Source organism: Bos taurus, chromosome 4 (assembly GCF_002263795.3).
Source record: "Bos taurus isolate L1 Dominette 01449 registration number 42190680 breed Hereford chromosome 4, ARS-UCD2.0, whole genome shotgun sequence".
NCBI classification, from domain to species: domain Eukaryota; kingdom Metazoa; phylum Chordata; class Mammalia; order Artiodactyla; family Bovidae; genus Bos; species Bos taurus.
In genome coordinates this window covers 55,669,687-56,751,921 of record NC_037331.1, presented here as the reverse complement: position 1 = coordinate 56,751,921, position 1,082,235 = coordinate 55,669,687, and the positions used below count along the sequence as shown (strand labels likewise).

Here is a 1,082,235-nt window from a genome sequence, read left to right as displayed (position 1 = left end):
GACCAATTCCCAGGAAAGAAAGGATGACCAAATACCCCCAAATAAGCATCTTTTGGCATAAATATTCAGTGAGTTGTTAAGGACGATAGAGGAGATTAATATCAGGAACCTAAAAAAAAAAAGTCTTAGCAATCACCATTTAGTTCATTCTTTTATCCCCGTTACCCTTGACTTATAAATTAATAATTAGTAGGGGAAACTAGGGTTTTTGAATAGAAAGACCAACATAAGCAATTTTAGAGTCTCAACAGTTTACTCTTCCACCAAACTTAGAAAACAATTTATAAGAAGAGGCTGAATTCAATTCGACAACTTAATTCTTTCAAACTAACTTGTCACTTAATTAAACTTTGTGTGCATCAACCCACTCCAGTGTTCTTGCCTGGAGAATCCCAGGGATGGCGGAGCCTGGTGGGCTGCCATCTACGGGGTCGCACAGAGTTGGACACGACTGAAGCAACTTAGCAGCAGCAGCAGCAGCAGTGCTAAGTCACTTTAGTCATGTCAGACTTTGCGACCCTATGGACTGTAGCCCACCAGGCTCCTCTGTTCCTGGGCAAGAATATTGGAGTGGGTTGCCATGCCCTCTTCCAGGGGGTCTTCCCAACCCAGGGATCTAACCAGTATCTCTTAGGTCTCCTGCATTGGCAGCAGCTTCTTTATCACTAGTACCACCTGGGAAGCCCCGCTTAAACTTTATTGTTTCTTTAAACTGTGTAAGCATAGCCTAAACTCTACTATGGGAATAAAGAAATGAATTACTGTTTAAACACAAGTTTAATTGAAAATTGTGTTTAAAGTATTCTAATACTTTCCATCATGTAATATAAAATAAAACTGTGTGGTCTATTTATTTTTAGTGACCTATTTGATTTCTGTGAGGGAGATAATTTTTGAAATTGAGCAAAATTAAAAAGAAAGGGAAATAATGATTTGAATTATCAGCCCCAAATAAGATTTATTATTTGTATTTTCCTTATACATAACTAAGATTACATTAAAAATTCAAAATATGAAACAAAGATTATTGAGCATGAATAATTAAAATTAATTAGAGTCTTAAACTGAGAACTCCTAGACTTCCGAGGATGTGGAGACTATTAGAAGTCTGTAAAGATTTCTCCTCTTCTTCCATTAGGAATGGCAGAAACAGATCATAAGAGTTAATGTTTAAATGCTTAAGAATGTGGGTTTCAATATTTTTGGAAACACCAAGCAATCCTTTCTAAATGAATGACAAGTCATTGTGTACTTGCAATACAGACTGGCTTTTTTGTGGTAATAAGCCACGTAATATCTGTCTGAGAGATAAGCTATGAGAGAATTGTGAAAGAAACAGGAAATATAATAGTAATCAAGTGTAGATTCTTGAGACAGCAATTGTATAAACTTCAGTGTTGAGAACTGATACATTTTACTCTTCACTTCATGGTTGGGAAGTGTCTGTAATTCAGCTTCCAAATAAGAGAGACAAAGAGGTGTACTACACTCCTATGAAATTGTATTATGTTGGAACTGAAAGTGATCTTCGTGTATTAGTTAGCCAATGCTGAATAACAAGCCATCTTAAAACTCACTGGCTCAAAACAACAAACATATATGTTTGTTAATCTCTGTGGATTAGCTGGGGGTTGATGATCTAGTGTGGGCTCAACTGAGCTAATTCCATTCCATGTGTTTCTCATTCTCCTTGGATCACAGACAAAATAATAATAGTGTTTTTTAAAAAGTGCCACTTGAAGTCTTACTGTGCGCCAGATTTTGTGCTAGAAACACTTAAAAGTGTTACCTCTTTTACTCTTCATAAAAACATTGTGAAGGAAGTTGGATTTTCCCCACTCTTTTTTGGTTCTACAGTTCTTCCAGACTACTTTGTAGCAATTTTAGGGCCTAAAGCATTGCCCTCCACTGAAACCCAAAGATCTATGAGGAGCTTCAAGCCCTGACTAGACTCCCAGTAGACTCATCAAAGCTTAACCTAGCCTTGACCCTGGAGTCTCCATCAGTGAAAACTCCCAGAATGCTCTAGCTGCCTCTCAACCTGTCTCTGTTAAAGAAACTTAGTAAGTTGACTTTCAGCCCTAGTAGCAAATTGCCTTCTATTCTACCAGAATATCCACCTCAACAGAGTGGACACAGACTTGGTGAAGGCATACTATGTAGGAGGGAAAGTGTGAGAAGGTTGTTAACTGCTCAGGGAGAAAAAAATAACCCACTATGAAGTAGATACTTTTTTTTTTTTAATTTTACAGATAAGGGAACTAAAAAGAAGCTTTTTTAAGGTCATGAAATTAATGTATGATGGACTAGGAATACACAAATAGGTCTGCCTGACATCAAACTTCTTGTTCTTAACCACTCTGCTTTCTTATGCCTCATGAAATACATTGCTCCATTTTCAAATAGCCCTAACAACTAAAAAGTTGCTCTTTTATATTCAGTGAAATTATTTTCCCTGTAACTTTAAGTTATAGATCTTAATTTGGCCCTCGAACACAGACTCATGCTGTTTTTCAGGCACTTTTACTGTATCATCTAATTTAAATAATACAGTAGAAGTGCCTGAAAAACAGCATGTGTTCAATAAAAATTAATTTAAATCATCCCCACAGTAGACATAACAGTCATTGGTAAAATACTCATTGAGGCAGGGCCAGCACTAATTGTAGTCTCACACAGTTTGCATTTGTTCAGTTTATTCAGAAAGCTATAAGAAAATAATAACCTCCAGATATTTATATATTTAACTCAGATAAACAGACAAACTGTTTCTACAACTTTTCCTTAATTACTAGCAGAGTGACCTTGTCCAAAAGAGAAATGACTCCTAGATTTGATAAGCAACAGACAATTAGAATGCTTTGGCAGAGTGGAGAGGGAAGAAGGTGAAATGACATTAAATAATGCTTCTTAAAATTAATAAATGTTTATCTGATTAATAGGTAAATATGCAATATTGACTTTCTTTATAAATGTTGACTTTATTAGTGGAAAAAATGGAATTTGTTCAAAGGTAAAACATAGCTTACGTTAAAAATTTACTTAAAGCCATAAGGGGACTAAATACATAATCAGGATTGAAAATAAAGAGGTTCTTCAAGGATGATTTTCAAAAATGGTAAAATACAAATACAAAGTGAACATATGTTTAAGATTTTATTGAACTCATTAATTAATAAGGGCGATCTTGGGTGGCCTTAGCTTGCAAAGGGCTTGAAGTGGGATTTCGGTTTCCAGCCAGAGATTGAAGTCAGGCCACAGCAGCTAGAGTGCTGAATCCTAGCTACTAGACTAGTGACCAGAGACGAGGCTTTGGCACATCAGCTTTATAGTAACAAATTCCCACAGAGATGGAAAGTAGTGAAATAAGTGTTTATTATGAGGGAAAAGAGTATAAGTGGATAGACACACAAGCAGGCCCAGAGAGAGCCATGCCCTCCTGGTAATTTGAATTACTTATATGGGCATTTCTTCCAGGTTTCCTTTGGTTAGTCATCTCGTTTTTGCTGGTTCTCAGTCTGCATTTGGTTTATCTCTGGGACCTCCTGTATTTGCATGGACATCTCTTAGCTAAGATGGATTCTAGTGAAGAGGCCTATGGGTAGGTTGCCATCACTCCCTTTTGACCTCCAACAACCCTCTCTGGGAATCTATAGTTGGAAAGACCTCCGTGACTTCCAGAATGAGTAATATGTGGTCTCTGTCTTTTATCTGGGCGGGGCTCAGCTCCACTCTAGTTCCTGCTATTATCTTCATCTTGGAGTATCTATCCACAGGGAACAAATTCCAGCTGCTCAGTCTAGGGCCCATCTATCTCCTTCCTCAAAGGAACCAGTAAGCTATTGCAGCCAGTTCAAAAAAGAATCAAAACAGACATATGGAAGGCAATCAGGAATCCTGAAGTAAATTTGCTAATAGATGCAAAAAATAGAGATTCTATGGGCACTAAATTATAATGCTGGAATCATCTTTTCTATAGAGAGGAAATCAGTTATGTCTCTATTACAAATTATGAACAAGAATAATCAGTCAGTTTTCTATAATATCTTGACTTATAAAATAGCTAAATCAAAGACAGTTCAAAGCACAGGCCCCAAGAAGATCAGGTAACCTAAAGGGAGAGCCAGGCGATGTCAAACATTCCATTGAAAGGACACCAAGTAATCATGTCCATTTCAAAATCTTTAACAATTTTTCCTAATGGACATGTTTCCTAACAGGACATGAAGGAGAAAAACTGGGAAAATCTTGGGTTAAATGAAAATTTGCATGCATGCATGCTTGGTCGTTTAGTCGTATCTGTTTGCAATCCCATGGATTGTAGCCTACATAGCTCCTCTGTCCATGGATTTTCCAGGCAAGAATACTGGAGTGGGTTGCCATTTCCTACTCCAGGGGATCTTCCCAATTCATGTCTCCTGCATTGGCAGGCAGATTCTTTACCACTGCACCAACCAGGAACCCCCAAATGAAAATTTACAATGCTTGAAATATTTTATATTTTTTAAAAAGACATATGAAAATTTATAAGAAATGGAATAATCCAGAAAAATCATAAAATTACTTTTTAGATTTTTCTTTGTCACGTTCTTCAGATAAACCTGGTTACTCACTAAGGTCAGATGGGAACTGGAAAAAAGAAAAAGATAAGAAAATTAATAAATTCTATTCATGTACCTTCTCATTCATCTCCCACAAATTATATTTTAAAATAATAATTTATAACATTTTATATGTCTAGATGATCACTGACAAGCTGAAGCATTCCCTGATCTTGTCATGTTAAAAGATGATTGGTTGGAATTCAAAAATGGACAAAGAAAGTATTAAAATGGCCAATAGGCCCATAAAAAGATGTTTAACACCCCTAGTTATTAGGGAAATACAATTCAAACCCTCAGTGATATACTGTTTCATACCCATTAGAATGGCTGTTATCAAAAAGCAGAAAATAACAGGTGTTGGTGTTGATGAGGTTGTTGTTCATTTGCTCAGTCGTGTCCAACTCTTTGCAACCCCATGTACTGCAGCACACAAGGCTTCCCTGGCCTTCACTATCTCCCGGAGTTTACTCACACTCATGTCCATTGAGTCAATGATGCCATCCAACCATCTCATCCTCTGTTGCCCACTTCTGCCCTAAATCTTTCCCAGCATCAGGTTCTTTTATAATGAGTCAGTTCTTCATATCAGGTGGCCAAATTATTTGAGCTTCAGCATCAGTCCTTCCATTAAATATTCAGGGTTGATTTCCTTGAAGATTGACTGGTTGGATCTCCTTGCTGTCCAAGGCACTTTCAAGAGTCTTTCAAGGGACTTTCAAGAGTCTTCTCTATCACCACAGTTTGAAAGCATCAGTTCTTCAGTGTTCAGCCTTCTTTATGATCAAACTGTCAGATCTATACATGAGTATGGAGGCTAACAAATTTGACCCTGTATAGTAAGCCACCATAGAAAACAATATAGTGATTCCTCAAAATTAAACATATGATCCAGCCATTCCACTTCCAGGAGTATACCCAAAAGACTGGAAAGTGGGAGCTGAAACAAATACTTGCATACCAATGTTCACAGGAACTGTCAACTAAAAGAAAAAAGCACAATGCAAGAGTTGTGGGTTTCAGGTTTATTCAAGACCTTACTGAGGACTATAGCCTGGGAAACAATCTCTCAGCACTGAGGTAATGATCTTAAGATTATATATATATATATATATATATATATATATAGGCTTCCCAAGTGGCGCTAGTGGTAAAGAGCCTCCCTGCCAATGCAAGAGACATAAGAAATGCAAGTTTGATTCCTAAATTGGGAAGATCCCCTGGAGAAAGGAATGGCAAACCACTCCAGTATTCTTGCCTGGAGAATCCCATGGACAGAGGACATTTGTGGGCTACAGACCCTATCATAGGGTCGCAAAGAGTTGGACACGACTAAAGAGACTTGGTATGCATGCATATATGTATTACATAGATATATGTATATATCACTTTGGTTATAGAATGCTTGCAGTCAAGCATAAATCTCAGTGAAAGCTTACTGCTTGTCACGAGGATCAGGTATTTCAGTTAATGATTTTAGTGCTGTTCTGTGTATGCGAAGAGTTAAGAATCCGGGTTCGTTAAAATTTTTTCCAGAGATATCTGTAACTATCTAAGGGGTCTATTTTTCCAAAGCATGGAGTGCCTTACCTGTTTTCCATCCTGAATTTCTTTTAGGGTTTACTTTCAGTCAACTAATACAGTGGCTAATGACTTGAAACTCCTATCCTCATAGAACTGGATAGTGAGCTATATTATTTGTTTTACACTGCATTATTTACAATCGTCAAAAAGTAGAAATAATCCAAGTGCCCATCAACAGAAGAATTAATTACAAAATGTGGTTTATAGGGGAGGGAAATTTTCCTTTTACCTTTGTAGTCTCTGTGGCTGGGCCTATGAATTAAACTGACAGAACAGCTCAACAGAAGAAAAACATACAAATGTTATCTAATATTTTTCCATGTACACAGGAAATATTCAAAAGGAAAATGAAGACATTAGGTTCCAAAACTTGCATACCTTTTTAAACAAAGAATGAGAAATTGTGCAGGTGTGACAAGACATAGGGCTTTGGGTCAGGGGCAAAAAATTATGGGACAGCAACTTGAAATATATGAGGGAAACTAATGGAAGTTCTTTTAATAGGTTTGTTTTATTTTAGCAGAATTTGTACAGATCCATTTCAGTATAGGCTCCCAGTCTTGTGATAAAAGCATTCTTCTCTTCCTAGTATAGAGATGGCACCCCTCTAATGGGAAATTTTATGATCTGATTTTAAGTAGAAAAAGGAAGATCAGAGATCTCTTCCTGGGACTTCCCTGGTGGTCCAGTGGTTAAGACTCCACACTTTCACTGCAGGAGACACAGGTTTGATCCCGGATCAGGGAACTAAGATCCTGCACGACCAGTGACACAGCCAAAAAAAAAAAAAAAAGCAAAACAAAAGAGAGGGTCCTTCCTGCTTCTACTGCTTTTCTCAAGTGCTTTCAGCTCAAAATAATTAATGTGCCACAACGGCATATATTGTGGTGGCATGTTCTGTACCCTTTCAGTATGTAGATATTACAGAGGAGGAACACTTTTCCTTCTACCCTTTTAGGGTTTTTAGCAATCTAATGAGCAAACTGACATAAGACAGAGTCACAGGAGAAAACCAGTTTAATTTTGTACATACAGGAGTACTTAAAAATATAAGACCCCAAAAGGTAGTCGGGCAATAGAGGCTTATAAGCCATCCAGAGCTAAGGAATAGGATAGAGTCCTGGGTCTTCAAAGGGGAGGAAAGTGATTCCCAGGACAGTAAGAAGGGTGGATGTTTGGTGATTAGATGTTTGCCCTGCCATACAGATAGGTCATCCAAATACAAAGTTATCTTTGGTGATAGTGCTCTCTCTGAGCCAGACCCCCTATCTAATTTCTTACAGATATTTAATAGGAAGGTTAAAAAAATTGCTTCCTAGGTTTTGGGGGCTTTAATTATCTTCAGCTCAAAATAATCTACATGCCAAAGTGATACATTTTAGGAAGGCTCATCTTGAACCCTTTCAGTACAATGAAATATCATTCAGCCTTAAAAAGCAATAAAATTCTGATACATCATGTAATGTGGATGAACCTTTGAAACATTATGCTAAGTAGAATAAGTGAAGTACTGTAAGATTCCACTTACATGAAGTATCTAGAATTGGCAAATGTCTAAAAAGAGAAAGAATAGAGTTTTCCAGAAACTCAGGAGTGTGGAGAATGGGGTTATTGCCTAATAATGATGTGGTCCAGGACTCACTACTCCAAAATATGGCAACTTGCCATATTGAATATGAATATTCCTTTCAAGCTGAAGGAATCTGAGGATGACATGTGCAAGAAGGACTTTCTGACCTTCCCCTGAAGCAAGTTTTAAGACCCCTATGTGAGAGGTACCATTCCTCTCTCCTTAGAGATAAGGAGAAAAGTCTCCTTATCTCCAAGGAGGACGGCACTGGGAAGAATCTGAACTAACTGGCCTTGCTAGATTCCCTCAGTTTACCATACTTGGCTCACCTTTGTCCTCTCACATCTTCCCACAGCTTTTCCCTCTTCCTTATATCTGGTATGAGAACACTCAGGATTAACCATTTCTTTGGGTCTTCATTTCCTTATGAAGGCTCCCAAGTCACATAAAACTTGCATAAAATCAATTTGTATGTTCTTCTCCTATTAATCTGTCTTTGTCAGTTTAATTTTCAGACCCATCCAGGGACCCTAAGAGGGTAGAGGCACAGAGTTTCTGTTGGGGATGATAAAAAGGTTCTAGAGAGAAACAATGATGGTAGTTGCACAATGATATGAATGTACTTAATGCCCCTGCATTGTACATGTTTAAAAGGTTAGAATGGTAAATTTTCAACATATATATTAGTGCACACACACCAAAGAAGATCACTAGTTGGAAGTCAAGTAGGCTTCAAAGCTCTTTCAGAGCTACAGACATTCCAAATTGTCTTCCTTTTTTTCTTCTCATTAAGTTAAATAATTGTTAAGCATTTGTTGAGGACTTTTGTACCAAACACTGTGCTATGCACAGCAGAAAATTCAAAATAAGACATCTTTCTTTCCATGAAATCCATCATTTAGTTTTCTTAAATTGAGATTAAGGGAAAGCTGTTCAATTTTTTATACAGTTTTGTGTTCTTTGTTGGGAAAGGCTTGTTAATAGGTGTGTTGAGGGGGAAAAAATTTCTTATACAAATAAATAATAAAACAAAGTTAAATGGATTTATTTTAAACAAGGGACTTCTTTAATATGCTAATGTGCATTTTGAATCTCCTAGACGGGGACTTAGCAAATGGCCTTCCTAAACTTATTTGATCAGGAATTCTTTGTTCTCTTGAAGTCCAATTAATTAACATCTCCCTTATACTGTGCCTGCAGAAGCTGAGCTACAGATGTACCAGCTATGTAGGGGCTTCTCTTTATGTGGGGCTTAATATGTGATGCAAGCTGTAATTATGATACAAATGTGCAGTTTATTTTATCCCTAAGTGTTCTAGCATATGTACATGATGATTTTTAACATTTTTTAAAAATTAAAAACATAGATTAAATGTTAAATAGAGACAATAAAAGTAATTTTCTAAAGTAATTTCTTATTTCAACGGAGAGTTCTCTATCTCCTTTAGATGACTTTTAGAATTCTTTTTAAACAGTTATTTCCATTTTGGAGAGAAAGACTTGCTAATGGAGATTTTGCAGAAAATGTGATGCTGGCTTTGTGGTCTGTAATTTTTAAACATTTTTACTTTTAGAAAAATAAAGCACCAATTCTCTTTTTTTTTTCTTGATAAAAGTATTTCTACTAAGGTGTATTCCAATCAACAGCTATAGGACCTGTGATATTATATATGCCTTTGGATAATTGCACTATATTTTGCAGCTCATTAAATCCATCATTTAAAATACATCTCCTTTTCCCATTACTAGACTTGGACTTCAAGTCATAACCTGCAACAATATACTCTCTCATTTTCTACATATTCTCTAGTTTTGTACCATTTCTTCACAATTAATCATGGTGGACCAATTTAAGTGCAATTAGTATCTGATTAAAGTCAAAGATACAGCAAATCTGAGCCCAGTTCATGATTTTAATGTTGGTGCCAATTATATTTTCATTAGTAGTATCACTTTCATGTTTATAAAATATTGAGTGAATGCACTAGGATATTCAAATAATTGCATGGGCATTGCAAAGGGATCGAGATGATGAAGCTGTCGAGATCAAATGTTTGACTGTCAGGTAGAAGGCCCTTGTGATGGCGTGAAATATTTATCACTGAAGGATGAAAGTCTACACTCAGCATGGGAAAGAGGAGTTAGCTGTGTAAATGCACAGTAGATGGAAGTGCAAGTTATCTGCAAGTCACACATTTTAAAGCTAGCGGCTTCCTGAAATAGAGCATGACAATCCTATGTGGGTTCAAGGATTAAAATCCTACTGGATGACTACAGAGGCCTTCATGGAGGAGGACACATTTGGGCTGGATTCTGAGGGATCAACAGGAGTCCCCCAAATTATTCCAGATGAAAGAAAGAGGCTGAGATATGGGAAAATACACAGGTGACGCTAGTGGTAGAGAACCCAATGCAGGAGACCTAAGAGACACAGGTTCAATTCCTGGGTCAGGAAGATCCCCTGTAGGAGGGCATGGCAACCCACTCCTGTATTCTTGTCTGGAGAATCCTGTGACAGAAGAGCATAGCTACAGAGGGCTACAGTCCATAGAGTCGCAGAGTCAGACAAGACTGCAGCAACTTATCACACAAGCACGCACTCACTAAGAAAGTCATCTGGTGATGCCAAGCCTAGAGCGAATGAGAGATATGGAAGTAAATGAGACTAGAAAACAATAGATTAAGGCCAGATCATTAATGCTGACAATTTTAGACTTTATTCTCTAAGTAATTGGGAGCTGAGGAGCGTTTCTGAGCAAAGGGCATGATCTGTGTTGCAGAACAATTACTCTGGTGGACCCACAGGGAACAGATGAGACTTGAATGAGGCAGGGGGGCTGGGAGGCTAATGAAGATGTTATAACTGTCTACCGAAAAATGAGGAAGACTTGATTGAATGGAAAGGAAGCAATGAATAGGAGAGAGATTTCAAAAAGAAAATTAACTGAGCTTGGTGAGCAAATCAATTAAAAATGAATTTGTATGCAAAAAACAGAATTTCTGCTGTATACGGGCTTAACACATAGGCACTTATTTTACTCAAGAAAATGCAGGTGGCTGCAGGTGTTTGTGCAGAAGCTTGCCAATATCTGGGAAATTCTCAGTTCCCTTGGTTTCTGCCTCATGTTGCTGAATGACCCTCTGTTTCACAGCCAACTTTAGGTGTCATGGGCCAGAGGCTTTCTCACTTCTCAGCCTCAAACTGCAGTGAAAGCTGGGGAAGTTGAGGACTGGAGGGTCTTGGTTACCTAGGAGTGACCATGGTCCAAGCCAGGAGCTGATCACAATGTCTTTTTGGAAAAAGAAAAAATTAGCATGGAACAAATAGGCATTGGATATTAGGTGGACGATTAACAGAATTTGCCACAGTGACTAATTGGATATGGGGGTTTTGAGGATTGAATTGTGTTCCCCTAAAATTTCTTTTCACCAGAACCTGAGAATATGGCTTTATTTAGAAATAGATCCTTTGCAAATATAAATAAGGTAAGGATTGTGATGAGAACTTACTAGATTAGGATGAGCCCTGTGTACAATGAGAGTGTCATTGTAAATGTCAGAGATAAAGCCAGACACTAGTTAAAGTGATAAGGACAGGCTTTAATCAGTAACAAACCATCACAATACGGAAGAGGCTCCTTTATAAACGAATTCAACTTCAACTTGTGCAGAATAAAAGAGTTGGGAAAGAGAAAGGAGAAAGGGGGGGCATTGAGCAGCAGCCAGGAAGTGGAAGTTTATGAAAAATGGGAAGCAGGGGGAGGGAGGTTTGGTCCATGTGAAATCCATCTGCGTTTGTTGTTGTTCAGTCACTCAGTTGTGTCTGACTCTCTGTGACCCCATGGACTGCAGCATGCCAGGCTTCCCTGTCCTTCAACATCTTCTGGAGCTTTCTGAAACTCATACCCATTGAGTGAATGATACCATCAACCATCTCAGCCTCTGTCACCCCCTTCTCCTGCCTTCAGTCTTTGCCAGCATTAGTGTCTTTCCTAATGAGTCAGCTCTTCAAATAAGGTGGCCAAAGTATTGGAGCTTCAGCTTCAGCATCAGTCCTTCCAATGAATATTCAGGATTGACTGGTTTGATAGCCTTGCAGTCCAAGGGACTCTCAAGAGTCTTTTCCAATACCACAGTTCAAAAGCATCAATTCTTCGGTGCTCAGCTTTCTTTATAGTTCAACTCTCACATCCATACATGAGTACTGGAAAAACCATAGCTTTGACTAGATGGACCTTTGTTGGTAAAGTGATGTCTCTGCTTTTTAATGTGCTGTCTAGATTGTTCATAGCTTTTCTTCCAAGGAGCAAGTGTCTTTTAACTTCATGGCTGCAGTCACCATCTGCAGTGATTTTGAAGCCCAGAAAAATAAAATGTCTGACTGTTTCCATTGTTTCCCCATCATTTGCCATGAAGTTTCAGGACCAGATGCCATGATCTTCATTTTGTGAATCTTGAGTTTTAAGCCAGCTTTTTCACTCTCCTCTAACTTTCATCAAAAAGCTCTTTACTTCCTCTTCGCTTTCTGTCATAAGGATGGTGTCATCTGCATATCTGAAGCTATTGGTATGTCTCCCTGCAATCTTGATTCCAGTTTGTGATTCACCCAGCGTGGCATTTCATATTATACATACTCTGCATAAAAGTTAAATCAGCAGGGTGACAGTATACAGCCTTGACCTATTTCTTTGCCAATTTTGAACCAGTCCATTGTTCCATGCCAAGTTCTAACTGTTGCTTCTTGACCTGCATACAGATTTCTCAGGAGGCAGGTCAGGTGTTCTGGTATTCCCATCTCTTTCAGAATTTTCCAGTTTGCTGTGATCCATACAGTCAAAGGCTTTAGCGTAGTCAATGAAGCAGAAGTAGTTGTTTTTTCTGGAACTCTCTTGCCTTTTCTTTGATCCAACAGACATTGGCAATTTGACCTCTGGTTTCTCTGCCTCTTCTAAATCCAGCTTGAACATCAGGAAGTTCTCAGTTCACGTACTGTTTAACCCTAGCTTAGAGAATTTTGAGCATCACTTTGCTAGCATGTGAGACGAGTGCAATTGTGCACTAGTTTGAATATTCTTTGGCATTGTCTTTCTTTGGAATTAGAATGAAAACTGACCTCTTCCAGTCCTGTGGCCTCTGCTGAGTTTTCCAAATTTGCTAACATACTGAATGTAGCACTTTCACAACATCATCTTTTAGGATTTGAAATAGCTCAGCTGGAATTCTATCACCTTGACTAGCTTTGTTTGCAGTGATGCTTCTTAAGGCCAACTTAACTTCACCTTCCAGGATATCTGGCTCTAGATGAGTCATCACACCATTGTGATTATCTGGGTCATTAAGATCTTTTTTGTATAGTTCTGTGTATTCTTGCTACCTCTTCTTAATATCTTCTGCTTCTGTTAGGTCCATACCATTTTTGTCCTTTATTGTGTCCATCTTTGCATGAAATGTTCACTTGGAATCTCTATTTTTCTTGAAGAGATCTCTAGTCTTTCCCATTCTATTCTTTTCCTCTATCTTTCTCTGGATTTTTAACTGTCACTTATCAGAGTTAGGCTCCTACCCTCACACAGAGATGGGAAGATAAGACTATCATTAGGTGCTGGCTGAAACAAACAGGATGTCACCTAGAGCCAGATATCCTGGAATGTGAAGTCAAGTGGGCCTTAGAAAGCATCACTATGAACAAAGCTAGTGGAGGTGATAGAATTCCAGTTGAGCTATTTCAAATCCTGAAAGATGATGCTGTGAAAGTGCTGCGCTCAATATGCCAGCACATTTGGAAAACTCAGCAGTGGCCACAGGACTGGAAAAGGGCAGTTTTCACTCCAATCCCAGAGAAAGGCAATGCCAAAGAATACTCAAACTACCGCACAATTTCACTCATCTCACATGCTAGTAAAGTAATGCTCAAAATTCTCCAAGCAAGGCTTCAGCAATATGTGAACTGTGAACTTCCTGATGTTCAAGCTGGTTTTAGAAAAGGCAGAGGAACCAGAGATCAAATTGCCAACACCCGCTGGATCATTGAAAAAGCAAGAGAGTTCCAAAAAACATCTATTTCTGCTTTATTGACTATGTCAAAGCCTTTGACTGTGTAGATTACAATAAACTGTGGAAAATTCTGAAAGAGATGGACATACCAGACCATCTGACCTGCTCCTTGAGAAACCTGTATGCAGGTCAGAGAGCAACGGTTAGAACTGGACATGGAACAACAGACTGGTTCCAAATAGGAAAAGGAGGACATCAAGGCTGTATATTGTCACCCTGCTTATTTAACTTATATGCAGAGTACATCATGAAAAACACTGGGCTAGAAGAAGCACAAGCTGGAATCAAGATTGCCGGGAGAAATATCAATAACCTCAGATATGCAGATGACACCACCCTTATGGCAGAAAGTGAAGAGGAACTAAAAAGCCTCTTGCTGAAAGTGAAAGAGGAGAGTGAAAAAGTTGGCTTAAAGCTCAAAATTGAGAAAACGAAGATCATGGCATCCAGTCCCATCACTTCATGGGAAATAGATGGGGAAACAGGGAAAACAGTGGAAACAGTGTCAGACTTTATTTTTCTGGGCTCTAAAATCACTCCAGATGGTGATTGCAGCCCTAAAATTAAAAGACGCTTGCATAAGATATATATTTAATATCCTAGATAGCATATTAAAAGCAAGAGACATTACTTTGTCAACAAAGGTCCGTCTAGTCAAGGCTATAGTTTTTCCAGTAGTCATGTATGATTGTGAGAGTTGGACTATAAAGAAGGCTGCGTACAGAACTGATGCTTTTGAACTGTGGTGTTGGAGAAGACTTGAGAGTCCCTTGGACTGCAAGGAGATCCAACTAGTCCATCCTAAAGGAAATCAGTCCTGGGTGTTCATTGGAAGGGCTGATGTTGAAGCTGAAGCTCCAATACTTTGGCTACCTGATGTGAAGAGCTGACTCATTAGAAAAGACCCTGATGCTGGGAAAGATTGACGGCAGGAGAAGGGGACGACAGAGGATGAGATGGTTGGATGGCATCACCGACTCAATGGACAAGAGTTTGGGTAAACTCCGGGAGTTGGTGATGGACAAGGAGGCCTGGTAGGCTGCAGTTCAATGGGGTCGCAGAGAGTAGGACCTGACTGAGCGACTGAACTGAACTGAACTGAACTGAAGCAAACAGAAAGTTCTTTGGACAGCCTTGAGTTTAGGAGGGTGGACTAGTCATCCTAGGAATTCGACCTTGAACTGTTAGAAACCACACTAGTGTTTCTTCAAGTCTTTGTGTGTAGATGGAAAAGTGAAAGTGAAAGTCGCTCAGTCCTGTGCAAGTCTTTGTGTCCCCAAAGACTACACAGTCCATGGAATTCTCCAGGCCAGAATACTGGGATTGGTTAGCTTTTCCCTTCTCCAGGGGAATCTTCCCAATCTAGGGATCAAACCCAGGTCTTCCACATTGCAAATGGTTTCTTTACCAGCTGAGCCACAAGGGAAACCCAAGAACACTGGAGTGGGTAGCCTATCCCTTCTCCAGCTGATCTTCCCAACCCAGGAATTGAACCAGGGCATCCTATATTTCAAGTGGATTCTTTACCAACTGAGCTATCAGGGAAGTCCAGATGAGAAGGGAGGATGTACAAAATCATTTGCTGAGTTGGCAGTTTTAATAGGCCAAGGCTAAGGCCTCGTCAAGTAGAGGGCTTAGAGGAGCCTGAGCAGAGTTTGGTAAAAGGAGAGAATGGTTGTCATAAATAGAAAGTGGAAAAGGCCATGTGAAGACGAAGGCAGAGATTGGAGTTATGCTCCCCAAAATCAAAGAACACCAGGGGCCGTCAGAAGAGACAAGAGGCAAAATAAAATCCTTCCCTAGAACATTTGGAAGGAGCATGGCTCTGCCATTTTGATTTTTAGTTTCTGGCCTCTTAAACTCTGAGAAATCAGTTTCTGCTTTCTAACGACCTAGTTTGTGGCAAATTTTCCCAGCAGCTCTAGGAAACTAATATACACTTGAAGAAGAGGGAGACACTTTGAACCCTAGGAGTCTGGGAAGACATTACTACCGTGGGTTGACATGTTGCCTACAAGACATCTGGGAAATATTAATAAGGAGATGAGAATATGGCAGGGTTTGGGATTATGGATTTAGGCTTGAAGCATGAATAATAATGAGACTTCTGGGGAAAGAAAAGTAAATTTCATCAAACAATAGTGTACAACTTAGACCATAATTGTAGTGCTTAATTGCCCACTTCAACACAGTTGTTTCCCTCCCATTTCCAAATTCTATTTCTGTGTGGTGGGGTGGAGAGAAAGCTAGCATCGTTGAGGGTTAATGAAATCTGGCTTATAAGAACCAACAAATTTCCACAAGTTTGGAAGCAGTCATTAGCAAAGCTTTAATTTCCCATTTGCCTTAGTAGCAAATTTAGCGGCCCTTTCTAAACTTCACCATGGATTGCTATCTCTATTAGTTGTTTTTTTTTTTAATAAGAAAACACCACCACAGTGTTGTTGCATCTGCAGAGTTCATAATGTAATTCGTTTATATTTCTAGTATTGTATTTATCCCAATGCATTGTAATTATCGTTCTGTCTCCCCCTCTAAATTATGTGAGTTTCTTGAGAGCAATGATCCATATTTGTATCTCAATTACCTAATACAGAATTCAGCACTTAAGAATTTGTGTAATACTTGTTGCATCTATTGCAGTAACAATAGAAGCTAAGGGCCAGGCTCTGCAGCTCGATCACCTAGGATAAATTTTGGCTCTTACATATTATCTTTGTGACCTTGGGCAGATTACTAAACCTCTCTGTGCCTCAGTTTCCTCATTGTAATCTGGAATAACAATAAAACCCTCTGCATTAAAATTGTTGTGATGATTAGTAGGTATTCAGTACATGATCAATATCCACAAATATGGTATTAGATTATTATGTAGAATAAAGCCTTCTGACATTCCATACTGCAATCCAAAGTAGGCCTTCCTTATTTTATTATTTTTTTATATCTTCCTATTTCCTTCATGACAATATTATAATCTTTAGTTTAACTTACTTCTCTGCTAACAAATCGCATGAAGACAAGAACCTTGTCTGTTTAGTTTTCTACCCAATCCATGCTTAATACCTCATCTACATACAGAAGAAACTAGTAACAGTTTGTTAAAGAAATAAAATTGATGAATGTTCCATTTCATTCAATGATCTTTGAATGATCATTGATGACTCATCTATAATGTTTAGTTGAAATCGTTCTCACACAGCTAACATTTGTCGACTGAAAAAAAATTCACAGTCTTAAAGTTGAGAGGTATATTTTATTCCACGGACAAAACTGAGGACTTAAGCCTAGGACACAGTGTCTCAGAAACTCTAAGGGACTGTTCTGAAGGGGCAGAAACTAGGACATACAGAAGGTTTTGCAACAAAGACCAGGTAGTTGAAACATCAAAAGAAGGAAAGAAAGAAAGTGAAGTTGCTCAGTCATGCCCGACTCTTTGTGACTCCATGAACCAGGTTTCTCCATTCATGGGATTTTCCAGGTAAGAATACTGGATTGGGTTGTCATTTCTTTCTCCAGGGGATCTTCCCCATCCAGGGATCGAATCCAGGTCTCCTGCATTGCAGGAAACATCAAAAGATTACTGTTAATTAAAGAATACCAGATATCTTAAGTTAAGGAATTGAGTCCTTTTCTGTGTTTGGGAAGATGCAAAAGTCTGGCCTTAGTGAAAGCAACCCTTTGAAATGTGCCTCAGCTATCTGGGGTCAGAATCCTGTTCTCAAGTTGAAGACAGACTTCATCCTGAGTCTCTTGAGGGTATATCATCAGAGGTGGCTGCAGTGGATGACTGATAGATAGAGGTACAAGTCCAGTCTCCATCCCAAGTTCCCTCGGGGTGCACCATCAGGGTGACTGTAATGTGATGGCTTGATGGTGGCAACACCCTTTGTTTACTGATAGTTCACACACTGAAATTCCTTCTAACTTGAAATTCAAAGAAAAGTAATGTGACAACAATAGGCCTTCAGCCAGATCTGAGAAAGAAGGACTTCCTATTATTTCTAGGACCAACTATCTGAAAATAGGATAATATATCATTATAGGTATATGCTCTTTTTATTTCCTATTTCTGCCCTTCAGGGCAGTTTTGACATTGGAATAACTAACAATAATATCATGTTCTTAGGGAAAGAATGATCACTTTCTTGTGAGAAGATTCAAGACAGATTCAGGGGAGCAAAAATTGCCACCCCAAAATGTTTTGTTGGCATGCAGATTATTTACAGCTGAAAACAATGCCCAGGAGACTCAGGAAGAAACTTTGGCTTTCTCCTGGATGCCTAGAAGAATATAGACAGAAGACTTGTTCCCGGAAGGGAGCTGTCACCATAGAAAACTATAATGTGAACTAAGTGTGCAGACTATAGTCCTCAGTAAGATCCCGAATAAAACTTAACTCACAACTCTTACCTTGTACGTTTTCCTATTAGTTGACACTACGCAGGGTACCTGCCAAATATTGCAACTTAGCATATTAGTTATTTTTATCTGTTGAAATTTGAAAAAAAAGCCATGTAAAGGAAAGACTTTTTTACTTCCCCTGAAGCAGGTCATAAAACATTCAATGAGAAGCGCCCTCCCTATACCTGGAGGAAAGGAATATCCTAATCTCTAAAGATAGAGGGCCACAGGGAAGAATCCAAGTGCACAGTCCCTATCCCACCCCGCTGGTCCCTCTGACTATACAGCTCATTCATACTCTTTATCCCATTGTGTCTTTCCAGAACTTTCCACTCTTCATCAAATCTAGCATAAAAACACTCAGGTTTAACCATTCTTTGAGTTTCCTTATGAAGCCTCTTGTGTCACATAAAACTTACATTTAATAGATTGCCATATTTTTCTCCTGCTAATCTTCCTTTTGTTATAGGGATCCCAACAGAGAACTTAGAAAGGTAAAGGAAAAAGATATTCTTCCTCCCCTCCACTGGAATAAAGTTTATGCGAATTTCCTGTTTTTTTAATATGATTCATATAGAGGGGAATTCAATGATGAAGAGTCAGCTTTTTTAAAAATTGATCCCTCTGTTGGGATGCTAAAAGGATTTAGGAAATAAAAACTAAAAGAATCTTTACAATATTAAAAGTTTTCAAATCAAAATGCAAGCTAGTCTTATTTACCGTAAAGCCTGTCTCATTGCTTTGTTCTGCCATCCTTCTATACATTTGCCCGGAGAGGACAGCAAACAAAGGAGGAATATGTAAACATGTTAATCATTTCTAACTTGCCATCTATGACAATTCATGGTACTGAAATCAGAAAGGATGGGATCACTTTTCCATTTCTTTAAGGTCACCAAGGACAGACAAGCTCAGGACATACTGTATTTGTCAGAAGCAAAAGAGATGACTAGGGAGATGGCAATGACAAATCTGTTCTAGGCTTAGCTCATTTTACTGAAGAATGTGTGTCCCCTTCTGACATTTATCAAAAGAAATTCAATTTTATAAAAAGAAGGATGTCAAATAATAGTACATAGCTAACACTCATTCTGCGGCTGTCAGAAGGCCAGATGGGGGCAAAAAGGAAAAGGGTAGATGGAAGAAAAAGTCATGCTGGCAAGAAACAGAAAGCCAACAGGGTGAAAGGTCAGTTCTAATATGCTTACAGGCTTGAATACATTTCTAATTATGTCACATAGTTTTGAGATCCATATTAGTGCCTACTTCACACTTTGGAACACTGTTTTTCATTTTCTACAAATACAAGGAATGACACAAAGTAAAGGTTTTGTGTCTGTGTGTGTGTTTTTGTTTTTTGTTGTTCTTTTTTTCTGTTTTTTTTTTCTTCTACATCAGGGAAGAAAGCTAATGAAACCTGGTAAAATCCCACAGCACCAGGTACAATGAAATGTACCCCATGGGCAAGCAATCTATATTTCTTACAGTGATGATGATGATTTTTCTTTGGCAGGAAAGGATATTATGGGTCAAAGAATAAAACCAAAAGTTGAGACAGAGGTAGAAAAAAAGAAGTCAGATTAAGATCAAAGCAGGGGATTCTATTAGGAGACTAATGATGAAGCTGACAAAATACTGTAACAAGTGAGTGTTTTTACCATACTGCATAAAAATATTGGATTAAGCTACAAATTAAATCTCTTTCTCAGTGAGGGGTTTCTGCAGGACAGAAGCAATTAGGCTGCTGTCTACTGAAGACAGGAAACTTGATTAACAGATCCAAAAAGACAGCGTAGGGAAGATGGGTTTAACACCAGGAGGTGAAACACCAACTGTTATGCAAATTGACTTTTCTCAAAATGTTGGATAATTTCAATCAAGGACTGAAATACACTTTTTTTTTTTTTAAACATCACTGTTCTCTGGCCTTAAACTCCGCAATGCAATTTCTTATTAAATAACTGCTACTGATGCATGTGTCACAGTCAAATTCCTGAGGTGGGTACTGAGACACTGCAGAACATTTCACCATAAAACTGATTTTTGCTTGTTTTCCAAATTTTCAAACATCCAAGGTGTTCTAGCTAAGGATGGCTGAGCAAGCAGCTTGTGGGACACTGGCTGTGAAGTGTTTGTGTCTAACCTTTTTGAGTCCCGTACTCTCTGTAAGGTACCTATTTGGTGCAGTCCAAGCCAACTTGTTCTTGTTTAGAATAAGGACTCTAAGGAGTGGCTACCATTTGTTAATGACAAAATACTTGTGTGTATTTTTCCCACTGATAAGACATTGTGCTAAAGCCAGAGACTGCTACTGCTACTACTAAGTCGCTTCAGTCGTGTCAAACTCTGTGCGACCCCATAGACGGCAGCCCACCAGGCTCTGCCGTCCCTGGGATTCTCCAGGCAAGAACACTGGAGTGGGTTGCCATTGCCTTCTCCATTGTGTGAAAGTGAAAAGTGAAAGTGAAGTTGCTCAGTCACGTCTGACTTGTAGCGTCCGACTTGTAGCGACCCCATGGACTGCAGCCTACCAGGCTCCTCCATCCATGGGATTTTCTAGGCAAGAGTACTGGAGTGGCTTGCCATTGCCTTCTCCGAAAGTCAGAGACAGGACACCAGAAATCCAGGAAACATTGTAACTATTTATTCTTCATTAACTCAAATTTGTACTTACTGTCCTGGAGATTTTCAAATTCAAAGTCCTAAAAGTATGCAGAATATTTAAAAATGTATCTGTAATCGAGTATCTTTCCTTGAACAAAAATAAGTCAGGTTCCGCAGCACATAAACCAGATCTTTCTATTTCTTCTTGGAAGATGATGAGAAGAATTAAAATCATGTAGATGATCTACTGGAATTAATATAGTCATCTTCATACATATTATTACCAGCGAAATTTTCAAGGTTTAAATTTTTTCATGAGACTGGCCACACACATTTGCATAAATCCTTTGATCCAGGGAATATGATCAAATCAACTAAATAAGTTAACATACAAACTTTTAACTCTTCACATCAAGGGTTGTCGAACTTTTTCTCTGAAGTACTAGATAGTAAATGTGTTCGCCTTTGCATTCCAGACAGCCTCTCACAAGAACTCAGCTTTGTTCTGTAGGGACACAAAAGCAGCCAGAGGACTCTGCAGAAGTAAACGGGCTTGGCTGTGTTCCAATACAGTGTTATTTACAATAACAGGCAACGAACTTTGGCCTGCAAGCCACAGTTTGCTGACTCATGCTTTATATCATTTTATCCCCTTCATTTCTTTTCATTTATCCTCTATCATGATGTCACAGCCTCGTACTGAGAATGCAGCAAAGCTGTGGCTACAGACCAAACATTGTAAACAAAGATTGCAGGGGAAGAGGAATGTGAAAATTTGTTTAAAAAATATGTACTAAATTAGTAATAGAATATACACTGAAAAACTTCAGAGTTAACAGTCCTTTCCCCACCTTGCTGCTTGAGAGATCTTTCTAAAATGCAAATTTGATCTTGGAACTCTCTAGCTGAAAATGTTTTACCTGCAGCAGACAGCCGGCTCTTTAGCTTGTCACAAACGTCTCATCCCATGGCTGACCCTGTTTTCCTCCCAACTTCATCTCTTGCTATGTCTTCTTCTCACATTCTGTGCTCCAGCTACACAGAGGGAATCATAATTTCCATAGTGCTATGTGCATTCTGGCCTTCCAACACATGCACTATTATTCACTGTGCTTGAAACCTATTAACAACACTGACCTCACTAACTCCTTGAGGACTGAACTCGGGTGTCTCAGGTGACTTTTACTCCCAGCCTGTGCTATCAGGAGGTGACTATTTTCTTGTCTATTGACCCTGATAAATATTAAATTCTTGAAAGTTGAAACTGCATTTTTTAAAAGCATGATGCCTAGCAATGGAGAACAATCCATAAGTAATTATTCAATCAATCAATCAGTCAATTAAATGAGCTTTGTGGGTCCCTCCACTTCATCCTATAAATATAATTGTTCCTAACAATGAGCAATCTCTTTTCTTTAGCATACCATCTATAAATGATACACAAACAACTAATACAGAAATGAAAAAAAATTAGTTCAAGCAGTAATTTATATCCTATAAGCAGGGGGAAGTGTTAATAAAGTCCATTTGCATGCTTGCTTCTGCAGCACATATGCTAAAATCTGAATGATACAGAGATTAGCATGGTCCCTGTGAAAGGATTACCTACATGGGAAAAGAATCTGAAAAAGAACATATATATGTATGAAGTATGAAGTGTTAGCTGTTCAGTCGTGTCCAACTCTTTGCAGCTTCGTGGACTGTAGCCTGCCAGGCTTCTCTATCCATGAAATTCTCCAGGCAAGACTACTGGTGTGGGTAGCCATTCCCTTGTCCAGGGGATCTTCCTGACCCAGGGATCAAACCTGGGTCTCCTGCATTGCAAGCAGATTCTTTACCATCTGAGCCGGCAGAGAAGCCCCAGATATATGTAAATGTACAACTAAATCACTTTGTTGTACACCTGAAACTAATACAACATTGTAAATCAACTATACCTCAATATAAAATAAGTTTTTAAAAACCGCTTTGCATTTACCACATAAGTAGGAATCTTTTCTCAACTGCTAATCATACAAGAGCCAGGTTTTATATGAAGAGCAATTAAACATTTATAGGATCTATAGGAGACATGAACAGATGCTATTTAAAGACATCCAGAAGAAAAGACTACAGAAAAAATAAATTTGTGTTTCAGTGGGAAACTATACATTAGACTTTAGCCTTTCATAATCTTTGCACTATTTTACAACTTTTATAATTGATGCACATGCACATTCTGTCTGGTCTGGAAGAGTTTCAGTTGACTTCCCTCCATTCCTTTTTGTGCTGTGCTGTGCTAAGTTGCTTCAGTTAAGTTCAGATCAGTCGCTCAATCGTGTCCGACTCTTTGCAACCCCATGAATCACAGCACGCCAGGCCTCCCTGTCCATCACCAACTCCTGGTGTTCATTCAAACTCATGTCCATCGAGTCGGTGATGCCATCCAGCCATCTCATCCTCGGTCGTCCCCTTCTCCTCCTGCCCCCAATCCCTCCCAGCATCAGGGTCTTTTCCAATGAGTTGACTCTTTGCATGAGGTGGCCAAAGTACTAGAGTTTCAGCTTTAGCATCATTCCTTCCAAAGAACACCCAGGGCTGATCTCCTTTAGAATGGACTGGTTGGATCTCCTTGCAGTCCAAGGGACTCTCAAGAGTCTTCTCCAACACCACAGTTCAAAAGCATCAATTCTTTGGCTAAGTTGCTTCAGTTGTGTCAAATTCTTTATGACCCCTAAGGTTGGTAACCCGCCATGCTGCTCTGTCCATGGGATTCTCTAGGCAAGAATACTGGAGTGGGTTGCCATGCCCTCCTCTCATTCCTTTTTACTTCATAGAAATTAGTGCCTTTTGACTTTTCCTTTAAGCCAGTTACACCAACTACCTGATTCCCTCACTGAATGACTAAAATAAAATCTTCAACACATGCTCACTTTAAAATCCTTATGAGAGTCATGATTTTATCTTTTCCAAAAAAATTATCTTTTAACAGTTTTGGAGGTTCCACTGAGATGCTCAGTGGATTCAGGCATCAGAGCCAGGAAAACTTCATAAGGAGAGAAGTGCACTCCGTGGGCAACTTAGGCCCAGGTTAGTCTTCTCTTGGCTTCCAAAGGTAAACCCAAAATGGCAATAAAACTTTGCTTCCTCTGTGCTTTTCTAATTTTAAGTTGCCTCTCTACCAGTTTTACATTTTGTGTTTGGATTTTGCGGGGGTCAATACGTTCTTTCCCAGTAGTTGTTAGAAATTTGACTTCATGACCTGATCATTGATGATCTCTGTAAATGAAGTAATAGTTAATAGAGAACCCAGCTGACCAAGAGAAAGCAGAGAATCTGGCATGTGAGTCTTCTCTGTTTGTCTGTTTTGATACCTAATCAATTAAGAATTTTGTGTCCATTCGTGAAATTTTTATTTCTGTGTTTACTCTTGACCCATGACTAAAATTTCAGAATAGATGCTATAAGCTTTCTCCCTTTCTCTTTGTATATCTGTATGTCAGTATAATTTAGAAAGGCTTTTACCTCTTATGTGAGGAGCCTGATGGGCTATGGTCCATAGGGTTGCAAAGAGTCAGACACCACTGAAGTGATTTAGCATGCAAAATTCTCAGAAAATAGGGAAATTGAAGTTCTCTTACTTTCAGTGTGGCAGATTTAAAAAGTATTCAGCTCAGAAATGTTTTAAGAGTTCACTTTCAAATAATTTAGTTAATGAGACAAGTTTAATATTACTGGTTTTATTTTTTGAAAGTTATGTCATCTATGATTTGTCATTATTAAGTAAAATACATAAGTATAGATGTTTACTTTACTTGAATATGTACTACCTAATCTTAAATAGATTCACTAATTGAATAAACTTATATTACTTCTACTTAATGTTTAAGATTATGAAAAACATAAATTTGTGTTTACCCAGATTAAATTATTATTCCAATAAATTTATGTCAATAATAATTATGTTTTGTCATATGTCAGCTCAAAGATAATTTCTAAGAACTGTAGATAACTTAAAACCTTGAAACGACAGTAACTTGAGTTAATTAATGGACATTCATTAGATAATTACTATAGCAGTATCTTAAGACAGTAAGATAAAATACTGAAATACTAATTATTAATCATAATTTCAAGTTAATATCCATTTCCTTCTTATTTTTATGAATCTGTCTCTTGAGTCGGTAATGAATGTACTCATTTTTGCCCCTTGAGAAGCAAATATAAATGATGTGTGTGGTTCTAGAAAGCTGCATTAGGTATGTTCATGGCCTCTGCAAATGTAGTACAGAATGCTGGTGTGTGACAGACAATTATTCATTCCCCAATTTTTTTCTGTGAAATAGAAGTTAGCTGCTTTGGGTAAAAGTAATAACTGTTATATGGTTTACACTATACTTAGGAGTCATAGCTTCAGAGAAATGCAGCTATGTATATACTATCATTTGGAGAGAAAAAGAGTAATTCTTTCCCAAAGGAGCTGGACCTATGTGTTCTCCAACCCTCTCTGGGGTTCTCAAGCTTCTTGAGAACCCCAGATAATTAAAACTGTCTTTGAGATTTTCCAGAGGGCTCTTTTAAAGTCACAAAGATTTGTTCCTTCACCTTATAAAAAGAGACGTGCAAGAAAAAAAATTAGGTTTATTTGATATGCTATTGTTGATGAGTTATGTAAAAAGAGCCTTCAAATCAGAAAAGATGGTTAGCCTAATCTAGGTTAAATTTGTATGAGTGTAAGCTTCAGAAATTGAAATATAAATGTGGCATTTCTGGAGATTTGCTTATTCCCTCACTGTCAATGACATGTTTCCATTTATCAGAGTCCTGGTGTGACTCTGCTTACTATCAGACAACAACAATGTAGAGTTATCATATAACTTATATAAGTTATATATATCATTATATAACTCTACAACAATGTAGGGTTATAATTTTAGCTAGTATTTTTTATATACCAGTTTTATTGAGATATAATTCACATTCTGGACAATTCAACCATTTAAAGTGTATAATTCAGTGGTTCTTTGTATATTATACAACCATCACCACAGTCCATTTTAAAATAATTTTATCACCTTTAAATATTGTGTTGTAGTTGTTCAGTCACTAAGTCGTGTCCAACTCTTTGCGACCTCATAGACCACAGCACACCAGGCTTCCCTGTCCTGCACTATCTCCTGGAGTTTGCTCATACTCATGTCCATTGAATTGGTGCTGTTATCTAACCATCTGATCCTCTGCCACCCCTTGCTTTCGCCCTCAATCTTTCCCATCATCAGGGTCTTTTCCAATAAGTCAGTTCTTTGCATCAGGTAATCAAAGTATTGGAGCTTCAGCTTCAGCATCAGTCTTTCCAATGAATATCCAGGGTTGATTTCCTTTAGGATTGACTGGTTTCATCCCCTTGCTGTCCAATTAGGTCTCAACAGTCTTCTCCAGCACCATAATTTGAAAGCCCATTAATAATAATTCCCCATTTGCCTGCAACTCACCAACCCAGATTTGCCTATTCTGGACATTTCATATAAATAGAATCTTATAATATGTGATCTTTTGTAATTGATTTCTTCCTCTTAGTATCCATATTGTAAAATGTACCAACATTTCATTCCTTGTTATTGTCTGTTGTTACACTGTATGAATATAACACACTTTACTTATCCATTCATCAGTTTGTGGGCACTTGGTGTGGTTTTTTCATTTTTTGAATGCTGCTATAAATAGTTATAGGCTTCCCTGGTGGCTCAGATGGTAAAGTGTCTGCCTACAATGTGGGAGCCCCAGGTTTGATCCCTGGGTTGGGAAGATACTCTGGAGTAGGAAATGGCAACCCACTCCAATACTCTTGCCTGGAAAATCCCATGGGCGGAGGAGCCTGGTAGGCTGCAGTCCATGGGGTCACAGAGAGTTGGACAGGACTGAGCGACTTCACTTTCACTTTTCACTTTCATGCATTGGAGAAGGAAATGGCAACCCACTCCAGTGTTCTTGCCTGGAGAATCCCAGGGACGGGGAAGCCTGGTGGGCTGCCATCTATGGGGTCACACAGAGTCGGACACGACTGAAGCGACTTAACAGCAACAGCAACAGCATAGATAAATATTATAGATCCAAGTTTATATGTTGACATATGTTTTCACTTCTCTTGAATATATACCTTAAAGTAGAATTGCTAGGTTATATGGTAACTCTGTGTTTAACTGTCTTTATGATAACTGTATGTTTACCTGACAGACTGTTTTCCAGAATGGTGGCTGTACCATTTTACATTACATACAGCTGTGTATGAGGATTCCAATTTCTCTACATCTTTGTCGATATTTTCTGTCTTTTTGATTTTAGCCATCCTGCTGCTACTGCTAGTTGCTTCAGTCGTGTCCGACTTTGTGCGACCCTATGGACTACAGCCTGTCAGGCTCCTCTGTCCATGGGATTCTGTCAGCAGGAGTACTAGAGTGGGTTGCCATGGTCTCCTCCAGGGGATCTTCCTGACCCAGGGATTGAACCTGGGTGTCCTGCATTGCAGGCAGATTCTTTACCGCTGAGCCACCAAGGAAGTATCACTCTGTGATTTTGATTTACGTTTCCCTGATGGGTAATGATGTTGTGCATCTTTTCATCTGTTTATTGGCCGTTCTTATATCTTTTTTTTTCTTTTTTGGCTGTTCTGGGTCTTTGTTGCTGTACGTGGGCTTTCTCTGGTTGCAGTGAGTGGTGCTGCTCTCTAGTTGCAGTGCTTTGGCTTCTCATTGCAGTGGCTTCTTTTGTTTTGGAGCACACGCTCTAGAGGAGAAGGCAATGGCACCCCACTCCAGTGCTCTTGCCTGGAAAGTCCCATGGACAGAGGAGCCTGGTAGGCTGCAGTCCATGGGGTCACTAAGAGTCAGACACGACTGAGCAACTTCACTTTCACGCATTGGAGAAGGAAATGGCAACCTACTCCAGTGTTCTTGCCTGGAGAATCCCAGGGACGGGGGAGCCTAGTGGGCTGCCATCTATGGGGTCGCACAGAGTCGGACACGACTGAAGCGACTTAGGAGCAGCAGCATGCGCTCTAGACATGCAGGCTCAGTAATTGCTGCACACAGGCTCAGTGCTTTTGGTGTACAGGCTTAGTTGCTCCACAGCAGGTAAAATCTTCCTGGATCAGGGATCGAACTCACCATATCCCATGCATTAGCAAGCAGACTTGTAACCACTGACCACTAGGGAAGTCCTTGAGAAATCTTTTTACAAATCCTTTACCCATTTAAAAATTTGAGATACTTACCTTTTTATTATTTAATTGTAAGATTTCTTTGTGTAGTCTAGATACAAGTTCTTTATCAGATATACATTTTGCTAACACTTTCTCCCATTCTGTGGGTTGTCTTTTCATTTTCTTAATGATGTCCTTTGAAGCACAATTGTGATGAGGTCCAACTCACCTAATGTTTTTTGTCACTTGTATTTTTGATGTTTTATCTAGGAAGCCTTTGCCTAACCCAAGGTTGCAAAGGTTTACCTCCTATATTTTGTTCCAAGAGTTTTATTGTTTTAGCTCTTATATTTAGGTCTATGTTCTATTTTGAATTAATTTTGTGTATAATATAAGCAAAGCAGCCAACGTTATTGTTTGTGTGTGGTTATTCAGTTGTTATATTTGAGAATGATGATAATTTAGTCAAGCATGACATGTACTTTCAAGCAAGTAACATTTTAGGCTTTACAAGCAAATGCTTATAAACCCTCCTGGGTACACAGGATTCCCAGCCTTCCAGGTAAGTGTGGTAATTTACCTCCTGGTAGGCTCAAGAATCTTAGAATATTTGGGAGAACTGGAAAAGAGAGGAATTTTCCCACATTTCTAGGTAATGCAGGTGAAATCTAGGAGTGAGCTCTTACTTTAGTCTCCTAATCTCAGAATATCACCTGTCAAGAAGCTTTTAAAAGTCCATTCTGAGATTACTTATGAAAACTTACATTAAAGCAGATTTCAAAAGGCCTGCAGGGTGAGAAAGTAGTCTTATTGCCTCTGTGTAAACTACCAGGGCAAATCTACTAAGACCAATCTTATTTTGTAATCAAGAATAATCTGTTGAGATTATTTTTGATCAAAAGGGAAAATGCTGTAGAAAAAAATTGTGTTTCAATGTAAAACTATACATTATATGCATATACCTTAGCTTTCTGTATTAACACATGCTAGCCTTTCATAGTCTTTGAGCTATTTTACAACTTTTAAAAAATTGATAGACAATTATGTTCTGTCTTGTTTGATAGAGTTTCAGTTGACTTTCTTCTTCGCTCAGAAAAAAAAAAAAAAACACTTTTTCCTCCATTTGCTATTCCATTCCTTTACTCTACATAGATTGGTGCCTTTTGACTTTTCTTGGAACTGGTATAACATTTGCCAGGATTCCTCATCAGATGAGTAAAGTAAAAATCTTTAACACATGTTCATTTGTATATCTTCATGAGAGTCATGATTTTTACTTTTTTAAAAAAATTATCTTCTAATAATATATTTCAGAATGGGATGGAGATAAAATCAAGTAAGAGAGAAAAGGACAATCAAAATGTAGGTTTTGAATGTGTCTTATTTGAACAGTGTATAGATAGTATGCAAAGCCTCAAGGAGGTTGATGTTTACCAAAGTGATAAAGCCAGAAAATGAGGGTGACATAAAGATAAAGGATAAACAATAATTAGGGCTTCTCTGGTAGCCCAGCTGGTAAAGAATCCACGTGCAAAGCAGGAAACCCTGTTTTGATTCTTGGCTTGGGAAGATGCCCTGGAGAAGGGATAGGTTACCCACTCACATTTTCTTGGGCTTCCCTGGTGGCTCAGATGGTAAAGAATCTGCCTGTAATGCAGGATACCTGGGTTAGATCCCTGGGTTGGGAAGATCCCTGGAGGAGGGCATGGCAACCCACTCTAGTATTCTTGCCTGGATAATCCCCATGGACAGAGGAGCCTGGCGGGCTACAGTCCATGGGGTCACCAAGAGTCGGACACAAGTGACTAAGCGCAGCGTAGCACAAACAATAAGTAAAGAAAAGGTTTTTTTTTTTTTTTTTCACCAGGTTGAGACCTCTGGTAAAGATGTTACAATGACCAAAACCACATGAATGAATGTTCAATCCCATAGTAGTCTCAAACTTCTAAATAAAAAAACCAAGAACTACCTTTTCTTATCTAAGAGAATGGCCAAAATTTAAAAGTGATACTGTCCAGAGCAGTAAGGGGTGGCAGGAATAGGTTTGTTGTTGTTTAGTCATTCAGTCATATCCGACTCTTTTGTGACCCCATGGACTGTAGCCCACCAGGCTCCTCCATCCATGGAATTCTCCAGACAAGAATACTAGAGTGGTTTGCCATTCTCTTCTCCAGGGGAATCTTCCCAGCCCAGGGATCAAACCCGGGTCTCCTGCACTGGCAGGTAGATTCTTTATCATTGAGCCACCTGGGAAGCCTAGCAGGAATAGGTACACTTCTGCTTTGTAAGTAAGTTATAAACTCTTTACGTGGCTGTTTAGTAATATTTGTTAAAAACTTCCCTGGAAAATGCCATGGACAGAGGAGCCTGGCAGGCTACAGTCCATGGGGTTGCAAAGAGCTAGACATGACTTAAGAGACTGAACATGCACACACATACCTTTTAACCCGGCAACTCTACTTTTAGATATTTAATCAGTTAAAGACTGGCAAAAGTATATGATAATATATATTCAGGACATTTATTTCTAGTAATGTTATAGTAGAAAATTTCTGGAACAGTCTCCATTTCCATCAATAAGGGGTTACTTCAGAACAGAGTACATATAATAATGTAGTTTGTAAAAATTATATGGCAGAAAGTAAAGAGGAACTAAAAAGCCTCTTGATGAAAGTGAAAGTGGAGAGTGAAAAAGTTGGCTTAAACCTCAACATTCAGAAAACGAAGATCATGGCATCTGGTCCCATCACTTCATGGGAAGTAGATTGGGAAACAGTGGAAACAGTGTCAGACTTTATTTTTCTGGGCTCCAAAATCACTGCAGATGGTGACTGCAGCCATGAAATTAAAAGACGCTTACTCCTTGGAAGGAAAGTTATGACCAACCTAGATAGCATATTCAAAAGCAGAGACATTACTTTGCCAACAAAGGTTCGTCTAGTCAAGGCTATGGTTTTTCCAGGGGTCATGTATGGATGTGATAGTTGGACTGTGAAGAAGGCTGAGCGCCGAAGAATTGATGCTTTTGAACTGTGGTGCTGGAGAAGACTCTTGAGAGTCCCTTGGACTGCAAGGAGATCCAACCAGTCCATTCTGAAGGAGATCAGCCCTGGGAGTTCTTTGGAAGGAATGATGCTAAAGCTGAAACTCCAGTACTTTGGCCACCTCATGCAAAGAGTTGACTCATTGGAAAAGACCCTGATGCTGGGAGGAATTGGGGGCAGGAGGAGAAGGGGACGACAGAGGATGGATGGCATCACCGACTCAATGGACGTGAGTCTGAGTGAACTCCGGGAATTGGTGATGGACAGGGAGGCCTGGCATGCTGCGATTCATGGGGTCGCAAAGAGTCGAAAACAACTGAGCGACTGATCTGATCTGATATATATCTTAGAGAGCTGAAACTAGGGAAGTCCACTACATATTTTCTGTTTATATGTTTGTATTACTTTTGTAACATCCAAAAATAATGTAGTGAAAATTTAACTGTAGGAGAATCCAAGCTTTTAAACTTGAGGCAGTTTCTTTTCCGCTATTATGCAATGGACCACATCATACAAATTAGCTCATCTTTTCAATGTTTCATTGGAAGCTTATCAGCAGGAATGGGGAGGGTTGTACAACAGCTTTCTGAAATTGACCTACACAGAATGAAGAGAGGTCATTACTCTCAGAGGATTTTTCTGTGCATGTGCACAATACTCAGACTAGGATTTAATAAAGATCCATACACCCTGCCCAAACCAGTCATACCATTTACTTTAACCAACTCCTTGTCTTTGGGCAAATAACCATGAGAAGTTTACCTAAATGATTTTGAACAACTTATGGACTATGGAATGTATGTATGTGTATGTGTATATATATGTGTGTATGTGCTGTGCTCAGTCACTCAGTCATGTCCAACTCTCTGCACTCCATGAACTGCAGCCCACCAGGCTCCTCTGTCCATGGAATTCTCTAGGCAAGAATACTGGAGTGGGTTGTCATTTCCTGCTCCACATATGTGTGTGTGTGTATGTGTGTGTGTGTGTGTATATATATATATATATATATATATATATACACGCATATTTTTAAAATTAAAAATGACTAGTTGTCTTTTGACTGTAGTACCCAGTGAAGAACTAAGTTGCTGGAAGATGAATTAATGCCAAAAAATCTGAATATGCATTATGTAAATAATCACTTCCAAGTGAATATAATACAGATAGAATCAATATATCTTAAAAAGTTATTGGTGGAGTTAATTGATTGATTTCAAACTGCATATACTCCCAGTTTCAAAACAGGCTAATTTGAAGCTGACCCTTCAGTAGATACATAACATAATATCACTTTAAGAATTTAGATCGTAAGTTACACTAAAGTGCTATAGGAAATAGATTTGGTCAGGCAACCAAACCAATGTCACGGTTCAGTAACCATAAATACCATGGCAAATCATAGTAATTAACATTTACCACAGCCTCAGAGCATTGAAATGACTTCTGTCAGTTATACATCTGAGCAACCCAGTGACGTAGGTTATGATTATCCTGGTTTAACAGGAGGTAACTAGGGGCACAGGATGAGAAAATGACTGATTCCAGATAACCAGTATGCAGATCAATCTTCTGGACGACAGCTCCATCTGTATTGATTTTGCAAAGCCATATTTTGGAGCCTTCTACTTATTGAAAAGAATTTTAGCGAAATAAATCAAACACAGACATGTATAAGTCCCTCAACAAGGCTGTATATGTAAAAGAAATAACATAATAGACTTAACCAGGTTCCATTCCAAATTTATTTGTTTGTTCAATATGTATAGTTTCCAACTGTTTTCTATTTACACTTAAGCTACAACAAGAGACAATAGGAATATTGGGAAATAAAAAGCATGCGACCAGACTGTTTAAACTTCTTGGCAATGGTGGTGTGTAACTTTGTCATCTGTGGTTAATTCTCACATTGCTCAGGACTGGGCTCTGAACATAGTAACCAGTGGATGCTACTGACAGATCAAGATTGCAGTAGGTCACAAAGGGATATTGGAGACTATTTCCCAGGAGGTGCTCAACAAACATTTATCTGTTGGTGTAGAGGCCACAGAAGCTACGCCAATAATAGGTGGCACTTTCAGGACAATAATTCTTAAGAAAAAAAAAATGTTTCGTTTTTTTCCCCTTTATGGTTGGTTATCTAAATAGTTAAATATAGCCTCTTCTGCTATGGTACTTGTCCACCACCCTCCCCCTTAGAGAAACTGATTTCTGAATAATTTCTCTTGTACATGCATTTTAAAGGTGTGTAATTAACTGGTAACAGGTTGTTAGGTAGCTGATGAGGTGTGAACCAGTCACTAATTTGTTTTCTTTATTTACAACTTTCCTTGCACTTGAAGATGACAGCGTGGTGTTTTTCATTCCCTGCTTACTTCACCGGATTAAAAAGTGATTTGTGAAGCCATTTTTAATTCCTCAAATTCCATTAAAAAGGAATATCCAGGGGAGTCTTAATCAAGACATAATAGGCACTAAAATGTGATCACACAACAGCACTTCTAATGTGGCCCTATCAGCTAAAATGTTAAGGGATTGCCTCCAGTTAACTGAATTCAGCCCTAACATCGACCTACAACTTCTGGAATAACCCTTATGCATTTGGCACTGGCTCTGTTGCAAATGTTTGCAGCTAACACACTTTATTGTTTTAGAATTTATCACATGATCCACAGGGACAATTTGTTACAAAAGTGTTATTATTGTAGTATCACTAAAATAGTTTGCTTTTCCCTTCAAATTGCCTTGACTTCTATTCAATATTAGATTTTTAAAAATCAGTTTGGGAAGAAATTAAAATAGAAACATAATGGAATGAGAATTGCTAAAAATACAAGGCTGAAATATTGAAAATGCAGCTAAAACAGAAATAGCTAAGTGTAGAGTCAGTAGGTAACCAAAAGGGGTAATTTGGGACCAGGGAGAATATTATTAGATAACTTTGAAAATAAATGAGAATAAAAACTCTGTCCTGGCCTTTAAAAAAATGAAGTTATAGAATATGTGAAAACATATGTCCAAAATACCCGTAAGCCTTGGATAGACAGTTAACCAACATGCAACAAAGCATAGATGTTAGTTAAATGGTAACATTCCCTTTTTTACTTGTCAAAGCTACATCAATATTTCCATCTAGAACACTGTAACTTTCAGGATCTATTTCTAGATGCTGATATGTCCTGGGGGCATCAACTCCAGAAGCTGCTATGGTGATCACTTTTGTATGATATCAACAGCCAATGTTTTTTGAGTACTTGATTCATAGCAGGCATTTGTGGTTTTTTATCTTTTTTTAAAAAAAATTATAAAACATTTTATTTGACCAAATATATTCAAAATATCATTGGTTTAACTTATGCTAATATAAAATTATTAATAAGGTATTTTACATTTTTTCCAACTACACTCATATTGTTAACTGGCCTCATTTCAAGTGGACAGCAGCACAGTATTAAAGAGTGTCTTTGTGGCTCCCAGCAGGAGATGGTCCCCTGCCCAGCTACCTAAAACAAGCCGGCTGCTCTCCTACCACATTACTTATTAATATTTTGTTCTCTTTACAGCCCTCACTAATACCTCAAATTATCTTATTTCCTTGTGTATTCTTTGTCCCTTAAGACAAGGACTCACGTTGAATGGTGCCCTGAACAGCATAGGCTCTCATAAGTGCTCAATGTACACTGTCCCATCTCCTCCAGAAAGGGACAACAGAGGATGAGATAGTTAGATGGCATCACAGACTCAGTGGACATGAGTTTGAACAAGCTCTGGGAGTTGGTGATGGACAGGGAAGCCTGGATTGCTGCAGTCCATGGGGTTGCAAGGACTTGGACACAACTGAGGGACTGAACTGAACGGAACTGTACACCGTCCCTGACTGAATCCATGTTCGGTCAGGCCCCTGGATCCCCTTAGCCCCCTGGAGCTGCTCCTTGGCACACGTGGCCCACCCCCCTCCCTTTTTTCTCCAGGTCCATTGCTAGAGTATGGATCATGGAGCTCTGTGTAGTGGAGCTCTGCCAGAAGACCTACCATGACTTCCTGTAGGCTCTGCATTAAGTTCTTTATGGTATTAATTCATTGAATCTCCCCAGTGACCCCAAGTACCTTAGGATGCTTATTTTATAGATGCAGGAACTAGGGCACAGTTTTACAGTTAAAAGTAACTTGCCTAAGGTTACAGAGTGTTGGGGAAATTTAATTAAAATGAAATCTGCCAACCAAGAAAATCTTCCCATAGAGGTTAGAGGAGAAAGAAAACAGTTTTATTATAGAATAAGCATCAAACCAGAATGTGATGCACATCACAGACAATCTGCTAAAAAAGACAGAGCAAGTCTTATCTTTTTTACCCCTTTTCTGTAGTCAAACAGATACAACCATGACATACATGTTCTCAAGATAAATAATAGCTAGTCCTCAAGTAAGAGGCCTAGATAGCTTCTTTTGTGACACATAATTCATCTTAGATGTATCTAGGGATACTTAGATGTACATTGGGATGACCATTCATATTAACTAATTGATTTTATTCAAAGGAAACACAAACCTCTTGTATTTTTATGACAGGAGAGTTTTGCAACTTGGAGCAAGGTGCCTAAATAAGGCATGCTTGCACCTTTCACAGAAATAAGGAGATAGTGGTGCTATCTCTCTCTTTTTTTAAATTTCATATTATTTTTCATTTATTGCCAAAACTTTGCACATGATGTTATCTTATATATTTATTTTCTTAAATTTTTATCGGAGTATAGTTACCTTATAATATTATATTAGTTTCTGCTGTGCAGCAAAGTGAATCAGCTATACATATACATATATCCCCTCTTTTTTGGACTTCCTTCCCATTTAGGTCACCACAGAGCACTGGGTAGAGTTCCCTGTGCTATCCAGGAGGAGCTCATTAGTTATATATCTTATACATAGTATAAATATATGTGTGAGCCCCAATTTCCTAATCCATCCCACTCCATCCCCACCTCTTGGTGTGCTATCACTTAATATTTACATTTCACATGGATGACTCCTGATCTTTCAGAAAGGATTACTAGGCTGCAAAGCTGACAAAAAGCATCAGTTCAGTTCAGTCGCTCAGTTCAGTCGCTCAGTCGTGTCCGACTCTTTGCAACCCCATGAATCGTAGCATGCCAGGCCTCCCTGTCCATCACCAACACCCAGAGTTCACTCAGACTCACGTCCATCGAGTCAGTGATGCCATCCAGCCATCTCATCCTCTGTCGTCCCCTTCTCCTCCTGATCCCAATCCCTCCAGCATCAGGGTCTTTTCCAATGAGTCAACTCTTTGCATGAGGTGGCCAAAGTATTTTTCAAAAATATTTTTATATATTTCAAATAGAGGAGAAAGTACTTGTGATTAAAAGTTTTCTAAAGTGAATACCTTAAAAAGAAGAGATGAGAGAAATTTATTATTTTTAAGTGGAAGAATTAAGTCTCTTATTTTTAATTTTTATTTGTCCTTATAATAGCTAGTATGTAGTAGAATTAGAGGTCAAGCCCAGTTAGTGTGGCATTAAAGCCCTTTTTTAAAATCATGCATTATGCTGCCTCTATAAACTTCCTACTTGAGAGGAAATACACTGAGATAACTTATACATTCCTTCAATGGCTTTTTATTGAGCATCTACTATGTATTAGGCATTTTGCTAGGACTTAAGAGATCAGCCCTGGGATTTCTTTGGAAGGAATGATGCTAAAGCTGAAACTCCAGTACTTTGGCCACCTCATGCAAAGAGTTGACTCATTGGAAAAGACTCTGATGCTGGGAGGGATTGGGGGCAGGAGGAGAAGGGGATGACAGAGGATGAGATGGCTGGATGGCATCACTGACTCGATGGACGTGAGTCTGAGTGAACACCGGGAGTTGGTGATGGACAGCGAGGCCTGGCGTGCTGTGATTCATGGGGTCGCAAAGAGTCGGACATGACTGAGCTACTGAACTGAACTGAACTGAAGAATGTAATTATGGATAAAACAGGTGAGAGTTTTGTCCTCATGAAACTTAGGTGGAGAGACCTGTATTAAACAAATAGTTTTCCAAATCAAACAAAATTATGGAAATTGAGAAGGATGAAAACTATGAGGTGTTTTGAAAGCATATGACAGAGAGAATTTGAACTAGCCTAGGTGGTCTGGAAGGCTGTTTAAGTTCAAAATGGAAAGTTTGATGAAGGAAGGAAGACAATAAAGAGTTGATTTTAAGTTTGGAGTATTAAATAGTTTGGGAAGAATAAGATGAACAAGTAAGTATACCCTAATCATTGAACACTTATTCTGCCAGAGTGAAATAACTCTTGATATAAAATATCATGTCCTTGTCTTTGATTGATTACACTGTTTTACAGCTTATAGAGAAAGCAGTTAAATTGTAGAAAATGAAAAAGGATAACAACACAAATGTTTCTTGTCCATAATATTGCAAGTGATTTTTTTTCATTAAAATCCAAATAAATTTTGTCTGGTAGAGTTACAGTTGATTTCTACCCAAAATATTACATTTTACTGCCCTGTAATATATGGTGTTTCCCAGGTGGTAAAGAATCCACCTGCCAATGGAAAAGAGGGAGGAATTACAGATTCAGTCCCTGGGTTGGGAAGATCCCCTGGAAAAAGGAATGGCAACCCACTCCAGTATTCCTGCCTAGGAATTCCCATGGACAGAGGAGGCTGGTGGGCTATAGAGTCCATGGAGTTGCAAAAGAGTTACACACAACTGAGTGACTGAGCACAACCACACAGAGAATATTAACCAATTTATATTTGTTGACAAGTTCATTTCAGAATTTCTGGTAGCCTCTATGTGTCTGTACTTTAAAAAAATGTTTGAGCTGGTTTTAACATCTTACTAGTTCCTTTCCCAATCAATGAGTTAAAATATTTGACATGTATTCATTGTGTATTTAGACTTATAATTCTACCTTTTTGAAAATTATAATTTAGCAAGTGTTGGTGTAAAGTTTGATATCATAAATTCAGGCAAGGGCTCTTCCTGGTTTGACAATGAAAAAAATAACCTATGGAAACCACCTAACTCAGATGGAATCTGAACCCAACCAAAACCCAGACTGGGGCTCACTAAAAAACCCACTGTTTTTTAGTTAAAAATCACACACTTGGTCTCAGGACTTAATGAAGTTCAGGTTATGTCTCACTACAGAAGGAATTCAGCTAGAGGCAAAATGATAGGAAGGGGATTTATTTAGAGACATACGTATTCCATAGACAGAATGTCATCTGTGTCAAAAGACAAGAGTGGCCCTGGGAGAGGCACACTCTACAGACAGAGTGGGCCATCTCAGAAGGCAAGAGCCCCCAGTATACGGGGTGGTTAGTTTCTTATGGACTGGATAATTTCATAGGCTAATAAGTGGGACTTCCCTGGTAGCTCAGCTGGTAAAGAATCCACCTGCAATGCAGGAGACCCCAGTTCAACTCCTGGGTTGGGAAGATCCCCTGGAGAAGGGATAGGCTATCCACTCCAATATTCTTAGGCTTCCCTGGTAGCTCTAATGGTAAAGAATCCTCCTGCAATGTGGGAGAACTAGATTCGATCCCTGAGTTTGGAAGATGCCCTGGAGGAGGGCATGGCAACCCACTTCCAGCGTTCTTGCCTGGAGAATCCCCATGAACAGAAGAGCCTGGCAGGCTACAGTCCATAGGGTCACAAAGAGTCAGACATGAGACACTGAGCAACTAAGCAGGACACAGCAATGAGTGAGAATATTATTCCAACTATTTTGGAGGAGGGCTGGAGATTTCCAGGAATTGGGCCACTGACCACATTTTGCACTTTTATGTTCAGCCTTAGAACTGTCAAGTTGCTAGTGGGTATGTCATTTAGCATGCTAATATATTACAATGAGCATATAATGAGGCTCAAGGCTTATTGGGAGTCGAATCTTCCACCATCTTGTGCCTAATTGATTCTAACCAGTTATGTCATATCCTCAACATCTATGTCCTTCTTGAAAAGGTTGTGCCCTGCCTCCTCTCCTGTTTCACTGTGACCATATTTTCATTATACGCGTCTGTGTAGATGTCACATGAATGTACATCAATCCTTTAACCCTCCCCCTCAAAATGCTACTCCAGGAGCTTGTTCTTTAACCCTAAAGAAATTCTAAATTTAGCATGACTCAAGGCGGTGGTGGGGAGGGGGGGCAAACAAATAAACCAGAAAGAAAAAAATAAGCCATACAAAAAATAAGGAGCAGACATGGTACATATCAATGTATCAGCTGGAACTCTCCAAGTTGTACCTCTGCTTTCTCTAGGAAAAGACATTTTTCTTAACTTTTAATTTTATACAGGAGCTTAGTCAATTAACAATTTTGTGATAGTTTCAGGTGAACAGCAAAGGGACTCAGACATACATATATCTGTATCCGTTCTCCCCTGAACTACTTTCCCATCCAGACCACCACACTGAGCAGAGTTCCCTGTGCTATACAGTAGGTCCTGGTTGGTTATCCATTTTAAATCTAGCAGTGTGTACATGTCCATCCCAATCTCCCTAATATTGCTTCCCCTCATCCTTCCCTCCAGCAACCATAAATTCATTTTGTAAGTGTGTAAAGTTTGTTTCTGTTCTGTAAATAAGCTCATTTGTATCATTTTTTTTAAGATTCTCCATGTATGGGATGTCATATGATATTTCCTCTTCTCTGTCTGACTGACTTTATTCACTGTGTCAATCTCTAGGTCCATCCAGTTCAGTTTCAATTCAGTGCTCAGTCGTGTCCAACTCTTTGTGACCCCATGAACCACAGCACGCCAGGCCTCCCTGTCCATCACCAACTCCCAGAGTCCACCCAAATCCATGTCCATTGAGTTGGTGATGCCATCCAGCCATCTCATCCTCTGCCGTCCCTTCCTCCTCCTGCTCTCAATCTTTCCGAGCATCAGGGTCTCTCCATCCATGTTGCTTCAAATAGCATTATTTCATTCTTTTTAATGGCTGAATAATATCCCATTGCATATATATACCATATCTTTATCTATGCCTCTGTTGATAGACATTTAGGTTGCCTTCATGGGAAAAGACACGCTTGGCTCTATCATCTGGAGAATATTGTTGTATGGGTTGTGGCAGGAGTTTTGCTTATTTTTGTTCTCTGTTGTTAGGGAAGCCTAGTCTATTGGATGGGTCTATATTCGATGGCTAACTCCACACCTCCAGGTTGATGTGAAGGTGTAGGCATTTGTCTCTTACTAAATGGAAAGTGTACCTCAAAACATTGGCCTGCCCATGCTATCCTAATTCTTAGCATTGAAATCAATCCTATTTTTAAAAGGTAATCTTGTTTTAAGTTAAATGGATTCCACGTTGGACATACTGTAGTATAAATTCATTACTAACAAGCCCCAGTAACTTTCTTGAGGTCACGAGGCTCTTTTTCTACCTCCACACAAGTCCTCCACCAAGGCAATCATCATGATTATTGTTCCCTTTGCCAATTTTCAATGGGGACCAGCAGTGGAAGCCAAAGATACCCCTCTCTTATCACACCCATGAAGATACATCTTTTGGGGGGGGGTGTGTTTTGGATGTGATTTTTAAAAGCTGTTGTCCCCCCAATCTGATATGTTTTGCCAGCAAATGAATCCCACTCTTAAGAATTTCTAATCTATAAGAATAAAACCCAAGAGAGTGGATGTATGGAACTGAGAGGGTGGGAACAGTGTGAAGAGAGGGGAGGGGGTTTAAAGATGGAGTGTTGCTCAGAGAGGGTAAGCCTGGACAGGACATCCAGGAGGCTCGGTGGTTCCTGGAACCCGGGAGATGGAGAGCATGTGGAGAGAGAAGGCCTGCCGAGCATCCACAACCTAGTGAACCCACTTTACGCTTTCAGCCTGAGCTGGCCGGGTTCATCCACGATTAGGAGAAGCATTTCTGTGGACTTACATGGGGAAGAAATCCGTGTCTTCCTGCATCTGCAAGTTTTCCTGAAAAGAAGAGTCTGTAGCCTTCTCAGACTCAGACTTCAGACTCTGAAACTTCTCAGCCTTCACAGACTGCCAGTGGGGTCAGTGGCTCAAAATAGTCTCAGCCATTTTTCTCATTAATGTGTTCTTTCAATACAATTTTCTTTTCTTATCGCCTCCTCTCTAAAAACTTTTCCAATTTACTCTTCTGAGAGAACTTTGTATCTTTGTGGCTATTCGATACTGTCCTTACATGCACTTCTTATGAAATCTGTCTTGGTTTGCAGGGACTTGGAAAGAATGGGATACCTGGAGAAAATTTGCCGTAAACTAAGATACAGCTCAGGACAAGAGCCCTACTTCAGTTTAGAATATGGTGCTGGACTTGTTTACAGTATCAATGATACATTTAAAATCTGCAAAACACTTTACCAACACACCCACCAGCTTTTGTCCAAATGCCAAAGAAGAAAATAACAAAATGCCTTTCACAGAAAGGCATTATAAACACGATGGTGTTCAGCCCTGTTGCCATTTATTTCAGGCTGCTCAATGCTAAACCCTATTCATCTTCTTCTAGGAAGGGGCATTAGTAAATTGCATCAAGATGATTCCAGACTATCAGTCAGACTGGTCAGCCTGAACTCTCAGAGCAGTTAGACAAGTGCTCATCTGTAATGTTATGGTGGCTTCTTATTATTTATTATGTCAGCCACAGGGGGAAAAGTGCTCAGAGATTTGCATTCACAGCAGTATGTGATCACATCTCCTCCTGTATGAAGAATTTCAAGAGGAAGATGATCACCTTGAAGTGCTTGATTGTAAGAAAAAGGTGTGTGTCTGTCATTAGTTGCTCATAATTGTTTTGGGTTAATTTTCTGCTGCAGGTGTTTTTAAGCATTCTGCTTCACATTATTCCAGATGTGTAGTTTCAGATTTTAGTGGAAACAACACAATTCAAAGCACATTCAAAGTATTTTAGTGACTAGAGAGCAATTTTAAATTCTGTTTACCTATGCTTTTTAGAAATGCTAGAAAAAAAGTAATTATTCTCTGACAGACTGTTTCACACTCTGTCAAGAATACTCAAGAAGAAAGGACAGTTTCTTCTCATTTGTTTCTAAAAAATCAAACAACGACTGTTCACTTATTTTGTTGTCTAGTCTATATATACATATTTATATACATAGTATTATGTGTGTGTGTGTGTGCATGCGTGTGCATGCTTAGTCACTTTAATTGTCTTCAGTGGATTCTTTGCGACCCTATGGACCATAGCTTGCCAGGTTCCTCTGTTCATGGAATTCTCCAGGCAAGAATACTGGAGTTCCCATGCCCTCCTCCAAGGGATCTTCCTGACCCAAGGATTGAACAGCATCTCCTGTGTCTCCTGCATTACAGGCAGATTCTTTACCCACTGAGCCACCTGGGAAGCCCATAACCATGTGTATATATGGCTAACAATGTGAATGCTTTTAGATATCTACCATTTCAAATGTTTAATTAACCATGTACATCATCAGATATAAATCTTACTTGTGAATATAACAAATGTCCATTATTTAGGTTCTTTAGTCTGTTGATATCTTTGCTTTATTGACTGGTTGCTACAATTTGAAGAACATTTAAGGATGTAAGGTACCTGTGGATGGGAGGCAATTAAGTTTCTCCTCTCGAGTATTGCATGAACTGTTTCAGGCTACAAGAATCCCATTTGCTAGATTACCTTTTCTAATAGACTTCCCAGTACCCTAGAACCAAGGTTAGTTACATTTCAAGGAGTGAATGAGAACACTGAAGAGTATTGTTAGAAGTCTAAAAATCAATCAAGAAAGCACTCACCTATGAGTTGACAGGTTCAAAAGACATTTGAGTTCAGCCCGAGCTTGCTGGTAAGAAGCCAGTAAATTGCTCTCTTTCAAGAAGGTTATGATTTTTTTTTTCCCCAGGATAATTTGATATGGTGTAGTAAATTACTCTCTATTTTAAAAAGTAGAACCCTTCAACTAAAGTTCCTTTGAGTAACATTCTAAAAGTGAAGTTAATGGCCTTCCAGACACTCTCTATCTACCTTCAAAGGAGGGCCTGCCGTATGGACTCTGCTCAGAGTTGATGAGACTCGGAGGAAATTTCTAGTAAACTGCTACATTATTCCCTTAAACTGTCAGAAAGTGAAGTCGCTCAGTTGTGTCATTTGCGACCGCATGGACTGTAGGCTGCCAGGCTCCTCTATCCATGGGATTTTCCAGTCAAGAATACTGGAGTGGGCTGCCATTTCCTTCTCCAGGGGATCTTCCCAACCCAGGGATCGAACCTGGGTCTCCCACATTGTAGGCAGACGCTTTTACTGTCTGAGCCACCAGGTAAGTCCTTAAACTGCCAAGGGAATCTTAAATTCAAATTCATGAAAAACCAGAGCCTACAGAGGGCATCCTACAAAAACTAGCAGAGGCCAGAGAAAGTGGTTTCTCTGAAACCACTCAGAGAAACCTCAGAGGTTTCTTACCAGAGCCAGTGCCCCCAAATATCTATATGTAATGTGTAACCATGAAAGGAAATAAAAGTTCACATTGTCCCTCCCTTTCCAAACCAAAACCCATTGGTCATTGATCTTCCTGTCCTTGGAATAGCTATTCCTTTCTTCCTGTCTTATTTTACATTCTAGGTCCCTGGCTTTGCTTTCTGCCTCCCTGGGCCATGCAAGTTGTCAGTTCTTTCTACTGGCTGCCCTTTGAGAGCAATGCTAGATCTTGCAAAAAAATTATATATTTTGCACCCTTTTGGGAGATACCTCCTGAATCCAAGAGATTGTTTAATATTACCAGAAATAATCATTGCTTGACCCAGCAGAGACCTGACAAGATATTTGGAGAGATTTAATAACTCTATAACCATGACTTAAGCCAAATTGAAAACATATTCAGAGGCTGATAGAAAAAGTTTTTTGGCCATCTCCTCTTAGCTGAATGAAACAAGAGGGAAACATTCCAATATAGGTTGATGAATGTGTCAGTCTTTTAGCACCAAGGCAATAACCCAGTTCTTTGCAGAACTGAGGTCAACTGTCCTTATTGGTGGAAAAGGCAATGGCACCCCACTCCAGTACTCTCGCCCGGAAAATCCCATGGATGGAGGAGCCTGGTAGGCTGCAGTCCATGGGGTTGCTGGGAGTCAGACATGACTGAACGACTTCACTTTCACTTTTCACTTTCACACATTGGAGAAGGAAATGGCAACCCACTCCAGTGTTCTTTCCTGGAGAATCCCAGGGATGGGGGAGCCTGGTGGGCTGCCGTCTCTGGGGTCGCACAGAGTCAGACATGACTGAAGCAACTTAGCAGCAGCAGCAGCAGTCCTTACTGGGGTAAAGAATCTGTCTGCCAGTGTAGGAGTTGCAAGAGATGCAGCTTCAATCCCTGGATTGGGAAGATTCCCTGGAGGAGGGCATGACAGCCCACTCCAGTATTCTTGCCTGGAGAATTTCATGGACAGAGGAGGAGCTAGATGGGCTACAGTCCATAGGGTCACAAAAAGTCAGACACCACTGAAGTGACTTAGCATGCATGCACAAAGAAATCAAGATACATCCCAGGCAGAGCTGCTTGTTGAAGGTGGCCTTGGGGAAGAGATCTCTAAGCGTTGTGGGGAAAATAAAGGCTGGCTACCCTGGAAAAGGGCTGGCTTGTGCCCCTTTTTTCTCTACAGCTATGACATTTGTGAAATGCCTTGAAGGATCAACTGGGTTATACATGGCAGACTTTTCTACATGTCCCCAGGACTCCAAAATATGTCACCAAAGATGGAATTAAGTGGAACTAGCTGATCAGGATTTACAGCTCCCTACAAATCTGGCTGGCTCTTTTTGTGCTGTCAGCTGTGTTTTGCTAAGTCAGTTTTCTGGCAGATAAGAAGCATGAGAATCTGACTACTATGTTTGCCAACAGATTTACTGTCTTACTTTTGACCACAGGACTTACAAACATCCTTCAGGCCAGAGAAATGGCAAACACAGCATGAATCATAATGCACAGCATCAATGCAGACCCTCCCCATAGTCTTGTGTATCCCACTTTACATAATAGCATGTTTTAAAAAGTCTGAAGACAGCGACACTCTTATAAATCAAATCATACTCTGCTATTGACTTTCTGTTTTATAAGATATACATTCCTACACAGGATAAATCTTGACTTCAAAAACATTGTGAAAAATTCATATTTTTAGCTGAAAAATAAAATTTTATAATGAGAGAATAGCATTAGATAGTTAAATATGATTTAAATATAATTGCTATACCTAATGAAAAAGTGGTTATTGTCAGTGAAGAATAGAACACTGCTGCTGCTGCTGCTAAGTCTCTTCAATCGTGTCCGACTCTGTGTGACCCCATAGATGGCAGCCCACCAGGCTCCCCCATCCCTGGGATTCTCCAGGCAAGAACACTGGAGTGGGTTGCCCTTTCCTTCTCCAATGCATGAAAGTGAAAAGTGAAAGCAAAGACACCCAGTTGTATCTGACTCTCAGCGACCCCGTGGACTGTAGCCTACCAGCTCCTCTGTCCATGGGATTTTCCAGGCAAGAGTACTGGAGTGAATAGAACACTAAGCATTTTTAAAAGTTCTCAAAGAACAATTTTTCAAAGTGTACACTTGTCTGTTTTTAAAAATAGGTTAGTTTCCTTCCAGTAACCTTTAAACTACAAGTAATAATGGCCAACAATAAAAATCTCAAACCAAACAAAATGACAGATAGCTCCCAACCCCCAGTAGCATTTGCTGTGTGCAAAGCACCATATTAAGAGATCTACATGGATTATCTAATTTTATCCTCACAGCAACTGACTGTTATTATTACTACTGGTGAAGATGTCTTAGACGTACAGAGGTACGAATATGAAGTATTAATTAGTTGCTCTGCAGTTGTTCTCAGAGTATATTGCTCAGACTGCCTGTGCCAGAATCATTTGCAGTGAAGTGAAGTTGCTCAGTCGTGTCCGACTCTTTGCAACCCCATGGACTGTAGCCTACCAGGCTTCTCTGTCCATGGGATTTTACAGGCAAGAGTACCAGAGTGGGTTACTATTTCCTTCTCCAGGGGATCTTCCCGACCCAGAATCATTTGAAACCCTTGATAAAATTTTATTTTTTTAGACTCCCAACATACAGAGATTTGACTTCAGAGGTTTGAGGTGGGAATATGGAATTTGCTTTTTAAGAAGCACTTCAGGTGATTCTGGTGCACAATAAAGTTTGAATCACTTGAGAATATTCATTGTTTTTAATTGGGATATAATTGCTTTACAATGTTGTATAACTCTCTTGATTTACAGTGAAGGTGAATCAGCCATATGCATACATATATTCCCTCCCTCTTGGACTGCCCTCCCACCCTGCCCCCATCTCACCTCTCTAGATCATCACAGACCACAGAGCTGAGCTTTCTGTGCTTTACAGCAAGTTCCAACTAGCTATCTATTTTACACATGGTAGTGTATTTTTATGGGTCTTCTCTGGTAGCTCAGCTGGTAAAGAATCTGCCTGCAATGCAGGAGACGCCGGTTCAATTCTGGGTTGGGAAGATCCCCTGGAGAAGGCATAGGCTACCCACTCCAGTATTCTTGCCTGAAGAATCCCCACGGACAGAAGAACCTGGCGGGCTACAGTCCATGAGGTCACAAAAGCACAACACAGCACAGTGTATATATGTTAATTCCAGTCTCATAGTTTGCTCTCATCTACCCTCCTGCCCTGCCACCCTGTCCACAGATCAGATCAGATCAGTCACTCAGTCGTGTCCGACTCTTTGCGACCCCATGAATCGCAGCACACCAGGCCTCACCAATTCCCGGAGTTCACTGAGACTCACATCCATCGGGTCAGTGATGCCATCCAGCCATCTCATCCTCTGTCGTCCCCTTCTCCTCCTGCCCCCAATCCCTCCCAGCATCAGGGTCTTTTCCAGTGAATCAACTCTTCGCATGAGGCGGCCAACCCTGTCCACAGATGAACCTATTTCCAAGACAGGAATAGAGAATATTCATTTTCAATGTAATTTTCATACCTACTTTTAATACAGGGACATATAAAAAAGGAAAAACGACACATAACACTACTTTTGTTATAAAAATTAAAATGTGCATTAAAAATTCCAGCAAAATAGAAAATTAGAGGTAATATCTCCCTCTTTGCCACACTCTTCATCACCAACACCCCTCCAAAACACATTGATCCTCCAAATAGCCATATCAAGTTTCTTGTTAATCTCCAGAAAAATGTTGCCATATATATGTGTATCCTTTATATTATGCCCAGAAACTGAATCATACTATGTTTACTGTTCTCCATCTTTTTAATATATAACTCAAACTCTCTATAGAGCATATCAAGTTCTACTTCATTCTTTTAAACTGCTGCACAGTATTTCATTAACTATATGCATTAAGGTTTAATACATTTTATACATTTTTTCTATCTATTTTATTATTGTAAACAACATTGCCTGAATATTATAGATGATACATGTTTATATAATGTTGACTGTGTTGTCTCTTTCAAACTGTAAATCTGGTATTAAAATTACCCAGGTAGAGACTTCTATGTTTTCAAAGCTTTAGATTCCTCTTTTAATCTCATTTCTGCTAGAGTGAAAATAAACATTTTTAGAAAGGATTGTTGTTGTTCAGTCACTGAATCCGACTCTTTGCGACCCCATGGACTGCAGCACGCCAGGTTTCCCTTACCTTCGCTATCATCAGAGGTTGCGCAAAATTTATGATACCATCCAACCATCTCTTCCTCTGTTGCCCCCTTCTCCTGCCCTCTGTCTTTACCAGAATCAGAGTCTTTTGCAATGAATCAGCTCTTCATACCAGGTGACCTAAGTATTGGAACTTCACTTTCAGCAACTGTGCTTCCTATAAATATTCAGGGTTGATTTCCTTTAGGATTGACTGGTTTGATCTCCTTGCTGTCCAAGGGGCTCTCTAGACTCTTCAGCACCATAATTTGAAAGCATCAGTTCTTCAGTGCTCAGCCTCCTTTATGGTCCAACTCTCACATCTGTACATGACTGCTGGAAAAACCATTGCTTTGACTATATGGACCTTTGTCAGCCAAGTGATATCTCTGCTTTTTAATATGCTATCTAGGTTTGTCATAGCTTTCATGGCTACCGTCACCATCTGCAGTGATTTTGGAGCCCAAGAAAATAAAATCTGCCACTGTTTCCATTTTTCCCCATCTATTTGCCATGAAGTGATGGAACTAGATGCCGTGATCTTAGTTTTTTGAATGTTGAGTTTTAAGCCAGCTTGTTCACTCTCCTCTTTCACCTTCTTCAAGAGGCTCTTTAGTTCCTCTTTGTTTTCTGCCATAAAGGTGGTGTCATCTGCCTATCTTAAGTTGTTTATATTTCTGCCAGCAATCTTGGTTCCAGCTTGTGATTCATATAGCCTGGCATTTCACGTGATGTACTCTGCATATAAGTTAAATAAGCTGCTTGACAATATGCAAGCAAAGATGGTTCATGTTAAAGAAGTTAGTGTTTTATTTGAGTGATTTATTTAAAGTTAATTACACTTAATTGTAGAAACGCATAATCCAACACAGTCACAAATGTATTTATGTAGAAACTCATAACAGGGCCACAAATGCAAAAGAAAGAATCAAGTAAATTGGAATATGGCAAAATGGAAGAAAACAGAGCTAACTCTTATTAAAACTATAAGACTACAGGATTAAAAAAGCCCCAGAAAGGAAAACTTAAGTCAGTAACAACGTTATGAAGAGTAAGACTATTTAAGCAGTGTTAATGGTTTCAAACCTACATAATAACTAGTGAAAGTTATATGTATTCATTTGTTCATTCATTCATTTATTCAATAAACATTTGTTGTTAAGCACTGTGCAGAGTTTGAGGCTATTCAGTGGGAAAGATATAGGTCCTACCCTCAAAGAGTTTAACATCTATGGAAATACAGATACAAAAAAAATCAATTGCTTTTTTTAAAAAATGAAAAAACAGTGTTCCTTAGAAAGTCAATGATGTTTTCAGAGGAGGGATTTCCACATGGTATACAGGAAGAAACATGTATAGTCATTAAGGATTATAACAGCAGGGCAGTTAAAAATCAAAGCATACTTCTGAATAACCAACAAATCACAGAAGAAATCAAAAAAGAAATCAAAACATGCATAGAAATGACTGAAAATGAAAACACAACAACCCAAAACCTATGGGGTTCAGTAAAACCAGTGCTAAAGGGAAGGTTCATAGCAATACAAGCCTACCTCAAGAAACAGGAGAGAAATCAAATAAATAACCTAACTCTACACCTAAAGCAACTAAAAAAAGAAGAAATGAAGCACCCCAGGGTTAGTAGAAGGAAAGAAATCATAAAAATTAGGGCAGAAATAAATGTTCTGTTCAGTTCAGTCGCTCAGTCATGTCTGACTCTTTGCAACCCCATGAACTGGAGCACCCTAGGCCTCCCTGTCCATCACCAACTCCCAGAGTCCACCCAAACCCATGTCCATCAAATTGGTGATGCCATCCAACCATTTCATCCTCTGTCATCCCCTTCGCCTCCTGCCCTTAATCTTTCCCAGCATCAGGGTCTTTTCAAATGAGTCAGCTCTTCGCATCAGGTGGCCAAAGTATTGGAGTTTCAGCTTCAACATCAGTCCTTCCAATGAACACTCAGGACTGATCTCCTTTCAGTTCAGTTCAGTTCATTTCAGCCCCTCAGTTGTGTCTGACTCTTTGTGACCCCATGAATCGCAGCACGCCAGGCCTCCCTGTCCATCACCAACTCCTGGAGTTCACTCAAACTCATGTCCATCGAGTCGGTGATGCCATCCAGCCATCTCATCCTCTGTTGTCCCCTTCTCCTCCTGCCCCCAATCCCTCCCAGCATCAGAGTCTTTTCCAATGAGTCAACTCTTCGCATGAGGTGGCCAAAGTATTGGAGTTTCAGCTTTAGCATCATTCCTTCCAAAGAACACATGAAATAAATGAAATAGAAACAAAGCAGACCGTAGCTAAAATCAACAAAGCTAAAAGCTGGTTCTTTGAGAAGATAAATAAAATAGACAAACCATCAGCCAGACTCATCAAGAAAAAAAGGGAAAAGAATCAAATCAACAAAATTAGAAATGAAAATGGAGAAATCACAACAGACAACATAGAAATACAAAAGATCATAAGAGACTACTATTGCAACTATATGCCAATAAAATGGACAACTTGGAAGAAATGGACAAATTCTTAAAAAAGTATAACTTTCTAAAACCAAACCAGGAAGAAATAGAAAATATTAACAGACCCATCAAAAGCACAGAAATAGAAACTGTAATCAAAAATCTCCCAACAAACAAAAGCCCAGGGCCAGATGGCTTCACAGCTGAATTCTACCAAAAATTTAGAGAAGAGCTAACACCTATCTTACACTCTTCCAGAAAATTGCAGAGGAAGGTAAACTTCCAAACACATTCTATGAGGCTACCATCACCCTAATACCAAAACTAGGCAAAATGCCACACAAAAAAGAAAGAAAGAAAACTACAGGTCAATATCACTGATGAACATAGATGCAAAAATCCTCAACAAAATTCTAGCAAACAGAATCCAACAACATATTTAAAAGATCATACATCATGACCAAGTGGGCTTTATCACAGGGATGTAAGTATTCTTCAACATTTGCAAATCAATCAATGTGATACACCACATTAACAAATGAAAGATAAACACCATATGATTATCTCAATAGATGCAGAGAAAGCCTTTGACAAAATTCAACATCCATTTATCATAAAAAACCCTCCAGAAAGCAGGCATAGAAGGAACATATCTCAACATAATAAAGCCATATATGATAAACCCACAGCAAACATTATCCTCAATAGTGAAAAATTGAAAGCATTTCCCCTAAAGGAACAAGACAAGGGAAACCCTTGGAAAGCCCACTCTCATCACTACTATTCAACATAGTCTTGGAAGTTTTAGCTACAGCAGTCAGAGAAGATAAAGAAATAAAAGGAATCCAGATTGGAAAAGAAGTAAAACTCTCACTGTTTGCAGATGACATGGTCCTCTACATAGAAAACCCTAAAGATACCATCAGAAAATTACTAGAGCTAATCAATGAGTAGCCAAATAGGAAAAGGAGTACATCAAGGCTGTATATTGTCACCCTGCTTATTTAACTTAAATGCAGAGTACATCATGATAAATCTGGGCTGGAAGAAGCACAAGCTGGAATCAAGATTTCCAGGAGAAATATCAATAACCTCAGATATGCAGATGACACCACCCTTATGGCAGAAAGTGAAGAGGAACTAAAAAGCCTCTTGATGAAAGTGAAAGTGGAGAGTGAAAAAGTTGGCTTAAAGCTCAACATTCAGAAAATGAAGATCATGAAATCTGGTCCCATCACTTCATGGCAAATAGATGGGGAAACAGTGGAAACAGTGTCAGACTTTATTTTTTGGGCTCCAAAATCACTGCAGATGGTGATTGCAGCCATGAAATTAAAAGATGCTTACTCCTTGGAAGGAAAGTTATGACCAACCTAGATAACATATTCAAAAGCAGAGACATTACTTTGCCAACAAAGGTTTGTCTAGTCAAGGCTATGGTTTTTCCTGTGGTCATGTATGGATGTGAGAGTTGGACTGTGAAGAAGGCTGAGTGCTGAAGAATTGATGCTTTTGAACTGTGGTGTTGGAGAAGACTCTTGAGAGTCCCTTGGACTGCAAGGAGATCCAACCAGTCCATTCTGAAGGAGATCAGCCCTGGGAATTCTTTGGAAGGAATGATGTTAAAGCTGAAACTCTAGTACTTTGGCCACCTTATGCGAAGAGTTGACTCATTGGAAAAGACTCTGATGCTGGGAGGGATTGGGGGCAGGAGAAGAAGGGGACGACAGAGGATGAGATGGCTGGATGGCCTCACCGACTTGATGGGCCTGAGTCTGAGTGAACTCTGGGAGTTGGTGATGGACAGGGAGGCCTGGCATGCTGCAATTCATGGGGTCGCAAAGAGTCGGACATGACTGAGCGAATGAACTGAACTGAACTGAATCAATGAATATAGTAAAGTTGCAGGATATAAAATTAATATACAGAATTCCCTTGCATTCTTATACACTAACAATGAGAAAACAGAAAGAGAAACCAAGGAAACAATCCCATTCACCATTGCAATGAAAAGAATAAAATACTTAGGAATAAATCTACCTAAAGAAACAAAAGACCTATGTATAGAAACTATAAAACACTGATGATAGAAATCAAAGATGACACAAATAGATGGAGAAATATACCACGTTCTCGGATCGGAAGAATCAATATAGTGAAAATGAGTATACTACCAAAAGCAATCTATAGATTCAATGCAATCCCTATCAAGCTACCAACGGTATTTTTCAGAGAACTAGAACAAATAATTTCACAATTTGGAAATACCAAAAACCTCAAATAGCCAAAGCAATCTTGAGAAAGAAGAATGGAACTGGAGGAATCAACCTGCCTGACTTCAGACTATACTACAAAGCTACAGTCATCAAGACAGTATGGTACTGGCACAAGGAGAGAAATACAGATCAATGGATCAAAATAGGAAACACAGAGGTAAATCCACGCACCTATGGACACCTTATCTTTGACAAAAAGGCAAAAATATACAATGGAGAAAAGACGATCTCTTTCACAAGTGGTACTGGAATAATTGATCAACCACCTGTAAAAGAATGAAACTAGAACACTTTCTAACACCATACACAAAAAACTCAAAATGGATTAAAGATCTAAATGTAAGACCAGAAACTATAAAACTCCCAGAGGAAAATATCGGCAAAACACTCACTGACATAAATCACAGCAAGATCCTCTATGACCCACCTCCCAGAGTAATGGAAATAAAAGCAAAAATAAACAAATTGAACTTAAAAGCTTTTGCACAGCAAAGGATACTATAAGCAAGGGGGGAAGACAGCGTTCAGAATGGGAGAAAATAATAACAAATGAAGCAGCTGACAAAGAATTAATCTCAAAAATAAACAAGCAACTCCTGCAGCTCAATTCCAGAAAAATAAACGATGCAATCAAAAAATGGGCCAAAGAACTAAACAGACATTTCTGCAAAGAAGACATGCAGATGGCTAACAAACACATGAAAAGATGCTTAACATCACTCATTATCGGAGAAATGCAAATCAAAACCACAGTGAGGTACCATCTCACACCGGTCAGAATGGCTGCTATCAAAAAGTCTACAAACAATAAATGCTGGAGAGGGTTCGGAGAAAAAGGAGCTCTCTTACACTTTTGGTGGGAATGCAAACTAGTATAGCCACTATGGAGAACAGTGTGGAGATTCCTTAAAAAACTGGAAATAGAACTGCCATACAACCCAGCAATCCAACTGCTGAGCATACACACTGAGGAAACCAGAATTGAAAGAGACATATGTACCCCAATGTTCATCATAGCACTGTTTACAATAGCTAGGACACAGAAGCAACCTAGATGTCCATTGGCTGACAAATGGATAAGAAGGCTGTGGTACATATACACAGTGGAATATGACTCAGCTATTTAAAAGAGCACATTTGAATGTGCTCTTTTATACAGAGCGAAGTAAGTCAGAAAGAAAAACACAAATACAGTATAGTAATGCATATATATGTAATTTAGAAAGATGGTAATGATGACCCTATATGCAAGACAGTGAATGAGACACAGATATAAAGAACAGACTTTTGAACTCTGTTGGGAGAAGACAAGGGTGGGATGATTTAGATAATAACATCAAAACATGTATTTTACCATATATGAAATAAATCACCAACTCAAATTTGATGCATGAAACAGGGCACTCAAAGCTGGTGCACTGGGACAACACAGAAGGATGGAATAGGGATGGAGGTGGGAGGGGAATTTGGGATAGGGGACACATGTACACCCGTGGCTGATTCATGTCAATGTATGGCAAAAACCATCACAATTTAGTAAAGTAATTAGCCTCCAATTAAAATAAATAAATTAATTTTAAAAATAAATAAAAAGAAATTAAATTTTAGAAAATTCTATTAATCCTTTTAAAGCCAAACTGAAATGCCACCAGCATTACAAAGGCTTCTCCAATACAGCAGCCAAAATAAACCCTCCTCTAACATTCATGGACAGGGCAGTGTAGTTGGAGGTATGGTGGAGTGTGTTGATCTATATCTGTGTCTTGGTCACCGACACTGACTTCACATATAGGTTTAAACATCTGACCACTTCTTTGTGTTTTTATGTAGCCATACCAGAACTTTTACATATTGATATACTTTTTCCTCACTTACTTTCCTTTTATTTATACTTTTTATTACCATTGGGCCATTGTGTTAAAAGTTTAAGAATTTCGTGTGTATAAATAGGTTATATTATCCATAAGTTTTCAGTGTATGCAGGGGATATTACACATTCTTTTTTATTAGGTTGGTGAAAATGTAATTGATGTTTCAGACTGTGGATTTTAAATCATTATCCAGTGAACCAGTGAAGTTGCTCAGTTGTGTCTGACTCTTTGCGATCCCATGGATTATAGCCTACCAAGGCTCCCCAAATCCATGGAATTTTCCAGGCAAGAGTACTGGAGTGGGTCACCATTTCTTTACCAGGGGATCTTCCCGACCCAGGAATCAAACCCAGGTCTCCTGCATTGCAGGCAGACGCTTTACCATCTGAGCCACTAAGCTCAAACACATCTGTATTAATCAAAACAAGAACCATTACAATCAACACATTTTTGCCAATGAGAAATAAATTTATTTATTCTTGTAGTATAAAAATCTGTGCTTTTGGATGTGATGAACTCTTGGAAAGCATTTTCTGCCTCCTGCTGGTTGTGGAAGCATTATTCCTGCAAAAAGTTGTTGAGATGCTTGAAGAAGTGGTAGTGGATTGGCTAGCGGTCAGGTGAATATGGAGGATGAGGCAAAATTTTGTAGTCCAATTCCTTCCATTTTTGAAGCGTTGGTTGTGTGATGTGTGGTCAGGCATTGTTGTGGAGAAGACTTGGGCCCTTTCTGTTGACCAATGCCAGCTGCAGATGTAGTTTTCAATGATTTGCTGAGCATATTTCTCAAATATAATGGTCTCATTGAGATTCAGAAAGCAGTAGTGGATCACACTGGCAGCAGACCACCAAACAGTGACCGTGACCATTGTTGGGTGCAAGTTTGGCTTTGGGCAGTGCTTTGAAGTGTCTTCTCAGTCCAACTGCTGAGCTGGTCATCACTTTTTGTCACAAGTAACAATCTGATTGAGAAATGATTTGTGCAGAAAAAGAGAAATGACACTTCAAATGCATGACTTTTTTTGGTTTTCAGTCAGCTCATGAGGTACCCACTTATCAGGCTTTTTTATCTTTCCAATTTGCTTCACATCATAGAGGACAAGAGAATGATAGACATTGAGTTCTTTGGCAACTTCTTGTGTAACAGGATAAGCTTTGATGATCCTCTCAGTTGGTCGATGTCAACTTTTGATGGCCAACTACTAGGGTCCTCACCTTCAAAGTTTTCGTTTCCTTTGCAGAACTTCTTGAACCACCTCTGCCCTGTATATTTGTTATCAGTTCCTGGATGAAATGTATTGTTGATGCTGTGAGTTGTCTCTACTGCTTTATGACCCATTTTGAACTCAAGAAAATCATTTGAATTTGCTTTTTGTCTAATATCATTTCCATAGTCTAAAATAAATATAAAATAAACAGCAAATAACAAGTCATTAGCATTAAATGATGTATAATATAAGCACATTTATTAAGAATTGTGTTTATCAAATGACAAATTTCAACAATGTAAAACTGCAACTACTTTTGCACCAACTAGGAGGACAAGGGGATAACAGAGGATGAGATGGCTGGATGGCATCACCGACTGGATGGACGTGACTTTGAGTGAACTCCGGGAGATGGTGATGGACAGGGAGGCCTGGTGTGCTGCGATTCATGGGGTCACAAAGAGTCGGGCACGACTGAGCAAGTGAACTGAACATTGTAAAAAGAGTGTGTTGGGTCCTGATAAAGCTGAGAACATCTGAAAGAGATTCTGAAAAGATCTGTTCTGCTTTCATTAACTTCTAGTTCAAAGAATGATACTACCAGATACCATTTGCCCAAGCCAGAAATTGTGGCAATATCATTAAATTCCTCCTTCTCCCTGTCTGTCAATCTGATCAATTGTTAAGACTTACTGGTTCCACCGATGAAGAGTCCTGTCATCTCCATACCTAATGTCACAATTGCTGTAGCTCATCAGGGTCTCCTTATCTGTGAACGAGATTATTTAAATTCCACCCAATTTCCTGAAGATCTGATTATGCAACATTCTCATTGAAAATCCTTGCCTGTTCCCTATTGCACATAATATAAGTACTCAGCTCTTGAGGGTGACAAGTAAGACCTTTCATGATCTAATAGCACCTTCCTACCTAGTGTCATCTATCTAGTCTCATCTCCTATCACTCCTACAGTTCTCTCCTTGAACTTTCTACTTCAGCAGTATGAACTACATTTTGATTTTTTTCCCTTTGTAAGTATTTTATTTTATTTTTAAAAATTTTATTTTAATTGAAGAATAATTACTTTACAATATTGTGGTGGTTTTTGCCATACATTCACATGAATCAGCCATGGGTATACATGCGTTCCCCATCCCGACCCTCCCTCCCACCTCCCTCCCCATCCATTCCCTCAGGGTCATCCCAGTGCACCAACCCTGGGCACCCTGTCTCATGCATCAAACCTGGACTGGTGATCTATTTCACATATGATAATATACATGTTTCAATGCCATTTGCTCAAATCATCCCACCCTCGCCTTTTCCCACATAGTCCAAAAGTCTGTTTTTTATATCTGTGTCTCTTTTGCTGTCTTGCATATAGAGTCATCATTACCATCTTTCTAAATTCCATATATATGCGCTGCCTCTTGAGAAACCTATATGCAGGTCAGGAAGCAACAGTTAGAACTGGACGTGGAACAACAGACTGGTTCCAAATAGGAAAAGGAGTATGTCAAGGCTGTAGATTGTCACCCTACTTATTTAACTTATATGCAGAATACATCATGAGAAATGCTGGGCTGGAAGAGGCACAATCTGGAATCAAGATTGCCGGGAGAAATATCAATAACCTCAGATATGCAGATGACACCACCCTTATGGCAGAAAGTGAAGAGGAACTAAAAAGCCTCTTGATGAAAGTGAAAGTGGAGAGTGAAAAAGTTGGCTTAAAGCTCAACATTCAGAAAATGAAGATCATGGCATCCGGTCCCATCACTTCATAGGAAATAGATGGGGAAACAGTGGAAACTGTGTCAGACTTCATTTTTTTGGGTTCCAAAATCACTGCAGATGGTGATTGCAGCCATGAAATTAAAAGATGCTTACTCCTTGGAAGGAAAGTTATGACCAACCTAGATAGCATATTAAAAAGCAGAGACATTACTTTTCCAACAAAGATTCGTCTAGTCAAGGCTATGGTTTTTCTAGTAGTCATATATGGATGTGAGAGTTGGACTGTGAAGAAAGCTGAGCGCCGAAGAATTGATGCTTTTGAACTGTGGTGTTGGAGAAGACTCTTGAGAGGAAGGAGATCCAACCAGTCCATTCTAAAGGGTATCAGTCTTGGGTGTTCTTTGGAAGGAATTATGCTAAAGCTGAAACTCCAATACTTTGGCCACCTCATGTGAAGAGTTGACTCATTGGAAAAAACTCTGATGCTGGGAGGGATTTCAGGGAGGAAGAAAAGGGGACGACAGAGGATGAGAAGCTGGATGGCATCACCAACTCGATGGATGTGAGTTTGAGTGAACTCTGGGAGTCAGTGATGGACAGGGAGGCCTGGTGTGCTGCGATTCATAGGGTGGCAAAGAATCGGACACGACTGAGCGACTGAACTGACTGACTGATGTGTTAATATACTGTATTGGTGTTTTTCTTTCTGACTTACTTTGCTCTGTATAATAGGCTCCAGTTTCATCCACCTCATTAGAACTGATTCAAATGCATTCTTTTTAATAGCTGAGTAATATTCCATTGTGTATATGTACCACGGCTTTCTATCCATTTGTCAGCCAATGGGGTATTAAAGTCTCCCACTATTATTGTGTTACTGTTAATTTATCCTTTCATACTTGTTAGCATTTGCCTTACATATTGAAGTGCTCCTATGTTGGGTGCATATGTATTTATAATTGTTAAATCTTCTTCATGGATTGATCCTTCGATCATTATGTAGCATCCTTATTTATCTCTTTTCATGGCCTTTATGTTCATCTATTTTATCTGATATGAGTATTGCTACTCCTGCTTTCTTTTGGTCTCCATTTGCGTGAAATATCTTTTTTAAGCCCTTCACTTTCAGTCTGTATGTGTCCCTTGGTTTGAGGTGGGTGTCTTTTAGACAGCATATTTAGGGGTCTTGTTTTTGTATCCATTCAGCCAGTCTGTCTTTTGGTTGGGGCATTCAACCCATTTACATTTAAGGTAATTACTAATAAGTATGATCCCATTGCCATTTACTTTGTTGTTTGGGTTCAAGTTTATAAACCTTTTCTTTGTTTCCTGTCTAGAGAAGATCCTTTGGCATTTGTTGAAGAGCTGGTCTGGTGGTGCTGGATTCTCTCAGCCTTTGGTTGTCTATAAAGCTTTTGATTTCTCCCTCATATTTGAATGAGATCCTTGCTGGGTATAGTAATCTGGGTTGTAGGTTTTTCTCTTTCATAACTTTAAGTATGTCCTGCCATTCCCTTCTGGCCTGAAGAGTTTCTATTGAAAGATCAACTATTATCCTTATGGGGATCCCCTTGTGTGTTATTTGCTGCTTTTCCCTTACTGCTTTTAATATTTGCTCTTTGTGTTTGATCTTCATTAGTTAGTTTGATTAATATGTGTCTAGGGGTGTTTCACCTTGGGTTTATCCTGTTTGGGACTCTCTGGGTATTTTGGACTTGGGTGGCTATTTCCTTCCCCATTTTAGGGAAGTTTTCAACTATTATTTCCTCAAGTATTTTCTCATGCCCTTTCTTTTTGTCTTTTTCTTCTGGGACTCCTATGATTCAAATGTTGGGGCATTTAACATTGTCCCAGATGTATCTGAGGTTGTCCTTATTTCTTTTAATTCTTTTTTCTTTTTTCCTGTCTGCTTCATTTATTTCCACCATTCTATCTTCCACCTCACTTATCCTGTCTTCTGCCTCAGTTATTCTACTGTTGGTTCCCTCAGCTTTTCTACTGTTGGTACAATAACTAAAGTTATTGCATTATTCATTATTGATTGACTCGTCTTTATTTCTTCTCGATCCTTGTTAAACATTTCTTGCATCTTCTCAATCTTTGTCTCTGGTCTATTTATCTGTAACTCCATTTTGTTTTTAAGATTTTGGAACATCTTTACTATCATTATTTTGAATTATTTTTCAGGTAGACTCCCTATCTCTTCCTCTTTGGTTTGGTTTGGTGGGCATTTATCATGTTTCATTACCTGCTGAATATTTCTCTGCCTTTTCATTTTGTTTAGATTGCTGTGTTTGGGGTGCCCTTTCCGTAGACTGGAAGTTTGTGGTTTCTCTTTATTGTGGAGCCTGCTCCCTGTGGGTGGGGTTGGACTAGTGACTTGTCAAGGTTTCCTGGTTAGGGGTGCTTGCATCTGTGTTCTGGTGGGTGGAGCTGGGTCTCTTCTGTCTGAAGTGCAATGAGTTGTCCAGTAGTGGGTTTGGGGTGTTTATGGGTTTGGCATGTCTTTGGGTAGCCTATCTTTTAATGCTCAGGGCCGTGTTCCTGCTTTGCTGGAGAATTATCATGGTATGTCTTGCTCTGGAACTTGTTGACTCTTGGGTGGAGCTTGGGTTCAGTATAGGTATGGAGGCTTTTGGATGAGCTCTTCTCTATCAATGTTCCCTGAAATCAGGAGTTCTCTGATGTTCTCAGGTTTTGAAGTTAAGTCTCCTGCCTCTGGCTTTCAGTCTTATTGTCACAGTAGCCTCAAGATTTCTCCATCCATACAGCACAGGTGATAAAACATCTAGGTTAATGGTGAAACAACTCTCCACAGTGAGGGACACTCAGAGAGGTTCACAGAGTTACATGGAGAAGAGATGAGGGAGGAGGGGGATAGAGATGACCAGAAAAGAAGAGGGTGAGTCAAAAGAGGAGAGAGCAGTCTAGCCAGTAATCAGTTCCCTAAGTGTTCTCCACAGCCTGGAACACCCAGACAGATTCACAGAGTTATGTAGAGAAGAGAAGGGGGAGGAAGGAGATAGAGGTGACCTGGGGAAGAAAGTGAAAATTGAAAGTGAAGTCACTCAGTCATGTCCAACTCTTTGTGATTCCATGGACTGTAGCCTACCAGGCTTCTCTGTCCATGGGATTTTCCAGGCAAGAGTACTGGAGTGGGTTGCCATTTCATTCTCCAGGGTATCTTCCTAACTCAGGTATTGAACCTAGGTCTCCTGCATTGCAGGCAGACACTTTACCCTCTAAGCCACCAGGGAATCCCTGGGGGAGAAGAGGGAGAGTCAAAATGAGAGCAAGCAATCAAGCCAGTAGTCTCACCCCTAAGTGAAAATGGGTACTGAAGATTAGATTCTTAAAGGTACAAAATTGATAACAAATACAAAAAGCAAAGATCAAAAATCTAGAATAGAGGTTAGACTCTCAAAAATACAACATTAAAATACAAAACAAAATCAATCACAAAAATTATAAAATATATATATATGAAATTTGATTTAAAAATAGGGTCTTTCTTTTTCAAGGTAATGCTGCTGCTGCTGCTGCTAAGTCATTTCAGTCATGTCCGACTCTGTGCAACCCCATAGATGGCAGCCCACCAGGCTCACCCATCCCTGGGATTCTCCAGGCAAGAACACTGGAGTGGGTTGCCATTGCTTTCTCCATTTCAAGATAATACTAGGTTATAAAATGAAAATTAAAGGAGTAATAAAGAACTAAATTTTTAAAAAATTAAAAAGTAACAATAGTAAAAATGTATCTAGGAATTTCTCTGGAGCTGTTGTGGGCAGTGTGGGGTCAATTCAATTTCAGAGATTTCCTTGTTCCAGCTTGTATTTGTTCTCAAGGTCTATAGGTCCCCTCTAATGCTTAATCAATGTAAACTACAGGGTCTTAATCTGTTGCACCTGTCACTTCCAGAGCGATTCCCTCTTTGTTTATTTTGGCTTCCTCTGTTTGCATGTCTCTTCAGTGTCTAATTTCTGCCCTGACACAAGGGGGCGAAGGTGGTCACTTATTTAGGATCACTTGTTCAGTTGTGTTGTGTTGTGTGGAGGGAGGGACACTGCAAACAAATATCGCTGCCATGTGGGGAATGCTCCTGGTATATGGCCCACACTGGGTTTGCCCCAGCTCGCTGGTGTGTGCTTTCCAGGTCAACACTGCTCAGGCTCCAGGGTGCTCTGCAGGAGCACCATCCAGAGTGGGCCCTGCATTTCATGCACTTCCCAGGTCTAAGCCACTCAGGTTCAGGTTCTCAGGTACTCCACAAGGGCACAGACTTGGTTGGGCGTGCATTTTTTGCCCTTCCCAGGTCTGAGCAGTTCAGGTGACCAGGTGCTTGGCGAGTGCACTGTCCCAGTGAACTGTGTGTCTTAATCACCTCCCTGGTCCCGGCTGCTGGGTTTCCTGGGTGCGCTGTGACAGCCCCGTCTCAAGTGTGCCATGTGTCTCCTCTGGGAAGCTGACCTCAGGCTGCTACCTCCTGGCAGATGTCAACTGTCCAGGATCCCAGGAAGATGTGGTTAGCAACTGGGAGCCTGCTCACAGTTTGGTGGAGAATGCTGGTCTAGGGTTGAGATTGCAACAACCGCTTGCCTTCAGCTTCTGGCTGTCGCTCGCCTGCCTCTCTGCCTCCGGCGCAGGGGAGGGGCCAGTATGTAGCCGGTTCGCTCTCCTTTGGTATTCACGCAATCCTTTGTTCTGTGAGCGGGCCAGGCTGCGCATTAGATCCTTTCACGGAAAGTTCTCTCTCTCTTTTTTTCCCCTCTCTGGCGATCCCACAGTTTGGGTTGCTATCTCACGTTAGCTCCCTCAGATTGTCCTCAGGGCATTCAGACCCGGTCCTTACCCTAAGCACCAACGTTGCAGCCACGCCTCCCTGTCCAGCCTCCACTGGCTGGTGTCAGAAGCAAGCATCTGGGCTGCTCCTCTGCTGGCAGTTGCGATTAGGTGCGTATTCTGTGGTTTGTTTGTTTGGTTTTTTCTCCCAGTCATGTTGCCCCCTGAGATTCCAAACTCCCCACAAACCCACCTGTGAGAGTGTTTCCTACTGTTTGGAAACTTTTCCTCCTTCACGACTCTCTCCCCAGGGTGGATTTTCATCCCTAACTTTTTTGTCTCTCTTTTTGTCTTTTATATTTTGTACTACCTCCTTCTGAAGAGAATGGGCTGCCTTTCTGGGGGCTGGTGTCCTTTGCGAGCATTCAGAAGTTGTTTTGTGGAAGTTGCTCAGCATTCAAATGATTTTTTTGATGAATTTGTGGGGGAGAAAGTGGTCTCCCAACCTGTCTCTCTGCCATCATGGGACTGCCCTCTGAATAAAATTTTGAAATAAATAAGTAGAAGAAGAAGAAAAGAGCATTCCCAATACAGAGAAGAGTACAAAGAAGGCATGAAAGAGGAGAATACAGGATGATCTTTGGCTTTGAAGGCTGAGTGACAACAAATTGATGTTTTCAAATTGTAGTCCTAGAGAAGACTCTTGAGAGTTCCTTGGACAGCAAAGTGATCAAACCAGTCAATCCTAAAGGAAATCAACTCTGAATATTCGTTGGAAGGACTGATCCTGAAGCTGAAGTTCCAATACTTTGGCCACCTGATGTGAAGAGATGAATCACTGGAAAAGACTGTGATGCTGGGGAAAATGGAAGGCAAAAGGAGAAGGGGGCAGCAAGAGATGAGATGGTTGGATGGCATCACTGACTCAATGGACATGAATTTGAGCAAACTCCAGGAGATAGTGAAGGACAGGGAAGCCTGGCAAGCTGCAGTCCATGGGGTCACAAAGAGCTGGACACAACTGAGCAACTGAACAAAAACAACAATGACAGAAACTACATGGAATTGGTTTATGAAGCTGGAGAGTATGTTCTGGTCAGTTCAAAGCATTTAGACTTTAATAATCTCGGTCAAACTTTATCTTGCTTTGGTAAGTTATTTGCATTAGTCAGCAGCTTGAATAATTTTATTTTCCCATAAATATTGAATAGATCATCTTTAAGCTAGCCCTGCCCAAATGATCTCAAATTCCAAAGTGCTGAAGTACAAATTAATGAGATTTTATTGTCCAAATTGATGAAGTTACATTAAAGAGAGTTGGAAGGTAATGAGTGAATATAAAAATAGATTTCTTGTCTTTTCATATAATGTCAGGCTTGAAAGGATCAAATGAGGTATTTTGTACTTTTTCTTCTGGATAGTAATTCTGAGAAGTGGACATTTATGACCTCTGCTGCAATGATGTCAAGAAAAGAAGAGAAAACAAAACAAACAACAACAAAAAAAAACAGGTAGGGGATAAGTAAAAGCTTGAGAGAAGAGAATAAATTCTGTTAAATTACTTCCTAAGAGGGCCCATGTTAACATTCTATCATTTAAATCATAGTTTCCTTTTTAAAATATAAAGATGTACTACATAATAATACCTAACAGTTCTAAGACATTTGTTAATTATCCTTACTAGAAGACAATAAAATATAAATTCCATTCAGGCAATATTCTTCTCAGAATAATTAACGTCTCTCTTTTTTTATTATTTTATGTTATTTTTTGCCTGAAATGTCCCATTAGGCTTTCAAAGCCTTACCCACCTTGTCTTCAGACATTCATTTGGCTAAGGAGTCAGCCGACAGAAAACAGGAATAGAACCCTCAGCCTAGTTCCACACATTTTAAGTCTCATAAATAATTGAGATAAATGGATGGGTGCTAGGCTGCAATTGATTTCATCCTATCCCATTATAATGTAATTTAGGTTTGTTTAGGCTTTTTTTTTTTTTTTCCTTTTTTGTAATCCTTCAGGAGCCAAGATTTTGGTGATTGAACTGCTATATATGATAGTACCTATTCTAAGGCAAAGGCTTTGAGGTGTTTCATGTCATTTCTTCTCATATCTCTGAGAAAAGAATGTAAAGAAATCCAGTGCTAGCCCCAGCAATGACAAAGTTAAAGACAATGAGAATGTTGTTGCTGTTCAGTCACTAAATCATGTCCGACTCTTTGCAACCCCAAACTCCTCTGTCCATGGGATTTCCCAGGTAAGAATACTGGAGTGTGTTGCCATTTCCTTCTCCAGGAGATCTTCCTGATGCAGAGATCAAACCCGAGTCTCCTGCTTTGGCAGGTATTCTTTACCACTGAGCCACCAGGGAAGCCCTGAAACTTGTTCTCCTTGGTCCCAGAGTGACTTTTAACTACAAGACACTCAGAGCTGAGGGCCCCAATCTCAGTTAAATCAGCTCCTCAGGTGGAGATCAATACATGAAGGGAGTCAAACCTGAAACATTGTAGCATCATGTACTTCAGCCCAGGAACATCAGGTAGGTTCCAATTTTAGATGGCAACTCTGATTGGTGGTAGGTATATAGAGCAGGGGCCTGCAAACTATGTCCAACAAACCACTGGACTACAGCCCATAGGCCAGATCCAGCCAGCCAGTCATTGATTGTAAATGTTTTGTTGAAACACAGCCACGTTCATTCATTCCTTATTGTCTGTGACTATTTTCACCCTACAGGGACAGAGCTGAGTAGTTGCAACAAAAACTGTATGGTAAGAAAAGCCTGAAATATTTACTGTCTAGTTTGTTACAGAAACTGTTTGGTGATTCCTGGTCTCGAGTATTATGTTGGGAAGACTGCTGTCTGGAATATTATGCTGGGAAGGCCTCAACTAGTCCTAGAAGGAAAGAATGCTAAGATTGATTTTTTCTGTCTGCTATGTTCATGGGGGAGGAGTGCCACATATTTTACCAACCCTGCCCATGCCCTGCCCAGAAGGCAGAATATCATGATGGGAAGCATGAGATGGAAAAGAATAGTGCTGTGCTAAGTCACTTCAGTCATGTCCAACTCTTTGCAACCCTATGGACTATAGCCCACCAGGCTCCTCTGTCCATGGGATTCTCCAGGCTAGAATACTGGAGTGGGATGCTATGCCCTCCTCCAGGGGATGTCCCAATCCAGGGATCAAACCTGCCTCTCTTATGTCTCCTGCATTGGCAGGCAGGTTCTTTACCACTAGTGCCACCCAGGAAACCCATGGAGAAGAGTTGCTTCGGCATCAAATTCAGAGCCTAATGATCTCCACCTGAAATAGGAGGATATTGAATAATAAGTCAGAAGACTTGGTAACAAGGAAGCAGGAAGTGGTGTCAGGAAAAAGAGATGACTCCTCATGGGGATGATAGAAAACTTAGAAAATCAAGCCTATTGTTCAAAATATAAGTGCACTGAGTTTAGTTTTCTATACTATGGATTGAATTATACTCATTGGTGATATAGAAAATTTGGAGGAAACCTCTCTGAGTTTATTTAGGGGAAGGAAACAAAGCAGAGTGATAAGAATTCACCTTGCTTGAAAAAGCATGACCTGCCTCCTTCCTGTGTGCCATCTTTCACAAGCACAACACACTCACACCCTTAGTCCTCCTCATCTCACAAAGCTAGCTGATTTTATTCAAATAAGGACACTTTGCCCTGAGATTCTGCAGTCAGAAGTGGAATATAAAGACAACCATTCTCTAGTGGCCAGTACTTATTTGTTTGAAATGACCTTAAACACAAAAAGCCTCTTGATGAAGGTGAAAGAGGAGAGTGAAGAAGCTGGCTTAAAACTCAACATTCAAAAAACTAAGATCATGGCATCCAGTCCCATAACTTCATGGCAAATAGATGGGGAAACAGTGGAAACAGTGGCAGACTTTATTTTCCTGGGCTCCAAAATCACTGTGGATGGTGACTGCAGCCATGAAATTAAAAGATGCTTCCTCCTTGGAAGAAAAGCCTTGACAAACCTAGACAATGTATTAAAAAGCAGAGACATCACTTGGCTGACAAAGGTCCATATAGTCAAAGCTATGGTTTTTCCAGCAGTCATGTACAGATGTGAGAGTTGGACAGGACCATAAAGAAGCCTGAATGCCAAAGAACTGATGCTTTTGAACCACAGTGCCACAATCCATGGGGTCGCAAAGAGTTGGACATGAGTTATTGACTAAACAATAACAATCAACAATAGGACTTGTGAATGGACAAAAGGAATCTTTTCACTACTCCTGGGTCCGAAGGGCTTATTTCTATACTGCATAGAGTCAGAATAGAAATCTGACAGTCTAAAAGTGTCTGAAAATTTTTAAAACATTGTGCTAGGGATGCTTGCAGTTGACATGCAAAAACTTCCGGTAAGATACAAACAATCCATTGATTGGCAAATTAATAAATAAGAGGTGTTGGATAGTAACCTACATATCTTTAGGAAGCAACCAGGAAAGTAAGTTTAATTTCTTTCTTTGACACATTGACAAAGGAAGAGTAATAGATATCATATATCTTGACTTCAGTGAGGCTTTTGCTACCATATCACATGACATTTCTTTTCAACAAGCTGGTAATACATAGCTTGGCTCACAGTGCTGTCAAGTGGCTGAAGAGTTGCAATCAAAGAGGAGCTATCAGTGACTTCTTGTCATCCTGAGGACATTTATCAAGTAGTGTCCATCCATAAGGGTTGGTTGAGGGCCAGAGTCATCCACAGGGTGATGGAAGGGAACATAAGTTCAATAAATTTGCTGATAACACCAATCTGGAGCAGGCTTTTACACCTGGCAAGAGAGGAACAGTTTTCAATGACCTTGATTAAGTCAGGCTGGTAGAATGGAACAATCTCAAAGCCAGGATGCCAGGCCAAGACACAGTGGGCAGATTTTCTATGCAGGAGGGTTTATGGCATGTTGCAGTAAATGGCAGCACTGTTTTGTTTCCAAAATTTTCTGAGGCACTATAATTAATTAACAACTCTCCATGATGCCAAGTGGTTTAGAGCTACTTTTATTGTACTAGTTTTCTGATGTGCAAAATGGAAACTCAAAGACATGTCTCACCATATTCTTTATTTTTAATGTATATACTTTTAATTGAAGGATAATTGCTTTACAATATTGTGTTGGTTTCTGCCATACATACATCAACATGAATCTCACCATATTCTTTTAAAATTTAATTAACTCCTGGAAAATGCCTGACAGATTTGTTGTTGTTGTTTAGTCACTAAGTTATGTCAGAGTCTTTGTGACTCCATGGACTATAGCCCAGCAGGCTCCTCTGTCCATGGGATTTCCCAGGCAAGAATACTGGAGTGGTCGCCATTTCCTTCTCCAGGGAATCTTCCCAACCCAGGGATAGAAGCCACATCTCCTGCATTGTCAGGTGGATTATTTGCCACTGAGCCACCAGGGAGATATTGGATGCAAGATGTTAGTTTCCCTCTTCCTCCTTGTTTTCCTATCCTTGTTAGAGTGTAACCAGCAGTGGGAAGGGAAAGCCTAGAATTGATACAGAGAAGTTAAAAAGGATCTTCCTAGAAACATAAATACTGGTACTGAACCTTAAAATGCCCTCTGGTGTCCCCTTAACACTATCTTAACTATCAAGTAGAATACTTTTTCAAAGATTATTCAAAATTATATGCGTAGTTGTAAGAATTTTAAGACATTTACCTTCAGCAGTTATAGGAATCAGAGAATTATTGCTTCTTTTGCTTCATGGATCTTACAAAAACCTAGTATCGTGCATATGGTGGATACTCAATAGGTACTTGTTTTATATTCCTTGTAAGTTGTCAGAGAAATGATTTTTTAAAAATCAGTGAGTGAGTGAGTGAAGTCGCTCAGTCTTGTCCAACTCTTTGCGACCCCATGGACTGCAGCCCACAAGGCTACTCCATCCATGGGATTCTCCAGGCAAGAATACTGGAGTGAGTTGCCATTTCCTTCTCCATTCTGCTTCGTCACTTCAGTCATGCCCGACTCTGTGCGACCCCATAGACGGCAGCCCACCAGGCTCCTCCGTCCATGGGATTCTCCAGGCAAGAGTACTGGAGTGGGGTGCCAGTGCCTTCTCTGTCCTTCTCCATGGTACCCCATAAATATTGGCTTTCATCAGCCTCAGTAGCTGTGAAGTGGGGATCATTAGGTATCTACTTTCTAGGGCTGCAAAGAGGACTCACAAGAAATAACACTTTTAATGAGATGATGTGGTTACCATCAATGAAAACCAGTGCTTAATAGTAATTCCAAAGCAGGTGTTCCTAATACCTTTGGGGATTAGACTTTTCTTTGAGAATGGAGGACTGGTAACAAGAGCCAGTGCAGTACCTAGAACACAGTTTTACTCATAAATTACTTTTATCCATTTAAAAATTTATTTTATTCAAGTATAGTTGATTTACAGTGCTGTGTTAACTTCTATTGCACAACAAAGTGATACAGTTATACATATATATATATATATATATATACACACTCTTTTTTTGTATTATTTTCCATTATGGCTCGTCACAGGATGTTGAATGTAGTTACCTGTGTTGTATAGTGGAACTTGTTGTTTATACATTCTCTATATAGTAGTTTTCATCTGCTAACCCCAAACTCCCGCTCCATCCCTCCCCGCAGCTCTCCTCCGCCTCAACAACTGCATCTATCCTCTACGTGAGTCCGTTTCTAAATAACTTCATTTGTGTTGTATTTCAGATTTCACATATAAGTGGTATTATATGGTGCTTGTCTTTCTCTTTTTGACTTACTTCACTTAGTATGATAATCTCGAGGTTCATCCATGTTGCTGGAAATGGCATTATTTCATTGTTTTTTATGGCTGAGCAGTATTCCATTGTATGTATGTGCCACATGTCTATCCATTCATCTGTCAACAAACATTTAGGTTGTTTCCATGCCTTGGCTATCATGAATCATGCTGCTGTATTTCAATCTTTATTGCTATAAAAAGATAGCCTGCTTGAATTTCATAAAGACAGATCAGTGGCACACCACTTAGATTTCCAGGGCAGAATGAACTCGTCTTTGATCAATATCTGTATTAAATGACAGTCGTGCTTGAAGGCTCAGCCCTTACTAGAGCAAAATTGTTAGCCATCATGAAGGGACTGCTAACAGGACCACTCATAAGTTCTTACCTAGGCTGAGATAGAAATTCAAGATTGTATTCCCATTAATAATGACTCTGAACAGACCCTGGTGCCTATAGCAGTGGAAGGGCAGCAGGCTAGGCAATGAGAAAGCTGGGAGATGTTCTTGGCCAACTTTTTTCCAAAATAAACTCAAAGATGTTCTGTTATAAACACCTTCTTCTTGTGGAGGATAAGATAGTCTGCTGCTTCCAATTCCTTAAATTAAACTGAAGAAAATAGAGAACCACTGTCAAAAAAGAAGGTTTCTGGCATTTAACATCTCTTCCCCCGTCTTCACTCTCTGCCTATTGCTTTTACATTATTGAAATAAACTGGCCAGTCAAAAGAGAGTCTCCCCACTCTCCAAACCTCAAAACTGAAGAGTCACCTAAGTTTTTATCTATACTCTTCTCCTCTAAGTCATTCTTGAATAGACTCTGATTAGGCTTTTCTTTTCTCTACTATACTCAAGCTCCTGTTAGCAAGACTCTGATAAACCTCCACATTGGTAAATCCAGTCACCAAGTCTCAGTCCTCATTACACTTGACCTGTCTGTTGATCATGTTCCTTTATTTGGAACACTTCCTTCACTTGTCCTCCAAGACCTCACTTTCTATGGCTTTTTCTTCTACATCACTGGCTGCTCCTTCTTAGTCTCTTTACCTTGACACAGCTCCTCTTCTGACCTTTAAATGCTGGAGTGTCCCAAGACTTTGATCTCAGACTTCTCCTTGTTTCTATGTTTACCCTCTGGGGTATTTAATCCAATCTCATGAACTTGATAAACCACCTCAGTTCAGTTCAGTTCAGTTGCTCAGTCGTGTCTGACTCTTTGCGACCCCATGAATCACAGCACTCCAGGCCTCCCTGTCCATCACCAACTCCCGGAGTTCACTCAGACTCACGTCCATCGAGTCAGTGATGCCATCCAGCCATCTCATCCTCTGTCGTCCCCTTCTCCTCCTGTCCCCAATCCCTCCCAGCATCAGAGTCTTTTCCAATGAGTCAACTCTTCGTATGAGGTGGCCAAAGTACTGGAGTTTCAGCTTTAGCATCATTCCTTCCAAAGAAATCCCAGAGCTGATCTCCTTCAGAATGGACTGGTTGGATCTCCTTGCAGTCCAAGGGACTCTCAAGAGTCCACTAACAATTCCTGAATACATATCTTGGGCAGAGATCTCACCCCTGAATTCCACACTAATATATCTAGCTGCTTTCTTGACCTTTCTGCTTAATTGTCTGATTGACACTTCAAGTGCAACATGTCCAAAACCAGTTCCTTAATTCACTCCCCTGTGTACACCCTCCATTTTTCCATTCCCAGATTTTTTCATCTGAATAAAGTCAACTCCATTCTTCTACTTGTTCAAGACAAGAAACATGGGGTCATCCTTGACTCCCCTCTTTCTTTTTCTGTTCTTCCAGCTCCACTTTTGAAAGATATCTAACTCTACTGTTCCATTACCATCATTTCCTGGTAGGATTACTGCTCTTCCACCATTTCTCTCCCTAACCTTTGCATGTACTCTATATACACACACACTCTAGTCTCTAGAGGAGCCTAAGGGAGCCTGCTAAAGCTTAAGTTCGATTATGCAAAGCTTCTGCTCACAACCTTCCCTTTGTTTTCCATTTCCTTCCAAACAAAATCTTTAGTCTTCTTTATGACCTCCAAGGCCCTACATGGTCAGGTCCTGGGAACTCCTGGCTTCATCTCCTACCACGCTCCCCTGTTCACTCCTCTTCAGACCCACTGCCTTCCTTGTGTTTCCCTAATTCCCTGGACACATTTCTGCCCCACAGCCCTTTCCTTTGGTGCTTTCTGTGCTGGGATCTTCTCCCCCTCATGACTCTCTTTCACTTCATTTAGATTTCTGCTAAAACATCACTTACTCCAAACACTTGATATAAAATCCCTCAGACTCACCTTATTTCCTCACTCTCCATCCTAAAGCAGGATGACCATTTTAGCTTAATTCTTTGCATTTATCATCACCTGACTAATATAAATTTGTTTCCTTCTATCTCCTTCCACTAGGATATGAACTCTATGAAAGCAAGGATTTGGGCCTCTTTATCCTTTACTTTGTGGCTTCCTGGGTGGCTCAGTGGTAAAGAATCTGTCTGCCATTGCAGGAGATATGGGTTTGATCCTTGGATTGGAAAGATCCCCTGGAGAAGGAAATGGCAACCTACTGTAGTACTCGTGGCTGGAAAATCCCATGGACAGAGTAGCCCAGAGGCTACAATCCATGGAATCGTAAAGAGTTGGACACTACTTAGTGACTAGATAGTAACAACAACATCCTCCATTTTATCCTCAACATTTAGAACAGCGCTTTGCATGAAATAGGTATTGTCACATAGGTACTGCCTAGGACAGTTACTCATAGCTACAACCTGTGCTGCAGGAGATTGAACTGAAACTAGGACTAGTTGGGATACTTTTAAAAAATAATTCTATAACACTCAAATTTGTCTCTAGAATAATTCTGCAAAATAAGTGTGAATTCTTGGCCAAGACTTTTATTGTGGGTGTTACTTCTATTAAGACATAAAAAATGGCTTTGGTAGTATATTCATTGCTGCTGCTGCTGCTAAGTTGCTTCAGTTGTGTCTGACTCTGTGCGACCCCATAGATGGCAGCCCACCAGGCTCCCCTGTCCCTGGGATTCTCCAGGCAAGAACACTGGAGTGGGTTGCCATTTCCTTCTCCAATGCATGAAAGTGAAAAGTGAAAGTGAAGTCTCTCAGTCTTGTCCGACTCTTAGCGACCCCATGGACTACAGCCTACCAGGCTCCTCCATCTGTGGGATTTTCCAGGCAAGAGTACTGGAGTGGGGTGCCATTGCCTTCTCCGGTGTATGTGTAGACAGAGAGATTTATTTTAAGGAATTGGCTCATATGATTGTGGAAACTTGGCAAAGTAGGCTGGAAACTGAGGGAAGAGTTGTAGTTTGTGTTTCAAGGCAGTCTGCTGGCACAATTTTTTCTTTCTCAGGAGAGATCAGGCTTTGTTTTATTAAGGCTCGATTGTTTTTTTGAGGCATTCCCACATTACAGAGGGCAATGCGCTTTACTCAAAGTCCACCAGCTTTATTGTTAATCCCACACCCAGACACACACACACAAAACTTTCACAGAAATATTTGACCAAAATCTAGGCCCAGCAAGTTGACATCACAGGTCTATAAAATTAGACCTCAGAGGTAAGTTATTCCATATATATATATTGGCTTTGTCTCTTCAATTATCTATAAGCTCCCTGGACACATTGATTTTCAGGAGAGCAGGTGATTTATAGATGGATACAGCTCTCTTAACAGATTGACACCAGTTACTCCAATTTCATATTTCTATTTGTTCACTTGGATCTCTGATAAACTGTAATTCAGCGATCAGCTGAGGTCATCCTGCCCTTTCAAATTTAAATAAAATTGGTCTTAGTCTCTTTGTTCTGCCCCATGGGAAGGCTAATGCTTTCCCTGGTATTTTCACGAAGGTCTTAGAGCTCACATCTCTATGGATGCATCTGCTCTGAGTTCTCACTTCTGCTAACCTATCAGTGTCACTTTTGTCTGGCCCCCATCCTTGCCTCTTTTCCACTTTTCTCTGCTAAGTGCTGACCCAGATGTGGATGATAGCCCCATTTCCTTCTTGAGAAAAGCACATAGATGGGGAACTAGTCTATATCAAAGATTTGGGGAAAGGGTGGTTAAACCCCAACAAGGCAAGCAACTTTAAATCTACACAGCTCTAGCATTCAGCATAGCTTTTTCCTCTTTTATCTCCTACCCCCATCTTTGCTTCCTTCCATTCTCTGCTTTCCCTCACCACCAAATTTCTATTATTTCTTATTCAGAGTAGTTTAGTCTTCTAGATCACACCCTCAGAGGGCCTTATCTTCCCTCTGAGAGTGCTCTTTCAGTGTGTAGTCTTAAGTCAACAACAGCAACATTGCCTAAATGGTCTGGTGCCAGCTGTTAAATGAGTTTTTCCATCTATATTTGAAAAGGTGACATGGAAAGTTCCAAATCCAAATCTACTTCTGTCTCTGAACTTGGATCTTCATGCACCAAAATACTAAAGACTTCCTGCAGTTTTTTTGCAATTTTATCCTTCCCCTGATTCTGCAATAAGCATTACCTTTTAAAAATTGAATGTGCTTTGCAGAATTCTACCTTTATATGCTTATAAGCAGATCATGGTGTAGACTCTTTGTCAGCTGAGAAGTAGTTAATGTATCTGAGCTGATTTATAGACAGACTTTTATTACATTCATTACCTATTCAACTGTAATAGTTCTCTGCTTACATTATTTAAATCATTCTATATCCAGAATACTAGAAAGCAGAGTCTCAGTATTGAATTAGAAAATTTCAGAAACATCAAATTATAAAGTAAAGATGCTTGAATTTAAACATGCCTCAGTAAGTAAGTGGTCACTGTTTGGGTACCTCCAGCAGTATCACTAGCAATTGTTTATCAGTAAATCCCAAGACCTTAGTCTAATAGTTGCTCAAAATAGCTCTTTTTCATTGGAGTAAAAAGTGCGTTGTGCAAAGTTAAAAATGGTGGAACATCTGGATCCAGGTGGAACTTTCAGTTCCTCAGAGAATCCATTCCCTTTATTTTGCCCCCCCCCCCAAAAAAATGCATTTAAGTGTTTGTGGCAACAACAACAACACAAAAGCATTTAAGTGTCTGAGCACCAAACACTGTGTTAAGATATATATGAATTAAATAATTCACTTGTCATCACCACCCCACAAGGTAACTATTTTTATCTATATTTCAGATATGAATATGAGGTTTGAGAAAGTTTAGTGACTTGTCCAAGATCATGAGATGCTGTCACCCTCAGGTGTATCAGAGAAGCATGGTACACCTAAACAAGGTAATGGGGGCTAGTTTAATGAGGATCTGCTTGTTGAGGTGTGGGCAGGGGCAGGCAGAATCAGCGATGGGAAAGATGACCACCCCAAGGCCTCCAAGGCCAAGAGCAGGGAGCACTCCCTGCAACCAGGAGAGACCCGCAGCCACAGGAGAGGGGGTACCCAATAGACGCTGTCATCTTAGGGAGAGGAAAGCAGATACTGCCACATTGAGGCCCAAAAGAGCGAACACTGACAGAATATACTCTGAACTCTTCAAGCCCTCTGATCTGCTAGTCACCAGCAGACAGTGCCTCCTTTTGTCCAAACTCAACCCTAAGGTAGAGGGCAAAGGCACCCGTGAGCTACAGTCCATAAAGGTGAAACTTTTTTAAGAGTAGAAATGTAATGAATGTAAACCCCTCTTCCTCTTGGATTGTGCGTCGTGACTTTCCCAATACATGATCTAAAAATCCCCAGGTTGTACTGTTGAGACAGGTCTACAGCTTTGTCACCAAGGCAACAAGGCTTTCATCAGGCTGTGTGTGATTTGGAGTGTAAATCTCTAACAGTAACAGCTGATGAGAGTAGACAGCAGTCATCCTGTAAGCTCTCGATTACCTGTGTTTTGGTAAAACAGGAGCACTAGGAGACTGTGTTATGTTCTTTAAACTGAATGCTGCGTCCCCACTTCATGCTTTGAAATCTTAACCTCCAGTGTGATGATAATCAGAGGTGGGGCCTTTGGGAGGTAAGTAGCTATGAGGGTGAAGTCCTCACAAATGGGGTTAACCTTATGAAAAGACAGGAAACAGCGTGCTTCTTCTATGAGAAATTTGCAGTCTGAAACCCAGGAGAGGGCTCTCACTAGAATTTGTCCAAGCTGGCACAGTTATCTCAGACTTTTAGCCTTCAGATAACTGTGAAATCCTAGCTTGGCATGCTTCTGTATAGAGGCCTGTGGTCAGCAGCATAAATGCCCCCTAAAGATGCCCACATCTTACTCCCAAACCTGTGAATGTTTCTCACATGGCAATAGGGACTCAGCAGGTATGATTAACGTTAAGGACCTGGAGGTGTGGAGATTAGTCCAAGTTATCCATGTGAGGCCAATGTATTCGACCAAGTCTTTAAAAGCAGAGAACCATGCTCAGCTGTGGGAAACCAGAGAAATAGCAGTAGGAGGGTGTCTTGAATCACTCTTGCTGGTTTGAAAAATGGAGGAAGGAGGCCGGGAGCTGAGGAACGTGCAAAGACACTGGAAAAGGTAAGATAAGAAATTCTATTCCCGAGCCTCCTCTTGCCAGCACCTTGATTTTAGCCCAGTGACAATTATATCAGATTTATGGTCTACAGAACTGTAAGATAGTTAAGTTTGTACTGTTTTAGGTGGTTATGGTTGGTTGTTAGGCCAGAAATAGAAAAGCAATACAAGGCCCTTCATCTTTTTGTTTTGGGTTAGGAAATAAGCCTCTCGGTACATACATTTCTGGATGTGTGATGACTGACGCCAAGGTGTTCAAAAGCTCCACATGTTAATCTTTAAGCATCGATTGGAAATATTCAAATTCTAGGGTAGAAGCTGTTTTCAATTGCATACCAGCATCACTTGAGAGTAGGCTGATGATTCACACTGTTGTTGTTTTTTTACTATCTTCCTCATCATTAGAAAACGTTTCATTTTGTGTGTAAGACAATCAGGGAGGGTAGTCTTTGAGAAATGGTCCCAGAACTAATAGCCTAACTCCTGGCCACAGGTAAATAGAAGAACCAAACTCCAAAAAAACACCAACTGAACCTCAAGGTCGTTGATATACAGCACGTCATTTGAGCACCAAAGTCATTGCTGGGTTGCACACACTCATGTCTATGGGTGTTCAATCTGTGTTCACCATAGAGGTAATCATCTGATGAATGTGTGTGCTTAGTCGCTCAGTCGTGTCTGACTCTTGGCGGCTCCATGGACTGTAGCCCACCAGGCTCCTTTGTCCATGGAATTCTCTGGGCAAGAATACTGGAGTGGGTTGCCATTTCCTTCTTCAAGGAATCTTCCTGACTGAGGGATTGAACCCGGATCTCCTGCATTGCAGGTGGATTCTTTACCCCTGAACTACCAGGGAAGCCAATAAAACGCTGCTGCTGCTAAGTCACTTCAGTTGTGTCCGACTCTGTGCGACCCCATGGATGGCAGCCCACCAGGCTCCCCCATCCCTGGGATTCTCAAGCAAGAACACTGGAGTGGGTTGCCATTTCCTTCACCAATGCGTGAAAGTGAAGTCGCTCAGTCATGTCTGACTCTTAGCGACCCCATGGACTGCAGCCTACCAGGCTCCTCCATCCACGGGATTCTCCAGGCAAAAGTACTGGAGTGGGTTGCCATTGCCTACTCCGAATAAAACACTAGTGCTCCTCAGATACCAGAATATTCTAATTGCTTTATGGAGCTACATAGGAAGTGTAAAGTGAGTTGTTTAAGCCTAAGACTCCAGTGTCTGAGAGGTAAAACAGGTAAGAGGTTTGGGAAGGCCTGAATTACCAGGTTTGAACCTCAGTTTTTCTTGTTTTGATGTATACATGAAGGTAACCCTCAGACCTTCCAGTGTACTGAAGGTAGGAACCAAGAGAAGCTCATTCTGGTGTTGCAGCAACTACAGGATCTCCAAAGCACAGTTCACACCACAGAACGAAGCTCATTTCCAGATTCTTCCCTCCTATTTGCAGGTGACACCACCTGAAAGGATGAGAGTCTGCTTTGATATTAGGCTCCCTTTGTTGTTTTTGCTTCAGACCTGATTTCTGAGTTTGAAGTTCAAGGGTTTTAGATGAAAAGAATTTTCAAGTTCATTAAGGGGTGGAGGGAGGGTCACTACACAGGAGCACCTGTTTCCAATCTAACAGTGACTGTATGCTGAGGGGCTGATTAGACAAAGGCCAGGGAAAGAAAACCAAAAAGTTGGCTGTAGAGGGATGGGGGATCCAAGTTTCACTGTGGTTGACAACTGTTTGTTTTAGGTTTGTAATCAGTTTCCCAAGGGAGAAAGGAGAAGTGTTTTACTCTTCCCCCAAGATTGTTGTAGACCCATCAGGGCCAAAAGGAGGATCCTGCAGAGAGACAGAGCAAGGACACACAATGTCACTCTCTTTACCTTTGTATCTGGCTGTTCTGTATCCTTTATCATATCCTTTAATATAAACCCATAAATGTAAGCAAGGGTTTCCCTGAGTTCTGCGAATCATTATAGCAAATTATTGAATCTGAGAATGAAGTTGTGAGGATCACCGATTTGTAGGTGAGTTGAATAGTATGTAGGCTCCCAGGTGGTGCAGTGGTAAGGAATCCACCTGGAATTCAGGAATTCCCAGATCCTATCCCTGGGTTGGGAAGATCCCCTGGAGAAGGAAATGGCAATCACTCCAGTATTCTTGCCTGGAGATCTCATAGACAGAGGAGCCTGGCAGGCTACAGTACATGGGGTTGCAAAAGAATTGGACATGATTTAGTGACAACAATCTAAATGGAATCACACAAAGTAAACCTGTTAAGATGGGCTTTTTCCATTAGCATAGTGATCTTGATGTCCATCTAGGTTTTTGCATGTATCGGAGTTCATGCCTAATTACTGAGTAGCATTCCATTGTATGGATCTAACATTTTGTTTGACTGTTACCTGTTGAAATTGTATTCTGAGTTATTACCGTTTTGGGGCTATTAAAAATAATGTTGTGAACACTGATGTACAGGCTTTTGCATGAAATAAGTTTTTGTTAATCTGGGATAAATGCCAAGAGTGTTGTTGCTGTGAAATTTACTCCTTGATTCAATTCAATGTCTAAATCACAAAAACACAGAATTAAAAAAAAAACAACCACTTCAGTTTCTGCAAAAAGATATGATTATTTAATTTGTTTTTACAAACAAGTTTTTCTCCAGGTTTATTGTATATTTCACAAGTGAAATGAGGTTTTTAAAGGGTACAGTGTGAGGAATTGATGTATCTGATAAATGTATACACTGTGAAAGAATTCCACCATCAGGTCAATTAATACATCCCTCAATACACATATTTACTTTGTTGAAAATATTTAAGTTCTACTCTCTTCGTGAAGTTCAATTAAATAATACAGTGTTAGTGACTATAGTCACCATGTGATACATTACACCCTCAGACCTTATTTATTTTATGGCTATATAACTGAAAATTTGTACCCGTTTGCAAACCTCTGCCTATTTCTCCCATCCACCAGCCCCTGGCAAGCACTTTTATGCTGTAGACTTGAGTTTGACTTTCTTTTGTGACACCATTTGGCATTCTTTGCCTGGTCTATTTCACTTTGTGTAATACCCACCAGCTTTGTCTATGATGTCACAGATGAGAGGATTTCTTTTTATAACTGAATAATATTCAGCTATTATATATGTAAATATGTGTATATTCACATATACGTATGTACATGTACATACGTATATGTGTGCCACATTTTCTTGATTCATTTATCAGTTGCCATGCACTAAGGTTGTTTCCATACCTTGTCTATTGTGAATAATGCTGCTGTGAACATGGACGTGCAGATAGCTTTTTGAGATGATTTCACTTCCTTGGGATATATACCCAGAAATGGAATTGCTGGGATCATACAGTAGTTCTAGATAGAATTTCTTTAGGAAACTCCATACTGTTTTCCATAATGACTGTACTAGTTTACATTCCTACCAAGAGTGTACAAGGGCTTCCTTTTCTCTACAGCCTGGCTTTATCATTTTTTGATAATTGACAGCCTAACAGTTATAAGGGGATGTCACCTTGGCTTTATTCTGCATTTCCTTGATAATTAGCAATGTAGAGCACTTTTTCATGTACCTATTGGCTACCTGTATATTTTCTTTAGAAAAATGTCCATTCAGATCCTTTGTCCATTTTTAAATTGAATTACTTGACTTTTTACTATTGAACTGTATTCCTTACACATTTTGGATGTTAACTCCTTATCAGATATGTGGTTTGAATTTTTTATTGACGTATAACTCCTGAGACTCCCTTGGACTGCAAGGAGATCCAACCAGTCCATTCTAAAGGAGATCAGTCCTGGGTGTTCTTTGGAAGGAATGATGCTAAAGCTGAAACTCTAGTACTTTGGCCACCTCATGTGAAGAGTTGACTCATTGGAAAAGACTCTGATGCTGGGAGGGATTGGGGGCAGGAGGAGAAGGGGACGACAGAGGATGAAATGGCTGGATGGCATCACTGACTCGATGGACGTGGGTCTGGGTGAACTCCGGGAGTTGGTGATGGACAGGGAGGCCTGGCGTGCTGTGATTCATGGGGTCGCAAAGAGTCGGACACGACTGAGCGACTGATCTGATCTGATAATTGCTTTACAATATTGTGTTTGTTTCTGCTGTACAATGAAATGAATCAGCTATATGTATACAAACATCCCCTCCCTCTTGGGTTTCCATCCTACCCCATCCCCCATACTACTCATTGGGGTCACCACAGAGCATTGAGTAGAGTTTCCTGTGCCATACAGCATATTCCCACTGGTGTCTGTTTTAATTATTCTATGCCAATCCCAATATCCCCATTCATCCCCCTTCTCCCCCAACCTGTGTCCACATATCTGTTCTCTGTCTGCATCTCTGTTCCTGCCCTGCAAATAAATTTATCTGTACCATTTTTTAGATTCCACATATATGTGCTAATATACAATATTTGTTTTTCTCTTTCTGACTTACTCCACACTGTATCACAGTCTCTAGGTCCATCCACTGTTTACAAAAGACCCAATTTCATTCCTTTTAATGGCTGAGTAATATTCCATTGTGTATACGTACCACATCTTTATACATTCATCTGTCAATGGACATGTAGATTGCTTCCATGTCCTGGCTATTGTAAATACTGCTGCAGTGAACATCGGGGTGCATGTGTCTTTTTGAATTAGGATTTTCTTTGGCTACATACCCAGTATAAGAATTGCTGTGTCATGTGTTAGTTCTATTTTTAGTTTTTTTAGGGAACCTCCATACCATTCTCCATAGAGTCTGTCAGTTTACATTCCTACCAACAGTGCAAGAGGGTCCCCTTTTCTCCATACATTCTCCAGTATTTATTGTTTGTAGATTTTTTGATGGCGGCCATTCTGACCATGCAAGGTGATACCTCTTTGTAGTTATTTTTTTCTTTGTAATTTTTAAAAAATTATTTTAATTGGAGGCTAATTACTTTACAATATTGTAGTGGTTTTTGCCAAACATCAACATGAATCAGCCATGGGTGCACATGTGTTCCCCATCCAGAACCCCCATCCCATCCCCCAGGGTCATCCCAGTGCACCAGCCCTGAGCACTCTGTCTCATGCATCAAACCTGGACCGGCGATCTGCTTCACATATGATAATACACCCATTTCAACGCTACCTTCTCAGATCATCCCACCCTTGCCTTCTTCCACAGAGTCCAAGACTGTTCTTTACATCTGTGTGTCTTTTGCTGTCTCACATATAGGGTCATCGTTACCATCTTTCTAAATTCCATATTGCATTTCTCTAACGATTAATGATGTTGAGCATCTTTTTATGTGTTTGTTGACCATCTATATATGTCTTTTTTGGAGAAATGTATATTTAGGTCTTCTGCCCATTTTTCATTGGGTTGTTTGTTTTTTTGGATATTCGGTTGCATGAGCCGTTTGTATTTTGGAGATTAATCTTTATTATTTGCTTTGTTTGCAAATATTTTCTCCCATTCTGAGGGTTGTCTTCTCGTCTTATGGTTTCTTTTGCTATGCAAAAGCTTTTAAGTATAATTAGGTCCATTTGTTTTATTTCTGTTTTTATTTTCTTTAGAAGGTGGGTCAAAAAAGATTTTGATTCAATTTATGTCAAAAAGTGTTCTTACTGTGTTTTCCTTTAAGAGTTTTATAGTGTCTGGTCTTACATTCAGGTCTTTAATCCATTTTGAATTTATTTTTGTGTATGGTGTTAGGGAGCTTTCTAATTTCTTTCTTTTACCTTAGCTGTCCAATAACCCTTAATGAAGAGGCTTTCTCCATTGTACATTCTCACCTTCTCTGTTATAGATTAGTTGGTCATATGTGCATAGGTTTATCTCTGGGTTTGCTATTGGAAATATTTTCTTCCATTTCTTGGTCATCTGTTCATTTTGTTGATGGTTTCCTTTGCTGGGCAGAAACTTTTAAATCTGATGTAGTCCTACTTTGGTGATTTTGCTTTTGTAAACTTCGCCTTTTTTAAACTTTTTTTTACTTTTGGCTGTGCTGGGTCTTTTTTGTGGTGTGAGGGCTTCTCGTTGCAGTGTTGTTGAGGAGCACAGGCTCCAGACATGGGCATCTGTTGTGGCACACAAGCTTCAGTTGTTGTAGCACGCTGGCTCAGCAGTTGCAGCTCACGGGCTCTAGGATGTGAGCTCAGTAGTTGTGGCACATGGGCTCCATTGCTCCGCAGCACATGGAATATTCTGGGACTAGGGATTGAATCTGTGCACCCTGCATTGGCAGGTGGATTCTTATCCACTGTGCCACTAAGGAAGCCCTGACCATCTATATCTGTGGTTATTTCTGGCCTCTCTATCCTATTCCATCAGTCTGTGTGTCAGTTTTTATGCCAGTACTATGCTGTTTTGATCACTGTGTGTGTGTTAGTCACTCAGTTGTGTCTGACTCTTTGCAACTCTGTGGACTGTTACCCACCAGGTTCCTCTGTCCATAGGATTCTCCAGGCAAGAGTACTGGAGAACTGTGCAGCTATTCCCTTCTCCAAGGGATCTTCCCGACCCCAGGATGGAACCCAGGTCTCCCACATTACATGCAAATTCTTTACCATCTGAGCCACCATCACTGTAGCTTTGAAAAGTAGAAATCAAGGTGTGATACCTTTAGCTTTGTTCCTCATTCTCAGTATTCCTCCAGCTATTTTGATTCTTTTGTGATTCCATACAAGTTTTAGAATTGTTTTGTTTATTTCTATGAAAAATACTGATGGAATTTTGATAGGAATTGCATTGAATCTGTAGGTGGCTTTGAGTATATGGACATTTTAGCACTATTAATTATTCCACTCCACCAGCACAGAACATCTTTTCATTTACTTTTGTCTTCTTCAATTTCTTTCATCATTTATAATTTTCATAGCACAGATATTTTACCTCTTTGGTTAAATTTATTCATAGGTATTGTTTTTGATGCTACTGTAAATGGAATTGTTTTCTTCTCTTTCTGTTCGGTGGTGGTATATAGAAATGCAAGTGATGTTAAATTGATTTGGTGTTCAGCAATTTTATTAAATTTATTAGTTCTGACAGGTGTTTTTGGCATTGTCTTTTGAGTTTTCTGATTAAATCTCATGTAATCTGCAAATAGAGACAATTTTACTTTTTCTTTTCCCATTTGAGTGCCTTTTATTTCCTTATCTTGCCTAATTGCTCTGGCTGAGACTCCCAGTACTATACTGAATAAAAGTGATGAGAGTGGTTACCTCGATCTTGTTACTTGTCTTGAAAGTTTTCAGCATTTTATCATTAAGTATAATGTTAGCCATGGATTTATATATGGTCTTTACTATGTTGTAGTAAGTTCCTCTATACCTAGTTTATTGAGAGTTTTTATCATCAATGAATGTTAAATTTTGTCAAATGCTTTTTCTGCATCTATTGAGAGGATTATATGACTTTTATCCTTTGTTATGTTGATATGATATATCACATTTATTGATTTTCAGATGCTGAGTTATCCTTGCATTCTCTGGAATAAATCATGGTGTATGATTCTTTTAATGTATTGTTGAATTCAGTTCACCAGTATTTGTTGAGGATTTTTGCATGGTCAAATATAACCAGAGCTTCCACTTGAAAACAAAGTTAGGAATAGGTGTGCATGATCCATCTAGGGTAGGTATGTTTAAATTTAAAGTATTAATTATTTTTTAAAAATTAGGCCTGACACTTTTTACATTTGTCCTAGGGTCAAGTTAGCAATGATATTTGTTTTAAAATCATGCACCACAGTAAAAAAAAAAAAAAAAAAAAAAGATGGTAAGATACTTTTTAGCTTTCCCTTTCACAATTTTTGCTATATATGTGAAACTAGCTCTTTAAAACAACTCAGAGTTTAAACGTAATTTATAAATCTCTAAATCACTACTATAAACTGGATAACATTATTGCTTGTCCTGAGCAAAATATTTTACTCAGTGTCCTGAGTAAAATATAAATGCAAATAAAGACTGTTGTTAAATTCCAGCTGGTTACCATTACTTCCCAATTTTTTGTTGTTGTTGGAGATATTATCAGTACCAGAAAGATTTTAAAGATTTAATAACACCAAACTGAGACTTGGTGAAAATTAAAAGAATTTTGAATATTAAGAAAACTGAAAAAGAATAGAAAAAATATTTCCTTATAATTGTTCAACATATACATAATGCAGTTGCTGTGGCACCACCTAAAACCACCAGAAGTATCAAACAGCTGTGACGCAACTAATATTGCACATCTTCCTCCACTAAGATTCATGTAGAAAATCTGATTTATGAGAAGATTTAGCTATGGAATAGGAGTAAAAAAATTCTTTATTTCACTAAAAGCTAGCCTAGATAACATCTTTGGGATCATCCCAGTTGATCTGTTTTGCTGTATTTCTGCAAACATTTGTATTGTGTATCCCTTGATCCGTTGACTTATATCTTACCACAGCATATGCCTTCTACTCTTCAAAGCTAAGTTCATCCTCCTCTGCAAAACTTCTTTGGCTCAATAAGATATCTAGGCACCCAAGCCTGGAGCATCATCCTGGGGGTGGCAAGCAAAACCTGAGGTGTGCACTAGGTGATGCTCCCAGGATTACACATCAGCAGGAACACACCTTGACCTCAAAGGTGAGAAGAGATCCAAACCCAGGCAGTCCTTCCCTACCACTGACCAATGTGTCAAGCCAACAACCAGGTACTTGCAACATGAGAAAGATGGAAATCACAAGGCATCATGACAAGTGCAAAAACTTTCAAAGGTTTGAACAGCAGACTTTTGTGAGAATTGATCACATTGTTGTTACCCTGCAGGGAAAGCTTGGCAGATTCACCTTATTCCTGATGAGCCCTGCAGTTGCTCCCCAAGGTACATTAACCGGGGCTGCAGGTAGCAATCTCTTGAGGACTTTTAAATGCCCACAGCCAGCCTCATTCCTAAGTACTGTGTTTTAACTGGTGTGTAGTAGTTGCAGATGTATTTACAAAGAGCTCCCCAAGTGGCTGTGAAGTGCAGTCAGGGTTGAGAGCCAAGAAGACCTCCTCCTTAGCAGACAGTGTCCACCCATGGAACTTGAGCAGCAGTCAAGGACCCTGGACTGGATGAAGGATGGGAGGGTGAAGGAGGCACCTCCAGGGTTAGATGCCAAGACTGTGCTGGTGGTTGCAGCAGGCCAGCTGTGCTGTCTACCGGGAAATAGGCAGCCTAGATTTCTGGGCCAGAGGTTATCACTGTAATAACTGGTAAAATAACATTAGAAAGAAAATGGCTTTTAAAAATTCCCATAAAAATTTTACCTTAGGTTAATAAATTAAAGATCTATTTGTTTACCTTGAAGCATCTTGATCTCTGCAGTTCACATCTCATGACTGGAGAAGAGTCATCAGTTTACCTAGTTAGTACCATCTTTTCTTCATTTTTTCAATGTGCCTAGTTTTTTTGTGATTTTGTTTATTTTCTTTCTTTGTTTTTAAATATATTTTAGCTGAAGTACAGTTGATTTACAATATGTGTTAGTATTAGGTGTACAGCAAAGAGATTCAGATATATATATCCTTTTTCTGACTTTTTTCTACATATAGGTAATTACCTACAGGTAGATTCTTGTTTAATTGCCTGTTGCTTTAAGCTAAGGTTATATGTGGACTTTTGAAGGTGGGATGAGATCCATGTTATCTAGAAGCAGACACTTCTCCAGCTATACTCTGTGTAATTTCTCATTTTCAAATGGCTGGTTACATAAAGTGCTACTCAAACAGTATTTATGAATGAAATAGGGTAGGTAGAACATTGAATTTCAGCTGATTTCAAACATTTATTTAATAAAAAAGTATCATTTATTAAGATTCATAGATTAAAAATAAGTAAAATGACTTGATAGAGTCACCCCATCTTCCTTTGTTAGTGCCAGCAGAGGCATCATAGTGTCATTTGAAATTCTGGCAGGATCTGCACATCCTCTCCTCCCACAGGTTAGAGCTCCATGTGCTGATTCTGAGTGACAGGAACAAATGTCATTCCAATCACCCTCTCTGCAGGAGGAGGACTCCTGGGTGTGATGCTGGTCTTCTCCCTTGCTGGGGTATTGCAAAGCTTAATTAATGTTTGCAAAACACTTGGAGGACCTTCTATAGAAATCACTATGTAACTGCAAAAAATTACTGTGAGGGAAAATGCTAGTAAAATTTACTGGGAGAGGAAGGGAGTTTAATTGGTAAATCTTATGCTTTACTTTGAAAATTATGTCAGACAGAAGCAAATCGATGTTATAAGCACCCAGGAATAAAGGGAGTTATCAAGAATAGTGGTCTATAAATTCAAGGTATTAAGTGTCATGGCTCAGTTTAATTTTGTTTAAATTCATAATATTAGTACAAACCTAACCACCTCCATTAAAAGCATTTGTTACAGAGATTAAGATCTGCTGTTTATTTGTTATCTGTCTCCTAAAAGAGCCCTTGTGAATGAAGATCTTTAGTTTTCTGTGAAGCTGAACCAGGAAACACACCCCAACCACCAAGATCATAATTGGATTTACTTTGAGGTCTTCCCTTCTCCACATATCTTTTGAATGCCTGTCAGTGCTGCCTATTTGTGTTTGATTACTTCTTGGGAAACTTCAGCAACATCATAAGCATTTTATTAGTTTTTTTTTTTTTTGGAAACAGAACATCTGAGCTGAACTTGTTTAGTAACACAATTTCATAACCATATAACTCATAGTGGTTTCTCTACCTCCTGCCCCACCCCCCCCGGCCCCTCCCCCCTCAGTCCATCTTATGCTATGAGGTTAATCTTATCTATTGATTCTCATTTCAGGGCTTATGGATTAAGTAGAATAATTATTTGAGCTAATTCATAGAAGCCAAGGTTTGCAAACCCTTGTTACTGTGTGGCTCAGGGCTTGAATGGCCAGATGCTAAGCAGCCAAATTCAGAACTGTGCTTTCTCATGGGTCCAAAGCCAAGTCAGCTTACACCCCAACCTGCAGGAGCTGGAGTCTAGATCCCAAAGGCCATCCCTTGTCCAGGCTGTGAGACAATACCCCAACTGTTAGGAGAGCAGATGGGCTGCTGCAGCAATGCAGGATTTACCAACATCTTTCTTTACCCAGGAAGAGGTGCTGATCCAAGACATTGCTAGAATGGATTGGAAGCTGTGACCAGGAATGAAATGGAGGGGATTGAAAAGATAAGGTTCTCCAAGAGAACAGGCAAAAATATGGTAATGATTTAGTTAGGTCTCAGGTATGAACAAGTCTCAAGGTAAGATGTAGGAACTAGAGACCCCTGGTCGTCAAACTAAGGCATGATGCTTGGACTGGGATCCAGAGAACACAGGGATGACGTCAAAGATGAAAGTGTTGCCAAACTGAACTTCATTCTCCTTGCCTGCCTCATTGTCAAGCTGATTTATGGACACTAGGTTATAGTGGAGGAAACTACAGTGTTTGCTGCAGGTACCAAGCAAGGAGAATAGCAGCTCATATTCAAAAGACCCAAGCTCTTTGATGGCCTTCAAGGAAGAGTTTTTAAAGGTAACCTTAGGGCTGAGGGATACATGGTTGGTGGTGAAGCAACAGAGTGGTATTCCAGGAATCTTGATAATCAACTTTCTGGTTCCAAGCAGTCTGGGGTTTATGTTTGTGGTCAGCATGTAGCCACCATCCTCCACCTGGGCCGCTGTCTTAGTTTCTCAGAACAACTCAAAGATATGAGTCAGATTGTTAGGTATGTTCCTTGAGGAAAGCTACGATTGTCTTCTTGCTGATCTAGTATAATTACTTCTCTTGAGAAAAAGGTTAATCATAAACTCTGTAGGGAGTTCAGTTTTAGAGGGGACTCAGGCTTCCCCTGTGGCTTAGCTGATAAAGAATCCATCTGCAATGTGGGAGACCTGGGTTCAATCCCTGGGTTGGGAAGATCCCCTGGAGAAGGGAAATGTCACCCACTCCAGTATTCTGGCCTGGAGAATTCCATGGACTGTATAATTCATGGGGTTGCAAAGAGTCAGACACAACTGAGCGACTTTCACTTTCTTTTCAGTTTCAAAAGCAAGGAACAGGGGCCAGAGGCAAGTTTTTCTGAGAGGGCAAGTGGTGGCAGCTGACTTGTGTATACCATTGTTCTACAGCACTCATCTGATCAGGTCTCACTTCTGCTTACAAACCTTGAGTACCCCTGTTCCCGGTGAATTTGGGCTCTTGATGTCTCATCACAGCAACAGTTCAGTGAGAGATAAAGTTATAGATAAGAAGTGGATTTAAAGAGAAACACACACCACAGCGCATACTGTGGGGCCATCTTACAAGGTGAGAGAGAGGCCCAAAATATGGTATGGTTAATTTTTATGGGCTGAGTAATTTTACAGGCTAATTAGTGGGTGAATTATTCCAATTATTTTGGGGAAGGGGTGGAGATTTCCAGGAATTGGGCCACCATCCATTTTATGGTCTTTGGTTGGCCTTGGAACTGTCATGGTGCTTGTGGGTGTGTCATTTAGAGTGCTAATGTATTACAGTCCACCGGAAGTCAAATCTTCCACTATCTTGAATCTAATTGGTTCCAAGCAGTTTTTGTTATGTCCTATGGATATATCATTCTTTTAAAGGTTGAATCCTGCACACTTCCCTCTTGATTATCCTCTTTATCTAATCCTTTTAAGGATTAGATAGGATCTATCTTTATCCTTTTATCTAATAATTATCCCTATTATCTTGATTATCTTCACCTTGATTATCCTCTGTGGTACAACCAGGACTTCAAATCTGACAATCCTGAACTTTATCATGGCTTCCCAGGTGGTGCAATGGTAAAAAAAAATCTGCCTGCCAATGCAGGAGATGTGATTCAATCCCTAGGTCAGGAAGATTCCCTGGAGAAGGAAATGGCAACCAATTCCAGTGGTCTTGGGCTTCCCTCATAGCTCAGTTGATAAAGAATCCACCTGCAATGCAGGAGATCCTGGTTTGATTCCTGGGTCAGGAAGATCCCCTGGAGAAGGAAAGGCTACCCACTCCAGTATTCTGGCCTGGAGAATTCCATGGGCTGTATAGTCCATGGGGTCGCAAAGAGTCAGGCACGCCTGAGCAACTTTCACTTTCACCAGTGGTCTTGCCTGGACAATTCCATAGACAGAAGAGCCTGATGGGCTACAGTCCATGGGGTCACAAAGGGTTGGACATGACTGAGTGCATACATGCACACACACACACACACCACATATGCTACAAGATGCAGCAGTGGTAGAGAAACCACCCTTCTATTCTTGTGATCCCTCTGTGCTCTGAGGAAAGACTCACTGAGGGACCAGCCTGACCTTGCCTGTTCCCAGATAAGACCCACCGTTCCTCAGTGACTTGCCTGTTTTATAAAACCTTCAGTTTTCTCCCTTTCTGAGACTGTCCTCATTAATGAATGCTCTCTCTATTGCAGTTGCCTGAATAAATCACTTCCTTAAGTGCTGGATGCATTTTCTTTCACAAGCCCAAACTCCTTAGAAATTCCCAGAAGGCCCTTCATAGTCCAAGTCCAGATTCCCCTTTTGCTACTCTTCCAACAAGCCTAACCTCCAGCCCCATAGTCTACTTGCATCTGACTATTAGCACCATGTTCTCCTGGGTCTCTCTGCATAAGCTACACCATCTGTGCAGAACTCCTTGCCCACCTCATCTTCTAGCTAGTCCCATAGCATTGCTTAGGACTGAAATGAGCTCTTCCCTTCTTTGGGAAATCTTCCTCGACCCCCTCCACAACTCAGCATTTTGTTTACCTACATCAGAGTACTTACCACACTATTTTGGGCATACTGTGTTACAAGTCCTCCATTTACTTACCTTAAAATGGATAAAACACTATTAGACTCAGATATGTAGTGGCTGATGAGAAACAACTCTGTAAATGTTTGCTGGAAAAAAATCTGCCTGATTAATGATCACAGGTGTAAAGTGGACTGCCTATGACAGTAACCACCTCTGTGCTGTTTATGTGAGAATGAGCATTGCTGCTGCTCTGATTTGATTGATGACTTCTCACCCAGATGAGAAACCCTAATTAAATGTCAAAAGGGACTAACTTGCAAAGCATGAATTGTCTTTTAATTAAAGGGAGGAAACAATTGAATTAAATGACCTGATAATTATTTAAAGTGACCATGCTGAATCTTGAGACTCATCCTCAACCCTGGATTAGAGTTGGGGGGCAGGCATTATAATGTCAAAAGCAGGGTCACATGAAGGAAACCTTGGACTACCTGAATGAGAAGGTCCTTCCCTACATTCTTGTCTCTTTTACCTTCTTTCTCCTTCATATTTTAGTTTACTCCTTGCCAAATTATAGTCATTACCACAGAGGATGTACTTTAAAAATTTCTTCCATTCTTATGTCCCATTAATATTTTTTGCAGCTCGTGTCTTTTCTTAATGCACACAAAAGGCAAATTTGAGGTGACTACCTTAAACTAACCAATATTACTTGTCGTGAGCCAAAAGTCACCCCTAAAATATATAACATATCATAGGTTTCTAGCCTGCCAAGAAATCTGCTCCACCCTGATAGAGCAGAAAAATTCAAATAGGGCCCCTCCCTAGGGTCCTGACTACCTCTAGAGATTTCTCCCCTTGATTATCTTCTTTGGATGTGGTGAAAGGTTGTGTTTTGAAATTACCATTCAGGTCCTATCTAAAGCCAGGTAGCTAACAAGTCTGGGGAAGCAGTAAAGAATCTGCCTACCCATGCAGGAGACTCGGGTTTGATCTCTGGGTTGGGAAGATCCCCTAGAGAAGGAAATGTCAACCCACTCCAATATTCTTGCCTGGGAAATCCTATGGAGAGAGGAACCTGTTGGCCCACAGTCCAAGGAGTCCCAAAAAGTCAGAAATGACTTAGCAACTAAAACAACTAACAAGTCTCCATTTTAAGGCAAGGCAAGAAAAATTTAAACATAAAATTTTTCTGTTTTGACCTCTGCCCTCACCCCCAGTATGCATTGTGCATCTGCATTATATGCTAACGAGACAGACCTTCTCAGTAGTAGAAATATCTGCTTAACCATGAACATCAGTTTTTTCTCCTTCTGGGGCCAATACCTTAGGAGATAACATTCCTTTTTTAATTATGTAAGGGGTTAATGATGACCCACCACTCGCACTGCATGTGCAGACATCTTTGAACTTTATGTGCAATGCTAATATATCATTCCCCTTCAGTTCAGTTGCTCTGTCGTGTCTGACTCTTTGTGACCCCATGACCTGCAGCACACCAGGCCTTCCTGTCCATCACTGACTCCCGGAGTCCACCCAAATCTATGTCCATTGTGTCGGTAATGCCAACCAACAATCTCATCCTCTGTCGTCCTCTTCTCCTGCCCTCAATCTTTCCCAGCATCAAGATCTTTACAAATGAGTCAGCTCTTCGCATCAGGTGGCCAAAGTATTGGAGTTTCAGCTTCAGCGTCACTCCCTCCAATGAACACCTAGGACTGATCTCCTTTAGGAGGGACTGGTTGGATCTCCTTGCAGTCCAAGGGACTCTCTTTTTTTTTTTTTAATTTAATTTTATTTTTTAACTTTACAATATTGTATTGGTTTTGCCATATATCAAAATGAATCCTCCATGGGTATACATGTGTTCCCTATCCTGAACCCTCCTCCCTCCCCATACCATCCCTCTGGGTCGTCCCAGTGCACCAGCCCCAAGCATCCAGTATCGTGCATCGAACCTGGACTGGCGACTCGTTTCATATATGATATTATACATATTTCAATGCCATTCTCCCAAATCATCCCACCCTCTCCCTCTCCCACAGTGTCCAAAGACTGTTCTATACATCAGTGTCTCTTTCGCTGTCTCGTATACACAGTTCGGAGAAGGCAATGGCACCCCACTCCAGTACTTTTGCCTAGAAAATCCCATGGATGGAGGAGCCTGGTAGGCTGCAGTCCATGGGGTTGCTAGACTCGGACACGACTGAGCGACTTCACTTTCACTTTTCTCTTTCATGCATTGGAGAAGGAAATGGCAACCCACTCCGGTATTCTTGCCTGGAGAATCCCAGGGATGGGAGGCCTGATGGGCTGCCGTCTGTGGGGTCGCACCGAGTCGGACACGACTGAAGCTACACAGCAGCAGCAGCAGCAGCATACACGGTTATTGTTACCATCTTTCTAAATTCCATATATATGCGTTAGTATACTGTATTGGTGTTTTTCTTTCTGGCTTACTTCACTCTGTATAATAGGCTCCAGTTTCATCCACCTCATTAGAACTGATTCAAATGTATTCTTTTTAATGGCTGAATAATACTCCATTGTGTATATGTGCCACAGCTTTCTTATCCATTCATCTGCTGATGGACATCTAGGTTGCTTCCATGTCCTGGCTATTATAAACAGTGCTGCGATGAACACTGGGGTACACGTGTCTCTTTCTATTCTGGTTTCCTCAGTGTGTATGCCCAAGAGTGGGATTGCTGAGTCATAAGGCAGTTCTATTTCCAGTTTTTTAAGGAATCTCCACACTGTTCTCCATAGTGCTTGAACTAGTTTGCATTCCCACCAACAGTGTAAGAGGGTTCCCTTTTCTCCACACCCTCTCCAGCATTTATTGCTTGTAGACTTTTGGATCGCAGCCATTCTGACTGGCGTGAAATGGTACCTCATAGTGGTTTTGATTTGCATTTCTCTGATAATGAGTGATGTTGAGCATCTTTTCATGTGTTTGTTAGCCATCTGTATGTCTTCTTTGGAGAAATGTCTGTTTAGTTCTTTGGCCCATTTTTGATTGGGTCATTTATTTTTCTGGAATTGAGCTGTAGGAGTTGCTTGTATAGTTTTGAGATTAGTTGTTTGTCAGTTGCTTCATTTGCTATTATTTTCTCCCATTCTGAAGGCTGTCTTTTCACCTTGCTGATAGCTTCCTTTGATGTGCAGAAGCTTTTAAGGTTAATTAGGTCCCATTTGTTTATTTTTGCTTTTATTTCCAATATTCTGGGAGGTGGGTCATAGAGGATCCTGCTGTGATGTATGTCGGAGAGTGTTTTGCCTATGTTCTCCTCTAGGAGTTTTATAGTTTCTGGTCTTACGTTTAGATCTTTAATCCATTTTGAGTTTATTTTTGTGTATGGTGTTAGAAAGTGCTCTAGTTTCATTCTTTAACAAGTGGTTGACCAGTTTTCCCAGCACCACTTGTTAAAGAGATTGTCTTTAATCCATTGTATATTCTTGCCTCCTTTGTCAAAGATAAGGAGTCCATATGTGCCTGAATTTATCTCTGGGCTTTCTATATTGTTCCATTGATCTATATTTCTGTCTTCGTGCTGGTACCATACTGTCTTGATGACTGTGGCTTTGTAGTAGAGCATGAAGTCAGGCAGGTTGATTCCTCCAGTTCCATTCTTCTTTCTCAAGATAGCTTTGACTATTCAAGGTTTTTTGTATTTCCATACAAATTGTGAAATTATTTGTTCTAGCTCTGTGAAGAATACCGTTGGTAGCTTGATAGGGATTGCATTGAATCTATAAATTGCTTTGGGTAGTATAATCATTTTCACTATATTGATTCTTCCAATCCATGAACATGGTATATTTCTCCATCAGTGTTCTATATATATGTAGGTTTTTATATATATAGGTTTATATATATATAGTTTTCTATATATGCTATGCTATGCTAAGTCACTTCAGTCGTGTCTGACTCTGTGTGACCCCATAGACGGCAGCCCACCAGGCTCTGCCATCCCTGAGATTCTCCAGGCAAGAATACCGGAGTGGGTTGCCGTTTCCTTCTCCAATGCATGAGAATGAAAAGTGAAAGTGAAGTCGCTCAGTCGTGTCCCACTCTTAGCGACCCCATGGACTTCAGCCTACCAGGCTCCTCCATCCATGGGATTTTCCAGGCAAGAGTACTGGAGTGGGATGCCATTGCCTTCTCCATTTCTATATATAGGAATATATCTACCTAAAGAAACTAAAGACCTTTCTATATAGGTCTTTATAGAAAGACCTATATAGAAAGGTCTTTAGTTTCTTTAGGTAGATATATTCCTAAGTATTTTATTCTTTTCGTTGCAATGGTGAATGGAATTGTTTCCTTAATTTCTCTTTCAGTTTTCTCATTATTAGTGTATAGGAATGCAAGGGATTTCTGTGTGTTTATTTTATACCCTGCAACTTTACTATAATCATTGATAAGTTCTAGTAATTTTCTGGTGGAGTCTTTAGGGTTTTCTATGTAGAGGATCATGTCATCTGCAAACAGTGAGAGTTTTACTTCTTCTTTTCCAATTTGGATTCCTTTTATTTCTTTTTCTGCTCTGATTGCTGTGGCCAAAACTTCCAAAACTATGTTGAATACTAATGGTGAAAGTGGACACCCTTGTCTTATTCCTGACTTTAGAGGAAATGCTTTCAATTTTTCACCATTGAGGATAATGTTTGCTGTGGGTTTGTCATATATAGCTTTTATTATGTTGAGGTATGTTCCTTATATTCCTGCTTTCTGGAGAGTTTTTATCATAAATGGATGTTGAATTTTGTCAAAGGCTTTCTCTGCATCCATTGAGATAATCATATGGTTTTTATTTTTCAATTTGTTAATGTGGTGTATTACATTGATTTGAGGATACTGAAGAATCCTTGCATCCCTGGGATAAAGCCCACTTGGTCATAGTGTATGATCTTTTTAATGTGTTGTTGGATTCTGATTGCTAGAATTTTGTTAAGGATTTTTGCATCTATGTTCATCAGTGATATTGGCCTGTAGTTTTCTTTTTTTGTGGGATCTTTGTCAGGTTTTGGTATTAGGGTGATGGTGGCCTCATAGAATGAGTTTGGAAGTTTGCCTTCCTCTGCAATTTTCTGGAAGAGTTTGAGTAGGATAGGCATTAGCTCTTCTCTAAATTTTTGGTAGAATTCAGCTGTGAAACCGTCTGCACCTGGGCTTTTGTTTGCTGGAAGATTTTTGATTACAGTTTCAATTTCTGTGCTTGTGATGGGTCTGTTAAGATTTTCTATTTCTCCCTGGTCGAGTTTTGGAAAGTTGTACTTTTCTAAGAATTTGTCCATTTCTTCCACGTTGTCCATTTTATTGGCATATAATTGCTGATAGTAGTCTCTTACGATCCTTTGTATTTCTGTGTTGTCTGTTGTGATCTCTCCATTTTCATTTCTAATTTTATTGATTTGACTTTTCTCCCTTTGTTTCTTGATGAGTCTGGCTGATGGTGTGTCAATTTTATTTATCCTTTCAAAGAACCAGCTTTTGGCTTTGTTGATTTTTGCTATGGTCTCTTTTGTTTCTTTTGCATTTATTTCTGTCCTAATTTTTAAGATTTCTTTCCTTCTACTAACCCTGGGGTTCTTCATTTCTTCCTTTTCTAGTTGCTTTAGGTGTAGAGTTAGGTTATTTATTTGACTTTTTTCTTGTTTCTTGAGGTATGCCTGTATTGCTATGAACTTTCCCCTTAGGACTGCTTTTGCAGTGTCCCACAGGTTTTGGGTTGTTGTGTTTTCATTTTCATTCGTTTCTATGCAAATTTTGATTTCTTTTTTGATTTCTTCTGTGATTTGTTGGTTATTCAGCAGCATGTTGTTCAGCCTGCATATGTTGGAATTTTTAATAGTTTTTCTCCTGTAATTGAGATCTAATCTTACTGCATTGTGGTCAGAAAAGATGCTTGGAATGATTTCTATTTTTTTGAATTTACCATTTATGGCCCAGGATGTGATCTATCCTGGAGAAGGTTCCATGTGCGCTTGAGATAAAGGTGAAATTCATTGTTTTGGGATGAAATGTCCTATAGATATCAATTAGGTCTAACTGGTCTATTGTATCATTTAAAGTTTGTGTTTCCTTGTTAATTTTCTGTTTAGTTGATCTTTCCATAGGTGTGAGTGGGGTATTAAAGTCTCCCACTATTATTGTGTTATTGTTAATTTCTCCTTTCATACTTGTTAGCATTTGTCTTACATACTGCGGTGCTCCCGTGTTGGGTGCATATATATTTATAATTGTTATATCTTCTTCTTGGATTGATCCTTTGATCATTATGTAGTGACCATCTTTGTCTCTTTTCACAGCCTTTGTTTTAAAGTCTATTTTATCTGATGAGTATTGCTACTCCTGCTTTCTTTTGGTCCCTATTTGCATGGAAAATCTTTTTCCAGCCCTTCACTTTCAGTCTGTATGTGTCCCCTGTTTTGAGGTGGGTCTCTTGTGGACAACATATGTAGGGGTCTTGTTTTTGTATCCATTCAGCCAGTCTTTGTCTTTTGGTTGGGGCATTCAACCCATTTACGTTTAAGGTAATTATTGATAAGTTTGATCCTGTTGCCATTTACTTTATTGTTTTGGGTTTGAATTTATACACCGTTTTTGTGTTTCCTGTCTAGAGAATATCCTTTAGTATTTGTTGGAGAGCTGGTTTGGTGGTGCTGAATTCTCTGAGCTTTTGCTTGTCTGTAAAGCAAAATGAATATGAAGGATTTCTCCTTCATATTTGAAAGAGATCCTTGCTGGGTACAATAATCTGGGCTGTAGGTTATTTTCTTTCATCACTTTAAGTATGTCTTGCCATTCCCTCCTGGCTTGAAGAGTTTCTATTGAAAGATCAGCTGTTATCCTTATGGGAATTCCCTTGTGTGTTATTTGTTGTTTTCCCCTTGCTGCTTTTAATATTTGTTCTTTGTGTTTGATCTTTGTTAATTTGATTAATATGTGTCTTGGGGTGTTTCGCCTTGGGTTTATCCTGTTTGGGACTCTCTGGGTTTCTTGGACTTGAGTGATTATTTCCTTCCCCATTTTAGGGAAGTTTTCAACTATTATCTCCTCAAGTATTTTTTCATGGTCTTTCTTTTTGTCTTCATCTTCTGGGACCCCTATGATTCGAATGTTGTAGCGTTTAATATTGTCCTGGAGGTCTCTGAGATTGTCCTCATTTCTTTTAATTCGTTTTTCTTTTTTCCTCTCTGATTCATTTATTTCTACCATTCTATCTTCTAATTCACTAATCCTATCTTTTGCCTCTGTTATTCTACTATTTATTGCCTCCAGAGTGTTTTTGATCTCATTTATTGCATTATTCATTATATATTGATTCTTTTTTATTTCTTCTAGGTCCTTGTTAAACCTTTCTTGTATCTACTCAATCCTTGTCTCCAGGCTATTTATCTGTGATTCCATTTTGATTTCAAGATTTTGGATCAATTTCACTATCATTATTTGGAATTCTTTATCAGGTAGATTCCCTATCTCTTCCTCTTTTGTTTGTTTTGGTGGGCATTTATCCTGTTCCTTTACATGCTGGGTATTCCTCTGTCTCTTCATCTTGTTTATATTGCTGAGTTTGGGGTGTCCTTTCTGTATCCTGGCAGTTTGTGGAGTTCTCTTTATTGTGGCATTTCCTCACTGTGTGTGGGTTTGTACAGGTGGCTTGTCAAGGTTTCTTGGTTAGGGAAGCTTGTGTCGGTGTTCCGGTGGGTGGAGCTGTATTTCTTCTCTCTGGAGTGCAATGAAGTGTCCAGTAAGGAGTTATGAGATGTCTGTGGTTTTGGGGTGACTTTGGGCAGCCTGTATCTTGGAGCTCAGGGCTGTGTTCCTGTGTTGCTGGAGAATTTGCTTGGTATGTCTTTCCCTGGAACTTGTTGGCCCTTGTGTGGTGCTTGGTTTTAGTGTAGGTATGAAGGTGTTTGATGAGCTCCTGTCAATTAATGTTCCCTGGAGTCAGGAGTTCCCTGGAGTCAGGGTTTGGACTTAAGCCTCCTGCTTCCAGTTATCGGTCTTATTTTTTTTTACAGTAGTTATTTTTACAGTAGTTTCAAAACTTCTCCTTCTATTGATAGAAGCACCATTGATAAAACATCTAGGTTAAAGATGAAAACTTTCTCCACCGTGAGGGTCACCCAGAGAGGTTCACAGTGTTACATGGAGAAGAGAAAAGGGAGGAGGGAGTTAGAGGTGACCCAAATGAGATGAGGTGGAATCAATAGAGGAGAGAGTGAGCTAGCCAGTAATCACTTCCTTATGTGCACTCCACAACTGGACTGCTCAGAGATGTTCATGGAGTTATACAGAGAAGAGAAGGAGGAGGAAGGAGACAGAGGTGACCAGGAGGATAAAAGGGAGGAATGAAAAGGAGGGAGACAGATCCAGCCAGTAATCAGTTCCCTACGTGTTCTCCACCGTCTGGAACACACAGATATTCACAGAGTTGGGTAGAGTAGAGAGGGGTTAGGGAGGAGACACAGGCGACCTGGTGGAGAAAAAGGACAGTCCAAAGCGGGAGATAGCAGTCAAGCCAGTAATCTCACTCCCTAGTAAAAAATGTGTACTGAAGATTGGGTTCTTAAAGGTACAAAATTGGTAACAAATACATAAAGGCAAAAATTAAAAATCTAGAGTAGAGTTTGGAATTTCAAAAATACAATGTTAAAGAAGAAGGAAAAGAAAGAAAAAGAAAAAAAAGTCACAAAAATTATAAAGAAAATATAGGTACAAAATTGATAAATACCAAAAAGCATAAATTAAAAATCTAGAGTAGAGTTTGGAATTTCAGATATACAATGTTATATAAAAGAAGAAGAGAAAAAAAAAAGAGAAAGAAAGAGAGAAAGAAAAAGTCACAAAAATTATTTTAAAAAATATAGGTACAAAATTGATAACAAATACCAAAAAGCTAAAATTAAAAATCTAGAGTAGAGTTTGGAATTTCAAAAATACAATGTTAAAGAAAAGAAGGAAAAAAAAAAACAAGGTCACAAAAATTATAAAAAATATATATATGAAGTTTGTGTTTTAAAAAAAAATAGGATTTTTTTTTTGCAAAGTAATAGGTTATAAAAGTGAAAATTAAAGGAGTAATAGAGGACTTAAAATTTTTTTAAAAATTAAAAAAAAAAAGAATGATCATAAAAATAGTAAAAATATATCTAGGACTTTCTCTGGTTTTGTTGTGGGTATTGTGGGGTCAGTTCATTTTCGGCTAGTTCCTTGGTCCGACTTATATTTCTCAAGATCTATAGACCCCTTCCTATGTAGTTGGTACTAACCACAGGGTTTTAATCTATTGCCTGTAGCTTCCAAGGCTGTTCCCTCTGTTATAGCTTCTTCTGTTTGCTGGTCTCTTCAGTGTCTGATTTCCACCCTGACACAAAGGGGACGGTGGTGAACACTTTTTTTTTTTTTTTTTTAGGCTTATTTGTTCAGTCGCGCTGTGGGAAGGGAGGGATGCTGCAAACAAATAACACTGGCGTGTGCTCGCAATGCCTCAGCCACACTGGGTCTGCCCCAACTCACGGTGCGTGTAGCCTCCCTGCCCACACTGCTCAGGTTCTAGGTTGCTCCACCAGGAACCATCCGTGGCCGGCCCTGGACTTCTTGCAGCTCCCAGGTCTAAGCCACTCAGGTTCAGGCACTCGGGTACTCCTCAGAGGTGCAGACTCGGTTGGGCCTGCATTTTGCGAGCATGGTTGCTGCGACTTATCACCTCCCCATGGCTCAGTTATCTAGGTGTACAACTGGTGCATCTTCTCAGGAGGATGTTGACCGTCCAGACCCCCAAGAAGTTTTAGTTAGCAAAGAAGCCTGCTTACCATTTTGTAGATAATGTCTCTCTGGGGCTGCGATTGCCCCCTTCCAGCTCTGGCTGCCTGTCACCAGAGGGGGATGGTCTGCAGCTGGCTATCTCTGTTCAGTCCTTTGTTCCATGCGCGGGCCTGGTGGTGTCTTCGGTTAGGGCTGGCTTTTCGCGTGGTAGATATCCCAGAGTCTGGTTTGCTAGCCCAAATTATTTCACTCAGATAGCGCTCGGGGTATTCAGGCCAGATTCTTACTCTAAGCGATGCAGCCCGTGCCGCGCCGCGCCTCCCTGCCCAGACCCCGCTTGCTTGTGGCATATGCAGGTGTGTGCACTGCTTCTCCACTGGGGGAGTTACCGTAGGGCTCGTAATCTGCAGGTTTTAATTGTTTGTTTATTTTTCCTCCCTGTTATGTTGCCCTCTGTGCTTCCAAGGCTCGTCACAGATTCGGCAGTGAGAAGGTTTCCTGGTGTTTGGAAACTTCTCTCTTTTTAAGACTCCCTTCCCGGGATGGAGCTCTGTCCCTCCCTCTTTTGTCTCTTTTTTTGTCTTTTATATTTTTTCCTACCTCCTTTGGAAGACATGGGTTGCTTTTCTGGGTGCCTGATGTCCTCTGCCGGCATTCAGAAGTTGTGGAATTTACTCGGTGTTTAAATGTTCTTTTGATGAATTTGTGGGGGAGAAAGTGTTCTCCCTGTCCTATTCCTCCGCCATCTTGGCTCCTCCCCCCAAGGGACTCTCAAGAGTCTTCTCCAACACCACAGTTCAAAAGCATCAATTCTTCAGCACTCAGCTTTCTTTATCGTCCAACTCTTACATCTATACATGACCACTGGAAAAACCATAGCCTTGACTAGACGGACCTTTGTTGGCAAAATAATGTCTCAGCTTTTGAATATGCTATCTAGGTTGGTCATAACTTTCCTTCCAAGGAGTAAGCGTCTTTTAATTTCATGGCTGCAGTCACCATCCACAGTGATTTTGAAGCCCAGAAAAATAAAGTCAGCCACTGTTTCCCCATCTATTGCCCATGAAGTGATGGGACCAGATCCCATGATCTTAGTTTTCTGAATGTTGAGCTTTAATCTTGATTCCAGCTTGTGTTTCTTCCAGCCCAGCGTTTCTCATGATGTACTCTGCATATAAGTTAAATAAATAGGGTGACAATATACAGCCTTGATGAACTCCTTTTCCTATTTGGAACCAGTCTGTTGTTCCATGTACAGTTCTAACTGTTGCTTCCTGACCTGCATATAGGTTTCTCAAGAGGCAGGTCGGGTGGTCTGGTATTCCCATCTCTTTCAGAATTTTCCACAGTTTATTGTGATCCACACAGTCAAAGTCTTTGGCATAGTCAAAAAAGCAGAAATAGATGTTTTCTGGGGAACTCTCTTGCTTTTTTGATGACCCAGCGAGATGGCAGTTCTGATTTAGAACAGACTGGTCAGATGACTTAGGGCGGGCGTGGCATGGGGGGGAGGAGACTGAGTCTCACCTAATGGAAGTTCTTAGCTTAAATACTTGATTATGACTTACTTGTGTTACTAACTTCATTACCTGTATTCTTTCTATTTTACTAGATTCTTTCTTTCTTTTAGATTTTTGTCTGTGCTGGGTCTTCATTGCTGCGTATGCTTTTCTCTAGTTCCATCGAGTGGGGGCTACTGTCTAGTTGCAGTGCACGAGCTTCTCCTTGAAGTGGCTTCTCCCATTGCAGAACACAGGCTCTAGAGCATGCAAGCTCCAGTAGTTGTGGCACTTATCGCTCCCGAGCTCCAGAGCGCAGGCTCAATAGTTGTGGAGATGGGCTTAGCTGCTCTGCAGCATGTGGAATCCTCCCAGATCAGGGATCAAACCGGTATCTCCCTGCATTGGCAGGCATATTCTTTACCACTGAGCCACCAGGGAAGCCCTAGATCATTTCTTGAATTACTAAACATGTGACTGAAACTCAGATCAAATTAATGACTAGGTGACTTGAAACAATTGACCAACTATGTAGTTCTATAAGAGCAATGATTGTAATAGTGCAACTCTAGATATGGGAAGAAGCAGCTAAAGGGAACCACTTCTTGGACCATAAAGACTAGTAAGACAAGTGGTCAAAAGGCTTTTGGCTACTCTTAACAGAGTCTAGTACAGTAATAGCTAATTGAGGGGCCCATCAGTGAAATCCTTGTCTGATGTGGGAATGAGCATTCCCAGCACTGTGGGACAAATTAGTCATGAAATGCCTCCCAAATTTTGGTTGGATAAAAAGGGAAGGGGTTTTGGCATAACGTTGCCCACAATTCAGTTCTACAAGAACCAAGCCATTAGCCACTTAGTCACTGTAGTCATTGACCTACATCACATCCTGCAAGGAATTCAGGGCAAAGATCAGGATGAAGCACTCTGTGCTCTAGGAAAATTGGAAGAATGGGGCTTCAGATAGATGTTTTCAGAAGCTACTTTTTATGAATTTGAATTCTTGTATCTTGCTGCTGCTGCTGCTAAGTCGCTTCAGTCGTGTCCGACTCTGTGCGACCCCATAGACGGCAGCCCACCAGGCTCCACCTTCCCTGGGATTCTCCAGGCAAGAACACTGGAGTGGGTTGCCATTTCCTTCTCCAATGCACGAAAGCGAAAAGTGAAAGTGAAGTCACTCAATCGTGTCCGACCCTCAGCGACCGCATGGACTGCAGCCCACCAGGCTCCTCTGTCCATGGCATTTTCCAGGCAAGAGTACTGGAGTGGGGTGCCTGCCCTCTTGTATCTTAGAAACCACTAAACCGTTAGGGTATCTATTTCTAACAGCTTGCAGCAACCTTCTACTGAAACGTGTGCTTCATTGACTGTCCTCCTTTGCCAAAATCACATATATACTGACTTCCCCTTTTGCCTTTTCAGTTCAGTTCTCAGAACTCTGAGAGACTGTCTCCCAGGTTATAACCCTTAGTTTTGCTTGAATAAAAACGCCCATTTTTTTCTTTATATCAACTATTAATTTTTATTGACACCATTGGTCATGCACCACTGCTGATACATGTACCACACTTTGGAATACATCTCTGGAGTTTTTAGCATCAAAACAGATGAAAACCTTGTTGCTACCTGTGTCAAGTAGGAATTCCTGATTGTTTTTCATTTTTGTGCCTGGAACAATTTTGATTAATATCTTCACTATTTTACTATTTTATTTAACACTTTTAACTACTTCATCTGTGTTGCTCTGGCCCCTCCTCGTGTGCGCATGCTCAGTAACTTCAGCCCTTTCTGATTCTGTGTGATCCCATGGACTCCTCTGTCCATAAGATACTCCAGGCAAGAATACTGGAGCAGGTTGCCATGCCCTCCTCCAGGGGATCTTCCCAACCCAGAGATCAAACTCACATCTCCTGCGTCTCCTGTACTGGCAGGTGCATTTGTTACCACTAGCACCACCTAGGAAGTGGGCCCTTCTTCATGTAAGTCATGCTGTTAGAGTTTGGAGCTGACATTTGTTGTTGTTTAGTCGCTAAGTCGTGTTGATGAGCAAGCACCTATTTTAAGGTAATTTACGTGGTTTATCTCTATTAATCTTCATAACAAACTTGAGAAATAAGCCTCATCCCTGTTCTAGAGATGCTGTGAAAATTCTGCTGTCCATTATAGAGCTAAGGATTTAACTGGCCCATTGGTTCACCCCTACTGATGCTGCCTCTGAGAATGAGTTGGAATTTTTTCAGTAGTCACCTCATGGCTGAGGATCACAGTACCACTGCCTTGAGGTTTGCTTGCTATATTCCAAGTGATAAAGTCAAATCAGTATGTCCCTAACTCATTTTCACTTTGGGATCACTATGACCATTTCATTCAGAGATGGCAGATAGGTTTCATCTGAATGTCAATGTCAAAACGCAAGCAGAAGCTCTGCACTGGGACACAGTTTCAAGGTTTCTCAGGAAAAGATAATTAATTAGAAATATCTCCCATGGGTTCTGGAGCAGGGCGTGGCAGCACGAGTACCATGCATTTGTGATGCTTGCTGTAATCTTTTCTGGAAATACTTCTGGGCTCGGTTGTTCCCAGTTAGCATTTGCATGCTTTCTATTTCCACAGTTTATTTAGAATATAAAGTTGCTTTTTGGTTTCATATTATTTCTTGGGCCACACAAGTTTTAAAATTTAAATTCAGTTTTGTGAAAGTGCTGGCAAAACTTATTTTCTCTTCTTTACATAACCCAGTATTATCTACCTACCTAAGGTGATATAACATAAACTAATACAAGTACCTAAGAGGGAGCAGCAATATGCCACTCCAAAGTGTGCCACTTTTGACATATGGACTGCTTTGAGCTAAAGGCAATTCAGTTCAGTCGCTCAGTCGTGTCTGACTCTTTGTGACCCCATGAATCGCAGCACGCCAGGCCTCCCTGTCCATCACCAACTCCTGGAGTTCACTCAGACTCACATCCATCGAGTCAGTGATGCCATCCAGCCATCTCACCCTCTGTCATCCCCTTCTCCTCCTGCCCCCAATCCCTCCCAGCATCAGAGTCTTTTCCAATGAGTCAACTCTTCACATGAGGTGGCCAAAGTACTGGAGTTTCAGCTTTAGCATCATTCCTTCCAAAGAAACCCCAAGACTGATCTCCTTCAGAATGGACTGGTTGGATCTCCTTGCAGTCCAAGGGACTCTCAAGAGTCTTCTCCAACACCACACCCAGCAAACTCAAGAAAAGTCTCTCTCAACTCCCTAAAAGAATTTGTATAGAGGGCCTGGACCAGGACAAGCTAGTACCAAAGGTAACTTTTTATGTCAGAAGGACCCCTCTGCAGACTTCCCTGGTTGTCCAGTGGTTAAGATTCTGAGCTTCCACTGCATGGTCTGGTCCCTGGTCAGGGAACTAAGATCCCGAATACAACAGAAAAATAAAGATTTATTTATTTATTTATTTTTAAACAGAAAGCCTCACCTGTGTGTCATGTCATACAGCTGTTTCCCTCACATCTGCTCTGGACATCTGCCTGTGATTTGTCTTCCTTTCCTTTGAAGTCCCAGGCTCCTCTCCCATCCTTTAGCTCAGATGAACATGAGCATCAGTTGCCTGGCCTACTTTGAATCTGATGTTTTGATAGGACTCCAGGATGTTCAAATTTTATTTTTCTTCTGTGAATCCATCTTATGTCGGTTTAATAATTAAGCCAGCCAAAGAATATAAAGGGTGTTGGAAGGAAGAAATTTTCCTCTGCCCTGTAAGGTTCTTCTTGCTGATATGAATTAAATAGATGTGAGACAAATTAACAGGAAAAAAACAAACTGAAGCTTAATAACATGTTTACATGGGAGAGACTCAAGATAACTGAGTAATTCAGCAAAACCGCTAAAGCTCTCACTTTGAATATCACCCTTAGCTACAGACAAAGGGCTTCCCAAGCAGTGGAGTGTTAAAGAACCCGCCTGCCAATGCAGGAGACACAAGAGATGTGGGTTTGATCCCTGAGTCAGGAAGATCCCTTGGAGTAGGAAATGGCAACCCACTCGGGTATTCTTGCCTAGAAAATTTCACAGAGAAATCTTACAGGCTACAGTCCATGGTGCCTCAAAGAGTCAGACACAGCTGAGCAACTAAGCACACACAGCTCTGGACAAGGGATGTTGAACACGGGTAGTCAGTCAGGGAAGTTACCAGGAAAAGCTCAGTTAATAAGGGTAAATTTGTTATGCAGTTTTAAGTCCTGGCCTTCTCCATCTTTAAGCTCCTAATGAGACACCCTTACAAATGGAGATTTCTCATTTAAGTGTAATTGTTTCTTATAAAACAGTAACTCCTATGTCTGCTTATTTCTTAGAAAATAACCAGCTTAAAATATGCCAAAGAAATATTTTGGAATGGCAAATTTTGCTCCCCTATGAATGGAAAAAGGGAAGGTTTTCCTGCTTTACATGCATCATGGAAACAGCCACTAGAATTGTCTGCCTCCATGAGATTTTATAATCTGCTAAAAATAAATTTCACAAAGTATATATTAGGCTTTGTCAATTTTTGTAATTGTGATTCCTAAATCCAAAATTGTTTACCTCTCTATTAAACAAGTCTGAAACCTATATGCATGTCAGGAAGCAACAGTTAGAACTGGACATGGGACTACAGACTGGTTCCAAATAGGAAAAGGAGTACGTCAAGGCTGTATATTGTCACCCTGCTTATTTAGCTTATATGCAGAATACATCATGAGAAATGCTGGGCTGGAAGAAGCACAAGCTGGAATCAAGATTGCCGGGAGAAATAGCAATACCCTCAGATATGCAGATGACACCACTCTTATGGCAGAAAGTGAAGAGGAACTAAAAAGCCTCTGGATGAAAGTGAAAGAGGAGAGTGAAAAAGTTGGCTTAAAGCTCAACATTCAGAAAACAAAGATCATGGCATCTGGTCCCATCACTTCATGGGAAATAGATGGGGAAAGAGTGAAAACAGTGTCAGACTTCATTTTTTTGGGCTCCAAAATCACTGCGGATGGTGATTGCAGCCATGAAATTAAAAGACGCTTACTCCTTGGAAGGAAAGTTATGACTAACCTAGATAGCATATTCAAAAGCAGAGACATTACCTTGCCAACAAAGGTCTGTCTAGTCAAGGCTATGATTTTTCCAGTGGTCATGTATGGATGTGAGAGTTGGACTGTGAAGAAGACTGAGTGCCGAAGACTTGATGCTTTTGAACTGTGGTGTTGGAGAAGACTCTTGAGAGTCCCTTGGAGTACAAGGAGATCCAACCAGTCCATTCTAAAGGAGATCAGTCCTGGGTGTTCTTTGGAAGGAATGATACTAAAGCTGAAACTCCAGTACTGTGGCCACCTCATGCGAAACGTTGACTCATTGGAAAAGACTCTGATGCTGGGAGGGATTGGGGGCAGGAGGAGAAGGGGACGACAGAGGATGAGATGGCTGGATGGCATCACTGACTTGATGGGCCTGAGTCTGAGTGAACTCCGGGACTTGGTGATGGACAGGCCTGGCATGCTGCAATTCGTGGGGTCACAAAGAGTCGGACACGACTGAGCAACTGAACTGAAAATAAAATGGATTACATAATTCATTTCTGATTTCATAGATCAAATTTTTTCCATTTGAAGAGCAGTTTAAATGTTCAAAAACAACTTTGGTTGTTTAATAAGAGTTTTACCATTTAAATTGTTAACTTGGATTCAATAAAAGTGATTTTGAAAATTTATGGTTTTTAAGGTACCAAACTATCATTTTTCTTTCTTTATATACTTAAGGAGACCTCAGATAACTAACTGGCAAATAGATTTCCAATGAGTATCTGACAAGGTCATATTTTCTAATATTCAGACAAAATTCTTTTCCCTGATAAAATTGTTGATATAAACAAGGATTATGTATGGCAGAAAGGGAGTGAAAACATATTATTATGGCTAAATTTAAAGCTGTTAGCTTGTGTTCTAGAGTGGGGAAGACATAGGTGATTTTTCCTTATAAAAACTCTTACTCATAATTTAAGAGAATGAAGTTCTAAGAAGTATTTCATCTTTGAGTTATTCATAATTAGAATATTCTAAGCTTAGAATTTGCATACTGATTCTTAGTAAAAAGAAAAAAAAAAAAAAAGGTCCTGAAAACTAAAATTACCTGCTCTGAATTAGAGTATTTTCTGGGACAGTTTTGCCTGTCTGTTCCCCCAACCAAAGGCAGATGAAATAAGAGCAAGCAGAGTCATATGGCAGTCTCAAGAGAAAATTCATTTTAATTGCATTGATCTTACTTCATAAGGTTAAATACAATTGTTCCCCAAGTTATATATCATTTTTATTGAGGTTAATGTTGAGTCAAGATCTAATTTCAGCAGCTCCTTAAAGTTATTTGAACTGTTTCCTCCAGCTACATGATGATACTTATTGTTCATTTGAAATTCCAATTGACGACATCTTATTCCATTCATGTGTAGTTGGATACGCTTTTGTGTTTCAAAATAAGAGTATGTGCTAGTCAAGCAAAGAAACTGAAGAGGACTTCAATTTCTGAACTATGGTCAAATTGATAACATAAAATAAGTTTGTGGTGGTTTAGAAAGCTTTTACAATCTGGCCTCAGGTTGTTTGACACTCCTCCCATTAAGAGGGGAAGTCTATACCCCTCTCATGGAATTTGGGTAGGTTTTGAAGATTTCAACAACAGAGTTCAGCAGAAGTAACACTGAATGCTCGATGAAAACTACAAAACTTGTTTGCTGGCAAACTGGTTGTGGTGGTGGTTCATTCCCTCAATCATGTCCAACTCTACTATCCCATGGATTACAGTACACCAGGCTTCCCTGTCTTTCACTGTCTCCCAGAATTTACTCAGATCCGTGTCCATTGAGTTGACGATGCCATCCAACCATCTCATCTGTCACCCCCTTTTACTGCCCTCAGTCTTCCCCAGCATCAGGGTCTTTTCCAGTGAGCCAGGTCTTCACATCAGGTGGTCAAAGTATTGGAGTTTCAGGTTCAGTATCAGTCTTTCCAAGGTATATTCAGTGCTGATTTCCTTGAGGATTGACTGGTTTGATCTCCTTGCTGTCCAAGGGACTCTCAACAGTCTTCGCCAGCATCACAATTCAAAAACATTAATTCATTGACGCTTAGCCTTCTTTATGGTCCAACTCTCACATCTGTACATGACTACTGGAAAAACCATAGCTTTGACTATACAGACCTTTGTCAGCCAAGTGATGTCTCTGTTTTTTAATATGCTGTCTAGGTTTGTCATAGCTTTTCTTCCAAGGAGGAAGTGTCTTTTAATTTCATGGCTACAGTCACCATCCACAGTGATTTTCGAGCCCAAGAAAATAAAGTGTCACTATTTTCATTTTCCCATCTATTTGCTATGAAGTGATGGGACTGGATGCCATGATCTTAGTTTTTTAAATGTTGAATTTTAAGCCAGCTTTTTCACTCTCATCTTCATCAAGAGGCTCTTTAGCTCCTCTTAGGTTTCTGCCATTAGGGTGGTATCTGCATATCTGAGGTTATTGATATTTCTCCCAGCAGCAGTGTTGATTCCAGCTTGATCTTCATCCAGCCCAGCATTTCACATGATGTACTCTGTATATAAGTTAAATAAGTAGGGTGACAGTATACAGCCTTGGCATACTCCTTTCCTAATTTTGAACCAGTCTGTCATTCCATGTCCAGTTCTAATGTTGCTTCTTGACCTGCATACAGGTTTCTCAGCATGCAGGTAAGGTGGTCTGGCATTTCCATCTCTTTCAGAATTTTTCCACAGAGATTCCTTAAAAAACTGGAAATAGAACGGCCATACGACCCAGCAATCCCACCACTGGGCATACACATCGAGGAAACCAGAATTGAAAGAGACATGTGTACCCCAATATTCATCACAGCACTGTTTATAATAGCCAGGACATGGATGCAACCTAGATGTCCATCAGCAGACGAATGGATAAAAAAGCTGTGCTACATATACACAATGGAGTATTACTCAGCCATTAAAAAGAATACATTTGAATCAGTTCTAATGAGGTGGATAAAACTGGAGCCTATTATACAGAGTGAAGTAAGCCAGAAAGAAAAACACCAGTACAGTATACTAACGCATATATATAGAATTTAGAAAGATGATAACGATAACCCTGTATGCGAGACAGCAAAAGAGACACAGATGTATAGAACAGTCTTTTGGACTCTGTGGGAGAGAGTGAGAGTGGGATGATTTGGGAGTATGGCATTGAAATGTGTATAATATCATATGTGAAACGAATCGCCAGTCCAGGTTCGATGCATGATACTGGATGCTCGGGGCTGGTGCACTGGGATGACCCAGAGGGATGGTATGGGGAGGGAGGAGGGAGGGGAGTTCAGGATGGGGAACACGTGTACACCTGTGGCAGATTCATGTTGATGTATGGCAAAACCAATACAATATTGTAAAGTAATTAGCCTCCAATTAAATAAATTTATATATATATAAAAAAAAGAATTTTCCACAGCTTGCTGTGATCCACACAGTCAAAGGCTTTAGAGTAGTCAATGAAGCAGATGTTTTTTCTGGAACTCTCGATTTTTCTGTGATCCACTGGATGTTGGCAATTTGGTCTCTGCTTGCTCTGCCTTTTCTAAACTCAGATTGTACATCTGGAAGTTCTCAGTTCACACACTGCTGAAGCCTAGCTTGAAGGATTTTGAACATTATCTTGCGAGCACGTGAAAGAAGCACAATTGTCTGGTAGTTTGAACATTCTTTGGCACTGCCTTTTTTGGGGATTGGCATGGAAACTGACTTTTTCCAGTCCTGTGGCAACTGCTGGATTTTCCAAATTTGCCAACATATTGAGTGCAGCCTTTTAACAGCATCATCTTTTAGAATTTTAAATAGCTCACCTAGAATTCCATCACCTCCACTAGCTTTGTTTATATTAATGCTTCCTAAGGCTCACTTGACTTTACACTCCAGGATGTCTGGCTCTAGGTGAGTGATTACACCATCCTGGTTATCCTGTTCATTAAGAACTTTTTAATGCAATTCTCTCCATTCTCAACACCTCTTCTTAGTCTCTTCTGCCTCTGTTATGTCCTTTATTGTGCCCATCCTTACATGAAATATTCCCTTGATATCTCTAGTTTTCTTGAAGAGATCTTTAGTCTTTCCCATTCTCTTATTTTCCTCTACTTCTTTGAATTGTTCATTGGGACTCTGAATTCTGTTGGGTATATTTTCCCTTTCTCCCCTGCTTTTTGCTTCTCTTCTTTCCTCAGCTATTTGTAAAGCCTCTTCAGACAAACACTTTTCCTTCTTGCATTTCTTTCTCTTCGAGATGGTTTTGGTTGCTGTTTCCCATACAATGTTACAAACCTCTGTCCATAGTTCTTCAGGCACTCTGTCTACCAGATCTAGTCCCTTGAATCTATTCGTCACCTCCAACGTATAATCATAAGGGATTTGATTTAGATCATACCTGAATGGCCTAGTGGTTTTCCCTACTTTCTTCAATTTTAGTCTAAATTTTGTAATAAGTTCATGATCTGAGCCACAGTCAACTCCCGGTCTTGTTTTTGCTGTCTGTATAGAGCTTCTTGATCTTTGGCTGCAAAGAATATAATCAATCTAATTTTGGTATTAACCATTTGGAGATGTCTATGTGTAGAGTCACCTCTTGTGTTATTGGAAAAGGGTGTTTGATGTGACCAACGTATCCTCTTGACAAAACTATTAGCCTTTGTCCTGCTCCATTCTGTACTCCAAAGCCAAACTTGCCTATTATTCCAGGTATCTCTTGACTTCCTACTTCTATATTCCAATCCCCTATGATAAAAGGATGTCTTTTTTTGGTGTCTGTTTTAGGAGATCTTGCAGGTCTTAGAACTGTTCAACTTCAGCTTCTTTGGCATTAGTGGTTGGAGCATAGACTTGGATTACTGTGATGTTGAATGGTTTGCCTTGGAAAGGAAGAGAGATCATTCTGTCATTTCTGAGATTGTACCCAAGTACTGCATTTCGGACTCTTGCTGTTTATGAGGGCTACTCCATTTCTTCTAAGGGATTCTTGCCCACAGTAGTAAATATAATTATCATTGAATTAAATTCCCCCATTCCCATCCATGACTATTTAAGTTCACTGATTCCTAAGATGTTGATGTTCCCCTTGCCATCTCCTGCTTGACTATGTCCAATTTACCTTGATTCATGGAGCTAACTTTCAAGTTCCTATGCAATATTAATTACTCTTTATAGCATTGGATGTTACTTTCGCCATCAGACATATCCACAGCTTAGCGTCATTTCTGCTTTGGTCCAGTTGCTTCATTATTTCTGGAGCTATTAGTCATTGCCCTCTGGTCTTCCCCAGTAGCATATTGGACACCTTCCAACCTGGGGGGCTCATCTTCTGGTGTCATATCTTTTTATCTTTTCATATTGTTCATGGGGTTCTCTCGGCAAGAATACTATAGTGGTTTTCCCATTCCCTCCTCCAGTAGACCATGTTTTGTTAGAACTCTCCACTATGACCTGTCCATCTTGGGTGGTCCTGCACGGCATGACTCATAGCTTCGTTGAGTTATGCAAGCCCCGGTGCCACAAGGTTGTGATCCATTAAGTGGCTTATTTATTAGTTCCCCTCTTTTTGATCAAGAGTATCACAGTAATTCTAGACTTGTCATACCTTGATATGTTTGCTATATAGGGGGCAGTTAGTATGTCTGTTTAGTTCACAGGTTTTTAAATCAGGAGAAGTCATATCCTAGGAACTACACCCCGGGAGTCTCATCTACATCCAGACCTGATTTTGATAGCTAGACCTCAAACCTAAACTTGTAAAATCATGGGACTTTTGGGAGTTCTTGATAGAGAGTGAGTATGTTTTGTATGTCATAAGAATGAAAGTATATTTACATATGTAAATATTTACATATTTATGGCCACTGGGTCAATTGTAGAGGTTGAAAAGCTTGGACACAAATTCTTTGACACTATTCTCTTTAAATGGTGAGGTGCTGTAGACTCCCCCAATCCATGAGCACCATTATCTTTCCATTTCTCGTGTCTTCTTCAGTTTCTTTCATTAATGTCTTAACATTTTTGGCGTATAGATCTTTCACCTAGTTGGTTAAATTTATCCCTAAGTATTTTGCTATTTTTGATGCAGTTGTAAGGGGAGTTGCTTTATTTTTTTTTCCTTTGGATAATTTATTGTTAATTAAAGAAATATAACTTATTTTTGTATACTGATTTTTTAAAAACAATGTGTGTTTTTGGCTATGTGGGCTTAGTTGCTGTGAGGCATGTGGGATCTTCTAGACCAGGGATTAAACCCATGTCCTCTGCATTGGCAGGTGGATTCTTAACCATTGAACCACCAGGGAATCCCTGTATATTGATTTTGAAATCTTCAAGTTTACTGAACTTGATTATTAGTTCTAACAGTTTTTTTGGTGGAAGTTTTAGGATTTTCTATAAAAGATTATTTCATATGCAAATAGAGAAATTTTACTTCTTCCTGATTACTTGCATGCCTTTTCTTTCTGTTTTTTGGTGGCAGGGGTTGATTGTTCTGGCTGGAACTTCCAGCACTATTCTGAAAGCTTTTAAGATTTTGCTATTGAGCATAGTGTTTTAACCATAGAGCATCTGGTATAATGTAGGCTTCTCACATATAGCCTTTGTTATGTTGAAGTGGGCTTCCTGGTGGCTCAGAAATAAAGAATCTGCCTACAATGCAGGAGACCTGGATTCAGTTCCTGGGTTGGGAAGATCCCTGGAGAAGGGAATAACTACCCACTCCTGTTGAAACATGTTCTTTGTAGACCCAATTTGAGAGTTTTTATCATGAATGGATGTTTAATTTTGTTAAATGCTATTGAGGTGATTGTGATTTTTATTTTTCTGTTAAGTGATATACCACGCTGATTGATTTGCACATGTTGAACCATCCTTGTATCCCACGGGTGAATCGCAGTTGATCACAGTATATGATTATTTTAATGTGCTGTTGATTTTGGTTTACTAGTATTCTGACAAGAACTTTTTTGGTCTATATTGATCAGAAATATTGGCCTATAGTTTTCTTTTCTTGCAGTGTTCTTATCTGGCTTTAGTTATCAGGGTAATGCCAGCCGCATAAAATGAGTTTGGGAGTGTTCCCTCCTCTTGCATTTTTTTTTCTTTTTCTTCTGGTGTGATTTGGAAGAAATTGGATTTAATTCTTCTAAAATTGTTGTATATAATTCACCAATGAAAAAATTTGTCCTGGGTGTCCTTTTATGACTAGTTTATTTCATTTAGCATGATATCCTCAGTTTGATTCAAATCATAGCATATGACAATATTTCCTTTTTTTATGTAATTACATATAATTTCCATTTTATGTAAAAACCACATGATTCCACTTATATGAGGTATCTAAAACAGTTGAAATTGGAGAAACAGAAAATAGAATTGTGATTGCAAGGGGCTGAGGGAAGGAGGATATGGGAAGTTGCTGTTCAGTGAGTTTAGATTTTCAGTCACATAAGATGAAAATTTGGCCTTGGAGTATGGAATGAAGCAGGGCAAAGGCTAATAGGGTTTTGCCAAGAAAATGCACTGGTCATAGCAAACACCCTCTTCCAACAACACAAGAGAAGACTCTACACATGGACATCACCAGATGGTCAACACCAAAATCAGATTGATTATATTCTTTGCAGCCAAAGATGGAGAAGCTCTATACAGTCAGCAAAAACAAGACAAGGAGCTGACTGTGGCTCAGATCATGAACTCCTTATTGCCAAATTCAGACTTAAATTGAAGAAAGTGGGGAAAACCACTAGACCATTCAGGTATGACCTAAATCAAATCCTTTATGATTATACAGTGGAAGTGAGAAATAGATTTAAGGGACTAGATCTGATAGACAGAGTTCCTGATGAACTATGGAATGAGGTTCATGACATTGTACAGAAGACAGGGATCAAGACCATCCCCATGGAAAAGAAATGCAAAAAAGCAAAATGACTGTCTGAGGAGGCTTACAAATAGCTGTGAAAAGAAGAGAAGTGAAAAGGAAAGATATAAGCATCTGAATGTAGAGTTCCAAAGAATAGCAAAGAGAGATAAGAAAGCCTTCCTCAGCGATCAATACAAAGAAATAGAGGAAAACAACAGAATGGGAAACACTAGAGATCTCCTCAAGAAAATTAGAGATACCAAGGGAACATTTCATGCAAAGATGGGCTCATTATTTATTATTATATTATTGGACAGAAACGGTATGGACCTAACAGAAGCAGAAGATATTAAGAAGAGGTGGCAAGAATACACAGAAAAACTGTACAAAAAAGAGCTTCATGACCCAGATAATCACGATGGTGTGATCACTCACCTAGAGCCAGACATCCTGGAATGTGAAGTCAAGTGGGCCTTAGAAAGCATCACTACGAACAAAGCTAGTGGAGGTGATGGAATTCCAGTGGAGCTATTTCAATTTCTAAAAGATGATGTTGTGAAAGTGCTGCACTCAATATGCCAGCAAATTTGGAAAACTCAGCAGTGGCCAAAGGACTGGAAAATGTCAATTTTCACTCCAACCCCAAAGAAAGGCAATGCCAAAGAATGCTCAAACTACCACACAATTGCACTCATCTCACATGCTAGTAAAGTAATGCTTCAAATTCTCCAAGCCAAGCTTCAGCAATATGTGAACCGTGAACTTCCAGATGTTCAAGCTGGTTTTAGAAAAGGCAGAGGAACCAGAGATCAAATTGCCAACATCTGCTGGATCATGGAAAAAGCAAGAGAGTTCCAGAAAAACATCTATTTCTGCTTTATTGACTATGCTAGAGCTTTTGACTGTGTGGATCACAATAAACTGTGGAAAATTCTGAAAGAGATGGGAATACCAGACCACGTGGTCTGCCTCTTGAGAAACCTATACGCAGGTCAGGAAGCAACAGTTAGAACTGGACATGGAACAACAGACTGGTTCCAAATAGGAAAAGGAGTACGTCAAGGCTGTATATTGTCACCCTGCTTATTTAACTTCTATGCAGAGTACATCATGCGAAATGCTGGGCTGGAAGAAGCACAAGCTGGAATCAAGATTGCCAGGAAAAATGTCAATAACTTCAGATATGTAGATGACACCACCCTTATGGCTGGAAGTGAAGAGGAACTAAAGAGCCTCTTGATGAAAGGGAAAGTGGAGAGTGCAAAAGTTGGCTTAAAGCTCAGCATTCAGAAAACAAAGATCATGGCATCTGGTCCCATCACTTCATGGGAAATAGATGGGGAAAGAGTGAAAACAGTGTCAGACTTCATTTTTTTGGGCTCCAAAATCACTGCAGATGGTGATCGCAGCCATGAAATTAAAAGACACTTACTCCTTGGAAGAAAAGTTATGACCAACCTAGATAGCATATTGAAAAGCAGAGATATTACCTTGCCAACAAAGGTCCGTCTAGTCAAGGCTATGGTTTTTCCTGTGGTCATGTATGGATGTGAGAGTTGGACTGTGAAGAAAGCTGAGTGCCAAAGAATTGATGCTTTTGAACTGTGGTGTTGGAGAAGACTCTTGAGAGTCCCTTGAACTGCAAGGAGATCCAACCAATCCATCCTAAAGGAGATCAGTCCTGGGTGTTCATTGGAAGGACTGATGTTGAAGCTGAAACTCCAATACTTTGGCCACCTGATGCGAAAAGTTGACTCATTGGAAAAGACCTTGATGATGGGAAGGATTGGGGGCAGGAGGAGAAGGGGATGACAGAGGATGAGAGGGCTGGATGGCATCACCGACTCGATGGACATGAGTTTGAGTGAACTCCGGGAGTTGGTGATGGACAGGGAGGCCTGGCGTGCTGCGATTCATGGGGTCACAAAGAGTTGGACACGACTGAACAACTAAAGTGAATGAACTGAAGATGATAAAGTTCTACAGGTCTGTTGTGCAACATTGAGCTTATAGTTAATATTCTGTACTCATAACATTTTTAAGAGTAGATCTCATGTATTTTTACCACAATAAAAATAAACACATTATTAAATCATATCAGTACATGAAAAAATCGTTAAGACACTCTAAGATGTATATATGTCTGGAGTCCAGTTTTTTGTAGATAATGGTCTCTCTTAAAACGTGCCCAACTGTATATGTATAACCCTCACAGAGCTTACAGGAACCTCACTTTGGTTCTGAGCACACTGTGGAGGAGATAACTGCTAGAGCTTATCTCAGAGTATTAAGGGGTCCTGGATCCATCGCCCACAGAATGTTTGGAGGAATGTATAATCTGGCACCAACCAGACTAAGATGTATTTAAACACATGAAGAGTTGTCTTTGGGCACAGAGACACTTGTTTCCTAAAGAATCAGTGGGCTAAGATTCAGCAAGAAAGCCTTCAGTTCAGTTGCTCAGTCGTGTCCCACTCTTTGCAACCCCATGAATCGCAGCACACCAGGCCTCCCTGTCCATCACCAACTCCCGGAGTTCACTCAGACTCATGTCCGTCGAGTCGGTGATGCCATCCAGCCATCTTATCCTCTGTCGTCCCCTTTTCCTCCTGCCCCCAATCCCTCCCAGCATCAGGGTCTTTTCCAATGAGTCAACTCTTCACATGAGGTGGCCAAAGTACTGGAGTTTCATCTTTAGCATCATTCCATCCAGAGAAGTGCCCCAAAACTTCTCAATAAGAGAATACAATGTTTCATGAGGGGGTGAGATGAGCCAAGTAGCAGCTGTGTGGCCATCTGCTAGGAAAATCATAGGAAAGTCCCTTCCTGGTCTGAAACTCATTGGCTCAGTGACAACACTTATCAATTACATTAACAAATTATTCTGTGTTAAGCACTGAAGTTTCAACAAGGACTCCCTCTATTCATTCTCTACTATGTCATGAATATTAGCTGTGACTCAGAACTTTGGAAAGAATGTCGAAACCTTCTTTAGAGACCTCTGTGCACATTGACACGGTGCTCTGACACTCTGGCTTTCTGGCCTCTGCAGTTGGGGCCATGTAACCTCTTGCTTAGAGAACTGGGCTCTTGTGTCTGTGAATCAAAAAAATAAAAATCATTGCAAACCAGCATAGGAACCATGTAGAATTTCTCTTAAATTATAGCAGAGCTGTCTCACAAAATCCAAGGCAGGGAGTGTAGTCAAGTCTGAGGGAATCCAGACTGGGACAGCCATCAGCAACCATTCTCTTTCTCTCCACGGCTTTGTATGTCTCGCTGTATATCTCAATCTCTGTGGCCACATGATCCTTTTATACCTGTAATCAGCCCACCAGCTTCATGCTTCTGTCTGCAGATGAGTTATCTTGGCCTTTCCACATACAGTGCTGCCTCAAAGGTCTATATGCAGGCTTAAAGCCATGCCCAGATTTCTAAACTTCTGACAAAGGGCTTTTTTTTTTTAAATTTTATTTTATTTTTAAACTTTACATAATTGTATTAGTTTTGCCAAACATCAAAATGAATCTGCCATAGGCATACATGTGTTCCCCATCCTGAACTCTCCTCCCTCCTCCCTCCCCATACCATCCCTCTGGGTCGTCCCAGTGCACCAGCCCCAAGCATCCAGTATTGTGCATCGAACCTGGACTGGCATCTTGTTTCATACATGATATTTTACATGTTTCAATGCCATTCTCCCAAATCTTCCCACCCTCTCCCTCTCCCACAGAGTCCATAAGACTGATCTATACATCAGTGTCTCTTTTGCTGTCTCGTACACAGGGTTATTGTTACCATCTTTCTAAATTCCATATATATGCGTTAGTATACTGTATTGGTGTTTTTCTTTCTGGCTTACTTCACTCTGTATAATAGGCTCCAGTTTCATCCACCTCATTAGAACTGATTCAAATGTATTCTTTTTAATGGCTGAGTAATACTCCATTGTGTATATGTACCACTGCTTTCTTATCCATTCATCTGCTGATGGACATCTAGGTTGCTTCCATGTCCTGGCTATTATAAACAGTGCTACAATGAACATTGGGGTACACGTGTTTCTTTCCCTTCTGGTTTCCTCAGTGTGTATGCCCAAGAGTGGGATTGCTGAGTCATAAGGCAGTTCTATTTCCAGTTTTTTAAGGCATCTCCACACTGTTCTCCATAGTGCCTGAACTAGTTTGCATTCCCACCAACAGTGTAAGAGGGTTCCCCTTTCTCCACACCCTCTCCAGCATTTATTATTTGTAGACTTTTGTATCGCAGCCATTCTGACTGGCGTGAAATGGTACCTCATTGTGGTTTTGATTTGCATTTCTCTGATAATGAGTGATGTTGAGCATCTTTTCATGTGTGTGTTAGCCATCTGTATGTCTTTTTTGGAGAAATGTCTGTTTAGTTCTTTGGCCCATTTTTTGATTGGGTCATTTATTTTTCTGGAATTGAGCTGTAGGAGTTCCTTGTATATTTTTGAGATTAGTTTTTTGTCAGTTGCTTCCTTTGCTATTATTTTCTCCCATTCTGAAGGCTGTCTTTTCACCTTGCTAATAGTTTCCTTTGATGTGCAGAAACTTTTAAGGTTAATTAGGTCCCATTTGTTTATTTTTGCTTTTATTTCCAATATTCTGGGAGGTGGGTCATAGAGGATCCTGCTGTGATGTATGTCAGAGAGTGTTTTGCCTATGTTCTCCTCCAGGAGTTTTATAGTTTCTGGTCTTATGTTTAGATCTTTAATCCATTTTGATTTAATCCATTATTTTTGTGTATGGTGTTAGAAAGTGTTCTAGTTTCATTCTTTTACAAGTGGTTGACCAGATTTCCCAGCACCACTTGTTGAAGAGATTGTCTTTAATCCATTGTATATTGTTGCTTCCTTGACAAAGGGTTTTGATTGGCTGAGCTTGGTCAGGTGTCCATACCTGCTCTGGATGCTCATCAGTGTGTGGTATATATGTGGACTGGGGTTTGTCTCTATAGATAGAAGTTATATCTCAGAGAATACAGCAGTTAATGAACAGAGCAGATACCTAAATGATAGGTTTTATCACAGTACTTGATACATAGTAACTGCTAAATAAATGTTAAATTTAGATTAACTATATAGGATATAATTACAATTTTATAGACAACAAAAAAGTTGATCTGAGATAGGGATTCTGTATGGAGTGAACTAGGCTCATATATTAACTACGTAACTGGAAATTTATGGAATTCAAATTTGTGTCTCAGTCATAGAGAAGACTTATGGTTGCCAAGGTGGGGAGGGTTGGATTAGGAGCTTGGAGTTAGCAGATACAAACTAGTATATACATGTGTGTGTTGGTGTGTATGTGCTAAGTCACTTCAGTCATGTCCAGCTCTTTGCAGCCCTATGGACTATAGCCCGCTCTCTGTCCATGGGATTCTCTAGGTAATAATACTGGAGTGGGTTACCATACCCTTCTCCAGGGGATTTTCCAGATCTAAGGATTGAACCCACATCACCTGTGGCTCCTGCATTGCAGGCAGATTCTTTATCACTGAGTCACTGGGGGAAGTATATACATAGGTTGGATAAACAAGTTCCTACTGTATAGCATAGAAAACCATATTCAATATCCTGTGATAAACTATAATGGAAAAGAATATGAAAAAGAATGTGTATATATATATAATTGAATCACTTTGCTGTACAGCAGAAGTTAGCACAACATTGTAATCAACTACACTTCAATGGAAAAAAACTGTCTAGCAAAGCTCCAATTTATAATATCACAGGCTTCCAAGGTCACTATTAACAAGTCAAGTTTGTGATTTTTAAACTCAGTAATGTCAGAGATCTATTTTAATTTTCTCCTAAATATCCCACTTATAGAAAAGAAAAAGTCAACAGTTCAATATGCAGTTCCTAATATACAACATTAATTTTTGGTTAAATATGATAGAGCTAAGCTACTTCCTTGAATGTTTCAAGTTTGTTCCCACATAATGACCAAAAAAATATAGTTTAAAAGCAAGAAGAATAATTGTTGAGTATATTATATTTTTGAAGTCATTTTTGGAAAGTATTAGATAAACTTCAATATTTTACTTAAAGTCATCCATCACTTCTTAGTGAAATTTTCATTGGGAATATCAAACTATCCCAATGGGGTTAAAACAGGCCCAGAGGCTGAGAAATTTGCTTTACAAGAAAATATAATCTACAGAGCTCGAAGGTCTGAGTTGATGTGATTTTCTTTTTATATGACAAAGCCAATTATAGGCGTATCTACTTCCTGCTTGCTGAGAGATAATTTAAGCTAACATTATTTCATATAATATTATTTGGGAACTAAATACTTTACTTCTTAGGTAAGTAGAACTGTATTTGACTTCAAAGGAAGTTTTGCCCATCTTAGAAACTGGATCATGTTTCTAGGCATATTACCCTTATATGATCTCCTGTTTCTTTCTTCTTTTTAGTTCCTGATGTCTGAAAATTCTGGTGGATGGTGTATTAATGGATTAATGGATAGGTGCAACTCCCACGTTAGTTTGTATTAATGTCTCTCCACTTTGTCACAACTGCCTAGTTTTTAAGAAAAAATTTGTTGGTGTACTCCTGAAAAAATGGACATTGTAATAGACATAATTAAAAAAAATACCAATATGTATTTAAAATATTAGGGTATGTGTTATATAAGCAACTATAAAGTCCACAGCATTGGCAGAATGAACAGGGAAAAAATGCATATGTTCTGGTTTTGCTCTATTGCACTAATAAATTACTTTTGAAATGCATGTAAGAGGGTAGACAAGCCATACCAAAGGGTTGAATTTCACCAGAACTGATGAAATGCATTCCTTTGGCTCTTGGAATTCCTTTCAAATGAAAATTCTTAATCAGTCTTCCTTGCTTCTCTGAAGAGAGACCAGATATCAAGCTTTCTCTCTTAGCAAGTAAGGCTAATTTTACTCAATAGGTTTAATGCAAATTGATATTTTAGGTGAAGTTATCTAAAATAAAGGTCAAGACAATGCCCCAAACTGAATTTGGTTTCAAAGGGCAAATAGAAATTCCAGACTCATTTGTTTTCATCAATATTTTGCTGTACCCACAATGCATATCAAAATCAAATTCAGTCCCAACAGAGAAGTTTGACCATAGCGCTCTGATTTATAATGGTACCTGACTGTAGAATCAAAATATATCTATTTGACAAGCATTTTCCATCCCATTCCCATCCCCCTCCCTGCTGTCAGGCATCACTTCACTCCTGTTGGGGGGACGTAATGCCAAGCTCTGTTATTTGAGTTGTTTTCTTAATTAATTGAGATTATGTGATCATAACAAAGATTTGGCAGCAGTGGCTAGAACAGACTTATTAATGAGGATCCATTATGACCAGGTGGACTTTTTGACAGCTGATTTTTACCTGACAATGTGTATAAAGCCTTTAATTAGATAAATATAGCTAACAAGCTGACCTCACCATCTGCTGTCATTTCTCTTCCTGGGTAGAGCATTTCATCCATTGCCTATGAAATGTTAACCCTTTTCAGTGGAGGCCCTTTCAAGCAGCCCTGCACAGACCTTACAATTTATCTCTCTGTATAGTCTGTGGTTCCATACCTCTCAACCTGTTTATGGCCGCCTAACCAGAAAACAATTTTCCAAAATCAGTTGGTGGAAATCTAAACAATTCCCTTCTAGCCCAAAACCAAGGGAGTAAATGAAGCCCCTTTCTCTTCTATCCAGTCAATAAATCCTGCACATCAAAGAATTCTGAGGCTTGAAGGGCTTTCTTTGTTGTGGTGGCTGATGACAGGGTATATTAACGGCAGTGAGACAAGTAAACAGGCAGAGTAGTGGTCCTGTCGTACCCAATTTGAATCCTTTTCAGGACTGAGCTGTTCCTTTCCCCAGCCCTAGGAGTTGGGGAGAGTTGACTCACAGATGTGTCCTCTCCCTTTCCCCAGCAACTGCACTTGGTCAAAGGGAAACGCCTCGCTCTGTTACATAACCTCTGCTCCAGAGTTCCCAGTGGGATTAGGTCAGGGTCTTTGGCAGGAGCATCTTCGTTCAACTTCTCCCTCTGTCTCATCTTGCTTTCCTTACTCCTTATTACTGTGTTCCTGAGTTCCTCAATAAAATCCTGTACCAAAATCTCTTTCTCAGAGGTTGTTTCCTGGACACTCAAGTTATAGCACACAGTTAGGTCACGAGACCTTGCTTGCAGACAAATGCTGGACTTGGACCATTCTGATTTTGTTTGCCATAAGACTTTCTGCACATTTCTTTGTCTCTTTCCTGTGGGTAGGAGGGATTGTGTCTTTATTGTATGCTTTATGGACACAGAGTGGTGATGGCTGCATGTTATCTGGATTCACATATACTCTCAATGCATCACTCATCCCAGGTACAAGTTAAGGATTTCAAGGGCACAAATCGACTTTGGAATGCCTCCTGTCTACAGCTTGCCCATTTCTATGGAGCATCCCTTTATTTCCTCCCTCAAATGATCATCCACTCGAACTCCTAGCAGCTCTCCTAAGCTATAGTTTTGCTCCAATATAGTGTGTGTACTTTGTGTATTTAAGGGTTCAGTTTTGGGGTGAAACTAAACCTAAGATGCTTCTAAGATATTCAAGAAGAGATTTCAAGTAAGCTATTTGATCAAGCAGTTGTGAAATTGGAGAAGGAATGATGTTAGCCTAACGGCACTGCATGAAACCATGGGGATGGGGAGAAGATTTTCTAGGGGGAGAGGAAGGAGAGAGAAGAGAACTTATGATAAGCTTGAAAACTCATTCTAGAGGGCCTGGCAGAGGGTGAAAGGAATGAAAAGGAGACTGAGAAAAAGGAGCTTCACAGAGAAAACTAGGAGGGTGTGGTATTCTGGGAGCCAGAGTACTTCAAGAGGGCTGGTGTGGTCAACTGAGGGTCTTTTAAGCAACAACTTTATTGAGAAATAATTCACATACCATGAAGTTTACACTTTTAAAGTATACAGCTCAGTGACTTAAGCATCTATTGTTTGTTGTTTTAGTCACTAAGTTCTGTCCGACTCATTTGCAACCCCATGGACCCCACCAGACTCCTCTGTCCATGGGATTTCCCAGGTAAGGATCCTGGAATGGGTTGCCATTTCCTTTTCTAGGGGATCTTTCCAACCTGAGGATCAAACTCGTGTCTCCTACAGGCAGGCAGATTCTTTGCCACTGAGCCTCCTGGGAAACCCTAACCATCTATTACCACTAATTCCAGAATATTTTGGTCCCCTTAAAACCTGAATGGGCCTAATCTGGATATTCTATGTCAGTGGAATCATAAAATATGTTGCCATTTGTGATTAGCTTCATGCACATATGTTTTCAAGATTCATCAAGTTGTGTAGCATTATCAATACCTTATTCTTGTTTATTGCCAAATAATATTTTATCATATAAATATACCACATTTTGTTTGTTTGTTATTCGTCAGTTGATGAACATTTGAGTTGTTTGACTTTTTGGCTATTATGAATAATGCTGCTAGGATCATTAATATAGAAGTTTTTGTGTGCATATATGTCTTCAGACCTCTTGCATATATTTGGAAGTGGAATTGCTAAGTCATACAGTAGCTCTAGTTTAACTCTTTGAGGAATGGCTAGATTGTTTTCCAAAATGGTTTCACTATTTTATATTTATAGTATTTTACTCTCTCCAGCAGAAATGAATGAGGGCCCAAATTTCTCCACATCCTCATCAGCATTTGTTATTGTCCATCATTTTGATTATGGCTTTTCTAGTCTATGTGAAGGTTTGATTTGCATTTCTCTGAGGATTATGTATGTTGGGTATCTTTTCATGTGCTAATTGGTCATTTGTCAGTTTTCTTTGGAGAAATCCTGTGCTAGGTATTTTTTTAAGTCTTTATTGAATTTGTTACAATACTGCTTCTTTTTATGTTTTGTGTTTTTTTTTGGCCAAGAGGCATGTGGGATCTTACCTCCCTGATCAGGGATAGAACCCACACTCCTCGTTTAGTTCAGTTCAGTCACTCAGTCATGTCCGACTCTTTGCAGCACGCCAAGCTTGCCTGTCCATCACCAACTCCCGGAGCTTACTCAAACTCATGTCCATTGAGTCAGGGATACCATCCAACCATCTCACCCTCTGTCGTCTCCTTCTCCTCCCACCTTCAATCTTTACCAGCATCAGGGTCTTTTCCAATGAGTCAGTTCTTCACATGAGATGGCCAGAGTATTACAGTTTCAGCTTCAGCATCAGTCCTTCCAATGAATATTCAGGGCTAATTTCCTTTAGGATGGATGGGTTGGATCTCCTTGCTGTCCAAGGGACTCTCAAGAGTCTTCTCCAACACCACAGTTCAAAAGCATCAATTCTTCGGCACTCAGCTTTCTTTATAGTCCAATTCTCACATCCGTACATGACTACTGAGAAAACCATAGCTTTGACTAGATGGACCTATGTCAGCAAAGTAATGTCTCTGCTTTTTAATATGCTGTCTAGGTTGGTCATAGCTTTCCTTGCAAAGAGTAAGCATCTTTTAATTTCATGGCTGCAGTCACCATTTGCAGTGATTTTGGAGCCCAAGAAAATAAAGTCTGCCACTGTTTCCCCATCTATTTCCCATGAAGTGATGGGACCGGATGCCATGATCTTAGTTTTCTGAATGTTGAGTTTTAAGCCAACTTTTTCACTCTCCTCTTTCACTTTCATCAAGAGGCTCTTTAGTTCTTCTTTGCTTTCTGCCATAAGGGTGGTGTCATCTGCATTTCTGAGGTTATTGATATTTCTCCCAGCAATCTTGATTCCAGCTTGTGCTTCTTCCAGTCCAGCATTTCTCATGATGTACTCTGCATATTAGTTAAATAAGCAGGGTGACAATATACAGCCTTGACATACTCCTTTCCCGATTTGGAACCACTCCTTGTACTGAAAGGCAAAGTCTTAACCAGTGCACCATCAGGGACATCCCCCTTGCTAGATTTTTAATTGGAGTATCTGTCTCTTATAATTGAGTTGTAAGAATTCTTTATATATTCTGGATACAAGTCCCTTACCAAACATATGATTTGCAAATATTTTCTCTCATTCTGTGGGCTGTCTTTTCACTTTCTTAGTGATGCCCTTTGAAGCATAAAGTTTTTAATTTTGATAAAGTCCAAGTTTATTTTTAATTTAGATGCTCCTGCTTTAAGTGTCATGGTCAACTGTATTTTGCCTGCTGGGAGAGATCAGGTAAAGTGAAGACAAAGAAATATCCACAGGTTTGGCAACAAAGAAGTGATTTGTGACCTTGGAGGGTTTGTAAAAGGTTGTGGTTGGGCTCCTGAACTAAATTGTGAAGGACTATGGAGAACTCATAAGCCAACTCATTGTCTTGAAGTCCATGGGGTATAAGAGAAAACAGTCTCCGCTTGAGAGAGCTGCAACTTAGAAGGGAGATGATCTCAGAGGTGTCATTTTTCAGTTAAGACAGGGAGTTAAAGGAATGTTCAGGAAAGAGATTTAAAACATTGTTTATCAGTGCTGGGAAGTTAGAGAACACAGGGACGGGTTGGGGCCTGGGATGTGATTAGTAGATTGGGCCACTTGAGAGGAAGCCTGAACTGAATTCTAAATTGATCCTTTGTCTTTACATCACTAGAGCAAGACTCAAAATCCTGAGGTGATCTATCCAGGCCTCTTTCTGCTGGGGAGCATAAAGAAATAAGGTCTACCACTGTTGGCTTATATGATGGAAAATCGAGCACTGCCTCCTACCAATACTACCCACAGTGGAGGCATCCTCCAGTTGGGAATGGAGATTGGTTTCTAGTTTGTTATTTCTCTCCAAACAGAAAATACACTACATAAACTTGTTAAATTTTTTGTGTCTACTTTAAAAGAATGTTTTAGATAACATCTTCTTGACTAAGTGACAAAAATTCAATATCAAGTCAAATTCACATAGAAATATCTGCTTTGCCATCACTTTTAACTATATGTTTGGTCTAGATGGTTTGAGGTATGAATTAAATCAGCCTAGATTTTGAGGGGAGAATGTAATCTTCAAAAGTATTTTTAAGGCATCATATATTCCTGGAGTTAAAGTATTTTCAGCCCATGCACACACACTTAAAGAGACTCATTGAAAATAATCTTTCCTGTATATGTAAAAATATGCTAAGCATCTGCTTTGATTTATCCCATTCTACCTATGGCTGCTTGCTGCAGTATAAAAATCCAACAAGAAGCCCTTGGCAAACACAATTTAATTTTACTGACACACTTTTATCGATTCTCTAATTTAAATTCTACATGTGTTAGTTAGGGTTTAGTCTAAGCTGCTTAAATTCTGTGGATTAAGTTTGATTTTTTTTCCCCTTTCTCCCCACATAATAATCCAAATGTTCACGGATGGGTAAATGGCTCTACTCCATGGCTAGTAATCTTTGCTCTCAGTGTGTGGTTTCCATCTCCAGGCCCAAGGCCCCTGCTGTAGTTCATCCCATTTCCAACTGGCAGTAAGGAGGAAAGGCTGTGGACCAGGGCAAACAGCTTGTATTTATTTATTTTATTTATTTATTTTAATTGGAGGCTAATTACTTTACAATATTGTAGTGGGTTTTGCCATACATTGACATGAATCAGCCTTGGGTGAATATTTGTCCTCCATCCTGAAGCCCCCTCCCACCTCCCTCCCCATCCCATCCCTCAGGGTCGTCCCAGTGCACCATCCCTGAGCGCCCTGTCTCATGCATCAAACCTGGACTGATGATCTATTTCACATAGGGTAATATACATGTTTCAACAGCTTGTCTTTACATTAGAGTTGCCTCAGAATTTGCATACATCATTTATGATCATATCCCATTGGCCTGAATTTAGTCACATGGCCACTCCTGGTTGAAAAGAAGGCTGGAAAAAGTCTTTGCCATGAGTTCAGCTAAGACAAACAAGTTCTAGCCCTCAAGGAAGAAGGAAAAAATGGATACTAGTTCAGCAATGTCCACCAAATCAGGAGACAGCTAAAGTGTGAGAGTTTACCAGTTTTTTTCACAGCTCAATCTGTTGCAATAAAGCGCAGAGAGGAATGTCTTGTTGAACAAGAAACCTCTTCCTGTCTGTTCTTTAGAGGGAAAAAGCAATTAAACTTTGGAGTCAAGAGCATGGAAACTATCTTGGTTAAAAACTCAAGCTTTGTTGTGTATTGGTTTTGAGACTTTGAGTAAATAATTTCGCTCTTCTGTGCTTTATTTTCTCATACGGATAATGGTGATGAAACACGCTTGGCACAGTGTCCAGGTTGTAGAAAGCATTCAATTTATATTAGTTTGTATTTTAGCAGCCACTAGGGGTAATTAATTGCTTTTAAGCTAACATTTTTTGTTATTAAAACATCCTGAAATTGTTTGTATTAATATGCACATTTATGAACATGTATTAGGCTCCTAATAATTGGTAAATGAATGGATAATAAGTCGCTAAGGCCAGGAAACAGGTCAAAGTAATGACGGGGCTTTCTTTTCAGAGTCTGTCTTCTGAACAGACTCAGGGAGTGTGGTCTGGTTGTAATTGATAAGGAAAATAGGAGTCTTTAATTCTTTCCAGCCACTGCTTTGTCTGATTAACACCATGATTTATGACTGTAGTTCCATGGGGGGAAAAATGATCTCAGCATTTAAGCTCGTAATTCCAAATGTGACACAGATGACCTGGACACCACTCATAGCAGAAAATAGGAAAGTGGCTTAATGTAAAGTCCAGTCTTTGAGGCCTTTTGTGGCTATCTTTGCTACTCAGGATCCACTCAAGCCTGATGGGCCCCACAACCTGTTTTGTTTTTTTAAAAAAAGCAGTTTATTTTATTTTATTCATTTTATTTAATTTTGACTGTGCTGGGTCTTCATTGCTACACTCGGGCTTTCTCCAGTTGTGGCAAGCAGGGCTACTCTTTAGTTGCAGCACACGAGCTTCTCATTTTGGAGGCTTCTCTTGTTGCATAGCACAGGCCCTAAAGCATGGACTCAGTAGTTGTGATGCACAGGCTTAACTACCTTGAGGCATGTGGAATATTCCCGAATCAGGGATCAAACCCATGTCTCCTTCATTGGCAGGTGGACTCTTAACCACTGAACCACCAGGGAAGTCCCCACCACCTGGTTTTAATGCATATGTGTGGTTGACCAGATGTTGTTGGAATCAATATATCTGATGGTGTTCCCAAGGCACTAAAATGATGTCTCTTTTTTTCATTTGTTTTAAAATAAGGAAACAAACATTTTCATCTTTTTGTTGCTATTTCTAGTAGAATATCAGCATTTGGGGGAGTCATATTTGAAGTGATGACTAGTCAGTAAAAAAGTGCTGGAGCATGAAGAATAGCTCAAGAAAAGATGGTACAGGGAACATCCAAATTGCCACCTAGAAGCTAAAAATACAGTGAAGGGCTCATTTAGGACAAGTTCATGAAGAACAATATCTCTGAGGTTGCATCTCCATGGGTTTGATTCAATAAATGTTCATTTAATTCACTGTCAGTTCATTGGAGATAGAAATGTTGGAAAACTTGGCTCCTTTCTACTGAAGAAGAATTTTTGAGTAATATCAAACAGGGATCTTGGAGTCCAAAGCTTCTTGTGATGAATCAATCGAGGTGTTATAATGAAACCTCCCAAATGTAGGTTAAAGTCTGGAGAAGGCTACTTTACAGTGTGGGTCAGTGAGTGAACCAGGAGACTCCACCTCATCCCCTCTTCACCCCCTTGCTTGAGCTTGCCTGCTAAGTTTCTTTAGTCATGTCCAACTCTTTGTGACCCTATGGATTGTAGCCCACCAGGCTTCTCTGCCCATTGGATTCTCTGAGCAAGAGTACTGGAGTGGGTTGCCATTTCCTCCTCTAGGGGATCTTTCTGAATCAGGAATGGAACCCACATGTCTTATCCTGCACTGGCAGGCGGATTCTTTACCATGAGCCATCTGGGAGGCCCCCCTCACCCCCACCCTGCAGAAATTGAGTCTATAGAACAGGAGGAATAATTCAGTGCTTTGACTAATGGAAAATAAAACATCTCTAAAGACATGAGCTGGAATAGTAAATGGCAACTCACTCCAGTATTCTTGCCTGGAGAATTCCATGGAGAGAGGAGCCTACAGTCAATGAGTTGCAAAGAGTCAGACATGACTGAGTGACTAACACTTCACAACACAAAGACATAAGCAATAGTATATTGGGGGTAGAAATTTATATTAACCTACAAATAATAGAACAGTTAAAATATTCCAAAGAAGAATGCATCAATGACCATCAGACCAATCTACATAAACATTAGGATTATATTCTGTGCTGTATTTTTACTTTCACTTTCCTTTAACATCAACCACTCACTTCCACTGTACCCTATGGACTGCTGATCCCCCAGAACTTCTCTGAAATAATCCCCAATACCCTACTCTTGACCCAACACTTCTTCCAGCTCTCACTCCTTCCAACATCTCTTCTTTAGCTTTATCCAAACTTCTAGTCACATTCCTCCAAGTCTGTTAGACCCTCACAAGTTTCACTCCTTTCCCTGTCTGACCCACCCTAGTTGATCCATTGCTTTTTGTGTATCTTTGGTCTTTCATGCCCCACTTTACCCCATAGTTCAACTATGATGAACTAATATGAAGGCAACTTTCATCTGCCCTCCTGGGAGTTAGGCCTTGAGCACTAAGTACTCCTGGAGAAACTTATAAAATTACACCAATTTATGCCATCACAAAATCATGATTTCTAATCTCAGTGGGCCCTCCACTACCTGATAAATCTTACATGTGTTAAGTAACACACATATAAGTGTTTAGTGATGTCCTTTCTCTCAGCAAATAATTCTCCTTCTGCTACATGGATAAAACAGGACCACTAGTAGTGAGTTCTATAAATTCTTACTACATCTCTTTAAAAAAACAAAACTGTTCAAGTCATCATCAAGAGTCTGAAATGAAGAGACATCCCCCTCTTTATCTACCCTCTGAATCCCTTCCTATCTTCAAAAACATCTTCACCTACCCTATGTGTGTATGTGTCAGGGGCTCAGTCAAGTCCATCTCTTTGTGACCCCATAGACTGTGGCCCGCCAGGCTCCTCTGTCCATGGAATTCTCCAGGCAAGAATATTGGAGTGGATTGCCTTTCCCTTCTCCAGGGCATCTTCCTAACCCAGGGATTGAACCTGGGTCTCCCACATTGCAGGCAGATTCTTTACTGTCTGAGCCACTTGGGAAGCCTATCTTATAGGTCAGCTTCCCTACAGGTTACCTACCCTATAGGCCAACTATTTCTCTCCCAGATGCATCCTATTATTTCTGTTACAGACAGACTTTTGTCCTTCCTGTTTCTCCACTTTTCTGGCTTTAGTCAGATTGCCCTTACTGAAAACCCCAATAGGAACCCCTAGCTGGTCTTTCTGCCTCCTCCATTCTTTGCTTCTCCCAGTCTGTTCTCCTCAACCCTGTAAACTGGCACAACAATTTTTCTAAAACATAGGTCTGAACATGCTTTTGTCCTGCTTAAAATCTGTTAGAGGCTCCTTTAAACCTCTAGAAAAAAGTCCAAGATGCCTGGCATGGCAAACCATGCTTTTTGTGACTTTGTCCTTGCCCACCTCTTTAGCTCCATTTCTCTACGCTCAGTTTCCAGATGCTCCTACAATCAGAGCCCACTCACCATCCCCTGAACACTCTTGCTTGCTCCCAGGTCTCTGCTTGTGTAAGTTTCTCTCCCTGGAATGTCTTTTCCCTGCCATGTCAGCCTTGGTGGTTTTTCAAGTCTTTGAATAAGGGAGAGCCCAACTCTGTGTTCTCTTCTGTTCCACTTTACCCTAGAACCCCTCACTCTAAGATAAATGCCCGAACACTACCATAACAGCCTCCTCATGATTCTTTTATGATCCTTATCATCCCTTATTTTTTATTCATCATTTTAGCTAGTTGTGTTTTATAGAAGTAAATTAACCATAGATAAATTGAAAATACATATAAGAAAAAAGAAAAACCCAAACCTAAAATTCTTCTACCAAGATTTAGTCAATATTAACTTTTGGGCATATACCTAGACTACATTTCTAAGTGTTTTATATATAAATAATTATTTGATAATGGGTTTATATAGAGTATTATACTTAAATTTTTTTCTATGATAAAGTTTTTGAGTTAGCAGTGCTGCAAATATATTACCATGTCAAAAATATGCATACATAATTTTAATAGCTGCAGAGAATTAGTGTATACATATTTTATTAAAGCTATTCCGTACTGTTAGCCATTTAGAATATCTCCGATTCTTTATTATGATCAGTGTTATTCATTGAATATCTCAGTATTTTTTCTTATGATCAGTGTTGTTTATGATGATAGTTTTTTATTATGATCAGTATGATTATACTGATAAATATATATTATAAATATTATTATAAATATAGTATAATTATATACTATAAATATTTGTGTATATTTATGATAAGGGCATTTTCTTAAACTTTTAGAAGTTCAATTTCTGGATCAAGGAGAATTTTAGAGTGTGTTGGTAGTTATTTGTCCAATAGCAGGATCACCCTGTGTTTAAGTATTGGTATATTTCTCTTCCTTCCCATCAGGGTAGAGACTCCTACAAGCTAGAAACAGTTTTGTTATTTTCTTTGTCCCCAGGACCACACTTGGATGTATCACTGCCTCACATCGAACATGTCAGATTCATGTCATCAGGCTGATTACCTTTGTCTAGGAATAAGGAAACACAACACAGATCAGGATCATCAGCCCCAGACAAGCTTAATTCCAGTGTTTTCATGAAAATAAATCAAACCCAACAGCAGGAGAAACAGGGTATTTGAACCTATGCTTTTTGTTTATTCTTAATTTTGTATTTTATATTGGAGTATAGCTGATTAACAATGCTGTGACCTTACAGGTGCACAGCAAAGTGATTCAGCCATACACATCCATGTATCCATTCTCCTCCAAATGCCTCTCCCATTCAGGCTGCCACATAACATTGAGCAGAGTTCCAGGTGCTACACAGTAGGTCCTTGTTGGTTATCCATTTTAAATATAGCAGTGTGTACACATTGATCTCAAACTCCCTAACTATCTCTTCCCCTCAACCCTCCCCGATGGTAACCGTAAGTTCTGAAGCTATGTTTTGAATGGGATGTGTATCATGTAAAGTCTGCATTTATGGGCTGTGTCACTCATTTGGTGATTAATCACTCGTTTATGCTCTTCATGGCACTTGTGATTTTTTTTTTTTTACTAGTTAATATAAATACCTCCATTTTTTTCTTAGTAAATTCCTAGAAAATGGGTATGATTATATTTTCTTGTATGTCTAGAAGTTTGTGCTCTTAGTAGGCCCTCAGTAAATATTTTTAATCACCCCAATAAATCTAATCTTGATCATGAAACTGCTAGGGGGAAGGGAGGGACATGGGCCCCATTCTGCTAATGTTTTCCATCCCTCATAAAGGACCAAGTGAGATAATTAACTGTTGCGTATTAAGTGGCTTCAGTCATGTCCGACTCTGCGACCCTATGGACCAAAGCCCACCAGACTCCTCTGTCTATGGGATTGTCCAGGCAAGAATACTGGAGCAGGTTGCCAAGCTCTCCTCTAGGGCATCTTCCTGACCCCGGGATCAACTAAATCTCTTACATCTCCTGCATTGGCAGGCGAGTTCTTTACCACCTGGGAAGACCTAACTGCCTTCCACACTCATTAAATATAGCTGGAGGTGCTCTCTACTCCAGAGAAGGCACTGGCAACCCACTCCAGTACTCTTGCCTGGAAACTCTCATGGATGGAGGAGCCTGGTAGGCTGCAGTCCATGAGGGTTGGACACGACTGAGCGACTTCACTTTCACTTTTCACTTTCATGCATTGGAGAAGGAAATGGCAACCCACTCCAGTGTTCTTGCCTGGAAAATCCCAGGGATGGGTGAGCCTGGTGGGCTGCCATCTATGGGGTTGAACAGAGTCAGACACGACTGACGTGACTTAGCAGCTCCCTACTCAGTGTCATTCATGGGTGGTAATGAGTGGATGATCTTGCCTGAGATAGCTGGTTGGCATTGCTAAGAGTCATATAGGAGGTCAAGGACCATTTCAACGTTCAAATAAATGCATACTTTCTGTTGCCACCCAGCCTCCACCCTTCAGCCCATTAGTTTTTTTAGCACTATGTTCTTAATATTTTATGCATCTGACTTGAACAAATTTTCCGAATAACAGTCTTCCACCAGTTTAAGGAATATAAGAATGTTCTTTCAAAGGCAGTAACAGGAATATGGGAGAAAAACTAAATCAGTCTCTGGCAGCCATTACCCACTCACCAGGTTACTGCCGCTGCTGCTAAGTCGCTTCAGTCGTGTCTGACTCTGTGCGACCCCATAGACGGCAGCGCACCAGGCTCTGCTGTCCCTGGGATTCTCCAGGCAAGAACACTGGAGTGGGTTGCCATTTCCTTCTCCAGTGCGTCAAAGTGAAGTCACTCAGTCGTGACCCCATGGACTTCAGCCCACCAGGCTCCTCCATCCATGGGATTTTCCAGGCAAGAGTACTGGAGTGGGTTGCCATTGCCTTCTCCATTCACCAGGTTACTCAACTACTTTTGACTGGGATTCTGTAGCAGTCAAGCACTCAGGGTTCAAAATGAACCCCAGGCTTAGCCTAGAAAGGCTTTGAAATCACAGCTAAACATGATGAAATAGAGAGGAAGGAGTAAACCAGTTTGAAACTTACTACATGACATAAAATTACTATTAAGAAACTACATCTCCTCAAATATGTGAGGCTAAAGTGATAACTAATCAGCTCATTTCTGTACATTTTGACTCTATTTTTTAATTTTTAAAATTGAAGTATAGTTGATTTACAATGTTGTGTTTATCTCTGCTATATGGTAAAGTGATTCTGTTATATATACATTCTTTAAATATTCTTTTCCATTTTGATTTATCTTCAGATATTGAATATAGTTTTCTATGCTATACAGTAGTACCTTGTTTATCCATTCTATAATAAAAGCCTACATCTGCTAACCCCGTCATCTCACTCCATTCCCTCCCTCCCTCCTTGGCAACTTTCAGCCTGTTCTCTGTGTCTGTGATTCTGTTTCTGTTTCATAGATAGGTTCATTTGTGTCCTATTTTATATTCCACATAAAAGTGATTATCATATGGTATTTATCTTTCTCTTTCTGACTGCTCTTAGAATGATAATCTCTAGTTCATCCTTTAGACTCTTGGATTAGGAGAATTAAAGGTAGTTTCTGCATCTGTCCCATCTTTTTTTCATCAAGAGTAATGGAATCTCCAGGCCCTGGGCCCCTACCTACACCCAAGTGATGCTCCATTCAGAGAGCTGGGCTTCTGAGAGAGTCAGTTCCGAGGCAGGTTGTTAAGAAGTCTGGGGTCCTTTAGGAGGAGAAAGGGGTCTGGAATTCTCAAGGAGGAGAAAGGGGTCTGGAATTGTCAAGGAGGAGGAAAAGACAAACATCTTTTTTTCCCTCTACTTTGCTTAGTCTTAGTCACATAAAACATTTCTCTCTTTAAGCCTGGATATGATGTTTACACAACAAGCAACTCATTTTAAATTCTGTACTAAGGATTATATAACAACAATGTATCCTACTTGAGGACAGTTTCTCCTTCCTGAAAACCTTCTGGCTAATCCTGTTATTTTAAAATGCAAATTATGGGAGTGGGTCTAGTGAGATCCTTGAGACAGTCTTTTAATTTACTGTAATAACTAATTGAAAAAGTACATAACTCCCTTGCTAACACTAGCAAGGGGGGCATTCTCTGTCCCCCTTCTGATGTCTATGTCAGAAGCTTTCTATGTCCCTTTTTATACTTTAATAAAACTCCGCTATACAAAATCTCTTGAGTGATCAACCCTGGTCTTTGGCCCCCAGGTTAAATCATCATCTTCGGAGATCACGAATCCTACACTGTTCATCATAAACTATCACTTCCACCTCCACTCCTCTTATCCTGCTCCCCAGCCTTTGAGGTTTCATGAAGCAGTACAATGGGAAAATGGGGAACAGGAACAAGGGTATTAACTTTTAGTTGTGCAAGTAAAGATATTGGGGGAAAACCCCTCATCTACCACCACTAACAGTTCAAAAACAGAACACTGGAACACCCTAGATAAAGGTCACACAAAGGAAGGTTTTCCCCAAGTTACAACAATTGGACATTTAAGCCAAAATACTGACATCATGGGGCTTCCCAGGTGGTGCAGTGGCAAAGAAGGCACCTGCCAATGCCGGAAATGCAGGAGACACCAGTTCGGTCCCTGGGTCTGGAAGATCCCCTGGAGGAAGACATGGCAGCCCACTCCAGTATTCTCACCTGGAGAATTCCATGGACAGAGGAGCCTGGTGGGCTGCAGCCCATGGGGTTGCAAAGAGTCGACTGAGCACATATGTTATCGATATAATATTGTTCTTATTTTTTTCATTTTACAAAAACTGTGAAAGCTTTATCATGGAAAAACAATAGAATTTGAGAAACTCCATTAGCCCACACCTGCATGCCTGCCACTTTTCCCAGCCATAATCCTCAATATGCTCTCTTTCCGTTTCCAGTCTGCAGTTCTCTCCTGCTCCCCTCCCCAGGTACTGTGCCTCCTCTGCTTACACTTAGCCATTTTCTTAATCCCATGGAGCACTGATTCCATTGTGGGCCAGTACCCCTTCCCTTGCCTCTTAGCTCTGTTTCTCCCCAGTTCTCTCCTTTAAATTACGTTCCAGATGCCCTGATTACACTCCGTTTCCAGGGGTCCCCAGCATTACTGAGTAGGAGGAATCAGTCTACCCCACTCAATTCCAGGAGACTGAAGAACTTGACCAGATCCAGGCCTGGGGCTGCTCCTGCTTCTCCTGGTCCTGGTGGATTTTCCCACTTCTAGATAATACTCTAAGTTAGTTGTTCCTTGGCCTTCTTTTCTAATTCCTTTGAAACTTTATGACTGAACAAAAAACACACATTTTTTTGTTCAGTCACTCAATTGTGTCTGAAAATTTGTGACCCCATGGACGGCAGCTTGCCAGGCTTCCCTGTCCTTCACCACCTCCTGGAGTTTGCTCAGACTCATGTCCATTGAGTCGATGATCCCATCCAACCATCTCATCCTTTGCCATCCCCTTCTGCTGCCTTCAATCTTTCTCAACATCAGGGTCTTTTCCAATGAGTCAGCTCTTCGCCTCAGGTGGCCAAAGTATTGGAGCTTCAGCATCCAGGGTATGAATATTCAGGGTTGATTTCCTTGAGGATTGCCTGGTTTGATCTCCTGTCTGTTTAAGGGACTCTTAGAGAGTCTTCTCCAGCACCATAGTTGGAAAGCATCAATTCTTCAGCACTCAGCTTTTTTAATTGTCTAGCTCTCACATCTGTACATGACTACTGGGAAAACCATAACTTTGACTAGATGGACCTATGAGGCAAAGTAATGCCTCTGCTTTTTAATATGCTGTGTAGGTTTGTCATAGCTTTTCTTCCAAGGAGCAAGTGTCTTTTAACTTCATGGCTGCAGTCACCGTCCACCGTGATTTTGGAGCCTAAGAAAATAAAGTCTGTCACTGTTTCCATTGTTTCCCCATCTATTTGCCATGAAGAGATGGGACCAGATGCCATGATATTCATTTTTGAATGCTGAGTTTTAAGCCAGCTTTTTCACTCTCCTCTTTTACCTTCATCAAGGACTCTTTAATTCCTCTTCAGTTTCTGCCATAAGGGTGGTGTTATCTGCCTATCTTGTAAAACCATGTGTTCATAAATTTAAAAAATTTAAATACATGTTGTCACCCATAATTTCACTTCTTAAAACAACTATTACTATTATCACTTTGGTATATTTTTTAAAGTATGCAACTTTAAAAACACTGGTATAATCATAGTTTGCATATACATTATATTTTTCTTTTATATTGGAGTATAGTTAATGTTGTGTTAGTCTTACATGTACAGTAGAGTGATTCAGTTATACATATACATGTATCTATTCTTTATCAAATTCTCTTCCCATTTAGGTTATGAGAGTATTGAGCAGAGTTCCCTGTGCTATACAGTAGATCCTTATTGGTTTTCTATTTTAAATATAGCAGTGTGTACATGTCAATCCCAAACTCTCAATCTATCCCTTCCCCACAACTAATCCCTGCTGGTAACCTTAAATTCATTCACTAAGCCTGAGTCTGTTTCTATTTTGTAAATAAGTTCATTTGTATCATTTTTTTTTTAAGATTCTGCTTTTAAGTAATACCATATGGTATTTGTCTTCCTCTGTCTGACTTTTTTTTTTTAGTATGATAATCCCTAGGTCCATTCATATTTCTGTAAATAGCATTATTTCCTTCTTTTAAATTACATATTCCACTGTATATGTGTACTGCATGTTCTTTATCCATTCTTCTGTCCGTTGACATTTAGGTTGTTTCCATGTCTGGGCTATTTTAAACAGTAGTGCTGCTATGAACACTGGAGTTATGCGTCATTATGAATTAGAGTTTGCTCTGGATATATGCCCAGGACTAGGACTGCTGGGTCATCTGGCAGTCTATTTTTAGTTTCCTAAGGCATCTCCATACTGTTCTCCATAGTGACTGTACCAATTTACATTCCCAGAAACAGTGTAGAAGAGTTCCCTCTTCTCCATAAAAGAATTCTCTTTTTTCCAGATTTTATTATTTGTAGACTTTTTGATGATATCCACTCTGACTGATATGAGGTGGTATCTCATTGTAGTTTTGATTTGCATCTCTGTAATAATTAGAGAGATTGAGCATCTTTTCATATAATTGTTGGCCATCTGTATGACTTCTCTGGAGAAATGTCTATGTAGGTCCCATAGGTCTTCTGCCCATTTTTTTTTTTGATTGGGTTGTTTGGGGTTATTTTTTGATATTGAGCTACATGAGCAATTTGTAAATTTTGTCAATCACATTGATTGCAAATATTTTCTCACATTCTGAGGGTTGTCTTTTCATTTTGTTTATGGTTTCCTTTGTTGTGCAAAAGCTGTTGATTTTAATTAGGTTCCGTTTGTTTATTTTTATTTCTATTTCCATTACTCTAGGAGATGGATGGGAAAAGATAGGCTGTGATTTATGTCAGAGTGTTCTGCTTATATTGTTCTCTAGAATTTCATAGTATTCAGTAGTACATTTAGGTCTTTAATCTATTTTGAGTTTATTTTTGCATATGGTGTTAAAGTATGTTCTACTTTCTTCTTTTATATATAGTTGTCCAGTTATTTCAGCACCATTTACTAAAGAGACTGTCTTTTCTCTATTATGTAGTCTTGCCTCCTTAGCTGTAGTTTAATGGGCCATAGGTGAATGGGTTTATTTCTAGGCTTTCTATCCTTTCCCAATTGATCTATATTTCTGTTTTTGTGCCAGTACCATACTGTTTTGATGATTGTAGCTTTACTGTATAGTGTGAAGTCATGGAACCTGATTCCTCCAGTTCTATTTTCTTTGTTAAGATTACTTTGATTATTTAAGGTCTTTTGTGTCTTCATACAGATTTTAAGAATTTTTTGTTGTTGTTCTCTGAAAAATGCCATTGATAATTTGATAGGAATTGCACTGAATCTGTAGATTGCATTGGGTAGTACAGTCATTTTGACAATACTGATTCTTCAGCCCAAGAACATAGTATATCTTTCTGTTTGTGTCATCTCCAATTTCTTTCATCAGCATCTCATAGTTTTTGGAGTATAGGTCTTTTGCTTCATTAGGTAAGTTTATTCCTAAGTACTTTCCTCTTTTTGATGCAATGGTAAATGGGGTTGTTTTTTTAATTTATCTTTCTGATCTTTCATTGGTAGTATATAGAAATCCAACAGACTTCTGGGTATTTATTTTGTATCCTGCAACTTTACCAAAGTCATTAATGAGGTCTAGTAGTTTTCTGGTAGCATCTTAGGATTTTCTGTGTATGTGTGCGTGCCAAGTCATTTCAGTCTAGTTCAACTCTTTGCGACCCTATGAACTATAGCCCACCAGGCTCCTCAGTCTATGGGATTCTCCAGGCAAAGATACTGGAGTGGATTGCCATGCCCTTCTTCAGGAGATCTTCCTGACGCAGGGATCAAACCCACATCTGTTACATCTCCTTCACTGCCAAGTGGGTTCATTACCACTAGCACCACCTGGGAAGCTCCTTTCTATGTATCAGTTCAGTTCAGTCGCTCATTCATGTCTGACTCTTTGCAACCCCATGAATCACAGCACCCCATACCTCCCTTCTGGCACCAACTCCCGGAGTTCACTCAAACTCACGTCCATTGAGTCAGTGATGTCATCCAGCCATCTCATCCTCTGTCATCCCCTTCTCCTCCTGCCCCCAATCCCTCCCAGCATCAGAGTCTTTTCCAATGAGTCAACTCTTCACATGAGGTGGCCAAAGTATTGGAGTTTCAGCTTTAGCATCATTCCTTCCAAAAAACACCCAGGATTGATCTTCTTTAGAATGGACTGGTTGGATCTCCTTGCAGCCCAAGGGACTCTCAAGAGTCTTCTCCAACACCACAGTTCAAAAGCATCAATTCTTCAGCACTCAGCTTTCTTCACAGTCCAAGTCTCACATCTATATATGACTACTGGAAAAACCATAGCCTTGACTAGATGGACCTTTGTTGGCAAAGTAATGTCTCTGCTTTTGAATAGGCTATCTAGGTTGGTCATAACTTTCCTTCCAGGGAGTAAGTGTCTTTTAATTTAATGGCTGCAATCAGCATCTGCAGTTATTTTGGAGCACAAAAAAATAAAGTCTGACACTGTTTCCTGTAATTTACAAACAGTGACAATTTTATTTCTTATTTTCCAATTTGGATTTCTTGTATTTTTATTCTCTGATTGTCATGGCTAGGACTTCCAAAACTATGCTGAATAAAAGTGGCAAGAGTGGAATCTGTGTCTTGTTCCTGATCTTAGAGAAAATGCTTTCAGCTTTTCCACCATTGAGTATGATATTAACTGTGGGTTTGTCATATATGTCCTTTATTATGTTGAAGTGTGTTCCCTTTATGCTCACTTCCTGGAGAGTTTTTATCATAAATGGGTGTGGAACTTTGTCAGACAGTTTTTCTGTGTTTATTGAGATGATCATATGGTTTTTATTCTTGAATTTGTTAATATGGTGTGTCACACTGATTGATTTGCAGATATTAAAAAAATATTTGCCTCCCTGGGATAAACCCCACTTGATCATGAAGTATGATCCTTTTCATGTATTGCTGGGTTCAGTTTCCTAGAATTTTGTTGATGATTTTTACATCTGTGTTCTTTAGTGATATTGGCCTATAGTTTTATTTATTTCTTTATTTTTTGTGTGATATCTTTGTTTTTGGTGTCAAGAATGATGGTGACCTCATAGAATGAGTCTGGGAATATTCCTTCCTCAGGAGTTTTCTGGAATAGTTTCAGAAGGATATACATTAGCTCTTCTCTAAATGTTTGATAGAATTCACCTGGGAAGCCATTTGAATCTGAACTTTTGTTTATTGTGAATTTTAAAATCAGTTTCATTTTCAGTGCTTCTGATTGGTTTGTTCATATTTTCTAAGTCTTCCTGGTTCAGTTTTGGGAGATTGTGCCTTTCTAAGAATTAGTCCATTCCTTCTAGTTTGTCTATTTTATTGGCATATACTTACTTGTAGTAGTCTCTTATGATCCTTTGTATTCTGTAGTGTCCTCTGTAACTTTTTTCTCATTTCTAATTTTATTGACTTGAGTCCTCTCCCTCTTTTTCTTGATGAGTCTGGCTAAAGGCTTATCAATTTTGATAATCTTTTAAAGAATCTTCCTGCAATGTGGGAGAACTGGGTTTGATTCCTAGGTTAGGAACATTCCCTGGAGAAGGGAATGGCTACCCACTACACTATTCCTACCTGGAGAATTCTATGGACAGAGGAGCCTAGTGAGCTATAGTCCATGGGGTAACAGTTGGATGTGGTTAATACTTTTTCAAAGAACAAGCTTTTAGTTTCATTGATCTTTTCTATTGTTTTCTTCATTTCTATTTATTTCTGTTCTGATCCTTATGATTTCTTTCCTTCTGCTAACTTGGGTTTTACTTTCTTTCTCTAGTTGCTTTAGGTATAAGGTTAGGTTGTTTGAGATTTTTCTTTCTGAAATAAGATTGTATTGCTATAAACTTCTCTCAGAACTGTTTTTGCTGCATGCCATAGGATTTGGATCTTAGTGCTTTCATTTGTTTGTAGATATTTTTTACTTATTCTTTGATTTCTTCAGTGATTGGTTTCTCACTAGCATATTGTTTAGCCTCCATGTGTTTGTGTTTTGTTTTTTTTTCCAGTTTTTTTTTGTGCTGATATTTGGTTTCTAATATCTCTTAAGTGTTGTGGTTGGAAAAGATGCTTGATATGATTTCAATTTTCTCTAATTTACTGAGGCTCACTTTGTGGCCCAGCAAAGACCCTGGAGAATGTTACATGTGCACTTGAGAAGATAGTGTATTCTGCTGCTTTTGGATAGAATGCCCTATAAATAGCAGTTAAGTTCATCTGGTCTAATGTGTCATTTAAGGCTTGTGTTTCCTTATTGATTTTCTGTCTGGATGATCTCTCTACTGATGAAAATAGGGTGTTAACATTTCTCCACTTTTATTGTGTGACTGTTGATTTCTCCCTTTATGGCTATTAGTATTTGCCTTATATTGAAGTGGTTCTACGTTGGATGCATATACATTTAAAATTGTTCTATCTTCTTTTTAAAAACTTATTTTTATTTGGATGCACCAGGTCTTAGTTGCAGTATGCAGGGTCTTCGATCTTCATTGAGGCATGCAGGGTTTTTTAGTTGCAACACTGGACTTTCAGTTGCAGCATGTGGGATCTAGTTTCCCAACCAGGGATGGAACCAAGTCCCCCTGCACTGAGTGCAGAGTCTTAGCCACTGGACCACCAGGGAAGTCCCATTATATGATTACATCTTCTTGGATTGATCTCTTGATCATTATGTAGTGTTCTTTATCTCATCTTTATTTTAAAATCTATTTTATCTGCTATGAGTATTGCTATTCCAGCTTTCTTTTGATTTCCATTTACACAGAATACATTTTCCCATCCCCTCACTTTCAGTTGATATGTGCCCCTAGATCTGAAGTTGGTTTTGTGTAGATAGCACATGTCTGGGTCTTGCTTTTGTGTCCATTCAGCCAGTCTATATCTTTTAATTGGAGCATTTAATCTGTTTACATTTAAAGTAGTTATAGATATGTATTTTTATTGCCATTTTTGTAATGGTTTTGAAGTGTTTTTTCTTCCCTTCCTCCTTTGATCTATTTTCTCATGATTTGATGACTACTTTTAGTGTTGTCTTTGGATTCCTTTTTCTTTTTTGTGTGTATATCTATCGTAGACTTTTGGTTTGCCACAAGGTTTTAATATAGCAGTCTAGATATAAACAAGGCTGTTTTTGCTTGCTGGTCTTTTAATTTCAAATGCATTTCCAATATCCTGCATTTATGCTCTTCTCATCTCAAAAATTGCTGGCTTTGATATAGTATTTGTGTGCAGATGATTTCCTACTTTTACTGTATGTTTGCCTTTACTGGTAAGCTTTTCCATTCATAATTTTCTTATTTTTAGTTGTGGCTTTCTCTTTACAGAAGCTCCTTGAGCATTGGTTGTAAAGCTGGTCTGGTGGTGCTGAATTCTCTTAGCCTTTACTTATCTGTAAATCTTTTGCTTTCTCCTTTGAATCTGAATGGGAGCCTTGCTGGGTAGAATATTCTTGGTTGTAGTTTTTCCCCTTTCATCACTTTGACTATTTCATTGCCACTCCCTTCTGGCCTGTAGAATTTCTGCTGAGAAATCAGCTGATAATCTTACGGGAGTTTCCTTGAATGTCATTTCTTGCTTTTCCCTTATTGCTTATGACATTTAATCTTTAATTTTTCTTAATTTCATTGTGTCTTGTGATTTTTCTCCTTGGGTTTATACTGCCTGGGACTCTGTGCTGTTTTGGACTTGGATGACTGTTTCCTTTCCCATGTTAGGAAAGTTTTCAGTTATTCTCTCTTCAAATATCTTCTCAAGTCCTTCCTCTTTCTATTCTTCTTATGAGACCCCTATAATGTGAATGTTGGTGTACATTTAATGTTGTCCCAAGGTCTCTTAGACTGTCCTCATTTCTTTTCATTCTTTTTTCTCTATTCTTCCCCACAGAAATGATGCCACTATTCTGTCTTCAGTTCACTCATCCATTTTCCTGCCTCAGTTATTCTGGTATTGATTCTGTATAGTGTACTTTCCATTTCAGTTATTGTATTGTTCATCTCAGTAACTTCTTTAGTTTTTCTAGGTCATTGTTATACATTTCTTGTATCTTCTCAATCTGTGCCTCCATTCTTTTTCTGAGATCTTGGATCATCATTATTCTAAATTCCTTTTGAGATAGATCACCTATCTCAACCTAGCTGTTCTTCTCGAGTTTTATCTAGTCCCTTCATCTGGGATATACTCCACTAACATCTCATTTTATCAGACTTTCTGTGACTATGGTTACTGTTCTGCAGGCTGCACAATTATAGTTCTTTGTGCTTCCACTGTCTGCCCCTTAGTGGATGAGGCTGTCTAAGAGGCTTGTGCAAGTTTCCTGGTGGGAGGGACTGGTACCTGCCTATTCATGAGTGGAGCTGGGTCTTGTTCCACTGGTGGGCAGGATTGCATCAGGAGGTGCATTTATCAGGCAGTTGTTTACTGAAGCCTGTCTGCTGATGTGGGGGCTGTGTTCCCACCCTATTGGTTGTTTGTCCTGAGGCATCCCAGCACTGGAACCTACAGGCTGTTTTTGTTGTCCAGTCGCTCAGTCATGTCTGACTCTTTGTGACCCCATAGAATGTAGCATGCCAGGTTTCCCTGTCCTTTACCATCTCTTGGAGCTTGCTCATGTCCATTGAGTTGGTGATGCCATCCAGCCATCTCATCCTTTGTCATCCCCTTCTCCTTCTGTACTTTGGCCACCTGATACTCCAATATTTTGGCCACCTGATATGAAGAACTGACTTCTTGGAAAAGACCCTGATATTGGGAAAGATTGAAGGCAGAAGGAGAAGGGGATGACAGAGGATGAGATGGTTGGATGGCATCACCAACTCAATGGACATGAGTTTGAGCAAACTCCAGCAGTCAGTGATGGACAGGGAATCCTGGCATGCTGCAGTCTATGGGTCACAAAGAGTTGGGCATAACTGAGTAACTGAACTGAACTCTCCTCCTGTCTTCGTCTTCCCCAGCATCAGGGTCTTTTTTAATGATTCAGCTCTTTGCATCAGGTGGACCAAGTATTGGAGCTACAGCATCAGTCCTTCCAATGGATATTCAGGGTTGATTTCATTTAGGATTGATTGGTTGATCCTCTTGCAGTCCAAGGGACTCTCAGGAATCTTCTCCAATACCACAGTTCAAAAGCATCAGTTCTTTGGCACTCAGCCTTCTTTATGGTCCAACTCTCAGATCCATACATGACTACTGGAAAAACCATAGCTTTGACTATATGAACCTTGTCAGTAAAGTACTGTCTCTGCTTTTTAATATGCTGTCTAGGTCAGTAATGATTTTTCTTCTAAGGAGTAAACATCTTTTAATTTTGTAGCTGCAGTCACCATCTGCAGTGATTATGGAGCCCAAGAATATAAAGTCTGTCACTGTTTCCATTGTTTCCCCATCTATTTGCCATGAAGTGATGGGACCGGATGCCATGATCTTAGTTTTTTGAATGTTGAATTTTAAGCCAGGTTTTCCCTCTCCTCTTTCACCTTCATCAGGAGGCTCTTTAGTTCCTCTTCACTTTCTGCCATAGCATGGAATTATCTGCATATCTGAGGTTATTGATATTTCTCCCAGCAATCTTGATTCCAGCTTGTGCTTCATCCAGCCTAGCATTTCACATGATGTACTCTGCATACAAGTTAAATAAGCCGGGTGACAATATACAGCCTTGACGCACTCCTTTTCCAATTTGGAACCAGTCTGTTGTTTCATGTCTGATTCTAACTGTTGCTTCTTGATCTGTATACAGGTTTCACAGGAGGCAGGTAAGGTGGTCTGGTGTTCCCATCTCTTGAAGAATTTTCCACAGTTTGTTGTAATCGATACAGTACAAGTCTTTAGCGGAGTCAATGAAGCAGAAATAGATGTATTTTTGGAATTCCCTTGTTTTTTCTATGATCCAACAGATGTTGGCAATTTGATCTCAGATTCTTCTGCCTTTTCTAATTCCATGTTGATCATCTTGAAGTTCTTGGATCATGTACTATTGAAGCCTAGCATGGAGAATTTGAGCATTATTTTGCTAGCATGTGAAATGAGTGCAATTGTGCAGTAGTTTGAACATTCTTTGGCAGTGCCTTTCTTTGGGATTGGAATGAAAATTGAACTTTTGCAGTCCTGTGACCACTGCTGAGTTTTCCAAATTTGCTGGCATATTGGGTGCAGCACTTTGTGATTTGGGATTTGATTTAGGTCATTCCTGAATGGCCTTTTTTTCCCTACTTTCTTCAATTTAAGTCTGAATTTGGCAATAAGAAGTTCATGATCTGAGCCACAGTCAGCTCCAGGTCTTGTTTTTGCTGACTGTATAGAGTTTCTTTATCTTTGGTGCCAAAAATAAAATCAGTCTGATTTCATTATTGATCATCTGGTGATGTCCACGTGTAGGGTCATCTCTTGTGTTGTTGGAAGAGGGTGTTTGCTATTTCCAGTACATTCTCTTGGCAAAACTCTGTTAGCCTTTGCCGTGGTTAATTTTTGTACACCACAGTTAAACTTGCCTGCTACTCCAGGTATCTCTTGGCTTCCTACTTTTGCATCTAGTCCCCTATGATGAAAAAGACATCTTTTTTTGGTGTTCTAGAAGGTCTTGTAGATCTTCATAGAACTGTTAAACTTCAGCTTCTTCAGCATTACTGGTTGGGGCATAGACTTGGATTACTGTGATGTTGAATGGTTTGCCTTGGAAATGAACAGAGATGATTCTGTTGTTTTTGAGATTGCATCCAGGTACTGCATTTTGGACTCTGGTTGACTATGAGGGCCACTCCATTTCTTCTAAGGGATTCTTGCCCACAGTAGTAGAAATAATGGTCATCTGAGTTAAATTCCCCCATTCCTGTCCATGTCCATTTTAGTTCTCTGATTCCTAAGATGTTGATGTTCACTCTTGCCATCTCCTGCTTGACCATGTCCAATTTACCTTGATTCATGGACCTAACATTTCAGGTTCCTATGCAATACTGTTCTTTATAGCATCAGACTTTACTTTCACCACCAGACACATCCACAGCTGGGCGTTGTTTCAGCTTTGGCTCAGCCTCTTCATTCCTTCTGGAGTTATTTCTACACTCTCCTCCAGTAGCATATTGGGCACCTACCAACCTGGGGAGTTCATCTTTCAGTGTCATATCTTTTTGCCTTTTCATACTGTTCATGAGGTTCTCAAGGCAAGAATACTGAAGTGGTTTGACATTCTCTTCTCCAGTGGACCACATTTTGTCAAAACTCTCCACCATGACCCATCCATCTTGGGCGTCCCCATATGGCATGGCTCATAGTTTCATTGAGCTAGACAAGGCTGTGATCCATGTGATCAGTTGATTAGTTTTCTGTGATTGCTGTTTTCATTCTGTCTGCCCTCTGATGGATGAGAATAAGAAGCTTGTAGAAGCTTCTTGATGGGAGGGACTGATTTTGGGGAAAATTGGATCTTGCTCTGGTGAGTGAGGGCATGCTCAGTAAATCTTTAATCCAATTTTCTGCTGATGGGTTGGGCTGTGTTTCCTCCCTATAGTTTGGCCTGAGGCCAAACAATGGTAGGGGTAATGGCTACAGTGGCCACCACCTTCAAATGCTTATGCCAACATGTCAAGGCTCCGAGGACTGTTGTAGTCAGTGCCCCTGACCCTGAAGCAGGCCACTGTCAACTCACGCCTTCACCAGAGAGTCCAGGACTCTCACAGGCAAGTCTGGCTCAGTCTCTTTTGGGGTCACTGCTCCTTTCCCCTGGGATCTGGTGTGCACAAGGTTTTGTTGCGCCCTTCAAGAGTCTGTTTCCCTAGTCCTGTGGAAGTTCTGTAATCAAATCCCACTGGCTTTCCAAGTCAAATTCCCTAGGGGTTCTCAGTCCCTTTGCCTGATCCCCAGGTTGGGAAGTCTGCTGTGGGCCCTAGAAATTTTGCAGCAGCAGGGACATATCTTGGTGAGACAGGCTGTTGGGTGGGGCCATGTTTGGTGAGAAAACAGCAGCCTCCAGGAGTGCTCAGGCCACCTTCAAATGGACTTGCCAGAACTTGCCAGTACTTGCCAGAACTGCCACTGCCTGTGTACTTGTCCATTTATTGAGCCACCACTGCCCCTTCCTCTGTAGAAGACCTCGCAGTATTAGCAGATATGTCTGCCCCAATCTCTTGTGCAGTCACTTGCTTTTTTCCTTGGGTCCTGGTCTGTACAAGATTCTGTGTGTGTCCTCCAAGAGTGGAGTTTCTGTTTCACCTAGTCCTGTGGAATTCCTGCAATCAAACCTCACTGGTCTTCAAAATTAGGTTCTCTGGGGACTCCTCATCTAGTTGCCTGGGAAGCCTGATGTGGGAGGCAGAACTTTCACTCCTCTGGTAGAACTTCTGCGGTATAACTGTTTTCCAGTTGATAGTTGCCGCCTAGAATGTATGGAACTTTATCTTACTGTGATTGTGCCCCTCCTGCCTTCTCTTGTGGCTTCTTTGGCTTTGGATGTAAGGTATCTTTTTTTTTTTTCTGAAGGTTCCAGCATGTTTGTTGTTGTTGTTGGTTGTTGGTTATTTAGCAGTTTGTTGTGATTTTGGTGTTTGTATTAGAAGAAATCACTCACGTTCTTTCACTTTGCCATCTTGTCTTCTCTGCTATAACACCAGTGTGCATACACTTTAAATCTTTTTTTCCTGCACTTTAAACACTATTAGTTTTTACCTCCTTGTTGTGCTTGTGTGCTTATTTGCTCAGTTATGTCCAACTCTTTGTGACCTCGTGGTGTGTAGCCCACAACACTCCTCTGTCCGTGGAATTTTCTAGACAAGAATACTTAAGCGGATTGCCATTTCTTACTCCAGGGGATCTTCCCAACTCAGGGATTGAACTCAGGTCTTCTGCATTGCAGGCAGATTCTTTATCTTCTGAGCCACCTAGGAAGCCTTTCTTCCTTGTTACCTGACCTCAAATACATGTTTTAAAATAGCATATACCATTCTTTTGATTAGATGTTATATTTTATGTAACCATCTCCTTTAATGTCCTAGAAACTGACATTTCTAGGACTTTAATTTTTTGCCTGTTGCTTCTCCATATAACCATATTGCATTTTGAATTATTATTTTCTCATACATTTCCAGTAATGAATTATGGTTCAAAGGACATGATCATTTTTTAGATTTTGGATCTATTCTGCCAAATTGCATTTCAAAAAGGTTATGCTTAGGACTTGGCGGAGAATGCTGCTACTGCTAAGTCGCTTCAGTTGTGTCTGACTCTGTGCGACCCCATAGATGGCAGCCCACGAGGCTCCCCCATCCCTGGGAATCTCCAGGCAAGAACACTGGAGTGGGTTAACATTTCCTTCTCCAACGCATGAAAGTGAAAAGTGAAAGTGAAGTCGCTCAGTTGTGTCCGACTCTTAGCAACCCCATGGACTGCAGCCCACCAGGCTCCTCCGTCCATGGGATTTTCCAGGCAAGAGTACTGGAGTGGGAAGCCATTGCCTTCTCCACTATTGTGCGGGAGAATGGATACATGTATATGTATGGCTGAGTCTCTTCTCTGTTCACCTGAAAGTATAACAACATTCTTAATCAGCTATACCCCAATACAAAATAAAAAGTTTAAATAAAATTACCAAAAAAAAGTTATCCTAATTTAGTGCCACTAGCTGTATCATTGAGGACAACTTGTCACCATAGTCTTCCCAGAACTGGGTGCTATTATTTTATACATATAGCTAATTTCATAAGCAACAAATGTTACTTCATTGTTTCCATTTGTTTTTCTTTGATTAGTAGTTCAGTTAATTATTTTACCATATGTTTATGGTTCATCTTTTGTAAATTATCTATTTATTTGCCTGTTGGCATATTTTCTCCTCTCCTTTCTAACACCTCTTAACAGTCTTAATACTTTTAAAAATCAATTTAGATGAATTCTTTACAAGGATATTAATACTGTCATATTTGGAGAAAAATTTTTTTAGTCTGTTTACTCTTACATCTTGGCTATATTTTTCTTTGACTTATATAAGTTTTGAAATTTAATGCCAACTTATAAATTCTTAAGCTCAGACAGTTGCCTGACCAAGGAGAAAAAAAAAGGGGGGGAAAGTTATCTGAAGTTGGTAAACATTTACTTATATTTGTTCTTATCTTCAGACCTAGTCATCAAGATCAGTTGCTTTAAGTAGATCAAAGGTCAGATTCCCCTCACTTCCTCATCCATAAAGAAAGATTCAGAGGGAGATGAAGTGGGATCAACTCAAGGGTAGAAAACTTAATCCCAATGAAGGGATTTCTTCCTTTTCTGGTTTTGGTACAGATTTGGATAAGTTGTGGGTGGTGAAGCAAGAGGTTGAGGTATAGTGAGGGAATGAACAATGGCTGTACCAGGAGACCCTCTGCCAAATTTCATTTCAGGCTTGAAGTTCTAATGCTCACCATTTTTTACCTTAAAAAAAAATTATTTGTTAATAACCTAATTTTTTCCCTCTTGAAAGGAAATAACATGGGACTGTTGACTGTTGTTCCCAAGTCAGTCACACTAAGACCTGAGTATTTTTTCGGGATGAGAAAATTCATGTTATTGACGTGAAAGGAACTTGTGAACTGTTGATGTGTGCAGTGTTCTTTTCAGACATGCCTAAAAATTTTATCTATTGGCTGCTTCATGCTGCTACTAAAAAACAAGGAGGAGTCAGCCCCTTAAAAATAATTGCAAATGACTTAGTGGACAGGCTTAAGTCATGATTGGAACTAAAATGTTTGTATTACTGCCAATCACTTCTCCCAGAGGAGTTTTATATGGGTCCAAACTCCTCCCCTTTACTCCCTATAACCTGTCGCACCCATGCTTTTGAAGTAGAAATCTTCTGGCAAGCTCTATATGTGTTTCTCAAAGAGTTCCAAATCCAGGTCTGCTTTGAATTTGGAAGGAAAAAAAAAACAAGAGAAGTGAAGCCAGTGTGGTGAACATTGTAGAAACCATTTTAAAAAAAATCTCTTAAAATATGCATATAGTTGTTTAAACCACTGTGAAAAACAGGAATGTCCTGCAGCCATTATTTCACTCCACAGAGGGCATTATTTTCAAGTTATTTCTTAATTTTTGCTTTTATATCTAGATTTAAAAAACATCTTAAATTGCTACTTTTTGATTGCCTTTAAATTTTAGGCATTTCTGATTGACATCCCTATATGAGAGAATTTGTTATTCTCCACATACATGTCATGGCCGATTAGTTCAGTTGGTTATAGCGTGGTACTAATAACGCCAAGGTTGCGGGTTTGATCCCCCTGCAGGTCAGGGGAACTTTTCCTCCTTACCACTAAAGGTGGTTACACATTTAGGTTTCCCTGATAGCTCAGCTGGTAAAGAATCCGCCTGCAATGCAGGAAGAATCCACCTGCAATGTGGGAGACCTAGGTTTGATCCCTGGGTTGGGAAGATCCCCTGGAGAAGGGAAAGGCTACCCACTCCAGTATTCTGGCCTGGAGAATTCCATGGACTGTATACTCCATGGGGTTGCAAAGAGTCGGAGACAACTGAACAACTTTCTCTCACTTTCACTACATACACACGTCTTCCTTACCCTCATCTTTCCAATATAATTTGGGGTTACATATTTTACATTTCCAAGGCTATGTAAATATGCAGAGGTGACTCCTTGGTATACTATAATTACATTTACTTATTTAAACATTTTTCTGTCCTCTCTGGAGTTTTTTCCTTTCCCTTTGACTTGCATAGATTTCTAGGTACTTCTCTCAACCACCCCTCAACTGTCTTACAAAAGTTTCATCTCCTGTCAGTAAGTTCAAACACATCCAGCATTTCATCAGCCTCATCTTCTTGGGACATTTCACTCAGCTGATGGTGACATTTATTATGGCTGTTCAGTATCCTCACTTCTAGGTTTTTGGCTTCTTCACTGGTTGTGAATGATGCAGGGGGGCGGGGCGGTAAACTGGATAAGTGAGATGGTACTTGTGTTCAGAATGTTGGGGATTTTCTAGTATTCCATACTAACAGAGGATCTAAAGTGCCTTCTCTGGGATGAAGTATTTTCAGTAGGTGATACACTTAAGTGTTAGTGCCTGTTACTCTAATTTTGTCTTCTCTCTCCTTTTCTTTATAGATATCAACTTCCTTATACACAATTCTGTAAAATACTTAATTAGTGGAGTAATATTTTCTCAAATTTTAGGTAAAGCAGCAATATTTTCTTCCCACATAGCAAAAAATAATGGCATCACTATCCAACCTTGGAAAAATATTGCTGGTGGCATTAAAATTGTTACAATACTTTTGAGAAATAATTTGCCAATATGCAAGATAACAACAAAAATCATCCTTCCCTTGCCTTTGCAATTTTAGTCTTGGATTCCATGTTAAGGAATTAATCTAAAACATGGGAAAAGCTGTATGTGCCAATGGTATTATTTGCATTGGTGAAAAACTGGAAATAATATCATGTCCAGTAATAGCGGAATGGCTAAGTAAATGGTGGGAATATATACTTTGCTTTTTATGTACACGTAAAATATGAAAATACTTACTGTATGGTAACATTAAACAACAACAAACTGAGTAGTCTGTCCAGCACCCTGTGACTATGACTCTGTTAAACATACATGTTGAAAACTGAAACCATCTATTCCATACAGTTTACACGAACATGACCTCCATATTCCAACATTTGCTTGTATAACTTTACTCTTCCAGGAGTCTTTTTGCCGGGTAAATAACTTTATTTTTACAATGTAATTTGTCAATAGACTCATCAAGTTGTCAATAGAAATTATCAACTAACAGTTATGTCCTAAGACTGCTGTTTCTTACCAATCCTCAATAATTATATCGTGATCTGTACCTAGTCTTAAGCCCTGCTCCTTCAAAGATCTACCTTAAACAAAACTCCAGAATTTCAGTAAAATCTGATCTTGCCCTTGCCCTTCTGAGATACTGCCAAAGCTCTGTTGAAGTGACGTTCTCTGTTATTTCAGTGGGCAGTGAACTCAGCCCTGTATTGTCGATAAATCAGGTTGTGATACTTATGTTGGGATACATAATTATATAATTATGTTGGGGAACCAGAACTTAATGTAGGGAAAGTGCAATATGTGCATAGAGAAAAGACAAAAGGAATATGTAAAAATAATAGTTATACTAGGGGACTGTCAAATTTTCAAGTTTTTTAAAATGGTATTATGTAATGAGGACAAGGTTTATTTCAGTTAATAACTAAGAAGACATTCTGGTAGAGCTATCTTTTAATGTGTAAAGATCAAATAAGGGCAAAGCTGTGTAGCTTGTTATTTTCTTTGTTGTATTTTGTAGAACAATCAATATCAATCCAGAGAGAAGACTACTAGAGAAAGAAGCTATTCTTATTGTAATTAAGCTTGTAGAATCGAAACACTTGTGGATTCAGTGGTGATGAAAATGTTCCCCAAATGCTCTAAAATCACTTAATGTTGAGAAATAATCAGGAAGACATTGACAATGACCTTTAAGTGAGTTTTGGTATTGAATGGAACAGAGGCTTTAGCCAGTGGTTTGCTTAGCACTGAGTGACATAAATGTTGTAAATCTAACACAGCATAGATGCAGCTCACAAAATTAAAAGCCAGGCTTTATTAGCAAATTTGGTAGTCCATGGACTTTGCAGTGTTAAATGTATTTCCTGTCATTTCACGAACATCAGGGAGAAAGCAGGCATGCAGATAGTCTGTGCAGCTGGCAAAAGCAGCACTCAACTATTCCTTTTGTACATTTGGCAGTTATTTACACAGCTTCTGTTCAAGTAAGGATATGCTTATGACTGGAATAAAGACAGAAATACCAAGATTAATCAGGTACTTTTATTTAATATTTACCGTTCAGCAGCAACCAACATGAACATCTGGGCTAACAGAATCTCTTGAAATGTTCTGCTCTATAGCTGCTTCAGAAATACACGCACATGATCGACTGCTCATTGCCCCAATTTTTTTTTTTTGTAAAAATGGATTCAAGAGCAAATAACACTGATTTACACTGTGCCCAAGCACTAGTCAAGAAATCTATTAAATTACAGAAGAAAAGGAAATCAGAGCTTTGTTATCTTAAGCATGTCACCTTATTTAAATGGAAGGAAGGCTTTACTTCTTTAAAGCAACAGAAATATGTATCTTCCTATATATATAGATATATATATATACTTAAGGATGTGATTACAAACACAAAGTGTTATCATCAAAAGCAAAAGCTAGTTCAAGACATTTTCAACTGAAAAACTTGAAAGATACAAAGCTAAAATTCATGTTCCTTTTCTCTATTAAGAATACTGTCACTAAACATAAATATTTTAACATATATTAATTTTTCTGACATTCAAAACTGTAGTCAATATGGCAGAATTATTGTTAAAAGCACATATGTACAAATATTCTTTTTCCATACATAAAGTATTTGGCATAATTATAACAATCATACTGCATCCACAACAGTTTGCTTTTATTTTTAATTTTTACATGTAATGGTATCTCTTATTAAAATTAACCAGTTATGTACAAAAATACTTGAACATTTATTATAGAAAACCTCTATAACCAGTCTCAACAGCATATACCTGCTGAATGGTTTCGAAGGGAATATAAAAAAGTGGTCACTGCCTTCTGGGTAAGCTATCAACAAAAACAAACACAGTTAAACTAAAATGAGCTTCCCAACAAAAGAGGGAAAATATTCAACAGTATGATTTAAAATACAGTTCATATCTATTGTCAGTTGAGTGTTATAAACAGTCAGTAAAGAAAACAAGATACAAAATACATTACTACATACAAGGTGCTTTTCTCTTTTCACACTCCTATGACTGTGGCATTAGCATCCCTATCTAGATCTAAGATGCTATGTCATAATGTTCAAGCTAGAGCAGTCTACAGCCATCCTCCTTCAACAAAAGGATAACAGGATTAGTTCAGAAGACAAGCCCCACTGGTAACAATGGAGTTGTGAGGAATTTCTTATTTTGTGCAGGACTGAAAGTTAATGCCCTTGCCTTTTCAAAGTCCTTTTGCCATTTAATCATGCTAATATATTTTCTCTACTTTTTTTCTTCATTTACTCTATCGATTTAATACTGTCCTGTATTGATTCCTGAATTCTTGTTAATGGGACACATTAATTTGTGCCTACTTAATACACGAACATTTCTTCTTCAATGACAAATTGGGTAGTGGAAATTATCTAAGGAAGCACAAGATTCAAGTAAACATTTCTCCTGGGGTCTTTTGCTTCATCAACCTGATTGGAACTCTGGAAGTAAATTGCACCTTGAAAAGAAATACAGTAGATATCATGGTGTCAGGGTACTAAACGGTGGTTTACCAACCAACTGGTAGAGTAGCTTCTAAAGAATGTAGACAGCAGTCAAGGTCAAAAGCAACCTTAAAGACGTATGTTTCAAGAACAAAACCGCTTCCAGTCCCAATCCTTGCAACTCCTTTAGTGTGTATCTCACTAGCCTGCTTTAACTTTTAATTATGGTGATGTGCATTCATTTGTCTGTTGATAGAAAGAGTCAGAAATCTCACCTTATTTACAGAAGTCTTCTAAAGTAAGGACCACTGCCTCAGGATGTGCACTGACTTAATAAGCTTTCATGAAGTATCAAGTATTCAGTAAAAAGTATACAACATTATCACGCTTCGTATTGTTCGACAATATTTTACTAGTTGAGATTAAACTATGTAAAAAAAAAAGTGAACATAAAAAGATACAAAAGAAGGCTTTATCACTATTTATCACTTTCAAACGAGAAACGGTGTAATGAAATTCAGCCATACTTGGGACATCTGGCGTTGGGGATCAGTAACTTTTAATATTGTGCAACATTCTATTAAGCGAGTTTAAATTCCATTCATCTAAAGACAAATCTGAGTTAAGTTATTAAAGTGCCTACACTAAAGATGTCTTTTCACCATACCTCTTAATGTCTTGTAAACGGCAAAGAATGCGTGGCAGGGAAATAGAAAAGGGACTTATAACTGGGAGACTTTCCGGGGCAGGGGCCTGGGCCGCGGGCCGGGGTCCGTCCTCCTGGTCCCGTTCTCCAGGTGGCCCGACCGCGCCGCCAGGGGCTTGGGGGGCAAGGCGGGCGGCTCGGCGGTGACGGGGATGGAGAGGCTGTGAGGTAGCGGCACGGGGCGCCGCAGAGTCCGCTCGTACACGCTGTACGGCGGCGGCGTCTTGCTCTCCTTGCGCACCGGCTCCTCCGACCCGCCGCCGTAGCCCGGCCCCGACCCCAGCGGCGCCGCAGACGGTTCATTCACCTGATTTTCGAAGCCTGAGGTCTCTGACGTGCTACACCGGCTGAGGGACGAAATCCCACTGCTGTAGCTGCCCGACAGCACGGGGGAGTTGGAGATGAGTCCTGGGGAGTGGTACTCCACGGGAGAGGGGGTGAAGGACTGCACGGAGCCCTGTGCGGAGGGGAAACGGCAGAGTGTCAGCGAAAGGGTGATGAGCTCTGCTGTGTCCCCCATCAAAACCCAGAGTCTGAAGCCTCTCTCCTACACCCTTGGGGAAGGCATGGCAGGCCCTGCCCTGGAGACTTCTGAGCTCCTGCCAGACTCAAAAGCTTAAGCCGCGGGTTGGCAGCCCTCAGGCTATGTAGCCTGAGAGACCAGACGTTTCATCTGCAGTGTTTTTAAAAGCCTCAGTTGTTAATTTTGTAAAATAGGACAGTTTCCCACCAAATGTGCATTTCTTTAAGCACTGGAAGTTCTAGCAACAGGGGTCACTTTCTCTTTCGGTAGAGAATCTCTTGTTGCTGAGCGGGAGCTGGCCCTTTAGATGGGGCCTGAATCCGCCCGTTACCCACCGTTACCACCACATCACACAGAGGCCTCATTTGTTAACTGTCTCTTCTCACTGGCAGCAAAATCTGCACTTCCCTTTGGGCTTCCCTGGTGGCTCAGAGGGTAAAGAATCTGCCTGCAATGCAGGAGACCTGGGTTCCATCTCCGGGTGGGCAAGATCCCCTGGAGAAGGAAGTGGCAACCCACTCCAGTACTCTTGCCTGGGAAATCCCATGGACAGAGGAGCCTGGCAGGCTACAGTCCATGGAATGACAAAAGAATCAGACGCGGCTGAGTGACACACGCACATTCTCTCTCCCCACTCTTTCTCCCTCTCCCCTAACAGCGTTCTGTGAACAGAGGATTCTACTGGGAGATACTGCATCCTATGTACTCCTTGAGTCCATTCAGAGCCTATTAGCTCATTAAAGTCTGGCAATAACGGAACCTCAATGACTTTGTTCAGCCCAGTGTTTGCTAAACTTATTTTACCACAGACCTTTTTTTTTTTTTCCCCTCCTCATTTATCACATAATGGCCTATAAAACCAAGAAATGTTATCCTAACTTTACCTCGGTCTCTCTTTTTAAACACGAGAATTCTGGTAGACACAAATCCTTTCATTTATCAGGAGCCTCAGATCAAGAATGGCCAATTAAAAGATCCAAATTCACTGGTGTTTTTTGTTAAAAGTTAGACCTCAAGTGCAAAATAGGGCAGGTAAACTGAGTCTTCTCCACGGGTTAATTCCCTCATTTAATTGCTGAAAAACACTCTTAAAAGAGTTTTCTGCATTCTAAGCACAGCAAGAGAAGGGGACAATGGAGGATGAGATGGTTGGATGGCATCACTGACTTGATGGACATGAGTTTGAGCAAGCTTTGGGAGTTGTAGATGGACAAGGAAGCCTGGTGTGCTGTAGTCCATGGGGTTGCAGAGTCAGACCCAACTGAGTGAACGGAACTGAAGCACAGCAAAGCCAGTAACTTGGTAGCACTACGCCCTCTAATGTCACCTGTAGTTACAACACAATGTTTCATCTTTTCAAAGCCTGATTTGTGGACACTGCTACGAGGCTACCTACGGCCAGCAAGAACACAGGCAGGTCTGTGGAAAAAAGAGTATACACCACTTTGCTAACTATTTGGTGGCTACTTGAATGTTTTCAACTCTTTGATTCTATTATTAAAAAAGAATAATTCCTAATTTTATCTGATTACTAATTTGCAAATCAAGTTTAAAAATGCATATGTGAATCCCATAGCAACATGTGGGGTTCTTTGCTAGTAAGGGGAAATGTAACGATGCGGAAACACCATGTTGCTTTCTTTCCATCACATTAAGATAACAGTCTATGGCTCCCAGGGTGAATACAGTCCCTTGCACTTTACGATTAACAGCTGCATGGCAGTATGACAACCAAACCAGCAGATAATTTGCACCCACTAGCAAATTGTGACATCAGAAATGTCAGCAATGCAAATCACGCTTAAAAATTTTTTTTTTTTTTTTGCAATTTTCTCCACTGCAAGGGGGGCGGGGGAGGGGAGGTTTCCTTCCAGAGTCTCAATTTCTACCAGCAACAATCCTGAGTACCACAGATGCACAGGATCACAATCTGCACCTATGTGTTTGCAGAAGCTGATTTCTCTCTTTCTTTTACATTAGTTAGAAATGTCTCATCAACAAAAAGGAAACACAGCATGCAAATCCTAAGTCATTCAGGTACAAATCATTCTTTCCACAGTCGCAGTCACTTCATCTTTAAGCCTCTGGTGTAGCAGCTCTGAACACCTACCTCTGAATGCACCAACAATCCTTGCAGCCAGTCTGATTCAATTTGGATAGAGACTAAATATTATTCTTTACCTTCATGAGGAATTTTGTATGTTTAAGAGATGTTAACTAGCCTATGTCTTCATATTAAATGTCTGACCTTGGTATGGGGAGGGAGGAGGGCTCAGGATGGGGAACACATGTATACCTGTGGTGGATTCATTTTGATATTTGGCAAAACTAATACAATTATGTAAAGTTTAAAAATTAAATAAAAATTAAAAAAAATGAAATAAAAATAAATGTCTGACCTTTAAAGCTTTCCAGTTTGTTTCCCAGAGATTTTAAAATTCATTTTACTGTCTTGTTTCTCATGATCAAGTATGTATCTCTAATGTAAATGAAAGCCTTGCTAAAATATCTTAAAAGATAAAAAGTTTGGTTTGGCCTTTTCAAAATGAGTGAGACTGATGAAAAAGGCACTTGAGAATATTTAATAGATCTTGATTATTTTACAACTTAAGTGTTTGTTTTTGATGTGCCTTAAACTAAAAGATAAGGCTGAAAATGTCCTAGAAGATACCTAGGGACCATTTCTTTCTCATTCAGTGTATATTCTCACTCTAGTTTGTACATTCTCATTGCCACCATTTGGAGAAAAAGGCTGCTAATCTGAAATGAAACGGCAGACTCCCCAAAGGGAAAGTCTAATGTTGTTTTCTTGCCCATCTTCCTCTCCCCCTTCTATGTTCTCTGCCTGGTCTTTGTAGATGAAAGCACCTCATTGATGTAACGGGAAAAAGTAGCAAGGAGCCAATTTCTAGCTCCCATCTAAACAAGAGCCTGTACCTTCAGTGGAGATCGCCCAGCAGGCGAGGGGGATACTGACGCCGTGTGTCTTGCTGGTGAAGCTGTGAAGAGACAGAGCATTTCAGTTCAGAAAACCAGATAACTGACTACCTGAAAAAGCCCTCTGTGTGTACAAACCCATACAGATGATCCAGTGCACAAGGATCGAGGCAAGGGGGAGGGGCGTGGGTGGAGAGTCGAAATGGTGCCCACCCAAAATGGATTCCCCACAAAGGATGGCAGCTCCAAGACATGGGTAATCAGGGAAAAGTCACCAGAGCACACATGATGGTTTAACCAGGTGACTGGTCCAGCGTCCTTTCCACTTCCTCAAAGCCCAGATGCTTCTCTGCCCCTTGGTCTATTTCAAAAGGTGCTTTTACACATGAGGTGCCAGGGAGCAGGCTTTGGGCTGAGCAAGAATGGAAAGACCCAGGTCACCCAGGCAGCTCAGAATAGGTCCCTGGGAATGTACTGACATCAGTCTCCCCTTTCACCACCCCACCCCCCGCAATATTCCTGAAATTGACAGAAAACCCTTGGCCACATCCATATAAAGGGTAAGAAGTTTTCCATTTTTCTCCCAAATGTCTGTACTTGGGACTTCCTTTATCTCTAGGAGGTGATACCCTATGGACGCCATCATTAAGGTAAGAAGAACCCTCTCTTTGTTTCTCCCACCAGATTTTCAAGCCCTACATCTGGGACAAGGCCAGTGTGATGACTGCTCTGTGTGTGCACTTGTGGACCAAATCAAGCTCTCCAAAGCATAACCACATATACTACAGCCAACCGTGACACTGTCAACGCATGAGCGTAAGCCAGATTTCCCAGGTCTGCCTACAGAGTTTTCAGTGGGCTCAGGGGTTGCAGCAGCAACCCCTGTGATGAGCTGCCATCCTCCCAGCTGTCACAGTGGGGTTTGCAGCTCATAAGAAAACTACAGAAAGGCCAAAGGGAAGAGAGACAGTTACAGATCCCGCCAGCAGTGACCACACAGGATGACACGAGGGCAGACCATGACAGCAATCAGTGCAGAAGGGAAGGCAGCACTGCCAGGGTAACTGGGGAGCGCTACGGCCACCTGCGTGCTCTGGGCCTAAGGGACTAGGCCGAGTGGCCGGGCCTGCCCTCGGGGTTGTGCAGATCCATCGTGCGTGCTAGGGCACGCTGTCAGCACATGCCATGTTCCATTGCCAGTTAGTGCTCCTACCCCATCAGTTGTGGGGGTCAAGTATAGCATAAGAGCATGGACGTCTAGAGAAGCACAGCTTGATTGGGAAATGGTATCTTTATTGTCTGGGACCCTCTTCCTCTCAACTTAGGCATCCCCTGACTCCATCACTGTGGACTACCCAGCAGCCCCTGTATCCACTGCATGTTTAGAGTGATATTTCTCCAGAAAAGACCCAAAACAGTTCTATCCCTGTCCTTGCCTACAAGGTAGAATTAGCCTAGGAACCTAAATACCATGAATATTATTGTCCCTTAGAAAACACTTTTCAAGCTTCCAACTTTATGGACACAACCAGGTTTAAACTGGAGGTCGCTTCAATGTACAAACATCATGAATAAAACACCAAGCACTGGGTGGTGAGTTTTAAACTTCCATGGTCACACTGACCTAGCAATGCATATTATCAAGTAAGGCTACAGTTTTCTCTTGTTCTGTTTGAAGATCTCACATGTCTTTCCAAATCTACTGGCAACTTCTAGCTTTGGAAAGTATAAAACAAACTGGGTAGCACAGTTTATTTTAAAAAGAGAGTCATTTTTCTTTCTTCGGTTAAAAAAAAAAAAGCTAGAAAGATGTTAAAATGCAGCAAACGAAACATGGATGATCCATCCAGAAAAATCCATGAAAAACACAGCGTCATAGTCTCTCATGCCTTTAGGCTAGTTGTATTTGTAAAGCTTCAAAACGACTCTAAATATAGGCGAAGTGTTGAAAAAGCTCTCCCCATCAACAGGATACAGTTAGTAAAGTGCAACAGCCTCTCTTAAAAACTGCCCTCATATGCAGGTCATCTAGCAACGGCTTGTTCAAGAGGAAAGGGGGCCCATTACTGTTATAAACTCAGAAAGGAAGTTTCTTGAGAATAATTTTCAGTGGTTCTCAAAATTTAGAAAGGTTTGGTAAAACACAGATTCTAGAGCTTTGGCCCAGATAATTCTGATTCAGCCAGTCTGCTGCTTAAACCACCTCCCTAGGAGATGCAGAGCCTTGAATGAAGCCTTTGAGAAAGACGACCCTGGAATACAGTCTTGTCTAAGCAGTAGGTGCAAGGTACTGGTTGGTTGTTCTCCACAAGCCTATCCAAATCACAGTTAGTCAATCCTATTCAGGGACAACCTGAAGCTGGGGCATCAGTCCTGCAGAAAGTGGCTGGAGTTAGCAGAGGTTGATAAGAATGAGGTGATTCAAGGGAAGGATAGAGAAAATGCTAGTGGTTCAGCAAGGTTAGGGTGCCCCGCCCCAATTCTGAGGATGATACCTAGGAGAAGAATGTTCTACAGTTTAGGAATGGTGCACTCGTCGACTTAGTGTAACAAGAGTTGAGGAAAAAGAGGGGACACCGCAGATGAATTCTGTAGCTACTACTAAGGTTTTTACCTTGGACACACCAAATGCCTACCTTTCTGAGGAATTCAGGTCGGAGTAGTCAATAAAAGTTATTTTTATAAAAATTACTGTTAAATGCTTCAAATACCCACCAGTCTGTGTGGGTCGTGGAGGGACGGGGGGAGAGATAAGCTTCCCACCATCTGCCATGTTCTTGGCTTCCTTCCCACTGTCCAGGCTCCAGCTGCTAGGGGTGGGGTTCACAGCTGGAAGGGAATAACACAGCTAAAATCACATGGTCTACATCACCCTGCAAGCACTCAATCTTAGAAGTCAGAATTATCCAGAATGAAAACATAAGCTGGATTACAAATAAGAAGGAAACTTCCTAAATGTGAACCCTTTATTTAATTGCCCATCTCACAATTATAGTTGACATTTCATTGGGTGATAGCGTGTCTCTCTTTTTCCCTCAAGCAGTCAGAACTACACATCTTGACAAAAGAGTGTAGAAACTTGAGATTTACAAATGTGTTTAGATGCTGGATAACAGATGGAAGATGTAGTCACTTGACTATTTTAAAACGATTTTTAGTGGAATTTTCTGGGCAAATAGCACCCTAAAAGGGGGAAGGCAGTGGATGCTAATATCTCCAATGCCTGGCAGAATTACTGGCAAGGAATAGCCACACCACACCATCCTGTTGGCCCTTGTTGCTCAAGTCAAAGGGCTACAGTGGAGAACGTCCTAAAAAAATAATTTGGAATGCTGACAGTATCATTCCTTTTTTGTAATCTACCTGCTCCACACTTCAGTAAGATGCTGAAATATGGAACAACCCCCTCAGGAACAAGGGCAAGACATACAAGGTTATAAATAGCTGCTCTGAGGGGAGGTTTACAAAATCAAGCCTTAAGAGCGCCAGTCTCTTGCTCACTGAGCAGACACTGCCACCTGGTGGACATAGCCAGAATTTCAACATTTTATGATTATATTACCACTTTAATTGGATGGAACCACCACTCGTAAAAAACATTTCTTCTCGTCCTTTAAAAGGTGCTTTGTGGGTTTTCTTTGGTAGAAGAGGTGAGAAAATGATCACAATTCTAAGTTATCCAGACAAAGATCAATATTTTACTTGTAGCTGTAAAGCAAAATGTGTGTTTTAAAGTAATTTAGGCTACAGTCTTGCTGATTCCTATCTCCCGAGGAAAGTTTTAATGTATTGGTGTACTCAAATGACAGTGCAGTCGAGATCTTAATGGGGACAATTAAAATGCACTTTACAGGGATATGTCATTAGTGACTGTTAATTTGCTGGCTTGGGGACTGCTCTGATTTTTGAGGCTGACTCCGGAAGGTGAACGAGTGCCTTGCTGTTAGCCCTCATCCCCCTAGCTGAGGAAGTCACATTTAATCCACTCTTCTTCCTCGGCTGTGCTGCACAGACCCATGCTAATTGGCTATTAACTGCGATGCATATGTTGGTTTCTCATTTTTCATGTGACCTTGAGGCAGGGCACACTCCATTATGCACTGGATTGCAAATTTTCAATAGCATCTGAGTCACCCACAAGCAACAGGTGAGCTGACTGAGTGAGCTTGGTAAGGCAGACACAAAGTGGGACCGAGGATCCATCTGGGAAGGTGCTTACTTTCCTTGTGTTGAACAAGTAGCCTAATTGGCCACTTTGTTTCAGGTAGCACAGGGATTGCCTCCCTGACTCACTGAATGACACCAAAAGTCATTAAACAGGAGTCCCTACCTTGCTCAGATTCTGCTGTTAAATCCTACAAGAAAACAGTTTGTGAAGAATGTATTAGAAATAACTATCTTCCATCTATCCCCTAAAGACAAGATCAGTCCTGATCATTAAAGGTCTGCACATCTGCCTTCCACAGGGACACACGGGCGGCTGGAGGAAATGAAGCCAGAACACACTGTTAAACTTTCCACGACTGCCGAAGATGCTGGCTTCATACCCACCTTTCTCAGGAGCAGAAAGATTGGGGTCACTGCGTGGCAAGGCTCCATCTCCAATGTGATTAAACAGGAGCCTCTGGAAAGGCACAAGAATCTATTTTTATGGTGCAAGATACTGACAGGTGAGATCTAGAAAACGAGATGATTATTTTATAACTGAATGGTGTATGCTAGTGCTCAGTTGTGTCCGACTCTCTGCGACCCTCTGGACCCATCAGGCTCTTCTGTTCATGGAATTTTCCAGGCAAGAATGCTGGCGTGTGTTACCATTCCCTACTCCAGGGAGTCTTCCCAACCCAGGGATCTAACCCACAGCTCTTGTGTCTCCTGCATTGGCAGGTGGGTTCTTTACTTCTAGTGACACCTGGGAAGCCCTTACTGAACCTTTTGTTTTTAAAAAATGTTTCATATGCCAAAATAAGCCATATATAACATTACTGGCTTAACATTGTTGATGATTGGCTTATCATTACTGAATTATTGTTCAATAATGACTCAATTATATTTAAGGGAAAAAAAGGAGAAGACCCTTAGGTTTTAAACAGTGTTTCTAAATGGTGTTTTATGGTGTTTTAAAAGTCTATGCTGCTAAGTCATTTTAGTCGTGTCCGACTCTGTGCGACCCCATAGATGGCAGACCACCAGGCTCCCCCGTCCCTGGGATTCTCCAGGCAAGAACACTGCAGTGGGTTGCCATTTCCTTCTCCAATGCATGAAAGTGAAAAGTGAAAGGGAAGTCACTCAGTCTTGTCCAACTCTTAGCGACCCCATGGTCTGCAGCCTACCTGGCTCCTCCATCCATGGGATTTTCCAGGCAAGAGTACTGGAGTGGGATGCCATTGCCTTCTCCATTAAAAGCCTATACAGGATTTCAAATATTGGGTTGGCCAAAAAGTTCGTTTGGGTTTTTCCATACCATCCTCAAATGAACTTTTTGGCCAACCCAATATAACTGGCAAATAAATTTTTGTAACAAAATATGGAAAAAATAAACAGTAAGTAGCAGTTAAGCTACAGTGCTCTTTATAAATACAAATGCTAGACTGGCAATATAAAATGTAAGTAAGAAAGAAGAAATATTAGCTCAAAAAATCTCTAGTCAATGAACTTTACATTTTAAATCCTAGATTAGGTTAAAACATATGAAATGGTTAGTATGTTGCAATTTTTAACCCACAAAAATGCCAGTTTTACATAGTTCTACCTAATATATTAAACAAAAGGCACCAAGTCCTCAAAAGTAGATACACCAGAGGAATGTGCATTATGGAAATTTTGGCAACACACACTTCTTCAAATTTTACCAAAAGCAGAAAACTTGAAAGGCTAATCAGGAGGTCTTTCAGAGTCCCCCACGCTGGTGACCTGCTCTCCAGGAGCAGAGGAAACAAACTGAAAGTCGTGACAAGGGGAGATTAAACCAGTCAGGTGGTTCAGGAAAATGCACTCGGGTACAGTTTCTGCAACATGTCAGTGCTGTGTGGATGGGGTATCCTGGAACTTTTGGGAAGATCACACAATCAGCAGAGAGAAACCAATCCAGACAAATCCCCCTCATTCTCATCCATTGTCAGATGCAACTGCAGCCTTCTGCCAGGATGGTGTGGAAAAACAGAAAATGAGCTGGAGGATAAATAACGATTATTCTCTGCTCCTGAGTTATCCACAAATAATCGATAAAATGCAGGGCTCCGTAGGAATCTTTACCTTTGAAACCCCGCCTCAAAGTGCTTAAAGGGCCGAGAGGGTCAAAACGTTGGCCCTGTAGTCACTGAGGCTGAGAGAGATCACTGCAGAGCAGGTCTGAGTGGGGTGGAGAGGGCTGCGGGGAGGCCCCAGGGTTTAGCCACTCCCTCCTCAGTGCATTTAAGAATAGCAGAGGCAAAAAGACACCGTCTTCACTCTTGGATACCTCGGTAAGCAATCCGTGGCAGCCATGCTTCTCCTCAAGGATCTTTGGCTAATGTAAGAAGTTCCTTCAAATTTCTGCTACAGACACATGCAAGCAGACCCAGGTGGTGCCAGTGGTAAAGAACCTGCCTGCCAATGCAGGAGGCATAAGAGATATGGGTTCAAACCCTGGGTTGGGAAGATCCCCTGGAGGAGGGCATGGTAACCCACTCCAGTATTCTTGCCTAGAGAATCCCACAGACAGAGGAGCCTGGTGGGCTCCTGTCCATGGAATCACAAAGAATCAGACATGACTGAAGCGACCTAACATGAAGTACAAGGAGTTCCTCCAAATTTCTGCTACAGACACATGCAAACAGACACCCCGCCCCTAACTCATTCACCCATGACCTCTCTTAATGTTCAAGTGGCAGCAACAAAATAGATCAAAGTGGGAAAAATCATTTCCCAATTCTCTCTCAGCTTTACTGCTCAGGCAACCACCAGGTATCCACATCAGATTCGACAGTTCACACAGAAATTCCTAACAACAGGCCTGGGGCCGAGGTGGACTTCACCCAGCTGGACTTGTCAACACGGCCCATCTGGTGGTCTCTGGCAGCTACCATGACTTTCTGCAGCCCTATAAGTAACACGCAGACTTTTCCTTGTTTCCTAGAATTTCCATCCCACAAACACTACCTGAGAAGGTTCCACAGGTGTCGGATAGATGGCACTGCATGGCCGCTCTCTTGGGGACAGGCAAGAGTTTTCTCTGGAATGTTTGTGTTTGTCGGACAACAAAGGAGAAGCTGGGAAGAGATGGAAAGAGAGGCTTGTCAGGGTGGTGGTGAGCTGGGACCATTTGAAGGAGAAAGCCTGAGCCTGCGGGAGGCTGGAAGGTCCTCTGGGCACCCTCAGTCACCCCACACCTTGGCACTGACCTCTGGCACTCGAGGGAGCAGAACTTGTCACATTAGGTGAGGCGGAGTGAGTAGAACTCAAGCTTGAGGTAGATGGACTTGGCTGGAAAACACAAGAGCTGTTATCAGACAGGGCTTAAAGGCTGCAGACTAAACTGACACATTTGAAACAAAATCACTTTTTTTTTTCCCCAAAGTAGCAAAAAAAAAAAAAGCCCATTAAGAATTATGGAAAAGTCTCACTAACTCAGACCAATAAGGATGCCTGTCTGAATTAATTTTAAAAACTGAGATTTTTTGACACCTGCCAAAGGAATGCCTTTGTGTTCAATTCAGCTCCATACAGCCTACGACTAAAGACCAGTCAGCAGCGGCTCCCTGACTACAGCACGAGCAGAAAGGCTCCCAGCCTCCAGCAGGTAAACAGGTGAGTGCCTCTAAACAGCAGAGAACACGCCTGTGCCTTTTCTCCAACGTCATATGTTCAAAGCGTGAATTTGGCAATATGTATTATGCCCCCTTTCCAAAGACAGAGGTGAGGAAAATTTCAGCTGAGTCTTACCTAGTGATTATCAATGTCCTATTAGCTGTATCTAAACACAAATTTTTGTTGCAAGAGTTACACTGACACTTAAATCCCTAAAAACCTCTATTTTTCTTTAGTAAACAGGTATATGTTGGAAATTTCCCATGATAAAAAACTAAGTAGAGAAATCTTAGAATGGGCCCCTAAACCATATCTTCTTAAGGAAAAGAACAAAACACTTAGCAACGCTAAGAGGCAGCTGGTCGGTGGTGACAAGCTCCAGGACACCCGACTGAAGACCTGACTCAGAGGCAGAGCTCCAAGTTCCCCTTGTAGGGCCTGGCCGGGCTTGCCCACCGCTGGCTCAGGTCTTCCTAGAGTGGCCGGGGCAGCTTTGAGAGAATCAGCTTTGCAGACTCCAGGGACCAATAAAGCAATACAGGTGTGTAAAGGTTTGTCCTTAGGTCAAATTCTCGCTCGTAGGTCTGTTCCTAAGCACAGCAGAGTGAATGGAAACACTCATGATTGAGACAGAAAGGGAATAAACAGGACCAGACAAAAAGAAAACAGCTGATCAAGTACCTGCATGTTAAAGACTTCATCAGAGCTTTCTGATTGCCCTGTAATATTGCTTACTTCAGCAGACGCTTGTGAGGACAGTGAGGAGGAAGAGTATCGGTTGACAGCTGGGTAGCTTAATGGGCTGTTTTCAGGGAGAAAAAGAAATGGTCGTTAACTCAGTCTCTACATTGCACTTTATCACATGCTGGCATGGTATAAAAACCAAAGGGAAAAAAAATATATACATCCCATTTTGTCGCCTCCCATTTGCCTCAATGTGATCAAATGTCTGAGTTTATTTCTCATGCTGTTGCTGTTTCACCAGTGGCAGATGTCTGCGGCTGCCTCTAGGGTTACTTATTTCATTAAGAAACCGCGTATTTGACAAATTGTGCCATAAAGAACGAGAGAATCGTTCCGGATCATCTTGTGGGAATGCCAAATTGTCAGATAATTCAGAATATGACTTACCTGCGTCGAGGAATTACCCTGGTACCATCTGGGCTCATGGAAGCAGGTGCTGAGTTTCTACACACACGAGGGCTTCCATTAGGAAAATGGACTGGACTGGCTTGTATACAAGCAGAGAATTCCTAAACAGGTAGTAAAGAAAATATTTCAGAATTGTAATGGTAAGGGCAGAATCACTCAAGAGGTGCTGTGCTATACTAGTGCATTCTGATGGTCATAAAACCTTTATACAGGCGCTTAGGAATGTAAGTCATTAAGCCTTCCCTCATTTACTTTTTTGTTTTCACGAAAGTTAAGTGTGGCAAACCGAAGTTAATGCAATTTTAATATTTGAGGGCTCTCTGGTAAAATTTTGGTGCAGTTTGGCAGACACACCAAAAGATGTCACTATTGCATACTTCATGGTCCCTCTAACAAAAAGCAGATGGTAGAAGTCAGACTGCCCCCTGGTGGACCCTTTGTGTACACACCTGGATCCCCAAGCTGGACTTCATCACAAAGAACTGGTCGACCAGCTTCTTGTGAAGGGGTCTCATATCCTGAGGCACAAACTTCTCGTGCACAGCCAAGCCAAATTCCAAAATCTGTGCCTTGAGAGTAACAGAAGGAAAAAAATCCGCATCAGTGAGTACCACCTTAAGTGCCTGCTGGGGATTGAAGCATGGTGCCCTGCATTTTGCATACATTACTGTTAACCTCCCCATCTGACAAGATAGGAGCAATCCTTAGTTTACTGCGGAGGACACTGAGGATCAGAAAATTCTGCATGCGCAGATGTAGCAAATGGACTTGTGGACACAGTTGGGGCAGGAAAGGATGGGATGAGTTGAGAGGGTAGCATTGACATACATTATAATGCCCTGTGTAAACAGCTAGCTAGTGGGGAGTGCTCTATAACACAGGGAGCTCAGCTCAGTGCTCTGTAATGACCTAGATGGCTGGGAGGGAGAATCAAGAGGGAGGGGACATATGTGCACATATGGCAGATTCACGCTGCTGTAACTAACACAACACTGTAAAGCAATTATACATAATTTTAAAAAAGAAAAAAAAAATTTTCATGTACTAAAGGACAAATGGGAATCTGAATTTAAGTCTGATTCCAAAGACTTAACTGTCCTACTACCCCAAGTTTCTTTCCCATGTATTTTCAATCCATAACAACAACCATATTAAACAGTTAAGTGCCCCTTTGGCCCCTTCCTGCACTTCTCAGGAGGGGACAAGGGATGGGGGCTCCCTGTTAGGAGGGTCAGGTGGCTCTCCCCCTGGTGATAAAGAACCCGCCTGCCAATGCAGGAGATGTAAGAAACACAGGTTCAATCCCTGGGTCGGGACGATCCCCCGGAGGAGGGCACGGCAAATCCACTCCAGTATTCTTGCCTGGAGAATCCTATGGACAGAGGAGCCAGTCGGACATGACTGAAGTGACTTAGCACGCACCACGTGGCACTCCCCAAGGGACCTCTTTTCTGGATGGCACTCTCGGCCATGTTCCCCTTCTCTCTCCCATGGGTTCCTCTGTCCCTACCCCTCCCTCCCTCAGATTTTCAGAACCTGTCAGGGAGGAAGGAACAAATGAGAGGGTATTCTGTAACAGTTGCTATGCTGCTTGTTTTTGTTAAAAATATTATTCTTGTTCACTTATTATAATGCAAAAAAGAACAGTTCCTATTTTCAAAAAAGGTTTCCTGCTCTGAGAACCTAAACTGAGATGAATGTAAACATTCACATTTCCTTTGTACAGCTAGGTCAAAAGTGCTTAATTCCTTTGATGGGAGTAGCAGACATCTTTTACATTTAAAAAAATGCCCCATGCTATAGTGGTCAAAAGGACACATTTCAGAGGCTGAGAGGAAAAACAAATCACACATCACTACTAGATGGTCTTTTATCTTTACAGCCCATGATGGTTCAAGTTTGAAAGCTTCAGGGCAGACATGAGTGGCCCGGTGGGGGTGAGAGTATCCAGTACCTTCCTAAGGGTCAGAATTGTGGCAACTTTGCCTGTAATATTTGCATAAAGATAAAAACACCTTGAAATAAATGTCAAGTGAAGTATGTCTGAGGCACAAAGGGCAAGCCCGGTCTCTGTGGGGAGGGAGGAGGGATGGATTTGAGTCTAAGGGCAGGGCCCTTGGTTCTCTGCCTCTTGGACACTGGCTGCGAAGGGCCCGGCCTTTTGTCCAGGTAACGCTGCAGGTTGGATTCTCCTGGAGGTAGGCTTCGGCATGGATGTTGGGATGTTTGTTGGGGAGTATCCCTGGGATCACTGCCTGTAGGAGGGAGGGGCAGAGCGGGACTTGACCAAAAAGGAAACTGAACCTGCATGGCATCCTGAAAGCCTCTGCATCTTGAATGATCTGTCACAGTTGCACTGTGTGTGCAACTGGCCAGGCTGGGCCTCTCCTTCCCGGTTACTGGATGCAGGTCATCCAGGAAGGTAGGGATATTAGGCTAGGTGACACTCTGCAGCAGAGGCAATGCTGGAGGATCTGAGAGGCCAAGGTGTCTTCCAGCAGGTGGGGCTACAGGTCCTTTCTGGAAGGAGCCCTGGGGCTGTGTACCTCCGAGTCTACTAGACAGATCTCTGAACCACTTCCCAGAGGACCATCCCTCTCCAGCCCTCCCAGCTTCCTACAGTCCTGCAAAGACATGTAACTCGCCCAAGGTCACAAGGCTATAACGTGCACGGCTTGATAGGATCTAATGCTTCCTAGGCCACAGCTCTTTCCACAGGGTCCCATGATGCAGACAAAACAAAGATTCCTCGATCTTTTTCTTGAGAGACTTCTTCAGTCAGTTCAGTCACTCAGTTGTGTCTGACTCTTTGTGACCCCATGAACTGCAGGACGCCAGGCCTCCCTGTCCATCACCAACTCCTGGAGCCTACTCAAACTCATGTCCATTGAGTTGGTGATGCCATCCAATCATCTCATCCTTTGTCGTCCCCTTCTCCTCCTGCCTTTAATCTTTCCCAGCATCAGGGTCTTTTCAAATGAGTCAGCTCTTCGCACTAGGTGGACAAAGTTTTAGAGTTTCAGCTTCAACATCAGTCCTTCCAATGAACACTCAGGACTGATCTCCTTTAGGATGGACGGGTTGGATCTCCTTGCAGTCCAAGGGACTCTCAAGAGTCTTCTCCAACACCGCAGTTCAAAAGCATCAATTCTTCGGTGCTCAGCTTTCTTTATAATCCAACTCTCACATCCATACACGACTACTGGAAAACCATAGCTTTGACTAGATGGACCTATGTCAGCAAAGTAATGTCTCTGCTTTTTAATATGCTGTCTAGGTTGGTCATAGCTTTTCTTCCAAGGAGTAAACGTCTTTTCATTTCATGGCTGGAGTCACCATCTGCAGTGATTTTGGAGCCCAAGAAAATAAAGTCTGCCACTATTTCCATTGTTTCCCCATCTATTTGCCATGAAGTGATGGGACCAGATGCCATGATCTTAGTTTTCTGAATGTTGAGCTTTAAGCTGACTTTTTCACTCTCCTCTTTCACTTTCATCAAGAGGCTCTTTAATTCTTCTTCACTTTCTGCCATAAGTGTGGTGTCATCTGCATATCTGAGGTTATTGATATTTCTCCCAGCAATCTTGATTCCAGCTTGTGCTTCATCCAGCCCAGCGTTTCTCATGATGTACTCTGCATATAAGTTAAATAAGCAGGGTGACAATATACAACCTTGACTTACCACTTTTCCTATTTGGAACCAGTCTGTTCCATGTCCAGTTCTAACTGCTGCTTCTTCACCTGCATACAGATTTCTCAAGAGGCAGATCAGGTGGTGTGATATTCTGATCTGTTTAAAAATTTTTCCACAGTTTGTTGTGATCCACATAGTCAAAGGCTTTGGCATGGTCAATAAAGCAGAAGTAGATGTTTTTCTGGATCAGATCACTCAGTCGTGTCCGACTCTTTGCGACCCCATGAATTGCAGCACGCCAGGCCTCCCTGTCCATCACCAACTCCCGGAGTTCACTCAGACTCACGTCCATCGAGTCAGTGATGCCATCCAGCCATCTCATCCTCTGTCATCCCCTTCTCCTCCTGCCCCCAATCCCTCCAAGTATCAGAGTCTTTTCCAATGAGTCAACTCTTCCCATGAGGTGGCCAAAGTACTGGAGTTTCAGCTTTAGCATCATTCCTTCCAAAGCAATCCCAGGGCTGATCTCCTTCAGAATGGACTGGTTGGATCTCCTTGCAGTCCCAGGGACTTTCAAGAGTCTTCTCCAACACCACAGTTCAAAAGCATCAATTCTTCGGCTTTTTCTGGAACTCTTTTGCTTCTTCGATAATCCAACGGATGTTGGCAATTTGATCTCTGGTTCCTCTGCCTTTTCTAAATCCAGCTTGAACATCTGGAAGTTCACATTCATGTATTGTTGAAGCCTGGCTTGGAGAATTTTGAGCATTACTTTACTAACGTGTGAGATGAGTGCAATTGTGCGGTAGTTTGAGCATTCTTTGGCATTGCCTTTCTTAGGGATTGGAATGAAAACTGATCTTTTCCAGTCCTGTGGCCACTGCTGAGTTTTCCAAATTTGCTGGAACATTGAGAGGCTTTCTAACCCTTTTGATTTTAACTCGAGGGAAAGAGTTCAGTCAGACTGAATACAGCAGGTAAGAATCCTGGGGTGAGACAAACCACTCACAAGAGAATTAAAAATCAACAAAGGCTAAAGGCTTTCCATAATCCTAAGTACTTGATGACCTAAGATGCTCACTTCATTTCAAGCATCTACATCAACCCTAGGGCCACAGTGAGAATTTAACTTTTCCTCTATTTCCCTGCAGGTCAGCTTCAAGTAATCCCTCTTTTCCAGAAGCTGTCCAACTGACTCTTCCACCCACGGTCCTGGTCCACGGCCACTTCTCTCCCTTCAGTATCAATTTTGTGGACTAAGCCTACAGAGCATAAAATATGGACTAAAACCAGATACAGCCTCATCATTTCCTAGTCCATGCTTTGTTTCCTAGAACATGCTTTATTAATTTGGCATTATCAAATGGAAAGAGATGCTTCTGTCACATTTTATCATATGTATTCCATTTTTCATAGATATAAAATGTTTCCTATTCATTTCCTATTGAACCCAGCCTCTCCACCATAATATCTCCCATAATGTATCTCATGTTTGAAAATGGTTTTTAAACCATTTTCAGGCCAGGAGCTATCAACAGGGGAAGAGAAAGCAACAGATTATTCACCCTAGTTCTTCGTATTTGATGGAACCAAAGAAATAAAAGCCAACTGTGCTTCTGTAGAATTGAAGATGATGAGATTGTATCTAGTTCTGTCTACGTCATATGATCTACAGGCTTTGTCCACACAGCGTGATACTGTTTTAAAGCAAAGGGTATTATTGATTGCCCACTTCCTTAGTCTAACATTTAAGTATGAATCTCATTCATTCATTTACTGAATCATTCATGTTAAGTTGGCCTGAACTTATATGATCCCAAAATCTTGAGTGAAAAGTTGGCATCAAGTCTTTGGGGACAGAGCATTCAAAGAATGTTCCAAGGGGTGACATGTTTGCTCTAAGGGGCTGCCATAGTCTACTAATTTTTTTGTCCCTCCCCACCCCAACCCCGTATCTAGGTGGGAATAAAAAGTAGAAATTAGCAAGTCAGGATATATCACAACTGAATCTGTAACCGGTGACTGCTAGATCACTGACATATGGGGCTGGCCACAAAAGGTTTTTTGACACAGCTTATGGAACAATACGGACAAACATTTTGGCCAACCCAGAGAAAACCATGTAGATGGGACCCTGGGCAGGCAAGCACATGTGTGCATGGAAGAGGGAGAAGACTTCTGCCCCCCCTTACCTGCTCAAGCATCAGCTCTCTTAACCGTGCAATTTTCTCTCCATCTTCAGGGTGACTTAAGATATATTCTTTGACAAAGAATGCCTGGTAAGAAGAAGGAAAGTTTACTTCAAGAGGGTTACAAAGGAAGTAGAAGACACACTTATTGTTTCTAAGGCTTCTTTAAAGAAATGACTCCATTATACACCACTTTTGGGGGTTGGATGGAATGATTCAAAGTATGGCAGCTGGTCAGAGGGAATATAAGGAGTTGATTGTTAACAGGAAATCAGAGATTGCATGAACTTTGTATCTTTGGTAAAACAGATAGCAAATCTAAATCCATAAGCTTTTATGACATCATGTTGTTGTTCAGTCGCTCAGTCGTGTCCGACTCTCTGTGACTCCATGGAATGCAGCACACCAGGCCTCCCTGTCCTTCACTGTCTCCCAGACTTTGCCCAAGTTGTGCTAAAGAATGTTCAAACTACCGGACAATTGAGCTCACTTCCCATGCTAGTAAGGTTATGTTAAAAATCCTTCAAGCTAAGTTTCAGCAGTACTTGAATCAAGAACCTCCAGATTTACAAGCTGGGTTTAGGAAAGGAAGAGAAACCAGAGATCAGATTGTCAACATTTGTTGGATCATAGAGAAAGCAAGGGAATTCCAGAAAAACATCTGCTTATGACATGCTATCCTAAAATAAATTGCCTAAAGACTCAGAATGATCAAATAAGATTAGATTCTTTTATGTCCAAGAATCACTCTTTACTCAGGGAAATGGGTTTAGGTAGCCATTTATTAAACAATTGTGATATCTTCACTACTTTTATTCAAGAAAACACACACACACACACTTTTAACCTCAAAATATCACATTCTGGGAAACACAGTCAGTGTGCATCCCCAGTGATTATACATTTGCTCTATTAAGCAAAGAAATCTGGTTGTATTGATTGTAGCCCTATGTCAGCAGGCTGATGTATGTGCATATTTTGATAAAAGACTTCCGAAAACTTAAGAAATCACAAATGTAAACTTTCACACAACAATACCAAATTCTTACCTCTTGATACCTGGAAACTCCACCATTAACCGCAGCATCTATAACTCCATTCAGGCACATGGTTAGGGGATTAATATTCTGCATCTGTCTTGTCTGACACTGACTAATCAGAGTCTTCAGCTGCTGATTCTTATTCTCCAGCACTTCAATGGCATTTTCCAGAGGACTCATTTCTACCTGAGAACAAATGAGCATAAATATATATTGGCTTTTGTGACACTGAAGAAGAAAGACAAAGTAGATTATCCACATTCTGAATTATCTGTGCTCCCCTCAACATCTCTACCAGGGGCCATCAGTATAGAACAGACAAGGATATAGAAGACAAATTAGCTGTTTGTAAGCCCTGGGAAGAGAAGGTGATTATATTCACTGTCTGAAATGTGGTTCAAATAATCAGCAATCACCGATTATACATTAGCACTAAAACAGTTAATTTAATCCTTGAAACAAAATTCAAGCCTATGTATTTTACAATTTATTTTTTCTTTTCTTTTGAAGGTTAAATATTCAAGGACCCTTCATATTCTTAGCATCTTTCTAGATACTTAATGCAAAGTACCATAGGAGATAACAAATGCATTTACAGATCCTCTGATGTCAAGGAGATTTCAGCCCAGTTGGGAAGATGGGACATATGCCCATATGGACCCCACATGCATACATAACAGCACCATAAGGTGGCACAGGATGGCACACAGTTGTGAGTTATAGAAAATAAGATAATCAGATATGCTGCAGGATCTATTTGTTCCAGGAGAGCCAACTAGAGTCATAGTGACCTTTCCATTCTGAGTTTTAATGGGAGACTCATTGTGAAAATGCTGCTGCTGCTCTTCAAAGGTACAGCACTGTGACTGGCACTGACATTGACATGCTCTTTGAAGAGAAGGTCTGCCAAGCTCTCGTCTGTATAATAAGCTGAGCTTAAGGATTATTAAGGAAGGGAAATTATTATCGGTTAAGGAAATAGTTTCTAAAGGTCACCTGAATTATCTTAAACCAACACTCAAAAGTACTAGAATGATTTGACTCTGTCAAAATTCAGAATGTACATTTATCAAAAGACATTATGTAAGAGGACAGATAAGCCAGAAAGTAGGAGAAGATATTTGTAACATGTAAAAATCATCAGTCTATGTCCAGAATATATAAAGAACTCTTATAAGCCATTTAGAGAAAGGCAAAGAGCCCACTTAAATATGGACAAAAAACATAGCCATTTTATGAAGGAAGAAACCCAAATGACCAGTAGACATAAGAAAAGTGTCAAACTGCATTTTTGATCTAAGAAGTGAAAACTAATACCACACTGATATACTACTAAGCACTCAGCAGAATGGCAAAATAAGTATGACAGTAGCAAATGAAGTGAGAATGTGAGGAACTGAATCTCTTAACTCCTGCTGTTGAATGTTCAAATCGGTTCCATCACTTTGGGATTATTTATTAAAGATGAAGATATCTATATATTTTGTGAGCCAGTAATTCTGCTCCTAGGCCTATATCTGAGGAGAAGTGGAGTAGAAGATCTGTATACATGTGTACTAGGAAACATGTACAAAATATTCATACTCATCTCCAAAACCTGTACATCCATCAAAAAAAGAATGCATAAACGTATAGAGGTATACAATGGAATAGTACACAACAGTGAAAACAAGTCACATGTTATAACGTGGACTAATCTTGTAAATACTGACAGATGCAGTTATGCTAGAATATATACAGAATTACATTATTCCACAGGTGTACCTCTTTTTATTGTACTTTGCTGTACTGTGCTTCACAGATGCTGTGTTTTCCATAAATTGAAACCCTCCATTGAGTCAGTCTATTGGGATCATTTTTTTCAACAGCATTTGCTCACTTCATGCTCTGTGCACACTTTAATTCTCACAATATTTTACACTTTTTCATTACTGTATTTGTCATGGTGATCTGTGATCAGTGGTCTTTGATGTTACTATTATAACTGATGTGGCATTTTTTTAGGAATAAAGTTCACATACACTTTTTTAAGACAACACTATTACGTACTTAATACACTATAGTATAATGTGAACATCACTTTTACATACACTGGGACATCAACTAATCCGTGTGACTTGCTTTATTGTGGTAGTCTGAAGCTGAACTTGCACCATCTCCAGGATATGCCTTGTAAAGTTTAAAACCATGTAAACTAAACTGACTTGTTTAAAGAGACATATATAGGTAATAAACAAAGCAAGAGAATGGCCACCATAAAAGCTATGACACGGGAGGGAGCGGCACACGAGGCCAGCAGGGTGCTACTGCCAATATGCCGTTTCTGAGCGGCGGTAAACAGGGTTTTATTTTCCAATTATTTATGACATTAAACTTTTGTTTTGAGATTACAAAAGTTAACTCACAAAGAAGTCTGAGAGTTCTGATGAACTGAAAGTTAAAAAGGCAACAAAACCTCTTGGAAACAGAAAGTAGAACAGTGGTTGCCAGATGCTGGGGGATGGGGGAAAAGGGAAATTGCTGCTCAATGGATATTGGACAACAATGTGCATACAGCTAATACCACTGTACTATACATTTAAAACCGGTTATGATGGTGACTTGTGTGTATTTTTGATCACAGTTTTTAAAAAATTCATGCTTACCCTGTAAATGTTAGTAATATGAAGACATTTTACAAGTAAGCAAAATAAAATACAGTAAATACAGACAAATAATAACCTAGGGAAATACTTCCAACATATATTTCAGACGAATTATCAATATATCTCAAATACTGATGAAAACTATACAAAGAATATAATCAGTGCATTCACCAAAAAGTGAGTTAATATATGAAAACATACCATCTTCACTAGCACTCAACAAATGCCAAAAAAAGCCAACCCTACTGTGACCACTTTTGGCCTAATATCTGGAAATTTTAAAATAATATACAGCACTCTGTGTTGAGAATTCTGGGAAAATGGTTATTCCCAAGAACAGTTATCTCCTCCAGACAGGGCATAAATTGATACATGCCACTGCTGATCCATGAGTCACTATTACTGATTATATGATGGTGAAATTATTCTAAGGAGACGGTTAAAGAAGTGCATAAAGAATACTGTGTAGAAATGTTTATCAATAAATTATTTTCCATTGGTCCCAGATTGTGATCTTTAATTACTATCCACCACTGTAAAGAATCAGGAGTCATAGGAGAAATGGTCGCTTTCAGGTCTGGGGCAAGATTGCACAAGTGAGTCTGCACTACCCAGAGAGCAAGGAAGGCTTGTTAAAGCAGCTGGGCTGGCCGGCTGTCAATTCACTCTCCTTACTGGAGGGATGTCCTTGGGGAACAGGAAAGAAAGCAGGTGACTGAGGTCTTGTCTTCTTGTCAATTAAAGCTTCAATATAGACTAACTGCTAAGAGAAAGAGATGGTATCTATGGAATGCCCTTAGCAGAAGTCCCCAGTTACAAGATTGCTTACAGTAAATAAACCCAGAGTCCCTCAGGCATGCTTCACTAGAGAATGTCCCAGAGCAGTTTGACAACTCTCTGTAGTATAAATTGGAATGTTTCACAATTTAAATTTTATGATTCAAATGTGCCTTCTGTATGAGGAACTCTGTGAACTTCCCTTAGAGACTCTGTCTCCAGATCTGAATTATTAGTGATACGGGAAGGAAGGACATGGAGGACAAAACTTGAGGTCTCAGATATCTCTCTGCTTCACCCCAGCCTCTTGACTGCCTAAAAGTTGTCAGTAAAGTTTGACGCTGATTCCTATGCTTGATTTGACAACTGGCCTGTGTATTAGCTCAGTGACAAAGACAACTTGGATACTGTCAAAAGGACTGAGGAGCCAACCTGAAAATGCTTTCAATGGGCAAAATGGAACCATGTGAAAAGTAATGAGTAATAATTGCTGTGGATTCAAACAAAACAAATATGTTTAAATCCATGATGCTAAACAAAACTATCAAAATAAAACCCTCTTTGGTCACATTTATAGGGTGTTGTAAGTACTCTTGCCTGGAGAATCCCATGGACGGAGGAGCCTGGTGGGCTGCAGTCCATGGGGTCGCTAAGAGTCGGACACAACTGAGCGACTTCACTTTCACTTTTCACTTTCCTGCATTGGAGAAGGAAATGGCCTCCAACTCCAGTGTTCTAGCCTAGAGAATCCCAGGGATGGGGGAGCCTGGTGGGCTGCTGTCTATGGGTTTGCACAGAGTCGGACACGACTGAAGTGACTTAGTAGTAGTAGTAGTAGTGGGTGCTAAGTCGCTTCAGTCATGTCCAACTCTCTATGACCCTAAGGACTGTAGCCCACCAGGCTCCTCTGTCCACGGGATTCTCCAAGCAAGAATACTGGAGCGGGTTGCCATGCCCTCCTCCAGGGGATCTTCCTGATCCAGGGATTGAATCCACATCTCTTATGTCCTCTGCATTGACAAGCAGGTTCTTAACCACTGGTGCCACCTGGGAAGCCCTTATAGGGTGTTAGGAAACCAAATTATTATTTTGAAAATTGGTAAATCAAAGGAAAGAAAAAAGTATTAGACTTCCTTTCCCATACCTTAGGGTAATCAGATTGTCGATGAAGGGATGTTTCTCTTTATAAAAGTATTCTAATCAATAAATGAAGAAAGTGATAAAATATCACCCTTTTGTAACCTCTACTAGATTCCTGGACAGGGGCAATGATCAGTGCTGCTTGCCAACCACAGCATATAACACCTGAGAAGTAGTCTTGCAAAAAATAAAAGACAAAAAGACATTTTATCAAGCTTTTAGATCTAGCTGTCAATTTACCAAAAAATATAGGAACAAAGAAACATATTAAGTGATCTCACTGATTCATAGTCTGCAAAATCCAGACTCAAGGAAACACTTCAGGATAAACAACCTGATTTCTTCAACAAAAAAGCTGCAAGGAAAAAAATAATTTGGGGGAACCTATAGATCAAATGAGATCTAGGAGGTATTTCAACCAATGTGAATATGTGGCCCTTATCTGGGTCCAGGTTCAAAAAATAGATGACAAAAACAAACAAAAACCTATAAAATGAATTAGAGAATTGTGAATAAATTGGATATTTTATGGTCAAGGAATTACTGTTAAAATTTTTAGATGGAAAACGTAAAGACAATAATGGTACTGTATTTATGTTTCTGATAAATACACAGACTGAAATATTCTTATATAGTGTCTAGGACTGATTTCCAAACAATCCAGTGTAAAAGGGAATGGAGGGAGGTGTAGACACAAAATCGGCCTTTTTGATAACTGTTGAAGTAAAATAATGGGTAACTAGGTTTATTATATCTTGTCTCTATTTTTACATGACATAACTTTAGTTTTAAAAAGGAGACTGGCTGCTGTGTACAGGAGTGGCTGCAGCAGGGGGAGGCCAGAAAGGCAGAAGCAGGTAACCTCTTAGGAAACTACTCAGAAATCAGGCACTGGATGTATGGCAAAAACCACCACAATGTCCAAGAGTAATTAGCCTCCAATTAAAATAAATTAAAAAAAGAAATCAGGCACTGGATGTATGGCAAAGACCACCACAATGTCCAAGAGTAATTAGCCTCCAATTAAAATAAATTAAAAAAAGAAATCAGGCACTGGATGTATGGCAAAGACCACCACAATGTCCAAGAGTAATTAGCCTCCAATTAAAATAAATTAAAAAAAGAAATCAGGCACTGGATGTATGGCAAAGACCACCACAATGTCCAAGAGTAATTAGCCTCCAATTAAAATAAATTAAAAAAAGAAATCAGGCACTGGATGTATGGCAAAGACCACCACAATGTCCAAGAGTAATTACCCTCCAATTAAAATAAATTAAAAACAGATTTTTTTTTTTTTTTGCCAGTCCAGGTTCAATGCACGATGCTGGATGCTTGGGACTGGTGCACTGGGACGACCCAGAGGGATGGTATGGGGAGGGAGGAGGGAGGAGGGTTCAGGATGGATTTTCTTTTAAAAATTTAAAATAAATAAAAATTGAAAAAAAAATAAATAAATAAAAAATAAATTAAAAAAAGAAATCAGGCACTGGATGTATGGCAAAGACCACCACAATGTCCAAGAGTAATTAGCCCCCAATTAAAATAAATTAAAAAAAGAAATCAGGCACTGGATGTATGGCAAAAACCACCACAATGTCCAAAAGTAATTAGCCTCCAATTAAATAAATTTAAAAAAGAAATCAGGCACCACTGGATGTATGGCAAAACCACCACAATGTCCAAAAGTAATTAGCCTCCAATTAAAATAAATAAATTTAAAAAAGAAATCAGGAACTGGATGTATAGCAAAACCACCGCAATGTCCAAAAGTAATTAGCCTCCAATTAAAACAAATAAATTTAAAAAAGAAATCAGGCACTGGATATACGGCAAAAACCACCACAATGTCCTAAAGTAATTAGCCTCCAATTAAAATAAATAAATTAAAAAGAGAAATCAGGCACTGGATGTATGGGAAAACCCACCATAATATCCTAAAGTAATTAGCCTCCAATTAAAATAAATAAATTAAAAAAAGAAATCAGGCACTGGCTGTATGGCAAAACCACCACAATGTCCTAAAGTAATTAGCCTCCAATTAAAATAAATAAAAAGAGAAATCAGGCACTGGATGTATGGGAAAACCCACCATAATATCCTAAAGTAATTAGCCTCCAATTAAAATAAATTAAATTTTAAAAAGAAATCAGGCAGTAGATGGCGCTATCAGAAGGGAGATGAGCAGGGCTCAGATGCTGGGTAATTTGGAAAGTACCCAGAGCCACACAACTTTCTGATGGATCTGATGTGAAGTATGATAACATTCTCTCTCAGTGGGTAAAGAATTCACCTGCAGTGCAGGAGACACAGGTGGGTTTGATCCCTGGTGGAGGAAAATGACAACCCATTCCAGTATTCTTGAAAAATCCCAAGGACAGAGGAGCCTGGAGGGCCACAGTCCCTGAGGTCACAGTCAGATACAGCTGAGCGACTATGCACACACATGATAATATTGGGGCTTCCCAGGTGGCACTAGAGGTAAAGAACCCTCCTGTCAATGCAGGAGTCATAGGAGATGCAAGTTTGATCCCTGGGTGGGGAAGATCCCCTGGAGGAGAGCATGGCAACCTATTTCAGTATTCATGCCTGGAGAATCCCATGGACAGAAGAGCCTGGCAGGCTATAGTACATAGGATCACAAAGAGTCAGATACGACTGAAGCGACTTAGCGTAGCACACAGCACATAAGAATACTGTCATTATCTTTAAGGCTTAGAAATACCATTATTTGTACACTCTATTTTATAGCTTTTTCACCATGTTTAAAATGTTTTAAATAAGCTTATTTTTAATCAAAAATATTTTCTTTTAAAAACAATTATTGAGGAAACAGTAGTTCAAAGAGGCTTATCATCTTTGAAAGAATGGGATAATATGTTCAATAATGTTCTGGGGTTATGATTTACAGAATAAAGGCCCATTATCTCAACTGAAATCTTTGCTGCCAGATGTTTCAGAACTCAGAATTTTTCTGACTTCAGAAAGGTAACATAGCACATATAGTATATTACACCATCCTCAGGCAGGGTCTAAAGATGTTTCCTTTAATCAAATGTGTTAATATTTCTGTAGTAAAGTATATGAGTAGTCATACTAAGTGAGATAAAGATCATAAATGGTCTTAGATTGGGTTAGGTATATTAACTGAATTTTGGAGCCAAACTTATAAACACATCTTTTGGTATTCAGAATCTTTTAGAGTTTGGTAAGGTCCAAAAGGAATTTTAACTCACTGTGGCACATATGTCTTGAGTGCCCCCATCATCAGGACCTTCTCACTGGCAATTAAAGCAGGAAATCAACAACACTAATAGAAGGTGGGGATATGCCAGGCAGCGGGAATAAGAGAAAGACACGAGGTTGTCAGAAGTGGGCTGTGTTCAGGAACAAAACAGCCCAGTTGGATTTGTTCTGTTTGACAGAGTCTAAGATTGCATATTCTAATAAAGTAGGCAGCTGCTGTTTGAAAGGCTGTGTTTAGTAACTCTCCCTTAATCACTATCAGCATGCTGCTTTTTATTAGCAGGCTGTGTGAGTGTGTGTATAATATTTCTAAGGTTAGGAACACTGGTAAGACTTCACAGAATTTACCTCTCTGGGTAGTAAGTAGCTGGCAAGGCTCTCTGAATCATTAATACAGCAAGGATGACTAAGAACATTCCTGTGGTTTGGGCCCATGCCATTCAGCAGGAAGCAAAACATTAAGACTTTCTGAGCAATGAACTCAGCAGCCTCTTCCACAGGAGGCCACAGGGTCCATCACGGAAGCGACCAACTCTGTGGACCTCTGATTCAGACTTGACAAGAACATACCCACACTGGTGTAATCTGCTGAATGGAGTGCAGTTTGTTAAGAGAGCTGTATGAATTTTTTAGCCTTGCAAAATGAAAATGCCATTAAACCCCTAGCGTGATTGAACAGAATAAACTGAGGGTCATTTCAATGCTTAGAGACTGCAGGTAGGACAAGCCATTCTTGGAAGACAATTTGGGTGGGATCTGCTCTTACGGATTCACTGACAGCTTGGGCTTGTTACCTAAAAAAGGAAGGGGCTACATTACATCTTCACAATTGGCACATTTTTCCATCAGGACTGTGGCAAAGGGCTGGCCCCTGACATAATGGATATGCCAGGGGTGGGAGGGGGGATTCTTGGGGGCATAGGTCTGTGGCTGACAGCAAGGGGCTGGGGCCTTGATAACTGTTGGGGAGGGGTTCTCACTCCAGACATGGCTGCCTTCCACAAATGCTCTCTCCCTTCCCACAGCAGGGGGAATGTTTTACAATCGAAGGCTCTTCGGTTCTGCAAGGAGATCCAACCAGTCCCTCCTAAAGGAAATCAGTCCTGAATATTCATTGGAAGGACTGATGTTAAAGCTGAAATTCCAGTAGTTTGGCCACCTGATGGGAAGAAGTGACTCATTAGAAAAGACCCTGATGCTCAGAAAGATTGAAGGTGGGAGAAGAAGGGGACACAGAGGATGAGATGTTTGGACGCATCACCGACTCAACGGATGTGAGTTTGAGTAAATTCTGGGAATTGGTGATGGACAGGGAGGCCTGGCATGCTGCAGTCCACGGGGTCACAAGGAGTCAGACACGACTGAGCGACTGAGCTGAACTGAACTGCTCTTTGGTTGCTGTGATTTCCACATTCTCAATGACACCCACTGATCGCTCCACTGGTGCTCAGGGAGAACAGCACAGTGGCATCCTTCTGCTGTGAACTGTTACAGCATGGACCTACTGTGTTTCAGATACTGTGCTTGGCTTGACACTGGCCTCACACTGCTTATAAGGCAAGAAGAAAAAAATATACCTAGCTTTGGAGTCAGAAAAATCTGGGTTTGAGTTTATCCTTTTTTAGTATCTTGCTACGGGATCTGTGGCAAAGGCTTTTAACCTCTTGTCAAAACTTGTGAAAAGAAGGGTAAGAATATGTACCTTGGACATGGAGAAATGAAAACCACAGCACACTGTTGGTGGGAATGTAAATTGGTTCAGTCACCTTAGAAAATAGGATGGAAGTGCCTCAAAAAACTAAAAACAGAATTACCATGTAATCCAGCAATCCTATTCCTGGCTATATGGTGAAAAAAAAAGAAAATACTAATTCAAAAAGATACACGCACCTCAATGTTCGTAGCAGCATTCTGTACAATAGCCAAGATATGCAAACAACCCAAGTGCCCATCCACAGATAAATGGATAGAGAAGATAGAGGTGAGGTATATAATTGCGTATATATACGCACACATACACACAATGGAATATTACTCAGCCATAGAAAAGAATTAAGTCGTATTATTTGCAACAATGTAGATGAACCTAGAGGGTATTATACTTAGTGAAATAAGTCAAAGAAAGATAAACACTCTTTGTTATCACTTACATGTGAAATCTAAAAATAAAGAAATGCAAATAACAAAACAAAAATGAATACATACCTTGTAGCTTTGACATGGTGATCAAATAAGATAATGTAGATAACTTTCTTCCACTGAAGATAAACAGTGAAGGTCTCATAGCTAGATTGGTTAGGGGAGCTGGAATTCCAGTTTCTCTAACTCAAGGGCCTGAGGCGTTGACAGGCTGCATTCAGAGCTATTTTGGAGGGATCACTCGGGCTGGCTGGGCTAGGCCAATGGGTCCCTTTCCAGCTTTCATCATAGCAGTCAACATCACAAACTTCACTAAATTACTAGGAATGTTTCCAGGGACTTGGAGTCCAAAGCAGAAGCAGTGAATACATGGCCTGACTCCAGGTGAACAACTGTGCTGAGCAAGTATCAATACTTGAGAGTAAGCTCTGATCCTTACCACTTCACGCTTCTCCACTTCAAACCAGCGGGAGATTCCAGGTAAACTCTGCACCAAGTATAGTGATGTTCTTTCCACCCAGAGACTCTATGAAATACAAAACAAATTAATTTGTTACCAAGTTCCCAAGTTACCTTCTTTCCAGTTACTAAGCAATGACTAATGTTTGCCATTCAATTTTACCAAGTTTTCAGTCTTTGTCAGCTTTTCTTTAGTATTCATTCCAGTGCTTCAGCAATCTCCTTGCACTCAGGAAGCTATCTCAGTAAGACATGCTGAAGCTTACGTTAATTTCATTGTATATAATCTGAAACTTTTTTCTGTGCAGAATACATGATATACTTCAGACAATAATCTTAAAAATGTAAAAACAAGTCATCACATTCTTTCCTTTTTCTCTAAATTTCTAATTTAAAGTTTCTCCACTCCTCAAGGGGGTCTAGCCATTTTTCCTTGGAATGGAATATAGTATCAAGCTAATCATCATGAGGTTAGACAGAATCCTCAAGAAGGAAAGGGCTTTAGGAATCTCATAGCCTAATCTTTCTGTATTAAAGATGAAAGACATTAGCCCTCCAAAAGGCATGTGTACTGTGCTTAGTCTTGTCTGACTCCTTGTGACCCTATGGGCTGTAGCCCATCAGGCACCTCTGTCCACGGGGATTCTCCAGGCAAGAATACTGAAGTGGGTAGCCTATTTTCCAGGGGATTTTCCTGACCCACAAATCGAACCAGGGTCTCCTGCATTACAGGCAGATTCTTTACCAGCTGAGCTACCAGGGAAGCCCAAGGGGCATGTGACCTGCTCAAAGCTACATTCTCATCACCTGTACTGCCAGCCCCAGGACCCCTGCACTAGAATGTCTGACTCCCCCATGGCTACAGTTACTGTGCCATGTGCACTGCTGTGATCCAGGAGGATCTGTACTTGGAGCTGGGCCTCCCTCTGGCCAGGATGAGCACCTCCATGACATGTGAAATCACAGGTGCCTTTGGTAAGAGCTGCTGTTGACAATGGGTCTCTCTTTCGTCAACAGGCTTCTGCATTTCTGCCTCATGTTTCCTGGTTAAACAAAGCGTATTCCTACGTGTAGTAAACCTGACAAAGTTCCTGAAACTCTGCCATTCAACAACAACAACAAATCGAAGGATTTCTCTGTGCCAGCCAAGATCTAATGAGATGAATATGGCAGCAGCCCTGTGACAGGACGCCAGAGCACTCTGCTGGTGACGAGGGGTGAAGCAGATCAAGAAGGGCTGAGGGGGCTTCCCTGGCGTCTCAGTGGAAAAGAATCTGCCTGCCAATGCAGGAGACATAGGTTCGATCCCTGATCCGGGAAGATGCCACATGCTGAGGAGCAACTTATCACGTGTGCGACAACGATTCAGCCTGTGTTCCAGAGCTGGGGAACCCCAACTACTGAGCCCACATGCTCTAGACTGTGTTCTGCAACAAGAGAAGCCACCGCAATGAGAAGCCTGAGCACCGCAACTAGAGAGTAGCCCAGCTTGCTGCAATTAGAGGAAAGCCTGAGTGGCAATGAAGACCCAGCACAGGTTTTAAAAAGAAGAAAGGCTCAGGGAGAAGAGAGAGGAACAGTCCAGGTGCTGGGGGAAAACAGGAGGAAGCAGGCACACAAGGCATCCTGTGGGAGGAGGATTGTGCTTCACTGAGGAGGTGACACGTGAGCGGAATTTTGAAGAGTGAGTAGGAGTTTGCCAGGCGGAGAGCGGGGGAGGCGGTGCAGGCAGCAGGAAGCAGAGATGCAAGCGGCTTGTGAAAGGGCATGGCAGGAGATGAAGGGAGGGCTCCGTGCTGCCAGAGCTGATAGAGTGGGTGAGTGGGCTGCAGCAGAGATGAGGCTTCTGGAAGGGCAGTTTGGAGACAGATGCTGAGGGTTGTGAGCACAGGAAAAAGGAGCCAGATTTATTATTTTTTTTAAGGAGGGTTGCTACACCATTGATAAATATTTAAAGTGATGGCCAAAAGGAAATGTGGTGCTGCAGAAAAAGCAATGGAGAAGGCATCAGAAAATGTGCATTCTAGTGCAGGGTCTGGGGCATTGAGAATGCCATTCTGAGCAAGTCACCTGCCTGATTCTGGGCGACCTTGGACTTTCTATCTACTGGAAACTTGCAATGAAAACTATATTATACACTAATGATCTTTAATCAGTTTTGGAAGGCAGAAAGAAAAATCATCCAGAGGGATTAGAAAATGGTCATGGACCTTTTCAGTAACATCATAGCGTTATTTTCCAGTGGTTTCCTGGCCTTGATGTTTAACCCATCAATGTCCTTGACCAAAGGACTGTGCTTTGCTTGGTCTCATCATAACACTGCAAAACTACCCAGCTTTCCCTCTGATCACTTGGCTGTGAGCGATTCCGGAGTTACTGTGAGGAGCATCAGGGACTGAAACTTAGGCAGGAGTGACAAGTGAGTTCACATCAATCACAGCTGATAGCATTAGAAGAACATTTCCCAGCTTCCCTGATAGCTCACTTGGTAAAGAATCCACCTGCAATGCAGGAGACCCCGGTTCGATTCCGGGGTCAGGAAGATCCCCTGGAGAAGGGATAGGCTACCCACTCCAGTATTTTGGGGTTTTCCTGGTGGCTCAGCTGGTAAAGAATCCACCTGCAATGTGGGAGACCTGGGTTCAATCCCTGGGTTGGGAAGATCCCCTGGAGAAGGGAAAGACTACCCACTCTAGTATTCTGGCCTGGAGAATTCCATGGACTGTATACTCCGTGGGGTCACAAAGAGTCAGACATGCTGAGAGACTTTCACTTCACTGTGATGAAAGAAGCTAAGCCCAGTCACCCAGGATCCTACATTCATTTTACATTTTTTTGCTTGGAGGGAGATACTGGGGGTTTGTATGGTCTCACTTTGTCACTGTTATCAAGGAAAGGGCAGATTATAATTTATCTGTGGAACAATTTCACCCCTTTCCCCCAGTAAGGCTGTGAGAAACCTTGCTCTTTCTGGCTGAGAGAGAACTAGCAAGGCTTATCAGAACTGAGGATGGAAAACTCAACCCATGCAAAGAATCTATGGTTGGTCCTCTCAGATGTCTGAGTTACACATCATTCTATCGAGAAAAAGCAGCAGAAGATAGCACGGTCTCTCTCACTGGGCCAGGAGCCTCCCCAGTGGTTCTATCTCAGAATCACCTGTTCCTTCAGTATCCTTTACTCATGCCAGTCTCCCGTATCTGAGAATAAATACCTGAGGTTCCCACAGTTGGTTCAACATGAATGAATGGAGGACTGAGCTGAACCCTGAGATCTCAAAAACTGGACAGAGGACCACTGCCATTAGAGTCATCATAAACTTCAGGGCCTCCTCTGTGACCCAATGAGTCAGAATTCCCAGGCCAAGAAATCTGCTTGGTTAGAAAACAACTCATGTCACCCTGATAAGTGGTAGAGTTTAAGAATAATTAGACCACCTTTTGGTTTTATCACCTGTGTCTTGAGTAAATACTTAACAAGCATCTTGATATAAAAAGCTATTTGAGGAAACCATGTATCATAAGAATTGCTCAGTACCTTGAATTCATTCTCTTTATCTTTTGTGCCTTTGTGAAACGGTCTGTCGTAGCGGAATTTCCAGATGTGATTCACTTTATAAAAACTTTTGATGTTGTCTGGAACACCTTCTCTCTGAAGGACCTCCTGGCTTTCTGGGATGGGAGTCACGGCGTATATCTGCAAATCTAGAATTCAAGAGTCAAGGAGGGAACCTGATTTGGCAGACTCCCTGGGGCATGTGGCTTGACCTGAGCTATGGCAGAAAGAAAGGGATGGTGAACAAGCGAGTGTTTCTACTGGGGTAAAGTCAAAACTGCCAAGAAGGTACCAAGAACTCAGTTCATAGCAAATCACTTCTCAAACTACAAGCCTTAAAATAGCTTCACATAGGTCATTTTGACAAAGTACCAGTTTGAAATTTCTATTTCCTATGAATTCATTTATCATAGATTTTTTTGGGGAGTGGGGGTAGGTTTGAATGGCTTGGATCCTAGGTACTAAGGATTGTATTAATTTTAACCCTTGTTTATGAGGCTTTTATCTTTTATCTTTAGTGCATGTATGGTCCTTTTAAAATGTGTTTGTAAAATAATGTATAAATACCTATACAATCAAAGACAGCAACTGGTACTGATAGTAACTCATATGTTCCTTGTCTCTAGCCTTCGCACATTTGAGGTATCCACTCTCCCAAACCTTGTATTGCATAAGCAGAGTGTTTAGTTATAGTTGGTATTTTTGAAAACTACATTAAAGAGGTATTATATTTACTTATAAATTTACCATCTTTTCTTCTCATTCAAAGAAAGATAGCAAAATCTTTTCCCTTAAGTAATTGCTTGCTTCTGGTACATTTAAGTTTCTACTTTGGAATAGTATCCGTAATTTTCAGGCGGGGATTTCTGATCTTCTTTAAGATTGTCAATTTCAGGAAGAAAGAACAATTCATAAAGGAGTCCTGGAGTGAAGTTTCTTTGTCTCTAATGCCTGTGTAATTTCAGTTGAGTTGTTTATATTTGCACAATGGGAGTGTCGATTACACGACAATTGTTAAATGCTATCCGGAATGCCATGGTTAAGAGTCCCTGAAAGATATAGGGCTACCTCTTCCTCTTCCCTTTCATCCAGAATAAAAATATCAAGGGAAAAGTGGGTAAGTGATATATGCCAGTAAACATAATGCTATCATTTCCTTGAACTGAAGTAGTTTCTACAGGGTGTGTGTGTGCGTGTGCGCACATGGGCATACTCAGTTGCATCTGACTCTTTGAGACCCCATGGACTGTAACCCAATAGGCTCCTCGGTCCATGGAATTCCCTGGGCAAGAATACTTGAGTGGGTTGTCATTTCTTTCTCCAGGGGATCTTCCCGATTCAGGGATTGAACCCACATCTCATGCAGTGGCAGGTGGATTCTTTACCATTGAGCCACCTGGGAAGCCCATTTCTACAGGGGATGCCAGAGGAAAATTATTCTAGGGGAAATCCTTAAAAAGGAGCTTTTAAAGCAGGGTTGAGATATAGAAAAGCTGCAACTAAAAGGAAAAAAATAATTCTCTTAACAGAATCCTTAAGGGGTTTCTTTTCAACTGACATTATGAGAATATCTAGCATAATTCTGTTTGGAAGGAGCGAAGCTAAAATTAAGATGATGAGAAAGAAGGAGAATGAGAACAGGGCTACTGACAAGGGGCCAGTGCCTGAAGCACCTGCACAGAAACACTCTGCAGCCAAAGGCCAGCAGGACCTAGTCAGAATCTGGTCTTTCTAGGTGTGGATACACTGAGCTTCTGCCTGGAAGATGGTCTCGTCGGGTTGGTTGGCATGCTGCATGGCGATGGCGTGGGGGAACTCGTTCAGCATTCTCTGCTGGAAGGCCTCCAGTCTTTCGTAGTCATGCCCTCGACACACAAACTCTTTATTCTGGAGGTAAAATCAGAAAAAGAAACATTAGGACTGTGTAATTGAGTGCAATCACTACAGAGAGAAGCCAAAATATGCAACACTGGCAGTAACTAAGCATAGGCCCAACATCAATAGAATATAACCAAAAAAACCCACACTGGAACAGTCTAGAGAATTTGTACGAATATTAAGAATACAGGGCAAAGGTCAGAAGCATCATTCTCTATTGCTTCTAGTAAGTTACACAGCATGCCTCACTCTTCCAGGTTCACCTGCATGAGGTGCAAAGGAGTGTCTGATTCTCAGAGCACCAAAGTACAAAACAAAGCAACCGTGTTCCCTCCAAATGTTAGTGAACACATGTTACAGAGTATTTTAAAAACTGTATAACGAAGTTAAGTGGGCAAATTCTCAATTTGGAAGAAAGCAAAGTAAGCACAATCCCTAAAAATACATTTTATGCATCCTTTCTATAAAGGTCACAGAGATCGGTCTTAACCCTTTCACACCTAGATCCTTCCATGGAGAGGAAGGCCAAGCCGCCTGCATGCCAGCTCTCAGCAGGGCTGCTGCTGCAAGCATCCCTGCCACCCCTGACTCTGCTCAGCGTCCTGTAGCCAGGACCTCTGTTAACTGACTAAAGCCAACATTGGGGACTTTTAAGGCCTTGCTAAATGTTGGACAAATTTTTGTCTGTTTCTGGTTTGTTTTTACAATACATGTAAATATTCTGTTAGTTAGGACTCTCTCATTCAGGTAAAAACGGTGAAGGTTATCCTTGATGGAGGCCACAGAGCTGGCAGAATGGGGACCTTCTCAACAAGTACCTTCACGATCTGGTTATCGATATGGAACAACTGTTCCTGACAGTTTAAAGTGAAAGTATTAGTCACTCAGTCATGTCCTACTCTATGTGACCCCATGGACTGTAGCCCGCCAGCCTCCTGTATTCTCACCTGGAATTCTTTAGGTGAGACTACAGAAATGGGTAGCCATTCCCTTCCCAGGGGGTATTCCTGGCCCAGGGATCGAACCCAAATCCAGTGCAGGTGGATTCTTGACTGTCATGAGCCACCAGGGAAGTTTAATGATAGTCTAATGATAATGAAATTATAATTGTTAAGCACAGCCAGCACATACCTTATTTAACCCAAAGACACTTGAGAGGGTGTCCCCCACCACCATTTTGTAGCTGGGAACTGAGGATCAAGGTCATTACATACATTGTCCACATGTATGAGATTTAAGCTCAGGTCTGAGTCCAAGGCCTTAGCTCCCACTGTTCTGAACATGGCCTGGTACGTAGAAAAACTCCTAAGAGCTACAGAGACCAAGAAAGATTGCGGGATAAGATGCCCTGAGGATCTTTAAGGAGTAAAGTGCTTCGTGGTCTGGGGAGTTAAGGCCCAATGATCTCAGCAGTTCTCAGCTCTGGGAGGTTTCTGTGATTGCACCAAATGCAGTGAGGAAGCACTCTGGGCCAGAGTGAGGAAGTTAGAAACCACTCTGGGAAAGGGGCTCAGGGTTGCAGCTGAGAAAAAGCAGCTGCAGGCAGAGGAACCAAGCAGCAGAACTGAGCTCTGAGAACCTGCCACAATGCCTCACAAGTCACTCAATAAACCAATAAACCCCTGAGAAACACAAGCTAAGACAGACTCCTTAGGAATCAGGATTGCCCTCCCCACAAACAATCCTATATTTAAAATTTCTTGATTGAAGTCATACCTTCTGATGCTTTGTTATTTATTTTGCTCAAAATATATTCAACAAGGACCTACTGTATAGCAAAGGGAACTCTACTCACTATTCTGTAATAACCTATATGGGAAGAAAATCTAAAAAAGAATAGATACATGTATCAGTTCAGTTCAGTTGCTCAGTCATGTCCGACTCTTTGCGACCCCATGGACTGCAGCACGCCAGGCCTCCCTGTCCATCACCAACTCCCGGAGTTTACTCAAACTCATGTCCATTGAGTCAGTGATGCCATCCAACATCTCATCCTCTGTCGTCTCCTTCTCCTCCCGCCTTCAATCTTACCCATTTCAGGGTCTTTTCAAAACAGTCAGCTCTTTACATCAGGTGGCCAAAGTATTAGAGTTTTAGCTTCAACATCAGTCCTTCCAATGAACACCCAGGACTGATCTCCTTTAGGATGGACTGGTTGGATCTCCTTGCAGTCCAAGAGACTCTCAAGAGTCTTCTCCAACACCACAGTTCAAAAGCATCAATTCTTTGGTGCTTAGCTTTCTTTATAGTCCAACTCGGAGAAAGACTGGCCAAAGAGGCCTTGTGATTGCCAGCCTCATCCATACATGACTACTGGAAAACCATAGCTTTGACTAGACAGATTGTTGGCAAAGTAAAGTCTCTGCTTTTTAATATGCTGTCTAGGTTAGCCATAGCTTTTCTTCCAAGGAGCAAGCATCTTTTAATTTCATGGCTGCAATCACCATCTGCAGTGATTTTGGAGCTCCCCAAAATAAAGTCTGTCACTGTTTCCATTGTTTCCCCATCTATTTGCCATGAAGTGATGGGACCAGATGCCATGATCTTTGTTTTCTGAATGCTGAGTTTTAAGTCAACTTTTTGATTCCCTTGTTTTACTTTCATCAAGAGGTTCTTTAGTTCTTTACTTTCTGCCATAAGGGTGGTGTCATCTGCATATCTGAGGTTATTGATATTTCTCCCAGCAATCTTGATTCCTAGTTGTGCTTCCTCCAGCCCAGCGTTTCTCATGATGTACTCTGCATAGAAGTTAAATAAGCAGGGTGACAATATACAGCCTTGATGTACGCCTTTTCCTATTTGGAACCAGTCTGTTTTTCCATGTCTAGTTCTAACTGTTGCTTCCTGACCTGCATGCAGATTTCTCAAGAGGCAGGTCAGGTTGTCTGGTATTCCTATCTCTTTCAGAATTTTCCACAGTTTGTTGTGATCCACACAGTCAAAGGCTTTGGCATAGTCAATAAAGCAGAAGTAGATGTTTTTCTGCCATTTATGGGGTCACACAGAGTCGGACATGACTGAAGTGACTTAGCAGCAGATGTTTTTCTGGAACTCTTGTGCTTTTTTGATGATCCAGCAGATGTTGGCAATTTGATCTCTGCTTCCTCTGCCTTTTCTAAATCCAGCTTGAACATCTGGATGTTCATGGTTCACATACTGTTGAAGCCTGGCTTGGAGAATTTTGAACATTACTTTACTAGCATGTGAAATGAGTGCAATTGTGTGGTAGTTTGAGCATTCTTTGGCATTGCCTTTCTTTGGGATTGGAATGAAAACTGACCTTTTCCAGTCCTGTGGCCACCACTGAGTTTTCCAAATTTGCTGGCATATTGAGTGCAACACTTTCACAGCATCATCTTTCAGGATTTGAAACAGCTCAACTGGAATTCCATCACCTCCACTAGTTTTGTTTGTAGTGATGCTTCTTAATGCCCACTTGACTTTGCATTCCAGGATGTCTGGCTATAGGTGAGTGATCACATCATTGTGATTATCTGGCTTGTGTAGATCTTTTTTGCATAGTTCTTCTGTGTATTCTTGCCACCTCTTCTTAATATCTTCTGTTTCAGTTAGGCCCATACCATTTCTTTCCTTTATTTAGCCCATCTTTGCATGAAATATTCCCTTGGTATCTCTAATTTTCTTGAAGAGATCTCTGCTGCTGCTGCTGCTAAGTCACTTCAGTCGTGTCTGACTCTGTGCGACCCCATAGACGGGCAGCCCACTAGGCTCTGCCGTCCCTGGGATTCTCCAGGCAAGAACACTGGAGTGGGTTGCCATTTCCTTCTCTAATGCATGAAAGTAAAAAGTAAAAGTGAAGTCACTCAGTCGTGTCCGACTCTTAGCGACCCCATGGACTACAGCCTACCAGGCTCCTCTGTCCATGGGATTTTCCAGGCAAGAGTACTGGAGTGGTGTAAAGAGATCTCTAGTCTTTCACATTCCATTGTTTTCCTCTATTTCTTTGCACTGATCACTGAGGAAGGCTTTCTTCTCTCTCCTTGCTATTCTTTGAAACTCTGCATTCAAATGGGTATATCTTTCCTTTTCTCCTTTGCCTTTCACTTCTCTTCTTTTCTCAGCTATTTGTAAGGCCTCCTCAGACAACCATCTTGCCTTTTTGCATTTCTTTTTCTTGGGGATGGTCTTGATCACTGCCTCCTGTACAATGTCACGAACCTCTGTCCATAGTTCTTCAAGCACTCTGTCTATCAGATCTAATCCCTTGAATCTATTTCTCACTTCCATTGTATAACCATAAGGGATTTGATTTAGGTCATACCTGAATGGTCTAGTGGTTTTTCCTTACTTTCTTCAATTTAAGTCTGAATTTGGCAATAAGGAGTTCATGATCTGAGCCACAGATACATGTATACATGTAACTGAGTTGCTTTGTTGTATACCTGAAACTAACACAACATTGTAAATCAACTATACTCAATATAAAATTAAAAAATTTAAATATAAATTTCCTTGATAAAATAATACATATCTTCTTGCATATTACTGAAGTCCCCAAATAAGTATCTGAAAACTGAAACAGTTCTAAAGCAATGCTCATATGTCACAACAGTTTGTAAAATTAGGGGAATGCCTCTAAGTGTAAGGTCATTCAAAGGTAGTAAGAAATAATTTTGGAATAAACACAAATTTGGGGACTAATATTTGAGTTATGGAGAAATAAAAAGGAGATAAGCTTTCTTTCCATCAATTATTTTTTAAAACCATAGTTTTGAGATATAGTTCACAAGCCATAAAATTTACCCTTTTATAGTATGCAATTCAGTTGTTTTTGGTATATTCACAGAGTTGTGCAACTATCAGCATTATATAATTTCAGATTATTTTCATTACTGCAAAAAGAAATTTGTACCCATTAGCAGTCACTCCCCAGCTCCCCCTCCCCTTGGCACCTGGCTAATCTACTTTCGGTTTCCATGGATTTACCTATTCTGGACATTTCATATAAATGGAATTACATAACATGTGGCTGTTTGTAACTGGCTTCTTTCACTTAACATAATATTATCAAGCTTCACTCATTTTGTAGCCTTATCAGTACTTCATTCCCTTCTTATTGCTGAATATTCTATTGTATAGCTATGCCATGTTTTGTGTATCCATTCATCAGTAGATGGGCATTTGGACTTTTAGGCAATTGTGCATAATGCTGCTGTGCATACTCATGTACATGTCTTTGTGTAGCTCTGGATGCTGGGAAAGATTGAGGTCAAGAGGAGAAGGGGGCAACAGACAATGAGATGGTTGTATGACATCACTGACTCAACAGACATGGGTTTGAACAAACTTCAGGAGTTGGTGAAGGACAGGGAAGCATAGCATGCTGCAGTCCATGGGGTCACAAACAGTTGGACAGGACTTAGTGACTGAACAACAATTTGTTAATAGTTAATTTTTAAAATTGTCTTTCTTTAAAAAGGAAATATATACCTATGGGATAAAAAATTCCCAAATAGTATAAGCATAGAATAAAAAGTAAATATCTTTCCCATTCTTGACCTCAATCATCCTCCTCAGACAAATCACTATTCAAAGATATTTTATGCATTTAAACACTGTCGATAAAGAACTCATTTTCCATAAGGGTAAAAAAAGCTACCTCAATAACACAAACATATCAATTTATTTGAGCTTTATGCTTGGGGCTGGTGAACTGGGACGACCCAGAGGGATGGTATGGGGAGGGAGGAGGGAGGAGGTTAATTTTAAAATTATAAAAAAAAATAAAAAATAAAAAAAAATAAAAAATAAAATAAAAATTCTCTGGAAATTGATCACACAGTGAAAGGAAATTTTTAAAGTTGATATTTGTTTTTAAATCAAAGAACAGACTAGATAGAACCTGATCTCTTAAAAAGTCTAGTCCTGTGATTCCAAAGGGTGCAGTGCCATTTAGAAACCAATAGAGGGTGACGCTTCTCTTTCATTTAGAAGGAAATGCCATTTATTTCTAGAAAAGCTGTTTTCAAAAGATGATATATTTATTGGTCTATTCCAATTGATAGATTAACAAAATTCATTTTATTAGCTGATACATCTCCTAATTTGCCAAATTTCCTTTAAAAATATGGCTCCTAAACTACTTCTGACTTTTAAAAATCTTTACACTTTTAATTACCACTAATCACACATACGTGATAGAGTTCTAGGGTACTTTATAATACACTTGTTAGCTGAATTCAGAATTTGATCAGGGCTACAATACAACTTTTATGGGCTGCTTTCTCTATTAAAAATATTAAAAATCATACTGTATGACTCATTTGGTATAAAGACAAATAATATCAATAATAACCTAATGTACAATATACACAATTAAATAACAATCTAGTGTAGAGTATACACTATGGGATTCCCTGATGGCTCAACAGATAAAGAATCTGTCTGCAATGCAGGAGATGCAGGTTCAATCCCTGGGTTGAGAAGATCTCCTGGAGGAGGATATGGCAACCTACTCCAGTATTCTTGTCTGAAAAATTCCATGGACAGAGGAGACTGGCAGGCTACAGTCCATGGGGTCGCAAACAATCGGGCATGACAGTGTGCACTCACACCCATAATATACACTATAATATGTATTTTAACATTTTAAAATATGTTAACATATGTTAAAATATGTTTAACATATGTTAAAATATGTATTTTAACCTGAAAGTTCACTGTTTTCTTCTGATTTTTAAAAGCAAACAGTTTTATGAACCATCTAAGAATATTATGGTCCCTAAGCACTGTATCTACTGTGCATAATGGATCAGGTAGCCCACTCCATAAAACAGAATCATTGCATTATTTTGAGCCAAGAGAGGAAGGGGTGGTCTGCAGCATGAGAATCATGTCTGGGCCCTATTGTGGGGTCTCCAGCTCTCTGCGCTGCTCACAGCTCCAGAATGTCCCTCCTTCCCCTCAGAACTTGGACCCAGACCCTGCACTCTGCAGGAGGTGGCTGATGACAGCCCAGGACCAGTGTGTCCACTTTCAAGACACAGTCTTTCAAATTCAGCAAGTGTTCTGAATTTGCCACTAGTTTTGATTTGGAATCAAGCTTTCCTCTGTCTGCAGGCAGGTCCATCTGCAGAGCCGACAATGTATGTGGATCCTCCTTAACCCAGCAAAGAGATTTTATACCTAGGTCTGTAGTACCCAAATTCATGGTTATTTCAATCAGTTAGATGACTGATTTGTTATTTGAGCATTTGTTTTATGCGATACTAAGTGAATCTTTGACATACATACATACACACACACATACACACACATATATCTTCATTCTGAAAGGCAGATACATTAACGATTATTAAAGAAGCAATGAAGTCAAATGTTTCTCCTCTCTGTCCTCCTTCAAGTACCCCCTTCCTGTATCTATTCATAGGTAGCAACAGCTGCTACTGCTGCTAAATCACTTCAGTCCTATCTGACTCTCTGTGACCCCATAGATGGCAGCCCACCAGGCTCCCCCGTCCCTGGGATTCTCCAGGCAAGAACACTGGAGTGGGTTGCCATTTCCTTCTCCAATGCATGAAAGTGAAAAGTCAAAGTGAAGTCGCTCAGTCGTGTCCAACCCTCAGCAATCCCATGGACTGCAGCCTTCTAGGCTCCTCTGTCCATGGGATTTTCCAGGCAAGAGTACTGGAGTGGGGTGCCATTGCCTTCTCCGACCAACAGCTAAAGGAAGATATTTAAGATTGAAAGTTTGTAATGAATTCACTCAATGTTACAAATTATTCCTGTCACTCCTCTTTAGTTGCTGGAAAAGGTGCATTCTTGTCCTTAGCAATGCTTTTGAAAGTGAAAGTGAAGTCGCTCAGTGTGTCCAACTCTTTGCGACCCCATGGACTGTAGCCTCCCAGGCCCCTCTGTCCATGGGATTTTCCAGGCAATAGTCCTGGAACGGACTGCCATTTCCTTCTCCAGGGGTCTTCCCAACCCAGGGATCGAACCCAGGTCTCCCGCATTGTAGGCAGACGCTTTACCGTCTGAGCCAGCATACTGGCGGAGCTTTTAGGCGAGTATAAATGAGATGTTACAAACTGAAATGTTATGTAAGTTATTTCAGCACATAAGAGACTTGGCCAAATGAGAACAATGGTAAGAATGGAGTCAAATATTTTATTATCTGGTAGGTACCTTTCTCGAAAATTTCCCTTTGTAGAAATAGTTTCTACTAGCAATAAGTTGAATGTCTTTGCTGGGTGGCATTTGTCTTTTCAAAGTCAGGTAGGACAAACAATGGTCCTCTGGAGCCTGGAGGCAGAGTTTCCACAAGATGTGAAACTGTCGTGTTTTCTGCGGTCTGCAACTCCCAGGCCCTATAGCGCCCGCCATTTTTCTCTGAGACTCACTCTATGGAAATTGCAGGCTGAACAGAAGTAATGCTACCAATTATACAAGGGAAACAACTGTAATTGTCAAAGATTGCTCCTCAAATATAATAAGCTTTGAAATGTAGGAAGAAAAAATTCAACTGATTGTTTGAAAACTTGGGAAATTATTCAAAACAAGGCATTCTATATGAGTATGATGTTTGCAAACTAAAGTTAAAAGAGAATCTCATGATGTTATTACCTGCCTTAAAAGGAAAATATGTCATTCGTATCTTAGTTTGCTTGATTGGGGTATCTATATTGGAAGCATGAAAGCAAATCAAGTAGTATATTACTTACTCTTAAGAAAAATGGAAACTTTTTCCCATAAAATCCAACTCGGAAGAACTCTGGTTCAAGACGTTGCTGGTCCATAATTTTGTCATACAAAGAGGCCTCCATCATCTAGCAAAGAACAGGGGGCATTTTAATCATGTTATCTCATCTTTTAGCTCCACCACTTTATAGAAGAGGATATTTCTTCTATAAAAAAAGAGAACGTCGCTTTAGTTCCTTTTGCAGAAAAGACATTTGACTCCTTTTCTATGCTTTAAGGCAGAGATCAGCAAACTTACTCTGTAAATGGCCAGACAATAAATATTTCAGACCTTACAAGTCACCTAATCCCTGTCATAACTACTCAATTCTTTGAGGTCCATAGGCTTCAGTTTCCTGACCTCTGCTTTAAAGGATCGAGTATATTACTACATGTTCTCACCAGAGGAAATGATTTCTATGCACATAGTCTATCAAAATATTTTCTTCACAATAAAAATTAACATGAACTCTTAGAGGCAAAATCTTTCTGGAGAATTCTTGTACTCACCTGAGCATTCAGTTCTCCTAGGTCATGGTAATTCAGGACATCTGGAAGATGTAACCTTGTACAGGTTGAACGGGGATAAACCAACAAACCAAACGGGGCCCATAGTGCAAGTGTTGTGGGGGCTGAAGGCTGTTAAGTGTGTCTTTGATGAGGTTGGAAGCATGAAGTACATAAAGATTATGGTTTCCCATTCATGGTATTATCATCCCCAGGGTTTCCAGAGAAAGACTAATATTGCAATTGAAAATATCTCCCCTTTCTCCACCCCCAGTAACAGCACCCAAAAGAGCACTTGGCATGAAGTGCAAAGCTTTGAGTTTATAAAAATCTTAGTGACTATGGCACCCAAGGGCCCTCACAGGTAAACACTGTAACCTCGCTTCTGTTCCAGGGACAGGATGCAAAGAGTAGCACAGGGACATTTTTATATGAAACTGCAGTGCCTGCCAAAGCCAGCGTGATGGGTTGAAGTTAAAACAAGGCTTTTCCTCCTTGGTTTTCCTGTTAGGAGAAATATCGATGAACTCCTGACATGAAATAGTACACCCAAAGTACAGGGCTGGCTCCTGCTAGAGGAAGAAGTTATTTGTGGTATAAGGGATACTGGGTTGTTAAAGGTTTATGAGTATTATCTCTTATATTACTACCTTGGAATGAAAAGGCAATATCATAATTTTTAAAAATATATATGTATGTGCATGTGTATATATAATCTGATGATCCTGTTTTAGAAGCCCTGAAGAGCTTAAATGTAACAAGATGATACAAAATGTTTGACCTAACAAGAATAAGGACATGGAGTACCAGAGGGACTTGCTTGAACCTTCAAGAAGAAAAGGTATTGAATTGGCGAAAGTTCATTTGGGTTTTTGTATGATGCTTCACAAAAACCCAAGCGAACTTTTTGGCTACCTCAATATAAAAGATTTGGTTTAGGGACACAGAATATTAAACTCCTTGAGCTCTTGGGTACTAAGACCTTGGTTTCAGTTTTAGCAAATAAAAACATTTCTGAAGCTAAAAATATTTGATACCTTCAGAAGTTAGCCCCTAAATCTTTCAAAATGCGTCAGCTAGCCATTTCTCCTATTTTACTGCACAGATTATGGGACTAAGAATGGAATATTACTGAGATTTGTGTGTGAGTGACAAGCTCTTCCAACAAAAAGTATTAATCCTGGGTTAAATGCTATATTTCAGATGTAGTGTTTAGAACAGATCAACAGCTTACGTTTTGCATATTAATCAAAAGCATCACACAGGTCAACATGCTATTTCTCTGGATAAATAGAGGAGTATGCTTCAGAGGAAAGGTATCTTTCAAAAGCTTTCTACAAGACATATCAAGACGATCACAAAGTTGACTTCCTAGCACCATGTGGGGAAGTTAATCTAAAAAAGGATTCCATAACCTGATTAGGATGCATGCAGGTACCTTACCCTCATCTTGCTCAGGTTTCTGTAATCATAGTAACTCTCGTACTGCTCTGCAATCTTCCGGCACAAGATGATGCCATTCTCCCAACACTGTGGACAAATGAATAACATAAATGTTAAGAATCTCATGGCATTTACTAATTTCCACCCAGAGGTCAAGAGGGGACCATTCTCAGATAATCAAGCCTTACTTCTTAACCTTTAAAACCTACCCTTAATAGTACCACTGCAATTTTAAGCATGAAAATAGCATGTAATTAACAAGTTCATTATTTAAAATATTTAGAGAGTTGAAAGTGATAACCTACAAATCATTAACATATGGTGCAAAAACAACATTTCCTGGTATCATCTCAAAACTATTATCCTGAAGATGTGGTATACACACACACACATATACATTAGAATATTAGTCAACCATCAAAAAGAATGAAATAATGCCATTTGTAGCAACATGGGTGAACCTAAAGACTATCACGCTAAGTGAAGTAAGTCAAGGAAAGACAAACACCATATGATATCACTTTATATGTAATCTAAAATACAACCCATATCAACACATCTATGAGACAAAAACATACTCACAGACATGGAAAACATGTGGTTGCCAAGCAGGGGTGGGGAAGGAATGGATGGATGGATTGGGAGTTTGGGATTAACAGATGCAAACTAGTACATATAGGATGAATAAACCACAAGGTCCTATTGTGTGACACAGGGAACTATATCTGATATCCTGTGACAAACTGAAATGGACAAGAACATGAAAAAGAACATATATATGTATAGATGAGTCACTTCGCTGCACAGAAGAAATTAACACAACATTGTAAATCACTACACTTCAATAAAATGAAAAAAAAATAAAGTAATAATTTATAGTTAAAAAATAGACAAAACGATCATGCTGAAATAACTGCAATTCCACAATGGCCAAGGAGATGGATGAGCAGCCCCTCGGGGCTGGGATATGCGGAACTGCCACTGACCCCTAAGGTCCAATTATCCACAGCTGGCTCAGTGGATTCCTTGTTGGCCCAAGCATACTTGTAAACTCCAAGGGTCTAAGCCAGCTGGTTACTCTCAGCAGAAATGTAAAACTTCTTTGATCTAGCTCAGGTGTCTGCAAATTTTCCCACCAAACAGTAAATGCTTTAGGTGTTGTGGGCCATACAACCTTTGTCACCACTGCCATTAAACTATGAAAACATCCGCAGACACGCATGAGCTTGGCTGTGTTACAATAAAACTTTATTGACAACTGAAATATGAATTTCATATAATTTTCACAGGCCAAATACCATTCTTCTTTTTAGTTCTTTTCAGCATTTAAAAATGTAAAAGTGAGTCTTAGTTTGTGGGCTGAACTGAAACAGGCAGTGAACTGTTTGACCCATGGGCCATAGTCTCCGAGTCCTCATAAAGCACAGACTCCTGGGAATGGGCCAAGAGAGGTTCTGTAACAGCTTATCTTACAGGTGGAAAGTTTACTGCAGGAGGACACAGAGGCATTTCTTTGCTATTAACGTAATGAACGGTATGTCAGTGTAGTTAGATAAATAATAGAAGAGGATAGGAAAGAAGCAATTCCTTTGCATCAAATTTTTAGGAGTACCCAATTATGTTTTATAAAAGAATGACAGCCACTGGGTGTATTTTCATTTCCTGTTTAACCTTGGAACTTTGAAAGATATATTTAAATCTAAGACATGTATCACCAAAGCATCCAAGTGTTCAAATCAACTGGGGTCAGATTCACGTTTTTTTTCAAGAGCATTGCAAACCCCTGAAGAGGGAGCAGGTGGCAGGGAGGTGACATGCTGAATTGCTTTATTAGCTCAGGGAGGTTTTCAACACCCCATGGCAACTCTGAGTATATGACGGGATGTCATAAAATTCTGTAAATAAATTTAGTTTCATTTATTTCACCTTAGAAAAAGTGGACTGGGACAGATTACTATGTGCCAATTTGGGGAGGTAGGGGAGGTGTGATAGAGGTTTTTCAGTTAATAAAATGCCTGGATGTTGAAACCTCTAGATGAGGGTCTCTCAAGATGGGGTTCAAGTTCATACACACTGGAATTTTCTGGAGTCCTTATTAAAATTGCAGAACCCCCTGGTGCAAGCCAGACCTACTTAATCAGAATTTGCAGGAGTGGGGCCTGGGAATCTTAATTTCAGTCAACTCTCAGGAGTTAATGCACACTGAAAATCTGAGGGCCCCTGCTTGAAGAGGTGGCCATCAATGAACTAGAAATAAAGGAGATGTGACAGTCACCTTGGGAAAGGACACAGGTGACTGGGGCCACTTACCTTGCCTCTGTCAAAGTTCTGGATGATGGCGAGGTGCAGGTGCTCCTTGCGCTGCCATTCCGTTTGCATGGGGTAGGTCAGGAACTCCCGGAGGGGCCGGTCAGACCATTCTAGCAGCTCATCATATAACAACAGCGTATAGGCAGCCTCTGAAAGATAAGCGGGAAGGTAATGATCGAGACAGGACCCCAATGCAGCTGGTTCAGGACAAGCTGGATTAAGTACTTTTTTTCTGAATTTCACGATACTGAAGAACACATGTCCAGGACACATGCAACGGAAGGTGAATGAATGAGAAGCGCCCCGGGAGATGGAATTACTGGAGACTTCTGTTTGATCTTTTGTTTCTCTTTCTCTTTCTCTCCTTCCCATCTATTTCTCCCACTACTTTTCATAGGTACTGGCATAATAAAAATGTTTAAGGATAGCTCTGTAGCTGGTTCAAAATGTAGGGGAGACATGCTTTTGTTTGCTACATAGGTTCACTGGTAAATCCTTTGGCAGGGGACTATGGGTAGTTTCCATAGGGCATGCTTTGTTGTTGTTCAGTCACTCAGTCTTCTTCAACCCTTTGTGACCACATGGACTGCAGCACGCCAGGCTTCCCTGTCCTTCACCGTCTCCTGGAGTTTGCTCACACTCATGTTCATTGAGTCGGTGATGCCATCCAACCATCTCATTCTGTGTCACCCCCTTCTCCTGCCATCAATTTTTCCCAGCATCAGATTATTTTCCAGTGAGTCAGCTCTTCACATCAGGTGGCCAAAGTTCTGAAGCTTCAGCATCAGTCCTTCCAATGAATATTCAGGATTGATTTCCTTTAGGATTGACTGGTTTGATCTCCTTGCTGTCCAAGGGACTCTCAACAGTCTTCTCCAACTCCACACTTTAAATACATCAGCTCTTCAATGCTCAGCCTTCTTCATGGTCCAACTCTTACTTCCATACATGACTACTGGAAAAACCATAGCTTTGACTATATGGATCTTTGTTGGCAAAAAAGGGCATGCTTAAGAGACAAAAAATGATAGCTCATTTCTCTTGGCTAATAAAAGGCTGAAAAATGTGAAAGTGATACAGCAAGTCCCCTATATAGAAATGAGTTCTGTTCTGCGAGTGTGTTCTTAAGTGTAATTTGTTCATAAGTCCACAAAGTTAGCCTAGGTACCCAACAAACACAATCAGCTTTATAGTGCTGTACTGTTATAGGTTTATAATACTTTTCACACAAATAACACATTAAAAAAACACAAAAAATAAAGAAAACCCTTTAAAGTGCAGTACCTTGAAAGTACAGTAGTATGGTACAACAGCTGGCACACAGGGGGCTGGCATTGAGTGAACAGGCAAGAAGAGTTACTCATTGAAGAAGGTATAGGAGGTGGGAGATGGCAGAGCTGAAGGATCATCAGCAATAGGAGACAGAGGGCAAGTTGCCATTTCACTCACGCTGACATTGATGGAACACACGTTCAGATCTTTGAAAGTTCAGAACTTGAAAGTTCGTATGTAGGGGACTTATTGTTTATGTGTGGGGGGGTATCAGGGTACAGACAGAATATGGAAGGGGAAAAGCTAGAGAAGAGTTCAGAGAAGAAAAACTTTTAAAATCTATTAATAGCCAACAGAGAAAGGACCAGAAAGGGTAAAAGTATTGGGTAAGAGGAGTGTGCATGTGTGTGTGTGTGTGTGTGTGTGTGAGAGAACAAACTGTGTGGGCTGTGTACTCTGTCACCCCCTCTGGCTGGCCCCACAAATCTTCAGTAATGGTTACTAAAGTTATGACATGTTTGGTGTAGGGGTGATTTCCTGGAGAAACATGTAAAGGGATGACATTCTATACATGTGTATAGAAATGGTGACCCACAGGCTTAAGCATGGTTGACAGGTAATGTATTTAGTAGGATACTTGCCATTCTGCAGGTCTCTTCTTTTCCTGAACCATAAATACGGCCAAATACATCAAGAATGGGAACCAGAATTCACTGTCCCTGATGAAAGACTATAATTTTTTTCACCTGACACTCTAACAGCCAACTTACTTACTAAACTGAATAAAATGATAAAACCCTTATGTTAGGTATCCATTTACCTACCATCCCCACACATGTCTGAAAAGACACAGTAGTAACTTTCAATACAGTATCCATAAATGGTAATTCTTTTTCTTCACTTATTTGCTTTAAGGATAACTACACATAAGGCTCCTATGTGTACTGGAGCCTATGTGTACTGGAACTCACATGTTCCAGTACTGTGATCTGGCCATCTCAATGTATAAAATATAGTTGTGATGAGAAAGGCCTGGGTCACCATCACTATTCTCTTGTCTCTTAGGTTCTGGCTGTGTTTTCCTCTTTAATTACCTTTGGTGAGCTCAACCCAGTAACTTCAATGATTGCAGCAAAACTTTTCATCACCCACCAGCAGTCTCTTATTCCCCAGCATTCAGTGTGCAAGCTGTTATTAACATAAGTTTTCTTTAATGCAAGTGATCACATCACTCCCAGGATTAAAACTAGTTAATGATTCTCACTAACTATTAACAACAGAATGAATTTGGACTTCCTAAAGTGACACAGAAGCCTGCCCATGATCTGGTCCCTCCACTCACATTTTCCCAATGTCCCCACTTATGACGGGTAAGGAGACTGCTACTGTGAGCCTGCTACTGTCTCCCTAAAAAGCCTCCAGCCCCTCGACCCCATCATCACTTTTGCTGAATGAAACATGATGCATCCTGATCCAGAGGCGGCTGCCTGTCAGGGACACAGGCGCCTTCCACTGCATGGACACGGGACAGGCCCTTTCCTGGGGTGAGATGGACAGAGTGAATGTCTGCTGGAGGGTGTCGATTAATCGGTGGATGTAGAAGCAGCCAAATCTGTCACGACGTGGGTTGCCATGGAAGACTGCTTTGCAGGGGACAAGACAGACGATGATGATAACAAGATCATCAGAGCTGTACTGTATTTGAACAGCGTCCTCATTTTCCCTGAGGCCTCCTGAGATCACTTCCTAATCTTTAATTACCCACATACCCTTCTAATGCCAAGCATCTAAGAAAACCCCAAGGGCATCTTTGTTTTTCTGCCCACTCTTGCTCCTGTCACCTGAACAAACTAAGATTCCTCTCCCTTATCACACCAACCGACACCTGGGGTCCTTCACAGCCTGTTCCTTCAAGCCTTTAGCTGCTGAATAATTCCTATTTTCTTTTAATGACACAGCTCCAGAATGATCATCTTTGCCTCTCAGATTTCTCTTGTATCTCCCTGAGCTTTCAAAAAATATCCTTGAGACTAACCATGACACAGTGTAAAGGTGGAATAGTGAGTGGGGAGGCCAGAGGGAACCCCTTCCCACATCCCAGCTGCCCACAGGGAGGGACCGAAAAGGCGATGAAGGTGAAATTTACACAGAGAGAAAGTAGAGTGGTGGTGCCAGAGATGAGGGGAGGGGAAAATGGGAAGTTACTGTTTAATGTGTACAGGGTTTCAGATTGGGTGGATGAGAAGGTTCTGGAGATAGATGGTGGTGATGGTGGCCCAACAACATGGATGCACTTAATGGCCACTGAAGTGCACACTGAAAAATGGGTAAGATGGCAAATTTTATGTTATGTACATTTTGCGACAATAAATAAAAAGAAAAAAGTGGGGACTAATGAAGTGTTTCTAATCTGTAAACTGCTGTTCAAGTAACGTTTGCTCTGGGAAGGTCCAAGGGATGGCGGGAAGGTCGGGTGTGGGTGAGCTGCCCCTGAGAAGGGCGGGAAAAGAAGTAACCACTGGCGGGCTTTTTTGTTCAGTTCTTCTGTGTATTCTTGCCACCTTAATCTCTTCTGCTTCTGTTAGGTCCTTGCTGTTTCTGTCATTTACTGTATACATCTTTGCATGAAATGTTCCCTTGGTATCTCCAATATTCTTCAGGAAATCTCTAGTCTTTCCCATTTTATTGTTTTCCTCTATTTCTTTGCATTGTTCACTTAAGAAGGTTTTCTTATCTCTCCTTGCTATTCCCTGGATCTCTGCATGGCAGAAAGCAAAGAGAAACTAAAGAGCCTGTTGATGAAGGTGAAAGAGAGGGAAAAGGCTGGCTTAAAACTCAACATTCAAAAAACTAAGATCAAAGTATCCGGTCCCGTCACTTCATGGTACAGAGATGGGGAAAAAGTGAAAACAGTGGCAGATTTTATGTTCTTGGGCTCCAAAATCACTGCAGATGGAGACTGTAGCCATGAAATTAAAACATGCTTGCTCCTTGGATGAAAAGCTATGACATCCAAGACATCCAAAACCTAGACAGTGTGTTAAAAAGCAGAGACATCACTTTGCTGACAAGGGCCCGTTTAGTCAAAGCTATGGTTTTTCCAGTAGTCATGTATGGATGTGACAGTTGGACCATACAGAAGGCTGAGTATCAAAGAACCGATGCTTTCAAACTGTGGTGCTGGAGAAGACTCTTGAGAGTCCCTTGGACAGCAAGGAGATCAAACCAGTCAATCCTAAAGGAAATCAGCCCTGAATATTCACTGGAAGGACTGATGCTGAAACTGAAGCTTCAATACTTTGGCCATCAGATGTGAAGAGGTGACTCACTGGGAAAGAACCTGGTGCTGGGAAAGATTGATGGCAAGAGGAGAAGGGGGTGGACAGACGATGAGATAGTTGGATGGCATCATCAACTCAATGGACATGAATTTTGAGCAAACTCCAGGAGACAATGAAACATAGGGAAGCCTGGCGTGCTTCAGTCCATGGGGTCACAAAGAGTCAGACATGACTTAGTGAATGAACAACAACTGGCAGGCCAGCAGAGCAAGCTGACAGATGACCGAAGGGTGATGTGGGGAGGCGTGAAAACAAGTTACACCTGGAACAGAATTTGATTCCGGAAGATAAAGATGTATATCAGGGGTAAACGGTGTGTGTGAAGGAAACTGCAGAAAATTTTCATTAAAGGAAACGTATGCCTCTGAGGTGTCAGCAACAGACTACTGAGGTTTCTGGAACACATCAGCATATCGAAGATGTTTTATTACAATATGTTGCATGTTTATTCCTATGTATCTTTAGAAGACTGTATTGCATACTGAAAAGAGAAAGATGACTCACATCCAAAATTATGAACAATGTTTTTAAAAGTGTTTACAATTTTGAACAAAAGGCCATCATCACATAATTAAATATATGGGCCATCTCATTCCATCATTTTGAGAATTGTACGGGGAAGGTATCAATATGCAGAAAGAAGTAACACAGGATAAATATGGAGATGAATCGTGCAATGGAGGGCATTGTCACAGAGGGCTGGAAAGGATTAAGCCACAAGAAACAAATCCTGTAAAGACAGAAGTTTTTCCATCAATTCCACTTTCTCCAAGGACCCACAAAAATGAGGACAGAGGAGAAATGAGTAAAATGTTATATGGGAGAAGAACTTATTTCTTATGACTTTGGGGAACATAAAAACTTCAAGCTTAGTAAACAAATTCAAGAAAACAAGATTTACACATTTTCAAAATATAAGGTGACAGATTTGGAGTTTCAGAAAACCAAAATATATCTGTTACATGTCTGCAAGAGCTTGTCCTCACTTCCCTCTCTCATTTCTTCTTCTTCTTTTTTTTTAATGGGCTTCAAAATAAAGCACGTCTACTAGATTGTTTTCACAGATTAAAAAAACCAGGTTCACCATTTTTCTAATATTAGCTACAAACTACTTTCAAATGACTACTTAAACTTCTAGACAACAAAGTCAGCTAAAAAAATCTTAGTTTATTTAATCAAAACTATCAGGACATCTGTGTGAAGAGATACCGGGGCTTCCTTGGTGATTAAGGAATTAACAATATTAAAGGAGAAAAATCTGCTCTTGGGGTGTTAAAATCTGAATGCATTCTTAGTAATGCATTTATTTAAATCTCACTAGGCACTAATCTAAGAACTGAGAAGACTAAGAAGAAAATATCATCTCTGTCCTCAAGGAATTTACCTTCAACTAAAGATCTCTCAACCTACCTACCTCCCTACTTATCAACACACACACACACACACACACACACACACACATTTGTTATATAACTATGAATAAAATGATATGATAAGTACTTGAATGGAAATCTGAAAAAACTGCAATGGGAAAAGAGTAGAAAACATTAATTCAGCCCAAAGCTGGGGGTGTGAGTTGGTGAGGGAGAGAGAAGGAAGATAAAGACTTCATGGAAAAGATGATATAGGAGCTGGCTCTGAAGGATAAGAAGAAGGAACACAGTATTAGAGGTAAACAAGAATACATTAGGCTGAATGGACAGGTGTTGTTTCAATTATGATGGGCCTTGAATAAAGACTTTGAGCTTTACTTTGCAGAAGACATGAATTGACAAAGTTACATCTAGAGAAGGGGGTGACAAAGTTTTCTCAAAGGATCAGACAGTCAATAATTTAGGCTTATAGGACATACAGTCTTTGTTGCAACTACTCAACTATGCCATTTGAGTGCTATAGCAACCATATACAATATGTAATTAAGTGGGTGTGGCTGGAGTTTTAATAAAACATTCTTTAAAAAATCAAATGACAGGGCTGCAGGTTGAAGTTTACTGATCCCTGCTCTAGTGAATAACGGGATAGTTAAGAAGCAGTCCAAGAGAGAGATAATGAAGGCCTGATTGAGGCAGTGAAACTGGAAACAATAAGAGAAAATATGGCTTTCATTTTTAGGAAGCAGAACCAACAGCACCTCATGAATGAGAGGTATCAAAGATATCATAAAGGTCTCCAGTCTGAGTCAAGAACTGGGAACTTTTAACTTTTAAGCGGTGCTCTTAGCTGATATAGTGGAACCGTAGCTAGAGGCATGCTTAAATCCTGGGAACATGAGCATCACTTCAGAAAGTGTTCCTTTACTCTTTCAAAGCTGGGGGAGGAACCAAGATTCAGGAGTTCCTTGGAAGAACAGTGTGCCAAAAGACTAAGATTTGTAATTTCTAAATCCAATTAAAGGGTTCTCATTCTGGTTAAGATGTAGTATGCACATTTTAGTGTATTTTTCTCACTGATTCACCTAAAAACCCAAGACAGAATATATAAAGCAACTATTGGAGAATTCTGAAAAGTAAATGAGAAGGCAGACAGAACAGGAGAATCAGTACTTAAAGGAGGATGACAGAGTGGTGAGCTCCTTGTTTTTACTTTTTTGCCTTTTGTATCTCCAGGCTTAGCCTTCCCTGTTTCATGTAACTTCGAATGGAAAACAGACAGAAAAAGCTCCTTTAGTCAGAGAACTGGGAGAAGGACCCTCTGTGGGAGTCCTTTCTATTCTTCTGGTCCACTCTGAGTCCCAGGAACAAAGCTGCAAACCCACACTGTGGCATCAGGGGCACTCACAGTGGCAGCAGTAGTGGCTTCCACTTTTCTATTTCCTTTCACTGCTTTCCCTCTACCAGGGAGGCTGATTATACATAGTAGATCATAGTGTGGAGGATCAAGTCTTGGCTCTGAGTACTCGGGCTCTGATTAAGCAAGAGTATCAGGAAAACGAGCCCTTGGGAGATGGTAAGACTGAGAAAGATCAGAGAGAACAAGGAGATGGAGAAAGGAATTTTTAAATTATGTGTATGTCTTCCTGGGCTCACCCTTAAGCTGTACATGTATAGAGTGAATCAGAATCAACATAACAAAGATTCTGATAAATGAACTACAGTATAGATAACTGTCCATGTCCCAGGCTCTCCCCAGGTGGCACACAAGCAGGAAAGACCACAAAAATGCAGCAAAGGCTTTGAAAACTAAACTGACCTTCAAAAGGTAACTCAGGACTTTAGGTCTGAACTTAGCTGGATTGATTTTTTGAGTATTTTAAGAAAACCCAGAATCTCACAATATTCAAAATGTCTGGGATACAATCCAAAATTACTTGACATTCAGAGAACCAGGAACACTAAATAAATCTCAAAGGGAAAAAGCAATTAACAGATGCCAACTCTAAGATGATTCAGTTTTTGAAATTATAGGCAAATACTATGAAACAGCTATTATAACCGTGTTACTTGAAGTAAAAGTGAACACTCGTGAAATGAGGAGAAAATACAAATTTTTGCAAAACTACTGAAGCTTTTAAAAATAGCTAAATAAACTTAGACAAATAATAAAAAATTAAAAAAATTAAAACTTCACTGGAAGGCCTCAGTAGTTGAATGGAAATAATAAAGAGCCAATGGACTTGAAAATGGATAAATGGAAATTATCCAATCTGAAAAACAGAAAGAATAAAAAAATTGAAACAAAAACCCCCAAAACAGCACCCCAGGAAATTATAGAACAATACCAAATGGTCTAACATCCATAAAACTGGAGTCCCAAAACAGAGAATCAGTGCAGAAAATATATTTGAATAAATAATGCCTGAAAGTTTCCCAAATTTGGTGAAAGAAATGTTGAGAGATCCAAGAGGCTCAGCAAACCCAACCAGGATAGATTAAAAAAAAAAAAAAAAAAAAAAACCATGCCGATATATATACCATAATTGAAGTGCTGAAAACCAAAGACAAAGTCTTAAAGGCAACCAGAGAAAATTACACATTACATACAGGGAACAATTTAAATGACTACAGCTCTCACCAAAAACAATGGAGGCCAGAAGAAAATAAAAGTTTTAAAGTACTGATGCGAAGACACTGTCCAACTGTACCCAGCAAACATTTCCTTCAGGGATGAAGGTAAAATAAAGATGAAGGACAACTAAGAGTTCTTCACTACTAGATCTGTTCTAAAAGAAATACTGTAACAAGTTCTGGAGGTTGAATGAAAATGTTAACAGAGGAAAACTGAGAATTTCATGAGTGAACAAAGAGCAACAGGAATGGTAAATATCTGAGTAAATATAATAGATAATTTTTATCCTCTTAAATTCTTCAAAATAGGTATGACTTAAAAATTATGACATTACCTGATGGAATTTTTCAATGTACATACATATATGCTTATGACTATTACAATGTACAGTGGGGAGGTTGTAAAGTTCCTATATTTAACTTGAAGTGGTGAAATACTAACTCTAAATAGACTGTGAAAATCTAGGTGTGTATTTTATAAACCATTCAAAAACCAATCCCAAAACCAACCCCTAAAAAACTATGCAGAGATATAGTAAAGAAAAAACAACATATATATTCCAGTTCTAAATTCCAATTTTAAAAGGAGAAATGGTTGAGTCTTCGGCTCTAGTTTAAAAAACAGAGGAATTATTATGTTTAATATAACAGTGACCAGCCCACTTCCCCCAACCCAAGTCAAAAGACACAATTACCTGTGAAATTCTGTGCTTTGACGTGCAGATCATAGAGTTTGTGGATGTAGCGTATATACATCTCTTCCTTGTTCAGTTCAGTCTTATAGAAGTTCTAAAAGACAAAAAAGAGTACAACTATGGATAACTTCTCAACGGTTAGGCTGGCAGGTATGTACCCTTTACTCGGCTTGAAGTTTCATGTCTTGAACCAAGAAAATAGACAAATTTTTCTATATAAATGTCTCACAAAATTAAGTAAGGGACACAGTCATATATATATACATTTTTTTTTGACATTTCTTTCCTTTTATTTTGGCTGTGCCACATGGCATGTGGAATCTTAGTCCCCTGACTAAGGATAGAACCCACACTCCCTGCATTGTTAGGGCAGTCTCAACCTTTGGACTGCCAGTCAAGGGCAAAACACAGTGATATATCTTTAATTCAACACTGTCTGTATTAAAAATTACCCATCAACAACTAGATAGGCTGGTAACTCCTGGGGGTATGTTATTACCCCTGATTCACATTTCTTTTGTTACTGTCTATCGTTTTTTGGTTAAGTTTAACTGCCAATGAACTAGTCTAAAAATTCAACTAAAATATTGAAAAGATGTAAGATATTAACCTATTTATTACATTTGATCACTGATAGTCAAAGGATAGTTTCTTTCATCTTAAAATTATTTTATGGTGAATTAAAGGTTTCCAGTTTACGACTACAACATAAAGGGATTTGTAAGAGGTTTTATTTCAAATTATTGTTACAAGGGTATGCTTACTGAAAATATTTGGTTTATGAAAACAAAGTATCTGGATCTTATTTAAACTTCTCTAAAATGTTTGAACATTCATCATCAAAAACTCAACTTTGACTTAACTGAACACATTATGTTGTCATTTTAAATGTTTATTTACAGGCCTCCACATCTATTTCTTTGTCATATTAGAAAGTATGTTAGTCCTCACTGAACTTAGTAAACATAGGAGTAAAAGTGTAAGAAGTTGGAATCCAGCAAAAGCGTGATGCTGTGAGGCTCTGTATAAGGCTCTTTCAGCGAGCAGATCACTGCAGATACTATGAAATCTCTGCTTACAGCCATCTGAACTACTATCATTACTATTGCTATTATTTTGACAGATGCTACTTGGTGTGTAGAATGAAAAATGAATAGTGATGGGGAGACAAATCTGTTGACTTGAAGGAGTAACAGGGAAAGGCCAGGAATTTTAAACATTTTTAAAGTTGATTAGCTAGAGAGGGCTTCGGTTACGGACCAAACTAGCCAGTGTGGCTGCTTAACTGTACTTGGGCATGAAGCCTGAGGGTCTCCTGTCAATGCACTTTGTGGCCACTACCTAATAGTATCCATTCTTCAATATGAGGACTCATCTAACTTCAAGAAGCTGACATGTAGTTGAACGCATTATAAAAAAATATTTCCTCCAATTTATACCATTATCCTTCCCCTTTCCTCTTGTGTCCTATATACCTTGGGTGGCACTAATCTTGAGTGGCTTCCCAGGTGGCACTAACGGTAAAGAACCCACCTGCCAATGCAGGAGACATAATAGACCTGGGTTCAGTTCTTGGGTTGGAAAGATCTCCAAGAAGAGGGCACAGCACCCTACTCCAGTATTCTTGCCTGGAGAATCCCATGGACAGAGGAGTTGGTAGGCTACAGTGTCCTATAGATCTTAGCATTCTTTAAAAAGCTAGTAAACAATGCTCTTCACATCTCTCTTATTATAATCAAAATAATTTTAATCAGCAAGAATTATTGTACCATAAACATAAATCTAACCACTCAATAGCAGACCTTTACATTATTAAGCAATGTTTTTTTTCCAATAGCTTTCTGGTAAGAAGCAAATTTCTTTGGGAACAAAATAAGTGATCATTCTGTAAATGAATAATAGGTCTTTAAAAAAAAAAAAGAAAGAAAGAAAAAATCTCTCAGTGAGCAGATGAGTCGCTTTCATGTATGTCTGGCAAAACTAGTGACAGAGAGAACAAAACAATAATTAATTTCCTAGTTTTAGTCATGTCAAAGATTACACATTTTACCAGTCTAATACTACCGTTTAACTCAGAGCTTGTAGAGAAAGTCAGAGTTCCTCTGAAGACATTCTGGAATTGATCTTTCCAAAGAGTTAAGAAAAATCTCCAGGAGGAAGTGAGTGATTAAAGAGAAGCATATTGCAGCTAGAAAACATCAAAAAACTTTCCATATGGAGTATAAGCTAAAAAGATTAGCTTCAGAGTTATATATTCGGTCCTTTAATAATAAGTATTCCTGTGCTAGTTGAAATGAAAGCAGTGTTCAAAGTGTTAGCATTTCCTATAAGGACTATTCTTGGTCAGGGCAAAACTAACAAGCTAGATTCTTTGTCTCATGTGAACACTGATGGGGGCCACTGATTTTATTGTCTCTGGCTTACTCCTACTGGGAAACTAGAGTAAACACATTTAGGTCAGAGTATTCAGTCTTTCATCTGAGGAAATGATATCTTCTGTTTATACCAGTTGAGGAAATGGACCCAGAGTCTACATTTAAGAGTGTACCTCTCAAGGTCACAGAGGGCGCTGTGAAAGCAGATGGAGACAATGGAAGATGAGTCCTTCAGGAAAAGGTAAAGGCTTTCCTTTAAGGTTATTTATGAGATTTCAGGCTTGGAGCTGGGGGAGAGCCAGGATTAAGGAGACAGACTGAGAAAACCTGAAGACGATAGAGCACTTGGCTTTTTTCCTCAAATATTGACGTACAAGCAGAGACATGGAAGATCAGGCTGAGGACCTTGACCATGGCCAAAGGCTGGCAAACAGTGGGGAAAGCACAGAAAGGAAATTTAGAAGTGGGAATGACTGTGCTCAAGGTTAGACATTAAGTGCTAAGGGGAGAGGTAATGGGCTGACCCCATGAGCTTAGCCTGACAGCCTGCAGGTTACTATTGGGTCTGATGATAAAAATTATAATTTTTTATAATTTTAAAAATTATAAGAGAAACTGCATAACAAGAGGTGGCCTGACAAAAGATGCTCAGGTCTCACTATTTTTAGCAACTGGTATCAGAGGTGGAATGTAACAATTAAATGCAAAAATGAGGAGGAAGTGGTAGGTATGGTTAAAAAAAAGGATAAAGTCATATACTCAGAGATGAACAGTATAGCGAGAAAAGAAATTAAGGAAAAAGATAGTCCTAAGAAAGTAAAAATTCTGAGCTCTGAAGAGGGACTGTGAGGGGGAATAAACAAAACAAACAAACCAAATCTGTTATCAATGAGCTAAGACAAGACAGAATCAGGTTGGGGAAAAAACAAAATTTTAAGGTGCAGGCAAATAGAGAACAAAAAGGCATGGATATAAGAGACTTGTGGATCAGAGTAAGAATTAGAATTGATTGTGCAAATACTTAGGATAGATGATGAGGTGTTATCTATTCTGCAAAATAAGAAAAAGGAACCATGATATACACAAATTTAGAACCAGAAGCAGTCACAGAGTATTCTTGTATTTTAAATGTGATCAATGTAAATTATTAAAAGCATCAATTTATCCTACACCAAAATTTGAAAAAGGAATGTAAATGTATAGTCCTTCTTTTGCTCTGTAGTGAGAATACCATTCTATTTGATAATTAGTTATGAGAACTTTCAGGGTAAACTTTGTGTTCCCAGAACTGTTCTGCTATAGCCTATTATCCTTACGATATTGATTTTTGTTTTCCAAAATTTCTTGTTTGGATGAGAAACTATATGGTTATCCCAGTTATAGTCCAAATCTTAACCACAGATGGCTTTAATTTGCAAAGAAGCTACAGAGTGAAAATATGTGCGTTAAACAGGAAACTGTCATTTGTTCAGAAAGGAACATTAATATTTATTAAAATCTAGAATAAATATAAGCAGGGTAGAAAGGAACTGTTTACACAGAATTGAAAAGACCTTTTTCCAGGGACATCATCTTTTTTTTCCTAGGAGAGCAACAAAGGACTTCAGGGCAGAAAAACAATACAACAGGGAGAAGCTGGCATCACCATGGGATCTTACAGTGGGTACTTTCTGCAACACTCGGGAGCTGAGAATTCTCTAGCATTTAATTCAAACTAAAGCAAAGAACACTTCTAAACTCTTCTAAGAAACACTCAGATACAGACACACTGCAGCAGAAAAACAAACAAAACATAGTATTTCTGAGAAAAAGCAAACATTAGAATGCAAGGAGGAAAAGGGAAATCATTGACTAACCAGGAGGCTCACGGTGCACCCAATCTTTTTGCCATCTACCTCGCCCATTTTCATGCAGTCCCTAAAAACAAGAAGAAAGAGTCAGAACTCAGAACTTCCTTCCTAAGGGCAAACACAGTTTGTTCTTTTAGGGGAAAAAAAGAAACTGTCAGAGACTAGAGGCTATTTGCAAGTTGCTTTGGATCAACGAGGCCAGAGCCCCAACAGGCTTGGGTTGAGGGGGCTGGTCAGACCCTCCCTGAGCACCAACGTGGCTGTAGATTTCACTTCCAGGTGGGCTGTGCCCTCTCTCAATAGAGAGGGGGTAAGGAAGAGGAGTTATGGTGTAAAAGTAAACAGTAAAAGTAACAGTAAAAGGTGTATCATAACACACCTTTTACTGGGCTGAAAAGGAGCCGGTAAGCCTGGCCATCAGCAGTAACAATGAGGCTTTTTTTCTTAAAATACCATGCATTTAAGTGGGATGACCTGCTTCAACAGCTTAGATCACTTCAAAATTAAAAAATCATGTCTCTGAAAGGTAACGGTGCGAGTTTCATTCCCTCTCTCCTTCTATAAGAAAGCAGCATGGTTATACAATTCTGTTACACTACCGTCACACTAAGATGAATAGGTCTGTTGGTTCTAATGGGTGAGTTTCAAAAACAGGAACAAAAGATTTCTTTAATAACAGGACTCTCTCAATTTATTAAAACTTTAAAAGAACTGCTGAAGAACCCAGAACAAAACATTAAAAAACAAACAAACAAAAAAAAAAAACAAGGAAGAAACTGAGCTAGCTAGTTAAAAGTCCGCTATTTTACTGCACAAGGTTCCATGGTCTGATTATCAGTTCTTTGAGTGATTAACTCAAGTGCAACTGTATTCTGACTCTTCAACTTCCTAACTGGAGCACTGTGTATCTGAGAAACAGGGGCTTACCTGTAATCTAACAACCTCTCCATCAGCCGAGTTACAGTGGCGATTAAGGAAACGCCACTTTCTCTCCATGTTTCCCGCTCAATTTTCTTTAGTAGACTGGAAAAGAAAGAATCCAGGGCATTTTCAACATTTATTTTTATCAGTCACCATGACAACCGTTTTACTTTCATCAGTACCTTAAATGCCTTAGCAACCACCGCAACATCTCACAAGTAGCACAATGCAAACAATGTCTTACCTAGGATAGGGACCAAAGAGTGGAATTCTAATCCAGGAAGCATTGACAAAGCAAATTGATTTTCAGATTATCCAAGTCATCAAATACGAACACATGCATATAAATCATACTTTCAAAATATGCAAGCACCTCACAGCTCAAAGACATTGTTTCTTAGCTTCTCTCTTCCACTAATATTAGAGGCTTGTGCCTCCCCACAACAAACAACACTGAGAAAAGCAAAAACAGGAGTGCCTCAAAGTTTACTTTTAAGTAAGATCTTGCTTTAGTCACACAAAAATGTTTTCCTACCTCTCAGTGGAATGCATCTTCATCCAAGCAATTTTACTGCAATGCAACTGCTACAGGAAAATCCTTGTACAGACGGTATGACGTTTTGCGTTTTTTTCCTTTCACTTAACATTTGCCCACTCAATACATATTGTACTATCTGTGCACTCACTCAACAGTTTCATTCATTTTGTCATTAATCACCAAGGATTTTCTATGTGGTTGTTACAGCAGATGGATGACAAGTACTGAACCGCATCTCTCCTCCTACATTTTCCCCCTAATCTTAAGCACCTTGGAGCAGAGGCACTGCTATGTAAACACAAAACAATAACAATCATAATCATTAGGATCTCTTTTTACTTTCACTCCCACCTCTAGGCAAATTAACCATCTACTTGACAAAAGCCGTTTAAGATTGAACTTTCCCCAAAAGAAAAAAAGAAAGAACATAGGCATAACAACATGAGGATACTCTGTCCTCCTAAATTTAATGATGATTATTTCTAAAATCTTGTTTCCCTCTTATCCTAGTTTCACGAATAACAGAGAGAGAAGACATTTTTTTTCACAAGTACCATCTCAGACTAGCCTGTACTGTGCTTAGTAGGAAAAGAAGCTATTTTGTCAAAGTTTTCTTTTTTTTTTTTTTTGGTCTTTGGCTATGTTCTCTCTCAATTGTCCTTCCTGCTCCCCCCACCTTCTTTTTGCCATTGCCATTCCAGTGCCCAGTCTTCTGTCTTGGCTTGTCATCTGGTGCCTAGGCATCCCTGATCATTTGTTTTTCTGGCTTATTCTGAACTGCTTCCTAAACTAAGGAGGGGGAGGAAGGGAGAGGGAACACATGAAGGGATGGAGCCTGTCCTGACTAATCCCCCAGGGAAAAGTCCCCTAGTTTGTTCTAAATGTGTTTTCTTTAAAAAAAAAAAAAAAAACCTCTGAAAAGCACCTGTTTCAAGCTTAAATGCCAAATTGGTATTGAACCAAGTACGCAAATGAAACTCTGCCTGCCAAAGCAAGGCAGGATGATGGAGAAATCTTCCCAAGTGACAGCCCACACCTCATATACTTTAGAGGCTGAAAAACACAGAACTCAAGTTAAGTAATAATTCTAAAAATAAATGGGAGACTTCTTTTATAGGCATGAGCTTCACTAACTTGCACAGCCTCTGGATGCAGTCAGAAATCAGAGCTACAGAATCCTCTTGTGAAAAGAAGCACAGCTCTGCAGAGCCTGCTGCCTTGACTAACCTGAGACTCAAATTATCAGGGCCAAGCCTAGAACCCAATTCATCTGCTTTCTTGCCCAGGATTATTCCTTCTGTGGGGAAGCTGGCCTTCCAAGCTTACTTGATACACCTGGACAAGGAGAGGCTATCAGATAAGAAGAGTCTTTCTAGATAACTTGGGTGACACTGGTCTATAATTTGGTCTATAACCATGCCAGTGTGTCCATGCTGAGTACACAGGGAACTCATCTAGTAACAGTGAAAGTTTCCTACTTTTTTTTTTTTTAAGGCAATAAGATGATGAATGGTTGCTACATAAACTAATGCACTAACTTTACATACATGTCACAAGAGCATAAATGATGCATCATTTCTTTATAACTTTTTTAAACCATTAAAAAAAACTGACATAGTTAACTTACAATGTTGTTAGTTTCAAGGGTACAGAAAAACGATTCAGATACATATATATATATACATATATATCTCCCTTTTTTTCTTTTCTATTATAGATTATTACAAGATATTGAATATAGCTCTCTGTGCTATACAATAGGTCCTTGCTGTTTATATATAGAAGTTCGTCTATGTTAATCCCAAACTCCTAATTTATCTCCCCACTACTCACTTCCTGGCTCCAAGGTGACTTTTTATTGCTAATGATAGGCAATTGGACTCCATGACAATGAGGAGCAACATAAATAACATCCTGCAGGACTATATACTTGCTCGTTAGGCTTTTCCCCTCTGACAGAATGAAGGGTGCAGAATTTGACCCTCAGTCTACCTTTCTCTCTGTCTTAATAGGATTGTGTGGAGGCCAACGCTTTATATACATAGGTAGCTCAGATGGTAAAGCATCTGCCTGCAATGTAGGAGACCTGGGTTTGATCTCTGGGTCAGGAAGATTCCCTGGAGAAGAGAATGGCAACCTACTCCAGTATTCTTGCATGGAGAATGCCAAGGACAGAGGAGCCTGGCGGGCTACAGTCTACAGGGTCGCAAAGAGTCGGACACGACTGAGCAACTTTCACTTCACTTCTTCACTTCAAATATATGTGTGTGTGTGTGTGTGTGTGTGTACAAAGCTCTATGAAATGATTTGGAGCCTTACTGAATTATTAGAGCAACATACAATAAAGCACAGTGGAGGACTGAGGTGGAGGTTACATCTTCCGGAAATCCCCTTTATAACCCCCGAGGCTGTCAGTACTCTGACTGTGTGCTCCAGCAGCACAGTCGCTGATGCACCCTCAGCCTCAGAAGACCACCAAGCACAGGGAGAGGCTCAATAAATGAAGCTGAATGAGTCAATGAAGTGGATGCAGGGAAGCAGAACTTCATTCTGATGCCTTATTCTGCGTATCTCATGGGAAGCGATGATCCACAATTTCAGCATTATCAAAACCAATAAACCCTGACCCTCATTTATTTCAAAAAGATGTAGTATGGGAAAATGAGGATAACATGAGGGTCAGGGAAAGATGAGTTCTTAGGAAGGACTGTACTATATAAATTTATAGTTTCATTCTAGGAGGCTATTTTGGCAAGCATATACTGCATTTTCAGGAAGCGGTGAGCTACTTTCAGCTTCTGAACAAATTTTAAGAAGTTTTAGACATGAATTACAGAGAAAAAATGAAAATCTGTACCACAATGGCATGTGTTCCCAATTCATAATGTGTGCAATGACACAGTGTGATTACCCTAATTCTTTGTGATTTCTATTGCCAAAAAAGCATTTGATTGTTTCCTGAAATATAGTTGGATTTTCCCTTTCTTTTCTGAGCCCAGGTAGTAATGACATTTAATTATCACTTTAGATTTTATTTATTCTCAATATGCTGATCATAAAAGTATTAAAGAGAAACATTTATAGTAAGATTTCTAGTGATATGCTAAACAATCAAGAAAAGAATAAAAATCTCCAGTGAATGAATCAGGGACCTTAAAATAGTCCTAATTATAGAGGCTTAATATTTTAATTATTGGTTTGATTTTAATGTCAAGGTACATCTTCTATTTCAAGGCCATATTTACACACAAGCAGTCCAAATTGCATGCTATCAGGCCTTTATTAAAGTAGATAAGAGGCACTACAGAGCTATGTGAGTGCTTATTAATCTTGTGGATTTATTATAAATAATTAATCACAAATCTCAAGAGATTCATTTCACCGAGTGCTTTCTCATTTTAGTTCTTTGTTCAAACCAAAGACTAGTAACGGAATTGAGAGTGGTTTTCAAAAGTAATTTATTATACTGGATGAGGTTTTAATCAGAATTCTTGCTAAACTCCAGCTGTCATGAAAGACAGATGCTTTGTACACTAGAATGAACGAGGGCTTGATGAATAATTATTAAAAGTTCCAGTTTAATTACAGTATCAGAAGAAAATGCCATTGTTCAGGATTCAGTACAAAGAATGTATTTTATCAGGTACTACCACCACAAGAGATCTGTATACCCCTTCTTGGTTTTTCCCTTCAATATAATTTTCTTAAAAGCATCAAGAATGATTTTAAATCAGCCACGTTTAAATCTATCAACCATTAATAATACTTTTCAACCCTATATATTAATATATCTACTGCTCTAAATTTATGATCATAAACGAATTACAGAGTTTTCTATCTGGCTATCAGTGCAAAAGCAGTAGTATTTAGTTTTAGATTTACTTGGTTGTAAATACAAGGAAAAGCATATTTTGTAATAGAAAAATATATTGCTAAATTGTTTCTGCACTTCTGAAAGACCTGCAAACATTTCCCAAGCACAATGAGCTGGTTCTTCCTTCAAAAAAAAACACTTCATAAGTAAAAAGGTTAGACAATGACTAAGAGCCTTAGAAAGCTGTAGAGAAGACAAGTGCTAGAATTAAAATCCTAAAGCACTGGAACCTTCTTAAGTGTTGTCTGTGGCCATTTTACACAGTGAATGACTACTCAGTACAGGCACTTCATCCTGGCACAGTGATCACAGTCTTACCTTAGTAAGGAAACCTCAAGTCTCCTTATAACACTCCATTACTTCTTTATCCTCCTTACAAATCCTAATCACAGAATCTACTAGAAATTATTTGCTTCTGTGATATTCTAGTAAGAAACATTTAGGAAGCAATTAATAATGCTGAATGAGCAATAAGTATTGCTGAATTAAATCAAGCGCTGAACAACAGATGCAAACTAGGTTAATTTTCCTACCAGCGAATCAGCCAAGGACATCTTGGAAAGCATTGCACACAAACACAACAATCACACCTCTATTCTGTTTTCCTCTCCCACTATCTACCCAATTGAAAATAATTATCTTGCAGCCCCAATTTTAAAATAATTAGTCATGAAAAGAGTGAGATTTGTTATGTAACACTTGTAACCTGTCCTAATCAGAGATTAACACAAGGAGATATGTCTAATCATCAACATAATAAGATCCATTCACCAGAGTTAAGCAATGATCCTTTATTTCACACTCCACAAAGACAAAGCACTCTGGGGAGACCCAAGCTGTCTTTGCAGCTCTCAGCTGCTTAGCACTGACACCCAAATTCCCCAAAAAGAATCAACTGGAGATACACATGTTACTCACATACTGTTGAAGAGCTCACGGTAGGTTTCATCGCCTTTGCCTTCGGACATCAGGCTGTCCAGTTTGTCAATGAGCTTGGCTTCCACCTGAAACAGACCCAAATGTTACTCCCTTTCTTTCCTTCTCACAAGAAGGATTTTCTAGGCACATGGAAACATATTTATTTCTGCAAGGGAAAAAGCCACAGTAAATTTTGTGAATTTATCAGCTGTGGTTAACCGAAGACACCCCTTTGGAATTCTAGAGGGCCAATTTAGATGCAGGAACATGGCTTCAAACTCCCGGTGGGGTAGTGTGTGCTGCCGCGAAAGACTTCTATTTGTTGATTCAAACACAAATGCCTGCAGCCCAGCTTAAATGTTTGAATTCTTTTTTTAGGAGCTGTAAAAACTGGCAAGTCTTTTTTGTTTTTTGCAAATCATGATATATATATACACACACACACACAGACACACACACACACATACACATACATACATATAAGAACATCAGCAAACTACTATATCCACAAACATTCAGTTAAATCTTTGATGTGTTTTGTATCTATTTTCTTTCTCAAAACAGTTTGAGGTTGCACTAAATCTTTGCTGAAGTTGAGAATTTGTCCTAACCATGTACAGATGGTATTCTAAGTCAGCAATCAGCAGCATGAGACAGAAAGGACATATTTCCTGAAAACTGTAGTCAAAACATTTATATTTTTAAGAACATATATCCTTTAGGACTTCAGTATCAGGAAGGCAGAAATAAATATCCCATCATCTTTTGGAGACAGCAGAGGGGACAGAAAAGGAAGAATTTCTGCAAGGCCAGAGAGTTAACAACTAGCGGTATGGAGGGATATCTGACTTTGTCAAAGGACTGAGCACAATTATTTCCTTTGAATCAAATTTCAATAAATGGGTAAAGAGATAAGGTAAGAGAAGTGGGTTTTCCCCAATATAATTTTTAAATAGGCTTTCATTCACGTATTGACACTCCTGAAAATAAATGAAGGTCTTGATACAGATGAAATGCCATGCTTGTTCTGTGTAAGCATCCAGCTTGTTCGTACAGTTGACAATCATTTCTAAGACTCGAGAAGGGCTCATAGGGAGAAGCAAGAAGCTTGCTTAATGCAGCAGAATGCACACAGGTGAGTGCCATGACTGTGTGAACAGTTGGCCTGCTGTCTCCAATAGGAGTGACTTGCGCTGGCAAAGGCAGTTGATTTCTGCTATGAGATCTGGTTTTGGAATAAGAACAAGTGTCTTTCCAAAACTGGAGCCTGTGTCAAAGAGATCCTATGTCAAAGAGAAATGATAGGCTTATGCTCATATTCTTGGAATTTCCTTTACAACAATTTTGACTGCTTTTCCCTTTAAATTAATTCTCAGCACTTCAAGCAAAGAGCAATAAAACATACTGTGCATCAAATGTTCAAAGCTAAGCCATTCACCAAATACAATGTGCAGACCATTGAGAGGTCAGCGGTTTTAGGAATCATTAACCTTCTGATTCCTCTGTGTTGTGTCCAGCTGGGAGCAAATAAAGTTTCTGCTAGCTCTTAAACACAGACCTAGAAAATCACAGGATTTTTTTTTTTTTTTTTAGCTGAAAGGGAATGAAATGTTTTTTCCAGGGCTTCTCAGAGATTTAGGGAGACACAGTCCCAGAAGGGTGTCCGAGGCTATGTATTCAGCTTGGAAGTAGGCAGCCTAGGTTGAAATCTGGTTCAGAGCTCATTCCTCAACTCGGAGCATCTCTGAGCCACCACACTCACCTCTGAGGGAACTGAGACTCTTCTGACTGCTCTGAGAGCACATCCACCTACCTGTTTAAAATTGCCGCTCCGCCTCTGCTCCCAGTCCATCATATCGTGGAAAATAGGAATCATGACATTGCGGAGATCTGGCTGGGGTATCAAGGTTACTTCCAGGAAGGGGCCAATCAGGGCAGGAATGAAATGAAGCTTGTGCTCTCCTAAAATGAATGAAATATTTACCTTTCTGTAGATTTAGTTTTGGAGAAGGAAATGGCAACCCATTCCAGTGTTCTTGCCTGGAGAATCCCAGGGATGGGGGAGCCTGGTGGGCTGCCATCTATGGGGTCACACAGAGTCGGACACGACTGAAGTGACTTAGCAGCAGCAGCAGACTTAGTTTTAAAAAGATTTCAGAAAATCATTATTATACGACTTATTTAAAACTTCTGTCACAAGAACACGATCGATTATAGTTGTCTCAAGCAAGAAAATATTTCTCTAAGCAGCTATACAAACAGATTTCCATGTGTTAGTATTTCTGCATCATTTTTAATTGAAAAAAAAAAACCTAGGGATTTACCTTTTCACAGTTTACAAAAAGCTGTAAGATACAATTAAATATTATATAAATCATCAGGAATTGGTTGTTTATACTACTGCACATTTACACATTAAAATTCTTATGCAATTATTAAAAATGAGGTTGAAGAAAAACACAGATGAAGTTTTTCAATATAATTAACTGTAAAAGCAAAGTACCACACAGTACACATTTAAAAAGAATATATATATGATAGTCTACAAGGTTATATCCCCTAATAGTAAGCACATTGGTTATCTCTGGGTGATAATATTACTGGTGACTTTTATATATGAAAAAGGTAGTTCCTATCTGCATTATGTAATTTGTCTTCCTTCTTTACATAATAAACATAACAGCCTAAGTAAAACATAAACACTGGCCCAAACAACAACAAACAGAACAATTTTCTGAAAAGACTACAGTGTAATAATAGTGAATTCAAAATGGTATTTAGCAAGTCCTGAAAAGTATACTGTGGACTCTGTGGGAGAGGGAGAGGGTGGGATGATTTGGGACAATGGCATTGAGACATGTATAATATCATATATGAAACGAGTCGCCAGTCCAGGTTCGATGCACGGTACTGGATGCTTGGGGCTGGTGCACTGGGATGACCCAGAAGGATGCTACGGGGAGGGAGGAGGGAGGAGGGTTCAGGATGGGGAACATATGTATACCTGTGGCAGATTCATGTTTATATATGGCAAAACCAATACAATATTGTAAAGTTAAAAAAAAAAAAAAGTATACTGTGGATAATTCAGAGCAAAGGAAAGTGGAGGGTGGGGTGGACACAGATGATTTTGTCTAGCAGATATGTGTTGAGTTCAGTCTATTACCCTAGTCATCCATGTTAAATCTCAGAGAGTTTCTATTTTTATAATAAACTGCACAGTATGGAAAATGTACAATGTACATTTCATGTATGCACATTACATGCACAGCCTTTTGCATCATGGATGAAAGTATACGATACTGGGAGGCTGAGCAGAAGAGAGCTGGCTTCATGAAAAAGGATCATTTCCCTCTTATTAACTTTTCCCTCTTTGATCTTTTTTTTTGTAAGTGTTGAATACACACAAAGTCTTGCTGTTCAGACTTACTTGCCAATTTTGGAGTTAAATATCTTCACATTAATTATCATTTTCTCTATTTTGTTTCTGTAGCAGAAGGCATGAAGGTGAACACAGACTTGGACAGACATAAATCCAGGATGCAAACATACAATTTAAACTTGTATTGACTTTAGAGGGATTTTTAAAGGAAGGAGAACATGAAGAGAATTTGGAAAGAAAAGAAGAATGATGGATGGGCAAACCCAAGTAGGTGTTGTGAAGTCACTGTTTTTTGTGACTGCAAATGCCGTGGGGTATTTCTGACGTCTTCAGAAAGTGGCTCTCATCCTTTTTACTCAACATGGGATGATAACAGGACACAACTGTCAGGCCCCTCTGTATCTGAAAGTCCCTGTACATCAGTGATGCCACATGGTCCTTTCCTCTTTTTCTCATGTTTCACTGAAAGTAACTTCGCAGTTTCTTATCATCTCTAAATTACTCATATATCAAGGCATCCATGACATGTGAGGAGGAAGCGTGGCTTGTAATTCTTTTTGCTTTCCTAACTTTATTCTTGACCTGGGTAATATTTTATCTTTTCCAAGGGACTAAGTTTTCCTCTTCAGAGCAAGAACACTTCCCCCTTATTCATCAAAAGAAATGTCCTTATTAATCTGCGCTTGCATATTTTCCTCCAAAAGAATGAATACTTCCAAGACTAACAAACTCAGTGTGGCAGAATATCCAAAAACATCAATTCATGGTGTTCTCCCCGCATTTTCCCCATCCTCCCAACATACACATTTAGAGCAGGTAACTAGCAGCCAGCATTTGCAATTCCTTTCTGTAGTTATTTTTGTCAGGGCAGAATGCAGAGCAACCTGAACTCAATCACTCATCCTGTCATTTGCAAAAGTCTAAACCCACTCACTGCTTCTTCAAGATGTTCTGGCAAGCGAGGGGAAGAAAGAGAAAAGAGGAAAGGAGATTTCTGCAGAGATGAATGCTGGCAAGTCTGGAGATCAGCCAGCCTTACTCTTATCTCTGCCCCTGCCCCAGGAGATGGCTGCAGGGCTTCAGAGTCTAGCCACAGGTGCTCTGCTTCTGCAGAGCCACGGACTGAAGGGACTCTGTACACAGGACAAGGGCCACCCTGGCATGTGACTAATAACCAAGAGGACCTTTCTGCTTCCTTGACACTGTGTAAGACACCAATCCTTTGCACAGTTTTGGGGTGTGCATGGGGTGAGGGGGTGAGTGAAGCAGCAAATACAGAATAAAATGAAAACTCCTGCCAGCCAGATAGTCCTCCCACAGCTGCTATGGTGGAATGATATTCAGAACTGCTCCATTACAGAATTTTTATTTTTACTCTTCCCTGAGCCTGCCATCCTTTGGCCTCCTAGCAAAGAACATCATTAGCATGCACTTAGTTTGTTTACCACTATTTCTTTGAGCATCCATGAATCTTTTTAAAAACTCTCTTCCATTTATAGACATTTTGCGACATGATTTTCTCTTTTAAAATTTTCTCACTATGAAAAATATCAAATGTACAGGAATTATAAAGAACAGTAAGATAAATCCCCACATCCCCATCACCTAGCTTCAATAATTATCAATATTTTTATGCTAATTTTGTTTCACTTATCAACCCAACTATTTTTTCACTGGGAAATTTTAAACCAAGTCAGAGACATCATAACATTCTACTTGTATAAACATCAGTTAGCATCTTTCACAGGCAGGTCATTTTATAAATACAGGACCACAATACCTTTATTACATCTTTAAAAAAGGCAGACAGTAATTCTTCAAATTAATGTAAAACCAGTCTATATTAAAAATTTCCAGATTGTCTTAAAACATGTAATTTATAGTTGGCTTCTTTCAATCACAATCCAAACATATAGTATTTTCTAGCCTGATTTTCTATGACAGTAGAGAAACCATGTTGTTGTTTAGTTGCTAAGTTGTGTCCATCTCTTTTGTGACCCTATGAACTGTAGCCTGCTAGGCTCCTTTGTCCATGGGATTTCTCAGCAAGAATACTGGAGTCATTTCCTAGGACTTCCTGATAGCTCAGTTGGTAGAGAATCTGCCTGCAATGCAGGAGACACTGGTTCAATTTCTGGTTTGGGAAGATCCGCTGGAGAAGGGATAGGCTACCCACTCCAGTATTCTTGGTCTTCCCTTGTGGCTCAGCTGGTAAAGATTCTGTTTGCAATGCGGGAGACCTGCGTTCGATCCCTGGAAGTGAAAGGCTACTCATTCCAGTATTCTGGCCTGGAATTCCATGGACTATAGTCCATGGAGTCACAGAGTGGACATGACTGAGTGACTTTCATGTTCACTTTCTCCAGGGGGTTCTTCCTGACCCAGGGACTGACCCTGTGTCGTCTGCATTGGCAGGCAGGTTCTTTACCACTGAGCAACCAGGGAAGCCATACCCACATTTAAATTATTGTGCAGACTGTATGAGGCTAGCCTTCTTTACTGAGAACACACTTCGGAAACAAAGAATCTGTGCAACCGTACAAGTTTTCCACCACAGAAAATTTTACTCTTACCCAATCCGCCATGCAAAATCTTGAGCTATGTATAGCAGCAGGAAAATAAACTTCACTTAGATTATTTCTTTTTAAATCACAGATTTAGTATACTTTTCCCATCTCTAATTGTCAGCCACATGGTCTTGTTTTGAAGTATTTAGGGCACCTGCTAGTTGGGCTGCTGGAGTTGTATATTTATGCACACATAGCAGCCTGTTAGGGAAGTATTGATTTTTCTACAGCAGTTACAAGACGCTGTGTTTGCAAATGTGGAAGAGGAGCCCACTTTATATTTAGTAAGGATGTTAGTTCAACTAAAAATAGAAAGAAAAAACTTAACCTTGCAGCATGATGAATGGCAAAGGTGGGACACAGCAGCAGAGAATAACCTCTTTCTTTGTAGACTACTCTTGCAAGTATAGGTACAAATAAATAAATTTGAGGGGATTTGATGCTTTTCTCACTTTCACTTTTTATGGAGGTAACACTGGCTTATAAATTTTATAAATTTCATGTGTACAACACTATATTTTGACTTCTGTATACACTACAGCATGCTCATTACCAAAAATTTAGTTTCCATCCATCATCGAACGGTTGACCACTTTACTTATTTCACCCTCTTCTAGCTCCCTTCAGAGGCCAGATGGAAGAAGCAAGACCTACAGCCCCACACCCTCCAGAATGAAAACCACAATCACAGAAAGCTAACCAAAATGATCATATGGATCACAGCTTTGTGTAACTTAATGAAGCTATGAGCCATGCAGGTCCACCCAAGACAGACATGTCATGGTGGAGAGTTCTGACAAAACGTGGTCCACTGGAGAAGGGAATGGCAAATCACTCAAGTATTCTTGTTTCAAGAATCCCATGAACAGTATGAAAAGGCAAAATGATATGATACTAGAAGATGAGCCCACCAGGTCAGTAGATGTCCAATATGCTAGTGGAGAAGAGTGGAGAAATAGCTTCAGAAAGAATGAAAAGCCTGGCCCAAAGTGGAAATGATGCTCAGCTGTGGATGTGTCTGGTGGTGAAAGTAAAGTCCAATGCTGTAAAGAACAGTATTGGATAGGAACCTGAAATGTTAGGCCCATGAATCAAGGTAAACTGGACGTGAGATGGCATTCAAGCAGGAGATGGCATTTTAGGAATCAGTAAACTAAAATGGATGGGAATGAGTGAATTTAATTCAGATGACCATAATATCTTCTAGTGGGCAAGAATCCCTTAGAAAAGGAGTAGCCCTCATAGTCAACATAAGAGTAGAAAATTCAGTACTTGGGAGCAATCACAAAAAAGACAGAATAATCTTAGTTCATTTCCAAGGCAAATATCACAGCAACCCAAGTCTATGCCCCAACTACCAATGCCGAAGAAGCTGAAGCCGTAGTTCTTTTTCTTAGTTCTATGAAGAACTAAGATCTTCTATAACACAAAAAAGAGATGTTCTTTTAATCACAGGGGACTCAAATGCAAAAGTAGGAAGTAAAGAGATGTCTGGAGTAACAGGCAAGTTTCACCTTGGAGCACAAAATGAAGCAGGGTAAAGGTTAACAGAGGTTGCCAAGATAACACACTGGTCATAGCAAATACCCTTTTTCAACAACACAAGAGATGACTCTACACGTGGACATCACGAGATGGTCAATATGGAAATGAGATTGATTACATTCTTTGCAGCTGAAGATGGAGAAGCTCTCTACAGTCAAAAACAAGACCTGAAGCTGACTGTGGCTCAGGTCATGAGCTCCTTATTGCCAAATTCAGGCTTAAATTGAAGTAGGGAAACCGACGAGGCCATTCAGGTATGACCTAAATCAAATCCCTTATGATTTTACAGTGCAGTTGAAAACCAGATTCAAGAGATTAGATCTAGTAGACAAAGTGCCTGAAGAACTATAGAAAGAGGTTAGTAACACTGTATAGGAGGCAGTGACCCAAAAGCATCCCAAAGGAAAAGAATTGCAAGAAGGCAAAATAGTTGTTTGAAGAGATCTTCTAAATAGCTGAGAAAAGAAGAGAAGTGAAAGGCAAAGGAGAAAGGGAAAGATATACACAACTGAATGCAGAGTTCCAGAGAATAGCAAGGAGAGATAAGAAAGCCTTCCTAAGTGAACAATGCAAGAAGTAGAGGAAAACAATAGAATGGAAAAGATTAGAGAATTGTTCAAGAAAATAGGAGATATCAAGGGAACATTTCATGCAAGGATAGGCACAATAAAGGACAGAAATGGCAAGGATCTAACAGAAGCAGAAGAAATTAAGAAGTGGCAAGAATACACAGAAGAACTGTACATAAAGGTCTTAATGATCTGGATAACCATGATGTTGTGGTCAGTCACCTTGAGCCAGACATCCTGGAGTTGTGAAGTCAAGTGGACCTTAGGAAGCATTACTAAGAAATGAGCTAGTGGAGGTGATGAAATTCCAGCTGAGCTATTTCAAAATCCCCAAAGATGATGATGCTGTGAAAGTGCTATAGTCAATATATCAGCAAATTTGGAAAACTCAGCAGTGGCCACAGGACTGGAAAAAGTCAGTTTTCATTCCAATCCCAAAGGGCAATGCCAAAGAATATTCAAACTACTATACAATTGCACTCCTTTCACATGCTAGTAAGGTAATGTTCAAAATCCTGCTAGACTTCAGCAGTACATGAACCAAGAACTTCCAGATGTACAAGCTGGATTTAGAAAAGGCAAAGGAACTAGAGATCAAATTGCCAGCACCCACTGGATCATAAACATTGCAGAAAATTCTAGGAAAATATCTACTTCTGCTTCATTGACTATGGTAAAGCCTTTGACTATGTAGATTACAACAAACTGTGGAAAATTCTTAAAGAGATGGGAATACCAGACCACCTTACTTGCCTCCTGAGAAATCTGTATGCAGGTCAAGAAGCAACAGTTTAGAATCGAACATGGAACAATGAATTGGTTCAAAACTGGGAAAGGAGTACATCAAGGCTATATATTGTTACTGTGCTTATTTAACTTACAGACATGAAAGTTGCCAGGCCAGGTAAAGCATGAGCTGGAATCAAGATTGCCAAGAAAAATATCAACAACCTCACATATGCAGATGATAGCACTTAAATGGCAGAAAGTGAAGAGGAACTAAAGAGCCTCTTGATGAGGTTGAAAGAGGAGAGTGAAATGCTGGCTTGCAACTCAACATTCAAAAAACTAAGATCATGGCATCCAGGCCCATTGCTTCATGGCAAATATTAATAAAAGGGGGAAAAGTGGAAGCGGTAACAGACTTTATTTTTTTGGGCTCCAGAATCACTGCAGATGGTGACTGAAGCCATGAAATTAAAAGATGCTCTGTGGAAGAAAAGCAATGATAAAACTAGACAGCATATTAAAAAGCAGAGATATCACTTTGCCGACAAAGGTCCATATAGTCAAAGCTATAATTTTTCCAATTGTTATGTACGGATGTGAGAGTTGGACCATAAAGAAGGCTGAGAGTCGAAGAATTTGATGCTTTCAAACTGTGATGCTGGAGAAGACTCTTGAGGGTCCCTTGGACAGCAAGGGGATTAAACCATTCAGTCCTAAAGGAAATCAACCCTGAATATTTATTGGAATATTCACTGAAGCTGAAGCTCCAATACTCTGGCCACCTGATGCAAAGAGCTGACTCATTGAAAAAGACCATGATGCTGGGAAAGATTGATGGAAGGAAGAGAAGGTGGTGACAGAGGATGAGATGGCTGGATGGCATCACTGACTCAATGGACATGGGTTTGAGCAAACTCCAGGAGAATGTGAAAGATAAGGCAGCCTGGTGTGCTGCAGTCCATGGGGTCTCAAAGAGTTGTACATGACTTAGGGACGGAACAACAATAGCAACTTCCCTTCCCATCTGGTAGCCACTAATCCATTCTCTACATGCTTATTTTGTTTCACTTTGTTTGTTCATTTATTTACTTTTAATATTCTTCATGAGTGAAATCATATGGTAAGTGTCATTGCCTGATTTATTTCACTTAGCATAATACCCTCTCAGTTTCAGTTTCAGTGAAAGTCACTCAGTTGTGACCGACTCTTTGTTGACACCATGGACTATACAGTCCATGCAATTTTCCATGCTAGAACACTGGAGTGGATAGCCATTCCCTTCTTGAGGGGTTCTTTCCAAAGCAGAGATTGAACCCAGGTCTCCTGCATTGCAGGCATATTCTTTACCATCTGAGCCATCAGGGACACCCATAATACCCTCTGGGTTGTCAAAAATGACAATATTTCACCTTTCCTATGACAGAGTAGTATTCTGTTGTATGTATATCCAATCTCTTGACCCATTCATCTGTTAATGGAGAGTTAGGTTGTTTCCATATCTTGGCTACAATAAAAAATGCTGCAATGAATATAGGGGTGCATATATCTGTACAAATTAATTTTCTGGTACTCTTTGGATATCCAGAAGTGGAATAGCTTGGTCACATGGTAGATCTAATCTTAATTTTTGGAGGACTCTCCATACTTTTTTCCATAGTGGCTGCAACAGTTTACCAAATTTATCAATTTATCAATGTAAATTGGTGCAGCCACTACAGAAAATTACCACCAACAGTATATGATGGTTCCACTTCTTTCACATCCTGTTCAGTACTATTACTTCTTATCTTTTTGATAACAGCCATTCTAATGGGCATGAGATGATATCTCATTGTGGTTTTGATTGACATTTCCCTAATAATTAGTGATGTTAAACATCTTTCCATGTGCCTGCTGGCCATCTGCACGTCTCCTTTGAAAATATGTCTGTTCAGATTCTCTGCTCATTTTTTAATCATTTGTTGTGGTTGAGTTGTATGAGTGCTAAGTTGCTCAGTCGTTTCCAACTCTTTGTGACCCCATGGATTGTAGCCCACCAGGCTCCTCTGTCCCTGGAATTCTCCAGGAAGAATACTAACTACAGTGGGGTAGCCATCCCCTTTCCCAAGGGATCTTCCCGACCCAGGGATCAAACCTGTGTCTCCTGCATTGGCAGAGCAGATTCTTAACCACTGTGCCACCTGGGATGCCCCATATATTTGGATAATAACCTCTTATGGCACCCTACTCCAGTATGCTCGCCTGGAAAATCCCATGGATGGAGGGGCCTGGTGGGCTGCAATCCATGGGGTCACTAGGAATCAGACACGACTGAGCGACTTCACTTTTTCACTTTCATACATTGGAGAAGGAAATGGCAACCCACTCCAGTGTTCTTGCCTGGAGAATCCCAGGGACGGGGGAGCCTGGTGGGCTGCTGTCTCTGGGGTCGCACAGAGTCGGACACAACTGAAGCGACTTAGCAGCAGCAGCAGCATTGGATATATGATTTGCAAATATCTTCTCCTATTCAGTATGCAGTTTGTTGTTTTGTTGATTGTTTCCTTTGCTGTGCAGACATTTCTAAGTTCTATTTAATCCCATTTGTTTATATTTGCTTTTGTTTCCCTTGCCTAAGTAGACATACTCAGGACGATATTGCTAAGACTGATATAAAAGACTGTACTGACTATGTTTTCTTTTTAGAGTTTTATAGTTTCAGATCTTACATTCAAGTCTTTAATCCATTTTAAATTTTTGTGTATGGTATAAAATGAAAACCTTTAATTATCTGAATAAATTCTCCTTTAGCAAGAAAAACACTCAATATTACACATTTTTAGGCACTCCAAATTCTAATGTATATTGATATTCTTAAGTAACATGCTGACTTAAGCCCTATGAGGGGTGTTAAAATAATACCCTGAATACTTAATTTTTCTTAACATTTTTGTAAAAATATACGTTGGAAAAGAGGTTTTCACATTTCTAAACAGTCTCCAATTCCAGTGGTTGTATGGCAGCAATGACCTGTAAAATTCACCTCATGTTTTGGAAGGCTGACCACAACTCCAGGGAAATAATGCAGAAACTAAGGAATGAAGTGAGAGTGTACACACACCTCATACTTGAACTACGTCATGCTGGGAATTTGCACTTGATTATAACAGAGCGCTAGAGCCAGACTTCAGGGTTGGAAAAACAAAGAAAGGCTAGAGTGCTGTCTACAGCAGCGCTTTTCAATCTTTAGCCAAGTGCCTAAGAATCTCCTGCAGAACTTGGAAAAACTCAAGACTGTTGTGCCTCCTCTCAGGGGTTCTCAGAGACTCTGTTTCAGTGGTCTTGAGAGGAGCCAAAGGATCTGCATTTCTTACAAGCTTCCAGGTGATGCTGTTTACTGAGTGCCCTTGTGGTTGTTTAGTTGCTAAGTTGTGACTCTTTGCAATCCCATGCACTGCAGCCTACCAGGCTCCACTGCCCATGAGATTCTCCAGACAAGAATACTGGAGTGGACTGCCATTTCCTTCCCCTGGGTATCTTCCCAACCCAGGGATCGAACCCACATATCCTGTTTGGCAGTGGGGATTCTTTATCACTGAGCCACCTGGGATCACTGTTCTAAAGAGCACTGACATCAGAATGCATGGGGATCAGCATGCTTTAGAGATTTTTTTTACATTGTTCAGGTTTCTGAGGAGAACAAAACCCAGAGAGGTAGACATACTTTTGTTAAAGACAAAATAGAGGAGAAAAGTTTAGGAAGCAAACAATGACATCTTTAATGCAACAAAAGGTGCCAGTTTTATTTAGTAGGTCATGGGCCTAAGGACACAGGTATGCTGGCTTAGAGAAAGCTTTGTGTGGAAATACCACACATGGCTGTGCTAAGATTTATCTAGAAGATGTTAGCCTGCCATTCTCTCACATTCTGTTAACTCAAGCGAACCTGTACAGGTCTTATCATTTGAGCTCTGGCAAGAGCTTAAGCCACAAACGCACTTCAGTGTAGCCTTCTTTGGAAAACTCTTTGCTAAATTAATGCCAAAAGCAATAGGGACATTCCAAGGGTCTTGATCTGTTTTTGAAAAGCAAAGACACAAAGAATCAATGGAACATGAAGACTGAGAGGAGGTGTTCTTCATATAAGACAATTTGAGGTTATTTTTCAGTTGAATCCAAACATATTTCATGGGCTTCTCTGGCTGGTTTTAGATAGTTTGAGGTTGCTTTCAAGTGGTAACTTGCTTTTTTTTTCCCCCTGAAATTATCAGTTAGCATCAAACACTGGGCTCAATTATATATAACAAGGTTTCTTCAAATTGCCCCGTATGTATTCTACATTTGAGGGGCATCTTGGTCAAAAATCACTTCTGTAACATGAATTGAAGTAAAATGATAAGGGTTCTATTTCCAGTTACAGAAAACAAATTTTGCCATTTTCAAGTTGTGTTTGGATAAGTCCAAGAGAAAATACACTTTCAGGTCATTATATATTCAATTCAAATAGGTCCATCACTTTAATAAATCACAAGGAAGAATTATAATAGTAAATGAATGCTATGAACTTAGGGCTTCCTGGATGGCTCAGCGGTAAAGAATGCCTGCAATGCAGGAGATGTGGGTTCAATCCCTGGGTGGGGAAGATCCCCTGGAGTAGGAAATGGCAATCCACTCCAGTATTCCTGCCTGAAAAATCTCAGGGACAGAGGGGCCTGGTGGGCTACAGTCCAAAGGGTGGAAAAGAATGGGACACAACTGAGCAACTAAACAGAGCAGAGCTATAAGCATGCATATTAACATGTCAAATTAAGTAAGTTATGACTTTCTACAAAGAAACCCAATGCCAATGAGATTTTAAAACAATGTTTCTTCTAAATATTATTCTTTTTTATGCAACCAGATCTGTGTCATCAATTTGCTGGATAATATGCTCTATCTGCTGTGGCAGATTAACAAAACTGGATCTAATCGTTTCTTAGCAACTACAGATGCTTTAAAATCCTTTGGCTATAGTTTTTATGATAGGTCATTGGTTTCAAGATTTTAAGAGTACAGATGCTCAAGTCAATGTTTCATGAAGCTTATTTTAAATTCGTTATGATTCACAGCCTCAATTCAGGGTTCTAGAAATTCTGAGTTGCTATAATTCCAAATTCTGAAAGGTTAGCTCATTGCAGGTCGTACTGGAATAATGCTAGATTATAAAATTTGTCATTCAATGAAACACACAAAAGAAAGGTGATTTTTCAGATAGATAACAATTTAAAGAATCAGTTGTAGCCTTATTCAATGCCAAAGTGTCACTTAGTCTCTCTAGACTTCTTCATTGATTCAGACATTTGGTTTCAAATGCTGTCAGTGGTAAACTGTCCATCTTCATTTGTTTCCTTACAAGAACAGTGATGAGCTATAAAACAGGAGGGGGCTTCTGTTTTCATCACTTACCTAGGTTTTGCCACATGCTGAAAATTTCACAACCCATTGTTACCCGCATGTCACCATATCTGAAATGGAATAAAAATCAAACCTGATACAAAGGCTCCAGAAAAAAGAAGTTATCTGTGTCTTTTTAGGACACAATCTGTCATTCTGAATTAAAAGACAACATGTTCTTAATTGAAAATGTTTAATGTACACATCTTTTACTGAGGTATAACTGACATAATATCATATTGCCTTTAGGTATACAACATAACAATTTGAATATTTGTATATATTGCAAAATTGTCACCACAGTAAGTCCAGTTAATATCCATACCATAACTAGTTACAATGTTTTTTCTTTTGATGAAAGCTTTCAAGATGCACTTTCAATATGCAATGCAGTATTATTAACTAGAATCACAGTGTTGTATGTACATTACATCCATTCATTTTATAACTGGAAATTTTTACAATGTATTAATACATGTCTTGATGCCTCTAATTCAAATTCACATATTAACCCTTGAGTGAAACATATTTGTCTCATAATTTTTGGCTCCTATAGTATTTTTGAATCCTGAAAGACTGAGGACAAAGATTTCTAAATAAGCTCAAAATAGTGAAATTCCCAGAAAAGTTGCTTGGTTGTCCTCTTGGTCATTGCCCCTCCACTTTGATTTCTAGTTATGGAGATCAGATTTATGAATCACTCGAACTGAAATACTTTTTAAAAGGCACAACATTTGATTTGCCTCATATTCTTACCCAATTATACACTGGTACTTACTTTTCTAATACCTTTTTCTTTTTGGAAGGTGTAAACATCTCTAACTGCAGACACAACTGGTTTATAAAAATGACCGCAAGGTAAAAGTAGGAATCCCAGATCTACAATGAGAATGACATATTTAAATACTATGGGGTTACAAAAATATTTACAGGCGAAGTGACAAGATATCTTGGATTTGCTTCAAAAGTGCTAAGTGGATGGGGGGAGAGTTGCAAGAAGATGGGCCATGAGTTGATAGTAGCTGTATCTGGGTATGGGTACATGAGGGATTCATCATACTATTCTCTTTACTTTTATACATCTGTGAAATTTCCTATAACAAAGAAGCAAACTAACTAGATACTATTTTTATATTGCTGTATCCCAAGTTTCATGGGCTCTCTGGTATATGCTAAGTGGTAGATACTTCATTTCTCTCATAACATGTCTGTGTGTCTCCAAGGAGGCTGAGGCATAAGCTGGATAACTTTATTTCAGTGTGATTTCATTTTGGAACCCCTTTTAATGTAGGACTCAAAAAAAAAAAAAAAAAAAAGAAAGAAAGAAAGAAAGATACATACACTCTTTTGGATATGCTAATTGATTTAAATTCAGAGAGTACATAAAAATTCCCCACCCAGACAAATCTTCTAAGTTCTCTTACACCAAAAATGCATTAGAAAGAGATCAAAATAAAATTTCCAGAAATAAATGTAACCAAAAACATGGAGGACATAGGGAAAGAAACGACTTTTCTATTGACATCGTGTAAAATTAAAGATTAATATGAGAAACATTATAAAGAATTAATATATTTTATAAAGAGTGTTCACAAATTAAAAAGAATATAAAACTCTAAGTATTATGATGAACAAAAGAACAGATACCTCACAAAACATGAATTTTAGTCAATAATTAGTCAATAACTAATATAGTTAATGATTAATAACCAATGAATAATTAATAACATAACTAGTGAGAAATGTGGGCTTTCCCTTGGCTCAGATGGTAAAGAATCTGCCTGCAATACAAGAGACCAGGGTTCTATCCCTGGGTTGGGAAGGTCCCCTGGAGAAGGAAATGGCAACCCACTCCAGTATCCTTCCCTGGAAAATCCCATGGACAGAGGAACCTGGCAGGCTACAGTCCATGGGGTGGCAAAGAGTCAGACATGACTGAGTGACTTTACTTCATCTCAGTGAGAAATGTAAATAAAGCAAAAAATTGCTCCCCTTATCAAATTGCCCCCCAAAATGGTCTCCTCTAGTACTGGTGTATACCTAGGCAATCAAATATAATTGTTACAACCTTTAACTCAACATTTTCATTTATAAATATTTATCCAAAGAAACAATTAGGAATATAAGTCAAATTTTATTTTGTAAGAAATACATAAAAAGAGCAATTTATGAGAATAAAACAGTAGAAACAAACTGAATATTAAAAAGTAATGTGGTGATTATGAAATTTTGATATTTTATTATAAAGTATAAAGACATTTATTATGCAACCATTAAAATTCCACTGGTTTCTACTATGCTTTTTGTATTTTCTAGTTCTCTGATAAGGAAATTTTATTGAATGTTTAGTATAAAAGACGTTATTTTTAAAAGAATGGGAAATTAAGATGTCGAAAACATAAAACACCACTAAGAAGGGAAACCAGGATAGGCACTGCCCATCTTTATTTACCATTTTTCATTCTCTATTTAAAAAATGGTATACTGAGAATTCTTAGAGACCCAGGCATATCATATTACATTACAAACTTACAGAGAGATCTGCCCTAAAGAATCTTACTAATTGTTCATTTTTTTTCCTTTTCACTAGTTCATTCTAAAATATAAGAAGATAGAGATCTAAAGGAACTAACCAGTTTACTTTGTAAATATGCTCTTTACATAAACTCTATTTTAAAAGATGCTTTAAAACATTATGCACTAAGTTCTTTTTGTCTTGCAGGGGATCAAAAAGAAAAAAAATCAAAATTTACAGTAACAGTAAAGCACATTCTTTCCTCTTAAGCACTATGATTTCGACCAGGTTGATGAACATAGTTATAGACCTGACTTATTCACAAATAGAATGAAGAACTCTTAACATTATTCATAATTGAAACTAATATGCTCCAAGATTAATTTGAGGTAGCTAGAATAACTTTATTTTCTTATTACTAAGAGAAAGAAAATTCATGAGGAAATTTCTTGAGGGACAATGTAAAACGTTTTAGCTCAAGCAAGATAGTCATCTAAATGGATACTGACCTTATAATCAAAGTTTTCATTTAAGAAGTTCTTCCGAAGTGCATCTGACAGGTACAGAACTGTTGTAATAATGACGCTAGTGATAAAAAAGAATACATTTTAAGTTGAAAACTTCACATTAGTGAAAACCATTTATTAGGCAAGAATAAAGTAATTAAGACAAAAGAAAACCTCTTCAGTAAGCCTGTGGAACAATATTAGATAATTCATATTAGAAATAAAAAAGAGAACACTTAGAAAAAAAAGTAAAAGAATCTATCACTGAAATGATATGCAGAAAAATCTATAAATTCATATGACTCAGAATTATATTGTCTTGATGTTTTACAATATTTAAATTTGTAAACAAAGCAAAAACTTTTAAATAAATTTACAGTAGTCTATATTTTATTAACACGGAAGAAAGTATAAAAACTTACAAAATACAGCAAAAGAGAGAGAGCCCAAAGACGAAATGGGCAGGCTAAAGCAATGGATTATATTGAGTATTTATTTGACCATCTTCTCTCTGCTCTCCCCTATTTTAGGTGTTAGTGGGCATGTAAGAGCTATGGGAGTCAGATTCCCTCTCCATGGTGACAAGATTGCCACTAAAGAAACCATTACAGACTGTGAAATTGTCTATATCCTAGTACTAAGCTGTGTGAAACTGAGTGTTACAGCACTTTAGAGAAAGGGGCATCTCTGGGCTGGAGAATTAGGGAAAGCCTGTCAGAGAGGCCACATACAGTCATCTGTATCCTGCTAGGGAGATTAAAAAAGGATTTAGTAAGCTTCCTTGGTCAACTCTTGAGTTAAGCAATTTGTTCAAAATCTGCTCCTTTTTACGGCTACAAGAACATATGTTCAAAACTGAATGCAATTCCAATTGGCTCATTTAACATCAGATAACAGCATTTATTGAAACAAGATAGGTCACTCCCCAAACCACCAGAAACGAAGCACCAATTTATAAATGATTGATATTTAAAATCTCTTTGGCCTTTCCTAAGATGCATGCATAAGGAAGTGCTTGTGATGTGATGAGGCCCTAGTTCTCATTACAGGACTTGTAATTGAAGGATGTAATTGTATGACCCTAGGTAAAATAACATGAAACAAAACAAAACACCTCATCAACCTCACACCTTGGTTATCCTACTGGTAAAACAGGGATTAAAAGAATATTTACTCATTAGAAGAATATTTATAGTTTTTGAAGAACATAAATGTTCATTATTGCAATCTGTTGGAAAAGTCACTATTATAGTCTCCCTGTGGGGCAGGAGACGAATAATGAGGCTAAGGAATGGATAGTTGAATATGGAAGCTCAAGTTAACAACTTATTGACAGAGATATTAATACATCTTCTGTCACCTGTTATTGACTGGAGATGTTTCAGCATTCACTTACATAACAAATTGCTGGCCACAGGCATTAGTTTCTGCCAAAACCCCCAGTCAATAATGTGTTAAGAAGAAGAAAGAGAAGAAAGCCACCATTTTCTTGGGTACTTGCTCTACCACGAGCCAGCACTGTGTTACATTCACATGCCTTTTAATATGTCATTTACCCCTTCCAATGACCCATCCTATGAAAGTCAAGCATAAGTAAAGCCTATGAGATTGAGAAGTCCTATGGTTTCTTCTATCGCCCAAATGGCAGATATCAACAGTGAATTCCACATCAAAGAGACAAATCACATATATCAGAACAGTATAAAGTGACAACTGTCCATAGACACTGATGGAATCCATGCTGGTAACTGATTAAGTTTCTAAAGTACTTCATTCAAATCTTGCTATATAAAACTAAAGCTTAATTATCAGAAAATGGAACGCTATCAGGCAAGAAACGGGCTCCTTGTCCAGCACCTATTGCATTGTTGGGCTTCTAAGTTGAAAGAAGAAAATTTTGCATCCTTAACAAATGTTTTCCTTCAATAGTCAATGAAGAAACATACACAGAACCACGATACGTTTTGAGTTTCACATCAAAACGACCTTCTGGCCCGCAACTCTAGCTTGGACTGTTGTTCAGAAACAGTAACCTCTAGTGTTAGTAAAACATGACATATCTGAGATTTGGATTATTGGGCCCAATGCTGTGGAAAGGAGCCAACAAACTCAATCTTCCAAGTGTGATGATTCCTTGGCAAAGACTACTCATTTGTAATTTATATGCCAGATCCCAAACACATGAACAAAATCCACAGCTTCTTGAACAGCACTTGCTGGTAAACAAGGAGTCTCTCTGGCTTTATAAAGGACCTGTGAGCCTCAAGCTGACTGCTTACTGGAATCACTGGGGAGCTTTAAAAAACACAGATGTCTGGATCACACCCCAGAGATTTAATAATTGGACTGGGGTGCAATGTGGACCTCAGGATCAGTAAAGCTCCCAGGTGATTCCTATGTACACCAGAGCTGAGAACCACTGCTCTAGACAAACCTTTTTAAGAGTTAGACAAACTTCCATGGGTACCTGGTGATCAGTTAAGATGTATATCATGATTCAGCAGGCTTGGGATAGGGCTAAAGTTCTGTATTTCTTACAAGCTCCTGGAAACGTTCACGCTGTTGATTCACAATCCAACTTTTGAAGAGCAAGGCTCTGGAGAGGTCCACGTCAGAAACACATTCCAAACAACACTGCTTCACATTCTCCTGCCTTCGAGAATTTTAGGCCAATGACTGCCGTGGCTCTTTAACAGGACATGCATCCTTGCTCTACACTGAACATCTCATCCTCTTACCAAGGGTGCTTTATCATCAGGCATAAATACTACAGGGCACAGGCCTTTTCAGGGGTTTTGGAAAGTACTGCATATGTTTGTTAGTCGCTCAGTCATGTTCGACTCTGTGCAACCACATGTATTGTAGCCTGCCAGACTTCTCTGTCCATGAGATTTTCCAGGTAAGAATACTGGAGTGGGTTGCCATTCCTTCTCCAGGGGATCTTCCCAACCCAGGGATCGAACCTGGGTCTCTTGCATTGCAGGAAGATTCTTTACAGTCTCAGTCACCAGGGAAGCCTGGCAATTTATTACATAGGCCAATACTTTAAAAAACAAAATGTAAAAACTGCTTTTCATTTTGGCATGCGGCAGGTGGTATGATGAGGGATAAGACCTTCAAAAATATGACTTCCCAGGGCTAAAAAGATCTTAAAATGACTATTTCAATTGCTTTTCATTTATGCTTATAATATTCAGCCCAAGTCACAGAGGCAGCTCCCAGAGCTTTTTATGCCTCAGCACTAAGACAGTTTCCTGGCATACAGGCCCTCAATCAGCTAAAAAGGCACATATATATTATGGCTCCTTCACTGTGGTGGAAACCTGTAGTGTTTAAGGATTTTTCTTTACTTGTTCTAATTTACCCAAAACCATGTGGCTCCTTTGGTTTTATTCTTTTACTCATGACTCAGTTTCTGAATATGTGGACTTTTCAAATTTCAGGGCTCCAATTCAATAGCCAAGAAAGGTTTGCAATCTGTTACTACAAATGGTCAAAATACTGGTGTCTGCCATAGTAATGCAACCATAAGGATCACTTTTGACAACCCTAATCTATGGCACAGCATGATAAATGTATACATAAAAGAGAAACTAGCAGACAGGAAAGCAAAGCTCTTTCTTCAAGTTTTCCAGCTGCCACCTCATTTCTGGCATTTAGAAAGTATTTTTATGCAATGTCATTCCCCCTAGAGAAACCTCATCCTATAAACTGTCCTTTTGAAAACTACTTTAACCTGATAATCTGCTCAAGCAAAAGCCCATCTCCATAAATTATAAATGGACTGAATATTTTGGATTCCAATATCCAGTTTTTGGATAAATTGGGCATCAACAAGGTTAATGTTTGTGCACTGAAAAACTAAGGAGATCTAAACTCGGAGGATGACAAATTCCCTATAAGCTGGAGGGTTAAGAGGGCAGATCAAAATCCTGGATGGCCATCAGGGAAACTGACCTAAGCTGCTGCTGCTGCTGCTGCTGCTGCTAAGTCGCTTCAGTCATGTCCGACTCTGTGCGACCCCAGAGATGGCAGCCCACCAGGCTCCTTTGTCCCTGGGATTCTCCAGGCAAGAGTACTGGAGTTGGTTGCCATTGCCTTATCCATGGCCTAAGCTAGTGGTCCTCAAATGTCAGTACATGAGTAGTACCTGAAAGATACATGAGGCTTTAGGGTCTCACCAAAGGCTATGGCTTGGCAAGATCACACCAGGGCTCAGCCACGTGATTCTGATGCACGTGATCATTCATTTTGAGGTCTGGTGTTAGAGATGGAAAAGAAGATGATGAGAGCTGGAACTCGGTGAGCAATGATATTTGGGAAATTTGTCTGTGGTTAACATTGCATCACCAAGGGCCTAGCCCAGTAAGTGTTTGCTGAATGACTGTAGTTTCAAACCAGTATTTAAATCTATGGTTTGTGATAATTATTTGCTGTACTAGGTATTTCTAAAGTGTAAGCCTTGTAGAACTTTTTATACTTTTCTATAGCTTTTTTTTTTTTAAATAAACTTTTTCTAAGAACAGTTTTAGGCTTACAGGATTATTGCAAAGATAATACAGAGAGTTTCTGTATACGTCATACCCAGTTTCCCTTATTATTAACATCTATTATTGGTATGGTACATTTATCACTGTAAAGGAACCAATACTGTTTCTATGCATATTTTGAAGACGAGACTGAGATTAAGACAGGCAAAGCTGATGGAGAAAGCCACTCCAAGTGGAGGTCACAGAATAAGCCAAAACAGGAAGGCAGGAAAAGAAGTGATTCTGCTTTTAGTCAGGGAGGTATGCAGTGCGGGTGAGGTCAAAAGAATCAACAAAGATTCTTGAAATGGAAGGATTTTTAGAAATCCCATGACCTTCTCCTCTGGGCAGTGTTGGTACAAAATCACTCATGTGGCAACAGCCTCAGTTTTTGTTTGTTTGTTTGTTTGTCCTATTAGACTTAAATCCTAATGAATTCTTCCCTTTCCTCATGTATTCATTCTACCAACTCCTCACACCTCACCAGGAGATGCAGGCAATTCTTTTGTAAATATTTGCTTTAACTCTGGAAGTACGGCACATTTCTCTTAGTAATATAGTTTTTGATAAAAATCACTATCTTCCCCACGCCCCGCCACAGTAAAGTTTTTAAAGATAATGACCCTAATAGAAAAACCCCACCGTCAACAAAAAGCAATAGTAATTATTTTTCAATGGGTCTTCAACAGACTATGGGCTTCCCTGGTGGCTCAGATGATAAAGAATCTGCCTGCAAGGCAGGAGACTCTGGCTCAATCCCTGGGTTGGGAAGAACATCTGGAGAAAGGAATGGTTACCTTCTCCAGTATTCTTGCCTGGAAAATTCCATGGACAGAGGAGCCTGGCAGACCTCAGGCTTCCCTGGTGGCTCAGATGGTAAAGAATTTGCCTGCAATGCAGGAGACCCTGGCTCAATCCCTGGGTTGGGAAGAACATCTGGAGAAGGGAATGGTTACCTTCTCCAGTATTCTTGCTTGGAAAATTCCATGAACAGAGGAGGCTGAAAGGCTGCAGTCCACAGGGTTGAAAAGAGTTGGACATGACTGAGGGACTAACACTTCCAAGTTTTCACTTTCAACAGATCATCTACTCTAACATAAAACCTTTCATAGTCAGTGTCACATACTTTGTCTTCCTTCCTGGTACAACGGATCAATGCTCCTAGCTAAAGCCAAGCTTCTTGGTGGGTACTTTATCAGTGCTATCCTAAGTGTGGTGAGCTTCCTTCATTGAGAACGTCTCATCACAAAAAACAATGTCAACAGAACTAAACTGTATGCTTAGGTAGCTGACCTAATTTCCAGTGCAAGTTGACAGCGGACAGCGCTACCTTCAGGAAAGGTGTTCTCAGACAGGCACGATGAGAAATCCTGTACTTGATCTCACCCCTACTGGCTTACCCAAGGACACTGTTTCTTCACTTAGGCCTGTTTTCTTTAGCACTATCAATATTTCTTTTTTCTGTGCCCTTCGTATCTGTAAACCAACATGCATAATATTCCATATTCAGAAATGAATCTTAGCGTTCATATCTCCTTCCAGATATAGCCACATTTCTCTGCTCCTTCTTACAGCAAAATCTTCTAAAGAGCTGATAATTATTGCTTTCATTTTTTCAATTCCCATCTGCTCTCGAATTCACTCTAATGACTTTCATCTCTACCACTCCACTGAAACAGCACTTGTCAAGGTCACCAGTATCTGCATCCCACTGTCAAAACCCAGGGATAATTGTCAAGTCTTCATCCTCCAACCTCCCAGAAGCTCTTTACCGCCTTGCTTTATGAAATATTTTTCTCATATGGTCGATATTATGCCCTTCTGGTTCTCATCTTACATCATAGGCTACTCCTTTTCCATCTCTGTTGCTGGTGGCTTCCAAATATCTTGACCTTGGAAGGTGGGCATGTCGCAGGGCCCAGTCTTAAGTAGGCTTCTCTTTTCAATCTGTAGTTTCCTCTAGAGTGCTCTGATTCAGTTTGATGACTTCAAATACTACCCAATGCCAAGGACCTCAAACGTACTAGCATGTCGCTAGTCTTAACTTCTCTGAGCTCCATACAAGCATGTCCAGCCTATTCTCTTACATCTCCACTTGGGTATCTAACAGCATCTCAAATTTCTGCTCAATAAAGGATCCTTCACCTCTCCACTCCTCTCTCAGTATTTTCCATTTAAGTGAATGTTACCACCATTTGTCCTTCTGTTGAGGCCACAATTCTAAGAGCCATCTTCAAACTTTTTTCTTTCCTGCTCACATCCAGCCATCTGCAAGTCTTGTCATCTCTGTTTTCAAACAGGAGCTCTGTATCAACCCAGGGAGGTGGGGTGGGGAGGGAGATGGGGGGGAATTTCAAAAGGGAGGGGATATATGTGTAACTATGGCTGATTCATGTTGAGGTTTGACAGAAAACAACAAAATTCTGTAAAGCAATTATCCTTCAACAAACAAAAAACAAACAAACAAACAAAAAACTGACCTTCTCACTACCTTCATTGCAATCCACCTGTTCAAGTCATCATGGTCTCTTACCCAGATTGCTGTATTAAGCTCCTAACTGGTCTTTCCTGGTTTCTCCCTTGTCTCTTTACCGCCTAATATCTGGACCTTGTCTTCTTCCAACCTCATTTTTACTGGTTCCTTCCCTCCTCGCATTTCCTCCACACAATCTTCCAGATCCTTGAATGTGCCATCTTCACTCTGACCACAGGGCCTGTGTGCATGCTATTCCTGCTGATAAGAAGCCTTCCTTTGCTGTCTACCTATTAACTCCTGCTACAGATTTCAGCTCAAGTTTCACTCCTTCATAAAAACTCCTCCTATTCCAGTCCAGAACAAAGTTCCTTTCACAACCCCCCTCTCAGAACTGTGCTTTTTATCATGATGACACTTATTTTACAGATTAGGCACTAGAAAATATTTACTGAATGAAGGAGTCAATGAAAGAATGGATGACCTTCCCTAAGACTCTGATTCCATAAATCACTTATTTGCTATATATGTCTCATTTGAACATAAACTGGTGAAGGTAAATCAGCTAAACAATTCAGTGTTTGGTGGGAAAACACATACACACACACACACACACACACACACACACACACACACACACAAGTAAATGTTTGAAGCCAACATGCAGAGAAGATAAACAAAACAAGGGTCTGAAATTTTAACTGCAGGGCTAGGGAATTTTTACTTTCCTCACTAAGCAAATCTTGAAAATATGTATAAAGCTGTGACTTTATTTTTGTACTGTATTTTGCAATGTGTATGGAAGAGGGTGGAGAGAAGCCTGTCTCAAAGTGTCCTGTATTTTTGGTACTCAATTTTCATCTTCCTTATGTTCCTTCTTTCTCAGATTGAGCAGTTGTCCTCATGTGAAACATCTACCAAGAACTTACAGTGGCCAGGCACAATTAAGCTTTGCAGGCAAGCAGAAGTCAGCTTTCTTATCCTTGGGAAATTCAGCCTGAACACACAACATGAGACATTCAGGTAGAAAAAAACAGAAGACCATACTAACAGCCAGGTATTTATAAGTCATGGCTTTTGGTAGGACCTCACATAATGCAGAGAAGCTACAGGATTTGGGACAGCACAGTTTAAAGATAGCATTTAACTGCCTTGAAAACACTGGAAGAAAGGACCAACATACAAAAGAACAGATACTTTGTGGGATGAGCTACTCAATTGAGTTCAAGCCTAGGCGATGGTGACTTCTGGGCCAGTTACCAGCAATTTGACATGTATCAAGCATGCAAGTGGGTAGTAAAAGTGGAAGTTTAGGTGAAAATGCCTCTTTGAGGGGCACTTCTCAAATATTTCTCTAAGAAAGTTAGTGTCATGGAAGAAAAGGTGGTCAACTTCAGGGACCTAGATCTAGCTTCTGAAACTTGCTTCTATACAATTTAACAAAGTAAAACCTTTTAATTTCTGACGTGGGCTCTTTTTTAAGATATTTAAAATATCTTTCAGAGATTTATTTCTCTATCAATACTATTGATGTTTATATCTTTTAACAGATAAGACACAAATAGCTGAAGGTTTATTTCTGAACGTTCAGTTCAGTCACTCAGTCATGTCCAACTCTTTGCGAGCCCATGGACTGCAGTACGCCAGGCCTCCCTGTCCATTGCCATCTCCTGGAGTTCACTCAAACTCATGTCCATTGAGTCTGTGATGCCATCCAACCATCTCATCCTCTGTCATTCCTTTCTCCTCCCGCCTTCAATCTTTCCCAGCATCAGGGTCTTTTCAAATGAGTCAGTTCTTCGTATCAGGTAGACAAAGTATTGGAGTTTTAGCATCAGCATCAGTCCTTCCAATGAATATTCAGAACTGACTTCCTTTAGGATGGACTGGTTGGATCTCCTTGCTGTCCAAGGGACTCTCAAGAGTCTCCTCCAACACCACAGTTCAAAAGCATCAATTCTTCAGTGCTCAGCTTTATAGTCCAACTCTCACATCCATACATGACTACTGGAAAAACCATTATCACACAAGAAAGATCCCACATGCTTTCAAGGTTTGAATGGGAAATGACTATGACAGTTAAATGAGGAGAGGAAAGGAAACTGAACAGCAGAAATCAGGGGGTCTATTCCAACTTGGCAGGTGGTTCACAGGCTGTGGAGTCCTGTCTATGAATTAGGTTGGATATACCACAGTCAAATATCACCAGGGGAAAAGTAGTGCCAGATTCCTATCAGCACTGACTTGGGTGTCAATGGAATGATGGTACTGCATTCAGCAAAGTCTTACGACCTTTTTCTTAGGTTTGCTATGGGACTAATCTGTGGTTTAAACACATTACACAGAGCTCACCTCTAACAGAACCATGCTCCTATTTAGCTAACATTAGGGATGGAAATCTTGAACATTATAAGTTTACTCAAAAACAGAATCTGACTTATAAGTCTGCTCCCCACTCACATGACCATAAAGTCTTGCCAAATGTAGTAGATTTTTAGGTGGTGGCAGAGTGAGATGGCATTTCCTATCATAAGCCACATGACTGTCATGGTTTTCAGAAGCTCAACCACCACCTTTATACAAAAGGAACAAAATGTTAAATTCACTTTCAGTTTGAATGTCTGCCACTGGAAATTCTAATTCAAGTCAAAATATCCCTCTGTACACAGGGCAGGCAGGATGACCAAACAATGATGCTGTATGATGATGATGTCAACAGCACAGACCCCTTCCTGTGCTGGCTCCCTGGACCACTCAACACCCTCTCCAGGTACCAAGAATATTTGCTGTTTGGTAATGAGGCCAGAAACATGACCAATGGTTCCCACTTAAACCTGTAGCTGGACATCCAGATGAAGAGATATTTGATTCTACTCACAGATATCAAACTAAATATGTTAAATTCTAAAGAGAGCTATTTCAGGATTCTCAATTAGTCTTCAAAATGGAAAAGCTGTTTCTGTACTTATGTAAAATATAATATGCCATATTATACAATTTGTTACTTCACAAAGTTTTTAACACAGCATTTTAACACCTCCTCATCTCTAAATGTGTACTGCAGCAGAAGTCACATTAGGCATCTCTAATCAACATCAAATCCTATCTTCCTGGGGTTCTTACCTTCATCCTATTTGGGTACCTGGGGAGGACAGATGGTGTTTTTGACCCATGAACAGATACCTGAAGAAGCCAACCTTCACCCTGAGCATGAGGGTTTAGGGGATGGGAGAAGAGGAGGAAGGAGAGACAGGCAAATGTGGACTGGAGGAAAGGATGCTTATGAAATAGGGTAAATTATAAGTGTGGAGATAAAGATCAAGCCACTTTCCTAAAAACAAACAAACAAAAAAAACCGCACTTCATCTTTATTTCAAATTCTGAGATAATAGAGGCCAAAAGTGTGAAAGCAGATAAACCCTTGACGCTGTGCCCTCTAGGAATAGCTCCTGGAATAGAAGGCCATTCTGACCATCCCTTACTCTCCTTTCCTGGTTCCTACTCATTCAACTATTGACCTCAGATCATTTTACTTTTTCCCCCCAATATGCTTAATATAAGCTAATTTTGTCAACATCAGTAACTCCCCAAATGTCTCTATCTCTTCCTGAACTTCCTTCAGAGCACTATTTTCAGCCTTCTGTTGGTCACATCACTCAGGTGTGTAAAAGGAACTTCAATCTTCACCTGCGTAACTCAGGGATCCTATCTTATTCCCAGTGCTCAGCACACGGGAGATGCTGAGTGTATTCTCTGAGTTCAAATGAATTAAGAAAGATCAGAAATGACTCAAGGGTCCAGAAACAAAGCTGGTATTAAATAACCTATGGTACATCTAGTCAATGGAATATCATACAGCTACAAAAGAAAAAGAAACCATAAGTGAATGAGGGACTTTCTACATATTGATTTGGAAAGAGTGCCAGGATTTTTATGTAAAAGAAAGATTTGCAGGACAGTTCATTTATTCTGCTACCTGCTAAGCTCTGCATAAAAGAACAGTGGAAGGACATGCAAGAAACAAACAGAAGTGGTTATTGCAGGCTGGGAGTAGGGGTAAATAAAGTAGGTGGGAGAGGGACTTCTCAAGGCATACTCTGTTATACAGTTTGATTTTTGAGCTATGTTAACATACTACCTATTTAAAACAAATAGTAATGATTAGGAAAAGCAAGCAAGCAAAGAAACAAAACAAGTTCACTCAGAAGCAAAGAAAAAGAACTCCAGGATTTGGAGGTTTCAAATTTGAGATAAAAGTGAATGTATCATTTCATATTCTCCTCTTCCCATAATCAGTGAGTTGCAATTATCATCAATGTAAATGTCTTACTTGTTAGCCACCAAGCGCATGACAGTCCAGTCCTTTGGAAACATCTCTGGGCGTATCAATATTCGGAACACAGTAAATATCTGCAGCAGGAAATCCTTGGGTAAGGAGGAGAGAGACCATTTTACTGAGTTACTGTAATTGTTCACACACACACACAGCTACTGTTACCATTTCTAAAGCACTTACAGAAAGGAGCCATACTCAATACGTTACCCAGGAGAAAAAATCATCTTTCCCATTCTCAGTGCCCACTTGATTTGCTACCCTTCCCAAACGTTCCTCCTTTCTCTTTCTCATGCATAGTGGAAATGACGCTTTGTTTTTCTCCACAAGCTCTAAACATTTAGGTTTGAAAAAGAAAACAGAAAACTACTAACAGATTAGCAGGGAAATGTATTTTCTTTCTTCTATTATAGTGTCCTAAACTTCAGAACTTTTCAGTTCAAGAGAACTGCAAAGGGTCTTAGTTCAATTATGCTTTCCTTTAAGTGGGTGTTAGAATTTAGAAAGCTATACTCATTGAAAAGCATCTTAGGAAAAAACCCATGTTTCTTAAAGGGCATTCTAAAAATGCAGGATTAATGGGACGCATGCAGGTTTATAGAATCTGAAGGTCCTAGGCAGAATAAATAGAGAGGGATGTGTATGAAGCTGAGCCCAGTGACAAGTCCTTAGAAACTAAGAGTATGTCAAGGTATTCTTCACAAAGATGCCATACTAGGGGGCACTGGTATTTATGGAGATGGTATCTTTAAGCCAAGCACCTGGAAACACTCTTGACAAAAAGCTATTGTCAGACATAGAAACATCATTTCTTAAAACGTTGTAAGAAACAGACCCAAAGTGCTGGAGTACATTGTACTTGATAAGAACTCAAGAAGCTAACACACTGCAGGTAATGAATGAAATGGAGCTTGCCCTACTCAAAAAGAGACAGGCTCAATCTAATTATGATTTAGATTTGTTAACTAGAAAACTTAGAGATAGTTTTGGAACTTAATTACTGCTAGGAAAATATATTTCACAATTTCACTGAAGGTAACAGTATGGTGTTGCTCAGAAAAACACCTCAAATATGAGTTTTATTTATCAAACCTAACAACACATTAGGTTAAACATGTAAGCCACTTGAAATTAAGATTATCATTGTCACCCATACCATCAGTAGACAGAAAGATCCTAAAAAGCTAGAAACACGTGGGAGCTGTGTGTGTGTGTTTATATATTCTAACAGCTTTCATCAAACCCATAAATATTTTGACAAGGATTTAATTTAGCTTCTTTGGCATCAGCACACATACAGTGATGTGTAGTCCATGCCATATGGAAACATGCCCACTAGGTCATCTGTCTTTAAATGGTGAGACAGACCCTTCCTGTGTTGGCAGAATTACCACAGTTGCCCAAACATATTCTCCTTCAGGTCAGATAATTTTGGGCAACTTCCATTCTAGCCCTCCGTTGCAATAGGGGGTCATTAGCACACCAAAACTGTGAGAAGCTCTTTTTAATGCATTTTGAAAACTTTTTTCAGTTTTCCTGTTGATTCTTCTGTGTTTTGCAGACACGAACACATATAACCCTTGCAAAAACTGTTTGCATTTACCTTTCGAAGTGTTATACCTCACTTTACTTTTCTGTCTTGATGTATTTGCTTAGATAGATATTTAAGAAAAATCCTGAAGGTGGGGAGTCACTTGTTTTTCATAGTTTACAAGTACTTTTGTTGGGAGAATGAAATGACAGCCCACTCCAGTATTCTTGCCTGGAGAATCCCATGGACTGAGGATTCAGGTGGACTATAGTCCACAGGGTCGCAAGGAGTCAGATACTACTGAAGCAACTTAGCACACATGCACTTGTGTGTGTGTGTGTGTGTGTGTGTGTGTGTGTGTGTGTGTGCACGCGCCCTCAGTTGCTAAGTCGTGACTGACTGTGACCCCATGAACTGTAGCCCAAAAGGCTCCTCCCTCCATGGACTTTTCCAGGCAAAAAAAACTGGAGTGGATTACCATTTCCTTCTCTAGTGGATCTTCCTGATCCAGGGATCGAATCCACATCTTTTGTTGCATCTCCTGTATTGGCAGGTGAAATCTTTACCACTGTAGGTTCTAAAATGCTGACGTTTCATCTTTTCTACTCTAATCATTAAACAGAACTGGAAATTGGAGGCAGCGCCCCTCACAGTAGGGAACAGGAGAGAGGGATGTCTGTTGCACAGAGGGAAAAAAAATGGCTGAAAAATTGGCTACAGGAGGCAAGATATCTATCTTCAGGGCTAGCAACTTTGACTGCTGTTTTGTAGTGCAGGGGACAAAGGCTAAGTTATTCCAGGTGTAGGATTGGCGACATACAACCTGTTTCTGTACCATCTTATTTTCCTATTCCCATTTATCTCATAAAATAAAAGGCATGGCAGCATGGGGCCTTGGGCCAGAGCCTACAAACTGACATCAACCTTTATTTCCCTGAAGAAAACCTCTCACTGTCTCAAGTAGCTTTCTAAGCTTCATCTACCTTTGTGGAACCAAACACATTCATTTGTAGAAATCTTATAATGAAAAATAAAAGAACATTATACTGAGATCAGAAAATCTAGATTTTAATCCTGCCTCTGCCATTAACAAACTCAATGACCTAGATAATTTATTTAACCTCTCTGGAGCTGAGCTCTGAGGCTTTATAATGCAAGGAGTTGGGCTTTCCTGGTGACTCAGATGGTAAAATGGAGAAGGAAATGGCAACCCACTTCAGTATTCTTGCCTAGGTAATCTGGTGGACAGGGGAGCCTGGTGGGCTGTTGTACATGGGGCTGCACAGGGTTGGAAATGACTGAAGCAACTTAGCATGCATGCATGCATTGGAGAAGGAAATGGCAGCCCACTCCAGTGTTTTTGCTTGGAGAATCCCAGGGACTGCGGAGCCTGGTGGGCTGCTGTCTATGGGGTTGCACAGAGTTGGACACGACTGAAGCAACTTACCAGCAGCAGCAGAGGGTAAAAAAAAATCTGCCTGCAATGCATGACCCAGGTTCAATCCCTGGATTGGGAAGATCCTCTGGAGAAGGGAATGGCTACCCACTCTAGTATTATTGTCTGGAGAATTCCATGGACAGAGGAACCTAGTAGAAGACAGTCCATGGAGTCTCAAAGAGTCAGACATGACTGAGTGACTAACACTTTAAAGTCTCTTGTAGTTAGAAGAGACTAAAAATAATTAACACGGTCACTCATCTATTCATGCAGTATGCAAAACTTTTTATATTTCTAAACTGTAGGTTAATGTTTCAGTAGATGGTAACACAAGCACATTCCACTGTGGTACTTACAAGGGTTCAGCAAGTATTCTTGTCAATTGCCTTGTGACAGGTTACATTTCAAACTCAGTTCCAATATTTTAAAGCACCAAGACCTGAATATGAGGCTTAACATCCCATCCCTCCCCAAATGCAAGGGTATTTCCTTGTCTGTTCTAAGGACTTTTCACTAAACAAGAATGTCTACACAGATAAGTGAAATTATTTTGCACATATGAACAATAAGTAACAGATTCTTTTTAAAATTTAAAAAAAGAACACTGTTGCAATCATACTCTGGTTTGGATAGCACACAGAAATAAGTGTTTCATATGCCATTATTTTAAAATTGGCAGCCTGGCAGCAGTTTCTTTTTTGTTTGTTAACTTCAAATAGCACAACATAGTTTTTTAATTGCATTGCTGGTTATTATTCAAACAAGGGATCAAAATTTAAAAAAAAAATAGGGAGGTGTTATTTCACAGCAATAGTTTTTTTTTTTTTTTGCAGTGCAAGAGGTTCAAAGAGGAAGGTTGAAAACCTTCACAAACAATAAAAAGTCTCAAATTCAAATAGAAAAGAAAGCAGAAGTAATTGCTATGGTGTTAGATAATCATTAACATTTATTCATTCATAAATATTGGGTGCTTTGATATGTGCTAGGCACTGTAAAAGAGGCTGGGGACACCTAGTGGGATAAAATATATTCTTTCATTTATTCATGCAAGAATATGTACACAGTACCTGCAACAGGCCACACCATAGTGAGTTAGCTGAACATGACCTCTGCCTTCCTCAAACTCAGTTTTGTGGGAGAGATGAGTGCTCATCTATTTAAGGATGTGCTACAAACTAGGATAAATCTGTGGGCCAGCTATTTCACTGCTTCCCTGATAGCTCAGATGGTAGACGACAGTCCATGGAGTCTCAAAGAGTTAGACATGTCTGAGTGACTAACAATTTAAAGTCTCTTGTAGTTAGAAGAGACTAAAAATAATTAATATGGTCATTAATTGCAGTGACCATATTGCAAGTCACTACAATTGACCTGCATTACAGACCTGCAATGAGAAGAACTGGGTTCGATCCCTGGGTCAGGAAGATCCCCAGAGAAGGAAATGGCAACCCACTCCAGTATTCTTGCCTGGAAAATACCATGGACGGAGGAGCTTGGCAGGCTACAGTCCATGGGGTCCCAAAGAGTCTAACAGGACTTAGGGACTAACACTTTCACAGGTATTTCACGCCAAGGGAAGGGCACCTCCCAGCCCCAGAGGCAAGACAGAACACAAGCTCACCCAGGCTGCAAAAGGGAGTGCTCAGAAATGGGGCGGGTAGGTGAATCAGTTCAGTTCAGTTGCTCAGTCATGTCCGACTCTTTGCGACCCCATGGACTGCAGCACGCCAGGCCTCCCTGTCAATCACCAACTCCCAGAGTTGACTCAAACTCATGTCCATTGAGTTGGTAATGCCATCCAACCATCTCATCCTCTGTCGCTCCCTTCTCCTCCCGCCTTCAATCTTTCCCAGCATCAAGGTCTTTTCTAATGAGTCAGTTCTTCGTATCAGGTGGACAAAGTATTGGAGTTTCAGCTGCAGTATCAGTCCTTCCAATGAATATTCAGGACTGATCTCCTTTAGGATAGATGGGTTGGATCTCACTCCTGTCCAAGGGACTCTCAAGAGTCTTCTTCAACACTACAGTTCAAAAGCATCAATTCTTCGGTGCTCAGCTTTCTTTATAGTCCAACTATCACATCCATACATGACCACTGGAAAAACCATAGCTTTGGCTAGATGGACCTTTGCTGGCGAAGGAATGCCTTTGCTTTTTAATATGCTGTCTAGGTTGGTCATAACTTTTCTTCCAAGGAGCAAGCATCTTTTATTTCATGGCTGCAGTCACCATCTGCAGTGATTCTGGAGCCCCCCAAAATAAAATCTGTCACTGTTTCCACTGTTTCCCCATCTATTTGCCATGAAGTGATGGGGCCAGGTGCCATGATCTTTGTTTTTTGAATGCTGAGTTTTAAGCCAACTTTTTCACTCTCCTCTTTTACTTTCATCAGGAGGCTCTATAGTTCTCTTTCTGCCATAAGGGTGGTGTCATCTGCATATCTGAGATTATTGACATTTCTCCCAGCAATCTTGATTTCAGCTTGTGCTTCATCCAGTCCAGCATTTCTCATGATGTACTCTGCATATAAGTTAAATAAGCAGGGTGACAATATACAGCCTTGACATACTCCTTTCCCGATTTGGAACCAGTCTGCTGTTCCATGTCCAATTCTAACTGTTGCTTCTTCACCTACATACAGATTTCTCAGGAGGCAGGTCAGGTGGTCTGATATTCCCATCTTTCGAAGAATTTTCCACAGTTTGATGTGATCCACGCAGTCAAAGACTTCGGCATAGTCAATAAAGCAGAAGTAGATGGTTTTCTGGAACTCTTGTGCTTTTTCAATGATCCAGTGGATGTTGGCAATTTGATCTCTGCTTCCTTTGCCTTTTTTAAATCCAGCTTGAACATCTGGAAGTTCACAGTTCACATACTGTTGAAGCCTGGCCTGGAGAATTTTGAGCCTTACTTTACTAGAGTGTCAGATAAGTGCAACTGTGTGGTAATTTGAACATTCTTTGGCATTACCTTTGGGATTGGAATGAAAACTGACCTTTTCCAGTCCTGTGGCCACTGCTGAGTTTTCCAAATTTGCTGGCATATTGAGTGCAGCACTTTTACAGCATCATCTTTTAGGATTTGAAATGGCTCAACTGGAATAAGAAAAACGTTGTACAGCTTTTTTTGCAGTGATGCTTCCTAAGGCCCACCTGACTTTGCATTCCAGGATGTCTGGCTATAGGTAAGTGATCACACCATCATGATTATCTGGGTCCTGAAGACCTTTTTTGTATAGTTCTTCTGTGTATTCTTGCCACCTCTTAATAGTATCTTCTGCTTCTGTTAGGTCCATACCATTTCCATCCTTTATTGAGTCCATCTTTGCATTAAAAGTTCCCTTGATATCTCTAATTTTCTGAGATCTCTAGTCTTTCCCATTCTATTGTTTTCCTCTATTTCTTTGCATTGATTACTGAGGAAGGCTTTCTTATCTCCTTGCTGTTCTTTGGAACTCTGCAATCAAATGGGTATATCTTTCCTTTTCTCCTTTGCCTTTTGCTTCTCTTCTTTTCATAGCTGTTTGTAAGCCCTCCTCAGATAATCGTTTTGCCTTTTTTGCATTTCTTTTTCTTGGGGATTATCTTGATCCCTACCTCCTGCTGAAGGTTCCAAACCTCCTCCATCCATAGTTATTTAGGCACTCTATCAGATCTAATCCCTCGAATGAATCTACTTGTCACTTCCACTGTATAGTCGTAAGAGATTTGACTTAGATCTCTCATTAGATCTCAATGGTCTGGTGGTTTTCCCTACTTTCTTCAATTTAAGTCTGAATTTGGCAATAAGGAGTTCATGATCTGAGCCACAGTCAGCTCCCAGCCTTGTTTTTGCTGACTATATAGAGCTTCTCCATCTTTGGCTGCAAAGAATATAATTAATCTGATTTCAGTATTGATCATCTGATGATGTCCATGTGTAGAGTCTTCTCTTGTGTTGTTGGAAGAGGGTGTTTGCTATATCCAGTGTATTCTCTTGGCAAAACTCTGTTAGCCTTTGCCCTGCTTCATTCTGTACTCCAAGACCAAATTACTCTGTTAGTCCAGATATTTCCTGACTTCCTACTTTCGCATACCAGTCCCCTATAATGAAAAGGACATCTTTTTTGGTGTTAGTTCTAGAAGGTCTTGTAGGTCTTCACAGAAGCCTTCAACTTTAGCTTCTTCAGCATTATTGGTCAGGGCATAGACTTGGATTACTGTGTTACTGAATAGTTTGTCTTGGAAACAAACAGAGATCATTCTGTCATTTCTGAGATTGCATCCAAGTACTGCATTTTGGACTCTCTTGTTGACTATGATGGCTACTCCATTTCTTCTAACGGATTCTTGCCCACAGTTGTAGATATAATGGTAGGTGGGTAGGGATACATAAAAGATGGATAAACAGGATACTAACAATAACTATGGACCAAAGATAAATAAGCAAATAAAAAGACAAATGAATCTCCTACCTTTTCCCTGGTAAGCAGTTTGGAAATTCACCCTGAGGACAATGTAGAGACACTGAGGGACTTTATACATACATGTAAGAAGATCACACTCCTGTTTCACAAAGATTTTCTGACTACAATATACAACACAATGTTTTGTGTTTAAATATACGATGGCATCAGAACAACACAAGATAGAAATCAGTTGTATATGAAACAGAATTGGTGAGGCACAGAAGCAGGCCTTTGGAGATCATGAAACCTCAGTTAAGAAATCTGGGGGAAAAGGCCTCATGAGGTACTGGACAGCCGGGGACACTGTCTCCTCATGTAAATGGGACAGTGCCTTCTATGTACACATTGCTGACAAAGGTCCATATAGTGAAAGCTATGGCTTTTCCAGTAGTCACGTACGGATGTGAGAGCTGGACCATAAAAAAGGCTGAGCACTGAAGAACTGATGCTTTCGAAATGTGGTTCTGGAGAAGACTCTTGAGAGTCCCTTGGACAGCAGGGAGATCAAACCAGTCAATCCTAAAGGAAATCAACCCTGAATATTCATTGGAAAGACTGAGGCTGAAGCTCCACTGCTTTGGCCACCTCTTGCAAAGAGCCCTGATGCTGGAAAAGACTGAAGGCAAAAGGAGAAAAGGGTGGCAGAGGATAAGATGGTTAGATAGCATCACTGACTCAATGGAAATGAATTTGAGTAATTTGTCTCCAGAAGACAGTGAAGGACGTGGGAGCCTGGTGCACTGCTGTCCGTGGGCTAACAGAGTTAGACACAACTCAGTGCCTGAACAATAACAACATGATTCGACTATAGTCAAATGTTATTTTTAAAATATGCCACAGATTTCAAACATGTGACACCGTTGATTCAGGGTCTGAACTCAATTAAAGAGTGTTAATCAAAATTATCACATTGAAATTTATATCCTTAAAATTTACTAAGTAGATTATGCAAAAATAACTTCCAAATGGTCCTCAATCTTCAAGAACTATACAATTTTTTTTGTAATAAAATAAAGACTATAAGTTGAAATAACTTCATGGAAAAAGATGGCTTCTGAAGCAATCAGACATTTATTATGAGGGTTGATTCACTCAATAAAGATTTAATGCTTAGGACACAGAGTCCTTACGCTCAGAGAGCTCATAGTCATCAAGAATACAAGAAAACAAATGTACATGTTCTCACAGAGAGGGACTGTGGTCTGTGAAGCCTTCATTTTTAAAAAGTGACATCGGGGGCTTCCCTGGTGGCTCAGTGGTAAAGAATCACCTGCCAATGCAGGAGACGTGGATTTGATCTCTGATTCGGGAAGATCTCACATGCTACAGAGCAACTAAGCCCATGCACCACAACTGCAACTATTCAGCCTATGCTCTAGAACCCGGGAACTACAACTACTGAGCCCACAATGCCCTAGAGCCCGTGCTCCGCAAGAGACGCCACTGCAGTGAGAAGCCCACACACCGCAGCTGGAGAGGAGGCCCCGCCCACTGCAAGTAGAGAAAAAGCCCACATAACAATGAAGACCCAGCACACTGTAAACTAAATTTTTTTTTAAAATGACTCCTGAGCCAGATTTAAAGCAGGAGGTGAAAGAGGAATTTAAAATTATCTATACAGTTTGTGATGAATACACAAGTAATCACAGTAATCTTAAGTGACAGCAATGAAAGGTGTTTGGGAAGGGATGGAGGACAGTGAGGGTAGAAGGAAGATTGAAAATAAGGAAGATGATCAGGAGACTGGGTTTTGTCCTGCAGATAATGTTAAGGCCTCAGAGTTTTATAGATGGCTTGAGACTTGATCAGATATGACTGTTGGAAGCTGCTGCTGCTGCTAAGTCACTTCAGTCGTGTCCGACTCTGTGCAACCCCATAGACGGCAGCCCACCAGGCTCCCCTGTCCCTGGGATTCTCCAGGCAAGAACACTGGAGTGGGTTGCCATTTCCTTCTCCAATGCAGGAAAGTGAAAAGTGAAAGTGAAGTCGCTCAGTCGTGTCCGACTCTTCGCGACCCCATGGACTGCAGCCCACCAGGCTCCTCCGTCCATGGAACTTTCCAGTCAAGAGTACTGGAGTGGGGTGCCATTGCCTTCTCCAATGTTGGAAGCTATTGGGCTAATATAAGGGAGACAATGAAAGGTAATAATAGTACTGTATCTAACTTTCAGAACATGTATACTCTCAAGCTTAGGGCAAGATCCTCACAGCTCTATATGAAAAGTCATAATCAGCAAAAAACAGGAGTTTTACTGCTCTCTATATACATAAAATGTCAGGGATATGGACAAAACTTTAGCCCCGGTAGAAGGTGGGTGTATTACAAAGGGTGGGTTATAACAAAACATTACTGACTACAGAAGGAAAAAACTCTGATCACTGCTTAGTTTTTGCTTATTGTTCATTTCTAAAATAATGGCAGGTTCCAGAGAAGGAAAGAAACAATACAGAGGCGCAGCACCAAGGGCCACGCTCCTGCACACTGCAGCTGACCATGACTCACACACAAGCGCCCGAAGACCAGGGAGAAGAAACAGCCTACTGTTCATGATGCTAGAAGTGACTCCGATAGTCACTTTGCCAACACCCAAGCTCTCCAAGCAAGAATGGAGTTCAAACACGTGAGGCTTAGCAGATACTTGAGAACTACATACTTTCAACAATCATTTTGATTTACAGACTAACGGGGAATGGCTAGGCCAAATCTCTCTTTGAACTGATAAGAAGAAGAAAAAAATAATAATAAACAACCAAAACAGTAATTTGAAAATCTCAGTATATAATTTTTCAGCACCAAATAAGATTTAGAATGTGTATATCCCATGATCCAACAGTTCAAATTCCAGAAATTCATTCTACAGCAATAAGGGTGCAAGTCAATGGAGATCTATGTATTGACATTAAGATATACATGGCAGGATCCCTTCTTTATACTAATATATACATATGTATATTTTTGATAGAAGGTAGTTATTTCATTTTTTAAATCTTTTTATTGTAATTTACAATGTCGTGTTACTTTCAGGTGTGCATTGTATATACATACCACAACTTTATGTATTCCTCCATTGATAGACATTTAGGTTGCTTCCATAACTTGACTATTATAAATAGTGCGGCTATGAAATTGGAGTGCATGTAGCTTTTCAAATTAGAATTTTGTCTGGATACATGGCCAGGATTAAGATTACAGGACAATATGGTAGCTCTATTTTTAGTTTTGTAAGGAATCTATACTGTTCTCCATAATTGCATTCCAATATACATTCCCATGAAGGATTCTTTCTAATGGAAAAAGTCATAAACATACTGAATGCTCACCAAAAGGGGAATAATTAAGTGTGGAACATTATGTAATGATATTCAGAAAAATGAATGATGCAGTGGGCTATATAATGTCCATGATACATTATTGTGTGAAGAGAAGTGCAACCCATATGAATAATATGATCCATAGGCATGTGGATGCAGCAAAGAAAACAGTCTACGAAGATACACCCTGAGGATGTCGATAAAGGAGAGAAATGGTATGGACCTAACAGAAGCAGAAGATATTAAGAAGAGGTGGCAAGAATACACAGAAGAACTGTACAAAAAAGATCTTCACAACTCAGACAATCATGATGGTGTGATCACTGATCTAGAGCCAGACATCCTGGAATGTGAAGTCAAGTGGGCCTTAGAAAGCATCACTACAAACAAAGCTAGTGGAAGTGATGGAATTCCAGTTGAGCTATTCCAAATCCTGAAAGATGATGCTGTGAAAGTGCTGCATGCAATATGCCAGCAAATTTGGAAAACTCAGCAGTGGCCACAGGACTGGAAAAGGTCAGTTTTCATTCCAATCCCAAAGAAAGGCAATGCCAAAGAATGCTCAAACTACTGCACGATTGCACTCATCTCACACGCTAGTAAAGTAATGCTCAAAATTCTCCAAGCCAGGCTTCAGCAATATGTGAACCGTGGACTTCCAGATGTTCAAGCTGGTTTTAGAAAAGGCAGAGGAATCAGAGATCAAATTGCCAACATCTGCTGGATCATGGAAAAAGCAAGAGAGTTCCAGAAAAACATCTATTTCTGCTTTATTGACTATGCCAAAGCCTTTGACTGTGTGGATCACAATAAACTGTGGAAAATTCTGAAAGAGATGGGAATAGCAGACCACCTGACCTGCCTCTTGAGAAATCTGTATGCAGGTCAGGAAGCAACAGTTAGAACTGGACATGAAACAACAGACTGGTTCCAAATAGGAAAAGGAGTTCGTCAAGGCTGTATATTGTCACCCTGTTTATTTAACTTATATGCAGAGTACATCATGAGAAACGCTGGACTGGAAGAAACACAAGCTGGAATCAAGATTGCTGGGAGAAATATCAATAACCTTAGATATGCAGATGACACCACCCTTATGGCAGAAAGTGAAGAGGAACTAAAAAGCCTCTTGATGAAGGTGAAAGTGGAGAGTGAAAAAGTTGGCTTAAAGCTCAACATTCAGAAACCGAAGATCATGGCATCTGGTCCCATCACTTCATGGCAAATAGATGGGGAAACAATGGAAACAGTGTCAGACTTTATTTTTGGGGGCTCCAAAATCACTGCAGATGGTGACTGCAGCCAGGAAATTAAAAGACGCTTACTCCTTGGAAGGAAAGTTATGACCAACCTAGATAGAATATTCAAAAGCAGAGACATTACTTTGCCAACAAAGGTCCATCTAGTCAAGGCTATGGTTTTTCCAGTGGTCATGTATGGATGTGAGAGTTGGACTGTGAAGAAAGCTGAGCACCAAAGAATTGATGCTCTTGAACTGTAGTGTTGGAGAAGACTCTTGAGAGTCCCTTGGACTGCAAGAAGATCCAACCAGTCCATCCTGAAGGAGATCAGTCCTGGGTGTTCTTTGGAAGGACTGATACTAAAGCTGAAACTCCAGTGCTTTGTCCACCTGATATGAAGAACTGACTCATTAGAAAAGACCCTGAAGCTGGGAAAGATTGAAGGTGGGAGGAGAAGGGGATGACAGAGGATGAAATGGCTGGATGGCATCACCAACTCGATGGACATGAGTTTGAGTAAACTCCGGGAGTTGGTGATAGACAGGGAAGCCTGGCGTGCTGCGATTCATGGGGTCTCAAAGAGTCGGACACGACTGAGCGACTGATCTGATCTGATCTGATCTGTGTTAACAGTAGTTACCTCTGGGGATTAGAATACATATGTGTGAAGGAAAAGAGGATATATGCTTTATTACTTTAAACTGGTAGGGTTATTGGGATTTTCAGTGTCTAATTCCAGTATCAGCTATGATTTTTCATTAATCACTCTAGAAAGTTAGCAGAGAGATCACTTTGTTGACAAAGGTCCATATAGTCAAAACTATGGTTTTCCATTAGTCATGTATGGATGTGAGAGTTGGACCATAAAGAAAGCTGAGTGCTAAAGAATTGATGGTTTTGGACTATGGTGTTGGAGAAGACTCTTGAAAGTCCCTTGCACTGAAAGGAGATCAAACCAGGCAATCCTAAAGGAAATCAGTCCTGAAGATTCATTGGAAGGACTGATGCTGAAGCTCTAATACTTTGGCCACCTGATGTAAAAAGCAGACTCACTGGAAAAGACCCTGATGCTGGGAAAAATTGAGGGCAAGAGGAGAAAGGGGCAACAGAGGATAAGATGGTGGGATGGCATCATTGACTCAATAGATATGAGTTTTAGGAAACTCAGGGAGATAGTGATAGAGAAGCCTCGCATGCCACAGTTTATGGGGTCGCAAAGAGTTGGACATGACTTAGAGACTGAACAACAACAATGAGGCTTTATCTTTCCTTACTGATACTCCTTATTTATTCAATTTCTAACCTAACCAAAAAAAAATCTCCCCAAACTCTCCCTCTGCTACTTTGGTGTTTTCAGACACCTGCAATTCACAACTAGAACTAGCTCATTTTTTTTAAAGAGGTGATAAAGGAAAAGGTTATACAATTTTAGATCAAAGATTTTGAGTTATGAAAGTATGGGGGAAAGTTGAGTTTTGCTGACTAAGCCAAGAGCTGGGACATTAATAGAATTCCTAACCCTCCCAGTTACTTGGGAATGAAATAGTATCAATCTTCACTGCAGGGGTTGACGAAATGAGACTCTGTAAGAAAAGAGTTTAGCACTCTATCTGGTTCATGGCGGTGAGGGTGAGGTAAGGAGGGACTCCGTAACTATTAGCCATCATCACTGTTGTTTATATTAATACATATCACACACATTTATAACAGTGATTTAGATGCCCTAATAACAAAAAGGCATTAATAGAGATTGTTTTATTAGCCTTGATATCCCAGACATCTAGTCAAGGTGCTCAACGAACATTTATTGAGTCAAGCGACTGATACAATAAAGTGATAACAGTACCCGCCTCGGAGAAGGCAATGGCACCCCACTCCAGTACTCTTGCCTGGAAAATCCCATGGATGGAGGAGCCTGGTGGGCTGCAGTCTACGGGGTCGCTAAGAGTCGGACACGACTGAGCCACTTCCCTTTCACTTTTCACTTTCATGCATTGGAGAAGGCAATGGCACCCCACTCCAGTACTCTTGCCTGGAAAACCCCATGGATGGAGAGTCTGCTGGGCTACAGTCCATGGGGTCGCACAGAGTCGCACACGAGTGAAGCGACTTAGCAGCAGCAGCAGTGCGTACCTCATGGGGTTCTTTTCAGGATTAAATGAGTCAGTGCTAATCAACCTCTTAGAAGAGTGCTGCGTATGTATTGAGTTGGCCAAAAAGTTTGCTCAGGTTTCCATAAGATTCAGTTCCATGAGACTAAATGTTTGCTTTTTGAGGTCCTCAGTTCCTTTATGAGAATACAAAGCCCACCGTCCTCTTAAGACTTTTGGTTTGAGGATCCATTTGGCAGCAAAACCAAACTACTTAGAAGGTCTTTATGTATCCCACCTAAAGTGAATATTTTGTTTAGCTGCAGAAACACTGAGGTGTTTGATTATTCAGTGGACCCTTGACAATATGGGTTTGGGCTGTGCAGATTCACTTATACAGATTTTTTTCAATAGTTCAGTTCAATTCAGTTCTGTTCAGCCGCTCAGTCAGGTCCGACTCTTTGCGAGCCCACAGATTCCAGCACGCCAGGCTTCCCTGTCCATCACCAACTCCCAGAACTTGCTCAAACTCATGTCCATTGAGTCGGTGATGCCATCCAACCATCTCATCCTCTGTTGTCCCCTTCTCCTCCCACCTTCAGTCTTTCCCAGCATCAGGGTCTCTTCAAATGAGTCAGTTCTTTGCATCAGGTGGCCAAAGGATTGGAGTTTCAGCTTTTCAATAGTAAATACCCCAATACTGCACAATCGTAGCTGGTTGAATCAGTGTATGTGGAGCTACAGATACAGAGGAAACACAGGTAGGAACCACATACACAGAGGACTGACCATAGGTTCCATGTGGATTTTCAATTGCACATTGTTCAAGGGTCAAACTGTAGTTGCTACTGCTAGTACTCCTGGAGATGCTAGAGGTGATACTCACAGTACACGTGCCACATTAGCTTTATGGAGTAGCAAACATTCTGATTTCTGCAACACATGTGGTATGAGGACTCTAGTTAAGGGACTGTGGACCACTGCAATCATCTTTGGAAAGTCTTGTAACAGGTTTCAGTAGCATGAATATAGATATCTGACTTTGAAGAAAATTGAGAACATGAAAAACTTATATGCTAAAAGGTGGCATCTGAATTTTTAAAATACAGATGAAAACCAGATGACTAATTAGCCTTTCATAAGATAAATGCCTCCAGCCTGCCTTCACTCTAGTTATTTCCCTTCCAGTCTTACAGTGGGCAAGGCGTAAGATTAATTAGGTCCCTCCTGCTGCTTTCTTAGGGACTTTCCCTGGTGAATTAGCACCTTTTTGTTTTTATGTCTCCCTTTCTACCAGCTCTGATTATTAATATTTCAACATGTTTAAGCTTTCTCCATGATAAATATTCCTCTAATAGCCCAAGTTCTCCTTCAGTAGACACCTTATATTCCTCTTGAAATACAGTTTACATCCACTACATCTTTTTCTTTTTTAATCCCTCAGTCTATGACACCTTGGCTTTCCATTCTCACCAATGCATTGAAAATGCTCATCAAGTTTACCAAATATCCAATAATTCCATAGTGCATCCAGATTGGTCTTCCTTAATACAAATGTGACCACGTCTGTCCCTTCTTAAAACCCTCCATAGTTTTCCAATGTCTTCATAATAAAGTCTACATATATTCAGAGAGGCTTATGTTTTACAACTCTCTTCTAAACTCCACAGTGAGTCCATCAATTCACAGATGCTGCCTGAATACCGACAATGTGTTAGGCAAGCTCTGAGCTTGAGGATACAGCAAACCAGCAATAGTTTCAGACGTCAAGAAGCTTATATAACCTAGTAGCTAGGAATTGGGATATATATAAACAAAGATATTCCAGATTCTAGTAACTATTATAACGGTAGAATGGCAGATGTGGCATATCAGGATATCTGGGTGACATTACAGCTGAAAGAAGGGGGCAGCAGAGGAAGAGATGCTTAGATAGGCATCACCAACTCAATGGACATGAATCTGAGCAAACTCCAGGAGAGAGTGAAGGACAGAGGAGCCTGGTGTGCTGCAGCCCATTGGGTCACGAAGAGTCAGACACAGCTTCGCCACTGAGCAACAACATAGTTGAGAGAGCTGAATGTCTTAGCCAAACATGGCCAGCACACTGCTACTCAGTTTTCAGCCAAGACTTCCTTTGGCAAGTTTTCCTCTAGCCTTGAGTTTGGGCTGGCTGCAGTTCCTAGATGCTCCGAAGCACTGCGTGTTAACTCCGTGTCTTCACCACTCTCATTTGCCTATGTCACTGCCATTACCTGTTTGATTCCACCCCCAGCAGGAACTGGCCTTTTTGTTGCTGGTTACATAACAACACTGATAGCACTTGGTATGCCTGAACTGCTCAATCTATATTTCCTAAAGGATAGATGAAGTAATATCAGTAATTAATTTTCCTGACCTTAAAGTCCAGTTTTGTTTTGTTTTTAGGGCCCACTATTTTGAAGAGGGACATTTGTCTTCTGAAAAAGTATTTGGCTGACCGAAGGAAAAGTCACATGAAACATTCCACTCATTATTTTCATTTGCTTTATTATTGTTAACATGAATATTAAAGCAGAAAACTCAATACCTAGATTAAACAATTCATTTTTGGCTTATGCTTTTCCACTTTTTTTTTTTTTTTTTAATTCCTAGGCTCTGTGAAAATACGTAATCTTTTCCTATGTGAATTTTGAAATACAAAGTTATAAACTTCGTAAAACCTAATGATTCCTCAGCTGTGTTAAATATTCAACTTGTAATGATAGTTCATAACTGCACAATTATTTTCCTTTTTAATCACATGGATTTCTGTATGTAGAGTAGATAAGCTCTAAGATCCATCTATCCATTTTAAATTCTAACCTCAAGATTAAATATTAATACAAGCATGAAAAACATGATATTTTCAGGCTTGGACATATGCTAATCAACTGTCAAATAGATTACACCTGCCCAAATCTATTCTTTGTTTCATATGACTCAGCTTGTAAACTGATCCAAGGTAACTGAAAAATTCATCTGAGATCATACAACTTTTAAAAGTCAAACAGAAGTGATCCTTATGCACTGTCTGTATTGAAACTATAAATATTGCTCTAAGACACCATTGTTCGGTCACTAAGTCATGTCCAACTATCTGTGACCCCATGGACTGCAGCACGTCACGCTTCCCTGTTCTTCACTGAGTTTGCTCAAACTCATGTTCAATGAGTCAGTGATACTATCCATTCATCTCATCCTCTATTGCATCCTTCTCCTCTTGCCCTCAATCTTTCCTAGCATCGGGGTATTTTCCAATGAGTCGGCTCTTCACATCAGGTGGCCAAAGTTTTGGAGCTTCAACTTCAGCACCAGTCCTTCCAATGAGTATTCAGGACTGATTTCCTTTAGGATTCACTGGTTTGATCTCCCTGCTGTCCAAGGGACTCTCAAGAGTCTTCTCCAGCACCACAGTTCAGAAGCATCAATTCTTCAGTGCTCAGTCTTCTTTATGGTCCAACTTTCACATCTATACATGACTATTGGAAAAACCATACCTTTGACTATATGGACCTTTGTCAGCAGTGATCTCTCTATTCTTTAATACACTGTCTAGGTTTGCCATCGTTTTTCTTCCAAGGAGCAAGCATCTTTTAATTTCATGGCTGCAGTCCCTATCTGCAGTGATTCTGGTGCCCCCCAAAATGAAATCTGACACTGCTTCCACTTTTTCCCTATCCATTGACACCATGAAGGCTTTTAATCATGGAATTCTTACAGTGTAACTATATCCACTGTCTTATAATTTTTCATCCCTCAGTGATAGAGACAGAGGAGGGAAATTAAATAGTTTGGGAATCTCACTAGAGGATTAAAGACAAACAGAATTTTAAGAGGGTTTGTGAGACTGTTATAGGCTAATCACTCAAAAAAAGATAGTAACCTAGCAACAATCTATACCACCTTTAAGGAAGATCAGGTGCATTCAAGTGAAAGGCACACTCGACTTGTGAACAAGTCGTGATAGTTAAAACACAAAACAATAGATACGTTACACGAAGTCAGGAAGTTAATGGTTTTTGAAGAGCAGCATTTCTGTATGTAGTCAAGACAGGAATACAGGTGAAAGGGGAAAGAAACGATTTGAAAGAGGATATTATACCAAAATCTGAGATGAATTACTCTATTTTAGTATATGTTAACACCCTTTTGCCGGAGAAGGCAATGGCAACCCACTCCAGTACTCTTGCCTGGAAAATACCATGGACTGAGGAGCCTGATAGGCTGCAGTCCCTGGGGTCGCTGTGAGTCGGACACGACTGAGTGGCTTCGCTTTCACTTTTCACTTTCCTGCATTGGAGAAGGAAATGGCAACCCACTCCAGTGTTCTTGCCTGGAGAATCCCAGGGACAGTGGAGCCTGGTGGGCTGCCATCTATGGGGTCACACAGAGTTGGACACGACTGAAGAGACTTAGCAGCAGCAGCAGCAACACCCTTTTGCTAATCTACATGTGACTTAAATAGTGCCATGACAGTCTCAGACCACACGGGGTTCAAAGACAGAACTGATGATGTAAAACCTTTATATCTACCCCCTAACGAGGAAGAAGGTAGTCTTTTCCCCACTTTTTCTTTGATTACAAAAAATGTAGCCCTCTTTGTTCTCGGGGTTGCACTCTTGCTGGCCCACCTGTATCTTTCACAAGCATCTTATGCTAATGAACTCACTGTTTGCCTATCACTTCGCCTCTTGCTGAATTCTTTCTGTGACAAAACAAAAGAACCTGAGCTTCAGTAAGTTCAGGTGAGAAGGTGAGCAGATTCAATAGGAAAGACAGGTTTTGAGTCCCCTCCTAAGTCAAAGATTGTGGGTTCAAGTCCCATCTGAGAAGGACGGTGGTTTCACCAGCACTAGAGAAACCCTTCCATTTTGATGGTGTATGTATAAAGCTGTCTGGAAACTGAAGCAATGGTAGAGAAATAAACATAATTAATGACAGATCATTCCTATGACTGAGGACAATCAACTTCTAAGATTTTAGTGAACAAAGGAAGCATTGTTGTTGTTTAGTTGCCATCTGTATACAACTCTTTGCGACCCCATGGATGGCAGCACACCAGGAAGCCTTAAAGGAAGGAAGCATTAAGGTTCCCTAAATTTTAGCAAAGATCAGACTTTTACAAACCAGACATCAATATTTCCTATTTAATGTTAGACTGTCAGAGTAGCATAGCATAGTGATTAGACTACAGCCTATAGAGAATATCAAATATAAACTCTGCCTCCCTAGTCAGAATGTTGTAGCCAGAACTTCTCACTGTGGCTTTAGCAGGATGAAATCAGCTAAAATATATTCTCCCTTATTTTCTATTAAGGCATCATTACCACTACTAGACTTAGTCTATTTGATTTTGTCTCATTAGTTTTGTTACTCTATTTCTAGGTTACTTTATTGGACTTTGATGATAGGTGTTTCAAACCTTATATGCTTATCCAAAATAAGAGTTAATTTCTTGGCTTGGGTACAGAAATTTTAAAAAGTCAATTTACAGAAGAGCAAATCTGTGGATAAATCTGATAAACAGAATTTAATGGAATCAGATAAAGCAATGGTCAAAAATTTATCTGAATGATGATAAATAAGAAAAAGAGAAACTAAAAAGACATACTAAAGAACACCGTATAATGTCACTTACCCTTAGTTCTTCTTTTGTGTTGAAACTATCAAGAAGCTGCTGATAATGTCTATCTGTCATTTGCCGTAATAGGGACAGGAGACAAGCAACAAACTCCCCCTAATGAAGAAAAAGATCAAGCATATTTTTTTAGCAAGTACATAAAACAACATCAACAACTTACTTTCAACTCTCAAATAGAACACCTGAAGGAAAAAACCCACTAAGATCCAAATTTACCCCATGATACTGTCTTAATCTAAATTAACCATGATATTACAGTCAAAATTTCTCCCTGTGATGATGATCATTTACTTGGTACACATGCATTTTATAATTTAGAGTGTGTGTGTGTGTGTGTGTGTGTGTGTGTGTTTAACTTAGGTGGAAGCTTTTCAGTAGGGTAGTAACTACATACACTTAAAGAAGGTGAGGCAATGAGGCTTCTGACTATTAAGCATTTACTGTGCCTTGGTTCATTGTATCATTTAAACCTCTTATCAGTGCTATAAGGTAGGGAATATAATGCTAATTTTTCTTTCTTTTTTTTAATTGAAGTATAGTTGATTACAATGTTGTGTTAATTTCTGCTGTACAGCACAGGGAATACTAATTGAAAGAAAGTAAAATATAGGTTTGGTGGGCTAAAAAGAAATTGGCAGAATTGGAGTTATTTCCAGCTTTTTATACTCCAAGCTCTTCCTATAACTTCCTGCTCAATATTTGAATTCCTATGATCTTCTCCAGCTCTTTAGAGGGCCTATCAGCTAACTTGCTGGGTGCAGAGAAAGCCATACACTGCATAATGTTGGTTTCAATCTCCTTTTAAGACCAGTTAATTTTTTAAAATTTTATTGAAATATAGTTGATTTACAATGTATTAATTTCTGTTGTACAGCAAAGTGATTGTTATATATGTCCTTTTTCATATTATTTTTCATTATGGCTTATCACAGGATATTGAAGATAGACCACTGTGCTATACAGGAGGACAATTTGTTTATCCATCCTGTATATACTAGTTTGTACCCACTAACCCCAAATTCCCAATCCATCCCTCCCCTTTTACCCCTCCTTCCCTCAGCAACCACAAGTCTAAGAATAGTTAAAGTTAATTGTGATTCTTTTGTGCTTGGGTGCTATGCAACTGACTCCTATAAAATCAAAATCTTAAAAATTAATAATGAAAAGGAAAAAAAATGTATAGCATCCACAGATTTGAGGAGTTATAAAATTGTTATCAGGCTTTCCTGGTGACTCAGAGGGAAAAGAATCTGCCCACCAAAGCAGGAGACACAGGAGATGTGGGTGGGTTAGATCCCTTGGTTAGGAAGATCCACTGGAGAAGGAAATGGCAATACACTCCAGCACTCTTGCCTGGAAAATCCAATGGGCAGAGGAGATCAGAGGGCTTCAGTCCATGGGGTCACAAAGAGTCAGACACAACTGAGTGACTGAGCACACATACACACACAAAATCATTATTGCTGCATTTCCTGACGCATTTCTAACTTAAAATATTTGTTTTCAATGAAACTTTTGCTCAGCAAAGAATTTACCTACTTTTAAGTACAATAGGAAAAGGAGTAAGTCAAGGCTGTATATTGTCACCCTGCTTATTGAACTTATATGCAGAGTACATCATGAGAAACACAGGGCTGGAAGAAGCACAAGCTGGAATCAAGACTGCGGGGAGAAATATCAATAACCTCAGATATGCAGATGACACCACCCTTATGGCAGAAAGTGAAGAGGAACTAAAAAGCCTCTTGATGAAAGTGAAAGAGGAGAGTGAAAAAGTTGGCTTAAAGCTCAACATTCAGAAAATGAAGATCATGGCATCTGGTCCCATCACTTCATGGCAAATAGATGGGAAAACAGTGGAAACAGTGTCAGACTTTATTTTTTGGGGCTCCCAAATCACTGCAGATGGTGATTGCAGCCAGGAAATTAAAAGATGCTTACTCCTTGGAAGGAAAGTTATGACCAACCTAGATAGAATATTCAAAAGCAGAGACATTACTTTGCCAACAAAGGTCCATCTAGTCAAGGGCTATCGTTTTTCCAGTGGTCATGTATGGATGTGAGAGTTGGACTGTGAAGAAAGCTGAGCACCAAAGAATTGATGCTTTTGAACTGTAGTGTTGGAGAAGACTCTTGAGAGTCCCTTGGACTGCAAGAAGATACAACCAGTCCATCCTAAAGGAGATCAGTCCTGGGTGTTCTTTGGAAGGACTGATGCTAAAGCTGAAACTCCAATGCTTTGTCCACCTGATACGAAGAACTGACTCATTAGAAAAGACCCTGAAGCTGGGAAAGATTGAAGGTGGGAGGAGAAGGGGATGACAGAGGATGAAATGGCTGGATGGCATCACCAACTCGATGGACATGAGTTTGAGTAAACTCCGGGAGTTGGTGATGGACAGGGAGGCCTGGCATGCTGCGATTCATGGGGTCTCAAAGAGTCGGACACGACTGCGCAACTGAACTGAACTGAACTGAAGTACATTTAAAACAGTATAAGCACAATAAGAGAGGTAACCAGTGGTAAGTGAATGTGGATTAAGAGAAATGCAGTTTAATTGGGAATTGGATTCTTCGAGTTTTCATGGGAAAATATTATAGACTCATATGTACAACTTGAGACTAAAAGCTCAGAGAAGTGGCATTTACCAATAGCAGTAGCTAAGTCAAGACAGTCAAAGCCACCAGGCTATGGGAGGCCCAAGGATGCTACTTTATGGCCATGTTAGGGGTAAAGAATCCACCTGCCAATGCAGGTGATGCAAGAGATGCAGTTTAATCCCTGGGTTGGGAAGATCCCCTGGAGGAGGATATGGCAACCCACTCCAGTATTCTTAAATGGAAAATTCCGTGGATGGAGGAGCCTAGTGGACTATAGACCACTGGCTTGCAAGAGTCAGACATGACTGAGAGACTGAGTACATGCACACACACACACACGTGTGTGCACACACACACACACAGTACCAAGAGATGCAAGTTGACTCCTTGCATGTGTATAATAATTTGCAACACACAGATATGACAAATTAATATTTCTGCACACTTTTTAGGACAAATATTTAAGAGCTCACCAGTATGGGCTAGCAGAAATACCCTCTAAGCTCAATATATTACTTTGTTATATACTCTGCACTTTTTAGCTGCTCTTATGTCTCAACCTGAAAACACAAATCTAGTTAGTTGAAATGCATTCAATTTTTCATCTTCGGTTTTTCTACATCTTAACCACACTATCTCCAATGTATCTCCAATGTAATCTACGAGATTAACATTCTTAGACTATTTATTTCAACATATATTCTATGAATAGTGATATATCTTAAGTGACATTATTTTTAATGATTTTAGTAAATCATAAAAATTACTCAAAAATGAGAAGATTTTCATTAAATCTTTACAGTCACTGTACTAAGAGAATCTCTCTCTGAATCCATATGATTGACTATTTATCTCTGTCATATCTGGTTTAGGCCCAGTGCAAACAACTTGTCATGCTAATCTCTCATCCTGGCACATTTAAGACATGTTGTCAATTCCAATATCTACCTTACAATGTCATTTTATTTATTCACTTCATCAGTTTAGGAACATTTAACCCTGTTAAAAGGCCGAGATGTCCAATATTTCACTGACATATTTTTCACCTGTAATTTTAAGAGACTTTAAGTGTCTGCATGAAAGCTGTAGACTCATAATTTGTTAAAAATAAAAAATTACTGTCGGCCAAGGTTCAATTCATATTAATGTTGGAATTTAAGTACAAATCACCTTTAGCAAGAACTCCATGCCACAGTGGTTGCATGCATATTACAACTAGATTGAGTATAATGGCCATTTCCACCAATACCTGAGAATAAGGTTAGTAGATGGCTATAAGGTCTTCAAGAAACCTTCCATTATATATACCCAAATTTCCCCCAGAATTCCCCCTTATAGAATTCTGTCTTCTTCTTCCCTCAAACACAGTCCATAGCACACAAAAACTTTAGACAAATGTAGAGCTATGTCTTAGACATGGCTCCTGCTGAACTGAGTCACCCTCACTATAAATGGTGCTGAACAGAACTATGTACACAGATGCATTTACCAACTGGAAGGAACTCTGGAGTCCAATAGTTGCGGGGGTGAACAAATGGCCATATATGCCTCTTTATAAAGTCTCCTTCCATGTACAACGAGACATTTGAAAGGAACTGATTACAATGGTGCTCTACCCTCCCCCAACTCCCCTCAACTAGTGAGAGTATTTTAAAGCTTAAACAGCAGTTGGTAGAAGAACAAGAAGTACAACCCATTTAGATGGTAAAAATAAGGCTACTGTTATCTGGAATTGTGACAGGAGTGGAAGCCAGTCGCCCTGTTGGTGTTACCAGGAGACAGGGTGACAGATGTGGCACTTACAGAGAGCTGAAACACGTCACCATGACACACGGTGGGCCCGGCTTTTACCCACAGCATGTCCACTTATAGTGGGCACTTTTTCTGTAAAGACAGAAAGGTGCTCAGGGTAGGACTGCCATGGAAAAACTCCCTATTCAGAGAGCCTGTTCTCTAATTCAGAAAGAGGAAGAAATTAGGTCTTCAGTGCCCAGAAAAATAACCTTGCCAATGATCAGGACCTATTTCTCACCTTAGAATTAGTTAAAAAGTAAGTAGCTCTTTTAGGGGCTTTCCTGGTGGCTCAGCAGTAAAAATCTGCCTGCCAGTGCAGTAGATGCAGGTTCAATCCCTGGGCCAGGAAAATCCCCTGGAGAAGAAAACAGCAACCCATTACGGTATTCTTGCCTGGGAAATCCCAAGGACAGAGGACCTGGAGGGCTACAGTCCGTTGGGTCGAGTTGGACACGACTTAGCAACTAAACAGCAATAATAAACAACAATAAAGCAGCTCTTATAGGAAACTGCCTTCAGCAGGAAGCCCCTTTTCCTTGTCACTTTAGCAGAGATACACTATAACTAACTTTTAAACCAGGCACCCTCATGTTCTACTCATCCCCAGCCCAACACAGCTTTCAAATCTTTTAATCACACAATACTTTGCCTAACTTGTCCATTCTTTCTGTAGATCAAAGAAGTAGAAATGAAGAATAAGTAATGAACAAATGACCAGATCTCTTCTCTAGCTTTCCCTTCAGTAATCTGAACAAAATGTGTGATCGAACTGTATGAACAAGATAACATCTAGAGGACGATCACAAGGGTTGGACAAGTCTGCGCACAGTTGAAGAATGGCGGTGATTCTGACACCCTATCTCCATGATGAACTGAGGTTACTTCCTTGTTTCTTTTAAAAGCTTTTGTTGCTGAGCAGAATCTTTGGAGGTGGTTTTGGGGAATGCTGAGTTCACCATGTCCCCAGATGGCTGGCATTTTGATTAAAGGCATCTTTCTTTTCTACCATTTGTGAATGTGTAATTGATCTTGTAAACGGGAAGCAGCCGAACTTGATTCATTCAATAACAACAACAACATAGGTATTACTTCTACAATAATAATAATATTATGGACTGGTGTTGCTACCACAATTACTAATGGCTAACATGTACTGATAGTGCTTAAACACTTCTATAGATTTGATGAAACCCTCAAACTCACGTTGAGATAAGTACAATTACTTTCTCTATTTTAAAGGCAATTAAACAGAAGTTTGCCCAGAGCATGCACAGCTAATCAAAGGGCAGAGTAGGATTCAGACCAGGTCTGCTTGGGGATTCGGAAAAAAAAAAAAAAACTATCTTGAAGCATAAAATCTATAAAATCCAAGATACCAAACTATTTAAGTGCATATTTCTTGCAAACTTCATCCCACATACCCAGAGTTTGGTTTGGTACATGGCAAGGGCCACAAAACAGCTACCTGTGGGAAGGGTTTCACTTTATGTGATTTTCCTAAAATTGTAGCAAACCGGACAAACCCCTTGTCTGCCCAAACCCACCCATGAGCATCACTCACTGCTTTCTCAAGTCTCTTAATATGCACTGATTATTATACTGTGAGGACTTCCCCGGTGACTCACTGGTAAATAATGCACCCGCCAAGGAGGAGACACAGGTTCGATCCCTGGGTGGGGAAGATCCCCTGGAGGAGGAAGTGGCAACCCACTCCAGTATTCTTGCTGGGGAAATCCTATGCACAGAGGAGCCTAGAGGGCTACAGTCCAAGGGGTTGCAAAGAGTCGGAAACAACTGAGCAACTAAACTACAGCATTACGCTGTGAAGACCTACAGGTCATGTATGGCCCAGAAAAATTTGACAGCTTCAACCCTGTTGATAGATACAAAGCAGTTTGACAAAGAGTTTTAGCTTTTGATCTTGGGCAGTCTTTGACCACATGGAGCATTTCCTGTGATTTTGTTTGCTCGGCTATTATAATTTTAGGACTGTGTTGGAGCTGTATTGCCAGGAAGCAGTTGAAATGTCACCAGCAAAACCAAAATGAAGGAGACTTTCTTCTGCTTTGGGGAAGCTGGAGTATATATGCTTTTCCCAATTCCATCTGCCAAGTACAACAAAAACCCCTCCATTATATATAAAACAAACAAGATGACTCTGGAAAGTGGAAAGAGAACAGGCCTGCTAGAGACCTCAGACCCAAGAAAGGACAGGGTGCTGTGTTCTCTGGGTTTTCTTTTTGCCTCCTATATCCTGCTCCTGGAGTTGAAGACGCTGGCCTCCTTGAAATAACAGTAATTGTAACAATCTACCTAACTACCCCCGCTACCCTCGCCTCTGCTCGGCATCTCCCAGAAAGCCTGCTCTCTTAAGCCAAAGCACCAGGAAAGGGTAAGTTTAACAAGACAAAACTTTTAGCAGTCACTTCTCCTGTAGCTCAACATCACAAAAATCTGGCTGTTTTAAACCTGCAAGAGCCAAATGGGGAGTCCAGATTTCCCTGTTTACAAGGCTGTGATGGGATACCCCAACATCTGTCTCCAGAATGGAGAGTCAAACAGGGGGCAGGTATTTTCATGATGACTCTTCTGTGTCAGTGAAGCCAAGGTAAGGAGCCTGGATTTCTGCCTCCAACTGCCCATCATGAGTTGGCATCCTAACCCTTTCCTTGCTAAGTAGTGTCACATAAAGCCATGAGAAACAGAAGGTTTAAATAAGATCCAGAGTCTTATAATACAAAAATGTCCAGATTTCAACTGAAGATCACTCATCATACAAAAATCCAAGAAGATCTCAAACTGAATGAAAAACGACAAGAGATGTCAACACTGAGATAATAGAGATGTTAAAATTACCTGACACAATGAATATAAAAATCAACTCAAAATGGTTCACAGAGTTTAATGTGACATATAAAACTATAATACTTTTAGCAAAAGAGAAAAAAACCTAGGAGATAACCTTCAGAATATAGGGCTAGACTAAAAGAGTTCTTAAACTTGACATCAAAAGCATGATCCATCAAAGGAAAAACTGATAAACTGGACTTCATCAAAATTAAAAACCTTTGCTCTACAACAAAAAGACCCTGTTAAAATGATGAAAAAAACAAGCTACAGAGTGGGATAAAATATTTGTAAATGACATATTCAACCAAGGACAGCAATCCAATTAGAAAAAGGAGAAAAGACATAAAAAGACATTCCACTGAAAGCAATATATAGATGGCAAAAAAGTATGTGAAAAGATGTTTGGCCTCATTAATCATTAGGGAAATGCAAGTCAAAACCATGATAAGATACCACTACCCACCTATCAGAGTGTCCCCATCCTTCCCCATTCCCCAAAGTGACAACACTAAATGCTTATGAGGTTCTGAGAAATTGGGTCATTCATTATACACTGCATATATGAGAATGTAAAGTTATACACCCATTATGGAAATAGGTAAGGCCATTTATTAAAAACCAAAATAGGCTACTACCATACAATCCAGCAACCATACTCCTGGGAGTATTTATCCTAGAGAAATGAAGAAATATGCTTATATAAAAACTTGCATGCAAATGTCTATAGTAGCTTTGTTAGTAACAGCCAAATTCTGGAAACAACCAAGATGGCTTTCGGTATAGCATATCTATAGCACATCCACACCATGAAAACTACTAAGAAAAAGGAACAGATATATATATTTATATATATGTATATATACACATACACATTGACCTGGATGAATTTCTAGAGGATTAAGCTGAGTTAAAAGAAAAAAGCCAATCACAAAAGTTATGTACTGTATGGTTCTACTTGTATAACATTCTTTTTAAAAATTTTTTAAAAATCACAGTCAATTTACAATGTTGTACCAATTCTCTGTTGTACAGCAAAGTGACTCAAGTACAGCATTCCTAAAATGACAAAATAACAAGAAAAGGAGAACAAATTTTGTGGTTGACAGGCTTAAGAAGGAGGTGAAGATGGGAGAGAATTGAGTTTGGCTATAAAAGGGCAAGATAGGGGATTCTTGGGGTGGTGGCATATTCTGCATCTTGACTGCATTACTGTCGATATCCTAGTTGTGATACTGTGCTATAGTTCTGAAAGACGTTACCATTAGGGAAACTGGATAAAAGGAACATGGAATATCTGTATTATTTTTCACAACTGCATGTGACTCAAATTATCACAAAATAAAAATTTCAGAAAAACATGAGAAGACAGAACAAAAAAATTCAAAACAAACTCCCGCAAACTTTCAAACCCATAATGATCTCCAGTGGTTTTAAGAAAAAACATGTTTTGAGCATTTACTATAGACAAAAGAGTTGCCAAATACACAAAGCTAACCCTATGAGGTAGGTGGCATTTTACACATGAAATTAATAGCTTGTTCTTCTTTTCTTTAATAAGGCAGTACAACTATTACATATATTAGGAAGTTTTTTCATATAATCTTTAACCTTTGTTTGTTAAAAGAAGTTGAGTAACTTTACTTCCAAACAAACCTAGAGCTTGGCAGGAAGAACCAGGTAAATCTCAGCTCTGAAAGCAGAGAAAATAAGATGCAATACAAAATGGCCATCCTTAAGGCATTCAACCCTGGCAGGACAGCCAGCGTGGGCTTTCTTTTTTGTTGTTGTTTGTTGTTTAGTCCCTAAGTCCTGCCCAACTCTTTTGTGACACCATGGTCTGTACCCAACTCTGTCCATGGGACTTCCCAGACAAGAATACTGCAATGGGTTGCCGTTTCCTCCTCCAGGGGATCTTCCTGACCCAGGAATCGAACCTGCACCTCCTGGATTGGCAGGTGGAATTTTTACTACTGAGACACCTGGGAAATCCTCTATTTCTTTAAGTAAAAGAAAAAAATATTATCTTCATCAGGAGCTAGGCAAACATTCTTATGATAGTGGTTCTATAGTGCACAATTTGTAAAAATAATAGCAAAAGGCTGACATTTTGGTTAATAACCATGAAAACTATAACATCTACTGCCATTTCTGCAAGTGGTATTTAGAAGAATGTTCTGAATCAGACCTTAAAAAAAAAAAAGCCCACACTGGTCAACTGAATGTGAGTTTCAAATGTGAAAATTTATGTACCCATCCATCCATCTATATCTCTCTCTCTCTACACACACACATATAAATATATATACAAATAAACTATCACATAAATTATGGCTTAATATTTATAACTCATGCTACATTAAATTCATAAAATAGTGGAGCTTGAAGCTATCTCAAAATCACCAAGTCAAACTTCCACAATTTATAGCTGAGGAAACTGACCACCCCCACCAACCTGCCACCAAATTAAGATCCTTACCGCTGCTGCTGCTAAGTCCCTTCAGTCATGTCCGACTCTGTGCGACTCCAGAGACGGCAGCCCACCCATCCCTGGGGTTCTCCAGGCAAGAACACTGGAGTGGGTTGCCATTTCCTTCTCCAATGCATGAAAGTGAAAAGTGAAAGTGAAGTCGCTTAGTCGTGTCCGACTCTTAGCAACCCCATGGACTGCAGCCTACCAGGCTCCTCCGTCCATGTGATTTTCCAGGCAGGAGTACTGGAATGGGGTGCCATTGCCTTCTCCAAAGATCCTTACTAGCCATACAGAAAAATTCACAATCAAAACTTAGGACCCTTGACTGCTATTGGCCTGTTTCAATGTTCTAACTTTCTCAAGCAATTTGATGAATGAAAAGAGAATGGATAGTTATCAATGAGACTGAGGATATAGAGCCACAGATTAACATGAATTTGGCAAAATGGGGGGGAAAAAAACTGGGCCAATTTGAGCTTTCTGCAATTAGAAATATCTTAATCCAAGATCTTTTAACAAATATGCATCTTATTCTCATCCCCTGGTAAAACGAAGGTAAACTTACATACATTTGAAATGAACACAGATCATCTCCCAAGTTCAGATTCCCCAGATTCTTACAGCAACCCACCCTCAAAGCAACTGAGGTTTTAACAAGCACAACTCTGCAGTTTTGCGCCATGGCCTCACCGTGACATCCTGGAACTGAAGCCTCATGGTGGAGCCAGATGGCTGCGGACGACTGGTGATCTCCAAGATGGTTCTCAGCAGGATGTCCAGCAGGCTGGCCACTATCACATCTATTTCCTCCAGCACAGATTTTTCCTAAAGGAAAAAGAAATAATATGCTCAGGAAATTGTGGCCTAAAATAAGAGTCCTAACAAAGGACTGGAGCTCGTCAGTCCTGGACCTCTCCTAATTTATCTAAGTGAATGACCTTTCATAGAAAACAAAATGCACGGAGATGTTAACACTTTACCCAAGAGTATGTGACTTCGCAGTGCAGTGGGAACCTGGGATGCAAGTAAAAAGATGGGGTGATGGTCTGGAACATACCCCAAACTAATTCAGAACACCAGCTATGCCACTAACATGGTGTGTGTCTCTCTGTGAGTTAAGTTTGCCTCTCTGGGCCTGACAGTTCACTAAACATCCCTTTTGGTTTTAAGAGTTTGTAATCTTTTGATTTCAGATTGTGTTTACATTTACTCTTCTCATCACCGGAGCTGCATGGGTCATTTTCCAAAACTCCTAAGTGTAAATGACTATTCCTATAAAGTGATTTTTCAGTTCAGTTCAGTTGCTCAGTCGTGTCCGACTCTGCAACCCCATTAATTGCAGCACGCCAGGCCTCCCTGTCCATCACCAACTCCCGGAGTTCACTCAAACTCACGTCCATCAGGTCGGTGATGCCATCCAGCCATCTCATCCTCTGTTGTCCCCTTCTCCTCCTGCCCCCAATCCCTCCCAGCATCAGTCTTTTCCAATAAGTCAACTGTTCGCATGAGGTGGCCAAAGTACTGGAGTTTCAGCTTTAGCATCATTCCTTCCAAAGAACACCCAGGACTGATCTTTAGAATGGACTGGTTGGATCTCCTTGCAGTCCAAGGGACTCTCAAGAGTCTTCTCCAACACCACAGTTCAAAAGCATCAATTCTTTGGTGCTCAGCTTTCTTCACAGTCCAACTCTCACATCCATACATGACCACTGGAAAAACCATAGCCTTGACTAGATGGACCTTTGTTGGCAAAGTAATGTCTGTGCTTTTGAATATGCTATCTAGGTTGGTCATAACTTTCCTTTCAAGGATTAAGTGTCTTTTAATTTCATGGCTGCAATCACCATCTGCAGTGATTTGGGAGCCCCCAAAAATAAAGTCTGACACTGTTTCCACATCTATTTCCCATGAATGTAAAGATTAGCAAACAGCATTCAGTCTAAATGAATGATGCTAGTTACAGACTGGACTTAATGTCAGGGGCTGTGGTGGGACTGCTCTCCCAAAGCAAAATGAATACTATCTAAGCCCCAGAACTTGAGAGAGAGCAAAATTTTCTGCACTGACTAAAGGTACTGGATTTGAGTTCTTATTACACCTGCACCAGACAAAGGACCATGATGACAAATGCCTTGTGTAGCAAGAAGATTACTTTTGCAAAGAAAACTTTTAGAAAATATGAGTTTGAAGGACCCTTTTGGCTGGGATTTTATGATCAACTTTCTTATAATGGAAAGAAAACTACTAAAGATTTCCCCCCAGAACAGAGTTTCTGCTCTGACTTCCTTATCAGATAAGTGCAAAAATTGACCAAAACTTCAACAATGAAATAGGAGGGGAAAAAAATCATCTCTACTAACACCTGACATTTTTGGTTTTCTGCAGTAACCTTTTAAACTTACTTCTCACTCTCAGCAATGAGAGTTAGCAAAAGCATTCTCACTAGGCACGGTATAGCTGTACTTTAATGAACTGGGTGTGTAAAAACCAATGGTCCCTCCTATGCAGGTATCTCACACCATACTTTCAGACACAGAGTTTCTGGCCTTTTTCTCTCAAGGGCCAACTCTGTTCCCACCAAAGAACCAATGCTTTTGAAATGTGGTGCTGAAGAAGACTCTTGAGAGTCCTTTGGACAGCAAGGAGATCAAACTAGTCAACCTAAAGGAAATCAACCCTGAATACTCATTGGAAGGACTAAAGTTGAAGCTGAAGCTCCAATACTTTGGCCACCTGATGCAAAGAGCTGACTCACTGGAAAAGACCCTGATGCTGGGAAAGATCGAAGGCAGGAGGAGAAGGGGGTGACAGAGGATGAGACTGTTAGATAAGCATCACTGACTCAATAGACATGAGTCTGAGCAAACTCCGGTCGATGGTGAAGGACAGAGGAGCCTGGTGTGCTGCAGTCCATGGGGTCACAAAGACTTGATTTAGCAACTAAATAACAACAACTGTTCCCACAGTACTGGAGTCCTATGTCCAAGACTTCTACTGGGAGCACATGCCAGCTGACTGCAGAGCTCTTCAGAAGGTGATCATAACTCCAAGGGAAGGAAAATGGGGAAACGATAGCATGCTAGTAAGTGGGAGGCAGAGAAACAGGCATCCCAACATTCACTGCCAATCCTGCTTTGTAAACGTTGTTACGGATGAGGCTGCATAGTAAACAGGTGCAAACTGATGGAACTAAACTAGGACATCCTTCGCACATGGACTTCACACCAGACCTCTGAACCATGAGCATGCAGGGGGTTACCCCCATTTATAAGCAAGCATGCAATTTTTCTCTGTTGACACTGCATCGTCTAATACAAACTGCAATTCCTCAAGAGTTAGGAACATTGACAGGAATTCCTAGAGCCATGACAATGGAGTGATTAGTAATGGTTTTGGTGCAAGATACCACCAGGCCCCTGGGCCTCTCTTTAGCTTTCACTATCTGCACAGGGCTTGGCCCAAGGCCTGTGGCCAAGCTCTGACCATCATCATCCAGTCTTTCACTGAATGGGCCGAAACAGACTGTCTTTGCAAGCAATAATTTATTCTTGCCACAGAGGATTTATCAAGATTAAAGACACATGTGGGAGGCTTTGAGATTTCTAATTTTTCTCATTGGGTATTCAGTTCTTTCTTGAAATACAAGTTTAAGACACGCAGGTTATTTGGGGCTACAGCCATCCAACAAGGTTAAAAAAAAATTCCTTTAGAAGAAAAGTAAAAAGTCCAATATAGATGGACATGAAAGTGAGAGTCTCAAAGGATGATTCTTTGGTGTGCTTTCTCAGAAGACTTAACATTTTCTTTCCAGAAGCCATCTGATGGGTACTATATCCTATGACCTGTGTTTACTTACTGAGCTATTTTTCTTGATGAGACAAAATACGTTGCTAAGGATCCGTGCACACATGATCAGGTCCTTCTGCTCTTGCAAGTGCATGTGGAGGTGATGTAACACGACAGGTAAGAGAATGTACCGGGAATCTGGAGGGAGGAGAAGTATTAGTGTCACATTTAACAGGCCCATGCAAACCTCGTGCAAATCCTTATCTACTCTTTAATTTTAATTGCTAAATTATTAACACATATAGTTAGAAAAGTACTCGTTCTACAAAGTTAATACTGAAAAACAGTAGTCGCTTCTCCAACCCATGACTACTGGCCTTTCACTCTTTTATTGAAACAGGTTTTTTTTGTTTGTTTGTTTGTTTTTACTACCAAATACCTAAATAGCATGCTTTTCTTGCTATCTCCAGACTTTTCATTGAGATGGATCATCAACTCACTTCTGTTATGGTAGATGAGAATTTAGTTTTTTGTTTTGTTTTTTAGTTTTTAGTGTTTTGTTTTGTTTCTCTTTTTCTTCTCTTCAGCCTCTTAAAAGAGTTATATCACAATTTCTGGCTAAATTAACACTTTTCATTTCCTGCTATTCTGATTTCCAACCCTTTCTCCATGATCAGATTTTTGTTTTATTTTTGTTTTTCTTTCTGAAAGTTTTCAGGAATTCCTTGAAATTCAAAACTTTATGATCATATACTTTGTCGTGGCTCTTAAAATCTATAAACTTATGCCCTTTAGTTCTGGGAACTTGCCTTGAATTATTTCTAGTATTATTTCCTTCCTGCTACTGCTAGTTCTTCTCTCCTCTGTCTGGAACTTTGACTACATTCATGTCATGAATATCTTAAACTATCTTCTACTTTTCTTGAATATTTTTTCATATTTTTGATCTCTAATTTGTCATAAGTATTTGAAATAGTAAGGTGATAAGTAATCTAAAAATTGACTTATATGCAGTATATATCCCAATATTTTGAAAACGTAACAGTGAATATGCCTATTGTCCTTAAGGTTTATTTTTCAATGTGATGTCATGAACACAAAATTATTGCCTATCTTGGGCCCATAATGGGAATTTTATTTATAGGATGTGCCCACTTGCAAATACCCTAGCCTACCTTGCTTGGTTTTCTAAAAGATGTCATCTGTGAAACAATTCAAATGAATTAATTTTGGTTTATAAAAATCCATGTGTCTTATAGACAGTTTGTATAAGCTATAATCCCACCTCACTCATTCAAGGGAAAATGGATAAGCTAAATAACTCTATACCTATTAAAGAAACTCAACTTGCTATTAGGAGCATACAAGGAAAATTCCAGACCCAGGTGGCTTCTATGAGTTCTATGAAGCAATACGTAGAAGAAAGCATATCAAGTCTACATAAATCCTCCCAGAAAATAGAACAGGGAATACAATTAACTCATTTTATGAGGCCAGCATTATCTATGCCAAAATCAGTCAAAGACATTTTAAGACAAAACTACAGATTTGCTATCTCTCATCAATATAGATGCAAAAATTCTTATAAAATTTTAGCATAACACACATACAGTAATTAAATAGGTTTATCCTGGGAATGAACGATTGTTTTAACATTTGAAAGTCAATCAATCAGTGTGATTCACTATATTAGCAGATGTATGAAACATGTGAAAAATTCAGCATCCATTAATGATAAAAGGTGATAATTAAAGAATAATAGATAGTTTTCTCAAATTGATAAAGGGCCTTGATGAAATACCTACTGTTAGCTAACATAATAGTAAAAGATTGAATGCTTTGTCTTTAAGATCAAAAATAAAGCAAGGAAGGCCAATTTCACCAATTCAACACTGCACTGGATTCCTAGCCAGTATAATAAGGTATATCCATAGGGAAAAAATGTATGATCCTGTATCCTAATAAAAATTTTAAGTATTCACAATTCGGAAAGCGCCTTTATTGGTGTTTGCCTGACTTCTCTTGTTGTCTTCTTGATTTCTTTCAGTAGTGAGGTTGGCAGTTATATTTCTTTTAATGCCTGCCACCGGGCTACCAACACAATGAGGTGTGGCCTGAGGTTTACCATCAAAACAAACCACATAAGTCACAGTCATGCTTCACTTTCAGAAAATGAACACAAAGTGTTAAAATTCAGTAGAACTCATTGCAGGCTTCCTTGCAACAGGAAGCCTTACCAGGGAACTTCATTGAAACTGAAAGTGAAAGTCACTCTGTTCTGTCAGACTCTTTGCGATCCCATGGACTGTACTCCAAGCCGAAATACTGGAGTGGGTAGCCTTTCCCTTCTCCAGCTGATCTTCCCAATCCAGGAATGGAACCGGGGTCTCCTGCATTGCAGGTGGATTCTTTACCAGCTGAGTCACCATGGAAGCCCAAGAATACTGGAGTGGGTAGCCTATTCCTTCTCCTGGGGATCTTCTCAACCCAGGAATCAAACCAAGGTCTCCTGCATTGCAGGTGGATTCTTTACCAGCTGAGCTACCAGGGAAGCCCGATACTTATTTATAAAACAATTACTTGACAAAAAGAACCAAGAAAAGGAAACTGAAAGCTTAAATGACAGGAGTCACTGCCTAGTGATGCTTAATTAGAAAGGAAGATAAAGCTTGTCTGATATGTTCCTGCAGCCAGTGGGATTTGATTTCTAAAAATTCAATTTGCAACCAACTGTTAAGGAAATCTCTACCGCCAAAATGTAAGGCAGACAAATAATTGGTGTGTGGTGCGTGTAAAAAGAAATATATGAGTTGCCTGAAGATTTGCTGCTTCTCCATTACTAGGGCAATATTAGCCAATGCACATGATAGAATCGAGGGGTAAATGCCAAACGAGCTGACTGGTTAAAATGCTAATTCTTACCTTTAAAACAAAACACCTGGAGTCATCAAGAAGGCTCAAAAGAAAACAGAGAAAGGCTCAAAGAAAAAACAAAACCCAGACTTGAACATACAGTAAGTTTCTAAACAATAGAATCTGTTATGCAGGTTCTGTCCTTGAAAGGGTCAAATACTCAGATTCAGATTCTCAGATAAAGCTCACTGTATGGTGTGTATGGTGTGTCTTACTTTTTATTTTGTCTGTACACACTTGAAGAGATAAAGCCAGCTCCCATTAGCAATTCCAATAGGTGTGGGGCTAGGAAGAGGAAACAGCAGCTAAGAAATGCTGATAAACTTCCTTCTCGATGTTAATTTCAAGGAAAGTTCTCATCTTTGTTCCTCTAGCAACAAAGTTTTAATCATCTTTGTAGTCTTCTGTCTCCCAGTGAGTGAGGGCTGTGAGTCCTGTAGGGGCATGCAGGGTTACCAGCCACTTTCCACCAACTGTCCCAGTATAGGCTGGACGCCAGCACGACTCCCAAGCAGCTGCTCCATGGCAGCCTCAGGATGCGGAGATGGTACCCCAGGTGGGCAAGGGGTCCGGCTGTGGCACAGCTCTGAATGGAGCAGAGCCGCTGGACAAAAAGCCCTGCAATCAGAGCTGGTTTAGGCCTTTGTGATCCAAGATACCAGGAAATGAACGGTTAATGTCACAGACAGCAACAGAACCTGCAAACAAGCCCTTCAGACACTGTGGACAGAAAACGCTCAAAATGGACAGGACTGATGATGATTTAGGGGCTTCCTGCCATGCACACACAGTCAGTACCACACAGGTAGACAACAGCCCAGGGCTAGGGATCTCTGTGTGGCCCAGGTTTCTTATAGAGTGGTTTCAATCTCCCACCCTTAAAGCAAAATACTAAGGAATGCAGAGGAACCAGAGATCAAACACCAGCATACGCTAGATCATGGAGAAAGCAAGGGAGTTCCAGAAAAACATCTACTTCTGCTTCATGACTATGCTAAAGCCTTTGAGTGTGTGGATCACAACCAACTATGGAAAATTCTTAAAGAGACGGGAGTACCAGACCACCTTATCTGTCTCCTGAGAAACGGGTATACAAGTCAAGAAGCAAGTTAGAACCTGGCATAGAACAATTGACTGGTTCAAAATTCTGAAAGGTATATGACAAGGCTGCATATTGTCACCCTGCTTATTTAACTCATATGGATGTGTGAGCACCGAAGAATTGATACTTTTGAACTGTGGTGTTGGAGAAGACTCTTGAGAGTCCCTTGGACAGCAAGGAGATTAAACCAGTGAATCCTAAAGGAAATCAGTCCTGAATATTCATTGGAAGGACTGATGCTGAAGCTGAAACTGTAATAATTTGGCCACCTGATGCAAAGAACTGCCTCATTTGAAAAGATCCTGATGCTGGGAAAGATTGAAGGAAGGATGAGAAGGGGATGACAGAGGATGAGACAGTTGGATTGCATCACTGACTCAATGGATATGAGTTTGAATAAGCTCCAGGAGTTGGTAATGGACAGGGAGGCCTGGTGTGCTGCAGTCCATGGGGTCACAAAGAGTCGGACACGACTGAACGACTGAACAACAATTTCTGCTCCATCCTGATCCTGGTCATGACCTAGTACATAGCATTCATGAAGCATCTATCAAGTGTCTATTATGCAGCAGGCACTGTTATGGAAGCTAGAGATAAAACTGTCTTCAGGATAAATACAACCCATGTTATTTTAGGCTCTTATTCTGGGATGAGAGGGGAGAGACAGACTGGAAACAACTAAATCACCAGTTCTTCAGTTATTACAGATGTGTTAGGTTATCCAAGAAGTAAAAAGCCAAAGAATGAGACTGATGATGGGATGGGTGAGGCAGATAAGAGATTTCTTGAGAAAATGAGAGTTCAACTGAATTCTGAAGGGTAAAGATGGGTCAACTTGATTCAGAAAGGAACAGGAGAAAGTCGGTTCCAAGCAGAGTGAAGTAACACTGAGAGGGGACCAGGCAGGTGGGCAGGGCATTATCATTGTACTTTGAGGGGAAAAAGAGCATTCTTCGTTCCTGCAACTCCGTGCATCTTTACAAGGCCTGTCTGCTACAGTGTCAGCTGTGGTTAATAGAAAAGTTGTGAGCAAGTGGCATTTTCTAATGTGAAAGAAATTTAATTACAGTGCAAGAAAAGTCAATACTCAACTAGGCTTTACCTAAAGTTCAAAGAAAAGCTACAGGCACTCATCAACTGTAGTAAGATTTTATTCTTCAAGTCGTCAAATTAATAGATACACCATCACACATCCTTTTTTAATATTGTGGCCTAAAGTGGGGGGTGGGATGGACAGGTAGAGGCATTCATTCCCAGAATAAACTTTAAAAACAGTCTTATGGGGACTCTCCTGTGGTGGTCCAGTGGCTAAGACTCCATGGTCTCAGTGCAGGAGGCCCAAGTTTGATCCCTGCTCAGGGAACTAGATCTTGCATGCCACAACTGAGACTCAGTGCAGCCAAATATTAAAAATAACAACAACAAAGATGTCCTTAAAAAACTGTCTTATAGTCCACCTTCCTCCCTTTCTCCTTTACTTTTTCATTGCGGCCATCAAGTCCACAAACGAGCTAATAGGGAACTGGGGAGTTTCTGGCAAAAGGGAAAAAAAATGACTTCTGGGTACTTTCTTACGAAATCCCTGAGATGCCTGGCTTTTCAGTCTGTGGGAATAGGAGGTGGCACCAGCACGTTTCTCATCACTACACACTCCGTGCATTTATGCTCACCTCTATTATCTACACTGTGGTTTGCCTGAGAAACTGCTCAATTACCCCAAAGTAAAAACATGTATGACCTTATCTTAGCAAGCAAATAGCTCGGGAATGACCACAGACCTCTGCTGAACAAGTCAAGCACCAAGCGATGGGGCCCAGTGAAAACGGAGGCAAAACCACAGTCCCCCAGAGCCTGCCCTGTGGTCTGAGAAGACTCAACACCCACCTTCTCACTCCCACAACTTCAACTGCCACTCAGCCCCCATTCTCCATGCTTCTGCCTCCCCCTGCCTCAACCTTCATCCTTCAAATCTGCTCTTTACTCATGGCAAGCTGTCTTCTCCAACATCACTGAAACCTTTTCCTGGCCTTCAAAAAACAGGAAGAATAGAATTGTGGGGAGAAAAGGAAAAGTGAGCAGCTCAACTTTTATACCTTAAATAAGCCTGCCTGGACCCCGGATGATTCAGACGTGGAACAACAAGCTGCTTAAATTTCAAATCTGAGCGAAGTCTTTCAGGTCTGGTCAGCTGCCCTAGACTCTCACTTTGCGGGACTCTGCCTGGCTGTAGAATGCCTCCAGCCCTGAGGCTGCCCCTGCCCCTTAACTCAAGATGGCCTGAACCTTCCTACCACGTTTTTGTTGTTCCCTTCTGTGGTGTTGACCTTGTATGCCCCTCTTTGCCTTCTGTGAGTGTTAATTTCTAAGGTAAGCTCAACTGGAAGTATTCTGCAGCCATATTGCTTCCTTTGCATATCTCCTCCACTTTTTTTCTCTTTGAGGTTTGCACTGGTTAATTTTATATGTCAATTTGTGCCATGGGAGGTATTGGTTAAGTGGTATTTGGTTAAATGCTATCTTTGGTGTTACAGTGTATTTCTGGATAAGAATTATGTGTGATTTGGTAGGCTAAGTAAAGCAGACTGTCCTCCCCAACATGGGTGGGCCTCACCTAATCCATTGAAGCTCTGAATACAAGAAAAGGTGGAGTAAGGAAGAGTTTACTCTCTCTGCCTGTCATTCAGCTGAGATATCCACCTTCTCCTGCCTTCAGATTTAGACTGCAGTTTATACAAACACCTCTCCTGGTTTTTAGGCCTTGGAACTCAGACTGGAACTATGTCACCAACTTTGAATCTCCAGCTTGCTAACTGCAGATTTTGGGACTTCTCAGCCTCGACAAACACATAAGACAATTCCTTACAATAAAGCTACACACACACATACACACACACACATACACTATTGGGTCTACTTCTCTGGAGAAGCCTAATATAGGATTCTAGTACAAAGAAAACTTTCAGAACTTTCTATCTCTCCTAAGGAGCTTGTAACATCTACAGTCTTGTTCTCCAAAATATTTTGAAATCTATTTTCTTAAAGCATGGGCTGACTGTACTCTGTATGCCTTTCTGGCTAAAATGAATGCCCCAGAAAATGAAATCACTTTCTCAGATCCTTCTCACTTCTCTATCACTAACCAGTTCATCTTTGTTGATCAGAATTCAGCTCAGAGTAGCAATTATCTCTGCCATACTCAGTGTTCTGAGAAATGGAACTGTCATTAAGGCCATCAAGAATTAAATACTTTGTCTTCAGCTGAATACATAGCCAGTTGATACCCTGTAATGTACTTATCCCTATTTTATTTTCCCCTGTTCAGATTTATAATTTTAATCAGCAAAGTGTCATTTGTAACTTCCATCTGGCCAAGATGTGTGTACTCATATAACTGTAGGATTTCATGTTCCATTTATTTTACTTCAGTAAGTACTTCTACTTACTGAATTTATTTTAATTCAGACTCCTGAGTGTTTTTGCCTTTCATATATGGAGCTACCATCACACTGCTTTTAAACTGTTCATTTTACCCCTATGTAGTAGGCAGAATAAATTGTTCCCCTCAAAGACATCTACATCTTAATTCTCAGAACCTGTGAATATGTTATGTGAATAGATTATGTTAAAGAGATTTTTCAGAAATGATTAAAATAAGGATGCTGAGCTGGGGAGATTATCCTGAATTATCTAGGTGGGACCCATGTAAACATAGAGGTCCTTACAAGTGAAAGCAGCAAGACAGAGTCAGAGATGTGAAGATGCTAGACTGCTGGCCTTAAAGATGAAGGAGGCAGGAATGTAGGTAGCCTCTAGAAGCTGTCAGAGGCAAGAAAACAAATTATTCCCCAGACACTACACAAAGGAATGTTGCTCCATCCACACCCTGATTTTAGGCCAGTGAGAAGCCTTTTGGACTTCTGCCCTATAGAAATGTAACATAAGAAATTTGAGTTACATTAATCTACTAAGTTTGTGGTAGTCACTGTGGTACCAGCAGGAAACTAACAGGTCAAAGTTTATCTAAAACATGAATCTGATTTCACCATAGTTTGGTGATGCTATTCATGGTTTTTCCTTATTGTTGTTGTTATGATTCCTGGGTAATTTTTTTTTTTACCACTAGTGCCACCTGGAAAGCTCAGCGAGTCACTAAACAGCAAGCTAATCCCATCTTCCTGGGGGCACTGATGGAAGTCAGGCCTCTTACTAGCATCTGTGCGTGTGCCTCAATGTGATCCATTGATCAGGAGTCACTTTGTTTCTCAGAAGTTTATACTGCTAAGTCATTTCAGTGTGTCCGACTCTGTGCGACCCCATAGATGGCAGCCCACCAGGCTCCCCCGTCCCTGGGATTCTCCAGGCAAGAACACTGGAGTGGGCTGCCATTTCCTTCTCCAATGCATGCAAGTGAAAAGTGAAAGGGAAGTTGCTCAGTTGTGTCCGACCCTCAGCGACCCCATGGACTGCAGCCCACCAGGTTCCTCCATCCATGGGATTTTCCAGGCAAGAGTACTGGAGTGGGGTGCCATTGCCTTCTCTGATGTTTCCCCATAATTACCCTCCACGAGGAGTGTCCCACAGAATAAGTGAAGCAGGCTTCCCCTCCCCCTCTTCCACATCACTAATCCCCAGCACTGGCTCCGAGTCTCTCCTCTAGGTCACGAGCACAGGCCTTTCAGGGTCCACGTTCCCTGGGTCTCTTTAGTCCTTCTATTCTGGCCCCAGTAAATAATCTCATCACCTCTGACAGAGACCCAGTATGATTTCTCTACCATCTCCTGAGCATCAGTAATCAACAGGGAACTGAGTCCACAGACAGAACACATCTCCCAGGGGCAATAACGAACAAAAATAATTTCCTTACATTTAGAAATGGTTTTCATTATCTATGTTGCTCTTTTTGTGTCAGACTTTAACCTAACAAAGAATTATCTAGCCAGTAAGAGAGAAATATGGTAAAAATCACCAATTCCTCTGTTAGGAGAATAAACTCTTCTTAGTTTGGTAATTGATATTGACAGAATTGATATTCTAGTCAAATTTGGATGTCTAGTTGGGACCGTCATCCTTTCTACTTCATATCGCCTATTCTTCACCCTCAAGGAAGCTCTAATCATTGCAGCAGAGCCCTAGGGATCTGAGGGGTACAGTCTGAAAACCACTACAAGAAGCATCTTTCTTTCCAGGATGAGATGTGTTTTCATGGGGAGAAATCAGAAGGCTGAAGCCTCTTTCACATTGAAACATTGTTATCTCAGAAAAAAATCAGAAACATACTAACAGTCTATCAACAGGAGAAAAGATAAATTAACCACAATATACAAAGATTCATTGGACTACTATATAACAGTAAAAAAGAACAAGAGCTATATCTAATAGCATGGAAGAATTAAAAAGTGCAATATTAATCAAAAAGAAGCACTCTACAGAATGACATTAAATATAATATTATATAAAGACTAAAAGATTAAAAAATTTTGAAAAGGTAAAGAATGATATGTTTTTATAGCTACAGAATAAAGACACAGAAAATAGAACCGAATCTGATAGTGGAAACATATATGAAGGAAATGAGTATATACAAGAGGGCCTATTTCTATTTAAGACAGATCTCTTAAAAGATCTAAGGTAAATATCTCCCATTGTTGAGATTTATTATGCTATAGTCTGTTTCTATGTTTAAAGCATTTCACAATAAAATAATGTAAAAAAGGTTTCTTAACTATATTTAGTCCTATTTCAAAAATACAACACACACATATATGTATTCATGTGAAAAGAGATTTCTCAAAATATAATTTTTTAAAGTTTTTGATTCAGTGATAATGATAGAAACTTTTAAAAATAAAATTTAAAATGAGACTAGCATTTTATTATTAAAAAAAAAAAAAACTAGAGGAAAACAAAATGTGCTTCCCTCATAGCTCAGTCGGTAAAGAATCTGCCTGCAATGCAGGAGACCTGGGTTTGATTCCTGGGTTGGGAAGATCCCCTGGAGAAAGAAATGGCAACCCACTCCAGTATTCTTGCCTGGAAAATTCCGTGGACAGAGGAGCCTGGTGGGCTACCATCCATGGGGTTGCAAGAGTCAGACATGACTTAGCGACTAAACCAAAAAAAGATTATGACAAAATCAACTTAGCAAGTAGTCACTTGCTATTAGGATAAAATATATAAAAAAATGACAACACACTGAAACTTTCGCCCACTTTCAGAACAAATTGATGGAAAACTTTTAAGGACAAATGAGATAAACAAACAAGGATTATAGCAGGTTCCTGTAAGCATCTCTGAAAAGAAAAATTTTCAATTTTGTTGAACGTTAAAAGAAAAAAAAATCTACAGCAAGGAAAAAAGCATGCCCTACACTAAAACTTGTTGTGATCTGAATTAACAATTTAATTATTAGGATTTTCATTCTTTCCAGAAATAAAGTTTTAAGAGCCATACTTTTGTGTCTGACTATTTGATAAACTTACTCTCCCATCCAAATACACAATGCTTCTGAGAAAGAAGTCTTTAGTTTCTTTTTTAAATTGCTTCTGCTGACCTATGACTAGAAAATGTAAGTAATGGCTTTCTAGAGACACTGTTTCATCTGAGAGACCCAACACCTTACCTGGGTTGGTATAGAGCTGGCTTTCCACAGTCTTGCCAATGCACTGCAGTTTAACGGCCTGCAGGGCATCATCCACATGCACGATGGTCGGCAGACTGCCCAGGGTGTCCTGGACCAAGTTGGCCACCTCCCGGACGTCAAAGAGCTTCAACAGCTCCGAATACACAGCTGGGAAGGAGCTCAGAAACACAGCCTTTAAAAGAAGAAATTTAAGTCAATTCCCAGATATGCCCTGAAAAATCAGCTATAAAAACGTCAGTGAGTTTAAGACTGTGACAAATATTTTTAAATGGTAGGAAATAGAATGTCGAATGCTTCTTCTACCTAAATCTAAAAAGACTAAAAGGGCAAAATTTAGGGGAAAAAGGTATACCAAAACAGAGCAATTTTTCAAAACATGCAAAGGTACAACATAGTAAAAACTGGGAAATCCTGTAAAACAACTGACATTAGCAAAGTGATGGACAAAACCCCCACAGATTCAGCAGAAGGCAGCGTGATCAAATGGAAGGAATACTCAGCCAAGACCTGGATTGTAATTATTTATGTTTCATTCTTTTTGGAGAAGGTTTCTGAAGTGCTCATTTAAATCTCATTTACCTTTAAGAAGCCAAACACATTAATTCCCTAAAACACTCAATTTATGATTAAAGAAAAAACAAAGAACACCAGAAAGCATCAGAAGACCTAGATTATATGTAGGACTAGCTTGACTTCTAATCAATTCTGTGACCTTGGGCAAGTCATTTTAATCCCCTAGGTTTCAGCTTCATCACTTGTAAAATGACAAGATCATTAGAATAATCCCTCGGGTTACTTCAAGATCTAATGAAAATCCAAAACTGTGTGTATTAAGAACAATATTGTTTACATAAATGAAGAAACCTGATCATTATTTTTTTAAAGAAAAAAAAAAAATAGATGCTAACTTCAAACCCTGAAGGGCATACTTTAAAAATTGGGCTAAGACTGTACATCAAAACAAACTCAGCCTTTTGAAATTCCACGAAAGGAGGGCAGTGGAAAGAAAAATTGATCAACCACCTGGTGGAGGAAGAGGCACATGTTTCTAATATGCTGAGATTCAATGGCTGTCGGATTTACCAATGAGATCTGACACCAGCAGAAAGTGGGTCAAGTCTACATATGCTGATGATTCAAGCACAGAATCAAATTCAAATTTGTGGACTTTGGTATCTACCTATTTAACAGCAGCAGAAATATGTTGAAGAGCCGAGACCTGTTTCTGATGTCAGAACTGTCAGAATGCTCAAGGTGCTAGGGTCAACAGCTATGTTCTCCCTTTGACTTTTAAAAATTATAGATCTACTTGAATGCTTTTAAAATTAATAACCTGATATTTTTTGGTAAAGACTATATTTATATAACCTTCATTTTACTCTGCAAAGAACTGAGTCATAAGATGAAGTTTAAAAAAATTAAATGAGGCCAGCTTTCTGATCACTAAAAAGTCACCTAACTTGATGTTCCTCATAAATCCCTTAATGTATGCATCAATTCTTTATTTATACCTCTTTATTTCAAAAAGATATTTGTACCTGAAGTGTAAGATGCAATTATTAACATAAAAAGAATACATTTGAATCAGTTCTAATGAGGTGGATGAAACTGGAGCCTATTATACAGAGTGAAGTAAGCCAGAAGGAAAAACATAAATACAGTATACTAACGCATATATATGGAATTTAGAAAGATGGTAACAATAACCCAGTGTACGAGACAGCAAAAGAGACACTGATGTATAGAACAGTCTTATGGACTCTGTGGGAGAGGGAGAGGGTGGGAAGATTTGGGAGAATGGCAATGAAACATGTAAAATATCATGTAGGAAACGAGTTGCCAGTCCAGATTTGATGCATGATGCTGGATGCTTGGGGCTGGTGTACTGGGACGGCCCAGAGGGATGGTATGGGGAGGGAGGAGGGAGGAGGGTTCGGGATGGGGAACACATGTATACCTGTGGCGGATTCATTTTGATATTTGGCAAAACTAATACATTATGTAAAGTTTAAAAATAAAATAAAATTAGAGGAAAAAAAAATAAAAAAAAAAAAAAAAAAAAAAAAAAAAAAAAAAGGATAATTAAAAAGGACCTTGTGATGAGGGCAGAAAGATATTTGCACAGGTATCTAAGCTAAAGATTTTTACTGCAAATAAAAACATGATGTTGTTTTGATCTTCCTGGTATCCAAGACAAAAAGAGAAAAGATAATTAATAGGAATTTGGGGCAGGGTCTCAGGGCTCAATGCCTTCCACCATTCTTCTTTTCTTGGGGTTCTCAGGGTAGAGAGCTGTCCTTGGAATGGACTATAGACACCTGAGTTAGCTTTCTGTCCTGCTCCCAAGGACGGAATTATTAGCAGGCTGGGCTTAGGCCAGGATGACCAAATGAACCTCCTAGCAGTGAAGCGACTTAGCAGCAGCAGCAGTATCAGCTCTACAGAGCAGCTGTCTACTGATCCAACTGGAAGGATTGCTGGGATGGCCTATTCTGCCTCCAGGAGACAGAATTTGCTGAGTTGTAACTCACATGGAAAAAATCCAAAATGGAGCAAGGAAACTGGGATTTTTGTGTTTAAAGCAAGAATCCGGACCAATGGCTATCCTTGGCTCTGGACACAGTAGTCAGAGTTCCAAGATGATCTCCAAGAAATTTGTCCCCTGATGCTGTTCCCACGCAGAAGTGTTCTCTGACACGTGGGGGAACTCAGAGATCTGAAGCATGAGAAAGATTTGATAAACTGTGCCTGGCTTTGAGGATCAGAGGGGCCATACACCAAGGAATGTGAGTGGTCTCCAGGAGCTAAGAGCACCCAGCCCCTTCCCCACCTCTGGTCGACAGCCAGCAAGAAAATGGGACTCTCACCCATAAGGAAACTGATTCCTGTCCAAAGTCTGAAAGATCTAGAAGGTGAATTCCTTTCAAGAGCCTCCAGATAAGCTGTCAAAGCCAACCCCCTGCTTTTGGCTACAGGAGACCCTAAGCCAAAAATCTGACCACGTCTTTTGATCTACAGAATCTGACCTGATAAATGGGTGTCATCTAACACCATCATGGTCATTTGTTGTGCAGTGACAGTAACCTAACATATTGGATCAATCAGATTAGTGACACCTTCCATCTTAGAAGAGACAGCTATGAAAGTGTGGGATCAAAGGGGGACTTGGAATGGGAAGATGTGTTTAAAATTCTCCTTCCTCCCAAAATATAGAGGGAGGAAGGAGAATTCCTTTTTGCTTAATGAAGAAAACTAACCACTTCTTTATATAAATTTTCTCTTAGCATCAAACTAAAAAACTATGTACGCATTTTATATATTATCTCCTGAAAAAAAGCTAACAGTCAAAAAAGAAGAATCAAATATGATTCTTTGAAGGTGTGAAAGTTTCACTATTTAAAAAAATATATTTTAATATTTTAATTTTTCTTTGGCCATGCCCCAAGGCTTTGGGATCTTACTTCCCCAACCAGGGATACAGCCCACACCCCCTGCATTGGAAGGTGACGTCTTAACCACTTCACGTCCAGGGAAGTCCCAATTGCTTCACTATTCTGATGGAGGGGTAGAATTTAGAGAATCAAGAGCAGTTGGAGGTTAAATATAGAAAAGGAAGCTGCTCTATATCACGGCTGTACCTCAGAGCCCAAATCTCTCAGAGAGACGGCTAGGATTCAGTGTAACGTAATGAAAGTAAAAGAATGTTTCTCTAACTTTAAAGAAGAAAAAAATCTCAGGAGTCCATTGCAAGACATTCTCATTTGAGAAACCATGACTTAAGGTTACTCTTGAGAGTAGGAGAATACTTGTCAGTTGTGAATTAGGTACGTTGTATCCTTGATAGAGGTTTTTCTTTTTTTTTTTTAAAGAAAAATCTCAAAATGAAAACTGAAATTTTCAACAGTTTTTATAACAGTAGTGAACTTCTGAGAATTTTGATCTAAAGGAAAATATGGTTAGCCTGTTGGAATATCCTTTTCAAATATCACCAGCTGATAAGTAAGGTTTGATTAGTTGGCAACTTAACATTGAGATCTCTGGCAACTCTCCTAAAGTTCAGTGATTATACCATTGACAAGAGAAGCCAAAATAATATTAAAAGAGCCTGTATCCTTATCCAGGGGCTTCCCCGGTGGGTCAGTGGTAAAAGAATCCACCTGTAATTCAGGAGACACAGGTTTGATCCCTGAGTTGAGAAGATCCCCTGGAGAAGGAAATGGTAACCCACTCCAGTATTTTTGCCTGGAAAATCCCATGGACAGAGCAGCCTGGTAGGCTATAGTCTGTGGGGTCGCAGAAGAGTCGGACATGATTTAGTGACTAAACGACAACATCCTTACCCAGATGGAAGGTAAGTCCACCTCTGCAAAGAAGAAAGTAACAAGAACAGCTCCCAAATAGTCAGAAAAACACGGCATTGTTATTGGAGGGGGCTTGTACATTTCTAGTGTTTTGCCTTTATATATAATGCCTTCCAAATGGCAAAAGACACCAAGTTACAACAATACTCCTAGGGATCTAATCTCCCAATATCCCGTTTTGTATCCAAATTCACAGTGATTGTAAGTCTCAAGTCTCCAGGGGAGAGTAATAAGGAAGTTGCTTCTCCATCTGACAGGCTTTTTTTGTTTGTTTGTTTTTTATCTGTTTTTTTTTTTTTTTATTTTATTTTTAAAATTTACATAATTGTATTAGTTTTGCCAAATATCAAAATGAATCCACCACAGGTATACATGTGTTCCCCATCCTGAACCCTCCTCCCTCCTCCCTCCCCATACCATCTCTCTGGGTCGTCCCAGTGCACTAGCCCCAAGCATCCAGGTTTTTTAAATCAAGTTATTAAAATTAAACAGGTACAAGAAGTATTAAGAAAGTGTAGAGAAAGATATTCAGAATGATCTCTCAGCACAATGACCGCTCAGCACACTATTTGAAAAGTAGATAGATCCTGTTCTTAAACAAAACATGAGAGCTACTCCTGGTAATATACTTTGGCAGCAACCGCTGAGCACTGGTGATAGAAAATAACTCCCAGGATGATTAGGGCCAACTGAAAACAAAACAACATGCAGTTTAGCCGAGACCAGTACAATGAGCCTCAAGTGCATGGATTAAAATACAGCACGTGGGGATTCTCTGGCGGTCCAGTGGTTAGGACTCACCAGTCTCATTCCTGGGATTGGGTTCCATCCCTGGTTGGGGAACTGCTCACACAGTGTACCAAAAAAAAAAAAAAAAAGGAAGGCTTGGGGAAAACAACTGCAGCAGACTGTTGTTTTTGTTGCTCAAAACAACACTCTCTGTGACCCCACGGACTGCAGCACATCGGGCTTCTCTGTCCTCCACTATCTTCTGGAGTTTGCTCAAACTCATGTCCATTGAGCCAGTGATGCCATCCAACCATCTCATCCTCTGTCGCCCCCTTCTCCTCCTGCCCTCTGCTGCTGCTAAGTCGCTTCAGTCGTGTCCGACTCTGTGCAACCCCATAGACGGCAGCCAACTAGGCTCCCCCGTCCCTGGGATTCTCCAGGCAAGAGCACTGGAGTGGGTTGCCATTTCCTTCTCCACCTCCTGCCCTCAGTCTTGCCCAAATCAGGGTCTCTTCCAATGAGTCAGCTCTTCACATCAGGTGGCCAAAAGACTGGAGCTTCAGCATCAGTCCTTCCAGTAGCAGACTAGCTAGAGAAAAATTCCTCCCCACAGGTGACATTGACAGGGTGTCTCCAATCATCAGCGTGAGTTCTAGAAACTGGAATGGAGGCCGATGCAAACCAACAGGCTCCCCATTCAGGGTGATAACAGTCCAAAGAAAGACATTACCAACTTTTGCTCTGCTGGTACTAGAAGCTGGAGGACTTTTTAAAAGGCTATTCCAAGTCAGTTAAGCTACAAATATAACCTGGAGCTATGAAATGCTGATGGAGAAAATATTCACTTAGGCGGCTAGGTAAAAATAAATAAATTGGACTCATTTTTTCCTCTATTCAGCAGAGATGAAAAGACAATTACCTGTGATTGAGATAATGCTCCAGATCCTTTGCTTTCTTGTGAAAGAAAAAAACGAACTGACATGAGCAGTTCCTGAATACAGCAGCGAAATTCCTCCTCATTCTGTCCTCCGGTGGCAAGGGAAAACAGCCTTCGAGACTGAACAATATACTTAAAAATATATTCTTGGGCCTTAAAACAAAATTTTTAAAATGTTAGTTTCAAAGAAAATCAAAGGTATTTATTTAACAATGACACAACACAAAACTATAGTACACCATTAGACTTTTAAATTATTGATTGAAGTACTAAGGCCCAGTGTGATTTTTGAATAGTATTTACTCATAGCAAAAGAGCTGTTTTTCTCTAACACCTAATGAGAGGAAAAGTATAGATAATTTTTAAATTCTATGTAATTCTTAAAGAGATAATTCTTATAGAGGTTAAATGTTTTTGATCCTCAGATGATTTTTTTTTTAATATAATTAACAAAGATATGGTGGTCTGTTTTTCAAAAACAATTCTGCTATGCTGGTAGGTTCTCTTGCCACTTGCATTTTACCTTCAATCAGCCCCAAATGACAAATTTATAATGAGTAAAATGCTTGTTTTTTAGAATGTACACCTATTTACTTTTATCTACTGACATCAAATACTATGTACTCAATTACGAAATCAAAAGGCTGCCAAGGCTGTTACTGCACAATCCTCTTAAGAATCTATTGACAGATGGGAAGGAGGTAGGAGAGGGGCTCAGGATGTGGGGGACACATGCATATCTGTGGCCGATTCATGATGATGTATGGCAAAAACCATCACAATATTGCAAAGTAATTGCCCTCCAATTAAAATTAATTAATTTAAAAAAGAATCTATTGGTAGATTCTTTACAAACATGTTGCAAGAAAGGTATCAACATCTTCATATATAGAGAGCTTGTAGGGCCCAGAGATATGGGCAGTGTTAAACCACGAGACACTGTAAAATCTCAGGTTTCCTCATTATGATTCCTGCTAACCATCCTCCAGGCAAGAATACTGGTTTAGGTTGCCATGCCCTCCTCCAGGGGATCTTCCCAACCAAGGGATTGAAGCCAGGTCTCCCACATTGCAGGTGGATTCTTTGCCGTCTGAGCCACCAGGGAAGACCAAGAATACTGGAGTGGGTAACCTATCCCTTCTTCAGAGGATCTTCCCAACCCAGGAATTGAACTGGGGTCTCCTCCATTGCAGATGGATTCTTTACCAGCAGACCTACCAGGGAAGCCCTTAAAATGTAAGACAAATGGTTCTCAGATGGTCTCTGTCAGTGGTAGAAGCAAGAACAGGGAACTTCTAAGCTTAACTGCTCATCTGCAGTCTTGTCTTCTCCACCCTTCCTTCTAGATTTCAAGTGTTCAGAGCCTGGAGGACTAAAGATTTAATGCTAGGGAGGTTCCAGTGAGTCTGGCAAAGTTCTTTTCAAATCTCATCATCTCTGGAGCAACCACAAACTGATTAAGATCACTGAATTGGAATGTCAGTGATACATCATCAGCGATTACTGCCTGTGTTGAGGAAACCAATTTGCTTAGGCATCACCATGCAGCAGCACTGCTGGGCTACGATGTGCTATCCACAGCGTGTCATTACCTTCAACACCTCCTGGATGTGCTCTTGTCTCTCCGCTTCTGTGATCCGGTCCACATACCACTTGAGTACTTTGATGAGATCTCTAAAATACAGGGGAAATGTGCAGAAGGTACAGTTGGTCTCATTCTCAATTAGAAGCCAACAAATCAAATGCTTATTTTTATCACAAGGAGGCATCATTTTCCATCAGTTCTCACGTTTCTGTCAAACTGTTATATTATGATAATTTTACAAAGTCTGCATATCACCATCATTACCCCTTTTTTGAAGCTGAAGAGAGAAACAACATTTCCTCCCAGCGAGATTCCTTTTAATCTGGACATATTCCACGAGCCCTGCTGCTTCTGGCCGTGCTTCCAACGGGTGAACACAAATATCAGAAGAAAGGCCAGGGGAGTGTCTGAATCTGACTACCATGGTCAATCTCGGACAACTGCTAATTAGGATTTCCTCCCCAGTGAAATCCTAATTTGGATAAAATATTTAGCTGGAGGCAAAAGGAGGTGTGGGGAAGGATGAAGATACCACCTCCTCATTTCAAATCACACCCCATGGACTTAACAAGCCAATTCTCTGACCTGTGGGAAGAATGAGGCTTACCATCAGAGCATGGCCTAGTAATTTCCAGAAAAGCCAAGTTTTATTTTTTCCAAGTAATTTCTAGAAGTTTTATTGTTTTAAGAAATAAAAATGGAATTAACCTCCACACCTCAAATTATCAAGATTGCAGTCACGTGACCTTTAACACTGGCCAGTTCTTGGTGTCTAGAAAACAGCAATTTTTAAAATTTTTCTCTGTCCGAGGAGAATTCATGGATGTTCCAGTCAGTATATGCTGATGGGAACACTACTTTTGAGGATGAGTGGTCATGATTCTGGCCCAAGAAGATTCCACGGGCCTTATTTGTCTTATTAGAACTGATTAGCTGCATTCCTGGCTAATCTGAAGTTTAGACATTACACCACTGTTTTCTAGTTTCCAGAGACAGTATCATTTGGAACAGTGACCCCTCACACCAGAGCCCAAACTGTTAGGTCAAGGGCAAAACTATCCTTGCTCAAACATTTCACCCTCTGAAAAACTCACGTCGGTAGAAGGTCAAGTCTTGCAAAAATGACTCCATTCACTTAAACATCAGAGGTGTAAATCTTACCAGGCTATGGAAGCAAACAACCAAAGGAACTGGATGAAATGCTTACCTGGTTACCTACTATCTTTTATACAGCACACAGATGGGGGGAAAGGGCAAAGCCCTGATTCCATGCCCCTTTAACGCACTTCTGGGAATAGACGACTGCGTGCACATGCCCATAGGTATTTAGTGTATAAGATAAAAACATTGGCAGCTGCTGTATAACATAGGGAGCTCAGCTCGGTGCTCTGTGATGACCTGGGGTGGGATGGGGGGTGGTGGTGGGAGGCTAGGGAGAGGATTTATGTATACATACAGCTGATTCACTTTGTACAGCAGAAACTAATACAACATTGAAAAGCAATTATCCCCTAATTAAAAAAAAACAATTATAAACTAAAAAAAACTGACAGAATAGCAATGACAGCAGTGGAATGGGGAGATGGAACTTTGGGGTACATTTCAGGGCTGTATTTAAGCAGGCCCATGACCAGGAAGATGTCACCCATAGGACAGAAAGAGAGGAGTTGTTATCTTCTAGGCTACATGTAGGCAGGTACCAGCTACAGCATGTCATTATTCATTCACTTTTAGTCTTGCTTATCTTATCTGAGTGGATAAGAAAGGAGCAGCGGTTAAAATGGCAGCTGGTAACAGAGGATAGAGTCTAATAACTGAACCCCTTGCATCCATGGGCCAGCTCTTCATACAATCAGCACAAAGCTTAGTGTCTGGCATGCAGGAGGCACTCAATAAATATTAACAAATGAATGAACAAAGGACTTTAAAATGGTATGATGGCAAAGGCTGTTTTCCCATTATATTTCTTTCTTAAAGACATCTAGAATTACCAAGGAGTGTGATGATTAAATGGGGCTCTTGACTGTCAAAATGAAATAACCAGGTATTTTAGACTACAGAAGATCAAGTGAAACAGAGGCAAAAAGAAAACATTATATTTTAGGTTTCAGGACTAGAACTCAGAAGTTCTTCCCCCGACCCAACCTTTTAAAATCAAAATAAGTTTCAGCCATCAAAAAAAGATGTGTGAAAAAGGAAGATACTGTCTCAAGAGACACTTGAGTAGCTGTGCTTCATTTCTTCCTACATTCTCTTTTAAATTTTCCTATATAGCTGGTTCTGCTTTAAAAAGTTCAAAAGGAACTGTTTCTAAACCAATAATAAGATAAAGGACCTTACCTGTATGCAAGTGCCCCAGCAAAATGACTCTCAATGTAAGTGTCCATTACAGGTTTAAAATGATGAAATTTGCTATCTTGCAGCAAATTGATTATGTGAACCTAAAACAAAACAAAACAGAGTTTTACAAAACTGAATGCAAACCAAGACTTTTTTGGCAGGGGGAGTGGGAAGGTTTCTTTTGTTTGTTTGTTTTTGATTTGGGAAGGTTTCCTTTCAAGTGAGCTCATTCTATTAAGTGCACATTCCTAAACCAGTCTTATCAAAGTCAAGATTTAAAGACAAAATTAAGGTATAAAGTTAATTTAAACTCACCAATGAATCAAACACTTTAGACCCATATTTTTGGGAATTTTCATCTAAAATTCCAAATAAGGTATCCAGTGTATCTTGCAGAAACTGTTAGATAAAGAAGTAAAAGCATAAATAAAATATCCTCTGTCTTTCCCCTCTAAGTATTCTTTATCCCACAAATTTCTAAGAGAAGAATAACAGGATGCATTTACCTTTACTATCTCGGAGCCATCAATTTCTTTTAATTTAGAGAGACAGCCTGTGATCTTGTCTGGGTGGGTTCTCCATTTCAAAAGATCAAGCATATCACCTGTCCAAACAGAAAAGGAAGATTAGTTGCCTTGATAGAGAACAGGCTCTCACAGGAAAGTGTTCTAACTGGTAAACAGTGAATTCTTAAATATGTTGCCACCTGGTCACCCAAACTGCATGCTCCCCCAGACTCCAACTAACCCTCTAAGATGGCATTCATTACAGTGTGTTCTCTTTCTCCCTTCCCAGTGCTCTTGACTGACAAACTCTTGCTTATCCTTCAGTTCTCAGGCTACTTGTATTTGCCCAAAGACTGTAAACTCCAAGAGAAAAAAACCTCATTGAGCTCGGCCCCAACTTAGTGCTAGCACTGGAACAGAGCAGGCACACAGCAGGCAGTTGGTAAGTACTGGCTGGAGAATTTTCTGCCTCCTCCAATTAAACTGGGAGATTCTTGAGGGCTGGAAACCCACTTGATTCACTTTTCTGCTCCCAAGACATAGCACTCTGCCAAGTAACCAATTCCATTTGGCAATGAAGGTCTTCTTGACAATGTGACCCAAACCTGGCATGACTAGAAGGTTCCTGCACAATGATGCCATGCCATGCCATGTCAAGTTGCTTCAGTCGGGTCCGACTCTTTGCAACACTATGGACTGTAGCCCACCAGGCTCCTCTGGCCATGGAATTCTCTAGGCAAGAATACTGGATTGGGTTGTCATGCCCTCTTCCAGAAGATCTTCCTGACCGAGGGATCAAACCTGTGTCTCCTGCATTGGCAGATGGGTTTTAACCACTGAGACACCTGGGAAACCATACAATGATGACAAGTCCAGTCAACTGTTAGACCAGCAAATGAGCCCTTGGACCTGACAGGGCCAATTCCTGAACTCTGTGACCATCTTCCACCCTAGACTCTGGGCAAAAGCAGGTCCCAGCTCTTCAATTCCCTTTTCTTTCTGACCTGACATGTGAGCCCTGTGTCCAGCAGAGTCCTCAGGGAACCTCTTCACTGGTGAGGGAATAAATCCTTTCCTCCTCCTTCCTGGGCAGAAGCTCCTGCACATGGTGCCCATCTTCACTGGTCTCCAAAGGGAACAAGGAGTCAGTGGCATCAGACGCCAATGACAGCAGTAACAACTGACAAGGCTCATGGAAGCAGGACGTGCCCAGGGCAGGGGAACCTGGCAGGGCTATTCTCCTGGTGCCAGTGGGACTGAGATACTAGAGAAGCCACGAGAGAAGCCAGGAGGGGTTTTCTGCTTCAAAGCACTTGTTTCAGGAGAAACTTGAATGGGACTTGCCAAGAGGCAAGAAAGACCAAAAAAAAAAAAAGCAAACACCAAACACAATAACAAATAATCAAGGAAATAGTTATGATGAGAAAGAAAACATGACGTAGTAAACAAAGATCCCTAGGTCAGGAAGATCCCCTGGAGAAGGAAATGGCTACCCACTCCAGTATCCTTGCCTGTAGAATCCTATGGACAGAGGAGCCTGGTGGGCTACAGTCCATAGAGTCACAAAGAGTTGGAAACAGTGGAGCATCTAACACACACAGTAAATAAAGAGAAAAAACATAAGAATCTGAAGAGGAAATAGAAGCAACTTCCACCAAAGCCAATTTCAAGGGAAAAACCACAAAGGAACCAAAAGTAGGAAACTTAGCACTAAATAGGAACATTTTTCTATAACAAATAGGGGTAAGAGGAGGAGGAGGATTTAGACTTAGAAAAATGAGGGAATTTTTCAAAAACTGACATTGAAAAAGGAATTTATGATTATTTTCATAGCAGAAAACCCTGAAAATGTTGAACATTCACGTCTAACTCAGACACCCTGGAGGTATGATTGAAACATTTTAAAATATGATTGGTTATATTTAGATGAGAGATTCTACAGGGTGAGACCAGCTGACCAAAGAAAGTTCTCCAGGATTCTCCTGGTCTGCTTGCTGGCCTGCTCGGACTTCCCACATCTAGCTTCAGGGTGCCTGCCGCCTTCCCTGGCAGCCCCTCTTTTATAATTTGTGCTACCATTTACTTCCCACTCCCCCTCCTATCCAGCTCTGCCCCCTCCTTCTCTCTCCCTGCCCTTTAGAATGAGCCCTTTGCAGGAGCGTTCAACGTGAGGGGTGGACCCTGTGCAGAGGAAGAAGGAGGCTCTACAGGCTGCAAAGTGGCATCAGTAGAGGACAAGGAATAGGACTGTCATCAGCAGAGCTGGATAGCAGATGACAGCGGTCCGGGATGGGGCTATTCATCTTTCCTGCAAGAAGTCTGAGGAATCGTTAGACTGCTCCCAATGAAGCCAAAAGGAGAATAATGTATTATACTTTGTCCATCTGGACACAATTAATCATGTATGCCATGTACTCAGAATCAAGTCAAAATTATCATCTCTTAGGTCTTTATTTTAGCCATTTGAAGATACCTCAGTTGCCAATTTGCAGCTAGGACCTATTACTGAAAATGAGAATTTTATACATTCCATTCAACTATCATTTAAGTGTGTACTGACTGTATGTCTGATCTGCCAAGAGCTATAAAATAGGTGGATGACCTGATCCCTACTTTTTTTTTTTTTAAACCACCATCTCAGGAAGAGACTGAATAAACCACCCATTACTGGAGGGAGAAGGGGATATGGAACAGTCGGTATTGGCACAAATGTTAGACTGAATTTAAGCACTGTTTTCATTTTTTCTTAACGTTTTAAAAAGTTGTTTTTAACAGTCCAAGGAAGCTAACAAACAAGTAAAGTGATTCCTTTTCTGATCCCTACTTTTAAGAAACTTAAAATATTTCCTTGATCTGGCAATCACAGATGTCCAGTCCAGCCAGTGCACTAGCCTCACTATGCTATCTAAGAATGACACTGGAAGACACAGAACGTGTGTAGACAGACACACTTTAGAAATCCTGAAATGCAAATCTGCTCTAGGAAACTGTCCTAGAGGCCACATCACTTACTAAATGCCCAATTGTAATGGAAATGGGATTTGTATATTTTCCAAGTCGAGTAAAATGAATACAAAAAAAATTTAATTCCAATTTGGAAGTGGATTACTTCTACACAGAGACATGTGTCTAGCATGTAAATTTCAGAAAAAAGAACTTCCTTCCTCCGTCCCATGTCTTTAAACACACTATTCATTTCCTGCCTCATTTTGAGCTGTCCAACATTGACAAGGTTAATCAAAGTCACAATGGTAATTAAGCACTTATTAGTCTTCAATAATGTGTCAAGCGTTGCTTTCTATATAGTGAGATGTTTAATGACTTCGTGAATAGTTTATTTACTTGAAAAATGTTCTCTGCTTTTACAGAGCAGCAGCTTCTAGTTATCAGGATTTGTTTTCCTCTGTCTTATGTTCACAGTTCTGTCTAATAGCCTAAACCCTAGAACTAGAAATAATTAAGCAGGCAGGGCCAAATGTTTTCATGGCAGAGAATCTATTGTTAGGTTTATATCTTTGGAAGAATAATGGCCCCCAAAGATGTCCATATTCTAACCCATGGATTTATCTTAACTGACAAAAGAGTTTTACAGGTGTGATTAAGTTAAAGATTTTTTAAATGGGGTATTATCCTGGATGATTTGGTGGGAGCACTCTCATCACAGGGGTCCTTAAAAGATGGAAGATGATCAGAGTCAGAGAGATCGAATATGCTTTGTTGCTGTCTTGGAACATGGAGAAAGGGGCCTGTAGCCAGGGACTACAGGTGCTTACCTAGGAAAGGTAAATAAAGGGATTCCCTGCTAGAGATTTCAAGAGGGAACGTGGCCCTGCTGACACCTTGATTTTAGCCCAGGGAATAAGATTGCAGACTTTCTACCTCCAAAATTATAAGATAATAAATTATTGTTGTTTTAAGCCAATAAGTTTATAGTAATTACTACAGCAGTAACTGACAACTAATACTGGCTGAAAATAATCTAATGGAGGCAGAGAGTTAAATACGAACCAGATTCTTTAGAGACACACAACTCATCCATATAGGATGAATGAAAATAACACCTAAGGGAGTCAAAAACGTTGATTTTATTATTTTCACAGCCTCTCTGGGGTTAGACTCTTCTCACAAAAAAGAAAAAAAGTGCCTAAGATTTGGTAAATGCTGTTTAGTCATAACGGAATTCTGTCAATGAAGGTTTTATTTAAGTAAGATCATTAACCATTGAATACTGATAGTCTGATGTAATAACCTAATTTGGCAATAGCTACCTTCAATCAAACTTACTACAAATAAACTACATAGTTTATTTTTAGAAATATGTCTCCAAAAATACCTCTGGAAGGGGATAAATGAAACCCGATATAAATGTAAAAAAAATAATTTGCCAAGGTCCTATATAAATACAGTAGCACTGTTTGACAAATTGGATGGTATCATTAAAAGTGGTCATTATAATAATGCCAAAATTTGCTTCTTTTCTCATTTCATGTTCTGAGAAAAGATATGTATTGCTTACTATATGACACAGAAGAAAGAACTAATAACACTTTAAAAAGTTTAAGCACAGGAGCATTTTTTTTGCCTAACAATACAGAGCCCTGATTTACTATGATTTGGCTTCATATTTTTGACTTTACATGGGTGCAAAAGTGATATGAAATCATTTAGAAACTATACTTCAATTTTTGAGTTCAGGTATTTTCCTGGGTTAGCTACATGCAGTACAACAGCCTCCTATAATGTTGAGCATTGAGCCTCAGATGCCAGACAGCCAAGTGATCATAAAGGTAAAGAAGCAATATGGTTATTAATACAACCATTCTGTTTTTCACTCTTAGTACAGTATCCAATAAGTTATGCGAGACATTCAACATTATATTATAAAATAGGCTCTGTGTTAGAGAATTTTGCCCAGGTAGAAGCTACTGTAAGTGTTCTGAGCTTGTTTAGTGTAGGCTGGGCCAAGCTGTATGACACAGAAGAAAGAACTTTTCTTAGATGTTTTGTGGTCGTGGTGGTATGTGCATGCTCAGTCATGTCTGACTCTTTGCAACCCTATGGACTGTAGCCCACCAGGTTCCTCTGTCCATGGAATTCTCCAGGCAAGAATACTGGAGTGAGTTGTCAGTTCCTGCTACAAGGGATCTTCCTGATTCAGGGATCGAACCTGCATCTCCAGCATTGCAGGCAGATTCTTTGCCATCTGAGCCACCTGGGAAGCCCCATGATGCTTTGTAGGTTAGGTATAATAAATGCATATTCTACTTATCTTATTCAAGTTACCACGGGCTTATCAAAAGAATGTAACCCAATCCTAAAGTCAAGGAAGAGACATACCTTATTATAAAGTGATTGTCTTCAATAGAATGAGACTAATTTTATTATATGGCATTCAGGATGCTTTCCAGAAGCCTTACATGGTGACCATGAAGAATTCAAAAATATTTAATTTACTTCCTTCATTACAGACAATGCTTTCAGAACAATTTGCCAAGGAGAAGAGCTTGCTTTCTTAATCATAACTTTCTAAACAATCACTGACATAAAAAGTAATGCTAGAATAGAAAAGTAATATCCATCTAATTAAACAGAAAACAGCATTTACTCTGAAGCCTGCAATTAGCACAGTTTATGAAGCAAGAGAGATTAAGTTGGTGGTAATCTTTGCCTTTTTTTTTTTTTTAAGCAGCTGGGTTTTGATGGTTTATTTGAGGACTTGAGTATTGGGTTCCAATACCAGGATAATTCTGTAGTCCTTAAACTATACACATTTAGCTGTTTGTTGGGTCACAATTACTTTTATTTTATTAAAAACCACAAACAGAAGGATCAACAACAATTTTTCTAGTGCAAAGTTCTTAAATATAAAACTGATGTTTACAGAATATCCAACTAAAATTCACATGAGTACTTAAATACAGGGGCTTTCAAATAAAACAGTATTATACATTACCGTTTTGTGTGAGTTTTGTGGAACAGAGAAAAGATGTTATCCAAAAAGACTCCTTTGTGGCCTTCATGGCTTGATTATTATTCCCAAGGAGAATGCCCTTGGAAAAAGGAAGTTTGAGGTAGCGGGTAGTATCCTGAAGATTTGTGTTTTCTTCACACTGTAAAAAAATATTTTAAAAAATGGAAGGGGGAGAGTTAAGAGACCTCTTGAGAATTATTAAGCATAATATTCATTTCTAGTTTTTAAGAACTGGGAAATATTCCAAATATCATTACAAACAGAATTTGGCTTTTAAGTAAAATGCAACAAAAATGTCTAAGAGGAATAACTCACTTATTTTGGACGCAGACCCATTTGGGTTTGAATTCTAGCTCTCTTACTTCCCACACAAGTAACTGTATCAAGTTATTCAGCCTCTTATGATTTCCGTTTTCTATCTCTATGACCTCACTATGCTGCCAAACAAATTAGATTACGTGAGGCCTTTACATAGAGCCTGATACATTGGAAGTGCTCAAGAAATCATATGGCAGTGACCATAGCATTTTAAAAAATCTTTTAACTGGAGGATAATTGCTTTACAATGTTGTGTTGGTTTCTGTCATACAACGCGAATCAACCATAACTATATGTATATATACATATATATCTACACACACATATATCCCCTCCATCTTGAGCCTCCCTCCCACCACCACCCCTCATCCCACAACCATAGCATTTTAAAAAAGTGCTTAAATTCTTCCCACATCTCCTCTGAGGTAGATATTAAACAACTCCTTACTTTGAAAACAGGCAATTAAAGGACTCTGTATTTCATGATAATATAATAATCCCACTATGGTGAGAAATCCCTACAGAAAATGTCAGTCAACAAATGTAAAAGAAATTATAGGTTTTAAAAATACAGTTTCATATTCCTAGTGTAATTCTTTCTTTAGTCAAGGGTTGTCACTAAATGCTAAAATCAGTAGGAAAATTGTTGATGAGCAAATGAACATTCTACGCTACCACACAGATTCCCTCCTACCGGCAAGGGGACAAATGTAACTGCACGTCGGGGGATTGGGCTGTCGGCCCTCTGAAAACAACACATCATCCTCGCAATGCATTCCTCCCAAAGCTGTGGAGCCTGAATGGGTGACACCAACAGATTCACCTTCCACTTCACAGATAATACAAAGGACAGAGCAACATGCTGAATGCTATGGGGAAGCAACCAGACAAACCCAGAAGGCGGCACTTTCTGTAGGATGCCTGTCTTTGACTCCACAAGTCAAGTTTTGTGGGGGAAAAAAAAAGGATTACTCTAGATTAAATAATACTTAAGAGATATGTAAGAGCCAGATACAATATAATGGCCCTGGATTTGGACAAACTTGCTGAAAAGGATTTTCTTTTGGAATTGATACATTGACTAAGTTCTAGATGAGATAAAAAAAAATTAATGATTGGAAAAGTCATTAACTGGAAAAAGTAAATAAAAAAATAATAAGGTCCTATTGTATAGCACAGGAAACTATATTCAATATCTTGCAATAAACGATAATGGAAAAGAATATTAAAAAAAGCATGTCTATTACATGTGTATCACTGAGTTACTTTGCTGTATAGCAGAGATTGGCACAACATTGTAAATAAACTATACTTCAATAAAAAAATAAAAAATACATATAATGAAGCAACCGAGATATTCTTCAGTACATGAATAGATAAATGTGGTACATCCAGAAACCAGAATACCATTTCAGTGCTAAAAATAAATGAGCTACCAAGCCATGAAAAGACATGGAGGAAACAATGCATATCACTAAGTGAAAGAAGCCAATCTGAAAAGTCTACAAACTCCATGATTCTAACTATGTAATATTCTAGAAAGTGCAGAACTATGAAGACAGTTAAAAAAAAAAATTAGTGGTTTCCAGAGGTTGGGAGTAGGAGAAAGGATGAACAGACAGACCACGGAAGATTTTTCTAGGGCAGTATGATATTATGATGATAGATACATGTCACTATACATTTGTCCAAATCCACAGAATACACAAAAACAAGAGTGAAACCTAGGGTTTCCCTGGTAGCTCAGTGGTATAGAATCCATCTGCCAAAGCAGGAGACATGGGTTTGATCCCTGATCTGGGAAGATCCCACATGTTGTGGAGCAATTAAGCCCGTGTGCCACAACAACTGAGCCTGTGTTCTAGCGCCCGGGAGCCACAACTACTGAGCCCACGTGCCTCAGCTACTGAAGCCTGTGCGCCCTAGAGCCTGTGCTCGGCAACAAGAGAAGCCACCACGATGGGAAGCCTGAGCACAATTAGAGAACGTCCCTCACTCTCTGTGAGTAGAGAAAAGCCGGCATAGCAACAAAGACCCAGCACAGCCAAAAATCAAGAAAAATAAAATTATGCATAAAAAAAGAGTGAACCCTAGTAAACTAAGGGCTTTGGGTAATGATGATGTGTCAATGCAGATTCAACCTTGGTTAAAATAAATATGCACCTTTCTGGTGAATGATGCTGACAGTGGAGGAAGCTACACATATGCCAGGGCAGAGGGTGGAAGGGAAGTCTCTATCCTTTACTCTCAACTTTATATTATACTAAGCTACTCTTTTAAAAGTCTACTAAAATAAATAACATCATCTGGGTAAAAATTTCATACAGAAGAACCTCCAGAAAGATATACCCTAAGGGGTAACATCATCATATACCCTAATAGTTAACATCATCTGAGCAATCAGAATATGGTGTTTTTATTTTTGTTTATCTATATACTGTTTCTGTAATGAAGGTGACTTTAAATTAAAATTTTGAGAAAAATATATTGTAACAGATACAGAATCAGTATAGCTTACCTTATTTTGAGCTAAATAAGTTTAGTTATGCTAAACTTAGTATTTAGTTTAACTAAATAACTAAATTTAGGAACTTTATTGTTTTTAATGTATATATTTATTTTTAAGGCTAGTGTCTTGGGAACAGGTAGGAAATTAAGCGCAGAACCCCTTTGGTATTCTAGGCTAATCTGTGTGATTTACAAATATTTTTTAATACTAAATCTTTAAGAAAGACAACTCTAATAAGCTTAGAGACACAAAATCAGAATATTACAAGATGTTCTTCCTGGCACATCTGCCCAGTAACAGGAGGACCAATAAACACAAGAAACTCTCTTCTAAAGTTATGGCTCCAAATGCTTCGGCAAGATATTTCATTTAGACAGAAGAGTGCATATATAGTTTAGAAATAATTATAACGTGAACACTTCAGATGCTTTCCTGAATAAAAAGTGCTTAGCAATGTAAAGTTATGGAACCTGGGGTCACCATCCCCTCTTCTCAGTCTTGTTCTGGTATCAGGGCTTGGAGCACAGCACCCTACACTGGTCCTATTTTTTTCTGCCTGGATATTGTTTGTAGGGTCAGTAACATGCTCTGGTCCCATCTCCAGCGTGACCTGTATTCGGTATGTTGAACCACTCCTTCCTATTAAAACTGAAGCTTCATACAACCCCAGTCCAGACACCATCCAGTTATTTCCAGGTTTCTTCCCCAGAAGCTGGAGCATGCCTTGGTCTGGTATGCTTCATCTGTGTACAGAAATCCTGAAGCTATAGATTGCTTTCTTATCCCCATCCCCACAAATGACTGCCTGGTTCTTGAATACTTCTGGAAACCTCTTAGAATGTCTGCTTGCTGAACCCCTGTAGCTCAACCTGCAGTCAAGGATCAACCACTTCTGTGATTGAAGATGCGATGGTCGTGTTCTGCCCATAGGGGGCACTGTGAATAGACACCGTGGCTGCCTTTACAGGGGGCAGTCACTGTGGCCAGGTGAGTGCCACCTATTATAGTTCACTGCACTTCTCCCCCAGCCTAGGGGCAAGACCTCAGCATTGGAGTCTCTCTGATTTCGAGCTGTTACATCTTGATACCTTCTTACAGCTGAACTCTATCACCCTTACTCAACACAAAATACAGTCGTTAATACAAACATTACTCTGGACACAGAAGTTAAGACCTTCCTTCCACCAATAATACCACTGTGTTTTTTGTTATGTGTTGTGTGTATGTTGGTGCTGGTGTGGAGAGGAAGTGGAGAGGATGGGCAGGAATTCTACCTATTAATTTAGTAAAGAAAAGTACATAAAAACTCTTTGGTCTCTGTGAACTTTTTGCTTTAATATTTACTGTATTATAATATTTACTAATACTAGGTGTTCAAAATAGTTTTTTTTTTTTTTTTGGTCCATTAGCAGTCAAAATCATATGTTAGGTATGGGGTTAGAGTTTAAATCTATTTCCAAAGAACTTAAGTGGCCTGCAGAGAAAATCTCACAGCCTGCCTTTTCTTGTCCTCTGAGGTTTTCAGCTTGCATCCTCAACACATCACACAGCACTAGAGATTTTAAAGGCAATCCAAGCAACAATCATTCTGTTGATGTTGTTCAGTTGCTAAGTCATGTGCTAAGTTGTGTCTGACTCTGCAACCCCATGGTCTGCATTTACATTTATTTACATGCATTTGCCATCATTTACAAAGGCTTACTAAATGTCAGGCTAAGCACTCTGCATGTGTTTTTTTACTCTGATAATAATCCTGTGAGGCAGAACATCATAACCTGAAAAGCTTATGTGATTTGCTCAATATTACAATGTTAGTAAGAATCAGAGCCAAGATGTGAACCAAAGTTCATGCTCTCAACTACTATACAAAATAGCAATCGTGACTACAATGACTCTTCCACTGTTGTTTTAACCAGGTTTTGAGTTTTGCTGTAACAAATTTAAAATTAACAGATAACATATTGAATGGTAGGTATGGTTAAGAAAGATCACCCCCAAGATTTCATTTTTCACACACACAAAGTATGTTTGTGGGAAACACCCTGGGAGAGAGCTTAGAGTGGTCTTTGGAGCTAAAATAGTTTCATACCTAACAAGCCTATGAGTCCTACAGTGAAATGGCTGGTCTGTGTTCTGAAACCACCCAGGGAGCAAAAGGGATCATGTGATCTGGATGCAGTGGGGAGGAGAAGCACATAGGAGCAGAGAAGGCATGTCATGGGAGCCTAGGAACACAACAGATGAGTCAGAGATAATTTGTTCATTCACTGGATGAAACAGAAAAAAAAATGAGACTGAAGAGCAGTGAAGACTAGAAACAGGTTCCAGAAGATAGGCCTGTAGTGCACAGCAGATGTTGCAAAGGGTTAAGCCAGAAAGGTTGTCCAGTTCTTCAGAGGAAATGCTAAGCTCACCAGCAGAAGCCAGGGAGTGAGAAAGAGTCAGCCATGAATTTCTCGAGCGTTCTTCTGCCAGGTGGGAGAAGAGTCTGGACTGTGAGGAGGAGTCTGAACAAGGGTACGGATGGGAGAGAATAAATGGGTAGGAGCAATCTTCCCCCAGGTGAAGGGCTAAAAATCAAGGAAGTCACAGAAATGAAGCTGGTAAAGTACAGCATGGAAATATCAGTGCAAAAAAGTTGTGGCTGGATGTCTGAATGCCTGTGAATCTGAATATTAAAACATTGCAGCTTTGCACAAAACTACATCACTGTGTTTTTTGATGGATGGTTTTGTCACCACAGTAAAATGCAGTTACATCCCTAAACCAATGAGTAGTTAAATACGGATCACTTGCATTCTAGGGAATACCCATAATGCAACTATTTTTGTTTTAGCACAGGGATGATTTTTTTTTCCATTAAATCCAGTGTGGGCACGGAAAAAGGCAACATGGATATTAGAATAAGAAGAAATATCCTCCCCTCCTCTTGCAGCAGACACAGACAAGCAAAAGTCTTGCTGGTATTATGTCAGATGGGGGAGACAGACAGAGAGATGTGGGAACGATTAACTGAGCCATTCTTCCTAGGAGAGACCAGGCCACATGACTACAACCCCCTGAGGTTGCACCTGGATAATGGGAACAAAACAATGTCACTGTCACAGAAAAGGACAATTCTGTGTTTGCTTCGATAGGGTGGGATCTGTGCAAGTCATTTTAAAATGGCATGAAGTTAATTTATTACAAATTAGAGAAGAGGGAGATGAAAGCCAGCCTGCTGCTTTACTTGAGACTGAAATCAGATCTGACAGGAGGGATGGACTCCCTAGATTATTAAAGAAGAGTTATAACAAAGGCTCTGTGGCAGCAGTAGTAGCCTCTTCTTTGAGATGATATAGCCTGGCTCACAATCTATTTCTTTGCCCAGAATTAAAATCAGTTGGTGGAGCAATGAATGGTACATCACACCCCAGGCCACTTTTTGCCCAGTCTTGAGCACAAGAAAGAGATGCAGTGGTCAGCCACAGACAGTCATCCAGAAAAGTGATAGGTGCAAAAATGCAAGCTATATAATTGAGAGAAATAAACAAGAAATTTCTTCAGATATTAACTGGTACAGAGATTCATAGTATATTAATAAAATTAAGGGGCCCGTAAGTTTCAGGATGTAGAGAATTAAATTAAAAACTATAGTAAGTTAGACAATCCATTTGAAACTACTGCCAGTTAAATGAACCAGATTTATCAACAGCTGTGGCAGAAAAACATCTTCTTCTGGGGATCCTTTCAACATGACTCATCATTCTTAATGTCAGTATTAAACATGTATTAAAATTCTACTATTTGAGTCTTTTAATTCAGTATAAAGAATGTAACAAGGAAATAAAAACTGTACCTGTACGTGAGGGCATTACATGTCTGACCTCTGCACTCATTTGTTAAGACTGATGACAAAGCAGCAGTAAAGACCCCTGGATTTTAGCTCCGCCAGGGAAGTAGAGAAAACTCTGTGGGGGGAAAGGCTATTTGACTTCAGTCATAAAGACTAAGAGGCTTGCCAGGCAAGGGACAGAAAGACAGGTTATACAGAAGAAACAAAACATATAAAGACACTGGGGGAGAAAAACACATATATGAGACGATGACGATACGGCAACTAAATGCAATGTGGGTTCTAGACTAGATCCCAGAAGAGAAAAAGAAAAGTACTGGAAAAATGTGCAACATCCAAATAAGTGTGTGTTAACAGTATTCCACTGAGGTTAATTTAGTTTCAATAAATGTTCTGTGGTTATGTAAGATGCTAACATAAGGAGAAGTTGGGTGAAGGGTATATGGGAATTTTCTGTACTATTTTTGAAACGCTTATCTAACTGAAAAAACAACTGTTTTAAAAAATACAGGTGTAGTCAGACAACTATATGTAGTTGAGTGTGGCTAAATGATGTGATTTTTTTTCTTTTTAGGACCAAAAAAGCCTTGGGACTACTCTGAACTTCTTAAAGGAGGAAAACTCGGGCTGATTCTGATATCTGTCTCTGGTTTAAATTTCTTAAAGAACCACCAAGGAGGAGGCAGTGACTGGTCATGAAACCAAGTGTTTAGATGGTGAGGTAAAGTGTGAGCAGTCAAGAGAAACTGAAGGTTTCAATTCACCACAGGAGAGGATGGAGATGGAATAAAAAAATTCAGTTTTGGACAAGCTGAGTTAAGAGGTATCTCTGGCAGATCCCGCTGAAGATGCTCAGTAGGCTGGTAAAAGCCCTGAACTACAAACCCAGATCTGGACATCATCAGCAGAGATGTAGCAAATTAACCCACAGAAGTGGGTGAGATGGTTCCAGAGTGTAGAAGACACAGATAGAGTCCAAAGATTAAATCCATGATAACACCAACATTTAAGATGCAGATAAGATGCACACTAGTATATACAGGAAGGATAAACAACAAAGTCCTACTGTATAGCACAGGGAACTATATTCAACATACTGTGATAAGCCATAAGGGGAAAGAATATGAAAAAGAAGATATATGTGTATAGCTGAGTCATTTTGCAGTACAGCAGTAATCAACACAATGTTTCTAAGTTAACTATACTTCACTAGGGGATTCCCAGGTGGCACTAGTGGTAAGAATCCATCTACCAATGCAGGAGACAAAAGACACAGGTTCATCCCTGGGATACAAGAGATGCAGGTTCAATCCCTGGGGTGGCAAGATCTTCTGCAGCAGGGAATGGCAACACACTGCATTATTCTTGCATGGGAAATTTCATGCAAAGAGCCTGGCAGGCTACAGTTAATGGGGCCACAAAGAGTTGGACATGACTGAGTGACTGAGCACATGCAACAAAAACATACTTTACTAAATAATTTTTTTTTTTTTAATACAGATAAGAGAGAAGAGTACTCAAAGGAGTAGAAGGATCAGACTCAGGAGAACACTGTCAGACCACAAAATGTGGGATTTTCAAGAAGGGTAATCAATAGTATTACACGTTATAGGGAAGTCAAGTAAGGGAAGATTTAGGAAGTGTCTAGAAGGTTGGCCAGTGTAGGTGACCTTGAGGGGAAAACTTCATTTGAGCTTCGAGGACAGAAAGTAGCCCAAGGGACAAATGGGATGGAGGGAAGTAGAGACAGTGAGTGAACACCAGCCTTTCCTGCAGGTGGCTCATGAGGGACAGGAAGAAACAGCGTGGTAGCTATTACAACGTAGTTTGTCTTTAAAGAAAAAGGGCTAGTAGAAGGAAAGAAATTATAAAAATTAGGGTAGAAATAAATGCAAAAGAAACAAAAGAGACCATAGCAAAAATCAATAGAGCTAAAAGCTGGTTCTTTGAAAAGATAAATAAAATTGACAAACCACTAGCCAGACTAATCAAGAAACAAAGGGAAAAGAATAAAATCAACAAAATTAGAAATGAAAATGGAGAAATTACAACAGACAACACAGAAATACAAAGGATAAGAGACTACTATCAGCAATTATATGCCAATAAAATGGACAACTTAGAAGAAACGGACAAATTTTTAGAAAAGTATAACTTTTCAAAACTGAACCAGGAAGAAACAGAATATCTTAACGGATGCATCACAAGCACGGAAATCGAAACTGTAATCAGAAATCTTTCAGCAAGCAAAAGCCCAGGACCAAATGGCTTCACAGCTGAATTCTACCCAAAATTTAGAGAAGTGTAAACACCTATCCTACTCAAGCTCTTCCAGAAAATTGCAGAGGAAGGTAAACTGCCAAACTCATTCTGTGAGGCCACCATCACCCTAATACCTAAACCTGACAAAGATGCCACAAAAAAAGAAAACTGCAGGCCAATATCACTGATGAACAGAGGTGCAAAACTCCTTAACAACATTCTAGCAATCAGAATCCAACAACACATTAAAAAGATCACACACCATGATCAAGTGGGCTTTATCCCAGGGATGCAAAGATTCTTCAATATCTGCAAATCAATCAATATAATACACCACGCACATTAACAAATTGAAAGATAAAAAACATGATTATCTCAATAGATGCAGAAAAGGTCTTTGACAAAATTCAACATCCATTTATGATAAAAACCCTCCAGAAGCAGGAATAGAAAGAACATACCTCAACATAATAAAAGCTATATATGACAAAACCACAGCAAACATTATTCTCAATGGTGAAAAATTGAAAGCATTTCCCCTAAAGTCAGGAACAAGAAAAGGGTGCCCACTCCCACCACTACTATTCAACATAGTTTTGGAAGCTTTAGCCACAGCAATCAGAGAAGAAAAATAAATAAAAGGAATCCAGATTTGAAAAGAAGTAGTAAAACTCTCACTGTTTGCAGATGACATGATCCTTTACATAGAAAACCCTAAAGACTGCACCAGAAAATTACTAGAGCTAATCAATGAATATAGTAAAGTTGCAGGATATAAAATTAACACACAGTAATCCCTTGCATACCTATACACTAACAATGAGAAAACAGAAAGAGAAATTAAGGAAACAATCCCATTCACCATTGCAACGAGAAGAATAAAATACTTAGGAGTAAATCTACCTAAAGAAACACAAGACCTATATATAGAAAACTATAAAACACTGGTGAAAGAAATCAAAGAGGACACAAATAGATGGGGAAATATACCATGTTCATGAATTTGAAGAATCAATATAGTGAAAATGAGTATACTACCTAAAGCAATCTATAGATTCAATGCAATCCCTATCAAGCTACCAACAGTATTTTTCAGAGAACTAGAACAAATAATTTCACAATTTGTAAGGAAATATAAAAAAACCTCGAATAGCCAAAGTAATCTTGAGAAAGAAGAATGGAACTGGAGGAATCAACCTGCCTGACTTCAGGCTCTACTACAAAGCCACAGTCATCAAGACAGCATGGTACTGGCACAAAGACAGAAATATAGATCAATGGAACAAAACAGAAAGCCCAGAGATAAATCACGCACATATGGACACCTTATCTTTGACAAAGGAGGGAAGAATATACACTGGAAAAAAGGCTGGGAAAACTAGTCAACCACTTGTAAAAGAATGAAACTAGAACACTTTCTAACACCATTCACAAAAATAAACTCGAAATGGACTAGAGATCTAAATGTAAGACCAAAAACTATAAAACTCCTAGAGGAAAACATAGGCAAAACACTCTGACATAAATCACAGCAGGATCCTCTATGACCCACCTCCCAGAGTAATGGAAATAAAAGCAAAAATAAACAAATGGGACCTAATTAAACCTAAAAGCTTTTGCACAATGAAAGAAAATATAAGCAAGGTGAAAAGACAGCCTTCAGAATGGGAGAAAATAATAGCAAACAAAGCAACTGAAAAAGAATTAATCTCAAAAATATAGAAGCAACTCCTACAGCTCAATTCCAGAAAAATAAATGACCAAATCAAAAAATGGGACAAAGACCTAAACAGACATTTCTCCAAAGAAGACATACAGATGGAAAAAACTGGAAATAGAACTGCCATATGACCCAGCAATCCCATTGCTGGGCATACACACTGAGGAAACCAGAATTGAAAGAGACATGTGTACCCCAATGTTCATTGCAGCACTGTTGATAATAGCCAGGACATGGAAGCAACCTAGATGTCCATCGGCAGACGAATGGATAAGAAAGCTCTGGTACATATACACAATGGAATATTACTCACACATTAAAAAGAATACATCTGAATCAGTTCTAACGAGGTAGATGAAACTGGAGGCTTTATACAGAGTGAAGTAAGTCAGAATGAAAAACACCAATACAGTATACTAATGCATATATATGGAATTTAGAAGATGGTAACAATGACCTTATATGTGAGACAGCAAAAGAGACACAGATATATAGAACAGTCTTTTGGACTCTGTGGGAGAAGACGAGGGTGGGATGATTTGAGAGAATAGCATTGAAACATGTATGTTATCATATGTGAAACAGATCACCAGTCCAGGTTCGATGCATGAGACAAGGTGCTCAGGGCTGGTGCACTGGGATCACCCTGAGGGATGGGATGGAGAGGGAGGTGGGAGCGGGGTTCAGGATGGGGGACATGTGTACAACCATGGCTGATTCATGTAAAAATATGGCAAAACCCACTACAATATTGTAAAGTTATTAGCCTCCAATTAAAATAAATAAAAGAAAAATGCTTTAGAGTGTTAAAAATCTGATAACACTGCCAGAAGAGAGGAAACAAGAGGGAATGCTAAGAGAAGCAAGCTAAGGGGAGCCAGGAGAAGAGGAAGATCCTGAAAGAAGCAGGTGGAAGCATTAGCCTTGAAGGGAAGGAGTCTTGCCCCACCACTGAGACAGGAAGCAAGAAGGAAAGGAAGGAGGCAGATAAGTGTGCAGGTGGCAAAGGAGAGAACACATGGATTTAAGGAAGTTCCTGTCTGATGGCTTCTGTTTTCTCTGTTAAGGACAGGGGAAGTGGTGAGGCAGGCAGAGTGGTAAAGTCTTGTCAGTAGTTGTTATGAGGATTAAGAAGGGAACTATGGACAGAGGTTTGTAACCCCATACAGGAGTGGGTGACCAAACCATCCCCAAGGAAAAGACATGCAAGAAGACAAAGTGGTTGTCTAAGGAAGCTCTACAAATAGCTAAGGAAAAAAGAGAAACAAAAGTCAAGGGACAGAGGGAAAGATATGCCCAAATAAATGCAGAGTTCCAGAGAATAGCAAGGAGAGATAAGAAAGACTTCTTAAATGAACAATGCAAAGAAATAGAAGAAAAAAATAGAATGGGAAAGACTAGAGATCTCTTCAAGAAAATTGGAGACAATAAGGGAACATGTCATGCAAGGATGAGCATGATAAAGGACAGAAACAGCAAGGACCTAACAGAAGCAGAAGCAATTAAGAAGAGGTGGCAAGAATACACAGAAGAACTATACAAAAAAGTCTTAATGACCCAGATAACTTTGATGGTATGGTCACTCACCTAGAGCCAGACATCCTGGAGTGTGAAGTCAAGTAGGCCTTAGGAAGCATTACTCTGAACAAGTTAGTGGAGGTGATAGATTTCCAGCTGAGCTATTTCACATCGTAAAAGATGATGCCATTAAAGTGTTGCACTCAATATATCAGCAAATTTGGAAAACCCAGCAGTGGCCACAGGACTGGAAAAGGTCAGTTTTCATTCCAGTTCCAAAGAAGGGCAGTGCCGAAGAATGTTCAAACTACTGTACAACTGCACTCATTTCATACACTAGCAAAGTAATGCTCAAAATCTTTCAAGCTAGGCTTCAACAGTATGTGCACTGAGAACTTCCAGGTATACAAGCTGGATTTAGAAAAGGCAGAGGAAGCAGAGATCAAATTGCCAACATTAGTTGGATCACAGAAAAAGCAACGTAATTCCAGAAAAACATCTACTTCTGCTTCACTGACTATGCTAAAGCCTTTGACTGTGTGGATCACAACAAACTGCAGAAAAATTCTTAAAGAGATGGGAATACCAGACCACCTTACCTGTCTCCTGAGAAATCTGTATGCAGGTCAAGACACAACTGTTAGAACTAGATGTAGAACAACAGACTGGTTCAAAACTGGGAAAGGAGTACATCGAGGCTGTGTATTGTCACCCTGCTTATTTAACTTCCATGCAGAGTACATCATATGAAATGCCAAGTTGGATAAATCATAAGGTGCAATCAAGACTGCTGGGAGAAATATCAATAACCTCAGATATGCAGATGATATCACTTCACTGGCAGAAAGTGAAGAGGAACTAAAGATCCTCTCAATGAAGGTAAAGGAGGAGAGTGAAAAAGCTGACTTGAAACTCAACATTCAAAAAACTAAGATTATGGCATCTGGTGCCATCACTTCATGGCAAACCGAAAGGGAAAAAGTGGAAGCAGTGACAGATTTGGTTTTCCTGGGCTCCAAATCACTTTGGACAGTGACTGCAGCCATGAAATTAAGACACTTGCTCCCTGAAAGGAAAGCTATGACAAACCTAGAGAGCATATTAAAAAAGCACAGACATCTCTTTGCTGACATAAACAGGTGGACCATAAAGAAGGCTCAGTGCTGAAGAATTGATGCCTTCAAAATACGGTATTGGAGCAGACTCTTGAGAGTCCCTTAGACAGCAAGGAGATCAAACCAGTCAATCCTAAAGGAAATCAACCCTGAATAATCACTGGAAGGACTGTTGCTAAAGCTGAAGTTCCATTACTTTGGCCACCTGATGCGAAGAGCCAACTCATTGGAAAACACCCTGAGGCTGGGAAAAGACTGAAGGCAAAAGGAGAAGAGGGCGACAGAGGATGAGATGGTTAGATAGCATCACGGACTCAATGGAATTTGAGCAAACTCTGGGAGATAGTGGAGGACAGAGGAGCCTGGTGTGCTCAATCTATGTGGTCACAAAGATTTGGACATGATTTAGTGACTGAACAACAGAGACAGTAACCAGGACAGGTAGAAAGTTGCCATGTTGTATGGAACAAGCCTTATAGAGAGAGGGCATGGAGACTCTACAAAAGGATGGAGAATGGTATCTTTACATGCACTGGGCCATTTAAAGAGATCTAGAGTCAGGATACTGAACATGAGGCTTCAGAAGAAGAGCTTTCTCTACTCCAGAGGCCACACAGGAAGCTCTCTCAGCAGGAGAGCCAGAGATCAGCAGAGGCAGAGATTTTAAAAGATTGTGTAATAGTATTAATTACTGAGAATGAAAGCACTTTCTGCCCATCACATTAGTAGCCTTCAGGGCTGAGATCAAGTCCACTTATTAAGTTATCTTAGCTTTTTTTCCTTTCTTTTTCTTTGCTTGACTTAGTTTGTGCTGGACTGTGTTAGTCGCTCAGTCATGTCCGACTCTTTGCCATTCCACTGACTGTAGCCTGCCAGGCTTCTCTGTCCATGGAATTCTCCAGGCAAGAATACTGGAGTGGATTGCCATTCCCTTCTCCAGAGGAACTTCCCAACCCAGGGATCAAACCCTGGTCTCCTGCCTTGCAGGCAGATTCTTTACCATTTGAGCTACAGGGAAGTCTGGTTTGGCTTACTTTTATGCTAAATTTACCAGGCTATTTACATTTTGATTTAATTTTGCAGGTGTATGCTACCTAATTTCTCTTATAGTCTGTAATAAAACAAGGGTTATGTGACCAATGCTCCTATGCCTAAGCCCAGGGTGGACAGAAATGTTTTGTGCTTGTCTAAGATTTATTTCTCATGATTATAGGGGTGTCCTTGTGGGGTTCCCTTGTGACTCAGCTGGTAAAGAATCTGCCTGCAATGCAGGAGACCTGGGTTCAATCCCTGGGTTGGAACGATCCCATGGAGAAGGGAAAGGCTACTTGCCGGGAGCCAGCACGGGAGTCCCCACCCATAACAGGGTTATGTGGGAGAGTTCTGGTGGGCAAGGTGAGCCAGAACTTGAGGGGTGCCCCTCTGGGCCTGCCTGAGCTCTACCCCAAAACCAGAGTCTGCCTGCCTTACTGCTTTGTGCTCTCACCTACACCTCTGACTTTACGGGGGGCTGTCCCCCACCACCATCTCCCTCTCTGAAAAAGAGTTAACTTACAGCTCCAGTTAATAAAGTTCCTGGGCATGACAAGAGTGTTTTAGTTCACAAACCCCTCAGATGGCTCTCTAACTTGCCTGACAGGTTTACCCGGACTCCTACAGCTATGCATACAATTGTTTACAATTGTAAACATGAGCGGCACAGGAAGCTTAAGATATTCAAATAGTATAGAGCCTCTTGGAGAGTTAGAAATTGTCAGAATAGAACTAGTAGAAGATTTCATTGTTGAGCCTATGCTTGCTGCCAAGTTTCCACATCCCCTATATTGTATCCTTGGAAGTGTATTAATTAATATAGTTGGTATGTAGAAAAAATAAGTAGTGGCCTTGGTGTTAACAACTTTAGACCCTTAAGGTAATAATTCTTTCCTTTGTTGTAAACCCACTGCACCTCTGCCCTATAGGAATGCAACTTTAACACCTTCGGAGGATGGCGCCAAACTTTAAAATAATTACTCTTAGAGAAAATAAGTCTTATGGTTGACAAACCTTTGTTAGAGTCATAAAATGTTAACAGGCCTTCTGGCCAGAAGATGATGTAAATCACCTAAGCCATTTGTATATTGTAAGTTTGCAGAAAAGAAACCCTGATTTCCATAAGGATCAAAGACTGCTGACTCTGCATGATTTCACACCCCCTATTATCCTCTACGTGCCACTTAGGGTATAAAAGCCCCTGTTGAAAATAACAGAGAATAAAGCTATGGGCCTTGCTCACTGAAGCTTGGTCTCCCCATATCGTTCTTTCTCTCACCTCCTGGCTGAATTCCCATCTGGAGCATGGAGGCTTGTCAAGCCTACTAATTTTGCCTGGGCTTCTAAGATCTGACCGGGGAGGCCTTAGTGTCTCCTCTCCTTCGGGAGAACAGGAGGACGCCTGCGGCCTACATAGGTGACACAAACTCCTTGTCTTGGAGTTTTATTGGTTTTCCACGTAAACCAAGTTATTCAGCCTCTTTTCTCCACTGAATTTTCTCACTGAGCTATCCCTATTTAACCACTCTTTATATCTCTAATTAATACTTAATTAAGCTATCGCTATTCTAATCGCTGACGCCATCATCCTGAGGGAATCCCTGGATCCAACCGGGGCTGGGCCCCGGCAGCTACTCACTCCAGTATTCTGGCCTGGAGAATTCCTTGGACTGTGATGTCCAGGGGGTTGCAAAGAGTTGGACACGACTGAGCGACTTTCACTTACAGGGGTGTCTCTTTCAGAATTGTTGGAGAAGTATGTAGAGTTTTCTGCACAGCAAGATGGGTGGCAAACCTATCAGTCTATTAAATTCTTCAGCCTCCTGTCATTTTTTCATTTTACTTATAAATACAAACATCATATAGGAAAGGATAAGTGGAAAGTAATTCAATCTGAGAAATTCACCTCAAAGATGGTAACTAGTGCAGAGAGGCTGTGCTGGACTTCTAGGGACCAGGTGGGGAACTGGAGTATAAAACAGGAAACTGAAACATTGCAGGGAAAAAACGAGACACAAAGCATTTATGAACAAATTTCTAGGGAGCAAAAGTGATGAATTCATCAAAGACTCTTGCAATCTAGGCCATACATTAAACTAATCCCTTTCCAACCAGGATACATGATCATGCTCTATTTAGCTGATTTCTTATCTGGCCCTTCTCTTGCTCAGAAGCAATAAATCCCACCCTAAGGAATCAGATTCTCTACTAAGGAAATCCCCAGTCTGGCTGAGTTGGGTCACTTGAGTCATAGTGGTGTTAATCAACATAATGAATTTGCAAAATCCCGATTTCTTTAAAAGTAGACTATATTATTACTTGTTTATCTATACATACAAACTAGACCCAAGAGTATTTCAGCATGTACTTCAAAGAAATAAAAATCTTCACTAGAATAGTTAAGAATGGAAACTTGAGTACACAGTTAATAAACTTCCTATCCTTTTTTGGACCTTCATATTATTATCCGTAACAGACTTGACTCTTGGAAAATGAATTTTCTTAAGCTTATTATTTCAATCTCTTTTCTTAACTTTGCTTTCCAGCAGGTAGCTGGCAATGAGTAGCCAAAAATATCTCTACAAATTTAAGGAAGACAACAAACCTAGCAGAATGCAGCAAAATAACAAAACTTAGCAAGACTAAATGCTGTTACAATCAACTTAGGAATTCCAAAGACAAGTTTTGGACTTAGCCATCAACTACTTGGAGATATGACTGATGTCCTCAGAGGTGAAAAGGGACCCTGGAAGCACAAAATCTTTAATGATGACTAATCAAGTTCTTTCACTTCCCTTTCTAAAGCTATAATATTTGGATTTTTGTAGATTTCAGAGGTTATCTCCATGGAGTACCACTGCAAACATACTATCAATTATGTAAAGGTGAAAATGACTCTGAAAGGGAGCTTTGCCCTCAGAATTCTTTAGTTCCTGCCCTAAAGGATGAGTCCAGGTTCTTGTCAGACCACTGACTGATAACAACCTTGTCACAATGATTTCCTTAAAACACACTTAGAAGTCCAGTCACTGTCACAAGGGGAAATTATTATCTCTTTCATAAATTTTAGGCCCAAATTAGGCTATTAAATAGTTTTCAATATACCACTTTTTTTTTCTTAGTTCACTGCAGAAATGAATCTTCTAAACCAGAACCTTACATGAGGAAGAAAGTAGATTTTATATATCCTACTATGAGGGATTCTCTGGTGGCTCAGATAGTAAAGAGTCTGCCTGCGATGTGGGAGACTGGGTTTGATCCCTGGGTTGGGGAGATCCCCTGGAGAAGGAAATAGCAATCCACTCTGGGAAAATCCCATGGACAGAGAAGCCTAGCAGGCTACAGTCCATATGATCTTATAAATAAATCAGTTTTAAACTTTATGTAGCTAAATTTATACATTTTGGGGGTACCTAATTTCTAACATTGAAGAGGCATCATTAGAAAGGCCCTCCTTCCCTTAACTTTCTAAAAATGTTCATTCATATTATAAAGGCTCTTACAGTTTTATTTTTTACATTTAATTGGAATCTGCTTTGGTATAAGAAGCAGGGTAGGAATCCAGAGCTTAACGTTTCCCTGCAGCACCTATTGTGGCCATCTCAATTATCTCAACATCACTTATTAAATGGGCTATTTTTTTACCCAGTAATTTGAAATCCATTCCTCTTCTTAGCTTCCTTTTTTATTCAAATTTTTAAATTAATAAATTCAAGCCTGTAATTGTCAGCAGGCTTAGAGACTGCCCATCATGGCAGAGGAAGAATAACATTATGCTCATAATATCATTTTATAATCATAACCCGCAAGTGCCCTTAAGTAGAAATTGAACTTCTTGGCTCAGTACTATGAAAAAGAAAACCATGTATCAACTAGATGAAAAACAAAAGATGTTATGCTTGGCAGGTATTCCAGTTCTCTTTAAGCAACACTGAATAATCCTAATCATAAGACTCAGCTACTTAGGGTTGTTCTGCGGAACTAATGCTTCCTCATGGGTCTACGCAACGTAGGCCTGCCCTGCATGAGATGATCTACAGATACCATCCTGAGCCTCCTTTGTGATGAGGAAGATCACTGGGAAGAGCTGCTCTTTACACTGTTGATGCTCAAATAAATTTTCTTACGCTTTCTGGATCAGAATTCTATGTATTCATTGAAAATTTGTTTAAGGGCTTGAGATGATTCAAAGCTCCACTTTTGAGAAAAATGGTGGTTCTATCCAAGGCATCCTGACAGACCCCAGGTAATGGAGTGGAATGAGCCTATGCCTGGGAACCAATACCAGTTGGATGCTAAATGCTCACATGGAGAAGTAAGCCTTGCTACCTGTCCTCCTGGCATTTTAAGCACATTGGTATCTCTAATCAGCAACTAAGAGTTTTAATATTATTTATACTTCTTTAGAGGAAGTCAACCCAGACTTGCCTGGAAAGTTAGTACCTACCATCCAAAAACACCCTCCAATCCACAGGTGAGATAGCCTACATTGTGAAATGTCATGTACACTCAGTCGTGTCTGACTCTCTTCAATCCCGTGGACTGTAGCTCACCAGGCTCCTCTGTCCATGGGATTTTCCAGGCAAGAATACTAGAGTGGGTTGCCATTTCCTCCTCCAGGGGATTTTCCCGACCTAGGGATCAAACCCACGTTTCTTGCGTCTCCTATATTGGTGGGTGGATCCTTTACCACTGTGCCACTTGGGAAGCCTTGTGAAATGTCATAAAGAAGTGATTTATTCTTCTAAATATTATTAGGAAGTTAATAATTACCTTAGCCCTGCCTTTTCTGTGTGAAGATTTAATGGTACACAGAGTCAAGATCACAAACATTCACATCAAGTGCCACTTATGTCTTTTGGAAAACTGTAGCTGAAGACACAGCCTGTTATATTACCCATTTCACATAAAGGGGCCGACCTTTATTTATATAAATAGATCATCTCACGTGTCTAGTCCATTTAGCTCCTCTGTGTGCTTCAGTGTTACTCAACTTGAAAATATTTTTTCTCTGTATTTTAACATCACGAATTCCTTTAAGTCACTTTTGAAGTCTACAGAATGTATGTGTCAGAAATGGAGGCACTTTAATGGTCTTATTCACCACTATATTCCCAGTTGCTAGAAGAATGTCTGCCCCATGGTCTGTGGTAGTCAATGTACTGAACAAACAACCAGAAAATAAATGATTCAAGAAATATGCACATACATACCAAAGCACAAACAAAAATTACCCGGTGTTTTGTGCATGAACACTCATTTTACCAGCAATAATCCAAATGTAAAGAAAGTCTCTGTCATATCCTTCCTTCACTCAGTGTATCTTCACTGCACATCTGCCACATGCCAGAACCCCTCTGACTCAGCTGTTGTTCCTGAAGGGCTCCTAAACCTACCATGGTGAGTTGAGGGGTCATCAGACAACCATCTGACAATGTAATGAGGACAATGGTAAGAGATTTGTGCAGATACCTGGAGAATTCATGGACAGACACATAGTCAGCTGGGAACACAGACAGTAGGAACTAGGGTGTGGGGACTGTTTTCCCAAGGTTCTGGCCCAGGTGAGCCTCTGCAGATGAGGAGGAGCCAACTGTTGGGAGACAGGGGAAGCATGACGGCAGGAATGTCAAGTGGAGCTGGGGGAACCAGCAGGCAGGAAGTGACTGGGGCATTAGGTAGAGGACTGGAAATGGGATGATATGAGGCATAAGGGCGGAGAAGGCAATGGCAATCCACTCCAGTACTCTTGCCTGGAAAATCCCATGGATGGAGGAGCCTGGTAGGCTGCAGTCCATGGGGTCGCTAAGGGGTGGACACAACTGAGAGACTTCACTTTCACGCATTGGAGAAGGAAATGGCAACCCACTCCAGTGTTCTTGCCTGGAGAATCCCAGGGACGGGGGAGCCTGGTGGGCTGCCTTCTCTGGGGTCGCACAGAGTTGGACACAACTGAAGCGACTTAGCAGCAGCAGCAGAGGCATAAGGGAGGAGGCAGCCCGACATACCTGAAAGCCTGCCATTTCCACTGTTGGCAATGGGAAGCTTTTCCATGGGTTGAAGTCAGGCAAGGGTCTGGTAAGATTTGCACCTTAGACAGGTCACCCCAATGGCTGACTAGAAAATGGACTAAAGGGAGAGAAGGCCCAGGTGGGCAGGACTAGTGAGCCCAGATGAGAGCTGACAAGAGCCTGGAAGAGTGTGTGGTTACAGAAATGGAGAAATGCAAAGGAGAAAGATTTTGGAGAAAATCATATACCTTAGTGCTTGATTTCATAGTTGCAACTGCTTCTGTTCTATATTTCATTATTACTAGTATTCTCTGATAATTCCTAAGGATCTCTTATTAGGTGAATTTTCTTTTTATTGCCTACTACACTATATTTTTTTCCCCAAATGTTTGCATGCCAATTCTTGTGGCAAAAAATAGAGTAACAACCACTGAAGTTGTCATAACAAGGAACAGCTACTTACTTCTCCCTTGCTTCGTGAGAGCAGCAAATGAGACAAACAGAAAGGTGACCTTGCAAAATCTGCTTCTGGGGTCCACAGATAAGAAAGCAAGTACTGGGAATATTTTAAAAATATTAATATATTAAAATATTAAAAACCTTATTTGTAAGGTTTATCTAATCCTATCACAGCCATGGATAGGATTTCAAGGTCACCCTATAGACTTAGCCAAATACCATTATTTCAATTAAGTTCAAAAAAAATCTTTAAAATACGTGTCAGAATATGACAGAATCTAGAGATACTACTCTCAAAAATGCACTCTCTCTGCCAGCAATCAACCAAAAGAGTATCTTTGCAGTCCGTTTTTTCTCTTTTCCAGAGTGAGGATAAGACTGTGAGTTAGTACTTCTGCCCTGTTTTTCACAACTGCCCCCAACCTCTGACTGATGTTACCTTATGCACAATGAGCTCATGCGTGCCATCTGGAAGTGTCCTACCATCTTCCTGCATCAGGGGAACAAAGGAGAAGCCAAACAATTTCTTCTCTCCTTTCTCCTTTGCTGTAGAAGGGGGAAAAAAAAAAGAATCAGTTATTTCAGTGTATGCTTACACACTGTGTTCAGACACACGGATTGGGGACATGAGTGATCATGAAGAAATAGAACACTCCCCACCCCCCACCCCCCACACACATCCGCACCCTTTATACAATAAAAAGCAGCTCTTATGATGGGACTTCTGTCTACAGTGGCCACCCTCTAACCCCATAGTCCTGCCTCATAACCATAAGTTATATTCCTTGACTAATTTTCTTCAAGGGATTCACTATTTGAAATTATGTGTTTTGTTTGTTTGTTTTTTGAAGTTGTAGATTTCCTGTTTCTTCTCCTCACAACCCAACCTCCACCCCTTCTCATAAGCACCACAGAGGGCAAGATACTTGTCTGCTTTATTTTACTCTATGCTTGGTATCTCAAAGAATGCCAAGAACATAGGAGGTTCCCAACAAATGTATGGAACATAAATGAATGAGTGAATGAATGAACTCTCCCTACAGCCACATGTATAAACAGAGACCTCTGAAAGCCACCTCCTTGGAATCAGGCACGCAGACAAACACAAACTGCAATCAATAGTTGATAAGAGCTTACTGCGGTAGTATTTGTATGCCAGAAATGAGGCAATGAGGTTTTCCAATGAAAACCCAACTGAATTACAATGGCTAGAACAAGGGTCATTGGCAACTGTTTACAGATAAGGAAACTGAGAGGTCTATCACAATGTTACCTGCTCCAGACCTCTTGTGTGCCATTCTAGTACTTTCCACCCAGCTTCAGCTTCTCCAAAAATGAAGACCGTAAGAAAGAGAATCTGGGTTGCTCAACTGGACTCTGCCCTTGTATTCAGACGTGCAGAGGAGCTGCAGGCTGGCAGCCGTCATGGGCTGGCCTGTTATTCTTGCCCACACAACTGCGGAAGTGGCGGTTTTACTTGACAGAAAAGTCCAGCTTTGGGATACAGTAAGCCCCATGCTAGAGGAGTCAGATACGGAGATCCTTAGGATCGGAAAAGAGACTCTAATAATAAACACATTATCCCCTTCCAATTGTTTCTGGCATTTAACCACAGGGATGTGGAACCCTGTGCACAGAGTAATTCTAGCTGGCTGGCTTAGGTTCCTAGCATGAGGGCAGCCCTGAATTGTGATTACAGTGAAGGATTTTCTTTTTAAATCATTCATTTCAAGCCTAGAGAGAAAATGGGGAAATACCAACACTCTTCAAACAAAAGTCAGAGCAAAGATCTCTGGAAAGAGATTTATAAGTCAGTGAGTGTGCTGGGTATGGAACTTGTGATTTAGAGGGCAAGTCTTATTTAGAAATAATTTCTTAAGTTGCTTTGACTGTCTTTTTGGTGTGGTTTTCGGTATTCAATTTGGAAAGATAAAAAAAAAATTCCAAGATGCATAAAATTAGCAAAGGTAAGGAACAAAGCAATAGCTTCCCTAAATTTGCCCTTGGTTATAAAATAAAAATAAATACCAAGTAAAGTTTAAAGTACATAGCCTTTTTTCCTAAGCTATTAGATCAGGATTAATGAACTAAATAGACTATTACGTATAATATGTATAGTACAATCCCCTTTTATTAATAAAACCCATGAATCTATGGATTCCACCTCTTGACTTTCCAATATGTTTCTTCTTGTAGCTCAACTTGAACAATTCTGCCCCCTGGGACCTCCAATATATCGACTAACCACTACTTACCCCTTCACTCCCACCTCCCATTTCTATGGCCCATCATTCTAATCACCTCAGTGAAAATACCCTCAACACTCCCCCTTCCACATGTCCACTCATAACACTATACCTTGGCAGAATCCAATTTGTGGCTTATTCTATGCCTAACCTAAGCTTAATTAGTGCACACTAATAGTACTTTGGCCACCTCATGCAAAGAGTTGACTCATTGGAAAAGACTCTGATGCTGGGAGGGATTGGGGGCAGGAGGAAAAGGGGACGGCAGAGGATGAGATGGCTGGATGGCATCACCGACTCGATGGACATGAATTTGAGTGAACTCTGGGAGATGGTGATGGACAGGGAGGCCTGGCGTGCTGCGATTCATGGGGTCGCAAAGAGTCAGACACGACTAAGTGACTGAACTGAACTGAACTGAACTACAAAAGTTATCCTGGGATAGGCAAACTTTCGTTTACCTAATCAGCACACTCCTCTACTTTTCTAGACAATAATTTCATCCATTCTCCTTGTCTCTGAAGCCTCCAATACCTTGATACTTTCACTTTCAGCTCATGGAGAGAGAACTCCCTCACACCCTCGCATCCACCTATCACTCGCCTGCATCTGCCCTCCTAGCCCAGAACTGCCCACGCTCCCACCCAAGGCTAATTTTTATCCTTGAGTCCTAGGTCCTGTGCTCCTTCCCCAACTCAAGGACACTGCTCCTACAGGTGTCCCCACTCTCTACATCATCAGGTTTTCCTCTCTACTGAATGATTTCTCCCAAACAAACATACTTTAAAAGTTCCATTTAAAAAACCAAACAACAGCAAAAACTTCCTATGACCTACTTGTTCTATAGCAACTATCTCACATCTCTGCTTACCAGTATTCCTTATAGCAAAGCTTCTTAAAAGATCTGTCTGTACTCACTGCCTGTCCTTCCTTTTCTCCATCTTACTCTGACTCCAGTCAGCTTTCAACTCCACAAATCCAAGAGAACCACCTGTCAGGTTCAATGACTTCCATGATGCCAAATCAGGAGATCATTTCTTGGTCCTTATTTTATTTATCACTGGCACCTGACACATGATCAATCCCCTTATGAAAAGCTTTCTTCATTTAGTCTCCTAGGTTCCATTTTTCCTTGATTCTCCTTCAACCTCACTGGCTATTCCTTTTTAATCTACTTAATGACTACTTCTCACTCTCCCCAAATCTAAATGTGTCAATGACCCAAGGATCCATCCTTGGACTTCCCTTTGCTATCTAAACTTTTTACGTAGACATCTCGTCCAGTCTCATGGCTTTGAAAACCACAGATATCTGTGATATGCTGGAGCTAACCTGTACTGGTTCATAAGAACTGACAATATGTATCTTCCCTCAACTACAAGATCAGTGATGTCATGTTGGCAGCTTGAAACTGACCATGGTGGGAGTATTTACCCCATGGAAATCAGCAAATGCTATAATTTAGGGCTTCTCCTCCCCTCTCCATCACTCTGAGTGCTGGTTAAATATTTACAGCACACCAATGAACTACATGTTCTCATTATCAAGTTTAAGTCTCCAGCTTGGATCTCATTCAACTGTCTACTTGATGTCTTGAATATCTAATAGACTTCTCAGACTTAGCATATTTTAAATGGAATGTTTGATTTTTTCTCTCCAAACAGATTCTTCCTGTTGTCTTCCCCACTTCATTAAATGACCCCTTCACTCTGAGGCCAAAATCTTGAGATCAACCTTGAATTTTCTCCTCCCTTCACATCCAATCTGTCAATAAATCTGTATAAAAGAATCAAACCACTTAAATCTCGTACTTGGAATTCTGCAAAAGACTCCTGAATGGCTTTTCTGTTCCCATCTGGCCCACCTACAATCTATCATCCATACAGTGGGCAGACTTAACGTCAATCTAAAACCTCTAATGCTTCTTTATCACTCCAAATAAAGTCCGAAGTCCTCCTTCCCATGCCCTAAAACACAACAGAGGATCTGGTTCTGCTGCTCCCTCTCTGGTTCTCACCTCCAACTCTCTCACTTGCTCATTCTGGCCTCCTTGCTATTCCTGTAAAGTGCCAATCATGTTTGAGAATGCACAGTGATATAGATATATACAAATCAAATATGAATCTGAGCCAATCAGAGGCTTTCCTGGTAACTTCACATGCCTAGGAAAGTTCCCGAGGGTTCCCTTGAGCTGTCTAAGGGCTGGATCAGCTCCTGGCTGAAAAGATAGCACATGGGTCAGGGGTGCCTAAGACCACACAAGCCTGTCAGGCCTTTAATAACGCATCTCCTCTTTCTGTATAGTCTTCCTAGGCTGTGAAAGTGATGAACTGATTTTTATGAAAGTGATCACCTTAAGAAAAACCTTGTAGATTTCTACAGCTACTTTTTTTCCTCGTTCTTTTTCATCTCTTTCCATAGAGGTTATGGGTTTTTTGAGAATGGCACCATTTACCTCCCAGGATTCCATTCACCTCCATTTCTTTCTCATGGAGGTCTCTGGTTTGTGACACACTTTCTACAGACTATGCCACATTGTTGTTTCAGCTTAGTAAGCAGTACCCAACATAACAAGGCCACGGAGACACTCCATCCACTTACTGGAACAATGCCGAAACTCGAAGCGGATGTGTGCACCCCTGAATTTATCCACAGGGATAGGAAGTTTCAGCAGCTCGGACCACCTGGGGCTGTTGTTATGATAAAGCACAAAGGAGTGGTACTCGCTAGCCGGTGGCTCTCCAGAGCCGAAGGATATAAAATCCTGACAAAGGAAACATGCAGGTTAAAGACAGCTTCATTTCAAGATGATTTTGGAAGGAGCAGAACAATTGCTTTGCTGTGTCTGTGTGCTCCCAAAACAGCACTTAATGTGAAATTACTTCCTCAGTCCTCTTCGGGGCTGTTCTGCACCTGCTTCTGCGGGCAGGCTGTGTTTGGTTCATCCTGAGGCTGGTCTCCCAGGCCTAATTGCTCAAAGGTGGACCTCGGTGACACATGCTAGCTGAGCAACTGCGTGCCCAACTTGGAGTCAACTACAAAGCAAAATTCTCAACCAGCCACAGCCAAAAGCCTTCTGTGCCTTCCTATAAAACTCAGTAAGCCCCGGGGCTCCCATGAAATACTTCTTCCACAAAGGAATCTGATATGATCACCCCGATTAGCAATACTCTAATCTCCACGTCCTATTTTGGTCATAATGAAAATATGTAGGATTAAATATGGGCTCAGACACTAAAGAATGCCTGCAATGTGGGAAACCTGGGTTCAATCCCTGGCTAGGGAAGATCTCCTGGAGAAGGAGATGGCCACCCATTCCAGTATTCTTGCCTGGAGAATCCCATGGACAGAAGAGCCTGGAGAGCTACAGTCCATGGGGTCGCAAAGAGTCAGACATGACTGAGCAACTAAAAAAAAAACCCAACTCCACAAAGAAAAAGTATACCTCTCCAAAACTATAACAGATGAAAGGGAAAAAAATGAAATGGGATAAAAATGCCGCATTTAAGGAGTAACTGCTATGAGGATGTTTTTGACACAATTAATTAAACAAACTGAAAGCTTATTTCCCCTCTTTTCATGATTAAAAACAAACAAACAAACAAACTACACAGGGGTGGAGAAGAAAAATAAGATTGAAAATACTGCAAATCATAAGTTAACTGATCGCACTAAAGATGAACCCAAGGCAAGGATGTGAAATTGTTTTACCAAAAAGAATTCAGCATTAACGTACCTTCAGGGTCTGGCCACTACTCTCTACAATGAACATCGTAACTTCCACGTTTCTGGCCACACTCTTTCCTCCTTTCTCAAATTCTCCCCTTTCTATAGTGATATATAAATCATTCCGCATTTCACCTAGCAGGAGAAGAAAATTGAAACAGCATTATATATATAGTAGGAAGTATAATAGAGTGCTCTATCAAGGAAAAGTTTAGTTCATAAAAAATAGTGTTAGAGCATACAACATACAATATTTATACTTCTATAATAAGATCCTCACCCTTACTGCCAACATCCAAGGAAAGCAAAGGCCAGCCTCTGCTAGCTTGAAATTAGCAATACTGAAAACTTACATTTAGGAGGGAAATAAAGGACCTGGGTAGAAAGGTGCTGTTAAGTTTCACCATTTTTCAGTATTTCCTTCATTTCATTTATGAGGTGTGATTACAGAATGACAGCTGAGCAGGGGTGGTTCAAAGCAACTAGTCTCAATACTTTATAGTCAAGGCACTTAGAGAAGAAGAAATACTTAAGTGGAAGAAAATGATAGGACTGCAAAGGGTACAGTTACAATTTCAATCTTCTAAATTTCATGGACGAAATGATCTCACCCCTGGAAGAATCCAGATTAGTGCTTTACAAACACAGATGTAGAATAATTCAGTCATACAGAGACATTTGGCTTAATATTTCTTGCCACCAAGCTATAAAACAAATGAGAAAGGCCCTGGATTCAAACTGACCTAGTCTATGTACACACATATCATCTATTGTTTTTTCTCCACTGGCTATTTATGAAACTTGAATGCTTTTCATTTTACCGCTTTCTTACTACTGCAAGAAAAAAAAATAGAAATTGTATGCCAACTAGCAAAGAGAGGCAAACATGCTTGACAACCTGCTTTTATTTCTCCTGTAAGAATTAAATTAAGGGTAGGCAATAAGTGGATATGGACATGAGAAGTAAGTCAACAACGTGTGACTAGAAAGTTTTTGAAGGTAAATACTGGCGAGGTCAGCAAGGTTGAATGTACTTTTACTTAACACCGCTTCCAAACATTTGAACACTCAAAAGCAATACTGCTTTGTTCTAATTAAAAAAAAAAAAACAAAAAAAACCTCTCCCTAAGAAAGCAAATCACCAGAAGGAACAATAACCACACAAATGTACCCACATTTGGGAAATTTATCAAACTTCCTGACCAAAATGTATGTAAGAAAGTACCCTCGCTTTCAAAACTATGGGGGAATACCAGTGTGCATGGCCACCTTCCTCCACAAAGGGGGACTTTTAATAGAGCATCATTTGCAAATGACTTTGCCTGACCAGGAAACAGATGGGCCACAAAAGGGAGACACTGAATAAGTTCTAAAAAAGATGAAATCTCACGCCGTCTTTAGAAAATGTATGTAAGGAATACATTAATGGAAACAACTGATACAGTGGTCTCTGTCTTATGAATTTCTTAGTTCTCTCACATAGCTCCTACAACCAACTTGAGAAGGCAATGAACTTGGAACTCCAGGAGAAAAGCAACATATTTCAACACACACATTTGCATGCTCTGAAAGTTTCCTTGTTTAACCATCTCAATTTTTTAAAAAATTAGGAAAATATTACCCCACAAATTTCACAAATTCTCTACAGTTTTATAACCTGATTCATTTAATTACTATATATCATTAAGTTTCTATATATTTATATATATATATTCATACATACACACATACATTCTCAACACTATTTATTTTAACAATTCCAATGCAGAATAAATAAGCTCACAAACTATGTCTTCCAAATTCACCAGTTTCAACTCAAAACAGGCCTGCAGTGCTAATGGTCTGCACATGTGCTATTTCAACAACTGTCTGAGGGGAAATTCTTGACAATACTGTTCCCATGAACAGATTTGCCAGGTAAAAAAACAATACAAAAATCAAGGTACTTTAGAACACACCCCCCCACACACACAACAGTAGGAAAATTCCTTTGCTTCTGGAGTAGGTGACATGTGATGAGTGGTTGAGGTGACACACAGCCTATAAAACACACACTGATTAATGGGAAGTGCAGCTACAGGGGCTTTTACCTTAGAAATTTCTCATAATGAGTGATCAGCCTGTCCAAACCACATGGGGATTAACTGTCCTGGAAATGAAGAGTTAAGTGTTTCTTGGGAGGGGGACTTCCAATATTCATCTATTGGCAGGGCCAGTAATTCTGGCTTAAGCAAAGTGGAGAGAGGAAGGTCTGCAAGACAACCTGTTTCTTGCTGTGTGCAGGCTGGGCCCTGCAGAGGAACAGGGATGGAGGGAGAGTAAAATACCACCAGGGCCACGAAATTCTTTCTCCATGTATTCATTTAGCAAATAGACTGTGAGCACCTACTATGTGTCAGACGTTATCTTAAGTCCAGCAGACTCAGCAAAGGACAAAGCAAAAATGCCTTCGCAGCAGAGCTTAGAGTCTAGTAGGAAAAGATTTTGAACAAAGAAGTAAAACACAGAGCACCCTGAATAATGCTAAGAGCTATGGATCAAAGTGAGACAGAGAAGGGGACAGGGTGCTGACTGAGGCAGAGGGGCTGTCCCATGAGAGAAGCCCTCACTAAGAGGATGAGACATCTGTGGAAGCGAGGCTGTCTTTCCAAAGCCTTTGCTTCCCAAATGGACCCCTGCAGCTGGGTTAGCTTATAACTGAGCTGGATTCTTCTCTCTCTTCTGAGTTCAAATAAGCCTAAAGAATGTAGGGTCTCGGGAAGACTGGAATAAGGAGATCTGGATACCAACTTTCCCTGCCACTGTCTCCTGTCTGTGACATTAGTCTAGACAGGGCAAGATAAACCTTGGGCCTCACGTGTCTGTGTCACTCAAGTGGAAGGTGGTAAAGGCAGGGGTAGGGGTGGGAGAGCCAGTAGCAGGGACAAGGCTGCTTTGTTGTTTCCTTTTCTGTAGAATTTCTAGAATACAACACATTCATAAATAAAAACACCTTATACACACATTGTACTTTTCTGTTCTTTAACTGCAACTGTCCCTGAAACCCTCTTTATCTTCCCCCAAACTTCTTTTAAAATTTTTATTTCGCAAAGTTTTTAGACTGAAGTAAGATTTCTCTGAAAAGAGAAAACATGACAAGAACATTTCTCCTGGATGACATTCTACATGCGTCCACCCCCCTCAGGAATCCATAGCTTGCTGTGTTCTAATACTGCAAGGTGCCATGTTTTGCCAAAATATGTCGAAGGATAAAGTTGAAACAAGTGTTAATTAAAGTCAATACACTTGAGGTTGACTCTAGAGAAAGCCAACCTAAAGGAAACTAATAAGCCCAAATGATGTTGAGAAAGCAAATCCTGGGTAATTAAGAGAGAAATCATAAGGTGAGTATGAAATGGAGTCATAGCACCAATCATGAAAAGCTACTTGCCTGACAATGTTTATTAACACCTTGCACCTCTTAAATTTATTACTCTGTAAATTTGATGTGCTTGACACTTTCCTCTGTTTCACAGGCCCTGTTTCGCTGGGAAGCCTTCAAAATATCACTGTAGACAAGATAAAGATAAGGCCACAGCAGTAGGAACAAATTCAAAAAGAGTTCAGTAACTACAATCAATGGGGTTGATTTGTGGCTCATCCTCAATGGGCAACAGGCTTTTATCAGTTCTGTAAACCTTGATTCTGTCCTATGAATGCCTTGGATAAAGTCACAGAGGACGAGCTCATCACACCAAGTAAAACACTGTCCCCAGCCATAGGGACTATCCAGTGCCTCTTCTGTGCTAGACAATTACTGTCACTTTTGAAGCTGGAAAATAAAAGCTTCCATACTTCTTAAAAACAAAAGACTATATGTAAATGACTATAGGATTTTTGTGAACTTAGATTATGATGACGGTGCTTAGTAGTAGATAGTTACACAGTAGTCAGGTACTTTGCCAAGTGCTGTAAGTAGAATATCTCATTAAATCCTCACATAAACCTTATAACAAGGTCCTATTATTTCCATTTTACAGATAAGGAAACTGAAGTACAGAGATTAAGAAACATGTTAAGAAACATGTCCAATGTATTACCAGTATCTCTGTTTACCCATGAAAATGTAATTCAACAGGTAAGAACATTCATCAAATAAACTAGCGCAATTCAGCCTTTGCCTCCAAAAAACCAATGCCCTAAACAAGGGAGATATTAGTCCCACCCTAATTGGCCAGACCTGTTGTTAAGCAATGATTTCATTTCTAGGAACGAGACAGAACATGTATGCTTCAGACCATAAACAATACAGAGAAGGCACTCATCAGTGGAGAGATGAGGGTGACAAGAAGTTAACTGAGCTTTGAAATGTTGAGGTTACAAGCAGAAAAACTCAACCCAGTGGATAGAAGGTAAAAGGAAACGAGTTCAACATGAAGGAAGTCATTTTGAGAGATGACATGAGATGTGATGATGTGATCTTGGCCATTTAAGTACTCAAGTACAGCCAGGAAACCATCCCCCGGGACCCGAGGAAGAAATTCATGCACTGGACATGTAGCTGAGCCGGATAGCCCTTTGTGTGTGTAGCAGGCACTTCCTTACCTCCCCAAAGATGTCCAGGTCCTAATCCCATGAACCTGTGAATAGGTTACCTTACATGACAAAAGGGGTTTTACAGACATGATTAAGTTGAGACTCTTATGATGGGAAAATTTTCTTTGATTATGAGAATGGGCTCAATTTAATTTCAAAGATCCTTATAAGAGGGAGGCAAAAAGTCAGAGTCAGAGAAGGAGATACGATGAGCGAATCAGAGGTTGAATGATGTGGGGCCATGAGCCAAGGAGTACAGGCCACCTCCAGGAGCTAGAAACGGCAAGGAAATGGATTCTCCTTCAGAATCATCAGAAGAAATACAGCCCTGCTATTACTGGGATATTAGCCCAGAAAGACCCGTGCAAATTTCTCACGCCCAGAACTGTAGTCCATTTGCATTGTTTTAAGCCACTCCATTTGTGCTGATCTGTTACAGCAGTCATAGGAAATGAATACAATATGCCATGCACACTTAAACTTCCGTCACCTCAGGACATCTTCAAGGAGGGGACAGAGCAAGGGGCAAGGGCAAGCTTCCCAGGTAATTGAAATCAAAGCAAACCACATACATGGAAAATTTATGCATGAGATGAAAAATTAACTTTGGATTTCTCTCATGCAGTATGCTTGAGTAAAACATAGCTGGTGTTCTTGTTTCTGTTTTATTTTAAAAGAGTACTCTGAGGTGTTGAAATTTTGAGGGGGTAGATTTTTAATTTTTTTAATTTAAATTTATTTATTTTAATTGGAAGCTAATTATTTTACAATATTGGAGGAAATTAATTTTTTTTTATGACTATCAAACAAACACTGGCAAATGAGCAACAGCAGTCATGAGGGGCTTTCCAGGCAGCAGTGCAGAGAAAAAGAAGCAGGAACAGGGTGCCCTTTACACTCTAGGACAACACACGCATCTCTGATAGTAGCAGTTGGGGAAAGTCCTACACCCACGGGCAGTGAGGCATGTCAGCTTCCTAATCTGGGGGCACCAGCCTCTCCCCCAGTGTGAACTTGGGCGGGGATCCACCCTTAGGGTGACACTATAGACTCTTAGCCTCTCTCTCTCCTTGGTCACTGTGGCATTCATTGGTTAAGAGACCACCGTCCCCTTGGTAAGGGCATGATCAGGGGGTTCAGATTTAAACAGGCCAGTTGCAACTGTGTGATGCAGAGGTCCATGACTTTGCCTGGGAGGTGGTGAATTTTAGTTAGATTTAGGATATATTTTTTAGAGAAGACCAAGTCAAGTAGGTTCCCACCTCTTTCTCTAAAAGAATGATTATTTGAGGCAATTCCATCTGGTGATGTACATATCTCTTCCAGTAAGTGGTAAATAATACTAATAATATATATATATATATATATATATATATATATATATATTTAAAAGAATAAAACTATATATCTTTTTAAATGGGAGGCAAACATACCTACAACATTTTTCATTCCCAAGTCTTATAAATCATTATCTAGTCAACTTTGACCAAATAGAAGTTTGACTTACCTGAACTATTGCCTAAAAACAAAAAGGAGGCTTACTCTTGAAGACACTTGGAAAATAAACGTAAATCTTGAAGTCACTATCACAGCTACTATTGCTGGCAACCATTTGAAACATAGGCTCTATTAATAATTTTTAACAAGGTCTTTTAGTCTCCAAATCTCAACCCTTCATGGCCCCATCATTCTACGACTTCCCCATAATTCCTTGTAGGATTAAGAACTTTAAAGATGTACTAAAATTGAATGCACTGGAAGGTATTAATTAGAGTGGCTCAGTGGTAAAGAATCCACCTAGCAATGCAAGAGACACAGGAGATGTGGGTTTGATCCCTAGGTCAGGAAGATCCCCTGGAGGAGGAAATGGCAACCCACTCCAGTATTCTTGCCTGGAGAATCTCATGGACAGAAGAGCCAGGTGGGCTACAGTCCATGGGGTCGCAAAGAGTTGGATGCAACTGAGCCACTGAGCACACACACACAACAAACAGGGATAGTTTTACTGGTTGATATGTGAGAATCCATGGACAGAGGAGCCTGGTGGGCTACAGTCCATGGGGTCGCAAAGAGTCGGACATGACTAAGTGACTAAAACACACACACACACACGTACACACACACACACACACACACACACACACACACACACACGAGAATGAGTCTCCAGGAGAGTGCGTACAGGTAGGGAAGATAAAGTATGGAGACCAGGATGACTCCATAAACTCAGAATAAGAGTGGACCCTTACAGTGGGAGGAGGGCATGGCCTGATCGCCCATGACATGCCTGACACATCAGCCGACTTTGTTCCAAAACGTCTGGGGGGTGGAAAATTACTCCTTCCTGATATTCAGCAAAGGTTCAAGCTCTGCTTGTACAGTCTGTTAAGACATTAGAGCTTGGCTATTCAATCCTGTAACCACTGCTACACGTGGCAACTGAGTCCTTGAAATGGGACTTGGCTGAAAAGAGATGTGCTGTAAAGTATAACAGTTACCAGCCTTCAAAGACTTAAGGTGAAATAGTGTAAAACAACTCATTACAAAATTTTTATATGGACTATGTATTAAAAGGATATTTTGGATGCATTGGGTTAAATAAAATATACTGTTAAAATTAATTTCATCTCTTTCTTCCTACCTTTTTTCCAAGTGGTTACTGGAAAAGTTAAAGGTACATTTGTGGCTTGTATTGTATTTCTACTGGAGAGCACTGATTGAAACATTTTCAGCGCCCTCCCTCTCATAAGCTCAGAGACCAGACCATGGAACTTTCTGCAGGGTTATTTGGTTTGTAGGTGGCAGTAATGGAGCTTCACAGAGGGAAAATTTTCTTCTTTGGAAATTCGGTAAGGCTAAGAAATAAAGTGCTGAATGACCGACCCTTAGTAACAGAGGACTTCGTGACAAGGCAGAAACAGAGGGGCAGGTTGCCTCTTTATACCAGATGATATTCCAGAGATCAACCCGTGTAAAAGACAGACCAAGAGATGAATCTCTATTTCCATGTTTTTCCCATTCCAAAAAGAGTTTGGCATTGATGACATTCTGTGACCCTCAAGAAAAGTTGTGTGTATGTTCCCATTAGTGTCCGGACCACAGATAATTCATTCTGCAGAAAGGCAGTGACTAAGTTAATGAAGGTCCTGTAGGTATAAACACATGCCTCACCCATCCTGACCTCTATCAGAACACAAAATTAACCCTGGAGGACAAGTCTAGAGAAAAAAAAAAAAAAAACCATCACATTAGCAGACTGTCAGTACAACACTGGGATCAGAAATGCTGTTCATATACGTTTTTCTCATTGAAAACTCAGCTCAAATTTTCATCAAAGCCACGAGTGAGAGAATGAAAATTAATTGGCAAGTCATAATTCTGAAAATAAAGAAAAACAAAACAACGACTGTTATGTTTGCCAATGTAAAACATTCCATTGAGTTGTAAAGTTGCTTTCTTTTCAGCTGTTTAAGTTTATACACACATCTCTCCTTTCTTCATCCAATTTGTAAGACTCAGAAGCCAAAGAAGAAGAAAAAAATGGAAGAAAAAGAAAGTGCTTTAAAAAAAATCTCTTGCAGTCTCAGGCACTACAGACATGTGTCTGGGAAGATTGAGTCCCTGGTCAGCACAACCCTGCCATTATCACGTGGTGCAGGGAAGGGACAGAAGCAAGCCTGATTCCACAGTAAGTTCATTTCCATCATTAAAGCCAGACAAGAGCTGCGTGAGCACAGCACATCCCAGACAATTATTCAGCCAGTGAAGTGTCATGTTGCTTGATATTTTTTCCATTTCTCAATGATACTGCTCGGAGACCAAGCTGAGGAATTCTTCCAGCAGCTGGCTGCATTCTGTTCTAAAATATGTTTTTTATATTAGATTTACCCATCAATTTGCTTCCCAGTGGGATGAAATTTTTTTCTTTTCTGCTGAAGAGGAAATACTAGCTATTTATAGCAACTGAAGGAAATAATGAATGGTTCCAAGAGCCAATGGATAACATGCCATCAAGTAAACAGTGCTATAAACAGTCATTTTTGACAATAGAAACAGGAGATGCTCAGGCAGAGTGGGTCTTTAAGCTGGGTCAGGTCATCTCAGGAAACTTCCCAGGCCGTTCTCTTAGCCCTCCCTGCGTGAGTGACTTCCATCAGGAGATCAAATGTCATAGCGATCAATGCCGGTCAGTTTCTGCAACATGTTAGGTCTTTATGGATAACAAGCCCACCACTAAGTCTTACAGCTGTAACAGGGGCCTCGTCTGAAGCAATATTCATGGTTCGCTTTTTACACATGGGATTTAAACAGCGACTTAAAGGATCTTGTTTCTAAAAATACTGTCAACAATTTGAGACTGTTTGGTTTTTCTATTTTTTTGCTCGGTTGTGTAGGGTAGGATGCAGATCCCTACGAAAGACTATTACTTGGCATTTACTTTGATAGTGTGAATCTCCTTAATCTCTACCATTTTCACTCAGAAACACTTTTTGGGATTTTCCTTTGGAGTCTCCTTTGGTTGCTAATATAGATCTGATGTACATATACAAATAGAACTAAAAATACATATGGTATTTGCATATGGCTGCTTAGTACATACATATATACCTCTGGTGGAAAATCCTCCAAGAAAGGCTAACCATTGCTTAATAAATGTTCTTATCAAAACTTGTAAGGATTTCCCCTAAGTGACTTCAATAATACTTCCCACCAAAGGGTAAAATATTTTCTGAATTCAACTTCAGTTTTCCTTCTTATTATGGTCATAATGAAAAGCAGGCATGGCCCCTACAAGTTATCCATCCTGATGTGAAAAAAATGTAAAGATTAAAAAAAAAAAGAATTAAGTATTTCAATTTATTCTTCAGCACAGCCCATTTGAACTCTTTGAAGCTGACAGTTTGAAAACTTTCTCAAGTGCCAAAAGGAGACAAAATAGCCATATTTCATCATGTGGTTCATTCTGAGTCACTTACCAGGCATAATAATATTAGAAAAACCCAACTTCCTGGTGATGGATACTCCATGAGAAAATACTGATGAGTATTCCCTTCTGATTTGTTCAATGTCTCCATGTAAGAGTTGTAAAGAAACAGCTAAACCTAAATTAAATGAGACCAGAATTAAAAACAGAAGGATAGAAATAGCATGAACAGAAACTGAAATTGTTTCAACAAGTCCAAATCTATGGTATCATTGTTTTAAACTAAAGATTAACATTCAGACAAAATTAACAGAGTCTATAAGACAAATATCTAGAGAACACTTTTCCAACTTGACCACCTTAGTTTATCCACTTATAAAGAAGGTCCCTAGAAGCTGGAAAAAACTTGAACAGAACACTAAGAAGAGGAAGTTTGGTTGCTAGTCCCAACACCCACTTCTCCATTCCCTGCCTGACAGAAACAGCCCTGCACCAAACTCATCCTTGCAAATGGCAGGGGCATTTCAGCCCTGGAAGACACTGAACTTAAAATGGGAGCTCTAATTTCTTAAAAACTCTATAAAGTCTGTAAATAATTACTTATCAAATATCATAAAGATGAGCACAAATCTAAAGACATTAAAATTCAAGGATTTTAAGGATATCCATAGAGCTGTTTCTTTTTTAAGTAAGAAAGGTCATTAAAATGAAACCAACATTGTATTCTTAATATTATATATGGTACAAACTAATAATCACATTATTTTCCACCAAGCATATATAACAAAATGCAGGCCATTTAGATAAACAAAAGGAAATTTAGTCAGTAAAACGGTAAAAATTATTTTTTTTTGTTACCCCAATTATAGTGACATGACCACAGTACAATATATTCAAGACACTGAATGACACATTTTTCATACCTCATTTTTCCAAACCTCAGGCAAGAGCTAGAGAAAAAAAAATTAATGTCTTATCTTTTTTAATGTTTCCCTATTTTCAACATGCTGCTTCTCTTTTAGTTCCCTATTCCTTCTTCCATCTATTATTTTAAAACAAAGAAAAAAAAGTCCATCACTTACATTAGTGATAGAAAATGAAACCAGTCAAAGGTGACTTATATTTAAAAAAAAACTTTCAAGCATCATTAACCTGAACTCAAAATGAATGTGGATGATAGAATCAAGAGGATGATCAAACCGTACTCTAAAAATCCTCCATCTACATTCTGATCACCTTTTTCACTCAATAACACCCTTACTATTGTGCCACTTGTCATTCCCAGTTCCTAACACACAGCACTACAAAGCTAATTGCCAACATACACCATAAGCCTGGCAACAATCAGGCTGGGATGAAACAAATGTAAGATATTTGCCATGCATCTAGATTAGTATCTTCCTTTCACTCCCCTTCAGCAATAAGAAGCAACAACAAAAGCAGTGCTCTGTTGGAAAAGCATTATGCCCAGAGAGAAGATGAAGCCTTTCCTGGGGTGCAAACCAAACCAGGATGAGGCATACTGAAGGGGCAGTGACGTAAGCAAAGAAGGCCAGGATGTGGCTGCATCACCGTGTCCTCTGGTGTGTGGATCTAATAGAATGTTGGTGTTGGAAAGTTGCTTTGAGAATTAGATTAAATCTGGCAGGCACTCAGGAACTTTAATTAAATCTTCATCTTATTTTTACCTAACTATCTTTTAGCTCACTCCCCACCCTCACCCCACATGAGTTGGGTGACTGAGGCGATAAAATGGAGGCACATCAGCCCTCTGAAAGCCACATGGACTGAAGCAGGGGAGAATGAGCAGTCTGGATGGTTTAATGGTGACAACTTTGATGTGGTACTGTTGGCTCCTTTTAAAACCCAGAGGCAGGCGAACGAAGATAAACTAACACATGTTATAATCCATCTGTCTCAGCAGCTATTTCTTCTTGACTCATGCTCTCCACTACCCCCACCTCATTACTGGTGTCTCTGTTCTCCTCCTACTTCTGTCCTTTTGCCTTCAAAACATTCACCCACACTGTCACCATCATCACGAACATCATCAGGGTCTGGTATTTGTACAATAGCAGTGTGTGCCAGATAGGGTATGTAATAACAGTCCCTCCTGCTGGGTAGAACACTGTTGCAGTCCTGGGGTACTATCAGCAATGCTTTCAAATAGAGAATTACATGCACTAAATCCCTGAGGTCCTGTGATGTTTTGCAAGAGCAGTTCATTTTATTAGAAATTCTCATCAAAGGACTTGATCAGAGATACTAGCAACCTTATATGGTATGTATAAAGTAAGAAGAGAAAAGAACTAAACAATAATGAAAAAAAAACCAAAACAGATCCTGCTATTCAGGATAGAGGTTGGAGGAAGGGAAAGTGACCAGGATTCTTGTTTGGCTCTACTGGAGCCAGAATTCATTTAACCATCAGTGAATTTATACATATATATATAGTTCCCAGGTGGCTTCAGTGGTAAAGAATCTGCCTGCAATGCAGGAGCCACAGGAGATGCAGGTTCTATCCCTGGGCTGGGAAGATCCTCTGGAGGAGGACATGGCAACCCACTCCACTATCCCTGCCTGGAGAATCCCATGGACAGAGGAGTCTGGTGGGCTACAGTTCAAGGGTTGCAAAGAGTTGGACATAACTGACGAGACTTAGCACTCCTATGTGTGTGTGAGAGTGTGTGTGTGTGTGTGTGCTGAAACGATAAGACAATGAGAAAATAAAGGCATTCAATCAATGTGAATGTTAAAGACAATTGAACATAGGAAATAGAGAAAAAATATGTTTTCACGGAAGACACAGTTGTAAGCATGAACCAAAAAAATGCCTCAATGTTCTCCAGACAGCCAGAGTCATAGAGATGAGAGCATGCAAGAGGATAGAGAGGATCCACGTAGGAGACAATGAACAGAAAGGAGCCAATGAGGCAACGAGGAAGTGATGAGGGAAAATAAATAGTATGGAGGAAAAATAGTACAAAATAGTATGGAGGAGAAAAGAAAACCAGACATTCTAGAGTTGGATGCATTCTAACATTTGGTTAGAAGATATAGCAGTCTGAAAGTTTACAAAGACAAAGATGAAAGCCCAGGATAATGATTTCATTTGTTTGGCCAATTGATATCAATTTGCAGGGAGGGCAAGGTATTGTTGAAGTGACCCAATTTCTTCAGTATGAAGAACTCACAAAGAATTAAGAACTAGGAAGGTCACGTGGGCCAAGAGCTTGACCACAGTGTACTTGGCTCTTCCCAAATCATCTATTCGATTTCCATAAAAAATCACAATGCATAACAAATAAACTTCAAAGAGTGGGAAGTCAAAGAAACATGATATAATAGTGAATCCACAAGGACCAGCCCCCCAAGAGCCATAGCAATATTATTTATTTTTCAATCAGGGAAACTCCTGATCCTGTTCTTCTAGTGGTTCTTAATTATGCTGACTACAATGAACAGGTTGGACAAATGACTCACTAGATAATAAGAAATACTGTATTAACATAAAGAAACTATTCTTTACTATAAAGGGGAGACATCAAACATTCACCCATTCTGATGACCTGAAGATTCATCCTCCCCTTTCAGAAGAGTAGCTCAAGATGTAAGGCATATTCACAGAGCAGTATTTTCTTCCTATTCTCTTTCTTATTAGATCACTTTACTATTCTCACCTTACCCCTCTCTCTAGGGCTTCAGATCAGATCAGATCAGTCACTCAGTCATGTCCGACTCTTTGCGACCCCGTGAATCACAGCACGCCAGGCCTCCCTGTCCATCACCAACTCCCGGAGTTCACTTAGACTCACGTCCATTGAGTCAGTGATGCCATCCAGCCATCTCATCCTCTGTCGTCCCCTTCTCCTGCCCCCAATCCCTCCCAGCATCAGAGTCTTTTCCAATGAGTCAACTCTTCACATGAGGTGGCCAAAGTACTGGAGTTTCAGCTTTAGCATCATTCCTTCCAAAGAAATCCCAGGGCTGATCTCCTTCAGAATGGACTGGTTGGATCTCCTTGCAGTCCAAGGGACTCTCAAGAGTCTTCTCCAACACCACAGTTCAAAAGCATCAATTCTTCGGCACTCAGCCTTCTTCACAGTCCAACTCTCACATCCATACATGACCACAGGAAAAACCATAGCCTTGACTAGATGAACCTTTGTTGGCAAAGTAATGTCTCTGCTTTTGAATATGCTATCTAGGTTGGTTTAAGCAACTTCTAAAATTCTATTGCACACTTTAACTTATTGCTATCACAATTTAAACTGTCCACCTTGGGCAAGGCAATAACTTCCAGCTTGAGAGGAAGATGAAAGGCAAGATATAAGGATGTATTAATATATGATAGGGTTCCTGCTCCATAGAAGCTGATTATCCAATAAGGAAAGACACACACATGTAAGTAGAATATGAAGCAGTATGGGTTAAATGCATGATAGGAATATTACAGTAAAGAAAAATTATGACTGATGGAATTTGAAATTTCAGGGAAAATTTTTATGACAACAAATAAAATTAGGTTAAATTTTTAATTTTACAAGTAGATCAATAATGTCCCACAATCAGTTTTCTTCTGGCACTTAACATAAATACCAAAAATGAAATTGCTAAGGAAAAAATGTTACTCTTAATAGAAGAAATAAGCATTAAGCTAAACTTTAAAAAATCACTCTAGATATTTATGACCCAATTATAAAGATTTTTTAACTAATTTTAAACAAAGACTTAGTCATTAATTAATAATTAATCTAGAATCACAAAGCAACATTTTTTCAAGATTAAATAGCTTATGGAACAGAACTACAGAAGAGAAAGGCTTTAGTCAGTTCAGTTCAGTCGCTCAGTTGTGTCCAACTCTTTACGACCCCATGAATCGCAGCACGCCAGGCCTCCCTGTCCATCACCAACTCCCGGAGTTCACTGAGACTCACGTCCATCGAGTCAGTGATGCCATCCAGCCATCTCATCCTCTGTCATCCCCTTCTTCTCCTGCCCCCAATCCCTCTCAGCATCAGTCTTTTCCAATGAGTCAACTCTTTGCATGAGGTATCTGTTAAACCAAATGTGCTTGATTCTTTGGGAACTCTAATTTCTTAGGAATTAAAGCTAACTCACTCTGTGAGACGATTTCTTTTAAATGCATGAAATTCTGCACTTTTACATAAAAAGTGGCAAACACAGCAAGATTTATTAAGTGGCAGGCAAAATTGATTTTAAACTAGATCAGCCATTTTGCCACCAATGAACCAAATAACACATAGCAAATGTATAATAATGCAAACATGGAAATTTATGGCAAATATATTTGATAAATACACATTGTGATTAAGTGTGCAGTTTAAGAAGCCTGTCACACAGCATCATGACCCTGCCTCAATGTTAACTTCTCTGTGCTTTCTTTGGTTTTCACATTTGTAAAATAACTCCATAAAATACTTTGGGCAATGCCTGCTATAAAGGAAGTGCTTAAAAATGTTAGCAGCTGCTACTACAACTACCACTGCTGTTATAATCACATGATTGTTTCTCTTTCAGTTGTGCTCATTTGGTTTTTAAGCAGTACACTAATTTTTTTTCAATGATGTCTTTAAAATAATTTAAGAAATTCTATTTAGTTCTTTCTCACCAATAAAGCTAAGCACCAAGAAGACAGTTCAATTCAGTTGCTCAGTCATGTCCGACTCTTTGTGACGCCAGGGACTACAGCAGGCCAAGCTTCCCTGTCCATTACCAACTCCCAGAGCTTGCTCAAACTCATGTCCATGGAGTCGGTGATGCCATCCAACCATCTCATCCTCTATCATTCCCTTCTCCTTCTGTCTTCAATCTTTCCCAGTACCAGGGTCTTTTCCAGTGAGTCATTCTTTACATCAGGTGGCCAAAGTATTGGAGCCTCAGCTTCAGCATCAGTTCTTCCAATGAATATTAAGGACTGATTTCCTTTAGGATGGACTGGTTGGATCTCCTTGCAGTCCAAGGGACTCTCAAGAGTCTTCTCCAACACCACAGTTCAAAAGCATCAGTTCTTTGGTGCTCAGCTTTCTTGATAGTCCAACTCTCACATCCATACATGACTAGTGGAAAAACCGTAGCTTTGACTAGACGGACCTTTGTCGGCAAAGTAATGTCTCTGCTTTTTAATATGCTGTCTAGTTTGGTCACAGCTTTTCTTCCAAGGAACAAGTGCCTTTTAATTTCATGGCTGCAGTCACCATCTACAATACAATGATTTTGGAGCCCAAGAAAATAAAATCTGTCACTGTTTCCATTGTTTCTCCATCTATTTGCCATGGAGTGATGGGAAGGGATGCCGTAATCTTAGTTTTTTGCATGTTAGGTTTTAAGCCAGCTTTTTCACTATCTTTTTCACTTTCATCAAGAGGCTCTTTAGTTCCTCTTGATTAGATTAGAGATGCTTAGATTAGATTGCTACTGCTGCTGCTAAGTCGCTTCAGTCGTGTCTACTCTGTGCGACCCCATAGACGGTGGCCCACCAGGCTCCCCCGTCCCTGGGATTCTCCAGGCAAGAACACTGGAGTGGGTTGCCATTTCCTTCTCCAATGCATGAAAGGGGAAAATGAAAGTGAAGTCGCTCAGTCGTGTCCGACTCTTCGAGACCTCATAGTCTGCAGCCTACCAGGCTCCTCCGTCCATGGGATTTTCCAGGCAAGAGTACTGGAGTGGGGTGCCATTGTCTTCTCCATAGATTAGATTAGAGATGCTTAATATTTTTTGATGAATGGATTAAAAAACTCTCCCTGTTCATTGCTTCCTATTTTCTTTTTCATTATGAACCCATTTTTCTACCTTTTATTTAGTCTTTTCCTGATAGTTTATGATCTAAACTTCTAGGAGACATGGTTTAGGGAATACACAAGTGATGCTTAGAAATGAGTCCTCTAATACTGGGCTTGAAAGAACTGTTCTCTGTTTTAAAAAGGTGATGAGAGGAGATGATTCCCCAATGAGACAGAAAAATCTAAGCTTAAGCCACTGAATTTAAATTAACTCAGCAGTTTGGAAAAATCCATAGCAATGAAATCTAGGGTAAGTACCTAGTCCCAGGGGAGGAGCCTGAAAAAAGGAAATGTATAATCGTTCCACACTATCATGTTCACTCCCACGGTTCCTGGGATTCCTGTGAATAAAGCAATACCCACTGAAAATGGGCCACAGTAAAATGACAACAGCAACCATCCATCATAAAATAATCAGCAAAGAGGGAAAGGGAGCAGATATAACAAATCATGTCTTGACTTCCATGGAATATTTAAAACTTAAACTTCCAAATGTCAGGACCTATGTTCCTACCCTTCCTCCCTGTGGGAGCACCGACTGGAGTGTTTACCCCTCCAGTTTGGACCTCCCTGGCACCCCACTCCAGTCCTCTTGCCTGGAGAATCCCATGGACGGAGGAGCCTGGTAGGCTGCAGTCCATGGGGTCGCTAAGGGTCAGACACGACTGAGCGGCTTCACTTTCACTTTTCACTTTCATGCATGAAGGAGGAAATGGCAACCCACTCCAGTGTTCTTGCCTGGAGAATCTGAGGGACGGGGGAGCCTGGTGGGCCGTCGTCTATGGGGTTGCACAGAGTCGGACACGACTGAAGCAACTTAGCAGCAGCAGCAGCATACAAGTCATCAGGGCTTCCCTTATAGCTCAGTTGGTAAAGAATCTGCCTGCAATGCAGGAGACCAGGGTTCGATTCCTGAGTCCAGGAGATCCTCTGGAGAAGGAAATGGCAACCCACTCCAGAACCCTCACCTGGAGAATCCCATGGACAGAGGAGCCTGGCAGGCTACAGTCCATGGGATCGCACGAGTCCGATACAACTTAGCAACTGAACCACCAGTACCACCACACAAGTCAGCAAGATGTCCCTTCCTTTCTTTGAAGCTTTGTTTTATATTTCTTACCACATTTTGGTTACAATTTATTCAGCATTTTTATGTGTTTGTAGTTGAAGAGAAAGTTACAAAAGGCAGTCTACCATGTTTCAAAAGCCAATTTATTTAAAAATCTTTGCAATCCCTATTGTCTCCCAATAACACAAGTAGTCTGTGAAGAACATAGACTAGTGTGCCTTCAATGCACAATTAAATTGTAAATGGGTAAGTTAATTAAATGAGCAAAAATTTACTCTATATAGTATTTAAGAACTATCAATCTCAAAAATATTTAATTCAATGACTGCCCTTTGCTTCAAAAAATTTACAAATCTGCCAAATTAAAGTATGAAATAAAATCATAATAGATTAAGTAACTGACTTAAAAAATGCAACAAGTAAGTGACACCACACAATTACATTTTTCTTTTTAATTCTCCTGAGTTTCTATACAAGTACAGAAGAAAAATGGTAGCATATTAAAGTATATCTTCTGCAAATACATATGCTAAAAACATCTGAGCTAAGAATAGATATGATAATAGTGCAAAAACATCATCACAAGTGGGGTATCCAAAGATCACATTACAAACCCAAACTAATAACAAACAAATTTCTGAAGTGACCTATAGGGGAGGAAACGAAGAACATAGTTGGCATATGTCTACTAATCCTGAGTCATTTAATTTTCTCAATTAGAAATCTCATGAAGTTTTATGACCAAACTGAAACGGTCTTTTCTTTTCATTTTCAGCATTTAAAAACATCCACATGCTAAGAGAAGGCCAAAAAACTTGCTTCATTTACTTTTTCTCAAAATAAAGTGTGGCAAAGACAAAACCATGAATTAGGTTTTTATCTCAATACAGCCAGAATACTGTAAAATTAAAAGAAACTCATTTTGAAAGATAAGACTAATTGAACAAGCTTAAAAGATTTGAGAAAAAAACCATCATATATAACATAGAAAAATCTAAATGAAAAAAGGCAGGGAATAATTTATCAAAGGAGGTGTTTTATTTATTTTTTTTTTTAGAATGGAGTAAAGAGAAGACACATAAAATACAGCAGGGAGTTGTGAGCAAAGACAGAAAAACATAGAATGGGTAAAAGAAATGTCTTTGCCTGGTTTTGTTTTGAAATCACTGAGGTCTTCTGGTTCCTAGTAAAATTATTGAAGGCTATATCACTAGTTCAATTTCTAATACTGTCATAAAGGCATACATTTCTGGGGTATGAACATTTATAGTACCATAACACTATGTGGCTACTAATTCCAAAATCCAAAGAAGGGTATATTGGGTTGAAGGTAGAATGTAGGGGGAGACATGAAAGAGAGGCTGGGCCAGAGACTGAAAGCCTGCCTTACAAACTGCACAGGAAGGAGTCAAGTTGGCATCACAAGTGATGAACTGATAAAACTTGAAATGGGAAATGAGATACAGAACAAGTTTTTATATGACAAAGAGGATTCTGGCAGTACAACAGAAGAAGACTTGGCAGGATACAAATTATGGCTAAATTTAACAGTCTAGGTGAGAACTAAGGAGGGATTAAAATTAATATCATTGGTTATCATAGAGGATAGGCATGAACTTCAATGATTGTTTTGAGCACACAGAGACTGTGAAAGTAAACCTACATCTGAAACCAGTCTCTTCCACTCAGTCTCCAATTTCTTCTTTTTTCCACTCTTATGAATTAATACTGCAATCCTGAATCTACAGGTTTCAAACTTTTCAAAAATCTCTGACATCTGTCTTTAATGTCTTCAATAACCTGTCCCAGGTTTTATTCCAAAATGACCATCCAAGCTGCTGTTTATCTTGTTAATGTGGCAAAATTCATAAAAAAATCTCATATTCTTCCTTAATAATCCCATTTCTAAGGCTTTATTTTAAAGTCATATTCTGAAATACAGGAGATGTTCTTCACATTATTACTTACAAATGTGAAAAAACTTGAAACCATTTGAGTCCAATAAACAGGGTTGGATACAGAAATTAGGGCCTTAAATCTCAAAGCTAGAGAAGATAATACAACCTCCTTAGAGTTCAGTAAATTATTTTTTATTTTTAATGTTTTCCTATTTGGTACTAGGAAACCAAAGAAACAAACTTAAGGCAAACATCTGATAACTGTGTCTTTGATTCATTCATGAAATAGATGCTGTCTGTTAGTCATTAAAGAATTGGGCATTTTAAAATTTAACTAGATTAAAAAAATTTTACGTAGTACATGCATATGTCAAACTGTACTAAAGGTTCTGTTATGGAAGGAAATGTACTTCCTTACCTCAATTACTGAGTTCTGTTTACCAGAATTAATCCATTTTTAACAACTTCTTGAGTATCCTACCATAATTTTTCTTTTTTAACTGTGATAACTGTCATAAAGAAATCAAACCAGAAGTTGAGATAAAAATAATAAAAGATAAATGGTTTTAGAAGTCATTTCTGAAAGAGTAACATTCAAGCTTGGAAAGAGAAACAAATGGCAATACAAAAAATGGGAAGACAGTGCTTCAGACAGAGGAAAGAGCATGTGTAAAGATCCTGCAACAGAAAAGAGCTTGGGGTGATGGAGAAGATGGAAGAAGGCCCCTGTGTCTGAGCAGAGTCAAATGAGGCTGCAGGGGAGACCAGAAGATAAGCAGCAGTCATGGAAGCCATGATTAATTACTTTTATTCTAAATGCAACAAGGGGATGCCTCCTGGTGGCTGAGATGGCAGTCTACCTGCAATGCAGGAGACTGGGGTTCAGTCCCTGGGTCCAGAAGATCCTCTGGAGAAGGAAATGGCTACTCACTCCAGTCTTTTTGCCTGGGAAATCCCATGGACAGAAGAGCCTGGTGGGCTCAGAGTCAGACATGACTGAGTGACTAACACTTAACACAAATGCAACAAGAAGTCATTGGAGAATTTTAAATAAAGGAAACATGATTCAATTTGTGTTTTAAGAAAGTGTTCTTAGTGTTGTCTGGAAAACGGGATCAGAAAGAGGAAGAGTAAAACTGAGGATTCATTGAGCTTCCTGGACGTGAACATCAGCTTTTTATCAAATCTGTAAAGTTTTTTGTCAATATTTATTTTTAATATGTTTTCTGCTCCTTTCTCTCTCTCCTTTCCTTTTGGTACTCTCGTTTTATATGTTGGTGAGCTTGGTGGAATTTTTATGAGGTCCTGTTCCTTTTCTTTCAGTCTTCTCTGAGAAAAAAAAATTTCCACCCAATGTCTACAGTTTTCAAGAGTTCCTATAGGTTTAAATTTCTGCAGTGTTTCAAATAAAAGCCATTTTCTTTCAGGAGAGCTTCTTTGTATAAACTGCCTCTTCCCTGGGCCAAATCTCTGATCCACTGCTCCAGAACTGGAGGTGGGTACAGCAGTCCATTCTTTAGAGTGACACCCTTGCTTTATGTGGCGAAAGCTAGGCTGGAGCAGTAACCTGTGGTCTCTTCGTGTGGAATCTCCAGCCAATGAGTGAGTTGGAGCAAGGGCAATTGATGCCTCACTATTCTCAACTCTCTGTCTGGGACAGAGCCTCTGCCTTAGAGTGGCAGCCAGATGGTAGAAGGGAGACCCCAACCTCTGAGCCACTTCTGCCAGGAATGTAGCCTGTGCAACCCACAATTAATGGAGGTGAGAGACACTGGAGGCCTTCACTTCTTGATAAGATACAGTATCCCTTGACTGAGAGCTGAAAGGAGAAGCAGTCCTACCCTCTTGGCCATAAAGCACCCAGAGCAGAACTTCCATCGTGATGAGTAAGGCCAGGTGGAAGGGAAGAAGTTGACTGTAACACAAGCAGCACAAACTCTCTCTGTTCTCACTAAGATTTAATATTATTCTTTTTTTTTAAGCAATTCTTATTGGAAAATCCCATGGACGGAGGAGCCTGTTAGGCTGCAATCCATGGGGTCGCTAAGAGTCGGACACGACTGAGCGACTTCACTTTCACTTTTCACTTTCCTGCATTGGAGGAGGAAATGGCAGCCCACTCCAGTGTTCTTGCCTGGAGAATCCCAGGGATGGGGGAGCCTGGTGGGCTGCCATCTATGGGGTCGCACAGAGTCAGACACGACTGAAGTGACTTAGCATAGCATATTGGAGTATAGTTGCTTTACAATGTTGTATTAGTTTTTGCTGTACAGCAAATTGAACCAAGAGATATACATATAGTATATCTATCAGAGTAAAACTGATGAGTCATTGAGCTTCCTGGATGTGAACATCAGCTTTTTATCATAGATAAACTATACGTATATCTACATCTCCGCTTTTCTGGATTTCCTTACCATTTAGGTCACCACAGAGCACTGAGTAGTTCCCTGAGCTCTACAGTAAGTTCCAGTATTTCCAGTATTTTATACATAGTATCAATAGTGTATACATGTCAATTCCAATCTCCTAATTCATCCCACACCCCCTTCTTTCCTTGGTATTCATACATTTGTTCTCTACATCTGTATCTCTATTTTAGCTTTGCAAATAAGTTCATCTGTATCATTTCTGGATTCCACTTTTAAGTGATGTTATAGGATATTAATTTTTCTATTTCTGATTTACTTCACTCTGTATCAGAGTCTCTAGGTTCAGCCATGTCTCTGCAAATGGCACAGTTTTGCTCCTTTTTATGGATGAGTAATATTCTGTTGTGTATATGTACCACATCTTCTTTATCTATTTCTCTGTTGATGGACATTTAGGTTGCTTCCTTGTCCTGGCTATTGTAAATAGTGCTGCAGTGAACACTGGGGTGCATGTATCATTTTGAATGATGGCTTTCTCCCGGTATATGCCCAGGGGTGGGATTGCTGGGTCATATGGTAACTCTATTTTTAGTTTTTTAAGGAAACTCCCAACTGTTCTCCATAGTGGATGTTATCAATTTATATTCCTATCAACAGTGTAACAGGGTTACCTTTCAAAATCCATACCCTCTCCAGCAATTTTTGTTTGTAGATTTTTTTTGTTAATGGCCATTCTTACTGGCATTTTGATTTGCATTTATCTAATAATTAGTGATGTTGAGCATCTTTTCATATGCTTTTTGGCCATCTGCATGTTTCCTTTGGAGAAGTGTCTACTTAGGTCTTCCATTCACTTTTAACTGGGTTTATTTTTTTTGATATTGAGCTGCATGAGTTGTGTATTTTAAAAATTAATTTCTTGTTAGTTGCTTCATTTAAAAGTATTTTCTCATATTCTGAGGGTTTTCATCTTGTTTATAGTTTCCTTTGTTTGTAAAAGCTTTTAAGTTTAATTATGTCCCATTTGTTTACTTTTGTTTTACTTTTTAAAATTAAGTATTGAATTTTATTCTTCAGTAAGTATTTCTTCATTTGCTGTATGTGCTCAAGAAAATTTTCAGACTTTAATGCTTTTTTAAAAATATGATTATTACTAGTTATAGTTTGGAGTGAGTCCATGTAGCGCCTTATGCTGCCATTCTGGGGCAAGACTCTGAAAACATTATTTCTTGACAGTACTTGCATACTTTGTGTTTGGTAGGCAGGGGCCAAAGGGTAAAACCTAATTGTCAGGATTTCTCAACATGAATGATAATTACTAACATCATCTGGTGTCAGAAAAACTTCCTGAAGGTGATTATCATTAGATCCTTCCATAAATTCACCTTCAGTAAAATCTATTAATTTCTGAAATCCTAAGACCTCATTATTATCAGAGCAAGAATTTTCACTTCTATTCCCTTCTTTGTGCTTGATTTACAAAATCCATCAAGTATTCTATGTTGTGTCTATAAGTTAGTAACTTTTAAAATAAAACACCAGCAGCATAACTTTCAGGGATACATCCTGGTTGCATCAAGCAGTAAAACCCTGACAGGATCCGGCGAGGTGTTCACACAGCAAAGTCAGCCACAGAATCTCAGGGCCTCTGGAACATAGGGAAGAAAGGAAGCCAAATGTCTGCTAGGAGTCGTGTCCAGTGAGACAACACTGTTGGAAAGTGAGTCAGCTGAGGAAAACCAAGAAGCATTAGGAGGAGATTAGAGTGTAGAAATGGACCAGGTTCAGCTCAGTTCAGTTCAGTCGCTCAGTCATGTCTGACTTTGTGACCCCGTGGACTGCAGCACGCCAGGCCTCCCTGTCCATCACCAACTCCTGAAGTTAACTCAAACTCATGTCCATTGAGTCGGTGATGCCATCCAACCATCGCGTCCTCTGTTGCCCCCTTCTCCTCCTGCCTTCAATCTTTCCCAGCATCAGGGTCTTTTCAAATGAGTCAGTTCTTCGCATGAGGTGGCCAAAGTATTGGAGTTTCAGCCTCAGCATCAGTCCTTCCAATGAATATTCAGGACTGATTTCCTTTAGGATGGATTGGTTGTATCTCCTTGCAGTCCAAGGGACTCTCAAGAGTCTTCTCCAACACCACAGTTCAAAAGCATCAATTCTTTGGCATTCAGCTTTCTTTATAGTCCAACTCTCACATCCATACAGGACTACTGGATAAACCATAGCTTGGACAAGGTTAGATGAAGAATTAAAATGGGAGCCATGACAGCACTGCAGGCCCTCTGAAATGTGTGTTCACTGCATGATTGAGGATGCTGAGCTGTTAAAAGCCTCCCACCAGCAAGGCCACATTACCCGAAGGACACATATTCTTTAATGTTTCCATACTGAAAACTGGACACTTATGTCTTTAATGCTGCAAAGCTCAAATCTCCTCTTTCAGATGCACTTTCAAAGCCATATAAAGTAAACAATAAAAAAAAAAAAAATCACTCCACTTTCTAAAGGGTCATATCTTGATTTCTGACTTTCAGCTTGTATTATTCAATTTGTGAATAAGGGAGCTAACAGCAATACGTATAAACTGTCTGATGAAATAAAAATTCATATTTCAAGGCAAGACAAGAAAATTTTAAACATAAAATTTTTCTCTGCCTTTTGGGCCTTTCTCCCCTCCTGCGTGCCTTGTGCATCTGCATTATAATGTATTAATCAGACCTCCCCAATGGCAGAAGCACCTGATCAACCATAAATTGGATCAGTTTTTCTTCTTGCGGTGCCAGTCATGTAACTCCTTGGAAGATAACATTCTTAATCCTGTAATCCTTCTTAATCCTGTAAGGTACCAACCACTCACCTTATATGTCAACTTTATGTACAGTGCCAATATACCATTTCTTTTAAAAACAGCAATTGGTGCAGAGCAGACCACTCAGATAATCTGGGCTGAACCTAATTGAAATTCTTAGTGTAAATACTCACTTATGACCTGATTAATGTTACTAGCTATACTATTTGTTGGGCCTCCCAGGTAGCTCAGTGGGTAAAGAATCTGCCTGCAATGCAGGAGACACAGGAGACTAGGGCTCGATCCCTGAGTTGGGAAGAACCCCTGGAGGAGGGTATGGCAACCCACTCCTGTATTCTTGCCTGGAGAATCCCATGGACAGAGGAGCCCGGCGGACTACAGTCCATAGGGTTGCAAAGTCAGACGTGACTGAAGTGACTGAGCACACATACAACTTGTATTTTCCCTATTTTACAAGATTATTATTTCTTGATCACCAAGTGGATGACTGAGCTAATAATTAGGAGACTTGAAACAACTGACCAAATATATAGTCCCATTAAGACCAATGATTTTAAGAGTATAATCTAGATACCAGAACAAGCAACAAGAAGGAACCATTCCCTAGACCATAAGAGAGTAGTAAGGCAGGTGGCTGAGAAGTTTTGGTTACTGTGAACAGGACTTAGTCCAGAGATAGCACACTGAGTGGCCCAATAACAAAGGCCTTGCCTGTCCGGGGAATGAGCATTCCTAGCTCAATAGGACAAATTGGTCATAAAATGCCTCCAAAACCTTGCTCAAAATTAAGACTGAAAGGGAAAAAATAAAGCATGGTGCCCATCATCCAGTTACATAAGAATCAAGTCACTGCAACTCTTGACTTACAGTACAGGGCAAAGATCAGGATGAGGTACTTGTGCTCGGGGAAGACTGGCAGAACTGGTCCTCACAGATTATTTTCAGGAGAAAATTTTATGAACCCAGTTTCCTGCATCTTCCCATACTTAGAAAAGCACCAATAACTAAGGTATCTGTACCTCAAGAGTGGCAGTAACCTTCTACCAAGATGTTTGATTGCATATACCCCTTTGTCTAGATCACATGTACACTGTTCCCTCCATCCCCCAACCTTTACTTCTTCAGACAGGTCTCAGAGTTCTATGAGAGATGGTCTCCTGGGTTACAATTCTCAGGTTGCCCAAAGAAAATTTTCCATTTTTTTGGTAGTATGACATAGTCTGTTTCTTTAATTTATTATTAATTAGAAGATCATTATTTTATAATATTGTGCTTGTTTCTGCCATACAACATCATCATTTCTCTTTTAGATTACTATGAATTAATTTTTTGTTGACATATTTTAAGTCTGGTGTGTGTGTGTTAGTCACTCAGTCGTGTCTGACTCTTTGTGAACCCGTGGACTGTAGCCTACCAGGCTCCTCTGTCCATTGGATTCTCCAGGCAAGAATACTGGAGTGGGTAGCCATTTCCTTCTCCAGGATTTAAGTTGTAAAGGATGCAACTCTAAAGGAGGAGGAACAACAGGCTGACCTTCAGAAAATCATCACCCTGATATATCTGCATAGTAACACTATCCGTTGGGATGCTGACTTCCTAACAGGTAAAAGGTATGAGAAGTAAGGGTACAAAACCTCATGATTTTAACTGCTAGCCCACAGATCTGCTATTTCCAAGTATTGGGCAGGCTTTTATGTTTTTCTTAAAGAAGTGGTTAGCCCATGGCTAACAGTTATTGAGAAAATATGATTGAAGTAACACATAATAAGTCATGGAATGTCAAACTAAGGCATATAAGCAACATCTGGAATTGTTCAGTTTCATCAAGTCTTAACCAGAAAAGAAATTTATTGACCAGAAATGAAAGACAAAGACCATTGGCATATAGTGGAAGCTATAATTGTAGGAGTGGATGAGACTATTCAGGGGGAATTAACATTTAACCAAGAACTTTCACCTTAAAGCTTCCATACTTATTTTTAAAGGCAAACACTCAGGATTAGGTTAATGGATAAAAGGTTGTTTATCTGCTTTCTATTGTAACTATTACTACTTATTTGTAATAATTTTTTCAAAGCACACAGTAAGCCACTGGCTAAAAACAACTTTTTAAAAGTATATATAGAGCATGGCATAAATGAGTGTATGTAATATCTGATGTATTTAATTTATTGAAATACTTGTTATAAACTACATTTTTTTCTATGTTGTGTATTTTTTCCTATGCAGTATAGAAGGTAAGATGGTTGGATGGCATCATTGATTCAATGAACATGAGTTTAAGCAAACTCTAGAAAATAGAGAAGGACAGGGAAGCCTGGCATGCTGCAGTTCATGCGGTTGCAAATTTGGACATGACTGAGTGACTGAACAGAAATATCTAAATTGGCAAAATATAAATAATTTAGAGAATAAAACAAGGCTCTAATCACTACTTCCATTACCTTATAATTTGAGTTTGTGTTTGTGTTTTTTCTAAGTACTACATGAAGTTTTACAAATACCTTCAGTAGGTAGGTTTGGTCACTAAGTCATGTCCTACTCCTGTGACCCCATGGACTGTAGTCCGCCAGGCTCCTCTGTCCATGGGATTCTCCAGGCAAGAATACTGGAGTGGGTTGCCATACCCTTCTCCAGGGGATCTTCCTGACAGGCATCCTGCACTGCAGGCAGACTCTTTACCAACTAAGCCACCAGAGAAGCATATTTTAATATATTTTGAACTCTATCTTTTTTCTTCACTGTCATGAAAAGAAAATGGCTTAAAGGAAACTAAAAAGATATGACAACTGCATGCAATACAGCCTGAGTTCCTTTTGTTATAAAGGACATTGAGAAAATTGTCAAAATCTGAATAAGATCTACAGATTAGGTAAGACTATTGTATCAATGTTCACTTTCTGATTTTGATTACTGTACTGTGGTTATGTTGCCATGTTCTGCGTAAGTAGAGATAAAGAGGAACAATTCCTATAATTTGTTCTGAAACAGTTCAGGTGGGAAAAAACATATGTAAGTGTGATATATATACATGTACATATACATGTATATGTGTGTATGTATAAACATCAGGGGCATTAATTCAATCCTTAAGAATTACACCAATTCAGTAATAGTAAATTACTATCTATAGAGAGAGTCTATATAAGAGACACACAAATATATATATATATATATATATAACACACAAATATATATATATATATATGAATAAAGTGCCTGTGTGTGTGTGTGCATGTGTGGCGAGAAGTAAAGCGAGAGAAGGATAATGCAAATATCGCGAAATGTTAAACTTTGAGAAGTTACATATTTGTTGCACTATTCTTAAAACTTTTCTGAAAGTAAAATTATTTCAAAGCTAAAAACTCAAAAAGAATAAAAATAAAGCATGATTTAATAATTGTGTGTGTGAGCTCAGTAATGTCTGACTCTCTGTGAACTTAGGGACTGTATCCTGCCAGGCTCCTCTACCCATGGAATATTCCCAGAAAGAATAGTGGAGTGGGTTGCCATTTCCTCCTCCAAGGGATCTTTTAGACCCAGGGATCGAACCTAGGTCTCTCAAATCTCCTGCATTACAGGCAAATTCTTTTACCCCGGAGCCACCAGGGGTGCCTTCGTTTAATAATTAGGAAATTCTAAAAGTGAGCCAAAAGGCCATATACTATATGTCTAGCCAATAGGTGGTGCCAATGAGTACCAGTTTTCTTTAAACAATATTAGAAAGCAAAGTTTCTAAGTGCAGTGTTCAAAAGTCAGGAGTACTGACACAATCTTTAAGAATTACACCAGTTCAATACTATTGAATTAAACAACTACCTGTCTATGTGAGGACAGGATGCTCAACTCCCCCAGATACAGTCTAACTCTCTCAAAAGCCTCCTTTCACCTCAGTTAAATGAAGAACACCATTTACTTCCTGCACAGAATTAAAGTGCCCTCCTTGTACAAGTAAGTGGGCTTCTTATCTAGGTAATTCTGAAGGAGTCTCACCTTCTGTGGGGGTTAAAATGTATAACTGGCAGGAATGCAATCACAGTGCTCATCTGGCTAAGACAAAAAGCAGATTGTAAAACTGACCTGATTAGCAAATATGATTTCTTCTAGTTGTAAGTTACATGTACAAACTACAGGAAATAGGATTTCATAAACACATAGATAATATTAAAGTATTCTGAATTTTCTCTTAGGACATACTGAACAGGAGCCAAGGATTTTTACACAAGTTATTTCAAATAATAGAACTGAATGTGTCTCAGGAAATCATATTGGCTCAGTCTTATTTCACATTCCTAGAATTCAACTGCTAATGTCTATCAGAGGTGACGTTAATAATAACCATTTGCTCAACACACTTCAACCAGGCTAATTCTAATGACTATTTTTAGAAGTTCAAATTCTCACAATGTGATTTTTGGATTTAAAAATTCTCACAGAATACAACTTTGGAAAATTTGAATTGCTGCAATGAACTAAATCTAACCATACAGACAGGTTAATTCAATTATATTTTTACCTTTAAAAGTTAAATGGATCACCTGAAATTTTCTTCCAGTTTCTAAACCCAATAAAGATAGTGGTTAATGTACCTTAGCAACACAGGTCTTAGGTTAGAGGGGGAGAAAAAACCCAGTTATCTAGACAACTCCTTTTACCTATTAAATAGACAAGATTACAACTCCAAAAGATAGAAGCACATCAATGAAGCATAAAAGGCCTGAAAATTAGGTGGTAGAATTTGATTCTAAAACTAATTTCAAAGTTATTCTTTTTTTCTCTTTTTAGTATAATGACCAAGGAACAGCAGGAGGAAAGCAGGGACTAAAACAACATTTTGTTGAGTGAATTTAATTCTCTTGAAAACATTTGACTGCACTGCTTCCATTTAATCAACTACTCCATGGTCCAAGGAGAAAAAGTCAACATTTCACTGTGATAATTTAATCATGAGGCATCCCAATTTCCAACTTTAATTTCCTATACTCTTGTTTCCCCCTTAAGTATGCTATCAGATGCCTCCCTTTCAATAATAAAGCCAAACAGCTCCTAAAACTTTATCCATTATTTTTATAATTGCCTTCCCTCAAGACAAGTGACAATAGACCAATGTTCCACTCTCCAAGAAGAGTGGAATCTTAAATGGAAAGAAAGAGTAAAGAGTTCATTTACTGATTTTTAAAAGTGTCTGTCTGAGCTTTTTCTCTCTGCAGCAGTCTTTTGGCGTGACAAGGCTTAGGGCTGGGTTTGCCTTTGCTGTGAGAGAGCTAGAAGGGACCAGAAGGAGACCAAAGGAATAGAAGGCGAGTTGATGCTGGCTGGTGCAGCTGGCTGGGACTCAGGCTTGAAAGGAGGGGGAAGGAGAGGAGTGGGCTGTAAGGATAGGGGAGCAGGCAGGGCTTTGCAGCAAAAGCCAAGCCTAAAGAGTATATATTCAGCTATCTAGGAATCTCAGCATCAAGACAGGCAGCAAAATGCAGGATTGATTCTGCCAAAGCAGAGAAACCCTGCTAGGCAGGGTTGTATGGTAAAATGGTTTCTTTTACTCTTTCCAAAGATGCAACAAGTAGTTTTACATTTCAGTGCAATGGATGTAAACACACAGGTAACACCCACTGAGCATCACTTCAGTCAGGACAATGATAAATTCAAAGGATCCAACAACAGAAGAATTGTAAGGCACACTGCAAAGAGCAAAGACCTGGGAGTTGACAAGGAGTTTGGAAACAAGTATATTGGAACAGATGAACACACTTTGCTTAGTCAACACTGCATCTGTGATGGTAAGGAGGGAAGGGACTACATGGGAAAAATCAGGTCAGGGTTAGTTTTATATTTATTTATTCACATAGGAGGCAAATGCAAGCAAATTAAAAGTAATGGGACTCTGGGAGAGAAAGAAAAAGATACACAACGGCTACAAACTTCTCCACCCAAAGTTAGTGGGCAGAAGCAAAGGAGTAAGGCATAATGAATGTGAGGCATCAAAAGAGCTCAAAAAGGAAATTCTTTAAATCCAGTCCAGAGCAGCACTGCCTAATAGAACTATGATATGAGCCACCTATGGGGCTAGTAACCACTTAAAAAATAGAAACAAAATTAACTTTTGTAATATATTATGTTTAGACCAATATACCCACAATGTTACCTTGGAACATATAATCAATATAAAAATTATTAAAGGGCTGTTTCATATTCATTATATATGTATCAAGTCTTCAAAATCAAGTATGTATTTTACAAGCACTATACACTTTAATGACATCCCCAGTGGCTCAGCAGTAAAGAAATCGCCTGCAGTGCAGGAGACCCAGGAGACACGGGTTCAATCCCTGGGTCAGGAAGATCCCCTGGAGAAGGAAACGGCAACCCAATCCAGTATTCTTGCTACAAAAATCTCATGGACACAGGAGCCTGGCGGGCTACAGTCCATAGGGTCGCAAAGAGTCGGACACAACTGATCGACTGAGCATGCATGCTCATACTTCAATCCCAGTGCTATACCAACCTCATGTCTAAGGCTCAATAGCCACAGGTGGCTGGTACCTATCAAGGTGGACAGCACAGGTACAAAATATATTTAATGATAAAAAATAACCCATGGCATCAAGAAATACCAAAAAGTATGTCACAAGTAATGAATTTGGTTAGAAGTTTGTCAATGAATTTGGCAAGAAAAGTTTTAAAAAAACACTAGGCCTACCATCTTACTGAAAGTACATTTAAAATAAATCGCTTGGTCTTTACACAATAAGTGCTATTTCAATTCTTTCACAGAAAAATTGAAGACAAGTGTACACAGCAGTTTCTGAGGTATTCTTCTTATTTCAAGTTATATTCACTACTAAAATCTCCTGGTCCTTCAGAGACCTTTAATAGCAAGTGCAAGTATTTTCTTTATTTAGTGGTAGATGGAAGATTTTGTGTGGATCAAAGGAAGCCAAGTTCCCTCCTTTGCTCTTGGGAAACTGAAGAGAAAACTGACCTCACCATTCATTACAGCCTGAAGTGCTGCCACATGAATGAGCTGCGAATATTTATGGCTCTCAAGTGACCAAACCACAGAGATTCTGTCTGCAGTTACTTTGTGGGTTGTTTTGGGCTGGTGATGTGGGATCGTCATATGCAAAGGGTCCTCTGTTCATGGGATTCTCCAGGCAAGAATACTGCAGTGGGTAACCATTCCCTTCCCCAAGGGATCTTCCCGACCCAGGGATCAAACCCTGCAGGGTCTCCTGCACTGTAGACAGATTCTTTATTGTCTGAGCAACAGTAGAATCTGCCTGCAATGTGAGAGACCTATGTTCGATCCCGGGATCAGGATGATCCCCTGGAGAAGGGAATGGCAACCCCGCTCTAGTAATCTTGCCTGGACAATTTCATGGACATAGGAGCCTGGTGGGCTACAGTCCATGGGATCGCAAAGAATTGGACACAACTGAGTGACTAACGTTTTCACTTGGCCTGGTGAGATGTACACAGGTCTGAAGAAAAGGTGGTCTAAATTTAAATTCAGGTTCTTTTAATTGCCAGGCAAGTTGGACTATAACACAACCATCTATATTCAGGGTACTTTAAAGATCAGCCATAAAAAGCAATGCATTCAGTTCAAATACAGGTTGATTTAGAAGTTTCTTTAATTAAAGCACACAACTTTATAGTTTATTCTGCTTCAACGTGGGTTTGAAGGTGGGACAGGAATAATATTCACCATGTTTTTGTATAACTGATCAAACTTAAAGATGTCATTCAATATATTATACAACCTACATATGCTATAGTGTAAGTCTAGTATATTACTAGTGTAAGAGTATGCACCACCTGATATGTGCTTCTCTGGTAGCTCAGCTGGTAAAGAATCTGCCTGCAATGCAGGAGACCCTGGTTCGATTCCTGGATTGGGAAGATCCCCTGGAGAAAGTAAACGTTACCCACTTCAGTATTCTGGGCTGGAGAATTCCATGAACTGTACAGTCCATGGGGTCTCAAAGAGTCGGACACAGCTGAGTGATTTAAACCACTCAGTGATTTAAACTACTTGTATTATATATACTTTATAATGCTATATTATATTACAGTTCCTGCCGGATGGTATGTATATGCTTTTCTCTATATAATACTACAGCTATAGGCAGAGAAGCATGTTTTTCTTGGACCTTATTGACAAAAATTTCTGTTCATCAAACCCATTCCACACAATTGTCATGAACCGAGGCATATTTGTCATTTGGTTTTCAGCAATCAGCAACAACCTGGAGATCCCAAGACTAGAGAAAAAACTCAGATACTCTACCTTGACTCAAACCAGAAAAGAATATATCTTTTAGAGTTATAGCTATAAACCTATCATAGAATAAGGAGACATACCAGCATGTTGACTGAGCACTTTTAGGGAGTGAGTAGAGAGAAAAACAAAGGGCTGAAAATTTTCTTCTTTACAGACAAATAAAACAAAGCAACCGAAATGAAAAGTGTAGGGAGTCAGACAGACCCATATACTCACCTGCATTGGAGCCAGTCAAATTATAACGTGCATTCAACTTCTTGATGATATTCTCGTGGATTTGGTACCACTCACTCTCTGTATTACACCTGTGAAATCATGGCCACTCTGTTAAGCTTTGATGACGCATGAGATGACTTTCCTACACACCTGCCCCTTTTCATATAACCACTATAATGTACTTCCTTAAACCTCCCTGCAGTTCTCAACACAGAGAACATGGCTTGGCTTAGCTGCCCCAAGATAGGCAGGAATGACCGTATCTGGTAATGCATGACCAACTACTTCATGAAGTGGCTGAGATGAACAATTCAGGTTATGAGAAGCTCAGAGAACAATGCATGCAGTGGAAGGAAGTACAGGCTAAGATCCTGACTCCCTGGATTTGGATCCTCACTATTAACTGAGCTACGTTCTTTGGGTGAGTTACTTATACTGTGCCTTCATCTGTTCGTTTGTGAAATGGGGGTAATATACTAGAACACTGAACAAGCTTGGGTTTAGGATAATCCCTGCATAAAGTAAATGCTCAGTAAATGTTATTTCTCGTTATTGAATCTCCACCTATTATATCATGACCAAGTTGGCTAGCATCAAAATGCAACTGAGGTTAACACAGCTTGCACTGGCAAAAACCTGGTGGGATTTACTGAAGGGTAATTAAGGTAACTCTTCCAGACTTTCTACTTCTAGGCCAAAAGGCGTTTCTCCATCTCTCACTCTGACAGCCGTCTGTACCTTAGTCTTTCAGCTCTTGTCTTTCACCAGCTCATGCTAGAGTTCACCTAGGAGACTCTGAAGATTCTTGAGAACTGGATCTGGGACTGGTAGATACCTGTGTTCCCCTCAGTACTTTGAACACTGTAGGTGCTTAAAGAAAATACTGGCTACATGAATGACTGAATGGATATCCCTCTGACTGTTACTCCTGATGATTTGTTAATATCTGGGTCTGCTCTATTCTTACTGCTGAGACTGCCCCAGTTAGGCTGGGGAGACCCTCCCTCATCTGAATGTGTTCGTAAATTCACTACTATCTTTCACTAGCAACAAAGGCTCCCTCCCAAGGGTCCTGACAATCAAAGATTCTATAACTATCAATCAAAATATTCCACCCTATAGTGACTTCCTCCTTGTGATCTCATCTGTAGCCAATAATTCACAATGCGCTTACATATTTATTTATTTCACCGCCATAAGCTTTTCCAGGATGAACTGGATGGAGGTTATTTTTGAACCAGTTAATGGTAGGATAGCAAATAAGAGCACTGACACTGCTGCTGCTGCTACTGCTGCTAAGTCGCTTCAGTCGTGTCCGACTCTGTGCGACCCCACAGACGGCAGCCCACCTGTCTCTGGGATTCTCCAGGCAAGAACACTGGAGTGGGTTGCCATTTCCTTCTCCAATGCATGAAAGTAAAAAGTGAAAGTGAAGTCGCTCAGTCGTGTCCGACTCTTAGCAACCCCATGGACTGCAGCCTACCAGGCTCCTCCGTCCATGGGATTTTCCAGGCAGGAGTACTGGAGTGGGGTGCCATTGCCTTCTCCACACTGACACTGAGAAGGCTGGAAAATTAAGGTGAAATAAAACCATTCCACTTGTCCAGCTGTAAGATACCAAATTACCACTTAGTAGCCCCTGCTCCTAGTTTTCTTAGTTCAGCTCAGTGGGGAAGGAAGAAAGATAGCTTGCTTCCTATTAAATAGTTAAGGGACTCTAGAATTCATGCTTTTAATCTACAAAACTCCAAATAAAATAAAAGCTCCTAAAGTATGTGACTGAAGTATCTTCCAGGCTCAGACAAGGTATTTCTTGCTATTCTCTGTTTCAGTTCCAGTTTGGTCTAAGGATTTGGTCCCCTTAACAAATAGAAATTTCTTCCAAATTGTTTCTAACAGTCACTCCTCTAAAATGTTTTAATAAACTCTAGCTTCTTTTTCATCTACAATAACTGTTTTGACTGCCTAGCTTTCATCCTGGAATGGATTCATAAATTGCTGATCTGTAATTTTTAAGGGATCTCTCTTGCATCAAGAATAACCCAAACCTTATTTGATATTTATGAAAAAACAGACAATAACTACAAAGAGCAGTACAACTTAATTTCAGGAGAATGAGTATCTCCCACAGAACTGGAATTCGTGGGTCTTCCTTGGCTGGTTGCATAATCAAGAGGGATGCAAGGAACTCCAGGTCCCCCAGTTTTCCCACTGACAAGATAAATCTAACATTTCCTATGCATACCTAGAAAGATCACTCAAAGAAACAAAGAGATTGCATTTGTGAGAAATTTTAGTTTTTCTTAAAAAGCAAGGTCACCTAACAGCATCATTGTCACATCACTAGACGGTGGTGTGAAATAACACCCTGAAACATACGACCTGGTAACATGAGAGCTCACGTTCTGAGTTAGGCAGTGCTGACTTCACAGCTGGTTCCTGTTCTGATTAGTTAGGTGATTTGGGGTGCTATTTAGCCTCTCTGTCCCCTTATGTGGAAAACAAAGCCAACAGCATCTGCTTCATGAGTTTGTCATGAAAATAAAGTGACATGACACATGCAAAGTGCTTATTAACATGGTTCCTTGCACACAGTAAGCACAAAGTAAATGGTGGCTATTATCATTAGTATTGTTGCAATTAAACTATGTTTCACAATCACCAGTAAAATTTAGAAAGGGGATTATACTGGATTTACGCTCTACTATGGGCTGGCAGGCATCCCTGACTCGATGGACATGAGTTTGAGTGAACTCCGGGGGTTGGTAATGGACAGGGAGGCCTGGTGTGCTGCGATTCATGGGGTCGCAAAGAGTCGGACACGGCTGAGCGACTGAACTGATGGGATAAAAGAGTAGCATGCTTTACTACCCAGTAGTATCACCAAAAGTTCTCAAGTTTAATATCAAGGTCATAGATTTTATCACTCTTAAAAGAGACAAAGAGAGTTTCTAGTCCTAAACCACAGGCTATAAGTGAACCTTTGTCATCTGATTAGCAAACATGTGGTGCAGGTCCCAGGGCCTCTGGGTAGAAGATGGATAAATCCAAGAAATCCTGCAGCTGTTGTCAAAAAGCAACCTGAGGTATATATCCCATAGGTAGTGGGCCACGTGGGTTCCCTCCACATTGGTACACGCTGCAACAGCCGGAACAGATAACAAAAGCAAGCTCACTCACAGAGGAGGTCAGCAGTGTGGTCCTCAAATCAGGAATGTGGATCCCAGATCCCCCATTCCCAGTGCATCTGCTCTGAGGATGGCACCGTGTGTCATCTCTCCATTGTCAGACCTGCGGGCAGGTGCTCAGGGAAGGGCAAGCAAAAACCATGTGCCTTTTTAAAAACTTAGGGTGTGGAGTACATTAAGTGGATTTTCTTTGTGGAATGTTCAAACTGAACTGTATCTGCTGCCACTGACCCTCAAAAGATGCATAAACCACGTTCTGAGGATCTTATTTGGAAATAGCGTTTTTACGCAGATAATCAAGTTAAAATTAGGCTGTTTAGGGTGGGTCCTAACCCAGTATAACTAACTAGGCCCATATAAAAAGGGGAAATGTGGTTATAGAAACAGATACACACACCTGGAGAAAGTCATGTATGATGAAGGCATACATCAGGTCATGCATCTACAGGACACCAGAAACCAGGAGAGAGAAGCAGGGAACAGAATCCCCCTCACAGCCCTCAGAAAGAATCAGCATAGCCAACACTGTGATCTGGGAACTGTGGCTTCCATTACAGTGAAACCATAAATGTCTGTGGCTTAAGCCTCCTTGTTTATGGTGCTTTGTTAGGGAAGCCCACAAATGGGCTTCCCCGGTGACTCAGTCAGTAAAGAATCCTCCTGCTATGCAGGAGACCTGGGTTCCATCTTTAAGAAGATCCCCTGCAGGAGGAAATGGCAACCCACTCCAGTATTCTTGCCTGGGAAATCTCATGGACAGAGGACCCTGGCGGAATATAGTCCATGGGGTTGCAAAGCATCAGATACGACTTAGCGACGAAACCACCACATAATAAACTAATAATACATAAAGTAAGAGGGGAATCACCCAATCTGAACTTCCTTTTTCTTAATTATAATCAGTTTATGTTAAAAACTATTTCCATTTTCCAAGAACAAATGAACTTTCTGAGGGTAAAGATATAACAGGTTTTAAATTCTTGGGAGGTATTCTATGCAGGGGATGGTCCACCCAGTGGGTAAGCTATCTATTCTTTTTGGTTCTCAATTTCATAATCCTCTGAAAGGCAAATGATGATTTGTAGGCTCAATTGTAGTAGGCCTAGAGATGATTAAGTTTTTGAGGAATGGCTTAAACTCTGTGCATCCCTGGCTCTTCCATTACCCACAGAAAGCAGGATTCACCACATAAGATCCCTATGTACCCCCATGCCCACCCCAGCCCACATCATGTGCAAGCTCCTTACATGTACACTTTCAGGATGAGGTCATCTTTCGTCTCTCCAGTCAGCAGGTCAGCAATGCTAAGAACTGCACAGCCAAAGGGTCGCCGGTACTGGACACTGCAGGCATTCTTTTTTTCTCCTGCCCCCATTCGACCTGTTCAATTAAAAAGCACACCTAGTTCAAGGAGCCATTTGATTAATCCAGCTTAAGACGAGACACATACAGCTCTAACATAAGCCATATGAAATGTAATGGGTGATGGTAAAGACACAGATTTGGAGCAACTGTTGCCTCCATTCTGAACTCTCCCCTCAGACCACATAGTTGTGTGACCTTGGGCACGCAGTGCAAACTCTGGCCATTGGCTGTTACCTATAAAACATGAAGACTGAAGCTGAGCCCAGGTGTGGGTACCCTTCCCGAAGCATTCATGAAGGCACCCCAGGAGAATCGCATCTAAAAAGGCAGTAGGGGTGCCTATTTCATTTTCTACTTGTAAGATTCTCCATATTTCAAAAAATGATTTCAAACATTTCACCTCTGAAAAGAAGTGATTTGAGATTACCTGACGGTATAGCAAGTAAGCACAGGTGAGCAAATGAGCATGTTCTTTCCCAGCTCAGTAAGCAGGCTGAGATCTCCAGGGATCCTTTTTTAACTCTGACATGGTTTCTACTTGTTTAAATTGTTAGACATTTCAAAATCTGTGGTTGAGATACTGTTTTAATTTATTGTTGCATTTAATTACCAACGGGTTATTTTGAAAACTGAAAGCAAAAAGCACACTGGAGCTGTAACATAACAAGCTAACGTGAGGAGAAATAATGAAAAAAGTCTGCCAGTCTGTTTCCAGATGCTAGGGAACAGATCTGCACGTTGTTTCCATCTGACTGAAGTCCTGCTACAGCATGTCTGCATGGCTCTAGTACTTTCCAAATCCAACGCTAAATAGAAAAAAAGAGAGGAATGGCAGTATTCAATTTGGCTTTCATTCTTCAGTAATAAAGGAAAACTGCCCCTCTGATATATCAATTTCAGAGTAATATTTATAAATAGAAGCTGGAATACCACTTAATGGTGGTAAAAACCACAGAAAAAAAAAAAAAGAAGAGGACTTCCGACATAATGAAAAGGATTTTTCCCTTTTGAAGTCCCTTTTGAATAATTAATGTGTGACAGCCTTGAAATGTACTTTCTCGGATGATGTTTCATTTTCATTGGTATGTTACTAATATATTGATTAACAGGCCTAAGGATAATAAGAGTGCTGATTTACAATGAAATCATGTACTAGACTCAACACTATAAAAAGAGTTGAGAGGACTCCTCTGAGATCAGGGACTGGTGTTTACTATGTGACATGCATGGGTTTGGAGAGTCATTAGGTATTACCATATAGGTACAGGGTTTTCCAGGTGGTACAGTGGTAAAGAATTCACCTGCTCATGTAGGAGATGCAAGAAGTGTGGGTACGATCCCTGGGTCGGAAAGATCCCCAGGAGGAGGAAATGGCAACCCACTCCGGTATTCTTGCCTGGAGACTCCCATGGGCAGAGGAGCCTGGCGGGCTGCAGTCCATGGGGTTGCAGAGTCAGCTACAACTGAGAGCACATGCAGGCAGCACAGGGGCTCATGTAGGTACAGGCTTATTAGCAGGGTGAATACGTAAACCTGACTACTGGGAATTCAAGAATAGTAAGCAAAACAGGGACAATAAATGTAATGAAGGCTGTGGTAGGACTAACAATTATTAGGGCAAAGGTTGTTCCTCCAATTACATGAATTAGGAGGTGTCCAGCTGTAATATTAGCTGTTAGCTATATAGCTAGGGCTACTGGTTGGGTAATACGCAAATAGTTTCAATAATTACAAATATACTGGTAAGAGGAATGGGTATTCCCTATGGTAGAAAATACATGAGATGCTTTTGTTTCATGGTGAAAGCCTATAATGATTGTTCATGATAAAAAAGGGATAAATATACCTAAAATTATGAAAACTTGTGTAGTGGGTATAAACAAATGTGGTAAAAGACCAACTAAGTTTGTTGGGCTGATAAATAAGCAATATAAGTATTTCTGTTCAGACCTGCCCTTTATAATTATGAATGGCCATTATCTGTTTTGTTGCAAGTTGAATCAATCACTGCTAAATAGAAATCATGCAGTTATTTATGAATCTAGTGTGGGGAAACTATTTATCTTTATTTCCTCCCCTTTTTTCCGATCAAAGACGAGGCCTCAAATTCCAGGCCAGGTACTGTTACTCCAGCTCTCGGCAGCCAGTGCAGGTCAGTGTGCCCTTTTCTTATTAAGTCTATACAAGGAATAATCTAGAAAAAGTTCTTACTCTTTCTAGAATAATTCTTCTACTTGCCCCTGATAGACAAGGATCTTCCACTCCTTTATTTCACTGAAGCAGATTAAATCTTAACTTTTCTGAGTTTCTTACCTTCATTATTATTGGACTGATCATCAGGCAAGTTTTTGCAGTAATGTCAATATAGAATTAATTCGATCAAAGCTTAGGGAAGGAAGGTAGGTAATTTAGGATTCAACCTTCATTCTGATGACTTAATGATCATAAATAGCTTAGTAAAATATACAGCCACTAATCAAATGCCAGGTATTTGAAAGGCAGCCCTGTGCTGGGTAATACTATGCAGTCGTTTCCTCAGCTGTATCCTGGGAGTGAAGGACAGAGATACCCAGCCCATGGGCAAGCAAGACATGTGATCATTTTCTACCACCAAAAGCCTGTAGATACTTTTCTAAAAGTTCTGAAAGCTAGAGTGGTTTACTTTTTATCTCAAATTTGTAGAAGATTATGTTCAAATTGTATCCATGTTTACATGAAGATATCCAAAATCACATTTTACATTAACAATTGCTGTGACAAATTTGAATAAATTTTTTAAAAACCACAAAGAATTCCATAAACTGCACCCCTGCCATCCTGGGCACAGACAGAGGCTCTATCTCATAAACAAACAGAAACACGCATTACAACTTTGCCAGTTTTAAAAGACTCTTTCCAATTTCTACACCCCATACTCATGTATAAAAAGAAAATTAAAACAAAACCAAAGACAGTTCACTTATTTATTTATTTCTACTGCCCCTCAAATATGAAAAGAAGATAAAATTAAATGGGTTTTTCAAAACAGACTTTTATGAGGAAAAAAATGCTTAGAAAATCTTTGTTGAAACAACGTTTTATAGTCTCTCTCAATGCAAAATGGGGTCATCGTGTGTATAAAATAAAAAACCATTAAAAAAAAAAAAATCACCATGCAGGACTGCATGGTGAGATATCACTATTCTGCAGAAGTTTTCCTCAGCAAGTCATGTAACAGTTAGTGAGGAAGGAGAAGCCAGTTCTCAGTATCAGTTGGTTAGCTTTCCTAGAGAAATGACTTAGGTTCCACCATGTATTTCCTCTGGCATAAAATGCCTGCTTTTAGAGGTCTTACATGCGTAAACCTAGTGACCATATTTTGGTTTTGATGTGCAAGGGCATCATAGAACACTGAAAGCGTGTTCTGCAAGAGGTTAGTAAGTGTAACATTATATAAGTGTTTCCACAGTCAAATCAAATCTGGAGAGAGCTAGGGTCAACAAAGTTAGAGAAGCAATTTTATTCTTCCCAGTAGGATTTCTCAAGACTCTTTAATAAGCTGACAAAATTATACAAGTGAAAAATATATATACAGCATTCAATTTTCCGTAGCCTTTTTCTTATAGCACCTTGTGTAATAATGTTCTGCAGCCTTCCACACTTTGGGAAATGCCAGTTGGTGTACAGTTTTCATAAATGTGTAGAAAATCCAGCTCCTAAAAGTTTAATGTATGCTGTTAACAGAAATTAGAATTTGAGTAGACAAATACCAAGTGTATGAATCCAATATTTTTAGAAAGTCCAATAAAACTAAATGAAATGCAGCAAACTAACTAATGACTTATATGGAGAGAGAACAAACTCTATTTATGGCGGTGTGAGAGTCTGGGGAGACCAGAATCCCAAATTCTGCGAATATGGGATTCAGATCTTGCTTGGACTTCTTTTTGACCCAGACAGCACATAAATCACAAGTACACAGAAGCCTCTGGGCAGTTCTCCCCGTCATGCTCCTATCACGCCAAGTGTCACACCTACCGATTCGGATGATGTGCACAGTGATGTAGATGTCCTTTCTGAGCTCGCTGCTCCCCAAATCCTACCGAAAAACAAAGTCTGGTCATTGTAGAACTCATCCTTTAGGCAGAAACACTTGAAGGGATAGCACATTATTTTAACAAATAACAGAAGAAAGACAAATATGAGCATTCTTGGATTTTTTGGAGCAGAAGCACATAATTCAAATCCTGTTCTAAAAATACCACTGTGATCAACTTTACTGTAAGCCTACAGATGTCAAATAAGACTTAAAAAAGAAAAGCCCATTCTTTTTTCAGTCTCTAGCTCACTCATTCTTTAAATATTTCTTAAATACATACTAAATACCACGTGCCACTCTGAGCCCTGTCACACTGGGCTTCAGCCATAAAGAACAGGCTCTCATACACACTGATGGGACAAAGGTGTGATTGTGAAAGCTGGCATTCAGATTTCAGGGCATCATTGTAATTTACACTCTTCCCTGGTGGCTCAGACAGCAAACAATCTCCTGCAATGCAGGAGATCCGGGTTTGATCCTTGTGTCAGGAGGATCCCCTGGAGGAGCAAATGGCAACCTACTCCAGTATTCTTGCCTAGGAAATCCCATGGACAGTGGAGCCTGACGGGCAAAGAGTCAGACACCACTGAGCAACTAACACTTTCATACCACTTTCACTGTAATTTATGTGTTATTTACAAAGTTTCAGCAAATCTACTATGTTCTCTCATAATAACTTACGTCTCTTAAATAAGATAAAGTACTTAAGAAAGAATCTGCCTCCTTGATAAAACAAGATCCACTTACCACGAAGAGAGAGCAGTGTCGTTCTGGTTTATCTGGGGCTTTGGGAAGCCCGTTTCTATTTAGCCTCAAGAAAAATCTCTCGCTACAAGAGAAAAGAAGTTGAATGTTTTTAGAATTAATTAATATTTAAGGACTCGTCACCTTTCTAGCTGCTCTTTGTCCTAAAGGTTAAACTCAAAATTTTTTAGGCTTTTCACTGATATCAAAACTGTGTATATAAATTAGAAGAGTACCCAAGACAGTAAACATTTGCTTCACTTCTGACAAAGCTGGCAAAGCAGAATGTGCAAAAGCAGAAAACATACATATGCAAACAAACAAAAAAATTAACTTTTAGAAAGCTTCCATATCCATGAAATCATCACTATTACTTTAAAAAGTAGAAACAAGGACACTAAAAGGAAAAAATCTGACTTAACATGTTCTGTGTATTTGTACCTAAGATTATTTTTCATGCTTTGCGTCACAGTACTTACTTCACATCATACATGAACATTATTCCGAATGCTAACAATCCATTAGAAGGCTTAGTATTTTATGCTCTTATAAACCTAATCCAAAACACAAAAAGAGAGACCAGGTAGTGAAACCTAAATATTCTTTGGTCCACAAAGGAATAGAAGACCTCACAATGCCTGCAGAACTTACAATTCAAATTGCAGGAACACCTGGATTTAAATACAAATAATGCTGTTGATCAGCCACTAATTCATTTCAAGGTAATGTGTTACAATATTTATATTAAAAAAAAAAATAAAATGAGTATCACCTCTGCCCCCCACATTAATGTACCAGCTACCACAAGCTTCTGAATTTTAATATCCTGGTGCCCAGTATAGAATCAAATGGCTGGCTGCCTCAGGCAGAGAACATACAGCTAAAATCTCCAAAATGTGAAATTAGCAAATGGCTAGCCTTGGTCAGTAGCTTCCTTCAGTCTAGGGATCAAGCAGAGAAAGGGAGAGTAAGGCATTAGGAAGGCTCAGACCTTTCCAAGTCTCCATGCATATTCATCACTTGGTTCTTGCCATAAATAATGGCACTGTCTTCCAAACTCTCCCTTCTCCCCATAGGGGGAGAAATGAGAACCATAATCAGATCTCTAAGGAAGCATATGGTTTTAAATTTATGGCTGTTTTGGAACATTTTTATTCTCTTTTGCCATCTAAATCAAGACAGATATATTTAACAGATTCAACTACCTGGCTCACTCTGTCCTTTTTTAATGCCTATCCCTGATCTTCCACACAACAAAGGGCAAGCAATACACATGTCTATGGGGTCACTTCCTGCACCTATTACCTATGTGTTATCCCACAGAGCAGTGGCTGATGAGATCCGATGAGGAAAATATAACTTGCTGCAAGGATTCTCAAATGAAGCATACAAAGTTCCCATATAATTCTGAGGCAGAAGCTGGAAATGACAGATTCTACCAAGACTGCAGAGTTAAATTAATCTTATTCAATTGTCATTTACTATAATTCATAGCAAAGGTGATGAAGCTCACCTCAGAGTGGAAGAATATTCACTATTATTTCAAATTTAAGATGTACTAAAAGGAAATGTACAAAAATTCATCTTGGGGAAACATGAATTACACTTTAAAATAATCATACCACTAGGTAATACTATTTCTTTAAGAAAATACTAGTTTATTTGAGAATGGGCACTCTGCTAAGGACTTTACATGGATTAACCCCTTTTATCCTCACAATGCCCTTGGGAAGTTGGTACTCTTATTATGTCATTTTATAGTTGGGAAAACTAAGAAATAGTAAATAGTTTTGTCCAAGATCACAGAGCTGATGTGTGACTGAGTAGGAATTCTATGCCACATAATACCTACCGTCATTTGAATGCTATAAAATAAATTCTTTCTCTGCTTCATAGAATAACTGGGCATATTTACAGAACATTGAGATACAGAAGAAATTCATCTGTAAGGGACACCCACTGACTCAGTGAAGCCTGGTCCTAACTCTCTCCATACTCTTTCTGGGCTAAACTTGATTTAGTAGGTTTCAAAGCCATCCCTGGTTTGAAAGTGTTCCTTCGTAATTTTTTTAATGAAGTATTCTTAGAAAAATGATTTTGGAAATACATTTTACTAAACAAATGTGAAGCTTCAGAAAGATTTTAAGTATTTGGTTTTAGTTGGTCAAAACTCTTAAAGTTTAAGACCAATATTTGGTTTTGCTTCTTGGGCAGCATCTACTGACGTATTTATTGATTATATTTTAGCCCAAAATGAAAGCAGTGTGATCATTTTCCCCTTTTCTGATTATAGGCAGCATGCTCTATTCTATATTTTTGAGATGCATTTATGTTTGAGACTCCTCTTTATCCAGACGAAAACATTTGAAACAAATGCCACTTTATCTTCTGAAAGATCAGTCAAAATGATAAATAACAATAATATTAATTACAAAAGTCAATACAGCATTCCAGATATTGAGACCTTAACTTTAATGTTGATATAAAATACTATTTTATATTCACAAATTGTATCAATATTTTGGTGAAACGTTTTCTAAAGCATTCCATTTCAGGGATTCCTTTTGCCCTGTCACTATTTTAATTTCACTAGTCTAGACAGAATCCTGATTATGCAAGTATTATATCATATCCTGTTTCAGAAAGAATATCAATATTTACTAAGCCATATCCCTTAACTTAAGCATGCCTTCAGTCTAAAAATAGACTGAAGATGGGTAATACGGAGAAAAAAGTCATGTGCAATTTTCGTAAAACACAGACTTCTAAGAGGGGGAAAAACTCTCTTCTGGTCAATTAAACAAAATCTTTTTTATTCATCCGGTGACAAGTTGTTGGTATACAAATTCAATTTCTTTCAGCTTTGGTGATAGAGCAACCACTTAATTGGTAAATGGTTTCAGAAGAAAAAAAAAAGAACTATAGCAACACATTTCAGAATCTTTGAATTACAAATAAATACCCACCCACATGCTCACCAGGTGGTATTAGTGTTAAAGAACCTGTCACCCATCTGCAAGAGATGTGGATTCAGTTTTTGGGTCGGGAATATCCCCTGGAGGAGGGCATAGTAACTCTCTCCAGTTTTCTTGCCTGGAGAATCCCATGGACACAGTTCAGTTCAGTTCAGTTGCTCAGTCGTGTCCGACTCTGCGACCCCATGAATCGCAGCACGCCAGGCCTCCCTGTCCATCACCAAGTCCCGGAGTTCACTCAGACTCACATCCATCGAGTCAGTGATGCCATCCAGCCATCTCATCCTCTGTCGTCCCCTTCTCCTCCTGCCCCCAATCCCTCCCAGCATCAGAGTCTTTTCCAATGAGTCAACTCTTCGAATGAGGTGGCCAAAGTACTGGAGTTTCAGCTTTAGCATCATTCCTTCCAAAGAAATCCCAGGGCTGATCTCCTTCAGAATGGACTGGTTGGATCTCCTTGCAGTCTAAGGGACTCTCAAGAGTCTTCTCCAACACCACAGTTCAAAAGCATCAATTCTTCGGCGTTCAGCCTTCTTCACAGTCCAACTCTCACATCCATACATGACCACAGGAAAAACCATAGCCTTGGCTGGATGGACCTTTGTTGGCAAAGTAATGTCTCTGTTTTTGAATATGCTATCTAGGTTGGTCATAACTTTTCTTCCAAGGAGTAAGCGTCTTTTAATTTCATGGCTGCAGTCACCATCTGCAGTGATTTTGGAGCCCAAAAAAATAAAGTCTGACACTGTTTCCGCTGTTTCCCCATTGACACAGGAGGTCGCAAAGAGTCAGACAGGACTGAGCGATAAACACTTTCACACTTTCACACACTCACACACATTTGGAGAATGCCAATATGTTGCCTTTAAGGCCAGGGAAGAAACTAAATAAGTCAATGGCATTCCACCATGGCACATCTTCTAAAATTCTCTCAAAAACTTTTGTGGCCACCTACAAAGATATTTTCAACTTTCTACAGTTGAGTCAAAGAGTGGCAACTCTGATCAGAAAACAAAATTAGTTTTTGTCAATTTAAAAAGTGTCCTATTACCAGCCTGGAAGAGAAGGGGAGGTTGGGAGAGAATGGATACATGTATATGTATGGCTGAGTCCCTTTGCTATCTACCTGCAACTACCACAATATTGTTAATTGGCTATACTCCAAGAAAATAAAAAGTTTAAAAACAAAGCAAAAAAAGTGTTCTATTATAAGATATGCATACTTACTATTTCCATTCCCAGATATCAGCTAATGATTTTGTACCTTCTTGGTATTTAAAGACTGAACAAATACAATCTTTTAGGAAAAAAATACAAATTATTGGGTAGCAACGTTCGCTGTCTTCCATATAACATCTTTTACACTTCATGGCAGCGAAATACATGAAATTCTCCAGGGACATATCAATCAATGGGACCTTACCATCAGATGTGAGAGTCACCTAATTAACTTCAAGACCACTCTAGATTCTAGTCCATGCCATGTAACTCTGTCCACCATGCACATTCTAGGTCTTTATTATAACAACTATATTGTAATGGAAGTATCTATGGTGACATATTTTCAAATGGGAATGCCTCCTTCTTCATCATCAAACAATGAATTAGCACATAGAACACTTTCAGCAACACTGAAGAAATGGGATTTGATATTATTACTAGCAGAGAAAAATCATCATTTGACTTCCCCTTACAATGCTGTGTGCTCCCAGAGGAAATTTCACTGCCAGAGAAATTTAGTGTCCACCTGAATTCCTTGTGTGAGCCATTATGAATCATTGTGTGATAAATCAACAAGACTAAATTGTGTCTTTGGAAATAAAGAATGAAAAATCACAATTATTTATTATTTATAACGTGCCTTCTTCTAAAAAAGGATTTGAGAAAACCAAGATAGTGAAGTAACAGTGGGCACATTCATCCCCAGATATCCTGGGGAAAAATAGTACAACTCAAAATACACCCCATCCTGGTGTACATACACTTTACACAGATTTTTCTCTAAGTTTCATAATCACCCTATAAGGGAAGAGCCCCTCCCATCCCCGTTTTACAAATGAGAAAGCTGGAGTTTGGAGATAATGGGTAAGTTGGCCAAAGTTGCATGGTCAGTCAAGGGTGGAGCCAGGAAATTAATTTCCAGGGTCTGATTCCAAAGTCTCAGGTCTTAACCACAAAGCTATCTTCATAAGAACAGCACATCTCATAACAGACACAAAAAGAGCAAGTCTAACCATACCATGTGAACCCAGGGTTTTTATTGTGAATATGTACAATAAAATAAAAAAATAATTATTAAAAAACGCATGAAGCCAGACAAAAATAAATAAAGCCACAAAATTATCTGTGTTTAGGGAGTTTATGTCTATTTCAACAGCATAGTTGGTAGAAAAGTTCTTACCAATGATGCAAATAATGTGGGCGGCACAGTAGAGATCTGAAGACCCTAACGGCTTCTCTTCTCAGCAGGATAAGATGCTCCTATCTTCCCATGCCTCCTTCTAACACACAGAAGCAGCTGTCCTTCTAATGGCCCTACCTAGTGTCTTGGAGGCCTTCTGGACAGATGTGGGAGGGTCCTCCCAGCTTTCTGAGTCATCATATCAAGTGGCTCTCCAATACAGCATTCCTAGGACAATCATTTGATTTCATAGAGCAATGTACCCATAGTTAGGGATGACCAGCATCAAGGACATTTTTGTATTTCTCTATATGGATTTTTGTTTATAACTCTATAGCTCCCCTCTTATAAGAAGCAATGTACCTATAGTTAGGAATGCCTAGTGGTTTAATGTTTGTGAAAGTTACATAATGTATAGCTACCTAGTGCTTTAATGTTTGTGAAAGTTATACAACATATACTTTATACAATAATTTATGATGATAATATATTGAGGTTGAAGTCTGATTAATCCACAAAAATTGCAAAGAATACTTTCAAAATCATTTTGGACAGTTAAAACACTGAAATAAATTTATGTTCTCCAAAAGCAACAGTAACAAAAGAGAGAAAACACTTGGATGGTCGTGTTCTGGTACACAAACTGGAAAAAGAACTATCTGGTTCTGTTGTGCTTATACTTTATAGAGGGCTTCCCTGGTGGCTCAGCAGTAAAGAATCCACCTGCGATGCAGGAGACACAGGTGTCATCCCTGGGTCGGGAAGAGCCCTGGAGGAGCTCACAGCAGCGTACTCCAGTATTCTTGCCTGGAGAATCCCATGGACAGAGGTGCCTGCCAGGCTACAGTCCATGGGGTTGCACAGAGTCAGATACAACTGAAGCAACTTAGCACACAGGCATGCATATTTTATAAAACAGCTGTACCAAAAAAATACCCCATGTAGCATCTTTGAAAGAACCAAGTTCCTTGTCTTAAATGTAACTATGCTATGTGTGAGGAAAATTACTATTTATTGTACACTGAGTAGTCATGCAGGGAGATGCGCCAAGAACCAAGGAGGAAACATTCGGAGCAAGAAGATGGAAGGAGGAGAGGAAGGGGAAAGGCTCTGCTGAGTTGACTCTAGGGCCTCTCCCCAAAAGGCCATACTATATGATAGATGTTGATCTCCGTGCTTCTATTTCACTGTTTCTCCTGCATTTTCTCAAACGCTTTCTGATTGACTAACATTGTAAGCTGCTTCCAATAACCTGCGCAGGGAACTGTTACTATCTTCTTTCCTAGGACAAGTGGCAAAGGACAACCCAAGGAGCATTCTAAATAGTCACAATACCAGGAGCTGGTCCTGCCACTGACCAGGCAAGATACCCTAGCAAAGTGAGGGGAAAGTGCGCTAGCTGCCCTGGGGTGGCCACTGGACCAAAAGTTTCAGTGTTCACCATGGCACAGAAGAAGGGACTCTTGTCCAGGCCATCTGGTAATGTGGGTGTGCACAACATTCCCCTGGGGAGCTGTAGAAAGCCCAGGTCCCAGCCTGGGGATCTTGACTTACTGTACTATGGATGTAAAAGCTCCTTGAATATTTAAAAGCACAGTCACAGTTAACAGCCACAGTTTTGACCCAAATGCTTAAGCCCTAATGAGTCAGAATTGCTGACTGTCCTTTATGACCATCACATACACCAGGAAACAGGCAACACATGCCTGATATGTTCAGGTCAATGACTTCTCCCCTTTCGTCTCCCAACATATGACGGATGCAAACAAAGTGTTTCCTTGTCAATAAATAAAACCAACTCCTCAAGCAAGTCTTCCTAGAAAAAGCTATTAATATGCTTTCTAATTTTAAAAGTAAAGCAACACAAGGGTCATGAGCTCTTCTGACTGACTAAAGGGAAATGAAACAAGAAGGATCACTGATACCAGGTTTTCCACAGTAGTTTACGTAAAGAGCAGACAGATTCTGAGTTTTCTTTTTTAATATTACTGTCCAAACCCAGATTCACTTGACAAATATTTGAAGTTGAAGGACTAAGCAATCAACTAAAGGGATGCTTTATAAGGACAATAAAGGATTTTGCTTTAGTTGAACAATGAAAGGGAAGGTAATTTTTTAAACTACAGCCAATGCTGAACACCAAGCTGATTCTTTCTTACTACTTAGAATGACTTAAAACCATTTCATGTTTTTGTTTTTGTTTTTGTTTCCAGAGTATAAAGGTAGTTGAATCAGAACTCTTTTTAGGAAGGTAAAACTCAAAAAAGAAATGCAGTTTAAAGTTACAAATAAGTGATGTACAGACCACCTGCAGACCAGTGTACAGACCAATGAATGAAAGAAAAGATTTGGATCAACTGTTGATTGGACAAAACCCATAATGGCAATAAGTTCTAAAACGTTGATGTTCTAAAAATCCCATTGTTGAATTCAAGTTAAATCCTTAGAAACAGCTTAACTGTGCAATTGAGCAACTCAGGAAAATACTTGCTTGTGTCTATCTCTAGAGAACTCATTAAGAATTCCACTAGAAAAAAGTTCCTCAGAGAGGTAACTAAAAGTAGGTGATGAGACGATCTGGTCAACAGAACCAGGGACTGTGAAATAAGAAAGCCTGTTTATAGGCAGAATGTCTTATGCTTATTCTTGGAATTTTCATTAATTTGATTATGGTAAACACTGTGACATTTCGTGAGAGAGGAATCGCTCTGATTTATATACAGTAATTATTTTGACCTTTCTAACAATGGTTCTTTGTTAGGCAAAGTATCTATAATAAGGAATCTTGAAAGTAAAGCAAACCTGAGCTCTTTATAACTACTCTGGGTTGAAGCATGCAGTTCTTTGCAAAGGTAAAGGAAACCTTTATAAAACAGAATAAATAATGAAAATCCAAGTAATTCAAGCCCTGCAAAAACAGTAAGTAAAATGTCTTTCATACATCCATCATCTCAAAAATATGTCCTAAGTTTTAAAATGAAATAAGCCAAAATCAAATGTCCCTTTCAAGAGCTCACTGATACTGACAGATTCTTTATATTCATTACAACTTTAAAAAATGAAAACGTATGGTGGTCACCAAAGGGGAAAGGAATAGGGGAGGGGAGGGATAAATTAGGAGTATAGGATTAACAGATGTATACCACTATATATAAAAATAGATAAATAATAAAGATCTGCTACAAAGCACAGGGAACTATAATAATCTTTAATGGAAAAGAATCTGAGAAAAATATATGTATGTCTATAACGGAATCTATTTGCTGTACATCTGAAACTAATACAATGTTGTACATCAACTACAATCAAAAAAATTATCAACTATACTTCATCATTAAATACTATTTATTAACTAGATGATGCCTGCAATAGGACTTTCTAAAGGTCAAAGGCTTTTTCTTTTTAACCAGGGAGCTACAAGGCCTCTACAATGATGTGCAAATATTCATGTGTATGAGAATAAGCACATTATTTTCTGAAGAGCTCTTCAGTGTTCATAAGCTGGAAAATGCACTGGGAAGTTTAGGAAGCACTGCTCTAGACACCACAAGTATTTTTTGTAAAATGAAAATAGCATATTGATTACCATGCACAGAGAAACTCTAGCGTTTAAAAATAATTCTTGACTTCAAGCTTAATAGTCTTTCAAAGAACAACAGAATGTAAGTTTTGGGAAGGCAAGAATTTTTAAATTTTTTATTCATTGACGTGTCCCCAGTGTCCAGATCAGTGCCTGGCTCTGAGAAGGAGACCAGTAGTTGTTTGCTGAATGAATGAAGATCAGTGATTCAACAATAGCACGTAATCTCTGATGCTCAACAGAAATAAAAAGATGCAGTCTCTGTTTAGCTTTTTTGTCAAAGATCTCCAAATGGAAGTACTTAGGAGAAGATGCTACACAGATTTTCCTCAGTTTATAGGGTTATGTCCTGATAAACCCACTCAGCTTCAACAGAGTACTATAGCTCACATGGCTAGCCCAGGGAAAGATCAAAATCCCAAGTACAGTTTCCAGTGAATGTTCATTGCTTTAATGTTCATCACTGTAAAGTCAAAAAAACCCTATTGAAACACTGTAAGTCGAGGACAGTCTATAAACTATCTGCCAGCTTTTATTTACTTTTTTTTTTTAAGAACAGATTTTGCAAATGATGCTCCCATAGAGACATATCTAAGAGCAAAGCTCTGATTAACACAAGCGAGCATGAAAGAAAACTATCGACTTTTCTGATGCACTCAACCTTGTGTTCTCTCTCTTATCAAGAAGCACATCCTCACTGGAGTGGAAGGAAAACAGCAAAAATTAAGCAATAATGACATGATCTTTTCATACTTTGCCTCAACAATAGTGAGAGATTTGTAAATTACTTTCAATGGCAACCCACTCCAGTATCCTTGCCTGGAAAATCTCATGGACTGAGGACAGAGGAGCCTGGTGGGCTGCAGTCCACTGGGTCACAAAGAGTCGGGCACGACTGAGTGACTAACACATTAACTGCATTAATGCCCAGCCTGTGTAGGGCATTCTGCAAGGTTCCAGGAACAGAAAGATAACAAGAGGGTATCCTTACCCTCAAAAAAGGAACTAACTAGGGCCATATCATGAACAATTCTATTGTTGGTGTTGAATCACTTACGAAACAAATGTCAGTGAAAAGCAAAGAAGTCCTGGCAAGGTGGGTTGCTCTGTGTAAGCATGATGTAGTTGAAATTTAGGGAAACTAAATTAATCTGAATTCCCTCTAGGCAGCAGACACAGGGCAGAGGAGGAAAGACACAGCTGATCAGAATCCTGGTGAAAAGAATACCAATCTGGTCATCCTTTAAAACACAGGAATGTGGGTTAAATCTGATCAATTTCTAAAACATTGCACAAAGTACCATGAGTCAAATAGGCCGCACAGTGTCTGGAGCTAAAGGGGATGAGAAAGTCAGTCTAAACCCACTTAGTCTATGGGTTTTCAGTTTTCTACCCCTTAAAATTCCAGTCACTTTTTCTTATAATAACATAATAATTTACAATTTCAGAAATAACTGGAATTGTGTGGCTCTTAAAATGCTACAGAGAAAAACAGTGCATCACTTCTATGCTGGGTGTTCTTGCAGCATGAACACAGTTATTTGTTTCTTTTAATTTACATCCTCCTCCTGGTCCATTTCTGAAAGTCTCTCCTATTAACATCACTGCACCTCTAGAGCAATATTTTTTTGTATGCAACATAATGTAACCAAAGAATCTGATTAACTTCGAAGTGACAACAATCTCAATTTTTGTGCACCTGCTGGAAGAATCAAATGATGGAAAAGATGTGGGAGAGTGGAAAGCACTCATGCCTTTAAACAGGAGGCCCGAGGGAAGGTCACTGTGGGGTCAGTGATGTACAGACACCCACAGAGAAATCTGTGCCAGCTCGTCTAGACACAGCAGGAAGCACGCTGGGCCGTATGGAATGGTTGATGTTGCCACAATCCAAAGAGGACCTCTGAACGCCTTCTTCTATTTCTGTTCTCAGTCATGCTCCCTGCATGCATGGCCAGTCAGAAAATTTCCCCTCCATTACTGCTTTACTTTGGAGAGGTTACAATTTCCAGTTAATTTTGTAACACAAAACTATAAAAAGAGATCTACACCAACCCTCTTTCTACATTCCAAACAACAAATGCTCCTAATTTATGTAAAAACATAGATGCTGAATTTGTGTGATCACACTATAATAAGTTGTAAATGAGGTATGAAATGAGAAATTCTAGCACAGTGCTCGAAGAATTAAAAAATCACATGTGATCTCTTAACTGTGTTATGTACTATAATACAGACACAAAAATATTAGCATTTTTTCTAAGAGTGGACTAAATAACTCTTCTCTCCAACAGCTGTGAGGCCTTGAAAAAATTTCCCAGTACCTAAGTCTTTTCAAAAGAAGCCTGAGTTCTTTAATTTTCTCTCAAAAATGAAAGACTTTTAGATCATGTCAGCCTCTGAAGAGACCAACTGGAAGTTACAGTTGTAATTTCTTTAATTCTCTCCTCATTATGCTAGATTCCCATTCTGTTTTATCCAAATGTGATGTGTCAGGCTCCAGCTCTACCACCTGATAGCTCTTTCCTGAGCACACCTGGCAAAAAGTAGCTAACTTGGGAGCCAGGAGTCACCACCAATTTCAGACATCTCTCTTGCAGGGGCCTTCCTGAACTCGGCGAGTATTCATCAGTAACTCACTTCCTATCACATTTTTGCTCAAAGGCCACTGACCTTGTTTGTGCAATTCACTTTCAGCCCTGAACTCCCTTTCCTTCTCTTTTCTGCTCTCCAACAGCAGCTCATTTTGTTCCTCCACTTTTCTTATAAAAGGTCAAGGCCACAGACCCATGCCCTCTTTTCCATTTCAACATCTGAAACCCATTCCGCTGCCCTCCTTTCCTCCCACACTAGTAGAAGCAGCAAACTTCCTCTTTCTCAAAATAAACTTCTTCACGTGTGTCCTGCATCCCTTCTTTCTGCCATCTGCTCCAGAAGTCACCCGTGAGTCTCCAGCAGGGTCTCATGCTACTGGCGTCCCACTGCTACTTCTATGACTGTAAGACAAGTGAATGAATGAACAAGGACATGGCGAGAGGTAACCCGCTATTCATGTACCTGTAGAAAGTCCTCACCTTTGGGAGGACAAACCTCTATTATTATTATTTTTTAAATTTATTTTATTGAAATACAATTGATTTATGATGTGTTAATTTCTGCTGTATAAGTAAAGTGACTGCTGCTGCTGCTGCTAAGTCACCTCAGTCATGTCCGACTCTGTGTGACCCCATAGATGGCAGCCCACCAGGCTCCCCTGTCCCTGGGATTCTCCAGGCAAGAACACTGGAGTGGGTTGCCATTTCCTTCTCCAATGCATGAAAGTGAAAAGTGAAAGTGAAGTCACTCAGTTGTGTCCGACTCTTAGCGACCCCATGGACTGCAGCCTACCAGGCTCCTCCATCCATGGGATTTTCCAGGCAAGAGTACTGGAGTGGGGTGCCACTGCCTTCTCCAAGCAAGGTGACTAGGTTATACATATATATATGTATATATATACATACATTCATTTTCATATTCTTTTCCATTATGCTTTATCACAGTATACTGAATTTAGTTCCCTGTGCTATACAGGAGGACCTTGTTTTGGACAAACCTCTATTAATTCAGAGTTTCTGGGAACCTGGTCCTTATATAGACATAGGATTTTGCTTAAGCATATAAGGTATTTCCTCTCACAGAACATTCATCTTCTAAAAGTTGCCTATTTTCTTGTATATATGAGTCAGACTTTACACTTTAAAGACAATATTACTATATTTGTTACTATAATACTGAATGTCCTAGACCTTCAGAAAACATTCCTGTTAAGTTCTGCCAAATACAATATCAAAAATATTATTGTCAGTTCATAGGAACCCAGGAATATTATTCCAAGCAGAATGGAATCCAAACCATGTACAGGGCTAACAACTAGATCAGATTAATAAATCTATCATCTTTCAAAGAAACTGAAAAAAAGGACTGCCTTCAATGCTTTACTGTTTGTATGCATAAAAAATTGATAATTTTAAGGAGGTAATTCACTAATCATACACACTATATGCTAAAAGGTAGACCAAGCACCCACAGATCTTACATCACAGGAAATTTACACCATTCAATTCTGCCACACTGCTCCACCTATTTCTCTCTGTTCTTCTTCTTTCTTCTCCTTTTTCTTTCTCCCTTTCTTCCTTCTCCCTTTTTTCTTTCTTTCTGTTTTTCTGTTGCTAAAGTATTTAAAAGCAAATCATATCCCTGGATGCCATTCCACATGTTTACTAGTCTCTCTAAATCTTATGCAACTATAATAACATATACCTTAAAAATTAATAATAATTCCTTAAAATATATGACTTCTTTAAGAATTCAAGACCAAACACCACATATCATTTCTGGTTATGTTAAAGTGCATTTCCTAGCTTTTTGTTTTGTTTTAAATCGTCATCATCATAGCTTATAATTACTAACCAATGACCCAGTGTCAAGCATTACACTAAGAGAAGTATATGCATTATCTCATGTAATCCTAAAACAATTCCATGAGATAAGTACTATTCTTATTTTTTTATGATAAGTACTATTCTTATCCTCACTTAGCAGACAAATAACAGCCATAAGAGACGTGAACTCATTTGCTGAGGCTGATGGAGCTACTGAATGACAGTGGTGGGTCCTCTGACTACAGAGTCTGACCATTTATGTACTATAGAATGGTACCTATAAGACAAGATATACATCTTGAGTATGGAGAGAATTTCAGATATATTTCATGGACCAGAATTGGGTCATGTAAAAAAAAAAAATCTGCGAGCTAGGACATGGAAGCAACCTAGATGTTCATTGATAGATGAATGGATAGAGTTATAGGCTGTGTGTGTGTGTGTGTGTGTGTATGTATATATATGTATAATGGAATATTACTCAGCCATTAAAAGGAAAGCATTTGAGTCAGTTCTAGTGAGGTGGATGAAACTAGAGCCTATTAAGCAGAATGAAATTAGTCAGAAAGAGAAAAACAAATATCATACATTAACACATATATATATATCAGAGAAGGCAATGGCACTCCACTCCAGTACTCTTGCCTGGCAAATCCCATGGATGGAGGACCCTAGTGGGCTGTAGACCATGGGGTCGCTAAGAGTCGGACACGACTGAGGGACTTCACTTTCACTTTCCCCTTTCATGCATTGGAGAAGGAAATGGCAACCCACTCCAGTGTTCTTGCCTGGAGAATCCCAGGGACGGGGGAGCCTGGTGGGCTGCCATCTATGGGGTTGCACAGAGTCAGACACGACTGACGCGACTTAGCAGCAGCAGCAGCAACACATATATATGGAATCTAGAAAGATGGTACTGATGAACCTATTTGCAGGGCAGCAATGCAGACGCAGACATAGAGAAGACCTGTGGACATAGCTGGGGAAGGAGAGGGGTGGGACTAATTGAGAGAGTAGCATGGAAACATATACATTACCATATGTAAAACAGACAGCAAGTGCGGAATTTGCTGTATGACTCAGGGATCTCAAACCAGTGCTCTGTGTCAACCTAGAGGGGTGGGGTGGGAGGTAGGAGGGAGGCTCAAGAAGATGGGGACATATCTACATCTAGGCTGTTGATATATGGCAGAAACCAATACCATAGTGTAAAGCAATTATCCTCCAATTAAAAAATAAAAGAAATCTGTGCCTCACCAATAATATTCACCACTTTTTCTTAAATGACAGACTTGAGTATACCGAAAAAGAAGGTAGTTTAGGCAATATAAAATTTATACAGAAATGAAGCATTTAATGAAAATGGAGAGTTTAACTGTGTGATGGTAGAAAAAAACATAAAACTTCAGTCAGGTAAGTGAGTAAGGCACCAGCAAGAAAGTCAACTTTATTTGAACTTAATTACTATGAAAAGACTTTTTGTATTTAATCACCAGGATAAGGCTTTTTTAGAAGCACTACTCTGCTGCTATTTTTTCAAAAAAAAGCCCACGCCAGCAGTTTGCACACACAAGCAGACCTATAATAAGCTGAGAACCCATTGGCAGCACTTAGTAGTAGGAATGTTAGTCGCTCAGTTGTGCCCAACTCTCTGCAATCCCATGGACTGTAGCCTGCTAGGCTCCTCTGTCCATGGGATTCTGCAGGCAAGATTAATAGAGTGGATTGCCCTTCTCTAGGGGATCTTCCCAACCCAGGGATCAAACCTGGGTCTCCTACATTGAGGGTGGATTCTTCAACATCTGAGCCACCAGGGAAGCCCTGGTGGCACTTAGGTCATATTAAATATATTCTCTGATAAGAATGAAATACATTAACAGATTAGCCTTAAAACTTAGAATACAGTAGTAACCAAAGTAGCAAAACTTATATGGGTAATAGTCAACAAAAGGACCATGTCATTTTCACTGGCCCATGTAACTTACACTCTCCTGTAGATTAACTGACATATTAATATGTAAATAGGGCTTCCCTGGTGGCTCAGATGGGCAAAGTCAACTGAAAGCCTTCTGAAAGGATTCATCATTCAAGAGGCCATTAAGAACACTTGTGCTTCATGGGAAGATGTCCAAATAACATTAACAGGAGCTTGGAAGAAGTTGATCCATCCTTATGGGTGAGTTTGAGGAATTCAGAACCTCAGTGGAGACAGTAATTGTACATGTGGTAGCAATAGCAAGAGAACTGGAATTAGAAGTGGAGCCTGAAGATTTGACTAAATTGCCACAATCTCACATTTATTTATTTATTTATTTTTACAATCTCACATTTAAACCTTGAATGGATGAGAAGTTGATTCTTAAGGATGAGCAAAAGTGGTTTCTTGAGATGAAATCTACTTCTGGTGAAGATGCTGTGAAGTTGGTTGAAATGATAACAAAGGATCTAGAGTATGATATAAATGTAGCTGGTAAGGAGGAGTTTGAAAGGGTTGACTCCCATTTTGGAAAGAAGCTCTGCTGTGGGTAAAAGGCTATAAAACAGCATTGCATGCTATAGAGAGATCAATCATGTAAAAAAAAGTCAACGAATAGAGCAAATTTCACTGCTGTCTTAGCTGAAGAAACTGCCACAGCCACCTAAGCCTTCACTAACCACCATCCAGATCAATCAGTAGCCATCAATATCAAAGCAAGATAGTTCAGTTCAGTCGGTCAGTCGTGTCCAACTCTTTTGTGACCCCATGAATCGCAGCACGCCAGGCCTCCCTGTCCATCACCAACTCCCGGGGTTCACTCAGACTCACGTCCATCGAGTCAGTGATGACATCCAGTCATCTCATCCTCTGTTGTCCCCTTCTCCTCCTGCTCCCAATCCCTCCCAGCATCAGAGTCTTTTCCAATGAGTCAACTCTTCGCATGAGGTGGTCAAAGTACTGGAGCTTCAGCTTTAGCATCATTCCTTCCAAAGAAATCCCAGGGCTGATCTCTTTCAGAATGGACTGGTTGGATCTCCTTGCAGTCCAAGGGACTCGCAAGAGTCTTCTCCAACACCACAGTTCAAAAGCACCAATTCTTCAGCACTCAGCCTTCTTCACAGTCCAACTCTCACATCCATACATGACCACAGGAAAAACCATAGCCTTGATTAGATGGACCTTTGTTGGCAAAGTAATGTCTTTGCTTCTTAATATGCTAACTAGGTTCGTCATAACTTTCCTTCCAAGGAAAGTTTTTTAATTTCATGGCTGCAATCACCATCTGCAGTGATTTGGGAGCCCCCCAAAATAAAGTCTGACACTCTTTCCACTGTTTCCCCATCTATTTCCCACGAAGTGATGGGACCAGATGCCATGATCTTCGTTTTCTGAATGTTGAGCTTTAAGCCAACTTTTTCACTCTCCTCTTTCACTTTCATCAAGAGGCTTTTGAGTTCCTCTTCACTTTCTGCCATAAGGGTGGTGTCATCTGCATATCTGAGGTTATTGATATTTCTCCCGGCAATCTTGATTCCAGCTTGTGCTTCTTCCAGCCCAGCGTTTCTCATGATGTACTCTGCATAAAGTTAAATAAGCAGGGTGACAATATACAGCCTTGACATACTCCTATTCCTATTTGGAACCAGTGTGTTGTTCCATGTCCAGTTCTACCTGTTGCCTCCTGACCTGCATACAGATTTCTCAAGAGGCAGGTCAGGTGGTCTGCTATTCCCATCTCTTTCAGAATTTTCCACAGTTTATTGTGATCCACATAGTCAAAGGCTTTGGCACAGTCAATAAAGCAGAAATAGATGTTTTTCTGGAACTCTCTTGCTTTTTCCATGATCCAGCAGATGTTGGCAATTTGATCTCTGGTTCCTCTGCCTTTTCTAAAACCAGCTTGAACATCTGGAAGTTCATGGTTCATGTATTGCTGAAGCCTGGCTTGGAGAATTTTAAGCATTACTTTACTAGCGTGTGAGATGAGTGCAATTGTGCAGTACTTTGAGCATTCTTTGGCATTGTCTTTCTTTGGGATTGGAATGAAAACTGACCTTTTCCAGTCCTGTGGCCACTGCTGAGTTTTCCAAATTTGCTGGCATATTGAGTGCAGCACTTTCACGGCATCATCTTTCAGGATCTGAAATAGCTCAACTGGAATTCCATCACCTCCACTAGCTTTGTTCATAGTGATGCTTTCCAAGGCCCACTTGACTTCACATTTCAGGATGTCTCGCTCTAGGTGAGTGATCACACCATCGTGATTATCTTGGTCGTGAAGATCTTTTTTGTACAGTTCTTCTGTGTATTCTTGCCACCTCTTCTTAATATCTTCTGCTTCTGTTGGGTCCATAGCATTTCTGTCCTTTATCAATCCCATCTTTGCATGAAATGTTCCCTTGGTATCTCTAATTTTCTTGAAGAGATCTTTAGTCTTTCCCATTCTGTTGTTTTCCTCTATTTTTTTGCAATATAGTCCACCAGCAAAAAAGATGAGGGCTCAGATAACGGTCAGCATTTTTTAGCAATAAAGTATTTTTGGATTAAGATATGCACATTCTTTTTTTTCCAGACATAACACTCCTGTACACTTAAAAAAACTATAGTATAGTGTAAACATAACTTTAATATGCACTAGGAAGCCAAAAAATCCGGGTGACTTCCTTTATTGTGATACTGACTTTATTTTAGTTGTCTGTGGTATTTTAGTTGTCTGTGATATCAAACCACAGGTTTGATATCTTTACACAAATCCCCTCTCCCTGATATTCCCAGTCCTGTACCCCAGTTTATACACATCCACACTCTGCCCTTTCTCCCCTTCTCTGGTCCTTGACTGGTCTTCCCACCTGCAATTTCAAGCTTGTTTCCTGATACCTCTTAAGGGACCTTGATCCAGACCTCCTTTCTTCTCTGAGTATACCCTTTCCTATGTTACTGGATCCTTCCTGTCAATTCTTAGTAAGCTCAAGCTTCTTCTACTTCAGTTCCTTAAAAAAATAAAAACAAAAAAACTTCAACAGACACCTTGCTACATACCGGTGATTAAAAAATTGGAAACAAACAGAATACTACTAATATTGAAGTTCATGAGAATGGGTATAGAAAAGTGATTAGGGATATGATGCCTGATGAGACAGCATGTTAAAATACGGTCTCACTGTATATACCAGCTGTGTGGCTTTTGGCAAGTTATTAATCTCTCTGATTAATAAGTTTCCTCATCTGTAATAATGAGGACATAGTTAGTTTTCTGCATCTGTAGGCAATACATCTGCAGATTCAACCAACTGTAGACAGAAAATATTCAGGAAAAAAAAAACTCCAGAAAGTTTTCCAAAAAAGCAACTATTTAAACAGGATTTATATTTTATTAGGTATTCTAAGTAGTCTAGAGATGATTAAGAGTATATGGGAGGATGTGCATAGGTTATATGTAAATACTATGCCATTATATAAAACGGACTTGAGTATCTGTGGATTTTGGTACCTGAGGGGTGTCCTGGAACCAATTCCCCACAGATACCAAGGAAAGACTATATTAATAGTGCCTGCCTCCTGGGGTTGTTACAAGGGATACGTAAGTTAATATTTCTTAAACAGCTTAGAACAGTGTCTGGCACATGGTAAGCAATATGTAAGTGTTAGTTAAATGAAATGAATAGAACTGAATAAAGTACAATTACAGATGCTATCTAGGGAATTGATTCCTGACTTTTCTAGCTATACCCTTACAGCCTTGAGAAATTACAAACTTTCAACCAGACAGATGTGCTCTAAAAATATTTTACTCATATAAAACTTAATTTAGTAAATATTTTTTAAACTAAAAAATTCTTTTATGGTGAGAAATTATGTCAAAGACTGGGAAAAACGCACTCAAGAAAAGTATGTTATTTCTCCTTATAACTGAGTCCAGAGTATAGCTGTACCCACCATGCAAATGATATAAAACAAATGAGGAGGAAAAACTGGAAAATAAGCGCGGGCTAGGTATACGTTAGCAAGATGCTGTTAGAATAAGTCTGAATCTTTCCCGTACAGTAAGAGGAGTCTGCAACACGTATTAGAGGCTTAATGTTAGAGGCCATCTTCACGCAGAAACTGTTTGGAAATACGAATGGGCTTTCTAGATATCATCCAGCATCAATGACAAACTGTTCTAAGTTTCTGTCAGAGAACATACCCCTCCTGGTGCTGTGGAAATACCATGTGCTTCACTGATCCACATGGTGAACTAGAAGGGAGTAATTTTCACGTGCTGACTCCTTTTGCATTTGACATCTCCAAGTACTGACTCAAGGTTTTCATCACGGGCACAGGGCAAGAGTCAGTGCTATTTTGCTATTCTTCAAGTATCTTGAGAAGGACTCAATTTCTAAAACAATTTCTATAGTATAGAATATTTCTGAGGCTTTATATTAGTTTCAGTGTTATCATTACCAATAACTTGTAACAATTTATTATCAAGGCTACCAGTGTCTGGAGCTTTCACTCTGGCTAATGAAATCCTTGCTCAGTGATGGAAATGTCCAGAAGCCCTTGATGAGGCTGATGGGGTGGTGTTCAGAGGGCAGACTTTGGGGCCACATGGCTGGCCTGCCACTCTGCTTCACCTCTTACCAGTTTGGTAAACTCAGGCAAGTTTCCTGACCTTTCTGTGCCTGACTTCCTCACCTATACAGTGAGTGCATACAATATATTTCAAGTATTTAAAACAAATTCTGGAAGACATGCTTAATAAAATGCTGGCTGTTTGATTCTTAGAGGAAAGAAGTTAAATGAATAAATTCTAGCCAGTTGTCTGCCTTATGAAAGCAATAAACGTATTTCTTTGCTAATCAAACCTCTACGGGCTTTGTACACGTTGGACACAACTGAGCGACTTCACTTTCACTTTTCCCTTTCATGCATTGGAGAAGGAAATGGCAACCCACTCCAATGTTCTTGCCAGGAGAATCCCAGGGATGGGGGAGCCTGGTGGGCTGCCGTCTATGGGGTCGCACAGAGTCGGACACGATTGAAGTGACATAGCAGCAGCAGCAGCATTCCCTGAATTATACCATCTTTTGCCTACTAAATTTCATTGTTTGGATTGGACTTCAAATGCTGAAAAAGAAAGAAAAATCATGATCTCTTCAGCAAATAAATTACAAGGAATTTAAAAGAGAGAGAGGGAAAGGAAACTACATATGAAAGGTGACCCGTGAAACTTAACCATGCAATGGGTGGACTTTATGTGGGTCTCATGAATCACAAATTCCTTATTTAGAATCAGTAAAACAATAATCATCGGTCAATAGCAGAATAAAATACTGACCAAAAACAGATATTTGATGATGTTAAGGGAATATTTATTGGGGGCGCGGCAGGGAAAGACAGTGAAGCCTGGTGCGCTGCAGTCAGTGAGGTTGTGCTGCAGTCAGTGAGGTTGTGCTGCAGTCAGTGAGGTTGCGAAGGGTTGGACATGACTTAGTGACTGAACGACAAGAATTTTTTTAGAGTTTTTTTCTTTTTTTTTTTTCAGATAGGTGTACCCTGAAATATTTACATATGAAAATTTGACCTCAGGGATTTGCCTCTGTATAAGCTGGGAGCAAAGAGGAGGACTGGAAAGGTATGTGCTGAGTCGATCACTGTTGTCACTGGTGGTGGGTCTGTCTGTGAAGCTTTATGACACTATTCTACTTTTTACTACATCTGAAATTTTTGAACGTAAGAAGTTTAAAAAAAAAAGTATGAGTTGACCTTAAAATACTCACACATCCATTGCTTTCTCTAAACCTCATCTGTTATAGGTGATAGTGATGTTATTTACCTCATTGTTTCTAAGATTACATGCCAGAGCACACTGGAGGGTTTATCTTACGGCCTGCCACGTGGTAAACCTGCAAATGTAACTCAAGGAAGTGAGAAGCAGTTATAATCTCTGTATGTATGCAAATCAAGAAATGAAAAAAATATACTGTTATACTTAAAGGAGAAAAACTGCTAACGAGAAAAAAATAACCCACACATCTCACACTGTATTCGCTGTTGGGCGTAAGAAGAAATACAACAATGCCTCAAATACCTTATTTTGGCTTTACACTACCTTTTTCTGAGAAGATGCAACTATTTTGCAATGCTCAGCTCTGCCAGGAGCAATGAAGGAAACAAGACTTGTCACCAGTTTCAAGATGAAGAACAAGACAGCGGTTAAGTTAAAGGGTCAGGGCAGCAGCTTTCAACTGCAGAGACAAGAATCAAGCCTGTCCTCAGATCTGTGCATCCCAAGGTCTCTTCAAAAGGTAAGTATGAATCCAAGCTACTCATAGCAAGGTTTTGAACACTCCCTAAAAGAATAATCACCACCATGTGAAACCTCAGAAAGTTAAGAAAAGAAATCTGAGATCCTTCCAAACACCTAGTAATTATGTATTTTCATTCTTCCTCATTCTTTTGTCAATCAGCTTCATAGAGATGAAGAGTTTGACAGCTGAGAGCCCATGGCCAAATTCATCAAGTGGAAGCAGGAGAGAGAGATTCAGGCTTGATTTCTCCTAGGGACATTCTATATCCTGTGTGTCACAGAGGGAAATGGAGACTAGAGAGAGAGAGGAAGCAGGATGGGAGTGGTAGAGGGAGAAAGGGGTAAGATGGAGAGAGGGGAAGCCTGGAGGGTGGAGGAGGGAGTCAGGCACAGATATAGCCCAATCACATCACAGACCCAGCTGCTGGGTGGAACCTATGAACTACTGAAAGAGTATTTTGGAAATTCTGCATCCAGGTTTTTTTCTTGCTTTCACCAAGTAAACAGGAATAAAAGAGGAGGAACTCTATCAATCAAAGCCTGAAGGAACATTTCAGAAAATCTCAAAATGTTTATAACAAGACAAAACTGAAAGACAAGCTAATATTAATCTTCAGATCAGATCAGTCGCGCCCGACTCTTTGCGACCCCATGAATCACAGCACGCCAGGCCTCCCTGTCCATCACCAACTCCCGGGGTTCACTCAGACTCATGTCCATAGAGTCAGTGACGCCATCCAGCCATCTCATCCTCTGTTGTCCCCTTCTCCTCCTGCCCCCAATCCCTCCCAGCATCAGAGTCTTTTCCAATGAGTCAACTCTTCGCATGAGGTGGCCAAAGGACTGGAGTTTCAGCTTTAGCATCATTCCTTCCAAAGAAATCCCAGGGCTGATCTCCTTCAGAATGGACTCGTTGGATCTCCTTGCAATCCAAGGGACTCACAAGAGTCTTCTCCAACACCACAGTTCAAAAGCACCAATTCTTCAGAGCTCAGCCTTCTACACAGTCCAACTCTCACATCCATACATGACCACAGGAAAAACCATAGCCTTGACTAGATGAACCTTTGTTGGCAAAGTAATGTCTCTGCTTTTGAATATGCTATCTAGGTTGGTCATAATTTTCCTTCCAAGGAGTAAGCGTCTTTTAATTTCATGGCTGCAATCACCATCTGCAGTGATTTGGGAGCCCCCCAAAATAAAGTCTGACACTGTTTCCACTGTTTCCCCATCTATTTCCCATGAAGTGATGGGACCAGATGCCATGATCTTCGTTTTCTGAATGTTGAGCTTTAAGCCAACTTTTTCACTCTCCACTTTCACCTTCATCAAGAGGCTTTTGAGTTCCTCTTCACTTTCTGCCATAAGGGTGGTGTCATCTGCATATCTGAGGTTATTGATATTTCTCCCGGCAATCTTGATTCCAGCTTGTGCTTCTTCCAGTCCAGAGTTTCTCATGATGTACTCTGCATATAAGTTAAATAAGCAGGGTGACAATATACAGCCTTGACGAACTCCTTTTCCTATTTGGAACCAGTCTGTTGTTCTATGTCCAGTTCTAACTGATGCTTCCTGATCTGCATGCAAATTTCTCAAGAGGTAGATCAGGTGGTCTGGTATTCCCATCTCTTTCAGAATTGTCCACAGGTTATTGTGATCCACACAGTCAAAGGCTTTGGCATAGTCAATAAAGCAGAAATAGATGTTTTTCTGGAATTCTCTTGCTTTTTCCATGATCCAGCAGATGTTGGCAATTTGGTTCCTCTGCCTTTTCTAAAACCAGCTTGAACATCAGGTAGTTCACGGTTCACATATTGCTGAAGCCTGGCTTGGAGAATTTTAAGCATTACTTTACTAGCGTGTGAGATGAGTGCAATTGTGCGGTAGTTTGAGCATTCTTTGGCATTGCCTTTCTTTGGGATTGGAATGAAAACTGACCTTTTCCAGTCCTGTGACCACTGCTGAGTTTTCCAAATTTGCTGGCATAATGAGTGCAGCACTTTCACAGCATCATCTTTCAGGATTTGAAATAGCTCAACTGGAATTCTGTCACCTCCACTAGCTTTGTTCGTAGTGATGCTTTCTAAGGCCCACTTGACTTCACATGAAAATATTAATCTTAGGTCAATGCCATTTGAAAATTACTGGCAAAGGGGAATGTATATTCCTCAAAAACTTTAGCTCAACGGGAATGAGCAAAAGCATGACCTCCTTTCTCCATTTTACATTCCATACGGTTCATTAAATATTTTTAGAGACCATACATGACACAGACAATGTTACAAAGCCATTGGTTAAATTACACTACCTGGAAACCAAGCTTTCTAATACACTTCAATGTGTAAGCAGGTATTATCTCTAAGGAATCTTTCACACCTCTAAAGTCAGTGCTAACCTGTAACATGGATCCTTTTTTCAGGCCTTTATCTTCCCTTTTTAGTGTTGTTGATTTGGGAAGGGGAAAGGGTCTTTTAACTCACTGACTCATTTCCTGCAACAGTGTATAATGAAGATTTGAAACTGTATTCCCATCATTACTTCCACATCTCATAAATCTTGCACTTGCTGTATAAACCAACACCTTTAAACTCTATGGACACAGTTCACTGTTAGGAAGTAGAAAGTATACTTTCTAGCAGGCAATGAATAACATATAACCTAATTCAAAGATTTTATGGCTATAATTGCATTAAAAATAAACTTCACATAGATTTCCTTAAAAAAAGATTTTCTTTTTACCAGAAAAGAAATACTCCAGGATTAGTTTGTGTTTATAAAATAATATGCAGCTCATTGTTGCCTAAAACTGTCAACACTTATTTTATTAATATTTTTTAAAGTGGGGTACAGTTGGATCATTATGTGTGATTTGTGGTATAATTTTAATTCTAATTTCAAATTAAATTTTTTTCATGTAAAAGATGGTGTGGATTGTGCTCAACTTTAAGATTAAAAAGTTTTTACACATAAAGAAGTCTCAAAAAAGGTTAAGACTTCTGGATAACCACCAAAACATCCATTGTAAGTTTTTCTTAAATACTGAAAACTTGCCATAAGAGAACTACAACAGGTAAGACAGAGAAAGAAAAAAGTGTATGTGAAAACTGTTTATTATTTCCTACCTCTGAAACTCTAATGGAAAGGTTTCCAAGTATTTAGTTTTTCCTCAATATCATTTGATGTGAACAGGGTAAGAATAATTTAACTGTTTACTGAAAATTTGAAAAATACAGTGTATTAACCTTGAGATGCAAATGAACTTCAGGGTTTAGAGATATTATGTCTTTTTTGCATTATCAACACAAAACAACTCAAACAAATAACAGACCTGCTATCAATGACATATTTTCATTTAATAATAATTATGGTTCTATGGCCTTTTTGAGTTTTTCAAAACAAACATTTTCATGTCTCATCTCATTTAATTTTCAGGGAAACCTCCAGAAGGTAGGAAGCTTAGAAATTCATAAAGTTCTAGAGATGAGAAAATAGACTGATAGAGTAAAAGTGTACAAGGTCACACATCCCAGAGTTTGCCAGTTGCAGACACCCACCACTCCACCATTAAGAAATTCAAGTCATACCTCCACATGCATTTACCTGATCGGCCGATTCTCTTTACTGTCAAACAGTGAAAAGATGACCTCAAGCTCCTCTCCCAGGTTGGAACACATGAGACTCTTCATCTGCACAAAGAGGTGGTGACTGCTGGCCTGCACCGGGGTATCTTTCTTCCGATGTCGATGCTCCATCTGTATGACACCCACCCAAAAACAAGATCAGTGTAGACCAAGGGAAACAACAGAACCCAACAAACTAGTTAGCTATGGTGTGATCATAACGTCCTGTGCTATTTTTTTGGCTATGGATTTGGTATCCAGTTGGATGTTAAATTCCAAATTTTCTTTCAACTTCTACTGAAGTCTGCAGACCATCAAGAATCCTGCTTTAAGAAGATTTGTTTCTTAATTATTAACATTAAAATGATACCAACTCACAGACAGTGTGAAATGCAAAGGATTCTACTGGTCCCTTGTCAACTCCCAGAGTGAGAACAAATTATTGGTCATCTTTTAAAACATCAGACTAAATTAAAAATCTAACTGATCATTTCACTGATAGGAGTTAATGTAGCTATGATTTCACTTTTCTCATAATTAAAAGTTCTTTTAAATTATACTAAAGTTTTGGTAGTTTTCCAAGACAGGCAGTGGCAAATGATATTCAACCATTAGAACATGAAAATGCTTCTAACCTGATGTGGAGATACAGGGAGGCAGACCTACAAAACTCAGTGAGTGTCTAAAGGCAGGAATAGTCTCTGTGTCCATCTCTAGTTTCTCTTTTAATACAGCTAGCCTGGGCTACACGTGAGAGGTGGGACCAGAAGTAAGAGTTCCCACATGCTAAGGAAGGAAAGGAACCACCCAGGGTTCCAGGGGTGAGAACATGGAAATGATCATTTATTAGCATGTTTGTTATGTGTCTATAACATGCCCAGCACTGGGAATGTGATGATGGGTAAACACAGAAATAGCCTATGCCCTTGTGGAGCTTTTCTACTAGGGGCAACAGCTATCAACAAAACTGTCCCACACGCAGATAGAAAACTGCAACTATGATGAATGGAGGATCTGACTTGTGTCCGAGCAGTCAGAGAAGGCATCTTGGGAAAGCAACACTTTAAGAGCTAAAGGGTGAGAAGGAATTATGAACCATCTAGATAGTGCTTCTCAAATTACCTGCAGTCAAGGACCAGGCTGTTTTCCCCTCTAATCTACTGCAGGTTGATATTTTCATAAAATACAATCAAAATGCCATGGCAATGTCAAAACGTCATAAAGGCTTCTGTACATTTCCTCACCATTTTTCTACTTGGATCAGTTACAAACAGTTCATGATTCAGCCAGCTCTTGGACCACACTGAGCAGAACTGGCCCAGGGTGAGAGCACAGGAAAAACATATAGAAAGGTGGTGTACTAACAGAACAGGTTCTAAGACCTGGAAGATTACTGCTTTCATAACGGACTACTAAAGAGGGCACTTCTTGTGGATCACTTGACAATTGAAAGAAAGGAAGGAAGAGAAAAAGAAAGACGGAAAGAAAAAGCTTGGTGCTTAACTTCAAAGGAGTCATATCTTTGCTTGAAGTTAAGGTACAAAACTCTATGTCTACCTCAGCCACCTTTTAATGTTTCTAAGTATAGTTCAAACACTAATGATTAACTAACCAAGATTTGAATGCAAAAAATGCTATTTACATTTACAGTTATAAATGCAACAACATAAAATCACCAGAATTTTTTTTCATGCTTTTATCATTTAATCTGAACCACTTGAAAAGTAAGTAGCTTAAAAAATGCAATTAATATATCTATAATTGTTGTATACTCAACAGGTACACTGAACACGCCTCTGTAAAAGTGAGGAGTAAGTGCATTTTCTTTTAAAGTGGAAGTCAACATTGTGGTATGTGTTGGCCATAATTACCAGAAAAAGCTTCCTGTAGAGAAAAAGAGCACAATTCTTTTTTCTATGATGGTTGCTCTATTTTTCACTTTAAATATTCCTTTATAACAGGGCAAAGGAAGCATCATACATTCATAAAACTCCATCTCTTTAGTTTCTCAAGTAGTTTTTATTTTCTGAAATTGCTAATTTATTTACTGATTTACTTAAAAGTTCAGGGTAACAAAGCACAAACTTCTATGAAGAAATGAGTAACTACTAAAGGTTAGAGCTGGAAAAACAGATATAAGAACTAGGAGATGTATGTTCTTTACTTCAAACAGTGCAAAGTTCCCAGCATCCATCATGACATTCACTAAACACTGAACGGAAGAATTAGCTCCCTTACTCATGCAGAGAATCCAATATATCTAGATCAGTGGTTCTCAACCTTGGCTGCACTTTAGAATCACCAAGAGAGCTTTTAAAAAATACTTATGTCCAGGTCTTATCCCAGAACAATTAAATTAGAATTTCCAGGGGGTGGGGGTCCAGAGAGGAGAAGTTTTAAAAGCTCCCCAGGTGATTCTAATGTGCAGTGAGGGCTGAGAATCACTGATTGAGATCACGCGAAGAGAGATGCAAATCCTAGCAGATTGAAAAATGTATTGTTACATCTTTTGTATAATTACTGCCTTGAAACATTTGGTCTCTGAAATTACCTCTCTTCCCTCACCTATAATGTTTCCAAGCCTAAGATGGATTTGAACTTGAGTAGGTTATGAGGACTTGTTTATCTTTTGGTAATTTACTACTTTGGAGAAGTGCTAAAAATATCTCTGTGAAGATATTATTACAACAGCAAAATGAAAAAGGCAAGTCCATACTTCAAGAGCTATGATTTGATAGTTAAAACACAGAAACAAAGCTCTGTCTCTGAAATAGACAAATCTATCTCTGAAATAATTTACAGTTATAAAGGCACTTAGCAGTTACTCTAAATGTAATTACATTTTAACTAGACCTTTGGGGAAAGAAAGAGATGTATTCCAAAGACTTAATAAAGTGATACAAATTTTTGATGCTCACCAATGCATCAATTACTGGGTGAACTGTCTATATACACCAGGGTTCTCACCTTCAGCACTACTGATAATTGGGGCTGGTATTCTGTGTTGTGAGAGCTTTGTGGGACGTTTACCATCTTCTGGCATGTACCCACCAGATGCCAATAGCACCTCTCCTGACCCCCTGCTCCACACCATCCCCAATTGTGACAATCAAAACTTGTCTACAGACATTGCCAAATGGACTCTATGTTCGATAACCACTGGCCTACCCACTAAGGATCACACAGCAAGCTGCTAACGTGATCTTACAAAAACAAAGAAAGTTTCCTAAAAAGATTCTCCTTATGCACAAATTAACTAGAGAATCCAGCCAATAAGGTCTTCTTTTATTTACCGAAGGATCAAGCTCTGGTCATTGGCAGTAAACCAAGTGGACATATGTTAACACTGTGAGGCTTAGCACATTTCGCTGCTTAGATTAGGTGAGAAAGATCTGCTAACAAGGCTATCAAAAAACCGAAAACAAGACTTTCTTTTTTTTTCTAATGATGCAATATGGAATTAGTAAGATGCAAACACCTGTGTTTCAAATATGACATGGAAAAGACACAGCAAAAGAAGAGAAGTAGCAACAATTAATCCAATGTCCTGTGTTGGCGCATTTTACCTCCATGACAGGATCCTTGATGCATGAGTGACAATAAATCACTACCCCACCCCCAGCCACACGGGATTTGGTGGTGGTGCCTGCCCACTCTCCTAGATGAAGTCAGCACAGTCAGTCATGTTTACATAGAGAAAAGGGCCAGTGCTACAGACAACCTGATTACTGCTGCACCAGGACATAAACAGGAACTTGAAGCTGCCTTAGAGAAAAAACATGTCCTTCTGAAGTTTATAATTATTCGAGGTTTCCTGGAGTACTGTCCCAATTTCATTTAAAATCACAATGTTTCTGACAAATGAAGACTGTGAACTAAGTTCTGAGCTATAAAATACAAAAAAAAAAAAAAAAATCCTTATCATCTGTCAGTCATCACAGCCCAGATGAGACCCCAGAATCCTATCAACATAACACTCCCAGCAGCCACAACTAAGAAATTGGAATGTCCAAAGAGACGAAATAAATTTCTCATCCTATAGATGACATTAAGTAAAAAGCAGATAGATAAAATTACATACATACAAAATCAAACTTGGGAAAATAAAACATATTTTTGTCAGATACTGTTAGTTGGTTATGAAATATCTGACATCCCTAACTAAATATGGGGATGTGATCATGCCCTAGCCAAAGAAATATAACGGCAAGTATTGTGTGGGGTTTCCAAAAGGGCTCATAAAGTAGCTGAGTCAACTGAAAGAAATCATTCTCCTTCCTGCTGTTGGAGAGCAATGTAATGGCTAGAGTTCTTGCAGCCATGTTGTACTATGAAGCATCCTGGATAAAGGATCCTTTTTTTGCTTCTGACATCATGAATCCACAAACAAGCCCAAGACCTGCTGCCTGGGCTTGTATACTGTCAAAGAGAAATAAATTTCTATCATGTCTAAGCTTCTATTATTTATTTCATTGAACGCAGTCAAATCTAATTTTAAGAAGTAGCACAGTAAAATTCACTCAGTCATGTCTGACTCTCTGTGACCCCATGGCCTATACAGTCCATGGAATTCTCTTCTCCAGGAGATCTTCCCAGTCCAGGGATCAATCCCAGCCTCATGCATTGCAGGCTGATTCTTTACTAGCTGAGCCACCAGGGAAGCCCAAGAATACTGGAGTGGGTAGCCTATCCCTTCTCCAGTGGATCTTCCCAACCCAGGAATTGAAGCGGGGTCTCCTGCACTGCAGGTGGGTTCTTTACCAGCTGAGCTACCAGGGAAGCCCCAAAGACACAGCACGTAAGGTAATAATTATTCTTGCCACCATGCCTTTCTAACAAGGATGAAATAAAGATGAGAAAAGAATGAAGACTGACTGAATGCTTAGGTGCTTTGCAAATGTTATCTGTCAAGGAAAGGCAGTTCACATGCATGTCTTATTTAATCTCCCAAACAAACATGATAAGAATGATTTCTTCATTTAATAAATGAAGAAACTGAAGCTCTGAAACATTGAGCAATAAGTCCAAGATCAGAGAGCTGGTAGAAGGAAGAGATGAAATTCAAATCTAGTTTTTTTGATCTACAGCCATGGTCTTCTCATAATATCATAATGACTTCAAAACCATTAAGTGATTGCTTACTGAGTGCAAAGCACTGTACGAGATGATTTCAGACATAACAAAGGGAGGTAAGACATGGTGCTCACTCTGAAGAAACTTCAGATTGATTGAGAAATTAAAACAAAAGTGAGAGACAAAATTTGATGCCCAATAGTTAAATAAACTATAATAAAAATATCCCATTAGAGGATGTGTCTGACAAATTCTAGTGATTTTGTTATACACACACACACACACACACACATATATATACACACACACACACATAAGCTAAGACTTAGTGATGACTTTAAACTTTACTTTTAATCATCTCTGCCCTCCTCCCTCCAACCACTCTTTAACTGTGTTTTGGCTCTGTACTTGACACTCCACTTAGCACTAATATCACAGAGGGGTGCAGCATGGAACACCACTCTCAAGAAGCTCAATGTAAAGGAAATTCTTCACAGAAAAAGAATTTATTCCAGCTGACATAATGAGCGTTAAATAATCTGAACAGATTGATGACAAAGGAAAAAAAACTGAATGTGGTATTAAAAATCACTTTATCAAATGAGACATATGCATATTGGATTTACGAATGATTTTTTTCTCATGTTTTTCAGATAATCTCAGGTCAAGAATAATCTGCGATTCTATGAAGAATGTTATAAATTTGGGAAGCTACCTCCAAAGAGGCAGGATCTTCCAAAAGGAATCCACTGTTGACCACAGTCATTCCTCCTTGGAACATTATGGAAAGATACAGCAGTAACTAAAGCAAAGCAAAATTACACCTGGGATGATGACTGAATGTCTTTCCAGCCACAATTTTCTTTGATTTGAGGTTTTAAAAGAGCTTAGTGAATAACAGGGACTTCCCTGGTGGCTCAGTTGGTAAAGAACCCACTGCAATGAATAAGACCCAGGTCTGATCCCTGGGTCAGGAAGACCATAGAGAGGAAATAGCAACCCATTCCAGTATTCTTATCTGGGACATCCCATGGACAGAGGAGCCCTGGCAGACTACAGAGCCTGGGGTTGCAAGAGTGAAAGATGACAGCGACTGAAACATCACCCCACCAGGGAATAACAAGAGATTAGGTAAACTGTATACAAATATTAAGAATAGGAGGCAAAATACAAGACAGATGGATCATTCAGGGAACCTAGATGCCAAGTAAACAACTAGACTGTAACCTATCATGTAACTAGGTAAAAACTCAAGTCATGGGTGGTGTCGTGGTGGGCGATATGACCAAATATCTTATGATTATTAATAAGCTTCAGTACTCAGAAATGGTCTCGGAGAGATGGGGGCTAAGACCAGCATTTGGAGACCAAGGAGGAGACCCTTTCAGGAGTCTGTGCATGTAGTGATAAGATGGGATGGAAGGGAGTTAACACGCTGATGAGCACTAACTGGAAACACAACAATGTCTTGATACATGACAGATAAATATACAACTTGTGAGCATTTCACTAGTCCAGGCAAAGTACAGAGATTTAGGAAAAGAACCTAAAACTTCTTTGGCTTTACTTCCTAGTACCTGGGAGTTGAGGACTCAGTAGGAATGTCAGGTAATTCTGAGACAGGTAAATTATCTCAGTTTTGTACTTGGGGCAGGGTCACCTCAGCTCTCAATTCTCTTTACTTGCTCCAAATTAAACCTGGAACATCCTGTTCTTACAAAATCAAGCAAGTATGAAAAGTGTCATGGAAACCAGAAAATCAGCAGTGAGACTGTGAGCCACAGATTGCTATACCTACCAATCGGTAGAGCTCAGTAATGCTGATGTCCTCTGGATCCACCATCGCATACTCTTTCCTAGGCACCAGGTCCAGTCCCAGTTGTCTAGAGAACAAATTGCAAATGTTTGGAAGAAAAGTCACCTCAACAGAATATATTTAAAATAATTATCTTTACTGTATCACTCTAAAAAACATTCAATACATCACCCTTTGTGCTTCTCTCACCCAAACTCTTTACCTTATATTAACCCTTTGCAGTGCTCGGACTAAGTAAGGAGGCTGAACACTGGGTATAACTTGAGAAACAGAAGATTACAAAGGCGAGGAAACAGGGATGGGGTGGGGATGGGCCGGCCCTCTTGGTGCAGTGCTTTTGCCACTGGGGGCCTTGGTTCTACAGAGTGGGGAGCCTTTAGCACCCTGCAAACTATTACCACAGAAACCCTTCCTCATTGTGCTGGCCTGGAAACTAGACATAGACATCATTTTGTTCTAGAACACAGAGTTGAGGAGAGGGAAGCCTGGCCTTGAGGATTTGACCTGGCACCAGAGGTTGGTTTTATGCTAACACAGTCACTGAACTGCTCTGGGGCATCAGGAAGGAAGAATGAATTGATTCTCCCTCCACCAGCATCATCACAGGAAAGTCAGAGGACAGCACAGGGCTCTATGGAGAATGGAGAATGCCATTGTTGTAACTCTGTTTGAGGCTTTCAGGCAAGAACACTTCTTCTGATGGCCCTGATAGGGAATGAGATGACTATCTCCTCCTTCTCCCAAGCTTCCTCCACTTTTGTTTTCCCTTTCAGTAAGAAAACTATATTTAAAGGAATACAGTAAATGCACAATCTGTAAACTGTAAGACATTTTAAATAAGTTGTCAAACTCAAAGAAAGCAAAATCAGACCTCTGAAAATGCATGAATTTGAGGATGATCTAAATAAATTATATTGCTCATTTTCATACATCCATGTTTTACCAACTTACCATAAATTAGCCATAGAATTGCCCAAAGCATAAGCTGGAACTTACATGAGTCAAAACTGAGCCATGATTCAGTCATAATTAATGTTTTTCCCTCTTTTCCCTTCCTTATGTCATTATCTTCCTTCCTAAAACTGAAAAAGTATCATCTTCTTGCCTGCTCTGTATTTCTAAGCTATTTTTGATAAGCTAACTTCATCCAACTTTCTTCCTATTTACAAACTAGTCTTTTAAAGGAGGACTGGCATGATGACTAAGGCCCAACATGATTCAGACAACCAAGTTTTTTTCAAAACAAAAAGGAAAAACATTCAAAAACATTCAAAACATGAAAGATGGGCAGCCTAAGTCATGGTCAAACAGTCTTCAGATCTACCCCTCAAAGGGCCACACCATTACACACAGTGAGACTGGAGGCTCCCTGCACATGGCTGGCATATCCCATCTCTCAGGAAAGCGCTCCGTGCTGTGAATCACATTGGTCTGGAGTGGACGAGGCCTTAGATCTCTTCTGGCTCAACTTATTCCTTTGACAAGCGACAAGCAAAGAAACTGAAGTCAAGGAGGGCTCAGGAATTTGCCTCACATCTTAAAAGAGGAGAATTTCCAGTTCAGTGTCTTGCTGTATTCCACCCCTGCCCTTGATTCCCCACAAGGAATGAATCTCCCCAAGATTAATGAATTAGGGCTGCTCTCTTGACTGTCTATAAAAGGATGAATGGCACAGCTCACTCAGCGAAATAACAGAAGGACTCTGGACAAGATAGAGGTTTAAAATGTGTTATATACTTCACTCCTGTAGTATATATGTTAGCAGGAATCAAAACTGCCTTTTGATAAAGTGACGTCCTACACTTAAAGGAAGCATTACTCTTGATTTCAAATTGGTTTTTCCAGATTCAGTAAGAGGCAAAATCATCTGTGGTATCTTTTACTGCCTTCTTCTTTCCTATCTGCTTTTCTTTTTTTCTGTTGCTCTAAGATGCTCTGATCAACACAGGATCACAATAAACTGTGTGGATCACAATAAATTGTGGAAAATTCTGAAACAGATAGGAATACCAGACCACCTGAGCTGCCTCTTGAGAAACCTGTATGCAGGTTAGAAAGCAACAGTTAGAACTGGACATTGAACAACAACTGGTTCCAAATAGGAAAAGGACTATGTCAAGGCTGTATATTGTCACCCTGCTTATTTAACTTCTATGCAGAGTACATCATGAGAAACGCTGGACTGGAAGAAACACAAGCCGGAATCAAGATTGCTGGGAGAAACATCAATAACCTCAGATACGCAGATGACCCCACCCTTATGGCAGAAAGTGAAGAGGAACTAAAGAGCCTGCTGATGAAAGTGAAAGAGGAGAGTGAAAAAGTTGGCTTAAAGCTCAACATTAGGAAAACTGAATCATGGCATCATGATTCTGGTCCCATCACTTCATGGGAAATAGATGGGGAATCAGTGGAAAGAGTGTCAGACTTTATTTTTTGGGGCTCCAAAATCACTACAGATGGTAAATGCAGCCATGAAATGAAAAAACACTTACTCCTTGGAAGGAAAGTTTTGACCAACCTAGACAGCATATTAAAAAGACTAGATGTTACTTTGTCAATAAAGGTCCATCTAGTCAAGGCTATGGTTTTTCCAGTAGTCATGTATGAATGTGAGAGCTGGACTATAAAGAAAGCTGAGCGCTGAAGAATTGGTGCTTTTGAACTCTGGTGTTGGAGAAGACTCTTGAGAGTCTCTTGGGCTGCAGGGAGATCCAACCAGTCCATTCTAAAGGATATCAGTTCATTGGAAGGACTGATGTTGAAGCTGAAACTCCAGTACTTTGGCCAACTCGTGCGAAGAGTTGACTCATTGGAAAAGACTCTGATGCTGGGAGGGATTGGGTGCAGGAGGAGAAGGGGACGACAGAGGATGAGATGGCTGGATGGCATCACCGACTGGATGGATATGGGTTTGTGTAAACTCTAGGAGTTGGTGATGGACAGGGAGGCCTGGCTTGCTGTGGTTCATGGTGTCGCAAAGAGTCAGACACAACTGAGCAACTGAACTGAAGATGCTCTGAAGGTTCAAACAGTGAATGGGGACTTGGGGAGAGAGGGAGGCCATGACCTTATAGGATACCAAGGGACCACTTATCTTCCTACGCTTGAGCCCCCATAAGCCTAACATCATAGTCTAAGTTGGCTTATTCTAATTTCTCACCAATACATTAACATTCATATTTAGCACAATATCAGCCTCAATCACTGCTTTAAATTACTAGATTTAGTATTTAAAGTACTTGGTTAGTATTTTAGATTAGTCAGTTATGTCTTTTTTCTTTTTTTTTTAAGAGCAAATCTTGGTCAAGATCAGTTTTTTATCAAGTTTTCCCAAGCAGCTCCTCAAAAGACACTAACACATATGCACAGGCAGAATCAGGGCAGTAAGGAAAGCCACCCCTCACCCTTTCCCCACCACCACCCAGGATACCTGCCCCTAAGACTTTTAACAGAAGCTATCTCCCTCCACATAACATCAACAATCTATTACTACAACAGAAAAGAGGGATGTATTTAGAAAGAAAAATGCATGTCAAACCTAAAGCCTTTTTGAAACAATGTGGAGAAGGAAATGGCAATCCACTCCAGTATTCTTGCCTGGAAAAGTCCATGGACAGGGAAGCCTGGTGGGCTTCAGTCCATGGGGTTGCAAAGAGTCAGACACGACTGAGCACACAGTAGTAATACTCTCAGTGGAAGTTACATATCTGACTGACCCCAGTGAACATTTTGTATTTCCTGAGCATGTGCCCACTGTCAGACCACACAGGGCAGTTGAGAACTGACAACATCCTGGGACCCATACCAGCCCTAGAAGATGCGGTTGTCAGCTCTATCAGTGACAGTCTGCACTAAGCCCCCCAAAGGAGAAAACTGGAAAAGCTTCCTCTGGTGTTTTCCAGAGATATGAGCACACGGTGGCTCACACCTCTGTTGCAGTCACACCCTCGTGTGCACCCACCAGAGCTCATCCCTGCGGTGGCGGGTACTCACTCGTTGCCCCAGTCCAGGCGGGCGGTGATGTGGCGCTTCACGTCTTTCATCCGGTCATGGGTGAGGTGCCCCACCAACACCTGCCGCCGCAGATCCAGGATTTCATTCATGATATGCCACAGGCGGTGGAAGAGATCACCTTCATTTCTCTAGGAAACACGCAAATGTGGAGATTCAGCAGTCAGACACTGGACACGGGGTAACCACAGAGAGCAGAGGGCGAGTCCCATTTACCCTCTATGTGCTGGGCACTCTGAAGACAGACTTTGCATTAACTCTCTCCTCGGGTCCTAAAACGTACTCACTTCCCTACACCCTTTCATCCTGTTTCACAATGCTGCTCTCCTGCTCAAGAATCCAAATCCAACTTCGCTTCTCAGGCTCCCCAAAACACACATCATATCACAAGATCCTGATGACATCTCCACACCTGAGTTTGGCCTGATCTCTGACTTCACATTCTCTACTTCCCTTTCCACCTCAAATCCTCTCTTTCTTTGCTGCTGCTAAGTCACTTCAGTCATGTCCGACTCTGTGCGACCCCATAGATGGCAGCCCACCAGGCTCCCCTGTCCCTGGGATTCTCCAAGCAAGAACACTGGAGCGGGTTGCCATTTCCTTCTCCAATGCATGAAAGTAAAAAGTGAAAGTGAAGTCGCTCAGTTGTGTCCGACTCCTAGCGACCCCCTGGACTACAGCCTACCAGGCTCCCCCGTCCATGGGATTTTCCAGGCAAGAGTACTGGAGTGGGGTGCCATCGCCTTCTCCGTCTCTTTCTTTAGCTCCCTCCAATTCTACTGTCCTTCAAGGCTACAGCTGACTTCCACCTGCCTCAGGAAATCGTCCCTGACAGCTCTTGCTCACATGCTTTTCTCCCTTCTCTGAAGTATGGCTGCATGTAATGAAAGCCAATTCAAAGGAAAATCTTATTTTTGAATTACTTCTTGTGTGTTGGTCTTGATGCTTTACTGTTTCCCATCAGAAGCTGGGTACATAGAGGACTCTAACGCTCATTCATTGATAAATTTTCACTGCTAGCATCTGGCCAGTATTTAGACTTTAAAAAAATGTTTTCTTTCTAACTTATTAAATTTTCGGGTAAATTCAAGCTAACCTCTTGTGAAATTCATCAAGCGAGGACGATTAGTTGGAAAGAAGATTGGTTCAACTCCTGGCTTCAAATCTTGGTTTTGCCACTTAACTAGTTTTATAGGCTTTGAGTATGGCTTTTGTCATCTGTGAAACACGCACATGGAAGGTTATTAGAGATAACATTTGTGAAGAGAGCCAGATAAGACAGTGATTAAGAGCACAGACTTGAAACATGAACTACCTCACTCTGCATTCTAATTTGGCCCTTCACTGGCTAAACACCTGTGGCAATGTATCAACCTCATGGAGCTTGTTTTCCTATCTGCAGAGTGGCTATCATAGGACTTATCTCACAGGCTTGTTATGAAGATTGATGACTTTGTATATTAAAACTCTGAGAACGATGTTTGACCCACAATAAATACCATGTAAGTATCAGGTGTTACTAGTGGTGTTATCATTACACTTTTGATCCAGAATAAACTTATAAACTTAAATCCAGATCCTTTAATAAATACTGAATCTTTATCAAAATCTAGGTGTATGTCTCTTACCCACAGATATTTAGGGTAAGCCTTTGGTAAGTATTTCACCTTTCATTAACTCTTCATCTTTCTTAAGCACAAGCTATGCTTTCACTTTCTATGAAAACTATTAATAGGCTATATGAATAATGGTATGAAAGTATTGAGATTATCATTTACCAGAAGTCCTCTACAGAGATAAGCTGCCAAAAATACCAAATTCTGTCTAGTCATAACATTTTTTTTTTTACTTTACAATATTGTATTGGTTTTGCCATACATCAACATGCATCCGCCACAGGTGTACACGTGTTCCCCATCCTGAACCCCCGTCCCACCTCCCTCCCCATATCATCCCTCTGGGTCATAACATTCTTTAGGGAAAAAAAAAAAGTGGAGATGGATCTTCTGCTTCATTGATGCTTGGTGACTAGAAGTGTTCTGGGGAACTGAGTAGGTTAGACAATGTGCCAGTTGAGCAAGAAACATTCTCCATGACACCATCCCTTATTCTCTGAGCTAGACGTAATCTTGCTCTCAACTCCTATAGCACTCTCTTGAGCCTGTTCTTCTACGACCTCTCACTCTTTCCTCATGTTATACACTCCCATACAAGTCATTACAAGAGTGCTGTAATGCAATACTACTGTAAGTCACTGGTCAATGCCTGTGTTCTTCACCTGATGTGAGTTCCAACCACAGTGGCTGAGACTGCCCTGTGTAGTCCCAGCAGCTGGAGAATGAAGGAAGAAACACCTTGATTTCAAGGAGCTTTGGGCTTCCCTGGTGGCTCAGAGGTTAAAGTGTCTGCCTGCAATGCAGGAGACCTAAGTTTGATCCCTGGGTTGGGAAGATCCCCTGGAGAAGGAAATGGCAACCCACTCCAGTATTCTTGCCTGGAGAATCCCATGGACAGAGGAGCCTGGTGGGCTACAGTCCACGGGGTCGCGATGAGTTGGACACGACTGAGCGACTTCACTTTCACTTTCACTTTAGGGAATCTTGAGAGGTGCAGTCTGTTTAGATCATATAAGAGAATAAGCAGGGGAGATCAAGAAAAACTTGAGAACGGACCTAGGGATTATCATATTAAGGGAAGGAAGCCAGATGAAGACAAATATCATATGATATCAATCATACATTGAATCTAAAAAAATGATACAAATGAACTTATTTATAAAACAGAAAGACACAGACATAGAAAACAAACACTGTTATCAAAGGGGAAAGCGTGGGTAAATGAGGAGTTTGGGGATAGCAGACACATACTACTATATATAAAACAGATAAACAATAAGGGAACTGTGCAGCATAGGGAACTATAGCTGTATAGTGCACAAACTATGTTTAGTATCTTATAATAATCTATAGTGAAAAATAATCTGAAAATAATACACACACATACACACAAACTTCCCTGATGGGCTCAAATGGTAAAGAATCTGCCTGCAATGTGGGAGACCTGGGTTCCATTCCTGGGTCAGGAAGATCCCCTGGAGAAGGGGATGGCAACCCATTCCAGTATTCTTGCCTGGAGAATTCCATGGACAGAGGAGCTTGGTGGGCTACAGTCCAAGGGGTTACAAAGAGTTGGACATGACTGAGCAACTAACAGTTTCACTTTCATATATACACATACATATATACAGACACACACAAACACATATATATATATATATATGTATATGTATAACTGAACCACTCTGATCTTCACCTAAAACTAACACATTGCAAATCAACTATACTTCAATTAAAATTAATTTAAAAATTGAAACTCAAAAGAAACTAGAGGAACTCCATGGGCAGAAGGAAGAGTCCACTCAAGTAGTCAAAGAAATTACTTACCTAAGGAAGATATAATACAAGCCAAATCTCATGTGGCAGGGAGACAGCCAACTCCTGCTTAACATGACCACCACCATGTGAAGGGCACCTGTCTTGCTTTTGGGGAAGTTGTTCTGATGTTGTCCAGAGGGATGGGCTTGATTTCCTAATAATGTCACCTCTAGCACTTAAGTTCAAGAGCACACTGAGCTGAGAAGAAGTTGGATTCACAAAAAAAAAAAACCAGTCGGTCTGCTCTCCCTTTCAGAAAGGGGTGGCCAGAACAGTGACATACTGCAGCACCCTCCCCAGTAATGCATGAAAACAGTACATAACTGTTTTGATAGCTAGTCAGAAAATGACGCCTCTTTAAAAACTAGATGTTAAAAAAATGGATAGTTATGAAGACTCTTCAGGAAACATGAAAAATGCTTTTAATTTAATGTTCAATGAAAGAGGCAGGGTACAATATTAAACACTTAAAATAGAAAAATACATGACCATTTTTACAATATATCAGAAAACTTCTGCAGCATTTATCTACAAAAAATGAACTATAAGTATTTTAGCATTATAGAGAATGAGCAAGTTTTGATTTGCCTCAAGATGGAAATAATATAAATTTTGGAGCAGCAGACAATTTACAGCCAGGTTTTCCTACTTAGCTTGTGACCCTAGATAGATTATCTCTGATGAGATTTGAGAATAAAAACTACCTGGTAAAGATGCAGGGAAGAGAGCTGTGCAATACCCTGCTGAAGGCCTGCACAAAGGTACTTGGGAGAAGATGACCTGTATTTCACCTACAGTTTTAGTTGTTACTGCTATTTTATTAAGTGATACTTTAAAGGACATTATTTAGACCATGACCAATGTACTGAAAAAAGCAAATAGCACTTCTTGAGCATCTACCATGTGTTTTTTTTTTAATTCTAAATGTTCTACGTTATATTAAAATAAAGTATATCTCATATACTGGTTACCACTGACAACATATGAGTAGCTCATCAAACACCTTCCAGTGGAGACGCTAGGCACCTTAAAGCTATTAGGGAAGACCATGGACAGCATCCCGATACACTTATGCATGAACTTGAACCAAAACATTTAACAAAAACATTTATATTAAGAAAAGAAAAACCAAAAGGTCCAACAGACCCAAGTCAGCCAAATTCTCAAGGTTAAAAATCTAGTATCTCCAGGTTAAATTTTATATTTGTTCCTAAGAGAACTATTATTCTAGTCTTCAAAGAAACTTTGAAATAATCATTTATCTCCATCACTCAGGATGGTAGGAGGTGAGGAAGTTACTCTAAGAGCTTACAACACGTAGATTTTCAAGCCAATCAAGTAGTCCCCAAAATAGATGCTCGCAGCCTCAAAAGCAGGTAAAAATAGCTAGATAAGGCAGAATCAAGAGGAATTCAACTTTGATTCTCACTAGCAGCTACATAAAAGGGAAAGTGCTCATGCTTTAGCTCAATTAATGGTTCACACTTACATTGTCATTATCTTTATGGTGGGTATTTAGGATGCAGCAATTTGCACATTTCAGTTTTAATTTTCATCTTAATGTCGTGCAATATTAAGTGAAATAATACTTGGATTTTATTCTTTCCAAGACAAATGTTTAAAATCTAAGGAGATCTGCATTTCCTTTGTACTCTCCCAGCCCAGAGCCCAAGTTCAGTTATCCTGACAGCGCATTTACTGCACCCCAGCAAAGTCTAGATGCCGCGTTTCATCTAAGATCATCTTGTGGATTTTAGTAGTGAGCCCTAAAGCCACCAGCTCCGGGAGGGCATGGTCAGAGAAATCCAACATCAAATGGGTTTTTATTAGTGACTTTTAAAGATTTTCTTGCCTCAATGAAATATTCTATTGCATTTTCTATGGAGCGGAAAATAAAAATGGTCATTCTTTGTCCATGTCCCTCACTAATTTGGATTCTTCTCTTTGACAGGCTATTTCAAATCAAGTTGTCAGGATAAGTACACCTTTGTATTTTGAGCACATCCCTTCAAATGACTAAGCTGTTCTCTAAATTCCTTTGAAAATCAAAGAAGAAATAAACTCATCTTTCCCCAAACATCACCCCCAATTCCCCAGACAGTGGTTCAGTGAGGGCGCTAGATTTACATGTGAATCCCAGCTTAGTCATAGTCATTTTTCAACTGCTTGGCCTCCAGTAAGTACTTCACTCTCATTTTCTTCATTTGTAAGCTAGGGATGATCATAGTCTTTATTTCCTTGAGTGGTTGTAAGGCTTAAATAAGATACTACATATAGAGTAGTTCTTACAGGGTTTGCAACACAGAAGGTTCTCAGTAAGTATAATATGTAAATAGGTACGTGTTCGTGTGCGTGCTAAGTTGCTTCAGTCGTGTTCGACTGTTTGTGACCCTGTGAATTGTAGCCTGCCAGGCTCCTCTGTCCATGGCATTCTTTAGGCAAGACTACTGGAGTGGATTGCCACGCCCTCCTCCAGGGGATCTTTCTGACACAGGGATCGAAGCTGCAACTTTCATGTCTCCTGCACTGGCAAGCAGGTTCTTTACCACTAGCACCACCTGGAAAGCCATATATATACGTATATACCCAAAACACTGACTCCTTTTTTTCCCAAGAAACATTCCTTTCTCTTGTAGTTCTAGAATCTTCTCATTGATTCTAAATAGCCTATCATTTTTAGTATACCTGAGCAATGTACAGAGAATTAGAATATAATTGAATGTCACCATTATGAAAATTATATTGAAAAAAAGCTTATTTCTCTGTGACAATTAAAATTATTCAGAAAGCCTAAATCTAGGTTCCATGTAAATGATCCTATTTGATTAGATGCCAGGAAAGTAATTTTTTACTTTCATACAGCTTGAAAAAGAACTTAGAAAATCCATGCTGGATGGACACAGGAATAAAAGTCAGACTATGTTGTATTAAGCTCTCTATCCCTGATTCCCGGAGGAGTGGGAGTGACTTACAGCAGGTTCTCAAATATTAGTTGACACTCACCCCTGTTTAGATATTTCTTGAAACAATTCTCTACTGAAAAAACGATACCATTAAAAAGTTACGTACCACATAGAGTTGTTTCCACATAGTTCCCCAGTCTCTTAATGTTGATGTCATTTCTGTGATCACAGAGTCTTCAGTGGGAATAACCATTTCAAATTGTCTGTGAAATTGAACAACAAGTATATATGCAAATGACATAGACGGTAATCTTTTAAATATTCTAAAAGACCAACTAGGAAAGGAAGCTGCCTAGTTATTTTTGGTTCTGCAAACAGAAACCAGGATCTGAATATGAACTTGTGTGAGGAATGTGATGTGGGTTATGGCAGGACAACACCAGAATGACCAAGCACTTCACCTAGATCAAAGTTTAAGCAGTGTGGTGAAGCAACACTACCAGTGAGGTTGTGCTCCAGGCACAGTCTGATCTCTGAACAGCAACTCACTCAAATTCTCCAAGCCCAAAAGTCCTTGTATGTAACCTGAGGTTACCAGGCCATCTAGACTGTGAGATGGCTCTTGCCTTCCAAGCGCTATGGCCATTGGGCTCAAAGAAAGTGAAAGGCTCATTCAATGATCGTGATATGATGGCCGCAAACGGCCAAACTCACTCAGTATTATAAACAACTAGACACTGAGGTACTGACTGAATACTCACTTGATCTCATTAACACCTCATTTTTATTACTTCCAAACAGGACCATGAAAAACGATTACTAGTATCAGTAATGTTGTCACGCATCTCAGAAGACATCACAGGTATTTGAATATCCATTGCAGAATGCTCCTCTCCATGATTAGGGCAATATATTCCTTCTATTTCTTTTCTGTGTGTCAGAAACTATACTTGGAAAATATTCATACCAATATTAGCAGGGTATCTATGGTGGTCCTGATGTTGAGAATATATATAAGGAGATGGAGAGAAAAAACCAGATTGAATTTGTCTTCTGCATCCTATGTTTGACATATAATAACCTTTATTTTTTCATCTCTCATTTCTTTTTTCTAAATTCTTCATTTCTGTGCAGGTTAAAATGGGTAAGTGCCTTTAATTCTACTTCCCAAAAGAATGATAATTGACTATACTGAGGGGGATTATCTTCTTCATTTGAGTATCTTTTTCTAAGGACAATATTCAGTGTTCAGCAGATGATCAAGGGAAATTTTTATTTCTTATCATGAGGCTATTAACTGTTATGTGTTCCTTCTTGATGTTAAGTCCAAAGTGTACATAATTGTCTTTTGTAAAGTTTTCTCGGCAAGTATGGGAATTAAAATCTTGCCTTGATTTCTTCACCAACAAAGCCTCATTTCATACTGCTGCTAAAATACCCTGTGAATATTTTACTTCTTTCTAGAGCTTAAACATAGTTGAAGATGTAAAACCAGAAATAAAAGTAAACAGTAATATATGAACTTTGACATATACAGAACCTTTTATCAAGTCTACATAATTGACATTTTCAAATGGTAGTGCATTTATTTTGCTTTTCAAGCAGCTGTTGCAATTTAAATGATGAGTATTTAGAGACAGACATTATAAAATGATAGAACACAAAGTCTGGGCAGGAACAATGAATTCCCAAGAAAACTCAACAACCTACTTAACATTTAAAAACTGACATGCCCACAGCAAGAATTAAACTACAAAGAAGTGACCTCACCATTCACAAACTATAATTAAAGGACCCCCACCTCGCACCCCCATCAGTTTTGCACTGCTCTGAGACCCAGGAAAGAATATAAAGGCAATTTAGTCTGTGGGAAGTTGGTCTGGGGTTTGCTCAACCAAAATGTACATTTTTAAGAAGCACAAAATTGCCATTTTTGGTGAGGCAGCTGTTTCCTCTTAATTATACCAAAATCAACATTCAAACGGTCTGGCATAAGTAGCTGCCCCTGAAATTATATTCTGTTGAGTTATTCTGAGATGTACATTGCAGTTATTTTGTCCTGGTGGGCCATCAGTCTGCTAATCCCCTTAAAATAAGACAGGCAACATCAAAAGCCTAAAGAGATTGCTCTCTGGGAAAGCAATCATCTGGCAATACATGTTCTCGAATGTTTTCAGGTTAAAGTTTTTCTTCCAGTTAACGGTCCTAGAACCTAAAGTCTCCATCAATTCTAACTTTTTTTTATTTAAGAAAATAAACTTTGGTTCTACCCTGAGGTTCTCTTGCTGTATAATGCTCATCATGCCCTGTGTCAGGTGTCGAACCCACACCAAGTCTTAAACTAACAGGACCAAATTTTGAGACAATTTTATCCATCTTTAAACTTCTTCAGAATCAAGGGAGCCAGATATTCATGCCTGCCAGTTACTGACCAGGACAAACAAACAAGGTACTTATTTCAATTAAAACTATGTCCCACCACAACACATTTTCAGAGAGGGAGGACTTAAACTACACGAGGGATGCTTGACATCATCTTTGCTAGCATGCTGTCTATTTTCTCTTCGTCAGTCTACATGTAGGATGGGGGCAGGGTGGCTCTCTGCTCTGGAGGGTTTTTAGGATCAGGGTTGGGTTTGGGGCAAAGGCAGCAAAGAGACTGGCTGCAGGGGTTGGCCCAGGTGGTTCCTTTAAGGGACAGGGTAGAAAGACCCAGATCACTAGGCCAGAAAGGTCAGAACAAAGAGTAAGCATGTGTTTTCTGGACGGTCCCTTGGTTTACTTGAGGAGGGCTGGATAGACACTGGTTGGAGAACTCCAAAAGGACTGATAACTCTGCTTGACTCACTTCTGGTGGGTTATATCTGCACAACATTTCTGAAGGACACACATTCATTAAAAGAGTTAATAGTAGTGGCAATTATTAGTATTAGAAATATATTTTCAATCTAATACTTTAAGTTCATGGGGTCGCAAAGAGTCGGACACGACTGAGCAACTGAACTGACTGACTACTACTACTATCAAAAAAGGTCTTAATGACTAGGATAACCATGATGGTATCGTCACTCACCTAAAGCCAGACATCCTGGAATGTGAAGTTAAGTGGGCCTTAGGAAGTATTACTATAAGCAGAGCTAGTAGAGATGACAGAATTCCAATTGAGCTATTTCAAATCCTAAAAGATGATGCTGTTAGAGTGCTGCACTTATATGTTAGCAAATTTGGAAAACTCAGCAGTGGCCACAGGACTAAAAATGGTCAGTTTTCATTCAAAACCCAAAGAAGGGCAGTGGCAAAGAATGTTTAAACTACCAGACAATTGCACTTATTTTACATGCTAGCAAGGTTATATTCAAAATCCTTCAAGCTAGACTTCAGTAGTATGTGCATTGAGAACTTCCAGATGTACAAGATGGGTTTAGAAAAGGCAGAGGAACCAGAGATCAAATTGTCAACATTCACTGGATCACAGAGAAAGCAAGAGAATTCCAGAAAAACATTGTCTGCCTCAATGACTACACTAAAGCCTTTGACTGTGTGGATCACAGCAAACTGTGGAAAATTCTTCAAGAGATGGGAATACCCGACCACCGTGCCTGTCTCCTGAGAAACCTATATGCAGGTCAAGAAGCAACAGTTAGAACCTGACATAGAACAATGGACTGGTTCAAAATGGGGAAAAGAGTACCTCAAGGATGTATATTGTCACCCTGCTTGTTTAACTTATATGCAAAGTACATCAAGCAAAATGCCAGGCTGGATGAGTCACAAGCTGGAATCAAGCCTGCCAGGAGAAATATCAACAACCTCAGATATGTAGATGATACCATTCTAATGGAAGAAAGTGAAGAGGAACGAAAGAGTTTCTTGATAAGAGTGAAAGAGGAGAATGAAAATGCTGGCCTAAAACTCAACACTGGTCCCATCACTTCATGGCAAATAGATGGAGAAAAACTGGAAACAGTGACAGATTATATTTTGGGGGGCTCCAAAATCACTGCAGACAGTGACTGGACCCATTAAGAGATGCTTGATCCTTGGAAGGAAAGTTGTGACAAACTTAGACAGTATATTAAAAGGCAGAGATGTCACTTTGCCAACAGAAGTCAAAGCTGTGGTTTTTCCAGTAGTGATGTATGGTTGTGAGAGTTGGGCCATAAAGAAGACTGAGCACTGAAGAACTGATGCTTTGGAATCGTGGTGATGGAGAAGGCTCTTGAGAGTCCCTTGGACTACAAGGAGATCAGACCAGTCCATCTTAAGGGAAATCAACCCTGAATATTCATTGGAAGGACTGATGCTGAAGCTCAGCATCAGCTGAAGCTCCAATACTTTGGCTACCTGATGTCAAGAGACGACTCATGGGAAAAGACCCTGATTCTGGGAGAGACTGAAGACAAAAGGAGAAGGGGTTGGCAGAGGATGAGATGGTTGGATAACATCACCCACTCAATGGACATGAATTTGAGCAAACTCTGGGAGATCATGGGAGACAGAGGAGCCTGGCGCACTGCAGTTCATGGGGTTTCAAAGAGTCAGACAGGACTTAGCGACTGAATAATAACAATAACACACAAGGATATGTTTTTAAGCCCAAATTAGGAAAATAATGGCAGACTCAGCTACTTATGATCAGTAGTGAATCTAGGAAATTCCTGGGTTGAGATATGACTCAGCATGTGATGGCTATGACTGCTTGCTTCCCTACACAACAGGAAACCAAGAAGAACCAACTCCTTTTGTTTAAGATTAGGTAGATTCCACAATTTCCAGGCAATGAGAGACCTCCAGTGCCCTAGATTGTACTGCTGTCCAACATACAGATGTGGTTCTTTCATTTTCTCCACAAACTGCCTTAATGTCATCTGTCTTTTATCTAACAACACAAACAATGGCAAGAATCGATTCATTTTTTCAAGACAATAAGTCTTTCAAATTCCAAAATAGGCAATGATTGTGTGAAAACTCTCCATCAATAAAATTTATTTCTTACCCTTTGTTCTTTACACAGGCATTTTTCAAGTGAACGTAGCTGGAAGGAAATATACCCTGGAAGAGAAAATGTGAAGGTTATGTCTATTACAGCAGAATAAATTTCATAAGTCATATATATAAAATATCACCACACAACCATAACAATACCAGGAAGATGAAATCTCTAACACATTCTCTAGGTGAAATCCATTGTAGCTTAGAACCAGTAATTTTATTTTGAATATTTATCAGTTTACAAATTTAGAGATACTTTAGAGATAATCAAAACATTAAATCCCACTCAAAAATATATTCTATATAACAGAAATTTTTTGTATTTTCAAGAGTTCTATATGGAAAGCATGTTAAATAAATTTTTTTAATATTGCAGTTTTGAAAAAAGGGGTTTTAGTTTGCTTCTTTTGGTTGCAGTTCTTTTTCTTCTCTTCAAACTATTCATGTGTCTATTTGAAAATACATACTAAAAAAATACCACTACTATGAATTTAGAAACAGTACGTATTTTACATGTTTAAGAATGATCCTTAATGAAAACATAGCAGCAAATCATCACCGGGCTGCCATTCTGATGGAACAAAAATTAAACAAAAGAAGACAAGCCAGCTTAAAGCTCTTTATTGTAGGGAAAGGCTAGGGCAAGGAAATGGTTCCTTTGTTCTAAATGAGAAATTGAAAAAAAAATTTTAAAAAGAGCAATTTTATTATCCATTAAATGACAATATTCTCTGAATGATTTTTTATGTACAATTAAATGGAAAATTCAATTAAATATTTAGGAAAAACAAATGTCATTTGAATACATTATCACCACTGTGGGTCCAAGGATAATATAAAATTTAACTAGCAAGCTCTGTATATACAACAGTAGTAAATAGGCATAGGTTTTTAAAAAAAAAAAAAAAAAACACCATTTTTTTCCTTTGGAATTTAAATTTACCTCAATATGGTAGGAATAGCAAATTAGAGTAATTATTGGAATTAACAAGAAGTCAGAAATTGAGGTTCTTTAGAAGAGAAATAGAAGCAAAAAATCTTAACACTTTTTAAAGTATGTTCTAAATGAAAAATATTGAAGTTACATATGCATGTGCCCGCAGATGTCCAAAAATAACTTTAAATGAGAGCTAAAGTATAGACTATCCTTTAGAATGACCTAAAATAAATGAAATAAAGTAATTAACACAGTTGGATGATCCAGGAAAAAAGGTATACTTAAACAGAAATGCAGGCAAAATAGATTAGATAACATATTTTGGAAATGAGAAATGACACACTTTCTTATCTACAATCCTTAGAAAACCAGAATTAAACCAAAAAATGAACATGGCATGTAAGAAAATATTAGTGAATGTGGGTAGCATGGGTAAAGATGGGAAGATAGGAACAAAGTTGAAAAATATAGAAGTAAGGATTAGTGTTAACATCATAAACTACACAAAGGAAAGGTAAAAGAAAACTCATATTACTTCCTACTATAATTCCTCAGGATTTATATAAATATATAACTGATAATGAGTCTTAGTTTTTGTCTGGAATGGTAAGAAAGACGGACTCTTTATAATTTGATTCTCCCACATTTCACCTCCTCACACCTAAAGGGACTCATAACATACCTAAAATAAACCACTCTCCACATCAACTTTCACAAATGATATCACAGAAAACAAAGATTAAATACCTCTATTCATTATTTCTTTTGGAATATATATTTCTGCTGCCTGAATTTTAATTTAGCTCTCTGCAAAACTCATACTTCAAAAAGATTTTGTTTATATATAATGAGCTTATTAAGGTCCTCTCAGTATAAATTTCAAGAGCTACACAGGATTATCATTTGAATAGTGTGTCTTAAGTATAATCCAAGTTCAAAGGAATTTCCAAAATTATGAAAATCTGTATTGCCGTTTAGTATTTCAACTAAGAGTCCCAACTGTAATTTCAATTGTATAATGAAATAAAGTAAATTAACTGTCTTTCTTAAAATCCCATAATTCCAGTTAAAAGCAATTATTTTTACCTTGATATTTGGGTTTTTTAAGGCAAATCCTCTGTACCAGCCTGTGGAGAAATAATCATGGTCATATTTCAATAAATAATTACAAGACTTTGAAGAAATGGTTAGAAATCAATGTATCCTTTGCTGACAGAATTTTACCTTACATGAAGATATTCTAGGTATAAACATGTGGGAGTTGGAAGTAGGCTAGACTATAAAAGTTAAGTGACTACAAGTTTAAGTCTTCTATCAATAAAATCATTTAAAAATTGTATTGGAAATATACATAAAAAATACAAACATGCATAATGGAAGTAAAGGTTTGGGAATCAGAGTACTGGGCTTAAATTCTGGTTTTACTATCAATAAGTATTAGCTGTTGAATCTTGGGCAAGTTAAGTGACCTCTCTGAGCTTAGTTTCATTCCATTTTATAAAATGTCACACTATATCTCAAAGAAATTCAAGAATCTACACAAGATTTAATATAGTTCCAAACTGTCTTTGCCTGAATACAAAGCCCTGACTCCACCACCAAAGACCAGTGCTTAGCCAGCAATTCTGTACTGAGCTCACACATTGTCTACCATCTTGGGTAAGGATCAGTCTGATAGCATAAGAAAGAAGCCAGGTCTCATCCACTTACAGCATTAATGGCATGCTTTCATCCAGACAATGTCCCACCAACTGACTCACCATAATTTTTATTCTGCAGAATGTCTATTACTTAACCTCCAAAGTGACTCAATCAGTTTTACAGCACTGTCCTTAAGGGGGAACATAACTTTTTAGAGTTTAAAACAATTACAGGGTATACATATTTATATGAATTTATATAGCTAATATACGTGTGCTGTGTGTGTGCTCAGTTGGTTAGTTGTGTCTGACTCTTTGTGACCCCATGGACTGTAGCCCTCCAGACTCCTCTGTCCATGGAATTTTCCAAGAAAGAATACTTGAGTGGGTTACCATTTTTCACTCCAGGAAGCTAATATACAGCCTCCTATAAATGTATTCCTTTCAACTTATTGTTTCTTCAACTATAGTAACCATTTTGCTTATTAGAAGAAATTATTTTATCATAAAACCAATGTTCTATTGAATTGAATCTTTTTGATTAATTGAATTTTTAGAAAGAAGTATTTGAGTTTTGTATTTAAATATTTTTGTTCCTCATAAGTTTTCTTAAAAAAACATTTTATAAAACATCATTTTATAATCAGCCTGGAAAGAGTAGAATGAATTAAGAATTGCAAACTCTATAATGTCAGGATTTATTAGATTCCTCAAAGACATCCACCCAAGAAATATATCTATCCTTAAACAATTATTTTAACAGTAACCAAAACTTCTTGAGAATTGCAGAAATGTCACAGTGAGGTCCCTGTCCAACTACACCATACAGAAAGGTTTTTACATTACAAAACAGCTCCCATAAGCTGAGAAGTATATTTTCATCCATTCATAACAGATTTTATATTTATCTGTAAACAAAGTGGAAACAGACAAAATATATCTGGCAATGACAGAGAAAAACCTTATATTTTTAAATATATCAGTGACACTGGACAAAATAAATGTCCATGTATCACCACCATTTAATGACAGGCTTTAAATAAAAGTAATAGTTCTATTTGGGAAAACACAATTTTATCAATAATGAACCTTAATATGATAGAGTCTTAGCATATTATAAATTCCTAATAAGGACAACGTATTGAGAGGAAAACCATATCTTTGGATATGCTGATGGGACTTTACAATACGGCCATTTTGTTAAGAAAAAAAAGAGTAGTCATTTTATCTGGGATCTTTTTAAGGACTAGCATTTAAGGATGTTTTGTTACAAGGAACAGAAGCATTTGAAAACATACTAGGTTGATTTAATGAGGTACCTCTTATATAAATTAATCATACAAGTTCACTTAACATTTCAAATGGAGTAAATAATTTCAGTCCAAATTTGGGGGAGGTGAGGAGGAAGCGGTTACAGAACTAGAGCAGAGTTGGCTAGGGCAGGAGTCCCACCCCAAGGAATCTGGTTACCCAACCTTGGTTAAAGCATTTCTGCTCTGGCTCTCTGTTTCTTTCTGTCCTGGGGAGCCCACCAGACTCTTGACATTCCAAGAAGGGCCTTCTAGTTTGGCCCTGAGTCATGAACTCTCAGAAATTCAACAGTCTCAATTGCATCTAGCGAATATAAATAAATAATATTAGGAAAAAATATAATCAGCTTAAAAATACCAAACAATGTTTTCCCATAAGCCAAACATTGAACATGCAAGAAAATAGTTTTGTAAAAAATGGTTCATTGTGACCAAGGGGAAAATCCTAGAGATTAATAGAAGTATGAAAAGAATTTGTAAATTTTATGAGCTGCCTAATGCAGAGGAGATCGTTTACCCAACTGCAAACAATCAATACTAGTCTACTTACCATCACACTTCTCCAGGATCTGAACTGTATCTCCAATTTCCAACGACAGACCATATGGCACAGTTCCTCGAAAACTGGCAATAACTGTAAGAAACGACACGGAATATATAGAGATAATCATGTCAGTTATGGCCAGTTATACTGCTTACTATTGCATGTTATTGACCAGGAAAAACGAACGTGAACAGGAAATACACCCTGATAGTTGGAACTGGCTGTCATATTTTAATGTGACATGTTTCGGAAGAAAACCAAAGCGAAATGTTTGGTCAAACAAGTGTTATTAATACAAATTTCAAAGGTGTGATAGTTACTACGATAGTAGACAAAATATCAACATCACCAATAACATACATAAACAAAGATACTGCCTGAAGAGCTGCACCAGGAGTGTCCCTCTACCTCACTGCTACAATCACTCCCCATTCAGAAGCCCATCCCATGGTAGTGACTCAATAAATATGTGTTCAATAATAAATGAGGACTATATGTCTTACTCATTAATAAGCTTGGTTGACCTTTCTGCTATGCTGTCTTCAGGATATTTCTTTTCCATACACTGTAAGGGCCTCAAGAGAAGGGACTATGTCCTCACTGCTCACTACTGTGCCCTCAGGGTCTAGCCCAGCACACGGTGTTAAAGTAGTCTTCTCTGTAGTAATCAATGGTAATGATTACTTCTCTCCCCTGGGTCTAAACACATGGACAAAATGACAATTCCCACATGCCTTAGCTCTCAGATAATTTGAACTGGGGGAAAAGGGGGCACACAGGGAGGAGTCACCGTTTAGCCTTACCTAATGTTTACAGACTGGTTTCTGAAACACGGTGCGGGGCTGGGCAGGACTAGGATATAATACCAGAGATTAATCATCCCTAGGCTGCAGTCCATGGGGTCGCTGAGGGTCGGACACGACTGAGCGACTTCACTTTCACTTTTCACTTTCATGTACTGGAGAAGGAAATGGGAACCCACTCCAGTGTTCTTGCCTGGAGAATCCCAGGGACGGGGGAGCCTGGTGGGCTGCCTTCTATGGGGTCGCACAGAGTTGGATAGGCAATTTGAGGGGTTAAGAGAGAATGAAGGACAGAGATTCTTCCCAAGAAATTAACACCTGAGTCATAAGAGAGACAAGGCTAGAAAATAAAGGACCTCAACACACAGAAAGAGAAGACCCATTTCCTATTAAATATTTCACATGCTGAAATCATCTTGCAAGTCACATCCAAAAAATGATAGTAGATGCTTCGACTGCCTGATTTTTAAAATCCCCCAACTTTGGAAGTGAATTTTATAATTTTCTCTCTTTCAGATCGAATCTTTCAGTAAGATTTAGAAACAACACCAATCCCCCAAATAAATTATTGTTACTGCTATGAATGTATTTTAAAAGCCTGGAGGAACACATGAATCTGTCAAAAATCAAAACATGCCAATAAGTAATGGGCTTTCAGAGAAGTCTAAAGCCATTTTATGATCTTAAAACAAAATTAGCAGTAGCAATCAAAACACAGGACAGAAAACATAGCCCAAAGTACATGAGACAGATAAAAATAACTACACAGTAACCAAGTTAAAACATTTTAGATAAGCACTAATCCATGATGTCATTTTCTAACTATAACCATAAATACCCTATGACCTCATGTTGATAGCCTCAACAGTGTTTGCTTGAAAAATAATCAAAGGTCTGTATCCTGACAGAGCACTTCAAATAACTTTCAGGGACCTCTTCTTAAAAGGAATCAACAACCAAATAGACAGTAGATTGAGTACAATATAAGACTCCAAGGCAAACTTACCCTCAGAATTGCCTTTTTACACTCATGAAGTCACCTTAACCTCTCACAACCCTAGTATTCAACCCTGCACAACTGATGCTTCTCTTAGAGGTCTAAGTGTGTGGGTGCCCTAACTCAGCTCTGGGTATAGCTCTGACCACTCACGAATGCCCATGTTAACTCCCAGGCAGCCAGAAATACCTCCCCTGCTGCTGGTGGCTCTCTCCTACCCCATCACCTTCTTGAACATGGTGGTACCACTCATTAGCTTCATTCTTCACCGCCCCTTCAGGCCTCAGCCCTTCACCTCACTGCTCTGAAACTGCTCTCTCCCCACTGTCACTACCTTCATATCACCTTTCAGGAGGCCATCTTCTCTTCCACTACTTCTCTCATACCTTCCAGCCTTCTACTGTAGGTCAACTTTCTTAGCCCTCTTTTTAAAAATTTACTTATTTTCGATTGGAGGATAATTGCTTTACAATATTGTGTTGGTTTACGCCATACATCAGCATGAATCAGCCATAGGTATATATATGTGCCCTCCCTGTTGAAACTTCCTCCTACCTTCCTCCCCATCCCTTCCCTCTATGCGGTCACACAGCAAATTTTCACTATCTATTTTACCTAAGATAATGTATATTTTCCATGTTACTCTCTCAATTCGTCCCACGCTGTCCTTCCCCTACAGCATCTACAAGTCTCTTCTCTGTGTCTGCATCTTTACTGCAGCCCTGCTAATAGGTTCATCAATACCATCTTTCTATACTTCATATATATGCATTAATATCCGAGTTAACTTTCTTCTTAAATGTTGACGTCAAACAGGCTGGGTGTAGGGACTTCCCTGGTGGTCCAGTGGTTAAGACTTCAAGATTGAACTGCAGGGAACACGAGTTCCATCCCTGGTTGGAGAACTAAGACCCCACATGCTGAGTGGCCAAAAACAGACAAACAAAAAGGCTGGGTGTAGGAAAAGAATATCAAACTTGGTATCATGAGATGTGGGTTTGATTATTAGCTGTGTGATTCGGTGCAAGATACTAATCTCTCAGAGTCTCCATTACCTCATCAGGAAAATGGGGTCAATGATAAAGAAACTGCAAAAGGTAGTAAAGGATTAAATAAGGCTTCTCAGAGCAGACTTTCTTGATATACATCCTCTCACCCCAATTCCAAATGCTCATAGCACCATATACCATTTAACCAGCCTCCCTGATTTGTGCAAGTTTTGGAAGGATGTCTCCTGCAACAGACTGAAAATTCCATGCATATAAGGACTAGGTTGGTTTCAGTTCCCAGTTGTCTATATAACTCAGTATAGAGCCTGGCACACAAATTGAGCTCGGTAAATAATCACTGAGGGAATGAATGAGGGCAGAGCCATTACTGTTAAGAGTTCTGGTTTTAGGCAGTCAGGTTCCTTTATTATGGGCAATTCTATTTTAAGAGGGCACACAAAATTCTAAGAACCAAACTATATTACCTGTGAAAACTCATTCTTTCACAGGAAATGTTTAAAATTGGGATGACAGGTTGTCTGGGTCATAACTGTGCATCATCTCATTTCTTACCCAAGGAGCCTATGTGGGTGAATTCTGACTTCACTCTTCACCTATATAATATCTGATAACTATTAAAGGTGAGCTATTATGTTCTTCAGTCTCATTGAGCTTCAGATGCCTCCTCTATAAAAGAAGGAGTTGAACAAGGTGAACTGAAAGGTCCCTGCCAGCCTGCAATTCTGAGAGTCTGGAAGAAGTCTTCAGCTCAGCACTGACAGGGTATAATATATAACTGAAGCACTCTGTCCCACCAGCCTTGCTTCAGTTTTAGTCACTGTCTGAGTTCTGAAAGAATGGACATTGGTCCCCACAGTCTGATAAAGCAGAAGGGAAGGTCTGCTCTCAGCATCTCCTACAAAATCCTTTACCCCTGCGCTCCCGTTACTTTCCAGGCTCCCATCCCACCACCTCTCCACACAATGCCCTCCACACTACCATATCCAAATTCTCATCGAGCTCTTTCATGCAGAACTCAGTGCCTTTATACATATTATCCCCCTTGGGGGCAGTTGCCTTCCCCACCTCTTCTACACAGGGAACTACGAAGTAGCCTGAGTTGAAGGTCTAGCTCCAAGGTTAACTCCTTCAATTTCCTGATGCTACCGTTTCTCTTTCCCCATCCTTGGACCCAAGTGAAATCAATTATTCTTTTATCTATGCTCCAAGGGTACTACGACCATATCTTAAATAGCGCAAGGTATCACATACACTCGGAGAAGGCAATGGCACCCCACTCCAGTACTCTTGCCTGGAAAATCCCATGGATGGAGGAGCCTGGTAGGCTGCAGTCCATGGGGTCGCTAAGAGCTGGACACGACTGAGCGACTTCCCTTTCACTTTTCACTTTCATGCACTGGAGAAGGAAATGGCAACCCACTCCAGTGTTCTTGCCTGGAGAATCCCAGGGACGGAAAGCCTGGTGGGCTGCCGTCTATGGGGTCGCACAGAGTCGGACACAACTGAAGCGACTTAGCAGCAGCAGCAGCAGCATCACATACACTTGACTTATCTTTGTCTTTCTACTTGAAAACTTGAATTGTTTCTAATTCATCTTCCATACACCAGCATAGGATTATGTTAGTGTATTAACAGAGAATGAATAAACACACAGAATGAATGAATGAAGCCACTGAAAAATGGTACCCAAGTTTTAACAGAGTCAGAGAATGTCAAGGGCACCGCTCATAACTTAAAATGTCTAAAATATATTAAACCACAGATCATATTGGAGAGTAACACTTTTTAAAGATATAGTTCAAGGCAGGACTTTGATCTTTACCTTCTAAAATGGCTAGCCATTTCCAGTCTTTGAATTACACAAGTAATTCCACCTTGCAAAGTACTAAGTTCATGAATGGATGGATAAATGCTATTCTATTTATGCTTCACGTTATGCAATTGAAAGGGGAAGGCAGTTCTAGGCCAAAGAGCAAAAGATCTGAAAACATGATTGACTCGTATTTACTAATGGTAGCATATAGGGTATCATAAAGGAAGGAAAACTGGTTTCACAAAGCAAAGATTCAAAGAAAACTCAGGCATTCATGAAATCTCAATCTGCATTTCTATCAAATACACTTGAAACATATGGAATGCTTAGATTCCACTCTGGATACAACTTTTCAAGTAAGCCCCCAAATCCTCCAAGCATTTTTGCATGAAACAAGTCTATAGTTGAAAATTCATCTTGCCACCAGTTGTTATAAAGTAGCTCTGTCTTCAAATGAAAGTCTTCTCATCCTATATTTCCAGGGGCATCCCAATAATATTTGGGTTTACTGAACATGATCACATACTGTCTTGATTCCTTTGTTTATTTTCTTATAAATTGAAAAAGAGCTACAGAAAAGATCATAGAGAATGAATGCTTCATGGAGCTGGAAATACAAAGGTTCAATGCTATTGTTTCAGTCCTAAGGATCCTGAGAGTACAGTTTTAAACAGACATAAAAACTACTGTATGGTATTGTTTTCATCTCTGCCCATTTGCAACTATGCAGAAATTTATTTGGATTAATAAACATGTATATAAACATAGCTTATGTTCCAGTCTTTTAAAACTATATGTGGGGAATTCCTTGGCAGTCCAATAGCACTCCATGCTTCTAATGCATGGGGCACAGGTTCGATTCTTGGTCAGGGAACTAAGATCCTGCATGCCACGTAGTATGGCCAACCCACACCCCTCCCCCCCAAAAAACTAGCTAAAATTATGTGTGTAAGCTGAAAGTGTTAATTAAATGTATAGCTTAAGCATCTTGAAAATCAGAAACAGTTGCCTCTTACCACATATTATTCCTTTACATAATATCAGTTTAGTATCTAGTGACTTTACTAAAAATTAAATGGTTTTGAAAAGCATCCTATCTATAACTCACCAGTGTTTTCTATGAAGACAGTGAAGAAAAGCAAAGTCGTGCTGTGAAGCAGGAACTTATTTCTCAGTTTCAGTGACATTGCTTGCTCTTGTAAAGAACAAATTCATACTTTAAAACTTTTAAACTTAGTATGGAGCAATTCAATCACAGAGTTGTGACTTTTAAAAGCAAAAACAGAAACAAATTATAAAAACTACTAGAAGACAATCATGAAGCTCTACATCACAGATGATACCATATTCATCATCATGATCAAAATAATATTGATGATGATGCTACACACCACAATGCAAGTCAAGCCTAGCAAACGCTGCCCTTGCCCTTTGTGGGTTGACAATCTAAGACGAATGGAACATTATGTGGGAAAAAAAAAATAATGAAATATTTTGTTCTTTGTGACACAAAGGAAGTAAACTCATCCCTCAAAGTCAAAGTTTTGGCTTCATCTTTCTGATAAAAGGATTTCCAACTCAGAAACAGGTTGTGGTCTGAAAGGTCACTTGGAAGTTATTTACAACACAGTACACGATGGATGCTATTGTTCTCGAGTTCTGAGAGTATCCCATGGAATCCCATTTAACACAAAATAAATGAAACTCCTGTTTTTCACAACAGAAATGAGCTATGACTGCACCAGAAATTAAATAAACATTTTTATGGGAGTAGCTATAAAATTCTGAATGCTGGTACTTGAAGCATGTCAGCAACAGAGAGAAGGCAGTGACAAAAGGAGGGCTTTGTAAAGGAACTCGGAGGACATTTACAACCGGTTCTTTCCATGTTCATGTGCATTTCATACTATATTTCACTCTGGTTTGTCACCAATGTATATCTACATTCAGGTTTATCAGCTTTATAAGTATCATTGTGTGTGTTGGGGGCATGCACAAATGGAAAAAAGCGGGGAGGAAAAGGTAGAATTTCTGAAGGGTCAGAAGATTTTTTTTTGGATAAGAGCTGGAGGACACAGTGAAAAGGGAAAGAGGATTAAGCAGAACTAAATTCTTTTTCAGGGATTTTACTTCATAATATAGGAAACAGAGGAAGAAGAGGACAAGGGGTCATCTCCTCTGCACATGCACAAAATTCTCCTGTAGGGAAAGATAAAATATGATGGGGAAATCCAAGTTAATAGTCTTATCAAAGACACCACCTTATTTTTTAAAGAGCTGTCTGGATAGGCCTTGAGGGAAGATGAAATAGAAGTCATCTGGAGATTTCCATTGGTATGATCACAAGTGCAGGACAGAACTGTCTTTGTCCTGTAGCCCCTTAACATCTTCCCCCTCCATGAGATGAAGTTAAGAGCAAAGGGGTCATTTCTACCTTCAAGGGACTCCCAGCTGGCCATCAGTATGACAGCAGGGCCATGGGAGCTGGAGGTCTAGAAAGACTGGAAAAAAAATTTCAAAGGAAATGTGGGAGGGGGAATTGGGATGCCTGCTCCTGAATATGGCTTTGATGCTGAAAATGAACTCCATAGGAAAATCAAAGGAAGCCTCACTATGCTCCATCTTCTCGTCCTCATAATTGCCATGCATTTGAGATCAGTTTCATTCTGTCTATGCAGGCAGGCCTGTGGGGCAGACGTATGCACATCGACCAACAGGACTTCATTCTTATGCCACAGGTACCATGGTCAGGCCTTCAGACAGGTCACAGGACTCTCTCAGGCCCGACTTTGAAAAATCAGAAGCACATGGAATAAAATGTATTCATTTCTGACATTTGACAAGTGCAACTTGAAAATATACTGCTGTCCTTGACTGTTAAGAGGACATTTCTACCAACTGCAGAACTCCATTCTGTTTGAACCACTGCCCTCTGGACTCCAGGCAAACATAAAGGTCGTGGGTTCAGCCACACCAAGACTCCTCTTCAGAGATGGACGGCATTTTCTCCCAGCTGCAGAGAGCATGCGGGCAGTCAAGGGGCAGCCTTCTAGGGTTGCCTCAGCTGAAGAGAGTGACTTGCCCGAGGACGTGTCCTCTTCCCAGGTGGCCTGAGCCCAGTGACTATGAGGGCCAGGCCCTCCTGCTGCAACTCGGAAGGGCCACTCCAGCTAAAGCTGACAAAGGCTGTCCCTGGGCCAGCATCACGGGTCATGTGCTCTCTCTGCCCAGTCCTACTTCTCCCCTGTTCCTTCCACTGGTGTGACACCCAAGAACACTCTCTGATACACACCCTGCAAGCTCATCTCTGCATCTCAGAGTCTGCTTTCTGGGGAGGCCAACCTGCTCCAAGCTTACAGTGTCCTGTGTTCAGAACCGACTTCTTGCCAGATCCATTTTCAAGGGAGAAGGAAAGCAGCCTTGTTGAAATACTATCTGGTGGTTTTGCTAAGTTCTTTGTTTATTATTTCTGATCTTCTATGATAGGGGTGTTTCTATTCCCATTTTAGAGATAGAGAAGAGGAAAGAGGCCAACAAGGGAACGAATGAACATCAGGAGGCACTGCTCCACACGAAGATTTATTTGAAGACACTGTCACTGTGGCAGGAAAGGAACCCGTTTTTATTCCCCAAAGAGTCATCAACATACTCTTCCCCTTGGTTTTAATGTTGCAAAGGCACTTTCCTAAGTGGCTACAAGAACAACTGAAGGTCAAACAGTAAAATTCTGAACTGATGACTGCATCCGCCCATCAGTACTTCTAAAAACAACTTTCAGATGATAGAAAAGGTTATGGTTTTGGTCAGCTGCCAGTCAAAAGGAGCATCTTGGAAAACACAGAGTTTAAACTATTATCTCAGAAGTATCTTAGCACCAAGGAAAAGGAGACAATATTGAAAGCTCACAGTACTGCTTTTTTTGGGGGGAGGGGGTCGGGGGAGCACAACACGGGTAATCTTAGGAGCTGACCAGGGATTGAATCTGTTCCCCTTGCACTGGAAGTGCAGAGTCATGACCCCTGGATCACCAGGGAGGTCCCCTAAGGGGACAATACTGAATAGGGAGATGAAGGACCTGGGTTTAGCTCCACTACTTACGAACCATGCAGTCTTGAGTCCTACTATTTGCAGGCAGAGTGATATCACCTGCCCAGACTAGCTCCTAGAAATGTCATGAGGATCAAACAAATGTATGAGAACTGGATTTGTAATCCTATAAATGTAAGTAAATACAGGCTATTCTTTTTTTCATAGTCACTGTTAACTGGAAGCTTGGAGACTAGTTCTGAATCTGTAACAGACAAAAATAACGTTTCCATTCACAATCACTAAATCAAAAACCCTTGCTTCATTTTGTGATTACAGATTCTCAGAAACCACTATTAACAAGTTAAACTTAGAAAGATTCAGGTTCAACTGCTCCAGAGGGGAAAGAGGGCTGGTACTATTGCTTTTTCTGATAAAACAGGAAAGCATCTTTGGCAAATGAGACAGATTAAAAAAAAAAAAATAAGTAACAGAGTTAAGAAAGATTTTCCTAAAGTGCTGAAGCAGAGATAGGAAGGGAAGAAGATTCAGCTTTTAATACACACTCTGCCAAACAGTGCATTATTTGTCCTAGGAATACCAGACAGCATCAGGAGTAAAAATTACAATGCAGACTTCATGCCACAGAAGATAATAACTGCTTTCCCCACACTCCAAGGGAAAAATTTTCACTAAGAAGTAAAATACCATTTCCCAAGCCGACATATTAAATCTATCACCAAATATTTGGTTTAAAATATATATATATATATAAATGTATAGACATGTATATAAATAGTTACATAAAATATATTTCCTTTCCCAATGTGAGATGGTTAATGCTAAAATTATATCCTTTAAGAGAATTTTTGAAACATACACTTAAGTTTCAACACTTTTTTTTATACTTAATATTTTGCTATAAGGGAAGAAAAAAAAACCAAAACCCTGTTACATCTTTCTGTGCTCTGTTCTGGTTTCTCTTTCCAAGTGCTACTCAAAGTCACAAAATGGCACATAAGAACTCAAGTGGTACATCTGGGCCTAGCCATCTAGCCATCTCATTCTCTCCCCCTGCACCAGAGGGACTCACAGGTCACCCCCAAATGTGTGTGCTTAGACGCTCAGTTTGTGGCCAACTCTTTGTGACCTCATGGACTGTAGGGCAATTCTCCAGGCAAGAATATTGGAGTAAGTTGCCATGCCCTCCTCCAGGCAATTTTCCCAACCAGGGATTGAACCCAGGTCTCCAGCATTGCAGCTGAATTCTTTACCAGCTGAGCTACCTCCAAATGGGGAGAGATCAATATGTTCTCACAGCCTCTTCTAATGTTCTCTCCAACTTAACAGTCAGTTCTGTCTCATTTGGTTATTTGTCTGGCTCACACAATAAAACACTCTAATTTTTTCTTCCACTGCTGCTGCTGCTGCTAAGTCGCTTCAGTCATGTCCGACTCTGTGCAACCCCATAGACGGCAGCCCACCAGGCTCCCCCGTCCCTGGGATTCTCCAGGCAAGAACACTGGAGTGGGCTGTCATTTTCTTCACCAATGCATGAAAGTGAAAAGTGAAAGTGAAGTCACTCAGTCGTGTCCAACTCTTCGCAACCCCATGGACTGCAGCCCATAAGGCTCCTCCGCCCATGGGATTTTCCAGGAAGGAGTGCTGGAGTGGGGTGCCATTGTTTTCTTCCACAGGGTTTTCTTTTTTCAACTTGAATTTGACTTCCATTCCCAATACTCACCTCTCAAGAGGTCCACTGGGATATTACCTGCAAACCATGTAACTTCCACCAGAAGAGAACCAATCCCACGTTCTTATACTTTATTACTCCCTCCTCTCCTTTGATGAATAATCCAATTTCAAGTTTTGAACAAACACTAGTTCTGACTTGTTTTGACCACTGAAAACAAGTCAAAAGCAATTTCTCTAGAAAATGGGAAGCCAGTGAACAGGTCAATGGAGAAAAGGAACAAAGTTCACAGTTCTCTAAGAATCTGGTGCCTCCATACTTTTATAATCTCAGCCTTTACAAACCAGAGTCAACAGTCACACTGAACCTCCTAGCTGGGTCTTAGCAAGTGCTGTAAATGCTTTTCACTATAGTCAGGATCCCCTTTTGCCTGTTTCCAACAGATTTTCTTCAAATCACCTCCAGCCTCCTTGACTCCATGGTACCCCTCCCATTTACATCTCTCTAACACTTGAGAAACCTCTAAGCAGGTCAGGAAGCAACAGTTAGAACTGGACATGGAACAACACACTGGTTCCAAATAGGTAAAGGAGTACGTCTAGGCTGTATATTGTCACCCTGCTTATTTAACTTCTATGCAGAGTACATCATGAGAAACGCTGAGCTGGAAGAAGCACAAGCTGGAATCAAGATTGCCGGGAGAAATATCAATAAGCTCAGATATGCAGATGACACCACCCTTATGGCAGAAAGTGAAGAGGAACTAAAAAGCCTCTTGATGAAAGTGAAAGAGGAGAGTGAAAAAGCTGGCTTAAAGCTCAACATTCAGAAAATGAAGATCATGGCATCTGGTCCCATCAGTTTATGGGAAATAGATGGGGAAACAGTGGAAACAGTGTCAGACTTTATCTTTTGGGGCTCCAAAATCACTGCAGATGGTGATTGCAGCCATGAAATTAAAAGACGCTTACTCCTTGGAAGGAAAGTTATGACCAACCTAGATAGCATATTCAAAAGCAGAGACATTACTTTGCCAACAAAGGTGCGTCTAGTCAAGGCTATGGTTTTTCCAGTGGTCATGTATGGATGTGAAAGTTGGACTGTGAAGAAAGCTGAGCGCCGAAGAATTGATGCTTTTGAACTGTGGTGTTGGAGAAGACTCTTGAGAGTCCCTTGGACTGCAAAGGAGATCCAACCAGTCCATTCTAAAGGAGATTAGCCCTGGGATTTCTTTGGAAGCAATGATGCTAAAGCTGAAACTCCAGTACTTTGGCCCCCTCATGTGAAGAGTTGACTCATTGGGAAAGACTCTGATGCTGGGAGGGATTGGGGGCAAGAGGAGAAGGGGATGACAGAGAGTGAGATGGCTGGATGGCATCACCGACTCAATGCACATGAGTCTGAGTGAACTCAGGGAGTTGGTGATGGACAGGGAGGCCTGGCGTGCTGCAATTCATGGGGTCGCAAAGAGTCGGACATGACTGAGCGACTGAACTGAACTGACTAAACACTTACTATATCCAGCATCTCCAGGTTTGAGATCCCCTTAAGTTCCCAACACCACCAAGTGGCTACTCAATAAATACTGATCAAAGTACCACGTGTACAGTTTACTCCTTCATTCACCATCTATGTGCCAGCACTGTGACCGGTACTGGAAAGACAATGGTGAAGGAAACACTTTACATCTGCTTCAGGCTTCCCTTGTGGTTCAGATGGTAAAGAATCTGCCTGCAATGAGGGAAAGCTGGCTTCGATCCTTGGGTTGCAAAGATCCACTGGAGAAGGGAAAGGCTACCTACTCCAGTATTCTGGCCTGGGAGAATTCCATGGACTGTATAGCCCATGGGGTCACAAAGAGTCAGACACGACTGAGCGACTTTCACTTCACTTCACCTAGTTCACAAGTTACGAGAAAGAATGTTTTCCACATCTTTTTGTTCCTAAAAAATTCAACACTGAATTTTATATTTCCAGTGATTTTTTAATTATAAAATTGTTTTTATACAAAACCGGCACATTTATAATTCTATCATTCTTGTGTGGGAGAAAAAATTAAGTCTATTGTCCATTTTCTTAACTTTCAATTTTTAAATTGCAGATTTATATAAAAAAAAAAAAAAACCTATGAAAAGGGACAACCCAGAGGGATGGTATGGGGAGGGAGGAGGGAGGAGGGTTCAGGATGGGGAACACATGTATACCTGTGGCGGATTCATTTCGATATTGGGCAAAACCAATACAATATTGTAAAGTTTAAAAATAAAATAAAATTTAAAAAAAAACTATGAAAATAGTATAAAATTGATTCAGCCTTCAGTTAGTTTCAGAAAATGTTAAGACAGTAAATAAAGCACACTTGCCAAAACCAAGGCTTCCCTCATAGCTCAGTTGGTAAAGAATCTGCCTGCAATGCAGGAGACCCCAGTTTGATTCCTGGGTTGGGAAGATCCCCTGGAGAAGGCATAGGCTACCAACTCCAGTATTCTTGGGCTTCCCTTGTGGCTCAGCTGGTAAAAGAATCTGCCTGCAATGTGGGAGACCTGGGTTTGATCCCTGGGTTGGGAAGATCCCCTGGAGAAGGCATAGGCTACCCACTCCAGTATTCTGGCCTGGAGAATTCCATGGGCTGTATAGTTCGTGGGGTTGCAAAGAGCCGAATACGAGTGAGTGACTTTCACTTTCACCTTCTTTCACGTGCCAAAACCAAGAAATTAATGTTGATATAATATTCTTAACTATCCTACAGCTCGTATGCAGATTTTACCAACTGTCCAACCAATGTCCTTTGGTTAAGGGTTCAATCTTGGATTCCACATTACATTCAGTTGCTTTTTTTCTTTAGCCTTCTCTCATTTGACAGGTTCTCAGTCTTTGTCTTTTATGACCTTGATGCTTTCCAGAATACTGTCCAATTATTTTGCAGAAAGTCTCTGAATTTAGTTTTGTCTGATGTTTCCTCCTGATTAAGTGTAGGATATGCAATTTTGGCAAGAATACCACAGAAGTGATGCTGTGTACCTGCTCGGTGTACCTTATCAGAAGAATACAATGGCAATGTGCCTCATTGCTGGTGATGTTAACCTCGATCACTTGGTTAAGGTGGTTTCTCCACTGTAGAGTTACTACTTTTTTCTTTGCAGTTAACTATAGTGTCTTGTGAGGACATACTTGAGACTGTGCAAATATACCATTTTTTTTTTCACTGTATTTTATAGCATCCATTGATGATTCTTGCCTGGAACCCTAGCAAATTTAACTCTGGTGTTTTTTCATAGGGTTATACAGACACAACTGGTTTATTTCAATTGCAAGTAAAACCTATAATGGGTCCTTGTTGAAGCTGGCACAATATCCTGACTTCAGCCACAATGCCTTGATTTCCTAAGCAGAAAGCGTAGAATTAACACCACTATCACCACAGGTATTCTTGACATGACCTACTCATCATATCAAAAAAATCTCAACCATAACATTTCATTCATTTCAGAAAATGAACAGAATTAACATTTTTGCTTAATTTTCAGTATACTACTTGGTCTCCTTAAGTACTTCTTTTTTAACCAAAGAATGGATATGTGCATTTGGTAAAAGATAGCTTTTGAACTATTTCAGCCAATATTTTCAAGAAAGATTGAATGGGCTTGTCACTAACTATAATCATTCACAGGTTTGAATTAAGCTTTTCAGTCTTTACTTATAGGTCACTGATAGGGAATTGTGGGAAAATCTTCAATTTCTTTTATTTCAATGAGAGAATCTAGTCTTCTGTGATGGCTAATTTTATGTGTCAACTTGACTGGGACATAGGGTAAATCATTATTTCTGGGTGTGCCTGTGAGGGTGTTTCTGGAAGAGATGAGCATTTGAATAGGTGGACTGAGTAAAGTAGACTGCCTTTCCCAAGATGGGTAAACATCACCCAACCTGCTAGAGGGCCTGCATACAACAAAAAGGTAGGAGGAGGAATTTGATTTCTCTGCTTGTTTGAGCTGGGACCTCAAACTTCTCTTATCCTGCCTAGGACTTAAGTCATTGGCCCTCCAGTTCTCACAACGACATCACTGGCTTTCCTGGGTCTCTGCTGCTATAATCATGAGATAATTATTTATAGGAAGTCATATACATACATAAATATATCCATATACATATGCACATGTATATGTATGTATCTGTATATATGTATGTATCTTATAGGGGCTTCCCTGGTGGCTCAAATGGTAAAGAATCTGTCTGCAATGCAGGAGACACAGGTTTGATCCCTGAATCGGGAAGATCCCCTAGAGAAGAGAACGCCTACCCACTCCAGAATTCTTACCTGGAAAATTCCATGGACAGAGGAGCCTGGAAGGCTACAGTTCATGGGTTTGCAACAGGGTCAGACACAATTGAGTGACTAAACAATATCACATATGTATTCTCTGGAGAATCCTGACCTAATACACCCTCCTAATGACTGTGTACAATAATACTGATTTTAAACTAAAGTCTTAGGTTCCCAACAGTTCCTTAAGTTATTGATTCCGGCATACTATATTAGAACTGATTATAAAAATCTTACTTAAACTAAGACATTGACTACAAACCAGAATGTCTAACTTATAAGTGATTTGTGTTTCGAAAATTTTATGAAATTGTTTAAAATGAATGGATTCTCAAGCTACCATGTAATAGTCTATTTGACTGATGAAGCAACTGAAACAATCATTCCACATGCAATGAAACTTCAGGGATGGGAGGGGTTTATAATCCGGGAGACACACTATGTGCAGAGGTGGAGAGGTACTGGTTAATGTGGAGAGAGAGGGTATACTCTTAATTCCTTCCCAGTACCATAATTCTCATCCTGGACTCCTATAAAACCCCATGCACGGGGAGCACCACCATACTTCAACTCTGCAGTGACCTGGTGATCCATCTACACCCCTCAGCTCCCTCAATACAGACTATAATTATGAATCCATCTTGGCCTTCCTTCATTATTTCCTTTTCTCCAGGGAAACACAGCTGTATTAGAATATCTCACTCAACCTCTCTCCCACCCCTATCCACAGGGCAGACCCAGTAGCCATCTGACCAGTGAAACAGGAAGGAGTGAACATCCAAGTCCTCTGGAATCTGGCAAGAGCCCAGCCCAATCATTCTTTAGACTCAGAGTATTAGAACTGAAAGGACTTTACAGGAGTAATGACATCATTATATATGTGGTATTTGTAAACCTGGTACTCATGTGGCTTATATTATCCAGGAAATTCACTGAACCCTGCTATTTCTACTTTATAAATTCTCCATGAAATCTTTCTGCTTCCCCTCAATGACTATTTTTAAAATTAAAAGATATTAAGAAAAGAAATGCTGCCCATTTATCATTGAGATTTTAATGATAAGTTAAGCCAAAACTCATGAAACTGTAATAGCCAAATCAGGGAACCAGGATAAAAACTGAACATTACCGACTCAGCACTTATCAATTATAAATGAACTTTTAAATCCTTCCTTGGGGTTTTTAGAGGGTGTCATGTTCTCTGGGGATCATGCCCTCTGATCTTTGACTCTTCCAATTTTATGAACTAATGAAGAGTTGCTTCCCACGTCTTTCTTCTCACTGTAAATTTCAGCTAACTATTGGTCCCAAGTGTTGTCTACAGTAATTGAAAGCTGCACTCTTTGTTAGCAAATTGATGCGCTATTGAAAAGAAACTTTTAAAAACTACCTACCCCCTTAAACAGACTTCTTTTTTTTTTTTTTAATAGAGATTAAAAATCCCTGTGCTTGGTTAAAATCTTTGTAATTATTTGTCCTTTCTCCCCTCTACAATGAAAGTTGCCAAGAAAATCTGATACGTTTTCCAAACTATCTTCAAAAACAGACAACAGGTCTGGTGTTAGGGCCAAACCCAGACATTTGTTTCACAATATGTTAATTAGGAACAATTCATCTATTGCAATTCTTTGGTTTGAAGGATAATTCTGCATTTGTTTTTATTTTTCTGAGCACCCCTGGAGGTGACTCAGTCTGCTCGTGAACTAAATCTGACAATGTGAATGCCCTTGAGGTTATGTACAAAGTGAGTGACTTTAATATTCCAGCCAACACAGACTGAAATAACAAATGCCCAAAGATGATAAGATTAAAAAGAGAAAAACATTTCAAACAACATAGAAATTTCTATTTTTTGAAAGATAACTCTAATTCCCCAAAATAATCTCAATATAAAAAAATTAAATTGAAAATGTGATGGATTCTTCCACAGGTATGTGGGAATTTGAGGATAATTCCATTTAACAAAGAAAAATGAGGAGGTCAAATTCCTAAGCTTACTAGAGAAGTATATCTACATGAAATATACATATTAGAAAGTATGGCTATTTCTTCTTTTATTCATGACTATAATTAAAAGTATCTTATTTTAGAACTTCTGGGAATAGTCATATGTTATGTTTTATAAAGCATTGACAATTTACTGAAAGTTTCACTATTACTAATAAATGTAGGTGAGTGTAATGATTCTTAAAGTTAAAAAGCTATATATTGCATTTTCATTTATATAAATGAATAATTTAGCTATTTCTAATATAAATACATTGATCTAAAGCTGATCAGGACCCTCATAGGCTATCGAGACCCCCATAATAATATGCTTAAAAATCTTGAATCTATCAACTTCTTATAAAATTCAAATACAAAAGTATAAATGAATAAATAAATGTTCCTGCCATCTCTCTTAACTCTAGTTCTGACAGCTGAGTGAAATATTAGCAAAAGATACTTTTTCAAAGATTTTTCAGTCATTGAGTTTTAAGGTCTTTGTGTTCCAAATATTTGTGCATTTAAACATTTTCAGTGAATCCAGAGTAGTATGTCTACCTAAAAGAAAACCCAGTTTAAGAAATTCTACATTTTTCTGTGAGTTCTTCCTAAAAACATTCACAACAAGGTCAACTTTTTTTGTTTATTTGTATATATAGGAGAAATTTGTAGTTCTAAATTATTTCATGCCACGAAATTTCAATTTACAATTAGAACTACACAGTTAAAAATAATAAACCTTACAGGGAAAAACTTCCCTACACTGTATTTGAAGCTGTGTGACAGATGTCTTAGGTTTTCTCAATCATCTCATCCCTGCCACCTGCCCCAATTCTGACAGACACTTATAGTAAGCAAATAGAACATATTAACCAAAATCTCATCAAAATAGGTAAAGTGGATCTTTTCTTACCTCCATCAAGCTAATATTTTCATTCTTTGCCATAAGATTGAAACTTTTTTAGTTCCTGACACGTGCAGAAAAAATAAATCATCCTGTCAGTTTCCCAAAGACTAGTGAGGTCCTGCTAGAAGTAACATATGTCAAGCTACTTAATGTGCATGCATCTCAAAGCCCCAAGGTGAAAAAGTTCAGCTTCATACAATTCCCCAGATACAGCAGGTCCTCCTGTTTGTTAAGAAACAAAAAAACCATCTCTGATGCCCTTCATTTAGTCTGCAGCTTGCACCTACTGGCCTTATGAAAAACAAACGTCTGATTTACATTTGTTTCTTGGAAAATGAATACATATCAATCATTTCTGGAAAACGAGTCTGGCTTAAATGATCAAACCTGCAGTATCCCAAATGCGAGGACCTTATAAGATCATATGGCATAGAAATGGGTTTTGTTTTCTATGCCAAAGAAACACTGGTAGCCCACAAGTAAAAACTTTAAAAATGTAATGAACGGGCAAAAGCTGGGCAGGAGGGTTAGGGAGCTAGAAATAACGACAGGGTGTGGTAGCTTCTAATCACAACAGCCTGGCTCAAGGTGAACATTCTCTCTGGAGATCAGTTCCTAAAGACTTTCAGGATCTACACAATAGTGTAGTTTAAAATTCTTAGGGAATTCGCTGGTTTCCCAGTGGTTAGGACTCCTCCACACTCTAACTATCGAGCATCCAGGTTCAATCCCTGGCTGGGGAATTAAAATTCCACATGTCATGCTGGGCAGCTAAAAGGGAAAACTATGAAAAGAGTTTACATAGTGAAACTAAAAAAAAAAAAAAAAAAAAATCCTGTGAGCTGCAACTAACACTCAATGCAGCCATATAAATAAATAAATATTTTAAAATAATAAAATTGAAAGTAAAAAAATAAAACTTGCCATCGACTCATATAATCAAAAAGAGAACTTTCCTCACTCTGTATTTCTGCTCTCTCTACTCTCCACTCCTGCTACTCAAACAGAATACTGTCATTGATAAGTTTCAACATCCAGGAATCTGGGAGGGTGGTTCCTGGATTTACCAGCCCACACTGGATTCCCTAGCCGAACAATATGTTTACATATTATCATTTGTATTTTTCTTTCCCAGTAATTTCCTTTTTTTCCTTCCCAGTAATTTCCTGTGCTCCTTAGCCCTCCTCCCACCGAGGCAGCTGAATTGTTTCTTGGGGACAACAAAACAAAGGAGACATGCTCGGTCTTCCACTTCCCAAACAGACATGGCTCATTTCCCAGTCAATAGTTGTGAAAGTCAAGGCTTCCGTTTGCCAAGGCTTTCATTAACAAGGGCCTGGCTTTACTGGGAGAAGTGTACTCTAAATTCCTAAGGCTGTCCTTTAAATATCTAAATTAGAATCTAGAGATCTCAGAGTTCTGCTATAAACCACAGAGCATGAAAGATGCAGGATGGTTTCCCAATATGGAAGGAGAAAATCTCTACCAATCTAGGAAGGCAGAGAAGGGGGAGAGGGAAGAAAAAGGTATTTGGGGTGTTGTACACAAGCATAGCTCCTGCTTGGTATCCAGGACCCAGGAATGGGGAAAAAGGTTGAATAGATTCCCTGATGAAATCTGGAAATTGCAAAGCAAAGTGGTCTGTGTTCCCTGCTGTGTGGTACTTTGCAAAGGTACCACAATAAGAACACTAACCAAAGTATAGCAGAAATGATAGCTGCTATGAGTTGGATCTAAATACAGTAACCTCCCTCCCTCCCCTCAAGACGATCTCTCCCAGTTCAGAGGACAGTAGCAGGCAACTGAGAACACAAAGTCACATTCCTGCCAGGAATCCAGAGTCAACAGCCCAGAGTCTGCATTGAATGAAGTCTGCAAACTGAGGCCTGAAGGGTCCACAGCATCTGCTAGACCTAAGGTGGAGGCTTAGTGAGGATGGGAAATGGCCCATCACCATGTCCCACCCCTGGCCCAGCCCTGACCCATCACCATGTCCCAAACATGGATAGTACACAGAGGGCAAGGGCCAATACCCAAAGTCACTGTAATTTTTCTCCTCTAAATTATTTTGGCCCAGAAATCAGCCCTTTTGATTTAGCATGAAAGAAAATCAATCAGCTGCTAGAATGAGTATCATGAGCTTCAGAGTATGGACTTCAGCAAACCTATCCTGTTAGTTCAGAATATCCCTTGTTAGTTCTTGGCCATGTGGTATAAAGGTGTAGTAAGCCCCAGAAACATGGGATCTTACAGACACCTAAGACAAGACACCTGTCTTCAAAGTGCCTATACCTCAGTAAAGAAAAAGGGCAGATACAAATGAAAAATAGGTTAAAAAGCAATCCTGTCAATCCTTTGACCAGCTTATTAGAAAAAGAAAGAAGGAGTGTGTGAATATCATACATGGTTCTCTGGTATAAACTGAATTAAAAAAAAAAACTCCCTAGGCTTCTTGGCAGTTCAGGAGGAAGTGTAACATCTTCCATCAGGCAAGTTACACTGATCCAACTCTGTGAGTCTGAGTGGCAGCTTAAGCATTTTTATCATCTGCAAAGGATCTCATCATCATTTCCATAAATTCACCCACATCTACTCAGTAAGCTACTTCCCCTGCATCTTTTCACAGCTTCTTTAAAATCTGTGTCTTTTCACTGACTTACTGCACAGACTGCTCTGGTCTAAAACTTCCTTGAACAATTCTAGAACCGTTCCTATCTGCCAAACACAGCTATGCAAAAATGGACCATAGCTCTTCACAGGTGTACTGCCAAGCACCTTCTCCCTGATTTCCTAGTTTAAATAAGCCAGTTGGTCCCCACCACCCACAGACTACAGGGCGGGCATCTGGAACAGTCTTCAGAAAGCCTAACATCATGTTCAGGGCATATAAAATGTGCTTTTTATAAAATATTCACTTGATTATTTAAGCTAATTAATACCAAAAAGGTAAACTGAGAAAGACCACATGTTAACAGCAGGAATGCAATTTCCTTGGTGCTAGTCTGTATCATGATGATGTGAGAAACACCTAGAATGGAAAGTTTTACCCTTCCCTCTCCACATGCAATCTCCTTTATCCCCACCTGGGTTTCCCCCAGAGGAAGCTATGGTATGAGCTTAGAATCAGTAAATGTTTATTAAAGATCTACCATAGACTGAGCACTGCTCTCCGTACCAAACCAGGAAAAAGTGAAAGTCACTCAGTTGTGTCTGACTCTTTGCGACCCTATGGACTATACAGTCCACGGAATTCTCCAGAATACTGGAGTGGGTAGCCTTTCCCTTCTCCATGGGATCTTCCCAACCCAAGTCTTCCACACTGCAAGAAGATTCTTTACCAGCTGAGCCGCAAGGGTAGCCCTTCCCTCTACTGAGCCTGCAGCATCCACAAATGCACTGTAATGACTCGTCTCAGCAATTCTCTGCAATAGCTACTTCTATCTCTTCCTCATAGAGGAGGAAGGCTGGGGTTAGACAAGGGAAGTCATTTGTTTAAGGTCACAAAGCTCGAAAGTGGTATGTAGGAGAGTTCAAACCTCAGTTGGCTGATGGATGTCCCAGCTGCAATTACTGTTGCTTGAGTGGAGAACAGGTATCACAGCCACGGTGAAGAACACCATTGGACTTCTGCATAGATGAGGCTGTATATTGTCACCCTGCTTATTTAATTTATACGCAGAGTACACCATGAGAAACCCTGGGCTGGATGAAGCACAAGCTGGAATCAAGATTGCCGGGAGAAATATCAATAACCTCAGATATGCAGATGACACCACCTTTATGGCAGAAAGCAAAGAAGAACTAAAGAGGCTCTTGATGAAAGTGAAAGAGGAGAGTCAAAAAGTTAGCTTAAAACTCAACATTCAGAAAACTAAGATCATGGCATCTGGTCCCATCACTTCATAGCAAATAGATGGGGAAACAATGGAAACAGTGAGAGACTTTATTTGTTTGGGCTCCAAAATCACTGCAGATTGTGACTACAGACATGAAATTAATAGACACTTACTCCTTGGAAGAAAAGCTATGACCAACCTAGACAGCATATTAAAAAGCAGAGACATCACTTTGCCAGCAAAGGTCCATCTAGTCAAAGCTATGGTTTTTCTAGTAGTCATGTATGGATGTGAGAGTTGGACCATAAAGAAAGCTCAGCACTGAAGAATTGCTGCTTTTGAACCATGGTGTTGGAGACGACTTGAGAGTCCCTTGGCCTGGAAGGAAATAGAACCAGTCAGTCGTAAAGGAAATCAGTCCTGAATATATTCATTGGAAGTACTGATGCTAAAGCTGACACTCCAGTACTTTGGCCACCTGATGTGAAGAACCAACTCATTGGAAAAGACCCTGATGCTGGGAAAGATTGAAGGTGGGAGAAGGAGACAACAGAGGATGAGATGGTTGGATAGAACCACCAATGTGATGGACATGAGTTTAAGTAGGCTCCGGGAGCTGGTAATGGACAGGGAAGCCTAGCGTGCTGCAGTCCACGGGGTCGCAAAGAGTTGGACACAACTCAGCTATTGAACTGAACTGATAGATGAGCTCAAATCCCATTTCTGCTACTTATTCACCAAATGCCCTCATCAAGCTATCATTCTTATTGTGCCTTGGTTTCCTCAAAAAGTGAGGTGATAACAGTATCTGCCTCACAGGGTCATATGTCCGTGGAGAACAGGGAAGGCACTCAGCACAGTGACCAGTATACATGTGCAGTCAGTACCTGTGAGCTGTGACCACTGCTACCCTTCTACCACCATGACTACCATCACCTGGCTAGCAGTAACACCAAGGAATGTTTCCTTGATAAAATACTTCCAGTACATCCTTCATTTCCCACCTGTGATTTACTGGCTATAATTTTCTATTAAAAATAACCACACTAAGTTAAAGGTCCATAAATTGTCCCAGAAATAAAGTACAGCTTCTAATCTCAGGGAAGCCTTTTCTAAGGACCCATCCTAATGGGACTTCCAGAGTTACTGCAAGAAGTGAGGAAGGCATGTGGAAGTAGTAACCCAGAAGCTGACAGGTACTATGACACGGTGTTAAGTTTCTGCAGGGCACATGGCAAAGGCCTCTGTTTCCCACCTAAAGATCTGGCATTGACTCCCATTCAGGTTGTTAACAGCATTGAAGAAAATCAGGCCAGGATACGGGGCAAAGCTGCATTTCGCACTCATCCAGATACATCACCTGCTTCTCATGGGTCAAAAATCTCAGTAAGAAAACTATTTAGATAACATCATGCCTTCTCATTCCAAGAACAGAGATTTTAGGTTATTGTGCTTACTATTTTTAAAATCAGTAATGGCAAAGGCTTTTTTCTCCCCCTAAACTTTGTCCTTCGAATCAAACTAGAATTTTCCTAGAATACTAATGGGAGAGAGATGGGCATTTTGTACTCCGTCCCCTGAAAGATGGTTGTGTGCATTATGTCTGCAACTTGAAAATCTACAAAGAAAATCCTCAACTTGTCAATTTATTACATGCCTTTGAGGAATTAACAAAAATAAGTCTCAAAGACAGGCTTATTCTTTAATTTACATTCTAGTTCTTTTCATGTCATTACAAAATAAAACTTTGATATTTAGTGTTGCTAACTGCTAGCCAGGAGACCAAGTGATACCAACACATAAAAGTGTTTCTTTTCTTTGGTTTGTTAGCCATGTGCTGGTCAATAGATTTCCCTCTTAAGCTGCTTTGCTTATGCCCTTCAGAGTCAAGAAAATGTTTATCGCGTAAATTTTGGTTCATCTTCAAAAAAGATTGCTTATGTGCCTGTCTTTTAGAAGACATGATCAAGGATACAATGCTTTCAATGTTCTAATTTTAAAAAAGCTTCATAAAAATAATCAATTTGCCCTAAAAACTTAATAAGTATATAATTCACATGTTTTCAGAGACCTTTGTCGGCCTCCTGGCTTTATACATCATCTCAAGGCTAATGATTCCCACACTGATCTATCTACATGGGACCTTCTTGAATACCAGATTATTATATTCAACTTTCTGCTTGGTTTCTCCATTAAACTGAACTCTTCATCTCTCCTTCCCACATGACCTGGCTCCACACTCCAAAGCCTGTTCTACTCTCAGCCATCCATCTCAGGAAATAGGCCTGCCATCTCCCAGCTGCTCAAGCTCAAACCTAAAAGTCATCCTTGTCTCTCTTCTCTTACACCCTTTAACCAACCCATCAACAAATCCTGTCCTCTACTTGTAAAGCATATAACGAGTATGGTCACTTGTTACCCTCTCTAACAATAACCACCATCATCTCTAACCTGAATTATTACATTCAGTCTCCTAAAACCCTCACAGCTTCCAAAACCTTGACTTTCAAATAGTGAATTCACCACATTGCAGCCAGACTGATTTTTCTAAAACTGAAGACAGATCATGCCATGTCTCTGTGCAAAATAAACACAACCTCTTCCTCGACTGTCCATTGACATTGGTTATTTTCATCTATTTTGCTCTTCTGAACGGTGCTGCCATCAAGACCTGTATTTTTAGCCATGCATAATGTCAAATTAGCAAAGTGATACAAAATCTTTCACAAAATTAGCAAAGTGATACAACTCCTTCCTTAGTATTTCATGCTACTAAACACATTTACAAAATAACCAAATTTCCAAGTTTAGAAACTTGGTTTGCATAACACAGCTGGTCACTGAGAAAGCACTAATCAACAGAAATACAGAAGATCAACCTTAAGTACTCACTGATGATAGTACAGATGTCTTCCAAATGCTGACACAGCCAAATCCTCGACATTCACTCAGCACCACCCATATGTTGGCACTGTGCTGGGGGCAAGGGAGCCAGCCAAGTTTTGTTTTTGTTGTTTTTTGGTTTTTGGTTTTTTTTTTTTAAAAAGCTGCTGTTTCTACCTTACCCTCACTGAGTTCCCTAAGCTCTCACGGAGCTTCCAATTCAGCTCTATTCTATGCACATGAACTCACCACCAGCTCAAAGACACCCTGGGCGAAGACAAGGATGAAAAACAGATCCAGCTTCTGATCTAAACTGTGGATGGTAGCCACACACTGTTTAGAGCTGTTTTGAATACGTCTTGGCCTTTCTGTCTCAGTTCTAACTGCTGAGTTATCAGACCAGCCAAGGAGAGGACAACCTACTCTCCCAGGACGATCCACTCCTTTTTCGGCCATCTTTATGCTCCCTTCTGCCTCAGTACCTCAGACCCTGCCCCCATTCCAGTGACGGTGTAATCTATCCCCAGCTGAGCTAATCAGGTCTCTGGCCCACAAAACCCTTCGATGACCTCTCTGTAACTGCCAAGATAACATTCTCATCCTCAGTGGCCTGGCCCCACTGCCTACCTTACTTGAGGACCTCCTCTCTCATCATCCTTTATCTTCCATCAGTTCCTTGTAGTTCTGCTCACTCATGGTGCTGTTTCTTAACTCTTACTGGCTCATGTGGGCCCTGGTGCTGGGAACAGCCTTCAGCTTTTCACTGCCTGTTTCATTCTAAATCATTTCAAATTCAGCAGAGTGTTACCTCCACCCAGGCAGCCTCCCCTGCCCACTCCTGTACACAGGCAGAGCTATCTCCTCATTTGCTTAGGCTTGAAAACCAAATAGGTGACTGCACAGACAAGAAATGGATTCCCATCTTCCTAGAATGCTGTGAAAACATACTACTTTTCCAAGAGCAAAAGCACTTTGTTGGCAGAGTCCAGGCCAGAGGGTGTGTCCAAAGGATCAATCAGTGTATGTCTGAAAACTTCTACCCCACTGTTCCTAACACAGACCAATTTCATCTCACTAGTAGGGGCTCAGCATTTCTTGGCTACATTGCAATTGCCTGATTATACCTTTAAAAGATCTAGTTAACCTCTTCTTTTAGAGAATCAGCACATGGCTGAAATCAAGTGGGAACAATTTTAACCCAGAAGGAAAGCTTTCTGCAAGAACCTGGATCAAGTGAAATGAAAACTTGGAGAAGAATGAACATCTCTAATGACCCTCTGCACAGCGAGTCACAGCAGCACTCTGAGTCTAATTGCCTCCCCAGGCTCCTTTAGTCCATTTCTCTCTCAGCATGGACAACACACATTTCACACTGAATCATACCACAACTCTAATCATTTAAAAATAATAATGCTAGAGCTAGCATTTTCCGACTGACTACCCAAAATGTAAATCAGATACCGAGCCAGGCTGTTCCGGCGATATTATGATACAAAGGTATGGACACATTCTGAGTTTTTCCTCCTTTCTCTAAGCACCCAGCTCCTTTCAGCTGCCCTTGAAGGATCTGTCACTGAGCTCAGAAATGTTTCTTCTCATTCCTTAGTTCTGTGTCCCATCACTGTACCCACAAGATTTAAACCAAATCCGGTAACATAATCGTGAATGCACAACTACAGAAAGGCTAACCAGTTGCTCCTGGGGGCAGAGGCACTTCAACCATAACCTCTCAGCTGAAGGACACCCACCTACTCTCCCATTTGACCACATCTGACTTCCTGGGCACCCACAGGAGCCTTTTGGACCTCTCACATTATGTAGCATAGGACCTCTTCTTTCATAGGGAGTTCTGGATACAAATCTGCTCTGTCAAAATGAAAATCCTAAGCAGCCTCAAGGGTCAAGAATGGGGAAATATAATTCATAAAATGTCACCATTCATTTTCCTCCCAGGACAAATAGTTAGTGCTGGCAACATCTCCTGCGAAGTCAAACTGACATTGGATGAGGACACTTATTAACCCCTGAACTTCCATGCTAATGTGATGGACAAAACTTGCCACTTGGGTTTGGATAATCTAAAATGTCAGCCAGCAGTCACTCTTGAACTTAGGTGGAAATTCATTAGTTCTAACAGACAGCAGTGTTAATGAAGACGGTAATTGTATTCAATGGGTGGTTTATTTGCCAGTGTCCATGGAAAGAGATATTCTGATGGATGAATTTGATCCCATGGAATCCTTGGAAGTACAAGGGTAAACTACTGAAGCATTACAGAAGAAATTATTTGTGGTATGGTTGAACCTAAACAGGATCACAAGTCATTGTTTCTCTAAACATGTCTGACAATTAAATAGCCATAATATTTCAAAAAAGATCCAAATGTCTAAAGCACCGAAAAATATAACTTTCTGGTTCAAAACAACTATTTGCTTTCTTAATATAAGCAAACCAGTTAAGTGTGCAAACCACTACATCTGTAGGAAAAACTGTACTGACAGCAAAGTCAAGAACTTTGCTACTGGTGTACTGTGTCTCTCATTTAAATGCTGGTTTCACATTCATAGTGATCAACCCAAAGTACGTGCACCCTGGTTTTATAGAAAGCAAGTATGATGCCCTTTAAACCTAAACTAGCAGTTGGGCATGCAACAGCAAGTTCTACAGTATCTATTTCCTAAGGAAAACACACATCAAGATGGTGAAGAGGCCGGCCTGGAAGCTCAGGTTGGGTGTGAATAGCAAATCTTCTCATCTGCAATACACATATCCCACTGTACAAACACAATCGCCATCCAGAGTCAACAACAGAGAAAACACTTGGCAGTGCTAATGCTGCCTCAACTAATGCAGCTAAGTAATGGATTCACACTTCCAAGTGTATGTAAACCACAATGAAATTACAAAAATCATGAAACAGTAAGATAGGAAAAGGAGTATGTCAAGGCTGTATATTGTCACCCTGCTTATTGAACTTATACGCAGAATACATCATGAGAAACGCTGGGCTGGAAGAAGAACAAGCTGGAATCAAGATTGCCGGGAGAAATATCAATAACCTCAGATATGCAGATGACACCATCCTTGTGGCAGAAAGTGAAGAACTAAAGAACCTCTTGATGAAAGTGAAAGAGGAGAGTAAAAAAGTTGGCTTAAAGCTCAACATTCAGAAAACTAAGATCATGGCATCTGGTCCCATCACTTCATGGGAAATAGATGGGGAAACAGTGGAAACAGTGTCAGACTTTATTTTTCTGGGCTCCAAAATCACTGCAGATGGTGACTGCAGCCATGAAATTAAAAGACGCTTACTCCTTGGAAGGAAAGTTATGACCAACCTAGATAGCATATTCAAAAGCAGAGACATTACTTTGTCAACAAAGATCCGTCTAGTCAAGGCTATGGTTTTTCCAGTGGTCATGTATGGATGTGAGAGTTGGACTATAAAGAAAGCTGAGTGCTGAAGAATTGATGCTTTTGAACTGTGGTGTTGGAGAAGACTCTTGAGAGTCCCTTGGACTGCAAGGCGATCCAACCAGTCCATCCTAAAGGAGATCAGTCCTGGGTGTTCACTGGAAGGACTGATGTTGAAGCTGAAACTCCAATACTTTGGCCACCTCATGCAAAGAGCTGACTCATTGGAAAAGACCCTGATGCTGGGAAAGACTGAGGGCAGGAGGAGAAGGGGACGACAGAGGATGAGATGGTTGGATGGCATCACTGACTCAATGGACATGAGTTTGGGTAAACTCCGGGAGTTGGTGATGGACAGGGCGGCCTGGAGTGCTGCAGTCCATGGGGTCTGCACGACTGAGAGAGTTGGACATGACTGAGCGACTGAACTGAGCTGAACTGTAGATGCAAGATGGCTGGAGGGAACACACTTGCGCCACGTGCGCCTCATTTTTTCTAATCACTCTACATGGCACCTGCAGTTTAAAGGGGATGACTCCGCCCAGCCCACCAAAGAACCGGAATTAACAGATTCTTTGCTCCGACTTTAGCAAGAGCTGATGAGAAAGAATATCTTTCATTCTTTAGGGACTTGGAGCTCTAAGAGTCGTGAAAGGCTAGAGCCACTGGGAAAGAGCTGCTAGAAACAAAAGTGTTGCTAGAGGGATGAAGAGAGCTCTGATGATACAGTGACCTCCTGGATCTAGTAGTTGCTGTTAGAAAAGTTAGCACTTAAGATTCCTCAGTTTAATGAATGTTTTTTAAGTTCATTTGGGGGTTTGATGCTTTGTAACTAACAGTACTGGGCATACACCATGGCAAATACTCAGAGAGGGATGCAATATAAGGCAGAAGTCACTGATGTGTATTCTCTTATGACTTAAAGTTCATCATGGTAAACCATGATGTGTCGGTGCCCTTCATTTAGTGCCACTAAACCAGAATAGAGTGGAAGGGGAAAGAACAGGACTATAGAATGAGTAGCAGAGGCACTATACAACCATGGTCATTACTAACAACAACTAGGCTACAAAATCAGAGCTACCAGCAACCATGAAAAAGCACGATACTGGATCCATGGATGCTGAAACAGGAGCTGGTTCAGATCCTGTCTTAGTCAGTTTGGGCTGCTCTACCAAAGTGCCATAGGGACTGGGTGGCTTATAAGCAATAGAAATGTACTTCTCACAGTTCTGGAGGCTGAAAGTCTGAGATCATAGTGTTAGAATCATCTTCCTGGTTTGCAGATGGCCAACCTGTCACTGAATCCTTACATGGTGAAAAGATAGTCAGCTAGCTCTGGGGATAAGGGCACTAATCTCATTCATGAGGATTCCACTGTCATGACCTAATTACCTCCCAAAGGCCTCAACCTTGAAATACCATCATACTGGGGTTAGATTTCACCAGACAAGTTTGGAGGGAACACAAGATTCAGCAAGTAAGATCCCCAGCAAGTAAGGTTAGCCTTCAACTCAATTCATTGTTGACTCAACTAAGACATCCTCCATTCAGTCAGTCAATGGATTCCCTTTCTCATCTGCTTCTCTTCAATGCAGCTGGAGTATCACTCTCCCGCCTCCTTAAGGTTAGATGCCAGAGATTTTTTTCTTCCTTTAGGAAACCTAATTCCATTCTCTTCTTCAGTTCTCTTCCCTTGTCCTTCTCTTCCTGCCTCCCTCCCTCTCTTCATTCTCTCTCATCTGTCCTTCTTCACATCAGCTTTATTTTGTCAAAGATTAAATCTTCTTACAAACTTCTCAAAAAAGAAAACCAGGCCCGGTTTTTTTACAAGCTTTCAGAGTGTGTCCTGCTTTCTAAGCTTTAATCATGTTGGAACCTCTTACTTTACTCCTCACCCTCCTCCTTTCCCTCTCTTGAGCTGTAACTCATGGACTGACTTTGTTTCAAAGAGAATTTGCTATGTGTGGTTCATCATTTCCAGCCTCTTCAAATTAATCTCATTGCTACAGGGTGATTTCCTGCTTTACTCCAAGAACATTTTTTAAACCATTAGATTAACCCTTGAAAAATACAGACTTCTGAGTGAAAATGCTGACAAACCAAAATTAAAGTCAGGTGAACACATCATTAAAATGTCTCCAGTTAAAATACCAAAAGACACAGGCAGGGTACATTAGAAACTCAACTCAACCATATCAAATGATATTGCTTCCTGAGAGTCAAAACACAAAGCATGTCTACCAGAAAAAGAAGGCAGTGGGTTTGCATGACAAGCCTGGCCATTATCTCCATAGGAACAAGGCTGGAAAACACAGAGCACAATTGCTGAATCCACTGCAGTCTGCAGCATGCAACTCACCAGAATTTTTAATCTTGTCAGAAGACCCTTAAGTAGGTCACAGCAAGCTTAAAAAATTTTGACAGCAAACAAAGTGTGATGGGTGACAACGTGTACATCATCTTGGAGGGAAAGTCAGTATTTTGTTATTCAGACCAAACCTCAGCAACATTAAAATTATTAAATATTTAGGAAGAGCATGTACAAAAATATCTACTCCAACAGAAACTGAAAGACTATTACACCTTCTTAAACTAAAATATTTGCTAACTAATTAGGCTTAAAGTGCTGTTTACCTAAAATTGAAATTCTAAGTGAATGGCTAGAAACATCAAATACAATTAAGAAGTGACCTATGCAAGTGAGTTGATTAAATAAAACTAAATCTTTAATGTCCTACTAGGGTGACATCTCATGTAATTACTGTCCTTGGCACTTTCATGTCTGGGACTGCTTGCTTTGTTCTTTTATAAAAATTTTTATTGGAATATAGTTGCTTTAGAATGTTGTGTTAGTTTCCACCATACAGCAAAGTGAAGCAGCTATACATATAATCCCTCTTTTTTGGATTCTTAAAAATGGCTTTTTGCTGTTTTGGTATTCATCGCAAGGCACCAAAGCATTGAGGAAGGACCTGACTTAATCTGAATTCCTCCCTACGTGATCCTGTGTTGCAGCTGAATTCCTCTGAGGTATGTGAATACCATATAAAATAGTAAATAAGGAAGTGGCTGAAAGGCAGACTAGATTTCATCCCATTGCACTGTGACCCTACCTTAGTTACTTTTGTCTCATTTCACCCTCATGTAGCACACTCATCTAAAAAGGGAAGAAGGGTAGGGAAGGGAGGAAAAACAATGTCCAGTCATCCCCCAGTACCTGCGGGGGACTGGTCCCAGGACTTCTTGCAAATACCAAAACTTGAGGATGTCAAATCCCTTCTATAAAGTGGGGTAGTCCAGCTGACCATCTGTATCCACGGCAGGTTGAATCCACAGATGTGGAAGCCATGGATATAGAGGGTCTACTGCATCGCCTTTTATTTGTAGCATCAAATTAACATTTAAGTATTAACTAATTTTCTCCAACATACTTTTACTTTCCATAAGAAGAATACATTCCAACTTCTGAGGGGAATTTTTTTTTTATTACAACATCCTTAAAGGGAGGTATTAAAACACTCATTTATTTAGCTAACAAATGTAAATAAAATAAAACTCACTGGAATCACCTCTGACTTCAATCACTAAATGTATCTTTTTTCAGCTATAAGAAATCTGAACGAACAATCCAATGAGACATAAAGGTATATTTTACCTTTTAATTTTAATTTTTAATTAAAATAATTGCAAATGTTTCTGAAAAGTTCAATATAAAGTAAATAACTCCAAAAGAAATACAGTATCCTAACAGACAGATAAAAGAGAATTTAAAAATAGGCCAAACTCCTTTACCTTTCTAGACTAGAAAAAAATTTGCTAACAAAAGCAAATATTAAAAAATGACTATTTCTCTTGTTAGCTATTGTTTGAAACCTGAATGTGCTAAGTCGCTTTAGCCGTATTCGACTCTTCACAATCCTATCTGCTTGTAGCCCACGAGGCTCCTCTGTCCACGGGATTCTCCAGGCAAGAATACAGGAGTGGGCTGCCATTTCCTACTCCAGGGGATCTTCCCAACCCAGGGATCAAACCTGAGTCTTCTGCACTGCAGGGAAGTTCTTTACCATCTGAGCTATCAGCAAAGCCCCAACAGGAAGATGAAAAAGCCTAAAACTTCAAATTTATAAATGGAGTTTCAATGCTCCCAACCCCATCCCTTAAAACAAAAGAAAGCCAGACCAAAAAACCCTCTTTGGGAGGGTAGAGGTAAATGTCTTTTATTCTGATGGCACATGCTATGTCCTACTAACAAGTTTGGCATTTTCAAGGTGTGCCTTAAAATTCTTCCTGAAATTTGCCCATAATGCTTTCTCACCTTCATTCAAAACTTCAAACCTTCCCCTCTTTCAGGCTGTATCACTGCAGCATTATTCTCCTGACCTTATCAGAAGTCCCCAAGATTGGGCTTCTCTTTCAACTCTACCAGTTACGACTATTGGATCAACTTTAGAGGATACACATTTCTTCAAGCAGTTCTGCAACAACATGGACAGAGACCCAGTGCTAGATTACAAAAGTACACACTCATTGTGCCAAGTAACACAGTCCTTGGAAATATGAACCACTACTTCACTATTGGGAGATAATCTTCTTTATACTTTTAAAGAAATAATCTTAGGAGAACAAGTAAGCTCAACTTAAAACCTGTATCAGCATTAATGTTTCAGTGTTAAATATAGTGCCCAGTCTGGAAAAATCCCTAGAAATAGAAGTCTTAAATGATAGCATCTCAATGGACAAATCCTGCAATAAAGGAGACCATTTTCAATTCATGGGCTAATCTAGTATGCTTTTGATTGGGTTTTGGTTACAAGCCCTCTCTCAAAGCTCTATTTTTCATTTAAGTGCCTAATATTTCCTCCTGCATACATGTATGGGAAAGAGAAAGCAAGAGAGATTCATGTTTGTTTTTTGGTGAGGGAAAAGAGAATGAGCAAAGAGAGAATCTATAATAATGAATCATTTGACCAGCTTTACTATATAATGAACTGGGTAAAATGTTAGTCACTCAGTTGTATCCGACTCTTTGTAGCCCCATGGACTGTAGACCACCAGGCTCCTCTGTCCATGGAATTCTCCAGGCAAGAACACTCAAGTGGATTGCCATTACCTTCTCCAGGGGATCTTCCTAAACCAGGGATCGAACCCGGGTCTCCTGCAATGCAAGCAGATTCTTTACTGTCTGAACCACCAGAGAAGCCCGAACTGGGTAATAGCAGTAGAATCAAACAGGATTACTGAATCTATTTCCTCAAAGGGCTAAGTGGAAATTTTAAAATATCTTTTTAAAGTAACTAAACAAGGAAAGGAAACGCTGCATGTGCCTGCCATCTTTTGAAAAGTGCAGCTCAGAGATGGAGCAAGACTCTGAGTGCTGCATCCAGCATGGCGCTGAGTCCTGTTTGCATATTCTGCCTCAGAAGTGGTGTTGAGGAAAAGAATAAGCTGATGAAACTCTGAACATTCTTACTCAAATGTTCTCAACTGGTGAGAAGCTGACTTGGAATTAGAAGTCTTAAAGGAAAAAAAAAAAAAAAAAATCCATGAAACTAGAGTCCTGTACGTCGTCAAGTGCCCCAGGCTAGCCACATCCCAGGATTCTAAGGAGAACTGGGGTCAAGCTGAACCAGCTGCAGCTACATGGAGTGGACAGGGGCCTAGAATATTTAAAAATTAGTGGAAAAGAAAAGTTGATCCAGATAGGGTGACCAACCTTCCTTGAGACTGAGAGGGTTTCCTGGGACATGTGACTTCCAGTGTGAAATTGGGGAAAGTCCTGGAGACAGCACGATGGTTAGTCATACTAGATCCAGGTCCTCCAGCAAAGACTGTACTCATCTCCAGGGGCATTCTCCTCACTCTTCCACCCTTGGGTTATGAGTACTGCAGTGAAACTGACAGCAAGCCCTCAAACTGGAGGCAGGGATTTAGAAGATAATTTAGTCCCAGGCAAAGTAGAAACAAGATCAAGTAAATTCACTTCTACTTGATCAGAACAAACAGATGATGTGGAGTGGCCTCTATCACGCATGAGTGAGAAGAAATAAGAACGATTATAAAACTCTGCTAAACAAAAAATGCAAAAAACGGATCCAGCATGGGAACAACAGATGTGGAACCCTAGAAACAGACAACTCTCGGTGAGTGTTTCGCATTCTATTAAAAACTTCCTAAGACTATGAATTCTATAAAACAAGGACTCAAAGACTAGAAGAATCAAAGACAGAACAAAAGTTCAAAATGAAAGAAAAATTATCGATATACAGAAATGCACACAAAACCACAGTATTATGTACTTAATAAACCAGTTAGAAACATCAAGGAGCAGAAGAGAAGAAAAGCCAACTAATGGCCCAGAGTAAAGGTTAGAGATAATCACACTGAATGAGGCAAAACAAAGGAATAAAGGGACCTAGAGAGGAGGTGATACGTGGAGACTCTAGGTAAGAAAATTAAGGACGATTGTTGTTCCTGAAGTAACACACACAGGAAAGAGAAAAGAAGGGTTCGTATTTAAAAAGTAGAGCCTTACAACACACTCCCCCCAAAGCTCTTCAAATAAAGAACTGAAATTGTAAATCAAAAGGACATTCTTATGCCAGGGAAAATTAATACACAGTAAAAAAAAATAAAATAAAAATCAAGCAATGGCTTCAGTTATTGAATATGAGAATTAAACATTTTTCAGATACCAAGTACGAAAAACCAAGTCATCTACTAGAGGGAGAAAGAAAACAAAACTAGGCTGACTACAGACATCATCACAGTAATATTCAATGTCGAAGACAGTGTAGTGTCTAAAGACAGGCCATGTCTTAACCGAGGAAGCTGAAGAATATTAGATCCAGCTAATTGACAGTTCAAGTATAAAAGCAAATGGCAAACATTTGAAAACTCAAGAAACAGGATATCCATGATTCTTCCTTTAGAATAAACAAACCCAAAAAACTGCTTGACCATAAAATCTGGATAAACAAGAGATGAATCCAAATAAAGAATTCAGAAATGGAAAAACTGTGGCAAAAGGACCCATGGTTCTATTTAAATATAGAACTAAGACTAAACAACTAGGGCATTATGATTGCAAATCAGAGTATGAACGTTGTGAAGCCTGAAAAAAGCAAAACTAATATAAGCAACATAAAGGCAGGTGGGAGGAAGAATAAGTTTGTTAATTCCTCTTGTTTCTGAACAGAAAGACAATCCATAACAGCTCAGAGGTTTAAATTGAGTATGTTTTTTTAAACGTTTAAGTTGAGACTTAATTATATACAATAAAGTATACAACTCTTAGGTGTATAGTTTGATGGGTTTTGACAAATATATACATTCATTTAACCAATATCCCAATTATGATAAAGGACACTGACATCATCCTAGAAACTTCCTTTCTAGTCTATACTCCATTCATCTTATAGCAACCCCTCTTCTAATTTCTATCACGAGAAACAGTTGTACATGTTCTAGGACATCATATAAATGGGTTTATAGAATATGTACTCTTTCGCGTCTGTCTTCTTGGCTCAACACAATGTCTATGAGTCATTCATGTTGTTGCATCTTAACTATGAATGAATGTGAAATGACTATTCTTGCATGAATCTTTTTGTGGACATGGGGTTTCATTTGGGGGAGAAAATTACAGTGGAATTACCAGATCCTCAGATAGAGGTATATTTAATTTTATAAGAAATACTTTCCCATAGGGTCTATACCATGTCACATTCCTAAGAATGTAAGAATAAAGAATCCCAGCTGTTCCACATCCCCGTATCTATGAAAGTGAAAGTGTTAGTTGCTCAGTCATGTCCAACTTTTTGCATTCCCATCCATCATGATCTCCATCCATGGAATTCTCCAGGCAAGAATACTGGAGTGGGTTGCCATTCCCTTTTCCAGGGGATCCTCCCAACCCCGGGATCGAACCCAGGTCTCCTGCACTGCAAGGCAAATTCTTTACTGTCTGAGCCACCAGGGAAGTCCATGTCCCCATATAAACTTTGTATTTTCAGTATTTTTTATTTCAGCCACTCTAATGGTGCACAGTGGTAAGACTATGATGGCTCCAATCTCCTAATGGTTCTTCTTAACTCTTTGAATTACCTTGGAGGCATTATTTTAGATATTAATGATTTTTAAATAAAGAAACTTAATCAGAAGTTCAAAAATTCCTCATTTCATTTCATTGAATATAATGCTTTAACTTTTAAAATAACATGTACACACACTATTATACAATTATTTGTGCCCGTCTACCTATATCCAGTCATTCATCCTTCTGTTTATAAATTTTCAGATGCTGACATTCCCCAAATGACAACAGTTTATTTCTGGCAGGTTAAGACTTCGAGGTGATTTGTAACTGTCTTCTTTATATTTTTCTATATTTCTTGAATTTAAGGAAAATGAGCACATCTCCTATTTTAGAAAAATTGTAAAGCTGTTTTCTGTTTTCGTGGGGACTGGACACCATATAAAGTCACACAGAGGAAGATACGGATATGAAATCTAAATATTTTTGAAAAAATAATTAACAAACATATCAACAGGTCATCTCTATTCTGAGGACTTTGATTCTTCAAAAACTTTGTAGAGAGGAGCAAAAGGAGAGGCCTGGTGGTGATGAATACTAATGTCACCCTGCCACAAAAATGAATGAGGACTGAAGATCAACAGGTCAAGCGAGGTCGAGAACAAACAGCTTGGAAGTGGCAGAACTGTCACATCAGTGCCATGGCTGGCTGGGGATCTTCAGCTGCACTCAGGACAGGGTACACCCTACACCGTCATTGAGTATGTGTCCTGAAAATCAACACCAGTAGGACCATGCTTCTCCCCCAGCTGGCAAAGTAACAGAAATATAAAATCCAAGTAGAAGTGGATAATCCTCAATCAGAGGTATAAGTCAAACCCTGTTTGGTTATATGGATAGGACCTAAATTTTGGCTAGAGCTAACCAGCTAGAGCTGATTTCAACCCTTGCTCCTTAATTACCAGCTCTAATGTTTTGTGACTATGAAGAGGATCATGTCTGTTTCACTCAGTAGAAACTTATTAGAAAACCAGCATATTGGACCAAAGTCACTACCTTCTGGACCAAAGAACTGATGCATGAAGTTCACTCACACAGAGGTGTTCACATGACTTTAGATGGGTCCTTGGCTTCTGAGCAATGGTTTAGTCTCTTCACAACAGAGTAAATAACAGGAAAGGGATTTAAACAAGGGAGTCAGAACACAAAAGTAGGAGTGTTTACATTCATATACCATAATATATTGTACGATTTCAGGCTTAGTGAATATCCAGGCTTCCCCAGAATCATCATCCATATTTAAACACAGACTTCAAATGCATTCCACTCTTAAGTATAAGTGATGTTAGAATTATCTCCAGCTCTTACATTATTATTTCACTGGAAATATATTTACTGATTACCCACAGTGTGAGGAACCCTGCCACAATTCCTGCTGATAAGGTTGAATTATCAAGCACTTACTGTGCAATGAAGAAAACTGAGGGTTATAGAGGATTTCATTTGGGAGCCTTAGAAATGCATAAATCTAGTTATAAGCTGTTATCTGTTCCTTTTTTTCTTTATTTCTTCTTCTTAAGTAATTGCCTACTTGAAATCTTCTGGCTTTTATATTATTATACCTATCTTTTTTTTTTAAAAAAAGGCTTGATTGTCACTGTTGAGTAAAAATCTAGTTAGCCTCGCAAAGAGATGACTGGACTTGCTGGATTTCACATCTGTGGGTGAAAGGAGACTTCAAACCTACGTTTTCTCACTCTCAATCATGTGCTCTTTCCACTAACCATTCAGTCCTAGTTATCATCAACATCTTACTTTGGCCACATGTCATTCATGTTTTCCAAAAAACTGCACCGGCCTGGGGCAGCAGAGATCTAGACATGAAGGCACTCCAGATAACAGGGTGTTAAGATCACTGGTTTCCACAACCCCTTCTTGTCTGGTGCCTGTGGGCTTCAGGGACATTCCCAACTGCAAAGGTCTCATCTTGGGATAATTGGGAAGCTTCTAGAAAGTGGCACTTGAAGAGGTTTCATCATCTGAATATTTTAATCTATCCTTAAAGTAACTCTGAAAAGACGGATATAGGAAGCAAAGCTTTCTCTTTCTGAAGGATTCCCCAATTTCCAGAGAGCTGAAAACCTGCCCTAGGGCAACCTCTACACAGACCTGTGGACTAGATAAGATGTCTCCTGTTTCACCTGCACTGTGTTTTCAAACAATTATGACTACTATCAAAATTTGAGAATTAGGAGTCTTTCATAAATAAATTATTTTTCAGCTTTTCTTGAAAAATGAGAAAATCCAGTTAATCAGAGTCCTTATTTCCCATGCTAACAATGTAATTTGATTTAAATAAAAGCTGACCTCTTTAGATGAGAAAACAGCCTCCGAATATCCCTAGTACTTACCCCTGGCCATATCTACTCATGCCTGGCACCAATAAACATTTGAATTTTCAGTCTCCACTACAAATCAAGTGTATTCCACTGGTAACTGCCTTATTCATTCTGCATATATTTTCCTTAATAAAATGTGAATGACTCAGGCACAGCCTCAAGCCATCTTATATGTAGCTCACTGGTTGGGAAAATAAAGACTCTCCACATATGCATGCTGACCCAATTTAAAATTGGGTCAAAATATTTTACAGAGAAAATTTAATCAATATGAAAGAACAATAAGTGATTAAGTGGAAATCCTTCAACAGGATTCTCAAATGATCAAGATTAAATCTCTAGCTTCTATATTATCAAATCTTATCTACTGATTAGAATATTAAATAGAAAGGCTTTCATACTGAATGACAAGAATATGGGAAATGATGCCACAGGTAGACTTTGCACTTTTGCTTTAAAATGTCCAATAATAGGGGTTCGATGAAATAATTCATAATGTCCACACAGAAGGATACTAGCATTAAGAATGATGTTATACAGAAGGAAATTTAACTACATGAAAAACTGACCAAGATGTTGATAGCTTATGGTGAACAGTGTTGGATTCGTGATCTCCGAAGATTTAGCTTCTTCGGGACCAGGGACCGGGCTTGATCACTCAAGAGCTTTTGTGTAGCAGAGTTTTATTAAAGTGAAAAGGGACAGAGAACGTTTCTGACACAGACATCAGAAGGGGGACAGAGGGTGCCTCCCCTGCTAGTTTTGGAGGCTGTTTTAAGTCTGTTAGAAAGTTATTAATCAGTGAGACACCTCAAGGCTTGAAGGAGTTTCACCAGGCCCCCTCCCACAAGATGCATTGTTGAAATAGGATGGCATGAGGTGTGTCATCCCCCAGCCATAAAACAACTGATATGAATACTTGTTTGTTGAGTTATTATTAGCCCAAGGTTTGAGAAAAGGAAAAAAGTTAGCTTAACAATCATTTTGAAGAAAGGCAAATTCCAAAGCATATACAGTTTCACTAACCTAGCTTAAGAAAAACATTTCCATAAGAAAAATGCATTGGTTAGCTCAAGGTTTGAGAAAAGTTAAGTTCAGGTGGAACCAGGTGTCATCACAGCAACACAGAATTTTAAGAGACACTTGCAGCCTATTTCCTCTGTTTAGAGACCCCTGGCCTTCCTGCCTGTATCATTGTATCATTCAATGAAAGGATCACATTCTAAAATAGTATGTTTAGTATAACTCCTTTTAAAAAATGTATAAATTATACATACATGCATTAAGAATGTACAGTTATATATATGAGACTCTACAAACATGCAATTAAAAAGACAGAAAGTACATATAATGTCTAAAGTAGTTATCTCTGGGTGATGGACTTTGAAGTAATTATTGTTTTTCTATTTTTTTTTACATTTTTAACAATAACTAAATATTATTCTTTAGTAAGGCAGTGATAAACATACCAGTTCAGACTGAGATGCAGCCCTAAGTTGAAACCATTAGTTGAGGCATCTTATGAACTATTTTCCTTGGGTTTAACAGGAAAACAGTGATGAACACTGCTGATAAAAATCCTTCCAGAGTTTCTAGTACCCATCTATTGTGACAGGAAGGTCACAGAATGCCCAATTATTATCTCTCAGGAGAGGTAAGACCGTGAGGTGTAGCTGTCAAAGTAGATAAGAATACACAAGTATAGGAGTTAAAAAATATATTTCCCCTGACCTCAAGGTAATGGGGAAGAAAAGAAAACGAAGTCATAGTGTATTTCCATATTAGTCAGCATTCTTCTATCCAATCACAATCTTGAACAAATTTTACATATCAAAATATGATATAAGTCAATGAACAGACAAATTTCAGATGAAAGCAGGGTCACCAACAAATCCACCATTCAATGGGTAATGAACAATTTTGAAAATGATTGCAGTTAATTACTTTGAATCATAAAACTACTATATAACAACAGACCTGGGCATAAAACCTCCAGTCTTCAAATTGTAAACTTGATACTGTTTCTACTCTATCACTCTGCCTGTTGGTTCATTTCACCATAAGGGTAACACAGGACTATAGAGACTTTTCAGTTAGGGTTCCTGTGCTGCTATTAACTCTTATTTTGGCAAATACACTCCATTTGTAAGTTTCCTTTAAGGAGAAAACTGACATGATATCCGTGATCCCTCCAGCCCTAGAATTCTATGATTTGACAGCAGAGAGAAGATATTTGCTTGGGCCCCAGACTGACCCTTTTTACTTCTGGAGAGTCAAGAGGTACACACATTGGTTTAACAGCACCAGTCTGTGGGTTTATAGGGGTGCAGCTGTCAAAGTAAATGTTCTCCCGTCCATAACAGAATGAAAAGAACCACCAGCTGCAAGGTGATAAAGAGTGATCATCTCCAAGGATGTTAACCTATCATTTTAGTGACTCCCCAACTCTGCTCACCAGAACAGACATCACTGCAGTCCAGAGTAGTCAACGATGGGCAGATATTATTCTCATGCCTTATGTGCCTTGGGACAGGAAGATCAGGCCAATATATGAAGGAGGATACTGGACTACAGACGAGAAAGAATCAGGCAGTTAGCAAACACGACTGGTAAAACTCATATCCAGGACGACAAAGACTAATAAAATCTATAGTTATATGAGAAAAGACTAGGCCAGTATGTGCTGAGTGATAATTCCTTGAATATCACATGACAAGAATTAGAGCTAATACATCAGGGGTGGGGAGGGGAAGGTAGTAGATAATGCACATGCCACACAAAATTACATCTTTGCTGTTCAACTGCCTGCTATAGGAATAACCGATTATCCATGGGCAATAATAACTCTATTCACTCACCTTACCTGACAATCAGCATGTCAGGCAAAAGAGGAAAATAAACAGACATCATTACCTACCCAACGAAACAGAAAGAGACTTTCACATGTCTTGACCAAAATGATGTCATTAAATCTCTTTTATAATCAAAAAGAACCTAATCAATAATCTCATCATTCCCTCTGAAAAACGTAACACTTTCACTAACAATCATAATCAATTCTTCTACATTGAAGAGACTGCTATAAATCAATTCTTAACCACAAAGGATGGGAGCCTTAAAAACAGGAGCTTACTTGTTTTGATCCATATACAATGATGCATTGATAACATAAAAACACACCAGTCAGAAGTTACAGTGTAGATAACCAAGACATTGTTTAAAATGCTAAAGGCTAGATTAAGATCTCTATTAAAAAGAAATCCATAAAAGCCATCAATGGAGAGAATAAGGTATCACAGAATCATGAATGTTTAATGAAGAGGCAGATAAGCCACTCTCACAGAATACAGTCAATTAAAAGAACAAAATGATGCAAAAGAGCAGAGTTTGTTTCCAACTAATTACCAGCACCAGGAGATTCAAATGTCAGCAAGAGAACAAACTTGGATAGAAAGGATATGAGAATATCTGATTGCAATAGGGTTTATATGTAGTATTTGAATATTCCCAGATACCTAGCCAATTCTGGGTCTCCCAGAAGTTGTAGTGAAAGTGCTTAGCTTCCACTCTAAAATTAATTATTATTATTACTGCTGCTGCAGCTTCACTTGAATAGCAGTAACAATATAAAAGATATTGTTTGAAGCGCTTTATATATATATATATATATATACACCCTGTCAATTAATCCTCCCATTTACTCTATGAGGTAAGTACTGTTATCGATCACATTTACAGATATGGAAATTGAAGTGCAGAGAAACTAGGTTATTTATCTAAGGTCACACACAGGGTGAGTGAGAGATCCAGATTAGAACCCTAGGAAATTTGCTCCAGAATCTGCACTCTTCAACACCGCCCAACACCACTGCTGCCATCCTCAGCTGTCATGTTAGTGGAGCTCCACCTATTCTATTACTACCGCAACATGGACGGTGAGCTGTGCACTGAGATGGAAATAGTACTGATGATGGGTTGATTGACATGGGTGCCCCCAACATCCTGTGTGTCCTTGGGCATCGCATTCTACTTTTCCAGCTTTAAAGTCTTCACTTGTAAAAAATATGTTCTGTGTTAGATAATGCTAAATATTATTTCTTTACTGCTCAGAAATATACATGAATTTTGTTTCTTCTCCTTTCATTATAATATGCCATAAGACATTTATACCTCTTAGCTCCAACTCCTCCCTTCACTTTACATCCATATAGTCAAGTACCTACTTGATATCTGCATTTATGTCTAACCTGTGTATTAAACATACCAGGTCCAAAATCACATTCTTTCTTCCTACCCCCTCCTCCAAAACCCCTCATTCCATCCTAGTTTCAAACTCTATACTAAACAGAATTCTATCAGCTGTAAAGACCAAAAACATTAGAACCATCCTTGATTCCTTTCCTTTTCCACACCCTACAACCAACCCTTCGGCAAACCCAAGTATGCGTCCTTCAAAATATATCCTGAATTCTTAAACTGACCACTCTCACAACATAACTAACCCCACCTGAGCCAGAGCTTGCGGTACTCTCACCTGGACTAGTGTTTCAATAGCGTCTCATGGCCCTCCCCCGACCCGCAAAACTCCTTCCCTTGCTTCACAGGACAGCAATCGGCCAGATTCCTTCTACACCCAAGTTCCTCAGATCTCTCCTATACACTGAATCCTTCCCATCCCACTCACATTCTTCCCACCAGGGTAATAAAAGTCAGGTGATCTGGCTCCTCCCCCTACCCCTTCTCTGGGCGGAGCGAACTTTGCGCCATTCTCCCCTGCTCATTCCACTGGCCACTCCACTCTCTCTGTGATTCTACAATCCACGTCAAGCACACGTTCTTTTTCTACTTTTTATACTGCCTCTGTCTAGAACACTTTCCTCACGTGACTGCATGATTGTGTTAATTTTTTTAAGGTTTCTGCTCAAATGTCATTTTACAAAAAAGACTTTCCTAACCAGTGGACAATATAGACCTTTCCCTTTGTTAAGAACTATCTCTTTACATTAATTCACTTTCATAGCATTTACTAAATACCCCCACCCCAGCAATCCCTCATTGTTACCTCCATGAGACAGGGAATTGTTTCCTGCTATGAACACAAAGACTGTGATAGTATCTGACAAACAGCAGATTCTCAATACATACTTATTAAACAAACAAACAAACAAGTAAGTGATTATTACAATGTGGTATAACAATCATTTGACACTAAACGTCCTTGGCTGAGGACAAGGATCAAGTCTTTTTATCCATATGGACCCAAAACTCAGCACTTACCTGAAAGATAATAATTGCTCAGTCATATTTGTCAAACAAGCAAGGGCATTTTCCTCCTGAAACATATTAACTCCTTTCTATGACATGTTAAGGGGTTTCCGTCATAGCTCAGTCGGTAAAGAATCTGCTAGCAATGCAGGAGACCTGGGTTCGATTCCTGGGTGGGGAAGATTCTCTGGGGAAGGAAATGGCAACCCACTCCAGTATTCCTAGAGAATCCCATAGACAGAGGAACCTGGAAGGCTATATAGTCCATGGGATGGCAAGAGTCAGACACGACTTAGTGACTAAACCACCACCACCACATGACATGTTAATAACTAGTAGATTTAAAAGCCATGCCCCTAAATCTGATAGGCTGGTGAAAGTTTGCCATTTTGTTCAAGAGAGCACTGTTGACTCCCTCCCACACACACAAAAAATCCTAACATATATCAAAGGTACTGCCCTTAAGAAGGATATCATTTAAAAGATGAGAGAATATATGTCAACTGCCATTTGGCACAAAAAAATATATATTAAAATTTACGCTTCATGATGTGAAGAAAAATAATAGTACATTTTCATGGAACAAAAAGCAAGCAAATTCCCCTTAGCTATCATTTATCATTCATAAGTTTATATTCCTGGCATATTGAACAACTGCTTAGGGAAATCATTGCTCAGTACCCTGTTTCTTGCATAACAATTGTATTTAAAAAAAAAAACGGACAAACTTGTCAACAGAAAACCTGCATCTGATTTGAGCTTGTTTCTTTGCTGGATATATGTCTAATTTGTTAGATTCTGGGAGCTTTTATTAGTACTAGTGAAAAAGTAATCCTGGCCAATTATACCTTAAAATTGACACAAGACAATATAAAAGACAATAATCAATCAAATCCATGTAAGCAATCATCATCTGTACAACCTTTGAATTAACAAAAAGAGCATCCATCAGGGAGCAATGGATACCAGTCAGCCTTTGTTCAAACCCAGGGCTCGTGCCAAAGAACCAAGTTTCTCGTTTGTCCCAACTAGAGATATTTAAGAAAATTCAGACAGTAGAAAAAATCAGTTCAGGGAAATTGTACCATTGTAATAAAGGATGCATGCATGCATGCATGTATGCTAAGTCGCTTCAGTCATGTCTGACTCTTTGCGACCCTATGGACTGTAGCCTGCCAGGCTCCTATTGAACCCACATCTCTTATGTGTCTTGTATTGGCAGGCAAGTTCTTTACCACTAATGCCACCTGGGAAGCCCCATAATAGAGGATAAGGGCCAGGAATAAAGAAGTAACAAACAAGGGAAAGGAAAATAGTCTCCCAGAAAGCTGACAAATGGGAAAAGAAAAAAGAAAATCCTTCAGTGAAAATTTACATCTAATACTTCAGTCTCCAACTGAGATGGAGTAATAGGAACTAGATATAATCTTCTACCTGAAACAACCAAAAAACTGAATAAAATATATGTAACAATAGTTTTTAATACAATGGACATGAGACATCAAAGGACAGTGATCCCTGAGAGATAAGACACACATGGGGTTTCCCAGTTTTCTGCCCTGAAAGACAGTCCAGGCCATAGAGCCCTGAGAGGAAGCCCGGATGGAGTCCAGCAGACTCCTTGAGTTGAGGAAATAGAGTTGGGGGTCTGGGAGATCAAGGAAGCTTACAGAAGCAGAGAGGATAGAGTTACAAAAAGAAAGAACTGCACAGGTCTGCAGAAGGTCTACCTCGAGTACTTAGGAGAAGACTGATCAGTGCAGGCATGTGAGGAAACCACATGAGTGTGGGGCGGGTCAGGAATCACCCTGAGGGATTAGAAGAAATAGTGTCTGGAACTCACACAAGACCTGTTTCCAACAGTCAGACTGGAAATCCTCATAATTCATGGGATATTAAGTACAGAAGGGTTTTGCCTCAGTATTGGGACAAAATATTTACACACCTAACAACTGATCTTCAAAATGAATCTAAGTCAGATGGGCTGGAAAGAGGATTGTGCTTGGAGACTTAGAGACTTAAATCTGAATATCAGTCATACCACTGCTAATTTTATGATCCAGGGCAAGTGATTAAAACCCCTCATGAGCATCATTACTTTATCTATACTAATGACAACCTCAAACCTACCTATTTTAAGGATTTAGGAGGATTTGTCTCAACACTTAGCGTGTGTGATAAAGAGACGGATCTCAGAATTGGTTGTTCTCCCTTCCTTTTGCAATATCTATTGTAGCATTCCTTCTAAAATAAGAGGTTTTCCATCATAAACAAAATCTGGCATTTTCTCCCAGAATTTAAAGAGGCTTTTCTCCTAAAAGTCTTTAAAGTATTGGTCATCTTTGGATCAGTCTTGTTTTGTTTAAATTTTATAGGCAGCCTCCTGCTGAGATAAGAGGCAAGTGGACTAGTAGGGGGTAGCTGTGTTCCCATAAATGCCAAAGTCACTGGATTTATTCCCTGACTTGAAATGAACTGTTCCCTGGTGGCTCAGACAGTGAAAAATCTGCCCGCAATTCAGAAAACCTGGGTTCAATCTCTGGGCCAGGAAGATCCCCCGGAGTAAGAAATGGCTACCCACTCCAATATTCTTGCCTGGAGAATCCCATGGACAGAGGAGCCTGGTGGGCTATAGTCCATGGGGTCACAGAGTCCAACATGACTGAAGTGAGTTAGCACGTCATCTGCATAGGTTATAGAACATTATACTTATGCAGAAAAAAATACTTTTCAGTATTGAATTCAAATTTTTCTTCCACATTGTCAAACAACTATCTATGTAGAAAATGAAAAGTAGCTATTATTATCAATGACTTACAAAAGTAGTCATGATAGTCCTTTCTTAAACAAAAGTCAAATAAATTAACTGGGAAGTTATTTAAAAAAAAAAAAAAAGGAACAACAGAGAGCTCCAGCTTCTAGTGCAAATTTCCTCTTTTACCATTAACTTTCACAATAAGGAAACTGCTGATTGAAATAAACTCTGATTTTTCACTGATTTAAAGTCTACATAAGATTTCATCTCATCAACACAAATTAAGATTGCCAAATATTACTAAAATGCAAATTCTGAACCAAAAATACCTATGGGCTGTTTTATATTTAGCTCAGTATTTCACAATTAATAATTTCTGCTTCAGTAATATACAGATGAATCAGTGATTTGTGAAAATTCTTTGTGGCTTTGCAATATGGCCTCAGTTCAGTTCAGTTCAGTCGCTCAGTCATGTCCAACTCCTTGCGACCCCATGAATTACAGCACACCAGGCCTCCCTGTCCATCACCAATTCCCGGAGTCTACTCAAACTCATGTCCATTGAGTCGGTGATGCCATCCAGCCATCTCATCCTCTGTCGTCCCCTTCTCCTCCTGCCCCGGGTATTAATTCTAAGAGTAAAATACAGCCATTGCTCAATTTTTTTTTTTTTAAAGACAGTATCAGGTACACATATTAGTGCTATATAATACTACATACAATACTAACCTCACACTAATATCAACTGGTAATACAATAAAAAAAAAATAAGGTTTAAGGTTTAGGGAGTTGTGGCAATGGAATAGCAAAATGAGGGTGGACAGGGATTGTAATGAAAAGTTTCAGGAATGTGTTGGGAATTCTTCAAGGCTTTGGGGGTGGAAGGTTAAAAAACTCTCAGAGAGGATGTGGTACAACATTTCAGCAGCAGGATTTATTCATATGATGGAGAGAAAATTTAGTGGCACCAGATTACAAAACACCTTGAAGTTTCTGCATACACATTGATTATACTTTTCAGGTAGGGAAGTATCCAGGACACTAAATTACAGATTCTTTTCAAATGACCTCTTTTATTGAGGAAAAGAGGAGCCAGGAAGAGTGAAGGAGGAATTAGGAGATGAATAAGTAGGCTCAACACCTTCTGCTGTTAATTTCTGAAATAAGAGATCTAAAAATGATCACAATCATTTTCAGAGAAGCCATTAATAGGTCAGAAAAAGATCAGAGAAAAGAATGATATTTTGCAACAATAAAAAGTTTAATTTGCACCTGGCTGCAACTATTTTTTCAATAAAAATTTTATAATATGAAGGAGAGAACCTCTAGAGTTGTTCAAATGATACTGTATTATTATGTGAGATGATTTGATAGCACTTGAAAAACATTACGGCATTTTTCAAAAAGGCAAAAAAAGAAAATGCTTATATCTTCCCAAGGTTATTCCAATTTATTTTTCAGAAGACTTGCTTTTAATTAAAACCTTAAAAAGGTCAATCTAGATAGCTCCCTATATATTGATATCTGTATTTATGGGTCTATGTTCATATTTATCTTTATGTATATATATAGAAGGAAATGGCAACCCACTCCAGTATCCTAGCCTGAAGAATCCCATGGAAGGAGGAGCCTTGTAGGCTACAGTCCACGGGGGTCACACAGAGTTGGACACGACTGAACTATTTCACTTTCATATATACAGACTTTTAATTTTATTCAAGTATAATTGATCTACAATGTTAATTTCTGCTTTATAACAAAGTGATTCAGTTACACACATATATGAGACAGGTAATTTTTTATAAATAAGTACCTGCTCAGTCACTAAATCATGTCTGATTCTTTGTGACCCCATGGACTGTACCTCTCCTGGCTCCTCTGTTCATGGAATTTTCCAGGTAAGACTATATGTATATATGTATATGCTAAGTCACTTCAGTTGTGTCTGACTCCTTGAGACCCGATGGACCATAGCCCACCAGGCTATTCTGTCTATGGGATTCTCCAGGCAAGAATACTGAAAGGGGTTGCCATCCCTCCTAAAGGGGATCTTCCCAACCCAGGGATTGAACTCACATTTCCTATGTCTCCTGCATTGGTAAGTGGGTTCCTTACCACTAGCACCACCTGGAAAACCTCTTAGATGTGTGTGTGTGTGTACATATATACATAATACACATATTTAAGCTATCTTTTAACATCCAGATTTCAACACTCCTCTTACAGAAAACTCCATAAATATGTGTTGCATTCAGTAGAATTTTAAACTTTCAACATTCTTTCCTATTCCCCCTCTTTTTCCTCCTTTTGGGGCATATATGGTATTACAGATTCCCATGCTAGATTTCTTTGAAACCAATTACAAAGTTACGTTATTTCTGTGCTGGATCATCAGGCCTGTGTTGGGTCAGAGTTGTTTCCAAACATATCAATTTACCATCTGTATCTCCACTTTCTGTCATGATGCCCTACACCCAGCCCCAGACTATTACATAACAAGTTCTGCTGTTTCCCACTCACCCACCAGTAATAATGGCTATAGCATCCTCACAGCAGCCACTAGACTTGAACACCTACTCCCTCCCACCACTCCCGTTTAGTATGTCCATTTAGTGATTCCACACTCCTCTCTGATATTATTAAGCTCTTTGTTCTTCTTCTCACTCTCATGTTACAGTTTTACAAACTAAAGCTCAATGAAAGTTGCATAATTTATACCACATATAAGGCTCGTCTGTTTTAGAATCACTTAATAGAACACACACATATGATTCCAATTCCTTACTCTGCTTTCCATATCACCAAACTGACAGTTTAAAGGCCAAGAGAAAAGCCAGTTAAATCCTATAGTCTCCTCCACCCAGAGTTTATTCATCTCAATTATTATTATTTCCAAGGACTCATATATAAAAGAGATTCAATTCTCTTAACTATTCAAAACCTGGAGCTAATAAAAGCACTCATTCTTACTGGCCAGCCATCATTCTGGAGAGGCAATAGCAGTCCATAAACCTTACTAATTATAGTACAATATTTGGCCACATGCAAGACCCCAGGGTGCTATTTATATTCTACTCCTCAGATCAAGTTCAAGGGTTTGAAGTTCAAGGGAAGGGCAAGCAAGGTGGCACACTCAGACTTCACTGCTACAGACCACATCACAAAGCAAGTAAGCACACCCCTCTTCACCTTATGACTTGACGCATGTGCATATCTTTAAAGGGGTTTTTCTGTAAGGGAAAAAAATTATTCGACTTATTTCCTCCCTACTCCAGTCTCTTGTTTTTCAAAAGTTTAAGAAGTAACTCTGCCCTCTCTCATGAGAAGGCCCCAATAATTAGTACAACCCAAGGGGGCATCCAGCTTAATTGCAAAGTGACACAGACATTGTAACAACAACCAAAAAAGGCTCTTTCCAAACACTTGACAATACTCAATTTATGCTATAAAATAGGGGGATTTGTTTCAATGGCTTATTTAGAATTTCACTTGCTTTCTCTCCCAATGGTATGCATGCAATAACTAGATCTTGCAAAACCAGTTATGTCTGTCAGAACCTGAAGGAGAGAGGTCCCAGGGAAAGGAAATGTAAGCTGTATCATCATCACCACACCATGAGTCAATCCCTCGGGCTGGAATCTGACCCAAACACCTGGGGAAAAGAGGAGTAATGAGAGATGAATCGCAAGTGAAGAGGAGAGCTGGTCAGGTGGTGGCTAGAGGGGCCAACCACAGCTGTGCAGGAGCTCAGCCTGGAAGCTTCTCAGATCCCGCTGTGTGTGAGGTCTCAAGGCCTCTCAGGAAACACTCCTGCAATGGGACCAATGAACAAATTAAAGTATTCAGGAAGGGGACATTCAGAACTACCTCCATTTCGGGGCCGGGCAGCAAAATAATGACTCCTGCATCCTGTTTGGGACTACAAAACCTTTAATTCCTCAGATAAGACTTATTTAATATCGCTTTCCAATTTCAAAATAACGAACTCTATCATTACACACCTTGATAAATCTCCATTTGTCCCTACCACAACTAACCCCAATTTCCAGAGAACACAATCTTCATTCTCCAAGTAATCCCAGCATGAAACCCCTGATCAAAAACCACACAGAAGTCAGGACTGTATTAACTGTTAACTTAGAAAGAGAACCTGGATGTTCTTTTCTAAATAGCCTCTGAACTTGACAACAGATCTACAAAATAAAGAAATAAAAATGATTTATGTACCATTTCTTACAGAGAAAAAAGATTTTTTATGTAACATCAGATTTACCTGTCTCTACTCTCAAAGCAAGTCTAAATCATTCACTGCATTTTGAATTCACTTACATTTACTTACAACTTTCCTTCCAAATATATTAAGGTTGATTTCTGAATAACAATAAAATAGGGCATATTTTTAGAACTCTTGTACTTATTCCAAAAGAGATTAAAGTAATTTAAGCTATAGACACACACACAAATATAATGGGAATTTAAAATTTAACTTGTTTAATGCAAAAATACAATGTAAATTAAATATGAAGCAAAGGAAAATAAAGGCAAGAAAGCAAGATAAAGCCAGGAGTAGGCCTGGTGTCAAGAATGTATCCCATGCATTTCCATACACTGCAAGATACAACAGATGGAACTGAACACCATACCAGGCTCAATACAAAAGATGGAGCTGGTGCTAAGCTCTTCCTAAAGGAAGGCAAAGAGGGAAACGGGATCACTGATAAGAATCTCGGGATCCAGGAGAGAAAAACGAGGAGACAGCAAAGGAGAAGTACAGAGAGATCTGATACTAAGATTAGACAGAAGTCTTTCCTAATTATCATGAGTCAAACTGTGCTCTGCTAGCTCTGCCTGGGAGCGAGGAAGGGGCAGGTGGGAAAGGAACGGGGCAGGTGGGAAAGGAACGAGGCAGGTGAGGGCAGATGAGTTCCCAGTCCTTCAATGGTGCTGCCCCAAGAAGAGCAGCTCTGGGTGTTTTTACATAATTGGCCTTTGTGCAAGACGTTATTGGTGGGAGGAAGAAGTTAGGTGGCTCTACTTTAAATAATAAATTTACAACCGCTGATAGAGTCAGGTCCACAAGATGAGCCACTGGGGAACAGGAGAACAAATGAGGATTTCTGTGTGTGTATATGCTATATACGTATATATAATATATAATTTTTTTACCTTAAAAATAAAGGACCTTAAAAAACTAGGAAGAGAATTATAATATGACCCAACAATCCCACTACTGGACATATGCCCTGAGAAAACCATAACTGAAAGAGATACATGTACCCCAATGTTCGTTTCAGCATTTTTTTACAATAGCTAGGACAGGAAAGCAACCTTGATGTCCATCAACAGATGAATGGATAACGAAGTCGTGGTACATATATACAACAGAATACTACTCAGCTATTAAAAAAAAAAGAACTCATTTGAGTCAGTCCTAATGAGGTGGATGAACCTAAAGCCTATTATACACAGAGTGAAGGAAGTCAGAGAGACAAATATTGCATACGAACACATGTGTATGGAATCTAGAAAGATGGTGCTGATGAACCTATTTGCAGGGCAGAAATGGAGACACAGGCACAGAAAACAGACTTGTGGACAGAGTGGTAGAAGAGGGTGGGATTAACTGAGAGAATAGTATGGAAATATACACAGTACTATATGTAAAATAGAAACCAAGCGGGAATTTGCTCTGTGGCACAGGAAGCTCAACCCAGTATTCTGTGACAACCTAGAAGGCTGGGATAGGGTGGGAAATGGGAGGGGGGTTCAGGAGAGAGGGGTCATGTGTATACCTTGGCTGATTCATGTCGATGCATGGCAGAAATCAACGCAATGCTGTAAAGCAATTACCCTCCAATTTAAAAAAAATGTAATCCAAAAATAAAAATAAAGGAAGCTCTCCTAAAGTCTCAGATTTGAGCTTTCCCTGGTGCATTCCCTAAATCACATGCTACTGGAACTGTGAGGTGTGGCATGAAAAAAGGGGATTCGCCCAGAGGAAAGAATCCACACAGTGTTTTGTTCCCAGCATATGGTGAAAACTGCAATGCACCTGGGCCTGGCTAAGTAGATTTATAAATAAGATTATATCAGTTGAACTGAACTCATTTACAAATGTGCAAGTGGCTTAAAAAGATTCCTGCAAAAAAAACATGGATTAAGGTTAGCACTAATATAAGCACATGCAAACAGACAGAAAACGGTAAAAATGGACCTTTCTACGGATTTAGCTTAATCAGCCATATGTTATAGGTAGAAATTGAAGATCCAATCAGATCTGAACATAAGAGGGCAAAATCAGATTATGTAACACAGGCTGGAATCAGTATTTATAAACTAACCTTCAAATATCTATATCAAAAGAAGTAAGCTTAGGTTAAAAATAATGAAGCATATTTAACTGCATTGCTATCACTAAAATTATATGAATTTGTTACCTGATTAAAAAGACTTTATAATATTGATAATAAATAACACAGTTTATCTTATGTGTTTTTGGAAGAGCTTTATGCTATGCTTAATAAGAATATATAGTACATAGGTATAATTTGTAAATTAAAACACATATCCTGTGAGTGTAGACACCAATTTTCTATTAGTGGAATTTCACTAATATAGGAGATACTGTATGAATTATATTCAACAGAAATGTTTGAACAGTGTTTGGATAGATCCTTGGAGAGAAATAAGTCCGGTAGCAGTGACAGCACCTTATCTTTGCATTCCCCCTTTTTATTCCTCTATCTTCACCTCTGCCATGGCAAATGTTATTTTACAATATATGGTCTAGGCAATTCCTTTGTTTTTAATAAATCACTAAAACCTCTGTTATAAGGAACAGCAAGCATCACCTCCTCTACTGCTGGAGGTTTCAAAAGCAGTATGAAGTGATAACAATGTTATATGCCTAAATTATTTTCATAGTATGAATTACCCTAGCCTAATTCACATTAAATTTCATTTGTGACCTTTCATCTAAGCCATGCTGCTTGATTAGAATCTCTGGTATGTCTTTCCAACCCTTTCAAATGGTTGCTGTCCTGAATGGGGTTCCATAAACTAAATTTGTCACCTGATCCCTGTTTCATTAACTCAATCATGAACACATTCAATATTGAGTCCCTTGGGCAAAGCCCTCATGTAACCAATTCTCAGAGCCTCAGTCAGGCAAGAGACTTGATTATTGGCTTGTCTGCTGTCTCAGAGGAAACAGGGACAGATAATAAGCACAAAGACAACAGAGTAAAGCAGGAGAGAAGAACGGGAGAGAGGAGAAAAGGAAAAAAGCCAACTCTGGAAGTAGGCTCCACGGGGATACACCGACAAAAGTCAAAGCCTGATTCCTCTTCCTTTTCCCACATCTCTGAGGCTCCCACTATAAAACTGGGAAATGAGAGTGAGGAGCTCTGGTTCAGATAGGAGAGAAAGCTCTTCCTAAGTCATAGGTTAAAACTGAAAGAAAACCTTATTTGGGTTAAAGATGAAAATCTAACCTGAGACCATCAGGGGTTCCTTATCTACTGTGGCCTAAATTTCAGAATCTGAAATTTAGATTCAGAAGTTGGACCTTCTTCAGAACCACTCATGGCATTCTTAGGCAAATCAAATCACAATAATATTCTTATATACATGTGACAATTTCACAGTCACAAAATTATACTACATTTCAGAATTTTTTCACTTCAGTGAAAACCATCCTGACCAAACTTAGGAACCTATTCTCTTTCACATATCAAGTCAAGATGTGATGATAACAAGCATCTTGCATTTACCTTCAATTTCATTTAACAGCAAAAGTTATACAATTATTTTATCAACTCATGATATAATTGATCAAAGAGAATTCTAGACATGCAGCCCTGACTAACCAACCCTGTTTCCTTAAAGAAGTGTCCACACTGGATTTATCAGCAATAGCCCACTAAAGCAAGACTTTTTTGATTAATATAAAAATTAATTTAAGATAAACATGGACATAGCCAAAGAAAAAGGATGAAAGCCATGGGATGCAGACACAGTTACAGAGATGAGGATATGAACACTTTTGCATGGCTGTGTCCAAAACTTTGAGAAATCCTCCTTTTCAGACACTTGGATTTATAATACTAAACTCCCCTGCAGTGCACTGCGGACAACCACTCGCAACTGCTGCTTTCAAGGTCTACGCCAACTCAGAAGAAGAAAGAGAATGTATTTAAGAAGTTAATACATTTTTTTCTTGAAAATGAAAATTAAGAATTTAACTTTTAAGAGAAAACCTTAGAAAAATTCTGGGTTGTAACAGAAAGAATTAAGATCATTTCCAAGGTGGTGACTAAAAGGAGCACCACATTCAACTCAGCAGCTTCACAGGCTTGACATCAAGCCCTCGTAGCAGGTTTCACGGTTAGGCAGAGAGAAAACACACGTGCCGAGCACTGCCAACTCCACCAGAGAGACGACTTCATCTCCAACTCCTTCAAGGAGAATTCCAGAGAAAAAGAATAAAAGAGTTTTCCTCCTTGATTTTTACGCCATTTAAAGGTTAAATATACGACCTAAAAGGAAAAGAATGGCCCGAATTCACAAGGTTATGAGGTCATTGAGATGATAATCTCTTATGTCCCACTTTACCACTGGTTCTCTCTTTTGCGTTCCTTCATTTCACACACAGAGATACTTTCCAATATAAAAGGGAAAGGATGGAGTTAAAAACTGCTCACTGCCCCAACCCATCTGTGCATGACTTTCCTACAAAGATAAGATCACACACACGTAGATCACCATTTCCAATAATCACCACTTTGGGTGGATGTGTACAGCCCCTGGAGAGAAGGAATCGCTGTGTACCCTCTGAAAAGCAGCTGCCTGCTGTCTCAGCTGGCCTCCCCAGCACCCGGAGGACTGCAGACATGGGTCACACCAACAGGCAGTGGCAGAATTAAGCCACAGAGACACTCACAGTCACAGGGACTGAGAGCCACACTAGAAAAGACTGTCCCAAAGTGCCAGGCTTCTGGTTCATGAGGTAGCTCAAGATAGATGCCCAGAAGCCAGGATGCAGACAAGGCTTTTCCTTCAAGGGAGCTTACTTAGCCCTGAGCCTGCTACACACCAGCCTTGATATCACCTGCAATCAATCCCACTATCCCTATTCACTATCCCATCCTTCTGCGTGATACTGAACGGGGCTCAGTACACACAGCAAAGTCTTTCTAAGTTCTCTCTGGCCACTTAAAATGTCTTCAAGATAAACACACCAAAGTTTTGCTTTAAAAAGAATCATCAACGTAACTGTGATTTGTAGTAGCCTTTCCCAAATTTTATTTTGTGGAAATAACTTCTCTGGGAAGATGTTAATAATGTTACACACACACACACACACACACACACACACACACACACACACACACACACAAGTGTATACGGTTTTTTTAAATGTTAAGAGATTCTTTTGCTGGAGAGCTTCCCAGTGTCTTTGTTATGATAATTTTCACTGGGAATTTCCCAGGGAAGAATAAAGTGGTGACAGTGGAGGTGATGGAAATGTTTACTGAGTGCTTCAACAAAAGCCAGAGCAGCAGCATCTAATTTTTTTTTTAACATAAATTAGCTTATTTAATTCTCAAAACACACCTATGTAAGTAAAATTGTACAGTATAAAGACAAGGAAACAGACTCAGAGAGATCATCATAACACAGCTAGGAAGGAGCAGATCAGAAATCTGAATCCAGATCTGGCTGAAGAGTACCGCTTGCCATCCATCCATCCATCCATCCATTCATTCATTCATTCACACAGTGAGTTAGGAAGTATTTATTATTAGTAAATATTAGTTAGGATACTCCTGATATGTATTTCTCTCCAATAATAACGTTGATAATTATGACATCTATCCTCCTACCAACCTCATATTTTTGTAAATGTCCAACTTGCATGAAAAAGCTTAAAAAAAAGACTCAATGAATATCCACTCCTCCCGTGAAATTTACTTTGTTTAAAGCAAAGTAAGTTTCAAAGAGGAAAAGAACATAAGGGAATCATGGAAGTGGGAAAATGCATTATAAACATTCATAAGACTTTCTGAAGGGGCAGTTCTGTCTCCAATAAAAGCAAGGCTAATTTTTCAAATCCTATATTTTATACCAAAGTAAAGGCAGTTGTCAATACATGAATGAATATTCAGCTCCTTAAACAGCACCTCTTTATGAATATATTGTCAGGATCATTAAGATGTGCTAATATACCTTTATTGCTGCTCTATCCCCAGCACCAAAAACGGTGATAGCTCGAGCTGACATTAAACAATTCTATTTGAAAACGTGTGCATAAACAGAAGTATACATCCTGTGAGTTTTACTGTGTCCTCCCTGATGGGACCACAGCGCTCACCATCTTGACCTCATGCAAATACTCAGGTTCAGCTGGACATTTCCACACAGATGCTCTCCCCTCCTCCCTTCCCACCAAGGACAGAGAAGTTATAAGCAGAAAACTCAGTAATAATGAGAGTCCACCTCAAAGTCACAAAGTATGAAAAATTCCCCAGTTTAAAATAAATCACCATTAAGCAAAAACATCTACAATACCTTCCACTCTGACCAAACTGGAAAAGACTCACTTGAAACTGAAAGCTATGGTTCTAGAAAGGCCTGGAGAATACTTAGCCTACATTTACTACCTGCCAGCCTTTCTCCACAACCTCCTATCCCCCTTCACTCCTGCAGGATACAATCATAAACATGAAAAGCATTTTAACCAATGGGATGCTTCAGATCTCTTCACCTCTTATCTTCTACTTGATGCTCTTTTTATCTCACGTGCACCCTCCCAAAGATGAATAGACAATGAATACAGACTCTGCTTGTGTTCTACAGTTTTGCCAGGGTTGGATTGGAGACTTACATTACAATGTGAGCATATCTTGATTTGTTTGTTTTGGCCACGCCACATGGCTTACGGGATCTTAGTTCCCTGATCAGGGATCAAACCTGGGTCCCAGCAGTGGAAGTGTGGAGTCCTAACCGTTGGACTGCCATGGAATTCCCATTGTAAGCAGAAAAGAGGATTATTGAGAAGGACATTAGTGGGCATCTAAACTCTTGTTCTTTGCTGTTTTTTCCCCAAAGAGGAAGGGGCTATCTTTGACAGTTCCCCATCCTGTGAATCCTCCCTTGTGAACAGAAGGTGTAGCCATGAGAACAGGCTCTGTCACTCACACGTGAGATTTGATTTGGCAGTGAACTATGTGAGAGAAGACCCAGGCCCAGGACACCCTCAGTGCTGGGACAGGTGATGCAGAGGTGTGAGGACAGGAGTCACACGTGTGGCAGCTTCACGGGTCGCGGCAAAGGTGGTGTGGTTCGGACACTGGCGGCAATGGCAGCCCGCTTGTCAGGCTAGTCCCGTGGGGTGGTTCTAGGAAATGTTCATGGAAATGTAGCCTGGAGCGTGTTTCTGCATCTTTTCAGAGAGTCTGTAAGCCAGCTAATATCCCATAACAAATCCCATTTAAACCAGCTGGGGCGGATTCTATTATCTGCATCAGAGAACTCTAGCAGATGCAGAACTCTGTGCAAATGAAAGGTTTTGAAGCTGCAAAATATCCCGGTAAGTGGAGCAAAAATTTCATAAGCCAGTTCCACACCACTTAGCACAGCTCCATCGACATGAGAGGTTGTAAGGACACTAAGCCAGTCTCTCTTTTGCTTATGGTTCTTTCAATCCAAAAAAGTAACACAGCTTTCTCTCTTGGTGAGAAAACAGGTGTTTTGTTTTGTTAGACAGCTCCAATTATGATGGGAGACTGTCAATTACAAGAAGGCAGCTCGTATGGGCTGAACTGTCACAAAATAGAGCTTCTGGCCAAAGATCAAAAAAAAAAAAAAAAAAAAAGACATTAAAAGGTCCATGGCATTCCCACATGATAAAACTTCAGGTGTCCAGCTTCTGTTCAAGGACAGAACAAACATAAACAGCGGCCATTCACATCTGACACTGAAAGCAAATGGCCCAGAAGGTCACTCTGGTTGTTTCCAGACGGTAAGTTCATGGGTGATTTCATACCCTTTCCTTTTACCTCTCTTTTAAAAAATGCTACACAATGAATACTATTACATTTATAATCAGGAAAACTAATCATATTAGTTAAGAAATAATCCTATTCCTAGAATCGAACTGGAAAGTACCATGACACCAAGTAAACAAAACACACTGGCAGTCCAATGTCAAGGGCCTGCCGAGGAAGGCCATGGAGACAGTGCATCCGACTCGCTAAAGGGCTGGCCAGAGCAATGCCAGGCATCCTAAGAGGGGTAGGGGGCAGGAGCGTGGGTATGAGTTAGCTGGGGAGGTGTTCCCAGAGGAGGTTCAACTTCAGCTAAGTTGTAAAGGGAAGGAAAATATACTGGGCAAAAAAAGTAAGTCTCGTACATGCTCATGGAGTGATAACTGGAGGGCTAAAAAAAAAAAGGAAAGAAAAAAAATGTGTAAATGACATGGTAAAGCACTGGGCCTGCTGCTTGCTGCAGAGAGGCATTCATTTCTTGCAGGAAACAGGCAGGGACCGGTTTCCTGCTGGCCCTCCTAGAGCTGATAGCTGTGACTGGCCTCTAGCACCTACACGGAAGAGGAAACTCCCAAGAGCAGCAGAGAGGTACAAAACATGCCTTCAAAGGCCAGCCTTTGAAATCCCCAGGAACTCTGACATCCTTGTCATGTGACTGCCACGGAGAGCCACAGCAGCACCTATCAGATGAAGTCTGGCTATCTGCTGGCAGGCGCAGCGTCTTTATTTACATTTTTTGTGGAAGATACTGAATGACTTTACAGGGTGACCACATTCCATCTCAGCCTATTACTCACTGTGCTTAGAGTATTCATCTCGAAGCAGGTATGTAATTATATAGAGAGTCAAGAAAATTATGCACGGCCACACAATAGGGAAAGGGAAAATGGATTGAAGGAAAATATAATAAACACCAGATCACTTTGTTCCTGCATAGTAAGTGGTTCCTATTTGTTTCATTGCTACTGGGAATGGTACTAAGAAGACTAGGCTGTTGTGTTCACAACCTAGCATTACCAGTTAGTAACAGACGTGTAACTTCCCTCCAAACAAGCCCTCGAGGTCAGTTTCTTCAGCTATAAACTAGAAAGAATGTCTTATATCCCTCATCCGTTCACTGAAATGATCAAATGATTGATTCTAAAGGATCCTGTAATGGCTTTGAAGGTTCTATTTTTCTAGACTGTTCTGGGTCAGAAGAGGTAAATTAATACAGTGATTTAGAGCACTGGCTTTGGGTGTGAATTCCAGCTCCATCCCTCTGGGTATGTGAATGTGGACAAGTTATTAACCTCTCTCTAAGCCTCAGTTTCCTCATCTGTAAGACAGAGATAATAATATCTGTCCCATAGGTTTATTATGAAATTAAAAAAAATACACACAAAGTGTTTAGCACTGTTTCAGACACACTACAAATACAAATTATTATAAATAATGATAACTTGTGTCTTGAGCAAGGATCAGCCTATTATGTAACCTAAAGAAAAGCATGCCATCCCATATTGAAACTTTCAGTAATCTCCCCACTGGCTGGAGGGAGTCTCACCTTTCTAGAGACAGAGGTGGTATCCTATTCATTTCTATATCCCTGGGCATCTCCCACAGGGCCCTGCACTTGGCGGGTGTCCACACTTGCATTCAATTAATGGTCCCAAATCCTTCTTGTGGATCCAGAGACCCTCTGATAGGAAGTGGGATCTCTGTCTCCCTGGATTACCCCCAAGTGGTTCACCAGGGAATCACTTCTTTAACGAGGTACCATGAAAGTACCCAAGTGAAACAGTTCAAAACAACAAAAAAGAGCAATATTAATGAATGATCTCATTAGGATGATTTCCCAACTTTCATCTCTCATCCTTCCATGTTAACAAAATGAGCCTCCTTCCGAGTAGTAATAAATGTGCCTGCCACTTAAAACGTACTGTGAGAGCCTTGAATTAACACTGACTGGCTATTCTGAGCACCCAAATGATTACCTGTTGCCTGACATGAGTACTGCCAGACAGTGAATAAAACAAACAATAACCTTAGGTCACCGGCTGGATGCAGGCTCAATGCTTTTCTTCTAAGACTCAATGCTTTTCTTCTGAGAAGAATAAGTTAACTTTGGCCCTGTAGGCTAAATATACTTAGAACTCTCACCCCTTTGCTCTTCTCATTTGGCAGTCATATGACTGGTCATTAACGACAGACACAATTCTTGCTTTCAAGGGACTCTCAGCCCAGTGAGGGAAGCAGCATGGGGTCACTGCTAAAAGGTAAGGCTCAATAGTAAGAATAACTTCTTTAAATCTCAATTCCACCTCTTGTTGGAAGATTTCGAGAAAAGGGCTTAAGTTCTCCAATTCTCGGTTTGCTTATTTATTTATGCTGCTGCTGCTAAGTCGCTTCAGTCATGTCCGACTCTGTGCGACCCCATAGAGGGCAGCCCACCAGGCTCTCCCGTCCCTGGGATCCTCCAGGCAAGAACACTGGAGTGGGTTGCCATTTCCTTCTTCAATAATATTGGAGAAGGAAATGGCAACCATATTTATTTATAATAGGGAGAAAATAGGACCTACCATTCTCCTAAGAAGAGAAGAGAGCGCTACCTATCTCTCCTTCCATCTCGTGAAGACACAGCAAGAAAAGCCCCCTCCAAGATCCCTGACCATGCCGGCACCCAGATCTCAGACTACCAGCCTCCAGAACTGATAGAAATAAATGCTTATTGCTTAAGCCATCCAGTCTACGGTCATTTGCTACAGCAGCCCAGACTAAGACATGACTATTGTTGGCAGTCGTGGTGGTGGAGGAGAAGGATGTGCCAAGATAGACATGGTTGGGGTCACAGCACAGATGAAGAGCACCCAATTCACTGGGGGGACACAAAAAAGACTTCCTGGAAAAGGAAGGTATCGCCAATTCAATGGACATGAACTTGGGAAAACTCCGGGAGATGGTGAGGGACAGGGAGGCCTGGTGTGCTGCAGTCCATGGGGCCACAAAGAGTCAGGCACAACTTGGCAACTGAACAATAAAAAAAGAAGTAGTCAAACAGACAGAGAAGAGGGAACATGAAAGATGTCAAACCGAAGATGGCATTTGCCCACAGGTTCATTTTACTCTGAAGGTTGGGAGAGGATGTAGCTGGATGGTCCACACTTGGGTGAATTTTTCTTTGAGCAGCAGCCTCTGCTTATCTTAGGCAGGAAAGTGCTTAGAGTTAAGCACTGAAGCAGAAGATGCTTCATTCTACAGAATTTCTTGCAAACAAATCAGTGTTTGGGGTTACATGACAGACAGAAACACAGTTTGTTCTACAAAGCTATTCTGCTTTCTAAAATAATAGCGTGGGTGATAATATGATTTTACCACAGCCCACAGTAGGACTCTCCTCCCAAAAATCTGACATTTTTATTCATGTCTGACACGGGCATCTTACACCATCTTTTTTTTTTTTTTTTTTCCTCCTCTTCTTAACCATATTACTTAGTTCTCCTTCATTTTATCTTCCTCCCAACTAGCAGTTTTAAGTATTTTTGGATGAGGAACTTCTACCTTTTGTATTAATATTTTCCACAACCCCTGCCTGGCAGAGTGTACTACACATGTGAGAAGGATCAATAAGTGCTAACTAAAAGAAGAATTTTTTTAACATCCTTATTAAGGATAGTTTGAAATTTCAATGACTCTACCAGATTTAAGTTATAAATCTTTATGGCTCCACCACCTGAAGGCAAGAACGCTTTTTTTAATTATAGTACTATTACTTCTCTAACTGGAATGAACTCAAGAATGATTCTATTTCAATAGGAATGTTATACAAACTGACCAAGTGTTACATTCTCAGAGCAGTCTTCAATCTTTGCAAAGGAATGCAAGTATAATCCTCTTAAATATTTTCTAACCTTTGAATTTATTATTATTCACAATTACCTGACAAATACTTACCTTCTTACTTGCATGTCCTTGCCCTTAGCATGGAAAATTAAAAGTACACTAGCTTTACAAAAATGTACCAGGAGCAACATTCAACACTGTTAGAAATAAAGCTGGAAGGAAACTGCCATCTGAGCCTTGTCAAAGAAAGAGGAGCCTTATTTGACATTTTCAGTTAAAAAGATTAGACTGATGAAACCCCAAATTACTCCTCTTTTTATATGTTTAAGATTTTAGTGGAATTTTCTTGACTCTCTTAAATTCATATGAAATACATACCCCTTCATCCTGCTGAACTCACTTTTCCAAAAACTGTTGGGAAAATTCATCTCTGAGTCATAACCTGCTAAATGACATAGAGACTGGGAACCCACAATACCTTCAGGTCTTTTTCTCAATGGCTCTAACCAAAGAGCTCCCATTTCCAGTTGGAAAGCTCTAATAAACCTTAACAGTTCTATGAACTCAGAAAGTACAAAGTGCTCACAGATTTACTATCTCTTTAGAAATTATCCTGTGTTACAAAAGAAAGAAAGAAAAAAAGAAAGAAACTATCCATGACCAGATTATCAGCTTGCAAAATAAAATAACAGGCAGGCAGTCAACAATTTGCATTTCACTGAATCTCTACTGAACACCCCGGCAACCAAATACGGATGCTAGGCCCTTCTGATCCAGGTTCACTTATCAGAAACCTTAGCATCAGACATATCACGTGATTCAGTATGTTTCCAGACTTCGCCAACTTGGATTAAATATCAAGTATTACTAACCTTCCCAAACAGATAAGGATCAATGTTAATATCTCTGCACCAACATGTATGAATATCGTATCAACAATTTAGATTAGGTTTTACTGTCAAATAAGTAGATGGAGATTTTACAGGGATTTGGGGATGACAGGTAAATGATACACTAGTAATACTCCTGTATCAAGGAGCTCATGGTCAGGTAAAGATGACAATAGTTATTTATCCCTTGAGTCAGTTAAAAGCCATTACCCATTAGCTCCAAGTTCACCCGTCTATGCTCTGTTATGGGATGCTAGGTTCAGCAAACCCCATTTCTGCTTTGCCAGATGCTGGCTCCTCTGCCTTCCACAGGGACATCCTGGGAGACTAGAAGACCGGGGACGGAGAAGGGACACACTTCTTTTGGTGGGTGGATGTTCCCACGTGACCTCCTGTCTGTTGGCAGTTCCTGTGATTATCATCCAGGCAACACTTCTTTCCCTGGGCAATGGCCAGTCCCTCCAGCAGCACTGGGATCCAGATGGCTGGATTCCACACATCAGCAGAACAAGCCACAGCCAGAGATCTCAGCAGAAGCTAGCTCCACGCTGGATCCCAGCCCACAGGGACTCTCAAGCCAGGGCACCACCTTCACCTCAGGTCGATTTCAGTTCTGTTGTTGTTGCTGTTCAGTCACTCAGACATGTCCGACTCTTTGCGACACCATGGACTGTAGCACGCCAGGCTTCTCTGTCCCTCACCATCTCCCGGAGTTCGCCCAAGTTCATGTCCAGTGAATCGGTGATGCCATCCAACCATCTCATCCTCTGTTGGCCTCTTCTCCTTCTGTTTTCAGTCTTTCCCAGCTTCAAGGTCTCTTCCAATGAATGGGCTATGTGAAGTGAAGTGGCTCAGTCATGCCCGACTCTTAGCAACCCCATGGACTGCAGCCTACCAGGCTCCTCCGTCCATGGGATTTTCCAGGCAAGAGTACTGGAGTGGGGTGCCATTGCCTTAGGGCCCTACAATTCAGTAGGGTCCTCCTTCAAGCTTCTAAGTTTCAGTAACCTAACCTCTTCTTGCCACCAGCCCCCCACCCCACCCAGCAGTTTCTCAGGTAACACGGTTATACAAGTTAACAATCCTTTATATTAAAGTATCTCTGTTCAGGTAAGACTCCTGCTGACATGCAACCCCCAGAGGTGCTATAATAAATCTGGAAATGCAGATTATGAAACAAAATATTGTAACAGTGGGGCCAGGGAAATAGTCTGAAGAGCTAATTGTTGAACTAGAAACTTACAAGACAAGAAGGAATTCACCCAGTAGAAAATGGGGGAAAGGACATTCTGATAGAACAGAAGCAATCACACAGCAAAGGCAGAGCCCTGCTCACAGAATTTTTGCAGGGGAGGGGAAGGAGGCAAAGGTGGAGAGAGACCTTTTGCTTGTGCTCAGAAATGTTTGCTGGAGACAACCGAGAGTTGTTGGAGACTCACATGCAGTTTCCTGCTGTTTGGCACAGCGCTGATGGTAGTGTAGAGGGCAGCTCGCAGGGGAATGCAGCAAGGAAGAGAACTCAGAGATCAGTTAGACAGCTTAATGCTAAGATAGTCTCTCCTCTAAAAATGCATATAATTTAGCAGGAAATTCAGACACAGCTCATTAAATGCTATAATTAAATATAACTAGATCCCAAATATTGAGCCATACTCATTGGCAGCAAACAATGGAATTTTAGTCCACTTCAAAAAGTGGTGTGACAACTTTAATTTCTGAACTAAAGATTTTCATCAAAAAGTACTTCCACATAGATCCAACCCCCCTCCTACATACACACAAAACCACGATGAAACTTGTGATTATGCAAATATTAGTGGGGCTAAACTTTGCCTTAATTAAGGAAGGGAGGGAGGGAAGGAGAATAGTTCCCTAGAAAAACAAACACATGGTATAATGGGAATAAATTCTTCCAGTCCAAAAGAAGCACCCAAATAAATGCAGTGACTACCGATCTCTTAATTTTCTTTGTACTCTTATAGCACTTACAATTTTAATACAATTATCATTGACTTGTTTCCTTGCATTATCTGTTATTTTATATTCTCTCAAATGGTAACCCACTCCAGTACTCTTGCCTGGAAAATCCCATGGACCGAGAAGCCTGGTAGGCTACAGGCCATGGGGTCACAAAGTGTGGGACACGACTGAGCGACTTCACTTTCACTTTCAAGTTAGATAATAAAGTTACTTTGTCAAGAGAAAGAATCACATGTGACATTTTTGCTATATTCTCCTAGAGTCTTTCACAGTGAATAAAAAGTCCTAAAGTACTTTTGTTGATATGTATACTAAAAATATTTTCAGATATAGGTTTAAAGAACTCTTTAACAAGTGGAATGTGAAATTATGTTTTTAGAATAATTCTCAGCGGTTTGAATAGTGTGATTTATTTACTTTTGCATTCCCTGAAAACAAGCATAACTTCTTGCTCATAGTAGGCATGCAATAAATAATTGCTGATTTGAGTTGTCTGAGAGTCAAGGGTCGTTAAAATATTTTGAAATCTAATTCTTCATTAGTTTAGGATCTGGACAACCAGAGTTAACAACGATAAACTGGATTTGGCAAAAATAGTTAAAATTTTTGGAACTCATTTTCATATTAAATAGGTTATTTAAAAGAAAAAAACCAATAAGGAAAGCTTAGGACACATTGGCACACTCCCACAGATTATTTGATGATCAAAGACATCTGGCTTCTTTGATTATTTATGGAATTCCACTCTAAGTATCACTTGATAATTCCAAAATATGTTTTGCAATATTTGGACACTCTCCAGGCGGCTGGTTTAATTCACATTTCCCCAAACACTCATCCTATTAGGAAGCTTGATTATTATTTCTTTATGGTTACAATTAAGTCCTAAATTCTAAGCAAAGTGTGTTCAGAGTTTTATGAAATAAAAATAAATTTTTAAAATTTCATTTTTAATTTAAAATTGAAATTAAGCTTTGAGCCACTCAGTTTGTCATTAAACCTCATTTTTCTGTGTATGATGTAGAGAAGAACTAACCTTTACATAGAATTTCACTTTTTCAGGAAAAAATACTACATTTAATCAAGATATAATTAAATACACTAGTTCTTAAAGATTGACAAGTACAAGTATTATTTCCAATAGCATACAACAAAACAGTATAGGTAGGAGATTCTTTTCTCCAAGAGATCTGTTAAACATAAACGTCAAGGTGATTATGTTAAGTAGACTACTTAGACATGTTTAATTTTATTCAATGTGATGCCAAATGAGAAAAAGGCAGAAAAAAGTCAATAGGACTAGGAAAGAGAAATTGAATGCCAACCAATATTCAACAGATGAGGTTAATGTCTGTCAGTAGTCAGAAGTTAGAAATTCAAAAACAGTATACTTTTCTGACCAAAGTAACCTTTGGAATAAATCTTTTCCTCATCCCCAACATGAATGATTACAGAGTAAATTAAATTATACAAAAAGGAAAATGCTACAAGTTAGCGAAATACCCTACTAGCCAAAAAAAATGCAACATATTTGGGCTCCCTATGAACATTCAGAACAAAAATGCAATAGTATTCACATCTACACAGTGGGAAAAATAAACCACATAAAAGGAAACCAAATTAGAACATGCTTTATTTTTCACTTCTTACAGTATAAAAATATTTTAGAAGTTCCCTGGCAGTCTAGTAGTTAGGACTCCACACTTCAAATACTAGGGACCCAGGTTCAATCCCTGGTTGGGAAACTAAGATCCCACAGGTTGTAGGGTACAGTCAAAAAGAAAAAAAAAATTTTTTTAATGTTTGTAGAAGACAGCAAGTCTTTTTGATAATAATTGTGTACAAAACAGAAAATTATAAATTTTAAAGTACATGGTAGTGCTATGTACTTAAGAATGATGGAATAAGTATTTTGAAAAAGGCTTTCACTAATAAATCATTTATAAGCATTCTATAATGAGTTGCAGTACCATGTATTATGAAATCTTACTTTAAACCATGGTATGCAACAGACGGCCTTGGAAAGAGCACTGATCATTGATATATAGATATAGATATGGATTTCTGTATATGTTGTTGTCGTGTTGTTCAGTCCCTAAGTGATGTCTGACTCTTTGCAATGCTGTGGACTGCAGCACACCAGGCTCCTCTGTTCTCCACTATCTCCTGGAGCTTGCTCAAATTCATGTTCACTGAGTTAGCTGTGCTATCTAAATATTTTTTAACATGCAGTTATTTGTCTAAAATATTATGGCAACATTTTATGCTGAATGTTGATACTAGAAAGCGTGAAGTAATATTTATAATTTTCTGTAAAGTCTTCTCAAATTCTTATAAAACACTATTCATTTTAATACTCTGGGGAAGTAAACACTATAATCAGTAAACTTGAAGGGTAAAGGGTAGCAAAGAAATGTCAAAGCAGTCCCAGAAGAAGAATAAACATCAATTATGCTGTGGTAACCCACTCCAGTGTTCTTGCCTGGAGAATCCCAGGGACGGGGGAGCCTGGTGGGCTGCCATCTGTGGGGTTGCACAGAGTCGGACGTGACTAAAGCGACTTAGCAGCAGCAGGTATTCATGACAAGTACAAGGCAAAGTGAATAAAATTCTGACTACTTTATTTATTGAACATTTTCATAGATGCTACACTTTATTGATAAAGCTGGCAAAAATATAAAATTGTTCTCTACTAAATGGGTGTTGGTAGATGGATTAATTGAAAATATATACATTTATCAAATTCTTTTTAGAATTTTAGGGTTATCAGTGTATGAAAATAATTTTGTCTCCTTTTTAAATTAAGTGACAATTAACTGACACCTAAGTTAGAACTTTCCTTAAACAAAAAGTGCCTTTTATTTCACATTCTACCCTACTTTTCTCAATATATTCTGCCACCAGCTACAACTCACACCACTTGTTCAGTCACTCAGCCAAATCCAACTATTTTACAGCCCCATGAACTATAGCCCATCAGGCTCCTCTATCCATGGAATTTCCCAGCAAGGATACTACAATGGGTTGCCATTTCCTTCTTCAGGGGATATTCCCTACCGAGGAATTGAACCCTTGTCTTCTTCATTGGCAGGCAGGTTCTTCACTGCTGAGCCACTAGGGAAGCCCATCTAATACCACTAGAGATGTCCTATTTCCTTACGTGAAACAGAAATAGCCTATAATCGCCCAGAAAAATACTTTTTCCTATTATTAACTCTCCAACACTTTGATTACTATGAGTAAAGTACTATGACTAACAGTTTCATTATTTTGTGAGAAACTTTACAGCTGCAAATAGAGCACAGAATGACATAGTGATTTCAGGATAGCATATCTGACTAGACCGGATTGATGGCTATTATGAAAGGAAAGTGATTTATTATGAGTTTGTGAGACTATAAGGGAGAAAAATTCTGTAACACAGCTCCAACCTTCTTCCCCAAAGACAATAGAGTCAAACAGAACAGAGACACTGATGTCACTCTATAGGATGTCTACATAAGCTGGCTGGAAAGACAGGCAGAGACTACAGGTGGTCTAGGTGAGGAAGAGCTCAGAGGAGCTCATGCATCTTACACGTCCTTTCCCTTGGAATCTGGGTCTCTGTTCTAAACACGTATCATTACTACCATTATGTATATTACAAAGGATTACACAAGATGGTATCAGGGGCTGCTCTGATGGCTCAGCAGTAAAGAATCTGCCTGCCAATGCAGGAGATACAGGTTCGATCCCCGATGCGGGAGGATCACACATGCTGCAGAACAAAGCCTGTGTGCACAAGCACCACAACTAGAGAGAAACCCCGGCTCGCCGACTAGAGAAAAGCCCACGCAGCAATGAAGACCCCGCACAGCCAAAAATAAATAGGTAAATAAAAAATTTAAAGATGATGTCAGGCAGGAAGAATGAGGTACAACAAAGTATTTCCTAACAATTATACAAATAAGTGTACAAACTGAAGGAGACTTGCCTTACTTGCATTTTGTGTAGATAGAGATCCTAGAAGTTTTACCTGACGAAAAGTTCAGTCTGAGGCAATGGTGTCATGTGGAAGTACATTTGCCACAAAAAAACAAACACTCTCCCATAATGCTTGGGCCACTATGTGAACTCCAGCATTCTGTACAGAGGCGATTAAAAAACCCCGCTGTACTCTGCCTGTAAGTTATATTACATGCAAACTAGACTTTAAAATTTTGGCCATAACATATTGAAGGGCACTGGCAAACTGCAGCAAGCCTAGAGCTGAGGAAGAACAGAAAGGAGTCTAGAGACATTGTCCTACAAGGTATGACAGAAGTAAATAAAAACTCAAAGACCATAAAAGAGAAAATAATTCAAGAATTGACAGAGAGATGTGGCCTTGATTAACATCTTTGTGCTTTAGTTACCAATCTGTAAGACAGAAATCACAAAAGCACCTATTTCACAAGGCTGTTGTAAAGATTAAATAAACTAAAACAAACACTAAAATAGTACCTTGCACATAATTCATCTCATTAATATAGTGCCATCATTAATAACATCATCTTCATTTTTTTCTATAACCTTCAGAGGGCAGAATTAGTAGCAATGGGGAAACATTAAAGGAAAACAAATATTGACTGGATATTAGCCATAAATCCTGCTTTGCTGTTTTGAGGATTCCATTCCATCTCTTCAATTTAATTTAATCAAGTTGCAGTCACTTCAGCTTTTTTTTTTTTTTTTAAACTTTACATAATTGTATTAGTTTTGCCAAATATCAAAATGAATCCATCACAGGTATACATGTGCTCCCCATCCTGAACCCTCCTCCCTCCTCCCTCCCCATACCATCCCTCTGGGTCATCCCAGTGCACCAGCCCCAAGCATCCAGTATCGTGCATTGAACCTGGACTGGCATCTCGTTTCATACATGATATTTTACATGTTTCAATGCCATTCTCCCAAATCTTCCCACCCTCTCCCTCTCCCACAGAGTCCATAAGACTGTTCCATACATCAGCGTCACTTTTGCTGTCTCATACACAGGGTTATTGTTATCATCTTTCTAAATTCCATATATATGTGTTAGTATACTGTATTGGTGTTTTTCCTTCTGGCTTACTTCACTCTGTATAATAGGCTCCAGTTTCATCCATCTCATTAGAACTGATTCAAATGAATTCTTTTTAATGGCTGAGTAATATTCCATTGTGTATATGTACCACAGCTTTCTTATCCATTCATCTGCTGATGGACATCTAGGTTGCTTCCATGTCTTGGCTATTATAAACAGTGCTGCGATGAACACTGGGGTACACATGTCTCTTTCCCTTCTGGTTTCCTCAGTGTGTATGCCCAGCAGTGGGGTTGCTGGATCATAAGGCAGTTCTATTTCCAGTTTTTTAAGGAATCTCCACACTGTTCTCCATAGTGGCTGTACTAGTTTGCATTCCCACCAACAGTGTAAGAGGGTTCCCTTTCCTCCACACCCTCGCCAACATTTATTATTTGTAGGCTTTTGGATCGCAGCCATTCTGACTGGTGTGAAATGGTACCTCATAGTGGTCTTGATTTGCATTTCTCTGATAATGAGTGATGTTGAGCATCTTTTCATGTGTTTGTTAGCCATCTGTATGTTTTCTTTGGAGAAATGTCTATTTAGTTCTTTGGCCCATTTTTTGATTGGGTCATTTATTTTTCTGGAGTTGAGCTGGAGGAGTTGCTTGTATATTTTTAAGATTAGTTGTTTGTCAGTTGCTTCATTTGCTATTATTTTCTCCCATTCTGAAGGCTGTCTTTTCACCTTGCTGATAGTTTCCTTTGATGTGCAGAAGCTTTTAAGGTTAATTAGGTCCCATTTGTTTATTTTTGCTTTTATTTCCGATATTCTGGGAGGTGGGTCATAGAGGATCCTGCTGTGATGTATGTCAGAGAGTGTTTTGTCTATGTTCTCCTCTAGGAGTTTTATAGTTTCTGGTCTTATGTTTAGATCTTTAATCCATTTTGAGTTTATTTTTGTGTATGGTGTTAGAAAGTGTTCTAGTTTCATTCTTTTACAAGTGGTTGACCAGTTTTCCCAGCACCACTTATTAAAGAGATTGTTTTTAATCCATTGTATATTCTTGCCTCCTTTGTCAAAGATAAGGTGTCCATATGTGCGTGGATTTATCTCTGGGCTTTCTATTTTGTTCCATTGATCTATATTTCTGTCTTTGTGCCAGTACCATACTGTCTTGATAACTGTGGCTTTGTAGTAGAGCCTGAAGTCAGGTAGGTTGATTCCTCCAGTTCCATTCTTCTTTCTCAAGATCGCTTTGGCTATTCGAGGTTTTTTGTATTTCCATACAAATGGTGAAATTATTTGTTCTAGCTCTGTGAAGAATACTGTTGGTAGCTTGATAGGGATTGCATTGAATCTATAAATTGCTTTGGGTAGTATACTCATTTTCACTATATTGATTCTTCCAATCCATGAACATGGTATATTTCTCCATCTATTAGTGTCCTCTTTGATTTCTTTCACCAGTGTTTTATAGTTTTCTATATATAGGTCTTTAGTTTCTTTAGGTAGATATATTCCTAAGTATTTTATTCTTTCTGTTGCAATGGTGAATGGAATTGTTTCCTTAATTTCTCTTTCTGTTTTCTCATTATTAGTGTATAGGAATGCAAGGGATTTCTGTGTGTTGATTCTATATCGTGCAACTTTACTATAGTCATTGATTAGTTCTAGTAATTTTCTGGTGGAGCCTTTAGGGTTTTCTATGTAGAGGATCATATCATCTGCAAATAGTGAGAGGTTTACTTCTTCTTTTCCAATTTGGATTCCTTTTATTTCTTTTTCTGCTCTGATTGCTGTGGCCAAAACTTCCAAAACTATGTTGAATAGTAATGGTGAAAGTGGGCACCCTTGTCTTGTTCCTGACTTTAGGGGAAATGCTTTCAATTTTTCACCATTGAGGATAATGTTTGCTGTGGGTTTGTCATATATAGCTTTTATTATGTTGAGGTATGTTCCTTCTATTCCTGCTTTCTGGAGAGTTTTTATCATAAATGGATGTTGAATTTTGTCAAAGGCTTTCTCTGCATCTACTGAGATAATCATATGGTTTTTATTTTTCAATTTGTTAATGTGGTGTATTACATTGATTGATTTGCGGATATTGAAGAATAAATGCCTATGCCTCCTTGGTTACCTAAGTTAAATTTCTATCAGAAGAACTAAATTTAGAGAAATTGCTTCTGTAAAGATTATTTACATTTCAAACAATACTCTAACATCTAGTAATTAAATATAGATCATTAAACATTTTTTAAAAGTTGGATTTGCATATAAAATACAGAGTGAAAGTCATTCAATCATGTCCAACTCTTTATGACCCCAGGGACTATACAGTCCATGGAATTTGTCCAGCCAGAATACTGGAGTGGGTAAATGTTCCCTTCTCCAGGGGATCTTCCCAACCCAGGGATCAAACCCAGGTCTCCCACATTGCAGGCAGATTTTTTACCAGCTGAACCACAAGGGAAGCCCATAAAATACAGAATGCTCAAATAATTATGAATTTCATAAAAATGACAAATATGTTTTTAGTATAAGCTGCTGCTGCTGCTAAGTCGCTTCAGTCGTGTTCGACTCTGTGCGACCCCATAGACGGCAGCCCACCAGGCTCCCCTGTCCCTGGGATTCTCCAGACAAGAATACTGGCGTGGGTTGCCATTTCCTTCTCCAATGCATGAAAGTGAAAAGTGAAAGTGAAATCGCTCAGTCAGCGATCCCATGGATTCAGCCTTGTAGGCTCCTCCATCCATGGGATTTTCCAGGCAAGAGTACTGGAGTGGGGTGCCATTGCCTTCTCCGTTTTAGTATAAGAAGATCCTGCAAATTCCATGAACACACTTTAGCTTAAAAAAAAATTAAATAAAAAATTTCATCATATACCTGAAATTAAAATTTAACTGGGTGATTTGTACATTTATTTGCTAAATCTGGCAAAGGTTTCAAAGGGTCAATGTTAACAAAACTCAGTCACTGAAAAAAAAATGTTTTTACCAAATTTTTTGAAGATCCTTTAACAATTTAGATGTTTTCTAACATGGATAGGGAAACATTATTTATTTACCACTTTGTGTTTAACACTATTTAAGAAAAGTTTCCTTCCTGACACATCCTTTAGTCATATCTCAGATTTCCGGTGCGAGCTGAAATTGCTCAAGAGGAGGGTAGGATCAGCCATCTACTTGTGGCAACTTGCAGGAACATCACTTCCCACTTGGCTATAGGAATACAGACCTTATGGTTAATTTCTGTTTTCACCTCCGTTAGACAAAGATAACACATTTCCTCTGCTACAACCATATTTACATGAACAATGTACCCAAATATTTGAAAATGACCATTGTCAAAGAACACAGCTTCTATCATCTTCCTCAGGCTCCACCAATAGAGCAGTAACAGAAGTGCTGAGATGTGAAAGGGAGTGGGGTACTGTAAAAAGCCTACGAAAGAAGAAGCGAAACAGGAAGAAGGAACCCCAACTCAGAAGAATGCAAGTCCAGTGGATAATTCAAGGAAACAGTGAGGTTTGGAGGAGCCGGGCAGAATGTGGGCAAGCTGTATTTATATGACTCAGTTTCGATTTGACTGCTGCTTCTCAGAGTTGTAGGGAACAAACTAGACAGTCCATACAAATTATTCTGCACACTACAAATCTTTAGGACATGCTGCTCATCATGGTCATGAATCAAGATGACTTGAACCCAGGGCTCAAAGTGAGGGTAGATGTCTAAGAAGTCTGAGAGGGAAAGTGCCCACAGAATTCCTGCAGAACAGACCAGGTAGACAAAGAACATGCAAGAATGACCTGCAGGTGGGACTCTTCCTGGTAGTTCCCTTGAAGGAAGCTATTATATCTTCATACATTCATGGTCTTTGATATTTATTTGTATCTATTTTATCAGCACCCTCAAATGTTTTACAAATTGTAATAGGAAGAAAAAACAAAAGACAAAATCTTTGTAGCTCCAAATTCCTAACACAGTACTCCACACACAGCTGACGTTTAATACACGTCTATTAAATTAAACGATTAACAGTCGTTCCCTTTAGAGGACTAAGAAAGATGGTAACTAAACTTGAGACTCAAGAATGAAAAGAGGGAAAACTACGTGAAGTACCATAATTCAAAAGGTCAAGACCAAAGGGAGCGGATCACAGGTAATGGGGCACATGGCATGGTGCTCATCGGTGCATCCTCGAAGGGGGCATAGACTTGAGTTAGAGCCCTAGTCTGCTTCTTACCAGCTACGTGACAAACTGCTGATCCTTTCTGCACCTCCAAACCCTGGGTGCATCCAATGGATGTTGGAGGAATACTTACCAAAGAGTTGTGGGAATTAATGAGATTCCTACACATGTAGAGTCCTTAGCACAGTGCCCAGCATGGAATAAACCCACAATAAATGTTAAGAGAAATAGTAATAAAATATTTAAAAATGAAAACCTTTTTAAAAACCTTTGTCATGCCTGAGATGAGAGAAAATCTATGTCAAGAGAACCATGCCTTGTGGGATCCTGAATACATGATATTTTACCCTGAAATTCTCATAAATCATGATGTCAACGGTGGTTGTAACAGCCATCACTACATCCTCATCTGTGGATCTGGAAGAACCCTTGAGGTAGGGTTTGGTTAATTCCACAGGAGAGTCATGGACAGAAGAATGGCTAGAAACAGGGGCAGTGGTTTCTGTGGTACAAAATCTACCTTAAAAAAATTTTTTTTTTTTCTTATCTCTACCGAGGGATGACAAGATTGCAAATCCCTCAGCAGGCTGGGATTTCCCATCAAGTCCAGCATCAAAGTAGTTTATTACAAAATTCTTTTTTCTTCCTATAAGAAACTGAAAGGCCAAAGGAGAATGTATTGTTAAATTAAACCCTTAGCTAACATACACAGGGAGGCATTTGTGGAAGTGGCAACTCCACTTCCCTCTCCCACTTAGAATACTACTACATTTAAGGCTTTACACACACACACACACACACACACACACACACACACACATGAGTCAGAGAGGACTCAAAGGGAGAGAAAAATACTAGCCACCAACTACTGAGACATTTCATATCACACATTACTATGATGTTGGCAGTGCTTTCCTTGTGCCTGAAAAATACACAATCTTGTAAACATGGTAAAATCCTACCCATGTGATTTAGTTAAAAATAAACCTTGAATTAAGAAAATATGATTTATTATGGAACATATTTAAGTAAAAAATTCTATTACTTTTAATTCATTATGGAGATTGTGAATTTAAAGTACTTTCGGTCTGCTTTGTGAACAGATTAAGCACATTGAAAATTAGCACTAATTATAATTAGCATTGATCATACCTCCAAATAAATGTTCTAATTTTTATAATGTACTTTTTTAAAGTAGGTTCAAAACATTAATTTTTTAAAAAATGCCTTTCTCCACTGATTGCACTAAGGTAAAGTAAATTTCAATGCATCTTAGGCAAAATAATTAGAAATCAGGAGAATTTTATACTAATAGGATTAAAATAGTTGAAAATAACTTTATTTGCTATTTGATTGCTACCACAATTCTTCAAGCTTTCATTTTGATCATCTCCACTGGCTATACTTACAAGCACCCAGAGACTAGGCAATTTGCCCCTGCTGTTCTGTGAGTTGGTTGAAAATATAAGATTAGAACCTGAAAGTCTAGAGTTACTAGTATAGTGCATGACCCAGTTACTATAACAAAATGAATTAACCTCTGTTTCCTAGCAGTTTACTTTTACATATTGAGTTAACCTCTTACTCCCAGAAGTCAAATTTCTGGCAACATCAGGGATTCTTTTTAGGACAAATTGTGTACAGAAAAGTAAAGGAAAAGTTTGTCAAGTACCCAAAACAGCCATGAAAATGCTTCACTTCCCAGGAGAAGGCCTGAAATCCTCATACAGAATTTATTTATCCTTACCTAAAAAGGTTTCTTAAAAGACTTGTTTATCTGTGGTTCAAAATAAGCAGGTTGAAAGTAGTACTGATGTCTGAGCAACTAAAGGGACAAATAATAATTGTACATAAAGTAAAGCCATGTTAGATAATCATATCAATGACTCTGGTTAGTATGATCAAATACATTGGTGTTTAGCAAACTCTTTCCTTTCCCACATTTATGAAAGAGGTATACTTCTCTGTGTTGCTGATGTTAGGTTCAGTATGTGACCTACTATGACCAATGGAATGGAATCAGATGGATACAAGAAGAGACTTGAAATGTGCTTGCACCCTTGGACTAGCTCTATTGTATCTCTTCCATCACTGTAAGAAAAGCTTTCCTTGGTGTGCTGCTGGACCCCATAACCAAGCCCAATCCACAGTGAGAATGCAAGGTCAGATGGGCTTGCAATATAACCTACTAGAAAAATCCCTAGCCAATCCCTCAGTATCTGGGGAAATGAGAATGAATGAAAATTATTTTAAGCCATTGAGTTGTGGGATTATTTGTTACACAGCAATAGCTGTCTGATGCAAACATAAAGAAAAGGTTAAGAGATGTTTCAACTGTCTCTGCTTAAGGCGGTTACATTTTTAGTAAAATTTTTATCAGGAGCTATTAAAGTATTTTTAAAGTTTAGCATTTGAAGAGAGTAACTTTCAACTGAATGGAAAATTCATTTATGTGAAAGCATCCCCAAGCCACTACTTAACAACATAATACATAGTTCTTATGAGTTGTGTGTCCAGAAAAAGAATACGAGCGCTTTCTTTAAATAAAGTCTGCTTAGCTTTGCTGAACTGTTGTCCTGGATCCAGAGTTATTATACTTCCATCTGAGATTTCACACTGATGGTAAGAAATAGTCACATGATGCTGTGGACTGAGTAAACAAATCAACCACACAGGAAACTTCAAAGCCTGCATAGTGAAAACGAAAGAAAACCCTTGCTTTCTCAAAAAATCCTGCTTCACATCTGCACAGCATGAAGTAAAAAATTGAGACGTAATGCCAGAATCCCATGGATATGACTTGCTGCCATTTTGATGCTACCAACCACTTACTGGGCATTTCCTGTGCATGGCAGGCCTTTGTACTGGGTGTTTTACTGTTATTACTTCAAGTAAATCATACAGCCACTCTAAGAGGTCTGTATTATTACCATCAGCACTTTAGAGAACTGGAAAAACAGAAATGTAGAGTATGAATAACGTGACCAAGCTGTAGAGCCAGGAAGTGGTCAGGGGATTTGGAGCCAGTATGTCTTACTGCAGACCAGTGCCCTTACTCATACCCTGTTGTATGAGAAAACAGTTCCAGAACCTTCATTTTAACATCAGAACCTGCCATAGAAATCTTACCACAAAGCTACCTTCCAACCTTTCTCCTCAAAAAGAAGATCTAACACGGTGACATCTAGAGAAGTACTTGATAGCTCCCTCTCAACCCCCGAATGCCTACTTGTCATCAGATACTCAACATGCCCACAGAGTTATTTCTAGCACCCTTTAGAAATCAGTAAACAGGATGAGATTTGATCCATTCTTGATCAAAGATTGATAAGATTGTGTCAAAAAGACACAGGGGTCAAAGTGGCCTACGACAGGGCAATTTGAGGAAAAAGAATAATGACTGCAGTGGATAACCAAGGTCTAAAAATGTATGAGTTCATAACAAAAAAACACAAAAATAAATAAATAAAAATGTATGAGTTCATAATAATACTTACAGGAAAGATTTCATTTCTCTTTACTACAGGTTGCAAGGATACAAATTTATTACCCTCCAAATTTATAAACATGGAGAAAGAATCAAGCATTTATCTTGTCTCTTTTGTGCAAACTGTAGTGTCAAGGTACTCAAACAGTAGATGAGGGGGAAATCCTTTTTATATGAGAATTCAGTCAATAAATGTAGAAGACATGACAGAATTAGAAAAATCAGCATTATCTAATTTCAAAGAGAAAGAATGGATCTAGGCAATGATTATCAATGGATACTACATTCATCCAATACATTGGCCACTTGATGCGAAGAGCTGACTCATTTGAAAAGACCCTGATGCTGGGAAAGATTGGGGGCAGGAGGAGAAGGGGACGACAGAGGATGAGATGGTTGAATGGCATCACCGACTCAATGGACATGAGTTTGGGTAAACTCCAGGAGTTGGTGATGGACAGGGAGGCCTGGTGTGCCGCAGTCCATGGGATCGCAAAGAGTCGGACATGACTGAGCGACTGAACTGAACATTCATCAGGTGAGAGGATAATGGGGAACTTTATAAAGGAATCAAGCTGACACCTCCTGATTGAGTAACCCTGAGTAAAGCCAATAAAGGAGGGACAGTCAGACAGCAAGTTCTTGTTGAAGGAAGGTAAAGGCACACAGCACCAATTATGAGATATTTTTCCCAAAGTAAACAAACAAGGCTGAATCTAATCACATCTCTAGGCCTAATATCCAATTTACAGCAAATACAGGTTGTACAGGAACCAGTGAAAGATTAACACACCATGAGAAAGCCACCAGCTAAGTCCACAATATGGACATCTGAATCTACACATGAGCTCATTGTGAAATTATTTACTTCAGATCAGGACTTGAACCCATGTGCTGGGACTTGAACTCAGCCAAATGCTTGCTTGGGACTCTAACCAATGTGGCTGGGACTTGAGCCCAGTCAAAACCCTTGGTCTTCCAATTGAGATCAAAGATCTGGTTTCAGAACCTAATGAAGCTCAGGTTCTTGATGTCTCATCGAGGAAATAATTCAGTGAGAGACAAAGTGATAGGTAAGAAGTGGCTTTATTCAGAGAGAAACATTCTCCACGGAGTATGGGCCATCACAGAGGGCTAGAGCAGTGGCCCTGAAATGTGGTGTGGTAAGTTTTTATTTTTATGGGCTGGGTAATTTCATAGGCTAATAAGTGGGAGGATTATTCCAACTATTTTGGGGAAAGAGTGAAGATTTCCAGGAACTGGGCCACTGCCCACTTTCTGGTCTTTTGAAGGTGCCTTGGAACTATCATTGTGTCTCTGGGTGTGTCATTTAGCTTGTTGATTGAGGATCAAAGTCTAGTTCAAGTTGACTTGTCTGCCACCTTGGACCCATTTGATTCTAATTGGCTTATGGTGTGTCCTTGAGTTATGTCACTCTTTCAAAGTGACATATGCCCTGCCCTCTTCCTTCCTGTTTCAATTTTGCCAATAAGTCAAAAGTAGGAGGGGGAAAAACCAGAATAGCTGGGAAACAAGGACAATAATAAAACAAAAGACTTAAGAGACCAAATAATCACTTCAAAATGTAGACTCTGTTCAGATCCTGATTTGAGAGAGAGGTAAGGGAGGAAACTATAAAAGCATATCCCTTCTCAGGCAGCATTAGTGGTGAAGAACCCACCTGCCAATTCAGAGACATAAGAGACACAAGATCCCTGGGTTGGGAAGAATCCCTGGAGGAGGTATTCTTGCCTGGAGAATCCCATGGACAGAGGAGCCTGGCAGGCTACAGCCCATGGGGTTGCAGAGTCAGACATGCAAAAAAACTGAAAAAACTGAAAAAACTTAGCATGCACGCATAGGCTGACTCTTATATTAATCCTTGGTATTAATATTCATTCTAATAGGTATGATGAAATAATTACTTTTTAAAAAAACAATCCTCAAGACATACAGATGGCTAACAAACACATGAAAAGATGCTCAACATCACTCATTATCAGAGAAATGCAAATCAAAACCACTATGAGGTACCATTTCACACCAGTCAGAATGGCTGCGATCCAAAAGTCAACAAATAATAAATGCTGGAGAGGGTGTGGAGAAAAGGGAACCCTCTTACACTGTTGGTGGGAATGCAAACTAGTACAGCCACTATGGAGAACAGTGTGGAGATTCCTTAAAAAACTGGAAATAGAACTGCCTTATGATCCAGCAACCCCACTGCTGGGCATACACACTGAGGAAACCAGAAGGGAAAGAGACACGTGTACCACAATGTTCATCACAGCACTGTTTATAATAGCCAAGACATGGAAGCAACCTAGATGCCCATCAGCAGATGAATGGATAAGAAAGCTGTGGTATATATACACAATGGAGTATTACTCAGCCATTAAAAAGAATACATTTGAATCAGTTCTAATGAGGTGGATGAAACTGGAGCCTATTATACAGAGTGAAGTAAGCCAGAAGGAAAAACATCAATACAGTATACTAACGCATATATATGGAATTTAGAAAGATGGTAACAATAACCCAGTGTACGAGACAGCAAAAGAGACACTGATGTATAGAACAGTCTTATGGACTCTGTGGGAGAGGGAGAGGGTGGGAAGATTTGGGAGAATGGCAATGAAACATGTAAAATATCATGTAGGAAACGAGTTGCCAGTCCAGGTTCGATGCACGATGCTGGATGCTTGGGGCTGGTGCACTGGGACGGCCCAGAGGGATGGTATGGGGAGGGAGGAGGGAGGAGGGTTCGGGATGGGGAACACATGTATACCTGAGGCAGATTCATTTTGATATTTGGCAAGACTAATACAATTATGTAAAGTTTAAAAATAAAATAAAATTAGAAAAAAAAAGGAAAAAAATAAAATAAAATAAAAAAACAATCCTCAGTTAGAAGTACACACTGAAGACTTTTGAGGTAAAATGACATAATATCTAAGATTTGCCTTAAAGTACTCCAGAAACAGGAAAAATAAAAGGACATGATGTCATGTTATATAAGATGTAAGATTAGCAAACTGTAACTAATTCTTGAAGTTCAGAAAATGCATGAAGATGTATTATACTACTACTTCAAATTGTTATGCTAAAATAATGCATAAAAGGAAAAAAAAAAAAAAAAACAACTAACACATGACAGCTAAAACTCTTTTAGTTCTAGGGACTGTCAGTCATGTTTCACTTAGTGTTTACTTGCCTCTCTGGTCTTATTCTTTATCTTCAAAATTATCAGTTTAGTTCAGTCACTCAGTCATGTCCAACTCTTTGCAACACCATGGACTGTAGCATACCAGGCTACCCATCCGTCACCAACTCCCAGAGCTTACTCAAACTCATGTCCATCAAGTCGGTGACGCCATCCAACCATCTCATCCTCTGTCATCCCCTTCTCCTCCTGCTTTCAATTTTTCCCAGCATCAGGGTCTATTCCAAGGAGTCAGTTCTTTGCATCCTCAGCTTGCCAAAGTATTGGAGTTTCAGCTTCAACATCAGTCCTTCCAATGAATATTCAGGACTGATTTCCTTTATGATGGACTGGTTGGATCTCCTTGCAGTCCAAGGGACTCTCAAGAGTCTTCTCCAACACCACAGTTCAAAAGCATTAATTCTTCCGTGCTCAGCTTTCTTTATAGTTCAACTCTCACATCCATACATGACTACTGGAAAAACCACAGTTTCGACTAGACAGGCTTTGTTGGCAAAGGAATGTCTCTGCTTTTTAATATGCTGTCTAGTTTGGTCATAGCTTTTCTTCCAAGGAGCAGGCATCTTTTAATTTCATGGCTGCAGTCACCATCTGCAATGATTTTGGAGCCCCCAAAAATAAAGTCTCTCATTGTTTCCATTGTTTCCTCATCTATTTGCCATGAAGTGATGGGACTGGATGACATGATCTAGGTTTTTTGAATGCTGACCTTTAGGCCAGCTTTTACACTCTCCTCTTTCACTTTCATCAAGAGGCTCATCAGTTCCTTTTCACTTTCTGCCATAAGGGTGGTGTCATCTGCATATCTGAGGCTATTGATATTTCTCCCAGCAATCTTGATTCCAGCTTGTGCTTCATCCAGCCTGGCATTTTGCATGATGTACTCTTGCTTGCTTGCTAAGTCACTTCAGTCATGTCCGATTCTGTGCAACCCCATGGACTGCAGCCTACCAGGCTCCTCCATCCATGGGATTTTCCAGGCAAGAGAACTAGAGTGGGCTGTCATTGCCTTCTCCACATGTAAGTTAAATAAGCAGGGTGACAATGTACAGCCTTGATGTATTCCTTTCCCCATTTGAAACCATCTGTTGTTACATTTCCAGTTCTAACTGCTGCTTCTTGACCTGCATACAGATTTTGCAGGAGAAATTTTCAAAATTTTATATAAATTTTTATAATTATAAAAATTATAATTTTTATAATTTTCAAAAGTATAGTTTTGTATTAAATAACTAAGTTTGAGAGAAGTGTTTCCTAAAACAAGAGTCAGTGAAACAAAAATTAAAAAGAAATAGAACTGAGAGCATCAAAATTCATTCACTTAATAAATATTTGAGTCCCTTTTTGACTTCTCATGAGTCCAGGGGGAAATCTGTGGAAGGGACATAGGTTCCTCTTGTTAAAATAGTGGTTGCTGAAAATCTGGCAAATATCAGCTTCTCCCTTAGGGTCAGGAATAAGGATGTGGTAACAGATGCAATTTCCTAAATCAACTTTATAAAACTTAACTCCAGAGTCATATCAAACTGATTCTGACAGGGATTTATGCTGAGCCCAGGCCATTCTGCACCAGCTCATTAAATGTTAACTGTGAATTAAGTGTGTGCGAGCAACCTAAGAAGCTCAGTCATCTCTGACTCTTTGCAACTACACAGACTGTAGCCCACCAGGCTCTTCTATCCATAGGATTCTCCAGGCAAGAATACTGGAGTGGGTTGCCATTTCTTCCTCAAAGGGATCTTATTGACCTGGGGATCAAACCTGGATCTCCTGCATTGGTAGGTGGATTCTTTACCACTGCATCACCTGGGAAGTCCTTGAACAAAGCACATGCAGAGCTAAATAGCATCCAAAGACCAGAATGGGGATTTATCACAGTTCACATGGTCAGGAGTACCAGGGAGAGGAAAGCAAAAATGCTCAGGAAGACTGGAACATTCCACCATTACCACCACCGCATCCACCCCCAGAGGAAAAAACAATTCAAGACAGACAGGATTTCAATGAGGAACACTGCATGCTAAACCCAGAGCAAGAAGGAAGAAGAGTCAGAAAAACAAAGAGGAAACTCTTCGGATTATCAGTTCTACATTTTGTGGTGCAGACAAGACAGCTGACCACACCAGGGCTGTGGTAAAGGATTCCATGTTTGACATTTCAAGATGCCAGTTTAGACCACTTTAGTCTCCAACATTAATCTCTCTTTTTCGATGGCAGAGTTCATTCGGTGTCCTACACTAAAGGATCATGTTAACTGCGGCAGGATAACCTCCTATTAACAGCACACATTTGGAGCCGAATGGCTTGAGACTGTATCCTAGCTTTGCCACCTAGTTGCTCTCTGACCTTAGAAAACTTCCTTAACCTCGCTAAGCCTGTTTCCTCATCTATAAAATGGAAATAACACTAGTACCTAGGGTGTGACATTTAAGGTCTGATTAAATAACATGTTTAAAGAGCTTACAATAAGTGCTTGTTATTATACAGTGTCTATGTAAAAGACACTCTAGATTTTGAAGATTTGATTCTTAAAAAGAAGAATGTAGAGTATCTAAATTTTTATGTGTTTACATATAGAAATAATATTTTGAACATATGGGGTTAAATAAAATAGTATCAGAATTAATTTCACTTTTATTTCTATCACTTTTTAAACTTTTTAGTGTAGCTACTAAGACATTTAAAATAATATGTGTGACTGGCATTCTATTGGACAGGACTGCTCTAGAAGGTTGATCTTTGAAACCAGAGATCCATCATCTCTCCCCCTATCCAGAGCTGCAAATTAGGTTTACCTGAATTTAAGAATATCTGTGTATATACGGTCAATAACGTAATCTCCACACATTCCACAGTCCTGTAAAGAACAATGATCTTCCTTAGGTCTTTCTTCACCAAGAGAAGGCTCTGCCCATCTATAAGCCTTCGGCTGACAATGTACATGCTCCGGAGATCCGAAATGAATGGTGGTCCCTAACTGACACCTAGGATCTTTCCTGCACCTTCCGAAGGCATCAAGAGTTGAAAAGCATTAAGCCTATAAAGTCCATTTCATAAGCCTGTTATCTTTTTCTGAGTATCATCAGAGCAACCTAACCAGCCTTATCTCCCTACTCCCCATTTGCTTACATCAGCAAGCCGTTCTATCCTAGGTGGGATGCTCACAATGACTTACAGAAAAACCAAATCTGAGCACTCCGCAAACAAACTGCTAAAGCAGGGGTCCCCAACTTCCGGGATCTAATGCCTGATGATCTGAGGTGAAGCTGATGTAATAATAACAGAAATAAAGTGCACAATAAGTGGAAAGTGCTTGAATCATCCTGAACCCATCTCCCCCTCCCCCAGCCCATAGAAAAACTGTCTCCCGCGAAACTTGTCCCTGGTGCCGAAAAGGTTGGGACTGATGTACTAGAGGTTTCTGGGTGTATCCTTATAGAGTCAGGCCCACTTTCAGCTCTGCTCTCTAACCCCCTACATCTTCACCAAGGCTGCTTGTGCAGTAACTTTGTTTAATCAATGAAGATGCCAGGGACTGCCATGAATTATTTTTTGCCTGACTAACATACTGCAAATATTCTTATTCTGCCTCATGCTCACCTACCATGGAAGATGTGGGCTACAGTGGTCTGTCACATGCAAGGAAATAAATGAACATTCACTGAGGGCTTATCACGTATGAAACACTATTCTGAGTTATCACATTTTATTTTTCAGTCCCCTCAACAACTCTGTGAGATATGTTTACTTATACTTTCCCACAGATGAAGATGTTAAAATTCAATTATATGCCCACAAAACAGCTCCCTATAGCTCTGACTTGTGCATGCTTTTGCTGTTAAAGATCAGAGACCTCTAGCCAAGGAAGTGATAGCCTGTCTCCACCTCAACAGGAAGAACCTGGGCTCTGGCTTGTCCTTGGACCTGCACAAGGACTTCAGCCCCAAGCATCCAGTGTCTTCAAAGCAACATATGAAAGCACTCAGGTGAAAAACAGTTTCTCCAAAGGCTACTGCAGTGTGAGACAACTAAAAATGGCCTGGCCTCAAATAGATGGCGATTTGCGTTAAACTTCCCTTCCTTTTCTTTTTTAACATGCCTGGCAGGCAGCAGTAGATCAGAAAGCCATAATCACGATTCCAGTTTTGAAACCACACTGTCCTCCTTCCCCAAGAAGATGGAATAACACACACAGCCAGCAGGCTCTGGGTACCAGTAAATTACACCCCCACACACCTCTGGATGTCAGAGGGGTGTTGCTCTCAGCAGGCATGTGGGAGAAGTGGGGACAGAATGCTGAAATCTGTACCAGCCCAGAAACTGAAGGTGCCCTAAGGAATCAGACCCCAGTTTAACAACAAAGGATTTACCTTTTCTATCCTTCGCATATTGGTGTCATTATGGAAGATTTCACATACTGGTGTCATTATGAAAGATTTGAACACATATGGAGATAATTATATCAGGAAGCAGAAAAGAAAGTAGCCCAAACGCAGTGGAGGGGTGTCACAGAATTCTTAAAGAGGCAGACAGTTCCCCTGCGGCTTGAAAGAATACAAGTGGGTACATTATTACCCAGAAATCGTCTAATGGTCACCTGATCACAAATAAACATGAAGGCGTTCTTGTCCTGTGTGCTGTCTCTCAATGCCCCCTCTATTTCCTATTACCCCACAAATCGCTATTCTTATTAATGCTATAATTAATTCTCTCTGGGCAACGAACCTGTTAAAAATATCATTTAAGCTGGTCTGCAAACCATCATTAATATTCTCATCACAAAAATACCTATGACTTAATACTACAGCCAGAATTAAAAGTCATCACGTGTTTCAAAAAGGGAAAAAGACAATTATATTAATATTATCTCTTTGAAGTTAGTGATGACTGTGCCCCTGATTGATTCATGTGGGCCAACAATTCTAAGAAGCAGGACCGTTTTCTCTGCTTTAACACATTCCTGCAGTAGAGTGGGCAGTCAGCAAAGATGTGGTTTCTTTTAAATGAGAGATGCTTTACAAGCAAAATTACCTTTCTATAAGGAAACTCTTATTACAATATCATTTCAAAGATTAGTGCAAAAAATCCAGTGATTTTGATCCTTATTTTTAAGAAACAGAATGCCCCAAACCCCATCTAATATGCAATTAACTTTATAAAACTTGCCTTTAAAAAATTCTATTGAAATATGAGATTAAGGAATTGAGCCATCAGGATTATTGATTCTTATAAAAAAAAATAGTAACTGTCTATGATATAGGAAAAATAAAAGGAAAAACCTGTTGAAAATGGTTATTTTTAAAATCTAGAAACTGTAAATTTAGTTTCTATCTTGAAAAAACATACTGAGCCTAGATATAAGACCATTTGATTTACCTGGAGCAGGCAGAAAAATGTAAATTGACAGATGATTAGAAAATATTTATATTATAATGAACATTAATAGGACTTTTCAAAAGCACATTCATGCCATCTTTCTCTCAAAAATATAATTATTTATTTAATTCCACCAAGGTAATAAACTTCTTTCTTCAAAAACATTGGTCTATCATAGGTTAAACTAACAGCCATCACAAGGGGAAAAAATGCAGTTATATCAGGTCAGGGCTCAGGGATCAGCCACAGGGAATTCTCTCTGTGACACGGTGGCAAGCTATACAAATGAAAAGGGAATATGAGAAACAGAGCTGAAATACAGCTTTGTAAATTACACCAGCTTGGTTGTGACTAACTTGAAAGAAAGAAATACGACAACTATCTATAAAAATAAAAAAAAACATGTAGGGATTAAAAATATACACTATATATGTTATAATAATAGAAATTATCTTATATACATTATATTTAATAGAAAATGACAAAAACAGCAACCAAAAAAGTTCTAAAATTGAAAACTGATCAACTCTTAAGGCTATATTTCAATGATTATAATAGAGACTATCATTAATTAAAAAAAATTTTCCCCCTTAACTCCTTTTTTAATTTTAAATATATTTATTATTTAATTGAAAGATAATTTCTTTACAGAATTGTGTTGGTTTCTGCCAAACATCAACATGAATCAGCCATAGGTATCACTAATTTTTGAACAGCAATAAAATGACTTACAATCCTGAAAAAAAATTTTCTCTATTTTACTTAACCATTGATCAGCCTTTCAAAGATAGAGTGCTAAATTAGGCTTTTTTATTTTATACAGAACATGGACAAGCTGGAGTCAAAGAAAGGCAATACACTGAGTTGAGAGGGTAATGCTGAATCATGGAGACATGGATAAAGACATTCAGTTGCTAAAAGAAAATAAAAGACTTGAAAAGGAAGAAATAGGGAATGGTTGTTCAGTTGTTGTAAGAAATATTTAGATTTACTTGAAAATCAAAGGAGAAATGGTGAACAGGACACAAAAGGAAGTTAAACCCCAAAGTTTTAATCTATTAAAGAGACAATATGTAATTAAGTGTCCCATGACATTTCTTAAAGTTGTTTAACTCTATGAATCCTATGGACAGAGAATTCAGCAAACATTTCATAGAAGTCTTCTTTCTCCTATTGGTTATAGTGATAACTCTCTCAAAGAATGGTTTCATTCTTTCCAAAACATGTATGCTGATTTGAAATACTTTCATAAAAGTTTACTGAGGTAGAGGGACAAAAATAAAAGCAAAAAAATCTTAAGAAACAATAAAACATTTCAACAAATTCCCTTAAGAACACTGAATAAGCAAGTTTCATGAATTTAGGTGTATCCAGAACTGAAAAAGCATGGGTATAATCAGGCCTTTCTGAAGCAAATTCTACAATTCTATAAAATTGTGTGTGGGCTATATTTTTAGGCCATTCCTTTACTAATCATCTATCATGAACCAATTTTATTTTCTTCTCTCAACTGATTATGTGGCTCAAGAAGTTGAGATCAGGTCTCACTAATCTCTCTGTCAAAATACAAACCATTGCCTGACATCCAGCTGGTGCTCAAAAAACGTTTCTTCAGCCAAAATGAATTCTCATACCTTTGAATTCCACACAGGAGCCACGACAATGTTAAATGTCAGTGAGGTGCTCTACAGTGAGTGAGATATGTTCTGGCCAAACTCAAAGACCAAGACGTAGCTGACTAGTAAATATCCCAGTGAGAAGAACAGAAAGACACAAGCCAAGCCAGCATGACATGGGCAACTGGATGTTCCAGCTTTGGACCACAAGGCACAGCATTGGGAAATATAGGAACAGAGAGTCAACTGGTGTCGCAACAGAGAAGTAAACAGTCTGTGTAAGAGAGGCATAGTAGCAGGGGTTCAGGGGCAAGATTCAGTCACTAAGGGGGTCTATCTATAAAAAGCAGGGCACCAATACAGAATACATGCAACACATATCTGACAGAACACACCAAGGCAGGGTATAGGAATGAACACAGGACCTGGTAACCACAGCTAAAGCCAACTCTCATTCAAAGGAAAAAAAGGAAGCAGCTTACTCAATAGAACCCAAGTAAGCCAATCAAAGAAAACAAGTGGTAGAAGAATACTGGTCCTAAGTCATTAAAATGAGGGTTTTTAGATTCTGGGGGCTAGGAAAAGGGTTATTTTCAGATCTCAGGGAAAGTCTAAACATACTAAAATGTTTTAAAAGCTCTAGGGTTAGGGACTTTCCTGATGATCCAGTGGCTAAGACTCCAGGTTCCCAACGCAGAGGGCCTGGGTTCTATCCCTGGTCAGGGAACTAGATTCCAAATGCTGCAACTACGACCCGATGCAGCCAAATGAATAAATAAATAAAGCTCTAGGTTAATGTGCAAAATAGAGAGCAGTGGGAAGCACAGAAGCGCAGCTCTGTGCTCTGTGATGACCTAGATGAGTGGGACGGGGGTTGGTGGGAGAGAGGCACAGGAGGGAGGGGACATATGTCTATTTCAAGCTGAACCATGTTGTTTACAGCAGAAAGTAACACAACATTTTAAGGCAATTATCTTCCAGTTAAAATTTAAATTTTTTTTTTAAATTTAAAAGAAAAATAAGCTCTAGATAAAGGGATGAGGATTCAGGTTGTTTCACAAGCCTTCTGTAGACTAAACTAATGTTTCGAACATTTTTTAAAATATCAACATGGTACACTTAGCCACACATATTTCTGGAGATTTATAGAAGTGAACATATAAACAGAACTCTTAAGAAGTTGTGGGTCTACAAATTCAAGGCCAACTGGTATTCCCTAAATTGAGAACAACGTATTATTAATAATATTCCTGTCATTAGGCCAAGATGCAGAAGGGACTGCTAAATGTCAGAATGCCAGACTAACTCACAGTTCTAGCAGAGTTAGGACACCAGAGGTTTGCCCATAGGAAGCTGAAAAGTTTTGGTGACAAAGGATTCCACAGTGTATTAGAGCATGGAAATTTTGTTATATAATCAGAGCTTTAAATATGCCATACAAATAATACACTCTTTGAGGAAATGCTTTCCTTCTCTTCTGCCTTTATCTCAAATGGTTTCATCCTGCACAATGATCAGAAACTGCTTACACGTAAGTAAATACCAAAATTAAAAGTCATAAGTGCTAAGGACTTCCTTCATGGTCCAATGGCTAAGACTTCACAGTCCCATTGCAGGGGCCCAGGTTCGATCCCTGGTCAGGGACTTAGATCCCACATGCTGCAAATAAGACCCAGCACAGCCAAATAAATAAAAATAAAAGTAAAAAGTAAATACTTTTTATATGTCATAAGTGCTAAAAAATGCAAAGATAATCCACATTCCTCTACTCAAATTCTCTAAAATATAAACTACCACTAAAAGAGATTTTATTTCTTATTCTATAAATTATATAATTTTATAGTTGAATTATATAATTTCCTTTAGCAGTGAATAGTTTAATATATACATGACACAATGTGAAAAAAAATCTAGACCCAAATTAACATATACTGAACTTTAAATAATCCAAGAAATATTTGTACAACACTAAAAAGTGCAGAACAAATTTAAATTTCTAAAACTTGCTATCACTATGTACAATCTAGAATGGCAAATGAAAGTCCACATAAATAGCAGACATTAGCCCTGATGACCACGTCTGTAGTAGGATCCTCCACACACAAGCCTCTCTTTAATAATAGCCCCTTATTCTCTTTAACAGGAAGAAAAAGTTTATTGTATTCCTAAACACAATTGATAATTTGTATTTACTTGTTTGTTTACTCATTCAATGCCTGTCTCCAGGACTTCACTGTCTGTTCCATGAGGTCAGGGAAGGTGACAGTTCTGTTTACCACTAAGCAACTATCCTAGCACATGGTAGGTATTCATTAAAATTGATAGATTGATTGGCTGAATCTGTGAGTAAACACTACTTTCTTTTAGGTTGACAGATCTTATATAGACACAGCAATCAGAAAAACGTGCCTTTCAAATCAACCAAGTACAAAGAAACCCCATAAAGTGTATGCACAAGAAAAGTAACAGATACAATTAAATAGACAACTAGCTAGATGTGGACACAACAGCAGATAAAACTACTCCCCCACCCACATTTACAAATATATTTAGAGGAATTGAGTACATTAATATATTCCTAGTGACATAACTGTTGGCAAGACTTAAGAATCAATGAAAAAATAATGAACAGGTTTTGTTTCTGTAGATTTATTGTAAAAATTAAATACTGATAAATATTTGCAAACAAGGACTCCAAATAGTATTTTATCCTTTTAATTCTAGGTTATTATAATTTTACAATCAGATCTTTATTTTTAGACTCCACGGAATAGTATAACAAAAATAAACTCTGGCAGTGAAAATGAGTCGTGTTTCAAACCTACATATGCCAGCTATCATACCTCCTTCCAACTGTGAATAAGGAATATTATATTATGCATGAAGTATTTAATAGAATGTTTTGATATAGTTACAATTCAGGTATTGTTAACTATGTAAAGCACTTGTTAGAAGTATGAGGGTCTCCGGGGAAGTGAATGTGGTGTGTATTATGGAAGGATCGGATGAAGGAACACACAAAGTGAAAAGATTTCACTTTCAGCATCACTTCTAAAGATGAGAACTATTAAGTCAGCAATCCACCAAAAAAAAAAAAAATCTACTAAGAATTAACAAGCAATTTTATCATGAGCAGACAGTGCCTAGGTATAAATTCCGCTCCATTATCCCATCCCAATGTAATATCATGTTGATTTACTATATATTTCACATGCTAGTTAGAAATTCATCTATAAAATATATCTCAAAATGTCTTTTGAATTAAGACAATGATGACCCTACCTATGTCATAGCTCTGGTCTCCAGAGGGGTGAAGTATGTGCTATAAAGTAGGAAGGCTTGATTTTTGCATGCGGTTGCTTAGCATCAAGTACTTTTATGTCAAAAGACAAATGGCACCAATAAAACAGCTTATTTCAAAGGCTACCAATCAGCCCTAGAAAAGTCATGACCCACTGCCAACTTCCTGGAGCAATTCTCAGTTGAATTTGATATTTATTGTTGTTATGATTCTCCACACAATGAATCCCTCAGAACCCCTGTCCCTTGGTATTTTTAACTCCAATACTTCACTTTCCAGCTATAACTTTTTTTCCTTTCACCTACTGGTAAATATACTCATTTTCCTTTTGTCTTCAAATAGAACTGCAGTTCATTCCTGAACCGTCTACACTTTATGCCCACTGACTAATTTCTCCTAATCTTGTGTGTGTATGTGTGCATGTGCACGCACGCGCACGCAGTGGGCTGCTGATGCTCTGAGGTCTTTTCTCAGACTCACATCCTCCACCGCCTCCCCCAACAGAACAGATCTGTCTTTCTCCTCGCAACCTCCCCAACAGTTCTTGTTCTACTTCCCAATTCTGAATGCTCCTCGTTCTGCAACTGATATATCTGTACCCCACTGCCAGTCTGAGTTTCTGAGGACAGGATATATACTCAACCACAACACCTAATTAATAGCAGGTCTCAGTAAGTGCAAGATTGTGAGCAAGTGGCTGAGACACTGAGAAGTAGGTGAGAAAGAAAGAGAAGCTAGAAACATTGCAAGTTCTGAAAGCAGGCACAGCACAGTGGTTAAGAAGAAAAACTCCAGAACAAACTGCCAAGGTTCAAATCCCAGTCCAGCCATCTTCTAGTCCTCAGGAAAAGTACCTAGCCAGTGAATGTCATGAGGAATACCTGAGTTAATATACGTTAAACACTTAGAAAAGTGCCTTTAAGGATTTTAAACATGCTACATGCTGGAAATTAACACAGTGGATTAGCCCTTTAAGAATTCTAGTTTCCCTAAGCTAATAAAATCTTTTAAGTTATTAGTAAAAATCACAAGTTCAAAAATTTTTTACAGGTTTCTTATTGAAGGAAGCAAACCCACAGATGCTTAGACCTCTGCCTCTGGTAATGCCGATCTGTGCACTCCTGAGTTCACAAGTGAAAACCAAGAAGTCACTTAAAATATGAACAAAATTAACTCCAGTTACATGAAACACTCCATTTTTTAAACTTATCAATTATACTCATTTTCTCCACACTACTATAGAACAATAACACATCATTAGCTTTTCTAATTCTCAGATTGGTGGTGGTGGTGGTGGTTTAAGTCGCTAAGTCATGTCCGACTCTTGCGACCCCATGCACTGTAGCCTGCCAGGCTCCTCTGTTCATGGGATTCTCCAGGCAAGAACACTGCAGTATGTTGCCATTTCCTTCTCCAGGGCATCTTCCTGACCCAGGAATCGAACCAGGGTCTCCTGCATTGCAGACAGATTCTTTACCAACTGAGCTACAAGCCCCCCATATTTGGGGAGCAAATGGGAAGTAAAGAACAAGGTGGAATTTTTCTAACAAGACTAAGATGCAAAAGTACTGAAAAATGAATGGGAACTTGAGTCCAGAGAAGTCAAAATCACAAATTCAGATCTTCTCCTTCCCACCTGTTGAATCTCAGCCCCAGACCCCTGAGAGGCAATAAGAAAGCCCAAAGGACCACCTCATAAACTGGGCATGCACGTGTGCTCAGTCACTCAGTCGTGTCTGTTTGCAACCCCATGGATTGTAGCCTGCCAGGCTCCTCTCACCATGGACTGCTCCAAGCAATAATACTGGGGTGGGTCATCATGCCTTTCTCCAGGGGATCTTTCCAACTCGGGGATTAAACCTATGTCTCCTACGTTGCAGGTGTATTCTTTACCCATTGAGCCACCACCTGGGCAGAAGACTTATTTAGTCAAGGGAATCAGAGCTGCAGAATATTTGATTATGGCCCTTAGTCTTGGTGTATGATAAATTGATGAAAAACAGTCTGTCTACAGGATTTTTTTTTAAAAAGGATAAACTCATGAGTGCTCTTGTCCTAAGAACAGCCCTAAACAATCATTCCCTTCTTCTTTTTTCTTTTAGATAGAAGCTTATTTTATTTTTTGGCCACTCTGTGCACATTCAGGATCTTAACTCCTTGACCAGGGATCAAACCTGTGCCCCCTACAATGGAAGCTGAGTCAACCACTGCCACTGACTCAACCACTAAGAAAGTCCCAGTTCCCTTGATCTGAGACCAAGGACGCAGTCCTGCTTATCCCTGTGGGACAGGACACAAGGCTAACTTCTCAGAGGTAGACCCATCTTATTAGCCTGAGCTTTAGGACAAGACAAGGAGAATACACCCAAGTTCCTATTCCCCAACTGCAACTCTATTCTCCTTTCTGAGGCCAGTGCTTCAGGGAAGGCTCTTTAGAAAGTCTAGGTCTGAATCTTTTCCTGGTACTGTGGCCATTAGAGAACACAGGGTAGCTGGGTTAATGCCCTCTCAGTCTTATAATGGTACTTTCATAACTGATGTGTTATTGCTACTGTGTGTTCTGGGATATGAATCATAACACGCAGCAATTATTACTGAATTACTTTCAAGTACACCACTGAAACAGAATGCCTCATTAACCAGCCCTGCTCTCTCCATCAGCAAACTAATCATTTAAAGAGGGAGGGCACTCTAAGACGAAGAGGGGGAAACGCCCAACTCAGAACCTTTACAGCTTCTTGCACATAATTGTAAGCCAAGACTTGTGAAGCCTGGCTCTCTGATTGCAAGGGAAGCACCAAATCTCAAAATTATCCTTGGCTGCTAACAAATCCAGAGAATCAGTCATCAGAAGGAATCTGCTTTCTCCTTCCTTCCCATATTGGACACCATGATGTAGAATGGACAGGTAGAAAATACCACTTTTTAGGAGAAAAATATCCAAATGACCTCCTGTATTTTAAATTTGTGCTAAAGAATATAGTAAGAATATTAAAAGTATAAGGCAGAAAGGTTCAAAGTGCTTATAATCTGGGACAGGTGAGAGGAAAAATGGAAGAATAGACTAAAAAGTAAATTTGGAAAAAATATAAGATACTATATGATTAACCCAATGTGAAATGGTGTGATATATCAATAATAAGCAGTAAAGGGAATCAAGCAAGCATGAGATCAGTAATGTATGGAGGATGATAGTTTCAAGAATAATAATTATGACACAAGAAAAAGGTTAAAGCCTCATTTTAGGTGATTAGAGAGTATTAGTTTAATAATCTACTGGTATCATTAAAGAAATAAGAAAAGACCATCAGAAACATGTCAGAGACCATACTGAGGAATATTGAGGATGTCATTCTGTGTTTGTATCTTGGAAGAAAAACTCCTAATCCCTGTTATCTAGTAAAGTGATCTGAAACACGCTCAAGTTAACACACAGTTGACAGATCCTGTTAATCTTCCTTATTTACCAGTTTTTAGTTATTTCCAACTTTTCTCTAAATAAAAAATGAAAAATTATAACAAAAAACATAGCAATCATTTTAAGGAAACAAATTTAAAAATTAGAGTGAAAATCTAAAACTCTCCTAAAGTAAAAAAGTAGACATAAAGCATGAGGAAAGCTGAGTAATGAGTACATGGGACTTCTCTATATTGTTTTCAAAACTTCTTACAAGTGAATAATTATGCAAATATAATTTTTTTTTTAATCAGGAGAACAAAATCAAAATCCAAACATGATAATTATATGAGTTGACCTGAGTAACCATGATGAAGTTTCAAATTTGGTTCTAAGCTTCTTTGAAGCAAAGGCATAAAACCTGAAAACATTAAGAGAAATTCCTTATAAGAATCTTTATGGCTACATGAAGGATGGGAAGGCACATAATGGGCAACGGACTCCACAGCAGATTCCACTGGGTGGCTCCTCATGGATTATTCACTGGTCTGAATGATTATGCTATCCCTCCCTGTCCCCTGTAAATTTATACCTTGGATCCTAACTCCCAGCATAACTGTATTAAGAGATGACTAGGTCATGAGAGCAAAGCCCTAATGGCTGGGATTGCATGTGTGAGTGCTAAGTCCCTTCAGTCGTGTCCAGCTCTTTGCAACTCCATGGACTGTAGCCTTCCAGATTCCTCTGTCCATGGATTTTCCAGGCAAGAATACTGGAGTGCGTTGCCATGCCCTCCTCCAGGGGAATCTTCCCAACCCAGGGATCGAATCCATGTCTTCTCCAACTCCAGCATTGGCAGGCAGGCTCTTTGCCACTAGCGCCACCTGGGAAGCCCAATGACTGGGATTAGTGCCCTTATAAAAGAAGTCTGAGAAAGCACACCTGCCTCCTTCCACACTGTGAAGACACAGAGAGAAGAGGGTCTTTTATTATCCAGAAAGTGGGCCTTGATCAGACACCCAATCTGCCAGCACCTTAATCATGGATCTCCCAGCCTCCAGAACTGTGAGCAATTAATGTCTATTGTTTATAAACCATCCCATTTGTGGGATTTTTGTAATAGCAGCCTGATCAGACTAAGACATGTATACAGCCTTCAGCAAGAGAAGAGAGCAGCATGACATTCAGGTTCAGCTCAGGGAGGTGGCAATGCAATCTGCAGGGACCTGGTAACTTGGGGCGTGAATGGATACAAGTCTTCAGGCACCCTAAAAGCCCCCTCCTCCAGATAAAAGCTGTCAGAAAGGCTGAGGGCACACTCTAATCTGCACCCAGAGATTGATATTTCAAACCTCTGATGAGGACAACTCTATAAACACACAGAAGATCAGACTAGCAGAAAGCAGAGCAGGACCTTGCAAATCAAATTGAGAAACTGAACCAGACCTTTCCAAACAAAGCATCCCCCCAGGGGTGGAGTGCTGAGGAGGCTGTGGGCAAAACAAGACATTTTCTTGCACAGCAGCAAAGATTCTCCCCTGACACACAGAGACGTATTTGACATCCCCCACACATTGGAGAACGGCAGGAATGCTTTGAACCTTACGGGTTTTTCAAATGGGAATAACCACTTTCTTAACATAACCAATGATAACTTCAGAAATATTCCCAAGGAACATCTAATTCTGAGTAGCTAGGCTTGCTGATGAATCCTTTGATGTCACCAGCCCCAGAGAGCTGAGTGAATTGGCTTGTTACACCCAAGCGTTATTTAACATTTGCCAATCAAACACAGAGAACGACTGCCAAAGGCAATGAAGATTCATGTGTGGATTTAAAAGGTAGATGTGTTAAGTTCTGTCTTGACCTCGATTTTCACCTTGAGTTTATAAGACTGAAAGAAGGTATATAAGTATTACTTAAGTCTGAAGGAAGAAGAGTAACATAGTATTCTGGCAATGTTTAGTTTTTATAAATTACTTGGCAACATTCAGCTAAATCCATCAAGAAACTTTAAGAACCCTGTTTTGGCCACAGATCATTTCCATAAAAGTATAATAATAACACTAAATTTCTGAAGACTTTATTTAATTAAATTTAAATCCAGCAGATCCTTATTGACTATTTATTATGTATGAGGCATTATATTAAAATCCAGTAAGTCCATTTGTACAAGGCCCTACCTTTGACTTCAAATCCCTCACAATTTAACCAGGGAAAGGAAAGAGGAGAAAACATGTAATGTATAAAGAGTCACTGTTTTGGACTGAACTGTGCCCACCCCCCCGCCCCCACCACCAAATTCATATACTGAAGTTCTAAGCCCAGGACTTTAGAATATGGCTGTATTTGGAGACAAGGCCTTCAGGAGGTCAATTAAAGTTAAATGAGGTCATGTGCGGGGTACCCTACCCAACCTGACTGGTGTCCTTCTGAGAGCAGGAAGACATCCCAGGATGCAAGGGAGATGCATTCACAGCAAAAGTGACCAGGTGAGGACACAAAGGGAACTCTGCAAGTCAGGGGAACAGGCTTCAGGAGAAATCAACCCTGCTGACACCCTTGATCTGGGACTTCTGGCCTCCGGAACTGTGAGAAAATAAATTTCTGGAGCTTAAGTCACCCAGTGTGTGGTATTCAGTTATGGTCACTCTAGCAGACTAACAGAGCCACTCTGAAGGGGGAGGTAATGATACATACCGTAAGAGGAAAGTGAACTTTTACCTAACTAAAGGAATCAGGAGAGGCTTCATGGAAGCTCGTGGGATGGATGGGTAAAATTATGAAACATAAAGGGGAGGGAAGCATGGGGGGGAAAGAGTCATTCCAGGAATAAACCATGATTCCAGGGTAGCAAAGAGGCCATTTAGAAAGCCGCCAGTTGCCCAGTTTGGTGACATTCTAATTTCCTGTGGGCAAGGAAGTGAGACCCTATTAAAGGCAGACTTTAGCAAAGGGCTTTGAATGTCAGCATGAGGAATGTATCCTAAATTTGGTAGAGGCAGGGCTACACATATAAGAAATAAACTGTCGATTATATAGCCCTAAGTGCAACAGAAAGGATTATTTCTGAATATGAAGAAGAGTCTTATATACAGCAGTGAAGTTAATCAAGTTTCTCAGTTTTTCTTTTTCAAAACATACACGCACTAAACTTTGAAGTTTAAATTTATTACAAATAGTCTAAAATTAGAGTAATACAAACATTTCTGGGATTACACCCTTAGATAGACATTGATATTATTTCACTGCAAGCTCATCTGAATTCTGAAGAGCTTGCAAAAATAAATGTTACTCTCTAAAAAAGGATACTAACCCAAAGACTAAATACATATTCATTACATAATCTGTTAGGTGTCACACACAACACTGGAGTGATACATATCTTTCTAGGAAACTGAATAGAAAAAAAAATGACTGAACTAAACAAACTCGTCATGAGAAGCATGCTGAGTTTGATAGTACAAGGAGACGCACTCCTCCTGAATTGAAATTTTCGCCTCAATTAAGAAATGAGAAGGTGTAATACTTTACACCATTAACTGAACTATTTATTATCACACATTGAGGATACTTTTAGATCACTCTCCTGGCAATGAGACATTTATTTATACTCCCTTAATTTGTAGACTCCAGTGAAATTCAGATAATTAAAAGGGTAGTTAAGACTCAGGTCATTAGAAGAACATTGGCCAAACACAAGAAGTTTCCAGTGGTACCAAAACAAACTAAAAACCCACTTCAGGAGCTGACCTTTCCTCATATCCTTTCTATTTATTACAGACAAATATCAAAATACCCATACGGTTGCATTCCAGTGGGAGGAGAAACCCAACAACTGCTAAATTGCATCCATGGATATGGATGCTATAATCCCACTTCATAGGGATTTAAGCTCATAGAATGTAGGGAATTTCAATCTGCAGCAAATAAAACCAGCCACCTTTTCTCTGCATGCTGCCAGGAACCAGGGATGTAAAGTTAACCAACCTCTTCCAGTATCTGGCCCACTTTTATTTATTGGAGGAGGAGAAAAGGAGAAAGAAAAAAAAACAAAAAACCCAATCATTATACCATTTCTAATAACTGATGTGAGAAGAAAGTGCTTTGCTACTCTTCAGGGATCTCTCTCAGAAAGAGAAGTTTCCTTCACTGAGGAGAAAGAAATGACCTCCCTTCCACATGATAACATTGCACTGGCATGGCCAGGAGGCTGTGGCTCCTCACGTGCAGCAAATGGACAGACACCATGCCCAAGAACGCTGTAGCATTGGCTCCCAAATGCCCTCTCGGGGCCATTTCCCCAAGCAAAACACACACACACACACACACACACACACACACACACACACGTGAACAACAGGGGACCCCTTGCCAGCTTCCAAACAGACAAGATGAAAGATCTTTGCTGATCAGGCTTCCTTCCTCCAGGTAGGATTAAGGAGGAGGCAGCATTGAGGTGGCAAGCCACTGGCCAATTCAATTCCTCCATAGTCCCAAATGAGACCCAGAGAAGGAAAAAATATATATATATGGTAAGCTTAAAATATAAAAAGCAAGACTGTTCTCTTGAAGAAAATGCTATATAAAGTCAGGCAATGCAACTCTCACAGAAATGCAACCAGCTTTCATTACAGAAACTTCTGGGCTACCTGCTCTCTCAAGGTAAAACTACTGAACTAAAAATAAGATTGTATTGATTTTTAGGGATGTTGTATCTCAGAAGAAAAGGAAAGTCCTCAGGTGTTAAGAAACTTTAGAGGGAGGCTGGTTATTGAACAAAAGCTACACGTTTGTGAGCGACCAAGGTGCATTTCTATATATAGCAATATTTTTCTGTTAAGCTGCAGTAAAAATCATCTTTGAATGCAGTATTTGTATCCAAAAGCAAAGTCATTTGCAGATGGGCGCCCAGAAAAGTCAAAGGATGGCAAAATGTGAAAACGAGCCTCCAAATCTCTTGAAGCATTTTTTTTTTCATCAAACTGTAATATACTAACTTAACAGATTTCTTTCCAATAAAGGCTTAAAAAAAAATCAAATACCAGAAAACCTTGTCTTAAAACACTATTAACATTTGTAGAAATCCATTAGGATTAAAATAAAATTCTAAGGCAGAGAGTATTTCATAAAATTGTGCAGAGGGATATGCATCTCTCCACCTACATGCCTCACTCTGCGGATTGAATTCATAGTGATACAGGTCTACTACCCACCCATCCAGCTCAGAGCTTGAGGCTTCAAAGACAGGATTAGATAATTGTATTTCAAGAAGCTAAATAAAATAGGATATGAAATATTTATGTGTTATTACCCCTGTATCTCCTACCCCTGTAGGAGAAGACGGCAGCAGAGAATGAGATAGTTGGATGGCATCACCAACTCATTGGATATGAGTTTGAGCAAACTCCAGGAGATAGTGAAAGACAGGGAAACCTGGCGTGCTGCAGGTTGCACAGAGTTGAACACGACTTAGGGGCTGAACAGCAACAACCCCTGTATCAGGTCCCAGACACTGGGCCTTTCTAGGGAAGAGCGACATGGCAGACAGATCTTCAGGCTACCTCCATCAGCAGACGAAGCAGAGCAAAGGCCGAATCTGGCAAGCATCACGCATAGTGGGGTCATCCAGAAATTTCTCAGCTAAGAAGACAGAGGTCCTGTTTGCAGAGGCAACCTGGTCCCTGGTTGGGTGACTTGCTGATTATAGCCTTTTCAAATCAGGCACTCCCCATTCCCATCCTTTAGACACTCTCACAACAGACCCAAAATCCATGCTCAGGGAAATCGGACAGGTATTCAGCTGGAGGGTGCATGCAGTTCACATGCTGCAGGAGGAGCCTGTCCGCTAGAGTCCATGCAACTCACCTTCCACAGTGAAATGCAGCTGTCTGCGTCTTCCCCATTCAGAACGCACCTGAACCTCAGCAAGGAGAAGTCCCACGTATGTCCCATCTATTGCTCTCCTCCAAGCTCTCCTCACCCTTCCAATACCCACCCTCAGGTCTTCACACAGCAGAGCGCTGGATGTGCAGGTGACTCACATGAGAAAAGGGTGCAGCCTTTTCTGAAAAGCACCCACAACAGGTAGCATCACCTGGGCTCAAGAAGAGTTGGCCCTTTCAGCTCCTCACATCTGGACTCTTGGTCCTGCCTCAGCAGCTAGTTCTTGACAGCATTCAGATACGCCAGATGACGCTGAGGAAGGGATGCAAACTTCCTAGGGAAGAATGGACCCACTTCAAGGGTTCCAGATGGTCTAGGAAGGTCTTGAGGTGTGAACAGTATGAGCAGACATTCCCTTGTGAGGTTCCAGGGAGAATGGATACACATGTATCTATGGCTGAGTCCCTTCACTGTTCACCTGAAACTATCACAATATTGTTAATCAGCTATACGCCAACACAAAACAAAAAGTTTAAAAAAAAAAAAAGACACTCCCTTATGTGGGGAGGGGATAAGGGATTGCTTTAGCTCCAAGTATTTCTGCCTGCCTGTCCTCAGGCCATAAGTGGGACTCCTGGTCTCAAAGCTGTTTACATGAGGCTGAGAAAAACACTGTAATTATACAAACTGGTGAAAATCATTAATTTACATTGACATCAGTTACTATACATAGAACTTCTGCCTGTGTGGGGCATTTTTGCTAGTCATTTGTTATCTTGTTTTAATTCCAACTAGTAATTTCTATTTTACATAGTTAGACATCTTTTGCAACTTTCCACTGAATAGTTTTTTATGTTTATGAAGTTTTTATTCATAAGACTTGTCACTCCATAACACTTCAGTTACCATCCTTGGCTTTTGCTCTCAGAATGCCTGTAACTAGGACCCTGAGCTGCAGAGGCCCTGCTTCTACGTGTAAGGGTTAGGGCTGAAATTTCTGTACTGGATGGGGTATGACCTGCCTGCCTAACCTCGGATCACTAGCTATTTTAATTAGGTATAGACTTCTTCAATGGCACCCCACTCTAGTACACTTGCCTGGAAAAGCCCATGGACAGAGGAGCCTGGTGGGCTGCCGTCCATGGGGTCACTAAGAGTCGGACACGACTGAGCAACTTCACTTTCACTTTTCACTTTCCTGCACTGGAGAAGGAAATGGCAACCCACTCGTGTTCTTGCCTGGAGAATCCCAGGGACGGGGGAGCTTGGTGGGCTGCTGTCTATGGGGTCGCGCAGAGTCGGACACGACTGAAGTGACTTAGCAGCAGCATAGACTTCTTCATTCATTAAGAAAAGATGAGTAGTCTACATGGTTTACATAATCCTCAGAACAGTCTCCAAGGGCCTCTATGTTGCTCCTCAGCCTCAACGTGGAAAAGGATTTTTCCACATTCATCAAGAAGATTCCTCCATGTAAACTGTGAGTGACTGGATTTTGCTAAAGATTTCACAAAGAGAGGTGCCAGAGTGTTTATACCCACACAACCACACCAAGCCTTGTAGGCAGAGCTCTTCTCAAAATTTTCTTTTCAGCCTCTGGCCGCCAGTCTACTGTCTCATCGCCTTTCCATGAGAGGTCTTTGATCCTCATTGGCTTTTGTGCCCCTTTGGGGACATTTTCAGGGACCTTTCCATCTCTCCCATTTTCCTACACAGAAAAACTTGGTTCTATTCCAGTTTCTACCTCTTATCTTGTACCCTTCACCTAGCACTTAACACTGTCTTCGAGGACATAACGGGCTATTGCTGTGAGAGAGCTGATTCTATGCTCAGCAAACCACAGACTTCCCACAACTAGGATCCTTGAAAGGCGGAGATGTTATTACCAAAAGGAAAATTAAAAATTACAACTATTGAATATCCAATAAAAAACCAAGCCTGCAAATTAAAAAACAAAAAGCAAAAAATTATGTCAGAGGCTATGGTGAAAGAAGACATGATTAGGGAATTCCTGAGGCAAAGTGGGGTGCAGGCCACTTTGAGCAATTTATAATTCAGAGAGCTCTCTCCTGAGTTCTCAAATACACCGACTAGTACCTGAGACCAGGAAGACAGGTCCCAAGTGAGCAGAAGCACCAGAAGAACTGGGGCCCTGGTGAAAACAGCTGTACTGAGAAGGCAGCTAGGCAAAATCCAGTGGCTCTCACAATGAGGTCAGGAGCCCCAAGTGCGCTAACTTTTGGAACCATACAAGACTTCTTTAAAAAAGCAACAAAAAAGAAAATCATGATTATTAAGAAAAGCGGAAAAAAAAAAAAAAAAAAACTTGGGAAAATGAATTTCTCTGTATCATAATGCCATCCCCAAACAGAAAAGCTTCATTAAGTTTAGCTTCATGTCAAAAGATCTGATAAAAGATTAAGACAATTTTATATCAGGATCCAGCCAAAAGCAGAATATCATTTTCCTTTAGCCTCCCCGCCTCCCCACCAGCTCCCTTGGTTGACTCTCATTTCTCATTAAAAGGACTAATGCTAAGTCCATCAGGTCAAAACATCTGTGCAGTTTTTTTGGCTTTTTGACTGATCATGCCTCATGCAAGGGCCAAATCCTGCAAATTTGACCTACCTCATAATGCTCTCTGAATGAAGGCATGAATACATGAGCCATCTCAGTTAAGCCCTCCTGACACAGTCACTCCCAATGACTAATACTGGAAAATCTTGGTTCACTTAAGAGAAACAGAGCTTCCAAATGCTGATACATCTCATCATATAATAGCAAGATATCGCAACTCTCATCAGAAAAGTTTTAAAGTATTGGTACACAGGTGTGCACTGGCAGATAAAAATCTTTGAAATTCTCAGTTTTGCTCAAGAGGGCAAATTGTCTCATTGGCAGTAACTGCTGTCTTGAAGTGACAGACTCATGTCGTTCACTTCCAAGAAGATGTCTGCCAAATACTCAAGACTGCATGACTACAATATGTTGATTTGTCTTCCATGTAAAAAGGCTGTTTCCTGGGGGGGGAAGCAGCCAGTACAGTCTTCAGCTCAAACATTTGTGTGAATGCTTTTCCTCCTCAAGACAATCAATATTGTCTGCATGCAGCAGAAGTGCTTTAGGAGTGCTTCCTCTATTGCTGCACGGACTATTAAAAAGATGTGAACCTGAGGTTTGAGATTTTTACTGCTCCATCAAGGATATTCTTAAGTGAAACTGAAACCTCTTCTGTAGGTGCACAGAAATGAAAAAGAAAAATGAAGACTACAGCTCGGTGCCATGGCCTTGATTTGTGCTAAGGCACCAAAAGTTTTCCTGGCATGGCTTTTGCATCATCAGTATAAATGTCAAATCCAGTTAAAAAGGCAAATAACATCTTAGTATGATGAAAATAGCTTTGTCTTGGCAGACCCTCCCCCAGAAAAGTCCCCCTGCAGATTTCACCTTTCAAATGTATTCCTTACAGGTCTTCCTGTCTCTAGTGAGTTATACAGCAGATCATTTTTATCTCAAAATGCTGCCACAGTCACCTATCTAAAGCACAGATATCTATTCCTCCCTCCTACATCAAAATCATCTGAGTCCTTCCCACTGACAACAAAACTAACTGCAGATTCCCACATGTACATGAAAGATATCCAATGAGGTTGTTTAAGCTGTTTTTCCTGCCTGACTCCTCCATCTCTTGCATTTATATCCTCTTGTCTAGTCAAACAAAACTTACGTTCTTCCCAGCTGGGCATTTATTTGCTTCTTTAATTTCCTCTGCCCAGAACGCAGCTGTCAATATCCCACTGTTACTTAAACCTTTGGTCCTCACCTCAGCTGCATGTGAGAATCCCACAGGAGATCCAGAGGGTTTGATTTAATTTGAATAGGGCCAGGCCTGAGGATAGGTGCTTTTTAGAGCTTCCTAGGTGACATCCAGTTGAGATCCAATGAGTCCACTTTCTATGCTAGTGCCCGAAAGGAAAGCATTTCAGATTCCTCCAGAAGAACAGGTGCACTTTTGGGGGATACCTGAAGCCATCTGTTGTCATCTCCTCTGTAGAGCATCTCATTTCTGTCTTGTAATCTAGCTCTTGTCTGTTTATCTCACCTCCCTGCTAAGCTGCACAATCCTTTGAGACAGCACCTCACCGCACTCCTTGCTGTGTCCCCTATAGTGACGAGCACAGAGCTCTGCCCAGGACACAGATTCAAGACATAAAGTTTACCATTTTCACTATTTTAAAGCATGCAATTCAGTAGCACAAAGTATAATCACAATGCTGTTGCACCATCACCACTCTCTAGTTCCAGAATGTTCTCCTCACCCCAAATGGAAACCCCACCTCCATTAGCAATCATTCCCCATAACCCTTTCTCTCCCAGCCCCTGGCAACCACTCATTTGCTGTCTCTATGGATTATATATAGATAGAGTATGGAAGCCAACGTGTGTTTATCTATATACAGTTGACCTTTGAACAACATGAGTTTGAACTGTACTGGTCCACTTACATGTAGATTCTTTTTTCAGTAGTAAATACAACACTACATGACCACTGGCAGTTGAATCCACAGATGAGGAGCCTTGGATACAGAGACACCACAGATACAAAGGATCAACTATAAATTCTATGTGGATTTTCAACTATGTGCAAGGTTGGAGCCCCAACTTCCACGTGATTCAAAGGTAAATTGTGTATTTTATGTATCTCCATATGTGTGTGAGATGTGTGTGTGCATGAGCGCTCAGTCGAGTCTGACTCTGTGTGACCCCATGGACTGTAGCCCACCAGGCTCCTCTGTCCATGGAATTCTCCAGTCAAGAATACTGGAGTGGGTTGCCATTTCCTTCTCTGGGGGATCTTTCCAATACAGGGATCAAACCGTCTCTCTTTGGTCTTCTGCACTGGCAGCCAGGTTCTTTACCAGCTGAGCCACCAGGGAAGCCCATATCTCCATACGATATATGATAAATATATATACAAGCATTGATGTTATATATTAGAGTTCGCACAGCCTTCCTTCCATCACTTCACAGTGACTCCCACACTGTAGCTCTCTGAAGCCCACCTTCACAATCAAACTTCAGGTCTTTGCAGTGCCATATTTTTGCAGTAATTATGTATGTCTTAACCGCTCAACATGTGCAAAACATACTCCCATTTTTATTTGGTTCCTATCTTTATTTAAAAAAAAAAGTGTCATTGATTACATTTTTGCATGTTGGGTCCCGACTTTCCCCATAAGTGCTGTGGGTTTTGTTGTGCAATTTTGTGTAGCATGGTGATTTGTTAAAATTCAAGAGTTGCATTATAGCAGAACTGACTGGATGACTTTTAATTCCAAGTAGAAGCTTGGGTCAAAGACCAAGCTTTCATGACCTGCATCTTCCTTTGAGTCAATCCTGGATATACAAACAAAGATGTCAATGCACTCATTAAAAGCCTCTCTCCATTCAACTCTCTTTGAAACTTATTCTCACACCATTGTAAGTATAATAGCAATGGCCTTCTACTCCAAAGTCAGAAAAATCCATGCAAGATTTCCTGCACAAGATGCGGTGCTGTTGTGTAAGAAAACTCTCTTCGCACTTACCAAATCATCCCCATTTTCCACAAAAATCTCTGCTTGCCAATTTCTTGTTTACAAATAAATGATACCAGAATCATGGACACAAAATTTAAAACATTGTTTCTCTGAAAATCCATGGAGCTTACTTACACTATACTCAATTTTCTCCATCTTAAAGTTTAAAGAATTTATGGGAATTATTGAGTAAGTTATTGTCACAATGAAAAAGACTGAACTGAACTACTTCAAGTGAAAATCAGAGAGATGCAAGATGACAATCAGAGATTTCAGATTAATTTGGGAAGCCCATTTTGGCCTCTTACTGTACCCAAATATTCCACTTAGTTGAAATTAATTAATACTTCACCTAAAAGTAAAGTAGGACTTCCCTGGTAGTCCAGAGATTAAGACTCCTGCTCCCACTGCAGGGGCTGAAAGTTTGATCCCTGGTTGGGGAACCAAGATCCCACATGCTGCGCAGCCAACAAAAAAAGGTAGAGTAAAAAATACTCATTGGCTCTATATTATATATATAGCAATAATTGCCCCCAAAGCTGTCCTCCTAGACTTTATAGTCAGGTGGCCACTAGAACTTCACTGCTTACTGTGATTCCCACTCCTACGTCCCCCTTCTCTGTAATACAGCCTTTGGGGCTAAAACTACCTTCTCTCACTCCTCGAAACCCAGTCCAGGGACTGTCTTCAACCTATGAATCAAACAGGCCTATTTGGAAAACACAGAAAGTGGCAAGGAGGGGAGGAAGCTCTGGCAATTGTCACTCCTCTACTCCACCCCTCCTGCTACTTCCCAAACTACATCTGCTGGGTACATGGAGCTGCAGCCCAACTACTTCAATGTCTACCCAGTAAATGCATGGAATCTTCATTTTCCCCTCAGTGTAGAGGTGTCTTTCCTCCGAAATCTAAATGTTCAGTGTCCACAGATAGCTCTTATATGTCTTCATCTTTTTCTAATGACCTTGTGCATCTTAAAATGAGATTAATGGACTTCCCTGGTGTTCCAGTGGTTATAACCCTCTGCTTCCAATGCAAGAGGTGCAGTTTGACTCCTGGTCAGGAAACTAAGATTCCACATGCAGAGAAGTGCAGCTAAGGAAATAAAAACAAATTGTAAGAATTAAAAAAAAAAAAAAAAAGAGTTCTCATATCTTTTCCTTTGGGAGATTTGGTTGTGTTGTTTCGGAATTCCCCAGTGGTCCACTGGTTAAGACTCCAAGCTCCCAGTGCAGGGGGCATGGGTTTGATCCCTGGTCAGGGAACTAAGATCACATATGCCACTTGGTACAGTCCAAATGAGAGAGACACAGAGACAGGTTGGGGCCAGAGCTAGTCACTCTTATTAGCTGCCTGTTTCCAACCATTCCAATATAGAAACATCCATAGACAACAGACAAGGAGTTAATGTCAGTCCATCAAGGCCCCAGTACAGGAGACAGGAATATCCACTTCAAGACAAGAAGTGGAAACCATTGCAGAAAAGCAGAGGAGAAAAAAAGTCAGAGGAAGACAGGGCACTGAATGAATGGCAGAATCCCAAAGGCTTTGCTAGAAGCCCCCTCCCAACCACCGCCAAGCCCAGGCAGTGGGTGGAGGGGTGCAGGAGAGGTTAGAAATGCCTGCCCTGTGGAGTGAACAGTCCCTAGCCCTCCAAAGTGAAAAAACCAGCACTGTTTCAGGATCTCACTAGGGTTTTAAGATCTATGGTGCTGCTGACACTAGGATGCCTCAGACACATCAAGGTTGGCCCACGAACCTAATACTGATCAGAACACAGATTACTATTATTATCTATAGTAATGTGTGTGCCAACTCCATTCAACTGCATCCTAAATGAATTTTGGAAACACAGCACTTTCATGAAGAAGCAGTCAGGGTGGTGACAAAGCGTGGGCTCTCAAGTCAGACAGCATGGGTGCCGTGTCGAGCTCCACCCTCTGTGGCCTTGGTTTCAGGCAGTCAACCTACAAAGGCTGCATCAGTGAACTAGCAGCACTCACAGATTGAGCCCTACTGTACGCCAGACACCATGCTAGGTATTTTATGTATGTTCTATCCTCATAATAACACTGCAAGATTCAGTAACTTGTCCAACATCACAAATGTAGAAAATGGCAAAGCTGAGATTTGAACCTAGGGCAGCCCGACTGCAAATCTCATGCCTCCTTCCTGTCTCAAATAGCATTTCTACATTATATATGATAGATTATATTTCTACATTATATATGATAAGTATGTATGATAGATATCATGATATCTGACATATGATACTCGTCTGTCAGTGAAGAGTCTCTAACTTTCAAGCAGTCTTCATCCTTCTGGGGGCAGGAGCAGAACTTCCTCCTGTGATTAGATTCGATGAGTTCCCCTCTGGGTTTGGCTGAGCACAGAGTCCTAGCACTGCTTAAAGAGGTCCACTCATACTCTCCACTGATAAAATATTTAGTGTAATTTCCTACAAATCCATGGGGACAGCAGTTCTTTTTGACCGTTTCATGCTCTCACAGTTACAAACCTCTTGGCATTAGGTTCGATTCCCTTGAACTTTCAGAGCCTTCTCACTTCTATTATCTCATCAGCCTTGTCGAGGAACCCCCAACCACCCCGCAACATAAGAGAGAACAACATCACAGTTTGAAGACCTTCACTGTTCACAAATTATATTGCATTTGCACATTTCAGGAGAGAATAACTCCAGGCAGGAAGACTCACAGACCAATATGTAGATACTTTAGTCTGTGAGTCCCCTCTTAATGGCTGCCTTTCATTCCTCTACATGAGGCATGCGGTTTTGACCCCATCCATCCACTGAGACTGTTCTCATCAAAGTCGCTGATGATGTTCTGGTTCAAAATGATAACTGAACTTATTTAATATAGAGAGAGTTACCTTGTATCTGAATATAGAGTATAAAAGTTCCCCAACACAACTATACTTCAATCAGTTTCTCCATCAACTTCTTTTAGTATATGATTTACACTCATTCTTGAGTGCGAAAAATGCAGCAAATAATATTAATTAAATTGTTTTGTCGGGTATTGTCACATTTGACTCTTACTTGCTACTGCTAACAGATCCTATCTTTTTATTTTTAATTTTGATAGGTCATATTTGTCTAATTGTGGCAAAAAACACAATGGAAAATTACCATCTTTAACCATTTTTAAGTGTCAGTTCAATGTGTGAAGTATACTCATATTGTTGTAAAGCAGGCCTCCAGGACTTTTCATCCTGCAAATCTGAAACTCTGTACCCAGTAGAGAGCAAATCTTCCTACCCTCTGCCCCCTGGAAACCACAATTCTACTTTCCAGTTCTATGAATTTCATTACTTAAGAGTTGAGTCATTATGTTTTCAGACTGTATCTTACAAATAGTCTTTACTTGAATATTTTAAAACCCAATCTGAGTCTTCACCTTCTAGTGTTTAGCCCAAATATATTTACTGAAACGACAGATATGTTTGCATTTATTTTTTATATTTTATTGAATTCTTTTTGTGTGTTTCTGTGCTATGTACTTTATCTTCCACTTCATTATAAAGACTAGGTTTTTGCCTGCTTTTATCTATTTTAGTATTTTGGAAGTTGAACTCTATTTTTATTTTACTGGTGGCTATCTTTAAGTTCTCAAATACATCTAAACCCTTTATTCCTCTGATGATGAAATCAAGAGCAAGATCTCTTACCATTCTCTCACAGGCAGGGATAGGAAATTTACCATCATCATCAACAGAGTGGCCTAAAGGGATGGGCTTTGTAAAAAGTACCACAAATAAACTTTTGGCCAAAAGGCAAAATAAAGGTCTAGTTACTATATTTAGTTTCCATTAATCATTTCTATAATTCAAGCATCTGGAGTTTTAGCTATTAAAATAGGAAACCTCTTATCCCTATATAGAAAAGGAAATAATTTAATACATTATTCCACCAACCGTATCAACTATTTAATAAATTGTCCACCATTTACCCGAGAAATATTCATGGTAAACTGTACATTCTTAATCAAGCATGGCCTTGAACTATCTTCTTACTATGTCCTTCTGTTAGAACTCAAGTCACACAAACTCATTTTCATTCTTGCCTAAATCAGCTGTAACAGGAAGGAAGTGAAGTGACAGTCACTCGGTGGTGTCCAATTCATTTCAACTCCATGGACTACATAGTCCATGGAATTCTAAAGGCCAGAATACTGGGGTGGGTAGCCATTCCCGTCTCCAGGGGATCTTCCCAACACAGGGATAGAACCCAGGTCTCCCAGATTGCAGGCGGATTCTTTACTATCTGAGCCACAACGAAAGCCCAATAGGGAAGAAAAATCTGCTTCAAAAACTAAAGAATATATTCTAAATTCTGATGGAAGGACTCGTATCTATATAGAAGGAATTTGTCTAGAAGTAACAGAAGGGGCATCCACAGTTAAGTGGCATCCCTACTACTCTGTCCTGTACTAATTATAATCAGGACTTTACCATAAGAATAGGGTATTCATTTTCCTGATCATGGAGAAAACATTCTAGATGATATCAAAACACAACATTCCCTGTAATTTAATGTGTAACAATCAGATAAGTGAAAGAAGTGGTTAACCTGGACACATTTTTCATTTTCATTTAAATAAGAAATGAATTAGCTGCTGTAGTCCACCTGTGACCTTTCAGTCACATTAAACGACACTCCACCAGAGTGACCCTTCTTTTGGCCAAGATCCAAACCCCAGCTCTATTTCTCTTTTCTCCAGTTTAACAGAGGGAAGATCATAGTTTGAAAACAAAAGAACAATAAAAGAAGGAAGGTCTAGCCACTCGCTGGCCACATGACTTGGGAAACCTCATTTCTCATTTTAAAAATGAAAATAATATCACCAACTACTTCATAAAATAATTTTAAGGCTAAAATAAAATAATGTATTATCAACCACCTAGCATGGTGTCTGGCCTCTAACAGGTATTCATTAAATATTGTTTCTCAAAAAAATAAACCCTTGGTCAATTTCCTTGTTTATAAAGTAAAGACAAATTCACATTCATTAAGGCAATACATTCATAGATATATTCCATGTATAATTTACATTCTTTTTATTAAAATCACTTCCCTAAATATAACCTTGATGTACTCCTTTCCTGATTTGGAACCAGTCTGTTCTTCCATGTCCAGTTCTAACTGTTGCTTCTTGACCTGCATACAGATTTCTCAGGAGGCAGGTTGGGTGGTCTGGTATTCCCATATCTTGAAGAATTTTCTACAGTTTGTGGTGATCCACACAGTCAAAGGCTTTGAGTAGTCAATAAAGCAGAAGTAGATGTTTTTCTGGAACTCCCGTGCTTTTTAGATGATCCAACAGATGCTGGCAATTTGATCTCTGGTTCCTCTGCATATCCTAAATCCAACTTGAACATCTGGAAGTTCACAGTTCATGTACTGTTGAAGAATAGCTTGGAGAATTTTGAGTGTTACTGGTTAGCGTGTGAGATGAGTGCCACTGTGCAGTAGTTTGAGCATTCCTTGGCATTGCCTTTCTTTGGGATTGAGATGAAAACTGACCTTTCCCAGTCCTGTGGCCACTGCTGAGTTTTCCAAATTTGCTGGCATATTGAGGGCAGCATTTTCACAGCATCATCTTCTAGGATTTAAAACAGCTCAACTGGAATTCCATCACCTCTACTAGCTTTGTTCATAGTGATGCTTCTTAAGGCCCACTTGACTTCACATTCCAGGATATCTGGCTCTAGGTCAGTGATCACACCATCGTGGTTATCTGGGTCATGAAGATCTTTTTTGTATAGTTCTTCTGTGTATTCTTGCCACCTTTTCTTAATATCTTCTGTTTCTGTTAGGCCCATACCATTTCTGTCCTTTATTGTGCCCATCTTTGCATGAAATGTTCCCTTGGTATCTCTAATTTTCTTGAAGAGATCTCTAGTCTTTCCCATTCTATTATTTTCCTCTATTTCTTTGCATTGATCACTGAGGAAGGCTTTCTTATCTCTTTGCTATTCTTTGGAACTCTGCATTCAAATGGATTTATCTTTCCTTTTCTCCTTTGCCTTTCGCTTCTCTTTTTTTCTCAGCTATTTGTAAGGCCTCCTCAGAAAATCATTTTGCCTCGTTGCATTTTTCTTGGGGATGGTCTTGATCACTGCCTCCTGTACAATGTCACGAGCCTCCGTTTATAGTTCTTCAGGCAGTCTGTCTATCAGATGTAATCCCTTGGATGTATTTGTCACTTCCACTGTGTAATCATAAGGGATTTGATAGGTCATACCTGAATGGTCTAGTGGTTTTCCCTACTTTCTTCAATTTAAGTCTGAATTTGGCAATAAGGAGTTCATGATTTGAGCCACAATCAGCTCCCGGTCTTGTTTTTGCTCACTGTATATAGCTTCTCCATCTTTGGCTGCAAAGAATATAATCAATCTAATTTCAGTATTGACCATCTGGTGATGTCCATGTGTAGAGTTTCTCTTGTGTTGTTGGAAGAGGGTGTTTACTACAACCAGTGCATTCTCTTGGCAAAACTCTGTTAGCCTTTGACCTGCTTCATTTTGTACTCCAAGGCCAAATGTGCCTGTTACTTCAGGTATCTCTTGACTTCCAACTTTTGCATTCCCGTCCCCTATATTGAAAAGGACATCTCTTTTGGGTGTTAGTTCTAGAAGGTCTTGTAGGACTTCATAGAACCTTTCAACTTCAGCTTCTTCACCATTACTTGTCAGGGCATAGACTTGGATTACTGTGATACTGAATAGTTTGCCTTGGAAATGAACAGAGATCATTCTGTCATTTTTGAGACTGCATCCAAGTACTGGATTTCAGACTCTTGCTTACTATTATGGCTACTCCATTTCTTCTAAGGGATTCTTGCCCACAGTAGTAGATATAATGGTCACCTGAGTTAAATTCACTCATTCCAGTCCATTTTATTTCACTGATTCCTAAAATGTCAATGTTCACTCTTGCCATTTCCTGTTTGACCACTTCTAATTTGCCTTGGTTAATGGACCTAACTTTCCAGGTTCCTAAGCAATTTTGCTCTTTACAGCATCAGGCTTTATTTCCATCACCAGTCCCATCCACAACTGGGTATTGTCTTTGCTTTGGCTCTGTCTCTTCATTCTTTCTGGAGTTATTTCTCCACTGATCTCCAGTAGCATATTGGGCTCCTACTGACCTGGGGAGTTCATCTTTCAGTGTCTTGTCTTTTTGCCTTTTCATGCTGTTCATAGGGTTCTCGAGGCAAGAATACTGAAGTGGTTTGCCATTCCCTTCTCCAGGGGACCACATTTTGTCAGAATCCACCACCATGACCAGTCTGTCTTGGGTGGCCCTACAAGGCATGGCTCATAGTTTCATTGAGTTAGACAAGGCTGTGGTCCATGTGATCAGTTTGGTTAGTTTTCTGTGACTGTGGTTTTCATTCTGTCTGCCCTCTAATGGATGAGGACTCGATGGATAAGAACCACCTCGATGGACATGAGTTTGAATAAGCTCTGGGAGTTGGTGATAGGGTGGACATGACTGAGCAACTGAACTGAACTGAAATACAACCTGTTGAATCTTTTAAAAGATAGGCTCCACTTCAACCTATTAGTGTACTAACAAGTGATAAGAAATGAACAGACATAGATGAAACATTCGTATAAAAAATGAGTTTCACTTCCCAAGTATAAAAAGCTCTCACTTATGGAAATTTCCTATGTGAACATAGCCCGAAAGCACTGAGTTAAACCAGGTCTCCCTGTAAAAACAATTAACCTAAAAGCCCACAGCTCCACCAAGTTTGAAATTAAAAACAAGCCTGAATTATACATTTTAAAGGTTATGTGCCTGATGAAGAGATGGGTGAGTTCACTCTCAGGTGATTGTAATATCTAGTACTTTCTACAATATCTTTATGATCTAAATTACAGTGTGTGGGGAAAATCATATGCTTTAGAAACAATGCCTCCCTGCCTCCCCCCGCAACAGGATGACCCAAAGCCTTCTCTATCATGTCATTTAGAGCAATTATCCTGCCTCTCAAAAATCCAAACCAGCTATTTAAAAAATACTAAGGTTAGTTGGATTCCTTCTTTCTGAAATGCGAGGTGATCTTGTGTGTGGTTGCTTCCACTGACCTCTGTACAAAGCTTAAGAGTACTTCCTAGTGGAGCTGGCTCCTAATGAATGCAGCGAGTGTACCTGCCACTTCAGCCACACAACATGGTGCAGAAAATTGTATTTGAAAAAGCAGCTGACGCCAAGAAAGAGGTACAGGTTAATGATGAGCGCACTAGAGACAGACTGTCTAGGTTCAAATTCCAGCTTCCCAAGACATGTGCCTGTGACCTTTGTCAAGTTCACTAATTTCTCTATGCCTCAGTTTCCCTTATCTGAAACTAAGTATTATAAGAATACCTAGCCATGGATTTGCTGTAAAGTTTAAATGAGACAGGTAATCCCCACTCATCAAGCATGGCATCATACTCAATATGTTATCAATAAACAGAAGGCTCATCACACTACTCTGATTATAAAGAATTATCAATGAATTTTTGTCTCTTCTGGAAAACTAGAGCTACTGAAAATATTAGCTATTTCTAATCACTGTAAAAACTAATCCAAAAGGCACCAAAATCCTCAAAGACACAGAATCTCTGAGCACCTACCATAATCCAGAAAAACAGCCTATTATCCTGCTAAATCCTCCCAACAGGCCAGTGAATTAGGTACTATCATCTCCAAATTAAAGATGAAGCTAAAACTCAGATAAGTAATCACAGCTAAAATGGAGGAAGAGCTGTGAGTTAAACACCATCTCCTTCACTCCCAAATCTATATCCACACGAGATCAGGTTGTTCTCCTTGGTGTCTGATACTAACATACCTCACTGAATGTGTGCTAATGAAAACACTGAAGAATGGCGACAAAATAAACCAATATTGCATAACCAATAAGTATGTGCACATGTATCTTTGTTAAGAAAGCCTAAACTATGGCTCATTTATTTAAAGCAACATCCAATTAGACAAATAGCACCATAAACACATAATTTAGGTAGTCTCTTAATATGTCTCGGCACGGGAAGATCCAGTACCATCTTCCTCCAGTCTTACAAGATTCAGAATCTTGTACCCAGATGTTTTCTCAGTGTTACATTACTACCAGCTTGAAAACTGAGGCCTCTCAGACATTGCTAGTGAAAATTTAAAACGGTTGAGTCACTGTGGAAAGCAGTTAGACAGTTTCTTATAAAACTAAATATGCATTTACAATATGACCTAGCGACTATACTCTTGAGCATTTATCCCAAAGAAATAAAATTTGTGTGCACACCAAAACTTGTATATGAACACATATTGCACCTTTATTCATTATAGCCCCTAACTAGAAACAACCCAACTGTTCTTCAAGGGATGAATGCTTAAACAAACTCAGATACAACCATACTACAGATCAGTACTGTTCAATAAATAGGGATGAACTTATTGTAAAATGCACAATTTGTGTGGACCTTGAGGCATTATTCGTAGTTTAAAAAAAAGCCGATCTCAAAGTCATATACAGTATAATTTTAATTAGATACCATCTTCAAAATGACTAAATTATAGAGATGGAGAACAGAAAAGTAGTTACCAGAGGCCAGGAACAGTGGAGTGATCGGTGAATGTATAAAGGAATAGCTTAGGGAAGGTCCTTTATGGTGATAAACAGTTCATATCATGATTATGGAGGCGGTGACATGAATCTACGCATAGGATTAAACTGCACAGAAATACATACATACATACACACTACAGCATGTACAGACTGAACAAGGCATGTGCCAATGTCCATGTTCTGGTGTCGATACTGTATGACAGCTATAAAAGATGTCATCATTGAGGGAGATGGGTGAACACTGAGGAGGGGAACACAGGCCTCTTCATGTACCAGTAACTTTCAACGAGTCCATAATTATAATTAATTCCAGAATAAAAGTAAAAAAACAAAAAACCAAGCAGTTTTTTAGCTTATCCTTATATGGAACCTTCTAAACAGCCTGAGCAACATTCTTCCCTTCATGAGGCTGCGATTGTCCCAAAACTCTTAATACTAGCAGCAGCCTGGAGACTAGAATCCATGTCAACTAACTCACCATCCAATTCTCCATCACAGCTTTTATAAGGGAAGACAATGAAAACACAAACGTATTAACATAGCCATAACAGTAATACTGTTAGTTACTCAGTTGTGTCTGACTCTTTGCAACCCTATGGACTGTAGCCCTCCAGGCTCCTCTGTGCATGGAATTCTCCAGGCAAGAATACTGGAGTGGGTAGCCATTCCCTTCTCCAGGGGATCTTCCCAACCCAAATATCGAACCTGGGTCTCCCGAATTGCAGGAAGATTCTTTACTGTATGAGCCACCAGGGAAGCCCAACATAGCCATAGGCTCTGGCTTTCAGTAATGCCATTCCCTCAGTGTCCAATGCTTGGGAATCTTCACCCAAATGAACAAGGCCATGAATACATCTAGACTTGGAAGCAATCGACTCTGCCTGAAAAGGTCAGGAGAGACTTCTTCCAAGAAGGGAAATTGGAGCTGAGTTTGAAGGTTAAGAAGAACGTCACCTGACAGAACTGGAAAGAAAGAGCATTCCAGGAAGTGACAGGCCTGGGACAACACCTCAGATTTAAAAGGCTGCAAGGAAGGGGGAAGAGGGCGTGACAAACGTGCAACATAGCCGTGGGAAAGAAGGGGCACAAGGTCTTAAAAGCCCATAGTGCCGTGTTATGAGCAGAAAGTTTTCAAGTTCAAGGTTACATATCCACCATAAACCACTGAGGACAGGAGGTCTCTTAACACTTCTCTTTTATTTTGTTTAAGGTACCTACATAATACTTCTTTTCCTCACATGTGTATTTTCTGCTAGTTAATATAAACAAGATATCATGATTCTAACAATTCTCCCAATAATTATGATAATGTGATGCTTTGTCAGTTTGTCTTCTAAGCAAAGCAAGTAGATTCTTTTGGGGAAGTAAAATTAAGCCAAGGAGGAAAGATATCAAAATCACCACCCCAAATTATGCACTAAAGCTAATCTCATTAACATATTCCATGCATGTTTATTTTTAATCCAATCTTACCTTTTCTCAAAGCTTGTTTATTCTCTAAAAATAAATATAAGCTATGTTTTAAGTTAGTAAACTGGAAAAAAATAAAATGTTCAGGGGGTGAGTAAAAATTCAGAGGAATCCTGCCACAAGGAACCCATAATTCTTGATTTAAATTTAACAGCTTTGTTCACTGTGGCAGTAAAGTATTAACGGCATTGCAAAGTTGAATTCACATGGGCAGTAATTCACAATCTCTGGAACAGAGTCTTATTTTATGTCAAGTCATTACATCAGTAAAAGTTACCAAAAATAAACCCATTTGACTTTCAGCATTTTAGACAATAAATAGAGTCTTTTCTCCCAATGTCAAGTTAGCTTTGAAATATGCAGGCTTATTAACAGTGAAAATCTTCATGACATCAAAGAAATGGTACACCCTATCTCATAAATATATCTCATAACTAACAAATATGATTCTGTTTCTTATAGTTTGTGAGGTGTCTTCTGTTCTTTGAATTAACCTAAAACCCCAAGTATGAAATACATGCTTTGTGCTGAATGAGGTCAGCTCTATGTTCAGCACTTTAGATTGTTTTCAAATGTGCTTTGGCCCAGAATGGATCAATCACTCTGCAATGACCATAGCATAGGGTACACAAAGTTGTGGGATCCCCCATCTACCTGGGGAGGGCAGAAGGAGGCAAGCAATTCTAGGGGATACAGGGATGCCACTTAAAGGTCAAACATCAGGATGGGTCATTCACCTACAAGAAGTACTTAACGCACCAGCCCCCACCCCCCAGCTTATAAGAAAGGAAGGAACCAACTATCTTCACATCTAATTAACCATGGACTTAATTAGGAATAAGTCTTATTCCTTTTGTGCTTCCCTCGTGGCTCAAACAGTAAAGAATCTGCATGCAATGCAGGAGACTTGGGTTCGATCCCTGGGTCAGGAAGATTCCGTGGAGAAGGGAATGGCTACCCACTCCAGTTTTTCTGCCTGGAGAATCCCATAGACAGAGGATCCTGTCAAGCTACAGTCCATGGGGTCACATAGTTGGACTCATCTGAACAACTAACAGTTGGAGTCTTATGTCTTTTCATGTTCTCAGTCCCTACAATGCTGCTCAATATGCTTTTGGACTAAATGAGTGACTGACTGAATGGATGCATTGGTGCAATGCAAAAAACAGTTAAAAGATGGTACAATGCATTATTAATTCACTTATTTTTTTGTTATAAACATTTATCAGGTGCTTGTTATGAGCCAAACCGCATGCCAGCTAATAAGAAAGAGACAATAGAAGATAGCAGATAGATGACAGCAGGGAAAAAATAGGACCAAAGAGAGAAGAAAGGGAAAAGGATTAAGGCTGGTCCTAACAAATGTCATGATTTCAAACTGATACACTGGTTCCGGGACAGAAGGAGATACTTTTAAAATTCTGTCCCTGGAAAGAGGCTGATGTCCTGTGGGGAGAATAGGCAATGTCTAAAGGCCAAAGACTAACTCACATACAACAGGCCTTCATCATCACTGTGAGGCTGAAAGCTTTAAAAATCTCATTTCAGAAGTATTTATTAATCCTGCACAAGAGCTCAGATGAAAGGGATGTGGGGAGGGGACCTGGCAGTTTCTCAGAATCAGTGGATTCTCGCGGTGTCTGGTTTAAGACTCTCACTTAGATAGGATCCCTTACCCCATGTAAATTGGCCCCCTACTTCAGAGCCAGGGGTCATTTTCTCTGTGGTCAGTTTGTCTTAACCACAGGGATTCTTAAAGAGGCTTAAGCCACACAATTTCAAAGGCACAGTTTTGCTTCAAATTCGGTTTTGCTTCAAATTCGGTTCAACACAGTCAAAGAACAGATTACCATCCCAAAAGGATTTTGAGCTATCATGAACAAAAGAATGGAACTTAACCAGGAAAAACCTGGGGGGAAAACAGGACATTTGGTCATCCCAGCCTGGTGGCAGCTCGCACAAAGGATGCAACGTTAAAAATAGAATCAACAAACATTCACGTGGAGATGGTATCTAGAAACAGGACAAAGACTGATGGCATCCCTCCCCAGAAAGGACCTTGAAGGAGGAAGCTAGAGACCACAGGCATGCATGCACACAGCAAGACATTTGGAGAAATGTTTCAGAGGGAAAAAAAAAAAAAAGCCCTTGGTTTTGCTATTTCACCTACATTCAATATCCCTGGTTACAGAGTAGGAGGGAGCATGGGACAAAGAGAGGTTATTAAAGGATAAACAGACTATTCTCTGGTCTCAGGGACATTTACTCCTGGTTTACACTGCTCTTTGGGCACTTGGTCCCACAGTTTGCAGACCCATTCTCCTGGCAGGGTTCATTAAGCACAGAGGCCCATACAAACCAGTCCTTTTTCTCTATCAGAAGCTCCAAATTTCATTCCCTAGTTTCAACTGACAATGGATGGAAGGGAAATGGATGAATTCAGACATGAATTCAGGTTCCCTAGAATTTAGAATCCCAAATTCCAGAATCACCACATATCCTTAAATCTCAAAAGAATCATCGACATCTCTAATACTGATATACCCCTGAGATTTAATGGTAGGTAGTTAGAATAGGAAAAGGGAGTCCAGAATGGCGGAGGCTAAAAGACAAGGAAGGGAAAAGCCCGTGAAAATAGAACAAAGGAGGGTCCGAGGACCGGAGTGAGGACCTCAGGTAGAACAAACTGCACTCCTGGCTCCTCTTTTTATATGCTTTTTCCTCCCCCTGGGCCTGCCCTATGTAAATTGGGCTAGCCAGGAGTGCTGTTTGTTCCACCCGAGGTCCTCACTCCAGTCCTCGGACCTTCTTTTGTTCTATTTTCATGGGCTTTTCCCTTCCTTGTCTTTTAGCCACCGCCATTCAGGACTCCTTTTCCCTATTCTACCTACCTAACAATTCCAACCTAATTCCCATAATACAGACATAGGTCATACCCCTTTCTATGAAGTGTTGCAGGAGGGTGAGGATGATACAGCCCTGTGTGTACCTGTGGAAGCCAGTGAGCCTCCAACACACAGAAGCATGTCTAGAAAGAAACCAGAATAGAAGCCGGGACTGATGGAGACAGAACATCATCCTGTCATTCCATGAATGTTTATGTCATGAGTCTTCTCAAACTTCCTCAAATAAATAAGCCATGTTTTCTTGTTTAATCTTTTAATTGGGCCTTTATCTTACATCTCTTTGCCTGAATGAAGGATACTCTAAAAAGGCTGCCTGAATATACACTTATAAAGGACAAAAGACTGCTTTTTTTGGAAAAGCACTATATACAAGCAGGTGTTTATTACTCTGAATCAGTGGTTCTTGAACTGTGAGCTGTGTCTCATTTACGGTTCCTAAAATGGCTTGTGAAATTGACTTTTTGAATGGAATAAAATGCAAGGGAATGAAATAGAATGGAAAGGAAAATATTAGAATGTATCACATAATGTCAGGCTATTATTTGGTGAAACTTTTACTATAGTGCTGACCCAAGACTTGGTTTTTAAAATAAAAAACCACTACTTTGGATGATGTCAAACTGCTCTTGCATTTTGAAAAATATAACGTACTACTGATAGGATTCACATTACTCTGAATTTCTCACTCCATTACAATGCTTCAGAATCATTTCAGCTATAATTAGACAAAGTCTCAAATCCTTCACAGTTTAGTCTCAAGATAAAGAAAACTAATAAAATGGGTTGCGGCTTTACAACCACATTCCTGTCCCTGAGGCATGGACCAGCAAATGGAAGAAGGTGTAAATCCACCATCCAAACCATCAAGATCCTGTATCTCTTAAAGCAATCTGTTCCAAAGACATGACATCCTGACCCCATGAACTGTGGGACAGACCCAATGAACCACAGAGGGGTTTTTACTAATATTTTTAAATGACTTAAAAAAATTATAATAAAATATCTAAGACCAGAAAAACAAAGTAAGTGTACTCTAAAATAAGTATATCAAGTATGTTTCAAAAATCTCCATGTGTATTATGTTTTTAGTAAGAAAAATGCCTGACCTATGATTCAATCAGGCATCTCAGAATATCAGTAATATTGCATGATAAAAAAAATTTACTTCCATAATTTTCTTAATCAGTATTTATCCTTGATTGCTGCAAAACTTATTTCATCCTTATAACATACATACACAAATAAACTTTAAATAACAATACAATATTTAATAAATTCCTTTCTGTATAATTCACTCTTTCTACATCTTTAAATCAACTTTGCTTTAATGAAGGCATAATTATTCTAATTGGGGCTCTTTAAATTGATCCTTTTACATTGCTAAATTAAAAGTCAGTGTATTTTTCAAGTAAGTATGATTCAAGCTTATTGATAAAGGTCGTGGACTAAACATTTAAAGTCATTTAAAAATCGCTAAAAGCATGCAAGTAAAAGGCTTATTATTATCTACTTAAGCTTTTCCTTCCTCTCTTTCTTTATGTTTTTGTCAGAACTAGGGCATTAAGATATCCCTATCTATCTATCCATACATCTCTTCATCTAGCAATTAATTGTCTTTCTTTCTTTATACTTCCCTGAAGTGAAATGAAGTCACGCAGTCGTGTCTGACTCTTTGCGACCCCATGGACTATAGCCCACCAGGCTCCTCAGTCCATGGGATTTTCCAGGCATGAATACTGGAATGGGTTGCCATTTCCTTCTCCAGGGAATCTTCCCAACCCAGGGATCAAACCTGGGTCTCTTGCATTGTAGGCAGACGCTTTACCATCTGAGCTACCAGGGAAGCACACATACTTCCCTGACATAGTACCATATATATAGTAGGTACTTGAGAAAAAATATTTCTGAATTGAAAGATTGTAAAAGACATTAAATTTATTCTAACATTAATTACAGCCTAACTTATTTATTAATTTTATCCCCTAAAGCAAGTTCTTTCTACCTCTACAACCTATCCTCTTTAGTCAATAGGAAGCAATCAACCAAGCATTGAGTATTATATCCTCTCAATTGACAGCTTGCTGCCTTGATTAAGCTGCATGAAGACTATTATGCAAGGAATTCAAGAGCATGGAAAAAAGAAATTCAACCATCAGAAATATTACAAACAAAAAAACCTTCTAACACTCTTTTCCAAATGTTCTATAAAATTCCAATCATTCCGCTCATCAAAAAATTAAATCACCCAGATTACCCCCAATACATAATAATGGAAAACTGAATTTTGTTGTTTTCCCAGGAATAGCTGAAAGACCAGTTGAAAAGACCAACAGGTACAGAAAATAATGTAAAACATCAACTATCCCTATAAATTCCCTTCCACATTCATCTTAATTACAGGCAACTTCCCCCAAATAATCATCTAAATCTACAGCCAAAAGGAGAAAAGCAAGTGTTAGACAGCAGTCAAAAGTAATCATATTTTTCTCTTGTGTCATACACCATTGCCACAGGTATAAAGCGGAATTATTCTGACCAATTTCCAAAGATGTCACTGTAAATTAAACATACTCACAAAAGTTTTTATCTCATTGTGGTTTCAAATCAATAGTTTGCAAAATTTCAAACTTCTGAAGAAACTGAGAACAGAATAAACAAAACCTGTTTTACATCTAAGTGTTTTCATACGTTAAAAAAAAAAAAACATAGAAACTATGAAGAATAGCAGCACAGAAAAAGCCATTATCTGCTTGTAGATTTTTCTTTGTGGTTTATTTCATGTCTCCAATCCCAGGCTGGCTTGTGAATCACTCAGCCTAAAATCACGGCACAATTCCCACTCCCACAGACAAGTACAATGCACTCAGGGAACACAAAATAATTTTTATTAGTTTAATCCAGACACTTATGAAAAGATAAGCCTGCTATGAAATGCCGTAGTAATTCATTCACTTATTCACATATGCATGTAACACCAGCTATGTGTCAAGCCCTCTGCTGGAGGATGATGTTGGGGAGGAGACGTGCCTCCACCCCTCCAAGTTTATAATCAGGTGGTAGACAAAATACCAGATACAAATAACCAGAGGTTAAGGTCAAATGCTGTAAATAACACTACAATGAAATAAACAAGATTCTCTAGGAGGCAAGAAGGGGCTGATTATCCCCCGTTTATGTGATCAGGCAGGTTTTTTTGCAGCAGATCACATTTAGATTGGGTTTTGAAGGATGAAGAGGATTTTGAAAAGCAGAGATGGATGGATAATTTGAAAAATGAGAAGAGAATGCTGACACTCCTCAGAGGTCTGGTACATATGCTAACACCAGGCTATGAGCTTTTATGTATGGTATCTCATAATCCTATTTCAATGGGGAAGGACAACAGGATTCAGCTACAGGATCTGAGAAGAAACAAAAAGGCAGGCAAGGTGAGATGAATACAAGTAAAGAATATCTCCAGTGTTAATAAGCCAAAAAGTCTGAACTTCAGCAGAAAGAAAAATGGAACTCAGTACTTCAGTTCCCTCATCTGTATAATGCGCCTAACAGCTATACCTGCCTTGCAGGCTTTTCATATGATCAGTGCATGGAATAACATACATAAAATCTTTTACACACTGTTTGGCACAAAATAAACACTCAGTTCAGTGTTAGCCACCAGCATCATCTACCCCTAGACTAAATAATTCCCTCCCTACCATCATCCTCCAAATGACATGGTTTCTAAGACACTTGCCTACTTCTTGGTCTACTCCAACCTGCCAACATCCTCCTAAGATATGGTTTATCCAAAAAGGAACCAACATACTCTCAGTGGTTTGGCTGGAATATGATACAGAAGAACAATTACTGCCCGTACTCTCAACAATGAATAGAGAGAACAGGCTACGGTCCCTTTGATAGAGCCAATGTAGAATGACCAGGAGAGAATCTGCAGATGAAATGTCACAATTTAAACATTCAGGTAACACACATAGAGATCAAGGATGAATACTACAAGGGCAGAATACCATACAGGAAGAGGCCATGAGTGGTCACTGACTCCAAATAGCTTAGAGAAACTCATTACATGTCCAGATTCTGAGAGAAGCCACTCGAAGCATTCCTGGCCATACCCAGCTCCACCACAACTGCCTACCCTACCCTGGCAGCGGCAGCAGTTCCTGTAACCAACTGATACACATTCAAAACCAGGGCCTCAGGGATTCAGAAAACAACCGCAAACGGCAATGGAGTCTAGTTACCTCTAATTAACAAAGAAGCTACCTCTTGCATGTAAAGTAGGAAGCACGAAAATAACCTCCAAAAGGTGTGATTCCTTTGAATAAAACCATTATGAGCCCCCAAAGCAAGGCAGTCTGTCACAAGAAAAAAGAGGTTCTACTTCCAGTGATCCCAATAATCCCAATAGAAGTAACCATTAATCCCAATAGCAGGCACTCCCATCATTTCTTTATGCAGCACTGTCATCAGAAGTATCATTTTTGAAATATTAAGGACAACCTATGGATAAGACCCAGCTTAGGAAAAGGACAGAGCTAAGTTAACCTTAAAATATGGGAGAAGGCAATTTCATTTTATCTAACCTAAAATGAGAGGGAAAGGGAAAACTATCAAATTAAATTCAGCAGCAGCCTGATAATTCTGTAGGCTGGTGTGACAAAACAGTACGTGCTTTACAGGTTAACAGTGATAATTAAAAGTTTTCGGGGGGAGGGTGTGTGGAATCAAAGCTATACAATTAAGAGAACCAATAAAGATATGCTGAAAGGATAGTAAAGTCATTGATGAGGAGGAACAAAGAAATAGCAGAGTCAGGTGGCTTGAAGAGAGAAGAGACACTGCTGAGAGAGCAATTGATGGCTAGACCATGCAGCTCACCACGGAATAAAGAGAGGATGTTAGTTACGGGAAAAGTAAAGGAATCAAGGGACTGGGAGAGTTTCCAACAAGGCTCCAACCAAACTTAAAAGTTTCTCCCAAGGAACAGTTTACAGAGCAAGGAAAATTTTTAGAGTATCTCTAGGTTTTAGTTACTGTCCCATTCAACCTCCTCGGGGTTAAGTAGAGGAAGACACGGCCCAAGTGACCTGCCCAAAGGCTGCCAAGTTACCGTACTACCTGAGCAGACATTGGACATCCAGCTCCCAAATCCAAATTCACTGCTCTTCCTTCCTAATGACCTTGTCCAAGAATAAAAATTAATACAGCTAGAATTCTCTTAAGAAAAAATCAAAGCTAATCTTCATCGTTCTAATGAAAGATACAAGTGGAAGATTAGTTGGAATAACAACCCAGTCACTTCAAGGCTCTATGATCTGCCCTTGAACAGGAAGCTCTAAAAAGGAGAAATATCGGCACCTCTACTGGTCACCTGTAAGATACTGTCCTTCACACCAAGCAGCCACTGTCCAGACTGCACCCAGAGCCCACGATCTCAGCTCTTATATGCTTGCTCCTCAGCATCTTAGTATGTCCCATACAGAACATACTCTTTGAGATTACAACTCTGAGGGTGAGCTCCTGGGGTTTTTGCATCATTCCTGAAGATTATTTTTGGATCTTCTAGCCAGTCTATTTTTTCTCAGAAATAAAACAAGTATTCAGGATTTTAAGTTGTTGCAAATTAGCACAAAACACACAGAAATAGAGTCTTAAGGCTTTATTCAAACTCCCTATTCACCTATTCTCCACAAATGAAAAACTAAGCTTAGAATCATCCTGACTGATACTTTACAAGAAATAGTAATGCAGAGACAAACATACATGGAAGATTGTTTTTGCCTTGTGTTTCAGCTTCTCCTTAGCAGCTGCGGAAAATCTCTAGGAAACAAAGAAGGTTTTGAGAGGATTCCCTTTGAGTTCTGCTGGCAGCCTTCCAATGCACAAAGCCACAAAGAGGCTAACAATAGAGACAGGTATTCAGAACCTGCATTAATACCTGACCTGAAGCAGGAACAGCACACACCTATATACCTGGTTTACAGGAGGCTCTACAACTGGTGTAGAAATCTAGTTCTTACACATCCTGTCTTCCTCCAAAACTCCTCTAAGCATCTGCAATAGTCTCTACCCTGAATGGCAGAGCCAGTACTGCCAAACCCAGGATCTCCATTACACCCTGCCTGGAGGAAGTATCCTGCATCATTGATCACAGCATTCAGCCTCTTAGATCCCAACTCAGACACAGCAGCTTTATTTGCAAAGCTCAAGGTTCTCAGAGTTTTTTACGTTCAGCTCCTCCAAAAAAATCCTAAATGCCACCACTATCCTTTACTATAAAGAACAGAAAAAAGGCTATAGGTGCCACATAGATATCATAAGATTGCTCCAAAAAAACATAAACTGGGATGGTTTGTTTCATGTGTCCATTTGGTTAAGCTATGGTATCCAGTTATCCAATCAAATACTAATCTAATCAAAACTAACTGCTCTGAAGATATTTTATGGATATGGTGACACCTATAACATGCTGACTTTAAGACAGTTATTCTAGATCATGTGGGTGGGGCCTCATCCAACCATTAGGAAGGCCTTAACAAAAACACTGAGGTCCTGAAGAAATTCTGCCTCGAGACTTGCAGCATCAATTCTTGTCCAAGGGTTTCCTTATATATAGAGAGAGATAACATAAATACAAAGACAGATATAAAAATCTCCTACCAGTTCAAGTTCTCTGGAAAGCCCCATTGCTGATATATAATCCAGTTCTGTATCTGTATCACTGCAAACCCATTAAAATCAATTGTAAACTCAAATGTTGATGGGAGGCCAAGGAGGTAACATCACTGGGAAGAAGTGAGTGGTAGACATCAGATAGCAATACACAGGCTGCCTTAGTGCCCGGAAGACATGAGGAAGTTGCTGGGAATTACACTGAACGGTGGACACGTCTACCTACAGGAGATGGCGGTGCTGCCAGGCTGCAATGGGGAATCAGTGCCAGTAGACGTTCCATTTGTTAAAGAGAAGCCAGAAATCCATACTTTTAAAAGTTAACCCCCCCACCCCAATCAAATTTAAAGCATCCTATAATCCAATCCTTCGGAGATCAAATAAAACAAGTCTGTGAGCCAGAAGAGAGAGAAGGAAAACTGGCTCTACGGTTTCTACATACATTAATTCATTCAGTCTTGAAAACATTGTCATAAGCAGGTACTCAGTTCAGTTCAGTTCAGTCACTCAGTCGTGTCCGACTCTTTGAGACCCCATGAATCGCAGCACGCCAGGCCTCCCTGTCCATCACCAACTCCCGGAGTTCACTCAAACTCATGTCCATCGAGTCGGTGATGCCATCCAGCCAGCTCATCCTCTGTCGTCCCCTTCTCCTCCCGCCCCCAATCCCTCCCAGCATCAGAGTCTTTTCCAATGAGTCAACTCTTCTCATGAGGTGGCCAAAGTACTGGAGTTTCAGCTTTAGCATCAGTCCTTCCAATGAACACCCAGGACTGATCTCCTTCAGAATGGGCTGGTTGGATCTCCTGTACTACCATTATGCTATTTTTGCAGATAAGGAAAGTGAAGCATGGTCACATGATTAATAAGTGGGGTGGCCAGGATGTCAATTCTGGCAGAAGCCACAGACAATTTTGCTTACCTTTTGTCTACAGTTTTCATCCTGAAGAGCTTGAAACTCTGACTTTTCATTTCTGGATGTTATAATAGGCTCATAAAGACAGCCACAGAAACTTTACAGGTGGAGAAAATGTGACACAGAAAACTAAAGACGTATTGAAGGGTTCACCCAAGTAGTCAAGCCAATAATTCAACAGATGCCTCTCTCCTCTGCCTTTCAACTCAGAAGGTACACCATTCTCAGGGAAGCTAATCACTATTGCATTTCTAATGAATGGCCTGGCTGAGCTTTTGTATTATTATAATTTACCAAGTTTTAAATTAAACATTTTAGTCACCGAGAAACAATCAGTAGTAAATATAGTAACCCCAGAGTGTCCACCACTTAGTTTAAAAAATTAAATGCCACAAGTACACAAGAAAGCTCACCAGTATTTTTTTAACCACTTACAGAAGAAACCAGAATCCGAATTTTGTATCATCTACTCGTATGTGGCAGTGTTGACACTATTACTTCACATGCAAGTAAGGAATGTAATACCACTTTGCATGCTTTCAAGCCTGAAGAAAATGGCACCATAAGGTATATATACTCTTCGGCAACTTGTTTTTATTTTCTCACTGTGATGCATTTGACATTTATTTCTCTCTATACTGTGTAACACTCCATTGTATGACAATAACACAGGTTATATATCCATTTGTTTGTTATTAGATATCTAGTTCACATTATGCACATGGCAACGAAACACGTTCTCACATGTGTCTTCTTGTGGACAAGAGGTGACAATCTACTACGGTCATGAGTCAGATGCATTAGGGGATTCTGTATAATTTAGCAATTCTCCTGTAATTCTAAAATTAATTCAAAATAAAGTTTTGCTTTGTTTTTTTAAAGAACATTTTCTTGAGGCCACTCAAAGGAATCCTTCCATATGACTGCAAAGCTTTATGCTAAATATCAAACACAGATGAGGCCTCCATAGTCAGTGGGCACAAAGAGGCTGCCTCCTCAGCACCCAAGCCCAGAAATGTCACAACTGCACCATGGGAACGTGGCTGTTTAGAACGCCTCAAATATCTGAGCTTACATATGGTCAAGTATGTTAAGTAAAATCAAAGCAATTCCTTGCATATTTATGAACCAAGACAGGAAGAAGCTATTTAAATTGAAAAGATAGCAAAGACTCACTAGAGTCAAAAAGCCTCTTAAGCTATAGCACCTCTCTATATGTTATGACTTGTCTTTTTCATAGGGTAAAACTGAATCTAAGATTTAATTCTATGCATTCGAGGCACATCTAAAAGTTTGAGGCCCCTTAAAGTATGAAAGGGGAAAAAAACTCTCTGAGTTCAAACATTTCTTCCTTCTCTTCTTATTCTTTCCAAGAGGGCAGATTCCTTGTGCTATGAGAAAATCGTGTTTACATAAAGGTTCAGAGTGTGGAACTGACAAGAGCTAATACACCAAATCCAAGCCCAGCCGCCTCCCCTAGGAAGCCTGCCAGGACGAACCTCATCCGAACCACATCACTCAGCTCCCCTTCTCTCCCTTCGGACTTGCACATTTTCTTTGGCCTCAATCACTTAGCACTTGTGGATGTTTTGATTGGGATCATCTGTAAGTTCCTGTTATGTTGTTTTGTCTTCCTACACAGATTGTAAACTTCTTGAGGCATTATGTCAGTCCATCAACAAGGGCAATTGCCAAAATATAGCAGAAAGAAGCCGAACTGGAAACTAGGAGAATGTTTAGTTTCCAGTAAGATCTCTGCAGCCACAGCCTAAGGATGTTATCATCTTTGGGGAGATTTAGATCCTTCAAACTCTTTCTTCAGTGTCTGAGACTATTGCTTCCCATTCGATTCTATTGATAGATCATCCATTCATTTCACTTTCTTCTACTGACAGTTTATAACATGCAAGATACAGGAACCCTGGGAGATTTAATCTTTGCTAATAAGAAACAAATGATTTTACTTTGCTCCCTCCCCAAATATAAGTAGCTCACTATCAACCAAAGATTACTTAATAAATGCTCATTCAAGCATCCAAGCGATGAAGCCAGTGGCTGAGGAATAAACAAGCTCAGCAGATCCTTTATCTGAAGGGTGTTTTCTCTATCGAGCCTCCTCAGTCGTGGCCCACACTTGGGAACAGTTTGACATTTTAGCACCATATGGCTCAGCGAGGATCCAAAGGCCACACTAAAACCTGCCAGGCCACCCGGCATTTCCCGCACTTGCCCATGCGGGCGGCAGCAGGCACCCAGCTCACAGCTGCAGCCTGAGTCAGGTCTGGGGGTACTGGGGGGCCCTAGCAGATGCCAGGTCAGCAATAGCCAGAGCAGCAGCCACAGAGTTTTGTGGTTCAGCACCACAATGCCAAAACTCATAATCTAATGCCCATTTGCCCAGATTTCTGGCACAGCTGTGAAAATACCCTGGTGGTTTTGGAACCACGTGTCTTTTCATCAGAGGAATCTCATAATCGTACCCTATTCCAGAATGCCATCTCTCTGAAGCACAACACGGTACACTCACTCTCCGAGAGATGCTTGCCAATATCAAGGAACCTACTGGGACTATCGGGACAGACAAAGAACCAAGATGTGAAAAGAGGGTTCCCACCCCATAACAACCTCCTTTTCCGAAAGCCTGAGCTTCATCATCAGAGATTTGTTTCCTACTAGAATATAAAACACCTTTTGCTTGTTAAAATTTCAAAAAGTGCTATACTTTGTAAGTTATAAATTCAGACCTCTTCTTGTGCCTCTGTAAGAGCAGCTTGCTCTGTGATGAAACAATATTTATGTTGTGAGAAGGAGCCATGTAGGAGCCAAGGCAGGGATGGGGCACCTCGCAGGGGATCAAGGTTGTAGGTGTCAGAGGGGAGGGAACGAGCAGCAGGAAAACAGTACAGGAAAGGGCGGGTGTAAACGGAAGACTCTACTCAAGGGTTGTAATGAGGGTGTTTTATAAACCTAAGTGTTAAGGATCAGGCTGTGATCAAGGAACCATGTCCCTAGGCAATGCTTTGCTCTAACTGGCCATGTCTCATTATCCCAGGCCTTAAAATCTCTCTTAAACAACACACACAGGCACATATACATGCACTAATAAGCTCCTATCCTAGACCTGAGATTGGTTCAGCTCACATAAAACCGACTACATGCAAGCATATGCTCTTCAGGAAAAGGGCCTCAGGGCTTGCGATACTGCAGTATTATATAGATACAACAGAAGTCTTCTCGGTTTATAGTACCAAAACTGGCTATTCAGAGGATGAGAAATTCCAGAGAGACTTAGCCTTCCTTACTTAATAACAGCTAATCTATATAAAAAACTAACACAGTCATTAAACAAGATTTTTATACTTCTTCAGGCTTACCTAATTTCACCCTTCTCTCTAGTAAGCTCTGCATTCTACTAGACACACATGCACTCCAGGGATGATTTTAGAAACATGATTTGCATGGAAATGCTTATTTTCATCCGACTTAGACTCTAAAGTCAGAAGTCTAGGTCACAGCAGCCAAGTCAAAAAATTAAAACAAAGCAAGGGAGGGGCATGAGAGCAAGTATGCAAAAATAAGACAATCTATTATTTGACATCATTCAAAAGCAGACACATTACTTTGCCAACAAAGGTCTGTCTAGTCAAGGCTATGGTTTTTCCTGTGGTCATGTATGGATGTGAGAGTTGGACTGTGAAGAAGGCTGAGCACCGAAGAATTGATGCTTTTGAACTGTGGTGCTGGAGAAGACTCTTGAGAGTCCCTTGGACTGCAAGGAGATCCAACCAGTCCATTCTGAAGGAGATCAGCCCTGGGATTTCTTTGGAGGGAATGATGCTGAAGCTGAAACTCCAGTACTTTGGCCACCTCATGCGAAGAGCTGACTCATTGGAAAAGACTCTGATGCTGGGAGGGATTGGGGGCAGGAGGAGAAGGGGACGCCAGAGGATGAGATGGCTGGATGGCATCACTGACTCGATGGACTTGAGTCTGAGTGAACTCCGGGACTTGGTGATGGAGAGGGAGGCCTGGAGTGCTGCGATTCATGGGGTCGCAAAGAGTCGGACATGACTGAGCGACTGAACTGAACTGAAGTTCTCTTAAACTGCGTACTTCATTAGAACATGCTCAAATGTTTATTTCCAATATAGACAGTGAAATAACTGGAAGATACAATATTCTAACAGGATAAAACATGGTTCCCACAGTGAGTGGCCCATGTAACAAATCTGAAGATCTGACATCTAAAGTCACAATGTGGCAGTATTTATCAAACACTAACAACATCCATCAGTTTTTGCAGCAGGAATCCAAGGTGACATTACAGAGGAACTCAGCTTTGGGAAGCAGTTGGATATTAAATGCTTTGCCAGAAAGATTTTGTAAAATCAGCCTTTTCTACGGCTGGCACGAGGAGGAGTTTTGAAATCTCCAACACAGAGCTACAGAAGACCCCAGAGCTTGGTCATCCTACAAGGGTTTACCAAGCCTTTCCTTAACAAAGAGCCAAAAGTTGATCCCTTCCTTTTTGGCTACCCCAACTTCAGGAGTGCCAAACAAAAGGCAGGAATTTCAAGGAGATCTGAACCTGGACTCTGCTATTACTAGAATAAACATTTTTAATTCCCCAGAATTAATTTTTATGCATAACCATTTATAGATATATCAATCAGTACATGCATGTCACTTTACATCCTGGTCTCATCCACTTGACCTGTAACTTTTATCTTTTGGCTTCACAAAGACTTGACATTCTTATTGTTACTGGAGATTCTGCCTAAAAGCACGTTCTTTTGGAATGATTTTCTACCCATTTCCATGCCCAACACTTCCAAACACCCTCAAAAGTAAAAGTTATCAGTTTGCCTATTAGGCTACAGTCATGGGGTCGCTAAGAGTCGGACACGATTGAGCGACTTCACTTTCACTTTTCACTCTCATGCATTGGAGAAAGAAATGGCAACCCACTCCAGTGTTCTTGCCTGGAGAATCCCAGGGACAGGGAAGCCTGATGGGCTGCCATCTATGGGGTCGCACAGAGTCAGACATGACTGAAGCGACTTAGCAGCAGCAGCAGCAGCAGTATAAAATCTGACAAAAACACGTCAGCAAAACAATGTGAACTAAAATAAGGGAGTTATCTGGGAGGTAAGGGAGACTTCACAGAAAAGCCTTGAGTCACAGAAGCTCTAAACTGAATTTAACTACTTGTAGTTACAGGTGAAGAATCCACCCTTAACTACACAGAACAGTTCCCAGGAGCAAATGTGGATTTGGACAAGGAGAAGCTTCTATCAGGAGTCAACTGGAAGGCCTCAGTTTAATTACCTCTCCATCTTCTCATTCCACCCAGCTTCTTACTTTCACACCTCATCTCACAGCCCCCACCAGCTCTCCTCTCGGGCCTCCTACCATCCCTTTGCACAAGCACACTCTCACTCTCCCTCCTCCGCACTCCCAGGGCTAAATGTGCTCTGCTTGCTGTGTCTTGCTTTCAGCATCCAGCTTTCCAATGAACTGTCATGAATCAACATCTTTCACTAGAAATTTCTGTAGACAGTACTGTCCTATAGCAGCAGAAGAGCTAAAGAAATTCTGCTCTTTTAAGACACGTAAACCGCAGACAAAACCAAAGAAGCTTCGTCGCCAGAGTCAAGAATACAGAACAGATTCTAGCGATGCAGTTGATGCTGAACTTCTCAAAAGTCTGTCTCTCTGCTCTCCAGAGTGCAGGCAGAGGGGTGTGGTGCAGAAAAAAACAGAAGCATGGCAAAGAATCAGAACCAACAGAGAGCAGGGTTCTTACCTTTGTTTGCCCTAGAACTCTTTGGCAATCTGGTGAAGTCTAGAGATCACTTCTCAGAATAATCTTTTTAAAAGCATAAAAACATAGGACTTAAAAAGGAACACAACTGCACTGAAAGACAGTGATAAAATTATTCTACAAAAGCAAATTCTGATACAGCTGCCTTCTTGCTTCTCTATTACAACACTGAATATCAGGATGTAGTGGCATATTTCATAAGTACTATAATTCAAAAGCTAAATGCTACTGTGATTTGTTGCCTACATTCACATTTAAAAGGAAATGCTAGATTTCACTTGGGGATTAGAGAAAATGAAGAATTTTTTTCTTTTCCCATCCAGGTTCAGAGAGTCAGAATTCTATCCATGGGCTCCCTGGTTAAGAGCCCCTGCCACAGTTAATTCTTCCCAAATCCTAACTTAAAGAATGACCTCCAAGTTCATGTCAATGCAAATCCAATGCCACATCCAATTCAGCCACAATTTGGCACACAACCACTGAACAAAAAGATGGAACATTAGCTCCAGTGTCGTGTGAATACAGTGGAGCCCCTGGAGCCCTAAAGTGCGATTCCTGGGAACTAAGGTAGACGACTCTGGCCACTGAGTATGCTGGTCCTTCCTTCAACAGGTAGGTGCACCATTTCCCTTATTCCTAGACATTAATTTGGAACTTTCCAACTGAAGATACATAAACACATCTATGTGGACTCTTGTACCACTGTTTCCTAGTCAAAGACAATGGCATCTTTTTAACTGCAACATTAAGTAAGAGCTTTATGTGGAGGGAGGCGAGGGGAGTGCAATATTAAGTACATCCATGGATCTTAAGATGCATACAGTTTCCAGACATTACAGTGTAGTGGGAGGGGTAGAATGCCTCAGACTTAGAACTGAATAAAAAAAGACTGTAAGTGATTTTGTTATTCTGAGTATGCCAAATAGTTGTGCTTAGGCTGAAGATATTTGAGAAGTGAAATGTTACATAAAGTCTCAAAGTATTAGGCAATAGATTTTATGAATTCATGGAATCTATTTAACCAATGCTTATTCATATTTTAGTCTTATACAGAAATATGCCAACCAATCAGCTCAGCAAATACCCATTATTATCATTTTCAGTATTTAATATTTAAAAGAAGCTTATATAATGCCAGGTAATATTCTAAACACTTCATAAACATTAACACAATTAATTTTCAAGACAAGCCTATGAGATGGTAGATAACATCCCCATCTTACAGATGAAGAAACTGAGGTACACAGAGGTTGAATGATTGGCTCAGATTCATACAGCTACTAGGGCTTCCCAAGTGGCCCAGTGGTAAAGAATCCGCCTGCCAAAGCAAGGAGACACAAGAGTCGCAGGTTTGATCCCAGAGTCGGGAAGATCCCCTGGAAGAGGAAATGGCAGCCCACTCCAGTATTCCTGGCTGGAAAATCCCACTGGACAGAAGAGCCTGGAGGGCTACGGCCCCCTTGGCTGCAAAGAGTCAGAAACGACTGAGCGCACATGCACACATGCAGCTACTAAGTTGCAGAACTCGGTTTGAACCCAGGCAGTATGGCTGCAGGATCCACATTCTCAACTATGCTCCATGGCTTTGTCTTGCTCAATCCCTGATTACTGGAACAACATTTTCCTATTTCTTTTTCTCACATTTTATGAAGTGCTATTTGCTAACACATCTCTTTCTGGCATGTGGATAGACTCCCCATGGAAATTTTTCATGCCAGTCAACAGGGACTTATGATTCTTTAATATCTGTGGAGTAAAAGATGGTGCAGCTATAGGATCAGTCCCAGGCTCTGCAAGACAGAGTCACTGCCATCCCTTTGTCATTATCAATTCTTAGTTTCCCACTTGAATATATCACTATTTCTATGCTCAAGCATTGAGCCCATAGGCTGATATAAGTCCAGGACTAAGGGAAAAAATGCAAAACAATCATGTTTTCAGTAATTGGGCCTTTCAGAGTACGGATTCAGAGCACACATGATAACTTTCCTGTTATCACTCACATGCCAACATGGGTCTGATAACTTCTCTATGTATGAAAATACAGGGTCTTAAAAGCTTTCCATGTAGGTCAGCTGGTAAAGAATACACCTGCAATGCAGGAGACCCCAGTTTGATTCCTGGGTCAGAAGGATCCACTGGAGAAGAGATAGGCTACCCACTCCAGCATTCTTGGGCTTCCCTCGTGGCTCAGCTGGTAAAGAATCCACCTGCAATGTGGGAGACCTGGGTTTGATCCCTGGGTTGGGAAGATTCCTTGGAGAAGGTAACAGCTACCTACTCCAGTATTCTGGCCTGGAGAAGTCCATGGACTGTACAGTCCATGGGGTCATAAAGAGTCGGACATGACTGAACAACTTTCACTTTCAAAGGTTCTATAGAAAAGAAAACATCTTACAAAGAAAATTAGAAGAAAAGAACATTATAAAAAGTATACAGAGCTTCCTATTTTGCAGAAAATAAGACTATCAAAGAAAAGAACATCCTTCATCAACAGGAGAACCGAAGTTCACATACACTCAGAACAGAAGGTTCATCTCATATTCGAAGATATCATTTCTGAAGTTCCTGTTTCCTGGATTCAGTGTATCTGGAAGAAGGATGAAAAATATTGGTACAGAAAACAGAAATAGAATAGAATTTGGCCAAGCCACCAGATCTGCTTGGCAAGTACCCAAAGACATAAAACATGCCCTAAGGGCAGCCCCCAGAGATGTCTGGGTCAGGTTCAGTGGCATGTGCTTGGTGCATCTTCCGGGAGAACAGGAAGAGGCAATAGCTGCTGACACTCACTGCACATCGACTGTGGGCCAAGTGCTCCACATGTACTATCTAATTCTCACAAAAGCACTGCTGTCCACCATTTTACAAAACAAACAACCGATTTCTTAATTTGCCTAAAATAACAAAACTAGTTAAGAGCCTACGCCTAGATTTGAACCTAAGTGGGAATCCAAAGCTTTCAAATACTTCCTTGCCCGAGAAATTTCTACTCCTAAGGTTGGAAGACTACCTTTTTAATCAAGCATCTCCCAAAATGACCACAGCATATTGTAATTGCAGTGGTAAGTGCATAAAACCATGCAAATGTTTTATTATAGTTGGCAGAAATATCAAAGAACAAATTACCCAACAATCGGGTAGTTTATAGGTAAATAGTTCCAATGTTCTCAATTATCTTTATTTCAAGAATGAGTCTTTTTTAATAGATACAAAAAACAAACTTTTAGTTACCAGAGGGGATAGTGGGGGTGGGCATGGGGGGTGGGTAGGGAATAAAATACGAGTTTGGGATTAACATACATACACTGCTGCTGCTGCTTCTAAGTCACTTCAGTTGTGTCCAACTCTGTGCAACCCCATAGATGGCAGCCCACCAGGCTCCCCCATCCCTGGGATTAAATAAACAACAAGGACCTACTATATGGTGAACCATATGCAATGTCTTATAATAACCTATAGTGGAAAAAAATCTGAGTCACTTTGCTGTACACCTGAAAATAACACAACATTATAAATTAATTTCATTTTTTTAATTGTTCAAAACAGAATGAGTCTTTCTGAGAAGTGCAAATCAAACCAATGAGATATCACCTCATACCTGTCAGAATGTCTATTATCAAAAATTCTACAAAAAACAAATGCTGGAGAGGATGTGGGGGAAAAAAAGGAAGCTCTCAAGCACTGTTGGTAAGAATGTAAACTGGTGCAGGCATTATGTAAAATAGAATGGACATTCCTCAAACTAAAAACAGAACTATCACAGGACCCAGCAATTCAACTCCTGGGTATATATCTGGAAAAAACAAAAACCCTAATTGAAAAAGATATATGCATCCCAATATTCATAGAAGCACTATTTGCAATATATAGAAGCAACCCAAGTGCCCAACAACAGACAAATAGAGTAAGATGTGGTATAGTAATACAGTGGAATACTACTCAGCCATAAAAAAGAATGAAATACTGTCCTTGAAGCAACATAGATGGACCTAGAGAACATTATACTTAGTGTAACAAATCAGACAAACCTGAGTATCATTTATATGTGGAATATAAAAAAATACAAATGAATGTATGTGTAAAACAGAAACAGACTCAGAGGGATAGAAAACAGACCTGCTGCTACCAAAAGGGAGAGGGAAGCAAGGAGGGGCAAATTAGGGGTACGGGATTAATAGATACACACTATGATGTATAAAACAGATAAGCAGCAAGGGTATTCTGTATATACAGTGCAGAGAATTATAGCAGTTATCTAATAAAAGCCTGTAACAGAGTATAGGAAGAAAGAAAAGGGAGGGAGGGACAAAGAAAAGGAAGAATTTTTCTCCATCAACACTAGTTCCAGGTTTTTGAGTTCCCAACTGTCAGCCTCCACCCCATCCTTAGAGACTAGCCTTCATAGAGTCCTGTATTGAACCATTTCCTTCAAAAAAGAAACAAAGCCCAGTATTTCAATAGCAAGTTGGTCCCCCTCCCACGTGGAAATCTCCTGATGTAGCCTCGTTTTCACTCACAGACCTTCCCCACTTTCCCCATCATCTGTTCAGCTCAGCAACTGCTCATCCCTTGAGTCTAGTTTCTGATACACCTCCAAGTTCTCTGCTCTGGCATGTCTCATGGCCCTCAGCAGCAGCGTGACTTAACAAACCCCATCCCCAACCTCCCCAGGGCCTTCAAAGTCCACCCTGGGACCAACAGTACCTTCTCGGGGCTTCCATATGTTCAGATGCCAATTCCTAGTCACCTCCTTCTAAGACATTAGTAAGACTAACACCATCTTCACGACGTAATTACAACATGTCGCCTGGCACCAGCCAGACCGAGGATGCTGAAAACCTTAGGAAAGCGTATCTTCAAGATTGGTCTTCCAGAGTTATTAAGTGGAGACTGGGAAACCAGTCCTATATCTAAAGAATAAAGTAAGTGGCATTCAACTACGCAGGGAGTAACTTAATTCTGGGTACTTTTCTTATACCTTGGAGACAGTTCCTAGGAGAGATGATGCAACAGCCATGTCTGAAGCAGTTTTACAACAGTCAATATCTGCACTTACACCCAGGTCAGCTGAGTAGCTGAAGCCTGGGGCTGTGGCATCTGAGCCTGAGCAAGTGGCCCATACTCAGCAGCCACGTTAGTTTCTTGCAGGCTCAGTTTCCTCACGGGTACAATGGCAACATTAATAATACCTACCTTATAGGACTCCAGTGAGCAAATAAAATAACGCATGTTAGGTACTTGACACATCATTTACTGTGCTCATCACCAAATTGTGTCCAACTCTTCGGGACGCCATGAAATGAAGACCACCAGGTTCCTCTGTCCATAGGATTCTCTGCAAGAATACTGGAGTGGGTTGTCATTACCTTCTCCAGGGGATCTTCCCAACCCAAGGATCAAACCCCCGTCTCCTGCATTGGCAGGTAGATTCTTTACCACTGAGCCACCAAGGAAGCCCCTATTACTTACTAGCAGTAGTTTTTTTTTTTTTTTTTTTAAAAGAGTAACTCAGTAGCATACACACTTCACCACAAACTTCACACAGCCAGGGTAAGAGACGGTTGCAAGACTGATTTAACTTTTAGTTCAATGGGAAAGCAGGCACATTCAAGATGCAGATGGACACCCCTGTGTGTGGAGCTCTTCATCAACACACACCTCTGAGTTAAGCACAGTCGTGGAGCATCTTTTCCCAAATCTCACTTTTATGTTGAGGTTAAATTCAGCAAACATAAGCTTCTGTTATTGTGGGCCTCTAAATGCTTCTCTCACAGAGAGCTCTGCTGTTTTTGCTTTTATCAAATGCATATCTTTTTTCAATAAGAGAAAAGTTCAAAAAACTGCAGACATGTGGTTGAATATAAAGGTTTCTACGACCCAACCACCTACACAAATTTGATCATGAGGAAAAGAACTTGTGTGTGGCTGTAGATTGAGCTTGATAAGAAGAAAGCAGTCACACACAAATGCAGATTGTAGAATACTTTTAACTACAGCAAAAACTGCTGCTGATTTATTACAAAACAAACTCCAACTAATTCCAGCTAATATGCAATAAGCTGATGCCTAGTTGCATTTGAGACAGAGGGAAAAACTAGAATCCATTCAAAGATGTACAAATGAATGCTATTTTTACAAATGCTCTATTTACATAAAGGCACATGTTCAACTTTAAGTTTAGAAGACCTCAAGAAAAAAATAACTCTTCCATTTACTATGTAACTAACAATCTCAGAAAATGGACAATTAGACCATTCCATGACAGAGAATATTAGCATTTAACAAACTCGTCTAAAAATATAAGTAGTAAATACTTTTAGCACAGCTGGCTTCTGAAGACTTCAATATTAACAAACAGACTTAATATTCTTGATTTACTACAGATTTTTCCATCAAGTGAAATAGTCATGAGGATGATAATTGGGCCCACATGCCTCCCAAGGATACAGTTCTGTGGTGTGATGGGGAGAAAGCCACAGAGCCCCACAGGACAGCCGTGCATACTGCAAGTCTTAGCCTGCAGTATTGGAAAGATTCTGTTTCCTCAATTCAACTAAAAATAAACAAATGGGGGTATGCGCAGTCTCAGTGTCCCCATCACAGATTTTAAACCAGAAAAAAACTCACCAGTTACTCAAAACGTACAGAAGATTGACTCTTAAGAGTATTTTTACAGTTTACATCCATCAAGCTGAAGGACATATCTTGAATAGTAAAAAATGAAACCATTAACATTTATTCAAACTAAGGTGTTATGAGAGTAAATGTATAGTAATGTATAGTCTATGATGTAAAGAGAATGTAAACAAATTTTTATGTTAAGTCATTTCAATAATATGTCACCAATAGGATCAGTGTTCACACAGGATACTGGTGTCAGTTTCAACAGTAATTCAAGGACTACAGTTTGGAATGGAAGATGGGAAATATCTATATAAAGTAATCTTTATACATGAACATTATTTTACAATAAATTGCATTTACCTTTTCAGGTTTGGCACAATAAATTCTCGCATTATGCTTGTGCTACCACCACTATGTGGCTTCCCTGGTGGCTGAGCAGTAAAGAATCCGCCTGCCGATGCAAGAGACGCAGGTTCAATCCCTGGGGGAGGAAGATCCCCTGGACATGGAAATAGCAACCCACTCAGTATTCTTGCCTGGGAAATCCCATGGACAGAGGAGCCTGGCGGGGTACAGTCTTTAGGGTTGCAAAGAGCTGGACACGACTAACCGACTAAATGGCAAGAACAATCACCACTATGTACTGTCTTATTGAGTTTTTAAGGAATTCTCTGTACCACACAGGAAAAATAGTGTAAATCAATAAAATGAGACCATTTCAAAATTACATTTAATCAAAAGGCAGAAAAAAAAAATTTAAACCATAGAGCTAGTTTTTAGCAAAACTTTGGACACATCAACAGGCAACACTAAATTTAGATCAGCATCCACCAGTTGCTGAATTTTTATTTGTTTCAGATTGTAAGTTAAAGCTCCTATGAAGGGAGATGATTCCTACACTGAGAAGTCAGAAATAACCAAAAATATAACAGACATGATAGTCATTTGTAAGTTATACTATAAATATGAATAGGCAATTACCAACTTATCAATGTCAGCTGTGTAAAATTTACCTCTGAGTTTTTCGGAGCATCTCCAGATTCTAGCAAATATTGGGGTGGCCAAAAAATTCTTCCAAGTTTTTCTGGAAACAGTTATAGGAAAACCCAAATGAAATTTTTGGCCAACCCAGTATGTTTCTCCTTCAGCTAAACCATATTATGGGTTAATTTAGTTTGGTGGACCATTCTGGGAACAAATCCATTATTTATAACATTATTTCAACTGGAAAATTAATTGCCAGTTCCAATATAGAATGTGGGATATGTGTGAAGGACACATTGTCCTCGCAAAATAAAGAGATCACCCTCCAATTTCTACCAACTGCAGTTACTGAATCAACAAGTGATGTGTACAAGGCATCATACGAGGTACTTTGGGGGACCAAAAGCAGTAATATTTCAGTAGAATCAGCCTTCAGTTTAAAAGCTAGCAATAATAAAAACAAACCATTGAGACAGAGGTGACAACATTCCTGTCAAAATACTCTAATGATGTAGCAAATTTTTAATATTGTTTTAGGTGGAAAAAAATAAGTAATCTTTAAATGACACCATACCCAGAGAAACTGTAGGTTTGAAAGTTACAAACGTCACTAATCAAGACCGTGCTACCTTTCCAGCTAAGAGCAACATCTCCATTCTGCTTAGATTTTGTTTGAACGACTCCTTTTTCTTTGCCCTGGGTTTCTGAAATACAGAATACTGTGAAATTCTACAATGATGTTCTACATTTGTCACAACATCCTTCTGGGCCTTACCAGTGAAAGTATTAGATAACTTCTCCCTTTCATGAATAAAGATGGCAGCTGATACACAGTGTACTGTCTACTACATATCAAGACAACTGTTCTCTGCTATAGATGTGCTAAGACGGAGACTGGTATTTATTCCTCCATGAGATAAAGACTCTCTCATTTCCCAGGAAGGCTGGCTCAGAGTGAACAAGTTCATAAAGTGAAGACAGCTCATGGAGTCCATGGCATCAGGACTCCTCCTCCCCAAACAAAGCATTTTTCATCACATCATCATTATCACTATTGACCCTCTCTCAAGAACAAGGTCTGTCATTGAAAGTGCATGCCAGAGACGTGAAACAAGCGTGCCCTTAAGGAGAGCTGGGCCTCGTGCAAAACCTTGATGTTCTTTAGATTCAAAAAGGATTTAGAAAAAAAGGATACAAGACACAATGCCACACTGACATTTGGAAAGAACCGGTAATTTCCCAAGGATTACCATCACTTCATTTGAGACTCCAATGATTCTGACAAGCAAGGCAGACATTACTGTCCCAATTTATTGATGAAGAAACAGATAAGGAAACTGATAAACTTCAGAAGGTTAAATGACTTCTCAGGGATCCACAGTAAAGCATTTTTTTTTTTTTATAGGACACTGTCTCAGTCATTAAAATGATCTTTTTTACTGAACTACTTTAAAAAACCATAATAATAAAATTTATACACATAAGGTTAAAAACTCCTTTTATGTATCCCCTTCCCCAAAAAGTCCTTTAAAAAGTCTATTTTCCCTGTACCATAAAAATTTCCTGAGGAGAATGCTAAGGATTTTGGTATTCACCAGAGTATATTCTAAATTTCAATTCTGACTAATTTCTCCCCATTCTGGTTTATCCTTCTCCAAATGAATTAAGACCTTGTGGTAAGGAAATATTAAACAGATGTAAAAGAATAATTTGTAGATGGGAGATACATTCTGGCACTTACCAGGCAAAGAAACAAATCATTACTCTTCTATGCCTGACCTATTCAAGATAACAAATGCTCTTTGGGTAATATTCCACATATACTAATATCATGATTCTGATGCAGTCGCCAACCAATGGGTTATGCAAGCCTTCTCCTCTCTCCAGTCAAGAGGCTCTAGACTGTGGACAGTGTGGACTGTTGTTGCTCTTTAGTCACTCAGTGGTGTCCAACTCTTTTGTGACGCCTTGGACCATAGCCCTCTATGCTCCTCTCTCCATGGGATTTCCCAGGCAAGAAAACTAAAGTGGGTTGCCATTTCCTCCTCCAGGGGATCTTCCTGACCCAGGGATCAGACCTGCATCTCCTGCATTGCAGGCAGATTCTTAACCACAGAGCTACCTGGAAAGCCCAGACTATGGGGATTGCAGAGTTCAAAAAGATAGGAGAGTGCATGAGTGGCTAAGAGTAAGTAGAACTCAAGAGTTCCAATAGTATTTCTAGGTGTATTAGTAATGCTACCAACAAAGATAGTGGATGGGCATTTGAAAGAACTCTTCCAGAAGCAGCTTCCGGGCCAGCCCTGTCCAACAGGACTTCCTGTGACAAGGGACATGCTCTGTATCTGCACTATCCCATGTGGTACTCTCGAGCAACACGTGACTACTAAACACTTGAAATATGACTGCTGCTGCTGCTGCTGCTGCTAAGTCACGTCAGTCGTGTCCGACTCTGTGCGACCCCATAGACGGCAGCCCACCAGGCTCCCCCATCCCTGGGATTCTCCAGGCAAGAACACTGGAGTGGGTTGCCATTTCCTTCTTCAATGCAGGAAAGTGAAAAGTGAAAGTGAAGTCGCTCAGTCGTGTCTGACTTTTAGCGATGCCATGGACTGCAGCCTACCAGGCTCCTCCATCCATGGGATTTTCCAGGCAAGAGTACTGGAGTGGAGTACATTGCCTTCTCCACTAGTGCAGCAGAAAAATACGTTTTCAATTTTACATAAATTTACTTAAATCTAAAGACCACCATACAAACAGCCCAAGTCGAGAGCAATGACATTTCTCTGCACAGGAACCTCAGCACAGTTTTTTCACAGAACTCAGACCCCAAGGCACCTGGGTGTAATGAAAACAGCATGGGCTTTGGAAGCTGACAGACTAGGGTCCGTAACAAGCTGTAAGTTTACCTTATTGAGTCTCAGCTCCTATACCTCTATGGTGCGGATCTCAACATCCATTTCTCAGGATGAGTGAAAGGGAAGGGCTTCCCTCCCACTATGTCTAGCACACAAAACAGTCTGTAAAACAACAGTCCCTCTCCCCTACCATTCTACCCTATCTCCTCAATCCAAAAGAACTGTACACTTGTAACCTACCAGGCAATTATGAGATGGAATTTCATGAGCAGTCAGAAAAAAAAAAAAAAAAACCCTGAGCTTCTTAGAAGTAAGGTAAGGAAGAAAAAAGAAAATCACACCTGGCTAACATTTTTTAACTTGGCAAAAAATTTTACAGCAACAAAGAATTATAAACTGTACTCATTTTTCAATATTTGGTTAATTATAAATGTACTTTATTTATGAGCTGGAAAGCTAAAGCATGTTCCTCTCTTATCTCACAAAGCATAACATTTTATAACAGAAATGATAAAAACCACATAATGTTGTTTCAACATTATTTTATACGATACAGTGTTCACAGGAAGCAGATTGGAAATTCCCTCATATCTGTGTAAAGGGATGAACTATCTAGCATTTCTCTAGTGTTAAATGTTTGAATGATTGTAAAGTGGATAGAGTTCAAGAGGAACTACTGATATCCTTAACTGTATACCTGATCTTAGTGATTATTAAATGGAGAAGGCAATGGCACCCCACTCCAGTACTCTTGCCTGGAAAATCCCATGGACGGAGGAGCCTGGTAGGCTGCAGTCCATGGCATCGCTAAGAGTCAAACATGACTGAGCGACTTCACTTTCACTTTTCAGTTTCTTGCATTGGAGAAGGAAATAGCAACCCACTCCAGTGTTCTTGCCTAGAGAATCCCAGGGACGGGGGAGCCTGGTGGGCTGCCGTCTCTGGGGTCGCAGAGTTGGACACGACTGAAGCGACATAGCAGCAGCAGCAACAGCAATTATTAAAAGACTATTTATACACACAAACATTGTTCACAATATTCCATGTGGTTTTATTTACAATGAATAATGTGGACAACAACTTTAGCATTCCTTTCCAGTGGAATTATGTAAGTAAGCAGAGACACATTCATTCAATGGAATTTCATGTAGTCATGAAGAGTTTATAATGAGAGGTATATAATATAATAAATAAGATTATAAAATTCCATACAGCATGTCTTGCCATGCTGTCATTCCAGTCGTGTCTGACTCTTTGTGGCCCCATGGACTGTAGCCCACCAAGCTCCTCTGTCCATGGGATTTTTCAGGCAAGAATAGTGGAGTGGGTTGCCATGCCCTCCTCCAGCGGATCTTCCCAACCCAGGGAACAAACCCACATCTTCTGCATTCCAGGCAGATTTCTTACTACTGAGCCACTGGAGGAGCCCATATACAGCATAATTCTTTAAATTAAAAATATATATGGAAAATTAAATTTAAGTTAAATTAAAAATATATAGGGAAAGGTGAATAAATTAATATTAATAAAATTAATAATAATAGAAATTAATAATAATAAAAATAACAGTTTAATTAAAAGTTGGAACAGCATATAATTTTCCCCTCACACTTCTCTCCTGTCTTCCTAGATTTCAGTAATGAGTATGTACAACTTTGAGGGTGGGTGGTGGAGCACAAACGCTTTTAAAGTTATTCACTGTGTTGGAGCCCGAATCATCTCTGTTTCCCATCATTTGAAAGCAGTTCACCATACGGGGGAAAGACAAGAGCTCAAACCACAATACCTCAAATGTTTTTTGGCCGCCAGCAGCCTGGCAACCAGGCAACGAGAGTGATTACAGAGTGTTCAGCCCACACCCTCCCTGTGGCCACCACTGGCGACAGCATCTTCTCCTCCGTGCCCTGAATGATGGCATAGCAGGTTCTGCACAAGCTGCTGGCTTGCTCCCCAGAGATAGGAACATTTTAAGGGGGAAGAAATAGCCTCCAGTAGCAACGACACACCTAAGTAACCTGCTTAAAAGATCTTCATAGGGTCCCAAACTTTCTTTTTAAATTAGCTCTGTGGTCTAATCATTTTTGGAATAACTATTTGGAGGAAAACCACGGCAACAGCTCAGAGAATGGAGCTGCTAACCCAGACTGGGTTGCTGAGGAATACCTGGTTATGGAACTTACATGTAAACAGAAGTTAAATAGGCAAAGAAAGGGTGGGGTGTTCCAGATGGAGGAACAGTTACGAGATGTCACAGGGCTCTCAAAACCAGGGGAGTAGCTTCAGCTAAAGCTAAGGTCCAAGGCATGTGCTGAAAAGCCTAAGAGGGGAACCTGGAAATGCAGACACTGTCTAGGTCATGAAAACGTCCTGCATGTCAGTTTCATGAATTTGGAGATGATCCTATCCAATTAGTGACTGATTTGAAAGGGTGTGATGATTTGCAGCTAAGAACTATCCCATCCCTTTGCTGCAGTCAGGAGGATGAACTGGGTGAGTGGAGAGCCTGCTGAGAGGCAGGACATGTTGGTTGTGACTACAATAGTTTAAGAAAGAGATAAGCCTTAAGCTAAACAAACAAATGTGGGGATAAGAAAAGAAGGGCAGATTTCCGAGATATCTCAATAGTAGAATCCACAGGATTTGATGAACTGATAGAAGTGGAGGAGGGAGAAAGGAAGGAATTCAAGTCCATAGGATTCCTAATTAAGCTCCTCTGTGCCACAAACTGCTTTTCTAGTGTGGTAAGGCCAAGCAATGCTTCTCAGAACGTTTTTAAGTGCATGAAATAAAACACACAGAATTAAAAGAAACTAATAACATCTTAGGAAGCATTATTACAAACAAAGCTAATGAAGGTAATGGAATTCCAGCTGAGCTATTTGAAATTCTAAAAGTTGATGCTGTTAAAGTGCTACACTCAATATGCCAGCAAATTTAGAAAACAGCAATGGCCACAGGACTGGAAAATGTCAGTTTTCATTCCAATCCCAAAGAATGGCACTGCCAAAAAATGTTCAAACTATGGCACAACCGCGCTTATTTCACATGCTAGCAAGGTCATGCTCAAAATCCTTCAAGTTAGGCTTCAACAATATGGGAACTGAGAACTTTCAGATGTACAAGCTGGATTTAGAAAAGGCAGAGTAATCAGAGATTAAATTGCCAACATCTGCTGGATCATAAAAAAACAAGACAATTCCAGAAAAACATCTACTTGTCTTCATTGACTACACTAAAGCCTTTGACTGTGTGGATCACAACAAACTGTGGAAAATTCTTAAAAGAGATGGAAATATCAGACCATCTTACCTGCCTCCTGAGAAACCTGTATGCACATCAGGAAGCAACAGTTAGAACCAGACATGGAACAACAGACTGGTTCCAAATTGGGAAAGGAGTACATCAAGGCTGTATAGTGTCACCCTGCTTATTTAACTTATATGCAGAGTATATCACATGAAATGCCAGGCTGGATGGATCACAAGCTAGAATTAAGATTGACAGGAGAAATATCAATAACCTCAGATATGCAGATGACACCACCCTTATGGCAGAAAGCAAAGAGACACCAAAGAGCCCTTGATGAAGGTGAAAGAGGAGAATGAAAAAGCTGGCTTAAAACTCAACATTCAGAAAACTAAGATCACAGCATCCAGTTTCATCACTTCATGGCAAACAGATGGGGAAAAAATAGAAACAGTGGCAGATTTTATTTCCTTGGGCTCCAAATCACTGTGGATGGTGACTGCTGCCATGAAATTAAAAGACGCTTGCTCCTAGGAAGAAAAGTTATGACAAACCTAGACAGTGTAATTAAAAAGTAAAGACATTACTTTGCCAACAAAGGTCCGTCTAGTCAAGGCTATGGTTTTTCCAGTAGTCATGTATGGATGTGAGAGTTGGCCCATAAAGAAAACTGAGTGCCGAAGAATTGATGCTTTTGAACTGTGGTGTTGGAGAAGACTCTTGAGAGTCCCTTGGACTGCAAGGAGATCCAACCAGTCCATCCTAAAGGAAATCAGTCCTGAATATTCACTGGAAGGACTGATGCCAAAGCTGAAGCTCCAATACTTTGGTGACCTGATGCGAAGAGCAGACTCATCAGAAAAGACCCTAGAAAGACTCATTAGACCCTAACAGATTCATTAAAAAGATGCTACGAAAGACTGAGGGCAGAAGAGGCAGACAGAGGATGAGATGGACAGATGGCATCACTGACTCATTGGACATCGAGTTTGAGCAATCTCCAGGGGACAAGGAAGGTCAAGGAAGCCCGGCATGCTGCAGAGTTGGACACGACTTAGTGACTGAACAACAATAATATCAAAATACGTTTCTCCTCACGGAAGCCCTAAGAGCCTATGGCTTTCAACCTTTAGTTCATCTCAGAATCACTAGAAGGCTTGTTTAAACAGTTGTTGTTGCTCCTCTGTCCGTGGGATTTTCCAGGCAAAAATACTGGAATGGGTTGCCATTTCCTTCTCCAGGGGATCGTCTGGACCCAGGGATCAAACCCACATGTCCTGCATTGGCAGGCAGGTTCTTTACCACTGAGCCACCCGAGAAGCCCAAAACAGACTGCTGACTAAATAAGATACAAGGGTATAGTGTACACCACAGGAAACATAGCCAATATTTTATAACTATAAATGGATATACCTTTTAAAAATTGTGAACTACTAGTCTGTATACTTGTTTGAGTACGCACGCACACACAATTGAAAATTATAAAATATCATACATCAACTACATCTCAATTAAGAAATAAAACAGATTTCCAGACCCCCACCTCCAAGTTTCCGTGCTGCTGATGATGCTGGTCTGGGGAACACACTTAGAAACCATTTACCGGGGTGTTACCCAGCTTTCTGGCTAGAAACATAAGGGGACTAGTACCACTGATATGCTTGCCTCCTTCTCCATCCCCACAGCCTACAGCTTGGTGTACGTGCATGCTATGTCGCTAAGGACGTGCGATCATGTCCGACTCTTTGCGACCCCATGGAGGCGTAGCCTGCCTAGCTCCCCTGTCCATGGGATTCTCCAGGCAAGAATCCTGGAGTGGCTGCCACTGAATAATTCAATAAGTACTCTGTGAACAAATGAAGCAGCAATACAGATATAATAGTGAATTTAGTGCTTAATATTTGGCTAGGTTATAGCTTCATTTTTTTTAATGCTTTTTCTGTAATCCTTGGAAGTCCTGAAGACAATGGATTACACTGCTTTGACCCAATTTACAAGTCTTGATTCAAGTCCTTATAAGAATCAGAAAGTGACCTTCAAGTTGCCAGTTATATTCCTTTATATATAAGATAAATACTTAAAAGCATGCATTTACATTTTAAAATATTACTTGGGCAATTGGTAAAAATGCTGAATCCTCTTCATTCATATACAAGGAATCTCTCTCTTATTAAGGCATACAGTGTCAAACACTGAAAATTTCAAAGAAACTATCAGTTTTAATAAACTCAGAACAGTTCAAAGAATTGTCCATAGAGAGATTTTAGGGAATCTTTTGTAATAAATAACTAAAAACTATTTTCACTTAGCATTTCAATAGTTTAGTTACAACTGGATGTTTCTCTAGCTTCTGACAGTGCTTTAAAAAATCTTTTCTTTCCATAATATTTTCAGTATTCCTGCTCTATTCTCATTTACTATAACCACAGTGTAAAGTTTACACTAAAGGTAAGATTTAGCACAGATTCCCCTAAGTTACAATAAGCCAACTAAAAGAACCCAACTATTGAAGTCCACACGTATTCAGGAGGCCTGCCCTGCACTGGTTGCTATGGAGATTGCAAAAGCCAAAGAGAAAGCCAATTTTAGCTCCGGGAGCAGCCTTACCAAATCCCTTTGGTATTCTACCTATGGGGATATCTCCACAAACACATCCATCTCAGAAATATGTTATCTTCCCTTGGAAAGAAGCACTGGGACCTTTCCAAATCCACTTGTGTGTTTTAAGTTGCTTCAGTTGTATCCAACTCTATGGACTGTAGCTGCCAGACTCCTCTGGCCATGTGATTCCCTAGGCGAGAATACTGGACTGGAGTACCTTGTCCTCCTTCAGGGGATCTTCTGGACGGAAGGATTGAACCTACTTCTGTTAAGTCTCCTGCACTGGCAGGCAGGTTCTTTATCATTAGCACCACCTGAGCCCTTCCAGGCCCACACCATTATACAAATTACACAGCCCCACCCCCATCACTTGCCTGGAGTTGTGTTATTTTTTTCCTTCACAATCCGGCTCACACCTGAATTTCTTTGCCCCTAGCTCCCATCACCCCTGTTCACGGGTCTGTCAGGCAGGCCTCTATAGCTGTCCCTCATCTTTCTCCCCCTCCCCAGAAGCTGCCTGCTGCACTCCCACCACAAAGCCTTTATCACATTACCCTCTCTTCCTCAGAAACATTCCTGCCCCAAGCAAGATTCTAGATCTGGCAACCAAGGTCCTCCGTCATTTGATCCCAACCTGAGCTCCCGACTAAGTTCCTTCCTGCTTCTCCAAACAAACTCTTCACTCCAGCCAAATTGTTCTGCTTCCTCTGATCAAAACACGCCTTTTGGCACTTCAAGTAAGAAAAAAACAAGAATATTTATGCTGGGAAATTACCGCACAGTCATTACGTCAATGTGGTAAATAAGAATACTGGTTTGCTTATTAATCTAGAATACATGCTCACAGCACACACCTGGAGGGTGGAGACCCTGAAAGGGTGACGCGATCATGACTTGTGAGGGATTCCTGTCCGAGCTTCAGTGCTAGAATCATGTAAGCCAAGGGTGTCTTCTTCAACAGTAATGAGAGCAACAGCTCTTGGTAAGCCAACACCCTGTGCCTGGAATTTAATTCACATGGCAACCCTGAGAAGTAGGGAGAAGGCAAGAAGTATCAACCCCATTTTAAGAGGCAGAAACAGAGGTTTTAAAAATAACAGGTAGCCCATTAAAGATCACACCACTCCAGGGTAGGATGGGCTTCATACTCAGGTCTGTGACTTAAAAGAAAACTTATCAGAGTTACACTGGGTGGGAGAGTTTCTGGTGATTTTTATGTTTTTGATAGTTTCCTGTCAAATTTTCAAATTTTATACAATAAACTTGCATTATCTTTTAGAATCTAAAAAAAAAAAAAATGCCATTCGCTTCCATATTTCTTTTGCTCGGTTTCCTCTCTGACAATGATACCCTGCATCTAGGGAAGTCTTACTCATCTACTGAGATATAGCACATGTATGACCCCTGCTTCCCCAGGAGCCTTATCCCAATAAACAATCCCCTCCCCACTTTCTACAGACTAAACTGTCACTATTTCAGATAACTGTTCATACTCTTCTTGGAGTGACTGTAAGCTTCTACACAACGATTGTGTATCACACTTCCCAACACCTACCCATCTGTCCACAATAGCACACTTGGACTCAGAGCAATGCTCCATAAATAACCTGACTTCAAGGACCATGTCTCTGGATCTCAGTACATCTGCAAACTAGGCTCCAATGGTACCTCTCTCTAAGGGCTTTTGAATACCAAATGAGATAACAAAATGTTTCTTTGGACAACACTCTATAAATTTAATGCAAAGGACAATACCACTGGGGAGGCAAAGGTGCTTTCACAAAATATGAGAGACCCAAACAAGGCAGCAGACTCTCAGGCTCGATGGTATCGGATGCTACAGGAATTCCAAGACAGCAAGGACTGCTCCAAGCACCACAGGATTCCTGGGGAAAGTCTTCCCTAGAGAGGAGGCTCTGAGGCCAGCCCTGAGGGAGGTGGAGGATCTCTATTAACAAACAGAAGAGGAGCAGCTAAGACAGAGGAAGCCTACAAAGCCTGCCCAGTCTCCCTGAAAGATCTTCATCTCCTAGAAAGTCACCAAGAATCTGCACTCGGCAGTCAGAGGTTACCTGGAAATCTTGGGGAAAGTGCTAGGTGGTCTCCTTCAACAGGCACCACTCCTTCCCCAGCGAGAGGTCAGCAGACACCGTAGAAAAGGAAACACAATGTTCCTTCAGCGGGAACAACGATAAATTTGTTAAACCTTAGCATTCTATACACTTATCTTTCTAAATGACTAGTACTTGGCCATGGTCTCTATTAAAGGACCTATCATCCCATTTCTGCGTTTCACAACTTTTTCCTGAGAATGCAGGTTTAGCAAGTATTTTCATGGGCTAACATGGACTCTGGATTCTATGAAGCAGGACCTCAGGCCCACCATCAGAATCACCACTGTGATCCTGTGATTCCTCTGACATAGGCATGTAACTAATATTTGCGGGGGGGGGGGGGGGGGGGTGGGCAGAAAGAATTTCCAACTAAAGTGAGTCATAGGATTTTAACAATTAAAAAATAGCTTAGAAAGCAGATGTACAGAAAAGGCCAACCAGTGTCAAATTTCCTTTTGTTTTCTTTCCTGTTTTGTCTACCAAGTGATAGCTAGTCTCCAAAAGTACCCCATACAGAAATATTTCTAGAATATTTGTGTAACATGCTTATCACTACTAATAAAAATTTAACATATGAGAAGGCTAAGAAAACACTTCTGTGGACTACTGAATTTGCTGTACTTGTTTAGAAAACTGACACATATGTCTGCTGCAGAATCCTAAACAAAAGAAACCAGTGTCTTGCACTTTACCACGTAACCTGGTGGTGAACAGCACAAAACAGTCCGACTGGGCACACAGTAACAGGAAGGAAAGCTAAATACATCTTTCATGCCCAGCATGGAAAATCTAATGGAGGGCTACATTTCCGATAAATTCTAATTAGACAAGAAAGGGAAATAAAAGGATTCTGCTTTGATCCTGGGATCTGTCTTAATCTTAGCATCAACCTGTATAACAAGAAAGCAGCTTATTAATTCTGCATTCCTATTTCACACAGCAAAGCCTTTTAGGGTAAAACAAAATGCAGTCCATGTTGACTGTCTAGAAAGACTGGGTTAATTTATGTGATGTTAGGGATGCCTTATTTATGGAAAGGAGGTAGGTTAAGCTCTCCGGGGGATAACAACTTCAGCTCTGGAAGGGTCTCTCTGGACCACTTAAGCAGTATCAATAGTTCACTTACGACATTTACACATCTTGGTTAATGTGGCATAACAAAACTGGAGGGACTTTGTGCCAAACTAATTTTTTCCTCTGTGACTGTAAGAAACGGATGACAAAAGCCTTCATCCTGAGCATGCTAACTACAGAGTATAGTATACTGAACTCATAGTTGCTACGCCCTCCCAGATTGGTTTCAACTCTCCTCTTAACATTGGGAGAGTGGAAAGAGGGTACATCATTTCTACTTTAGTGGTTAAAAAGTGCATTAAAAAAGGCTTATTTTCCATCATACTATATGTAATAAAGTTTGGCTAAAAATGATGATTAATTTTTTTATTTTTACTTTTTTTTACTGCATCACAATTTTTATTTTGCATGTTCCCAAAGAGAGTAAGTAACTCTAAATAGGGTGAAACCTTATGTATCTGGCATCAAGAGAGTAGAGCTCTAGAGGAGTGGTTTCCTGAATAACAAACACTCTGCCATTCACTTGCCTGGAGTGGAAGCGTCTCTCCTGCCAGCACTCTTCCCCTCGGCCTCCCCTCCTCCACTCGGCCTGGCCTGGCTGGACTGTCACTCATGGTATCCAGGCCTCCTGGTAGCATGTGATCCAAACTGGATCAATCACAGCCAACAACTCCTGGACAGAGTGGCACATCAAGAAGTAGGCATGAGACCGAAACAGTACCTGCACTCCTTCACTTAATTTTGTGTAGAGACATTGAGAGGAAAAGGGTTTGTTTTCTCTTTTATCTAAAAACCCCAACCTTGTAGGTCTGGAGCAAAACCAACAGAAAGAACCCTAAGACATTCCACTTAACCTCCTGGGTACTGCTTTGCCCCAAGTCAGCCAGGCCTTTGAATAACTCTTTACATGATCAATATTTTCCAGATGGGTTTTTAGCACTTGCAACTAAAAGAATTGCAATTCAATGTCCAGACTTTATCTGATTTAAAGTTTACCTGATATTACAGGAAAACTTCCCAAAATAAGCTGCATGCTTCTTAGTTTAAGGAAGTAAGCCATAGTAAACATAATTTAACCTTTTCTTATTGATCTAGTCAGTTAAATGGTAATGTATGTTCTCAAGCACTACTGAATTATCCAGGTATACCTGACTTCACTAACTAGGTCAATACTGCTTTGTATCAAATTTCTGGGTTTATTACATTTTAAGCAACATAACACTGCCTGAGTGAGTGGGGACCAGATGTGAATCTGTCCTCCCTTGCAGTTGCCTCTACTGCCACATCCCACGACAACAGACCATGCACAGACCAGAAACCATTTACTAAAGGAGAATAAATTAAGACATGCCAAGCTAGTTGTGAATGACTAATCACACCCCATCCTTTGTCACACATGGGACAGAGCTTCACAAGTTACAAGACAGACAAACAATAAGATGGGGAGGTGGGGAGAGGCAGGAAGTACATGCTACACAAATACAGCCACTCTCACAAAGCCCAGCGCCATGCTCCTTATTCTGCCCTGCCCCCCCAACCCCATTCCACTGTTTCTCTATGCACAACACACACCACCACACCACTGCCCAGACTAGGCTTAATTTCTCAACTTCCCAAGGGTAACGTCCCAGAATTGGTCTAGCTCTTCTTTTTGAGCTAGATGGACATCCTGCTAACGTCACCCAAATTCAGCTGATGGATGGTAGTCTCTGACTTGTGTGTCCATTCTGGACACAATTAGTGGTAGCCAAAGAAATTCCTTTTACTTACTTCTTCATTGTTTATTTAATAATTTATTTGACTTTCCTGGTGGCTCAGATGGTAAAGCATCTGCCTACAGGGCGGGAGACCCAGGTTTGGTCCCTGGGTCAGAAGATCCCCTGGAGAAGGAAACAGCAACCCACTCCAGTACTCTTGCCTGGAAAATCCCATGGACAGAGAAGCCTGGTAGGCTACAGTCCATAGGGTTGCAACGAGTCAGACACGACTGAGCGACTTCACTTTCTTTAACAAACATTTACATAGAATTTAGCAGAAACAAGGCATACTTTTCTAAGCACTTTACACATATTCATTAATTTAGTACTCATAATAAACCAGTGAGGGAAGTACAATTATTTTCCCATTACGCAGATGAGAAAACTGAGGCATACAGAATAACTGCCCCAAGTTTCACAATCAGTAAGTGGATCTGAGATGAGACTGTCTTGGGAGAAGAATCTATACTGTTAATCACTATGTCACAGAAATTTTCAAAATGAGGACTGCATGAAGCTGGGCATGCACATATTCCAAATGACTTTAATATACATTCATCCCCCCATTCATCATTCATTCAAATGTTCTGAGCATCTATTATGTGCAAGACACATTTTAGTCTCTGAGGAGACAACAGTGAACAAAACACACAAAGACCTTGCCTTGAGGAGTTTATATCTGATCCTAAGATTTCCCTGCTCATCTTTATCGCTTACAAAGCAAACAGTGTTTTTATACATAATTTTATTCTTGCCATATTAATAGTACCCATCTGATAGACTTTATAAAAACTGAATAACAATAATCAGAGCTATTGCTCTTTAACCTATCTGGATCACTTATTCACTCTGTGTCAGGAACTGTACTAAACACGCATTCTTTCATTTGTACATATACCCCAAGCCTATGTGTTCTATCTAAAGTTCAAAGATGGATATCTCATCTACCCAATCTTGCAATGGTCCTGAGAGCTTATATTATGCTCATTATTTACAACTGAAATTTTCAAAACCCTTCCATAGCATTAAGTGTGTTCCACAGTGTGTTAAGGGCATTGCATGTCTTACTTCATTTAATATTCATGGCCATCCTAAGGTGGATACTATTACTCCTTTATACAGATGAGGAAGCGAAGGTTCAAAAACCTAGTAAGTGGCAAAGCCATAATACAAACCAGGTACTGCTTGAGCTCCACTACAGACTATTGGAAGAATATCACCCATTGTGACAGACACATTATTACAACCTCACAGGGCAAAGAAGTATCTGTAAAGAAGTAAAGAAATCTTTATCTTTCTAAACACTAACATCAATATAAACTGCCTAATTAATAATAATTAATACTAATATTAATTATTAGAGATTAATTCATAGAAACGCAAAAACGCAAAATAGCTGTCTGAGGAGGCCTTACAAATAACTGTGAAAAGAAGAGAAGCAAAAAGCAAAGGAGAAAAGGAAAGATATATCCATTTGAATATAGAAGGAGCTCCAAAGAATAGCAAGGAGGGATAAGAAAACCTTTCTCAGTGATCAATGCAAAGAAATAGAGGAAAACAATAGAATGGGAAAGACTAGAGCTCTCTTCAAGAAAATTAGAGATACCAAGGGAAGAGTTCATGCAAAGATGGGCTCAATAAAGGATGGAAATGGTATGGGCCTAACAGAAGCAGAAGATATTAAGAAGAAGTGGCAAGAATACAAAGAAGAATTATACAAGAAAGATCTTCATGACCCAGATAATCATGAGTGTGATAATCATGAGTGTGAGTGTGATTACTCACCTAGAGCCAGACATCCTGGAATGCAAAGTCAAGTGGGCCTTAGGAAGCATCACTGTGAACAAAGCTAGTGGAGGTGATGGAACTCCAGTTGAGCTATTTAAAATCCTAAAAGATGATGCTGTGAAAGTGCCGACCTCAATATACCAGCACATTTGGAAAACTCAGCAATGACCACAGGACTGGGAAAGGTCAGTTTTCATTCCAATCCCAAAGAAAGGCAATGCCAAAGAATGCTCAAACTATTGCACAATTGCACTCATCTCACATGCTAGTAAAGTAATGCTCAAAATTCTCCAAGTGAGGCTTCAGCAATATGTGAACCGTGAACTACCAGATGTTCAAGCTGGTTTTAGAAAAAAGCAGAGGAACCAGAGATCAAGTTGCCAACATCCACTGGATCATCGAAAAAGCAAGAGAGCTCTAGAGAAACATCTATTTCTGCTTTATTGACTATGCCAAAGCTTTTGACTGTGTGGATCACAATAAACTGTGGAAAATTCTGAAAGAGATGAGAATACTAGACCATCTGAGCTGCCTCTCAGAAATCTATAAGCAGGTCAGGAAGCAACAGTTAGAACTGGACATGGAAAAACAGAATGGTTCCAAAAAGGAAAAGGAGTACGTCAAGGCTGTATATTGTCACCCTGCTTATTTAACTTCTATGCAGAGTACATCATGAGAAACGCTGGACTGGAAGAAGCACAAGCTGGAATCAAGACTGCCGGAAGAAATATTAATAACCTCAGATATGCAGATAACACCACCCTTACGGCAGAAAGTGAAGAAGAACTAAAGAGCCTCTTAATGAAAATGAGAGTCAAAAAGTTGGCTTAAAGCTAAACATTCAGAAAACTAAGATCATGGCATCCAGTCCCATCACTTCATGGCAAATCAATGTGGAAAAAGTGGCAGACTTTATTTTGGGGGGCTCCAAAATCACTGCTGGAATCAAGATTGCTGGGAGAGATATCAATAACCTCAGATATGCAGATGGCACCACCCTTATGGCAGAAAGTGAAGAGGAACTAAAAACCTCTTGATGAAAGTGAAAGAGGAGAGTGAAAAAGTTGGCTTAAAGCTCAACATTCAGAAAACGAAGATCATGGCATCTGGTCCCATCATTTCATGGGACATAGATGGGGAAACAGTGGAAACAGTGTCAGACTTTATTTTTCTGGGCTCCAAAATCACTGCAGATGGTGACTGCAGCCATGAAATTAAAAGACACTTACTCCTCGGAAGGAAAGTTATGACCAACCTAGATAGCGTATTCAAAAAAAGAGACATTACTTTGCCAACAAAGGTCTGTCTAGTCAAGGCTGTGATTTTTCCAGTGGTCATGTATGGATGTGAGAGTTGGACTGTGAAGAAAGCTGAGCCCCGAAGAATTGACGCTTTTGAACTGTGGTGCTGGAGAAGACTCTTGAGAGTCCCTTGGACTGCAAGGAGATCCAACCAGTCCATCCTAAAGGAGACCAGTCCTGGGTGTTCATTGGAAGGACTGATGCTGAGGCTGAAACTCCAATACTTTGGTGACCTCATGAGAACAGTTGACTCATTGGAAAAGACCCTGATGCTGGGAGGGATTAGGGGCAGGAAGAGAAGGGGACGACAGAGGATGAGATGGCTGGATGGCATCACGGACTTGATGCACAGGAGTTTGGGTGAACTCCGGGAGTTGGTGATGGACAGAGAGGCCTGGCATGCTGCGATTCATGGGGTCGCAAAGAGTGGGACATGACTGAGTGACTGAACTGAACTGAAAACCACTGCAAATGATGACTGCAGCCATGAAATTAAAAGACGCTTGCTCCTTGGAAGAAAAGTTATGACCAACCTAGATAGCATATTAAAAAGCAGAGACATTACTTTGCCAACAAAGGTCCATCTAGTCAAGGCTATGGTTTTTCCAGTAGTCATGTATGGATGTGAGAGTTGGACTATAAAGAAAGCTGAGTGCCAAAGAATTGATGCTTTTGAACTGTGGTGTTGGAGAAGATTCTTGAGAGTCCTTTGGACTGCAAGACGATCCAACCAGTCCATCCTAAAGGAAATCAGTCCTGAATATTCATTGGAAGGACTGATGCTGAAGCTGAAACTCCAATACTTTGGCCACCTGATGCGAAGAGCTGACTCATTTGAAAAAACCCTGATGCTGGGAAAAATTGAAGGCGGGAGGAGAAGGGGACAACAGAGGATGAGATGGTTGGATGGAATCACTGACTCAGTGGACATGAGTTTGAGTAAACTCCAGGAGCTGGTGATGGACATGGAGGCCTGGCGTGCTGCAGTCCATGGGGTGGCCAAGAGTTGGACATGACTGAGTGACTGAACTGAACTGAATATTAATATTTAACAGACCATTAATTTGGACTTCAACCTATGAATAGAAACAAAAATTGTCCACTATATGGTCTATAAAATGGATTGCTTTCTTTGGGTGACAAATTCCAGTATGAGATTATACATAATAATGAGTAATTATTAATGTAACATAATGGAGAGGCTATAGATAAAATGGAACTCTCCCACACTGTTGGTGGGATGTAAATCAGTGCAACGACTGTGGGAAACAGTGTATAGGCTTCTCAAAAAACTAAAAATGGACTGCCATATAATCCGGCAATTCCACTCCTGGCAATATATCTGGAAAAAAGAAATAAAAACACTAATTCAAAACCATAATGTTCCTAATGTTCATAACAGCATTATTTACAATTGCCAAGATATGAAAACAACACAAGTGTCCATCAGTAGATTATTAATAAAGATGTGGTACATATATACAATGGAATACTACTCAGCCATAAAAAGAATGAGATTTTGCCATTTGCAACAACATGGATGAACTTGAAGGACATTATGCTGAGTGAAATAAGTCAGCAAAAGACAAATACTATATATCACTTATATGTGGAATCTATACAACTAGCAAATATAACAAAAAAGAAGCAGACTCACAGAGAAAGAGAGCAAACGAATGGTTACCTGTGAGGAGAGGTAAGGGGAAAGGGCAATACAGGGGTACAGGATTAAGAGGTACAAGCTATTAGGTATAAAATGTGCTACAACAATAAACTGCAACACAGGAAATACAGCCAATACTTTAAGTAGAGTATAACCTTTAAAAATTATAAATCACTGTACAGTATACCTGTTAAGTTGCATAATATTATATAGCAACTATATTCCAATTTTTAAAAATTTGTCTGTTTTCAATAAAGGCAATAGCACTGAAAATCATTAAATATTTAAAGTAATTTGTCTTAGGTCCTAATAGCTGCTTGGAAGAATAAATTCTGATAATTATAAATGTTTCAATTCTCATTAACGAAATCCACTGCATATTTATTGAGGCAGGGGTAAGAGAAAAATATGTGAAAGGATGTATAATTTTCAAGGTTCCCATCAGACACATCTCCAATAGTTCTCAACTACAAAAGAATTCATCAGTGGACAAAATTTCTTTCAGTCAAATGGCCTATAGATGGACCAATGTGCTGGGGTCTCAATTAGGCGTTGTTATTCTTTAGGAAACAAAACCAGGAACAGTGATCAACCTTTTACTTCCCCTTTACAAGTTCTTCCAAGGAATTTTTTTGGAAACCGATGTTGATGCCAGAAGAAGAACAAACAACATACATTTGCAAGTGAAACAGAAAAACAGAAGCAGGTGGTCAAGTAGCTAAACCGGCAACGCATCTAGCCAGTAGCCGGATGGCCTGAATTCAGCCTTGGCCGAGGTCACCAGCGACTGCCCAATGCACAGCTGCACAGCGGCCAGTCCTTCCTTTACAAGAAAATGCTTGTGAAAGACAAGAAAAGAGATGTCCAAGAAAATACACATGAACACAGAATCTGTTAGTGCCATTTGCCCATTAGAAAATCAGCCCACTGGTTTACAATGCTCATGGCTAAAAGAGGAACAGCAAAGATACCAAAAACTCTTGGTGGAGATGGGTCATATATACTCAGAGAATATAAGGTATCAATCATCAAAACTGTCCATCTCTCCATCCCTCACTCTTGGTGATCATCCTTTATAAAGTTCATGGTTCATTTTACATGCTCTAGGACTCTGTACTGTTACCTTAATCACTGGTTCACACGTAAACGTGAGAAATTGCACTACCCACTCTAGGCCTTGATTGTTTTTTCAGGAAAAAAAAAAAAAAAAAGACATACAACTGACCTCTGAACAATAGGAATTCAAACTTTACAGGTTCACTTCTATGCAGATTTTTTTCAACTGTAAATACTACAGTACTATATGATCTGCAGTTGGTTAAATCAGAGAATTTGGAATGGTGGATATGGAGGAACAATTGTAAGTTACCTTTGGATTTTCTATTGCACAGAGGGTTGTCACACCTACCTCCCGCATGGTCCAAGGGCCAACTGTACTAGACTAAATAATCTCTAAGGCTTGTTCAAGCCTTTTCATTTCATCATTATAAAATTAAAACATCTTGACTTTCTTCTATGCCACTAAATTCTTCACCAGCTCCTGTCCTCTTCAGTCTCCATGACTCTAGATAACAACTGTCCTACATGTTAAAACCTGTTGACTAAGATGCATAATACAGTCATGATCGGGGTTCACTCAAATTAAAATCTGAAGACCATACCACACTTCTTAATCACTGAATTCATCACACATTACATTTTCTGGCAGAAAAACTCTACTCTTCACGAGTATTTGAAAATAATCTGTTTGGAAGAAAAGCTATCTGGCATTTGCTAGTAAAAGAAAAAATCAAGTATTAATCAAGTTTTAAATATAACATCTTTGATTCATCTTAGGAAAAGTCCCCAGACAAAGTAGCTCATCAGTTCTGGACAAACTGCCAGCTCATATACAAAATGTTCCTCTATAAACACAGGTAAGTAATACAAGGAATTAGGCAAGGTAAGCACTGACCATGACTGATGAAAAAAATAATTTTTAATTCTACTTGCAGCTCTATTTGTAAACCACTGAAGAAGAAAATCAGGTACATCTGTGTCCCCGTTTGGGTCAGAAGTCCATGAAAAACTGCAAGTTAAGCATGGTGATCTGAAAAGAACCCAGCAGCCTGGGTGGTCCTTGGTAGGAAGATACCTACACACACATTTATGTTATCACTATCACTCTGAAGCCACAGTTTTCTAAGTAAAATAGTAGTAACACAACTTGAAGGATGAAATTTTATACACTGAAATTAAGATGCCTCTTAGGAAAAGCTCATTTAAATCTCTGAAGGATTAAAGTGAGAATTTTACGACCCAAATAGTTGATCTTTTAGAAGAAGCACTTTCTATGGAGGGAAGATTATCAACTCTTCTGTGGTTGACTCCACGAAGAAATTTGTGAAAAATATGACAATAGCTAAGGGACATAGAATTAGGCAAATAAGTCTAAATGATGCATGTGTGGACCATTCAAGGCCTTTCCCTTATAGCCTTGGATGAGAGACTTTTGGCCCCTATTCCAAAGTACCAATCAAGACTGGGAAAAGCAGAAATTTTTATTTCTCAACTGCATAAATGGTCATAGCTGATAAGACAGCAAGCAGATAGAACACCTCTGTGCTTCACCAGCTGAAACGTAAGGAACTGACAGGTGCCTGCACTGGGTGGGCTTACCTGTAACAGGCACTCAGGAGAGGTTATATTAATCTTAACAGGTGAGCAACTCAACTAGATGCCACAAAGTCTATTAGCAGAGGTTCTTAGTTCTCTAAGGCCACTGATTACTATACAATCACTATTAGTTCAATTATTACAGTCTCCATCTCCACACGCAAAGCACACAGCAAACTGCAAGGAAGAAGTGCTGCAAAAAGCAACAAAGAAAATTACAAGTGATAATCCAATAACAAAACAGGAAAGGAGTAAAGTAAAAGAGCAAGGAAAACATTAAAAATCACGTATTAGGGTTATTTATTATAGGAACAAACACTGCAGAACAAGAGTTGCTTTCATAAATAATCATGACTTGATTAGTTACACAAAAGGTCAAGCTACATTCAGAATGTCTAAGAGGGAAAGGATAATTAACATGTTTTACAAAATTTTTCTTAAGAAATATTTTTAATTAGAGTGCTAAAGGGAAAACCTTAGGTATCCAGAAAGCCTGATAAAATGCTTTAACCTAAGAAATGTTAAAGCCCACAGCTCCCTATGAATAATTATCAAGATATTGAGACATGCAGAAATGTTGTCAGCTATTGCCTCAGAGGACAGAATACTCAGAAGCAGTACCATATGTGCTAAAAAGGGTGTTTTTCCAGCACAATGCTCCAGTCAATTCCACCTTTCAACCACTGCCATGCATTTCAAATGTGATTTATCAATGTGAGAAATCTCTATTGTCACAGAACCAAAAAAAAGGCTAAAGTGACATGAACATGGATTGGACCCACTTTCACTAAATACCCACACCCCCAGGGGCTTCCCCGCAGTCTAGTGGTTAAGATTCTGCCTTCCACTGCAGGGGGTGTGGGTTCAATCCCTGGTCAGGGAACTAAGGTCACACACGTGGGACACAGCCAAAAATAAATAAATAAAAATTATTTAAAATTTAAAAAAAATACCCTTATTGCCACACTCTACTTTCTAATTCTAAATGTTAGAAAGCTTTCACCAACAGTCCTGATCCTCCTTCACAGCCACTATTTTAGGATCATGCTTCAATGGCATAAGCTTCCACATTTCATATAACATTGGCAAAGCCGAATGGCTCACTTCTGATATTAATTTTCCCTTTAAAAGGAAAAATAATCTAGTTCCTCTAAGAAATAACTAATGAATACCATTTAAATTTGCTTGAGAGAACAGACTAGCTATTGAAAAGAAAAACTAAGTCAATGATGGCAATGAGAAAGTATTCTGACCATGTCATATTTTATTTCACTAAATATCCATAAAAACAAGTGTTTTTTTTTTCTTTTTATACTTAATAGGTATTTTCTTTATCTTTAATAATAGACTGTTTGATACATGGAAAATCACATAATGTTAACAAGATGTAAGTTATAAAGCACAATAATGTCAAAAAACACAATGAACAGACCACAAGAGCCAAGATCTGGAGCTTTATCAAAACTCTGCATCCATCCAGGTATACCTCTCCCAGATCCCTGCCTCCTAAGGTGATTCATTCACATCCACATAGAAATGTTCCTGTATTACCATATTCGGAAAATACACTACCAAATGGGCTTCCCAGGTGGTGCTGGGGTAAAGAACCCGCCTGCCAAGGCAAGATACCTAAGAGACTTGGGTCCAATCCTTGGGTCGGGAAGAAATCCTGGAGGAGGGCATGGCAACCCACTCCAGTATTCATGTCTGGAGAATCCCATGGACAGAGGAACCTGGTGGGCTAGGGTCCACTGGGCTGCAAAGAGTCAGACATGACTGAAGCAACTTAGCATGCACACCCACATACTACCCTGCTTTATTCATTTGCTTGGCTGTCCTGAAAAAATACCACAGACTGTATGCACGCCTTAAAATACAGAAACTTATTTTCTCACAGTTCTGAATGCTGGAAGTCCAAGGTCAACGCAGTTAGTGGGAAGAGCTGGTTTCCTCTAAGGCCTCTCTCTTTGGCTTGCAGACAGCCACCTTCTTGCTGTATCTTCACATATCGTCCCTCTGTGCACACAAGCTACTGGAGTCACTCTGTATACCCCAATTTCCTTTTCTAATAAGGACACCAAGCAGACCGGATTACTACCCACTCTAAGGCTTCATTTAAATTAACCATCTCTTTCAAGGCCCTATCTCCAAAGACAGTTACATGCTGAGGTACTGGGAATTAGGGCTTCAGCATATAAGCTTGGCGGCGGGGGGTGCGGGGTGGGGACACAATTCATCCCATTGTTGTTGTTGCTTAGTTTGCTAAGTCATGTCTGACTTTTTTTTTTTTTTTTCATGTCTAACTTTTTGCAATCCCATGGGCTGCAGCATGCCAGGCTTGCCTGTCCTTCACTGTTTCCCAGAGTTTGCTCAAACTCACATTCATTGAGTAGGTGATGCTATATCCAACCATCTCATCCTCTGTCATGCCTTTTTCCTCCTCCTTCATTCCTGTTACCACTGACCAAATGAAATTCAAAGCAAATATTCCAATAAGTTTCTGGTGCTGTGTATCTCAGGATTCTTCATAGCCGTGTAAGGAAATATTCCATCTAGAAAGCCAATATTCATTTAGCCACAAGAAAGGTCCTCAAAAACAAGAGAAATACTTCCAGAATAAGAAAAATGTATCTCTTCTTTGTGGGCTTACTGTAGTGTGCCAGCCTCTCTCTTCTTGTCCTATAGTAGTTCCCTGTAAGAAGAGAATTTTGACAAAATAGCTTGAGATCTATCCTCTATCTCTGACAGAAACAAACCTTTAGAAGCATACAATCTCGAATAAAGGCCAGATAATGCCATTTCCAGCATATGAAGAGAACAAGTGACTTTTAGTTACTGTTAGTGTTAGAGGTAAAAATCAGGACAATTGCTCCTTCCAAAGCCAGACTATACTAATCAACTAAAATTACAGTAATTCACATTTTCAAGTGTTTATTTTCTGCAACAGAGATAAATTCATTAGCTTGCACTCTATTGTTAAGTGGAAGAACCATACTACCAAAAAGTACATATTACACAATCCTGTTACTAGAAAGACTATATCAAATACAAAAATAAAAAATATAAAATACATGAAGGATAGACCTTAAAAAATAACAGTAAGTTAGTCCTGGTAGTGAGAATATATATAAATTTTAATTCTTTTTCTTTACTTTTTGATAGCTCCACATTTTCAACCAGAAAGTATAAAATCTTATTTTTTGCTATGGATGTGCTGGTAAAAGTGACAGCCTATTGTCCTGAAGGACTCTCATGGGCAGACCTTAGCCACAGTCTCAGATCCAAACAAAATCGAGAAAGAAGGAACTAGAAGAAGCTTAATCACCTCCTGTGACTGTTTCATGACAACAAGTCTGATCATATGGATATTTATCATTTCACCATACCAAAGACATCTGGCATGTCAACAGCTCAAAGGCCAACCAATGATTACCCAGAATCCAGTGTAATCCCTCTGACATTCTATACATTTGCCTGATTAATTTAGTGTCAGATTTTTATGGGATTTCTGTTCAAAAACCAGGGAGGCAACAAACCGCTAAAAAGCATTATCTCCCTTGTGCACTGGGTAAGAAAGAAACAGTCAAAGGCATGATGTCCCCCCTCCTCAATTTATAATTACTTTTCCATGTTTCCACACAACGGTTTCAAGTCAAGGAAAGGAGGAAAATGTCACTTCTGGACAATAGCCCTTGTTGTACTAGATTATTTTCCATGGTCTCTTTCTAAAGACAGCTGTTTTGTAGGCAGCAGGTCCTCTTATCCTGGTTCCCTAAGGAATCATCTCCTAAAGAGATTAATAACAGAGCCAGCCAGAAGAGGCTATGAAGCCTGCACTGCCCTTTTAAAGACAGGCAGCACTTAGTTCAAAAGGGTTCCACTGGGATCCAGTCTGGCTTTCCAGATAGTTATTAGTTGGGCAATATTTAGGAATCACCGGCTCCCAAAAGCTATCACACACACTGAATACACTACAAAGACCTGCCAGAGACCCAGGTCATGGCTGTATCAGCCAAGAGAAAGCCTGGAAATGCCTGAGGACAGGCGCTGGCCCAGCACAATGCCACAGCAAGACATTTTCACTAGAAATTCCAAGTGGAAAATGGCCTCCAAGAAAGTTACCTAAGCAAATGTTACATCCAATAATACCGTGACCAAAGTAAGTCTAGAAGAGAGCAAGCAGGTATCTGTGCAGGCTGACAGCAGGGGGACTGGGCCTCCAGGAGCAAGAACGGCAGGTAACTCACAGGACATCTCAGAGAGGACGGCTCTGGCCTTCCCAGCACAGGCTATCCCCTCCTCTGTGCCTTTCCCCACCTCCCCTCCTCTACACCAATTCCCTCCCCATTCGTCAACTCTGTTCTGCTCTGCTCTGGCCTGCCAGGTATGGTGTGGAGCATGGCCAGGACCATGTCATCTGCAGACTCTCAATCTTGACCATCAGAAGTCCCTCCACTTTTCAGTTGGCTGGGAGAGACTGTGAGATCCCATCAGACGTTAGTATATGGCCCGAGATGGTCCCTATCGTCTAAGAACAGAAACTGCCACATGTGCACACATTGAATGGAAGAGACTGTGATGGCCCTTGAATCACACTCTGCCTTTCCTAGCTTGATCTGTTCTCCCCCAGTGACCTTAAAGACACAGAAACTCTTCCAAATCACTGCTTAAAGGTCAGCTGTGGGCATTCCATCACAGAAAGGTACATGTGTGCTGCCTTGCACACAATCACAAACTCACCGACTTTTACTTCTAGTATAAGAACCCCCAAAACCTTCTCTTTACCATCACACCATATAATCACACACACAGACACATACAGACATATCCATATATATACGAAAGACAGCTTGATTTTAAGGAATAAAGGTAGGCTCTTAATACAATAATAATAATTATCATTACTAGTTTAATTTAAAGTTCTCACCACCTCTTCAGGATAGTGAACAATGCTTCTCCCAGTACCTTTCTTCATGTGACCTCAGAGGGCTTCAGAGATGTGTAACATCTCCTGATTTTAAGGCTCTGTCACTTTCATATTGTATTAATATTCTAGGATGACAGGCACCTAGTTCTTACTAGATCTCAGTGTTTTCCAGAAAGTTTTTGCTTGCCTGTCTGCTAAAAGAACTACAACAACATTTCCCCTTGCACACATTTAAATTGACACCTAAGTTTTTCCGTCTGAAATTTCAACAGTTTGAAAGAATTAAATTTCCAATGCATCATACAATGCATCTGAAAATTAAGTATGATTCTTTAAAATGTATCCAACTTAAAACACCAGAGCCATTTGATGTCTATTATTATTCATATACAAACTGAAAAGCTCTTGTATAACAAAACTTTTCATTGTTCCTTATTCCCTTTGAATTTATATGTCCATTCCAGTATCCCCAAAGAATTTTATCTTAACATAAAATATTTCTAACATTTGAAGATTTTATTAGTCATTCTATCAAATATCTCTGCAAATTAAGGATGTATAATATGTATATGCATAATTTACAGAAAATGTCATATATATGTAAATCTTATGATCTCAAGAAACTTTAAAAATTTACATATAAATATTTTATGGTCACAGGATCTTTAAATTTCCATACATAAAAATGTAAACATGAGTATCTAAATTTCCTGTAACCATAAGAGGCTCATTTTTCACCTGAATTGATGTGCATTATTTATTAGTTATATACAACTAATACCATAAACATTATAATTTTATAAATGATTATTAAAATACAAATCAGTTATTAGAAATGCATCAGTTAATGAGATGAGTTACTTTTTCCAGTTAAATTAAGCATCTATAGACGAATATCGGAGAAGGCAATGGCACCCCACTCCAGAACTCTTGCTTGGAAAATCCCATGGATGGAGGAGCCTGTTAGGCTGCAATCCATGGGGTCGCTAAGAGTCGGAGCGACTTCACTTTCATGCATTGGAGTGGCAACCCACTCCAGTGTTCTTGCCTGGAGAATCCCAGGGACTGGGGAGCCTGGTGGGCTGCCGTCTCTGGGGTCGCACAGAGTCAGACACGACTGAAGTGACTTAGCATAGCATAGCATAGACGAATATGGCTAACATGAGACAAAATTCAGCATAAATTTTATTCCTATCTGCCTCTTCCTCTTTTTTAATATAAAAGCTGAGAAAACTTGTTTACACAAATAACTTCATGGAAATTCAAATTTGTCATGATAATTTTCCTCAATAGTTTGAATTGCTTCTGGGACATACGCCAAAAATAATCTCAGGGTGATCTATCATCAAAATTTTTTTTAATGATCAACTGACAACTCAATTAAGTCCTTTTTCAATTTATGGAAAATAAAGGATTGGACACCACCTGAATTGCAAAAGTATTTGTTATCCTGTCATTAGAGTCATTAATTTTCATCAACACCAACACCACTGCTTCTTCAATCATCCCTTTGTCTGGAATTCAGGAGTCTGGAACTCAGAGTCAGAGGACTGCCTGGTAAGACTAGAGATGAGAGACTGGCCAGAGACAGAAGACTTATTTGAGAAGGGAGTGGGAGGAAAAGGAGACTACAAGTACTACAAGGACATTTATGAAAGGGGAGATCTAAAAACAGATTCCCTGAAGTCCACTCAGACTCAGCACCACATCATACTCATCACAAGTCTATAGGTCCATGAACCCCTGTCTGAAGATCTCCTCTGACCCTGCTATGTTCTGTTTTGTTCTGATTTCATGGATAACACAGGGTTGGGAGTCTTGTCCTTCCCTCCTACAGTAATCCAATTCTGTCTGTCTCACCTCTCATTTTACCCTCCCATTACTAACAATACAAAAATTTCAATTTCCGTTTATTAGGGGGAAAAAACCTCATACAAACAATGCAAAATCAGTCTCTTACAAACAAAGAAAGATTTGGCTTTTTCAGAATCAAAACAGAAAAATCTGTATTGTGCACAAACCTGCCAATTACTGTATTTTAATTATAGCCCTTTTTACCCCCCTGGAGTCTTCTAACCACCAAGTCCTGCTCAGTAGCAATGTTGTAGCTGCCTCATTATAGTAAGCTGTCTCCTGAGTATCTACTTCTTTAACCAAGTGCATTTGCTCTGAAAGCACAGTGCTCACTGCTGATGCTGCACTTAAGACAAAAGCAAGTTTAGTGACTTGTTTGTGTTTAATGAAATTACTGCACAGATGCTGATCATCTAAGTGTGAGAAGCGTGATATACCACTCTGCATCAAGACCATAAGGTCATCCTTTTGGGACCTAGGTTATAGAAACAGTGAGGTAGGGTAAGGGTGGAAGGGAAAAGAATTTTCTTGCCAACCAACTTCTAATTCCAGTCAGACGATTCACAGCCAGACAATTAAGCTCCAGGGCACACAATTACAGTCAGACCAAGTAGTTAGGCAGAGAAACTGGGAATCTGTGTTGTCCCTAAAACGTGGTGCCTGTCTTGCAGTTATAGACATCGGCCACAATCAGGACACACTGGGGAATTTGTCACGAGTTTATGCTCAGTTATCACACAACCCAGGGTGCAAATTTCTGTACCTGTGTGTCCTTGGTCAAGCAACCATTCCAAATCTTATACAGCTCTCCTGAAATATGTGTCTGTGTGTTCAGTTATTAAATTAAATCCAACTCTGTGACCCCATGGACTGCAGCCCACCAGGCTCCTCTGTCCATGGGATTCTCCAGGCAATACTGGAGTGGGTTGCCATTTCCTCCTCCAGGGGATCTTCCCCACCCAGGGAATGAACCCACATCTCCTGCACTACAGGCATATTCTTTATCACTGAGCACCGGGGCTCCCTCTCCTGAAATATAGCAATGATATTAACAGCACCTACTTCACAAGGTTATTGTGAGAAGTAGACAAGCTAATAATCCACTTAAAAGCACTTAACCCAGCACATGACAAATGGAATTGTTCCTTATACCAGTAGCTATTGTTATTAATGAAAATACTCCTACACATGTGCAAACCAATTTCTCTTAAAATCAATTCCTAGATGATATGTCAAGTACAATATGGGAATACTGATTTTTTCCCACAGAAATTTGAAATAAGCCTTTTCATAAGGTTAAAAAAAAAAAAAAAAGATTGCCCTTTGGGGGAAATCCAAATCAACATGACATGTGAAGTGAAGTGAAGTCACTCAGTCATGTCCGACTCTTTGTGACCCCGTGGACTATAGCCCACCAGGCTCCTCCGTCCATGGAATTTTCCAGGCAAGAATACTGGAGTGGGTTGCCATTTCCTTCTCCAGGGGATCTTCCTGACCCAGGGATTGAACCCAGGTCCCCTGCATTGCAGGCAGACGCTTTACCATCTGAGCCACCAGGGAAGCCCATGACATGAGGTATGCTTAAAATAAAAAACACCTGCTTTGCAGAAATGCTGTTCTTCATGCTGTAGGGGCACCATGGGCAGTCTCTTGGGCATGACTGGCCACCAGCCGTCACCTGCTTAGCACAAGCTGTACACAACACATCCTATGACATGCATCCCCTGGGACTTTCAATCATGGTAAAACAGCTGTGGGACCATGGTCAACCCAACAAACAAACTGTTTTCAATGACCTCTATCAGGATTAGGACAATCTGAAAATCCTTATTGATACCAGAAGCATTCTCTCTTCCTAAGATCTTCCTGAAGGCTGTTTCTGGTCTCCTTCTTCTTTATCATAGCTACAGATGAAATCAACACAGTGTTATAGTGGTGCTAGTACTAAAACTTGCGGTGTTTTTGCTGTAAGCTGTGAGGAGGAGTCTGGCCACACCACTTGCCTATGTACTTACGAAGTGAAGCGTAAGGTGTACCTTTCTGCTTACTTAACTGTGAATGGTCCTAAGTCATTCTAGAATATAAATAAATAAAGAGCTTTCCCAGAAGACAGTTAAGGAGGGGAGAAGACGAGATATTAGCAAGGGAATGAGGGCGCTGTGAGAGAATTCAGCAGCCTCAGTACCCTGATCTCCCAGCCAAAAGATGCACATAACAAAACTTTTCAATTTCTCTGCTTCTAGCCTCCACAATTTAGCCAGAAACAGAAACATCTACCAGAAGGAAGTGCAGAGAAACACTAGGAAAAGAGCTGAATTGGGAATATACCTTCTCCTCCTATCAGTCTGCAAGCACCAGACACACACACCACACACAAGAGTCCCAGCCTACAAAGCAGCTGCCTGAACTACAAAGACAGAGCCATCATTTTGTTGCTGCTAGCAGCTAGTCATGTGGAAATGACTGGTTTGCATGCTTTGAAAAAAAGTGAGGCAAAGAATAAAAATAATATTTCTATCCATCACACTTCCCTTCAATGGTCCCTTTCATTCTCAGTTCAGAAGCACAGAAGAGTTCAAACACAGAATATATGTGCAAAGGACTGTAGGCTACTAAACTAGGGGTTTGTGTAAGATCTCACTACACATACCAATTCACAAGAAATCAGGACAATATTTATTATAAAGGTTACCTGTAAGATGCAGCAACTTCAGACATAAAATGAACCTATGATGATAAAAAAAAAAAAAAAATTGAATTGTGTGTGCCTGTAGCCAACTTCTCAAAAGTGAAAAGTACCCAAAAAGTTAGAATGCTTATTTAGGAATAGAAATAGACACAGAGGTGACCACAAGAGAAAAGATTCTATGTGAACTCTCTAAAAACCCTCCCTTATAGATATTGAGCAATACAGTGTTAATGTGCCATTATTCATTACAGAGTTTCAGCAAAACACCCAACACAAAGAGCTTTCTTTTAAACCAAGATACAAACATAAAAAACCTGAAATGAAGATGCTTGGCACTCAAAGAATCCCTTCAAGAACACAACTGCTTCACAAGGAAATTTTTCTAGAATCACTACTTGATTTTTAACTGACACAAACAAGGGAACCTTGAAACCCTTTCTTCCCCATCTTACAGATACCTAGCTTAATTAGAAATATGGAAACAAAACTGGCAGTTCTACTGTCTAGATTTAGGAGATTAGGACAGCTTTATTGAAAAGCCTCAAAATCAGGAATGTGCCAATGAAACAGGTATCTGAAATGTGTGATGAATATTAAACTTACACTGGTATCACTTTAGCTTAAGCATAAACACTTTCAATTTAGACTCTTCCTATTATATGTACTTCTGGTAAGTAGTTAGGAAACTGACAAGCTGTCAATTCAGTTTTAAAGGGAAAGGGGAGGGGCACAGTATCAGTTTCTTGTTCTGTAGCAAGTTCAAAAGTCTAAATTTAAAAGAACATGACTAGCAAACAAAATTTCAAAGTGAAAACTAAAATTTGAGAACTTCAAGGTCAACCTGAGCGGCTGTCAGCATGATAGACCCGGAGTTCATTAGGCAGAAAATGGACCAGACGAGAAACAGCATCCACTGAGCCCAGGGCTGGGCAGCACAGAACACAGCAAGGAAGGACTCAGCTTAGCCAACCCTGAACCCCCTGGTGGCTACCAAGCCTCTTCCTTCTCAAATCAACTCAAAGGATCAGAGACCTAGAGGCACAGCACACTCTGATACACAAAATCCCCTTCTTTCTTCAGCAAACAATCTAGTACCCCATAGAACACAATCTGGGATCCGTCCAGCAGATCAGACAAAAATTCTGCTCTTCCAGGCTTGAGAGGTAAAGTGAGCTGATCCTGTGAAGCCAAAGATTTCCAAAAGGGAATCTAAGGGCATGTAGTTAAAGGCGCTGGTCTTTCCTTAGAAAACGCTCAGAGAAGAAAAGAGACGGAGATAAAAACACAAGCTGGAGAGACACGGAGCTTTCTCAATTCCATGATGACAGCATAAGCTTCCTGCCAGTTTGTGTGAGACACTGCCTCAATGATGACATCCTTCTTTAAAGTAGCTGGGGTCCCCACAGTGCCACCCAGGACTTTGTGGCTTCTCACTGCTTCTCTGCTTTCAAGGGAGGGGCTGGCAAAGGGGGCTGAAGTACAGACTCCCTAATCGATAACTGCCTTGCCCTAGTCTAGGAAGCATTCCCTGGCTGTGAAGCTGCAAAGGTGGTTTTCCTAAAGTAGGTGAAAATGATATGTAATAGCTGCACTTTAAAAGAATGGAAGATATTTCTTAATAACACAGGGAGTTTCTGTATAACTTACACTTAACTCTTCTTGAGCAAGTGAATCCTACATGACAGGATAAGCTAAAAGATCACCAAAGTCAAACATTACTGATTTTGCTCACCTGGTGTACTGACATCACTTTTATAGACTAATATAATACTAGTGATAATATCCAATGTCAGCATGGGAAAAGCAAAGCAGGTTGGTGGAAATATAAATGGTAGAGTTTGGGGGGAATATAATTTGTCAAGATAAATTATAAAAAGTTTTAAATGCGCATCCCTTTTGACAAAACAATTACACTTCCAAGAATATTTTCTACAGAGATATTCATATATGTATAACTACATGAGTGCATATAGTTGCATATTAATATAAAAGCAGACTCTTTGAGGCAGTAGTATTTAGAAGAACATAGTCCAGGAAACCACAAAAAGAGGTTTAAATTATCACACAATCCGAATGTGGAGTGAAAGTGTTAATTGCTCAGTCATGTCCAGATCTTTGCAACCCCATGGACTGTAGCCTGCCAGGCTGCTTTGTGCAAGGAATTCTCCAGGCAAGAATATTGGAGTGGGTAGCCATTCCCTTTTCCAGGGGATCTTCCCAACCCAGGGATCAAACCCAGGGATCAAACCCAGGTCTCCTGCACTGCAGGCAAATTCTTTACTGTCTGAACCACCAGGGAAGCCCAGTATGGAACAGTATGCAACGATTAAAAAGATTCACAATTAACTATTATTATTATTGTGAATTAATTATTCCCAATAACCAAGGTATGAAAACAACTAAAATGTACATTGAGCGATGAATGGAAAGGAAAAGTAGTATATGCATACAATGAACATTCAGTCTTAAAAAAGGAAGAAATCCCTGCCATTTGTAACTGTAATATGGATAGACCTAGAAGACATTATGCTAAATGAAATGTCAGACACAGAAAGAAATACCTGCATGATTTCATTTATATTTTGGATCTAAAATATTCAAACACATAGAGCAGAGAGTAGAATGGTGGTTTCCAGGGACTAAACAAAAGAAAGAATGGGGTAACAGGAAGCATGATTACCGGGTTGAAATGAATGGGAACCTCTACCTTTGTATCACCAACGTTTGGCACTTTTTGAATTTGATACCATATGTTGTCAAATATATTTAAGAGCATGCATTATGGAGCCATGCCACTTGGCTTCAAATACCAATTTTATACCCTTGTTCTGCATAATCTTAGACAAGTTACCTGATCTCTGTGCCTCAGTTTCTTGAGCTAAAAAATGTTACGAACAGCACACATCCCATAAGGTTGTTCTCACACACAAAAAATGTTTATAAAGCCTCAAATTTAAGGATTATAGTTATGATTATTATAAATTTTAAAATATATTAGTTTATAAAACAGCTAGATTTATAATGTATACTTACATGAACAGAGATGATCTTTTTTAAGCCACAGAAAATAATGTGATCACATTTTTAAAAATATACACACCAACAGAACAGAAAAGGATCTGATGTTCCACCCCAAACCATTAGCAATGATAGCTTCTAAAAAGGAAAGCAGAGAAAAAGGTCAAGGGAGACTTCAGCTTCATAATTTACATTCTTCAGTACTATTAAACTTGTAATCATAAGCAGGTGAGAGAAACAAAATTTAGATCTCACAGAGCATCAAAACCTCATTCCATTAAGGCAACTAAAGGACCAGATAAAGGAGCAGATATATGTATATGTATGTATACATACTCACAGTATCCCTTTCATCCACTGGAGAAACAGAGGAAGCAGGTCAAACCAATGGAGATCAAAATGTCAGCTTTTGACATTTACGACCACAGGGAAGGATACAATTGAGTGTGTAGACCTTTGGCTCACTACCAAGGCAGTGCAAACAAGACCTAGAACAGCAGACACAGACCACAATGAGAACACAACTGTGCCCTCTGGGGTTGTGCAACAGGACCACCACTGGACTACACAATGGCCTCGTTCAAATGAGCAAAAGGAACTGCCTGGGTCCCAGCACAGCCGGCGGGGCCCAGCGGAGCACTGGCTGGCTTCCAAATGCCACTTGCCCCCATTATGCAGTACACAAACCACCTTACTCTACACAGGACCCAGCTGACACTCCCCTAGATTGAGTTTAGGTCAGGAACATGCAGGCCTCCAGCATCATCACTAAGCTCACAAACCAGAAGGCAGATCCCCCAGGGACAGGAAGGATTGAGCCAGGGCATCCTGGTCCCCAGGCTCACACTGGCCGACCAACTGCCAATCAAACCAGGCAGGGAAGGAAGGAGAGAAGGGGCAGAGAAGGAACAGACTGTTATATTAGTGGAGTTCTCCACTTGGGAACAGGAAGAAAATAAGTGCTTGCTCTTAACAAAGATACTGGCAACATAAGGTATTAGAATTTTATAAATCAGAATAGCAATTAAACATGGAAACTAGATACAGCATAAGAAATTTCAAACATAAAAGAGTAATGGAATAAGCATTCCAGACCCTACTAATAACCTACAAGCTGTGGACTTTGACTTTTGTATCTTAAGAAACAGTAGACATATTCACTGACTTGTGACCTCATGAGATGAATGAAGCCTATGAGGGCTTTGCAAAGAGTAAGTACATCATAGGCATTTGAGACAGGAGAGTTCTTTCTTCTAAAGGCTTGTACCATCCCTGGCCCTGTCCAGTGAAAGTCACCAGGACTTCTCAAATACTTGTCAAAAACAACACATTTCCAAACACCCTTGGGAGTAGGGGTAGTGGGTGAGTGATTCAGCTGAGGTGAGAGTCACTGATCTAAACTGGAATAAGGCAACATGTCAGCTACATGTTGCAGTTTTAAGATGATGATAATTTATATAGAAGTTGCCTGTGTGTAGGCAGTCATTCCACACACACCTTTAGCTTCCTTGCCTTTACTTATACCATTTCCTTATTTAGGGAAGTCTTCCCATATTTCTTCTTCCTCGTTACCTCCTACAATTCCTTCAACTCTATTCAGATACCACCTTCTCCAGGACACTTGCCTGCCCTGACAGAAGCAGCCCTTCCTCTGGACATACCTGCCTCTCCCAGGACCACAATCAGTGATCACTTCTCTGCCTTGTCCATGCAGATTTGAGCCCCTTGGAGTTCGCTGTTCATCTCTGGAATCACAGCACAGTGCACATGCCTAGTGCGTGTACCTAACACATATTGAATGGAGGAGTAAATTTCCTGAGGTCCAAAATCCCTCCCCTCTCCCATGTTAATACAGCACCAGCACAGCACCTGGCAAAAGAAGACCTTGTAAATCAGTGACTATCCCAAGAATATAGTTAATTGGGTAACCATCACTTGCTAATACACTGGGGGCAGGATCAGGCTATTTCAAACCTTCCTTCCCTCCCTCCCTCCCTGCATCATCAGTGGACACTTTCTGTGAGTGCTGCTCGAGGCAATTTCTTCACAGTGCAATGTACTCTCCACCACAGCCTCATACAGGAGCATTATGCAGGAAACACTAGCATCTGGGCTAACGCCAACTGATTCGAGGTTTAATAAAGCATGTGCTCCAGCTTGTCTCTCATTTCTCCCTTTTTCTTCTTTTTTTTTTTTCTTTTATTTTGGAGACAAAAGGTGCAAGCTACTATCTTTGTTTTTGCTCATTCCAGGCAATATGTCACTGACCCTTCTTATCAATACCCAGCTGATTCCTGGAGATTAGCTGGTGATTCCTTCCTGATAGTAGATCTCTGTTCCTATGGTCACATGCCTTGGACACTGGCTCCTGGAACTGTGAGCCAGGTCTTTCCCAAGGGACCTTAGAAGTCTTTCTTCTTCAGAAACACCTGGGTGACCCCTGCACCTCCCCCTTGGGCCTTGTGGAGGGTCTTGAGAGAAGCAGATATGGATGGTATCATAAGCAATTGCTTTAACTAGTGCAGACTTCCATCTTGAACACAGGGTCATTCGTCCATAATAATGTTTGTAAAGCCCTTTATGATGTACACAGCTTCACAAGAATGACCTCACCTGATCATGATAATTACCCCATGAATAAGCAAGGATGGTATTACTACCCGTGTTTACAGAGCAAGACACTAAACCTTCCCATTAGTTTCCCTTAAAAGGACCCTTAACATGCTTTAAAAAAAAAAAAAAAAAAAATGACATGGACCGTAAAAATGATAAAGAATCTATTTGCATACTCAGTCATGTCCAGCACTTTGCAATTCCATGGACTGTAGCCCACCAGGCTCCTCTGTCCATGGGACTTTTCAGGCAAGAATACTGGAGTGGGTTGCCATCTCCTCCTCCAGGGGATCTTCCCAACTCAGGGATCGAATCTGTCTCCTGCATCTTCCACCTGGGCAGGCGGATTCTTTACCACTGAGCCACCTAGCAAGCCCAAAGAATCTATGACTGCTACTGCTAAGTCACTTCAGTCATGTCCAACTCTGTGCGACCCCCTAGACAGCAGCCCACTAGGCTCCTCTGTCCCTGGGATTCTCCAGGCAAGAATACTGGAGTGGGTTGCCATTTCCTTCTCCAGTGCATGAAAGTGAAAAGTGAAAGTAAAGTCGCTCAGTCGTGCCCAACTCTTTGCGACCCCATGGACTGCAGCCCACTAGGGTCCTCCGTCCATGGGATTTTCCAGGCAAGAGTACTGGAGTGGGTTGCCATTGCCTTCTCCAAAACAGGTCACCAATAATACTGTACTACAGAGCAGGCAGGATATACATAACTTGCAGCATGGTGCTGAGGTTGGTCTGTGGATGCAGCAGCAAAGTACAGGCTTCACGCTGGTGTTTTCATCTAAAGATGGTGGCCACCCATCAAGATCTGGTTGGATCTACTGTCTGGACACATATATGCACAAAGCATGTGGTAGATGGTCAAAATTACACAGAGGCGGAAAGTAAGTATTCAGAGAAATAAACTGAGATAGTTCTTCAAATGAACAGTAAGTAGATCTGGGCTGTCTTGACCAATGAAATTTGATTTATGCTCCACTGGTCACTTCATCTGCTGTGCCTTCACCATCTCATTCTTAAAAAAGGAGTAGCTCTCTCCTAGCTGCCTTATAGGAGGCTAAAAGGATCTAAAAGGACAAGTGAGAAAGCACTGTAAATAGTTAAAAGCCCCACAAAAATGAAACAGGCTATTACTATTTTATACACAGGGAAGTTAGGATGTAAGCAGTCAAGTCACATTCTATCAGGCCCAAAGAATTCACAAGGGAATCCAAACATGGGTCACCCTCAGACAGCTATCTGGGGTAAAAGTCACTTGAAATGAAAGAGACACTCAGCCTGACCGCAATACTTGCACAATGATTTATAATTAGTTTCCCCTCATACTGCCCAGATCCCCCTGACCCAACCCAAAGGTCCAGCAGGTCTCCACTGTTATGCACTTCTACTTTTCTAATCTGCCTTTCCCGCATTATGACAGCACAGTCCTAAACTGCCTTTCCTAGGTGGTACCTAGTCTTTTACACATCCCCTGGCAAATGGTGACTACCACAAGGTAGGAGATTACCTGCCATCATTGGCAGCAGTTGAGGGAAGGGGTCACTTTGATGCAGGGGCCATCTCACCTGCGCACTTAGGGACGCTCCAACCCCAGGCTCCTGCAAACACTCCCCAAGTGTCTGAGTCTCAGTGCACACTTCTGTTGAGCCCTGTGACACTGATGGGCTGAGTTGGGCTGGAGAACCTCTCTAGGACATCAAGGGAGCTCTCAAGGGGAACTGATGGTCAAGGGCCCAACCCAATGCAAAGATTTCAAAGTCACAAGCTGTCCAACCATTAGCCTTAGCTCTGTGTCAGTAGCTACCTACACCCCTTTATCCCAAGGGACCTGCCTGTTGCAAAAAAAAAAAAAGTACAATTAAATGCTGCCGTAATAACTACGCCTTTTGTCAACAGTTTAACTTGAGGGTAATTGACACCCTCCAGTCCCACACTTCCACCACCAACACAAAACAAAACAAATGAGCAAAAAGACCTGACTGGAGAGACACTAACACTATGGGAAAGGCATGACAGCATATTACAGTTCCATCCCTCTTTTGAGATCGGGGGCTGGTTCTGTCACATTTCTGTGCCTCAGTTTCTCATTTATAAAAATACAAACAATAATAACAGCATCCACATCATGCACTTGTCAGGAGCATGAAATGAAATATCATGCAGACAACCTGGGCAGGGTGCCTGACACAATGTTCACTATTATTATAACAGCAAGGTACCGCCTGTAATCAACTATATCATCACAAAATGTTGTTGCATCAACAATTTGACACCAAATTAACATTAGTATTTGAGGAGGAAATATAAATATAAGAAACGTCCCATGGTGCTTAATGAGACACTCAAAAAAAAAAAAAAAAGGAAGTTTGCAGTATTTGAACATGATGTTCACCAAATATGTCATAATAATTTTCCCTCTTGGAGAGATTAAAGACACCAAAATGGTTAGTACCTTCTTTAAAGTGCAGCAAGAATTCTGTGAAGGGGGAGAGAAACTCCAGGGACATATAGAAGAAGCTGCTTACATTAGAGAAACAGAAATCTTCCAGCAAAAATGCTATTACTGTATTAAAAAGGATGGGGGGGGGGGGGCGGGGAGGAAGGCAGAGGGTCTCTAATCACACTTTTTTTTTAACAGATACTTATGTTTGTTTCTCTTTTTTAAAAAAGCTAATACAAGTTAATATTGATGCCTAAAGAAAAAAGTTATATTTTTAAAAGCTAAACATGAGACAAACTAGCATTTGTCAATTACCCTTTTCTTTCAAATCCTGTTTAAAATGTGCAATGTGCAATTGCCCAAGTAAATTTTAAGTATGCCAAAACATTAAGAAATTACAAAACTCAATACCAAAATAATTCATGTGTTACAACCATAATTACTTCTATACTAAGAAAATTATTATCCTCATAAGAAAATTCTGGCGAATTGCTTCAAACATTGCCCTTCTGAGTGCATCTAGGAGGAATAAAAGGAAAATTCAGAATTCAGTCATTTTGATGTCCCCATGCCTAAGAAGACTTTGTCTATATGTCAATTAGCTACATGCAGTAATTTTAAATGTCTGTGTAACAGTCACATTTCCTTGGTTTGGGAGGTCTTCCCTCCCCTCCCCCATTTTCATTTTCACAGATGTTTCCGTGGAATACAAAACAAAGGAACGCTTTCTTCTTCTGTTTCTGTGCCCTCTGCCTTTTTGTAAGTCTTTGTCTGATCTACTGCAGAGAGCTACGGCCAGAAAGGAAATGGGAAGAGAAAGTGGGGGAAGGAGGGTTTGGTTCTGCCCTCAGAAGCCACCATTTCTCAGGTGGAAAATAAGACTGTCATGCCACAATGACATTTTGCCTTGTGTCACAATGATTAATAGTCCTAATTTTTTCCAATTAGGGAAGTAATCGCAACCAGTCGGTGGAATCTGACCAATTTTATATAGTGTGATCTGTGAGTGCTATAATTTCAATGTGGAATAAGATCTAAGATGATTCTTTTCCTTTTGACAGCTAAGTGTAATATTGTATTTCCATCCCCGAGTTCCTTTTTCATATCTAAAAAAGAAAAGAAGCTTTTCAGCAATAAATTATTTCCAAATCTGACCTCCTTCACCAATCTGCTCTCTATGAATTGGTACACTGCAATTCAAAAAGGGAGTATGGAGTTTAGTATATTCAAATGAGTATGTTAATAAACCTGGCAATGCTTTAGTAGGGACAGAAATACTTAGGGGAATAGAGTGCTTTTATATGATACTTATAAACACTTGCCAAATTCACAGGACCAAATTCCATAGAGAACTGCCCAAGAGCATAAAAAAACCACAAGGCTGCACAGACAGTAAATTGTCTGGCAGAAGAGACCACTACAAAGAGTAAGTATCTCATATACTTCACCTTCAGTTACCTAAACACAAACCAAAACATTTCAGATACAGAATATTCCAGACAGTTCCACTGATATCTCATCAAATGACGGGCCAAGGAAATTAACTTACAATGAATTTCAAGCAAACTTGAAAACCACCTCATCCAATTCTATAATATTAGAGGCCCTAAGAGAGAAATGCTTTCCTACAGCTCAGACAATTATTATGAAGGAACCAAAATTAGAACCCTAAGCTCTTACTTCCATAAGACAAACTTATAAGTACATAATTTATAGTGTGATGGTATCAAATGGTTTTTCAGACACGAAGAGCTTTATTACATCAATATAAATGGTGCAAACTGTGCCACATGGCAAAAGTGCTCTGGAAAATGCAATAATTCGATGACAATTCCTAACCCCAAACCAGATTTCTCTCTACCACCAATCAAAGCAGAAAGAGGTGAGCTCATCAGGAGAATTCTGACAGGAGTTATGAAGCCTGTTGTAACTGAAATTTACCTGTAATACTCCAGTCTCATGTCAAGGCATTCTGCTGTGTCAATGGTTTTCAAATTTTGGTTTTCAGAGTAAAGTTTTCCTGTTTGTTTGTTTTTTTTTTCCTTTAAATGAGCTCTTAAATAGAACCTCAACAGCTAACATCAATAAAATCAGCATTTTATCCTAATAAGTTTATATTTTCAAATATTTATCTGCTCAGCAGGGCTCCCCAGGTGGCGCAGTTGGTAACGAATCCACCTGCCAATGCAGGAGACACAAGAGACACAGATTTGATCCCTGGGTCAGGAAGATACCCTGGAGTAGGAAACAGCAACCCCCTCCAGTGTTCCTGCTTGGAAAATTTCATAGACAGAGGAACCTGGTGGGCTACAGTCGATGGGACCACAAAGGGTTGGACGTGACTGAGCACACATGCACAAACACACATCAAATCAGTCAGTGAGGACACTGATCAGGGTTCCTACGAGCCCATATCACTCCACTATGCAGATCAGAAAGAGGACATCGCTCCTTCCCAGCCGAGACTTTCCCAAACCCAGACACCTTGTACAGAGCACATCCTGCAATACAACACATGGGACACGATAGATGGCTTCTAATAAAAAGTTCTAATGAATAAGGCTGTTCCCATGAAAACAAAAATTTTAAATAGGAAGTTATAAATGATAACTGTAGTCTCTCTCTTCAACATGCCACATATCTCTATATTTTGTTTCTGTTGCACAGTAGAGTGAAAAATGATGTTTCTTGCCAATGGCTAGTTGCATATTTGATAGCAGTTTTGTTTCTGTCTTTTGATAGTAGCTTGCCTTGCACCTTGCATCTCAGGATGCTCTTATTCTGAAAAAGCAGAGGTAGGAAATTTTTGTTGCAAAGTTGAATCACTTAGCAGTTAGAAAAGCACCCCAAACTTGGAAGAAACACTAAGAATGTCTAAGATACACAGTTCACCAGAGAATTGTCTACAATTGACTGGAACATGGTGACCAGAGCATGTAAAAAACAGATATGCCTGAGCATCTTCTGGTATTTAAGTGTAATCCAAGCCATGTTACCGTGACAACTTGACTTATAAACACTCTTAAAAATTTAGACTTGTCCATACTGACTCAAAGGTTTCTCTGATGGCTCAGATGGTAAAGACTCCCCTGCAATGCAGGATCCCTGGGTTAGGAAGATCCCCTGGAGAAGGAAATGGCAACCCACTCCAGTAATCTTGCCTGGGGAATTCCATTGACAAAGGAGCCTGGAAGGCTACAGTCCATGGGGTTGCAAAGAATCAGGCATGACTGAGCAACTATCACTCACATAGTGACTCAAATTAAATTTATTTTTATAATTTATCATAAATTACAATTTATTACACTAAGAACAGAAAATACAACAGGAAGAAAAATCCAGTCCTATCTTCATGGAGTTCAGTGGTTAGCAGTAGGTTTCTTTATGAAATAGCACTCACAACTTTCTGGTTTTTATTCTCCATCTGGATTTTTGGATGGCAATTTTATATGGTCACAGAACAAACAGAACTATGCCGGCCCCATGCTTCAGAATTTCTGTAGGTAATTTTAAATACTTTTGACAAATTCTGTCACTTCTCTGGGAGTTACTTGTCTCCTCTGGATCAGCCCTGTAGGATGCAGGGGGCAGGCCATGATTAGTCTACTTGACCTCTTTTCCTCAGAGCCTTGTTTATACGCTCTGGACAACCTGACAGATAAACTCAACAAGAAACTACAACAAACTGAGCTTAGTTTTCTCCCTCCTCCAAGGAACTCACTGGCTACGGTCTCAAGGACTGTGTCCCCATTACATTCACAGGTTGAAATCCTAATGGCCAATGTGATGGTATTAGAAGGCAAGGCCTTTGGGAGGTGCTTAGGTCATGAAGACCCTGTCCTCGTGAATGGGATTAGTGCTCTTGTAAAAGAGACCCCAGAGAGCTCCCTGATCCCTTCCACCATGTGAGGAGACATTGAGAAGTCCGCAAGCCCAAAGAGGGCCTTCGCCAGAACCCGGCCAGGTGAGCACCCTGACTGTAGATTCCCAGGCTTGAGAACTATGAAAAATCAATTGCTGGTGTTTATAAGCCACCCAGTCAGCAGTATTTTGCTGGAGCAGCCTGAATGGACTAGGAAACCATTTATTCATTGATTCACCACTTACTGAGCCTGCTAAAAGCTGCTGCTGCTGCTGCTGCTAAGTCACTTCAGTTGTGTCCGACTCTGTGCGACCCCATAGACAGCAGCCCACCAGGCCCCGCCATCCCTGGGATTCTCCAGGCAAGAACATTGGAGTGGCTCTGTGCTACCCCCCAGGGAATCAAATGGACAGAACAGCACCGAGGGCTTCCCCAGCCTGTAGCAGGGGTAGGTGGCTTCAAACGATAGTAACAAGAGCCCTGGGAGAGGGCTCACAGATGTGGAATAAAGAACGGTTTTCATTTCTGCCAGAAGGAGTCAGATGTAGGAGCTTTTAGAGAAGAGACACCCCAGTTAGGTTTTCCAGGTAAAGATCCGAAGGAGGATGGACCAGCCAGGCTGAGTGCAAGCCAACTGCAGAGACCAAGAGTCCAGACGCAGCTCGGCACCTCCGAAAATCTCTACCTAGTTCCCTAGCATCGAGCTCAGGGTGCAGGAAAAAGAAATGCCCAGTACAGGACTGGACAGCGGCTGGGGGTCAGTTCAGGAAGGGCCTGACGTGCATTTGACTTTGGACTCTATCCTGACTGCACAGGAAACATTACAGGTATTTGTTTTTGTGTTTCCAAATGAAGTACAACAAATTTGGCCTAGAGAAAAGATCATTAGCAGTTAAAATGCAAGGCATGTGCTAGAGAAAGAAGGGACTACAAGTAGGCAACAAATGAGGAGGCTATGGCAGTAGTCCACACAAGGGGTGCCTACCCAGCACACCCAGCTTACTCATGGCATTTGATCCTCAGCCCAGCAGGACGAGGCTTCTCTGAGCGTGGACGGGGCCCAGGTCCATGCAAGGCAAGAGCTTCCGATATCAGAACCACCAGCCTCAAAGACTAGGGTTTCCATGGCTGTTCCAATCAATGCTGATCAGCCCTCCCTCCCAGCTAGCTCTCTTTCTTCGAGTCCCACCATCACTGAGAACTTGCATTTTACTCCAGGGTTCTTCCTTGGTCCTGGTTACATTTGGCCAAGGTCCATCCTCACTCACAGATGCACACTTTTACTTCCTTCCTATCATGCAGCCTTGTTTGGTGCTTGGCTCTTGGCCCCCATATTTTCCCCAAACCTTCTGGTACCCAGCCATTTCCTGACCCACCACAAGGCCCCTCCAGCACAACTGGGCTCCACATGCCCCACCCACAGGCAGGCAGCACAGCAGTACATGAGGGGCTGACCATGACCACCAGAGGCTAAGGCTGAAGTGAAAAGACAATGCAGATACTAACTTCATATAATAATGGAAGCCAGCATCTTATACAACAAGTAAGGTATAGTGAGCAATTTCTTCATCACTGTCCACAGAACCCAAAGCCAGGGGCTAGGCCTCCAGATTCTGACCACAGGCCTCTCTGCGAGAGGCCACAGGCTTCAGACTTGGACTATGTACCCAAATTTCAGTCAGTTACCTTGAACAAATACTTGCCCCTCTAGGTTTGCCAAGGCTTCAGTGTGCATACATGGCACCAATCACACAGGCCTAACCACTGGAAAACATGCATCTTGAGGCTGGATTTTCCTTTGCCTACCCACTCTTCCTGGTAACGCAGGTGATACAGAATCCACCTGCAATGCAGGAGACCTGGGTTTGATCCCTGGGTTGGGAAGATCCCCTGGAGAAGAACATGGCAACCCACTCCGGTATTCTGGCCTGGAGAATCCCATGGACAGAGGAGCCTGGCAGGCTACAGCCCATGGGGTCACAAAGCGTCGGACAAGACTGAGTGACTAAGCTGGACACAGTACCCACTCTTAGTTAATACTGAATCCATCTTCCTTCCTCTGCCCAGTCTTAGGAGGAAATCACAAAAAAAGACAACCCATTGTCCAATATACTTAACATTGTTTAGGTGACAAGAATGAGTCCAAGGTTGGGGGGAGGGGAAAGTGGAAATTACCCAGTAGGAAGAGGAAGAAGGTTTTCCAGCTATTTAAAGTACAGCTCCACTCAGGTGTTTATACTGGACAGTCTCAGCAGCTGGTGACTCACTGTGTAGGGAGTATCTTAAAATGAACCTTCTATTCTTCTAGATAAGTTCTGAGTTATCCAGGATATGAGACACTCCCTCCTTGGGGCTATTTCCTAAGGCTCACAAGTGAATAGCATCACCATTTTGAGTCCTTATCTTCCTTTTAAAGCTTGAGGGAAAATATCTCTTAAGCTTCACACTAATTTCTCTCTGATATATTTATACACTGCCTTACTAAGCCCACCTGGGGCTTCCCAGGTGGTCCTAGTGATAAAGAATCGACCTGCCAGTGCAAAAGATGCAAGAGACGTGGGATCAATCCCTGAGTTGAGAAGATCCCCTGGAATAGGAAATGGCAAGGCACTCAAGTATTCATGCATGGAAAATTCCATGGACAGAGGAGCCTGGAAGGCTACAGTCCATGGGGTCGCAAAGAGTTGGACACGAATGAGTGACTGAGCATGGAGCATTACCAAGTAAATAATAAAAAAAAAAAAAGATAACACCTACCTTGAAAAAAATGTTTTATGAAAACTAAATAGAAAACCAAGAAATATTTCTTGCTTCGTCATTTGTCCAGGGACTCAGTTCTATACCTATTCATATGCCCCATAAAGTTAGCACAATGCCTCATAAACAGCAGGCACACACAATAAATTTGTCCATCAATGTGTCACAGGATATGCCTTTATATTTATCATCACTAAAGAAAAAAAATGTGACAAACTCTTAACAGGATGTAGTATCTGCAATCAGGAAACACATACTTAAGGACAGAAAATGGAAAAAAAAAATTACCTAATATTATTTATTCCCTTTAGGGACTTGGTATGTACTATATCCAGGCAGGCCTTTCAAAAACAAAGTACACTTGAAGTGATGTCTCCAACCAAATTTCAATATAGTAAAACTTCAACAACCTGTTCTAAGTGCTAACCCAGACAGTTAAACTTATTGACCTGAGTTTTTCATAAATAATTATAGCAGGGAGAAATGACTCATTTCAAGACCCTACTTTTACTGGTTTCTTTGAAACAACCCAAGGTGATTTAATGACTTAAGATGCTATGAGCAACTCTACATAAATGCCATTATTCAAATAAACACATTCCTGGAGTTACTGGTAGATAAACATCATCAAACAGTGACTCAATTAACTCTGTGCTTGCAAAGGCAGACTAAGGGAGTTAGATCTCAGACCACAGAAAAGCGCTACGGTGATGACATGTCTTATACAGAGTTCCAGGATTCTGCTTCTATTTTCTTTGTTCCCTCTTCCTACAGTGCCTAAAACTGCTCTAAGCCATTCTATTAGCTCAGGCTGCCATAGTAAGATACCATAACCTGGGTGGCTCAACAGCAGAAATTTATTTTCTCGCAGTTATGGAGGCTGTAAGTCCTAGATCAAGGTCCAGCCTGGTCAATTTCTGGTGAGGGCTCTTTCTCTGGTTTACAGATAGTCTCCTTCTTACTATATCCTCACATGCTTTTTCTTAGGTACATGCATGCTTGAATTCCTGGAGAGAGCTAGCAAGCTCTCTAGGGTCTCTTTTTATAATGACAGTGATCCAATTAGAACAGGGCTCCACCCTCATGATTCATTCAACCTTAATTACATCCTTTCTTCAAATACAACCAGTCTGGGTGTTAGAGTTTCAACATAAGAATTTTGGAGAGACACAAATATTCAAACCTAGACAGCATATTAAAAAGCAGAGACATTACTTTGCCTACAAAGGTCCGTATAGTCAAAGCTATGGTTTTCCAGCAGTCATGTATGGATGTGAGAGCTGGACAATAAAAAAAGGCTGAGGGCCGAAGAACTGATGCCTTCAAACTGCAATGCTGGAGAAGACTATTGAGAGTCCCTTGGACTGCAAGGAGATCAAACCAGTCAATCCTAAAGGAAATCAATCCTGAATATTTATTGGAAGGACTGATGCTGAAGTTGAAGCTCCGATACTTTGGCCACCTGATGCAAAGAGCCAACTCACTGGAAAAGACCCTGATGCTAGGAAAGATTGAGGGTAGGAGAAGAAGGGGACGGCAGAGGACGGGATGGCTGGATGGCATCACCAACTCAATGGACATGAGTTTGAGCAAACTCTAGGAGACGGTGAAGGACAGGAAGCCTGGCATGCTGCAGTCCATGGGGTCACAAAGAGTCGGACATGACTGAGCAATTGAACAACAACAAACATCTAGTCCATAACACCCATAAAGAAGCAATTATCCCCCATAATGGCTAAATAAAACCTCTTCAAGTTCTTGACCCTCTACATTGATCAATTTCTCTTGCATAAATTATCCCAGGACTCACATTCTCACTGGAGAGAGTTTATAGGACAATGGTAAGTGAGCAGTGACATCAACATTCATCTTCTAAACAAACACTTCTTGGAAAGAACAGTATTTTTTATCTTGGACGAATTTGTTTGAAGCTCTTTCTCAAAGAGGAATTGGGGCTCTTTTCCAAAATTTGTATCCCACAGCCATCTGATAACACCGTTCAGTGACTACTGGGAAATGAACAAAGTGGCGACATCACAAGTAATCAAGCAGGTTATAGCAAGGAAAGCCACTTGGAAACTTTTTTTTTCCCACTTTGAAACAGAAAAATTTTCAGACATAAGTGACAAACTAAATTCAGGCCTTCCAGACTCAATTTCCACCAATCTAACCTTTAATCCTGAGAGGAAAACTCTATATAGGAAATAATGCTTAGCTTATAAAAGAGTTTATATAATTATTTCTGATTACAAAAGAAATTCATGTTAACTTTTAAATTATTAAAAAGTAGAAAGTCTAAAAAAAAAATGCCACCCCTCAATGGTAACAATTGGTTGTAACAACACTGCAATATGTAACTTTGTATCCCAATTCTTCACTTCTTGAATTTTCTCATTTTAAAACTAATTAGCATATTTTTACATAATTTATACATAATATTTCCTCTTCTAACTTGGGGCCAAGAACGTAAATGGTTGGTTTTCTGAATCAATTTATATAAACTATGAATGGGAATATTAAATGAAATGTAGGATGCAATTAATACAAATATGATTTTCCTGGGGGGAAAAAATTGAGGAAGGGGCTAAGGGCTAACTTTTACCCTTATGCGAAGTTTTTATAGGAACCCTCATACCTTGTTGTTAGTGTTCATTATCCACATTTCTGGAGAAAACTCTCAGACATTTTTCTTCTTTTGGCTCTTTACAGAACTGCTTATGCATGTTTGGATTTTCTTATTTCATTGAGAGCCTGGCTAAACCCTAAGCTTATTATGGAAGCCCCCCAGATCTTCAACCCATTCCGGACATCCTTCGAGAAAGGCCAAGGCTTCCTCCTCTTCCCAGGATAGTAAGTACTGTTTTCTCCAGGACCTGCGTTAGGGCTATTTTTAGTTGCCTCACACAAATTCAGGCTTCTCAGGTGGCTCAGTGGTAAAGAATCCACCTGCAGTGCAAAAGACACAGGAAGACACAGGTTCAATCCCTGGGTGAGGAAGATCACCTGCAGGAAGAAATGGGAACCCACTCCAGTACTCTTGCCTGGGAAATCCCAAGGACAGAGGAGTCTGGCAGGCTATAGTCTGTGGGTGGCAAAACAGTAGGGCACTACTGAGTGACTAAACAACAACAACATACAAATATATGCCCTCGGCCCCAACACGTTCACCCCTGGTCACCAAGGCAGAGATGATCTTTTTCATTCTGGAGGAAAAAAACACCTAATCTCTGCATTTCTGCTTAAAGATTTCAGGGAGACATGTTTAGAGAAATAACTTTCCTGTAGTCCAGTGGTTAAGACTCCACACTTCCAAAGCAGGGGGAACAAGTTTGAATCCTCGTCAGGAAACTAAGATCTCAAATGTTGTGCAGCACAGCCAAAAAAACAAAACAATAATAGATTACCTTTATTTTAAAAATACCCAGTTAACACTAACATAAAATGGAACAATAAATTGCTTGGTTTAAGAAAACAGTTCACAACTTGGGGGAGGAATGGTTATCAAATTCACCCAAGAAGACATGCAAATTTCATAACCAGAAGGGTTCTCACCAGCCTCAATCCCACTAACTTCCCCTTTCTGGCACACACACAGGGGTCATGAATGGGGGTGGAAAACAAATACAAAAGTGTGACTGGCAATTTCCCAAAGCCTTCTATATCAATGTTATGTTTTCTCTCTTCTTCCCCAGCTGAGAAGCAGCCATGTTTTAGTTCATTACAGAGTGACAGATGCCTATTTCTGGATTTAGTTGCTTTTCTTCTTCGATAGGGACACAAATGTGATCCTGACTGATGCAACCTGAGTCTTGAACCTTCCTGCGATACCAAAGCCAGGGCTAAACATAAAGGAGTATGTTCAGGCCCACTTACAAGTCTTCCTTCCTGGAAGAGGTGCACAGCTCCAATCCAAGTTCTCAGTGATAAGCCATCCTGTACCATGAAAAACTGTTGGTTGCTAAGTCGTGTCCAACTCTTTGCAACTCCACAGACTGTAGCCTGCCAGGCTCCTCTGTCCCTGGAATTCTCCAGGTATTGCAGGCAAATTCTTTACCATCTGAGCCACCAGGGAAGCCCTCCATCCTGTACCATGTGTGAAAGTATGAAAGTACAGTCGTTCAGCCATGGCTGACTCTTTGCAACCCTATGGACTGTAGCCCACCAGGCTCCTCTGTCCATGGAATTCTCCGGGCAAGAGTACTGGAGTGGGTAGCCATTCCCTTCTCCAGAGGATCTTCCTGACCCAGGGATTGAACCCAGGTCTCATGCATTGTAAGTGGATTCTTTATGGTCTGAGCCACCAAGGAAATTGCACCATGGTTTACAGCAATTAAGATGAGATGATCTCTTATCCCATTACTTCTTCCTCTGTACCCAACAGACTGCAAGCAAAACTATCAATATAGTATCCAGCATGCCTTGTTGCTGCAGTACTTCATAGGTGCCCATGAAATCACACTTTGTATGAAGGCCACAGTACACCTGTCAAAGCCAGAACGATGTCCTCAAAGACTCTTTCCACCCACCCACCTTCCTGCCCCAGCTGTTTCTACACATGGTCATCTCTCATACAAAGATGAGATGGAATGAGAGGAACTAGAGATACCTCAGGTGGTGAAGGACACACTCCATGTTGAAGGTATTGACCTGGCCTCAAACTTGGTGATGGTAGAGAGGGGCAATGGGTCTTCCTGCCCAGGTCACTGAGGTCCCTGAAGCTTCTCTGTTAAGGAGGGAAAGCAGAGGGAAGCCACCAACTGGTTTTCACAATGTAGTTGCACCTGCCTTGGAGAAACTGCTCCTGAATTTGGCAGTTGGTTTTCTGTCAGACTTCATTTCTAATATCATTAATGTCTGCCTCTTTGTGTACATCTATCAGTATTTCAGTGGGAGGCTATGACAGGCTACATTAGGAAAAAGGAACATAAAGCTATCTTAAGCTGGAATCCCTCACTTCAAATCACATATTTTTTTCAGGAGTACAGTGGTGTAACTTTAAGAATTCTAAATCTGACCTTGTGGTTCCTAAGATGTATTACACACACATACACACACAGTCTGTAGGCACAAATACAGTGCTTTGGGTATCTGAGCATTTTCCCATTTCCAGATGTGTGTATACACTTAGATGCTGTTTGAGGGATATATAAATCATGTTTGTTGAAATACTGTTTGTGGTTTCTGTTTTTCAACATCCTGCTGGGGAAATCTCACAAACATGCAAAATCCGGCATGAGACATTTGCTTCAGAAAGAATTGTCAGAGAAACAGAAGTAACTTATGCCTTAACCAGGCAATGCACCAATGGGAAGCAAGAAAAAACCATGAAATCTAGCTTCCTACCAACTCGACATGACAGCTAATCGTTCTTATTTTATAGTCCCCAGATATCCGTATTAATAAAGTGCTTCGAGATGACTGCTCTTGGAAAGTTCAGGCTCTATCACTTTAAAACTTAGACAAGCAGACTACTTAATCAAAATCAATACAATTAATAAAGTGGAATGCTTCAGTTATCACACCTAAATCAAATGACTCTCTAATCATGCTCTTTAGTCTATAACCTCTCTCCTATTCCTGTCTATGAAGATATCGCCACCTGCATGTTTGATGGGGACGGCCAACTCTAGGAAGCCAAACAAAATTCTTAATCCTATGCTATAAACCAGCCCCATCTGCAAAAACATCTCTTTTGTTGAATGGCACCTATGTTCACCTGGGGCTTCCCTGGTGGATCAGTGGTAAAGAACTCATCTGCCAATGCAGGAGACTCATTGGGTCGGGAAGATACCCTGGAGAAAGAAATGGTAAGTTGCCTGGCTCGGGAAGATAGCCTGGAGAAAGAAATGGTAAGTTGCCCACTTCAGTATTCTTGCCTGGGAAACTCGATGGACCCAGGAGCCTGGCGGGTTATGGTTCATGGGGTCACAAGAGAGTTGGACACAACTTGGCAACTAAACAACAACAATCTATGTTCCCCAACTTGTCCAAGCCAGAAATCAGGAAGATATCCGAAACTTCTTCCTTCCCCTAACTCCTCACATTCAATGATACGCCCTATTTTTCCATCTTCCAAACATCTTAGATTTATCCACATTCCACCATGCAGGACTGCTCACCTGGTTCAGGAACTTATCTCTTAACCTCATCTACTGCAATAATCTTTCTTAGATCACCTTTATGTCACCTCCATCATCCAGAAGCAACAATGTGCATGCTTTAAAGGTGCATAATGCTCATATTTCCAACCAGGAGGAATTTTTCAAAAAAGAATTTGCTGGTAATCTTTATATTCTAACAATTCTCACCTGTGCTTAATTGTTGACTACATCTTCTCTATATGCTACACATTAACTACCATCTTCTCTATAATGCTATGCATTTTATGGAATTTCAATCACTATCCATGTTTCATTTATTTTGTCACCTGACACTAGGTACATGGAATGTATTTTTTTTTTTTTACTTTTTTTTTTTCTTAAACATGGACCATTTTGAAAATTGTTACTGAATTTGTTGCAATATTGTTTGTTTTATGTTTTGGCTGCAAGGCATGTGGGATCTTAGCTCCCTGACCAGGGATGGAACCTGTATCCCCAGGATAGGAAGGCTAGGTCTTAACCCCTGCACTGCCTGAGAGGTCTCCTGGAATGTATTTTAGAAATAGCATGATTTATGGAAGTCTTTCATTTTATGACTATAAGTATTCTGCTGTGCTGATAATCAAACGTGATTCAACTATTCCTATACTGGAACTGATGTTGTTTCACAGACCACATGGCAAAGAATAACTGTGCATAAAGTGTTTTGCCACTATTGATTTTTTTTTCATGCAGACTTTGAGGGGTGGAATTACTGATTCAAACTCCTGTTTTTGACCATCATGTTAGGCAACACAGCAGAGTGGCTAAGAAAGCACACTCTAAGACTTTTGAGGTTCCAATCCTAGTTCCACCACTTCCTGCATGATCTTAGACAACTTACTTAACCTCTCTATGACTCAGTTTCCTGTAAAATGAATGAAAACTGAACCTTCCCTTATGGAGCTGTCACGAGGATTAGACAGAAAACACATGACAAGCTCTCAGAACAAAGCTTGGTGAAAAGCAAGTGCTCCACAAAGCCTATTTTACATATTTATACACACACACACACACACACATACATACACCTTCATTTCCAAAAGGATTACGTTAATATTTAACATAACCAGTAGGATACTGCATATCAGTTTTACTGCAACTCTGTCACCAAAAGGCATTAACACTATTTTTGGTAATTCTTACTTAGTAAATATCCAGTGTATCTTAGCACACATTTTTTTTTAAATGCCAAAGAGTAAAACAGTTGTTCCTTAAGTACATTTATAGTGCTTAAATAAAAATAGCTTGGGGGACATTACTTATTTATTCTTTAGTACTCTGACCAAATAAGCTTACCAGTTTATGTTTTTAAGAAAACAAGTTACATGAGTTGCCTTGTTTCTTCTAATAATGATCAGCAATACATAAAAGGATGGAAAAGAATGGTGTGGGTAACCCTTCAATTGGCAAGAAATTAATAGCTCATTAGATTCATTCTTCTGCTATAGTGGCCAGAGATCATTGTCAAAGGAAATTATATATATATAAAAATCCAAAATTGGTCATTATGCAGTTGATCCCAGCCCTTGTCAAAAAGACCCTAGCAGAAAGACACACATAACCTGAAAGAAACAATTTATGCAATGCATGTGATGGTTTTGGATACTTGTTCCATAGTTAATGAGAAATATTATATAAAAAGACAAACTTTGACTTATATTAGAAGAAAAAAGTATGATTAAAGTCTAAGTTTAAATACAAATACATATTTGTCAAAAAACAACAACATAATGAATGAACTTAACTAGAAACCCAACAAGGCCTAAATTCCAGTGCTTCCTGTATCACAAATGAGGTATCTAGGGCAGTGCTATTCAAACTATCGGTGAGGACCCACTGAGTCATTAAGTAAAGTTAGTGACAATCTTTTTAAGTTTATAAATAAATTTATTTTATTGCAGCATACCTGACACACAACATTCTATTAGTTTCAGGTGTACAACATAATGATTTGGCTGCTGTATGTATGTATTTTTAAATGAAAAAGAACAGGAGGTCACAGAAAGTATGAGTAAATACTGTTTCACTTTTATGTGTAGGGTGGTCCTGGGTGGTGCTGGTGTCAGGAAATGAAATGAATTTCCTATTATGGATGACAGTTAAACAATATCAAAATTCAAGAGTACCTCATTTTACTATGCTTCACAGATACTGCATTTGTTACAAATGGAAAGTGTGTAGCAACAACCTTGCATTGTCAGATGATGGCTTGCGATTTCTCTTTTTATTTATTTATTTATTTGCTGTTTTTGTTTTTAAATTAAGGCATATACCTAGTTTTTAAAACGTAACACTATTGCACTCTTAAAAGACTACAATATAGTGTAAACATAACCTATTTGCACTAGGAAACCAAAAAATTTGTGTGATTCACTCTATTGTGATAATTTGCTTCATTGCAATGGTCTAGAACCAAAACTGCAATATCTCGAACGCATGCCTGTAAGTCATTTAATCTCTGTGAAGTTGTTTCCTTATCTCTTAAATGGAAAGTATTGTACTTCAGAGAGTAGATTCAAATAAAATAATTTCACATCTTTTTAACTATAAAACATTGCATTAATATGTTAAGGTTATAGCATTATGGCTGGGTTCCTTAGAGTTAGTTTAATGTTTCTCTGCTGTATAAGTTCACAACATAAAATCACTATGCTAGAACTTGGACATACTGTATCAAAGATAATTCTGCAAATGTAGTCTGCTGAAAAAAATGGAGCTAGAGACAGGAAATTCTTAAGTTTTTTGAAATTGTTATAATCTCCATTGTAATTCTGACTATACAGCCTCTGGGGAAAAAAATAAGACTAAAGAAGAAAGGCAGTATCTCAGTGTCACTGTGGGGCCTTATGAAAGAATCATCACTTATGAGACTGACCAAAAGGGGGATATGTTTACAGGCTATTCCCAGAGGAGGTCAGATCATGAATGTAAGCTGCCATCTCACTGTCTGCACAGCCCTTCAGTGATACTTTACTTGCAGGTATAAATCACTGCTCTTTGCTTCCCACTGAAAGTTTAGAATCCTGTGCCAGTCTCTAAATGCCACAAACAATTCCAGGCAGCACATCTTTATCTAGCTACACATGTTATCTGCACACATCATGGTACCACAAGATAAGAAACATCTCTCAAGACTGCCAGCTAACAAAATTGAAAACAGCTAAGACGAAAGGTACACTCCCTCATAACTCTTCCACACAGGCTACCAATAAAGCACGCTTCTGAAGGAAAAGACATTGTAAAGATCCTGAGGAAATAAGAGATGTTACCTCTCCCCATAAAAATAGAAGGACTTTTAAAAGGAACAGAATTCCTACTTTGCTGTTGTTTAGTTACTAAGTCATGGCCAACTCTTTTGTGACCCCATGGACTGTAGCCCACCAGGCTCCTCTGTCCATGGGATTTCCAGGCAAGAATACTGGAGTGGGTTGCCATTTCCTTCTCCAGGGGATCTTCCCAACCCAGGGATCAAACCCACATCTCCTGCTTGGCAGGTAGATTCTTTACCACTGAGCCAACTAGGAAGCCTGAATTCCTACTTAGATGATTTTAAAAACCACTTTAGGATAAGTTGAAGACAGGAATGTTTGTGAAGACTCAGTGATATGGATATGATGACACTTCATTTTTTAAATGATATCTGTGACCTTCAGATCAGTTTGTTCTGAGTTTTGTTTCCTGTAAGCCTTAGGGATTTTTTTGCACTGATCAATCCAGCCCACATTACCCCTCTAAGCCTAACCGGGTTCACAAATGTAAAACATCTGGCCCGGTTGAGAGGCTCAGTTTGTAGCTCACAAAGGCTCACGGGCTCACCTGGGAATGCTGCACGCATGCCTTCTGAGCAAATGAATGTAGAAACAGATCTGCAATGGCCCTAACTTTCTCTGTGACTAATTCCCATCACTTTAAGTGAGGAGGGGACGGGGACTGTGACAGATGAGGATGTATAGAAGGCAGATAGTGTGAGGAAAGTTGTCAGGGGGTGATCAAGAATGTTTTAGTCACTGCCCATGGAGTTCCTCCTAGAGAGAGAGAATCAAACAGCCTGAATCAGCTTGGTTCTGGCAGCCTGCCAGGTAGCTTTTGCTTACCTGTGATCTTAGTTGAAAACCATGTGGGATGTGTCATAGCAAAAGTGCCTTTCTCATTACAATCTCAACACAATGGAAATATCTTCCTAACCAAAGGACACACTCGTTTGGAAGAACTCCACAGAATTAATACTGAGAAGAACCTTGGCTATTCTTCGACTGTGTGTTGAGACCCTGTGTTAAGTGACTTACCTTAGGTCACACAACTGGCAGCAAGCACTGTCTTGACTAAGACCAAGAGCTAAACAGGCTCTCCCAAGATAAAATATGTCTACAGTTGTGCCTATTAACACGCTTTCAAAGAGACAAGGTTCCTTACTACTCAGAACTTTAGTTTAATCATTATACCTGTCCACTACCCTAGAACACTTAGATATATGACTAAGTATGCATTGTTTTAAGACCATTCATCAATTAAATGGATGGGATAGTGCCCACACATCAGTTGAAAAGGAATTCCTATCTCTGATACATCTTACTACAGGTATGAAATTTAAGTAATTTTATCCATGTTTATAGTATGTTGCTTGAGACTGAAACAATAATATATAAAGATACATAATTCTCTCATAAATAATGAGAGATAAGTATGTTAGAAATATACAATGTGCATGGAAACTTCAAGCATTCAAACTTACAAAGACAGATTTATATCAAAGAATAAGGAAATTGATTTACTACTACACCTGATATCAGCAAAACATCTGTGCCCATAAAATAAATTTGAGTTTTTATAAAAAACTAGAAAGAAAAGCACATACAGTAACCAAGTTTATTAAAAAAAAAAAAAAAACACGTAGAGCATGTGTGTTTTAGTTGTTCAGTATAAGCAACTACAAATAGTCCTTTCTGTGGTGAGAAATAAAGTCCACATAAGAATCCCTGCAAAATTTTCACCACACACACACATGTAACAGATGGAGTCTAAAAAACAGCTAAACATTTCATAAGCCAAATGCTCAAAAATTAATAATATAAGATGGTAACAATCCTGTATTATATTGCATACATGAGCACAACAGATCCCCGCCCTCTGCTTTCACCTCTCATCTCATCCCACCTTTCTCCAAATGTGTGCTCACCCATCTACATCCCCTACTCTGCAACCAAATCACAACTACCCAAAGGCGAGGTGTCTGCTGCAGCCCAAAACACTTGACTGATAACATCCGGTTTGCCATTCCAGGAAATCCCAGAGTGTGTTTTAATCCTCTGCCCACAGCTTGCAAAAGAAAAACGAGAGAGGATCTAATCGATACCAGCACCCCAGCTGTGACCTGGCACATAAAGAAATCAAGAAAATAAATCCCATCCATAATCTGTATAATTTAACACTTGGAAGAAAGCAACATCTGGGATCAACTCCAAGCGGGACAGTGCTGCTGGCCATGTCTGTGCTTCCTGCACTGAGTGCTAAGCCGGTGACAAGGGGACACTCCACGTCCTCAACACTTCAGCAAAAACAATGTCTCTTCCTAATAAGTAATCTACACCCAAAAATGAGGCAGGTGAAGAGAAGGAAACATCTTCTCCTTGCCGGTTGAGCACCTGATAAAGGCTCCCCTTACATTTCAAAGAAAGGGAAAACTGGAACTCCTTCCCAAAGGTGGGTTCTGGGCAAACTATTGTCTTGCTGACCAGTCAAAATCCAAAATGAAAGCTCATATAATACAGGGGAATGACTTTGTTTAATCATACAGCCCTTTCAGGACACTCCAAAGTCCTATTCCCAGGTGAAGCTGGGGGGGGGAAATCCCCTGTAATTATGACTCCCTCGAAAGGCTTTCCAGATTTTTTAAATTACAGGAAAATGAACATAAGCAGATACCTACATATCATCTAAATCACTAGATCTACACCCAATTTTTAAAAAAGTAAACCAATAACCAGGACAGGGCATTATAGGAAACTATATATTATGTTTCCTTAATACTATATATTAAGTATTATATCATAATACTTTCTCTGTCAAACCTTCTGAGAGGTTATAATTGCATTTGGCTGCTTCAGGCTTGTCAGAGAGCCTTCCTTTTTAATAGTCGCAACCTAAAAGGAGTAACTGTCAAGGGGCGACCCAGCTGAAATCAAACAACAAAAACGGGAACTGTAATCCGCCTGAAATGGGAGGAGGGAAAGGAAGGGAGACTCCTGTATTCATCCGTCAATATTAATGTCCTTTGTTGTTCACCTTTACACAGAACAGCGAGCGCTACCCTGCTCCTTTTCCTCCTAAAGGAAAAGGATAGTGTCAGGGTAGTCTTTCCTAAAAGCTGTCTCGTTGCCTCGAAGACCCAAGCTTTCGGAGTCTCTCTCCCCATTAACACTCCACAGCTGTCCTCCAGCACCACCCCCACCATGAGCAGAGAGGGTGGTCAGAAGTAAAAACATTGCTGAAATACCCGTTCCCCTCCAAAGACCAAAGAGCAGAGCGGCGCAGATGTTGAAATTTACTAACCCCCGCCCCACCGCCTCTCCGAGCGCGCACACACACCGGGTAACCCGGGATGGGAGGGAGGAGGAAGGCTCGGGCCAGACTGTCAGAGCGGCTCTTCTGAGGACGGTGCCACATTCCGCACTCCGGGAATGTGGAAGGCAGAGGGAAGGTTCTGCGCCTCCCTTCTGTTTTGGGGATGTTCTCTCTCCGCGACTGTTGTCTCCCTCTCCACCCTGGGAAGTCGTTGCAGCCCTTGCCATCTTTAAGGTAAAGGAGAAGGAGGGAGAGGAAAGCCGTCCGTTCTCCTCTTCCAACTTGACACACACGCCCGGTAGCCACTCCAAACTCCGCAGGCAGAGCCCGCAGCAGGCGGGCTGGCCGCGCGCTCCCCGCAGCCGTCCCGGCGCTCCCTCCGGGAGCCCGTGCCGAGAGCTCCCATCCGGCGTTGAGGGGCGAGACCCCGACGCGCAACCCTCTTCCAGGAGGTGGCTGAGCAAAGCCCCTAACTCGCAGCGCGATGCCAGAATTAGGCATTTGCAGCCGGGCTGAGAGAGAGGGGCACGGGGGCAAGGACGCGAAATTCGCACTCGCTCGGACTAGGACAAGAGCAGAATAAAAGTTCGCCCCGCGGAGACTCACCCACGCCGTATTTCTCGTGCTCCGTAGGTATCCACATGGCTAAACAGGGGTCCGGGGTCTTCAGGCTTTGTAATCCCCGCGCCCCTTCTCCGGCTCACAACAATGCACAGCTCCCGAGTAGTGGCTGCAGCGCTGGAGCCCCGCGGCTCCGCGCGGGCTGCGGTCGCTGGGCAGGGTCTGCGCTGGAGGCTCCCGAGCCCAGCGTTGACACTGCGCGGCCGAGGCTGCGCCGCCCGCCGCTCTCCCGGCGGTGGCTGCTCAGAGTCCTCCGACGCGCTCCCGGGAACCCGGAGGCGCAGTCATTGTTCTGATTCACTGAACTAAGCGAACACGCCGGGGCACTCTCCGGCGCACCCCCGCCCGTCAGCGCCTCTTCTAGCCCTCCCTGCCGAGCGCCCTGCAGCACGCTGGGAACTGTAGTTCTGCAACAGCTCCATCCCGGAAGGAGGAGGGGAGTTAGCGGCTAGGGGCGGGACTACGTCCCGCTCGCCACGTTCTATTGGTCCAGATCGTGACGGCGCGGAGTGGGCGTGGAGGAAATGCCGCGTCAGAGAGGGAATTCGTTTCCAATCGCGTTTCCATTGGTCCCGCGCCTGTTCTGCGGCCCTCTTTTTTTTTTTTTTTTTTCCTCAGCCGAGTAATGGCTGCTCCCAAGACCCAGGGGGCTGCTACCCAAGGGGAGGACAGTGATGGCAACCGTGGTGGAGCCGGAGGTGTCAATTATGAGGGTGAGTACGGTGCCTCTGAGGTGCAAATGGTTTTTTGTCTTCGTTTCTTTCCAACCTGGAATACAGCTGACTGCTGGACAGACCTCAGCTCCGTCCAGCCACTTGAGCGCGAAGGGGCCACGGGTGGAGCCCCGCGGGACAGGAGGGGGTGAGAGGAAGCTACTTACTGGAGACTGTCTGGGAGGGAAGAGAAAATGGGATGAAATGGCCTTATCCGCAGCCCCGGAAGTTCCCTGGGTTCTGTCCTACGTTTGGAGCTCCCACCTTTACTCTCGCTGCCGAGTGGGCGTGGGGCAAGGTTTGCGCGTGTGTGATTGTAACTCTGGAATTAGCTGACCTCTTTCCTCGCCAGTAGTCTACCCTCGCCTCGGTTTGCTTGGTTTGGCCTCGAGAGATAGGTTTTATTTGGGTTCAGGCGGATTATCATTTGCAGACTGGTTGGTCACTCGACAGATTTTTCTCAGTTGTTGTCTGGAGCAGCCTCTGAAGGGAAAGTCTGCATGACTCTCACAGCTTCTTCCCCTGTCAACTGCCCCGGGCGTTCTCTAGGATTGAACGTAGAGCCTGGAAGATCTTCCCAAACTCTGGGTCCTTAGAGCAATAGGAAAGGAAATGGTAATTTGTAGTCATGGCTTCAAAGAAAGTCATCACAGCTACTTTGGCTTTGCTTGACTTTCCGGTTGTCTTCTGACCCAGTATAGAGAGCGAAAATAAAACTTTGAAAGCTGCGGAAGAGGTTATCTTTAGAATCCCTAGCCCCTTTCTTTTGTTGTTCTATCCATCTATCATCTATCCATTTATCAATGAGTCCTATCCGACTCTTTGCATCCCCATGGACTGCAGCACTCGGGGCTTCCCTGTCTTTAACTGTTTCCCTGAGTTTGCTCAAACACATGTCCATTGAGTCATTGATGCCATCCAACCATCTCATACTTTGTCGCCCCCTTCTCCTCATGCCCTCGGTCTTTCCCAGCATTAGGGGCTTTTCCAGTGAGTCAGCTCTTTGCATCAGGTGGCCGAAGTATTGGAACTTCAGCATCAGTCCTTCCAATGAATATTTTGGGTTGATTTCCTTTAGGATTGACTGGTTTGATCTGCTTGCAGTCCAAGGGACTCTCAAGGGTCTTCTCCAGTTCCACAGTTTGAAAGTATCAATTCTTTGACCCTCAGCCTTCTTTATGCTCACATCCATACATGACTACTGGAAAAACCACAGACAGACCTTTGTCAGTAAAGTGATGTCTCTGCTTTTTAATACACTGTCTAGTGTGTCATAGTTGTATCCTTATAGTCTGTGTATCACCAACATTACTCCCTTCTCTTTTGGTCTGATACATAATTTTTAACATAGCTAGTTGTCTTTTTCCTTTTGATTTTTTTTTTGTTTGGCCACACCGTGCAGCTTGCAGGGGCTTAGTTCCTTGACCAGGGACCCAGTCTAGGTCTGCTGCAGTGGAAACTGCCCTCTGCAGAGTCTTATCCACTGGACTGCCAGGGAAGTCTGTTGATGTTTTTTCAGTTAGGTCAGTTTATTTCTTTTCCTAGTTTCTTGTCTTGTCACACCGAAAACTTAGAGTGATAGACTAAAGGGTACAGTATAACAGACAAGTTACAGTTCAGTTTGGCTCAAGCAGACATCTTTTATTAGACAGACACTCCTAAAACATGGGAGCAGACTGACTCCAAGGGAGCTCTCCTCTTCCTTCCTGTTGATCCTGTTTGATGTCCCACTTTCATACTTCCATGCTCTTCCTTTTGCCTATGGTGTGTGCAAAGTAGAACTTGTACCCACCACCAGTCCATGAAGGGGAATACAAATGGGCATATACTCAAGGCTGATTGACAATTTTAAGTTATGTAATAGCAGGCTATGTTGTTTACGTCTTCTCACAATTCAGTCTGTTATGATTAGATGTAGAATGTTCATGAGCCCTTACTGGGCTCCTAATCCTAAGTGCCTAAGGTTACTTGGAGAAGCCCCTTGTTTATTTTGTATCCACTCTCTGTGTGCCTAGGGCACATGAGCAAGAGTTGAAAAGTCTCTGGTTATTTTGTAGTGTATCTATGAGCTCCAGCTTGCATCCCTTTCAGCCAGGCCTCCCTTGTTGCTCATGTCTAACTTCCTAACATAACAAATGTGGTTTCAGGCTTAAATTTGGTTCTTCATCCTTGTCATTGGTTCTTTTTTTTGTTAATTTCTTGCTTTGTGCTTTCATGGTTAAATTGACATTTAGTCTTAAATTTTTGTCTTAGCACAGAATTAGTGCTACTTCTTCTCACTTCAATGAAACCCCTAGTTCTGAAATTATTTCAGTACCTCTTTGGAGAAATTTTTAGTAAGCTCCATTCTTAAATATTGTGTTATATTCATACCCTAAACAGTTCATTTGGGGATATGCCACATAGTCAACTCTTATTTTTGGAGAAGGCAGTGGCACCCCACTCCAGTACTCTTGCCTGGAGAATCCCATGGACAGAGGAGCCTGGTAGGCTGCGGTCCATGGGGGTCACTGAGGGTCAGACATGACTGAGCGGCTTCACTTTCACTTTCCACTTTCATGCATTGGAGAAGGAAATAGCAACCCACTCCAGTGTTCTTGCCTGGAGAATCCCAGGAATGGGGGAACCTGGTGGGCTGCAGTCTCTGGGGTTGCACAGGGTCGGACACAACTGAAGCAGCAGCAGCCCTTATCTTATAGTAACATACTAAAGATTTTCCAGATTCTCAAAGTAACTCATAAAAAAGAAAATTGGGTATGCCTTTCAAAAGCATTGTGTGACTTTTAAGTACATTAGTCATTTTAAAATTATAAAACTTTTAATCATCAAGAGTTCAAACCATTCAGAGGTGTGTAACGTAAAAAAATCAAAGTTCCTGCACCATACACAGTCTCAGTCCCAAAGTAACAATTCTTGGGGGTTTGGTAAGTATTCTTTTCAATAAATTTTATGTATGACACGCATCTGTATGGTTTTGATTTCCTTTGAATAAAAAAGGATCATTCAGTGTAAGCTTAAAGATCTGCCACCTTCTTTCTTCCAGTATTCTATTATAGACATTCTTCCATGTCAATACATCTGCTGCTTCATTCTTTTTAAGAACTGTGCCCGTAGTATTCCATGATATGAATGCACCATATGTTAACCATTCCTCTGTTAATGAACATGTAAGTGTAGCTTTAGTTTTTCACTAATGTAGTGAACAGCTCTACATACGTATCCTTGTCCACTGGATGTATATATATTGAGAAATTAGGTCAAAGGTGACACGTTTATAATTGTGATAGATGTCAGATTTTCCCCTTCAATGGTGAGTAGACATTCCCACCAGTAATAATATGAGTATCCTTTTCTCCCAGGGACGGGGGAGCCTGGTGGGCTGCCGTCTATGGGGTCACACAGAGTCGGACATGACCGAAGTGACTTAGCAGCAGCATCCTTTTCTCCAGATCCTTACAAAACTGTGATGACCATCATTAATTCAGGATCAATGTTTAGATGACTATTAGAGTGAATTGAGTATCTGATGGAAAGCGTAATTTTCAGTTCAGTTCAGTCGCTCAGTCGTGTCTGACTCTTTGCGACCCCATGAATCGAAGCATGCCAGGCCTCCCTGTCCATCACCAACTCCCGGAGTTCACTCAAACTCACGTCCATCGAGTCAGTGATGCCATCTAGCCATCTCATCCTCCATCGACCCCTTCTCCTCCTGCCCCCAATCCCTCCCAGCATCAGAGTCTTTTCCAGTGAGTCAACTCTTCACACGAGGTGGCCAAAGTACTGGAGTTTCAGCTTTAGCATCATTCCTTCCAAAGAAATCCCAGGGCTGATCTCCTTCAGAATGGACTGGTTGGATCTCCTTGCAGTCCAAGGGACTCTCAAGAGTCTTCTCCAACACCACAGTTCAAAAGCATCAATTCTTCAGCACTCAGCCTTCTTCACAGTCCAACTCTCACATCCATACATGACCACAGGAAAAACCATAGCCTTAACTAAATGGACCTTTGTTGGCAAAGTAATGTCTCTGCTTTTGAATATGCTATCTAGGTTGGTCATAACTTTCCTTCCAAGGAGTATGTGTCTTTTAATTTCATGGCTGCAGTCACCATCTGCAGTGATTTTGGAGCCCCCCAAAAATAAAGTCTGACACTGTTTCCACTGTTTCCCCATCTATTTGCCATGAAGTGATGGGACCGGATGCCATAATCTTCATTTTCTGAATGTTGAGCTTTAAGCCAACTTTTTCACTCTCCACTTTCACTTGCATCAAGAGGCTTTTGAGTTCCTCTTCACTTTCTGCCATAAGGGTGGTGTCATCTGCATGTCTGAGGTTATTGATATTTCTCCCAGCAATCTTGATTCCAGCTTCTGTTTCTTCCAGTCCAGCGTTTCTCATGATGTACTCTGCATATAAGTTAAATAAGCAGGGTGACAATATACAGCCTTGATGTACTCCTTTCCCTATTTAGAACCAGTCTGTTGTTCCATGTCCAGTTCTAACTGTTGCTTCCTGACCTGCATACAGATTTTAGATTCCAGTTTATTTTCAACGAAAGTATTGAGCAGTGAATTTGCTATCTGAACCAGAAAAGAATTCTTCACCCTGATTCAGAACTGTCCAGTAGTCTCACTAATGGTTGGTTTTTAGGTCATAAGGTAAAGCTGTCATTAAAAATTCCTTTGATAACCCATGTATCGTGTGACTTTATCCACATTCTTTTCAAAGTCTATGAAGTGTGATACAAATTTTGGGTGAAACTACAGATGTTAAAAGTATGCATATTCATATTTTTTGTTAAGCAGCCAGTTCGGTTATCAATTATGTCTTTCCCTGTAAAAATCTTTAATTTCTTGAAAACTGTCTCTTTTAAGAGGTTTCCCTCTAATTCTAATAAAAATGTCCATCTGTGTGTTTAATATTCTGGGGCAGAAGGGACTGTGGAGTCTTTTTATAGAAACCCTAGCAATTGTGCAAGATTTCTGCTGGAATGAGTCGCTTTGTGGTGTGCAGGCAGGTGTGACACCTTCCACACCTTCTGTGTGCCAGACTCCATCTTCCTTCAGGGAATCCTCTGATTGTGCACACCACCACCTTCCAAACATTCGAACAGTGACTGGGACTTCATGTTTTTCCAGGAAACTGGGAACAGATAATAAATAGACTCAACATTTCTCACATTTGGGGAGGTTACTGGGGAAATTTTTCTGATGGAGGTGATTTCTTCTGACAGTTAATCTGTGCTTTCATACTGTAGCATTCTGATAGAGTCAACTTTTTTCCCTACAAATGCATGCCCAGGAGATGATCATCAGGATAATGCTTCTTTGGACCTACAATGCATATCCCCCAAGCTCCAAACTTTGCTTTTGGGACCAAAACCATGTCTTTTGTTTTTGTCTGCTTGACCCTGTTCTTGTCATCTTGTCAGTGTTTAGTAAATGTTTGACCAAAACTGAATTCTAGCCTGGATGATTGCAGAACCTTCATATTGATATCACTGATTCTTGATTTTGCTGTTCTTAATCCACCTTCCAAAACTCAAATGTATTCATGGATCTTCACTTCACATCTTCAGTGTAACTCTAACGCATTGCATTTAGGGTTCTTAATCTACGTTTCCAGCCTCATTGTCAGACACCCTTCTTCCCTTCCCAAATCTCCATTATCACACTTAACATATAATTATTTGTTGGCAATTTTGTCTACACCAGTAGACTGTGAACTTCTTGAGGGTAAGAGGTGTCTTATTTTATTTTTATACATCCAGTGCTTATCAGAACTGTGTGTAGTAAACATTCTATAGTAATTTGATGATTAGAATCTGTTTGAAACTCATCCAAAGTGCTTAAAATGACTGCTGTTTTAAGCAGAGGAATTGAAGAAGAATAGAAAACTGTGTAGATGTTGTGTGCTTGTGAAAGTTATACATACTAATGGGAAAATGTAGAATATCATCATGAAGTGTCAACTTGGTCAGAGTAATCACAGTTAGCATTTTAGCATAGTTTTTCAGTCTTTTTTTAAGTGAAGGGTTAGTTTTTAGATAATGATTAAATTTTTGAAAGAATGCTTCGGATCTGTCCTTTATAACCTTGAACTCATAACTGAGTGAACTACTACACAGACCTTGAAATCTGTCTTCCATTATCTGTGTGGCTGTTACCCAGTTTTCCACAGGTTGTCATCTTTCAGAATTACAGCCTAAGTCCAGTCTCATATATTTGACATGACAGTGGAAGGAAGACTAGAGCCTATCTTGGAAAAACTGTATTTAAATTTCAATTCTGACATTTAGTAGCTGTGTGGTAGATTTATTGCACATTTGCTACATTTATGAAAACATAGCTCTAATACCTACCTTGCAGAGTTTGTGATTATTTCATTGAATTTTATATTTATGAAAGACTGATATACTTCCTTTTATAAAGTTGGAAATCAGTAAACATTAGTTGAATTTAAAGATATGCCTAATTGAACTGTAAAACTGCCTATTCTGATTCACTTAGAAGCAATCCACATTATGGTGTAACCAAGGGGAAGCGTAGGAATGTAGTGGTGATAACTGCTTAGGCTGCTCATGCATTCTTAGGGCTTGTCAGAGTGTCTGTTGGTGCTCTGTACTGGTATTGCAACTATGTGCTCTAAAGGCCTTTTGTATTATCTTCTATACCCTTTCTCAGCTCTACCCAGTGCTGCCCCCTCATACCCAGCTCCCAGCTCTTCACACATACACCACCCACATTTAGACTCATGGGCAAGACGCTCAAATAACCTTACATACACAGATGGCCTGGAAAGTACAGGCCAGAGGGTGTGAAAGAAGAAAAAGAATTATAGCTGCTAGGTTTGATGTAAGGTTCTGAAGGGGCCTTCTTTAGAACATCCTTTGTTTTCCTTTAAAATGTACATAGGACCCAACTTGTAGGATATTAAGAGGAGATATTATAATAATGATGATGCTGATGGTAGCTAACATTTGTTGAGCAGTCATTGTGCCAAGTACTGTTTCAAATGCTTTTGGAGATCTTATTTTGTCTCACAGCATCCCTGGGATAGATATTCATATTATCCCCTTTTTATTTACAAAGGAGGAAACTGGTGCAAAGAGCAACTGGCACAAGGTCACACAGTAACTGAAAGAGAACTTTTAGTCCAATTACTATTAGAAAGATGTCTCATAGTAACTAAATTCCACTGGATGAGGTCTGAAACAGACTTTCCTGAAACATAAATTTGTTCTAAAGCTTATGTTACTATAGAAAGGCAACATAGTATGAGGAAAGAGATCAGGCCAGTTCAGTTCAGTTCAGTCCAGTCCTGTCCGACTCTCTGCAACCCCACGAACCGCAGCACCCCAGGCCTTCATGTCCATCACCAACTCCCGGAGTCCACCCAAACCCACATCCATCAAGTCGGTAATGCCATCTAACCATATTATCCTCTGTCGTCCCCTTCCCATCCTGCCCTCAATCTTTCCCAGCATTAGGGTCTTTTCAAATGAGTCAGTTCTTTGCATCAGGTGGCCGAAGTATTGGCATTTCAGCTTCAACATCAGTCCTTCCAATGAACACTCAGGACTGATCTCCTTTAGGATAGACTGGTTGGATCTCCGTGCAATCCAAGGGACTTTTCTCCAACACCACAGTTCAAAAGCATCAATTCTTTGGCACTCAGCTTTCTTTATAGTTCAATTCTCACATCCATACGTGACCACTGGAAAAACCATAGCCTTGACTAGACGGACCTTTGTTGGCAGAGTAATGTCTCTGCTTTTTAATATGCTGTCTAGGTTGGTCATAACAACTTAGGATCAAATTCTGGTTACTTAACCAGCCACAGGCAAGTTAAACAGCCTCTGATCTTCAGTTTCTCATGTATGAACAATGGGTGCTAATCATGTCTGTCTTGCTAGAATAGTAAAACAATTAATGAAATGATGGGTATAATTCCTGGTCTTCAATAAATGGTGACTTTTATTTCAGTCATAGGTTCAGGAACACCTCCAGCATGTGTGCCAGTGGTGGTACCGGTGCTGATTTTGAGTGCTACAATTTTAATGTCTCTTTTTCATTTTATGACCAGGTTTCTATTAAGGAATTTGGTCAGTCCTTGTAGTATCAGACACTGAGTTAATGTACACTTCTTATTATACTGACATAGATACTGCATTCATGCAGAAGAATAGCTCCAGCCTTCACAACACATACACATATAAAACCCAGCTTGAAACACTGAAGATGATATTGACCAGACTGATAATAAAAATCATATTAATACTTTCTTGATGCTCATCACCGTTTGATACCTGAAAACTCTTTCCTCTCAAGTCGGAAAGATGAGCTGAAGGAAAAGTCTTTCCCTAAAGGACTTTCTGCCAGGGTTCAAAGAGTTCATTTAAAAGGGAAGCGAGCAGAGGTAAAGAGAATCAGTTAATGTATGCCAAAAACTATAAAATAAAACTGATTCTGTAAAAAATAAAATAGAAAAATAAAAATCATACTTTGTTCTATACATAAATTCATGAGCATTTAATAAGAAGTGTACCTAAACTGTCCTTCCAGCCACTGAATCTTTAAATACCTCTATTAACTGTTCATGGGGAACTTTGCCACAAACTGGGGTTCAGTTTTGCTGGATTTATTTAATAAACTTATGAGACCTAATGGATTGTCATTTCACTGACAGTGCCTTGAAGAATTGCCATCTCTTGCTGAAACAAGTGTGTTGTATTGACTTCATTGACCCAAGGGTGAGCAGGGCAGCTTTTTCCAGAAGTGATGGATTTGACTGATCAGTCTTCTGCCTTTCTTTACATCTCAGCCAATGGTCTTTGTGACCAGTGTCATTTATTTGTAAAATAGCCAACTGGAATTGGGTGCTATCTTCAGGAACCAAGTAAAGTTTATAGTATTAAACAGGACTTAAACCTTTGCTTCATCAAGAGTACAGAGGGAGATTAGGGGGGTTCAACAATAAATGGTAGAATATTTTAAGTATTAATAATATAATCCAATATGGGATAATTCGGGGCTTTCTTTATATGTAATATATTTAAATTAATACATTGAGTAAAAATATGTGGAAGGAAAACCTGGATTAAGAGTTAGAAATCTGGGCTTTGATCCTGAATTTGCTGCTTTGTCACAATGTGAACTTAGGAAAAAATCATTTAACCTCTCTGAGCCTCAATCTCATAAAAATGCTGCAGGTTAATTACCTTACTGATATTATTGGAAGGTTGAGTGAGACATTATATGTGAATGCACTCTGTAAGCTTTGATAGACTATGAAGATAGAGATGAATGATGTTGATGAAGATATGTCACAAGAGGCAATTGTGAGTCTTTGGAATTGGACAAGCTGGATTCCAAAGTATTTGTGAATTAAAACCTGTGTGACCTTTAACAAGTCATGTGACCTCCCTGTTATCACAACTGCTGCTACTACTGCAGCAGTCTGGAGGTAGAACTTTAAAATGATTACAGGCTAATTAACATTAGAGTTTGAATCAAGATATATCCCTGATTTTATTATAATGCCTTTGAGGACAGGGACTGTCACGTATAGCTTTGAATCACCTCATCTTTTGGGACAGTGCTGTGGTGTGATGGCATTTGCTGTTGAATGGGTTGTGACTGTTGGTCAGCTCCATGTTGGGTGCTGTATGGGGGCACAAATGAAGAAGAACCCCTGGCCTTATCCTTGAGGATGTTTCAGTGCGGTAGGTGGGGCTCCACATTCATATTTTACCAGAGCTAATTGGAAAGTCCTTTCTGTTTCCATATTGTACTCTGGGAAGAATTGGAAACATTTGAATCTGCAATTTGTATTCCTTGACTGAGGAGCTGAGCAGAATAAAGCTTTTGAACGGGTTATTTTTAAAAGAAAGGAAATGCATGCTCCATCTCCTGGTTTCCCTAACACTGTCCTTATTTCGTGGTTTTTTTTCCTAAACTGAAAGATGAACCCTCCCCCAAGTAATTACTGAGGCCCTGCCTTTAACAATTTTTTTAGTGGTTTTATTCAAAACTTCAATTTGTTTTTTAAGAGAAGGACTTCAGAATTGTAATTGTGATTATTTATTTAACACAGTCTTTCTGTTATGTAACAAGCTGCTATTCACCAGTAATAGCCAATTAGAAAAGAAAATAATCTTGTACCACAAATCGTAATTACCATTATAAAGCAATTAATAGCAGGAACTGTTGCTGAACAGTAACATAACATCAATCAAGCTATCTTTGCTAAAGCACCATACAACTAATTTTCACAAATGGAGGAGGGAAGAGGAAAGTGAAAAAGAGTCTGAAAGCTTATTGGAATTGCTTACATACTAGTTGATGGATGACTTTTGAAAGCTTTATAAATATGTATCCTCATGAAGGAAAGTAATGCTGTAATCTACTGGGACTTTGAGTTATTTTTCCAGCATCAGTGATCATAGACTATATTGTTTGGTGGCGAGTTCACAAGGAGTCAAAAGATCTGGGTTTTAATCCCTCTTCTGCTTCTGACTGGTTCTGTGGTTTTAGAGAAGTTATTTGCACTCATATTTAAAATTTCCTGGTATGTAAAGGGGGGAATTCTTTATGTTAGCATTCTTTGAACTTATCATCCGTACATCCACAAAAGAAAGAGAAGGTAGACTTAACATCTAGGGAGCCTAATTATACATTAATTCTAGAGTCTGTGTAGAAAGAATACATATCTGGATTTTCCCTTAGGAATTAGATACACGTTAGTTGCACATGTTAATGTTACTAATCGAGTGTATCAAGTTAGAAAGTTGGTGCAGAGCCACAGGCAACAGATAACTTCTAGAGTCTCTTAATCCAAGAGATTACGGATAGATCATTATGACATGTCTCATTTTACCCCATCCCTTCTCCTTTCCATATTTTAATAAATGATGCAAATCTGAAAGGGCTTTGATAGAACTGAGAATTAGTTCATTCAAAAAATTGTATTAAGCATCTACTTTGTGCAAGCTTCTGTATTTTAGATGCTGTAGAATACAAAGATAAAAAGAAGTTATAAGTCTTGCAGTCCAGGGTTTTATGGCCTAATAGGGAAGATAATGAGGCATTAGTACCTGTATTACAAAGTAGAAAGTGTTAAGGACCATCAGAGTGATCAGGATAGAGTTGAGCAAGAAAGAGATTGTACCCAGCAGGTGGTGCTGGGCCTTGAAGTCGAGTAGGATTTGAACATGCAGAAATAAGGCAAGGCATCCTAGGCTTAGGCAAAGGGAGAGAACAGTGAAAAACTAAAGGCATCTGCATCAGGTAACAACTCATTTCATTTTGCCCGGAGAAGGTGTTAGGTAAATGGAACAATGAAAAGAGTTTTGAACAGTTTGAAGCAGATGATGTGGTTTAAAATGTTAGATCCTTACTCAGCAGACTTGAGGAAAGGAAATGATAAGATCAAACTTTAATCAGATAACAATGTACTGAAGAGGGAAAGTTGAGTCAGGAGGCATTGGTATGTGCCAGAGAAAGAGATACTGAAGACTCAAGGGTGTGTGTTCAGTCGTGTCTGGCTCTTTGCGACCCCGTGGACTATAACCTGCCAGGTTCCTGTGTCCATGGAATTTTCCAGACAAGAATACTGGAATGGGTTGCCATTACTAGACTTTAATTATATGCTCTCTTTAATAAAGTCAGGTGATCCATCAGTCCTGTAAGGAAATTCCTGAGATTTGAAAAACATTCCAGGACAAAGCAGGCTGTGTATGGAGATTCTTTCTTTGATAGGTTGGGGTTTGCTTGGGCTCTATCATAAGGAAGTTCCAGAGAGGGTAGGCAGAGAACTCCATAATGATGACAAAACAGGCATCAGAGTACAGACAGGTAGAAAGTCTGGTATCTGGTGGTGTTAAAGAAAACCAGAGCTGGACAGTAAAGTAGTAAAAAACAGATTTTATTCAGCAGCTATTGGAATGGAAGGGAAGAGACCACAGTATAGAACTGGACTCAATTCTTAGTTTAAAGACAGGTAGGGATTTTTAGACAAAGAACAGGTTGGGTAGGTTAGGTGATAGAAAATTCCTAATAGGAAACATTAGGGCCATTCTGGTGTAATGGAGCAAAGGGTCCATGCGCCTGTGGTGCAAAAAACCAAACTCTTTAACAGCAGGAGTTTGCAGCAAAGTCAGGATTTATCTCCGGGCTCCAAGCAAGAGAAACAAGCCTCAGAAACGCTCCAACTTGGTCTTGGAGTTAGGGGTTTTTTAAAGGGGAAGAAGAAAGAAGCTAGTTGTGACATTTCTGTGACATTTATTAATCATAGTTTTGGGAGTTAGGATGTCTCTGGTTTACAGTTCTCTGGCCAGGTGATTCATGGCTCAGGGGGTCTATTAGCTCATCTTGCCCTGGAGAAAGAACCTGAGTTTTTATGTTAATGATAATATCAACAACAGCAATTTTAGTCACCTGACTCTGGTTGTTTAGTGTTCAGTTAGCACAGGATTGAGGTCAGAGGGGACACAAAAGGGAATCAATTTTCAGATAGAGAGGTTAATCATAAACTCAGCAGGGCAACTGCATTTTAGGAGGACACAGTTTCACCGGTTATACAGACTCAACAAGACTCTTGGCCACGGGCCTGCCAGGGTAGTAAGGTATCACCTGGAGGATAGTAGAGACAGAGGAACCCCATCAGACATGGAGAATGGGGGATTCTGTCCAGACTGACTTACCAGGATTCTTGCTAAAACCTGTCTATGCAGGTCTGGCGTGGCCTGATCAAGACAAAGATTCAAAGGAACCTGACTATAAAGTTTGGTCAAGAAGAGAGTCTTTGCCAGTAACAGGAACTCACCCACAAGAAAACTGGACTTGAGAGACAGGATTCAAGTCAGTTAAAAAGCCTTAGAGAAACAGGTATAGAGGGACACTTATTCTGGGTGAGGTATCAAATCAACAGTTTACAGAATCAGGACAGCAGGTTGAAGGCTCAGTTACTAAAAAAGATATACAAGTTGAGGCTTCGTTCTAAGAAATTAGTCACATGCCCAGTGACTAGCATTCCAGACCCAGATGGAGATGAAGCCAAGAAGACTGAGTTGGTTTAGAGCCACTGGCTCAAGGTGGTCCCTGCTGGAGCAGAGCCAAACTGTTGGTGTAGGGCCCCTGCCATGCTGACTGGCAGTGCCGGCGGGGCCCTAGCTCCAGGCAGCTCATTACAGTTGCCCATCTGGCCACTGAACTCCTAACCCTGCGCTCATTAATCCTGAATAATCAGCCAGTTGTAATATAATTCTCAAGTATAAGGTGATAATAGCCTTTCTTTTTCATGACCCCTAGAGTACATGGGTATTTGATGCCACAGAGAAAGATTCCTGTTTTGGATCTTTTTCCTTTTGAAACATCTTAAGAGTTTTTTGACAAAACAGATGAAAATTCTATTTCCCACTTGTTAATAAGGTATTTTTAAGTATCAGTTGTTATTGTTGTTTCCATAAATAGAGCACAGTTTGGTTTTACTTTCATTTAATGAAACTCAGAGTACATCTAACCATATAGATTTACATGTTCTTAGAGTCTAAATGAATTTTAAAATGAATTAAACCTGTAAGGGACAGAAAAGAACTTCATTTCTTTGACATCATACTTTGAGATACATTCATAGAAAATTGTGTTCTTGTTTTGGTTCATCTGCGTGATAGAAGTAGGTAGGACTGATGTGAATTTAGTATGCTATCTATGTTTTTAGGGATAATATTTCAGGACTCCATTGATTTCTAAGGTGGAAAAAGTATTTTAACCAAAGAGACTTTCATGTGCAAATACTGAGTTAAATAGAACGTCAACGCATTCTTCAGGACTTTTTAGCCTACAAATTTTTGTGGCTGTTAAAGAGATAAATGTTACATTACAGTTTCCCAAATATTTAACTGCACTATCTTTTTCTCAAATAGCACCTATTAACATTTAATGAGACCCCAGTGTTCCGTGGAATTTGATTTGGCAAATGCTAATCGGGGTCATCTCCTCCATAAACTGATCATATTTATTGAGAGCTTAGACACCCTCAGTAGTTCCATCTGTAAACATCTTCAAGAAGAGATTGTTCACCCTGTTTCTATAATAACAGCTATAACCATTGTTGTTCATTTTATAGCTTTCTTGTTTTACTTCAGGCCCTTAGTGGAGAAGAAAATAAGAGTAGAGTGTTAAACACAGGGTAAAAACAGTAAATACAGCTATTTGTTCTATCTCAGAGAGATGTGACATCCTCTAAGGAGCATTCCTCCCCGCCCTCCCCGCCACCCCACCCCACCCCCATATTCAGAAAGCCAAAATTCTTTTGAAAACGTTCCAGGAAGCATTGAAATAAATATTTGTATAAACAAAACCTACCCACTTTAGCACAATATGAGAACTCTTCAAATTTTCTTTTGTTTATTTTAGTGTCCTGCTCTTAGTATATTTGAATTAAGATTTGAATATTGAGTGATATTAAAGGAAATTGTTCCTAAGTAACCAATCTCTGATCTACTGTTCCAGAGCACTCAAGCCTATGCTTTTTATTAAACCAGGTAACCATAGCTATTTAATGCATTATTTAAGGTTATAAAATTTTAATTTACATTCTCCTATCAAGTTTCATCAACTTCAAGAATGTAGGTTAGTTGCAGTTTTCTTCATTGCCTGTGTTTGGCATCATTGTCAGAAATGTCAGAGTTTCTGAATTACTGTTTATAAATGAAATGATGAATCCAGACATCTCTTTGATGTAAAAATCCACAGCTAGTGTGATGCAGAGGAATTTTTTATTGAAAGTTTTTTTTTTTTAACAGCTTAGAAATGATTCATGGGGCCATTGTTATTCACTTCTAGTTAGCAGTATTCAGAGCCAACTGGCAAGTCTCCATTTCCTCAGGATTCTCACTATTAAATTAAATGTGGTTTCAAAGTAAACTGATTTAGGCAAGCAGTATGTAAGTGAAACAACTGGATTGCTCTTTTGTCACCTCTTCTAAAAATTATGTGTTTGCTGGCCTTTTTGGTAGTATATTAATCAGATTCTGAATTCACCTTATTTATAGATATCAAAAATTATTAGAATGTTATCAATATTTGCTGATCCTTGGACCCTTCTGTGAAATACACACATACTTGTGGAAACTCAAACACATTTTCATATACTTATGGGCAACATTTTTTATGTTATATCCTTCATAAGTTACACTTCATAAATATTATAATCCTTATTATAAATATATACCTCCTCCGTTTCTCTTTCTGGGCTATTCATACTCATTTTTCAAATCTTAGCTTAAGTGTCACTTTTTATGTGAAGCTTTTCTTGAACCGTAGTGTGAATTAGCTACACACTTCTTTGTAGCTTTAATCATATTACACTTTATAATTATCTAGGAGAATCCCATTACCTGCTTGTAGAGAGAAAAATTTTAATGCTAATAGTTCCATTGATATATATTATGTTCATTTTCAAGGGCTGCCTGTAACAGATCACACAAACAGGGTGGTTTAAAGCAGCAGAAGTTGATTCTGTCTCAATTCTGAAGGCCAGAAGGCAAAAATCAAAATGTCAGCAGTGTCACACTCCCTCTTCTCTAGAGGAGAAGCCATTCCTTGCCTCTCTCAGCCTCTGATGGCACAGGGCATTCCTCGACTTGTGGCAGCATAGCTGCAGTGCCTGCCTCCGTCTTCAGCCTGTCTGAGAGGTCAGGTAGGCTTCACGAGGAGGTGTGACATAGGCAGGGGTCTTTGCCGGGTGGGGTGGGTCTTCTTAATAGTGGAAGCTGCATGAGAAAAGGCATGGAGAACCCATACACCTGCATATTTATCAAAGCCTGAGATAACACGGTAGAGGAGGAGACAAGGCTAGAAAGGGCACAATGGCTGTATTGAAAAGGAGTTTCTGGGCCATGCAAAAGAACTTGATTTAACTCCTACATGATGAGGAGTACTTTAAGGGTGACAAACATGAATCAGATTTTCTGGAGAGGAATAGCCTTGGAACAGTTCTAATGCAAAGATGAATACAGACTTCAGAGGCTCTTGTGAGACTAGCACATTCCTCGTGTAGTCCATACTGGGTGCCAAGCTAAATGTGCTTGTGCATGCTGCTCAGTTGTGTCCTAGTCGTTGCGACTCCACAGACTGTAGCCCTCCAGGCTCCTCTGTCCTTGGGATTTCTCAAGCAAGAATATTGGAGTGGGTTGCCATTTACTTCTCCAGAAGATCTTCCCTATCCAAGGATTGACCCTGCATTTCCTACGTGGGCAGGCGGATTCTTTACCACTGAGCCACCAAATAAGTCTCTCTAAACCATCAAGATTGCAGGGAGAAATATCAATAACCTCATATATGCAGATGACACCACCCTTATGGCAGAAAGTGAAGAGGAACTAAAAAGCCTCTTGATGAAAGTGAAAGAGGAGAGTGAAAAAGTTGGCTTAAAGCTCAACATTCAGAAAACGAAGATCATGGCATCTGGTCCCATCACTTCATGGGAAATAGATGGAAAAACAGTGGAAACAGTGTCAGACTTTATTTTGGGGGGCTCCAAAATCACTGCAGATGGTGAATGCAGCCATGAAATTAAAAGACGCATACTCCTTGGAAGGAAAGTTATGACCAACCTAGATAGCATATTAAAAAGCAGAGATATTACTTTGCCAACAGAGGTCCGTCTAGTCAAGGCTGTGGTTTTTCCAGTGGTCATGTATGGATGTGAGAGTTGGACTGTGAAGAAAGCTGAGCGCTGAAGAATTGATGCTTTTGAACTGTGGTGTTGGAGAAGACTCTTGAGAGTCCCTTGGACTGCAAGGAGATCCACCCAGTCCATCCTAAAGGAGACCAGTCCTGGGTGTTCATTGGAAGGACTGATGCTGAGGCCGAAACTCCAATACTTTGGCCACCTCATGAAAACACTTGACTCATTGGAAAAGACCCTGATGCTGGGAGGGATTGGGGGCAGGAGGAGAAGAGGACGACAGAGGATGAGATGGCTGGATGGCATCACCAACTCAATGGACATGGGTTTGGGTGGACTCCAGAAGTTAGTGATGGACAGGGAGGCCTGGCGTGCAGTGATTCATGGGGACGCAGAGTCAGACACAACTGAGCGACTGAACTGAAACCATCATATAACCTTCCAGTCACAAACCAGCTATAATTTCTCTCTGCCTATAGGAAAAATCCCAAAATGAAAGAATATTTTTATTCAGGACTCCTCATTGCCTGGCCCCACTAATTTAATATGCTGCTTCTCAACCATGGGGATAGCTGTGAGTTTTCTTTTTCTCCCTTGTTTGTAACCACATTTCATGTGTGAGTCCCACATTAGATGATTAAGAGGCAGAGATGGAAGAGTAAAGCCTGCCCATGAAGCGCTCACTAGACTCTGTCATATGGAAATCTACACTTTTAAATTGCATTTTCTAGATAAAAATATATTTTTGAAGTTGTGTTTTTATTATTTATATGAATTTTTTCTTTTCTCAGAAAAGTAGATATATTTTCCATAATTAAAAATGAGCATATACCCCTGAAATTTTTGCTTTGATCCATGTCAAGTTTTGCCAGATATTCCTAATTAAGCTCCAGAGTTTTATACAGATTGTCTAAGAATTTTCAACCAAGACCTCACATCATTTGAGAGAGAAGATGATTATATATCTTTAAAATTGTGCCTGTGTGTGTGTATGTAAAAAAAATGTTGATTTGTTAATTGGAGTGAAGTTTAGTCTGATTAACCCGAATGGGGAAATGCTACTTTGTTGCTGTAAATTTTCTCTTATTGAAAACTTACATACATATCTAATGCAAATCCTTAGGTCTGATTTAGCACAGCCAATAAGTCCAAAGTCATCCTTTCAGAGGTATTTAGTCTTCTACTGTAATACTTCTTTTTAGTGATAAGCTGCATTTTGTGTGTGTGTGTGTGTGAGAGAGAGAGAGAAATCCAGTTACTTCTGAAGTGTCTAATGAATGCCATCTGTTCCTAAAGATAGACTGCAGTTTTTCATATTGCTTTTTTGTGCTTCCATTTCCACATTCCCCTGTTTTTCCATTTTGATAATTTGAGATTATCAAATTATGAATGAAATATTAATCAAATTAAATGAAGTAGAGATTACTTCACTGCCCATAAATGCTCTTTACTGTTTTTAATGTTTACTCTTTACTGTTTAACATGAATGACATCTTTTTAAATTTCTGAAGTGAGGAAACATCAGCATGGTACTGTTTTATATCGTGTATTAGGATCAAGTCACCTGTAAGACTTTACTAATTAAAAGAATCTTTTGGTTGATCAGTGTATGGCTTATCTTATGTATTCCTTCTTAATATCAGTTGCATTTGCTTGAAATCAGTAATTTGTGGGAGAGGAGTTTAATCTTCTATTTCAGAAAAACAGACAAGATAGTAGTTTCCACTTCATTAAGAGAGAAGATTGGTATCAATTTAAAATATTCTGCTATTTTCTCTAGTTCTCTTAGTGAAAATGGAGTAGTATCCAGGGACTGACACCCCCTTCACCAAAAAAAGGGTTTTTTTCCCCTTAAACTACAGTGTTTTCAAAGCCTTTGTCCCATAAATGTAGTATATTAAAGACTAGATAGATTATTTTAGAAGTGAATAATGAGGTCTGGGGAATCAAGATAGAGATTTCAAGTCAATATAATTGGAATTAAAATCTCAGGGGAAGACAACATGAACTGAAGGAAAAGGAACAAGGTATCAACTAGACAATAGAAGAAACTTTGTGAAATCAATTAAGATATGTTTCTTTGGAGAATAAGAACAAAGCATCCTGTCTGAAATAGTTTGTAGATTAACACTTAAATTCATGCAGGATGATGTTCTGAATTTTCAAGTGTTCCTCTGCAGTACCTACTTTAAGTTGATTTGCCTTCTTTGAATTAATTTGAAAGCCAGATTACAAATAAAGTATTGAGAATTGAGCGCACTTCTCTAAAGTTACTGTAAGTGTAGACATATGTGTGCACAAATGATCCACAGCTAGTTGATGATAGTCTAGGCATTGTAAGGGATGGGTAAGAGTTGAAACTGCTTGCTGTCTGGCATATCCTCTCCTCAAGATCCCCTTGAGTCCTGAATCTGAGTAATAATTTAATAGCAGTTTTGTTGTTAGAGAGGTTGTGTATCATATGCTTTATGCAGTGTCCAAAGCAAGAGTCTAGTGACGCATTTCTTACCCCATCATCCTCACAACACTGAATTTTTGGCTGTAGCCATTGGAGTACCATATAATCTTGAGAGTGATGGCGGGTGGTTCCAAAACCTAAGGTTACTTTTCCCTTCCGTTATCGCTGCATATTTTGAGAAATTTTGTCATCTTCTTACCAGTCTAACCTTAACTCATAGTCTCTTTGCCTAGAATCTCTTTTCCCTGACATTCTACTTTATGTTGTGTAGTCGATAAGTTGTGTCTGAGTCTTTTGCGACCCTATGGACTATAGCCCACCAAGCTCTTCTGTCCATGGGATTTTCCAGGCAAAAATACTGGAGTAGGTTGACATTTCCTCCTCCAGGGGATCTTCCCAACCCAGGAATCAAACCCAAATCTCCTACCTTGCAGGTGGATTCTTTACTGCTGAGCCACCTGAGAATCCCTTTCTACTTTATAACCCTACATATTCCTCAAGGCCAGTTTAAATAGCACCTTCACCTTTTCAATGAAATGTTCTGTTGACTGCTTGCCACTGTGCAAAAGGTAACCCAGCATTTTCTCTTCTTAGTGTTTTATTTCCAGCATCAGTTTCCGATTTCAGCTCCCATTTTGGGATTGTGACTTCAATACATTCTGCTCCAGTATTTTATGTTCAGATGCTCAGTCAGTGATATCAGCATTACACCTGACATTACACTGGCCACTTGGATGGGATTAGACATGTGTCTCCTGTATGTCCAGGTCTGAAGCTGAGGCACTGTTGGATTCATCTTCTTTCTCCTGCCTTTTACTATTGGAAGCTACTGTCCTTGCAGAGTCAGGGCACTGAGTGTCCTCCACAGTCCTCCCCATGTTGTTAGCAGGTCATATTTTCTGGAACATCATTCCATGCTTGATTTCGTTGTATCACTTCAGCTACATTTAGAAGATAAGCAAGTTACTGAATAAAAATTGCAAGTCATACTTTTAGCAAGCATTGCTGTCATTGGAACCCCCAAATCTGTTTACTCTTAGTGCATTACCATTCAGTTCAGTTCAGTTCAGTCGCTCAGTCGCGTCCGACTCTTCACAACCCCATGAATTGCAGCTCGCCAGGCCTCCCTGTCCATCACCAACTCCTGGAGTTCACCCATTATACCAAAACATATATTCTTTCATGTTATCATTTTAATATCTCTGTTTGAATGGATAGCATTTTTAGGTAATTTCTGTGTATGGTACAAGAAGTGGCCCAGCTTTTTCCTTTTGCATGTGGACATCCAGGCTTTCCAGCACCATTTGTTGAAAAGACTGTTGTTTCCCCAACTGAATTATCTTGGCATCCTTGTCAAAAATAAGTTGATTATAAATTCTGAGGATAAATTTATGAACTCTCAGTTCTCTTCCATTGACCTGTATTGATCTTTTTTTATGCTAGTACCACCCTGTCTTAATTACTGTGGCCTTTTAGAAAGTTTTGAAATCAGTTAAGTGTGAGACACTCAACTTTGTTTTTCTGTTTCAAGATTTTTTTTTAACTTACCTGTTGATTTTTTAGCATTCGAGATCAAAAGAATGACAGATACCAGCAGTGGTAACCCTTTGTTTTACCATAAAATAATCTCTTGAACCAGTACTCTTGCCTGGAAAATCCCATGGACGGAGGAGCCTGGAAGGCTGCAGTCCATGGGGTCGCCAAGACACGACTGAGTGACTTCCCTTTCACTTTCACTTTCATGCATTGGAGAAGGAAATGGCAACCCACTCCAGTGTTCTTGCCTGGAGAATCCCAGGGACAGAGGAGCCTGGTGAGCTGCCATCTATGGGGTCACACAGAGTCGGACATGACTGAAGCGACTTAGCAGCAGCAGCAGCAGTCTCTTGAAATCTCTTCCTAATGGGCTATTTTCAGGTGCTGTTCTTTAATTACACTAGACCCAGGTAATAATTTGGGGTAGATGATGTCTGAGCCTTTCTGGGCTTTAGTTTCTTCTGATTAGATATTGAGTCCGTTAGACAGTCTTGCATCCCCCTGCTAGTCTTTCAAAATGTAGGGTCAATAATTTCTTATTTCCTTCTGTAGTGAATAGGTAAATAAAATATAGATAAGAAAGAGGATTTCCTGGGAGTCAGTATTATTGGAGCACCCAGGTTGTACAATTGAAGTAAGTAAATATTAGAATGAAAAGCTTAAATGGTTTGAGTGCTTTGGTAAATAGCTTTTTTGATCCTTAAAATTCTACATATCTTTTCACTAACAATCACTCACTTTCCATGTTGAAAATTAAGCACAGTCTAATAGTTTAAACTAGAACCCAAATGACACTTTTAGAAACATTTATACTATAAAACCCTGGTAGCTCAGATGGTAAAGCAGCATCTCCCTATAATGTGGGAGACCCGGGTTCGATCCCTGGGTCAGGAAGATCCCCTGGAGAAGGAAATGGCAACTCACTCCAGTATTCATGCCTGGAAAATCCCATGGACCAAGGAGCCTGGTAGGCTATAATCCATGGGGTCACAAAGAGTCAGACATGACTGAGCGACTTCTGTGTGTGTGTTTATACTATAAAAGGAGGTCTGTCTGTGCAAATAAGATATAGTTCCTATGACAGTGAATGCATTATTAAACCTGATTAAAACATATATTTCTTTGTTACCTATGTTTCTCATAACAGGCATTCTTCTAGGCTCATTGTAACCTATTGAGGTTTGAAGTAGTTTTTTTCTGTTGTGATTTTAGATCACGATATACCTCTCTTCATCAGGTTGGTATATTCTGGTACAGGTGACTTTAACTTCTTTAGAATTAAAACAGAAAACTTATTAGATATGAATTTTTATATATAGAGAGGTACATTTTGTTTAACCAGATGGTTTTTAAAAGTAAATATTAAATATTCTGTAATATATCTTTCTGATAAGATACCTGACAATGTCTTTGTTTATGAAGTCAGTTAGATGCCTAATTGTATTAACTATCTAGATTAAAATTTATGGTCTTGTCATCAGTTGATATGTTTCTTAAAACATTAATTTACATTTTCTCCATGCATTAAATATAATTTTTATAATTTAGTGTGTGATTTTATAATTATTTGTGTGATTAGAAAAAATTTTCAAAAGGCAGTTATGACCAGTTGAACTGTAATGTGTTGTACACACTGCTAATCTAAGAAAAGAAGCACAAATTCTGTTATTTTATTTCACTTTGAATACCTGGTTACTGGCATACAGGAGCTCAGATTATGTCCAATGAACATTTATTTCTGTTGACAATGTTCAAAAAAATTCTTTTTCTCAATCATGTTCTTTTTAACTAACTTTCTGTTCAGGAACTTAACTCCTCTTCTTAGCTTTCTGATGGGTTTGTGGCTACTTTTCTCCCAGTCATTTTTCCTCATAGTTTCTTCAGGTCCTCATTTTCTCTTTTCAGTTGTCCCTTCACCACCCCAAGCCACTAACAGCTGTTAACTCATACATTGCTTTGGGATCCACAGCTCTGAGGGTTAGTGCAGCTGGGTGAAGATGAGAAAGACTGTGAGCTAAAGTTTCAACCACCCTTTTCACACGGGTTGAAAGTGAAAGAAGGAAAAGTAAAGAAGGAAGAACAGGCAGAGGAAAGGAAGTGAAGAACAACTTGGGCTCTTTGTGGTTGTGACCTCTTAGACTTTGTCCTGATGTTCTTTCCACACCATTCCAAGGGAGATGCTCCATTCACAGTTGGTTTGCTATGATTGCCATAATACAGTACCAACTGGATACCTTAAACAGGAGAAATTTGTCATCTCAAAGTTCTGGAAGGTTCTAGGACCCACAACAGATTTCCCAACCTGGTGATCCAGCAGAGGGACTGAGAACCCCCAGGGAATTTGACTTTGGAGGGCAGTGGATTTGATTACAGAACTTCCACAGAACTGGGGAAACAGACTCTTGGAGGGCACAAACAAAACCTTGTGCGCACCAGAAGCCGGGAGAAAGGAGCAGTATCCCCACAAGAGACTGAGCCAGACTTGCCTGTGTCTATCCAAGAGTCTCCAGCGAAGGTGTGGGTCGACAGTGGCCTGCTGCGGGGTCAGGACACTGAATACAACAGTGCAGTCATAAATCCTTTTCAAGGAGATCTCCATTACTGTCATTACACCTACCATAGTTTGGCCCCTGGCCAAACAACAGGAAGGGAACACAGCCACACACATCAACAGAAAATTAGATTAAAGATTTATTGAGCATCCCTGCCCTCTCCCCTCCCCTCCCCCCACCTCAGAAACAAACCCAGATTCCCCCACAGTCACTCTCTCCCATCAGGAAACTTCCATAAGCCTCTTATCCTTCTCCATCAGAGGGCAGACAGAATGAAAACCACAGTCACACAGAAGTAACCAGACTGATCACATGGATCACAACCTTGCCTAATTCAATGAAACTATGAGCCATGCCGTGTAGGGCCACCCAAGACAGACGGGTCATGGTGGAGAGTTCTGACAAAATGTGGTCCACTGGAGAAGGGAATGGCAAACCACTTCAGTACCCTTTCTTTCAGAACCCCATGAACAGTAAGAAAAGGCAAAAAGATATGACACTAAAAGATGAACTCCCCAGGTCGGTTAGGTGCATAATATGCTGTGGGAGAAGAGTGGAGAAATAACTCCAGAAAGAATAATGAGATGGAGCCAAAGCAAAAACAACACTCAGTGGTGGATGTGACTGGTGATGGAAGTAAAGTCTAATGCTGTGAAGAACAATAATGCGTAGGTACCTAGAATGTTTAGTCCATGAATCAAGGTAAATTGGAAGTGGTCAAGCAGATGGAAAGAGGGAACATCAACATTTTAGGAAGCAGTGAACTAAACTGGACCAGAATGGGCAAATTTAACTCAGATGACCATTTTATCTACTACTGTGGGCAAGGATCCCTTAGAAGAAATGGAGTAGCCATCATGGTGAACAAGAGTCCAAAATGCAGAACTTGGGCATAATCTCAAAAATGACAGAATGACCTCTGTTCGTTTCCTAGGTAAACTATTCAGTATCACAGTAATCCAAGTCTGTGCCCCAACCACTAGTGCCAAAGAAGCTGAAGTTGAATGGTTCTATGATGACCTACAAGACCTGCTACAACTAACACCAAAAAAGATGTCATTCTTATCATAGTGGACAGGAATGCATAAGTAGGAAGTCAAGAGGTACCTGGAAAAACAGGTAACTTTGGCCTTGGAGTACAAAATGAAGCAGAGCAAAGGTTAACAGAGTTTGCCAAGAGAATGCAGTGGTTATAGCAAACACCCTCTTCTAACAATACAAGAGATGACTCTACACATGGACGCCACCAGATGGTCAATACTGAAATCAGATTGATTCTATTCTTTGCAGCCAAAGATGGAGAAGCTCTACACAGTCAGCAAAAATAAGACCAGGAGCTGACTGTGGCTCAGACCATGAACTCCTTAATGCCAAATTCAGACTAAAATTTAAGAAAGTAGGGAAAACCACTAGACCACTCACGTATGACCTAAATCAAATCCCTTATGATTATACAGTGGAAGTAAGAAATAGATTCAGTGGGTTATATCTGATAGATAGAGTTCCTGAAGAACTATAGATGGAGGTTTCTAACATGGTACAGGAGGCAGTGATCAAGACCATACCCAAGAAAAAGAAATGCAGCAAGGCAAAATGGTTGTCTGAAGAGGACTTACAAATAGCTGAGAAAAGAAGAGAAGCAAAAGGCGAAGGAGAAAAGGAAAGATATATCCATCTGAATTCAGAGTTCCAAAGAATAGCAAAGAGATAAGAAAGCCTTTCTCAGTAATCAGTGCAAAGAAATAGAGGAAAACAATAGAATGGGAAAGACTAGAGATCTCTTCAAGAAAATTAGAGATACCAAGGGAACATTTCATGCAAAGATGGGTACAATAAAGGACAGAAATGGTATGGACCTAAGAGAAGCAGAAGATATTAAGAAGAGGTGGCAAGAATACACAGAAGAACTATACAAAAAAGATCTTCATGACCCAGATAATCACGAAGGTGTGGTCACTCACCTTTAGCCAGACATCCTGGAATGCCAAGTCAAGTAGGCCTTAGGAAGCATCACTATGAACAAAGCTAGTGGAGGTGATGGAATTCCAGTTGAGCTATTTCAAATCCCAAAAGATGATGCTGTGAAAGTGCTACACTCAATATGCCAGCAAATTTGGAAAACTCAGCAGTGGCCACAGGACTGGGAAAGGTCAGTTTTCATTCCAATCCCAAAGGGAGGCAATCCCAAAGAATGCTCAAACTGTTGCACTCGTCTCACACACTAGCAAAGTAATGCTGAAAATTCTCCAGGCGAAGCTTCAGCAGTATGTGAACTGTGAACTTCCAGATGTTCAAGGTGAATTTAGAAAAGGCAGAGGAACCAGAGATCAAATTGCCAACATCCGCTGGATCATAGGAAAAGCAAGAGAGTTCCAGAAAAATATCTACTTTTGCATTATTGACTACGCCAAAACCTTTGACTGTGCAGATCACAACAATTGGGAAATTTTTTCAGGAGAATGGAATACCAGACCACCTTACCTGCCTCCTGAGAAATTTCTGTGCAGGTCAAGAAGCAACATTAGAACCAGACATGGAACAACGGACTGGTTCCAAGTTGGGAAAGGAATATGTCAGGGCTGTATATTGTCACCCTGCTTATTTAACTTATATGCAGAGTACATCATATAAAATGCTGGGCTGGTTGAAGCACAAGCCAGAATCAAGGTTGCAGGTAGAAATATCAATAACCTCAGATATGCATGTGACACCACCCTTATGACAGAAAGCCATAAGAAGAACTAAAGAGTCTCTTGATGATAGTGAAAGGGGGGAGTGGAAAAGGTGGCTTAAAACTAAGGTCATGGCATCCAGTCCCATCACTTCATGGCAAATAGATGGGGAAACAATGGAAGCAATGACAGACTATTTTCTTGGGCTCCAAAATCACCGCAGATAGTGATTGCAGCCATCAAATTAAGAGGCTCTGTCCCTTTGAAAGAAAAGCTATGACCAACCTCGACAGCATAGTAAAAAGAAGAGACATTACTTTACTGACAAAGGTTCTTCTAGTCAAAGATATGTTTTTTCCAAAGTCACTTATGGGTGTGAGAGTTGGATCATAAAGAAAGCTGAGCACTGAAGAGTTGATGCTTTTGACCTGTGGTGTTGGAGAAGAGTCTTGAGTGTCCCTTGGACTGCAAGGAGATCCAACCAGTCAATCGTAAAGAAATCAGTCCTGAATATTCATTCATTGAAAGGACTGATTCTGAAGCTCCAATACTTTAGCCAGCTGATGTGAAGAACTGACTCATTGAAAAAGTCCCTGATGCTGGGAAAGATTGAAGGCGGGAGGAGAAAGGGACAACAGAGGATGAGATGGTTGGATGGCATCACCAGCTCGATGGACAAGAGTTTGAGCAAGCTCCAGGAGTTGGTGATGGACAGGGAAGCCTGGCATGCTGCAGCCCATGGGGTCTTACTGGCCATCTTTTCATTCCTTTGCTTGTAGGTACATCATCTGTACCATCACCTTCACATTGTATTCTCTGTTTGTGTGTGGCTTTCTCTGTGTCCAAATATCCCATTTCTATAAGGATACCTGCCATGTTAGGATTATGACCTCTAATGACTCATTTGAACTTAATTCTGAAAAGACTCTTTTCAAATAAGGTCAGATTCTGAACTATACTAGGGACTAGGACTTAAATGTGTCTTTTTGAGAGAACACAATTCAACCCATAACTTTGGACGTCTTATAAATTCCATGCCCAGAACATCCTACATCAAGTCACTCACCTTCTTTGATAAGCAGTTTCCACAATGGAAGGAGGTTCAGGGCAAGTATCATTAGGAAATCAGTGACCCTTGGGATTTCCCTGGTGGTCCAGTGGTTAGGAATCCACCCTCAGGCTGGGGATGTTGGTTTGATCCCTAGTGGGGGAACTAAGATCCCATATGCTGTGGGGCAACTAGACCCATGTGCTACAATTAGAGAAGCCCAAACACCACAGCGAAGACCCAGCACAGCCAAAAAATAAAATTAGTGGCCCCTGATTGTTTATGCATCATAGTTTGTCTGTGGTTTAAAAGGACATTTACAGTAGAATGTTAGGCTTCACTCAGTTTTAGCAAACAAAAATGCCAGTCTCCATGGAAGTTTCTCCCCCGTTTTCTGTTTCAAATTTTAGTTCTTTGATTTTAGAAACGAATTTAGACTACTAAATTCTTAATTATGTTTGTACAACAAAGAACCAAGATTTATCATATCTCAAATTTGATGTTGAATGCCTAGTAATATAGACTTCAAATAAACCTCCTCTTGGAACTTCTCTATTACAGCATCTCATGTGAAGACTTCAAGATATCATATTCACCTCCGTGAACATTCCTTGTCAAAATACCTGCCTGTCACCTCCCTTCACAAGACACCACTCAGTAGACCATCTTGGGCTTTACCTGTTTAGAGTCCTGCTCTCCTCTCTAACTTCCTCAAGGACAAAATCAATGTTCATTCATTGTTCTGTTCCCAGTAACTAGCCCAGTTCCTGAAACATTCTGTGTAGGTGCTTCAGAAGTACTCTTTAGTTGATTTGCTTCTCTGTGCACTCACTCACCAATTCTGCAAACCTGAAATGCTGAATATCTTTAGTGTCTTACTGGATCTCATGGTCAGGATGTTATTCATATTGACACTGTACTTAAATGAAAAGGCCTAAACACTTTTGAGGAGTATGCTTCATCATTACTTTGCAGATAAGAAACAGAGCTGGAAAGTATCAAATGTTTTGTCTGAGGTCATTGGCAGAGAACATTGCAGGTCCCTAGATTCTAGGCTTGCTATCCCACCTGACTTCAGGAAACAGGCAGTTAGAGACACTCTGGGCATATATATACATATGAGAGTGTGTGCGTGCTCAGTCATGTCTGACTCTTTGTGACCCCATGGACTGTAGCCCTCCAGGCTCCTCTGTCCGTGAGATTTCCCAGGCAAGAATACTGGAGTGGATTGCCATTTCCTCCTCCAGGGAATCTTCCTGACCCAGGGATCAAACCTGTTTCTCTTGTGCCTCCTGCACTGGCAGGCGGATTCTTTACCACTGAGCCACTTGGGAAGCCCTTAGGTATGTATAATGTACTCTTTTGCCAAGAAAGAGTTTTTTCTCTTCTCAGTGACTCAAAACCACAGCTCTACTCCTGTACTGGACACAGGAACAGTATTACCATGCTGTCCTGCTCTCTTCATTCCCTTTTAGGAAATGCTTAAAGAACAGCAGGGCCCTATGGTGACAAAGACACTTTATTCTCAGCTCAGTGTTCCACTTGGCAGCCTTGTCTTTCTTCTCCTTAATTGCAATAAGCTAACCTCTTGCATCTCAAATATCGTCGTAATCCAAAGGAAATAACCAAAGTGAATGTTTTGTTGTACATTCCTTAACTAATGAGGTAAGAGAAACATAAGTAACGGGTCTTAGCAGTGCATGTAGTTTAGGAAAATGTAGTAATTTGTATTTTTGTGCATCAGTGTACAAAAATTTTTGTAAACCCAAAAGGCATGAATAGAGTTAGTAAGTATATGTCCCAAAACTGATCCAGTGCCACAAATTGCTAATTTAGGTGGCTTGATTTAATAGACATTGAAAAACCTCCATTCCACAAAAATCTCTCTTCTTTTCTGCTGATATTTAAAACATGTCTTTATCAGTCCTTTGCTTTGCGTTATACCCTACCTTCTGTGAAGCGTTGATTTTAAAAATCTGACATATTCATTGCAGAGAGGCAAAACATCGTGTCACTCACCTCAGTAGAGGTCAGCTCAGTATGAATTTTACCAGTTCATTTACAAAATGAATTTTAAAATGAGTCAGTCAACAAAATGGACTCCTTTTCCTCATTGCTGAGCTGAGCACACTGGGGAAAAAAGCTTATTGTAAGGAGCTTCCAGTATAATTTATGAGACAAAACATATATACATGAAACAAAAATGCCAGTAACAATATTTTATTGAATAACAAATGATTTGGTACATTAGAGAGATGTGTTTCTCAAACTTTATCCTTAAGCAGTAGCACTATTTTCCAAATTATCTTACACAAAATCCCAATATATAAAACCTCTGAAAGTTGGGCTTCTTTAGTTAGAGAGAGAGGGAGGAAGCCAAAAGAGCCATCTGCTCCAGGTGTCTTTCATCCCTGAAGGGATTCCTTGGCATCTAAGGCATTTGGGATCACAATTAAAAGTCATTAAATTTAGGACTTCCCTGGTGGCTCAGTGGTGAAGAATCTGCCTGCCAGTGCAGGAAACATGGGGTCGATCCCTGATTTGGGAAGATCCCACATGCCACAGAGCATCTAAGCCTGTACACCACAACTATTGAGCCTGTGCTCTAGAGCCCAGAGCCACAACTGCTGAGCTCATGCGCCACAACTACTGAAGCCCTTGCACCCTCGACCCCATGCTCTGCAGCAAGAGAAGCCACTGCTGCAGAAGGCCTCATACTGCAGCTAGAGAGTAGGCCCAGATGCCCAGAACCAAAGAAAAGTACATGCAGCAACAAAGACCCAGCACAGCCAAAAATAAATAAATAATGTTTTTTTTTTTTAATCATTAAATTTAGCACACAAACATGGGGTGAGTTGACAGAAGGGAAAATACACTCTGGGTCTGACAAGGAGCGGAAAATCCCAAGTAGGAATTCCTCCTCAAGTGGTTGTAAAAAAAAAAGACATAGTCAGTATGAGGGACAGTGAGAAAAAACTGGGTTAAGGTAAATAGGTAGACATTAGGTCTAAGCTGAAAAGGCAGGCATAAAAGTTGAGATTTGTTGAGAAAGAAAATACAGAGGCACTAGGACTTAATCTCAGAGAAGGCGATGGCACCCCACTTCAGTACTCTCGCCTGGAAAATCCCGTGGATGGAGGAGCCTGGTGGGCTACAGTCCATGGGGTCGCAAAGAGTTGGGCACGACTGAGCGACTTCACTTTCACTTTTCACTTTCGTGCATTGGAGAAGGAAATGGCAACCCACTCCAGTGTTCTTGCCTGGAGAATCCCTGGGACAGAGGAGCTTAGTGGGCTGCCGTCTATGGGGTTGCACAGAGTCGGACACGACTGAAGTGACGCAGCAGCAGCAGCAGGGCTTAATCTTAGGAACTGATGAAATGAAAGCAGACTTGAAGAGGGAAGATTAGTAGCAGGTGCAAGATGGTTTAGAAACCGAATTGATTCTTATTCTCAAGTTATTCCTTCCTCTCTGTCTCAAGTTCTTCTTCCTCTCTTCCTCTTAGTTTCATTAGTTGAGAAACTGCAAGCAGCCCATCCGCCTATCCTCCCCGCTTATCCATCCACAGAGTATGTGTGGTCCCTGTCTGAGCCTTCTGTTTCCCATTCTGTGCAAAGGTGAATCTAACTGAGCAGAATGTGCATCCTTTCCACATAGCGCCTAGCCTTGGGGTCATCATGCCTAACCGATGCCCAGTAAACCCCATAATGCCACTTTCCTTTCCTCTTAAGATTTTATTTCCTTCCCTGAATTCTGCATCTTCTGAAATCGGAAAGATTTGTATGTGAATCTTTATAGATCTCCTTATTAAAGGAGAATTTATACCTTAATTTACATAAGTGCAGGAAAATGGGCGATATGACTTGACTGTTTTCTCAGAAATGTTTTTTTTTTAATTCAACAATTCCCTCTTTTCATTTTCTTGTGTACTGATGATTCCTCGCCAGTTGGTCCCCATAGCAACACTGGATAATGCTAATGAAACTGCAACATCTTAAGCTCTCTCCCACAGAGCATCTCTGTTAAAATAGCCATGAAACACGGTTGCATTTATTATTTTCTTTGCTTAAAAGAAATTGCTATTTTGGAATCTTTCCCATGATCAAGGCTTAACTTGCTAAACTTTCTGGCTTGAATTGGAGCCTCTAATTTAGAGAAGATTTTTCGAAGGTGATAAACCACAATTGGAATACCGCTTCCTCCCTGCCACATTCATGCCCCATGTTGGTGTATGGCGGCGATTCTCAAAATGTGTTTCCCCAGCAGCAGCAGCATCTGGGCATGTGTTAGAAATGCAAATTCACTTGCCACATCCCATACCTTTTGAATCAGCTACTCACGATGGAGCCCAGTGCTCTGTTTTTATATATAATATTTTATTTACTATTTATTTGGCTGTGCTGGACCTTCATTGCTGTGAGGGCTTGTCTCAAGTGAGGGCCTCACTCTACTTGCAGTTTGGGGGCTTTTCATTGCTGCAGCTTCTCTTGTTGCAGAACACAGGTTCTGGGCCTCATGGGCTCAGTAGTTGCAGTTCCTGGGCTCTAGAGCATAGGCTTAATAGTTTGTGGCACATGGGCTTCCATGCTCCTCAGCTTGTGGGATCTTCCTGGAACAGGGATTGATCCCATGTCTCCTGCTTCGGCAGGTAGATTCTTTACCACTGAGCCACCAGGAACCCCTAATACTGTTTTAACCGGTCCTCCAAGTGATTTGCATGCACACTGAAGTTTGAGAACCACTGGTGTAAAGGATAAATAGAACTGTAGTAGGCAACAGCATCACATCCAGTTTGCTGGATTTTGCTAACACAGTTACAAATTATTTTACTTTTCGTTTCTTATAGAACCCAAATTTGTTTATACTATGAAACATTGGCTGAATATCAATTTTTGTTAAGATAAAATATGACAGTGGAGAGTGTAATTGATTTTAGCTCTTGAAAATAAATGTTTTGTGATCCTTATTTATCCATTATTAACAGGCATTTTAAAAAGCTAATTAATTGCCAGTAAGTCTATGACAATAGGTAATGGCTCAGACCATAAAAGCATGTGGTGGTTTTTGTTTTTTGTTTCTGTTCCTTATGCGAAGATGCTGACACATATCTGCCTTTTTGAAAGGAGTGCAATTGACCCTTGAACAACACCATGGTTAGGAACTCTGACCCTCCACACAGCTGTAAATATGAATATAACCAAATTCACAACTCTACATCTGCAAATTCAACCAACTGCAGATTACATAGTGCTGTAGTATTTACTATGGAAAAAATCTACATATAAGTGGACCTGTGCAGGTCAAACTCGTGCTGTTCCAGGGTCAACTGTATCTTAAATAGTGCTTTTTCTGCTTATACTAATTCAAACTTTATGTGCAGAAACACACCAAAAGCAGGCAGTAAAAGCAAGAATCTTTGGGAGGCATGATTTAGAGAACAAAAGGTAGGAATCAGATGGAACAGAGAAGTGCAAAAAGAACAAGTTTATTTTGTTATATAAAGTTTTAAGAGGCAGAAAAACCTCAAAATATAGATATCCAGGCAGAAATTTGAGCTGGAGACAGGCACTCTGAAAGTTAAGGTATTTTAAGCTGATGGTTATCACAGAGCTGAACCATTTGTATACCAGGATGTTGGAATGAGACCTAAGGAAGTTGTACTTGTTGGTGATTAGGTCCAGTCTAAAAGCCAGACTGTCAGGCATTACAAAAATGAGCCAAACAGGGTTCAGAAACCAGGATAAGTAAGATTCCCCTGGTTGGGAATCCAGAGGTTGATCCAACCAAACATTACAAACAGAGTGATTCTTAACAGCACGTGGCACTTGCTCCTTCCTCTTGATCACCACTGTCCTAATTCAGACCCTCTCTGTATCTCACCAAGACTATTGCTATTGCTTCCATATTGGGGTCAGATCCCTGAGTATTAATAATATTCATCAGAATTCATTCATAATATTCATTAGTCAATTCAGTTGCTCAGTCGCATCCAGTACTTTGCAACTGCAGCACGCCAGGCTTCCCTGTCCATCACAAACTCCTGGAGCTTGCTCAGATTCATGGTCATCAAGTTGGTGATGCCATCCAACCATCTCATCCTCTGTCTGCCCCTTCTCCTGCCTTCAATCTTTCCCAGCATCAGGGTCTTCTCCAGTGAGTCAGTTCTTCACATCAGGTAGCCAAAGTATTGGAGCTTCAGCATCAGTCCTTCCAGTGAATGAATATTCAGGACTGATTTCCTTTAGGATTGACTGGTTTGATCTTGCAGTCTAGGGGACTCTCAAGACTCTTCTCCAACACCACAGATCAAAAACATCAATTCTTCAGTGCTCAGCCTTTTTTATGGTCCAGCTCTCACATCCATAAATGACTACTGGAAAAACCATAGCTTTGACTAGACGAACTTTTATAGTAATGTCTCTGCTTGTTAGTATGCTGTCTCAGTTTCTCATAGCTTTTCTTCCAAGGAGCAAGCGTCTTTTAATTTCATGGCTGAAGTCACCATCTGCAATGATTTTAGAGCCCAAGAAAATAAAATCTGTCACTGTTTCCATTGTTTTTCCATCTATTTGCCATGAAGTGATGGGACCGGATGTCATGATCTTCATTTTTTGACTGTTGAGTTTTAAGCCAGGTTTTTCACTCTCTTCTTTCATCAAGAGGCTCTTTAGTTCTTCTTCACTTTCTGCCATAAGGGTGGTGTCATCTGCATTATCTGAGGTTATTTATATTTCCCCCAGCAATCTTGATTCTGGCTTATGCTTCATCCAGCCCAGCATTTTGCATGATGTAATCTGCATATAAGTTAAATAAACAGGGTGACAATATAGAGCCTTGACGTACTCCTTTCCCAACTTTGAACCAGTCCATTGTTCCATGTCTGGTTCTAACTGTTGCTTCTTGACCTCCATAACGTTTCTCAGGAGGCAGGTAAGGTGGTCTGCTACTCCAATCTCTTTAAGAATTTTCCACAGTTGTTGTGATCCACACAATCAAAGGCTTTAGTGTAGTCCATGAAGCAGAAATGGATGTTTTTCTGAAATTCTCTTGCCTTTTCTGTGATCCAACAAATAGTAATATTCATAGTCCCCTGAATATCCTGTCTCTGCCTTTCTTACTCCTCGAAGTGCCTATGGCCACCATATTCTCTCTCAGTTACTCATATGTGCCCTTAAGCTCTTAGTTCAAACAATGAACTTCTTCAACTTTGATTGACAGACTTAGGTGCTCTTTGTACCCTGTATTTTTCTCTGTACTTATACTTACCATTATTTATAACAGATGCACACATTTTGTAATTGTGTCTCTACTTGTACTTTGGTAGCTGGATCCATGCTTTCATCTCTCTAATCCTTTCTCTTGGCTTGGTGCCTAGACTGTAGATTTTCAATAAATATTTTTGAAATGAATAAGAGATTTTTACCTACTATAGGCATGGCAAACAGATTTTGGATTTTCTGAAATAATTCTAATTTGAAGTTTTTTTGTCCTTTTCTCTCAACTAGTCCAACTCCAGCTGTTTCAGTGACCCCAGATTTATCTCCTAAATGCCTTATATGCAGATATCACAAAAATCCTTTAAATAAAATTACATTATACCAGGGATCTGGAAAGATGGGAGAAATGGAAGTATATATTAGGCATTTAAGAAAATCTCCAGGGAAGTCAGTCCGTTAGTGAAATCTGAAAGTGGGAATTTAGAATAGGATGTTTCTTCTGTGCTTTTTTGAGGTGTTTAATTAATATAATTCTTGGACTGAATTGGTCAAGCCTTATAGAAAACCGCTTCTGTTCTTTCCTGTCTTTGCATTTCCATGTTATTCCAAAATTCAAAGTACTAAGGGAATGTGGTTGTAATTGAGAAATAAAAAGAAATTCCAAATTCTTTCCATGGGTAACAGATTGTAGTGCCCTTTAATTTACCAACAGCATCTCAGAAAACAGTATGATGTTTTGTTTAAGAATCTTTGCCAGATTTCTGAAGATTATTATGTTGAGTATTTTTCCAAAGGGCTTGCATATATCACTGACTGCAAACATCATGTCTTGATGGCTATCAACAATAAACACTCATATTTTTACCTACTAATTCCATTCAGATATTTCTAAATAGCTTTCCTTGTTTTGTTTTTTTGTTGCCATAGTTATTCTTGCTTCAGCCTCTTTGATGATCATTCAATTAATCAAATGAATACTCACTTAGCATCTACTGTATGCTGGGCACTGGGCTGGGGGATGGAACCAATTTTAAAGTTTTAAAGTGGGAGAAATAGACTTTAGTGGCATTTCGTCTCTCCATATCATAATTTGTGGCTTCAGATCTTTGGTGAAGAGAACTGGGTATAAAATAAGTATGTATAGCAGAACCCAGGCCACAAATTCAGTGAAATTCAAGGGGCCGCTGGATAACAGAAATGATGGAAGCGGGTAGAAAATATCACTCTAAATTACTGCTGTCTTCAGCATGATTTTGGAATAATAGGGAGTGGTGAAGATCATGGCAGGTGGGAACGTGCCACCCCTACCTGAGGAAGCAACCGTCCAGATCTGAATTACTGATATGTGGAAATGGACTCCCAGTGTTGTCAGAATCTGAAATTATTATATTTAATGTGTAATGTACTCTTTCAGTTTTAATGGTGGTAGCTAACTGATACTAAAATACTGTACATATCAAGTAAAATATATCAGATGGGTAGGTTTGGCATGAGGCTGTTAGTGTATAGACTCTGAGAATCTGAGCTTCCTGTGAATAAACTGCATGAGTTTTAACATCTAATTTGAATACACAGCAGCCTTTTTTTCTCCCCTCCTTGTTAGAATTACCAGATTAAGCAAATGAAGATAAAAGTTGCTGACCAGTTTTATTTTCATTTCAGATAACCAACTGATAACATTTTATTATGTACCCCAAACATTACTTAGCATATACTTGGCAATATCATGCAGTATTTGAACATACTTATATTAAATCAGTATTCATTGTGTATCTGAAATTTGAATTTAACTGGGCATTCTGTATTTTATCTGACAACCCTATTCTTACTGCTGTCTCCTGTTTTGAATTTAAATTTGCCAGATAAATGACCTATTGGTGAAATATTTAATCATTTTTCCTATTCATTAATAATTAAATAATTAAATTTTTAATTTTTATTAAATGATAACTCAGTGCAAGCTGGGCATACCTTCAAATAGGAATGGGGTTTTTTTGTTTCTTTGTATTGTTTTTAAATCTGGCTGTCTAATGGGGAAGCCTTCTTATTTAGCTGTTATATTTAAACTTCTAAAAATGTTTTTTATAATGTTTTACTGTTTTGGCACAAAAATAGTAATTCTTTCTGTAGTTCCAGTGAATATTTTTATCTGTTTTTATCCCCATGTTACCAGCTTGCCTTTATGACCTTAAAAAAAAAAAAGAAAAACAAGCTATATCTTTGTAAATGTCCTTTCCATGTTAGCACAATGATTTTTATTTTAATGTTTGAAAAGCTAAGTTCTGAGCACTTTGCTTCAGTAGTATTCTCCCTGATGCCCACATCACTTTGCAATGCTTTTGTACTTTTTGAGATTCTCCTATTCTTCCCTTCGTGATATTAACCATCTGTATTAATGAGATAATAAACCAGGCTTGTTGCTAATGAATTGATTCATTCAACTGCTAGATTTAATTAGAAAGACATTTAGCATGCCAGCAGATGTTCTGGTTTTGTTTAATTGTCCCCAAATACAATAAAATAAAATACAATGAATTTTTTTGCTTTTGCCTAAATTAAGCCAAATTAAGATTTGTTATTCTATCATGTATTATAAAGGACTAAATGGTGGAGTTTTGTTTTCATTGTATTCCAAATATCAGAAGGAAAATCAGTTTCCTTCTAAAAAACACTCACCTAACTCTAATTAGCACAAGAGTAAAGTTGAGGAGTAAAGAATATCTGGACCCTCAAATCTGTATAAAAGAAACTAAGCCAGAGATACATCCCAAAGTTATTTTTCCCCCAGTACTTTGATAGGGGGTGTATCTTCTAAATTATTAACCATTAAAAAAGTTACTTAAGGACTATAATTCTGGAGACACTATCTAGTGAAGTTTTTTAATTGCTTGCTTTTCATAGTTTTGTTTGCAATCTCCAGTGAGACTTTTATTTTTAAAAAAGAGAAAAAGGAAAAGACAACATTTTAGGAGAGATTTTGTTGTTCGGGGCTTTTATTAGAGAAATTGGCAGGGAAAGTTTTGAATATGTTAGTGCATGCCCAAAAGTTAGAGCTCAGACAAACCGAGCAGTCCTCACTTTGGGCCTTCAGCCTCTAGCATGCCCTTCCTAGAAAAGAAATTAAAGGATTCTATGCAGTATCCCAGATACCAAGTCAATCAGTCAGTTCAGTCGCTCAGTCGTGTCCGACTCCTTGTGACCCCATGAACTGTAGCACGCCAGGTTTCCCTGTCCATCACCAACTCCCGGAGTTCAGCCAAACCCATGTCCATTGAGTCCGTGATACCATCCAGCCATCGCTTCCTCTGTCGTCCCCTTCTCCTGCCCTCAGTCTTTCCCAGCATCAGGGTCTTTTCAAATGAGCCAGCTCAAATGGCCAGCTCATGGTGGCTCATTTTGGCCACCATGAGGTGGCCAAAGTATTAGAGTTTCAGTTTCAACATCAGTCCTTCCAATGAACACCCAGGACTGATCTTTAGGATGAACTGGTTGGATCTCCTTGTAGTCCAAGGGACTCTCAAGAGTCTTCTCCAACACCACAGTTCAAAAGCATCAATTGTTCAGTGCTCAGCTTTCTTTATAGATGCTTTGAGTTAAGCATTACTCAGACACAGGGTAAATTACAAATATATTAGGGGAAAAAAAAATCTTAAAAAAAATTACCAAATGATAAATTCATTCGTCTTGGGCACATAGGGGCATAAAGGCTTGCATGGTAGTTAAAGAGAAAGAGGAAGAAGACAAGAGTAATTCCTTTCACCCTTCTAGCTTAGCTTTCTTTGCTTCTATTTTTTGTTTGGTAGTCCTTTTTGTTTAAAAATATGTATATTTTTAAAATTAAGAATCATAGTATGAATATGGGTTTGTTCAGTTTTTTTCCTGAGTATTTCCCCATCCCACTAAATCTCTCAAAACACATTTTTTGATGACTTGCTTTGTTTCTGTAATTCATTTAGTCATTCTCTTATTGTTGGATATTAGGTTTTGTTTTTTTTCTCCTATCATTAAAACCAAAAGGTATTCTTTAGTAAACCTTCCAATCCTGCTTTTACACAGCTGTTATTTCTAGGAAGCAGTTAGCCTTAGTTCAGTTCAGTTCAGTTTAGTCGCTCAGTCGTCTCCGACTCTTTGCGACCCTATGAATCGCAGCACGCCAGGCCTCCCTGTCCATCACCAGCTCCCAGAGTTCACTCAGACTTATATCCATCGAGTCGGTGATGCCATCCAGCCATCTCATCCTCTGTTGTCCCCTTCTCCTCCTGCCCCCAATCCCTCCCAGCATCAGGGTCTTTTCCAATGAGTCAACTCTTCACATGAGGTGGCCAAAGTATTAGAGTTTCAGCTTCAGCATCAGTCCTTCCAAAGAACACCCAGGAGTGATCTCCTTTAGGATGGACTGGTTGGATCTCCTTGCAGTCCAAGGGACTCTCAAGAGTCTTCTCCAACACCACAGTTTAAAAGCATCAACTCTTGCGGCACTCAGCTTTCTTCACAGTCCAACTCTCATATCCATACATGATTACTGGAAAAACCATAGCCTTGACTCGACAGACCTTTGTTGGCAAAGTAATGTCTCTGCTTTTGAATATGCTATCTGGGTTGGTCATAACTTTCCTTCTAAGGAGTAAGCATCTTTTAATTTCATGGCTGCAGTCACCATCTGCAGTGATTTTGGAGCCCAAAAAAATAAAGTCTGACACTGTTTCCCCATCTATTTCCCATGAAGTGATGGGACCAGATGCCATAATCTTCATTTTCTGAATGTTGAGCTTTAAGCCAACTTTTTCACTCTCCTCTTTCACTTTAATCAGAGGCTTTTTAGTTCCTCTCCACTTTCTGCCATAAGGGTGGTGTCATCTGCATATCTGAGGTTATTAATATTTCTCCCGGCAATCTTGATTCCAGCTTGTGTTTCTTCCAGCCCAACGTTTCTCATGATGTACTCTGCATGTAAGTTAAATAAGCAGGGTGACAATATACAGCCTTGACGAACTCCTTTTCCAATTTGGAACCAGTCTGTTGTTCCATGTGCAGTTCTAACTGTTGCTTTCTGACCTGCATATAGGTTTCTCAAGAGGAACGTCAGGTGATCTGGTATTCCTGTCTCTTTCAGAATTTTCCACAGTTGATTGTGATCCACACAGTCAAAGGCTTTGGCATAGTCAATAAGCAGAAATAGATGTTTTTCTGGAACTCTCTTGCTTTTTCCATGATCCAGCGGATGTTGGCAATTTGATCTCTGGCTCCTCTGCCTTTTTTAAAACCAGCTTGAACATCAGGAAGTTCACGGTTCACATACTGCTGAAGCCTGGCTTGGAGAATTTTGAGCATTATTTTACTAGCCTGTGACATGAGTGCAATTGTGTGGTAGTTTGAGCATTCTTTGGCATTGCCTTTCTTTGGGATTGGAATGAAAACTGACCTTTTCCAGTCCTGTGGCCACTGCTGAGTTTTCCAAATTTACTGGCATGTTGAGTGCAGCACTTTCACAGCATTGTGTGCTGGTTAAATTTTAATATTCACATTACATTTCAGAGTGTAAGGAATGAAACAGTTTTCAAAAACTAGGGCAAGAAGAGAATGAAATCAGGAGGTTTGGCTAGGCAGAGAGCAAAGGTTATGAAACAGAAAGTTGTGCCTTCTGGTTGCTGTACCATCCCAACCTCTGTGATGAATAGTTAGAGCATAGATGATTGCCTTTTTCTTCATCTGAGGTTTACTTCTTACAGATTTGCGGTATTTTTCTTTTAGTTTTAACTGTTCTTCCAAGGACTTGGTAGGATTGTTAATATCATTCACATACAACCATGGAAGCGTATGTGAGAAATAGATTAGGCCTCATGATGGTAGGCTGCCATAACCCCTAATAACAGTCTCTAAACAGAACTTGCCTCAGTGTTTCTCCTACGTAGAAGGTTGCTCAGGCAGATTGAGATAATTCCAACCAGTATAAAACTTGAGGCATTAAGTAGCTTCATGAATTTTGAGTGTTTCTGGGAACAGTATTAGAGTCTTTGAATTCCATGCTGGGCCTCCCCTATATATATTATGGTGTTGTCTGCTTCAGCCAGGTACTTGGGTGGTTGGAATGAAGGTTCAGCTTTGACATTTTCCTTCAAAAGTAGTCATAATGTACCTGGAGACCAACTGTATCTCATTTCACAATTCATGAAGTGTGTTTTGGGCTTCCCTGGTGGCTCAGTCCTCTTGAGAGAAGATGAGCAGCACTGGGCCCACTCACCTCTGCCTTTTTTGTTCCCCACTTTGGTTATGTGTTGTTACTTTCGGAATTGCACTTTTTTCACCTTGTCATAGTAGCTGCCAAAGTGTGTTTTTATAAACACGGGGTTCTAGAGCACTGGCTTCCTGGGGCAGAGGAAAGAAAGAAATGTGTGTTGTACAAAATAAGTATATTCATATATTTAATAAAATAGTTCTATTATTAAAAAAAAAAAAAAAAAAGAATCCACCTGCAATCCCAGAGACCAGTATTGGATCCCTGGGTTGCAGAGATCCCCTGGAGAAGTGAACAGTTTCCCTCAAAGCTCAGCCGGTAAAGAATCTGCCTGCAATTCAGGAGACCCTGGTTCGATTCCTGGGCTGGGAATATCCTCTGGAGAAGGAAATGGCAACCCACTCCAGTATTCTAACCTGGAGAATCCCATGAACAGAGGAGCCTGGCAGGCTGCAGTCCATGGGATCACAAGAGTCTGAGATGACTTAGCAACTAAACCACCACCACCCACTCCAGTATTCTGTCCTGGAGAATTCTGTGGACAGAGGAGCCTGGTGGGCTACGGTTCATGGGGTCGCAGAGTCAGACACGACTGAGTGACTTTCACTTTCACTTTACTTTCAAAGTCTGTTTTACCTAAGAGCCAACAGTTAGGTTTTCTGCTTATTAAAAACAAAAAAAAAAATGAGAGGATGCTAAATAAATTTGGTAAATTCCGTAAAGAATTAATGAATGGCATTTTATATGCCTAGCTGTGTCTACTTTTTTATTGTAATTTTGACTTTTCAGATCTAGAATGGTGGTTATATTTAACCCTTGAACAGCAGGGTTTTGAACAAGGAGAATCTATTTACACCTGGAGTTTTTTCCCGTAGATACAGTAGTACTGCATGATCCACAGTGGCTGCTGTTGCTGTGGAACCACAGAGGAGTGCCTGCTGTAAGGTTAATGCGGATTTTCAGCTGCAAGGAGCTTGGTGCTCCCCACCCCTGCCTTGTTCCAGGGTCAACTGTACTTCATTTGGACCCTGATTTCATGCTTTTTCTGAGAGAAAAGAATGATAATTTGTATTGAAGGTGGAAACAAAAATCTCATTTTCTAGTGTTAACCTCTCCCCTAATTTATTTTTGTGCTTCTTGTATGAATTTTACCAGTAACATTTGGTCCCAAATCCTTACATTCTTTAACCTTCATGGTCCCTTTAGAATTGTGTTTTTATGAGTTTCTTCGTAATCTGCTCTCCATTAAAAGACACCAGTGCTCATTTGTTTAATCCTCTTGAATATCAAAGCCTTTAGTCAAAGCTTTTGTGTCATTGTGTTTGCTATTACTTGAATATTCTGTAATAAAAGACTTTCTTAAAGCAAGGTGACCTGAACTACACTTTGTTCCAAATTAAGTTATTTCATTTTTAGGTAACATCCTTTGACTTATACCAAGGCAATAAACATTTTTAAAATCTACTTAGTTTTTTAAGCACTGTGGTAATAGAGTCTTATCCTCTACTAAACATTTATTCTTTTGTTCAGGGTCTTGTAGCATATGAGTACCAAGGGTGTATTCATTTCCTGTAGAATTTGGTGTTCTCTAATCATTATGTTTCTCTACAATGAATCCTGTACACTGCTTTCAGCCTCAGTTGAGTTCAGTTGCTCAGTCGTATCTGACTCTTTGCAACCCTATAGACTGCAGCACACCAGGCTTCCCTGTCCATCACTGACTCCCGGAGCTTGCTTTCAGCCTGCCTGCATTTAATAACTCTCCTCCTTCCTACAATCTGCCCCTTTAGTTTTCTGGCCTTAGTAGATTTTATCTCTCTAAATGTTCTGTCTTCCAAATTACTGAGATCTTTTAAAAAGCAATTGAATTTAAAAAGATTGTTATTGAGCCATGTGTATAGACTGCTTGCCCATGTTTATGGATTGTAAAATGGTCAAGCTACTGGCCAGGAATTTTCAGCTTTATATTAAAGCTCAGAAAGAAAGCCAAGGGGAGAACAGTATAGGGAATATTGTCATTAAAAAGAGTACTTTGGACTTAAAGTTCCCATGGCAGATAATATTTTTAGTTTCAATTTTTTTGGTTTTTTTCCTTTTTGTCTATTTGCCTTAAATATTTTTTATCTATGAAAAAGTTACTTCATGTGATTTATTTTCTGCACTAATATGTTAAAAGCTTAATAAGTTAATTAAAAAGCTTAATAAGTTAATTAAAGCATCATTTAATGACATAAAAAATTTGTTCCATGGAATTATCTCTCAATGTTTTGTAAACAATATAGATTGTCTATTTTTAAAAATATATTTTGTCTTATTACTACAAAAGTATGCCATTATTCATATTTAGAAACTCTTCAAAGCTTGTTATTTTAAGTTTGTTTCAGTTAAAAATATGGATACTGTTGCTTGTAAATGTTGATGACTAGTACTGCCTAACTTCAATAGGGACTTTGCCATTCACGGTGTCCATAAGAAGATAATAAAAATAGAAAGGAGCAATAATAAGTCACTATATGTTGTATTTAAATAACAATATTTCTATGGTCATGAAAGGAAAGAGGTTGTCGAGCTCTCTCCATTATAGTCCAAATATTAGGATATTTGTTCAAGGAAAGTATAATGACTCCAAGGTAAGGTTCTGGAATCGGACTGCCTGGCTTCCAATCCTCTGCGTAACCCTTTGGTCAAGGAGGTCATTACTTAATCTCTGAATCTAAAAGCTGGATTTATTGTTGCTGGTCTTGAAAGGCATAGTCCTTCTGACAAAGCAGAGTGCTGATCATATTTTGGGTTTGGGGAACCATGGTGATCAGAGACTGTTGGACTCTCAGAAGCAGTACTGGAGGTGGGTGTTGGTAGACCTTTAGCTACAGCAGTAGAGACACCAAATGAGGCTGCTGCCTGTTAAGTAATTTTCAGAAGTATGGTAATGGATTGAGTTGTCACTGACCCATTCGGAGGAGTTTAAAACTGTGATTCTCTTACTTCTTAATAATAAGACTGCCTTGCTTATAGAACATTTTCTGATAATTATATCAGAGATTGTGTACGAACTTCCTAGCCTAATGCCTAATAGAAACAACCCATCATCTTCATCAATCTGGCCTTAAAGAGAATAAAGGCCTTAAACTATAAAAGCCCAGCTTTAGACCATTAGATCGTCATATTGGGGCAGTGCAGCACCTCTAATTTGCCTCATTCCCCAGAGTTGCATAGTACATGATGTTCATTTTCATTTTTATGTATGCTTAATACACGACTTTACACTGTCAGCATTTTATGCAGTGTTTATTTCACCTTTAAACAGATATCATTTGCTTTCTACACTAGCAGGCTTTTTGTGGATTTAGTTTTAGATGATTCTAGTCCTAACTACTCTTAGAGAAAAACTGAATTACTTTTCTAATCCAAACATTGTTATGACACAGCAAGCTCTCCCCACCTTCCTCTCTAGTCTAATTTTTTAAACTATATGTCCTGCTTGCACCTTAATGTATCCTCCAAAGCAATGTAAGCATTTCACTAGATTTTGTGGTGTCAGGTCAGTAGGCGTTTGGTTCTTAAATTGCATCACCTATTAAAACAGGTTGCTTGTTAAAACGCAGGTCTCTGGGCCCCATCCCTAGAATTTCTGATTCAGTAGGTCTTGGACGGGAGCCCAGTGATTTGCATTTCTAGCCAAGTTTTCAGGTGATGCTGATGCTCCTGGTCCAGGACCACACTTCAAGAACTAATGCTCTAGGCATTGGTACATAATTGGTCCTTAGACCCCAGTTACCACTGGTCGTAAACACAAGATTGTTTATACCAGCCACTCAAACTCAGTGATTTAACTCGTGTTAAGTAATTATTTATAATAACTCTAGATCAGTTGAAAGGGGTAATTGCTCTTGGTTAGTGGCTAACAATCAATGAAAGTATTGCAGAATTGTCTTCAGGCTTGAGAGAATGGGACAAGGGCAGAAATAATTTTTTTTTAAGCAAATTTTTTAGTAAGATTAAAAAAAAAAACAAAAACCAGCAACCCTGACTTTAGTAAAATGCAGGGTGCTTCCTCTGGGCCCTAGCTGGAGTCCAGTTGAGAGAAACATTTGAGGAAAGGCTGCATCTGTAAACAGGAATAAGTCACCCTTATAATATGGCCCTACCTGTGGGACCATGTTTCCCTAGAGAGGATACAGCTGGAGATTGTTGACTGTCTTTCCTGACTCTCTTCATATCAGAATAAAAGAAAGGAATCAAGTTTATCTTCAGAGTCAAGCAGTATGATGTCTAATTCCCTCTCCTAATGTCACCTTTTATTAGCTAGGGACCATAATACTCTTGCCTGGCAAATCCCATGGACGGAGGAGCCTGGTAGGCTGCAGTCCATGGGGTCACTAGGAGTCGGATGTGACTGAACGACTTCACTTTCATGCATTGGAGAAGGAAATGGCAACCCACTCCAGTGTTCTTGCCTGGAGAATCCCAGGGATGGAGGAGCCTGGTGGGCTGCCATCTCTGGGGTCGCACAGAGTCGGACACGACTGAAGCGACTTAACAGCAGCATACTTTCTTTACCAACTCCATAATAAAAGATATAAATGATCCACACTAAAATATTGGTACCCTTTGACCTAGAAATTCTGCTTCTCATTAATAATTTTCATTAATCCTAAGAAAATTATTATTTTAAAAAGGACAGGGATTTAGTTACACTTATATTCACTGCAGTTTTTTTTTTACAATAGCAAGAAATCTGTGAACTGTTATGTTCCAAGGTTTAGAACACTCTTGTTATTCTAAGTAATTTTATACAAGACTATTTAGTGGTATGGAAAAAAAAACATGTATGAGGAAAGTATTTTGGGGATTTTTACAATTAGGGTTAGGGTTAAGGTTATATGCTGAGATATATGCTGAGATATATATTCAGAAAAATCATTATAATGTTAATTGTGCTTATTTCTGAATGGTTTTGCTTAAATGTTCTACAGTGTACTCATTTTGTTGTCTGGAAATTTTGTTTTAGAAATATATATGACAAACTATTTTAGTGAGAGTTTTAATCAAAATATTACACCAGTCAACGAAGAAGTAAATAAAATAACTGAGAGTACTTTCTTTCATTTTGTTTTGAATAAGAAGGAAAGGTAAAAGTTGCAGAACAATTCTGGATGCTTCTCTGTAGAGAAGAAAGCTCAGCTTTGTCAGAGCAGAGTGCAGAATGAAGCTACTGGAAGAAATCATGTTGTTGACTCTTCTCTGTCAGCCTTTAAATGGTAAAAACAAATGGAAACTGTGAGTAGTATTGTCATCTTACTACAGGGAAAGGCAACTCTGCCTATTATCAACATTTCTGCATTTATTTTTTTAATTCTTAAGATGACAGTATAGTTACTATCTGGCCAGTGGATCACTAACAATGGTCCAGGGTTATCATTGGCTATAAAAATCACAAACCAAGAAATGATGACTTTTTTGGACAGTGGGTAAGAGTTGCAGTAACTTTTGAAATATCCAGTTAAATATTTGAAGACCTCACCAGCATATTATAACAAACTGACTTTTGAAAATAATTATAAGGCTTAGGTTTGTTGAGCACTAAAAACCCCATTGAAAGCTCTAAAGTTTTACTGTACTCCTAAAACAATTGCTTACCAGAAATAGCAGTGCCAATAATGTGTTTTGTAAAATATACCTTGGCTATTTATAGCTCTAGGTGTTCTCTTCAGAAACTATTGATGTCACACACATGTTCGATTTTGAAGAACTCATTCTTATAATCCCTTAATACACCAGAACAGTATATTTATCTTAATAAATGTAGAACTCGATAATTGTAGAGCTCTTTAATATCACTGAACTTTCTACGCTTTTTTTTTTTAATAAGAATTTCTTCAACCCAATGGCTTTTATCTGGATGAGTGGTTTACAAAGCTTCCCAAATTATTATAAAAATATCCCCTTCCCCCGCTGTAAAGTACACGTTTGGAACACAGCAGAAGTGACAGCTAGTAGTGAAATTCAGAGTGAAGCACCTTTCTGCTCTGTAATAGATTGCTTTGACCACTGCTATATCCTCTTATAGTCGTAAGTATATTGGATGTGTTAAACAGAATTATTATCCCATTAGCTTATTTTATACAACCCAAATAACTTATTTTGCCTTTTCTGTTTTAATCAGTAGGTATCGTGCATGATCAGTATTCAGTATTCAGTGGAGTGCTGGGACTTGGAAAACCTCATGTCTTTTGATGCTGTTCAGTTCAGTTCATTCTCTCAGTCGTGTCTGACTCTTTGTTACCCCATGGACTGCAGCACTCCAGGCCTCCCTATCCATCACCAACTCCCAGAGCTTGCTCAAACTCATGTCCATAGAGTTGGTGATGGCATCCAACCATCTCGTTCTCTGTCGTCCACTTCTCCTGCCTTCAATCTTTCCCAGCATCAGGGTCTTTTCCAAGGAGTCAGTTCTTCGCATCAGGTGGCCAAAGTTTTGGAGATTCAGCTTTAGCATCAGTCCTTCCAATTTGATGCTGATCTTATCTTTATTGATTTTATCAATCAAATATTTCCCTATTGTGTTTTAAGTCTTATTTTATACGTGCTTTAAAGCTTTATAGAGTCAGATCTGAGAATGAAAAGAGGTTGGGGAATGGAGGGAAGAGAGCAAGGGCAATGAACAGCCCTTTTAATAATTGCTAACATGTGACTTGGTTTGCTGGCTGTTTGCAGTGTTTTTGTTTTTGTTTTTTAATCTCTTGCCTGCTTCCAAAAGATCTCTTCATTTTTTTTCCCCCTTTCCTGTTTTTCCATTCTTTTTTGTAGTGAACCTCTCACTGGTAGGGAATATCTGCTGACTGGAAGAGGACTAGGAGGTTGAGTCATCAGATCTGAGAAGGATAGGGGAAAACAGGGTGTTCTCTACTATTGATGTCTCATTCCACGAAGGGATCTGAGGCCACTGCATTTTCAAAATAATAGTGGTGGCAGCTTGTTCCATTGGAGACCTTACCCAAGATTTCCCTGCATGCTCCCTCTGATAATTGAAATTCTCAAGCAAGTGGAGCTCAGCATCTCCTTTCATGGAGAAAGCTGAAGTTTTGTTAACTCTGGCTCAATGTAAGACCCATCCAAATGATTCTGAATGGTTTTGAGTGGATTTCTGAGAAGTCTAAGGTACCTCATGACAATTTGGTATGAAGGTGAGTTTATCTGTATGGTCCTTAAGGATTTACAGTGTGTTTCTTTTCTGTCTTTTTCTGTTGTTTTTGTATAGAGTTTTATCCCACATAGAATCATGTGGTGAAAACTTGAAATTTGAAGTGATTTTATAACACAGGAATTACAAAGAGTAATTTATAGATCATTGCTTCTGAACTTTCTTTTTTTTGTTTTTTTTGCATGTCCAAATTAAAATCCAAAGTGGATTTTGTGGAATTATGTACCTTCAGATCAAAGTAAATCATACCAAAACTAGGGGTGGGCTGCAATTTTGTCAGTATATATAACTCTTTCCATGGGTTGCTTATTTTGAATTGCGGTCAGTTTTTTAAAGGTAATTATTGTGTATCTATTTCAGGTGGTTTAGATAAACATTTAGTGAGGTTTCATTGATTTGCCACTTAATAACTTCAAATGCACGGTCACTTGAGCACTTTGTTTTAATCTAGATTTCTTGAGAGGTTTCTTCACTTTTAAGACTGCACCTCTTTGATGTTCCATGTGTCAGTGTCCTGAATCTTACAGACTGGGACTCTTGAGTGATGCCTGCTGCCTTTCTCTAGTATTTCTCTCTCAGAATGGCAATTTTATATCTAGATTTGGGGGGAATAAATCCATTCCAGTAAAAAATTGGTTATAAAGCTTGTCCTGGTAAGACAAGTACTATTTTGTCACTGTTTTGCAGAATAAAACTGCAACTGCATTGGGGAAGGACAAAGCCTCCTTGTTGACTTGGCTATAACGTGATGCAGAAACTGTTATGACGGCCAGTCACTTGACATAATGAGCATTGGCCTCTACAAGAAAGCTTGTTGTAATACTTTACTAGGGAGACAAGATTTAAAGTAGAAAAAAGCTTTTAGGTCACAGTTTTCTTAACCCTCAAGTGGAGTTTTGAGTCTACATCCTCACTAGCTATAAGCTGAGATGTGCTATAGCAGAAGCACTTTTTCTCTATGTGGAGTAATGTGATTGCCTAGCCCACGGGTCCTTTTATTAAGGGTTTTTCTAAAAGCTGAGCTATATTGTCACTAGATGTCCTCCTCTGTCCCAGTGTGAAATAGTGAAAGTCGCTCAGTCATCTCCGACTCTTTGCAACCCCATGGACTATACAGTCCATGGAATTCTCCAGACCAGAATACTGGAGTTGGTAGCCTTACCCTTACCTAGGGGATCTTCCCAACCCAGGATCAAACCCAGGTCTCCCGCATTGCAGGTGGATGCCCTACCAGCTGAGCCAGGAGGGAAGCCCTAAAAATACTTCGTTATGTACAAGCAACAAAGGTGCTTCTGCTGTAGTAACCTTATATGCATTCCTGAAAAACTTTGCATTCTACTGAAGCATGCAGTACAAATAGCCTTTGTTGTGGGTGGAGGCTTGGAGATAAGGGTAAGGATAGATGACTCAAAACCAATAGAACTTTGTAAACCAGAGCAGTCCTAATAAAAAGAGCAGCATGGTTAAGTCTCCACTGGGTTTACATTCAGAATCACAGTCCAGTTAATTCTTTGTCATTGAACACTGGAATTCACGCTGCCTCCTTCGAACTGTAGCTCCTTGGAGACATTTGCTCCTAATGAAGATCAATTTTATCAAATTAAATATGTGACTCAGTGTGTAGACATCTATCAATCAGGTGTTTTAAGACTTTTTTTAAGAACAGTTTGAGATTCACAACAAAATCGAGAGGTACAGAGGTTTCTCATATACTCCTTACCCCAATACGCGAATAGCTTTTCCCGTTATCAACATTATTCACCAGAATGGTACATTTTTTTTTTTAACCAAGTATGAATCTACATTGGGGACTTCCCTGGTGGCTCAGACAGTAAAGCGTCTGCCTACAGTGCAGGAGACCCGAGTTCAATCCCTGGGTCGGGAAGATCTCCTGGAGAAGGAAATGGCAACCCACTCCAGTATTCTTGCCTGGAAAATCCCATGGATGGTGGAACCTGATAGGCTGCAGTCCATGGGGGTCGCTCAAAGCCCATTGTTTATTTTGGACTACATAGTTCACCCTTGGTGTTGTACATTCTAAAGGTTTGGACAAATGTGTAATGGCATATATCCATTATTATTATATCATACAGAGTATTTTCACTGCTCTAAAAATCATCTCAGTTCAGTTCAGTTGCTCAGTCGTGTCCAACTCTTTGCGACCCCATGAATCGCAGCACTCCAGGCCTCCCTGTCCATCACCAACTCTCAGAGTTCACTCAGACTCATGTCCATCGAGTCAGTGATGCCATCCAGCCATCTCATCCTCTGTCGTCCCCTTTTCCTCCTGCCCCCAATCCCTCCCAGCATCAGAGTCTTTTCCTATGTTCTACATAATGGTCTGTTCCCACCCCCATCCCAGCTACCACTGATCTTTTCATGGTCTCCATAGTTTTGCCTTTCCAAAATGTCATGTAGTTAGAACCGTTAGAAACGTTATGCAGCGTTTTTAGATTGGCTCCTTTCACTTAGTCATATGCATTTAAGATTGTTCCATGTATTTTTATGTCTTGACAGCTCATATATTTTTTAGTGCTGAATAATATTCCATTTTCTGGATTGTACGAAGATTGATTTATCCACTTGCCTACTGAAGGAAATCTTGGTTGCTTCCAAGTTTTAGCAGTTGTGCTTAAAGCTGCTGTAAACACTGCAGATTTTGGTGTGGACATCAGTTTTCAACTCCTTTGGATAAACACCCAGCAGTACAATTGCTGGTTTGTGTGGTAAAAGTATGTTTAGTTTTGTAAGAAACTGTCACACAGTCTTCCAAAGTAACCGTAGCATGTGGTGTTCCAGCCAGCAATGAATGAGAGTTTCTGCTGCTCCATATCCTCACCAGCATTTGGTGTGTTCAGTGTCTTGGCCATTCTAATAGCTGTATAGTGGAATCTTGTTTTAATTTGCATTTACCTGGAACCATATGATATAGAGCATCTCTTCACATGCTTATTTGCCTCCGTATATCTTCTTTGATGTCTGTTAATCTCTTCGGCCTCATATAATATTGTGAATTAACTATATGTCAATGAAAAAATTAAATGAAAAAGTAATAAAAATCCTCAGCCCATTTTCTAATCAGGCTGTTATCTTATTGTTCAGTTATAAGAGTTTTTGTATATTTTTGGATAACAGTCCTTCATCAGGTATATCTTTTGCAAATCTTTTCTCCCAGTCTGTGGCTCAGCTTCAGCTTCTTATTTTATTGATACTGTCTTTTTCAGATTGGAAGTTTTTAATTTTAATGAAGTTCAGCTTATCAGTTATCTTTCATGGATCCTTTCTTTAGTGTTGCCTCTAAAAAGGCATTATAAAGGTCATCAAGGTTTTCTCCTCTGTTATTATTGACTTTAAAATGAGCAACATAAAAGCTGTAAGTCTGGTTTATTCAGTTTCTTACTAAGGACTGTTGCCCGGAAGACAGCCTCTCAGCTCTGAGAAACCTTTCCAAAGAGGTAAGCAAGGACATATATTTATGATTTTGGCAAAGGTAGTATATGCAACTAAGCACTCCTCTTGGTAGAAGGTTGCTGCTAATCATGAGGTACAGATATCTTAGTTAATGGTTTTAGTACTTTTCTAAGTATAGGAAGATGCAAGAATCCAGGTTCATTTAAAAAAACTTTCTCCTGAAAATATCTCACTATCTGAAAGCCTGTTCTGCCAGTTTTCCCAGAACAGAGTGCCTTTTTCCTAATCTCCTCCCTGAACTCCTTTCAGGGTGTGTTGAAAGCTAGCAACCATGGTGGCTAATTACTCAGTTCTTATAGAGCTGGATAGCCAGTGGCATCTTTAGTTGGCATTGTTGTCTAAGAGTTTTACAATTTTGTGTTTTGTAATTAGATCTTTGATCCATTTTAAGTTAAATTTTTTCAAGGTTGTAAGGTCTGTGCCTAGATTCTTTCTGGTTTTTTGTTTTTGTTTTTTGCCTGTGAATGTCCATTTGTTCCATACCATTTGTTGAAAATACTCTGTCAGTCAGGTGTTTTTTAATACAGGAAGAAAAGTCATTGCACCTTGCTCATCTGCATTATCAGCTTCCTCGAATAGCTTGGCTTAATGGAAAGAGTAGCAGTCTTGAAGCCCCTGCTTGCTGTAAAGAAGAACTTAACTAGAATTCTCAAGAGTTTTGTTAAAGATTGTTATATATTGCTCAGACTTTCTTTAAATAATGAGAAAGCATGCTGTGAGTGCTTCAAATCATTATTTTGCTGGGAAAAAATACACATGAACTAATACAACTTCTGTGTTATGCTGACATTATTCTTCAGTTTCCCCCATCCCTGTAGCTCAAACGGTAAAGAATCTGACTGCAATGCAGGAAACCAGGGTTCGATCCCTTGGTCAGGAAGACCCTCTGGAGAAGGGAATGGCAAGCCACTCCAGTATTCTTGCCTGGAGAATCCCATGGACAGAGGAGCCTGTTGGGCTACAGTCTTTGGGGTTGCTAAGAGTTGGACACAACTGAGTGACTAACACACACATGATCAGGTTTATATTAAAGAAACATATTGTAATGACTTTAATTTGATTCAGTTCAGTTCAGTTCAGTTCAGTTCAGTTGCTCAGTCGTGTCCGACTCTTTGCGACCCCATGAATCACAGCACGCCAGGCCTCCCTGTCCATCACCAACTCCCGGAGTTCACTCAGACTCAGGTCCATTGAGTCAGTGATGCCATACAGTCATCTCATTCTCTGTCGTCCCCTTCTCCTCCTGCCCCTAATCCCTCCCACCATCAGTCTTTTCCAATGAGTCAACTCTTCGCACGAGGTGGCCAAAGTACTGGAGTTTCAGCTTCAGCATCATTCCTTCCAAAGAAATCCCAGGGCTGATCTCCTTCAGAGTGGACTAGTTGGATCTCCTTGCAGTCCAAGGGACTCTCAAGAGTCTTCTCCAACACCACAGTTCAAAAGCATCAATTCTTCGGTGATAAGCCTTCTTCACAGTCCAAATCTCACATCCATATGTGACCACAGGAAAAATCATAGCCTTGACTAGACAGACCTTTGTTGGCAAAGTAATGTCTCTGCTTTTGAATATGCTATCTAGGTTGGTCATAACTTTCCTTCCAAGGAGTAAGCGTCTTTTAATTTCATGGCTGCAGTCACCATCTGCAGTGATTTTGGAGTCCCCCAAAATAAAGTCTGACACTGTTTGCACTGTTTCCCCATCTATTTCCCATGAAGTGATGGGACCGGATGCCATGATCTTAGCTTTCTGAATGTTGAGCTTTAAGCCAACTTTTTCACTCTCTTCTTTCACTTTCATCAAGAGGCTCTTTAATTCTTCTTCACTTTCTGCTATAAGGGTGGTGTCATCTGCATATCTGAGCTTATTGATATTTCTCCCTGGAATCTTGATTCCAGCTTGTGCTTCTTCCAGTCCAGCATTTCTCATGATGTACTCTGCATATAAGTTAAATAAGCAGGGTGACAATATACAGCCTTGACGTCCTCCTTTTCCTATTTGGAACCAGTCTGTTGTTCCATGTCCAGTTCTAACTGTTGCTTCCTGACCTGCATACAGATTTCTCAAGAGGCAGGTCAGGTGGTCTGGTATTCCCATCTCTTCCAGAATTTTCCACAGTTTATTGTGATCCACACAGTCAAAGGCTTTGGCATAGTCAATAAAGCAGAAATAGATATTTATCTGGAACTCTCTTGCTTTTTCGATGATCCAGCGGATGTTGGCAATTTGATCTCTGGTTCTTCTGCCTTTTCTAAAACCAACTTGAACATTCTTTGTGCTCTTGTGCTTCATTGCTCAGTAGTGTCCGACTCTTTGTGACCCCATGGGCTGTAACCTGCCTGGCTTCTCTGTCCATGGGGATTCTCCAGACAAGAATACTGGAGTGGGTTGCCATGCCCTCCTCCAGGGAATCTTCCCAACACAGGGATCGAACCCCCATCTCCTGCATTGCAGGCGCATTCTTTACCGTCTGAGCCTCCAGGGAAGCCCTTTCTCTCTTTAGTCAGCTTATTATCTACAAAATATAATTTTATCTATCACAAAATAGCCCTTCTAAAACCTATAGAAAAGATGTTGTTTTTCTGAAAACCAGAAATCATTTTTTAATCTTCCTCCATAAAATGTCTGTCATTTTACTCTTATACTAAATTATGAAGTCATAGAATTGATCATAACAGGTTTTCCTTAGAACAGTACCTTGTGGATGTACATAAAACATGTCCCAGTTACCATAGAGTGATTATGTTAGAATGTATATGTGAAAAACAGCATGTTCCCAAAGCTCTCTAGGTGAGTTATAGGTACTGTCAGGTTTGAGAATCACTACCTGAAAATAGAAGTAGCTAAAGGTATTTTTTAAGGTACTATCATTTTTAGTAAAGTTGCATTTGGACATCTCAAGGAAGCCAGCACTAGTCAGATTAACTGCTGGCAAAAGTCTCTATTTGCTGTTGCATGAGTAATTTGCAACATGTACAACCTTATGTTGACTACCTTCCACCTATTTTAGAGATACATAATTTATATCACTTTTTGGATGAATTTTTGTAATTATGATGTAAACCATGGGAAAGTAGTACTATATTGAAATTCTAGGACTAAAATCTGTTGTGTGTTTTATTGTCCAGCAGTTTTTTATTTCCCCTTTTTTTGTATTGGAAGTCAAGTGATTTTTGTGATGTAGTCAGTCACATTTAGAGAAGATTATTTTGTATTGTGGAGGTAGGATTATATTAAACTTCACTGAAGATACAAGGGCGGTTGTCAGTGGACAAGTAAATTAAGAATTATTTCCTTTAATTGTCCTGAAATAAAATGATTGAATCTCAAGTGTTTTGCCGAAGCTTTTTAAGAGACTACTCGTAAGTATGTTGTTCTAAAAGCAGCAGCTCCAAATAAGGTGTAGAAAAAGGATTTGTTAAAGACCTCAGAGTAAGACCAAACAACTACCCAAGCAGGCTGGCATGTGACTGGAGCCAAGAAATGCATACAGGGCTTCGGCATTTCACTTGGTGGATACAGGCTGCCTTGGCATTACGCGTCGTTCTTTTCTCTCCTCTGGTTGTTCGGACATTCTAGGTTGTGTGAGATGTATCTGAACATGATCAGCCTCCCTGGTGGAAAAGATACGAGTTCCTTAAAGGCACAGCCACTCTTCTTCATTTGCTCCCCAGCATCTAGCACGGCCTTTTGCCTGAAAGTGGGCTTGAGGGAAAAATTACTTTCTAGAAAAATATTTTTATAAAACTGAATGATACAGTGACTATCAGCTAAGACTTTGCCTAACTTTTGGAAAGTTTCTATTTCAATATCAGGGCTTTAGAGGCAATCTGTTGTTATTTTTTATCCTCATATTCTTCAGAGCCTCATTATTACAGAGCTGCTTTATTGCTGAGAATGCTGTTATAAAGAGGTCTTTTACTATTTCTACAATTAAAATCCGTCAGACGGAATCTCAGCTGATTTATCCAGTGTCAAATAATGTAGTAAGTACTACCATAGCCAAGGTCCACTGTATTAATAATAGATTTTCTTCTAAAGGAGTTAGAATAAATTAGTAGTTGTTACCTTTAACAGATCACCCAAAGATCAAAAAAGAATTAACAGATTTTCTTAGTTTTACAGTTTGTCATTGTATTTAGTATTAAAAATAGCAAAATTGCTTGTCAAAAGAGCAGAGAACATATTCAGTTAACATGTTCTTTTCTCCACATGAAAAATCCATTCAGCACACATACTGATTTGAAACTACTGCTTGTCTTTATTCTAGATTATTAATATGTTTGGGACATAAGCCAAATAAAGAAATGCATCCGTAGAACTGTTAACAATACATTTCATTAAGTGAAAGAAAAAAACTTAATTTTTTCAGGGAACTAATTGACATCTGATATATACATACATATATATGTATATAAGAGTGAAGAAGTAAAATGTTCTAAAACAAGAATTTGAATCAGTGGTATGTGGTGCTTTTGAGAAGTTCCTATTTCTTAATGTACTTTTCTTTGCCTAAAAATATTTTTAGCTTGTTCTGTAAACAAAACTATTTATTGTACTAACAAATTATTTATATTGATGAATTAAGACACCAGACATTAAAATTAAAAGATGACATAGCTCTTTAATTTTTTAAATAGGAATATATTAGTTCCATAACTCAGAAAAAAGTATAATTCTATCAAAAACACTAATTATACTTGATAAGGAAATATCAGATAGGTATTTACAGTTTTCTAGTTGCCAACCCGTTTCATTAAAATATTGACTAGAATATTAATTCCAAGGTAATTGCCTGTCAAATCAAATCATTTAAACTAGGTTAAACCCAACTTCTGTGGATGCACTGTGAAATCTCCACTGGACACCACTTGTTTAGAAAGCATAAGGTAGGCAGATAACCATCAGGTGTTTATGAGTCAGAATTTACCCTTCCTTCTTTTCCATCTTTTCCCTCCATGTGTGCATGCTACCTGCTAAGTCGCTTCAGTGGTGTGACTCTGCGACCCTATGGACTGTAGCCAGCCAGGCTTCTCTGTCCATGGGATTCTCCAGGCAAGAATACTGGAGTGGACTGCCATGCCCATCTCCAAGGGATCTCCCTGACCCAGGGATTGAACGCATGTCTCCTGAGGCTTCTGCACTGCAGGCAGATTCTTTACCGCTTCAGTAAATAAGAATATTCACCAGTTAGCTTTGTTTCTCCATTCATGCCAAAAAGTCTTGTTTATCAGTGTCTTCTGTTATATTGGTCTACTGTCAGGATCATCAGCATTGTTTGAAATAGGTTATCCTGGTTAACTACGTTTTCCATTAACTGAGGTGAAATTTTTAATACCTTTTTATTTGCAGATTTATAGTCCCAAATCCCTGCCTCTTGCCTACTACTGCCTTCTACTGGGGGGAGGGAGATAAAGTTGAAGACATAATTCCTATTTGTTGCATTACTTAGAATGTAATACACACACACCAGAGCCTTGAATTCTACTTACACACACATGCACACACACAGCCTTGAATTCTACTTGGAATCCCAGCACTTCTATCAGATAAAAACTTATAGTAGTTTTATATTGAAATACTCCAAGGTGTCTTTGATGGTATACAGTCAGAGCAGTAGAGGATGTGAGATATCAGTGATATGAGGCAGCATTTAAAATAATAACACAGAATATGGTTTTTTAATCTTTCATTCCAACTCCTTTTGGATTTGAAATCTCTCCTTGCCAATAAAGTTTAGCATTAGAGAAAATATTTCTGTTGAAATGAATATACTTAACCATATATGTTTTAAAGTACATTTTTAACAGTAGAAATCTTGTCTGGCTTAAAATCTACAAATAATCATTTATCATATTAATAAAGGATTTATTTTTATCCATTTACTTTCTCTTCCTAGGATTTATTTCCCTCTGAAATGTCACGAACTTATATTTCAAACAGCTGTTGCTTTCACATTATTGTTACTACTGCATTATTAAAGTAGACACTACTAATTCCTCTTTATGGAATGGATTAAGATAAGAATGAATCATGTATAAACCAGGCAAGTAATCGATTGCCAAGAAAGCTGCCTGAGAAAGGAAACTTAATCACAGTTCACCATTCAGTAGTTCTGAAAGTACAAATTTGTATCATGGAAATGAGGCCCCAGCCAACATTTTGGATTCTGCACAGCCTTCATATGACATTTGCAAAGGAGCTTAATATCATCTCATGAGTTGTAATCTGAGCAAGAAATCAAGCCATTTCTGCAGCCTCTAATCTACTACATGGTACAAGTCTTTTTGCCCCTTTTGTGTTCTTTTTTGATGCTATTATAAATTGAATTCTTGAATTTCCTTTTCAGAAAATTCATTGCTGGTATATAGAAGAAACACAACTGATTTTTGTATGTTGATTATGTGTCCTGCAACTTTGCTGAATTTGTTTATTAGTTCTAAGCAATGTTTTCTGTGTGAGTAACCTTTACAATATTCTACATTCAAGATTAGGTAATCTGCAAACATCACTTCTTTTCTTATTTGGATGCCATTTTTGTTTCTTGTTTGTTTCTGACCTAGTTTCTAGGACTTCCAGTATTATATTAAATATAAATGCCAAGAGTGGGCATCCTTAATTTGTTCCTCATCTTAGCGTGAAAGCATTCAGTTTTCACAATAATTATATATGATGTTCACTATGAGCTTTTTATATATGGCCTTTATTATGTTAAGGTAATCACCTTTTTTTAAAAAATAAGCTCCTTCTTTTTCTAGTTTATTGAGTGTTTTTATCATGAAAGGATGTTGAATTCTGTCAGTGCTTTTTTTCGTCTATTGAGATGGTCCTGTGATTCAGAGCTTTCGTTCTGTTAATGTGGTATATACCACACTGATTGATTTTCATATGCTTAATCATTCTTGCATCCCAAGGATAAATTCCATTCAGTTATAATGCGTGATCCTTTTAATGTCCTCTTGAATTTGGCTTGCTAGTATTTTGCTGGGAATTTTTGCATCTTTACACATTAAGGATATTAGCCTATAGTTTTCTTATAGTGTCTTTGTCTAGCTTTGGTATCAAAGTAATGCTGACCTCATAAAATGAGTTTGGAATGTTCCTTCCTCTTCAGTATGTGGAGAAGTTTGAAGATTGGCACTAATTCTTTAAGTGTTTTATAGAATTCTTCTGTGAAGCCAAAAGGAACACCTGAGCTTTTCTTTGTTTTTCCTTACCAATTCAATGTCCTTATAGTTATAGATTTTCTGCTTCTTTGTGATTCGGTTTTGGTACATTGTATGTTTCTAGGAATGTATTCATTTCTTCTAGGTTATCCAATTTGTTGGAGTATAATTATTCATGGTACCCTCGAATGATCCTTTGTATTTCTGTGTTATTAGTTATAGTATCTCCCTCTTTCATTCCTAATTTTGAGTTTATCTTTTCAAAACGCCAACTCTTAATTTTGTTGACTTTTTTCTATATTTTTTCCTATTCTCTTAATCTCTATTCTCTATTTCATTTATTTCATTATTTCACTCGTTTATTTCCCTTCTGTCCACTTGAAGCTTGGTTTGTTCTTCTTTGACTAGTTCCTTGAATTACAGTTTGTTAATGTGAGATCTTCCTTTTAACATACACGTTTACCAATATAAACTTCCCTGTAAATACTTGTTTTGCTGCATCCCACAAATATTTGTATCTTTTGTTTTCACTTTGTTAGGACTTGCTTTGTGACCTAGTACATTGTGTTGCTTCCCTAATTAAAGACTTTCAGGATCTACTCACAACTTTCAAATTAAATATAAATCTTTGGCTTGGCATTAAAGTTCATCAGCACGTGATCCACCTACTTTTACAGCCTTTTCTTAATGAGACTCGAGCACTAGTTGAACTATTTGGACTTTTAAACAACCTATGTGTACTTGCTGAAATTCTTTACCTTTGAATCCTCTGTGAAGACACCCCTTTATTTCTCCAGATTTATTTTTTCATCCCTATCCTTAGCCCTTGATGTATATGATCAACTTCACTTATAATTGTTGTATAGTTGTCTCATATTTTCTTCTAGACTAACAACTTCTTCACGGTAGGGGTTTTTACTAAAGATCTTTGTGTTTCTTCGAGTATCTAGAATATGCCTTATGCATAATAGGCATTCAATTTTTAAATGATAAGTTTAATCAAAATTTTTTATCTCAGGTAGCAAGACTTAGTGACTGAGTTAAAGTGAGCTGGCTTTACTTCTTTCTTAATTTTATCTGTCACAGTCACATTTAGGAACTCATCAGATAGCATATTTTTATTTAAGAAATGTTCAGTGTTAAAGATTGGGGTAAATAAATGCATTCGTAATCTCTCATTCTTTTGTATATTTTCTTTCAAACCTTGCAGTTGTGTTTGAATGTATGTACATGTATGCTTGTGTATGTGTGATAAATTGTTTGCAATTCATTGTGGATTAGGCTCTTTTCAGATAATATCAAACATGTTTGTCAGTATCTCTCCATTGTTTTCATAATTGCTAGTTAGCAAATTCATAGTGTTATGCGGCACAGATTTGCCATGTATTATGGAACAATTTCCATTTGCATGACATTTAGGTTGTTTCTATTACTTTACTTTATAGATGATGCTGTAATAAAGTTTTCATAGCTTTTTGCCTGTTAAATTAGCTCCTTAAATTTTCAAGTATGGATTTATTAGGTTTCAGGATTGAATGTGCTCTTAACTTTTTCATACCGGAGGACGGATCAGACCTTCCACCGGTATCGATGTGTATACTAATCCAGCGCAGCCTCATCAGCTGTCCCAGTGTGCTGCTGAGACTATGCGACAGTGCCAGTTTACATCCGTCCCCACACACGCTCCCACTCTTAGTAGGAGTTTAGTAAATTGATCTTTTAAATATTGGGCCTCATTAATTTACAAAATGAATGATTAGCCCCAGGGTAGTTAAATAAATATCTTAATTATACCCTTATTCTGAGCTTTATAGATTAATTATGGTTAAATCCTAGACCCCATCTTTGCAGTTTTCCAAATGGATCTGCAGGGGAGCCACTCGTAGAAATCAAAGAACTGACTTGTTTAGAAGTAGAAGGCCATTTTGTAGTGTAATTTTACTTTCAAGAATCTAGAAATCAATAAACCTTGGAGTTTAACTTTTTCAGAATAAAATCAACACATAACCAATGAATTGATTAGGCATTTAAATCCTCTGGAAAGACATGGTTTCTTCAGATCAAAAGCTTAGAAAACAAGCCTGAAAATATTGTCCAGGCTTGTTAAAATATGTAAGTAAACTATAATCAAAGACTTCCCAGGTGGCTAAGACAGTTCATAAACTGCCTGCAAATGTAGGAGACATGGGTTCAACCCCTGGGTCAGAAAGATTCCCTAGAGGAGGAAATAGCAACTCACCCCAGTATTCTTACCTGGACAGTAGCCTGGCAGGCTACAGTCCATGAGGTTGCAAAAGAGTTGAACACAGCTGAGTGAGTGAGCCCGCATGTAAGCTATAATCAAATAAATTACATTAATATCTATAAAGAAGAAATGTAAAGGAAATGTTTACATAGGAAACTAGGAGTTTATAGCATTTTCAGAATTAAAACAGCAAAAGCAAAAAAAAATACCCTACCTATCTCAATATTCCAGTTTTTATGTCCTTCTGGAACCAACACCCCCAAAAGATGTCCTTTTCATTATAGGGACAGGAATGCAAAAGTAGGAAGTCAAGAAATACCTGGAGTAACAGGCAAATTTGGCCTTGGAGTACAGAATAAAGCAGGTCAAAGGCTAAAAAAGTTTTGCCAAGAGAAAGTGAAAGTGAAGTTGCTCAGTAGTGTTTAACTCTTTGCAACCCCGTGGACTGTAGCCCGCCAGGCTCCCCGATCCATGGGATTCTCCAGGCAAGAATACTGGAGTGGGTTGCCATTTCCTTCTCCAGGGGATCTTCCCGACCCAGGGATCAAACCCAGGTCTCCGCATTGCAGGCAGACGCTTTAACCTCTGAGCCTAGAGAATGCACTGGTAATAGTAAACACCCTCTTCCAACAACACAAGAGAAGACTCTACACAGGGACATCACCAGATGGTCAATACTGAAATCAGATTGATTATATTCTTTGCAGCCAAAGATGGAGAAGCTCTCTACAGTCAGCAAAAACAAGACCAGGAGCTGACTGTGGCTCAGATCATGAATGCCTTATTGCCAAATTCAGACTTAAATTGAAGAAAGTGGGGAAAACCACTAGACCATGCAGGTATGACCTATCAAATCCGTTCTGATTATACAGTGGAAGTGAGAAATAGATTTAAGGGATTAGATCTGATAGACAGTGCCTGAAGAACTATGGACGGAGGTTCATGACATTGTACAGGAGGCAGCAATCAAGACAGACCATCCCCAAGAAAAAGAACTGCAAAAAGGCAAAATGGTTGTCTGAGGAGGCCTTATAAATAGCTGCGAAAAGAAGAGAAGCGAAAGGCAAAGGTGAAAAGGAAAGATATACCCATTTGCATGCAGAGTTCCAAAGAATAGCAAGGACAGATAAGAAGGCCTTCCTCAGTGATCAATGCAAAGAAATATAGGAAAACAATAGAAAGGGAAAGACTAGAGATCTCTTCAAGAAAATTAGAGATACCAAGGGAACATTTCATGCAAAGATGGGTACAATAAAGGACAGAAATGGTATGGACCTAATAGAAGCAGAAGACATTAAGAAGAGGTGGCTAGAATACACAGAACTATACAAAAAAGATCTTCATGATCCAGATAATCACAATGGTGTGATCACTCACCTAGAACCAGACATCCTGGAATGCGAAATCAAGTGGGCCTTAGGAAGCATCACTATGAACAAAGCTAGTAGAGGTGATGGAATTCCAGTTGAGCTATTTCAAATCCTAAAAGATGATGCTGTGAAAGTGCTGCACTCAATATGCCAGCAAATTTGGAGAACTCACCAGTGGCCACAGGACCGGGAAAGGTCAGTTTTCATTCCAATCCCAAAGAAAGGCAATGCCAAAGAGTGCCCAAACTACCACACAATTGCACTCATCTCACACACTAATAAAGTAATGCTCAAAATTCTCCAAGCCAGGCTTCAACAGTACGTGAACCCTGAACTTCCAGAGGTTCCAGCTGGTTTTAGAAAAAAGCAGAGGAACCAGAGATCAAATTGCCAACATCTGCTGGATCATCGAAAAAACAAGAGAGTTCCAGATAAATATCTATTTCTGCTTTATTGACTATGCCAAAGCCTTTGAGTGTGTGGATTACAATAAACTGTGGAAAATTCTGAAAGAGATGGGAATACCAGATCACCTGACGTGCCTCTAGAGAAACCTATATGCAGGTGAGGAAGCAACAGTTAGAACTGGACATGGAACAACAGACTGGTTCCAAATAGGAAAAGGAGGACGTCAAGGCTGTATATTGTCACCCTGCTTATTTAACTTATATACAGAGTACATCATGAGAAACACTGGGCTGGAAGAAGCACAAGCTGGAATCAAGGTTGCCGGGAGAAATATCAATAAGCTCAGATATGCAGATGACACCACCCTTATGGCAGAAAGTGAAGTAGAACTAAAAAGCCTCTTGATGAAAGTGAAAGAGGAGAGTGAAAAAGTTGGCTTAAAGCTCAACATTCAGAAAACTAAGATCATATCATCCGGTCCCATCACTTCATGGCAGATAGATGGGGAAACAATGGAAACAGTGACAGACTTTATTTTGGGGGGGCTCCAAAATCACTGCAGATGGTGACTGCAGCCATAAAATTAAAAGATGCTTACTCCTTGAAAGAAAAGTTACAACCAACCTAGATAGCATATTAAAAAGCAGAGACGTTACTTTGCCAACAAAGGTCCGTCAAAGTGGATGTGAGAGTTGAACTATAAAGAAAGCTGAGCGCCAAAGAATTGATGCTTTTAAACTGTGATGTTAGAGAAGACTATTGAGAGTCCCTTCAACTGCAAGGAGATCCAGCCCATCCATCCTAAATGAAATCAGTCCTGAATATTCATTGGAAGGACTGATGCTGAAGCGCCAATACTTTTACCACCTGATGTGAAGAACTGATTCATTGGAAAGGACCCTGATGCTGGGAAAGATTGAAGGTGGGAGGAGAAGGGGAAGACAGAGGATGAGATGGTTGGATGGCGTCACCGACTCAATGGACATGAGTTTGAGTAAACTCCGGGAGTTTGTGATGGACAGGGATGCCTGGCGTCCACATTCTGTAGGGTTGCAAAGAGTCAGACACAACTGAGCGACTCAACTGAACTGAACTGATCAATTAATTAGATGATCATATGAGAGTAGGAACTAAACTAATTTTATCTGGATTGAGTATATCACCAAATTACTGCTTTTCTTGTTTTGTTTTCAGTTTCACTAATAGTGTGGTGATACTGGAGCTTCCCTGGTGGCTGAGATAGTAAAGAAGCTGCCTGCAATGCAGGAGACCTGGGTTCAATCTCTGGGTCAGGAAAATCCCCTGGCGAAGGGCATGACTACTTAGAGTTTGCAAAAGCAGGTTGCGGGGATTTCTTAAAGGGGAAATGATATGTGGGATATACTGCAGGTCCTTACAAAGGAATGCTGGAAAAGTACTCAATTATTTTTTGACTTGGGCTTTTATTCTCTCATTAGACTTAAGGCCGACAGAAACTTCAGTCATCTTATTTTTTCTTCAAAGTACCAGCAGCCAACTGTTTGTTTGGCAGTAATGATATATTGTAAAGTCTAGGACTACCCCTCCTAGCACTTAGGTATGTTGTAAATTCGTGACTGCTTTATTCCCTGGATAGAACCTTGCCACTCAAAGTGTGGTTTATGGATGGATGAGTGGGCTGACATCATCTGGGAACTGAGACATGCAGGATTTTAAGCCTATCTGCCTCCTGGTTCTACTTTGTTAATTCATGTCCACCAAGAAGCACACACCAAGATGGGATTTGACATCTTAAGAGATGTGTTAGGGAAGACGCCAGAGGGAAAAAGGAGAAGTAGGTCTGACCTGTGTGAAGGAAAGAGCTAAGGGAGGATTGTGTAGGATCTAAGAGTTTAGCACAGTACTAAGCAATTTTCTGGCAAGCCAAGGGAGAGTCCTCCAGCCAGTGTTAGAACTAGTAAGGCAGAAGTTCCATCTCTCACAGGAATGAGTCTGCCTTACTATTTGTGCTGCCTCCAGTCATTTACTGAGAGCACTGTATGGAAAGCTCTGCTTCAGTGGAAGTGGAAGTGGGATTTCAGAGCAGAGCACTGAGGCCTTCTTTCAATTATGGTCATAGCAGCCAGAGATCTCATTGGCACGTTTCCCTGGCCATGACACCTTCTGAATCAGGTGCATCAACAAAATCTCCAGGTGATTATGTACACATTAAATTTGAGAAGCACTATTCTAGAATAATAATTTGACACTTTGAGGATGTTAACCCAAAGTCAATAAAATTGTTTATGATCGGCATAGCATCTCCTCAAAAATGCAGTTCTTTGGGGATAGTATTTTTCACAGTTCATTTGAACAGAGTTGCTGTTCAAAGTGAGAACTAGAGCAGATAATTTGTTGTTAATTTGTAACAAATGTGTGAAGCCAATTTGGGGCCAAAGCAGAATTTCCAAGATGCTTTGCCTGCTTGCTGAAGGGAGCTAGATACAATTTACTTCCTCTGGCCTTTTAGAGTTTAAGGTTCTTGTAACAAAGAATTATATATTTCTGCTTCTGTTGTCTTTTTACCACTTGGTAAGATATAAATATGATTCTTATGGTGACTGCTGGAAATAAACTGTTTGGAAAATCTTATTGAGTTGCCTCTGCTGATACAGGGCTTAGTATTTCAGGGGCTCGCTTCAATCATACTAATTTACATAAACTATTTACTTTTTTTTAACAATTTGCATTACTAATTTACATGAAAAATTAAGAGTACTTTTTAAATCCCTAATTAAAGATAAAATACTTTTACTACACTCAATAGTATTTTTGGTGATCTTGGTATTCAATGTAATTTTTATATCATTATTTATTAATTAGTAGTGGGCTGTTGCCCCAAGGGCCACAGCACTGAAGATCTAGCTATAAATAAAGTTGGACTACTCTCAATCTTGGGCAGAGAAAGTTCCTCTAAAGACAGACAGCCACAGGTGTTCCCTAAAATAGAATTTACCTAGAAACTGAGTTAAAGGTGTAAGAACCTCTGGTCCACTATCAGCAAACACTTGTCAGATGTAATCTATGTTTCAGGCACCGTATAATTACAACAGAGACCTGGAAATCAGTAAGACTTAGTCATCGACCTTGAAGAATTCACAGAGTACCCTAGTGGCAGAAATATACCTGAAAACAATTAATTACAGCAGAGATATTTGCTGTTGTTGAGCATGGAGAGATGGAGTAGGTCAAGCAGCTGGGGAGCTGGCAGGCACAAAGAATGGTACAAATGCATCACATGAGACACTAGCACTGTCTTTGTGCACCAGGCCTGTCGGGAGTATCTAAAATTCTGAGCAGATCACCTGAGCGATCCAAAACTTAACTTATTACCATCCCTCTCACAAAATAGGGCTTCCCTGGTGGCTCAACTGGTGAAGAATCCACCTGCAATGCGGGAGACCTGGGTTCCATCCCTGGGTTGGGAAGATCCCCTAGAGAAGGAAAAGGCTACCCACTCCAGTATTCTGGCCTGGAGAATTCCATGGACTGTATAGTTCATGGGGTCACAAAGAGTCGGACACGACTGAGCGACTTTCACTTTTCAGTAAATAAAAATCCTGCTTCTTTACATGTATTCATAGAATTGTGACTGGTACCCCTATTCATACAGCCTTTTCAGACAGAAACCTGAGAGGCTTCCTCATGTCCTTCTCCTTTACTCCCTGTGGCCAACATTACTCAGAACTCTCAGTTTAATCTTCAGAGCCTCCTCTCTGTTCCTCCCTTCTGAGCACTGCCAACACTGCTGCCTCAGACAAGCTCTTAAACTTGAACATCTGCAATAGTCTTCCCACTGGTTAGTCTCTCCCATCTTCAGACATGACCTCTTTCCAATCCATTCTCCCCATATCAGTTTAAAACAGGAGTGGCCCTTCTTCCTGCAGGAAAAGGCCTAAACGCCTTAAGGAGTTAGGTGTAGGTTGAGAGATCAAAAAAAGATCTTAATGACCCAGATAACCACAGTGGTGTGATCACTCACCTAGAGCCAGACATCCTGGAGTGTGAAATCAAATGGGCCTTAAGAAGCATCACTATGAACAAAGCTAGTGGAGGTGATGGAATTCCAGCTGGGCTATTTCAAATCCTAAAAGATGATGCTGTGCAAGTGCTGCCCTCAATATGCCAGCAAATTTGGAAAACTCACCAGTGGCCACAGGACTCGGGAAGGTCAGTTTTCATTCCAATCCCAAAGAAGGGCAATGCCAAGGAATGTTCAAACTGTTGCACAATTGCGCTTATTTCACGTGCTAGCAAGGTCATGCTCAAAATTCTTCAAGCTACTCTTCAACAGTATGTGAACCAAGAACTTCCAGATGTTCAAGCTGGATTTAGAAAAGGCAGGGGAACCAGAGATCAAATTGCCAACATCCATTGGATCATAGAAAAAGCCAACACATTAGAAAAGACCCTGATGCTGGGAAAGATAGAAGGCAGGAGCAGAAGGGGATGAGAGAGGATGAGATGATTGGGTGGCATCACCGACTCAATGGACATGAGTTTCAGCAAGCTCCAGGAGATGGTGAAGGACAGGGAAACCTAGACATGCTGCAGTCCATGGGGTCGCAGAGTCAGATGCAACAGAACAACATGGGTTGAGAGTGCTACTAATGCTTGAGAGCCAAACTGCTTGGATTCAAATCCTGGCTCTACCACTTACTAGCTGTCTAGGGCAAGTCACTTAGCCTCTCAGTGACTAAGTTTCCTCAACTGTAGTATAGATGTAGAAACTGACTCTCTGTCATAGGATTATTGAGGGGGTTAATTGACTCAATACTGTACCTGTAAAGTGCTTAACAGTGCCTGGCACAAAGTCAATACACTGCTTGATGGTGGGTACTCATGGTAGGGTAATAGTACACAGAGTATGTGCCAGGTAAATAAAGATGACCAGTACTCCCCTTGTCTTCCAGAGACTAACAATCTGAAGGCAAACAAATTAGGTCTTATGATCAATGCTGTCAGAATTTGAGCACAATGCTAAATGATCAGGGAATAAGAAATTTATTAACTCTTGTAATCTAAAATTGTTCTGTTAAAATTTTTTTGTTTTCTGGATACATAGTAAGTCAACTTCCCAAATACAACTTCAGTTCAGTTCAATTCAGTCGCTCAGTCGTGTCCAACTCTTTGCGACCCTGTGAATCGCAGCCTCCCTATTCATCACCAACTCCCGGAGTTCACTCAAACTCATGTCCATAGAGCCAGTGATGCCATCCAGCCATCTCATCCTCTGTCGTCCCCTTCTCCTCCTGCCCCCAGTCCCTCCCAGGATCAGAGTCTTTTCCAATGAGTCAACTCTTCACATGAGGTGGCCAAAGTACTGGAGTTTCAGCTTTAGCATCATTCCTTCCAAAGAACACCCAGGACTGATCTTCTTTAGAATGGAGTGTCTCTCAAACCACACGTTCCTCATACATAAAATTTGAAGACTCATGATTTTGTTCCTGTATACACTTACAGTGACAATAAGCAATTGGTTCTAGTACGTGTGAACATTTAGGTCCAATAGTTTGAAAAAAAGAGAAACTGGCATTGAACGCATATGCAAAAGGGAAGACACATGATCCACAGACGAATAGTAGAGAGTTTGCAGTAAAGCCTCAGGAAATAATAACAGTGGTAGAGGTAACTACCACTGTAGTTATCTGTAGTTAACTGTAGAGATGACTGGTTGAAAAAGACCCTGATGCTGGGAAAGCCTGAAGGCAGAAGGAGAAGGGAACGACAGAGGATGAGATGGTCGGATAGCATCACCTACTCGAGGGACATGAGTTTGAGCAAGCTCTGGGAGTTGGTGATGGACAGGGAAACCTGGCATGCTGCAGCCATGGGGCCGTGAAGAGTCGGACTGGACTGAGCAACCGAACTGAACTGAGTGATAACTGTACCCACTAGTTTTTGAAGTATGTGGGCTGCTGAGGTTTGAGAGTTGCTGGTGGAGGTGATATGAGGGAGATTGCAGGACACTGGCAGAATATATGTAAATTCAGTATGTCTTATAAATACATATGAATTCAAAACTGAACACAGAGTTTAAAGAAGAAATACAGATTGAGGAATTGCCTTTTGATGTTGGAGGCAGAAGAATATACTGTTTGAATTTGGGTTCAAATTACTAGTTCAGTTCAGTTGCTCAGTCGTGTCTTACTCTTTGCGACCACATGGACTGTGGCACGCCAGGCATCCCTGTCCCTCACAAACTCCTGGAGTTTACTCAAACTCATGTCCATTGAGTCGGTGATGCCATCCAACCATCTAATCCTCTGTCGTCCCCTTCTCCTCCTGCCTTCAATCTTTCCCAGGATCAGGGTCTTTTCCAGTGAGTCAGCTCTTCACATCAGGCGGCCAAAGTATTGGAGTTTCAGCTTCAATATCAGTCCTTCCAGTGAACACTCAGGACTGATCTTTAGGATGTATTGGTGGGATCTCCTTGCAGTCCAACGGACTCTCAAGAGTCTTCTTCAACACCACGGTTCAAAAGCACCAATTCTTCGGCACTCAGCTTTCTTTATAGTCCAACTCTCACATCCATACGTAACTACTGGAAAAACCATAGCTTTGACTAGACGGACCTTTGTTGGCAAAGTAATGTCTCTGCTTTTTAATATGCTGTCTAGGTTGGTCATAGCTTTCCTTCCAAAAAACAAGCGTCTTTTAATTTCATGGCTGCAGTCACCATCTGCAGTGTTTTTGGAGCCCCCAAAAATAAAGTCTGCCACTGTTTCCATTGTTTCCCCATCTATTTGCCATGAAGTGATGGGACTGGATGCCATGATCTTAGTTTTCTGAATTTTGAGCTTTAAGCCAACTTTTTCACTCTCCTCTTTCACTTTCATCAAGAGGTTCTTCAGTTCTTTGCCTTCTCCCATAAGGATGGTGTCATCAGCGTATCTGAGGTTATTGGTATTTCTCCAGCAATCTTGATTCCAGCTTGTGCTTCATCCAGCCCAGTGTTTCTCATGATGTACTCTGCGTATAAGTTAAATAAGCACAGTGACCATATACAGCCTTGACGTACTCCTTTTCCTATTTGGAACCAGTGTGTTGTTCCATGTCCAGTTCTAACTGTGCTTCCTGACCTGCATACAGATTTCTCAAGACGCAGGTCAGATGGTCTGGTATTCCCATCTCTTCAAGAATTTTCCACAGTTTATTGTGATCCACACAGTTAAAGGTTTTGGCACAATCAATAAAACGGAAGTAGATGTTTTTTCTGGAACTCTCTTGCTTTTTTGCTGATGCAGCAGATGATGGCAATTTGATTTCTGGTTCCTCTGCTTTTTTAAAACCAGCTTGAACATCTGAAAGTTCATGGTTCACATTATTGCTGAAGCCTGACTTGGAGAATTTTGAGCATTACTTTACTAGCATCTGAGATGAGTGCAATTGTGAGGTAGTTTGAGCATTCTTTGGCATTGCCTTTCTTTGGAATTGGAATGAAAACTGACCTTTCCCAGTCCTGTGGCCACTGGTGAGTTTTCCAAATTTGCTGGCATATTGAGGGCAGCACTTGCACAGCATCATCTTTTAGGATTTGAAATAGCCCAGCTGGAATTCCATCACCTCCACTAGCTTTGTTCATAGTGATGCTTCTTAAGGCCCATTTGATTTCACACTCCAGGATGTCTGGCTCTAGGTGAGTGATCACACCACTGTGGTTATCTGGGTCATTAAGATCTTTTTTTGATCTCTCAACCTACACCTAACTCCTTAAGGCGTTTAGGCCTTTTCCTGCAGGAAGAAGGGCCACTCCTGTTTTAAACTGATATGGGGAGAATGGATTGGAAAGAGGTCATGTCTGAAGATGGGAGAGACTAACCAGTGGGAAGACTATTGCAGATGTTCAAGTTTAAGAGCTTGTCTGAGGCAGCAGTGTTGGCAGTGCTCAGAAGGGAGGAACAGAGAGGAGGCTCTGAAGATTAAACTGAGAGTTCTGAGTAATGTTGGCCACAGGGAGTAAAGGAGAAGGACATGAGGAAGCCTCTCAGGTTTCTGTCTGAAAAGGCTGTATGAATAGGGGTACCAGTTACAGTTCTATGAATACATGTAAAGAATGCATGTACTGTTCTTCTGTGTATTCTTGCCACCTCTTCTTAATATCTTGTGCTTCTGTTGGGTCCATACTATTTCTGTCCTTGATTGTGCCCATGTTTGCATGAAATGTTCCCTGGTATCTCTAGTTTTCTTGAAGAGATCTCTAGTCTTTCCCATTCTGTTGTTTTTCTCTATTTCTTTGCACTGATCACTGAGGAAGGCTTTCTTATCTCTCCTTGCTATTCTTTGGAACTCTGCATTCAAATGGGTATATCTTTCCTTTTCTCCTTTGCTTTTCACTTGTCTTCTTTTCATAGCTATTTGTAAGGCTTAGGCCATTTACTAACACTGTGATTTGGGGAAATTATTTAATTTTTTAAGTCTCAGTTCTCATCTGAGAGATGGGGGTTGTGATAGTACTAATCCAACAAGGAAGTTAGGATTGTGAAAGTTCTCTAAACACTTTGCTGGTAATTTACAAATAGCAAACATCTAGTAAGGTTAGTTCTTGCTGTTGATGGTGATTATTAATATATTGTTTCTTTGCTTCCGTTAAGATAAGTGAATTTACAGATATTTCAGTCAAATTTAGGAGAAGAGCATCTTCCTAGATGGCAGGTTATTGTCTACTTAGAATATGCTGCCTTTTGTTATCTTATTCTAGGGAACGTAAAATATTGTAGAGTTTCATAAGCATATCCCTGTCTCTTTCCTCACCTATTTTTCACGTGCAGGTTTAAGTTCCTACAGAATTTAACATGTAACTGAAAAATATATCCTACAACTAAAGAGCTATAGAATTCCAGAAATCCTTGATTTCATTACCTAATTTATGAATGTAATAATTGGTAACATGCCAGTTTTACTAATAATGCTTTTAAAGTGCTGAAACATTTTTCATATTCTCCCTATTGTCATATGTACCCTGTTTTCTCTTTCTTGATATTTAATAATTTTATGTAACTAAAATAAACAGTTTGATTTAGCATCCTCTATTATGAGTGATGTGTTAGAGGACATTCCTTACGGGGCACTTTCCTGAAGCTCACTTAAACTCCTCTGTCCCATGCTCCCATAAGCGCTGTACATTCCCTACTTCCCTCCCTCCCTGCCTCCTCTTCTCTCTCCCTCCCTAGCTCCCCATCTCTCTCTTTCCCCCCTTCTCTCTCTATCCCTCTCTCTCTCTATCCTTTTAACTTTTCTGCCCTTTAGCCTTGATGGTAAGAATAGTATCATGCAGCATCAAACAGGAAACGGCCAGCACTCAGTAGATATTCAGCTAGGTTTTGCTGAGTGAGTGAATGAATGCTGCCCTCTTGCATCATTTATCCAGTTCTGAGACCGGGGTCAGCAGTGTACCAGTAACTGATCAGTTAGTTATTCATTTAAAAAGGCATTTAGGAATAAGGTAAAGTAAAATAAAAAATAAATAAAATTTAACATAGAATTAAATAGTAACCTAATTCCAGAGACTGCCATCTGTGAAACAGCTGTCTTTCTAAAGTCTAAAGCTGTCTTTCTAAAGCCCTTCTTCAGATGCCAAATGCCTTCCACTAGTTACCTGGTTGCTAACTACTCAGTAGTGTGCCTACAGTGACAGGTTCAGTCTAGAAGACTGAAGAGAAATCGTGATAAAACTGTCTCTAATTCAAGGCCCTTAATTCAGAGCTGTAGATCTTAAACACCTCAACTCTTAAAGATTCTGTAGGTGATGTTAGGGAAAGGAATAATGTAGACATGAAAAAGGTTCATCATGTATGTCTAGTGACTGACATTCATCTCTTTGTTCACAAGAACTTGAGTTATGATATACAACTGTGTAGTAAGCAAATGATAGACATAAATCAAATCACAAATTGCCACCTGGGCCACCCAGCACATGCTGTGTCAACCCAATGTGAGACTTACCTTCTTCTCACATGACAGATAATCAGAGACAGGAAAAAGTTTGCAGGTGCAACAGGAAGCAGCTGAAGAGATTGTCCTGGCATCACCTGAAGCCTCAGTATATACCATTTACCTTCCAGTGTCATGACTCTCGGCCATAGGTCACATTTGAGACTTAGAACCTTAACCCAACGTGCTGCAGCCTCCCTCTCAAGTCCCCCTAGAGTTGCTGCCATTGGCCAGTGTCCAAGAATGAGGTTGCACAGCTGTCCTGACAAATGAGTTTCCCCCATTCAAGCCAGCAAATGGGGAGTTTGAGCTGCTTTGTAATACTCCTTGCCTCTGGGTTGCAGAAGCTATTTAACATGTAATAAAGTATCTTGCTCTCTGTTTTTGTGTATTTTCTTTTAGATATTATGTAAACATCTTTAGGATCCTTTTAATGCAGGAGGCGAGAAATCATCCATCTAAAGGGAGTTGATTTCAGCTTTTTTCTTCTTTCTTTTTGTCTCTCCCAGACACTAAGGATTATATCCTGGAGCCGCTTTCTCTGCCAGAAAGTCCAGGTGGCACCACCAGCTTAGAAGGTTCTCCATCTGTGCCTTGTATTTTCTGTGAAGAACATTTTCCTGTGGTTGAACAAGACAAACTTCTGAAACACATGATTATTGAACATAAGATTGTCATAGCTGATGTCAAGTTGGTTGCTGATTTCCGAAGGTAAATTTTGTTTTCATCCATAGAAGAATTAGGTTTACTAACTTAATTATTTCTGTAGAAATATGAAAATTCATACTCTTTTTCAGGTTTCAACTTAGCCTTTTTTCAACTTTGAGCTTATTTGCATTCTTGAGCAAGTTGTATTTGAAAATGTTACATACTGTTGTATTTCTACAAATTCTGGAAGCAGATCAACTTTCTAAAGAGTTGATAATACTCCCTTTACCACATCTCATGAAATTTTTTGCATTGTTGGTCTCTATCAGATTGATGTCCTTTTTATATTTCAGGATACACACATTCTCCAGCTAAGTGAGTTCTTCCCGACAGCCCAGAATAAACTTGGTTAAAAAAAAAAAAAAAAAAATTTTTTTTTTTAAGCCACCCAAAGGGAGGTTTGGGGGAAAGGGGATCTTGAATCTTAAGTGTTATGATAAAGTTGAAAATCAGAAAAAGACTGAGTCTTTCAACAACCCAGAGGGGTATAAGGGGTATAAAAGGAGACAGCAGCTAAGATCAGTGACTGAGGTGCTTAGAGGAAGAGGGTGAGGAAGATGAAGAGAAGATAGGTGTGAGTGGTTGAGTAACTGCCAACACTGGACATGGTGAGAAATGTAGGAACCTAACCTGTATAGCTGGATCCTGAAGTGAGCTAGACTCGCTAATTCTAGACCGATTCTCAGAAGTGATTGTCTAAGAGACATGCCTTCTCTGAAGCAGGTATAATGGAGTAGTTATGTGTAGGTCATTATTAGTTGAAAACACCTTGCAAACAATATGGTGGTAGTTAACTAGCTTAGTATAGTTACTGAAAGCACACATTTTGGTGTATCTGGTAAAGTCCCATTTTGAGATGTTCTGCATCTCAAACATTAGAATAGCCTAATTCTATTAGAATTAGGCTACAGAGCATTAGAGTAACCCAGATATTGTAATATCCTTGCATCTAAATTCTGTATCTGCCAGACCACATTATTCTTAGCAAGCGACTTCTTTCTTAGGATGGGTTTTGCAAACAGCAAGCTGTATTATTAAGAGTGGACTGTGAAACCCAGCAGGCCTAGGATTGAATGCAGACTCAGTGACTTTCTTACCATATAACTCCCAGCAAGCTTCTTACTTCTCTAAGCATCAGTTTTCTTATCTATAAAATGGGGGTAACACCAGCCCTCATAAGATTGTTGAGCTTTGTATAAAAACAAGATACGTGTAGCACCAACTAGCATCTGATATCCTTCATACCCAATAAATAGTAGCCAACTTTTTAAGTGTATTTTGATTACAAAAGATATATTTGAAGTCTTAGTTTTCTGCAACTAGAGCTTAAGTTTTCAATAGGCATTTGTTGCTGACCTGAAGATCTAATTATGGTTTGTAAAATTTGTTTTGAGAAATTTTCATTTCAGATTCTAAACTTCTAGAGTAGCAGTTTGTTTTTTAAGGACAAATAACCACAGTGCCCACAGGGGTAATATTAGCTATTCTGTAGCCCTTTTGTCCTTCTCAACTGCATAGCACCTATTCAGAATGTCTGCTGTGTGCCTCCTGTGTGGTGGCTGCTTTTATCCGCTTAGCGTTGCCACTCAGCATTTGAGTAGACTTGGGGCTGTATGCTTAGGGGGCATAGAAAGTTATATGAACAATATATGTCACCAACTCCTAGAATGAGCTTTTTTTTTTTTTTTTTTTGGCCACACCATGAAATACTTGTGGGAATCTTAGTTCCCTGACTAGAGGTCAAACCTGGGCCCCCTGCAGTGGGAGCGTACAGTCCTAACCACTAAACCAGCAAGGAATTTCCTAGAATAAGCTGATTTTTACAAGCTTTTACAGTGGAAAAACAGAGCTTCTCATTCTCCTCCATTGTTCTTTGCTTTCAATTAAAATATTTGTATGTGTATGTATGTATGTATATACGTGTGTGTGTGTATGTGTGTGTGTGTGTGTGTTGGGAGTTTTCTCTTACATGATACAAAGTTGCTGCTGCTGCTAAGTCGCTTCAGTCGTGTCCGACTCTGTGCGACCCCAGAGACAGCAGCCCACCAGGCTTCCCCGTCCCTGGGATTCTCCAGGCAGGAACACTGGAGTGGGTTGCCATTTCCTTCTCCAGTGCATAAAAGTGAAAAGTGAAAGTGAAGTCGCTCAGTCGTGTCCGACTCTAGCGACCCCATGGACTACAGCCCACATGTAGTCAGATCTGTTGATTTTGTTTTAGACACTTCTTAAGCTAGAGAGCTTTGAATTGTTTACTTATTCAAATAACCATTGATAGGAGTATCAGCTAAGTAATGCTTTTCTAAATTTTGTATCACTTGGCTTTTCTTTGATGTAAAACTATATTTCTTTACTCTTTTTTGTGATATAAATGCAAATTCTCCCTCAGAAATTGCAGAAAAATGTGATGATCAACCAGTGATAATTGAGTAATGCTGAATTTTTCTTTCTTTTCTAAAATCTGTAAGGAATGTCTGAATCAGAGGTTGTATTTTATCCTTTGTACTTAATGTAAGATAGCTGAGTGGCTATATTTGTTCTAATCAATCTCCCTTTTTAACATTGTTGTCAATCTTATCTGTATGTGGACAGGAAAATCAAATTATTTGCTAGGTCTCAGGGCTTAAGAGTTGATAATCAAATGTTAAGATCAATCACATTCTAAATGCAACTATGTAATAAAATGGATGCTTTAATTAAAAAGAAAAAGATGCTTGTCTGACAGAAGTGCTTTCTAAATAAAATGTGTAGTTAGCGTGTACTTTAAATTTGGAAATCTAGATTTTCCTTGTCAATTGTCCTAATTAAATTAGTTGCATTCTCAGGAAGTAAAAGCATGATTAATTCAAACTGACCAGGAATGTATATGAATAAACTTTAATACCTTTTAAAATATTCAGTCTCCTTTAGGTATTACCTGCCTACTGTTTAAGTAAACTAAAAATTCCTCTCTAAAATGGTACAAGCATTGACTACTATGATCAGAATTAAACTGGAATGTTTTCAGCATTATATGACTTTTTCTTAACAGTTATTGAGGGGAGGAAGGGACAGTGAGAAGTTCAATTGGCATGAATTAATTCACTCAGAACTGCTTTATAGGTTGAATAATTATTATATGTAATAATTATTATATATGCTTCTCAGAGAAGAGTTGTTGCTTCTGAGTACAATAAGTAATAAAGATGATAAATAATAGATAAGAGATGAATTTACCTCATCCTTTGTAAGAAATAAGCTCTAAAGTTTCATGTGGAATATATTTAACATTTTCTTTATTGGAACAAAGTAACAGTAAAACTTTCCAAGAGCAAACAAACAAAATCTCTCCTTTGATCCATTTATTAACATAGCTATTTATATAAGCTATTTGCTAGCTTTATGCAGTAGATAAAATTTTTCCAGAAGAAAAATGTTAACTCCTAATTCTTTGCTCCTTTCTATATTAGATTCCACTCATTCCATGCTACTTAATTAACAGCTATATCTCAAATCTTTATGCTTCTGTCAGTATCACACCAGTTACAATGAGGAGTTGGACGGGGAAGATGATATTACTACAAAGATTTCTGGTTAGACATGATTAAAATTCTTTGAAAGAAAGTATTTGCTGGTGACCAAATAATTACTTTTATGGCTTTTTAATAAAATATGAAATGCTGTGACAACTATCCTCCAAATAAAGGGTTCATACCACATATTATTTCTTGGCTTCCTTTATGTATTGGGTGGCTGCAACTGTAGCTTAACTAAAAAAGTAGGAAAAAAATGAAGTACTAAATGATTTCTTAACATGGAACAATAAGTTTTAGTGGGTAGGAAAAAATGCCACAAATGCATGTGTTGAACATCTGCTATCTTTAAGACATGTCTCGGTTGAACACAATTTATCTGAATGTTTTTACCAACCACAGGAAAATGGATATATTGACACTTCTTAATTCTATGGTAAACTAAAAGTACTATTATGTGATAACTGTGATTCATCTTAAATCTAGACTTAGGTCAAAAATTTGTTGTAGTTCAGAGCTGTTCATTTAGTATACCATAAGGTATGATAATGTATTTAATTTACATGGTAGTTTATGATAATATTTCACTTTTGTAGCATGGCTTTTTTCATTTGATGTTGGTGTCACCCAACCTTTGGTCAGGAGGAGACCACTCAAATGACAACTTTGTGTCTATTGGACTGACCTCTTACCTGCATTATTCTCTTTTCCTCAAAACTGCCTAACAAAACCTCAGAGATGTTTCTAAAGATGGTGTCTAAAAAACATCCTTTCCAGAATTCATAACTACTTGTTCATGGAGCAATAAAATAACTTTTAATGAATGGAAAGGCCTCTAGACTGTGAGCATATAACAACATTTTCTCTCCCTTCACCCCATGGGAAGCCTTAACAATTTGAGGAGCATAACTGAGGTTCTGTCAGACAGGCTCTCTCCATGATTTTAAGTCAGCTGCTGTTAGTTATCATGTCCCTTGTGCCTACCACATTGAGGTAAACAGTGATACAAAACAAATGTGTGACGTGAGCCTTCTCTTAAAAGACTGTGGAGAATAGGAGTGAACATGTAAGTCCTTGGAGACTCAGAGCCATTGACTTTTGGAATCAGGACTTCAGAAGAATTAGTGCCACTGTAGGGTCTCTCTTGAGATCTTCCCTGGTGGCTCAGTGGGTAAAGAATCTGCCTGCAGTGCAGGAGACCAGGGTTCAGTCCCTGGGTTCAGAAGATCCCCTGGAGAAGGAAATGGCAGCTCACTCCAGTATTCTTGCCTGGAGAATCTCTTGGAAAGAAGAGCCTGGCGGGCTACAGTCCATGGGGTCGAAAGGAGTCAGACACAGCTGAGTGACTTTCACTTCATTTCAGAGTCTCTCTTGCCTAGTCAAGCAGTTCCAATTCCACAGCCCCAAACAGCTGGTGTCAGCTTTCAGTACCTACACAAGAGGTTAGGAGCAGTTCAGATCAAGAGCTGCTTTTAGGTAGTACGCTTTTCAGAAAGGGAAGACCTTCCCCCTCCCTTCAGACTTCATTTCTGTACTTTGGTTTTGCCCTGTCAAAAACTTTTTCCATGGGCTCTAAGGAAGTTGAGTCTCTCCATGGTCTCTGAGGAAATTCTTCAACTATCCATTACAACTATTAATATAATCCTAGAGGCTTTCTCCTGCTTCTTTCTTGTTCTGAGGTTGTTATGTAGATTGGCCCTCAAGTGACAAGAGAGTCATGATGTTGTAGAAGACTTAAGATTTGGAGACAACAGATCCCAATTGGAAAGGTCACGGTTGTGTGACCTTGGGCAGGTAGGGTCTCAGTAACAGTAGCTGCTCATAGTTCTCATCCTTTGATCACTCTCCTCTTCCCCCGCCTCAGGCACCTGTGTGTGCCTTCTGACCCTACTAATACAACTGTTGTAACTTGCTCATTACATGTTTGGTGAAACCTTATCATTGTTTTTGTTGTTGTTTTGGATGCCAGGATTTCTTTGGAATAAACAAATTCTTTATTACTCCAGTTTTATCTAAATATGTTATTTTTCCTTACAATAATAGCTGCCATTTATTAAACACCCAGAATGGTGGGTGCTGCTTTACATGTATCATCCTATTTAATTATCAGCAATCCATTTTGCAAATGAGTAAGCCAAGTTTCAGAGGTTTTAAAAAACCTTTCAATTCAGACTCATATCTCTAAAGGCAAAGGCCCTGCTTCTCTATTCACTGCTGCCTGCGGGGCTGGTGTAATCAGTTAATAAAACATCAACTGTGAGGGTTTGACCATAGGTTTAATCTGAAAAGCTAAACTACTTCTAGCTTACGATTTGTGCAGGTAAGAGACTCTTACTGTGTTGACTCTGTTACAGAATTGGTCAATGACAGTTCACGGGACAGTCTCATCACTAGTATTTGCTCTTATCTAGTCATCTGCTTCATGCAGTTATCATTGCCTTTTAACAAACTGTACACTAATGGGCTGGTGACTATTCTGTTTTCCCCAGAGGATATCACCCACTTCAGTGGAATAGTAATCAAGAGTGATGAACCTCTCCTTGATGTATTCTAGTGGTAGCTATGAGGGAGCTCCAGATAAAACATGACTCTTCTATTTTTTTAAGTCAGTTTTCTCAGCACCTGGTCCTGCTGTATGAATTTGATTAATCATGAAAATAGATGACTGTGTATTTCAGTTTGGAAGAACGATCTATCTTCTGTTCCTGACATCTCTAATGGACGTTCTCTTGTGGTCCTTCATCCATGTCACCATTCTGCAATAGAAAATATACTAAGGGAAGAGTAAGAAAAGTGTCTGGGAATGTTCTTTTTATTCTCTTAAGTCTTCTCTTGCCTTTTATTTCTCTTTCCCCTGGAGAGGGAAAAAAAGCAACTAGTGGGAAATGGAAAGGAGGAGAATGAGAGTAACTGTGTAGGATAACTGGGAAGTGGAAGGTTGCTGAAGCTGGCCAGAATGGCAAAGGAAACAACATGTCTGCCTTTTATAGGTGCTTTTCCTCTTTTTGTGTACTTTGATGGATCTGAAAGGCTTTCTGCTCTGATACTTCTATGTGGAAGCCAGTAAGCTAGCCATAGTGTCGTAATTCATTATTTATACTATTTATGGTTTGAGGGTGAGCTGGAGCCTAAGATACATCATTTTCAGATCTCTTAAAATAAGGTCTAGCACTGTTTTATAAGGAAAGGGTTCTCCCCCTTCTTACCCATCCAGGTTGACAGCATGGTTATACATGAGAAGAATGAACTAAAGCATGTGGTTCCGTTGTTACACGTTATTCTTTTACTTCTTTTACTTGTATATTCTATTCATGGTGTTGTCATCCATTTATATTTTATATAAGCTCATGTCATGGTTCTCTTTCTCTCAGACCTCTCTCCCAGCACATGTTTTTTCTAATATATAATGTATGTCCTTTCTATAGGAGACTGTAGGTTTGGGAAATTAAGGAAAGGATAAAAAAGAGCTGAAATACTGGGGGTTGGAGACTACTTAGAGAACTTAGAGGAATCTTTAGATACTCTTCTATCTCTTTAAAACATTTAGTGGGGACCTACTGTATGCAGAACACCGCTTGGTGCTGTATCAGGCCATTTAAATGTATTCTTTCTGTGTACTTTATCTGTTTCACTAAGTTCCATCTCTTTCACAGATTTTAGCTCTTTGTTGTAAGGTTCTTTTTTTTATCCATCGACCATGTATTCTGATAAATAGTCAATTATATAGTCAACCTTTCCATCTCCTTTCTCCTCCATGAAGGAGATCACATTCTCTTCTTTATATAATTCGATAAATGGGATTGCAATTGTCAGTGTAAATCTTTTTAGGTAAATGGAAAGATGAACAGTTTGTTGAATCCTGTTATCTTTCTCCCTCTTTCATCAAATGCTTTTAAATTTAGCCAGTATCCTTCTTCTAACTCAGCTCATTAGATACAGGAATTGTAAGCTTGGCTATTTTTCTAAAAGCTAAATTTCCCTCCTTTCAGATACAGCATGGGCAATATGGAATTGTTCTATCTTGTTATATAGATATTGAATTTAGACAGACCTTTTGTTGCATTGTCATCATGATCTCTTGATGTATAAGATAAACACCTAACTTTCAATTTATTGGAAAATGTGTGATGAAGCCTTTTTAATCATTGTTGCATTTTAAATTCACATAAACATAGATGTGATTTTCAAAAAAAAACTTCATTATTACATAAAAGTAATTCATTTTAGTTTTCCCGTATATCTGTTTATTGAATTTGCGGATGGTAAAATGTAATCCTTTTCATGCCCTTACAGGGTAATGTTATTTCATTAAATATTTCATGGTTCTACAGTGCTCTTCTGCCTTTCTATTTGCACATTTTCTAGCAGTTTTCAGTCAACATTTGATTTGTTGCTTTAAGATAATTAAATGTTCTTATAAAATCCTCTTTCTCCAGTAAGTAGTTCATTGCCTCTTCTCACTGTTCTTTCTTTATGATTGTTCTAAGGTACATTTTATATTGGAGGAAAAGGTTCACTGAACAGCCCATTACAGATTTTTGTAGTGTGATAAGAATCAATTGTACAGCTCCATCTGGTAAGTGTACATCTTGACTACCATCTTTCCCCTGCAATCCAAAAATTCAAATGAATAATCTTTCTTTAGTTGTAATTCTCTAAAATAGTAGCTAAAATTAAATTTTTCTGTTTATATTTTCTAATAACTTCGATGAAGCTAAAACAGAACTATATACCAGAAGAGATTTTTTTTTTTTAAGAAATAAAAAATTTTTTTAAGTAAAAAATAACATTTCTCATTTATTTTTCTCATATCTCAACAGAAGAACAAGACAATTATTTTTTGTTATGTGATGTTTTACCAGAAGATAGAATTCTTAGAGAAGAACTTCAAAAGCAGAGACTGGTAAGTAGTAAGAATTATTTTAAACAATGAACAGTATGTTGGAAATACAGAATCATTTTTGTTATTGTTCTTTTTGTTTTTATTTTGGAAACTTTCAAACATACACAAAAAAGGAGATAATGCATAAAGATCTTAAAACAGAAAAAGTATACACTTGATTGAAGATTAAAGCATTTCATGTTAAAAATGCAGAGAGAATTTTTGGCTTTGTTTTGCTTCCTGGATTATCTCTAAAATAACAACAGAGCTTACACATTTTAGTGTAATTTTAGTTGCCTGACACATGCTAGGGTTCAGCAGTCATGGAAAAATGCCCTCAGCTAAAATTGAGTTGAATTGATTAACTTTTTCTCTCCCACTGGAATGTGCTATGCAAGAGCACTTCTTTTATTCCTCTTTATGAATTAAGCATATAGTTTGATGGTAATACCCTTTCTCATTTTCAGCCTTAACAATAAGTACACTAATTTGAAAATCTCAGTATCTTTTCAAAAGATAACAGCATATACAATTGTGAAAATTTTCATTTTCAGAAGTTAAATAGAAATTGATTAATTTTTTGAAGTTACTAATTTTATTTAAAAGTATCCAATTTTCCATTATTTGTTAGTAAATCTCAACTATTACTTGAAAATGACTGGCTCTTTTTTCTTTTTTTAGTATTTACTGAAGTGTTCCCTGTATCTTTGGACTTGGCTAGATATGTTGTAAGAGAAAGTTATGATTTCAGTATTTCTGCTAAATCCTCAAGAGATCTAAGAGGAAAATAATTTCTGTCTACTAAAGTCATATGATTTGAGAAAGTCCCCTGAAGCACATTATATTTTGTAAACATCCCAGCTGTTTATTTCTCCCATAAGCAGAGATGTTATTGTTGGATATTGATTTATATATAAGAAAAATTATGCTTTTCCTGTAGCAACAAACCCAATGAAGAAAGAGGACTTCTGTTCTTTCTGTATTGTAATATATAAGAAATCTGCAGAATCAGGATAAATTTGCTATCATTTTATGAATTTTGTTTGGTAGTACTTATTCACAATTTTTTATTTCCATGAATTTTTTCACTCTTACAGTGGTCTTAAGAATAATCAGCTGTCATAATCTTAGTACATGTATAGGTTTTTTTATAAGAACTTAAACTACTACTTCGGCACTTACTGTTACTCAGTACACAGTACTGAGTTACTACAGTATGCCTGTAGATAGATTCAAGTTTCCAGAAATCTGTGCATCTATAAAACTGAGATAACCTTTTAAGACTCTGACACCAGCTTCAGCATATGGGCTCTTTCCTCACACCACCAAGCAATTCTCTGACATCAGCTGGATATTCTGTTGATACAATACAACTCAATCCTGACATTGTCTATCCAAAGATAGCATCAGATGCCACAGGTTAAGGGCTCAGACCTGAAAGACTGACACCCACTTCATATGTCGTTCAGTCCCTCAGTTGACGCCTTGCGACCCCGTGGGCCGCAGCATACCAGGCTTCCCTGTCCTTCACCATCTTGCTCAAACTCATATCCATTGAATCAGTGATGCCATCCAACCATCTCCTCTGGTGCCCTCTTCTCCTTCTGCCTTCTGTCTTTCCCAGCATCAGGGTCTTTTCCAAAGAATCAGCTCTTCACATCAGGTGACCAAAGTATTGGAGCTTCAGCTGCAGCATCAGTCCTTCCAATGAATATTTAGGGTTGATTTCCTTCAGGATTGACTGGTTTGATCTCCTTGCTGTCCAAAGGACTCTATAGTCTTCTCCAACACCACAGTTTAAAAGTATCAGTTCTTCAGTGCTCAGCTTTCTTTATGGTCCAACTCTCATATCCATACATGACTGCTGGAAAAACCGTAGCCTTGATTAGATGGATCTTTGTTGGCAAAGGAATGTCTCTGCTTGTTAATATGTTCTCTAGGTTTGTCATAGCTTTTCTTCCAGGAAGCAAGTGTCTTTTAATTTCATGGCTGCAGTCACTATCTGCAGTGATTTTGGAGTCCAAGAAAATAAAATCTGTCACTGTTTCCATTGTTTCCCCATCTATTTGCTGTGAAGTGATGGGACCAGATGCCATGATCTTCATTTTTTGAATGTTGAGTTTTAAGCCAGCTTTTTCACTCTCCTCTTTCACTTTCATCAACAGGCTCTTTAGTTCTTCTTTGCTTTCTGCCATAAGGGTTATGTCATCTGCATAGCTGAGGTTTTCTGATATTTCTCCTGGCAGTCTTGATTCCAGCTTGTGTTTCATCCAGCCCAACATTTCTCATGATGTACTCTGCATTTAAGTTAAATAAGCAAGGTGACAATATACGGCCTTGACGTACTCCTTTTCCTATTTGGGACCAGTCTGTTGTTCCATATTTGGTTCTAACTGTTGCTCCTTGACCTGCATACAGGTTTCTCAGGAGGCAGGTCAGGTGGTCTGGTATTCCCATCTCTTGAAGAATTTTCCACAGTTTGTTGTGATCCATACAGTCAAAGGCTTTAGCATAGTCAGTGAAGCAGAAGTAGTTGTTTTTCTGGAATTCTCTTGCTTTTTCTATGATACAACAGATGCTGGAAATTTGATCTCTGGTTCCTCTCTCTGCCTTTTCTCAATCCAGCTTGAACATCTGGGAGTTCTTGGTTCACATACTGTTGAAGCCTAGCTTGGAGAATTTTGAGCATTACTTTGCTGGCATGTGAAATGACTGTAATTGTACGGTGGTTTGAACATTCTTTATATATCTACTTCATATACCATTCACAAATCAAGGTTGTTCCCTGTACTTCTGACCAACTGGCTACAAACCTCTATAAAATGGCTCTCACGACCACCCACCTTCCTTGGTTTTGGTTCACAGAACTCAGGAAGCTAGTTTACTCACTAGATTACTGGTAATGATACAAAGCATGCTAATGAATGTGGACTGACATCCAGATGAAAAGATACTTAGGGTGAGATACCAAAGAAGCTCTGTCCCCATGAAATCTGAGGCCCACCAAGGCAGCATGTTGAGGTGGCTCAGTGGTAAAGAATCTGCCTGCAGTTCAGGAGATGTAGGTTCAATCCCTGGGTCAGGAAGATCCCCTGGAGAAAATGGCAACTCATGCCTGCATTCTTGCCAGGAAAATCTCATGGACACAGGAGCCTAATGGGCTAGAGTCCTTGTGGTGGCAAAATGCTGGACATGACTGAGCGACTGAGCGTGCACACGTGCAAGGCAGCATGTAGACATGTTCTGATTCATTAGCCTGGAGGCTCTCTGAACCATGTCCTTTTGGGCCTTTATGGTAGACTTCCCAGGTAGTGCTTGGGTTTTTATAAAAACCTCATTAAATACTAGGCGTATTTAATCAATCATTGGCCATTGAGGGCAATGAAGTTTCAACCTTCAAAATCACATGGTAGACCTTCATCCTTAAATTGCCTATGTGTTCTCCAAAAGTCAGTTCATTAACATAACAAGAAACTCTATGGCTCTCAGCATTTTAGGAGCTAAGTACCAGAAATGGGGACTAAAGCCAAATACACTGGGGGCAGGAGGAGAAGGGGACGACAGAGGATGAAATAGCTGGATGGCATCACTGACTCGATGGACTTGAGTCTTAGTAAATTCTGGGAGTTGGTGATGGACAGGGAGGCCTGTTGTGCTGCGATTCATGGGGCCGCAAAGAGTCAGACACGACTGAGCGACTGATCTGATCTGATCTGATGACAAATCACAATATCCCTTCTTTTTAGCAACTTTATACTCTGACAAAGTAGTAAATTTGATGAAAGTGAACATTATGGCAGCTTAAAAGGAAAAAAATTATGAAGTCAGTTCATACATACTTGCATATTCACTGAATTCCAACTTAACTAGATGTTTATACAAGGTGTAATTCATGTCATTAGAGAGTGTAGAATCTAGAGAAATAAAGGCAAATATCTCAGGAATGGAGATAATGACAGAACATAGGGCTTGTGAAGATTAAGTGAGATAATGCATGTAATATATTTACCACAGTACCTGTTAGGTAGAAAGCACTCGTAAATGTTGCCTATAGTACAAATAACAATAATACTGGAACTTCCCTGGAGCTCCAGTGGTTAAGACTTCATGCTCCCAATGCAGGGGGCACGGGTTTGATCCCTGGTGGGGGAGCTAAGGCCCCACATGCCTCACAGCGTCAGTGTGACCAAAAAAAAAAAAAAAAAATACAATAATATTGTGTCTTAACAGTGAGATTGATTTGGGTATTTGAAGAGTTGTAGAAAAAGAAGGAAAATGCATGTGGATCTATACTGTTGTTGTTCAGTCGCTCCATCATGTCTGACTCTTTGCAACCCCGTGGACCGCAACACACCGGGCTTCCCTGTCCTTCACTGTCTCCTGGAGTTTACTCAGACTCATGTCCACTGAGTCAGTGATGCCATCCAACCATCTCATACTGTTGGCCCTTTTTCCTTCTACTGTCAGTCTTTCCCAGCATCAGGGTCTTTTCAGTGAGTTGACTCTTTGCATCAGGTGGCCAAAGTATTGGAACTTCAGTTTCAGCATCAATCCTTCCAATAAATATTCAGTGTTGATTTCCTTTAGGATTGACTGGTTTGATCCCCTTGCTGACCAAGGGATTCTCAAGAGTACTCTCTAGCACCACAGTTTGAAAGCATCAGTTCTTTGGCGTTCAACCTTTTCTGTGGTCTAGCTCTCACATCCATACATGACTACTGGAAAAACCAAAGCTTGACTATATAGACCTTTGTTGGCAAAGTGATGTCTCTGCTTTTTAATACTCTTTCTAGGTTTGTCATAACTTTTCTTCCAAGGAGCAAGTGTCTTTTAATTCTATGGCTGCAGTTACTGTCTGCAGTGATTTTGGAGTCCAAGAAAATAAAGTCTGTCACTTTGGAAATTGGCAGTGACAACAGGATGTCTTTTAGGTATAACAAGCTCTACAAATCAGTAACAGACATTTGCAGAAAGAAACCCAAATGATCAAATGAAAACTTTCAACCAAAGCAATAATACACCTTTTTACTTCTATCAAGTTAACAAGATTTGAGAAGAGTAACAGTAAATGATGGTAAGGATGTTAAAAGACAAGCACTTTTTTAACCACTTTAAATAGTGTGCATTGGTATACTATACCTGAAAGGCACTTAAATGTAGTTTAAACCCATTAACTTGCTTTATGGTAATGGGTATATAGTCCATTCTATATTTGAATGATCTCAACTCAGTGTCAGTAGGGTCTCAAATCTGTGAGAGAGGACCCTCAAACCAGAGCGGCATTTGCCCTCCTGATTTGCATTAGTGATGACTTGCATTGGTATCATTCATCTGTGCTCTCTCATTTGGAACTCTAAAGAAAGGATTTAGTGTAAATACCTTTGTATGATTTGCTCTTAGTTCAAAATGGCTTTGTAATTTCTTTGAGGCAGGAATTATGTCTTGTATTTAAATATCCTTCAGTAATACTCACTATACTGCTAAGTTCATGTTAGTATTTTTTACAAACTTCATTTTTAAAAAAAATTGTTTCTGAACAAGTAACAGAGGTATATAGAGTCTAAATGATCCACCTTTTTCCATTTGCTTCTAGACCTCACTGGTTCCTTGTGACATGTATAAGATTTGTCTGTGTTCCTAGGTTTGTTTGTTTTTTTTTTTAAGAGCTTGACTCCTACTTTACATTTATTTGAACTTTTTCATGTATACTCTGAAGGGAAAATGACAGAACTAGGAAAGATTCTTAAAGGTTTGAATAGCTTGTACCCCTGCTTCCCTTTAGCTTCCTTCTTTAAAAATATTCCCTTGATCTCATCATTCTATCTTAATCTCTTCCAGTAATCCTTTCCCCTCTTTTGTTTTAAATGGGTACATTTTCCAAGGTCCCTGTATGCACACTTATAAATACCACTGCTGTGTTGATGGCTTAAATTTTGGTGCTGCCACAGAAATAGGCAGTCAGAGTCAATATCCATTGATTGAGTTCATCTCCAGCTTTCTTGCTGGCTTACCTCTAGATGCCAATTCTAACTTCCAATTTGTTGAACTTTTCCATATGAATCAATGGCACCTTAATTTTAATGTGCCTAAAACTGACTTTGTTTTTTTCTGAACCAGAATTTGCAGTTTGCTTGTTTTCCTCTTCTTACATAATGGTACCACCATTTCCCTGGTCACTCAGTTTGGAGACTTCTGAAATTATCTTTAACTCATTTGCACACCTCAGTCATTTGTCAAGTCCTGTCAGTTCCAACTCTGAGTCCTGTATCCATACTTTTCTTTGTGCTCCTGGTACCTTTTATGTTACCTTGTAAATGGAATCACCTCTCTAATCAATTGGCATTGCCTTTAAAAGTTTAATATTAAAACACATAGTAGATCACTTTATCCTCCTAAAACTTGCAGTGGTCTTTTTCACCTACATATTCTTAAGCTTTTCTGGGCTCAAACTACATTTCCAGTATCTTTCTCCAATTTTTTTTTTTTTGTTTCATTTACCCAGGGTCCAGTTTATTCATTCATTTATTTAATATTTATCTTGCACCAGACCCTGTTCCAAATGCTGTTGATACAGCAGTGGGTGAGATAAGCCACAGCCCCTACTCTTTTAGAGACTGCACTCTAGTGAAAACACTCGTATCTCACAGTTACTTGTATGTTAGGTGCTTTCAGGAATATGCTTCATCAATCAGGAATGCCAGCCCCACCTGTGTAAATAACATACCCCTCAAGACATTGCTCAAATACCACACTTTCCACAAAAACTTCCTGATGCTGCCAGTCAGAATTAATATCCTTTTCTAAACTCTATTAATAACAGTATTTTACTTGGCTTTTCAATTATAGTTATTTAAAAACCTTTCTTCCCTACTGGATTAGATGCCTCTTTAATGGTTGAGACTGTCAGGTTCAGTTTTGTATTTTCTCTGAGCCTTGTTCATAAAGTATTAACTTAAGTTTGATCCTGAAGTATTGGTGTGGTATTTCTATAGTGCCATATATTCAGATCTCCTAGATTAAAGGAAGAGAGATAAAATAGCTGAGGCAGACATACTTAATCATGGCATACACTTTTCACTTAAGCATAAAAAAAAATAATACTAGTATTTTTACATTTGCCCACAGTAGAAGATAAATGACACTCATAAGTTCTCAGGGCAAGATATAACTTTTAATTAAATTGGGATGAGGGGAAACATGCATTTAGCTGCATCAAAGTGGATTTTTTTTTTTTTTTTTTTTGTCGCTATTATAAATGTCAGCCTGAGAGGTCATTCATGACAACTATAAATATTTTATGAAAAATTTAATCTATATAACAATTTGTTCCTCTGGAGAGAAACGGTTTTTTTGTTGTGGTTATTTTTAATGCTACTTCATATATCCCACCTCCCCCACCCCACAGTAAAACAGCAAAATGAAATTATATATCCCCACTAAAATTTTTCTCCCTTGTGCCACTTTTCATTATAGCTTTCAGAGATTTTTAATAAAGGATCAAATTATATCAGTGACTTTAAAGTAAAATATATTTATACCTTTCTTGCATAATTCCTAGCTTTGTAGCATAAATTTTATAATTGCATCTAGAGTAACTTTCCCAAATATAAGATGTTTCCCATTGATTATAACATTATTATTAACAATGCAACAGAGATGAAGTTAGCTTGAGTGCCCTTTGAGTGATATTAACCTTCATTTTAGTTAATGTTTTCATTTAGGAAACAAATATAAGCACAGTCTGAAACAATACTAAACTGAATCCTAAAGTTTACCACTTTGAATTTCAATAAGAACTTAAAATTTACATGGCAATTTGTACATACATTGGCTCTATGAGATCACTAAGGTAATACCATAATCTCTGTTTAGATGGAAAAACAAGTTTGAAGATACGAGGAGATGTGCTCAAGGCCTCAGTTCTGTTCTGTATTAAGTAGGAATGAAAGAGCTCAAGCTCCTGTTTTCCAACCCCAAGCACCATTCTTTACCAGGATCCTTTATCAAATTGGAACTTCCTTCTATAAGCAAATGTAACATTTTAAAAATAGACAGTTTTTAGAATTAATAAAAATGGATGAACAGGGAAATAAATAGTAGTATTCTGTTTCCATTGCTAAGATTTTTTTTCATCTAATTTCTTGTTATCTTAGGTCAGTGGTAAATAGAAATTCTAATTTCTAGCTACTTATGGCCTTCCCCAGTGGCCCAGCATTAAAGAGTGTGCCTGCAATGCAGGAGACTCAAGTTCAGTCCCTGGGTCAGGAAGATCCCTGGAGGAAGGCATGGCAACCCACTCTTGTATTCTTACCTGGAGAATCCCATGGACAGAGGAGCCTGGCGGGCTACAGTCCACAAGGTCGAAGAGTCAGACATGACTGAAGTGACTTAGCACGAGCAAAAAGCTGCTTATATTTTCTTTTAAAACTCGAAGATAATGTGTTTTTTAAATTTCTTCTATCTTAGGGTATACCTGACCCTGAGTTTAGCCAGTAAAATACTTTCTTAGGTAGATAATACTATACTGATTCATGCTGATAGCCTCTCTCTTCTTTAGTGTAAAGGCAAGTACATATTTCACAGTTTCCCATAGCACCTTTCAATTTTTTAAAGTCTGTCTTTTCTTGCCTAGGTAGGGTAGAGTCCCTTATATCTTTAATGCAAATAGAAATTAAGAAACTTCCCTGGCAGTCCAGTGGCTATGACTTCACCTTCCAATGCAGAGGGTCTGGGTTCATTCCCTAGTTAGGCAGCTAAGATCCCATATACCTCATGGCCAAAAATCCAAAACAGAAAACAGAAACAATATTGTAACAAATTAATTAAAAATCTTTTAAACAAAATTTTCATTAAGAAATGTAGTTAATCCAAGTAGTATATACAATAAGAAATAAAGTCTTGAATTTTTAAGCGATTTAATTAATTAAGAAAAAAAAATTGGGCTTTTCTATGTCTCATGTGTTTAACTCTTGCAATTTTTTGTTCTGTAGTTCAACTTCTCTTTTTTTTCATTGTGATGATCTGTTCCATGTAAATGGTTAAAGCTGTATAATTTTTTTTCTCTTCTAGTTAGTGTTTTAAAGATGTTCTCACTATCCTGTCTCTTCCCTACTCTTCAAAAGCCACCTCATGGAGATTCAAAGTAGGAGAAAAATACTGACAGTGTGTCCTGTGTACCAAACAGATGGTTATTGCCTTCATCTTTGCAGTTTCAAAAAGGGTGGGAGGTACTGATATCTTTCAAAAAGGTGAGATATTAGTCAGATCAGATCTCATGGATTTGGAGGAGTGTGTATCATCATCCAGTTAAGAAATTTCTCCCTGGCTTTTTTGTTTTACTGTCTTCATTTAGTCATTGACGTGCATTTTCTTAATCATTTCAGACATCTTGATGTTGCCATAAACTTAACTTTTCACCATCTCAAAATGCAGAGAACACTGGATTTTTACATTTAAGGAACTGTATTGTATCTTTGATAATCCTTGTTTTAATGCAGTTATTCCTGCCTTTACCTGCAGAGATGTGTTTTTAAGTATATTGCATGAGTTACATTGCTAACATAAATTCTAATGCTTATATTATCAGATTCTGGCAGGCAGGTTAGTCTTTCCCAGGGTTATCTAGCAATTTTTGACACTTAAGAGAGCAATTCTTTGGTAAAAAGTAGCTTTTTACTTTACCCCAAGTCAGAGAGTTTCTAAAATATTTAAGTTACAGGCAGATTCTGTCCTGCAAGTGGTTGAAACAGGACATCAATATCATATATAAAATTTTGTCCATGTTTCCATTTTACTTTGTTACGTACTTGTCCCCTAATCCTTATATTATTAATGTTACTGAGCTTTTTATACTTCAATTTTCTCATTTTGAGAGTTAGATAAAATAAAGGGTATGATAGAAAAAAAATATGCTTTTACTATAACTCTTTGAGTACTCACGTGTCCAGTTCACAACTCTAGTATTAAAACTTGCTGATACTTTCAAATTTATTTAAAATAAAAATCCAGCCTCCTTACCAAGATCTCAAAGGGTGGTACCTGTTTCCCTCGCCCACTCTCTTTGCTCACTGTGGCCCATCTCACTGGCCATGTCTCTGTTCCTCAGATACAGGAAGCTCCAGCCAGCACCACTTACTATTTATTCTACTTGGATTGCTCTTCTCTAAAATCTCATGGCTTTTCTGAAGGGAAAGGAAGAGATTTTGGAGATGGTTGTATCCGAGATAAGCTTTTAAAATGGATCTATAGGTTAATGAATGCCTTTGGAATGCTTCTGGAACATAAAGATATTTAGAGTAATTCAAATGGGTGACTGGAGTGATTTAAGAAAAATTGCCTTCTGTGGAGCATTGATTTAGCTACCAGTTACAGTGTGGATACTAAAAACTTATGTTGACTGGTTAATTTACTGAAGTCTTTTTTCAGTGGGTAGGAAAAATTTAAACCTATTCTGAATTTGAAATTATGAACAAGAAGAAGTCATAGGTTGCAATGCCCAGTGTAAAACCAAATGTTTAGTTAACTTTTAAGAAATCTTGGCTGAATAAATGGCGTGTGTTTTAGCCAGTTGAAGTGTCCATGTCACCTGTTTTCACCAAAAAATAGATCTATCCATGTTATTTTCAAATCATTTGCTCTGGTTGGTACGGGGGATGAAGAATAAGAAGTAGGCAGCAGACTTCTTTGATTGCTTTCTTTATTACCAGCAATGGCTGACATACCATTCTTCATACCTTGATGTCTGTTCCCCAAAGGAGTGCCAATCCAGAATCCTCAGTGCGGTGCTTGGAAGTAGCAAATGTTCCCACTCTTTAAGAGCAAAGGCTTCTCAGGGTTCCATATGTGTATCAGGGGCTTTGTCATTTGGTATGCCGTCTGGGTTTTGGTATTGAAAACAAGTTACTTCAGAAGAAAGCTAGTGACTCATTTGTATTAACAGTACAGACCTTTATCTGCATCTGCCTAAAAAGAATTTTTATTAGTTTTCTTTTAAGCCTCCATTTTGTTGACCATCTACTGCTTCGTTTTTTACCCTGAACTTTAATCAGTAGCTGAAAGCATAAACAAATTCTAAACTGTTCCAGGATTTATTCTTCTTCAAGGTATCTCCTCCTCAAAGATTCCCAAACACTCATGTTTTATCCATTTTTATGGATAAACATTTTATCCAAATGTTTTATCCATTTTTCTTGTGAGGATCTTTCATAATCCCAGCATGTAAGCAAAAAGTGAATATACTGTGGACCTTTACTGGGCCCTGGATTTAGCCAGGTGTGCACAATGGGCTGAGGCTGGTGCTGCGGATCTCCTCCATCTGCCTTCTTTCCCTGCTGTTCCATCAGCTTCTGGCTACACCTGCCCCAAGTTTAAAAAGACATACCTTCATCTCTGTAAATTTTAAGCATTGTAAGTTTTTTTTTTTATTTTATATTTAAATCCTTTTATACCAAAATACATGCCTATAACTTTCTTGAACGTTCTAAGAAAAATGCACTGTCAGACTTGCTTAAAAACTTCCAAGTTAGGATCTTCCAGGTCTGACTTTATATCCAGCTCTTATACCACAAAACACTCTGGTACACTCAGAAAGAACTCAGTAATACTCTAGTTTTACTTCTTAGTATCCCTGCCCCTATCCATCAGCAGTGCAGACCTCTGCTTTGTATCAGTGTGGTACAGCGGTCCCTCCCCCAGCCAGCAGCTAAAGAACTGACTGAAACTAGCAAGGTCCCAGGAAGCAAGCAGATTTGAAAACAAAGGCCAGAAGCGGAGTTTTAATAAAGTATTCAGACAGTAATTTGAATAGAGCATGTATGTGACAAAAACAGAACTGTTAAGCAACAGGGAACTAAACATTATTTTTCATACAAAGTTAAAAGCACATTGTATTTTCTTCCTGACTACTTGCCCAGTCCTCATCTCTTCAAGAGAGACAAGCTTCATCTAAATTATTTCATCTGATTGATGATTGTCATTTAGAACTTTATCGCTACTTCTGTTTCAGGTATTCCTTTGAAAAAGGTGTATGGATTCATTAAATATTCTAATATATTGTCTGCAGATTATAAGGTAAAATCAAGCATGTTATCTGCAGATACTTTTTAAGTTGACTTGTCTTTATACTTAGAAATGTCTGTTACTAGTAGGCTTCCCTGGTGATTCAGATGGTAAAGAATCTGCCTGCAATGCAGAAGACACATGTTTGATCCCTGGGTTGGGAAGATCCCCTGGAGAAGGAAATGGCAAGCCACTCCAGTATTCTTGCCTGGAGAATTCCATGGACAGAGGAGCCTGGCAGGCTATAATCCATGGGGGCACAAAGAGTCAAACATGACTGAGTGACTGTCACACCACGGAAGGGCCATTGTTCATGTGTCTTTGCCCTACTGCCAGTGTTTTTCCCGAGATCTTGATGGAAGCCTGTGGAAAAGAGCTGGATCCCCTTATGTCCAGGACTCCCAGGGCTCTTTAAAATTTCAGCTCTTTTCTTCTTTCTTGCCCTTTTCATCTCTTGCTCTGCCAAAGGTGAAATAGTTCCTGTATCCCTGCCTCTCGTCAGAGAGTTTGTCACCTTTTGGAATTCAGTTTGTCTGGTTGCCTTTTGACTTCAGCTTTCTTGGAGTCAAAATAAGTTGTGCAGGGTTTTTGTTTGGGGTTTGTCTTTTTTTTTTTTTTTTTAAATCCAACTTTCTTTCATTGTAAGAATGTTCTCTTGTGGCTTTCTTCACCCTAAGCAGAGTGAAATTCTTCCTCCCTCTGCAGTATTCTTGCCTGGAGCATCCCAGGGACGGGGAAGCCTGGTGGGCTGCCGTCTATGGGGTCGCACAGAGTCGGACATGACTGAAGTGACTTAGCAGCAACAGCAGCTGCTGCTTTATTTTAATTAATATCTAAGTGATTCAGTTCAATTCACTTCAGTTGCTCAGTCGTGTCGACTCTTTGCGACCCCATGGACTGCAGTACACCAGCCTTCCCTGTCCATCACTAACTCCCAGAACCTACTCAAACTCATGTCCATCACATCGGTGGTGCCATCCAACCATCTCATCCTCTATCATCCCCTTCTCCTCCCGCCTTCAATCTTTTTCAGCATCATGGTCTTTTCCAGTGAGTCGGTTCTTTGCATCAGGTGGTCAAAGTATTGGAGTTTCAGCTTCAGCATCAGTCCTTCCAATGAATGTTCAGGACTGATTTCCTTTAGGATTGACTGGTTTGATCTTCTTGCAGCAAGGGACTCTCCACAGTCTTCTGCAACACCACAGTGCAAAAGTATCAATTCTAAGTGATTAAATGCCACTTGTGGTTAAAGTAGATGCTTCTCCTCTTTTCATAGAATTCGGAAAGATATGCACACATATGTATTTGTCTACTAAAAGAGACAATTGGCCTTACTAACTAGTTGTCATGAATAAATTCCAAAACCTATTATTGTTTAATATCTAATCTTGGCCTTTTGACATAGTTATCAGTGAATATTATATTAGTAAATTACTATGTTTAATGTACCTTGGTATACATTTTGCTGGAAGTTTGTCATTGGAGGATGTGCCAACAAATTATGTCACTCCTTGGCAGGTGTTCTTTGGGTACATTCCTGACAAGCCCCCAACTTACCCCCCCACCAAAATCAGGGCTGGGCAACTGGTGACACCTTCTTTAAACTTTAATCTGTGTTAAAAATTGTGACCATGATAAATGAGGTACAACTTTGGAGGCTAGTAGTTGGTGTTGGGGGCTGAGATGAGGAATAAAAATGATTTTTTAGGGGACTCTCTTATCTAGTGTGTGGCTGTCTCCTTGAGTCATTTTTGACAAAGAATTAAATGACTTCCCATGTCAACTCCTGTTCATGTTTAGGACTCTGCAGCTTTTATAAGACAGAGTCAACTCAGATGTCTCCCAGTTGCCTTCTAAGGCCAGTGGCTGCGCATCCAAGTCAGAGCTTAGAAAAACAACAGTCAAGCTACTTGATTGGAAGGACAAAGTTGAGAATATTATCAACCAATATTTATAAAAGCCATGTTCAGGGAAAATTTTTTTGAGGAAGGTCACAGTTTTTCTAGGAAGTCTTAAACTGTCAACCTCCAGTCAGAAGGAAACAGCTATCTATTGTACCCCTCTGCATTGCTGCCCCTCAGCATTGCTCTCACTAAGTTTTGGGATATGCTTTGGCATGAGAGCTGGCTTTGGAGAATCAATATGAGACACAGTCTATCTTGTTTGGTCTATTTGTTCTAAGTATATGGACTTCACTGTAGCTCAAAAGGTAAAAGAACCTGCCTGTGATGTAGGGGACCAGGGTTCAGTCTCTGGGTTGGGAAGTTCTTCTGGAGAAGGGAACGGCAATCCATTCCAGTATTCTTCCCTGGGGATTTCCATGGACAGAGAAGGCTGGTGGGCTACAGTCCGTGGGGTCACAAAGAGTCAGACACGACTGAGCGACTAACACACATACACATTCTAAGTATATTGCCCATTCTATCACATAATATACTTATTAATGGCTTCTGACTTCCCAGAGTTAAGCCAGACTTCACAAGACTATCCTCTCTTCAAACAGCAGCCACAATTTCGGGCTCCGTAGGCTGCCTTCACTTCTAACCAGCTGACTGCAAATTCAAGAGGTTCCCACCATGCCCCCTCAGGTTCATTGCTGCTGCTTCTGCTAAGTCACTTCAGTCGTGTCCGACTCTGTGTGACCCCAGAGACGGCAGCCCACCAGGCTCCCCCGTCCCTGGGATTCTCCGGGCAAGAACACTGGAGTGGATTGCCATTTCCTTCTCCAATGCATGAAAGTGAAAAGTGAAAGTGAAGTCGCTCAGTCATGTCCGACTCTTAGCGACCCCATGGACTGCAGCCTACCAGGCTCCTCCGTCCATGGGATTTTCCAGGCAAGAATACTAGAGTGGGGTGCCATTGCCTTTAGTTTGCTATAATAACTCACAAAGCCTACATTTATGATTACAGATTTTATTGTAGAAATAAGTCCAAATCAGAACCAGCCAGAGAGATATATAGGATGAGCTCTGGGAGAACCCCAAACACAAAGCTTTCATCGTCCCCAGGGATGTATTGCTCTTCTGATACATCAGTGTATAGCAATGCACACAGTATTATATTATAACAATACACACTCAGGAAACCTTACCTGAGCTTTGGTGTCTAGAGTTTTTGCTGAAACTCCATTAAGTTTGATTGATTGACTCACTGACCACATGATTGAACTCAAACTCCCATTCCCCTCCCCTTCCTGAAGTCAGGCTGATGTCCTGTGGTTCAAACCCTAGCCAACTGACAACATGTTGGTCTTTGAACATGGCAGTCCCCATCCTGGAGCTATCTCATTAGCGTGAACTATCAGGTGACGTCAAAAGGCCCACCAGGAGTAACAAAGACACTCCAAACATTCAAGGAATTCCAGGGCTTTATAGGTTGTCTCCTAGGAACAGGGGACAAAGCCAGCAAAATTCTTTGTTACATGAACTCCTGTCCAACTGTTGCCCTTTTCTAAGAAAGCCAATAGCCAAATTTGAAGCCCCTAGAGGTTTGAATGTGTGGATATACATTTATATTTCTTCTTTTTATTTTTTATCTTCGATTTGTGTCCATCCCACCCTAATTTTTTCTTTCTTCCTTTACTAATTTTCTGCTATGTTGCTTTATAACCACTTGAAATACTTAAGAAAACAAGATGGAGGTGTAAATTAAATAATCCCAGATACCCTCAGAGGTAATCCATGGTTCTAGAAATGGAAAGCAGGAGGAATAAGGAGTTCTGCTGCCTTTCTGTGGAGCCTTTGGACCGCTGTTCTAACTTTGGTAGGGAGATTTGTGGTGTTCTGTATGGGAGGAGCGCAGCTAGGCCCCTGGACTGAGAATTGCTAGCAGGTTCTGACATGCTGCTGCCTCTGAGCTGGTTGGGAGGGAACTTTAGAAGTGTGCTCTTTTCTCTCATAGTCACTTGTGTAGCCATTCAGCCAGGAAACTATTACGAATCTAATATATCAGTATCTATGAAATGTTTTTGATATCGTATGAATAACATTAACCTTAGTTTTACTTCCTTATGTTAATACAAGCTGTTTCCATTGGATCTGTCATTTAAGCATCAGTTTTTTCTTTCCTTTATACAAATACTTAACCTAAATGGACATTTTCTAAATTGCTTTTTCCCAAATTGGCTGATTTTTATAATTTCCAAACTAACTCACAAATTTCATTTTCTACCTACATGTCAGTCCCCTATGACTGTGTTGCATGCCATCTGCTATGTCTGCCGTTTCATTAATGTTTCCTCTTATTCAGGTTATGAATAAAGATGCAACACTATGTGCTGACCCCTTTGCTACCATTCTTGACATTTAAAACCAATTACACAATCATACAGCTTGTTATTATGACTCTTTGCTTAATACATCAGTTGATGTTGTATTCTTACAACTATGATTTTTATCCAAGCCTATTATGTAATGAAAATTTTATCTGATTTCATCAGCCACTTTGAGCAGTTCAAACAGATAACATCTGTGACATTCTCTTCATCCCTCTATTCTATAAATCCATGAATAAAATCTAGTATATCTACCTAGTATGGGACTTTTTTAGAAAAAATAAAAGCACAAAAATGGTGGCTTGGATGTGCCATCAAAGATGTCATAGAAAGCATCTTTGTGATGCTTTCTATGGATTGTCTCCAAAAATTATATTTTTGTTTGTAAATGACTTCAAACATAGCTATCATTAATCCTAACCAATACCAATCTTACCAAAGGAAGAAAGGAAAAAAGGAAGGAAGGGCAGGAGAAAAGGGAAAAATAAGAAAAAAAGTTGTTCTTATTTGTCACAAGTATCTTCCACTCAGTTTCTTCCTCACTAATACTTCATCAGCAGTGCTCAACATGTATGCTACAGAAGAAAGAAATATAGAATCCTTAAAGCTCTGTATTGTTTTATCTCATCACACCAAGTTAGCAGCAATTGAAATAAGGGTGGAGGGGCATAGTGGTGACGTGGCTGTCTTTCACCTAGATTTTTGCTAACCATTCAAGAGGTCTGTGTAAGTAGAGCTCATTGGAAGCAGAGCCCTTCCATTCAACAGTATTGTCCATATACTTTAGAAGACCATTATTGAGTTGGGAAAAACTTCCCTTTTCCAGACAGCAGAGTCGAAGTACCAGGCTGTTTAGTTATTTTGTGGTTTATGATTCATAGGGTGGGGGAACTGGGTGGGGAGAGGGGGATTTGGAGGCAGAGCACCTAACAAACAAGTGAAATGTGTGAACCTAGGAAGGTCTTGGTGGGAGCTGGGGAAGAGATGAACAGTAAGAGACATACTTGAGGCAATTGAAGAAATCTAAGTATTACCCAGGTGTTAGGCACTTTGGAATTACTGATTTTCTTAGATACAATGATAGTGGCACTGTGCTTGTATATAGGAGAATGCCCTTATTTTCACTAGAAGAATGCTGAAGCATTTAGGAGTGAAGTGTTGTGAAGTCTGCAGCTTTCTTGCTTTCAAATGGTTCAGCAAAGCAAGAGGTGTTTAGTGCTAAATATATATGTGTATATGGTGTGTGGGAGGGGAGGAGAGAGAGAGAAGCTGTGGCAAAATGTGAACAGTTATTGAGTATAGATACTGGTGATGGACAGAGGGGCCTGACATGCTGCAGTTCATGGGGTTGCAAAGACTCGGACACAACTGAGCAACTGAACTGAACTGATTTGGTATACAGATGTGCATTGTACTAGTCTTTCAACTTTCCTGCTTATGAAATTTTTCACAATTAAAAAAATAAATAAAAGAGACAGTGACCGAGTTACCTGACTTGAGTAGCTTCCAGGTTTACTATTTGGTGTCAGCAGAGCCAATTTCAACAAATAAATAACTGTCTCCTTAATTTGCTGAATTGATTACAAGATGAGGAAAGCTATTATAGACATAATAGTTATGGAATTAAAATAATTTCTTTTTCATCTTCACATGATTTATGTATAAGTAAAAATTTGATTACAGAGAAGGCAATGGCACCCCACTCCAGTACTCTTGCCTGGAAAATAAGAGTCGGACATGAATGAGCGACTTCACTTTCACTTTTCACTTTCATGCATTGGAGAAGGAAATGGCAACCCACTCCAGTGTTCTTGCCTGGAGAATCCCAGGGACGAGGGAGCCTGGTGGGCTCCCATCTATGGGGTCACACAGAGTCAGACACGATTGAAGCGACTTAGCAGCAGCAGCAGCAGCAAAATTTGATTAAAAGTATATCAGTATATATTTGGTGTTCCTATATTAAGAAATAATAATTTCCTATTTGTTTTATAATGTACAGACAGACAATTCATAGAGTAGGCTTTATTAGAGTGGATAAGAGGGAAAGCATGTTGCCATTATTTTATTTCTTAATATATTTAAAGAATAAAACAAAAGCAATTACATTCTACTTCAGTATACTTAGATTCTGTAATTGTTGGATTTATCATTCTAGTTCATTTCCATATCTTGACTTGCATCTCCTGTTTTTCTCAAAAAGTTATCTTAGTGACAAACATGTAATTATGCTTTTTAGATATATACTTATTAAAGGGCTTCCCTGTGTTTTGCTGAGAGTTTTCACTTTCATCGTAGGTTCAAAGGATTTCTTAACAAAATAAGTCACTCATTATATACAAATAAATAATACCAATATTTATTAGAGAATTATCTAGCTTACTTTCAATATACTAACATTAAAAGAAAAAAGGGAATAGAAACAACAGAGTATATATATCACCGAATTGGGTGTTGACCAACATCCAGACTTAAGTGGATGCAGCACAGAAATCCTGTGCTACAGCACACCTGGAGTCCCAGTTGGGAAAGGGTCCCAAGCAGTGCATCCACTCTGTGGGTGAGACTTCAGAAAGTTTGGGGTTCCCGGTTGTAATCTCAGGATGCAAACTGATAATATCATCAATCTGTGAGCAAATTGCAGCTCTTGTTTCATTATAATGCTATTTGCTCTATCCTGTAAAACTTGAGTGGTAAGCCTAGGGCTTGGTTGGCCAAACCCCCTCCAGGGGCTCAACAGTCCCAAGATTTGTGCCATATCTTATCTATGGTGCCGCAAGGCTTACACTCACATCAGGGCAGTGTCCAGGCAGCTTAGAAGCAAGGTCAGAGGCCTGCTGTGCTTTGTCTCTTAAGACTAAACAAGACTTATTTATTTAATGTCACCAACATCCTGGTGATCACTGTAAAGATCAGTGATCAATGCAAAGAAATAGAGGAAAACAATACAATGGGAAAGACTAGCGATCTCTTCAAGAAAATTAGAGATACCAAGGGAACATTTCATTCAAAGATGGGCAAAATAAAGGACAGAAATATTATGGACCTAACAGAAGCAGAAGATATTAAGAAGAGGTGACAAGAACACACAGAAAAACTATACAAAAAAGATCTTCAAGACCAAAATAACCATGACAGTATGATCACACATCTAGAGCCAGACATGCTGGAATATGAAGTCAAGTGGGCCTTAGGAAGTCTCACTACGAACAAAACTAGTGGAGGTGATGGAATTCCAGTTGAGCCATTCCAATCCTAAAAGATGATGCTATGAAACTACTGCACTCAATATGCCAGCAAATTTGGAAAACTCACCGGTGGCCACAGGACTGGAAAAGGTCAGTTTTCATTCCAGTTCCAAAGAAGGGCAGTGCCAAAGAATGCTCAAACTACTGCACAATTGCACTCATCTCACACAGTAGTAAAGTAATGCTCAAAATTCTCCAAGCCAGGCTTCAACAGCACGTGAACCGTGAACTTCCAGATGTTGAAGCCGGTTTTAGAAAAGGCAGAGGAACCGGAGATCAAATTGCTGGAACCAGAGATCCAACATCCATTGGATCATCAAAAAAGCACGAGAGTTCCAGGAAAAACATCTACTTCTGCTTTATTGACTAAGCCAAAGCCTTTGACTGTGTGGATCACAATTAACTACGGAAAATTCTGAAAGAGATGGAAATACCAGACCACCTAACCTGCCTCCTGAGAAATCTGTATGCAGGTCAGGAAGCAACAATTAGAACTGTACATGGAACAACAGACTGGTTCCAAATAGGAAAAGGAGGACGTCAAGGCTGTATATTGTCACCCTGCTTACTTAATTTATATGCAGAGTACATCATGAGAAATGCTGGGCTGGAGGAAGCACAAGCTGGAATCAAGATTGCCGGGAGAAATATCAATAACCTCAGATATGCAGATGACACCAGCCTTATGGCAGAAAGTAAAGAACTAAAGAGCCTCTTGAAAGTGAAAGAGGAGAGTGAAAAAGTTGGCTTAAAGCTCAACATTCAGAAAACTAAAATCATGGCATCTGGTCTCATCGCTTCATGGCAAATAGATGGAGAAACAGTGGAAACAGTGTCAGACTTTTTTGGGGGGGTGGCTCCAAAATCACTGCAGATGTTGACTGCCACCATGAAATTAAAAGACGCTTACTCCTTGGAAGAAAAGCTATGACCAACCTAGACAGCATATTAAAAAGCAGAAACATTACTTTGCTAACAAAGGTCCATCTGGTCAAAGCTATGATTTTTCTGATAGTCATGTATGGATGTGAGAGTTGGACTATAAAGAAAGCTAAAAATTGATGCTTTTGAACTGGTGTTGGAGCAGATTTGAGAGTCTCTTGGACTGCAAGGAGATCAAACTAGTCCATCCTAAAGGAAATCAGTTCTGAATATTCATTGGAAGGACTGATGTTGAAGCTGAAACTCCAATACTTTGGCCACCTAATGCAAAGAACTGACTCATTGGAAAAGACCCTGATGCTGGCAAAGATTGAAGGCAGGAAGAGAAGAGAACAACAGAGGATGAGACGGTTGGATGGCATCACCAACGTGATGGACAGTGAGTTTGAGCAAGCTCCAGGAGTTGGTGATGGACTGGAAAGGCTGACATGCTGCAGTCCATAGGGTCGCAAAGAGTCAGACACGACTGAGCGACTGAACTGACCTGAACATCCTGGTGGCTCAGTGGTAGAGAATCCGCCTACCAGTGCAAGAGATACCGTTTCGATCCCTGGTCTGGGAAGATCCCACGTGCTGCTGGGCAACAAAGCCTGTGTGCCACAACTATTAGCCTGTGCTCTAGAGCCCCGAAGCAGCACCACTGAGCCCACATGCTGCAACTACTGAAGCCCACATGCCGCAGAGTCCATACTCCTCAACAAGAGAAGCCACCACAATGAGAAGCCCACGCACTGCAACTAAAGAGTAGCGCCCACTCACCACAACTAAAGGAAAGCCCTTGCAGCAGCAAAGACCCAGCATGGCCAAAAATAAATAAATAAATAAATAAATAAAAATTTGAAAATAAGTTTTGAAATATGTACTTATTAAAATATATATGCTGTATCAAGTGAAAGCAATTAATTGAAAAAAAGTAAAACTCATCCTCCAATTTCTTTTCCCACAACAATATAAAATTCTCTATGTAACTCTATTTCTAAAAATTATCAGTTGTGAATTCTTAAAAAAGTACTTCAGAATTTTTTAATTAATAACCAATAATAAATTCCAGTTTTTAGGATAACTTACATATACAGTACGCTGTTATATTTGTTTACATAAATATCTTCAGTTCAGTCGCTCAGTCATCTCCAATTGTTTGCGACCCCATGAATCACAGCACGCCAGGCCTCCCTGTCCATCACCAACTCCCAGAGTTCACTCAAACTCATGTCCATTGAGTCGGTGATGCCATCCAGCCATCTCATCTTCTGTCATCCCCTTCTCCTGCTGCCCCCAACCCTCCCAGCATCAGGGTCTTTTCCAATGAGTCAACTCTTTGCATGAGGTGGCCAAAGTATTGGAGTTTCAGCTTTAGCATAAGTCCTTCCAATGAACACCCTGGACTGATCTTAAATATCTTACCAGCTTATTATTGCTGTGGAAAGTTCTCCATTTTATAGCCTATTCAGTTCAGTTCAGTCTCTCAGCTGTGTCTGACTCTTGGCGACCCCATGAACCGCAGCACGCCAGGCCTCTGTCCATCACCAACTCCCACAGTTTACCCAAACTTCATGTCCATTGAGTCGGTGATGCCATCCAACCATCTCATTCTCTGTCATCCCCTTCTCCTCCTGCCCTCAATATTTCCCAGCATCAGGGTCTTTTCAAATGAATCAGCTCTTCGCATCAGGTGGCCAAAGTATTGGAGTTTCAGCTTCAACATGAGTCCTTCCAATGAAAACCCAGGACTGATCTCCTTTAGGATGGACTGGGTGGATCTCCTTGGAGTCCAAGGGACTCTCAAGAGTCTTCTCCAGCACCACAGTTCAAAAGCATCAATTCTTCAGTGCTCAGCTTTCTTTATAGTCCAACTGTCACATCCATACATGACCACTGGAAAAACCATAGCCTTGACTAGACGGACCTTTGCTGGCAAAGGAATGTCTCTGCTTTTTAATATGCTGTCTAGGTTGGTCATAACTTTCCTTCCAAGGAGTAAGCGTCTTTTATTTCATGGTTGCATTCACCATCTGCAGTGATTTTGGAGCCCCAAAAAATAAAGTCTGACACTGTTTCCACTGTTTCCCCATCTATTTGCCATGAAGTGATGGGACCGAATGCCATGATCTTTGTTTTCTGAATGTTGAGCTTTAAGCCAACTTTTTCACTCTTTTCTTTCACTTTCATCAAGAGGTTCTTTAGTTCTTCTTCACTTTCTGCCATAAGTGTGGTTTCATCTGCGTTTCTGAGGTTATTGATATTTCTCCCAGCAATCTTGATTCCAGCTTGTGTTTCTTCCAGCCCACCGTTTCTCGTGATGTACTCTGCATATAAGTTAAATAAGCTCAGTGACAATATACAGCTTTGACGTACTCCTTTTCCTATTTGGAATCAGTCTGTTGTTCCATGTCCAGTTCTAACTATTGCTTTCTGACCTGCATAGAGATTTCTCAGGAGGCAGGTCAGGGGGGTTGGTATTCCCATCTCTTTCAAAATTTTCCACAGTTTATTGTGATCTACGCAGTCAAAGGCTTTGGCTTAGTCAATAAAGCAGCAGCAGATGTTTTTCTGGAACTCTCTGGCTTTTTCAGTGATCCAGCGGATGTTGGCAATTTGATCTCTGGTTCCTCTGCCTTTTCTAAAACCAGCTTGAACATCTGGAAGTTCACGGTTCATGTATTGCTGAAGCTTGGCTTGGAGAATTTTGAGCATTGCTTTACTAGCGTGTGAGATGAGTGCAATTGTGCAGTAGTTTGAGCATTCTTTGGCATTGCCCTTCTTTGGGATTGGAATGAAAACTGACGTTTTCCAGTCTTGTGGCCACTAGTGAGTTTTCCAAATTTGCTGGCATTTTGAGTGCAGCACTTTCAAAGCATCATCTTTTAGGATTTGAAGTAGCTCAACTGGAATTCCATTACATCCACTAGGTTTGTTCATAGTGATGCTTCCTAAGGCTCACTTGACTTCACATTCCAGAATGTCTGGCTCTGGATGAGTGATCACACCATCATAATTATCTGGGTCGTGAAGATCTTTTTTGTACAGTTTTTCTGTGTTCTTGCCACCTTTTTATAGCCTATATGAAATGCTAATAAGAATTAGCATAAGAAGTTCCAGTCTTTTATGAGTAAGAGATAATCAATGTTTTATAAACTCCTCTCCTTTGAGAATTTTATTTTGATTTTCAAGAGAGTATTCAGATTTGTAGTGTGTTTGTTGTTGCACCAGGGGTATAAACTTAGTTATCTTGTGTTTTTAAGACTCTATTGTAATAAGTTGTGCATAAAGGAGCTCATGTTCTGTTAGTAGAGATGGTTGGAAGCTCAAGGATGCAAATAGAACAGAGCAGTTTTAGCTACTTGCCATTAAAAAGTGGCTTCTTGCTTTACTGCCCTGTCTATTCCATGCTCCTTCTAATTCACCAAAATGCAAATTAGGCTCTCCTAAGAGGAGTCTTGCCTGGAGAATCCCATGGACACAGGAGCCTGGTAGGCTGCAGTCCATGGGGTCGCTAAGAGTCGGACACGACTGAGCAACTTGACTTTCACTCTTCACTTTCATGCATTGGAGAAGGAAATGGCAACCCACTCCAGTGTTCTTGCCTTGAGAATCCCAGGGACGGGGGGAGCCTGGTGGGCTACCGTCTATGGGGTCGCACAGAGTCGAACACGACTGAAGCGACTTAGCAGCAGCAGCAGCAAGAAGAAGTTACACAGCTTCAGGTGTCTACCCTTAGGTTGTATCAATTAGGGTCAACTGATAAAACTTAAATTTGGCCAGAGTAAACTGTAGATGGCTTAGTATCACTGTGGTTTAAACTCAGAAATGTGTTATGTTTGTGCTAATCAAAACCAGGGAAATGTTCAGTAAGACATTTCTTTTCTTTTTTCTTTTTTTTTTTTTCAGTAAGACATTTCTTTAGCCAACTTTAGGTTATATTATCACCAGCCTGAGAAATATGAGCCAGAATGATGATTTTAATAAATGTTTACTGGTCTTATAGTCCAAAAACACGAGCAGGCCAAGAAAGTATTGCTCAGCCTTACTGCATGGTATTTAAAGTGATCTTTATCAAGAGCATTATCTGTTGGTTTTTTGTTTTGCTGCTAACATAGTTGTAAATATAGGGCTCTGAGATGTGTTTTCTCTCTTTTAGTTAAGCTATACATGTTTATCAAGGTTCGCTTTTCCTTTAATTTGACTTTTACTGTCACTTTCAGTTTTTATGTAAGATTCACTTAAAAAGCAATAATTAAAATTTTCTGATACATCAACCTTACTCCCTTTGTTTCTTTTGCTTTTATCTATCCACCTGCCACCAACAGAAAGCCCTAAGCTTCATGAAGTGAAAAGTGTTCTTTTATATTTGCTGTGTGCCTGTAGTGTTGAGCAAGGTCTCTCCATTCTGTGTGTCAAGAGTTCCAACATACCGAGTCCAATGCTGTGACTTCTAGAATCCCCATTAAGCTTCACAGCCCCTGGAACTCCCCTATCAGGCCTCACAGAGTCCTGTCCTATACATGGGTTGTGGTGGTGGTTTAGTCGCTCACTTGTGTCCAACCCTTTCTATCCCATGGACTGTAGCCCACCAGGTTTCTCTGCTCATGAATTTCCCAGGCAGGATACTGGAGTGGGTTACTGTTTCCTTCTCCAGGGGCTCTTCCCAACCCCAGGATCAAACCCATGTCTCCTGCATTGCAGCAGATCCTTTACCACTGAGCCACCAGGGATTACCCCTATATGTACAGAGCTCAGTATTTGGGCAAAGATACAAAGAATCCCAGTCTAGGTTTCTTGAGCTCCTCCTCTAAAGCTTCTTCTCTCTAGTACCTTGTCCCACAAATTTCTCTTGCTTTTAAAGTATGCTAAATGCCAGTCTTTTTTTTCTTCTTTTCTTTTTTCTTCTCCACCAACTGAGGTAGATACATACCCTTCATTTGGGTTTAACTTCCCTGTGTTGTGATTTGGAAAATACTACCCAACAGAAAACTGGCAATGTATTATTTATTTTTACTCATCCATCACAGTGCTATTATCCATTTTCTGAAAACAGATACAATATATGAAGCAACTTGTTTTATAATAGTTTACAGGGGAAGGGGAAGTCCAGTATCCATTATTTTCATCATGACTGAAAGCAGAAGTTGATTGAATTGGTTTTTTTTTTCTTCAGTGGATTAATATTTCTAAATGTTTGATGATAGATTTCCAGAAGTACCAGTGGAATTTATTAAGCTTCTAGATACTAGCTCCTTTTTAGGCTGTCCTACAAATATTTATAGAATCAGTAATGGACTTTATGAAGTTCCTATTTTGAGCTTCATGTTATAAGAGTAGCTGGAGAGTAGTATGCAGATGTAAAATAAGAACAGCATAAAACACTCTCTTTTAATTTCAGAGTTTTCATATCCATTCAGAAAATAAAGCAAGCAAAAGAGATGATGGTAAAGCAATTTACCAATCATAGGGGAAGTGAGGTCAGATGAGCTCCTTAGTTACCAGGAGACCAGTAAAGGGGCACGCCCCTCACTGCCCCTTTGATAAGAACAATCACTAGCTGGGGCCTGAGGCTTGTGTGTAGGAATGTGTCATGTGTTGTTATTATTCAGTCAGTCATATCCCATACTTTGCGACCCCCATGGACTGCAGCACGCTAGGCTTCCCTGTCCTTCACCACCTCCCAGAGCTTGCTCAAACTCATGTGCATTGAGTCGGTGATACCATCCAACCATCTCATCCTCTGTCACCCACTTCTCCTGCCTTCAATCTTTCCCAACATCAGGGTCTTTTCCAATGAATGGGCTCTTCACATCAGGTGGCCAAAGTGTTGGAGCTTCAGCATCAGTCCTTCCAATGAATATTCAGTGTTGATTTCCTTTAGGATTTGACTTGTTTGATCTCCTTTTAGTCCAAGAGACTCTCAAGAGTCTTCTCCAACACCGCAGTTCAAAAGCATCAATTCTTTGGCACTCAGCCTTCTTTATGGTCAGTCTTGTACGTAAGATAGAGGTGAAGCAGGGACTGGTTAGGCAGGGGATGTACAGAGAGCAGGAGAACAGCCATCTTGAGTGGCCTGACCATACATGTGTGCAATCTGAATTCTTTACACAAATTTCTGATCTTATCCTGTAAACAATGCTGTGAGGTAGTATTTTCATCTTAAATTGAGAAAACTAAGTATTATAGAGGTTAAATAAAATATCAAGTATAAGTGAGTTGTAATTGTTGTTCAGTCGCTAAGTGGTATCCAACTCCTTGCAACAACCCCATGGGGTACAGCACATCAGGCTTCAAATCTAGTTCTATTCAATGTTTCAGAGTCTGAACTCTTTAACTATTGTACTGTAATTCAGAGCTGACTACATGGCAGAAATAGGAATCAGCTTGGATCTTAAAGAACAGTTAATATTTATAAGAATGAAAAAGCAAAGAGAAATAAAATCACCTCAAGGAAAAGCAATGTTTAGAACCACCTTGACTAGAATAGGATGTTACTGGTGCATATTTTAAATTATATGAATTGGAGAGTAACAAGATAATTATACATGAAAATAATTCTAAGAGTTTTTTCTACCTGCCAAAGAGAGGGTGAATATGGTAGAAAAAAGGATTAAAATCAGGCAGACCTTCTAGGAGACTTACTCATAGTAACCTCATAATGACTGACTAAAGACTGGATTCAGGGTGATGGCAATGGGATTGGTGGAGAGAAGTAATATGAAAGACAGATCAAGTAAAAAACATTGATCAGAACTTGATTACAAACTGAACTGAGAATTTCAGAAAGGAGCACATTTTTACTTTTGGAAGAGAATGAGATTGGGAAATTACTGATAAAGATAGGAGAAAGGACAAAGTCGGGAAAGGATGGTAAGACCCTGTTGACTTTGTTTCCTGCATAGCTATCCAAATACTGTGTTGTCCGGCATTTAACTGTATGAACTTGGAATTTAGGTACAAGAACAGGAATGCAGAAATTTGAAATATCATCAGTGTTCATTTACTTCCTTTGTGCCTCTCTCCAGTTTCCTCCCAACCAGACCATGACATTTTTCACTAGCTAGCTATGCATTTATTACAGATAACATAATGTATCTGTTTTTCCTTTACAGAAAGAAATTCTGGAGCAACAGCAACAAGAACGAAATGATAACAGCTTTCGTGGCATTTGTATGTTTTGCAATGAGGAGTTCCTCGGAAACAGGTAGCTGTTGTGTATGTATTTAAATGTTACTGTTTTTCATCTGAAAACTTATCAAAATGCTGACAGTGGGTGTTTTAATCTTATATAGATTAAGTTACATGCATTGGCTCAGTCCCCTTTCATATATCCACAGTAATTTTTTTTTTTAATATACCAAACATCAAAGATGGAATGTAGTTGCTCTAAGCAAAGTAGGGGAATAAATTTTTTTAAAAGCCAGAAATAGATTTCTGTTTAATGTTGTAGGGCTTTTTAAAATCCGTTGACAGGCCAAGACCATGTGCAACAGATGTGCCCTTCTGTATTAACTTGTAAACTCTAAACCTTCAGCAGCTTTTGGTGTTTTATTTTTAAACATTAAAAATGATAAAGATCTAAGGGGGAAAATAAATGGGGAATTGGTAATTCTGTCACCAGCCCCAACTGGCCTAAAACCAACTGATATACTCTGATTCAGTTCTAAAACTAATCACATAGAGTTAGCATCAGATTCCACTGGAGAAGGGATAGGCTACCCACTGCAGTATTCTTGGGCTTCCCTTGTGGCTCAGCTGGTAAAGAATCTGCCTGCAATGCATGAGACCTGGGTTTGATCCCTGGGTTGGGAAGATCCCCTGGAGAAGGAAAAGGCTACCCACTCCAGTATTCTCGCCTGGAGAATTCCATGGACTATATAGTCCATGGGGTTGCAAAGAGTTGGACACAACTGAGCGACTTTCACTTCACTTCACTTCACTGTGGGTTTAAGGGCATCATCCCCTACAAGACTGCCCTCTCTTTAGATACCACACAAATTCAGAAATTCCCTTGGACAGCTGCACTTTTGACCAACTGGCTACAAATTCAGAGATTTCCACCAATAATTTGCTTAGGTTCATTAATTCACTAGAATGACTCACAAAACTCAGAAAAGTGTTAGCCATAAAAGATACAGATCAGGAACAGTCAGATTAAGAGGCACATAGAGCTGGATCTGGATAGGTCCTAAACACAGAACTTCTGTGCCTTCTCAAAGAATCAGAATCTATCACCTCCTGGCACGTCAACCAAGAATCTTCACTGAGTTTTGGTATCCAGAATTTTTACAAGCTTCATTATGTGAGCATACTTACTTAATTTAATTATGGAACTTAGTCTCCAGACCCTCTCTCCTCTCTGGAGGTCAGGGTGGCTCTGGGTCCCTAAACTTTGATCACTTAGTTATTTAGTCTTTATGGCAATTAACCCCTGTTCTGAAACATTCTAGAAGCCTACCACAAGTTACTTTATTGGCATAACAAATTCCAAGGGTTTTTGAAGTTCAGTGCCTGGAACCAAAGACAAAGACCAGACAAATTTCTTTTTATACAACAGTAATATTTACAAGTGTACATTAAATACAAGTCATGAGGTTGTAACTCTAGGAAATGGGAATAGTTTTAATGACAACATAGAGTGGACAATCATTCTGCTGCCCACTTGAAGGAAAGCAGTCTTTAGTTTAAAAAAAATGGCTAAGCACAGTATCCAACATTGTTGTCTGAAAAACATTGAAAAGGAGAGGGTAACTATTTGTTTGAATTTAGAAAAGGGTTTGGATGAAGCATCAATGTTGAAAACACCAGTTATGAAGATTTGATACTCATATAGATCAGTTAGCATAGAGGAAAACCTATGCCAAGGCTAGTCATTATGCTTTTAACACTGTCTGTTTCAAAGAGATTTATGGGGATGGCAGTGAGGACCAGCTATCTATCAAAAAGTTTACCAAGCGCTGCTACTTCCTTTTAACATGTTATTTCTGATTTAACATTAAGACTATGATTAACCCAGTAAGGAGCCATGTGACTATTATTAGGAATCTCTAGTATTAAAAATCTACAAATATTTTTATTTTCTATAGCTTAAGTTTTTTTGATAAATGTAGATACTGACATGATTTGAAATATATATCCTTATATTAAACTCAGGGATACATGGGTATCAGGATATAATGAGTGAAAGTTTGATAGAGAAAGGCAGTCAGCCTGTTGCAGAGACAGAAGTTTGCTTTATCTTGCACCATACAACCGAGTGCATGTGCATGCGTGGGTGCTCACTCTTCTCCGACTCTTTGCAAACCCATGGACTGTAGCCTGCCAGGCTCCTCTGTCCATGGAATTTACCAGGCAAAAATACTGGCGTGGGCTGCCATTTCCTACTCCAGGGGATCTTCCCAACCCAGGGATCAAACCTGCGTCTCCTGCGTCTTCTCCATTGGTAGGCAGATTCTTTATCACTGCACCACTTGCCACAGCTTTAACCAATGATAAAGAAAAGCAATGTCTTATTTTTATAAAATGTCCCCTATCCTTCTGCTGCTCTTGTTTATGAAAAGTCTGTTTATAATGAAAGATCAACAATATAACCTGATTCCAGCTATGCATGATATTAGCAATGTTTGGGGATTATATTTGTGTTCTTCCAGCCTGGGCATAAAAACAATAGAAAAACATATGGCGTGGATAATGGTCAAGGATAGAAAAATGAGGACATTCTTGCTATCCTGTGTTAATGTTTATTGTAGTGTCATTACTGATGAGATGAGATTTACTTATACCATTTTTCTGTTTATTAATAAAGTTTTTAAAAATTTCTTTCCTCCATTACTGCCTTCTTTTTTGGTGAGTAGACATTTTCTAGGGCACCATTTCAATTCCCTTGTTACTTTTACCTCATTTTTTGAGTTATTTTCTAGTGGTCTACTCACGATCCACTATAATTCACTGGAGATTACAACTGACATTTTAACTTAAAACAGTTGAACTCAGATTAATACCAGTGTAATTTCAACAAAACACAGAAAAATTTGCTCCAAAATGGCTTGCTCCTCCCCCACTCCTTTGTGCTATTATTGTCACATAAATTACATCTTTATACATAATAAGCTCATTAACATGTCTTTAAAATTTTTGTTTCATGCAGTTATTTTTACATCAGATATGGGAAGAAAAGATTTATAAACAGAAATTCATTTACACTGCCTTTTATATTTGACTATGTGACTACCTTTACCGGTGCATATTTTTTTAATGTATATTTGAATTACTATCTAGCATTATTTTATTTTATCCCAAAGGATTTGTTTTAGTTTCATATTGGGCAAGTCCTTTAACAATGAATTTGCTCAGGTTTTATTATCTGGCAATGTCTTGATTTCATCTTCATTTTTTCTCTTGGTATGGGTCTCTCTAATTTATTCTACATGAAGTTTATCGGGCTTCTTCAATGTTTCAGTTAATGTTTTCCATCAAATTTGGGGAGTTTTTAGCTGTTATTTCTTCAAATATTATTTCTGCCCCTATCCTTTTTGCTTTTGGGGAATCCTATTATACATAGATTGGTAGATGTAATAATCTCTGAGGCTCAATTTAATTTTCGGCGTTGTTTCTTCTTCTGTTCTGCAGACTGAAAAATCTCAATTGATCTTCAAGTTCATTGATTCTTTGTTCTCCAATTCAAATTTTCTTTTGGGCCCTTCTAGTGAATTTTTCATTTCAGTTACTATACATTTCATCTCCAGAATTTGTATGTTTTGTTGAATTTCTATCTTTTTATTAGTATTCCCATTTTCGTAAGGGTATCCTTCTTATACCTTTTTTTGATTATTTAGTCATGGTTTTCTTTAGTTCTTTGCACATATTTTTATAATCTAATTTATCTTATGATCTTTGTCTGTTATGTCCAACATTTGGGCTTACTCAGAAATAGTGACAGTTTCTACTGACTACTTTCTTTTCATATGGTAGGCCATAGTTTCTTTTCTTTGCATGTCTTGTAATTTGTTTGTTGAAAACTCAACATTTTAAATAATGTGATAACTACAGAAATTAAATTTGTCCCCTACGCAAACAGAGTTTTTGTTGTTGCTATTTGTGTATTTAGTGAGTTTCCTGAACTAATTCTCTAAAGCATGTATTGTTTGTCAAGTATGGCTGCTGAACATATCTACTCAGCTCAGTGTTCAATAATGATATGTCAGCGAGCCTTGAGAAAACATATCTTCTTTCCTTTGCCAAGGAGTTCTGTGTTTGGCTTGGGACCTATCTTCAGTGCTCCATCAGTTTACAGCTCTGCCTTAACTTTCACTTCCTGCTTGTATAGAGTCTCAGAGTCAGCCACCGGTGAGAGATTAGGGTCTTCTCAGGGATTTCTTTGGGATGCACACAGTCCTGCACATGTGTGTTTCTAGATCCTTAGAAGTCAATCCCCTATAATCATCTCATTCCCCAGATTTTCCATTTAAGTTTTGTGACCAACCTTTCATTTATCCCAATTGATACTGCTTCAGGCAAACTGCATTGTTTAACTATGTAGGGAAACCTTTATTCCTACAGTGAAACAAGGGAGAAATATTTGAGAAAGGAAGAATGCATTGGCTTAGCTCCCATCTCCTAACTTATGGACCCTAGATATCAAGCCTTTAGGTCCCAGAGAAATTGAGAGCAGTAATCTCCCATAAGTACATTCAGTACAACTCTTAAAAGTGAAAGATCCTAATGCCACATGGACTAGGGTGAAGTAATCCTTAATCCTCCTAATCCATTCATAGGCCTTGAACCAGCTGTTAATGATTGCTGAATCCTTCCAGGTACAATATAGGGTCTGGATCTAGAGGCACTGAACTCTGCCCCAGCACAGGCTTGAGGTTAGGGGAAGCTCTCCAACCATCTGCCTCACAGCCTGCCACTCACCCATCCCAATCCCTGCAAGAGGACCCCAACTCTGCTTCTGCCTGGACCCTTCCACAGCCTGGGCCTCATGCCTGGAACCCCTGGAAAAGTCCAGCTCTGTCTGGGCTGTCCCTGGGGGATCCCCTTACAGGCCCAAAAGGTACTGTGGAGTAGTCCAGCACATGCTAGTTTTATTCAAATTTGTCTATAATACTTAAGTGGTTGGACAAATGGACATATGAACTATGAGATTCATAAATGTGTCTATTATATACTAAAGAAAAAAGTCAAATATTTTCATGAAGGTGGATGCTATATTTCACTTTCTGAAGAGAAAAAAAAAAAAAAAGCAATTTGGGGCCAGCTCCAGTACTCTTGCCTGGAAAATCCCATGGATGGAGGAGCCTAGTAGGCTGCAGTCCATGAGGTCACGGAGAGTCGGACACAACTGAGCAACTTCACTTTCACTTTTCACTTTCACGCATTGGAGAAGCAAATGGCAACCCACTCCAGTGTTCTTGCCTGGAGAATCCTGGGGACAGGGGAGCCTGGTGGGCTGCCGTCCATGGGGTCGCACAGAGTCGGACTCGACTGAAGCGCCTTAGCAGCAGCAGCAGCATGGGTCTAAACAAGTTAGAAAAAATAAACTGTGTAATGTCACTGAACATAGTCTGTCATTGGTATGTGTACTAATAAGTCCCCCAAAACTGTCACCTTTGTTTTATGAACTAAATTTGTGGCAAACGCCCAAAGTATATGTTTTACACATAAGATTTTTTCTGTGTAAAAGTTACATTATATTACATAAATTAAAATTTTCCTTCTATACATGAACTGACCAAAAAGATGGTCATTGTGTATGCAAGTTATCATAACCCTTACATGAAATTAGATATGTGAACTGTGGATTCCAGTTTTGCATCCAATGATAAGCTAACTAAATGTCTGTGATCCTAGGTTATATTTGTTTATATATTTCTCTTGAGCAGTTATCTCTTCCTCATTTATTGGAAGAGTAGGCAAAGCACATTTATTTAATAGTTTAAAGGACAGATACTCAATTCACCAGTAGAGTGTAATCCTGCTCAGTGGCAGATTGTGGAACACATTTGGACTCCCTTTAAAGAACTGATATGCTTACATGCATACTATAACACAGACTTCCCTGGTGGCTCAGTGGTAAAAAATACACCTCCCAATGCAGGAGACACAGGTTCCATCCCTGAGTTGGGAAGATTCCCTGGAGAAGGAAATGGCAACCCACTCTGGTAGTCTTGTCTGGAAAATCCCATGGACAGAGGATCCTGGTGGGCTACAGTCCATGGGAATAGCAAAGAGTCAGACGTGACTTAGCGACCAAACTTCATAAGGCATTAACTCTTTCGTAGCCCAAATGTGCGTCGCACGTTTAACCTTAAGCAAAGGTTATCATTATATATATATATATATGTGTATATATATATATATATATATATATATATATATTGTTATCATTATATAAATGATACTCCTGACCTGATTTGTTCCTAGATGAGTTATAAATAATGCAGATTGCTCAAATTTCTTCCTAGATCTATTCTTTTGAACCACATGGCCAGAGAACATGCTTTCAACATTGGATTGCCAGACAACATTGTAAACTGCAATGAATTTCTGTGTACATTACAGAAAAAGCTTGACAAGTAAGTACATTTTTATGAAACACAACCTAAAGCTATCTTAATCTTGGACTCCACTGTGAATTTTTAAAAATTAATAGTCACAAGTAATTAAAGAAATAGAATTTTCTCATTTCTCATGTTGGAGGAGTTCACATTTTGTATGACAGTCTTTATTTTGTGTAGATCATATTGCCTTTTAGTCGCCTTTAAATATAAATGTCATATGTAGCAAACAATGTATATACCACTGTAAGGTATGTTATATAGGGTATGAAAAATATACTTACCAGCATAAGAAAGAGAATGTGATTATGTCCCTTGAGTCTCCCTTTGTTCCCTTCCTCATTAGTATCTCCCTGAGTAACTACTATTCTTCACTTTGGATTCCTAATTTCTATGCTTCTCTCTATAATTATTCTACACATTTAGTAAAGTCAAATCCCTAGATATTATTCAACTTTAGGTGAAATATAGCATCCTGCTTGTATTTTTTTAACTTTAGTGTTAATTTACATTTATATATCATAACACTCCACTTTTCTTGAGGTTATATTCTGGCTGTTTAACTTGTAGAAATAGGGAATAAAATTCTGTACATCACCAAAATGTCTTTCAAAAATCTGTTCACTCTTCTTTCTAAGAAAGGGCTCAAGATTTTACTCTCAAACCCTAGTTTTATTCACTTAAATATAGTACTAATGAATGTGGTGTCTCAGCCCACAACATTTGGAGCAATAACATTGAGCAAGAAATACCCATTATAAAATTCTAAATTCAAATTCTGGTATCAACAGTACATTAAAACAAGTCTCTTCACTCTTTTAATGAATGATCCTTCATTTATAAAATAATACCAGGTGTGTTCTCTAGCAAGACTAGCAGTAATCAATATCCTTAACTTATTTCCCATAAATTGTTTACTATAAAGGAATATAGTTACTTCTGTGGCATAAAAAATAATTGAGATGTTGTTTGGTAAAGATGGAAAAGAATTCAAAAATAGCAACAAAAACTTATTTCAGTCATTTTGTTGTCAAACCCAAGTTCATGTGCCCAACACACAGTGAGACCAAGCAAACCAAAACATCAGTTTAACACAGAAAGGTTTATTGCAAGGGCCACACAAGGAAAACAGGTGGCTCATGCTCAGAAGACCAGAACTCCCTAATGGGTTTCAGGGAAGCAATTCTTTTATTTATTTAGTTTTTAATTGAAGGATAATTGCTTTACAGAATTTTGTTGGTTTCTGCCAAACATCAGTCATAGGTATATGTATGTCCCCTCCCTCTTGAACCCCCCTCCTATCTCCTTCCCCAGCCCACCCCTCTAGATAGTCACAGAGCCCCTGTTTGAGTTCCCTGAGTCATACTGAAAATTCCCCCTGGCTCTCTATTTCACATATGATAATATAAGTTTCCATGTGACTCTCTCCATACATTTCACCTTCTCCTTCCTTCTCCCTCCCACCACCCCATGTCCATAAATCTGTTCTCTATGTTTGATCAGCTTATGTACAATTCTCAGATTGATTGATGTTGAGTTAACAGGGCGGTATCACAAAGGTTAACATTATCAATCCTCAGGTTCCAGTAGATCTGGAGCCCACATGCCCATGGTCATCAGGAACTTCAAGAAGGAACTAAAAATTGCATGACTGCCATATGGCTGATTTACTATTCAAATTTATGCAAGTTCTCCTGACCCAACTGCTGTTTTTGTCACTACATGTTCCTATCTTGTCAGTCATTAATTCTTGAGATGGACTTTTGTGACTCAGGGAAGGCCTGGAAGACTGCAACTTTTCTGCAGGCAAGAGGCAGGCAGAGGACATGGTGGAATGGTTGTGTCCTGGGAATGCCCCATAGTGTCCTGCTCGGTTATAATTTTAGTGTTTTCATGAATTCTTTGTGACTAGAAAGTAGAACTCTTATGACTGTTGGGTAGAAGTTCCAGGCAATATCAACTGTCCAGCTTAGTATGAGAAAAGACATTTTGCTAGTAATCTGTTTGAAATTGGTCATTACTGCCTCATTAGGTAATGATTCCCAGTTAGGGGAAATACTCTAGCAGAAGGAACATGTGAATGATAAGATAGTAAAAGTAGTGCTTACTATGTGCCATGAATATGCTAGGCATTTTATTCATATATATATAATTAAGGCATGGTTTAAATGTGTTCATATATTGTTCATATTTTGTGTAAATTATTCTCATGGTTATGAATTTATATGTATACATTGTCATAAGTATTCTCTAAAATGTAGGTGTTATCTTCAGGTTAGAGATCAGAATATGAGTGGTAACAGAGATAATAAGTAACTTGACCAAGTCCCACAGCTGGAGTTAGGAGTTAGACCCTGCAAACCAGGTCATAGGATATGCCAAACCACAGACTAATCATTACACTCAGTGGAAGCAACCAGTGCTAGTTATCATTATAATTATTTGAAGAACATATTTTCATTTTTAGAATAGATAATTCAATTAGTAAAGCACCAAAATCAATTTGGGTAATTGATATCTTTATCATAGTTTTAACTAAATAGCCAAGTTGGCCAGTATAGCCAACTACAAAATAAACCACAACATACATCCTCTAAAGCCAAATGAATAAAGTGAGAGGGATTCCAAAAAGGATATTACATCCCATTTGAAAACTCTATGAGACCTAAAAAATGAGTAAATTTTAAGACCCAATAATAATAATAAAGGTCTACTGCAACAGCTATTCAAGGGTCTTATTTAATCTTGGTGTTTTTGTCTTTCTTGTAGCTTGCAGTGCTTGTATTGTGAGAAGACCTTCAGGGACAAAAATACACTTAAAGATCATATGAGGAAAAAACAGCATCGTCGGATCAATCCTAAGAACAGAGAATATGACCGATTTTATGTCATCAATTATTTGGTAAGGCTTTCTTTTCTGTTCATAATTTAAAATTTGATTGCATGTCTACAAACATCAAAATGTGGTTGAGGGATACTTTCAAGCAATGGTTAGTTTACAAAAGGTAATGTGATTTGATTTGTCTCTGATTTGCCAGGTGTTTATATAGTAAAAAGGTTGTGTCTCTAGAAGTCATAGGGATCTTGCTCAAATAAATAAATGTAAAACATCTGGATAGCCACACATTGCCCCCCATTTACTGTCTGTTACCTTGAGCACAGGGACTTCTATATTCTATATACTGTTGTATTCTGTATACTATATGTATGTACGTATGTTAGTTGCTTAGTCGTGTCCGACTCTTTGCAACCCCATAGACTGTAGCCCACCAGGCCCCTCCGTCCATGGGATTCTCCAGACAAGAACACTGGAGTGGGTTGCCATTTCCTTCTCCAAAAGGAACTATAGAAAGAAAGAAAGTGAAGTCGCTCAGTCGTGTCCAGCTCTTTGCGACCCCATGGACTATACCCTACCATGCTCCCCCATCCATGGAATTTACCAGGCAAGAGTACTGGAGTGGGTTGGCATTTCCTTCTCCAGTATACTATATACTTCTGTATATATTAATGCAGGGACTTCTATATTCTTTTCTAAAAACATTGTTGTCTGGGTGTGCTGGGTGCTGTGCTAGATAATCGTTTATAGTCTCTTCATTCATGCCCTTTTCTCCCATTAAAATATCTTCGCCTTTCTTTCCCACAAAAAAAAAGAATATATATATATATATATATATATATATATATATATATAAAACTAGTAGGATGGATTGATGGGGTTATCATGTCAAGGATTTTAAATACTTTGTAAACTCTCCTTGCCCAGAAACCTCTGTACCATTTACTGGCCTCTGGAGATTACAGTCCTTTTTGTGTAAGGAGAGGTATTCAGTTGGAGGCGAATTTCCTTCTCTTTAGGTGCATTTGGAAATTTAAAAAGAGATTTTTGATTGACACACTGACTGGAGAGTGCTACCGGTCCTGCCCCAGTCTGCTGATCTTTATTTTACGTATACATAGCAAAGGAAGGAAACTCTTGTGGGAAGAGAGACCCTTTCCAGGGGCCCAAGAGTGGGCTCTTGTCTAACACTTGGAAATGAACTGTCCAAGGAGATTCTCGTGCTGGCAAAGCAAGAGACTTTATTAAGAAGGGGCACCAGGGGGAGAGCAGCAAAGAGAACCCAGGAGAACTGCTGTGCCACATGGCTCACAGTTTCAGGTTTTATGGTAAGTGGTTTAGTTTCCTGGTTGTCTGTGGCCAATCATTTTGACTCATGGTTATTCCTGGTGGCGCGCATATCTCTCAGCTCAAATGGATTTCAGCAGGAAGGATTCTGGGAAGTTAGTAGGACATATGGACTGGCGTCTCCTCTCTCCTTTTGACCTTTCCTGAATTCTCCCAGTTGGTGGTAACTTGTTAGTTCCGCATTACTTCCCAGGACCTCTTGTTGTATGATAACTCATGCAAAGTGGTTGTTACAGTGCCTGTCTAGGATTGGCAGTTTCAGTCAGTGGTTCTCTAACAAAACTACTCATGACAAGAGAAGGAGTTAAGTAATTCTGCCTTGGAATTGAAAGAAAGATGAGGAGTTCCAGTTCTGACAGCTTTCTAAAGCAAAAGAAAGTGTTTTTTGCTCTTAATTTGAAAGAATTTTAATCCAAGTCCATTGGCCACAAAAGGTGTAATTGATAATAATGAGCCATTTTATCTATTGGACAGAAAGCATATTCTGAATTATGTTGGAAGTCTCTGCTTTAGGATAAAATTTTTGCCTGTTCTAACTAATCCTTAGCATATTAAAATTCCCCTTGAGAAATAAGTTTAGCATGTGTTTAAAGATTGTCTCTGAAAGGTTGCCGTGGTTTGCTACAAATGTTTTACAACTAACTAAAGGTAAAGGCACCCTTTGAGTCTTTCAGTCTTCTCGTGAAATCACTCAGTCATTAATTCCTAGAGCAAACGCTACTTCAGGGCCCAGCCCAATCCAATACGGAATGGGCTTCAGTGTTAGCTCTAAGAAATATTCAGCTACTGCAGGAAGCCGTGGAAGCAATTTAATGTACTTTCTTCTGGGGCTCTTTTAAGCTAATAGTCAAGAGCTTAGGATTAGCAGAACATTGTATATAGCTGGAGGTGTTTATCTTTTAGAGGAGACTTCAGAGAAACTGCTCACTCGGATTCTGCTGGCACTTTTAGAAAAGTTCAATACGGGCATCAAATAGTGCAACTGTGAAAACTGGAATTATCCGTGAGGACCAGCTGGCTCTAGATGAGTGTGCCGGATTGTACTGCCCACGGAGAGCCCAGATTTCATGTGGGATGAATCGTGGCTTGAAAGAAGTACTTCAAGAGAATGTAAAGGCTTTAATAACATAAAAAATGAAAATTAAATCACTTCAGGGTAATATTGATAGATTTTTTTTTAAGGCTTTTGGTGGTGGGGGGGGTTCAACTTTTTATTTTGTATTAGGGAATAACTGGTTAACAATGTTGTCATAGTTTCAGGTGGACAGCAAAGAGACTCAGCCGTACGTCATGTACACATATCCATTCTCCCTGGTTTGGTTTTAATTAGCAGCTTTTTAGTACCTACTATGTGCCAGGTACAGGCTTCCCAGGGGTGCTAGTAAACAGGTAAAGAACTCTCTTGCAAATGCAAGAGATATAAGAGATCCAGGTTCAGTCCTGGGGTCAGGAAAATCCCCTAGAGGAGGGCTTGGCAACCCACTCCAGTATTCTTGCTTGGAGAATTCTACTGACAGAGGACCTTGGGGGGCTGAGTCCCATAGGGTCACAAAGAGTAGGATGTGACTGAAGCAACTTAGCACTCATGCATGGATGTGCCAGGTACTGTCTTAGATATTTGTATTAAGTCATTTACTCTTAACCACACCCCTGTGACACAGGTTTTGTCATTATCCTCTTTTATAGATTAGGTAACTAGAGCATAGAGAAGTTGCATGATTTTCCCAGGGTCACATAGCTAAAGCTTTCTGCATCAGTTTCCTTCCATTTTTCCTCAGTTTTTACAATTGAAATAGTACCAGTATCCACCTCTTATACTTTGGGTTGGTTTGGGGATTTGGTCAGTTAATGGTGATAAATTCTTAATGATCTACACACATACACACCCTTTGCCTATTATCTTTTATACCAAAGTAGAAGATGACGCATGGTCAAGGTAAAGCTGACTTTAATCAGTTCCTTAAGGGCTCTAACCCACAACCCTAGCCATCTTAGCTCTCTATGCTTTCCCATTGAGGCCAACAACAATAAAGTGTTTTGTTTCTGGAGTTTTTGGTTTTGTTTGTTTTTTTCCTTCTTTGACCACACTACACAGCTTATGGGATCTTAGTTCCCCAACCAAGGATTGAACCCATACCCTCGGCAATGAAAGCTTGGAGTCCTAACCACTGAGCTTCCAGGGAAGCCATAGGAAAGATTTGTTTTAAAAAACTTAAAAAGTGTTATGATGCCTTGTTGTTGTTGCTCAGTCACTCAGTTGTGTCCGACTCTTTGCGACCCCATGGACTGCAGCATGCCAGGCTTCCCGGTCCTTCACTATCTCCCAGAATTTGCTCAAACTCATGTCCATTTAGTCAGTGATGCCATCCAACCATCTCATCCTTTGTCATCCCCATATCCTCCTTCCCCCAATCTTTCCCAGCATCAGAGTCTTTCCCAGTGAGTCAGCTCTTCGCATCAGGTGGCCAAAGTATTGGAGTTTCAGCTTCAGCATCAGTCCTTCCAATGAATATTCAGGGTTGATTTCCTTTAGGATTGACTGGTTTGATCTCTTTGCTGTCCAAGGGACTCTAAAAAGTCTTCTCCAGCACCACAGTTTGAAATCATTATTAATTCTTCAACACTCAGCCTTCTTTGTGGTCCAACTCTCATGACCACTGGAAAATCCATAGCTTTGACTATATGGACCTTTGTCAGCAAAGTGATGTCTCTGCTTTCTAATACACTGTCTAGATTTGTCATAGCTTGGAAATGATATAAACTTAGCTTTGGAAAGAATTGAAAAAGCTAATAACATCTCTAAAGATGTACCAGTGCCTTAAGTTAGAGGAGTGCTTATCAGAAGTATCAATCTTAACAGTGTTCTTGGAATATTATAAATCAAGGTATAAAAAATATATAGGCTAAATAGATTTTTTAAAACTGTTCCAAATATTAATAGTGTATAGTTAGAGAAAAATGAGGGCCAATGGTTTTTCATTTTAGTTTTCTTTTAGACTTCATTAATGAAAATACTTATTATTAAGACTAAACTATTCTAAAAGTTTAATTAAACAGTAAATACATTGTTTTTTCTTAAGGACTTTAAAGAGCAGGACAATTTTTTATTGTTATTTTATAAATTTTTGGCTGCGCTACCCAGCTTGCAAAATCTTAGTTCCCCAACCAGGGATCAAACCCAGGCCCTCAGCAGTGGAAGCTCATAGTCCTAAACACTAGACCACCAGAGAGTTCCTGCTTTATTTTTTTTTAAGGATTAAAAGGAAGAAAAAAAGAAAAACAGAAATGAGAGACATTCATCATTTATTTCTCTGAGGGAAAAAGCTGATATGAGTGCGTGGATGTGGGCAAAAGATTGAATTGTTGGTTTAGTAGCTAGTGTCTGCACATCCATTTCTCACATCCTCTTTCTTTCAGAAGGAATTTCATTGACTTCATACATTCTATAAACATTTGAGTGCTTTCTAGGTACCAGATGCTGGTGGAACAGAAAGAAAAATATGGCAGAACAGCTACTACTTTCAAGGAACTTAGAGATTGGTGTGAGAACCAGATGTGTAAGCACATTAATTTCAACACTTTGTAATGGTGTATACAGAATTAATGTTTTGACCTCTCCTGTAGTAGATCTATGCGGTAATTGAGTCATGCACCCACAGTGTCCCACTTCGGAACAGAATTTTCAGACCAGCAGTAATGGAAGCATCCAGGGTATTCCTGGCAAGATACACTCTGAGAGTCATAAAAGGTGGGAGATCAATAAACGATGTCCTGATCCCTGGTCAGGACAAAGAGTCTGTTAAGGGTCCCTTTTGGGCTCAGCAAATTGATAGATTCCATCTTCTTTCTTGGGAGAAATAATTTGCCTGTTTAATAACTCATATCAGTTTTTTAATACTGATAGACTTGCAAATAAAATATATTAAAGGTCTTTTGCATAATCTAAATTATCTGCTTAGAGTTTGTGCTTTGTTTTCTCACAAACAGAAAGGTTCAATGGATTGGGGGTTGGGGGGGGAACAGCTGAAGGGACAAGGTCCCAGGCAGTTTCACGTTCAAGTACTCTTGCCTCAGAGGGCAGCAGACTGCTTGACATCATCTTCAAGGCTTCAGCTACATGTTCTGTAGGTGCTCATGGCTCAAGGCCTGAGCTTTACTAAAGGGAAGTATTTTTGCAGTGGTATTATCATTTTTTTGATTTAAATTTTTTTAGTTTTAAAATATACAAACCCATCTGTAACAAAACATTGTTGTTGTTTAGTCGCTGAGTCATGTCCAACTCTTTGTGACCGCATGGACTGTAGCCCACCAGGCTTCTCTGTCCATGGGATTTCCCAGGCAAGAATACTGGGATGGATTGCCATTTCCTTCTCCAGGGGATCTTCCCAACCCAGGGATCAAACTCACGTCTCCTGCATTGGCAGACAGATTCTTTACTGTTGAGCCATCAGGGAAGCCCCAACAAAAGAACGCTGTTAACCTATTTTTCAGTTTTGTTATGATTCTCTCTACTGTAATTATTTACATTTAAAACACTGTATGTGTTTCTGATGGATTTTTTTGTGTGTAAGCATATGTAAGTCTGTGAGTTTTAGGGATGAAAGGGTGCTGGGTGAAAGGGACCTTTTTCCCCACCCTCTCATTGATCATAAGCCATCTGATGCAGAGGTTTGAGGAGGTGTTCTGAACATCTTTACTGACATGCCTTCCCAACTTTGGTTTGTTTTTTTTTTTTGCGTTCTTCTCTTTCCTGATATGATTCATTAGTAGGCATAGTGTCTTAATCAGAGACTAAATTTTTTTTTCTCTTTGTGTCTTGTTCTTATAATAAATCATACATTTAACTGTACCAAGGCGGAGCACTCTAGGAAAGTCACATTCAAATCACTTGTTTCCTATTATACTAATGAACACAGAGTTCCATTTTGTTCTCAAGCGGTAAATGGTTAGTGCTGTATTGCCTAGATAAATCCCTGTGTTGTGCTTAATACTGAGAAAGCTGTAAAGCAATGCTTTGACTTTGGAAGTTTGACAGTGAAAGATATTTTTCATCATTTTGGGCTCAAAACATTTATTGATAAGTAACATTTGCTTGTATTGTTGAATGGTAATACCCCAAATGACCCATCCTTGAGTAATATCTTGCAGCAGTGGCCTTCAGTCTGTGTCCACAGAGACCAACCAATGCATAAAAGATTTAATTCATCACCAAAAATTCCATCTAATAAGAATCCTGTTGGCAATGGTGAGGCCATTCTTATTGTTCATAATGATGCTTAGACACTTCATGACGACTCTGGGAAGTCCATTATGGAGTCCAAATTAACTGTCTCTAATGACGTTATGGTAAATCTCTGTGTGTCTGAGTTTATGCATCATTTAGCTGATAGATAATGACAGCTGCAAAACCTCTCATTAAGTTGATGAATGATAGATGTTCTTTTTCTCTAAATCATAATGGCTCTTGTTGTCCTTTGTGTTTAGTTAAATGATTACCTTCCTTAAGAAAATGTTTCTAACTGAGAGTAAATTCTGGTAATGTTTTTCTAAATAAAGGATATAAAACAGGGATATCTGTATTATATCAGGTGAGGCTGGACTTGACAGTTACCATGGTTTAACTGCTTGGAAAAGTGCCCAGTAATTTCTCTGTATCCCTCTTTAATGCAGTGTCTGCTTTTGCACGGCACAGTGGGAAGATTGAGTAGAGAGAGAAGAAAGGCCAAGAGAAAGAAAGAAATGACTCAAGGGAGAAAAGAGACATGGTTGGGCCAAAAGAAAGCATTCCTGCTCATCACTGCATTAAGTTTTGCTGAAACTATGACTAAATTTGTCTGACATAGCCCTGCAAAGTGGAACTCCTCCATGAACTGTAAGAGATAAAAGGGATTTGAGTATATATTTGAGTACCAACTATTACCTGGTACCATGTGATTTTTATACATTAACTATTTACTCAACATGCACAAAACTTTTGAAGTAAGATCTAAATTGGCATCACATTTTTTAGATGTTTTCAGTTACAGTTCAACTCAAAAAGATAATTTCAGATTATAAGACCGACGCACTGCCTACTGCGGATATTTGGCAAAACTAATACAATTATGTAAAGTTTAAAAATAAAATAAAATTTAAAAAATAAAATAAATAAAATAAAATAAAAAGATAATTTCTAGTACCCACTGTGTGCCCGACTCTGGAAATATAACAGTGAACAAAACCCATGTCTTCATAGACATTCTAGTGCAGAAGACAGAAAATAAGAAAACAGATCCACAAAATGATTTCAGGGTATGATCAATGCTTTGAAGAAAAATAAAGCGTCCTAGCAGAATAAAAAGTAACTTGAAAGAGGGGTGTTTTAGACAGTGTTCAGAAAAAGCAGTGGTAATGTTCAGGATGATGGAACCACATCAGGATATGTGAGGTGAACGATGCCAACAAGTGTAGAAGTAACCAGGTGGAAGTCAGCTTGCTGTGTTCAAGCAGGAACCAAAGAGTGGTCTGACCAGAGCCAGCTAAGCATGAGAAAAAGTGCTGGAACACAGTGATAGAGAGGGAGCCTGGCAGACCATAGAGGCCTTATAAGCCATGGGAAGACCTCTGCATTTTGTTTTGAGTATGAGAAGCCCTGGGAGGGGTCAGACAAACAGCGAGGTACCCTGTAGAAAGTTCACTGTGGCTGCTGTCTGGGAAATAGACTTTTGAGAACCTCAAATAGAAACAGAGTCCAGCTAGGAGAGTCTCTCTCAAAAGATATTAGTGGTTTTTCTAAAAGATCCCTAAGAGATTCCTGTGTACATCCAGGGCTGAGAAATGCTAATTTACATTTAACAGAAAAGAATCTGACTGAAAGGTTATCTCTGCTTCTCTAAAAAAGAAAAGCATATTAAAATGTTATTAAACATTATTACATGCTTTTCAAATGTTTGATTTAGGATATATCTGAAATCCTAACCATTTAGGATATATCCTAAATCCTAAACTTCGAGTTAGAATGTATCATTTCTTACCCTGAAATAACAGCTTTACTGTATTCTGCTTGTATTGTTTTAAAACCATTTGCATTTAGGTACTGTCTTGTTTTGTTTTGAATTCAGTGTCTACTTTCTCTTTCCTCTCCCCTCTTCCCCCTTCACCTCCCCTCTTTATCTCTAATCCCTCTGTTCTTCCTTCAAAGGAACTTGGAAAATCGTGGGAAGAAGTTCAACTAGAAGATGATCGGGAGTTGCTAGAGCATCAGGAAGAGTAAGACTTATTATTGATGGTACTTAATCACAGTATTTTAAGAGAAGGAAAATAGTTATTTATTTTGATTTTAAGTTACCATTCTGAAAAGATAGAATAAAAAGAAAGAGAACCCTTTCTGTAAGCCATGCGTCCTTTCATGTAATATAGCCAAAACTTGAAATAAAAATAACTTTTGATACTTCGTACCAGTCAGAATGGCCATCATCAAAAAGTCTGCAAATAATAAACTCTGAAGAAAGTGTGGACAAAAGGGTACCCTACTACACTTTTGATGAGAATGTAAATTGGTACAGCTACTATGGAGAACATTATGTAGGTTCCTTAAAAAACTAAAAGTAGAGCTAGCATATGATCCAGCAATCCCCCTCATGCACATATGTCCGGAAAAGATGAAAACTCTAATTTGAAAATATACATGTACCCCAATGTTCATAGCGGCACTATTTACAGTAACCAAAAGATGGAGGCAACCAAAATGTCCGTGGACAGATTAATGGATAGAGAAGATATAGTATACAAACAGTGGAATATTACTCAATCATAAAAAAAGAACGATATAATGATATGCCATTTGCAACAACATAGATGGACTGAGAGATTATTATACTAAATAAAGTAAGTCAGAGAAACACAGATATCACTTGATATCACTTATATGTGGAATCTAAAGCTATGACACAAATGAATTTATTTACAAAATAAAAATAAACTAACAGACATAGAAAACAAATTTATCTTTACTAAAAGGGAAAGGGGGTGATAAATTTAGGAGTTTGCTATTAATAGATATACACTTCCATATACAAAATAGATAAACAACAAGGTTCTACTGTATAACATGGGAGATTGTAGACAATATCTTGTAATAGCCTTTAATGGAAAAGAATCTGATTAAAAAAAACAGATTTTTTATCAAATATTTTATTAAAAACATATATGCTTATAAAATGATTTTATATATATATATACACAAATATATACATATATAACTGAATATATACATATAACTGAATCACTTTGCTACATACCTGAAACTAACACAACATTGTAAATCAACTATGCTGCTGCTGCTGTCACTTCAGTCGTGTCCGACTCTGTGTGACCCCGTAGACGGCAGCCCACCAGGCCCCACCATCCCTGGGATTCTCCAGGCAAGAACACTGGAGTGGGTTGCCATTTCCTTCTCCAATGCAGGAAAGTGAAAAGTGAAAGTGAAGTCACTCAGTCGTGTCCGACCCTCAGCAACCCCATGGACTGCAGCCTACCAGGCTCCTCCATCCATGGGATTTTCCAGGCAAGAGTACTGGAGTGGGGTGCCATTGACTATACTTCAATAAAATTAATGATAATATCAAAATAAGTTTGACATAATTAAAACAACTGTTATTCCAACTAAATAGTGTTTTGCTACTACAGCTGATCATTGAGCACACAGGTAATATATAATTCAGAGAAAATATACTCCAGAATTCTTTACTCATTAGTCCATTGATCCCTAGACCTTAAACTGATATGATATTTGAACTCTCCATGCTTCTTACTGTTGGAACAGAGAACATAACAACTAAATTGAGGTTAACTTTGTTCTGTGTTCATCCCATTGATGACTAACTTAAAACATTCACAGCTTCTTTGCTTGAAATTATAAGCTCGAGAAGTATTCTTTTCAACCTAAAAGGATTCCCCGTTATTCATCTTCCTCTCACTCAAAGCTGTTCAGCCTTTTGTCTCTCCTGGGATTTTGCTTCTCCTGGTTTAGCAGTGACAAGAAGTTGACAGTATCTCAAAAAATAAATGCAAGGAAGGGAGAAAGTGGTAAAAAGGCCCTGTATTCTTTTTGATATCTGCCATCAAATTTAACACTTGCCCCATTTGAAATGATCTGTATTTCCCACATGAAAGATACAAGGTTGCCTTTTTAAAATACACCATTTTTCATGCAGAAACACACTCTGGGCACTGACTGCACCTCACAGCATGCACACTTAGTGGCTGTAGTTAACGAGAGAGCATCCCGTCTCCTGATACGTCTTCTCTGCAAATTAAAACTGGCTGTCTCAGAAAGACATGGTGCTGATTTTGTAGTGAAATAGCTGCTCAGAAAGAGAGGCAAATATAAGAAAATAGAGCAGCACCTGTTTGCTATTTATATTAATTTCATGGTGCTACTTTGAATTTCAAAAATTGTATCAAAAAGTCATAATATAATATGACAGTCTTTACAGAAATACCAGATTTGAAAGAGACTGGCAGGGTTTCTTAGGGAGCAGAAAGTAATACCAGGTCATTGTTCTGTATATCCTTGAAGCTCCATGTTTGCCATTTTATTTTTAACACAGTGACTGGTCTGATTGGGAAGAACACCCTGTGTCTGCTGTCTGCCTATTTTGTGAAAAGCAAGCAGAAACAATTGAGAAATTATGTGTCCACATGGAGGTGAGATACTTTGATTCATTTGACATTCGTTTTGTTGTTCTGACAGGGAGAAGTTGATGGTTACTGCAACCTCATCATCTTATACCTTTGTCTCTTGATTATTTTCCCCTTCCTTAAAGTTCTGTAAGCAAAATGGAAGTCAGGGAGGGTCCATCAAACAGAAGCAGAACTAGGGGCAGTTAAGCGGAGTTCACTGAACCTGGGTGAACTGTTAGTTTGGTATTTCACAGACCACTGATGCCATCCCACCTCTGATATGTTTACGAGATAGTTCTGCCTTAACCTGTTGGATCTGCAACCACAATTAACAATACCTGGGATGTGGACAGGTTCTGAGTCTTTTTCCCAGTGCTTTCCGTGCTGGTGAACAAGGAGAGCAGGAAAAGAGAAAGTTGCCTTTTACAGAGCCCTTGGGAGGGATGGAGGTGGAGAGGGCACAGGGTGTGGTTTTACAACTCCCTCAGTTACCAGGATTTGAAGAGAAGAAATTTGAGGACATTACCAGTTTGTGTTTTCTCTTCTGCATGCTATTCTTTTATTATATTGGGAGTTGAGTATAATAGAAAAATATTACTGGATTATTCTGATATGCCCTCTCTCCCATCCCCCCCACTCAGCTCTAAAGCAGTGGAGCAGACTCTCCTGTTTGACCCACCTTCATTCTCATTCATAAAAACTGTTCTTAGTTCAGTAAAACTAGGACCTGGAAGGTGTTCAAAAGGCTATGGGCATTTACTCAAGAGGAAGGAGAATCATTTTGTCTGAAGCAGGTTGTCACTAGTACGTATGTATACTTTCCAGTCTTAAATATCCTAATCTCATAATATCCTAGTCTCTTTGAATTGAAAGGTGCCTTAGTCCCTCTATCCTGTGTAAGAATTCCCTTTGCAGGATCCTCAACCTCTGCTGAGTCACTTTCAGTGATAACATATCATGGAATTCTTAATTATCCTGCCTGTGGTGCTACACAGAATGCCTTCATAGAGAGTTAGATGGTCTTTATTCTCTGTAAGCTTGTAAGTTGAAGCATTTACCCAGATGGGCGATTGTAGAAATGGAACAGAATAAAAATAAGCCTGTGCATCGTAAAAGTCAAAAGACATATAATTTGTGGGAAGATATAAGTGAGGAGAAACTTGCAGGTTTAAACACCATATTTGACAGTATAAAAGGAAAAGCAGAATATTTAAAATTACCTATCTACTTGTGAAGCAAAGGACCTATAGTCATAATTCTACTCCAGACACAGAGTATAGTAGGGCTACATTTACCTAGAGACTGAGGACTCTTTTGTCAGACTGCAGAGTGCATACAGAGTAAATGATAAAAACTGGAGATACAAGCTGTGAACAACTAAAATGTTTTAACTGATTGACATGACTTGTTTGGACTGTGCTTTATAAAGCAATTAGATGTAGATTTTGAAGACTTTGAAAACAGATGATGAACTGAGACTGAATTCTGCAGTGTTCAGACTCCTGTGAATAAGCCGTCTGTTTATACTTCCATCCTGAAAGATTAAATAATTTATATGCTCACAGATACATTCATTCCTTTTTTTAGGATGCACATGAATTTGATCTCCTCAAAATAAAGTCAGAACTTGGTAAGTTTGATTCGGAAATTGTTTTCCATGATGTTGCTTTTTTTCATACACTATCCCGTGAACGATGCCTGTGTTCTGCAGTTGTGATTGGAGAGTGTACAAGCCAAAATGTGTCTCTCCACAGATGGTCTCAATGGGACTGCCTGAAACAGTGATTCACAGTCTTAACTATAATATTCAAATATGGTTTTGATTTATAGGTTTTTTCCCTACGTATATGATGTCAAATAAAACAGGGCATCCCAGGTGGCACTAGTGGTAAGAACCTGCTTATCAGTGCAGGAGACATAAGAGACGTGACTTCGATCCCTGGGTCCGGAAAATCCCCTGGAGGAGGGCTTACAAGTTAATGATTAATTTCTATTGTAAAGTGTAGGGGGCTAGTGGAAAAAAGCATGGATTTTGAAGTCAGACTGGAGTTCACAGTCCAGCTCCAGCACTTACTAGCTGTGTGACATTGGGCCTTGGCTCAGCAGAATGTTATAGAGAATGTATAGTGTATGAAAGACACCTACTGCCTTGCTTGGTAGTGTAGCTCGAGTGTTTATTATAGATGTACCCAAGTAGATCACCATGATAGAAAAATTAGTGTCATGAAGACGTAAAGTACTGACTTGCTAATATATCCAAGACCATAAAAAGCTCAATGCTGCTGCTGCTAAGTCGCTTCAGTCGTGTCTGATTCTGTACAACCCCAGAGATGGCAGCCCACCAGGCTCCCTGGTCCCTGGGATTCTCCAGGCAAGAACACTGGAGTGGGTTGCCATTTCCTTCTCCAATGCAGGAAAGTGAAAAGTGAAAGTGAAGTCGCTCTGTCATGTCTGACCTTCAGTGACCCCATGGACTGCAGCCTACCAGGCTCTTCCATCCATGAGATTTTCCAGGCAAGAGTACTGGAGTGGGGTGCCATTGCCTTCTCCGAAAAAGCTCAATGCCCACCCCTCAACTCACCAGCTACTTTCCTAGACTCTTGAAAGTGTTACTTTACTTTATTGCTCTTATACACATGTATATGTGTATGTAATAGGTTAATAGTCAAGAACATGGGCTGTGGAGCGAACAGCCTGGTGTCACATCCTGGCTCTACCACTTACTGGCTATGCAGCCTTGGACAGCTTCCTGATGTATAATGTGGATACGGTAACACCTATGTGGTAGGGTGTTGTGGAGATTAAATGTATTAATGCATGAAAAGTGATTAGAGCAGTGCCTGGTACATAAGCACTATATAAGTACTGGCTGTTATTATTTTCTGTCTATGCTTTAAATCTGCACTGCCTCTTCAGGTTGGTTAATAAAGAGAACTGGTTCTTTAAAAAAAAAAAATTGCAACAGTGTAAAAATGGGTCTGACCAGTTGTCTGATGATTCTGTATACTATCATTTTCAGGATTAAATTTCTATCAGCAAGTGAAATTGGTCAATTTCATTCGGAGGCAGATTCACCAGTGTAGATGCTATGGCTGCCAGGAGAAGTTCAGGTCCAAAGCAGACTTAAGGACTCATATGGAAGAAGCGAAACATACTGCGCTGCTTCCTGAAAAACAGATATGGGATCAACCACAGTGAGTTCTGCTCAACCAGACATACATTTCTTTGCTCCTTCTCCATTATCTCATCCATTTATTTAATTCCTTTAAACTTAAATAAAAGATAAGTGCAAGTCTATTGTAAAAAGTAAAAATCTTCAAAAACCTTGGTTTTAAAATAATCTCCCTGTTACAGATATAATCAACTACTTCAAATTTTATGGTGTAGTGATATGGATAGCAATAGATAGATATAGAAATATAGATTTTTAAGTTATATTTTGTTAATAAAGTATTTAAAAGCATCTTCTATATCCACTACACATCTATTGCATCATTTTTAATGGTTGCCAAATATTCCATTGTATGGATATTTGCTAGATGTTTAGGATTTTTATGTTTTGCTCTTCTAAATAGATGCATATGCCTACATTTTTGCACACTTACATAATTATTTCATTTAGATAAACTCCTAAACATAAAAGTACTGTGTCATACAGTATACCACTACTAGGGCTTTTGATGCATGTTTTGCATCCTGGTGCTTTTAAAAACATCAAGCATTTGTTCTTCTAGTATGTACCTGTTGAGATGGTCTCAGACTCCCAGGTATCCTTTGCCAGTCTCACCTTCTGAGACAGTTCTCTAATCACTCTGGATAATCTCAGTTGAGGGAACCTCTGGGAGGTTGTGGGGTTCCAGCTCCAGAGAGATTCCTCTATTCTCAGGGAATGTTAAATCAGAGCCCCCCAGGAGTCTAGGCAAAAAGCTCTAGTTTTTCCTCTTTAGAAAATTCCAGATTTATGAGAGGCAGAGTCAGCCCTGGACTAACCTGAGACCCAGTTCCTATAATTCTTCTTATACAAGTCAAAACCTTTATATTTCAGAACTAACTCCAGAGTGTGTCCAGAGAAGGAACCAGAGTAATAGACTTAAAATTCTATAGATGTTTTTAATTTTTTTAATTTATAATGAAGAAAATAGTGATGATTAGATTGGGGGAAGAGGAGGGACTCCACACATGGAAACAGTTGTTTTTATTGGATATTTGAAGGAGTAGTGTGTGAAAGAGTAACTGTATTTGAACTTTGCTATCCCTAGGGCAGAACTGAAACCTTTGAATAGAAATGAGAGGAATGTCGTTTTTAGCTTTATACAAGGAGGTATTAAATTGATAGCTAGAGCTGCCTGATAGTAGAGTAGGCTGCCTTTTAAGATAGTATCTTGTTATGTTAAATATCAAGCAAAGGCTGAAATGCCAGCTAACAAAGATACTAGTAAGACTGATGTCAGCCAATAAAGGTCAAAGTAAAATTAATTCAGAAGTTCTCTCGTTTACAGCCTTTGCAAAATGTAGTTGAAACTGTTGGCAAAGAAACTTAGCAAAATTATAGTAATGTGTACATTCAACTGCTGAGAAATTTTCTAGATAATCTATAGTTTTGGTTATTCAGTCTATTTGTGGTTGTTTTCAGGTATTACTTTCCAACTTATGAAAATGACACTCTGCTGTGTACACTGTCTGACAGTGAAAGTGACCTGACAGCTCAGGAACAAAATGGAAATATTGCCATCATTAGTGAAGATACATCTAAACTGCATGCTTTGAAACAAAGCAGTATTTTGAACCAGTTGCTACTACATGAGTCCTTGAAAAACTAGAAGAAGCTGCCACAGAAGCAATGTTTCATGTTTTCTCCTGTGAGACAGACACGAAAGATACTTTAAAGTTGAATGTCAGCAAAGGATTAGTCCTTGGTAAAATAAAACTTTTAAAACATGATTTTTTTCCACAAGTAAAGTAGAAACTAAATAAAATGAAGGCTTTTTGTATTTGGGCTCTAAAGTTTTATTATGTAATCATTGTAACTCATATTTATCTATAACAAGGAAGACATATAAATCAAAAAGAAATGACATGTTCCAATTATTTATACACCTGATTTCAACCAGTAGTTTCAGTCTCTTCCCCACAGACTTTCTTCATCCAACAAGTCACAAAATTTGACAGATGTGTACTTTCCGTACTACACTGGGTCAGCTGTAAATGTAGTGACCAGCAGAGGAGCCACAGAAGGGAGGAACAGTGGGCAAAGTCCTGGATAATGCACACGCTGGACACTATTTTGGAATAATCAAGATCTGAGTATATTATTATTATTGCTTTCCACTTAGAGTTACTAAACTGAAACTCCTTAAAAATGGACTTCAAGACAACTTCACTTTCCCTAACAGATAAGTATCATTTTTTTTATAAACCACATATGTGGTATATGACCACAATACCATTATAACATTTAAATAAAGTTAACAATGACTTCCTAATATCGTATGTTTTCCATTGTCCCTAGTTGAAAAGTGTGTTTAGTCTCCTGCATCTAGTGCCGTCAGTCTGATGCACCATTATAAAGTTCACCATCAAACCATTTTAGTGTCCATTGGTATATATTATCTAGAATATTTTTTTAATGCTTGCAAAATGGTGGTTTTCTAATTCTATCATTTCTTTACCAGTGGGTTCTTTACAGCGTGGGTGCTCGAGAGCACTGGAGTCTGAAGTTCTAGTTTTCTTTTTTAATTTATTTTTTAATTGGAGGAAAATTGCTTTACAATATTGTGTTGGTTTCTACCATACAGCAACTCAAATCAGCCATAATTATACATATATCCCCTCTCTCATGAGCCTCCTCCCCTTCCCCCACCCCTCTAGTCCATCACAGAGCGCCAAACTGATAGCAGCTTCCTACCAGCTATCCATTTTACACATGATCGTGTATAATATGTCAGTGCTACTTTTTCCGTTTTCCCACCCTCTCCTTCCCCCACTGTGTCTACGAGTCCATTCTCTACATCTGTGTCTCCATGCTGAAGTTCTAGTTTTCAGTTATTAATGCCAACTTATGTAGGCATTCCCCCAAGACTAATCTTGAAGTTGTATGGTATGACCTGTGCAGAATCTCAAGACTAATCTCCCACCATGTGATCCAAAGTTGACTAGAATTGTAAATTATATGAACTCTGGCCAAGGCCCCGTGCAGGCACCCATAACAAGGCTTTTCATTGAAAATCAGCAAACAATAAATAGGAGCCCTTATTGAATGAAAAAACTATCTAAGTTAAAGACACAGGTTGTTTTAAATAAAACAAAAGTCAGGGTTCTCTGGTGGTCCAGTGGTTAAGAATTCTCCATGTAATGCAAGGGACACCAGTTCAATCCCTGGTCCCGGAAGGTCCCACATGCAGTGGAACAACTAAGCCCATGGGCCGCAACTACTGAGCCTGCACTCTAGAGCCTGCAAATTGCATCCACTGAGCCCACGTCCTGCAGCTACTTAAGCAAGAGCGCCTAGAACCTGTGCTCGGAAACAAGAGAAGCCACTGCAGTGAGAAGCCCGTGCACCACGATAAAGAAGAGCCCCGACTCGCCACAACTAGAGAAAGCCCACACGCAGCAGCAAAGACCCAGCACAGCCACAGAATTCATAAATAAATCTTTTAGAAAAGAAAAAAGGTCAAGAAGGTAATTATCCTGTGCCTGGAAACTTGGGTCTCTAGAAACCAGATTTGTTTGGGAAATCAAGGAATGTCTGGAGTGTTCCTAGAATGTGCTTCAGTCTCAGGACAGGAACAATGACAGGATGAGAACAAATAAATGAAGGATAATTTGGCTTTAGAAGGAGAAACCTTTTTTGGAGATAAAGTTGAGATCTTACAGAACAGATTCAATAGATATTAACAGAAAAGTGAAATTGAAGGACAGACCTTCAATGTCTGTCCTGTACTTGAAGGGACACTATACTGTACTTGAAGTTTCATTCATTTAAGAGGTTATTTCTTAAATTGGTAGATATTTGGTGGGACCATCTGGAACACAAGGACAGAAATAATTAACTTAGTTCCAAGGAAATTGAATAAGAATATAAGCAAAGTCTCAGTGAACTGTACCAACTGTCCCAGAGGGAGCACGGAGCACAGATATAGGCCACTACTGGGCAGAGTGCTCTCTTAGAGCTACGTAGAACATCCTTGGAAAGAACCCCTAGGGAACTGTGCCTTCAAGACTGGACAGTGGTGCCAAATGTGCCTGAACATCTGGACCATTTGAGAGGAGAACAGCAGGCCAATGCAAGTAAACTATTCATGGGATTATTAAAGGAGTTTCCAGATGTCACTATAATTATACATGGCGTTAGTGCTGCCTGTGCCCAGAGGGAGCACACCTGAGAAATTTTGAGAATTAAGACTCTAAATGAAGACTCTAAATGAAGGCAACAAGAAAGGTGAAACATAGTAGGAGAGAGTGACCAGGACAATGATAAATGAAATACAACCCTGAATTGGCATTAGCCCAGTCAAAAAATCCATGCTGAATATCTAACTTGGAAAAGTGAGAGTGCCCAAGGTTTTTTTGAACAATGATTGCCTTTGAGCAGACCAGAATCTAGTAACTTATCTCTCAGAACAGAAGACTCCATTAGACAAAATCTAGGTGAGAAAGGTAACACTGTCTGGGCCAGAAAGGAGACTTAAGTTTTCTAAAAAATAAAAGGGAAGCATCAGATCCAACAAATACTATTAGCCTATATGTATTAAGGAAGGAAAGGGATCAATTTAAGAAATAAGTTATACTGTGACAAACTCAGCTGTTCCTCCTAGAAAGCTGTAGTGAGGAAATCAAGCGCTAGGACATATCCACTATTGCTGGAAAAGGCAGAGCAGAGAGGAATACTGCTGGAGGCCTGGACCAGTCAAAAGCAGGAGAAGTTCTGGTGTGCTGAGGAGGCTTGCCAGAGGTATGTGTCCTTACCACCGCTCTTAGTCTGGTATTCCAGTTCCCTCTAGTATTTATTTATTTATAGTCATAATACTTCCCTGGTAGCTCAGATGGTAAACAATCTTATCTGCAATGAGGGAGACCTGGGTTTGATCCCGGTTAGATCCAAGTAAGATCTCCTGGAAAAGTGAATGGCAACCCACTCCAGTATGCTTGCTTGCCTGGAGAATTCTGTGCACAGAGGAGCCTGGTGAGCTACAGAGTTGGAAAGAGTTGGACACAACTAAGCTACGTGGACAAAGGAGCCTGGCAAGCTGCAGGGACACAGAGTCAGACACAACTAAGTGACTTTCACTTTCCTTTTCACTTCACAATAATAGTAATGTTTGGTTGGGTACATGGCTACCTGGAATAAAGACTGCATTTCTCAGCCTCTCTTGCAATACAGAGTATAAGCGTCCTTGTTCTATTGTATTTTGCTATATTAGACTTCTCTGATGGGTCAGACAGTAAAGTGTCTGCCTATGATGCAGAAGACCTGGGTTCGATCCCTGGGTTGGGAAGATCCCCTGGAGAAGGAAATGGCAACCCACTCCAGTACTCTTGCCTGGAGAATCCTATGGATGGAGGAGCCTGGTGGGCTACAGTCCATGGGGTTGCAAAGAGTCGGACACGACTGACTGACTTCATTTATTGCATTTATCAAATACTGCATTTTTTACAAATTGATGTTCATGGCAGTCCTGCATCAATCAAGTTTATCAGCTCCATTTGTCCAACAGCATTTGCTCACTTCATGTCTCTCCCATTTTGGTAATGCTCACAGTATTTCAAACTTTTTCATTATTATTGTACTTGTTATGGTGATCTGTGATCATTGATCTTTGATGTTTCTGTTGTCATTGTTTTGGGATGCCATGAGCACACCAAAACAGCCCATCTCTCTCTCTCTCTTCAGGCCTCCCTATTCCCTTTTACACAGTGTTGAACATAGGCCAATGAGTAGCCCTCTAGTGGCCTCTAAGTGTTCAAGTAAGAGTCACATGTCTCTCACTTTAAATCAAAAACTAGAAATTATTAAGCTTAGTGAGGAAGGCACTTTGGAAGGTGAAATAGAAAAGCTAGGCCTGCCAAACAGCCAAATCGTGACCACAAAGGAAAAGTTCTCGAAGGAGATGAAAAGTGCTACTCCAGTGAACACATGATAAGGCAAAACAGCCCTACTGCTGATACACAGAAAATTTTAATGGTCTGGATAGAAGATCAAACAAGCCACAATATTCCGTGAAGCTAAAGCCTGATCCACATCAAGGCCCTAACTCTCTTCAGTTCTCTGAAAACTTGAGAGAAGAGAGGAACGTGCAGATGAGAAGTTTGAAACTGCCAGAGGGTGGTTGATGAAGTTTAAAGAAAGAAGCCATCTTCATCACATCAAGGTGCAAGGTGCAAGGTGCAAGGTGAAGCAGCGAGTGCTGATGTAGAAGCTGCTGCAAGGTATCCAGAAGATCTAGCTAAGATAATTTACCAAGGTGACTATTCCAAACAACAGATTTGAGTGTAGGCAGAGCAGCCTTCTATTGGAAGAAGATGGCATCCAGGACTTTCATAGCTGGAGGACAGATGTCAATGCCTGGCTTCAAGCCTTCAAAGAACAAACTGACTCTCCTGTTTGGGCTAATGCATCAGGTGACTTTAAGTTGAAGCCGATGCACATTTACCATTCTGAAAATTGTGGGGTTGTTAAGAATTATGCAAAGTCTACTCTACCTGTGCTCTGTAAATGGAACAAAAAGCCTGTGTGACAGCGCAACTGTTTTACAACATGTTTGACTGAGTATTTTGAGCCCACTCTTTAGATCTGCCTAGAAAAAAAGATTCCTTTCAAAATATTAGTGTTTATTGACAATACACCTGGTCACCCGAGAGCTCTGATGGAGATGTGCAGCCGGATCAGTGTTGTTTTGATGTCTGCTAACCTGGTATGCATTCTGCAGCCCATAGATCAGAGTCATTTCAAGTCTAATTATTAATAAATGCATTTTCTAAGACTCTAGCTGCTAAAGATAGTGATTCTTCTAATGGATCTGGGCAAAGCCAGTTGAATCCTTCTGGAAGGGATTCAACATTCTAGATACCACTAAGAGTATTTGTGATTTCTGGAAAGAGGTCAAAATATCAACATTAACAGGAGATTGAGAGAAGATTCCAATCCTCATGGATGACTAAGGGGTTCAGGACTTCAGTGGAGGAGATAACTGCATATGTGGTAGAAATAGCAAGATAACTAGAATTGGAAGTGGAGCCTGAAGATGTGACTGAACTGCCACAACCTCATATAAAACATGAATGGAAGCGAAGATGCTCCTTAAGGATGAGCAGTGAAAGTTGTGTCTTGAGATGGAGTCTGTTCCTGGTGCAAATGCTGTGAAGATTGTTGAAATGACAACAGAGGATTTAGAATATTACAGAAACTTAGTTCATAAAGCAGCAGCAGGGCTCAAGTGGATTGACTCCAATTTTGAAGGAAATTCTATATAATAGGTTAATTCTGTGGATAAAATGCTATCTATGGAGTCGCACAGAGTCGGACACAAATGAAGCGACTTAGCAGCAGCAAACAGCATTTTATGCTGCAGAGAAAGCATTCGTGAAAGGAGGAGTCAGTCATGAGTCAAACTTCATTGTCCTATTTCAAGCCAGCCCAACTTTAAACAGCCATCACCCTAATCAGTCAGTGCAGTCAATATCAAGGTAAGACCTTCCACCAGCAAAAAGATTATGACTCACAGATGATGGTTAGCATTTTTTAGCAGTATTTTTAAATATCTGAAACTAATCCTAATACACCTAGAAATTCAAGCTGCAGAAATGTCAACAACAGCTTTAGTTCAGGAGCCTGCTGAGGACATTTTCCAGCCGAAAAAAACTGCGGGGATGAAGGAAAAGCTCCCCTTACATGGCAGTCTTCACACGCCCAAGTGATTCCACAGCAAAAGGCAATGGTAGGAGCCACTGTGTCATTATTTAAAGCCCAGATTCCATGGATCAGGGAATGTTGGAGACAAAGTGTTGAAAGGGGAAATGGAAGTTAAGGGGTGTTAAGAGTCAAGGTGGGAAAGAAAGATCTCAAAACAGACTCATGAGTGGCCTTCCCATCACTGCTATTTCTAAACTTTGCAAGAATGCAAAAATTATGGGGAATAAAATAAAATCTTCTTCACCCTCTTAGGTTCTCTGGCTGGGTCTGCACAATAGTCTGATAACAGACATATTAAAATGAGAAAAGACCTACAAGTTTCTTTGATGTTACAGGTTTTACATGATGAGGGAGTTTCCCAGAAAGAGAAAACTCACAAAGAAACAGCTTAAACTTGGAGGTTTTATATCATTTGAACAAAAGGTTACATTTAAAAAGTGTCAAGGGTGCATGGCTAGCTCAGTCAGTAGGGCATGATACTCTTAGAAATGCGAAGACAAATGGAAAGGACTTGGGAGCTTCTAGGGGCAGCAGACTGTAGGAAGGCAAATATATGGGAAACCAATGGTAGCTAACTAACCTAGTTAGTAAGGTTTGGCTGTGTAGACTCACGGGGCCAGCCTGTCTCCTGTATTACTGGAAGTTGTCATTCTTTTTCTGGTATGGACAGTGAGGGGCTGGCACTGGGATGGGGAAACCTTCACATAGAAATTTGTGATACCGTTTTTCACAAGATGGGAGACAGCAAAGAGCTCATATTGTGCCTGCTTTTACTCAGTTGCCTTCAGCTCAAAATAATCCTTATGCCAGAGGACATATATTGGGATGGTGTATTCTGACCTCCTACAGTCTCATTTGTCACCCTGAGGGAAATATCTGTTGATTCTTCCCATGGGAATGGCAAAATATGTTGCCAGCTTTAACTTCTTGAGGGAGCTTCCTCCCAGTTCAGTTTGTTTACAGATCAAGGATTTCAGATACTTACACAGATGGACTAGCATCCTGTGAAGCCCAAATCAAGATGACACTGAATCTCATTTATGAAAAGTGCAAAGTTCTGGAAGCATCACTTTGTCTTGACAACTACTTGAAGGTCTTGGTATTGATTTTTTTTTCCTATTGTTTCATTTTGTTGGTGTTGAGTGCTTTGATGATACTCCTTAAAAAGTGAGGTATAATGTAAATGTGGTGTTTAACTTCTGAGACTCTGAAAAAAGCCAGACTAGTGGTTCTAATGAGACCCTGTCCAAACTGCTGAAAGAACCACATATATGAAGAAACCCTCTGGTTCACAATGAGCAGAATTAGGGACTTCTCTGGCAGTCCAGTGGTTAAGACTTCAATTCCACTGTGGAGGGCACAGGTTTGAACCCTGATTGGGGAACTAAGATCCTACATGCTGCCTGGCACAACCGGGGGCAGGGAGGAGGGGTGGCAGAGAAGAATTAGAAACTGGGAAGGATGAATTTTAGGCTAATGCCTTTTAGCTTTAACTCAAGCAGAAAAGAGAATCTAATCTTAGAACTCTGATTTCTCCCTGGGAAATTCACAATGATAGAAGGGTTGTATTTAAATTGGGAACATCAGTATTTTACTGGAATGCATGCATGCATGCTAAGTCACTTCAGTTGTATCCGACTCTGTGCGACCCCATAGATGGCAGCCCACCAGGCTCCCCCGTCCCTGGGATTCTCCAGGCAAGAACACTGGAGTGGGTTGCCATTGCCTTCTCCAATGCATGAAAGTGAAAAGTGAAAGTGAAGTCACTCAGTCATGCCTGACTTTTCGAGACCCCATGGAGCGTAGCCTATCAGGCTCCTCCGTCCATGGGATTTTCCAGGCAAGAGTACTGGAGTGTGTTGCCATTGCCTTCTCCATGTTACTGGAGTATTTTCTCCTAAAACATCTTTACAATGTTATATAATCTCCTGGCAGAACCTCTGATAGACTGTCCTAAACAACATCAGTTCAGTTCAGCCACTCAGTCGTGTCCGACTCTTTACGACCCCATGAATCACAGCACACCAGGTCTCCCTGTCCATCACCGACTCCTGAAGTTCACTCAAACTGTTAGATATAATTCAGAATGAGAAGTGAAATGGGGAACTTTCAACTGGGCTCAGCATGGCCTATGATTACTTCAGTCACTAAATTGCCTTTTTGGGGCAATAGCTACACTTTTCACCACCAGGACCAGGAGAACACACAAAGAAAGTGTAGTGGCCATTTGGGTGGAAAGGGTGGGGGGTATGTTTATGGGGGGGCTACACTGTCATCATATTAAAAGATGATCTCCTGCAGGGGAGCCAGTCACATTCTCAGTCGGCCCAGAGTGTAATGGTTAAACCCAGGGAGCTAAGAGGATAAAAACTTGAGGAATGTTGGAAGGAGGGAACTCCTTTCCCCTAGCATCTTGTTTCTATGAGGAAAGGAATCCATTACAATAACATTCTGGGTTTCTTTCTGGCCCCATTCATTCCTATAAGGGAGGAATGAATTTTCTAACGGGAAATTTGGAGAATAGGAGCTCGGCATGTGTGACGCAGTGCCTTCCTCCTCCTTTTCTCTTTGGGATCTGTCTCTGCAGAGAAAACACATCCTGTTCTGCTCCTCCTTTCTGCAAACTTCAGAGTAGCAGGCTCTGCCAGGGCAGTTGGAGTCCTTCAGCTGTCCAACACTATGACCTTGTGCATAAGACTGCCCAGCTTTGGGGTTCAATGTTGAAAAACTCACTTGCCCACAGCTGTAAGCCATGTTTTTGAATATCATCTTTATTAGCAATAATGGTGATATTTCATCTCCACCTGCTTAACTCATGTTTCAGCTGGCTCTTCTGTAAGGTACAGTCTCTCAGCAAATGGTAGGTGTGGCCAGGATTACTAGAAAACTACCTCTCAGAGAATTAGCACTAAATACACTAAGTCCCAGTAATCAGGTGACAAAGTAGACTTAGTTCCATTCAGGACTAAGGCTGAGCGTTAAAGCCCTAGAATGCTGGCTGCATGTATACTTTTTGAAAAGCCTTTGGAACTAAAGTCTTAGGCTAAGTCCCACCAGAAACAGACCTTAAGAATTTGAGGACAGGTGATCAATTTGAGAGGTAAACCCAGGAAATACCAGTTCAGGAAGTGAAAGATAAAATGGAAGGAACACAAAACAGTGCATTAATGAAGTTTCTGCTATGGGAACAGGGCTTAGCCTTACTGAGTACCTCTGAGAGATTGCATAGAACACTTGTTAGAGTTGCCTCCCACCTACCAGCACCACCAAGGGGCAAAAAGCTGGAGATATTTGTCCACCAACTCCACTGGTCATAGGTTGAGCCTTGCACATAGGTCTGGTGCCCTCAGGAGACTGGAGAAAACCCTCACCCAAAGTCTGAAGAAGCTGTAATACAAAAGGGCCTGAACAGTAACTGCTACAACTACAGATGCTGTATTATCACAAAAGTAAATGTTTTATGTAGACCTTAGCAGTCCTCACAGCTTCTCCATATTGACCTTCAAAACAGTGTTGTGAGGTATCTAGTCAGGAACTTGGATCCTAAACAGGAGTAAAAAGAGGTCAAGATAACTGAAGATCAGAGAGATGGAGCAAAGCACAACAAAGAAATCCATGACAAAATAATATATGGAAATTCAAAATGAGACAAAGCCAAGTCCCGAACTTCTTTAATGAATGAAGGAGTAGGAATTGTTTTGAGAGGATGGAGTCGGACTTGAATGAGAACAAGAGTAAATACTTTGCTGAATTTATATGTAGAATTAACATACCAGTCCACTTCTATCAAGGGCATAAAATTGCAGCTATTGTTTGCTTAGTCTGCAAAAATAGCCACCCTACATCCTTAAAGTTTAATTCAACTATTTCTGTAAGCTTTAGATGATGGATAGCTAAAGGATTAAACCAGGAGCTGTAGTTGAACTTTTATGCCTTATAATTGATACTTTGAAAAGCTAAAGCACATTCAATTCCTGAGGATAGCAATTTGCAAGATTGAATGGCACTGCAAGCCTGTTAATTCAAACTGAAAACATTCAGCTAAATTAATATTAATTTCACAGTGTTCTAATATTCAAGTGAAGCTATGTCCTTTGGGCTTGTAAAATTAGACTACAAAAAAACATTTTTGAGGATATTTTCAGTCACTTGACTTGGATACACAGTGAGCACACAGTTTTACTAAATCAAACTAGTAAAACCATGTAGATTATGATTTTTGAAAACATTAGAAGAACAAAAGAATATGCTGTGGTAAATTGTAAACAGTAAAAAAAAAAAAAAAAGGAGAGAAAGTGAAAGACAAATCAAAAAATAAAAATCATTAATTGCTTACTCTCACAAAAGGCAACTCACTTCAATGCCTCTGTTGCTGACTACAAAGATGAAGTCCAAACCAGCAGCCATGCCATCGGGATTGACCCCAGCCCTAGCTTCAAGGGATTCCTGCGTGGGGTAAGAACGTCACTGCAGAGATTGGGTTGTGCAGAGAGGGGCATAGCAAAGGCCTGCCCGCCATGACTGGTGCAGGTTGACACAGAGTGAAGGTGAGGAGTTCTATTATGCTGCTTAGGGAAGCTAGACCATCCCTTTCCTTTGGTTGCTGCCAAAACCACCTTTCAACCTTGAGAGAAACTAGCCCAAAGACTCAAGAGAAGGGCGAAGAAGAGAATTCCTGAGAAATGAAACCAGACCCCTCACCTCAAGGTCCCCTGGACTTTTCAGTTCCTTGGGTCAATAAATCCGCTTTGTTATTTAAACCCTCAAAGTGGATTTTCTATTTCATACAGAGAGAGCTTCCCATCAAACATGGAGGCAACTCAACTTCTTACACAATCTCCAAAGCCCTCAAGAGTTTCACCTCCACCCTCCTTTCATGTCACTCTCCTGTGCCCACTACTCTCCAGGCAACCGGGCCTCCTGTTCACTGAACCGACATCATTTTTCCTACTTTGGTGTTGTCAGCTCGTATTCTCTCCATCTGTATGCTGTTGCCCCAGCTCTTTAACATTAGTGTCTCCTCAGCATTCCACCCTCACTTTGACCCGCTGCACCTCCTGGCCCAGCCCACTTTCTATTCCTTCACTAACTTGTCTGAGACCAGTGCAGTTTCAGCGACCCCATAAGAGAAGCAGAGGGGGACAGTCACGCTGTTGAGTTGGAAATAGTCTTGGGTGCAACAGGCAAATATTGTATTTGGTCTCCTTCCACTGTCACCTCTTGGAGGAAATTATACAGTAGATTTGTGGGGATATCAAGTTTTTCTAGACTTCCCTGGTGGCTCAGCAGTAAAGAATCCTCCTGCCAACGCAGGAGACACGGATTCCCTTGGAAAAGAGAATGGAAACCTACTCCAGTATTCTTGCCTGGAGAATCCCATGGACAGAGGAGCCTGATGGGCTACAGTCCATAGGGTAGCAAAGAGTCAGATATGACTGAGTGACTAAACAAGTTTTTCTGGATTTAAAATGGAATACAAGAGGCTGCTCCCCAGGAGACTAAAGCCGGACTGCACTTTGCTGCTGGCTATGTGGGTGGAGAAGGTCTCAGGCTGACAGCTGGTGGAGGTGGGGCACAAAGAGAAGGTGAGAGGAGAGACAGCAGCAAGACAGTAAAGATGAGGGAGGCTGCAGGGGTCAGAGAGGGCAGACCGTCCAGTGCAGAGAGAGTTGAAGAGGACTCTGAAGATATTTTGATGAACAATGCAAGCTGTCTTCCTTAAATACATTCCTTGGGAAACAGAAAATAGCTTAGAGGTCACCAGGGGTTGCAAAGGGGGAATGGGAGTTACTGTTTGATGATTATAGAGTTTCTGTTCAGTGTAAGGGAAAAGTTCTAGAAATAGACTGTGGTGGTGTTGCACAACATGTGAATTTAATTAATACCATTTAAAATGTCAAAATGGTCAATTGCATGTTAGGCATATTTTACCAGTTTTCCAAAAAAATACCAAAAAAGAATAAATTAAAAAAAAAAAAAGAAAAACTAGCTAATTGTGTAAAAGATGAACAGGAGTAGGTCCGGCTTACGAAGGAGCCTAGCAAATTAATCTGATCAGAAGGTGACGAGAACTTCAATTAGGATAGTGAAAGTCAGAGGGAAAGGTTGAAAACGGAATGGTCAGGATCAAATGCGTCTGGTTTTGGACCCTGCTGAGTTTTGGGGGTGTGTGGTGGATACTGCCCAACTCCCTCCTTCAGGACTGAGGGCTGCCCTGAGTGCAGGTTGATAAGAGCCCACAGCTGCAGCTCTTCTGGGCATTGTCATTGGCCAAATGGTGTTGTATTATACAAGGGGTAGTGGAAACTTTGGAGGAAATGGTTTCTACCAGAAGGAGGGAGTGGTGGACAAAGAAGGCGATCTGAGAGTCTCCTTTGGATTTGGCAGCATGGAAGTCCGTGGTGAGTTTGGAAGGAGGAGTTTGTGCGGAAGGACAAGGTCTGGATCACAGCAGGACGGAGGCCACGTGGGAGGCAGCAAGGATGAGCTGGGCCTGCATCTGGAAGGAAGGGTAGGAATTAGGGGCAGGGAAAGACCTGCCAGGCAAGAAAACAGTGTGAGCCAGGGAACCTAGGCCGGGGAATCACTCAGGTGAACTGGAGGAAGTCAGGGGAAGGCAGGCCCCTGGCTAGAGAGGTGGGTAATACCCAGATATGGCTATGGGGTTTTAGCAGAATTAACCAGGCTGTCTCCACACATATGCCTGAGTTCCAGAAACTGTCCTCTGGTGGGCACTGGGCATTCTCTCCCTAGCGTGACCCTGACCATTCATGCCAGATGAATGTTTTGACTACAGTCCCTTGGACTATGTTTATGAATGCAGGCATAATACATTTTCTGAAGTGAAAGAGTTTATTTCTGTTGTGTGTTGTCTGTGTGTGCATCCTCAGTTGCATCTGACTCCTATGACACCATGGACTGTAGCCTGCCAGGCTTCTCTGGAATTTTTCAGGTAAGAATACTGGAGTGGGTTGCCATTTCCTACTCCAGGGGGTCTTCCCAACCCAGGGATCGAACCTCCATCTCTTATGTCTCCTGCATTGGCAGGCAAATTCTTTACCACTGTACCACCTCAGGAAGTATTTAATACATCTATCAAATTGCATCCATTATAGCTTCTGCCACTGTAAATTTTCTTTTGTGACCATTGTTTTTATCAAATCTAATTACCCTTAACAAATATTTGCAGATCTAAATTTTATCAAGGCAATTTGGTCTTTTTGAAAATCTCTAACAAATTGTACAATGTGACATTTTAACCATCATCAGTTCTATTTTGAGATTATTCTCTCTAATAAAATTCATTAAGACTAGGAAAAGAATATTCCTTGATGAAAATTTGTTGTCAAGGCTTCTGGAGTTGATCTGTTTTCTTTTTGAATGTACCAGGCAAAACCTGGACCCAAGAAAGCCTCATGGTAGTCCTGTTACAAAGGGATAAAAGAAATTTCAGCGTGATACTTAATATTTCCTGTTATCAATGAAATTCCAAGGCACTAATTAAAGAGTTCTTTTAACTCTCCATGCCCCTGCCTTACAATCAATGAATGATTTAAGCCCTGGCGAGAATCTGGCTTATTAATTTAAAAGATAGCTTTCATCTTTGTACATTCTTCTTTCCCTCAGAAAGTGACAATATAGTTATTTAAATCTCCCTTGAAACCAATGACAATATTAATCATGTTTTTTAAATGCCTTGGTTAGTGAAATTCTTTCAGTAGCATGTTATTACCCCAGCCATTGAAGTAACCTGGGTTAAATTATAAAAGCAAGCTCTCACCATGGTACATATAATAAGCAGACTTACTTTTAACAAGTGCCCTAGCGGTTTTGAGTCCAAAAGCCTATGAACCAGGCTTTGTAAACAGCATATTATTAGTAGAGGCTCTTGAGTCAGAAGATCCTGGGTTCAAATCTTGCCTCTGACATTGATCAGCCACAGAACTTTTAAAAAGTGAACTTTAACTTCTCACAGCTGCCATTTTCTCCTTTGTGAGATGGGCATCTTACAAATAACAATGGCTATCTTGTAAGTTTGTAAGCTGGTGCTTAGCACCGTGATAATAATGGCTGCCTCATAAGTTTGTAAGATCATGCTTAGCACATAGGAAAGGTTTAATAAATATTAACTTTTGTTATGATGGATTTATTCCTAAATCCTGTGGGAGGCACCAGGAAAGTTCCTAAGGGTGTGGTGACCATCACCCTGGGGCCTGTGTCATCCTTCTTACAAAGAGCCTTTGTCTGAGCACAGCCCCTCCCATTTATCACTCCCTCCTTTGTGTTGTCTTTCTCAAATTCTTTTCCTCTTCAAAGCTGTCCTTGATGTTCTTTCTAACTTGATTTCATCAATATAAAAATACTCACAGACATGGGCACTCATGATACTACTCTCTGTACTTATGAATATGTTAGAACTCTTCCCTAAGAAAAAATGTTTTAAAAATCATTATTCATTTGGGCTGCTCCACACACACCTTCCCTAAGGATGGTTCTGACTAATATCACATGAAATGTACACCTGGGCAATAAATTTCAGGCACCATCTCTGGAACTCCTACCACATGTGAATCACTGGAGAGCTGCTACCACAGCAACACGTACAGGTGTAAGGCTTAGCCATGGCCCTAGCATGGTCCTCTATGAAGAGCATCAACCATCCCAGTACATACAATGCTAATTTGTCAGAGCTGTGGGAGTTGGATTTTCCAGGCACACTGTGATCTCACTGCTGGGATAATCCAGTTGTCAAAGCCCTATCTGGGGACCTGGGGCTCTGGAGCCAAATCTCTAACTCCCATCAAGATTCCCCACAGACAAAACTAGATTATAGGAATAAGGTAAAAGAATGGAGATCGATGATAATGATAATAATATTCATTATTAGTAGTGGGAAAGAAATTTAAAGCACTGCCTGAATTTCCACAGCTCAGTATCAACATTTTATAAAAAGGTATAAGATCACTGCCTCCACTTTCTTATGTGCATTTCAGAAATAATAGAACCTATCTCATAAGGGTATCACAAGAAATAAATAAGGTTGTATTTTTAAAGTGCATCCCCTAATTCCCACAAAATGTCAATGGCATTTTTTGCATAAATGGAAAAACTCTATCATAAAATGTGTATGGAATCTCAAGCAACCCAAATAGCCAAAGTAATCTTGGAAAAGAACAAGATTGGAAATCTCACACTTCCTGATTTCAGACCATATCACAAAATTATGGTAATCAAAGCAGTGTGGTTGTAGCATAAAGACACACAGGTGTTAGCTCATAAATCATAGAGATTCCACCATGTAGGAGGCATTTAATAAATATGCTATCATCATCTCCATCAACATGAATCCTAATTATAATTACCCATTTTTCTCCCAGCCTCCTCCTCCATATTCTGAATATTGATGTCAGTCATTTAATTCAGATTCCTTCCTTTACTTCTTTAGACTGAGTTTGCCAAGTTTTGACTAAGTATAAGGAGAAATGTGACTTAGGTAGGGATTAAATGAGGAAGAACAGGTTCCAGTCTCATTACGCCACAAGGAGTCAATCTGACAGAATCTTCTCTACGTTCCAGGGTTTTGATGGAGGTGAAAGAGGAGTGAAAAAGCTGACTTAAAACTCAACATTCAAAAAGCTAAGATAATTGCATCCAGTCCCACCCCTTCATGGCGAAAGGATGGGGAAAAAAATGGAAGCAGTGACAAACTTTATTTTCTTGGGCTCCAGATTCACTGCAGATGATGACTGTAGCCATGAAATTAAAAGTTGCTTGCTCCTTGGAAGGAAAGCTATGACAAACCTAAAGAATGCATTAAAAAGCAGAGACATCACTTGGCCAACAAAAGTCTGTATAGTCAAAACTATAGTTTTTCCAGTAGTCGTGTATGGATGTGAGAGTTGAACTATAAAGAAGGCTGAGCACCAAACAATTGATGCTTTCAAACTGTGGTGCTGGAGAATATGCTTGAGAGTCTTTTGAACTACAAGGAGATCAAACCAGCCAATCCTAAAGGAAATCAACCCTGAATATTCATTGGAAGCTCTGATGCTGAAGCTGAAGCTCCAATACTTTGGCCACCTGATCCGAAGACCTGCCTTATTGGAAAAGACCTGGATGCTGGGAAAGATTGAGGGCAAGAGAAGAAAAGGGGGCATCAGAGGATAAGATGGTTGGATGGTTGGATGACATCATCAACACAATGGACAGGAGTTTGAGCAAACTCCGGGAGATAGTGAAAGATGGGAAGCCTGGCATACTGCAGTCCATGGGGTCACAAAGAGTCAGACAGCCAGTCAGCCAGTTCAGTCACTCAGTTGTGTCTGACTCTTTGTGGGTCAGACAAGTATTAGAGCTTCAGCTTCAGCATCAGTCCTTCCAATGAATATTCAGGACTGATTTCCTTTAGGATTGAGTGGTTGGATCTCCTTGCAGTCCAAGGGACTCTCAAGAGTTTTCTCCAACACCACAGTTCAAAAACATGAATTCTTCAGCACTCAGCTTTCTTTGTGGTCCAACTCTCACATCCATACCTGACTACTGGAAAAACCAAAGCTTTGACTAAACAGACCTTTGTTGGCAAAGTAAGCGGTCTGCTTTTTAATACAAATAAACAACTGAACAACACAAAAGGGTTCTGAGTAGAAATGAAGGAGCTGTCTTTGTCCCACCACTGGCAGTTACTGGATGCTGGTCAGCAAGTCTAAAGGCAAAGCCATAGATCACACAAAGCCAACTATGGAACCTTGGGCCCTGTTAATAACTTACACAGAATCTTCAGTGTATGTATGGCCAAATGGTATTTGTATTCTTGAATGCCACACTGCTGGGTACATTCTCAATATCTGACAGCACAGAGTCTAAAACAAACAATCTAAAGGAGAATTTCATTGTGTAGGTAATTTCAGAGCATCCTTGAGGTCAAGAAATAAAATGTTGGCCAGATAGCTCAGAGGTCAAGATCTGGGCATGTGTTTTTCACTGCCTCCAGCTACAACTACTCCTGGTGTTCAGAAAGGCTTAACAAGAATCAGGACAATTTCTGAGTGTTTATCAGCAGCTGCCAGAATTGTGAGTTGACATTCTCTTAGAGCAACATTTTTTTTTAATTTTTTAATTACGGGATAGTTGGTTTACAATATTGTGTCAGTTTCAGGTGTACAGCACAGAGAGCAACATTATTTGGTGTCCTGGGTGGAAGCTGTTTTCTTTTTTCTTCCCTGAAATAATAGCTACAATTTAAATATCATCAACGGTAATGATCAAATTTGAGTTTCATTTTATGTTGCAAAATTTGTTAGTCCCAGCTTACTCTACTCATGCCATTGAAAATCTACTACTGCTGACTTTTACTTAAAGGTCTTTGTGTGGGAGATGGTTTTTCTTCAACCCTATTTTTTACCAGGAGATAATTATATATTCATCAATCTATACACAGGTATGACTCTTACAAACACAGTCAAGGAAGGAATGTCAGGCATTCTTCTCCATCACATGCTGTGCATGCCATCACAGGTGGATTCTATCAGAGTTTCCCTTCTCTTGTGTCTCAAGCACCACCAAAGCAGTTGGTGACTGCTCTCACACTCACACACTACAGCAGGGAGCTGTCACCTCACTGGGTACCTGGATCCTTGGTATTTGCAGCTGTATACTGGAGACCCCAGGGCAACCGGAGCTTTCCAAGGAATTTACATAATAAAGGGAGAGTTTTCTGTTTTCCCAGAAATTGGGTCATAAAGAAAATCAGGACACTAGTGTACCCCCCTCATACCTTCCATGGAATCGTGGGTTGATAAGCATTTAGGCACCAGCCGCAGGCGTGCACACCTCGGGACTTTAGTGCACACGAATTCAGGATGTCTTAGAGAACATGAAACATCAGGGACTGGGTCTGTGCTACAGTCTCAATTGGAGATTAGGAACCTGGGGTCCCTGAACTTTCCCCAATGGCTCTCTGAATATGAATGGGAAAAATGATATCTTTATTGCCATTAACCTTAAAGTCATAAAGTCAAATTTAGTACTTCCTTCCACTGTGAATATAGGCAACAAATCACAGTAGAATTAGCAGTGCTTTTGAGAATAGAAACCACAGGTACATTCATATAACATCCAGCTGTCACAGACATCTCAAAATGCCATTTACATTCATTACTAATTCAATAGTTACTTTACCCACCACTGGATCTTGTTGTTGAATGCATTAATAAAGATGCACATATATTACTGTATCTTAACTTTCATTAGTATTTTTATGACTACATTTAACACATGTGGTTTCCTCTATATTTAATTTTATTTGCAGTGTGTCTCCAGGTGTCCAGAAAACTCTGGAAGAAGACTGGCCCCTGGAAGAAATGATCAGTAGCCCAAGGACTTCTGGTCACAGCGCTGTGCAGAGATCTTCCAGTGTTCTTCAGAAGGCCATCCTGTCTCCATGAGTCATAACCAGGGCTGTTGTTCCCAGTACATCAGTGAGCATCAGGAAAATATTAAATGCTCCTTAACTGGTTAGTGAATAGGCACTGATCTGAGCTCTCTGAGTGCCCTTCCACCTCTCCAGACACCCTGGCTGCAGGAATCCCTGGTGAGCACTAAAGCAGAACAGCCTTTGAACCAGCTAAGTCTTCCGCTGCCTGAGGTCGTCCTGCATTTCCCCCCACCCTATCCGCCTCCCACCATTGCTGCCAGAGCTATCAGACCCCAACCCTCCTGAAAGAGGGACTGTCATCTTGCAGGGAAACAAGCCCAGTACCCACCTGACCACCCCAAGGCTGCAGTGTCCTGCTTGCCTTGCCTTTTGCATGGCCTCTTTGGGCCCATAGTGTTGAAGTATTTTGACTATCCTCCTAGTCACAGTCACACTCTCCTGCCCCTACATCTCTGCCACTTTCACAAGGGAGATATCATGAATTTGTACTTGCTGACATGTTGTGTGAAGGGCCCCAAGGTCCCACTTCTCTATATTTTTCTAAAAATGCTACCACTGGATGAACCCAGTGAAATTCACAAGAATGACAGTGTTGCACTGGAAAAGACCCTGACGCAGGGAAAGATTGAAGGCAAAGGGAGAAGGAGGCAGCCGAGGATGAGATGGTTAGATAGCATCACTGACTCAATGGAAATGAATTTGAGCAAATTCCAGGAGATAGTGAAGGACGGGGAGCCTGGTGTGCTGCAGTCCATGAGGTTGCAAAGAGTCAGACAATAACAATGTTGCACCGAAGGGGAGGCAGCTTGTAGGGGAGGCAGCTCACAGGTGCTCTGCCTCTACCCTGTCAGCTGTCATTCACTGAACTAAACCCTGAACTGGGGCTCAAGCCCTGTGTGGTCCTTGGAGGACTGAGGCCCCCGCCTTCTCCTTGGCTCTGAGCACATATCTACAGCTGACCTTCACTAAGATCTAGACTCAGATTTCTAAGTGAAAATGGCTAAATAGCAGCTCTCCATCACCACCTATGGGGCTTCCCAGGTGGCGCAGTGGTAACGGATTCGTCTGCCAATGCAGGAGAGGCAAGAGACATGGGTTTGATCCCTGGTTGGGAAGATCCCTGAAGTAGGAAATGGCAACCCACTCCAGTATTCTTGGTGCCTGGAGAATTCCATGGACAGAGGAGCCTGGCGGACTGCGGTCCATGGTGTTGCAAAAAGCCAGACACAGTTGAGCACAAGCACCTGACCACCACCTATATGACACCTCACACACCAAAATAAGGGCCTTTTCCTAACTCACAGCTCTCACATAGGTAGGTAGATAGCTTCATTATTGCTTTAAAGTAAGGAAATTAACAAAAAACTTTGGAAATTTCTCTACTGATCCAAGAATGTCCCATTCAAACATTTTGTTCGCAGGCTGGTATATTATTTCAGACTCTAAATGGCGAATGATGCCTTTTGGATGTGGGGATCTCTGTGGTGTGCTGCTGAGCTGTTGCTAAGGCAGCCTGGCTTGGGTGTCAGCTGGGAGTGGCTTTCTGGCTGCTCCAGTGGGCTGGGCACTCAAAGTCAAAACAGCTGAGTGGATTTTCTCTCTGTCGTTTCCAAGCTGCGTGCCCCTGGGGAACCACTCGGGTTTCCAAGCCTCAGCTATGTATCTAACCCAAAGTCGGTGTGGGGTTTAAAGGAATGTAAAAGGCCCAGCCCATGACTAGCATATAATAAGAACTCAGTCATTTGTTATTTTTGTTATCTTGGACTGAACCAAGGGGTTGCATGCAGCCAACAGTCTGTTTGGAAGGGTAGAGGAAGGGCTCAACTTTATTATATCATTGTTGACTGAAATTCTTCATTATAGAGGCATTCTTGAGGTTAATAACTTTTTTAAAATGCAAATAGCTCTAGGGTTTACTTCATTAAGCAATTAGCTGTCACTGTCACTGAAAGGATATGTGTGATTGGGACAAAAATATAACCTGTGATTGTCCACAGCTTCCCCTCCTCTGGAGACTGGCAGTGAATGAGGTGAAATATGCTTTCAAAGAGAGAGAGGATGAGGGGGCGGGGCAGGTCCATAGTCCTGGATCCCCAGGGGTTCCTGCCAGGTAGGCCTGAAGTCTGAGGCCCACTTTCCACTGTGCAGCCTGAGGAGGAAGAAGGTGCTTTGGGGAAGCACTAAAAAGAGAAAACTTGAGGCAGTTAAAGTTTAGAAGCAAGTTGGTGGGAGAAGGGGGACGGGGACTGTGATGTACCACTGCTGTGGTCGACATAATTCGTATTCCAGGTCAGGTGCTCCAGGAGCAGGACTACGATGGAGTCTGCACTGTGAAGATTAACCAGTCGGTACATCTGGGAAAAGCGTAAAAAGGTCTTTCATTTGATGATTATTTTGCACCCTAGAGATTGGGACCCCATCCTGTCAGAGTAATGCCAATGACCATACTTCAGCTATGCCCTCAGCCGACCTTTTCAAGGCTTTCTTGTGTGGGCAGCTTCTGAGAGATGTGGAATGTGCTGCAGCCCATGGAGCCCATGGTCCTGGGCCCAGTCTTGCTCTTCTGCTGGGACCTGGTCCCACAGTCTGATGTGATGTTGTATGGGATCTCATACCAGTGGATCAAACACTCTGTAAGGTCTTAAGATAGTGGTCGTGGCTGAGGCCTACAGATGGAAAAGGCAAATCTGTATCCAAAATATGTGTATATTCTTGAAGTGCTGGTTTGTCTAGGTTTGAGGGGGCCCAGTATAGTCAATTCCTTGTAAGTTGACCACTTGGTCTCTTCAAGGAATGGTGTCATATTGGGGGCTGGCTCATTGCTGGTCTCTGTTCAACAATGGTAATTATTAGCCTTAGGCCCTTCTCTTTCCACTCAAAAGGGGTGACCAGTACAAAGATTTATCTTGCTAAGTGAGAGTCCATACTTCTGGCCCATGAATCACCGCCATCTTTGCCTCTGTGGCCAGAAGGGCTACTCACATCACAGCCTGAACCTGCTCTAGAACCCTTTCCCATTTTGCAGTCCTCAAAATCCAGCAGCCAATCATCTCACTCGGTACATGGGCCATGAAACTATCACTAGCTGTAGAAAACAACAGCTTCAGAATCCAGACAGGCCTACCAGGCATTGTGTATCCTTCTTCATGGTAGATGGTAAAAGATGTATAATTTGTCTTTCCCCTAGAAGGGGATTTCAGCATACCCCTGACCACTGAGCTATAAATGTAGCAGGCCCCTATATATTCAGAGTTTTATCTCCCATCTCCTGGAACATCTGTGAAGGTATTACCAAGGCCTCTAGCCTGTTGGTCACCTCTTGGTTGTCTGGCCTAATCAACATAATGCCTGTAATGTAATTGGTAATTGTCATGTTCTGAGGAATACCAGGATAGTACAGAGATCTCCTATAATATATCTATGTAATATATACAAAAGAGGGCAGAAGTTTACATAGCTCTAGGGTAAAACTAAAAATGTATATTGTCCATTTGATGTGAATGTGAACTGTTTTTGACACGTCCCGCCCCCCTTTTTTAACAACAACAAAAAATCCCTAACTTTATTTAGCCTGGTATTTCTCAAACCTAGTGGCTCATGGAAACTTCTGCATACTTTGTGGGATAGTCCACAGGACACCACTTTGGGAAGTGCTATGGGGTAAGGCTCTGAAAGTGGAGGAAGGGGTCTCCAGGAGAAGCTATGTGGCAGGATTGAGCCACGGCAAGATTCCAGCGCCAAGAGAGGAGGAAAGGAGGCAGCTGAAATGCCGGGGCTAAGGGCCCCAGAGCATAAGGAAAAGGTAAACGGGAGAGAGCAAGGGCAGGGCGGATAGAGAAGGGCAAGGAGCTGTTCGGATGCAGAGAGGAGAAAGGAGGCAGCGGCAACTCTGAGCATTCACATCTGGGGAGAGAGGAAAGGAGAGAGAAAAAAGGGGGTGAGGAGCGGAGGACATCCCTCACTCTGCACATTAATTTGTGAATGAGGGGGGTCTAAAACCTGTGGCTTTCCCAGGTGGGAGCTGATCACCTTTCTTGGCTGTGATAGAAAAGTCATTCACCATGTCAAGACCACAGGACATATTCCTGAGGCCATGTTACTTTCTCGAGCAAAGATAGTGGCTGTAATTTAGGCTCCTATGTGGTCGTGCTTGTTGTGGTCTAGCAGGAGTCAGCAAACCTGAGCCTGAGAGTCACATCTGCCTGTTTTGTATATTAAATTTATGTTATTTAAAAAATATATTACTGTGTTTTTTGGGAATCCAGCCACATTTACAAATTGTCTATAGTTGCTTTCATTCTGCTGCTGCTGCTGCTGCTAAGTCGCTTCAGTCATGTCCGACTCTGTGTGACCCCATAGATGCCAGCCCACCAGGCTCCCCCCATCCCTGGGATTCTCCAGGCAAGAACACTGGAGTGGGTTGCCATTTCCTTCTCCAATGCATGAAAGTAAAAAGTGAAAGTGAAGTCGCTCAGTCGTGTCCCACTCTTAGCAACCCCATGGACAGCAGCCTACCAGGCTCTTCCATCCATGGGATTTTCCAGGCAAGAGTACTGGAGTGGGGTGCCATTGCCTTCTCCGGCTTTCATGCTACAACAGTAGAATTGAGTAATTCAAACAGGAATTCTATGACCAGCAAAATCTAAATATTTATTATCCTTATCTTTATGGAGAAAGTTCATTGACCCCTGGTCTACAGTATCTTCCAGGCTCCATCTGGTTTCTTCAGTGCCTGGATTAGCAAATTAGATGGAGATATTTTGGGAACCACCACCCCTGCATCTTTTTTATCTTTAAGAGTGACACAAATCTCTACTTTTTCTCCCAGGATGCAGAATCACTGTCTTGAAGGGAGAAGGGGTTCAAGAGCCTTCCACATGGCCTTTCCCATGACAGCTCTTAACCCTGCAGGCCAAGGACTTGATGTGGGAGTTACACCAATTGCCAAGTATGTCAATCTAATTGTACATTTGGTGAGAGGGGAACAGGGCACAGGGTGGGTTCATGGACACAGTAGGCCACCAAGCCAGGACTTGGCTAGGATTTCATCTGTTATCTAGGCTTCATATCATTTCTCTGAACCAGGGGCCTGTGGTGATGCTTCAAGTCTCTGGGTATCAGCATCTCCGCAGATCTTGTTCCAACAGTCCTTTAATTGTCCAGGAATTCCCCTTTGCAGTTATCTGAGCAAATGCCACATGATGCCTTGAAGGGGGAAAGGTTTCTGCATTGTCTTCTGAGGTGGGGAGCTGGAGGGGTAATAGTTACTAATAGTGTAGGTGAACAGCTTCTCTAAGTCTGCAGGCTCAGCAAGTTCAGAGGAGTCTGAAAGTCAAAATCTCAGGGACCTTGATTGGATATTAAAGCCTCTTGAATTTGGCTCTTGGCTTTCTCCACCCTCCTAGAGGAGATGAGAGCTTCTTCATATACACTTCAAGAAGCCCTCTGGCTTCCATTCCTAGCTTTCAGTGGCCTCTTACTGAGTACTTCAATGTTCATTATCTTTCTGTAGTGCATCACTGACTCCTAGCTATCACTAGCAATCACACCAATACTCTTATCCATGTACCTGCTCTTTTCTCCATACATCTAAAATGCCTAATAAATCATTCTAGCTGGTACCTTCCCTTCTACCAGTACATGCTCCCAATTCACCACAGGTGAAAGTTTTAACAGTTGGGCCACCACCTTACCCCAGAGCTGTGTTCCTCCTACCAGTAACTGGTGTCCTCACCACCTGCCCGAGGTAGCTGATAACTGCTCCAGAACCGCATCTTATTGCCTACTTTGTTGGACTACTCCTGGTACAAATTCACATAGCTTGGGTTCTCTGGAACCAGATGCTGAGATGGGTGTAAGGTGTTTATTAGGAATCAACACGTGTGAAGGGAGGATGAAGGAAACAGTATTGGGCAGAGATTGAAGCTGAACTATAATGCAGGCTCAACAGAGCTTTGGCCAATTTGGCAAGGAACTGTGGAGCGAGTGTTCTCTGCCAGACCAGAATGAATGTGCCTTTAAATCTCCAATTTGCTCAGTCAGAGAATGTGGGCTGCCTTGGAAAGGGAGAGAACTCAGGAGAAGCAGCTCCTTGCAGCTGACTGCACCACATGTTCCTCCTTCTACTCCCAGCTGGGAAGAAAGTCCTTCCTTCCTTCAGAGGGGTTTGGACCATGTGTCCGTGTGTCTACCCTAACTCCTTTCTTGGTGTTGAGAAATCAAGGACAGAACTTGAGTTATTGTAAAATGATGTTTGGGGTTGTTAATCTGCACTTCTTGAGTGTGGCACCCCTCAGAGACTTCAAGGATAAAGCATAATGGCTGAGGAATTACGAAGGAATCAGTGCTCTAGAGTTTGGGCAACAGCAGTTTGTAGGAATGAAAAGAGACACTCCCTGGGAAAGGCACTGGGTTCTTGACAGAAGACCCAGTTAGGAAGGAGAGGGAATAAAAGGGAATAGGAAGGTCCAGGAGTCAGAATCTGCCTATCTTACAAGAGTGTCTTGTGTTAAAAAAAAAAAAAAAAGATAAAAACAAGGGTGAATGAGGGTGAGGAGCAATGGGAACCCTCATATATTGCTGATGGGATGTAAAATGGTATAGTTGCTTTGGGAAAGAGTGTGCATTTCTTCAAAAGGTTAAATATAGAAATAATGAATGACCCAAAAATTCCCCTCTGTGTCAAACCCAAGGGAAATGAAAATGTTATGTCCACACAAAAAATTGCACATGACTGTTTATAGCAGCATTGTTAATAATAGTCAAAAAATGGAAACAACCCAGATGTCAATCAGTTGCTGAATGGATAAACAGAATGTGATATGCATTAGAACACTTTTCAGTGATCAAAAGGAGTTAAGTACGGATACATGCTACAGTGTGGATGAACCTTGAAGACCATGCAAAGTGAAAGAAGCCAGCCACAAAAGACCACATATTCCATGATTGTGTTTATATGAAATGTCCAGAAGAGGAAATCGATGGAAACAGAGAGGAGATAAGTGGTTTCCAGGAGATGAGGGAAAGAGAAATAAGAAGAGGCTGCTATCGGGTACAAGGTTTCTTTTGGGGTGATGAAAATGTTCTAAAATTCATTTTGGCAGTTGCACAATTCTGAGAAAATACTAAAAACCATTGAGTTGTGTGCTTTAAATGGGTAAATCATATGGTATGTGAATTATTTCTCAATAAAGCTTTAAAATAAGGAAAGATTTCAGTCAAAAAAAGATAGCTTTGCATTGACTGGCCAGAGCTGTCTCTGAAAGGTGTTGCTGGTTGTGAGAATGTGGTATATTTTATATCAGTTTTTAGGTTTGGATTTCTAAGATTATTCTTCCAACATTTGACATTTTTTGAAGGTAAGCATCAGGAATTTGAGCAAACGGTTGCAGAGGTTAGTGGTATCTGACAGATGTTTGTGATTGTGGCATTTGCAGCCAAGTTTCCCATGGGCATGAGGAGAAACTTTCCTATTTACTGTAGCCAAGGATTGTGCAGCTCCCTAACACCAGAGACACCTGAGCTAATCCATTCCCCTACCCATCCACCCATCCATTTATACACCCACCTACCCACCTACCCATCCATCTGCCCACCAATCCATCCATTCATCCATCCATCCACCCATTCATCCATTCAGTTACTAGTACCTGCTGTGTGTTAGACCGTGTGTAATTATTGGAAACACAGTGAAGAATACTGTAGTCACCAACTTTATCCTTAAGCTTAGAGTATAGTGGTAAGGAAAGCAGATAAACAGATCATTGCAACACAGTCTACTTCACATGCTGGAAGAGGTGAACATAGGAGTTATGAATAAAAATAGGTCCACCTTGATAATCAGCCCTCTCAGTGCTCACCTTTTACAATCATCTTCCTATATAGATGAACTCCTTTAATTTTCCCTTTTCCACTTACTCCTTAATAACCATTTCCCCTTACTTTAAGATATATCCTGTTAGTGAGTAATCAGAGTATCAAATTTTAACTGTATATATTAATAAAGTACTCTTGGGATGTTATAATTTTGTATCAAATCCTTGCTGATATCTTATAAATAGATGACTGTAGTGTCAAGATCACAGTCACATGGATGTTCTGGAAATATTGTAGCAAGAAGTCCAAGTTTATTGAAATAATTGGATTAATTGCCTTCCCTTCTGTGGCTTGGGGTTTTTCTCCCCCTAACAGCTCTCTTTAGAGAAAGTTTTATCACCTAGCATTCTGCATCTGTCTCTATCTGTCTTAGATGGCTGGTATGGGTTTTCCTACATGTTTCTGGTGGTTCTGTGAAATTGTTTGCCATTACATCCTCAGCTCTGTTGTGGTTTGAGATACTTTGAAAGAAGAGTGGTTCATTGCTGACTGCATTTTGTTGACCACATCCTCACTTGTGTCAATTTACTTCAGAGTTCCTTTTTTACCATCTTATCAGTCTTGAGATTTTAAGTTTTATGGACACTTTTCCATAATTTATTTTGATGTATATAGTCTCCCAATTTTTAAAAAAAATTATTTATCATTTATTTATTTTTGGCTGCACTGGGTTTTTGTTGCCGCAGGCGGGCTCTCTCTACTCATAGTGAGCAGGCTTCTCATTGCTGCAACATCTCCTGCTGCAGAGCATAGGCTCTAGGGCCCTCAGGCTTGGTAGCTGTGGTACACGGGCTTAGTTGCCCCAAGGCATGTGGAATCTTGCCCAACTAGGGATCAAACCCTGGGTCCCCTGCACTGACAGGTGAATTCTTAACCACTAGACCACCAGGGAAGTCCTTTAGTTTCCCAACTTAGAAGAAACCAGTGGTAGTCATACTTCAGAAAGATCTGGGCAAATTCTGAGATTTTGAGTCCTTTGAAGTAGGGCACCCAAGGAGGTGTGCTATTTCTAGTTTTCTTTGTAATATCTCAGCATTAAAAATCCAAAAATGAAAAGAATTTAAAAAATACTATATAGATATAAATGGGGCTTCCCCAGTGGCTCAGCATTGAAGAATCCACCTGCAATGCAAGAACCACAGGAGATATGGGTTTGATCCCTGGGTCACAAAGATTCCCCTGGAGGAGGGCATGGAAACCCACTCTAGTACTCCTGCCTGGAGAATCCCCGTGGACAGAGGAGCCTGGCAGGCTACAGTCCATAGGGTCACAAAGAGTCGGGCATGACTGAAGTGACTCAGCTCGCATATAGATATAAATATCACTTTGAGAGATGATTAAAAGGGCAACTGAGTGCTATTGATTTATCAGTCTGTCAGTTCAGTCGCTCAGTCACGTCCGACTCTTTGTGATCCCATGGACTGCAGCACACCAGCCTTCCCTGTCCATCACCTGCCGGGGTCCAGCCCCAGTGGATCCAGGGAATTCGAAGCGGGGACGGCGTCGGCGAGGATCAGGAAATAACTGCTTAATTAAACGTTAATTAAGGATATAAAGAGTAATAGAATAAGGATAGCTCAGTAGGAAAATTCAGTGAAGAAAAGAGGCTGAAATAAGCATAGCTCAGTGAGGAAATTCAGTGGAGAAAAGAGGCTGAATAATTCAGCCAGAAGGTGAGAGAAAGAACGACATGGGGAGACCAAGTTTCGGTGAACAAGGCCCGCACTTTATTTTCCATAGTTTTTATACCTTAAGTTATGCATAGAGGATAATGGGAGAAGGGGTAGAGTCATGCCATAAGCCAGGCTTTCTTCCTGCAAACTTATTATATGCAAAAGTTTAGGTGATATGCATCATCTTCTGGCCCAGAGGCCTGTTAACATTTTAAGACCCTTTCTTCAGAAAACTTATTTTTCTCTAAAGGTGACTAGTCAGGCACCACCCTCCAAAAGCATTAAAGTTGCATTCCTATAGGGCAAAGGTGTGGTGGGCTACAACAAGAAAAAGAATTAACTCAAGGTCCAAGGTTACAAACATTAAAACTACTACTTACACCAATCATATTAATCAATACACTGCCAGGGACACAGCAGGTAAGGGATATGGAAACTTAGCAGCAAACATTGGCCCAACAAGTGAAAAACCCTTCACCAATACAATTTCTAATCAATCTTTTAACTACTCAAAGGAATCTGTGTTTAGACAGTTTAGAACATCTCATGCCTCTCACAGTTGGGAGGCTCTGAGCAATCACATGTGGCCGGAAAAACCTATTCAGGCAGGCTAGAGGACTTCCAAAGGAGTTTGTAGGTTGAAACACTGTCACACCCAGGAATTATTAACTGGAGCTGTAAGTTAACTCTTTTTTTCAGAGAGAGGTAGTGGGGGACAGCCCCCTGTAAAGTCAGAGGTGTAGGTGAGAGCACAAAGCAGAAAGTAGGCAGACTCTGGTTTTGGGAGTAGATGGTTGAGAATTTCCAGGGGGACTCCTGAGGCTCGATCCCGCCTTTGCGTATGCCAAGCCTCCTTTCTCATGACCTTTGCCATGGGCGGAGTTCCTCATGCTGGCTCCCAGCAGTGATAGAATTCTAGTTGAGCTATTCCAGGTCCTGAAAGATGATGCTGTGGAAAGTGCTGCACTCAATATGCAATATGCACTCAATATGCAATATGCCGGCTCCCGGCAATCACCAACTCCCGGAGCCTACTCAAACTCATGTCCATTGAGTCAGTGATGCCATGCAACCATCTCATCCTCTGTCATCCTCTTCTCCTCCCACCCTCAATCTTTCCCAGCAACAGGGTCTTTTCCAAATGAGTCAGTTCTTCATGTCAGGTGGCAAAAGTATTGGAGTTTTAGCGTTAACATCAGTCCTTCCAATGAATATTCAGGACTGATTTCCTTTAGGATGGACTGGTTGGATCTCCTTGCAGTCCAAGAGACTCTCAAGAGTCTTCTCCAGCACCACAGTTCAAAAGCATCAATTTTTCAGCACTCAGCTTCCTTTATAGTCCAACACATGACTACTGGAAAAACCATTGCTTTGACTAGATGGACCTTTGTTGGTAAAGTAATGTCTCTGCTTTTTAATATGCTGTCTAGGTTGGTCATAGCTTTTCTTCTAAGGGGCAAACATCTTTTAATTTCACGGCTGCAGTCACCATCTGCAGTGACTTTGGAGCCCCCCAAAATAAAGTCTCTCACTGTTTCCATTGTTTCCCCATCTGTTTGCTGTAAAGTGATGGGACCAGATGCCATGATCTTAGTTTTTTGAATTTTGAGCTTTAAGCCAACTACTCTCCTCTTTCACTTTTATCAAGAGGCTCTTTAGTTCTTCTTTGCTTTCTGCCATAAAGGTGGTGTCATCTGAGTATCTGAGGTTATTGATATTTCTCCCTGCAATCTTGATTCCAGGTTGTGCTTTACCCAGCCTGGCATTTCACATGATGTACTCTGCATTAATAGGACAAATGTAAATATTTCATAATAATTTTTACAATAAAGATGCTGTTATAATGCTTGAATATGATATCCAAATTTCAGTGTGTTTCCAATCTAAGTATTGCTTTAAAAATTATCGATAGTTCCAGTGTTTCAGCCTCAGCAGGGCAGTTTCCTCAAACTAATTAAGGAAAAAACTTTAATTACTCAATAATGATTTCCTAATTTAACACACTGTCTATAGAACTAAAAATATGAAAAATCTTGATTACAACTACATTAGTGGGTTTATTGAAATGAAGGCCAAAAAAGTGTGACGTAAATACAAAACACATTGTGTATTATGTACATCATTATCGTATTACTCTTCAAACATCACGAAACCATCAATGGACCACCCTTATTTATCTTTTATTGTCATTAAGAAACTTATTTTTCAAGGTAGGAGAAGAGAACATATTTTATTTAACAGTTTGTTAGTTTGATTTATGGCTTCTATATGGTGTATGGCCCTACCCTGAACAAGCCTGATCTCTTTGTGTAACTTCTACGTGTTTTGACTTAAGAGTCTGTGGGCCTCCATTTCTGCTCTTGGCCGAGATTCCACAAATGCTTGAGGGAAACCTACCCCACCCCCTATTTCTTAGAAAAAAAAAAAAAAAACACAATGTTCATGACTGTAACTTTTTTTTTTTTTAGTAAAGGGTAGGGACTTCCCTAGCAGTCCAGTAGTTAAGACTTCACACTTCCAATGCAGGGGTCTTGGTGTTCCATCTCTGGATGGGACACTAAGACCCCACTTGCTGTGGGGCACAGCCAAAAAATTTTAAAAGTGGAAAAAAAAAGAAAAGCGCAAACATTGAAAAAATCTACCTCTCCCATCCACCTCATTCCTACCTCTGCCTGCAAACCCTTTCCTGCATAACCATGTTTTTTAATTTCTTGTATTTTGTACACAAATAAAATCATATGTAAATATGGCTTCTTATCTGCTCCCCAAGTGTTCGCATGCTATGTACATCACTCTTTTCCTACTTAATATTGAAGACATGTTGGAAATCTTTCCATATTAGCATACAGGGAAGTTTCTCAATCTCTGTAAACAGCTGTATAGCATCCATTAGTTGAATGTACTGCATATTACTATTTAGTCCCATGTTAATAAGGACATTTGATTTATTTCATAACTGTTACTATGATAAACAAAACTACATTGAGTAAACTTCTACACTTATCATTTTTGCTTGTTTGTCTGCAAGTAAATCTGTGGGAAAAGAATGACAGGAAGTGGGATCGCAGCGTTAAGAGGAACGGCAATGTTTCTCTATAGTAACCTTAGAGGTGAGTGAGTTCTTCATTGTTCAAGAGTGTCCTTCTTCTGGTAGCATGGTCACCATTGCTGTTCTTTCTCTACTAAATGCCAGCAACACCCTCTCATCTCAGAGGTTAGCTGGTGTGTGCCTTCTCACCTGTCTGACTTTCTCTGAGCAGCTGTCTGCCAAATGTGTCCATGGAACATTTATAGGGAATTGAGTTATGATATATCCTTTTAATAAAATATCATTTGTCCTATTAAACCTTCTTGTATGCTAGGCCCTGTTCTGAGTACTTTAAATTTAATATGCCTTTGATCTTCCTAACACTCCTATGAGATAGACAGTGTTGTTACATTTCACAGATGTAACCAAAACTATAGTTACAGTAGTTGATTGAACAGTGCATGAAATATGTAACATCATGATCTCATACTTAGATATTACTGATTATAATCCAGTATAGTGAGCTCTTTTAAATTACCCATTATTACTATTTATTTGGGGAGAAGGAAATGGCAACACACTCCAGTACTCTTGCCTGGAAAATTCCATGGATGGAGGAGCCTGGTAGGCTACAGTCTATGGGGTCGCAGAGAGTTGGACACGACTGAGCAACTTCACTTTCTTTCTTTCTATAGTTCCTTTTGGAGAAGGAAATGGCAACCCACTCTAGTGTTCTTGCCTATAGACTCCCATGGACAGAGGGGCCTGCTGGGGCTGCGGTCTATCGGGTTGCAGAGAGTCAGACATGACTAAGCAACTAACACATGCTATTTATTTGGGCCAGAAGAAAGCATCCTCTGAGGTTTTTGGCTCTATGCCTAAACATTTTAGTGTGGATGATAAAATTATGCCAAATTCTATAGTAATATATATATATATATGTATATATATATATATGTATGTACAGACACATATATGTGCACACACACATATTTTTAAGGATTTCCTCCTTGTATGAGGCAAATGTTCTACTTTATCAACCTGTTAGTGAAACTGTTCATTTTGGTAGGAAAACATGAAGTACATGAGGTTTAATAAGTAGTTTCTAGAAAGCTGTATGGCTGTTGTTGTGTAACTGTTACTACAAGATTGTTATTGCTCAATTAGCTCACTGCAGAGGAGTCTTCTGCTGAGACTGCCATGGATCGCTGTCTGCATTGGATGGTTTGTCTCCTTAGCTGTAGGAGGAACCCAGCAGTTCCCTCTGGGGGCTCACCTTGGGGATGTTGCTATACTATGCTCTAAGAAAGCATCTCAGGTGTGATTAATGTCTTTTAGACTGGTTGAAAATGAATTTCCATAGCCTAATTTGGAAAAAGAAAACACTTTTTTTCTTGTTGATAACCTCAGAAACAACTCTTAAATATACAGAAGTATAACCACTTTCTTGAGTAGTTTGAAACCTGGTGAAAAAATCCCTTTTGATGGTAGCTCTCTCTCATTCAAGAAACCCCTCTCTTGTCTTTTGCCTCAGACCCAGCCCTTAGTTTTGTGTTTGCTGCTGCTGCTGCTAAGTTGCTTCAGTCGTGTCCAACTCTGTGCGACCCCATGGACTGCAGCCTACCAGGCTTCTCCGTCCATGGGATTCTCCAGGCAAGAACACTGGAGTGGGTTGTTTAGCACAGTTCTATAATAGCTATTTCTTGCTATTTGCCTTGGTATACAGTATTGAGCTTTCTTACCTTTTCCCCAGCACCAATACACTATAATTTATTTAGTTTATGTTTAAGATAATACTTATTTGCTTTGTAAAACCCAATTATAAAAATAAAAGGTACTCAGAATAAAAAACATGGGGACCAAAGACTCAAAGAGGAAAATACAAATCACCTCTACTCCTTCCTCCAAGAGATGCCTGTTGTTCACATAGGAACATGTGCTGTGATTGAATTATACATAGCTGTACTTGACATTTTTTAATTAACATAATGCTCTTTTACTGCTTGTCTTTGGAAAATACATTTAAAAATAGAGAAAAGTTTCAGACACCTTGAAAGTTCTGAAGAGTGATAACATGTTTGAGGAGTAAGTACTTTTTCAGTTAGTTTCCTAATTAAACATTTTGCTTTCTTCATTAAGGCCCTTGTTCAAGCAGCAGAAAACTAACTCTTGCTAAATTAAGCAAAAGATGTTCTACCAGAAGAATATAGCAGTCTCATGAGTTTGAAGAGAAACTGAAGAACAAGACTTTTTTTTAGCCAGACTGTGTGGCATGCAGGATCTTTGTTCCCTGACCAGATATGGAACCCACACCCCCTGCTGTAGAAGTGCAGTTTTAACCACTGGACGGCCAGGGAAGTCCCCAACAGGGCTTGTAAAAAACAGGGATTTGGCAGTCCTGGCCTGGCCTTCCTTACTTGTTTGCCCATCTTTCCTCAAAAATCAAAGTACCATGAGAAAGGGTTTTTTTCTTTCACTAAATTTAAGTCATATAAAACTAGTTAGGAGAATTCCCGAGGTCCAGTGGTGAGTCTTGTAGCTTTTGCTGCCAGGCCCTGGGTTTATTCCCTGACTGGGGAACTAAGATCCCTCAAGCCCTGTGGTACAGCCAAAAGAAAAGAAAAGGGAAAAATAAAACCTCAAAACTAGCTGTCCTTGGTGATAGACTGACTATGGGTGGAGATGGAAAGGAGTCAGGAATGACCTCCAGGTTTCTGGCTTCCATAAATATATTGCTAATGGAGGATGAAAGAAGACCAGGCTGGCTGTATCTTAAGAGGGGTTAGATGCATGGCTTGGTTGGGGACATGCTGAATTTGAAGTGCCTGGAGACATCAAAAGATGTGAAGTAGGCAACTGGATACCTGGGTTGTGCCACGGCTTTTCTATCTGCATCTCCAGCCTCCTCTCCACGCTGCCTGCAGCCCTGGGAGGCTCACCTGCAGCAAACCAGTCCCTTTGCTTTTGGCTTTAGGTTGGGTTGGTTCAATGGGGAGAAATTGCAGAGGATCAAAGGAGGAAAAGGAGTGAGGCAAGTCTTTATTTTCCTGGTTCTTCCCTGCAGAGTTTCCGGCTGACTGCAACCCTGAACCAAATGTCATTGCTCTTCTCAGACAGCCTCAGCCACCAAGCCCTTTCTCTCTAGGGTCCAGTAGTGCTCTTGCTTGTTTCAGAATACTGTGCTACTTCCAGTAATTTTCCTATATTCTGTCCACCTACTCAAATTGCACCAATCTGAGGGTGCAATTTGAGTGATACTCTCATTTCCAGGGTCCTGGCTGATACATATGTTGTTATTTATTCACTAAGTTGTGTTCAACTCTTTGTGATCCTGTGGACTGCAGCATACCAGGCTTCCCTGTCCTTTATGATCTGCTGGTGTTTGCTCAAATTCATGTCCATTGAGTCAGTGATGCCATCTAACCAACTCATCCTCTTATGCCCCCTCTCCTTTTGCCTTCAATCTTTCCCAGCATCCAGGTCTTTTCCAATGAGTCAGGTCTTCGCATCAGGTGGCCAAAGTATTGGGGCTTCAGCTTTAGCATCAGTCCTTCCAATGAATATTCAGGGTTGATTTCCTTTAGGATTGACTGCTTTGATCTCCTTCTAGTTCAAAGGACTCTGATACATCTTCTCTAGCACCACAGTTCAAAAGCATCTGTTCTTTGGCACTCAGCCTTCTTTATGGTTCAATTCTCATATTCGTACATGACTACTGGAAAAACCATAGCTTTGATTATATGGACTTTTGTTGGCAAAACGATGTCTCTGCTTTTTAATACATTCTCTAGGTTTGTCATAGCTTTCCTTCCAAGGATCAAGCAGTTTTTAATTTCATGGCTTTGGTCACCATCTGCAGCGATTTTGGAGACCAATAAAATAAAATCTGTTACTGGTTCCACTTTTCCCCCATCTGTTTCCCATGAAGTGATGGCACCAGATGCCATGATCTTGGTTTTTTGAATGTTGAGATTTAAGCCAGCTTTTTCATTCTCCTCTTGCACCTTCATCAAGAGGCTCTTTAGTTCCTCTTTACTTTCTGCCATTAGGGTGGTATCATCTGCATATCAGAGGTTGTTGATATTTCTCCCAGCAGTCTTGATTTCAGCTTGTGAATCATCCAGCCTGGCATTTCACATGATGTACTCTGCACATAAGTTAAATAAACAGAGTGACAGTGTACAGCCTTGTTGCACTCCTTTCCCAATTTGGAACCAGTCAGTTGTTCCATGTCTGGTTCTAACTGTTGCTTCTTAACCTGCATACAGGTTTCTTAGGAGACAGGTAAGGTGGTCTGGTACACCCATTTCTTTAAGAACTTTCCACAATTTGTTGTGGTCCACATAGTCAAAGGCTTTAGTGTAGTCAATGAAGCAGAAGTAGATGTTTTTCTGATATTCCCTTGCTTTCTCCATGATACAACTAATGTTAGCAATTTGATCTCTGGTCCCTCTGTCTTTTCTAAACCCAGGTTGTACATCTGGGTTGTACTGCTGAAGCCTAGCTTGAAGACTTTTGAGCATAACCTTGCTAGCATGTGGTGTTTCCCCAGTGGCTCAGCCGTAAAGAATCCACCTGCAATGCAGGAGACACAGGTTCAATCCCTGGGTTGGGAAGATCCCCCAGAGAAGGAAATGGTAACCCACTCCAGTATTCTTGCCTGGAAAATCCTATGGACCGAGGAGCCTGGCAGGCTACAGTTCATATTGCAGGTCTTCACAGAACCAGTCAACTTCAGCTTCTTCGGGATCGGTGGTTGGGGCATAGACTTGGATCACTGTGATGTTGAATGGTTTGCCTTGGAAACAAACTGAGATCTTCGTCATTTCTGAGGTTGCACCCAAGTACTGCATTTCAGATTCTTTTGTTGACTGTGAGGGCTACTCCATTTCTTCTAAAGGATTATTGCCCACAGTAGTGGATATAATGGCTTTCTGAGTTAAATTTGCCCATTCCCATCCATTTTAGTTCATTGATTCCTAAGATGTCAATATTCAGTCTTGTCATCTCCTGCTTGACTTCGTCCAATTTACCTTGATTCATGGATCTAACATTCCAGGTTCCTATGCAATACTGTTCTTTATAGCATCAGACTTGATTTCACCACCAGACACATCCACAACTGAGTGTTGTTTCTGCTTTTGCCCAGCTGCTTCATTCTTTCTGGAGCTGTTAGTAAATGCCCTCTGCTCTTCCCCAGAAGCATCTTGGACACCTTCCAACCTGGGGGGCTCATCTTCTAGTGTCATACCTTTTGGCCTTTTCATACAGTTCATGGGGTTCTCCAGGCAAGAATACTGGAGTGGTTTGCCATTTTCTCCTCCAGTTGACCACGTTTTGTCAGAACTCTTCACTATGACCCGTCTGTCTTGGATGGCCCTGCATGATGGCTCATAGCTTCATTGAGGTACACACATCCCTTCACCATAACAAACAAGGCTGTGATCCATGAAGGGAAATAGATGTGTACAGAATTCACAGCACAGGTGTAAGGCTGGAGATGTACTTTGTGAATCACCTGTTTTTAAAAATAACAGAAACTGATGTGGATTACATTAAATTCCTTTGTGGGGAAGTGCAGTCAAGAAGTGGAGAGTGTTTAGGACTGAGCTTTAAGAAATTCTGTCTTGCCTCTCACTGAAACAGGGCAGTGGAAAGAAGAACCTGATGAACAGAGACTCCAGGGACCACCCTGGGAGGGAGGCACCAAGTGTTGACCATCCACTGTGGCATCATACAGCAAAAGAGAAGAAATTCACTAAAGGGAAGTCAGAATGACATTAAAATGGTAGAATGAATGCTTGGAGGCTGGATGCAACACACGCATATACACCTATACAACCATTATGCAAACATACCTACATAAGTTTATTGAAATGGAATACACATATTTTTGCTCTGTCAACAAGATTAATTCTCTTGTGTGAGTGGCAGAAAATCCAAAATGGTAATAATATAAACAAGATAATTTATTACTCTATTATGTAAACGAAGTTTGGAGGTAACTCAGGGCTGTTTTAGATAGTACGCATGGTGTAGGGATCAAGGTTCCTTTATCTTGTGATTCCACCATCCTCCTAGTACAAGTTCTACCTCATGGTTCAGGATGGCTACTTGTGGTTCAGTGGTCTTGTCTGCGTTCTAGTCAGCAGGACGGTTTTCAGATATTGCACACAACACATGTCTCATTGGCCAGAACTTGGATATATGACCATATCTACTGGTGAGCTACTGAGAAATAGCTTTGCTTCAAATGACCATGTGCCTAGCTTAAAACCAAGAGTTCTAATATAAATCAAGTAGGCTGGGACTTCCCTGGTAGTACAGTGGATACGAATCTGCCTGCCAACCCTGGGGACACAGGTTCCACCCCTGGTCTGGGAAGATTCCACATGCCAGGGAGCACGCATCACGCCCGCTGAGCCTGCGTGCTGCCGCTACTGAAACCTGTGCACCTAGAGCCTGTGCTCCACAAGAGGGGAAGCCACCGTGGTGAGAAGCCAGCGACTGCAAGGAGAAGTGGCCCCTGCTGGCCACAAGTAGAGAGAGCCCACGCAGAGCAACAAAGACCCAGTGAAACCAAAAATAAAATAATAAATAAATAAATTATTTTTTAAAAAAAGGAAATGGAGACTGGAAATTGGGACACCACTAGTGGTCTCTGCCAAACATGTTATTATACAATGTATTTTCATTTTCATTCAAAAATTGTCCCACTTTTGATGACTCTTGCCAGCCATAGTTATTGTATAATATTCTTCCATGTATGTACTATGTCTTCTAATCCAAAACACCCATGAAAAACATTAGATAACATCAAGGATCCAATACATGGCTAGTGCAGCTTAGGAAGATTTTTTAAACGAATTTGGCTTGTCCACATATCTTACTACATTAGCTATATTAGTGAACATCTTTCAGCTAAGTGCAGCCTGGCTGCAAAAGCATGCCTCCTGAAGCCAGTTCTGACTGTAGAATTTTTAAATTCATGGGCACTTTTTACACCCCGCTTTAGGCAGATGTGAGCATGCACATGTTACCCCTGGCTACACATCAATTTCTAGACAGGAATAAACTACCCATTGCTTCTATTTCTAGGAGGCATATGATGCTGTGGTGAATGGGGCCATAAATTTCTGCAGGAGATGGAAATCCCACAGTAGGCACTCATCACCATGTCTTTGGACTGCCTTTTCCCATAACAAATATGGTCAATTTTGTTTATGGGGACGGTAGGGAAGGTAGTCATTGGCTCAAAGAATTTGGCTCTTTAAGTCAGAGTAAAGCAAACAACAATTTTCTTATGCAATGTGGAATAGAAACAGTTTCAAAGTCCAGCCAAGTGTAGATTGGGAAGGTAATGAGGTAGCAAGATTTTTCTCATTACAGTGGATCTATTTACTTCTTATGTAGGCATTTCATGGCTTAAGGGATCAACAACAATCTGTGGCAAATTGTCTTCAAATTCTAAAGTTATCAAACCCTGTCTTGCTGCTGCTGCTGCTGCTAAGTCACTTCAGTCGTGTCCGACTCTGTGCGACCCCAGAGACGGCAGCCCACCAGGCTCCCCTGTCCTTGGGATTCTCCAGGCAAGAACACTGGAGTGGGTTGCCATTTCCTTCTCCAATGCATGAAAGTGAAAAGTGAAAGTGAAGTCGCTCAGGCGTGTCGGACTCTAGCAACCCCATGGACTACAGCCTACCAGGCTCCTCTATCCATGGGATTTTCCAGGCAAGAGTACTGCAGTGGGGTGCCAACATGGCAAAGAATGTAGCATGGTGAAAGAGGCTTGTAATAAAAACAGTATTTAGTACATAAGAATTTTGGTAAGAAGCAAATGAAACTATGAATGACAAATACCATTATCAACTTTAGACTGCTCCACCAGTATTATTTTAATCATCTTCTTGTGTCATGGCTCCAGCCCCAATGTTATTATTTAGCCAGCAGGAGTTAACATGTATTAGTCTGATATAATTATTAGGTCCCAGAGAGTTCTAGGTTATTAGTCCCAAAGGTGCTATCTTAACCAGATGGCCAAAAGGTTGTGTGCAGCTCTGTTCAGTGGGAGAATTAGTGAGTCATCATGTAATTCTACCCGTTTGTGTGGGTAGAAAGTTGTTTAATTTGAACCTAGCATCAGCAATTACAGATATCTCTGGAACATTTTTAAAAGAACCTAATAATTCTCTAAGATTATAAAACAGTAACAAAAGTTGGATAATACCAGTGTTACTTTGGTTCCTGCTAAGTTCTGTCTTCTTACAACATTGCTCACTGGTGACAATAGTTGAATAGGTTATGATGCCTAATTATTATTGACTTTGTATCTCCATGTAATAGCTTGCCACATGCTGACTTGCTAACCAATCCATGATAATACCATTGTACACAGAGTAACAAGTAGAATGATTTCCCCATATGTTACATAGAAAGGATCTTCAGAATTTTTTTATGAATAAAACAGTGAAACTGCTGATAACTGTCTTAGTTATCTTCTGTTGTATAATAAGTCACCCCAATCCTAAGAGACTTTAAAGTATTCTTGTGGGTCAGGAATCCGAGCATAGCATGGTTGCTTGCCTCCAGGTCTGTCAGGAGTTTACAATCAACTGTCAGCTGGGGTTGTGATCTCATCTAATAGCTCAGCTGGGGGTAGTGCTGGGGCCCACCATAAAGCTCACTCATGTGGTCATCGGCAGGCCTGAGTCACCTGTCATTAGGGCCTTTCCATGGGGCTGCGTCATGACATGGAAGCTGGCTTTTCATGGGGCCAATGAGAGAGAGAGAGAACCAGAAGCTAGTCTTTTATAATTCAATCCCCAGAGTAGCATGTTATCCCTTCTGCCATATTTCGTTCATTAGAAGTGAGCCAATAAATCCAGTCCATAGGACTGGGAGGGAGTAAACAAGGGCATGAATATTAGCTAGTGGGAATCATTAGGGATTATCATAGAGGCTTCTTACAACAATGGCATTGGAGTTTTGTAATTTTGAAATAATTATTTGGCAGATGGTCTTCAGTTTAATAAATTATTTTGTTTTTACATAGTAGCTAATGTTGAATATTTGTTAATAAAGTGAGGTTAGATATCTGCTGATAATTTCCTAGAATGTGCTTAATGTCAGCTCAAGTTTTATGATCTACTTGGAGGCACTGAGCCTGTAAAATCTACATAGTAGTTTTTATAGGTTCATTACAGTTCATCTAGTAAATTCTCTTTCAGTAAATTAATTAGTAAACTAATTTCTATGCCTCCCATTTTTTAATATTTATTTTTTTAATTGAAGGATAATTGCTTTACAGAATCGTGTGGTTTCTGGCAAACATTAACATGAATCAGCCTTAGGTATACATATGTCCCCTCCCTCTTGAACCTCCCTCCCACCTGCCTCCCCATCCTGCCCTCTATGTTGTTACAGAGCCCAGGTTTGAGTTCCCTGAGTCATATAGCAAATTCCTATTGTATGCCTCCCATTTTTTAAAAACTAATGAGCAGAAAGTATATTTTACATGGTGAGAATTTGGGTTATTGTATATTTGGCATGACTGGGCTAAATGTTACTCATGATTTCTAAACGTAAAACGTGTGTGTGTGTGTGTGCGCGCACACATTCATGACTTGAATCTCTAGGTGCTTATATCAATTAGCAGCAGATACATTATGATAAAATCAACCAATATCATTTTCTTTTTGCCTAAAGGACTTTATTTAATATTTCTTTTAATACAGGTCCTCTAGCAATGAATTTTCTCAGTTTTTATTTATCTAATGTTTTCTTTGAGTAAAGCATTCTAGCATGACAATTTTCTTTCAGTATTTTAAAGATATTGTCCCAGACTGTTCTGACCTGCATGGTTTCTGATGAAAAGTTTGCTGTCATTCTTATCTTTGTTTTCTGTACATAGTATTTCAAATTTTTCCGGCATTTTTTTAAATGTATATTATGCTTGGAGTTTGTTGAGATGTTCAGATCTGTGGATTATCAGATCAGATCAGATCAGTCGCTCAGTTGTGTCCAACTCTTTGCAACCCCATGAACTGCAACACGCCAGGCCTCCCTGTCCATCACCAACTCCCGGAGTTCACTCAAACTCACGTCCAACAAGTCAGTGATGCCATCCAGCCATCTCATCCTCCGTCGTCCCCTTCTCCTCTTGCCCCCAGTCCCTCCCAGCATCAGAGTCTTTTCCAATGAGTCAACTCTTCACATGAGGTGGCCAAAGTACTGGAGTTTCAGCTTCAGCATCATTCCTTCCAAAGAAACCCCAGGGCAGATCTCCTTCAGAATGGACTAGTTGGATCTCCTTGCAGTCCAAGGGACTCTCAAGAGTCTTCTCCAACACCACAGTTCAAAAGCATCAATTCTTCAGTACTCAGCCTTCTTCACAGTCCAACTCTCACATCCATACATGACCACAGGAAAAACCATAGCCTTGACTAGACGAACCTTTATTGGCAAAGTAATGTCTCTGCTTTTGAATATGCTATCTAGGTTGGTCATAACTTTCCTTCCAAGGAGTAAGCGTCTTTTAATTTCATGGCTGCAGTCACCATCTGTAGTGATTTTGGAGCCCAGAAAAATAAAGTCTGACACTGTTTCCACTGTTTCCCCATCTATTTCCCATGAAGTGATGGGACCGGATGCCATGATCTTCGTTTTCTGAATGTTGAGCTTTAAGCCAACTTTTTCACTCTCCACTTTCACTTTCATCAAGAGGCTTTTGAGTTCCTCTTCACTTTCTGCCATAAGGGTGGTGTCATCTGCATATCTGAGGTTATTGATATTTCTCCTGGCAATCTTGATTCCAACTTGTGTTTCTTCCAGTCCAGCGTTTCTCATGATGTACTCTGCATGTAAGTTAAATAAACAGGGTGACAATATACAGCCTTGACGAACTCCTTTTCCTATTTGGAACCAGTCTCTTGTTCCATGTCCAGTTCTAACTGTTGCTTCCTGACCTGCATACAGATTTCTCAAGAGGCAGATCAGGTGTTCTGGTATTCCCATCTCTTTCAGAATTTTCCACAGTTTGTTGTGATCCACACAGTCAAAGGCTTTGGCATAGTCAATAAAGCAGAAATAGATGCTTTTCTGGAACTCTTTTGCTTTTTCTATGATCCAGCGGATGTTGGCAATTTAATCTCTGGTTCCTCTGCCTTTTCTAAAACCAGCTTGAACATCAGGAAGTTCACGGTCCACATATTGCTGAAGCCTGGCTTGGAGAATTTTGAGCATTACTTTACTAGCGTGTGAGATGAATGCAATTGTGCGGTAGTTTGAGCATTCTTTGGCATTGCCTTTCTTTGGGATTGGAATGAAAACTGACCTTTTCCAGTCCTGTGGCCACTGCTGAGTTTTCCAAATTTGCTGGCATATTGAGGGCAGCACTTTCCCAGCGTCATCTTTCAGGATTTGGAATAGCTCAACTGGAATTCCATCACCTCCACTAGCTTTGTTCATAGTGATGCTTTCCAAGGCCCACTTGACGTCACATTCCAGGATGTCTGGCTCTAGGTCAGTGATCACACCATCATGATTATCTGGGTCATGAAGATCTTTTTTGTACAGTTCTTCTGTGTATTCTTGCCATCTCTTCTTAATATCTTCTGCTTCTGTTAGGTCCATACAATTTCTGTTCTTTATCAAGCCCATCTTTGCATGAAATGTTCCTTTGGTATCTCTGATTTTCTTGAAGAGATCCCTAGTCTTTCCCATTCTGTTGTTTTCCTCTATTTCTTTGCATTGATCGCTGAAGAAGGCTTTCTTATCTCTTCTTGCTATTCTTTGGAATTCTGCATTCAGATGTTTATATCTTTCCTTTTCTCCTTTGCTTTTCACTTCTCTTCTGTGGATTATAGTTTTCATTGAATTTGGAAAAATTTTGGTCATTATATCTTCAAATATCTCTCCTCCCCCTTCCTTCTGAAACTCCAACTACACGTTCATTGGACTCCTTGATGCTGCTTACAGTCACTGATACTATGTGTGTGCCCAAGTATGTTTATCTTTTTTATCTCCGATTCATGGATAAGTTTTCTATTGCTGTGTAACAAACGACCACCAGCTTTGAGGCCTAAAATAACACTGACTTATTAACTCACGGTTCTGCAGGTCAGAAGTCTGGCATAGTATATGTCTGGATTCTTTGCTCAAGATCTCACATGGTTGAAATCAAGGTGTTAACTGGGGATGAGGTTCTCATCTGAGGCTAGCATCCTCTTCCAAGCTCACCAGTTGTTGACAAAATTCATTTTCTTGGGGCTGTAGAATTGAGGTCCCCATTTCCTTGCTGCTTCTCAGCTCATTGCTGGTCTTTGCAAGTGGAGGCTGCCCACACTCCTTACCACATAGGCTTCTCCACTGTCAAGTCAGCAGTAGTACTTTGGATATTTCTCCTGCTTTTGATCCCTTACTTCCTCTTTGTGACTATCCAGAGAAGCTCTATGCTTTCAAAGGCCTCTCATCCTCAGGTCAGACCCACCTGGATGATCTCTCTTTTTTTTTTAACATAATCTGTATCCTCATGCTTAGTCACTCAGCTGTGTGTAACTCTTTATGACCCCAGGGCCCATAGCTCACCAGGCTGCTCTTTGCATGGGATTCCCCAGGCGAGAATACTGGAGTAGGTTGCCATTTTCTACTCCAGGGGTTCTTCCCAATCCAGGGATTGAACCTGCATCTCCTGCACTGGCAGGCAGATTCTTTACCGCTGAGCCTCCTGGGAAGCCCCATCTGTATCCTAGAATATAACAATCATCAGAGTGGAATCCATTATATTCCTTGTCTTGTGGATTATATTACATGCACATACACAAGACACAAAATCTTTGGGAACATTTTAGAATTCTGCCTAGCACAGATAGTTTTACTGCTGTTTCTTCAACTTTAGTTATCTTTTCTTCTGCAGCATCATTCTTGTTATCAATCTCATTTAGTATATGTTCCAATCAGACATTGTATTTTTTATTTCTAAAAGCATCACTTAGGTCATTTAAAAATCTTCCATTTCTTTCCTTGTAATGGTCATGTTTTCCTCTACCTTCTTGATTGGAGACCACATTTATAAAAACTGTTTCAACATCTTTGCTAATTCCACCATTTTCTTCATTTCTGGCTCTATGGTTTTTTAATACAAATTTCTCTTGGTTATAGATAATATTGCATGCTTCTTTGCAAGCATGGTGATTTATGGTTAGAAATTGGACATTGTGAATTTTACATTTTTGAATGTTTGGTTATACTGTATATTTTAAATTGTGTTGGATTTTGTTTTGGCACACAATTAAGTTACTTGGAGTCAGTTGGATTCTTTCAACTTTTTGCCTTTAAGCTTTGTCAGGGCAAATCCAGATTTGCTTTCAGTCAGGAAATAACTTAGCCTTCCTGCTAAGGAGGTACACTCTTGATGATTCTTCTTAATGCCCTATGTATGAAAAACTTTTCCACTCAGGCTTGTACAGCAAAAACCATTCCTAGCCCTGTGAAAGTACAGGGAATTGTTATGCCTTCTCATTTCCAGTGGGTCTTTTCCTTGCCTTGGGTAATTTCCTTTCACACAAGAGAACAGTAGAACTCACCCAAATACTTGAGGGTATTTGTAGAGTTCCAGAGCTCTCTCTTTCTCAGCAACTCCCTTCTTTCTGGTAATTTGTCTTGAAAATTCTACTTGCCTTGGCCAATATCTGCTTTTCAGCTCAACAAGACTTCTGTGGTCTGTTTGGGTTCCTGTTTTTACTTTTTTCTGTACTGCAGCCTGGAAATTACCTCCAGGTAGTATGGTACAATTGTAGGGCTGACCTTGTTTATTTCCTTTCTTTCAGAGGTCATGGATCTGCTCTGCCTGTTCTCCAATGTGTGAAAATAGTTGTTTTATATATTTTTTCCATTTTTTCTACCTATTTAAGATGAGAGAATAAATATGGTCCCTGTTATTCCATCTTGGCTCATAGTGGAATATTTATGATGAAACCAAAATAAATATAGAATTTTACTTTTAAGAACTTTTAGAGTATAGCATGATCTTCATTTTAGGTCTAATTGAACTGTAATTAGTCTACCTTTCAAATATAAAGCCTGTATTAATTATTAAGATGTAGTTGCTTCTCTGTGTCTTGAATAGTGAGTTCACATAGGAAGAAGGTATTCAGGAGGTTTTTGAAAGAGTAGGAGAATGTTAAGAAGAACATGGAAGAAGATACAGTGTCAAGGAAACTGTTGGATTGGCTGGGTTCTTTGATTCAGCAAGTATTCCCTGAACAAACATTTTTGTGTAGTCCCTCTTATCCTGGCTTTCCCACCGGCTGGAGCAAGCCAAAGATCAAGTGCAGCCCCGTACGGCTAGGACCTTTGGACTCCTGGGTGCTTCCTCTCTATGTGCTCAGGAACAGCTGTGACTGCCTCCCTCTTTTCGTCCTTTGGATGCCATTGTTAAAGGTCAGCACCATCCTTAGATCCAGGCGAGATGGTTTTGTGTCCTGAGCCCTGTGCTTTCAACACCTGTATTTCACAGATACAGAAAAATAAGTTTATTAAAAACACAATATCCTGTCACTGGGATCCAGAGCTCAGCTCTGATGTAGTACTGTGTATAACATCATACATCTACTCTCATGCTGTTCAGGACCCAGGTAAACACTTATCCACAACTCGTGCCCAAAGTGCTTTTAGGCAACAGGTGATGGCATCTGGGTGTCCTGAAAGTCTGTGTTTGATTATAGTAGATGTTAGAGATCAGTGCTGCTTTGGCATGAGGATTCGAGTAGCAGAGATGTGTAGTAAAGAGAAAACAGATTAACTGTTGAGTACCTCCTGTCAGATAACTTGAATGTAATAGGTTCTCGCACAGGGAAATATCATTTTCCAGTTGTGCTGAGTGCTCATGTCCTTGCTTTTCCTCATGTTCCAATCTGTGGTTCCAGAGCATAGTTCACAGCAATTGCATACGGTAGCCGAGAAATAGTTTGCAGTATTTATTCATATTGTTTTAAAATTTGTTTATATGTAGGCCTAAATGTAACATGAGTAAAATGCAATACCAGTTCTTTACACTGTTGACTAAATGGTTACTAAATACTAGAACATTGTGCCCGTTTGAGTCTTGCAGGAAGCAAATGCCAATTCAGAGTCGGGAGTGCAAGAGATTTATTTGGGGAGATGCCTGTGAAAGGCACAGGGAAGAGGGAGCAGGAGTGGGCAGGAAAAGCCTTTGGACCACCAAGTAGATCTAACACCTGTGAAAGGAGAGAGGAAAATAAGGAAATTTGGGTAGAAAGAGTCTCAGACTTCAGTACAGCTCAGAGAAAATCTTGACCAGCCCAATAAAAAGTAAATTTTAGTTTTACCTGAGCCCTTGTTCCTGGTGGACTTCCCTGGTGGCTCAGATGGTAAAGCATCTGCCTACAATGTGGGAGACCTGGATTCAATCCCTGGGTCAGGAAGATCCCCTGGAAAAGGAAATGGCAACCCACTCCAGTATTCTTGCCTGGAAAATCCCATGGACAGAAGAGCCTGGTGGGCTACAGTCCATGGGGTCACTAAGAGTCGGATAGGACTGAGCGACTTTCTTTCTTTTGTTCCTACAAACATTAAGATCTGCGGAGTTTACATTTCTCTCAGAGCTAAACCTCTTTGCCTGGCCTGTTTTTTTATGCCCACTTTGTTGTTTCAGAAATCTGATTCTTAACTTTAACTTGTCCCAATTCATTTAAAATGTGCCAGCGCCCCTTATCCTGGCCCAGGCTGTGTCAGATGGATAGAAGGAGGGGCAAAATGGGAGGAATCAAATCTCATGGCAGTGGGGGCGGGGGTGGCGGGCAGAATGAAAAGACTGGTAGTATTTGGTGTAAATTTTGCCAAGATTGAAACTAGGAAGGAAGAGTAAATGTTATAAGGCAGGAAAAACATATTGTCTTCAGAGAAATTGAACACTGAACTTAATGACAGCCCACAACTGATATAGTGAACTTTTTATCTTAAAGAGAAAAGTAGTGTAACGGAGAAGGAAATGGCAACCCACTCCAGTGTTCTTGCCTGGAGAATCCCAGGAACGGGGGAGCCTGGTGGGCTGACGTCTATGGGGGTCACACAGAGTCAGACACGACTGAAGTGACTTAGCAGCACTTAGCAGCAGTGTAACGGATCCACTCTTAAGACACATTTGCAAGTGTTGTTTTAAGGTGTCAAACAAATCAGTGCATGCTAAAAAATATTAATAAGAAACCTTGAGCTCATTCTCAAGATTTGCATCAAATCAGACCCACCTGGTTCTGTTACTGTTTTCAAAAGCCTAAATGCTTGGCAGATAGTCTAGGTATTTGCGGAAATTTTAGAATTGCATATATTAGAGCAAACTGGTTGTCTCCAGAAAGTGGCTCTTATTGGGAGCACTGAATTACTATGTTACTGTGCGAATGAATATAAAATAATGGGTGCAGCATCCAGATGGCAGCCCTTACAAACTGTTTGCCTTTGGAATAGTCACTTGACCTCTCTGTGCCTTGGATTCCTCATCCATAGCAGAGGGATAATGATAGCTCTTATCTCCTTTAGACTACGGTGATGATGAAATGAAATTATACATGTGAATAAAACACTAGAATGGGCCCTGGCACCTACCAACCTTTCAATAAGTATTGTTTATAATGATTGTTTCTTTATCCATCGTATTTGCTCCCTTCCATGGATTAATTATACTTCTAAGCTAAGCTGGCTGCCTTGCAATATGTGTTCATTAGAAAAGTGTTGAGTGGATCAGTTCAAACTTATCACCTCTACAAATTACTAAAATAAAACAGCTCGAGGATCCTGTGATAATAGCAGTAGATCACCCTTACAGCAAAAGATGAGGTGAACGAGGGTGCATCGTCCATTTAAATCACTGCCATCAATCCACCACAGAAGTTTTGAAATGATTCTTCTAAAGGGCATAAAAAAAAAGAGTTTCTTTTTCATGCCTGTTCTTGACATATGCTACAGATGCTATGAAAAACAAGGACAAGAAGTGGGAGGTAAGAGTTCTTAGATGAGATTTAAGATATTACTTGCCAAAGAGTTTTGGTCTGGATTTCTTGTATTTCAAAATTGTGTTCCACAGGTCTCCATAGCGACATCTTGAAGTCGACTGAGTGGCTGATGAGAAAAACACATGGTTCTCTCTGACACTCTAGGGCCTCTGCTCTGCTACTATCCACCATTCACCCCCAAAAACCAAGGAGCCACGGGACCAGAAATCTATATATTCCTTTGGAATTCCCAATTGGTAATAGCAACAGGGAATATGGGAATTTGCAGGCCTTGAAAGTAGCTTGAAATCATTAAATCGAATTCTATTTGACCTGGTTAGATTTGCTAAGATTTCTTTCTTCCATTCTGGCCGACCTCACTATGGATTAGAAACCATAATCTCTCCCATTTTCCCCCAGGATTCAATTCTGAATATTTTTCCTTCTTGAGATGCAGACCTTGGAGGACTAGACTAAGATATGCAAGTCCATCCTTGCTAGCTTCTCAGCCCACCTTTGAGTTCCATGTCTGAAGAATTATTCTCTCCTCAACACTGGACATTTCAAGGGAGAGGGAGCTCGCCACCAGGGAATGGCCTCATCCATTATGTCTGAGGATAACCCTCTATCTGAGAAGACAGCTTGGGGGAGCACAAAGGTTCCTAAGACAAATTGCACCGCCTCCAGCCCTCACAGAGGGTAGTGTGCCATTTGGAAGCACTGCCACCATGAGACAGGCCTCAGCTCTGAACTTCAGTCTCTTCCAGGCTCAACATCCTGGGTTCCATCCACTTGCTCATTTATCAAGGTTTGGAATTTTCTCCCTCTTCTCTTCACAATTCTTAAATTGCTTTGGGGCCACTTGCCTCTAAAAGTGAGGCCTCTGGAATGAAATCCTTGACTCCAGGTGTGTTGTGACAGAGCCAGGTAGATAAATGATAACCAGTGAGGCAGATTATTTCAGCTCAGGAAGCTTGCAGAGAAATCCTAGACTATAGACTATATTCAGTAAGTACTTTTGTCTGTTCTTAGGATGGTTAAGGTGTCCAGGCAACCATTTTCATCTTCCTGCTTTGAAGTTCCAGGAAGAAATTGACTCACCTACTATAAGCCTCTCACATTTCTTTTTCTCTATCCTGGCTGCACTGGGTCATAGCTGTGGTGCTAAGTTACGGGCTCTTAGCTGCCACATGTGGGCTCTTAGTTGCGGCATGCAGGGCCTAGTTCTCCGACCAGAGATTGAGCCCGGGCCCCCTGCATTGGAAACACTAGCCTCTCTTATTAAAAAATTTCCCCATCTCCCCCAAATCCTGCGTAAGAATCCAAACGCTTTGTGCTATAGGAAAACTGACAGAACTGGCCCCCAGGTAATAAGATATTTTCAGGAGAAATTTTTTATGAACTTGGATTCTTGCATCTTCCTATACTTAGAAAAGCACTAAAGCATTCAAAAGAAATCTGTTTCTCATGACTAGTAACAACATTCTGCCAAGACACATGCTTGGTTGCACATACCTTCTTCACCAAAATCACGTTTATACCAACCTCCCCCCTTGTTATTGGAGTATAGTTGATTTACGATGCTGTATAAGTTTCAGGTGTATGACAAAGTGATTCATTTATAACATACATATTTATATATCCATTCCTTTTCAGATTCTTTTCCTGTAAAGGTTATTACAGAATACAGAGTAGAGTTCCCTATGCTATACACCAGGTTCTTGTTGTTTATCTATTTTATATATAGTAGTGTGATATCTTAATCCCAAACTCCTACTAATGTATTCCTCCTCCTCATAGTAATCTGTCATCGACCTACACTCTTAATATTTTTCTAATTTTCTGCAAGTATGCCAAACTTCAGTAGACAAGTCTATTTGAACATTTATCTTGCATTGACAGTTACAACTTCAGTGGAGTTGTTGCTCAGCTACAACCTCTGACAAGCTTAGGAATACACACACGCATGTGGGGAGTGTCATTAGCCACACGAGGACATGCCACATGGTTTCTGTAAAGCCGTGGCGAGTGTACTTATGTGACCTAGGGGTTCATTTGCAATCACCATTAACCAAAATAATGAGGCAACGTCTGCATACCCTGGAGGGTCTAACAGAAGAGTTAGAGGTTTTCAAGGGCTGCAAGTGAAAGAATTCCAGCTGCTAAAAGGCTTGTGATTTGATAATGAGAATGCAAGGTATTTGTAGGTTTTTTGTTTGTTTGTTTGTTTTGTAACTTCAGACTCGTTAGGATTTTTAGAGCCAAGATGTATATGAACTCTTTTGCTGAAATCAAAAAGAGTCAGTTGGACTGAAAAGTAAGCTAGGTGACTGAAGGGCACTTCCTCACCTCAAATAGAAATAGGTACTTTTGTGTATATATACTCATGTTTGCCTGACAAATAGGTAAGACCATTTATATCTTGCCTCTCATTAATCACTCCCTGGTAGAAAATGTCTTACTCAAACAGAAACAAAAACTTCCCTTTGGGGAGATGATTCTATGTTTCTAGGTATTAGCAATGGTCTCATCAACTGTCCTATAAATCCTTTAGCCCATCTTGACTATTCTGGGTACCAGTGGCAGTACCATGCTTTGATTGAATATCTCTGCCTTAACCTAGAATACTTCTTTATCTCATTTGGATGACCATGAAGGTCATGCCATGTCCTTGCTGTCTTTGGGTGTTTCCTTTTAAAGATAGATGGTTAGAGAAGGTGACCTTCTGATACACTACTCATGGTTTAACATGAGGCACCCTAGCTGTTTTCTGTGAAATAAGCAACTTTCCCAAACAATGACCCTTACTCATCATTAAGGCTTTCACAGGGAGGTAAAAGCACCCTTTCAAGTTAAAAATAGGTTAACCAAATTTGCCAACTGCTCATTTTAGTGTACTGTATTACTGTGCAATTTGAAAGGTAGACACAGTCTCATGGCTTACAGCAAAGAATTTGCTTGAAGGTTACAGATTTTTTGATGGGTTATAAATGGGATTTCACTCACAGGGGCAAATCTCTCTTGTAATCCTGAATGCATTATTTTTTAAAACTGTACAGTTACTTTATGCACAATAGTTTTGACATTTTATCAGCATGCAATTAAAATCCCTTTGTCTAAGGTTCTGGCTCTAAACTCTTGAATAGATAGGAGCCAGAATGAACTGTGTTATGCGTTTCAGAAAGAAGAAAGAAATTAATCTGACAACTGGTGCGGTTCCATCCCCAGGAGGGAGTAAGCAGCGCAATGCTGCTCTCTGTTGGGCCACTGCGGAAATACACAGGATGCACTTTGTCTGCCAAGAAAGTCTTCCCGAGGAAGTGTCTCCAGTCACTTGCCTGGGAATAGTTTGGCTGATTATTCAACACAGAGACTTTTCTTTCAGCCAAAGGGCAAGAGAAACCCAGTAAGCTAAGTAATAGAGCAGAAAACAAAATATGTTAAAACTCCTCTGCTGGGAACTGAATGCTTCTATCTCCCCAAATTCATATGTTGAAGCCCTAATCCCCAGTGTGATGGTATATGGAATGGAGTCACTGGCAAATAATTAGCTTATGAAGGCACAGCCTTCGTGAATGGGATTAGTGCCTTTATGAAACAACTGTTCTCACCTATATTGTAAATCGGCTGTTTGTTTCATGCGTGTATGCTCAGTCGTGTCTGACTCTTTGCAACTCCCTGGACTGTATAGCCCTCCAGGCCCCTGTCCATGGGATTTTCCTGGCAAGAATACTGGAGTGGGTAGCCATTCTGTTCTCCAGGTGATTTTCCCGATGAAGGGATCAAACCCAGGTCTCCTGCATTGGCCTGCAGGTTCTTTACCACTGAGCCACGCGGGAATCCCCAAATCAACTATATTCCAATATAAAATAAAAATTCTTTTTACATGTTCTTTTTGCATTGATTTAAATGATCACAAGATTTTTCTGCTTTATTCTGTTAATGTGGTGTAGCACATTTATTGATTTGTAATTGTTGATTCATCATTGCATCCTAGTGATAAGCCACACTTGATCATGGTATATGATCCTTTTATAATGCTGTTGAATTAGGTTTGTAAGTATTTTGTTGAGGATTTCTCATTCAGTTGGTACTGTGATCTTAGACTTCCCAGCCTCTAGAACTGTTAGAAATAAACGTTATCTGGTCCTGGCCAATGAAATATAAGAGCAAGTCAAGGGATGGGGGAAGTATTTTTCCTCCATGAGAAGAACAAGAGATGCAGGAGAAGAAAGCTACATTTGCCTTTTCATCCCTCCCTGCTTATAGAGCTGGTTTGTGAGGCTGGGCTGCCTGGGACCTGGCAGACATCTGGAGACAAGCAGGTTTTAATTCTCTGGATGAAACCACTGAGCTGCCAACCACCCTGGAAAAGCAGCTCTAAACTTCTTGTTCCTTATGGTTTAAGCTCCCTTTGGTTGACTCTTCTGTTCATTAGCACTGAGTATGTTTCAGCCAGTACAGATGGTCTAAAGTATGGGCAGGAGATAATGCTTCCTTACTACACAGCCTACAGGAGTATTGGAACTAGCTGACCTACCTTCTGTTAATTGTCTTCGTTGCTACATTGATTGTTCAATGACCTAAGAGCCCCAAGGATCACGGCTCAGTAAGACTCACGGATATGTAAAAGCAGGCTGTATCTCCAAGCTGAAGCTGACTTCTGAAATGTGGTTTGAACAGCACCAAAATCCTCCACTCAGCATATAAAATAAAATAAAATGAATGTCCTTATATCTTGCTTTCAGGTTTGAAAGTCTATTGGTAGAGATTTATTTTCTTAGGATCTTGTCTTCATGCTGCTGCTGCTGCTGCTAAGTCGCTTTAGTCATGTCCAACTCTGTGTGACCCCATAGACAGTAGCCCACCAGGCTCCACCGTCCCTGGGATTCTCCAGGCAAGAACACCAGAGTGGGTTGCCATTTCCTTCTCCAATGCATGAAAGTGAAAAGTGAAAGTGAAGTTGCTCAGTTGTGTCCAACTCTTTGTGACCCCATGGACTGCAGCCTACCAGGCTCCTCCATCCATGGGATTTTCCAGGCAAGAGTACTGGAGTGGGTTGCCATTGCCTACTCCGTTGCCTTCATGAGTCTTTCCTTAAATTACACATTTTCCTGTACAGAGACTAGTATCTTACACTCTTATTAGCTCACATGTTAACTGAGATGGGGAAACAGAAGGCAGGAACAAAATGAACAGTATTTTAGGATCTATGAGTTGGTTAGGATCTTTGAGATCACCTGCTTTCATACTTTCCTTTCATAGATGAAAAATTATGTGGACCAGAGAGGTTCGGTGGTTTACCCAGTTAATCTCCACCTTAGAGCCAGAACCCTGGTTTCTAAGCTTCCAGTCTGGGGGACTTTATACTCTCCTGCCATCCTCAAATTAACTGTGTGAATGGCACACTGGCACATATTAAACACCTGGAGGAACTTTGCTGCAATTTCTATATGTGGGTCTGGAGTCTGTGGGTTTAAAACTTCATTTGAATAGGAAAGATTGTTTTTGCAGCATGAGAAGAGCTGATGGACCCTGGAGGGAGCAGACATATAGCCGGTGGCCTCAAGAGTTTGCTGAGGTCCAAGCCTACTCTTGCTCTCTATCTACTAGAAAGGGCAGTTCTCACTAGTTCTGCCTCCATTTTTACTTAGCTGGTAGATTAAACAGGTTTGTTTTTAATAAACAACCCATTTAACATTTTGACATTTGTTAGCCCATTTTACCAAACATGTTGTATTGACAATAGCATTAAGTTCTTCTGAGATATCTGTTTCTGAGACTTATCATATTAATCACTGCTATGTATGTTTATTGAAGTTTTAGAGCCTTTATGGGATCTTCAGACAAGAGTGTTTCTCAAAATGTTAGGTCATATTATTCAGACATATTCTTATATTTTTGTCAAGCATTTAAGGATCTATAAAGAAATGCATGTACCATTTAAAGAAAGTGTGACTTTCAATTTTAAAACAGCAAGAATTTGTTGAAACATCAACAGTAATCAATCTCTGCTTTAGACATGCAGTTTTTAAATATATTATTTTTCAAAATGGCTACATTTGTGATTATTTTTGTTGTTTGCTTTTGCAAAGACATACCTATCTACAGTCCTTCAATTCCAAACATTTATAAAACCATAAATTCTGGAACAATTTCTGTGTTCTCTTGCCCTCTGCTGGCTAAATTGAGACCTTTTTTGGAAACACGTCCATCAGATACCTTATGATCACCAATGTACACCCTCTGACCTTCATTTTTAGGTCCCTTTGGTAAAAGTCTCCTTAATTTTTATACCAGAGGTAAGAATCTACCTTGAGGCTCCATTTCTCATCAAGATACCCATGACCTGATGGTTCCAGCTCAGGACACACGTGCATTCTCAACCATCTTTCTTATTTACCTCTGCATCCTTTGATTAGCACCTTATTGTATACTGGACTATTCCTGACTTGTCTCTACTGCATAATTTAACAGATATATCAGTGTGTAAATATAAGCTGTATCATTCTGTCTTGGTTATTAATTGCTTGGTGTTTGTCTTGTTTTCCGAGTGTGACTGTCAATTCTCTAGGCCTTCATCCCCATCAACTGAATTTAGAAGAGGCCTCAGTCATGGAAATCAAACCTTCACACATACCCTAGACTTGCCTGGAGTGATGCAGGAACCCTCATTCTGGCTGTGACCTGCCTTCCTGGGCATCCCCCAGTCTCCTTGCACTGGTCAAGATGGACCACACACACTTGGATAAGATCAGCCCTTCCCTGGAGAGCTCAGTGGAGGAGCGTGAACCAGCTCACCATCTTAGACCTGATTCCCCCCTCTCTCCTGCTGGTGGTGAACCCCAGCTGATGTTATTTAGGTTCTTAGGTTCTGCTACCCCGCTGCTCTCTCTTCTCTTCTACCCAGTTCTCACAAGTCTGATGTTCCGGGGTAAACTCTGAGTGACTGCTGCTCTGGATTTCTACTTTCCTATTTACATCTAAATTAAAATTTGCATTATTCTGTCTCCTAGTTATTCTGAAGGTACAAGCTTTTCTCTCTCTCTGTATTAATCTGTATCTTTTTTTTTCCCCAGCAGGAGGGTATGTGAGTAGGTTTGAATTTGGGTGGCTAGCATTATTTTCCTGTGGGAAAGCTGCAGAAGTTCTCTTTTGATTTCTTCTTTATTGTTGTGTGTGGTTTTCTCGGTGAGCTGAGTGAGAATAGGGGAGGAGAGAAAGACAGAGTGTGAATAGCTGTCTAGAGGAGCAGGAGGCTGAAAGGCAGGAGTGTGACTGCCCATGAGCACAAAGGTACTGCTTGAGGTTTGTGGTAATAAATGTAAAGTAAGACCAGTCAGTATGATCATGGGCTTTTCTCCAACGACGTTCAGTTCAGCTGCATCCTGTTGTGGTTTTGCCAAATGAGTACAAAGAAATGCGCAGATAGGAGGAAAACTTCAAAGCTCTCCTGTGAAGGACAAAAGTAGAGTTGAACAAACAGGGAGACACACCACGTTCTTGGATCAAGCAGCACAGTGCCAGATGCCAGTTCTCCTCAAGCTAATATGAACATTTATGATGACTGTGTTAAAAGTGACCTTTTCCCCCCAACTGGAATCAGAAAAGCTGATTCCAAATAAGAATACTCAGGAAAACTCTGGAAAAAAAAAAAAGCACACTGAACAAAAGATATGAACAATTTGTTCAAAAAGGAAAAAAAAAAAACAAACAAACAGAAAATGTCCCTTATGTATCTAAACAGCTGCTCAATCTTGCTTATATTAACAGAAAATTAAATTATAACTGTTTTAAAATACAAATGCTCACCTATCTGACTGGCAAAACTCAAAACGTTTGATAGTACCCTCTGTGGGTGAGGCTGTGGAGAAACAAGCATTCTCATAATTGCTGGGAGTTCAAAATGGTCCACCCTCTATGGAAAGTAATTTGGAATTAACTGATACAGCTGCACATGCATTTGCCTGTTGACTTAGCAGTTCTATTTTTAAGAGTCTCTATAAATTCATGACTATGTGCAGAGACTTATTCATTCTGCCCTTGTTTATAATTGCAAAAGACTATAAACAATCCAAATATCCATCAATAGAGAACTTGTTATGTAAAAAATAGAAAAGCCGTTAAAAAAAAATGGCTCTCTTTTTAGGAGCTTGCTTTTGCAAGATTCAGAACCAAGATGAGATAAGTAAATAACAGGTATAGAGCCCTACCTTTTGTATAAGGAAATAAAAATGTTTGCTTATTTTTGCCCAAAACAAAGGTCATGGAATAAATACAAAATTAGTAAATAAGAGAGAAATTAAAACAGTAGCTGGCTCTCAAAGAGTTAGTAAATATGATCTCCTAGAAGGAGCAGGAGAAAGGGACCAATAAGACAGAGGAGGAGGTTGCTGCTGCTGCTGCTAAGTCGCTTCAGTCGTGTCCGACTCTGTGCGACCCCATAGACGGCAGCCCACCAGGGTCCCCCGTCCCTGGGATTCTCCAGGCAAGAACACTGGAGTGGGTTGCCATTTCCTTCTCCAATGCATGAAAGTGAAAAGTGAAAGTGAAGTCGCTCAGTCGTGTCCGACTGTTAGCGACCCCATGGACTGCAGCCTACCAGGCTCCTCTGTCCATGGGATTTTCCAGGCAAGAGTACCGGAGTGGGGTGCCATTGCCTTCTCCAGAGCAGGAGGTTACACTTCTCTAAATATAGTGAACAGTGGAAACAGCTTACAAATGTTAAAACTAATAATAAAATAAAATGAAAGAGGAAAATAAAAGCAAACCCTAACATTGAAAATAAATAAATTTCATGTGAATAACTGATTGAAGGACCATGTATGTTTCCTTGTTGAGCGTCCACTTGTGAGCTTTCCTGGTAAGGCTTCCTCTTCATACTATAACCATGGAAAGCTGTGGAATTTGTACAGCTTGCCTCAATTTACTGGTTGCTTTCTGTTTTCTATCTTTTCCAACTGAATAGTCAGCTCCATTGGGTGGGGGTTGGTATTTGTTTTGTTCACTGATGATCCAAACAGCTCACACTGTTTGGCATATGGTAAGAACTCAATAAATATTTGTTGAATGAATTAAGCACTTTGTGGGCAATGAAGCCATTTCTTTCTCTCTCTCTCTTTTTTAAAAAATTTGAAGTATAATAAAGACCTAGTGTATAGCACAGGGAACTCTAGGAGTACTGTGAAATGGCCTATATGGGAAAAGAATCTAAAAAAGAGTGGATATATTTATATGTATCACTGACTCACTTTGCTTTACACCTGAAACTAAGATAACATTGTAAATCAACTATATTCCAACTTTTTAAAGACAAAGAATTTAAAAAATTTTTCAGTAAAAGCATAGAAAATTGAAGTATAGATAATTTACAGTGTTGTGTTAGTTTCAGGTATACAGCAAAGTGATTCAGTTTGTGTGTGTGTATATATATATGTATTCTTTATATATATGTATTTTTTCGGATTCTTTTCCATTATAGGATAAGATATCGAATATAATTTCTTGTGTTTTAGAGTAGTTCCTTATTTCCCCTCTGTTTTATATATAGTAGTCAGTTCAGTCACTCAGTCGTGTCCAACTCTTTGCGACCCCATGAATCGCAGCACACCAGGCCTCCCTGTCCATCACCAACTCCAGGAGTGCACTCAAACTCATGTCCATCAAGTCGGTGATGCCATCCAGCCATCTCATCCTCTGTCGTCCCCTTCTCCTCCTGCCCCCAATCCCTCCCAGCATCAGAGTCTTTTCCAATGAGTCAACTCTTCACACGAGGTAGCCAAATTATTGGAGTTTCAGCTTTAGCATCAGTCCTTCCAATGAACACCCAGGACTGATCTCCTTTAGGATGGACTGGTTGGATCTCCTTGCAGTCCAAGGGACTCTCAAGAGTCTTCTCCAACACCACAGTTCAAAAGCATCAATTCTTTGGCGCTCAGCTTTCTTCACAGTCCAACTCTCACATCCATACATGACCACTGGAAAAACCATAGCCTTGACTAGACGGACCTTTGTTGGCAAAGAAATGTCTCTGCTTTTTAATATGCTGTCTAGGTTGGTCATAACTTTCCTTCCAAGGAGTAAGCGTCTTTTAATTTCATGGCTGCAATCACTATCTGCAGTGATTTTGGAGCCCAGAAAAATAAAGTCTGACACTGTTTCCACTGTTTCCCCATCTATTTGCCATGAAGTGATGGAACCAGATGCCATGATCTTAGTTTTCTGAATGTTGAGCTTTAAGCCAACCTTCTCACTCTTCTCTTTCACTTTCATCAAGAAGCCTTTTAGTTCCTCTTCACTTTCTGCCATAAGGGTGGTGTCATCTGCATATCTGAGGTTATTGATATTTCTCCCAGCAATCTTGATTCCAGCTTGTGCTTCTTCCAGCCCAGCATTTCTCATGATGTACTCTACATATAAGTTAAATAAGCAGGGTGACAATATACAGCCTTGACATACTCCTTTCCCGATTGGGAACCAGTCTGTTGTTCCAGGTCCAACTCTAACTGTTGCTTCTTAACCTGCATACAGGTTTCTCAAGAGGCAGGTCAGGTGGTCTGGTATTCCCATCTGTTTTAGAATTTTCCACAGTTTATTGTGATCCACACAGTCAAAGGCTTTGCATAATCAATAAAGCAGAAATAGATGTTTTTCTGGAACTCTCTTGCTTTTTCAGTGATCCAGTGGATGCTGGCAATTTGATCTCTGCTTCCTCTACCTTTTCTAAAACCAGCTTGAACATCAGGAAGTTCACGGTTCACATATTGCTGAAGCCTGACTTGGAGAATTTTGAGCATTACTTTACTGGCATGTCAGACGACTGCAATTGTGCAATGAGTGCAGTTGGAGCATTCTTTGGCATTGCTTTTCTTTGGGATTGGAATGAAAACTGACCTTTACCAGCCCCGTGGCCACTGCTGAGTATGCCAAATTTGCTGCCATATTGAGTGCAGCACTTTCCCAGCATCATCTTTCAGGATTTGAAATAGCTCAACTGGAATTCCATCACCTCCACTAGCTTTGTTCATAGTGATGCTTTCTAAGGCCCACTTGACGTCACATTCCAGGATGTCTGGCTCTAGGTCAGTGATCACACCATCGTGATTATCTGGGTCATGAAGATCTTTTTTGTACAGTTCTTCTGTGTATTCTTGCCATCTCTTCTTAATATCTCCTGCTTCTGTTAGGTCCATACCATTTCTGTTCTTTATCGAGCCCATCTTTGCATGAAATGTTCCCTTGGTATCTCTAATTTTCTTGAAGAGATCTCTAGTCTTTCCCATTCTGTTGTTTTCCTCTATTTCTTTGCATTGATCACTAAGGAAGGCTTTCTTATCTCTTCTTGCTATTCTTTGGAACTCTGCATTCAGATGGTTATATCTTTCCTTTTCTCCTTTGCTTTTTACTTCTCTTCTTTCACTGCTATATATAAGGCCTTCTCAGACAGCCATTTTGCTTTTTTGCATTTCTTTTCCATGAGGATGGTCTTGCTCCCTGTCTCCTGTACAATGTCACAAGCCTCTGTCCATAGTTCATCAGGTACTGTGTCTATCAGATCTAGTCCCTTAAGTCTATTTCTCACTTCCACTGTATAATCATAAGGGATTTGATTACGTCATACCTGAATGGTCTAGTGGTTTTCCCTACTTTCTTCAATTTAAGTCTGAATTTGGCAATAAGGAGTTCATGATCTGAGCCATAGTCAGCTCCTGGTCTTGGTTTTGCTGACTGTATAGAGCTTCTCCATCTTTGGCTGCAAAGAATATAATCAATCTGATTTCAGTGTTGACCATCTGGTGATGTCCATGTGTAGAGTCTTCTCTTGTGTTGTTGGAAGAGGGTGTTTGCTATGACCAGTGAATTCTGTTGGCAAAACTCTATTAGCCTTTGCCCTGCTTCATTCTGTACTCCAAGGCCAAATTTGCCTGTTACTCCGGGTGTTTCTTCACTTCCTATTTTTGCATTCCAGTCCCCTATAATGAAAAAGACATCTTTTTTGAGTGTTAGTTCTAATAGGTCTTGTAGGTCTTCACAGAACTGTTCAACTTCAGCTTCTTCAGTGTTACTGGTTGGGGCATAGGCTTGGATTACCATGATATTGAATGATTTGCCTTGGAAATGAACAGAGATCATTCTGTCGTGTTTGAGATTGGATCCGAGTACTGCATTTTGGACTCTTTGGTTGACCATGATGGCTACTCCATTTCTTCTAAGGGATTCCCACGCCGGCTGCGACGGACTGTGCAGAAGCATGGCCGAGAGGAGCTGCCCCTCACCCAAGGTCGGGGCGGCGATTGAGAATGCCAGGCTGCGATGGCACAGGAGTGGCCTAGAGGAGCTACCCCACATCTCAGGTCAGGGGCGGCAGCTGAGACTAGCTACCCCATGTCCGAGGTCAGGGGCGGCAGCCAAGAGGAGCAACCCCACGTCCAAGGAGCGGTGGCTGCGGGGGCACAGGAGGGCCAAGAGGAGCTACTCCACGTTCAATGTCAGGAGGGGTGGCTGTGAGGAGATGGCCCTCCTCCAAGGTAAGGAGCAGCAGCTGCGCTTTGCTGGAACAGCCCTGAAGAGATACCCCACGTCCAAGGTAAGAGAAACCCAAGTAAGATGGTAGGTGTTGCAAGAGGGCATCAGAGGGCAGACATACTGAAACCATAATCACAGAAAACTAGCCAATCTGATCACACGGACCACAGCCTTGTCTAACTCAATGAAACTAAAGCCATGCCCGGGGGCAACCCCAGATGAGCGGGTCATGGTGGAGAGGTCTGACAGAATGTGGTCCACAGGAGAAGGGAATGGCAAACCACTTCAGTATTCTTGCCTTGAGAACCCCATGAACAGTATATAGTAGTATGTATATATTAATCCAAAACTCCTAATTTATTCCCCACCCCCCAGCTATCCCCTTTGGTAACCACAAGTTTGTTTTCTATGTCTGTAAGTCTGTTTCTGTTTTGTAAGTAAGTTCATTTAAATCATTTTGTAATATTGCACATATTAGTGATATCATATGATATTCGTCTTTCTCTGTATGACTTCACTTAATAAGATAATCTCTAGGTCCATCCATGCTGCTGCAAATGAAAGAAGCTGTTTCTTGGATGTTCTTTCTTTAATGCTCCAAAGCTAGTAGTAGACTAGTACAGGAATTGCTAAATAAATATTTTTGTCTGAGCCCAGATGATTTTAGCATATTTCTGTCTCCAACTATATTTCTGTCCTCATTGTTGCTATTCATGTCTGGCCAATAGCCCAGGACCCCATCACTGGGGCTTTATCTGCAGCTGGCAGTCCCCAGCAGCCAAGACATTGCCCAGCTTCGTGCTGTGTGACTGTGGCCCAAACTCTAACGATTTACTCTTTCTCCTTTTGTGTACCAGCTTCCAGCTGAGCTGCTTTGCAGATATTTCAGAAGTATGTCTCCAATTCTTTCTAGTCAGCTTATAATGACCAGCAGTGAATGTTTGGGATTTAGAAATGTCTCTCTTTTTCAAATGGCATTATACAAATGAAGACATTTCTTTTAGTAGGTCAAATTCCATAATAAACCCGATAGATCAAACTCTCACTAAGAATAGCATCAACCTTCCTACATTCCTCTCATCATTTCATTCTCTCTGTAAAAATCACTAGCAGGCCTCATTTTGGAGTCCACTTCTTAGAAAATTTTGCTTTGGGAGTGATTTGAACTAACTTGGATTTGAATTAATTTATCTTCTTGGGGCTCAGTTTCCACAATTTCAGCAACACCTATGTTTCCAAGTTGCTGGAAACGCAAGCAAATATTTATGTCAGTCTTCTAGCACAGTGCCTGTTTTGGCTGAAGAGTGTTGTTAATAAAAACAGGCCTCCTATTCCCACTAAAGATTGTAGGAAAAAGGGATTGGAAGGAACTATCAGTATATCAAAATGTGGACAGTTATTACTGTGGGTTGTTGAGATTATTGTGCTTTTTATCTTGGCATTTTAAACTTTCCTGGGCTTGTCATATCTTGTAAAATGATTATGTCGTAGTTTTATAATCAGAAAATGTTAATAAAATGATCATTTTTATAACCTTTAACAGTTAAAATTTTTTTCTCTTTCCATGATTCTGTCCCATTTCTCAATAATCCACAACAAAAAATCCAACTAACTAAATGAATTCATGTTGGTTCATTTCATTAACAACCAAAAGAATTGATATGAACACACCGACCAGGACCCGAAGAAAAATCAGCGTGCAAACAAATGTGAATAAGAATGAAAACTGAGGACTTGCTCTTTGGCACAAGTGTTGGAGTAAATCAGAACTTTTAGGACCTAGTGAGCAGATGACAGGTCTTTACTAGGTTGGTGCAAATGTAATTGCAGTTTTGGACTGTGAATTTTAAATCATTATAACTAGGCTCAAACACATCTTTATTAATCAAATTAGGAACCAATGCAGTCAACACATTTTTGCCAACAAGAAATAAGTTTGTTTATTCCTGTAGTGTAAAAATCTATGCTTAGGGATTCGATGAACTCTTGGAAAGCATTTTTTTCCTCCTGCTGATTGTGGAAGCATTTTCCCTGCAAAAAGTTGTCAAGATGTTTGAAGAAGTGGTAGTTGGTTGGCAAGAGCTTGGGTGAATACAGTAGATGAGGCAAAACTTTGTAGCCCAATTCGTCCAACTTTTGAGGCATTGGTTATGTGACGTGTAGTCAGGCACGTCGTGGAGAAGAATTGGGCCCTTTCTGTTGACCAACGCCAGCTGCAGGTCTTGCAGTTTTTGGTGCCTTCTGTTGAGCATGCTTCTCAGATGCAATGGTTTTGCTGGGATTCAGAAAGCTGTAGTGGATCAGACAGGCAGCAGACCACCAAACAGGGACCATGACCTTTTTTTTGGTACAAGTTTGGCCTTGGGAAGTGCTTTGGAGCTTCTTGTTGGTCCAACCACTTAGCTGGTTATCGCTTTTTGCCACAAGTCACAATCTGATTGAGAAATGGTTTGTTGTTGTAAAAGAAGATGACACTTCAAAAAGATGATTTTTTTTGATTTTCAGTCAGCTCCTGAGGCACCCACTTATCAAGCTTTTTCACCTTTCCAACTTGCTCCAAATGCCAAATGACCATAGAATGGTCAACATGGAGTTCTTCAGCAACTTTTCATATAGTTTTAACAGAATAATTTATTTTTAAACAGAATCAGCTTCAGTGATCCTCTCAATTGTCAACTTCCAATGGCAAGCCACTGCGCTCCTCATTTTCAGGGCTCTTGTCTCCTTCGCAAAACTTCTTGAACAACCACTGCACTACACGTTTGTTCACAGTTCCTGGGCCAAATGCGTTGAGGTTGCAAGTTGTCTCTGCTGCTTTATGATTCATTTTGAGCTTGAATAAGAAAATCACTCAAATTTGCTTTTTGTCTAACATCATTTCCTATTCATTGGAAGGACTGATGCTGAAGCTGAAACTCCAATATGCAAAGAACTGACTCACTGGAAAAGACCCTGATGCTGGGAAAGATTGAAGGCGGGAGGAGAAGGGGATGACAAAGAATGAGATGATTGGATGGCATCACTGACTCAATGGACATGAGCTGGAGTAAGCTCTGGGGGTTGGTGATGGACAGGGAAGCCTGGCATGCTGCAGTCCATGGGGTCGCAAAGAGTCAGACATGACTGAGCGACTGAACTGAACTGATTTCCCTAGTCTAAATAAATATAAAATAAACAGGAAGTAATAAGTCATCAGCAAAAGAAAAAAAACAAAAAACCATAAAGTAAAAAATGTGCATTAAAATGATGATGTATAACATAACCACATTTATTTAAGAATGTATTCTCATAGCAAATGGCAAAGTTCAACAATGCAAAACCATGATTACTTTTGCACCAAAATAATATTTCTTTATTTATGGCTGTGCTGGGTCTTCATTGCTGTGCAGGCTTTTCTCTAGTTGAGGCAAATGGGGGCAATCCTCTAGTTGCGATGTGCAGGCTTCTCATTGCAGTGGCTTCTCTTGTGGAGCATGGCCTCTAGGGAGCAGGGACTCCAGTAGTGCAGCACGGGCTCAGTAGTTGCAACTTCCGAGCTTTAGAGCACAGGTTCAGTAGTTGTGGCTCATGGGTGTACATGACCCATGGCATGTGGGATCTTTCCAGACCAGGGATCAAACCCATGTCCCCTGCATTGGCAGGCAGATTCTTTACCAGTGAGCCACCAGGGAAGCCTGTAAGTTTTTTAAAGTGCTGGCTAACAGCATGGCCTCCATGAGCCAGAGAGGAGAGTAGGGGGTGCGTGTCTCTTGTGGAGAGCTGCACCCTCTCTCTTTGCTGGGAAGGGATCCTCTTCAGTGGCCCTTCTGTAGGGTCATGCATGGAGCAGCCAGGCTGGAAGCCCTCCCCCTTGCTACAGCCACCCTTGGTGGTCAGTTTGGAGAAAGATGTCACGGCCAGGTTGTGCATATCCCCACAACCAGATGGCTGTGTTTGCATCACTGGGTGGGGGGAGGTGGCTGAGGCCATTTATCAGAGACTGGAACCCAAGAGGGAAGGAAGTGGCTGAATTGGTGGCTGCTGCTCTTTGGACTGCTGGCCACTCCCACCTCCTGTCACTTGCAGGGGCTGTGGTCAGGGTTGCAAGAGGAGCAGTGAGGACAGAGGAGGCCTTTGTGACCACTCAGACCTTGTTCATGAGACTTCTAACCACTCCACATTTCACAACTGAGGAAATAGGAAGTGAAGGCTTAGAAGGGAGTGTGGGGCTGGCAGCTGTACACTCAGAACTTCAAAGGGCAGGTATTTTTGTCAACACAGGTTCTCCGGTTAGTGAAGATGCTGAAATGCATTTCCTGTGTGGCTCTATTTTCATAGGGTGTTGACCAGCTCACTAACTCTGGACATTTGCAGCCTGATTCAGAGGTTTGCAGCCTGAAAATCAGAACCAACCGTTCATCTCACAGTCCTACTGCATAAAACAAGGGTCAATTAGTTACCAACACTGATATTTATTATAGGAGAATTTATACAGAGAAGAAATGACAAGCCACCTCCATAACTCTGGCAGCACCCTCAGACTGCACAGATCAGATTAGGAAATTCATCATAGAAACAGATGAGTAGTTGCACTCATCTGTCTTCTGCAAAACACATCTAATTTTTTCCCTTTCCTTCATTTTCATCCATTTCCACTATGAGCAAGTTTTTAAATTTGTTTCCCCCTTTCCCCATTCAGCTCTTTTAAAAAAAAGAACCTGAGCAATGTTCCCAGGAAGAAAGCACCTTTCTCTGCCCAGAGCCTCCCCTGATTAGCAGGTGGAAAATCCCAGGTAAGAGCACCTGCCCATTTGGCTGTGGCTCAAGAACTGAGGTTGGGAAGTTCATGCCCATGGAAGGAAAATAACCAGTTGGATCAGTGGGCAAGAGATGAGAACATAAGTAGGCCTGAGACAAAGAAAAGGTCAGCTGTAAGTGGGTCAGGAGATCAGAGTGGATGAGTAGGCTCTGGAAGGGAGGACTGCCATAGAGAATTTCAGTTCCCGCCTCACCCTGGGGGCTGGATGACTCAGCATTTCCTATAATTACTATTATTAAGGCCAACCTCAGAGGCCCTAGCAAGGCTGACTGCTGTTAAAACTGGACTATTCTCCTTCTGGCCTCTGGTTCATTCTAGGCAAACGTAATAGAAGGCTGATCCAGAAGGGCTGTGTAATTTATCCTGATGTTTAATGCTCTTTTATTCTTTTTTTTTTTAAACTTCACTCAATAGCCCAAACTGGTCAGGGTTTGCGTGGGCTGACATCAGCTGCTTTATCTGGTCACATTGTCACCTAATAAGTAACCTTTATTTGTGATTGCCAGGTGCTGACATTTTGTGAAGACTTGACAGAAACATCGCTTTTTAATTCTCAGAAGCAGGCCACAAGGTAGGTGTTATTATCTGCATTTGCAGACAAGAAAGCCGAGACTTAGAGATGGTCATTGCTCAAGGACTCAGAGACCAACTTGAGCCTTTTCACTTAAGTCTGTGCTCTTCACCTGTACCCTCTACCGCCTGGCAGAGATTAGAAATGGTTTACTGAGCTTAAACACAAATCAGAGGGTGATCCTGGGCAGGAGAGCGTGGAGAAAATGAAAAGCACACAGCAGACCAGGAATGTGACAAGAAGAGAAGGATAGAGGGAGGGAAGCACTTGCTACTGGTGGAAAATCAGGGTGGGAAAACCACTGCCCCTTTGTGGGCACATAAAGTCCTCCCTAGAGGTTTGTTTAGCTTGCTAACATGTCTTCAAGATGGACAGGTTCTGTTATCTTCGCTTTTCATGTATGCGTTCCATGGACTTATTACCTAGACGATCACTATTCTTCCAGCCACCAAGGGACCAATGTGTATTCAGTGTGACTGGAGAGGCATCTCTCATACTGTCACTCCATCTCCTACCCTCCCTGGAAATTTCACTCTTCAAGTAACTGGGTCAGCTGAAGAGGCTGGGCATTGTTTTCAGAAGGTTATTGTTGAAATGTGCATTTTTCCTTCAAAGTCAAGCTCCGTGAAGGCAAGGATTTTGTCTTGCTTGCCTTACATCCCTAGGAACGTAGAAAATGATCTTTATAAATGGAATTAAGAATGTATAAATAAATGAATGAAAGACATGTACAGGAGGCAGAGTGTCCCCAAAAGCCTTTGCTGATCCATTTACTTCGCAAAGTAGAAAATGGGGAGGAATGGATTGCAGGGAACATGTTAAGGGGAGGTGTGGTGGGGTAGGGTTAGGGATGGGAAACTGGATCTTGGGGCCCTAGGGCAGGAGACATTGGAGAGCTGGTGGGAAGTGTCACGTCCCCAACCCACCTCCTCTCCACTTCAATATCAAGGCCTCTGTACTGTCCTCTCCCCTTTCCTTCATTTTCAGGAACAGAGTCTTGATTTACCAAAGCTTAAATCATTAGTTTTAATTCTTCTCCAGCATTTTTATGAGCATAGATATTCCTCCTTCAAGAAAAACAAAACAAAGATGAAACCTGGTTTCACTCTGTAGTTCTTTCTAAGTCATCACCCTAAGAAAACCATTGACATCATATCATTCTTCTCCTCAAAAGCTTTTGTCATCTTGTCAACAGCCTTTTGCCAAATTAACATTTTTACCTTGAGGCTACCTTTTACCTCCTCTCTCGGAAATGCTCTCCAAATGTTTATAGTTTCAAACATCCCTGTCTGCCAAAGGGGGCTTTGGCCCCTTTTGACCTACCTACTGTAGAGCTGCTTTCGTTGCAATTACAGTTGGCCCTTGAACAACATGGGGGTTAATCCATATATAACTTATGGTCAGTTCTCCATATCCTCAACTTCTCAGCATCTGCATATTCAACCAACCACTGACAGGGTGGTACTGCAGTGTTTACTACTGAAAAATATCCTGTATAAGTGGACCCACACAGTTCAGTCCCAGTGTTCAAGGGCCAACTGTATTCTGTTGAACTTTGTTTACTAGCAATCTCCTTGCTTTATTTTTATACCAGTTGTGGCTTTTCTATCTTAAATATGTGTGTGATCTCTGACTTGGCGCTTCAGTGGTGACTGGTGTTGGGACTATCTCATACCCACAGAAAGCCTCTGGTATAAGCAGACATCACTGTATATTATGGCCCTGGTGTACAGCCAACATGTGATGACACTTTAAAATTCTGATTTTTGATAATATTAAGTCAAAGACAGTTTGTATTTTAGAATGCTTATTCTGGGCTATAAAGGCTTGCACGTTAGTTATTCAGTCGTCCCAATATCTGGAATATGACATTCTGTCAACTGCAGTCACAGAGCTGTCCCGGACCATCCTCTCATCTAAGAGAAGAGTTGTCTTTTTTTGCTGCATTGCTGCCTGATGAATGGCTTTGCAGGATTGTTCTGCTATCTGAGCAGCTCCTACTCCAGGTATGAAAAATCTAATTTCACTCCCTAAGCCTTTTCCCCATAACGTCCCTTCTGCTTCAACAGATTCCACTCAAACACATTAAAATGGGACTCATAATATCGATTTATTATCTTAGCAATCTCAGTAAACAGGGCAGTCTCATTGTTTTTTTTTCTTCAGAGATAAGGCAGGCCTAGCATCTTCCTTAAAAGAACATACTGTATGGCCTCATGTTACAAAAATTGTAGCTTGGTTCAAATTCCCACTGATAGTCCTTCAGTTTTTCTTGTAAGGAGATAACTTATTATGGAGAAATGATGTTACATAAATAAAATAAAGCTAGAATGTTAATATTAGGAGACAGTTCTGAACTTGGAAGCACAGTGCTGATGTCACATACTGAATTTTTCTCATCTCCTCCTTCTCAGCATCTTCATACTACTTCTCTCTGTCTCTCTGTCTCATCTTGGCAGATACAAATAGAAGGTGTGATGCAGCTGACAGCACCTGCAGAGGTCGAGGGCCTTCTCTTAGATAAAGAGATTTGGGTCTGCCCATCGTAATTCCACAATAGAAATTTTGAACCAAAGGAAACAAAAAATTCTGATTCTATGTGACATAGAATGGATGCAACCTAGGGCTGCAGGACTTGGGAGCTGAATTCTTTTTTGGGAAAATACTGTTTGTTATATTGTGATTCTCTTCTGTAGCCCTAGCCTTCTTATCTTTGAGGCTTTGTGTATGGATGGTTGGAGTAAATTAAGCAGGAAGTGAAGTCTGGTAGCAGCCTAGGAAGGTAGTTATGAGACGGGAGAGGTGACCTGCTGAGAGCTGAGCCTGGCTTCCCGCTGCTCCCTGAGAACAGACAGTGGCCAGTGCAGAGGTGGGAGCAGGCAAGTAGTCCTCAAGGATTCTCAGAGGTACCTGGAAGAAGAACCTGGTAAAAGATAAACTTCCTTTTTGTTAAACGTGGCATGAGCTCTGACCTTATTGGCCTTGGAAGACTAGCAAGGTCTGTGAGCTCTGGCTTGCCCAGAATAAACCCTGCTGAACCCATGTCCAGGAATGGGGCCATTTCCCACCTCCCTTCCACACACCCACTCACTCCTAGCTGCCTTTCATGCCACTTATGTCTCTTCCGATGGGGACTGCCCAAGTGAGAGGAGAAAATTAGAAGGTATTTTATATAAAGGGAGCAAGGAGAGAGTCAAAGACTCATGTCGAAGACTCATCTGTTTGCAGCTTGGTACCCCCAGAAGTGGCCCTGGGCACTGGAAGCCTGATGTCTGAAATCGAGTGTTCTCGCAGCATCCTGTTTCATACAGGTCAGCACCATGTTTCTCAGCTAATTGATACAGACACCACTGCCCCGCCCACCCCCGCCCCCTACCCCCGCCATCACCCAGAGGCCAGTATGAGTGGAAGGGCTATTTCTCAGAGCTCCTTCAACTCAGTGTTTTACATCATTACTCCCTGAGATGGATGGAACTTGTTAGGTTCATTTCTTTCTTTCGTCGTTCTTTCTTCTCCTCTTCCTCCCACCTTCTCTCTGCCCTCCCTTCTTTCCTTCCTGCATCCTTGGTCCTAGGAAGTTTTCTGCTCAGTATCTTTCAAGCAGTGTTGCTGCTCCTCCCAGTGCCCTGTGTACCCTGCAGTGGCCAGAAACCTGCTCCCACCATTAAAGACTTAAGAAGCATACAAGGAGTCAAGGAAGCTCAAGTCTAGGCCTCAAGGTTACTGCTTAGATCTTTTTGCCTAGAAACGATTATATGAAGACATAAAACGTTTTAACTCTATGTCCTACTATTTATTTTGAATTAAAAATCTCAATATATAGATATGTGAAATTCATGTTGATAACTCAGCATAACAGCCTTGGACTTTCCCCTCCTCTTTGATCAGTAGTACTCTGATATGGTTTATGGAGTCTGCTTTCCTACCTTGGAGAACAAGGATGATGTGTGTTGATTTGGAATGCTTAGGTGAGATCACCCGGGAGCCAAGTTACAGATGACGTGTAATAATTTATCTTTAGACTCCAGGCTTTGATTTATCTGTCCTCCACCCATTCCTCATCTTGCACTAATGGGACTGTAGTATCCAGGGCAGTAGGAAATGCCCTTGTCCTGACATCCACATTTTGTGTTTCTATACTATCTGTATTTTTGACAAAAGTCATTGAGGCTACCTCTTTTTGCCTAAATATTAATAGGTAGGAGCAGAAAGGTCACAGTTATGAAAGCAATATTTGGGAAAAAAGACTGATTCTGTTCATTATGCTCTTTTTGGAATCTCTCTTTTTTAGCAGAGGTGGCGGGTGGGGCGGGGGTGGTGGTGGTGGTAGGGAACCTGCGCTGCACAGCATGTGGAATCTTATTTCACCAACCAGTGATGGAACCTGTTCCCTCTGCAGTGGAAGTGCGGAGTCTCAACCACTGGACTGCCAGGGAATTCCCTGGAACCTCTTTTTGACATGGAAATGCCCATCATCTGTGATCTCAGATTCTCAGAAAGCAAGCATGGCCATGTTCTGTCGCTGACATAGATGCATCTGTTCCTAAATATCGTATCCAGTTTGGTGTTTTCCACATCCTTAGTGCTCCATAAATGGTTATTAAACACATGATTCTTGCTGCCAGTATCAGTGTTGCTTTGGAGATATTAGTTTAACAGTAGAAGGTATTAGTCATTGGCCGGTCATACAACCTCCTCTTACAATGTCCTCTTATTGCCTCTTCCTGTAATTACATGATAAATACATGGGTGTGGATGTTCATAGCATTGTTTTTTGCTCATAGCATTTTAAAAAATGATTTTATTTATTTATCTTGGGCTGTTCTGGGTCTTCGTTGGTGTGCAGGCTTTTCTCTAGTAGTGATAAGTGGGGCTACTCGTTGCTGTGGCTTCTGGTGTGTGGAGCATGCGCTTTAGAGCATGAGGGCTTTCGTACTTGCGGTTCCTGGGCTCTGGAGGACAGGCTCAACAGTTGTGGCACACAGGCTTAGCTGCTCTGAGGCATGTGGGATCTTCCTGGATCAGGGATCAAACTGGTGTCTCCTGCATTGGCAGGCAGATTCTTTACCACTGAGATACCTGGAAAGCCTGCTCATAGCATTTTTAATCCAATTTTTTCATATCCATTTGAGAATCAAAAGTCAGTTATTGTGGCCTACTTTTTACCAGGCACTGTAACCATGACTAGCACTTTATATATACATTCTTTGTAACTTTTACAGTAGTGTTGTAAGGAATGACCTTCATTTTTTCATTCATTCGTTGGTCCATTCAGCAAATGCTAGGTTCTGTGTTAGAAGGTAAAGACATCAGTCAATGAGACAGAAAAAAAAAAAAAAAATCTAACATTCACAATGCTTAGAAACTGAAACTTAGAGAAGTGGCTTGTAGTTAGGGGACACACCGAATGACAAGCTGGGATTTGAATCTGTGCAGTCCCAAAACTCATGCTGCCTCCAAAAAATAGTGTTAGTCGGTTACAAAGAACCCAAGAGCCAGTCATTCACAGCTTCATTTGTTTTCAAGCCTTCAGACCAATCTCATATGTTCAGTGTCATTATCTCCACTTCACAGGTGAGGAAATAGGACTTGGAGATGCTGAATAACTTACTCATGATCTTGCAGACCGACGGTTCCTGGGCCATGCAGCTTCTATCTATCCTCTCTGCTGCCTGTGTAGCAGAGAAGGTTCACAGGCCCTGCCCAGCAGGAGTTTGCAGGACAGAAGAGCATTACAACACTAAGCAGAATGGAATAAGGCCACAAGAAGAGTATAAACTAAGGGCTGTGAGATTGAGCAGGGGTTATTTTAGTCTAAGGAGTACTTGAAAACAGAGGACAAGGAAAAGCGCTCTGTTTATAATTTACAAGGTATCATATTTCAAGCAGGAAATAACATAGTATTCTAAGTAAAAACATAGTAAATAGGAGTTAGACTTATTTTACTTCTCTTTTTTGCCTAGTAAGTGTATTCATTATATAAAATTTATTGAGTGGCTGACTGGGTATAGTACTGTAAGAACAATTCATTTTCAGAGATGTTAAATTGCTAAAATAATGTGGATCTTAAAATCAATTCATTTTATTTATTTTTTTTAGTAAGAGTATGTCTTGGTCTGTGTTCAGATGTTTTAAGTAGAGAAAGTAGAGAAGGGTCATAACATATTTTCACTTTCACTGGGGTCCCAGAAGGGCTGTGTACAGTTGTATGATTTGTGTACTACACAAAGGTACCCAGCTGGGTAAAGAGGGTACTGAAATCTAGTCTGCATTTCCCATGCCCAGCAATGCTCCCCAACACAAGACTGCCTCTCTCCCAAAAGGAAGGACATCTTGGTGCCTTTTAAAATTTTGTACGAGTAAGAAAAGATTGTTTATGGGTTTGCAGTGACCCTGGGTCCCACAGCAAGAGCAATAATAATGGTAAAGTAGCACCCAGGGTTGAAGGTGCTTAATATGATGGTTTTTTATCTTTCTACTGTAGACTTTAAAATACCATAGGAGTTTATTACATTCTAAATTAAATTTAAGATTAACTTAGTAATTAAGTAATAACCAAAAACATTGTAAAATCTGTTAATGAAAAATTTTATTGATTCCATGTTATTACATAAAACCAAATTGTAATGTGGGATAAAATGAAACAACTTTAATTCTCAACTACATAATATTTTTGCATGTAATTTCAGAGATTTCACAGACCATCTAAAGCCCATTTTGGACCACAGATTAGCATACCTATATTATGGTACTGAATGATTAAAAAAGAATTGACAATATAATGTGTTTATGGTATTTGATTATAGCAAATATAAACATGTAGTTGAAACCTAATACTTTCCCTATGGCTAAACACTCAAGAAGTCACCACAGTATGTATATTTACTGGTTACTGAGTCATCCATTTTGGAAGTGTTTAATTCTTTTTGAATCACTCTTCTCATTTAACAACTTTCTCTGAGAAAGTGCCTAGATTTGGGTGCTATTGTGCCATGAATACATACTTATTGTGGCTCACTTTGCAAGGTGCCTTTTATAGGCTGGATTAATGGTGAACAGGGTAATTTGAATTTATTGGATGACAATAATTTTACTTTAGATTTCAATAAGTGATGGTGGTATTACCTCCCCACTCCAGCACTCCCTAAAAATCAGATCCACAGATCCAGAGTGTCTCTGAAAGGTTCAGAGTTGTCATAGTGACCATGAAATTACGAGCAACTCCAGGGCTCATTCTCATAGAAAGGGAAGTTTCCCAGGACAATGAGTCATTATTGAAGCCGAGGATGCCTCTAAATGGCTCCCTTATTAGACCAGTCAGTGTGAGACTGTAGAACATCCATCTGGCAGTGTGGTTATCATCACTAGCCAGAGGCTGGCTTCCACATCACAGACTATGTCATGAAACTGTCATGTTAAGTGTTTATTTTCCTGGCCAAACATCATTTTTAAGAACTATTTCATTAAAGAGTTTGCTGAAAGGAGACTGACTTGGGATTTTTATCATAAGCCAGATGAAATCTGCTGTGGGTGGATGGGGTACATGTGTGTTAAGTCACTTCAGTCGCATCCAACTCTTTAAGACCCTATGGACCATAGCCTGCCAGGCTCCTCTGTCCATGGGATTCTTCAGGCAAGAAAACTGAAGTGGGTTGCATGCCTTCCTTTAGGGGATCTTCCCAACTCAGGGATCAAACCTGCGCCTCCTGCATTGGCAGGCAGATACTTTACCACTGAGCTAGCAAAGAAGCCCAGTTTAGAAACTAGCTTTTTATAAACTTTCAATTGGTTTTATTAATATGAACATTCATATTTAAATGTGCCACTGGTTTTGAAATGTTTATATATTTTGTGCGTGCGTGGTCTGTTGTGTCCAACTCTTTGCGACCCCACGGACTGTAGCCCACCAGGTTCCTTGGTCCATGTGATTTCCCAGGCAAGAATACTGGAGTGGGTTGCCATCCCCTTCTCCAGGGGATCTTCCCAAGCCAGGGCTCAATCTCCTGCATTGGCAGGTGATTTCTTTAATACCGAGCCTTCTGGGAATCCCTTTATTTATTTTACTCTCTATCAATATTTTTCTTTCTGAAGGTATCAAATAACGATGACTGATTAGACCCATTTTCTTAAATTTTTCCTTTGTCAAAAATGGGAATATTTATTCAAAGAAGACATGACTGCTAGGTGCAGGAAATGCAGTATGAGATGAGCAGGGCACATGGCAAGCATTTTGCTTCCCTGCCTGGAACAGCAGGGATAACGTGACTGCAGGAGGGGATTTTTATGTTGGAGATATTCACTATCGATGAATCAGCAGGTGGCTATTTTCCTTACCTTATACATTGAGGATCCAAATATGTTTGTTGAAATTTTACTCATTCAAAAAGTATTCAGTGAGTGTGTCGTCTGTGTCAGTCATAGAATTGGGTGGTTGGGATACGAAGATAAATAGGAGCCTCTGTGTGCTGAGTCCTAGGTCATCCATGCTTCCAGTACAGGCAAAGGTTGATATGAGAACACGAAGAAGGGAAGAATCAGTTTTAGCTACAGGGTGGCTGTGAAGTCTGAAAATGAAAATATATTATTAAAAAAAAAAAAAGATATATTATTTCATCCTGAATGGTAATATAAGTTCAATTCAGTTCAGTTGCTCAGTCGGGTCTGACTCTTTGCAACCCCCTGGACTGCAGCATGCCAGGCCTCCCTGTCCATTACCAACTCCTGGAGTTTACTTAACTCATGACCATTGAGTCAGTGATGCCATCCAACCATCTCATCCAATTTTTTCATTCTTCTTTCACTTTCGTAAAGAGGCTCTTTAGTTCTTCACTTTCTGCCATAAGGGTGGTATCATCTGCATTTCTGAGATTATTGATATTTCTCCTGGCAATCTTGATTCCAGCTTGTGCTTCTTCCAGTCCAGCATTTCTCATGATGTACTCTGCATAAAAGTTAAATAAGCAGGGTGACAATATACAACCTTGACGTACTCCTTTTCCTATTTGGAACCTGGCTGTTGTTCCATGTCCAGTTCTAACTGTTGCTTCCTGACCTGAATGCGGATTTCTCAAGAGGCAGATCAGGTGGTCTGGTATTCCCATCTCTTTCAGAATTTTCCAGTTTATTGTGATCCACACAGTTAAAGGCTTTGGCATAGTCAATACAGCAGAAATAGATGTTTTTTTCTGCAACTCTCTTGCTTTTTTGATGATTCAGAGGATGTTGGCAATTTGATCTCTGGTTCCTCTGCCTTTTCTAAAGCCAGCTTGAACATCTGAAAGTTCATGGTTCATGTACTGTTGAAGCCTGACTTGGAGAATTTTGAGCATTACTTTACTAGCACGTGAGATGAGTGCAATTGTGTGGTAGTTTGAGCATTCTTTGGCATTGCCCTTCTTTGGGATTGGAATGAAAACTGAACTTTTCCAGTCCTGTGGCCACTGCTGAGTTTTCCAAATTTGCTGGCATATTGAGGGCAGCATTTTCACAGCATCATCTTTCAGGATTTGAAATAGCTCAACTGGAATTCCATCACCTCCACTAGCTTTGTTCGTAGTGACGCTTTCTAAGGCCCACTTGACTTCACATTCCAGGATGTCTGGCTCTAGGTGAGTGATCACACCATCATGATTATCTGGGTTATGAAGATCTTTTTTGTACAGTACTTCTGTGTATTCTTGCCACCTCTTCTTAATATCTTCTGCATCTGTTAGGTCCATACCATTTCTGTCCTTTATCGAGCCCACCTCTGCATGCAATGTTCCGCTGGTATCTCTAATTTTCTTGAAGAGATCTCTAGTGTTTCCCATTCCATTGTTTTCCTCTATTTCTTTGCACTGATCGCTGAGGATGGCTTTCTTATCTCTCCTTGCTATTCTTTGGAACTCTGCATTCAGATGGGTATATCTTTCCTTTTCTCCTTTGCTTTTTGCTACTTTTCTTTTCAAAGCTATTTGTAAGGCCTCCCCAGACAACCATTTTTCTTTTTTTGTATTTCTTTTTCTTGGGATGGTCTTGCTCCCTGACTCCTGTACAATGTCACGAACCTCCATCCATAGTTCATCAGGCACTCTGTGTATCGGATCTAGTCTCTTAAATCTCTTTCTCACTTCCACTCTATAATCGTAGGGGATTTGATTACGTCATACCTGAATGGTCTAGTGGTTTTTCCTGCTGCTGCTGCTGCTGCTGCTAAGTCACTTCAGTCGTGTCTCTCTCTGTGTGACCCCATAGACGGCAGCCCACCAGGCTCCCCCGTCCCTGGGATTCTCCAGGCAAGAACACTGAAGTGGGTTGCCATTTCCTTCTCTAATTCATGAAAGTGAAAAGTGAAAAGTGAAAGTGAAGTCGCTCAGTCATGTCTGACTCTTCGAGACCCCATGGACTGCAGTCTACTAGGTTCCTCTGTCCATGGGATTTTCCAGGCAAGAGTACTGGAGTGGGTTGCTATTGCCTTCTCCTATGGTTTTCCCTACTTTCTTCAATTTAAGTCTGAATTTGGCAATAAGGAGTTCATGATATGAGCCACAGTCGGCTCCCAGTCTTATTTTTGCTGACTGTATAGAGCTTCTCCATCTTTGGCTGCAAAGAATATAATCAATCTGAAATCAGTGTTGACCATCTGGTGATGTCCATGTGTAGAGTCTTCTCTTGTGTTGTTGGAAGAGGGTGTTTGCTATGACCAGTGCATTCTCTTGGCAAAACTCTATTAGCCTTTGCCCTGCTTCATTCTGTACTCCAAGGCCAAATTTGCCCGTTACTCCAGGTGTTTCTTGACTTCCTGCTTTTGCATTCCAGTCCCCTATAATGAAAAGGACATCTTTTTTTTATGTGTTAGTTCTAGAAGGTCTTGTAGGACTTCATAGAACTGTTCAACTTCAGCTTCTTCAGCATTACTGGTCGGGGCATAGACTTGGATTACTGTGATATTGAATGGTTTGCCTTGGAAATGAACAGAGATCATTCTGTCGTGTTTGAGATTGCATCCAAGTACTGCATTTTGAACTCTTTTGTTGACTATGATGGCTACTCCATTTCTTCTAAGGGAATTTTGCCCACAGTAGTAGATATAATGGTCATCTGAGTTAAATTCACCCATTCCAGTCCATTTTAGTTCTCTGATTCCTAAAATGTTGATGTTCACTCTTGCCATCTCCTGTTTGACCACTTCCAATTTGCCTTGATTCATGGACCTAACAATCCAGGTTCCTATGCAATATTACTCTTTATATCTTTGGAACTTGCTTCCATCACCAGTCACATCCACAACTGGGTGTTGTTTTTGCTTTGGCTCTGTCTCTTCATTCTTTCTGGAGTTGTTTCCCCACTGATCTCCAGTAGCATATTGGGCACCTACCAACCTGGGGAGTTCATCTTTCAGTGTCCTATCTTTTTGCCTTTTCATACTGTTCATGGGGTTCTCAAAGCAAGAATACTGAAGTGGTTTTCCATTCCCTTCTCCAGTGGACCACATTTTGTCAGAACTCTCCACCATGACCCATCTGTCTTGGGTGGCCCTACACGGCATGGCTCATAGTTTCATTGAGTTAGACAAGGCTGTGGTCCATGTGATTAGATTGGTTAGTTTCCTGTGATTGTGGTTTTCAGTCTGTCTGCCCTCTGATGGAGAAAGATAAGAGGCTTATGGAAGCTTCCTGATGGGAGAGACTGACTGAGGGGGAAACTGGGTCTTGTTCTGACAAGACCCAGGGGCCTGCTCATTAAATCTTTAATCCAATTTTCTGTTGATGGGTGGAGCTGTTTTCCCTCCCTGCTATCTACCTGGGGCCAAACTATGGTGGATGAAGATAATGAAGATAATGGTGACCTCCCTGAAAAGATCCCATGCATGTACTGCCACACTCAGTGCCCCCAACCCTGCAGCAGGCCACCACTGACCCATGCCTCTGCCAGAGACTCCTGGACACCCACAGGCAAGTCTGGGACAGTCTCTTGTGGAGTCACTGCTCCTTTCTCCTGGGTCCTGGTGCACAAGGTTCTATGATATAAACAGACCATTTATTATGTATTTGCCTGTGTTTTCAGACATGCCGGCTATCTGTAAGAAGGTCAGGAAAGACTTTAAAGAAAAGATAGTTGACTAGGGTCTTGAATATCAAAAGTTCACTGGGTTTGGGGAAAGGGATTGGGAAGACATTCATGGTTGAAGGAAAAGTGTATTGGAACTGTGAGTGATCTTGTTTTGCTGGAGTGTAGAAGATGAGACAGAATACATGGGTAGGAGGCAGATTTCAGAGGTTTTGGAAACCATTCTAAAGAGTATGGATTTTATACTACAGGCAGCCAGGAGCCAGTGAAGGGTGACAAGCCAGGCAGTAACATGGTTGTTCAATCAAAAAGTATTTATGGCATGTCCACTACTTTTTAGACCAGTGCCAGGTGCTGTGCTACAAGGATGAATTAGATGCAAGAAACTCAAAATATATTAAAGAAAACTATAAGCAAGTTAGTGCAAGGGAAGTCATGGATTTACTGAAATGATATCATTATTATTATATTTATTGGGGTTTCCCTTGTGGCTCAGCTGGTAAAGAATCTGCCTGCAATGCGGGAGACCTGGGTTCGATCCCTGGGTTGTGAAGATACCCTGGTGAAGGGAGAGACTACCCACTCCAGTATTCTGGCCTGGACTTTCACTTTCACTTTCACTTACTATGTTCCAGGCTTGTACTGAGTGCTAAAATGTATTGTCTGATTTAATTTTCCCAATAACCCCCAAAACACTAAGGCTTAGTGCTATTTTATAGAAACTGAAGCACAGAAATTTGGTAACTTGCCTCAGATAAGTGGTGGAGCCAGGGTTCAAATCCTAATGGTCTGACTCCAGAAAATACCCTTTTTACCACTAAGGGCTACGCTGCCTCCCCATGACAGAAACCTCTCTGCTTTCTAAGAGTACTAGGGGCCACATGAGCCATTCTGCAGAAACAGAAGTAGGATCTGGAAAATCTTCATGAAGATAGTGATGGGATTTCTCTTATGGAAGATCACTCTGTCCACTTGGAGCTGAGCAAGACCAGAAGCAAGAAGGTGATTTAGGAGGTGGGTTAACAGTTGGCAGTTATCAGTGAGAATGAGGGTAGGCTTCTCACTTGGATATCAAGGTGGATAGTGGAGCCCTTAACCATGATTCATAATGCCAAAGGAGAAACAGGTGTCAGGTAGGGGCAGAGTAGGTGTGTACATTTTTAATTTGTTGAATATGTGGAGTTTGTGGGGGCGGTAAATGTCAGTAAAAATCAGTGACTGGATACACAGCATTAGAATTTAGAAGAAATATCAAAGCTAGACATTACATTGGGTGTCATCTTTGAAGATTTAAAAACTAACAAATTTGTTAATTGATGGTATCTAATGAATCCCAGGGATGGGGGAGCCTGGTAGGCTGCCATCTATGGGGTCGCACAGAGTCGGACACGACTGAAGCGACTTAGCAGCAGCAGCAGCAGTGTCAAATCAGAGCTATTGATTCTATCTAAAAAATTGGGGCAAATATAACAAATGGGTAATATCACTAAAAAGTAAACAGTAAAGCTGGCAAAATGTGCCACCCCATTTTAAAGAAAACATGTAGGCAGGTCTTCTAGCTTCTGATGCAAAAAAAAATGGTATTGTAGCACTGTGCACACTTTTGGGTGAGGAAGACCAGGGATGGGGAGAAGGTGGATTAAGATATAAGAGGTAGAACTTCAGAGAACAAGAGTAGGGAAAGAACATTACTGAATGTTGCCTTAAGCAGATGGAGAGCACAAAAGTATAAAAGATGTTGGTTTGCTTCCTATTTTGAGAGTTCATTGATCAGCCTGAGGCTTCTTAAAATGCATGCTGAAAACCAGAACTAGGAGACAAAAGGCAAATTTGCATGGATGCATGAATGGAAATAATTTGAGACTAGAAGATACCCCCTATATAAAAAATCTGGGCTATTGAAATCAGGCCAAAAAAAAAAATCTTGAAAGAAATTACAGTTATAACCTATATGTTTAGAATTAAATTAACCCTATTATCATGTGGGTAGAGTACATTTTAGTCCTTTGGTCTTTAGAATATAGAGAGGGCATCATTGCCCACCCATCATGGCAGTCCTTGTTTAGAAGGAAGACTACGATTCAGGAATCATCAACCTAAGCATAATGAAAGTTAGCTACCTGAGATACCAGTGACAGAAAAATTGATTCCTCCCATTGAAAGATGTTTCAGTTACAAAAATTCTGATGCCAATTAGCAATAGCAACAAATGACCCTATTAAGAACATTAAGGGAAATACAAACTCTTAATGAGGAATGCCAAAGATGGAGAAAGAAAAGGATACTGGGGGGAAAAGCCCATAAAACACTTGTACATAATAATGGTGGGAGTGGAGGAAAGGAAATTCTCCAAAGAAAGAGTTTTAACAGGGTGTTCTTGGACAGAATTCTGTGGAGGCGGCATGAAGTGGGCAGTGGCACTGTGTTGGTACATTCTCTGAACAAAACAGCAGATGACAGGAGTGAGGATTTCAAAGACATTTTCTCTCTTAAAGCATATGGGAGTTTTAAGGGTTGTAGGGGAAGAGTTGAGGGGTTATTTTTATTCAACTCACTTTTAAACACATATAAGAATGTTAGAAATTGCCAAATGCTACCATCTTTTTAAGGGGATGATTAGATATAACATATTAGTTGGGATACTTTCAGCCCCAAGTCACAGAAATCTCCTGTTAAAATTGACTGAAATATTGAGGGACTTTATTATCTCGCATAATGGGTGGTCTAGGGGTGGTAGGTGGTGCCAGTTGCTGAGTGATTTGGTGAGTGATTCAAAAATCTCATACAGGTTCTCTCAGGGAACTCAGACGGGGGCTTTGTAACTAGAGTGGTGGGATAGTGATGGAGACAGGAGGGAAGTTTAAGAGGGAGGGGACACAGGTATACCTATGGCTGATTCATGTTGGTGTTTGGCAGAAACCAACACAATACTGTGAAGCAGTCATCCTTCAGTTAAAAATAAATAAACTTATTTTTAAAAAGTCTCACAGGTTCTTTAATCCTTTCCTTTGGCCATTCCTTGGGGCTTCCCTGGTAGCTCAGTTGGTAAAGAATCTGCCTGCAATGCAGGAGACCCTGGTTTGATTCCTGGGTCAGGAAGATCCGCTGGAGAAGGGATAGGCTACCCACTCCAGTATTTTTGGGCTTCTCTGGTGGCTCAGCTGGTAAAGAATCTGCCTGCAGTGGGGGAGACCTGGGTTCAATCCCTGGGTTGGGAAGATCCCCTGGAGAAGGGAAACGCTACCCACTCCAGTACTGTGGCCTGTAGAACTCCATGGACTGTACAGTCACAAAGAGTCTGACACAACTGAGCGACTTTCACTTTCACTTTTGCCATTCCTGGAATGTTAACTTTCTATGCCCTCATGGTCACAAATGACAGCATTCAAAGAAAGAGAAAACCATCTTTGCATTTGCATTTCTCTTGGAAAATCCTTCTGTAAAACTCCTCACCACTTAGACCTCACTGACTAGAATTATGTCTAAGTGTCTAAGACTAAACCAACCATTTGTAAGAGGAATCAGTCACGGGATCAACGATGACCCAACTCCTGGGGCTGAGGCCGGGTTCAGCCTTTCCTGAAGCACCTGGCTACTCACAGCAGGTGGGCAGTCTGGACAAAACTGGACTTTTGTGAATGCGGGAGGGTCACCTAGTTTTGGGATAGGCAATCAATGATGTCTCGTACAAAGTAATTGCAAAAGCCTTTCTTGAATGGAATGAAAAAATATTAAGTGTTTCTTATTAATAAAGTTTGGTCTTTTAGTTTGTGTTCAGTGGCCAGTTTTCTCTTATTTTTGGTAAAATAATTAAAATGATAATTTTAGAACTATTTAATATTATTTCAGTGTGATAAACCTAGTATGGTCAGTTTAGTTTCGCTTAAGTTTTTTAAAATAGCTTTTCAGAATTCTTTTGGCTGGATTGGTTCACAGTAAATATCACTGATGATGAATGAAATTTGGCAGTTCACTCATTCTCCATAATTTAGAAAAATGCTAAGAGAAATGTTGGAGAATCTGTTCCTACTTCCTACTGCTTTTCATCTGAGACTAAAAGATAGGCTTTGCAAATCCCACTTGCCACTACCTGGACAGTTTCCCGGGTTTCCCAGAGACACTAGACTCAAGAAAACAGGAGGAGTGCCAAGAAGAATTTTCAGTTACTCTGGCTTGTAACTGACTAGACCTAACTTAAGCAAAAAGAAAGAGTTTATATTTTAACAGTTCAGGGTTGTATCTTGGAACCCAGAGCAGGAATTCAGTTGAGTCTTTGGAAGTTCTGCTGTCTAGAGGTGGAGGACCACTGGGAGCTGGGCTGCTCGATCTCGTCTCTACTTCTTGTTATCATCCTACTTCATTCTTTTCTTTCTGCAAATGCTTTAATGTTTTTTCATGTCTGTAGTGCACAGATGAGAGTCACTTTTTACTGCTTGATATGACTTCACCTCTGCTTAAAAGACTAGTTCAGACCTTCAGTGTCTCTCAGTTCTGATTCAACTGTGGCTTAGATGAAGCATCTCATTCAAGGTCACCCAACTAGGAAGCAGTAGAAAAGGCATTTTGACTGTAGGTCTGTTTGGATCTAAAACTTGGTGACCTTACAATAAAATATGCGAGCACTAGTGAGATTTTGGGGAACAGTGCTTGATAGCTTGTTGACTCCGTCCATTTGTGTTTAGAGATGAACCTGATTTGGGGGCTTGGTACAGTTGCTCTTCTCACTGCCTCTGTCAACTCCAAGCCAAAAGAGCTTCCCTTTCCATCATTAGAGGAGTCACTTCTTTCTTTGACTTAACACAAAAGAGTATCTCATCATTACAGAGTAGCTGACAGTTTCCAAAGACCACATAATAATCTCCTTTTATTTTACAACAGTCCAGTGATGTAGTATTCTGGAATTATTTACTCCCACTTACAGATAAGGAAATGGAGGCTCACAGAGGCAAGATGATTTGCTCTAGTAGAGAGACTGAATTCCCTGGGGAGTTGGACTAGTTGCTTAGAAGACGGAGCTCCTTGATCATGTCTCTGGGGGACCCAAGTGGGCAGAGAGGGCAGGACAGCCACCGGTCACCTGGTGCTGAGCTCTCTTGCTAGATTGGGGACCCATGAGGCCAGATACTTTGTTCTCACTCACCTCTTAGTTCTCAGGTTCTAGTACAGTATTTGGTACATAGCAGATTCTTGATGTGGAGAAGGCAATGGCACCCCACTCCAGTACTCTTGCCTGGAAAATCCCATGGATGGAGGAGCCTGGTAGGCTGCAGTCCGTGGGGTTGCTAAGGGTCGGACACGACTGAGCGACTTCACGTTCACTTTTCACTTTCACGTATTGGAGAAGGAAATGGCAACCCACTCCAGTGTTCTTGCCTGGAGAATCCCAGGGACCGGGGAGCCTGGTGGGCTGCCGTCTATGGGGTGGCACAGAGTCAGACACGACTGAAGTGACTCAGCAGTAGCAGTAGCAGCAGATTCTTGATGAGTGTTTGTTGAAGGAATATGAGACTTTTCTAAAAATGATAACTATTCAATATTTGAATGAACTGCCTTGAAAAGTTCAGTGATTCCTAGCACTGGCAGAGTTTAAGATGGATAAATATCTGCTTGCTAAGTTTTAAAAACTTTTTTATTTTGTGTTGGGGTATAGCTGATTAACAGTGTTATGATAGTTTAAGGTGAACAGCAAAGGGATTCAGCCATACATATCCATGTATCCAGTCTCCCTCAAATGCCCCTCCCACTCAGGCTGCCACATAACACTGAGCAGAGTTCCATGTGCTGTACAGTAGGTCCCTGTTGGTTATCCACTTTAAATATCGCATTGTGTACACGTTCATCCCAACTCCCTAACTATCCCTTCCCCTCTGTCCTTCCTCCTGGCAGCCGTAAGTTCATTTTCTAAGTCTGTGAGTCTGTTTCTCTTTTGCAAATAAGTTTATTTGTATCATTTCTTTTTAGATTCCACATGGAAGGGATGTAATACACTATTTCTCTTTCTCTGTGTGACTTACTTCACTCAGTATGACAATTACTAGGTCCATTAATTTTGCTACAGATGTCATTAATTCATTCTTTTCAATGTCTAAGCAATATGCTGCTGCTGCTGCTAAGTCTCTTTAGTCGTGTCCGACTCTGTGCAACCCCATAGACGGCAGCCCCCCAGTCTCCCCCATCCCTGGGATTCTCTAAGCAATATTCCATTGTATAAATGTACCACATCTTCTTCATCCATTCTCTGTCAGTAGATATTTAGATTGCTTCCATGTCTTGGCTGTTGTAAACAGTGTTGCAATGAATACTGGGGTGCATGTATCTTTTTGGATCATGTTTTTCTCCAGATATATGTCCTGGAGTGGGATCATAGGGTCATACAGTGGCTCTATTTTTAGTTTTCTAAGGAACTTCTATACTGTTCTCATAGTGGTCTGTTTGCTAATTTTCATTTCAGTTCAGTTCAGTCGCTCAGTCGTGTCCGACTCTTTGCAACCCCATGAATCACAGCACTCCAAGACTCCCTGTCCATCAACAACTCCCGGAGTTTACCCAAACTCATGTGCGTCGAGTTGGTGATGCCATCCAGCCATCTCATCCTCCATCGTCCCCTTCTCCTCCTGCCCCCAATCCCTCCCAGCATCAGGGTCTTTTCCAATGAGTCAACTCTTCGCATGAGGTGGCCAAAGTATTGGAGTTTCAGCTTCAGCATCAGTCCTTCCAATGAACACTCAGGACTAATCTCCTTTAGGATGGACTGGTTGGATCTCCTTGCAGTCCAAGGGACTCTCAAGAGTCTTATCCGACACCACAGTTCAAAAGCATCAATTCTTCAGCACTCAGCTTTCTTCACAGTCCAACTCTCATATCCATACATGACTACTGGAAAAACCATAGCCTTGACTAGACGGACCTTTGTTGGCAAAGTAATATCTCTGCTTTTCAGTATGCCATCTAGGTTGATCATAACTTTCCTTCCAAGGAGTAAGCATCTTTTAATTTCATGGCTGCAATCACCATCTGCAGTGATTCTGGAGCCCCAAAAAATAAAGTCTGACACTATTTCCCCATCTATTTCCCATAAAGTGATGGGACCAGATGCCATGATCTTCATTTTCTGAATGTTGAGCTTTAAGCCAACTTTTTCAGTCTCCTCTTTCACTTTTATCAAGAGGCTTTTGAGTTCCTCTTCACTTTCTGCCATAAGGGTGGTGTCATCTGCATATCTGAGGTTATTGATATTTCTCCCGGCAAACTTGATTCCAGCTTGTGCTTCTTCCAGCCCAGCATTTCTCATGTTGTACTCTGCATATAAGTTAAATAAGCAGGAGAAAAGGAAACATATAAGTATCTGAATGCAGAGTTCCAAAGAATAGCAAGGAGAGATAAGAAAGCCTTCCTTAGCGATCAGTGCAAAGAAATAGAGGAAAACAACAGAATGGGAAAGACTAGAGATCTCTTCAAGAAAATTAGAGATACCAAGGGAACATTTCATGCAAAGATGGGCTCGATAAAGGATAGAAATGGTATGGACCTAATAGAAGCAGAAGACATTAAGAAGAGGTGGCAAGAATACACAGAACTGTACAAAAAAAGATCTTCATGACCCAGATAATCACGATGGTGTGATCACTCACCTAGAGCCAGACATCCTGGAATGTGAAGTCAAGTGGGCTTTAGAAAGCATCACTATGAACAAAGCTAGTGGATGTGATGGAATTCCAGTTGAGCTATTTCAAATCCTAAAAGATGATGCTGTGAAAGTGCTGCACTCAATATGCCAGCAAATTTGGAAAACTCAGCAGTGGCCACAGGACTGGAAAAGGTCAGTTTTCATTCCAATCCCAAAGAAAGGCAATGCCAAAGAATGCTCAAACTACCGCACAACTGCACTCATCTCACACGCTAGTAAAGTAATGCTCAAAATTCTCCAAGCCAGGCTTCAGCAGTACATGAAGCATGAACTTCCAGATGTTCAAGCTGGTTTTAGAAAAGGCAGAGGAACCAGAGATCAAATTGCCAACATCCGCTGGATCATCAAAAAAGCAAAAGAGTTCCAGAAAAACATCTATTTCTGCTTTATTGATTATGCCAAAGCCTTTGACTGTGTGGATCACAATAAACTGTGGAAAATTCTGAAAGAGATGGGAATACCAGACCACCTGAACTGCCTCTTGAGAAACCTATATCCAGCTCAGGAAGCAACAGTTAGAACTGGACATGGAACAACAGCCGGGTTCCAAATAGGAAAAGGAGTATGCCAAGGCTGTATACTGCTAATTTTAAAGGCTAACATTTATTGAGCATTTATTATGTGCTGGGCACTGGGTTAAGTGTTCTACATGTATCATTTCATGTATTCCTCACTCCATTCCCCTGAAACAGTTTCTATTATTAAACGAAGGCATAGTGAAGTGAAATGATTTGCTCAGGAATCCATTGCAAGTTGTGTGGCCAGGGTTTGAAACCCTGGAAGACTGAGTTAGAGATCTGATTCTTAGTCATGTTGTCCAAGTGTTTCTAGATGAGACAGGACTTTGAAGTAGATCACCTCTCAAGTCTTTTTCAACCTGGAGATTCTCTGATATTTTGGCCAGGAGGTTGGTGCTACCACATACAGGGAAAGCAGAGAAGGAGAACTGGTTGTATAAGGATAGAGGGATTGGTAGAGGGCAAGCTGATTTTGATTTTTTTGGTATGAATTTCAGAGGATATCCAAATGAAAAAGTCCAACAGAATCTTTATCTTGAAAGAAAAGATAATTCATACGTGTGCTGTTGCCATGAAAAGTTCTTCCAGTACAAGATATCATAAAAATTACACTGCCTTGTTGTACATATGATGTTACTTATAGCTCACAGTACTCCTCTAACACAGCCTTACACTGTATTATGGATAATACCATAGCTTTGAGAGATAAGCAACATTATCTTTTTAGAAAAAGACAACTGAACTTACTCTTACTGTCCTTTATTTGCCAGATATTTCATTAAATTGAAATGCAATTTCAGAACTGAAAGCCACAAAGAAATGTCTCCAGAATAAGAAAAAAGGCAAATAAAATATATTTTAAGGCTTCAGAGTCCTAGCTAAATTTGCCACGGTATCCTTTCTTTCTTTCTTAAAACAAACAGGGACTTCAAATTTAGCATGTTGCATTATCACCATTCCTAGCAACAAAACAAAACTTACAAACATTTAAGAAAGTAATGTAACCTGAAACATAACAATGAAAATTCAACCTAGAGGGGTGGGATGGGAAGGGAGAGGGGAGGGAGGTTCAAAAGGGAAGGGATATATATATATACCTATGGCTGACTCATGTTGAGGTTTGACAGAAAACAACAAAATTCTGTAAAGCAATTATCCTTCAATTAAAAAATAAATAAAAATTTAAAAATTACTTGATTGAAAAATATTGCTCTTTGACAATATAATTCTGCCACAGCCTTAGAAATATCAGAAAAATCTAAATCTACTGAATAATCATCAGGCAGTCAGAAACTCTAGAGACTGAGAGACACTATAAAAAAGTAAGAAGGCAAGCTTTTGTCCAGATGGACCTGTGCTAGCAGGACTGCACACACAGCCCGAGACTCCTAGGAATGTGCAGTCAGGTTCCTGTGTAACCAAGGCCAGCCAGGGGAAGCCTTGGAGTCACGTGGGCCTGGGTTTCAATCACAGACTCACTGTTTATTAATAATACGCCCTTGGGGAAGTTTCAAAACTTGTCTAAGCCCATTTCTTCATCCACAAAATAGAAAGACTCATCTTTCCTTCCAGGGGGTGTTGTAAGAAGTACATGACATGACATGTGTGAAAAGAACCTAGAATGAAGTGTTCTTAACACACACACACAAGGGTGAGAGGAAACTTTTGGAGGTGATATGATAGATATGTTTTATGGCATTGATTAGCTGATGGTTTCACAGGTACATACTTATATCCAAATTCATAAAATTGTATACATTAAACATGTACAGCTTAAAAAAAAAAAAGACTTTTTATTTGTATTGGAGTATAAGCAGTTACGGAGAAGACAATGGCACCCCACTCCAGTACTCGTGCCTGGAAAATCCCATGGACGGAGGAGCCTGGTAGGCTGCAGTCCATGGGGTTGCTAAGAGTCGGACACGACTGAGCGACTTGACTTTTACTTTTCACTTTCATGCATTGGAGAAGGAAATGGCAACCCACTCCAGTGTTCTTGCCTGGAGAATCCCAGGGACAGGGGAGCCTGGTGGGCTACTGTCCACAGGGTCACAAAGCGTCAGACACGACTGAAGTGACTTAGCATAGGCAGTTAACAATGTTGTGATCGTTTCAGGTGAACAGGGAAGGAACTCAGCCATACATACACATGTATCTATTTTCCCCCGAACCCCCCTCCCATCCAGGCTGCTACATAACATTGAGCAGAGTTCCATGTGCTATATAATAGGTCCTTGTTGGTTATCCATTTTTAATATAGCAATGTGTAACATATACAGCTTTTTATATGTCAATTACACCTCAATAGTGGTTTAAAGAAAAAATAATAACCCTAAATAGTACTAGTGACAGAACCGACTTTTGGTAATTGTTCGGTCTCATCCTTTCCCCCACCTTAATTTCTTTGCCTTTAAGAAACTAAGATGTAGAGGAAATTGACTCTCTCATTGAATTAAACAATTAGTGTCTACCAGGCACACTGTGTACAGGTATACAGGTTGTTCCCTGCTAAGGTGAGGAGGGTGAATTCCAGTCCATTAGCACTCATCAAGCTGGGTGCCGGGGCCTCTCTTTCTAATTTGCAAAAAGGTGCTACATGTGTTTGTAAAGCCCCAGCATCCGATTCAGAGAGAATGAATTTGAACTATGCCCACTTTGTGACTGATGGGAAATGGACAAGTAATCAAGGGTTATGATACCTATAATTATAATGCTACTATAGGGAAGGTACTATAGAACACAGAAGAGAGACATTTAAATAAGATGGCATGAAGTGTGGGGTATTCAGAATCTGTGACTTAAAGGATGGTGGCAGGGAGCACAGATTGTGGAGAATGTTCCAGGCAGAGCAGTGACATTGAATTATTTATCCATTTATTAATTCAGTAAATACAAATTGTATAGCTACCAAGTTCCAGTACTGGACTTGAAGAAAAAAACAGTAAATAAAAGAAAAACTCCTTCCTCAAAATCCTAACATTCTGGTAGAGCAGAAGGATGATGGTAATTGAACTAGAAAAATAATAGGTAGTGGAGATGTGCTTTAGGAGAAGAATGCAGGCCAGGCAGGGGGTGGTGTTGGTGGTGGTGGGTTGGGTTGGTTTGGGTCCCTCTCCATTCTCATGTGGAGAGAGGCAGGCATAGTCAGGGAGGCATCAATTTAAGCTGAGGTTTAAATGGCAACTGTAGGAAGCTATGAGATTATATATGAGATAATCATATCAGGCAGAGGGAGAAGCTGCTACAAGTCTTAAAGTTAGTTGCTCAGTTGTGTCTGACTCTTTGCGACCCCATGGACTATAGCTCACCAGGCTCCTCTGTCCATGGAATTCTCTAGGCAGGAATACTGGAGCAGGTAGCCATTCCCTTCTCTAGGGGATCTTCCCAGCCCAGGGATCAAACTGGGTCTCCTGCATTGCAGGCAGATTCTTTACTGTCTGAGCCACCAGGGAAGCCTGTTACAACTCTTAAGGGGTGGGGGGCGGTGAACTCTGTTTTCAGTTGGCAAAGAAGACACTTGAGGTGTGTCCGAAGTGGCATGGGAGAGAAGAGGCTCAGGAGACGAGACAGAGAGGTAGACCAGTACCAGACCTGTGTTAGCATGGTGACCTCACAGACCTATGAGGCGTTCCATATGGCAGGAGGGAAAGGTCTGTGTTATTAGGGGAGGACAGGTGGGTTGGGAGAAACAGGCAGGAACCAGATGATGACAAGTCTTAGCTGGAGAATCTGGGAGGCATTTTTTTCTGCTTAAAGCTATGCAAAGAATTCCAAGAAAGCCAGGACTAGTCAGTCAAAGAAATCCTTCCATGTTTGTCTTTCCTACCAAGAGTTGAATACCAAGTCTTATTTATGTTCCTTCCAAATCCTCAATGTATAGACCCCATGAGAAGTTAGTAAGTAAAGTAAAGTCGCTCAGTCGTCTCCGACTCTTTGTGACCCCATGGACTGTAGCCTATCAGGCTCCTCCGTCCATGCGATTTTCCAGGCAAGAGTGCTGGAGTGGATTGCCATTTCCTTCTCGAACCCGGGTCTCCCGCATTGCGGACAGATGCTTTACCCTCTGAGCCACCAGGGAAGCCCAATATGAGAAGTTAGAAGCCATCTCAAGTGTGACCACACTTTCAGATTAATGTAAAATTTATTTTTGCAATATAATGGTGACAACTGTTAGGAGAAATGTTAAACTGGGTAGGTTGTGTTTTTTAGGAAGATTCATCTTCCTCTGATTTCAAGAAGAAATACATAAGGTCAAGTTGGTAACAAATAGGTAATATTTATTTATTAGGATATTTCCTCTTATATCCGTGATCTTCATTCTCATCAACAAAACCTCAGATTTGATTATCAACGAGCTTAACTAAAAATCTTGTCTTCTAGACTCCCGTGTGACTTGGAGTCATATTTTACTAAAGTGTAATTGTCAAGATACAGGCTGAAGTCCCTGCAGAGGCAGAGTCTGGCTGGGAGAAAGCCTTTTTGTTCTGTTCCCCTTTCTTCCTGGTATTTGTATTTATTTTGCGACTTACTTGATATGGTTTGGAGTCTTATAATTTCTTCAAATATGTTGCAAAACCAATACATTGAGTTAAGGACCACAGTTCTATAAGGTCTATGGGTACATTTTTCAGGTACTTACTGATTTGGAACTAACTGTGGATGTAAAAAGATAGTAAGATCATTTTATCAAAAATACCTCATAGGGTTCATTATACTGAAAGTGACGTTCCATGTATGTAATGTTTCTGCCGTTTCTTGACCCAGAAAAATCTAGTCAACAGGTATTTCTCAAACATTCATTTAACACATACTATCTGTAATTACAAAGATGGCATGAGAGACAGAGATGATGAAAACAAGGTTCTCATTTTTAGGGAGTTAATTTCATGAGATGACAGATGTGTTTACAAATAAATGTAAAACAAGTATGTATATGATGTGGTAGGCCATGACTAGGCTTGCCCAAGAAAAGCCTCTAAGTGGATGTGAATGGATGCAGATGAAAGGGGTGTGCCCCAAATGCAGGCAAAGCGCAAGCTTCAAGGCTTGGAACTGGGACATGAAACCTGGGTGATCTGGCTCAAAGAGTAGCAAAATCATTGCTTTATGAATAGAATGAGTTGTTTCTGAAGGATGAAGAGCCTGGGGTTATGGAAGGTATAGTTCTATGATCCTCCAGTCTGGGGTCATCTCACTCAATGTGGGCCAGCGCCACTGGGCTTCAGATGCACAGTCATCAGTAGGAGCTGTGTCCGCCAACTTGCATCCTTATCAGGTTTACTTGCTGCTTTAGGATTAAACAAGGTAAAAGCAACCCTGAAATGTTGCCCTTTGAATAGGATGTGTGGCCTGTGGGGATGTAATAAGTGCCATAGGTGCATTACAGTTTTAAAGAGTTTTAAGAGTTGTGAGGAAAAAGAAACATTTCTGGTTGGAGGCTTCATGAAGGAAGTAGAATTTTTTTCTTTTTTAAATATTATTGAAGTATAGTTGATTTATAATATTGCATTAATGTCTGCTGTAGAGCAAAGTGATTCAGTTTTACATATATATACTTTTTCATATTCTTTTCCATTATGATTTATCACAGGATATTGAATATAGTTCCCTGTGCTATACAGCCAGATCTTCTTGTTATCCATTCTTTAAAAAAAAAAAAAATTATTTTTTATTTATTTTTTTAGGTTCTTTTTAATTTTATTTTTTAACTTTACAATATTGTATTGGTTTTGCCATATATCAAAATGAATCCGCCACAGGTATACATGTGTTCCCCATCCTGAACCCTCCTCCCTTCTCCCTCCCCATACCATCCCTCTGGGTCATCCCAGTGCACCAGCCCCAAGCATCCAGTATCATGCATCGAACCTGGACTGGCGACTCGTTTCATATATGATATTATACATGTTTCAGTGCCATTCTTCCAAATCATCCCACCCTCTCCCTCTCCCATAGAGTCCAAAAGACTGTTCTACACACCAGTGTCTCTTTTGCTATCTTGTATACAGGGTTATTTTTACCATCTTTCTTTCTTTTTTTTTTTTTAAATTTTATTTTATTTTTAAACATTACAATATTGTATTAGTTTTGCCAAATATCGAAATGAATCCACCACAGGTATACCTGTGTTCCCCATCCTGAACTCTCCTCCCTCCTCCCTCCCCATACCCTCCCTCTGGGTCATCCTAGTGCACCAGCCCCAAGCATCCAGTATCATGCATCGAACCTGGACTGGCGACTCGTTTCATACATGATATTATACATGTTTCAGTGCCATTCTCCCAAATCTCCCCACCCTCTCCCTCTCCCACAGAGTCCATAAGACTGATCTATACATCAGTGTCTCTTTTGCTGTCTCGTACACAGGGTTATTGTTACCATTTTTCTAAATTCCATATATATGCATTGCTGCTGCTGCTGCTAAGTCGCTTCAGTCGTGTCCGACTCTGTGCGACCCCATAGATGGCAGCCCACTAGGCTCCTCTGTCCCTGGGATTCTCCAGGCAAGAATACTGGAGTGGGTTGTCATTTCCTTCTCCAATGCATGAAAGTGAAAAGTGAAAATGAAGTCACTTAGTCGTGCCTGACTCTTAGCGACCCCATGGACTGCAGCCTACCAGTCTTCTCTGTCCATGGGATTTTCCAGGCAAGAGTACTGGAGTGGGTTGCCATTGCCTTAGTATACTGTATTGGTGTTTTTATTTCTGGCTTACTTCACTCTGTATAATAGGCTCCAGTTTCATCCACCTCATTAGAACTGATTCAAATGTATTCTTTTTAATGGCTGAGTAATACTCCATTGTGTATATGTACCACTGCTTTCTTATCCATTCATCTGCTGATGGACATCTAGGTTGCTTCCATGTCCTGGCTATTATAAACAGTGCTGCAATGAACATTGTGGTACACGTGTCTCTTTCAATTCTGGTTTCCTCAGTGTGTATGCCCAGCAGTGGGATTGCTGGGTCATATGGCAGTTCTATTTCCAGTTTTTTAAGGAATCTCCACACTCTTCTCCATAGTGGCTGTACTAGTTTGCATTCCCACCAACAGTGTAAGAGGGTTCCCTTTTCTCCACACCCTCTCCAGCATTTATTGCTTGTAGACTTTTGGATCGCAGCCATTCTGACTGGCGTGAAATGGTACCTCATAGTGGTTTTGATCTGCATTTCTCTGATAATGAGTGATGTTGAGCATCTTTTCATGTGTTTGTTAGCCATCTGTATGTCTTCTTTGGAGAAATGTCTATTTAGTTCTTTGGCCCATTTTTTGATTGGGTCATTTATTTTTCTGGAGTTGAGCTGTAGGAGTTGCTTGTATATTTTTGAGATTAGTTGTTTGTCAGTTGCTTCATTTGCTATTATTTTCTCCCATTCTGAAGGCTGTCTTTTCACCTTGCTTATAATCAGAAATCTTCCAGCAAACAAAAGCTCAGGTCCAGACGGCTTCACAGCTGAATTCTACCAAAAATTTAGAGAAGAGCTAACACCTATCCTGCTCAAACTCTTCCAGAAAATTGCAGAGGAAGGTAAACTTCCAAACTCATTCTATGAGGCCACCATCACCCTAATACCAAAACCTGACAAATATCCCACAAAAAAAGAAAACTACAGGCCAATATGACTGATGAACATAGATGCAAAAATCCTTAACAAAATTCTAGCAATCAGAATCCAACAACACATTAAAAAGATCATACACCATGACCAAGTGGGCTTTATCCCAGGGATGCAAGGATTCTTCAATATCTGCAAATCAATCAATGTAATACACATTAATAAATTGAAAAATAAAAACCATATGATTATCTCAAAAGATACAGAGAAAGCCTTTGACAAAATTCAACACCCATTTATGATAAAAACTCTCCAGAAAGCAGGAATAGAAGGAACATACCTCAACATAATAAAAGCTATATATGACAAACCCACAGCAAACATTACCCTCAATGGTGAAAAATTGAAAGCATTTCCCCTAAAGTCAGGAACAAGACAAGGGTGCCCACTTTCACCATTACTATTCAACATAGTTTTGGAAGTTTTGGCCACAGCAATTAGAGCAGAAAAAGAAATAAAAGGAATCCAAATTGGAAAAGAAGAAGTAAAACTCTCACTGTTTGCAGATGACATGATCCTCTACATAGAAAACCCTAAAGACTCCACCAGAAAATTACTAGAACTAATCAATGAATATAGTAAAGTTGCAGGATATAAAATCAACACAGAAATCCCTTGCATTCCTATACACTAATAATGAGAAAATAGAAAGAGAAATTAAGGAAACAATTCCATTCACCATTGCAATGAAAAGAATAAAATACTTAGGAATATATCTACCTAAAGAAACTAAAGACCTATATATAGAAAACTATAAAACACTGGTGAAAGAAATTAAAGAGGATACTAATAGATGGAGAAATATACCATGTTCATGGATTGGAAGAATCAATATAGTGAAAATGAGTATACTACCCAAAGCAATTTATAGATTCAATGCAATCCCTATCAAGCTACCAACGGTATTCTTCACAGAGCTAGAACAAATAATTTCACAATTTGTATGGAAATACAAAAAACCTCGAAGAGCCAAAGCTATCTTGAGAAAGAATGGAACTGGAGGAATCAACCTGCCTGACTTCAGGCTCTACTACAAAGCCACAGTTATCAAGACAGTATGGTACTGGCACAAAGACAGAAATATAGATAAATGGAACAAAATAGAAAGCCCAGAGATAAATCCATGCACCTATGGACACCTTATCTTTGACAAAGGAGGCAAGAATATACAATGGATTAAAGAGAATCTCTTTAACAAGTGGTGCTGGGAAAACTGGTCAACCACTTGTAAAAGAATGAAACTAGAACACTTTCTAACACCATACACAAAAATAAACTCAAAATGGATTAAAGATTTCAACGTAAGACCAGAAACTATAAAACTCCTAGAGGAGAACATAGGCAAAACACTCTCCGACATACATCACAGCAGGATCCTCTATGACCCACCTCCCAGAATACTGGAAATAAAAGCAAAAATAAACAAATGGGACCTAATTAAACTTAAAAGCTTCTGCACAACAAGGAAATTATAAGCAAGGTGAAAAATTTTATTTTGTATTGGAGTATAGTTGATTTACAATGTTGTTAGTTTAAGGTGTATAGTGAAGTGATTCAGTTATATATATGCATATATCTATTCTTTTTCAGAGTACTGAATAGAGTTATTATAGAATATTGAGTAGAGTTCCCTGTGCTATACAATCAGTCCTTATTGACTATTTTATATCTAATAGTGTCTATATGTTAATCCCAAACTCCTAATTTATCCGTCTTCCTTTCCCCTTTGCTAACCGTAAATTTGTTTTCTAAGTCTGTGAGTCTGTTTCTGGTTTGTAAATAGGTTCATTTGTATTGTATTTTAGATTTCACATAGAAGTGGTATCATGTATTTGTCTTTCTCTAACAGAAGGAAATAGAATTTGAACTAAATCTTGAAAGATGAATAACATTCTAAGGTGAAGGTGGGAGGAAGAGCATTACAAGAACACTGGACAATGAATGATCAAATGGAGGTAGGAGAATAGAGCTGTGTACTGGAAATGAGGAGCAGGGCAGTGTGGTTGAAGTACAGGGCATGTACCAGGAAGCAGTGAAATATGGGCTGCAGAGGGAGTCCAGACCAGGGGAAGAGGACTGGCATTTAATATATTGGTTATGGGAACCAAAAACGTTTTTGAGCAACTACTAAATCATGTCAATTAGTAAAATAGGGGAGATATCAATAAATTTGGCAACATTATCATGCATGAGATAGCATAATGCCATGCTGCTGCTGCTGCTAAGTCGCTTCAGTCGTGTCCGACTCTGTGCGACCCCACAGACAGCTGCCCACCAGGTTCCCCCTAATGCCATCAGATCCTTTAAAATACCCAGGCACCAACTGAGGTCATGTGTGATTGGAGAAGAGCTTACGAATTCAGGAGTTTTATGGAAAAACTGATTGTTTTAGGGAAACCAGGTTTCAATTTGGGCATATTGGAGGAGAGCATTAACTGTGAACACATGAAAGGAAGACAGGGAGAGGGAAATGCAGTATTCGAGAAACTGGATTGAGTGCATATGGAACATTCAGGTGCAAATGCGCTACATGCCATTGAAAAGAAAATAAGAGAAGCAGCTCAGGAGAGAGGTGGAGTGGGGGATGAGTCACCTACATTGAAGTGAGTCAGTGAGTTCAGTCTGTCATAAGTATATTATATGAACTCAATAACAGGTTCTAAATATGTAACAAATGTAACAAGGAAGACAGATCTTAGACTCACCTTGGAAAATAAAACAAAAAAACGCTGAGATTATTGGTATTTATAGCTCATGTTTGTTTTACCAGCTGTTAAATTCCCCAAACCCAATACTTATCCCAGACTGACCTCCTAACTGGCAGGAAGAATTGTCAAAGGACACAGTCTTTCACAGAAATCTGAGTCGCCAGATCTTTCTAGTCTAGAATAGGAGAAATACAAGAACTACACGACTAAGATTGTCAATGTGCCTTGTGCTCGGTGGTGTCGACTCTTTGTGATCCCATGGCCTGTAACCTGCCAGGGTCCTCTCTCGATCGGATTTTCCAGGCAAGAATACTGGAGTTGGTCACCATTTCTTTCTCCAGGGGATCTTCCCCACCTAGGGATCAAACCCAAGTCTCTGTCTTCTGCGTTGCAGGCGGATTCCTTACCCGCTGAGCCATCTGGGAAGCCCCAGCAGATTAAAGCACATCTTTTTGAAGGTGAGGAGAGGCACATAGCCCTGAACCACAATTCAGTTATAGATACTGATGATCGCTAAACTAATTCAACTACTAAAACCACGGAAATGTTCCCAAAGAGGGGATTCTGTGCCAGGGCAGAGGCCGCAAGCAAGGGAAATGTTAGAGAAGAATGCGAGTCTCGAGTCAGACCAGTGACGCGGATTGCGTAGCTCCCACTTGGAAGCTGGCTGTCGTCATGTGGCATACCCGCGGCATTGCTCACCGCCGGCGGCCACCTCCGTCAATTCCAACGCTGGGCCGCCAGCAGGCAGAGGAAGGGTCACGAGAAAGGAAGCATGTGCGCAGAAAAGCCAGTTGGGAGGAGCTGGGAGGCGGCTCCACAGGGCCGACTACATATCCCATAATTCAGCACACAACGAAGACCGGCTCCCCGGGCGCCGCTGGAAGACTTGCGGCATGGGATCTGTGGTGAGCATCGTTCGCCCGCCCGAAGTCGGCCTTTGGTGGGGAGACATATGGGGATTGGCTAGTGAGAGTTCGAGTCCCGCCCACTGATGGTGACGACAGGCGGCGGTCCTACTACTTAAGGCGTCGTGGCCTCGCCCGCCCCGCCTTAGCTCCCGCGCTAGAGAGAAACATGTATCGTTTCCGATCACAGCTCTTCACGGGGATTTCTGCTGCCGCCATCGCCCACTCTTACCCGCGCCGCTTCTCGCCTCTGTTGTTAGCCGAGGACTCGCCTCTCAGCCGCCCGTCGCACAGACGCACGAGTAAAAAGTGCAGCTCCATCGGCTGATCCTCGCTAAGCTAGAGTTTAGGCGGCACCGGGCGTCCCACGATGCCGAAGAATAAGAAGCGGAACACTTCCCACCGCGGTGGCAGTGGTGGCGGCGGCTCAGGGGCAGCTGCAGCGACGGCGGCGACAGCAGGTAAGAAAGTATCCCCGCCGCCGGCATCCCAGATACCGGCCGGGTTGGCGAGTCGCTTTGCCTTGGGCACCTGGGAGTTGTAGTTCTATGCCTCTAGACGTATGCGTTGGCGGGGCGCCTGGCGTGGCCGGCGGACTACGCTTCCCAGCGTGCCCTGGGAGCCGAACCTCGCGCGATTTGGATCTGGCGTGCGAACCGAACTCTTGGGCACCGGCAGCGGGGCAGGGAGAGGGGCAGATGGGTTCTTGCGCCTGAGAATGGGTCGGGGTTGGGGGTGACTGGGAGCTGGGCGGGAGAGGAAGTGTTTTCAGAGACTGGTACTGGCTCTCTAGAGCTCTCTTTGACAGAGGGTGGTGCCGAGCTTGGAGTTGTGTCCATGCTGTCACTGGTCACCTTTGACCACTCGGCTCCAACATGGAGTTCTCGGGAATGCCAAACGTCCGGCGGGTTTGGACCGGCTCTTGCGTCACGCGGCCTGGGCCTTGCGCGGTGGAGCCGGGGTGACGCAGAGGAGCCCATGTGGCATCCCATTCGGCTGCCTTTCTGTGCATCCCACGTGTGCACCTGGCCCGGCCGAGGCGCCAGAGGCTGGGATCCACTGTCCCAGCGTAGACTCTGCTCCTACCTCTATCTGGCACCCGCACAAATCCCGAGCCCCCAGCTCTCGGGCGACCCGTCGAAGCCAGCTCCTACTCCCGGGGGCAGAAACTGCGTGCTCCTTTGTGCAGTATTTTGTAGGTTCTCCGCTGGGAGCCCGGAATAGGCGGGAGTGGTGAGGAGCTCAGATTGCAGTTAGCCAAAAGTTTAGTTAGTTTTTTTTTTTTTGATTCCTCTTTGCAAAGTCGAAACTTTTCCTGGATGGGTAGGTGCTTAACTGAATTAATGATTTTTTAGTCCTAACTATACGGCTAAGAAAAAATGACTTCAAGCAAAAACTCCAACGAGACACACCATACTGAAAGCTAGTGTTAAACCCGGTAAAATCATCTCACTTAATAATTGCTTTATTGAAACTTTGAAATTAAAATTACCTCAGATGTTATCACATCGAATCTATTAGCCATATATATTTGTGAATACTGTTGCTACTTTAACCCTCAGAATGATATGCCTTTGTTCTTTAGCAAATAAATAGGCCAGTCTTTTTTTAAAGAATTGGCAACTGATAATTTAAAAAGCAAGACGAAAGCTTGCTATCATGTATTAAATATTTAATCATTGACAGTAGAAATGAATTATTATAGATGCAGCCCCCCCTTTTTATATCTTTATTTTGATTGAATGCTTGCTTTCGGTGCTCATGAAGTTCATTCTTGATCAAAATATAAAATACATCTAGTTGCTGTGTGAATTGATACCTCTTTACCTTTCTGCTTCGTTTTCTCGTCAGAAGTAAACATTTAAATTCTGTCTAGAAAGTCCGTATTAATTTTAATTCTTCAAGTTTACCTTTTGTTGAAACAAACACAGAGATGGAGCAAGCTAAAGTCATTTTGAAAATGGTAATGGCCTCCTTGATTCGCTAAGGAACATGTATTGCCTTCTGAAGCTTCCTGTCCAGCCTCCTTCCTTCCTGGTACTTAGAGAATAATCTCAGAAGGCAGTGGGGGGTTGCCTTTCAAATTTTACTTCGAAATTCTCATTTGTGACTTTTCAGCAGCAGGAAAACAATTCTTTGATAGTTTATAAAACTATACATGCTTTGACTATCTTTGGACATTTACACTAGAACTTGTTAGCTGTGCTTGCCTCTGATTGGGGCTTGGGGGTGAGATTTACTTTTTGAAAAGGTTAAGTTGGTTCCACCTGAATATTACTTACTCAAATAAATAATAGTTGAGTAGAAGAGATGGAAAATTTTCACAAACTTGTACTTAAAAGTCTCTTACCTTACTGGTATTTTTAAATATCATCTGTAGAAGAAATGGGATTCATATGAAATCTTCACAGGTACAACCAAGAAATAACCAACTTCTGTCTATCGTCTTGGGTTTCCCATTTAAATACTTTTTAAGTTAGTGGAGGGGGTCCAGGAAGCTAATAAAATTGACCTGTTGTTCAAGTGTGTGTGTTTTTCATAGCACTTATTTTGAAGAGAGCATTTTTAGGAAAGAACAAAACCTTGTTAGTAAGAAAGCCCTTTAAGAAGTAAGGACTTAATGTGTCTAAAAGGCCACCTCATTAATGGTAATTAGGAACACAAGGTGGGTGAGTGTGACCTATATATTAGATACTCATACAGGGTTTTTTCCCCCTTGGTTTTTTTTTTTTTTTTTTAATAATCTCTTTCCCCTTGAACTTTGGGAAATCATTGAAACTTAGAGAAGGGAGCTGAATAACACCTGGATAGGAAACTCTTTTTGACAGTTTAAAAATAGACTGAATGTGAAAAATAAAAGATGATTTGTGGATAAATATTAGTGGAAGTTAAGCAGATGACTCAACTATTGCCATGACTTCAGATCATGAAAACACATGAAGACAGATCCAAAAATAGAATATGATGTCATAGGTCTTTGTTTATTTGTTTATTTTTTCCTAAGCACTATGATTAGGAAGTTTTGGTGTCTTGGGTTCATTGCTTATTCTTTATACTTCACTTCTTTGATTGGCACACTTTATTCTCTTTTGGAAAGCAAGCAGATTTGAAGGCTACTTGCTTCCTGTGTTGATTTAAAAATCTGCTAAAGCCTTATCTCTGTTTTGATTTTTTAAAGCTATAAAAAAGACAGCAACAGGCTTAATTATACTCAGAATTTTTGAGAAGCCTTTCTTGCTGCTGCTGCTGCTGCTGCCAAGTCGCTTCAGTCATGTCCGACTCTGTGCGACCCCATAGACAGCGGCCCACCAGGCTCCCCCGTCCCTGGGATTCTCTAGGCAAGAACACTGGAGTGGGTTGCCATTTCCTTCTCCAATGCATGAAAGTAAAAAGTGAAAGTGAAGTAGCTCAGTCCTATCCTACTCTTAGCGACCCCATGGACTGCAGCCTACTAGGCTCCTCCATCCATGGATTTTTCAGGCAAGAGTACTGGAGTGGGGTGCCATTGCCTTCTCCGAAGCCTTTCTTAAGGTGTATTAAATGATACAGATTTCTTGAACATAGAGACCTAAGAGATATTTAATGCAATCTTTGATTGGAACTCAGAGTTAAATCAGGTGACTCATGGTCACTTTTAGGGTGGAATTGGGGACTTCTTTTAACTCAGTGCTCAGTGTAATTGATGACTGAATAATCTTTCTATTAATATGAAATTCCCACAAAACAAAAATAATTAGAAATGACAGTGACTAGGAATATAGATTTATTCCTTAGATTAATGAAATTGAGAGGAAGATTCTGGTTTAAAAAAAGATTTTAATTTTTTAATAATAGCACTGATATTTTAAAACTTTTGGGTATATTAGAACATTTCTTTTGAACGTGATTTGTCTAACAGGCTTTTTATGCTATATCAAATACCGAAACGTCTTTTTAAGGTCTTAAAATTCGACTCTTAATTGACCAAAAATACACAAACTTTGAAAGAGCACTATCAATCTTCCCAAGGGAGTGACTAGGAACAAATGTTAACGTGGGCATCCATCATAGTAGGAAAGTCATCATCCAGCTTAGTCACTAGTCACTACAGTAAAGTAGGTTTTTAAAATACTGTAGTCATTTCTGAAATTGGCATGTGAAAAAAGTCAAGTCTTGAACATTGCTCAAAGTCTTCAAAGCAGATTCCCAATTTTAAGCACACCATGCTTACAATTTATCAGCTTGCATCTTGCCTATAATTCTTTACTTGCAAACATGAGACAACTCTGTTAAGAGGACTCTTGAACAGATGCTTTCTCCAGTGGACTTGGCCCTGTGAAGTCCACCATAGAGTGCTGGTATGGAGGGCCTCTGTGCAGTGCTTGAGGACCATTTCATAGTCCTGCCTCTTAAGTTATTTGTATGCTAGTTCGCAAGACTTCTCAGCTCTTCTGTCTTCCATGACTTGGGAACAAAAATCCTGTAGTTCACTGCACTGGATATCATGTAGATAGTCCATCAGAGCTCTTAGTATTTTCTTACACATCTTACCAACACTGTAGTTCTTTATCTATCAGTCACTTCATCCAGTTGCTGTCATTATTTTCTGTGCCATGTTGGATCCACTTGTCAGCATCTAAAACTTCTATCTTAAACTTTTTTGATCCTCTCAATTCAAATTGTCTTACTTAAAACTACCATCCCACAACTCAAATTTCACTTTGTATTAAGACATGTGTAACCTAAAAACTAACCCATTCACCAGTTAATGTTATTCTCATTGGAAAATACATTTGTCTTATTTTTATGTTGATCTATTTTTATCGTCTTCATGATTTGAAGTAATTGGGAAGTAGTTTTTTTATCCGTAATACTGTTTTTTGTTTTCTTTTTTTTACCAAAAATGGTCACATACTAGATGATTGATATATTTCTGCAGTTGATGTATATTGTAAATAGTTGGTGCTCTGAAATAATACATAGTAGGTGAATTGACTTATATTAGGAATATTTAAGTGTGTTCTTTTGTTAAAAAAAAATTATCTCTTAGTAAGTTTGGGTTTTTATTGCTGGCTTGTTTTTAAGTAAGTTTTAAAATTCCCAAGTTAAGTATTTGCATATATGACAACAAAATCATTTACCTCCACTCTCTTTTACCTACTAGGTGGCCAGCATCGAAATGTTCAACCTTTTAGTGATGAGGATGCATCGATTGAAACAATGAGCCATTGCAGTGGTTACAGCGATCCTTCCAGTTTTGCTGAAGATGGTATGAGTTTTCAGTTTAGATTTGCGACGTTAGATAAAAGGATGTTTTAGGTCGAGGAATTCTTGTAGCTAAATGTTCTATTACTTTTCCCTATCTGCTTTTTTCTGTTTAAAGTACAGTGGTTGGTTTTATTATTCCTTAGGGCCAGAAGTCCTTGATGAGGAAGGAACTCAAGAAGACTTAGAGTATAAGTTGAAGGGATTCATTGACCTGACCCTGGATAAGAGGTGGGAATTACTGGAAGCTGTTTTCATTCTGGGTGATTTTGATCAGCCACCTTTTATATAAAATATGTGCAGTTATTTCTTTGAGCATTATGTTTTCCTAAAACTTGATTTGTTTACTTTGGGTATTTTGTTTTTTGGGCTTTTGGGCTTTTAATGTAGATAGGAACATGCCACTAGAATTTAGATTAATAGATTAGTTGTTGTTCTAGAATAAGAGCACATATCTGTGTTTGATAATTGAAGTGTATTTGTTGAATTAAAAGTTAATCTTCAACTAGAAGGGATAGCTATTGAGAAATACTAAAGCCAGATTGTTTTCTTACTTAACAGTAACTCTGGAAGGAAATTGAAACAAATGGAATTAAAAACCCCAGAAGATGCAAACAGGATCTCTGGACTTTTGTACTGTTAAAAAAAAAAATACGTGTTTACTTGAATATGTAATGTAGAAGAACATGCCTTATACACTGAAACTATGAAGTTCTATGTGGCCATTTAATGTTGTGGTTATTAAATGAATAAGCAGAAAAATGCTATGATATGTAGTAGGGTGAGTTGTAGATGAAAATTAAATTATTATTTGAAAAGTGGTGTGAACATGAAAATTATATGTTAAAAAGTCTATAAATAGAAAAAATTTAGAGGAAATTAGGCTTTTACAAGTCTCATTGACTGATGGTACACTCCAGCTGTATCTTCTTTCTCTTATATTTTCTTTTAAATAGTGCGAAAACAAGGCAGGCAGCCCTTGAAGGTATTAAAAATGCACTGGCTTCAAAGATGCTCTATGAATTTATTCTGGAAAGAAGAATGACTTTAACTGATAGCATTGAGCGCTGCCTGAAAAAAGGTAATGTCCTTACTTTACACAGTCACAGAACCTAAAAGGAATTTGCTGCCTTCTGTGCAGTAACATTTGTTAATAGCACTAAAAGTCTGGCTCCCTCTTGTAACCTTGTACCTGACAGGGAATATATCAGTCTTGTTAGTAATCAAAATCAAACTTGTTAGCTTTTGAAACTAGTTTCAAAATGTAAAAATGTAGTAAGCATTTGAAATTAGGAAAGATTGGGGTGGGTTGTCAACTTCAGTTGTATTAAAAGAGGTGTTTGCCATTCTCTTGTACATAACAAAGGCTTGAAAACTGTGTCAAATGTCAACAAAAAGTATTATTTAAAAAGCCATCCTACTTCATTTTTCTAAAATTAAAACAGTATCATAATTATCTACCTCATTTTCTTATTTAAAACATTGATCATACTTTCAGTTACATCATTTCAGAATATCCCTTGGAATATTTGAATTCTTGAACTTTGTCATAGAGATTCTAGAATTCATATTAGGATCTCTATGATGAAAGAACTTTTGAGAATAAAGAGAGACCTTAAAGATTAAGTCTAGTATTATCAGAGACTTTCAATTTTAGAAAATGCCAGAATTCAAAAGGTTTGGGGATACCAGCTTAATTATTTTGCCAAGTAAGAACATTTGTCTTTATTCTCATTTTCCCTCAGGTGAAAGCTTTGTCAAGAATGGGTGTTTGGAAACCTTTGGTCTAATCTACCACTCACTGTGCAGAGAAATGAAAGGCCTAGGAAAAGCGAGACTGGTCTAAAGTTATATAACTTGTTATTGGTATAGTCGATAGCAGAGCCAACTTCTTCGAGATACTACAATGGCTTTGTTAAAAGTATTTATATTGAAACTGTATCCTATAAGGTAGTTGGACTAGACCTATTAAAATTTCTTTACAACCTGCATAGACATTTATCAAATAATTTAAATTCAAAATTTATGCAAACCCTTTGGTGTATACAGTTCTCAAGAGAGTTAATTTACACTTACCTTTATATTAACATGCTTCCCTGGTGGCTCAGACAGTAAAGAATCTGCCTGCCGTGCAGGAGACCCAGGTTTGATCCCTGGTCAGGAAGATCCCCTGGAGAAGGAAATGGCAACCCACTTCAGTGTTCTTGCCTAGGAAATCCTATGGATGGAGGAGCCTGGCAGGTACACTCTTTTGGGTTGCAAAGAGTCAGACACAAATGAGTGACTTCATTCACTCACTCAATCACTTATATTAATGTATTTGTATAGTTTTAAAGACTCTGTTATTTATAGTTGGCTGTGCCATGCACCTTGTGGGACTTTAGTTCCCTGACGAAAGATCGAACGAAAAAAGCCCTCTACACTGAGAATGTGGAGTCCTAACCACTGTACCACCAGGGAATTCCCAAGAATACCTGTTTTTAAGCCCTTGCTTATTTAAAACAATATTGGTGGAGGAAAGTCCTGAAGATTTAGTTTACCTCATGGGCTGTGTACATCTGAAATGCTTGACAAGTTATTTCAAGGGCTATTTGTGCACTATTCTGTGAGTTCATGAAGGACTTAGAAAGTCAGATTAGCTTGAAATGCATTATGTTGCTGACCTGTTACAGTACTCTTCTTTAAAATAGGTGTTAATTTCCATTTTACAGATGAGGAACTGTTTTGAGAATAAGAGTAATGGTTGAAGGTCATTTGGCTAGTATGTGATAGATCTAGGATTCAAGTGTGGCCTGCTTCCAGAGCTTGAGCTCTTTAACCTCACTAGATTTATAGGTCATGCCAAAGCCTTGAGCATACTTTGAGTTTCATAATTGGTAGATGCTATTTTGAAATAGAACAAATTTGGGAAATTGCTGCCTTAAGAAGTCTACTGAAAATGTCATAATTGCTGATGACTTCTTTTATAGGTAAAGGTGATGAGCAGCGTGCAGCTGCAGCATTAGCATCTGTTCTTTGTATTCAGTTGGGCCCTGGAATTGAAAGTGAAGAGGTTTTAAAGACTCTTGGACCAATCCTGAAGAAAATAATTTGTGATGGAACAGCTAGTATCCAGGCCAGGCAAACTGTAAGTACAGAATTTTTAAACTATAGATCTATCTAGGCATGATACTCAGACCTTGTGATAATCTAGGAAAATAGCATCTTCAAAAATATAGAAGGTTTTTATTATCATTTTATTCTCATTTGTTTTTTAGTGAGCAGACTCAATATGACAGTTCTTTTCTTAAATTTTCTGTTGCTCAATAGAACATCCCTTATAGAGCAGTCCTTATGAAAGAGCTGAGTGCTGTAGTTACATGGTTGGATATGGTTGATGTAGGGAAAGCTGACTTTTGAAATATTCATCTGATTTGGGGGGTTTGGAAAAGCTTTCATTTTCTAATTGATATTTACCACTTACATACGTAAGATTGTGAATTTTGGTGGAGGAGTTGGTTGTTCGTTTCTGTTATGCTAAATAAGCAATTTAAATGATCACACAAAACATCTTTTGCTTTATTACAAAAATATGAGGCAGTCTTAGTGGATTTAGGAAGTGGATTTGAATCTTAATGGATGTTAAGAATCTTACGGGCCTTAATAGGTCATAAGAATTTATTGTTAGTGAATTTGAGTCTTAAGCTGTTTTTCTAGCAAGAGAACCAGTTTGTTTAAAACTTTTTAATACTAATTATTAGCCTCCTCTTTAATGTTACTTAAGGTAAATGATGGGCTCTCCTGGTGGCTCAGTGGTAAAGAATGCACCTGCAATGCAGGAGCTGCAGGAGACTTGGGTACTTTCCTGGGTTGGGAAGAACCCCTGGAGGAGGGCATGGCAACCCACTCCAGTATCCTTGCCTAGAGACTCCCATGGACAGAGGAGCCTGGTGGGCTACACCCCACAGGATCGCAAAGAGTCAGACACAACTGAAGCAACTTAGCACCCATGCACGCAAGGTAAATGACATTACTGTTTCTATCAGGTAAACCCTGACGTCTTAGTGGCTTAATAAAAGTTTATTTTTTGTACATATCAGTGCCCAGTCAGGTCAGCAAGGTCCCTCGGCATGTCCATCTTGCAGCTCTGCCCTGCATTTAGGTTCTTCTCAAGTGGCAGCCGTGGTAGTGAGACAAGGAAAGCTGGAGGACAGAGGCAGGTCACTTCTGCTGAGAGTTCCTTGCTTTACCAACTGTATGTATAGATGCTGGGAGGAGTCTAGAGGAAAAGGAGTCGGAGTTTGGTAACTTTATAGGAATCTCTGCCCCCCAGTAGTTAGTAATCTCTTTACCTTTCTGTTGTTCCTTTTCGGCTAGTTTCTTGCAGCTTTAAAACTGCTCAGGAGTATTAGGGGCATTTGAAATGTTTGACAGAAAACACTGTTGATTAGGTATTTGGGGCGATCACTTAGTTTTGGTTGTGTGTGAATTGTTGTGGTCATCCAAGGCACTGTCTTCATCCTTCTCACTCTTGCTGTGAATATAAAAAAAGCAAAATTCTGGCATTCTTCTGCATATTAGTAGAAGGAATCTTTATTAAATGAAGGCAGTCCTACTTTTTTTCTCTTAGGAGATGTGTCCTGGCTTCTGCTGCTTACTTAGGAGAGGATTACATATTGAAATTTTCTTTTACTGAAAATAATGCTTCAGCTACTTTCGAATTTTAACAGTGTCTAATTTTTACAATAACTTAATGAGAATAAAAGAGTGGCAACAAACAGATTAATATTACAAGTGTCCTCATAGTACTGAAACAGAACTCGCTGAAACTGGAGGCATATGAATGATGCCTTTAAAGACTTACACCTTAGTGGTACTTGGAACAACATGAGGGCATTTTAGTGATAACGTATGGAGAAAAGGGAATTGAAGAGTAATAAAGCCTTATAAATTTCAAATTCTGCTTTTAAATAATTAGCACAAGTGTTCTGAGAATTAATGGCTCCTATAATGTTAGAAGTAGATTATATATAAATATACTGAGTCTGTTTTATTAGGTAGATTTTACCTTGGAAATCTTGGATGTCTTGTTGTGAACAAGACATCACTCGCTCAGTTGTTTCCAGCTCTTTGTGACCCCATGGACCGCAGCACGCCAGGTTTCCCTTCACCATCTCCCAGAGTTTGCTTAGATTGATGTCCATTGAGTCAGTGATCTTATCTAACCATTTCATCCTCTACCACCCTCTTCTCCTTTTGCCTTCAATCCTTCCTAGTATCAGGGTCTTTTCCAATGAGTTGGCTCTTTGCATCAGGTGGCCAAAGTATTGGAGCTTCAACTTCAGCGTCAGTCCTTCCAATGAATACTCAGGGTTGATTTCCTTTAGGATTCACTGATTTGATCTCCTTGCAGTCCAAGGGACTCTCAAGAGTCTTCTCCAGTTTGAAGGCATCAGTTCTTCTGTGCTCTCAAATCTGTGTATAACTGCTGGAAAAACCATAGCTTTGACAATACAGACTTTTGTCGGCAAAGTGATGCCTCTGCTTTTTAATATGTTGTCTAGGTTTATCTTAACTTTTCTTCTAAAGAGTAAGCATCTTTGGAGTTGGCTTGAAATGATCTGCTGGATTAAAGAAGGAAGACCCAAGAGAAATGGAGTAACTTTGCTAAAGTTGAACTCTTAAGTTTACTAGCAGACCTTACTGGGTTTTAGCTGAAGCCCACTTCCCTTAACTCTTAACCCTGTTTTTTCCTTCTTTTTATACTATACTTGGGACCTAACATAGTCATGTAGCTGATAAGTTTTTCACGTTGAATTTATAAAAGCAGGAATATGTAAAATTAATAAGAAAATGGCAAAAATTAATGTCTGATTTATTTTTTGCTTTTTTTAGTGTGCAACTTGCTTTGGTGTTTGCTGTTTTATTGCCACAGATGACATTACTGTAAGTAGAGAGCCTTTTGAATCCAGTTATTTGCACATTTCTCATTTAAGATGGTACTCTTATTTCCTGCTCTTATGCATTAGGAGCTGTATTCAACTCTGCAGTGTTTGGAAAATATCTTCACCAAGTCCTATCTCAAAGAGAAAGACACTAATGTTATCTGTAGCACCCCTAATACAGCACTTCATATCAGCTCGCTTCTCGCGTGGACATTGTTACTGACCATATGCCCAATCAATGAAGTGAAGAAAAAGCTTGAGGTGTATGTATTTTTTGTTCTTATTTTATAAAAACAAGAGTTATTGATATAATTGGTTGTGTTCACATAGTAATGACTGGCTGTTCTCCAGGCATTTCCATAAACTTCCAAGTCTCCTTTCTTCTGATGATGTAAACATGAGAATAGCTGCTGGTGAATCTTTGGCACTTCTGTTTGAATTGGCCAGAGGAATGGAGAGTGTAAGTATCTGATGGGTGAAAATGCCACAAGAACCATTATTCTGTCATTACCCTCACAATTAAGAATTGGATGGTAACTCAAGAGCATGGCCCACTTGAGAACCTAATGATTGGTTGTCCCGCTTCTTGGCAGTGATGATGTAATACTTAATAAGAGCATAAACCAATAGTGGTTGGTTGGTAGAGCAGTATTTGAGTGTAGTTCATTATACTTAATCATTGCTGCCTACAGAACTGAAGTTTAAGTACACTGTTATTACTCATGGAGAGTCGTCCTGTTTAATCTTTTGGATCTGCTTGGATTTCTCAGACCTGAGACACATTAAGGTAATTCAGGCACTTATAATAAATGTCAGACAAATGGATGAAATACGATGTCAATGTAGATTTGGGATTAAGTCAGATGAGTTTAGTTACCATCATGTTTAACTTTTCTAAGCCAAGTGTGTTATTTGTTCAGTCCTATTCGACTCTTTGTGATGCTATGGAATGTAGCTTGCCAGGCTCCTCTGTCCATGGGATTCTCCAGGCAAGGGTTGCCATTTCCTTCTCCAGGGGACCTTCCTTACTCAGGGATGGAATCTTGGTCTCCCACATTGCAGGCAGATTCTTTACTGTCTGAGCCACCAGGGAGGTCCTTTCTAAGCCAAAGATGAAAATAAACACGTCCCTTTAGCCTGGGACATGTGCTTTGTAGTTCTCTACCGCTGGCCACTCATGGTTGCTTTTTTTCTTTTCTTTTTTTTTAAATACCATAATTTTGCTTTTGGAGGTATTTGAGTTTGTGGTAGGTGACCGAGAGATGATCCACCATCCTGGTGGTATTCCAAGTTTAGCACTGAAAAGTCCTATGTCCTGAAGCCCTTTATCTTAGGCTAGCTATATGGAACAGTTGGTCACCCTGGTTTGTGACCTCTATTGTGAATCTTGGGTTACTTCCTAGCTGCTTTTCAATTTAAGGAGAAAGATAATTTTCTGGAATGATGCTTTTCTGCAATTAAAGAAGTTAGTTAACAGTGGATAATTCTAAATAAGATTAATACATGTTTTGAGTTGCCTTGGTTTTTCACATTCCATTCTTGGCCTGTGTTTGGCTGCCCCCCACCCACTCTCCTTATTTTGAAAGATAGCTGGTATGAATGAAAAGTAAGTTATTCACACTGTCAGTAGCGAATGAGTCTCCATATGTGAGAAATTGGACTCAAGTTTAGCAATCAATTTAATTTTATTGAACTAGTTAATAACTTCTTAATCTCAAGGCACAGAAGCCAGATGTCCTAGTTTCTAACCTTGTATTCCTCTACTGACTAGAAATGGTCATTTCTTTTCTTTTTCCTTTGAAATGCATCCTAAAAGTGAACTAATGATGCAGTTTAAATTATATATGTTGAATTTGTTTAAATTTGCATAAATGTAAATAGTATTGCCACCTGCATATCTTACCTTCTCTGACTTAATAAATTATATGTGATAGTCAAGAGCAGTCACTCAAACATGTTTAATTTGACCAAATCCTTGTCAAAGACAAAAATGAACTGTGTTATAAAACAGAACTTAAGTGTTTTGTTTGCTATTTTTGTTAAGTAAGTTTTGTGTTTGTTTCTTTTAAAAAATATTCATTTATTTATTTGGCTGTCTTGGGTCTTAGTTTTGGTTGGTAGGCTCGTCGTTGCAGTGGGCAGGCTTCTCTAGTTGTGGCAGGTGGGCTGCAGGGGGCGCAGGCTCAGTTGTGGTGCACCAGCTAGTTGCCCTGCAGCATGTGGGCTCTTCACTGACAAGAGATTGAAGCCACCCCCCTACATTGGCAGGCGAATTCTTACCCACGGGACCACCTTGGAAGTCCTATTCTTACCTTTAAAGTGGAGGTGGTAATAGTTAATACCTCACAAGTTGTTGGAACAGGTGCCAAGTACAGTGTGCATGGAAGTGTCACTCAGTCACGTCCCACAGCTTGGACTGTATGCATGGGACTGCATGGAGCCCGCCAGGCTCCTCTGTTCTTGGGATTTTCCTGGCAAGAATCCTGGAGTGGGTAGCCATTCCATGAGTTGTTGGAACATGTGCCAAGTACAGTGTAAGTGGTAGCTATTCCTGCACTGTTAGCTGAATTGCATATCACCTCCCCCTTGCTAGTAGTCTGCTGCTGCTGCTGCTGCTGCTGCTAAGTCGCTTCAGTCGTGTCCGACTCTAGTAGTAGCCTTTTTGGCGCTCTCTAGTGCAACTTAAACTAAGAGAAGGACTATTTAGTGGGTTAAATTATAGGTCTTAGGGCCACGTGATAAACTAATTCAGGAAATTGTACCAAAATACAGTATTCTCAGACCGTCCCTAATTCTCCCTATTCCATCTTCCACCTAAGCTGGCAGGGGCAGTGCTTCAGGACAGAGACACAGTGGAAATAAAATCTGGGGACTCAAAACACATTTCCCAGACCTTAAATCACATGCTTTTCACTTCTTGATTTTTATAGGATAACCGGCTCATGTAAAAATGTCTCCATACCCTGACAAAGACATTCTGCCTCAATTAGCGGGAGTGAAAGAATAAAAGTCTTTGTAGTTGAGTAGTCAGATAAAACCATTCTGGAAATAGTAATCAGCGCTTTGCAGTGAAGTGGGGCGGGATCAAACTCTGTTTTAATGTTAGGCTTCCCTATGTTTATTTCTTAACACTTAGTACAGCTTATTTCATTTGGTTTACAATCAGTGCTCCGGGGACTACTATATAGAAAATACTAGTGTAGGGCATGATTTTTGTGACCATCAGCATCTCATCTTGTGTACTTGAACTCAAAGTTTTCTGTGGTTTCATTTCATTTTAATTCCACTCAACTTTTGAAACCATTTAACTTATCACAGCTGTTATTTTGGAATGAAATAATTATCTTTAGACCTGTTTGAAGCATTTAAATTGTTATACTGAAACAGGCTGTATCATAAAAGAACTATAGCATAATGGATATTTATGTACTGTGTTTTATGTATTTTTAGAATATATAAATATATGTTACTTAGGCCTTTCCATAAACTTATGAGATGTGGATGGTATTAACTATCCCCTTTTTATATCAGATTCCTCTGATTAAAAAAATGTCTGCTGGGAGATAAGATTCTTGAGAACCACTGGCAGTGATTCCCAGTTCTTAGAACAAATTACAGTAATGCATAGTCTGGTTAATTTTTGGTGTATTCTCCCATATATATGTTTAAATCTTCCATACTTTTTTTTTTTTTTTTTTTTTTGAGAATAGTACAAAAGAACTAATAGCCAGTGAAATAAGTAGGAAACTGTTAGTCCCTAAAATGTACTTATTTCTACAAGTAAAACAATTCTTACTTTGTTATGATGGAATCAAATTTAGTGAAATATAAATACAGACATCAACATAACATTGAACTGTTTTAATAATAACTTTTCAGTTTTGGTAACCATTTTTCTAGATGAAAGTTTTGTTAACAGGTGTCATTTCCAGCTAATTCAGCCATAGGAAGTTGAATTAGAAGATGAAAGAAAACATTCATTAGAACAGTTAAGAATATACAATCTCTAAAATACTGATAATAAGAAAATACTTGTGTACTTAAAAGAATATCTGTGTTGATTTCAAGCTTATTTTCCATGAGTGTAATAATATTTTTCATTTTAGGCATTAACAGAAATTACATCTGTACCTTTTGACATGGAACAATTAATAAATATATACAGTACTATGTGAAGAATGCCCGAAATAAGAGTTTTCTTGTTTTAATAGAATAAGTTAAATGATTGTTACCACTAATGCAAAGAAGGTTACTAACTAGAGCTGGAGATGTCTCACCTTCTGTCTGCTTTAGTTTTGGTCAACTAAATAATTCTGAATCATTGCTTAGTTTTTAATGTGGTTGTAAAATTTAATTAGAGATGAAAAACACCCAAAATAGACTTCTTAAAAGTATAGCCATTTAAACTGTAATAAAGAAGCCTATAGTCAACTTAAGATCATAGCAAATAGTAATATATTTTGTGGCTTCCCTCCAAAAGGGATTAAAATATTTTTCTTTCTGAAATAATTTAATCACTTGAGTTGTGCACCTGATATAAATACTTGGTTGCTTATTTGAAATGTGGCCAGTAAATTAGAAATTAGGAGCTTTAAAAAGCATTACTAATAGCTTTGCTCTTTTGGTATAAAGAAATTTGGAGTTCTGGGAATACATGCCTTGGGGTCTGGGGAACCAGAGGGTAGAAACTATATTGATTTATGTGTATCTGACTGTCACTGAACTTGGAAGTCCCAGTAACGTCTTGAATACAGTTGGAACACAGTAAGTGTTGGTTGAGTGTATCTGGATATACTTAGAAGAGGAATGTTCATTATTTGGTAGTAGTGTATCATCTTGTAGACAGTATTTCTGGATTAAATTTTTGCCTGTTAATAAAGTATTTTTCTGACCAGGACTTTTTTTATGAAGACATGGAGTCTTTAACTCAGATGCTTAGGACTTTGGCTACAGATGGAAATAAGCACCGGGCCAAGGTAGACAAGAGAAAGCAGCGGTCAGTGTTCAGAGACATCCTGAGGGCGGTGGAGGTAGGCTTCTTAATGCTTTAATAATTAATTCTTTTGAAATTAGATTGTTTTAAGCCAGACTTGTCAGTTGGGTGATTTTGCTGATTGAACTTCACCTTTGAGCTAAATCATTTACTCATTTTAAGACTGAGCAGGTTTTTAACAACAAAAATGAAAAAATTTTCTTTTTAAACAAAAGAAAAATTAATTCTGATGTTATAAAGGTTTTTTTTTTCCTTTTGTTGATGTTGAAAAAGATAAAAAAGATTCATAGTGATAGAAATGTACTTCACTTTGGCGTACTTGCCATCATTCAAGACCTGGTGCTTATCATTAGCACATAGATACTTAGTATTGTATGAATAATGAATTATTTTTGTAAATAGTAAATTATTGCCTATCCTTTAGTACCTTTAAGCAGAGACCTTTGTGAGCTTCTTGGGAAAGCTAGGTGCTGAAAGCCGAAATAACAAAACCCAGCATGTCATTTTCTGATGCTTGAATCCTTTCTGTAGACCTCTAACCTGCTTTAGCCTACCTGGCAAATAAATTGATTTAGAAACCTTTAGGGCTTATAGTGCATGGTTAAGGATAAGTTTCTTCGATAAATGTTAATAGGGAATTTCTTTCAAGAATATTAGTAAAGAGTCATTCAGTGTAACGTGTATGAAATTTTAGAATGGGAACTTAAAATACTAAAGCCCCACTCAGATCCAATTTTCAAGTGTTCCAGTGATTCTTATGTAGTCTGCTTAAGAACTACTCTCTTCATTTTAATTTACATTAAAAAAAGTAAAACCTAGGGTATAAATTAGTATACAGGTCCTCTGTGATCTAAATTTTTGGTTAATGTTAATACTAATTGCTTTATAATAATAATTTATGTTAACTCAGATAATACTTTATGTTTACTCAGGATGTTATTTAAAAAACAAAATGAGGGGAAAAAAAAAAAACCCTGACTCGAACAGACATACATACATACTAAGCATCTTGTTGGTCTTACAATCAGTGTGGTAAAAATCCCCAAATAAGTGATTTTCTTGAGTGGAATTTAGAAATAAACTATTCCTGTATTTAGATCCTGTAGCCTCCAAAAGATAAAATAGTGGCATGTCGTAGATTTTCTGGATTATAACTGATTTCAGATTTTCTGTCTTTTTGGGTCCTCTCTGGGTAACAGATTTTAAGGCCGGTAGGATCCCACAGACCCTGTTGACAGGTCCCTCATCCCAGGCTGGTCATGGTAGAAAGTACTGACTCTCCTGAGAAAGATACATGTGAAATCTCAATGTGAACCAGTTTTAACAGGCCTCTTGTCTCCTCCCTCTGCCCCCCAACCCCCTCTTCTATCAATGGAAAGGAAAGCCCTGCATTTGACTCATATTCTGTCCTCTGGTGATCTCCCTCCCAGGCCTTTCCCACCCTCTCTTCTTCATCTCAGAATTTCTGTTCCTTCTTTGCCCTTTGATTGGTTCCCTATTCCTGCAGCTCAGCTTCAGTCTACCTGCATATCTCAGAGCCTTGCTCAGTGATCTTGTCTCTTTTCTTATATTGAAACCCAGCTTTCTTTGAGGGACTCTGCTTCCTTGTTGGATCTTGTTCAGTTGCTATAGAGAATGGTCCATTTGGGGTGTGGTTGTTTTGCCACGCCATTTCTTTTCATCCAAAACCCATTTTGAAGTTCGTGTATTAAATTGGTAAACATTTGATATGTTGGTACTTTGACATACAGTTTTGTTGTTTTGGTCCCAGTATAGGTCTTAAACAGTACAATTATCTTTTTAAGGAAAAATGGGGACCAGAGGAATAGTTAAAAAACAGGAAGTAGCAAAGCTGGAGTCTGGACGCACTGCACTGTGCTGTCTTTGAGGGCCAAACACTGCGGGTAGGTCCAGAGAGGGAATGGAAAGTGTCAATGAGATTTATCACTTAGGAGGTCATTCAGTTCAGTTCAGTCACTCAGTCGTGTCTGACTCTTTGCGACCCCATGAACCGCAGCACACAAGGCCTCCCTGTCCATCACCATCTCCTGAAGTTCACTCAAACTCATGTCCATTGAGTCGGTGATGCCATCCAACCATCTCATCCTCTGTTGTCCCCTTCTTCTGTCCTCAATATTTCCCAGCATCAGGGTCTTTTCCAATGAGTCAGCTCTTTGCATCAGATGGCCAAAGTATTGGAGTCTCAGCTTCAGCATCAGTCCTTCCAATGAACACCCAGGACTGATCTCCTTTAGGATGGACTGGTTGGATCTCCTTGCAGTCCAAGGGACTCTCAAGAGTCTTCTCCCAACACCACAGTGACCTTTATAAGACCAGCTTCAGTAGAATGATGGGAGAAAAACCAGACTGAAGTGGATTGAAAAGTGAATGGGAGGTGAAAAAGTGGAGATAGTGTGTCTTGACTTAAAAAACATGGCTGTGATGGGAAGAAGAGAGCTGATTACTGGATTGTAGGAGGGTTTGCTGTTTTAAATGCTAGAGACAGTTTATGGGAAAAGGAATCAATGGAGAAAGGAGCCTTTGAAAATAAAATGAAAGATTTGTGGTATGAGGCGTTGAAAGAATAATGATTAGTCTTGAACTGGGGAGGAGGGCCTGTCTGATTTAAGAGAGACGAATAGGTAAGGATACACATGAGTTTATAGGGAGTTCTTTCCTGGTGTCTCTGTTTTCTGAAATAAGAAATGCTGAAATAATAGAATCATACTGTTTTGTTGTTGTTGTTTTGAGCTGTTGTAACAGCCCAAGCACTGTATATGCTTCACAAAACATGCTTATACCTCTAATAATTCTATGTGGTAGACGTATAGATAGCTTTTACAGGCAAGGGAACAGACCCAAACAGGTTAAATTACTTGCCAAAGTCACAAGCCAGGGAGTGGCATATCCATGTGAATCTAGCATTCACATTTTTTTTTATTACATAAGATCCTGTGTCTGCTGAGAGAGGTGGGGACTAAATAGACGTGGGGAAGGCAATTGGATAGGTCCTGCCCAGTCAGATCCCATCGCTTTGTTTCTCCTGTCTCTGTGGAAATCACTTCCTCCCTTCCTGGGTGTGTTGTGTACTCAAGTCACTCAGTCATGTCTGACCCATGGACTGTAGCCCTCTAGATTCTGTCCGTAGAATTTCCCAGGCAAGGATACTGGAGTGGGTTGCCATTTCTTCCAGGGGCTCTTCGCAGCAGGGGTGGAAACCATGTCTCTTGAGTCTCCTGCATTGGCAGGTGGGTTCTCTACCACTGCACCACGTGGGTTACTCTTCCTTACTCATGATTTATTAAAATATAGAGCAGCTAGTTTGTTTTTGTCTCAAGTTCTGTCAGTATTCTGGATTTCTTCTCTGCTCATTTGGAAAACCCTATTCTGTATTTGTTCCTGTTTCCATTTCACTTCCACCACTACCTCTTCTTGCCCCATGGTTATACTTTAGAAATTGTCTTCTGGCAAAATTATTCCATTTCTTCCATTTCTGAAATCATAAATGTTATCTCATTTTCTAAATAAGAATCTTCAAAGGCCCTCTGAACCCTCTAGTTGCTTCTCCTCCTTTTTGGTTGGTCTGTTAGTTAACACCATTTGTCTTTACTTCCTTTCCTAGATTTCTGCTTCCCTAATTTCAGCACTGTCTTATGGGGGCATCTTGTCTTTCTGACTTGTCCTATAACCCTCCCTACCCCAATCCTAAACCAGTACACGCATCTGACTTTTCCAGCAAGTTTGTTGAGTGCTTTTGAAATGAAAAAACATTCACAACAAGGTAGTTTTGCCATGTCTACGGCAGCTAGACAAGTTCTGCACTCTTTATGTAGGATAGTACTTCCACTTTCTAGTCTATTCATATTTCAAGGATGGAGGTATTGGTTTAAACCATACTATTCATTCCAACATGTATATGTGTATTTAGAAATTGTGTTTATGTAGGATCTCTTTAGATCATTTTGGTTCCTCTTAAAATTTTTATTCTTCTATTGACCAGGAACGGGATTTTCCAACAGAAACTGTTAAATTTGGTCCTGAAAGGATGTATATTGATTGCTGGGTCAAAAAACATACATATGACACCTTTAAGGAGATTCTTGGATCAGGAATGCAGTACCACTTACAGGTGAGTGGGTGACATCCTTTCTGTGTGTTTGCTTTTAAATTAGAGAGTAGTTTTGAATCTACCTCACTTCACTGCTTTTGAAATTAGTTTGAATATACAGACTGTTTTCAGTATATGTTATGCACAATAGCAAATTTATTTTTGAAAGTTGAGGTGAATACATATGAAACTGTCCTTTTTGTTTTTGTATAGTGTAAGCTTGGTGGGGCATCTCCTTGACTGTTGGAGCACTATTGACATCTTTGTAGGAAAGCAACTAGTTTGACATAGCTTTCTTGAATTCAGGGCATTGGAAAACAGTTTGGTCTTATGAGAAACAGAAAGAAAATAAGTGATGTACATTCATATTTATAAACTCCACATAACTTCTGTTAACCAGAATTCAGTTTATGTAGTAAAAAAAAGAAAACTGATGTTTAATACTGAGCCTTATTGCCTCTTTTATTTCAGTCAAATGAATTCCTTCGCAATGTATTTGAACTTGGACCCCCAGTGATGCTTGATGCTGCTGCATTGAAGACAATGAAGATTTCTCGATTTGAAAGGGTAGGTTTGGTTTTTGTTTTCAAGAGAACTGAATGCACAGAAGTGGAGACAAAGCTTTGATTCTGCCCGGTGATAGGCATTTAGCTATGTTTGTAAACTATTTAGTTCTCCATGGTGTTTCAGACAAAGCTGGACTAGTAAGTATAGAAGAAACTTTAGTCCATTTAGAGTATGGAGGGTTAAGAAGAGAAATTTTTATCCATAATCCTGTTAACATAGAAACTATTTTCATTTTTTATTTCCCTTTGTTCTGTGAAGTTTATATATTTAAGGATAAATATTGACAAAAGTATTTTTGTCTTTCATATCTGATGTCTTTCACTTCTTTCATATCTGATGACTGAGCCTAAACTTAGTACCAGATTCATTTTACAGATGAGGAGAACAAATGTGCTTAGAGAGTTTATAACATTAAATAGTGATTAATATTATTTGGCTTCCCCAATGGCTCAGCAATAAAGAATCTCTCTGCAATGCAGGAGACTTGCATTCAGTCCTTGGGAGGGGAAGATCCCTTGGAGAAGGGAATGGCTACCCACTCCAGTATTCTTGCCTGGAGAATTTCATAACATTTCAAAAATCCTTATTATTATTTTTACTAAGGTAAAATTCACATAACATAAAATATAGTGTACAGTTCAGTGGTATTGAATACACTTACAGTGTTGCACAACCATCACCACTATCTAGGTTCCAAACATTTTCGTCACCTCAAAAAGGAAACTGAGGTTTATTAAATATTCACTGTCTGTTCACCTCTTCTTTCCCCTCAGCTGCTGATAAGCAATCACTAATGTGCATTCTTTCTCTATGGATTTACCTGTTGTGGGTATTTCACAGACAGAGAGCCATATAACGTGACCTTTTGTGACTTTTTTTTCCACTTAGCATGTTGTTGCCAAGGTTCATCCATGTTGTAGGGTGGTCAGTACTTCAGTCCTTTTTGTGGCCGAATAATCCTCCATTGTATGGATACCCCACATGTTTATCTCTTTGTTAGTTTGTGGACATTTGGCTTGTTTCCACTTTTGATCCTTTTAAATCGTGCTTTTTTTGAACATAAACTTAGAAGTTTTTATTAGTGCACCTGTTTTCAGTTCTTCTAGGAGCAGAGTTGCTCAGTCATGTGTAATTCTGTTAACTTTTTAAGGAACCACCAAACTGTTTTCTACAATGACTGCAGTGCATTTTACCTTCCCACTAGCAATATGAGAGTTCAAATTTTGACATCCTTACTGTTACCTTTTTTTGTTTTTAATTTTCCTTTTAAGTTATAGCCATCCTAGTGGATATGAATTGTTTTATTGTATGTTTATAAAATCTTTATATTTAATCACTTTGATGGACATATAATTGATTGTTGGGCATTTTAAAACTTTCTAATAAATACTAATATTTTTACATTTATTTCTCTTTTGGATTATTTCTTGGATAAAGTCCTTGCATGGAACGATAGAGCTTGATTATGATTTTTGAGATGTATTGCCAAATTACCTTCCAAAATTATTCTATTATTTTTAATTATTTTCAGTGTTGAATGAATGCCTGTAGCTATTAAACACATATTTGACAACATTGGTTTTATTATCTAAAAAATTTTCTTGACATTTTACGTTTGGTTATTTTTTTCATATAGAACCGTCATGTGTTAATCGTCTCCCTCATTCTTTGTGTCTTTTAAACATATAAAGTATATCTAAAGTCAAATTAGTTCATTTCTTTCCTTTCAGTCCGTGGCAACCCCACGGACTGTAGCCTGCCAGGCTCCTCTGTCCATGGGATTTCCCGGGCAAGAATACTGGAGTGAGATGCCATTCATTTCCTTCTCAGGAGATCATCCCAACCCAGGAAATGAACCCTGGTCTCCTGCATTGCGGGCAGATTCTTGATAGCACTGAGGCACCAGGGGTGTATATATATAGTTTTAGTAGTACTTCAGTGCTTATAAGCAAGTTAGTTCCCTGCTCCTTCCTTTCTCATTTCTCAGGATTTCATTTCAGCCTTTAGTTTTTTCCTAGCACTTTGGTTTCAAATTTCTAAGTAAAATGCTTATACAGCTATTTCTTTATTTGATAGGTAAGGATTTCTGCCTTTTTACTTCTCCCCCCACCTTTTTTTTTTTTTTTGCTAAATCAGCATCATTGTTTACATTAGAGTCACATTATAATCTTTTTTCTTACTTTATAAGAATATCTAAAACTTTATTGGCTCACACATATTTTCCTCTTTTCCATTTCAGCATTTATATAATTCTGCAGCCTTCAAAGCTCGAACAAAAGCTCGAAGCAAATGTCGTGATAAGAGAGCAGATGTTGGAGAATTCTTCTAGATTTTTAGCATTTGAAGACCACTTTCTAATTTCCCTTTTTTTTTTTTGTAATTTCTAATGTATTTAATCTCTAGAGACAGTTTTTATCTTGGTCAACAGATAGCTTTTGTAGTAGGGGTTATATTATAATTTAATGTATATAGTGTTGCAGATGGTAAGTCCTGTTTATTAAATATTCTTTGTATATATAATCACTAAACATAAAGTGTTTGTAATGTTTGGTCATTTTCTATTTATGAAAAAAGCAAACATAAGGTATTTCACTTGATTTCATGATGAGAAAAACTGTTAGCCAAAGTTAAATTTCTTAGGCTGTGATTGTCAGAAATACTGATTATAATGATATAGATACACAAAGTTTTTAACTTAAGATCTTACACAGATGAGTTCAGGATACAATTTTGGGAGCTAGATCTGGAAAAGCTGCTGTTATTTTCAATTTTAAGTGGAACCTAATAATTTTGTCACTAGGATCAACAAAAGGAATTATACCATGCGACCATACAGCTGCACTTACAGGCCAGTCAGTCCATCCGTTGTTTATGATGAATTAATATAAGCCAGAAAAGTTGCTAACCTTGACCACTGAGGGCAGTAACACTAATTTTATCTGCTGTGTAAGACCTTGTGCTCTTTATTTTGAAATAAAGATCTTTTCACACTAAAAGTGCTTCTTTTCTAATAGAAGAAACATTTATGAGTTAATGTATAGAGTTCAAAATGATAAAGTGGGGTAGGGAGAGTAAAACAGAACTTCCTCTTGTATATTTGGAAACATGAAAGTAAATGAAAAAAATGTAGCCGTATATCGTTGACATTCCAGCTACTTTTAAGACCATTGTTTCTTGGTTGCCCCATGAGGTGCTTTTTTTTTGACTTTATGGGAAAGTGGTAGGCATTTTGACAATGCACTAGGATTTTTTATTATGAAACTTTATGTTAAAATGACATTGCACATGGGGTACACAGTAATAAGAGGGGTGGAAGAAGCATGAAAATAAGGATCAAAATCCACAGGTATTTTTTCTAAACTAGTCTTCCTCTGCCACATCTTCAACCCCTCTTGGAAGGTCTGATACGTCCCCTATTCGCTGCCTCATGGAGCTGTTACTGCTGCTGGGAGGGTGAGTTCCAGCCCTCAGATATAATGCAATGGAAAACAAACTTGAAATCTCAAACCTGGGGTTGCATGTTGTCTCCTCTTTATATTCCAAGTAGTTTAGGACCATAGAGAAGAGATTGTAAGTAGTATTTTTTCTAAATTTTCAATTTACTATATACATATTTTAGAATATTAATGAATTTTTATTAAAGCAATGTATGGGGGTGGTGTAGTCACTAGTTGTGTCTGACTCTTGGCGACCCAGTGGACTGTAGCCTGCCAGGCTCCTCTGTCCATGGGATTTCCCGGGCAAGAATACTGGAGTGAGATGCCATTCATTTCCTTCTCAGGAGATCATCCCAACCCAGGAAATGAACCCTGGTCTCCTGCATTGCAGGCAGATTCTTGATAGCACTGAGGCACCAGGGGTGTATATATATAGTTTTAGTAGTACTTCAGTGCTTATAAGCAAGTTAGTTCCCTGCTCCTTCCTTTCTCATTTCTCAGGATTTCATTTCAGCCTTTAGTTTTTTCCTAGCACTTTGGTTTCAAATTTCTAAGTAAAATGCTTATACAGCTATTTCTTTATTTGATAGGTAAGGATTTCTGCCTTTTTACTTCTCCCCCCCAACCCCTTTTTTCTTTTTTGCTAAATCATCATCATTGTTTACATTATAGTCACCTTATTTTCTATTCATTTCTGAACTGGATGGTTTCCTATGCTTACGTTACCGTTCTCATAGGACATCTTGTCTTGGTTTTATACACACATCATTTAACTCTTCCAAAACAGTTCCAATAAGTTTGTAAAACTCTTTAATCGCTTTGTCACATGGTCAAAGCCCAAAAGGATATTGAATTCTTTGTTGTTTCAGTCTAGACTACTTTCTCTCATCTGAGTGTACAGCTGTTGCTTGAGACTCCATCCTGGGATCTGTTTTCCACTCAAGTTGGATTCCACATCTCCTGGACCCCATGTCTTCGCTATTAGATTACTTCCCTGTTAAAGTGGAATGAGTGAAACTTCTGGGAATGAGTATATGGGAAGTTGATTATGTTGAAACTTTGTGTGTCTAACAGGTACTTTGGCTTGGTATATAAAATTCTAGGTAGAAAACCAAACTTGGGATTTTGAAGGCATTGCTCTACTCTAATTAAAAGTGTTGCCACAATGTCTGATGCAGTTTCACTTTCTGATTTATTTTGTTTTGTTTTGTTCTTTGAATCTCTGTCTCTGCTGTAAAAATGTTTGGTACTGTGTTTTGGTAGACTGGCGATCTGGGAAATACTAAGTTTTGACACTACCCTCCCATCCTCCACATAGACGCATGTACATTGTCCATGATCTGGAACTCCCATGAAATGTTAGAGTTGCTGGATGGAGCCTCTGGCCTTACTTCCTTTTCTTTCTGGGAGAGATTGTAACAGTTTTCAAATCTTGCTGTTGCATTATATTTTTAGCTAACATGAAACTACCTGCCTGTATTTAGCTGTGTGCTTCACTGTTGCCTTCAGTTCCTGAGCCTGCTTGAATTCTGTAGGATCCATCACTTACTCATCAGTGATGGTCCTGTGACTGTCTGCTAAGGTACGTACCAATTACTCTCTCCTTCCTATATTCAATACATTTGCTGAAATCTTGCTCAGTATTGTTACCTCCTATGTTTATTATTATGGCTCTATAACTTTTATTCTGCCTTTTTTACTGGAGTTTTGGGAGGAAGAAGAGGTAAGCAGGTATTAAATTTATAGATGGGTGCCTTTTCATGAAATTGATGGGTAGTTGCTAGGCAGGATAACAGGGGATTCAATGTGAAAGTGCTTGAGTTTTCTTCAGAGCAGTAAGAATGGTGTATGATAGACCAATTTATTCCTTGATACTGGTTAACCTTGCTGGCTTTCAGGAATTTAAAATGGTCCCTGCCTAGTAAGTTCTTTGAGGTTTAGTCATTCATTTTGAATTAGTTGGCATCTTTGACAAGTCTTTGATAGCATATGCTTTAATTTCCTGGGAATGAGATATAATATTTGAAAGAAAAACCCAGAAATAGTTGAAAATACCCCCCAATTGATCAGTTCTTGTGAAAATACCTGTTTTCTTCTTGTGACTCAAAACTCTTCAGGATGTGACCTTTTAGATACGTAGCCGATAAAATGAAGTAGATTGTCTTGCTTTGCTCTTAAGTGGTTCTCCAGAAGTCTACCTGGTCACACAGCATAAAAAAACCTCATCCCCCTCTCTGGTGTAAAATATGGTTGAATCCAGACTTTGGTGTGAGGAACTATTAATTTCCATTTTCCTCATCCTTGAGGGCAAAAGGGGGTGGCTCATACTTCAAGGGTTAGGTTTACAGGAGAGAGAAAAACACATAGTCAGTGTTCATACGGAGAAGGCAATGGCACCCCACTCCAGTACTCTTGCCTGGAAAATGCCATGGACAGAGGAGCCTGGTAGGCTGCAGTCCATGGGGTCACTAAGAGTCCGGCACGACTGAGCAACTTCCCCTTCACTTTTCACTTTCGTGCATTGGAGAAGGAAATGACAACCCACTCCAGTGTGCTTGCCTGGAGAATCCCAGGGACAGAGGAGCCTAGTGGGCTGCCGTCTATGGCTCGCACAGAGTCAGACACAACTGAAGTGACTTAGCAGCAGCAGCAGTGTTCAAAATGAGGCTTTTTTTTTTTTCTTTAAAGAATAGATAGTTTAAAACAGATCGCGTAGTTGGGAGATTAAAGCTGAACATGATGATTAAAATAGCAAACATTCTTATTTTTTGAAGAAATTTTGCATAAGTTTTAATGCATTATGTGCTTTGGAGAAAAAAGTTACTAGTTATAGTCTTTCTTTATGAATTGGTCCTCAGTTATAGACGAAACTTTAAAAGGTGACATTCCTTTTAAAAGGAGAGTGAGGTCTATAATTTTGTAGAGCAAACATTTTCTAATTGATGTGCTCAAGGCTGAATTAATGTCTGTCTCAGTTCAGTTAGTTCAGTTGCTCAGTTGTGTCCAGCTCTTTGTGACCCCGTGAACTGCAGCACGGGAGGCTTCCCTGTCCATCGCCAACTCCTGGAGCTTGCTCAAACTAATGTACATTGAGTCAGTGATGCCATTCAACCATCTCATCCTCTGTTGTCCCCTTCTCCTCCTGCCTTCAAACTTTCCCAGCATCATGGTCTTTTCCAGTGAGTCAGTTCTTCACATCAAGTGGCCAAAGTATTGGAGCTTCGGCTTCAGCATCAGTCCTTCCAATGAATATTCAGGACTGATTTCCTTTAGGATTGAGTGGCTTGATCTTGCAGTCCAAGGGACTCTCAAGAGTCTCCTCCAACACCACAGTTCAAAAGCATCAATTCCTTGGTGCTCAGCGTTCTTTATGGTTCATCTCTTGCATCCATACAGGACTGCCGGAAAAACCATAGCTTTGATTAGACAGACCTTTGTTGGCAAAGTAATGTCTGCCTAGTCATGGCAATAGAGAGTAGGATTATAAAGGGTTACATATCTGTTTACCACTTAATCATTAATATCCTGCCAGGCTAGTCAGTCTGGGGTGGTGGGCCTGTGGGATTGTCTCACCACAGCTGCTTTTCTGTACCAGAGGGCACATGCTTCTTGACATGTGAGAGGGAACCACATCAGAGGCTGACATTCCTGAGAAAGGAGGATGTGTTAAAAACTCACAGAATAAAGCCTTTGAAAACAGAAAAGTTGATGAGATGAAGTGCTTCTACCACCGGCAGTGGGGACAGTGGGTCAGTAGCCATGTAATCTCCCATGCACCATCCCCTTTTGTAGCTGCTGGAAGCCCTGGAATCCTCTGACCTGCTCTCATCCTGGTTAGACTTGTCACAACCTTATTCTCTTCCTGTTGACTGTCGTCCTCTGATTGGTCTGGAGTCTTGTGTGGTTAGCTGTCAGTGGCAGCTCCAGCCTGCTTCCCCATATTTATACATCGGAACTCCCCATGACAGAATGCAGGAGCTGTGTCAGGTTCCATATCAGCCAAATAAGGACATAAATCTCGGTCCAGTAAGAACCTCATCAGTTACCAATTAAATCAAGGCATGGTAGGGTTTTTTTTTTCTTTTTAAAGGATAGTTTCAGTAATATATTTATTTAAACCTTAGACATTATCGGAAAAAATCAATGTTTGGAATCTTAACTGCTTGGCTAAATTAACACTGGATATAGACCAACAGTTTCACGCTGGGGTTTATGGGCCTTCTAGAAGCACCCCTGTGCTGAAGAAGGCAAAGAACTACAGAATTTCTAGAAAGTCGTATAGTTGCTTCTGAATATTTTTCCCCCCTGGCAACCCAGCAGTCAAAGCTCAAGGTTTTTGTAAGTAATTTGCATGCTGTTACTCTCAAGAGACTGAATTCTAATTCTTGAGGTTGAGATGTCTTTTGTTGCATGTGCTGTGTGCTTTTCTAACTTGTGATAGAAATGAGTTAGACTTGATTTTAAAAATTACTTGCTGAATGTGAAGAGGCACTGACTCTGAAATGGAATTAAAGAACAAATTACCATGACTCACTCAATAAAGCTTCTATTAGCTTTGAATTAAGCTCTATTCTAACAATTCTGATTTTGTAGCAAGCAATACCCATGTGAATTATTTCTGTGGTATGATACCAAGCACCTTTGGAAAAAAGTAAAGAGCAAAGCAGACTTTCATAAACAATTACATTGGTCAGAATGTTTATTAGTAGGCAGTTAAAGAATTCTTAAAAGACAAAAAGAACCAGCTGTTAGCATTGATCTAAATTGGAGAAAAATGAAATTACTTACATGTTTGTGCTCAAGGTATTAATAAGGTTCTGGGAAACGGGTACAGCTTTGCAGATTTGCACAGCACAGTCAAGAAGGAGGGTTAAGTTAGAGAAGGGCAGAATTTAGTAACACTCTGGCTTTTCCAGCCCTGCTGGTTGTTCTCAGATGACCCTCATCGGGAATGCCAAAGATAGCAACAACTGGGTGTCAAACAGCTGTGGGTCCTGGTCTGAGGGCCATGTGATCTTGTATCCATTTACTCATAGGGTCATTTGCTGACTCTTACCGGCCACGAACCACCCCCCAACTTGGTTTTCTCACTGGCTCTTTATTTGCCATTTGAATGTTGCACTTAATTTAAAAATGCACTGAAATAGCATCTATAGTATTTACATTGTGACTTGACCCAAATGATTATTCCTTTCAGAGCACTTTTCATTCTAAGTTGTTTGTTATCTTAGTGATTTTGGATTTGATGTTGCATTGAATTACTTAAGTTGACAGCAAGGCTAGTAATTTGAAGATTTTATTAGCTGCATGGCTCTTAAGTCAGTTTTTGTGGCTATGATTTTCTAGCTAGTCTTCTACTTTGTAAATGCTGATTAAGCCTCAGTATGAGATTTAAGCATGGCAGTTACATTCCTAAAGGGGAAGCTAAGGCTCAAGGATGGCAAGTCAGATCCAAAAATGAAGCACGTGTCAGCTACCAAGCCTAAAATAGAAGCCGTGTTTAAATGATGATCCTGTGATGTGACACAACCTTTATGCTTCATTCAATATTAGTGTTTGGGATAGCAAAGTGTAAAGTGATGATAAAATATAAAACCTTTTTAAAAGAGTAGTTTAGAAATTTGTAACCATGCATCAGTCAACACTTTTGGTTTTATCTATGAAAGAATAAGATTTGATTGATCTCTTAGGCCCTTCTGCTCTATATGCTGTCTTGCTGTCTTTTTTAAAATTTCTGGTCACTCAGAGTCATTCCCTTCAGAATGCTCCATAAAGTATATTTGGAATTCAGTATATCTAAAGTGCTTCAGTAGTATCTTATCTAAAATATTCAGGGAGTTAGTTGTTCTTGTTAATTAAAATTTCAGAGTAACTGAAATGCCCTTTTAGTTTTAGACTGTAAAAATTAACTAGTCCATAACTTTACAAGCTCACTGCTTTTCTTAGGTAGGGTTCTGGTGGCATGTTTTTTTACAAGTACTAATAGGTTTTTAGGTATTGCTAGGAAATTGATGAGTTTTAATGTTTTTAGAATCTGTTTATTAAATGACTGATTACCATTTACCATTTCTGAGTTTTGTTTCTCCTAACTCTAATCATATTTCTCTTTATTCGGTAGCTGGGTATTAAACGAAATTTTTAAAATGTTAAGAGGAAGTCAATAGTGTGTTGCCATATATAGGCAGACATGAAGCTTATTGCATTGCTTTTACTAAAGTTCGGATGGATATGAGGATTTTAACCTCAGTTTTATGTTAGTGTTCTTATTATTAACAGCTTCAAATTCTTTTGGAAATAGTGAGATTTAAATCCTAGATAAAATATTTTAGGTATTGGCTTCTAAACTTGGCACTGGACATTTGAAGAATAGAATGGGTACTTAGCCTACAGAGTGCTCAGTTGAGGAAATCAAAGAAGTAAGCAAATAAATGTGATGAAGTAGTACAGATGTTATGATGGAAGAATGTACAGCATCTAGCAAGGGGACAAAGGAAAGACAGGTTGGAGGTGATGTTTGAGCTGAGTCTTCGCAAAGGATTAGGGAAGGTGGTGGAGAAGAAAGGTCACACAGGGAAGGGGCAGTGATCTCAGAAGCCAGAGGCCTGCTTCCAGCTCGGCACCTAGCTAACGTGTGATCTTGGGCATTTACCTTCTGAACTTCAGTTTCCTCATTTGTGGAAAGACAGGGAGCTAAATGAGAGCATGTCTAAAATCCTCTCTCAATCAAAAAATCACACATCATTATTAGACTCATTTTATGAAAAGAGATAACTGTGAAAGAGAAAGCTTTGATAGCAATTGGAATTTGTCTTCCTAAAACCTTCTTTTCATGTAATTAAAATGCCACAAGTTCTGTGTTGTGCTAGAGAGACAACTTAAAATGAGAACTTTTCGATCTGTTCTGATTTTTTCAGTGTAGCTCTAACTTATGCTGTCATTAGAGAATATTACCTTAAATGTAAACCACAATTTCAGAATTACTATGTAAGTGGCCAAAATCTAAGAGAGCTCGGGGGAGGAGACCTCAGAGGTCCTGAAGTTTAGCCTCCAACAGCTTCAGGATTTCTCTCTGTATCATCTCAGTTTGCTAAGATTTTGTCTTGAGGTCTCAGAGCCAGTGTATAATGACTAAAGAATACATTTAAGATATGAACTTCTAGCATATTGAGGGAGAATATAAAAAGTATAGTTTTGTATTAAAAGCCTATTCTATTAGAATAGCTCACAATATTTTCTTCTTTTAGAATCTTTATGGCCACAGGCTTGCTTGGCATAATTTTGTCTTTTTATGTGTTTAAACATAGTCTTCTTGCACAAAGGATTTGAGAAGTCTCACCAGAATATGAAATATTTAAAAATAAATTACAAAATAAAAAAAAAAAAACCCAGGTAAAATATAGACAAAATTGAGAAATCTGAGCAGGAGGAAGGAGCATGTTCTGATAAGCAGGGTATTATAGCGTTAAAATTGTGGCACACACTTGACTCTGAGCTCCCTGGTAAGCAAAGCAAAAAGAAGAGTTACAGTGTCATCCCCCAAAGGAAAAGCTAACTTTTCTAGCCCTTCTTCATCTGGCAGTCATATGTATGGGTGGGTCTTCATGTGCTGACCCAGCTTCCTGTGAGCTGTGATATGAAGGCCAGCTCCCCGCCCAGCCTCTCTGGTTTAACGGCAGTGTTTTCTTCCAGGGACAATGAAACGTTCTTCCCAGGACAGTGGCTCTCGCAGCATTCCTGAAGATAGAAAGCTTTATGTTGTGGATTCCATAAATGATCTGAACAAACTAAACCTCTGTCCTGCCGGATCACAGCAGCTATTCCGTATGTGTGCCCTCCCAGGCTTGGCGGCCAGTCCTGGCTTCTAGGTCACCTAAAAATAGCCAGCGCTGAGCTGGGCCTGTGGGTGTGGTGGGGGTGGGGTGGGCATTAGACTTGCTATTTAGTATTAGGCAATGTTTGCTTTTGCTGTCTGAATACTTGGCCAGGCTTATGGGCTTTCCTGGCTCTTAAGCAGGATTCGAACTCCAATCTTCAAAAGTTCTGAGAAGTTTCCTCTGGAGTTTCTCTCCCTGGGAAGGAGTGGAGGCTGTGAGATGGCCTCCCAGAGGCTAATTCATGCCACTTGGCTGCTTCTGTGCCCTCTGGTGACCACAGCCAGGTCACTGAGTGTGCCCACTCTCCGGACAGGTCTGACTTCATAGCAGATTGCTGAGAAAATGTTCCACACTTTTATCTAGTATAACAAAGATCATTCATGTTCTGTTGGGCAGAAAAGTCATCTTCATCTTTTTAAATTTACAGATCTCCTCAATGAACACATTAGAAAGAAGAGGGGGAAAATGAAATAAAAATATGCTAAATACTAAATGCTGCATGTGTATCTTGTCCCCTAAATATTATAAATGAGTTCTATCAAGTTATTTGAGCCCCATCTTTTCTAGTTTAAATGCTGACCTTCCAACTCAGGGGATAAACATCTACTTGTTGATGTTTCACATGTACTCGAAACTCGTACTGTCCCAATTTTATGTCTATTATTTCTCTTCTGTATCCTTTTTGAATGCTTGTTTCTCTCATTCATTCAGAATTTCACCGATTTTTTACTACAGTTGGTCTTAATAAAGGTTGGTGTTTGAGCGCCAGCTTATGCCTTGGCTGTGATTAGGAAGGAAAAGCTGTGGAGGGTGTGAGGCAGGATGTCTTTATAAAAAAGTATGGGACCTCTGCCCCCATCTCCTCCGTAATCAAGTAGCAGAGGGTGTGGGGCTGATACATAGTAGGAGAAAATACAGAAGGTAGTTCAAGGGTCTTCAAGATCCCGAGTTTCTATATTTATTTTTCAATTTAATTTGGGTGTTATTAAGCAAATAGGCCTTACAAAGCAGCGACCAAATGCAGGCAGTTCATGGTTTGGGTGAGCCAAGCTTAGTTGCATTCTCAGTTCAACCGCAAAGCATTGAAGAGAATCTTGCTTTCAGAGCATGTCCATCCTGAAAACAACTTTAAGAAACCAAGTACATCAGGCTCATTTTGATGTTGTTGTGTAATAGATGTAGGAATAGCTGGTTATTTTTATAGGAAATAAAGTTTTCTGGGAGATACCTCAGAATGCTTAGACTCACTCAGAGTTAGTGACCCGCTGCCAGCTGTGTTGTATTCTTGGGTCGCTTTAGGGAAAAGGGCAATAGAGCCTCTGTCACTCCGAATCCTTCTTTACACCACCCCGCCCCCACCCCATGCAAAAGGAAAATCCATGTCCGGCTACATCAGTGTTAACATGATCGTCAAAGAATTTTCCAAACCAGGGTTATAGAGACAGCTTGACCAGGCTTGTTCTTTGAATATACTAATATAAAAGAAGGTGAAAAATTCTCAAAGAACACTCGTTCAAAGACATTTCTAAAGCATAAGTCTCTTTTCAGAGTGATCAGAGTGAAAATGGGTGTATCCCTTACTCACACCTTTTTTTTTTTCTCTTTAATTTTATTGGAATATAGTTGATTTACAATGTTGTATCATCTTACATCTCTAACACTGGGGGACTGTGAAGTTCACTGATAGCCTGTATGCTGAGGAGTCCTGTTTTTGTTGTTGTTGTTATTTGTTTCACATCAGCTCTAGAGGAGAAACTCCAGGACATCAGCACTGATTCAGGAAATGGAAGCCACAGTCTGTTTTTGGTGGGGCTGATCATCGTGCTGATTATCAGCCTGGCACTGGTTTCCTTTGTGATATTTCTGATAGGTAGGTACCATTGACACTCTTTTCACCACTGCTTTGCCCTTACTTGACAGCTGGTTGTTTAGCTTTGCCTCCATAAGCAGGCAGTGCTTCCTGGCACCCAGTACTGCTGCTGGAGGATGAGAGGGCATGGATGCCCAGGGCACCCTGCTGCTCTGAGTGGGTCACTGGGGCACACAGAAACCCTCCATGGCAGAAGTTCACAGACTTGGATATTGTTTCTGTACCACTTTAATTTCTCACACAGAGTCCCTAGCTGCTAATGGTAGGCAGCTTATCCTAGTTAATTCTGGGTTTTCTTATTCCAAGACACAGTTTCTGCATGAATTTGGCCTGTAACTTTGAGTCACCCTCCCAGTTTTCCTCACTTCTCTGAAATCGGTGAGAAGCATCAGCTGGGCTTGTGCAAGGGCCCAGAGGCAGGGCTGGGCTGTGAGGTGATCGCTTGTCTACTGCATGACACTGTCTGGGCTGGTGTCTCGCCTGCCCTTGTCCTGGGCCCTGCACATCCACCTTCGAGTGGTGGCACACGCTTCCCCACACGGCTCCTCAGCCAAGAGATCCCCCGAAGTCTCAGTGCCACTCTCTTCTCTGCCTCGGGTTGGGGAGGGGTGCTGTCCACTCAGTGCTGCCCTCTCCTTATGCGTGTTGCCCCGTCAGGGGAGCCCCCAGTGTTCTCTCTGAGCAGTCCCCTGTAGACCACCATCTGGAGTTACTTCAGTTCTCTCCCACACCCACTAAGAGTGGAAGAGCCTGAGAGGAGGGAGTCATCCTTGATACCCTTTTGCCTGCATCCACCACACTCGTTTCTTCTGCCCTGCAGGCCTTGTAGCCTTCACAAAGCCTAAATGAGAAGTGGATTCCATGTGTTTGAAGTGCCTCTAATTCAAGTTCACTCAGGATTAGTGGAGGTAGCAGTGGTGGTGATGGGAGGTGGGCAGAGGGCATGACTCTCACAGCTTCTAACCCCTTTTCCTCCCCAAAACTTCATCTCCCATCCAGCTTAAAGCTCTATCTCTGTTCTAGGTTTCAGAGCTGGCATGAAGTGGTGATGTAATTTAATTGCTTCTCTGTCACCTTGCTAATGCCCTTTTGCACTTAGAAGCTACAGTGTGAACTATCCTGACAATAATTCTGCCCTTGGATCTGATTATTCTATGGAGGAGGGTTGGCCCTGAACCTGCTGGGCTGGAAAGAGGGTGTGGATTACTCTTCAGAAATGTTATACCTCAAAAATGGATGCTGCAAATATCATCCCGCCTCACTGTCTGGGGAAATGACTTGAGTTAAACTAGTGGGAAATTTTAGGTATGTCTGCTATACAGGGCTCCAGTACTCTTGCCTGGAAAATCCCGTGGATGGAGGAGCCTGGAAGGCTGCAGTCCATGGGGTCACTGAGGGTTGGACACGACTGAGCGACTTAACTTTCACTTTCTACTTTCATGCGTTGGAGAAGGAAATGGCAACCCACTCCAGTGTTCTTGCCTGGAGAATCCCAGGGACGGGGGAGCCTGGTGGGCTGCCGTCTATGGGGTCACACAGAGTCGGACACGACTGAAGTGACTTAGCAGCAGCAGCTATACAGGGAAGCAGCCCAGAGGGACTGCTCTCTTTTGTGGGAAAAGACTAAGGGTAATAATAATTTAAAATGTGATGTATTGGGTTCTCACTGTCTCCCAGGCACGGTGGTAAACATTCATGTCTGCTCACTACCTCATAACAATTCTATTGTGTGGGACCTGTTGTTTTTCTGGTTTTATCAATGCTGAAACTAAAGCTTAGAGAGATTAATTACTGTGCTGAAGGTCCACAGACAAGGGTGCCTAATCAGGGCTCAGAGACACCCCTGCCTGACATCAACTACCATGTTCTTTATTACCATCTTATACCCTCTTCTATGAATAGGATTTATTTTATGTTTGCTTCTAGGGTTTTATATTGAGGGCAAAGTCATATCAAGAAACAGAAAGAAGATGTGAATAAAGAATGCCTTTTTATTGGACAATTACTCTGTGCCAGATGCATTAAATTCATTATCTTAAATCTTTACCCTTCAAGGTAGTGTCTAATATTTCTATTTTGCTGGTGAAAGGTGAAAGCCCAGAGTTTAACCCTCCCTGTTTATTCAGCTAATCCGAGGCAGGACTGGGATTCATACTCTGGCCCATCTGCCTCCAGAACTCCTGGCGCTCCACTGCCTTTTGTAGTAATAATAAGAGGCTTCTGGTGGTTTGCAGATAAACTTTAGCCCAACCTAAGACCAGAGTTGGCACGTGCTTGCATGCTTAGTTACTCAGTTGTGTCTGATTCTTTGCGACCCCATGAACTATAGCCTGCCAGGCTCCTCTGTCCATGGGGATTCTCTAGGCAAGAACATTGGAGTGGGTTGCCATGCCCTCCTCCAGGGGATCTTCCCAACCCAGAGATCAAACCCAGGTCTCCCGCATTGCAGGTGGATTCTTTACCATCTGAAGCAACAGGGAAGTCCTGTTGGCACTGCTGCTGCTGCTAAGTCGCTTCAGTCGTGTCCAACTCTGTGCGACCCCATAGACGGCAGCCCACCAGGCTCGCCCGTCCCTGGGATTCTCCAGGCAAGAACACTGGAGTGGGTTGCCATTTCCTTCTCCAATCCTGTTGGCACAGGCCCCTGTAAATGAACTTGGCCTGTGGTCATCTTTGAAGAGGAAACCTTTCTGCTCTCACTGGGATTTGGTACAGATTTGTATCATTTTAACTGAAGTGTGAGAACTTATATCTGGCATTTTTATGCAAGAGAAATAGGCTATTTTACACTGATTACATTGATTAAACTATTGGACCTTGTGTTTTTGTCACAATCTCTGTTCTAAAGAGGAATACTGGACAGCAAGGGTAGATTACCCAGGATGCCTACCTGCCTCTGTAGGTTTACAGGGGCCAAGCAATGTTAGATACTAGGTCTGTGGGATGTGATTAAGTATTGCCTTCATTTAAAAAAGGGTTCTATGGTCTAGTAAGTTTGAGAATTGCTAGGTTAGTAATACTCAAGGTATTTTATTTTACTTTTTGTTAATTTCCAAAATGCAAGTCAGTATATGATTTTTCTCTAATATTTTTGCATATAGAATCCTTTTTCTCTTTTGGAATTTAATTTGGAGCTAATATATTGTGGAACAGACTTAATCCAACATGCCTGCTACTCCCTTTTGCGTTTGACTCATGTAGAAGGTTCCAGAGAGGGGAAAGGATGTCACATGCTGTGGATTTAGTTGTTTCACACTTTTGTCCAGGAGCGAGTGGTATTGCTTCTGTCTGGCTCTGCACCAACACATCCATGTTCTAGAGCACAGTTCATCCAAACGTAATTTTCAGACACAAAGGGGAGGCAGCTTCTGGGCAGCAGCTTGTCCCAAGGCTGGAGGCTGAAGCTCAGATGCCTCCCCGCAGTAGTTGCTGGGTAAACTCGGTGCTGTGTCACCACCTGCGTTAGTTCCTGAAAGCTCTCCTGGAAAACACTTGCCTGAAATGGAAATGATACGGAGTCCACGTATTAAATACTGATTTTGTGCTGCCTTTCTTGGAAATTTTAACTGCCAGGTAGGCCTCAGAGTGCTCCACTCCCCGGCTTACTCAATACCCAGGGGTTCTATCTATTTTGGAAATATGGTCTCTCTGCTCTCAGAGTAGCTGGGGAGAATTATTATTATAATTCATTATGGACTGGTAATTTAGAACCAGGAGACCTATGGGTTGGAACCCAAAATATCTCACCTCCCAAATGATGAGGGAAAAACCTTTGCTGAGAACGGGTCTCAGAATGAGACAACATAACAATCTCTTCTCCGGGGATAATCAGACACTGGCAGTTTTCCTGTGGTTGTTCATGCAATGTCTTTCTCAGCCAAAATCTGAGCAGAGCTGCCAAAGGTAGTCGAGTCTGGCACAAAAGGGTTATAAAAATAATTCACTTCATAGAAGACTTCAGCAGTTTCTCTCCCAGGCCTCTGGGCTGCATGGGCTATTGGAGCAGAGGATTTGCCAAGACGGCATCTCAGCTCCCAGCTGAACACCCCCATGGGCTCTGATGAGTCACGATGGAACACACTGGAAACCAGCATAACACTGTCTATTTTTCACTTTTAAGTTCAAACCGAAAACAAGATGGAAGATGTGTCAAGACGACTAGCAGCTGAAGGAAAGGACATCGATGATCTTAAGAAAATCAACAGCATCATCGTAAAGCGACTCAACCAGCTGGACTCAGAACAGAGCTAAAGAAATGAATCGTCCAAGAGCAACTGCTAACACCTGAGCTTCTCACGGTCCAGGGAGGGTGTAGGGATTAAGAACCACCAAGGGTATTTGTGGGTCTTGAAAGGCTGAGTTTCAATTACAGGGATGGGAGCAACCCCAAGGCAAGGGGGGCTAGGGGCAGCTGCCAGAAAGGGGCTCGTTTTGTGGGAGTGCCCTTCAGCTTTCATGGGCTCAAGGGTGGCAGGCATGGGGCAGAAACAACAGTAAGCGAGAAAGGGCATTTGGCTCTGCATGTGCAGCTTCTTTTACCGAAGGAGATTTGTCACCAAAATAAGGTCACAGTGGCCAGTAAAGTTCATGGCCCCTCGTGTATCTTTATGAACTCCGGGGAAAGCCTAAGGGATTCATTGAATTGTTTGTATTCAAGGGGATCAGGTGATGATTCTTTTCAATAAAAGAGATTCTGCTCAGGTGATTATACTTGACTCTTACTTCTTCAGGGATGGGGAATGGATCGACTCAGAGCTATCTGCCTACAGGTATTTGTTGATAGTAGTTAAGTGCATATGGTAGGGTGGGGACCACAAGAGAGAGCCTGAGTTGTTCAAATAATGTTTATTGAGCTGTTGCTTTTTGCAAACCACTGTATTCTACAGAAGTTTACATTCAAGTGGGGAACAAAGGAGATACGTAGTTATATAGAGATATATAAGCTTTTTGACTTTCCGACAAGAAAAAAAATCCTTCAGTAACCCGCTGATTAATTGTGCAGAAATCTGCTGGGTTTATAGGTTATAGGTTTATTAAATTGCAGTGAGAAATTGTATATTTGGAATATTTGGAACCTGACTTGTTTCAGCACAAAAGGTAAGGCACAGAGTTTGTGAAATTAGACATGCTTCAATATGAGTTTGAAAGCACGAATCTTAGAAAATGTTTACTATATATTGTGTGAGTCTGTTGTGTGAAATGTATTATTGTTCTATCATTTTGGGTTCATTAAAAACATTTGAGTTTACTCTAAAGTTATATACATACATAAAAACACATTTTATGACAGTAAATAATTAATGAAAAAAACACAAGATGTTTCACCTATTCATTTTTACACTCAACTTTTTTTAAAGTTAACTTTTTAATGTATTTATTTAATTAATTATTTTTTGAAGGATAATTACTTTACAATATTGTATTGGTTTCTCCCATACATCAACATGAATTAGCCATAGGTATATGTACGTCCCCTCCCTCTTGAATCTGTCTCCCACTCAAAAACATTTGTACTGCATAGTTATTTTTTTTAAAATGGATGTCATGCAGGATATTTTAAAACTGAAATTTGTGTTTATTGGAAAATTATTACTGGCCTGTTGATGTGGTGTGGCAGAATTATTTGTCAAGATTTGCTGTAACATTGTGTCAGGGACGACAGATGAGCTGATGCAACAACTCTAAAATTAGCCATTTTTCTTTGAACTCATTTGTTCTTGTAATGCTTTTTTCCTCCCTTTCTACCTACACAGTGGATATTTTGTGCTTAGTAATAAATGATCTTTATGGTAAGAAATTTATGATTTTTATAATGTGAAGTAGTATAGTGTCTGATGAATCATTTCATCCATCTTTTTGGATCCACCCTGTTGGATCTGCACTGTCCTGCCTGTATGGTGTCTATGGAGCCATAGTCATCCACACAGCCTGGGGCACTCCAGGCACCCCGCTCCAGGTATTTGGATTCACAGACTCACAGCTTCTATCGATGGTGTTTTATGTTTTAAAATACTGCCGGCTACATGTAGTCTTCTTTTTTGCAACACAAGGATTTAAATTTGCTATTAAAGCTATTATTGGAGCAACTGGAATAATCTGAATAGGGTCTATAGGCTAGATAATGGTATTATATCAGTGTTAATTCCTTGATTTAATAATCATAGTTATATGAGAGTCTTTGTTTTTAGAAAACACACATGGATGCATTTTAGGATAAAGTGACATTATGTCTTCAATTCCAAAATGGTTCAGAAAATAAAAGTGTGTGTGTGTGTATGTATAAAGGCACTTTTGTAAATGTTAACATTTGGAAAATTTTTATTTAATAAAATCATGCAGCAACCTAGATGTCCATTGACAGATGAACAGATAAAGAGGTCACATATATATAATGGAATATTACTTAGCCATAAAAAGGAATTAATTTTCATCAGTTCCAGTGAAGTGGATAAAACTAGAGCTTGTTATAAGAGTGAAGTAAGTCAGAAGGAGAAAAACAGATATCATATAATAATGCATATATATGGAATATAGAAAAAATAGTATGATTAACCTATTTGTAGGTCAGCAATAGACACACAAGGGCTTCCTGGTGGCTCAGATGGTAAAGAATCTGCCTGCAATGCAGGACATCGAGGTTCAATCCCTGGGTCGGGAAGACCCCCTGGAGAAGGGGATGGCAACCCACTCCAGTATTCTTTCCTAGAGAATTCCATGGACGGAGGAGCCTTGCAGGTTGTAGTCCAAGGGGTTGCAGAGTCAGATGTGACTGAGTGACTAACACTTCCAATAGAGACACAAACATAGAGAACAGACTTGTGGGCACAGTGGGGGAAGGAGCAGGTGGGATAAATTGAGAGCGTAGCACCGAAACATATACCTTACCATATGTAAAATAGGTAGCCAGTGAGAATTTGCTGTATGACACAGGGAGCTCAACCCGGTGCTCTGTGACAACCTAGAGGGGTAGGATGGGATGGGGGGTGGGAGGTGGGAGGGAGAGTCAAGAGGGAGGGAACATACGTATACTACTACTAAATCACGTCAGTTGTGTTCAACTCTGTTCGACCCCATAGACGGTAGCCCACCAGGCTCCCCCATCCCTGGGATTCTCCAGGCAAGAACACTGCAGTGGGTTGCCATTTCCTTCTCCAATGCGTGAAAGTGAAAAGTGGATGTGAAGTCACTCAGTTGTGTCCGACTCTTAGCGACCCCATGGACTGCAGCCTACCAGGCTCCTCTGTCCATGGGATTTTCCAGGCAAGAGTACTGGAGTGGGGTGCCATTGCCTTCTCCGGAACATATGTATACCTATGGCCAATTCATGTTCATGTATGGCAGAAACCAACACAACATTGTAAAGCAATTATCCTCCAACTGAAGATTTTAAAAAATCATACATTTTTTCCTTTAAAAAAATAGCTTTGATGTATAATTGACATAAATTTGTATATATCTAAGGTCTATAGTGATGTTTTGAGCTATGTATACATTGTTAAATGGTCACATAATTAAGCTAATTGACATATTCATCACCTCTACATAGTTGCTATTTGTATGAATGTGTGCTGTGTATGGAAAGATCTAAGATCTATACTCCTAGAAAATTTCAAGTATACAACACAGTACTGCTAAGTTGTTGTCACTATAACGGACATTAGGTCTTGAGAACTTGTTCATCTTGCAAAACAACCTTCATACCTTCTGGTTACAAGTAGTCTCTTGGCAGTCAGATTTGGTGGTTGAGACACGGGCTGGGGAAGCCAACTGTCTGATTTGTCCTGGTGCTACCATTTACTGTGGCTTTGGGGAAACTAACCTCTTTCCTCTTTTATCAATAAAGTTGGATAATTATAAAATCTGTTACTATTGTGAGTCTGAAATGATAAATGGCTTACAACAGTGTCAAAAACAAAGTACTCAATAAATGCTAGTTTTTATTGTCATTATTATTGTTAATGTTAAAAGTAGTAGATGTATAAGAGAAATAACTAAATTTAACATCTCCTGATGGGGACTTAGGGCTAAATGTTTTTCTGCTGCGCATCCTGATCTAATCTGACCAGGGGTAGTGGAGTAAGAGCTTTTTGGCAAAACAACTTAAGCTAATTTACAAGTTCTTGTTCAGTGTTAAGTCGTGTCCAGCTTTTTGTGATCCAGTGGACTGCAGCATGCCAGCCTCCCCTATCCTTCACTGTGTCCAGGAGTTTACTCAGATTCGTGTCTGTTCAGTCAGTGATGCCAGCCAACCATCTCATCCCCTTCTCCTCCTGCCCTCAATCTCGCCCAGCATCAGGGTCTTTGCCAATGAGTAGGCTCTTTGCATCAGGTCGTCATAGTATTGGAGCTTCAGCATCAGTCCTTCCAATGAATATTCAGGGTTGATTTCCTTTAGGATTGACTGGTTTCATCTCCTTGCAGTCACAGGGACACTCTAAAGTCTTCTGCAGCTCCACAGTTCCAAATCCTCAATTCTTTGGCACTCAGCCTTCTTTTTCCAAGCCTTCAGTTTATAAGAGGGGGTCAATATAAGACAGAGGATTGGTTGTTTCCTAAATGATCTAGTCTGAAGAACAAAAGGATCTGCATTTGCCTCCCTGAGTGGAGCCAGGAGTTGTCTGTCTGTCCTGGATTAATGCCTTGCCCATGAGGTGCAGCAGCAGGAGGGAGCCAGGACAGGAAAGGAAGGCAAAGAAGTAGAAAAAGAAATAGAAGGGACTGTTTAACTGACTCATGTCCTGATAGGGAAAGAGAAGGAAAGTTTTGTATGTTTTTTTGGACTTTGTATATGTTCACAAGAGGCTCAGAAAGAGACTTTTTTTTTTTTTTCTGGCAGTGGGCTCTGTCTGCATGCCCTTCCTGGTGTTGCTGTGATGGAAGGATTACCATGTCTTTTGACCCCAGGGCCAATGCACTGCCTCATCCATCGTGAGGCCCCTGGGAGAGCCTTGCTGTAGCTCCTCAGATGGTTCTGATTGGCAACCACCTGTGGGTGAGCCGGGCCCAGCCCCACACACCACACCTTGCTGTGACACCTGGAGACCATTGAGGTGTAGAACAGCCTGGAAGGAGGAGGTTCCAGCTTCACAGTGTGGATGCCGACCGCAATTTAGGGAACACAGGCCCTTCTCTCTCCTGGAAAGACCAGGGTCATCTGGCCAGAACTCCACCAGTGAACTCCAGTCTCCAAAGCAAGGCTCTTGGGTAAGAACAAGAAAACCAGGAGGGTTAGAATAACACAAAATAATAGCTTTTCTTTTTTTTTTTTTTCTAACAGCAGTCTGTGATGGAAAAGAACAATTTTGGTGTGTGTGACATTTGGACTGAGGCGTCTTGGGGAATTATACTGCACAAACCATTGTATTATAACCCATTTTTATGTCTTAGAATGAGAATTTTAATGGAAACAAGATCTCTGAGTTATGGTGTATAAAATAATTTTATTCCTGCTAAAAATAATGACCCCATTTAAATTCAGTAGAGGATGAGCAAAAGAAACAGATCATCAGAAAAGATTGGTAATCTATCCCCTCTGTAAATGAATTTGCCCGGAAGAAGCTGTGAAAAGGAGAAAGAATTCTAGGACTATGAACTATCTTTCAACAGTCAGGAAATATATTTTCTTTTAAAGAGGAAATTAAAAATATTCTTATTGGAATCCATATGTCTACTTACTCTCATTTGGTGAAGATAAAAACTTCTCAGTAAATTTTTTTTATAGGGGAAACCTTACTGAAATATAATTTTGCTTTGCAGGATAATGAAAGGATTAAAAAAAAAAAACATTGAAAAGCAACTCAGAACAAACTTAATTCCCTCTAATGAGCAAGCATTGGGCGTATACATGGTGCCCACCTGTGTGGGCTGACACTGCAGAGGATTTAAGGGTCTAGGGCGTCATCCTGCCTCCAAATGGGTTTCTGATCTGGTTGTGCAAATAAAATGTGTAAGAAACCAGTCATGATCTGTTACCATGACAGGAAAAAGCAGGTCCGTGGCTGTCCAACAATCACCTGGGAGACTTAGACCCAGGTTCTTGGATCCTACTCTCCATGATTCTGACTTAGCAGGCAGGGGTTGGGGATTCATGGTTTTACAAAGCTGCTGTGATGAGTCTGATGAGCAGTTTGGTAGAGTGGCTGGACAAATGATGGATTCAGTATAAGCTTGTGTTTGGATTCTGTATCTATGCATGAGTTACAGTGAGGTCCTCACCTCTCTTGTCTCTGTTCCTGACTTTAGAGAATTTTGTCTGTAAAGTGGGAGTGTTTTGCTGCTGGTGAGAACCAGGAAGTTGATAAAGTCTTTCAGGCTCTGTTGTTTATAAGTCACTAATAAATTGTATATAAATAGGGGGATGTCTGATCATCTGTGGTTATTAGTTTTAATCCCCAGGGAACACTATTAGTCTCTTGTCAAGGACCCGTAAAAGTCTTCAGAAGAACCCTCCATTTCTTTCTGCACATAGCTTTTCTCTTTCCTCTCCCTTCCTCTCTCCTTTCTCAACGTGCTTGGCTGAGGCTCCACTTTAAGGGGCTGTTCACTTGTCTAGGGGGCCAATGGATGGCTATTCTAATAGCAGAAGATGTGAATGAGAACCTGGGAATGCTGAAGGGCGAGGAGTCTGTCGGAGGAAGCCAGACAAGGGGTCTGCTCCACTTTCTGTTCCAGGAGAGCAGATAATAATTATTTTTGCAGTAGAAGCTTTGCAGTAAGTATCATGACCTGGGGGCTTCCTTGGAACATGAGACACACAGGTCTGGCCAGGCTGGTCAACTTTCCCGCAGCTTGTCTTTTTCACAGGTTGAAAAAATTGTGATCAATCTTGATCTCAAGACACAGATTTCAGTTTTGTTTTTAGGAAAAGTGATGCTGCTCAGGGTCCTTAGAATCCCCCTGCCCCCAGTTACATCAGAATATGCCTCGTGGCCGTTTGGAATGGGACCTTCCTATCTTGTGTATTTTCATCTGAAGACGTTTTATGGGTTCTTGGACAGAATATTGACATTTCCTGGGTACTGAGAATCACATCTAGAAATGGTCACCCTCCTGTTTGGTATAACAGCTTTAAGTGACTCGGAGTTGGCGGGATTAAAAACAATCAATACCAAATAGTCAGTAGTCACCTGGAACCAATGAGTGATGGGCCGTGAAGTGAGTCCAGTGATTAGTTCAGTCTTCAGCACCCAAGGAGCAAAATTGTTGCAACAGACAGGGGCTCGATCAGCTATTAGGTGGTGAGGTGCAACTCTTTAAACTGCAAGGATTAAAAACCTATCCAATTTAGTTGCATTTTCTCTTTTTTTGAGTTCATTTGGATACAACTGGTGTTACCTCTGAATTTCTCACCATCCAAGAGAAATTAAACTGCACGTAGAGGAAGGTGACATTATTGATCAAAAACAGAGAAATTTTAAATTTTGTTCTTTCTCTTCTTTACTTCAAGGTTGGTCTTGCCAATAAAGTATGTAGGGATTTTTCTGTAGACAATTGCTTTTAGGCCAGGAATGTGGGGCTTCCCAAGTGGCACAGTGGTAAAGAATCTGCCTGCTAATACAGGAGACACAAAGATGCACATTCAATCCCTGGGTCAAGAAGATTCCCTGGAGTAGGAAATGGCAACCTACTCCAGTATTCTTGTGTGGAAAATTCCGTGGATAGAGGGGGCTGAGGGACTACAGTCCATGGGGTCGCAAAGAGTTGGATATGACTGAGCATGCACTTGCCTCGTGAGGAGTAGGATGTAAATGTTAATAAGGGTAGAAAAGGCCCCTTTGGAGTGATGTACATATCCCACCTGTCAGGCTGTGACATCTTTTCCAGATGGAAGCTGGCAAATGCTGCCTGTGTCTTCTCCACACATAAAGAATAAATGGACTGTGGAAACAGAAGTCATGATCCTAATTTCTCTTTGTTTCTTGGCCTCCTCTGACTCTCACATCCTCTTTTGAGTTGTGAAACATGATTCATTCTTCATGCATGAATCCTCAAAGAAATGGATTGTAACAAGCTTATTCCATGAGGAATATCCTTCCTGAATGTGGAATACTGCTGCTACAGAACATTTATTGTCTGATGAACGAACAGGGCAGGTCAAACAGTCAAAACACAAGTTAATAATTGAATTATGGTTTATTGAATGCTAAAAATGTCTAATGTTTCATGCCCCAAAGTGGTTTCAAATATTGCCACCAAAAGGCTAAGTTAGAATTCGATTCCACATCCTCCTCACTGATTCCACCCAACTTAGCAAACTTCTTTAATATCGATGAGATGGGGTCAACTTCTGATTTACTGTAAATCCATTTAGGGACTCGAAAACAGTTTCTTACAGACTCAAAAAATAATGATGGAAAAGACATTAGCTAGCCTTTGAGGTACATTCCAGGACCCATTTTTAAACTTCATTTAGAACAGATGACAGAAAACCCAGGTTCTTTCCAGAATACTTGTGGTAGTCACAAAGGAATCATTCATAATTGTTTCCTCATGCCCTCAGTGAAAGCTGTACCTCCTCTGAGCCTAGAACTTCATGTGACCCTCTCAGATTTTGCCTTGTCATTGTGTATTTGTGCTTTACCCTTTGCATGATGTTCGCATCTGGGCATCCCCAGGCTGTAACTGATGGCTCAATAATGGGAATTTGTGTAACTGGATTAAGCTAGGATGGGTTTCCAGGCTGCCTGCATTGCCTCGACTTGCAACAGAGCCAAGTGGTGCGGGCTAATAGGAGAGGAGGGACATCTGGTGGCAGTTGGTTATTTCGGAGGAAGGAAGACAATTTGAAGGAAGAAAGAAGGCAAGAGTTAAAATACAGTGTGTGATGCTGAAGGGAGAGTGAATGGTTGCATCAGACATAGGACAGCTGGGGGCCACACCTGGGAGAAACAGCCACCCAGCTAGGGGGCCACCTTCATGGTGGGAAGATGGTAGGCTTTGGAATGGAAGGACTTGCCTTTGAATCTGGACCTGTTGCTCACGAGCTGTGTGACACTGGCTGAGTTACTTACCTTTTCTGAGCCTTGGCCTCATCTATAAAATGAGAAAAATACCCGCCTCACAGTGTTACCATGAAGATTGGACAGAGTGACACCTAGCGCTTGTTAAGAACGTGGTTAATGAGAGTGGCCATTCCTTTTCTTATTCACATAAAGAAGGTGAGTAGGGTTTGAGGTGAGGGAGAAATTTTCTGCTGACTCTAGTGAGGGGCTGGTAGTTCTTTTGGATTTGGAGAAATTCCCTGGAAGGAGCCTCTCTGACCCCACTTTTAGGAAGGTCCACACAAGGTAACTGATTGTCAGGCCTCTGTTGGGAAGTATCTTCTATGAAACAACAAGAATTTATTAAGTTCCAGTGTCTTTTCACCATGCAGACATGCTGCCCTCCTGGAAATTATCCCTAAGAGGGGAGACAAGATTACCACACAGAGGCAAAACAAGAGAGAAGGCATGGTTAAGTTTCCAATTTTGTGGCCCAGAGACTAAGAGCTGGAAAAATTCAGAGGAAGGAAGGCACCCTCCTGAGCAGACAATAGGCTGGCCATCATTCCTGGGAAAGTCTCCATTCCCTGGAAGGCTGGGATGGTTGGTCATTCTACCTTCAGAGAGAAGGTTGATGCCATTTGGAAGATTGCTCCAGATGGCCACCTTTTCTCTCTATAGACCTACATACGACCTCACCCCAACTATGGCTTCTTCTCAAGACTCAGTTCAAGGTGAACTGAACTTCTATCTTTGATCCCAATCTCTTTTCCTAACCTGGGACCATGCTCTGATTAGTCAATCTGTCCCCTTCCACTAGCTCATTCTTTTCCTGTAGATACCTGTTTGAGACCCATTCACAGAGATCTTTCTCCCTTTACCCCTCCTGGCCACTATCTTTTGTTCTTACTCTCCTTGTCTAGACTTCTCAAAATGACAGCCTACACTCACTGTCTCTTAACCTCCCATCCATTCCTCAAATCATGATGCAATCTGACACTTGCACCTGTCTACTGAAACTGTCCTTGTTAAGGTTATAACGGATGGCCTCATTGCTAGATCCCATGACCATTTCTCAAACTTGTTCTTTTTTCCCCAATAAATTTATTTATTTTTGGCTGCACTGAATCTTTGTTGCTGCACATGGACTTTTTCTCGTTGCAGCAAACAGGAGTTGCTCTCTAGTTGTGGTTCATGGGCTTCTCATTGTGGGGGGTTCTCTTGTCATGCAGCATAGGCTCCAGGGTGCGCAGGCTCAGTAGTTGTAGTACTGGGCTTAGCTGCCCTGCAGCATGTGGAATCTTCTCAGACCACTGATCAAACCCATGTCTCCTGCATCAGCAGGTGGATTCTTAACCAGTGGACCACCAGGGAAGTCCTCAGACTTCTTCACAAATCTTTTTGTTGCGTTTGACATTGTTCATCATTCACTTCGCGAAACTCCTCACCCCCTTGACCTCTGGGTCAGCACTGTCCTGGGTTCATTCTGTACTTCTAGGATTTCTCTTCTATTTCTTCCTAGTGCCCCTCTTGCTCTACCTGCCTCTTCACTGTTGCTGTTCCTGCTCTTCTGGATTACTTCATTTTATGTTATCGAATGCCTTTTTTTAAATTTATAGATGAACTTCTTCATCTATTTCTTCAATCTAGATCTTTCTACTGTGCTTCAGGTATAGAGCTAATTACCTGTTCAGTATCCAGACTTAGATAACATGTCCCATATAAAACTAATCGTCTTTCCCCATGAAATTTACTCTTCTTGTATCCCCTGGCTTAGCTGGGAGCATCACCATCTGCAAACCAGAACTTGAGGGCCACCTCTGCTCCCTTTTCCTTACTTACCATACACAATTTAGTCATCAAGGTTTTTTATTTTACCTTCTATTAATAAATCATTTCTCACATCCATTCTTTCCTCCCCCTACCCCCGCCCCCAGCTGTGCCCTACTTAGGCTCATTACTGTTTGTCTGAATGATCACCTTCCTAACTGGTTTCTCAGACTCAAGGTTGGTTTGTTTCAAGTTCTCATTCTGCAAAGTCATTAGAATAATCTTTCTAAAAATGTAAGTCTATATTCTCCCTGGTAAAAAATCTATAGTAGTTCCCAAATCCTGCAGTGGGTCCTTACTCATAGCATGTCATTTCCACTGCAATGTCTTCATTCATGGTGTCCCTTCTGTTTGGGGGGACATTTTCTAATCCTTCCCTCTCAACACCTCTTCTTCAGATATTCAGACTCTTCTCAGACAGAGTCTCTAAAACATTTTTGGATTTATTACCTCAGGGAGACTTACCCTAAAATTTTCAGGCACCAGAAAGACTTGGAGTTGGGCACACTAGATTATTATCTTAGGTCTGCTTCCTGATAGCTGTGTGGCTTTGGGAAGGGAGCTTAACCTCTCTCCACCTTAGTTCTCTTTATAAAAGTGAGAATGAAAAAAAAAAAGTGAGAATGATAATCATCAACCTAATGGTATGTTTGAAGAGAAATAACATGCTTGTGAAGCACTTAGCATAGCCCTTGGCTCATAATCAGTTTTACCAGGACTCTAATCACCATGGCAATAGAAACCATGTCTTTAAAAAAAAAACAAAAAAACAGTTAAGGTAAAAAGGAAATTTATTGACTCACAGAACCTGGGTCTCAGGGACAATTGCACCTAGGAATTCATAAACCATCAGGGCCATCCTACTCCTCTCTCGATCCTCTGTCTTCTGTGCGTTGGCTTTATTCTTTTTAATTTTTTTTATTCGCCTACAGATTTATCCTTCCAGATACAAGAACCATGGCACCAGCAACTTCCGGTTTAATGTGAATGTCTTTCTTATTCATCCATGAATCTTTAGTGCCTGACAGTGTCTGGCAACAGAAGGAGACTTTCTGAATAAATGAATAAAGAAACCTCAGCTATTAGGGATGTATTTATGTACATGTGTCTTTCCTACAATTTTCTGCTTGTTCATAATATTTTGGGATAATAAGTCTATCATTCTCCTAGGCCTTGAAAGCCCACTCTCCTGTTTAATAGTGGTAGCTCTTTACTCATCAAAGGCAGATTGTGAATTCTGCAAGAAGAAAGGTGGTATAATATGGAAAGATTTGAGTTGTCAGTTGAGGAAAGAAAGACTTTATTAACATGGAGTGTTAATGTCAGCCTCTAATCCACTGCTTGGTGGACTCTGACCAGGCTGAGTCAGAGGCTGTCAAGTCATGTTGTCTTTAAACATGTGCCTGCTGTCTTGAGGCGGGATAACTATGGGAAGCTCAGTTGTCAGGGAAGACAGGAAGGGAATCTTGCAGAGAAAGGAAGAGAGTGGATTGCCTTTGTTATTACTTTAGTCTCTCTGCAGATTTGTCTGTTATTTCAGATGTGAGGGAAAAAAGACACTTTGCCAATAGTGGTGAAGTTCTTTACACTCTGAATTTATTGCAGGATCAACAAATTTGTGGGTGTCTGGTGCAAAATGGAAAGGCAGGCCCCTTGTCTGTAAATTACTAAGAATTTCAAGAAGGCAACAGTAGGGCATTAAACCAAGCCCAGGGTTCTGTGCAAATGCATAGGGTGCCTTGCATTTGCTCCAGTATTCTTGCCTGTAAAATTCTATGGACAGAGGAACCTGGTGGGCCACAGTCCATTGGGCTGCAAAGAGTGAGACACCACTGAACATTTAGAGTGGTTCTCCAAAGCTCATCTGAGAGATTAGAAATGAGACATTATGGATCTATAGCCTATGGTATTACTTATGTTATTCTCTTTAGTTACTGGTTTATATATTCTATTTTATTTTTATTTTGGACTTCCTGACATCCCCTGCAAAGCTATTACCTATATCAGAGATATAATCTGTCCCCTGCAATTTGCTCTCTTTTGCCTCCTTTTTAGGAAGTTAGGTATACATGAAAAGATGCTAAAGTTGAGTACTCCCATCGAACTGTCTGCCTTGCATTTCCCCTGCAAGATAAGGAGAAGAATTTTGCTTTTCCATGAAGGGATTTAAAGGTACAGAAGACAAAAATATAGTTGTGTGTATTTTTATTTAAAATATTCATTTAAAAAGCACATGAATTTTACTAGTTCAATGTGTCAGATGCTTCTGCTTAGGCAAAAGGGAATTTCTTTGAAAGACATTGGTTAATGTGAAGAAATCCGAGAAAAAATTGGCAACAAGCCTTCAGAAATGAGAGATGGAACTTCTGCTTCTGATCAAGACTGAGTAACTGGGAATGGATTCTAGAGTGTGAAATATAAAACTGCAAGATGAATGAGGAAACAGGACACTCTATTTCATGGTGCAGGAATCCCAAGGTGAACCAATCAAATGCTGGGTGATATGCAAGCACTAGAATATTCTAGCAGATAAGCAGACAAAGCAAAATACATACCAGGCAGGATGCTGGAATACCAGCAGTATTATTCTTGTGTCCCTATTGACAGAAGTGTTTTTTCTTCTACCCTGTCTGTAGTCATCTTGGGCTGGGGCCAGTGATGGCATGAACTAAAACTACGATAACATCTGGAAGATGAAAGCAATTGTGGAAAAGTGTAAAGATCTTATTTTTCTTTCAAGGTCAATTCATGTTGATCTCGTGTTGGAACAGACTGAGGTCTCCCAGGAAAATTTCATTTTTTTCCTTCCTCTTCTCTCTCTCTCTGCTCCATTGCCTTAGCCAGATCTTCGGTCTATAATTTCTGTGGCAAATTTTCTGCCTTCAACACGATTTCCTGTGATAGAGTAGTCAAGCTAAATGAAGCATCAGGAAATTCATACCTATGAATAAGCAGAACTGCTGTGTGTTCATTGTAAACGGGCAACCTCAAAATCTATTGAAAGAAGGGGATCCTGCTTCACAGACTTCAAGGTGAAGGTTACATTTTTTTCTGAGTTTGATTGACTCCCAGAGACAGATGTGGATGAGAGTTTATCTTGTTCAACATGTGCAGGAGATTAAACTTGTGCCTCCTGTCACCTGCTTGTGCCTATATCGTGATGTCATCAATGCTAAACACAAAAATGGAAAAAAGCCCTCACAGTGGATGGAGATCTCTGCATTTCCCAGTGACTGCTTCCCATCTAAGAGGTGGTAACACGGCTGAAATCTCTGAGGCCAAAATTTACACAATCTTTCAGTGCTTAAAGGTGGTGTTTTAGCAGCTCATTCCCTTAAAACCTACATATGTAACCAAAGGCAAACAGCTCATGCATTCTGAATTCTAAAAAGGATCTAGAGTGAAGGATGGAGAATTTTTCCACTAGGTGGTAGGATTTTGCCATGGTCCTAAGTCTCAATGTGGAGAGGAGGGAAAGTAACTTGAAATTAAGAAGAGTTGAGTCAAGATAGAAAGTGACAGTAATAATGACACTACACACAGATTGAATAGATTTTTTTTTTCTTGGCACAAACAGAGAAAATTACTCCTAATGCTATTCTTGAATTAAGCAAAAATAACACAATTAAATGATTCTAAAATTTCAGAATAAAACTGGGACTTTAAAGTTCACTCTTAGGGTGTCTTAGTTTGTAGTTTATACTCTTTAATACCCATTGAATTGTTTTCCTTTTTTTTTTTTTAAATTGAAGTATAGTTGATTCATAATGTTGTGCTGGCCTCTGGTATACAGCAAAGTGATTCAGTTATATATATAAGATTATGTATGCGTTTATATACATATATAAATATACTGGGCTTCCTCAACGGCTCAGTGGGTAAAGAATCTGCCTTCAGTGCATTAGACGAAGGAGATGAGGGTTTGATCCCTTGGTTGGGAAGATCCCCTGGAGGGCATGGCAACCCACTCTAGTACTCTTGCCTGGAAAATCCCATGGACAGAGGATCCTTGCCATAAGATCACAGAGTTGGACATGACTGAAACTACTGAGCACATATAAATATATGTAATATATGAAGCATTATATATGTAAAACTATATATATATTTCATAATATATATACATAAAAATATATATACATAAAAATATATGTAATATATAAAGGGTTATATATATAACTATATTATATAAATATATTTTTCATATTCTTTTCCATTATGGTTTATTACACTTGTTGAACTTTATATCATGTGTATGTTTTACATATTAAAAAAATCAGTAAAAATTTGAGTCTTTTAATTTTTTAACCATCTTTAATGTTTTCAGGACTTCAGTCCTCTCCAGTGGTTGAGTGTCTTTTAGCAAGTATGTCCCTCCAGCATTTGCCAGAATTGGTTGTTTTATTAACAATGTCTTTTTTATATTAGTGCTTCTGAGAATGAAAACTCAGAAGACTGGAGAGAGAAAAATCTCAAAAGATAAAATTACTTACATCAAAACAGTTTTCATTGATTATCTAGTTTCTTTCTAAGGAAATCATTTGTCTGATTATTTAAATGCTATTATATTGATAACAATAATTATTGTGCATCCCACAAAATATGCTTCTAAACTATCACTCCTAGTACTAATTAGGAAGTAAGATTAGATAATATTCCATGTTTTTAAAGTTTTTGCTTGGCCAAGGACTTTAAGGGTTTATATTTCCATCCGGTTTCTCTGAATAAAATCTTGTCTCCTTCAGTTAAGTTCAGTCGCTCAGTCATGTCCAACTCTTTGCAACCCCATGAATCGCAGCATGCCAGGCCTCCCTGTCCATCACCAACTCCCAGAGTTCACTCAGACTCATGTCCATCGAGTCAGTGATGCCATCCAGCCATCTCATCCTCTGTCGTCCCCTTCTCCTCCTGCCCCCAATCCCTCCCAGCATCAGAGTCTTTTCCAATGAGTCAACTCTTCACATGAGGTGGCCAAAGTACTGGAGTTTCAGCTTTACCATCATTCCTTCCAAAGAACACCCAGGAATGATCTCCTTTAGAATGGACTGGTTGGATCTCCTTGCAGTCCAAGGGACTCGCAAGAGTCTTCTCCAACACCACAGTTCAAAAGCATCAATTCTTCAGCGCTCAGCTTTCTTCACAGTCCAACTCTCACATCCATACATGACCACAGGAAAAACCATAGCCTTGACTAGATGGACCTTTGTTGGCAAAGTAATGTCTCTGCTTTTGAATATGCTATCTAGGTTGGTCATAACTTTCCTTCCAAGGAGTAAGCGTCTTTTAATTTCATGGCTGCAGTCACCATCTGTCTCCTTAAGAAAACTCTCTTAATTTTCTATATCCAGTAAATGAGGCTTTCCCTAGTGGCTCAGGTGGTAAAGAATCTGCCTGCAATGTGGGAGACCTGGGTTTGATCCTTGGGTTGGGAAGATCCTCTGAAGAAGGGAAGGGCTACCCACTCCAATATTTTGGCCTGGAGAATTTCATGGACTGCATGCTGCTGCTGCTGCTAAGTTGCTTCAGTCATGTCCAACTCTGTGCGACCCCATAGACGGCAGCCCACCAGACTCCCCTGTCCCTGGGATTTTCCAGGCAAGAACACTGGAGTGGGTTGCCATGTCCTTCTCCAATGCATGCGAGTGAAAAGTGAAAGTGAAGTTGCTCAGTCATGTCCAACTCTTAGTGACCCCATGGACTGTAGCCTACCAGGCTCCTCCGTTCATGGGATTTTCCAGGCAAGAGTACTGGAGTGGGGTGCCATTGCCTTCTCCATGGACTGCATAGATTAGATTAAATAAGGTTAGATAATATTCCATGTTTTTAAAGTTTTTATTTGGCCAAGGAGTTAAAGTGTTTATATTTCCGTAATTAATAATTAATCTTTAATTTTCCATATCCAGTAAGTGAATCTTCCTGATCCTATCATCATTGCCCTGTGTGACACCCTGGCCCTTCTCCTTGGATCTTTTGAGAAGCATAAAAGACTCTCTTGAAAACAGGATTCAGTTCTCACCTCAGTAGTTTTGGTCAGGCTCTATGATTAATAATTAATTTTAGGCCTTAGATAAAGTTTGGCTAGATATTGTTTCTTTGAATCCTTTTGTGGTCTAAACTCATAGTGTAATTTACCATCCAGAACATACTCCTGAACTTTTGGCCTTTCTGCTATCTGGATCTTTCTTCCAGGGCAGAACTTGCTTTCCTTTCATGAAAAATTCACAAATTGAAAGTTATTTTTGTAGTGAAATTGGGCTTGGTCTCTTGTTAACCCTCTCATTGATTTGAGGTACTTCGCTTCATACAGTAAAATGATACATCTGACTCACTGAGGGCGTGTTCTGGGGTTTTTGTCCTGTTGTATGCTGTTTTCGGAAGATCTTCTTGTGCTCTTGTGGCACTCTTTCATGGGTTATTTGTCGAAAAATTATCGATTGCCTTTTTTTTTTGTTGTTAGACACTGCATAGAGTGCTGAGGAGATATAGATACCTAATGTAGTCTCTGACTTCACAGATAACATCTAGCATGGGGTACAGAGGAGTGAGTTGACAATGATAACAGAGTACAAAAAGTTAGAATGGGAAAGGTGCAAGATGTCACAGGAGTCCAGAGAATGGGAGTTTAATCCGTACTTGGATGGCCAGGAAAGTGTATCAGCTACTTGCTGGGTAACAAACTGGATGAAAACTTAGAGGCACAATGCCACCATTTTGTTACACTCATAGAATTCGGTGTTCAGGAATTTGGGAAGAGCACAGTGGAATCAATTCTCTGTTTTACAATATCTGAGACCTCAGCCAAGAAGACTCAAATGGCTGGGGGTAACTTGATGGCTGAGGGCTGGAATCATTGGTGTTTTCACTCACATGTTGGCACCTGAGCAGAGGGTATCAACTGGAACACCTTCATATGGCACATTATATTATCTGAGGGCCCCAGATCAACAAATCAGGAAGGACATTTCAAGGGCCTAGAGATCAGCTCCCAGGAGCCAGTGACAAAGGCCAGACCTCTATTTTGGGTGAGGTTAATTCTTCACTATGCATTGGGTTTATGCATAGGGTTCATGGAGGGAAAGTATGTCTGGTGATTGAGAAAACAGAGGTGCTCTTGTAAGAAACAGAACTAGGAAGTGGATAAGGTTGGGAGATGAGAACAGGAACAGAGGAGCATGTTCCTGAATTGCACTTTTGTGTCTGGCACAGTCCCACATTCAAGAACATTAATTGACTTCAGAATGGCCGTGGTGGTGGAGCTGGCAACCCTGTCCCGGCAGCAAGGGAGGTGGTCAGTGGCTAAGGTGGGAAGTGCAGATGGTTTCAAGGCCCCAAAGACAGACAGTGATGGAGTTTCTGGGGCACCTGTATCCACATCTTACCCTGCCCAGCAAGTCTCAGATTAGGAAAATGACCTCTGAATAGTCCTCCTACCAGGCACTTTGGGGGCAATTGCTCTTCATAAATGTCTCCAGTAACAAACCTAATCTTTATGCAGAACACAGGGTATACAGATCTCAAACTGGCTTCTCTCAATAACTTCCAAATAAATGTTCATTTTCCTAGCAGACCCATAACACTTCCTGTTCACAACAACCCTTACTTTATTTGAGTCCAAATTTGCCTTTGATTTTTCTTTGTAAAGATGTTTTGGGGATGAACAGAGCCAAAAAGCTTTGCCTGGGTATGCTTCTGCTTTCAACCAAGAGAAAAATTCCCAAGACCCCTGGGCCCTCTCGACTACAGAGTCTTTGAATTGCCATTGCTTTTGCCTGGAGCCTTCCTGATGATGGCAGCAAAGCTGTAAATTAAGGAAGAGCCAAAGCCAGGAATTTTAGTGGGCTTTGCAAAGCTCTGTGCAGATGTTCCTGGAGCTTGGAAAACACATACAAGTTCTCAGAGAGGTAACAGGCTGGGCTGCTGCAGGAGCCCAGGGACTTCTCCTCTCCTTCCCTTGTGGGGGTGGGGAGGTGGGTGTTGGGTAAGGGGGTAGGGAGATGGAGAGAACAAAGCATCGAGTCCCTCATTCTCCTGAAAGATCGCAAAGCTCCCTGCTGTTGACTGTCTTCCATCCTTGCAGGGCTGGGCTGTCTATGTGTCTCTCCGATTGTGGAAAGGAGATGAGCCCCCGGTATGTGCTGTTTCTCAGAATTTCCCACACTCTTAACAGAGTCTAAAGTTGGGAGGAAGGGACCTATTTGGGTCCCTTCCAGAGGCCAGTCTCTCTGACACACTATCCAGCTGACCAGCCACTATTAATATCCTCACAGTTCTCTGCCAAGGGTACCACCTTCCCATGTCCCCTCAACTCTTCTCCCAGAATTACCTGTATGCAAATCTAATCAATAGGTCTCAGTGAGGCAGAGACCAGATTGGTAACTGTATCTGTATCACAAAGCCTAGAAGAGAGGTGCAGCCTTATCTGGCATATGGGGTGACAACCTTCCCTTCATGCATCTATTTGCCTCCACTTGTGCAACAAGAAGCCCCATAGGATGCTGTCCTTGTTTGTTTGAGAGAAACTGACAGCTGTGTTCTTAGTGAGTGGCATCACCTGGGGCTAGATCTTTCACTGAAGAGTCAGTGGAGTGGCTTCACTGCCTGATTGTCATGAGATTCATACAGAACAGAAAGGGACTGCTTCCTCCAAATAGAGAGTTGCTGGCAGGCAAAAATGGGAACCATCTACTGCTGTTGATTGATAGCAAGATGCTGGGTAGAGTGGAAGAGCTTCTCTCACTATAATTCTGTGCACTGTGGCGCTTGATCCAACCCGTATCTTGGATGCTGCTTCTGAAATGGGTTTGGGGAGACCCCCAAAGGCTGAACTGGCGATGAAATGGTGAAGGGAGGGTGACTTGGCTTCCTTCTGTGGGTTGGCAGATGAATTATTGGGTCCTCTGTTCTGCCTTTCCCTGCGAGTGTCTAGAAACACTGGTGTAGGGCAGGGCAGTAGCGGAGCCCAGCAACTTTCTCCTGTGAACTGTCACCCACGTAGACCTCCCTTGTCTTGCACATGCTGCTTCCATCCAGGGTGTGGAGAAGGAGTTCCTCCTTGGGGCAATGAGGAGACACTGGATTAATCTGACCCATTCCGTTTTTAAAGGCTTATTTTTATCAGTTGTGGGTGAGATGGAGTCAGAAGGTAGTTGATGTGGTTTAGGTTTGAGTGGTAACCAGCCTCCTGTTTCCATTCGTGATGATCGAATGTGGATGGGTTTTTGGGGAGAAGGTAGGATGAGAGCAGGCTCACAGAAAGGAGGGGAGGGCCCGCAATGGGAGGTGGCTCCAGGCAGAACACCTAGAGAGCAGGGAAGATTTATAGTCGTAGGTGCACGAAGTCAACAGACAGGGCAAGGAGGAAAAGACATCTTCCCAGAAGGAAAGGCCGTGGGTGGAGATGCGTAAAGGAAAGAAGGTTCAATGGAGGATTTGCAAGTCAAGAGTGATTTAATAAAACAGCCATATAGAAAAAGGGATTTGAAGAGAATTGTGATATTTGTGAATCAGCCATTCAGATAAATAATTTTAGCTGTCATGGTAGAAAATATGCATTAGTTTATGGGGTGTACAAAGTAAAATCTAGGATGCAAAGATTAGAGATGGATGTCCCTTGTCACCTGTACTTTGATAATCTGATTCTGTAACCCCTTAACAGAAGCTAACTTACATTTATTCTATGTTTACTATGGGCCAGGCATGAGGCTAACCATGTGACTAGGATTATCTCATTTAATCCTCATAACAAACCTATGGACAGGCGCTATCTAAGCAAAGTTTAAAAAATAATTTTATTTATTTGTTTATTTTGGACTGTGCTGGATCGTCATTGCTGCTTGAGCTTTTCTCTTGAGTGGGGGCGACTCTCTAGGTGTTATGCACAGGCTTCTCACTGTTGCGGCTTCTCTTGTTGCAGAACGTGGGCTCTAGGGCGTGCGGGCCCCCGTAGTTGCAGCATGTGGGCTCCAGAGCACAGGCTCAGTAGTTAGTGCACAGGCTTAGGTGCTCCATGGCACGTGGGATCTTCCTGAACCGGGGATCGAACCTGTGTCTCCTGCATTGGTAGGCGGATTCTTTACCACTGAGCCACCAGGGAACCCTTAAACAGTTTATAGTTGGAGGAACAGGCTTAAGGAGCTGGCCAATTGTGTGAAATCACAGGACTGGGTTTTGGAGCGCAGTGGCAGGATTCCAGGGCCAGGGGATGGAACCTTTTCACCCACTCCCACTTGCCTCCTTGGCCCAGTGTATGTTTCCTCAGGCTGCCATCATAAAGGACACATCCTGGGTGACTTAGAAGAGCAGAAGCTTACTGTTTCACAGTTTAGAGAACAGAACTCCGGGGTGAAGTTGTCAGCAGGCCTGCGCTCTCTCTGAAGGTGCTCAGGAAGGATCAGTTCGGGCCTCTCTCCTCGTTTCTAGTAGTGTAACTCACATCTTCACAAGGCATCCTTCCAGAGCCTGTTTCTTCACACGGTGTACTTTTATGAGGACATCAGTCCTACGGGATCAGGGACCCACCCTCCACCAGGATGACTTCATCTGGACTAGTTGCACTTGTAACAATCCTAGTTCCAAATCAGATCATATCCTGAGGCACTGGGGGGTTAGGATGTCAACATATGGATTTGGGGGAGGAAGGGGACACAATTCAACCCTTAGCAACACCCAGGGAGCCATGGACAGGGGTCCTGCCTCCAGGCAGTCCTCTCGGCCTATTCCTGCTTCTGCCTGGGCCTCTGGCAAGGTCGCCTGTGCTGAAGGGGCATCCCTCTGGCTCTGCTGCTGGCTCTGGGGCTCAGCTGTGGCACGTACGCTGTAGCCATGGGCTTGGCTGGATAGGCTGGAGTCATTGCCAGGGGCACATTTGTTCTTCCCCTGCCAGCTGCATCTTTGTCATCACCACTGTGTCTTGCTGACCTGCTGGCAAACCTCCTGCTCATCTTTGTTCTCTGTTTCTGTCCATTGTCTGCAAAATAGACTCCAAGCCTCCAAATGTATGCTTGTGTGTCTGCAATGTCCATGTAATTGTTTAATAGGTGCTTTTCAAAAATGACTTCATCCCAGTTGCAGGTGCCCTGTGATCCATCTCCCCCTTTCTGCCTGTGGCCTTAAAAATTGGTCTCCCCCCTACCTGCTACAACTCCATGGAGGGACACGTAAACAGCATACCTGCTTTGGGGGGGTCCCACAGTCTTTGAGAATGAAATTATCAGCATTCTTTCTCTGTCTTTGACTGACTTTAAGAGTGGAGGCCTGTTGATCTAATTTCCTGGCTGGTTTCTATGCAGTAGCATATTGGATAGAAAACTGTGATTTGAATGACTCTATTAACTCCCCAGAAAAGCCAGCCTCATTGTTTTCCCTCATCTTTTCGATTTGGAAGTCTGCAGAGGACACATACAGTCACATTCCCCTTTCCTGTAGAATGTTCTAATCAGCAGTCAGCATAATGAAATCCAATTAATGTGTTAGGCTGTTGTGATTCTAAAAATATTTCACATCCCCAGGAGGAGCTGTGGAAATTGGAGGAATCAAGGTATTATAGCAAACTCATAATTTGCAGAGAGGTTCTTCAATCATTCTGAAGGTGGTAAATTTGTTCTTGAGAAAAAAAAAATAGATCACCTCTCCAAAATGAGGCTGTCTCTGAGACCCTGTTGATGATCCTTTCTTCAGACGCCGGCCCTTGCATGCAATGTAGTGATCCCTTGGTTTGGATATGTATGAATTATTAAGGTCAGTTAATTAACACATTTTTCTTCTGCTGAAGTAATTAGACGAATAGAGCTCTTGCCCTCTTTTCTGGCTTCACTGGCAATTGCTCAGGGCTGAACAGAGGCAGTAAACATATTGCCACATGGATGTTAACCAGAGAAGTAATTTTTTGGTTTTCATGTGATTTCTGAAGCATCTTCCCTGCAATCTAAGGCAGCTTCCACCTGGGGAGTGAAGCAGGAGGGCTGTGGGGAGCTGGAGGAGAGAGAGGGGGTGAGGAACAGGCAGCAAGTCTTCACACAAGGCTGCTGGAGAGCATCTTCTAGATGCCCACTATTCACATGTCGTTCTGCCCAATTTTAGGCTTTGCATCTTATAAATTTGTGCTTCCCTCACGAAGGCTCTGTATCATTTCTCCAAAGGTTATTCTCTAGTGTGAAGAGTTATTACAACTGCATGTATTAATATTCCAAGGTCATTTTCTTTCTGTTCCCAGTGTAGCCACAGAGTTCATAGTTGCCAGAAATTAGAATTTGGTATGTGCAAAGTGATTTTTTTCCTGTCATTTGTGTTTTCTGATTTTCTAGGTCATTGGTTCCCAAGACTGGCTCTGCATGAGAATCATCTGGGGAGCATAATAAAGGGCAGTTTCCCAGCCTTTGACTCATGTTCATTGTCTCACAGTCTCTGTGGACAGGGCCTGGAAATCTGGATTTAAAAAAGTCTCTCAGAGTGGGACTTGCTTGGCAGTCCAGTGGTTAAGAATCTGAGCTTCTACCACAAAGAGCCCGAGTTCAATACCTAGTCAGGGGGCTAAGATCCCACCTGCCACATGGCATGGCCAAAAATAAATGAATAAAGTGTATACAGTTCAAGGGCTTAAAAAAAAATATCTCACAGGGTGAGGCTGATTCTCAGTCAAAGTTTAGGAACCACTGTTCTTTGTAATAATCATGTAAATGACAAAACAGCATCTCTCCTGTTCTCTGCTGACATTCTTCTGGTCAGGGCTGATCTCCAGTCTAGGAAGGCCCCTTGATCCCCGGGCAAACATGCAAAGTGGCTTGGTCTGTGGGTGTTATAGGTCTTCATTGCATCACTTGACCTTTTTTTTTTCCTTCTATGGCTTCTGCCCACCAAAACAACCAGAATTTTATGGAAATTATCTGCTGTGAGAAGGCTGATTGACTGAGATCACGACCATAGAGAAGAAGGATAAGACATAGTTTCCAACCACCAGCCTTCCCACAGTGTCAGTTTCCTCACCTGTGAAATAGATTTAATAATAGCAACCCCATGTGACTGTGAGGGAGAAACTAGTTGATGTATATGAGAGTCCTAAGTAGATTTTAAAAACTGGAAGCTGGTGATGATGATTTAGCCAAACTCTGATTGAGGCAAGGGAGCAGAATGGAGGCTGGACAAGAGAGGAGGCAGACACTGTGCTGTCTTAGGGTACATCAAGGGGACCAGCGGCATCATGCCTGGGCCATGGTATACAGTCCGTAAGTAAGTGTTTCCTTGCAATCATCGTCTTGCTGAGGATTTATGTGGTTTTTTGATAATTTCCCCCATCTTTTATACTTCATGGTCATTTTTGCTGAGTTTAACAATATTTTGCCTTCAAAAATATTGTGCATGCAGGGGAAGGTCCCCCGTGGTGTGATTCACCCTAGCTTCACACCTCCCAGAATGGCCCCAAAGACAGGTCTATGCATGGGGGTGATGAGGGTGGGCTGGTCACTAAGACCCACCTTAGGATCTTGGAGATTGTTTGCACAGACTTGCTAGGGCTCCCAAGAAAAATGTGAAGTGAGAATTATGACTGGTGGTAGGGCTCAGAGACTATAAAGGTTAGAATTCACGATAAAAGCTGTGATTGAAGATGCACCCAGCTTTGGGAGCTCTTGAAGACAGCAGAGTTGAAGCTAGGGCTCTGTAAGTGGGATACTGGGTCACGCTTGTTGTCAGGCAGGAGAATATCAGATTCCAAGGGCTTTGTATGCATTACCCCATTTAAGTCTTAAAACAGCTCTGAAGCAAATAAGAGGAGCATATTATAAGGGGAGCATAATCTTTTATCTATAATTCTGAAACCCCAAAATCTTTGAAAGTTTTTTTAGTAACACATTTGAATGTGAAACTGACCTGAAATCTTTTGATAGGAAAACCTGACTTGAACTTATGTGAAGCTATTTATAGTTTTGACTTATCCCAAGCAGTGTGAATATTCATATGTTTTGCTGCAGAAATATTCATGGATTTGATTACAGGGGCCTGCATCAGACCTTGCTCTTTGTGTTGGATAAAATATGATAAAGGCAATGTGTTACTGTCCTGTAATCCAGAAAATCTAACTTCTGGAAACACATCTGACTCCACTCTGAGTTTGGAAGAAGGGATTTACATTCCATTCTCCACTTCTATAGAAAAACTAAAGCTCAGAGAGGTGAAGTAATTTGTCTGGGGTCCCAGAGCGCCTCCATTGAGAGCTATGGTTCCAACATAAGTCTGTTTCGAGCTGTTCTGCTAAAAACTGCTGTTTCTGCTTGGTTTTGAATCATGTCCCCTGAATCTCTCCTTTTTGTTACCCTGGTTTTGTGGGTAGGCCCCAGGAAGAGGGGTGTGTGTGTGTGTGTCTGTATGTCTGTGAGTATGGTGGGGACTGGAGTCAAGTCGTCTCCCTTCATTACTCACATTGGTTCACTCTCCACTCCAGAAACACTTTATGTTTATCCTAAAATGGAAGTCTGATAATATTACTCATCTGCCTAAAATCTTTCAGTGCTGCTGGAGAACCCAGTTCAAACACCTTAGAGTGGGATGTAAAATCCTCTCTGAACTGGCACTCGCCTGACGGTAGCAGTGGTGCTTAAGAGTGCGGACTTGAGCTGGATTGGAAGGTGAAAGCCTCCTTTGCTGCTGCCTAGGTGTGAGTGACTTTGGGCACGTCGCTTATCCTTTGCCTCAATTTTTTTTGTCCGTAAAATAATGGTAATGGAGTCATCTACCACCTGAGGCTGTGTGAGGAGTGAATGAAAAGCAGTGTAAACTATTTAGTATACACAATAAGCACCCAGGTGATCTTAGCTGTTATTATTACTGTTTCCCCAGCCTTTAAAAAATATTACCTGGCTTTATAGAGATATGACTGACACAAAACAATGTGAAAGTTTAAGATGCACGATGTGTTGATTTGATCTCTTGACCCTTTTCTCTTGCTGCCTTCTTCCTCTCCCACCAACTCCATGTCTTGATTCTTCCCCCAGAACATGGAAGACCACGGCTACCTCCTTGTTTTCACTAATGTTTTTTTCCTTTGTCCTATTGCTCATTGGCACGTCAACCATCTGTTTATATTTTACGACTCAGCTCAAGGGACATCCCCTTGGAGATTTTCTGAACTCACCCTCCTCCTCCCTATCCTTTGGGCCTCCCTGTGGCTACATTTGTATTTCATGGCCACCTACAATGTTTTAAAGTTCTTGGTGTGCTGATTTGTCTTTTTCTGAATTTTAAGGACCTTGAGAACAAGTTCTATAAATACATCCCCAGTCCCTGGCAGAGTCTAACACAAGTCACGTAATCAATGTGTGTGGGTAAATGCTATGGAGATAATTCTTTTCCACTTGGTAGGGATTTCTGCTTTGGATGCTATTTACAGGTAGTGAAACCCACTCGTACTAATTTGAACTGAAAAGGAATTTATTAAAAGATACAAGGTAGCTCACAGGATTTCCAAGAAGCCAGAGACTGGGACTGGGATTTTTTAAGCCAGGAACAAGATGTAAGCTATGTCAGTTCATTGTTCTGGGGTACGTCTTCTTGCCATGCTGGTCCTGACACTGAGCATGCACACTGCTTCTAGCTCGTCCCCACTGCTGCCTCTGTAAGTTGATGGCCTCTCCTGCCCCCCTCCCTGATCCTCACCAGCAGGTAGTCATGGAGAACCCAGGTGTTGACTTCTAATTGTGTTGCTTTCTTCCAAGTTGAAATCTCCATGGATGCACTTGACGGGTGGAGTGTAGGTCACACGCCTATCCATAGCCTGCAAGGGAGGCTGGCAAGGGGAAGACATCTAATTTGAGAAAGCCTGGGTTCATTTCCTGGGTATGACCACCACAGAAAGGGGTTTGGAAGATGCTGAGGGGCCAGAATGTCTCATGTAGAAAGAATGGCATTGACAGCCAGAATTTACACCAGTAGTGGAGGAGTGGTGGGTGAACTAGGTCGTGAGTAAGGAGGTTTCCTGGGCAGTAGAAGGAGAATTTTCATAGACTTCGAGTGGGAAACTCCCAAGACTCTGTGGGGAAAATGAGGAAGACATTTGAGCTGAAAGTTCTAGATCCTGGCTTTTCTCACCTGTGTTCATCACTGTCTGCTTGCCATCAAGACTGATGTCTGGAGGAGTGAGGATCATGTTCATGCATCACAGATGCTCTTCTCTCTGAATTGTTAACTGTGAGTCATTCATTGGTAGCAAAAGAAAAAAAAAAGAAGGAATTATTTCTTGTCTAAGTCACTGCTGTTCAACAAATGTTCTGTATCTGCGTTGTCCACCAGCCACACATGGATAGCACTTGAAAGGTGGCTAATGTGACATAGGAACTGAGTTTTTATGTTAATCAATTTCTTTAAACGTAAATAGACACAGGTGGCTAATGGTGACCTTGTCAGATAATGCGCATCTAGATAATTTGACCTGTTTAGGAAGACAAGAGGTTTCACTTTTTTTAATATGGAAAAAGTATTTTCATAACAATTGCTACTTCTTGGCAAGTAAAACCTTTATTGATAAAAGTGTTCCATAGCATGTTGATTTAGCAACAAACAAATAATAAAATTCTAGATTTAATCCTCAGTAGTGATTCCTTACTTGAAGCTTTGTTAAACTAAGAATCTAAAAGCTAGAGTTGGCAATAACAGTATTTTCCTAGTAAATCACTTTGGAAAACGCTATTATTTGCCAAAACTAGAAAAAGGGTTGATATTTAGGACTCAGGCCATATATAAGAGCCACTTTGGTGGACTTGTGATAACACAGACTGCAGGGTTGTACCCCAAAGCCTGAGATTCTGTGGGTCTCAGGTGGGACAAGAATTGATGCTTCTAGCAAGTTCTCAGGTGATGCTTCTGCTGCTGGGCTGGGGCAACACTTCAAGGACCTCTGACTTAGGAAACTCTCTGTTCAATAAAATTAAACCAAGTTTTGCATTGTAGGGCATTTCTGAATCTTTCATCTACACATGTTACTCTGCTACTCTGAAGCTCCTAGGGGAACTATGTATGCAGCACATCACACGCTGATTTGTTCATAAAACCCTTTTCTCAGTATCCCATGGGCTGGAGTTGGAAAAACACAATTCTGTGAAATTCTGTTGAGTTAAACAAAAAGCTTAGTTTCCCATTCTTCTGCTTTGTCTATGCAGTCACAGAAACGTTATTCCCTGGGGCTCAAATCTGAGATGGCTTTTCTTTTCTATCTGTCCTCTCCTCACAGGAGGGCTCATCTAGGGCTATGGCTTTAATGGCAGAGGGACACCCAATTTGACATCTCCACCCAGTCTCTCCTCTGAACTCTACAGACTGTATCTGCTGCCTACCTGGCATTTTCATCTGAAAATGAGCTGAGCTCATGTTTATAGCTCCCCACTGATCCAATCTGACTCTTCTCCTGGTTTCCCCTTCTCAGTAAATGGCATCACCATCACCACATGTACTATCATCAAATTCATCAGCAAGATCTATCATTTCTGCAAAAAAAAAAAAGGTGTATGTAAGAGTGTATGCATATGCACTTGCATATACATGAACACTGCCATAATACATATGTGTATATAAATGTACACACTCGTATATATATATATTTGTATCTCCTTTTATCTGTCGATAATGCTACATGCTAGTTCAAGATGGGAGCCATCTTCAATTACATCATCACATTCTTTTTTAAAAAAAATATGATTTTCTGGGCCATGCCATCCTGGAGGTTAAAGTGGGGTTAAAATATAAGAGAGGATAGAAAAGTATTTCTTTAACTTTGCTCCCGTCTGTAATTGTGGAAACTCAAATTGTTCTTAGATCTTTCCAGCTGGTTCAGGAAGATAATGAAATGTTTTGCGTGTGCTCGGGAGCTGGTCCTCTCTGTCAGCCTGCCCACTCTTCCTCCTGCTGGTGTGGCGGGGTCGCCCATCAACCAGAGAGGAGCCCAGATGCAGGTCATTCTCCTACTTCTCCATCCCAGGGAGAGGGGAGTCCCACACTGTGCCCAGCCTGCTCTCCTTCTCTGCTCTATCAAGCTCCATCTACATTCCTCTGAAGTGGGATAGGAAAGAATACTGAACTCCTCCATATTCTCCATCTAATTGGAAATTCAGTGAAATAGGTCAGATTCAGTAGGTCTGGGTTAAGTGTAAGGATCTATGCTGTCTTCATGGGAGGTAGAAGCCATTTGAATTTCCTTCCCTCTGAGATTTTTGCCTAGGAGAAAACACAACCCAAGACCAGCTCTTTCTTTCCATTTTTGTTAAAACCTAAACTCACTGAAGAGCTGGTCTGGTAGCTGACTCTGGTCCCAGCATGACTTCTTGTGAAATATTTGAAACAGCTTTCTATTTCTTCTCAATTTTCTTGCAACTCTCTCTTTAAATTAGATTCTTTGTTCAAAAATTTCTTGCTTGCTTGGCATATAATTGGTGGGACACCATGTACCTCCCTAATACCCTCATTATCATTAGTGACTGTTATTAATTAATTGTTTCCAAAAAGAATCCTTCAGAAAGCTTTGCTTCTTGGCAAGTACTATACATTGCTTTCAGAATTATATCAGTTATTTTAAGAACCATTTATAGTCCATTTGGCTATGATTTATTATATAATGTTATTTATTCAATTTAAATTTCAGCACAGAGTGTAATAATCATGGTATTTCAAAAATATGGATATATGGATGTTTGCTTCTCTTTATATAAGTAGGTAAAAGCATAATCAGTCTTTTCTTCTCTAGAAGTGACATAGAGGAAAAATGTAATCTCTCTCCTCATGTTAGTATTTTGGGAAATGGTTTGGAAATCAGAGTTATTTAAATATTAGATGCAAATGTGCATTTTTATGAACATTTCTCCATTTAAATGTTTAAAACATTTCTCTCCACTTAAATGTTCAAAAATTCTCATCAAATCTCTTCAAAAATAATGATTAGAGGAAAAAGAATCCACTGTTTAGGACAAAAACAACTTAGAAACTTATCAATTTTTCCTGTTATCATGAAGCTAATTTGAATAATTTTTTTAAACAGTTTATTAACTGATCTAAATCTCCCATTCAACTGAGGGACTGACATCACCCGTGTACTCATTAAAGTTGAAATGGTTGTGATTATGTCAGCTTCTTTTTTCTCTCCTGGACCATTTTCTTCCTTAGGAGATAGCTCTTCCTCCCCTGTGGGGCACAGATCTGTGCCTGATATTCAATTGCATGAGTGGTCAGGAGCAATGATGCTTCTGAATTGACAGAAAACTGAGCGCTGAAATTGCCTTCTGTCCCTTCTCTTCCACATTTGATTTCCCTGTGAACTGTTGATCACATTCTACCCCAATCCTGTGATTCACAGCATTTAAACAAGTCTTCTTGCTGTCTAGCTTCCCCCTTGAAAGAACATGGCTGTTTTCTTCTTTTCTTTCTCCTAAGTTAAGTTGCCTCTGAAATTCAGAGCTTTCTTGCAGGAGACAGTTTTTCTCACAGGAAACAATTTTCACCTGCAGGGAGCACTTTGTACATCAAATAGAAGTAGACTCCTTTGGGGTACCTGCTCACAATAACCACCCACCTCACCTTCATGTGGGAACTGTCTCCCAGTCCACAGGGGTGGCCCCCAGGAGCCAGGCTGATACCAAGTCTTGACTACCTCCTCTAGCATAGGGGTTAACACTTGACCCAACCTGAGTCTACTGTGGTCGCTCTCCTCAGAAAGTGAGAGTGGGATTCATCTCTGTGAATGAGAATTTCATCTCTGTGAGTGACTTTCCAGCCTCTAGAACTGTGAGAAATAAATCTGTGGCCACCTAGTTTTATGGTGTTTTGTTAGAGCAGCCCGAATGGACCAGGACACAGGGCAACAGCAGAGCTCAGAGGTGCCTGAGGAAATGAGGAAGGCCTTTAGAGCCTGGGTTTGGAACTGGCACACTTAAACATCAGCTTCATTTTGCTTTCCTAGTAAGTCAAGGGTTGAATCCAACATTTAGATGTAGATGAATATACTCTGCCCCTTGGTAGAACTATAAGTCATAAGGCGCGTTGCATGGACATGAGGCCTGAGGGATAAGTGGTGGGTAAGGAGAAGGATCAAAGCCAATGATGTTATCTATTGCATACATGAACTTCGGGTTTATCTGTTGGGTGACCCACGCACCCTTATGTGGGCTAGAAAATAGATAGAATGCATTTGCCCTGGGAGGAAGGACAAAGCAGATACAAAGAATCAGAAAGAAGGGATAGAGAGCTCTGATGACTTCCCTGTTACCTATTCCAGGTCATTTTTTTTTTTTTTAATTGAAGAACAGTTGCTGTATAATATACTATTGTTACAGGTTTGCAATACAGTGACTTGCAATTTTGAAAGTTATACTCTATTTATAGTTATTATTAAAATATTTGCTGTATTCCCCCATGTTGTATAGTATTTATATCCTTATAGCTTATTTTATGGAGAAGGCAATGGCACCCCACTCCAGTACTCTTGCCTGGAAAATCCCATGGATGGAGGAGCCTGGTAGGCTGCAGTCCCTGGGGTCGCTAAGAGTCGGACACCACTGAATCGACTTAGCAGTAGCTGCAGCAGCTTATTTTATACATGATTAATTGTACCTTTTGATCCTCCAGCCCTATATTGTCCCTCCCCGACTCCTTCCCACTAGTAGCTTCTAGTTTGTTCTCTATATCTGTGAACCTGCTTCTTTTTTGTTATATTCACTAGTTTGTTGTATCCTTTAGATCCCAAATATAAGTGATATCATACAGTATTTGTCTTTGTCTGACTGACTTCACTTAACATAATGCCCTCCAAGTCCATTCATGTTACTGCATATGGCAAAATTTTGTTCTTTTTTATGCCTGAGTAGTATTCCATTGGAGAGGGCAATGGCACCCCACTCCAGTACTCTTGCCTGGAGAATCCCATGGACAGAGGAGCCTGGTAGGCTGTAGTCCATGGGGTTGTGAAGAGTCGGACACAACTGAGCGACTTCACTTTCACTTTTCACTTTCATGCATTGGAGAAGGAAATGGCAACCCACTCCAGTGTTCTTGCCTTGAGAATCCCAGGGACAGTGGAGCCTGGTGGACTGCCATCTGTGGGGTTGCACAGAGTTGGACACGACTGAAGTGAATTAGCAGCAGTAGCAGTATTCCATTATACATATGTATTATACATTATATATATGTATAGTATATATGTATAATACAGATATATATCTAAAAATATATCACATCTTTATCTGTTCGTCTGTTGATGGACACTTAGGTTGCTTCCCTAACTTGGCAATTGTAAATAATGCTGCAGTGAACATATGGGTGCATATACCTTATTGAATTAGTGTTTTTGTATTCTTAGGATAAATACTAAGAAGTGGAATAGCTGCATCATATGGGAGTTCTATTTTTAACTTTTTGAGGAATCTCTGTGTGATTTTCCATAGTGGTTGCACCAATTTACAGTTCCACCAACAGTGTATGAAGGTTTTCTTTTCTCCACAGCCACTCCAACATTTGTTATTTCTTGTCTTTTTGTTCCTCAAGATGAACTTTATTTATTTATTTATTTTTAAAGTTCATCTTTCTTGTCTTTTTGATAATAGCCATTCTAACAGGTATGAGGTGATATCTCATTGTGGTTTTGATTTGCATTTCCTTAATAATTAGTGATGTTGGGTGTTTTTTTGTGTTGGACATCTGTATGTCTTTTAAAAAATGTCTATTTAGATCCTCTGCTTATTTTAAAATCAAGTTGTTTGGTTTTTTGTCATTGTTGAAGAAATTTTTTTTTAAGATTAATCATAAGTGGCAACAGCCTCTGTTTGAGAGGTCTTAAGCAAAATTTCAGCCTCAAATGTTCACCTAGAATCAATACCGATTGAAGCAAAAAAAATTTTTTTTTCTTTTAGAACTACTACACTTTTTCTTTTATATCATTTTTTATTTTCTGCTCTCTTTTGAATATACCCTAGCAACTCATATGTGGATGGATATCTTCACAAGGGAGTGTCTACTCTCTTTCATGTCTGAAGAGAGACTAAATTTTTATTGAATACAGTATTAAACATTATAGAATTAATGAATTGTCAAATACTCAAGCTTTACCATAAAACAGACTTTGGGAGGTGTATCAAAGAACTATGGATTCATTAAAATATAGTGAAGTGATTTTTTTTTTTTTTTTTGAGTTTACAATCTATGGTACCGGATCCAAAACTGAATTTTGTCTTATACCAGTTTTCAAGCCTTATGGGACTGGGTTCTAGTGGTAACCCTCTAGCACCCTCATTGTGATTTTGGGGAAGTCACTTAAATTGATGGTGGGCTAGTATGTGTAAAGAGAGAAAAATGACTTTTTTATAGTCTTCTTGAAAGACCAGAGATGAACTAGTGATTATAATGTTTTATTTTAGAAGTTTATATTTTATTGAAGAGATATAACACTGGCTTTTTCAGACAAGATGTCATTTTTAGAAGCATTTTTCTTTGTAATTTTACTACATTTCCCCATAGGACTACTTACATGGCTTAGATGTATTCTCTTGTGAGGTTTTGCTATTTCTTCTTCTTTAGATTGGCTGCCTAGCCCATCCCAAATTCAGGAGGTAATTGAGTTTTCCAATATTTTCCTCTACATATAGGTCTTCATAAAATGAGTATGGGGAAGACAGAAGGTATATGGCATTTTGAGGTGGCCTAAGAAGCAGATCCTAAGCATTTGTCCTAAATCAAGCAATATGTGTCATAAACACTCTCACTCCATCCTATCCTCTTAGGCCCAAGGGTGGGGTGAGGCTTTGAGAAGCCTATTGCACATTTTAGTTTTGAAACCACTTCAGTTGAGAAATGTACATTTAAAAAGTGTGCCACACGCAACTGTGAATACAGAACACAATATACATAGTTCAGTTCAGTCACTCAAATGGGTCTGACTCCTTGCAACCCCATGGATTGTAGCACGCCAGGCTTTCCTGTCCATCACCAACTCCCAGAGCTTTCTCAGACTCATGTCCATTGACTAGGTGATGCCATCCAACCATCTTATCCTCTGTTGTCCCCTTCTCCTCCTGCCTTCAGTCTTTCCCAGCATCTGGGTCTTTTCTAATGTCAGCCTTTCACATCAGGTGGCCAAAGTATTGGAGCTTCAGCTTCATCATCAGTCCTTCCAATGAATATTCAGGGTTGATTTCCTTTAGGATTGACTTTGAAAATGGAAAAGCAACGAGGGAACTGTCTATAGATGGAAGAGAGAAGGGCAGAGCTTCTTACAACCAGTCATTTTACCACATAGGGAGATAAAAGATCAGTGTGGAGTGGATGAGGATTACGCTCAAGTCCACCCAGGACTGACTGACTGCACTCAGGCTTGCTCCAGAGTGTTGTTTTTTTTTTTTTAAACTTGACTGCACTGTGGGATTTTAGTTCGCCTACCAGGGTCGAACCCATGCCCTGTGTATTGGTAGAGTAGAGTCTTAACCACTGGACTGCCAGGCAAGTCCCCCAGAATGTTTTTATATCCATCTCATTCAGTTCCCTCAGGGCCCATTTGCTCTCCAAAGTTTCAGCTCTAATCTAAAGTAACTGGTTTGAATGATAGTGGTGGCTAAACTCTTAATGGGAAAGAAATAGATCCTGAGGCCTCTCTCCAATCACCCAAGGGAATGTTTGGCTAGCTGTATTTCAAAGAGCTGTCTATACTTTGCTTCTTGAAACTCTGTCTTCCTGGCCCTCTGTGGCCACACAGCTGCTTTCCTTTATGCCTCTCAGGCTTCTCCTCCTCAGTCTCCTCTGCTAGTGGGTGTCTCAGGCCTTGGTCTGAGGCCATTCTCTCTTTAATCCATAGCCTGTCATCCATGCCTATAGCACTGAACACTGGAATAAGATGTCTATGTCCATGTTCTGTATTTCATTGCCTACTTTCAGATCACCATTCAGCACTTCAACTTTAACATATCCCTAATTGGACTCTTCATCTTTATCCTCAAACTTGCTCCTTTGAGTGAGTAAATGATTGAATTATGGCTTTCTGTGCACAGTGCTGTAATCAGAACTGGATCTAATGGTGAAAGTGTTAGGTAAAATTCAGGCTGTTAGGTGATGTAGGGTAGTCTGTATCTTATAAACGAAACTGTGATTTATTTAAAAATCTCTCTCTCTGCCTCATATTGTAGACTCAGCAGAGAGGAAAATTCCCCTGTTGCCCCATTTTCTATTTTCCCAAGAAGGAGAGCTCCTCAGAGGTTGAGGTGGTAAGGGAGAGGGCGACTGAACTATCTTTGTGTGTGTGTGTGTGTATGTGTGTCTTAAAAGGGGCTTCCTTGGTGGCTCAGATGGTAAGGAACTTGCCTGCCAATGCAGGAGATCTGGGTTCAATCCCTGGGTCCAGAAGATCCCCTGGGGAAAGGAATGGCAACCCACTCCTGTATTCCTGCCTGGAGAATCCCCATGGAACAGAGCACCTTAGAAAGAGGAGACTTTTCAAAGGGTGGTGAAGCAGGAGAACTTACCTTGGAGACAAATCAAGACAGATTTTTGTGTGGGAAGGTCGAGATCCTAGAGGTTGAAGAGTTGAAGTGGGCAGTGGTCTACCATCTACCTGCCTTCCTGATGGAGAAGGGAAATGGAGGCATTTCTAGTTCTGTTGGAGGAAAACATCTGGGACTGTTGGAGGACTATTGTCACCTGGTGAGGCTGCAAGGCCTTAAAAAGGTCCTGGAGAGGGCTTACCAGGAAGTACTTGGCCATGGACTGTAGAGAAAGTTTCCTTGGCAGAACTTGGGATGGTAGGAGTGGAGTTGCCATGGAAACCAGTGGCTGTAGGCACTACCCACAAGGACTGAGAATCAGACCTCCCTCCTCATTTTTCTAGATTTTGTAAGGTCTGGGATTCCTGTATGATCTAGGAGATGGTATCCTTCAAAATCCACAAATACCTAATTTGTTTTCAGTCTTGTTGAGTAAGGAGGAGGAGGGGTGGGCTTGAATCAGATCTATTTTGAAATATTGCTTTTGGAGGGTTGGGAGGCATTTCATTTCTATTGCATTTGTGATGACATCAGATCACCCCACATGACTGTCTTCTCTGTGTTTCCGGTTGGACCCAGGCAACACATCCCTCATCACTGAAAGAAGCAAGGACTCAAGCATGTAGAATGCAAACTGGCCATGAAAAAAAAAAAGCACTTAAAAATACTTCAGTGTCATTCTAAAGGAGAGTCTTAAATCATGTTCATTAAACACTAATATTATTTTCTAAGTATTTGTCATTTAGTAAATTTGTTTCTGTCTGGGAAACAAGCAAGGTGAAAAAAGAAGAAAATTGTTCTTTTGTTCTCCCTTTTTTGGTCTGAAATCAGGACTATTTATTGGAAACACATTTGAAGCATTATCTATAATATATTGAGAGTTCCCTTTGCCAAGGCACTGTGGCATCTGTCTGAAAACCATGATAAACAATGTGGGGTAGGGGTTGGGAAATGCAGAGACAGAGACAAAGAAGTCTTGCAGATCCCTGCACTGAAATTACTGAACTAAAATAACAGAGATCTGTTCACAAGAGGCATTTCAAACACTGTGGAAGGGTTATCATACCCATATTGTGGTGACAAGGAATCTAGCAAAGCAATCTAGCTCTTGGTCTTAGAGCTGCCAGGCCAGGATATTTTACATGCTGGTTGCCATGCTTCTGTGGCTCAGCACCAGCCCAGAGGAGGGCCTGCAGACTGAGCCTGTAGCCCAGGTCATTTGTGGAGGAAAAGTGTCAGATTCTAGACTGAATGAAAATGAGATCATATGCAAAATCCCTCCATTAGTCAGACACTTGCTAGATTATATTTCATCTATTTTTGGTCAGAGCTCTTTAGTAAAATAGGGTAGAAAACAAAGAGTTTTGAAGAGACTATGATGATCAAGAGATAGAAAGTACAGAGTCCTCATTAACCCTCGACCCAGATCCTTATTTCTGTTCAAAATTTACCAAGTAGAGGTATATATATATCTTACGGGCTTCCCAGGAGGTGCTAGTGGTAAAGAACCTGCCTGCCAGTGCAGGAGACATAAGAGACATGGGTTCAGTCCCTGGGTCAGGAAGATCCCCTGGAGAAGGGCGTGGCAACCCACTCCAGTATTCTTGCCTGGAGAATCCCATGGACAGAGGAGCCTGGTGGGCTATAGTGCATGGGGTCGCAAAAAGTCGGACATGAAAAAGCAGCTAAGCACACATGCACACAGAGGTATCTTACAGATTTTATTTTTCTATTAAGGTGGATTTTGGCAATACCGACTTAGCAATTAGGATAATTGCTGCTTGTGTCAATTTGGCCTTTACTAGAGTCAACAAGAAAGAGTTATTGAAATATTTTAAAGAAAACCACCACGCTTTTACATAATTATTCTGCTTTTGGCTTAATGTAATATTACAGATGTATTTGAAGCCCTCTTTGCACTCTTTGCAATTTTACTCCTTTTTCTTTCCCAAAGCTAAGCCATTATCTTGAAATGTGTGTGTGTTTCTGCCTGAACTACTTTAAAAACATATACTGTATTTGTATCTATAAACATAACAATTATTTTGTTTGTAAACTTGAAATAAATGATATAGTGTAAAATCATGCCCTACATTTTATTTAACTCGATAGCAGATTTTTATTAGTAGCTCACTCCAGTACTCTTGCCTGGAAAATCCCATGGACGGAGGAGCCTGGTAGGCTGCAGTCCATGGGGTCGCTGAGGGTCGGACATGACTGAGTGACTTCACTTTCACTTTTCACTTGCATGCATTGGAAAAGGAAATGGCAACCCACTCCAGTGTTCTTGCCTGGAGAATCCCAGGGACGGGGGAGCCTGGTGGGCTGCCGTCTATGGGGTCACACAGAGTCGGACACGACTGAAGTGACTTAGCAGCAGCAGCAGCAGTTATTGAGATACAATTCACATGTCATGCAATATTCACCCAATGGCATAATCAATGTAATGCTTTCTAGTATATTCAAAGATATATGGAGCCATCGCCATGATTTTTAGGACATGAATATTTTCATCATCTGAAAAAAAGAAAACTTGTGCCCATTAGCTATTGCCACCCCATTTTCCTCTCTTCTGTCCTTCTCGGAATTCTAAGCAATCACTCACATGTTTTATGTCTCTTAGATTTCCCCATTATGGACATTTTATGGGAATGAATTCATATAATATTTGGTCTTTTGTGATTGGTTTCTTTCACTTAGCATAATGTTTCCAAGATACATCATATTGTAGCATATATCAGTACTTAGATCCTTTCTTATAGATGACTAATAGGTCAGGAAGCAACAGTTAGAACTGGATATGGAACAACAGACTGGTTCCAAATAGGAAAAGGAGTACGTCAAGGCTGTATATTGTCACCCTGCTTATTTAACTTATATGCAGGGTACATCATGAGAAACGCTGGACTAGAAGAACACAAACTGGAATCAAGATTGCCGGGAGAAATATCAATAACCTCAGATACGCAGGTGACACCACCCTTATGGCAGAAAGTAAAGAGGAACTAAAGAGCCTCTTGATGAAAGTGAAAGTGGAGAGTGAAAAGGTTGGCTTAAAGCTCAACATTCAGAAAATGAAGATCATGGCATCTGGTCCCATCACTTCATGAAAAATAGATGGGGAAACAGTGGAAACAGTGTCAGACTTTATTTTTGGGGGCTCCAAAATCACTGCAGATGGTGACTGCAGCCATGAAATTAAAAGACGCTTACTCCTTGGAAGGAAAGTTATGACCAACCTAGATAGCATATTGAAAAGCAGAGACATTACTTTGCCAACAAAGGTCCGTCTAGTCAAGGCTATGGTTTTTCCTGTGGTCATGTATGGATGTGAGAGTTGGACTGTGAAGAAAGCTGAGCACCAAAGAATTGATGCTTTTGAACTGTGGTGTTGGAGAAGACTCTTGAGAGTCCCTTGGACTGCAAGGAGATCCAACCAGTCCATTCTGAAGGAGTTCAGCCCTGGGATTTCTTTGGAAAGAATGATGCTAAAGCTGAAACTCCAGTACTTTGGCCACCTCACTCGAAGAGTTGACTCATTGGAAAAGACTCTGATGCTGTGAGGGATTGGGGGCAGGAGGAGAAGGGGATGACAGAGGATGAGATGGCTGGATGGCATCACTGACTTGATGGACATGAGTCTGAGTGAACTCCAGGAGTTGGTGATGGACAGGGAGGCCTGGCGTGTTGTGACTCATGGGGTCGCAAAGAGCCGGACACAACTGAGCAACTGACCTGAACTGAACTGAATATTAGTTTCTGTGGATAAATCACATTTTGTTTGTCCCTTCATCCTTGATAGACGTTTGAGTTGTTTCCGCCTTTAGGCTGTTGTAAATAATGCTGCTATAAACATTTATGAACAGTTTTTGGTGTGGACATATGTTTTCTTTCTCTTGGGTATATACCTAGGAGTGGAATTTCTGGGTCTTCTCACTTTCTTCATGGTATCCTTTGAAGAACATTCTTGATGAGTGAAGTTGCTCAGTCATGTCCAACTCTTTGCGACCCCATGGACTGTAGCCCCCCAGGCTCCTCCATCCATGGGATTCTCCAGGCAAGAATACTGGAGTGGGTTGCCATTTCTTTTTCTTATGCTTTTGGTGTCATATCTAAGAATCTACTGCATAATTCAAGGTTGCGAAGATTTACCTCTGCATTTTCTTCTAAGAGTTTATGGTCTCATATTTTTGTTTTTGATCCACTTTGAATTAATTTTTGTATTTTGTGTGAGGTAAGGGTCCAACTTCATTCTTGTGTATGTGGTTATCCCGTTGTCTCAGCATCCTTTGCTGAGAAGATGATTATTTTCCTATTGAATGATCTTGGCACCCTTGTCAAAAATCAGTTGGCCCAATATTTTTTTTAATTTGTATTTCTGAACTTTGAATTCTATTCCACCAATCTGTAAGTATATCCTAGTACTAGAACCATACAAAGATTCATTCTTTGCTGTTGGTTTCTGATAGACTACTTTAGAATTAAAGCTGTTTCAGAGCAGTGATTCTTATCCTGGCTGCACCCTGGATACCCTAGGGGAAGTTTTATAAAAATACTGATGCCTGGTTCCAACCCCTGGAAATTCTGGTTTAATTGGTCTGGGATGTAGCCTGGGCACTGGGACTCTTAAAAACTCCCCTGATGCTTCTAATGTACAGTCAAAATTGAGAACTACTATTCGTGATTAATGCCTATATTTATTGGCCAAAAGTCTCTATTAGTGATGGGTGACAGAATACAAGTTTAAGTAGCTTAGGAAAAATAAAGAGGAAGACCTCCCTGTGGTCCAGTGCTTAAGACCCTGAGCTTCCACTGCAGGGTATGTGGGTTTGATACTCGATTGGGAAACTAAGATCCCTGCATGACACATCCACCACCCCCAGAAAAAAGAGGAGAAAGATTTACAAGTTTATAAGATCATGGCAGTTGCAGAGCTAGGAATAATTGCAGTCATTCTCTACCACAGCAGTGAGCTCTCTCCAGAGACTCGTGGGAAGCTCTGAGCTCATCTTGTAATAGCTTCCAGTGATGAAAGTGTCTTTTTCCTGATAGCTCCAGCAGGGGAAATCTCCAAGAAACGCCCTGTTTGCTTGACTTGGGTACCTGCCCTTCTCTGGACCAATCTTTGTGGCCCACATATGGGCAGGTGATTGGGAGGAGGGCTTGTTGGACAAACAGAGAGTAATTTAGACTTTGGTTAACTTTAACTTTCTTGGATATATTCATAAATCTGATAGTAAGAACAAGTCTCTAAGAGTCACAAGAGAGATGTGAAGGCATTCTTAAATATTGTGTTAAATTATGTTACTCATTTAACAAAATTGATAATTTGGTTTTCCCTGGTAAGTTGCCTAAGCTTCAGTAAAAAGATACTAGGAGGAGGGAAGGATTATTGCTGAAGCTAATATGCTGAAAGTGATACCAAGGGAGGAGAAAGGTAAGTTATCTTGTAAAAGTTCAGCAACTTTTCCTGTTTAGCTAAGGGGTAAACAGTCCTTGAGGAAAGCCCCAGAAAGAAATAGCTATAAAAAGCAACTTTCAAAACTTGGAGGGGAAAGCATGGGAAGGATAATAGGAAAGCTTTGGAATCAGACAGTAGATGTCAATTCTTACTAAAGATATATGCTTGATGTTAAATAAATTAATCTTTCTGAATCTCAGTTTCTCTATATGTAGAATGGAGATGGTGCCTAGTGTATAGGATCATTGAGGAAGTTCAGTATTACGCATCAGGCATACAGTAAGTGCACAATATTTGTTACCACTCACTGTTTCCATCTTTTCCCATAATAAATAATGATCATAATGATGATGATATGTTTATAAGCAAGGTTGTATTACATCTAGTGTACCATGTATTGAGAAGGTAGGCAAATTTTCATGAGGTTGACAAAAAGATGGCTCAGATTAAAGGTTTAGTTCCTAAAGTAGTAAACTTTATCTAGAAATTTCCCTTATACAAATAAGACATTGCTCTACTACTATAACATAAAGGAATTTGGGGGTGTCAAATTTATACTTCCAACAAAATGTAGTCTCTAACTTATTTGTTAACAGGCAGACTGTTCGTCAACCTTCCATGCTTTCTAAAAGTTTTCCCACTGACCTGAAGCTGCTTTGGGCCAGCTGCTGAACAGTGGGATCAACTCTTCTCTGCTTCAGGGAATCCATGAGCCTTCTGGCTGACCCAAGATAAGAGTGCAGAGAAGGACATCTGTATCCTGAGCCATTGCTATGATGGAGGCTTCCAAGAAGCTGCACACCAGGGGCTGTTCTTGGATACTTGTTCATTTCTAGACAAAACCTCACTTGGGTTGATCTGATCAGGTCTTTCTCAAACTCTCCCTTTTCTCCTGTCCATTGTCTCCTTCTGGTTTCCTTGCAAGCTCTCTGGACTTCCTTCTCACCACCCCACCTCCTTTCCTGCATGCTGTATGTTTCTCTTGGTTCTCTCCTACTCATTTACACTGATGGCGTCAACTACCAATTATGTGTGACCACTCACAAATCTATGTTTCTAGACCTCAACCCCTCTCTTGACTAGTTTTCACATATGCAACATTTGTATGCTTCCCACTGGCTGTCTCCCAAGCACCTCTAACTCAGCATCTTTTTCATCTTTGCTTCCTCTCACCCAAACCTGTATTTCCAGTACAGTGAAAGGCATGTCTATTTACTGGTCATGTAACCCAGAAACCTGGAAAGTCATCCCTCTCCCTGTTTCCATCCAGTGTAATGAATAATACTAGTAGCTGATATTTCTGCTAGTATTACTAAACCAGAATTATTAATAATACAGAGCCATAATTTCCTGGATCCAGAGTCCTGCTTTGCTTTGCTTTTCTTTAACTGCCAGCCAGTTCTCAGGTCTTACTGACTTTACCTGGATAACTATATTTTAGATCCTTCTTCTTAATGTCTGACACATTTGGCCTGTCCTTTCTATCCCACTCTTAATGCCTTAATCCAGTCCTCTCAATGGTCTCTTTGCTCTGTCTTGTCTTCTTTCAACCCTCTCCACATTGTAGCAAGATCTGAACCCCTTTCTGAGACTGACTGCAAACCAAGTAAGCCTTTGGCATTTACCCTCCTGAATTAGACTACTCCTTTATACACTCTCAAATCAGTGTCTCATGCAATACTTTACTCGTCTTCTCTTTCATTCTACAATCCCAGTATGATGAACATTTTAATTCATTGTTTTATATGGTTCAGATGGTAAAGAATCTGCCTGTAATGCAGGAAACTAGGGTTCTGATCCCTGGGTTGGAAAGATCCCCTAGAGAAGGAAATGGCAACCCACTCCAGTATTCTGGTCTGGAAAATCCCATCGACAGAGGAGCCTGGCAAGCTTCAGTCTGTGGGGTCATAAAGAGCTGGAGATGGCTGTCAATTTTAAGCAATTGACACAGTAGTACATCAGCTGTTCTTTCAGAGCTCAGTCTCACCATATTTAGTATTCACAGAGGGTTCATTTCAGCTTTCCTCAGTATCTTGCTGAGTTCCTCCCGGCTGCAGCTCTCATTGACAGAGATAAGTGCTGTGGTGTCAGGGAATAGGTGAAAAATAGTCTCATAATCTCTATCGACACAGGGATTGACATGCTACATTACCATGGGAAGGAGGACTCAGTTGAGAGCTTTGGAAGAGCTGGTGCTAAGTACAGATAGGCTGATTTTCAAGTAGAAATGTGTGCTGTATATGTGAATCTTCCCCACGGAGCTATCATGGTTAATTAAGAACAGGGTCATAAGATCCTCGATAACCAATAATAATCTATGCTGTTTGGCATACTGAGGTAAGCAGACTCCTTTCTTTAGAAAAAAATTGAGATGAACAAAAGTTTGTCAGAATTTGTTAATTTGCTACAATGTGGAGTGACTTTTAATGAGCTATAAAAACCCATTGCCGCTGCTGCTGCTGCTAAGACGCTTCAGTCGTGTCCGACTCTGTGCGACCCCATAGACGGCAGCCCACCAGGCTCTGCCGTCCCTGGGATTCTCCAGGCAAGAACACTGACGTGGGTCGCCATTTCCTTCTCCAATGCATGAAAGTGAAAAGTGAAAGTGAAGTCGCTCGGTCGTGTCTGACTCTTAGTGACCCCATGGACTGCCCACCAGGCTTCTCCGTCCATGGGATTTTCCAGGCAAGAGTACGGAGTGGGGTGCCATCACCTTCTGCGATAATAAACCCATTACATGTTACCAATTATTTTCTAGAGGATTTATGGAATGTTTAGGATCTTAGAAACCGGACTATTTGAGTAATTAACAGATATAGACTACAAAATTCAAAAAGTAAAAAAAAAAAAAAAGTATATTATAAAAATTATCTCTTCCCCAGAGGTAAACCTGTTAACAGTTTCTTGTGTTTTCAGAGATAGTCTATCATAGGATAAATTTGAAAGATTTTTTTAATTAAAGCAAGCATATCCATTTCTCTAATACCTAATGGGTTGCCTGGTTTTTAATAGGTATTCTATAAATGCTGATTAAAGGAAATTGTTTCTGAGTAATGGTTTAGTAAATTTTATGAAAGTATTTTTTTTTCAAGTTAAAATTTCCCTTTGGTCATCACATAACAAAAACAACACAAAATTAAGCAATGATATGACAAAGTGAAAAAGAGATGTGTACAATCTGAATTGCTTTATTACAAACCAAAAGCTAACATCATATTCAACAATGAAAGGTTTGAGATTTCTCACTAATAGCAGGAACAAGACAAGGAGGCCCACCCTCACCACTCTAATTCAACACAGTAATGGAACTCCTAGCCAGAACAATGAGGTTAAAAAATAAAAAAGGTTTCAAAGTCATCCAAATCAAAAAGGAAAAAGTAAAATTGTCTCTCTTTGCAGATGATATAATCCTTTTTGTTATTGTTATTTTTGATTGCACTGAGTCTTTGTTGCTATGTGGAGTTTCTCTAGTTGCGGTGCATGGGCTGGCTTCTCTCGCGGAGCACAGGCTCTAGGCACGTGGGCTTCAGTAGCTGCAGCACACATTTTTCCAAATGGCCAGCAGGCACACAAAAAGATGTTCAACATCACTGATTATCAGGGAAATGCAAACAAAACCACAATGAGGTATTACTTCACACCTGTTAGAATGGCTGTCATAAACAAGACAAGAGATAACAGGTGTTGGTGAGGATGTGGAGAAAAGAGAACCCTTGTACACTGTTGGTGGGAATGTAAGTTGATGTGGTTACTGTGGAAAACAATATGGAGGTTCCTCAAAAAATTAAAAATAGAGCTGCTGTTATGATTCAGCAATCCCACTTCTGGGTATATATTTGAAGGAAGTGAAACTACTCTCTTGAATAGATATCTCCACTCCTATGTTCATTGCAGCATTACTTAAAATAGGCAAGACATAAAAGCAACCTAAGTGTCTAATGATAAATGAATGGGTAAAGAAAATGCAATCTGTGCATGCACCCACACACACCCATACACTATGGAATAATAGCCACAAAAAAGAAAACCCTCCTTTTTTGTGACTATGGGTAGTTTTTATGGACATTTTATTAAGTGAAATAAATCAGAGAAAGACCAATACTAATTGATATTACTTATAGTGGACTCTAAAAAGACAAACTTATAGAAATAAAAAGTAGAATGGTGGTTGCCAGAGTTGGGTTCAGACAAGTGGGAAATGGCAACCCACTCCAGTACTCTTGCCTGGAAAATCCCATGGACTGAGGGGCCTGGTGGGCTGCAGTCCATGTGGTCTCTAAGAGTCGGACACGACTGAGTGACTTCACTTTCACTTTTCACTGTCATGAATTGGAGAAGGAAATGGCAACCCACTCCAGTGTTCTTGCCTGGAGAATCCCAGGGATGGGGGGGCCTGGTGGGCTGCCGTCTATGGGGTCACGCAGAGTCGGACACGACTGATGCGACTTAGCAGCAGCATCATAGTGGACTCTAAAAAGACAAACTTATAGAAATAAAAAGTAGAATGGTGGTTGCCAGGGTTGGGTTCAGACGAGTGGGAGAAGGGGGAATCTTGGCCAAAAGGTACAAACTTCCAGCTATAAAATGAGTAGATTTGGGGGAGCTAATGAATAGCATGGTGACTATAATTAGCGATACTCTGTCATATACTTGGAAGTTGTTAAGACTTAGACATTAAATATTATCACCACACACACACAATTATTTGAGGTGATAGGTGTGTTAACTGATCTTATTTGGGGATCATTTAACAACATGTATCTGTATCCAGTCATCACATTGTACACCTTAAATTTATGTGTGTTATATGTCAATAATATCTCAGTAAGGCTGAAACAAATACCTTTCAGAGGAGTCAAAGACTTTAATGTAAAAAATAAAACAATGGAAGTCACAGAAGAAAACACGAGAGAGAACTTCCTGGGGACTAGGGAGTGAAGGAGGCTTTTTTCACCATAGATTTTTTTGCACTTTATGGATGTTGTACTACATGTATATGTATTACCTAGTCAAATGTTTTCTAATAAAATGAAATAATTAAGAGAGTTCAGAAATAGAACTCTCTTAGTTCTGTTAGTATACTCTTAGATTTCTCTGGGATTTCTTGATCATACGGTAGTTTTATTCCTAGCTTTTTACAGAAATCTCCACATAGTTCTCCATAGTGGATGTATTAATATACATTCCCACCAACTGCGTGAGAGGGCTCCCTTTTTTTCATATCCCCTCTGGCATTTATTGTTTGTAGATTTTTTGATGATGGCCATTCTGACCAGTGTAAGGTGATACCTCATTGTAGTAACTGTCTTAATTCTAATAGTATATAAATAGAAATACATGTATACATTCAAGTGACTTTTGACAAGCATGCTAATGTAATTCAGTGTTGGAAAGAAAAGATGTCTTTCAACAAATGCTACAGCTATTGAATATCCATATGGAAAAATAGTAGAGTCCATCCTAATCTCAAACCACATAACATTTTATTAAATTTTCATTTACAATTGGAAGATAATTGCTTTACAATGTTGTGTTGGTTTACGCTATACACCAGTGTGAATCAGCCATAGGATACATATGTCCCCTCCCTCTTGAAGCTCCTTCCCACCCACGACCCCATCCCACCCCTCTAGGTTGTTGCAGAGCACTGAGCTGAGCTCCTTGGTTATATGGCAACTTCCCACCAGCTATCTATCTCACATGTGGTAATGTGTATGTTTCAGTGCTATCCTCTCAGTTTGTCTCATCCTCTCCTTCCCCCACTGTGGCCAGTCTGTTCTCCGTGTCTGAGTCTCTATTCCTCCCCTGCAAATGGGTTCATCAGTACCATTTTCTGGATTCCCTATCCATGTGTTATTATTATACAATACTTGTTTCTCTCTTTCTGACTGACTTCACTCTGTATGATAGGCTCTAGGCTCATCCACCTCACTAGAACTGACTCAAATTCATTCCTTTTTATGGCTGAGTAATATTCCATTGTATGTATGTACCACGACTTCTTTATCCACTCATCTGTTGATGGGCATCTAGGTTGCTTCCATGTGCTAGCTATTGGAAATAGTGTTTCAATAACATTGGGGTACATGTGTCTTTTTCAGTTATGGTTTTCTCAGGGTATACACCCAGTAGTGGGATTGCTGAATCATATGGTAGTCTTATTCCTAGCTTTTTAAAGAAATCTCCACATAGTTCTCCATAGTGGATGTATCAATTTACCTTCCCACCAACTGTGTGAGAGGGTTCCATTTTCTCTACATCCTCTCCAGCATTTACTGTTTGTAGATTTTTTGATGGTGGCCATTCTGACCAGTGTGAGGTGATTCCTTTTTGTGGTTTTGATTTGCATTTCTCCAATAATGAGCACTGTTGAACATTTTTTTCATGTTTGTTGGCCTTCTGTATGCCTTTTTTGGAGAAATATCCATTTAGGTCTTCTGTCCATTAAAAAAATATTTATTTGGTTGCACCAGGACTTAGTCGTGGCACGCGGGATTTAGTTCCCTGACCAGGGATCAACCTGGGCCTGCTGCATTGGGAGTGCAGAGTCTTAGCCACTGGACCACCAGGCAAGTCCCCTTCTGACCAGTTTTTTTATTGGGTTGCTTGTTTTGCTGATATTGAACTGCATGAGCTGCTTGTATACATATAAAATTTCTGACACAGGTTGATGATAGTCCTAAACGTAAGAGCTAAAACTATAAGCTTCCAAAGGAAAACATAGAAGGAAATATTTATGACCATACATTAGTCAAAGATTTGTAAAAGTGAAGGTTGCTCAGTCGTGTCTGAGTCTTTGCAACCCCATGGAATATACAGTCCATGGAATTCTCCAGGCCAGAATACTGGAGTGGATAGCCTTTCCCTTCTCCAGGGAATCTTCCCAACCCAGGGATCGAGCCCAGGTCTCTCACATTGCAGGTGGATTCTTTACCAGCTGAGCCACAAGGGAAGTCCAAAGATTTCTAAGGCAGGACACAAAAAAACATGAAGAAAAAATCGACAAATTGAAATCCATTACATTTAAACATGCATGTATTGAACAAGTCATCTCTTCTCTCAGCTCCCAACCTGCTCCTCCAGTCCCGGTTTTGTAATAATGAAGCTGCAAACTAAACATTTCTTTGCCAGTTAGTGTAATGCCAGACTTTGTCAGTAGAGGGCACTAAAGTAACATTGCAAGATGATAGCAACATGAACTTTTTGGGGTGATGGAAATGGTGGGCGCTAATATGGTTGTCCAGCATCCCATGCAGCTGTTTAAGATTTAAACTAATTAAAATGAAAGTTACTAATTCACTTCCTCAGTCCCAAAGCCATTTCAAGTGCCCAAGAGCCAGTGTGGTCAATGACTACCATATTGAACAGGTACAGAACATTTTCATCATCACAAAAAATTGTTTGATAGCGCTGCTCTATATCTTCATTGTGTTGAATGGTACACCACTGTATTAATCACATTAATCAAAATGCATCAAACTGTACACTCAGAGTTAGTTTTATGTAAATGACACTTCAACAAAAATTACTGTTTGAATAAAAAGGTGTTAATGTGTTAGTCTAGGGTTTTAGTCATTTTTATCAGTGAAATTGTACTATTAAATAAAAGTCTTACAAACATCAATGTTGCCACCCACCCCTCTTTTTTTGTTTTTGTTTTGCTTTTTTTTGAGCCAGGAGCAAGCAATGCTACAGTCTTCAGTTAACATTTATTCTGCATTTCCATTTTTAAACCAGATTTTCAATTCTTATCTTACTTTAGAAAATTAAAAGCATATCCTTTGGAGAGTCAAACAATTTCATAACCATTTTTTCAATGCTATTCATAAAGTTTGATCTCCGATGAGAACTGCCAACAATTTAAATCTTTTTCTAAGATGGTTTAAGCAATTATTAAAAAATTATTTGATGCATGAAATAAAATATTCTTATCTAGCTCGATTCCCAGATGTTAGATGATTGCCTTTTCCAGAAAAATGAATAGCTTTTGAGTGACAAAAACCGTGGAAATAACTCGATGGAGGGGCTGAGATATGTTTTGTTCAACAAATTGTATCTTGAGCACCTGAACAGAACCTGGCACTCAGTAAGTTTCTGGTGAATGATTGATTTGGGTGGATGAATGAATTCAGGTACTGGGGGAAATCTGTAATTAGTTATAGACTTTAAGACATGGTATACATCACAATCAAAGAACAGAAGAGAACTGGAGAAATGCATAGCTATTATTTTTTAACTGAACACCTCCCCCAAATTTCTTTTGACTGAGTACCTGGGCAAATTTCCTGATTTCAAATCCATTTCCTAAAGCAAAGGGCAAGCTGGATGGCACATTTTAGGCATTTAAAATAGCAAATACCAGCTTCTGTGTGTCTATATACTTTAAACATTTAAAACAGGCAATTGAACTCCTACCTCAGGGACTTCTATCCAGCTATCTGCCTAGGCCTTCCTTTGCTATCCCCCAGAGATGAAGTCAATGTACTTCAATCCACTCTCTCCTGGTCTTATTTTTGTATCTGAGTGATAATAACTGCTTCTTTCCTCAGACACCACTGATAGAAACCAGGGAGTCTCTAGAGGAAGATCTCTCTTCCCCACCTTCTAGAGCCAATCAGTTGCCAGCACTTGCTAATCCATTGTAAACTGGAATGTCTCTAGTTGTGTCCAGAAGCATCACTGGGGGTGGATAAAGACTGGAAGAACAGACTGGAAAGTTGGAATTTATGGTAACTGAGAAGTGGAGGCTCTCATAGGGTGCATTCTCAGAAAGTGGCCCCCATTTTCCTGCAGTAGTTGTTAAAATTATAATGAAAATTGCTTAGAAGAAACAATGTGAATGGAAGACTCTAATATGGAGAAAGTAGTTGGAGCAATGGTTAACATTTTCACTTGTTATCTTTTCTAAGCAGCCAATGACAGAGACAGATTCATTCTTTGTTAATCCTTTGTCTCTAGTCCCACTTCTATTTTAGTTCTTTTCACATCTTGATATCAGTGTCATCCTCATAATATCAAAAATTTTAATTCTTCCCTACTTACAAACCTTTAATGGTACTCTTTGATAACCAGTAGGATGGCTAGAATCAAAAAGACCAATAATAGCAAGTGTTGACAAGGGTGTGGGAAATAATACACCACTGGTAGGATTATAAAATGGTACATCACTTTGGGACTAATCTGGCTCCCTTGAATCATTAAATGTGAGTTACCATATAACCCAGCAATCCCACACTAGGGTATATACTCAAGAGAAATGAAAACCTATGTCCACAAAGAAACTTGTACACAAATGCCTATAGTTGAATTACTCGTAATAGCCAAAAGGTAGGAACAACCCAAATATCCATCAAAGGATGAATGGATGATAAAAATATAGTATATCCATATAACAAATATTATTTAGTTATAAAAAGTATGAACTACATGATACATGTTACAACAAGGATGAACCCTGAAAATATTATGCTAAGTGAAAAAAGCCAATTACAAAAGACCACATATTACATGATTCCATTCTTATTAGATGTCCAGAATAGGCAAATCTATAGAGACAAAAAGAAGATTAGTGGCTGCTTAGGACTAGTGGATGGAGAAGGAAATGGCAACCCACTTCACTATTCTTGCCTGGAGAATCCCATGGACGGAGGAGCTTGGCAGGCTACAGTCCATGGGGTTGCAAAAGTCGGACACGATGGAGAGACTAAACCACCACAGGACTAGTGGAGAGCATAGAGTATGATGATTGACAGCTATAAGTTGTGGGTGGGTTTTTTTTTTTTTTTTGAGATAATGAAAATATTCTAAAATTTTGAGTTGCATGCATTTGTGAGTATGCTAAAAATCAATGAGCTGTACATTTTAAATAGACGAATCATATGGTATATGAATTGTATCTCAATAAAGCTACTAGAATAAACACATTTAAAAATCTTTTGTGTTCTACATAGTAAAGCACAAACTGATCAATTCTGCATTCTGTGCAGGGCTGGCTTTATGCTCAGAAATCCTCAGAAATATTCCATCACTGGGCTCCACCACCATGTGATCAGTCCTGACTGACTCTGCTTCATCCACATACAGTCCCTGGATGTTCCAGACCTCTCCCAGGGTTCAATTAACTCATTTATGCTGTGTCCTTTGCTCGGAATGTCTTTCCTAATTGCCCTTTATTTCTGAGTCCTGCCAAACAAACGCCTATTTTTCTTCCAAGTCTATTCCCTGGTCACCTCCGTTTCAATACCTCTACCCAACCTTCCTAGGCTGAATTGATGTCTCTGTCTTTTGTGCTCCACTCTGCACCTTGTACAGAAGTGTCTCCCAGCATCTCTGGAGCTTGTTTCTCATGTGTTTCTTTCTCCCTGTTTAGACTGTGAGCTTTTCATTGGCAAAGATATTGCCATTTTGTTTTCCCTCCACAACTTCTTGCTGCTTGACTCTATTTGACATCTGCTGGCTCATCTCTGCCACATACTAAGACTGAAGCTTAAGAGGAAAGATCAGAGTTCTATCTTGGTTTATTTCACACCCTTCCCCTGCTGCTCTGTGGTTCTGTGTATTCTGGAAGCTGCAGATAGCCTCCTTCCAGATTATCTGTCCAAATGATGAATCTGACTCTGAGCTCTGGCCCCTACCAACAAGCTTTTGGCTATGCTGTGCATGCACCCTGTCTGGTCCCTTTGGACTTGCACCTCTGGAAGTTGACTGCAGAACTGTGTACTGGACTGTGAACCTTGCTGGGTTTCTGCAGTTCAACTAGATAGCCCGCACTACCGACTGTGTTTTGATTTTAAACTGATGGGACCAAGACCTGTGGGCACTGCCGAAGCTATCCCAACCCAGCTCCTGGTTCTGCGTTCCTAATCAGCCTTATCTTATGTTAGTTATGTCTTGGCACATTTTCCTCTAATCCTAACTGCAACTTCTACTGGCACAGTTTTCTCTGATCCTTTCTCTTTCTTTTTTAAAAAATAATATTCTAAGTATTTTTTAGAAAATTGAAGTATAGTTGATTTAGAATATTGTACTGATTCCTGTTACATAGCAAAGTGATTTAGCAATACAAGGGTTTACTCATAGCTCAGTTGGTCAAGAATCTGCCTGCAATGCAGGAGACCTGGGTTCGATTCCTGGGTCAGGAAGATCCCCTGGAGAAGGAAATGGCAACCCATTCCATACTATTGGCTGGAGAACCCATGGACAGAGGAGCCTGGCAGGCTACAATCTATGGGGTTGCAAGAGTTGAACACGACTGTGCAACTAAGCACAGCACATACATCAGTTCAGTTCAGTTCATTCACTCAGTCATGTCCAACTCTTTGCTACCCCATGAATTGCAGCACACCAGGCCTCCCTGTCCATCACCAACTCCCGGAGTTCACTCAAACTCGTGTCCATCGAGTTGGTGATGCCATCCAGCCATCTCATCCTCTGTCGTCCCCTCTTCCTCCTGCTCCCAATCCCTCCCAGCATCAGAGTCTTTTCCAATGAGTCAACTCTTTGCATGAGGTGGCCAAAGTACTGGAGTTTCAGCTTTAGCATCATTCCTTCCAAAGAAATCCCAGGGCTGATCTTTAGAATGGACTGGTTGGATCTCCTTGCAGTCCAAGGGACTCTCAAGAGTCTTCTCCAACAGCACAGTTCAAAAGCATCAATTCTTCGGCACTCAGCTTTCTTCACAGTTCAACGCTCACATCCATACACGACCACTGGGAAAACCATAGCCTTGACCAGACTGACCTTTGTTGGCATACATATGTATGTTTTTTATGTTCTTCTCCATTGTGGTTTATCACATAGTTCCCTGTGCTATACAGTAGGACCTTGTTATTTATCCATTCTGTAGAAACAAACCCAACCCTCCAACTAAGCCCAAATTCCAGCTTCATCCCTCTCCCACCCCTTTCCCCCTTGGTAACCGCAGTCTATTTTTTATGTCTGTGAGTCTGTTTCATAGATAGGTTCATTTGTGCCATATTTTAGATTCTACATATAAGTGATATCATATGGGATTTGTCTCTTTATGACTTACTTCACTTAGAATGATGATCTCTAATTCCATCCATGTTGCTGTAAATAACATTATTTTGTTCTTTTTTGTGACTGAGTAGTATTCCTTTGTCTATATGTACTTCATCTTCTTTATTCATTCATCTATCAATGGACAGTTTGGTTGTTTCTGTGTCTCGGCTATTGTGAATGGTGCTGCTATGAAGGTAGGGGTGCGTGTATCTTTTTGAATTATAGTTTTGTCCAGATATATGCCCAGGAGTGGGATTGTTGGATCGAGTGGCAACTCTATTTTTAGTTTTTGGGGGAACCTCCATAATGTTTTCCATATTGGCTGTATCAACTTACATTCCCACCAACAGTGTAGGAGGATTCCTTTTTATCCACACCTTCTCCAGCATTTGTTATTTGTGAACTTTTAAATGATGGCCATTCTGACCCGTGTGAGGTAATACCTCATTGTAGTTTTGATTTGCATTTCTCTAATTTAGTAATGCTGAGCATCTTTTCATGCGCCTTTTGGCCATCTGTATGTCTTCTTTGGAGAAATTTCTATTTAGTTCTGCCCATTTCTTGGTTGAATTGTTTGTTTGTTTGTTTTCGTTATTGAGTTATATGAGCTGTTTGTATGTTTTGGAGATTAAGCCCTTGTCTGTTGCATCATTTGCAGATATTTTCTCCTAGTCTGTAGGTTGTCTTTTCATTTTGTTATAGTTAACCTTACTGTGCAAAAGTTTGTAAGTTTGATTAAGTCCCATTTGTTTATTTTTGATTTTATTTCTATTGCCTTGGGACATGGACCTAAGAAAACATTAGTATGATTTATGTCAGAGAGTTTTCCCTATGTTCTTATTTAGAAGTCTTATGTGTCATGTCTTATATTTAAGTCTTTAAGCTATTTTGAGTTTATTTTTGTGTACAGTGTGAGGGTGTGTTCTAACTTCATTGATTTACATGCAGATGTCCAACTTTCCCAACCATCCTTGCTGAAGAGACTTTTTCCTCACTGTATATTTTTGCTTCTTTTGTAAAAGATTAATTAGCTGTAGATGTGTGGGTTTATTTCTGGGCTCTTCATTCTGTTCCATTGATTCATATGTCTGTTTTTGCATCAATATCACACTCTTTTGATTACTGTAGCTTTGTAGTGTTGTCTGAAGTCTGGGAAAGTTGTGCCTCCTGCTTTGTTCTTTTTCCTCAGGATAGATTTGACAATTCTGTGACACTTCCTCTTTCTCTGCCTTACCAAAGTGTCCTGTATTTACACCAGGTGCATATGATTGCACCAAATAGACTGTACTGTGATCATTGTCTGTCGCCTGTCTCCCTCTCCCACTAAATATAGTCTAGAGCTTGTCAACAATTTTTTCTATTTTGACACATTTCGTTTACTGGCATACCCACCATGGATTTATTCAGATAAATTGTAACTCCACCCCTTCTATTATGATATACAGGAATGTATATCATGATGCCAGTAAATGAATACAAAATTATTATAGGGATAACTGAATCCCTTCTCATCTTTTAAAGTAAATATTTCACAAACGTTAGTACTTTGTTATTAATAGAAAATCATTTGTTAGCCTTCTGAGATGGCTGCACTATTCCAATGTGCCATGGGTGCCTCTGGGTAGGACCATGGGTAACTGAGAGCTGAAGCTACATCACAGGTGTCTCTGAAAACGCAGCCCCTAGCACACTTTGGGACAACAGCAGATGTCCAGTGCATAGCTGTTTAATTTGTCATTGGTTGATGAATTATAAAGTAAAATTAATTTTTAAATAATTCCATAGGTTTTCTTAAAAACAAAAAGGAGACTAAGGGTATAGCTGTCTTTATGTCCAGCTGTTTAAAGGCAGCTTCTAACGCCAAAGTTCTTTAGAATTGGATTTTCTTTCACAATAAGGCCCTGAAAGAGATTGCTATTCAGGAGAAGTAGTAAACAACATAGTTAATGAGTTGGTTCACTCCAGGCATGTTATTACTTTTACATACTGGTGAGTGATTTCCAGACTATAATTATGGGTATCTTTTGGGTATCCATATAGAATCCATTATGTGAATTCGTAAATCTACTTCATATTCTTTTGGTCAGATGCTCATGTAATAATACTTCTAGGGTATGATTACTTCAAGGAGCTCACAATCACAAATAGCACAGTAGAAATAGCTTCTAAGAGAACATGACGCTAATACTGTGTTCTTTACTATTTAATGTGTGGTTTTATCCTAGTCACTTTGCTTTGCTGAGGCTTTAAAATGGGAGTTAAGTGAATAGTCTCTAATCTCTTCACTCACTCTAAAATTCTTGAGTGTAACAAGTGTTGATAAGACTTTAGAAAGTACATGGACAGATTGCTTCCCTACAAAATGAGAATAAACAATTGTAAAGTTTAGTCAAAATCTTTACATATCCTTCCAAGGTGAAAAGACTGGTGCCTTAGCCCATGAGTCACAGGAGACACTGGGCTCCCTGTCCATTTCTAAAAAAAATGGATACCTAGCCTGGGGTTGGGAAAACAAGGTAATCACTGGAAGGATCCCTGATTTGCCACATGACTGGTACTCATGGATTGTGTCTTGGAGTGGCTCCATAATTAGAGCCAGAGAAGATCCTTCAGGGAGTATAGTAGTGTTTGGATTGGAGTTTAGGATTTATGCATCTGTAGGCATCCTCACCAGGCTGTGAGGTGTGTGAGAGGGCAGTCTGTCTAACTTGAAAGATTGATGTGATGGGAACTGGAGTCCAAGTGAAAGATGCATCTTTGAGGGCAGAGAGACATACCTTCTATTGTAACATGAAGAAGAATGGAGAAACAGGTTTTGAAACAGGCAGGTTTCACATATGAAGGTGAAGATATGAGGGCATTCCCATCTAATAATGTAGGTTTTCTCATGAAGTGTAAGTCAAGGTCATCAAGCAAGAATGAAAAGGGAAGGTGGGGTAGGAGGTGAGAGGGAAGGGCATATGAAATAATTGTGTTAGAGAGTGGAAAAGTGAGCTTACTAAGGAAACACTGTAGACATTCCAGTATGTGTTGCCTGCCCAAGTGAGATGAGTGTTCATGAATTTAAATGATGTACTTTTGCATCATCAAGATACAGGAAAAGTGGATATTCAGGTTCAACCATGGTTTTGTTAGGACAGTACAGTCAAAGGCAAGAGCATACAGGGACTGATAGTCTTGATGATTACCAAAAGAGATAGTTGAAGATAGAAGATGGGTAGGTTAGTAACAGACAGAAGGTCAAGACTGAAAATTGTAGCAGTGGAGGAGATTGTTAATAGAATTAGTGAGCTCAGAGAAATAGGAGGTGGGAGCTAGAAGTGGGATGTTGAAACATTATGGAAGGACTCACGATATGGTCATAGGAATGGCTGACTGAGATGCTGTGGAAGAAAACAGCATCCCTGGAATTGAGGTGGATGAGAAACTGAGACACTGAGATGTATGATGGGTGATCTGTGTGGATGATGTCATCACTTTAAGAATGATGACAGAAGTTGTGATGATAAGGAAGATCCCAGTCTAAGATCTCTGTTGTAATCCTGTCAAAGAAGGAGAGAAGTAACTGGAGATAAGACGATGGTAGCACTGAGAAGGTAGAACAGTTATTATTGCTGGCTGGGATGAGCTTCAAAGCCAAAAAGAAAGGGGGAATGATTTGAGGTTATATTGGAAAGCATGGAGTATGATCTACCTTTCAACCCTTTTGTATGTGCAATGTGAAAGGGAAAAAAATAGCCTCTACTTGAGAAGAGAAAGCAATGATGTTAGGAGGTGACATGGTTTCATTTAAGGCAAAGAGAAGGAATGTTCAGAAAAGACATTGAAGATACAGTGTTTACTGATGAGGAATTTTGAAGAATTCAAGAGCAGCATTTGGAAGGGAAGATGGGGTGGTGTGGTGGATCAGATTCAGGGATGTATTGAGAGAGGGAAAAGTTGATGATGGTGTAAGAGTACAGAAAGGGCAGTACTAAAAGGGAGTACTAAAAGAGTTCTAAAAGAGCAGAGATAGAATCATAGATGAGAAGTCTCTACCCTGAGAGGACCCAAGGGTCTTAATACTTATCATCTCAGTGACAAGATATCTTGGGAACCTTACCTTTATGTACTTTCTATATTGAATTTCCCAAAGAAAGACAATGCCAAAGAATGCTCAAACTACCGCACAATTGTACTCATCTCACACGCCAGTAAAGTAATGCTCAAAATTTTCCAAGCCAGGCTTCAGCAATATGTGAACCGTAAACTTCCTGATGTTCAAGCTGGTTTTAGAAAAGGCAGAGGAGCCAGAGATCAAATTGCCAACATCCGCTGGATCGTGGAAAAAGCAAGAGAGTTCCAGAAAAACATCTATTTCTGCTTTATTGACTATGCCAAAGCCTTTGACTGTGTGGATCACAATAAACTGTGGAAAATTCTGAAAGAGATGGAAATACCAGACCACCTGATCTGCCTCTTGAGAAATCTGTATGCAGGTCAGGAAGCAACAGTTAGAACTGGACATGGAACAACAGCCGGGTTCCAAATAGGAAAAGGAGTACGTCAAGTCTGTATATTGTCACCCTGTTTATTTAACTTATATGCAGAGTACATCATGAGAAACGCTGGACTGGAAGAAGCACAAGCTGGAATCAAGATTGCTGGGAGAAATATCAATAACCTCAGATATGCAGATGACACCACCCTTATGGCAGAAAGTGAAGAGGAACTCAAAAGCCTCTTGATGAAAGTGAAAGTGGAGAGTGAAAAAGTTGGCTTAAAGCTCAACATTCAGAAAACGAAGATCATGGCATCTGGTCCCATCACTCCATGGGAAATAGATGGGAAAACAGTGGAAACAGTGTCAGACTTTATTTTTCTGGGCTCCAAAATCACTGCAGATGGTGACCTCAGCCATGAAATTAAAAGACGCTTACTCCTTGGAAGGAAAGTTATGACCAACCTAGATAGCTTATTCAAAAGCAGAGACATTCCTTTGCCAACAAAGGTTCATCTAGTCAAGGCTATGGTTTTTCCAGTGGTCATGTTTGGATGTAAGAGTTAGACTGTGAAGAAGGCTGAGCGCCGAAGAATTGATGCTTTTGAACTGTGGTGTTGGAGAAGACTCTTGAGAGTCCCTTGGACTGCAAGGAGATCCAACCAATCAATTCTGAAGGAGATCAGCCCTGGGATTTCTTTGGAAGGAATGATGCTGAAGCTGAAACTCCAGTACTTTGGCCACCTCATGCGAAGAGTTGACTCATTGGAAAAGACTCTGATGCTGGGAGGGATTGGGGGCAGGAGGAGAAGGGGACGACAGAGGATGAGATGGCTGGATGGCATCACTGACTCGATGGACGTGAGTCTGGGGGAACTCCGGGAGTTGGTGATGGACAGGGAGGCCTGGAGTGCTGCGATTCATGGGGTCGGGAAGAGTCGGACACGACTGAGTGACTGACTGAACTGAACTGATATTGAATTGTGGGGACTTTTAGGTAAAAGTAGGAGTAAAGCAACCCTTTTTGGCAATAACTTATTTTCAAGTTATAATTATGAACTTGTGGTTCAGGTGGAACTTGTTTCAGAAATGTACTGGTAGAAACCCTTGGAGCTCAGAAAGTGATAAGGCATTGGCTACTGTAGGATACTATCTAATAACATACAATAATTGATTGATTGATAAATGAAAAAAATCACTTTTTTTCCTCCCCACTGTAAGTTCTTTACCTGGTTTAGATTTTTGAGAGGGAGAATTCTCTCTTTAAATTCTCAAAGTGGTCTTTGAACCTCCAAAAGATTACCAACCACTGATCTACATGATCAATCAAACATCAAACATTAAGTGAGTTTCTTTTTCTCTGAATTAATTGAAATTCACACTGGATTTACTAAGTTTTTGTTATCACTTGGACACAAACAATTAATCTTTGGTTTACATATTTGAGTTCTCTGTGAAATCTTGTTACAGCATAACGAAAAATACTCTATAGAGAAACCTTAGTAATTTCCCATAATGACTAAGAGAGCATTTTTGGTGTGCTGCACTTCATAAATCAATGAGCAAATAAACACAGGGACAGAGTAAAATAGACAAGGGCATGTTATCCCTGTGAGTACACTTGATTGCATAACAAAAAAGTCACCATGAACTATTGGAATGTACATTAATGGTTTGAATAGTACTCTGCACAAAAACAAACACTTCATTAACAGATTTCATTGGAATTGATGATAATTCTGACCTGTAGTCAGAATTTTTATCTTTGCATTAAGAAAAATGTGTTGAATATGAACATTAATCATGAAAGCAAAGGAAATGAACAGCTTACTTCAATGAAGTCTCTTAGTCCAGTAAGCTATTTTGAAAAGCATTTGGAAAATCATACTTGGGGTATCTGAATAGTAGGAATGAATATGTTAACGACAACTGGTTATTTATTTACTAAAGAACTCATAAACATTGTCTAAGAACCATAGCCCTACTTCACTCCCCTGCCAGTCCACAATGTATGCTATAAGCCCAGTGCGCCCTCCACTTAGAGTAAATTTTTTACAGTTAATCAATTCTAGGTTTTTCTTCTCTCTCTAATCCATAAATATAAAAATAGATGATAATTCTATTGTAAGAGAATCTTTTGACATAGATATTGAGTCTTGTGAGTTACTGAAACTAATAGTTTCCTTTGTCTTATATTTTCAAATGACTTGATATGATTCAAAATAGGTTAGATAAATGGAAGCTTTAAGTTAAGGTTTTATTTTACTGCTCCTAGGACAATAGAAGGTAAATCAAATTATATAATATTATAAGCTAAAATAATAAAATTTGGAATACAAGAATAAAACTATCTCTATAATATGAACTGGATCATCTTTAATTCCCAATATGTAACAGAGGGCCTGGCTTATTGTGAATGCTCACAGAATATTTTCAATAATGAGTGAACAAAATATAAACATTTTTTCATACATTTTTGATGGCTAGAAACATTGGCAGTTTGGAGAGACATTGTATTACAAGTCTTTTTGTGGCTCAAACTATATATAATTAAAAATTCACATTTAAATTAACTTGGTATATATAATTAAGGACTTTCTGACTAGTGTGTATTTTCTAAGCCAACTGTACATGATCAGCAAGTACTAAAACAATTATTTACTTATTTACATATGGATGCAGGAATACCTAATAGTCAAGTAAATCATGGTGAACCAACCAGATTCTTTTCAAAAATAATTTTATTTATTTGTTTTCGGCTGTGCTGGGTCTTCGTTACTGTGTGGGCTTTTCTCTAACTGTGGCAAGCAGGGGCTACTCTCTAGGTGTGGTGCACTGCCTTCTCATTAGGAGAAGGCAATGGCACCCCACTCCAGTACTCTTGCCTGGAGAATCCCATGGACGGAGGGGCCTGGTGGGCTGCAGTCCATGGGGTCGCTAGGAGTCGGACACGACTGAGGGACTTCACTTGCACTTTTCACTTTCATGCATTGAAGAAGGAAATGGCAATTCACTCCAGTGTTCTTGCCTGGAGAATCCCAGGGACGGCAGAGCCTGGTGGGCTGCCGTCTATGGGGTCACACAGAGTCGGACACGACTGAAGCGACGCAGCAGCAGCAGCCTTCTCATTGCAGTGGCTTCTTTTATTGCTGAGCACAGGCTCTGGGGCATATGGGCTTCAATAGCCGTGGCACGTGGCCTCAGTAGTTGTGGCTCCTAGTGCCTAAAGCACAGGTTCAGTAATTGTGGTGCACAGGCTTAGCTGCTCTGTGGCATGTGGGATCTACCCGGACCAGGGACTGAACCTGCATCTGCTGCTTTGGCAGGTAGATTCTTTACCACTGAACCACCAGGGAAGCCCCCAGCTAGATTTTATGTCTAAAAAATCTTGTGATATGATTCAACAGCAAAAAGACAAATAACTAAATTTAAAAATGGACAAAGGACATGAATAGACATTTCTTTAAATAAGATGTACAACTGATACATGAAAAGATGCTCAAAAGTTGCTAGTCATTAGGGAAATGCAAATTAAAACCACAATAAGATATAATTTTGTATCTATTAGAACGTCTATTATCAAAAAGATAAGACATAGCAAATGCCGGCATGGATATGGAGAAAAGGGAACTCTTGTGTGCTGTTGGTGGGATTGCAAATTAGCACAGACACTAGGGAAAATAATATGAAGGTTCTTCAAAAAATTAAAAACAAAACTATTGTGTGATCCAGCAGTTCCACTTAGGTGAGTATATCCAAAGGAATGAAAAACACTAACTCATAAAAGACATCTGTGACTCTGTGTTCATAGCAGCGTTATTTACAATAGCCAAGTCATGGAAACAACTTCAGTGTCCATCAACAGATAAATGTTTAAAGAAGTTATGGTGTGTGTGTATGTATGTATATAGACATATGTACACATGGATTATACAATGGAATATTACTAAGCCATAAAAAATGAGGAAACACTGAAGCCTTAACAGGCTTCTCTGGCTCTAAAGTTCCAGAGTGCTCACAGGAAAACACTGTTGCTGAAGTAAGAAGCTTGGTGCTCTGTTTCATACTCACTCAACAGGCCTGAACACCAGCTGGCTTATTCCTCCAATTCTAAACCCTTGGGAGTAAGCTGCAGGAGCAAGAGGGTTCAGTGACTTGCCTGAGCCCAGACCAAACTGTATTTTTCTGCTAGTGTTTGAAATAGAATTCAAAGTCTTTAAGATTTTACATTATTTAGCCTTCAGTAGATTTTCAGATACCTGACCTTTAAAGTATCTGTCCTTCCCTTTGCTTTTCCATGATTGGCCTTAACTGAAACTTTAAATCTCCTACTTTCGTTGTCAGTAAAAGAAGCAAAAATGAGGGCAATAAAAAGTCTTAGCTTCTATTACTGAATCAATGACCAATCCTTTCCTATCTAAGAAAGCCCATGTGACAGTAAGCAGTGGTCTGTAGCAAGCACCATTATTACCTAAAGGCCAGCCAGCAATTTTGTTACAAACTCTTCTGAGGTAGTTTGTAATTTGGTTGTTTTAATTAAACTTTACCAGCCTAGACTACAGAGGGAAAGTACTGGGAATTTTCCACTGAACTGTCACTCTAAGTGTTTTACTGTGGATTTGATATCAGAAATCATAACAATATTTAATGCCAGATGATTGGCATAACAATGATCTTGACTAACAGCTTGTGAGTTGGGAAGTTAAATTAAAATTGATGTGCTTATCTGTCTCTTGAACTGTCGAATCAACACATGCACCTTTTACTTTCAAAATTGCTGCATCTTGGGGCAGTTGGCTGCAATCAGTAGTTAATTCTGTGTATTTTAGCAAGAGACTAGGTTGATTTTGTTTTCCTTTTCTTTTCTTTGTGATCTTAGATAAGGATAATGAAAATGATGGTATTGGTAAATTTACCAGTGCAAACTGGGGCCATAAAGAGATGAATGTCTAGAAGAATATTTCCTTGGCTTAATTAATCTGTTCAGAGAGATTAGGAAATGTAAAGCAGCTAATAATGTCAATGGCTACCATTATTATTTACTCTGTGCTGGGTACTAGGCTAAAACCATTCCTGCATTTACAACTTGGAGCCACTCTTATAGAGGAAGATAATAGCACCACTTCACAGGTGATGAAATTTGCTCAGATCCCACAGTTAGCAAGTGGTAGATGTATGTTTTCAACTTCGGTTTGCTTAACCCTGGGTACCATGTTTTAAACTATATCATAATGCTTCCTGTCACAAACCACCCACTCTACCAAAAATCAAGTTCTTTTTCCAAGAGTCTAGGTTATGGTGAGGCTCTTTTAAATGTTGTCTTTTATCTATAGAAAAACTATTTGTTCTAGAGCTACATACAAAAAAAAAAAAAAAAAAGAGAGATAAATATTAAACATTCTATTCACCTACTTTTAGCTTAAGAACAATAATAACACAATGTAATTTTATAAAACTGAATATTATTATTTTTATTTTACTTCTATATTTCAGCTAGATGGGAGAGAGAGAGAAGTGAGGTGAAGCAAAGAGAAGATGAAAAGAAGAAACGAAATGGAAGGACTAGGAAGTTGAGGGGAAAGGAAGACTGAAGGGAGTATGGAAGGGAAGCATGGAAACAATTCCTAGTAACAGTGAGGAAGGCTCATGTACCCTCTTTGACCATCACTACTGAGAATTTGTACCCTCTTTGACCATCACTACTGAGAATTTTTTTTTCCATGCCTCTCTTTAATCAAGGTCTTTCTTTAACATCATCAATTTCTTCCCTCCTTTGGCTTCATCTACTTTGCCTTAAAAAAATACACAGTTCCCTTCAAACATGAAGACACCTTCCCTTGGTCTTGAGCCCTTTCTAACCCTGGTTGAATTAGTGAATGACTTGAGATACAAGCTCTGGGTATCCGTGTACCAGGCATTAACTGCTAGGTTCTAGGAGTACAGAGTAGTACAAGAATAGATACTTTCCTTTTCATAAGCAAAATTTCCAAGTCATTGGAATTTAATCATGGGCAGGTACGTGTCTCTAAGACCATACTTTATAATGATAAATCCATTAAGAAAAAATCTGCTGAAACAGATTGTAGTGTTAGGTAGATAGATCAACCACCATAGAAATTTCTTTCCCTTTTTAAAACTTATTTCTTCTTTTTGTTGACTGTGATTACTATCTTCGTTTTCTTTCTGTCTGCTCATTGTGACAGTATGATACATAACCCCCTACTAAGTTGTGCCTTGAATGTCACCAATTACTTCCTTATTAAAAAATCAAATATTTCTTTTACTCTCATACTTTCTCTTCCATCGTACATATTATGTGTATTTATTATATGATACTCCACCTCTTCTCCACACCCTCAAATTATTTCTTTCTAGAACTATTAGCTCAAATCATCCTTGTTTAGGAAAGCTTTATCTCAAACTGGAGGAGCTTGGTTAGAAAAGCTTTATCTTGGGCAAAATTTAATAAGTGCAGCTTGCTAAATTTGGGAAAAGCTATTCAAATTGAGGTTCTGAGTATTATAAGTCATATATTCAAGTCCTAGATTATATTCTTTTACATCTGGAATATACCCTCTAATGATGATGGTTTCTCTCCTGAAAGGAGATGGGGTCTTATGTGCAGTTTTTCAGGGGGATTATTTTATATTTGACACACATATATCAGAAGTAAGCATGGATTTTAGAAATCTCATTTAAAAGTTATTTTATTGAAGTATAGTTGACTCACAATATTTATTTCTAGTGTATAGTGAGGTGATTCATTATACATGTGCATACATTCTTTTTCATATTCTTTTCCATTATGTTTTTTCACAGGATATTGATTATAGTTCCTTGTGTTATATAGTAGGACCTTGTTATTTATCCATTCTATATATAATAATTTGCATGTACTAATCCCAAACTCCCACTCCATCCCTTATCCACCCCCTTATTCCCCATTGGAACAGGTCTGTTCTCTATGTCTGTGAGTCTGTTTCTGTTTTATAAATAAATTCATTTATGTCATATTTTAGATTCCACGTATATATGATATCGTATGTTATTTGTCTTTCTCTTTCTGACTTACTTCACTTAGTGTGATAATCTCCAGGTCCATCCACATTGCTGCAGATGCCATTGTTTCATTCCTTTTTATGGCTGAGTAGTATTTTACTATATATATGTGTGTGTATGTGTACAATATATATATATGTGCTTAGTTGCTCAGTTGTGTCCAACTCTTTGTGACCCCATGGACTGCCAGGCTCCTCTGTCCGTAGGGATTCTCCAGACAAGAATACTATGGTGGGTTGTCATGCCCTCTTCTAGAGGGTCTTCCCAACCCAGGGATCGGAGCCAGGTCTCCTGTATTGCAGGTGGATTCTTTACCATCTGAGCCACCAGGGAAGCCCATACATATACCACATATTTTTTATCCATTCATCTATCAATGGACATTTAGATTGTTGTGATTATTATATGTCTTGATTATTATAAATTAGAAATCTCATTTTTTGACATTCAACGATTTAGGCTTTTTGGCTTTTTGGGTATAGGGGTTGGGGGTCTGAGGGGAAAGTCCAACTTTTCTAAAAGTAATCTAAGTTCTAACTTTGTCCCATCCACTTTCTCTTATCTTAGAAAGAAGACTAGCAAACTCCCTCAATTTACCATAAGAGCTTCAACAACAGTATCCTCACTAGGAAGGCACAGACTGTCTGCTCAAATATTAGGTTACAGTTTGCATATCTCTTAACTCCATTTTGTGTACAATCATTGTGGAGTTACTTATTTTGGGAATTGAGTATCCCATGAAGTTGGTTATCAGATTTATTATATCAGTAGATATAGTCCCTCTTTGCATTTCTCTCTTTAGAATTTTAAATTTTTTAAATGATTCTGTAGATTTTGCTTACTGATATAGTAAGGAGATTTGGGTTGTGTCCATATACAGAAGAAATAAGTGGTTGAAAAGAGGGAAAACAGTTAATATGGTCATTAATCTATTATAGGGGCTTCCCTGGTGGTTCAGATGGTAAAGAATCTGCCTGCAGTGCAGAAGGTCCAGGTTAGATCCTGGGTTGGGAAGATCCCCAGAGAAGGAAATGGCAACTCACTCCAATACTTCTTACAAGAATTCCATGGACAGAGGAGCCTGGCAGGCTACAGTCCATGGGGCAGCAAAGAGTCGGACACGACTGAACAACTAGCACTTTCAATGTATCTATGTGGCAACAGTGGAACAAGTTTATATGGCAACAAGTCTAACAGTCTCAGACTTGCCATTCCAAGTATGACAAACAACTGGTTTGTAAGACTTCTATTCTTAATTGATTCACTTATCATTGTAAAATATGGTTTAGATATCTACCAGCTCATGATTAAATGCTGATTCACCATGCTGCCTCTTCTGACAATTTGCCCTTAGAAATTTTCCAGTAGAAATGAAATCTTGAATAATGAGTATTAGCTAATTTGAGAAACTTGGAACCCAAATGAAGGATACAGAGCCAATTTATATAATGAAGTTCCAATTTATTCAGCTTTAAAAGACTATACAACATTTGGGCTATGAAATTCTTAAGAATATAGTTTAGACTTGGACTCAGTAGTAAATATCCACATTTACATTCATTATGTATAATTACCACCCCAGAGCAGGTAAAGTCTGAGTTTGATTAGTCATGAATAAAGAATAAAAAAAGAGATAATATATGTAAACACACTTAGTAATTTCTATGTAACTGTTAACAATAACAGTTACTGTTTTAACAGTCAGGCTAACTCTGCATTGTCAATGTAAGAAGCATGCAGTCCATGGTAGCTTATCGGTCAGGATGCAGACAAAAAATAAATGGTTCACTTAAACCAAGTAATGGAGGAGAACTTAGTAAAAGGACTGCTTACAAAGGTGTATGGAAAGAGGGCAAGGTCAAAGTAAACTAGCAGGAAATGGTGAAGCACAATAGAACTAAAAATAGTAGAGAAATGTCATCTCTCTAGGCCTGCAGAAGCAAGAAAAGGAGAAGTTACTGGAGCCCAGGGAGAGAAAGCAGCTGTAGGAGTCTGTCTGAGAGGTGTTGTCTTTGGTAGAGGGACAGAGTCTTACCATGGTCAAGGGGACATGTAGCTAGTCTCACTCTTCTCTTTCTCACTTTGATCTGCTAGTGTCTCCCATTGGTTGGACCCAATCGGAGGCCAGGAAGCCACACAGCCCATAGATACGTTTCATACACATCAGCCTCTGGAACACAAAGCAGGGAAGAGAAGCATCAAGAGTGAAATTGCTCTGGAAGAGCAAGTCAAATACATCCAGCTCACAGGCTAGACTTAGCTATGGCCTACCTTAACTTATTTGGATCGTTTAACTTTTATTGGCCCAGATAGCATTGTTCCTTCCTTTGAATGCTACAATTACTTCCTTCTTGACAAATGCTTCTTTTACTCTCACATTTTCTCTTCTTTCTGTTGTGTATACTGGATGATATCTGCTACCTTTTTTCCCACCCCAAGTCATTTGTTTCTAGAACTATAGCTCAAATTTCCATTCCAATCTAGAAAAGCTATATTTTGAACTATTTGAGTTTGGCTTCCTAAATTTGCAACAATCCACTCAAAGGGAATTGAGGTTTTATATTATGCTTCCCTCCCAAAAGAATGTGTAAAACTTGGAAGAGATTTTTGCCTTAGGTGAACAGCTGGACTATAATCTCCAGAGTCTATGAATATTGTGAGTTACAAGAATGACAATATTGTTGTATGTCGAAGTGTACAGTACTTGTCTTTATAGATCACTTTCTGCTGTACCAACCTTTCTTGAAAACCATCAGGCAAATGGGAAATAGAAAAAAGTCACATCTTCCTGAATTTATACAGGAACTGCTGAATCAGGAAATGTTAAGCTGTTAGACGATTTTGACTCTTAAAAACACACCTTATAAAAGTATCTAACCTTATTAGCTTTGTCTTCATGTGAATAGAGTTCATGGATTATGGCTTTTGTTGAGTTTATCAATATACTTTGCCAAGATGAGATTACCTTTAAGGAGGAGTAAACTGGCCCCCACTTTCTCTTTGATCTCATCTGTCATTATTCCTTTTAATACCTGCAGTGCACACGCACACACTAGACACAATCTCTCAAACATACTCCACCCCACCATATTAAGCCTCCTTCTTAGCTCTTAAGTTTTACACACACTGTTCCTACTACCAGGGATACTCTTTCTACTCCTTGTATTTTTCCTCTTCTGCCATTCACCATAATATATTATGTTGCTTACTAATGATATTATGCTGTGAACACCCTGAGAATAGAGGCTATTTCTTACTTGAAAGTGAAAGGGTTAATCACTGAGTTGTGTCCAGCTGTATGCAACCCTGTGGCCTATAGCCCGCCAAGCTCCTCTGTCTATGGAATTCTCCAGCCAAGAATACTGAGTGGGTTGTCATTCCCTTCTCCAGCGGCTCTTCCCAACTCAGGGATCAAACTCAGGTCTCCTGAATTATAGGCAGATTCTTTACTGCCTGTGTCACCAATTTCTTACTTATTCATCATTAAATCTCCAGGACCTTTTCCAGTGCTTGGCATAAAATAGTTTCTCATTATCTGTTGAATTAATAAGTGGATGAAAGAAATAGCAATGGAAAAAGTTTTATTCACTGATGTTTATTCTCAAGTTAGTTCTGCTTAGGATGATCTCCTTTGTAACTGTGAAAGAAAATTGCCAAGTGCCTGAATAATTCACAAATACAGTGTAGGTCTTGCATAAGCTGCAGAACAATGGCCAGCATGTTGCACTGTGAGGGCTCCAGATTTGTGAAACAACTGTGAATAAACGGGCTCTACCAGGGCTGCCTAGATTAGATGCCCACCAGAATCCCTTCAGGTTACTTATTACATTTACCGAAGCCAGGTCTCCGACCTCCCAGACCTTCTGAGTCAGCATCTTAGCGGGGCGGGGGGTGGTTCTGAGAGTCTATGTTTTATCATCTGTCCCTACCAACCCCCACGTGGTGGTTCCGGTGCACATTCAAGCAGGACAAGGTTTGCTTGATCCCTGAAAGGTCTAGAAGCTCCCCAAGGACTTGTGAGCTTGCCATGGGCATGAGCCATCAACAACCCTAAGTTTGTAAATAATATTTGTAAATATTTAGTTTTATGTTTTAATTTTTTATGACTTGTAGACTTTCCCATGGGGAAATGTTTAATTTCTTTTTCTGCTTTGTATTGCAGGGTCTTATTCACTTCATTAATATTTAATCGAAGAATCATACTGAGCTATTTCCAGACTCTGAGTGGAGGGAACATGGTACTGCCTTCCCAGTGGAATTCTGATTAATGCACCATCTCTGTGGTCCCTGAGGATCACCAACTTCCTCATCCCCCAACTATACATATTTATTCTGTGGAGAGGGAGGCAGAAAGTTGGAGAAAGGTAAGCACTGCTGAACACTGTTGAGATATGCTGGGTAGTGGAATGTTAAAACCTGCTTTTGCATGTCTGTAAGTATGAGTCTACTTGTGTGTCTCCATCGAATCACCCAATATAGTTCTGCCTCTTTGTTTTCACAATCACTTACTTTTATTGGAAACTTGGTTGTTGTAAAATTAAGCATTTAACTTCGGTGGAGACCTCTGCTAAAACTTCCTAATATGCGCTCAAATATTAAAAACAATTGCTCGAATCATTTTGGTTAGATGGTTCTGGTGATTCTTCTATTTAGGCTTGTTATTAAAGCCAAGTGAGTCATTTTCTTGTTATAGCCCTTTTTAGCCCAACACATGATCTTCAGAAAAGTCAACAGACCTTTCCTGATGGTCACCTAGTGGCCTTGCTGTTTCTCCACGTGAATGTGATATTGAATATTGTACAAAGCCACTTGAAAAAGATATAAAAGAAGCCTGACATGTAAGTTTACAGAATCGTGGATTAGCTATCTATTTCTATCGAACAATTTACCATGAAGTGAGTGGCCTACCACTCATTTATTAGGTAAACCAAAAGTCTGGCAGGAACTTGGCTGAGTTCTCTGCTTAGGGTCTCGCAAGGTGAAAATCAAGACATTGGTTTAGTAACAGAGGAACAGTTCTTGTCTGGAGGCTCAGGGAGGAATACACTCAGTCAGGTTGTTGGCAGAATTCACTTCCTCCCAGCTGTGAGACTGAGGTTGCCACTACTCTGCTGGCTGTTGGCTGGGGGGTTCTCAGCTCTTGCAGGCTGCTCTCTGGTCCTTGCACCATGCCCTCTCCATTTTCAAGGCTAGCAATTGTGTATCAGAAAGTTTTTCTTGCCTCAATGCTACCAGCCAGAAAAAACTCTGCCTTTAAAACAGCTGATATGATTAGGTCAGGTCTACTCATATAGCCTCTATACGTTAAGGTCAATTGATTTGAGGATTTACAACTTAAAAATTCTATTACAGCAGTACCGAGATTATTGTTCAATTGAATAACTAGAGGATAGAAAATCCATCTTGAAATTCTGGCTAAAACAGACAAGAACAGTATTTAAATGATAAGACAATCATTATCATTTATAAATATATATAATCTATATTATACCTGCAATCTATATTATTCAGTTTTTATTAGCTGATAATATGGCTGGTACCTTTGGGAAAAACATCAGTTGTGACAGTATACGATATCATTTGTACCTTATATGTAAGCCAGAAATTAGGGTACAGGATATAAAATCTTTTACCAAATTTAAAGATATACTTCCTCTTGAATTTTGAATGAAATAGCTCATCTCTAGAGACCGGATTTTCAAGTCATCTGAAGGTTCACTTTAATGCCAAAATCGCCTAGAAATTTCCTGATAGTTACCTGCCAGGCCTGAGGACTCATTCTTTCCTAAGTCTGTTGCCCAGTATCAAGAATTCATTTATAGACAGCTACACAGATGGCTAATACAAAACCCCTGTTTTGATTGGCTTATATTTAAAACCACAGATGCTTAGTGAAAAGTCCTTTTCCTGAATAACTCCATAGGTCAGCTAGCACACTGTATCATTAAGTTCTTGTTAAATGTGTGTGTGTGCATATATATATCTATATATATATATATATATATATCTTCAATAGCGTAGAAGAGCAAGTAAAGGGAGTCTGTTAGGATAATGTACTTAAAATCAGTGAGAGAAAATAGTTTTTACATTGAGTAGGCTCCTAAGAACTGGGTCAAAGATTATCATGTATAGTGGAACTATGAATTTGCATACTGAACTTTGAACTAAGATAAAAAACTATAGCAAGATGTGCAGAGAAGAGGGGGAGACTCAGGAGAAGGATGGGACCAGGAAAGTGCCCAGGGGAAGATGGCTAAAGAGAGCTTAGGGCTGGGATGAGAAAAGTAGTCCACATTGGCCAGAGGAGGGTTGTGTTTCATAGCTGGGCATATTCTGAGCTTGAGTTTGCAGCAAGCAATGAGTCAAACTAGAAAGAATGCAGAAACGAGGAGAAAACAGACAATGGAGGTCAGTGGTTCTTCAATTTTAATTAAACTTGTTGGCCTCCTTCTTACAAAATCCCACACATATAGCTTATGTCTAATTCTGAGCTCCATAGCAATCGGGAATCTCTACAAATGTTTAGATCAACGGCCACCCAACACAGACTCTGGATTGGATGCAGACCCAACAAGCCCTGAGACCACCTACAGAACTATAATGGGACAGCAATCAGCAGCAGGCACCAAGATCTTTGATTCTGAAGTTACCCTCTTCTCTCACCAGGAATCTCCTTATACATTCTGGTCACTTACAAGTCAGTCTTACAGTTTAACCCTTGCAAGGTTCAGAAGGATTGAGGTTACAGAGGGTGGACTTGGGCATGTAAGACAGAAAAAAGGATGAGTCCTAACGTTTAGGTTATAGTCTCAAGCAGATCTGATGGATACCTCAACTGGAACTACCTCTCATTTTTTCCTTTACAAAGTCATATCCTCCTTAAATGTTTCTGGCTCTTTTATGGTCAAATTCTTAAACCTGCCCATCTGAGAAAATTGTGTAAAGTCTTTTTAAGCTGGACGTTCACACAAGCTTATTTAGTTTATATTCTTGAGTATTTAAATAATTAAGAAGGAGCCTCAAGAAATCATCAAATGAAATAGGTACCTAATAATTGATGAAATACAAATGACTTTGAACTAGAGAGACAGAGAAACAGCAGACAGCCTCCAAGGCAAGGTATTCAAGAGAAACTATTAAAAATATCATGTAGGTTTGTCTAGGGCCAATTGTCAAGAAATCACTAGGATTTTAAGTGGCACTTTCTCCTCTCCCTTTTATCAAATCTGTAGCTGGAAAATGTATACCAGTAGAGAAAGTCGTTGATTATGATTATCTACTCTGTGTCCAGAGAGGCCTAGGAATTATCCACATAGACTCTTCCATCAGAGTGGATGATCCTGGCCTGTCTGCCTGTTACTCTCACACTTGGGGTTCAGTACGTCGGTTATTCTCAACTGGTATCATCGGTGGCTAAAATTTAGCTTCAGGAAGAAATGGTTTGGGGAGTTTTAGTTTACTAAGCATGTCATTGCAGTCATTACAGGTTGGTCTGTGTTCTGAGCTGTTTCTTTTTAGGAAGGAGACATTACTACTGATGATGACCATACTGAATGCTTCGGATTCCTTCTTAGGTAGCAGACTCAAGTACAAGGACAGGTCAAGGAAGAGACTTCAGAAATGAGGCTGTGTTGGGGAAATCTATTACAAACAAATGTGTTTGGAAAGATTCAGCTACTCTCCTAGTGAAGAGTCATTTGCATTGAATGTGAGCTAATTGATGATGTGGCAACTATAATTCATAAATCATTTAATACTTGATTGTTATCCTTTTTGTGTAGGTGAGCAGGTGCATGTCTATAATCCTAAGCCACAAATGTATTCAGGATGCGAAGTGTTCTTAGCTGCAATATTTCACTGATGTTTATAAGTCTTTGAAGTAGGTAGGGAAGTTATTAAGGCTATCATCTTTAAAAATTGTATATCTGGGCTTCAGAGGCATAAAGTAACTCGTCCAAAGTTACATATGTTGTAAATAGCAGACCTAGGACTTGCACCCTGTCTCCTTATTCTTGCATACTTGCAAAGGCACTTTTCCTCCACCATCCTCAGGAAAGGTGTTCTATGATTCATTTTTCCAGAAGTGATAGCAAGACCATGCATTTTAGTGATGCCCTTGAAAGCCCTAGTAGCAACACCCATGTCACGAGTGAGTGGTACAGCCTATGCACTCAGGTGGGGCTTTTCTGGTTTTTAATTTTTATTGTAGTATAGTTGATTTACAATGGTGTGTTAGTTTCAGGTATACAGCAAAGTGAATTAGTTATACATATACATACACACACTCTTTTTTTTTATGATTATTTTCCCATATAGGCCATAACAGAGTATTGAGTAGAGTTCTCTGTGCTGTGCAGTAGATCCTTTTAGTTATCTAATTTATATACAGTGGTGTGAATATGTCAATCCTAATCTCCCAACTGGGGCTTTTCTTTAAAGGGATGTTAACCGGCATATTGTTACAGTCAAAATCATGTTCTATTCAACTTTAATAGATGAATGCAAGTCAACTCCAATGAAATGCCTAGAACAGTGCATGACACTTCATAGACACATAAATATATTTGCTGAATTCATTGTTCTTAGTGTTACATATAAACTTGAAACCTTTATAGAGTGGGTTTCATCTGAAGAGTCTATTCATTAATTCAACAAATATCAAGGCTTGTTCTGTGCTTGGCACTGCTCTGGGCTCTAGGAATTCCATGGTGAAACAAAGATTCCTGTTTTCATGGAGTTTATGGTCTAGTGCAGAGGGACAGATATTTAGGAAGTAGGAACATGTCATATATGTCAGTGATCCAAAGAAAATATATACAAATCAGGTGATAAAATGGCTGGGTCAGGGGCTGGGTGAGCATTTCAGAAAATTCTCTTCTGAGGTGGTAACGTATGTGCTGAGACTTGAATGATGAGATGGTGCCTGCTGTGCAAAGATCTGGGTGATGGGCTTTCCAGGAAAGATTCTTAGAAGTTAAGAAGCTGAGTGTGTTTCAGGAACCAAGAAACCCAGAGGATCAGTGACGTTGAAGTGTCCTAACTGAGCAGACAAAGAGAACACAGGAAGGATAAAGAGCTAGTCAGGGTTTCATAGATCATGATAGGAATTTGAAATCAAATTATACTCAGAAGTTACAGGGGAGTTTGAAGTAAGGTAGTCATAAATCTGCTTTGTATTTTAGATGATTCAAACTCTTATGTAATGAGTGGACTGTGGGGGGCAAGGGAAGTGGATTCAAGTGAGGGATGCTGGTGGCAAGGCAGAGAGTGTCAGTGGAGATGGTGAGAAATGGTTGGGTCAATGTGTGTAAATTGGAAGTAGGACTTGGTTGGTTTCATAGACTAGGAGTGGAGCACAGGGAGAGATGAATCTGGGATGTTTCCTAGGGTTTAGTTTTGAGCACAAGGAGGATGCTAGTGTCTTCTTTTGAGGCTCAGGATTTTTGGGTGTGGAAGTGGGGATGGAGAATCAAGAATTATTGCCCAAGAGTATCTTTGCCATCAAGAAAATTTTGTGGTAAAGGGAAAAGCTGAAGAACAGACCGAACTAGGATGTCACAGTGAAAAAGTGAAAGTGTTAGTCATTCTGTCGTGTCTGACTCTTTGTGGCTCTGTGGACTGTAGCCCTCCAGGCTCCTCTGTCTATGGAATTCTCCAGGCAAGAATCCTGGAGTAGGTTGCCGTTCCCTTCTGCAGGGATTGAACCTGGGTATCTGCATTGCAGGAAGATTCTTTACTGTCAAGATTAGGGCTTTCTTTGGTTTCTCCCTGCTGGGGAATGTAGATCCAGGAAATATATTTTTAACTCTTTGTGTCTGTTTCCTTTCTTAAGGGGTGGCAAAATTAAATATATAAGATGCATATGCACAACTTTCCCCGAGAGTTCTGAGCTCCTTGGGTTTCAGTGTTATACAAGTGTGAACGATTCCCACAAAGGTCACACAGTGTATCTCCTCGAGAATGATTTATGTTAGCGGCTCTAGCTGTTTATCTCTTCAGCACCTCTGCTGCCAGGAATGGAAAGAAAATCCTGAGACATCTTATTCTTCATTAGGCATCAGGGGAAGTGGTTTATAGTCCCTGTCTAAGTTATTAATTAACCACTTAGCTTGGTTGTATACTAAACTATAGGGAATCCTTTCTCCTCATCTTGTAGGAATATTGAAGAAAGCAAAATATATGAAATAAGCAGTATAAGTGAGTACCTTAATGAAAAACAGTACTTGTCTTCCCACTGCAGTTTCGTCTTCACAAAAGTTAAGTCAAGGCTTTGAGCATCTGTTAATGTTTGTTTATAATTTAATCAACCTTTCATTCACTGGGGTGAAACAAGCTGTTACCAGGAAATAGTATTTGGGCGCCAGATAAATGACTTCCCTAGTTTCATCAAGGACTCTAGATGGTCTTAGATTGACACTAATAATAGGAGTAATGAGTGAAGTTAGCCAGAATGATTCTCTCTCATACACTATTGTGGATTTTTTTTTTCCCTCTTCAACACATTTAATGCTCAAAGACCATCAAACATTTTTAAAAATTATTTTCTATTTTTATTATTATAAAGCTATAAAATATTACCAGTTATTAAGGGTAGTTTCTCCATGAAGAATTTTTCTCTCTAGCCCAAACTTGCATACTGCATTTTATTTATTTATTTTTAATTTAAATTTATTTATTTTAATTGGAGGCTAATTACTTTACAATATTGTATTGGTTTTGACATACATCAACATGAATCTGCCATGGGTGTACACATGTTCCCCATCCTGAACCCCCCTCCCACCTCCCTCCCCGTACCATCCCTCTGGGTCATCCCAGTGTACCAGCCCCAAGCATCCTGTATCCTGCATCGAACCTGGACTGGTGATCAGTTTCTTATATGATATTATAAATGCTTCAATGCCTTTCTCCCAAATCATCCCACCCTCTCCCTATATATAGAAAACTATAAAACACTGGTGAAAGAAATCAAAGAGGACACTATTAGATGGACAAATATACCATGTTCATGGATCGGAAGAATCAATATAGTGAAAACGAGTATACTACTCAAAGCAATCTATAGATTCAATGCAATCCCTATCAAGCTACCAACAGTATTCTTCACAGAGCTAGAACAAATAATTTCACAATTTGTATGGAAATACAAAAAACCTCGAATAGCCAAAGCAATCTTGAGAAAGAAGAATTGACCTGGAGGAATCAACCTGCCTGACTTCAGGCTCTACTATGAAGCCACAGTCATTAAGACAGTATGGTACTGGCACAAAGACAGAAATATAGATTAATGGAACAAAATAGAAAGCCCAGAGATAAATCCATGCACCTATGGACACTTTATCTTTGACAGAGGAGGCAAGAATATACAATGGATTAAAGACAATCTCTTTAACAGGTGGTGCTGGGAAAACTGGTCAACCACTTGTAAAAGACTGAAACTAGAACACTTTCTAACACCATTCACAAAAATAAACTCAAAATGGATTAAAGATCTAAATGTAAGACCAGAAACTATAAAACTCCTAGAGGAGAACATAGGCAAAACACTCTCCGACATACATCACAGCAGGATCCTCTATGACCCACCTCTCAGAATACTGGAAATAAAAGCAAAAATAAACAAATGGGACCTAATTAAACTTAAAAGCTTATGCACAACAAAGGAAACTATAAGCAAGGTGAAAAGATGCCTTCGGATTCCCAGCCTTCGGAATGGGAGAAAATAATAGCAAATGAAGCAACTGATAAACAACTAATCTCAAAAATACACAAGCAACTCCTGAAGCTCAATTCCAAACATTTTTAAAACCCTAAACCTGTTAGACTTTTGACAGCTGAGAATTTAAGGCATTGAAGGGGTGGAGGGCTTATCTAAATTTAGGCTGGAATTACACTCTGAAGAATCTACATCTATTGTGGGTAAAAAAGTAGAAATTTATTTCCAATGACTAGTGCCCCTCTTCCCTTATCAGAATCATAACCCTCCCCAGCGGGCCAGGACTTTACTGTGTACACTTCCTGAACCTCTCATTTTAAAAGAAAATGTTGTCATTAGTGAATTCATGATTGAATCAGACTGGTCAGAGTTTGAAATATTATTGCTCCAGATGGGATTTGAATTTTGAGTAGATACTCAGGGAAATGCTTAGATTAAGGGGGAAAAATGAGTCTTAGACAGTAGACTTTTAGTGACATGGCCTCTGGTTGGACATGTGTTTGAGGCAAGGATCATCTTCCTGGCTTCCCCAAGTCATAACGAATCAAAGATCATCTGCTTTGTCATTGTAAAGACTCATCCTGGGAGAATGAGCCTCCATTGATCCTCTGAAGTCCAAGAGCAACAGAGACTGAAAGACCCATTCTGCCACTTGAAGGGCTTTCTGTAAAACAAAAAGAATATTTTTAGTCAAACACACTCTGTTAAATATTATGTATATACATGTATTTGAGAAAAATGGCAAAAATATCTCTCTTAAATCCTCCTTCCTGCCACACTTCCTCCTCACCAGTGGTCCATAAATAAAGATAGCTGGTTAAATTAAATCTAATACCTGGTTGTACACTAATGACTGAGAGCTTACCTTAGCATAGTGGATCTCAAAATTGAGTGTGCAGTATGCATCAGAATCACCTAGAGACCCTGTTAACACACAGGTTGCTGGACTCCATCTCTGGAGTTTCTGATTCAGTAAGTCTGGAGTGGGGATTGAGAATTTCCCTTTCTTACCATATCTGGAGGTGATGCTGATGCTTCTCATCTGAGGACCATATTGTGAGATCTACTGACTTAACCTTCATGCTCATCTGACTCCCTCTCACTTGAGTCTCTGTTGGGATAACAGAGAGTGGATGTTGCAGGAACCAGAACTTCCACTTTGAGCCAAAGGACCTAAAGACTCAAAACTTAATCCCTAAATTATTTCCTACTTTAATATCGTCCAGAACATTTATATCACATGACTCACTTTTTAAGAGTTAAGAATTGTATCCACCTAGACAACTCCCCCAACTTGTAATAATACCAGTTCTAGAGACCCCGCTCAGCTCAGTCAAACGGACCTCTGTCTTATTGTTGTTGTTCAGTCACTAAGTCATGTCTGACTCTTTGCAACCCCATGGACTGCAGTGCACCAGGCTTTCCTGTCCCTCACTTTCTCCTGGAGTTTGCTCAAATTCATGTCCGTTGAGTCAGTGATGCTATCTGTTTCATCCTCTGCTGCTCTCTTCTCCTTTTGCCTTCCATCTTTCCTAGCATCAGAATCTTTCCCAATGTCATCTTTCTGCATCAGGTGGCCAAAGTATTGGAGCTTCAGCTTCAGCATCAGTCCTTACCATGAATATTCAGGGTTGATTTCCTTTAGGATTGACTGGTTTGATCTCCTTGCAGTCCAAGGGACTCTTAAGAGTACCTCTGTCATGGATTAAGCATCTCTGATATGTTAGAAATTTGTGTTTTTGTTTGGTTCAAAAATCAAATTGCAAATTGATCTTGTGCTGAGTCTTAATACTCTTTAGTGGATTGATAAAGATCTAATGACCTGGTGTTGCAATTACCTTCAGCAGCATTGTGCTATTTCTTCAGGAGCTATTTCAAATATCACCTTTCCATGAGCCCTTTCCCATATCTCTCAGGCAGGAGGGAAGCTCCCTTGCAAGGTCCATACCACATTTAATTCACACATTGTTGTTTATCACAGGAAACCACAATATATTCTACCACAGATCTATTACCCATAGATTGTGAGCTGTTCAAGGAAGGACGAGCTGTAATTTTTCATAGCATCAGGGCCAGTTAAAATGCCAAGTATGTAATAGATATGTAATAAACATTGTTAAACAAATGTGATTTTTAAAAAGTTACCGTGAGACAAACATCCATAAACAGCTGAAGAGAAGAACCACATTCTATCAATAATAGTACACCATTTCCCTTTTGGATTAACTTGATAACATTCAATTTATTAATCTTGTGGCCTTTTTGAAGTTTAAAGATGAATGAACTGGTGATGAATAAACAACTGCTTTTGACTGTTAAAAAGATGTCATTTATTATAAAACTAATATATGGCTATTGTAGGAAATCTGGAAAATATAGAAGAGAAGATACTTTAAAAATCACCCCTGACTCTACACTCAAATTCAACAACAAATAAATATGGTTAGGGCTAAGGTCCCTTTTTTGTCTTCTTTCCCCCCAAATATACCATGTTAATGATTTGATTTACCAATTTCACATAGATGCTGCTGCTGCTGCTGCTGCTGCTGCTGCTAAGTTGCTTCAGTCGTGTCCGATTCTGTGCAACCCCACAGACAGCAGCCCACCAGGCTTCCCCACCCCTGGGATTCTCCAGGCAAGAACATGGAGATCCTACTTAATACATTGTCCTTGTACTTGACTTTTCATTTAATATTCTATATTTTGATTACTCTGGGTACAAATATCATTAGTTTACATTTTATTAATCTGTTTACTGTCAGGATAAGAATATTTTTATGTTTCTGTGTCATTTGACCTCCTAGTTCAGTTCAGTTGCTCAATGAAGTCCAACTCTTTGCAACCCCGTGGACTGCAACATGCCAGGGTTCCCTGTCCATCAACAATTCCTGGAGCTTACTCAGACTCATGTCCATTGAGTCAGTTATGCCATCCAACCATCACATTCTCTGTCGTCCCCTTCTCCTTCCACCTTCAATCTTTGCTAGCATCAGGGTCTTTACCAACGACTCGGTTCTTCACATCAGGTGGCCAAAGTATTTGAGTTTCAGCTTCAACATAAGTCCTTCCAATGAACACTCAGGACTGATCTCCTTTAGGATGGACTGGTTGGATCTCCTTGCAGTCCAAGGGACTCTCAAGAATACTCTCCAACACCACAGTGCAAAAGCATCAATTCTTCAGCAATCAGCTTTCCTTGTAGTCCAACTCTCACATCTATACATGGCTACTGGAAAAACCATAGGTTTGACAAGACGGACCTTTGTTGGCAAAGGAATTTCTCTGCTTTTTAATATGCTGTCTAGTTTGGTCATAGCTTTTCTTCCAAGGAAAAAATGTTTTTTAATTTCATGGCTGCAGTCACCACCTGCAGTGATTTTGGAGCCCCCCCAAATAAAGTCTGTTACTGTTTCCATTGCTTCCCCATCTATTTGCCATGAAGTGATGGGACCAGATGCCATGATCTTAGTTTTCTGAATATTGAGTTTTAAGCCAACTTTTTCCCTCTTCCCTTTCACTTTCATCAAGAGGCTCTTTAGTTTTTCTTTGCTTTCTGCAATAAGGGTGATGTCATCTGCATATTTGAGGATTGATATTTCTCCCAGCAGTCTTGATTCTAGCTTGTGCTTCATCCAGCACAGCATTTTGCATGATGAATTCTGCATATAAGTTAAATAAGCAGGGTGACAATATACAGCCTTGACATACTCCTCTCCTGATTTGGAACCAGTCCATTGTTCCATGTCCAGTTCTAACTGTTGCTTCTTGACCTGCATACAGATTTCTCAGGAGGCAGGTTAGGTGGTCTGGTATTCCCATTTCTTTCAGAATTTTCCACAGTTTGTTTGATCCACACAGTCAAAGACTTTGGTGTAGTCAGTAAAGCAGAGATGGACACAATAAAGGACAGAAATGGTATGGACCTAACAGAAGCAGAAGATATTAAGAAGAGGTGGCAAGAATACACAGAAGAACTATACAAAAAAGATCTTCATGACCCAGATAACCATGATGGTGTGATCACTCGCCTAGAGCCAGACATCCTGGAATGTGAAGTCAAGTGGGCCTTAGGAAGTATCACTATGAACAAAGCTAGTTGAGGTGATGGAATTCCAGTGGAGCTATTTCAAATCCTAGAAGATGATGCTGTGAAAATGCTGCCCTCAATATGCCAGCAAATTTGGAAAACTCAACAGTGGCCACAGGACTAGAAAAGGTCAGTTTTCATTCCAATCCCAAAAAAAGGCAATGCCAAAGAATGCTCAAACTACCACACAACTGCACTGATCTCACATGCTAGCAAAATATTGCTCAAAATTCTCCAAGCCAGGCTTCAACAGTATGTGAACCGTGAACTTCCAGATGTTCAAGCTGGATTTAGAAAAGGCAGAAGAACCAGAGATCAAATTGCCAACATCCGATGGATCATCAAAAAAGCAAGAGAGTTCCAGAAAAACATCTATTTCTGCTTTATTGCCTTGACTTCCTTAGCAAAGGAAATTGACAAGCTACAGAATGTCTTCATTTCCCGATCCATTTATTTCTCACATTCCACAATTTTAGACCTAGAGCCATCTGCTCCCATCCAAAGAGTAATAAACTTATCTTCTCCAAACTATGGAAATACTCTAAGTTTGTAAACTTAGAGATATGTGTCCTGTCTTCCTCCTGGAGACATTTATTGTATTTATATTCCAAAGGAAAAGAGCCCATCACCCCTTTCCTTTTGTTCCCAAGGAGAGTTTGCTTATTTCAGGGAAGAAAATTTCTTTCCTTCTCAAGAGAGAAGTAGGGGAAGCAGGTGTCCCCATATTTATGGGGCTTCTCGCCTACAGTACAGTCCCCTGTACATGTTGGATGACAATTGTCAGGCTCTCATTCTATCATCCCAAGAAGAGGAGGAATTTGGACAAAGAGGAACAGTGTGGTTATTGTAATTAGCAGTCCCTGCTCCAGAAATCCTGTGCCTATTTTCAGGATACTATGAATAAATAAAGATATTAAAAACCGATCACTTGTTATTTCATATAATGGCCAGACTTAAGTCATTTAAGATGTTTTCTTAAATGCTTTTGAAAGCATTTAAGTTATCTACATTTTTCACAAACACAAATGATGCTTCATTAAACAGATTTCTGTAAATCTGATTCTTAGAAGTGAAAATGTTCAGTTAAATGGCATGTACATTTAAATTTTTGCAGATATTAAAAAAAATAGCCCTCCAAAAAGGCAATTTATACTTCTATCAACTGTGTATATTACCAATTAATTTTTTTCTAATCTAATTGATAAAAATCACATTACTTTGTTCCAATATGCATTCTACTCTTTACTAGTTGGGTTAAGAATATTTTCTTTGTCTATTTTTCTTGTATATTTCCTTCTCTGTTCATTGCTTGTTCTGATGCTTTGTTCATTTTCTACTGCATTGTTTTCTTAGTGATGCAGAGATCATTATACATTATGAACATTTATATTCATCTGCTTTCTATACTGCAAGTATTCTCCCCTGTATTTTGCTTTTTGTTGTTTATTGTACTTTGTTCATGGCTTCTACTGCTATATAAAAATTTTATGTAGTTTGTCTCTCAACCTTTTCCTTTATGGTTTCTGACTTTTCTGTCTATCTTATTGGGAAATGTAAATAAACCCCCTTGGTGAGATTCCAGCCCTTTTGTAGCATGCCTTCCCTGATAGCTTGGTACGTAAAGAACCCGCCTACAATACAGGAGACATGGATTCAATCCCTGGGTCAGGAGGATCCCCTGGAGAAGGAAATGGCAAACCACTCTAGTATCCTTGCCTGGAAAATCCCATGGACAGAGGAGCCTGGCAGGCTGTCATCTGTGGGGTGGCAAAGAGTCGGGCACAACTGAGTGACTAACACTTTTCATGCTAAAGACCAGAAAGTAGAAGGGTAGAATGTAAAAGACTACATTTTATAAAATCCATCAAAACTTGGGTTCTACATGTGAACTAGTAAATATTCAGCATTAAATACCTAATATTAATGCTTGTTTGTTGACCTATCTAATATAAACATGTCTTAGAGTAATTGGAGAAGGCAATGGCACCTCACTCCAGTACTCTTGCCTGGAAAATCCCATGGATGGAGGAGCCTGGTAGATTATAGTTCATGGGGTCAGGAAGAGTCAGATAGGACTGAGCAACTTCACCTTCCCTTTTCACTTTCATGCATTGGAGAAGGAAATGGCAACCCACTCCAGTGTTCTTGCCTGGAGAATCCCAGGGACAGGGGAGCCTGGTGGGCTGCCATCTATGGGGTCACACAGAGTTGGATACGACTGAAGTGACTTAGCATAGCATAGCATAGCATAGTTGATTAACAATGTTGTGTTAGTTTCAGGTATACAGCAAAGTGATTCAGTTATACATATACATGTATCTATTCTTTTTTCTAATTCTTTCCCATTTAGGTTGTTACATAATATTGAACCAAGTTCCCTGTGCTGTATAATAGGTCCTTGTTGGTTACCCATTTAAAATACAGCAGTGTGTATGTGTTGGAGAAGGCAATGGCAACCCACTCCAGTACTCTTGCCTGGGAAATCCCATGGACAGAGGAGCCTGGTGGGCTACAGTCCATGGGGTCGCAAAGAGTTGGACACGACTGAGCGACTTCACTTTCACACATTGGAGAAGGAAATGGCAACCCACTCCAGTGTTCTTGCCTGGAGAATCTCAGGGATGGGGGAGCCTGGTAGGCTGCCGTCTATGGGGTTGCACAGAGTCGGACACAACTGAAGTGACTTAGCAGCAGCAGCAGCAGCAGTGTGTATGTGTCAGTCCAAAACTCTGTAACTTTCCCTTCTCCCTTACCTTTCCCCCAGGTAACTATTAGTTTGTTCTCTAAGTGTATGAGTCTATTACTCTTTTGTAAATAAGTTCATTTTTATCACTTTAAAAATTCTGCATTTAATACAATATTTCACTTTCTCTGGACTTCCTTCCCTTAGTAGGACAATCTCTAGGTCCATCCATGTTGCTGCAAATGGCATCATTTTATTCTTTTTAATGGCTGAGTACTTTTCCATTATATACATGTACTATATTTTCTTTATCCATGGAGTGTTCTAAAAGTTAGCTGATTCCCCCACTTCTGATCATGAGTTTTCTGACCACAGCAGAGTTTGTTTTTGATTATTTTGTGGTGGGCCACATCTGCAGTAAAGTTCTGGAAATCTTTTTGAAAATTCTGATCAGATCTTGTTCCACAAATCCTTTCTGATAAATTTCAAAGCTTTGTGCATGCCTAGTCATTCAGTTGTGTCTGACTCTTTGTGACCCCATGGACTGTAGTCCACCAGTCTCCTTTACCCATTTAAAATACAGCAGTGTGTATTGGGTTGTAAGGGTTGCCACTCCCTTCTCCAGGGTATCTTCTCAACCTGGGGATCAACCAGGGTCTCCTGCATTGCAGGCAGGTTATCTACCATTGGAGCCACCAGGGAAGCCCATTTCAAAGTCTCAGGTTCTCTATATTTAATTGTTTCTGCTTAAGCCAGATAGAAGAATTTCTGTTATGTTGAACTGAATCCTGATTAACATTTTTGGCAATACCTCCTTGAAGCTGGATACTCATTCTTTTATATTTTCTTTTAAAACTTTTGTAGTTGTGGTTTTTCATTCAAATTGGGACTATGTCTGGAATTATTTTTGTGTTTGATGTTGGATAAAAGTATAATGGATAGTTATTAGTTCCAACAAAATTCTTTGAATAATCAATTATTTTCCATAGATCTCAAATGTTACATTTATCTTATATCATATCCCACATACATAGATACAGGAGTACATTTAGGTCCTTTATTTTATTCTACTATTTATTCTCAAAAGAGTTCTCTATTAAGAAATACTACAGGGTTTTGATTACTGAAGTTCTTCAAAGTGTGCTTTGAAATCCATCATGGCAAGTTGCCTATCATAATCATAAGTTTTCTTAATGTCCATAGATGATTTTAACATTTATATACATGGAGAGGAATAAGGGTTATCTTTTCATGCTTCATGAAAGTCTCTTTGGGATTTTATTTAGAAGTGCCTTGAACTTTTGGATGAATATGAGAATGGACATATTTATATTAATAATAATGATTATTTTATACTTTACATAAATTAATTCATTTAATTCTGATAAGAACCCAATGAAGTAAATACTATTTTCATTTCCATCTTACCAATAGCAGAGAAAGGTTAAATAATTTATACTTCTTATACAACTAGAAAAACAGTATATCCAGAAACATAGTATGTCATTTCATTTAATCAAGCATTTAAATATTTCCTTCAATAAAGTTTTGCAATTTTTTTCTCATAGTGTTGACACATGTCTTGTAATGTTTATTCCCAGTTGTTTTATGGGATTTGTCATTAGTGTGAGTGAATATTTTCCCCATTACTCTTCAATTTGTTAATGCTGGCATGCAGAAAAACAAGCCACATTCACATGTTGATCTTACATTTGGTCATCTGACAAAATTTTCCTGTTTGTTCTCATAGTTTTAAAATGGGTTGTAAGTATTGCATATTCACTGTGATAACTGATAAGCCAAATCCAGAGCACCACATACAGATGTGTACACACACACAAATGTGTGTACACACACATGCATACACAAGCACACATGAGCATGCACGGTATGCTGCAGAGCACACAGGATCTCAACAGGCACTTGGAATCTCAGCCCTGCAGGCTCAGTGTCTCCAAGGCCTTGATATTTGTCTCTCCAGCAACAGGATCCCGGCCAACTCAGAGCCACAGCAACATACCAGTTGGCTCAGGTCATCCTGCACCCTTCAAGTCACCACCTCTGTGAAAACTAGTGTATTCCTCATTTGAGTTCTCAGTCAAGCTGTTATTTCAAATTCCACCAAGTCAAAGCTCCCTTTTCTCTGCCATCTCTTAGATAGTCTAGTTTCAATACCACGGGGTGCGAGGGTGGGACCAGATCTTCTAATCACACAGCCTTAATACCTCCAGGGCAGCCAGTGCTTGAGTTTAGCTAATGTCTCCTTTACTAGCCTGGAAACATAAAAGCTGCATCCTTGCTACAGGTAGGGAGAACCCAGACTGTAGCTCGGTTGTCCTCTTGAGAAGGGGTAACACGTTCTTTTATTCCTAATTAACCAGACTAAAAGAGTGGGAGCAAAATTCTTATTAATTTCTTACAGAGTATCCTATTCTCATCCTATTCCTGAATTAGTACATTTGTTTCAGGAGTAGGTTTGGGATTTTTAAAACTCCTTTGTCAGCATCTATTGCAAGATCATAAAAAATTGCTCTGTATTTCTATTGATATTTATACCAGAAGTTAATATACATACCATTCATTGTTTAACAGTTTAACCACACTTTTATTCTCTGAAACATCCTGCTTGGTCATGACATATTCTTCTTGTTATATGCTGCTAATTTTGCTTTGTAATTAAAAAAAATTTTTTTTTACTTTTATGTAAGATTTAGAAAAGGCTATTTTTGGCATTTTTTCTCAATTTGGTGTTATGCTAACCTTATAGAACAAGGAAGGAAGTTTTATATTTTTTCTATGCTCTGAAACAATTCAAATAAAACAAAAAAGCAATCTGCTCTTTCAAGGCTTTGCAGAAATCATCCATAAAATATGGTCTGGGACCTCTGCCTTTTTAAAAGGCAGATTTTTAAAAATTACATTTTCAATTTTTTCCATGGCTCTTTCTTCAGTTTTATATCTTCTCTGACACGGTCTTGATAATCTTTATGTCCCAAACAGTTCTTTCTTCTTGAATTTTTAATTTGTTAATTCTGCATGTATTATCTTTGGCTATGTTTTCATTCATAACGGAAGCAGAAGATATTAAGAAGAGATGGCAAGAATACACAGATGAACTGTACAAAAAAGATCTTCACCACCCAGATAATCACAATGGTGTGATCACTGACCTAGAGCCAGACATCCTGGAATGTGAAGTCAAGTGGGCCTTAGGAAGCATCACTACGAACAAAGCTAGTGGAGGTGATGGAATTCTAGTTGAGCTCTTTCAAATCCTGAAAGATGATGTTGTGGAAGTGCTGCACTCAATATGCCAGCAAATTTGGAAAACTCAGCAGTGGCCACAGGACTGGAGAAGGTCAGTTTTCATTCCAATCCCAAAGAAAGGCAATGCCAAAGAATGCTCAAACTACTGCACAATCAAACTCATCTCACACGCTAGTAAAGTAATGCTCAAAATTCTCCAAGCCAGGCTTCAGCAATATGTGAACCGTGAACTTCCTGATGTTCAAGCTGGTTTTAGAAAAGGCAGAGGAACCAGAGATCAAATTGCCAACATCTGCTGGATTGTGGAAAAAGCAAGAGAGTTCCAGAAAAACATCTATTTCTGCTTTATTGACTATGCCAAAGCCTTTGACTGTGTGGATCACAATAATATGCTTTTGAACTGTGGTGTTGGAGAAGACTCTTGAGAGTCCCTTGGACTGCAAGGAGATCCAACCAGTCCATTCTGAAGGAGATCAGCCCTGGGATTTCTTTGGAAGGAATGATGGTAAAGCTGAAACTCCAGTACTTTGGCCACCTCGTGCGAAGACTTGACTCATTGGAAAAGACTCTGATGCTGGGAGGGACTGGGGGCAAGAGGAGAAGGGGACGACAGAGGATGAGATGGCTGGATGGCATCACTGACTCGATGGACGTGAGTCTCAGTGAACTCCAGGAGCTGGTGATGGACAGGGAGGCCTGGAGTGCTGCGATTCATGGGGTCGCAAAGAGTCGGACACGACTGAGCGACTGATATAATCTGATCTGATGTTTTCATTCTTATTTCTGGTGTTATTTCTCTATCATCAGAATTATCAGAGGCTTATGAATTTTATTGGGCTTTTCAAGGGACTAACTTTAATTAATCTAAGCTTACCTTTGTGGGTTATTTTCTATTTATTTCTGCTTATATCTTTTTAAATTCCCTCATAAATTTTTTGTTTTGTTTGGTTCTCTTTCTTTCAGCTAGAGTTGAAACCTTACTGCATTTATTTTCTGTCTTTCTTGCTAATAAATGTACTTAAGAACGTATATTTCTGCTGATTTCTGCTTTGGCTACCGGCCATACAGGAAAAGTACCATACCCTCACTGATGTTGACTTTATCAGTAATTTTAGTGACTTCTCCTTTAATGTAAGAATTACTTAGAAATGATTTTAAATATCTCAAATGCCTTTATTTTATTCTCATACCTGTTTTTCATCAGATGATTTCAATTGTGCTCTTTAAACATCACAAACAGGTAGTGAATGTCCTTGGACATTTCATAGTTTCTATAGTTGGGCAGCTCCCGCATGTTTTTCATCTGCCCACTTAACTATTCCTTTATCAGAGACAGATACCATCCACAATCTTTCCAATACCCTTGTTTTTAACTAGCGTGCCTTTTTAAAACTGAAGCAGTGGAATTCGATACAAGTTTACAGTTGTTTCATTCAAGAATTAACTCACCTTCCTCAGCTTGAGATATTGAACAAGTAATGACATGGCCTTATCCCATCCTTGTGGATATATTTTTCATTCAAGCAATTTCAGATTCCAAGAAGAGATCCATTTTTCTGAAGAAGGATCTTGATGAGAAAGTAAACATACAGGGACCTCACCTTGCAGTAACAGACCAAAGCGGCAGCTTTGGTGATGTTTTGTATATAATGACAGAGAGTGGTGAGTTCCTTTCTACTCCCTCACTTTTCGTCAACCAGACCTTGTCCTTTTCTTTTCAAAGAGACTGAGTTCTATGCTGATGCGATTGAAGTCCTTCTGTGGTGTTGCTGTGTGGCCTTTTGTAATAAATACACATCCCTTCAAGTTAACTAAACTCTGTTTCCAGAGTTAAAAAAAAAAATAAAATAAAATACAATCTCCCTAAAAGAAGCAAAATGCTAGCAAAGGGTGTCTTTCTCCCATATTTGAGGATGAGGAAGATTCATACACCTGCCTGGCTCCTCTGTAGTTCCTCAGGGGACAGAAAGAGCAGTAGCCTTCACCCAGGGGATCAAGGATCTCCACAAGCCAAGCTTTGTCTAGAATCCTCAGTCTGGTCTCCCCTTCCTTCTAAGCACTTTTGCTGTTGGTCCCCAGCTGTTCTGTGGTTCATCTCTCCCCATCAGGACTGGCCAGAGTTGCAGCCTGCCCCCACTCTCTAAGCCCAGGAGCCATTGGCTGGAAAGTGGTGTGACAGACTGAATTTAAGAGAACAGAGACCAGTTCACCTTCCTCTCTCAGACTGCCAAATTTTTGTCAGTCTCAACAAGCACAGAATGGCATTTCCTTATGTTAAGTTGACTTTCTTCAGTGACTATTAGGATTGGGCATCTTTTAAATAGCCCTTCTCTTTCTCTTTTTAAATTGTTACTTTCTGTTCCCATTTTCCTGTTGTTTATTTTTTTCAAAGTATTTGTAGTTGTTCTATAGCATATATATTCTGGAGTAGCCCTTTTATCTGTTTTATTGATATAATTGATATATTCATATATGAGTTTAAGGTGTATAGCATAAAGACTTACACACATTGTGAAATGATTGCCATATAAATTTAGTTAACATCCATCACCTTGTAAAGACACAAAAAAAGAAAGAAAAAAATTATTTTTCCTGTGTTGAGAACTTTTGGATTTATTCTCTTGGTAACTTTCATATATACCTTATAGTATTATTAACTACAGTCATGGTGTACATTACATCCAGTACTTATTTATTTCATAACTGGAATTTTCCATTTCCCAACCACCTTTCATCCAGTTCCCTCATCTCCCTTCCCCTGCCTCTGGTAAGCACAATTCTGATTTAAAAATATATATATAAATTATGTACTTATATATAACCTATGGAGAAGGAAATGGCAACCCACTCCAGTGTTCTTACCTGGAGAATCCCAGGGACAGGGGAGCCAGGTGGGCTGCTGTCTCTGGGGTCGCACAGAGTCAGACACGACTAAAGCGACTTAGCAGCAGCAGCAGCATATAACCTATAAATATATACATGTGTACCCTTCCAACAAGGATATTTTTATTGTTATATTTTATTGTTTTTTAAGACATTTCATTTTGTGTTTGGGTATAGCTGCTTCACAATGTTGTGATAATTACAGGGGAACAATGAAGGAACTCAGCCACACATATACACCTGCCCATTCTCCCTCAAACTTCCCTCCTACCCAGGTTGCCACATGACATAGAGCAGAGTTCCATGTGCTATACAGTTGGTCCTTTTTGGCTATCCATTTAAATATACCAGAGTGATCTTTTTTTTTTCTTTTTTTTTGAGTTTTTTTGTTAATTTTTTAGATTCCACTATAAATATGGTCATACAGTTTTTGTCTTTCTCTGTTTGACTTATCTCATTTAGTTAATAGCCTCAAGGTCCACTCGTGTTGTCACAGGTGACAAGAGCTCCTTCTTTTATATGGCTGAATAGTATTCTGTTGTGTATATATGTGTAAATATCACATATATATCATATTTTCTTTACCCATTCATCCATCAATGAACACTTATGTTGTTGTCATGTTTTAGCTATTGTAAACAATGCTGTTATGAACACAGGGTAAAAATATCTTTTTGAATTAGTATTTTGATTCCTTCAGGTAAATCCCCAGAGTGGGATTGCTAGATCATATGAGTTATTTAAAAAAATTTTTGAGCATACTGTTTTCCACAGTGGCTGTACCAATTTATGTTCTCACCAACAGTGCATGAGATTCCTTTTCTCCCCATCCTTGTCAACATTTATTATTGATTGTCTTTTTAATGGTAGTGGCACCCCACTCCAGTACTCTTGCCTGGAAAATCCCATGGACGGAGGAGCCTGGTAGGCTGCAGTCCATGGGGTTGCAAAGAGTCGGGCACAACTGAGCGACTTCACTTTCACTTTTCACTTTCATGCCTTGGAGAAGGAAATGGCAACCCACTCCAGTGTTCTTGCCTGGAGAATCCCAGGGATGGGGGAGCCTGGTGGGCTGCTGTCTCTGGGGTCGCACAGAGTCAGACAGGACTGAAGCAACATAGCAGCAGCAGCAGCAGCCCTTTATGGTCAATGCACTGTAATTCTCAGTTGGTGGTTTGTCTTCACTTTGTAGTGCCTGTTGTACAGTTTTTAATGTTAATCTAGGTGGTTTATTTTTCCTCTTTGAAGAAGGAAATAAAACTGACTGAGGGTGTTCTGTCTTCTCTACTGCCTCCAAGTCCTAGGAAAATGTTGAAAGGGGAAAATTGATGATTCACTTCTCTGACTACAATAATAAATAATAGGCAATGTTAATAGGAAAAAAAAAAAAAAAAACTCAGGCTGTTGTAACATTTTGATACCAGAGCTTTAAAAAGCTGCTTAAATGTCAATTTGTGCTAAATGACAGACTCTAAAAAAGGCCTGCAAAATTAACTGTCAAGGTTATAAATCCCAAGAAAAAACCTAAACCTTGGGTCACATGAACGTCTGCCAGGACTGGGTAATTTTCACTTTAACCACTTTTTAGTTGACAGGAGTAATCTGTAAATGTCGGAACCTTATTATTTACAGGACAGGGTGGCTGAGTCATCTTGATAGTCAGAGTGAAGAGTTTAAGTGTATTGTGGATCATTTTAATGCTGTAATATTAATGGGGAAGACACACACAGAAGGAACAGAGTTGAAAATAACGGGTCTAAAATATTAATACTAATGTTTCATCTAGAGAGAAGGAGGTTTCTGGCCACAATGGTAACTACTTTTACGTGAAAGCTCATTATCACATAAGGATGCAGATTAGACTAGAAATAATAAAGATGTCAGTTTTTACATTTCAAAAACAAAAGTGAATCCTTTCATACAAAGATGTTTCTGTGATTGTGTATCTTATGGCCCCACATTCTCACCCCAAACTGCATACTTAACTCTTGATAAAAATATGCATGTGTTTCTAGTTCACTTATTAATTTTGAGAACTTATATCATTTTTATTAACCAATTCAAAGTAGTGACTTTGGCTATAATTAGCATTATTTTTTATTCATTTCAGTTCAGGCACTCAGTCATGTCCAACTCTTGGCAACCCCATGGACTGCAGCACACCAGGCTTCCCTGCCCATCACCAACACCCGGAGCTAGCTCAAACTCATGTCCATTGAGTTGGTGATGCCATACAACAATCTCATTCTCTGTCGTCCCCTTCTGCCTTCAATCTTTTCCAGCATCAGGGTCTTTTCTAATGAGTCAGTTTTTCACATCAGATGGCCAAAGTATTGGAGTTTCAGCTTCAGCATCAGTCCTTCCAATGGATATTCAGGACTGATTTCTTTTAGGATTGACTGGTTGGATCTCCTTACAGTCCAAGGGACTCTCAAGAGTCTTCTCCAATACCACAGTTCAAAAGCATCAATTCTTCAGCACTCAGCTTTCTTTATAGTCCGACTCTCACATCCATACATGACTCCTGGGAAAACCATAGCTTTGACTAGACAGACCTTTGTCAGCAAAGTGATGTCTCTGCTCTCTAGGTTTGTCATAGCTTTCCTTCTAAGGAGCAAGTGTCTTTTAATTTCATGGCTGCAGTCACCATCTGCATGATTTTGGAGCCCCAAAATATAAAGTCTCTCACTGTTTCCATTAAATCAGTGCATAATATTGGAAAAGACTCTAATCAACCTCTAACCTAATAATTGAAGAAACTTATTTCTCTAATCTTTTAAAAGTGACCTCCTACAAGCTCCATTCCTCTTCTAAACTTTTTAGGGCAAGATTCCCAGATGGCTCTAGTGGCAAAGAACTCTCCTGTCAATGCAGGGGATGCTAGAGATGCAGGTTCCACCCCCGGGTCGGTAAGATCCCCTGGAGGAGGGCATGGCAGCCCATTCCATTATTCTTGCCTAGAGAATCCCATGGACAGAGGAGCCTTGCAGACTACAGTCCATAGAGTCACACAGAGTCAGACACAACTGGAGTGCCATAGTATGGACGCACGCATACAAGCCCTATGTCATGAGATGGACCCTTCTCATAGGACTGGTCTTTTATTGGCTCCACTGTTGGGGGAACCAGCAGGCCAGGTGCACCTAGAGTTGATCAAGTACCTCCTGTTGTTTCTGGATGATGATCTGTTACCCAGTTCTACATGACCTTGATCCTAGTGTCATCTTCCAACTTATAGACTTAATCCACCCCAACTTGAACTTGGACTCTAGGCAGCCTTGGTTCTGCAGATGGTTCTTGTTTCTTCATCCTTGGCATCAACCCCAATCCAGTTCTTCAACCTGTTCTAAATGGTGATAGGTAGCAGTTTTAAATCATTATAGAAATGTTCTCTCCCAACAGTTTGTTCTTTTTAATTGTAAGCATTGACACGTTGATGGGAATGGGGACAAGTGTCACCTTTGGCTCCCTCAGTGCTTTTGTCTCCCTTGGGTAGGTTGTTTCCACCTGTTTTAATACTAGGAGCTCTTCTCCCTCAGACGGTCCAGCTCTCAGGGGTGGGGGGCGGTGGAGATGGGTCTCAGATTTCAAGTCAAAGGCTTTACATTCTTCTCCACAGTCGGGGAAGCCCCAAATTGTCCAACCCAAAGCCCAAGCTACTCTCTTGGGAGGGAAAAAGAAAAATGCTTTCCTTCAAGGACAGACAGGAGTGGATGGAGTAGAGGTGGGGCACCCCGAGAAGTTCCCTAAATGATATAAAATCTAGGGAGGCTGTTTTCATAGTTGTTGCTGTAATTGTTGTTATCATTGTTAGGCTTTTCATTGTTAGGCTTTTCAGATTGCACTCAGAAAACTCAGGTCTGCTCATCCAAACATACCTGAGCTTCCAGGATAACAACGCTTCAGTTCACTTCCCTTCAGTTCAGTTGCTCTTTGCAACCCCATGGACTGCAGCACACCAGGCCTCCCTATCCATCACTAACTCCTGGAGTTTACTCAAACTCATGTCCTTTGAGTTGGCAATGCCATCCAACCATCTCATCCTCTGTAATCCCCTTCTCCTCCTGTCTTCAATCTTTCCCAGCATCAGGGTCTTTTCCAATGGGTCAGTTCTTTTCATCAGGTGGCCAAAGTATTGGAGTTTCAGCTTCAACATCAGTCCTTCCAATGAACACTCAGGACTGATCTCCTTTAGGATGGACTGGTTGGATCTCCTTGCAGTCCAAGTGACTCTCAAGAGTCTTCTCCAACACCATAGTGCAAAAGCATCAATTCTTCAGCAATCAGCCTTCTTTATAGTTCAACTCTCACACCCATACAAAGTGAAAGTGAAGTCGCTCAGTCGTGTCCAGTGCTTTGCGACCCCATAGACTGTAGCCTATCAGGCGCCTCCATCCATGGAGTTTTCCAGGCAAGAGTGCTGGAGTGGATTGCTATTTCCTTCTCCAGGGGATCTTCCTGACCCAGGAATTGAACTCAGGTCTCCTGCATGCCGGCAGACGCTTTACCATTTGAGCCACCAGGGAAGCCCAACATGACTACTGGAAAAAACATAGCCTCGACAAGACAGACCTTAGTTGGCGAAGGAATGTCTCTACTTTTTAATAGGCTGTCTAGGTTGGCTATAACTTTCCTTCCAAGGAGTAAGCGTCTTTTAATTTCATGGCTGCAGTCACCATCTGCAGTGACTTTGGAGCCCCCCAAAATAAAGTCAGTTACTGTTTCCACTGTTTCCCCATCTATGAAGTGATGGGACCAGATGCCATGATCTTCGTTTTCTGAAAGTTGAGCTTTAAGCCAACTTTTTTACGTTCTTCTTCACTTTATGCCATAAGGATGGTGTCATCTGCATATCTGAGGTTATTGATATTTCTCCTGGCAATCTTGATTCCAGTTTGTGCTTCTTCCTGCCCAGCATTTCTCATGATGTACTCTGCATATAAGTTAAATAAGTAGGGTGACAATATACAGCCTTGATGTACTCCTTTCCTGATTGGGAACCAGTCTGTTGTTCCATGTCCAATTCTAACTGGTGCTTCTTAACCTTCATACAGATTTCTCAAGAGGCAGATCAGGTGGTCTGGTATTCCCATCTATTTCAGAATTTTCCACAGTTTATTGTGATCCACACAGTCAAAGGCTTTGGCAGAAATAGATGTTTTTCTGGAACTCTCTTGCTTTTTCCACGATCCAGCAGATGTTGGCAATTTGATCTCTGGTTCCTCTGCCTTTTCTAAAACCAACTTGAACATCTGGAAGTTCACAGTTCATGTATTGCTGAAGCCTGGCTTGGAGAATTTTGAGCATTACTTTACTAGCGTGTGAGATGAGTGCAATTGTGTGGTAGTTTGAGCATTCTTTGGCATTGCCTTTCTTTGGGATTGGAATGAAAACTGACCTTTTCCAGTCCTGTGGCCACTGCTGAGTTTTCCAAATTTGCTGGCATATTGAGTGCAGCACTTCCACAGCATCTTCATTTAGGATTTGAAATATCTCAACTGGAATTCCATCACCTCCACTAGCTTTGTTCTTAGTGGTGCTTCCTAAGGCCCACTTGATTTCACATTCCAGGATGTCTCACTCTTAGGTGAGTGATCACACCATTGTGATTATCTGGGTCGTGAAGATCTTTTTTGTATAGTTCTTCTGTGTGTTCTTGCCACCTCTTCTTAATATCTTCTGCTTCTGTTAGGTCCATACCATTTCTGTCGTTTATTGAGCCCATCTTTGCATGAAATGTTCCCTTGGTATCTCTAATTTTCTTGAAGAGATCTCTAGTCTTTCCCATTCTACTGTTTTCTTCTATTTCTTTGCATTGATCACTGAGGAAGGCTTTCTTATCTCTCTTTGATATTCTTTAGAACTCTGCATTCAGATGCTTATATCTTTCCTTTTCTCCTTTGCCTTTTGCTTCTCTTCTTTTCACAGCTATTTGTAGGGCCTCCTCAGATAGCCATTTTGCCTTTTTGCATTTCTTTTTCTTGGGGATGGTCTTCATCCCTGTCTCCTGTACAGTGTCACGAACCTCCGTCCATAGTTCATCAGGCACTCTGTCTATCAGATCTAGTCCCTGCAACAACACTTAATAGGTGTTCTCTCCAAGGGCTTTATGTGCAATTCATCCTCAGAAAAGGAGCTGACCCAGAGGCACACAAACAGAAGAGAGACATAGAGGAAAAGGTCGTATGAGGAAGAAGGCAGATACTGGACAGTAGTCACGAGTCAAGACAAAAAATACTAAGGATTGCCAACAGCCACTAGAACTAGAGGAGAGTCATGGACCAGATTCTCCCTCAGAAACTCCGGAACGAACCCATCCTCCCATCCCCTTTATTTCAGACTCTGGCCTCCAGAACTGTAAGAGGATAAATTTCTGTCATTTTGAGCCACCAAGTTTATGGGACTTTGTTACCAAGATTGTCACTGTGGTAGTTAAACAGTCATATTAAGAAGGGATAAGGTCTCTAATTTATTTCTGGTGTCCTTAATTATTTTGATGATATAGCACTACTATTTGCAAATCATTTATCAAGCATTTTTAAATTCTAGTTTAAGAATATTAAAGCAGCCCAAGTTGCAAATTCATCTTGACTGACGTTATGGCAATGTTATTTGTCTTTGTTAATGCTGCAACAGGGAACAGACATATAATGCATGATTTCCCCCTTTTAAGTAATATTATTTTAAACTTAAACAACTGAGTAGATGGAGCAGTATTTTTCATAGACTTTGAAGTCTTGAACCTGAGATATTTTTAGGTAGAAAAGCTGAAATAGACAATCTTGATAGATAGTGATGCTATTTTCTATGTTAAAATTTCTTTTTAGCTTTTTAATCTTAAAAAACATGTGTGAGAAAATTCTTGTTAAACAGTCAAACAATATAAAAGTGTATGGAGAAACAAGTGAAAAACTGGAATTTTCTTTTTAAGAGTATGTTCTCTTTATGTGTTATGAGCACAGATCCTTCTCTGTTATTGAATATTTTCTGATACTCTGTCTTCACTCTCACCTTTTAAAAACTTTGTACATTATACCATATAGAGGTTTGTTCTGGTGTTGTCCAACTTATTAGATTTTTTTTCTTGATAGTTTCTGCATTTTGTGTCTGTCTTAGAAAGATTTAGACACATTTGTGTCTGTCTTACCAAGATTTTGAAATTTTCTCATTTAAAAAAAAATCCTTTTGTGCTTAGATATTTAATTTTATGTTTGATAGGGAGAAGAGATTGAAATTCTCCCCACTCATATAGCCAGATGTCATATTATGTTCAGAAAAGTTCTTCATTTCCACACAGATATTAAACATCAGCTTCATCAAGTATTCCACTGTGGAAATGGAGTACCAAGGAGCATCCAAAGGGCAATTTCTGGACTCTTTAGTTTGTTTCACTGATCTGTGTTTGTATATCTCAGTGCCAATTCAATATTCTTTATTATTAAGGCTCCGAAGTATATTTAAATAAATGTTAGGGCAGTTCCTCTCTTATTCTTTTTATTTTCAAACATTTCTGGATATGATTGAGTATTTTTTTCCTTCCAAGTGAACTTTAGAATAAGCTTTTTAAGTTACATACACAGCAAAAATCCTGTTGGGATTTTGAATAAAATTATATTAATTAAGTTAATAATAACTCCCTGGGAGAAAACCATTCAAGAACAAGGTGGGCCACCGTATTTATTCAAATATAATTTTATGTCCTTCAGTTGAGTTTTGTATACTTCATATACTTTTTAAACAGTCTTATAGGTGTCTTTCTATATATTTTATATTTCTTTTGCTATTATAAATAAGTGGTAGCTTTTCTACTATATTCAAATAATTGATTATTACTAGTATATCACAAGTTTATAGATGTTTTTACATCTGCCTGTGTTACTACAACAACATGTTACTAACCCCTCTAAAAAACTCACAGTTTTTCATTTGGTTTCTCTTGATCTTCTAGGTAAGCAAACATATTTCCTTATAACTAATGATAGTTTGATCACTTTTCTATTATTTATCTCATTTATTTAATTACCTAATTGCATTGGGCAGGATCTCTGGTACATGGTTGAATAGTTCTAGTAAGAGTAGACATCTTTGTCCTGTTCATGACATCAAGTGGAATTACTTCCAGTGTGTTCACATTGGGTATGATATTTGTTCTTTGTTTCTGGTAGATATCCTTTATGAATTAGGAAAAGTTCTTACTATTTCTGGCTTGATAACATTTTATTTTGTGTTATTTTTAGTAAGAGATGTTGAATGTCATCAGTCTTGGGCCGTGAAATTGATAGTTCTTTTTTAGTCTATTTGTCTTTGAATCACATAGATAGATTTATTAATGCTAAATTATCTTTGCATTACTGGTATAAACTCTACTTTGTCAGCAAATTAGTCCATGTTTTTAGTTACAAGCAACAAAACCAACTCATGCTAAGTTAAGCAGGAGAGCAGTTTGTAGAAAGCAATCAGAGAATGAATATCTGGGAAGTCAGAAGAATTGGGCTGTATGATCCAGAAGAAAGCCTTACATTATTTCAAAGAACTGGTCCAGTGAAGATACACTGCAGAGCACAATGCTGCAATTTTTATCACTTATGCTGGTCAGCTGATACTTCCTTTGGCTCCATCATCTTTGTGCTTGGATGTAGCCTCTATTGCCCAACAAATGGATTCTGAACAGTCCCTGCTTCTTCATACCAGTTGCTTCCAACTCAAAGTCTGGAGTTGTGGTACCAGATGAGCAAAGCCTGGGTCATGTACCTCTTGCTCTAGCTTTGGGAGAATTTGGGAAATATCATATGTAGCATGGGGAGCCTTTTTGATAGGAGATTGGGAATTCCCTAAATAAAGGACTAGTTGTCAGACACCAAGCAACTCAGAGGAATGACTAATGTCTCTGATAGTTCTGATGTGTTACTTTAAAAACAAACTGCTGGGTTCTGTTAGATAACATTTTATTTAGGATTGTTACATCAGTGTTTTTAAATGAGATAATTTATAGCATTCTATTTTTGAGCCATCCTTATTTTTGATATAAAGTTAGGCTGTTGTTATAGAATGATACGGGAAGATTTTCATGCTTTCTATGCTCTGAAAGGGTTTATATAACATAGTAATTACCTGCCTTTTATAGGTTTAGTAAAGCTTATAAAACCATCTGGGATTGGAGCCTATTTTTAGGACAGAACTTTGAAAATTGTTGCAATTATTTTTACAGTTATTGCTATAGTCACACTTTTCTCTTCTCTCTGTTTCAATTTGATAATCTATATTTTTAGAAAATAATGTCATCTATATTTTTAAATTAGTTGATATTAGAAAATTTAGTTTTTTTTTTTTTTTGTAATATAGACAATCTCCTCTGTATTTGTATTAGATTGGTACAAAAGTAATTACAGTTTTGGACTGTGAATTTTAAATCATTATAACTGGGCTCAAACACATCTTTATTAATCAAAATAGGAACCATTACAATCAACACATTTTTGCCAACAAGAAGTAAGTTTCTTTATTCCTGTGGCATAAAGATCCATGCTTCAGGATTCAACCAACTCTTGGAAAGCATTTTCTGCCTCTTGCTAGCTGTGGCAGTGTCTTCCCTGCAAAAAGCTGTCGAGATGCTTGAAGAAGTGGCGGTTGGTGAGAGGTCAGGTGAATATGGCAGATGAGGTAAAACTAAATAGCTCAATTTGTTCAGCTTTTGAAGCAGTTGTGTGACATGTGGTTGGGCGTTGTTGTGAAGGAGAATTGGGCCCTTTCTGTTGACCAATGCCAGCTGCAACTGTTGACGTTTTCTGTGTATCTCATTGATTTGCTGAGCATGCTTCTCAGATATAATGATTTTGCCAGGATTCAGAAAGTTATAATGGGTCCGATGGGCAGTAGACCACCAAAGAGTGACCATGACCTTTTTTGGGTGCAAATTTGGCTTTGGAAAGTGCTTTGGAGCTTCTTCTTGGTCCAACCACTGAGCTGGTCATCAATGGTTGTTGTATAAAATCCACTTTTCTTTGCATGTCACAGTCTGATAGAGAAATGATTCATTGTTATTGCATAGAATGAGAAAAGACAATAGGCACTTCAAAATGGTGATTTTTTAAAATTTTCAGTCAGCTCATGAGGCACTCCCTTACCGAACTTTTTCACCTTCTCCAATTTGCCCCAAATGCTGAATGACCTTGAATGGTCAATATTGAGTTCTTTGGCACCTTCTTGTGTAGTTGTAAGAGGATCAGCTTTGATGATTGCTCTCCTCTCAATTCGTCATTGCTGGCTGCTGTGCTCTTTTTCAAGGCTCTCATTTCCTTTGCAAAACTTCTTGAACCACCACTGCACTGTACGTTCATTAGCAGTTTCTGGGTCAAATGTGTTGTTGATGTTGTGAGTTGTCTGCTCTGCTTTATGACCCATTTTGAACTTGAATAAAAGAATCACTCGAATTTGCTTTTTGTCTACTGTGGTTTCTATAGTCTAAAATAAATATAAAATAAATAGCAAGTAGTAAGTCCTTAGCAAAAAAGCAAAGTGAGAAATGTGCATTAAAATGATGTATAATATAACCACATTTATTTAAGAATGTATTCCAATATCAAACAGTAAATTTCAATAATGTAAAACCACAATTAGTTTTGTACCAACCTAAGAAATATCTCTTTTCTCATTACTAATGGTATTTATTTGTTTTTTTCATTTATTCTAAACAAAAGATTCAAAGCTATTATCTATTTTATGGAGCTTTTCAAAGTGCTATGTTTGATTTTATTGATCAGTTTAACTCCTTTATGTTTTCTATTGCATTCTTTTAAATTTAATTTTTATGAATTCCTTTTTCCTCTGAAGATATTTTATTATTGTTTTTCTAGTTATTTGAGAAATTAACTTATTTACTTTGTTTTTTCCTTAAAATTACAAATTACATCAAGCAAATGAGACTTTAGAGAAGGATATGTCTATATTCCCTCATACAACTTAGATAAATCTTAATATTTTGCAATATTTGCTTCAGAGACCTTTTTAAGAAACAAAATATTTCAACTAGTAAATCCCATATATCTTTCACAAGAGAAAACTACTACCCTAAGCTACGCATTCATCATGCTTTGCTATTTGCTACATTTACACGTGCCCACAAGCAACCTAGAGTTTACATAAAGTTTTTAAGCTTTATATAATTGGATAATACTGTATGTATCCTTTTGCAAATTGCTTTTTCTAAACACATAATGTTTAATTTTATCTATCAAAATAAATGTAGCTCCAATTTATAAATTTGAGCTACTCCGTGGTTTCCTTTGATGAATGGGTCACAATTTATTTACAGTATCATGTTGATAAATCTGAGGGAAGAAATGCTTTATCTATAATAACACTAAAATAAGCAGAAGAACGACTGTAGAAAGAGATATTAGAGTTCAGACATTGCTATAAGAGTACAGTGAAAGTGTAATAGTGAATGTGTTAGTTGTTCAGTCGTGTCTGACTCTTCGCAACCCCATGGACTGTAACCCTATGGACTGCCAGGCTCCTCTATCCATGGGATTCTCCAGGCAAGAATACTGGAGAGGGTTGCCATTTCCTACTCCAGGGGATCTTCCTGACCCAGGGATTGAACCTCCAACTCCTGCATTGGCAGGCAGATTCTTTACTGCTAAGCCACCTGGGAAGCAGGCAGAACTTCAATTGACATCATTCTTGAAAATTGACTACTTCTTTTGCTGTTTCTTTGTCAAAAGATTCAGAAATTTTTTTTTGTGGGACCCAAATGAAAACCACCTAGATAATGTAATTGATGTTTTAATTAAAGTTTATTTTTCACTTAGTGGTTATAAATTTTGTAAAGCCTGTTTATTTTCAGTCTAAATTTAGAAAAATAAAAATAATTTTTAAAAAGTTGGATTTTTCTGAGGTTAGGTAGGGATGACTTCAAGTAGTTCTTGTGAATGCCCTCAACTTTTGTTCTTTTAGAATGTAAGGAATACTGATTTTTTGTCTACCTACTTTCTTATATTTTCCTTGTATTTTTTTTTTCCTTTTTCTCTCATCTGTAACATTCTACCTTAACTGAATATAGTACAGACCTAAAATATAGAATGACTTGATGTTCCCTGTTCTAAATTTTAATACGGAATATTTCTATTTCCTCTTCAGTATAGAAATTGGTTTTTGATGGATTTTTACTTAGGTCAGAAACCTCAATTTTAAAATATATGTATGTGGGTCTTCCTTAACTGATTTAAGGATTTGAAAGTAAAATAAATCCCCTGAAAATGGTAGCTTTATGTATTGTTTCACAGAAGCCCTGTTCTATAGGGCTGACTAAGCTGCTTGGTTCATCTGCATCATGGCATCAAATCTTTCATTCAAAGCATTATTCAGTGTCTCCACATCAAAATTACACATATATATCTCTATATATAGATATGTATATGTATACACACATATGTATCTATATATACTTTAAGATTTCAAAACAACTCTTTGGTTCTAAACCTTTTGAACTCAAGAAATATATATGGATTATTAAAAATAGATTTCTTTAACTTTAGGCATGTTATTGTAGAGCTAGAAAAAAAAAGTGCAAATGATGTTGCTAAAGCTGGAAGACTAAGAAAAAATGGTTGATATGCAGAGAATAAGAATGAACTATAGCATTTTGAAATGTATTATCAAAATGTATTTTAAATTTGAAAGCAAAACTTAAAAGGCAGAGTTAGTTTCCAAAAGATAGGGTCAAAGAGTTTGAAGCGAATCTTGCCATTCATAAATGTTCCTCAGAGGAGATGTCAGTGGGTGAGGAGAGCAGAGAGATGGATTTCTCTTTACTGTCTTTTCTTGTCAGCTGACTTGGGAAAGTGAGGAAGACAGCCTGGAGTTCCCACTCACTTCTCTGTGATGTAAATCGTAGCATTGAAGTAAACTGCTGAGACTTAGGTTTGCTCCTGCGTTGAGTGTTTCCTCTGTGTCCGGCAGCCCCTGTGCAACATTCTATACATTGGTGAACTGAATAGACATAGATCCTGCCTGTAAAGGGACTTCCTGTCTGAGCCATTCATTTGTTTGAGTACAGAGGGAATTTTTTTTTTTTTTAACCTATTCTTTCTAGACTAGAGAGTTTTTTACTGCTTTGTCCCTCTATTAAAAATCTGGAAATGATCTCAGGTGGCCTCAGCCTGCAATGGCTTGGAGCAGGGCTTGGATTGGACCGAGAGATTGGGCTGGGTCACAGTGGTGAAAGCACCAGATTCTAGCCTCTAGACCAGTGGTCAGTGACAAGGGCCTCAGTCCTCTGGCTTTACAGAAAAGAATTCCCACAAAGACGAAAAGTAGTGAAACAAGTGAAGTATTTATTAGGAGGACAAAGAGTACAGTATGTGTGGATAGACACACGGGCAGATTCAAGGAGAGAGTCCCTGAGTCACACCCTTGTAGCAGTTTAGATTACTTTTATGGAGTATTTCTTCCAGGTTTCGTTTGGTCAAGTATTTTGATTTGCCTGGTTCACAGTCCATATTTGGTATACCTCAGGATCCTCCCATGTGTGTGTGTGCATCTCTTAGCCAAGATGGATCCTACTGAAAGAGGAGCTGAGTAGACTATCCCTTGACATGACTCTCTTTTCACTTCCAAGGAGCCTTTTCTGCACGTGTGTGATCAGGGAGGTCTCCAGACTTCAGAATGAGAAATATGTGGTCTGTGCAGTCTCCAACCTCCTCCCTTAATTGCCCTGCTATTCTTGTCTTTGGAGTTTCAGTCAATAGAGAATGACTCTCCAATTGCTTAACCCTGGGGGTCCCATCTGCCTTCTGCCTCAGAAGCTGTCATTTGTCTTCTGCTTAAAGGATGAATGTGTTTTTTGTCTTATTTAGTGGCCTTTCAGAGACGGACTCAGTGAGCATGACCCAATTAATAACAGTAAGACAGAGGCAGCTGGGAAGGTGCATGGTGTAGGCTCTTCCTGCACCCGGGCACTGGACAGACACTGGAGGACAGATATGTGCCGGCTGAGATCTCATCCAGTAGGTAAAACATAGTGCCTAAGAATAACAAACATTTGCATAGCATTTAGTATGTCCCAAGCATAAACGATGTTTACTTCACATCATAGCCCCACGAGGTAGACGCTAGAGTCTGCCTTTCTGTCTTAATTCAGGAATCAAACAGATTCAAATAACATGGGGTAACCTCTTAATTGGGCTTGCCTGGTGACTCAGATGGTAAAGAATCCAGATGCAATGTGGGAGACCTGGGTCGGGAACATTCGATCTCTGGATTGGGACAATCCCTTGGAGGAGGGCACAGCAGCCATTCTTGCCTGGAGAATCTCCATGGACAGATGAGCCTGGCAGGGTACAGTCCATGGGGTCGAAAAGAATTGGACACGACTGAGCAACTAAGCACACACCCTCTTAATGAATTCCATTTTAGGGATGAAGAAACTGAAGCATGCAGAGGTTAGTGACTTGCCCAAGGTCACATGGTTGGAGAATTCATGGTTCAAATCCAGGTAGTACGGCTTTAGAATCTGTGTTCTTAACCACTGCACTACTCCCTCCCCACCAACCCCGGTAACTGCTTGCTATTAAATTTCCAATACTCGTTTCATCCCACTTGACTTGTCCTGCCTTAAGACCTCAGAATTGTCCTGCCTTGGAATTCGCCATACCTTTGAAAGAAAAGTGAAAGAAAAGTGAAAGTGAAGTCACTCAGTCGTGTCCGACTCTTTGCGACCCTGTGGACTGTTGCCTACCAGGCTTTTCCGTCCATGGGATTCTCCAGGCAAGAATACTGGAGTGGGTTACCATTTGCTTCCCCAGGGGTCTTCCTGACCCAGGGATCGAACCCAGGTCTCCCGCATTGTGGGCAGACACTTTAACCTCTGAGCCACCAGGGAATCCCTTTGACTCTACGAGGGGATTTTAAATAGAACAGTATGTATCTCTAGCTAGAAGGTTTGTGATTGTTGCCCTGGGCTACTGTACACTTTATTTGGAGAAGCGGGGGCAGAGTGGTGAGGAGGAGAGAGAACTTCGCTGCTCCTTTGCCTTTAGGGTTACTTTTCTACTTTGACAATGGGTTATGTGAACTGATATCCCGAGGGCAAAATAATGGTCATTCCTTGACCTTCAGTCTTTTTGAGTGTTGTGGTTCACGATTCCTAGCTGTTTAGCTTGTTGGCCTGGGTTCGGACTCCCCAGCATTGTCCCAAATTTTGGTCTCTTAGACTTTTTATTTCTTCCTTTATATGGTTTCTTCTACAGCAGAGATCCTCAACCTGGGATCGTGTATCCTTAACGCATTGGCTAGAGATGGGGAAGCCTGTGAAATTCTTAAATTGTATACAGACTTTTATGGATATGTGTCTGGAGGTATTTCTTTTTTTTCAAGATGGAGAGAGCCTGTATTTTATTAAATTCTCAGAGGAATTTCTAGCTATGAAACCAACCTAATTTTATAATCTGCTCATTTTTAATCTATTATGTGTATATTAAGTAAACTGCCTTAAATTATTTTTAGAAAGGTATATGATAAAAATATAAAATCATAACTTATTTGAAGGATTCATCATTAATTCTTTTTGTCAAACATACTCTAATGTGGTGCTATGGTTTACATTAACCATCTATGCCCAAATATAACTTCTCCATTCATTTTTGGGAATATTTAAAGTGATTGTGATCCAAGATGATATCAATCTATTAGCAACTGTGTTCTACCTGAGGAAAATGGTAGAAAAAGATGGGAGAGAAAGAGCCTAGGAAGATGACATAGATTTTGAAGGAAGGGCTTCCCTGATAGCTCAGTTGGTAAAGAATCTGCCTGCAATGCAGGAGACCCTGGTTCCATTCCTAGGTCGGGAAGATACACTGGAGAAGGGATAGGCTACCCACTCCAGTATTCTGGCCAGGAGAATTTCAAGGACTCTATAGTCCATGGGGTCACAGAGAGTCAGACACGACTGAGCCACTTACACACACACAGGTTACAGTTGAAGGAAGGAGTGATACCACTTCTGAAAAGAAAGGATGGAGATAAAGAGAGATTCTAACATGGACAGAAGGTGAGATGAAGGAATACACAAGTGATGGCTCAATATTTTCAGGAAAAAAAGAAGGGGAAGATTTTAAGTATGTGTAAAAAATTAAAAAAGGAACTGGGTTTAGTTCTGATATATATATATATATATATATATATATATATACACACATACATACCCTATTGAGATGAGAAGACTCAATAAAAGAGTAACAAAAGAAAAAAGTTAGGCTGTCAGTTCAACAGTTCAGCAAACTTCTGTGAACATTACCGTGATAAGATGCTCTGTAGGCACAGGGTCAGAGAAGATACAGTCCCTTTTCTGTGGGTGTCATGCTTAACACAAAGGCTACCACCAGGGCCTAGCTGGAAGCAAGTGAAAGTGGAATATTAGCATAAACCCATGGCAGTCTTCAACAATGTTTGTTGGATTTAGGAGGAGAGGAAGTTGAGTTAAAGTCTTGAAGTTTCAGGTTTACTTACTGACCTTATGATATGAGTGTTCCAGGCAATAACGATCTTTGTGAACAGGCCATTAGACTAGGAAAGATGTATAGACTAAGGGAAAACACTGTTCCTGTGTGGAGGGAGTGGAATAGGTGTCCAGAAAGATGGTGCTGCCTTGCTGGGGACCATCAAATTAGAGATCTGCTAAGTGATAAGAGGCCCCACAGTTAGGTCCTAATGGTGGGTCACTGAGACAGTGTGGAGGGATGCTGATGACCAAGAAGTGTTCTAAAGATGTAATAAGGGCTTGCGTATGTCATAATATAATCTAAAGAAATAGGAAGTACACAGGGGTTGCCCCCATAAATCTGAGACCTAGACATGTAAGGTCCTGCTCTTGTGTAAAGATCTCTCAGTACAGGAATACTGATTCTAGAATCATCTCCATTATATTGGTTTATCTTTCTAAGGCAGTTGTTTCCAAGCTGCCATGAAGATTCATTACCTTTTCTTGGCTCTTCTTTTCTCTGGCCTCTTATCTGCTGCAGGTAAGGCTTTAGCCATAATAAGGGAAGAGCTTCACACATAATACGGGAGGAGCCAACAGAGATGAAAAGTCTGTGAAATGACACAAAAACCATCCATCGCCAATGGTAGTCAGTAGATGCTCAGTGAATGTTTTGAATGATTGAATCATTGTTTCTTTACAGATAACCCCTTGAGAATAGAATAGAATTTGGAGAATTCTAAGATTCCCTTTCTTTTTGATACCAAATTACTTATTTCAGCTATGAGGTAGAATCTTATTTCCAAGGGGAAATCTTAAAAAGAATGACTTTGAGACCTTCAGTCCAGGGTCTTCTGACTCCCAGTACACCATACACATTTCATTAACACTGCTGCATTTTTCTGCCTATCTTAAGGAAGGTACAAACGGCGTCCATTTCACAGACTTCTATTGTGTGTCTAAAATGTGTTAATCCATGTAAAGGACCTTTAAGAAGTACTTGACAGCACTTAAGAAATGTTAACTATTATCATTACTACAGTTTTTACCTCTTCTTTAGTTGATTCCCTTTAGTAATTTTTCCTTTCAGTTCAGAATATCCTCAGTCAGGATGAGCTCAGAAAAATATGTGACTTTATTGTTCATCTTTAGAACTTCAAGTGCCCACAAGATGATAAGGGGTTGATAGGATTAAGAATGGAAAGCAAGGGGTGGAGGAGAGAAATAGTATCAGGAAAATGGAAACATAGATGGTACAAAGGTAAGAAGTGGGAGGAACATCAGTGTTGGCACTGGGGATTGGACTGAGTGATTTAGAAAGTTTTGGTGCCATTAATAGCAATGAAAATGCAGGGACAGGGAGCTGGTTAGGAAGGAGGCCAGTTAAAATGATTTCAGAAATGGTTACTTTGAAGTGACAATAAGACATCCAAGTGGAAATAATCTACTAGACAGACAAGTGGAGATACGAAACAAGGAGAAAGCTTGTGGCTGAAGATAAACATTGTGGGACCTACCAGAGGGTATGACAGTTGCAGTTACATGAATAGGCCACTACGTCAAGAGTACTTCTCCTCTCTCCTCTTTCTGGCAGGCATGTTGTATTCTGGGCATGGTGAGATGACAAGCACTGTGTATTAGCGGAGGACAAAGGCAATGCCAGAAACCAGCATTCTCTTTTTCTTTATCCTCCTCTCCCTCTCCTTCTCCTGTCTACTTTTCTTGCGTTCACCTTGCTTTTCTCTATTTTTCCTGGTCTTGTACTATAAGGAAGTTTGTAAGTTGCATACAGTAAGTGTTCTAAAGCTAAGTAATTAGGAAGAAGATTCTGGCAGAGGAAAACGAGCTTAGTAAAAAGTGATTTGGAGCAGTGATGATATTGTGTTCCAAAATGATCCCTGGGGGAGGCAGCTGAAAGTGGAGGAGAGAGGAAGTTGATGTGCATTTCAATTAGGAATGGAGTGGTTCCTCCTGAGACCCCTCACCTCTTCTCTTCCTGTTGTTCTCACTTGCCTGGAATGGCAGGACATCCAGCATGGCATGTCTTCTATTGGCCATTCTCCTGGGATCATCCTATGTTGCTGAGCTTATTCAGTCCAAAGGGAGGGTGATCAGTCTTCTATACCTAGTCAGGAGACATGTAGTGTCAGTCTGTTCCTTCTGAACTGTATTTTTAAAATCTAATTAAAAATTATTTTGTTCCCATGGGCCACTGTAACTGGTAATTCCACAAGTCTTTATATTTGCAGTCTCTGCTAGAACTTTGTGAAGTATCTGCAAATCAGTGTGGTCTCCTGTTTTAGCTTATATGTTTATAAATCTGCTTAATTTCAGGAACTGAAGATGATCATGTCCTCTCTAGTTTTCTGGAGTGTAAAAATCAGACACTGTGTGATTCTTCAGATGAAAAAGAAAACTGCTCTTACGCTAACAAGGAGGTTGGAATATGTGTCTTGCGCCTTAGAAAGCATGGAAAGCAAATAGTCATGAAGAAATAGAAAATTAGGAAGACAAATCAATCAACTCCCTTGTCTCATTAAAAAATAAAGTCAGTCTTCCTTTCTCTTTTTGTGACACATTTACTGAAAGTTTAGACAAAAGTTTATCAAGGAATAATGAGAGGACATTTTCTCTTTAGTTCCAACAGATCAAAGAATATACATTATGAAAACAAAAGAAGTCTGGTTCTGTCTGAGTTGGGGTGAAAAGCTTAAAGGACCTGAAGAGGCATTTATACTGTGTGTATGAGATACAGAAAGGGTACGTGGGGACAGGTCATTAAATTTTACTGTAGATTGTGAAGTCTTCCCTACCTGCTTTGCAGATTTCGGTGAAGTCTTAAGTTGCTTTAAAAAAAAATTATTTATTTATATTTGGCTGCATTGGGTCTTTGTTGCTTTGTGCGGGCTTATTCTTGCAGTGGCTTCTCTTGTTGCCAAGCAGTCGCTAAGCCCACAGGCTTCCTGTAGGTGCAGCGAGTGGGCTCAGTGGTTGTGGCTCCCTAGCTCTAGAGTGTAGGCTCAGTAGTTGTAGTGCTTGGGCTTAGTTGGTCGGTGGCAAGTGGAATCTTCCCAGACCAGGGATGGAAGCTGTGTCCCCTTGCACTGGCAAGCCAATTCTTATCCACTGTGCCACCATGGAAGTCCTTAACTTGCTTAATGATTATTTTTGGCTGAAACTCTTTAACTGTAATTAACATGTTAATGTTTATATCATAACCTGTGATTCCTTTCCCTGGCTTTTTATGCCAATTACCCAAACACCACCAGGGCCTGGTAAAGTAGGAAAGTGATTCTTTGAACCCTGTTCCTTCAGGCCTATGGTGCCTATGTTGCCCACTGTATCTGTAGCAAATATAATTCCTGCTTGGCGTGTTAGACAGAGCTGTCCTCCCCAAGTCCCTTATCCACCCAAGTTCTCTGATTCCAGTACACCAGCTTCCCTCTGAACTGGCTGTCTTAGCCTTTAAGAAAAAAATGTGACTGAACACATCCAATTTGGGTAAAAAAGACCAACTGCATCTTAAATAGAAAGCTTGGCACTTGTAGGTGAATTTTAAGACTGTATAACTACAGTGAAGAATTTCAGGCAAACACGAGTCTATCAGTCACAGTTCTGGCTGGAAACAAACTCACCATTCAAGTTCAGTTCAGTTCAGTTGCTCAGTCGTGTCCGACTCTTTGTGACCCCATGAATTGCAGCACTCCAGGCCTCCCTGTCCATCACCAACTTCCGCAGTTCACTCAGACTCACGTCCATCGAGTCAGTGATGCCATCCAGCCATCTCATCCGCTGTCGTCCCTTCTCCTCCTGCCCCCAATCCCTCCCAGCATCAGAGTCTTTTCCAATGAGTCAACTCTTCGCATGAGGTGGCCAAAGTACTGGAGTTTCAGCTTCAGCATCATTCCTTCCAAAGAAATCCCAGGGCTGATCTCCTTCAGAATGGACTGGCTGGATCTCCTTGCAGTCCAAGGGACTCTCAAGAGTCTTCTCCAACACCACAGTTGAAAAGCATGAATTCTTTGGCGCTCAGCCTTCTTCACAGTCCAACTCTCACATCCATACATGACCACAGGAAAAACCATAGCCTTGACTAGACGAAACTTTGTTGGCAAAGTAATATCTCTGCTTTTGAATATGCTATCTAGGTTGGTCATAACTTTCCTTCCAAGGAGTAAGCGTCTTTTAATTTTATGGCTGCAGTCACCATCTCTAGTGATTTTGGAGCCCAGAAAAATAAAGTCTGGCACTGTTTCCACTGTTTCCCTGTCTATTTACCATGAAGTGATGGGACCAGATGCCATGATCTTTGTTTTCTGAATGTTGAGCTTTAAACCAACTTTTTCACTCTCCACTTTCACTTTCATCAAGAGGCTTTTGAGTTCCTCTTCACTTTCTGCCATAAGGGTGGTGTCATCTGCTTATCTGAGGTTATTGATATTTCTCCCAGCAATCTTGATTCCGGCTTGTGTTTCTTCCAGTCCAGAGTTTCTCATGATGTACTCTGCATATAAGTTAAATAAACAGGGTGACAAGATACAGCCTTGATGAACTCCTTTTCCTATTTGGAACCAGTCTGTTGTTCCATGTCCAGTTCTAACTGTTGCTTCCTGACCTGCATACAAATTTCTCAAGAGGCAGATCAAGTGGTCTGGTATTCCCATCTCTTTCAGAATTTTCCACAGTTGATTGTGATCCACACAGTCAAAGGCTTTGGCATAGTCAATAAAGCAGAAATAGATGCTTTTCTGGAACTCTTTTGCTTTTTCCATGATCCAGCGGATGTTGGCAATTTGATCCCTGGTTCCTCTGCCTTTTCTAAAGCCAGCTTGAACATTAGGAAGTTCACAGTTCACGTATTGCTGAAGCCTGGCTTGGAGAATTTTGAGCATTACTTTACTAGCGTGTGAGATGAGTTTGATTGTGCAGTAGTTTGAGCATTCTTTGGCATTGCCTTTCTTTGGGATTGGAATGAAAACTGACCTTTTCCAGTCCTGTGGCCACTGCTGAGTTTTCCAAATTTGCTGGCATATTGAGTGCAACACTTTCACAGCATCATCTTTCTGGATTTGGAATATCTCAACTGGAATTCCGTCACCTCCACTAGCTTTGTTCGTAGTGATGCTTTCTAAGGCCCACTTGACTTCACATTCCAGGATGTCTGGCTCTAGGTCAGTGATCACACCATCGTGATTATCTGGGTCGTGAAGATCTTTTTTGTACAGTTCTTCTGTGTATTCTTGCCATCTCTTCTTAATATCTTCTGCTTCTGTTAGGTCCATACCATTTCTGTCCTTTATGGAGCCCATCTTTGCATGAAATGTTCCCTTGGTATTTCTGATTTTCTTGAAGAGATCCCTAGTCTTTCCCATTCTGTTGTTTTCCTCTCTTTCTTTGCATTGATCGCTGAGAAAGGCTTTCTTATCTCTTCTTGCTATTCTTTGGACCTCTGCATTCAGATGTTTATATCTTTCCTTTTCTCCTTTGCTTTTCGCTTCTCTTCTCTCACAGCTATTTGTAAGGCCTCCCCAGACAGCCATTTTGTTTTTTTGCATTTCTTTTACATGGGAATGGTCTTGATCCCTGTCTCCTGTACAGTGTCACGAATCTCATTCCATAGTTCATCAGGCACTCTATCTATCAGATCTAGACCCTTAAATCTATTTCTCACTTCCACTGTATAATCATAAGGGATTTGACTTAGGTCATACCTGAATGGTCTAGTGGTTTTCCCCACTTTCTTCAATTTAAGTCTGAATTTGGCAATAAGGAGTTCATGATCTGAGCCACAGTCAGCTCCTGGTCTTGTTTTTGCTGACTGTATAGAGCTTCTCCATCTTTGGCTGCAAAGAATATAATCAATCTGATTTTGGTGTTGACCATCTGGTGATGTCCACGTGTAGAGTCTTCTCTTGTGTTGTTGGAAGAGGGTGTTTGCTATGACCAGTGCATTTTCTTGGCAAAACTCTATTAGTCTTTGCCCTGCTTCATTCCGTATTCCAAGGCCAAATTTGCCTGTTACTCCAGGTATTTCTTGACTTCCTACTTTTGCATTCCAGTCCCCTATAATGAAAAGGACATCTTTTTTGGGTGTTAGTTCTAAAAGGTCTTGTAGGTCTTCATAGAACTGTTTAACTTCAGCTTCTTCAGTGTTACTGGTTGGGGCATAGACTTGGATTACTGTGATATTGAATGGTTTGCCTTGGAAACAAACAGAGATCATTCTGTCGTTTTTGAGATTGCATCCAAGTACTGCATTTCAGACTCTTTTGTTGACCATGATGGCCACTCCATTTCTTCTGAGGGATTCCTGCCCGCAGTAGTAGATATAATGGTCATCTGAGTTAAATTCACCCATTCCAGTCCATTTCAGTTCTCTGATTCCTAGAATGTCGACATTCACTCTTGCCATCTCTTGTTTGACCACTTCCAATTTGCCTTGATTCATGGACCTGACATTCCAGGTTCCTATGCAATATTGCTCTTTACAGCATCGGACCTTGCTTCTATCACCAGTCACATCCACAGCTGGGTATTGTTTTTGCTTTGGCTCCATCCCTTCATTCTTTCTGGAGTTATTTCTCCACTGATCTCCAGTAGCATATTGGGCACCTACTGACCTGGGGAGTTTCTCTTTCAGTATCCTATTATTTTGCCTTTTCATACTGTTCATGGGGTTCTCAAGGCAAGAATACTGAAGTGGTTTGCCATTCCCTTCTCCAGTGGACCACATTCTGTCAGATCTCTCCACCATGACCCGCCCATCTTGGGTTGCCCCACGGGCATGGCTTAGTTTCATTGAATTAGACAAGGTTGTGATCCTAGTGTGATTAAAGAGGTTCCCAAAGGTCTGGGCGGGGGTACTGTCCTCCACCAGCGCCCTGTGGTGTTGGGGGCGGGGAAGGGGAGTGGCTTAGCAACGTGGGCAGAAGCCTTTCCCTGGTGCTCTGCATCTAGAGGCTCACAGGGAGAAAGGGAGAAGCCGTTCTTGGACCCAAGCACAGGAATATAAGTGAGAAGCACAGGTAAAAATTAACAAGGAAACAACAGTAATTTGTCTCATTATTAATAGAAAGGGGGGCAGCAGTAGGCCAATAACTGGAAATATTAGTCCGGATGTGCTTCAAGGAAAGAGTTTTTGTTCAAAGAATTTAGGGTAGCCCCCGCAGGCTCTGCCTTTTGGGTCTAGGTGGCCTCCTAGAGGGGTACGGTCCTTTCTCAGGGTCTGCCCCTCCCCTTCTCCCCAAGTGAGTTGTCCTCAGAGTCCCTCTGAGATGCTGATAAAGGTGCCCAGGAGGGAGATGTGACAATGACTCCCTTCCATTCGCATTTTCAGTCTTCTCTGCTCTGGCTGCCCTCAGGCTCAGCCCGAGGGGGTCAGAAGTCCTGGTCTAGCTGGTCCTCAGCACTGAGCAGTGGGCGAGGCCTTCCCAGCTGTAGAACACGGCCCTCCCGGCTCTATAGGGCTCTGATCAGTGAGTGCAAGTGCTCCTGGATGAAGGTAACTGCACTGGGCTAGTGGGGCTGCGGTGGGAAGGCCAGGTCCCATATGCTGTCAGGGGCCAAGGCTGAGCCGGGCTCTTCTGTCCCAGTTCCCACAAAGCCCTCCTTGCCCTGTGGATCATTGAGATTATAGCCCAGTTCCCAGTATCCTGAGAAACATGGATGTATCAAAAACATGTAAAATGTACTGTTCAGATTTTGGCTGCTATAAGTGCATCATTTTCTGGTTTCTAGACTAGTCTCTGGAGAAGGCAATGGCACCCCACTCCATTACTCTTGCCTGGAGAATCCCATGGGCAGAGGAGCCTGGTAGGCTGCAGTCCATGGGGTCCCTAAGAGTCGGACACAACTGAGTGAGTTCACTCACTTTTCACCCCACTCCAGTATTCTTGCCTGGAGAATCCCAGGGACGGGGGAGCCTGGTGGGCTGCCGTCTGTGGGGTCGCACAGAGTCAGACACGACTGAAGCGACTTAGCAGCAGCATACTAGTCTCTGCAGCTGCATCCCCACCTCCCTAAATGTAAAGAGATGATTGCTCTAGTTTTCCAGGTGGCCTCCCAGACTCAGGCTTGCTTTTACATTTATTCCTCATTGTCCACCAAAAAGGGGTGTGCATGTGTGCATGTGAGTTTGTGTGCATGTGCGTTTGTGTGTGTGTGTGTGACTTATAGTCTCTGGGAAATGAGTGCCAGAAATTCCCCTGCGCCTTACTTTTGCTTTGGCAAACCAGGCCACACCAAAATTACAGTCCTTGAGTCAGAGGGGCCAACAAATTAGAAAGGATGGACTGCTACTCCTATGTGGCCATGTTGTAAGCTGGATGGAGTTGCAAATGGTAGGGTTCCTCACCTCCACTCCCTCTAAACAAGCAATCAAACAAGTAAAAATGAAAAGCAATGGCAGAGACAGCCAGGCACAATGATGATAATTAGCACTGATAGTACTTCTTCCCTTACCTATGTGAGGTAGGTAGTATTTGTCACTAGTGTACAGATGAAGAAACTGAGGCAGCTGAGAGCTTAAAGAACCTGCAGTTTCCAAGGTGTGAGGCCAGGATTCAAATCCAAGCAAGAACTTTAACTCATTCTCCAGACAAAGCAACTGGAAGCAATGTATCATCATAACTCCTGGAAGAAGTTCATTGGAGGCAAAGCTGACTAGCTTGAGTGAGTTAAAAGTTGTGGGTCCTTTAATTTCTGTACTAGGGGATGTGTTAACCTTTTAAATGCAGCAGTACGGAGCTGGAGACAGCAAAAGAATCTGCAGGTATTAAACAGGGAAGAAACCAATTTTAAACCAGAAAAATTACTTTATAATATCTTGAAATGTAATACGAGGGCTGCAATCTCTTTTAAGAAAAGTAATCAGAAAGATATCATTTGGAATAAACCCTGATCTAGTCACATTAAGACTAGACAGTGAAGGCAAAAGTTCTTATTGCTCTTAAAATAAGGCTCTGCCATGGTCATTATAAGGGTGACCATCAAATGCTAGAATTTAATATGACTAAGCTAGATAATGTATTAAATTTTTTCCTTCAAGTTTTAGATTTTTGAATATTACAGTGAACTGCTGGACATTCTAAACCAAGTAGAAATATACCAGATACCCAACTCTGATATTCCTTTGGCCCAACTGGTAATTTTTAACTTTCTTACCAAAGAGTCTTATTTTGGGTGGTGATAAGATGATTCTTGAAAATAGAGTTGAATTTCTGCAATGAAAAGTGTAAACTGTGTATTATGATTTTCATCACTGAGTTTTGTTTATTATTATTATTATTCTAAGAAGTACTTGGCTGTGAATACAAAGTAGGGTTTGTTTGTGATTCAGAACAACTAGTGAGACTGGATCAGTGTCATCATTAGGCCTTTGTTAAATAAATATTTATGCAGCCTCATTCTGTTGGATTTGCCTTTGCAAAGAATATAAAAAGCAAAAACTAAAGTAGTAGATAGAAAAGCCTAATCTATCCGCTCTGCTCAAAGAGTGTACAACCTAATGAGGCTGATAAATATACAAACTTTGTAGTGTTGAGATCACCGATTTTCCAGAGCAGTGCTTATCAACAGGGTCTGCACATTAGACCCACCTGGGGAACTTATTAAAAAAGCTTATAAAAAGTTCAGATGCCCTGGCGTACATTAGAATCTCTGGAGATGTTACCCAGGTTGTGCAATTTCAATGGGCGGTGAAGTTGGAGCAGTTAGCATATCTATGAAAGTGTTAGCCACTCAGTTGTGTCCAACTCTTTGCAATCCCATGGAAGGGGAAGCCCATAGGCTGCTCTGTCCATGCAATTCTCAATACTGGAATGGGCAGCCATTCCCTTCACCAGGAGATCTTCACGACCCAGAGATCGAACCTGGGTCTCCCACATTGCAGGCAGAGTCTTTACTGCCTGAGCTGCCAACTGTAGCACCTTGTTATTGAATTTCATTCTTTTAAAACTTGAGAAAAGCCTTTTAAACATGAGCCTGAATTTAAAACACAGGTAAATTTTAATATGGGGATCACAGAAGCAGGTGTGGGGTTTTTTTAATACTGTTTTTCTGACTACAAGAGGGAATAACTAGGAACTAAGATGGTGTGACTTGCAGGCAAGAAAGCAATGTGTAAAAAGATTCTTAATTCATTGTGATACTTTGAAACCCAATGCCTTAGATCAGGGGAAGGAAAACTTCTGAGAAAAACTTGATTCATGGCAGTGTCTGAACATGGCATGCTCATCACTATGACTTGAAACCTGAATGTGAAAAGAAGTCTCATCAAACCCTGTTGTCTTTCTTGCGGAGACACTAAGATGGCTGATTTTACAAGCACTCACTGGTTTTGGTTTTTGTGTGTGTGTGTGTTTTTTTTTTTTTTTTGGCTCTAGATGATTTTCATTTATTCACATATTCAGACTTAAATGACTCTTCTGATTAACTTATTTTCTTTTTCTTAAAGATATTGAAGAGGTAGAACTAAAGCTCTGCCAAGTGCTTGAATGTGTACTTTGAGAGCTTTATCGGGGGATCTTCTGTGATGATGCCCTTAATTTTGCCAACCCACACTTCTCTTAGCATCTGAGTGGTACTCCTCCTCCTTAGAAAGCCACCCACTTATTCTGAGCTCAATAGCAGAGATGGAGTTTTTGTACTTAAGAGCCAAGATTGGTTTTCAAAAGCTCTGTGAAACAAGCTATAACAAAGCAGAAATTAGCCCCAAGGCATTTTCCCCAATAAGTCTCTTCCAGTCCTCCTACCACCAAATTGGGTTTAGAAAACTTTAACAAATCATTGTCTAAGCCATTAGTTAACTAAAAATTATTAGTTGGAGATTTTGAATGCCTCACTTTTATTAAATACCATAAATTTTGTTGGTCTCGTGTTTTAAGAAAGAATAACAAGCCCATCTAAATTTATCAGGTAGCACATATTTAGAGGAATTTTTTTTATCTGTACTAAAGCTGTAGTTTCAGACAGTGAAATTCAACCTGTTTGCAAATAATTGGTTTCCACAAATGTTATTCTAAGTATATATTGGCAGTGATATCTGAAGGAAATATTTTAAAACAATAAAAATGAAAATTGTCATGCTTAAATAAAAAGTTATTAGCCAAAATTATTTTAAAACATATTACCCAAACCATCTTGGGCCTGACCACCATTTGAATACATATTCATACTTGAAAAAACCCTGCTTGTTGAATTGTTGGATTGTTGGTCAGATTTAGAATTCCTTGCAACCTGGCTTTCTATTCCTCACAGTGATAAGGGACATTATTCAGAGATCATGGTTGCCTTTCATGATACCTCAAAAAGTTAAGCTGTCACTTAGACATCTCTACCTTTTTTATGCATTGGGTGTAAGGCATATGCTAAATATGTTAGCATGTTTAGAATTTACTTCTTGCACTTCTCATTTGTTATCCATTCCCATTTTACAAATGAGGAAACTAAGGCACAGAAATGTTCAATAGCTTTCTGAGGTCATAAAGCCAGCAAGTGGCCACGCTGAGATTTAAACATAGGTAGTTTGACTCCCCCTTAACCACAACAGAATACAAAAAAAAAAAAAGCCAAAGCTTTTGAGTCTAATAACTTGAGAGAAGAGCAGTATTATTAATGAAAATGAAAGAACTAGAGAGATGATCTAGCCTGGATTTTTCTTGGCAGGAAACAATTGATTTAATTTTGATCATGTTAGGATGACATGATGTCAGAATATATAAATATCTGTCCTAGAGACAGATGCATGTGATTAGGGCAGAACCTGCACAGGGATGTGGATTGGAAAAATCTTTACAACAGAAAATGTAGGTTAATAGATGAGAAAGTGTGAATTTTTTCCCCGAAAAGTGAATATACAGAAAGAAGAGCAGAGGAGAAGGAGTTGAACTTTATGGTAAATGCAGAGTTAAAACGGGGCAAGTTGAAGAGAAGTCAGAAGCAATCATAAAAGGGGATGGAGAATGAGGATAGGACTAAGACCCCACCCACGAGAGACTTTCCCAAAAGATGAGCATGGGATATAAGTCTTTCAGAGAAAGGGAGGAGAATGAAGAAATACAGATTTGGTGACTTCCACAAACTATTATAAATACTAAGTATCAGTGGCAGTGGATATTGCTACAGTTTATTTTGTCTTGTTTTTAAATTTTATTTTGTTTCATTGCTGGTATCTGATTTAAAAAGATATTAATAAGATATTTAAAATCTTATTGTTCGTTTTTGACAGGAAGAGTGAATGATTGCTTCTCTTAAGTGTTTCTGAGTCAAGCCTTACAAATCTTGCCCAGAACTTAAGCGTCAGCAAAGTCAGAGAACTGTATGAAGTTAGCTGTGAGAAGGCCCTGAGCAGTGCATCCTGATTCATTTCATCTTATTGGTGGGAAAGTCGAGGTACAGGGTGGTTGAGTGTCTCCCACCTGAGATGCTTTCTGAAATGGGCCTGGAGGTCTGAGCCAGATCCAGGTCCCTCCTCTTTCTAATGTGTCTCCAAGTGGCTTTGGAACAATAGGGAGAGTCTGTTTAAAGCCATAGGGAGAGTCTGTTTAAAGCCTTAGGCTCTCTTCTGACTAACTTATTCAGCCCTTCCTTGATTTCCACGGGGGACTGGTCCCCCACCCAATACCAAAATGCTCGACTGCTCAAATCCCTTATATAAAATGACATACTGTTTGCTTATAATCTATGAACATCCTCCCATATATTTCAGATCATCTCCAGATTACTTATATTACATAATACAATGTAAATGCTGTGTACATAGTTGTAAATACAGTGTAGCTCTGTGGGCATGGAAACTGCAGTTTCAGAGGGCGGACTGTACCTTGACTTGTGCCAATGTCACAGAACAGAGGGAGACCCTAGACTAAAGGAAGAGATTTTTAAAGAACATCTTTCACTATTTTGAGCTGGGACCAAATCCATGTCTCCTGATTGGCAGGTGGAGGTAACTGACTGACAAAAACTTCCACAGTATCCAGGAACGTAGAGGAAATGTGTGTCTTAATTTCAAAGAAAAGCAATGCCAAAGAACGCTCAAACTACCACACAATTGCACTCATCTCACACACTAGCAAAGTAATGCTCAAAATCCTCCAAGCCAGGCTTCAACAGTATATGAACTGTGAACTTCCAGATGTTCAAGCTAGATTTAGAAAAGCCAGAGGAACCAGAAATCTAATTGCCATCATCCGTTGGATCATCGAAAAAGTAAGAGAATACCAGAAAATCATCTACTTCTGCTTTATTGACTACGCCAAAGCTTTTGTGTGGATCACAACACACTGAGGAAAATTCTGAAAGAGATGGGAATACCAGACCACCTTACCTGCCTCCTAAGAAATCTGTATGCATGTCAAGAAGCAGCAGTTAGAACTGGACATGGAACAGCAGTCTGATTCCAAATCAGGAGAGGAGTATGTCAAGGCTGTATATTGTCACCCTGCTTATTTAACTTATATGCAGAGTACATCATGAGAAATGCTGGGCTGGATGAAGCACAAGCTGGAATCAAGATTGCTGGGAGAAATAGCAATAACCTCAGAAATGCAGATGACACCACCCTTATGGCAGAAAGTGAAGAACTAAAGAGCCTCCTGATGAAAGTGAAAGAGGAGAGTGAAAAAGTTGGCTTAAAACTCAACATTCAGAAAACTAAGATCATGGCATCCAGTCTCATCACTTCATGGCAAATGATGGGGAAGCAATGGAAACAGTGAGAGACTTTATTTTTTTGGGCTCCAAAATCACTGCAGATGGTGACTGCAGCCATGAAATTAAAAAACATTTAAAAGACACTTGTTCCTTGGAAGAAAAGCTATGACCAACCTAGACAGCATATTAAATAGCAAAGATATTACTTTGCTAACAAAGGTCCATCTAGTCAAAGCTATAGTTTTTCCAGTGGTCATGTATGGATGTGAGAATTGGACTATAAAGAAAGCTGAGTGCCGAAGAATTGATGCTTTTGTACTGTGATGTTGGAGAAGACTCTTGAGAGTCCCTTGGACTGCAAGGAGATCCAACCAGTTCATCCTAAAGGAAATTAGTCCTGAATATTCATTGGAAGGACTGATGTTGAAGTTGAAACTCCAATACTTTGGCCACCTGATGTGAAGAACTGACTCATTGGAAAAGACCCTGATGCTGGGAAAGACTGAAGGCAGGAGAAGGGGACAACAGAGGATGAGATGGCTGGATGGCATCACCGACGTGATGGACATGAGTTTGAGTAAACTCCGGGAGTTGGTGACGGACAGGGAGACCTGGTGTGCTGCAGTCCATGGGATTGCAAAGAGTTGGACATGACTGAGCAACTGAACAGTACTTTAAGCTGCTGCTGCTGCTGCTAAATCACTTTAGTCATGTCCGACTCTGCGACCCCATAGACGGCAGCTCACCAGGCTCCCATGTCCCTGGGGTTCTCTAGGCAAGAACACTGGAGTGGGTTGCCATTTCCTTCTCCAATGCGTGAAAGTGAAGCTGCTCAGTTGTGCCAACTCTTCGCGACCCCATGGACTGCAGCCCACCAGGCTCCTGCGTCCATGGGATTTTCCAGGCAAGAGTACTGGAGTGGGTTGCCATTGCCTTCTCCCGAACTGTAAGCTAGTGCATACTATAAAAGGATGTGTCTGCCATTTCAAACCACTAAACTCCTAGACTAGTGAGAGTTTGGAGCTATACTGTGTAGGGATCTATATATAAAATGTGTCATCATAGATTCATGAGCTTGCTTTGAGTTATGTGTCTTTGGACTGGTGTCAGTGGCATGGAGCTTCCCTGGTGGCTCAGATGGTAAAGAACCTCCCTGCCAATGCAGGAGACCTAAGAGATGTGAGTTTGATCCCTGGGTCAGGAAGATCCCCTGGAGAAGGGAATGGCTACCCACTCTAGTATTCTTGATTTCTTGCCTGGGGAAATCCCATGGACAGAGGAGCCTGGCGGGCTACAGTCCATAGGATCACAAAGAGTCAGACATGACTGAGTGACTAACACACACGCATACTCACTCTGTCTCTCTCTCTCAGTGGCACTAGGGAGCCTAAGGCTGCTTCCCTGACATGGATGATACCAGTAAAAGGGCAGAAAGAACTTCTCTTTTATAGTTTAAACTTAGCCAAAATCTTACTACTTAAAACAACAACAACAAAGCAAAAACAAAACCACAAAAACCTTAAGTATTTTGACACCATTTTTTTCTTCCAGTTCTATGAGGGCCATTTTGATTTAGCAGTTGCTCTCCAGAACCTGAATCTCCACAAGAAAGTCATCTAGCAATTAACAAATGCCTCAAGGATAGCCTCCATACCAAAGGTGAACCTGGGGGCTATTGCTTAGAATTTTCAATAAGGTGAAAGTTGTAGGAGTATCATGCACCTTTTTATGACAGTCATGAACTTCCAGCAGCAGTTTCCATGGCATCATGTAAAATCCATGAACTACTCCAGCCTAGAAAACATAACACATTGCTCATTGCTTGGTTCCTATCAGGCATCACCATAAACCATTTTTCTGAATATTTTATGCTACTTCTTGCTTTGTTGCTGCTGTATGTTCTATGTTGAGGTCATGTATATTCTATGGTCATGTATATTCTATGTTGAGAATTTGAAACATGTATTTCCTAAAACAGAGATATCACTCTCAAATAATTAAATAAGAGACTTGTTAAGAACCGAATTTTTCTTTTCCATTAAATTTGTGTCTAATAAAGTAAGTTTGGGCTTCCCAGTTGGGCTAGAGGTAAAGAACCCTCTGCCAATGCAGGAGACATAAGAGATGTGGGTTTGATCCCTAGGTAAGGAAGATCCCCTGGAGGAGGACATAGCAACCCACTCCAGTATTCTTGACTGGAAAATCCCATGGACAGAGGAGCCTGGTGGGCTCCAGTGCATGGGGTCACAAAGAGTCAGACACTACTGAAGTAACTTAGCATGCATGGACACACTAAGTAAGTTTAGGGGAAAATTATAAGCTTAGGGAGAAATTAGTCCTTCTGACTGTTCTTCAACATCATTTTATTATACTTGCATTTTATTTGTATTATTATTACTTCTAAAACTAAACTTTTTCCCTGAGCACTAGGCATGTTTGGGGCCAAATGCTAAGCACTGCATGTAAATAATCTCACTCAGTTCTCACAAGAAACCTAGGAGACTGGCAGGAACCCCAGTAACTTAATACAGGTGGGTCAGTGGAAGCCCAGAGTGATTGTATTGAATGTAATGAGCCTAAAGTCAAGAAGCTGGTAATGAGGGAAAGTTCCTGCAGTCATCCCACTGCTTGTGTCTGAAAGGAACAGAGCAAAGGGCGTGGTTTTTGGAGCTTCTCCTCTGTGTAGGGCACTGTGCTAGTTACTTCCTTGCTGATTCTTTTGCATCCTCACAGCCTCACTAGGTAAAGCTTGTCATTTACATTTGCTGTTTTACGAACGAGGAAACTGACTTCCGGTTCAAGATGGTGGAGTAGAAGGACATGTGCTCATCTCCTCTTGTGAGAGCAACAAAATTCCGACTAGCTATGGGACAACCATCGACAGGAGGACGCTGGAACCCACCACAAAAAGATACCCCATGTCCAAAGATGAAGAAGCCGCAATGAGAAGGTAGGAGGGGCACAATCATGATAAAATCAAACCCCATACCCACCGGGTGGGCAACCAACAAACTTACCAAAAAAAATTCTCCCACATTGTGAAGGTTCTGAATGACATGTCAGGCATTCCAGCCTGGGGATCTGGCAAAGGAACTGGGAATCCCCAGGGAATCTGACTTCGAAGGTCAGCAGAATTTGATTACAGGCCTAGGGGTTTCCATTCTTGGAGGTTCCATTCTTGGAGGGCACATACAAATGTGGAAAGTGAGGCTTTGGGGGAATTAAATACTTTATTAAATAAAGTCACACAGCTAATACGTCGCAGAGCTAGGAGACAGATTTAGCTATTTTCAAAGAGGTCATTCCTAGTCAACCACATGAGAAAACTTCTTGCATCTCTTTTTCCACATAGAATTATAAGACCAAAACGTGTTGCCTTTTTTTAGAACTTTGTACAGGATAATATGTACAATTGGATGTGAAGACTCTCAGCTCTGTAGATTCAAGCTGAGTTAGACTTTGAGGTCCAGCTTGGAGAATTCCACCAAGGGCTCAACATGATGCCCAGAGATTTTATTGAACGCACAATCTAATGTCTTGATAATTTCATGTTGAATCTCAATTTAAAATAAATTGGAAAAAATAGATTTGACACTCTAGTTTAAAAGAAATAGCACTTTAAATATGTGTAGGAGGGATTCAAGCACAATGCTAAAGTTTTCCCAATCAAAAATGTTCTCTTATTACTGATTAGATAACAAGTGAAAAATAGATTTATCATAATTTAGAATATGTTTTTCCTATAAAATAATTTTTTGAAGAAATTATAAAAGAGAAAAATGCTATAAGAAACCTGGCTCAAGAGTGGTATCATAGTATATTTATTCAACAAATATCTATGAGTATACTTTTCTAGGGCTGAAGATACAGAAGTTAAAAAAACAAAATCCTGGCTCTCCAGATTACTTTCTAGTGGCAGAGTGCAGATCATAAACATAAATGGTGTATCAGAGGGTGAGCTGTGCTATGGAGAACAATGGATAACGGGAGAAAGGAAATCTGGAATGTAAGAGGAGGTCATTGTTTAAATAGAAAAGTCAGAGATCTCCATGTAAAGTGGAACCTAAAATTTCTGCCTGAAAGCAATCTTGTAAAAATGTGGGATAAAAAAGGTATACAAAGCTCCCTGTGCTGAGTGGAGAGGAATATTATTCTATTTTGTAGATGAGAAACAGATGTGGATTGACAAGATTGCATTCCCTCAGGTCCTGCTAACTGGCAGAGCTGAATTTGAACTCAGTTTTTCATCTTCCTACCTTGCCGTGATGCTATTTCCTATGGGTATTGATCACCCTTGGGCAGACAATGAAGATAATGCTTGCTTGCAAATGAACCTAACATAAATGCTTATTTTTCATTTTCATAAATTTTTCTATGTGATGCATTTGTGTTTGAAAGTATGGAAAAAAAAAAAAGGTACTAGTCGCTCAATCATGTCCAACTCTTTGCAACCCCATGGACTGTAGCCTGCTAGGCTCCTCTGTCCATAGGGTTCTCCAGGCAAGAATACTAGAGGGGGTTGCCATTCCCTTCTCCAGGGAATCTTCCTGACCCAGGGATCAAACCCAGAGCTCCTGCACTGCAGGCAGATTCTTTACTGTCTGAGCCATATTTACTGTTAACTGTAATTTTTATGTTTGTTAAATGTATTTTTAAAAATTATAATCTCTAAGGATGTGAACTGATTTATATTAATGTGTCACTGATGTTGAAGTTTTTTTAATAACCTCTTAGGTTTTCACATTGTTTTTAAAAACTGAGTGTTATTATAAGAAACATTTATGGAATAATGGCATAAGTTAGCCCTGAAGGAATAACAGGAATTCTGGAGGAGTCCTGTAGAGTCTGTTAAGATTAATAAAGGTGGTGATTTAAAATAAAGAACTGATTGTGCTCATCTATTACAGTTTAAAAATATTGTTAGATATGTTGTGAGGGATTTTTATATTTGGCAGTTCTAGCTGATGATTCAATTGCTCTTAAAAACTGTACCACCAAAGAAATGATAGAGAAAAGTATTTTATTGTCTGTAATCAGAGCTAATGATGACATATGAAAAGAACATTCAGTTATAAGCAAAAAAGTTTTACCCCAGGATAATTGGCAAATACAAATAAAATTTCTTTCCAAAATGAAGTAGAAATATTAAGGAAACTGTAAAAATGGGTTTGTGGTTGCTAGTAATCATAGAATGAAATTAAAAGGCAGAACAAGTTATTTTTCTACTCAAAGGAAATGATTGAGAACAAACAATGAAAATGATATTTTTTATACCTTGCAAGTGGGAAGATAAGTGATACAGCCCTCAGGGAAGGCAGCGTGGTAACGGAAATCAAGAGCCATGAACAGATTTGTAATGCTTTAACAAGCAAGTCAATTTATTGAATGTATTCTACCAAATTAAGCTAAAGGAAAAACTTGTTGAGGAAGATGTTCCTTATAGTATTATTGATAACAGGAAGACAAACTGGAAGAAAAAATAACCCACAATAATATCTTAATAGGTAAATTGAATGGACCTACTTGTTAGACTATGCAATTAGAAGAAATGATCATGAACATAGCAACATAGAAACGCCTTAATAAGTGAAAAATAAGTACATGAAATAGAATGCAGGCCATTGTTATAGCTATATACAATTATGTAGAGAAGACTGAAAGGAAACATATTAAATACTTTGTGATTTTTTTAAGATGGTAGGCTTACCTATTTCCCTATCTATTTTTGAATATTCTGTACTATTGTTCAGTTCAGTTCGGTTCAGTCGCTCAATCGTGTCCAACTCTTTGTGAACTTGTTAACTGCAGCATGCCAGGCCTCCCTGTCCATCACTAACTCCTGAAGTCCACCCAAACCCATGTCCATTGAGTCAGTGATGCCATCCAACCATCTCATCCTCTGTCATCCCCTTTTCCTCCTGCCCTCAATCTTTCCCAGCATCAGGGTCTTTTCAAATGAGTTAGCTCTTCACATCAGGTGGCCAAAGTATTGGAGTTTCAGCTTCAACACCAGTCCTTCCAATGAACACCCAGGACTGATCTCCTTTAGGATGGACTTGTTGGATCTCCTTGCAGTCCAAGGGACTCTCAAGAGTCTTCTCCAACACCACAGTTCAAAAGCATCAATTCTTTGGCACTCAGCTTTCTTCACAGTCCAACTCTCACATCCATACATGACCACTGGAAAAACCATATCCTTGACTAGACATCTCTAGATGTCTCTGATTTTTAATATGTGGTCTAGGTTGGTCATAACTTTCCTTCCAAGGAGTATGCATCTTTTAATTTCATGGCTGCAGTCACCATCTGCAGTGATTTTGGAGCCCAGAAAAATAAAGTCAGCCACTGTCTCCACTGTTTCCCCATCTATTTCCCATGAAGTGATGGGACCAGATGCTATGATCTTAGTTTAAAGAATATAGAGCCAACTTTTTAACTCTTCTCTTTCACTTTGATCGAGGCTCTTTAGTTCTTCTTCACTTTCTGCCATAAGGGTGGTGTTATCTGCATATCTGAGGTTATTGATATTTCTCCTCCCAATCTTGATGCCAGCTTGTGCTTCTTCCAGCCCATCGTTTCTCATGATGTACTCTGCATATAAGTTAAATACTATTGTTATAATGTTTTAATAATAAAAATGTTAATTCATAATATATTAATATTTTTCACTTATTTTACAGTAATGTTGGCTGTAAATATGAAATTTCTTCCACACACCAAGATTTTCAAGAATGGCATATTCTCAATGCAATATGTGGTAAGATGCATTGTTTCTGTCTGAATTGGGCTGATACTAATTTTCAAGCTAGTAAACCTGTTTCCTCTATGATACTAAGTTTCCACTGGAGACCTTGCACTCGTTCTATAGAAGCAGTAATTAACAAAAAGCCATTATTTTGAAATGTCAAGTGTTTCCTATACTAAAATGTTTTTATACTTTCATAATTTACAATCAGCTTGATTAAAGCACTGCATCTTCAAAGTGCATTGAGACAACATCTTCATATTCTCAGGAAAAACCCAGATGTTCAAATACAGAACTTAATCCCAGAGATTCAAATATAGAACTCCTATTTTTGAGGAAGGTACCACTTAGAAAAATCATGCTTAGTGTGTCAGGAGAGATGTACTTTGAAATCCAAGGTTTTCATCCCTTGGAAGATGAATGAAGATGCCTTTGTTTTTATCCTTCACCTCCTAGATTTCCCAAAACCTAATTTGGAGAGAAATCCACTTCTGTGGGTTGAGGAGAGAAGGTTGCAACAGAAATTACATTAGTTGAGTGAATAAATGATTTAATAAATCCTACAGTGTAGGATGCAGCTGTTTTTCATAGGTTGGACTCTTTAGGAGGGGAAAAACCTGGGAGGGGGGAGTGTTCATAGACCTGGCCCAGACTAGAGCTGGAAGCAGATCTCTGACAAGGATTCTAAAGCTGTTGTTATTCAGTCACTAAGTTGTGTCTGACTCTTTGTGACCCCACCAACTGTAGCACGCCAGGCCCCTCTGTCCTCTACTATCTCCTGGAGTTTGCTCAAATTCATGTCCATTGAGTTGGTGATGCTATCTAACCATCTGATCCTCTGCCACTCCCTTCTCTTTTTGCCTTCAATCTTTCCCAGCATCCAGGTCTTTTCCAATGAGTCGGCTCTTTGCATCAGGTGGCTAAAGTATTGAAGCTTCAGCCTGTTTAGCAACAGTCCTTCCAAAGAATATTCAGGGTTGATTTCCTCTAGGATTGACTGGATGAGGAAACCCAATTGGGAATGTGGTGGGTGCTGCACTTGAGGTCAGGAACCAAAGAGATGGATTTAGTCAAGAATAAAGTTGAATATAGTTAGAGGTCCATAGATCCTGCATTATTGGGCTGGCCAAAAATTTGGTTTGGATTTTTCTGTAACATCTTACAGAAGAACTTGGATGAAGGTTTTGGCTGACCTAGTATCTTTCCTATAGTCTCCCATGGATACTGTCTTCTAATAAATGGGACCCAGCTATTTCTTCTGCTAAGAAATTGAGGTAGAAAGAACCTGTGTAGGTAGAGTAAAATCCAGTATTTTGACAGACAACTTTGACAGAGGTCACTTTCATGCCTGAATATTAAGGAACTTAACCAACACATGTATGCACTGCTGGCTGGAAATGGACCAAATATTCCAGTTAGAATAAATACTGATAGAATATACAAAGGACCAAGTCTGAATATGGAGAGTAATTGTTTCATAGGAGCTATACTTAACAGATTACACCGAAGAGCCTAATCTGCACCTGGACCTAATTCTTAATATACATGATGAGATTTTAGACTTTGAGCTGATGCTATAATGCAATGAGACTCTTGAGAATCTTGAGAAGAGACAAATGCATTTTGCATGTGGAAAAGATGTGAATTTTTAAAATTTATTTTTTAATTGAAACAATATATTGGTTTGATTTCTTCCATACATCAACATGAAGTAGCCATAGATATACATATCTCCCCTCCTACTTGAACCTCCCTCTCATTTCTCACCCTTTCCTACCCCTCTAGGTTGTTACAGAGCCCCAGTTTGAGTTCATACAGCAAATTTCCATTTGTCTCTTTTACATATGTTAGTGTATATGCTTCCATGCTGCTCTTCCCATTCGTCTCACCCTCTCCTTCCTCCCCTCTGCCCTTGTCTGTAAGTCTGTTCTCTGTGTCTCCAATGCTGCTCTGCAAAGAGGTTCATCAGTACCGTCTTTCTAGATTCCATATATATGTTAAGATACAGTATTTGTTTTTCTCTTTCTGACTTACATCAATCTGTATAATAGGCTCTAGGTTCATCTACCTCATTAGAACTGACTCAAATGCATTCCTGTTTATGGCTGAGTAGTATTCCTTTGTATAAATATGTACCACGGCTTCTTTATCCATTCATCTGTTGATGGACATCTAAATTGCTTCCATGTCCTAGCTATTGTAAATAGTGCTGCAATGAACACTGGGGTATATGTGTCTTTTTCAGTTTTGGTTTTCTCAAGGTATCTGCCTAGAAGTGGTATTGCTGGGTCATATGATGGTTTTGTTCCTAGTTTTTTAAGGAAAGAGATGTGAATTATTGATTCCAGAGGGTGGACTGTGGCAAGAAGACTCTAAGGTGGCCCCTATGACCTCTGTTTCCAGGTGTAATTACCTCCTTTTCCTGGACCCGTGACTTACTTGGTTCTAACCAATAGAGTATAGCAAATGTGTAGGAATGTCAGTCTAATGATTATGTTACGTTATGTTATGTTAGAATCTGTCTGGCTAGCTGACTTTTTCTCTCTTCACCTGTGGTTTTTAAACAAGTCAGCTTCCATAAATCCTATAACTTGCAAGGAGGTGAATACTTCCAACAACCACATGAGTGATGGATCCTTCCCCAGTTGAATCACCAGGCCAGAACCCAGCCTTGGCCAGTGTCTTTGTATTGTATTTTTTTTTACTCAGCAATAGATAACTAATGCATTAGCAAAGGAGGCAGAAGCCCCTAATAATCTCCATTTTCATCCCCAGTCTATAAAAATAGTTAAAATATTACGTTTTAAGCAGGAAACAATTACATTTCATCTTGTCAAGATTTGTCAAATCTTTCTAAAGTGTTTTAATAGGTTTCTATTCAAAGAAGTAAAGAATTATTAAAGCCAGTTTTATTTTCAGATTGATCTTCTATTTTCTTCTCTAACTCTTTTACATCTGCTTATCTTCACTTCCAATTCAAGCCATGTCCAAAGCCAACCCTCCTAATCTGATTTGAGGGTAGTAGGTCCTTCAATAGCATTTAGATTTCACTGGCTCATTTTTATTTAAAAAACCCTTTTTCTTACTTTATAAATCTGTAAGAATTTCAGCATGTCCTGTAGTACCTTTTCAGTAAATTGAAACCACCTATAAACATCATATAAATGAATATTTATCAGAATATTAAAAGCATTTAATTTCAAGTTTATCCTTGGCAATAAAATGTGAAGAGACAGACTATGGAAAAATACACTTGCTTTCCACCTTCTTTACATTGACTTAGGATATAAGAGAGAAGCAATAAAAGATGCTAATAAAGCTATTTCTTTGAACATTCTTAACCTGATCAATTTTAAAGTAAATAAATGACTAGTAATAGTGTGCTATTCCTAAAATTCTTTCCTTTATCATCTCTGCTTGCTATTATTTAGATATTGTAATTACTTCTCCCGATTTTTATGTATGGGCTTCCCTTGTGGCTCAGCTGGTAAAGCATCTGCCCCAATGAACAATGCAGGAGATCTGGGTTCAATCCCTAGGTTGGGAAGATCCCCTGGAGAAAGGAAAGGCTACCCACTCCAGTATTCTGGCCTGGAGAATTCCATGGACTGTATAGTCCATGGGGTCACAAAGACTCGGACATGACTGACTTTCACTTTTACTTTCATTTTTATGTATGTACCACTATATATTTCCTTGACTAGTTTTTAAGTTAGTAAAAATTGTGAACCTTGGGATAGAAGAATGAAATATAGGAATCCTTAAGTTAAAAACTATTATATCAATAACAGTAAACTATAACTTATTTATTACCATATACTGTCTTCATAAAATGTGCCTTTACAAGCTTCACTTTCTGTGAAATAGATTGATGAAATGTTGTGTTGACATTATTAATAATTTATCACCAAATCATATATGCATTTTTCTGAAAATATGGGCAGAGCTAATATATGTAATTAATGAAAATGCATGGAGAAGATGGTTGCAAATCTATAACTTCAGAAGCCTAAAAGATACCTGTTGCAGTTGTTTTGCTTTGCAGGTGAGAAAACTAAGGGGCACGGTTCACATGATCAAGTTTGGACCACATGAACGGTGCTCCTGAGTTTCCAGAGCACAGTCTACTTGGCTGCACAATTAGTACAACCCTGTCAGTTAATGGAACTCATGGAACAAAAATCCAGATGTCTGAACTCCTGGGCTGGGGCTCTTAAAACTGTGCGACTTTAGCCTGACTTGTGTCTTTTTTACTTGTTTTGATTCTGGATTTCTTTTAAGCCTAAAGATTAACCACATTAAAAAAAATTGAGTTTTATGTTTTCCAGGAAGTGTATTGTGTTAGAGCTCTTCTGTGCAATTCATGCAAAGAAACTAAGAGCTATTTATGATTTAAACTATGGCCTCCAGCTAAATCTTCTCACATTTGTACCTTAATATTAAGAGGGGCTATCACTAAGTCCATTGGAGATGAAAATTATTAGTTTAAGTGTAAAGATCATGAAAAGGTAAACATAATTTTCAAAAGCTTCTGACCTCACAAATTTGAAATGAATACATATTCCTTCTGATGCCTGGCGTTTTAACTCAAATGAGAAATGTGATGTGAAAAGCACTGTATTAGTGGTTATAATTTGGTGGGAGAAATTTAGAAATTATTGCATCATGATAGCACTGCCCAAGCCACATTATAAAACAAAATAAGGCCCTGTATACAGAAGTGATGTAAAGGTATATTATATCAACTCTCAAAGTAGAATATACTAACATACACTTTTAATATATTAATTCTCTGTGAAAGAAGATATTTAAATCTTTACACTTTTAAGTGTCTTGGAAAGAAATGCATGAAAGAAATGTTTATTTTTACACTTGTTATTTCACTGTCATATTTCTGGCATCTATCCATTAATTAAGCATGAGATAAGTTGCAAATAGTCCTTTTACTTTTGCCTCAAGCCTGCTTTGCAGAATCTGAAGCTACCTTTTGGTGCTATAGGAGAGGCACTCTTGGGATGACCTGAAGTAATCTTGTGGAATACTTGGAGTTCAGCTGAAAAAAAAATTATAAGATTTAGTCCTTTTGTTTAAGTAGGTTTCATATTTATGTGAGATCACATAGTATCACATAGTATTTATCTTTTTCTGTGTGGTTTACTTCACTTAGCATAAAAAACTTCAAGTTTTATTTATGTTGTTTCAAATGGCAAAATTTTCTTCTTTATGGCTGAGTAATATTCCATTATATAATGTGTATGTATATACCATTTTATTTATCCATTCATCCATCCGTGAACACTTAGATTATTTCCATGTCTTGTGTATGTGCTAAGTTGCTTCAGTTGTGTCGACTCTTTGTGACACTATGGACTGTAGCCTGCCAGGCTCCTCTGTCCATGGGATTCTCCCAGCAAGAATCCTGGAGTGAATTGCTGTGCCTTCCTCCAGGGGATCTTTCTGACCCAGGGATCAAATCCACATCTCTTACGTCTCCTGCATTGGCAGGCGGGTTCTTTACCACTCGTAAATAATGCTGCAGTGAACAAGGGGGTGTGGTTACCTTTTTGAGTTAGTGATCTGTTTTCTTCAGATAAATACCCAGATGCAAGACTGCTGAATCATACGGTAGTTCTGTTTTTAATTAATGCGGACCCTCCATACTGGTTTCCATTCTGGCTGTGCCAATCTACATTCCCACCAGCAGGGCACAACTTTTCCCTTTTTTCCACAGCCTCATCAACACTTGTCGCTTCTTATCTTTTTGATAATAGCCATTCTGACAGGTGTGAGGTGACACCTCATTGTAGTTTTGATTCACATTTCCCTGAAGATTAGTGATACTGAGTACCTTTTCATAGACCTGTTAGTTATTTAAATGTCTTCTTTGGAAAAATGTCTATTCAGATCCTTTGCTCATTTTTCAAATTAAATTTTTTTTTCTGTTTGTTTTGTTGTTTTTTCCGCTGTTGGGTTATATGAGTTCTTTATGTATTTTGGATAGTAAGCCCTTATCAGATATGTGGTTTGCAAATATTTTACCCCACTCTGAGATAACCTCATTTTGTTGTTTCTTTTGCTGTGCAGAAACTTTTTAGTTTGATGTGGTCCCATTTATTTATTTTAGCTTTGTCACTTGTGTTTTAGGTATTGTATTTATAAAATCATTGACAAAACCAATGTCAAAGACTTCGCTTCCTGTGATTTCTTCCAGGAGGCTTATGGAAGCCTTAGTAAAGTCTTTATTGTGTAGGGCTGTCCTGTGGTTTCAAAGATGTTAGCAGCATCCCTGGTCTCTATCTAGGAGATGCCAGTATCACTGTCTCAGGTGTCCTAGCCAAAAGTGTCACTAGACATTGCTAAGTGTTCCCTGGGGAAGCAAAATGTCCCCGGGTGAGAATCACTGCTTTATTCCTCTGTTTGGATTTATGTAAGGTTTTTGAAAAAGAATATGAGTGAAAACAGTCTTAGCTCCTGATATTTGAGAGTGCATACGTAAGTTAAGTTTTTCCAACCTTGTCAAGCTCCAGACCTCTTATAAACTGGACAGTTCTTGCCTGATATCATTTCTCTTTTGTAATAACTTGTCAGAAAGTGGCAAGGAGCTGCAGCTACATGGTGATATTCTGGCTTTCTGTTTAGCCTCTTTTCCTGGAATGTAGACGTGTAGGCATATGATTTGCCTTCTGAATTATTGCAGGAGATATGTGTGAGTGTGTGAGTGTGTATGTGTGTGCATGTGTGTGCATGCAGATGCACATGTTCAGTCACTCAGTCATGTCTGACTCTTTGGGACCCCATGGACTGTACCCACCAGGCTCCTCTATCCATGGGATTTTCCAGGCAAGAGCACTGGAGTGGGGTGCCATTTCCTTCTCTAGAGGATCTTCCCAACCCAGGGGTCAAACCTGCATGCATCCTGCATGTCTCCTGCATTGGCAGGTGGATTCTTTACCACTGAGTTACCTGGGAGGCCCTATCCTGGGAGATACTGTAACCAAAAGTTTTGCAGCAGCAGAACAAGAGTCACCAGATTTTTTCGCTTGCAGTGTCTGTGTCCTTTATTCCTGCTATCACACTGCTAAGCCAGTACCATATTTTAGGCTTTTATAATGGCAGCACTCCACTTCTGAGTATCAGTCTCTGTTACAGGAAAAAATAAGCCATTTGAGAATTCAGGGGAAGAAGATTTGGACAGAAGGAACGGTTAGTGAAAAAGTGCGAAAGTGGGTGCACACTGGGTCTCGTTGAGGAACCAAAGGAAAGCCGTGTAATGAACTTAGTGGGAAAGGGGTGGAGCAACCTGAGATGAGGTCACAGAGGTAGGCAAAGCCCAAACAGTAGATCTTTCTACCCAGTGTAACTTGTTCTAGGAGCAATGGGAAGCCATTGGCATATATTAAGTAGAGAAGGGGAAAACGAAAACAACTTGGATCATTCTGGCTACCATGGGGGAAATGGATTATAGGGAAACTAGAAAAGAAGCAGTAGTCCTATAAGAAGTTCATGTGGGATGTGAGAGTTGCTTATATGTGGACTGTAGTCAAAGAGATAGAAGGAAATGGATGGGTAAGGGATGTTTCAGAGAGAACACTAGAAGACTCCTTGATAAACTGAATATTCAGTGTAAAGGAAAAAGAGGAATGAAGGATAGAGGAATAGGAAGGATAGGAAAAAGAGGAATTCCTGGATTGTGACTTAATCATGGAGGAATAATGTTTTACTTTATTTAACTGAAAAAGATTCAGAGATAAAAACAAGAATTTTTTTTGTCAAATTAAATTTGAGATGCCATTCATCAACTCTGTGCCTATATTAAGGGACCAATGTGCTGTATAGTTCAAGATTTCCAGAAAGAGGTAAGGCATAGGAATTTTGACTGGAGATTCATCAGTTTTTGATGATATTGAAAGCCATCATCCTAAATGAGGTCGTTATTGGAGAATGAAGAAGAGAAGGGAGTGTAGGAGAGGTTCTGTGGGTTGCCAGCATTTCGGCTGTGAGTACTGTAGGAGGGACAAGTCAAGGGAACTGACAACGCGTAGACTGAGGGGCAGGAAGAAACAGAGACTGGGAGTCTGGGATGTACAGTGAGAGGTGAACCTTCTTTCTATTCCTGATTTCCAGTTCTCTTGTCAGTAGCACTTTGCAGGGTATCCTTCCAGAAAATGTAAGCAGGTGGTTTTTTCCTAGAGGAGTCATAGTCTTTAATGATACTCAAATCCAAATAGAAGATACCATAATATTATTCTGCAATTTGCTTTCTTAACAGTACATCTTTCCACATTAATATGTAAATGTTGACCTCTTCTATGACTTCACAGTACTTGAAACTTATCTTCAGAGTCTAAGCAACCCTCCAATTATCAGATGAGTCTTTTTAAAAAATACTCTATTTACACACACATACATCCAAACACACTCATGATAATAATATACTGAATAAGAAGCTACCCAAACATGAAGCATTCCAGTTTGAATTAATGAGTACTTGGAGCATTAGCTCTGACCTTAGCTTAAAGATTTAATAACTGAGGGCTATAGAAAGCCAGCAACAGTTTTTCTCAATCTCCAGAAGAGAAAATGTGGAAAAACAAGGGACAGTGTTCTCTTGTACAGGTTTCATGTACTCAAAAGTAACAATTAAATGAATACCCTCTGACAATGCAGTGGAATGGAGAGTTATTTTAATCATCTAATCATAAACTCTGGCTTCAGGGATCTTTGGTCCAATTAAGTAAATAAAGCAGCTTATTTTGGTTTTATTGAGTTATAAGTAGAGTCAACCTGCTGTTTTCTGAAAAAATTAATAATCCTGGGTCTAAAAAACTTCTACAAGTATTTCTGAACAGTGGTGTTTATTACTGCAGTGAAGCAATGAGTTGCATAAAAAAATGAATCACTGGTTGCTTACTTTATTATCAAACTATTCAGATTCATTTATTAGATTGCTTATAATTGGAAAACAGCTTTTTGCACCACAGAAATAGACTTTTATATAATAATAAGTATACAGTTAGTCACCATAAACAAACAAATGACTTAAAACAATAATGACTGTTGAGATTAAAAATTCCCCACAGTTTTGTTCACCCAGTGATCATTGCATTTGAGCATCATTAATGAAGCATTAGCAATTCACATGAATGCAGTTGAGATGTCATTTTTTTCTTTAATAGGTTTGTAAAATATGCCCGACTAAGAAGCATTTCTTAGATTTTACAGACTTCAACAGTCCTAAAATGGTTAATTTTTATGACAAGTAAATGCAGTAATGAGAAGAATTTTAGTTACTTTTTAAAAATTCATTGTTATCATTAAATCAGCTTAATTTGGGAGCTCTGTTGGTATAAACATGCATCAACACCAAAGCCTGAGAGCCTGGGGAAGGACGGGGACTCAGTCCTGAACAGCTAAATCAGGTCCGCTGTGTCCCTTTATCCTGAAATTATGTTCCACATCCACACGATGGCCCCCACCCCCATGACTTGAGTCCCATATCTTCCCCGAAGGGCTCTCATTCTGATCTGATGCACAAGCTACCGATGGCTTCAGGCTTTGCCTTCCTCTCACTATTCTCGCCTCCCTCTGGTCAAGCTTGTGTGTGCTATCAAGAACATTATCCTTAAAATGTTTTTGCTTATACAATCTTTGCTTTTCTTCTCCTGGTAGAAATTTGTAAAGAACAGGATCTGTGTGATTCTCTCAGCCCAGGTCAAGTCTCTGTCCGCTGACTGTATGGAAGAAGAATTCCTCCTGGGGCATACTTTGTTTATATCACAGACTGCCATGTACCCAGTCTTGTCCCTCAAAGTAGCATTAATGTTTTGGGGGTTTTTTCCCTTCAAAATGTTGTCTTCCTTCTTTAGCCCATTGTACTGTTTTCCCAAGAGGCATGTTGATTTCTGGCATTCTTTTCTGCCTTAGTTCCAAATTGATCTGGTTTTAGATAACATTTCTCCAAGGGTAAGGTTTGAGTTTTGCATTCTTTCCAATCGTCAGTACTGATTGTTATTTGCTATTTTTTGTTTTGTTTTGTTTTTGTTTGTTTGTTTTTTTCATCAGATTTGGGGATAGGCCTCTTCAAGTCTGCACCAAACTACCAATGATCAGAATACAAGCTCCCCAAGAGTGAGGATCTTGCTTTATATGCCACTCTCTGCCCAGTACCAGACTAATTTTGAATAATGAATGGGTCTTACACAATAGTTTTAGGGGTGTATTGAATGTGATGGGATGTGTCAGTTATCCTTTAAATCTCTAGAAGCTATATTCAGTGAGTAGTGTGGACCTACTAGACTAAAAGCATCAGGGTAGGGATGTGTCTATTACAACTTGCAGCTTCTCATCCCTGTGAACAGTCCTCTTTCCAATCCATGGTCTCTCCTGCCCACCCAGCTTCTCACTAAAGGCTGCCTCTGGACCCCCTCAAATCTTACCCAAGTGCTGAGAATTACAAGGGATGAATCCAGTTTAGGTACTTGGCCTGACTCAAATGAACCCTGTATGCTAAATGTTAAATATTTATGTATAGTTCCTCTCCATGAGATATCAGTTCAGTTGCTCAGTTGTGTCCAACTCTGCACCCCATGGACTGCAGAATGCCAGGCCTCCCTGTCCATCACTAACTCCCGGAGCCCACCCAAACCCATGTCCATTGAGTCGGTGATGCCATCCAACCATCTCATCCTCTGTCATCCCCTTCTCCCACTTTCAATCTTTCCCAGCATCAGGATCTTTTCAAATGAGTCAGCTTTTCACATCAGGTGGTCAAAGTATTGGAGTTTCAGCTTCAACATCAGTCCCTCTAATGAACACTCAGGACTGATCTCCTTTAGAATGGACTGGTTGGATCTCCTTGCAGTCCAAGGGACTCTCAAAAGTCTTCTCCAACCCCACAATTCAAAAGCATCAATTCTTCAGCGCTCAGCTTTCTTCACAGTCCAACTCTCACATCCATACATGACCACTGGAAAAACCATAGCTTTGACTAGATGGATCTTTGTTGGCAAAGTAATGTCTCTGCTTTTTAATATGCTGTCTGCTAAGTCACTTCAGTCATGTCTGACTCTGTGCGATCCCATAGACGGCAGCCCACCAGGCTCCCCCGTCCCTGGGATTCTCCAGGCAAGAACACTGGAGTGGGTTGCCATTTCCTTCTCCAATGCATGAAAGTGAAAAGTGAAAGTGAAGTCACTCAGTCATGTCCGATTCTCAGCGACCCCATGGACTGCAGCCTACCAGGCTCCTCCGTCCATGGGATTTTCCAGGCAAGAGTACTGGAGTGGGGTGCCATTGCCTTCTCTGTGGTTTTCTGAATGTTATGCTTTAAGCCAACTTTTTCACTCCCCTCTTTCACTTTCATCAAGAGGCTTTTTAGTTCTTTGCTTTCTGCTATAAGGGTGGTGTCATCTGCATATCTGAGATTATTGATATTTCTCCTGGCAATCTTGATTCCAACTTGTGCTTCCTCCAGCCCAGCGTTTCTCATAATGTACTCTGCATATAAGTTAAATATGCAGGGTGACAATATACAGCCTTGTTGTACTCCTTTTCCTATTTGGAACCAGTCTGTTGTTCCATGTCCAGTTCTAACTGTTGCTTCTTGACCTGCATACAGATTTCTCAAGAGGCAGGTTGGGTGGTCTGGTATGCCTATCTCTTTCAGAATTTTCCACAGTTTATTGTGATCCACACAGTCAAAGGCTTTGGGATAGTCAATAAAGCAGAAATAGATGTTTTTCTGGAACTCTCTTGCTTTTTCAATGATTCAGCGGATGTTGGTAATTTGATCTCTGGTTCCTCTGCTTTTTCTAAAACCAGCTTGAACATCTGGAAGTTCACAGTTCATGTATTGTTGAAGCCTGGCTTGGAGAATTTTGAGTATTACTTTGCTAGCGTGTGAGATGAGTTCGATTGTGCGGTACTTTGAGCATTCTTTGGCATTGCCTTTATTGGGGACTGAAATAAAAACTCACCTTTTCCAGTCCTGTGGCCACTGCTGGGTTTTCCAAATTTGCTGGCATATTGTGTAATGTACAGTTCGGGCCAAGGCAGAAAAGGAGAGACGACCTCAACGGAGGTAGGTTATCTTTATTCAGGCAAGGAGGGGCGACAGTCAGCCTAACGACCAGGCTGAGTGCAACAGTGGTCAGGGAGGCTTCATATTTAAAGGGAGGTTTGTGGAAACGTTAAGGGAAACATTAGTCAGGTGGGACATTTTGGGTAATCTTTAGATGGCATTTGTAGTTGAACAGGGGGTGATAAGTCCCCTGGGCAGGGGGTGATAAGTCCCTGGCTGATGTAGGAAGTGGAAGGTTTCTGGGCAGGGGAAACAAGTCCCAGGTAGATACAACTGGCCTGGAGCATCAGGGAGGGACCTAAAGTTCTGTTTTGTTTTCTCTGCAGTTAGATGATTCAGCAAGGGCCGGCCTTTGAGACCATTGTTTTCTTTTCTAGACTCAAAGACTCCTTCATTCCAGACCCTGAAATCATAAAAAATGGGAAAAAGGGTGCCATATCTCTCTGGCTGCTTCCTGTTGGATGAGGTGATGGTTCTGGGTCTGGAACAGAGGATCGTCCTAGGGCCCAGGGTCTCCTTTTCCTGAGGTTGGGGTGAAACTTTCGAGAAGAAGAAGGGTCTTGACCTGGTCTTGAGAGATGGCCCGAATCCGTTCTTGGAGAAAACTTTGAAAGAGATTGAAGAGACAGGGTCCAAATAAGAGGAATAAAATGATAAGTACCAATGGTCCCAAGAAAGGAAGCAACCAAGGGAGGGCCAGTTGGAACAGGTTTTGGGAAGTGTAAAGGTTTTGTAACTCTTTTCTGCAGTGTTCAATTCTGTCTCTAAGTTCTTTGACTCTGCCTTGGACTATGCCCGTTTCATTTACAAAATAGCAGCAGTCCTCTCCTAGAAAAAGGCAGGTCCCTCCCTTTCCGTGGTGAGAAGATCCAGGGCTCATCTATTTTTTAGGGCCACAGAAGCTAATTAGTTAATTTGTCTTTGGACCAAAACGAAGGACTCCACTACCTGCTCCATATCCTCATTAAGTTCTTGGGACAGCTTGTAAAAATGGGCCAAGGTTGAGATCCCCCCAATCCCGGTGCCTAGGGCTGCTGCTATGCCAGTCCCAATCAGGAACGGGGCTATGACAGCTCGTTTTTTCCTGTGGGAAAGTTCCTCTTGGGGGTAGACTATTTGTTCTATCTCTTCTTCTTTGAGGAATGTTAGGCACGGGGTCAGGAAGACCAAGATGCAAGGTCTAGGGGGGTCAAGGGGGAGATATGAATATGCATAGGTCTCGCAGAGAATGAAGATTCCTGGATTGGTGCAATTATTTGTGCTGTTCCAGAGAACCCAAGTGGAACAGAAGGAGGGAGCAGAGTTTCTAAGACCAGTGTAGTTGGGACTAGAGTAGTTGATACAGGTTAGGTTTGAAGAGGCTGAGAGTAGGACATTGTCAGAGACTGGTGCAATGAGTTGTGTGGTTTTTTGTTGGGAAGGGGAGGTATAGTTGTCCTGTAACCGTCAGGTTGAAGATAAAGGAATTGCTATGTGTGGTGAGGGAGACAGTGACATGCTTATCCAACACTGGGATGTGTGTTGTGTGTACTGGAAGAACTGGAAAGAAGAGTTGAGAAGGTGGGTAAGGTGTTGGTTGCCAGAGGCAGGTTTTAGGAGAGGCCGTAATTGGGAAAGGAGGTCTAGGTGTTTATAAGACTCAGGGGTTGCCTGTAACCAGGAAATTATGTTCTTTATGACTTGTTCTTATTTCTTTTCCTGATTTTTGCCTAGTACCCTGCCCCCGTCTGAGTACCCCCAGTGGGTAATGGGATAGAAACATGTTTCTTCCATTTGGCTTAGGGCTGGTGCTCATGAAACTCACTCTCTTTTGTACTTTAACAGTGAGTAGGGATTTGGACTCTCCCCCACCCCACCCTGAGGTTCATGGTGCATGGTCTTGGAGCCATATTATAACATGAGGAATGAACATAGGAATAAATGTCTGAGCAGGGGCAGGGACTAGCTAGAAGGCTGGGGAGTGCAGCAAGGATAAGGAACAGGGGAGTCATGAGTCTACTAGTTAGGTAATGCGCAGGAAATAGCACCCCAGGAATAGAACACAGCTAACAACGTAGGTGATACCAATGAAGAGACGAAGGATAGGTAACCAGTCCTGAGGGGAGACAGTTACTAGGCCTATAGCAAGGACTAAGATTAAGAGTGCAGTTATGGTTAGAGAGATGGGGAGAAGCCAGTCAGGACGAGGGGCAGAAGGCCCCAAGTTGGTGGTTGCTTGAATCTGAGGAGGAACAGTGTTCATTAGGATGTAGAATGAAAGTAAAGAAATCAATTTAGTCTGGAGTCAGGTTGTAGAAGGTTCCCTGAAGCACAGTTGAGACACCAGTGTGGTCAGGTCTTCAAAGGAGTTTCCTGTTGGGGCACTGGTCCAGAGGTCTTGTAGTAGTTGGGTCAGGAACAGCTGTAGGTTGAAGAGGGTCCGGGTCATTCATGTCTTCTTGAATGGTCGACGGAGGTTGTCGCCAGGTGATTTTTAAGGAGGTGGGTCCTGTGAGTGAGATCTGATGGGGTCAGTTAAGGAGGGCAGCACAGGATCGGAGGTGACCCATTTTAGGCGAGAGAGGTGTACCCAGGAGGTGACCTTCTCAAGTTTAGCTGCAGTTGGGGTAAGGAGGATGATTTTGAACGGTCCCTGCCACTTTGGGGTTAGGTCACCCTGGGGATTATCAGACAGATAGACCATGTCCCTAGTTTGTAAAGGGGGCAGGGAGGCTTTGGGGTCAGGGGCGGGCAAGTTGTGTTTGATGTATTTCCAGAGGGCATTGCAGAGTTCTGCCAGCAGATGGGAGTGTAAGAAGCTTGGTATGGGAGGAGGTTCAGGGGGGAGTCCAGGAGGGAGCATGAGCCTTCGTACATCACCACAAAGGGGCTCAGCCTTTGAGCCCAGGGGCTTTCTGGTCAAAGCCCGCACTTTGAGGAGAACAATCAGCAAAAGTTTAATTCAATCCAGATGTACCTTGAGGGTTAGTTTGGTAAGAGTTTCTTTGATTATTCCATTCATCCTTTCTACCTTTCCTGAGGACGGGGGATGATATGGAATGTGAAATTTCCAGGGTATCTGTAAGAATTGGACAAGTTGTTGGGTGACCTAGGATGTAAATTATGGGCCATTATCAGATTGTAGGGATGAAGTCAGGCCAAACCTGGGGATAATTTCTGTGAGGAGGATTTGGGCCTCTTTTGTTTGTAGTGGGAAATGCTTCTACCCATCCCGGAAAATTGTCCACAAGGACCAGGAGGTATCTGACTCTCTGAACCGGGGACGTATGAATAAAGTCCATCTACCAAGCCTGTGCTGGGAGGCTGCCTCGCATTTGATGGGTTGGAAAGGATGTAGGTTTAAGGTTGGAATTGGGATTAGTACGTTGACATGTCTGACAGGAGCGGGTAAGGTTATCTAAATATTATTGGTCAGCAGTGGATATGGGGAAGTGGTTACAGAGGAACTGCTGGAGTGTCTTGGATGAGGGATGAAAAAATGAGTGTAGATAGAGGATTTCTCTGGTAGTTGGAGGGTCAGATGGAGTCAGGGCTAAGATGACAGGGGACTGGATGGAGGGATGGGACACGGCTATCTCCTTTGCCTTCTGGTCTGCAGCATTGTTGTAGGCTGAAATGAGACTTCCCTTTTGATGTCCCCTACAGTGGAGGATGGCGGCTTTGTTTGGTAAGAGTGCTGCCTCTAGAAGCTTGTGGATCAGGTTTGAATTAATAATGGGGGATCCCTTTTGGGTTAGGAAACCTCTTTCTCTCCATATTAGGATGTTTGAGTGAAGTATGTTATAGGCATATTTGGAGTCTGTGTGGATGTTGACCCTTAGATTTTTAGCCAGAGTCAATGCTATGGCGAGAGCTATCAGTTCTGCCTGTTGGGAGGTGGTGTGATGTGGCAGAGGTGAAGCTTCAGTTGTCTGGGTTTCATGACTGTGACAAAGGACCCCCTGGATTATGGCATATCCTGCCGCAGAGGGTGGGGATTTTTGAGAGCTCCCATCAATGAACCAGTGTGGGGTGTCTGGGTCTAGGATGGGCTGATCTGTTAAATGTTGGAAGGGGTTTTGGGTAAGATCTACTGTTAGGTTGCAGCTATGTAGGAGAGGGTCTGTTGTAGAGGACATGGGTAATAAGCTGGCAGGGTTAAGGGGAGAGCAGGGGGAGAATGAGAGATGAGGGTTGAGGAGAAAGTCATGTAGGACCTGTACCCTGGAAGGGGGAAAGGAGAGGAAAGCCCGATGTGATAGTAAGTCTCGGAAGGTGTGTGGAGAACAGACTGTTAAAGGGGCACGCCTAGAGAGTTTATTTGCTTTGGGTACGAAGGCTACAATAGCAGCCATGGCCTGTATACAGGGAGACCACCCCTTGGTTACCATGTCAAGCTGCTTGACAGATAGGCTATGGGAGCCCAGATGTCTCTGGCCCGCTGACATAGAAGTCCCAGGGCCTGTCCTTGGTTGGAATGGGCAAAAAGAAAGAATGGTCTGGTGTGATCTGGCAGGTGGAGAGTTGGCACTTGGAGGAGGCTCTGGGTGAGCTAGCGAAGAGGATTGGCCAGCAAGGAGAGGTTAAAGAGAAGCTTATCCAGACATCCTATAGTTGCCTTATAGAGCGGCTTTACAATGAGGGAGAAGTTAGGGATCCAGATACGGAAAAAGTTTAGGAGGCTGAGGATAGACAGGAGTTTCCTTTTTGTTTTTGGAAGTGGACAGTTAATCAAGGCCTGGATTCTATCTGGGGGAATAGTTATTTGTTGGTGGGATGTGGAGAGCCCCAGGTAGGTGTCATTTGTCTGTACTACTTGGGCCTTGGATCGGGACACCCAATAACCCCAGGATCCCAGGGCCCCAAGGAGTTTGGCAGTATGTTGGAAGCAGAGTTTTCAGGTTGGGCTACAAAGGAGGAGGTCATCTACATATTGGAGGAGATGACTTGGGCCTAGGTCAAGTGTCTGTAGGTCCTTTTGTAAAGCCTGTCCAAAAAAGTAGGGGCTGTCTCTGAACCCCTGGTGGAGAACTGTCCATGTTAGTTGTTGGGAAACTTGAGTCTCGGGGTCTTGCCAGGTGAAGGTGAAAAGGAGTTGGGAGAGGGGGTGGAGGGGGATGGTGAAAAAGGCGTCTTTGAGATCTAATACCGTGAAGTGGGTTGCAGTTGGAGGTATGGCATACAGGAGGGTGTAAGGATTAGGGACTACTGGGAATCTTGGCGTGATGGCCTCATTGATTTTTTGAAGATCCTGGACCAGTCTCCAAGAGTTTGGTCCCTTCCTTACTGCCAGAATAGGGGTGTTGTGTGGTGAATGTGTAGGAATTAAGATAGAGGCTTGAAGAAGACGGTCTATGATAGGCTTAAGTCCCTTGTGGGCCTCCAGGGTGAGATAGTACTGTTGTTGGGTGATTATAGTCCAGGGGTCCTTTAGGGTAATGTGGATTGGGGGATGATGTTTGGCTATGGATGGGTGGTCAATGTCCCAGACTTGGGGGTCTCAGGCGGGTAGATCCAAGGGAGGGTCAGGGGTGAGGGATAGGGACAGTCCAGGTGTTATCTGCATGCAGAATATAGAGACTGCATTGAGAGGGGTATGGTAATAAAGACCCCCAATTTGGATAACAAATCTCTCCCTAGGAGTGCCATTGGGGTATTATGAGGCATTATGAGGAATGATTGTATGAGGGTCGATTTTCCAAATTAACAGAGTAATGGAGGGCTGATTTTTGGCCTTACGGGAACTCCAGAGACCCCCTTGATTGTGAGTTCTGAGTTTTGAGTTGGGCCAGAGTAGGAAGTTAAGAGAGAGAAAGCAGCTCCAGTGTCTGCTATAAAGGAGGTCTTTTTCCCAGCCAGTACCCCGTCTACCCTAAGTTCTGAGCTCATGTCCGGGACACAGGCTGGGGGGCTGGAACCCAGGCCCCGTTATTGGAACAACTTTTGTAGGGTTGGGCTGGGGTTCTGGGGAGAAGTGGTGATTTCCCCAGAGGCACTAGGGCATCCCTGTGGACATTCCACTCTCCAGGTCTGGGAGATGGGGACCTCCCCAGGGGTGCCAGGGCATCCCTGGGGACAGTCCATCTTCCAGTCTCCCCATTGACCACAGGTTGGGCACGCTTTTGTGGGGGGCCATGGGTTCAGGCATCCTTTGCCCAGTGTCCTGACTGGCTGCATCAGAAGCAGGGTTCAGAGCAGTGGGGGGTGGTCTTAAGTCCTGGTCTGGGATGACTTGGGCCAGGCTGATCTCTTCCTTTAATTGCTGCCACCAAAAAGGCATATTTAGCTTTTCTCTCATGGTCTTTTTCTCTCTTAGCCTCCTCTTCTCTATTATTGAACACCTTTAAGGCTACTTCTAGAAGGTCTCTTTGGAGGGTCTCAGGGCCCTTTTCTAGTTGTCGAAGCTCACATCTAATATCAGGGGCAGACTGGCTGATGAACTGAACATGAAGGTAGAGTAACCCAGCAGGAGTAGTGATATCTAGGTTGGTATACTTCTGGACTGCTTCTGTGAGGTGTGCCAAGAATAAGGCTGGATTTTTGTCTGCCCCTTGGGTGATTTCCCTGACTTTATCATAATTGACATGGATATGAGTATTTTTCTGCATTCCTTCTAGAAGGCAGGTAATCATATGATTGAATCTCCTGATACCTGTGTCACTGGGCTGGTAAGTCCAGTGGGGATCTAATTGAGGCACCACCTCATCAGCAACTGGGCTATCCCAGTCTTGGTTATGTAAGTGATCGGCATGGGCTTTCGCTGCTTGCCAGATACGGTCCATTTCATCTGGGGTGAGAGTGGCATTTAGGGTATAATATACGTCACTCCTGGAGAAGGCAATGGCACCCCACTCCAGTACTCTTGCCAGGAAAATCCCATGGATGGAGGAGCCTGGTAGGCTGCAGTCCATGGGGTTGCAAAGAGTCGGGCATGACTGAGCAACTTCACTTTCACTTTTCACTTTCTCGCATTGGAGAAGGAAATGGCAACCCACTCCAGTGTTCTTGCCTGGAGAATCCCAGGGATGGCGGAGCCTGGTGGGCTGCCGTCTATGGGGTCACACAGAGTTGGACACGACTGAAGTGACTTAGCAGCAGCAGCAGCATATGTCACTCCACGTGAGGTTATAGGCCTGGGAGAGTCTCAGGAATTCTTTTCTGTATCTGGTAGGATTTTCAGAAAATGATCCTAATTTTTCTTCTATCTGGCTCATGTCTGACAATGAAAATGGCACATGGACTCGGGTGGGGCCCTCTGGTCCTGCCACCTCTCTGTGGCAGGGAGGGGAGGGAAGGGGGGAGGGGGAGTCGGAGAGATGGGGTAGCGGGGTTGAGGGAGAGTCAGGAGAGGTTTCAGAGTCAGTAGGTGAGTTGGATGAGGGGGAAGGAGAGGGTTGGCAGGGTGGCAGTAGCGAGGCGGCTCCTCCATAGGGTTGAACTCTGGGGGTGCAGAAGGTTGCTATTGGCGGTTAGTTGAAGAGGAGCCCCTTTGCTTGGGAGGCAAGGTGCATAGAAGGACCTCCTGGGTGGAGCAGCCCTTGCATAGGGAGGGCCTGCTCCGAAGGGCCCAAAAGGCTTGGGCATATGGGACCTCCGACCACTTGCCATTCCGTTTAAGGAAGTCAGTGAGATTTTGAAGAATGTTAAAGTCAAATGTGCCGAATTCAGGCCAGCAGTCTTGATTGTCTAATTGGTATTGAGGCCAGATCTGTATACAGAGTGGTTTTAAGCGGTTAGCTTTGAGTTCAGTAAGAGTGGTTTGAGATTTTTGAGAACACAGGCCAGAAGGAATTCTTTTGGGACAGACTGGCTAGACCCCATAATTGAAAGGCAAGCAGAGGTTCCTACTGGGAGTTCAAGTCATCACCCGTGGTCTCAATAGGAGTTATAAGAAGAGAGCTCTGTGTCGAGGTGGAGCATCCCCACCATCGCCTACATATTGGCCTTAGGCCGGGGGTCCCCGGGGCCCAGAGAGGACTGAGTTCTAGGGTGTCTCTAAAACACCGTCTGGATCTTACCTTAATCTAGGGGCCGGCTTGAGTGGAGTGTTGCATGTAGAGTGGTTGAATGGCAAGAGTTCCTTGTTCCTGAGGTCGTCAGAGAGAGAGAGAGAAAGGGGATAGAGCTGGAGGCCTGGGGGTAAGCAAAGCACCAAGAAAACCTTAGGATGAGGTTTGTACCGCTTACAAAGGCACTTATGAGCCCTGGCAGAAAGTGAGCTTGGCAGGTGTTCACGCTCCCAGACTCTGGGAAAAGGGAAAACAATGAGAGGGAGGGAGAGTGAGAGAGAGACACACACACAAGTGCCTTGCCATCTCCCGGGTTTTGGCACCGAAAATGTAAGGTATAGTTCCAGCCGAGGCTGAAAAGGAGAGACGACCTCAATGTAGGTAGGTTACCTTTAGTCAGGCAAGGAGGGGTGACAGTCAGCCTAATGACCAGGCTGAGAGGGATCAAGGAGCCTTCATATTTAAAGGGAGGTTTGTGGAGATGTTAAGGGAAATGTTAGGTGGGACGTTTTGGGTATTCTTTAGTTGAGATGGCATTTGTAGTTGAACAGGGGGTGGGAGGTTTTGGGCAAGGAGTGATAAGTCCCCTGGGCAGGGGGTGATAAGTCCCTGGCTGATGTAGGGGATGGAAGGTTTCTGGGCAGGGGAAATATGTCCAGGTAGATACAACTGGCCTGGAGCATCAGGGCGGGACCTAAAGTTGGGTTTTGTTTTTTCTGCAGTTAGATGATTCAGCAAGGGCCTTTGAGACCACTGTTTTCTTTTCTAGGCCCAAAGACTCCTTCATATTGAGTGCAGCACTTTCACAGCATCATCTTTTAGGATTTGAAATAGCTCAATTGGAATTCCATCACTTCCAATAGCTTTGTTTGTAGTGATGCTTCCTAAGGCCTGCAAAAAAGGCTTTTCCTCCATCATGTAATTTTTTTTCTCAATGTGAACAGTTATGTGTGTATTGACTAAAGAGGTGTACTATGCCTGCCTGCTGTGTCTGGCCTTGAGTACAATCATGACAAATAATCTCTGCCCTCATAGGGTTTATGCTCAGGTGTGAGAAAAAAAGTAAATATAAATTATTATCTGCAACCTGTTTTGATGGATTGGGTAGAAAATTTTTGAATTCAGTATATCCTGCAGGATTCAGGGATTATTGACAACACAGATCAAAGTTCAGACAAGTTTTTGTGTTTTTCTCCCTTACAGATTGTAGGAACAGATTGGTGATTGTTTTTTAAAAACAAAATGCTTTTAAAATTTTGCCTGAAATTCAAATAAAAGTTTTGCATAAAATTTTGGGGCTTTGGTGAGGGAAAAAAAACATAAATATTTGACACCCTGAGTATCCTTGTGTGTTAGGAATCTTTTAATGCCTCTTTTGTATGCACTTAAAGATTCACACCAGCTATTTAGTTCATTGAATTTAGCAGCTGTGTCTTCTGCTTAGCTACTAGTTTATTTTTCCCTAATTCTTTGAAAATGAATGCTGTATGCAAATTTCTAGGTATGCTTGGTATAGGCACACATGGTACAGTCTGGAACTGTTAAAATGCATTTCACCTATACAGCTGTTCCATGGAAGAAAGTTAACAATGACATTCTATTTACTACACCAGGAAAACTTGCTGTGTTCATTTTAAATCATCTTTTCAAGTTGGTATTTCCAATGCCTTATCAAGATTTTTGCAATAGGAAATTTAAATTCTGCATTACTGTTTTTAAAATAAGTATTTTTCCATTCCATTTCCATTTCACTCAATTTTCTGGCAAGCTACTAATCTCACTTTCTTTGAGAAACAAAGTACTGCTTCGCTTTTACACTGGTGGTCTTTATTGTCCTCAGGAGCCTGCTGGGAACCATGCTCTGCGCAGGTTTTTAGATATTTGATCTGGGATCTAATGGAATTAGAAAACAGAAACATGTGGAAGCATGACTTTCTCATCATCTTTCTTCTTCTGGTAACACTAGAGAGAGATTCACAGCTTGTCTTGTTTGCATGTGGCAGCCCTCAGTGCTTTCCTTGAGAGAGGAAGAAGAGTGTGATCCAAGGTCATCCACACGTTACCAGGACAGGCATTCTGGGCTGACCTACAGTCCTGTGAGCAGAGGGAGTGCGTGAAATACTGCCTCTACCTTTATCAGGCCCTGTTAATCTTTGCAGAAATGCAAGCCGGTAGAAGGCTGCCCCGCACAGGTTTCTTCCAGTCCCCTATCTGGGTATCAGGAAAAATGTGCAAGTAGAACAAGAAAAGTAGAATCCCATAGCCAAATACTTACTTGCTCCCCCTTCTCCATCTGGGTCTTACCTTACTTCACCTTTATTTCTTTGTGGCTTCAGGTCCAGATAGAAAGGCACGTACACTACCTGGAAGTGAAGTGTTCTACATGTGGGGTGGTATATCAGTTAGTGGTTGTTGGTTGCAAGCAACAGACGGATAAAAAATGAAGTAGACCATTTGGCTTCATGTATTTGAGAGATGAATACATTAATGTATTATGGCAATGGCCTCATCTTAACATTATAAATATACTGTAAAATGCTCTTCCATAAAAATATCCAAGTAAAACAGAATCTAGCACACAGAAAAGAACCCAATACTCTTGCTTTGGGAAGAAACCTGGCAATGTGTATCAATAGCTAGGAAAATGATCAAGCCCTCTGACATAATCTTAACAATCTTATAGCAATCAAAAAGGTTTGTTCTTGTATTAGGTTTATATTTTTGGTAAATTTTCAAAATGCATATAATATAGACTTTCATTTGGAGAACAACTTCATAAATTATGATTCTGCAAAATTCAAAATTTAATCAGTATTTCAAAATATTTCTTGAATAGCTTTGCGGCCATGGAATTTAACACTGTCCAGTTTGTGACTTCAAAAAAAAAGTCAAAGTGAAGTCACTCAGTCGTGCCTGACTCTTTGCGACCCCATGGATTGTAGCCCACCAGGCTCCTCCACCCATGGAATTTTCTAGGCAAGAGTACTGGAGTGGGTTGACATTTCCTTCTCCAGGGGATCTTCCAGACCTGGGGATCGAACCTGGGTCTCCCGCATTGCGGGCAGATGCTGTATTAGTGTTGCAGTAATCACTCCCAGAGGGTACCATTCCCTAAGATGTGTGGACTCAGGCAGAGAAACTTTTTGCACAGAGTGCTGGTTTAGAGCCAGCTCGCTGATTTTCTGAAACTCACAAACATACCACTGCCTTCAGCTGAGGGTGCTTTTCACTTGGAATTTGGATCAAATTTAGCACCAAAAGTCTTCTGAAGTGAAAGGTCAGCTATTTAATAGAATAGTTTTAATTAAATGATAATGGCTTTTGTGTTGTATAAAAAGAAAGTAAGCAAGTTCCAAAATGGAAGCCTGAATAGCTAATTCTAGTGAGGAAATCAGACTTATGAACACAGCAAATTTCTTATTAATTGCTTTCTTTAATGAAAATTTTGTTCCATTTACCTCGGCATTAACTTTTATAAGTGAGTGTATTTTTATCCTCTATTTATATTATGGTTTTAGTTACAATAGGTGTTGCTGAGTCATCTCACTCAGAATGTGAAAAATAGAATAGGAATACTGAAGATAGATTGTTGTTGCAACTTGAGATGAACTTTAAGTACATTGATTAAAACTCAATATTCCATTTCAATATTCTTTTTCAAAACCAAATTTTTAAGCCAGATATATTATTTGAAGTTAAAATTATTTTTCCTTCAAAATTACCCATTTATATTGTCAAAACTGAAATTGTTTATTTCTGTGAATAGAATTATGGATGTTCATTATTGAGTTTATGGTTACTATGGTTAAACAATAAGAACCAGAATGATGTTGTGAAAATTTGTACTCAAGTGAAATTAACAATGGAATAATCAGCATATTTAATGTGCACATAAACAGATATGGTTACCATTGTTTACATTCAGTTTAGTTCAGTTCAGTTCAGTCACTCAGTCGTGTCGGACTCTTTGCATGAATCGAAGCACGCCAGGCCTCCCTGTCCATCACCAACTCCCGGAGTTCACTCAAACTCATGTGCGTTGAGTCGGTGATGCCATCCAGCCATCTCATCCTCTGTCCTCCCCCTCTCCTCCTGCCCCCAATCCCTCCCAGCATCAGAGTCTTTTCCAATGAGTCAACTCTTCGCATGAGGTGGCCAAAGTATTGGAGTTTCAGCTTCAGCATCAGTCCTTCCAAAGAACACCCAGGACTGATCTCCTTTAGAATGGACTGGTTGGATCTCCTTGCAGTCCAAGGGACTCTCAAGAGTCTTCTCCAACACCACAGTTCAAAAGCATCAATTCTTTGGCACTCAGCTTTCTTCACAGTCCAACTCTCACATCCATACATTGGAATCACTTATTAGTGAATGGATTACTGACTCAGGTCCTTGGACTCTAATCAGTAGCAATCAGTAAGAGGTATCAATTGCTATAGGTACTTAAAAACAAGTGACAGGTATCCTTGCAGGCTTCCCAAGGAGGGCAGGCTGGAGGTTCTTAAATGGGCTATGAGGGTAGGGATAGACAGTTGGCTCAAGCTGGAAGGGAGACTTTGGTGGTTTGCCCACCTCATTGGTGGTGCTGTGTGTAAGCGTCATGTGTCCTGCTTTTGTGCCTGGCATCTCACAAGTGGGAGTGGGTTTTGGCCCTTTTGTGACTAATTGCACGTGCATGTAGTTATTTTTAGTCCCTTATAGTTTCCTGTGTTCTGTTGCTCCAGGAGACCTTTGTCCAGGTACAGGCACTCCAGAAAAGGGTTCGGTCCCAGCCTATCTAAGTAGCTTCCATCTTTTGAACCTTTACCTACCAACTGCCTCTGCTTCTTTCTCACTTTCACCTTTTATAAAAACTTAAAATCTTTCTTTTAACCAAATTACTCTATTGAAAATGTTCTGAGAAATCCAGTGATTTCCTAATTGCCATTGTTAATAATTCTTAACATATTTTTAAATGTTTAACATTATACTTTGAAAAATGCAATTATAACTGTATATCTCAGTGAATTCTCTCTTCTAAAGGTAACCACTATCCTTAACTTTATGTTTTAGTTTTGCTTGATTTTTTAACTTTATATAAATATAACCACACAACTCCCTCCCCCATTGCTTTTGCTTCACATGGCATTTTTGAAATTCTTCTATGTTACTAAGTATATCTATTTATTTATCTTTCTATGGAGTATTTCATTATAGAATATAATTTATCCATCTTACTGCTGATGGACATTTGGCCTTTGACCAGGTTTTGGCTGTTGTGAATAATGCTTCCATGAATTTTCATGCTCGTATTTCTATTGAGTTATATATTTAGGAGTGGATCGCTGTGTCATAGAGTGAATAGTCTCAACTGTTGTTGATAATGCCAGAAAGTTTCTTAAAATGGTGGTTACAGTTTATGCCTCTACCAGAGCTGTGTGTGAGTTCTAGTCCTATAAACATGTTATTTTGAGTCTTAAATTTTAACTATTTTGGTAGGTAACTAGTTATATCTCATTGCATTTTAACTTGCATTTCCTTAATTACTAGTGAAATGTGTCACTTTTCCCAAGTATGTTGTTTACTGGGATTTCCTCTTATCTGCAGAGATGGTTCAGGGCTCATGCTCATTTTTTAAAAATGGGTTGCTTGTTTCTTATTGATCTGTGATTATATGTGTACCCATATCTCCTTCTAGTCTGTGGGTTGCCTTTTTTTTTGTCTTAACTGTGTCTTTTGGTGAATATATATTTTTACTTTCAATAAAGTCATATTTGTCAATTTTCTTTTATTATTAGCACTTTGTGTGTTCTATTAAAGAAGTCAGCCTCTTATCCTGAAGGTATAAGAATATTTCCTATACTGTCTAAATATTTTATTGATTTACCTTTAAAAATCATTTCTGAATGTTGTGGGACTACAAGTAGAAACCAAACAAGGCTTGTAGGGACATTATTTAGTAAAAGTGGAATATCTTAAGTTTGATGAGTCAAGGGCTCAAGCAGTTTTTACTTAAACAGAAAGTTATATACTCTAAGGTTCAGAAGAAGGAAGATATAAATAACATTTTTAGAAACAATGGTAGTTCATCCTGGCAGCTGTGAGCTTTGTAATTTTCCACTTAATTGGATTGAAATATTCCTGAGTGTAGTCAAGAATGAGTTGCTTGGACACGTCAGGAATGTCAGTCCAGCTTCACCAAAACCATCAGTGGGGGGCCAAACACCTCACACAGAAGAAGAAGGGCTTTGAACTTGCAAAAAAGACAATCATCTCAACTAAGAAATATATGGTTGGAGAAAATCATAGTCCTTGTTCTTTTCCATTCAGTTGGAGTTTTATCTGAATCCTGGCGTGTTTGACACTTAACAGAAAATAAAACTTGAGTCATTTACTTGAGAGATAAAAGTATTAAAGGAAATCATTTTTACTATTATTTAAAGTGGAATCAGTTCTACAATTTGGTTTCTTTTCTTTTTTTACAACTCCTGTTTTACACTTTCAGTTAGTAATACTTTCATGTAATAGCTAACAGATGAAATAAAAGTATATATATTATGAAGATGGATATAATGGTCCCACTTGCCTCGTTAAACTAACTTTCTGTCAGACAAAATAGTCCAGTGCTCTCAGTTAAAGAAATTAATAATGGTTCAGTTCAGTTCAGTCGCTCAGTCGTGTCTGACTCTTTGTGACCCCATGAATCGCAGCACACCAGGCCTCCCTGTCCATCACCAACTCCCAGAGTTCACTCAAACTCATGTCCACCGAGTTGGTGATGCCATCCAGCCATCTCATCCTCTGTCGTCCCCTTCTCCTCCTGTCCCCAATCCCTCCCAGCATCAGAGTCTTTTCCAATGAGTCAACTCTTCGCATGAGGTGGCCAAAGTATTGGAGTTTCAGCTTTAGCATCAGTCCTTCCAATGAACACCCAGGACTGATCTCCTTTAGAATGGACTGGTTGGATCTCCTTGCAGTCCAAGGGACTCTCCAGAGTCTTCTCCAACACCACAGTTCAAAAGCATCAATTCTTTGGCACTCAGCTTTCTTCACAGTCCAACTCTCACATCCATACATGACCACTGGAAAAACCATAGCCTTGACTAGATGGAACTTTGTTGGCAAAGTAATGTCTCTACTTTTTAATATGTTATCTAGGCTGGTCATAACTTTCCTTCCAAGGAGTAAGCGTCTTTTAATTTCATGGCTGCAATCACCATCTGCAGTGATTTTCAAGCCCCCAAAAATAAAGTCTGACACTGTTTTCACTGTTTCCCCATCTATTTCCCATGAAGTGATGGGACCGGATGCCATGATCTTCGTTTTCTGAATGTTGAGCTTTAAGCCAACTTTTTCATCTCCTCTTTCACTTTCATCAAGAGCCCTTTTAGTTCCTCTTCATTTCTGCTGTAAGGCTGGTGTCATCTGCGTATCTGAGGTTATTGATAATGGTTAGAATGGTCACGATTCCTGGAAAAGGGCAAGACTTGAACTGAATCTTGAGTAGGTTTAATTTTAGTCATTTGAAAGGACTTGAGTAAAGAAATGATAGTGTGAATTACTAGGCTGGGTTCTTGATGGATGGGGGATGGTGGGAACATTCAAATTTAAGTGAGGCCTGATTTGGAGGGCATCAGAAACTAGGGAGAGGGGTATGGACTAGACACATCAGGAAATGGGGAAAACTGTTAGAGAAATTGAAGAGTGATGAAAGTATTGTTTAAGAAAGGCTTACTGTGCAGTTGTGAGTGGAAGGAACAGCCATGGTGAGATTCTGTGAAGGGCAGGCCAGCTGAGGATTGATCATGCGGACTGCACAGGGGCTTTCAAATCAGAAAAGCCTGGCTGTGTTCCCAATTCTGCCATCTAGCCTCTCTAAGCCTCCTTTTCCTGGTGTTAACCAGTAATCCTTTGCTGGCAAGTGATTGAATCTCACTTCAATCTGTATTAAAACAAAAGGTATTGTATAGTAAGCTGGATTAACTCCCAAAGCTGAAGGAAAGCTGAACAGTCAAGCTAAGGCAACTGTGGGAACTCAAGAAATGAAACTAGAGATTTAAAATCACCAGGATTCTCTCTTCCTCTTTGGGGAAGAAGTGTAAGCAGATTTCACTCTGAAGTAGGGGATGTGATAACTGGTAACCGTTGCTCTTCCTGGTTTCTTCACCAAGAGAAGAGGACTCTTTCTAGAGCCACAGTTCTAAGTTTTGAGGAAAAAAACCGAGCTTATGACTTTAGGCAGGTTCCTTAACCTTTGTGTGCTTCTGTCTCCTTATTTGATAAAGCGTGAAAATACTAGGCCCTGGGATTTCTTTGGAAGGAATGATGCTAAAGCTGAAACTCCAGTACTTTGGCCACCTCATGCGAAGAGTTGACTCATTGGAAAAGACTCTGATGCTGGGAGGGATTGGGGGCAGGAGGAGAAGGGGACGACAGAGGATGAGATGGCTGGATGGCATCACTGACTCAATGGACGTGAGTCTCAGTGAACTCTGGGAGTTGGTGATGGATAGGGAGGCCTGGCGTGCTGCGATTCATGGGGTCGCAAAGAGTCGGACACGACTGAGCGATTGATCTGATCTGATCTGATGGCATAGTGCTGTTATGAGGATTAAATACCTTAAAATATTGAAACCATTTGGAATATTGGAATATTATAGCCAGCACAAAGCTGTCTTAGTTGTTGTGTCGTTGTCATTGGCTCATCCCCAGCCCATCATTACAGTTCCATGGTTGACCTAGACTTGCCTGGGGGGAGGGTTAATCAATGTTCTATTGTTGGGAGTGGGGTGGAGTAGGAATAATGACCCAAAGGACTATAAGAGGAAGGAAAGGGGTGCCAGGCAGGCAGAAACAATAGCTCTCCTCCACCCCTCATTTGTAAAAGCTTTACTGTATAATGTAACTTTTAGAATTAACAGTTGTGCATGTAAAGTGCCTGTCCCATCTCAGGCCTTTAAGAAACGTCGGCTATGCAATCTGCACATGAAAAAACCAAGGAAGGCCTGGACTGGACACCAGTTATGGGAATTAATGAAATATTTTGAAGGAAAATCAGATAGACTTGGATTGGTTTGTGGATTGTATTCGTGGTGGATGTAGATTGACACATGTTTTATCTTTTGTCTGTGCTTTACAGCAAAGAGCAGTCATATCCACGTACGTTGCATTAAAAATACAGGTTTCCATATTTTCTCCTATGGGTGGGAGGGTTTCCCAGTAAGAGGTGCATCCTGCAGTCTCTCCAGCTGGGTAGTATTCAGTCTATTTTAATAGAATCAGGCTTTAGCCTCCTGCCGGTGTCCTGGGACCTGGGTTATAGTTCCTTCTGTTGTCGGGTCCCAGCAGACAAGGTAGTATCTATGGTTGGCCAAAGAAAGAATGCAAATCCAAGCAAGTTGATGGGAAAGGAATCTTGTTTTTATGAGGCTCATGGGGGTGTCGTGGCTCTCGCCAGTTGCTACCAGACCTCCCAGACATTTGCTCTTTGCTCCACATCAACATTCACATTATTCAAAATGCAAACCAACATTTATATCATTATATTACATGATTCACAAATTTGGGTCTATGGGCTTCTACTAATTAAATCAGCACTCTTGAGGTTGTGTTTTTAAAAATCCATTATATGGTGCATTGAGAAGGGAAATTAGGCCCAAGAGTGATAATCCCAGTCCATCTCCAGGCTCAGAAATGAGAGAGAGGCCTAAGTCAAAGAAGTGGCTTCAGGTCAGAAGTGGGCTTCGGGTGAGAAGTAGGAAGCTGTCTTCATTTCAAACCCTTCGAAATGTGCAAATAAGCATGTGAAGATCTTTGTGTATACGATGTGCTCAAAATGAGCACAAAAAACTAGACTTCAGCAAAACTTACCATTGTGACACTACTCTGAAAAAAAAAATGTATGTGAAAGAAGTTGTGTAAGGCCCTGATTGACATATATTATCCTTACCAAAAAGAAAAAGCCTAGCATCGAAACATGTACAATATCATATAAGAAATGAATGACCAGTCCAGGTTTGATGCAGGATACAGGATGCTCAGGGCTGGTGCACTGTGGGATGACCCAGAGGGATGGTATAGGGAGGGAGATGGGAGTGGGGTTCAGGATGGAGAACATGTGTACACCCGTGGCAGATTCTTGTTGATGTATGGCAAAAACAATACAATATTGTAAAGTAATTAGCCTCCAATTGAAAATAAGTAAATTTATATTAAAAAAAAAAGTCTAGGAAGAGAATGAGGCAGAGAAACTGAACTTGTGCTTTGTCTTATAAGGGCCTGGCAGACCAGAGGGAATTAAAGAAAGGAGGTTGGGAACGAAACAGGGAAAGTCAAATGTAGGGGGCAGAAAAAGAAGCTGCAAACACTTGTAAAATGGGAGATTGTGAGGTATCTTTGCTTTAAGTCGATATTCTCTAACATGCAGAGAAGTAAAAGAGGAGTTACTATTTGAGATGTTTATTTCAAACAGTTAACAGATGCCCTCATGTTAACTCTTTATGATACTCATTGACTAGAGTATTATTTGACACACAAAATGCCTAGCTTGTACTTAGTCTTCCTCATTTCTTTACAGTCTTAATAATCCCCAGGGCTGCCACATACACAGAGTTCACCCCGGCCCTCTCCACACACTGTGTATATATGTATAAATATAATACCTCTTTTAGAGAAGACGAAAACAGTGCTGATCACACTCATTTTGGGGGTGTGCCTGTGGAACACTTAGCTCATTTACTAAGTTACCAGTTTCATGTGAACTTTGTGATTAATGCATCAGTTCACTTTGGAATTTAAGGCTTCTATATAAATTAGCTAATTGTATTGACCAAATGAATTAATAATCACAGTCACCATCCTAATTAATCAACAGCAGCAGAAGCAGTAGCAGAAACTATTTCCAGCTCTCTACTATTTTATAATTGACAAAGCACTCTCACAGATTTATCTTGTTTGATAAATGAGCCTGCAGTGAGTGCAGCATGCCTTCAACTGGCTCTTTATGTAAAGAAAATGATACATCCATGCTTTTTTCACAACCACAGAGCTCAACTCTGTTCCAAAGCCTATTTGAATAAAAAGCTTCAGTTCAGTTCAGTCGCCCAATCATGTCTTTGCAACCCGATGGACTGGGAAGCACACCAGGCTTCCCTGTCCATCACCAACTCCTGGAGTTTACTCAAACTCATGTCCACTGAGTCAGTGATGCCATCCAACCATCTCATCCTCTGTTGACCCTTCTCCTGCCTTCAATCTTTCCCAGCATCAGGGTCTTCTCCAATGAATCAGTTCTTTGCATCAGGTGGCCAAAGTATTGGAGTTTCAGCTTCAACATCAGTCCTTCCAACGAATATTCAGGACTGATTTCCTTTAAGATTAATTGGTTGGATCTACTTGCAGTCCAAGGGACTCTCAAGAGTCTTCTCCAACACCACAGTTCAAAAGCATCACTTCTTTAGCACACAGCCTTTGTTATGGTCCAATTTTCACATTCATCTATGACTACTGGAAAAACCATAGCCTTGACTAGACGGAATTTTGTTGACAAAGTAATGTCCTGCTTTTTAATATGCTGTCTAGGTTGGTCATAGCTTTTCTTCCAAGTAACAAGCGCCTTTTAATTTCATGGCTGCAGTCACCATCTGCAGTAATATTGGAGCCTAAAAAAATAAAGTCTGCCACTGTTTCCACTGTTACCCCATCTATTTGCCATGAAGTGATGGGACCAGATGCCATGATCTTAGTTTTCTGAATGTTGAGTTTTTGCCAACTTTTTATTACATGGACCAAATCACAATCACAAGTACCATGATTTAATTAATAATAGAGACACGATGAGAGCAGTTTAACATCCAGAACTACAGTAGCCTGCCTGCTGAGCCCTGGACTGTTCACAGAGAAGTACACCCGGCTTCAGTGCTGCTGAAGAAGAAATGGAATGATTCCAATGATGCTTGAAAAATGTTAAGTGTGTTTAGCACTCTTTCCTTTTGTGATTAATTTATGGCTGATTATCATTTAAAAACAGTTTTTGGCGTGATGTTTTCTCACAAGTTTGCTGTTGTTCAGTCACTAAGTCATGTTGGACTCTTGGTGACCCCATGGACTACAGCACACCAGGCTCCTTCGTCCTCCGCTCTCTCCCAGAATTTGCTCAAATTCACGTTTATTGAGTCGGTGATATCTGTCTAACCATTTCCTCCTCTGTCACCCCCTTCTCCTTTTACCTTCAGTCTTTCCCAGCATCAGGATCTTTTCCTCTGAGTTGGCTCTTCACATCAGGTGACTAAAGTATTGGAGCTTCAGCTTTAGCATCAGTCCTTCCAATGAATATTCAGGGTTTATTTCCTTTAGGATTGACTGGTCTGACCTCCTTGCAGTCCCAAGGGTCTCTTGAGTCTTCTCCAGCACCACAGTTCAAGAACATCAATTCTTTGGTACTCAGCCTTCTTTATGGTCCAACTCTCACCACTCTAGTGAGGATTAATTGACATAATGGCACCCCACTCCAGCGCTCTTGCCTGGGAAATCCCATGGACGGAGGAGCCTGGTAGGCTACAGTCCATGGGGTCACTAAGAGTCGGACACGACTGAATGACTTCACTTTCACTTTTCACTTTCATGCATCGGAGAAGGAAATGGCAATCCACTTTAGTGTTCTTGCCTGGAGAATCCCAGGGACAGAGGAGCCTGGTGGGCTGCCATCTATGGGGTCACACAGAGTCGGACACGACTGAAGCAACTTAGCAGCAGCAGTAGCAGCAGCAGCATATATTTACAATGTACACTTTGATGAGTTTTGACATACATGTGTTCTTGTGAAACCATTAGCACAACCAAGATAATGAACATATCCATCACTCTGAAAATTTCCTCAGTGCCCCTTTGTAATTCCCTTCTCACGGCCCCCTCCCTAGAAAACCACAGGTCTGCTTTCTGTCACCACATAGGAGTTTGTATTTTCTAGAGTTTTATATGACTAGAATAATACAACAAGCACACTTTTGGTCGTGTTCTTTCACTTAGCATAAATAATTTGTCCATGTTGTTAGAGTGTATAGAATTCTTTTCTTCTTTATTGCTGAATTGTTTTACATTAGGTAGATAATCTATAATTTGGTTATCATTCTCCAGTTGATGGACTTCTGGTTTTTTCTAATTTGAGTTCTTACAAATAAAGCTGCTATGAACATTTACGTACAAGTCTTGGTATGGCTGTAGTCTTTCAGTTATCTTAGGAGTAGGATAGCTGGATCATATGGTAAGTGTATGCTTAACTTTTTAAGAAACTACCAAACTGTTTTCTAAAATGGAAATCAAGCAGATTATTTCAAAACAAACATTTCTTCAACATAAATTTTAACTTGCGACTGTTTGAAACAGTTGATTCCTGGTATGTTGGTGTGTATTGTTCAAACTAATTAATACAATTAGTCTTAATTGAGTTGATGTTTTAAAATTTTTGATTGACATACTAACGTTTGCTCCAATAGATTTGTTTTGATCTATTGAGAGCTAATATGCTGAATATGGTCTCATTATCCATTTGCAGCATCCATTTCATTGCATGGGATGTCGCACAAATTTGTCAGTCATTTGCTCTACTACTTCTTCCCTTGCTTATTTTGAGGTTAACAGAATTTTTTAGGATTTTCATTCTATGGAAATTTTAGTTATAAATACAGATTAAATGAAACTGGGGGGGTCTCAGAGATTCATTTCTGGAAATACACATCTCCTTAGAAACAAGAAGTGACCAATTTTGACACAAAAGCCATAGAACATATAGAGAGTTTGCAAATTTACAGATGCTTGTCCCCAGCCCTGCTTTCCTACTCTTTGGGGCTTACTTCCCTTAACATGAAAATGGATATTATCCCCATTCCGTACATGAAACCAACTTCCCAAGTGGCTCAGTGGGAAAGAATCTGCCTGCAATGCAGGAGATGCAGGACACACTGGTTGGATCCCTGGGTGTGGAAGACCCCCTGAAGTAGGAAATATCACCCCAGTATTCTTGCCTGGGAAATCCCATGGACAGAGGAGCCTGGTGGGCTACAGTCTATGGGTCACAAAGAGTTGGACACAACTGAGTATGAGTGTGATGCCTGGAACCAGCAACCCCGCCCCTTTACACGTTGCTGGAGATTTGGGGGCCTCTGTTCCTCTTGTTTTAAGCTTCTGCTTCCTCTGAACTCTTGCTCTGTCTCCTGTGTCTTGCCTTCTGCAACTGGTTTCTTCCATCTTCCCCACATCAACATAGACATGAAGCAGCTGGCTTTTCTTCAATACAGACACAGGGCTCCTGTCTATTGCAGAGTAGTATTGCAGCTTTGGGGACACAGAGGACATAGGAGGAAATGTTAGTCGCTCAGTCATGTCCAACTCTGTGCAACCCCATGGACTGTACCCTGCCAGGCTCCTCTGTCCATGGAATTTTCCAAGCAAGAATACTGGAGTGGGTTGCCATTCCCTTCTCCAGGGGATCTTCCTGACACAGGATTGAACCTTGCTCTCCTGCACTGTAGGCAGATTCTTTACTGTCTGAGCCACCAGAGATTGTTTCACAGCACAGCAAACAATTGAACAAAAAATGGAACATTATTTTTTTTGGAGGTTTTTAATGATCTGCCTTAGACAATTTTTGCCTGACACCATGTTGTTCTTCTCCTCACTGTTTCTCCAGACCTTCATCAGTCTTCCCTTCTCTCAGCTATCTAGAACTTCTTAGTACCTAAAGGTTTTCAGAAGTGCCTACATTTCCTTGCATAGACTAGAGCAGTGTCTTTCAGTATGCCCATGGATCACCTGGAGATGGTGTTAAAGTACAGATTCTGATTCAAGTGTCTGGAGAAGGAATGTTGCATTTCTAACAAGCTCCCAGGTGATGTTGGTTCTGCAAGTCTAAGGGCCATGCATTTAAGAACCACTGGCCGGGAACATTCAACTCTGGTCTCTATCCATTTCTGAGCATTTGTCTATTTCAATGGTTTTCAGCTTGGGTCACTTCCCCGCCCGCCCGCCCCCACCCCCATTTTTGGTTATCAGAACTGAGGGGGGAGTGTAACTTTAAAAATTATTTTGTGTCTCTTTTTCCTTCTTTGTAAATGAAGTGTTTAGAACAAAGGCTGTCTTATGGTCAACATCCAATAAATGCTATGTTGTCATTAATTTTCTTTACTACTGAGGCAAAGAGGTGGTAGGGATTTTTTGGTGAATTTGGGAAGAGCTACAGAGAAGGAAGTAGAGGGGAGAATAATTCTTTTCTCTTTTGAGAAAAGAATAATTTGCTATATATCCTTATTGTTACAACAACTCTACTAAAAATAATAGGACAAAATTCTATGCGGTTAATAATTATGACTACCAATACACAGCTTCAGGCCTCTTGAGTCAGCATGAGAGACAGTCCCTTTGCTTTAGGAAGAACTTGAGTCAGGATCAAGAATAGTCCAAATAGCTAAAGGAGAAAAATGTGGGAAGGCTTTCATTCGACATTACTCAACATAGTATGTACTGAACACAGTGATAGGTGCCGGCAATGCCGTGATGAGTAAGATGACCATGTCTTGTCCTCTGAAACTTATTTATTGTTCAGTGGAAAAAAACAGAAAATAGAGCAAGCAATTACAGTGTGTTAAGGACAGGGTGATTAGAGAGCATGCATTTTGTGTTCAGCCTAGGATTTATTGTTTTTCTGAAAATGTTGAAGGAAAATGTTCTGAAATTTTTGACGGTAACAACTGTAAGGGAGAAAGTTGTTGCTATTAAATACCCTATTCTTTTAAAATTCTTTATTTATTTATTCTTGGTTGCATTGGGTCTTCTGGCTGTGTGTTGGCATTCTCTAGTTGAAGCAAGTGGGGGCTGTTTTCCTTGGTATGTGGGTTCCCATTGTGGTGGCTTCTCTTGTTGCAGAGAACAGGCTCCAGGCATTCGGGCTTCAGTAATTGTGGGTACAGGCTTAGTTGCTCAGTGGCATGTGGAATCTGCTCACACCAGGGATTGAACCCACGTCCCCTGTGTTGGCAGGCAGATTCGTATCCCTTATTGCATCACCAGGAAAGTCCAAATATCTCTTTCTTAAGATTTCACATGGGCCATGCTCCTTTCCTGCAGACTCCAGGTGGAGCATGTGACTTCCCCAGGAGTCCCCACCAAGCTTGCCCCCTCAGCATTCCTTCACTTCCCACCCTATGCCAAGGGACAGGTTGGGAAGGAGGCATCTGTGACAATTTCCTGTGGCCATGAAAGGTGGTTTTGGTTAACTTTGTGAGGATCCTGTGAAAGTAATGGACTAGTTGTTCTCTGTTAATGAGATTCCAGAGAAGATGGAGAAATGGCCTGAGGTTCTTGAAGAATTGTGGCCAACTAGCTTCACTGTTGACCTTGTCCTCTCATTCCTTCACTCCTGAGTCAAGTCTTAGCGTCTCCTTTTTGCTCCAGAGTGCAGGTTGTGTATCTCTAGTACAAGAAAGACTTGCATCTGCACTCTAGCTCAGCTCCGTGCCCTAGTCCTGAACAGGCTCACGTATCACCTTACTTGATCCATACCTGCCTCATTTCATTTAGAAAAGCCTTCACAGAACTGACTTAGCACCATGCCCTCCCTTGGTGATTTTCTCCCTTTGGTGATCAATGCTTTGGCCATATGAAGAGCTTTGTGTGTGTGTGTGTGTGTGTGTGTGTGTGTGTGTCTTTTTAAGGAACCACTACTAATACTGTATCTATTGCATTACTCAGGAAAGATCAGTGTGATTATTTTCCCAGAATTTACTGCCAGACAAGTAATGGTTTCTGGAGAAAATAGTATAGATAGTTACAGCTGCAAAGCCACCTGCCTCAGCTGCAAGGAAGTTCAGAGCTAAATTTAGTACTTAGGCAGAGGATGAAATCATCCTCAATTTCCTTTATTTCTATTAATTTAGACTCTGTCTTAATTTTATTTCTCTGTGTATATGTGTACATGCCTTTTCTATAAGAAGACTGGATTCTTTTTATGAAAGTAGGAAAGATATAAATTCTGTATTTATTTTTAAAGTGATAATATATTTGATAATGTCTTCCATTTTTAAAGTCATCCAGGCTCAAATTTTATCCTCATCTCTTCCCCTAAAGATATGTCATATCAATTTCTTTTTTCTCTAGAAAATCTTTATAGTCATTTTCCCCCTCTCCATCCCCATTGCTCCTGCTGAAGTCCAGGTTCTTACCATATTCCACTGGGTTATTACAACATCCTTCTATCTGACTGCTTGGTCTTAAGTGTACCTGTCCCCTGAATCTAGCCTCAATATCCATGTTCAGTAAGTGCTAATTTCATCATGCTACTCATACGTTTAAAAACTTACAATGATTCTGCATTTGTTTGCTAAGTTTTACCTTTGCCAAGCCCCTTGGCCATATCTTGCTTGCTTGTCTCTTATTTCCTTTTAACTTCTGTTATCCAAACTCTCTTCTTGTTTAACTTGCTCCCTACCACCCTGTACCTATCTCCAAACCTTTCTCACCAAGGATGCTTTCCTCCCCACCCTCCCCTTGTCAGCTGTAATGCCTTTTTTTTTGTTTTTAAGTAGTATTATTTTAACAAGTGGCTTCAGAGTTTCTCTTAGGAAAAGAATCATCTTTGTTTAGGAAACATAAAAGCTAAACTTTAATAAGTTGCTTGGAGTGAAAGATGGAACATTGAAGGCTTAGGTGAGAAGCAGGTAAGGCAGAAAAGGAGTACCTGATGGCTCTGCACTAGAGATGAGCAGAACTAAGAACGGGAAGGAACAGAAGAGGGTAAAGGGGCAGGCTAAGCAGAAGGTGAAGGTCTTAAGAACAGCAGAGTTCAGTATTGAATTTGAAATTCTTTGCTGTGATGGAAATACCCTCCTGGTTTTCTCCAGACTTAGCTTTCACTTGCTCTCTAAGCACAGGCCTAGTAGGAGGGTTTCCTGATAAAAATCACAGAAATGAGCTGTTTCTCACGTGACTCAGAGTAGAACAGATGACTGTTTTCTTTTGAACTAGATTTAAAGCTCCTCGATGGCAGAAATGACACATTAATTTCTTTGAGGTTCTTGACAAGGTGAAGCAGAGAGCTGTGAAATTACCTACCCAATTTACTAGTTACAAAACTTGCCCTCAGGTAGATGTGATGAACAATTCCCAGGGATATTTACAACTGGCAGAGTAGATAACATACCCACATGTTAAGAGGAAAGTAAACTATAAATCATGTTTTTAGGAAGTGAGCTACATTGTTCTCATTTACAGAAGAGGTGAGCAAACATTTTCTGTTAAGGGCCAGATGGTAAATATTTTTGTCTTTGTGAGTGATAATAATGTCTTTGTCACAAGAACTCAAATCTGTGTTGTAATGTGAAAGCAGCCATACACAGTAAGTAAACAAATAAGCATGTCTGTATTTCAATAAAACCCTATTTACGGACACTGTAATCTGAATCTCATATATTTTCATGTCTCATAAAAGATTATTCTTCTTCTGATACTTTTCAACAGCTTAAAAAGGGCTTCCCTGGTGGCTGAGATAGTAAAGAATCTGCCTGCAATGCAGGAGACCTGGTTCAATCCTTGGGTTGGGAAGATCCCCTGGAGAAGGGAATAGCTACCTACTCCAGTATTCTGGCCTGGAGAATTCCATGGACAGAGGAGCCTGGCAGGCTACAGTCCACAGGATTACAAAAAGTCAGACACAACTGAGTCACTTTCCCTTTCACCAGCTTAAAAATGCAAAAACCATTCTTGTGGGCTGTATAAAAATAGGTGACAAGCCAGATTTGTCCCTGAGACCTTGGTGGGTAACCCCCAATTTAGAGAATCTATCTTGTTTGCTCATGTGTTTTATGAAGTAAGATCTTATTTAAAAAAAATCTACACTCAAAGCTCTTATTTTTTAAAAATCAACACTCCACTCTGGGGATTCCATGCATAATTTTGTTTGAAAAGTTTTCCTGCTTAAGAAAAAAAAAGATATGAGAACTCTTAGTAATGACTTAGACCATTATCAAATGGTTTTATTTCCCATGAGTCACTGTTAGAACTGTGAACTGTGTGCATCAGAGCAAGAAAATATAAATGACTCAGAACGTGGGATGAGAGAGAACACATGTGGGGCATGATTACCTAGGCATTTGTATATTAGATGGTCGCATTTCATACACTGGGTTTTTCCCCCAAATCTCTAGAGCAGTTGGAGACAGTTTCAATTAACTGTATGTCCATTTGTGTCTTTGCCAGTCTTGGAGAACTTAAAATATGTCTACATTAAATTTGTGCAACATCCCTGAGCTTGATATTTGGTGACTTTAGAAATATTATGTAAGTTTTTAAGCCAAAATTCAAAAGAATATTTTGGCTTCAGACTGGAAATAATGCAAGATTGTAGTTTTCTTACAGAAATTCCTAAAGTTAGAGTTTGACTTGCCTCAGGAAGAAATTCATAATTCAGAAGTTCCTGTTAGCTTTTTGGAAACCTAGAGAAGCTTGAGTCTAACTCATATACTATCAAACTATTTTTTTTTTTTTTTTTTGCATTTTCTCCCCCAGGAGTCATTTAACTATAAAATCTCATTAATCATTTTCATAAAAGGATCACAATATACAGAAGAGATTAAACATTTTTAAAAAATCATTCTAACTCATGTTACATTGATTATACCCTTGACTCACTGTGCTTACAGTACATTCTGTTCTGAATTTGTGCCAAAGAGCTAGAGGAAAAAAAGAAAAAAGATAGAAAAGGATCATGGTACCAGAAAAGCGAATACACTTCCATAAACCCATGGAAAAGAGGCATAGATAAGCTCATGCCAAATAAATGTGCATGTCTTAGGACCAAATATAACATGAATCATAACCCGATTCCCGCCCCACCCCAGTGTATATCAATGTGATTTGCCTTCTTATTGCTATAATGGATTATGTTTAGAGAAGGTAACAATTTCTTCCAGTTTAAATATTTTTCTTTTTTTCCTATTATGAGTAGCATTTACTCTTTTTGTGTTAAAAATGTGTGGAGTTCATATCACGTTTAAAATAGCCAAACAGTAAAGAAAATGGGAAGAGTTGACTCATTGCAAAAGACCCTGATGCTGGGAGGGATTGGGGGCAGGAGGAGAAGGGGATGACAGAGGATGAGATGGCTGGATGGCATCACCGACTCAATGGACATGAGTTTGGGTGAACTCCAGGAGATGGTGATGGACAGGGAGGCCTGGCGTGCTGCGATTCATGGGGTCGCACAGAGTCGGACACGCCTGAGCGACTGAACTGAACTGAACTGAAAGAAAATTGAGGCAAGGAAAGAAAATCGTTACATTTGGCTTATTAGAATTGTCTTTCTTCTAGATTTTTGTGGTCTCTGTATGTCCCTCACACTATCACTGTGGCAAAACTATCAGAAAGACATACTTCCTCTTCTAACAAGATGTATTCAGATCTAGGTATGTACACTTAAAGTGGGGGGGGGGCGTGTAAATGTTAACTGGATAAATGTTGATTCTCAAGCAATTAAAGCCAATGATTATTGAATAAAGATGGGAATGTGTAAGGTTTCCAACTAGAAGCAAAGCTGCCAGAAGTCTCCACAGAAACAAAAGATAGGTTTGGCTCCTAGCTGTGATGACATTTAGTGTCAGTTCAGTTTTGAAAATCCAATCAAATTAACTTGTAATTAAGTAAAATTATGATTTGGTAGGTTGACTTTTTTATCTTTTTTTAAACCAGTTTTCTATTCCTTAGTTATAATCTGTGTATTAGAAAATAATACAGTGATGAGAAGTGAAAGGTTATGAATGATAATAAATCAAAGAAAGGAAGAGGGAGACAGACAGGGAGAGAAAAAAAGACAGACCTTGAGAAAAGGAAGAAAATCCCTTAGCTGGGCTTCTGAGAATGACTGGATGATCTTTCCTTCCCCTACTGTCTAGGTTTCAAGATTACAGTTACTATAAAATTCACTCAGTTGAAGAGTGAATTCAATTTTCAGTTTACAAGCTTGCCAAGCAGATTACTAAACAGCTTGGGGGATTGTTTGTTTGTTGTTTATGTTTTCAGACAATGCTAGAATTAATTTTAATTGTACATAGTTAGATTTGAGGGGTGTTAAGTGTTAAAACCACAAGTGCAATGCTTTTGATAGTTTCTGCCTACTCCCACCATGATCCCTAAGTAGGATATTTGGGGAAAATAAATATGTTTCTAAAGTTTAATAATTATTTCAGAAAATTTCCCTAGTTAAATCTTAGTCAATCATAGTAAAAGATAGACATCACCAAATTATAGGTCAAACCTAGCCAACTATCTGCTTTTATAAGGTCAATGAGTTAAGATAGCTTTTTATATTTTTAGATGGTTGAACAAAATTGAAAGAATATTACCACAAATAGTTTTTACATGAAAATAATATGAAATTCCAATTTCAGTGTTCACCCTAAAATATACTGGAACTTTGGTTTGAAAATCTGTGTTCCAATGTCTATTCATCATTTGTTAATAGGCTGTCTATGGCTGCTTTCACACTGCAACAGCAGTTGACTAGTTGAGACAGAGACCTTATGATCACAGAGCCTAAAATATTATTTACTTCTGACTCTTTATAGGAAAACTTTGCCAATCTTTACTCTAGACTAATCATGTCCACAAACCATGCATGTAAGTTAAGGAAAAGATGAAGAGGAAAAAAAAGCCCAGTTATTGAATGATACAACAAATGTAAATTGATCTTAGGCAAGTCGGTATCTCTGGTCTATAGTTGCCTGGCCAAGAGATTGGATATTAATGGAGGGAATTAGAGTGGAAGACGATAAGTATCATAGTGTTTAGACTAGATCTAGAGTTCATTTGTATAAAATGCAAAAGACTAGAGATCTCTTCAAGAACATTAGCGATACCAAGGGAACATTTCATGCAAAGATGGGCTCAATAAAGGACAGAAATGGTATGGACCTAACAGAAGCAGAAAATATTAAGAAGAGGTAGCAAGAATACACAGAACTATACAAAAAAGATCTTCATGACCCAGATAATCATGATGGTGTGATCACTCACCTAGAGCCAGATATCCTGGAATGCAAAGTCAAGTGGGCCTTAGGAAGCATCACTATGAACAAAGCTAGTGGAGGTGATGGAATTCTAGTTGAGCTATTTCAAATCCTGAAAGCTGATGCTGTGAAAGTGCTGCAGTCAATATGCCAGCACATTTGGAAAACTCAGTAGTAGCCACAGGACTGGAAAAGGTCAGTTTTCATTCCAATCCCAAAGGAAGGCAATGCCAAAGAATGCTCAAACTACTGCACGATTGCACTCATCTCACATGCTAGCAAAGTAATGCTCAAAATTCTCCAAGCCAGACTTCAACAGTATGTGAACCTTGAACTTCTAGATGTTCAAGATGGTTTTAGAAAAGGCAGAGGAACCAGAGATCAAATTGCCAACATCTACTGGATCATCAAAAAAGCAAGAGAGTTGCAGAAAAACATCTACTTCTGCTTTACTGACTATGCCAAAGCCTTTGACTGTGTGGATCACAATAAACTGTGGAAAATTCTGAAAGAGATGGGAATACCAGACCTGCCTCTTGAGAAATCTATATGCAGGTCAGGAAGCAACAGTTAGAACTGGACATGGAACAACAGACTGGTTCCATGTAGGGAAAGGAGTATATCCAGGCTGTATATTGTCATCCTGCTTTTTTAACTTATATGCAGAGTACATCATGAGAAATGCTGGGCTGGATGAAGCACAAGCTGGAATCAAGATTGCCGGGACAAATAGCAATAACCTCAGATTTGCAGATGACACCACATTTATGGCAGAAAGCGAAGAACTAAAGAGCCTCTTGATGAAAGTGAAAGAGGAAAGTGAAAAAGTTGGCTTAAAGCTCAACATTCAGAAAACTAAGATCATGGCATCTGGTCCCATCACTTCATGGCAAATGATGGGGAAACAGTGGAAACAGTGAGAGACTTTATTTTGGGGGGCTCCAAAATCATGCAGATGGTGACTGCAGCCATGAAATTAAAAGACGCTTGCTCCTTGGAAGAAAAGCTATGACCAACTTAGACAGCATATTAAAAAGCAGAGACATTCCTTTGCCATCAAATGTCTGTCTAGTCAAAGCTATGGTTTTTCCAGTGGTCATGCATGGATGTGAGAGTTGGACTATAAAGAAACCTGAACACTGAAAAATTGATGCTCTTGAACTGTGGTGCTGGAAAAGACTCTTGAGAGTCCCTTGGACTACAAGGAGATCCAACCAGTCCATCCTAAAGGAAATTAGTCCTGAAGATTGATTGGAAGGACTGATGCTAAAGTTGAAACTCCAATACTTTGGCCACCTGATGTGAAAAACTGACTCATTGGAAAAGACCCTGATGCTGGGAAAGACTGAAGGCAGGAGGAGAAGAGGTCGACAGAGGATGAGATGGTTGGAGGCATCACCGACTCAGTGGACATGAGTTTGAGCAATCTCCAGGAGTTGGTGATGGACAGGGAGGCCTGGCGTGCTGCAGTTCCTGGGGTCGCAAAGAGTCAGACACAACTGAGCAACCGAACTGAACTGAACTGAAAGTTTATTTTGTATATATAATGGGATTGGCACTGGTTTCAGTTCCATCTGTGGGATTTCACCCTTCTTCACTAGAACTTGTGCTGGTTCATAAACAGCCACAGTTACGTAGGTGAGGCTGCCTTATAGACAGTGATATAAATGTCAAGAATTAGGATATAGTTTAAATATATCCATCCACCAAAAACAGCTAATAAGTAAATGTGAACACTCCCTGGAGAGATTGGGAGGATAGGAAGGCGAAAGGGCATATGTGTTTGGTGGGACAAGAGAAAGAAATGGAGCTAAATTTGCATTTTTTTTTAATAATGGGAAATCAATCAGATCAGATCAGATCAGTCGCTCAGTCGTGTCCGACTCTTTGCGACCCCATGAATCACAGCACGCCAGGCCTCCCTGTCCATCATCAACTCCCGGAGTTCACTCAGACTCACGTCCATCGAGTCAGTGATGCCATCCAGCCATCTCATCCTCTGTCATCCCCTTCTCCTGCCCCCAATCCCTCCCAGCATCAGAGTCTTTTCCAATGAGTCAACTCTTCACATGAGGTGGCCAAAGTACTGGAGTTTCAGCTTTAGCATCATTCCTTCCAAAGAAATCCCAGAGCTGATCTCCTTCAGAACGGACTGGTTGGATCTCCTTGCAGTCCAAAGGACTTTCAAGAGTCTTCTCCAACACCACAGTTCAAAAGCATCAATTCTTCTGCGCTCAGCCTTCTTCACAGTCCAACTCTCACATCCATACACGACCACAGGAAAAACCATAGCCTTGACTAGACGAACCTTTGTTGGCAAAGGAATGTCTCTGCTTTTGAATATGCTATCTAGGTTGGTCATAACTTTCCTTCCAAGGAGTAAGCGTCTTTTAATTTCATGGCTGAGGTCACCATCTGTAGTGATTTTGGAACCCAGAAAAATAGATGATGCCTAAAACAAACCCTTCCCCCAAATCAAGAAATAACAATACTAATATATTGTTGGATATAAGTTGATAATGACCAAAAGACATCTAGAAAAGATTAACATGGCTGCCTATCTGGAGGGGAAAATGGAGTGACTAGGGGCTGTATTTTGATCTTGTAACACTAGTTGAGTCTTAAACTGTGTGCAAGTATAGTCCTGACAAAAATTAAAACTTAAAAAAAATTAAGTTTTCCCTGGCTTTGGAATGGAAAAAAAAAGCTAATAAGTGATCTCTAACTTCTTTTGATTGTGTGCCATTGGCAACAAATTTATGGAACATGGTTCTCATTCTTTTTTAAAAATAACTTTCAAAAGTTATTGGAAGTAGAGCCACTGTAAACATTTGTAATCAAGGTTTTATATGGACGTTTGCTATCATTTCTCTTGGGTGTACACTAAGTGAGCCAGGACTTAAACTGGAAGTGGGGACAAGTTTGCTTTTCCCTCTGAGTGATACTTCATTCTATGAGCTGAGTGCTTAGTGGAGGGAATGGAAGTAGCCTCAGGTCTTCAGCCTGCCTGTCCTGGCTTGGAACCTCTGATATATAAGCTACCACGAATCATGGCAAAGGGGATGTGGGCCTCAGCATTCTTAACATGCTATAACTAAGGCAGAGCCTGCATCCCACTGGTGGGTGATGGATGGAAGAGAGGCCCTATTTCTCAGCTGCATTCACTCAGAACTTAGCCTTGGTAACAGGTATGGGGGCAGGATGAGAAATGTTGACATTGGGCGTCCCTTGGCTGATGGCCTCTAGCTGGGCCCTGAGGGGAGAGGGAGCCCTGTGTGTCTACACCAGTCTGCAGAGGAGTTTTTGTGTCACTGAGCTGGGAGAGAATAGTAGAGAAGTAAACATTGGTTGAAATATCACAGTCTCTGTTGTTACTAGGAGAAGGCAATGGCACCCCACTCCAGTACTCTTGCCTGGAAAATCCCATGGATGGAGGGGCCTGGTAGGCTGCAGTCCATGGGGTCACTAAGAGTCGGGCATGACTGAGCGACTTCACTTTCACTTTTCACTTTCATGCATTGGAGAAGGAAATGGCAACCCACTCCAGTACTCTTGCCTGGAGAATCCCAGGGACGGGGGAGCCTGGTGGGCTGCCGTCTATGGGGATGCACAGAGTCCGACAGGACTGAAGCGACTTAGAAGTAGCAGCAGCAGCTGTTGTTACTAAGTTTCAGTGGACTTTGAATTCTCTATTTGCTATGTATCCTTCAGACCATTTCCCATGACTTTAAATGGTTGTTTGTTTGTTTTAAATAATTTTTACCAGTTTCACTAGTGAAATAGAAGTTGGTCTATGGAACTCCTTACAATACCTTGCTGGAAATAGATTTTAATTTTAGTTAATTGGAAATCACACTCATGCACACATGTGTATACATACACAGATGCTTTACTAGTATATTATGCATGTTATAAATAGGTTACTATATATGTTTTTGAATGATAAAATTATTTCAAATGAACTTTTTAAAAGGTACTTTGTATTTATTTGTGGTACAAAGTATCTCACTGTTCTTTTCAGAAGTATTATAAGTGATTATAATGATACTAATATTTTTAGTGAGAGTAGTTTGATTGAAATGCTTCTTTGTTTTTAAGAAGCATTTCTGGTTCTGATTTAGTTTGTTTTGATACTTGTTTTAATGGTGAATTAGCTGGGAAAATAGCTAAAATGAGCTCTAGATCTGAATGGAAGAAGTACTTCATTGGATATACTTACTAAATCACTGTTAATCCTATTTAGCAATGAAGTAGACTTACTGGAATGTGTCTAGTAAATTTCCATGTTCCCTATCACTATGCCACCTTCCCTATGCCTATCACTTGTTTTTGCAAATGAAGTTGGATGTTTTGCATTTTAATATTTTTTTTTGAAAAGGGGTTCAAACCCAATGAAACTCTTCACTTGAAAGATTTTAAAACAAATGATAATGTTTCAAAGCTTTTAAAGTGTTCAGACATAAAAATGTATCTCCGTGATATATTTCATTGGTTTTGCCCCAGAGATTGCATAGTAATGGAAATATTTTCAAATATGTGTTTTCAAAGTACTGTTTATATAGTACAATTTATTTTTGAAAGACTTTCCTTCAAAAATCTGGTGCTTTCTCTCTCTTTTTTACCTTTAAAGGACAGATTAGGTGTGTTCATTTGTTTTAACACTTTTGATGGATAGCATATTACTTACTGCCACCAGTCATCACATTTTTCTCAGGGAAAGAGAAATATTCAGCATCTTTAAATCTGGTAGTTCTCTTAAGGATGAGATAACCAGTGAATCTCTGCTTGAAATTTAAAAATTTACTATCAGCTGCTCATCTTTTTATAATATTAGGAATGTACTATATTTCAACATTCTGTCTTTATATAATTAATTGCATTGCTATATGCTTCAGCATTTTGTTCACACCCAACTTTAATACTTTGTCTGTAACCAGATCAGATCAGATCAGTCACTCAGTCGTCTCCGACTCTTTGTGACCCCATGAATCACAGCACGCCAGACCTCCCTGTCCATCACCAACTCCTGGAGTTCACTGAGACTCACGTCCATCGAGTCAGTGATGCCATCCAGCCATCTCATCCTCTGTTGTCCCCTTCTCCTCTTGCCCCCAATCCCTCCCAGCATCAGAGTCTTTTCCAATGAGTCAACTCTTCGCATGAGGTGGCCAAAGTACTGGAGTTTCAGCTTTAGCATCATTCCTTCCAAAGAAATCCGTATAATATCATATATGGAACGAGTTGCCAGTCCAGGTTCGATGCAAGATACTGGATGCTTGGGGCTGGTGTAGTGGGATGACCCAGAGGGATGGTATGGGAAGGGAAGAGGGAGGAGGGTTCAGGATGGGGAACACATGCATACCTGTGGCAGATTCATTTCTATATTTGGCAAAACCAATACAATATTGTAAAGTTTAAAAATAAAATAAAATTAAAAAATAAATAAAAAAAAAAAGAAAGAAATCCCAGGGCTGATCTCCTTCAGAATGGACTGGTTGGATCTCCTTGCAGTCCAAGGGACTCTCAAGAGTGTTCTCCAACACCACAGTTCAAAAGCATCAATTCTTTGGCGCTCAGCCTTCTTCACAGTCCAACTCTCACATCCATACATGACCACAGGAAAAACCATAACCTTGACTAGACGGACCTTTGTTGGCAAAGTAATGTCTCTGCTTTTGAATATGCTGGTTGGTCATAACTTTCCTTCTAAGGAGTAAGCGTCTTTTAATTTCATGGCTGCAGTCACCATCTGCAGTGACTTTGGAGCCCAGAAAAATAAAGTCTGACACTGTTTCCCTATCTATTTCCCATGAAGTGGTGGGACCAGATGCCATGATCTTCGTTTTCTGAATGTTGAGCTTTAAGCCAACTTTTTCACTCTCCACTTTCACTTTCATCAATAGGCTTTTGAGTTCCTCTTCACTTTCTGCCATAAGGGTGGTGTCATCTGCATATCTGAGATTATTGAGATTTCTCCCGGCAATCTTGATTCCAGCTTGTGCTTCTTCCAGTCCAGCGTTTCTCATGATGTACTCTTCATATAAGTTAAATAAACAGGGTGACAATATACAGCCTTGACGAACTCCTTTTCCTATTTGGAACCAGTCTGTTGTTCCATGTCCAGTTCTAACTGTTGCTCCCTGACCTGCATACAAATTTCTCAAGAGGCAGATCAGGTGGTCTGGTATTCCCATCTCTTGAAGAATTTTCCACAGTTGATTGTGATCCACACAGTCAAAGGCTTTGGCATAGTCAATAAAGCAGAAATAGATGTTTTTCTGGAACTCTCTTGCTTTTTCCATGATCCAGAGGATGTTGGCAATTTGATCTCTGGTTCCTCTGCCTTTTCTAAAACCAGCTTGAACATCAGGAAGTTCATGGTTCACGTATTGCTGAAGCCTAGCTTGGAGAATTTTGAGCATTACTTTACTAGCACGTGAGATGAGTGCAATTGTGCGGTAGTTTGAGCATTCTTTGGCATTGCCTTTCTTTGGGATTGGAATGAAAACTGACCTTCTCCAGTCCTGTGGCCACTGCTGAGTTTTCCAAATTTGCTGGCATATTGAGTGCAGCACTTTCACAGCATCGTTTTTCAGGATTTGGAATAGCTCAACTGGAATTCCATCACCTCCACCAGCTTTGTTCGTAGTGATGCTTTCTAAGGCCCACTTGACTTCACATTCCAGGATGTCTGGCTCTAGGTCAGTGATCACACCATCGTGATTATCTGGGTCGTGAAGATATTTTTTGTACAGTTCTGTGTATTCTTGCCATCTCTTCTTAATATCTTCTGCTTCTATTAGGTCCATACCATTTCTATCGTTTATAGTGACCTAGAATAATCTATTGAAAATTGTTCCAGTTAAAGTTTCACCTCCAACTAACATAGTTTTCCCACAAAACATTTTTCAGCCTAAGACACTGTTTACTGTTGAGACTATCTTCTCTGATGCATCTTCCATTTGTTGACTCACAAAACAGCAGCTCTGTGTTTCAGATTGTAGAGGCTCATTCATAACAATTATGGATGTATATACTCATATTTCATATTTCAAATAGTATTCTTGGTTGTTTTTTGCTTCTTTTTATTTTTGGCTGACTTCCTGTCAGATTTAATTTCATCATTGTTGCTTCTTCATTGCAGCATGGCTACGAAGGGCTTATATTAGGAATAGAAGAATCAGGTCTGCATTTTCTTACTGTTTACCTGTATTTATATTATTAGGGATATCTTTTTTTTAAAATTTTATTTTATTTTTAAACTTTGGATATCTTTATTCCTTGTTTCCTTTGCAGACAGATATTTAAAGGTCTTTATTCATTTTGTGAAGGTTAGTTTCATCAAAATTAGAGAATATAATCTGGAAACTACAAGGTGTGGCAGTTTCTAATCACAGAAGGATTTGCTAACTCACCAAAGGAATTGTATCTTACCAACTTTAAAATACCACTTACTATGTGCCAGGTACTATTTTAAGCATTTTATACATATTATCTCATTTAATCCTCATAATTATCCTATGGCATAAGCACAATTATTTTTTTAGTAGGGACTGAAGTCCTGGAGCTGGGGTACTCTTAACTAGTACACTCAGCTATCTCTGCTTATTGAACAATTATTAGGAAAGTGTAACTTCAGTTACGAAGACCAATGGAAAATCAAGTCCCAAACCTCCTTCTTGATCTCACTTCTACCAAATCCAAGGTCAGAATTCCTTTTGTACTTTATTCTAGGTAGCAAGCCCTCTCAGAGATCACTCTATTTGCTCAAAATAAGTCTGCCCTAGGGGATGTTCTGGGAATACAAGTGGAATTAGAATATTGTTTTATTCTGATTAAAATAATATTTATTCTGGTTAGGATAAACTCTGCTCTTAGGAAAATCAGGGATAGGGAGACAGGAAGTTATTAGAAATTAAAGAAAAAAGAGAACCTGTGCTCCCAGGTTATTAGAACCTGGTGATTAGAAGAAAGAGGACAGTTCAGTTCATTCACTCAGTCGTGTCTGACTCTTTGTGACCCCATGAATCGCAGCACGCCAGGCCTCCCTGTCCATCACCAACTCCCAGAGTTCACTCAGACTCACGTCCATCGAGTCAGTGATGCCATCCAGCCATCTCATCCTCTGTCGTCCCCTTCTCCTTCTGCTCCCAATTCCTCCCAGCATCAGAGTCTTTTCCAATGAGTCAATTCTTTGCATGAGGTGGCCAAAGTACTGGAGTTTCAGCTTTAACATCATTCCTTCCAAAGAAATCCCAGGGCTGATCTCCTTCAGAATGGACTGGTTGGATCTCCTCGAAGTCCAAGGGATTCTCAAGAGTCTTCTCCAACACCACAGTTCAAAAACATCAATTCTTTGGCGCTCAGCCTTCTTCACAGTCCAACTCTCACATCCATACATGACCACAGGAAAAACCATAGCCTTGACTAGATGGACCTTTGTTGGCAAAGTAATGTCTCTGCTTTTGAATATGCTGGTTGGTCATAACTTTCCTTCCAAGGAGTAAGCGTCTTTTAATTTCATGGCTGCAGTCACCATCTGCAGTGATTTTGGAGCCCAGAAAAATAAAGTCTGACACTGTTTCCACTGTTTCCGCATCTATTTCCCATGAAGTGATGGGACCGGATGCCATGATCTTCGTTTTCTGAATGTTGAGCTTTAAGCCAACTTTTTCACTCTCCACTTTCACTTTCATCAAGAGGCTTTTGAGTTCCTCTTCACTTTCTGCCATAAGGGTGGTGTCATCTGCTGGTGATTAGAAAAAAGAGGACAAGAAGGAAACAAAGTATGCTTTGGAGGGAAAGCAAATGGACTCAATACAGGTCCTATATGTTTGAGGTCATGGGAAGGAGAAGGATGGCAAAATGATAAAGATGAAGGACAGAGGATTTGTTAGCAAAACTAGGGATGTGAGGAGGAGATGTATATTTTTAAAACTCAATTTCATTTTTTAACCTTTACTTGATTTTTTAAAAACCTTTTTATGATGAGAAATTTTAAATGGATGCCAAAGTAAAGATAATTATGTGCATGACTCCTTGCATAAACATCACCAGCTTCAACTCATGCCTCATTTTGTTTCATCTATAACCCCCAGTACCTTTCCTGTCAGAGGATTTAAAGGAAAAATCTTACATGTCACATAATTTCATACATAAATATTTTAGTGTGCATCTCAAAATGATGTTTTGAGATGTCTTCAATACTGTTAATTGCACATAAAATTTAGCATCAAGTTCATAATATTATCACTCAGCATTCAAGTTTCCCTGATTATACTATAATGTTTCCCAGCTTTTTTGAATAAGATTCAACATATTTTCCACACAGTTGATATATCTCTTAAGTCTCTTAAACTATAAATGTCCCATACATTTCTCTCTTTAAAAAAAAAAAGAGCAGTTTATCTATTTTAAAAAGTGAGTGAGTATTAGGGTAAAATGATGATTTGGTATTGCTTATACTGTGTCAGGGAGAAGGCAATGGCAACCCACTCCAGTACTCTTGCCTGGAGAATCCCATGGATAGAGGAGCCTGGTGGGCTTCAGTCCATGGGGTCACTAAGAGTTGGATATGACTGAGTGACTTCATTTTCACTTTTCACTTTCATGCATTGGGGAAGGAAATGGCTACCCACTCCAGTGTTCTTGCCTGGAGAATCCCAGGGATGGGGGAGCCTGGTGGGTTGCCGTCTATGGGGTCGCACAGAGTTGGACACGACTGAAGCGACTTAGCAGCAGCAGCAGATACTGTGTCAGAGGTGCCCGTTGACCATCCAGGTAGAACTACTGTGAAAAAAGTTGACATGGTGGGTCAGGAGCTGGGGTCAAGATGAATTATATTGATTTGGTACATATTTGAGCATTGGTTTATAGTAGAGTCATAGGAACAGATGAGTCACCTCCTGAGAGGCCACAGGGCAAGAAGAGGACCGGATCAAGAGCTGGGCATGGGAAGAACAAGGACAGCAGGGCCAGAACAAACCAACAGAGGAAACTTCTCCAAGAGATGTCAACAGTGCCCGTCCATGAGCCAGGACTAAGGGAGATGAGTGACCAGTGAATTCAAGTGAGTGCTTACCCTGAGACCTCCAGCAGTCAGGAGGAGGGATAGCACACAACTGGAGGGAACTTAGATTTGTTTTTCTTTTAGAATAGTGGAAGAAATAGCCAGTTGAGAAGGAGAGACTTATGGCCTCTCCCTGGAGTGGGAGAAACAGTGGAGATGGGAAAGAGTCATCAAAGGAAAAAGGCTTTGGAGGTTCTGCTTGCCATGGAAGCAAAGACACATGTAGTGAAGTTGACCTTGGGAAGGTGGAAGGGTCTGTGCTCTCTGAGTGTGGAGGGAAGTGAGACAGGCTGGATGAAGAAACAAAATGCCTGGGAATAGAGAGGAAGGGAAGCTGAAGGAGCCCATATGGAGTGGCCTTCATGTCCCAAGAGATGAGAAAAGTTGGGAGGCAAAGAACAATAAATAGTGCGTTTTCTTGCTAACCTGTTCTCTATTGCTAACCTTATAATTAATACCAACACAAAGGACAAAGAAGTATGGAGTTAGTATGTGTCCAAATATTTAACTTAAAAAACTACCTCATAGCTGTGTATTCAACCTATCTCACTTTGGTGCTCATGTTGAAGGGAATTCAGCTTGTGCAAACTTCATTGCTCTTCTAAAACTTTCCACTCTTTGATACATGATCTGCTTGACTCTGGTAAATTTTGAAACATGAAGCGTATCTCACTATCTGAACACCCACTAAAGAGGAGAAGACTATTGTTATGAGCTGAATTGTGTCTCTTATCCCCTGAAATTTGTGACCCCAATAATTCAGAATGTGACTGTATTTGGAGATAGAATCTTGTTTTATCCATCTATTTATTTATGGCCGCACTGAGTCTGTTGCTGTGCAGTCTTTCTCCAGTTGCTGTACCCGGGCTCCCCATTGCAGTAGCTTCTCTTGTGGAGCGCCAGCTCTAGGGCGCACGGGCTTCAGTAGTTGTTGCATTCAGGCTTAGTTGCCTTGTGGCAATGTGGAATCTTCCTGGAACAGGGATTGAACCCTTTTCCCCTACATTGGCAGGCAGATACTTAACCAGTGGACCAGCAGGAAAGTCCTGGAGTTAGAATCTTTAAGAGGTGATTCAAGTAAAATGAGATCATATATGTAGGTCCTAATCCAATATGACTGGTGTCCTTATAAGAAGAGAAGACTGGGGATGCAGAAACACAGAGGGAAGAGCATGTGAGGGCACATGGAGAAGACAGTCATTTACAAGCCAAGGAGCGAAGCCCTTGGAGGAAACCAGCCCTGAGATACCTTGACTTTGGACTTCTAGTCAGCAGAATTTTGAGGAATAAATTTCTATTGTTCAAGCCATCCAGTCTGTGGTACTTTGTTATGGCAGCCCTGGCAAACTAATGCAAGTACCCTCCTGTGAAAGTCATTTGCACCCTGCAGACATTGGAATATGGCTCCCTATAGTAACAGCCACAGCTGCAGAGCATAAACAATCATGGCCTCAGGTAGCACTCCAGTGGAGAGCACAGAATCGTCCCTACAGGCTGAATAAATGCCCTTTCTGAAGTCAGCACAGTTTTCTCTGGAGAACTCATCAGAGCAAAGAGGGTGTATTTAATAAAGGCTGATTCGATGTGAAAAAGAACTAAAAGGAAATTGATGTATTTTGAGAAATGAACTTGGATTTTGGACAGCCAATAAGTAAAAAGCTATTTAATGCAGCGTTTTGGTTTTTTTTTAACTTAACAAATAATCATTAAAATCTTTCAAATTTACCAGATGATTATCAAGCCTGCAGAGCATTGCTTTTCTTTAACATGTGCAAAATCTAGTCATAAGACCTTGTTTTCCTCCTTTGTACTGCTAATTCCTAAGGTTTATCAGTTCAGTTCAGTTCAGTCGATCAGTCGTGTCCGACTCTTTGCAACCCCATGAATAGCAGCACGCCAGGCCTCCCTGTCCATCACCAACTCCTGGAGTTCACTCAAACTCACATCCATCGAGTCAGTGATGCCATCCCAGCCATCTTATCCTCTGTCATCTCCTTCTCCTGCCCCAATCCCTCCCAGCATCAGAGTCTTTTCCAATGAGTCAACTCTTCACATGAGGTGGCCAAAGTACTGGAGTTTCAGCTTTAGCATCAT

At 40.0% G+C, this 1,082,235-nt stretch overlaps 4 protein-coding genes, 3 long non-coding RNA genes and 1 pseudogene across 11 annotated transcripts; 5 read left to right on the top strand and 3 right to left on the bottom strand.

The window, feature by feature from the left end:
* The first annotated feature begins 22,349 nt into the window (after nucleotides 1-22,349).
* Nucleotides 22,350-22,450, top strand: LOC112446484 (uncharacterized; annotated as a pseudogene).
* Nucleotides 22,451-152,447: 129,997 nt separating this feature from the next.
* DOCK4 (dedicator of cytokinesis 4) lies at nucleotides 152,448-632,225 on the bottom strand. 4 transcript variants are annotated; one of them, XM_059885863.1, is made up of 53 exons: nucleotides 631,879-632,225; nucleotides 432,346-432,429; nucleotides 429,932-429,972; nucleotides 427,913-427,968; nucleotides 423,083-423,179; nucleotides 416,562-416,710; nucleotides 412,548-412,632; nucleotides 405,657-405,808; nucleotides 380,413-380,494; nucleotides 379,605-379,665; nucleotides 375,470-375,602; nucleotides 371,035-371,123; nucleotides 347,630-347,755; nucleotides 338,089-338,213; nucleotides 336,954-337,116; nucleotides 332,546-332,652; nucleotides 311,310-311,466; nucleotides 305,357-305,454; nucleotides 305,166-305,249; nucleotides 304,851-304,951; nucleotides 302,518-302,599; nucleotides 300,908-301,078; nucleotides 294,878-295,070; nucleotides 284,314-284,441; nucleotides 281,148-281,282; nucleotides 270,740-270,838; nucleotides 251,019-251,113; nucleotides 239,690-239,765; nucleotides 237,444-237,544; nucleotides 236,678-236,736; nucleotides 224,275-224,423; nucleotides 222,462-222,547; nucleotides 217,376-217,402; nucleotides 217,138-217,233; nucleotides 216,217-216,277; nucleotides 211,986-212,079; nucleotides 202,674-202,822; nucleotides 200,364-200,450; nucleotides 198,398-198,502; nucleotides 189,584-189,725; nucleotides 187,821-187,987; nucleotides 184,264-184,350; nucleotides 173,887-174,063; nucleotides 172,841-172,924; nucleotides 167,464-167,583; nucleotides 166,994-167,115; nucleotides 166,544-166,664; nucleotides 165,457-165,538; nucleotides 165,215-165,324; nucleotides 162,626-162,698; nucleotides 160,790-160,903; nucleotides 158,075-158,136; nucleotides 152,448-155,071 (listed from the first exon to the last, which is right to left on the bottom strand). In XM_059885863.1, exons 1-53 carry the CDS (start codon nucleotides 631,913-631,915, stop codon nucleotides 154,631-154,633), a joined length of 5,922 nt encoding a protein of 1,973 aa, XP_059741846.1. In that variant the 5' UTR covers nucleotides 631,916-632,225; the 3' UTR covers nucleotides 152,448-154,630. The 4 variants fall into 4 exon arrangements, with proteins under 4 accessions (XP_059741846.1, XP_059741847.1, XP_002686855.2 ...); XM_059885864.1 differs by having other exon boundaries at nucleotides 166,598-166,664; XM_002686809.7 differs by lacking the exon at nucleotides 217,376-217,402.
* A 288-nt stretch (nucleotides 632,226-632,513) lies between these two features.
* Nucleotides 632,514-766,819, top strand: ZNF277 (zinc finger protein 277). Its single transcript, NM_001083395.2, is given in 12 exon segments — nucleotides 632,514-632,606; nucleotides 705,337-705,538; nucleotides 713,532-713,620; nucleotides 713,865-713,947; nucleotides 741,538-741,629; nucleotides 747,892-748,002; nucleotides 750,754-750,886; nucleotides 759,348-759,415; nucleotides 761,758-761,854; nucleotides 763,418-763,460; nucleotides 764,850-765,024; nucleotides 766,464-766,819. Coding segments are annotated over 12 exon segments (1,368 nt in total). The 5' UTR covers nucleotides 632,514-632,518; the 3' UTR covers nucleotides 766,651-766,819.
* A 97,456-nt stretch (nucleotides 766,820-864,275) lies between these two features.
* IFRD1 (interferon related developmental regulator 1) lies at nucleotides 864,276-887,965 on the top strand. Its single transcript, NM_001034729.1, is given in 12 exon segments — nucleotides 864,276-864,594; nucleotides 869,277-869,381; nucleotides 869,524-869,608; nucleotides 870,334-870,458; nucleotides 872,347-872,504; nucleotides 875,252-875,302; nucleotides 875,386-875,564; nucleotides 875,653-875,761; nucleotides 880,197-880,331; nucleotides 884,295-884,423; nucleotides 884,874-884,969; nucleotides 887,209-887,965. Coding segments are annotated over 12 exon segments (1,353 nt in total). The 5' UTR covers nucleotides 864,276-864,503; the 3' UTR covers nucleotides 887,299-887,965.
* Nucleotides 873,418-893,293, bottom strand: LOC101908154 (uncharacterized). The gene is made up of 3 exons (XR_234299.5): nucleotides 893,195-893,293; nucleotides 873,709-873,890; nucleotides 873,418-873,635 (listed from the first exon to the last, which is right to left on the bottom strand). It is a non-coding gene; the product is annotated as an uncharacterized lncRNA (long non-coding RNA).
* LSMEM1 (leucine rich single-pass membrane protein 1) lies at nucleotides 892,372-902,858 on the top strand. Of its 2 annotated transcripts, none has more exons than XM_005205442.5 (4): nucleotides 892,372-892,470; nucleotides 896,096-896,227; nucleotides 898,022-898,150; nucleotides 902,271-902,858. In XM_005205442.5, the coding sequence occupies exons 2-4, from the start codon at nucleotides 896,101-896,103 to the stop codon at nucleotides 902,399-902,401; spliced, it is 387 nt and encodes a 128-aa protein (XP_005205499.1). In that variant the 5' UTR covers nucleotides 892,372-892,470; nucleotides 896,096-896,100; the 3' UTR covers nucleotides 902,402-902,858.
* A 101,564-nt stretch (nucleotides 902,859-1,004,422) lies between these two features.
* Nucleotides 1,004,423-1,007,856, bottom strand: LOC112446331 (uncharacterized). The gene is made up of 3 exons (XR_003034261.2): nucleotides 1,007,619-1,007,856; nucleotides 1,007,403-1,007,497; nucleotides 1,004,423-1,005,132 (listed from the first exon to the last, which is right to left on the bottom strand). It is a non-coding gene; the product is annotated as an uncharacterized lncRNA (long non-coding RNA).
* Nucleotides 1,007,857-1,007,889: 33 nt separating this feature from the next.
* On the top strand, nucleotides 1,007,890-1,010,148 carry LOC112446330 (uncharacterized). The gene is made up of 2 exons (XR_003034260.2): nucleotides 1,007,890-1,008,126; nucleotides 1,009,920-1,010,148. It is a non-coding gene; the product is annotated as an uncharacterized lncRNA (long non-coding RNA).
* The last annotated feature ends 72,087 nt before the right edge of the window (nucleotides 1,010,149-1,082,235 follow it).

What these genes read in the sequence shown, in the direction of transcription:
- DOCK4 (XM_059885863.1), bottom strand. Translation starts at nt 631,915, where the DNA reads ATGTGGATACCTACGGAGCACGAGAAATACGGCGTGG. An exon ending in TGTGCACATCATCCGAATCG is followed by an intron (nt 375,603 to 379,604) that starts GTAGGTGTGACA and finishes TTAATTGAACAG; the next exon opens with GTCGAATGGGGGCAGGAGAA. An exon ending in TTCTAATATTATTATGCCTG is followed by an intron (nt 338,214 to 347,629) that starts GTAAGTGACTCA and finishes TTCTCCTGCTAG; the next exon opens with GTGAAATGCGGAATGATTTA.
- LSMEM1 (XM_005205442.5), top strand. Translation starts at nt 896,101, where the DNA reads ATGAAACGTTCTTCCCAGGACAGTGGCTCTCGCAGCATTCCTGAAGAT. An exon ending in CGGATCACAGCAGCTATTCC is followed by an intron (nt 896,228 to 898,021) that starts GTATGTGTGCCC and finishes GTTTCACATCAG; the next exon opens with CTCTAGAGGAGAAACTCCAG. An exon ending in CTTTGTGATATTTCTGATAG is followed by an intron (nt 898,151 to 902,270) that starts GTAGGTACCATT and finishes TTCACTTTTAAG; the next exon opens with TTCAAACCGAAAACAAGATG.